Source organism: Stenella coeruleoalba (genome assembly GCF_951394435.1).
Source record: "Stenella coeruleoalba genome assembly, chromosome: X".
In the NCBI taxonomy this organism is placed as follows: Eukaryota; Metazoa; Chordata; class Mammalia; order Artiodactyla; family Delphinidae; genus Stenella; species Stenella coeruleoalba.
Window position 1 is genome coordinate 68,217,381 of NC_137152.1, and position 1,153,433 is coordinate 69,370,813.

Sequence of the window (1,153,433 nt, forward strand, 5' to 3'; positions counted from 1 at the left end):
TTACACAAAATGGGATCATGCTAGATATGTTGTTTCTGTAACTTGCTTTATTTTAAATTAAAAAAAATTTTAAAGTATAGTTGATTTACAATGTTATGTTAGTTTCAGGTGTACAGCTGTAACTTGCTTTTTTTCATTTAACCATATATTGTGGACTTTTCCCCATGGCATTAATTACCTATTTATTTACTTATAAAACATTTATAGGGCTTACTACATTTCAGACACTTTCCCAGATCCCTTGTTCATATATAGTCCATATTATTTTATGTTCTATTAAGACTTTAGTTTCATTGCTGCAGAAGCATTAACTTTTGTGTATGTAACATCAACATTGCTCATACAGAGCAATATCAAAACAGGTATTTTGATATTTGAAGAAGCAGAAGGGAAAGAGTGCCCATCACTGTGATTGAACTGAGATATTTTTCAAAGAACTTTCTATGCAGAGGTTGAGGTTTTTATAGAAAATACCTGCAAAATGTTCTTTTGGTCTGGACCGCATCATGAACAGAAAAACAAGTCAATGACTCTTGTTACAAAACTTTATTTAAATATATACCACGTTCCTGATATGCATCCAAGTAGATTTTCTTACCACAAATAGGATTGTTAGTCGAATATTTATTGTCTGTTCAAGTTATGGCACAAGTAGTGCTTTCCATGCCAGTTCCCTTTGATCAGACCTCCTATGCAGACAGCCTCTGCATCTGTTTGGATCTTCCTTGTCAAGTTCTAAGTCCCAATTGCTGCAGAGATTTACAATATTTCCATGAAGTTTCCATTTCAGCCTGTGATACACCAATCACTATTAGAATATGGGCAAAAAGCCAGTAAATAAAGCTAGTGGTGGAATCCATAACAAATCTTTTCCAACAACAAAAGCTTGAATTTCACATGCCTCCTGAATTTCCTGTGTCTCATGACTAAATTTTAGGTATTCTGAAACAGTTTACTTGATAAATTGTAACTTGGAGAGTATATTGTACTGTTTCTCTTGGGATTAAAACTGAATACTTACAATTAATTGTCTCTTTTAATGGAATTATAGATGTCACTTTTCATCTTGTAGGTTAAAATATCTAAAACCACTAATATCCAGTAATGAGAGGGACTGTGGTCTGATTAATGGGGTACAACTAGAAAATATACGTTCCAGTTTACTAAAAATTCTCTAGCATATGTGCTGTTGCAGTCATGGTGAAGAGAACAGTGACCTGACAATTAGGAAACCCGGCTCGTAATCCTGCCTCTGTCCTTAATCATGTAACAGCAATGTTGCCTCTTATTGAGGGCTTTTCTCTGTGTCAGGCACTTTGTTGAGGGCTTCACATGGATTTTCTCATATTCATTCTTTCAAAAGTCCAATGCAATAGGTACTATCATCATTCCCATTGAACAAACAAGAAAACGGATAACTAGAGAGGAAGGAATAGTTTTCCAAGTGTTACAGCTAATAAGTGGAGGAACCAGGATTCAAAATCCAGGTCTCTTTGTACTCTAATGGATTCATGGTAACTATAATGAAAATAAACATTAGAAACATGAAAAATCCAAGTCTCTCTGATCCCAAACTCAATTCTTAAATAGTAAATTGTCCTGTTTTTCTAGCTTTTAAGGATTTTGGACAAGTTTCTTCCCCTCTCTTGGCCTCAGTTACAGAATGAGGAGATTGGACTAGAAGTAAATGATCTCTTACGATTTCCTCCAGCTCATTCATTTTAGCCATAGTTTCTTCTTTCTACTATATGGTCAAGCCTCATTCCCAAGTCTTTGCCCTTGTATATTGGAGATGTTCAGAAATCTTTTTTTCTGAATAAATGTTTTGCAACTATTTCTTGTGGAGTTTTCTTTCCATATTCTTATTTAATAAAAGAGTATAATTTCCCTTAGGGGTATAATACTGAAATAGAGCTGAAATGGGGGTGTGAGTGGACTGGATGGCTCGCCATCTTGATCTGCTATATCCTGCTGTCACTGGAAAAAAATGCACAACTTAAAAGTTGAGAATTATGTTTTATTCAGCAGACAAAACTGAGGACTTAAGTCCAGGACACAGCATCTCAGATAGCTCTGAGAGACTGCTCTGAAGAGGTAAGGTAAGGGAGGAACCAGGATATATAGGAGTTTTTGCAATACAGACCAGGTAGTCGGAACATCAGAAGATTACTCTAATTAGATGGAAAGATGTACTATGTTCTTGGATTGGAAGAATCAATATTGTGAAAATGACTATACTACCCAAGGCAATCTACAGATTCAATGCAATCCCTATCAAATTACCAATGGCATTTTTCACAGAACTAGAACAAAAAGTTCTCAAATTTGTATGGAAACACAAAAGACCCCAATAGCCAAAGCAATCCTGAGAAAGAAAAATGGAGCTGGAGGAATCAGACTTCCTGACTTTGGACTATTCTACAAAGCTACAGTAATCAAGACAGTATGGTACTGTCTTTGTATGGCACAAAACCAGAAATATTGATCAATGGAACAGGATAGAAAGCCTAGAGGTAAACCCACACACATTTGGTCACCTTAGTTTTGATAAAGGAGGCAAGAATATACAATGGAGAAAAGACAGCCTCTTCAGTAAGTAGTGCTGGGAAAACTGGACAGTTACATGTAAAAGAATGAAATTAGAACACTCCTTAACACCATACACAAAAATAAACTCAAAATGGATTAAAGACCTAAATGTAAGGCCAGACACTATAAAACTCTTAGAGGAAAACATAGGCAGAACACTCTGATATAAATTGCAGCAGTATCTTTTTGGATCCACCTCCTAGAGTAATGAAAATATAAACAAAAATAAATAAATGGGACCTAACTAAATTAAAAGCTTTTGCACAGCAAAGGAAACCATAACCAAAACAAAAAGACAACCCATAGAATGGGAGAAAATATTTGCAAACAAAGCAACAGACAAGGGCTTAATCTCCAAAATATACAAACAGCTCATGCAGCTGAATAACAAAAAAACAAACAACCCAATCAAAAAATGGGCTGGAGCTCTGAATAGACATTTCTCCACAGAAGACATACAGACGGCCAAAAAGCACATGAAAAGATGGCAACATCACTAATTATCAGAGAAATGCAAATCAAAACTACAGTGAGGTATCACCTCACACTGGTCAGAATGGCCATCATAAAAAAGTCTAAAAACAATAAATAATGCTGGAGAGGGTGTGGAGAAAAGAGACCCCTCCTACACTGTTGGTGGGAATGGAAATTGGTACAATCACTGTGGAGGTTCCTTAAAAAACTAAAAATAGAATTACCATATGATCCAGCAATCCCACTCTTGGGCATATATCCAGAGAGAACCATAATCTGAAAGGATACATGCACCCCAGTGTTCACTGAAGCAGTATTTACAATAGCCAAGATATGGAAGTAACCTAAATGTCCAACAACAGAGGAATGGATAAGGAAGATATGGTATATATATACAATGGAATAATATGCAGCCATAAAAAGAATGAAATATTGCCATTTTCAGCAACATGGATGGACCTAGAGATTATCATACTAAGTGAAGTAGGTTAGACAGAGAAAGATAAATATCATATGATATCACTCATATGTGGAATCTAATTTTAAAAAGTGATACAAATGTACTTATTTACAAAACAGAAACAGACTTACAGATATTGAAAACAAACTTATGGTTTCCAAAGGGGAAACCTGTGGGAGAGGGATAAATCAGGAGCTTGGGATGAACACACACACCACTACTGTATATAAGATAGATAACAACAAGGACATACTGTATAGCACAGGGAACTCTACTCAATATTCTCTGATAACTATATGAGAAAAGAATCTAAAAAAGAATAAATATATGATAAGTATAACTGAATCAATTTCCTGTACACCTGAAACTAACACAACATTGTAAATCAACTATACTCCAATAAAATTAAAAATTAAAAAAGATTACTGTTAATTAAAGAAAACCAGATATCTCAAGTTAAGGAATTTAGCACTTTTCTATACATGGGAAGAGATACAAAAATCACAGTTCACTGAACTCATTCCTTTGATATGAACCTTAGCTATCTGGGGCCAGTGTCCTGTGCTTTCTCATCCCAAGTCTCCTCAGGGTGCATTGTCAGGGGTGGATGCAGCAGTTGACTGCTTGATGCCGGGCATCTTGTTTCTATCCTGAGTTCCCTCAGGGCTCACTCTTGGGGCGGCTGTAATATGATGGCTTTATGGCTGCAACATCCTTTGTTTACTGATATGGCAGGCAACATTTTTTTTCACTGATACAGCTAAGGTGTTCCTGCTGTTATACCTACCTGCATACTACTGATGACCCAGAGAGTGAAGGAGACAAAGGAAGGGATGTGGTGGGGCCAGCAGAAGCCACCCCAATACCCTCTCAGGAGAGGCTACTTAGGATCCTATGGCCTGAGCCATAGCTTTAAGATCCCACTCCCAGCTCCACTTAGCTCCCTCAATTCTAAGTATATATTGAACACGTGATATTTCACATTGCCAGGGGATATTATTCCCTTTTCCATTTGTGAGGTAGGCTTATACAGGCAGACTTCCCAGGTTTTACTGAAGAAGATCAACATTTGCTTATTTATAATGCCTGAACCACATTGTAAATGTCATGGTTTTACAACTTACTCTTAGACATCTTGGGGAAAAAACTATCCGCCATAAAATCTTTTGTTCAAGAAGATTGTGGCCAAGTAGTATTAATGAAAAATATCAATCAAGTGTAAGGGTTTTTTTTTTTAACATTTTTATTGGAGTATAATTGCTTTAAAATGGTGTGTTAGTTTCTGCTTTATAACAAAGTGAATCAGTTATACATATACATATATTCCCATATCTCTTCCATCTTGCGTCTCCCTCCCTCTCACCCTCCCTATCCCACCCTTCTAGCTGGTCACAAAGCATCAAGCTGATCTCCCTGTCCTAAGGGGTATTTTTGAATGGCAATTTCACATGGACTTATTGCAGGCAATCTGATAGATGGGTTCTATTATTAGGAAGGAACTGTAGTCCCCAAATAATCTTCAATTTAAGTCAACACACTTTATGCCACACATGTATTCCTGAAAAGTTGTCCTAAACCAGACTTCTGTGAATCCATATCTTCTCCTTTACTTCCACAATAATTTTAGAATTGCTTTATTTTCAATTCAATCTTCATTTGGCAGTGGTTCTACCCTACCTCTCTCTGCCTAGAAGTTAATAGCTTATGCAGCGCTGATATATACCATCAGGGAACTCCTAGGAACTCCTACTTAAAAGCAGCCTGAATTCTTTGGTAAAGCAAAGAACTACTTTGTAATGGGCACAGTCACCCTCCAAAATGTTGTGCTTTATAAATCTAGATCTTATAGAGTGTTCTCTTAAAACAGGATGTGTCTGAATATGGATTAACATCTCAAATCTAGCAGTCAAAAATTATTTTCAGAAGATCTGAAAGACAAAATGATGTTCAAGATTCAGCGTATCTGTCCTTACAATGATCAAATCCAGATTTAGAAAAGGAATGGCATTTTCCTGTAGGCAATTTTTTCCAGTCATAATAAAGATCAATAGAGAGCAGTTTTAAGTTCTGCACAAATCTTCTTGTTGCTATTGCTCAACCAAAGGAAACCACTTTCTGGTACACTGCCCATTTCTGACTTAAAAATTGTAAGCTCCTTAGGGTATAGAACTTAGCTTATATCTAATGCTTTGTAAACTTACCTATCTGTAAAACTTAAATGTTTACATATTATGCAAATAGCTTCCATACCAAACAAAGGTGAATTTCTTCAAAACTTTAGACCATATTTGACCTTAAGAGTCTTATTCCAGGGTATTATTTTGAAAATATATTTCTAATACAAATCAGAAAGGACAATTTCACATCACGTGTGCCAAAGGCACTAACTTTAGGTATCCTACCTATAGTTGACTTCCATTGTAACAACAGTTGCTTTTTACAGCACATACTTGTTAGATGGGTATTGCCTCTCCTATGGTTTTTCTCAGAATAAATTGATAGTGGTTAGAAGTCACCAAGATAATTCTGTGCCAAAGTTCTTCTCAAGTGTAGATAATATTTGCTTTCTTCCTTGATTTACTCCCCCTTCTGTGTGGAACTTCGGACCTGAAAATTTTATGACATTTCCTAATCAGTAAAAGTCCAAATTTGCACAGTACACAAATGCATTCACAAACCTACATACATATTTACACAGATAGAGGTGGTTTGGAATGTTCTAATAATGAAATTTCCCAGACGTGTTTATTTAAAATAAAAATTTAAAATTTTGTGTTTGCAAGTATCAGAATTCAACATGCATTTCTTTTTTATTTAAATAAATTTATATATTTTATTTATTTATTTTTGGCTGTGTTGGTTCTTTGTTGTTGTGCGGGGGCTTTCTCTAGTTGCCGTGAGCGGGGGCTACTCTTCATTGCGGTGTGCGGGCTTTTCATTGCAGTGGCTTCTCTTATTGCGGAGCACGGGCTCTAGGTGCGCGGGTTTCAGTAGTTGTGGCACGCAGGCTCGTATTTGTGGCTCACGGGCTTAGTTGCTCCGCCGCATGTGGGATCTTCCCACACCACGGATCAAACCTGTGTCCCCTGCATTGGCAGGTGGATTCTTAGCCACTGCACCACCAGGGAAGCCCTAACATGCATTTCTTGAACATCTAAAGAAATCTGATTATGAGACAGGAATGTCTCAAACAAACCAAGGGCAGGAATGATACTGGGCCTCAGGAAGGACTTGATTATGGAATGAGAAAGCTCTCAGAAACCAACTTTAGGTTCATCTGGCAGTTCTGTGTCTCATCACTGCTTCTTTCTTTGCAAACTGTCTTTGCTTTCCTAGCCACATGGTAGAAAATATGGCTGTCCATAGCTAAAGAGATTTTGTGTTATGGGTCAGCCACTCAGAAAGTCAAACTCTTTATGAGTCCCAATTCCGAAGAGGGTCAGGAGCATGTCCCTATCCTAGATAGAAACCACCGTGGCCAGAGGAGCATGGTTATGCCGGAGACACATGGCCATGAGACAGGTGTTGTTAGGTGCTAGAGATGGAAGGATGAATAGCAGGGCACCTGCTCTCAAGTTTCTCACTATCTAGGAGACAGAAACAAAATCAGAAAACTTAGATTTCTATGAGATAAGGGCTTTATGAACAGTTTTTGGTGGGGGCGGTACAGAGGGAAAAGTAACTTTGCCCCGTGGAGTTGCCAAAGTGTTAGCAGTTGAAGTAATATTAGAGCTGGGTTTAAAAGGCAGAAAAGAAGGGTCAGGGGAAAAGGGGTGTAGTGATAGCAGAGAGAGGCCAGGAAATTCCGGAAAAAGAAATGGCATATGCAAAGGGCCAAAGAGTTTGAAGATACTGAGAAGTTCATCGTGTCTGAAGAATATAGTGTGAGGTGGGGAGGGAGGTAGAATGATAGATGAAGCCAAAGGGGAACATGTTGGTTTTTGGAGGGTCTCGTTTCATATGCTATGCTGAAGAGTTCAGACTGTATTTAATATGGAAAGGATTTTACGGAGAGAAATGACAAGGTCAGGGCCTTTATTTGTATTTATTTTTTAGGTGAAACTCTACCACCAGTAGGGCAGGCAGATACAGCTCATTAAGATGAAAGAATATAATCTTACTAGTAGTAGATCACAAACATGTTTCAGTGCATACTGAATTAGGAGGAACAATCCAAACCTTTCTAACTGTGCGAACTTGGACAAGTTATTTTATCTCTGTGCTTTAGTTTCCTCAACAAGTTCTTCACCTGTAAAATGGAGAATGATAATAGTACCCACAGGTTGTCTTCAGGTTAAAAGTGTTAATAGAATACTGCCTAGTACATAGTAGGCACTCCACGTGTTACCTGTCATTTCCTTTTCTACTCTCTCTCTCTGCCTTGACCTCAGGGTCCCAAGCTACACCTTGCCACATTTGTTGTAGGCTGGGAATAAATGCCCACTCAAGGGCTTCACTGTTGCTAACTTTGGCGTGTTATTATGCTAAGTGGGTCCCTTCTCATGATATGTAAACACGAGAAGGAATCCATGCACTGGTTTCTGCCTCAATAGGTTAATTGGAATAGAATGAGGAGCCTAGCGTCAGGAAAACTAATTATTAGTAATTAATCTGAAAGAGAATGAGAACAGAGGATTGTGGGAATAGAGAGCAGGCTGTGATCAGTAAGATATTCTGAGATAAAATCAATAAGATATTGTGCTCAACTGAATGAGGGAGCTGAGGAAGTGAGGACTGTAATTTAACATGTATGTAAGCAAAGTGAATAGATCTTTTAATTCCACTGTGTCAACTTCTTTGGCTTAAAAAATCTGTCCACATTTCAATTGACTTATTTGTTCCATCAGTAGCTCTATTTAGATAAAAACAACCGGTATGATCTCCACTCACTATTAGAATTTTTATTTAAAAAATTTTTAAGGACATGTGGCCTTTTGTTTTATTTTTTAATTTATTTTTATTTTTGGCTGCATTGGGTCCTTGTTGTTGCACGTGGGCTTTCTGTAGTTGCGGTGAGCAGGGGCTACTCTTCATTGCGGTGCGTGGGCTTCATTGCGGTGGCTTCTCATGTTGTGGAGCACAGGCTCCAGGTGAGCAGGCTTCAGTAGTTGTGGCGCGTGGGCTTGGTATTTGTGGCTCACAGGCTCTAGAGTACAGGCTCAGTAGTTATGGTCCATGAGTAGCCTTTTTAAAAAATGGAAGTATAGTTGATTAACAATAGTATATCAGTTTCAGGTGTACTACATAGCAAGTCAATATTTTTATAGATTATACTCTATTTAAAGTCATTACAAAATAATGGCTATATTTCCCTGTGCTGCACAATATATCCTTGTTGCTTATCTATTTTAGATTGATACATAGTTTGTATCTCCTATATCCCTATCTTGCCCCTCCCCCATCCCTTTCCCCACTGGTGACCACTAGTTTGTCTTCTATATCTGTGAGCCTGTTTGTCTTTCATTATATCGTTCATTTCTTTCTCTGGCTTATTTCACTACACATAATACCCTCTAGGTCCATCCACGTTGTTGCAAGTGACAGAATTTCATTTTTTTATGGCCGAGTAATATTTCATTGTGTATATATGTACCACATCTTCTTTGTCCTTTCATCTGTTGATGGACATTTAGGTTGCTTCCATGTCTTGGCTATTGTAAATAATGCTGTTATGAATACTGGGATGCATGCATCTTTTTGAATTAGTGTTTTCATTTTCTTTGGATATATACCCAGCAGTGGAATTGCTGGATCATATGGTAGTTCTATTTTTAGTTTCTTAAGGAAACTCCATACTGTTTTCCATAGTGGCTGCACCAATTTACAATCCTAGTAACAATGTACTGGAGTTTGCTTTTCTCCACATCCTCACCAACATTTGTTATTTGTAGACCTTTTGATGATAGCTATGCTGACTGGTGTGAGGAGACATCTCGTTGTTTTGATGTGCATTTCTCTGATGATTAGCAATGGTGAGCATTTTTTTCATATGCCTGTTGGCCATTTGTATATCCTCTTTGGAAAAATATCTATTCTGGTCTTCTGCCCATATTTAAACTGGGTTTCTTTTTGATACTGAGTTGTATGACCTGTTTATGTATTTTGGATATTAACCTCTTGTTGGTCATATTACTTGCAAATATTTTCTCCCATTCCATTGGTTATCTTTTCATTTTGTCAATGGTTTCCTTTGATGTGCAGAAGTTTTCTCATTTGACGTCTCATTTGTTTGTTTGCTTTTGTTTTTCTTGCCTGAGGAGACAGATCCAAAGAAATATTGCTAAGACTGATGTCAAAGAGTGTATTACCTATGTTGTCTTCTAACAGTTTTATATTTTCAGGTCTTACATTTAAGTCCTTAATCCATTTTTAGTTTATTTTTGTATATGGTGTGAGAAAGCAGTCCAGTTTTTCCAACATCATTTGTCAGAGGCTCTCTTTTCCCCATTGTATATTCTTGCCTCTGTTGTTATAATTAACCATATAAATGTGGATTTACTTCTGGGCTCTCTATTCTGTCCCATCGATCTATGTGTCTGTTTTTGTGCCAGTACCATGCTGTTTTGATTACAGTAGCTTTGTAATATAGTTTGAAATCAGGGAGGGTGATACCTACGGCATTGTTCTTTCTCAAGATTGTTTTGACTATTTGGGGTCTTTTGTGTTTCCATACAATTTTTTGTATTATTTGTTCTGGTTCTGTGAAAAATGCTATTATTGGTGGTTTGAAAGGGACTGCACCTAGAGGGTATTATGCTAAGTGAAATAAGGCAGGCAGGAAATACAAATACTGTTTTAATTCACTTATATGTGGAATCTAAAAAACAAAGCAAATGAACAAACAGAAATAGACTTATAGATACAGAGGAAAAACAGGTGGTTGCCAGAGAGGAGGAGGAGTGTGGGGAGGATGAGTGAAATCAGTGAGGGAGATTAAGAGGTACAAATTTCCAGTTACAAAATAAATGAGTCACGGGGATGAGATGTACAGCATGGGGAATATAGTCAATATTTTAATAACTTTGTATGGTGACAGATGGTAACTAGACTTATCATGGTGATCATTTTGTAATCTATAGAAATATTGAATCACATATTGTGTACCTGGAGCTAACATAGTGTAGAATGTCAATTATACTTTAATTAGAAAATAATAAAAATAAGTGAAAATAAGAGAAAAATGCTATGTTGATAACATGAAGAGTAATAGTATTTAATATATATTAGAATGTGAATAGAAAACTAAGAGCTATTATTTCACCTTTTCAAGCTCTACAAATCCTTTGCTGAATTAGTATAGTCTTGAGATTTTTTCCCACACATGAAAAATTTGAATAGAACAATTCACTAATGCTTCTTGAGTAGAAAGTTGTCCATCTCTAAAGAATATTTCTTTTAGGGGTCAACTGTCTCATTGACAGGAAGAGGATTTACACATGCAAGTCCTATTAACATTAATAGGTGTTACCAGCATAAATCTCCCTGTAGTGATAGGTGAAAAGACCCTCCAGTCTACTAGGATTCAAGTTCTAATGATTACCTGTCAAATGGTCCTAAAAGTCATCATCACTAGAAAGAGCAGACGTGGCAACTTGTATGGGAAGGGCATCTCACTGCAGCCCCACAGCTGAACTATGTTAATAGAAAGAAAAGTGGCCTTCAAAGTGTGACCTGGGATGTTGTGTTAAACCTCTTGCATTTTTAAAAAGCCATCATTAAAGAAGAGAATTGAAACATATCAAAACACTTGTTTAAGAAAAAAAAAAGTGTGAATACTCTTATGAACTCCAAGGTGCTTGAAGGATAATACAGCTACTTGTTTAAAAATTCAATTAACCTTATCTTTCTTAAACTTGATTCATTAATAATCTCACAGATAAATTGCCAGTTTTGAAATAATGATGTTACCTTTTGAATACGTCCTGTCTGGGAAGGTTTAAAAATGACTTGGAATTGACAGAAAATGTCACTCTTCTTTAATTATTTGATTCAAGAACAAATCATAGTTCAGTGAATGATTTCTGCATGAAAAGAACATCAGCAGTCTCTTATCTGTTGCAAGTAAGCTGTTGGGGACTCAACGACCACAAAGACAAACACATCAGGTTCACACTCAGCAAGTAAATAAGAAAAACGTTTCAGATTCTCATACACTAAGTGAGATGCGAAAACAGTTTGCAGGTAATGTATTGTAAAGCCATATCCCATGCCTCAGAACACTGATTTCAAACAGAATGAGATCTGATGCTGGCAACTACAACAGTTTGCTAAGTAAACATACCCATGTATCATTTGATTGCCTTTTTCACAAACCTGACACAGTTGGCAGATGCCTAGGAATAAAACCAAGTATACAGCTGGACAATTAACTAAGAATTTAAGTAACAGATCAGTATCAACAAATAAATCAGTTCCAAGACAATTTTTAATTTCTTGGCATATATACAAAATTTTAATATTAAAAAATAGGATACCACGCCTGAAAGGCATTAAAAACAGACTTTATTTCCTCTGAAAACTTACGGTTACAGTGTGCAAATTATGAATAATCATATATTCATGCTTTTGGAAATGCATATAAGAAAAATCAATCAAGAGTTGAGAGAGAAATTATCCAATACCAATAGCAGTAAATAACTTATTTGTAAGAAAACTGCTTTGAAGGATCACTACTATTTAGCAATCAAATTTCAACAAATTTTTTTCAAGGTTTTTAGCACTTTAGACAAAGGGCTGCCTTCTCCAGAACTACAGCTGTGACAGAAGTTAATCATTAGTGTGGCCATTATTTTACACAAAGGGCTGCCCATCTCAGAAACTACTATTCCAGAAGTTAACCATTAACATGACTATTTTCCTATGAGCAGCTAGATATCATAGAAGATGGGGAAATTATAACTCAGTTTTCCTATAGAAAAATATATGTTTATAATATACATATCATATATATCTATCTTTTTCTGGGCAGGCATACCAACTAGACAAAAATACAGTAGCAACATAGGTCTAGTAACCAGTTTTCATGTTGATCACTAAACTGAATGGTATTATCATTTTTGGTTAATAAGGAGCATGCATAACATAAACATTTTAAACACATGAATAAAAATTCTTTGATAATAGCTATTTTCAAAATTTAAAATTAGCTACTGAAATTTCTGCATCACATACAGCATTTATATTTTATTCATATGACTTCAGGCTTATGGTTTTACAACAAAACTAAAAGGTTTTCCTTTAAAGCTATGAAAACAAGTATTTGCAGTAATTAAGGTAGCTGAAAAGAATGCTCTTAGAATAATTTCTATTACATTCTGAGGCAACAGGAAATATCTAAAGTTCTCTAACACAAGGTTTTTAACAGTTGTGTATTATCTTAATCATCACTAATCATATTCAGGAGCTTTTAAACATTTCAACAGTATTTAATAAATAACCTGGAAGAGAAATTCCGATGCTGGCTAATGGATGAAATAGGGTACAGTATGGACTGGGCCATGAGACCACAGAATATCTCCTTCATTGTTTTAGAGAGCTGTAGTAAAGCTATCAGTATTTTTCTAGTCATTCTGGGTGTACCCTGATTGGCTGTTTACATAAGTGTGCATGCTGCATCAAGAGGCCTTAACTCTAAGACTATAACAAAGTACAATATCTTAATTGGTGCAGTTTACTGCAATTGTATTCAGACTCAATACTCTCATATAGTGGAAGCTTTTATATTGCTGGTACTGCGGGGCAGAGCCAATACCCGGCGCTTATAGGTATGTATTGTGCATTTAGCGCATGCCGTGGTTGGGTTTCAGGAAATATGATTTAAGATGGATCTGAATCCATATAACAAAGTAGGTTATAATGTGATTCCCTGATTTGTATAACATTATAAAAGGGGAAGAAAGGGATAGAGGGGATTAAAGAGATAGGAGAGAGGCTATACAATGGGGAGAAGGATTAGGAGTAGCCTGAGAGGCTGGGAAGATTTTCTTCTGGATTCAGCTATATCCGCAGGGGGTTTAAAAGGTGAGGCAAGAGCTACATTCCTTGATTTTTTCCATTTCTCGTGAGTCTGTGACCTGACAGAGCTGGTTTCCTTTAAGATCTTCTCTGAAATCTGGAGAGGTCAGAGCCCGGCTGCAGCTGAAGTATGTAAGAACTATGTGCTTTCTACTGTAGCCATGGCTCTCTGATCAGCAAGATAGGCCAGACTGCATGACAACGCACTTTTAATGTATTTATTTATTGAAATAAGTTGTTGAGTCCAAACTATTGCTCAAAAAAGGTAAACCATCAGAGCTTGGCATTTGGAAAGATTTTAATATAGGCATTGTCACTGTAACTAGATTTGCTGCCTATGTACAGCCCTTGTATTTTTATGTTAAGTGCATATTAGGGTTTACCAATTGTCATATTCTATTTAGAGTCCTTGGTTGTTTCAGGTTTACCTACTAGAAGAGGAATATGAAGAGTTTATAGACTGTTTTCCTTATTAAGATTCAAAACCACAATTTCACGTTACTATGTTTACTTTTCTATTAGACTATAAAATACTAATTAAGGAAATAGATTTTTATTTTAAAAGCTTAATGCAATAAGAACACTGTGATCTATTGTGTTGGGGGAGGTGACAGCAAACAGTTATTTGCTGCATGAGATCTTTGATATTCACCCCCAAGACAATGAGAAAATTCTGAAACAACTTTTATTCCAGAAAAAACATTCTAAGGATGGCACTGCATTTATCTTCAATATCATTCTCATACAGTAGACATATGGAGAAACTGAGGCCCAGAAGTTAAACAATTTGCTTAATATCATCGGTGGCATAGCTAGGACTAAATTAGGTCCATAGACAATTAGGCTAGTGCTCCAGATACTCGACTAGTCAGAATTTCCAAATACCAATGAGCCTATTCAAATCTTTCCACTTCTTCAGTATTGAGCCTTCCTAGTATGTTCAGGATTCACATACAAATATCACTACTAACATTTAAAAGAAAAAATCACTGAGTAATGAACTCATCTTGCTTATAAAAGTGTCTACTTTAATATTAGCATTTTCAATACTCAAGATAGAAAACAAAACAAATCTCTATTTCAAGCATAGGCTCCTGCCTGGATCATGACACTTTAGTTTTTATCAGCTATATTTATGTATGCTTTTATCATTTGTGTCACGATGCTCATACCCATAAAGAAAATATAACTCAAATAATCAAAGGAAATATGTAAGCAGATTTTGAAATGTGGTTTTCAAACAAAGATCCAAAGTGGCAAGCAAAAGCTGTCCTAATACCATAGAATTATTAACAATGCATAGGATCACTTTCATAAACATAGCTATATTTCTGGGAATCAATCCATTTATAATTTTTATCTGCTAATCCCACAGGTTTGGTATCTTAAAGCAGGCAAGTCAATGTGCTTTACAAGTGTTTTGTGGTCTTGGAATGTCCTTTTTAAGGAAAATTCCCTTTTGGATTTCTATCATCTGTTTCTCTTGGTAATTCTGCATGTCAACTGGCTGCTGCTTTGTAACATTTTTCAAACCTTTCTTCCATCAAGAGGACTCTGAGGCTAGGAGGATTTTCCAAAATGTGCTATTCAGTTTGGTGTATACTCATTATTCAGAGGGCTCCTCTGGATTTCTCAGATTTGTGCTTTCCCTGGGAGTCTCTGAGTTGGCCTCTGGTATAGCACTGGATTCTGAAGCCTCTGGTTGTAAACTGTCTCCATCAAGGATAATGTCTTCAGGATTTGGTGGGGGTGGACAGAAGTCTTCGTTGGGGCAGATTTGTTGGAAAAGTGCTTCAGCCTGGCCAGGGAAGAAAGGGCACAAGAGTTTTTGAACATTAACGTAAAATGTATGTGCCTTTCTGGAACTATCAAAACAATGAAGTATCACCCTTAAAATTTTCTTTAAGTTATAGAACTTTACACAGCACACACGAGCTTCTAAAAACTGCTTTCAGAACTCCATGACTTTTCTCCCTCTAATTTATACATTCATTCAGGCCCACCCTTCAAGTATATCAGTACTTGCTAAGACTCTATGAAGTGCTCAGATAGTTGAGATTTTAAGGTCATTCATTCTACATGTCAACAGAAATACAATTTCCCTTAATATCCTTTATATAATTTCCTAATAGAGCCTGTTTGTGATATTTGTACAGTCTAATTTAGCATATACTAAGTTTAACAAGTCATTGTTCAAATCAAGAAAATTCTTCATTGTTTGCTCTACTATTTGCTTTTCTAATTTTCCTCTCCCTGTGCTTTGAGGAATATAACACAGTGTCCAAGACAATGGACACTGAATAGATAACCATGCCCAAATGCTGGCTCTGCCACTTAGCAGCAATGTGATCTGGGGAATGCTTACTCAGCTTCTGAGCCTTGCTCTCCTTGCCTATAGAATGGCAGAGTAAAGTAAGCCTCTCTATTTGGTAACTGTAATCATTGCTATTAATAATAACATAAATTAAAATGTTGAGATTTAAGCTGAGCTTAGTCTGGCAGGGTAAGAGAATAGTAAAGTAAATGTGATCTTAATTAACAACAACAAATACACACACATACAAGAAAGTGAATGTGGCAAGTAGCACTGTTATTCTATTCTAAACATATTCCTGCTATTATTTAGATGAATACAGTTCTTTGTTAGATAAGGGTCCCTGCCAGGCTAGGGAGCTTGCACTCTAGCCTACCGGTAAAAGAACGTCATTAACGGGTTTTAAACATACGCTTGTTTTGCTTTAAAGGTTACAATGTCTGTCTGTACCACTTCAACCCTTCTTCCCAAAGTACACGCAAAGTCATCCATTAGGTCAGGAGTTGACAACTATGGCCCACATGTCAGATCCAGTCTGCTGCCTGTTTTCATAAGTAAAGCTTTACTGGAACACAGTTACTCTCATTCATTTATCTATGGTCTACGGCTGCTTTTGCACTGCAATGGTGGAGTTGAGTAGTTGCAAAATACATTATATGGGCTGCAAAATCGAAACTATTTGCCATTTGGCCATCTATAGCTTGTAAACTCCTACATCAGGTGAATAAAACCAGTATCTTTGGGATAGGGTGAAGGGTTGGTTAAGCAGAAACTTTTGAGCTTTGATGTCGAGTTGAAAGAAGGGACAGGGAGAGAAAAATAGCTTCTTTCCTTCTTAAGTATAGTTCAAAGTTATATTTTTAGACATGCCATTTTATTATGGATATTTTGAAATTAAATATTTGAGATGCCTGCTTTGCTTCCATCCTGGGGTCTTACCATATACATCTTTGCTGGAGACATTTAGTCCCTAGAAGCAGGACTGAGGTCAGACAGAGCCTCTACCTCACACTTTAGTTCCTGTAATGGTCACTGTGTCTGTTATCTCTACCTTGACTGCCTATAGAAGTTCTCCTTCTCCTTTACTCTCTGCATGCAATCAGTCAGCAAATCCTATCAATTTTATCTCTTAGTTCTTGACTCCACCTGTTCCTCCACTAGAGACATAGCCCAGACATGCACCATCTTTCCCCTGGACAACTGCAACATCTCAGAACTGGACTGGTCACTTTGCCTCTAGGGTTCCCCTGTGTAATCCATCTTTATGCTGCCCTTAGAAGGGTCAGTGGAAAATGAAATTCTGTTTATGCCTTTTTTTGGCTTAAAACTCTTCTAACAGGATAAAAATCCAAGATACTTATAGCAAACAACATCCTTCAGGCCTATCTTCTCTGGTATCATCATCTTCTTCTTCATCCCATCTCTGCCTCTCAGGCCTTTTGCTCCACTGTTACCTGTTTATTGGTACTTTCTTAAACATACCATGATGTTTACACCCTGGGCTGGTGCAAATGCTATCAATTTGATTGTCTATCACTTGGATGAAGAATTGCTACTCATCTTTTATATTCTTCCCTGTAAGGTTCTCTGACTCCTAGATACAACTCATGGCTCCTCTATATTACTTTTATACTTTCGATATCATTCTCTTATTGCATATACCACACTGCAATGTCATTTGTTTACACGTTTTTCTCCTTTACCAGACAGTGATTCATCCAGGAATAACGACTGGGTTTTAGTTAACTCTGAATCTTTAGTGCCAGGCATGGAGTAGAATCTCTCTTTCTCTCTCTCTTTTTATATATATATTTTAATATATTTATATATATAATATATATTATATATATATGGGAGAACTTTAGAAACCGTATATTATACAAATGTTGAATATAAATATTGTAACAATTATTATGATTACTATTATTATTACTGTTCCTCTTACTTCTACTCCAATTCCTCTGTATCTCACACCTTGTCTCCCTTTTGCCACCTCCCTGTAGGATAGATTTTCTCCTGAACTCCAGTCCCTGTGGCTAGATCCCACTCGACCTGTTTTTGTATATCCCTGTCATGAACAATGTATGTCCTAAGACTGCCAAACAATTGCAGGTTGCCACCCTGCTTTTATTTGTGTTCTACCTGCTTGTGGAAATCCCACCTTCAGCTCACTGCCATTGGCCCTCTCTGATGCCAATTTCCTAAAGCCAGACTCCAGCCTTTCCCAAGTCTCTCCTCTTTCCAACTGCTGGAACCTTTTAGGGTCAACTGCCACTTTCTGGAAGGTCTATCTAGTGCTTCTTGGTGAACTTCATTTCATTTGCCAACTAAGCCCCAGTTCTGAGAGTTGTCACCAAGAGGTTGGTTCAGAGTACTTAATTGTCAACTTTTAACCTTCCTTGCTGTTTTAAAGCCAGAAGTTAGCTTAGGTAAAGACTTTCATGTGGTTAAAATAATTAAAAAGGGCTAATTATATTGTGAATTAGTTTCCTTATATTGGGAAGTACAGAGAGGACACGTTGAGTTATTTAGATATTCCTGTTTCTTTAACATACATCCACACAAAACAAACAAATATTTTGTCAATCTAGCAGTTTAATGTATTTAGGATGTATCTGCATTAACGAGTTGAAAGTAGCATAGTATACTAGATGAGTGTACAAGCACTGGAATCCAACAGACTTGAGGTTGAACCTTGGATAAAAAATTTAACAGCTATGTGATCTCTGGAAAAGTTATTTAGCCCCTTTGGCGCTTAGTTTCCTCATCTGTAAAATGGGGATGTCACAGATACTTACCTCATAGGGTTGTTGTGAGAACCAAATACAATAATATATATGAGATGATTAGGACAATGCCTGGCATGTAGAAAATGCTCAATGAATGGAAGCTTCAGAAGATATGACGCCTAAAATTGCCCTCTCCCTCAATGGCTTGAGAAAGTGAATGCTACTGCACTATGTGAGCAACTTGACAGTTCCTATGACCTATAAAGCTGGTCTTCAACTTACAAATTATGAACCAAAAGTCATAAGCAAGTTGCTGATCTGTCCATATAAACAACATTCTACATGCTGGTTAGACTGCCAGCCCAGTCCACATCAGCCAATATAACCCATTTCATACCTTAAGTATAATACAGAGTACAGTACTATTTAACTATTCTTATTCTCAAGGCAGTGGCAGCTCCTAGGCAATGGGGGTTCCTGAAGAAGGAGGGAGCTATCACTGGCTTGGGAGTATAGACAAGTAGGGACTATAGACCAGTCTGTTCATCAGTATCTGTGGGTAAATGAAACACTCCCTGTATTAAGAAAAGAAATATCTATGTCAGGTTCAGAAAAAAACTGGAGTAACACAAACTACAAAAACTAGCAAGTCACAGAAAGATTCACATAATAGAGAATGTCTTGGTATGCTCCTGCACACAACTTTAACTTGTGAGTAATAAACAGATCAGATTACTTTATATTTTTAATATGTCTTCAAATCATAAATAGCTTCATATAAACACAGAGAGACAGGTCTATGTTATTCAACATCTATACATTTACAAATAAGAAGAGCAGATGCAAACTTGCCAACTAGCAAAATGAAGCATTTTATTTCAAAAAAAAAAAAGAGAAAGAAAGAAAAATGATATCTGCAGGTACTTATGTTTCCTACACAGGCAAAGCTTAGGTGATGTTCTGAGGGCTTTTAGAGACAATTTGGAAGACAGAGTCATCAGTTAGTGCTTGGGATGAACACAGCATGACATACTGGAATTAGAACAGAGTTTATCTGAACAAACTGGCTATTTTTATTTTTTATTATTATTATTTTTTGTGGTACGCGGGCCTCTCACTGCTGTGGTCTCTCCCGTTGCGGAGCACAGGCTCCGGACGCGCAGGCTCAGCGGCCATGGCTCACAGGCCCAGCCGCTCCGCGGCATGTGGGATCCTCCCAGACCGGGGCACGAACCCGTGTCCCCTGCATCGGCAGGCGGACTCTCAACCACTGTGCCACCAGGGAAGCCCTATCTGAATAAACTGGCTATTTTTAAATGTTATTATTGATGCCCTTTAAAGTAGGCATTATAATATTTCTCCCAAAACTGATGTGAGGTTAAAAGCTGTATAACAAATATAAACCTACTTATAATTAACAGTATATAATAATTAGCACCCAAACTAGTATTACTGTTTTCTTCTGTGAAAACACTGCACTCAAGTCTATCTTCTTGGGAATCAATATCTCATGATAAAATTATCCTTTAATTTTAATCTTTTAGCTTGCAGTTTAGATCACATTAGCACTTCTATATTAAGTCCTTATTTAAGGCCTTCCATTTTGGTTAAAAAAAACATTAAAGTTCACTCAGGAATAAAGTTACCTGGCTGATAACTTGCTGGTAATTTCTTCTTGGAAAAAAATGGACCATCAAAGCAAAAATGACTTGGCCATTTTAAGCCATAAATGTAGATATTGAACCATCCTGAGTTCCTATTAAACTAACAGAATAAATGATGGATGAGAGATGTGACTTCCTATTTTTGTTTGTTATCACTGACTAAATATGATTATCCTGGATCACCACTAGACTCTGAAGATGAGAAACAAAGAATCTGGTAAAAAACTGTAAATGTATAGGTCATAGCCTTGCTGCTATGCCTAAAAATTAAAGGCTCAAAAAGGCCATCTGCTCCTATAAGATCCCTACCACTAGTGGGAATGAAACTTCCATTTGTGGTCTTAGAACAACGTTAAATTATCCATTTATTGTTTCAATAAACAGATGCGCCAACTACATTGGTGAAAAGTTTAGACTTATACCTTAAAAAATGGTATTTTCTGCTCTACTCTTCCTGTCAAGTGCAGAAAAGTGTGTTTGTACATGCATATGAATTTTCAGCTTAGTAGACTCATAATTCACTTTTGGCATTTTGTGTCACCTGCCCTGTACCTATTGATAGCCCTGCCCAAGAACGCTGTCACAAAATTCCACCTTGATTTAACATACTCCTCAGCAGCTATTATAGTAGCTTTGGGACACCAGCTTGTGTCAAAACATTAAAGGAATCATGTTAATTGTGAAAAACTATATGTTCTTTTCCATGGTAAGGATGTGCCTTAAAAATGTGCCATTTTAAAAATACATTTTGTATGCCTTACTAGTTACACTCCTTTGGAAATGACTCAAGTTTACAGAGGAAAAAGTTTGTGTATTTCAAAATACAATGATAGGCCACCATTTAAATTAGAAGCAATGTTTCTTTAGAATACTGGCATTATAAATTAATTTTTCTGAATATGTATTTCTAACATCTTCTATCTTTATTCCCACAATGGAACTCATAAACAGTCTCTTGTAGTTCATCATTATATTCAAGAACGTGAAAATATTTGATATTAAAGTGGCTTTGTTGTTCACCAAGAAAAAGTTTAGGGGCAAATTGCAGAGATGGTATTAAATGAGAGAGATGCTTTTTAAGTTTCTTTTCCCACCTCCTAGAGGAAAAAACAATTCACTTTCCCTACCACACCAACTTCCTAACATAAAACCAAGAAACACCAACAGCCTTACCTGTTTGACTGCATTATCATTTCCTAAAGCACAGTCTGGGCCAGAGCAGACATAAACGTTGGATGGTAAATCATTATAAGAGTTCCTGCTGACGTCTGAAGAATCTCTCATATTGAAGTAAAGAGCCCACAGAAGTCTTGGCTTTTCAACTTCTTCATTTTCTAAATGTAGATATAAATTTTACTTACATCTAAAGCACAACATGCCTCTCAATTACTACAACATGTAGCCAATTGCTAACAAAGCTACCACTATATATTGTAGTAAATCAGAGCTTTGTATGTAAACTATAGTAAATCTGTATCCACACACTCTAATACATGTGTATGATATTTCAAGCAATGATGGCTTTTCAACCTAAGACAAGTTAGATTTTAAAAATTATTTTGATTATTAGTAAGTTACTTAGATTTAACTCCCATCATGTTCCCTTGGATTTCTCTTATTTCTCATCACCAGTATGAAAGCACTTATGATCATATTCATCTTTAAATTATGCCAATGAAGTGAGAAGTTAACATAAATTTATTTTCTTATGTTTCACATGGATAAACCAACTTAAAAAATTATAAAGTAAGTCAATGCTATATACAGGATTATGAGATGACCAGAATAGAGAAATCTATAAAGACAGGAAGTAGGGGAATTCCCTGGCGGTCCAGTGGTTAGGACTCAGTGCTTTCACTGCCGAGGCCCAGGTTCAATCCTTGGTTGGGGAACTAAGATCCCACAAACTGCGTGGCATGCCCACCCCACCCCCCTCAAAAAAAGACAGGAAGTAGATTAGGGTTACCTAGGGCTGTGGGGGAATTGAGGGTAAGTGCAGGTTAATGGCTAATGGGTATGGGGTATGGGTTTCTTTTTGGAGTGATGGAAATATTCTAAAATTGACTGTGGTGATGTTTGAACAATACATTAAAAAACATTGGATTTTATACTTTAAATGGGTGAATTGTATGGTATGTGACTCTCAATAAAGCTGTTATTAAAAAATAGTATATACAGGATTAAAAATTGGATATCCTAACTCACTAACACTCTGTCCTACTAGATTACAAAAGTAATGCCAACCAACCAACAAATAACAAAAATATGATTATGAGACTGTAAGCTGTTTTCAGTGCACATTCTCTCATTTACAGCAAGCATCTATTATGTGTTAGGCATCAGGCTAGGAGCTGGGGATACAAAGATGAAGTAGACTTAGTCCTTATTATCTTGCTCTTTCATGTTCCCTAATACAGAGCCTAGCACATAACAGATGCTCAATGAATAATTTCTGAACCAATTTTAATTCTGCTTTCAGGTATAATCAAAGCATGATGTGCTTATTAAAAGATCCAGCCCTCTTAATCTCAATACCTAAAGCCTAATCCTTGCTATCTTAATAATTATTTCTATGCCTTTCTTCTTTAGAAATGTTATAATTACATTTTCTTTGGTTGAAAACAGAAAATATTGCTGTTAATATATTTATTGACTACAGTGTTTTCTTAGCCTGAATCTGAAGAAAAATTCAAATTCTGTACAATGATAATAAAGGACGTGCATGACGATTACCCAAGACCATAAGGCACCTTGTGAATCATAAAGAAAATTCTAAAGGTATAATTATCTAGTTAATTAACTCTTATTGGTAGATTTATAATCAGTGGAGAAAAGTTAGCTAATTGCATTCTTCAGTTAAAAAGAATGTCCCATTCCCCAATTCAGGACAAATAGGTTTTTTATTATACTTAATTTAAAATATCTCCACTACAACAATACCAAATATGTTCTCTTTCTAGCTCATCCGGAATAATCCATAATTATTAATGTGATAGGATGAAGAAACTCTGGATGAAGTGATCCTTTAAGATGCTCCTTTCTAATGCTAAGATCTATGAGTCTAAGGTATCACTAACTTCATGTAAAGCACAAAATAGGTGGTAAAACCTACTTACTTACAAAATAAAGGAACATAAGGGACTCATATTTCACAGCTAAAACCATATGGCTCTTAGTAAATTTATTGGTGAGCTTAGTTTCAGTAAATCTTACAGGAAGATGGTTAAACATACTGCCTATCACTTATGAAACCAGACTCTAGGAGCATTGCAGAAAAGTGAGCTAAGGTCTGGTAGTCCTTTAATATTGCTCATTCCATTTCTAAGCATATACTAAGAGAGCTTATCTTATATTTTATGAAAGTTCCAGCTCAGAGGAGGGCTTTCACTCAATAAAAATTGGGGGAAATGAATAATTCAATTATAGGAAAGAAATTTCATAGAGGTTGAAGTTTTGAAAAGAAACCGAGAGGAAGATGAAAAGTTGACATAGGCTGAAGATAAATGCTCTAGACACAAGGGAGTTATTGGGCTTTGACCTTAAAACCCTCAAAGAAACAAGTAATTGCTTCATCTTTCTTTGAGGCCAGCTGGAAGGCAGTGAGAGAGCTGGAAAAATAACATGCAATTGTGCAGTGCAAAATTGTCAAAAAATTATTAAAGCTGTCGAGGTTTGGTTAGGAATACATCACTTGGTCAGAAATAGAATTGGTTTTCTGTAATAGCTCATTTCATTCAATTAGATTGTGCAAAGGACTAAACAAGTAACAGGTAATTTAGAATAAAATCTTGGGCGAATTAAACTGGGGCAAGTACAGAATAAAGTAGGCTGAAGAAAATCAACAGTGGCACACCAAATAAAAGCAACAAATAGTCTATAGCTGCATGCCATGTTTAGGGAGAGAGTGAACTATTTTAGCAACATAGCACAGTAGCACAAGACCAAGAGAGTAGGAAGACTGCCACAGCTATGACCTAGACTGGACACAACAAATACAAAAAGGAATTAAGATAAGGTATTTTACTTCTCAGCTCAGTAAAAACACCCTCACCAGCCACCTATTTCAAAATGACACCTATAAGGGGAATTCCTGCATTTAGGCAGTGCTGATTTTTTGAGATAGGAACTGAATGAGATAGAATGAGATAATGCCACATGCTGTGCCCAGTGGAGGGAAGAAGAGAAAGAAGATGGTGCAGTGATGATATTACACTGCAGACATTTGAAGATATTGTACTAATGAAATTCTTGCTTCAATTTGTATGGAAAAATCTCAATTTCCTGCGTAAAATAAGAAACCACTTAGGAAAGTTCTACCTGTGCTTTGAAGGATATTAGGGAATCTGGAAGAATTAATGCACATATGAATGGTGAGCAATCACCTCATTTTCTCACCTGCAGAATCAGGTTTATTAAGCATAAAGTATCTGAAATTTCCTTGGACTGTGAAGTAGGGAAGAGTTTAGAGATCTCTGATGCTCTTAAAGGAGGCTGGGAAGTAGGGCTCTTAGAAGTATTAGTACAACTGCTTCTTAAGACAGAGCATATGTCACGAGCTCCAGCTGATACCTTAAACATGAACAAGTAAGAAAGAGAGGGAATAGAAGGAATACCTTCACAAGGCTATTGGATTCCTCAGATACAAAGGCAAAGAAGTACTGTGTTTGAGAAGAGAACATTATCTTTTAATACTATAAATGAACTTCATTGCAAAGTGACTAGGCTGACTTTCACAAAAGCTCAGGAAGCACAGCACTACACAGAACATATAAGTCGAATAAAAAGAAAATAAGCTTAAATAATGTTATTCCTCTGGCACACATTTTAAAACAAAATATTTATAAAGCTTTAAATCATAAGGTTTCATATCATAGTCAAATAATTAAAACATAATAGTAAAAGCCATCAATCTGTGAAAATAGGGGCTTTTGCTACAGAGAAGAATGTGCTTTAATGTATTAAAAGTTCATATTACTCATAAAGTTCCTTCTTCCTCATTTAGGCAGGAAAATGAATTGAGTTCTCTTCTCCAGGTGACTTTGCCTCTTTGACCTGCCATGGCCCAGTGCTCACTTTATCTGGTGATTCATTTTCAATAACTCCAACAGTATTTGTTCTGACATTTTAATTAAAATATGACCACTACCTCATCCTGATGATAAAAAGGCCTATGTGTCAGTGAAAACTGGCTTTTCAGTGCCTCAGTGCACCTGAGGACCCCTCTGAGCACATAGTTCTTACTAAAGAATTTCACTCAGGTTCTAAACAATACATCATTTCAAAATAGGATCACATTAACCATTAAGATTAATGTTTAAAAATCTAAAATGGCTAGAGGATGCTAAGTAATGAATATGTAATTTACCTATCTTGATTTTTTAAAAAAGAAAATGCATTTAAAAAGTGAAGAGCAATGATACAATATTCAAATTTAGTATATTATTTGGGACCACCACACAATGAAATTACAACCAAAAATTTTGAAAAAATTCAGAAATAAAGAAGGAATTCTGAGTTTTTATAAGCAAGGTAACTAAAGCCAAAGACAAAACTATTATTCCATTTTACATTTAGGAATATTATTGTGTATTGTAACTCTGCAATCAAATTTTTAACAATACATTTATATGAGACTTTCCAATGGAAAAAAAAAGTAAATATGAAACAAATTAAATTCCAAACTAAAGTGAAGTAAATTTTCAGACTGCAGAATTTGATTCAAGCAGCCCAAAAAGAAATTAATTATACCGATATTAGCTCCTGAGAATGGAGCAGTTTGTTTTCCTATGTAAATGTAAATGCTCCTTTATGCACTATCTTGCAAAGAAAACAAACAAGACACACAGAAGATGAGCTAAAAGGAAATACAATAGGTAGGGGTAAATAAATGGTTGCCTGAACAAACATAACATCCAAAGAAAATGAAGATATATGAATTAATGAACTGGCCAGGATTCAAGTGGACATCCAAATCCTATAATGAAAATCACCGTCACTTCATATAAATGAATAAGATCCATTAGGCCATGTTTTGATCACCTACACATAGAATTCACTACAATTTGCTCCATTCACAGCTACAAGGGCTACCCTATGATGCGGGGAGAAAAGTTAAAAAATTCGTGGTTGAAAAGCATCTTTCCACCATGAGTAGGCAGCAAAGTGGCATGTATGTTTTGAAAGCTAAATATTTATCACATCACTAGCATGCAATGCATGAAAAGACAATTATTGGTTATAGGAAGGATTCCTACGTTTGCCAATTAATAGCTTAACTTTCTCTCAGTTGAACCAAGTTTTTTTTTTTTCTTTATAAATGAAGATAACTTTTTCTGATAAAGGAATATATGCTCTTCATACAACATCTATAAAATAAAGAAAATTAAAAGGAAAAAGAATTATACATAATCCCACCAAAATTGAGAGATTTCCTGAGTCTTTTTTCTATGCATATGAGTATGTACACATATAAATTTATATTTTTGCACTTAATTATATACATTGTGTGTGAGATGTAGCTTTTTCTCTTATTATAAATATTTCCCCAGTTTTAGGAAGAGAATGTGCTTAGTCATCCTAGTAAAACATGTAAGCATTGGTGCTGAATACATCACCTTTCAATTCAGGTTGCAGAAACCTTCCTGAGATCTCTAAAGAGGAGTAAAGTGGTCACGTTACCTTTCCATCATGAATCACTGATTATTGTTCTTACCTATCTCCTTTTCGGTATATGGAGTAAACAATTTCTGCACAACTGGTTCTAAATCTTCTCTTGCTGTTTTAGAAGACGTACAAGTCAAATGAACCAAATCTGTTTAAAAAAAAAATATTTTGAGTTCCTGCTTATCACAAATTTCACTGTGTACTCATATTCAAGGCACTAAGCTGGTGCCATTGGGAATAGAGCCAAGCACGTCATGGCTCCTGTCTTTAAGAACTTTATAATCTAGTGATGGAGGACATGTAAAAACCATAACAATATGCTATGTGTGTTAAAAAAAATAGCGAAAATATATGTTAACTAATAACAAAGAGGGAGCACACTAAGACTCAAGACTAAGTACCAGTTGATGGTTATGTAAAACCAGCAAGGTAAAAAAGCTTAGGAAACCATTTATTCATAGAAAGAGCTTAAGCCATCCTTACAACATTCCCAACGAGGGTGGATAAAGGATTGCTAAGCAAAATACTGTATAAAAAAGACTAAAAGTGGACTATTTTTTTACCTAGAGAACACACAGTATTCTTCAGACAGAAAAACCCATTTATACATTGACAAGTTAAATATAATATAAATTGACAAGTTAAAAACAATATAAATTGACAAGTTAAAAACAAATCATCTATTCATTATAGGGTTCTCTAAGAAAGTTTTTTGGGGAACACTGTTAGCTTAGTTGAATCATACTTAAAAGTCCATAATATGGCACAAGTCAAAACTTGTGTAATATTTTCAGGATTTCCAAATCATTTTGTTTTGCATTTACAGGTTCATGGGGCCCAGACCTCAGAGAATGTTTGGGTTAGAGAATACCATGTACAAAAAAGGTCCTTCACAGAAGTGAAATACTGTAGCCTAAGGCACTTAGAATTCCTAAAGGCCTACATACAAAGGGCAAAGGAAGGACAAAAGGTTCTACATACTGAAAGGAAGAACTAAGGGGATCCCTAAATGGGAGTAATTCTTCTGGTTTTGGAAAGGGTTTAGGGCAGAACAGAATTATGGCAGAAAGAATATATATTAGAGAAAAGTATAAGAACTGAGACATTCCTACTCCTAAAACACCAGTAGAGAAGTACATGCACTTCTTTTCTAAAGTTTACTTTAGGCTAGTAGACTTTTTAAAACCCCAGGAACATGGTTCAAAGTTTATCATGGAAGCACAACATCAGAATAGAATTCTCTTTATTAAAATTAATTCCACATTCTACTCTAAAATATGTCTAAGCATAAAGGGACTCTTAATAACCATGTGAGCTAAAATCAAATATTGTAGTATTTTTTTCCAGGTGCACCAAAGAAAGTGATATTCTAAGAAAGTTCCTGTCTTATGTATGGCCTAATAAAATATCTACCTTATTTAAGCAATGTTTTTGTATTAATATAACAATGATTCCCATTGGTTTTGGGATATTGAAGGATATACAGTATTTCAATACATAACCTTTACAACAAAATTATTCCTAATGAACTTAAAATTTTCAAATGCAATATAACTTTGGTAGGGAGGGAGTTTAAAGTCCCTAGATAAATGCTGAATTAAACAGAGTATATAACTATAAAGGCAGAAATATCTGATGTAACACTAGAGAGAAACTGTCCTCTCTTATCCCCCAGTCTCACAAAATACCAACGTTCATGTCAAAGTTCTCAATTTTCCAGTTCTTTCCTATTCAATTGACGTACACTAGGGGGGAAAGCAGATGAACATGAATATAAATAAAAAAGCATATTTTGAAAAATATCTTAACTGTAAACTACTAGTTCTATAAGTCAGGATATATAAAAGAAATACACCAGAGTAAATATATCCTTATGTTTCCTAACAGTGTAACAGAGTTCAGTTCATGGAATGCTAGCAAAAATTTCTAGTAATAAATTCAGATTATCATCTTGTACTTAATAACTTTTATTACAATTCTTAGAAGGAAAAATTAAAGACATCTATACCTTGAATTCTAATACCTTGATTCTGCTTAGATGCTACTTTTTTTTTTTTTTGCGGTACACGGGCCTCTCACTGTTGTGGCCTCTCTCGTTGCGGAGCACAGGCTCCGGACGTGCAGGCTCAGTGGCCATGGCTCACGGGCCCAGCCACTCTGCAGCATGTGGGATCTTCCCAGACCGGGGCACGAACCCGTGTCCCCTGCATAGGCAGGCGGACTCTCAACCACTGTGCCACCAGGGAATCCCGATGCTACATTATTAATTCATTTACAAATTTAAGGTATGAACAACTATTTTTTCTCCCTGCTTATTACCCGCTTTTCCTGTTATCTATGTCACTTCCTTGTATAGGTTACTCTGAATTTATTGCTTCTTTTCAAATCAGAGGTTGATTGTATTATTTTTTTTTTAATTCAGATTATTTTCAAAGTTGGTTTATTAATCTTCATACATCTCATAAGTCTTTAGCAAGGGCAAGTTTTAGAGTCAGTTTTCCTCTTAGTCGAATATAACTTTCACTTTTCAATAGGTGTTTAATAAATATTTGTGGCTAAAGACAATTCGCTTCCCTGCCATGAGCAGACATTAAGTACTCACAGTCTTAGGAAGACATACATGTGCATACAAATATACGTATGCATACACATGCATAGGGAAAATTTTACTAATTACTTATATGAAGTGTGGAAAAATTATGACTGACCAGGGTAGAAGTAAGGAAAGCATAAGTGGATAATCCTTAAATTACTTAAATCTGCCTGAGAAATGCTCACAGGCGCTTTAAGATATATCTTTAAAATTCTCAAAATAATTTAAAAGATTATCTAGAATTTACTGTATGGTGAACTTGCATGTGTCAGACACTACTCTAAGCATGTCAGAAGTATTACTTCATTTTACCTGTGCAACAGCCAACTATTATCTTCATTTTACAGGAGAGAAAACAGAGGAACAGTGGAGTTAAGCAGATTTCCCAAAGTTATGCAACTACTAAAAGGAAGAGCTGGGGCTCAGAGTTGGAATTCAAGCCCACGTGGTCTGCCTCTAGAGTGCCTGCTCTTAGTCACTGAACAATGTTGTGTAACTGTAATAATCACCTGCAGAAGGTACAGCTAGTCACTTAAGGCAGCAACATTCAAACTGGGAGGTGTATAAAGATACAAGAGGACTTTCCACAAGGTAAATAACTCTAAGGGAGTCACTGTCCAGATGCTCAACCTCACCTCCTGCAATTTTATTAAGCAATACATTTCAAGAAATTTACTTTGTGTTTAATAATCCTTTATCAAAACTGTAATATATTTGATAGTTTGATTCATTTTGCACAAATATAATTGGATTAATTACTGAATCCAGAAGACATATTTTAAGCTTACTGTCTTTGGAAATTTTAAAAAAATCTATTTCTATTTATTATTTGAAGTGGGTGATAGTGGGTATCAAATATCTCTGATACTTAAATTCCATTGAATACATTTAAAGGGGTGATGTTACCATTTTACCATTACATACCAACATTTATAATGTTAGAAACTACACTCTTGGTGATTATTTGAATTTTATGACAAAAAACTGTATATGTCAAATTATACAAATTATACGTGTTTGAGGGGTACATGAGCAAAAAGGTTTCAATACCTTAAGGTGTTAACATAATTGCAAAACCATACCTATAGAACATGTTGTCATATTTCTACCAAAATTTAACTCTGTGTAAAATGCTCCTTTCTATTCTGTGAACTTAACTCCTCTCCACGAAACTAACTTGCTCAGTAAATGCTAAAAATGACCACAAATTAGATTATATGGGGCAACTGCTTTCCTAAAAGTATTACATTCATTAGTGCCAATTAACAACTATAACTAAGATTGTGGAAGATGCAATAGAACTGGAAACATTAGCCACTGGCATCATGTGAGATAATAACTGACTCAAAAAATAGTTTAAACCTTGACTCTACCTTTTATAAAGTATGCTCCTTTTACTTCATTTAGCAACTGCTTAAAGGCTTAACAGGCTAAAAGATGACAAAATGTGTTCTCTGTCACAATTCTTCTCTTGGCAATATATTTAGCTTTGTATTGGCATTAAAGAAACTGCAAAATATCCTATTCAATTTATAAGCTTCTGCACAGCAAAAGCTGTGCAAAACAAAATGAAAAGACAATCTACGGAATGGGAGAAAATATTTGCAAGTGATGTGACCAATAAGGGCTTAATTTCCAAAACATACAAAAAGTTACACAGCCCAATATCAAGAAACAAACAACCCAATCAAAAAATGGGCAGACCTAAATAGACATTTCTCCAAAGAAGACATACATATGGCCAAAAGGCACATGAAAAATGAATAACATCATTAATTATTAGAGAAATGTGGGAGCACCTCAACATATAAGCCAAATGCTAACAGCCATAAAAGGGAAAATCGACAGTAACACAATAATAGTGGGGGGACTTTAACAACCTACTTGCACCAATGGACAGATCATCCAGACAGAATATCAATAAGGAAACATAGGCCTTAAATGGCACATTAGACCAGATGGATTTAGTTGATATTTATAGAGCGTTCCATCTGAAAGCAGCAGAATACACTTTTTTCTCAAGTGCACATGGAACAGTCTCGAGGAAGATCACATACTGGGCCACAAATCAAGCCTCAGTAAATTTAAGAAAACTGAAATCATGCCAAGCATCTTTTCTGACCACAACACTATGAGATTAGAAATAAACTACAGGAAAAAAAAAACCTGTAAAAACACAAACACGTGGAGACTAAACAATATGTTACTAAACAACCAACGGTTCGCCGAAGAAATTAAAGAGGAAGTCAAAAAATACCTAGAAACAAATGACAACAAAAACACGATGATCCAAAACCTATGGGATGCAACAAAAGCAATTCTAAGAGGCAAGTTTACAGCAATACAATTGTACCTCAGGAAACAAGAAAAATCTCAAATAAGCACCTAACCTTACACCGTAAGCAACCAGACAAAGAATAACAAACAAAACCCAAAGTTAGTAGAAGGAAAGCAATCATAAAGATCAGAGCAGAAATAAATGAAATAGAAATAAAGAAAACAACAGAAAGATCAATGAAACTAAAAGCTGGTTCTTTGAGAAAATAAAATTGATAAAATTGATAAACCTTTAGCCAGACTCATCAAAAAAAATAAACAGGAGATGACTCAAATCAATAAAATTAGAAATGAAAAAGGAGAAGTTACAATTGACACCACAGAAATACGAAAGATCATAAGAGACTACCACAAGCAACTATGTGCCAATAAAATGGACAACCTAGAAGAAATGGACAAATTCTTAGAAAGGTACAATGTTCCAAGACTGAACCAGGAAGAAACAAAATATGAACAGACCAATCACAAGTACTGAATTTAAAAAGTTCCAAAAGAGTCCAGGAACAGATGGCTTCACAGGGGAATTCCATCAAACATTTAGAGAAGAGTTAACACCTATTCTTCTCAAACTCTTCCAAAAAACTGCAGAGGAAGGAACAGTCTCAAGCTCATTCTATGAGGCCACCATCACCCTGATACCAAAACCAGACAAAGACACCATAAAAAAGGAAAATCACAGGCCAAAATCACTGATGAACATAGAAGCAAAAATTCTCAACAAAATACTAGAAAACAGAATCCAACAGCACATTAAAAGGATCATACACCATGAACAAGTGGGGTTTATCCCAGGGATGCAAGGATTCTACAATATATGCAAACCAATCAATGTGATATACCACATTAACAAGCTGAAGAATAAAAACCATAAGATCATCTCAATAGATGCAGAAAAAACTTTTGACAAAATTCAACACCCATTTATGATAAAAACTCTCCAGAAAGTGGGCAAAGAGGGAAATTACCTCAACCTAACAGAGGCCATATATGAGAAACCCACAGCTAACATCATACTCAATGGTAAAAAGCTGAAAGCATTTTCTCTAAGATCAGGAACAAGACAAGGATGTCCTCTCTTGCCACTTTTATTCAACATAGTTTTGGAAGTCCTGGCCATGACAATCAGAGAAGAAAAAGAAATAAAAGAATCCAAATTGGAAAAGAAGTAAAACTGTCACTATTTGAAGAGACATGATCCTATACAGATCCTATACAGATCCTATACATGATCCCATACAGAGAAAATCCTAAAGATGCTACCAGAAAACTCCTAGAGCTCATCAATGAATTTGCTAGAGTTGCAAGATACAGAAATCTCTTGCTATACACTAATAATGAAGGATCAGAAAGAGAGATTAAGGAAACAATCCCATTTACCATCACATCAAAAAGAATAAAATATCTAGGAATAAATCTACCTAAGGAGGCAAAAAACTTGTACTCAGAAAACTACAAGATACTAATGAAAGAAATAAAAGATGACACAAACAGATGGAGAGATATACCATGTTCTTGGACTGGAAGAATCAATACTGTGAAAATGACTATACTATCCAAAGGAATCTAAAGATTCGATGCAATCCCTATCAAATTATCGATGGCATTTTTTACAGAACTAGAACAAAAAATTTCAAACTTTGTATGGAAACACAGAAGACCGCAAATAGCCAAAGCAATCTTGAGAAAGAAAAATGGAGCTGGAGGAATCAGGCTCCCTGACTTCAGACTATTCTACAAAGCTACAGTAATCAAGACAGTATGGTACTGGCACAAAAACAGAAATATAGGAACAGGATACAATGTCCAGAAATAAATCCATGCACCTATGTTCAATTAATCTATGACAAAGGAGGCAAGAATATACAATGGAGAAAAGACAGTCTCTTCAATAAGTGGTGCAGGGTAAACAGGAAAGCTACATGTAAAAGAATGAAATTAGAACATTCTCTGACACTATACACAAAAATAAACTCAGTATGGATTAAAGACCTAAATGTAAGGCCGGATACTATAAAATTCATAGAGGAAAACCTAGGGAGAACACTCTTTGATATAAATTGCAGCAATATCGTTTTGTATCCACCTCTTAGTGTAATGAAAATAAAAACAAAAATAAACAAATGGGACCTAATGAAACTTAAAAGCTTTTGCACAGCAAAGGAAACCATAAACAAAACGAATTGACAACCCATAGAATGGGAGAAAATATTTGCAAACAAAGCAACCAACAAGGGATTAAACTCCAAAATATACAAACAGCTCATGCAGCTCAATAACAAAAACAACAACAAAAACTGATCAAAAAATGGGTGGAAGATCTAAATAGACATTCCTCCAAAGAAGACATTCCTCCAAAGAAGACCAAGAAGCACACGAAAAGATGCTCAACATCGCTAATTATTAGATAAATGCAAATCAAAACTACAATGAGTTATCACCTCACACTAGTGAGAATGGCCATCATCAAAAAATCTACAAACAATAAATGCTGCAGCGGGTGTGGAGAAAAGGGAACCCTTCTACACTGTTGGTGGGAATGTAAATTGGTACAGCCACTATGGAGAACAATAAGGAGGTTACTTAAAAAACTAAAAATAGAGCTACCATATGATCCAGCAATCTCACTCCTGGGCATATACCCGAAGAAAACTGTAATTTGAAAGGATACATGCACCCCAATGTTCACTGCAGCACTATTTACAGTAGCCAGGTCATGGAAGCAACCTAAATGTCCATCAACAGAGGAATGGATAAAGAAGATGTGGTATATATATAAAATTGAATATTACTCAGCTATAAAAAAGAGCAAAATAATGCCAGTTACAACATGGATGGACCTAGAGATTGTCATACTGAGTGAAGTAAGTCAGACAGAGAAAGACAAATATCATATGCTATCACTTATATGTGGAATCTAAAAAAAATGGTACAAATGAACTTATTTATAGAACTGAAATAGAGTCACAGATGTAGAAAACAATCTTATGGTTACTGGGGGGAAAGGGAGGGAGGGATAAACTGGGAGATTAGGATTGACATATACACACTACTATATATAAAATAGATAATTAGTAAGGACCTACTGTATAGCACAGGGAACTTTACTCAATACTCTGTAATGACCTACATGGGAAAATAATCTAAAAAAAGAGTGGATATATGTATATTTATAACTGATTCACTTTGCTGTACAGGAGAAAGTAACTCAACATTGTAAATCCACTATACTCCAAAAAAAAAATTAGAGAAATGGAAATCAAAACTACAATGAGGTACCACCTCACACCAGTCAGAATGACCATCATCGAAAAGTCTACAAATAAATGCTGGAGAGGGTGTGGAGAAAAGGGAACCCTGCTACACTGGGAATATAAATTGGTACAACCACTATGGAGAACAGTATGGAGGTTACTTAAAAAACTAAAAATAGAACTACCATATGATCCAACAATCCCACTGCTGGGCATATATCTGGATAAAACTCTAATTTGAAAAGATACATGCACCACAGTGTTCACAGCAGCACTATTTATAATAGCCAAGACATGGAAGCAACTTAATTTTCCATCAACAGATGAATGGATAAAGGAGATGTGGTATACATATACAGTGGAATATTACTCAGCCATGAAAAGAAGAATGAAATAATGCCATTTGCAGCAACATGAATGGACTTGGAGATGATCATATTAAGTGAAGTAAGTCAGAAAGAGAAAGACAAATACTATATGATATCACTTATATGTGGAATCTAAAAAATGACACAAATGAATTTATTTACAAAACAGAAACAGACTCACAGACATGGAAAACAAAGTTATAGTTATCAAAGGGGAAAGGTGGGGTGAGGGATAAATTAGGAGCTTGGAATCAACAGATAAACACTACTAAATATAAACAGATAAACAACAAGGCCCTACTTTATAGCACAGGGAACTATATTCAATATTTTGTAATAACCTATAATGGAAAAAAATCTGAGAAAGTTGTATATATATATATATGTGTGTGTATGTATATATATGTATATACATACACACACATATACATATATATAACTGCATCACTTTGCTGCACACCAGGAACCAACATAACATTGTAAACCAACTATACTTCAATTTTAAAAAAAAGAAACTACAAAAGAAGTTTTAATTCATAGACCATAGCATAAGGGTAATAACTGAAAAACTTTGGTGGAGTGGCAGTCACAATCAGCACCACTGAAACAAGAGCATCTGAAACTCAGAAGTCAGACATCACTCAACACAAACCAGAAATAACACACTTTCAGTTCTCTAAAATTGGGTTTGGAACACCCATTTCTCACATAAATGACTGCCTTCTTACAAGTTGTTGTTTTGAAACACACGGGAAGTGGGATTTCTACTCAGAATTTGCACAATAGTAATGTACACATTTAAAAGTGACAAAAGTGAGAAGTCTAATGTGCAGTAGCAGGGTGACACAGTAGAGGATGGCTATGCAGGTCTGGTATTACTTTGGTCTTTGTATCAATTTGGCCAAGTCAGTTTATCTCTCTGGCCTCTGTTCTCATGATTAAATGGAAGGAGTGGAATTAGTTCCATCTACAAGACTTCTTCTAGTTCTAAAGTTTTATGAATCTAACTTCATACTCATCAGCCATGATTCTTTCAATGATGACAGATGTTAACCCAGAAACTGATGACATTACAAATGTGAATGTAAAACCTAAATGAATGCTTGCTGAAAAAAATAGGAACTCTATTTCTCAAGCTTCTGAGACTATCACACACAGCAGTCATACAAGTAAGCAAAATTGTTCCAAATGCATTTAAAGAAACTTTACATATGGGTTAGTCAACAAGTGCATTTTGTTGGGCAACCTAACTAGGACTAAATAATTTATGTACATAGGGATCGATGTGGCTCATAACTTGTCTTTCATATAGGCATAAAGGCCAAATGTCATTTATGTAATATAGTCCAAGTAAGAATATGACTGTGTCAGTAAGACAGAAAAGGTCAGAAACACATTTTCTTTATGATACCAAGTGAGGAACTGAGTTTCATGACATATGGTACACAGTTTGGTTTCTGAATCCAACCAAGAAAAACTCCAGAGTAACTCCAGAGTCAGTTTGCACTTTCTCAATAGAATTTAATGGAAAAAACAAAACAAAACAAAAAACAAACCCTTGAATGTCAACTTAAGATCACTAGGAAAAATCAGTTTATTTGCAAGATTAAATCCGTGCTTCATGACAATACTAATAAAAGAGAAAAGAAAAAAGGCACCACTGATTGTGTTAAATCATTATCTAAACTCATTTTTATGAAAGGTATATAACATTTTCTTTAAAGAATCATAAAAGCAGAAAAGATTATATAAACCAGTACCTACATAAAATTCTTGATTATCCATTTATATATATACTTATGTGTATATATATATATACATATGTGTATATATTCACGCTATGTATTCGTAAATATATATTCACACTATGTATTCATAAATATATAATCATATCACAGATAAATAACATCCTGTAACATCAAATCTCAGAATAAAGCAGCTGTTACTGACGGACCATGTACACAAAAATAGAGACTTCAAGCTGCTTAGAAAAAGTAAAACTGTAAAAAAGTGAAACTGAATGTCAAATGGAAGGGTTATAGAGATGATGTTTTGCTCACTTACAAATTATTTTAAAAGAAAATAAATTCCATATTAGATTCATTTAGGATATAAAAAAGGATGAGTTGAAAATAAAGATGTAAGGTATGTTTTGAAAGATGCACTATGTGTGTAAAAAATATAACTTGTTCACCTTTGGAAAACATAATAAATAAATTTCAAATATTTAAAAATCTTAAAACTTGAATCAAATTACCTGAAGGGAGGGGAAGTTAAATTGATTTATAGATTAAAAAAATGTAACATTACTACTTTAAAAAGATAAAATAACTAGGCTAACCTAGGGTTGCTTAGAAAACCCCTACATTAATGGATAACAATGATTTGCTATCAGTGTATCAAATACACTTAACCAATACTGACCTCTGTTTATATTGCAATTACAGTAAGACCTCATTTATTCAGAAGTATTTCATCCACAATCAAGAACCAGGAAGTGTGCCCAACCCCCCTGAAGAAAGGCTTCAGCACCCAAGGTAGATGTTACAATACCCATAGACTAACACAACCACTTTCTCAGGACTTGGTTATGTTAATATTACATCAATTTCAACAAGCTTGGCTATCTTGTTTTCTGGCCCTCTGCAGATTCCAAGTAGCAAATAAGGGGGAAGAGCAGTGTGTGGAAAGAGCGGCCAGAAAGAACATCCTGACAGTTGCATGAAAACAGCTGGAGGAAGACATATAAAATGTAGATGTAAGAAATGATAAAAGCATCACAGTCTAGGGTCATTTAGCATAGGAACAAATAGACTTAAACACCTCAATAGGCCTCAAGGGCATCACTGGATTACAATGAAATATAATAAATAATGTTCACAATATCCCTAAATTATAAGAAAAAGGTTAACTATATATAAAATAGGTAACTAGTAAGGACCTACTGTATAGCACAGGGAACTCTACTCAATACTCTGTAATGGCCTATATAGGAACAGAATCTAAAAAAGAATGGATATATGTATATGTATAAGTGATTCACTTTGCTGTGCACCTGAAACTAACACAACATTGTAAATCAACTATACTCCAATAAAAATTAAATTAAAAAATTTAGGGACCAGAAAACAAAACAAACAAACAAAAAAAGGTTAAATTATGTTTCATATATTCAGTATACTATGGCAAAGGAAATGTGTGAAACATGCTAGGAAGGTAATTATTAAAAAACTTCAATCCTAATAAATTTCAATCCTGAAAGGATACATTTCAGCTATCTGAAGAATGCATTTGAGGAGACTACAGCACCCTAGGGGGTGCTAAAAAAATGATGCATTACTGACCAGTATTTACAAGCTAATTGATATTCCTAACTGGCTCTCAAACTTCTCCTATCTAACCTCAATTCCATTGTAATGAAAACTCATTTAACAAGTCACCTAAAATATTTTCATTTTGAACAAATGGTATTTCCAGTTTCCTTAGAAGGAATCTCTGCCAGGCATTTCTGGTCTGTACGCAGATCAGAAGTCTGCTTTTGGAGCAGGAAATTATTCTGAAATAAATACAGATAATCACTGGCTCAGTTCACCAACACATGTGTCCAAGAGTATTCATCCATGTTTTTGGAACACACCTCTATGGTTCCTACGATCTCTTTAACTCTGGTGATCAATTTTTAAGTAAAAACTAATAGGTACTGAGCACTTTTAAGTGCCACACACTGTTCACATGAATTTGATCCTGATAACAATCCTGAGGTAGGTACTATCATCATCCCTATTTTATAGAGAAGGAAGCTGAGGCACAGAGAGATTAAGTAATTTTCCTAAGGTCAATCCAACTAGTATGTAAAAGAGCTGGGATTCGAACCCAGACTGTTCTCAACTACCATACAATACTGTATCGTTAGAATGCATCTTTCTTGTTAAATGAACTATACACTATCCCCATACTACCTGAAGGTAAACATCAATTGTACACTTACGGTTTTACAAATTCTAAACCAAGCCAAATATAAGCCATGAAAATTTCTTAAATTAAGAATACTAAAAGGTTAAAGTAAATTTAAGGCATTTTAATGTCTTAAGTACATTCTTGGCCACATACTTAAAGACTACGGTGCGGTGCAGTATTGACATAGCATTAGATGAAGAATTAAAAGGTCTAAAACGTGATTTGTAAAAAGAAAAATTAAAATTGTTTACAAATTGAAAATATTGAGAGAATTATATGTTCTAGCTTATTACACAATGCCTAAAACATTAATATAAGATTGTCTTAAACAAAAGACTACAAAATGAATTTTATGTCTGCTTCACTGAATGCAACACAGCAATTGAAAAATATTTAATATAAAGTACCAGAGTATTGGTCAACCCTGAATTATACTGTAAAAGGTCACAAATTTCTACCCTGTTCAAAATGGGAAGAAAGTAAAAGCTGGTGCTGATTCAAGAATGAGCAAGTTTGAGCAGTAGATACTCAACAGAGGTAAAGATAAACTGAGTACCAGAATTAGTCAACGAGTACTTAGTATGTGCTCAGAAAGAATAACATAAAACCTTCATTAACTAAGAGCAGAGTAACTGTGGCAAATGTAAATTCCCTTGTTTTTTCATATTTATTTAAGTGGAGAAAAACACCTTTGAAATCAATAACATCATTAAAAGGAAAAAAATCATTAGATATAGATTGCTGTGGCTAATGAAGAATGGACTATACTAGAGTTAGGCTTCAATAAAACCCAGTATTTAAAGTAAAAAAAAAGACTTAAGGACCTACTGTATAGCACAGGGAGCTATATTCAATATCTTGTAATAACCTATAATAGAAAAGAATCTGAAAAATAATATATATATAACTGAATCACTTTGCTGAACATCTGAAACACTGTAAATCAACTATACTTCAATTAAAAAAGACAAATTTTTATTAAACAATTCCTATTTTTTGTCTAGAAGCCATAATTTTGTCATATGTCTTACAAACAAGCTAATTTGCTCATGAATAATGTATCTTTAAAATGCATTTCACTGTTGAACAACTGAACTATAAATCACCAAACTTCACATCATTTACTTTCTATACATTTCATTTTATTAACTTTGAGGAATGAATTCAAGTCACAAAGCCTCAATGGTATATACTTTGATTATGTTTGATTTACTCAGGTACAACTGCATTAGTTACAATGGCTGCCAACATTTGTCTTCAAGTGATTCTTCCAAGAGGAAGAACGATGAGTTTAGATTATGATTTCAACATTACAGCCTCAATTTTTAGAACAAGTGAAGGCTTTTGGTTCCACTCAGCTGGCAATACTGATTATTATGTGCCTATCATTTATAAAATGGGACCAAAGTCTAGATGCACTTGTCTACTTAAGTAACAGTTTTAAGGGAAAATAAGCCACAGTAAAACCCACTTAATGAATAAAAAATATCAAATTTACACAACATTTAGAATTTATTCTAATACTATAATATTTTAGTTTTTGATTTCTACAAAATGATGAGCACATGGATGATCATTAACAGCTCATCATAATTAGTATAAATATGAGAAAACCACAACATAGCTAACCTAGATATATAAAAACAAGAACATTCAGACAGAATAGTAAAAAGTCTTCTCTCAAGAATCCTAATTGTGATAAATTCTTCTGAAGATACTTTTTTTTCCAAGTATGAGTAATGTCAAATTCCATAGTACTCCCTCAAAAGGTGGGTTCTTACACCATAAATATTCAGCACTTTCACTTCTTGGTGCTTGACCTGGGAAATAATGAAAATTTTCTGTGAAGAAACAATTATATAAATTTTAAAAACCTGTTCTATTGGGTTCAGGATATGCTTTATTCAAAAGGTTCAGGAAAAAAGACAAAACTCTTAAAAGAGATTTAGAAGTAAAAGTAGAGAGAAGAGAATGACTATGTAACACTATAAGCTAAGAAATTTGTCTATAACCAGGGAGCTTCAAAAGGAAAATAAAATGAGCTGGGAACAGGTTTGGATACATAAAATAAACACATGCATAGTCTTTTTTTTTCTTTTTCCTGACTTAAAAAAAATATCAAGAGAAAAGGAAAGCGTGGTTTAAAGTACTCTGTTATATTATCAGAATAGTTCTCTTTCAGAAGAGAAACTAATTATCAAGAACAGAACAACTTGTGACTAGTTGTGACATGAATGACTCAATTAGGGCAGCATCAGAAAAAACACTTTTAAAGACTTTAACGTCCAAGTTACAAAGTCTGTGAACAGGCCCAAAACATAAGAAAAGGAGGAGGAAAAAAAGAAGCCAAACTTTAAGTAATAAAAGAGAGTGAATGGTGATGTCAGTTTCTATCTCAGTGTATTTCTTAAATCTCCTTAATATACCATATAAAGTATTAACTCTATTAAAACTATTAACTAGGACTTTTTAAATACATGCATATTATTAAAGGAAGAAAGCATACAAGATTTAAAAATGAACATGAACTTCTTTTTTTCTCTGGAACAAGGCAACCTATAAATAATAAATTCGAACTTATCTCTTTCAGTCAACCTTCCTGGTATAAGCTGCCTTACTATTGAGACTGAAAAACCAAAACCAGTCCATTTGTCTATACTGCTGGTTTTATATTTATAAATTGATTAAGCTATAGCAAAGATCTGTAAGATAATTTAATCACAGAAAAAAAGAAGTGAGAAAGTTGGAGACAGCTTTAAAAGAAAAAGGATCTTAGCTATTTTGCTTAAAATACTGTCACATACATTATTAAAAACGTATACAGGACAGGTGGCTTTCTGCACACACATGCAAAATCTGACCATTAAGGGTGTTCGATTTGTATGGGATCTTTCTAAATTCTTTAGACTAACTCCCACCACCAACTTCTAATGAAGAAATCAAGACACAAGAAAATAAGAAATTTGTTCAAGGTTAAATAACTAATTGGAAGTAGTAATTCTGTAGACACTTCGGACAATATTCTCTCCACTATACCAGTATGCTCCTTACATTTCCTATAAAGTCAAGCTGGAAATTGATTCCCACAACATTAGGTACATAAAATAAAAAACAAATTATTAAAATAATTTTTCATTTCAATTTCATGACATATTAAGACAGAGTGCTTTAAAATCCTTTGTTTTCATTTGCTAGGGGGTAAAAAATTTCTAAGAAACTTTAGTATTTTAGCTTTAAAGTTAGAAAATGTCACTTTAGAAACAAGACTTTGATGGAGCCCGTGTTTCCGCCGAGATGGAACTCCCGGCTGGGGGTCTCTTCCCTCCGCCGTCATGGAACTGCCACAGAGCCCGAGGGGAGGGCGGCCTCAATGAGGCTGCCAGCTCTGGAGGGGCCCCGGCAGCTGAAGCTGCGACAGTCTTCGGGACTGCGGGCCGGACGTGGACCTGCCCACCAGAAAGACAAGATCCAGCCTCATCCACCAGAACACAGGCACTAGTCCCCTCCACCAGGAAGCCTACACAACCCACTGAACCAAACTTAGCCACTGCAGACAGACACCAAAAAAAACGGAAACAACGAACCTGCAGCCTGCAAAAAGGAGACCCCAAACACAGTAAGATAAGCAAAATGAGAAGACAGAAAAACACACAGCAGATGAATGAGCAATATAAAAACCCAACAGACCTAAAAAATGAAGAAGAAATAGGCAGTCTACCTGAAAAAGAATTTAGAATAATGATAGTAAAGATGATACAAAAACTTGGAAATAGAATAGACAAAATACAAGAAACATTTAACAAGGAACTAGAAGAACTAAAGATGAAACAAACAATGATGAACAACACAATAAATGAAATTAAAAATACTCTAGATGGGATCAATAGCAGAATAACTGAGGCAGAAGAACGGATAAGTGACCTGGAAGATAAAATAGTGGACATAACTACTGCAGAGCAGAATAAAGAAAAAAGAATGAAAAGAACTGAGGACAGTCTCAGAGACCTCTGGGAAAACATTAAACGCACCAACATTAGAATTATAGGGGTTCCAGAAGAAGAAGAGAAAAAGAAAGGGACTGAGAACATATTTGAAGAGATTATAGTTGAAAACTTCCCTAATATGGGAAAGGAAATAGTTAATCAAGTCCAGGAAGCACAGAGAGTCCCATACAGGATAAATCCAAGGAGAAATACACCAAGACACATATTAATCAAACTGTCAAAAATTAAATACAAAGAAAACATACTAAAAGCAGCAAGGGAAAAACAACAAACACACAAGGGAATCCCCATACGGTTAACAGCTGAACTTTCAGCAGAAACTCTGCAAGCCAGAAGTGGGTAGCAGGACATATTTAAAGTGATGAAGGAGAAAAACCTGCAACCAAGATTACTCTACCCAGAAAGGATCTCATTCAGATTTGATGGAGAAATTAAAACTTTTACAGACAAGCAAAAGCTGAGAGAGTTCAGCACCACCAAACCAGCATTACAACAACTGCTAAAGGAACTTCTTTAGGCAAGAAACACAAGAGAAGGAAAAGACCTACAATAACGAACCCAAAACAGTTAAGAAAATGGGAATAGGAACACACATATCGATAATTACGTTAAATGTAAATAGACTAAATGCTCCCACCAAAAGACACAGATTGGCTGCATGGATACAAAAACAAGACCCACATATTTGCTGTCTCCAGAGAGCCACTTCAGACCTAGAGACACATACAGACTGAAAGGAAGGGGATGGAAAAAAGAAATTTCATGCAAATGGAAACCAAAAGAAAGCTGGAGTAGCAATTCTCATATCAGACAAAATAGACGTTAAAATAAAAACTATTAGAAGAGACAAAGAAGGACACTACATAATGACCAAGGGATCGATCCAAGAAGAATTTGTAACAATTGTAAATATTTATGCACCCAACATAGGAGCACCTCAATACACAAGGCAAATACTAGCAGCCATAAAAGGGGAAATCGACAGTAACACATTCATAATAGGGGCCTTTAACACCCCACATTCACCAATGGACAGGCCATCCAAAATGAAAATAAATACGGAAACACAACCTTTAAATGATACATTAAAAAAGATGGACTTAATTGATATTTATAGGACATTCCATCCAAAAACAACAGAATACACATTTTTCTCAAGTGCTCATGGATCATTCTCCAGGATAGATCATATCTTGGGTCACAAGTCAAGCCTTGATAAATTTAAGAAAATTGAAATTGTTTCAAGTAACTTTTCCAACCACAATGCTATGAGACTAGATATCAATTACAGGAAAAGATCTGTAAAATATACAAACACATGGAGGCTAAACAATACACTACTTAATAATGAAGTGATCACTGAAGAAATCAAAGAGGAAATCAAAACATACCTAGAAAAAAATGACAGTGGAGACACGACGAACCAAAATCTATGGGATGCAGCAAAAGCAGTTCTAAGAGGGAAGTTTATAGCAATACAATCCTACCTTAAGAATCCGTAAACACCTTGAATAAACAACCTAACCTTGCACCTAAAGCAATAAGAGAAAGAAGAACAAAAAAACCCCAAAGTCAGTAGAAGGAAAGAAATCATAAAAATCAGATCAGAAATAAATGAAAAAGAAACGAAGGAAATGATAGCAAAGATCAATAAAACTAAAAGCTGGTTCTTTGAGAAGATAAACAAAATTGACAAACCATTAGCCAGACTCATCAAGAAAAAAAGGGAGAAGACTCAAATCAATAGAATTAGAAATGAAAAAGGAGAAGTAACAACTGACACTGCAGAAGTACAAAAGATCATGAGAGATTACTACAAGCAACTCTATGCCAATGAAATGGACAACCTGGAAGAAATGGACAAATTCTTAGAGATGCACAACCTGCCAAGACTGAATCTGGAAGAAATAAAAATATGAACAGACCAATCACAAGCACTGAAATTGAAACTGTAATTAAAAATCTTCCAACAAACAAAAGCCCAGGACCAGATTACTTCACACGCGAATTCTATCAAACATTTAGAGAAGAACTAACACCTATCCTTCTCAAACTCTTCTAAAATATAGCAGGGGGAGGAGCACTCCCAAACTCCTTCTACGAGGCCACCATCACCTTGATACGAAAACCAGAGAAGGATGTCACAATGAAAGAAAACTACAGGCCAATATCACTGATGAACATAGATGCAAAAATCCTCAACAAAATACTAGCAAACAGAATCCAACAACACATTAAAAGGATCATACAGCATGATCCAGTAGGGTTTATTCCAGGAATGCAAGGATTCTTCAATATATGCAAAACAATCAATGTGATAAACCATATTAACAAACTGAAGGAGAAAAACCATATGATCATCTCAATAGATGCAGAGAAAGCTTTTGACAAAATTCAACACCCATTTATGATAAAAACCCTGCAGAAAGTAGGCATAGAGGGAACTTTCCTCAACATAATAAAGGCCATATATGACAAACCCACAGCCAACATCGTCCTCAATGGTGACAAGCTGAAAGCATTTCCACTAAGATCAGGAACAAGACAAGGTTGCCCACTCTCACCACTCCTATTTAACATAGTTTTGGAAGTTTTAGCCACAGCAATCAGAGAAGAAAAGGAAATAAAAGGAATCCAAATCGGAAAAGAAGAAGTAAAGCTGTCACTGTTTGCGGATGACATGATAGTATACATAAAGAATCCTAAAGATGCTACCAGAAAACTACTAGAGCTAATCAATGAAGCTGATAAAGTAGCAGGATACAAAATTTATGCACAGAAATCTCTGGCATTCCTGTACACTAATGATGAAAAATCTGAAAGTGAAATCAAGAAAACACTCCCATTTACCATTGCAACAAAAAGATTAAAATATCTAGGAATAAACCTACCTAAGGAGACAAAAGACTTGTATGCAGAAAATTATAAGACACTGATGAAAGAAATTAAAGATAATACAAATAGATGGAGAGATATACCATGTTCTTGGATTGGAAGAATCAACATTGTCAAAATGACTCTACTACCCAAAGCAATCTACAGATTCAATGAAATCCCTATCAAACTACCACTGGTATTTTTCACAGAACTAGAACAAAAAAATTCACAATTGGTATGGAAACACAAAAGACCCAGAATATCCAAAGCAATCTGGAGAACGAAAAACGGAGCTGGAGGAATCAGGCTCCCTGACTTCAGACTATACTACAAAGCTACAGTAATCAAGACAGTATGGTATTGGCACAAAAACAGAAAGATAGATCAATGGAAAAGGATAGAAAGCCCAGAGATAAACCCACACACATATGGTCACCTTATCTCTGATAAAGGAGGCAGGAAGGTATAGTGGAGAAAGGACAGCCAGCTCAATAAATGGTGCTGGGAAAACTGGACAGGTACATGTAAAAGTATGAAATTAGATCACTCCCTAAAACCATACACAAAAATAAGCCCAAAATGGATTAAAGACCTAAATGTAAGGGGAGAAACTATCAAACTCTTAGAGGAAAACATAGGCAGAACACTCTATGACATAAATCACAGCAAGATCCTTTTTGACCCACCTCCTAGAGAAATGCAAATAAAAACCAAAATAAACAAATGGGACCTAATGAAACTTCAAAGCTTTTGCACTGCAAAGGAAACCATAAACAAGTCCAAAAGACAACCCTCAGAATGGGAGAAAATATTTGCAAATGAAGCAACTGACAAAGATTAATCTCCAAAATTTATAAGCAGCTCATGCAGCTCAATAACAAGAAAACAGACAACCCAATCCAAAAATGGGCAGAAGACCTAAATAGACATTTCTCCAAAGAAGATATACAGAGTGCCAAGAAACACATGAAAGAATGCTCAACTTCATTAATCATTAGAGAAATGCAAATCAAAACTACAATGAGATATCATCTCACACCAGTCAGAATGGCCATCATCAAAAAATCTAGAAACAATAAATGCTGGAGAGGGTGTGGAGAAAAGGGAACCCTCTTGCACTGTTGGTGGGCATGTAAATTGATATAGCCACTGTGGAGAACAGTATGGAGCTTCCTTAAAAAAAACTACAAATAGAACTACCATATGACCCAGCAATCCCACTACTGGGCATATACCCTGAGAAAAATATAATTCAAAAAGTGTCAAGTACCAAAATGTTCATTGCAGCTCTATTTACAATAGCCCAGAGATGGAAACAACCTAAGTGTCCATCATCGGATGAATGGATAAAGAAGATGTGGCTCATATATACAATGGAATATTACTCAGCCATAAAAGGAAACAAAATTGAGTTATTTTAATGAGGTGCATAGACCTAGAGTCTGTCATACAGAGTGAAGTAAGTCAGAAAGAGAAAGACAAATACCTTATGCTAACACATATGTATGGAATTTAAGAAAAAAAAAGTCATGAAGAACCTAGGTGTAAGAAAGGAACAGACACAGACCTACTAGAGAATGGACTTGAGGATTTGGGGAGGGGGAAGGGTAAGCTGTGACAAAGTGAGAGAGAGGCATGGACATATATACACTACCAAACGTAAGGTAGGTAGCTAGTGGGAAGCAGCCGCATAGCACAGGGAGATCAGGTCGGTGCTTTGTGACCACCTGGAGGGGTGGGATAGGGAGGGTGTGAGGGAGGGAGACGCAAGACAGAAGAGATATGGTAACACATGTATATGTATAACTGATTCACTTTGTTACAAATCAGAAACTAACACACCATTGTAAAGCAATTATATTCCAATAAAGATGTAAAAAAATAAAAAAAGAAGAAACAAGACTATGCAGGTAGTTTTTTTTTTTTTTACTCAAAGTACTAAGCATAATGTACATATTGGGTTGACCAAAAGGTTCATTTGGCTTTTTCCATAAGATGGCTCTAGTAGCACTTAGTTTTCTTTAACTTTATTCAAAACAGTTTTCTTAGACTGTATGTGAGAGCTGTCATATCAGTGTGCATTTACGAAAGACTTATCAAAATTTGTGAATTTTTGTGTAGCAATTTTAATATTGAACATGGAATTAAAAAAGCAATTTTCTGCATATTCTTCTTTATTATTTCAGGAAAGGTAAAAATGCAACTGAAACGCACAAAAAGATATGTGCAGTGTATGGAGAAGGTGCTGTGACTGATCCGAACATGTCAAAAGTGGTTTGCGGTCTTCCCTGGTGGCGCAGTTGTTGAGAATCTGCCTGCTAATGCAGGGGACACGGGTTTGAGCCCAGGTCTGGGAAGATCCCACGTGCCACGGAGCAACTAGGCCCGTAAGCCACAACTACTAAGCCTGCGTGTCTGGAGCCTGTGCTCCGCAACGAGAGGCCACGACAGTGAGAGGCCCGCACACCGCGATGAAGAGTGGCCCCCACTTGCCACAACTAGAGAAAGCCCTCACACAGAAACGAAGACCCAACACAGCCAAAAATAGAAATAAATAAATTAAAAGAAGGCTCAACATTTAAAAAAAAAAGTGGTTTGAGAAGTTCTGTGCTGGAGATTTCTAGCTGGAAGATGCTCCATGGTCAGGTAGACCAGTTGAAGTTGATAGTGATCAAATCGAGACATTAATTGAGAACAATAAACATTATACCATGTGGGAGATAGCCGACATACTCAAAATATCCAAATCAAGTGTTGAAAATCATTTGCATCAGCTTGGTTATGTTAATCGCTTTGATGTTTGGGTTCCACTAGGGAAAAAAACCTTCTTGACCGTATTTCTGCATGCAATTCTCTACTGAAACGTTCCGTTTTTAAAACAAATTGTGACAGGCGATGAAAAGTGGATACTGTACTATAATGTGGAAGAAAAGAGATTGTGGGGCAAGCTAAATGAACCACCACCAACCACACCAAAGGCCGGTCTTCATCTAAACAACGTGATGTGTATATGGTGGGATTGGAAGGGAGTCCTCTATTATGAGCTCCTTCCAGAAAATCAAACGATTAATTCCAAAAAGTACTGTTCCCCATTAGACCAACTGAAAGCAGCACTCGACAAAAAGCATCTGGAAATAGTAAACAGAAAACGCGTAATCTTCCATCAGGATACCACAAGACCACATGTTTTTTTGATGACCACGCAAAAACTGTTACAGCTTGGCTCGGAAGTTCTGATTCATCCGCCGTATTCACCAGACGTTGCACCTTCGGATTCCATTTATTTCGGTCTTCACAAAATTCTCTTAATGGAAAAAGTGTCAGTTCCCCGGAAGACTCTAGAAGGCACCTGGAACAGTTCTTTGCTCAAAAAGATAAAAAGTTTTGGGAAGATGGAATTATGAAGTTGCCTGAAAAATGGCAGAAGGTAGTGGAACAAAAGGGTGAATACATTGTTCAATAAAGCTCTTGGTGAAAATGAAAAATGTGTCTTACTTTTACTTAAAAACTGAAGGCACTTTTTGGCCAACCCAATACTTAAGTTCTAGGAATAGAAATGGCAAGCCATGGTTCTGTTCCTCATATTGGATAAGAAATGTAAAGCTAATTATGCTACAACTACTCTGAGAAACAGTATAGCATGGTGGTTAAAAGTGTAAGCCCTAGAGTCAGACTGTCCGGGTTCAAATTCTGCTTCTCCCTCTTACTAAATCTGTGACCCTGGGTGAATCATTTACCTTTTCTGTGTCTCAGTTTCCTCATCTGAATAATAGAAAAGACAATGGCACCTATCTCAGATTTGTTGTGAGGGATAAGTTAATCCATGTGAAGAACTTAGAACAGAGCCTGCATATATTAAGTACTTGATAAATGTTAATTATCATTACTATTAAATTGTAATAAATGTTAACTTAGAAAGAAGTTCGAGTTCTACCTAAATATAGGAGCAAAAGCCTAAGTACATGAATGAGGCAGGGGAAGGTGATAATATTTGAACTAAGATTTGAAGGATGAACAGGCATTTAAACCAGTCTGCAAGGACAACCCTTACGAAGCTTATGACAGTCTCTGTGTGAAATGCAGGGGTGAGTAGACAAAAGTTTGCCTCAACACAAATTGCTTTAATAGATATTGTCAAAGAATACACTTCATCCAAAGGTGGGGATCTCCTATATTTGGAAAGTGCAGAGATGTCCTACCACCATTTCTTACCACATAACATTTAACCCTGGAGAATTTAATAATATGAGGGAAGTTCCTTGACCTCTATAGTGATTCCATGAATAAATATAACTCTATTATATGAGAAAGCTACTAAGACAAATACATACATGTGAAATGCATTTTAGTGTTTCCCCCAAAGACTATATTGGAAATTTAACAATGTCAAAATTCCAAGGAAATGTCCCGGTGATGTTTAAAATAACTAAGATATTGCTTTTTTTTAAAAAATGTGAAGATCACAGTACCACTTCATGCTACATATGACTACAGAACACAAAGATACATGCTTTGTTCTTCTCAATCATTAGAAAGACTTTCCTGAATGAGCTGACCTGAAGAAGAGGTTTGGGGATGAGAAAGTATACACACACATAAATAAATGAATTAAGCAGGAACAGAATCCAAATGACAAAGAAGGAAGGAGCCACATGGGAAAGGGCTAACTTAAGATGGGTCACTGATTAGTATGTTGTGAGGCAATTTGGAAAAGTGGTTTAAAATTCCAGGAAACTATGTATCAAAGTAGGAAGGTTTGATAGTAATGAAGCATAAAGAAAAATGCTCAAATTTAATGACCACTTGAAACATTTTTATACTGTAGCAGCCTGGAAATAAACACCCCGAACTGTGGATTAAATTGTACATAATCAAAATTATAACAAACATCTGGTATAGTATGTCAAATTTTGGCTACACTATTATACATGTCTGTAATATGATCCCTTATCTTTGTGGCATAACCAGTTAAATCTGTTTTTAATTCATACTGTAGAGAAATCAGAAAATCAAGGTAAACAAATAAAAAAAAAAGTTAGTTACCTGTCTTCCCACCATTTAGGGATAACCACTGTTATGACTATTTTGGCATATACTCTTTGGAATTTGTTTCCTATACAGTGATGTACCAATAAATACACGTATGTGTCTGCATATGTATATATAAACACACAAATAGGTTCATCCCTCACAATGCAAAATTAGTTCAAAAATTTTACTCATGACAGAAAATTTATATAAGCAAACTTTATGTTATCATTATAGTTAATATGAAACTGCAAAGTTTCTTTTTTTTTTTTACATCTTTATTGGAACATAATTGCTTTACAATGGTGTGTTAGTTTCCGCTTTATAACAAAGTGAATCAGTTATACATATACATATGTTCCCATATCTCTTCCCTCTTGCGTCTCCCTCCTTCCCACCCTCCCTATCCCACCCCTCTAGGTGGTCACAAACCATCGAGCTGATCTCCCTGTGCTATGTGGCTGCTTCCCACTAGCTATCTATTTTACGTTTGGTAGTGTATATATGTCCATGCCACTCTCTCACTTTGTCACAGCTTACCCTTCCCCCTCCCCAAATCCTCAAGTCCATTCTCTAGTAGGTCTGCGTCTTTATTCCCGTCTTACTCCTAGGTTTTTCATTACATTATTTTTTCTTAGATTCCATATATATGTGTTAGCATACGGTATTTGCCTTTCTCCTTCTGACTTACTTCACTCTGTATGACAAACTCTAGGTCCATCCACCTCACTACAAATAGCTCAATTTCGTTTCTTTTTATGGCTGAGTAATATTCCATTGTATATATGTGCCACATCTCCTTTATCCATTCATCCGAAGATGGGCATTTAGGTTGCTTCCATGTCCTGGCTATTGTAAATAGTGCTGCAATAAACATTGAGGTGCATGTATCCTTTTGAATTATGGGTTTCTCTGGGTATACGCCCAGGAGTTGGATTGCTGGATCACATGTCAGCTCTATTTTTAGTTTTCTAAGGAACCTCCACACTCTTCTCCATAGTGGCTGTACCAATTTCTATTCCCACCAACAGTGTAGGAAGGTTCCTTTTTCTCCACACCCTCTCCAGCATTTATTGTTTTTAGATTTTTTTTTTTTTTTTTTTTTTTTTTGCGGTACACGGGTCTCTCACTGTTGTGGCCTCTCCCGTTGCGGAGCACAGGCTCCAGACGCGCAGGCTCAGCGGCCATGGCTCACGGGCCCAGCCACTCCGCGGCATGTGGGATCTTCCCAGACCGGGGCACGAACCCGTGTCCCCTGCATCGGCAGGTGGACTCCCAACAACTGTGCCACCAGGGAAGCCCTGTTTGTAGATTTTTTTGATGATGGCCATTCTAACCGCTGTGAGGTGATACCTCATTGTAGTGTTGATTTGCATTTCTCCAATAATTAGTGATGCTGAACAGCTTTTCATGAATGTTTATTTTTAATTATTTTTTTACCCTTAATGTTTATATTGTGCTTATAAGTTGATAAGAAAAGAATAATCAATAGACAAATGAAATGAATAAGGGATTCATAGAAAAAGTATAAATACCCAATAAACACTAAGAAAGGATGGTCAACTTCATGAATTATTAAATACACATTTAAACAAAATATTTTCTACTTTCAAACTGGCAATGGAGATTTGATAATACCCAGTGCTCTTGTTTGTTTAGAGAAACAGACATGTTTGCTTATAAACTACCAGTGGATATGCAAGTTGATACCACTTTGGGAGAGGGGCAATTTGACATTATGTATCAAAAGCCCTAAAAACTCCAGAAACTTTCAGAAACTTTGGGACTTCCATTTCCAGAAAGATGGAGTAAAGGTACTCTTCTCTATCGTTCTTGCTAACTACAGCTAAAAATTTTGGACATAATATATAAAACAAACATAAGAAAACCCTGAAGTACAGAGAAGAAAAGCAGACCAGCTAGGGACCTTGGGACCAAAGGAACAAAATGGCAGAGTTCCCTGGGTTTTCTTTTGTTTTTAAAAATTAATTAATTAATTATTGGCTGCGTTGGGTCTTCATTGCTGTGTGTGGGCTTTCCCTAGCTGTGGTGAGCAGGGGCTACTCTTCGGTGTGGTGTGCAGGCTTCTCATTGTGATGGCTTCTCTTGTGGTGGACCACAGACTTTAGGCGCACGGGCTTCAGTAGTTGTGGCACAAGGCTCAGTAGTTATGGCTCGCAAGCTATAGAGGCCAGGCTCAGTAGTTGTGGCGCATGGGCTTAGTTGCTCCACGGCATGTGGGATCTTCCTGAACTAGGGCTTGAACTTGTGTCCCCTGCATTAGCAGTCGGATTCTTAAACACTGTGCCACGGGGGAATTCCCTCCCTGGGTTCTCTTTTTGCCTCATGTATCTCAGACTGGTTACCAGAGAAAATGGCAACCAAGAAACATCAATGGACTCAGACAAACAAAGCCCCAACAAAAGTCTGCTCTCATTAGTCAAAAGACCAGGAAAGGGGCAACCTAGCAAGATAAAAACTTTTAGACATAGTTGTTCTACCCCAATCAAAGACCATAGAAAAAAAACAAGGCCCCACCTCTACACTCACCATTAAAGGTTGAATGGGGAGTGTAGACTTCCACTCTTCACCAGGCTGTAATGAGGTGCCCCAACCTCCCTGGTAGGGTGGTGTCAAAGAAGGCCAAGTATGGAGCCAGGACTTTCATCCCCACATGGAGAAACAGTCCCCATCCTCTACCATGTCAGCAGAGACCATGATGGGATCCTAGATTTTCACCCCTACCCAGCAGTAATGAGGACCGCTCCCCAGTCCCACTGTAGTGGTGTCATAGGAGGCCAAATGGAGAGTGAAGTCTCTCACCATTGCCTGAGTAATGAGGCCACACCCTCTCCCCACGGTGTCATTGAGGCCATGTGGGGAGCAGTGTCGAGACACTGCTGCTCCTCCTAGCCAGGCTGGAATGAGTGGAGGCCTAGTGGAGAGCCGGCACTACAATCACTCAGCAGTAATAGGGAAGTTCTCCAACCTCTGGGTGCCAGGAGAGGCCAAGTGGGGAACCAGGACTTCCACTACCACCTGGCAGTAACAAGGGAGCACTCCCTTTCCCCACCAGAGCAGCGTCAGAGGAAGCCTAAGAATAAGATCTAAGTCCCATTATATAACAAAAATGCCTGGGTATCAATCCAAAATTACTCATTATACCAAGAACCAGGAAAACCTCAACTTGAATAAGAAAAGACAATCAGCAGATGCCAACATGACACAGCTGCTGTACTTGTCTGAAGATTTAATGTAGCAATCATAAAAGTGCATCAGCGACTTCCCTGGTGGCACAGTGGTTAAGAATACGCCTGCCAATGCAGGGGACAAGGGTTTGATCCCTGGTCTGGGAAGATCCCACAGGCCGCGGAGCAACTAAGTCCATGCACCACAACTACTGAGTCTGCACTCTAAAGCCCACGAGCCACAACTAACTGGTCCTGTGCGCTACAACTACTGAGCCCACACACCGCAACTACTGAAGCCCGTGTGCCTAGAGCCCGTGCTCTGCAACAAGAGAAGCCACTGCAATGAGAAGCCCACGCACTACAACGAAGAGTAACCCCTGCTCACCGCAACCAGAGAAAGCCCATGTGCAGCATTGAAGACCCAACGCAGCCAAAAAAAAAAAAAAAAAAAAAGCATCAATGACCAATTACAAACATACATGCTGGAAACAAATGAAACAAACTGTCTCAGCAAAGAAAGAGAAAGCCTTAGCAAACAAGTAGAAGATTTTTTTTTTGAGAAAAGATAAATTGTTCATTTCTGTTTACAAAGCACAATATACATAATCATTATAATTTATAGATAGCTTAAGAAAAAAAAGGGCTCCTTAAATCCAGAAAAAAAGAACATTAAAACATTAACAGTAATCTAAAAAATAAAAAGTCACAACCATCCCTCATCAGTTCATTCCATCTTAGTAATGAATTCTTGTTCTAATCAATCATGGGTTAGTCGTCTCCTGATACCTGCTTCTTCACTAGAGTTCTGAAAATCCTGATGTATTCCACAAGTAACAAGTATAAGATTTAAAGAAGAACCAAATGGAAAATTTTAAACCCAAAATGTAATAATTAAAACTTTAAAACATAATGGTTGGGTCCAAGAGCAGAATGGAATGCACAGACGAAAGAATCAGTGAACTTAAAAGTAGAACTGTAGAAATATGACACAATATGAACAAAAGAGAGAAAACAGACTATATGAACATGAACAGAAATACATGCAGTTTGGGCTCTTCTTGCTCTTTGTACTATCTTTGTACTCTCTGTATCAATACTATCTTAGTATTGTTACCACTTTGGCTATACTCCTTCATATAATCCACTGTGTCTAGCAGGGTACACTGCTGTCAATAGGTGTAATAAATATCTTTGAATAAAAAAAATGAACAGAGCCTCAGAGACATGTGGAACTATAGTGAAAGATCTAATAGACATGTTTCCTCCCAGAAGAAGGAGGAGAAAGAGGGTTGGCTGAAAAGTACTCAAAGAAATAAAGGATGAAAATTTCCCAAATTTGACAAAATATATAAACCTGCAGATTCAAGAAGGTGCACAAATTCCAAATATTGATAGAATAAATACAAAGAAATCCATTCCAAGACACATCATAATCAAACTTCTAAAAATTAAAGACTAAGAAAAAAATCTTGAAAGCAGCCTTGAGAGAAAAACAAACAAACAAACACTAGCTATAGGGGAAAAACAACAGATTTCTCATGAGAAACCATGAAGGCCAGAAGAAAGTATACCTTACCATGGAATACTACTCTGCAATAAACAGGAATGAACTATTGATACATGCAACAGGTTGGGTGATCCTTAACAAAATTACACTGAGTGAAAAAAGTCAATCTCAAAAGACTACATACTGTATGATTCCTTTTATATGACATTCTCAAAATGGCAAAATTATTGAGACGGAAAACGGATTAGTGGTTGCCAGGGATTAGGTAACAGGTGTGGGGAAGGAGGGATTTGGCTGTGGCTATAAAAGGGCAACAATAGGGATCCTTGTGGTAATGTCATAAGAATCTACACATGTGATAAAACTGCATACACACATTGTACCAGTGTCACATTCCTGGTTTTGATATTGCACTATATTGGAAGAAACTGGATGAAGGATACATAGGACCTTTCTGTACTATCTTTGCAAATTCCTATGAATCTATAATTATTCCAAAATTTAAAAAAAAATCCATACACTTTGACCCAATAATTCCACTAAAAAAATCTTACAAAAAATAATGGATGCTCACAAATATTTACTTATAAAGATGGCTGCTTGTTACAGGAGTATCAAGTAAAATTTTTCAAAACAATCCAACATCATGGGATTAAATAAAAATGGCATATCCACAATCACTGAAAATTATATCATAGACATGCAAAATGATTTTTGTTATATTATTAAGTCTTTAAAAAGCAGGTTATAAAGCAGTATATAAATTAGTATTGCATTTTTATGAAAATATACATGCATACACAAACAAAAAAAGAAACATAACCAAGTATTTATCATTTCTAAGTAGAAAGATTATACTAATTTTACTTTTCTTTTTTTATATCTTCCAAATTGTCAACAGTGAATATGCATTATTAGACTGGGAATACAAAATATTTCACATAGAAAAATAATCAATAAAAATAAATTTACAGAAATATTCACAAACAAAATAAATGCAATTTAGAAAATTAAAAATGTGAAGTTTTATTTTATACTTAAGATGCTAACATAGATAAAAAGACACACACAAAAACTGGCTAAAGTAATAGGGGAAAAATAATAAGGACAGATGTCAGGGTAAAGATTTACCTGTATCACTATAAAAGGAAAAAAACCTTCTCTGAGCTACTTTTTCAAATGGAAATTTAGGATTACAGCAATATTGGATAAGTTTTCTTCCCTCTCTCTGCTGGCATCCAGCTCTCACTTCTCTTTGACCACATTTTTGTCATTTTTTTTAAGTAATAGCACTACACTTGTAAACATAGTCAAGTGTTCCTTGACTAGGCCAAACCAGATTGGTCTTCTGCTTCTCATAATTCATGTAAGAGTTTCAGTAAAACTTAATGTAAGTTTATAGAATTTAAAAACATCCTAATGATACTGTTATGTTTTCCTCCTATGACTCTCTAGTGTCTAGTTTGTTGGTACCTCTCTTGTGGTATTTTAATAGTCTGCCTCTTACAGCTACTTCTGTGTTTGTCTTATCTGTCCCACTAGATTGTGAGTCCCCCAAGTTCAGGGCCTATGTTGTATTCATCTTTATCTATCCTGATATGCCTACCAGAGCACACAGTTAATATTGTCTTGTTCCATTAGATGTGCAGTAAGATTATGAATACTTCAAATCAGGAATGTCAGCCTCTGTTCCTTTATAATCCCTACAAGTACAGTTTAGGTCTAGGCATAGTGATGGCTAATGTATACATGTTGATTTCAACTTAGTGAAACATCTTTAAGAAACATGTTGGAGGAGGCATGATACATGAGAGTGGTGAGACAGAAATTTTAATACACACAAATAAAAGAATAGATAGATTAATTAGTCCCTAACTTTAGTCTCATAAAAAAGAAATACATTGAGGATTTATACATGGTAGAAATTCAGTAACTAGATTAAGAATTCAAAGGAAAAGAGGAAAACTAGCAGTAAAGAAAATAAATTTTGTGAAAGTAAGTTTCCAATAAACTTAAAAAAATTAAAGAAAGAATCCTTGCAAAGGATCTTGGAACTAGACCTCTGTGAACTGGCTCTTTCAGTTTGCCCACTTAAAAGGAATAATAGGAGGACCTACAAGATGGTGGAGGAGTAAGATGTGGAGATCACCTTCCTCTTCACAAATACATCAAAAATACATCTATGTGTGGAACAACTCATACAGAACACCTACTGAACGCTGGCAGAAGACCTCAGATCTCCCCAAAGGCAAGAAACTCCACATGTACCTGGGTAGGCAAAAGAAAAAAGAAAAAACAGACACAAAAGAATAGGGATGTGACCTGCACCCCTGGAAGGGAGCTGTGAAGGAGGAAAGGTTTCCACACACTAGAAGCCCCTTTGCAGGCGGAGACTGTGGGTGGCAGAGGGGGGGAAGCTTCGAAGCCACGGAGGAGAGCGTAGCAACAAGGGGGCGGAGGGCAAAGCGGAGAGATTCCCGCACGGAGGATTGGTGCCGACCAGCACTCACCAGCCCAAGAGGTTTGTCTGCTCACCCACCGGGGGGCGGGCGGGGGCTGGGAGCTGAGGCTCGGGCTCAGGGAGAGGACTGGGGTTGGTGGCGTAAACACAGCCTGAAGGGGGCTAGTGCGCCACAGCTAGTCGGGAGGGAGTCCGGGAAAAACTCTGGACCTAAGAGGCAACAGACCATTGTTTCAGGATGCACGAGGAGAGGGGATTCCTTCCCTGTCTGTCCACAGAAGGCAGAGTACGGCTTAAACGAGCTCCAGAGATGGGCGTGAGCTGCGGCTATCAGCTCAGACACCAGAGACAGGCATGAAACGCTAACGCTGCTGTTGCAGCCACCAAGAATCCTGTGTGCAAGCACAGATCACTATCTACACACCACCGCACCACCCTGCGAGCCTGTACAGCCCACCACAGCCAGGGTCCCGTGATCCAGGAACAACTTCCCCAGGAGAACACACAACTCAGGCTGGTGCAATGTTACTCTGGCCTCTGCTGCCACAGGCTCGCCCCGCATTCCAATTATAACTACCGTATCCCTCCCTCTTTCCAGCCTGAGTGAGCCAGAGGCCCCTAATCAGCCGATGCTTTAACCCTGTCCTGTCTGGGGGGAAACAGAAGCCTGAGGGCAACCTACACGCAGAGAAGGGGCTAACTCCAAAGCTGAACTCCAGGAGTTGTGCAAACAAAGAAGAGAAAGGGAAATTTCTCCTTGCAGCCTCAGGAGCAGCAGATTAAATCCTCACAATCAACTTGAGGTACCTACATCTGTGGAATACCTGAATAGACAAGGAATCAACCCAAAATTGAAGTGGTGGACTTTGGGAGCAACTGTAGACTTGGGGTTTGCTGCCTGCGACTGACTTGTTTCTGATTTTTATGTTTATCTTAGTATAGTTTTTAGCACTTGTTATCATTGGTGGATTTGTTTATTGGTTTTGTTGCTCTCTCATTTTTATTAAGTATACTTTTATTTTTATTACTTTAATTATTTGTTTTTATTTTATTTTATTTTTTTTCACTTTTTTTTCTTTCTCTTTTTCTCCCTTTTCTTCTGAGCTGTGTGGCTGACAGGGTCTTGGTGCTCCAGCCTGGTGTCAGGCCTGAGCCTCTGATGTGGGAGAGCTGAATTTACGGCACTGGACCACCAGAGACCTCCCAACTCCATGTAATATTAATCGGCGAGAGCTATCCCAGAGATCTCTGCCTAAAAGCTAAGACCCAGCTCCACCCAACGGCCAGCAAGGTCCAGTGCTGGAAGCCTCATGCCAAACAACTGGCAAGACAGGAACACACCCCCACCCATGAACAGAGAGGCTGCCTAAAAGCATAATAAGCTCACAGACACCCCCCAAAAACACCACTGGAAGCAGTCCTGCCCCTCAAAAAGACAAGATCCAGCCTCATCCACCAGAACACAGACACCTGTCCCCTCCACCAGGAAGCCTACACAACCCACTGAACCAACCTTACCCACTGGGGGCAGACACCAAAAACAACGGGAACTACAAACCTGCAGACTACAAGAAAGAGACCCCAAACACAGTAAGTTAAGCAAAATGAGAAGACAGAGAACTATACAGCAGATGAAGGAGAAACGTAAAAAGCCACCAGACCAAACAAATGAAGAGGAAAAAGACAGTCTACCTGAAAAAGAATTCAGAGTAATGTTAGTAAACATGATCCAAAATCTTGGAAAAAGAATGGAGAAAATACAAGGAACGTTTAACAAGGACCTAGAAGAACTACAGAGCAAACAAACAAGGATGAACAACACCATAAATGAAATTAAAAATTCTCTAGAAGGAATCAATAGCAGAATAACTGAGGCAGAAGACCTGATAAGTGAACTGGAAGATAAACTAGTGGAAAAAATTACCACAGAGCAGAATAAAGAAAAAAGAATGAAAAGAATTGAGGACAGTCTCAGAGACCTATGGGACAACACTAAACGCACCAACATTCAAATTATAGGGGTCTCAAAAGAAGAAAAAGAGAAAAAGAAAGTGTCTGAGAAAATACTGGAAGAAATTATAGTTGAAAACTTTCCTAACATGGGAAAGGAAATAGTCAATCAAGTCCAGGAATTGCAGAGAGTCACATACAGGATAAATCCAAGGAGAAACATGCCAAGACACATTATAATCAAAATATCAAAAATTAAATACACACAAAAAATTAAAAGCAGCAAGGGAAAAGCAACAAATAACATACAAGGGAATCCCCATAAGCTTAACAGCTGATCTTTCATCAGAAACTTTGCAAGCCAGAAGGGAGTGGCAGGACATATTTAAAGTGATGAAAGGGAAAAACCTACAACCAAGATTACTCTACCCAGCAACGATCTCATTCAGATTCAATGGAGAAATCAAAACCTTTACAAACAAGCAAAAGCTAAGAGAATTCAGCACCACCAAACCAGCTCTACAACAAATGCTAAAGGAACTTCTCTAGGCAGGAAACACAAGAGAAGGAAAAGACCTACAAAAACAAACCCAAAATAATTAAGAAAATGGCAATAGGAACATACATATTGATAATTACCTTAAATGTAAATGGATTAAATGATCCAACCAAAAGACACAGACTAGCTGAATGGATACAAACAAGACCCGTATGTAGGCTGTCTACAAGACACCCACTTCAGACCTAGGGACACATACAGACTGAAAGTGACGGGATGGGAAAAGATATTCCATGCAAATGGAAATTTAAAGAAAGCTGGAGTAGCAATTCTCATATCAGACAAAATAGACTTTAAAATAAAGACTATTACAAAAGACACAGAGGACACTACATAATGATCAAGGGATCAATCCAAGAAGAAGATATAACAATTGTAAATATTTCTGCACCCAACATAGGAGCACCTCAATATATAAGGCAAATGCTAACAGGCATAAAAGGGGAAATCAAAAGTAACACAATACTACTAGGGGACTTTAACACCCCACTTTCACCAATGGACAGATCATCCAAATGAAAATAAATAAGGAAACACAAGCTTTAAATGACACATTAAACATGATGGACACTATAAAACCCTTAGAGGAAAATATAAGCAGAACACTCTATGACATAATCACACCAAGATCCTTTTTGACCTACCTCCTAGAGAAATGGAAATAAAAGCAAAAATAAACAAATGGGATCTATGAAACTTAAAAGCTTTTCCACAGCAAAGGAAACCATAAACAAGATGAAAAGACAACCCTCAAAATGGGAGAAAATATTTTCAAATGAAGTAACTGACAAAGGATTAATTTCCAAAATTTACAAGCAGCTCATGTAGCTTAATATCAAAAAAACAAACAACTGAATCACAAAATGGGCAGAAGACCTAAATAAACATTTCTCCAGACAAGATACATGGATTGCCTAAAAACACATGAAAGGATGCTCAACATCACTAATCATTAGAGAAATGCAAATCAAAACTATAGTGAGGTATCACTTCACACTGGTCAGGATGGTCATCATCAAAAAACCTACAAACAATAAATGCTGGAGAGGGTGTGGAGAAAAGGGAACACTCTTGCACTGTTGGTGGGAATGTAAATTGATACAGCCACTATGGAGAAGAGTATGGAAGTTCCTTAAAAAACTACAAATAGAACTACCATACGACCCAGCAATCCCACTACTGGGCATATACCCTGAAAAAAACCATAATTCAAAAAAAGAGTCATGTATCACAATGTTCATTGCAGCACTATTTACAATAGCCAGGACATGGAAGCAACCTAAGTGTCCATCGACAGATGAATGGATAACGAAGATGTGGCACATATATACAATGGAATATTACTCGGCCATAAAAAGAAATGATATTGAGTCCTCTATAGTGAGGTGGATAGACCTAGAGTCTGTCATACAGAGTGAAGGAAGTCAGAAAGAGAAAAACAAATACCATATGCTAACACATATACATGGAATCTAAAAAGAAAAAAATGGTTCTGATGAACTTAGAGGCAGGATCGGAATAAAGATGCAGAAGCAGAGAATGGACTTCAGGGCATAGGGAGGGGGAAGGGTAAGCTGGGACAAAGTGAGAGAGTAGCATTGACATATATACACTACCAAATGTAAAACAGATAGCTACTGGGAAGCAGCCACATAGCACAGGGAGATCAGCTGGGTGCTTTGTGACCACCTAGAGGGGTGGTATAGGGAGGGTGGGAGGGGACACAAGAGGGAGGGGATATGGGGATATATGTATACATATAGCTGATTCACTGATATACAGCAGAAACGAACACAATATTGTAAACAATTATATTCCAATAAAGATGTTACAAAAAAAAAAAAGAAAGAAAGAATTGGAAAGTCACAGAAATCCTTTCACTGGACAGATTAACAATGGTGCCTCTGAAGATTTAGCCATAGAAATGTTTAGAGGCAAGGGGAAGGTATGAAATGACTTACTGTATGAACATACACTGTTTGAACAAATACTGTAGATTAAAAAAAAAAATATATATATATATATATACGGCAAAACTCTACTAACACAACCCTGAGAACGGTAACAACAGCTGTCCCCATTTACTTCCTAAACAAACACAAAAGAAAATACCAGACTCTGTTGTGCTTACATGTGCCTTTCATACATGTCATTGTTGAGGAACATAACTCAATGACCCGAACAGCAAAAGCTCCTGGTTCTTCTGCTGGCACTGTCAAAATGGAAATCTAAAAAGCAGAAACAAAATATCAGACATAGCTGTTAGATCTCATTTTCATTTTTCTATCATTAGAGTGTAATTAACTTCCAAACTGAGTGTCTTTTTTCAAACTCTCATTGATGTTTGAAAAACATTGATCTGGAAGGATTGAATTTTAGAACACAGTTTGAAACATAAAGCATGCACATGTGTCCTAATGTCCAGTTTCTGCATTATTGATATATTTACATATGATATATATATTGCAGTCCTTTAATTTGTAGACAATAAATATTTCAAATATCTTTAATATTTATTAAATCCTTCGCTTACTACATATTTTCAAAGGATATGATTAATTACCTCTGAGTTGTATGTACTTCACTGTTTGAAATCAGAGCACATTAAATTAATTTTGATTATTCATATTGGCTAAAAATAGCAGTTATAGAGCACTAAAAATTTAAAATGTTACAAATTGCAAAGAAATTGAAATAAGCAAAGTATATGTCAAAATGTACCAAAGTACAGCTAAACATATACCAAAATGTTTCAAAATGAATGGCTTCCAAGTAATTTAAGGACTCCATTAATATGTAGTATGCTGCCCTAGGCAGCACTCATATGCTATATGGCTTTATATTTAAAAGACTTTAAATAACCATCAGGTCAGTGTTTCTCTACAGAACCAAAAGCTTCAATATTAATTCTCAATTTAATCTTCAATCTGAGGAAACTATATCATTTTATATAGGAAACATTGCCAAAAAGTAAAGCCCCATTTGTACTTTTACCTGTGAGCATTATGCTTAGATTTTTGACTGGCAATGTCACATTGATAGCCTACTGAGGAAATGCCTACAAGTTCTGAAAATAGAAATTATTTTGATAGTCATGACTATCTTACTGTCATTACCTGTATATACATTTTGGGTTTTACAATGTCTCAAAAATTGTGTTCTCCATATTCCTCTTAACTCCTTTTGCTGCTGTCTATGATAAAAAGTGTTGTACTTTAGCATTAAAGAGAGAGGAACCACTAAAACATGGATTTAATGCCATATAATTATCAAATGACTATGACTAAAAACATGTGTATAACTGGAAAGGTATCTTAAGGACTGTATCAACACGTAAGTACTTCTTTTGTTTCCTACAACTATCATCTATATTTTTTTTAAAAAACTGAGATATAATCAGTGACCCGCTACCACAGTGCCTTCTGTCTGAACCCTGAGAATGTAACTGTCTTAAATCTCAGAGAGATTATAACAGCCACCAAAAGATAATTCCTTCAACACTTTAATACCACTTCCATAAAATTTATCTAGACTGACACCTACTCTTTCCTCTAAGTCTCATCATTTTATTTGTGCTTCAAAAATTTAAAAAGGGGGAAAAAAACTCATATAGGAAACAAAAAAAGGCAGGCCAGGTGTACATTTTAGATTGATCTCTCTGATGGCTATATGGAGGATAGATTTATAGGAGACAAGATGAGAAGCAGGGTGACCAGTTAGAAGGAAGAGGTGATGAGTTCCAAAACTGGAGCAGTGAGAATAAGGATCAAGAGGAAAAGCAGACTGGAGCAACTTCTAGGATGTACAGTGACAAGGACCTGGAGGCTCATGAGATTTCAGAGATAGGAGGAAGAAATCGTTGTTGGAAGGATGTAAGTGCTTTCATGGAAGTAGGAAGCGATGGATGAGTAGTTTGGAGAGGGAAGACGGTGAGTTCAGCTCTGAGTATGTTCAGTTTGAGGAGTCCTTGGGACAGATGTCCAGTAGGAAATTTGGCCTGTGGGCCAAAAGTCCTGGGAGATATACAAGTGGAAAGCTGTCACCAACTTTTATGCAGAGTTGGAACCATGAGAGTACATGGAGTCAAACAGCAAGTGTGCAAAGAGTAACAGATATGGTGGGCTGAGCTGAGAACCCCGAGGAAGCCCAATATTTAAGGGCAGGATAGAGCCCACAGAGGAGGCAGAGAGGGAATAGCCAGAGAGTTATGAGGAAAACCAGGAGAACACAGTGTCATGGAAGCCAAAGGAGTAGAGAGTTTCAAGAGAAAGGGAATAATCAACACTGTCAAATATACCAGAAAAGACCTAGTAAACAAAACCCCAAAAACGCCCTGTGGTCTTGACTAGTACAAAGTTATTAATAAACTTACCAAGAGAAACTATGGTAGGAATGTGAGGGTAGAAGCCAGGTTGGTCTAGAAATGAATGAGACGTAAGGAGCTGGAGGCAGCAAGTAGAGATACCATCTCAAAAATACTGACAGAAGCAGGGGAGAGATTGGATACTAGCTACAGATGGGGGCAGACTCAAGGGAGCATTTTTCTGTTTGCCTTATTATTTTAATTTTTGGAACAGAAAATGCTAATACATGTGTATAGGTTGAGGGGAAGGTGCCAATAGTGGGGAGAGGCTAAAAATGTAGGAGAGAGAGCAGGCATACAGGGTGGTGTGGGTGTATGTGTGTGTCAAGCATGCTGGTGAAAGGGCTTGGCCTTGGACAAGGACGGGAGACCCCTCATTAGTCTCTGTGCTGGTGTACATAAGTTGTGGGTGGTCGGGCAGGAGGTCAAAGGGCACTGTGCTTAGTAGGTGTCCTTACTTTTCTCAGCAAAGTGATGGGGGAGAGTGAGAGGGCTAAAGGTGGGTAAAATAGTGAAAAGTTGGACTAGGCTCTGAGGGGAGAGGGCACTGTCTGAGCCAGTGAGGAGCTAACTGGTGGTGGGTACTGAGGGTCCTGCTGGATGAGGTTGGTGCCCCCAACACTGTGATGGCGCCAGTCTGTCTGGCTGTACTGTTTTCCCAATCAGCCTTAGTGATCCAGGTGTAGATCCCAGCTTCATCCAGGTATGGGACTTTCCTCTGTGGGTGCAGAGGAAGAACATGGCTACACAGGAATTGAAGGTGTTGGAGAAAGAGCAGTTCAGAAGATCCACCGTGTGGTCTAGGACACGGAAAAGGAAGAGGGCAGAAGGGAGCTAGTAATCCCGGAGGAAACAGAGGGAACAAGGAATTGTAGGTCTCTTTTAATAGGTCAATGAGTAGGCTGGGTGGGGGTAAGAGAATGAAAAAGCTGGAAGGATCAGAGCAGATTAATGCCACTGTAAACCCATGACCTCCAGATTTAATTGGACCCCTCAACACTGCCCAGCCATCTGACCACGAGACAGGTCACTCTCCACGGTGATTATTTTACACCCTTCCATGAGCTTTGACCCATCCCCACACTCATACCTCCATTCTCAGGAGATAACCTCACCTTGTAATTTAAAAAGTAAATAGAACCCATCAGATGGGAACTCCCAAACCTACAGATTCTCCTGCATTCACCCTCTTATTTCAGAGTGTCTCACATCCCATCTAAGGGCAATGTTTTTTACCTGTTCTCTGAATCCCATCCTCCCCAGCCTTTATCTGGACCTTGCTGCATCAATTATCCTCCTTTTCTCCTGGGAATCTTCAACCTCTCCCTCTCTACTGGCCCCATCCCCATCAGTTGAAATATACTCTAATACAGGGGGCCCCAACCCCCGGGCCACGGATGGGTACCGGTGTCTGTGGCCTGTTAGGAACTGGGCCGCACAGCTGGAGGTGAGCGGCAGGCAAGCGAGTGAAGCTTCATCTGTATTTACAGCCGTTCCCCATTGCTCGCGTTACCGCCTGAGCTCCGCCTCCTATCAAATCAGTGGTGGCAATAGATTCTCATAGGAGCGCGAACCCTATTGTGAACTGCGCATGCGAGGGATCTAGGTTGCACACTCCTTATGAGAATCTAATGCCTGATGATCTGAGGTAGAGCTGAAGCGGTGATGCTAGCACTGGTGAGCGGCTGCAAATACAGATTATCATTAGCAGAGAGGTTTGACTGCACAGAGACCATAATAAATCAATTGCTTGCAAACTCATATCAAAACCCTATCAGTGAGTCGCAAGTGAAAACAAGTTCAGGGCCCCCACTGATTCTGCCATATGGTGAGTTGTATAATTATTTCATTATATATTACAATGTAATAATAATAGAAATAAAGCGCACAATAAATGTAATGCGATTGAATCATACCAAAACCATCCCCCCCACCCTGGTCCATGGAAAAACTCTTCCACAAAACTGGTCCCTGGTGCCAAAAGTGTTGGGGACCGCTGCTCTAATACTTTAAAGAAATGCCCTCTTCGCTTCCACATCCCGCTGCAGGAATCACTTCTTCCCTCTTACTCTTCCCAGCTTAGCTTCTTCAGAAGCATCTGTTTGCTCTCTTCACTTTTCTGCCTTTGTCATTCTTCGACCCATTCACAAAGCTTATGGTTTACTGGGAGCTACAGACAAGTAAACTAGCAACTACAGGACAGTGTGATGAGTGCTATGATTTTACCACTTCTCGCTCACACCTGTCACACTGTACTGTTGTTGCTATTTATCTGTCTGTATCTGTATCCTCTAGACTGCAAGCTATGAGGGCACAGATGCTATCATGGTCAGCACTATCTCCTCAGAATCCAGCACACTGGCTGGCATGTCGAAGGCACTCATTGTCTGCTGAATGATTAAATGAAAGTATTTGCGCTCACTCGTAAAATTAACATATTTGCTTTATATAATACAAAGCTTCCAACTTAAGGAAATTTCGGAAACTATTTTTAGCAGTAGCATATAGGATAGGTCTGACAGTCACACTAAGTAAGCTGATTTTATCAGTCCTGTAAATTATGGTCAGAAGGAGAAGGGGGCATACTTCTGGAATTTAAGTGTTCAAACTGAGGAAAAACCACAGGTATAAAGACACTTCTAACGAATCAGGAGTTATGAGGAGGAAGGGGGTACCGAAATGAACCATGGTGATGAGGAAATGTCAGAACTGAAAACGTGTGCTGATATTCATTCACACTGGGCCCCTAATGGTGAGCTTACCACCACTGCTGTAGGACTGGTTACCATAAAGCCTTTTCCTCCAAGATTTTTAAATGCTTCTAAATGCTTTTCTTCTCATAGTAATATACTTTCAATTTCATAGAAATAGCTGTAAAAAAAACTACGGTGATTTCAATATTCCTAGAATAAATCTGTTACATAAGATGCAATTATTTGTTCCACTGAAAGGAAATCTTTAAGAAACCAAGATTATTACATAATTGCCATTATGTGTTTTTAAAATGCATTAAATGTATTAGTACATATTGGTTAATATATTTTATTTCACCGATGTTAATTTACACATATTACCATGTAGATTAAGTTAGTAACATGCTATTAAAAAGTACAGAACTGGAATTACCTGTTGATCCGAATCTGTTTTTAGTACAGACCTATCCGTAATCAAGACTGCCCTGGAGATCTGCCTGTAATGCAGAAAACAGTTAATAAGTGACTCAGATTCCATGGATAAATTTCATTTATATAGCTATACAACCACCAGAAGGCATGTTTCAAAGAACTGTTATGATAAAAGTGTCACCTCTCCAAACCAAGTCAAGTTCTGCTTTAATCTTTTCTTGGCTCATGAAAGGAGGATGTGTGACCTGGAGACAGACCCCAGCTGATGCAAAGGAGTCAACATTAGGCTAGGCTCCTCCACAAAACCAGACCTTATAAGAGAACAGTGGTAACACACTGAATATATCTTTGGTTTGGTATACATTTGCATCTTACTTGAAGAACAGAGTCATTCAGAAGTGTCAGTGTAATCACACAGATGAATTTCCCCGTTTCACCTTCCCTTGCAGAGTGGCTGGAGGGGTGCCTTACCTGTATTGCACATGCGAGCATGTGTTCTCAGAAAAGTAACTGTCTTCCACAAGGAAATGCTTAGAGATTATTCTCTGACCAAACTGATCTATGATTGCTTTACATCTACGAAGAAGATAAGCACAGAGAAATAGTTCTCATTAATGATTACATAATTGAGAAAATGAACATAAGCAGCTACCAATCTTGAATCTAAAACTAATGTCTTAAAAGACAAGATTTTTAAATTGCCTACAATTTCACATTTTTGGCACAAAACTTCACTAAACTGCAGAATATACATTCTTATTGCTATTTTGAAGTCTTTTAAACTATAAGATAAGTATAGACTAGAACTTATTTATTTTGAATGCTTAATAATAAGAATAAAGCTAGGACAAGTATTATTCTATAAGCTTTTCTAATGTTTAGGAACATAGAAGCTTTTTCTTTGTTTAGGAAACAGGCTTTTTTTTTTCCTTAACAGATCTAAGAAGAGGGGGAGGAAAAGTTGATTAAATATCTTGTTATATCATTCACAGCCTATAAAAGTCACTAAAGGCTTTTTATTTTTCTGTTAAGTGTCACTTTCTCTTTTGTTCAAGAATAGCTATCTTGTCCCACGTGTGATAATGTTTTAAACCAAAAAAATGGGATGGGGCTTCTTTTAATATCTGTTTCCACTTTACTCCAAAGGATGATCATATAAAGATTTCTTTCAAGTGCTGTTTCCAAATAAGGAAAACACTTATGCATGGACATTATCAGGTCTCTGTCATCTGATGTGTGTTGGGAAAATGAATCATATAGAACCCTCCACTGACCTTCTTTCAGTGTGTCTAGATAAAAGGATGAAAATTAGAATCCATCTCCTTACAGTGCCACAAGTTATAAATGTACTTTATAGGGCTCATTATCCAAACTAATGGACTAAGGGAAACATCCTTGAAATGGACTTACCAGCACTGACCAAGCCAGTATGCAATATTTCAGGAACTATATGCAAATGCCTGCATGTTTTCTATATCTTTTTATTATGGAAATAGCACAATTTACTTTTGTCACAGCTTTCCTTTCGGGACTAGAATTATTTTATTAGAAATACACTTATGTGTTGCTCCTCATAAAACGCAAGCAAATAATTTCAAACTTATGTCATATTTTAAATATACTGGTATAAATTAAAATATGTTACATCACTCTAAAAATAAGCCAAGTAAGAGCTATTTACCAGGCATAAAGGCATTAACAGTAAAATGACAAATACCCAAGGCCAATTGTGAGAGGAATTTAATGTGTATTTCCTAAAGGCAGATTATGATATGCTGATATTCTTGAATAAATGGCATGCCACTGTCATCAGGATAGACTATGATATCTCGTGATGTTAGATATACATATTTTAAATCAATTAACTACATATTAATGCATGTTATATTACATTAATATTTAGGTGATTTTTTTCCCCATCTCACCTTCATCCCACTTCCTTTCTCTTGCCCACTTATGTTTCTATGCATATCTCTTCACATTTCATTAAACTAGAGCTCTCATTTTATAATACTTAACTACATAAAGTATTTATACCTATTTTCCAAAATAAGTATTTAAAAACTGAAAGGCAAGTTACTCATTCAGTCTCCTGTTTTATTTATTTACTTATTTTTTTAATTAAAAAAAAAATTGGGGGGCTGTGCCGCGAGGCTTGTGGGATCTTAGTTTCCTGACCAGGGATCGAACCTGGGCCCTGGCAGTGAAAGTACCGAGCCCTAACCACTGGACCACCAGGGAATTCTCTCATTCTCTTGTTTAAGACATTCATATATAATTTAAAACACAAGGTACTTTGGCGAGGGAAAAGAGAAATCTGCTGATCCATCATGAAGCATTGATCCTTATTTGTCCTGGAAACACTGACAAGCCTTTTTCTTACCTTTAACTCAGAGACTATACAAAGTCAAGAGGGAATAATCTGGGCAGAAAAAAGAGAGTGTAAAAATCTTCTATATCTTGATAGGGATTTGGGTTATACAGATTTATCATCTGTCAGCACTCAGGTAATGAACACTTAAGATTTCGGCACTTTAGGGACTTTCTTGGTGATCCAGTGGCTAAGACACTCCCAATGCAGGGGGCCCGGGTTCAATCTCTGGTCAGAGAACTAGACGCTACCTGCATGCCACAACTAAAGAGCCCACATGCAGCAGTGAAGATCCTGCGTGCCCCAACCAAGACCCAGCACAGCCTAAATAAATATTTTAAAAAAAAGATTTTTGCACTTTATCATATGTAAATATTATATCAGAAGAAAAAGCTGTAAACAAATATTAAACTCTAGTTAATGATATGTGTACTGAAGTGTTTAGGGTGAATTGTACTGATATCCGGAATTTACTGTGAAATGCTTAAAAACGGTGAATAGATGAACAGAGGGATGAATATTTGTGTAGACATATGATTAAGCAAGCATATTAAAATGTTAACTGCAGAATCTAGGTGGTGGATATATAGGTGATCATCTTGAAATTCTTTCAACATTGGCGCAGAGTTGAAAATTTTCACCATAAAATGTTGGAATCAAATTGAGAGAGGGAGCGATATTAGTACAAATCTTGGACTCCAGTCTAAGTCTTTGCAAAGGGCTCCCATTTAAATAAACCACACAACTAAACCTTGCCCTCAAGCTTGTGGAGAGCTCCTTGCTTGTAGGCTTCCAAACACTAATGGGGCTGCTTTGGTGGTAGCTACACCTTTGGTGACAGGCAGACATTGGTTTCAGAAATTACGGTATTAGAACTACTGAGGACCACTCAAGAGGGAAGGATGGGTGCATGGAGATTGGGGAGCTCAACTATGCAAGCACAATATGCCAATAAATGTGCCTCTTTATGCTGAAGCTTCTGGATGAAACAGTGATTCTTAGAGTAGAAGGAGGAGAAGGAAGCAAATCAGAATCACACCTGGGGGACTTTTTCAAATTATAAGTACCCCTGGAGATTCTGATAAGCTCCCAAATCCCAAGGAAGAATCACCATGTAGTGTGCCACAGTACTGTTGTATCTTTACGCTGTGCTAGGTGGAGAAAAGTCAAGAGCTATTGCTACAGAAAAAAATATTGATTTCTGCAGAAATTGAGGTGATGGTCACATATGCCTAGTCAGTCTGGTAGATGATAATACAACTTACCTGACAGTCTCACGCTAAAGTACTAAGGCTCTAGGCCTGAGCAAAGCTGTTCAAACCAAAATACATTTAAGTAAGTGATAAGATTTGTTTTCCGCTCAGATACTTACTTACTGTCATATATTAGGCCTAATTGGGAGAACAATGAGTAAAGGAATATTAATTTGGTACCTAGACTTAGACTTTGTATTACAAAGATTAATATAAAAATTATGACATTCAAGTAATGAAAAACAACAAAATGAAACAGTGCTGCCAGAGACATTAAAATACCCCCTTGTCCACCCCTCCCACATGAACCTGAGGAAGCCATTAAAGATTAACAACATTCTGGATTTAGTTGAGGGCCTTGCTGAGCCTCATAAATAGTAAATTGAGGAGGAACATGATAGGAATTTCCAGTTACACGGACACAATGACCAAGCTGATCATAAGAATCACTGAAGCCAGACAGAACATTTCTAGAGCTGAGCTTTCTAAATCAACAAATCACAACGGTTATTCAGTTCTTGGTTCAATGACATGAGGACATAAAGAGCAAAATGATGATAAGGAAGAAAACAATCAGCAAGATGAAAACTCTTTATCTGGAATTTGGCCCAGAAGATAAAAATAACATTAAAACAGGTATCCATTCTCTATAATCTTCAGAATTAATCTCCCAACTGTTTTTATGATAAGGAATACATAAATCACATATGAAATCATGAAAAGGAAAATATATTAATTAAGGAAATTAGAAGATTCCCAGTAATTGAAGGAAACAAGATAATTCCCCCTACTCACTATGCCCTTCCATACTTTCTCAAACACTTTAGTTCAAATGCCACCTCTTCGATGAAACCATTCCAAAATGCCTATTACTCATTTTTCTTGGGTAAAAATCTACTCCAACAGTCTCAAACATGATTATAATTCCAAACCTATGGTTCTCTGTTGTAATCAATCCCAAGCTCTGTATCCATATTTTTAACTGTCTATTACCTATTTTTTCTGGATAGGTAATAGACAGTTAAATCATGGCTCCTCACATGTTCCCCCACTTGGAATCCCAGTCTCAGTTAATGGCATGACCAGCAGTTATAGAGTTTCCCTAGCTCAAAATCTCTCTTCCCACATCTAATCTGCTACTCAAAACTAGCCCCTTTTCTCCATCTCCACTGACACTGCCCTAGATTTTTGTTAAGTCGAATAAGACACTGGACTGCTAACACATTGGTAGCTTATTTGTTTGACATAGTGTGTGGCATAACAACCATGTGCCAAGCACTGTTCTAAGAGGTGAAAGCTTGGGGGGGAGGGGCAGAGTATCAGGGAATGCTCTTTGGAGGAAGTGATATATTAGCTGCTTTTGAAGCAGTTAAAACCAGTTAAAACAAGCAAATAAGAAGAACATTTCAGCAGAAGGGCAGCATCTGCAGGGGTACAGAGGCAAGTAAGAGAAGTACAGGGAGGGAACCACAAGCAGTTCAGTGTTACTGACAATAAAATGGAAGCAGAGAGCGAAGAGAGATGAGCTGAGAGAGGCAGGCAAAGGTCAGACCCCAGAGTCTCATGTGTCATGTAAAAGGGTCTCAGACTTCATTCTGAAGTGATATAAAGTCACTGAAACTTTTTACACAGGGAGGGACAAAGCCAGATCTGCATACTGAACAGATCTCAATGTGTAATTATCTTACTAATTTATTTGTTCCTTAATGTCCCCCAGTAGACTCTAAGCTCCACAAGAACAAAGACCATGATTGTCTTGTTCTGTGCTGTATCTCCAGTGCCTGGCACGCAGATAACAACTGTTCATGGATGACTGAATAGATGGACGGATGATGGAAGTATTCCATGTACATGAATAGTGCAGAGTCAGAAACAAAGATATAGAATCTCTGATTTAGCAGGTAAAGAATCTCTTTCCATCACAGTGCTTCTTCCAAATCACTTCCAATCACAGAACTTGTTAAAGTTCACTCATCTAGTAAGTGGGGAAGCCAGGGTACAGATCCAGGCCTACCTGACCTTAGAGCTTGTAATCTTTGTACACAAGGGCAAGATTCATGTTTTATTTATCTCTTTATCCCCATAGCAACTAGCATGTGGGTTGGTGGAGGTTAAATATCTAGAATATTACCACTATCATTTTGCAAGTAGGACATACTAAAATCAGAAATTCAGCAATTTTCCTACAATGACAAATGGTATTAAGAATCAGTCACCTCACGCTTGGTCTAACATACTATTCATTACTAATTTCCAAGTACCTGGGAAAGGTAGAGTTATTCCTGACATCAGAGAAAAAGATATCTCAAGAAATAGTAATAGCAGGAAATCTAGTAAGTGAGACAGTTGAAGTTCACAAGAACACTAGCTGAAGTAATTAGATTCAGACTACTGGTTACAGACATGTCTGGTCCAAGGTCATCCATACCCTACCCTAATATCAAATACTACACTGCTAAATGGCCAAATCTAATGTACAGGAGTTTTACATGGTCAGCACTGCTGCAAAGAAAAAGAAAGCTGCTCAACAAGAGCATTCAGTGTCTCCAGAAACAGTCAACAGAGGGGTTCAGTATTAGAACTTAATGAGAGGGTAGAGAAAAGAACTACTGATATCCATGTCCTCTAAAAATTAGTAAAGCAGAGTCAATGGATAATATAGCCAAGAGAGCACAGTCAATGTAGATCTCAGGAGAGCAAATTAAACAAAAATGAAAAATAAGACAACACAAGTTTTTCTTATGAAAAAGAAATACTTTGAAGACCAGGTTCAAGATGGCGGAGAAGAAGGATGTGTTCTCACTCCTTCTTGAGACACCACCAGAATCACGACTAACTGCTGAACAATCATCGACAGGAAGACACTGGAACTCACCATAAAGGATACCCCACATCCAAAGACAAAGGAGAAGCCACAGTGAGATGGTAGAGGGGCGCAATCACAATAAAATCAAATCCCATAACTGCTGGGTGGGTGACTCACAAACTGGAGAACACTTATATCACAGAAGTCCACCCACTGGAGTGAAGGTTCTGAGTCCCACATAAGGCTTCCCAACCTGGGGGTCCGGCAAAGGGAGGAGGAATTCCTAGAGAATCAGAATTTGAAGGCTAGCAGGATTTGATTGCAGGACTTTGACAGGACTGGGGGAAACAGAGACTCCATTCTTGGAAGGCACACACAAAGTAGTGTGTGCATCGGGACCCAGAGGAAGGAGCAGTGACCCCATAGGAGACTGAACCAGACCTATCTGCTAGTGTTGGAGGGTCTTCTGCAGAGGCAGGGGGTGGCTGTGTCTCACTGAGAGGACAAAGACACTGGCAGCAGAAGTTCTGGGAAGTACTTATTGGCGTTAGCCCTCCCAGAGTCCACCATTAGCCCCACCAAAGAGCCTGGGTAGGCTCCAGTGTTGGGTCCTCTCAGGCCAAACAGCCAACAGGGAGGGAACCCAGCCCCACCCAACAGCAGACAAGTGGATTAAAGTTTTACTGACCTCTGCCCACCAGAGCAACAGCCAGCTCTACCCACCACCAGTCCCTCCCATCAGGAAACTTGCACAAGCCTCTCAGACACTCTCATCCACCAGAGGGCAGACAGCAGAAGCAAGAAGAATTACAATCCTGAAGCCTGTGGACCAAAAACCACATTCACAGAAAGACAAACAAGATGAAAAGGCAGAGGGCTATGCACCAGATGAAGGAAAAAGATAAAACCCCAGAAAAACAACTAAACGAAGTGGAGATAGGCAACCTTCCAGAAAAATAATTCAGAAAAATGATAGTGAAGATGACCCAGGACCTCGGAAAAAGAATGGAAGCAAAGATCGAGAAGGTGCAAGAAATGTTTAACAAAGACCTAGAAGAATTAAAGAACAAACAAACAGAGATGAACAATACAATAACTGCAATGAAAAAAACACTAGAAGGAATCACTAGCAGAATAACTGAGGCAGAAGAATGGATAAGTGACATGGAAGACAGAATGGTGGAATTCACTGCTGTGGAACAGAAAAAAGAAAAAAGAATGAAAAGAAATGAAGACAGTCTAAGAGACCTCTGGGACAACATTAAACACAACAACATTCGCATTACAGGTGTCCCAGAAGGAGAAGAGAGAGAGAAAGGACCCAAGAAAATATGTGAAGAGATTATAGTTGAAAACTTCCCTGACATGGGAAAAGAAATAGCCACCAAAGTACAGGAAGTGCAGAAAGTCCCAAACAGGATAAACCCAAGGAGAAACACGCCGAGACACATAGTAATCAAATTGGCAAAAATTAAAGACAAATAAAAATTACTGAAAGCAGCAAGGGAAAAAGGACAAATAACATACAAGGGAACTCCCATAAGGTTAACAGCAGATTTCTCAGCAGAAACTCTACAAGCCAGAAGGGAGTGGCATGACATATTTAAAGTGATGAAAGAGAAGAACCTACAACCAAGATTACTCTACCCGGCAAGGATCTCATTCAGATTTGGAGAAATCAAAAGCTTTACAGACAAGCAAAAACAAAGAGAATTCAGCACCACCAAACCAGCTCTACAAAAAATGCTAAAGGAACTTCTCTAAGTGGGAAACACAACAGAAGAAAAGGACCTACAAAAACAAACCCAAAACAATTAAGAAAATGGTAATAGGAAAATACATATTGATAATTACCTTAAATATGAATGGATTAGATGCTCCAACCAAAAGACACAGGCTCGCTGAATGGATACAAAAACAAGACCCATATATATGCTATCTACAAGAGACCCACTTCAGACCTAGGGACACATACAGCTTGAAAGTGAGGGGATGGAAAAAGATTTTCCATGCAAATGGAAACCAAATGAAAGCTGGAGTAGCTATACTCATATCAGATAAAATAAACTTTAAAATAAAGAATGGTACAAGAGACAAGGAAGGACACTACATAATGATTAAGGGATCAATCCAGGAAGAAGATAAAACAATTATAAATATATATGCACCCAACACAGGAGCACCTCAATACACAATGCAAATGCTAACAGCTAAAAAAGAGGAAATCAACAGTAACACAATAATAGTGGGGGACTTTAACACCTCACTTACACCAATGGACATTATCCAAACAGAAATTTAATAAGGAAACACAAGCTTTAAATGACATGACAGGCCACACAGATTTACTTGATATTTATAGGACATTCCATCCAAAAACAGCAGATGACACTTTCTTCTCAAGTACGCATGGAACATTCTCTAGGATAGATCACATCTTGGGTCACAAATCAAGCATCAGTAAATTTAAGAAAATTGAAATCATATCAAGCATCTTTTCTGACCACAACGCTATGAGATTAGAAATCAATTACAGGGAAAAATACGTAAAAAACACAAACACACGGAGGCTAAACAATACGTTACTAAATAACCGGGAGATCACTGAATCAAAGTGGAAATCAAAAAATACCTAGAGACAAATGACAATGAAAACACGATGATCCAAAACCTATGGGATGCAGCAAAAGCAGTTCTAAGAGGGATGTCTACAGCAATAGAAGCCTACCTCAAGAAACAAGAAAAATCTCAAATAAACAATCTAACCTTACAACTAAAGGAACTAAAGAAAGAAGAACAAACAAAACCCAAAGTTAGCAGAAGGAAAGAATTCATAAAGATCAGAGCAGAAATAAATGAAATAGAAACAAAGAAAACAATAGCAAAGATCAATAAAACTAAAAGCTGGTTCTTTGAGAAGATAAACAAAATTGATAAACCATTAGCCAGACTCATCAAGAAAAAGAGGGAGAGGACTCAAATCAATAACATTAGAAATGATAAAGGAGAAGTTACAACAGACATTGCACAAATACAAAGCATCCTAAGAGACTACAACAAGCAACTCTATGCTAATAAAATGGACAACCTGGAAGAAATGGCCAAATTCTTAGAAAGGTATAACCTTCCAAGACTGAACCAGGAAGTAATAGAAAATATAAGCAGACCAATCACAAGTAATGAAATTGAAACTGTGATTAAAATCTTCCAACAAACAAAAGTCCAGGACCAGATGGCTCCACAGGTGAATTCTACCAAACATTTAGAGAAGAGCACACACCCATCCTTCTCAAACTCTTCCAAAAAACTGCAGATGAAGGAAGACTCCCAAATTCATCCTATGGGGCCACCACACCCTGATACCAAAACCAGACAAAGATACTACAGAAAAAAAAATTACAGACTAATATCACTGATGAATATAGATGCAAAAATCCTCAACAAAATACTAGCAAACAAATCCAACAACACATTAAAAGGACCATACATCATGATCAAGTGGGATTTATCCAAGGGATGCAAGGATTCTTCAATATACACAAATCAATCAATGTGATAAACCATATTAACAAATTGAAGAAGAAAAACCATATGATCATCTCAATAGATGCAGAAAAAGCTTTCAACAAAATTCAACACCCATTTATGATAAAAACTCTCCAGAAAGTGGGCCTAGAGGAAACCTACCTCAACATAATAAAGGCCATATACATCAAACCCACAGCAAACATCATTCTCAATGATGAAAAACTGAAAGCATTTCCTCTAAGATCAGGAACAAGACAAGGATGTCCACTCTCGCCACTATTATTCAACATAGTTTTGGAAGTCCTAGCTATGGCAGTAAGAGAAGAAAATGAAATAAAAGGAATCCAAATTGGAAAAGAAGAAGTAAAACTGTCACTGTTTACCCATGACATGATACTATACATAGAGAATACTAACGATGCCACCAGAAAACTACTAGAGCTAATCAATGAATTTGGTAAAGTAGCAGGATACAAAATTCATGCACAGAAATCTCTTGCATTCCTATACACTAATGATGAAAAATCTGAAAGAGAAATCAAGGAAACACTCCCATTTACCATTACAACAAAAAGAATAAAATACCTAGGAACAAACCTACCTAGGGAGACAAAAGACCTGTATGCAGAAAACTATAAGACACTGATGAAAGAAATTAAAGATAATACAAACAGATGGAGAGATATCCCATGTTCTTGGATTGGAAGAATGAATATTGTGAAAATGACTATACTACCCAAAGCAATCTACAGATTCAATGCAATCCCTATCAAATTCCCAATGGCATTTTTTACAGAACTAGAACGAAAATCTTAAAATTTGTATGGAGACACAAAAGACCCCGAATAGCCAAAGCAGTCTTGAGGGAAAAAAACGGAGGTGGAAGAATCAGACTCCCTGACTTCAGACTATACTACAAAGCTACAGTAATCAAGACAATATGGTACTGGCACAAAAAAAGAAATATAGATCAATGGAACAGGATAGACAGCCCAGAGATAAACCCATGCACCTATGGTCAACTAATCTATGACAAAGGAGGCAAGGATATGCAATGGAGAAAAGCCAGTCTCTTCAATAATTGGTGCTGGGAAAACTGGACAGCTACATGTAAAAGAATGAAATTAGAACACTCTCTAACACCATAAACAAAAATAAACTCAAAATGGATTAGAGACCTAAATGTAAGACCAGACACTATAAAACTCTTAGAGGAAAACATAGGAAGAGCACTCTTTGACATAAATCATAGCAAGATCTCTTTTGATCCATCTCCTAGAGTAATGGAAATAAAAACAAAAATAAACAAATGGGACCTAATGAAACTTCAAAGCTTTTGCAAAGCAAAGGAAACTACAAACAAGACAAAAAGACAACCCTCAGAATGGGAGAAAATACCTGCAAATGAATCAATGGACAAAGGATTAATCTCCAAAATATATAAACAGCTCATGCAGCTCAATATTAAAAAAAACAAACAACCCAACCAAAAAATGGGCAGAAGACCTAAACAGACATTTCTCCAAAGAAGACATACAGATGGCCAAGAAGCATATGAAAAGCTCCTCAACATTACTAATTACTAGAGAAATGCAAATCAAAACTACAATGAGGTATCACCTCACACCAGTTAGAATGGGCATCCTCAGAAAATCTACAAACGACAAATGCTGGAGAGGGTGTGGAGAAAAGGGAACCTCTTGCACTGTTGGTGGGAATGTAAATTGATACAGCCACTATGGAGAACAGTATGGTGGTTCCCTAAAAAACTAAAAATAGAACTACCATACAACCCAGCAATCCCACTACTGGGCATATACCCTGAGAAGACCATAATTCATAAAGACACATACACCACAATGTTCGCTGCAGCACTATTAACAATAGCCAGGTCATGGAAGCAACCTAAATGCCCATCAACAGAGGAATGGATAAAGAAGATGTGGTACATATATATACAATGGAATATTACTCAGCCATAAAAAGGAACGAAATTGGGTCATTTGTAGAGACGTGGATGAATCTAGAGACTGTCATACAGAGTGAAGTATGTCAGAAAGAGAAAAACAAATATTGTATATTAATGCATACATGTGGAACCTAGAAAAATGGTACAGATGAACTGGTTGGCAGGGCAGAAATTTAGACACAGATGTAGAGAACAAACTTATGTACACCAAGGGGGGAAAGCGGCAGGTGGTGGTGGTGGTGGTGGTGGTATGATGAACTGGGAGATTGGGATTGACATATAAACACTAATGTGTATAAAATGGATAACTAAAAAGAACCTGCTGTATAAAAAAAATAAATAAAATAACATTCAAAAATTTAAAAGAATAAATAAACCTTGATCTTTGGGGAAAAAAATGAAAAATAAGATCTAGCTGAAAATAAGCATGCATTTAGTTACATATTCCATATTTCTCCTCTCAACATTGGTATGATACTTTGATGTGTAATCACCACGCTAAACTCAATGCTATGATCATTTATGCTTCTATCAGGTTTCCTCAGTGAAAGGTGAAAAGAAAAGCACAAAAGAGGCTATCATCAGTTTTTAATCTTCGTTCATTCATTTAACACAAAGCTACTGCGTATAATGGGTGATCGGAAACTGCCTTGGTTCTGGAGATAAAGAAGTGAGACCCTGACTTTTTTTAGGGGGAATTTACAATCATAAAAGGGGACCTGAGTTGGGGGGCTGGGTTCTGATCTAGTCTGTGGGATCAGGAAATAAACTTAGACCTTAGACCTGAAGCATGGTTAGCTCTTAACTACACCGAAGAGTAAAGGGGATGTCAAGTGTTCCTTATAGGAAAATTGGGGAAAAAAAGGCAATCTAAAACCATAAGGAGACAAATACAAACATCTGCAGATTCCTTGATTAATACGCCAATTACACTTAGAATAAACAATTAGTCAACCTGGATTGCTTAAAAAGAAATGTATGCTGGATATGCCCAAATATAAACTCAAGTTTTTCCCCTCAAAAAATTATCCCTCACTTTATATTCAAGTCCTAACAAAACATCTCCTATTACTGGTAGGTCTCTCAATTATTTGATTTTGAATGACAAAATAGTATTTGGGAAAGATACATTAGCCTGAGTCAACTTCAATCAATGCTAGCTTTAGATGTTTATAGAGACTCTTTGAGTTGATAGAATGGATATTTTAAAGAAGCAAAATTTCATAATTACTAGCAAAGATATGAATTTACAATTTTGAATTTTGAAGTACTGGTTGTCTCTTAAAAGAAACCTTTTAAAGATCCCATACACAATTTAGTATAGTGAGAATACTGTAGATATCATGAATATTATAAATGCAGGTCAAAGTTTTAACTGTCCCACTATTAAGGAATTAAATAGTTATGGCTTGGAATAAGTTTTCCAGCATGAGAATCATATGCAGAATACAAAATGGCTGTATCTTAACCACCCCAAGATGGACAAGAAAAAGATATTCACTGGAAAACTGAGGTTCTAGTAAAATAATAATAAATAGCATAAGTAGACATCTTGCTATTTCATTTACATTCATTAAAGTAGACACATACAAGTTGTTTGAACATTTTTTTCAATTTCTCACTGGGATTGAAGATAACCCAGTATGTGAGAATGGACTACATTTGGGCATATAAAACATCTTAAAATAACTTACTTCTAAGTGTTAAGGAGAAACTAAGTACTTTCAGTAACTCAACTGAAGCATGTCATAGCTGGAGGAGACTCGAAAACTACTGCAGAGTCCATCTAACTCATCTTGCAGATAAGGGAACTGGCCCAGAGAAAACTGACTTGTGTCCACTGTCACTCATGGCAGTGACAGAGTTCCATGTCTTCTTTCACTCCAGGGTTACCTGACCATTGCATGCCTTCAGAGTCATTAGAGAATAACTGTTATGTTTGAGGTCCTTCTACAAAGATGTAAAAGAAATGAATTAAGACCTAGAGTCCCCAGTCCATCATGGAACATAGTACCACTGGCTAAATCCTGAACTTTACCTTACAGATCAGTATTTTTTAGTGTCATCTAAGGAGAACCTACATTATATTCATTTGGGGGTGTTCCTTAAAACTGCAAATTCCCTGGCTCCACTCTAAGCACATTATCCAATTTCACTCTCTCAGCGTGAGGCACAGAAATGTGTATTTTTTTTTAACAAGTTTACCTAGTGATTCATAGGCACATTAAAATTTGAAAACTACCAAACTTTGGTCGTTAGACCCTTAGCCCTCAGCTATCTGTTGCAACTGAAATCTGCAGCAGACCACAAAGAAGAGTTCTTCTGTTCAGAGTTTGTAATAAAAACTAAGTCAAAGTTAAGGTAAATGTAGCCTTTAGTTCAACAGATGTTTTTACTGTACTAACATATCCTTTTTTTTTTTTAAACAAACATGAGCCATGCAAATTCTTCATGTCACTAAAAGTAACGTGTAGGACTGGAATGAGGCCCCCAAAAGGTAAAAGAATCTAAGTAAATAAACACCAAACAAGCAATTCATTATCTGCCTTTCCATCATGGGTACATACTCATGCTTCAAAATGAATGCATAAGGAAAAATGACTCTAAGAGTCATAAAGACAACTATTCCTTCATGAACCTCCACAGAGCCCTTCACGCATCAATATATGAGTATCTTGGGCCTTCAGAGTGGATTTTTTCACTGTAGATTATCATACTTCATTTACGTAGTACCTTTCTGTTAAATTGCTAAAAGTAAATTATAAGCCTTTAAACCATGTGCCTATTTTATCTTATAGTAGAGAATTACTTTTCTAAAGCAAATTCACTGTTTAACTATTACATATTCTAGTTGAATTTGTTCTCCACCATATCTTGAAATACTAGTAGTGCACTATAACTGGCTTGTAAGAAGTTAACAGACATTTTATGCCACTTAGACTATAGAGAATTACTGTAAAATGAAAAAAACACCTTAAAATTTATATTTTTAAGCTTCCAGTTCAAGATATTAAGGTATTTTATGACCTGAAAAATACTATTTCTTTATATACCCCTAAAAAGTCACACAAGAGATATAGGTCAGTATATGCTTAAGAACATATAACAAAAAAGAAAAATACATAGTAAATTAAATAGCTCCTAAAACTTGATCCAGTTGACCCATTTAAGTTTCAATGTAAACCCCAGATATCGAAGAATACTACTTATTTAGTGTAATTTAGACAACAGCATATGCTAGTAACTAAATAATAAATCCTAGAAAAATATAGCTGAAATATAAAAATACACAGATAAATAGACTGTGCTCAGCTTTCTTTAAAAGCAGGTACATCCTTATTTCAATCCTAAACCAGACTGTAGACCTGATACGGTTGTAAAATAATTTATCCTCAGATAACAGGGCAGCATAGTTTATGACAACAATCTACCTAAAAACTCATTAAAGTCTTTTCTCTTGGAGTGACATGCATTATCAGCACAGATTAATCTGATGAGTCTTTAGGTGAGCTCCATTTTTAAAAATGCAATAACAGAGGGCTTTGTTGTCATCTGATAAAAATCAATTAGAGGAGGTAAGGCCATAAGGAAAACTAACATCACTCATCACCCACCCCCGGCAGCTGAAATGATTTGTCTTCCAAGCTTGGATGATCAGGAGCTATAGTCATATTGTAGGGAAATTAATTTAGTTTCTATATTCTGAACTCACTTTCCTTGTTCTGGAGGATGTAAACACAAATTACTTTTAATCAAGGTTGATATGTTATTAATACCAAGGAGGATCTTTGAAGAATCATTTTTTAAAAATCGAATTTAGCATTTTTCACTTGTGCTTGGGATGTAAATATAGGAAGGTAACTTATATCATCCTCACTTTCCAGATTCTTTGTCCACGACAAGGCACTGTACCAAATGGCGAAGACAATAGATTCCACCAAACACTGCACACATCCTAGGAAGAGAATAGGAAAATGAGGATTAGAATTCTTGAGTTCAAAATTAGGGTAACATAATATTCTTTTAAATATCTAACATTTAATAAATTTAATTGGTCTTAGAGAAAAAAGATTTTGACAATTTATTACCTTTTCTATCATGGTATTAAGAATCTCTCAGAGGTAAGATTAGTAATATTTTAATGCAGCACAGGTAATAGTGCTAATAATACAATGTGGAAGCCTAGAATTGAGACCAAGCCAAAAGGGTCCCTAAGCAAAGTTCAGCTACCCCCAACACCAAACCAGCTACTGACTGAGATACATAGGCTACAAATAGCCTCAAGAGGTGATGAATGAGACCCCCCCCCCTCAACAGAAGTGACCGCAAATAAATGTTAAGGAAGAAACAAGCAGGGAAAGCTCTGGAGGTTTACCATAAAAGTAAGCAAAAACTAAACCAGGAACTGAAAACCAGAGCAGTAAGCACAAGAGTTAATGCTACAGAAGCTCTAAGAAGTTTGCCTAACTCATGAATCTAAGGGCTGGGGTTTTAATGTCCACCCACATAGGGAAAAGAGAGGCCTTAGGATCCAAACAAGGCAGGGAGTAGAGAATAAGATATTCTCTAACAACACCTGGATCCTTAAAAGGACTCAGTGAAAAGGTGATCGAGGTAGAAAATCCAATGACTACAAGAGAGAGAAAACATAAATTGTTTTACCTAAAGCCCTGTGTGGAAGAAGATATATATATATATACCTCTATATTTATAACCAGTGGTCTGCTCTCACACAGGTTGGGAATTTGAAATTACACTACTACATGATCCAAGAAACCCTTAACCAATAAAACATCACTAAAGTGGCTCTGGGTACCCCCTGGGTATCCCCTGGAAACTTGGTGGAAGCAACCGCTAAAACTTTCTGGAGCAATATGACCTCAACCCAGGCCACATGAGATTGTCACAGAGTTCCCTTATGATGAGTTTATAATCTAAAATTATACAACAGATGAAGAAACACATCTTATCCTGAGTGAGAATTACTGGACACAATAAACAGCAGGATTAGATTCCCAAAACACTTTACTTAGATAGTAGAGCTATCAGAGATTATAAAATGGGTATGCTTAAAAGGGATGAATTAAAAACATAAGAATGATGGAAAGTCCAGGAAGAAGACTGTGGTAGGCTGAATAATGCCCCCATTACAGATGTTCACATCCTAATCCCTGCAACCTGTGGATATGTTCTCTTACACAGCAAGAGGGTCCCTAAAGATGTGATTAAATTAAGGATCTTGAGCTGGAGAGGTTATCCTGGATTATCCCAGTGGGTGCGATGTCATCGGAAAAGTACTTTAAAAAAGGAAGCAGAAGGGTCAAAGTCAGTGAAGATTTTGAGGATGGAAACAGAGGTCAGAGTGATGCTACTGCTAGAAGGGGGTCACAAGCCAAGGAATGTAGGGGCCCTATATAAGCTGGAAAAGACAAGAAACAAATTCTCTCCTAGAGCCCCAAGAAGGAAGATAGCCCTGCCTACCCATTTTAGACTTAAGACCTCCAGGACCATAATATAATAACTTGTATGGTTTTAAGCTAATAAGTTTGTGGTGATTTGTTATGGCAGCAATAGCAAACTAATATAAAGACTTCTAAGTATATGAATATGATTATGACAGACGTGGCATTACAGACCAATGGGGAAAGAATGGACCATTGAACAAGTGGTTTTGAGACAACTGTTTCACACCATATTCAGAATCAATCCCAGGTAGATGAAAGGTATAACTATAAAATGCAAAGCTTCTAGAATATAGGAGGATATACATTTGAGCTCAGGGGAAAGAAATATTTCTTGAATAAGATACAAAAAGCAAAATCATAGAGAAAATCTTGAAAAAATGAAGTATTTTAAAATTATAAACATCTGGACAACAAAAGAAAATGAAAAGCCACAGGCTAGGAAAGATATGTGCAAATATCTTACAAATTATTTAAAAATATCAGTTTGGATAATAATTTGGCCATGTCTAATAAAGTTGACGATGCATACGCCTACAGTGCAGCAATTCTATTAGGCATAAATCTTACAAAGACTCTCAGACACATATACAAAAGAAGACGTGTATAAAAATATTTGTTGCTGCATTTTTTTTAGACAGCAAAACATAGTGGTTATGGGGAAGGATTCTGACTGCCTGAGTTTATACCTCAGCTATTCCACCTACTGACTGTGTGACCTTGAACAAGGCATTTAGCCTCTATGTATCCTATTTTCTTCATCTGTGGAATGAGAATAATAGTATTTATATCACAGAGGATTCTTCTGGGAATTAAATGAGTTAATATTTGTAAAGAAGCTACACAGTGCCTGTCATACAGTATTACATAAAGCATTCATTAAATAAATAAATATAGGTACTACTTGATATACATCACATGCAACTCAAATGTCCATCAAGAGGAGAATGAACAAAAGAAAATGTGGTATATTCATATGTGTAATAAAGAATTTAACCTGGCCCACAAAGACGTCCGGCCTTTGTTCTTGGCTTCTGGGAGGTTATCTCTAAGCCCTTGGAATGCCAAGCCTAAAAGAAGTGTCCTTGTTTGTGTGTAGCCCTTGGGTCACCAGACAGTCTAACAATATGACTTAGGGTGAGGGCTGGCCACACCAGAGAGTCTTAGGGTGGGAACTAGTCATGCCAGAAAGACCAAAGTGTGATTTAGGGTGGAGACTTTGGGAACTGTGGTATTTCAGTTAACCTCTGGTGGGGCTGGAGACTGAGATCAGCCCCATGGGCAAATCAGTCACACCTGAGTGATGGAGCTCCAATGAAAACTCTGGACACTGAAGCTCTGCTGAGCCTCCCTGGTTAGCCATCCTCTGTGCATACTGCTATACATCAATAAGAGGAGAATAACATGGGGAGAGGACAACTGAAAGCTCCACATTTGGAACCCCCCTGTACTCTATCCTACACACTTCTTCCCTTGACTGATCTCAAGCTATACCCATTCCCTGTAATAAAGCATAATGGTGGGGCTTCCCTGGTGGCACAGTCGTTGAGAGTCTGCCTGCTAATGCAGGGGACACGGGTTCGAGCCCTGGTCTGGGAGGATCCCACATGCCGCAGAGCAACTGGGCCCGTGAGCCACAACTACTGAGCCTGCGCGTCTGAAGCCTGTGCTCCGCAAGGAGAGGCCGCAATAGTGAGAGGCCCGCGCACTGCGATGAAGAGTTGGCCCCGCTCGCCGCAACTGGAGAAAGCCCTCGCACAGAAATGAAGACCCAACACAGCCAAAAATAAATAAATAAATTTAAATATATATATATATTAAAAAATAATAATAAATAAAGCATAATGGTGAGTTAACAGCTTTTAGTGAGTCGTGGGAGTCCCTCTAGTGAACTATCAAAACTGAGGGTCGTTTCGGGAATCCCCCAAACATGCAGTTTGTGTCAGAAGTGTGGGAGGTCTTGTGGGGACTACACCTTCTAACTGTACGGTTGGCTTAATCTCTCACATTGTACTACGGAATACTATAAGCAATTTAAATGAATGAACTACAGCTCCATCTATCACCAGGGATATATGGCAAAAACATAAAAATTGAGCGATAATAGCAAGTTGGGGAAGAATATATCCAGAGTGATATCATTTATAAAAAGTTTTAAAACTTTATATGTAAAATAATACTATATATATATACACACACACACAATATCATTTATGGACACATATACATGTAGTAAAAGTAAACAAACATTTAAGGGAATTAGGAACATGAAATTCAGGATAGTAGTTATCTCTGAGAAGGGAAAGAGTGAAAGCTACACTGAAGGTTTCAATTGCTCAGTTTCTTTAAAAAATATATTGAGAGCAAATATGGCAAAATGTTAAGATCTGGCAAAACTGTGAGTGGTTACATGGGTGTTCTTTATATTATTCTCTGTACTTTCTGAAACATCCTTAAAATACTTCATAACCAGATTATAACAAAAAATATAAATGAGTGATACAGATAAGTGACTCTCTCTAAACATGGCATAATATTCTTATTGTATTTCTAAATTCAATCATTTTAGTAGCTATGACCAAGCTAATTAAGTTAGGTAATAATTCCTTCTGGTATAGAACAACGAGGAAATCAGGGATTTTTTTCCCATTGAAAAATTTAGACTAATACAAGAAATGGCACATTAGAGCAAGCAAGCAAAATTTCATGTGTTCAGAAACCCTTTAGACTGCAAATTGTACCCAGGACATTAGCTACAAGATATTCTCTTCTCCTTGCTAATCTTGTTCACCAGTCACATATCAAATTATGAAACAATATTTATTACCTGCGTTGGTACACCTGGTACTATTTGAGACATTGTACTCAGATTCTAAAGAGTGTTAGATGAGGTCATATTTCTGCTGGACTGTTTAGCTACATTTCTCAAGTGATATTCTGCCTCCTGTTATTGGTAAGGGAATACTGATACAGTGAAATTGATGTGATCAAGACAAACAGCCCAACTTTCACCATCAATTTCCTGATGATATTGAAGGAGATCATATGCACATGAAATGTTACTGGCCCACTAAAAATAAATAGGCTGAATTAGGTTAAGGCCCCAATATGGACAAGCAAGTTAAAAGTATGAACCACACAATTAACATTCTCTTTAGCTTGGGGATATCTTTTTCATGTGAATAGTTGCACCAGTGTTTCCAACTTCCTCGTAAGTAGCTACAGATGAGCTGTTACCAACTGACCTGTGGAGTTTTTCATTTCAGTCAGACTGGTGCATGTTTCTTTCTCTCTCTCCCTCTCTCCCTCTCTCCCTCTCCCTCTCTCCCTCTCTCCCTCTCCCTCTCTCCCTCTCTCCCTCTCTCCCTCTCTCTCTCTCCCCACCCCAACACAAACATCAATTCCCCCTCTGGGGAAAAACAATTTTAAGTATCTTCTCAGATTGCAAGAAAGGCAAGGAGATCAAGTTCAGAATTAGTCAGAGATTGTATAAGGTTAAAAAATCATAAAACATTATGTCATAGACTATTACAGGTTTATCAAAGGCATGAGAAATCCATTTAACTAAGATGAAATGCAATTTTCTAGAGACCTCCTTTCATTATATATTGTACTTGTTTATGAAACACATTGCTACTTTAGTATATAATATTATCAAGTAATTTTTTGTTTGAAAATTCATTTCTATGAAGTTTTTATGGTAAATGAGACCTCTGAAAAATACATTTAAATATAAAATGCAACAGAGGCATCTATATTTATTTTAGTAAGCCATGAAAAAATTACCAGGTTTTCAAAAACATGATTTATTAACAGTGGACATATACTATATGGAAGAAACATAAGAACGTAAAGATGTTAAGAACTGGTTTGTGAGGATGATGGTGAATATTACAGAGGAAGAAGTACAATAATGTCACTGTCATGATAATCCAACAAATTTCCTTTTAATTTTAAATGAGAACATAGGAAGTATTTTGTGCTCTTGGCAAGATGACTTGATATCTTCTATAAGTGTCTGTAACTGCAAAAGCATACAGTTGTATGTATATGTGTTTTTCATACTGCTTCTCACTGGCTTTTTTTCCCCTACAGCAGGTTTACTTGTTACGGGAGCTATGTGTTGCTCACAATGGTGGCATTTGTTCTTTCTCACTTCAGTATTTTCATCAATGTACCTAGTGCCCAAGTGACAAAAAACAGTGTTTTGTAAAAAGTGCCGGGCAAAATGATGGGATTGATGAAAATTCCTCTGTGTGATATTCTTATGAAGTATTTTCACATTTAGTCTTTTTAAAAAATGTTTGTGGTTAGGGGAGAGCTACTTGGTGGCAATGAGCCACTGAGGAACTCTTTTATGAGTGGGTAAGAAGCACAACAGCAGGCAGTTCTTGAGAGCTGCATGCAAAACTCATTTACATGAGAAGTAGGGAATTACATGAGAAGTGAAGAAATAACTGTTGGCTACATAGTGGTCTTTGGTGCACACAGTCAATAGTAATGACAACAATACAAATAATCATCATGGCTAGCACTGAGTGCTCACTAAATACCAGAAGCTTTACATGTATTAACACATTGTATCCTACAAATCCATGAGGCAGAGTTTTAGAGATTTGGAAACTGAGGGAAAGAGAGGTCAAGTGACTTGCTTAAGGTCATTTAGTAAATGGTACTGCTGAATAAAAACTCAGGCGATCTGGCCCCAGTGGCTTCTCAGTTAACCATCATACAAACTGCTTCACTGTCAGTACCATCCTTTTTGGTGTTATGAAGGAAAGTAACACGGAGTCAGATAGTCAAAGTTACTCTTAGAGTTGTTCTAATTCCTGAAGAGTTGTAAAGATTATTGCAAAGAATAAAAGAACTCCTCAATTTCTACATTGTCTCCTAAAAAGTACATGTTTATTCTCTATCTGTAATGTTAAATGGATTATGTGTGACTGCATTTTAGTTAGAACATAAGCTCAGAGTAAGAGTAACCATGGGAGTACTCATCTTTAGAGTACCTAGCAAATTATGAATACTTTGCAATTCACATTTTAAAAAGTGATTTATAAGGTATATATTGGTAAGCTAGAGATTTTTAAACAGAAAAAGTGCTGTTAGTAGAAAGAAAACATTTTACCATTAATTCTTTGGGAGGTAATAAGTTTCTACAAGACACGTTTTCTTCCAGTGCATTAAATGGCAGCCTAGTGATCCAAGGGTTAACATGCCTTTTGATGGACAATTAAGCTGCCAAAGATGGTGAACATCAATGACTAAAATGCCAGTCAGGTCCCAGATTTCCCAGTTCATATCAGCCATCCTGGGGCCTAACATAATGCCTGGCAAGATAGCTCTGTACATCTACCTTCTAGAGTGTACTATGGGGCTAAGAGGCAAGAAAGTATACGTTTTATGGGACTTAAAAAAATCTACAAACATACTAAATACAGTAGGTAATACTACCAAAAAAAAGTCAGTACAGAAATACATTTGAAACACTTCATCAAATGCCATTAAAAACAAACCAAACAAAAAAGTCCATTATAAGAGAGTTCTGAGTGACCACTGATCATCATCACTGTGCTTTAGTGACACTTCAGCTTAACCTGTACTGATACAGCAGAAGTTCCATTCAACAGTAATTAGGCAAGTCTAAGTTTCATGAGAGACAGACAAGCTTCAGTGATTCCATCTATCTATACAAAGTTCAACTGTGGTTACTTATTTGTAACTATATTCAGACACATACATCTATCAGAGCATTACATTTATAGTAACACATTGAGCTTTCCATCATGTTTAACCAGTGCCTGCTGGTCTGAAAAACCTGTATGAGGAGGCTTACATGTAGGTATATGTGTTTATTTTTAAATATTTAAATACACACATACATACAGTGGGTCCCAAACGTCTTAGTGCTGTTGACACACACATACTTTTAATATATATTACATAGAATATAGTATGTTTATGGGTTATATACTTACATTGCATATTTATACTACTACATCATGTTAACTGGTTACATATTTATATTACTTAGCAGGGTGTTTACTTATACTACCATCCTTTTTTCCCTTTTTTTCTACTTTCTTCCAGCAGGAAGTAGGGAGAAGGAGGGTGACTGTATAGTGGGTGTCAGAAATGAATGATGCATTTTTGCTGTAGTTGGTCTGTCTCCTGGGAATAAAAAATTGGGCAGCATGTAAGTCACAGTATCATCTCCCCCGTCCACTCAATATCTCCCCAACTGAAGCTAGTGTCATCCAACTCAGCATAGATTTCCTATTGGCCCAGAACTGAATGCTTTCTTGAGAGCAAGAGCTACACAACAGGGAATGATTCCTGCAGCCTCAGGAAACAGTTATGTTCATAACAATCCCAAGCTAGGCCTCATCCCTTGCTATAAGTTCTTGGGATTCATTACTATGAAGTTTTAGACTATGCAGCAAGACCATGAAAAAAGAAAGAAAAACAAAAAAAAAAAAAAACAAAAACACCTCAAATGAGTGCTCCATTACAACGTGGTCTCATTCACAGTGATCCAGTATGACCAAAAAGGCACATCTTACCTAATATTGGTCATGGTGATAGAACCCAAAGGAACTTGTTTGGGAAGCAGTGATCACCAAAACTGAAAGGTCACTAAAAGTCAAGTGTAAAATCTCAGTCATGATGTACAAATTGCACAGAGATCAAGAGATCACCTCTTAGAGGTGGTTGTGCAATCCACATGTATGGTCAACCTCTGGAGTCAGGCTGCCTAGGTACCTATCTGGATTCCCCCACTTACTAGCTGTGTGACTATGCTTCAGTTCTCAAGACTATAAAATGGGGATAATAATAAAACTTACCACATAGGGTTGTTGCGTGGATTAAACGAGATAATGCCTGTGAAGTGCTTATTCTGTGCCTGATACACCATAAACATTCAATAAATTGTAGCTTTTGTTGGCTATCACCTTCTATAGCAAAGAAGACAATGATTAAAGACTGTACCACCCATGTGGGGTTTATAAGGCTAAACTGCCATTACTATGAGAATCTGCCTCCAGGTGTTCAAGGCCTGTAGTTTCCTCTAATACAATTTAAGCAACTTAGGTACCACCTGGTCAAGTCAACTACCTTCCCCAGAGGAAACTGTGACAGTTGTAAGAGAACTGCTGATGCTGATGAGAGATTTATTATGAGATTTATTTCTTCATTCCCAAATATTTATGAAACTAGGCCTACTATGCATCAGCTACAGTTCTGGATATTAGGGATATAAAAGTCAACAACACAAACACTGTCCTTGCTGACGCATAACTTATCTAGTGCACAAGAGAGACAAGAAATAAAGTAATAGTAGACAGTGATATGTGTTCTGAAATAGTAAAACAGGATAACGTGAGGGTGATACATGGGTCTGAACATTAGATAGGATAATCAGGGAGAGCCTCTTTGAGGAACTGATATTTGAGCTGAGACCCAGGTGACCAGAAGACATCAACTATGTGAAGATCTGGAGAAAGAATATACTAAGCAGAAGAAACAGCAAACTTGAAACTTGGAAGTGCAGAGTAGCTTGGTGTATTTGAGGAAGAGAGACAGCACTAGAGGGGTTGGAATGTAGTGACTTACGGAGAAATATCGTATGAAATGGGGTCACAGAGATAGCCAAGGTCTTGACCATGCAGGGCTTCAAAGGCCACAGCAAAGACTTTGAATTTTATTCTAAGAACAATGAGAAGCCACCAGAAGGTTTTGAGCAGGACAGTGACATAATCAGACTAATATTTTTTAAAAAAATGAGCCTGGATGCTGTCTGGAGAATTGTCAAGGGGGCAAGAGTGGAAAAGGGGAGGCCAATTATGTCTGCAGTAGACCAGCGAGAGATGATGGCAGCCTGAAGCAGGGTCATGGCAACAGAGACGAAGTGGAGAGATTGGGGACATATTTGAGACATAAAGCTGACAAGAATTGCTGATGGACTAGATGTAGCAGGAAGATATCTTCCTGAAGACAAGTTTAAGGTAATGCACATATCCATGAGAGCAGTCTCCCCTCTGAAGTGTGTAAAAATCAAATCCAACTGCTCAAGTCTGGTACAGTCTTCCCGTACAAGCAGCGCTTTGAAGGGCTCCTGCAGAAACCCTCTTCCTCCACCTGGGGTGTGGTTATTAGAGTCAGCTATTTGTTACAAACTCAACAATCACTAACTCCTGACCATTCATCAAAATTACTACTTAATACTAATTTTACATAGGAGGGCACAATGAACGGATTAGTTTCTGTGCTTTCAAGGAGTTACCATGGGCCTGGAAGGGCACAGCATTATTAATGATTCAAGAAATTATATGGTATAAGTATCTGAGTCAGTGGGTCTTTTGATGCAAATTTCACACTCACTGAAAAGGTTGTGGGCAGATGGATTGCCCTTTAGGCACTGCCGTCACTCTGGGAAGGCATTATCATCATGCTTAACTTAGAAAAAGCTGTCAAAAAGCAATACATAGCCTTCAGAAAACTCACTCCCAGAAACTGCCCCTATTTTATAGATCTTAGCCATATATCTAGCTTCCTCTGTTCTTGGTGACATTCTGTAGATGATATATTCTTTTTTTCCCCAGCTTTTCCAGCTGTCCTTAAATTTAACTTTCTATAGGAAAAGTCACAATAAAACTATGTATTGGATGACAGAAACAGATCTGTATTTAATAACTGCACCAGGGGCCCAGAATAAATTAGCATAAATTACAGAGTACAAGTCATCATTCAATCTTTAAAAAATAAAGTCTTCCAAAAATACTGGGGGTCAATTTATACGCTTGGGTCACAACCTAGGTTCTGTATCTACAGTTCTTGTGTAAAATGGCTCCCTGGTTTGTAAAAGGGCCAGAATCACCATGCCAACTCAATGATTCTTCAATACAGCCCATCACAATGACATCCACAGAGCTTTTAATGAAAAAGCACTGGTGTTTCCTGGCTACTCTTTAAACATATTATAAACTAAGCTCTTGATAAAACTGCATTTTTCAGTCTGAACACTCAGGCTAACAGCCTCATGTTTCTTATTTGCCACATGTCTGCTAAGGCAAATTCATTTAAAAATAGATCTTTCAAATTCAAAAGAAAGCCTTTTGTTCAAACTTTTGGGATGTAGCAAACAAGTCTACAGTAAACCAACTTATGTTCTCCATGAGATTTCTTTTGATTAATCTCCTTTCTCAGACTTTCTCTGTTTGACATTCTATAAATGACATACTCATCTCTTGTTTGAATAATCCTTATTCAAACCCTTGATCCATTTTCCTGCGTAGTCTTCAAAACTCAAATTGTACAAATAACACAGGTAAAAAGGCATCAATTTTGAATCAGGACAATAATATACTCTTTTATTTCTAATGACCTTTATGATTATGTCAAGTATTATGTAAGTCTTTCTGAATGTAGACACAATACCCAAAGTAAATATCTTCAGAGATCCCTACATAATGACTCCTGGATCCCTTTCATGAGTTGAAAAATATGTGCACAGCCATCTTCTCAGACATAGTCTTTCATGCTATTTTCCTGCCTTCTCACATTGCCTTGTGAAACAGTCCTTCAGCTAATACTCTTCAGCTTAGTATTTTACTATCTACAAGCTCTCAGTGTCAACTATAAATTGGGAAGCATCTGGGAGAGTTACTATGCTGACCCCCCAATCATTTATAAAAATGTTAAAAAAAAAAAAAAACCTAAACATTGATTCTTAGGAGAGCCTACTGTAAAAATCTCTCCATGCAAGTAAGAGCTCATTTAAACCACCCGTTTGTTTCTTCCTTCCTGTGTTTAAACTAGATCTCTCTGCATGACTAAACATTATCCCCAACCCCATGGGGAGAGGACATTTTTTAAAGCAGTCTTTGGTATAAAATCTTATCAAAGGCTTTTTGAAAATCTAAACTGTTCACTGGCTCCGCCTTGTTCACACCTTATTTACCCCTCTCAAAGAACCCTGTTAGATGCTGAGGTATAATTACCTCACAAAAACCATGTTCTTTCCTCCTGTGGGTTATTATATGTTCAATAACTTCACCCTTTAGCTATTTATTACAAAACTGACTCTCAAGTCGAATAGTTAGCCTTATTCCTCTGTGGTTCCTTGGGCTCCTTCTTTAAACTATGCACCCTCTACATCTTCCCTACAAACCACAGCAATTGATTTCCTTCAACTGCCCCTCCCAACCTGAACCCCTGCCCAAGCCTGTCACATTTTAAACTGAGATGGTTCACACACAAAAGTGACCCAGGCCTCTGCGATCCCAGATCCTTTCATTTTTCTCCTTTGTTGGCAATTCATATAGTAAAATAAAACAAAGTAGAGTCACTTCTGTTGGACAAATCCTAGAAAAGGCCTGCAAACCTTCTCAGTTCAAAGGTTAATGGTACTGGCCTGGGACCTGAAGGTAGAGCTGTCAGCCATGATTCACCTCGGGCTGTGTTATGAGACTGAAAGTGCTCAAATTACCCAACCAGTTACCTGCCCTGCACTAATCTGCAACAGATGCAGAAGTATTAAGTCATGGACTTAGCCCTCTGTTAAGCATATGAGACAAATGACATTACTAAGTGCAATAACTAGAGAAAAACTGAAGATTATATTATGTAGTAGAGACTAAAAGCATTCTAAAAGGGAGTTCAGAGAAGGAAGAGGTCAACATGTTGGAGGAGGCAGAATTACAGAATGTCAGAAACAGAGAAAACCTTTACAACAGCTGGACCAATTCCCTGTTACAGAACATCAGAGAAGTTAAACTACTTGCCGAAAAGCACACAGCTTCTTGCAGCCAGAGGTACTGGAAGATCTGATGGCTGGGCCTGAATCAAGCCTTGGAAGAGGAATAGGGTAGGCTGTTAGGGGTGGGGGCAGACTCTAAAAGGTGAGAAAATATAAGGAAATGTAGAAAGGTGAGAATGCATATAGATATCTGAATAACTGAATGGATGTACAAACTGGGGAATGACAAGAAGGAGTTGAAGGATCAAATGATTATGGAATGGGGTTAAAAGGTATGTAGAAGCGTTGGATCTGATGTGGCAGACAACAGAATGCCACTGGAAGTGACAAGTCATCTCAATGAAGGTGGCAGATACTGGAAGCAGGAGGACTGCTAAGGGTTACAGCAGGAACTCAGTTAAGTGATAAGTGCTGGATCATGGCAGAAGAGTGGAAACTGAGGAAAGCATAACTCTAAGAAATTGAGAAGAAATAACACAGTAATTAGGACAGAGTCAAAGGTTAACCCCAGAATTTCTAGGCTGTCGACTTGTGACAAGAAAAATATCGCTGGAATGCTTGTGGTTTCCTTAAGGGGTGCTCAATTTATATAGTAACTCAAAATCCAAGTTTAGACTTCGGAAATGGTATGCGCGTGGTATAAATAAACTACCTACCACAGTTGCTAACAATGAGTTTGATGTAATGAAGAAGAATTTTAGAATGGCTATAATAATTTTCGAAAAATCTCAATTTGGTGAAAAATATCAGCCTCTTAAATGCACAAATAAAAATTGTAATTTATCTATAGCAAGGAGTTGCCAACTGGAAGTCCATAGGATAAATCTGCCTGTAGATAAGTTTTGTATGACATCACAGTTAAAAAAAATTCCCTTGGCAAAAAACGATCTGGATCTCTAGCTTCTTTGAATAAGAGAAAATCTGACAACAATGGGTCTGCAATTGAGACTTAGGGTCGTATAGTAGTTGCTCCCTTTAGGTGCATCCTGTGCTCAACAGTTCAGTGTGGTCGCTACCACTCCCACCATGTCCTTCCCAACTTCACTTCCTTTCTGTGACCTGATTGGTCCCTGGAGACATTTGTAATTGCAATCCCTATGCCTCAGTTGTTCACTACGTTTTCTTTTGATATTTTTATTTACCTTGTCATGAATGTTCTATGTTAAACGACTATTATTCAGGATGTTGTTCATTACAATTTAAAATAAGGATCTTCTAAAAGAAAAAGAAATCCATTAAAGACACAGCAAAATGCAAATGTTAACAGAATTGGTAGAATTCTGACAGTGTTCATTCATTTTATTAGCTATAGAAGATACTGAAAAAGGGAAAGGTATTTGATGTTCTGAGGTGGCCACAATTTATTTTTCTGAAAACCAGTAGGGTGTTTCCATTTCAAATTGACTGTAACAAGTAATGGAGGAATCTTGGGAAAGCCTGTGAATTATCTCAGCTTCCTTTAGATTAAAAAAAATCTACCTATAAGAGGCAGTGTTAAATCAAAGGTTAAACCTTATTTTGAATTCCTCTTACTTAGAATGCTAACACATTTTATACTTTGGTTATTTACTATTTAATACAGAGATATTCTTCATACTTTTCAGACATTAAAATTAACACAATGAAAATACAATTTTGAAAAATAAGCAATGGTCATTCATGTGAAATTCATATCTGGGTCTGCCTAATGACAGAGAATAAAGACAATTTTCCTCACTTGTGAACATGTCTTCCTCTGTCAAACTAAAAGGAAACAAAGAAAAATGTCACTTTCAAAGATACAAAATAAAATAATTATACTGCACATTAATTAGAAAAAATGACAACTTGTTTTCTAAGTTCACAAAGTCTCAGATTTTTTTCAAATATAAATTTATTTTAATAGGCTCTGACAGATGTAATGCTTGACTGCACAAAGCTGTGGTTAGAGTTTAAGTATCATCAGCTATGGGTGATGGAGATCTACCATTCCCGTACATGCAACTGTAAAAAATACAAAGCTCAGCAGCAAGAAATTTCTCATTTGTCCCACTGTAATTAAGTTAAAAAGAACATGCGAATCCAAGTAAATAAGTTCCTGAAGAATTAAGAAGCACTGAGTCTAATGAGATATATTTTTTCTGTTTCATATATTAAACTGCCACTTCAATTACTTATTTATAACAAGCTCAAATAAAATTCATAAAAGCAACATAATATCTATCCAATATATTATTCAGATAATTGTATATATTTGGAGCATAACCTAACTCTTTGATGCCATTAACCCCAAATAGACATTTAAACTGACAGAAGTCTAAGTGAGTACTGCTTCCAACAGTGATTTAGATTTTACTCAGAGCACATCAACACTGTACTCACTTTCAACTTTGCCCTGGTGACATCAAACTGTATTACAGATAAATTAACAGTTGTGAAAATTTTTGGCTGGTAGCCCTTATCCTACATAGCCTTTAAAAATCCAATTTTAGTGCCTATCAAGGTAGGAATCAGCAGTGGTAATTTTTTTTAATACAGCTGCAAAACAATAGGACCCATTAATAGCTGAACTTTTGACAGCACTATTCATGATGATTTATGAGTTTGTATATAATTTGATTATTCTATTAATTCTGCTGATTACTGCTTCAGCTAATAAACTGAAGGTCACTTCCAAAATAAATCTTCATTACATTTCACAGAAAGTAACTGCCTCCAACTAGTTTTTTTCTCTAATTAAAAACTAATGTAACAAGAAAATAAGACTTCAGGGTTACTGCATCTGTTGCTACAAGAAAAATGTACTGTGTGGATATAATGTTCCCAGGACAAATCCAACAAAACAAAAAGTATCTCTTCATCTAATTTCTTTACCTTCAAAATGGAAGAACTATTTTATACATATTTATTTGTACTAATTTTGAAATTACAAGAATAAAATCTGAACTGTATTAATGCTTGAGAATTTGAAAACAAAGAATCTTTGAAAATATTCTTCAAATTCATTAATGTAAAATGTAAGGCACTGTTTTCATTTCTAAAATTATAAATGTGGGATTCTATTCAATATATATGAAAAATGAACAGTAGGTCTTTGCCTTAACCAGAGTTTTTCCTAAAGGTGGCAAGAGACCTTCTCTGCCGCTTAAGATAAATACTGGGCACAAGGCCCTGACAGCTTTGGAGGGAGATCAGAGGAAAAATGGCAAGGGCTCACATTAATGTATTATTCTTATTTAATCTATTTTTACACACAGAACATTCTGTGTCCTGGATTTAATGCTTCATTTTATTACTTTTTTTAAAGTTCTCTAGACCTTCAGCTGAGGTCCTATCATCAAAGCTATTGAATCATACAACTACATCAAACCAATAAAGAAAATTAAACATGATGCATATTTTTCCACAGAAGTCAAAAAGTAATCCTCAAACAGGAAATCATATTTCAAAAGATAGAAAGTTTGCATATAAGAAATTATTGGGACACAGAGATGCTACAAAGAGCAGGTAGCAGTGATTTGTATGCTCACCCATGGCCTCAATTGGGGTACTGTCACAAAGTCCACTCTAACTTGCTCATTGTGTCCCGGTCATATTAACCTTTCTATAACTCAGAAGACTCCACCTTAGACCTTTGACACAGTTCCCGCTGCCTAGACTCTTTCCTCAAATCATCGAAAGCTGAAAGGGTACAATCTGTGGTGTCACTACACTCAAATGCCACCCCGAGTGGCCTTCCCTGACCATCACAGCATCTAATGGGGCACCTCCCTGCTCCAACCAACAGTCACTTCCTTCCATATCACCCTGTATTTTCTGCACAGCACATATAATTCTCTTAAATTTTGTCTACTGTCTTTCCATCCAACACTCTTCAACACTCTTCAACATCCCCACCCCACCAGAGACATTCTGTTTCCAACAATGTATGTCTAGCACCTACAGAAAAGCTAGTATAAAGCATTCAATACATGCATTTATTAAATTAATTTTTATTCTAAATTTGCATATGATAAAACAGAGAGCCCAAATTTATAGTCAACGCTCTCCTAACTTTTCATGTAAAAAAGTATTCGTTTTAGGTCTTTGGTAAAAAACTCAGTAACTGTGACCTAGTGAGTGAGTGACTGAGTGTGTGCGTGTTTGAGTGTGTGTGACAGTGTATGGGTATTTAGACAAAACGCATATGGCTATCAAAGAATACACAAAAACTGCCAATGTATTGGCGGTAACAAACATAATGAACACTCTTACTAGGTTCCTCGTGATCAAGAGTACACATCTGCAAGACACGTTACTGGCTCAATCTTTGGCCAGGGAAGATATCCGTTTCCAAGAGGACATATTCAGTGGAAAGGAAAAAAAATGAGATCAGAACCAGTTTAAGTCTCCAAGGTCTCAGAAACTTTTTGCCTTTTACAGGTTTATTTTAAACTTTCTAATGTAGAAAAAGCTGATTTCAGTGAAACTTCAAGTTTCTAGTTTAATAATCATAATAACTAGTATTCTTTACTCTTGTAAAAAAGTAGTACATAAACATATAAACACTGAACTGTTTTCTACACTATTCCTACATTCTGGGAAAAAATGCTTCGACTCTGATAATTTGACCTTGGAAATATACACTCTTCTTCCCAGTCCTCACTGGAACCTTGTGAAAACACATTAAAAAAAAAAGAGGGTGCGTGTAATCCTTTCCCATAATTTAATTTCCCCAGTATATGGACTCAAGCGTACATCTTTTAACTCTAATGGGAAATTCAAGTTTTTATCAAGTTATTTACAGGAGGATCAGTTTTTTCCTTTGTCAATAAACAATGTAAATATTTAAAAAGGCAAAACGTGCTTACAACACTAGAAGCCATGGTAGGGAAAAAAAAAGCTTTAACATTCTCAGACTTAGACAACAACAACAAATTTGTTTATCCAATGATACTTACCATATTGAGCAATCTGGAGGAACTGTTTTAGTTTTCAAGCATTAGAATAGTTTTGACACTGTGCATAAATTAAGGCTGGGATACTAAATAAATAACAGGATGGTCAAAGTAAAGAGGATAAATGTTATGAAGGCTATTTTAAAAACCAAAATGATTCAAAGTAATTCTGATTAAAAAAAATTATCTCATCAACTTAATTTTTACATTCTTCATACCTTCTATACTGTCTAAATTTCTTATCATAAGCATGGATATTCTGATAAGCAGAAAGAGAAAAAATTATTTCCTTTTAGGAAAAAAATAAAGCTCAACTTGCTGCAAGGTATAACCAGGAAGTGTACAGTAGCACGTTAGGAAAGAAAACAGCAAAAGAGTAAACAGAATCTGAGGCTTACTGAATATATGCACTGCTGAAGATACATCTTTCAATTGGCTTTATGGAACTAAAAATACATAAAAATCTAGAACCACAGATATAGTTCATATATCTTATATACTATTTTTTTTCTTCTGAACAAGACATCTAAAATTATGTTTTCCTTTATTCCTAGAACACAAGGAAACATACATATTGGCTGTTAATAAGCTACCTTCCATTTGGTAAGGTAAAAGTGATAAAAGCCATCACTCATAGGTGAATTCCAGATTTTGTATGAATTTTATGCTCAGTTTAATAACATAGTGGTTCTCAACCTTGGTATTCTGCAAGACAGTGTGCCTTAAGTTTGTGGGAGAAAAAAAAAAGGTGGCGTTACAGTGAGACTCATGCAGAGACTATAGCCTCTCAACTAGGCCAAAGCCTGAGTGGGTCAAACATGCATAAGGATGGATGCACCATGTATGCTGACAAAGAAAGGGGTTGAGAACTACTGGTTGTCTAAATATCCTATTCTTAACAAAACAAGAAAGCATCCTACATCACAGAGAACCTCAAAGCTGCCCAAGTACCTTTCGCTATGCTTTTGTGCTTTGCTGTCTTCGGCGTCCTTTTTGCTACGGTGATTTTATTTCCCACAGACAAGTAGCGTGTTTTTCTCATACCATTTCAACATATTAACTACATGCTCCAAACTGACATTAAGGAATTAAACTCACTTACGTTTTCAAACTTAGCTTTGTATCCCTAGAGAAAACATTCCTACTTAGGGGAGGGAGATTTTACCTATGGTTTGACATCTTCCAGGAGGAACAAAATGCATAGAAGCTCAAGCTTAATCTGCAAGGTTGACAGATTCATTTTCTTAATCTCACTAACTATATATCATATATGAGGGTATTTAAAAAACCTTTCTGAATGCAGTGATCAGGCCAATTTTATTAGTATTCTGTGACTAAGATCATTTCCATAAAGAATGGTTAACAGCAGAAACATTCAGTCTGCTCAACTGACTGAACATCAAGAGCATCAGTATGTTTATTGGGCCCTTAAAAATACCAGCTCCACAGTTTACATTCCAAGGAAAATTCTTTTCTACCCCAGCCAGTATTCAGGAATAAAGCAATATCTTTTCTCATGTAAGTTTTGATAATATTAGATCTCTAATTATTATTATTATTATTTTTTGTGGTACGTGGGCCTCTCACTGGTGTGGCCTCTCCCGCAGGCTCCGGACGTGCAAGGCTCAGCGGCCATGGCTCACGGACCCAGCCGCTCCACGGTATGTGGGATCTTCCCGGACGGGGTCATGAACCCGTGTCCCCTGCATCGGCAGGCGGACTCTCAACCACTGCGCCACCAGGAAAGCCCAGATCTCTAATTATTATATACCAAAAACTGTATTGGAGATAAGTAATAGTCTCATTATGGCCAGAATATTTAAGTTAAAATTTGAAAGAAGATGACCAAATGCTTCTGCTTTACACTTGATTTATCTGTACCATACAGACACTGCCTTAGTCTGCTGGTTTTAAAAGAGTCCATTTTAAGCACTAAAAGATTCATGTCCTAAACAGACATTCAATAGTGGGTTTTATTTCTACTTTAGAAATACAAAGAAAACTAATGTTTGTTTTCAACTGATTTGTTTGTGAAAGAAGTACATCATAACATGCACTACCACAATGCAGGGAAAAGTCAGGTCTAACCTCACAAAAAAGGGAGAAGCAAGAAAGCCAGTTCTAGGCAGGGGAGGAGATGTTGCACTAGATTTCAGACAGCAGTGGCTCTGATCCTGGTACATCCACCTCTATACTAGGACCACTACAGGATGACAGTTAAGTGTTGATTTTGAAGACATCATGGAAGGTGGAAACACTTCAGTCAAAAATTTGGCTCTCAATTCATTAAGCATTTGGAACCACTCCACTATACCTAAGAATGCAAATTCTCATCTGCACAACTTAAGAAACTTGGAAATTTTAAAATTTTGTATAACAAAGGCTCATGTAGTGCTTATCATGTGCCAAGTACTCTTCTAAGAGCTTTGCAAATATTCATTTCCTTAATCCTCATAACAGCCCTATATTGTTATTCCATTGTTATACAGGAGGAAACTGAAAACACAGGGTGGTTAACCAGTAGGTAAGTGCCAGAGCCAGGATTCAAACTCAGCAAGTCTGGCTTCAGAGTCTCTACTCTTAACTACTAAACTATGCTACCTCTAGGAATATGATATGTTAAAACATAAAATTAGGATCAAAGTTAATTGTTCATTCAACAAATGTGTATAATTCAAAAGAGGTTATTTTAGAGTTAATTCCTTCTATTTTTAAATGCACCTGAAGAATATGGGTCTATGCATATGGGACCACAATTAAAGATTATAGATTCAAAAATGAGTATTTTCAAATTCAAATATAAAAGAGATTTACTTAAGAAAAAAAGCCACACTGTGATCCCATTTTTCTTTTCTTTTTCTTTTTAACATCTTCATTGGAGTATAATTGCTTTACAATGGTGTGTTAGTTTCTGCTCTATAACAAAATGAATCAGCTATACATATATTCATTTTTCTTTTAAAAACTCTAGTTGGGTAAGCAAAAAGTTTGAAAAATATGGCTGTTTACAAATACATGTGCACTTGTATGAATTAACGTAGGGATACCAGTCTAAATGTAAGTTAAAAATTACAGGTTTATTATATTCAATGTATGTGAATTAAAAACTGTAGGAGTAATTAAAATAATTAGTTGAAACTAGTTTGGCTTCTTGAGTAGGCTAAATATACCTTCCTGTTTATGCTACTCATTTGTTTAGCAAACTGTTTACATACAGAGTATAAAGTAAAAACATTCAAATTGTTATGAATGTTAAACTGGTGAGATTAAAATTGGTGAAGTTTTGCCATATGGAAGTGGGGTGTTTTTTTGGCAAAACTTTTATTCTATTTCAATATATCAGGCAAGTGAGAACCTACTGCCTAATTTGGGGAGAGGGGAGAAGATGAGGCATGAACAGATAGAAAAATAAGGAGGAATGGTTAAGTTACATTAATTATTTCAGCCCCAAGAGAGCTCTCCTTTACAAATTATTTCTCTAGTACCTGAAAGATAAAACAGTTTCTGTCCTGCAGTATTTAATTTCTTTCCATGGTAATTTCTAATTCCGTTTTCAAAATAGTTAACTTATTAAGCACCTATTATGTGCCAGCCAAAGTTCTAAGCAGTTACCTATGTATGAGAAAAGTATACCAAATTCAATAGTAAAAAAAGAAAAATTATGGAGTACCCATTTACGCGCTAGGAACTACAGGAGACATAGAGATGACTTAATTTTATACCGCAAATATATCTATCAACAGACTCAAATTATTAGGTAATTTAATTACATAATTAAATTCTAAATCTAGTTTGTATAAACTGGTCTACAATATATAAATTAATGTTTCAGTAATTACAAAAACATTCATTCTAAATACCAAAACTGTGAAGTCATTCAATTTTTGTTGTAATACCCTACATCAGTGTTGGACAATTTTCAACATACTTTCCCTAACATCATCACATTTAAGGCTCACAATAGCCCAGGTCAGGAGGTAGGATTAGATTTAACTACCCATAATACAGGTAAAACAATTGAGGCTCTGAGAATTTAAATGACATGTTCAAGTTCATGCAAGTAACAACATGACAGAGCTAGAATCAGAACCCAATTCTAAGACTGATACTTTTATAATACACGGAAAACTTTCTTTCTTGGAAGTACGACAGGTATTTTATAAAAAGATTCAGTTTTTGAGCACTCCTTACCAAAGTAGAATATAAACTGATGAATAATTGGAAATGAACAGCTTTGTTACAACTATAGATGATCACATTAATTAGATCAATCTGGAACAAAACCAAATTAAACAAGGGAAGAGCAGAGAACGCCTGGAAACCCAGCTATCTAACATAGCTGGCAAATAAAGCCTTAGATCTTTGTAATCTGGCTGCCCTAAGGTTTTTTTTTGCTCTTTGAATTGACTTGAAAATAAACACACTTCACATATTATTTCTATTACAGTTGCACAATAATATATTGGCTCCAAAGAGATGGGTTAAGAATTGTTTTGAATGATACTTAAGTTAGTCTATGCAATCATACAGTGTTACCTTTCAATTTAATCAAACTAAAATTTCAGCTCTAAACATGGACTTAATTCAAATATCATTGGACTTAATTCGAATATCACTCTTGCCCTATATATAGTCAGCCACCTTTCACTCTAATACAAGTTATTAGAATTATTTTAAGACCTGGAATAGCACACATAGACCTGGCGTAGTTACCTGAGGAGAAAATGATTGGGTGAGTTTAATCTAGTATCTGAATTAGCACTGAAGGGGAAGTAAAGTAGAACCTGAAACTGTATAATTTGTGTAGCCAATACAATTCTAATATATTCATAAGAGTCACAATAAATGCTCCAGCACCACACACTTAAGTGTAATATAAGTTTTTTTAAAAATTAATTAATTTATTTATTTTTGGCTGCGTTGGGTCTTCGTTTCTGTGCGAGGGCTTTCTCTAGTTGTGGCAAGCAGGGGCCACTCCTCATCCCGGAGCGCGGGCCTCTCACTATCGCGGCCTCTCTTGTTGCAGAGCACAGGTTCCAGACGCGCAGGCTCAGTAGTTGTGGCTCACGGGCCTAGTTGCTCCGCGGCATGTGGGATCTTCCCAGACCAGGGCTCGAACCCGTGTACCCTGCATTGGCAGGCAGATTCTCAACCACTGCACCACCAGGGAAGCCCGTAATATAAGTTTTAATAAGAGGCTACTCCCAAATTAAAAGACTTGTCCTGTCAAAACCTGAGGAATAATGCAGGAAAGGACACAAAAGCATTCCATTGTTTTATTAACGACAACGTTCACTGATCTGTGAATAACCTGGCAAAAATGAAGATTATTGAGTTACTTTACCTGTCTATCCATCCATCACCAGAGAACAGGTTTCAAAATGATGGATTATCTCACCACCCTGCAGTTTATCCCACACAATACTCTCTCCTCAAGGGAAAAACAAACAAGTGATCATACAAACATCATCATGCTTACCCCCTATACTTTATGTATCATCTCCATGCCAATATCAACTATTAACTAGAAGGAAAACTGTCTGGAAAATCATATACAAAAGACTCAAAAAATGAGGTATGTCACTGTTTATTTTACCCTCTAGGATTTTACAGTTTATAAAAAGCCTATTCAAAAAATAGTCCTCAAACTATTGGGAGACAAGCTTTTGGTTAACCTATTCTACAATGCTATTCTAATTTAATAAGGACGGTTCTCAATTGAAATAGTACATCCCAGTGGTTCCTAACCTTTTTGAGCTGTGATACATCCCTTGAGACACTGACAGAAACTAAGAACCTCCTAAAAAATGCAGCTATGCACATTACACCCACAAAATTTGGCATGAGATTTCAGGGTATTTACCCCCAAACTCCTGAAACCCAGGTGATTTATTCCAGGCATTGGAAGCCAGGTTAAGGACCCCTGAATTTGAAGAATGCCTATTATTATACCGGCCTTCCACTGCTATCTATTTTAAGCTGAGATATGTGTTTTTAAAGATGATGGCTATAAGTTGGCTTATGCTATAATTGAAGATGCCCAAATTAAAAAAAATTAAGAGGATTGTAATTACATGTATTCTTTAAATGTGTGGATTGAAAGAAAGGAAAAGAAAATATACCAAAATATTTAGTGTGGTTATTGTTAACAGGTGATGGGATTTAACTATAATAATCAATAGTAATACTTCTGTTCCTGTTTTCCAAAATTTCTGTACATGAAATTATATTTCTTTAAAAAATATTTATTTATTTATTTTGGCTGCACTGGGTCTTAGTTGTGGCATGTGGGATCTTTAGTTGCAGCACACGGGATCTTTAGTTGTGGCATGCAGGCGGGATCTAGTTCCCCAGCCAGGGATTGAACCCGGACCCCCTGCATTGGGAGCACAGAGTCTTAGCCACTGGACCACCAGGGAAGTCCCTGTATTTCTTATATAATAAAGACATAATTTTATTAAGCATGATGACACCAACAATAGGAAAATGATTAAATAAATTATGGCACATAGGTCCATATACCAGAGAACTGTTCAGCCCTTAACATTTTAAGTATGCATATACATACATGTTCATACATAGATATCTGTATAAGCATGGGAAATATGGGAAGATATGTAACTAACTTAACAATGGTTAACTCTGGGGGTGGAATTCTAGGGTGGGAAATAGGGCTTGCATTTCCTTATAAAAGTGAGTGTCTGTGTGCTTTATTATTTTTTTTCAGTATTTTCATTTTTTTCTACCTACTAAGATTATATGTTACCCCAAAATTTGCTTTTTAATGGCTATTTAACATCTCCTGACAGGTATACTTTGCTAAATGACCTACATGAATTATTCCATTGATTCAAGTGCCAAGAGATTTTAAACTGTTCTGTTCCTTAAAGAATTTTTACATAGTTCCAGATTATAGAACCAAAAGTTGAGTAAGAAGAATGTAAGAAAGACCTGAAAGAACATTTTATTCTCCCTGCCTGTCAACATTTAACTAGAGTAGACTACACCAAATTAAATATATACTGAGTTGGACTAAACCAGTATTTCTCAAACAGGGACTATTTTGCCCCGGGGGACATTTGGCAATGTCTGGAGATATTTTTGTCTGTCACAAGTAGGTAGGTGAAGGTAGTGGCATCTAGTGGATAGAGGCCAGAGATGCTGCTAAATAAACATCCTAAAATGCATAGGACAGCTCTTTCAACATCACAACAAAGAATTATACTGCCAAAAATGTCAACAATACTTCAATTGAGAAGCTAGCCTAAATCAAGAGCCTCTAGAACAATTATGTATCTCACAGAAATGGACCATGTTCAATGACAAGGTGGGGTCAGACCACTGATGGTTCTTAGCATAGAGTGGAGCCCAATCTTCTTGCTCTTTTCTAGAAATGGATGGGTTAACAGAGCAGTCTGAGATTCCTATAACTTCCTAAGTGTCATCTGTGTGCTTTGATTAAATTAATTTCATGTCATATCTGTTTAGGCTCCTTCAAATCATTTCTGAGTACTGATGGCATTCATTCCTGCATTGCACACTCTGGAACCTGATGAAATATGTTTTCTTATTCTTTAATTGGTCTATGAGTGTGCATTTTATTTTCTTTCCTCAACTACAGTAAACACTATTGACACTGCCATCAAAGTCTGACTATATCATATTCTTTTTCATATATATCCACTACACCTAGGAGAGTATAAAGTAGAGAACAGACGCTTAAAAAATAGCTGTTGAATTAAAATGGGAAGAAATGAAAATAATCAAACTTATAACAAATGACAGAGATGCTTCTTCACAAGTTTTCTGTCACTTTAACTAAATCTTTTCTTTCTTGTTGATTAGAATTGGGCCCGGAGAGCAATTCCCCTGGCTGCTTCCTCTTCAGCAGTGTTCCCTAAACAAGCAGCATCAACAACATCTGGAAACTTATTAGAATGCAAATTTCCAGGCCCCACTTCAGATCTACAAGTCAGAAACTCTGGGAATGGGACACAGTAATCTGTTAAATTCTGACGTAAGTGAAAGCTTGAGAAATATTGCTCTATGGGCCCTTTAACACCTAATTTTTGCAGCAATTCATAAATACCAACTATTCACTCACTTATCCATCAAATACTTAATGAATGACTAATAAATACCAGGTATTGCACTCAGGCAATTTTCTATAATTTCCTAACATCAAGGTTTTAAAAAAATTATTATCATGTTTTGTAGGTACAAGTCTATCCCGTTGATTACACTAGGGTCGGAAAAACTACCACCTATTTTTGTAAATAAAGTTTTTTTGGAACACAGCCACGTCCATTCTTTTACATACTGTCTAAGACTGCAAATAGTTTCAACCAAAACCATATGGCTTGCAAAGCCTAAACTATTTACTATCTGACCCTTACAGAAAAAGTTTGTTGACCCACTGGATTAGAACACAAATCTAGCTCAGTCCCTAACTTGGTCTCATACTTGCCCTGGTAGCATTCTACAACAGCAGCAACAGCAGCAGTAATCATCATAATCATAGTAACAGTAAGAGTAGTAACACCTAACACTTATGTAGTACTTACTAAGGCAAGTACTGTTTAAGCACTTTCTAGATATTAATTCACTTTAAGCCTCACAACCTATGAAGTAGATACTACTATTATTATCCCCATGGAAAAACTGAAGAGACTGGAACACAGAGAGTTTAAATAACTTGCACAATGATACACAGCTAGCACATGGTGAAACCGGAATTTGACCCCATTGGTCTGGCTCTAAAATGTACACTCTGGTTCACTGCACTGAACTTACTTCTCCCCCACACCACTAGAGCACAGATATCTGCTTGCATCTACCCGAAGAGGCGCTTGTAAATTACAGTTCCAATAGCAATATTTTCAAGTTTTCCCATCTCTCCCTGGTCTTTAGAGCCCAGAAGCACCTTTGCTATTCACTCTTTAGAACCTCTTCTTTTTATAAGCTCTTAAGGATGATTATCTGAGTAAAAAAATAATGCTTTCTTTTATAGAAAATTCTCACAATGGTTCTCAACCCTTATTAGGTCACGGATGCCTGTGAAAATCTGATGAAACTACCAATATTTTTATAAAGATATACATATAACCTGTTATATATAAGTTCCAAGGACCTATGGAACCTAGATTAAGAACCTTTGGTATATTTCAATGCAGTTCTATTCAGCTGCACTGCTGCAAAACAATAGTGTGTAGAGATCCACTGTGAAAATATTTCTTAACCATATGATTTATATACTTGATGTCCAATTAATTAATCCGTTTCTTTTAAATTCACTCTGGCAATTTTTTAACATTTAATTTCAAATATTTAAGGCTTGATTCAATAATCAAGCTTTACATAAATACACACACACATACATTTGGATTGGTCAAATCTACCAACAATTAGACATAGGGCCAGATTCTGCACCTAGGTGTATCGTGGAGTTCTACTTATGACACTGTGGGAGGAAACCAATGGGATTTGGAGCATAAAACAGATCAATGCTAACTAGTCCCCAAAACGTATAAAACATAACTGCTACTGGGCTCATCTGCATTACTGTTTATCAAATGCATACATACAAGTTATAGGGGTGGGGGGGAGATCGATTTGCTCATGGTCTGTTTCTCCTTTTACCTTTATCAATTAGGTAAATTTAGGAATTTGACATAATTTCTTTATTCATCTAAACTGGTATTTCCTATTGGGCACAGAATCAGAACATGTTTCTAGAACACGGTAAGAATGGCCCTTATTCTCTCCTGTCTTTTTTGCGGGGGTGGTAGGTGGTGGTGGGGGAATGACTATGCATCGACTGTGAGAAAAGAAATCATAGCAAATTACAAGTTGTTAAACCACAAATATTTAAAAATCCCCCCAAATAACAATATTTTAATTAACTATCTCCTCTTAATTTTTTCCAGAAAACATTGTTTAAAGAAACATTGTAGAAGAAGTGAGTTGTGTAGAATGCATACCAGGAAATCTGGTTTCTAGTCTCAGCCTCTCTTTACCTTAACTTTCCTCATTTGTGAAATTAGACAACCAGTCAAAACAATATAACAGCATTCTTCCAACTCTAAGTTTTTCTGTCATATCACTAGCAAAATAGTAGGGAGATTTTTACAAGAAGAGAGATTAAGGAGAATGCTGTTGAGGGGGAAAAAATGTACAATTAAAGAATCTAGATCCATAATCTAGCCCACACTTGTTGGGGTGAAGGGGTAAGAACATTGGGGGCAGACAGTAAAAAACCATCTCAATTTTGCTTTTTCTGACTTCACATGCAGTTGAAGCCATAAATAAACTCATAAAATTTTCCATCAGTATAATCTTTCATCAATTTTAAGGCTTCTCTTGGTTTTCAAATATGTTGATCCAGGTTAACAAACATCTCTTAGATTTCTGAAAATTCTCTAAATAAAAAAGCTTGGGGGCGTCCCTGGTGGCGCAGTGGTTGAGAGTCTGTCTGCCGATGCAGGGGACACGGGTTCATGCCCCGGTCCGGGAAGATCCCACATGCCGCGGAGCCGCTGGGCCCGTGAGCCATGGCCCATGAGCCTACGTGTCCGGAGATTGTGCTCCGCAAGGGAGAGGCCCCAACAGTGAGAGGCCCGCGTACCGCAAAAAAAAAAAAAAAAAGAAAAAAAAAAAGCTTGGTTATTACAGAAGAAAATAAGCAGGCAACTTTGGTCTGAGAGATGTTTTATACTATGAGTTCTCCAAATAGAACAATACAACATTCAGTAAAGTGTATGTTTTGATCTTGGACTTTGGACTAAAGAAGTTATTTTTTTAAAGCAGAGGAAAAAAGACAAAATATAAAATACCTTACACTTTATATTAAAAAACCAATTCCATGGTTATGACAAAATCATAGTAGCATCTATGTGGCCCATTTGGGGCATCATTCTTTCTTCCATTACTGATTGAATGTATCAAATGGGAGATTCCCTTTCCTGTTGTTCCATGCTATTCCTATAATCTTGAGCAAGTTACTTATATGTTTTGGACTTTTGGTGTTCTTTCATTCTCTTTTTTAAAAAGCTCTAATTTAATCAATGTGTGTTCCACAATTTCCTGAGGTAGATCATGCATCTATTCAATTTTCCATATACAATACTCAGGAAAATGATATTTGAATGCGAATACTTGGTACAAAATATTCAGTGGTGATTTTACACACACACACACAATTTATATTACATGTTAAAAGTAAAACATATTCATTCTGTATGTTTTAACAATCCCATTACATTAAAGGAAAAAAAGGAAATAAAATGTAGGCTAAAATCTGAAGAATGGAAGGCAGAATTACCTAGTAAACTATTAGTTAAATTCTCTCTCTTTACAAAAAACAAGTAACAATCTCCAGGCAGTCTAAGTCTATTTATAAAAAAAAATGTAGAGTTTGTTTGCTCCCACAGGTACTGCTCCATTTCATAGGTTATGAAAACACGACACAGTATATGAAACCCATTCTGAACTAGAAAGTAGTTCTAAAGGCTACCATGTTACCAACCACACAGATAACAGAAACAAATTACTTGGTTAGGGCTTAAAAAGGACTTCTGTTTGGAAGATATAGTGTGAGAGTTTAAAAACCTATATACTGCATACATATCCTGCCCAGTGTGCCAGAAAAAATATTAACCAACGAATATACAGTAGGGGAAATTCTATGGCTTGCTAGACTAGAAAAATATATAGGTTTCAGTGACTTTCTTCCAGTATGGTTCAATTTATGTATCTTGACATATCAATGGGTAATAGGTAGTACAATAAAAAAGCTTCATTTTCTTTGCTGAAAAAAAACCCTACCTATTTAAATTGATAAAAACCTCAAAGGGTGGTCATTCATGAAAGTTATCTCCAGTAGTTAAAATGTTATAGTTTATGCAGAGTTCATTTAGAATGCAAGGATATGACTTACAAAAGTCTTTGAATCCTTCACATAAATATACATGCATGCCATTTATAACAGTAGCCTTGATGAGAACACACTGTAACTGGCTGTGAGAAATGCTTAAGAGGGTTATATTAAAACAGAATATAAAACGGTGGTTAGAAATCACAGAACAGGTGATACCTAATTCTGATAACCTGGTGATAAAAAGTGTAGACTATGATGTACAGATGGTGGTAGTGTTAGTACTTTAGGATATAAACAGAACAATATTTATATGAAATTGTAAAGCATTATGCAGGGAATCAAATATAAAATTAAAAGTTAATATCCCTAGGCCAAGTAAATGCATTTTATTATAACTTATAAACACACAGATTCATATATATAATATGTAGGAAGAACTCAGAGTTGCCAAAGAACCACCCAGAAGTTTAATATACTACTTCAAATATAACAGTCTTTTGTTGTTGTCTTTAATATCTATCTATCTACACAAATACATATACATTTAATTATATCATTCCCTGAAATTTCAATTCACTTCAAATTGGAGAGAGCGAGATATAATTTTTATAACAAACATTAAATATGAACCACACACAAAATTCTGAGATAGGCTTGCAGAGGATAAAAAGATACAGAAGGCTGATAAAACCTCAGCCTTAAGAAGGTTACAATCATCTTTGGCGAAAAATATTTCCTTTGTCTAGAATTCAACACATAAGGGTGTCATTCAAATTTTTTATCAGTACAGGACAAATGAAACTTTTAAATGTTGTTTCCCTTAAAAATAACAAATAAACAAACATTAAATATATATTTACAAATATATGAATTAGGAAAGGAAATAAATGGATTTTGTGAAAAAATAAGAATGAGGTTAAATAATCCATTTTCATAAAGTGCTGGTAAGGAAGCCAGTGATCTTCTGCTCACTCCCCAGTGACCTGTTGATTTTGTCCCTATTCCTTACCCTAAAGTTCTGTAGGAGTAAGTGGCAAGTGGGAACATGAGAGAAAGTAGTGTAGCTCCCTCTGAATCGGGCAAAGCCACAGGAAGAGGAAAAGAATGATTAAGAAACCCATACAACTCCCCTATTAGTTTCAATTGATAGGAGGACCTCTGGTCCTGGGGGACATGACACTGCCCATTCATCCCTACTTTGACAATAGGTGGAGGAGAAAGAACTTGTCTGGAATTACACAGACCTATCTTTCAGAATTAAGTTACTTTCAAATTTATAACATTCTTACCACCATTCATAAAATCACATATTGGACTAGATACTGTGAAGGGACCTCCTATTACTAACAAAAGATTATTTCTTACATTAAACATAATTTTTATTGCACTGCTGAGAGTGAAGGAAATAAGAGAAATGTCCATAGGAAATCCACAACCCCAAACACACATATGCACAGTACAAACCCTGAGCTGAACTCAAAGCTTTGAGCAACAAACACTGCAATTAAAAAAAAAACAAACAAACAAGTCGTGTTGCCCGTATCAGTGTGGGAGCTGTATCTGGGGTTTCTTTATTAAGCAAAGACCCCCTGAAGGGAGTTAGAATGGTCCCAAGTCTTAGTGCCTTCCGGCTGAAGGAAAACACAAATAATTCTTGAAGGAAAGCATTCTTAATTTGGGCCCCCAGATTTCCACAGATTAAAATCAATCAGATACAAACTCTCAGTCAAAAATAAGCATGGCACAAGAAAATAAATCATTAACGTAAATCAACAGAAACAACACATGGCAGAATATAAAATATCTGTATATGAAAGAAGTGACCAAGCAAAAGAGTCTATCAAACAATGACAGGAAGATTTTGGGGGAAAAAGCAGAACTTCTAAAAATGAACGATAGAAATATTGGAGTAAAAGAAAAGGGTTAAACTGCAGATTAGTTACAGGTGAAGAGAATAAACTGGAAAACAGACCTTTATTAGGTACCCAGAATGTAGCAGGAAGGACAAGGAAATAGAAAATATGAAAGAGAGATTAAAAAACATGGAAGAGAGAATGCTAAGTTCTAAAACATACCTATTTGTGGTTCCAAAAAGGTGAAAATAAGAGACAATGGATGAAAACAACATTTGCAAGATACTGACTGATAATTTTCTAAAATAATAAATGACAATTCAAAGATAGAGGAACTTGCAATGTAGTTGTTTGAATCATATGGAATTGTAGGTCAAAATGTTTTAATATTGTTAATTTCATATGGTTTGACCTATATCAAGCTAGATAAATACAAAGGAACCAATACCTAAATTCACTGTAGTGAAAATGCAGAACACTGTAGACAAAATATCTTAAAAACAGCCTGAGAAAAAAGAGATATCACTTATAAAGAAATGACAATTAGGCTGACATCAAACATCTCAACAACAAAAATGGAACCCAGGGCTTCCCTGGTGGTGCAGTGGTTGAGAGTCCGCCTGCCACTGCAGGGGACACGGGTTCGTGCCCCGGTCTGGGAGGATCCCACATGCCGCGGAGTGGCTGGGCGGGTGAACCATGGCCGCTGAGCCTGCGCGTCCGGAGCCTGTGCTCCGCAACGGGAGAGGCCACAACAGTGAGAGGCCCGTGTACCGCACAAAAAAAAAAAAAAAAAAAAAAAAAGCCAGAAAAATGGAACCCAAATGACAGTGGAATAAAATTTTAACGTACTGAGAGAAAAGAACTGCCAACATAGAAATGTTTACCTAACAAATATTCACTCAAGAAAAAAGGCAAAAAAAAAAAGTTATTTTCATATGCACACAAACTAGAAAGCATTAACTGCCCAGAGCATAAACTAGAGGAACTTTTAAAATTATATACTTCTGAAGGAAGGAACAGACTCCTGTTAACTGCACTTACACTACTTGGTAAAAGATAGAAATTGTCAGATGGAATTAAAAATATGTAATAATATGCTATTTAGAGCTCTAAATATAGTTGAAAAATAAAGGGATGGAGAAAGATATAACAGGCAAATATTAAAAAGTTGGAGTAGCTCTTTGATATTAGATAAACTAGACTTTAAGAAAAAAATGTATTATTAGGGATGGAGAAAGTCAGCAGACTATACAAAACATTAAATTCATCAGGAAGATTAAACAATTATAAATTTATATAATCTTAATAAATTGCCTCAAAATAAATATAAGGTAAAAATTGATAGAATTATAGGGAGAAACTGACAAATCAAAAATCATAATGGGAGATTTCAAAACACATCACTCTTATCATTGACAGATCAAAGAAAAAACACTTCAATAAAAATAAAGTTTGAAAATGACAACTCGAAGTTTGACTTATCAGACTTCAAGAGCAATAATTAGAGAGCCCTGTAACCAACAACTAGATAAACACATTCTTCTTGAGCACATGTGGAAAGATTATAAAAATTGATGACATACTAAGTCATAAAGTTCAAAGAATTAGTACCATAAAAACATATTTTCTATACACAGTAGAATTAAATGAGATGGTAAGAGCAGAAGAATCAACCAGATTAGCTATTTAAAAATACATAACTCATGGGTCAATGAAGAAATCACAATGGAAATTAAGATAATTAGGATTAAAATGAAAATAATATATAATAACTGTGTAAGATTCAAAACAATAGTTAGAACTTTACCATATTATTGCTTATATTAGAAAATTAAAAAGGTGACTATTTAACTCATTAGGTTTCAGCCTAAGAATTTGCAAGGGCAGGGGAGGGGAGGGATGAGTTGAACAAAGCCCAAAGAAAGCAAAATAAAGGATAATAAAGACCAGAAATTAATGAACTAGGATACAGAGAATCAAAAAACCCAAAAGTTGATTCTTTCAAAACATAATAAAGAGATTGAGAAACTTGTCCAAGGTTACATGGCTAATAAATAGAGGAGCCAGGATTTAAATCTATGCAGTCTGTTTCCATAGTCCAGGTTCTTAACTACCATGCTCTGCTACCCCCAAAAGTTCTAAGTATAAAAGAAAAGATTGCTATATTTGACTACATTAATCTTAATGACCTCCACGCATCATAAATACCATAAGGCAAGATACATGCAACACATTTAACTGAGAAAAGATCAGTATTCAGAATATATAAAAACACCTACAAATCAATAAGAAAAAGACAACAACCCAAGAGACAAATGGGTAAAAGACATGAACAAGCATTTCCCAAAAGAGAAAACATGAATAGCCAATAATCATATGAGAAGACGCTCAACCTCATTAGTAATCCAGGAAATGTAAAATAAAAATACAATGTGATGATACTTTAGGTGAATTAGACTGACAAAAATTAAAAAGTCTGATAACACCAAATGTTGGCAAAGATGTAGAGCTATGAGAATTCTTATATACTATACTGCTGGGGGAGGTAAACTGGTACAACTCTCTGGAGAAACAACTGGACACTATCTTGTATGAACCTTCATATATCCCATGACTCAGTAATTCCACTCCTAGATATGTATACTAGAGAAAATCTTGAACTTGTATACTCTGAAACATACACAGGATGTTAATAACAACAAAAAACTGGAAAAACCCTGTGTCCATCAACAGAAAAATGGAATAATAACTTGTGGTATATTCAAAATGGAATACTATGTAGCAATGAAAATAAGTTTAACTATAACCACACACAACAAGGATGATGCTTTGAAACATAATACTGAGTGGAAAATGGAATTTACAGTATGACTCTATTTTATGAAGTTCAAAAACAGGCCAGACTGATTATAGCATTTAGGTAAGTAGGTAGGCAGGCAAATAGATTATAAAAGAGTAGAACAACAAAGTATATGTTTGCATATACTAAATCTTGACTAAATCTCATTTTTGTCTTTCTATTTTTCATCTGTTATTCAAGTATCAGTTTAAAAGAGATAAGAAAACCAATGCCTGTCTTACCTGCAGAAACACTGAGGGAGTTCTCCTTGGCCATATAAAGGAAACAAAAATGGAGTGTTGCCATACCGCCCAAGACAGTGAAGAAAGTTTTTGGTAGCTCTGAGACCATCTATAGTACTGCTGGCTGTCTCTGATGTCATTGCAATTGAATGTAGGACAAAATATTGGAGGTTGGGGGTCAATTTCTGAGTTTTTAAATATTCAGAAAATGTAATTTCCTCATAGGCTATGAAAAGAAAGATGAAAATTTATCAATTAAAATCAAACCCAAATTTCCACTTAAAACCATTGCACAAAAATGAGATCAGATCTGTTTAAAACACTTGGCAAAGGACACAGGTGGTAATATTATTACATTTTAAACAGAGACTATTGATTGTGGGGGGACAAAAAAAAACTAGAAACAATCTCACTATCCTAATTGGACTGACGATACAATATTTAGCTTTAAATGATGATTCTTTGTTTAGTATTTTATGGATTTAAAAAATTAGAAAAGTATTAAATAATATTAAAAGTATTAAATAATTAAATCATCACAACAGGTTTCCACAGTTGGCAATAATCTTACTTTATTATTAAAACTGCAGAATAATGCCAATAATTATACTTTGAAATATTAAATATGACAAATGGCAATTTTTTTGGTGAAAACTATAGAGTAATACTTGTTTTTTTTGAATTGCTATTTCTTCCTAAAACTGCAAACAATGAACTATGACTAAAAGGTAATGAAAATAATTTCTGTATGGCTAGTGGAATCAGTCTTACTGCCTTATAATCACACCTCAAAACATAAGGATCCCCTAAATACTATTCCTTTAAGCCAAGAACAGAAAAAATGTAATTGGACTGTTATTGGTAGACAAAAACTTCATAGAAATAATATAAACAAAAATTATAAAAATTTCCTAAGAGAATATAAGTTTATACTACTGTGGAGAATAATCTGGCAGTATCTAATGGACTTGAAGCTTTAAGAACAAGCGCTAGACTTTTAATATTCCATCTAATATAAAAAAAACTGCTGTATTTCTCATTGTAACTTTATAAGTGAATTGTCAGTATATTCCTATTTTGGATAACTCTTCCAGCTCAATGCACTTTAAGTGTAAAGCTCTGATATTAAAGTGGTGTATTCAACTTTCAACGAACTCTGAAGTAACTGGTCCCAGATCACACAGTGAGATGGGTCAAAGCCAAGACTAGAAACCATCCATATCTTCGCCTAATCCAGGGGTTTCCCACCCCCATACTATCTAGCTTGTTTTTAATCAATCAAAATAAATAATTCAACATTCCAAGCAAAAGTGATCCTGGAAAAATGAAAAAACATACTGATTTTTTAATGACTGATAAAAAAATTAATGGATGGGGTGTGGGAGAGTAACATATATGCACTGCTATATGTAAAATAGATAAACAACAAGGACCTACTGTATAGCACAGGGAAATATATTCAATATCTTGCAATAAACTATAACAGAAAAGAATATGAAAAAGAATATATATATATACAATATAAATATAACTGAATCACTTTGCTGTACTCTTGAAACTAACATAACATTGTAAATTAACTATACTTCAATTTTAAAAAATGATTAAAAAATTAATGGATAATGAAAAGGGAGTATCATCTATGAAGAACCAGTTGACTGCAGTGTTTAATTAACAAGAATAAAAATGAACACCCAGCACAGAATTGCTGTCATGATGAAAATGTTCTACAGCTGCACTGTAGCCATAGTAGCCACTAGCCACGTGTGGCCACTGAGCACTTGAAGTGTGGCTAGTGAGACTGAGGAACAAATTTTAAATTTTATTTTATTTTAATTAATTTAAATTTAAATAGCTACATTTTGCTAGAGGCTAACCTATTGGACAGTGCAAAGTAAAAATATTTTAAAAGCATAGCGAGCGGCTCATTAAATCAGAGCAAGCATATTAAAATAATAAGAACTCTCAAATAATGTAAGAAAACAAATTTAATGAAAAACAATACCTTTATATTCATCAGGATGTTCCTCATACTCCATACAAAATGTGAGAAACTTCATTAGCATTCGCTTTTCTACCATAGTAAGTTGTTTGCTATTAAAGACATCTGCTCTGGAGCAAGGAACCTGAAAAACATTATTTTAAAAGTTAAGAAACTGCTTCCTAGTGATACAAGTATTCCAAATGACGTTTTCTTTCCCTTTAAGTATAACAAGATTATTATTTCCTTCCTAATCAGGCTGTTTCATGTTACTTTCCATCAGTTCTTATGGCATCGCTGTTGACTTCAGAGCTAATTAACTTGTGAGCTCTCTTACTTAATCCTGCCAAGTTGCTCTTTAGGCCATTAGAAGGCCACCAGCATGTCACCCCTAACTGGGAACAAATGACAGCTCAAATCTAGCAACGCTGTCTGAAATTAACACTTTCTCAACACCAACATCAAGCTGCAGAATAAATCATGAGAAAATTAACATTAGACATTTTAATTGGCAATCTCTTACTATTTACAGTTGTTAATCACCATGCAGGATTGGATTTTGCTGCTTTACCAGGAAAATAACAGTCGTATTTGCTTATCCTTCCCAAATAAAACACAGTAACTCAAAATCATACCCAGTTACAATACTTGCTCAGCACAGTACCTGTTCCACTCTTCCTTCTCGAAATGCAAGAATCCTGGTAATATTTTTGAACTCTGCATATCGACTAACATTAGATTTGATTAGAAGATCAATTAGCAATCCTCGAGAATACAACAGCTGTACAAAGAAAATATTTTAGAGAATGAAATAAAAGGTGAAATAGTGGAAAAACTGATAAACACTAAATAAAGACATATAATTTTGTTATATTTTAAATTATTTGTAAAAAGCATTATACCTATTAATATTATAATACATAACACACTTTATTATAGGTTCACCACTGATTATCTGAAATTCAAAATTCAAAAAATTCTGGAATCCAAAGTTTTTTCATAACTGACCCAAACTGATACAAGGCTCTTCCATCCGCTTGTCCCAGTTAATGTGAATATTCATACATCTCACTGCAGAAATATTAATATGTTTAATTATAGAGTGACTCTTCAGACCCTGTTAAGAATGTTACATCATATATAAAATATCAGCTAGCATATATACTGTATTACTTTCTAAAATATATTTTTTTAAATTCAAATAACAACACACCAGGCCCCAAGGGTTTTGGATAAAAGACTATAGCTTTACATAAGGCCAGGTGGTTATTAAGAAGAAACCAGCCTGCTGGACCTCCTCATAAACTAAAAAAGAAAAAGACTGGCTACACATGTCCACCCAAAGAGTGAAATTATACGGTCTCTGTAATCCTAGCTATCTAGATTTATATGATATGTCTTTCTCAAGAAGTGAGGATGATGGTTATTGCTAGCATGCATGTGAGACTGATTTAATCTTTCAATATATCTCATAATCAACTTCAGAGAGACAAAAACAATTTCAACAGTATTATCTAGCATGTTTTGAATTTAACCAAATGGATAAATGCAACAGATTTCACTAATTCCTATACTGAGATACCTTTAAGTACCTATAACTCGATAAATATTAAAAAATGTAAATATTACATCTTAAATAAGGGGGAAAAAGAAAAAAACAGCTTAACTACAAAAAAAAGGAAATTTAAATAATCAATCAAAACCATTACTTTCGGGGTGGGACCTTCAAGATGGCAGTAAGATGCGGAGATCACCTTCCTCCCCAAAAATACATCAGAAATACATCTACATGTGGAACAGCTCCTACAGAACACCTCTGAACGCTGGCAGAAGACCTCAGATCTCCAAAAAGGCAAGAAAATCCCCACGTACCTGGGTAGGGCAAAAGAAAAAACAGACAAAAGAAGAGGGATGGGACCTGCACCTCTGGGAGGGAGCTGTGAAGGAGGAAAAGCTTCCACACACTAGGAAGCCCCTTCACTGGTGGAGATGGGGAGTGGGCGGGGGGGGAAGCTTCAGAGCCACAGAGGAGAGTGCAGCAACAGGGGTGCAGAGGGCAAAGCGGAGAGATTCCCGCACAGAGGATCCGTGCCGACCAGCACTCACCAGCCCAAGAGGCTTGTCTGCTCACCAGCCAGGGCAGGCGGGGGCTGGGACCTGAGGCTCGGGCTCAGGGAGAGGACTGGGGTTGGCTGCATGAACACAGCCTGAAGGGAGCTAGTGCGCCACAGCTAGCCGGGAGGGAGTCCAGGAAAAACTCTGGACCTGCCTAAGAGGCAAGAGACCATTGTTTTGGGGAGCGCAAGGAGAGGGGATTCCTTCCCTGTCTGCCCACAGAAAGCAGAGCACCGCTTAAACTAGCTCCAGAGATGGGCATGAGCTCCGGCTACCAGCTCAGACACAAGAGATGAGCATGAAATGCTAACACTGCTGCTGCAGCCACCAAGAATCCTGTGTGCAAGCACAGGTCACTACCCACACGCTGCCGCACTGCCCTGCGAGCCTGTGCAGCCCACCACTGCCAGGGTCCTGTGATCCAGGGACAAACCCCACAGCAGAACACAAGGCACGCCTCAGGCTGTTGCAAACTCACTCTGGCCTCTGCTGCAGCAGGCTCATCTGGCATTCCAATTATAACTACCTTACCCCTCCCTCCCTCCGGCCTGAGTGAGCCAGAGGCCCCTAATCAGCCGATGCTTTAACCCCATCCTGTTTGGGTGGGAACAGAAGCCTGAGGGCAACCTACACGAAGACGTGAGGCCAAAACCAAAGCTGAACCACAGGAGCTGTACAAAGAAAGAAGAGAAAGAGAATTTTCTCCTTGCAGACTCAGGAGCAGCAGATTAAACTCCCATAATCAACTTGAGGTACCCTGCATCTGTGGAATACCTGAATAGACAAGGAATCAACCCAAATCTGAGGCGGTGGACTTTGGGAGAACTGCAGACTTGGGATTTGCTGTCTGCAATTGACTTGTTTCTGATTTTTATGTTTATCTTAGTATAGGTTTTAGTGCTTGTTATCATTCATAGATTTATTAGTTTGGTTGATCTCTTCTTTTTTCTTATTACTTTAAATATTTCTTAAATTTTAACAATTCTTTTATTTTAATAATTTTATTTTATTAATTTTTTTTCTTTCTTTTTTTCTCCCTTTTCTACTGAGCTGTGTGGCTGACAGGGTCTTGGTGCTCCGGCCTGGTGTCAGGTCTGAGCCTCTGAGGTGGGAGAGCCGAGTTCAGGACACTGGGCTACCAGAGACCTCTAGGCTCCATGTAATATTAATCGGTGAGAGCTCTCCCACAGATCTCCATCTCAATGCTAAGACCCAGCTCCACCAAACGGCCAGCAAGCTCCAGTGCTGGACACTGCATGCCGAAACAACTAGGAAGAAATGAACACAACACCACGCATTAGCAGAGAGGCTGCCTAAAATCATACTAAGTTCAAAGACACCCCAAAACACACCACTGCATGCAGCCCTGCCCAGCAGAAAGACTACATCCAGCCCCACCCATCAGAAGACAGGCACCAGTCTCCTCCACCAGGAAGCCTACACAAGCCACTGAAACAACCTTACCCACTGGGGGCAGACACCAAAAAAAACAGGAACTACAAACCTGCAGCCTACAAAAAGGAGACCACAAACACAGTAAGTTAAGCAAAATGGAAAGACAGAGAAATATGCAGCAAATGAAGGAGCAAGGTAAAAACCCATCAGACCTAACAAATGAAGAGGAAATAGGCAGTCTACCTGAAAAAGAATTCAGAGTAATGATAGTAAAGATGATCTAAAAATCTTGGAAATAGAATGGAAAAAATACAAGAAACGTTTAACAAGGTACTAGAAGAACTAAAGAGCAAACGAACAATGATGAACAACACAATAAATGAAATTAAAAATTCTCTAGAAGGAATCAATAGCAGAACAACTGACAAACAGGTAAGTGACTTGGAAGATAAACTAGTGGAAACAACTACCACAGAGCAGAATAAAGAAAAAAGAATGAAAAGAATTGAGGACAGTCTCAGAGACCTCTGGGACAACATTAAATGCACCAATGTTCGATTACAGGGGTCTCAGAAGAAGAAGAGAAAAAGAAAGGGACTGAAAAATATTTGAAGAGATTATAGTTGAAAACTTACCTAATATGGGAAAAGAAATAGTCAATCAAGTCCAGGAAGCACAGAGAGTCCCATACAGGATAAATGCAAGCAGAAACATGCCAAGACACATATTAATCAAACTATCAAAATTTAAATACAAAGACAACATATTAAAAGCAACAAGGCAAAAGCAACAAATAACATACAAGGGAATCCCCATAAGGTTAACAGCTGATCTGTCATCAGAAACTCTGCAAGCCAGAAGGGCGTGGCAGGACATATTTAAAGTGATGAAAGGGAGAAACCTACAACCAAGATTACTCTACCCAGCAAGGATCTCATTCAGATTCGACGGAGAAATTAAAAACTTTACAGACAAGCAAAAGCCAGGAGAATTCAGCACTACCAAACCAGCTTTACAACAAATGCTAAAAGAACTGCTCTAGGCAGGAAACACAAGAGAAGGCAAACACCTACAAAAACAAACCCAAAACAATTAAGAAAATGGGAATAGGAACATACATATCGATAATTACCTTAAATGTAAATGGATTAAATGCTCCAACCAAAAGACAGTCTGGCTGAATGGATACAAAAACAAGACCCATATATATGCTGGCTACAAGAGACCCACTGCAGACCTAGGGACACATACAGGCTGAAAGTGAGAGGATGGAAAAAGATATTCCACACAAATGGAAATCAAAAGAAAGCTGGAGTAGCAATTCTCATATCACACAAAATAGACTTTAAAATAAAGACTATTACAGGAGCCAAAGAAGGACACTACAGAATGATCAAGGGACCAGTCCATGAAGATATAACAGTTGTAAATATTTATGCACCCAATATAGGAGCACCTCAATAAATAAGGCAAATGCTAATGGGCATAAAAGGGGAAATCAACAGTAACCCAAATAATACAGGACTTTGACATCCCACTTTCTACCAATGGACAGATCAACTAAAATGAAAAATAAGGAAACACAAGCTTTAAATGATACATTAGACAAGATGGACTTAAATTATATTTATAGAACATTGCATGAAAAAACAACAAAATAGGGCTTCCCGGGTGGTGCAGTGGTTGAGAGTCCGCCTGCTGATGCAGGGGACACAGGTTCGTGCCCCGGTCTGGGAAGATCCCACATGCCGCAGAGCGGCTAGGCCCGTGAGCCATGGCTGCTGAGCCTGCACGTCCGGAGCCTGTGCTCCACAGCGGGAGAGGCCACAACAGTGACAAGGCTGCGCACCGCAATACAAAACAAAACAAAACAAAACAAAACAAAAAACAGAATACACCTTCTTCTCAAATGCTCATGGAACATTCTGGAGGATAGATCATATCTTGGGTCACATATGAAGCCTTGGTAAATTTAAGATAATTGAAATCGTATCAAGTATCTTTTGTGATGACAATGCTATGAGACTAGATATCAATTACAGAAAAACACTTAAAAAAATACAAACACATGGAGGCTGAACAATACGCTACTAAATAACCCAGAAATCACTGAAGAAATAAAAAAATACCTAGAATCAAATGAAAATGAAAACACGAGGACCCAAATATGGGAGGCAGCAAAGGCAGTTCTAAGAGGGCAGTTTATAGCAATACAACCCTACTTCAAGAAACAAGAAACATCTCAAATAAACAACCTAACCTTATACCTAAAGCAATTAGAGAAATAGGAACAAAAAATCCCCAAAGGTAGCAGAAGGAAAGAAATCATAAAGATCAGAGTAGAAATAAATGAAAAAGAAATGAAGGAAACAATAACAAAGATCAATAAACCTAAAAGCTGGTACTTTCAGAAGATAAACAAAATTGATAAACCAATAGCCAGAATCATCAAGAGAAAACAAAGAAGACTCAAATCAACAGAATTAGAAATGAAAAAGGAGAAGTAACAACTGACCCCGCTGAAATACAAAGAATCACTAGGGATTACTACAAGCAACTATATGCCAATAAAATGGACAACCTGGAAGAAGTGGACAAATTCTTAGAAAATCACAACCTTCCGAGACTGAACCAGGAAGAAATACAAAATATAAACAAACCAATCACAGGCACTGAAATTGAAACTGTGATTAAATATCTTCCAACAAACCAAAGCCCAGGACGAGTTGGCTTCACAGGCGAATTCTATCTAAGATTTACAGAAGAGCTAACATCTATCCTTCTCAAACTCTTCCAAAATATAGCAGAGGGAGGAACACTCCCAAACTCATTCTACGGGGCGATCATCACCCAGACACCAAAACCATCATCACCCAGACACCAAAACCAGACAAATATTTCACAAAAAAAGAAAACTACAGACCAAAATCACTGATGAACATAGATGCAAAAATCCTCAACAAAATACTAGCACACAGGATCCAACAGCACATTAAAAGGATCATACACCATGATCAAGTGGGGTTAATCCCAGGAATGCAAGTATTTTTCAATATACGCAAATCAAGCAATGTGATACACCATATTAACAAACTGATAGAGAAAAACCATGATCATCTCAACAGATGCAGAGAAAGCTTTTGACAAAATTCAACACCGATTTATGATAAAAACTCTCCAAAAAGTAGGCATAGAGGGAACTTACCCCAACATATTAAAGGCCATATATGACAAACCCACAGCCAACATTGTTCTCAATGGTGAAAAACTGAAACCATTTCCAATAAGATCAGGAACAAGACAAGGCTGCCCACTCTCACCACTATTATTCAACATAGTTTTGGAAGTTTTAGCCACAGCAATCAGAGAAGAAAAAGAAATAAAAGGAATCCAAATTGGAAAAGAAGAAGTAAGCTAAGCTGTCACTGTTTGCAGAAGACATGATACTACACATAGAGAATCCTCAAGATGCTACCAGAAAACTACTAGAGCTAATCAATGTATTTGGTAAAGTAGCAGGATACAAAATTAATGCACAGAAATCTCTTGCATTCTGATACACTAATTATAAAAAGTGTGAAAGAGAAATTAAGAAAACACTCTCATTTACCATTGCAACAAAAGAATAAAATACCTAGGGATAAACCTCCGCAAGGAGACAAAAGACCTTTATGCAGAAAACTATAAGACACTGATGAAAGAAATTAAAAATGATACAAACAGATGGAGAGATATACCATGTTCTTGCTTTGGGAGAATCAACATTGTGAAAATGACTATATTACCCAAAGCAATCTACAGATTCAGTGCAATCCCCGTCAAACTACCAATGGCATTTTTCACAGAACGAGAACAGAAAATTTCACAATTTGTATGGAAACACAAAAGACCCCGAATAGCCAAAGCAATCTTGAGAAAGAAAAATGGAGCTGGAGGAATCAGGCTCCTGGACTTCAGACTATACTACAAAGCTACACTCATCAAGACAGTATGGCACTTGCAAAAACAGAAATATACATCAATGGAACAGGATAGAAAGCCCAGAGATAAACTCACACACCTATGGTCAACTTACCTTTGATAAAGGAGGCAAGAATATATGATGGAGAAAAGATAGCCTCTGCAATAAGTGGTGCTGGGAAAACTGGACAGCTCCATGTAAGAGAATGAAATTAGAACACTTCCTAACACCATACACAAAAATAAACTCAAAATGGATTACAGACCTAAATGTTAAGGCCGGACACTATAAAAACTTAGGCAGAACACTCTTTGACATTAATCACAGCAAGATCCTTTTTGACCCACCTCCTAGAGAAATAGAAATAAAACAAAAATAAACAAATGGGACCTAATGAAACTTAAAAGCTTTTGCACAGCAAAGGAAACCATAAACAAGACCAAAAGAAAACCCTCAGAATGGGAGAAAATATTTGCAAACGAAGCAACTGACAAAGGATTAATCCCCAAAGTATATAAGTAGCTCATGCAGCTCAATATCAAAAAAAAACAAACAGCCCAATCCAAAAATGGGCAGAAGATCTAAACATACAATTCTCCACAGAAGATATACAGATTGCTAACAAACACATGAAGTGATGCTCAACATCACTGACCATTAGAGAAATGTAAATCAAAACTACAATGAGGTATCATCTCACACTGGTCCGAATGGCCATCATCAAAAAATCTACAAATAATAAATGCTGGAGAGGGTGTGGAGAAAAGGGAACCCTCTTGCACTGTTGGTGGGAATGTAAATTGATACAGCCACTATGGAGAACACTATGGAGGTTCCTTAAAAACTTAAAATAGAACTACTATATGACCCAGCAATCCCACTACTGGGTACATACCCTGTGAAAATCATAATTCAAAAAGAGTCATGTATCACAATATTCACTGAAGCACTATTTACAATAGCTAGGACATGGAAGCAACCTAGGTGTCCATCGACAGATGAATGGATAAAGAAGATGTGGCACATATATACAATGGAATATTATTCAGCCATAAAAAGAAAGAAATTGAGTTATTTGTAGTGAGGTGGATGGACCTAGAGTCTGTCATACAGAGTGAAGTTAAGTCAAGAGAGAGAAAAATAAATACCGTATGCTCACACATATATATGGAATGTAAAAAAAAAAAAAGAAAAAAAAAAGAAAAACAATCGTTATGATGAACCTAGGGACAGGACAGGAATAAATATGCAGACATAGAAAATGGACTTGAGGACACAGGGAGGGGAAAGGGTAAGCTCGGACAAAGTGACAGAGTAGCAATGACATATACACTACCAAATGTAAAACAGATAGCTAGTGGGAAGCAGCTACATAGCACAGGGAGATCAGCTCTGTGCTCTGTGACCACCTAGAGGGGTGGGATAGGGAGGGTGGGAGGGAGACACAAAAGGGAAGGCATATGGGGATATATGTATACATATAGCTGATTCACTTTGTTATACAGCAGAAACTAACACAACATTGTAAAGCAATTATATTCCAGTAAAGATGTTAAAAAAAAAAAAACCTATACAGAGCATAACCAGCCAAAAAAGCCCAAACCAAAATAAAACAAAAAACCATTAGTTTGAGTATGCAAGAGGTTCAGTACAGTCGTTCTGTAAATCAGTATCAGTTAGGTAAATTTTTTAAAACTATTATATCAGTCTAACATTGTGCATAAGAAACAAAATTGACACTGCTTTTTTAAAAATCAATTATCCTGACTAAATATGGCATGTTACTTCATTACCTTCAGCCTAATAAACTACACAACTGATATAGCTCATGCTTTTAAGAATATATTGCCAAGTCTTAATTCTATAATTATAATAAAAGTTACTTCAAATACCTTATTTGTTTAAAAACACAAATACTCAAGATTCAGTGATCCCTCAGTATCATAATAATTTCACAAATATTAATATATCAAACACAGAATGTATTTTAAGATCTAATAAACCTTAAGATTTAATTCCAGCTTTAAAGATAAAGCATTTAAGATACCACTGAAGAGTGAAAACACATTTCAATAAAAACTACATAACCTTTTGTCTGAAGCTTAGAAATGATTATGTACCATATTTAAACCTAAGCTTCTTTTCCATCATTATGTAAGTGACCTACCATAGCAATTTCACAATGGTGAGAGGCTAAAGAATACTTCAATTTGATTATAATAATGGCAACTAAATTAAATAATTAACAACTCTTGCTTCACTTGGCATGTTGGTTTCATAATTATTAAGGGTATGGACTTTCTTTGAAATGAGTTTTATTTGTAAGAACTTCATCTTTGATCATCTTCTCTATAAGCATAAGCAGTAAAGTACTATATTTTATTTAACTAACCTACCCTGAGCTATAAGATTTCTTTTTAAAAGGCTGTATATAGGGATGAGTTTTGTAAACTGTAAAGCACCACAATACTTGTCAGTTTTATCATGATGACTCTGAAATGGAATGCATGTAGAAATGTCAAATAGTTTGGCGATATCAAATTGGACTTTAGGAAAGAGGTAGGGCTTCAGACAGATATTTGTCAATCACCCTACACTCAGATGCAATAACTGCAATTATTACAACAGATGGAATTTCCTAGGAGTAACTGATTGACCCAATGTCATGGAATATACTGCTTTCCACACAGTAAGTACTCAATAAATGTTCATTAAATGACTCACTTTTTAAAAATGATAATAAACCTCTTGTATTGCTATGGTTATACATTCTTTAGCCACCCCTGCTTTTGTAGGATGAGTACAGTAAATCATTATTAGTTATTTTTTAAACATGTGAACCCATGAAACCTATGCAGGACAAAATACAACTGCCTTAACGTGTTTGTTTTTAATTTACCCTAAGAGAACCACTATTATTAACTGTTCAAACTTGTGAAAATACCCAGAAATCTCCTCCAGAGTCTCCTCAAATATCTCAGCATCTAATTAAACTATCTCCCCCTGCACCACAACCAGCATGCATTTTCTTATACAACTGAATCATTTCCTACAATAATTCCAAAAATTCTAACAGCACTTCTTTTACCATTTCCCTTTGCAAGATTTATACTATATTTCAGCTAACATAAAAGTTAGAGACTTTTATGAAGTAGTCTTGATTCTTAACCACCATTCACCGTTTCTTTCAGTTAAGCATTTCAAATTCCAAGTAACTAATTCAAAATGAAAATTTCAGAACAAAACCTATTTGTTACTTGACTACTTCAGTGTTTTGTCTTATTTATTGTTTTTTTTAAATTCTTTCCTGCTCATGAGAATAGGAAGACTATTAGTGAGCTATGATTTAACTTCCACCCAGGAATTAATAGCCAAGGTAACATGGAAAGAATGCTAGATTTCAAAGGATGGCAGGATCAAAGTAGGTGGAATAGATGGTACAGAAATATTAGGTAGGACCAAGGCAGTAGCCAACTCAGACCAAGGCAGAATCAGGCACAGAGAGCTATGTCAGAAAGAAACTATGAGTAGTAAAAAGATATTCATATTTTCAGGCATCAGGTTCAAAGATATCAGCAGTATGAGGATGTGTGATTGGATCAGCAAAATGTGAGGAGCATTAGTCCCTCTCTTTATAACCTGGAACTTCAGGAGAGCACATTAAATAGAAAAGCCTAGTTTTGAGGCAAGTCTGATGTTATTCACCACCCTCTCCTACTTCTTTTCAATTTCTCGTTTGCCCTCAACTTATGGTATTTGGTCTGTTTCTTTCTACTTTCACCCAGCCCTATACTGTAACCCTTTAAGGCCATTACCTTTTATGTTACTGGTTTTCTATGCTTTTGCACTAAATTAGCCTTGCTTCCCATAAACCCAGTACAACACTATATCCTCCTAAGACTCAGGAACCTCTTCTGAAGTCATACTGACCTAACATTAGAGGTAAGGATAGAAAAATAACTGAAGTAAATAGCATTCTTACCAATCTCCCTGCCCCCACTACTATTAAATTATCCTCCAAAGTCCTCACACCTGAACCGATAATTTTCAAAAATGCATTGTTTTTTTCAAAATGTTCATCATCATATAGATGTTAAAATAGTTACTATATAAATAAGGGCTAAACAAAAGTTCATTTAATAGACTGACTATAAATAACATGGATCTGTAATTAGGTTCATTAGACTTTTTTCTTGGTAGAATTCATAGTGCCCATGCAGTAAGAGGAGAATATTAGGGTGGAAAACGTGTTCCAATACAGAAGTATCCTTGATATAGTACTGAGCATTCTTAATGTGTTTTTAACTATGTTTAAAGAATATTTTAATGGAGCTATAAACTTCAGATACTATCTCTTTATAAAGTAAATGTTCTACATTTCAGAGAATAAAATTATTAAAAGTGGGTTTATGGACCCGGATGCTATTTTCAATCAATTAAAATTTAGTATTGTTCTATGAAAAGATGGGTAAAACTGGTACTTACCTTTGACACCAAATCAATATTAAATCTCCTGCCTTCTTTAATAATTTGCGAGTAAGTAATCCTATTTTTCTTTGGTTGCTCTGCAGTTTCTTCGGCCATAGGCACATTTTCACTTGTTTCCTTTTCTGAAGTTGAGGGCATAGAAGATTTATCATCACAATGGTTTTCTTTCTCCCCTGTCGCTTCAAAATCATTTACTTCTAGGGCACCCTCTGGATTACTGCTTGGAGTGTGTTCTGTGGGTATTTCACAGCTTGCAGTACTTAATGACTGATCTTCTGTAGGCAGGCAGGCAGAATCTGCAGCTTCTGTGGAGTTTGCAGATGTCACAGAAGCGTGATTTTTCTGCAGTGCACCAGCTTCTTCGACATCTTCATGCAAATCCTGACTAATGAGAAATTATAATAATAATCCACACCAGGCTTTTGATAATTATACTTGGCTACCTTTTTTTATTATTTTAACTTTCAATGGCAATTTTTATTTCTTTACCTCATTTATCTTGGATGCATTGCTTTATGTGAGACACACACATTAAACATTCATCTGTTAAGGTTTCAATACGATATGAAACATACTTAAGATCTGAAAAATATACATAAAGATTTCAGGGTTTAGCAGGCCATGCCATGTGTGTGTGTGTGTATTTTTTTTTTTTTTTGGTGAAAAGCAGATTCTTATTTTTTTATTTAATTTTTATTTTATATTGGGGTATAGTTGATTTACAATATTGCATTAGTTTCAGGTATACAGCAAAGTGATTCAGTTATATATATACATATATCCATTCTTTTTCAGATTTTTTTCCCATATAGGTTATTACAGAATATTGAGTCCCCTGTGCTATACAGTAGGTCCTTGTTGATTACCTATTTTATATATAGTAGTGTGTATGTTAATCACATGTATATTTTTGAGAATTTAAGGCAGACAGGGGAACTGCATTTTAGAAACAAATCAACACAGTGCTTACAAGTACATCCCTCAGAATAAAAAGATCGAGGTTCAAAGCCTCACCCTAGGACTAGATAATTCTGTGAATGTAGACAAGTTGTTTATCCTCTCTGACCTAAATTATCCATCTATAACATAGGGATAATACCACCTACCTCACAAGGTTGTTTTGGAGATTAAATGAAGTATCACATGCAAAGAACCTGACACAGTGCCTGGCACACAGTAAATGCTCAACAGTGGTAATTACTGTTGAGCAAAGATTATTATTCAAAGATTATTACTGTAGTGTGACAGAGCTAGAAAAAAACTGCTGTGAAAGTGTAAGTTGGCTTATCACAATGTGGTATCTTTCTGAATTCTTTCCTGCTGTACTTTGTTTTATTGTTAGTGTCTATTACTTTCCTGGAAGCGCCACTTCCAAAGTTACTACTAGAGTGAACATTCTCAGTCCATTATTGCCTTGATTGACACAACAGGCTCCCGTTCGCTGTGCCTGCATCATGTATCTCTCCATGATGTTTTATCCTCCACAGAACCTATGTTTTCACTGAGTTGCCCTACTGCTCAACACTAAAAATGCCTTGTACATGACAGGCTGTGGGAAGTAAACATCTGCTAACTGATTGCTCAAGAACTAACAGCAGTTCTTTCTCATATTGAATCTCAACCCTACTCCACAAAATCTTCCTCTTCCAGTCTCTAAACCAAATCACCTTCTTTATCAACTATCTTCTTTGTCTCATCTCTCCTACTTTCTGAAATGGCATCTCTAACTCCTAATTTATCAACTCAAATCTCCATGATTTGGCCCATGTTAATTGCTTCTTCTGGGCTATTCTTCCCACTTCCTGTAATATCACAATTCCCTCATCCCCAAACATAATCACATACTTCACCAATTGACACATTTTAAGAAAAAGTTTAAATTTCACTTCCAGGAAGTCTTCCTTAACCCAACCACACTCATCATTCTGTTACTCCATGCCCCATAGTACACACATGCAGTTTACCTTGCATTTATTTATCAGTTCCTTGTTAATAGCCTTTTGGCTGTCCCATATATACTTTATCTTCAACTAGATTTTATTCTCCTTGAGGGAAGACCCTAACATCTTGTCTTGAGTGCACCTCACAACACTTACTGCACTGCTCTATAGATGTGGTATTTAATAAATACGTGATGAATAAATGGTTTATACAAGCAAAAGATGGAAGTATAAATATACATTTATATAAAAAATTATAAATACATATTTATAAATATACATATTTAAATATGAAACAAACATTTGTATTATAGAAAACACATAAAACTAGGACAGTAAAAAACAATAAACTTTACATTCAAAAGTTTGTGGGGAGGAGCTTCAAGATGGCAGAAGAGTAAGACATGGAGATCACCTTCCTACCCACAAATACATCAGAACTACATCTATATGTGGAACAACTCCTACAGAACACCTACTGAACGCTGGCAGAAGACCTCAGACCTCCCAAAAGGCAAGAAACTCCCCATGTACCTAGGTAGGGCAAAAGAAAAAAGAAAAAACAGAGACAAAAGAATAGGGACGGGACCTGCACCAGTGGGAGGGAGCCGTAAAGGAGGAAAGGTTTCCACATACTAGGAAGCCCCTTCGCGGGCAGAGACTGCGGGTGGCAGAGGGCGGAAGCTTCGGAGCCACGGAAGAGAGTGCAGCAACAGGGCTGCGGAGGGCAAAGTCGAGAGATTCCCCCACAGAGGATCGGTGCCAAACAGCACTCACCAGCCCAAGAGGCTTGTCTGCTCACCTGCCGGGGCGGGCTCGGGCTGGGAGATGAGGCTCGGGCTTCGGAGGTTGGAGGTCGGATCCCAGGGAGAGGACTGGGGCTGGCTGCGTGAACACAGCCTGAAGGGATCTACCAGGCCACAGCTAGCCGGGAGGGAGTCCGGGAAAAAGTCTGGAGCTGCTGAAGAGGCAAGAGACTTTTTCTTGCCTCTTTGTTTCCTAGTGCACAAGGACAGGGTATTAAGAGCGCCTCTTAAAGGAGCTCCAGAGACGGGCACGAGCTGCTGCTATCAGCGCAGATCCCAGAGATGGGCATGAGACGAGAAGGCTGCTGCTGCAGCCACCAAGAAGCCTGTGTGCACGCACAGGTCACTATCCCCACATCTCCTCCCGGGAGCCTGTGCAACCCGCCACTGCCAGGGTCCAGTGATCCAGGGACAACTTCCCTGGGAGAACACACGACGCACCTCAGGCTGGTGCAACGTCATGCCAGCTTCTGCCGCCACAGGCTCGCCCCGCACACCGTACCCCTCCGTCCCCCCGGCCTGAATGAGCCAGAGCCCCAGAATCAGCTGCTCCTTTAACCCGGTCCTGTCTGAGCGAAGAACAGACACCCTCAGGCAACCTACACGCAGAGGCAGGGCCAAATCCAAAGCTGAACCCCTGGGAGCTGTATGAACAAAGAAGAGAAACGGAAATTTCTCTCAGCAGCCTCAGGAACAGCGGATTAAATCTCCACAATCAACCTGATGTACCCTGCATGTGTAGAAAACCTGAATAGACAACGAATCATCCAAAATTGAGGAAGTGGACTTTGGGAGCAACGATATATATAAATTTTTCCCTTTTTCTCTTCTTGTGAGTGTGTATCTGTTTGCTTCTGTGTGTGATCTGTGTCTGTATAGCCTGTCTTCCCTTTTTTAATTACTTAAAAATGCTTTTTTTTACTAATTATTTTTTTTGTTTTAATGACTTTATTATATTTTATTGTACTTTATTTTATCTTCTTCTTTCTTTTTTTTTCCTCCCTTTTATTCTGAGCTGTGTGGATGACAGACTCTTGGTGCTCCAGTCAGGCGTAAGGGCTGTGCCTCTGAGGTGTGAGGGCCAAGTTCAGGACACTGGTCCACAAGAGACCTCCCAGCTCCACGCAATATCAAACGGAGAAAATCTCCCAGAGACCTCCATCTCAACACCAAGCCAGCTCCACTCAATGACCAGCAAGTTCCCGTGCTGAACACCCTATGCCAAACAACTAGCAAGACAGAAACACAACCCCATCCATTAGCAGAGAGGCTGCATAAAAACATAACAAGGAAACAGACACCCCAAAACACACCACCAGATGTGGACCTGCCCACCAGAAAGACAAGATCCAGCTTCCTCCACTAGAACACAGGCACCAGTCCCTTCCACCAGGAAGCCTACACAACCCACTGAACCAACCTTAGCCACTGGGGACACACACCAAAAACAACGGGAACCATGAACCTGAAGCCGGTGAAAAGGAGACCCCAAACACAGGAAGAAAAGCAAAATAAGAAGACAGAAGAAAACACAGCAGATGAAGGAGCAAGAAAAAAACCCACCAGACCTAACAAATGAAGAGGAAATAGGCAGTCTACCTGTAAAAGAATTCAGAATAATGATAGTAAAGTTCATCCAAAATCTTGGAAATAGAATAGAAAAAATACAAGAAACGTTTAACAAGGAACTAGAAGAACTAAATAGCAAAGAAACAGTGATGAACAACACAATAAATGAAATTAAAAATTCTCTAGAAGGGATCAATAGCAGAATAACTAAGGCATAAGAACAGAAAAGTGACTTGGAAGATAAAAGAGTGGAAATAACTACTGCAGAGCAGAATAAAGAAAAAAGAATGAAAACAATTGAGGACAGTCTCAGAGACCGCCGGGACAACATTAAACGCACCAACATTCGAATTATAGGGGTCCCAGAAGAAGAAGAGAAAAAGAAATGGACTGAGAAAATATTTGAAGAGATTATAGTTGAAAACTTCCCTGATATGGGAAAAGAAATAGTTAATCAAGTCCAGGAAGCACAGAGAATCCCATACAGGATAAATCCAAGGAGAAACACACCAAGACACAATTTAATCAAACTATCAAAAATTAAATATAAAGAAAAAATATTAAAAGCAGCAAGGGAAAAACAACAAATAACACACAAGGGAATCCCCATAAGGTTAACAGCTGATCTCTCAGCAGAAACCCTACAAGCCAGAAGGGAGTGGCAGGACATATTTAAACTGATGAAGGAGAAAAACCTACAATCAAGATTACTCTACCCAGCAAGGATCTCATTCAGATTTGACAGAGAAATTAAAACCTTTACAGACAAGCAAAAGCCAGGAGAATTCAGCACTACCAAACCAGCTTTACAACAAATGCTAAAGGAACTTCTCTAGGCAGGAAACACAAGAAAAAGACCGACAATAACAAACCCAAAACAATTAAGAAAATGGAAATAGGAACATACATATCGATAATTACCTTAAATGTAAATGGATTAAATGCTCCAACCAAAAGACATAGACTGGCTGAATGGATACAAAAACAAGACCCGTATATATGCTGTCTACAAGAGACCCACTTCAGACCTAGGGACACCTACAGACTGAAAATGAGGGGATGGAAAAAGATATTCCATGTAAATGGAAATCAAAAGAAAGCTGGAGTAGCAATTCTCATATCAGACAAAATAGACTTTAAAACAAAGATTATTACAAGAGACAAAGAAGGACACTACAGAATGATCAAGGGTTCAATCCAAGAAGAAGATATAACAATTGTAAATATTTATGCACCCAACATAGGAGCACCTCAATACATAAGGCAAATACTAACAGCCATAAAAGGGGAAATCGACAGTAACACAATCAAAGTAGGGGATTTAACACCCCACTTTCACCACTGGACAGATCATCCAAAATGAAAATAAATAAGGAAACACAAGCTTTAAATGATACATTAAACAAGATGGACTTAATTGATATTTACAGAACATTCCATCCGGAAACAACAGAAAACACATTTTTCTCAAGTGCTCATGGAACATTCTCCAGGATAGATCATATCTTAGGTCACAAATCAAGCCTTGATAAATTTAAGAAACTTGAAATCGTATGAAGTATCTTTTCCAACCACAATGCTATGAGGCAAGATATCAATTACAGGAAAAAAACTGTAAAAAATACAAACACATCGAGGATAAACAATACACTACTTAATAACCAAGTGATCACTGAAGAATTCAAAGTGGAAATCAAAAAATACCTAGAAACAAATGACAAAGAAAACACAAGGACCAAAAACTTATGGGATGCAGCAAAAGCAGCTCTAAGAGGGAAGTTCATAGCAATACAATCCTACCTTATGAAACAGGAAACATCTCAAATAAACAACCTAAACTTACACTTAAGCAATTAGAGAACGAAGAACAAAAAATCCCAAAGTTAGCAAAAGAAAGAAATCATAAAGATCAGATCAGAAATAAATGAGAATGAAATGAAGGAAACGGTAGCAAAGATTAATAAACCTAAAAGCTACTCCTTTGAGAACATAAACAAACTTGATAAACCATTAGCCAGACTCATCAAGGAAAAAAGGAACAAGACTCAAATCAACAGAATTAGAAATGAAAAAGGAGAAGTAACAACTGACACTAGAGAAATACAAACGATCATGAGAAATTACTACAAGCAACTATATGCCAATCAAATGGCCAACCTGGAAGAAATGGACAAATTCTTAGAAATGCACAACCTTCCGAGAGTGAACCAGGAAGAAACAGAAAATATGAACAGACCAATCACAAACACTGAAATTGAAACTGTGATTAAAAATCTTGCAACATACAAAAGCCCAGGACCAGATGGCTTCACAGGCGACTTGTATCAAACATTTACAGAACAACTAACACCTATCCTTCTCAAACTCTTCCAAAATATAGCACAGTGAGGAATGCTCCCAAACTCATTCTATGAGGCCACCATCACCCTGATACCAAAACCAGTAAGATGTCACAAAGAAAGAAAACTACAGGCCAATATCACTGATGAACATAAATGCAAAAATCCTCAACAAAATACTAGCAAACAGAATCCAACAGCACATTAAAAGGATCATACACCATGATGAAGTGGGGTTTATCCCAGGAATGCAATGATTCTTCAATATACGCAAATCAATCAATGTGATACACCATATTAACAAATTGAAAGAGAAAAACCATATGATCATCTCAATAGATACAGAGAAAGCTTTTGAAAAAAATTCAACACCCATTTATGATAAAAACCCTGCAGAAAGTAGGCATAGAGGGAACTTTCCTCAACATAATAAAGGCCATATATGACAAGCCCACAGCAAACATCATCCTCAATGGTGAAAAACTGAAAGCATTTCCACTAAGATCAGGAACAAGACAAGGTTGCCCACTCTCACCACTATTACTCAACATAGTTTTGGAAGTTTTAGCAGCAGCAATCAGAGAAGCAAAGGAGATAAAAGGAATCCAAATCGGAAAAGAAGAAGTAAAGCTGTCACTGTTCGCAGATGACATGATACTATACAAAGAGAATCCTAAAGATGCTACCAGAAAACTACTAATCAATGAATTTGGTAAAATAGCAGGATACAAAATTAATGCACAGAAATCTCTGACATTCTTATACACTAATGATGAAAAATCTGAAAGTGAAATTAAGAAAATGCTCCCATTTACCATTGCAACAAAAAGAATAAAATATCTAGGAATAAACCTACCTAAGGAGACAAAAGACTTGTATGCAGAAAATTATAAGACACTGATGAAAGAAATTAAATATGATACAAATAGATGGAGAGATATACCATGTTCTTGAATTCGAAGAATCAACATGGTGTAAATGATTATACTACCCAAAGCAATCTACAGATTCAATGCAATCCCTATCAAACTACTACTGGCATTTTTCACAGAACTAGAACACAAAATTTCACAATTTGTATGGAAACACAAAAGACCCCAAAGATCCAAAGCAATACTGAGAAAGAAAAATGGAGCTGGAGAAATCAGGTTCCCTGACTTCAGACTATACTACAAAGCTCCAGTAATCAAGACAGTAAGTATGGTACTGGCACAAGAACAGAAATATAGATCAATGGAACAGGATAGAAAGCCCAGAGATAACCTACGCACCTATGGTCACCTTATCTTTGATAAAGGAGGCAAGAATACACATTGGAGAAAAGACAGCCTCTTCAGTAAGTAGTGCTTGGAAAACTGGACAGCTACATGTAAAAGAATGAAATTAGAACACTTCCTGACGCTATACACAGAGATAAACTCAAAATGGATTATAGACCTAAATGTAAGGCCAGACACTATCAAACTCTTAAAGGAAAACATAGGCAGAACACTTTATGACATAAATCACAGCAAGATCCTTTTTACCCACCTCCTAGAGAAATGGAAATAAAAACAAAAATAAATAAATGGGACCGAATGAAACTTAAAAGCTTTTGCACAGCAAAGGAAACCATAAACAAGACGAAAAGACAACCCTCAGAATGGGAGAAAATATTTGCAACTGAAGCAAGTAACCAAGGATTAATCTCCAAAATTTACAAGCAGCTCATGCAGCTCAATATTAAAGAAACAAACAACCCAATCCAAAAATGGGCAGAAGACCTACATAGACATTTCTCCAAAGAAGACATACAGATGGCCAAGAAGCACATGAAAAGCTGTTCAACATCACTAATTACTAGAGAAATGCAAATCAAAACTACAATGAGGTATCACCTCACACCAGTTAGAATGGGCATCATCAGAAAATCTACAAACAACAAATGCTGGAGAGGGTGTGGAGAAAAGGGAACCCTCTTGCACTGTTGGTTGGAATGTAAATTGATACAACCACTACGGAGAACAGTATGGACATTTCTAGAAAACTAAAAATAGAATTACCATATGATCCAGCAATCCCACTACTGGGCATATACCCAGAGAAAACCATAATTCCAAAAGACACATGCACCCCAATGTTCATTACAGCACTATTTACAATAGCCAGGTCATGGAAGCAACCTAAATGCCCATCGACAGATGAATGGATAATGAAGTTGTGGTACATATACACAATGGAATATTACTCAGCCATAAAAAGGAACAAAATTGAGTCATTTGTTGAGACATGGATGGATCTACAGACTGTCATAAGAGTGAAGTAAGTCAGAAAGAGAAAAACAAATATCATATATTAACGCATACATGTGGAACCTAGAAAAATGGTACAGATGAACTGGTTTTCAGGGCAGAAGTTGAGACACAGATGTAGAGAACAAAGGTATGGACACCAAGGGGGGAAAACCGCGGTGGGGTGGGGATGGTGGTGTGCTGAATTGGGTGATTGGGATTGACATATATACACTGATGTGTATAAAAATGATAACTAATAACCTGCAGTATAAACAAACAAACAAACAAACAAAAAACAACTAATACTAAACTTTCTTTCGGTTATTTGTATGGAAATATGTTAATTTAAATGTTTCAGACATTACATGAAATTTCTAGAAATCTTATATGTTTTGGTATGATAAGTCATAATTCTAGTTATTACTTTAAAATGTGTATCTCTGAAATAACTAAATTTCCTTGTCAATTGCATTATTATGAACTTTCATCAAATCTTTAACCATGGTCATTTTTAAGTCTTTTGTCATTTACAGACAGTTCTGGGTGTACTGTGATGCTTTTGCAAAAATGTTCCTATAAAAGGGTTTCATCTTCAAGGAATTCATGGAAAAGACTCTGACAAGTACAGGTTTCTGGTAACTGACTATACTGCTGAACTGAATGAATAAGCATTTTCAGAACTCTAATGGAAAACTGATGAATTCATAAAAGTGCTAACAAAAGATCAAGATGAAAAAAATATTAATTACATGGGACTGAGTGAACTGATGAGGATGATTATAATTTTTGTGACTTTCTGTTTGAATTAAAAAATAAAAGTCCCACAAGGACTCAGAGGCAAAAAATATACAAATCAATTTTCACTGCAAAGTAAAGGAGCTGTTCCAGTGGAGGATTACTGGACTGAATGTCAATATTATGACATAGTATGAGTGTGTTTTGTGTTTGGTAATTTCAATCATTGTTGCTTTTGTTGTGGTCATCCATTTACAATGCTTGGTGTCAGTTTATTTATCTCTTGTAAAAATAAAATGTAGTGTGTGTGTGTGAAAAAAAACAAACAACCCAATCCAAAAATGGACTCAAGATGTAAATAGACATTTCTCCAAAGAAGATATGCAGATTGCCAACAAACACATGAAAGAATGCTCAAGATCATTAATCATTAGAGAAATGCAAGTCAAAACTACAATGAGATATCATCTCACACCAGTCAGAATGGCCATCATCAAAAAATCTACAAACAATAATTGCTGGAGAGGTTGTGGAGAAAAGGGAACCTTCTCACACTGTTGTTGGGAATGTAAAGTGATACAGCCACTATGGAGAACAGTATGGAGGTTCCTTAAAAAACTAAAAATAGATTTACCATATGACCCAGCAATCCCACTAGTAGGTAGATACCCTGAGAAAACCATAATTCAAAGAGTCATGTACCAAAATGTTCACTGCAGCCCTATTTACAATAGCCAGGACATGGAAGCAACCTAAGTGTCCATCAACAGATGAATGCATAAAGAAGATGTGACACATATATAGAATGGAATATTACTCAGCCATAAAAAGAAACGAAATTGAGTTACTTGTAGTGAGGTGGATGGACCTAGAGTCTGTCATACAGACAGAAGTAAGTCAGAAAGAGAAAAATAAATACCGTATGCTAACACATATATATGGAATGTAAAAAAAAAATGGTCATGAAGAACCTTAGGGGTAAGACGGGAATTAAGACACAGACTTACTAGAGAATGCACTTGCGGATACGGGGATGGGGAAGGGTAAGCTGGGACAAAGTGAGAGAGTGGCATGGACATATATACACTACCAAACGTAAAATAGATAGGTAGTGGGAAGCAGCCGCATAGCAAAGGGAGATCAGCTCGGTGCTTTGTGACCACCTAGAGGGGTGGGATACGGAGGGTGGGAGGGAGGGAGACACAAGAGGAAAGAGATATGGGGACATATGTATGTGTATAACTGATTCACTCAGAAACTAACATACCATTGTAAAGCAATTATACTCCAATAAAGAGTTTTAAAAAAATTAAAAATAAAAAAAATAATTTAAAAAAAGTTTGTGGGCAGTGAACAAAAAGTGCCTCTTTGAAATTAACACAAAAAAACACTACAATAAGAAAGGTTACAAGGAAAGAATAACTTATTTTAAATGTTAAGAAATAAAATACCATGGTTACTGTTATAATCTAGTAATTTCAATTAAATCTAATGAAAAAAGGATGAAATCATTAATGTCAAAACCATTTTCAGATCTAGGAAATGGTAGTGGGAAAATTCTAGTCCTGAATGTATTTATTAACCTTTCAGATTCCCCATCTATGAAATGGGAGATCATTCATCTGCCTTAACTTTCATGAGGGTTTTGTAAGATTAATAAGCTAACATATATGAAGAGTATTTTTCATAAACTCCAAAAGGTTAATCAAACATGAGATATTAATCAAACCTAAGCTATTGTTAAATTTCCCACAGGTCAACAGGCAACTCAAAACATGTGTTCTTAGGTTTGTAATCACATGTTGAAAGCTCTCTGGCCACATAACCACGTAAGAGCACCACTGCTATTAAGCAACATTAAAAATGAAGAGCAATAATATGAAATGTGATTTGTATATTTTCTACAGAATTGTTCATGCTTTGTATTCATTTTCATTAGTTTGAAAACCAGTAAACCAAAGTGTGTTCCATGAGGGATCTAAGGTGACAACTTTCAGCAAAAAGTTCCACATCTAAAGATTAAACTAAGAAATGGCAGGATAATTAATTATACTTTACAGGTAAGACAGAATATGGCAATTTCTCTTATTACAGAGCATGATGATGACACCACGAAAATTGAGCACAGCTACTATCTGGTCAGTGGCTCTCTATTATATTCTGAAAAAGAGAGCTTTCTAGAGTGAATGAAATGCATTAACCAGTACTGGACAATCTGGAAAATATAAGTCCAAATACTTAATTAAGGGTATAAGTTTAAGGAAAGGAGTTATTCTTTGTGAATTTGTTTTACATGCATAAGCTATTAAGTTTTACTATTCTCAACATCATAATCTGGTGAAATTCCTAGCACTATGGAAAACACATGCAATAGAAACACTATAGTTTCCTTACTTTCCATTAACGACAACTAAAATATTTTTTGGAGTTCTGCCAACATTGAATTTAATACCTAACTAGAAGTTATAACGACACCAGAAAACTCCCCAAATTCCACTTAATTCCTCAGCAAGCAAAATTCTGTTCATCAAAAAGGACTTATCGTCCCTCAAATTTAAAACTTTATACTGTGGTTAAAAAAAATTTTTTTTCTTAAAAAAATAATTCAAACTTTGGAGAACACCTCAGAATAATAACTCAATTTTATTAATTTTAAAGTTTGAAAAGTATAAAAACACATTTGCCATTTGTAAATGAATGTGGCTGAATTATAAGCTCTCAAGGGAAACTTTGAGTTCTAAAACACTACTATGATTTTAACATACAAAGGGGAAAAATCTGCATCATTAGTTCTTATAAAATTTTTCAATATGAAAATAAATTGACAGATGAAATCTAATGTCACATATTGCTTATCTGAATTTCAAAGGATATTTACAATACAGTGTAACAGTATTTTTGAGATAATTTTACCTAATTGCAACTGCTGAATAACTGCTTAGTTGAATGCACTTTTTACCGCTTGCCACAATCTACATATAACTCTGAGAATTTAGGGGTATAAATTCTGATATTATCTAGTATTGCTTATCAATTAATGGTAGTAACAAGGGAACACCTCAAAGTGAATATGTCTTATTAATGCCTTGTAACAGTCACCCTTTTAGATAAGTCAAATGAAAAATTGCCAACCAGCTGGTTAATTTATTCAGCACAGGTGTTCACTATTTATTTTTCAGTCATTTGCACCTTTTTTCCCCACAGTATAGCTTGTTGCAGAAATTGTATTCTTTTACTTTGATGTATGCACTTTGTGCTAAGGCCATTCACTTTTGATTTGCACAGTACACGTTACACTGCTACCCAGCTGTTTATTCCTGCAAATAAATGTTTAATGGTTACTCATAAGAATCAGACTATCAAAAAGTTGTTGTTCCAGAAAACAGCAATATAAAAAAACCACTGTAGTCGATTTTGAATTGCTGCAATATAATATATTGGCAGATATATTTCCTTATTTGTTACCAACTTAAAATGTTAACACGTACAGTAGAATATAGCTGAAGTATCAACCTCTTGTCACATTTCTCCAAGAACAAAATAGCATAAGGTGGTGTACAGCAGGTACTATTGGTTGCCTACTCAACAACGACTACTGTCTTCCTCCCTGCCACAAGAGCTGCAATTTTGTTCCAATATCAGGCAGAAGATACCCAGGACTAGGGGATGGATCATGACTGATTAAAACCAATTATGGTAATTTTACTGCCCTTTGTTAGTGACTGATTTAAGAGTGAGCTGGTTATCTAGTTTTAGCCAATGAGACAAGGGAGAATCTGCTGGGGGCTTTGGTAAAGACTCCCTAGTATAATAGTAACAAACAAACAAAAAGAAGCATACACATGTTAGAAGAAAATCTCTCCCCCTTCATTTCACGTTGAGATTTCTGCTGTGTGAAAACCTGTTCAGAATCGTGGCAACTATCTTGTAACTCTGGACAGGAAGCTAAGAGAAGTGCTGGGGACCTACCCCAACTCTGATGTGATTAAGATTCTCAATTAGTGAATTCTGCAACAGGACCAACCAACCCACCCACCTGCCTACCCTCCCACCTACCCATCCACTTTTAGTTGGGCACTGTGTCACTTATAGCCTAAAACAAACTTACTTGTACACAGTGGTAAATTATAGCTTCCTCTAAATTATAAAACTTATACGTGATTTTTCATTTTTTTTAAATTTTGTATTTCTTTCTTATTGGTATTATTACGTTTTTGCTTAAAAGGCTCATGTTACTTATAAAATTTTTTAATTAAAGTTTTAGAACCTAAAGTAAATAAACAGAATTTTAGATGAGTATTACAATGTCTTTATTTTAGTATCAATCCATGAAAGAGCTGGTTCGTCTATAAATCTAAGAAGCAAGTTTTCATCCTGTTTTAACATTATCACGCCAGAACAGGGGAAACAATGTTCAGTATTATGCAAAAAAAGAAAGGACAGAAAAGGTACAAGTTCTTGCCAATATTTTAGAAAGATAAAAATCTCTTCTCACTAAAGAAACTACATGACATTATGCAATTAATAGGCAATCATCTTTTACCTAAGAACTGTTTGGGTTTGCGTGGATTAATGTACTGTGCCTTTTCATCTTCTGTTGGATATTTAAAACCAGAAATAGCAGCTGCTTTTATCCCCTCACCTAAACTACTGTATCTTGTGGCGTACAAACTACAGTCACAACAACTAAAGGTTACTGGATTCATCCCTTATCTTCCGAACATTGGGAGTTAGGCACTTTCATTCCCCAATATAGGTATAATTACTTTACAATTCTAAACACTACTCTAGTAAATTAAAGAAGTAAATGTACTTCTTTAGGTGCTAGTCTTCACAAAGGAAATACTTTATTCACTTGGTGGAATGGCTTCCTTGATACGCATACATGTATTTATCTGATTCCTGAAATACAATGTGACACAATGGAAACAGCACAAACTTTTGAGTTAGATAGATGTGGGCTCAAATCCTGGCTCTCCTATCTCTGGCTCTCCCTGGTCATAGCACAGATTAAATGAAACTGAATGAAATAAAATATGTAAGGAAGCAAGTTATAGCAGCTACCACAAAGATAATATCCAATAAATGCTATAGTTCTTTTATTCTTCCCTTCTATAAGTCAACTGTATAATCACAAAATTTGTTTCAAAGAAAGATAATCTATGTATAGCAAAAGTATTTCTGGCCCAAACTAGAGATTAACTCACCTATTACAAGCAGCATTCAGGGTAACAAAGCACTGATAAAACAAAACAATCTGGGTAGTTTTTTATAGAATTTGTGTTAACTGGACTTAAGTTATGAAAAGAGACTAATCCCTACAATTTCTATTTTAATATTTAGCCTAACTATGCAATAACCAAAAAATACTAACTTTAATGTTCAAAAGATCACTAAAACCTTTAGATTGAACACTTAAGAATTATTTTTGAAAATAAGTAAAGTCAACAATCATAAAAAAAAATAATGTGCTATCCTATATGTTTACATTAGAATATGGTGTTACTGACTTGCCATGTAGTTTGAGGTATTTTCCAAGCAGTAGTGATGGGTTTGCACTGACCTACTTGAATCCTTGCCCTGTCCTCCTTGTAATCAAAGATTAAAAATCAAAAGGCTACTGGTTATGACTATAATATTGTTTGTGGCCAAGAGATAGACACTATTCTTCCTTGATGAAATATCAAGTGACATCTACAAGAATCAAGCCATAGATTTTGGCCTAATAAACGTCAACTCTATAAGCTAACTCATCTGGTCTAAGATGGGAAGACAAGTCATAATATTTCAGCATTCATATCATTATAAAGCTATCTTTACATGATATTTTGGAAATTTACCAAAATATCAATATTTAAAACAATATTCTATATGCATAATTTACCAGGGATTGAGGTTTGACTTCTCTCTATATGCCTGATGCAACTAAATAAACTCTTGGCATGAATGACCATTAAAGTGTAAGGTTTTTGGTAATTTGTCATTTGGTCAGATTGTGGATTTGACTTGCATATGCTGAGAGAGTAGTGTACAAGATCAAGATAATTAGCAAGTGAGAGAACCTAAATGATTGCCCAGCATTAGTGTATAATTACAAAGTCCTCAGGAAGTGATAATAACTTCCTTTATGAAAAAAATGCTCATTAAGTGAGCCTAAGGATAAGTAGAAAATACAATTAACTTGCAGTATGTGGCTATGGACAGAAAACACATGACTCTCAATAGAAAATAGACTAAAAAAAAAAGTCAATAGAAACGAAGACGTAAAACTGTTCCTCTTTGCAGAAAACATGACTTCCTATGCAAAAATTCCAAGGAATCTACCAAAAAATTCCTAGAATAAGCACGTTCAGCAAGATTTCAGGATAAAAGATGAATGCATAAAAACCAATTATATTTCTAGATATGAATAATGAACAAGTGAAAACCAAAATTAAAAAAGCAATAATACCACTTACAATTGCACTGGCTCCAAAGAAAATTAAATACTTAGGTATACAATTAACAAAACATGTACAGAACTGGTATGCTGAAAATTACACAATCCTGTAAAAGAAATCAAAGATGACCTCCCTAAATGGAGAGGCCTACCTTGTCAATGGATTGGAAGACTCAAAATAATAAAGACGTCAATTCACCCCAGGTTGATCTGTAACTTTAGTGCAATTCCTATCAAAATTCCAGCAATGTTTTCTAGACATGGACAGGCTTATTAAAACATTTATATGGAAAGGCACAAACTGTAGAACAGCTAAAACAATCTTGGTAAAGAAGAATAAATTGGGGGAAATCATTCAAACTGATGTTAAGTCCAACTGTATAGCTGCAGTAATCAAAACAGTGTGATACTGGTGTGGGAAAAGACATAGACATCAATGGAACAGAAAACAGAATCCAGAAACAGACCATCCAAGTACAGTCAGTTGATTTTTGACAAAGATGCAAAAGTAACTCAATGGAGGAAAAACAGCCTTTTCAACAAATAGTACTGAAGCAACTGGATATCCATAGGTTAAAAAAAATGAACATTGACCTAAACCTCACACCTTATACAAAAATTAAAACTTGTAAACCACATATCTAACAAGGGATACATTTAGAATATATAAAGAACTCTTAAATCTCCACAGGAAAAAAAAAGTCCATCCAATTAAAAAATGAGCAAAAGACATGAACAGATATTTCACCAAAAAGGACATATGGGTGGCAAATAAGCACATGAAAAGATATTCAAAATCAGCCATCAGGGAAATGCAAATTAAAACCACAATGAGATATCACTACTACACACCTATAAGATTGGCTAAACTAAAAAAGTTACACCACCAAATGATGGTGAGGATACGGAGAAACTGAATCACTCACACATGCCTGGTGGGAATGTAAAATGGTACAGCTTCTCTGGAAAAGTCAGTTTCTTCTAAAACTAAACATACATATGACCCAGGAATTGTACACTTGGGCATTTATCCCAGAAAAATAAAAATTTATGTTCACACAAAATCCTGTAAACCAACATTTATAGCATTCTTATTTGTAACAGACAAAATGGAAACAGCCCAGATGTTCTTCAGTGGATGAATGACTAAATAAACTGTGGTACATTGCTACCATGGAATACTACTCAGCAATAAAAAGGGACAAAATACTGATGCAAGCAACAACCTAGATGAATCTCTGGGTAACTATGCTGAGCGAAAAAAGCCAGTGGCAAAAGGTTACATACTGTACAGTTCCATTTACATAATGTCCTCAAAAATGACAAAATTATAGAGTTGGAAAACAGATTAGTGGTTGCCAGGAGTTAGGACTTTGGGGAAGGAGATGAGGTGTGGCTATAAAATGGCAACAGGAGGGATCCCTGTGGTGATGGAACTGATCTGTTCTCTGTGGTGATGGTTACATGAACCCACATATGTGTTAAAACTGTACAGAATGAAACACAGACACACACACACACACACACTATATCCACAAAATGTAACAGTAACATCAATAACACATATGTAAACAGCAATAACAACAAAAAGCCAGGAACCTGCACCATATTCTTCATTACATATTTACAAAAGGGGATTCACAAGGAATTTTGTGATGTAGCCCACAAGAACGTCGAGGATCTACTACATAGTGATATCCTTTCTTAGGGAGAAAATGAGGGAATTTTCTAAGAGCACCAAAAGTAATCTTTTAAAATGATAAAATTTTTATTTTAATCAGTTTTGTTTTTTTGGTTTTTTTTGGCTGTGTTGGGTCTTTGTTGCTGTGCGCCGACTTTCTCTAGTTGCGGCCAGCGGGGGCTACACTTCGATGCTGTGCGCGAGCTTCTCATTGAGGTGGCTTCTCTTTGTTGCTGAGCACAGGCTCTAGGTGCATGGGCTTCAGTAGTTGTGGCACGTGGGCTCAGCAGTTGTGGCTCTAGAGCACTGGCTCAGTAGTTGTGGCGCATGGGCTTAGTTGCTCTGCAGCATGTGGGATCTTCCCAGACCAGGGCTCGAAACCGCATCCCCTGCATTGGCAGGTGGATTCTTAACCACTGTGCCACCAGGGAAGCCCTCTAATCAGTTTTAATATTCATCTTTCTAAAGTGTATTTCAAATACCCCCACCTTTTCAAGTGGAGTAGAGAGAACATAATTTAACTTTTTCCTGAAGACATCGGGATAGAATTATGATCATCAATTGTTATACTGTGCTATAATACAGTGATGTCTTTGAGGGATCCTGATTCAAAGCCATTTGCCCCTACACTAAATGGCCCAAAGCCTGCTCTCAGCTTGCTGATTCTGTCTACTTTTCCTCTGTTACTCTATCAACTAACACATAAAACAGCAGCATGTTGGAGCCCATAGGGACTTCTGAGATGACCTAGTCCAAGAGGACATCTTTTGCTCAGTATCATACAGTAAGTTGAATCATAAAGGCAGGAGTATAACCCTGGTCTCAGTGTGGTTCTCAGTGTGCCTGCCTCCAGCAGACACCCCTTTCCTATTTGCCGCTTTAAACTACTATAGTAGGAAAACCAGAAAATAGGGTTGTCAGAAATATGTATTCAACAAGGATTCTGATTTAAGCCAGTGGGTCCTGGGTGATGAATTCTCATATAAAGTAAATCTCTGTGACAGGTATTTTGGCCCTAGCCCTTTTCATATAATGCCAAGTTTGTGGTCATGATCCAAAAGGTTAAGGATGCCATAGTCTGGCTGGGGCTAAGAAAGGTACTGTTATTCCTGTTTACTCATGTTTGTAGCACTTATTATAGACAAGTAGATTTTCTGTACATTCCCCCACTGGATGCTCTCAGGGCTCATCCTGCTTACTATGGCATTAATAACTAGCTACCCTTTCCAAGTAAATGAAGACATATAGAACATTATCCCAGTTCACCTCTTGTTCCAACCTCTAATGGGCAATGAAAATATACAGCAGAGTCCTACTTCTCTGTTTTAAAACAAACCTTCCACCACCAATCTTTTATCACTTTGAGAAGTTCCAAAAATGAAACTGTAGAGATCAGAAATAAAAAACGAGATGATTTCCTCTGCACTCAAAATGTGTCATTTCAGTCACCAGAAACCATAAACACTAATTGTCATGAAGCATAGAGAAATCAAAGGCCTTGAAATAGCAAAAGTACCTCTCAAAGGGCCTGAGTGTGACTGTCACTATATTCTAGTCAAGTAGTATTCATGGACACACAAGAAAGTTACCAAATATTTATTCCTGGTTTCATTAAAGCGTATGAATTTTCACTTGAGATCACCTTCTGTTCTAGATCTGTCTACGCTGGGTCTAAACAATATCAGAGAGTTATACCTTTCCATACTGAATGCCATTTAGCATTATGCAAATTATAATCTGTATCTGATATTTCAAAGGCTGTCCTTTTGCAGAAAATCATAGAAAATTAACTATGTATTAATGGCAGAAAATGCTAGTCACCTGACAGATATGAATATAGGTTAAGAAATCAACCACAGGTTCCCCAACTTTTCACGGGCTCAGGTCACGCTTACCACTGTACCACAGTGGTATGTATGATGACAGTACACGTCCTGAAAAATTTCTAGTATCTTGGATTTTAAGCTTTAATTACTATTAAAGAGCTTGACAGTCTGATTTCTAAAACCCTCAACTCCATAACTCCATAACAGTTGAAGTGAACTATGTGATTGTTACCTTTCAGCCCATCGACCATGTCATTTGAAAAAATAAACTATTCCAATTGTTTTAAAACAATGAATTCTTTCACTCAGAAGGAGACACTGAAAACATTACTTTCCCCCCACTTCTCTCTTGATTTACAAAAATATGACCCCAGATGTCATGGCCACTCAATTTGATTTCTTTAATTCAAAATTATAATTTTCCATTTTGCTACACTGACTGTTATCTAAGAGTTAGAAGAACACTGAATTAGGATTATAAAACCCTGGGCTTTAATCTTGGACTCCACCACTATCTAGCTTAGGTATGGCCTTGATATTTATCAAGCTATGTGACCGTCAGCAAATTAAACTCTTTGAGCTCCACTGAGGACTCTGTGAAAAATCTAATACTATGTGCTCTATCCTAGCACAGGACCATTGTAAGGATCAAATAAGATAATGTATTTAAAAGAGCTCACGGGACTTCCCTGGAGGTCCAGTGGTTAAGACTCCGTGCTTCCACTGCAAGGGGTGTGGGTTCGATCCCTGGTCTGGGAACTAAGATCCCACATACCACGCAGTGCGGCCAAAAAAATTTTTTTTAATAAAAAGTAAAAATAAAAGAGCTCAGTAAATTATAAGTCATTAATATATTATCTAAACAGAGAAAACTGAAAGTTTTATTTTTTTCTTCCACAACTGAAAGTTTTATGTTTTTCTTCCACAAAAGTTTTATTGTGATATAATTGACATAACGGCACTGTATAAGTTTAAGGCATACAGCATAATGATTTGATTTACATACATCATGAAGTGATTATCACAATAAGTTTAGTGAACATTCATCATCTCATACAGATACAAAATTAAAGAAATAGAAAAAATATTTTTCCTTGTGATGAGAACTCTTAGGATTGACTCTTAACAACTTGCGTATATAACACACAGCAGTGTTCATTATATTAATCATGTTGTACATGACATCCCTAGTACTTATTTATCTTATAACTGGAAGTTTGTAACTTTTGACTGCCTTCATCCAATCCTCCCCGCACCCTGCCACCACCACCACCACCCCCCACCCCCGTCTCTGGTAACCACAAATCTGATCTCTTTTTCTATGAGTTTGTTGGTTTTTGAAGTTTAATTGCGACAACACTGATGGACCTAGAGGGTATTATGCTAAATAAAATAAGTCAGATAAAGACGAGTACTACATGGTATCGCTTATATGTGGAATCTAAAAAATAATACAAATGAACAAACCTAACAAAACTAATGTTACATTTTAAAAAATGCAAACCAGCATATCAAGTAGACTTGTAGCAACCAGTGCCATATAAATTCTTACTGCTGGCTTCTTCTGAAGACATGTGAATAAGAAGTCATGAACATAGTTTATTGTAAATAAATAATTTTCATACCTGGCATAACAAAACACTTCCACATGTTGAATGGTTTTGTCCTTCCTGCTAAGAGCAATAGCTTCTTCATTTTCAAGGATCTTCTCTTGCCACAGTGGGCATTCATTTACAATATCACTGTTTTCCTAAACAATATACAGATAAGAAATTGTAATTAAATTGGGTACTCTGAACCTCTACTTTTCTGATAAAATTTATACCTTTCTAAATTCATGCTTTGCCTCTCATCACATCAAAAGGCACATATTACTTATTAATAATAAAGTTTTACATTTTGTTGTTAAAAAAGCAGACCCAAAATTACTTCATTCTGCTTACTTTCAGATTTTTGAAGGTTGGTCATTAGCTGTGTCAAATTTTGATTATATGTAAAAGTATTTTTGAAAAGTACTCAGCCCAATATAACTAAGGACTTTATAATAATCGACCTGAATATTTTATATTTAGAAATACAATAAAAACAAGAATGTATAACAAAGTATATAAACTCTCACTAAGGACTGAAAGTGGTTCTTTAAGTTTTTCAATAATTCCTAATTATATTTTATGGAGAAAGTTATATGATACAATATTTGAATACAGGGGATTTTTGAAGATGTCAAGATAAACCTTTTCCAAAGGTCAAGGATCAATTTTTAATCTGTTTAAAATTTTAATCCACTTGTTACCCATCTCTCAGAGAGAAAATTTTTTTAATGTATTATATATACTCAACAAACTAGTAGTGAAATATAACTACAGTAGCCTTTGTTTTAAGTAAATTCACCTCAGAAAATTTCTAAAGTTACAGATTTCATAAAGTAGGGCAATAATTATTTTTAAAAGGCTGCACTGTCCTGAATTTAATATTTTAAGCTGAAGAAAAGTAGTGGCAGATGGCTCTTATTATCAAGTGTAATTATTAGACAGCATTAAACATCCCAACATAAATAGAAGAGGAGGTGAAGTACAGGAACTTTGAACATATAGACAGGGGTTAACAGCCTGAAAAAAGAACTATGGACCAGGGACAGAGAGTGAAGGGAAAAAGGATATGGTGACAGAGTCAAGATGTTGGAGTAAAAGAAGCATTAAAATAAAAGGAACATCTACAAAAATATTTTGTTTTAATAAATCTAACCCATTACCAAAGTTTATTTTTTAAAAATCCCTTCACTCACCAAAAATTTTCCATTCAGACAATTAGGGTATTTTTGTTGCTGTTGTTCTGAGAATCTAGACTAAATTTTTGCATGGAAGTACTGAATATGACTCAACATGAGGTGATCCTCACACACACTTCCCAAGGATAAGGTTCAAAAAAGGGTTTCTGATCAACATAAAATATTTGAGGCATATTCATTTAAACAGTTAAATGAATCTATTTATAACATTTACTTTCTTGATTCATACATAGTTTGAGTCATTACATGAAATGTTACTTTACAAATATTGCTTGTTTCTCCACACTCTCATTTCATACAATAATAAGATTCAAACTGAATCTTCAGTGTATCTTCAATGTCAATGTCTTTGTCATCACTACACTTTTTGAGTCATATATACCATTAAATCAATCAAGAAAACTAAAATGCTTAGCTTGGTACATGGTAAGTGCTTAGTTAAGTCTTAGCTATATTATTCTTAGTTAACTGAATACAATTTTCTAGAGTCTATCATCCTCCTTTCCCAAATGTCTGAACCCTTTTGAGATACAGCAGTTTCTGATTCTATGTATGATGCTCTCAGTAGGAATTCCATTTCAAGCCACATGCACCATTTACATAAAATTAGGACAGTTTTTTTAATGTCTCATAAAAACTGGTAAACTGCATGACAATCAACTCCCCGTGTTAAACGTACGCTGTAAATGATCTCTAAAAACTTCTTTACAATGATATCCAACAGTTGTAGTAGTGAGATCCTACCCTTAGGGAAAAAAATTACTAAATTTATATTGTTTCTTTCCTTGCATTTTGTTTTTACTGTCAGGTATGATTCTGTCAGGTGACTTCTATAAATATGTAAAACCACCAATGACTGAGATCATTTCAAATTAATGTATCTTCCCCAAACACTTAGGTTTTTTTCCAAAACATACTAACTGAAAGAACAACTAGTAATATGTGAGATTTTATAAGGACTGAAATATTTTTTCTGAAAGACTGGGAGAAAAAAAATCTTGCCTGATATTTGGGCGTACAGAGTAATTAGCAAACGGTATGAAACATATATGATTTATTCTTCAGCCAATGTTATCTGTTTATACTTAAAAAGTGAAATCTATATTTTAGAGGTATTGGAAAAATATTAGCTGAAAAGGTGACTGCACAGTTTTTGTTAAATAAGTAAATAAGTTATCAATCCTATATTACAGAGGAAACTTAGTGTCTTCTTCAATGCAGCGTTATTACGTGACACAAAATATAACCTAGTAGATTAAAAAATCAGATAAGAACTTTACCTGGTGTTCCTTTAGCCAGGACAACAGTCCTGAAAAGCTAAAACTGGCCCAGTTTCCTCCATAGTAGCTTCTTCTGTAACAATAAAAAATAAGAGTAAAGAAAAGGGTATAAAAAAATCAAGTCACTGATCTTCATCCCATGTCATTTTCAACATTGCTACCCCAGAGTTCAAAAGCACACATAATAGGGATGCTGAGATTAGAGGAGACAGTAGAACAAAATAAATAGAAGTGGGCCTTTCAGATCTCAAAGTCAACTTTTCATTGTATAAGGAGTTAAAAGATCGCTTTGGCCTCCTTAGAGCTTTCAGCACTGATCAAGTGCCACTGGATCATGTGATTGTGAACATCCTGATATGGTCACTGAGCAGTACATTTGTTTTAACATAAACAAATCTCACTCCTGGGTTAATAAAAATGGCTGGGAAGAAAATCTTGGTAGATCTCAAAGAAAGCCACTGGAAAAAACTGCTAAGTTTTCCACAAGCAGTAAATATCCACTGCTAGCACCGCCACCAAACCCATCTCCCATGCCTAAATAAATTTTGTATATACACATATATAATTGGCTACTCGAGATCTGCTGGAAGGCCCTGTGCCATTCTAAGCCTTCAGGGCCACAAATAAAAGTAGATCCTGGGACACAGTCATTCACATCAAGACTTCTGTGATAAGTATAACAACAACAATATTTCCACTGGTAACTGGGTAAACTATTCTTCACTCCACAGTCCTGTGAAGATCACTCCATTTTAGAGAACTCAGAGGTCTCCTAGCTAGGATCAGGTAAACCTTGTAGACACTGGACTTCTGATTAACTTCTGTAAGTAGCAGACTTTTGGCAACCAGAACTCTCAGCACTACACACAGGGCTTCCCAATCCTTGCAAAACTCATCACGTTATACTGATTCTTTGTATGATGAGCCCCAAAGTACACTCAAACCCACCTACAATATCTACTTTAATTCTGAGAGATTCTTGGTTTTGTTTACATTTTTGCTTCTCTGTATCCTTCTCTAATGAAATAAAAATCTATAAAAGGTCTTTTTTAAACAAAAACTAAAACCTTTAAGATGATATCTAAAATTACTCATCCATAATGCTACTGGATATCCTCTAAAAATTCTGATAGATTTCTCCTCAATCAACTCTTGGTTGGTCTCAAGAACAGTCAGTTTTTAGGCTCAAATATTTTACCAAAAATCACTGCTTGCTCTAACAGAGAAAATGGTTAAACTGAACACCTTTGAAAGTAGGTCTATTAATACAGATCACTACTTTACTTATAATCTGATAATTCTCTTGGGGATGATGCAAATTCCTACACTATCCAGATCTCTACAGAGCTTTAAAATTTAGGAAAAATTTCAGCTATACTAACAATTCTAGGTGTTGGAATCAAGGAAGCCTAGAAGCTATGATCCCTTGGATCAGAGACAACAGTGGAAGGAGAAGGTGGGTAATAGCCAGTATAGAGAAGGAGGGAAAAGAGAGGGATGTTAGAGTTTTCCCATAGCAAATTTATACTCTCCTCTCCCTTGCCTGAGAATAATACACTTCTGCCATCCCTTCCCATCCTCTAAATATATCACTCAACAAAACTATAAAATATCCTGAGTGTTGAAAAAAATAACCCTGAAGCAGTGATAAAAACCACTGTCTTTAAATTTTTTGTTGAGATATTTAGATTTCTTTTAAGCCACCATAAGGTCCTAAATGAGAAGCTCTGACTACTGGGTGAAAGCTTCAAGACCTAAATAAAATTTTTTAAGGGCTACATCAATTTATAACTAGTAAATATATATCAGAAATCTGACAATCAGGGTAGACAAAGACTTCTCAGACAGGACACAGAAAGCAATAAAAACTATCGATAGATGGGGGAATTGGGAAGATGGCAGAAGAGTAAGACACAGAGATCACCTTCCTCCCCACAGATACACCAGAAATACATCTACACGTGGAACAATTTCTACAGAACACCTACTGAACGCTGGCAGAAGACCTCAGACCTCCCAAAACACAAGAAACTCCCCACGTACCTGGGTAGGGCAAAAGAAAAAAGAAAAAACTGAGACAAAAGAATAGGGACGGCACCTGCACCAGTGGGAGGGAGCTGTGAAGGAGGAAAGGTTTCCACACGCTAGGAAGTCCCTTCGGGGGCGGAGACTGCGGGTGGCGCAGGGGGAGAAGCTTCGGAGGCGCGGAGGAGAACACAGCAACAGGGGTGTGGAGGGCAAAGCGGCGAGATTCCCGCACAGAGGATCAGTGCGGACCGGCACTCACCAGTCCGAGAGGCTGGTCCGCTCGCCAACTGGGGCGGGCGGGGCTGGGGCCTAAGGCTCCAGCTTTGGTCAGAGCGCAGGGAAAGGACTGCGGTTGGCGGTGTGAACACAGCCTGCAGGGGGTTAGTGCACCTCGGCTAGCCAAGAGGAAGTCCGGGAAAAAGTCTGGACCTGCCTAAGAGGCAAGAGACCTTTTCTTCCTTCTTTGTTTCCTGATGCGCGAGGAGAGGGGATTAAGAGTGCTGCTTAAAGGAGCTAGAGTTGGGCGCGAGCTGCGACTAACAGCGCGGACCCCAGAGACGGGCATGAGAGGCTAAGGCTGCTGCTGCTGCCACCAAGAAGCCTGTGTGTGAGCACAGGTCACTCTCCACACCTCCGCTCTCAGGAACTTCTGCACCCTGCCACTGCCAGGGGCCCGCGATCCTGGGACAACTTCCACGGGACACCACACGGAGCTCCTCCGGCTGCTGCAACATCACACCGGCCTCTGCCGCCATAGGCTCGCCCCGCACTCCGTGCCCCTCCCTCCCCTCCCCGGCCTGAGTGAGCCAGAGTCCCTGAAGCAGCAGATCCTTTAACCCCATCCTATCTGAGCGAAGAACAGACGCCCTCTGGCGACGTACATGCAGAGGCAGGGCCAAATCCAAAGCTGAGCCCCCGGAGCTGTACTAACGAAGAAGAAAAAGGGAAATCTCTCCCAGCAGCCTCAGAAGCAGCAGATGAAAGGTCCACAATCAACTTCACGTACCCTGCATCTGTGGAATACATGAATAAACAACGAATCATCCCAAATTGAGGAGGTGGAATTTGAGAGCAAGATTTACTATTTTTGCCCCTTTTCCTCTTTCTGTGAGTGTGTATGTGTATACTTCTGTGTGCCATTTTGTCTGTATAGCTTTGCTGTCACCATTTGTCCTAGGGTTCTATCCGTCCTTTTTTTTTTCTTTTTTAAAAAAACTATCTTAATTATTTTAATAACTATTTTATTTTCTTACTTTATGCTATTTTATCCTCTTTCCTTTCTTTCTTTTCTTTCCTTCTTCCTTCCTTCCTTACTTCCTTGCTTTCTCTCTTTCTCCCTTTTCTTTCTTTTCCTTTTCTTTTTCTTTCTTTCTTTCTCTCTCTCTCTTTCTCCCCTTCCTTCCTTCCTTCCTCCCTCCCTCCCTCCTTTGTTTCCTTCTTGCCTTTTCTTTCTTTCTTTCTTTCTTTCTACATTTTCTCCCTTTTATTCTGAGACATGTGGATGAAAGGCTCTTGGTGCTGCAGACAGGAGTCAGTGCTGTGCCTCTCAGGTGGGAGAGCCAACTTCAGGACACTGGTCCACAAGAGACCTCCCAGCTCCACATAATAACAAACGGCAAAAATCTCCCACAGATCTCCATCTCAACACCAGCATCCAGCTTCACTCAACCACCAGCAAGCTACAGAACTGGACATCCTATGCCAAACAACTAGCAAGACAGGAACACAACCCCACCCATTAGCAGAGAGGCTGCATAAAATCATAATAAGTCCACAGACACCCCAACACACACCACCAGACGTGGACTGCGCACAAGAAAGACAATATCCAGCCGCATCCACCAGAACACAGGTACTAGTCCCCTCCACCAGAAAGCCTACACAACCCACTGAAACATTAGCCACTGGGGACAGACACCAAAAACAACGGGAACTACGAACCTGCAGCCTGCAAAAAGCAGACCCGAAACACAGTAAGATAAGCAAAATGAGAAGACAGAAAATCACACAGCCGATGAAGGAGCAAGATAAAAACCCACCAGACCTAACAAATGAAGAGGAAATAGGCAGTCTACCTAAAAAAGAACTCAGAATAATGATAGTAAAGACGACCCAAAATCTTCGAAATAGAATAGACAAAACGCCAAAAACATGTAACAAGGACCTAGAAGTAAAGATGAAACTACCAACGATGAACAACACAATAACTGAAATTAAAAATACTGTAGAAGGATTCAATAGCAGAATAACTGAGCCAGAAAAACGGATAAGTGACCCGGAAGATAAACTAGTGGAAATAACTACTGCAGAGCAGAATAAAGAAAAAACAATGAAAATAACTGAGGACAGTCTCAGAGACCTCTGGGACAACATTAAACACACCAACATTCGAATTATAGGGGTTCTAGAAGAAGAAGAGAAAAAGAAAGGGACTGAGAAAATACTTGAAGAGATTATAGTTGAAAACTTCCATAATATGGGAAAGGAAATAGTTAATCAAGTCCAGGAAGCACAGAGAGTCCCATACAGGATAAATCCAAGGAAAAACACGGCAAGACACATATTAATCAAATTGTCAAAAATTAAATACAAAGAAAACATATTAAAAGCAGCAAGGGAAAAACAAAAAATAACACACAAGGGAATCCCGATAAGGTTAAGAGCTGATCTTTCAGCAGAATCTCTGCAAGCCAGAAGGGACTGACAGGACATATTTAAAGTGATGAAGGAGAAAAACCTACAACCAAGATTACTCTACCCAGCAAGGATCTCATTCTGATTTGTGGGAGAAATTAAAACCTTTACAGACAAGCTAAAGCTGAGAGAGTTCAGCAGCACAAAACCAGCTTTATAAAAATGCTAAACGACCTTCTCAAGGCAAGAAACACAAGAGAAGGAAAAGACCTACAATAACAAACCGAAAACAATTAAAATGGGAATAGGAACATACATATCTATAATTACCTTAAAGTAAATGGATTAAATGCTCCCACCAAAAGACACAGACTGGCTGAATGGATATAAAAACAAGACGCATATATATGCTGTCTACAAGAGACCCACTTCAGACCTAGAATCACATACAGACTGAAAGTGAGAGGATGGAAAAAGATATTCCATGCAAATGGAAACCAAAAGAAAGATGGAGTAGTAATTCTCATATCAGACAAAACAGACTTTAAAATAAAGACTATAAGAAGAGACAAAGATACATATATAACGATCAAGGGATCGATCCAAGAAGAAGATATAACAATTGTAAATATTTATGCACCCAACATAGGAGCACCTCAATACATAACGCAAATACAAACAGCCATAAAAGGGGAAATTGAAAGTAACATATTCATAGTAGGGGACATTAACACCCCACTTTCACCCATGGACAGATCATCCAAAATGAAAATAAATAAGGAAACACAAGCTTTAAATGATACATTAAACAAGATGAACTTAATTGATATTTATAGGACATTACATCCAAAAATAAGAGAATACACATTTTTCTCAAGTGCTCATGGAACATTCTCCAGGATAGATCATACCTTGGGTCACAAATCAAACCTTGGTAAATTTAATAAAAATGAAATTGTATCAAGTATCTTTTCTGACCACAACGCTATGAGACTAGACATCAATTACAGGAGAAGACCTGTAAAAAACACAAACACATGGAGATTAAACAATACACTACTTAATAATGAAGTGATCACTGAAGAAGTCAAAGAGGAAATAAAAAAAAAAAACCTAGAAACAAATCACAATGAAGACACAACGACCCAAAACCTATGGGACGTAGCAAAAGCAGTTCTAAGAGGGAAGTTTATAGCAATACAATCCCACTTTATGAAACAGGAAACATCTCGTATAAACAACCTAAACTTGCACATAAAGCAGTTAGAGAAAAAAGAACAAAAGAACCCCAAAGATAGCAGAAGTAAAGTAATCATAAAGTTCAGATCAGAAATAAATGAAAAAGAAACGAAGGAAACGATAGCAAAGATCAATAAACCTAAAAGCTGGTTCTTTGAGAAGATAAACAAAATAGATAAACCACTAGCCAGATTCATCAAGAAAAAAAGGGAGAAGACTGAAATCAATACAATTAGAAATGAAAAAGGAGAGGTAACACTGACACTGCAGAAATACAAAAGATCATGAGAGATGACTACAAGCAATTCTATGCCAATAAAACGGACAACCTGGAAGAAATGGACAAATTCGTAGAAATGCACAACCTCCAAGACTGAATCAGGAAGAAATAGAAAATATGAACAGACCAATAACAAGCACTGAAATTGAAACTGTGATTAAAAATCTTCCAACAAACAAAAGCCCAGGACCAGATCACTTCACAGGCGAATTCTATCAAACATTTAGAAAAGAGCTAACAGCTATCCTTCTCAAACTCTTCCAAAATATAGCAGAGGGAGGAACACTCCCAAACTCATTCTACAAGGCCACCATCACCCTGATACCAAAACCAGACAAGGATGTCACAAAGAAAGAAAACTACAGGCCAATATCACTGATGAACATAGATGCAAAAATCCTCAACAAAATACTAGCAAACAGAATCCAACAGCACATTAACAGGATCATACACCATGATCAAGTGGGGTTTATTCCAGGAATGCAAGGATTCTTCAATATACGCAAGTCAATCAACGTGATACACCATATTAACAAATTGAAGGAAAAAACCATGATCATCTCAACAGATGCAGAGAAAGCTTTCAACAAAATTCAACACCCATTTATGATAAAAAAAAACCTGCAGAAAGTAGGCACAGAGGGAACTTTCCTCAACAAAATAAAGGCCATATATGACAAACCCAGCCAACATCATCCTCAATGGTGAAAAAACTGAAAGCATTTCCACTAAGATCAGGAATAAGACATGGTTGCCCACTCTCACCACTCTTATTCAACATAGTTTTGGAAGTTTCAGTCACAGCAATCAGAGAACAAAATGAAATAAAAGGAATCCAAAGCGGAAAAGAAGAAGTAAATCTGTCACTGTTTGCAGATGACATGATACTATACACAGAGAATCCTAAAGATGCTAGCAGAAATTAATGCACAGAAATCTCTGGCATTCCTATACACTAATGATGAAAAATCTGAAAGTGAAATAAAGAAAACACTCCCATTTACCATTGCAGCCAAAAGAATAAAATATCTAGGACTAAACCTACCTAAGAAGACAAAAGACCTGTATGCAGAAAATTATAAGACACTGATGAAAGAAATTAAAGATGATACAAATAGATGGAGAGATATACCATGTTCTTGGATTGGAAGAATCAACATTGTGAAAACGACTCTACTACCCAAAGCAATCCACAGATTCAATGCAATCCCTATCAAACTACCACTGGCATTTTTCACAGAATTAGAACAAAAAATTTCACAATTTGTATGGAAACACGAAAGACTCCAAATAGTCAAAGCAATCTTGAGAACGAAAAATGGAGCTGGAGGAATCAGGCTCCCTGAGCTCAGACTATACTACAAAGCTACAGTAATCAAGACAGTATGGTACTGGCACAAAAACAGAAATATAGATCAATGGAACAGGATAGAAAGCCCAGAGATAAACCCACACACATATGGTCACCTCATCTTTGATAAAGGAGGCAAGAATATACAGTAGAGAAAAGACAGCCTCTTCAATAAGTGGTGCCGGGAAAACTGGACAGCTATGTGTGTAAGAATGAAATTAGAACACTCCGTAACACCATACACAAAAATAAGCTCAAAATGGATTAGAGACCTAAATGTAAGGCCAGAAACTGTCAAACTCTTCGAGGAAAACATAGGCACAACACTATGACATAAATCACAGCAAGATCCTTTTTGACCCACCTCCCAGAGAAATGGAAACAAAACCAAAAATAAACAAATGGGACCTAATGAAACTCAAAGCTTTTGCACAGCAAAGGAAACCATAAACAAGACCAAAAGAAAACCCTCAGAATGGGAGAAAATATTTGCAAATGAAGCAACTGAAAAAGGATTAATCTCCAAAATTTACAAGCAGTTCATGCAGCTCAATAACAAAAAAACAAACAACCCAATCCAAAAATGGGCAGAAGACCTAAATAGACATTTCTCCAAAGAAGATATACAGACTGCCAACAAACACATGAAAGAATGCTCAACATCATTAATCATTAGAGAAATGCAAATCAAAACTACAATGAGATGTCATCTCACACCAGTCAGAATGGCCATCATCAAAAAATCTAGAAACAATAAATGCTGGAGAGGGTGTGGAGAAAAGTGAACACTCTTGCACTGCTGGTGGGAATGTGAATTGGTACAGCCACTATGGAGAACAGTACGGAGGTTCCTTAAAAAACTACAAATAGAACTACCATACGACCCAGCAATCCCACTATTGGGCATATACCCTGACAAAACCATAATTCAAAAAGAGTCATGTACCAAAATGTTCATTGCAGCTCTATTTACAATAGCCCGGAGATGGAAACAACCTAAGTGCCCATCATCGGATGAATGGATAAAGAAGATGTGGCACATATATACAATGGAATATTACTCAGCCATAAAACGAAACGAAATTGAGCTATTTGTAATGAGGTGGATGGACCTAGTGTCTGTCATACAGAGTGAAGTAAGTCAGATAGAGAAAGACAAATACCGTATGCTAACACATATATACAGAATTTAGCAAAAAGAAATGTCATTAAGAACCTAGGGGTAAGACAGGAATAAAGACACAGACTTACTAGAGAATGGACTTGAGGATATGGGGAGGGGGAAGAGTAAGCTGTGAAAAAGCGAGAGAGAGGCATGGACATATACACTACCAAATGTAAAATAGATAGCTAGTGGGAAGCAGCCGTATAGCACAAGGAGATCAGCTTGGTGCTTTGTGACCACCTAGAGGGGTGGGATAGGGAGGGTGGGAGGGAGGGAGATGCAAGAGGGATGAGAGATGGGAACATATATATATGTATAACTGATTCACCTTGTTATAAAGCAGAAACTAGCACACCGTTGTAAAGCAATTATACTCCAATAAAGATGTAAATTAATTAATTAATTGATTGATTAAATTTAAAAAAGAACAATGTACATACCTTAACTGAACAGTATTTTATTGCTAAACACTGCTAATCATCATTTGAGCTTTCAGCATGTCACAATCTTTTGGCTGTCATAACATCAAAGATCACTGATCACAGATCACCGTAACAAATACAGTAATGATGAAAAAGTTTGAAATATTGTGAGAATTGCCAAAATGTGACACAGAGACACCAAGTGAGCCAATGCTGTTGGAAAAATGGCACCAATGGGCTTGCCTGACACAGGGTTGTCACACACCTTCAGTTTGTAAAAAACACAGTATCTGTGAAAGCGAAGTGCAATAAAACAAGGTCTGCCTGTAGTATTTTAGACAGCATGAGATTTACAGCAAGAAAAACCTTAAGCCTCCATGCACTCTTGCCAGCTTTTTGATCTTGGCCAGTTACTCTACAGAGCTTGGAATACTGCCTGGGGTGTAGGAAGTACTGTGCAGTGTTAGCTATTAATGTCATTATTTCCAAATAATAGTATTTATTGGATCAATTACTCCTGGGAAATGCCACACTCTAGAATGGCATTCAAGGACCTCTGGAAAAAAAAAAAAACTATCGATAAACTAGAATTCATCAAAATGAAAAACCTTTCCACAAAATACGTCATTTTAAAAAATGAATGGGCTAGGCAAAGTAGGAGAAATATTCACAAAACATATCTGACAAAGGACTGGTATCCAGGATATAAAGAACTCTTTCAACTTAAAAATAAGACAAATATGCAAATTTTAAAGTGGGCAAAGGGTTTGAACAGACATTTCACAAAGGAAGATAGATGTGGTTAATGAACATATGAAAAGGTGCTCAACATCATTAGTCATTGGGTAAATATACATTAAAATAAGCATTAAAAATGAACATGAGATACCGATACACATACACCAGAATAGTTAAAATGAAAAAGACTTACAAGACCAGGTGTTGGTGTGGATGGCCAGAATGCTCACACATTTTGGTGGGAATAAAAAATGATACAAATACTTTGGAAAACTGTCAGGCAGTTTCTTACAAAACTAAACATATACCAACCCTGTGACCCAGTAATTCCATTCCTAGGTATTTACACACAAGGAAAGCATATGTTCACAAAAGAGCTGTACAAGTTTTTTCATAGCATCTTTATTCATCAATAGCTCCAAACTGGTAATGATTCAAATATCCATCAATAGGAGACTACATAAATAAGCTGTGGTATATCCATATGATGGATACTATTCACTAATGAAAAGGAATAAACTACTGATACAAATATAACAACGTCAATGAATTTCAAAAAACGTTATGCTAAGTGAAAGAAGCTTTGTTCCAAAAGAGTGCACTCTCCATGATTCCTTTTATATGAAGCTCTGGAACAAGCTAAATTAATTGATCTGTGGTGAAAAACATCCTAAAAATGGTTGCCTTTGAGGGTGGGAATGAGGGCAGGAATTGACTTTGAAGGGGCGTGAGGAAACTTTCTGGAGCGATGGCAATGTTCTTTATCTTGATAAGGTTCTTAGTTACACAAGTGTATGCATTTGCTAAAACTTATTAAGTGGTACACTTAAGATCTGTGCATTTGCTTGCAATTTTATCTCAAAAAAAAGAACCATAAATAACTAGTTAATGATATGCATGAAGTGTTCCAGACTGAAGGTACTGGACATGTACAACTTACTCTGAAATGCATAAAACAGTAAGATGGAATGACAGATGGATAGAAAAATCAGTAAATGTATAATTATATAATAAAGCAAATACAGCAAAATGTTAGTGGTAGAATCTAGGTAGGGGAAACACAGCTGTTCACAGTGCAATTTTCTCAACTTTTCTGTGTATGTTTGAAAATTATCATAATAAAATTTTAGAAAAACAAAAGTAATCTAACGTGAGTTTTCAAACACTGACCACAATGTGCCAATTTCCAAGATATTTTCTGCTATTATTAAAAGTCTTAAAAAGCTCTAAGAAGGGCCATCAGAATGTTTCTTTCCATTATTAAATGACCTGAGGTCAGTTCATGGTCAAATTCTATTTTTCTCCCCTATACTTGGTCATATGGTTTTTGACAGAGCTAACTGGTTCTAGTATTTTTCCATGCAGCTCCTATTTTCAACTTTTCCTGTTGATGTGCTCTTAACATCAGCATCTGGTGATCTCATCCAATTATGTATGTAAAAGGTGAAACATGGTTTTCATTACTGTGGTCTTTCTGACAAAAGAGGGTAACATAATTATTAATAAACTCACTATAAAACCAAAGCAGATTTTGACTAAATTCATTTTGGTATTTGCATGGTTCTAAATATTGTTTACAATACCCTAAAGAAAAAGCCAAAGAATTTAGGTGTCAAAATCATGACAAAAAGAAAAATAAAAAATCAATACAACATTGTAATATGCTCTCTAGAACATTATTGCAAATATTTTCTTAAATTTTATCTTTAAAGATATAGCTTCAGAATTCTGACATTCAAATTCAATTATAAAATACTATTTCTACAGTCCTTAAAACTGTTTCTGTAATGAATAACAAGGCTAAGTTACTGGTTTTGTTTTTAAAACCATAGATACAATTTATTTTAAGGACAAAGTGAGAACTTCCTGACTGAGGAAAAAGGGGAATGGAACATTTTCTGCCAATTTTGTGTCACATCTGTCTCTGTACATCAAGTAAAGGAAAAAGTAGTTTATGATGAAGGACGACGTTTATCTCTATTGCCAGGAACACTATTTTATATGATGAAAAAGACTTCCTTAAAACTAGAGTTTATCTGTGAAACTAGAGAGTGAGTATTCACAGTATTTAAACAGCAAACATAAAACTATTATCTAAAGCCCTCTCAAGTTTCATGATGGAAAAGTGACCTATAATTTTCAGCTAGAACAGTAAAAATCACAAACAGACATTTTTATTTTCAAAGGCAGAAAAGCCCAGTTATCACAATACTGAGGTACAGCTTTGCATTGTGTGAAATATTGACTTTACAATTGTAGAAAACATGGTTTTAATCTTTCTAAAGTTTCATAAAGCTTACTCAAAGTACCACCTACGTTTTTCCAGACACACAAAGGAAATGAGTTACACAACTGTCTTCATTAACACCAACCAGTAAAACAGAAAAAATAGTATAAAAGAGTAACAAGAGATTTCTCGTCGTTTACAGTGTTTAACGTTAAAGCAACATCACTTTGCTTAATGTCTACTAACAGAAAAGAAATACATTACAGGTAGACATAAAGAAAGTTGAACTGTAAGAGAAGGCAGAGGATTAAACCTATTAATTAGAGCCTATTAATTAAATCCTAACAATTTTCTTTTCTATTGTGCATCATAATTACAAATCAGTATTGAATATTTAGCAACAGCCATAGTTACATGATGCTAAACTACATCCTGTATTGGGAAATGGCTTCTGTAAACAAGGACAAGAACATTGACAAAAGATAGAGCTACTGACATTCAGGCACATTCATCTGGGAACCATTTTAATTATTAGGAAACTGAGGAGTTGGAAATGTTTTCAGGAAGGTAGCAGATGGAGGGCAAACCTGCGCAACAGAAAAGAGAAGCAGCTTAGCCTAAACTCTAGATGCCCCTATTCTATATTCACTGCTCCTAAATTCCTTTTCCTAGGAGAGTAGTAATACCACCTTCCACTGACAGCATCTTTCATTTTCAAAATCGTTTTCACAACTACTTCCTCATGGATTCTCCCAACAATCTTGTGAGGCAGATAAGGCTGTTATTTTACAAATGAAGACACTGAAAACAGTCTATGTAGAGATTAAGTCAGTTCAGGGCCACACAGCTACAACTGGCAGGACTGCCACTGAAACTTAGCTTTCCAAACCCTAATCCTGTCCACTGCAACATAAACAATCCCAAACATCTAAGCTGGCTAGCAACATTTAGACCATAGGATATTGTAATGGTTGCTGTGGTTTAATGAAGCCAAACACTTAGATATCAAATAGCACCTGGACCCAATTACTAAATTCACCTTTTCCAAACTGTATCCCATCAGTAACATGGGCTGTTAACAGGGATTCCAAGAAAAAAGTTACAATGACAAAATAAATTTGGAACATGCTATGTTTAAAAGAGTAAAACCACCAGAAAATGGTTTATTTATGGCAGACCTTCTCAGCACCATTAAATATGTTAATGTCTGTTCTCTCCAAGAAGGAATAAATTCAGTTAACCAATGAGCATTTTTTTTTTTGAAATAGCATTTGGTTCAACAACGTATTTTGAGAAATGCTGGCTTAATTCATGTTAAGGGGAAGAAGAAAAATAGGTACTATATATGTTGAGCTTGTCATTTTCCATTCACTATCTCATTTAATCTTGACAAGAATCCTGAGAGATCGGTGCTATAATTATCCCCATTTTAAAATTAGAAGAAAAAAGAAAAAAAACAACCATGAAGTTGAGTATCTTGTTTTAACTCACTCAGCTAGGAAATGGCAGAGCCGGCCCTTAATTAAGCCCAGGACATATCAGGCCCCCAAGCCTATGCTCTTTCCACTATATGAAACACTGCCTGCTATAATCTACAAGACTGGAATACTTAAAATTATAAACATAAGCACATAATACAAATCTTGGAATCTGACTTACTATGAGTAAAGGCAATGGGATCTATTGATATTTACAGACATTAGGTGGGATGAAGTCTAATTTTTGTTTTGTTTCTCCAACTCATCTGGATAATGAAAATGGAATAATAACTTCATGACTACATCTACTCTAATGCCAAACCTGGAGGGACTATTCATTTCTAGGACCTAAATTACAATCAATTTTATTACATATCTCATATTTAATGTGCACAAATATCTTTCTGTATATGATAGGAGTAGGAAAATAATAGTGTGGCATGTCTACTTGTATCAATTTGCCAGCTATACACCATGCACACTGAAAGAGGCTCTATTCTATTTAAATTTGGTTGTAGTATTACAAAGAACCATGACATGTTTCTGTCTTCCTTGTTGACAAATAACAGAACAGCTTAGGGAATATAATAGAGTTACCCCCTACACAAATTCTCATTTACTAAAAGCTCCATATACTTGATACACAAGAAAGTCAAGCTCCTTTCACCATACCCTCATTCTAAGATCAAGGAAGGTCAGCCTCCTTGGTAGAGTACGCAGATGCAGTTCTAATATTAGAGAGGAAGACCAAACCCTTACTTGGTTTTTAGAATCCTATAAAGCTATAGGAAGCTGCTTTGGCAATCAGTTCAGTCTGCCAGAACGAAATGGCAGGCTGTGTTCCCAGTCATTAGGGCTGGAGAAGAGACCTTCCTATCTTTAGAGTTATTAGTCATTCCACACTAGTCCACCCATTCAAATCCATTTTTAGACAGGTAGACGAGTGGGTAATGTACAAAGGCTGCCCTCAATTCTTGTCTTCCTCTATGATCTCATCTATTCCTACTGACTCAATCATCACTTCTCTACCAATGACTCACAAATTACCATCTCCAATCTGGGCCCTCTGGGGAGAGCTCCAGACTCATAGCTATTGATATTTCTGTACTGAAAATACATATCATGAGTCATTAGCTTACTGGACATCTCCCTCCACTAAATATCCCAGATTAATTTTAAGCTCTACAGGTCCAAAAGGCAAATTTATTAACTGTCCCCCACCCAAAATTTGGTTTTCCTCTTGGTTTCCCCATTTCAATAAATGCCAACACGATTCTCACAGCTGCCAATGCTAGAAAATCTTGAACTCACTCATCATCCCTTCCTCATTTGTCAATTCTAGTTAATTCCTCAAACCCCTTCTATCTTTGGATCCTTACCACTGCTGCCTTATTTCAGGCCCTCTCTCTTATCCCATTTTTTTTTTCATTAGCCTCCTCAAAGGTTTCCCTGCCTCTAGTTTCTTCCTTTCCAACCCAACCTTCACATTACTGCCATTGTGATCAGGTCTTGGCAGAACACATTATGTCATTCCCTGGCATTAAGATGTTTAATGGTTTACTAATGCCTCTAGAGTAGAGTCCAAAATCCTTGGCATCGCTCTAAGAACCTTCAAAACTTACTTCCAACTTACTGTCCAGCTTTATCTCTAGACATCACTCTTCTCTGCCATGCATCCAATGCATTAGCCACAACCACAGTTAACACTGCCTGAGTGAGTCAAGTGCCTGCATGTCTCTCTGCTTTTATTAATGCTATATCCTATACCCAAGGTTATTCCATCACAAAACTAATGGTGGAACTAGTCAAACCAGTTGGAACTACTCAAAACCAGTATCATTTTCCCTGTGAAGGCTTCAGCTCTCCAATATATAAATAAAACTGATCTTTGTGCTTCTAGAGCTCTGCACATACTTCTGTAAGAGCTGTCATACTGTCTTTTTTTTTTTTTGCGGTACACGGGCCTCTCACTGCTGCGCCCCACCCCGCTGCGGAGCACAGGCTCCGGACGCGCAGGCCCAGCGGCCATGGCCCATAGGCCCAGCCGCCCCGCGGCACGCGGGATCTTCCCGGACCGGGGCACGAACCCACGTTCCCTGCATCGGCAGGCGGACTCTCAACCACTGCGCCACCAGGGAAGCCCCATACTGTCTTTTTTAATGTGAAAAAAGAAATTCACATTTATTTACAGGTATAACAATTCATGCATTGATAGAGAGGTAGTAATATGATTGCTTTACTGTAGCCCAGTATAACCGATATGATTGCTTCATGGTAGCCTAGCCTATACACTAATGAATGAATCATTATACAATTTTTATATTGTCTTGTAATTAGACTGCATGAGTGTTTCCTCTGACTAGGCCAGGAGAAACTTAAGGGCAATAACAGCAGTTTGGTCATCTTGGAACCCTTAATGCATGGTCATAATTGTTAACTAAGAGGAGTAAATGCATGGCTATTAATCAAGGCTTCAGGATCATATGGACCTGGGTTCAAACCCCAGCTGTGCCTCTTACTAGCTGTGTGACCTCAGCCAATAACCTTACAGTTACTCTTTAAAAGCCTCGATTTATCTTAAATATAGGAATGAAAGCACTTAAAGCAGTGCCTAGCACATAGTAAGTTATCATTCTCCCCCTCCCATGCCAAGTGTAGACACAGAACACACCCACAGGAGTCTCCAGTGCCCTTTCCATTGACAATTAGCAGAGTCCAGTGCCAGCCAGGCATAGCTAGGTTCACTGACAACCCTGAGAAGGAAGAAGAGAGAGAGACAAGAATGGGGACTGCTGAGAGAACAACAGAGCTGACAAGTCAAGGGATTGAAGATTGTTGACCCCCTCTCCCTTTTTCCCTATCCTCTACTTCATAGGCACAGCTCCTAAAATTTACCCTTGCTTTGCCATGGAAAGGCAAATCAAACTCTAGTTTCATTAATGGGGAAAAAAAGAGAAATCAGAGTGATAAGAAAAAGCTTTAAGCTTGATTGCTGTCGATCACTCTGCTTCCAGCTGTCAAGCTGATTAATAGTCTTCAAAGCTCCAAGGAGCTGGTAAGAACAGTTGCTGTTTCAAAGTAAAAACAAAACCCACAAAACCCTCGTTTTCGAAGGAGAAGGAGGGTGAATGATAAAGAAATTGCTCAAGAGGAAGAAGGTTGGGGGGGCAAGGAGAGGTAGTGAAAAATGCATATGTACATTCAATTATCTTTGCCTGTAGTTTTCTGGTCTGTGTGAAAGCTATCCTCATTCAAACCCACTGAATAAAACAAGTAAAAGTTAGTAATATCTAGAGAGATGCTGATATATCATGATTTCTGCAAAGAGCTATCTCAATCAATCTAGCCTCTGTTTGAGCTCTATAGGAAAAAAAGCCTCCTTATGCAAGAATTGTCATTTGCAAATGAAGCTCCTGTCATACAGATTTCAGTGAACTAAAGATAAAATGACATTTCTGTCTCAAAACCATAAAAATTCACAAGTTGCTTCCAAGGATTTTTTTTCCCCCACACTGCCCTCCAAAATAAAGACTGAACATATTCCCAGTGATTCCAAAGTAAAAGCCTTTTAGTGAAGCTGGTACATATGACTGTCAGACCTTGCTGGCCACACCTCAATTTTTTACATGTATCCCACTGGTCCCTCACAGGGACTCTTCAAGGTAGGTGGTACGCTACGCCAATTTTACAGTTGAAGAAAACAACATAAGTCACATAACTAATCAGTGACAGAGTAACAGCCTGAATTGGGTCTCTTGATCATCAAACCCAGGATTTGTTTGTCTTCCAACCCTACAGCTTATCTTAGTGAAAGAGCATAGGCGTTGCAGTCTAATGGACCTGGCTTTAAATCCTGGTTCGTCCCCTTAATAGAAATGTGACATTGGACAAGTTATTTCAATTCTCTGAGTTTGTTTCCTCATCTGCAGAAGGAGAGAATTTATACTTCTTTTAGAGAAATATAATAAAAATTAAATAGCTTAATATTTGTAAAGTACCTAACACAGTACTGAGCAAATATTCAGTAAATGGTAGCTATTATTATTACGTCACGTTGTTTGTAACAGCATACACCATCCTGAATACTAGATTATGTTAAGCAACTGAAAACTACTTTCATTCATAAATTAGTGCCACAGACCTCAGGAAATGTCTTTAACATGGGGGAACAGAGAAAGGGAAAAGCTAGGGTAACACTTCCTTCTTTGATATATTTTTCTCATCCTTACAGGAGACACAGCGAGGTTTTCTTCCTTTCATCTAGGTAACAGAAGGTAAAAAAAAAAATTTTCTTCTAAGTGAGGTTACATTTCTTTTACTTCCCTATCCTTTTATGGTAGTCTTAAATCTAAAACCTTTCAAATACTTATCTTTGAGCTACCTTATTGACATATGTGCAAGTATTCCAGTATAAGAGAAACAGCCATGTTGTTTTATTTTTGCATTAAAAAAAACATAAACAGACCTGAATTTTCACAAACTAAAACCACTAAAAAGAAACTTTACAATAGGATTAGCTGTTGAATCAATACTGGTTCCTTTTTTTAGGAGCCAATAATCATTGAACATCTGAACAGATTATTTTTGTTCTTTCACTGCAGAAGCAAGGCATCAGACTGAAATTTTTCACACAATTCCACGTATTAATTTCCAGGGCAGAAAAACATCATAAAATTCATTTGACACACAACTGCAGATGCAATTTCTGAGGTGACTCAATGAGGTAGAGTTCTATTAAGCCACACAAAAATAATGCCTCTAATAAGAAATCACTTTAACTCTTTCTATAAAAGGAAAATGATGCTAGTTCTCAAAGATCCTTATAGTCCCATATCCATGGTGAGAAGTCAATAAGAAGTTATTGTAACCACTCCCATTCAAGCCACCCTCCTACCACCAAATCTAAATAATACCCCCATTACTCTCTTAGAGCACTACCCTTTTTTCCTTCATAAGCACAATTTATAATATAAAATTTAAGCATGTTTAATGTCTATTTCCCCCTTAGGGTCCAAGGTCATCATGAGGGCAGGAGTCATGATCTGTTTTGTTGTTCACCTCTCAATACTCGGGGACTAGCAATACCCGTAATCTCATCTGGTTTTACAACTGGTTTCTAATCATAATGTATACATTTCTTGAGAAGTGAGAATTCTTGGCAAATTTTAGTGTCTCCCACCTCAGTGCCAAAACATAAAGATGAAAAATGATATAGAGGAAAAGGGGATGTCAAAATAATGTCAAATCAATGGTGGAGAAACAGTGAACCCAGAAAGTGTCCTTTGAAATCCTGGTCAACCATAGCTCTACAACTCTCAAGAAACTTACTGGGATGAATTTTCCTAATACAATCCTATATGATCTCATCTAGTTTTGATCAACTATTTATCTGTGTAAAAAATTGTTTTTTCCACTATTAGTACCATAACATAATATTACTAAATAATATCCTTAAATGTGAAAAGAATGTGCAAACAGACATGATGATGAGACACCGTTATGGCATATTTTCACCTCATCAATTCAATTCATTTTATCCTTTCACTCATGCATTCATCCATTCTCATAAAACTATCTTTAATTCCACCAGATAGAATACACCACACCAACAGTGGTCTCTCGGGAGTGGTATGTGGGCAGAATGACATGTATATTTTTATGTATATGTGCATGTAATATACAGACATATACATTGCTTAAATTTTTATGATGAACATATGAATATTTTTGATTAAAGGCAAAAAGTTTTTTCAAACAAACAAAAACAGAAAACAAACCAGAGACAAAATAATTGTTTACTTCTCTTTATCACAATTCCTAAATAATTCTTAACTAGACACAGTTGCTAAATAGAAAACAAAAATGTTGTTTGTCAGACCAAAGAGAAATCTAGCCCAGAAACTGATAGACATGTAATGGTGACATCAGTTCCTAACCCCACAAGATAATACTATTTAGATTAATATCCTTCTTTGGTCAAACTATTAAAGTATAACAATGTTTTCAACTTTTAGAAATAATAATATGGTTATTACATAAGACTAAAACATCAACAGCTGTATCTGTGACTTTCATTTGGGTTGACATCATAAATCCACTAAATACTTAACAGAATCGGATGTAAAGACTTCAAACACTGAATACTCGTTTTTAAAAAAGACTCTAAGAAATCATGAATTTGGATTAATTCAGTGAGGTAACATCATCATTTTCAATTTATTTAGTTTATTTTCTCTTTGAAGCAGTTACAGTAGAAAGTAAAGACTTATAGGAAACAAAATAAAACTAAACAATGACATATATGATTAGAAGAAAAGACTGATTGAGGATGTGCAGATGAACAATTATTGGTAGAAGTAGATTCTGTTCAAGTGTAAACTTTTGGTCCTATTGCACCTCCCTCCAGCAACTTCAAGATTAAAGTAAATGCCAATCTCTACATTCTGAATTGCTAATTGCTTTTCTAAATCACAGCACCTATTCTCGAACTTTCACATGTCAACAGCTCATTAATATCTACTGTAAATGTAGTTCTCTAAAAAGAACCACAGATTTTACATTTATTTAGAAAGATAACTGGCACACAAAAATAGAGCTCCTTCAATTACAATTTGGCAGAAGTTAACTTTAATTTAAAATCTGCCTGTGAATTTTATGACAACACAGCAATGAAATGACTATTTTAAATGAGATTAGCTGCTGTTGATAGTGATAATGCTTGGATAGTGCTTATAAATCAACAGAGGTTGTACTTAGGATTTTATAATGAGTCATTTCAGAACCATCAATTATCATCACTTAAATGGTATATAAATGTAAACAGTGTCAGGAGGTTAAAGTACTAAGTTGATCTTCACAAAATCATGAATGTAATCCATACACATAAAAAAACTCAAAGTACACTTTTGTCTGCTGTTATTCCTATAGCTTTTGTCTCAGTTAATATTTAATGTTTTAATGTAAGAAAGACTTTAACCAAGATTAGAAAAACAATACCACTCAACAGTTCATCAGGATGAAATAATCAGTTCAGGTCACTATTCTGCTGGCTAACTATATAAATCTTCCTGCAAAAAAAAGAGAGAATTTTACCTAATTCCTTATCATAACACTTAAGCTTATTGAGGCACAGCAGTTACACAATCTCATTAAAGTCACTGACTTTGTGAATTTTTAAATTAAAGAAAAAGATCATAAGGTGATTTTACAAATATACAAATGTGGTAAAAATTTGGGAAAATAGCCTTTTTCCCAAAATATTAGAAATTTATAAATAAAAGCCATATGTATATGGATGTCCACATTTTGCTTATAACAGGAAACTGGAAACAGCCTCAAATACAGCAGTAGAGAATTGGTTAAATAAATTGTAGTGTGTTTGTATGAATAAAATAATATATAGCCCATTACAATTAATTGGAAAATCACATTTTTGGCAAGTTAAAATGTTGTTTAAGTATAAAACAAAAAAAAGTACATCTTCCCAGGAATGCAAGATTTTTTCAATATCCATAAATCAATCAATGTGATACACCACATTAACAAATTGAAGAATAAAAACCATATGACCATCTCAATAGATGCAGAAAAAAACTTTTGACAAAATTCAACATCCATGTATGATAAAAACTCTCCAGAAAGTGGGCATGCAGGGAACATACCTCCATGTAATAAAGGTTATATATGACAAACCCACAGCTAAAATCCATACTCAATGGCGAAAAGCTGAAAGCACTTCCTGTAAGATCAGGAACAAGGCAAGGATGCCTACTCTCACCAAACTTATTCAACATAGTATCGGAAGTCCTAACCACAGTAATCAGACAAGAAAAAGAAATAAAAGGAGCCCAAATTGGAAACGAAATAAAACTGTCACTGTTTGCAGATGACATCATACTATACATAGATAATCCTAAAGACGCCACAAGAAAACTACTAGAGCTCAATGAATTCAGTAAAGTTGAAGAATACAAAATTAATGAACAGAAATCTGTTGTATTTCTATACACTAACAATGAACTATCAGAAAGAGAAATTAAAAAAAAAAAACACCCCATTTACCATCGCATCAAAAAGAATAAAATACCTAGGAATAAACCTACCTAAGGAGGTAAAAGACCCATACTCAGAAAACTATAAGATACTGATGAAAGAAATTGAAGAGGATACAAACAGATGGAAAGATATACTGTCCTCTTGGATTGGAAGAAGTAAAATTGTTAAAATGACCATACTACCCAAGGAAATCTAAAGAGTCAATGCAATCTGTATCAGAATACCAATGGCATTTTCCACAGAACCTGAACAAATAATTCAAAAACTTTATGGAAACACAAAAGACCCCGAATAGCCAAAACAATCTTGAGTAAGAAGAACAGATCTAGAGGAATCATGCCCCCTGACTTCAGACTATAATACAAAGCTACAGTAATCAAAACAGTCTGGTACTGGCACAAAAACAGACACATAGATCAGTGGAACAGAACAGAGAGCCCAGAAATAAACCATGTACTTATAGTCAATTAATCTACAACAAAGGAAGTAAGAATATATAATGGAGGAAAGACAGTCTCTTCAATAACTGGTGCTGGGAAAACCAGACAGCTACATGTAAAAGAATGAAATCAGAACATTCTCTAACACATGAAAAGATGCTCAACATCACTAATCATCAGGGAAATGCAAATCAAAACCACAATGAGATATCACCTCATACTTGTCAGTATGACTATTATCAAAAAGAACACAAATAACAAATGTTGGAGAGGATGTGGAGAAAAGGGAAGCCCAGTAGGAATGATACCTAGTATTCAGAACTTGGTTTCTAAATCCCATTCTTAAATACACAGAGAGAGGGCTCTTGGAAAAGTGGTTGATTCTAGGGCTAGAACAGGGAAAACACAAGATGAGGCTGGAGCATCCTGCAGTGTCAGAAAGAAAGGAAGTGCTCAAACAAGGATAGGCTATTTCACAAGGACACAAGAACCAACTGGAAAGAACTCACAATGACCAAAGCTGAAACAATTTGAACAACAAAATAAACAATGGTAGTATGAGATTATAACCCATAGTATAAAATAAATATCTATGAACCCACAGTGATACATATAATTTAATAAATAAATAAATGAGGAAGAAGAGACAGCTCTTATTTACAGAAGAATTGCAATAAATAAGTGAAAATGGGAAGAGGAAAATAGAAAATGACCATTAGGCAAACATTAGTGTACCTTGGGGGAGATAATTTGAGACTATTAACAACTAAATGCAAAGTGGGATCCTGGACCAGAACCTGAAACAGAAATATAACATTATTGAAAAAAATCAGTGAAATTCAAATTAGGTCTACAGTTTAGTAGTTAGTATTCCACCAATATTAATTTCTCAGTTTTGATCATGGTACTACGGCTACATGAGATGTTAGCATTAGGAGAAGCTGAATAAAGTATATACAGAACCTCTCTGTACTAATTTTTCAACTTTACCACAAATCTAAAATTTGTTCAGAAAATCTTAATATTTTAATGCATTTAATGTATTATAATGTTTATAAAATTTACACACCAGGCAGATGCTCCACTGTTTATCCTTTGGCTTCATATGCCACCACCACCCCAAGTGCCAGAACACCACTACAGTTTGAGAAGCATGATTCTAATCTATTCAACAGTAGAACTTAATTGAGAAATAAGCAAAAATACAAGGTAATGATTTTCTACTTTGTCTACAAATTAGAATTAGTTAGAATAATTCAACTAATTGGTTTTTAATAAATACATACAGGTACATCAACAACAAAGACAGTGTGGTATATTTCAAAGAATGTTGGAATAGGAATAAGAACTGAGTTTTTCCCCAGTCATCTGCTTGTTTGACTATTGGCAAACCTCAATTTTCTCATCAACAGATAACTCCCTTCCAAACTACCATGAATCTACCATCTGTAGATGAGCAAGGACCAATGTTGCACTGAGCGTATATGAGGCAATTCTAAATTCCCATCACTAGAACAGTGGCTTGGCATATATAATATTTATCAAATATTTATTTAGGGACTGCTGTATTCCAGACCTCTCAGGCACTGGGGATATTAAGATGACTAAGACATGATCCCTAATCTCTAAAAGTCTAATAGAGCCAAGAGATCTATAAACAATAATAATACTGTGTGAAAAATATTATAAGAATGTACAGAAGACTTGAAAGTACAGACAACTAGAAAAAATTAATACTACTTGGATTATCAAGGAAGACATCACTAGAAAGTGGTATACTAGCTATGTCCTAAAGAAGGAGTACTCTATTCGCATAGAATAGGGACCAGCATGAAAAAAGGCATAAAGATGTGAGAGAATACTGTATACTTAGAGAGAGTACATGATGGGATACTGTTGAAGCAGGCTGTAGGCGGAAGGGGAAATTTCTATGAGAATTTACAACTGCAAACTTGAACCACAGGTGATTATGGTGTTCTAATACATGCTACTCACATAAACCAAGAAACCTCAAGCCTAGAAATTAACATACAAATTGTTTTGAGCCAGTGTAGTAGATGATGGTTCCCCAAAGTTGTCGATGTCCTAATCCCCAGAAGCTGTGAATAAGCTTTCTTATATGACAAAACGGACTTTGCTAACATGCATAAATAAAGTATCCTGAGATGGGAGGAATATCCTACAGTATCCAGGTAGGCCCCAATGTAAACACAAGGTTCCTTATGAGAGAGGCAAGAAGGTCAGGGGCAGAAAAACAAGGTAGCATGATAGAGGGTGAAGTGAGGCTCTTGAAGATGGAAGAAGGGGCCATAAGCCAAGGAATGAGGTGGCCTCTAGAAGCTGAAAAAGATAAGGAAACAGATGCTCCCCTGAATCCTCCAAAAGGAATGTAACACTGCCTGCCTACAACTTGATTTCAGACCCGTAAGATTCATTTCATACTTCTGACCTGCAGAACTGTAAAAGAATAACTTTGTGTTGTGTTAAGCTACTACATTTGTGGTAATTTGTTACAGCAGCAATAGGAACTAATATGGTCAGTAATAGCACTGGCTGACCAGGCAAAAGTAAATGCAAAACCACTTAGTACGAACATACCCCCTCAAACAGGTCACACAGCATTCCCACAGATAAAGCCCCGCTAAAGAAAAACTGGAAATTTTAGGGAAAGGAAATAAGAAAAAGTACTGACCCTGAAGATGGAGAGAAAATGACAAAGAGCAGTATTAAACCTCAAAGAACTTCACATAAAATATTTCACACGTTTTTAAAAAAATGAATTGAAACACAAAGAAAGAACACGATGGCTTTAAAAAATAACCCAACAGGACTTCTAGAAATGAAAGTCATTGAAGAAAATGATAGCTAGGATAAATAGAAAATTAGACTCATCTAAAGACAGAGTTAATGAACTAGAGGTCTGCAAACATTTTCTATAAAGGGCCAGATAGTAAATTTTTAGGCTTTGCAGACCACACAGTTTTTGTTACAACTACTTAACTCTTTGACTTTGTAGTGTGAAAGCAGCCATAGTCAATATGTAAACATGTATATCTATAAGTATATAATAAGAATGGTTGTGTTCCAATATGACTTTATTTAAAAAAAAAAAGTGGCTGACCTGTGGGCCATAGTTGCTAACCCCAGAACAAGAAGATAAAGCTGAGAAAACTACTCAGAATACTGTATCAAAAGGTAAAAAGATGAAAAATATGAAAGTGACATTAAAAGGCATAAAGGATAGAATGAAAAGGTGCAATTTATAAGAGAATTTCCAAAAGAAAGAAGAGAGATGTTTGAAGAAACAGGTTTCTTCAAAAAGGGTTTTGAAGAAACCTTTTGAGGGTTTTCCCACCAACAAAAGGCATAAGTCATCTGATTTCAAGAAACAAAACAATTTCTGAACAGTATAAATAGAAATAAGATCCACACCTTGACAGATAAGAGGAAGACTATATAACTATAAAGACAAACAGAAGAATATCAAAGCAATCAGAAAATAAAAAAGAGAATTCACCTACCAAAGAACAACATTTCTCAACAACAACAAACAACAGTATTGTTAGAGTAATATAAGTTAACATTTACTAAGGGCTTACTATGTTTCAGGCACTGTTATAAATCCATTACATTGATTATTTTATTTAATCCAATAAACAATCTTATAAATTACTATTACAATTGCAGTTTATATCAAGAAACTGAGTTACAGAAAGATTAATTAATTTGTCAAAGGTTACACACCTAGTAAGTGAAGAAACCAGGACTTAAACCCAGGTATACTAGCTTAAAAGCCCATATACAACTTCCCAGTTGGAGCCAAAGCACGGGAAGTTGGTTGAAATGTAAAAGGTACCATTGCTATGGAAAGTAGTAAGGCAGTTCCTCAAAAAATTAAAAATAGAATTACTATATCAATTCTGGGTATATATCTAAAAGAACTGAAAGCAGGATCTTGACGATATATTTGCACATCCATGTTCATAGCAGCATTATTCACTATAGTCAAGAGGTGGAAGCGAGTCAAATGTTTATAAACAGATGAATAAATATAGTATATACATACAATGGAATATTATTCAGCCTTAAAAAGGAAGGAAATTCTGACACATGATACAAAATGGATGAGCCTTGAGAACATTATACTGACTGAAATAAGCCAATCACAAAAAGACAAATAACGTATAATTCCAATTATATGAGGAATCTAGAGAAGTAAAATTCATGGAGACAGAAAGTAGAATGGTAGTTGCCAGGGCTGGGGGGAAGAGGAATGGAGAGTTATTGTTTAATGGGCATAGAGTTCAGGTTTGTAATATCAAAAGTCCTGGAGATCTGCTACACAACAATATGAATATACTTAACACTACTCAACTGTATACACTTAGAAATAGTTAAGATGGCAAATTTTATGTTATGTGTTATTTTTACCACAATTTAAAAGTTATTTGCATTTAAACTTAGACATGCACTAGCTGGGTAAAGTTAGAAAAATTACTTAACCTCTCTATGCCTCACATCCCACCCCCATTTGCTAAATTGGGATAACACCACCCTCCTCACTCAGCTGTGACGAGAGTTAAATTATATAACGTGCAAAGAAACTGATATGGGAAGTAGCTTACAGTGTGAGCACAACAAATAACTTTGGGAAATTTAAGATTTGATTTTCAATTTTAGGTTAATTAACATTATCAGAAATAAATTTGAATTTACATTCTTATTAAGCCTTTTTAAAGCACACTGGCCCAGTACCTCAGCTTTCAAGGCAGCAAGTTTTTCAGCATGTGAATCCATATGTCAAAAAGACTGAATTAAGACATTAACACAGCAGTTACACATATGATAGTGAAAGAGAATTCCAAGAGCAGGACTTGAGAACAGAAACTAATTTAATTTAGAAATTTCATCCAATAACTGAGGAGTTATGCTTTGAAAATAAATTTAGAAAGGGTAAATGAACTAATACCACTTTTGGATTCCTACATATTTACAATGGGATAATATATGAGAAGGCACTGTGAACTATAGCAAATCTTGTTATTCTTAGTATTCTGACATTCTGAAAAACTTGCAGTTACTATCAAACAGAAAATATAAAGTCATTATTTCTTGTTTCCTTTCTACTCCTATTTAATGAACAATTAAAGGGCCAAAATACAACAGTCAAAAGCACTAAATAAATAGGCAAAAAGTTAAGGGTTTGTTTCAGGAGGAAGCAGGAAGGGAAAGATTTATGCTTTATCTTAAACTTGAATTTTCCATTAACTTACTTTTTATCATCACATTTAAGGAAAAAGGGGAAAACAAAATTCTAGATATTCTAGATTTTTCTAATAGTTTAAATTTTGATGAATTTTAAGAAAACCACATACTCTTATCAGCTGATTTTTTCAACAATCAAATACAAAGCCTAAAATACAACAGCATATACAGGTTTTACACACCCACACATGTATATAATTAAATGGTCAGGTGTGAGGTTTCCAAGCCTCTTGGAGAATTATCATTTAAAAAAACAAAATCACTCATGTGAAAAATAAAATTATGGTACATTTGGTTTATCCTCAAAGGAAACAGTACACTATTTCACAGAGTATAATAGTAAAGCCTGTACATTATATATTTCACGTTTTTGGTGAAAATTAAACAATTCCAATTATTTTCCTAACTTAAAAAGTTTATATAGGATGTATATATATACACAAACACGTGTGTATATTTAAATTTTAATTTTGTATAGAGGTATTTAGGAAGTATCAAACGCTACCATTGATAAACTTACGAATCAACATGCAGAACCCTCTGGCCACTTCTTGAACATGCAGCCGCAATGATGGATTCAGGCAAACCTATAAAAACATACACCTATATCATTTAGAATGTAGAAATATATATATATATATATATATATAAAAAACACAAAAAATATTCATGCCGTCGCTGTATAGAAGAGTTTAACAAAAGAGGCTCATTCTTGTATTCAAAATTATAGTTTGTATTATTATGCTGTTGAATGATGTTTCTTAAACATATACTACTAATACTGAAAATTTTATCATGTGGAAGAGAGGTTTTTAAAAATCAAGTACTTAAACTCTTTTTATCTACCAATTACCATAAATGAGCAACTGTCAAAATATTGTTCATATAGCACTTTGTTATTTAGAAACTATGTTCAGGAGGGTGGGAGGGAGGGAGGGAGACGCAAGAGGGAAGAGATATGGGAACATATGTATAACTGATTCACTTTGTTATAAAGCAGAAACTAACACACCATTGTAAAGCAATTATACCCCAATAAAGATGTTTAAAAAAAAAAAAAAAGAAACTATGTTCACACACTAGCTCATCTGATTCTCCCAAATGCACTGAGAGAGAAGGATCTGCATACACATTTTAGAGATGAAGAAGAAACTAGAGTGCAAATTGGTTAACTTGCTGCCCAATGCTTTACAAAAAAAAAAAGTTCTAGAGTTGAAATTTTAACCCAAATCTTAACTCCAAGCCACAGTGCCTCTTTGGGGGAATGGCATACATTTTTCAGTTTAAGCAATAGCTTAACTAATTTAAAAAGAGGCCATTTACATGATATATTATTTTACTTCTGGTTAATACAGCAGTTTGATAAGAATATTACTGTTTGGGAATTAAATTAAGCCACACCATAAAGTTTGTTATCATAAAAGGAAATATATATATTACTACTACCAGTACCAAAAAAATTTACTAAAGATAACAATTTTATAATAAAAAATTCAGATGTTCAGCTACATCAACTAGTTAATACTCTATGTTGTAAATTTAAGACTCTTCCATAACTTTTTATCATAAGAGCTACCATTTCAACAGAGGCTATTAAATCTTTTATATCAGTCCGATGAACAAAGCATGTTTTGAAAGTTTAGTGCTGCTACTGTTTCACTACAATGAGATATCACGGACCTCTTGGAATTTTACCTAGTAGAAAAGAAATAGCATTCTTTTGGCAAGGGTTTAAACTACACACTAAGCATCAAGGATTTCAAGAAAAGAGAATGATTATCTTCTTTATGTAAAAAGCAATATGCATATGGAAGCAACTTATGTAGTCAATCTGTAGTTAAAACCACATTAAACAAAAGATTCAGCTGCATTCATGGAAGAACTAGAGTTTTCTAGTGGTGAACGCTTTGTGGGTATAAAATGTTTGGTTCAAAAAAGAAGTTCTGACCAAATGTACTGAATATAGCCATTAAATATCAATTATTGGAAATAAGCCATCATAAAGTTGCAACCTTAACTTTGGATATAATACACAGGAAAAAATTTTGTGGTGTAGGAGGAAATAGAAGGAAGAAAGGAAAATTCTAAATAGTTAAGCATACTTAGTTCTTCAAACGGTTAAAACTGTATTGTTCTAATGTCTTTTGTCTTAAGACTAACTGAATTTTTATATCTAAAAAATAACTTTCCTTATTAATGAAATTCAGTCACTATGGTACTGTAAAAGCTGCTAAGTGGCTTAAAAAGGACAATAGCAAAGAAATATTCAGGAAGCAGGATTAGTAGTATGTTTATGTGTGTAATAATGACAGCATTAATATTACATCACCAAACATCAGTACAGGGCTTTATGATTCACAATGCATTTTCATACACATCATCTCATTTATTCCTCATTATAACTCTGGGAAGCAGGCAGTATTATCCATGCGAAAAAAATGGGATGAGAAATGTTAAACAACTTGCCAAAGATCAAGTAATTCAGTAATTCGGCATCATAAATTCAAATTACCATGGTAAATTCACTCTCTCCAACTTGGACAAGAGTCTGAGAATGAGGATGTAAGGGCAGGATAGCAACGTAATGAAATGGGCATGGTCCCAGTCAGACAGAGCTAAGTTTGAATCTTAGTTTTGCTGCTTAACTAGCTATGAGATCTCAGGCAAGTCACTTGACTTCTCTTAGCTTTTGTTTCTTCATCCATCAATGGGAATACCACCATCTACCTCATAGGGTTGTTCAGTTGTTAGCAGAGGGTACTTGCTCTATAAAGAATACCTACTTTTATTTTCTTCAGAAAGATATTTTAGAAGCACTACATTTTCACCTAAATACTACTCCAAACATACACCCATTTTTACCAGATGCCAACTCCAATGGCAAACAATAATAAAATTACCCTCCTCTATTTGGATCAAATTAGCTGTTACTTTGGATAGGCAAATAGGCATGTCGTTATTCCCACGGTTGCGATCAACACAGTCAGGAGTCATGTCTCTGCTGACAAGGCAAAACCAAGGATAGATTTCAATACTGAATATGATTTAAGTTCAAATTACATAAAACCAAAATGATTATCATTTGTGTTTTCCCTTAATATTTCCATCCAGACATCCCCTCAAGTTCGTGAAACTGATAGGCTATTTCTGTGTTAAATGGTAAGGGCCTATTATCTTCATGCTTTTTTTTTTAACTGTGAATAAATTTTAGTAAATGTAGAGTCATGCAACTACCACAACAATCACATTTTAGAACACTTCCATCACCACCAAATTTTCCTCAAGCCCCTTTGTAATTAATCTTCATCCCTTCCTCATGCCCCAGGAAACCAGATTTGCCTTTTCTAGAATTTCATGTAAATGGAATCATACAGAACAGTATATATAATTTTTTCTTGATTTTTTTACTTAATATGATAATTTTGAGATTCATCCATGTTGTTGTACCAGCACTCCATTTTTTCTAGTTGTTACTAATCCATTGTATATCATCATTTTCTTTTTTTATCTGTACATCAGTTGATGGGCATTTCGATTGTTTCCAGTTTGGGACTATCATGAAATAATGATACTATGAGCATTCATGTATAAGTCTTCCAGTGGACATATGTTTTCATTTCTCTCAGATAAATACCTAAGAGTGGAATTGCTGGGTCATATGGTAAGTGTATTTTAACATTTTAAGAAACTTCATTTTTTGAAATGGCTATATAGTTTTGCATTCCCACCAGCACTGTATGAGATTTCCAGTTGCTCCACACTGTCACCAATTCTTCTTATTTTTAGTCTTTTAAATCTTACCAACTCTAGTGTGGGTATAGTGGCACCTCATTGTGGTTTTAAGTTGCATTTCGCTGAGAATCTTTTCATGTGCTTTTTGACCATCCATATAGTTTCCTTTGTGTGGTATCTATTCAAGTATTTTTCTCATTTTATTATTGGATTGCTTTATAATTGAGTTGTTAAGAGAATTTTATATTGTCTGGATACAAGTCCTTTTTCAAATATATGCCTTACAGGTATTTTCTCTTTATCAATGGCTTACCTTTTCATTTCCTGTGTTTTTGATAAGCTAATGTTTTAATCTTTATGAAGTCCAACTTACTATTTTTTCTTTTATGATTCATGCTTTTTGTATTCTATGTAAGAAACTTTTACTTGATTCAAAGTCACAAAGATTTTCTCCTAAATTCTTCTAGAAGATTTACGGTGCTAGCTCTTAGATTTAGGCCAATGATCTGGGGTTTTTTTGGTTTGTTTTATGTTTTTATTGGGGTATAGTTGTTTTACAATGTTGTGTTAGTTTCTACTGTACAGCGAAGTGGAATTCCCTGTGCTATACAGCAGGTTCTCATTAGTTATCTATTTTATACATATTAGTGTATATAGGTCAATCCCAATCTCCCACTTCATCCCACCCCCACCCTTTCCCCCTTTGGTGTCCATATGGCAATGATCTGTTTTGACTTAAATTTTGTGTATGTCATGAGGAAAAGGTTTAGGTACCTCTCTTAATGTCGATATCCAATTATTCCAGCATGATTTATTGAAGACTATTTCCTACCTTGGTAACTTCATCAAAACTCAATTGACCATGTCAGTGTGGGTCTGTTTCTGGACTCTCTGTTGCATTAATCCATGTGTCTATCCTTATACCACTACCACACTGTCTTGATTATTGTACATTTTACGGTTAAGTCCTAAAATCAGGTAGAATAAGTCCTCCAACTTCATCCTTTTTAAATATTGTCTTGGCCATTCTAGATCCTTTGAAGTGCTGCATTTTCAATACGCTTTAATGTTATATAATGCTACACAGTTTTATAGACAAAGAAGCCACAGACACATAGAGGTCTGGACAATTTGTCTGACTTTACAAGGTTGGGCTCCCTGTCTCTTTGTGGCCACAACTCACTTTCCTACTGGAATGTCAGCTTCATAAGAGCAGGGACTGTGTATATTTTATTCACCACTGAATCCCCAGTAAAGCAGCGCTTGTGGTAGGTTTTCAACAAATATGTGTTGAACAGAAGATATCTTCATGCTTAGAATGATTAGAGCGACAGACTAATAATACAGTTAATAATGTCTTCCTGGCCAGGATTTCATATTTCTTCCCATCCATTCAATAAACACCGAGTTCCTTGAACAGAGGAGGCACATAGTAGATTCTCTATAAATACCTGTTTAAGGAAAGAAAAGAAGAAATACATACAATAATGGGGAAAGGGAAGAGAGAGAGAGGGATAGAACAGACTGTGATAGGTAGTGAGGGGAAAAAAAAGATAAAGGCAATGCCTAGCCTAAAAGAGCTCAGAGTCTAAAGAATAAGAATTTAAAGGGACTGAAATAATAAAGGTAATTAAAACTGTTAGAGGAACACAAAGGAAAGAAGCATTCCCTCTGTAGAGGTGAGTCATGGAAAGCTCCAAGGAGCAGGGGACACTAACCAGCTGGGTCTTTCAGATCTGTAATAACACAACTGAAAAGTGTAGAAGAAAAAAGCTGAAGGAAAAGGGAAAGTGGAAGGGAATATTCTTGGCAAAGGGTGAAGGAAGAGAGTACCAAAAAGTGATGGCCCAAAGAGTGGTTGGAGCCAAACTGTGGAGTCTGAACTTGAACCTGTAAGCAACAGGGAGTCTAAGATTTTAGCCATAAGAACAAGATCTAATCAGTGTTTCAGAAAAATAACTCTAGGCACAGCACGAAGGATGACTTTGCATAAAACTGGAGCTTTAGGTTTCATTTTTTTTTTAATTCTTATTTAGGAAAAGTTAACATAATTAAACTTTTTGGTCTTACTTATAATTTAGCAAAATAAGTAAAACAACTAACTGCTTGTTTTGTTTAAATTAATATTTATAAGCTCAATTTTAATAGCTTTTAAACCCTTGACTAATTTCAAAATAAAGCCTTTTTTTTTTAACACTTGGCACCATAAAAAGTGAACTACTTAGCTTCTGAATCATTACTCAAATTCACACAACATCCTTGTGAGGCATTTATATGGAACATATATAGGCTTATTACAATGAATTATACAGTCTCTCCCACAAGGGAAAGCCAGACATGAGTTAGAAACAAATAATCAGGGTTAAGTCACACAGCATTACACTGGAAACACACTGTAAAAAATCTGAGTACAAATATACAAGTACAATGTTTTCAACTGTAATATAGGGCTAATAATATATCTCATAGGGATATATGGAAGAATAGGTTAAAAAATGATATAAAACACCTTACACAGTGTCTCCTAGCATGTCGCTGACATTCAATAAATATTGGTTCTCTTCCCTTCTCTTCCTACCCCTTCAATAACAAATCTGAAGTTACCTGAAGTTATACTTAAGCTATTTGAAGGGAAAAAAACTACCATTTGTTTACTATTGACTTAAGTTATCCTCAAAGATCTAACAACTTAAAATAGTTTCTTGAAAAGAAAGTCCAATAGCCTTTTCTATACGTACACTATAGGGCTTTTCCAGATGTATGCTACAGAAGTTCATCAAATACTTAATATCATTTAAACATTTCACATCATTAAATATGATCATTAAATTCATTAGTGAGGCTGTTTCAAAGAACTCTGCCAAAGGATTGTAGGAAAAATGTATAAATCTGATGCAAGATCATCAATTTTACTGGCAAGTCATTTTTATCAAACACAGGTAAATACTAGGTATTATATTAGCATTTCATAACAGCTTGTAACAGGGGAAACTGAGGTTTGTTACATTACGTCCCTCTAAGTTGAGGTTCTGTTATAAAGTTGGCAACTAGAAAAAATATATTAGAAGCTTATAGAATGTTATATGATCATATAACAAACACATAGTCCCAGCTCTATGATTTTCCAAAACCTGTCTAGATAAAAAGATGTTTCACTATCAAACGAAGCTAAGCTAAAATCAAGACCAAAAAGGTATGAAATTAGCATTTTCAAGAATCTTATCTAAAATATTTTATAGGAATGAAACCATTATTTATTCATTTTTCAAAATCCCCTTTTAATCCAAATCCTTAATGTTGAACCTCATCACTTACAACTACAATATTTAGGTTAGCACTCTATGATCTATTCTTAAAATTGTATTAGTATCTGGAATTGATTTTTCCTAACACTATACTTACATAAGATAAGCATTAAATACTTACACCACTCCCAGCATATCAAACAATATATAACAGATTCCCCTGACAGGACTTTGATGACCTGGCAAAGCCTGAGTGCTTTCAGCCCAAATCATATGAAACCATAAATCACTCTTTATTTTATAGAACATTTCAAAATGGATTCCTGCTTTCTACCTTGAAAGTCATTTCATGTGTTATTTATAACTAGTGAAGACCAGAATGGAAAGAAAATTACATACAACTAGAAAATTTACTGCGACTTTTTATAAAGAATAACTTCTTTTTTTTAGGAATAAAGTAGAATTACTGGCAAGGAAAAACTTGTGAGTATAAGAAGCTTTTAGAGAGCCACATCCTTTACTATTTAAACAACCCTATGTACAGACCTTCTGTACCATCGTAAACAAAGCATAAACAACATTAGGTACAGAACTGACTAGATTAAGCAATGCAAAGGTAAAACGACCCACTTAACTCATGTCACAGCTGCTCAAAGTGACATCACAAAATTAGACAGAAATTAAATTTCAACGCAGGTTTAAGTAGTTTTGTTCATTCCTATTAAATAATAAGTTAAAAGGTTTATATCTTATATTTACTTTTTAGTGGTTACCTTAAAAAGAAAAAAAACTGCCAGTGAAGTAGCTTAGGGAAACTCCAAGAAGTATAGATAAAAAGACTGTTTTTAAATTGACAATTATTGTAATTCAGTTTGACCCACACGAAATATCAAACATACTAATAAATTTAATATCTATGGACTTCTTCCTCATGGGAGAAAATACTGTTAATAATATCTATGTAGGGGAGCAGCTGCTGCAGCTTGCAGGTGTGGTGGGGGCCGGCCAAGCTGACCAAGCACAGACCCGGCGCGGCGGAGCTGTGGCCCTGGGGCACCCCGCGCCGGGGACATGCGCTGATTCGATCCCTCCGGAGAAGTCTGACACCTACCGAGTAGTCTTTCAATTCCTACAAGAAATCAAGAAAAAGAAAGCATTTGTGGGGGGTGCTGGGAAGATGGCGAAAGAGTAAGAGGCGGAGAACACCTTCCTCCCCACAGATACACCAGAAATACATCTACACGTGGAACACCTCCTACAGAACACCTACTGAAGGCTGGCAGAAGACCTCAGACCTCCCAAAAGGCAAGAAACTCCCCACGTACCTGGGTAGGGCAAAAGAAAAAAAAGAAAAAAACAGAGACAAAAGAATAGGGACGGGACCTGCACCAGTGGGAGGGAGCTGCGAAGGAGGAAAGGTTTCTACACACTAGGAAGCCCCTCGCGGGCGGAGACTGCGGGAGGCGGAGGGGGGAGCTTCGGAGCCGCGGAGTAGAGCCAGCAGCAAGGATGCGGAGGGCAAAGCACGGAGATTCCCGCACAGAGGATTGGTGCCGACCGGTACTCACCAGCCCGAGAGGCTTGTCTGCTCACCCGCCAGGGCGGGCGGGGCAGCGAGCTGAGGCCTGGGCTTTGGTCGGAGCGCAGGGAGAGGACTGGGGTTGGCGGCTTGAACACAGCCTGAAGGGCTTAGTGCACCACGGCTAGCGGGGAGCGAGTCCGGGGGAAAAGTCTGCACCTGCCGAAGAGGCAAGAGACTATTTCTTCCCTCTTTGTTTCCTGGTGCACGAGGACAGGGGTTTAAGAGCGCTGCTTAAAGGAACCCCAGAGACGGGCCCGAGCCGCGGCTAAAAGCGCAGACCCCAGAGACGGGCGGGAGACGCTAAGGCTGCTGCTGCTGCCACCAAGGGGCCTGTGCGGGAGCACAGGTCACTATCCACACCTCTCTTCCGGGGAGCCTGTGCAGCCCGCCACTGCCAGGTTCCCGGGATCCAGAGACAACTTCCCCGGGAGAATGCACGGGAGAATGCACGGGAGAATGCACGGCGGGCCTCAGGCTGGTGCAAGGTCATGCCGGCCTCTGCCGCCGCAGGCCCGCCCCACACGCAGTGCCCCTCCCTCCCCTCCCCCAGCCTGAGTGCGCCAGAGCCCCCGAATCAGCTGCTCCTTTAACCCCGTCCTGTCTGAGCAAAAAACAGACGCCCTCCAGCGACCTACACGCAGAGGCAGGGCCAAATCCAAAGCTGAGCCCCTGTGAGCTGTGAGAACAAAATAGAGAAAGGGAAATCTCTCCCAGCAGCCTCAGAAGCAGCGGATTAAAGCTCTAAAATCAACTTGATGTACCCTGCATCTGTGGAATACATGAATAGACAACGAATCATCCCAAATTGAGCAAGATCTTCGAGAGCAAGATCTATGATTTTTTCCCCTTTTCCTCTTTTTGTGAATGTGTATGTGTATGCTTCTGTGTGAGATCTTGTCTGTATAGCTTTGCTTCCACCATCTGTCCTAGGGTTCTATCCGTCCATTTTTTAAATATTTTTCCTAATAATTAATTTTAATTTTAATAACTTTATTATACTTTACGTTTGTTCTTTATTCCTTCCTTCCGTCCTTCCTTCCCTCCTTTAGACAACAAATCATACCAAATTGAGGAGGTGGACTTTGAGAGCAAGATTTACGGTTTTTTCCCCTTTACCTTTGTGAGGGTGTATGTGTATGCTTCTGTGTAAGATTTTGTCTGTATAGCTTTGCTTCCACCATTTGTCCTAAGGTTCTATCCGTCCTGTTTTTCCCCTAATTACTTTTTAATTCAATAACTTTATTATACTTTATTTTATTTTACTGTATCTTCTTTCTGTCTTTTTTCCTTCCTTCCCTCCTTCCTTCCTCCCTCCCTCCTTTGTTTCCTTCTTGCCTTTTCTTTCTCTCTTTATTTCTTTTTCTTTCTTCCTTCCTTTCTTCCTTCCTTCCTTCCCTCCTTTCTTTCTTTCTTTCTACCTTCCTACTTCTACTAATTCTCTCTACTTTTTCTACCTTTTATTCTGAGCCGTGTGGATGAAAGACTCTTGGTGCTCCAGCCAGGAGTCAGGGCTCTGCCTCTGAGGTGGGAGAGCCAACTTCAGGACACTGCTCAACAAGAGACCTCCCAGCTCCACAGAATACCAAACGGCGAAAATCTCCCAGAGATCTCCATCTCAATGCCAGCACCCAACTTCACTCAATGACCAGCAAGCTAAAGTGCTGGACACCCTATGCCAAACAACTAGCAAAACAGGAACACAACCCCACCCATTAGCAGAGAGGCTGTCTAAAATCATAATAACTCCACAGACACCCCAAAACACACCACCAACGTGGACCTGCCCACCAGAGAGACAAGATCCAGCCTCATCCACCACAACACAGGCACTAGTCCCCTCCACCAGGAAGCCTACACAACCCACTGAACCAACCTTAGCCACTGCAGACAGACATCAAAAACAGTGGAAACTACGAACCTGCAGCCTCCAAAAAGGAGACTCCAAACACAGTAAGATAAGCAAAATGAGAAGACAGAAAAACACACAGCCGATGAATGAGCAAGATAAAAACCCACCAGACCTAACAAATGAAGAGGAAATAGGCAGTCTACCTGAAAAGGAATTCAGAATAATGATAGTAAAGATGATCCAAAATCTTGCAAATAGACAAAATGCAAGAAACATTTAACAAGGACCTAGAAGAAATAAAGATGAAACAAGCAACGACAAACAACACAATAAATGAAATTAAAAATACTCTAGATGGGATCAATAGCAGAATAACTGAGGCAGAAGAACGGATAAGTGACCTGGAAGATAAAATAGTGGAAATAACTACTGCAGAGCAGAATAAAGAAAAAAGAATGAAAAGAACTGAGGACAGTCACAGAGACCTCTGGGAAAACATTAAATGCACCAACATTCGAATTATAGGGGTTCCAGAAGAAGAAGAGAAAAAGAAAGGGACTGAGAAAATATTTGAAGAGATTATAGTTGAAAACTTTCCTAATATGGAGAAGGAAATAGTTAATCAAGTCCAGGAAGCACAGAGAGTCCCATACAGGATAAATACAAGGAGAAATGCACCAAGACACATATTAATCAAACTGTCAAAAATTGAATACAAAGAAAACATATTAAAAGCAGCAAGGGAAAAACAACAAATAACACACAAGGGAATCCCCATAAGGTTAAAAGCTGATTTTTCAGCAGAAACTCTGCAAGCCAGAAGGGAGTGGCAGGACATACTGAAAGTGATGAAGGAGAAAAACCTGCAACCAAGACTACTCTACCCAGCAAGGATCTCATTCAGATTTGATGGAGAAATTAAAACCTTTACAGACAAGCAAAAGCTGAGAGAGTTCAGCACCACCAAACCAGCTTTACAACAAATGCTAAAGGAACTTCTCTAGGCAAGAAACACAAGAGAAGGAAAAGACCTATAATAACGAACCAAAAGCAATTTAGAAAATGGGAATAGGAACATACATATCGATAATTACCTTAAATGTAAATGGACTAAATGCTCCCATCAAAAGACACAGACTGGCTGAATGGATACAAAAACAAGACCCATATATATGCTGTCTAAAAGAGACCCATTTAAGATCTAGACACACAACCAGACTGAAAGTAAGGGGATAGAAAAAGATATTCCATGCAAATGGAAACCAAAAGAAAGCTGGAGTAGCAATTCTCATATCAGACAAAATAGACTTTAAAATAAGGACTATTAGAAGAGACAAAGAAGGACACTACATAATGATCAAGGGATCGATCCAAGAATAAGATATAACAATTGTAAATATTTATGCACCCAACATAGGAGCACCTCAATACATAAGGCAAATACTAACAGCCATAAAAGGGGAAATCGACAGGAACACATTCATAGTAGGGGACGTTAACGCCCCACTTTCACCCATGGACAGATCATCCAAAATGAAAATAAATAAGGAAACACAAGCTTTAAATGATACATTAAACAAGATGGACTTAATTGATATTTATAGGACACTCCGTCCAAAAACAACAGAATACACATTTTTCTCAAGTGCTCATGGAACATCCTCCAGGATAGATCATATCTTGGGTCACAAATCAAGCCTTGGTAAATTTAAGACAATTGAAATTGTATCAAGTATCTTTTCCAACCACAATGCCATGAGACTAGATATCAGTTACAGGAAAAGATCTGTAAAATATACAAACACATGGAGGCTAAACAATACACTACTTAATAATGAAGTGATCACTGAAGAAATCAAAGAGGAAATAAAAAAATACCTAGAAACAAATGACAGTGGAGACATAACGACCAAAACCTATGGGATGCAGCAAAAGCCGATCTAAGGGGGAAGTTTATAGCAATACAAGCCCACCTTAAGAAGCAGGAAACACCTCGAATAAACAACCTAACCTTGCACCTCAAGCAATTAGAGAAAGAAGATCAAAAAAACCCCAAAGCTAGCAGAAGGAAAGAAATCATAAAAATCAGATCAGAAATAAATGAAAAAGAAATGAAGGAAATGATAGCAAAGATCAATAAAACTAAAAGCTGGTTCTTTGAGAAGATAAACAAAATAGATAAACCACTAGCCAGACTCATCCAGAAAAAAAGGGAGAATACTCAAATCAATAGAAATAGAAATGAAAAAGGAGAAGTAACAACTGACACTGCAGAAATAAAAAAGATCATGAGAGATTACTACAAGCAACTCTATGCCAATAAAATGGACAATCTGGAAGAAATGGACAAATTCTTAGAAATGCATAACCTGCCAAGACTGAATCAGGAAGAAAGAGAAAATATGAACAGACCAATCACAAGCACTGAAATTGAAACTGTGATTAAAAATCTTCCAACAAACAAAAGCCCAGGACCAGATGGCTTCACACGCGAATTCTATCAAACATTTAGAAAAGAGCTAACAGCTATCCTTCTCAAACTCTTCCAAAATATAGCAGAGGGAGGAACACTCCCAAATTCCTTCTACAAGGCCACCATCACCTTGATACCAAAACCAGACAAGAATGTCACAAAGAAAGAAAATTACAGGCCAATATCACTGATGAACATAGTTGCAAAAATCCTCAACAAAATACTAGCAAACAGAATCCAACAGCACACTAAAAGGATCATACTCCATGAGCAAGTGGGGTTTATTCCAGGAATGCAAGGATTCTTCAATATATGCAAATCAATCAATTTGATAAACCATATTAACAAATTGAAGGAGAAAAACCATATGATCATCTCAATAGATACAGAGAAAGCTTTTGAAAAAATTCAACACCCATTTATGATAAAACCCCTGCAGAAAGTAGGCATAGAGGGAACTTTCCTCAACATAATAAAGGCCATATATGACAAGCCCACAGCCAACATCATCCTCAATGGTGAAAAACTGAAAGCATTTCCACTAAGATCAGGAACAAGACAAGGTTGCCCACTCTCACCACTCTTATTCAACATACTTTTGGAAGTTTTAGCCACAGCAATCAGAGAAGAAACGGAAATAAAAGGAATCCAAATCGGAAAAGAAGAAGTAAAGCTGTCACTGTTTGCAGATGACATGATACTATACATAGAGAATCCTAAAGATGCTACCAGAAAACTACTAGAGCTAATCAATGAATTTGGTGAAGTAGCAGGATACAAAATTAATGCACAGAAATCTCTGCGATTCCTATATACTAATGATGAAAAATCTGAAAGTGAAATCAAGAAAACACTCACATTTACCACTGCAACAAAAAGAATAAAATATCTAGGAATAAACCTACCTAAGGAGACAAAAGACCTGTATGCAGAAAATTATAAGACACTGATGAAAGAAATTAAAGATGATACAAATAGATGGAGAGATATAACGTATACTTGGATTGAAGAATCAACATTGTGAAAATGACTCTACTACCCAAAGCAATCTACAGATTCAATGCAATCCCTATCCAACTACCCCTGGCATTTTTCACAGAACTAGAACAAAAATTTTCACAATTTGTATGGAAACACAAAAGACTCCGAATAGCCAAAGCAATCTTGAGAACGAAAAATGGAGCTGGAGGAATCAGGCTCCCTGACTTCAGACTATACTAAAAACCTACAGTAATCAGGACAGTATGGTGCTGGCACAAAAACAGAAATATAGATGAATAGAACAGGATAGAATGCTCAGAGATAAACCCATGCACATAGGGTCACCTTATCTTTGATAAAGGAAGCAGGAATGTACAGTGGAGAAAGAACAGCCTCTTCAATAAGTGGTGCTGGGAAAACTGGACAGCTACATGTAGAAGTATGAAATTAGAACACTCCCTAACACCATACACAAAAATAAGCCCAAAATGGATTAAAGACCTAAATGTAAGGCCAGAAACTATCAAACTCTTAGAGAAAAACATAGGCAGAACACTCTATGACATAAATCACAGCAAGATCCTTTTTGACCCACCTCCTAGAGAAATGGTAATAAAAACAAAAATAAACAAATGGGACCTAATGAAACTTCAAAGCTTTTCCACAGCAAAGGAAACCATAAACAAGACCGAAAGACAACCCTCAGAATGGGAGAAAATATTTGCAAATGAAGCAACTGACAATGGATTAATTTCCAAAATTTTCAAGCAGCTCATGCAGCTCAGTAAGAAAAAAACAAAAAACCCAATCCAAAAAATGGGCAGAAGACCTAAATAGACATTTCTCCAAAGAAGATATACAGATTGCCAACAAACACATGAAAGAATGCTCAACATCATTAATCATTAGAGAAATGCAAATCAAAACTACAATGAGATATCATCTCACACCAGTCAGAATGGCCATCATCAAAAAATTTAGAAGCAATAAATGCTGAAGAGGGTGTGGAGAAAAGGGAACACTCTTGCACTGCTGGTGGGAATGTGAATTGGTACAGCCACTATGGAGAAAAGTATGGAGGTTCCTTAAAGAACTACAAATAGAACTACCATACGACCCAGCAATCCCACTACTGGGCATATACCCTGAGAAAACCAAAATTCAAAAAGAGTCATGTACCAAAATGTTCATTGCAGCTCTATTTACAATAGCCCGGAGATGGAAACAACCTAAGTGTCCATCATCGGATGAATGGATAAAGAAGATGTGGCTCATATATACAATGGAATATTACTCAGCCATAAAAGGAAACAAAATTGAGTTATTTTAATGAGGTGCATAGACCTAGAGTCTGTCATACAGAGTGAAGTAAGTCAGAAAGAGAAAGACAAATACCGTATGCTAACACATATATATGGAATTTAAGAAAAAAAATGTCATGAAGAACCTAGGGATAAGACAGGAATAAAGCCATAGACCTACTAGAGAACGGACTTGTGGATATGGGGAGGGAGAAGTGTGAGCTGTGAGAAAGCGAGAGAGAGGCATGGGCATATATACACTACCTAACGTAAGGTAGATAGCTAGTGGGAAGCAGCTGCATAGCACAGGGAGATCAGCTCAGTGCTCTGTGCCCGCCTGGAGGGGTGGGACAGGGAGGGTGGGAGGGAGGGAGACACAAGTGGGAAGAGATATGGGAATATATGTATAACTGATTCACTTTGTTATAAGGCGGAAGCTAACACACCATTGTAAAGCAATTATACCCAAATAAAGATGTTAGGAAAAAAAAAGAGTTATGTACCAAAATATTCATTGCAGCTCTATTTACAGTAGCCAGGAGATGGAAACACCTTAAGTGTCCATCATCGGATGAATGGATAAAGAAGATGTGGCACATATATACAATGGAATATTACTCAGCCATAAAAAGAAACGAAATTGAGCTATTTGTAATAACGTGGATGGACCTAGAGTCTGTCATACAGAGTGAAGTAAGTCAGAAAGAGAAAGACAAATACCTTATGCTAACACATATATATGGAATTTAAGGAAAAAAATGTCATGAATAACCTAGGGTTAAGACAGGAATGAATCCACAGACCTACTAAAGAATGGACTTGAGGATATGGGGATGGGGAAGGGTAAGCCATGACAAAGTAAGGGAGTGGCAATGGACATCCATACACTACCAAATGTAAAATAGATAGCTAGTGGGAAGCAGGCACAAAGCACAGTGAGATCAGCTCGGTGCTTTGTTACCACCTAGAGGAGTGGGATATGGAGGGTGGGAGGGAGGGAGACGCAAGAGGGAAGAGATATGGGAACATATGTATATGTATAACTGATTCACTTTGGTATGAAGCAGAAACTAACACACCATTGTAAAGCAATGGGATAAAACAGTACTGGGATACTACTAAACAGTACTGGGATGCTACATGGGATAAAACAGTCCTGGAATGGAGAGAAAGGTGAGAATTATTGACTGAAAAAGTTGCAGAATGACGTGTACCTAACGATCTTATTTTGTCGTGAATGTGTGTTTATGACATTATACATTTCCTGAGGGAGGCAGGGGCCTTGAAAAGCTGAAAACCAAAGGGCAAATAAATACAATTATTTTGGTGAATATGCATAACCTACTGAAGTTGAAGATTTGCAAGCCTAGAATACTATATAATAGCAGTGTGTGAGTGAGTGTGTGTGTGTGTGTGTGTGTGTGTGTGTGTGTGTGTGTGTATGTGGGAGTATGTGGGGGTATTACAGCTATATGTATCTGTACAGATGAATCTCACAAGCATAACACTGACCAAGGAAAGCAAGTCACAGAAAGAATACATAGAGTAGAATTCCAAAAGTTAGACAAGTGTCAAAAACAGGAAAAACTAACAACATATGGTTTGGTGATATACACGTGATAAAAAACACTTTAAAAAAACAAGAGGACAATTAAAGCAGTTTACCATAATGGTTACAGCTGTGGGAAAGGAAGGGGAGATGGATGGTGGTGCACCCAGGGAGCTCCTAAGGTACTGGTAATATTCTGGTAGTGTTCTTTTTCTTTAGGTGGGTCATACATACGTGCCACTCACTTTGTTATTGTTCACTGAAAGAAAGAAATTAAAAATATGTATACATACACACACATATATTTCATTTGTATGTATGATATTCTGTAATAAAAAATATCCTAGGCCACACTGTAAAACTGCCTACTCCATCAGTCCACCAGAATCCTTTGAGACATCGGGGCTCTTCGACATACAACATTATTTCCAAACTTTACTATGATAAGCAGCTTTAAAATAGATGTTGTCACCCTTGTAGCTTTTTACCTCTATTGAATGATTTTTCTCACAATAAATTCTCAGATCTGGAGTTACTGAGTCTAAGGGAATGAACATATTGACAATTCTTGGTACGAACTGTTACTCTGCCAAAGTGTTGTCCCAATTTATAATACCATCAGCATTTCAACTGAATACAACTTCATCAACAATTAGTGACTACTCCCTTAATTTAGTGTTTTTAATTATCAGGTTATTTTGCATTTGACTATTAATCAGAAAAAAATATTTTCCCTGAAGTTTGTTGACTATTTGTAACCTCTCTTGTCTGTTTACACTCTCTGCCCATTTACCTGTAGAGATCTTGACATTTTTCATATAAATTTGAAGGTATTATTTTTATGTAATTAGTTCTTTGTTATGAGTTGCAAATACTCCTACTCTGTTTTCCTTTTTCTTTTAGTTTGCTATTTTTCAGAGTAGATGCTATAATTTTTTATATATTCAAATATTGCCTTGTGTTTCTTGAGATTTCAAAGAGGGAAAGTTATCATTTCTCTACAGATCAGATGACCCAGTCTATTCCCACTTTATAGTTCCGACTACACTCAAAGAGACACCCAGATTACTGGCAGAAAGTCCAAAAACTGATCATATAATAGAAAAAAAATAAAGGAAGTATTTCAATTCAGTGGAGAAAGAATAGATCGATGGTGTTAGAATAACCAGCTAATGATTTAGAAGGAAAATACCCTCATATTCTACAACAAAGTAAATTTAAGGTGAATTAAAATTTAAATGTAAAAAATAAAATGTTAAAAAAGAAACTAAGCATCAATATTTACTTAATCTTGGAGGGGAAGGCTTTCTATGCATATCTCCAAAGGCAGTAACCATAAAAGAAAAAAACATTTGATAGATTTCACTACGTGAAAATTATAAAGTTTCATACATGAGAAACCACCATAAAAATAGAAGGCAAATTTACAAAATACATGATAAAGATTTAAAGTCTTTAGTATATAAAGAACTATTACATGTTGAAAAGAAAAAAATGGCACAATAGAAACATGGGTAAGGGCAATTTCCAAAAGAAACATAATTGACCAATATACCTATTAAATAGTCAACCTCACTTATGATCTGAAAATGTAAATGCAAACAAGGAAATATTTTTTTTGGCTATGATGTTGATAGTAATTAAGAATAAGACATTCATAGACAATGTTGAAAGACTATGGGAAAATAAGCATTCTCATACTCCGCTGGTGAGATTAGACTGGCAAACTTTCCTTAAGGCAATTCATCAATACAAATCAAAAGCTTTACGTAACCACCTCTATAATTCAATTTAACAGTTACAGTTCTAGGTATTTATCCTAAGGAAATAATTAAATACGTACAAAAGATTTAGGCACACCATGTTCATCACAGCCTTAGTTTATGAAAGTGAAAAACTGAAAACCTTAAATGTCCAACAAAAGTTGCTAATTTAAATAAATGACAGGACATTTATAGAAAATAATATTTACTAAGCATCTACTTAATATGACATTTAATAAACTTTTGGAAATGACATAATCGTAAAGATGAAGAACAGATTAGGGGTTGCCAGGGTTTAGGGATGTAGGTAGGAGGGAGGTGTCCATGGCTATAAAAAGGTATCATGAGAGAGTATGATGAAACTGTTTTGTATCTGGATGTGACACCAATCTTCATGTGATAAAACTGTACAGAACTAAACACACACAAGTACATGTAAAACTGGTGACATCTGAATAAGGTCACTGGGTAAGGTCAATTACCTGGTTATGCTACATGTAGTTATGCAAGATCTTACTTACCACTGGGGGAAGCTGGGTGAACATATACAGGATCTTCCTATATTACTTCTTACAACTGCATGTGAGTCGAATTATCTCCAAATGAAAAGTTTTTTAAAAAGACACTGAGGAAGAAGATTTGATTAACATGGAATGATGTTCATAACATACTGTGAAGTGAAAAACAGAATAGCATACACACATCTATACACACAGGTCTGGAAGTATATTCCTAAAAGTGTTAGTTATTAATATTATTTGTTAATGACACGGCTCTTGGAGGGAAAAGATACCACATCTACTCTGTCAATTAAGATGCATCCATTGCAAGTGCTGACAATTGTTGACAATTATAGGAACCAAAAGAAGAGTCAATTAAAAAAAGAAAAGCTTCATAAACAGAACAATGAGTCTCATACTTGATCTTGAAAATTCAATTTATAAGTGCATAAAACTAAAAACCATTTTTTAAAAAAGACAAAATGGCAAACCCTCCCACATGCACAAATAGCCTATAGCTGACTTTTAACAATGGTTTTATTTCTGTGGGAAACTACGTATCTAGTAATCAGTGAATAATTCCTAGGGAAACAGATTATCACTTGAAATATGACTGTATTTTCTGATCCCATTTCTAGCCATTACTTTAGTGGCTGATTCTGTTTTTTCAGTTTTAAGGGATAAGCACAACCAAGTCATTCAGTTCACCTTCATCAAAAGGTCTGCGAGTTGACAGATGTCATGATGCTGTCAATAATGAGTTAACACCACAAGGCTGTGCTGGAATCAGGATTTTAATGTCAACAATGGTAACTCCCCAAAATGAAGCAACTGTCAACTGCTAAGCTAGAACACAATAATCTAATCTTGAGAGTATAAGCTATTTTTTCACATGGAAGAATCCAACCAGCTAAATCTAATACCTAGCCAGAGTAACTCCAGTCTTAACAGTTTGACCTCGGTCAAACTTAACTAAGCCTTAGGTTCTACATTTGTAAAATGGAGATAACAATAAGCATCTAACACGACAAGGTTACTGTGAGAATCAGATGAGATAATGCATTTTAAGGGCTTAGCATTGGATTCAGCATAATAAATGCCAGAAATAATTTCATATATTTAACAGTGTGTTGTACATACTAAATTTAATTCTATGTCCTCTATTTGGCCTAGATAGCTCATGCCAAAGTAACATAGAAAACTAAGGATTAGAACACAACTCAGCATCTTCCTAATATGCCTGCTATCTGTATGTAAAACCTTCTTTGTCTGTACTTTAGCTTGTGCAAACTTTTCCATAATTATTTTAAATGCATATACAGAAAAGCAGTTTAACCAATGTGCAAATTCAGATCACAGATACATGATCCAAAACAGTTGAAAGCAATACAAAATGACTAAAACTGCCATTAACCAAAAGCCACTGTAACTCAACATCAACACTAGGCTGGACAAAAAAGATATGTATGAACACTACTCGGGAGAAAAAGCAGATGTTGGTACTTTTGTAAATGTGATATAAACCAAATCAGTCAAGCGGTATGACATTACCCACTTAAACTCTTGGTAAAATCTAATATGAGATCAAACACTCAAGTGAAGCACTACCCTGGCGAAAAGCTGCCCCTGGTCTCTTCACCTATTTTCAAACTATTTTTTAAATAGTCCCATTATGATAACATGATAGCTCTCATAATCACACTTGGAGAAATCAGTATCTGTGATAAATTATCATCTTTTTACACTGCCCTTTAATAAGATTATTAGAAAAGCAAAAAAGAATAAATCAATCTTTCAAAGTATCCCTATTTTGTTGGTCACAACTAAATATCCCCCAAATGTTTCCAATCTCTCTAGCATATATACATAATACATACATGTGCATATATTGACATATATGTGTATATATATGTAGTTTTGTAATATACATATTAATATAAACTGGGAACTGATGATTTTTAGACTATTTTACTTTTTAAACCACTTACATACATAGCAGGCACAGCCTAACTTTTCAGTGTAAAGACTGTAGTGAAACTGAATAGCAGATGATTTAGCATGAGTAACAGTTCAATTACATGGAATTATAATTGTTTCTGTGCACTGGGATTTTATGTGAAATATGAGAATGTGATGGTGAGCAGCCATGTTTGATTTTAATTGCTGTAGCTTGAGTTCTCCAAAACATCATGAGGATACTGGAGAAAATGAGAAAATGACGTGAGGCATGGGAGATGAAAATGATGCTGCGGAGAGAACTCTGGTAACAGATGCGCCTCTCTCTGAGGGACTGGCTCAAACTTATGATTTACAGGGAAGCATAAGCCTCTCCAGAGAGTCTTCTCCAGAGTTATATAATTCCCTTTACTTTTCGAGGTATTGAGCGCAGAAAAGGCATACTTTTCCATCAATAAATGCCTGAAGAATTGCAAAGCATTTTTCAGAACAGCAAAACCTGTAAGCTCTCTTTAGCTCCTTCAGAATTCTTACACTGACAAGGAAGAGTTTCACACTATGCCTCAAACAAGACAAATCTGTTCAAAACAAATGACAAATAATGCAAGCTGGTGAACAAAACAGAGTAAAAGAAGAAAAAAAAAAAGGAAAGAAAACCGTCAGTTAAGAAGTCTGATAGAAATAGTGGTAACAGACACACAAAGGTCTTTCCCACCAAACGGCCAATGGGAAGAGGAGGAAGATGACTCAGACAGCTGAATCTTTCCACTGCTCTCCATGAAAACTATGAGCCTTTCCTTGGAAGCATTCACGTAACAGTAGTGATGATAAAAGCACCTCAGTATGGTATTATGGGCTATAAAAATCAACTATGTTTTCTGAGCACTTACTAAGCATTTTACAGAATTATTCCATTGAATCCTCAACACAGCTCTGTGAGATTTATTCTCTTTTAGAGATGAGAAAATTGAAACTTAGACATTAAGGAACATGTGTGAGGTGGCACAAGCAGCATAGCTGATTCAAACACTGTCCCATTTCAGAGCCACCTTGTCAATCACTACACTATGCTCTCAAATGAGATACATACATGTCAAGGTAAATAAAACATATGGATGGTATAGCATTTGTAAAACCAAATGACTTTTGAAATATTATTTCATTCCTACTCACTACGTTATTCAGTTAATCAATATTCTCTAAACTTTAAAACATTTTGCCCCTAGCCACCCCCAAAATATATATGAATATATGTATGTGTGTGTGCTTCACACAGTGATACACACATGAAATATATGTTTCATGAAACTATACTCATCCTGGGACTTCCCTGGTGGTCCAGTGGTAAAGAATCCATCTTCCAACGCAGGGGATGTGGGTTCAATCCCTGGTCGGGGAACTAAGTGGGCAACTAAGCCCGCACAGTGCAACTACTGAGCCCACGCACCTCAACTAGAAAGAGAAAACCTGCACGCCACAACTAGAGAGAAGCCCACGCACCACAACAAAGAGCACGCACACCACAACGAAGATCCTACGTGCCGCAACTAGGACCCAACACAGCCAAAAATAAAAATAAATAAATAAAATATTTTTTAAAATGTTGCATCCAAATAAAGAAAAAAAGTATACTCATCCTTACTACATGTAATATATTCTAATACATATTCTATTCTACTTCTGTTTTTTTTAATGCTGGAATTGATTTCATGACCCACAAATAGGTGGCATCTTGCAATTTAAAAAAAAAACAACTCTGCTCTAGACTACAGGTTCATGGATATTTGGAAATACAGGCAGAGAAAGTATGGACATCCTCCGATATTAGAACCACACACAGGCATCCTGGGAGAGGATTAAATAAGATACATATATAAGAAATCACTTGGCAGAGAGTCTGGCATAAACAGGTATTTAGTAAAAATCAGTTTCCACGATACCTCCTACAACATTACTATCCCCCAACGTTTAGAGAAGTGAAGTTACTCCACCACCATCATAAGCATTATAGTCAATAAGCTGCTGGCCAAAGTTAACCACCTTAAAGTTTCAATGCTCAACTAACATCAAGAAATGGAGCTGTGCTACCTACATGACCTTTCCTGATGAAAGCAGCTTATCATTTCCAAGAAAATTTTTTTTATGAACCATTTTGATAGAAAAATTTCTGAAGTATATCAAACACTGACTTGACTTCTTAAGAGGACTATACAGAATTGTCTTTTCTCAAGGACCCAGGGTCATAATTATGCACACACAATGGTAAATTTTAGAACTGGTAGATGCCTACCTTAGAGGTCACCTAATTCAAGTCTCTCACTTTACAGATGAACAAATTGATGTCCCAAGATGTTATGCAATTTTCCCAAAGTTACCCAGTAGGAAGGTTAAGTGATTCCCATTATGCCATGCTGCCACATCGATTTTGGACTATGCTGAGCATGATCTAGCAAGGTAGTCAGGATTCAGGAGCAATATCCCTTGTAATTTACCCCATATTTGTTATTTTTGTTATCTCACTTCTTTCCCCATAATCTTTAGCAATAAAACTCTTAAATCAAAATAGGGTCTATGTGTTTGTGCTCTGCAGGAAAAATGTTAAGCTAGTCTACTCCACAGACCATTTAGGGGAAGAATTCCAAAATATAATATGTGTGGTGTACCTTAGTAAGGAAAGGGATGCAGAATGAATATCTATGTGGCCTTCAGAAAGCAAGAAGGATGCACTGAAAAGGCCACATTGGCTTAGAACAGCTCTGAGCATGTGACAGTCAGGAACCCCAAACAGCTCCTCAGAATAGGCAACACAGTAAATGTCACAAGGGCAGGGACTAGGTTCTCAGTAAATGTGGGTTGAATATTCTAAAAAATGTGTAGTCTGTCACTACACTAAATGGTGCCAGGTCATTGTGCTGTCTGATGTAGGTTTGCATTTTAGGTGTTTGTCGCTCCCCTTTCCCATAAGGATATGAACTGTCACTTATGTCTAATGACACCTCCCAAACATGGCTTTTGCAGAAGTTGATAACGTTTCCTATATCTTCTAATAAGATGCTTCTAATACACTCTGAGCATGCTAGAATTTTCTAAAATAAGAAAGAATATGCTCTAAATAAGAGAATGAGGGATTCCTCTATGTAAGAAGCATGCCGATATTATCCCATAACTCTTGTAACTTCCATCTTGTCTGCCCTTTTGTTGAGTGGATGGCTCTGCTGCGGGTTACAGATTACACAGTTTGCCAGATAAGTCACCTGCAGTGAGGTATTATGCTACTGGGACTATTTTTAACCTGCAACCGATGATACTTCTCTGTAACCCACAAAATTATCACTCAAATGTCTTTAAATGGCAAAATGTCTTTAAAATGACAACCATGCACCCAAACTGAAGGCCATTTTCTAGACACTTATTACTATATCTATTTTTACAAATAATTGTCAGGATTTTTTCATTAATTTTTTTTTATTTTATATTGAACTCACTATATCTATTTTTGTCCTGTCCCTTGAGACTCCATTTGGTGCTCCTTCCTTATTCCATTTTCTTCTATATTTTCCATGGTTCAAGTACTTTATCTTATTCTTCTGCCTTTGGGTGTTCTAGTGATATTTCCTGTATTTTGTAATCAGGAGGAAATGGGCTTAACTAAGAAAATACATACAAAACTTTATTTTCCCATAATCTCTTCAAAACATGATCTTAAGGAAAACGTTGTGTTATGAAGAATGAAAAGAAATACAAATTAATCAAGGTCAAAGGGGTTTAAAATATTATCCACAGATTATTTTACTTGATAAAGCAATTGTCTCTTGATGACATTTAACTAGAGCTAAATCTGCTAAAAGAAAAACTGCATCTCATAGCCTATTTCTTCATGCTTCTGATACATGCATGATTAATTCTGCTTTTGTTATTAAAACTGAATCTTTGAAACACGATTTTTCTATGATTTACTCAAGCTAGTACATATAGTAAGGCAAACACATTTTAAAGACCACTTTCAGCAAACTATTTCAGAAGAGAAATATTCCAAACACATTAAAAATCATTCTTATTCAGTAGTGATTGGAATTATTGGATTCATTTATTTGGGAAATGGCTTTTATCCAATTTTTCCAGTTTGACTTACCTAAAAACAAAGCTTCATATCATAAATTTAAAGAATGTGCTTGAAAAGTAAAAACGTGTTCACTAAGTGATATGAAAAACTTCTAACTCAAATAAGTTCTTCCCACACTTTGAGAAATAACATTACTCTCACGGAAATAAGTCTAAAATGAATCTTTTTCCAAATACACCAGATACCCCTGATGCAATTTTCTGGATCACTCACAGAATCTTCCTACCTCTATCATAACGGACTCTAACAGGATGGATGTAATCCATATTATGAACTGAACTAGAAGGCAAAATACGTCTCATATAAGAATTAACAGCACTTAATGATAAGAATTAGCACTCTTATCAATTAAAATTTGAATCAAGATAAGAAAAAGTATCTTAATGATTCAAAGTAATTTTTAAAACGCCCTAAGTGCCAAGGTAAAACAACAACAAAAGAAGGCAGTAACATAGGACCCAAGTATGGTATAACAACTATTCTAAAGTGGATATTGTTCTAAGTTTTAGGATAGACTGGAGAGAATAAATAGAGTCTGTTGACTCCTTCCAGCTCTCATCCAACATCTGTTCATAGCAGCTACAGCAAGGTTATCTGTAGCCATGCAGTTTTCAGGTTGAGAATAAACATGTCCTTGCTGTTTTGAAAACAATTACCCAGGTACAACTAGAACAAGATAATTTTTGGTTAGACAACACTGGAAAGGTTATCTAGTTTACCCTCCCTATGTTCATAAACAAGGAAACTGAGGCTCAGAGAGATTAAGTTCCTAGCCCTAGCAACTCACACAGCTAGTTAATGGCCAAGCAAGGTCTAGAACCAAGTTTTCCAAATTATTTCTATTAATATGGGTTAACTCTGAGGGTCAGAGCCACTGATTCTCCTTCTGGTATGGAATTGACCTTTGGAAATTTACCGGCTGTGTGATCTTGAGCAAATTGCAACCTTTCTAAGCCCTTTTGCCTCCTCTGTATAGTGTAAAGAATACGTACTCTAACAAGATTGTTGCGAGGATTATATACAGCTTGTAAAGTGCTTAGCACGTCGATTAGCAAATAATAAGCATTCGAAAATACGTAGTTATTATTTTTACTCCCGACCTGGAAACATGGCTGCTCCTACTGTTTAAGAAGACAATGAACTGAATTCAACACAGTGGACAGGGTCTCAACCACCGGGGTTCCCCAGCCTCCCACGTTCCGTAGACAGGAGAAAACCCCACCCAACAAATTATTTCACCCCATCTAAAATCCACCCTTTACACTGTTAAGAAAAACAAAATACCAACTGCTGCCAAATGTTTTCTGCCACGTGTTGTACGTGTAATTTGTCAACTATAAATTGCAGGGGGAGTTCTGGCACCACCCAAAACATGAAGAATAAATGATGGGAAAACAAGGGGAAGATAAGATCACACACCTGAACTGGACTCACAGACGCTTGTTCTCAGCTCATTTAGCTGTTGGTAGATAGGTGGGTGGTATAAAGCAAAATGATTTCTTTCAGCACCATAAAGCAGGAATAATGGCCACCACAACAAATTACAACCCCCTAGGCTTCTCAGCAAAACATAAAAGAATCCATTTCATCGCCTTAGTAAATTAAAACGTACACGGGCAACAACTGGGTAACAAAATGTATCCGAGCTGCACTGCACCTTAGGATTACATAAATATATGAAAAATTCCTATAAAATGGCGAGACAAAATGATGGGGAATATCACCTTGAAACTAACAAGGAGGAAATTATGTCATGCCAAAGGTGTCTCCATTGACAAAATCCCCACCCTCCGTTCTCATGACACTGCAAACCCACCTCCCTCTAAGGAAATTACAGGAATCACCTGCAGCAACCAACCTCAGCAATCGACATCGAGCAGATCGACCCCTACTCAAATGGCGCTAAGCACCGCGGGTCCAAGCCCCTCCCTGCAGCTGCCAAGTCCCGCGCTGGCTCCAGACTACTTCGCTTCCTTTCCGTCCTCCCTCTCACGCTCGACCCCCAACATTTCTCGCCGACCCTCGCCACTGACAGAGAAGGTAGGAACGGGAAAGACTTCCTACACTGTGTCCAGGGAGTACCAGAGCCACACATACCCGTCCCTATTACGACCACATCAAACTCCGAAGGTAGATTATCCGCCATCTTGACAGGAAACGTGTCATGTGACTATTGCTTGTGGAAATGAGATCAAGTTAAGCATTGCTGTGGTAGAAGGCGGAAGGGAAAACACTGCATTCTGGGTATTGTAGTTCCTGGGTGGCGGGTCCAGCTAGGCGGCTACAGCATTGTATTTGAAATGTTTTATGCGAATGTTAAAAGCTCGATTCATTTTCCAGGCTGAGTGCAGTAACACTTTTAGCCTGGAGTTTTGGGGTAGAAAAGAGTTGTAGATTTTTACTCTGATGGCTAGGATGAATGTAGGAAGACCTGGGAACCCCTTGACAATGATGAAGCAAGAATTGTTAGGAGACAAGGAGGGCGGAGTGAAATTGAAAGGGGATTGCTTTGTGAAGAAAGGAAATTTTCATTCCAGCCTGGAAACTGTTTGTTTCCCCCAGCATGTCTGTATTTTCGTTTTGGCCTGCGAGGCATAATTTTTCACACCAATACCTTCAAACTCTATCCCTTATCTTTTTTGTCTCTGTCTCCCCAATGAAAACCCACAAAAAATCTCGCCCTAGCTTCGCCAGAATGGAACCGTCATTGCATCTGCATTTGTTCTAGTTAGTCCGATCAGCCACCTTGGCCATATACATATGCAAAATTAGTCTTACTTTACAGGAGGGAAAAAAGTTATGAAAACATAGTAGTTGCTTGATAGGCGTTTATTGATTCTGAATCTGGTTTTATATATGTATACAAGGAGTTCATATAAGATTTTCCCAATAAGGTACCACAGAAATGATCAAGGTAAAGTGGCCTTTATATTCAAGTGATTGTATTTGTTGAAGAGGATTTAGATTACCTGTGCCAAGCAGCTAATGTAGCTCTGGTAAGTATTTTCAAGGTCGGCATCCTCCCACCCGTACCGCCAGCCCCGTTATTTAAAATGCTTTGCTGTCTGACAATTCCAAAGCAAAAAAGAGGTAGAGAATGCATGGGAGTGAGGGAGGGTAATTTTCGGATCCCAGAAATTCATTGTGTAGTTATTTTACCAGAGTTTCAAGATAATTCAGAGAGTGCAGTGGTGGACCTTCCCTTACACCACCTGACTGACCTCTGAGCTGTTTGTGGTTCCCCAGTCACACTGTTGTTCCTTCATCATGGAATGATCTTCCCGTTCTCTAGCTAACAATTATCCCCAAGGCTGAGAGTCATTTCCACCACCTCCTTCTTACATTTCTTCCCTATACTGGGTTATATTACCCTACATTGTGCTACCCCTCTGTCATAACCTCCCATATTACACTGAAAATTATTTGCATTTATGTTGGTTCCTATACTGGACACATATTCCCCAAAATACATACCCAGATATACAATACCCTAAATTATAAGCCCCTATATGACAGGGATTGTGCCTTACTTATCTTTTTACCCCCTGCATCTAACATAAGCCTGGCGTATAGTAGGAATTCAGTAAGTGTTTGCTGAACTAAGCTTGGCTCTGATTCCTCTAATAGATGGTAAGTACTATAGATTCAGAAATTTCCTAACAAATATAATCACACTGTGAAGCTACAACTCATTAACTCATTTAATTTTCCTTAAATACTCATTGAGTACCTACTATGTGCAAGGCACTGATTTAGATGCTGGGATTACAGCAATGAAAAAACAGAAAAAAAAACCCTGTCTTAATGAAGTTTACATCTAGTGAAGTAAAACAAAATAAACAAGTAATTACGCTGTAGTGCTAATTTTCCACTATGTTTTTCCCCAAATTTAAAATCCTTTTCTTCCCCCTGAGGATAGAGAGCACAACCCTCAAAAAGATAAAAGTGACAGCCTATACTTAGCTGCCCTTTCTTTAAAGTTATCACATCCTCTCTGGGCATAGAAAAGATTATTATATTTGAAAAATATAAAGCATCTGCATAGAGAAAACGCTTAAAATACCTTTTCCTCCCAATGTATTTTTGTTAATTTTTTGCAAGGCAAAAATAAATGTGAGAGTTGACAACATCAATAAAATAGCATAAAGCAAAGCAGCTTAATTGCTGTCTATTTTATTATTCTAAGGACATCTATTTTTGAGAACTGAAATATTTTATTTGGATAAATCACAATACAATGAGATGATGGATACCTACAGATTGAGTACCCTGTTAAATCACTGTGACATTGATTTTTTACTTAATGTTTTCCTGAATTGAAAAATCACAATTCCCTGAACATTTACCTTGTATTCAGAAGCTTATTCAAGTGTGGGATCTGATGTATCATATTTTTACAGACCAGTAATTTAATGGTCTCCTCTATGCCTTTCCTTTGAGCTCCAAATCCATATATCCAACCCCTTACTCAATATCTTTTCTGAACATGTCCAATACTGAATTCCTGAATACTTCATCCCCACTCCCAAACCTCTTCGTCTAGTGTTTCCCAGCTTAGAAATGGTACCACCTTCCAATCAGTTACTCAAGTCAAAAACTTAAGGATCATCCCTGATATATTACTCTCTTTCACCCTTAAACCAATCCATCAGCAACTCTTGCCAGATTTATCTCAAAGATATGTTGTAAATATATCCACCTCTAAATCTGTTCTGCCCCCATAATCTCTTCCTAAACTGCAATAGATCCCAGCTGGACACCTCATTCATGCTTGCTTCTCCCCAGTCCACTCCCCACACTGCCGGTAAACTTTTAAAAATTCAAACCTGATCATGTTCTCCTTTACCTAAAAGGTTCATGATTACCTATTGCTCTTAAAATCTACTCCAAGATTTTCAACGTGTTGTAAAAGGCCCTGCTGAACTCAACAGTCTCATCTCATACCTCTCACTTTTCTCTAAGCTCCAGCCATATTGGCTCTCTCTCCCTCCTTTCCTCTGATATCCCATACTTCTTCCTACTTCAGGGCCTTCCCACATGCTCTTCCATGTTCCTGAGGTGAACTTTGATCCTTCTTCCCCCTTTCTTCTAGCTTAATCCTCATTTTGCAGTTCATTCGAAACAACACATAATCTGGCAGGTGCCTCGGTCTATCTTAGGATCTCACCCTATACTCCTCCTCTGTTGAACTTTTCATGATGGGAAATATCAAGTTCCTTATGCAATTACGTGTTTCATATCTGCCATCCTCTTAGAAGGTAAGTTCCACAAAGTCAAAGACTGTTCCTATATTGTTCATTATTATATTCCCAGTACATCATTCAGTGCGTGGCAAAAAATAGACACTCAAAAATATTCCACTTATGAGTATATATCCAAGGCAAATAAAAACACTATCTTGAAGAGATATCCATATTCATTGCAGCATTATTCACAGTAGCCAAGATATGGAAACAACTTAAGTGTTCATCAATGGATGAATGAAGAAAATGTGGCATTTATATGTATACTAGATATAAATATTATTTAGCCTTAAAACAGAAGGAAATTACATGGATGAACCTGGAGAACATTATGCTAAGTGAAATAAGCCAGACACAGAAGACAAATGTCACATGATCTCACTTATAAGTGGAATTGTAAAAAAAAATTTTAAGTCAAACTCATAGTAGCAAAGAGTAGAATGGTGGTTACCAGAGGCTGGGGGTAGGAAAAAAGGGAAGCTATTGATCAAAGGGTACAAAATTTTAGTTATAAGATGAATAAGTTCTGGAAACCTAATGTACAGCATGATGGCTATAGTCAATAATAATGTATTGTATACATGAATTTCGCTATGACTGTAGATCTCAAGCGTTCTCACCACACACAGACACACAAAAGGTAACTATGGGAGGTAATGAATATGTTAATTAGTTTTATTATGGTAAGCATTTCACACTGTATACATATATCAAAACATCATGTTCTATACTTGTATACCTTAAATATATGGATTTTTTATTTGTCAAAAACAAATAAATTTTAACCTGCTTAGTGAATGGATGAATAATATGGTGTAGGAATTCTTCAGGAAACAACACAAGAGTACACTTTTAAATGAGAATAAAATGAGTTGCTTGTCCAGCAAAACGTTTCATCAGCAGGTTTTGTGTTTATAATTGAACAGGTAATACACACGTAGTTAATAAAAAATTAAATCAGCACAGAATGTCATACAAAGACATATTAGTAAGTCTCCATACCCTCATGGCCCCCCTGTTGTATTCCCCAGAAATAAACACTGTTATCAGTTTCTAGTGAATCCTGCTAAAGATTGTGTGTGTGTGTGTGTGTGTGTGTGTGTGTATGTGTGTATATGAGAGGAGCAGTAATCCCTTTATTTCTTTTTTGACACAGACAGTAACATGCTGTAAACATTATTCCTTACTTTACACCTTTATTTTTTCATTTAATACATATTTGGGAGATCCTGTATTCTCAGTACATATAGGGGTGCCTCATTTTTAATGGCTTCCTGTAATTCCATTATATGGTTACACCATGATTTATTTAATATTCCTTTATTGATGGATATTTAGTTTTTTCTAGTCGTTTGCTACTATAAGTGGTACTACAATGAACAGCCTTTTCTTAGAGAGGCAATATAGGATAATTGTTATGAGTTCAGGTTTGAGTCTCTATTCCATCCAACTGAACAGTCTCAGGTAAATTATTTACTCTCTCTGAATCTCAGTTTCCTCATCTGTAAAATGGTGACAATAATATTACTAACCCTCCAAGGTGGTTATGAGGGATAAATAAATAAAGTGCTTAAAACTACATTTGACTGGTAGTAAGCACTCAATAAATATTGTTCTTAGTAGTAGTAACCTCAGCAGTAGTAGTAGTCATTTTGAGCATGAGGGAGATAACAACTTTCACCAATCTGATTGGCAAAAATGAAAATATTTGATAATATGGTATTGGTAAATGCATGGGGAAGTGGGCACACTGATACATTGCTAATAGAAGTCAAAATTGATATAATTTTTTGGATGGTGATTTGGCAATATCTGTCAAAATGTTAAATGTATATACTGGTGATTTAGCATTTTCTCATTTGGACTTTATCCTACTTGTGAATTTTTAAATTCTTATTTGTGATACTATAACACCATATTGATCACTTAAATATTTTTCTGATCCTCGAGTTTCAAATTCATGTGATCAAAAAATAACTTTTTAAACAAATAACATTATAGTAACTACTCTAAGTGACCATATTTATTTAGTGTAGAAAGGGAGGTATTATTCATGATTCCTACCTTTTGCTCACATCTGTTTAGTTTCTTCTCTGTAATTTTCTTGTGGTCTTAAAAAAAAGCTTATTTTTATTCTTTTAGCTGTCATTTATATTTTTTGTGAAATGGTGATTATGAAACAAAATAGAAAACTAAATAACAGAAGTAGGTAATATATCTGAAAAAAATGACTTTTTATGTAAATAATTATTTTGACATGCAGTACCATAGCATAGATAATCTGTTCTCAAAAAATATATAAAATGTATTCCCTCCAAGATGGCTTGGGAACTGAACAAATATACATATTTAAGAAAGGCTTATATAAATTCAAGAATCATAAGTTCTTGGATAGGGAACTTTGTTCACTGAACTAACCCAAGCATCTAGAAGATTGCTTGTAATTGAATAGGAGCTCAATAAATATTTCTTAAATGATGAAGGGGTGGAGAGCTATAATACTGCCCTATGACATCCCTTTTGCTACCATGGTTAATCTCTTTCCCAAAGTGTGTTCTGGGGGGAGAAAGTAATTCTTCAGGATATTAATAGGGGTTTCATGATCAAATACATTTAGGGAGCAATTAAATTTAAATGGTTTCTTTGCTGGAGGACTCTTCAAATCTTTTATAATAAATATACATGTGAATTATTAGGATTTCACAATAACTTTTAAGCCACAGAACACACTTTAGAAAACACTAGGCTGGAATTGGTCTGATCCAGAATGGCATTTCTTATGTTTTCATAGATGATGTTATTGCCCCATCATCAGTAGGACATGCAAAAGAATTTCTAGGAGTGGTAATGAGCCAGACGAACCAGAACTATTATATACTCTTCCCAGATTTCAGTGTTATTAGTACAGTTTATGATCCAGCAGTCACATAATTTTACACACACACACACACAAAAATTGAATCCACTACAGTAGAATCTCGTTACCATATTGTAGAAAACCAACTAACCAGACACTGATCTTCTACTATATAAACTAAAGCAAGAGTGTCATACAAACCATCAATACTCTGAGTTCTTTAAGAGAGCTTCTTAGAAAATAGCTATGTCTGTATGAATGTATAGCTCTTAACACTCTCCCAAAAAACAAGCAATAACAGTTCAGGAAGTAGATTATTAACATCTTACTACAAGTTCCAGACTTACAATGGAAAGTTTTTAAAAATGAAGACCTAGTGTTAGAGCTTGCTTTGAATTAAAAATTTTCTGTCTAAGCCTGTTGTTGTAGTGGTAACAAAAATTCACAAGCACAAGTGCTCTGGACAATAAAACATAGCTAAAAGTGGAGAAAGTCCAGTCTACTGGAGAAAACAACCTGAAATTATACAAAGTAGAACTTTTGTGAGCACACAAACTATCTCAGTTTTACAGTATACACAGATGAAGTCAACTTAGACTTTCCATTTCAAATAAGTACAAATATTATTACATCCATTTTCTGCTGTATAAAATTCAGGTTCTTTGAGTTCATGTTCATTTCCATCTTTAAAAAATATTCAGTGTAATCACAGGAATCATTTCCACTATATCAGAAATATGTTTTAAGTGCTAGCTTTAGTAACAAGATGATTATTTGTAGTAACTATTGTGTTTGTCAGTTTCTTCGAAACAGAAATTTTCAGAACACGTTGGCATTTTTTCATAGTCCTTACAAAACAAAGCAATAAACTCAATAATTTTGTGGGAATTTCATGAACATTTACAGAAAGTCTTGCTGTTCTTCTTTTAGCTGTTTAATTGTAATGTCATAGTAACAGAAAGCAGCATACCCAATTCTGCATGGATGAATAAGCACATTCACTAAGGAAGATTTAACAGAGTAAATCAAACACTGGATTAAACATTTTATGAATAACAGACCACAAAATGGGCATTCATTTTACCAGTGGATCCTTGGCATTAAAAGCAAATAGAAGTGCATACCAACATAATTAAACTGAATATTCAGTTGCCTGATTGCAAAGTTTCCCTATATTTTATCGAACTAATATCCAGTTAATTAGAATTGTCTAAACATACTCAAGCACACACAATGGAAAGATTAAGTATAAACACTATTCATTTGCATTTCATCCTTCAATAAAATAATTTGTTTTCTTCTGTTTTATTATCCCCAAAGTTTGAACATAGCAAATTTTCTGTATGGTTGCACAAAGTAAAAAGTTTAGACAAACACATGGAAATCTGCAATATAGGATGGGATGGCTTCCCATTTAATTGTATTTGATTTTTCATTTTTGATAAGAAAAAAATTCTTATTTAAAGAGATAATTAATCTCAAAGGGTAAGCTATTTCTCCCCAAATTTGCTGACACAACATCACATCAGAATTTATAACATGAATATTCATAGTAAAATTTTTAAATATTCTATAATTTGTACCAGTAGTCTTTCCTATTATTTGTGTTTTATTAGTACAGTTTGTTTTTACTATAATACATTCATGTTTTTTCTCAATGCAAAAGCATTTTAAATTAGTCTTTTTCAGGAAATGGTTGAACAACCTAAGATTCTGATCCTCAAGGGTAATGTTTTATTAAGTCTATGTATGACTCAAACCATTAAGAATAGAAAGAATCATTTCATGTTTGGACTAATTTTGTGACAAGTTTGAATATGATGAGGTCATTTGAACCATATTTAGCATTCTCTATAGGTATAGAATAGGAGTTTTGAGAGAAATATATGAAATACTTACTAAAAAGCAGGAATTGTCTCTGTATTTCTGTAGTACCAATGTCTACCATTGCCACTGTACCTCCTGGAAGCTACCCCTCCTACATCCTTCCAAAAGGCAGCAATCATGTTTTAAATACCACACAATTTCAAGCCTCTAACCTTTGGAGGAAAAAGAATAAAGCTGACCCAAGAGAATCCATGGCTTGCCAAGATTTATGCCTAGACTTGAGGCCTGTTTAAAAAGATAACCCAGGCCAACCAGATTCCCTGTTCAGGAAATTCTAAATACATGACATAGATAGAAGATACAGTATAAGAGAAGCTGAAAGAAGTATTGAGATTTGTCTTGATGTAAAGTGAGCTGGAGCAGCCATTGTGTAAGGCATCCATGTTGTATATGGCCATAATCAAGATAAATAGGCTACCTGAAGAAAAGGGGGTGTTCTTCAAGAGGAAGTCAACTGGTAGAGAGAAAGGAGAGTGGAGGAGATCTGCAAAGAGAGGTACAGTTGCCATGAGAGCAGACTCCAGTGTATCCTTACAATAACACCCCCTTTTCTTCAGTTAGCTTGGGTGAGTATTGCTACCAAAAGAATTTTGATTAAAAGATTTTAAAACACCCATGTAGCCAAGGACAAATTAGCATATGTGCCCTATAAAATAAGAGACAATTACAGATGGTTCTCTGCAAACTATTTCTCCACCCAAAAATTACAGCTGAAAGAGGTTTTTATTATCACCATTCAAATATTATCACAATTCAAATTTAAATAGTGATCAAGAAATCATAGGATGAGAACAGATCTTAAGAGATAATCTGTCTATCTTTTGCCTTCAGCCCAGTTCATAGCCAAATTATTGCAGGTGGCTGGAAGAAGCTATTATATTTTGAATACCTCTGGAGATTTGTATTTCATTATTTTTTGCCCTTTATTAACAGTTAGGAAACAACCACTGCAATGCTGATTTCTATAATTTTTAATATTAAGTTTGGGGTTCTAAGTGATGTATTAATAACTTATTAACATATCATCATGAAATGATTGAATATAAAACAACTGATGCCAATTCAGCCTAGCATTCAAAACCCTCCATACAATGGTCCCAATATAAGCATGGTATCAAGGAGTCTGTGAGAAATGTTATAGAACTATCAAAACATATGAAATCAGCTGCATTAATGGTGAAACCTCAGAGTACTAATTGCCCTACTGCGGTATACAAATTACAGGTTTTCATCAAGACAGAAAATTGAAACTGTGGTAGCCAGCCTCCAAAATGGCCCCAATGGGTCCCACATCCTGGCAGTCATGCCCTTGTGTAGTTCTTTCCCATGTAAAATTGGCTGACCTGTGTACAAATAGGATTTTGTGGAAATGATGGAGTGTGACTTCAGAGGACAGGTCATTTAAGACATTGCAGTTTCCACCTTACTCTGTCTAGGATAACTTGCTCTGGGAAAATCTAGCTGTCAATTTATGAGGACATTCAAAACTGTGGAGAGGTCAGTGTGGCAATAACTTCTGTCCACAGGCAGCAAGGAACCAAGGCCTCCTGCTAGCAGCCATGTGAGTGAATGAGCATTCTTGGAAGTGGATCTTCCATTCCCAGTTAAGCCTTCAGATGCCTGCAACCTCAGCTGCCATCCTGACTACAACCTCACAAGAGACCTCAAAACAGAGCTACTCAGCTAAGCTGCTCCTGAATTCTTGATCCACAGAAACTGTGAAATAATAACTGTCTATTGTTTTAAGATACTAATTTCTAGGATGATTTCTCATTTAGCAATAGGTAGCTAGTAAAAGAAATAAAGCACTATAATCCACCTCAGGAAGACATTTCAATCATGCTGTCTCATGGAGAAAACTGCCACTGCTACAGCCAAGAAATCTATGCCCCTACTTCATCCCAAATGTTTTAGTCAAGTCAAGCCCTAATCTAACCTTCCCAGCTTTATCTACCATTACTTTTCCACTACCTATACTGTATGGTCCAGCAAAACTGGTCAATTTCACTATTCCTTGAACATTTTTATGCCTCCATGTCTTCATTCAGATTGTTTTCTCTCACTGAAAAGCATTTGTTTTTCCCGTCTTTGCTGTGAAAGTCACATTCCCTTCAGAATTCCTCTCATTTGCCATCTGCTCCATGAAAGCTTTACTGATCTCCCAAACTGGGTGATACAGCTTCTTCCTTTTAAGCCCTGTATTATTCAGGACTATTTTAGCTGCAAGTGACAGAATTGCAACTCAAACTAGTTCAAGCAAAAAGGGAATTTATTGGCTCACAAAAGTGGGATAGCCAAAGGGTAGAGATGATTTAAACCATGACTGGATCCTGAGGCTCAAACAATGTCATGAGCTCGTTCTCTCCCTCTCCCCCTCCCCTCTCTCTCTCCATATATGAAGGAAGACTCTGACTGTTCATGTCTATCAGGGTCCCAGCAGGAATTGAGGGCAGACTCAACCTGCATAATTTGTTCTCAGAGTTTGGGGAAACCTGCAAAGAATTTTGCAGCAATTACAACTGAGGATAGATGTTATCCTCACTGGACCAGAAGAGATAATGGGTGGGGATAGTTACATGAGCCCAGAGAGGGTAGCTGTATGGAGAAGGTCACCTGGCATGTGCTGTGACTTCAGTAGAGGGATGCAGCCAATTCACAGCAAACTTGCAAAGAAAGAACCACAGGAATAAATATCCTGGCTGGCCTCATTTTCCTCCCTCCCTTATTTTAATCTCTTGAGGCTCCTCATTGGCTGAACCCAAAAATAAAACAGAGGACAAAGAAGTCCATTAATTTATTTCTTGAAGGTCAGCCTTCCAGGGCTCAGAGCAGAATAAAAAAGTGTAGATAATATCAATAGCTCTGGAGAGAGGGAGGGAAATATTTAGGACACCCTACTTTGGTCATGTGCCCATACACAGACCAATCACTGTGGCACAGGACAGGCTAGTCAGGTTGACCAGCTCGTGTCACATGATCACCCTGGGGGAAGGGGACTGAGGCAGAGGCAAAGTGGCACAATAATTAACAGAACCATCAGAACTGTAGATTGATACAAGGGTAGTACCCCAAATGATATTGGATAAAAGTGTATGTCTAATGCAAACCCAGTTCTGCTTTAGACCTTTTTTGAGGGTATCTATTGATTTCAGTCTTAAGTTCTGACTTTTCTTATCCCACCAATCAGAGTAAAAGCACCTAGAGAACACAACTTATGTGGTTTTTTTTAAATCATCTTTGAGTCCCCTGCAGCCTCTATCACAATACCTGGAGCATAACAATTCTTAAATAAAGTTAATGAATATTCAGTTGAAATATCTTTTGTTTATACATTTTGAGAACAGTTAATGGAAATATAAAGTAAAGCATTTATCTTCGTTCTATTTTGAGAAGTTTCATATGTTCCAAGTTGGCTCAGAGATGTCTTTTTTAAATGCCTGGTAATGAATGATTTGTATGTTTTTGCTCTTACAAAAAGTTATACCAGAGCTTGCCTTGTTGGCACAGATGCCCTTATCTAAGAGTGACATGAGGTTAGGATTTACAATCTGTCAGATTTTCTCAGCTGGAAATCCTGCCCCCAAGGTACATTTCCTGCACATACATGGATACTTTGCACCATATATTTATGGCCATCTGTTTCTAGGCATTTAAGCCTACTAAAACAGTTGGTTTGACCTTTGCCATAGATCTTAAATAATGATGAAGTTGAGAGAGATTAAGTGTACTACATGCCATGTGTTATTTCTCCTAATAGAACTCTGAAATGTTTAAATTATCAATGCATACACTTATGTGCAAAAACTATTTGTTAGTGAAATGAAATAGTAATTAATATCTTTATTATCCTGGAGGTATACTTTTATTTTAATAAAATCACAGATCTGTGCAAATTTCATAGAAGTGGCATGATTTGACTTGTCAAAATGTAACAATGACAAAATTTTGCACATAATCTAATAAATATTCGTTTAAGATCACCGAAAGAGGGCATCAATCTTTGAAACTAAAATTGTAAGTTTGTCTTTGCTTTTCCTTTGCAAACTGCCTGGCTCCATTAAGACCTAGTCTTAGAATAAGAAATAGTGTCATGGCAGTTGAGGTATGAGTAATGTGGGAAATGTTTGTGACCACAATCATACAATTGTGAGAAGATGTGCAAACACAGATATAAAATGGTCCTAACCTTGGATTTGCTGTAATTAAAAGGGGAAAAAATAAATACTTCAGTTTATAAATGCTATCAAAATTATTCTTTCTTGTTTATCCTCAATTTCACACATCCACTTACTCCTTTATTATATTTTCTGTTGTGAGCCTTTTTATTCTAAGAAAACATCAAACAGCTTCTACAAAAAGATATTTTTAATGTGAATCATCAGTCTCAATTATATATTTCCTATGATACAAGCTCATAGGTGTTCTGAATTCTTGTTTAAAGGATCCAACCTATAGTAGGCCTTCAGCTTCTTCTTCAATATCTTTTTATTTTATTGTGTTTTTATATAGCTCTTTCTTTGCATCTGCATCTCATTTTATCTTTCCCTAATCCCATGTGTCATATTTCTTTTTCCTTCCATTCAATGAACATTTTAAAAGCATCTATTATTTTCAAAGATGAATAAGAGAGATGAGGGGTCATGATGGAAAGGATGGACACACACACAGATGTTTTATATAATATCAGTCATAAGATGAGTATGATAAGAAAAGTATAAATAAAATAATATGAGCCTGCAGAATAAAAATCTATTCATTCTTTTTTTAATTAATTAATTAATTTGGCTGTGTTGGGTCTTTGTTGATGAACACGGGCTTTCCCTAGTTGTGGCAAGTGGGGGCTACTCTTTGTTGTGGTACGCAGACTTCTCATTGCAGTGGCTTCTCTTGTTGCAGAGCACGGACCCTAGACACATGGGCTTCAGTAGTTGTGGTGTGCAGGCTCAGTAGTTGTGGCTCGTGGGCTCTAGAGTGCAGGCTCAGTAGTTGTGGCACATGGGCTTAGTTGTTCCACAGCAAGTGGGATCTTCCCATACCGGGGCTCGAACCCATGTCCCCTGCATTGGCAGGCATCTTCTTAACCACTGCACCACCAGGGAAGACCCCAGATCTATTCATTCTGCCAAGAAGGATGGGAGAAGGCATACAGTAGATGGTAGCATTAGGGTAGACCTTAAGGAAAGAATAGAATTTAAACAGATGGAAATGAATGAAATAGGCATTATAAACAAGAGAAACAACATGATCTGAGATATGGAGGCAGCAAAGTGCATGAGCTTTGAGGAAGAGAATAGACTTATGTGGTTGTAGCATGGAACATGAGGAAGAATTGGTTAAAAATGAGATTTTAAAAGTAGTTACAGTGAGATCATGAGGGACTTTGAATGACAGGCTAAGAATTGTGGACTTTATAGGTAACTGGAAGCACTGAGAACTTTTGGTACAAGCAAAGGTATAATTATATCTTTAGAAGAAAATTCTGCTTGTGGTATGAAGGATATAGTAGAAAACAGGAGATAGAACAATCAGTTAGGAGGCTATTAGGAGTTAGGAGGAAAGGAAAATGAGTAATGAAACTAGGGCAGTGGCAGTGAGAATGGAATGAGAATGAATTTGGGAGACTGATTAGTAGAAATGACATACCAGTCAATATGTTGTGGTATGGATGTGAGGAGAAGAAGTCAAACTTGACCCTAGGTGATTGGAGGATGGCAATGAAACCAAAGAAGATTTTATCAAGGCTACCATGTTGCCCAGTTCTAGGAGGCACCACTGACATTGTGTTCTATATAAATGGCATCCTCTGAAGTAGTGCATAACACAGCCTGCACAGCTATAAGCAGGGGTCCTGGTTTCTGTTTCCCTCCTTTATTAAGAAAGTACCATTTACTGTTATTGACAAATAGAAATTTTAATGACATTGATTTCCATTGATTTCTGAGATGACAAATAAGCCATATAGTAAAGCAGAAATAAAACAGTAAGAGAATAAAATTTAGGGAATAGCAAGTGAACAAGTTGAATAATAAACCATTGAAGTGACTAGGGATGTGTGTTTAAATGTTATTTATGCATCAGTTTACTATGCTGTTTCATTTGCATTGTTACAAAAAGCAGTTGTCTGGGACTAACAGTGGGTTTTCAAACTAGTGTTCTCAGGGTTTAGGACAAAGCAGAGTTTGTTTTAACCACTTTATTGAGAAATAGTTCATATACCATAGAATTCATTCATTTAAAGTGTACAATTCAATGGGTTTTTAGTTTTTTTCACATAGTTGTACATCAACACGGTTTTAGAACATTTTCATCACCCCAGAAAGAAACTCCATACTCTTTAACTATCAGACCCTTTTCCCTTTTGACACCCGCCCACTCCCTAACTCCTGGCAATCACTAATCTACTTTATATCTCTGTAAATTTTCCTGTTCTGGACATTTCATATGAATGGAATCATAAAATATGTGGTCTTTTGTGTCTGGCTTCTTTCACTTAGCATAATGTTTTCAAGGTTCACTCTTGTCTCAGCATATATCAGTACTTCATTCCTTTTTATGGCTGAATAACATTCCATTGTACAGATACACCACAGTTTGTTTATTCATTCATCAGTTGATGGACATTTGGGTTGTTTCTACCTTTTGGCTATTATGAGCAATGCTACTTTAGTAATGCTATAAATATCTGTGTACAAGTTTTTGAATGGACATTTGTTCTCATTTCTTTTAGGTATATACCTGGGAATGGAATTGTTGAATCACATGATAACTCCATGTTTAATGACTTGAGGAACTGTCAAGACTGTTTTCCAAAGTGACTGCACCATTTTACATTCTCACCTGCATTGTATCAGGGTTCTGATTTCTCCATATCTTCGCTAACACTTCTTATTATCTGACTTTTTAATGCTAGCCATCCTAGTAAATGTGAAATAGCATCTCATTATGGTTTTTATTTGCATTTCCCTAATTGTTTGGAGCTAATAGCAGACCTTCAAACTAATATCCTCACATTTAGGATAAAGCAAAGGTTATTTTAAAATCTTGACATATTTTATTTAAGAAGATATATTTACATCATTTATTTGAGTATGTAAATGAGGAAGAATCAAAACTTGTTAAAATTAAAAGATATATTGAGTAGACCTACTAAGTACAACACATCAGCAGAGTATAAAAGATGAATAGGCTTCCCTGGTGGCACAGTAGTTGAGAGTCCGCCTGCCGATGTAGGGGACACGGGTTCGTGCCCTGGTCCGGGAAGATCCCACATGCCACAGAGCGGCTGGGCCCGTGAGCCATGGCTGCTAAGCCTGTGCGTCCAGAGCCTGTGCTCCACAATGAGAGAGGCCACAACAGTAAGAGGCCCATGTACCGCCAAAAAAAAAAAAAAAAAAAGATGAATAAGAAGTAGACATATCCTTCTTTGAGAAAAGAAACAAAAAGTGGCTTATAATACCAGACATTAGATGATAAGTGCCATTATACAGGAATAAACAAAATGCCATGGACATGCAAAGGAAGGAGTTCTTCCTTCTGATCTGTGGGCTGGTAGAAGTCTTCAATGAGATTAAAGCATTAAAGTCAAGATATGTCTGAAGAACTAGGAAGAGGTCTGTCCTGCTGTAGCTAAACAAACTGTCGAACTTATTTCTTCACATAAAGATTATTTTAAGTAATAAAACATGTATTCTGGATATCTTTATAATTGTTAGGTGATATAGCCAGTTTCTTCCCTTGATGTAATTAATATATGAATTCTTACATTGTCCATTAAACATTTATGCTGATTAGGACATTGACAAATATAGTTTGAAACAAGTTCCTTTATAACATGTGGGCTATAGGTAGAGTTTTAAATGGCAGAATAATGTGTAGCTTTGAACAATATATATTGAAGTTTAAAACTAAATGCAATGTGGGACTTCCCTGGCTATCCAGGGGTTAAGACTCCATGCCTCCACTGCAGGGTGTGCGGGTTCAGTGCCTGGTGGGGGAACTAAGATCCTGCATGCCGCATGGCAAAACAAAAACAAAAACAAAAACACAAAAACTAAATGCAATGAGCTATAATAATAATATTGTAATTGCCATTATTTCTTATGGGGTTGCTGTTAGGTATTTTAAGTACATTATCTCTAACCCTTTGGGGAACTTTACAAGGTAGATATCTTCATCTTCATTTTATAGATTAAATAGCTGAGGTTCAGAGAGGTACAAAGGCATTTGAGACATAATTCCTATATTGAACTCTCTCATACATAACTAACTTTTCAAGCCAATTTATTGGCTTTACACCCCATCTGCACAATGTGACTATAATTTGGCCTCCCACAAACCTTGACACAAAACTTGATACCTTCACTGGCTTTCACAAGAATTCCAATCATATTGAGCATATCATTCTTGTTTGTCTATGTTTGCTTTTTTGTTTTGAGTTTTACTGAACATTTGTGAGAACACAGGATCACTCTGCACATTGCATAGAATTTAATGACAAAAATCCTTCTAAGTTTCTCTAGTTGCATCAACAATGTGTGTGCATGTGTGTGGGGGTGTGTGTGTGTGCACTTAGCTGGGAGGGGGGCAGTGATTCTTCCATTCCCTCCTTCCTTTTTACTTGCAGTCTTCCTCCTTACTGTCCAGTCTTTTTGACTTGGATCTTCTTTGATCCAAGATCTTTCCCCTGGACCTTTAAATCTTGCTCCTTTCTTCAGCAGCACTGAATTTTGAATTTTTCCTCAGCTCTTCCAAACTCATACAGCAGATATAAATTGCACTGTCCCAAAATTCAGGTATGAAACTTCAGAACTTCTATTTTACTGTAATTCAGATTAGCTCATGAATCCCATTTTCACAAATGGCAGAAAACTTAAAACTACCAATTCAATGTAACTCAGTCACCATATTTTTAAATATGGTCAGTGCAGGACTTGAATTTATCACTTCCTCCTCCTTTTATCTTCAAAACTGGTTCCAGGGCTTCCCTGGTGGCGTAGTGGTTGAGAGTCCGCCTGCTGATGCAGAGGATGCAGGTTCGTGCCCCGGTCCGGGAAGATCCCACATGCCGCGCGCGGAGTGGCTGGGCCCGTGAGCCCTGGCAGCTGAGCCTGCACGTCCGGAGCCTGTGCTCCACAACGGGAGAGGCCACAACAGTGAGAGGCCCGCGTACTGCAAAAAAACCCCAAAAAACTGGTTCCATCAGCACTGTCTTGATCTCTTCTTGGGGTTCTGGAGCACATAGTTGCTTTACAGGCACCATGTTGAGGTATATGCATGATGTATGCAGGCTGCCCTGAGGTCTATCTTCCTAAACACCTCCCACCACAATTGCTGATCTACTGCCAAAGTACATCCCTAGGAGACTTTTAGCTTTCAGCACACTACACCTTGAGAAGCTAGACAGTGGTCTCTGGTGGTCTGCTTTCCACACTCCAAAAAACAAAAACATAGCAAAAGCCTCACTTAATGGCTGATGATATAAACTCCGTGTTCTCAGCTTTGGCTCCATATATAAATTTTAGAATGCCAGGAACATTTTTCTTTATCAACTATACTTGGGTCTTATAAATCAAAATACTTTGGATTTTAAATTATCATGTCTGTTATAAGTTTCAAAATCCAATCAGCAACTCAATTGACATCTTTAAGACAGGTTCACCCTGCAAGCATGGGCAGGGCATATTGTAAGCTATCTCTGTTGCCCAATTAGTGGGAAAGGATAATGGATACAAGGAATAGAGGCAGTGGAGATGAAGGATCTCAAAATATTAGCTCACAGTAGTTCACATAGACACCCACAGGAGCTCAACAAATAAAGGTCCCTAAATTTACCACTATTCACACTCCCTAAAACGCAGTGGGAAATTAGAAGAAATTTAATAATCATTTCTGTTACACAATAATATAACATTAATATTGAGACATAACTTTAATATTTACTTACTAGAGAAGAGGAAGAAAAAATGACATGTGGAAATGTATGTACACTTCATACGTGTTCCACTGAAACTCTGTTTTTGTCAACTTTTGTGAACAAGGACATGAAAAGCATTAATGTAAATTAGGTTGCCTACCCTGTTATTCTAGGACAGTAAGCTCCATGAGGGCAGATATTCTGTCTGTTTTGTTTACTGTTTTTATCCTTGGTGATTAGAATAAGGCCTGGAATATAACAGTAGAAGCTCAATAAATATTTGTTACATGAATGAATGCTGGAATTTGTTTGGCATGACAGTGTGGACAATACAAGAATAGTTGCCAATATTTAAAAATTGGAGTATTTCATTTAAAACTACAGATTTTGAGGCTTTCTTGAAAATTCAAGGGATATGGCAATACTGGATCTGTATACCCACAGAAAAACTGAATTGAGTAGCATATTTGCTTTCCAACTCACCACAGTCCCCACTGATCCTTTGTCTCAAATAGCCCACCTCCTTCTTTCATATTACCTGCCTTTATCTGTGTAGATATTTGAGTTTGTGATCCTTTCTTAAAGTTATTAATTCATTTCACACATATACACATGCACATGCACACACACACTAAATAACTTTATGTTAAGATATCCACTACTTGACTGAATGAAACAAATAGCCCATGAGGAAATGTACATTTTATCCATTTTCTGATTAATTATTTTTGAAAATTTGTGGTATAAAACTTATTTCAAAAAAGTAAATATAAGCTTCTCATGTAAGGTTTTAAAAATCCACAGAAATGTTCTCCTTTATTTACAGGACTTCTTAATCATTTGATTAAGGACTTCTTAACCATTTGATTCCTTCCCAAATAGCTTAGCTTCTAAAGTCTTCAAGAAAAAGAACAGGATGCCCACTTGTCCCCCCAACAATTTTCCTCAGAAATGTTGTTTTTCACCCACCCCCAGTTTCTTTCGACTCCTAAATCTGTCAGCTTATTTGTTCAGCTTGTTCTGTGGAGGCAACTCACTTTGTTCTACATACTTTATTGAGTGTACTTGAAGTTTTCTGGACTCTTCTGTCAGAATATTATGGTGCATTGGGTAGATATAAGTTCACAACTTACTACTCCTCACGGACTTCATGATGATACATTTGTATCAGACGGAAAATCAAACTCAGACTGTCTCAAGTTTAAATAATTTGTTGACTTGTATAACTGAATATCAAGGAGTGTGGCCCAAACAATGTCACTTCATTTTTCAGCTTTACCTTCTGCTGTATGTCACTCCTTTTTCAGACTGTGGTGGCCTTCCAGTGACTCTAGGCTCTCCTTTTCTAGTGACAAGATGGTTGCTGTAGCTTGATCCTCTTAGTTAAACACAGTCTTAATAGGGAAGATAACTTACTTTTCTTTCATTCAACCCAGTAAAAGTCTCACTAGCTCCAACTGGGCCATGTGCCCATCTCTGAACAAATCATTGTGGAAATATGAAGTTCTTAATGGCAAGGATCAAGTGACATAGGTGGCTTGCCTTAGAACTTGGGATGGACTCAGCTCCACCCTAAGCTCCACCCTATTCATAAACTGAATAGAAGATAGTACCTCTAAGGAAAATTATGGTACATTTTGTCAGAAACCAAGTGCTGGATGATTCCTCAGGAACAAAAGTAATAGACGTCTACTATAGCATCTTAAGAATAGGAAAATATATTGGGCTACATTTTCTATTTTTATTGATATTTTAAACTTGCATATAATTCAATTTCTTTAAGACCCTGTTAATTTCTTTCACATCTCAGAATTCAAGGCCTTTACTAATTTACATTATTGTTTATAGTTTCTGACAATTTAAAATATAACCTTTATTTTCTCTTTTTCTTAGTGCTTTATATTCATGCGTACATCCTGTTAGCATATATTCTATATTTCTGTGGTAGACCTGGACAGGATAGAGGAAGAAGCCCCTGGGAAGTGCTTTTCCTGGGAAGAAGTCCCAGGAGTTAATTCTTAAATAATATGACAACTAAGAAAGTTATCACTTGGGATACAGCTTCATTATATTGGATTGGCCAAAAAGTTCGTTCAGGTTTTCCATAACATCTTATGGAAAAACCTGAATGAACTTTTTGGCCAACCTAATATTTTAATCTCTCTACAGCTGCCTTAGAACACAATTTTTAAACCTGTATTTTGTTTTAGAGGCTCTCAAAACTAAAATCATACCTAAAATCACCTTTTTATATGGTTTTTGAGAAACAGTAGACAACAGAAAAAAATACTGTCATGTTTGTCACTTAAGTTTTCTAGATATTTAAGCATAGAGCCAAGATCTGTGGAGTCTAAGCTGAAAGCCACTGGGAGGCTACTGGAGAAAGAGCTGCAGCTGGGTTAGGAAGACTAACATTACTGTCCTGGATATGGGTAACTCGTTCCATCTCACCTGGCATCTGTGTCTAATTCTCAAGGGTTCTATTTGTGGTTTAGGCCAAGACACTAGTAGTCCCTTCAGAAAAGTGGATTAAGATTCACTGAAAGGGGCAGAAACTAAGTCAAAGTGACTGAAATTACATGTGGATGTAGGAGGAAAAGATTGCAGCTGGTTGAAAATGCAGGTGCCTGTGGAGCTTCCCTCAGGCGTACTGAATATTGGATTAGGGCAGGAGTTCTCCAACAAGAGCATCAGAATCACCTGGAGCACTTAAACCAGATTCCTCCGCTCATTTACCAAGTTCCTGATTGGATAGATAGGTTTGGGGTGGGGACTGAGAATTTGCCTGGGAATTTTTCAGCCAGTTCCTATGTAATAATGATGCTGCTGCTCTTGGGACTTCACTTAGAGAACTACTGGATTATGGCAACAAGACTAATTACAGACTCTCATTTTCTGGTGGAAATTGAGAGCTCCTGGTAAAATGCCAGGCTTGGTCAAGCATTGTTTTAGGAGGAGATATTAAATCTACAGTTTGAAGTTTTCAATATCTAAATTTTGATACAGCAGAGTAAGTGGGGACTGACATCTCCTGGGCCATGGTGTGCTGGAGCCGTCCACATCTCTTCCTAGCTCCAAGTTCAGGAATGTCAGCTTGGTGGCTTGAAATCGACCTTGGTGGGAGATTTACACCACACATATTAACCAGCACATCACTACCTACAAGTGATATTGAGTGCTGATATATGATAAGGTTAGATACTCTACAGACCCTAAAACCCACAAACGCTGCTTTTAAGAACTTATATTCCAAATACAATTATAGCTATCCCATTAAAATTGTGAAGTATTATTCATTCAACAAGCATTTATTGAACATTTACCATGTGTCAAGAATGGTGACAGATGATGAGGATACAAGCAATGAACCAGAAAAACAAAGTCCTTACCTTCTTGGAGCTTACACAACTCTAAAGAAAAGAAATAATTGTAATGTGAGTGATTTAGCTTAAATAATTCTTTGTTCAATAACTGCTGAAAGTACATTAGCAACAAAGAGTATAAACTGTTTTTAAAACTCAAAATAATGAAGAAGGTTCCTAGTTGTTATCTTTACAAGCCCTGAAGCCCAGTGGAATATTGTAATTATGAAAATTATTTATATCTTTTGACATTTACTACATATCCAATATGCTTATTGAAAGTGTAGATGTAATTACAGTCTATCTGGCTCTCTCCAATACCAAATGTGTTCAGATTTAGAAACATTGTGAGTACTTACTGCTTCTTAGGTAAATGTTCCCTCATTGCTGGATACAGAGTTCATTGCCTTCACTCTCTGTGTATAATTTTTCAAAACAAAAACTTGTGCCATCTGGGAGAAAACAGTTGAAGGAAAGAGGCTTAAAGGTGCTTAAAATATTTACATTTTTACCAAAAGGGTAAATACATGTTAATTTCAAGAAGAAAGTGGTGTGTTTTTTTTTATCATGGCTTGGTTTTGTCAATTATCCTGGTTTCTATTATACAGAGTGACAAATTTTAAAGAAGTAATTATTTAATGTGTGTGAGGTATAGTAGGGCAATTTCTGAAGTAGGTAATGGAGAAGAGGATAGGAGTGGGAATTTAAGAAAGACCTGACATGAACATAAATGTTGCCTCTGGGCTATACCCCAGGCACCCCTCTATCTCCATTCCCTTGCCTGCTAGAACTTGCCAGGTTCCAACAAGGGTGTCGGAATGGGCAAGAGCCTGCACTTTTTGGTTGCTGGGTGAGTGAGGATATGAAAAAATAACACCTTTTTACTCTCATCTCAGAGTCTCACTAATAATTTTTCAATTGCATAATTAACATGACTTCCTCTACAGTCTTATTATATTCTGAGGCTACTCAAAGTGAGGTCCTTTGACCAGTACCTGACCCCAAACTGTTACAGGCCTGGGATAAGTACAGAAATTGAGAGTTAACATTAACAAATGTTTATAGGAATTAACAGTAATTTAATGTATATTGAATATAATAATTAAAAACTGGGGCTTGTATTTTATGTCTTTTCATTTTTCTAGTAATCATTGTGTTTTACAAGGTATGTCTGTAATTGCAAATTTCTTAAAAAGTTACTTCACAACAGATGGTTTGAGAAGCACTTGTCTAAGCAATTTTTAGGTCAATGTAGTTATTACCTTTAAAAGTGTTGATAGGGTGCTACTTTGAGAGACAGATCTCAAGGGTGAGAAACCACTTTACCCTACTCCTTCTCTATCCGTACTTCTCCTTTGAGGCATTAGTGGGATGGTAAGAGGCCAGAGAAGATGAGAACGGTAATAGCTTACAAATACTTGTCCTTCTCATGCCATTCATTCCCCCCACATACTGAATGATGCCCATGACCCACTGAATGCTCACAGCTAGAATGCTCTGCTATACCTACATACCTCTGCTCTGCTGGTTGTATACTTAGCAAGAGTCAGTTTATGAAAACTAAATCAAATATCTCAGACCGACTGAATAAAGTTTAGTTGCTTAAAAAAATGTTGAACTGTGGGGAAACTGCCACAGAGTGGGAAAAACCATAATCTGAAGAATTCTGCACTTAGACTTACTTACAAAGGTCTTTAAGGTTTTTCCTTATTTAAAAGAAATAAATTGAAATAGTAACTGACTGTATAGAACTTGAGTCAGCAGACGTGCTCTCAAAGACAAGCCTTGGCCTCTATGTCAACAGATCGTCAAATATACATACGTTTATATTATTTACATTTCAACAAAATGTTTTAGATATGTCACATTTTTCACTAATTTTTTAATGAGCATAGTTGTTTTACATTGTGTTAGTTTCTGCTGTACAGCAAAGTGAATCAGCAAGACATATACATATATCCCCTCTTTTGTAGATTTCCTTCCCATTTAGGTCACCACAGAGTATGGAGTAGAGTTCCCTGTGCAGTACAGTATGTTCTCATTAGTTATCTATTTCAGACATAGTATCAACAGCGTACATATGTCAATCCCAATCTCCCAATTCATCCCACCCCCCTTTCCCCCTTGGTAGCCATACCTTTGTTCTCTACGTCTGTGTCTCTATTCCTGCTTTGCAAATAAGATCATCTATACCATTTTCCTAGATTCCACATACACATGTTAATATATGATATTTGTTTTTCTCTTTCTGACTTACTTCACTCTGTATGACAGTCACTAGGTCTGTCCACATCTCTCCAAATGACCCAGTTTCATTCCTTTTTATGGCTGAGTAATATTCCATTGTATATATGTACCACATCTTCTTTATCCATTCCTCTGTTGATGAACATTTAGGTTGCTTCCATATCCTGGATATTGTAAATAGTGCTGCAATGAACGTTGGGGTGTATGTGTCTTTTTGAATTATGGTTTTCTCTGGGTACATGCCCAGTAGTGGGTTTGCTGGGTCATATGATAATTCTATTTTTAGCTTTTTAAGGAACCTCCATTCTGTTCTCTACAGTGGCTGTATCAATTTACATTCCCACCAAAAGTGTAAGAGGGTTCCCTTTTCTCCACACCCTCTCCAGCCTTTGTTGTTTGTAGATTTTTTCATAATGGACATTCTGACAGGTGTGAGGTGCTAAGATACCTCATTTAGTTTTGATTTGCATTTCTCTACTATTTAGTGATGTTGAGCATCTTTTCAAGTGTTTGTTGGCCATCTGTACGTCTTTGGAGAAATGTCTATTTAGGGCTTCTGCCCATTTTTTAATTCAGTTGTTTGTTTTTTTGATATTGAGCTGCATAAGCTGTTTGTATATTCTGGAGATTAATCCTTTGTCAATTGCTTCATTTGCAAATAATTTCTCCCATTCTGAGGGTTGTCTTTTCATCTTGTTTATAGTTTCCTTTGCTGTGCAAAAGCTTTTAAGTTCCAATAGGTCCCATTTTTTTGGTTTGTTTTTATTTTCATTACTCTAGGGTTGGATCAAAAATGATCTTCTGCAATTTCTGTCAAAGAGTGTTGTGCCTATGTTTTCCTCTAAGAGTTTTATAGTGTCTGATCTTACATTTAGGTCTTCCATACATTTTTTTTTTTTTTTGCGGTACACGGGCCTCTCACTGTTGTGGCCTCTCCTGTTGCGGAGCACAGGCTCCAGATGCGCAGGCTCCACAGCCATGGCTCACGGGCCTAGCTGCTCCACGGCATGTGGGATCTTCCTGGACTGGGGCACGAACCCGTGTCCCCTGCATCAGCAGGCGGACTCTCAACCACTGTGCCACCAGGGAAGCCCCTTTAATACATTTTGAGCTTACTTTTGTGTATGGTGTTAGGAAGTGTTCTAATTTAATTCTTTTACATGCAGCTGTCCAGTTTTCCTAGCACCACTTATTGAAGAGACTGTCTTTTATCCATTGTATATTCTTGCCTACTTGTCATAGGTTAGGTGACTGTAGGTGCATGGGTTTATTTCAGGGCATCCTATCCTGTTCCATTGATCTATATTTTTGTTTTTGTGCAAGTACCATACTCTCTTGATTATTGTAGCTTTGTAATATAGTCTGAAGTCAGGGAGCCTGATTCCTCCAGCTCTGTTTTTCTTTCTCAAGATTTCTTTGGCTATTTGGAGTCTTTTGTGTCTCCATACAAATTTTAAGATTTTCTTGTTCTTATTCTGTGAAGAATGCCCTTGGTAATTTGATAGGCATTGCATTGAATCTGTAGATTGCTTTGGGTAGTATAGTCATTTTCATGATATTGATTCTTCCAATACAAGAACATGTATATCTCTCCATCTGTTTGTGTCATGTTTGATTTCTTTCATCAGTATCTTATAGTTTTCTGAGTACAGGTCTTTTGCCTCCTTAGGTAGGTTTATTCCTAGGTATTTTATTCTTTTTGTTGCAATGGTAAATGGGAGTGTTTCCTTAATTTCTCTTTCTGATTTTTTGTTGTTAGTGTATAGGAATGCAAGAGATTCCTGCATATTAATTTTGTATCCTGCAACTTTACTAAATTCATTGATTAGCTCTAGTAGTTTTCTGGTGGCATCTTTAGGATTTTCTATGTATAGTATTATGTCATCTGCAAACAGTGACAGTTTTACTTCTTTTCCAGTTTGGATTCTTTTATTTCTTTTTCTTCTCTGATTGCCATGGCTAGAACTTCCAAAACTATGTTGAATAAAAAGTGGCAAGAGTGAACATACTTTTCTTGTTCCTGATCTTAGAGGAAATGCTTTCAGCTTTTCACCATTGAATATGATGTTAGCTGTAGGTTTGTCATATATGGTCTTTATTATGTTGAGGTAAGTTCCCTCTATCTCCACTTTCTGGAGAGTTTTTATCATAAATGAGTGTTGAATTTTGTCAAAAGCTTTTTCTGTATCTATTGAGTTGTTCATATGGTTTTTATTCTTCAGTTTGTTAATGCGGTGTATCACATTGATTGATTTGTGTATATTGAAGAATCCTTGCATCCCTAGGATAAATCCCACTTGATCAGGGTGTATGATCCTTTTAATGTGTTGTTGGATTCGATTTGCAGGTATATTGTTGAGGATTTTGGCATCTATATTCATCAGTGATATTGGCCTGTAATTTTCTTTTTTCGTAATATCTTTGTCTGATTTTGGTATCAGGGTGATGGTGGCCTCATAGAATGAGTTTGGGAGTGTTCTTCCCTCTGCAATTTTTTGGAAGAGTTTGAGAAGTATAGGTGTTAGCTCTCATCTAAATGTTTGATAGAATTCGCATGTGAAGCCATCTGGTCCTGGACTTCTGTTTGTTGGAAGATTTTTAATCACAGTTTCAATTTCGTTACTTGTGGTTGGTCTGTTCATATTTTCTGTTTCTTCCTGGTTCAGTCTTGGAAGGTTGTGCATTTCTAAGATTTTGTCCATTTCTTCCAGGTTGTCCATTTTATTGGCATATAGTTTCTTGTAGTAGTCTCTCATGATCCTTTGTATTTCTGCAGTGTCTGTTGTAACTTCTCCTTTTTCATTTCTAATTTTATTGATTTGAGTCCTCTCCCTTTTTTTCTTGATGGGTCTGGCTAAAGGCTTATCAATTTTGTTTATCTTCTCAAAGAACCAGCTGTTAGTTTCAATGATCTTCACTATCATTTTCTTCATCTCTATGTCATTTGTTTCTGCTCTTATCTTTATGATTTCTTTCCTTCTACCAACTTTGGGGTTTCTTTGTTCTTCTTTCTCTAATTGCTTTAGGTGTAAGATTAGGTTGTTTATTTGAGATTTTTCCTGTTTCTTGAGGTAAGATTTTATTGCTGTATACTTCTCTCTTAGAACTGTTTTTGCTGTATCCCATAGGTTTGGAATTATTGTGTTTCTGTTGTCATTTGTTTCTAGGTATTTTTTTATTTCCTCTTTGATTTCTTCAGTGATCTATTGGCTATTTAGTATCATATTGTTTAGCCTCCATGTGTTTCTGTTTTTTACAGTTTCTTTTTCCTGTAATTGATTTCTAATCTCATAGTGTTGTTGTTGGAAAAGATGCTTTTAATGATTTCAATTTTTCTTAAATTTACCAAGGCTTGATTTCTGACCCAAGATGTGATCTATCCTAGGGAATGTTCCATGAGCACTTGAGAAGAAGGCATATTCTGCTGCTTTTTGATGGAATGTCCTATAAATATCAATTAAGTCTATGTGCTCTAATCTGTCATTTAAGGCTTGTGTTTCCTTATTAATTTTCTGTTTGGATGATCTGTCCATTGGTGTAAGTGGAGTGCTAACGTCCCTCACTGTTATTGTGTTACTGTCAATTTCCCCTTTTATGTCTTTAGCATTTGCCTTATGTATTGTGGTGCTCCTATGTTGGGTACAAAAATATTTACAATTGTTTTATCTTCTTGGATTGATTCCTTGATCATTATGTAGTGTCCTTCCTTATCTCTTGTAACAGTCTTTATTTTAAAGTCTATTTTGTCTGATGTGAGAATTGCTACTCCAGCTTTCTTTTGATTTCATTTGCATGGAATACCTTTTTCCATCCCCTCACTTTCAGTTTGTATGTGTCCCTAGGTCTGAAGTGGGTCTCTTGTAGACAGTGTATATAAGGGTTTTGTTTTTGTATCCATTCAGCCAGCCTGTGCCTTTTGGTTGGAGCATTTAATCTGTTTACATTTAAGGTAACTATATGTATGTTCCTATTGCCATTTTCTTAATTATTTTTCATTTGTTTTAGTTTTTTCTTCTCTCATGTTTCCCGCCTAGAGAAGTACCTTTAACATTTCTTGTAGAGCTGGTTTGGTGGTGCTGAATTCTCTTCTCTTAGCTTTTGCTGGTCTGTAAAACTTTTGATTTCTCCTTTGAATCTGAATGAGAGCCTTGCTGGGTAGAGTATTCTTGGCTTTAGGTTTTTCCCTTTCATCATTTTGAATATATCATGCCAGTGGTCCAGCATCCTGGACACAGCACTCCCACCCCAGAGGCCGAGGCCCGACTCCTGGCCAGGGAGTTAATAGCCCACAAACCATGAGAAAAAAGAAAGGAAAGAAAGGGGGAGAAAAAAAACAAAAGAAAGTAGACAAAAGCCAAGACAAATAGCAAAAACAAACAACAACACACATACAATAAAAGAAGGAACAAAACAAATGGATACAACAAACTGAAGACAAAGAAAACAACAAAACCAAACTAGCAGAAACAAATAAGCAGACAGAAAAGAAAAAAAAGAAAATACAAGAGAACAAACAAACAAAGGAACTCAAAAATGAGCACAATCAATAAGGACTAAACTACCAAAAACAAAAAATGCAAAATAAGGCAAAAGCAGAAAGCAAACTAAAAAAAATGCAAAGAAAACATAAAACAAACACATAAAAATGATCAAAAAATAAAGAAAAATGAAAGAACAAAACAAGAAAAAACACAAAACAACAAAAAATAAAGTAAAAATAGAAAAAGATATATTAAAAATAAAAATAATAAAAAATAATAATGAAAACAACACCAACACCTGAACAAAATGAAACAAACAAAAAAAGAATAATAGTAATAAGAATATTTTCCTGGGGCCTCCTCTGTCAGTGTTCTTACTCCCTCAGTGAGCCATGGCCAACCCCTGCCTCCCTAGGAGGCCCTCCAATACATCCAGGTAGGTTTCTGGACCTGCTGTGGGCCCTGTGGGGTTGGCTCAGACTCTGACCTGGCCCAATTCTCACATGTACTTGCCCCCAAAGTCCACTGCTGCTAAAGCTAGACCAGTTTCAGTTGTGGGAACACTTGTTGTCTATTCAGATATTCCACAGACAAAGGATTTACCAAGTAGATCATGAGGATTTAATCTGTGGCTTGTGTAGCTGCAAGGAGGGATTTCCATTCCTCTTCCTTAGTTGCACCACTCCTGGGGCTCAGCTTTGGTTTTGGCCCCACCTCTGCATGTGCACCACCCTCAGACATCTGTTCCCCTCCCAGGCAAGAGGGAGCAAAAGCAGTGGCTGAGTCAGGCACGCTTGCTCACTTAGGCCAGGGAGGGTACAGTGGCCACAACTGGGGTGTGTGCGAATTGACTGTGGCAGTGTAGACCAGCAGGCAGTTGCAACAGACTGGGGTGCACTGGTGGGAGTCCCTCCCAGTGCCTGCTGAGGCAGGGGCTGGCATGTGGGTGCCATGGCATCCCTGTCCTTTGTGTGACACTCAACAATGGCACCTTGTTTCCTAGGTATACCATGCTTTCTCTAGGGGCATTCCCGGCCTCGGAGCCCCTCACTCCTGTCCCCTCTGTTGTATCCACACAGCCAACATCGGTCCTGTACTTAGATCTGCTCTCTTAACCCCATGCTTTAGCACTCAACCCCCATCAGCTTTGCTGGATTCCTGTTTCAGGCAGGGGTGCCCAGGGCTGATTCCCAAGGAGGCTTTGGGATGGGTGGCACTCAGGACCCCAGAGCCTATGCGGGTGGAGGAGGCCTTGGCTTGCGGGACAGGTAAGCCTGTTCAGATGGGTGCCCCTCCCAGTGCCGGTGGAGGCTGAAGAAGCCAGCACGTGGGGAAAGGGCTTGTAATGATGGCTCCGACACTTGCGTGCCACTCACCAATGATGCCTTGCTTCTATGGTGTCCGGGGCTTTTTCTGCAAACTTTCCCAGCTGTGGCGCTCTTTACTCTTGTCCCTTCAGGCTATCTTTTCACAGCCAACAGCTGTCCCCTCCCTGGGTCCACGCTCCAAGCCCCACTTTCCAGCACCCAGCCCCGCTCCGCAACAGGAGACACATGACTCAAGCTGGGGTGCACAGGGGTGCAGTACAGACCATGCACGCAGTTCTTTGTCCTGCCTTCCACAGACCGTCTGCTGTATTCACCTTTGAGCCCCTGAACGTCCCTTTCTGTCCTAGCTATTTTCCCCACCATGAGGGTGTTTCCTAAGTGCAGGGACCTCTCTTCACCTTCAGCTTCCCACCAGGGTTGCTGGTCCCTTTTTTGATTCCTCTTTTCTTTTTTTCTTTCTTTCGTCCTACCCAGTTGCAAGGGTTTTTTTCTTGTCCTTTTGGGTGTCCGAAGTCTTCCACTAATGTACAGCAGGTGCTCTGTGAGAACTGTTCCATTTGTAGATGTATTCTTGATGTACTTGTGAGGAGAGACGATTTCCCCATCCTCCTATTCTACCATCTTGACTTCTCTTTCATTAATTTTTTAATGGTAACCTCCAAAGTATGGTTCCCAGTTACACTGTTTAAGAGGGCATCTACAGTATAGACAAAGGTAAAACATGTGTTCATAGAATGGAGGGATTATTTTGTACTGGAATTTCAGGTGTGACATCATAGAATACTTGAAGAGACATTGAAAGATGGGTAGTATCGATAAATATATTAGTTCAGGAAAAACTGCAGGAGAAAAGAGATAAAGACAGGAAGGCATGAGCATATTTCTGAGGGGTACAGTGGGGCTGGGTCACACTTGGATGAAGATTCATACCAGGATCATAGACTATTATTGTAGATTAGCTAAAATAAATTCTATGACCTCAGAGCAGCCATTCTGGTTGAGGACTCTCAGCTGTGCTCTGGGCACAGTTGCTTTCAAACGTTTTGGGGGCAGCAACCCACAGTAAGTTTCTATTGAAACTACATATATAGAAGAATTAAGGAGCATCATCAGGAAGAGAAGGGACCAGTAGGAGAGGAGCAAGAACAGCATAATGACAAGAGTCTGGAGGAATCCTTTAATTCTGATGTGAATAATGAGAGAAAACCAGACAAAATCAATCTGGGTTTTGATGCCTCATCTAATGTTTAACAGTGTCTACAATTCCTTTAGAGTTTTCAAACCAAGCATACTACTTTTTTCTGAATATTAGAAAGAAACAACTCATGCCCATCATATTACTTAGGCATATATGCATATTTGTGTTTTTGCAGAGAGAAATTGAGGTTGAAGAAAAAAATAGATTTTACATAGCAACTCAGTACACACATGATGTATTATGTGTACTAGAGTCTAAGTGCTCTGATATTTTCTATTCAATTCAATTTCATTAAAAAAATGCTGGCTGGTACCCACTAAACTGATTTCAGTACCCAGTAAGGGATGTGCCTCTCAGCTTGAAAAGTACCATCTAGGGAAGTTGTTCTCAATGGGAGGTGCTTTTTTCCCCCAGGGAACACTTGGCAATGTTTACAAATATTTTTTGTTCTTGCAATTGCAAGGGTTGGTGATGAGGTGGGGGTAGCTACTGGCATCTAGTGTGTAGAGGCCATGGATGATGTTAAACCTCCTAAAATGCACAGGACAGTCTCTGCCCCTCCTCTCTCAACAAAAAATTATCTGGCTCCAATTGTCAATAGTCACAGGTTGAGAAACTCTGTTATAGAGAACCCATTACTGGTATGTGAGAATTTGCTCTAGAGATTTTTATTTTCCCTGAGCAACTAAGACTCCAGTGGTTCCTGTATTGCCATCCTGCAACTTCTAATGAGTACAGCTGGATGAGAATTCACTCTCCTCTTTTCTATTGCTAGGTGCCCTTAGGTCCCTTCTGTAGCACAATTATGCAGAGACAAGAGGATTCACTCTTAAGATAGTTAAGATGTCGCTATCCAAATTCTAAACTTCATGAACTGACTGTAGAATGGTTAGATAGGTGCAGTTTATAGTCTTTCATTCCACATTGGTGTTCTATTTAGATTGTTTTTCACATGCCACTGTGCCTTTTCTGAGGCCATAACATTAAATATATTGACTCTGCTATAAATTTGTTGGATGCTGTAGGAACGTGAAGTTAACACTGGAGGGTAGAACATGGGAGAAGTATTCTAAAGAAAGGGCATGGTTTCTTACAGGAATTTGGAAAGTCAAAAAAATACAGTCAAAGAAAGGAATTTGTTCACAGTGCAGCATATGATGAAGTGCCAAAAGCCAGTGAGGACATAATTCCTGCCTACAGCCACATGAGTGAAGTTTAAAGTGGATCTTCTGAGGCCTGTCAGCAGCCTGGTGAGTGAACCTAGACGTACATCATCCCCCAGAGAAGCTTTGAGATGGCTGCAGACTCAACCAAACCTTGACTGCAGCCTTGTGAGAGCCCCACAGAAAGTGTTCTTAGCCCATAGAAACTGGGAAATAGATGTTTGTTCTTTAAAGCCAATATGTTTTGAGTGTAATGTTTGCAAATTATATCTTTATATATCCATTTCCTTTCTTTTTTTAAGTTTTGAAGCTTCTTTTTTATTTTATATCTATATATGTATTTTAAATTTATTTTATTTTTGGCTGCATTGGGTCTTCGTTGCTTTGCATGGGCTTGCTTTTTTTTTTTTTTTTTAGTTGCAGCAAACAGGGGCTACTCTTTATTGCTGTGCGCAGGCTTCTCATTGTGGTGGCTTCTCTTGTTGTGGAGGACGAGCTCTAGGCATGTGGGATTCAGTAGTTGCGGCACGTGGGCTTCAGTAGTTGCAGCACGCAGCTCAGTAGCTGTCATGCATGGACTTAGTTGCTCTGCGGCATGTGGAATCTTCCCGGACCAGGGCTCGAACCCGTGTCCCCTGCATTGGCAGGCGGATTCTTAACCACTGTGCCACCTGGGAAGTTCCTACATTCATTTACTTTCAACCTATGTCTTTTAATTGAAAGTATATCTCTTTTAGACAACAAATAGTTGGGTCTTATTTTCTTTTTATCCATTTTGACAATTTCTACCTTTTACTAGGTGTATTTAGTTCAGTAATTTTTTAATGTAATTATTGACATGTGTTTGATTCTACCAACTGCTTTTGTTTTCAACTTGCATCCTCTGCCTTTCATTTCTTTTTACCTCCTTTCTTGCCTTCTATTTGAATTTTAGAGAATTACATTTAGAGAATTACATTAAATTTCTTGATGAATGTTTAGCTATAATTCTTTGCATTTTATTTCTTTGTGATTTTATTAATCCTTAAATTCTGTAGTCCATTTATAGTTAATAATATCATTTCTGCTATAGTTGTTATATGTACTATATCTAAATACATTCTAATGACTGCAAGACAATGTTATTTTTTCATTAAACAGTTATGTGATTTAAAAAGCAATTAAGAACAAAAGAGCAAAAACAAAGTCATTTTTGCATTTACCCTGATATTTGCCATTCCAGTGCTTTTTATTCTTTTCTAATGGTCTGAGATTCCATCTGGTATTATTTTCCTTCAACCTGAAGAACTTCCTTTAGCATGTCTTGTCATGCATATACAATAGTGATGAAATTAGCTTTCTTTTTCTGAAAATGTCTGTATTTCCACTTCATTTTTGAGGAATATCTTTGTTGGATATACAGTAATGGGTTAACAGTTTTCTTTATTTCAGCATTATTTTTTTCTCTTCATTCTTTTCTAGCCTCATTCCTTTCTGATGAAGCCAGATGTTAATCGAACTATTGTTCCCCACTACCACCATCACCACCAATATTGTTTTACTCTTGCTGCTTTCAAGATTGGCTCTTCATCTTTGGATTTCAATAGTTTACCTGTGATGTTCCTTGCTATGAGCATCTTTTTGATTATTTTGCATGATGTTTGTTGAATATCTTGAATCTTCAAATTTCTGACTTTCATCAAATTTGGGAAATTTCAAGCTATTATTTCTTCAAAAATTTTTTCTACCCCATTCTGTTTCTCCTCATCTTCTGGTATTGCCTTTTCAAACATGTCAAATCACTTGATATCACCTAATGGTTCCCTGACTCTTGGCCTATTATTTTTCAATCTTTTAGTTCTCTGTACTTCACATTAGATAATTTTAATCAATCTTCAAGTTCACTTGCTCATTCCTCTGTCATTTCCATTTGGCTGTTAAGTCTATTCTGAACTTTTAATTTCAGAAAGTATATTTTTTCAGTTCTAAGATTTCCATTTACTTCTCTTTTATTGTATCTCTTTCCTTGCAGAAACTTTTATTTATTCAAACCATATTTTTTTTTACTTCATTGAGGATGGTTATTATAGCCATTTTAAAATTGTTGTATATTAATTCCAACAACTGATTCATCTTGGGGTTAGATCCAATTGATTTTTTTTCTCTTTCCAATATGCTCCATTTTCTTGGTTCTTCATATGCATCATAATTTTCTAAAATATCCTGGATATTTTGGATGTGAAATTGTGGAGATTTTGGATTCCCTTATTTTTCCCCATTGAGGGTTTGTTGTCTCCTTTGTTTTAACAGGTGACTTTTTTTGTAGGTGGGGCTGGGCTGAACTTCAAATTTCAAACTCAATTCAGATTGGATTTAGATGTGTCTATGTTCAGGAATTACCCGTGAGTAGTCAGCTTGCAATCTCTGGTCTACAGTTATATGGTTTAGCTGACATGTTTTCAGTCTGTTCCATACACGCCCAATTCAGATTTCAGTCAGAAATGTGGATGGACAGAGCTTGGGGATCCACTCTTTGGTTCTTTCCCATGCAGGATTCCTGCATTCCCAGTTTCCTGCTTTTAATGTTCTTATTTCACAGGCCAGAGACAGGTTGTGTTTTGTTGTAGTTGTTGTTTTTCTACATGAATCCCAGCCAGGTGTGGATTGCAATTAGCCTAAGGCTAAAAACTGCAGAGATAGGAATTTTTCTCCCTCCCCCCAAGTGAACGTGCCCTGCCAACCCAGCGGACACTTCTTTTCACTCTCCAGTAAGTTCAGGTATTTGCTTTTTGTTTTATGCCCAGGTTTTACAGTTATTTTATGCAGTGGGGTGGGGGTGGAGAGTTGTCAGGGAGGGTCTTAATCTATCATACCTAGAAGTGGAACTCTATGTAGTTTTAATTTTTTTAATGAAAAATTTCAAACAAAAACAGAAAACAGTACAGTGGATCTCCATATACCTATCACCAGACTTGGTCACTATCAAGATTTCCCTCACTTGTTTCATCTATCACTTTTTTGCTTTTTCTCATCTTTCTTAGGTAATTTTTTTACATCTTTATTGGAGTATACATGCTTTACAATGGTGTGTTAGTTGCTGCTCTATAACAAAGTGAATCAGTTATACATATACATGTGTTCCCATATCACTTCCCTCTTGCATCTCCCTCCTTCCCACCCTCCCCATCCCACCCCTCTAGGTGGTCACAAAGCACCGAGATGATCTCCCTGTGCTATGCGGCTGCTTCCCACTAGCTATCCATTTTACGTTTGGTAGTGTATACATGTCCATGCAACTCTCACCCCATCACAGCTCACCCCTCCCCATCCTGATGTCCCCATGCCCATTCTCTAGTAGGTCTATGTCTTTATTCCTGTCTTACCCCTAGGTTCTTCATGACATTTTATTTTCTTAGATTCCATATATATGTGTTAGCATATGGTATTTGCCTTTCTCTTTATGACTTAACTTCACTCTGTATGACAGACTCTAAGTCCATCAACCTCACTACAAATAACTCAATTTCATTTCTTTTTATGGCTGAGTAATATTCCATTGTATATATGTGCCACATCTTTATCCATTCATCCGATGATGGACACTTAGGTTGTTTCCATCTCCGGGTTATTGTAAATAGAGCTGCAATGAAAATTTTGGTACATGACTCTTTTTGAATTTTGGTTTTCTGAGGGTATATGCCCAGTAGTGGGATTGCTGGGTCACACGGTAGTTCTATTTGTAGTATTTAAGGAATCTCCATACTGTTCTCCATAGTGGCTGAACTAATCCACATTCCCACCAGGAGTGCAAGAGTGTTCCCTTTTCTTCACACCCTCTCCAGCATTTATTGTTTCTAGATATTTTAATGATGGCCATTCAGACTGGTGTGAGATGATATCTCATTGTAGTTTTGATTTGCATTTCTCTAATGATTAATGATGTTGAGCATTCTTTCATGTGTTTGTTGGTAATCTGTATATCTTCTTTGGAGAAATGTCTATTTAGGTCTTCTGCCCATTTTTGGATTGGGTTGTTTGTTTTTTTGTTATTGAGCTGCATGAGCTGCTTATAAATTTTGGAGATTAATCCTTTGTGAGTTGCTTCAATTGCAAATATTTTCTCCCATTCTGAGGGTTGTCTTTTGCTGTGCAAAAGCTTTGAAGTTTCAATAGGTCACATTTGTTTATTTTTGTTTTTATTTCCATTTCTCTAGCAGGTGGGTCAAAAAGAATCTGGCTGTGATTTATGTCATAGAGTGTCCTGCCTATGTTTTCCTCTAGGAGTTTGATAGTTTCTGCCCTTACATTTAGGTCTTTAAACCATTTTGAGCTTATTTTTGTGTATGGTGTTAGGGAGTGTTCTAATTTCATACTTCTACATGTACCTGTCCAGTGTTCCCAGCACCACTTATTGAAGAGGCTGTCCTTTCTCCACTGTACATTCCTGCTTCCTTTATCAAAGATAAGGTGACCCTATGTGCATGGGTTTATCTCTGAGCATTCTATCCTGTTCTATTCATCTATATTTCTGTTTTTGTGCCAGCACCGTACTGTCCTGATTACTGTAGCTTTGTAGTATAGTCTGAAGTCAGGGAGCCTGATTCCTCCAGCTCCCTTTTTCGTTCTCAAGATTGCTTTAGCTATTCGGGGTCTTTTGTGTTTCCATACAAATTGTGAAATTTTTTGTTCTAGTTCTGTGAAAAATGCCAGGGGTAGTTTGATAGGGATTGCATTGAATCTGTAGATTGCTTTGGGTAGTAGAGTCATTTTCACAATGTTGTTTCTTCCAATCCAAGAACATGGTATATCTCTCCATCTATTTGTATCATCTTTAATTTCTTTCATCAGTGTCTTATAGTTTTCTGCATACAGGTCTTTTGTGTCCTTAGGTAGGTTTGTTCCTAGTTACTTTATTCTTTTTGTTGCAGTGGTAAATGGGAGTGTTTTCTTGATTTCACTTTCAGATTTTTCATCATTAGTGTATTGGAATGTCAGAGATTTCTGTGCATTAATTTTGTATCCTGCTACTTTACCAAATTCATTGATTAGCTCTAGTAGTTTTCTGGTATCATCTTTAGGATTCTCTATGTATACTATCATGTCATCTGCAAACAGTGACAGCTTTACTTCTTCTTTTCTGATTTCGATTCCTTCTATTTCCTGTTCTTCTCTGATTGCTGTGGCTAAAACTTCCAAAACTATGTTGAATAAGAGTGGTGAGAGTGGGCAACCTTGTCTTGTTCCTGATCTTAGCGGAAATGCTTTCAGTTTTTCACGATTGAGGATGATGTTGGCTGTGGGTTTGTCATATATGGCCTTTATTATGTTGAGGAAAGTTCCCTCTATGGCTACTTTCAGCAGGGTGTTTGTTATAAATGTGTGTTGAATGTTGTCGAAAGCATTCTCTGCATCTATTGAGATGATCATATGTTTTTTTCATTCAATTTGTTAATATGGTGTATCACTTTGATTGATTTGTGTATATTGAAGAATCCTTGCTTTCCTGGAATTAACCCCACTTGATCATGTTGTATGATCCTTTTAATGTGCTATTGGATTCTGTTTGCTAGTATTTTGTTGAGGATTTTTGCATCTATGTTCATCAGTGATATTGGCCTGTAGTTTTCTTTCATTGTGACATCCTTGTCTGGTTTTTGTATCAGGGTGATGGTGGCCTCGTAGAATGAGTTTGGGAGTGTTCCTCCCTCTGCTATAGTTTGGAAGAGTTTGAGAAGGATAGCTGTTAGCTCTTCTCTTAATGTTTGATAGAATTCTCCTGTGAAGCCATCTGGTCCTGGGCTTTTGTTTGTTGGAAGATTTTTAATCACAGTTTCAATTTCAGTGCTTGTGATTGGTCTGTTCATATTTTCTCTTTCTTCCTGATTCAGTCTTGGAAGGCTGTGCATTTCTGAGAATTTGTCCATTTCTTCCAGGTTGTCCATTTTATTGACATAGAATTGCTTGTAGTAATCTCTCATGATCTTTTGTACTTTTGCAGTGTCAGTTGTTACTTCTCCTTTTTCATTTCTAATTGTATTGATTTGAGTCTTCTCCCTTTTGTTTTGGATGAGTCTGGCTTATGGTTTATCATTTTTGTTTATCTTCTCAAAGAACGAGCTTTTAGTTTTATTGATCTTTCCTATCGTTTCCTTCATTTCTTTTTCATTTATTTCTGATCTGATCTTTAAGATTTCTTTCCTTCTGTTAACTTGGGGGTTTTTGTTCTTCTTTCTCTAATGGCTTTAGGTGCAAGTGTAGGTTGTTCATTCGAGATGTTTCCTGTTTCTTAAGGTAGGATTGTATTGCTATAAACTTCCCTCTTAGAACTGCTTTTCCTGCATCCCATAGGTTTTGGGTCATCGTATCTCCATTGTCATCTGTTTCTAGGTATTTTTTTCTTTCCTCATTGATTTCTTCAGTGATCACTTCATTATTAAATAGTGTACTGTTTAGCCTCCATGTGTTTCTATTTTTTACAGATATTTTCCTGTAATTGATACCTAGACTCATAGCATGGTGGTCGGAAAAGATACTTGATACGATTTCAATTGTCTTAAATTTACCAAGGCTTGATTTGTGACCCAAGACATAATCTATCCTGGACAACGTTTCATGAGTACTTGAGAAAAATGTGTATTGTGTTGTTTTTGGACGGAGTGTCCTATAAATATCAATTAAGTCCATGTTGTTTAATGTATTATTTAAAGCTTGTGTTTCCTTATTTATTTTCATTTTGGATCATCTGTCCATTTGTGAAAGTGGGCTGTTAAAATCCCCTACTATGAATGTGTTACTGTCGATTTCCCCTTTTATGGCTGTTAGTATTTGCCTTATGTATTGAGGTGCTCCTATTTTGGGTGCATAAATATTTACAATTGTTATATTTTCTTCTTGGATGGATCCCTTGATCATTATCTAGTGTCCTTCTTTCTCTCTTCTAATAGTCTTTATTTTAAAGTCTATTTTGTCTGATATGAGAATTGCTACTTCAGCTTTCTTTTGGTTTCCATTTGCATGGAATATCTTTTTCCATCCCCTCATTTTCGGTCTGTATGTGTCTCTAGGTCTGAAGTGGGTCTCTTGTACACAGCATATATATGGGTCTTGTTTTTTTATCCATTCAGCCAGTCTGTGTCTTTTGGTGGGAGCATTTAATCCATTTACATTTAAGGTAATTATCGATATGTATGTTCCTATTCCCATTTTCTTAATTGTTTTGTGTTTGTTATTGTAGGTCTTTCCTTCTCTTGTGTTTCTTGCCTAGAGAAGCTCCTTTAGCATTTGTTGTAAAGCTGCTTTGGCGGTGCTGAACTCTCACAGCTTTTGCTTGTCTCTAAACGTTTTAATTTCTCCATCAAATCTGAATGAGATCCTTGCTGAGTAGAGTAATCTTGGTTGTAGGTTTTTCTCCTTCATCACTTTAAATATGTCCTGCCAGTCCCTTCTGGATTGCAGAGTTTCTGCTGAAAGATCAGCTGTTAACCTTATGGGGATTCCCTTGTGTGTTATTTGTTGTTGTTCCCTTGCTGCTTTTAATATATTTTCTTTGTATTTAATTTTTGACAGTTTGATTAATATGTGTCTTGGCATGATTCTCCTTGGATTTATCCTGTATGGGACTCTCTGTGCTTCCTGGACTTGATTAACTATTTCCTTTCCCATATTAGGGAAGTTTTCAACTATAATCTCTTCAAATATTTTCTCATCCCTTTCCTTTTCTCTTCTTCTTATGGAACCCCTATAATTCGAATATTGGTGCGTTTAATGTTGTCCCAGAATTCTCTGAGACTGTCCTCAGTTCTTTTCTTTCTTTCTTCTTTATTCTGCTCTGCAGTAGTTATTTCCACTATTTTATCTTCCAGGTCACTTATCCGTTCCTCTGCCTCAGTTATTGTGCTACTGAACCCTTCTACAGTATTTTTAATTTCATTCCTTGTGTTGTTCATAGTTGTTTGTTTCATCTTTAGTTCTTCTAGTTCCTTGTTAATGTTTCTTGCATTTTCTCTATTCTATTTCCAAGATTTTGGTTCATCTTTAGTATCATTTTTCTGAATTCTTTTTCAGGTAGACTGCCTATTTCCTCTTTATTTGTTAGGTCTGGTGGGTTTTTATCTTGCTCCTTCATCTACTGTGTGTTTTTCTGTCTTCTCATTTTGCTTATCTTACTGTGTTTGGAGTCTCCTTTTTGGAGGCTGCAGGTTCGTAGTTCCCATTGTTTTTGGTGTCTGTCCCCAGTGGCTAATGTTGTTTCAGTGGGTTGTGTAGGCATCCTGGTGGAGGGGACTAGTGCCTGTGTTCTGGTGGATGAGGCTGGATCTTGTCTACTGGTGGGCAGGGCCACGTTTGGTGGTGTGTTTTGGGGTGTCTGTGGACTTATTATGATTTTAGGCAGCCTCTCTGCTAACGGGTTGGTTTGTGTTCCTGTCTTGCCTGTTGTTTGGCATAGGGTGTCCAGCACTGTAGCTTGCTGGTCGTTGAGTGAACCTGGGTGTTGGTGTTAAGATAGAGATGTCTGGGAGATTTTCGCCAGTTGATATTACGTGGAGCTGGGAGGTCTCTTGTGGACCAGTGTCCTGAAGTTGGCTCTCCCACCTCAGAGGCACAGCACTGACTCCTGGCTGGAGCACCAAGAGCCTTTCATCCACCTGGCTCAGAATAAAAGGGAGAAAAAGAAGAAAGAGGAGAAAATAAAATAAAATAAAGATTAAATAAAATAAAGTTATTAAAATAAAAAATAATTATTAAGAAAAATTTTTTTGATAAAGTCAAAAAAAAGAACAACAACAAAAAAACCGGACAGATAGAACCCTAGGACAAATGGTGAAAGTAAAGCTATACAGAGAAAATCTCGCACAGGAGTATACACATACACACTCACAAAAAGAGGAAAAGAGGAAAAAATAATAAATCTTGCTCTCAAAGTCCACCTCCTCAGTTTGGGATGATTCGTTGTCTATTCATGTATTCCACAGATGCAGGGTACATCAAGTTGATTGTGGAGATTTAATCTGCTGTTCCTGAGGCTGCTGGGAGAGATTTCCCTTTCTCTTCTTTGTTCGCCCAGCTCCCAGGGCTCAGCTTTGGATTTGGCCCTGCCTCTGTCTTTAGGTCGCCAGAGCGTGTCTGTTCTTCACTCAGACAGGACCGGGTTAAAGGTGCAGCTGACTCGGGGACTCTGACTCACTCAGGCTGGGGGGATGGATGGGTGCGGATGCGGGGGTGAGCCTGCGGCAGCAGAGGCCAGCGGGGCATTGCACCAGCCTGAGGCCCGCCGTGCGTTCTCCCGGTGAAGTTGTCCCTGGATCCTGGGACCCTGGCAGTGGCTGGCTGCACAGGCTCCCCTGAAGGGAGGTGTGGATAGTGACCTGTGCTCGCACACAGGCTTCTTGGTGGTGGCAGCAGCAGTCTTAACATCTCATGCCCGTCTCTGGGGTCCGTGCTGTTAGCCGCGGCTCGCGCCCGTCTCTGGAGCTCCTTTAAGCAGCGCTCTTAATCCCCTCTCCTCGCGCACCAGCAAACAAAGATGGAAGAAAAAGTCTCTTGACTCTTTGGCAGGTCCAGACTTTTCCCTGGACTCCCTCCCGGCTAGCCGTGGTGCACTAACCCCCTGCAGGCTGTCTTCACGCCACCGACCCCAGTCCTCTCCCTGCGCTGCGACCGAAGCCCAAGCCTCAGCTCCCAGCCCCGCCCGCCCTGGTTGTTGGGCAGACTAGCCTCTCGGGCTGGTGAATGCCGGTCGGCACTGATCCTCTGTGCGGGATTCTCTCCGCTTTGCCCTCCGCTCCCCTGTTGTGCTCTTCTCCACAGCTCCGAAGCATCCCCCCTCCGCCACCTGCAGTCTCCGCCTGCGAAAGGGCTTCCTAGTGTGTGGAAACCTTTCCTCTTTCACAGCTCCCTTCCACTGGTGCAGGTCCCGTCCCTATTCTTTTGTCTCTGTTTTCTTTTGCCCTACCCAGGTACGTGGGGAGTTTCTTGCCTTTTGGGAGGTCTGAGGTCTTCTGCCAGCATTCAGTAGGTGTTCTGTAGGAGTTGTTCCACGTGTAGATGTATCTCTGATGTATCTGTGGGGAGGAAGGTGATCTTCGCGTCTTACTTTTCCGCCATCTTCCCCCTCTCCTCTTAGGTATTTAAGGCAAATCCTAGGTGGCATTATTTTGCCTCTGTGTACTTCTGTATGCATCTGTAAAAATTGTAGATAATCTCTTATATAACCACAATGCCATTATCATGCCTAATAAATTAACAATATTTTTTGGTATTATCTAATATTTAGTCCATAAACAAATGTTCCTGATTGTTTAAAAATGCATATTCAGTTTAGGATTCAAATAAGATCCACATACTGCATTTAATTGATATGCCTGTTTGGTCTCTTTGAATCTGAAGCAGTATCTTCTTTCCACCTTCATTTTCCCTACCATTGGGTTGTTGGAGAAACCACGTCAGTTGTTCATATGGAATATTCCACATTCTAGATTTGTCTGTCTCCTTCCTTGAGGTGTCATTTTACTTGTTCCTCTGTCCTTTATGTTTCTGTAAATAAGAGTTAATTCTAGAGAAATCAACTTCTTGGCAAGAGTAGTTCACAGATGGTGCTGTGTGCCTGACACCACAATGTCTGGACAGCTTAACAATTTTTATATTTTGCTCTAAACCAAAAGTCACAAATTAATGACAACACATGGCCAAATCTTGTACATTGACATATTTGAATTCAATTGTTAATTGCTATTTCTTGTTTTGCTTGCATTGTTGTTTTTCCTAAAGTAATTCAAAGGAAAACAAACTAAAAAAGCTGTAGCTGTATGTCATCAAAAGTGGGAAAATGGAAGACGATGATTGCTTCCTATTTCAAGATAATTCTTATACCAGAGAGCTTCATTCATTTATATTCCCTGCCAGGCCCCTGTAAACATATGAGTCTGTGACTGCTGTTATACATATTCTCCAACCCATCATAGCAGGTACACCAAAACTCTGATCGCGTGTTGAACCTACTCTCAGTAGTCAACTCACATTTACCCAAACCGCATACAATTGTTTTTAGTGTACTGAAAGCTCTGTGTCACTGTATAGCTGAACTCCAGTTTGAAGCTTACATTGTCTGTACTTTTTAAGAAATGGGAAAATTAGGGAAATTAAAAGAAAATATAACCCTCCTACAACCCTGAAAAATAAAATTATACACGACCAAAAAAAAATCTTTCATAATCCCCAAAGTTTTGAAACTGATTAAACTCCTTTTAGAATTTTACCACATATTTTTCACAAAACTCAGAGGGTTTAATGTGGTTCATAAGCTAAAGCACTGATGTCTCTCATATGCAATATCTTAACTTCGACTCTTTAAAAATAAACCATAAATAAAAGGCCATAATGACATTATATGAAATGAGTTCTTACAAACTCAGATTTTTTGAAGAAGACACTTATTTTAAGCTCACAGGGATATAAATAAATATGAAACTTTAGTACCAAGACATGCAAACCAGAATGTTGAAAAACATAAGATACAGGTTAAGCAGCATGTTTCCCATTCCTTCAGGGACAATATATTTATGTAGTGTCTAAATTGAGACAAAGGAAGTTAGAAAGAGTGGGGAATTACCAAAAGAGTGTGTTATAAGTATTCTCCTTGAGATGGTTTTTGAAAGTCTTTAAAAACTGGGTGTGTAAGTTAAAGCTGCTTTTAGCACTTCCTCGACAGCTCACCTTAGATTTTGCTAAACTTGGCAGCATGATAGGGGTCATATTTTCACACGGATGCACTCTTCCTGAACAGAATGTATTTGACAGAAACAAGTGTTTCTTTCATGCCAGGCATTTGTGTGTCTGCTTTCCATAACAAACAGCAAGACAAAGCTCACCATTCTGGACTCTCTCCCAATATTTCTATGGGAGAGAGATATGAAATTTAGCTATGAAAACAAGATTTTTATGGCATGGTTTGGAGGCGTGCCCTTTAAAAGTTAACTCTTTAAGAGAACACAAAATTTTCCCTCAGTAAACGTTTTATCTTTTATGATTTGAATTTTGTTTTCATTTCTTTAGATATCCCAAAGTCTATCCTCACATCACCTGAGTTGATAATGGAGATGTTCTCATAACTTAGCCTTTTTTTTCCCTCTCACAGAATTTAGCATTTTATTATAGTTCTTATTTGCATTATTTTCTGTTTCAGATACTAAGTCTGATCTCCATAATCAGATTGGGGCAAGCATTTATTTTGTTTCTAGGTTTTTTGATAGAGTCTGCAAGAGTACAAAGCTGCCAGAGTTTTGTCTGAAATGCACTGTTTTTCAAGATTTCAGCTGTTTTCATACTCTGTCCTTTCATAATGAATAGAGTCTGTCCCCATAAAGGACAAATTATTATGGTGGGTTAGGATCTTAAGTAAAAAAAAAATCTTGCCAGTCTATATCTAAAATATATGTTCAAATATACCACAAGCCTAACTCCAGCAGTTCCAAAGCCAGCATGCCATGCTGCCAGTATTCTGCCTTCCGCAGAAGTCAAAGCATCCAGTGAAAACTTTGACCCAAAGAATGACCATTCAGTTCTTCGTCCTAAAGCAAGTTATTAGAAGGAGACTGGCAAGAAGACCTATTTTTAAATGGTTACATTCCTCCTAGGAAGAGACAGAAATGTGATTTTTTATTTGTAAAAGAAAATGGATGAATTAAAATTGATATTTTGGCTGAATATAATTATGTCATCATAAACATCATCATTATCTTTGTGAGCCTAAGTGACTGAATTGGAATAGCATGTTAGTATATTTCACATACATAACACCTAAATTTTTACTGTCATGCTTTCCTTTTTAAAATTTGCTTTCTTTAGCTTCTGATGTGTTCAAAGATGCTATTATCATCTTTTTCAGTTAATAGGCCCACATTATTCACTGTTCAAATACAATATAAAACTAGAACAACTCTTTTGTGCTGAAATCAATTTTGCCATTTTTCCGGGAGAAAAAATATATCAACTTTCTTATAGACAGATAACTGATATACAGAGGTGTTAATTGATTCCATACTTCATAGGAGAGCTACTTGTACATGAAATGAGATATTAGAAAACATTAATATACGTATCATTCTGTGTGACTTCACATCACTAAACTTATGAAAGTCTATTTAGAATAGTGGTGAACTAGATACAAATCAGATGCAAAAGCATCATAAAAAACAATTTTATATCATTTCAATATGAGTTGAAATTTATTTTTAGTCTTTCTCTTAGTGTTCAATATAGTCGTTATAAAGCAAGGATTACACTTCATGAACTGGGTCTTGTTAGCATTCACAAATGTGTGTGATTGTGTGTGTAGCTTTCAAGTTTTAGTTTGAATACAAAACTGAAATTTGCTGCCCATGTGTAAAATCCCTGAACTTTCTAGGCTATTCCAGCCTGAGGAGAAAAGTTATATCATCAGAAGAGCAACAAAACTAAATTTTTCTGACACTTCTCCTATAACTATTGCAAGAGATCAGGAAGAAGAAGAAGGGGTGGTGTATCTTAAATAGCAATGCCTTTCCTCTCTATTTTTATCTAGCTAACTCCTGACCCCCATTTTGAGTTAGATGGCTTGCTTCTGTACATTCATAAAACCTTATGCCTAACTTTATCTGCTTTTCACAGTGTTGATTATAGAATTGTAATAATTGATTTACATATTTGACACCCTATGCCCTTTCCATCATCTCATTCATATTCTTTCTCTCCTCTTTTTCTCATTCCCAAATGACCACACGTACACAAGACTATGAGCTCCTCTCTGGTAGGGACTATGCTTTGTTGGGCTTTGCATTTCTAGCGCTTAGAATAATGTCTGGCACGTATAATGACCAAGGAATATTTATTGAATGAATGTGTATGAATAAATGAATGCTTAGGAACTAGTCATATCAACTATCACCATTTTCTTTGTTTCTTCCAGCTTGCTAACATAATGTATCCTGTTGCTGCTAATGCCCACTATATTAGTGATGCCCATAACAAAATACTACAGACCGGGTGGCTTAAACAACAGAAATTTATTTTTTCATAGTTCTGGAGGCTACAGGTCTGAGATCAATGTGTCATCAGGATTGGCTCCTTCTGAGGACCGTGGAACAAGGTTTTGTTCCAGGCTTCTCTCCTTGGCTTATAAATGGCCATCTTCTTCCTGTGTCTTCACATGTTTTCCCTTTGTGTATGTCTGTGTCCAAATTTCCTCTTATTATAAGGTATAAGGATAACACTCATATTGGATTAGGGTCCACCCTAATGACATCATTTTAACTTAGTTACTTCTTTAAAGACCCTTTCTCAAAATACAGTCACATTCTGAGTTTAATTTTGGGGAGTGCACATTTCAGCTCATAGCACCAAGGGTGCTGCTATTAGTAATAACCATGTCATTAAGCATGTATTTTCTGAGCACATATTTTGCGTCAGAAAATGTGCTAAGTGCTTTGTATGCACATCTGTGATACGTAAGGTTACCCTCATGCCTACCACAGACACCCATACCCACTGAAGCCCACCAATATTTTGTCCATTCTGTGGTTTAGTAGTTAACCCCTCTAGAGAAAGTACCCTTTACGTCCATTGGTGTGATACCCTCCTAAGGAAGGTACAGAGAAGCACTGCTCAGTACTATTAAAGACTTAAAGAAGTAGCTCTTTTCCTTTTTTTTCTTCCATTGCACTCTCCATGATATCTCAGCCATGAGTCCACAGAAGGTAAACCAGGGGACCATGCTGAATGAGAACCTTGGGGCTATACTCAGAATTGTACCTCCCCATCCATTCCCACGTACTGTCTTTATGTGTTTTGATTCCCTCTTCTTTTAGTTTGAATTTTCCCCAGTACTTACATGTAATAGATCCATGGCCAAACCACTTCCCTTATATCTCCAGATATGTCTGATTCCTAGAAAATACATAGCCTAAGTTCTCAATTGGAGATCCCAGCTAAATCTAGCTGCAAATTGAGTCTTCACTATGTTTTCTAAAAAATTTGACCTATGCAATTGTTTTTCCATTTTAAATATACTGTGAGAGGTGGTGAAGTGGTAACTTTCTTAAACCTGTAAGCATCAGTTTTTTGTTATGAGGATTGAGGAAGTTTGGGCAGAACTGGAAATTGAGGGAACTTGAGTGTTTTGGGGAAGAAAGAGACTGTAATGTAAAGAGAAGTAACCCTGTGGGTTCATGTAGTCCATCTTTTTGGAGCTAGATTATACAAATGCCTATATTATAGGCACTTAAGAGCATAATTAACTTCTGCATTTTTCCTTCTCATGAGAAAAAGTTTATACTCAGGTAGTGGAAAAAGAAAGGAGTTGATGCATGAGTGAAAAAAAAATCAATTCTCTTCTTTAAGTGGTGTTGAGAATAGCTACAACTGTAGTGGCTCCAAAGCTGAGCAAGTCCTGGTAGGTGAATACGCTCTACTTCAGCCTCTCTGTGGATTGATAACAACAGCCTGCATTCAGGGCCAAGGAATGGTTGACTTACTCAGTCCCTCACCATGTGAGTAGAGACAGAGCTGCCCAGAGACTTTATTCACCTAACTAAATCCTTCCCTCTAAAGATGATTTTTGAAATCCAATTACTCTTGTGTTTTTTAAAAAAATGAATCCTAAATATACCCTGTAAGCTTTATTTATTTTAAAAATTGAAATCAATAGAGAAAAAGGGAGTTCAAAGTTGTTTTCCATTCTACAAGGGCTCCACCACACGATTCAATTAGCACCTTGTATTTATCACAATTTTAAATTTAATTGACAACATGTTTCATAGTCCTTTAGTATTGTGATTACATTGCAGTACATTAATAATATCAAAAATTTTCAAGCTAGATTACCAAAATTGTGGTTACCTTTGCCAGGATTTGACAGAGATTGTTTCCCCATACTTCAATCCTTTCATCCTCTGTTTAGTTTACCAGAGCCTCTTATAATTGCTGTTCTTGTACTGTCAGGTAAAATTTCACATCTCTTTGCAGAATTAAACTTATTGAGTTGGTGTTTCATATGCCAGATCTATAAATTTTTTTCTTATCCTTGGGGATTGCTTATTCACATTAGTGGGAGCTGAGTAAACATATCAAGCAAACAGGAGCCATCCCTTCACTTGAGAACCAGGTAACAAGGGTACAATTATCAGTGCTAGTAATATTGCATCTCCAGTAGAATTTAAAGGATCACTTTTAATTACAGGTAGAGAACTAAACATAGTTGAACTATTTATAAAATTACAAATCCCTTCAAAAACATTTTGGAAACTGACTTTTACAAGTTAGCATTATCATAAAAATGTATTTTTAAATGTATGCAGTTAAAATTTTTACCAACAATCACTGTGGAGAGGAAAAAGGCCCTTAGTATGAATTCCTTAGGAGAAGGCAACACAGCACTTTTTCACCTGGAATTTTAATTTGCAGATCTAATATCCCTGTCCAAAGAAATGCAATTTAGTATAACTTGCACCAATATGTAACATGCCACTTAGGTGTCCCAAACAAGGTCAATCTCCATCTCAGTGATCCTTAAGTAGGGCTTAAGGACTGACAGGATTTCTTTCCATTTCTAGGCTTTACACTGTTGGCACTTCTCATAGATTGAAAATGTTTCATTAGATCTTAAATTTTCCTAACAATATTATATGATATCTATAAGTAAGTCTTCATGTTTCCCAAGCAACAACAAAAAAGGGGCTATTATTAAAGAGAAAATATTATTAAATTTCTATTTGGGATTGATTCCTTTTTTAATATAATATCTACTTCACAGTATTATTTTTACTCCTAAATAATAAGCCAAACCAAATATATGGCAGGTATAGAGCATGATTTGGATATTTCACTGGTCAGTTCTTTTCCACACCATTATTGGGAACATCACCCTACTGACTATAGAAGCAAATGACTAAAACTCAAGAAGGCTTATATTATACTCTCATGTATACTCAAAGGGTTTGATGGGAGGAAAAGTGACATGTAAAACCCTATGTAGATAAAATAATCCTATACTATTCTATGTAGATAGTTCTTTGAGACAAACAACTTATGTTAAAAAGCTTTGTACAGAGATCTGTTTTTCCAAGTGTTTTCTGCTTGAATGGCTTTTGATGCTCCCACAAGGAAAGACTAGATGGCCCTTCCTTGTAAGTGTTTTATTGCTTCTGCTGTACTGAGAGTCTGTATTGAGAAACAGTTACAACTGGTAAGAGTTAAATCTAAAAAGGTCTGCCAACCAGTGAGGTCCTACTTTGACCATTTGATGAGTACATGAGGCAATTCAAAGAATCATCAGTTTTGAAATAAGGATGCTGTGGCTGCTTTCCTTCACCCCAATCTGATTTTTCTTAGGTTCAAAACAGGGGCATAGGTGTATATTTTATGATTGGTTTAATATACCAAGCTATAGAGCTGCAAATCCTTGTTTTTGTGGTGAACTGAATCTCTTTACATCGTTGTCCTTGAGATATTTATTTTTAACATTTCTTATGTTATCTAATAATGTGTTGTTATAGATCCATTAAGCAGTCTAAACCTTGGTTTCACTTACCAATTTTTGTGATGAAAATACCTAAAATAAAAAAGAATCTTCAAATGCTTAAAGGCAAATATGAAAAGTAATAAGTTTTCTTCCTAAGGTTTAAAGAAAATAAACAATCCACATTTGACTTGGAATTCAGCAAATTCACTTTTCTTAACAAATATAGAGAAAATAATAATAGTCAAATTTCCAATTTGAAATGTGAAATTGATGACAAATATAGCAATTCCTCTTATTTGTTCTGTTTCTATCCAAATGCTTATTTAAGGAATGTAGATTACTTTGGTTGAAAAGAGCCCTGAACACTGACCAACAAACAATCCAAGGTATTTGTTATTTTTATGAGTTTTCTGATAGAATGGAAATTGCTGAGTTTGTAAACTATGTTCTCATTCAAGTCATTCCTACCCAGGCTGAGAAGAGTGAAGGATAGGGCTCTGTGGCACAATACAGAGAATTTACTGGTGGTTGATATTGATCCAGTAATTGCTATTTACCCAATTATCCAGCTAATATTTCTTTATTTTACCTATAAAAATGTAACTAGAAATGTGAAAGTTTTCTAATTCATTTGGTTCATGAAAATTCAGATAACTTATTCTTTTAAGTTTCCTTTTTCCACCACTTGGTTGTTTTCTGTGTATCCATCCAGAGCTTTACTGTGTAAATAAGGCATATATACATTTGTGTAAATTTGTGTTCCTTTCTTTTACACAAATAATAGCATACTATGTAAATGGTAACAGACTATGAAACTGTTTTGCATGTTGCTTCTTTCACATAATACATCTTGGACATTATACCAGTAAATCTAGATCTGCCACATTTTAAAAGGCTGCACTGTATTGTAATCGTATGGATGTACCATTATTTAGTCAGTTCACAGTTGATAGACATTTAGGTTGTTTCCAATCTTTTATATTGCAAGCAGTGTTCAGTAACTATCCTTGCTCATACTTCTTGGTGCACATTTACACTAATACTTATAGAAAACAATCTTAAGAGTAGAATTGTTGAATGAAAGAATACTGATTTGAATAGATTTTGTCAAAATGCTTTCCAACCAAAATTTTATGAGAATACCTGATTTCTTACACTTCAGCACTTCTGTTTCTGTGTGGCTCAATTAATTGTTAAAAATTTTTTCTTGGGCTTCCCTGGTGGTGCAGTGGTTAAGAATCTGCCAGCCAATGCAAGGGACACAGGTTTGAGCCCTGGTCCAGGAAGATCCCTCATGCTGTGGAGCAACTAAGCCCATGCACCACAACTACTGAGCCTGCGCGCTAGAGCCTGCGAGCCAAAACTACTGAAGCCCATGTGCCTAGAGCCCATGCTCCACAACAAGAGAAGCCACCACAATGAGAAGCCCGCACACCACAAGGAAGAGTAGTTCCCACTTGCTGCAGCTAGAGAAAAGCCTGCACACAGCAACGAAGACCCAATGCAGCTAAAAATAAAATAAATTAAAATTTTTTTTCTTATACTGAGCTGCAATCTGTTTTTCTGTAATTTCCCCCATTAGTTCTAGTATGGACCTCTGATTTCACACATAACATATTCAGTCCCTCTCCCATGTAACAAGCCTTTAAGAAGTTAAAGAGCATTATCCTTCCTGCCCAAGTCTTTTTCCTCCAAATTTCACACTCTGTATTAGACATCTGCTTGTGGGCTATTGTATTCATCCTTTGCCCTTCCTTCGTTCTGCCTGAATCACAAAGGGGTTACCTTGTGAGGTTGTTTTCCCCAGGTTCATATGTTGGCTGACTTCTGACTGTGTTCACCAATGAGAGATAATGGCAGGAGTTTGGAAGAAGGAAAGATCTAGTTAGTATTCTAGGTATCCATCTCAAGAAATTAGGAAAAAAACAGCACATTAAACTCAATGAAAATAGATGGAAAATCATAAAAATAAAAGCAGAATTTAATTAAATAGAAAGGAGACATACAATAGAGTAAATCCAAAAGATCAAAATTACTTCTTTGCAGAGACTAATAAAATTGATAAACTCCTTGAAAAACTGCTCAAGACAGGAAAAAAAAAAGAAGACAAATCACCAATATCAGGGATGAAAAGAAGAATACCACTAAGGAGCCTACAGATATTAAAAAGATAGTTTATTTTAAACTTATGATGATAAATTTCAATTTTAGATAAAATAGAAAACTTCCTTGAAAAAACACAATTTACCAAAGCACACAAGAAATAGGACATTTGAATAGTATTATATGTATTAAAGAAATTGAATTTGCAGTTAAAAACTTCCTCCTCCACACACGAAAAACTCCAGTCTCAGATGACAGTAAATTTTTCAAACCATTTAAGGAAGAAACAGCACCAATGTCACACAAACTCTTTCAAAGAATAGAAAATGGGAGAATGTTTACCAATTCAGTCTATGTGATCAGAATAACACAAAAAAATCTGACAAGGATATTATAAGAAAGAAAAATTACAGGCCAATATCTCTGATTCACATACATTTAAAAATTGTTTTGAGATATTTTAAAATTGATTGCAGTGATATATAAAATGGATAATCATCATGGCCAGGTTAGGTTTATTCCAAGAATTAAAAGGTAAAATGATATTCAAAAAAGTATTCAATTAATATATCAACATTTTGATAGCTCTAGTTTTAAGAGTACTGTCTCTTCCCATGATACATTTAACATTTTTTCCAAATACTTTAATATAAGCTTATTTAATATTGACTCCATGCTAATAATAAAAATTAACTTTTTGTAATAAATGAAAAAACCAAACAAAAACAAACATGTAGATGAAGAGAAGAAAATAGTGGTTACCAGAGGGGGAGGGTTTGGAGAGAGGGCAAAATGGGTAAAGAGGATCAATGGTATGGTGATGGATGAAAACTAAATTTTAGGTGGTGAGCATGTGGGGTATACAGAAGTAGAAAATAAAATAAACTTTTTGTAAAGAAAAAATTATTCAATTTAATATAATTTAATTATATTGATAAAAAGCAATTGAGGGGAAACAAGAAAAGAAGGAGAAATTAGAAGAAGCTTATGACAATCTCAGTGATGGATTACAGTTAAAATTTTACACCCATCTATGTTTTAAAAACCCACAAACATTTAGTAAACCAGGAATAGAAAAACACTTCCTTAACCTCATAATTAGTATATCAAACAAAATCTTACAGCAAAGATTATATTTAGTGGTGAAATATTGAAAGCCTTCTTCCTGAGGGTGGCAATAAGACAAGAATACCTGCTATTACCACTTATATTCAACATTGTACAGGAAGTCATAACCAATGCAATAAAGCAAGAAAAATAAATAAAAGGTAAAGGAGTTGGAAATGAAAAAATATGGGCATTATTATTTGCACATGACACTTCATGTATGGAGAAAATCCAAAAACATCTACACACATATGTTATAAATAGTAAGTGAATTTTAAAAGTTTTCTGGATACAAGGTCAATATACAAAAATAATTCAATATTAGAATTGAGAAAATATGCTATCTTTTATAACAGCATCAAACACTTAAGAACAGGGGCTTCCCTGGTGGTGCGGTGGTTGAGAGTCCGCCTGCCAATGCAGGGGACACGAGTTCATGCCCCGGTCTGGGAGGATCCCACATGCCGCGAAGCAGCTGGGCCTGTGAGCCATGGCCACTGAGCCTGCAAGTCCAGAGCCTGTGCTCCGCAATGGGAAAGGCCACAACAGTGAGAGGCCCCCATACCCCCTGCAAAAAAAAAAAAAAAAAAAACAACTTAAGAACAAATCTAACAAAATATGTGCATAAACCCTACACAGAAGGCTCTAAAACATTATTGAGAAAAATTAAGGAAAACCAAAATTAATGGAGGGATATACCATGTTCATGAATTGAAAGACTCAAAATTGTGAAGATGCCAATTAGTTGCAAACCTATAGTTTGATCCCCATGAAAACCCCAACAAGTTTTGTATAGAAACTAACAAGTTGCTTCTCAAAATTATATTGGAAATGCAACAGCCCAAGAATAGTCAAGGAAAGCAACCTCAAAGAGGATTAATAAATGAAATTGTGAGATATCAAGATCTATCAATATACTTTAACTCTTTGACTAGGATAGTATGATATTGGTGTATGCATAGGCAAAGAGAGGAATGGAATGAAATAGAGAATCATTTATGGTTCCATGATTTATGATAATGTTTAAGTGCACTGGGGAAAGAATGTTTTGCTTAAATAAATGTGTCACTTTGATATCCATGTAAAAAAAGACCCTTATATCACAACATAAAAAGAAATAAATTCTAAGAGGATTGAAAATATAAATATGTGTGAAAGGGAAAATGATAAAACTTGTAGAATATAACATGGGAAAATATCTTCATTACCAGTTGGAGTAAGCAAAGATTTCTGAAGCAGAACACAAAAAGCACTAACCATAAAGGAAAATATTAATAACTTAGACTTCATCAAATTTAAGATGTCTGTTCTTCAAGAACTCTAAATGCTGCCATTTGGGGATCTGTTTGCTTTACTGCTCAGTCAGCTAATATTGAAGCTTCTGGGTCTACAAGCTCTACCAATGGACACAAAGAACAGAGAAGAGAGGTTTACAAGATTTTGAGGAAGCTGAAATGACTGTGCAGGAATAATCTGGTCAGAAGGGATCTTATGAGCATGCTCTCTGCCATATGCTAAGTCAGTTACCACACCTCTATGCACTTTTTACATTTTCCCTTATCTCTTAGGACAGTAATTATACTTTTTTTAAACTTTTCTTCTGTTCCTAGCCTTGTCTATATTTTCTCCAATTTCCCTTTTTCTGTTTTGGTCTCTGTCACAATAAAAGCTTTAAAAAATCCCATTAATATTATTTTACTAGGGTTTCAGGAGTGAAGAGTGGATAAATGTCTTTATGTATTCCACCATTTTCAACCTACAGTCTCCAGGTGATTTTTCGGGTACACTAAACCTGGAGAACAATAGGCTATATCCAACAATGTAATATTAACCAACCAGAGAGATTATAGAGCTGATTCTCTTTTTATGTCAAACATCTAAAACTTCCAGGATCTAAGTCTTGAGCACTGATTACTATTTGTATAGTATTTTGTTCTTGTTTCATAGCTGTAACAACTTCTCTCACCTGTCTGAGCATATTATTTATATATTTTACTGTTTTATTCTGTTTCCAGCCTTGACACTCTTTTTTCTCTCTCCATGTTTTCTCTGTTTAGTTTGGTCTCTGTTTTTTATAGCAAGGGTCTTCCTTAAATATCTGATGATATTTGGCTTCCCATTCTTGTTGAGAATGAGACACCACAAAGCTATAAAGCTATTTTCAGATGCGCCAGGACATAAAAAGTACCTTCCATGCAGTACTCAGAAAGTGACTGAGGATATGGCCTACCAAAAAAAAAGGAGTAAATTAGGAAATAAGAGGATTAAAGGAACAGGGGATTCAACACAGGATGATGGCAAAGAGAATTCCTAGAACAATAGACATGCAACCGACTTGGAATGAAACTAACCTAAAACAGAGCAGAAAGGTAAAGGGCTCCAGGAGGGAAGTCTTCTGGGATAATATGAACTGAGAAATTATTTGACATGTTTGCTTATATGGAAAAAAGTATTGAGACAGTGATGGGGTGTTTGGATAGAATTAGTAATAAGTACATAAAAATCTAAGCATATATGAGGTAATTATCAATATTTGGAGAAACAAGAAGTTGTTAGCGAAAAGAAATGTGATCACAATATACTTACTATTGGCTCAACTCTGAATGAGATGCATATGATCATACCAATGTAAACAATGAATACTGATTTTCCCCAAATTGTGATATAACTATACTAGGAGTGTCAGGGAGGGGAAGTATAAGGGTGGAAGTGGAAGGATCCTAAACCTAATCAACTGTAAGAGGAAGTCAAAGGGAAATATTTAAAACTGATTAATCAAGAAATAGTAATATAAGCATATTATTTAGGAATGTGGAGGTAAATGCCAGTAGAGATAACTAAAATATATGAAAGTTGTTTCCTTTTAGGAGGAAGTTTAAGGGTTTGTGAATAGATTGGCTGGGGGACTATTATTTACTGAGGGTCTTTTAACATTGTTTGACTTTTAAAACTATGTTCACTTTCTACTTTTAATAAATTAAACAGATTCACCTGAGCAGTTAATTAAAACGCAGATTCCTGGAGATATGGATTCATTTAGCACACAGGGGTGAATCTGCATTTTAAGTAAACATCCCAATTTTGAGAAACACATCAGTGTAGCCCGTTTTTGTTCTTGTTCCAAATATAACTTTTTTAAAAGGCACGTTTGGAGATTTTACATTGTTCTTCTAATTTTATAGTTGTTATCCCTTCCTTGGCTTGAACCTTCCTAACAGTATATAAATGTGTCATTTAAAGATATTTCTCCTTGAGTGTGTTTATTTTTCCATCTTTTGTATGCCTCCTTTTACAGTCTGAGCTTTTATAATCTGAGCTCATCTGAAAGCTCCTTATAACGTAACATAATCTTTAGATTCACTCTCCTTTTCTGGTACTTGGGGATTATTTTTAGTTATATAGTGAGATTTTCATTTCTGAGAGCTTCCCAACTTCTTAATGCAGTTTCTCATTCCAGGAAGTACTCCTTGGTGTGAGCGCTCACGGAGTCCGCCATTAATGCCACGAAGGATGGGCTGCTCATGGGTCACCTCAGGCCAAGCAACCAACAGGGAGGGAACTCAGCTCCACCCATCAGAAGACAAGCAGATTAAGTTTTACTGAGCTCTGCCCACCAGAGCAACACCCAGCTCTACCCACCACCAGTCCCTTCAAGCAGGAAGCTTGCACAAGCCTCTTAGATAGCCTCATCCACCAGAGGGAAGACAGCAGAAGCAAGAAGAACTACAATCCTGCAGCCTGTGGAACGAAAACCACATTCACAGAAAGACAGACAAAATGAAAAGGCAGAGGACTATGTACCAGATGAAGGAACAAGATAAAACCCCAGAAAACAGCTAAATGGAGATAGGCAACCTTCCAGAAAAAGAATTTAGAATAATGATAGTGAAGATGATCCAGGACCTCGGAAGAAGAATGGAGGCAAAGATCGAGAAGATGTAAGAAATGTTTAACAAAGACCTAGAGGAATTAAAGAACAAACACCTAGAAGAAATAAAGAACAAAAAACAGAGATGAACAATACAATAACTGAAATGAAAAATACACTAGAAGGAATAAATAGCAGAATAACTGAGGTAGAAGAATGGATAAGTGATCTGGAAGACAGAATGGTAGAATTCACTGCCACAAAACAGAATAAAGAAAAAAGAATGAAAAGAAATGAAGACAGCCTTAGAGACCTCTGGGACATTAAATGCACCAACATTCTCATTATAGGTGTCCCAGAAAGAGAAGCCAGAGAGAAAGGACCTCAGAAAATATTTGAAGAGATAATAGTCGAAAAGTTCCCTAACATGGGAAAGCAAATAGCTACCCAAGTCCAGGAAGTGCAGGGAGTCCCAGGCAGGATAAACCCAAGGAGAAACCCACTGAGACACATAGTAATAAAACTGACAAAAATTAAAGACAAAGAAAAATTATTAAAAGCAACAAATGAAAACGACAAATAACATACAAGAGAACTCCCATAAGGTTAACAGCTGATTTCAAGGCAGAAACTCCACAAGCCATAAGAGAGTGGCACGATATATTTAAAGTGATGAAAGGGGAAAACCTACAGACAAGATTACTCTACCCAGCAAGTATCTCATTCAGATTCAACGGAGAAATCAAAAGCTTTACAGAAAAGCAAAAGCTAAGAGAATTAAGCACCACCAAACCAGGTCTACAACAAATGCTTAAAGACCTTCTCTAAGTGGGAAACACAAGAGAAGAAAAGGACCTACAAAAACAAATCCAAAACAAACAAGAAAATGGTAATAGGAAAACACATATTGATAATTACCTTAAATGTGAATGGATTGAATGCTCCAACCAAAAGACACAGGCTTGTTGAATGGATACAAAACAAGACCTACACATATGCTGTCTACAAGAGACCCACTTGAGACCTAGGGACACATACAGACTGAAAGTGAGGGAATGGAAAAAGATTTTCCATGCAAAAGGAAATCAAAAGAAAGATGGAGTAGTAATACTCATATCAGATAAAATAGAACTTAAAATAAAGAATGTTATGAGAGACAAGGAAGGACAATACATAATGATCAAGGGATCAATCCAGGAAGAAGATAAAACAATTATAAATATATATACCCAACATAGGAGCACCTCAATACATAAGGCAACTGCTAACAGCTATAAAAGAGGAAATCGACAGTAACACAATAATAGTGGTGGACTTTAACATCTCACTTATACCAATGGACAGATCATCCAGACAGAAAGTTAATAAGGAAACACAAGTATTAAATGACACAATAGACCAGATAGATTTAACTGATATTTATAAGACATTCCATCCGAAAACAGCAGATTACACTTTCTTCTTAAGTGCACACAGAACATTCTCCAGGATAGATCACATCTTGTGTTACAAATCAAGCCTCAGTAAATTTAAGAAATTTAAAATCGTATCAAGCATCTTTTCCGACCACAACACTATGAGATTAGAAATCAATTACAGGGAAAGAAACGTAAAAAACACAAACACATGGAGGCTAAACAATACGTTACTAAATAACCAAGAGATCACTGAAGAAATCAAAGAGGAAATAAAAAAATACCAAGAGACAAATGACAATAAAAGCACAATGCTCTGAAATGTATGGGATGCAGCCAAAGAAGTTCTAAGAGGGAAGTTTATAGCAATACAATCCTACCTCAAGAGACAAGAAAAATCTCAAATAAACAATCTAAACTTACACCTAAAGAAACTAAAGAAAGAAGAACAAATATAACCCAAAGTTAGCAGAAGGAAGGAAATCATATAGATCAGAGCAGAAATAAATGAAATATGAACAAAGAAAACAATAGCAAAGATCAATAAAACTAAAAGCTGGTTCTTTGAGAAGATAAACAAAATCGATAAGCCTTTAGCCAGACCATCAAATAAAGGAGGGAGAGGACACAAATAAATAAAATTAGAAGTGAAAAAGAAGTTACAATGGACACCACAGAAATACAAAGCATCATAAGAGACAACTACAAGCAACTCTATGCTTATAAAATGGACAACCTGGAAGAAATGGACAAAATCTTAAACAGGTATAAACTTCCAAGACTGAACCAGGAAGAAATAGAAAATAGGAACAGACCAATCACAAGTAATGAAATTGAAACTGTGATTTAAAATCTTCCAACAAACAAAAGTCCAGGACCAGATGGTTTCACATATGAATTCTATCAAACATTTAGAGAAGAGTTAACACCCATGCTTCTCAAACTCTTACAATAAATTGCAGAGGAAGGAACACTTCCAAACTCATTCCACGAGGCCACCATCACCCTGATACCAAAACCAGACAAAGATACTACAAAAAAAGAAAATTACAGACCAATAACACTGATGAATATAGAAACAAAAATCCTCAACAAAATACTGGCAAACAGAATCCAACTACACATTAAAATGATCATATACCATGATCAAGTGGGATTTATCTAAGGGATGCAAGGATTCTTCAATATATGCAAATCAATCAATATGATACACCATATTAACAAATTGAAGAATAAAAACCATATGATCATCTCAATAGATGCAGAAAAAGCTTTTGACAAAATTCAACACCATTTATGATAAAAACTTTCCAGAAACTGGGCATAGAGTGAATCTACCTCAACATAATAAAGGCCATATATGACAAACCTACAGCAAACATCATTCTCAATGGTGAAAAATTGAAAGCATTTCCACTAAGATCAGGAACAAGACAAGGATGTCCACTCTCACCACTGATATTCAACATAGTTTTGGAAGTCCTAATCATGGTAATCAGAGAAGAAAAAGAAATGAAAGGAATCCAAATTGGAAAAGAAGAAGCAAAGCTGTCACTGTTTGCAGATGACATGACACTATACCTAGAAAATCCTAAAGATGCCAGTAGAAAACTACTAGAGCTAATCAATGAATTTAGTAATGTTGCAGGATACAAAATTAATACAAAATTAATAATCTCTTGCATTCTTGTACACTAACAACGAAAAATCAGAAAGAGAAATTAAGGAAACAATCCCATTTACCATTGCAACAAAAAAGAATAAAATACCTAATAACAAACCTACCTAAGGAGGCAAAAGACCTGTACTCAGAAAACTATAAGATACTGATGAAAGAAATCAAACACGATACAAACAGATCGAGAGATATAACATGTTCTTGATTGGAAGAATCAATATCATGAAAATCACTCTACTACCCAAAGCAATCTACAGATTCAATGCAATCCTTATCAAATTACCAAGGGGATTTTCCCCAGAATTAGAACAAAAAATCTTAAAATTTGTATGGAGACACAAAAGACCCTGAATAGCCAAAGCAATCTTGAGTAAGAAAAACGGAACTGGAAGAATCAGGCTCCCTGACTTCAGACTATACTACAATGCTACAGTAATCAAGACAATATGGTACTGGCATAAAAACAGAAATATAGATCAATGGAACAGGATAGATACCCCAGAGATAAACCCACGCACCTACAGTCACCTAATCTATGGCAAGTAGGCCAGTATATACAATGGAGAAAAGACAGCCTCTTCAATAAGTGGTGCTGGGAAAACTGGACAGCTACATGTAAAAGAATGAAATTAGAACACTCCCTAACACCATACACAAAAATAAACTCAAAATGGATTAGAGACCTAAGTGTAAGGCCATACAGTATAAAACTCTTAGAGGAAAACAGGCAGAACACCCTGTGACATAAATCACAGCAAGATCCTTTTTGATTCACCTCCTATAGAAATGGAAATAAAAGCAAAAATAAGCAAATGGGACCTATTGAAACTTAAAAGCTTTTGCACAGCAAAGGAAACCATAAATAAAACAAAAAGACAACCCTCAGAATGGGAGAAAATATTTGCAAATGAATCAATGGACAAATGATTAATCTCCAAAATATATAAACAGCTCATGCAACTCAATATGAAAAAAACAAACAACCCAATTAAAAAATGGGCAGAAGACCTAAATAGACATTTCTCCAAAGAAGACATACAGATGGACAAGAGGCACATGAAAAGCTGCTCAACATCACTAATTATTAGAGAAATGCAAAATCAGAACTACAATGAGATATCACCCCACACGAGTTAGAATGGGCATCATCAGAAAATCTACAAACAATAAATGCTGAAAACGGTGTGGAGAAAAGGGGACCCTCTTGCACTGTTGGTGGGAGTGTAAATTGATACAGCAACTATGGAGAACGATATGGAGTTGCCTTAAAAAAGCTAGAAATAGAATTACCATATGACCCAGCAATACCACTCCTGGGCATATACTCAGTGAAAACCATAATTTAAAAAGACACATGCACCCCAATATTCATTGCAGCAATAGTTACAATAGCCAGGTCACGGAAGCAACCCAAATGCTCCCTGACAGACGAATGGATAAAGATTTGGTACATATATACAATGGAATATTACTCAGCCATAAAAAGGAAAGAAATTTGGTCATTTGTAGAGACATGTATGGACCTAGAGACTGTCATACAGAGTGAAGTAAGTCAGAAAGAGAAAAACAAATGTTGTATATCAATGCATATATGTGGAATCTAGAAAAATGGTACAGATGAGCCCGTTTGCAAGGCAGAAATAGAGACAAAGTTATAGAGAACAAGCATATGGACAACAAGGGGAGAAAGCAGAGGCAGGGTGATGGTGGTGGGATGCATTGGGAGATTGGGATTGACATATATACACTAATATGTATAAAATAGTTAACTAATAAGAACCTGCTCTATAAAAAATAAATTTAAAAAAATGTATAGCTCAAAAAAAAATACAGCTTCTCTCCTGGGATCTCAGTCAATGAGTTCAGGTCAAAATTTTTTCTGAACTTAATTGCCTCAGGTTATGTAGACAATCAGAGTTGTCTGAGTTTAAATTTGTTGTCTTTGTGTTAAATTTAAGGATTACCTCTCTGTCTAATTCTTGCCTTATGATGCCACAGGATACAATAATATAGGGCCTTACTGCTTTTCCTGACACTACAACAAAATCTCCTATTCCTGAGTTTACACATGGGAGGTTTTCCTCTGATGGATTACTGTAGCCTAACCCCTGACCTACTTGCTGACTTTAAATAAGAAATGCTGAATGAATTCAAAACATGTATTTTATATACTTTATTATTATTTTAACATTTATTTTATTTTTATTTATTATTTTTGGCTGTGTTGGGTCTTCATTGCTGTATGCGGGCTTTCTCTAGTTGCGGTGAGCAGGGGCTACTCTTTGTTGCGGTGCGTGAGCTTCTTATTGCGGTGACTTCTCTTGTTTCAGAGCATGGGCTCTAAGCACATGGGCTTCAGTAGTTGTGGCTCGTGGGCTCCAGAGCACAGGCTCAGTAGTTGTGGCGCGTGTACTTAGTTGCTCTGTAACATGTGAGATCTTCCCGGACCAGGGCTGTCCGTGTCCTCTGTATTGGCAGGCGGATTCTTAACCACTCTGCCATGAGGGAAGCCCAAAACATGCATTTTAAATGGGAAGCAAAATATCTAGCTCAGAATTGAAGAAACTAACATGAATATTTGGAGAAATTAATCTTTTATTTAATGTCCTTTAAATTTCTACTATAACGTTCTGACTGATGATTTCTGGATACCAGATAATGATTTTTTTAATCTCTCTAACTAAAGCAAAATGTTGCTTCTAATGATTCCTCTTGCTATATTAAATGTCTCACTTAGGAAATTTTACCCTTTTTTAAAATTTAAGATTCTCGTAATACAGATGAACTAATGACCACTTGAGGCATCAAACTGGGAAAACGTACTTCTGATGTTTGAGGTATCTGTGCTTACTCAAATTAATCATTTTAATGACCTATTAATTTTCACATTAATCATAAAAGATTTTGGATTTTCTTAATGTTGAAACCATTATATAATTCCTATCATGTTCTTTATTTGCATACATTAAAGCAGAGTTATGTAATATCCAGGATATAACACAGGCCCTCATTAACTGTTTCTCAACTTAGATTACACTTCTGGGGTAAAATCATGAATATGAAAACAGAGAAAGATAACCAGGAACAAAGCCTATTTTATATTGCTTTGAATATTTTACATGATGCAAATAGATTGTCTTTTAAATACGGAAAACAAATTTTTATAATTCTCAAATAACAACATGATTGAATCAGCATTGTATGTACTTAATTCAAAATCATTTAAAACATATTCCAACCATAGACCAAATATTCCAATTAATTAGTTGATGTCTATTTTTAAGGCATCAACTGATGCCTTAATCCTTACATTTCTAATATTAGGACTCAGTTATATCACTCTGACACTTCTTGAATACAATTCGATATTAAATTATGAAAGAGCTAAGCCTCAGAAATCTACTGTTACTTTTGTTTTCCTTTATAGCCCAGATGGAGAAATGGTTATATCACACACATTTTAATGTGACCTCTATAACTTTTTACAAGACAGATTAATGAGATTTTGTTCCAGTGACTCTGTGAAATTAAAAGTGGTTGCTAACCTAGAGACCCAGAACCTACCCATTCATATTTAAGGTTTTTCCTTACTGGCAGAGACAAAAGAACTGGCGCAATCACCCCAGCAGTTCTTCAACTGATTGAAGTGATTAAATTGCTCATTTGGAGTGATCAGTATCCATGGTAAATATTTTTATCCTGTTCCTTATGGAAAAGTGAACTAACTAAAAATATTATACATAGTTCTTTGTATTTTTAAAAAGTTAGGACAGATGGTTTTTAAATAAGCACTATTTGACACTAAATACTAGTTCTTTATAAAATATGGACATTATGCGGAAGTTGCCATTTGTAGTCAATAGGGCTGCATTTGATGGTTAAGAAGTCTGAACAGAAATCCTGCAGTACCTCTGTGTTTCCTAGTTTAAACAAGAGGTCACTTTCCAGATTGAAGTTACTGTGTGTGTGACCCTGAAAAACGACAATAGGGCACTGTTTTTTTTAAAAAAACTTTCTTACTCTTACACAGCTAGATTTTACAGATATATTTAGCACAACTTATTTAATACCCTATTTCTGAAAGAATTCTAAAATATTTTGACCAAATGTTAACACTTTTTTCCTTCAAGGCAATATTTATGTAGACATGAATGCAAGGAAATCATTTGTGACAACATCTCAGGAACCTGCACACACAGAAACTTCTCAAGATAAGAGCTGTGTATGTAAGCATATTCTATAAAAATAGCAAATTATTATTATTGAAAACAATTGGTAAGTCAATAAAAAAGAAATATTATTTCAGCATAGAATTTCAATAAGTTTAAGATGCACAGGAACACATAATATGTAGTTTACATTTTCATGACAAAGTAAAATGTTAACATGCTAGAAACCTGGAGGAAGTCCAATTTATTTGAAAACAAAAATAATTACCTTCATTTACAGTCAAACAATGCTGTGGCAGCTATATTATAGACTGAAGAGTTCTTTCAGAGTCTTTCTATTGATTTTCTTGTTTATTTCCATTTTCTTTTACTTTTAAAAATTTTAGGCAATTTAGTTTTGAAAAATAAAAGGATTAAATACCCCTACTTGTCACTAGATGGCGGTAACTCCCGGATGGGTCTCTTGCAGTAAAGCAGTAAAATGGAAATGTTTGTTTGCACTAAAGATAAAGGTACACCACTAGTTACCTATGATTGAGATTTCAGTGGTAGTGGTAGAATGAGTGTGTGTTTGTGGGAGAAGAGAAGATGGAGGCATGTATGTGTGTGTGTATGCGTGAATGTTTTTGTGTTGAAGACATTGTCCATGGCTTACAAGAGAATTGAAACTCTGTTTTAGATTACTTTTTTGCATATGTATGAAATTAAAACCAAATAAGGAATTAGAAAAAGATAAAAATTTCATATGATAAAATACAGAACATTTTCATTTTCATACATTACCCTTTGTGCAGACATTTAGTATTTATATTCCAAACAGAATGATTTACAAATCATTATTGATGATGATAGCAGGACATCATTTTTATATAAGAGCAGGTCACATCTTCTACTTGGCGTTTTCTTCCTTTTCAGACATTTTGGACTCAGAATGCATAGTTTAGATAAGTTATTTGAATATGCATGTCTTATTGAGTTTTAAATGAATTTTTGAGATTCCTAGTGAGAAGTGATAACAATGGGAATTTATACCTTGTATGAAGATCCCTCCCAGGACAATAGAGACAAGTGTGATTTACTACAGTAAAGGCCTCATGGTGAGAAATTTTAGTGAGTAACATGATGAAAAACAGTTCATGCTTAGAACAAAACTTTTCAGAAGTCGGTATCCAAATAGGATACAAACATCAGTTTACGTGAAAGGGTATTTGGTTCTTGCATCAACCATCAGTTATTGGTGAAAATTTTCCTTTTGGAGCACTCAAATTTCCTACTCCAGCCATAAAATTACACTGCGATCTGACATCCTGACCGTTGGAAACAGTTGCATAGAATGTGGAATGTGACATGTTCAAAGAAGAGAAGTGATCAGATTCCTTACTGGAGAAAATCAAAGGCTGATCAGCTCTCACAGAGCAAGGTGAAACCTGTTGAAGGTTCTGAAAGAAGAGAAAGAATTTTGGACAGAGCAGAGCTTTGTATTCTTTTAAGCAACTGTTTTTGCACAACGGCTGCTGTGTTTGCACCTGTCAGACTTCACTGTGAACTTGGAGAAAAGGGTTGATAATTCAAGTAAAGTAACGTCCCTTTCATTTTTTTTATCATTGTGAAGTTTGAGTTTTGTAGATAATCTGAAGGGCTCACCCCTATATTTCATCACTCTCTCATACTCCTATCCTCCAGCCATATTTACTATTATTTTCATGCCTCTACCTCACACATCTTGCTCCATCCTTCCACCCACTTTCTTCACCTAGCTAACTTCAAGTGATCTTTCATGATGGCTCAAGGATCACCTCACCTGAGAAGCCTTCCCTGATTCCCCCTGTGTAAGGGTTGCCAGATTTAGCAAGTAAAGTTAAGGGAAACACAGCTAAATTTGAATTTCAAATCAACGATGAACAATTTTTTGTGTAAGTATGTCCCAAATATTGCATCCTGTATTTTTACTTGCTAAATCTGGCAACCTTACCTTAGTTAAGAGATTTTTTGTCATTTACAAAATGCAGTGTTTCATTGACCTTATCAAATAATTCCACATGAGAATTCCTTCATCATTATTTGCTTCATATACTAACAAAGTACATGAGTATGCCTTTTGTGAAAGGACTGATTTCAAAATGTTACAAAGTGAACTTCAATACAAAATTCTCCATTGTTCCTTTTTGGCCTGATTAAACTATGTTTATATCTTTACTCTGCAACATCTTAGTATGGCAGAGGAATAGCCTACCCTTGCTAATTGATAAGCTTTCAGTGTGATAGAGCAATGTAACAAAAGAAGAGTTCCTCAGTTTATTTCAACAGAAAGAAAGGGTTTATGCCTGAGTATTGTTACTCATAGTTGATAATGGATTAAAATATAGTTATTGTAAGAAGTATAAATGCCTCTATTAGATCTTTGTGAAGATACCACCATAAATGCCAATCACTGAAAACATCTCTAGTAACTCCTTCTTTTACTTAATAAGGGATATCCCATCTTTAAAACATTAAAAACAGATGTCACTGCATTAATTCACTGCTGATGTATGTAATAGAAATGACACACTAATTAATTTAATGCAGTATAAATGTACTGATTATTTATCATGGCTGACAATAAAATTATGAAAACATTCAATTACAATCAGTGGTAATTCATTATTTATTGATTTTACATTATGCACACGTTAATACAATGCACTTACACAGAAGGGATCATTTTTCTGTTGATATACAGACATTTGAATTCATCAGTTTTATTTAAAAACAAAAAAAATTAAGTTTGAGTAATAAGAGTTGATCCAAACTGAAATAAGAATGTGCTTGAGATATTAATATCAAACCGAATTTGTCTCCTTTAAAGGGATGCCTAAGAAATATAAGTTTCTGAGCAAGATTTCATCAATTTTAATATGCTGCTCAATTATATATCTCTGAGATGGCCAGTGATTTGTCACTTCCTAGAACTGTACAGCTTTCAGCACTTAAACACATACCCTGCACAATGCCTAATAGAATATCTTGTGTACAGTAGGAATGCAACAAATATTTGCTGTCTAAATATTGATCTTGAAAAAAATGTAAGAAATTTTTATGATGGAAATGTGTTCTATAGGTTTTCGGAGAAGTTATGGTCACCTCTGCCTGTGGCAGTCAGGGAAGACTTTAAAACTGACCAAGTACTTTGGAAGACAGATTTTCATAAGTTAAGCGAGATAATTTTAGGCAGAGTAACAGCATACACAAAGGCTTGAAGGCATGCATGGAAGAGAAATGCAGGCTTTGAGGATATTGACTATAACAGTTTGACTTGTAGGAGAGTAGTGAGAATAAAATGTGATGATTCACTGGGGCCAGGCTGGGGAGCAGGACAAGATAAGCAGGGTGTCTAGAAAAGGTGAGTTCATAGTGGAAACAAGTTCCATCACTTAGCGGTGCTACTCTAATAATTGTTCTTCTACCATGCCATAGGCCCCAAGTAGTCCCTTGGCTTGGTATTTTGGCTCAACCTAATATTGTATATATAAATGAATTTTTAAAAGCAAATTATTCTATTTGGTGTAGGTCATTGGAGAGAGCAGGGAGCTTTTTTAACTTACAGTGCAAGACAGTATTTCTCCTACTTTAAGGTTTCCATTAAACTGAGTTTGATTCAGTAATATTAGTAAAGCCAAAACTATAGTGAAACTGCTCCCAATACTATCACCTGAATTCCACACCACAAGCCATAGTTTTCTTTTTAGTTCTGACAGGAAATTATTTTCATAATCATTTTTCGAAACAGAAAATCGGTGACTCTAATTGTAAGCAAAGGAGAAATCAGCTTTCTAGTTGGTGAAAGGGGGGAGGAGAATTACAGCCTCCCTTTCCTACATTTTTCTCTGCTTGTTTTTGGGGATGTAACTCACTTAATTGTAAAGGTATACTGTTCGGGTTTCCATTATTTGAACAACTTTCTTTCTGGAAGCCTATTTCCTGTTAGTTTTTCCATATCTCTTATAACCTACATAAATTACTGTTCACAGAAACTTAGAACATGTTTGCATTTATAGAAATTTCTAATGAAGAATATAGTGTATGTACTTCAGGGTCTCCTTGGCTTTCCTGTCCACTGTCAATATTATCAATTCTACTTTAGCACTGGCAAGTTAAGATATTAAACAATATTCCATGTACTACATTTAACTTGAAAATTAACTGAGAATTGAGTTCTTTTAGGGACCAGGCATATGTGTAACTTTTTTGTTTATACAAGTAGATTTATGCACTTGATGAAGATGATTGCAATAATGGAAATGGATTGAGGAGAAGCAGGATTATAAGTAAAAGTTCTCTGACAAGTATGTCTCCTCTCTCCTTTGCCTGCAACCTGGCAGTCTTAAGGTTGGGTTAAGTTGTCTGTGAGAAGAAATGGTGGAAATGGGAACTCAGGAACACTAATGTGTGAGTGTAGCTTCACAGACAAAACTGATCATTCTGTTATGACTATGAAATCAGTAGAATTCTGGAATCCAGACAGCATGGAGGAGTACAGCACCAGCTAAGGCTTCTTGTTTGTTTTTATACATAGGACCCATTAAAACTAAGTAGTTGAAGGATAAATGGACAAGATGAGGCCCAATCAACAGCCAGATGAAGGATATAAGTAGGTCTCTTTTTTATATAATGTGTTCCTGGAGAATATATATTTTTAAAATTCCTTACCATAAATGAAAATCAAGCAACAAGTGTACTTTATCCTGAATGCATGTGTAGTGCTACCATCATCTCTTCTGACATCATTCGAAATCACTGATAAGTGGTTAAAGTAGGCAAGAAGTGGAGCAGATAGGTCCTTCTCCAACTGTGAGGGCAAGGTTCCTCAAAATGTCTTTAATAGAGGTCATATTTGATGAACTTACAACTTTAGGCATCCAGATTTAGAAGCACTGACCCCATGAGTGCACCCAGAAGCCCTTATAAATGGATTTTAAATGCATTAAACTGAGACGATGACTCTGGCACATTAAGAGATGGACTTACAAGGGCTTTTTTCACATTATGACCAATGACCAATACAGAGGACTGCCCAATTAGTGTCATTTGTCATACTTTGCTCATAAGAAACTGCTCAGGATTTCCTTCTTTCTCCTCTCCCCACTTCAGGTTTCAAGGAGAGGCTTATCACCTTGTTTCACTTTAATGCTGGTTGTGTGCACATTAGTAGATGGTAACAGTGCTCCTCGTTGTCTAGTCTACCATTCAAATGCTCACAGCCTTTCAGGTGTTATGACTCAGTTTCTTTTTCCTCAAGCTGCAGATCTCAGAGAAGCATAGACCCCTGGAAGTTCTAGATGAAGAAAATCTTTTGGGGAATCCTTTAAAAATGACCCCATTTAGAATTAATTTGTTTCAACTCTTCTTCCTACCAAACATGCTGTCAGATCTTCTTGCCTGTATCTCGATTCCCTCCTTCTCAGATGCCTGAATATAATTCTAAGGCCTGGGTTGCTTTCCCTCTGCTTCTTTTATGTCCCCCTGATTGCACTGCAAAAATGTATAGTTTGTCTCCTACTCATTTCCCTTTTCTATTATTACTTGTCCACATTCCCCTCTCCCTAACTTTTCTAATTCTTCCCAGTTTGGGGAGTCATAATTTGTATATACTGAAACTGAAATTTTGAAAAAAATGTTTAAAGATAAATTATAATAGTTAACAGGAGGAATAGCACTCTGTGACAATCACTATTCTAAGCACTTTAAATTTGCTGTATATATTAACTCTTGCAATCTCACAAAATTCTATGGGAAAGTACTATTATTATTGTTCCAATTTTACAAATCAGGGAACTGAGGCAAAGCAAGGCTAATTTGCCCGAGATCACCCAGTTTACTAAATTGTGGAGCCAGAATTTGGACCCAGGAAGTCTGGCTGCAGATTCCACTCCCTTATCACTAGGCTAGACTGCTTTCTCAGAGAGGAATAACTAAGATCTGGTCTGAAGGGATCTTAAGGTTGTGGAGGGATTGCTGTATTGTAGAGTTCTAATTAAGCACCAAACAATGAATAAAACAGTGAACTGTAAAGTACCAACAAATACAATTACTCCTACTATAATGGGACATCTTGAGTTTATGTTCATTTTCATAAAGTATTCCTCTTCATTGGTTGAATTTAAGGCAAGTTTTGGACATGCTGAACATTTCTCAATAGTTTGGAATGTGCAGATACATTTTTTTTTTTTTTTTGCGCTACGCGGGCCTCTCACTGTTGGGGCCTCTCCTGTTGCGGAGCACAGGCTCCGGACGCGCAGGCTCAGCGGCCATGGCTCACGGGCCCAGCTGCTCCGCGGCATGTGGGACCCTCTCAGACCGGGGCATTGAACCCGTGTCCCCTGCATCGGCAGGCGGGCTCTCAACCACTGCGCCACCATGGAAGCCCGGTCTCAAAGTTTTGCAGGCATTGGAATCACCAGGGTTTGTTACAATGCAGGTTGCTGGGCCTCACTCTCAGAGTTTCACATTCAGTTGTTCTTGGGTCAGGCCTAACAATTTACATTTCTCTCAAGTACTCAGGTAATGCCAGAGTGGTCCACAGACCACACTCTGAGAACCACTGGTTAGGGTTGAGGAAAGTTTTTGTCTGTCTGTCTAAAGGATTTCTAGCCTTGAACATTTTTAATAATAGTAAAAGGGGGAAAGAAAAGATCAAGTAGAGAGGAAGAGATTGGAGATGCCAAAGAGAACGATGGAGATAAATTTGGTAGACAGTGACTTGGAGGTAAGAGGGGTCATGAACATCAGTGAAGGGAGTAGAGAAGACTTTTTATTTTCTGAGAGATGAGGGAAGAAGTAGAAGATAAGAGGGAATATGGACAAAGCTTTTTAGGGGAAAAGGGAGGTGGAGGGAGCTCCTTTTGAATAACTTTGTGGTAAAATCATAGAGAAGTAGGAGGCAATAGCTGATGAGAGGGAGGGGGAGGGCGACTTGCAGAGTAGAAAAGGGTTGGAGTTGCTGCTGCAGGGAATTTAACAGGGAGTCAACAAAATGAATAAAAGGATGCTAAGTAGCAGTGGGCGTCCAGCTGAAGTTAGAATGGCTTGAATTTGAACAGTCAAAAGTCTAAGATTTAAAGGGGAACAATACATATGGAGACAGAGATGGACTTTAAAATTGACACATCTCCTTCTCCTGTAGAACAGTGCAGTTAGGGGTATGATATGTTGAAAGTTGGCAAGTGCTTATACTTTCTGAGGTGTTTTGAGAGTTTCTTTTTATATTTCAGTTAGCAAATGTTCATTTTTTCTTTAAACATCTGATTTTTAACTGTTACTCCTTCAGTTTTGGCCAGTTGTTTTCTCGCTCCAGTGGACCCCCTTCTCCATCTTTGCCTCCCTTGGAACTCATCTTTAATTTAATGTTGAACTGAATGAGAAAAAAGAATTTATATTATAGAAGGTCATTTTATAGCCAGTTTCCTAGGAAACCATATATTCCATTGAGTGGGGTATACCTATAGGCTTTAGCCTGTTAAACTCTTGATTATATGAATGCTTTAATTTCACATTTATTGCCTTGCCCAATCAACTTCCTTTTATTGTTTGTCTGAAAATGAACCTTAGAGGGCTCTTGAGAGGTTCTGATTAGAGGCCATATTAGAGGCTGCAACCTCAGTCATCTGAGGGTTTCAAATAATACCATTCATTACCTTGGGTTTTGCTTGAATGCCCGTTCTAAAAACCATCCCCTTCAAATGGTTCTGGATATTTCGTAATCCTGCATAAGACTGACAATATATTTATTTATTTTTAATGAAAATGGTACCTGCTTTCACTGACAATGTGGAACAAAGTAGAATGTTTTGCCTAAACTCACAAATGAGCACCCTCCCCCTCCAAACTGAGCATGAATTAGGAGTAAATGTAAATTGCTAATTAAATCACAGAAGATTATAGCATTTCAGTATATGAGAGGCTACACTTAGGCCCCAAATCATTCCACTGGAATAGTGGCATCTAGAACTTCTTGTTCTGATGAGATATGATATCTGCATTAATTTTGTTCTTATTTTCTGGAGTTCCTGGAATGCACACACCCTGAGTATTTACGTAGTTTTAGTTTAGTGCCTCTCTCCATAAAGAGTCATCTCCCAAGGGTACTCTGTTTACTGCAGCCTTTATGATTTTATATTGCTTCATGCAGTTCCAACTTACAGGGTGTTGATGTGCAAGCCTTCCTTGGGCCTTGTAGAAACCCAGACTTATTTAGAAATCTGTTTGGTTTATGGGAGACGTTAAAGTCAGAAAGGGATAAAAGCAAATTCTCCATGTGGAATTTGTCTCAATCTCAAAGCCTAGATAATAATAAGAGAAGAAATAGCATAATAGAAATAAAGTAATCAAAATATCAAGAAAACCCAAGGAGAAAACACCTGGTCTATTAGATCTAAATGCCTAAATCTTTAAGTTACAAGTATCCCTTATGAAAATTACCAAGTTTATTTTCTAGAAGGCTGCAAATGGGAGGGAATTCAAATAATGAAGCCAATGGTCTTTTGTGTATTTCAAGCTTCCAAGGGACTTTAACCCTTCAATGATCAATTTTAGTCTCCAGTATTTCTACTAGAATTTGAACCTTAATCTCTGGTAATAATTAAAATATTACTACAGGCGGACCCCAGAGACGGGCGCGAGCCGCAGCTAAAAGCACGGACGCCAGAGACGGGCGGGAGACGCCAAGGGGCCTGTGTGCGAGCACAGGTCACTCTCCACACCCCTCTTCCGTGGAGCCTGTGCAGCCCGCCACTGCCAGGTTCCCGGGATCCAGGGACAACTTCCCCGGGAAAACGCACGGCGGGGCGTCAGGCTGGAGCAACATCACGCTGGCCTCTGCCGCCGCAGGCCCGCCCCGCACGCAGTGCCCCTCCCTCCCCCCACCCTCCCCGGCCTGAGTGCGCCAGAGCCCCCGAATCAGCGGCTCCTTTAACCCCGCCCTGTCTGAGCAAAAAACAGACGCCCTCCAGCGACCTACACGCAGAGGCAGGGCCAAATCCAAAGCTGAGCTCCTGTGAGCTGTGAGAACAAAGAAGAGAAAGGGAAATCTCTCCCAACAGCCTCAGAAGCAGCGGATTAAAGCTCCACAATCAACTTGATATACCCTGCATCTGTGGAATACCTCAATAGACAAGGAATGATCCCAAATTGAGGAGGTGGACTTCAGGAGCGAGATCTACGATTTTTTTCCATTTTCCTCTTTTTGTGAGGGTGTATGTGTATGCTTCTGTGTGAGATCTTGTCTGTATAGTCTTGCTTCCACCATTTGTCCTAGGGTTCTATCCGTCCATGGTTTTTAAAAATTTTTTTTCTTAATAATTAATTTTAATTGTAATAACTTTATTATACTTTACCTTCGTTCTTTCTTTCTTTCTTTCTTTCTTTCTTTCTTTCTTTCTTTCTTTCCTTCCTTCCTTCCCTCCTTTAGACAACGAATCACCCCAAATTGAGGAGGTGGTCCCTGAGAGCAAGATTTATGATTTTTCCCCCTTTACCTCTTTTTGTGACGGTGTATGTGTATGCTTCTGTGTAAGATTTTCTCTGTATAGCTTTGCTTCCAACATTTGTCCTAAGGTTCTATCCGTCCCTTTTTTTTTTTCTAAATAAGTATTTTTTAATTCAATAACTTTACTATTCTTAATTTTATTTTTACTGTATCTTCTTTCTTTCTGTCTTTTTTCCTTCTTTCCCTCCTTCCTTCCTTCCTTCCTCCCTCCCTCCTTCCCTCCTTTCTTTCCTTCTTTCCTTCTTTGATTCTTTCTTCCTTCCTTCCTTCCCTCCTTTCCTTCTTTCTTTCCTCATACTTCTATTAATTCTCTCTACTTTTTCTCCCTTTTATTCTGAGCCGTGTGGATGAAAGGCTCTTGGTGCTCCAGCCAGGAGTCAGGGCTCTGCCTCTGAGGTAGGAGAGCCAACTTCAGGACACTGATCAACAAGAGACCTCCCAGCTCCACATAATATTAAACGGCGAAAATCTCCCAGAGACCTTCATCTTAACACCAGCACCCAGCTTCACTCAACGACCAGCAAGCCACAGTGCTGGACAACCTATGCCAAACAACTAGCAAAACAGGAACACAACCCCACCCATTAGCAGAGAGGCTGCCTAAAATCATAATAAGGCCACAGACACCCCAAAACACACCACCAGACGTGAACCTGCCCACTAGAGAGACAAGATCCATCCTCACCCACCACAACACAGGCACTAGTCCCCTCCACCAGGAAGCCTACACAACCCACTGAACCAACCTTAGCCACTGCAGACAGACATCAAAAACAGTGGAAACTACGAACCTGCAGCCTGCAAAAAGGAGACCCCAAACACAGTAAGATAAGCAAAATGAGAAGACAGAAAAACACACAGCAGATAAAGGAGCAAGATAAAAATGCACCAGACCTAACAAATGAAGAGGAAATAGGCAGTCTACCTGAAAAAGAATTCAGAATAATGATAGTAAGGATGATCTGAAATCTTGGAAATAGAATGGACAAAATGCAAGAAACAGTTAACAAGGACCTAGAAGAAATAAAGATGAAACAAGCAACGATGAACAACACAATAAATGAAATTAAAAGTACTCTAGATGAGATCAATAGCAGAATAACTGAGGCAGAAGAATGGATAAGTGACCTGGAAGATACAATAGTGGCAATAACTACTGCAGAGCAGAATAAAGAAAAAAGAATGAAAAGAACTGAGGACAGTCTCAGAGACCTCTGGGACACCATTAAATGCACCAACATTCGAATTATAGGGGTTCCAGAAGAAGAAGAGAAAAAGAAAGGGACTGAGAAAATCTTTGAAGAGATTATAGTTGAAAACTTCCCTAATATGGGAAAGGAAATAGTTAATCAAGTCCAGGAAGCACAGAGAGTCCCATACAGGATAAATACAAGGAGAAATACACCAAGACACATATTAATCAAACTGTCAAAAATTAAATACAAAGAAAGCATATTAAAAGCAGCAAGGCAAAAACAACAAATAACACACAAGGGAATCCCCATAAGGTTAACAGCTGATCTCTCAGCAGAAACCCTACAAGCCAGAAGGGAGTGGCAGGACATACTGAAAGTGATGAAGGAGAAAAACCTGCAACCAAGACTACTCTACCCAGCAAGGATCTCATTCAGATTTGATGGAGAAATTAAAACCTTTACAGACAAGCAAAAGCTTAGAGAGTTCAGCACCACCAAACCAGCTTTACAACAAATGCTAAAGGAACTTCTGTAGACAAGAAACACAAGAGAAGGAAAAGACCTATAATAACGAACCCAAAACAATTTAGAAAATGGGAATAGGAACATACATATCGATAATTACCTTAAATGTAAATGGAATAAATGCTCCAACCAAAAGACACAGATTGGCTGAATGGATACAAAAACAAGACCCTTATATATGCTGTGTACAAGAGACCCACTTCAGACCTAGAGACACAACCAGACTGAAAGTAAGGTGATGGAAAAAGATATTCCATGCAAATGGAAACCAAAAGAAAGCTGGAGTAGCAATTCTCATATCAGACAAAATAGACTTTAAAATAAGGACTATTAAAAGAGACAAAGAAGGACACTACATAATGATCAAGGGATCGATCCAAGAATAAGATATAACAATTGTAAATATTTATGCACCCAACATAGGAGCACCTCAATACATAAGACAAATACTAACAGCCATAAAAGGGGAAATCGACAGGAACACATTCATAGTAGGGGACTTTAACGCCCCACTTTCACCCATGGACAGATCATCCAAAATGAAAATAAATAAGGAAACACAAGCTTTAAATGATACATTAAACAACATGGACTTAATTGATATTTATAGGACACTCCGTCCAAAAACAACAGAATACACATTTTTCTCAAGTGCTCATGGAACATCCTCCAGGATAGATCATATCTTGGGTCACAAATCAAGCCTTGGTAAATTTAAGACAATTGAAATTGTATCAAGTATCTTTTCCGACCACAACGCCATGAGACTAGATATCACTTACAGGAAAATATCTGTAAAAAATAAAAACACATGGAGGCTAAACAATACACTACTTAATAATGAAGTGATCACTGAAGAAATCAAAGAGGAAATAAAAAAATACCTAGAAACAAATGACAGTGGAGACATAACGACCAAAAACCTATGGGATGCAGCAAAAGCCAATCTAAGGGGGAAGTTTATAGCAATACAAGCCCACCTTAAGAAGCAGGAAACATCTCGAATAAACAGCCTAACGTTGCACCTCAAGCAATTAGAGAAAGAAGAACAAAAAAAACCCCAAAGCTAGCAGAAGGAAAGAAATCATAAAAATCAGATCAGAAATAAATGAAAAAGAAATGAAGGAAATGATAGCAAAGATCAATAAAACTAAAAGCTGGTTCTTTGAGAAGATAAACAAAATAGATAAACCACTAGCCAGACTCATCAAGAAAAACAGGGAGAAGACTCAAATCAATAGAATTAGAAATGAAAAAGAAGTAACAACTGACACTGCAGAAATAAAAAAGATCATGAGAGATTACTACAAGCAACTCTGTGCCAATGAAATGGACAATCTGGAAGAAATGGACAAATTCTTAGAAATGCATAACCTGCCAAGACTGAATCAGGAAGAAATAGAAAATATGAACAGACCAATCACAAGCACTGAAATTGAAACTGTGATTAAAAATCTTCCAACAAACAAAAGCCCAGGACCAGATGGCTTCACAGGCGAATTCTATCAAACATTTAGAGAAGAGGTAACACCTATCCTTCTCAAACTCTTCCAAAATATAGCAGAGGGCGGAACACTCCCAAATTCCTTCTACAAGGCCACCATCACCTTGATACCAAAACCAGACAAGGATGTCACAAAGAAAGAAAACTACAGGCCAATATCACTGATGAACATAGATGCAAAAATCCTCAACAAAATACTAGCAAACAGAATCCAACAGCACATTAAAAGTATCATACACCATGATCAAGTGGGGTTTATTCCAGGAATGCAAGGATTCTTCAATATACGCAAATCTATCAATGTGATAAACCTTATTAACAAATGGAAGGAGAAAAACCATATGATCATCTCAATAGATGTAGAGAAAGCTTTTGACAAAATTCAACAGCCATTTATGATAAAAACCCTGCAGAAAGTAGGCATAGAGGGAACTTTCCTCAACATAATAAAGGCCATATATGACAAGCCCACAGCCAACATCATCCTCAATGGTGAAAAACTGAAAGCATTTCCACTAAGATCAGGAACAAGACAAGGTTGCCCACTCTCACCACTCTTATTCAACATAGTTTTGGAAGTTTTAGCCACAGCAATCAGAGAAGAAAAGGAAATAAAAGGAATCCAAATCGGAAAAGAAGAAGTAAAGCTGTCACTGTTTGCAGATGACATGATACTATACATAGAGAATCCTAAAGATGCTACCAGAAAACTACTAGAACTAATCAATGCATTTGGTAAAGTAGCAGGATATAAAATTAATGCACAGAAATCTCTGCGATTCCTATATACTAATGATGAAAAATCTGAAAGTGAAATCAAGAAAACACTCCCATTTACCATTGCAACAAAAAGAATAAAATATCTAGGAATAAACCTACCTAAGGAGACAAAAGACCTGTATGCAGAAAATTATAAGACACTGATGAAAGAAATTAAAGACGATACAAATAGATGGAGAGATATACCATGTTCTTGGATTGGAAGAATCAACATTGTGAAAATGACTCTACTACCCAAAGCAATCTACAGATTCAATGCAATCCCTATCAAACTACCACCGGCATTTTTCACAGAACTAGAACAAAAAATTTCGCAATTTGTATGGAAACACAAAAGACCCCAAATAGCCAAAGCAATCTTGAGAACGAAAAAAGGAGCTGGAGGAATCAGGCTCCCTGACTTCAGACTATACTACAAAGCTACAGTAATCAAGACAGTGTGGTAGTGGCACAAAAACAGAAAGATAGATCAATGGAACAGGATAGAAAGCCCAGAGATAAACCCACGCACATATGGTCACCTTATCTTTGATAAAGGTGGCAGGAATGTATAGTGGATAAAGGACAGCCAGTTCAATAAATGGTGCTGGGAAAACTGGACAGGTACATGTAAAAGTATGAGATTAGATCACTCCTTAACACCATACACAAAAATAAGCTCAAAATGGATTAAAGAGCTAAATGTAAGGGCAGAAACTATCAAACTCTTAGAGGAAAACATAGGCAGAACACTCACAGGAAGATCCTTTCTGACCCACCTCTTAGAGTAATTGAAATAAAAACAAAAATAAACAAACGGGACCTAATGAAACTTCAAATCTTTTGCACAGCAAAGGAAACCATAAACAAGAGCAAAAGACAACCCTCAGAATGGGAGAAAATATTTGCAAATGAAGCAACTGACAAAGGATTAATCTTCAAAATTTACAAGCAGCTCATGCAGCTCAATAACAAAAAAACAAACAACCCAATCCAAACATGGGCAGAAGACCTAAATAGACATTTCTCCAAAGAAGATATACAGAATGCCAACAAACACATGAAAGAATGCTCAACATCATTAATCATTAGAGAAATGCAGATCAAAACTACAATGAGATATCATCTCACACCAGTCAGAATGGCCATTCATCAAAATATCTAGAAACAATAAATGCTGGAGAGGGTGTGGAGAAAAGGGACGCTCTTGCACTGCTGGTGGGAATGTGAATTGGTTCAGCCACTATGGAGAACAGTATGGAGGTTCCTTAAAAAACTACAAATAGAATTACCATATGACCGAGCAATCCCACTACTGGGCATATACCCTGAGAAAACCAAAATTCAAAAAGAGTCATGTACCAAAATGTTCATTGCAGCTCTATTTACAATAGCCCAGAGATGGAAACGGCCTAAGTGTCCATCATTGGATGAATGGATAAAGAAGATGTGGCACATATATACAATGGAATATTACTCAGCCTTAAAAAGAAACGAAATTGAGCTATTTGTAATGAGATGGATAGACCTAGAGTCTGTCATACAGAGTGAAGTAAATCAGAAAGAAAAAGACAAATACCGTATGCTAACACATATATATGGAATTTAAGAAAAGAAATGTCATGAAAAACCTAGGGGTAAGACAGGAATAAAGACGCAGACCTACTGGAGAACGGACTTGAGGATATGGGGAGGGGGAAGGGTGAGCTGTGACAGGAGGAGAGAGAGTCATGGACATATACACACTAACAAACGTAGTAAGGTAGATAGCTAGTGGGAAGCAGCCGCATGGCACAGGGATATTGGCTTGGTGCTTTGTGAGAGCCTGGAGGGGTGGGACAGGGAGGGTGGGAGGGAGGGAGACGCAAGAGGGAAGACATATGGGAACATATGTATGTGTATAACTGATTCACTTTGTTATAAAGCAGAAACTAACGCACCATTGTAAAGCAATTATACCCCAATAAAGATGTTAAAAAAATATTACTACATATCTGATAGATCACATTAAATATATGACATATCTAGTTTGAGCCTTTTCAAAAGTTGTTTTCAATAACAAAAAGTAACTGTTTGTTATTGAAAACAACTTTTGTTTTTCAATATTACAAATAGTGATTTCAGCCTGAATGTTCTACCTTCCCTTTTTACATATCAGAATTTCTTAAATTTGAAATATTGAAACATCTGTGCAACATCCCATTCCTGAAAACTCCAAACCACCCTGCGAATAAAAAGGATTTGATAATGTGAGGGTAGCAATACACAGGGAGCACAGCTTGGCCTTAGGATTTTTAATGCAGTTAGAGAAATTTCTAAAAAAAAAAAACACCCAAAAACCTTCCCTTTTAAAGTCAAACTTATTCACCTCGAAATTTCAATCACACTCAGTTATCAAAGTTGAGTTATTTCAGCACACAGCTTAATAGACATTTCTGTCAAAACACTTGTTGAACACAATTTGGGATTTATCTTTAAAAATCCTGGTAAATACCAACATTTCTATTAGTGCTTTCCTATTCTTTTCTGAAAATCTCTACTTTTCAGAATAATCTGATAATCTTTCTGATAATCTTTCTCAATTGTCCTTTTTTGTTCCTTCTTATTTTCTTTCCACAACAGTAGCAAACTAGCAAGAACAATTCAATGCCTTTTGTGGCTGCACCCATTACAGTCCATTATGTTAGAGTCACTTTTCACCGTTATTCCAAAAGCAACTATCATCATAACTTCTTAGCATTTTGACTCCATACAATTAAAAATTGAAACTTTAAAGTGACTCAAAGGATAGTTCTTACTACTTGGTTGATGAAATGATAAAAGGAGAAAAGATGTTGAAGAGAGAGGCTGAAAAATCCAATTTAGGACATTTATGTCTTACTAAGGGAGGGAAAAGAAGCCCACTTATTCCTACTCTTTGATACTGCTAAGTACAAGATCTGAGTAAAATTCAGTAAGTTGCTAAAATTATTTACATTCTGTAAGAGTATTGGAGACGTCTTAGCTGTATCATTGATAACCTTTTGTAAGGAAGCAAAAGCATGGATTTCACTTTCTGAATAACAGCCTCTAGAGGAGAGGAGCACAGGAAAGGAAATACCTAAGAATTGAAAGGTCGACAAGCAGTCTTCAAACAACTTTGCTAGTGATCTAACCACCACATGATGTGTGGAAAACACCATGCCTTTTCCCTGGAACATACCTTGCCTAGACATTTTGCTTATTATGAGCTCTTACAGTGCGTTTGAGGGCACTTGACAAGTGGGGAAGGAGGAATCTTGAGCTACACTTCAGGACGTGGAGCTCTAATCACTGAACCATCCAAGCCCACAGACAACGGAAGAAAATGCAATATTAAAGAGCACAAACCCTGGCTCTTCTCTCATATTCTGTAATGACTGTCTTGAGACATAAAGGAACTTTTCTTATCAATTTTAGCCGAGGATGGGACAGGGCAATCCTGAAACTAAGGGATGGCGACATAGAAAGCCGAGTCTGTTCCAGGATAGCGGCGGAAGTTCCGTAAAAAGAGGCGTCCGTCCGCCACCCAAAACCAAGTCTGCCTGTTTCCAAAGTGTTCACAGGCTCGCTGTGCCTGCTGATTGTCAGTGCATAGGAGCGGGTTAGCAACCCGCGACTGTGATTTGAGTGCGATATTGGACGCTAGTTCCTCTGTGCACTGCATGTGGGAGAACTTACACCAAGCGCGCTAGATGGGCTGGAGAAAGGCTGACTGTTTACTTCTGAACTCACTGGACTCATCTTCTTGGAAGCTAGGCGAAGCCATTTCTTAGCTCCCGCAGAGTTTGGGAGCAATGTGCAAATGGAATTGGAGCTGCCACCTCTCTTTCCTCGACTGAACCCGGGTGCGGGGTGGCAGCAGATTGGGGCGAGGCACAGTCTGGAATCCCCCTTTGTGTTCCCACCTCGACACTCTTGGGGCGCGGAGGGGAGGAGTTCGTATCCTAGGCCACTTTGAGAGCTCTGCGTAATAACTGGACGTTCTCTCGTCAGACTGCTAGGCATGAAGCAGAAGCACCACACCGCCCCCTTCTCGGGCTCCATCCCCATTCACCCGCTGGCCCTGAACTGCCTCAGGTAGTCGGGAGGCAGGCCAGGAGTCTCCACCTCTTCGTGGGCGGCAGCCATTCGGCGCGCTCGGGAGCCGAGGGGTTGGGACCCATTGGCTGGGGGGCGCTGCCAGTCTCGGGAGGGGGTGTGGTGGGGGTGGGGTTTCGGGCCGCCACTGGTCTGGGCCGCTTACGGTTTGCTGGGTGGTGGGTGAGCGTGAGCCTAGCTACTGTAGAATTGCAAACAGTTGGGAGCAAGCGAAAGCGCGCCAGAGAGAGAGCGAGAGAGTGAGGGAGAGAGTAGGAGGAGACCTAGAAGAGACAGGGCAAGAGAGCGAAGGCCTGAAGACCAACGATTTGAGACTGAATGACCATGGCCGTCTCCGCACCTCCGGTGATCTCTGCAGCTTCCAGCGGCACAGGCGTCGCGGGGGGCTTATTTCGGGCCGAACCCCTGTACTCGACTCCTGGAGAGCCTCCTCGTCTCACCCCCAATATGATCAACAGTTTCATGGCTAATAACCACAGCGGCAGCGCGGGGGCTGGCGGGGTCGGTAGTGCCAGCGGAGGCAGCGGCAACAACACCAACGAGTGCAGGATGGTCGACATGCATGGGGTGAAGGTAGCTTCGTTCCTGTTGGACGGCCAGGAACTGATCTGCCTGCCGCAAGTCTTTGATCTCTTTCTCAAGCACCTGGTGGGAGGGTTGCATACAGTGTACACCAAGCTGAAGAGACTGGACATATCTCCGGTGGTGTGTACTGTCGAGCAGGTCCGGATCCTCCGCGGGCTGGGGGCCATCCAGCCCGGGGTCAACCGCTGCAAACTCATCACCAGGAAAGACTTTGAAACTTTGTTCACCGATTGCACCAATGCCAGGTGAGATACTCGTTTATTGGCTCGCTCTTCCCCCTTTGCCCTCTTCTGCATGTCTCACTCTCATCCAACTTTGTAGAGAGCGAGTCTTAACTAGCTTGCTGTACTCTTTACGGTGTAAGACGGTGGGGAAAGAGGACTGGAAGGACTCATTAATTGCCTGTCCTTTCTAGTCTGAGCTCAGTGGCAGGGCTTGGGTCTAAGAAAATCCCGCACAAACTTCCGTTTGCGGTCCTGTACTGAAAGTTTCCAGCCTTTCTCCCATATCTTGCATGGCTTTCTGGCTGCTTGTGGTTATTTGTTAATTTCTCTATTTGGTTTTCTTTCCTGCTCTTTTGTGGCCGTATGGGTCGGATAGGTTTTTCTCCTGAACACGGACACCAAGGGCTTTCTGGATGAGTGGGCTGGCTGAGCTGTAAACTGGGCTCCTAAGCTGGCAATCCAGAACACAGCATTTGGGGGATGCAGAGGGTCGGAAGTCTAGAATCCATCCCAGAGGGTGATTCGTTCCCCATCCTGTGTGTTTGTTGTGAGAGTGCGTTGGTGTGTGGTGGTGGTGATGGTGATGGTGTGTGTGTGTGTCTGGGTGTGTGTGTGAGAGAGAGACAGACAGAGAGAGAGAGAGAGAGCGTGAGGACAAGTGCTCACGCCTGCTGCGCAAAGCTTCCCCGTACAAGATACAGGAAAGTCGATGGAGCCTTTTTTTTTTAAAGAATGATGACAGATGTCACTTTCCTGGGATCATCCCTTTGGGTCATCTGCAGAGGGCAATGTGGGGCATGAACGCTGGGGCTGGGACCGGGTTGGGGGTCGGAGTAAAAGTTGGCAGGTTTTCCAGAGAGGATGCTTTCAGCTCTTCCCCCCAGGCAAACAGTTGGAAGGATCCCATTCCCCCAGAGAGAGGATTCCATAAATGATGATGGCCAGCTTCTCTGGTTGTAAGTGTACCTCCTTCATATCACAGCTTAGAAGTACATTATAGAAAAATAGCCATTTGCATATGTCCATAAGCAAATTTTATTCAATGTTCCTGAGTTTTTTAAAAATAGAAAAGTAAACTATATTCAAGATTATTTGATTTTTTTTAAAGACCTGTAAATTAGTCTTCTTAGTATTTATTCCATCTGCAGTCTGTTAATATCTGTTAGGATCCTAAGTACACATTTGGCAGATGTGATTAACATACAAGCCAAACCACCATCACCAGGCTAAAGGGGGCAAAGGGTTTCGTTGTAAAATAGCACTGCTGTTGATCATTTTGCAGAAAACTTCTGCAGAGGTAGACTTTCTTACAATGCAACTTTAGATCATAAGATCTCTGGGTTTATGAACCAAAACTAACTCAGTTGTCACATCTGTTGTAAAATCCAAATTACTATGTATAGTTGAAGTATACTGGCAACTTGTAGACAAACTGTTGCTGACTGCTACAATCAGATAATGGTACAGAACTTACAAGGGAACCTTTTGTTTTTCTTTTTTTCCCTTTGAGCAGTGTTCTCCTGTGTTCTAGCAATTAAACAGAAACCTGTTCATATGAGAACTCTTACCTGATTCATATCTGGGGCTTAAAAACCTGGTTTATTAGATCACATTTTCTTAAGGAAGATGGATGGCCTTAAAACACAAAGGATAACTGCTCCCTCAATAAAATAAGCAAATATAGGTTTTAAGAGTAGAAAGGAAATTTTATTTTGACCACAAAGCACTCTACTAATACACAAACTCAGAGGGTTACCAGGGACTTCAGATGAGGGCCATCTAGTTTATTTGTTGTCATTTGAAAAGATTTAAACAATCGCAGACCTGAAAACCTATCTTCTCTCCTCCTCCTCCTCCTCCCTCTTTATCTTCTTTTTCTCCTCCTTCTCCTCCTTTCCCCCTTCCCTCTTCTCTCTCTCTTACAAATGCCCACTCTTAAAGAAGAACAATGATTACACATAGGAAATTCTACCTTCTTTAATAATTAATTTACACACCCTTGAGCAAAATCTATGACTTTCATTTAAAAAAAAGATTAGTATTTTAATGTGATTTTGATGCTTTCCTCTGTAAATAGAAACTTTAATTTTTATTAGAGCTACTTACTGAAGGAAAAAATGATAAATTTCTCTGTATCCAGAGGCAAGTGTTCTTATACTATTTTTGGACCCTGTTATATGATGTGTTTTTAGGTTATTATTTTTATTCAGTTAAGTTTTATTTAATCCTTATCACAGCATTTACAATGCCAACTTTTTTTGGAGTTTAGATTGCTTTTGTGTATGTGCACATATAAAGGTGATAGAGAAATCTTAAAAATGTAAGAAGAAATATATTTGAGATATGATGCATGTGCTTCCTATGGCGGTTTTTTCTTTGTATTTATTTACTGCATGCATTTTCTATAATTGTGTTACAAGTGTTGCAATATATAATTGTAAAAATTTATGAAATATATTCTATGAATTCAATCTATAAATAAAGATGAAGAAAACTACTAGAAACATCTATATTGAAGTTTCTAGATAGTAAACAAACCCTCACAATTTCTGGAAAAAAACTAATTAACATTACCAAATTTTGTTGCAAAATGCCCTCATCATCACATAGTTAAAAACCACAAAATATGATAATGCTTGTAATGAATGTCTTATGACTTGAGGTAACATTATTTACAGATACGTGTACTTTAAATCATTCCCAACATCTGAATGATTTTATAAAATTGTAAATTAGTATTTAAGTAAACATTATTTCTATGACTTTTCTGTTCAGTGAAAAGAAAGATGAGGGCTGTAAATAGGAATGAGACCCAAGAGAGACAAAATAAGGTAGATGAGACACAGAGCCAGTAAGAGAAAAGAGATGTAGGATATGAGCTGAATGATGCCATGAGAGGGAGTGAAAGATGGATCAGAAGAGGTTATAGAGATGCTCAAAGGAGATGAGCGATGTACCATTGGAGACTTGGCTAAAGAGGATTGTCTTTTAGGATTCGTGACTTCCTAGCACTTTAAGTTAAAAGGGGGAAAAGTGCAAGGAAAAAGTCCGAGTGGAAACTCCTACATACTATTCTTATTTGAGAAAAGAGATTCATCTTCATGTCCTGATGGATAAATTTCCATAGTGTATTGTAGAATGGAAGGCCTATTTGTAATGGTGTCATTGGCAATTTTCTTTTCCTACATAACAAACATTTCTCCCCCTCTCTGTCAGATAACTGGGGAAGAGTATAAGTCCTGATTTAGGGTATTTTAATTTGGAATGCTTCCTACACTATTCCAGAACACACAAAATAGACCATTTTCAAATTGGTCGTTTTCAAAGATCTTAAGGTATTGCCACTAAGTGGCACTTTGATTTAGCTCAGGGCATGTTTTTATTAATGCACACTGAAGAAAAATGAATGAGTAAAATACATATATAATCGTTTCTTTGACAGTACTGAAAGCCACAAAAAGAATTCAGTTTCTTACATTAAATACTTTTATTAGCTAATTATCAAAATATTCAAAGTTGTCTTCCCAGAAAAGAAGTTGGAAAATAATACCTGCCTCAGCTACTAGAGAATAGAAAGACTAAAACTCTTGACTATTCATTGTTCTATTAAATAAGTCAAGCTTTACATCACTGCAGTTGCAGAGGGCTATATAAGTACTTTTCCTTGATGCCCTTTAGCTTCAGAAATTAATTGTAAAGAAGATTATTTTGATGGTTATTAAGAAATGATAAAAAGACCCAAACCAAATAGGAAAAATTGTTACCTTGTTTTAGATCTTTGTTTTTGCAGATAAAGCACCATGATTATTTTTTCTAATTCTTGTCCAAGAGAACTTGGAGTTTTAATATCAGAGAGTGCAGGCAGGTCAGAAAGCAAATGTCTAAAAATCTCACTCTTATGCAATGGATTTTCTTTACTAAATTCTTCAAAGTTTAATGTGACAGTAAAATATTAAATTAAAAATTGGTATTCAGTAAATGTGAAAAATCAGCCAATACATTATAGTGTTATCTCTCTTTATCTACCTATCTATATAAGAGTTACATTGTCAGATTTCATGATCAGCATTTAATTTCATTTGAGGACCAGCTGATTAAATGTTATTCAGTCATTTACATATAGTTAAATGGATGCTTAAAGAAACAAGAATGTATGATTAAGAAAACACTTTAATGCATTTAGAGACATGATTCAACATATATTCAAATTAATAAAGTTCATTTTTTTAAGTAAAAATGTAAATGGTCCAGTTGTGGTTTATTGTTATTTTGACTGTGTGAACAGAACATAAATGGGCTTCCACATTAGAATAACTTTATGTGACTTATACTGACTTTTACAACAATTTAAAACTACTGCTTTCAAGTACTAGAAATATGATTATTTTAAGCATTCAATGAGTTTGGCTTTGTATTCACACTTGATGAATATAGTTCATAATCCATAAAGAATAACAATTTACTTTGAAAATTGATATTTTCATTCATAGTAAAGTTAAACAAAATCAAATTTTTGAAGAACTTGCATCACTTTCCTGGGCTAATATTTTGTATGACTTACATTTTCGGAAATGATAAAAGGTTTTAGAAATTAATCTGGGCAGTAAATGCAGACATTTTAATTCATGGGATAATGAGGGGATAGTCATGTCTGTTAAAAGTAGTCACATAGTCAACAATGCACTGTCTTTTATTAGATAATGATGTCAAGATTATAATTAAAGCAATCTAGTCATGTGCCAGTGCACAGAACCTCCACGTGTACATTCATTTTAAATGCACACTTCTGTATAACCAACAATATTTGTATTTATCTAATACTTTAGCTGGATTTCATATTTGTCCCAAACACTCATTATTGGGTGAGGGATATTGTATTAAATAAATGATGCATGGTATGATGGAGAATATCTTTGGATATTTATATATGATATTAACCTCAGTGTATAGTACATGAATGCCAATAAATAATTAAGAAGTGATGGTCTTCAGACATTGATGTTTTAGATGGTTTCATACAGGAAATCCCAAATAACTGTATAAAATATCAAGTCTGAATTGTTTGCTGCTTTCTTAAGTAAACTTATTTTGTCTTAATGAAATCTCTAGATGTTTTAAAAGTGCTTCCAGCTGGCAAATGTAATTGTGAGAAATCCTAATCATAATATATTATATTTCAGTTGGCAGTCTATATCTCCAGTGGCACTTTATCTGGTGCATTTCAAGAAACAAATGATTTAGATATATCCACTCTATACATCTCAAATATACATTAAAACTGCCCTAATTGACAAAAACTGAAAAGATCATGTTTTCAGAGAAAGGACATCAAACCTTTCCCCAAAAGGAAAACAATTAGGTATTAATGATATTCTTGTTGCATATTCAAAAGGTCTTTGGTAGCATTTTTTTCCTCCTTTTCTTCCCTTTCACCATCTCAACCTGCAAAACTCTTCACTGTCACTTCAGATCACACAATTTTAAAAAGATAAAACAACATTTAAACACATTTGCTTTGGAAGGGAAATCGAGCATTTGCACCCAATAAGCCTGATTGTGGAACTGCATGCAAATTGTGTTTTGATTTATCTCTTTTACACTTTTTTCCATTTGAATTGATCTTGCATTAATTTCACCAAGCGGCTCTGTGAGGCTGCAGATGTTGCCCTGTGTTTAATAAATCAATGAGACAGATCTGAATGAATCACTTCAGATGGATTCTCTGCTCGGTTTGATGTCTAGATGTTATTCTTAGCTTGTTATCATGACAGATGCATTAATGTTCCCATACACTGCCAACAATGTCAAAGAGATTGAAGCTTTTAAAGTGGCTGCATCCGTTTTTACATTTTCTGCTAGAACAACTAAATTTATTTTATTTTATTTAGGAATCAGAGAAAAATAACGAACCAATCATAAGTTTCTTCATGGGAAAGATTGTTAATTTTCATGCTACGTTAACTCTTCCAAAATGGTGGAAATCAGTATCTTAAAAGCTAAATATAGTGTAGCTGCTTAATAGTGCCTCCACATTAATATGTAATCATGGTAGGAAAAATGAGAATTAGTAATATATGATTGGGACACATTGAAAGTGTCACTATAAATAGAATAATGCTGTATCCAAATTGATTACAGAAGGGTGTTAGTTTTTAAATCCTTACTAATAAGCTTCTTGTTGGCTTAATGCAGCTGCAATGTACTCTTACCAAGGGATTTAGAACTCCTTCAGGATTTAATATTTCTTTTTAGTAAGAAGGAGACAGCCTGTGCATTGTGTATTTATCATTTCCTCACTTTGCAGTGCTGAAAATCTTAGAAAAGTTTATTTCATTTTAGTATGTCTCAGCTATTTATATTTTGGGTAATTATTTGTAAATTACAAATCATTCAATAACAGTAAGTGCTACTTTTATAATTTAATTTCTTACACTATAGAAAAACATATGCATTCCAAAAGGAACTTCTATAACTCTAGTGAAATTTATTACCTACCTGCATTAAATATCATCACTATCATACTTTGTTTCATTTCATCCATGGCATCATTGCCTTGGTTTTTGGAGAGAAACAATTCTGTTAATTGTTGTGAAGTATGTTGAGTTTAATGTTATCAGTGTTATAACTTTTTAGTTAATCTCTGATGTTTGAAAATACAGATTTTAAAAAAGATATTCAGTTTTTCTCTTGTTTAACTTTCTGGAGAATATATATTTTTAAAAATCAGCTTTCAGAGGTAGTTCCTCTCTGCAGGCCTTTACAGTATTCTTTCATCATAATTTTACTGTTAGCTTTATTAGAATAGGAAAAGAGGAAACATTGTTAACTGATACCATTGAGGTCTCAAATTCTTCAGGACATTTTTATCTCCAGTGTTAGGCTAATCTTGGAAGCTTAAGATGCATGCTATGATCTACAGTATAGTTTAAAAATAAGTTTCTAATGAAGTTCAGTAAGTTATGGACAAAAGTTAACTTTTTTTTTTCAAATTTTGCTTAAAGCATGGGAATGTCTTCATGGTGAGATCTTGCCACATCCTTCTTTAAAGATAAATTTATATATTAGAATTGGTGAAATTATTCTACTGAGAATGTGATTATAAGATGTAATATACATTGTTTTGTGCAAAATTGGATATAATATAGCTAAAGAGCAAACTGATATATTTATCGCTACCTGTAATGATATCCCTAAAATAAAACTGAATTTTTCACATAAAACAAAACCTTGGATTTGTAATAATAACTTCTGAGGAGTTATCTTTAACTTCAGTAATGTTCACTGTAAAACTTTAGTAAGCCTGATATTGTATACATATTAGGCACCTAATTCACATTTGTTAAATGAATACAATCATGGACACACACACACATTTATTCCTCTCATCAGAATTCTTTGCACAAATTGCTGTGCTTTAAAAAAAGCTAAGAAGTAGTTATGTAAAGTATACAATTATAAAAAGACACTCATCCTAAAATTTTAATTCCATTATAAAACCATTTGTAATCATGCCATAAAATTTTCACAAATATACATATAAAGCTATCAAAATCTATTATATGAAATTAGAATGTTTAAGTGAAATGTATCTTTAAAGAAAGTGACTTCTTGATATTTTTTTAGTGAAAATCCATAGGAGATGTTCTAATATTATTAATAGGCAAAAATTAATAAATAAAACAAACCTACTACCATAAAATGATTCTCAACTATTTAGATTTATACTACTTGATGTCAGCACTAAACCAGGCAGTTGACTTGATCTCTTTTCAAACAGTGAATGCACGTTTATGGAAAATGAGTTAGTGAGAAGAGGGTTCTCCTTCCTTCTATCTACAGTTTGTGAATAGAAAGAGAAATACTTAAGTATAATGATTTACTTTTTTCTTGGATAATCTCAAGACACATCCAATTGCAACACAAATTTGCATGAAGTATTCCCCTCCATTTAAAGGAATAGCTTAGTTCTTTCCGGTGTAATTAATTTTGAAGAGTAACATTTCCTTTCATCTAGGACCCCTAAGGTTGAAACTATTCTTACGCATGTACTATTTTGACCCATTACAATTATTTAGTTTATTAGAGCAAATAGTGGTGAAAACTTTGTGATTATACTACTGGAAAAATATATAGTACAGGAAAGTTTAAAAAATAATGAACCACAGTATTTTTATTGCTCTATAACCTTTTTATTTTTAAACAGGTTAATAGTGTATAATGTAGTGTGTATGTTAAGGTATAAAACATTCAGTTGCGATTGTGTCCAATGATCTTATCAGGTTGTTGACAACTGCTAGCTGCTAACAGCATTTAGGCTACATTTAGTCTATCTACTATTTATGTGATGGGTTAAAAAGAAAAAAGTAATATTGATCTGTCTCTGGATTAAAGTTTGAAATGGGCAACAGCCTGAACACAAAAGGCTTTTTTTTTTTAAGATTTCTCAGCTTGCCATTGATCTCCTAGTTTTATTGCATTCATTATTTATTAAAAGAATTTGCAAGCTAAACATAATGTTAAGCTAGTTTGCACACAGGGACCGCACTTAGGAAATTGAATGGAAATTGCATTAGAGATGAACATCTGTGCTATTTTTCCACTCATGTGTTTATGGGTTTGTATAAAAGGTGTATTGGATTAACAGTTATAACCATTATAGCTTACAGCAATATGTTAGATTCTGAGCTTTTAGTTATTTTGGAAGAAGTCTGTCTCTCAATTGTTTGCCTAAGAAGTATACTAATATCATCAGAAACAATATTTGGATAAATTTATTTTATTATTATATTTGTTAATGCATTATCTACATTATGTATCAGTTGTGAGACTCCCTGCTTTATTGAAGTAAAAACAGTTTTTAAAATGCATACTTAATTATCATGTAAGACTATACTATCTCTTAATGGATTTTGATAGTAGGATACATAGGTGCTATTTACACAGTACCTATTTTAAGAAAGTTGAGTTTAATGCCATATTAAAGCACACCAAATTCACAGAAATGATATAAAAATTTTAATGTGACCATCCATAAAATGTTATTATATATAGATGTTAGGCCTTGATCCTTCTGAAAGGATAATAAACATTCAGGCACTGAAGACTTGCTCTATATAATACTACAGACAATAGGGTGAGATGCTTTATGATATGGTTCCCCTCTTGAATTCAATCCAAGCAAGTTTAATTAGAAAAACTCAAGAGGAGCTCACCTGAAATAGTTCTCTGGAGGACATAAGTTATACCCTAGTGAGTATCTTCATTGCAATATTGTCTTTAATCTGTAAACTTTTGGAAAATTCATTCTATCCACTTAATTATTAGAATTTAAATACAAAAACTTCTTCACAATAATTTTGATCTCTCATGATTAGATTTGTCATAATTGTGTGTGTGTGTGTGTGCATGCGTGTGTGTGTATAGAGTATATTCTGTGGTGCCAGGCAGTGTTTGTTCTGGGTGAAGAGAGTGAACAAAGCAGTCTCTTCTCTCATGGAGCTTACATTCTAGAATCATGCTGTCTTTAGCTTTTATATTTTATATATTTTATATTTTATATACCCCTTTTATATTTGTTAAATTGTGAAATCTTTGAGATTACAAATTTTTGCCTTATCCAGTGTTGGATAATTCTTAAATTTCCTTTCTCATATCTGCCTCATATGTTATATCAGTAAACACTAGATTTTTTTTAGTCTTTAGAATTATACCAGAAAGGTCCAACTAAAAATAGTCAGTTATTGATATATAAAATATTTTAGTTTTATGAATGTAGGGAATTACTAGGTTATAAATAAAGAGGAGCTTGGAATAAAACAGGCATTTCCACTTAAGAATGGCTGTAGTTAATTGACATTAATATCTTTTCTCTGACATATATTTGTTGCAAGGGATATGAGTCCTTAAAAATTGATAAAATTAGTCATTCTATGAGACATATGCTTTTGTAGTAGAATGTGCAACTATGGATTAGAAAAACATTTGTTTTTTCCCCATGTAAAAAAGCTTGCTTTCATTTATTTTCGAGTTTTAAATAGATCCTCAAGCTTGATATGCTTTGGTTATAGTGCTGTACAATATTATGTGTCAAAAATTAAAACACAGATGAGAAAAAGTTATTTGTTTTTATTTGTTCAGAATACATTGACCCTTACATGTATTACATTTAAACATAAATAACTCTGGAAAATAAGATTACTTGTAAACATGTATAATTAAATGTTTAATGTTAATGTTAAATTTGCTGCCTTGAAAATAGAATATGATCTGCTAAACTTCTAAATGTATTTTGTAAAAAGGTTTATGAGTACTATTTAGGTTTTTATTTGAGGAAGACAAAAGGGGAATTCATTCATACAAAGAAATTTACTGCGTAGTACATTTTATGCATTGAACACAAATTTTTGGTCTCATTTTATAAGCCAGTTAGAATATTCAGTTTGAACACACACACACACACACACACACACACACACACACACACACACACGTGTATCGTGTGTATATACGTATATATAATATGTATATATTGTATATTTCCAATTCACCCCATTTGTCACTTCATTTGAACAAATGTTAAATAAGTTCCTGCTATTAGTTTGTACAAGGCTACTTTTCAAGGGGAGAGTAGTGATCTTAAGAACTATCCAAATTCTTTTTTGTTTCATCCCCAGATTACCTAGGTAGACTTTTACTGTTACATGGTTAACTCTCAGCTAACCTACATTAATGCAAGGAATAGTAAAATCGTGGAAAATTAAAATAACATTAATTGGGCTTTGCAGTACATTATAAAATGTTTATGGTACCTTTACCTGTCTAAATATATTTTGCTTACTTTATTCTACTATTAAATTGTATTTACATTTTATAAATATGCACTGGTGGGAAGGAGAGATAGCCAAGAAACATGCTAAGGTTGAACTAAATCTGAAATTAAATGCTTCGTGTAGAAAACATCTGAAGTGAACAAAGCATAAGCAGACATAGAGCTTATTTGTCATAGCTAACAACTGTGTACTGGATCATGTTAGTTAGCGCTTAACTAAATTAGTATATTTTGCTTGAATTTATTCTTATGTTGTCTATGGAAAGACTTATCCACTTAATGGATACAGTACTCATTATAACTATTAGCAGATCAAAACCTGGCAAACTGCATGAGTCCAGTTGTTGACTTTAACATGCTTTCCTGTGCTTAGGACCCCTAAATAACCATCTTCCATAAGTTAAATAAACATTCGTTCACATCAGAGGAATCATGGCTTTTGGGTTAAAACACATTGATAAGTATAGCACTAAATCAGATTTTTGTGAAGTGTTTATGATTGGGATACTTAATCGATATTCCACTTGCAGTTTAAAACATGGAACATTATAGTCTTGATGCTGATCATGTCCTGCAAGAGTGGGCATTTTGACGATGGGCACATGTTGAACCTTGTGATCTCTGAAGAAGGTAGTAACTGCTCCAGAGCTTAATTGATGCAAGTACACTTGGCATAGCTGCTTTCTTGCACTTCCAGTTGTTTTGGATTGGTCCTCGTCATACTAGAAGACTGACAGGTTTTTGCTATTTTAGGGGCATGTTCTTTTTCATCAGGTTGTATGATGTTTACATAATCCCCATTCTGCCAGTCTAAAGCTTTTCTTATTCTTTGCAGTTTAGTCCCATTGAATTGAATGACTGCTCTTCTGTGTATTGTTTTGTTCCCCCCCAGGGACTCTCAGTTTTTAAATGTAAATACAACTCAAGAAATTCCGCTTTTTAGATCTTTTTCTGTATTAGTGGGAAAAATGTAAAAGTGCCCATCAAAGAAGGGGCAGTGGAGCTCAATAATTTAAAGTTTTCTGTCCAATTAGGAAGGCTCTTGATTTTAAAGATAGGCGGACTCTAATTTGGGTCATGTTAGCGTTGATGTAGCTCCATTTGTGCATGGACAACGGAATGAAGCTAAATAAGGATGAAGAAAACTTGATGAGAAAATATTTCTCATGGAAATATTGAATGGACTAGGAACTAGATGACAGATTAGAGGAAGGCAGCATAATGTGGACTGATGAAGTCCTTTCCATAGCGCTGTTGAATGATCTCTTTTAATGGCATTCATTTTATTTTAGTGGTTAGTTTAAGCAGATTCATGAGCAGGAACAGAAAGGATAAAAAATATTAGCTATAAGTAAAGATAAAAACACTAAAGGCAAAATGTTATTCCATTTGCGGTGAGATGGTAGCATTTGAAACCATAATAGAACATTTGCATATGTGTTGTCACTAAAATAATATTCCTTTACTACACTAGTAAATGTTACATTAATTTCTAAAATATTTTATGCAGTGTCCATTTATACTTCTTCTGTAATTTGCCTTACTATTACTGGTCTGTTAGCCTGATTCTAGCTTGCTGTAGTAGCACATTTTTGAAACACATGTTGAGTATGAATGTTTTAAAAAGGGTTACATTTTGCCTTTGGGTATGTGTGTGAAGTTTTTATTGTATTCAATAGTAACTAAGTTTGCAGTTTAGGGAGTAATTTGAACCACTACCTTCAAGATTGTTTAATGAACATTAAAATTTGAATTAAAGAACATCAAAGTGGCATTTTTGTCATTTTTGTATTTAATAAGTACAGTAAAGTTTAAATATTTCCTTCATGCCTTCTGCCTGAAAATATATCTGGAAGTTTAAAATTATTAGCTAGGTGTAATAGTAAAAACCTTTACATGTAGGGCTTCCCTGGTGGTGCAGTGGTTGAGAGTCCGCCTGCCGATGCAGGGGACACGGGTTCGTGTCCCGGTCCGGGAAGATCCCACATGCTGCGGAGCAGCTGGGCCCGTGAGCCATGGCCGCTGAGCCTGAGCGTCCGGAGCCTGTGCTCCGCAATGGGAGAGGCCACAACAGTGAGAGACCCGCGTACTGAAAAAAACAAACAAACAAACAAACAAACAAACAAAAAACTTTACATGTATATACTGGTTTATAGTTTATATAGTACTTTCATATACATTAGCTCATTTAATCTAATCCTTAGTCTATTTTTGTAATTTTGTTGTGAAATTTCTAAATTTTTCATAAACAGATGGCTGATCACTTTACAACATGATACTTCTGGGGGTCACTTAATCTCATATAGACTTTTTTCACTCAATGCTAAATCAGCATCATCCATAGTTATATGAAACTTATAATGGTTCTAGGGGAAGAGTAGTAGGAACAAGATCACAGTGGTAATGTTGGGGGGTCATATAGGGCCTTTTAGGACATTTTGAGGACTTATGAAATGGGGAGTCACTGCAGAGTTTTGAGCAAAGCTATCACATGATTTGACCTAGGTTTCTAAAGGATCACTCTGGCTGCTAAGTTGAGAATAGGCTTCAAGTGGGGCAAGGTTAGAAGCAGTTAGGATGTTACTGCAGTGAACAAGGAAAGAGATGGTGGTGGTTTAGACCATTGTGGTAGAGTAGAGATAGTAAGAATTGGTCAGATTCTGGGTGAGTTTTGAAAATAAAACCCATAGAACTTGCTGATGGACTAGATACTGAGTATGAGAGAAAGAAAAGAGTCACAGAAAACTCCAAAATTTTGGTCTGAGCAACTGGAAGGATGAATTTTCCATCATTTGTGAAGGGGAAGGCTGTAGGTGGAGCAGGTTTGGGGAGAAAGTTCAGGAGTTCAGTGTTATACGTGTTAGTTTTTAGATATATTTTAGCCTTTTCAGCAAAGATGTAGTCATTGGATGTAAGTCTGGTGTTTGGAAGAAATACCTGAACAGGAAATATAAATTTTGGACAGGAGTGACTGTAAATAGAAAAAAGGAGAGTTTCAAGGACTGAGTTCTGGGTCTCACCAACATAAAGAGAATAGAGAAAAGAGGAGGAATCAACAAAAGCCTTAGAAGGAACATGCAAGGAGGTAGGAGGAAAACCAAGAGAGAATGGTGTCCCAAAAGCTAAGCACAGAAAATGTATCAAAAAGGAGGCAGTGATCAACTATATCAAATGCTGCTAATAAGCCAAAAACCATGAGGACTGAACATTGGCCATTGGATATGGCAATTGCAGTCATTGGTGAGCTTTATGAGAGTAATTTTGGCAGGATAATAAGAATGAAAAGTCTGAGTGACATGTTTAAGAGAGATTATTAGGAGGAGATGAATTATAGACAACTCTTTCCAGGGATTTGCTGCAAAGAGAGCAAACAACTGGAGGTGGGAGGGAGTAAATTGAGAGTAGGGGGGAATGGATCAAGAGGTTATAGCATGTGCTATTAGGAATAATCCAGTAGAAATTTTAAAAAATGATGTTGTATGAAAGAGAGGAGTATTGCTGAAGTGATATTCTTGAATAGGAGATAGCAGATAGGATCTAGTGCACAAGCAGAGGCATTGGCTTTAGGTAGGAGCAAGGTTAGTGCATTTCCATTAACAGATGGTGGAGATTCTGGTTGCACCGGTATTGGGACTCCATGGGAGTCCTCTTCTGATTGTTTCAATTTGCTCAGTGAAGTGGGAAACAAGTCATTAGTTAAGAATGAGGATTGGAAAGGAGGTTTTGGAGATTTGAGGAGAAAGAGAAAATGTAAAATAGCCATCTTTATGAGTAGGAGAGTAAACTACTTAAAGTTTAGTATGATTGCCAGGCAACGTTAAATGACCATTGAGGTTTTTGGTCATAATTCAGAATGGTCACTATGGCTGTGTGTTTTAATTCCACCATGTAAAGCTGCATCAGCCTGATGCAAAGAATGCAAATAATTGGATTTAATAAGAACTGTGGTTTTGCTGAGTCATATGAGTATAGCAAAGCCAGAGGGAGCAAGAGAGTTGAGGGTTCATGCAAAAAGTGATTACAATGAATGACAACACACTTTAAACTGGTAAGGAAAAAAGAGGATTTCAAGGAAGAGAGACAGTGAAAGGATGGTGGTATCAATGAATTGGAGGTTCCAAGAAGAGGTCAAAGGATTTTTGGAGTTGGAGTACTAGAAGGAGTGAACCAGAAAGAAGTAGTGGTAGTTAGAGGGTAGGATGCCTGAAATTAAGAACATGGAGGAGTTGAAGTTATTGCTAATTACAAGGTTTAGGGTATGGCCATGGGCATGAGTGGCAGAAGTAAAGAGAACAAGATCTTTGGACGAGAGGAGGTAAAAAAACGGAAAGGCTAGAACTTTGGTCATTTCATCTATGTGTACATTGTTCATTGAAATTCCTAAGGATTAAGAGAGGAGTTTTGATGAGTTTCAAATTTTGTAGTATATATAGTAATGCTGTTAGAGTTTGCTTTGTTAAAAAAACTAACTTAATTTCTAAAATTTTAAAATTAAAGTTATCGGAATTAAGAACTCAGGGAGATCAACTTGACAAATGTATTCTTTAAAAATAATCCACATTAAATATATTATGAAGATTTGAATATTTACTTAATAATCCCTGTTTTGCCATGGGCATGCTGTGCTTCAGTTCAGCCGTCTTGAAGAATATTAAGAAAAATAACATTTTCTAAATAACTGAAATAATGTTTGGTTTATTTCATGTGTAACTAACATTATTTTACAATAGATGAGGTACTTCATTTTATTATGAACTGATTTTATACCAGAAGCATTATTGGTCCCAGGATGTGTGTTTGTTGATCTTATTAGTACGTCATATACTCATGAAGAGTACATTAGGCTCCTACTTTCATTTCAACACGTTGGTAGTTTATAAACAGAGTACTACAAAGCTGCTAGGCATGGTCCAGAGCTAGGAAATAGTCATGGTTCTTTACTTATAGATGGTTCATAATGTATTCAAAGTGGCATAAACCCAATCAATATATATACTTAACACCTGCTGTTCTGATTCATGTATTATTAACCTCACATGGAATCTACTTAAACAGTTCCTGCTGTAGTCACTACTTCTCCTCACTGCTCTTTGACTCCTTTTGGGATTTCTGTGGCCTTGGAGATTTGATGATGAAGAAATAGTTAAGCTTTAAATCACGTTCTCATGTGAAATCATAGCAGAGAAAAGCCAAGAAGTTGGTGATCTCAGTCTTAATTCCTTGCTAATTACCTAGGAAACAAAGTTTTTCTGGTGGGGCATGCCCAGCCATTCACCTGGCACATTAATAAAGTGGTTGGGAAGAAAGGTTTGGTCAGCATTTGCAAACTAATAGATTGTGTCACAGATTCTGAGTGAGTTTTAATTTCTGCAGCTGGAGAAGAGCAAGGGAAGCCAGATGTAGTAACATCTGCTCTTAAGACTCTTGTTTAGGGAAAAAAAGGCAAATCCATTGTTAAAATTTGATTTTAGCTCTGTTGGGTTGATTAAAAAAAATCTCGTTTCCCTTCTTTATATAGCACTGAAAAGAGACATGTGCGTACACTAGACACTGGGTTATCTTAATCACGATAGGCTGTGCAAAGTGTTGTGGAAAAACTATTTTAGGCACTAGGACCCTAATATCAACTCCACGAAAGCCAAGTAAAGGAACAAGTGATTACTCATCCTGCCCAGTATTTCAAATTTGATGAGTTTAGAACTGCGAATGAATATTTTATGCAAGCATGGATCTTTGGCGGGTTTGTTCAAACTGAATGGAAGTGAACTAAAGTAATGTAAACTGCTTAAGAAAACTGAAATCAGAAAATGTTAAGGTTGAGCTTCCTTTCCAGGAAGAATTGCAGTATAGAAATACTCAAGGTCTTGTTGAAAACAGCCATCTTTAAAGATCTAGCTGAAGTCTTAGCTCCCTCTATGAGGACTTCTTATATCACCTGCAGTGATCTCTTGCTTCTCTGAACTTTGATCTGCAGATAGCCTTTCTTCTCCTTCCCCTTTCCCCTCCCCTTCTCCACCTCCTCCTCCTTCTCATTTTATAAATTGTTTTAAGCTGTATATGTTTTCTCCCTCCCAAAACTACCTTCCAAATTCCTCAACTTGAAGCAGTCTGATGTGTTGTTTTATCATTCATAGCACCTAATATAGTACATGGATGTAAGTACTCAAAATGTTTTCAGTTTGTTGCTTTGACAGTGTAACTATGATTTATTATAATTAAATGCATTTAACTTAAGGAAATGTTCATATTTTAAGGAAATTTTTTGTTATACCTAAGGGGTATATTTTTCTGATTCTGATTGACAGCTCCTCTTGAACAATGAAAGCCTAGGGAATTACTATTCTGTCTCAGACAGCCACATTTGTTCTAACACTTTCTAGATGTATGACCATCTAAGCCTCAGTTTTTTCATCTAAAAATGGGGATACTATTAGTCACATAACTTCTGGGCTGGTTAAGAAGATTAATTGAGATCATGTACATAAAGTGCTTAGCACATAATAAGAGCTCAGTAAATGTTAGCTCTTCTTAGTGAAAGTGGTATCACACTACTATGTGTGAGCACACACATACATTCGGAACACAAGAAAAAGAGCAAATCTCAGAATAAAATGAACCAGTTTTCAGAAATTTTTGCTGCTAGAACTAAATTAACTGGTTGACTGTGACACTGTATGCACTTCATTTTCTAGGAAATTCCTGTCTGTTGACTTTCTAGGCTGATATGGCAGCTGGTAGGCCATTTATTACTAGTTCTATTTTCGTGGAAAATTCAGCCTTGTGTGTCATTTAGAGTTTGTGACACATGTACCCTCCCAAGGCTTAATGAGTTGTCTGCAGATGGGCTGTTATTTATTACAGTCATGTAGGATAAAATTGATTGTCTTCTAAAATTAATTTTTCATTTGCTTCCAGCCTTGCTTTAATAGAGGACACACAGTTGCCTGTTTGCAGAAATACTGTTTAATCACATTAATATCTCAGCCCCCCCAGGCTGAAGAAGATAATTGTACAAACGAACAGCAAAATCTGTATCTTTAACTTCTTTTATGATTAAATTATGCAAATGACTTATCTCCTGCCCTTCCAAGCACTAATCATCTAATTAGGAATGATGTGTTAAAGGGATGGTTTTGAATCAGGAGAGGGATGAATGCAGAAAGCAGAAAATGGGAGCTGACAATGAAACCACTGAAGGCACAGTAATGTGTACTAGATGAATCTACATATATGGTACAAAAAGAAATGGGAAGGCTCATACATACTATCCATAGACCTGACATGTGTCATCTTTTGGCAGGAAATATAGTTCCCTACCTCTGATGACATTTTTTTTTGGATTAACTTCAAATTCTTAGTAAGGCAAGTGTTAAGTTTCCTGCGTTCTTGAAAACTCAAGAGATCTAGGGGTTTTATTATCTCACCCAATGAAGGCGTTGGCTTGCTTTTTGAATCCATGGAGGATAATCAGCCAAGGAATGGGACTGCATATTGATTATGAATATACACAAGGTTTTCAGATTACTGGTTTAACAAAAGCAGTTCCCCTTTCCCTGAAAATTAAAGTCAGGACATGCAAACCCAGAAAAAATATAGTCCTCCTATTAGGGAACTTAGGTTTAAATTCCAAGCATCATTCCAGGTATGTATTTGCAAGATCTTACCTTCTCAGTTTTGTGCTGCTTCCAGACATTGATTGTGAAGAGATTTTAGCACAATTGTCCTATTAGCTGTGGCCATAATTATTCTGTACAATATAGAGATCGTTTCTTTATCAATGATAAATACTTATTATGTTAATTAATAACTATAATGATAATAAATAATATTATTAATGTTCCTTAGCAACCATGTCAAATTTTATACATTGACATAGTACTTATAGTGTAAAACAAAACATAGTAAATCAGACCATAGCAATAAAATTACTGTGGGTATTTCAGAGCCTCTTAAAATTCTTTCTTATAGGTACATTTGTGAGAGTCAGAAATCATAATGTTTATGTCCTTTTAATATAGTCTTTAATTGATTTGAATTTTGTGCTGGTTATTACAGTGAACTCCAAGGTATTTTCTTCATATAATGCAAACCATTTCCCAACATATTTGAGAACAAAATATCAAGAAATATATACAAAGTAGAACATAATTTTTTTTGGTACCAGATTTGTACCAAATAAATATTCTCAAGTTCTTGAAAGTCATGAAAGTGCTATCATTCTGTTACTATTTCTCATTGAGCTTATTCTCCTGCATGTGCTGGTTCAGTTCACTGAGAAGACCCAGTGATCACCAGCAGCTGCTGTTTATTGGTGTGTGGCAGATCCTTACTATATTGATGCCAACTGGATATAGGCATTTATTTAACATCTTTTCATGTTAAGAGTAGGCATCAAACTATAGTTTATCTGCTTTTATTGAGGAAAAATGTTTAAGCTGTTTATTCGGACAGTTGAAGCCAATGAGTCTGACTTACTGGACTTTCCAAGGTTGACATTTTTGAACTTTGTTGTTGAGATTTGACATGCATTCCTATAGAGGACAGCCATTTAGATTTAGATTTCTACAGTGAGGAGACCACTGCCTTCAGGATTGCACTGAATTCAGAAGGGTTAAGTTAGCCTATGGAAGTGAATAGTGAGTCCTTTATAACTTATTTCATTGTCATCCCATGAAGCTTTTTCTCTCTTTTCCCTTTGGAAACTAACATGATTATTACATTTCTCACCCCCGCAAAGTTGTACATTACCATATCATATGATAAAAAACAATGAACTGAATATGTCCCTATTAATACATTCTTTTTTGAGATTGAGTTAATCCTTAGTCACCACTGTGGTTTTCTAATGAGTGTAAATAAGTTTAACAGGACTTCCCTGGTGGTACAGTGGTTAAGAGTGCACCTGCCAATGCAGGGGACACGGGTTCGATCCCTGATCCAGGAAGATCCCACGTGCCATGGAACAACTAAGACCATGGGCCACAACTACTGAGCCTGTGCTCTAGAGCCTGCGAGCCACAACTACTGAGCCCGTGTGCCACAACTACTGAAGCGTGCATGCCTAGAGCCTGTACTCTGCAACAAGAGAAGCCACCACAATGAGAAGGCCGTGCACCGCAACAAAGAGAAACCCCCACTCGCCACAACTAGAGAAAGCCCGCACACAGCAACGAAAACCCAACGCAGCCAAAAATAAATAAATTTATTAAAAAAATAAGTTTAACAGACATTCCTTTGGTTTTAAAGGCGCCAAAGAAGAATGGCTTGAATATCTGGGAATAGTAGTAATCGATTTTATAATTCCTGGCTTCTAGTAAGTTTTCCACAGCATGTAATTTGTATACGATGATAGAATAGTGATATCCAAACTCATTTTTATTATTTTATTATAATAAAATAAGTACTTCTATGATTTATCATTTAATTCTTTACATAAAAGATTAACAGGAGATCTGCTTTAGTTGACTGAGAAACTCAGTCACAACATCAAGTGCTACCCGTATCTCCTGGGCTCTTAAAACACCTTTACAGAATCCTTGGGTTATGAGAAGCAGATTTTAAAACATAGTTTGGAGCAATTAAGTGCTTTTTAAGTATTATCAAGAAAATTAGAAAACAGTTTGAATCTAAAACTCCACTATTTTTTCTTCATTTAAGGCCTAGATGCATAAAACAAGCTGACTATCCACCAAATGGGAGATTAGGTACCCCCTACAGGAAGCTTATCTTCTCTGAGAATTGAAAAAACACTCAGAGAAGCTTATCATCTACTGTTACATTATAGTCAGAATTAAGAGATCACTTTCTTAAAATTCCAAACTACAAGCAGTTGGGCTTGTAATATGCCTCAGGAGGACTTAGAGGAATAGGAAGTATGGGAGATTAATGTGCTACCATTTTATTTCTCCTCCTCTTCAATGATTGGGAAGGTGAGTGATCTTTGGAAAACCTGAGCTTGCCATCCATTTATGGTGACTTGGTATATGTCAAACCTTAGTAAATCATCTGGTGGTGAAGGATATATGCCTCTGGTGAACCCTACCTGTAAGAGGCAACCTTCTTTATTCCCTAAGAATATAGGGAAGCACCATCAATAGTTTTTCTCAGTGTTCCTCTCATTCATGTGACTATTTCTTTTCTCTAATCCTTTATACTGTGTAGTGGTAGGGAATCTTAATGAGATGGGACAGGGCCTAACCCCAGGCTGTAATTTCTAGGTAATTAGTTTAAGTGACTGAAGCAGAGGAAGAACATGTCTTTTAGTTTGCTAAAGGGCCTGATTTCTCACCCAGAGCATACTTAACCTTCTGGCATGCCTGGTTCTATAGAATCTTGCCCTTGGTTGATACCAGTTTTGTGGTAGTGATTAATTTCTGTATTTTTTGTAGGAGCTCTTGAAGTTCACTCATTTTCACAGTTCTAATAAACCATTCAGAATTATATTTATTCAATTTAGAGCATTATATAGCCTTCTTTCATACATATTCTCTATATATAGGTTATTAAATAAATTTTGAATAACTTTCTAATGCCCCATAGCATTAGTTTCAAAACCTGATTTATTAAATGGCATTCATTACCATGTATCTGTACCCAAACAGACATGGCTGCTATACTGTAATTAAATGAAAATTTGTAGATTGAAGTTCCTAGAAAAAAATCAGTCTGCAATCTTTTTATAGGGTTTGAAGTTATAATAATAATTTCCATTTATTGAGCATCATCTGTGAGGCAGACACAGTGCTTGGGACTTTCCATTTGTTACCCAATTTAATCCTCACAACCACCGTACAAGTTTGCTATTGCTAGTCTATTTTTACAGTTGAGAAAGCTGAAGCTAAGGGAAATTAGATAAAAGAGCTAGTCAATGGAGAGCGAGGAATTTTCTGACAGCAAACCTATGCTCTTTTTGACTATTCTATTCTGTACTAACTTAAATAATACATTAATTAAACATCTGTAAATTGGGGCACCAACTGGATCAGACTTGAGGAAAGGATATTTGAAATAAGGACAGAAAATTGAAATGATCTATATTTGGTTGCTTAGAATATAGAACACATCTTGATCAATGATATATACTAGTGCATTTTTGAGGGGTAGTAGATATATTCCCATCAAGCTCTGATTATGAATGGAATAGAGATTGTCATCTGTATAATGAATATCTGTTTATTTTTACAAGTCAGTTATTCATTGAACTTATCAGTAAACATTCCAAATAATGAAAAATATATTTCAGGGGGAAATAGAGTCATTGAACCTACAATTGTTCTGTTTCTCTTGTCTACTGCCTTTAAATGATAAAATGGTGTTTTGAATACAGGTAGTAACAATCATCTAAAAAATAATTCAGGCAGTTGAATGTTAAGTAGGATGTTTATAGGGAGCTATAAACTGGAAACAATCTTACATCTCTACTGCACAGGATTTAATTATGCAATTTGCTGTGACTTCAAGGAGAATGAAAGACCACGTTCCATTCAACATTACAAAGGAAGCACATTGGGGAAAGGAATAGTGAGAATCCATACAAATTGGGGTCCAGACCCCAGGCAGGGGTATAGAATAAGTCAATTAACATTTTCCTAATAGTAGTGGTGATCCAAATTGTAGGGCATATATGGATTTCCTTTTTCATACATACATTTTCATGACACTTTGTCAAGTTAGTACTATCTCATTTTGCGAATGGAGGCACCAAGTCTTATAAGGATTGTGTCCTATCAAAGCCAAACTGGCAATGGTGGAAAAAAAATGGACATGTACTTAATTTGAGTCCTCTAGTCATCAGACAATGTTTTCTATAATGTCATTTTCATTGCTATATAACTCAATTTACGTAGGGATCTTGGAATAGCTTATTAACAGTAGTTAATGAAATATTACGGTTACATAGGATGACAATAAAATTTAATGAGAGGTATTTCATTATAACAGAGTGAGATGTCTGACTGGATATTGTGAAAACATGGTCAGAGGTGTCAACTACCTCGAGATTATAATTGATGCTATCAGAGGAAAATTTCTCCTAAATTTCTGCCATGGCATAAACCACTATAAGAGTGTATAGAAAAAGGTTTACTAATGGTCTCTCTTTCAAATCTTACCATATAAGGGAGAAACTGCAAGATATTTTAGTTGATATATACTTCCTATTCAGTAGTAACTAATGAGGTAACTTGCCATTTGACTTAGATGTTTTTTGGGAAAACACTTAACAAAACTTTTCCAATTTGAGAACAGGAGGGTACCAGTATGTATCTAAGTCTGAGATTCCACTATGGGAAAGAAGGAAACTCTAGGACATAGAACGTCAGAAGGGTTAGAGTAGAGAGGAAATACATACCAAGGAGATGGGATAAAATAAATAATAATGGGTTTCCAAGATTGATTTATTGTCATATACTTCTAAAATGGTTTGCAAATAACTACTGACCTGTCTTCAGGCAACTATTAATAAGGAAATGTTATGTCAGTAGGGAAGGAGGTTGTTTTATTGGTTAGATAGTCTGTTTAACTCCAAAGAAAGGGAGCTTATAAAATTTTATGTGGTCTGGAACATTTTAGGTATTTTTATCTGTACAACTGATAAAACGAAAGGGATACTCAATAGTAATTCCAGACCAGCCAATGTCTGCTGATAGTGTAATTAGCATGAATTGTTAAGCCTATTTTCTCTGGTCTTTATTTTCTTTTTTCTCTTCCACTGTTTAAATGCTGTAAATCAAGAACTAAGGGAAGATAGGGAGGATAGTAATTAAAACTCAGGGCAAATCAATAGTTGGGAAGAGTTGTGTTGACCTTTACTCCAACCTTCAGTCTGGTTATAGGTAAGGAGATATTCTTTGATGGTGCCTACAATAGAGTATTTCTGTGGCTGCAACACTGATCTTACCAGATAAGGTACCTGAGATCAGTTTCTGTCTTTTTAATATAAACCTTGTGGTTGGCTGAATAATGGCTCCCCAAAGATTTCCACATTCTAATCCTCAGAACCTGTGAATATTACCTTACATGGCAAAAGGGTTTTGCTGATGTGATTAAGGTTAAGGACCCAAAAATAAGGAAAGTATCCTGGATTTTCTGAGTGAACCTGACATAATCAAAAGGGCCCTTATAAAACTTAGGTAGGAGTATCAGTCAGTAGCAGGAGATGTGATGATGGAAGCAAGAGGTTGGAGTGATGTGAGGAAGGAGCCATGAGCCAAAGAATGCAGGTAGTGTCTAGAGGTCGAAAAAGGCAGGAAAATGGATTCTCCCCTGAAGGAACCAGGCATGCTGATACCTTGAGTTTTGACTTCTGCCCTCCAGAACTATAAAAAAATGCATTTGTGCTGTTTTAAATCACTAAGTTTGTGATAATTTATTACAGCAGCAGTAGGAAACTAATATATACCTTAAACTCAGTTGTCTCTTCCCATAATATCTATTACATGACTGAGTACATGGTAGACAGTAAACATTTTTTGCTTGGCTATATTACCAAAAAAGCAAGTAAAAGATTAACTAGAAGTGACTTTGAGAATCTTTATATAATCAATGGGCAGCTGTTGAAAAGATTTGGAAAATCTTCAACACTTTTGTAAAATGCTGGAATTTGTCCCAGAGAGATTAAGGATTAAGGTAGCTAAATTCTATGCAAAATACTATAGGTCTCCATATTCACACAAATATTTAGAAAGTATAGGAAGTTAGTTGTCATTAGATATTTTGACTGTGTTATCATTTAGCTCTGGCAGAAATGTCTGAATGCAATGGACCATCCACATTGCTACTTTTATCGCTGGAATTAAAACCGAATTATATTAAATAGGAAGAATGATAACTTGGGGGGTTTGGGGGGCTTTGGTTGCATTCACCTTCATAAACCATTGTCAGTGAGCAAATGTAATTTATTCAATTGCTTATTAAGACTTCATCATATTGATAGGTGCAAATAATGGACAAAAGCACATCACAGATAGGCACGTTTAAAATAACAATAGCCTGGGGCTTCCCTGGTGGCGCAGTGGTTGAGAGTTTGTCTGCCGCTGCAGGGGACACGGGTTCGTGCCCCGTTCCAGGAAGATCCCACATTCCGCGGAGCGGCTGGGCCCGTGAGCCATGGCCGCTGAGCCTGCGCGTCCGGAGCCTGTGCTCCGCAATGGGAGAGGCCACAACAGTGAGAGGCCCGCGTAACGCAAACAAACAAACAAACAAAAAATAACAATAGCCTGTATGGCTCTGTAACAGCCTCAGAATGAGTTATATAAAATGCTGTGCTTTTCAGTTTAGTCTGAAGGCCCTTAAGTAGGGTGTATTAGTCATTAAGTAAAGTAACTAAACCAAAAGAATATAGGTAAGACTTTTCTTAAGTCATGGTACCAAAATTCTAAGTAAAAATGTTACTATGTAGGTTACAGCTGAATTAAAAATACACAAAATATTAAAATAAAAATATTTCATATTCATATTTTAATGTCTCTCTGGCAGTGAAACATCATAAAAATGAAATTTATAATTTTCCTATTGTCAGATGGTCACTCTTTCTACTTTTTCTATCTTGTTAATAGTGTCACCTAATCCCCTAGACTTTCAATCTCATAATAGTTAAAAAAATTCTTTTGTTTTTCACATCCAAACTACCAAATCCTGCTGCTTCTTTCTTCTCAATATTTCTGAGACCATCTCCTCTCTGGACTCCTATGCAGATCTCTACATTTCATTCTTTTCATCATACCATAAACCCTATACTAACTCCTCTTTTTTCATCCTCTGCATATTTTACCAATTTCATTACTCATTACTCTCCATCATGCAGGCTTTTCTGCAGACATTTTACTGTGCTTCAATTTCCGTTACTCAAGATGCATTCATTTCTGGAAAGCTCACTGTACTCCTTTACACTAATACATGTCTCTTACTCTTTTGAAAACTACTTCAAAACTTGTTTTAAAACAATCTCTTTTAATTAGTCTTACTCAACTTTGATTCCTCTTTATTCTTACTGTAGTTTCTAACACCTACTGATTCCATTACTTGTGTTTTGTAGGTGAAGCAGTGCTAGCCCATACTCACGATGGCACTCCTATTGCTAGTTGCTTGGCTCACCTTACCTCTATCAATGTCCCAGACGTGTGTAGTATCTGTTGAGCGTTCTTGAATGCAGTTTCAGATTTATACACAGTCAAGTTTCATAGAACAGTGGCAAAAAATATTACTCCATATTCTCACTATTATGAATAGTGTTGAAGTAAACAATTGTTTGAAAAAGAATCCAAAAAACCCTAAAGAAAAGAGCACTTTGTGTATGTGATTGCTGTTTTCTAGGTTGTTATCACCTTGAAATCAATAAGAAGCCTTGTGTGTTTTGATTTTTCCACAAAACAATGGCTCACAAATAGGAGGTGCTCAATAAGTATTGAGTTTAATCAAAACATTATAATGAATATTTTATTAATGATTAAATGATGCAACTGCTTTTGGTTTTTACTATTCAGCCTGTTTGCAACCAGCTTGACTTTATCAGTGAGAAATACTGCCCAAATCACAGTATAGTGAAAATTCAGTATTTTGTATAAAGTAAGTGTGTGTGTTTTTGTGTGTTATATACCCTGGTAAAGGGCCTGTCACATAGTGAATGCTAGTTTAATGGTAATTGATAAGAGTAGTATTTGAAAAAGATCCAGTCTTCCTTTATGGGATGTGAAATAGAGATTTGGTGGATTGTTGCTATAAGTTGTTGTCTTGATTAACTCCATGTAAATGTCTAAAATAAATTTAACAAGTAGGGTTCATTAATATATTTAGCACTAGGACACAGATGGTGGATTCCAAAGATGTGAATGATCTGCTCCTTTTTCCTACCTTCAAGGAATCCCATTGGATAAACAACATCTGCACACATGAAACAACAAAAGAATATAATTATCAAAACATGCAATATAGACTCCTTAGGTTCTGTAGAAGTTTAGAAAAGGATCATGATGTTTTCAGTTCTTTAAAAAACATAAGTCTGCTTTTCATTTATTTTGGGATGGTGTGGAGAATCACAGCCTCCTTATCCTTATACATTTAAACTATACACTGCAAGAATTTGGCTTATCTTTTTTATGCAGTAGAGTGCCCTCTGGTGAATGTTCATTCCAGTGTAAGGATTCTATTTCAATGACTTTTTTTTTTTGTAAAATCAATTATTCTATGCAACATTATTGGAAAATAAATTCTATTTGCTCATCAGTTTCCACAAAGTAAGGACATGTTGAATAAGAGAAAGACAATATCTGATTTATAATTAAAAATTTAAAATGATTGTGACTTAAGCCCATGTAAATTTCTTTTACTCAGTACAACAAAAATTTGCCTGCCTTCTTTTTTCCATTACCCTCCTATGTGAGGAGTACAACTCCTTGCATTTATTGACAGTGTTGCCAGTTGTTACTTTTGCATTTCTAAAGATGAAGAGGTTGTACTAATACTGATCGCTCAATAAAATGCAACAACCTCAAGGAAGTTATTATTCTACAGGGGAAAGCATTTGATCTGCAGGCTCAAATATCACAGGTCAAAATTGGGTTGTGTTATTTTTCCCCTTATTTAAGCCATGAATTCTGTTAACCCTTTCTTTAGAACATGCTTACTTAAGGAAGTAGAATCTATATTTTTATGGATGTAACTAGAGGCTATCTGGTGTTTAAAGTGGCTTGTAACAATATAACAAGTCAGGGAGAATAGATGTTTTAGACAGATATATTTTAAGAATTTCAATATAGATTTTTATGACTTCAGCCCAATTCTTGACTTTTTTCAAGGAGTAAACCAAACATCACCAAAACAAGCAAGGTGAATATCTTAAAAGAACAGTAATCATCCTTACCAATTATTTTGTCTAGGTACTAAGAACTCCTTTAGTCAGTTTATTTACTAAGAGGTATGTGCGGTTAGTCACAAGATAACTAACTGCAGGTTCCATCTACCATTTGTGAATAACTCTATTGTTTTCTTTAGAGACCTTTATATGACATTAGTATGTCAAAGATCTTCATATCATTTTGTTTTTTTAAGTGAACATAGGTTGAAGAGAATATACTGTAAATTCTGCTAATTATTCATAAGTCAACTTCGCTGTTCACATCATTGTGATGTGATCTTCTTGCCCCACTAGTAACCTTTATGTATATCACTTGAAACTGACAGATTGATGGAATTGTTTAGAATTCTGCCCCAATTCGGCTAATTTGACTGAGGGAGACTAATTAGCACTGAGTTGATTTTTTCAAAAATATCAAAGCCATGGAGAACTTGGTTAAAGTGCAACCCATCTTATGTTGGGGATAGTGCTTCTTGGGAAAAACCCTGCATATTCTTCATGAAGAAACTTATAAGCTCATTAAAATGTAGTCTCCCTCCAAGATATAACTAAGTAGAAATGTTTGACAAATATTATTTTATGCACTTAAAGTTATTTATTTCAGTTGGTTGTTCATCGTAAAATACTTGTGGTTTCTTAAACTACTCTTCAAGGGAGCAACTATTAAATATTTAACATGAAAAACTTTATAGAGTGAAGATGAAAAATTATGGGTTAATAAATAATATATATAAGTTATTTAGTAGTAATTAGTTTTCCTAGATTAAAGTATATTTTATTTGGGTATATTGAGAGAGTAATTCTACCATGATCTCTATTAAATTCAATCTAAATTCATACAACTTGGGCAAGTGCTTGCTATGATTTTGCCTTTTTCAGACTAGAAGCATACTTACTCTAAGTGACTGAGGTTCTAGTCTGTCCCTCTCCCATTTTTTTTCAGTTTTATTGAGGAATAACTGACAAATAAAATTGTATATATTTAAAGTGTACAATATGATGAGTTGATATATGTATACATTGTGAAATGATTACTATAATCAAGTTAATAACATCCATCATCTCTCATAGTTAATTTTTTTTTTTGATTCCACTTGTGATACCATATAGCACTTATCTTTTTCTCATTTATTTAACTTAGCATAATGCCCTCCATTTTCATCCCCATGTTGTCACAAATGACAGAATTACCTTCTTTTTAAAGGCTGAATAATATTCCAGTGTGTGTGTGTGTGTGTGTGTGTGTGTGTGTGTATGTGCATGTGTTTGTGTGTGTGTTTGTATCAATATAGTCACAGTTTCTTTATCCATTTATCTGTTGGTGGACACTTATGTAGGTTCCATATCTTGGTAATTGTGAATAATGCTGCAATGAAAATGGGATTGCAGGTATCTCTGGGAGCTACAGATTTCATTTCCTTCAAATACATACTGAGAAGTGGGGTTGCTGGATTGTGTGCTAGTTCTATTTTTAATTTTTTGAGGAGCCTCCACACTGTATTGCACAGTGGCTGCACCAGTTTACATTCCCACCAACAGTGTACAAGGACATGAATAGATATTTTTCCAAAGAAGACATACAAATGGCCAATATGTACATGAAAAAGTGCTCAACATAACTAATCATCAGGAAAATGCAAATCAAAGCTGCAGTGAGATATCACTTCACACCTCCTATTATCAAAAGGACAAGAAACAACAAATATTGGTGAGGATTCAGAGAAACAGGAGCCCTTGTCCTTCTCTAACTTACTGTGTGACGTAGGACAGGTCATGTATTCTTTCTCAGCCCTGTTTATTTGTAAAAGAGGGATAATAACCACCTTACTTACTTCTATGAGTGATTGGAAAAAAAAAATTGAATAAAAACTGTGAATGTAGGTTTGCAAAGCATCAATATACATTTTTATATTTGTTTTATCCTTCCCGTCACTAAATTGTAAGCTATTTGAATACAGAAACTGTATTATCCTAATTTTCATTTAGTAGGTACCTACTATGTCTAGGCTCTGTTCTAGCTACTTGGAACAAAAAGATTAATAAAATACAGTCCCTATGCTGGAAGAGCATATGCTTTATTTTATGGAGGGAAGGAGGATGGGTTAAGAGATTTTGAGGACTTGGCAGTGGCAGTGGGGATGGAAAATGGATTTGTTTGAGAGCCATCTCTGAAGTTAACATTTGACAGGATTTGTGGACTGAATGAAAAAGTGGAGAGAGCCTTTTCTGGTCTTGTGACTCAGAGCCATGCACCGTACCTTGTACATAGTAAGGGGTCATTAATTTGTTGTCTAACGGGATTGATTAAGTTTTGTTGAGTAATTGAAAAAATGCATGAATGAATAAATGCCAGCTTGTATGTATAATGTTCCATCTAAACAAAGCATTGTGGAAATTTCAAAGACAGCTAAGTTCTGGTTCTTTACCTTCAAAAATTTGTGATGGAGTTGTAAGCTCTTCTTACCTGCTGCCTACTCCAAATCAATAGCTTTTATGCTTTACAAAGTGCTTTTATATTTATTCTTTCACTGAATCTTCATAAAACTCTATGAAGAACAGACTTTTCCCTGGTTTTATAGGGAGGGAAAAAAGCTTACCTAGGTTCTGCTGCTAATAAATGATAGAAGGACGAGTGCAATCTGTCCTGTGTGTGTTGAAAGCCAAACTCTGACCAATCCCTTGCTAGGAATCTGTCACTGATGAACCACACCCACTTTATCATTTTGTTCAGTCAGCATAACATATGAATTTGCACTCCTTGGTATATACATTCAATTTTTTCTTAAGTTATTTTCACTGGGGCATGTTCCAAAAGGAAGAAACTAGGTTTACTTGTTTTTCAAATCCTCTCCTAGTTAGTGTTCTGTCGGCACATGCTGAAGAATGCATATCACTGAGAATCTTTGGCACCAGATGATGGTTGGGTCTGAGTCTGTTTAGTACTTTCCCTTCTTACATTGCCTGTCCCAATGAACACTGTTGGTAAGGTACATACTGCCTTTGTAAAATGTAGACTGATTTGCACATGTCTTCTGAAAAATAAAAATACAAAAAATGCCTTCCACTTATCAAGAAGGCATCATGATATAATAGAAAGACACCAGAAGCTAGACGAGAGTCAGAAGGCCGAGTTCAAGTCATGGTTCCAGAACTTAAAAACATGTAGCCATGGTAAAGTCATTTAGTTTTGCTAACTCCCTTTACTCATTTGTAAAATGGGAATAATAATAACCATCCTGTTTGCCTCATTGAATATAAAGTGTCTTGTTTTCCTCACAGTTTACTATCAGAGAATCTGTCCTTGGACTTACCCCTATAGCAGTTTTCTAAATTAGAGCAATGCCACACACTAAATGGACTTCAGTGGCTTGAAAGGTTAATGCTCTTTCATAACATGGGATGTTTGTTCCCATATTTTAGGAGGGAAAACTAGGTGCAATATTGGATAAGCCCCTTATAATCTTTATTGTAATTCACTTTAAAACTGATAATGTCACTTGATAACATTATAAACCAGTGATTCTCAAAGTTTGGAGAGCATCACAGTCTGCAGTGGACCTTGCATATTTTCAGGTGACACCAAAAGATTCAGTGGTTTGGTGTGGGAGAATCACTGTTACAAACCCAGTTTTAACCATGAAGTGATCAAGGAAAAAGGAAGTAAGGTAAAATGATTTAGTCAAATGTAAAGATTAGTCAGATTCATGTTCCCAGTTTGGGGTCTATTATTTTATGCTCCAGGCCACACTTCTGCCTTCTATTGTCAAGAAGGGGAGAAGTAGATTGGGTGGCATTCCCATATGTCCTAGAACACAGATCCATTGTTTTCTGGTTCCATAGATTCTACAATCCAATCAGTCTTTGTGTAATTTTGCATCATATTGCTCTACACTAGTGCCAGGATCTTTTTAGTGGATGTAGTCCATGCACAAGCTATCAAATTTTTACTAACAAATCTGATGTGGCTGCAGATTTCACTAGGCATATGCTAAAATATGCTGCCATTAAAAATAAATTTTTAGGATTTTGTTACCAATTATGATTCTGGTAGAAGACCATAATGAATCTGGAAACCTTAGGCCAGCAGCAAACGTCTGTATTTTTAAATAAAACTATATTTTTGTGGACCCGTAAAATGACTGAGAAAGAATATAATTTGGTTTTGCTAAGGTAAAGAGCCAGGTAATGGGTATCGGAGCTGAAGCTTTGAATTAAAACATTTGTAATACATCGGGCCCATAATGATCTCCTTACACACCCTAAAATGGAAGAAAAATACCTATTTATGTCATAAGATAAGTAGCTTTGAGGCAAAATTTGGACCTAAACATTTCCTATACCATAATACTTATATCAGCTCTATTTTATTCTATTCTATTTTAGTTTTGAATAATTTTCATTTTTATTACTTGATAGAAACCCCGTAACTTGCTATATTTGATTTGGGTTAATGAAAAAAATGCAAACAGAAAAACAGAATTCATTCTAGCAAGTTAAGCATTTCAGCCTGCCCTCCACAGTACTTTTCCAGCATGGTAATGATATTTTGCTATTCAAAATTCATATAGTTTATAATTAGAAAAGACTACAGTTCCTAATACAAGGTCTGAATATAACACCATTTCTTGATCACAAATAATAACTTTTTTGAAAGTTAGAACACCTCAGTGGGGTTTTGGGATTGGGGTTACTTTTCTTTGTCCATCTGTAGATTGATATTTACAAAACTATTGGACAGAAGGTATGTTTGTAGAGGACTTCGAACTACTAGCAGGAAAAGCATATAAAAAAAGTAGCTTTTTATTATCATCGCACAGCCATTATAACTGGTACAATTGGTTGTGTTGAGCACTGAAGATCAGGGTTCATGGATTACATTGTCAGTTTTGTCATAAACTTCCTATTTGACGTGAACATCCAACTTCACACCTTTTGTTCCTGAATTTGCCTTCTGTAAAATGTGGATAATAATATTTAACTACATCATACAGGATATTATGAACCTTAACTTTCCGTTTTCAAGATTCTCAAATATAAAGGACCATAACAATTGTTAGCACACTTTATTCTGAGTGGTATCTTTGTGGACAGTCTTAGCATAGCATGTATAAATAAATTATAGAGATAAAATCTTCTCCTTCTCTCTAGTATGTAGTTATAGAATTTTTCATATATCTTTCTCCTATATTCCCTCCTCCCACTCATGGACTTGACGGCAGGATCTTGTATTCTTCTGACTTAAGTTGAAATATCATTCATTTCACTCATTATATAAATATTTATTGAACACCTACTGTGTGCCAGGAATTGGGTTTAGTGCTGGAAGTTCAAAGATGGTATGATCATTAATAAGTTTCTTCAGCTGAGTTCTGCTGTTCTTCAGGTACATGCAAGAAAGCAGTGTGCTGACAGGGCCCAAAAAAGCATGCCAGTTTAAGTTATTAATGATCATGCCTATTATTTCACAGGAGAGAAGCTTGAGGTGCTGGCTCTTAGTTTCCATCATTCATCTATTACCTAGCTGTGTGACCTTGGGCACAGTAGCGTAGCTCCTTTGCATCTCAGTTTTCTCATCTGTAATCTTTAAGACCTCATTTAGTTCTGAGTTTCTGTGAGTTTCTGTCATCCTGCTATAGGTAAGACAGCAGTTCTTAAAGGCAAGAGAGTTTGTTTCTTTTGATTAGCCTTATTAGGCAATCAAGATTGTAGAAGAATGTCTGAGATGAAAGGTCCCCTATCAACCCTTGAATAAATAACATCTTTCGTTGTGTATGTAAAGGGAAATGATGAGCTTGGTGATCCTATCTAGCCCATCATAGACACAAACACAAACAAACTCTCGAACTGAGTTTGTTGCCTTCTTGGATTACATTTCCTTAATTTAGAGGACCAACCAAAATTGGACTTTACTTTGAGGCTGTTGCTGTGTGCAGTGTTAAGTGAAGACAGAAATGAAACATTTTATTTTTCAAACAGAGGGCTTTATGTGATTTACTCTATCTTTGTTGTAGGCAGATTTATCTTGCTCAGAATATCCTTTTGTTTGTACTCCTTGGAGTCCTAAGAAAACTCATGCATAATTTCCATTTCAGTGCAGATAACACAGGCTTTCTAAAAGTTTCAACTTAGAATCTGTATTTTTCCTTCCCTGCTTGAGGTGGTTGGCAGGAAGGTTATGGGGGAGGGGTAAGCCTTCTACCACTTGTGTATCGTGGCCCAGCAGCTAAACTCTTTGCTTTAGGCGATTATTTCAAAATCAAATAAATTCAAACTTTGGCCTCTGAGAGCAGTCGAATCAGTACACCAGAACAATAGGGTGATAAATATAGAATTGTCATTAAAGAAAAATACTATATTCTGTCATTTTAAATCAATGTTCAGAAGGTGATCTCAGCATTCACAACCTACTATGTGCTCTAGCTTTGTGCTGGTGAAGAAAAGAAAGGAATAGAAAAGAAATTGACAGTTTCTTTCAAATATTATTGTGGCATAAAGAAATAAGTTTAATATATGCCAAGAGTGAGCTCCACTAACATTGTGCATTAATTTAATGTGAGTCTCTTTGAGCACTGCATAATTGCTGCCAAGAAAGGTAGTGCAGCTCAGTGAAGAATGGTTTGTGCAGAGCCACCCCAGATTTGTCTGGCTGACTAGAGTAACACAACAGTTACAATTTCTAGTTTTATTTTTTCTTCACAGTATTGGTTCATTTGTGAAGATTAAAAAAGGGGCTCTCTAAAAATGTCCATTTTGTTCAAAAGCATGATTACTATCTATATTTTCCTTGAATTGCTATTATATCATGTTCATATGATATACATTTTAATACAAAAACTATTTTGTATTCAAATGCATGAACGTTTGCATTTAGGATGTGTATAATTTTTCTGTGTGATTATATCTTTTTAAGAATAAATAATTTAAAAACCACTTTTAATCTTGTGATAGTTTAATTTTTAAAAAATCCCCCAAAGCAAAGGAATGAATTAGTCATAGCTTTATTGTTGTTAGTCTATGGACTTTGGCTCTGCAAACTTCTGTTCAAGATTCCTTTGATTGAGAATTAAATAAGAAAAATTTAAAAAGATAGACAAGAAACACTGACATAAGCTCCAAAGTTTTTTGCTGACTTTTAGTTAACAAAGCTCTAAATGGCTACTAGTCTTCCACCTGCAATCAAGTGTAATAAACCTTCACAGCAGAAGTCAAATTCTAGGGGAAAAAAAGTTGGAAGCTCACACTTACACCATAAAACCTTGTTTATTGCAACCATCAGTCTTCTAAGATATGCCCCACAATGGGATTTGGTAAAGCCATTACAAGGTGCCGTATGAGTTCCATTTGCCTACAGTAAATAGAATGTCAGAAGTGTCAGGAGGAAATAAATATCGGGCTGGTTAAAAGGGAGCAGAGATGGCTCAAAGCATCATTGAGAGGATTGATTTATCTGGCGTGCTGTAATGACTGCAGATGTGGATCTGTTATTCTAGATGAGCAATGAATTTGATGAGCTGATAACACAGGGCCAGAGAGGCCTGGTTTTAATTACTGATGAGGAATTTATTTGTGAAGCACTGTGATTTACTGAGGGTTTGTTCTGTTATTGACAGGTGACCTTGGGGCTTTTCTTTTCTGATGAATCCCAAAAAAGGAGGTTTTAAAAGAAATAATCAAACAAAATGTATTTTATCTGTACTGAGAACACAACGAAGTCATTTGAGATACATTGTTGGGGTGGAAACTACATTTTTTCTACACATAAAAAGTTTGCAGTTCTGATTATTTGCTGCTTATAAATTACTGCTGATTTTTACTCAAGTATACTTTTGTATTTTTCCTTTTAAGTAAGCCTTAATTCTGTGAATAGATGTTGGCATTTATTAGTGTGCCTCTGTCATTAGTATAAACTGTTGAGGCAGGTTTGGACGGAACCCTGGGATGCGTAGCATAGCTGCTTCATTAAATGATGGCTAATTTGTGTAATTTGAGTTGGGAGTCAGAGAGGAGTTTATGGCTCTGACATAGCTCTCTTGGTGGCCAGCAGTTTCTTGTTCTTATGAATGATGCAGAATATTAAAATTAAAGAAAGGAAGGTCAAAACCACAATGATCATTTTTATTCATTATATTAACTCCCCTACTTAAAGTTATAGAATTTGCCTTAAGTTAACTAAATGACAAATTTTGGATATTTGTTGTGTTATTTTTATGCCTTTTATCTTGGTAAAGTGGAGTTCGGTAAAGTGGAAATTCTATATATTAAAAGATTAAAATGTAGCACCTTTAGGCTTTCATCTAAAGTATACATTCAAAACTATGAGCTCCAAGGCATCACATACCTATTTTACTTTATTTCAATCAACAGTTTACAGAAGTGATTCTGTGGCAAACACAGTAATTTCTGTTGTTGCAGTTGTTTGTAAGAAACATTGACCCTGTCCAGTTTACAGATACAGTTAATTGTTTAGAAGCTATTTAAAAAATCACTAAAGCAGGAAAACATCTGGACCTCAAAGTTTCCTAGAAGAGACCTGACTTGCACTGAATGGTAATTATGTGTATAAATGTGCTACTAGTTTGTTTGGGAGAAAGTCAAGGATCAAGTCAGTTGAGAGGTAGTCACCTAATTTTCTGTGGCAAACTTTATATCCTATTGTATTTCTTTCTTATTTTGCTTTTATTTCTGAAGAGCTAACAGACAGTGGCACTGCAATTTCTTTCTGAGGATTGTAATACTTTCTGCAAAAATTATTATATAATCTAGAATGTTGAAAATCCTTACATATATAAATAAGCTGAGGCTTGTGTGTCTGCATTTGCATGCATGTATAGATCAAAAACTAACTAAGCTATTTTATTTATAGTGGATTTCATTAACTAATATCCTGAATATTTTGGATGGGAGAATTTTATGGTTGAAAACAAATGTGAATATTTTACAATGGACTTATAACTTAAATAGCACCCCCAAATTGTGTTATTTTAATGTATACCTAATGTATGTATTCCTGAGACTATGATTTTTTGATTTATCAAACCTTCTTGACTTGAATTTTTTTCAATTGGAGTAAATTATACTACAAAACTATGGTAATCAAAGCAGCATGGCACAAAAAACAAACACACAGATCAATGGAACAGAATAGAGAATCCAGAAATAAATCCATACCCCTATGGTCAGTTAATCTATGACAAAGGAGGCAAGAATATACATGGAGAAAAGACAGTCTCTTCAATAAGTGGTGCTGAGGAAACTGGACAGCTACATGTAAAAGAATGAAATCAGAACACTCCCTAACACCATACACAAAACTAAACTCAAAATGGATTAAAGACCTAAATGTAAGGCCAGACACTATAAAACTCTTAGAGGAAAACATAGGCAGAACACTCTTTGACATACATTGTAGCAATATGTTTTTTGGAACTGTCTCCTAAGCAAAAGAAATAAAAGCAAACATAAACAAATGGGACCTAACTAAACTTACACAAAGTCTTCTGTGCAGTCTCCTGACAGCATTCTATTAGTCTCCATGGCCAAACTCCAAAAAAAAAGAAAGTAAATGCCATAAATTCCATTTACTGTGGTGAGACTGAGAAACCAAAATTAAATACTTTTGAAAAGTTGATCCAGTAAAGGAATGAAAATAATTAAGAGGCTACTGATAGACAAAGGAATAAAGGTGGAATAGGCACTTGCTTATGAATTGTGTCTACAATGTGATATTTAATAAACACATCAGAATTTCTGTATCTAAACTAATTATTTAGATATAAACATTTCCCACTAATACTGCTCCTGCTCATAACATTTTTGAGTCACCTTTTTTGGAATTATATTCTAATCATGTATTTCATTTTTCTTAGTCATTGGTGTCAGCCCTTTAGTGTGATTTATCTTTCATTATAACATCATAAATCTACATATTAGTGAAAAACTGGAAAACTCAAGTAATCTTTTTCTAGGTCTCATTTTACTTGTTTTTTCTGCAGCCTTTGAGAAGTTTGGAATTCTTTCTTCCTTGCCTTCTGTGACAATATAATTTTCTGGTTTTCTTTGGACTCTTTGATCCCTCTTCATCATTTGCTGGTCCCACTGCACCCCTATACCTAATGAATAACAAAATTCTGTCCCAAGCTCTCTGTTCTTCTATGTCTATATTCACTGCCTTGTAGAGTTCGTGACTTTAACTGTTGCCTCTTCAAAAATGATCCTCAAACTCCAGAAACAATAGCTTCTCTTTTATGTCTTAAAATTCTAGCTGCCTTCTGTCATGTCCTACTTCACATATCCCAAACTGAACTTAGAATTTTCATCTCTAAATCAGCCTTCATAATTTCCTATATTTATTGGTTGTATGTATATAATTGTATATATTTTTCATAGTTGTGTATAGCATCTCTATGATTTCATTTGACAAGCTTATGATTCCCACTCACACTTTCCTGACTTTTGACACCATCTCCCCCACCCACCCCCTTTCCTCTCCTTCCCTACTTTCCATTTCTAGCCAACCGTAACATACAATAACTATAATGTTGAAATAGCTTCCTGGCTTTTTCAGTCTCTTCATTTTTCTGGTTTATCCTTCATATTGCTTCTAGAATAATGATTTTAAAAATTGTACAGCATGCTGTTATTTTCCTTAATAATCTTTAGTGAATTTTTTAGTGACTTTTTAATTGCCTTTAGTATTAAATTTGAACTCCCTAGCTAAGTATTCAATCCTTTCCATTAGTTGATTACCACCTACCTATAAAAACTTATCTGGCCTTCAGAGTGTTCATTCTAACAGCTTCAATGATCAGTCATGGGCTTGTGGCTCACAAATTAATACCTTAAGTTTGATGTTGTAGAAGAATGATGAAACTGGTGAATCAGCTGTCTTGGCTTTGCCTCTAGCCAAGTAAGTATGAGTAAGTCAGAGATCTCTACAGTGCATGCAGAAGACACTCGAAAAATGTTGATAGAATTAAAATACTGTCTTAAAGTAAAGTTTTCAGGACTTCCCTGGCGATCCAGTGGTTAAGACTCCATGCTTCCACTGCAGGGGGCACAGGTTCGATCCCTGGCTGGGGAGCTAAGATCCCGCATGCTGCGTGGTGTGGCCAGAAAAAATAATATAATAACATAACATAAAATAAAGTGTTTTCTCTCTGTATGATTATTTAAAAATAGTTATCTTTATTTCCATGGATGAACATCTATATCACAACTATAATGAAATCCAGAGAGCTTTCTGCATTAGTTCTAGACCTTCCTTTGTTTTATTCAGTTTATTGCTATTATTACTATTATTATTATTATTATTTAGCCTCGGCTGGCATTGGTCTAGGACTAGATTAAAGAACAGGTCTTGTTTTTGTTTTGTTTCTTTTTAAACATCTTTATTGGAGTATAATTGCTTTACAATGGTGTGTTAGTTTCTGCTTTATAACAAAGTGAATCAGCTATACATATACATATGTTGGGTGGGCCAAAAAATGCCTTCATTTTTAAGTAAAAATAAAAGACATATTTTTCATTTTCACCAAGAACTTTATTGAACAACGTATTCACCTTTTTGCTCCACTACCTTCTGCCATTTTTCACAATTCCATCTTCCCAAAACTTTTTACCTTTTTGAGCAAAGAACTGTTCCAGGTGCCTTTTACAGACTTCCAGGGAATTGACACTTTTTCCATTAAGAGAATTTTGTGAAGACCGAAATAAGTGGAAATCCGAAAGTGCAATGTGTGGTGAATACGGTGGATGAATCAAAACTTCCCAGCCAAGCTGTAACAGTTTTTGTCTGGTCATCAAAGAAACATGCAGTCTTGTGGTATCCTGATGGAAGATTATGCATTTTCTGTTGACTGATTCTGGATGCTTTTTGTCGAGTGCCACTTTCAGTTGGTCTAACTGGGAGCAGTACTTGTTGGAATTAATCGTTTGGTTTTCCGGAAGGAGCTCATAATAGAGGACTCTCTTCTAATCACACCATATACACAACATCACCTTCTCTGGATGAAGACCGGCCTTTGGTGTGGTTGGTGGTGGTTCATTTCGCTTGCCCCATGATCTCTTCTGTTCCACGTTGTTGTACAGTATCCACTTTTCATCACCTGTCACAATTTGTTTTAAAAATGGAACGTTTTCATTACGTTTCAGTAGAGAATTGAATGCGGAAATGTGGTCAAGAAGGTTTTCTCGCTTAAATTATGTGGAACCCAAATGTCAAAGTGATTCAGGTAACCGAGATGGTGCAAATGATTTCAACGCTTGATTTGTGTATTTTGAATATGTCAGCTATCTTCCGCGTGGTATAATGTTGATTGTTCTCAATTATTGTTTCGATTTGATCGCTATCAACTTTAACTGGTCTATCAGACAGCGGAGCATCATCCAGCGAGAAATCTCCAGCACGAAACCTCGCAAACTACTTTTGACACGTTCAGTCAGTCACAGTACCTTCTCCATACACTGCACAAATCATTTTTTGCATTACAGTTGCATTATTACCTTTCTTGAAATAATAAAGCATAATGTGCTGAAAATGTTGCTTTTTTCTTCTATCTTCAATATTAAAATGGCTACACAGGCTCGGTGCTCTGTGACAGCCTGGAGGGGTGGGATAGGGAGGGTGGGAGGGAGGGAGACGCAAGAGGGAAGAGATATGGGAACATATGTATATGTATAACTGATTCACTTTGTTATTAAGCAGAAACTAACACACCATTGTAAAGTAATTATACCCCAATAAAGATGTTAAAAAAAATAAATAAATAAAATAAAATAAAATGGCTACACAAAAATTCACCCATTTTGTAAGTCTATTTTTAAATGCACACTGATATGACAGCTGTCACATACAATCTAACAAAATTGTTTTGAACGAAGTTAAAGACAACTAAGTGCTACTAGAGCCATCTTACAGAGAGAACCAAATGAACCTTTTGGCCCACCCAATACATTTTTCTTCATGCAAGCTACACACAGTATACTACTCTTCCTCGTCCTTATACACAAACGTTTTTATTTGTATTTATTTATTTTTTTACTAAATGGAAAAAAGTTAACTCTTAAAATATTCCTTATTTTCTTTAACGTCTCAGCAGAATTGGGCATTTGATGGCTTCTGGGCATTCTTATTTTGGCTTCTCTGGAATAATATTCTTGATTTCTTCCCTACCTGCTTGATCTCTTTTTAGAGACCCTTTTAAAAAACTTGATGTGTACATGGCATATGTTTGGAAATAGATCTTTATTTTATTCTAATTTTCTTTGAGGCACCATTTCTCTTACAATGGCATAGTAGGATTTATTGAATTAGAAATTTTTATGGGATTTTACTTCCTATCTGTATAATATTCAAAATAATGAAAATTAGCAGCTTTCATAGTTTTCAGAGTCATTGGGTTCACAGTGAAGGAACTTGTGGTTGAACTGAATATTCTTGCATCTCTTTAGCTGTTTAGAATGGAGAGAATTACACAGTCATTAAGCATTTGTATCATGTAAATATAAAGCAAGAGAAACCTAAACTTCTTGTGTTGAAAACAAAATTTATTTATTCAAGTAATTAACATTCTAAAACACAAGGTTGACATTAAATTATGAGAAAAAGCATTTGTGATGTCAGTATATGGCATAAGGTGTAGAAAGTGAGATAGTTTCCTTTCTCTTTCCTCTCTGTCTCATTCTTGGTTATAGTCCTTCCCAGTGTCCCCCAAATTATATTAACTATTTCCTTCTTATGCAAGATATGTCTTTTCCCGCCGTTTTTTTTTTTTCTCTTTTACACTTTTTGGGAAATAAGCTACCCTTTGGAAGGCACATAGTTGACAAATTGGATCACATCTCTAGAATACCTGGATCTAAGGAAAACATAGAGTTCAGCCTCAGGAATTCTACCATTTAAGAATTCTTGATAATATATACCCAGAATGGACTGAAGTTTCTTAGATACTCTTTTTGGGAAGAGTTTGCTAAGCAAAACAGTAATGATAAGGTTGAATATGTATTATTTTAAAAACTATGCAAGACAACTTTCAAGTGTTTTAGTCATATCTAGGCATATACAAGCAATGGATGTACTATCCTATGATGCAGAATATAAATAGACTTCTATAAAATCTAGGTTCTGCTTGAATAGATAGTGGATGCGTGTGTTAAGAAAAATTACAAAAGGCTATGGTATAAAAAGGAAGTCTTCCTTCAATCACCCCCTGTCTGCCACTCACCTAGTTCCCTTTGACTGGGTTTACATTTATTGGAGGTTGTGGCACTTCAGTTCTGAGCACCCTTGCAAATTAGCTGAGTAGCCTGAGAAGAGGTTGGTGAGGATGCAGGCACAAGGTAGGTTCTTGTATTCTTGATAGCAGGTGAGGGAAGTTCTGCTGTTTGAAGTAGTTGACAAGAGTAAGGATAGATCATTACCCAAACTTCTACAAAAAAGAAGTCAGGTTAACATATGTTAGACTCAAAAGTTTTTATTATGACAAATGTGAATGAGCCATATCTGAGTATTAAAACAGTACTTCTTGGCAACTTTGTTATCAGTTCTCAGATATGACTATATGGATCTACATTCTATAAATACAAAATTTTCACTATATTCAATGACTATTTCCTCCTTTCCTGAATGAGCAAATCTGTGTATATTTATAAAATGATAAACTAAATATATTAATAACTAATCCAACAATATGATTTTGTGTGCATTATAACATCCACCTTTAAATACATCATTGATCTCAAATTTGATACAACATTTGATTGAGCATGTATGAACAGGTTGTGACCACCAAATATTGTCAGGGACATATCATGGCTTTAGGAAATATAATTATAAACAAAAGATTCATACTTTTGGAGATAAATGTTTTTCTGGATACCTGTTTGGAGTTTTTATTTGTGACAGGGAGATTGGATTGAATGCTGAATTCAACAAATACTGCTCCAGTGACTTTTCAAGAGGGGTTTGGAAAATTAATATAGTTGAAAAGAGAGGGAGATAGCAAAAGTGAACAGCAATAGTTGTAAACATTGAAAAATAAAGGGACTATAATAACTATACAGGCACTTCTTTATTCAATATGGTATTGAAATACATTTTACCTTTGAATAATGCAATAATAAAAGAAGCATTAAAGGGAATATAAAAAATGGGAAAGGTAAGAATGAAATAAACATAGTAACTAAAATGTCATGTCATTTATTATACACATCCTATTTGAAAAAAAATAGGTTTATTTACAAACCACTCTGCCCCATTTTGTTCTTCTACTCTTAACTAATAACAAAACAATTATGCATCAGAACTCCTATTCATGAAATTTAAAAATGTCCTTTTAGATAATTAACGTGTAAGCTGTAAATTCATTATTAATAATAAAACTACAGAAAATGTCACTTATCACATATAAATATTTACAATGGAAACTTCAGACAGTGAAAAGTATTGAAAGAATAAAAGAACAATTTATTTGAATAGTATACTAGTATTTCAGGGAACATACTAATGCACATTTAAAATGCATAAAATATTAGTTAAGTCAGTAATCAAATCTGGTGGTTAAACATGGGCCTGGATTTGAGAATGATAGATAATATCAAAACCACAAAAATAGAAATAATGAGAGTCTTACTAAATGTAAAACTGCTTTAAAAAATACTAGTGGTTTAGGACTTCCCTGGTGGCATAGTGGTTGAGAGTCCGCCTGCCGATGCAGGGGACGCGGGTTCATGCCCCGGTCCGGGAAGATCCCACATGCCGCGGAGCAGCTAGGCCCGTGAGCCATGGCCGCTGAGCCTGCGTGTCCGGACTAGTGGTTTAGAAAAAGAAATAAATAATATTAATAACATTATAGAAGAAATCAGTAGATGAAGAAGGAAAGATCATGTAGAAAGCAAAAGAAACAAAATGGTTAGAAAGTGTAAACAGAGTGAATACCGGTAACACATATGTCATGAAAACTCTCAGGTTACACATATCCAAAGGTGAACAGATCCAATGTTTTTCCAACTGTGGTTCTTGGAAATCCAATATCATGCAGAGTCGCCTCAGGGGCTATGGAGCGAGATGGGGTCTGATAGTTGTAAAGGGGCATTAATTAGAGTAGTTCTGTTACATGTTGGGCTTCCAGGTAGGACTGCTTAGATAAAGGATATAGTGGTGTATCTCCTCAATCTCTTCGTCTTTCTGTCTCTGTCGTATCTTCTTGCTCTGGGTGACTGCCCAACTAATATGAGAAAAAGGCATGAATATCATGCTGTATATTACAGCTAGGATAGTGTGTAAATCAAACGATCTAGGAAGAACATATGAATTTATTCTGCCTCAAAAACATTTCAATCTTCAAAATTAGATCTTAGTTTGTGATAATTTTATAGAAAAAAGTTTATTAATAAATATCTTGTTATACTAACGATTTACATTGTCTTTAAAGATTATTATATAAATGGTTTCCTCAAAATAACTTAAATGACTGTCAATTTTTCCTCAATTGTTGAAAAATATTTTCCATTTATTGATTTTTCTAAAATTGGTCATTAGCAGAAAACTTTGTTAGTGAGAGTTAGTGAAAGTCTGCTTTTTTGGTTAACTTTTAAGTAAATGTTATCAGCACTATCACATTTATTGCATGGTTAATACTTTCTGATTACCCTTAGTGCTAAAGTTTGATGGTTGATGGTAAAACTGGAGTATATAATTACATGAATTCTAAAAACGAATAAAAGACAATTCTTTGGATCACAGTTTACTTGTGAAACTTTAAAGTTCATGAGGGCTTACGCCATCTTTCCCCTTTGACTCTTTTTGTGATTTCCCATTAGGATCTGCACATTGTATAAATTGTGAGATTTGAGTTAGGACAATTATTTTTATATTATTTTATTCCATATAACTTAAAAAATTCAATTTTACTTAAAAATCTATTTAAAAGGAAATACTTCCCCAGTCCCACAAAACTTGAATTCTTATCTCTGGGTTGTAATTACTGGAAATGTGATAAAAGGATTTTAAAGAAATACATAGAGGGTTGATCTGCTCTCATTTCTTCTTTGATATCCTGAAAGAACTTGGGAAAATAGTTTGAATGTCCTTCAAATACACATTGATAGAAATAAGATGTATGATCCATTTTTATATTTTAGTAAATTTGTTTTAGTAAAAACTGGCACTATGATGAACTACTTAATGTCACTTTTCTAATGTAACATCTGTACAAACTCAGAATGTAAGTTGATGCATTTAAATTGTAATGTTTGGGTTTATGCAATATTTTCGAATGGGGACACTTCATATGAAATAGATTTCTCTCTTAATTTCTGAGAAGAGGGTTTATGATCCCTAGGGAACTTTCCATGGAATCATTTTTTATATCATGTTGTTTAGTACAAAAGAACTTGTAACCAAACTACTTTTAAATAAAAATATTTGGTAAGTTGAAACATGAATAGTGAAAATGGTTATCTGTTTTAACACAACATTAAAACTTATATAATGGAATTTGTGGACCAAGTTAGGACATAGAATGTCATTACATTAAAATAAAAAGTTAAATGAGAACACAGCACTGTAATGAGTTCTAGTTCTTTTTCCTTGAAGGAAACTTAATTTATGATCCCTACCGTCTAATAGTTGGTGCATTTATAGTCATATTTTAAACAAGTATTTATTAACATAAATAACAAACTGGAGCAATACTTAGATCCATAAAGTCAGATGTATTTGTCTACCTAACCTGCCATAAAAAATATACCACAGACTGGATGGCATAAGCAACAGAAATTTATTTTCTCACAGTTCTGGAGGCTGGACCTTCAAGATCAAGGTGTCAGCAAGTTTGGTTTCCCTTGAGGCCTCTCTCCTTGGCTTGCAGATGTTTGCTTTCTTCCCTCTGTCCGCTCATGGCTTTTCCTCTGTGTATGTACAAATGCTAGAGAGAGAAATCTCTGATGTCTCTTCCTTTTTTATATATAGACACCAGTCATATTGGATTGGAAGTCCACCCTTATGACTCATTTAACCTTAATTACCTCTGTAAAGGCCCTATATGCAAATACAGTCACATTGGGGGTTACAGCTTCAACATACAAATTTTAGGGGGCACAATTCAGTCCATAACATCAGGTAAACCTCCTAAGATACAGTTTGCTTTACGTGAAAATAATGTATTTAATTGGATTAACATATAAGAATAGGAATCTCTCAATCCTCTCAAATATTAGCAGGATGAGTTGGGTCTCTAGAAATGATTGCTTCAGATTGTGACAGGTTGGAGTATTGGGTCAGTTCTAGATGATGAACTGTGATACATAAAGGGATCTACACATGGTCTATTCAGAATACCATTCTGGAAGTACAGGATGGGCTGTGTCCAACTTAGTAGCAGCTCATGAACAAATGGCCTAAGAGCCAACAGTGCAAGAAGGGGATCAAGGTAGGTATCAGTTGGTAATGAGTAGATTCATTTGGGAATTGGATACAAAACAATCATATGGCAACTAGAGGACGAAAGTTCTGGGGCATGGGGTCAGTTATTGGATGGGAGGGTTTAGGCAGTCAGGGATAACAGAAAGATAGTGGAACTGGTACTGAGAAGGAGAAGCTGACAGTAAAGTGGTAGTTGAAGAGTCCCAAAAGGCAAACATAATTTCATGATTTTACCCAAGGGTGCTAAAAGGAAGTCTAAGGAAGAGAATGCAGCACTAGGGAGTGGGACACAAAACAGACTACTTAACCAGGAGAGTTGGATCAAGGAAAATGGCCACCAACCAGGAGAGCATTGGAAGGGAGAGAAAAGTCTGAGGAAATGGCATGAAAGAAAGAAGGGAAATTACAACGGTCCTATGCGAAGGGAGTCCAATTTTTTATTAGGCCAAAGTTGAAGATGACCAAAAAAGAAGAAAACACTTTAAATTGTACAATAAAAAAGGGATATGTGTGGGGGCAGGGAGAAAAGTTTAATGTCTAGGAAAGAGGGTACAAACTTTGTGTTATGATGCAATGTGAACCTGCCTCAAAAATTACACTACCAACTAGCTACAACTCCTGCTTACAAAGTGGGGAGTATTCCACAAAAAAGCATATTATTGAATGGTTATATCATAACTCATGGATGAATTAATAACTCATTGCTTTGTAAACGATAAGAACTTAATAAATAATACCTAACTGATATTCAGTCACTGGCCTTTGTGCTATAGCTATTTATCCTATCCATAGGAAGGGACTGAAGTATAATCATGTTGTTGAACTTCATATTTTTTATGTATAATGTAATGTCCTTAATAGAGAACTTTGCTTCCTTTTACATCAAACCTCAAAAAGATGTTTTCTTTCTTACCTCTAGATTTTGGTTTCTGTTGGTGCCTTTTAAAATTTTAGCCTGATACACTTTTTGTTAAATCTCCTACGTTACCATGATGTCCCAGCAATGAAGAATTCCCCTTCCTGAGCTCAAGTATACTCTGAATTTTGATGCCGATAATTAACCTTACATAGTTATGTATATTATGTAAGAAATGTGTATTATTTTTATGTGTGTGTACAATAAAGGGCATCTTCTTTCTCTCCTCATTTATTTGGTGCTAGATAAAACAAAACCCTTTTTCTTGTACTGGAAAATAGAATTGGAAATGTCTTTATAATGAGGAGCTTACCATCAGCTCATAGATCATCCTGACAACTTCTGTTTCCAAGGGAAGGTCCAAACAGAAAGGGACATCACAGTTTGTATCCCTGCCAAAGGGGAAGATAGACCTGAGCTTTAAGGAGAAATAGCCTTTTGCTGTTCATCTGGCTGTTGGGGTTGTAGTTATTTATCTTCTGTTGTGCACGCATTCTAACACATTGAATGCTGGACTGATGTTCCCATTTCCAGATGATGACCATCTTTTGAGAAGTAGGGCCTTGGTGTATCGTTGTGTAGCTTGTATGTCTTAGTAACATGGAAAGGTGTTTCATCATTTATCAAAGAGGGTTCTCTTTGAAATTCTAGTTTCATAGCTTTCTCCATCATTCTCTTCTCTATGTTTGGAATGTTGTTTCTGTTTTGTCTTGGGCTATTGATCTGGTATTTGCCCTTTCCTGTAAGAAGGAAAACTGTCATTTAGAAATAATGTGAGTTTCTAAGTTTATTGTTTTTTTTTCACTTACGAACTGAAAATGAGCTGAAGTATGCACATTTATCTAATTTATCTAGAGGTGAGTTCAACTTTAAGAAGTTATTTAAGAACTCGTACATTTTTGTGTGAAGTTTTGGTCATCTGTTTTAAAAAACAAAAATCTTGATAAGTACCATGGGAACGTATTTGATTCTTGTGTCTGTATTTGCTAGTGTGCTCACAATCTCTCACTTGAGAAACATATTCCACACATATCTGGTGGTGAACACTGACGCATGTGTATTCTGTAACTTATTAATCACAAACCAGCTCTTTCCACACTAACTGGTACAAATACTAGTAGATGACCCAAGTTACCCAGAACTTTCAGAATAAGTTTAATAACCATCCTTACTTTCTATTGGAAATGGATGTTAATAACTTAAAAAGTGAGGTGACATCACAAGGCTTTTTCTAAAATTAGGCTTTTTCTTAATATTTTATTGGGAGGCAAAATTTGCAAATATAATAATAAAACATTTATAAGAGGAAAGGGTTTTATCAAATGCTGAGAACAACTGGATTTTCTTTTCAACTAATTCAGCATTCTGTTAATCATACTCCTGAAATAATGATTTAATATGCAACCATTTTATACAATTTAATAATAAGAAAATGCATGGACTTCAAGAAAACCTAAAGAGTTCCCCTGTTATTGGCATCACAAATAATATGCTTTACTCAGCAAAGCTGCTTTGTTGTTTCTAATACAACCCCCAGCTCCACCACCACCCTCATACTTGGAGAGTTTAGTTCCTGCATGTGGCAGGAGCCTTCACTGAGGTTCTGAATGATTGGTTAGAGCTGACAGTACTGACAGGGAATGGAGATGTTCTTTGTTAACAAAGTCAGAGATGCTCTTCACTTCCTAGTGAGCTCTGGCCTTAATATTTCTCTAATAAAATTATGAATTTTGCATGCCCTCTCTTGAAAATCTACAAACACTCTAAAATGAGAGCTAATTTGTATTTCCAAATATGCTAATCACCTGCATCCAGAAGTGTAGGGAACATATATATATATTATTCTGTATATGTTTCAACAAATAATTTTATTGTGATTTTGTTTCAATTCAATACTGCAAAATATTCATCCTCCCCAATTACCATGTTAGGAGGCTAGTGTTCTTTTAAAAAATTCTTTAACTAGCTGATTTTCATGACTCCGGCAACTAGTGGCTTGGGATATTTTTATTTCAGATTCAGACTGGGAATTATCTAGTTTTAGAATTTACCAAAGAGATTTTCACCCTGTTATTTCTTTTTTTACATAAAAATGTTCTTGGTTTACAAAATGTGACACAGATTTTTCTCAGTGGATATTATTTTGAAGTTTTTGAATATGGATCTGAAATTTGTCTACCCTTTGCTTCACAAGGCTTCTCCTTTGAAAAAAAAGTCTGGAGCTACAAAGTAGCCTATTTGTCCTAAAAGTTATGAAAAGGAGAGGGAGGGAATGTTGGGACTCATCTTGATAAAAACAATCATCCTTTGTAAGGTTTCATTCCAGGCTAATGGCTGGTGAAATTGTTCTGGGTAGTTAAAATGAAATGAAATGAATTAAAGAACATGAAGGAGAGTGAGCAGAATGGTTTATTGCTCTTCTTTGAAGGCACAATAGCTATACTCTGTCTCTTTTTGTTACTCATATCTGTGTGGCAGATATTTAAAGCCAGGGTTTTGAATACCATTATGGATAAATAAGGGCTATAAATCCAGAGCTATGGTGCAAAATTCTATGGCTAGCAGGTACTAAAACAGAATGCCAAAGACTCCAGTCCCCAAGTTGTTTTAACTGATGAATATTCATAGCTGAAGAAAGGAGCAAGCACAGTTCTTTCCCCTCTTTGAGAAACATCATACTAGAAGTGGCAGAACTAATGCCTGATTTTAAAAAATACACAAATTGAATATGGACATAAGACAGCAAAGCACTGTCCAAGTCAGAGTTGTTATTTCTTTTGGAACTGTTCAAAAGTTTTCCTGAGAACTCTATAAAGAGGAATGTAGTTTTGAATGTATGAAACAGTCAAGTGGTAGGTTATTTAGTATAATTCAATTAAAAAATTAATCAGCTAGGTGACTTGGATTTTGGAATGAACAAAAATTGGTCTGGAAGCTTGCAGCTATCAATGCAAAGGTTTCATGAATTGGTATAATGCAGCTTAAAAAGCACTTGGTTTTATGGTGGTGTTACACAGCTGAAAAAATAAAGTGTCATATCAGGTTGGGGGTCACATTTGTCTAAGAAAAACTAACAGGAGGATTTCTTTTGTCAACATAGGAGATGAGTTGTATGATAAGGGAAAATTATACTCTCTGATCTACCCTTCTGTTACAGAAGTGACTAGGATTAAAGCCTCAGTCTGGAGTTGCATTACTTTTATACATTTTTCATGTAAGGCAATTTAAAAAAAAATGCTGGCAAAAAGAGTTCCAAGTTTCTTTACAAATCACAAGTCTATTTGGGATTCTCAATTTTCCTTCTTTTTTTAGTTTTCTGACAAATGGATTTAGAAGGAAAGAAAAGCCAAGTACTCCAAGTCAAGAAGTTGTGTGTATGCATACTATGTGTTTCTAATATGTCTGTATTCATCATAAGTTGTATGTGAAAAACAATTCTCTTATTTTTACTTCAAATAATGGAATATACATTATAGTGTCAATATAATTTGTCATTGTCAAATTACACTAATTTCTCATTAAAATATACTTTTAATGTTAACTGGATACAAATTTTGTCATGAAAATATAAAGAGATCTTTTTTTTGAGAATTTTTGCCCTTGTCATTTGGATATAGAGATAAATTTAGTCAGTCATTTAGTCTGACAGAAAAAAAATATTCTACCTACTCTTCCAAATGTGGAGATCACTATTGTTCTAAATATATGTCACTATTAAAATAATTTAATAGTTGAAATTATTTGACATTTACAATAATGGTTTATATTTATTGAGCATGTACTATGTGCCCAACAGCAATATAATAAGTTCAAGCTCAATCATATGAAGTGGAGCTCATTGATGAATGAAGTAGGATTATATTCAATATGTTTTTAACATTATGATACCTGTGCTTGCCTTTTTTTTAAATACCACAGATTAGTTGGGTACAAGAAAAGTGCTATGTTGGTTTATAAGGACTTAGCTTCCTACTTCTATAAAGAGAGCTTTTCCCCTATATCCTTTGGTGTGTTTATTCAACATCTTTGCTTGGTTTTCTTTATCTCACCAGCCATCATATGTAATTACTTCATTTTTTATCATCCTTGTTTGTATTAAGCATTCTTTTAGCCATACTCTCTGGGATAGGCTTCAAAGAATACTCATTCTGGCAAAAATATTTACCCCTTATGAACTAACTTGGTTCCTGAAATTCTCAATACTAGTCATGTAGGTCCCCCCACTCCGCCAAGATCTTGGCATTAATGCCTCTGTTAAAATGCTGTTCGGTTCTTCAGGGTAGGCCTGGATGTGTTATGCAACCCTGGGCATGTTGGCCCTGGATGACCAGTAGAGGGCAGGCCAATTGGGAGAAATCATGTTGATGATCTTGAAAGATGCTAAAGACAAATCTGCCTCAATTCATTTGCTTACTCATTACCACCAGCCAAGAATGGTGTAATGAGTTGGAATTCTGAACTCTTTGGAGGTACCAAGAATGCAACTTCTCTGAACCATCCAGTTAGACCAGTTTCCAGGTTGGGACTTGAAAACCCAGGTTCTGGCAAGAGTAAATTCTATGTGCTCTAGGGTGGGAGATAGTAGTAAGGATAAACCTAGGGAAATAAAGGACAGTGGGTTGTGCTTCTGGGAGAACTTCTTAAGGTAAGCTAGAGGAGGACTCTGTAGAGGAAATTCTTTATAGGAAAATGGATAGTGAGCAGTTTTTCAGTGTAGGTGTTTGTAATTCAAGATAGATAAACATCTCTCTGCATTTGATTCACTTGGGAATATATTTTTCAGGGAGATGAACTTAGAGGACATAAACTTTGGATGAGGAAGATTTTTTAAAATGGTACAAATTATATCATTTGAAGCCTGTGGACACTGACATTTGCATATAGAATGAGTGGTGACCTGGTCAAGAAGACTGAGTATAATTGAATGTGTTTTGAGAAATTTCAAGCTGGTCTACCACAGTTGGACTGGCTTCTCTGATTCTAGCTATTATTATTTTGCAACATGAACTCTGCCTACAAATTAATCTTACGTACTCAACATTTCCTGAACACATAGAGTGCTCTACCAAATTTTTACCTTGGCTACCCCCCTTTTTAAAATAGATTTTATTTTTTAGAACAGTTTTATATTTATAGAAAAATGAGAAAATAGTACAGAGAGTTATCATATACTCTATACCTCATATACCCTGTACCTCATTTCCCCTGTTGTACATTAGTATGGTACATCTGTTACAAATAATGAACCAATATTTATACCTTATTATTAACTGAAGTCTATACTTTATCCATAATTTCTTAGTTTTTAACCTAATGTCCTTTTTTTTTTTCTGTTCTGTGATGCCATCCAGGATGCCATATTACATTTAGTTGTCATGTCTCTTGAGGCTCTTGTTTGTGACAGTTTCTCAGACTTGTCTTGTTTTTGGTGACCTTGACAGTTTGGGGGTATACCGGTTAGGTCATTTGTAGAATGTCCTTAATGAGATTGTCTGATGTGTTTCTCATGATAAGCCTGAATTATGCTTTTCTCATAATAAGCCTGAGTTATGAGTTATAAGACCACAAAGGTAAAGTGCCATTTTCATCACATCATATCAAGGATAGATACTATCAACATGATTATAACTGTTAACTTTTATCTTTTAGGATAAAGTTTTAGCTCTTTGGTTTAGCTTCCTGTCTTGTCTCATTTTCCACCATTTCCTGCTACCAACCTTCACTGAAGCCACATTGAACTACATGTACTTCACGCTGTTTCACCTCTTTAGACATGCAGTTCCTTCTGTTTACTTTTCCATCTTCATCTAGGTCATGCATTCATGTAGTTCATACCTTCTCTGGGGTGTCTCTGCTCAGTCATATTTAGATGAGCCTCTTCTCTGTTGATACAACAATGTCCATATTCCTATAAAGCTCTTATTAAGCTGTTTCATAGCTGTTTTTACTTGTTTGACTTTCCCACTGTACATAATCTCCAGGATAAGAACCATGTGTTATTTGAGTTTGTATCTTCAACCAGCAAACAATGTCTCATACTTTGTGGGCACATAGTAAATGCTTATTGAATGAATAAATGAATGAAGGAGTGAGTAAAAGAAATATGAAGTTGAAAACACAGTTGTTAACATAAGCTCATACATTTTATATCTCACATAACTATTTCCCCTATAATTCACTATTAAAAGGAAGCCTAGTTAAAAAGGGAAAAAGATATGCATCAGTTTCTTGTTGAAAATCTAGAACAGATGACTTTGATGGAGTATCCTTTGGCAGTACATATTTTGTCCTCTCTTTTTTCTACATTTGATGTGTTCATTGACATGCAGAATTATGATCGTGTGGTCTTGTGAGATCTTTAATCATTTTAGATTAATGTTGTTCCAGTTTTGAAACAAAAGCAGTTTTCACCTTAATCCTGAGGTAATCAGAATTTCCTAAATCAGAATAATCCATTTGTGGCTCTTTTTGGCTAACCAACGTTCTATTATAGTTTTACTTGACAGATTTTGCAGGGTCATATTCATGGTAATAAATATTTCTTAATTCTAATGATTTGTCCACAATCACTCTTTTTACCTCATTAGCCTCATTTTTGTATGATGATCTTTAGATGCCTTTTGGTAGATTCTCCTTCCTAAACATCATCAAGTTTTCCTAATGATATGGGAAACATTCATAGTATATTTCTGACAATCCAGGTTGGATTAAGAATAAAGGAGGAGGGGGCATTATTTTGCTGTGCTGACCAACTTTTAAATATAACTTTATTTCCTCCTTCGAAAACCTTCAAATATTTAATGGCTATCTGTTAGCACTAGAAAAACATGATACATTCTTGCAAGGAAATAATCAAGTCCTTCATGGCAAAAAAACAAATGCCAAACTAGCAGCTTTTTATGGTTATGAAACCTATTCTTAAACTTTGAAAATGATGTATATGTTGGTAAAAATATAATGTTCCAGCAAAAGTCATTGCCCATTTGTTAAGCTGCTACAACAGTACTGTATTTACATAATGAAAAGCTGACATTTGGGTAGTGTTTACTTTAATAAAATTGCCCATTGCTTCTCTCTGATTGTATCTGTATTTATATAAAAGAGCAATTCAGATAGAGTAATAGTTTGCATGGCATAATGAATGTGTGTCCCTGCCAGTACATAATGCAAGAACATGAAATTAATCAAAATATAAGGTTTTTAAAGTTTCCAATACTGGGTGTATACTTTTGTCTTGAGTTCAGTTGATTTGTGGGATAACTGAATTTTATATTAAAATTCAATAAAAGAGGGTTTTCATTTAAAAATATTAACAGTGCTATTTAAACAAAACAAGCAAATATAAATCATGATAAAATAATTCAGCCACGACAGGATGTGACTGTGTGTCTATAGTTATGTGGATTAACAGGGTAACTGCTAGAAAGTGAAAACTACTAAAAATCAAAGGAAAACAAAGAGGAATCTTTAGGATTTGCATTTTTGTTGCCAGTGAGCCACTTCTCTGCTAATAGAGAAAAGAGTAAGGTCACAATACCAAATTTTATCCGTCACAGTATATATCATAGTTTATGTAGTATTATTACAGGTAAGAGTGATGAGATAAAACAGTCATGGTTACTGTTGTGAACTGAGGTAACTAATTTATGTTGTTAATTTTAGGTTGTTAATTTTCTTTTTTTTCCAACTTAATGAAATATACCTACAGAGGAGTGCACAAATCATAAGTATACAGCTTGATTAATTTTTGCAAGTAGAATACACCTGTGCTTGTGAAGCCAGCACCCTGAATTAGAGCATCAGCAACACCCCAGAAGCCCCTTTTTTGCCCTTTTCAGATACTATCACCCTGCCAAAGTTTAAGCTTACATTTATCATCATATGTTTGTTTGCCTATTATTTTTATAGGTAATACTTCCTTTGTAGTTATTACAGAATATTAGCTATATTCCCCATGTTGTATAATGTACCCTTGTAGCTTATTTTATACCTAATAGTTTGTACCTCTTAATTCCGTACACCTATATTGCCCTCCCTCTTTCCCTCTCTCCCCACTGATAACCACTAGTTCTCTATTTCTGTGAGTCTACTTCTTTTTTTATTATTATTCACTAGTTTGTTGTATTTTTTAGATTCCACATATAAGTGATGTCATGCAGTATTTGTTTTTCTCTGTCTGACTTATTTCATTTAGCATAATGCCCTCCAAGTTCATCCATGTTGCTGCAAATGGCAAAACTTCATTCTTTTTTTATGGTTGAGTAATATCCCATTGTATATATATACCACACATTCTTTATCCATTCATCTGTTGATGGACACTTGGGTTGCTTCCATGTCTTGGCTATTGTAAATAATGCTGGCATGAACATTGGGGTGCATGCATCTTTTTAAATTAGTGGTTTTGTTTTTAGATATATACCCAGGAGCAGGATTGGTGGGTCATACAGTAGTTCAATTTTTAATTTTTTGAGAAACCTCCATACTGTTTTCCAGAGTGGCTGCACCAATTTTCATTCTCACCAACAGTGGACGAGGGTTCCGTTTTCTCCACATCCTCTGAAGTATTTATTATTTGTAGACTTTTTCATCATGGCCGTTCTGACTGGTGTGAGGTGTTATCTCATTGTGGTTTTGATTTGCATTTATCTGATGGTTACTGATGTTGAGCATCTTTTCATGTGCCTGTTGGCTATCTGCATTTCTGTTTGCCAATTATTGTGCTTCCTCTAAATAGAATCATGATGTATGTAGCCTTTGTTATCTGGCTTCTTTTATTCATTGTATCTGTATGTATACAATGTATGTATACATCGGAATGTATCTGTGAGATACATTCATGTTTTCATGTTTAGTGATAGTTTGTTCTTTTTTATTGCTGCATAATATTCCAGTATGTGAATATATCACAATTTCTTTTGTCATTCTAATGTTGAGGGGCTTTTGGGTTGTTTCCATTTTGGGGGCTATTATGAATAGTGTTTCTATGAGCATTCATGCTATATATATATGTTGTATCATAAGATACTCTTATTTTAAGTTTTATAGATGCTGCCAAATAGTTTTATACTTCCATCACCAAGCAGGGTATGAGAGTTCTGGTTTCTCCACTTTATTTTTAACACTTGGTATAATCCATCTTTTTTGTTTTAAGCGTTCTTGTGTCTGTTTAATGAAGTCTGTTAAAATTATTAGAAGGGGAAATATGTATCTGCATAAGAATTTTTAAATATAGAAAAAAATTTATTCAGTCAGTGAAGATCTGTAAGTGATAACCTGATATTAACTGCAGAGTCACCTGGCTGGGAAGAACCAGTGTCCTACTCAGTGTCATCATTTCTCCACAGAGAAGCTCAATGTCATTCACTTTATTTCAGTCTTTTCATCTCACCAATTACAACTAAAGCAAGCAACTTCCAAACTGATGCTATTTAAACTGTCATTTGAAACCAGCCCTGTAAGCTAGTGGAATCCTGGAAATGAAATATTTAATAGTCTTGAAAGATTAACCTGATTAAACCCAATTCTGAATTTTAAATATATACTCACCAGACCAGAGTTCTGACGTTTTTTGGTGATCAACAAGCGGGCTATGCATTTTGAAAGTCTATGTAACTTTTAGGAAATGTCAAAATTGGATACTCTCAAACAAGTTCTTTAGGCTACATGTATTTTGCAATTGGATGTAATAAGAAAATACGTAATCACTGTGGCTGCTGTATCAGAATATTATTTTATTTCTTGCCCTTCATTTTTTCCCATACGGTTTTTAAAACTAGATGTCAGTGAAGAGATAGTTACTCTGTCAATCATCATTTTCTGATCATTACCTCTTTAAGAGAGATTATTTTTCATCTGCTTTAAACAGATTATCTTGATGTGGTAGGTTGCCCACTACTCAGAGAAAGTGGATTTACACAGAGGCAGAGAATATTTTCTTTAGTGTTGTTACCATTCAGGGTTTCTTCCAAGAAAGATGTGTTTTCCACAGTCTCTGGTTATCTTTTTTAAGTTAATCAGAATAAATATGTAATTATAACATAGAAAGAGGAGATGTTGAAAGATACCTGATCAATGTTTATGAAGGCTAATTTATAATATATGAATAATATTCAATCAGGTCATAAATTAACTCAGAGGTCGCATTGTTTTCAGAGTCATGGAATCCATAAGATTTTTCTGTCTGAAGCCACCAGATTATTCACAATTTCCACCCCATCACCCTAATATTAGGCAATTGGCAGTATTTTTGAGCATTATATTTAATATTTTAATATTTATTAAAACTTTTGTGTTGATAATTTAGAATAATTTCATTTTTACTTTACCATATGTCAGTATCTGACTATCTGGGAAATTCAATGAGTGTTCTGTATTCACAGAGCAATATTTGTAGGTCAGGTCTACACTGTAATAAATTTTAAGAATTGGCTGTCTTGTATTAAGAAGTGGGGGGTTATTCCTAAAAGGGTTTAATCTGTGATTAGGTCCTAAGAGAGGTCACATTGCAAAGCTACTCAAGAGCACTGGTTACATCAATATGAGTTTATTGCATGTCTACACTGAATTTAAAAAGAGGATAGAAGTTTTTCTATTGTATAATCAACCTCTGAGTCAATTGATTATCGTAATACTACTAATACTACTTCTAATACTGAATAAATATCTTGGAAAGATATAGTTATAGTTAATTTATGGATGGAGCAAAGAAAAGTTATTTGATTAGATTGAGGTTGAGGTAGTAGCAGAAGGAAGGCTGGGATAGCTGGCGGAAAATTTATAGTCCTTAGTTGCTATCTGTGTAACATTATGAAAGTCACTTAACTTCTCTTGATCTTAGCTTCTTCATCTGTAAAAGGAGGAAATATTTACCCTTACCATCTTATATATCCATCATAAGCATTAAAAAGATGTGCAAACTTAAAGCACTCTGTAAACATAGTACACTGTTATTAGGATTTTACGAATCTAGGTTATAGAGATTGGCACTAACAAGTATTACAGGAAGAAAAGAAAACTTTATTTCTGTTGAGTACACATTATATATGATAACTGGTAAAATAATGGAACATAAAACAGAAAAATACATTTGCACCTTGTGTTATGTATATTATGCAATTTTAATTATTTAATAAAAGTTTGCACTACCAGTAAGAGATAGTCTGATAAAGGATTTAAGGCAAGACTATAATAACAAAATTAATATTATTATAGAAAATAATATAAGATATAATGTGATAAAACCAATAAAACAAAGATATTGTTATAACTATCTTACTTTGAGGAAACATTGAAAAAAAACTCACTCTGAATTTTTCACCACCAGTTCTTCCCATCCATAGCAAAGGAATTAAAGTAAATGTGAAAATTCAAGATTATCAAAGACAAGCTAATTAAAATGTCATCAGTGGGATCATGTATATGTAATGGCTGGGTATGTTTGAGAACTGATTCTCTATTATTTTGGTACTAGTTTAGGAGGAATATTAAATACTTGCCTATCACTTGGATATTTCTAGCTCAATCAGAGTATTGCTTTGTTCTAGGGAAATAGGTTCATATTGTTATATGGATATATACAATTAATTGGAGCTATAAAAATGATTATTAATAATATTACATATTTTATGACTGTATTATTTCATCTTTTTATATCTTTTCTCATTTTCTTCATTTTAGGTTTTTATAAATTCTGAAAACGTTATCTGAGTTCTATACATTCTTATTATAAACTCCCTTTATAGGTAACCACAAAGTTCCAGGAGTAGAGAAATTAGATATACCATTCTGAATAACATTTATTTGTTTTTTAAGTTAATATCACTGAAAAACCTCTGTAATATAATAATTCAGTGAATCCACAGTAATTTAACACCAAATAAAGAGCTTATAATATTGATATTTCTGGGTTATTACATCTGCTTTTAAAGGTAAATGAAGCATTAACACCTGAGGCTACAGCATTGATCACAACAGTGCCATTGTAAAAGCCTCACTGCTGTCAGTTTACTTCTAAGATAAAATAAAGGGCAGCCTACCTTTAAATCAGGTGATTAACTTACTGGAGGTGCAATGTGAGATTTCCAGTTAGTTTCAACAAAGCACATTTCCCTGTAGGTGTTCTGACTCTTAACTTGTACAGATGCTGCAAGCATCAGATGCTTGCTTGCATTACCTTTCCAGTTATACAATGTATCCACATTGGCTCTGAGTTTTAAAAATATATCATTAAAAGAATTTATATAAAGCACGGTTGTCTATTCAAAATAGATATATACTTTAAATGGGTCTTGGAGATGGTCTGTCTTCACAGTCTCATAGAAATATCAAAGATGTAAAAGCAGCAAATTTTGTCTAAGTTTCACTAAATGAAAAAATATTTTAGCCTGTTCGAAATTTCTCATTCATCGACAATCTTATCGCCTCTTAAATGACTACTTCCTAAATTCCCTTCTATTAAATTGTTGCTCAAATGATCAATATGTGTTGCTTTTTTGCATGTTGATATGCAAATCCAAGAATTTCTAAAAAAAACCCTTCAAACAAGACTAGTGAGATTCAAATTTAACATCTAAATAGCCCTGGAAAATAGAGTTCTAAACCAGTTTTGACATGAGAGGTAAATAATAGATTTTTATGGCTTCAGTTTAAGAATTTTAAGGGAACTTAGTATAAACATGTGACTCAGAGGAAGGTGCTACTTGTCAACAAATTTTTCTTTTACTTTACTTTCTATTTGCCTTTGTCTTTAGTCTAAGAACCAGATGGATTTTGAAAACCAGGAAGCTCTGGGATGGATGGAAAGGTAAAAAAGGCTAAAGCCATAAATACCATACAAGTCATCCAGGAATCTGGTTGGATTCTTCATGTTTACTATATTAGGGAGGTGATTCCGCTAAGGAGGTGACAAATATTTGCAGATTATGTTATCTGTACTTGTGATGCTCTGGTCAGTATGCTTCCCATATTTACAGATAAATATATTAAATCCTAACACATATTTTGTATGATTGATGGGATTTTCAAATGCTCCCTATGAATATTATAAATCAGGGAATTCTAAATTGAAAAGAATCAGCTCCAAGAAAAATCCCTGGGTATAAAAGGGGCATTAAAATTATGTTAGGTGATCAACTTTAATCAAAACGTATTTTACTTTGAATATAGTATCTACACTTCAGAACATGGGGAAATTGGTGTTTCTGACAATTGGCTAATACTTTCTAACATGTTTAAATGAATTTGAGCATGTATTATAGATGATCACCAGACACACAGATATGTGTAACAGCATCACTTTAATATTCTTCTATTTCAGAGTAAGGCAAATATAATCTTCAGAATTGTTGCTGAAGATGAATGACCATTTATCCATCTTTTCTTTCTCTTATTCATTACCTTTTTAGAAACTTGAGATTCTCATATGATGCTCTCTCCCTTTCTTTGGTGTTTGCTCTCAAATATTTTTTGCAAAGCAATTAAAAGCCTTATTTCAGTAACTAATTTATATCATATGCCAAATTCAAAAATGGTAGCTAAGAATAAAATTCAGCTCTAGCAAGGAGGCTTTTAACAAAGAATCCTTGCATCTATTCCAGTGACTTCCCAGTGTTAATTAAATAATTTCTTGACCCACTATTTCTGCACTTCTCTGCAAATGAAACTTCTCTACTTACTTTTTGTTTTATTTCACAAGAACTAAAGCACTCATTAAAACAAGGAAGGAAGGAAAGCAAATACAACTTAAAATACACTGCCAAGTATGTGGTCTGTCATTCAAATATATATGCGAGGGAGGAGGTTTGTAAAACAAAAATTGTGGAACATATATTTTCAGTTTGCTTAAAGAAGAACTCACAAAATAAGTTTTTCTGAGATAAAGATGAAAAATGCACATAGGGACAGGTGGTGCCATTAACCTTGCCGTTGGGACTGACGGATCAGTACCGAAGTGGCATCAGGACAGGGAGGCATCAGCTTCAGTAATAGAGAGATGTCTGGGGGAAAGATTGCTCTATCACAGTGATGGGTTCCTAGCATGTTATAAATCGAAGATTGTTCTTTCCTGCCACTGAGATGAGCAGCTCTTTCTCCTTTCCAGAATGAAATGTTGGACAGAGACAGGGAACAGATGAAAACAAAAAAGTAGGAGAAAGTTTTATCTCTTTAACATAAATCTCCAGGAGGGACAGAAAGACAGTGTAGTGCCAATCTCTAGCTTAAAAGTGAGGTGAAGAAAATACCCCCTTGCTGCAATTCCTTCTCATCCTATCATGCAGAATAGTTAGATGATGATAACAATTCTCTACTTGGCTTGATGTAGCTTATTTCTTAATTCTAAAAAGTCAGAAACAGAAAAATTTTAAAGAACTCACAGTTTTGGTTTAGCATGAAAGCCATCTTGGGCTGGGATGATATTCGGTTAGAAGAAGGTACAGTATGTAGTAAAATATATAGAGCTCAGGTCTCGATTTCTGGCTAACCACAAATCTACATAAGCAACCCTGCGATTTTAAGCAAGCTACTTATTATTACCCTCTTTGAGTGTAGGTCTCCTCATCAGTAAACTGGGAATAATAATACTGATCTCATAAGTTACTGGGAAAATTCATGGGATGACATATAAAAAGAACCTAGCACAGTGCTTTGTGCATCATAAATAATTGAAAATATTAGTCTCTTTCCCTTTCCAATAGCCTATTAACTTATGTAGTGAGCATTTGTCTTTTCCTAGAAATGGTTAAATGGCAACAAAAACTTTTTTTTCTTATTGTTTAAAAAATTTATATTACTGTCATCAGTATGATAATATCATCTAGGATATGTATGTGTGTATATATATATATATATATATATATATATATATATATATATATATATAATTACTAACTTACCAAAGCTGATAGCATTTTTGATAAACAAAATGAAACACACCTAATTTACAGAAGAAAAATTTCCAACAAAGTATCTAGAGTAAATCTGTAACATGAGGAGGGTGGTAACTTAATCATCGTCATTTTAGCCACAGGTTGGTTTTAAATGACTGGCCTAAAACCACAGAGAGGATTATTAGCAGAGCTAGAAATGAGCAGCAAGTCATTTTTCTTTCTATCCAGCACAATCTTGTTTGGTTTATATAATTTGTCACTGGGCAAGCTAGATTCACATAGGGATTGTCTTTAAAAAAAAAAAAGTAAAAGAGAAGACAAACTAGTGGAAAGAAAGTACGTAATGCAGACTCGGGTACCTTTTTTAGGGAAACAGGAAGAGCATCAGGAGATCCTAATTGATCTACATACAAATTAATCATCATACTTGTCAACAGTGGAATGCCAAATTACAACTCCTTGAAGAACAGCATATTGTTCCTTGACCTACTCTATTCTAAGCAAAATAATAGATCATAATTTCCTCCTGAAGAGAGCAATACCACTGGTCTGATAGCATTTTTAATAAACAAAATGAAACACACTTAATTTACAGAAGAAAAATTTCCAACAAAGTATCTAAGTTTGTAATATGAGGAGGGTGGTAACTTTCTCATCATCATTTTAGCCACAGGTTGGTTTTAAGTGACTTGCCTAAAACCCCAGAGAGAATTATAGTCAAAGTATAGAAAAAAAATCTTACAAAATAACATGTTGAATTAAGGCTGCAGTTTTCAAAGTATGGTTTAAGGTTTGCCTAGGAGCCCCTAAGATACTTCCAGGAGGTCCAAAAGGTCCCCTCCTTTTCCAATTACACACGTGTACAAGGCTGGATTTTTCTCTGTGTATTTCAACCAAAACAACATAGTACATCAGGCTGAATATAGAAGTAGATAGAGAATTCAGCTATCTTCTGGATAATCAAAAATGTAAAACAAAGCCATTCTTCTCACAGAATGTTAAAAAATGTTTTTTTGTTTTGTAAAATAGTTATTTTTTCATAAAACATGGTATTTTTGTTAATATATATTGATTTTATTATTGTTATTTTTTATTTTATTTTTATTACTATTTTTTAAAATCTTTATTGGAGTATAGCTGCTTTACAATGGTGTGTTAGTTTCTGCTTTATAACAAAGTGAATCAGTTATGCATATACATATGTTCCCATATCTCCTCCCTCTTGCATCTCCCTCCCACCCTCCCTATCCCACCCCTCTAGGTGGTCACAAAGCACCAAGCTGATCTCCCTGTGCTATGCGGTTGCTTCCCACTAACTATCTATTTTACATTTGGTAGTGTATATATGTCCATGCCACTCTGTCACTTTGTCACAGCTTACCCTTCCCCCTCCCCATATCCTCAAGTCCATTCTCTAGTAGGTCTGTGTCTTTATTCCTGTCTTACCACTAGGTTCTTCATGACCTTTTTTTTTTTTTCTTAGATTCCATATATATGTGTTAGCATACAGTATTTGTTTTTCTCTTTCTGGCTTACTTCATTCACTCTGTATGACAGACTCTAGGTCCATTCACCTCACTACAAATATCTCAATTTCGTTTCTTTTTATGGCTGAGTAATATTCCATTGTATGTATGTGCCACATCTTCTTTATCCATTCATCTGCTGATGGACACTTAGGTTGCTTCCATGTCCTGGCTATTGTAAATAGAGCTGCAATGAACATTTTGGTACATGACTCTTTTTGAATTATGGTTTTCTCAGGGTATATGCCCAGTAGTGAGATTGCTGGGTTGTATGGTAGTTCTATTTTTAGTTGTTTAAGGAACCTCCATACTGTTCTACATAGTGGCTGTATCAATTTACATTCCCACCAACAGTGCAAGAGGGTTCCCTTTTCTCCACACCCTCTCCAGCATTTATTGTTTCTAGATTTTTTGATGGTGCCCATTATTATTGTTATTTTAAATGAATTAATAAGTTGGAAAGTGATCCTAAGACCAAAAAACTGCTACACTAAGATGTAAGGATTTTTATTTGTGTTTAGAGATTAGATCATCTCATAATTTACATATATATATAGTCTGATTATAAAAGTAAAAGATGCTAGAGAACATTTGGGAATCTATATAGACGCAAATATAAACCTCCTATATTTCCACCATCCAGAGGTATTGCATATCTTCTCTCTTTTCTTCTATGCATACATCTACCTATTTATTTAAACAAAACTGTGATTACAAGGCATACACATTTCTCCATTCTTTTTTTCCATTTAACTTTATGTCATTAATTCTTTTGCAATGTTTTTCATAATCTTCAGAAACATTCTATTTACTGATGGTGTAATGATTCCTTATATGTAATCTTTAACATTCTATTAATGGTGATCATATTATTATCATCTTCATCATCATCATCACTCTTGTCATTATATCAATTATTGAGTTTTACTTATGTTCTAGGCACTGTGCTAAACTCTTAACATGCCTTATTGCATTTAATTCACTTTTGAGGTGTCTAGCTATTTCCTTTAAGAAGTAATCTTCTTTCTTTGGCCCCTTGAATTCTTTCTATCATGGGATTTACTGGACAGATCATACTTAAAAGGGAGTGAGGTATATTGGACCATCTCTTGCTTTTAGTAAATAAGAAGCAAAGGGAAAAACTGTCTAATTATTGCAATTTAACTCATTCTAATGAGCACTATCTATATAAAAATATTGTGGTTATTTTTTTTTCTGCTTCTGTTTGATGTGATTAGCTAAGGTTCTCTCTTCCTCTCCACCCCTTCTTCAGGATTCCTGGGATGGAGGAATTTGCTCTATTTAGTTTGGTTGGAAATGCCACAGATACGGGTCCAGATCTGGTAGGGGCCAGGAAGCCTTAAATGCAGAGAAATTCCACCTCACAGATATGCAGTGTACTGCTAATTCCAGTCTACTGTGTTAAGAATCCAAATAAAGTCTATAGTTTAATACTACTGTACCAATGTTAATTTGTCAGTTTTCATAAATATACTATGGTTATGGAAGATGTTAACAGTAGGGGAAGCTAGGGAAAGGTATATGGAAACTCTCTTTACTATCTTTACTCAGCTGTAAAGCTAAAATTATTTCAAAATAAAAAGGTTTTTGAAAAAAGAACAAAAAAGAATGCATGTCAGTGGTTATGAAGACAATCAGGCAGGAGAATGTGGATATCTCAGTACAAGCTATCCATGAGGGTTGTGGAGTACTAATGACATTTCTTGCATATTGAACAAAAAAATATGTTCCAAGATAAGGTGCCAACATAGAAATTATGAGTATTGACTGCCTCATTTTCATACAATTTTGTTTAAATTATTTTGTCAGAAAGTTGTTCATACTTTTTAAGCTTGGCTTTGCACATTAGATTTTTCTGAGAGTATTTGGGCACATTCTAAATGGCCCAGACATGAGGAAACTTAAAGCACACGTTTATTGAAGTGAAAAACTCTGAGAAACAGTTTTTTTTCACTGAATTTAAAATTCGTTCTATTTTGCCTTTTGTAAATGTGAATTTGATTTACTTAGATAGGAAAATGAGAAGCTAATCAGATTTTGCCCCCCTGTGCATGTGCAATACCAGTTCAAATAAGTGATTATTTTTCATTATAATCAAGATTATGTATTATAAATATTTTAAATACCATATCCCATAGTTTAGGCATGTATGTTTTTTAAATGTAACTTCTTAAGAGAAAATCAGGTTAGAAGTATAGCAGCTAGGAGTGAGAATGAGTTCTTAAAATCAATGATAAAAATGCATGAAGGGACAAGAATACTTAGTCTAATACATTTTCCTGGGTACATATTTATGTGCCATGCTTAACTTCAGAGTTGTATTCTTTGAATAATAACTTGTTATTTATAGAACAAAATAATTTTTCAGAAGATACCCATGTTGGTCGTGGCAAGACTCATTAAACATTTAGTGTTATTCAGTACATCATTAAAATACATGTACAAATTGTTTAAGTTGTCTATCTATATATCAAATATAAAATGTTATTAATGTGCTGAGTGGAGGAGATTTTGGCTAAGTTTTGAATGGGTTTATTGTCATCTAATATTTTGGGAATCTTTCTTTTCTTTAAGGAGACTAAAGGGAACTTTTATTTCTGTGGGTGATTGTGACATACGCATTTAAAAATGAAATGCTTATAGCCAGGATATGGAAGCAACCTAAGTGTCCATCAGCAGATGAATGGATAAAGAAGATGTGGCACATATATACAGTGGAATATTACTCACCATAAAAAGGAATGAAATTGAGTTATTTGTAGTGAGGTAGATGGACTTAGAGGCTGTCATACAGAATGAAGTAAGTCAGAAAGAGCAAAACAAATACTGTATGCTAACACATATATATGGAATCTAAGAAAGAAAAGAAAAAAGGTCATGAAGAACCTAGGGGTAAGACAGGAATAAAGACACAGACCTACTAGAGAATGGACTTGAGGATATGGGGAGGGGGAAGGGTAAGCTGTGACAAAGTGACAGAGTGGCATGGACATATATACACTACCAAATGTAAAATAGATAGTGGGAAGCAACCGCATAGCACAGGGAGATCAGCTTGGTGCTTTGTGACCACCTAGAGGGGTGGGATAGGGAGGGTGGGAGGGAGATGCAAGAGGGAGGAGATATGGGGATATATGCATAACTGATTCACTTTGTTATAAAGCAGAAACTAACCCAACATTGTAAAGCAATTATACTCCAGTAAAGATGTTAAAAAATAATTAAAAAATAAAAAATAAAATGCTTAATGGATTCATGAATAAATGGGAACAGATTTGTCTGTCAAAAATTAAATAGCAGTATTCTTTGACTAATATCAAAATCTAATCTAAAATAGTTTTAGCCATGTCATACAGGTGACATCTGTGCTTAAATATAATTTTTCTCTCCCTGTTCTGGCATGACTGTTAATTACTTACTCAATGTAGTTCAACATTTAGTTAATAAATATGTCAAGCTTTTACCATGGTGTTCTTTTTGCAGAGTTGTGAATTTGCAATTAGTTTTAGATTTACAGCATGGTGACAGACAGTGCTGTATAAATAGAGGTTAAACACACAATTTACATATTAATTTCATGATTCATTTATTCAATGATTTATGTGGATATAGATTGTATTTAATCTCTGTGCTATAGTTGTTTCAGGCATGACGAACAGAATCACTATACTAGCAGAGAAGTAATGATGTCTGTATTGAACTATAGGAAGTTGAGAGGAAAATAAGAAACGTTTGGAAACACGATTCACTATCTTTAATACTCTCTGAGAGGCAAGTGAAAAGCAATAATGGATTTTTAAAAGGACCATGTCTGACAACACTGAGAGTGGGGGAGGAGGGAAGTTAACCAGCTAGCACAGTGTCTTGCACGTAGTAAGCACTGAAACATTTGTTAAATTGCAGTGACTTGAAGTTGAAGATCATGATATATTTTTTTATTTTGAAGATCATGATATATTTTTAAGTCTGGATAAAACTTAAGTTAAACTTTGAGAAGTTGTAAGCAATTCTTTTTAACTGGCTTCTGTTAATTAACCTCGTTTCCTCATGACAAGTACCCCCATAGTTTTAGAATTCTGTTATCCATTCATGTACCTTTATTTGATATTCTTGGTCATATTGATGTAATACTAAAATATAGATTACAGTAAGAGATTTTCTTTCTGCTTATTTGTATTTGAAATATTGATATATCTGAAGGATTGAAATAGATTGCATCATGTAATTTAAAAAAAGTTTGTAGTGAATGTGGGTCAGCTTTAAATTGACCTACTTAAAGTTTTCAACATATTTCAAAAAAAGAACTATTTAAGATAGGTAAATTCTGTATATACACCTCTTTTTGCAATATCAAACCTTATGACAAAGCAGTTTAAATCAGACAAAACTTAATAGTTGTGGTAATATTCCTGGATCAGCTTGGAGGTCTTCAAACTGACCTCATTTTGTTCCTTTTAAATAGGAACCACACTATTGTGGAGAATCCTTAACTTAGTGCTGAGAGATTGAACTTGTTTTGTTCTCAAGAAGATCATGCCCTAAAAACCTGATATTCTCAAGGCCCTCTCCTATGTGAAGGTACAGATGTAAAACCCATTAATGCTCAGCAAGGACTGTGGAATGCTTTCACAGGTCACTGAGCTCGGTTCTCCCAATAGGTAAACTACTTTGGACATCTTTGTATTAACCATGTACTTTTTAAGTCACTAGGGTTAACATTTAGTCTAAGAATTGGAATTTTTGAAGTGAAATTCTAGTGGCATGAAATAATAACAAAAACCAGGCACCATTTATTTAATTTAATAAAATACATCTATTCATATGCTTTTATTTAATCTCTTTTTTAATGCCAGGTTCTTTTACATACTCAAAAGATCTCATTTAATCCTCAAATACCCCCTCAATAAGGTATTATTACTTCCATTTTGCAGATGAAAAATCTGAGCCTCTGAGAGTTTAAGTGGCTTGCCCCATGGCCAATTTATGAGGATTAGAATCCAAATGGGGGCTCCAAAGACTTACTTTTTCTTTCACATCATGTTGTTTCCTGTTAAGGGAAGGAGTTTATGTGTTTGCAAAGTTATCTGAAATATCCCAAGAAGTAAAAATGGAGGATCTAACCCAGGTGCTCAATCTTCAGTCTTGGCAAAATTGATTCCACTCTTAATGTTGCTCAGTCTAATAGTGTCTATGATGATTCCAGTAATTTTAGGTGATTTACTTAGTAGACAAAGTTGATTATTTCTATTGCCTGTGGTGCCTTTTGTTGGTTCAATTCCAATTATTTCTCAAGTTTGGAGTTCCCATATACTTCAGAAAAGTTCTAAGGGCCAAAAGAGTTGGCCCTTAGACCAATGACAATACATGTTCACACTTTTCTGCTCAGTAGTGTCTCAGTGCTTTTCTTGAATGCAGTGGTTTCTTTGATTTCACTCAAAAGTGATGAAAACCTGTTTCCAATAGAGATAATATACAAATCTGTGACCTGTGTTCAGTCCCTGGGGTAATCTAATGACTTAATACAGGGGGATATAGTGGAAAGTAAAGCCCTGGTATCAAAACAACTGAGGTAAAGCAAACAGAAAATTTCACAAGCCAGTTCTTTGGTTCCTCTTCCCCTAATGGTTCTTATCTCATTTCTTCACTCCCGTATTCTATTGCCATGCTGCTTTCCAAAGAGTGAGGCAGGGATTAAGACTTGATTTCATCTGAAAACGTCTTCTGACTACTTAAAATTCACAGCAAGAAGTGCCGGATTTAAAATTGTCAAAAGTGATTGACTAGGAATGGAGGGTGGAGAGGAATTCCTGGGAGGAAAATGCTTAATAGAGTATATGGCATTCTGGGGCCAATACTTGAAATGATAGCTATTTCCATTTGCTGAGCACTTAATAGGAACTTTTCAACTTTAGCAAATGGAGGAGAATAAAATAAACCTCTTCCCATTAAGAAAACTTAGTTTATTATAGCCTTCTGCACTGTGAGCTGTCTTCTCAGCCAATGAGCAATGCCACCTAGAGCATGCATGTGGAGGAAAATTGAAGAAGGGTGAGTGAAGTGGTCATTTTTAAGTAGATTGCCTAGAAAAAGGCAATTTGAACGAACAGGCAGGTATTCTTGGTAAGATTTCAAATATGATCTCAAAAATAAACACTTGAATGCTAAGGGCAGGAAAGGGTGCCAAGTCTTAAATATTCTTCTCCCATATAACCCCACAAAGCTGAATCAATTGCATTTCCATTTATTTAAATAATTTGCATACTATCAGCCGTGTAGTCTCATCTTGGTTTATAAATGAGTTTCTTTTTTTCTTAATAGACATAGAGTTAAATCTCACTTTTAAATCCCTAGAAATTGTAATGTGATGAGTAGCTGACTATAGGGAGCAGGTGTCAAACAATATTTAAATGACATTCTCAACAAAATAAATATTGAACCACCCTGTCACTTTAGTGAGGGAATAATCTGCTCAAAAAAATCCCATTCATTGTATACCGCCTCTGACATTTTTCTCAGGAATTATTTGCAGTTTATCTTATGAGCTGGAGCCTTTTATCAGCACAGCAGTTGAACTACAGTGTGAAAAAATGGTAATTGAGTATTTTATCAAATGCTTCTAACAAAACGGACTTTGCAAATAGTAAATGAAGATTAAAACCATTGCTCGCAGGGATGAACAAATTGGAATGATTTATTATCTGAAGCATCAATATGTCATTGTTCAGAAATAAAATAAAAAGAAACAAACAACCCCAGCTCCCCTCCACATTAACACTCCCCTCCACCACCCCACTCCCAGAGATATGCACCCAAAACACCCTTAGTTGTAGCCAAAGCAGTGAAGGTAAGTACATTTGAATTATTTGAGCTGGTGAAACCGCTAAAGAAAAAGACAGGAGAAAAAGCATAATAATAGGCCACCTGCTGCGGGACATTATGTAAGGAAAAGAGACAGTAATAAAAGAACCGTGTTAAAGGAAAGCAACTATAAATTTGTACTTCAGTGCTCCTGATTACAGAAAGAGGATTAAATATAATAAATGGGGCAATTTAGAAAAGTGAATTTACTGCTTATGTTTAACACCTAAGTAGCCAATGCTTTTAAAGTGGGCTTTATCTCACTTATCTAAAATAGCTTTAAAGAATGATGTTAGGAGAATATGCATTGCAGGAGTGCTCAGTCTTAATTATTTTCATTTTGGGATGATTGGATTAAATACAGCATGTCTGTGTATTCAGACTGTAGCCACCAAGTAGATTAACAACATGAAAATCATTCATAGGGAATTGATATGTTTTTCTCACATTTTATTAAATAAATATTCAGGTTTTTCTTTTTTAAGACCAAAGGTCAGAATTAAATTGAGTAAAAGAGAAACCTTTTTTGTGATAGTTCAAGCTACAAAAAATGGTGTTGTGTGACTCTGGGAATGTCATTGAATGAGAATGTTTAGCTTCCTTCCAGGATGCCAGCAGGATGCCATTGTCTTTGCAGTTCATTCTCTGTGTGAATCTAAGAGCTTACCACTCATGACTACTCACTAAGTACAAATCAGATTCGCTTACATCAGGTAGACATTCAGGCTGCGGCCATTTAAGGCATGTGAAAAACAATTAGGTACAGCTCTTTTGGTTAGGATAAAGGAAGCTTTATTCTCTTCCCTCATTGCCCCCAAACTTCTATCTCTTTCAGATTTTTGGATATAAAATTCAAGAGGCAATTGATTGTTAACATGCCAAGCATAGAATAATTTTATAAAGAATTCATAAGTTGTTGAATAATATTTTAAAAAGTTAAAGAATCTTCTCCCTTGCAATCACGCACATGGAAACAAAACAAAACAATTTTCTGAATGTAGTTTTTGTATAATATATGCTTAAAATATTTATGTGATTTAGATATTGACAGCAACTTGAAAACTGAATTCATCCAGATAGATGCACATAGATTTGAGTAAAGCTAGCAAATTTGTAGAAAAAACAAGATAAAATCAGATGTACTAACTTGCACCTGGGAGAGGACATTCTGAATTAATGAAAAGTTTGAGTTATAGGATATTCCTAAAAATTGCAATTATTAAAAAATAACAAAGGGACACATTTTGCAGTCCCCATATTGGAGGTGATGAATATGTTTGTTACCTTGATTGTGGTGATGGTAACATGAGTATATACATATGTCCAAACCAAATTGTATATATTATACCTCAATAAAACTGTGAGAAAAAAGAAATTACGTGCTTCACACGGAAACAAGCATTCATGTGTAAACCTATCGCAACATGAGGTATAAACACTACTACACTAGGTACTCAATTCACCATATTCATTTGTGACATTGATGAAAAATTTGATCTTTCCAAACAAATTTTGGATATGATTCTCCTTACAGACACAAAACCAAGAAGTTAGTTATATTTCTGCTGAGGAAAAAAATAAGTTGAATATTTTAATGTTAGCTGGTTAAAATTAGTAAGTCTTGGGAATTCCCTGGTGATCCAGTGGTTAGGACTCGGCACTTTCACTGCCATGGCCTGGGTTCAATCCCTGGTCGGGGAACTAAGATCCCGCAAGCTGCTCGGCACGGCCAAAAAAAAAAAAAAATTACTAAGTCTTATTACAAACTGCACTCTAAAAGTATTGGTAATCATGTCAAATATGTTTAAAAAATTAAATTTGAAATGACAATATTTTTCATGGACACTGAATATAAGCTCATTTATTACAATATTTTTTCAACGCTAAAAAGCCAAAAATAAAATCCATCATAGAACAGTGAAAGAAAAAACTACAATTTTTCATGTACATTCAGTAACTGGAATTGCTCTTTTCTGACAGCTATTCTAATGACTATTCTAATGAATAGATATTTATATACATTTGTTGTGGGACTGTGCTTAAGTAGCTTGTTTTCTCAAGTGGGTTAAGTCAGCTCACCTACCACTTTATTTGCACCTATACTAAGTTTTTGCAAACTTCATTTTTGTTAGATAGGATAAAGATATTCAGCATTTTATTTGAGAAAAATCAAGATTAAATCCTTTATATTAAAAGCTTGGTATCTCCAGCAGTTCTTTCCAATCCACGTTAAATTAGATAGGTTCAAACTCAACAGCTTTTAAAAACCTGAAGATGTTACAAAACTGTTCTCTTACAATTTAACCAACAGTGAGTTACTACAGGTAACAATGTAAAAATCTTTCACTAGATTTCTATTTTTATAAAAAATGGGAATATTAGAAATAGTATTATTGAAAGAGAGGTGTTATGGTGTTATAAAAAGATTGGTGGGCTGGACATTAGGAGATGTGAGTTCTGCTGCATGTTGGTCATGTGACTGGAGTAAGCTAACCTCTCTAAGCCTTTGTTGTCTTATTTGTGATATGAGAGAGATTTGATAGGTTATTTCCTTTAACTCTTAACGATCTGTGACTTCCTGACCAGAAACTTAGCTCCTGTTTTATAGTTCATGGAACTGTGCTATATAGACTTGTCCCTCACTGTAAAGGTTTCTTTTGGGCTGGAGAAAAAGAATTCCCAAGTTCTCAGCTCTCTGTGGGAAATAGCCTTTATCATGATTTTTGCTGAAGTACAAACCTGGGGATAAGATAACAAGAGGGCTGTAACTAACATCTCTAGTCATAAAGGCGCATGAGGAGTTGAGAAGGGATGGATAATCTCCACGATCATTAGGTTCAAAGCCATCTTAAAAGTTTTACCTGATAAGCTCAGTATTGAAATGTACAGAGATCAGTGCATATTATGGGGAGTGAATGTTAACAGCTCCTTGTACTTCCCATGTTTCAATTGAAGCGGTTACTTTTATAAATGAACACACGTAGGCAACACTACTGTGGGAAGGATGAGTGGTAAAACAGATTCTCTCAGTCTTCCTAGAGTGTAGGGGTCTTCTTAAGGGAACATTTATATTTATCTCCAATAGTGCCTGTTGTATTAACTTTCTAAAAGACTAGTGTCACTCTGTATGTTAAAAGACTTGTTACCACTTCCCCCCCCCTTTCAGTTGCTGACCAAGTTGCCTAAAACAAAGGCAAAATGTGAAGGTTATCAAAAACAGAAAACATTACCTAATTTTTGTCTTTGGTAATCAGAGTTTTTAAAAAATTCAACCTCGAAACAGAATTCCAATAACATTACTGCTTTATTTTTTGAATAAGTACTAGCTGACTAAAGGTAATTTGATGAACATGCCCTGTCTTTGAACCAATATTTTGAATGTTGAATCAGCACATTTGTGCACAGTATAAAATCGGAGAATAAACAAAGCATTAATTGTGCATTTCTATTTCTTTAGTTAGCACACTTCTAGAGTCATTGGTAATCTAGTAACTTTGCATCTTATGAAAAAAGTGGTGCCTGCTACAGTGTGGTCCACAGATGCTGAGATCAGAGAGAAAAAAGACGCATTTTACTATCTTAAAGAGGAACTTTGGTAGAGGGGAGATTTTCTTTTAAAGGTAGGTGAGCGCGGAGATTGGAATGGAAATATGTCTGGAGTATGGCAGAACTATCTACACAGTACACATAAATAACATGATCATACCTATTTATGTATATTATGTAGATAATATTAGTTATCAATACAGTTATACATATGATCGTTATCTATGTGTATAATGTAATTAGTATAATGTATATCTATATATGTAAAAATTAAATTTGTGTGTGTGTGAGTATATGAAAGGAATTGTTTCTTATTCTGTCTGTAAAACTAATGGAATTTCAACTAACAAAATGAAGCTATGTCCAAAGCTATGACTTGAGTTTAGAGGAAAAGCAGGTTCTAGGCAAATGGTTTTCAAACTATCATGGATCAGAAACTCCTGGAAGTCTTGTTAAAACACCACAGATTGCTGAGCCCCACCCCTTCTTTCTGATTTGGTAGGTGTCCTGTGGGACCAAGAATTTGTATTTCTAACAAGTTCCCAGGTGATGCTGATACCACTGGTCTGGGGATCACACTGTTCTAGAATCACTCTACTAGATTTTTCTTTCATATCCAATCTATCTTAACTCTGTAGGAAACAAGGACGGGTGCTAGGGTCAACTCAACTATAGGTAATGAAATGTTTTAAACAATTAAGTTCCAGAACCTCCCTGAAACTTTGTTTCCTAATGCATAGAATGAAGAGATTAGACTTGCATAATTTTGAAGGCCACTACAACGCTGAAATTCTAAAAAAAAAGAGAGATAATGATAATTGATAATATCAAAGTGTATAATTTTACTATAATATATGGCTTCATGAAGTGGTTTATGCAATGTATTTCATGTAAATTTGTAGCATGATCTGGAGGCACCATAGCTTAATAGTTAAAAGTGTAGGTTCTGGAACAGACTGCCTGAATTTGAGTGCTGGCTTTGCTGCTAACTTGCAACGTGAGCTTGGGCATGTTACTTAACTTCTCTGTTTCTCAGTTTTTTCAACATGTTATGTGGTTCCTACCTCATGGAGTTGTAAAGAATAAATTATATTATCCATGTAAAAGTGCATAAAACAATTTCCTGATGGTCAATAGGTGCCATATAACTATCAGTTACTAATATTATTAGCCAGTTATATAAATTTATCTCTACAAAATATTTTATGGAATATTGAACTAATTTTTCTTTTTTTGTCTTTGATATTCAATATCTCCTTTAGATAAAAAATAATTTAGATAGTATCCTGAAATAATCATAATCATGCAGCTCAGATTACTTTCTAAATTATTTTTCTAAATGTTTAAGGCCAAATTTAAATCAATTCAATTTGTTTGATTATTTTTATATTGATGAATGATCATGAGTTTACACTAATGATTAGCCTTGCTTTTGATTTGTAATTTTTGAAAGGAATATATCATTCATTGCTGTGGATGAAACCTTCTGTATACATATACTGAATATTCAGTATCTAAATTTTAGAGAATATTCCACTAAGTTCTAGAAGACAAATTGAGATAAGTGAACATAACTTTATTCATTAGAACTTCCTATACTGTTGAGAAGTGTGTTCATATGAAGGTCTGTGAAGGTAAGAATCTATTTAGGTATAAATAAATATAAATCTGCAGACTGTCTTGACTGTTTTGTCATGGAGAAGTCTGAAATCTGAAAATTTCTAAAGTTACAGATTCTTTTAAAATATTGTGTTTCTTGAAAATCAGTACCTGAAGTGGAGACTGATTGAACACCTTCTCAAAGATGAATTCATATGTTTTCTCATGTCAGTTCTCCCTGTGTGTCATTAGTCTATTCATTTAGTCATTTTAGGCCTAAGTCACCTCATCTGTAAAATGTGGTCAGAATCAATGGTTTTAAGATCACTTTCAGCCATTATGTTCTGTGATTCTTTTACTATTAGTACTATGAGAAAGTCATTAGAGTAGTGTGCCAAATAGAGATTGTTCATATTCATTGTCTTAATGTTTTAAAACCATTCCTGGCTTAGTATGTTAAGCATATACCCCCAGTTTTTGGCACTAAATGTTATAGTTAGATTCATTGTTGACCTAAATTTCACCATACATCGTCTTCATGACTAATATAGGTAAAACAAGTGCTTATTACATTAATGTCACAGACCACAGCCTGCCAGGTTAAATTCTGACAGCAGAAAATTTGAGGTCAGTCAGAAGGACAAGAGAGAGAGAAAGGACCTAAGAAAATATTTGAAGAGGTAATAGCTGAAAACTTCCCTAACATGGGAAAGGAAACAGTCACCCAAGTCCAGGAAGTACAGGGAGTCCCAGGCAGGATAAACCCAAGGAGGAATATGGCAAGACACATAGCAATCAAACTGACAAAAATTAAAGACAAAGAAAAAACATTAAAAGCAACAAGGGAAAAGTGACATATAACATACAAGGGAACTCTCATAACGTTATCAGCTGATTTCTCAGCAGAAATGTATTGGGGGGAACAGTAGTGGATGAGAACAATTGGCAGGAAAAACAGATGACTAGAAACATAAGGACATTTTTTTTTCTTTCAAGGAAATTAATGATTTCATCTCTGTGGATGAAAAGAGTTGGGTTAAGTTCATTTTATCATGTGTGAAACTGTAATAATAGATTTTATTGCTTTATTCATCTAGTGGAAATGTAATAATCTCAAACTTCTTAAGTTCCTTGAGAAAAGCTAGTGTGCAAATTAAAAGTAATTATAGTGAGTAGCAGCTAACATTTAGTGAATTCTTACTATGTGCTCAGAATTCTTCTAAGTGCTTTATATATATATACATATATATATACGTATATATATATATATATATATATATTTTTTTTTTTTTTTTTGCGGTACGCGGGCCTCTCACTATTGTGGCCTCTCCCGTTGCGGAGAACAGGCTCCGGACATGCAGGCTCAGCAGCCATGGCTCATGGGCCCAGCCGCTCTGCGGCATGTGGGATCTTCCCAGACAGGGACACAAACCCATGTCCCCTGCATCGGCAGGTGAACTCTCAACCACTGCGCCATCAGGGAAGCCCTATATATTGACTCATGTAATTCTCACAACAACCTTTGAGTTAGGTACTATTATTATCCCTGTTTTTCAGCTGAGGCACAAAGAAGCTAAGCAATTTGACCCATCTCACATGGCAAGTAAACAGTGAAGCTTAATTGAGGACCTAATAATATACTAGTGATAAGAAATACTCCTTAGAGACTTAATACTAGGTGCAAAATTACCTTCTTACTCAAAGCTACCTGAGCCAAATATACAGTAATAGTAGAGATAATTTTTTTAGAATAAGTTTACAAAACAAAACAATGATGATTCCTCAAAATCAATACCTAGGCTTTATCTAGGAGGGAAGTTGAAGGTGTGGTTAGGCTGTCCTAGAGGTTTGTGCTATGCACTCTATTGTTGCTGTCTTTGAAGAAATGTAAGTGTTGGTGAAAGCCTTTTGGCTTATCACCATATTTGGCTTGAACCTTTAGAGCCAAACCCTACATACCACATAAAGGGACAATCCACTGCCATGTATTTTAGTGACTCTGCCAGTAGTCTGCTTATTTTTTTAAAAAATGTAAGTTCTGATAATACAGATAATCAAAATTCACAATTCAGAGAATAATCTGGTCTTCTGTAAGGGCAGGGAGAAAATTTTCTGCCCCATATAAAGAACTCAACAATTCACTGGATGGATCTTTTTTAATATCCTCAATCCATAGAACCTGATATCTTCTTTTACCAAAGGCAGGACTAAAACCTAAAACTATATTAAAATGGGACAAAGTTTATGTAGAAATGAAATGTTAGGCATCAACATTCTTAACTGTACAGCAGAATGGGCTGAAATTATAGAACTTAATCGTTGCTCTCTAATGGGGTTCTTTAAGATTTGTCATTTTGCGTTAAAAATTACTCTCAGACTTTTAAGTCTTTGCTGTTTGGTTGTATATATATACTATTATTATCTATTAGGTTTGAATTTTTAAGCTAATGGAATGATTGTTTCTAAATATAAGGCTTTCAGAAAAGTGAATAAGTATTAATTCTCCACTCACTCTTCTAAGTGGAAAACAACCTAAAATGAAATTCATCTTTTAATTATATTTTTTCTTAAAAAATTAATGAACTCTCACATCTATTTTCTAATTTATATTCAGAAAATTCTTCAATTGGGTAAAGTTGGGTTGGGGTGGGAATGCATGCAGATTGTAGAAATTCATGTTTTCAATTGGGTGTATTTTGGTTAACACAAAGTTGAATGACTTATAGAGCTTTGAAGGCTGATATTGGAACCTAATGCTGATGATCCTTAGACTTTGGTACAAAATATGACTTTGAATAGTAAAACCATTGTTTCTACACTGATACTGAATACAGAAAAGAAACAACACATAGATTTCTTTTTGAGACTATAAGAGGGGACCTGTGATAATGAAGCAAGTTGGAGGGAAAATGAGACAATGATTATTAAGTAAATTTCTCCATATACATACTTGTGAATAACTCACTCTATATAAAATAGTTATGAATCACATGTAATTTGCCAGCACCTCTAAAAGTCATTTGGATTACAAGACATGGTTAGTTAGAAGTTGGATTAATTTCAGGTCAGATTTTTCTATAAATTTATAAGTTTACTTCCTCAGTAGTCATTGATTCTGATGCTTCAAAACCACAAGAACGTAAAAACCTCTTCACTCTTCATACTTGCACATATTTTAGCAATTTTTCTTCTAACTCATTGATTATCACTCTTGCCAAATGCATTATTATATTTGGATAATAGGAAGACAGGGTGTAGACTCAACAGTATTTGAAGTATTGTTTTCCATTTGATTTGACAATGTGCAGATTTCATCTGTTTCACTTTTAACATGTGAGTGAATACAGATATCCTTTTTGGGTGCTTATAGGTTCCCCAAAGAGGGAGATATCTCCCCTTTTTAAAAAAAAGCATCAAAATAAATCAAATTAATATTTAGACAAATGTCTAAAAAAACCTTCAATTTGTATAAATAAATTAATAAACCAATTAACTATTTCTTGGTTGTCTACTATGTGTCCACTCTATAATAGATATTGTAGGGGACATTTATAAGAAATATAAGATGATTGGGCACTCACACAGCTTATAGGCTCCTGTAGGAGTCAAGACACACACAAAAGAGTACACAACAGCCCTATAGCAAGTAAGTGCAAAATTGTATACTATGGAGAAGAAGTGCTCTAGGAGGACAGAGGAGAGATAGTCTCATCAAGACCCCTCAAAAATTAGTTTGTTTGACTCGCTGTGTTAATGCTGTCCTTTTCTGTTGATGCTGTTCAGCTCCTCAATATTTCCTGCCCCACCCCCTGCTCAAATTTCTACTTGCAATATTTTAAGGCTAATTCAAATATTACCCTTTCCTTGAGTCCCCCCAGTTAGATTTGATTTTTCCCTTTTCTGTGTGTAGAATATTGTAACACAATGTTTCTAATATTTTGTTTGTCTCTAGTGCCTATCACAGTGCTTTGCTCATAATAGAATTTCAATATATGTTTGTTCAATGGAATTGTTATTAAAGATGGGAACTGTATAGAAGCTGAGCCCTGAGAGATGAGTAGGAATTGGTTAAGCAGAGAAAAGTAAGGAATACAGTTATGGGGGTGCAATTGAATTTAGCAATGTTATAAGCAGTAGAAAAGTGCATTCTAAAATATAGTTTTATTTGAGTATAATAAAGGTATTTTTACGCTTTCCATTGTATTCCCCAGAACCAATGGCTATCAGTGTAAGAGCTAAGATATGCTACCTCAAATTTTATTATGCCCTTGTTAAAATAGTTTTATAAAAAGGCTTAGTGGGCTTCCCTGGTGGCGCAGTGGTTGAGAGTCCGTCTGCCAATGCAGAGGACACGGGTTCGTGCCCCGGTCCGCGAAGATCCCACATGCCACGGAGCGCCTGCGCCCGTGAGCCATGGACGCTGAGCCTGCGCGTCCAGAGCCTGTGCTCCGCAACGGGAGAGGCCACAACAGTGAGAGGCCCGCGTACCGCATAAAAAAAAAAAAAAAAAAAAGGCTTGGTGTGTTCTTAATTATCCTTCTTAAAATAATACCTATGATGTTAAATATATTATTTTAATGGAAGAGGGCATTTTGAGAAGAGTGGGGAATAAAGTAAAAGATGATAAAATTTAACTTGGATTAAGAGAGAACTTAAGAGTAAATGATAAGAAAGTTGTTTATTGTAGAGGTCACTCTCTGAAGGTAGCTAGAGTATAGAGGTAAAACAACTCAAAAAAAAAAAAAAGAACATGAGGAAAACTGCCTTGTGTGAGCATTACTAAGATAGTTTGGATTGAGAAAGATTGGACACCTAATTAAAGGGTTGGAAAGATCTCTAGTTATTTCTGATGCAGAGTGAAAATGACATAAACCTGTACCGTTGAAGAGCAACTAGGTTTAGATTGCTGTCAAGTTGAATTGTATGGATCAATTCAGAAGTCAACTCAAGTGAGGTGGTGTACATCAGAGAAAAGTCCCTGCAAAGATTTGCTTGATAATTCCATATCATAAGGTCAGTTGAAAATCTTTTTTGAATAAACAAAATCTTTCCCTAACATAGTAAATACTGCGAGACTCAATTGGATAATGTAGCTTTTATCAATATATCAGCAAGTCTGTGGCTCTCTTGGTTTTGTGTATCAGTTGTAATAATTTTTTGGGTGGGGAGAGGACTAAAGATTTTGACTGCTGACAGGACCACAAAAGAGCTTCCCCCCACTCCAAGTGGTTGTCTTCCTCTCTAACAAAGATGACATCCAAAGAGGGGATATACAAATGACCCCATGCCACTCAACAGACAAACCAATTATTTGATAATAGAGAGATTTTTTAAAACTATGCATTCATGTCTCTGTTACCATTCATAAACCTTTTTATACTGCCCCAGTTATCTGTATATGTATTTTAGGAAAACAAAATTATAGAAATAAAAAGTTATATGTTTTTACAAGTAATATATAGTTATATCTGTCTTTCAAAAGATCTTATTACTTCACTTTTACTTTCAATTAGCCCTATACATTAATTTCCTATTTGTTTATGAAAGAATGAGCATTTCCTTTTTTTCTGAAATCTCCTACTATATTTGAATAGGTTGCCCAGCCAAATTTCCTAGGATTTCTATTACTTACTGGTTGTTAGTTACAACTCAGTTCTAATTTACTCAGTCAATTTTAATGTACTCTTTTTGGCCTCTATTTAACACACTTAAATTGTTATATATTAAGTGATGCCTTAGTCAGTGTCCTAAAAGAATACACATATTCCTATTGGTCCCTACTGAGAACGCACACTATAGCTAATAAGTGGGAAAGGTCTCCTTTAAAACAAATATTCCATCAAATAACATAGAAAATTACTAAAAAGAGTTTCAGCATATCACCATTTAGATCTTCTTCAGATTAAAAACAAAAGCATATTTTTGATATAAAGTTAGTCAATATGGGATATGATTTTTGAGAGATCTATATTATTATGGTACTGTGGGAAATAAAAAAAGATTAGTTCACCTGCAAACAAGCCATGCTCTCGATATCAGTAACCTTTGGGAAAATCAGAAATGTTTAGCATTTCCAAATTTTATGATTCTGGTTTAATAGGGTTACACCCAGATTCATATTTAAGAGAAACCCTGTAGGTCATAAAAATAATATGCTTATTATTTTTCACAGTTGATTCTAATGTTTAGAACACTTTCTTTTGATCTTTACAGAATGTGCATTTTAGATCTAGGTATCCTATTTTGGTATTTTTATATTTTTCCTTTAGAGAATATTATTCGAGTGCATCATGCACCAGAAGTTTCAAGGTCAGCATTACTTCACAGTTGTAATAGTCCCAACAGAAAGATAAATATATATTGACTGAGGCTGGAGTTCCAGTTCTTTCATTTGCTGAAGGTCAACAGCCCCTTAGAGGTACTTTCTAACCTTCAAATGTCTATAGGTTAAATTACTGATGAATCACTGCACTTTTCTAAATGGAGGAAACCTACATTGCACTGGGAAGCAGCCCGATATATTGTCTTTTGACTGATGTAATTCTGAACAAGATGGGAAGCAATTTCAATTCAGGCCCAGTTCCAAAACTTTATGGAAATGACTGTAAAACTGACCACTCAGGCTGAATATACTGGCCAAAAAAAGATTTAGTGGCACCATTTCTTTTACAAACCTGAGTTGAAACGTTGTCTTAGGATAGATTTAGAATGAGCTGACAATTTAAATTCTCAATCATGTAAAGATTTTAAATTATGTAATTACTGAAGGCATATAGTATTTAAAAGACTGGGAGTGTTGGGGAAAAAATTAATTAATAAAAACAATAAAGGGCATCACAAAAGAGGGTAATATAAAAACCATCTTCAGTGAATACAAAATGATTTGAGGCTTGAGGTAATTATGTAGCACAGAGTATTGAAGGCAGCACAGCAGGACATAGTAAAACTAAATGAGACACGACTTTGCACATTTCTACTGGCATGTTTTAGAGAATTTGATCCCTGCAGGTCAGGGTTGAAAGAACTAAACAGGCAGAATAAAGAAGAATGCATTGCAGCTGGTGAATTCTTTTCCTCCTGGTTTACATATAATGAAGTAATACATCAAAAAGAGTTTAAACCACAAACCTTATTGTGTAATTTAAAACTTCTTTGTAGTTTAGTAAAAATTCTATTACAGAAAGTTGATACCACAACACCATTTTGATACTGTCCTTTCAAAAATGATTTCATGTTAAATTATTTAAATTTTAATTATAGATGATACTAATTTAGAATCACTTAATTAAAATCTTGGATGGAATAATAATTTAAAATAACTTTTTGTAAACTTTTTATTTTATATTGGAGTATAGTTGATTAACAATGTTGTGATAGTTTCAGGTGTACAGCAAAGTGATTTAGTTATACATATACATGTATCTATTCTTTTTCAAATTCTTTTCCATTTAGGTTATTACATAATACTGAGCAGAGTAGGTCTTTGTTGGTTATCCATTTTAGATATAGCAGTATGTACATGTCGGTCTCAAACTCCCTGACTATTCCTTCCCCCTATCCTTCCCCCCTGGTAACCATAAGTTTGTTCTCTAAGTCTGTGAGTCTGTTTCTGTTTTGTAAATAAGTCCATTTGTATCATTTCTTTTTAGACTCTGCATATAAGTGTTATCATATGGTATTTCTCTTTCTCTTTCTGGCTTACTTTCACTCAGTATGACAATCTCTAGGTCCATCCATGTTGCTGCAAATGGCACTCTTTCTTTCTTTTTAATGACTGAGTAATATTTCATTGTATATAGGTACCACATCTTCTTTATCAATTCATATGTCAATGGACATTTAGGTTGTTTCCATGTCTTGGCTATTGTAAACAGTGCCCCAATGAACATAGGGGTGCATGTATCCTTTCAGACCATGTTTTTCCCCAGATGTATGCCCAGGAGTGGGATTGCAGGATCATATAGTAGCTCTGTTTTTTTGGAGTACAGGCCTTTTGTCTCCTTAGTTAGATTTATTCCTAGGTATTTTATTCTTTTTGATGTGATGGTAAATGGGATTGCTTCTTGAATTTCTCTTTCTGATCTTTCCTTGTTAGTTTATAGAAATGCAACTGATTTCTGTGCATAAATTTTGTAACCTGCAACTTTACCAAATTCATCGATGAGTTCTAGTAGTTTTCTGGTAGCATCTGTAGGATTTTCTATGTATAGTATTATGTCATCCGAAAACAGTGACAGTTTAGCTTCTCCTTTTCCAATTTGAATTCCTTGTTTCTTTTTCTTCTCTGATTGCCATAGCTAGGACCTCCAAAACTATGTTGATAATAGTGGTGGGAGCTCTCAGCTTTTCATCATTGAGTATGATGTTAGCTGTAGGTTTGCCATATATGGCCTTTATTATGTTGACGTATGTTCCCTCTATGTCCACTTTCTGGAGAGTTTTTATCGTAAATTGGTGCTGAATTTTGTCAAGAACTTTTTCTGCATCTATCGAGATGATCATATGGATTTTATTCTTCAATTTGTTGATATGGTGTATCACATTGATTGACTTGAGGATACTGAAAAATCCTTGCATCCCTGGGATAAATCCCACTTGCTCATGGAGTATGATCCTTTTAATGTATTGTTGGATTCAGATTGCTAGTATTTTGTTGAGAATTTTTCCATCAATGTTCATCAGTGATATTGGCCTGTAGTTTTCTTTTTTTGTGGTATCTTTTTTTTTAAACATCTTTACTGGAGTATAATTGCTTTACAGTGTTGTGTTAGTTTCTGCTGTATAACAAAGTGAATCAGCTACATGTATACATATATACCCATATCCCCTCCCTCTTGCATCTCCCTCCCACCCTCCCTATCCCATGCCTCTAGGTGGTCACAAAGCACCGAGCTGATCTCCTTGTGCAATGAAGCTGCTTCCCACTAGCCATCTATTTTACATTTGGTAGTGTATATATGTCAATGCTACTCTCTCACTTCATCACAGCTTACCCGTCCCTCTCTCTGTGTCCTCAAGTCCATTTTCTACATCTGCGTCTTTATTCCAGTCCTGCTGCTAGCTTTGTCAGAACGATTTTTTTTTTTTTAGATTCCATATATATGTGTTAGCATATTGTATTTGTTTTTCTCTTTCTGACTCACTTCATTCTGTATGACAGTCTCTAGGTCCATCCACCTCACTACAAATAACTCAATTTCATTTTTCAACGGCTGAGTAATATTCCATTGTATATATGCGCCACATCTACTTTATCCTTTCATCTGTCGATGGACACATAGGTTGCTTCCATGTCCTGGCTATTGTAAATAGTGCTGCAATGAACATTGTGGTACATGTCTCTTTTTGAATTATGGCCATCTCAGGGTATATGCCCAGTAGTGGGATTGCTGGGTCGTATGGTAGTTCTATTTTTAGTTTTTTAAGGAACCTCCATACTGTTCTCCATAGTGGCTGTATCAGTTTACATTCCCTCCAACAGTGCAAGAGGGTTTCCTTTTCTCCACACCCTCTCCAGCATTTATTATTTGTAGATTTTTTGATAATGGCCATTCTGACTGGTGTGAGGTGATACCTCATTGTAGTTTTGTTTGCATTTCTCTAATGATTAGTGATGTTGAGCATCCTTTCATGTGTTTGTTGGCAATCTGTATATCTTCTTTGAAGAAATGTCTCTTCAGGTCTTCTGCCCATTTTTGGATTGGGTTGTTTGTTTTTTTGATATTGGGCTGCATGAGTGGCTTGTATATTTTGGAGATTAATCCTTTGTCAGTTGCTTCATTTGCAAATATTTTCTCCCATTCTGAGGGTTGTCTTTTGCTCTTGTTTATGGTTTCCTTTGCTGTGCAAAAGCTTTTAAGTTTCATTAGGTCCCATTTGTTTATTTTTGTTTTTATTTCTATTTCTCTAGGAGGTGAATCAAAAAGGATCTTGCTGTGATTTATGTCATAGAGTGTTCTGCCTATGTTTTCCTCTAAGAGTTTGATAGTGTCTGGCCTTACATTTAGGTCTTTAATTGATTTTGAGTTTATTTTTGTGTATGGTGTTAGGGAGTATTCTAATTTCATTCTTTTAAATATAGCTGTCCAGTTTTCCCAGCACCACTTATTGAAGAGACTGTCTGTTCTCCATTGTATATTCCTGTCACCTTTATCAAAGATAAGGTGTCCATATGTGTGTGGGTTTATCTCTGGGCTTTCTATCCTGTTCCATTGATCTATCTTTCTGTTTTTGTGCCAGTACCATATTTTCTTGATTACTGTAGCTTTGTATTATAGTCTGAATTCTGGGAGCCTGATGCCTCCAGCTCCGTTTTTCTTTCTCAGGATTGATTTGGCCATTCAGGGTCTTTTGTGTTTCCATACAAATTGTAAATTTTTTTGTTCTAGTTCTGTGAAAAATGCCATTGGTAGCTTGATAGGCATTACATTGAATCTGTAGATTGTTTTGGGTAGTATAGTCATTTTCACAATGTTGATTCTTCCAATCCAAGATCATGGTATATCTCTCCATCTCTTTGTATCATCTTTAATTTCTTTCATCAGTGTCTTATAGTTTTCTGCATACAGGTCTTTTGTCTCCTTAGGTAGGTTTATTCCTAGGTATTTTATTCTTTTTGTTGCAGTGGTAAGTGGGAGTGTTTCCTTAATTTCTCTTAGATTTTTTTTCGTTAGTGTATAGGAATGCAAGAGATTTCTGTGCATTAATTTTGTATCCTGCTACTTTATGAAATTCATGGATTGGCTCTAGTAGTTTTCTGGCAGCATCTTTATGATTCTCTATGTATAGTATCATGTCATCTCTTTGGTTTTGGTATCAGGGTGATGGTGGCCTCGTAGAATGAGTTTCAGAGTTTTCCTTCCTCTGCAATTTTTTGGAACAGTTTTAGAAGGTTAGGTGTTAGCTCTTCTCTAAATGTTTGCTAGAAATTGCATGTGAAGCCATGTGGTCCAGTACTGTTGTTTGTTGGGAGCTTTTTAATCAGAGTTTCAATTTCAGTACTTGCAGTTGGTCTCTTTATATTTTCTATTTCTTCCTGGTTCAGTCTTGGGACATTGTACCTTTCTGAGAATTTGTTCATTTCTTCCAGGTTGTCCATTTTATTGGCATAGAGTTGCTTTTAGAAGTCTCTTATCATCTTTCGTATTTCTCTTCTGTCAGTTGTAACTTTTCCTTTCTAATTTTATTGATTTGAGTCATCTCCTTTTTTTTTTGTTGAGTCGGGCTAAGGGTTTATCAATTTTGTTTATCTTTTCAAAGAAGCAGCTTTGAGTTTCATTGATCTTTGCTATTGTTTTCTTTGTCTTATTTCACTTATTTCTGCTCTGGGTTTTATGAATTCTTTCCTTCTAGTAACTTTAGGATTTGTGTGTTCCTTTTTCTCTATTTGCTTTAGGTGTAAGGTTAGGTTGATAATTTGAGGTTTTTAATGTTTCCTGAGTTAAGATTGTATTGCTACAAAGTTCCCTGTTAGAACTGCTTTTACTACATGCCATAGGGTTTGGATCATTGTGCTTTCATTCTCATTTGTCTCTAGGTATTTTTTGATTTCCTATTTGATTTCTTCACTGATCCATTGATTGTTTAGTAGCATATTGTTTAGCCTCCATGTGTTTGTGCTTTTTTACAGTTTTTTTTATTGTAGTTTATTTCTAATCTACTAACATTGTGGTCAGAAAAGATGCTTGACATACTTTCAATTTTCTTAAATTTACCAAGTCTCGCTTTTTGGCCCAGCATGTGGTCAATCCTGGAGAATGTTCCGTGTGCACTTGAGAAGAATGTGTATTCTGCTGCTTTTGAGTGGAATGTTCAATAAATATCAATTAAGTCCATCTGGTCTAATGTGTCATTTAAGGGCTGTGTTTCCTTATTGATTTTCTGCCTGTATGATCTGTCCATTGATGAATGTAGGGTGTTGATGTCCCCCACTATTATTGTGTTATTGTTGATTTCTCCCTTTATGGCTGTTAGTATTTGCTTTATATATTGAGGTGCTTCTCTCTTGGATGCATAAATATTTACAATTGTTATATCTTCTTCTTGGATTGATCCCTTGATCACTGTGCAGTGTCCTTTTTTGTCTCTTGTAATAGTCTTTACTTTAAAGTCTATTTTGTCTGATATGAGTATTGCTACTCCAGCTTTCTTTTGATTTCCATTTGCATGGAATATCTTCTTCCATCCCCTCACTTTCAGTCTGTATGTGTCCATAGGTCTGAAGTGGGTCTGTTGTAGACCGCATATATATGGGTCTTGTTTTTTTATCCATTCAGCTAGTCTATGTCTTTTGGTTGGTGCATTTAATCCATTTACATTTAAGGTAATTATCTATATGTATGTTCCTATTACTATTTTCTTAATTGTTTTAGGTTTGTTTTTGCAGGTCTTTTTTCTTCCATTTGTCTCTTGTTCTCTTCTCTTGTGGTTTAATGACCATCTTTAGTGTTGTGTTTGGGTTGCTTTTTCTTTTTTGTTTGTGTATCTACTGTAGTTTTGGGGTTTGCTATTCCCATGAGGTTTTTTTTTTTTTTTGGTGGTACGTGGGTCTCTCACTGTTGTGGCCTCTCCCGTTGCGGAGCACAGGCTCCAGATGCGCAGGCTCAGTGGCCATGGCTCACAGGCCCAGCTGCTCCACGGCATGTGAGATCTTCCCAGACCGGGACACAAACCCGTGTCCCCTGCATCAGCAGGCGGACTCTCAACCACTGCGCCACCAGGGAAGCCCTCCCATGAGGTTTTGATATAGCAGTCTATATATGTACAGTGTTGTTTGAAGTTGTTGGTTTCTTTCCCACCTAGAGGAGTTCCTTTAGCATTTATTGCAAAGTTTGTCTGGTGGTGCTGAATTCGCTTAGCTTTTACTTGTCTATAAAGCTTTTGATATCTTTATCAAGTCTGAATGAGAGCTTGCTGGTTAGAGTATTTGTGGGTTTAGGTTCTTCCTTTTCATCACTTTAAATATATCATGTCCCTCCCTTCTAGCCTGCAGAGTGTCTGCTGAGAAATCAGTTTATAACCTTACGGGAGTTCCCTTGTATGTTATTTGTCATTTTTCCCTCGTTGCTTTTAATATTTTTCTTTGTCTTTAATTTTTGTCAGTTTGATTACTATGTGTTTCGGTGTGTTCCTCCTTGGATTTATCCTGCACGGGACTCTCAGCATATCCTGGACTTAGGTGACTATTTCCTTTCCCATGTTAGGGAAGTTTTCAGCTACTATCTCTTCAAATATTTTCTCAGGTCCTTTCTCTCTCTTCTTCTGGGACCCCTATAATGCAAATGTTGTTGCATTTAATGTTGTCCCAGAAGTCACTTAGACTGTCCTCATTTCTTTTCGTTCTTTTTTCTTTATTCTTTTCTGTGGCAGTGTTTTCCTCTATTCTGTCTTCCAGGTCACTAATCCATTCTCTGCCTCAGTTATTCTGCTACTGATTCCTTCTAGTGTATTTTTTATTTCAGTTATTTTATTGTTCATCTCTGTTTGTTTGTTCTTTAGTTCTGAAGGTTTTTCTTAAACACGTCTTGCAACTTCTCGATCTTTGCCTCCATTCTTTTTCCGTGATCCTGGATCATCTTCACTATCATTATTCTGAATTCTTTTTCCTGAAGGTTGCCTATCTCCACTTCACTTAGTTGTTTTTCTGGGGTTTTATCTTGTTCTTTCATCTGGAACATAATCTTCTGCCTTTTCATTTTGTCTAAATTTCTGTGATTGTCATTTTCGTTCCACAGGCTACAGGATTATAGTTCTTCTTGCTTCTGCTATCTGCCCTGTGGTAGATGAGGCTATCTGAGATGCTTCTGCAAGATTCCTGATGGGAGGGACTGGTTCTGGGAAAAGCTAGGTCTTGTCCCTCTGGTGGGCAGGGCTGTGCTCAGTAAAACTTTAATCTACTTGTCTATTGAAGGGTGGGGCTGTGTTCCCTCCCTGTTGGTTGTTTGGCCTGATGTGACCCAGCACTGCAGCCTACAGGCTGTTTGGTGGGGCCAATGGCGGCCTGTGGGAACGCTCACACCAATGAGTACTTCTCAGAACTGCTGCTGCCAGTTTCATTGTTCCTGCAGTGAGCCACAGCTGCCTCCTGCCTCTGCAAGAGACCCACAGTACTAGCAGGTTGGTCTGGCCCAGTCTCTTATGGGGTCACTTATTTTTTCCCCTGGGTCCTGGTGCACACAAGACTTTGTGTATGCCCTCCAAGAGTGGAGCTTCTATTTCCCCCAGTCCTGTGGAAGTCCTGAAATCAAATCCTGCTGGCCTCAAAGCCAGGTTCTCTGGGGACTCCTCCTCCCATTTCCAGACCCTCAAGCTGGGAAGCATGGTGTGGGACTCAGAAATTTCACTCCAGTGAGAGAACTTCTGTGGTACAATTGTTTTCCATTTTGTGGGTCACCCACCCAGCAGGTATGGGATTTGATTTTATTGTGATTGTATCCCTCCTACCTTCTTTTTGTGGCTTCTACTTTGTCTTTGGATGTAGGGTATCATTTTTGGTAGGTTCCAGCACTTTTTTGTCAGTGGTTGTTCAGCAGTTACTTGTGATTCCAGTGTTCTCATAAGAAGGGGTGAGCGCATGTCCTTCTACTCTACCATCTTGAGGTAATTCCAAGATAACTTTTTTAAACAAAAATTATTTGTGAAAATCATATATGAAATATCTTAATACAACCTATTGGTATAATTTGTGACAAGTGTATCACCTCAATTATATTTAAAATTTAATCTTTACTATTAGTAGAGCATATGTTCAAATTTTCCTATAAAATATAAGAATCAATGGCTGTATCTTCCATAAATTTATATCAGAGGAATAATCTCTTTTCTATCATTAACCTTTTTATTATTAGACCCTCCTTGTTATTTTGCTTTCTTTTAATTTGTCTATAAGCTGAATAAAAACGGAATCCTTTTGATTTCAAATACATTTTGATTTCAAATAGAGATTTTGAGATTTACATGTTGATTATAAAGGGCTCTGGTGAATTTGATTATGTATGTACTTGTGTTATTATATTTTATAGGGTTTAGTAATTTTATTATACAGGATTATTCTTGAGAAATCAGGTTGTGGGGGATATGTAGAGACTGCACACAGAAGATAAAATCATAGATGTTACTGGCAGTATCTTGTTTGAAGACAGGGAGCCCAGAAACAGGGATGCAGCACATATATACACACATTCCATAATACACCCATTCACAAACATACTTTTTCTGGTTTCAAAGACATATACAGAAACATAAAATTATATACAGAAGCAAAATCTGAGTAGTTAAGGCAATGAAAACTCTCCAATTCTACCAATACAAGGTGTCAATCTGGTAACCTTATAAAGCGTGACAAGTAGCTCAATATTCACATATCATAGGGTTAAAGAAAAAAAAAGAGCTTTGACCTTCCTAGATACGTTCTTTCCAATGACCAAGGGACAAATGAGACCAAGTTAACAGTCCATGGTCACAGCTGGCTCTCATTATGGTTTGTTACAACCTGTATCACTACCCAGTGATAGAAAGTGCCTTTCTGCTTTTGGTGTAAAAAATTAATTTGTCAGTTGTATTGGTCTGTGAGCAGCTGTCTGGACACTAAAGCATACAGCAACCCCATCATAGGAGGTTAGTTGTACTAGGAATAGGTGGTCCTGTGATCATATGATTTCATTTTATGTAGAACATTTCAGAATTTCTGCCTTCTTAATGAAATCGCTTTCTGACAAGAGTAATGACAAAAGGAGAATTTATTGGAATTCAGTCAGAATGTATGAGACTGTTAAATTACTCTACTGCAAGTGAATCAGGAGCTAAGTGTGTGAAATTGGAGGTAGCTGAATTGTGAGTGGTGATAATACTCAGTGGTCACACCAAATTATGTTGGCTTAGAAAATGTTTCATGCTCTACTCATACTGCTGTCAGAAGAATAATAGCTGGATAAAAGAAAAAGTAAAGATATTTCCTCTAGTAGATAATTCTACCTATTTATATATGGTCAATGGGATATTAATAGGGAGGCCATATAATTTATCTTCCATACTGGAACATTATTGAGGGTGAAACTGGGAGTGCCATTAATAATTACTTCAATTCAATGGGCATAAACTAGGAAGGACTGTTTTAGACAAATTGGGATGTATAAATACCTTAAGAATGAGATGGAGGGCTTCCCTGGTGGTGCAGTGGTTGAGGGTCCGCCTGCCGATGCAGGGGATGCAGGTTCGTGCCTTGGTCCAGGAGGATCACACGTGCCGTGGAGTGGCTAGGCCCGTGAGCCATAGCCGCTGAGCCTGCGTGTCCGGAGCTTGTGCTCTGCAGCGGAAGAGGCCTGCATACCACAAAAAAAAAAAAAAAAAAAGAATGAGTTGGGAAACTTTACGAGGTAGTTCCACAGGTGACTCAGGACCGGCCAATAGTGAAACTCATTGTCATCTGCCTAGTACTGAAGTGACATTTGTATAAATGAATCAATTTCCATATAATATGTATTCACTTTATAACATGAGGATATAATATAGTTCCTGAGCCTGTTGAGTCTATGGATTTTTCTTCTGAGACCTAAAGAAGTTTGAATGTGGTAGGGTGTTGCAATATCATTGGATGGAAATGACTCATACAATGGCTGCCATCAAAAGTGATATAATTCTGTAATTTCTACTAGTGTTTTGACCTTTTTGGCCTATTTCCAGTTTCTATTTCCTTCTTAGAATTTTTTGTTTGAGACTGATTTACAATCTAACAAAATGTAGTATGTTTTATTTGCTTCCCTTTTGAACCCTATTTTTTCTGCACATCTGACTAATATGGATATTCTAGTTAAAAGAGAGGCTTGAGAAAAACACTCTTAATTCTCGTTTGCTCTGATGCTTTCTCACTGTGGCCTCTTAGACAAATGACTAAGTGGTTTTGTTAACATCTTTATGAAGTTTTATAATAAACTGTGCATTTATTTTATGCAACTTCCTTAGGTTTTTCAGCTGAAAGACGATATAGCCACATGGAGTATTATTATCTCAATAGAACCACAAGCTAAGTGCTTTATAGGTGTAATAGTCATCCACAAGTCTTTAATTCACTGTTCAAAATGCTGTTGAAAAGAATATTTTTCTAATTTTGAAAAGGCTGAATTAGATCAATTGTTCCAATGCCTCTGAATTATTTTCATAGAAAAAGGTTTCAAAGTTCAGGTGCAACTTGTAAATGATGGCAAAAATTATTTTAGCTGTGAGCTGCTTGGCTAGTTCATATTTGTTTCTGTACTTCTGCACCTTTGATGTATAACTAGATCTATTTAATTTTCATAATATTTTGAGAAAAAAACAATTCAGTTTAAAATTTTTTTGTGACTGTGTAACTGTGCTGTTGAAAGATAAGGAGACTCACGCCACCCTCTTCATTGGCTAAGAGGAAATATAATCATCAATGTACTCTCTTAGTTCAGTCCATTGTCACGTTGCATTATTTCTTAATTTGTATCTTTAGATTCTGAGATATGTTGAGTTTGGAAAGTTCCTCTTTACTCTGTCAACATCTTTGTTTCTTTTAAAATAATTTTCCACTTTTTAACGCACATATTTTAGTAGCCTCAAACTTTACTTTTGTAAGCTACACAACCACTTTTCATGAATATATAGTATCTTTTTTTTTGAAGGAGACTAGGTAATGCCAGTTGCATTTTGTAATTAAGTTACTCTGGGTCAACCTTTGCACAATAAGTAAGAAGCAGTTTTATCATGATTCCTATGTTACATGCAGTTGAGTTCACCTTTCTTTACCTCACTCCTGTACCCTAAATGAGGATTTTCATTCTACTTCTGCCTTTTTATATCCAGTGACATGTGAATATAATGATTATGTTTATGCAGTGACTGTGAAAGTGCTCAGCACAAAGTAGGTGCTTCTTTGCTGAATATGATTTGGCCATAAAATTTAGTTCTGTAACTCATAAAGATTTGTATGCTGAGATATGATTACCTAAGGAATATTCAGGACTACTGGGAGTTGTGACGGTTGCTTTAGTCTAGGTTTTACCTATAGTAACAGAAAAAGGTGAATACCTCCTCCAAATCTGTTTCATATTCTGAGAAGTCAGGTTATTCCATAACTTGAAAAAGATGTCATTGCTCATTCAAATGAAGAAGCAAAGGTTTCCAAATAATGTGCATCCACATAGAGCTCAGCTTAAAATCAGGGGCATTTGTAGCATTTCTCCCCATTTGGCCTCTTCCATCTGTCAGCATTTTGAGAAGGGTGTATGCATTTGCAAGCAAGTAGCCTTTCCATAAAATTTGCAGGTTGCTGACAGTAACAACATAAAACCTATTTTAGATATTCTCATTCTATATTTTTTTAGTATACAGTCATCCCAGATAAAACACTTAATGAAGAAACTTTAAGGAACTACTACACTTTACTTCTTTGTGAAAGAAAATTGTACCATGGTGATTGAGAAAAAGGTGTCTCTAATTCAGTGCTGATAATGTTAGGTTTTAATGGGATTTCACGTTACTGGTAGAATTTCTCAGGTTATGTTACTTTTTCTTTTTTTTTTTTTTTTTTTGCGGTACACGGGCCTCTCACTGTTGTGGCCTCTCCCGTTGCGGACCACAGGCTCCGGACGCACAGGCTCCGCGACCATGGCTCACAAGCCCAGCCGCTCTGCGGCATGTGGGATCTTCCTGGACCGGGGCACAAACCCGTGTCCCCTGCATTGGCAGGCGGACTCTCAACCACTGCACCACCAGGGAAGCCCGGTTATGTTACTTTTATTTTAACCATGAGAGATCTTTATTTAAAAAAAATTTCCTTTATAAATATACCAGTTTTTAAAATAAAACATTTTTAAACTAGTATAATAAAAAAAACAAAATAAAATCCAAGAGGCTCATTTTAATTTAACTTCCCAGTGGCTTTACCCTTGAATACCTGACTATACAATTTATAGTAATCTTAGGGTGTGGTACATGAAAATTCTATTTTGCTGGCTTTTTAGCTCATTCAGTTTCCTACAATTTAAAAATTATTAAAATGGAACAAATATTTACCCTCATCTAAGAAAAATTTTCTTTCAATCTGAAACAATGCAAATGTTAATGTCAGTATTGTGAGCAATGTAATATGAAATGGATTTCTTTAGTGGTCCGTATGTTAAGAAAGGTAACAGGAAAAAGGAGAAGGAATACAATGTCTGTGTTATATGTAATCTACCTTGCCCTTAGAATATTGAGCTAACACATTGGACTCAAGCAAGGTAAGAGGAATAACGATCATAAAACATATACAAGCATCCATTACCTGTGGCTTTCAATTATTTCAGTCATGGAAAAATTGGACATGAGAGAGAAGTGTAATGAGATTATTCTATATGTTCTGTAATGTTAACAAAGAACATTATAGAAATGTCTTAAAGTTTTCACTGTATTACAATGGATTGGGCAACAGATCAACATAACAGCATAATTTTCTTTGTATTTACCAGAACCAAATATAGATTAATAAATATTTTATTGAAAGCATTTAATTTTTAAAACCTTGTCTTACTGCTTCAGTGATAACAAATTATCCCTGAAATATATAGAAAATTATTCTTGAAATATAAAGAAACTGCCCTGTGGTCAATGATAGTCTTAACTACTTGTCAATCAAAAGCAGAAGTTTGTTGAGACATTTAATTACAAGATAATGTAGTCATCAAAATGTCGTTGTGGTAGCTGACAGCTCATTTTGGACTGAAAGTGTACAACTACCTCCCCTGAGGTCAGAGATGTTTGGAGGTTAACTTAGTAATGACAAGTCCTTTATTATCACATAATGACATTGAAAAACATTGCAATTATACTAATAAATTAATAACAGTAATAAAATGACAGTCATAATTGCATAATATACAAGTTGTCAACTGCATTTTTGTTACATGGTCGGAATTTTTATAAGTATATCTGCACTATGTTAATTGTTCTCAATATGGCATAGACAAAAATTTCTGAAAAATTTCCAAAGCCATGTCTATACTTATGGGAAGCCAGTGTATCCATATTTTTGATCCCACTTATTTTCTTTCCTCCTCTCTCTCCTCTTCTATTTTACAAAGCCTTAAAATAAATATGGAGAATTAGTAATTACCACCTGACCCAGTGTAAATATGTAATTAACATCCTTATTACTTCACCAAGTTTTATCTTCTGTCTTCTTAAGGTTTTTGGCTTAAATGTCTTCTACTTCATGCATTCAGATAAATGAAGGGAAAAGGACCTGGTTTGACATTTTTCTCTTTTCTTTTATTCTATAACTCTCCTCACTCTCGGGAAGAATACATTGTATTTACCAAATATTTTGCACAAATGTTTTATAAAGTAGATCCACTTTTTATGTTAAAATGAATGATAATGTCAGTAATTACTTCTAAATAGCCAGAGATACAATTTTAGTATTTAGATTAGTCTAAATAGCTGTAGACAAAATCTTTTATTTCCTAACTTTGCATAACTCTAGAAAATAGATCTCTTTAGTATCTGATTTCTTTCTGCTGTGAAATCTTCCAGTTAATCTAATTTAGGAAAGGATAAATTTCTCTATGAGTAGATTAATAATAGATTTATGCATGAAGTGATCTAGCCATGAGTTTGCACTTGGTGGTTGACATTTATTCATACAGAAAGCCTCTGAAAAAAGGTTTAGATGGCTACTGCTTCCATTGGCCTGAATTACAGAGAATTGTGTGTTTTTGCAAACTTTCTCCTGGGATTGGAAAGGACCTTTTATAATGGTGAGTTGTTCCTTTTTAAAATATTTTCTTGCAACTTTTTCTTTATATCTTCTCTTGTGTGTGCTTAAACACATAAGTGTGCTTAAACACTCCTGGGTGTGCCAAGGAGAAAAGTTTTCCTCTTTGGTACCCAAAGTCAGAAAGTTTACCCAAGTCACTGCCCAGGCCAGAAGATTAATAAACTGTTAAAGATCTAATTTCTTTAAGATAAATTTGAAAGTAGTGCACAATAGCTATATATAAACAAAGAAGCTCATATCATTTTTCTTTCCTCAGTGGAGAGAAGGAATGCTTATAGTCAAAATACTAATGATAATAATAATAACCAGTATTTACTGAATAAAGTTGACTATGTTCTGGCACTATTTTAAGAACATCACATATATAAACACACATAATCCACCCAAAATTGTATGGGGGAGGTACTACTATTATTGACATTTTTCAGGTGAAGAAACTGAGGCGCAGAAAGGATATGTACAACTAGTATGTTGTAAAGGTGGGTTCAAACCCAGGCAGTCTGTCTCCAGAGTACATGTTCTTAAGCCACTAAGGATATCTCATAGGACAATATACTGTAAAGAAGTCTGGAGTGGGAATCAAGAGACCTGGATCCTAATTTTATTTTTACGGTTAGTAAGTAGTCCTATGATCTGCACAAGATTATTCACTGGTCCCAAGTCTCCTCACATGCAAAATTGAAAAGTGCAGGGGTCTCTAATCTGGGGTTATGAGAGCTTCAAAAGCAGACTAATTATTTTGGCATCTGTGCCTTGCCCACTGAACTTCTGCTTCAATGCTTAACATTTGTTATATTGTCTAGAGAGGGTGAACTTAAAGGAAAAGAGGTTTGGGTTCAAATGTGAAATAGACCTTATTAGTCTAAGCTGTCCAAAGATGGAATAGGCTGACTTAAGCATACAGTGCATTCACCGTCAGTGGAAATTTTCAGGCAGAGGTTTGGAGGACAATATGATAGGGTGCTTAAGAGAGGACTCAAGTACCAATTATACAGTAGGGTAGACTGGATGACATCCACTCAGCTTTATTAAAGTATGATTGACAAATAAAAATTGTATATATTTAGTTTGTACGATGTGATTTTTAAAGTGTATAATGTGATGATATATACATTGACTTTTAATGTTCTTTTCTACTCTGAAGTTTTATGATTCTGTAAATCCCATCAACATCTTATTCATTCATTTAAAAAGAGCAATCTATCTACAACTATAGGTACATATATATGATTATGTGAATATACTGTATACATTTTTCTTTAAGAATCTGGCTTATAGAATGGATCTTGCATGAATTTCATCTGTTTAAAAAGCTTGTAGATGTTCTAGTTCTAAATAAGCTAAAATGTAAGTGGCAATGTTGCTTATTTAAGAAAGATAGAATGTTTAAGAATATTGATTTATAGCTTAATATGGCATTATACAGAAGGCTTCAGCTATCTATTAAGCAGATATTTTGTAATCGAGCATACTCTAAGTAGGTGAAACTACATAAAGAATGGCATTGGAGATAAGTTGTGCTCCCTTGACACTTCCTTCCTTATACCTTAATTATAAACAACAGAATGGTTGTAAGTATGGGCCCTAGAGAAAGCATTGTCTAGATTTAAATGAATGCTGTACCATTAGTACCTGTGAAATTTGGGAAGTAATTTAACGCTTTCAAATCTCACTTTCCTCATTTGTAAACTGGGGGTAATAAGAGGCCTGGTCCCTAGGGTTATTGTTAGAATTAAATTATTTAATATGTGGGTCTTTTAGCCATTATTTTATATCTATGTTTTTTCTGTTTTATTTTTTCAACTTTATTGAGGTATAATTTAAAAATATGAATTGCATATATTTAAGGTGTGCAACTTGATGTTTGTGTTTTATTTTTTAATGTGATCCAATATTGACTTAAAGATTGTGGTAGAAGATTGATGGTATGTTTAAGGGTCATATAATGTCAGTATTGCTACGTGAATACCTGGTATCTAAAGCATATGGTTTTCATGTCAATATACTCTAGCTATCTGCACTCTAGGCACTTGTCATAGAGCTCCTACATAATTGAGTAGTTCACAGCTTCCACCAAAAGTTCAAGAGAAATGAGTGAAATGAGTGAAGTGAAGAGAGAGAGGGAGGGAAAGAGAGATAGAGAGAGAAAGAGAGAGAGAAGGATGAATTAACTAGGTTATTTCAGTGCCATGTTTTTAAATCATGTTGGATGACTCAAAAGTGTATCCGTAATGTAGTACCTGATTGTTCTTGCAAATGCTCTTACTGAATTGTGATTTAATATTTCGGGCTGTACTTTTATTGAGTATTGAATTAAATTTTAGTCAAATGAACAATAAGCTTGAATCTATTTTTAATGTAATTATCTTCTTGTAACTTGATTTTTTATTTTTATTATTTTAGTTTAATTTTCATTGTTGCCATTGGTATTGTAAGGATATTATACAATCAACTTGGTGCCATTTTAATGAAGCCATTACTACTTATCAGTAGTAATTTTGTTCTTTGCAAAGCTGGAAGCTGGGAGTAAAATCTTTCACAATAACATTTCCACCTTTAGAAGAAGTGTCATTATTTTGAACTGATGGGGGGGGGGTAATCCTAGGTTTAAAGAAATAGAATATTGTTGAATTTAGCTAAATTCTTTAATTAAAACAAGGTGAACAGACTTTTTTGCCTTATAGAGAGACTATTACAGTATAATGGAAAAGTGGAAGCTTTGAGTAGATAGATGTGGTTCTAATCCTTGCTTGGACACTCACTAGATGTGATTTTGGGTAAATTACTTAGTTTTACTGAGTCTCAGTTTTTTCATTTTTAATTTGTGTTAGTAATATCTGATGGACAGAGCTGGAGAACTTCATTAAATAATGCATGTAAAACTTCTGTTGAATACTTGTATGTGAATGACTATTTCTGAAGAATTTAAATTTCCCACCTTGTCAGGCTGCTCCCTTAAATTTCTCCAGTAGTCACCATTTGCACAAAATACAATGTGAATGGCACACCTTGGAGTTGTGCAATCTTCAGCCCTTATTTACATGTTTAAATTTTCTTTCTTAAGGGACCTTTACTTTCTAGATTTTAAAGAGGTAAATTTTAAGTTGGATGTGTTCAGAACAATTCTAATGACCCTACCTTCTGTGAGTAGTGAAGAAGCCAAGTGAAGGAAATAATGATTTGTTCATCCATCTACCCATCTACCCACCCATCCATCCATTATTCCATTACGTTGATATTTTTCAAGAGTTGGCTGTGTGCCAGGCACCATTATATTCACTCAAATCTGTGTAAGTGGATGAAAATAAAATATGTGTTTGAACTTGAGTAAGTAAACACCTTGAGGGATAAAATGACACAACTACTTTTTTAAAATAAGGGCTCTCTGCTGTTAGATAAAACTAGGTAAGAGACCTGGAAATCTTTGTATTTTCCCTTCACTTAGGACATCTGCCCAATATTCCTTTGGCTGTCACTGTGAAATACTGGGCATTTTTAAATGGATGGTGAAACTTGAAAGGAAAGGAAATGCTAATATAAATACTCTCTTTCTAATCAATTGCAGATTCTTGTGTTTTCCCCACCTCTGGCTTTCCTTTTCACCAAGAAACATATATCATTCTTAAACCAGTCTTACACCCTAGGCTTTGAGAGAAAAATTGATGTTAGATTGAGATTCCTATTAGCTTTCCAATGGTTGGTTATTCCTGGTGAATCAATATTCTTTACTAAATGCCAATATCAAATAGTAATGAAGTCAAGAATAGATTATTTTTCCTCTGTTCCCATTACAAAATGAAGCTATTATGAGTGTAAGAGAAAAGATTGGAAAAAGTCAGTAATGTATACCTTAAAGCTTTTCAGTGACCTTAGAATTTTCACTGATTAAGAGACAGAAGGGACATTAGAGATCATTTAGTTTGATGTCTTATTTTATAGATGAGGAAACAAAATCTAAAAAAAAAATGTGATATGGCTTGCCTCTCATAGCTCAGATGTTTAGTAATAGCCACTGGAGCTTAGTTTTTGAGACTCAGCCCAGTGTACTTTCTGGCACATCAAGCTTATTCTCCTCAATTTTCCCTTATTATTTCATTTATCTTCAGGACTATAAGGGATAACTAGAACAAATCTTTCTTTTCAATCCACATTAAATTTTTATTTCAGTATTTTTTACTTTCCTTTCTGCATCTGTGTATTTCCCAATCTTCCTTATAATTAGTAGCTTTTCCCCATTCCTACAATACATGTTTTTTTTCTTCTTCCTTGGTAACTTCCTTTCTCAGCTGGTTTTCTTCTTTTTTTCATTCTTCATTGGCAATGTTTACTATAGCTACATATAAAAACACAAAAACAATTTCATTCACACCCACCATGTTAACTTTGTGGTTTTGATCTCTCTATGGATCAAGAAGGGTACTCTTTTCCTTTTGGTAATGGACACTGTACAAGGACTGAAAGGGTAGAAATCCCGGTCTAATTATATCCTGTGTATTAAGCTTCTTAGGAAAGAAGCATGTATTGTATTTGTGAGATTATAATCTAATAAGGTATTAGGAGCATCTCATTGGGAAAGTCATTCACTTGAAGAATTTCACTTTCATAGGTGACCATTAACCAGAAAGTGAATATTGGAGGTAAAATAAGGATAAGTGTTCACTTAAAATTGAATTTCCAAGTAAGAATTATAAGAAATGTATTAATTTCCTTGCAGCTTTATTTTTTAATCAGAAAAATCTTTGAATTTTTTCTCGTTATCTGCCAATATGAACCAAATTGTGTGAAATGTTTACTTCAGCAGAAGTTGCAGAAAAAGAAGAAATTCAGAAAGAAAAATGGCCTCTGATTTTGAGGCCTGAGACTCCTACTTTTCAGCTTTCTCTTCAGTCTCTAAAAGTAGTGTGTTTTGTAGACTGTTTCCATTTGGGTTTGGGAAGATTCTGCTTATACTTAGCTTTCAAGTCATTTGCCTTTAATTCTTGAAATTCAATTAGAAATAAACATTTTTTCTTGCCCCCACTTCCCTTCTTGCTTTTTAGGACAGCAATTTGGAAGGGTTGGGTGGGTAGGTTACCATTTTATCTGTCTCTATTACTCTGACTGATAGAGCTATTAAGTAATGGCAAACTGTAATTCTTTATTATCTGCCTGCCTCATTCTGCTCTTTGCCCTTGAGAAGAGCTGGTTAAAGATCAGAGTATTATTGAAAACTCCTGAAAAATAATAACTTGTTTGGCCACTCAAGCTATGACAATTCCTTGGGAAAACAGGTTTATTGTGTATGTGTGGATGGGAAGGGGTATTCATCTTGAAGTACTTAAGTGATGTGATGGGGGTGGAGAAATTATTACTCTAGAGTAGTTGAGAAACAGTGGTATTCATAAAGAGAAACTGAGAACATCTATATGATAAATACCCTTGTAATTAGTGAGATCATTAGCATGGACAAAGTATACTTTAGCATCCACAAAGAAGTCTTTAAGCTAAGCAGTTAGCTTCACTATGAAGAGGAAAAAAAAAAAAACAAAATGAGCTATATACAGCTGAATAGGCTTTTCAGAGTCTCTAAGGAGGTGACTTGTCTGTTGATGGCCAGTGGGGGTGGACCAGTGAAATAATTACTTAACAGCATGTAAACAATGTGAGATGTGAAGTATGCTTTCCCCCCTTTTACCCCCCTTTTTCATTGAGAGAATTTCTTGTTGAAATGGCTCCACTGGGACAGGCAGCAGAGAAATTTGATTAAATGGATGCCTGGAGTCATGACCCTGTCTAAACACGGTGCAGCTCTCAGCATTAATCAAAGAAATTTTTTTCTTACTTAAAAAATTCTGACCTTGCTGTATATGAGTATTAGTGAGCTTTGGATTTGGTTGTGGTTGAATAGGGGGCTGTGTAAGTCTGTGTGAGCATTCTGTTTACAGATAAAAAAATGGAAGAGGAAACTGTCTTCAAGGACAACAGAAAAATATAACATTATTTTATATCATGTTAAGGGACTTTCATTTCATAATAGCCTATCAACAGCCAGTGGGATTTGGACCTCCATTAGAATTCACTAGGACTCATTTATTGCAAACCACTGTTGACATTGATCTGAGTGTTTAGAAGATATTTATAGCATTGTAGTTGGTGTGGGATTCCAGTGTTCAGAAACTCTCTGGGAATGCTTTTATTTTGGGCTAGTGTTTGAAAACTCATTGGAAGTGATTTTTCTTGGAAAATAGAGAAATATACATGTTTGGTGACAGAACAACTAGAATTGTGGTCACTGGTGACTCAGATAAAAGCAAGAAAAATGGAACTTTCCTGAGCAGGCATGTGCCATTGTATTATGCCTGAGTAGGCATGTGCCATTGTATAATAAGCAGAATATTTGCTTCAGGTGAGAGATTTGTTATTCATCCTTGTTTTAGGAAAGAGAACAAATTTGGTATAACTAGATAGATACTTCCCTCACAGGAATTGGCTTAGCAGAGTGTAAAACTGATTTTAGATCATCAAAATCTTACTTGTTCCAAATAAGAATTATTTTGTGGAGTGTGGACTTACATCAAAAAGCTTTATTAACAAGATGGATCAGGTAAGGAGGTCCAGCTAATTGAAGTTAATCAAATATTTTGTTGCTAATCCTTGTTGAAAATCTTTTTAATAATATTGGCCCATTTTATCGCCTGCCTTATGTAGCATAGTACAGTGAACATAAATATAACTTTATTTGGGTGATTAAGCTCTTAGGACCTCAGAATCATTATTTTCTCACCATTTTGATTGTGCAGCAATGTGGATAGATAGAAGTTTGGTTTTTCTGTTTCTTGCAATATGCTTGTAAGTTAGTGATGCTTTATAAAACAATAATAATTTTAAAATATCACTTCTTAATATTTTCTCCTAATCATAGTATATAATTAAATAACTGGTGTTAATTACTCTAGCTAATTGAATTTTAGATAATCAAGGTATTTAATTTGGGTTTTCCTTGGATGGCAGTGATGGAAGTTATGTTTACATGTTTTTTTTGTGAAGTAAGTAGACTTGTTACAATACTTTTGACAATAAACATATGGGACCTTAAGAAATACAGACATGGAAAGCATCACTCCTTTGAGGTAAAAGTATTAATTTAGTGACTTGAGGTGAATCGTTTAGATTGCTTAGACCATGGCCATGTGGATTTAGTCCCTACTTCATGATTTGAACATCTATGGAGAACATGATTTCAAATGTACAGAGATCATTTGAACTTAGTATACATATACATGAATTTTTACTTACAAACCCACAATTTCACCATTACTCTGAGAATGGGGGGGTGTATTTTTCACTACAGAATTATAATTCAAACTGGTGTACTGTAAAAAATAAAACTAGCTTTGTATTTGAACATGGAAAGCTACTTCCAATGCTTGTCCGTTCACCATGGAGTTTGCACATGTCACAGCAAACAGTTTTTGCTTCATACATCATCGGATGAAAGGTTATCAAGTTGCTACTGTTGGGACAGTTACAAGAGGCGAGGCTGTTGATGTCAGTAAATGTAGATTTCATCAACAAAAGCTAACCAAATGTGGTCAATTACACTGCTTGATGACAACAGGGCTTTAAAATAACAGCAAGGTCACTTGCATAATATTCCAGACAAGAGCTCCTTACTAGAACCTTAATATTAACTCTAGCTATAGAATATTAAATACTCTAAATTACAATGTAAGTCCCTAAAGAAAAAAACGGAAGCAAGTCTGTCTGCAGTCTAATCGTCACTGACTGGTGCCTGTCCTCCAGGTTGACATTGCTATCATATAGGGGATTTTATCTGCCCTCTACTTTTACATAAAAGGTAAATTGACAGGAAAATGTGCATGTCAGAGAATTATTATGGAAACTATCAACGCTTGATTGTAGGTGATTTTTTACTATCAAATGTCTACTTTCACAGTTAAAAATCATAGTTTAACATTAAAAATAAGATTTGACTAATATAGGTGTCAAATCTTTCAACTTGCAGTGGATGTGATGGGTGTGGTTTGGAGGAAGGGGAGACATTACACAATTCCAGGATCTAACCCTTCTCAAACCTGCAGGTGCTTATGTTAGTGATGATACATGTACTGAGTAAGACCCTGGGAGGTCCTGAGCCATCAGGAAAAATAGGATTGAAATACATTCCCATTCTGAGCTTATAGGCTCTCTTTGAAAAGATTTTCACCAACTAGGAGTTTTTTGTGTAACGCTCAGTTAACCTGAAAATTAAGCTTAAGTGAAAACTCACATTTGCCTGAAAAGTATGGTAACTAAGGTTTCATTGTAAAATGTTGATAAAGTGTCATAAATGTATGACTCTATAGTCACTGAGCTAATATCTAGAAAACTATGCAAGTGGTGGGTAAATTTTTTATGACATATTGGTATATATGTCTTAGTACTCTGTGCTACTTATTTCTTACCATTGTTTTTGTGATAAATGAAATGATTTTATTTTGAAAACACTTTGATTCTTCAAGATCAGTACTGTTTAATTAATAAATACTATTTTCCATGATACTAAATTGTATCTAAGGATCATATTGTTGGTATGGCCTCAGATTTCTATCTATTAGTTCTATTTGTATATGATCAGATCTAGTACTAAGCAGTGTATTTCAATAAGTACTTTAATCCCTGAAAAGTAAAATGAGGAAAACTTTGACTGCAGTTCCACCTTTAGTACTGAACTCAACTTCTTAATGAGAGTTAGTCAATCTGTAATTAATGATTATAGTATCTGTCTTCAGGTACTATTTTTATATATGTGTATTGAGATAATATATTAAGATCATTTTGAGTTCTTTAAAGAAATGTTATTATAGACCATAACACTAACATGTCTAAAATACAGGGACCTGACAAAATGCTGTTTGTTATTATCAGAGGATTAGCTATGATAGTAACAATTATGCTGAACTGAACAATTTTTAAAAGATAGATTTAAATTATGAATATTTATCTATCTTTTGTGTTTGTTTAGGATTAGAAGACTAAAATTCCATAATGGCAAGCTAAAGAATTTCATCAATGCAACGTACTATAACCTATTTATTTTATCCCATCAAATTTATAAGATTATATTACAGGAAAAAAATACATTGAGAGTAAGAAAAGCATGTGTATATTTGTGCATGTGTTGTATTTTGCTTAATGCTACCATTTTAAACAAGCGTTAAGTAATTTATACTTATTAGTTTCTCATTGATTTGTTGCTGTGACTAGTACTTTATAAATTGATATTATACTGTCTTTTGCAAAGAAAAGAAAACAACATACGGAAAGTACCTTGTGATTTAGAATATTCAAAATTCAGAGCTATACCACTCTATGATTTAATGCCTCCAGATGTAGACTTCTTATATTTTCAGAAGTTTTCTTCTTTTATTCTGTTGATTTCCAATTTTTGAAGTTTTTATATTTAGCAAGGACCATTTAATCTCATTTCCTCATTCTTCAAATGAAAGAAAACTTAAAAGGTGAAGTAATTACATATTTAAAAATCATGCACACTTAAAAAAAGGTGAGCTTGCTGGATAATTTCAAAAGGCTGTGTCACCAAAAGCCTGCATTTTGTTGAAGGGAAAATGCAATAGAGGCTTACTCCCTATCCTTGTGTGAATTCTCCAGTGAGTCTGTGGGAATGAATGACCTTTGCTGATCTTCTCGCACTCTTAGCAGTAGCAAGTGTGGTCATTTAGTCTGAACTTGAAGCAAGAGGATGGTGAAGAGAGCTTGAAAGCTAACAATGAGAATTAGTAACTAGTGGACAAGTCTAAACATAGGCAAAAAGTGCCCTTGTTGACTTAAATCAAAGGAGCCTGACACTCCTTTATGTACCAGGTTTTTCTTGATACTGGTCAAAGAGTGGTAGATATTTGGGAAAAAATAATGAGATGTACAATTCTGTAAGATTAATCTTGATTGAAATGTTAGTCTTTGATAATTATTTCAACATTAAATTGAAATGACTATAAATATGAATTTCATTAGCTGACACAATATGAAACAGGAAATATCTTTAAATCTGGTACTATCTCTCAAAGAGCAATTGCAATACCTGGTGGAAGAAGAACTTATTCCTTATAACATTGTTTCACAAGAAATCAGAGCAAGGGAACTCACCAGTCCAGATTTCTACATTTTGAAGTTTCATTTAGTAAGTACAGTAGATTTTATAGACTTTCTATTCCCATATATCAAATAAAACAAACTCCCTTTACTCTTATGGTAATGATACTTGGTTTACCAGAATAATAATTATAGCAGACATTTATATCCCTTACTATGTGCCAGGCATTAACATGAACACCTTAATATATTTTGAACTCATTGAACATAGGCAAAACCCCTATGAAATAAATGCTGTCATTATTCCTATTTTACAGATGAGGAAACTGAGGCACGGAAAGTTGAATTACTTGGTCAAAGTCACACAGCTAATAAGTGGTGGAATTTTTTTGAATGAAGTTCCTAATCCTGGCTTCAAATTCCATGCTCTTTATTTCTGCACCACAGTGCCTCTTAGGTTTTGTGCAAATTTGCCAAGAAATCAGGAAAAGGGAAGGAAAGAGTCTGAAGGTCTGCAATAGTTTTAAAAACTTCTTTCTGAAAGATTCTATGAAAAATGAGAAGCAGATTCACTATGTGTACTGTGTTTCTTTCCTTCATGAGGTTAAATGAAGCTCTAGAAGATAGGAAATGAAATACCCTGATACTGCAACATTGAAATTTTTTCACAGAAAAATATGTCAAGAATTGTTGGCTACATAAAGTGCATTAATAAACTTTGTAAATTATCTTTAAATAATTGTCAACCTTTTTGAAAGCCTTTTAAAAAGGATTTGAAATATTTTCATCACCTTATCACCTGCACAGTTAATAAAAATAAGTAAAAACATTGTTTTTTACCTTTTACATGGCAAATGTTTTTGACTTGAGTGATTTTCCTAGGATGCCTTAGACTACTGTGGGATTTGGGTACTGGCTTATTCTTTATCCAGGAAGATAAATATCAATCAAGTATACATTACTGAATGGAAAAAGAGTCTACTTCTGTTGGAGAGCTATTTGTAAGTAATTGAAAGTGGTTGTGTGTGGGAGTACTATTTGACAGCTTTCTTGGTACTTCAGATAGTAAGTTTCTAACAATTCTTGACCAGGAAATTGGAGACTTAATCCTGTCAGCTGCTGATCTGAGTATGTTTATAGCCTCAATTCCATTTTGCATCATCTGTGCCCAAAACTGTAGGGTGACGTAGAGCCTAGAAAATTACAACCATAGAGGCTTCTAATCATATCCAATGGAAGAAGTATCCATTTTTTTAAAAGGCAGAATTCTGCTGCAGTCACCTATTGTCTAGAGGAAAAGAGAGAATGTAGCTGAAGTAGTAAAGGTCAAGAATACCAACTAAAGTGATAATAACACCCTTGGCATTTTAGGCATTAGAGTTTGGACTTAGAGAATTCAAGAATAAGGGTAAGGTCTTTAAGGATTTAGCTGGAGATTAAGAGTACATCACAAAGATTAGCAAGTGAAATTACTTGTGAAATAGTGTTCATTATATTGATGCCCTTGGAAGATATAATTTAAAATATTCTACAATCTATTATATATTGGATAGATAGTGGAAGCTTATATTACTATTTTCAAAATTCTAGAATTCTAGAAAGAAACAGCAAATACCAAGGGTTTAATGATATAGCCCCAATCAAAAAGTAACTGAAAGTGTGAATGTATATAGAAATATACATCCTGTTGAAAATTGAGATCCTCTTTGGACCCCTTGCCCATTTCTTTTACATCATTAATTTTCTAGTTCTCTAGGCTCGAAACCATATCTTTACGTTTTTGTCTTTGGTCTCAGGTAGTATATCAAGACCTACCAACTTTTTTTTTCTGCATTGTATTTTAGAAAAATCTTATCTTCTAGTTTTATTTTCTTATTTTTCATACTGACTTAGGCTGTTTTCACTTCACATCTGGAACTTCTTTTATCATCTTTTAGTCATATTTGCTTCAGTCCACAGTCATTTTTCCTTTCTAATCCTATTGAAAGATACTCTTGCCTACACTTAATTTCTTCCATATTGTTTCTATGCTCAAGTATCTGTGGTGACAAGTCCGTAGGCTCCTGCCTGACGTTCAGGACTTTCTGACAGATGTCTTTCCCCTTGTCTAATTGCTGCAAGAGAGCACACACACATCTGACCAACTTCTTTTCTGGTTAGCTTTTATAGGCTTTCATTTCTGGATCCATAAATCCTAATTAAACTCAACCACCTTCAATGAGTATTGCATTTAAAATACTTGTGGTTTTATTTGTCTTCTGGATTTTAAGTTACGGATGATATCCTTTGGATACTCTAGTGTAGTTATAACCAGGAATTCCAGAGACGTAATTGGGGGAGCAGTATTAACAATGATATTACTTTTCCTTTCATTTTAAATCATTAAACTTTTCAAGATATTTTCTGTATTCCTATGAAGTTTCTCTCCTCTTTCTGTGAAAAAGAGGTAATTCAGAGCTAAATTTAATTTTAACTAACCAGTCAGGGTTGCTGGGGATCAATGTTCTTATCCTGATGAAGTTGATAGTTCAGCTATGGCTTCTTTATCCTTATGGTCTCAGGAAATGGGAAGTGTTGAGGTTGTGTCACACCTTCTTTTTCAAAGCCAATAAGCCACATTTTAATAGCCTCATGAGTTTACTGTTTCACACATGAAATGATGAGAGGTAAGAATGCAAGCTCTTTTCATTTATAGATAGATTTCCTGACAAGGATTAGATTGTGTTTTTAAATTCATCGCAGAAAAAAAATAAAAGGAAGGAAGAGGAAAGAAAAAAATGGAAAGAAAAGATAGAGGAAGGGAGGGAGCAAGGAGTGAAGTAAAGAAGGAAGGAAAAGAAAGAAAAACAGTCATGTAAGTAACAGAAAGAAGAATAAAAATTATTTGAATCAATATTGTCACTTTCTAGAGGTAAAAGTATTATTCAAGTTTTATTCAATAAATTAATCAAGTTTCTTAGAAAATATAATGGACCATGCAACCTCAAGTTACACCAACTGTCTGACAAGGCAAAGCTGGATTTATGCAAGTCTCCTGTTTACCCAAGAATGCAGACATTTCCCTTATGAAATGAGGCAGCCTTATCTTTATTATTCTAGTTCATTTTAGTTTACAGTTTTGCTGTAAACAATATTTCAGAAGCTTACTTCAAGATTCCTAAATAAATGAACAGGAAAAAATAATGCTCAGTGGTGGTAATCTACATTTCATATATTGTATGATTGAAAAAAGGTATTTCTGGATAACAGAAAAATAATTAAAAAATGATAGTTGTGCTTTATTTAGTAGAATCTGTGTGAATAATGGAAGGTAAATTGAGCTGCTGAAAAATCTTTGTATTCTCTAAAAAAAAATGTTAGCCAGATTGTGATGACTTTGAAACTCAAGTACTAGGAGCATCAAAGAAGACATCCTATGTTTTTTAATCTATGTCAAAATTGCTGTTATGGGAAAATATTTTTACTTGAGTACTAGTACGCAGTGCACAATAATCTGCCTAACCTCTAGTCAGGACATAAATTCATCTTTTTCCCATCTCTCTTTCTGTGCAGGTTGAAGACCAGAGTTTTATTTGCTCTGGCAAACCTTCCTTGGTGAAAGCCAAGTAATCTAATGTTAATTGCATTGCCTTACCCTGATACCCACAGAAAGTGTCATTTCCATATTTCAGGAAAAATTTAGAGTCTCTGTGTTCATAGAAAACTATGCATTACATGTCATAAAAATTATGTAAGTTAGACCTGAGACTATTACTGGCTTCTGAAGATAAAATCCTATGAAATGAAACAGTTCAGCATGGGTTGAAGCAGTATGTATTGCTTTCATCTTAAGATAAAACCCAATAAAATAAAACAGCTGACTTGAGCTGGAACAGGGTGTGCTATCTCTATACTACAAATCTGTTTCTTATTTTCTGTCTATAAAACTGAAACATCAGTTGTAAAGTTTTTACAGTATTTCTCCCTTTCCTCCTTTCAAATAACACATTTCCTTGGTAAAGGTGAATTAAAATTTAGATTCCCTATTGAGTTTTCCTTTTTGGTGTTAGTTTTACACCCTGAGACATTATGGGAGAAATTTGACTGCATACAATCACTGGGAACATAGACTTACATTTTAGAATTCAGGATGTTTGGGGCCTCAACAAATAATTATTTAAGTAGCATTTCAGTATAATTTTCAGTTGTAAAAATTAATATACTTTTATTTATTTCATTTCATATTTTAAATTCATGTCCTAAGTGCTCTTTAGCATAACATTTTCAGGGAGAAGTTGTTCGTAATTTCAAGCACACAGATGCATTTGCAATCTCCCTTAAGTAATAAAGAATTATCAGTGTAAAAAGAATAATAGAAAATCTTGGATCGTGATTCTTCTGGTAGAAGTCGTTACTAGTCAGTCTCGGATTCTATGATGCTCAGTGAGAATTTTATTTTTATAAATACCAAGGAATTTAATTTTTATATAATAATATTATCTTTTCCCATCCCATATTCAAGTGTCATCAATTTTTGCAAAAATGTCCTATACATCTAATTTTTTCTACCAGTTTAATTGAGATATAATTGACATACAGCACTGCATAAGGTTAAGCTGTACAGAATGATTTGACTTACATCATGAAATGATTATCAGAATAAGTTTAGTGAACATCTATCATCTCATTAATTTATTTATTTTTATTTTTTAACATCTTTATTGGAGTATAATTGCTTTATAATGCTGTGTTAGTTTCTGCAGTATAACAAAGTGAATCAGTTATATGTATACATATATCCCCATGTCCCCTCCTTCTTGCGCCTCCCTCCCACACTCCTTATCCAACACGTCTAGGTGGTCACAAAGCACCAAACTGATCTCCCTGTGCTATGCAGCTGCTTCCCACTAGCTATCTATTCTACATTTGGTAGTGTATATATACCCATGCCACTCTTTCACTTTGTGCCAACTTACCCTTCCCCCTTGCCGTGTCCTCAAGTCCATTCTCTACGTCCGCGTCTTTATTCCTGTCCTGCCCTTAGGTTCATCAGAAACTTGTTTTTTTTTTTTAGATTCCATATATATGTGTTACCATATGGTATTTGTTTTTCTCTTTCTGACTTACTTCACTCTGTAAGACAGTCTCTAGGTCCATCCACCTCACTACAAATAACTCAATTTCATTTCCTTTTATGGCCGAGTAATATTCCATTGTATATATGTACCACATCATCCTTTATCCATTCATCTGTCGATGGACACTTAGGTTGCTTCCATGTCCTGGCTATTGTAAATAGTGCTGCAATGAACATTGTGGTACATGTCTCTTTTTTCTTTTAACATCTTTATTGGGGTATAATTGCTTTACAATGGTGTGTTAGTTTCTGCTTTATAACAGAGTGAATCAGTTATACATATACATATGTTCCCATATCTCTTCCCTCTTGCATCTCCCTCCCACACTCCCTATCCCACCCCTCCAGGCGGTCACAAAGCACCGAGCTGATATCCCTGTGCTATGCGGCTGCTTCCCACTAGCTATCTACCTTACATTTGGTAGTGTTTATATGTCTATGCTTCTCTCTCGATTTGTCACAGCTCACCCTTCTTCCTCCCCATATCCTCAAGTCCGTTCCCTACTAAGTCTGTGTCTTTATTCCTGTCTTATCCCTAGGTTCTTCATGACATTTTTTCCCTTAAATTCCATATATATGTGTTAGCATATGGTGTTTGTCTTTCTCTTTCTGACTTACTTCACTCTGTATGACAGACTCTATGTCTATCTACCTCATTACAAATAGCTCAATTTCGTTTCGTTTTATGGCTAATATTCCATTGTATATATGTGCACATCTTCTTTATCCATTCATCCGACGATGGGCACTTAGGTTGTTTCCATCTCTGAGCTATTGTAACTAGAGCTGCAATGAACATTTTGGTACATGACTCTTTTTGAATTATGGTTTTCTCAGGGTATATGCCCAGTAGTGGGATTGCTGGGTCATATGGTAGTTCTATTTGTAGTTTTTAAGGAACCTCCATACTGTTCTCCATAGTGGCTGTACCAATTCACATTCCCACCAGAAGTGCAGGAGTGTTCCCTTTTCTCCACACCCTCTCCAGCATTTATTGCTGATAGCCATAAATTTATATGCTGATGATAGCCATTCTGACTCGTGTGAGATGATATCCCATTGTAGTTTTGATTTGCATTTCCCTAATGATTAAGGATGTTGAGCATTCTTTCATGTGTTTGTTGGCAATCTGTATATCTTCTTTGGAGAAATGTCTATTTAGGTCTTCTGCCCATTTTTGGATTGGGTTGTTTGTTTTTTTGTTATTGAGCTGCATGAGCTGCTTGTAAATTTTGGAAATTAATCCTTTGTCAGTTGCTTCATTTGCAAATATTTTCTCCCATTCTGAGGGTTGTCTTTTGGTCTTGTTTATGGTTTCCTTTGTTGTGCAAAAGCTTTGAAGTTTCATTAGGTCCCATTTGTTTATTTTTGTTTTTATTTCCATTTCTCTAGGAGGTGGGTCAAAAAGGATCTTGCTGTGATTTATGTCATAGAGTGTTCTGCCTATGTTTTCCTCTAAGAGTTTGATAGTTTCTGGCCTTACATTAAGGTCTTTAATACATTTTGGGCTTATTTTTGTGTATGGTGTTAGGGAGTGATCTAATCTCATGCTTTTACATGTACCTGTCCAGTTTTACCAGCACTACTTATTGAAGAGGCTGTCTTTTCTCCACTGTATATTCTTCCCTCCTTTATCAAAGATGAGGTGACCATATGTGTGTGGGTTTATCTCTGGGCTTTCTATCCTGTTCCACTGATCTATCTTTCTGTATTTGTGCCAGTACCATACTGTCTTGATTACTGTAGCTTTGTAGTATAATCTGAAGTCAGGGAGCCTGATTCCTCCTGCTCCATTTTTCGTTCTCAAGATTGCTTTGGCTCTTTGGGATCTTTTGTGTTTCCATACCAATTGTGAAATTTTTTGTTCTAGTTCTGTGAAAAATGCCAGTGGTAGTTTGATAGGGATTGCATTGAATCTGTAGATTGCTTTGGGTAGTAGAGTCATTTTGACAATGTTGATTCTTCCAATCCAAGAACATGGTATATCTCTCCATCTATTTGTATCATCTTTAATTTCTTTCATCAGTGTCTTATAATTTTCTGCATACAGGTCTTTTGTCTCCTTAGGTAGCTTTATTCCTATATATTTATTCTTTTTGTTGCAATGTTAAATGGGAGTGTTTTCTTGATTTCACTTTCAGATTTTTCATCATTGGTGTATAGGAATGCCAGAGACTTCTGTGCATTAATTTTGTATCCTGCAACTTTACCAAATTCATTGATTAGCTCTAGTAGTTTTCTGGTAGCATCTTTAGGATTCTCTATGTATCGTGTCATGTCATCTGAAAACAGTGACAGCTTTACTTCTTGTTTTCCGATTTGGATTCCTTTTATTTCCTTTTCTTCTCTGATTGCTGTGGCTAAAACTTCCAAAACTATATTGAATAAGAGTGGTGAGAGTGGGCAACCTTGTCTTGTTCCTGATCTTAGTGGAAATGCTTTCAGTTTTTCACCATTGAGGATGATGTTGGCTGTGGGCTTGTCATATATGGCCTTTATTATGTTGAGGAAAGTTCCCTCTATGCCTACTTTCTGCAGGGTTTTTATCATAAATGGGTGTTGAATTTTCTCGGAAGATTTCTCTGCATCTATTGAGATGATCAAATGGTTTTCCTCCTTCAATTTTTTAATATGGTTTATCACATTGATTGATTTGCATATATTGAAGAATCCTTGCCTTCCTGGAATAAACCCCACTTGATCATGGTGTATGATCCTTTTAATGTGTTGTTGGATTCTGTTTGCTAGTATTTTGTTGAGGATTTTTGCACCTATGTTCATTAGTGATATTGGCCTGTAGTTTTCTTTCTTTGTGACATCCTTGTCTGGTTTTGGTATCAAGGTGATGGTGGCCTCGTAGAATGAATTTGGGAGTGTTCTTCCCTCTGCTATATTTTGGAAGTGTTTGAGAAGGATAGGTGTTAGCTCTTCTCTAAATGTTTGATAGAATTCGCCTGTGAAGCCATCTGGTCCTGGGCTTTTGTTTGTTGGAAGATTTTTAATCACAGTTTCAATTTCAGTGCTTGTGATTGGTCTGTTCATATTTTCTATTTTTTCTTGATTCACTCTTGGCAGGCTGTGCATTTCCATGAATTTGTCCATTTCTTCCAGGTTGTCCATTTTATTGGCGTAGGGTTGCTTGTAGTAATCTCTCATGATCATTTGTATTTCTGCAGTTTCAGTTGCTACTTCTTTTTCGTTTCTAATTCTATGATTTGAGTCTTCGCCCTCTTTTCCTGGATGAGTCTGGCTAATGGTTTATCAATTTTGTTTACGTTCTCAAAGAACTAGCTTTTAGTTTTAATGATCTTTGCTATTGTTTCCTTCATTTCTTTTTCATTTATTTCTCATCGGATTTTTATAATTTCTTTCCTTCTGCTAACTTTGGGCTTTTTTGTTGTTCCTTCTCTAATTGCTTTAGGTTCAAGGTTAGGTTGTTTTTTCGAGATGTTTCCTGTTTCTTAATGTGGGCTTGTATTGCTATAAACTTCTCTCTTAGAACTGCTTTTGCTGCGTCCCATAGGTATTGGGTAGTCGTGTCTCCATTGTCATTTGTTTCTAGGTATTTTTTTTTATTTCCTCTTTGATTTCTTCAGTGATCACTTCGTAATTAAGTAGTGTATTGTTTCGCCTCCATGTGTTCGTATTTTTTACAGATATTTTCCTGTAATTGATATCAAGTCTTATGGCATTGTGGTCAGAAAAGTTACTTGATACAATTTTAATATTCTTAAATTTACCAAGGCTTGATTTGTGACCCATGATATGATCTATTCTGTAGAATGTTCCATGAGCACTTGAGAAAAATGTGTATTCTGTTGTTTTTGGATGGAGTGTCCTATAAATATCAATTAAGTCCATCTTGTTTAATGTATCATTTAAAGCTTGTGTTTCCTCATTTATTTTCATTTTGGATGATCTGTCCATTTGCGAAAGTGGGGTGTTAAAGTCCCCTATATGAATGTGTTACTGTCGATTTCCCCTTTTATGGCTGTTAGTATTTGCCTTATGTATTGAGGTGCTCCTATGTTGGGTGCATAAATATTTACAATTGTTATATCCTCTTCTTGGATCGATCCCTTGATCATTATGTAGTGTCCTTCTTTGTCTCTTCTAATAGTCTTTATTTTAAATCTATTTTGTGTGATATGAAAATTGCTACTCCAGCTTTCTTTTGGTTTCCATTTGCATGGAGTATCATTTTCCATCCCCTTACTTTCAGTCTGTATGTGTTTCTAGGTCTGAAGTGGTCTCTTGTAGACAGTATATATATGGGTCTTCTTTTTGTATCCATTCAGCCAATCTGTGTCTTTTGGTGGGAGCATTTAATCCATTTACATTTAAGGTAATTATCGATATGTATGTTCCTATTCCCATTTTCTTAATTGTTTTGGGTTCATTATTGTAGGTCTTTTCCTTCTCTTGTGTTTCTTGCCTAGAGAAATTCCTTTAGCATTTGTTGTAAAGCTGGTTTGGTGGTGCTGAGCTCTCTCAGCTTTTGCTTGTCTGTAAAGGTTTTTATTTCTCCATCAAATCTGAATGAGATCCTTGCTGGGTAGAGTAATCTTGGTTGCAGGTTTTTCTCCTTCCTCACTTTAAATATGTCCTGCCAGTCCCTTCTGGCTTGCAGAGTTTCTGCTGAAAAATCAGCTTTTAACCTTATGGGGATTCCCTTGTGTGTTATTTGTTGTTTTTCCCTTGCTGCTTTTAATATGCTTTCTTTGTATTTAATTTTTGACAGTTTGATTAATATGTGTCTTGGCGTATTTCTCCTTGGATTTATCCTGTATGGGACTCTCTGTGTTTCCTGGACTTGATTAATTATTTCCTTTCCCATATTAGGGAAGCTTTCAAGTATAATCTCTTCAAATATTTTCTCAGTCCCTTTCTTTTTCTCTTCTTCTTCTATAACCCCTATAATTCAAATGTTGGTGCATTTGATGTTGTCCCAGACGTCTCTGAGACTGTCCTCAGTTCTTTTCATTCTTTTTTCTTTATTCTGCTCTGCAGTAGTTATGTCCACTATTTTATCTTCCAGGTCACTTATCCGTTCTTCTGCCTCAGTTATTCTGCTATTGATCCCATCTAGAGTATTTTTCATTTCATTTATTGTGTTGTTCATCATTGTTTGTTTCATCTTTAGTTTTTCTAGGTCCTTGTTAAACTTTTCTTGCATTTTGTTGATTCTATTTCCAAGATTTTGGATCATCTTTACTATCATTATTCTGAATTCTTTTTCAGGTAGACTGCCTATTTCCTCTTCATTTGTTAGGTCTGGTGGGTTTTTATCTTGCTCCTTCATTTGCTGTGTGTTTTTCTGTCTTCTCATTTTGCTTATCTTACTGTGTTTGAGGTCTCCATTTTGCAGGCTGCATGTTCGTCATTCCCGTTGTTTTTGATGTCTGTCCCCAGTGGCTAAGGTTGGTTCAGTGGGTTGTGTAGGATTCCTGGTGGAGGGGACTAGTGTCTGTGTTCTGGTGGATGAGGCTGGATCTTGTCTCTCTGGTGGGAAGGTCCACATCTGGTGGTGTGTTTTAGGGTGTCTGTGGACTTATTATGATTTTAGGCAGCCTCTATTCTAATGGGTCGGGTTGTGTTCCTGTTTTGCTAGTTGTTTGTCATAGGGTGTCCAGCACTGTAGCTTGCTGGTCATTGAGTGAAGCTGGGTGCTGGTGTTGAGATGCAGATCTCTGGGAGATTTTTGCCATTTGATATTATGTGGAGCTGGGAGGTCTCTTGTCGACCAGTGTCCTGAAGTTGGCTCTCCCACCTCAGAGGCACAGCATTGACTCCTGGCTGCAGCAAGAAGAGCCTTTCATACACATGGCTCAGAATAAAAGGGAGCAAAAGTAGAGAGAAAGAATTAGAAGTAAGAAGAAAGAAAGAAAGAAAGAAAGAAAGAAAGAAAGAAAGAAAGAAAGAAAGAAAGAAAGAAAGAAAGAAAGAAAGAAAAGAGGGAAGGAAGGAAGGAAGAGATAAAGAAAGAAGGAAAGAAGGAAAGAAAGGAGGGAGGGAGGGAGGGACAGTGGGAGGAAGGAAGGAAGGAAGGCAGGAGGGAAGGAAGGGAAAAAGAAAGAAAGAAAGAAGATAAAGTAAAGTAAAATATAATAAAGTTATTAAATTGAAAAATAATTATTAAGAAGAAAATTTTTATTGAAAAACAGATGGCTAGAACCTTAGGACAAATGGTGGAAACAAAGCTATGCAGACAAAATCTCACACACAAACATACACATACAGACTCACAAAGAGAGGAAAAGGGGAAAAAATCATAAATCTTGGTCTCAAAGTCCACTTCCTCATTTTGGGATGATTTGTTGTCTAAAGGAGGGAAGGAAGGAAGGAAGGAAGGAAAGAAAGAAAGAAAGGAAGAAAGAAAGAAAGAAAGAAAGAAGATAAAGTAAAATAAAATAAAGTTTTTAAAATTAAAATTAATTATTAAGAAAAAAAAACGGATTGATAGAACCCTAGGACAAATGTTGGAAGCAAAGCTATACAGACAAAATCTCACACAGAAGCATACACATACACACTCACGAAAGGAGGAAAAGGGGAAAAAATCATAAATCTTGCTCTCAAAGATCACCTCCTCAATGTGGGATGATTCGTTGTCTATTCATGTGTTCCACAGATGCAGGGTACATCAAGTTGATTGTGGAGCTTTAATCCACTGCTTCTGAGGATGCTGGGAGAGATTTCCCTTTCTCTTCTTAGTTCTCACAACTCCCAGGGGCTCCGCTTTGGATTTGGTCCCGCCTCTGCGTGTAGGTCGCTGGAGGGCGTCTGTTTTTGCTCACACAGGACGGGGTTAAAGGAGCCGCTGATTCGGGGACTCTGGCTCACTCAGGCCGGGGGGGAGGGAGGGGCGCAGAGTGCAGGGCGAGCCTGCGGCAGCAGAGGCCAGCGTGACGTTGCACCAGCCTGAGGCCCGCCGTGCGTTCACCTGGGGAAGTTGTCCCTGGATCCCGGGAACACGGCAGTGGCCGGCTGCACAGGCTCCCCGGAAGAGGGGTGTGGGTAGTGACCTGTGCTCGCACACAGGTCCCTTGGTGGCGGCAGCAGCAGCCTTAGCATCTTCCGCCCGTCTCTGGGGTCTGCGCTTTTAGCCACGGCTTGCGCCCGTCTCTGGAGTTCCTTTAATCAGCGCTCTTAATCCCCTCTCCTCGCGCACCAGGAAACAGAGGGAAGAAAAAGTCTCTTGCCTCTTCGGCAGCTCCAGACCTTTTCCCGGACTCCCTCCTGGCTAGCCGTGGTGCACTAACCCCTTCAGGCTGTGTTCACGCAGCCAACCCCAGTCCTCTCCCTGTGCTCCGACCAAAGCCCGAGCCTCAACTCCCAGCCCCGTCCGCCCTGGTGGGTGAGCAGACAAGCCTCTCAGGCTGGAGAGTGCCGGTCAGCACTGATCCTCTGTGCGGGAATCTCCACACTTTGCCCTCCCCACCCCTGTTGCTGTGCTCTCCTCCGCGGCACCGAAGCTCCCCCCTCCACCACCCACAGTCTCCGCCCGCAAAGGGGCTTCCTAGTGTGTGGAAACCTTTCCTCCTTCACTGCTCCCTCCCACTGGTGCAGGTCCTGTCCCTATTCTTTTGTCTCTGTTTTTACTTTTTTTCTTTTGCCCTACCCAGGTACATGGGGAGTTTCTTGCCTTTTGGGATGTCTGAGGTCTTCTGCCAGCATTCAGTAGGTGTTCTGTAGGGGTTGTTCCACGTGTAGATATATTTCTGGTGTATCTGTGGGGAGGAAGGTGATCTCTGCGTCTTACTCTTCCACCATCTTCCCCTCCCTCCACATGTCTCTTTTTGAATGATGCTTTTCTCAGGGTAAATGCCCAGTAGTGGAATTGATGGGTCATATGATTGTTCTATTTTTAGATTTTTAAGGAACCTCCATACTGTTCTCCACAGTGGAGGTATCAATTTACATTCCCACCAACAGTGCAAGAGTGTTCCCTTTCTCCATACCCTTTCCAGCATTTACTGTTTGTAGGTTTTTTGATGATGGCCATTCTGACCGGTGTGAGGTGATACCTGACTGTGGTTTTATTTGCATTTCTCTAATGATTAGTGATGTTGAGCATCCTTTCATGTGTTTGTTGGGAATCTGTATATCTTCTTTGGAGAAATGTCTCTTTAGGTCTTCTGCCCATTTTTGGTTTGGGTTGTTTGTGTTTTTGATATTGAGCTGCATGAGCTGCTTGTATATTTTGGAGATTAATCCTTTGTCAGTTGTATCGTTTGCAAATATTTTCTCCCATTCTGCAGGTTGTCTTTTCTTCTTGTTTATGGTTTCCTTTGCTGTGCAAAGATTTTAGGTCTCATTAGGTCCCATTTATTTATTTTTGTTCTTATTTCCATTTCTCTAGGCAATGGGTCAAAAAGGATCCTTCTGTGATTTATATCATAGAGTGTTCTGCCTGTTTTCCTCTAAGTGTTTTATATTGTTTGTCCTTAGATTTAGGTCTTTAATCCGTTTTGAGTTTATTTTTGTGTATGGTGTTAGGGAGTGTTCTAATTTTATTCGTTTACATGTAGCTGTCCAGTTTTGCCAGAACCACTTATTGAAGAGACTGACTCTTCTCTATTATACATTCTTGCCTCCTTTGTCAGAGATTAGGTGACCATAGGTGCATAGGTTTATCTCTGGGCTTCTATCCTGTTCCATTGATCTATATTTCTGTTTTTGTGCCAGTACCATATTTTCTTGATTACTGTAGCTTTGTATTATAGTCTGAATTCTGGGAGCCTGATTCCTCTAGCTCCGTTTTTTCTTTCTTATGATTGCATTGACTATTCGGAGTCTTTTGTGTTTCCATACAAACTGTGAATTTTTTTGGTCTAGTTTGGTGAAAAATGCCATTGGTAGCTTGATAGTGATTGCATTGAATCCGTATATTGCTGTGGGTACTATAGTCATTTTCACAGTGTTGATTCTTCCAATCCAAGAACATGGTATGTCTCTCCATTTGTTGGTATTATCTTTAATTTCTTTCATCAGTGTCTTATAGTTTTCTGCACACAGGACTTTTGTCTCCTTAGGTATGTTTATTCCTAGGTATTTTATTCTTTTTGTTGCAATGGTAAAATGGGAGTGTTTCCTTAATTCCTCTTTCAGATTTCTTGTCATTAGTTGATAGGAATGCAAGAGATTCCTGTGCATTAATTTTGTAACCTGCTACTTTACGAAATTCATTGACAAGCTCTCATAGTTTTCTCATAGCATCTTAGGATTCTCTATGTATAGTATAATGTCATCTGCAAAAAGTGACAGCCTTACTTCTTCTTTTCCAATTTCAATTCCTTTTATATCTTTTTCTTCTATGATTGCTGTGGCTAAAACTTCCAAAACTATTTTGAATAATAGTGTTGAGAGTGGGCAACCTTGTTTTGTCCCTGATCTTAGAGGAAATAGTTTCAGTTTTTCACCATTGACAGCGATGTCGGCTGTGGGTTTGTCATATATAGCCTTTGTTATATTGAGGTAGGTTCCCTCTCTGCCCACTTTCTGGAGAGTTTTTATCATAAACATGTGTTGAATTTTGATGAAAGCTTATTCTGCATCTATTGACATTATCATATGTTTTTATCCTTCAGTTTGTTAGTGTGGTGTGTTATATTGATTTGCGTATATTGAAGAATTTTTGCATTCCTGGGGTAAACCCCACTTGATCATGGTGTATGATCCTTTTAATGTGCTCTTGGATTCTGTTTGCTAGAATTTTTTTGAGGATTTTTGCATCTATGTTCATCAGTGCTGTTGGCCTGTAGTTTTCTTTTTTGTGTGACATCTTTGTCTGCTTTTGGTATCAGGGTGATGGTGGCCTCGTAGAATGAGTTTGGGAGTGTTCCTCCCTCTGCTATATTTTGGAAGAGTTTGAGAAGAATAGATGTTAGCTCTTCTGTAAATGTTTGATAGAATTCGCCTGTGATGCTGTCTGGTTGGTCCTGGGCTTTTGTTTGTTGGAACATTTCTAATCACAGTTTCAGTTTCAGTGCTTGACATTGGTCTTTTTATATTTTCTATTTCTTCGTGGTTCAGTCTCGGAAGGTTGTGCTTTTCTAAGAATTTGTCTATTTCTTTCAGGTTGTCCATTTTATTGGCATATAGTTGCTTGTAGTAATCTCTCATGATCCTTTGTATTTCTGCAGTGTCAGTTGTTACTTCTCCTTTTTCGTTTCTAATTGTATTGATTTGAGTCTTCCCCCCTTTTTCCTTGATGAGTCTGCCTAACGGTTTATCAATCTCTTTATCTTCTCCTCAAAGAACTAGATTTTTGTTTTATTGATGCTTGCTGTTGTTTCCCTCATTTCTTTTTCATTTATTTCTGGTCTGATATTTATGATTTCTTTCCTTCTGCTAACTTTGGGGTTTCTTTTGTTCTTCTTTCTCTAATTGCTTTAGGTGTAAGGTTAGGTTGTTTATTTGAGTTGTTTCTTGAGGTAGGATTGTACTGCTATAAACTTCCCTCTTAGAACTGCTTTTGCTGCATCCCATAGGTTTTGGGTCATCATGTTTTCATTGTCATTTGTTTCTTGGTATTTTTTGATTTACTCTTTGATTTATTCAGTGATCTCTTGGTTTTTTAGTAGTGTATTGTTTAGCCTCCATGTGTTTTTATTTTCTACAGAATTTTTCCTGTAATTGATATGTATTCTCATAGTGTTGGGGTCAGAAAAGATACTTGATAAGATTTCAATTTTCTGAAATTTACAAAGCCTTGATTTGTGACCGAAGATATGATCTATCCTGGAGAATGTTCCATGAGCACTTTAGAAGAAAGTATATTCTGTTGTTTTTGGATGGAATGTCCTATAAATATCAATTAAGTCCATCTTGTTTAATGTGTCATTTAAAGCTTGTGTTTCCTTATTTATTTTCATATTGGATGATCTGTCCATTGGTGAAAGTGGGGTGTGAAAGTTCTTTTCTATGATTGTGTTACTGTTGATTTCCCCTTTTATGACTGTTAGCATTTGCCTTATGTATTGAGGTGCTCCTTTTTTGGGTGCATAAATACTTACAATTGTTATAACTTCTTGGATGATCCCTTGATCATTATGTAGTGTCCTTCTTTGTCTCTTGTAATAGTCTTTATTTTAAAGTCTATTTTTTCTGATATGAAAATTGCTACTCCAGCTTTATTTTGATTTCCATTTGCATGAAATATCTTTTTCCATCCCCTCACTTTCAGTCTGTATGTTTCCCTAGGTCTGAAGTGGGTCTCTTATAAACAGCATATATATGGGTTTTATTTTTGTATCCATTCAGCCAGTCTTTGTCTTTTTGTTGGACCATTTAATGCATTTACATTTAAGGTAATTATCAATATGTATGTCACTATTATCATGTTCTTAATTCATTTGGGTTTGTTATTGTAGGTCTTTTCCTTCTCTTGTGTTTCTTGCCTAGAGAAATTCCTTTAGCATTTGTTGTAAAGCTGGTTTGGTGGTGCTGAATTCTCTTAGTTTTTGCTTGTCTGTAAACGTTTTAATTTCTCTGTCAAATCTGAATGAGATTCTTGCTGGGTAGAGTAATCTTGGTTGTTGGTTTTTCTCCTTCATCAGTTTAAATATGTCCTGCCACTCCTTTCTGGCTTGTGGTTTCTGCTGAAAGATCAGCTGTTAACTTTATGGGGATTCCCTTGGATTTTATTTGCTGCTTTTCCCTTGCTGCTTTTTCTTTTTTTTTTTAAACAAAGATACCACTGTGAACAATGCATAGATATGGTTCCTGTCTTTATGGAATTAATTAATTAATTAATTAATTTTTGCTATGTTGCGTCCTTGTTTCTGTGTGAGGGCTTTCTCTATTTGTGGCAAGCAGGGGCCAGTCTTCATCACGGTGCACAGGCCTCTCACCACAGTGGTCTCTCCTGTTGCAGGGCACAGGCTCCAGACACGCAGGCTCAGCAATTGTGGCTCATGGGTCCAGTTGCTCTGCCGCATGTGGGATCCTCCCAGACCAGGGCTCGAACCCATGTCCCCTCCACTAGCAGGCAGTCTTTCAACCACTGTGCCACCTGGGAAGCCCTCCCTTGCTGCTTTTAATATTTTTTTTCTTTGTGTTTAATTTTTGGTAGTTTGTTTAATATGTGTCTTGTTATGTTTCTTCTTGGATTTATCCTGTACGGGACTCTCTGTGCTTCCTGGACTTGACTGATTATTTCCTTTCCCATGTTAGGGAAGTTTTCAACTATTATCTATTCAAATATTTTCTCAGGCCCTTTCTTTTTCTCTTCTTCTTCTGGGTCCCCTGTATTTCAAATGTTGGTGAGTTTAATGTTGTCCCAGAAGTCTCTGAGACTGTCCTCAATTCTTTTCATTCATTTTTCTTTATTCTGCTCTGTGGCTGTTATTTGCACTATTTTATCCTCCAGGTCACTTACCCGTTCTTCTGCCTCAGTTATTCTGCTATTGATTTTTCTAGAGTATTTTTAATTTCATTTATTGTGTTGGTCATCGTTGTTTGTTTGTTCTTTAGTTCTTGTATGTCTTTGTTAAATGTTTCTTGTATTTTCTCCATTCTATTTCCAAGATTTTGGATATCTTTCCTATCATTACTCTGAATTCTTTTTCAGTTAGACTGCCTATTTCCTCTTCATTTGTTTGGTCTGGTGGGTTTTTACCTTGCTCCTTCATCTGCTGCATATGTATCTGTTTTCTCATTTTGTTTAACTTACTGGGTTTGGGGTCTCCTTTTCACAGGCTGCAGGTTCATAATTCCCATTATTTTTGGTGTCTGCCCCCAGTGAGTGAGGTTGGTTTAATGGGCTGTGTAGACTTCCTGTTGGAGTGGACTTGTGCCTGTGTTTTGGTGGGTGAGGCTGTATTTTGTCCTTCTGGTGGCAGGGCCGCATCCAGTGGTGTGTTTTGGAGTGTCTGTGAACTTAGTATGATTTTAGGCAGCCTTTCTGCTAATGCATGGGTTTGTGTTCCTGTCTTGCTAGTTATTTGGCATGGGGCATACAGCACGGGAGCTTGCTGGCCATTGGGTAGGGGTGGGTGTTAGTGTTGAGACAAAGATCTGTTGGAGAGCTCTCTCTGATTGATATTACATGGAGCCAGGATGTTCCTGGTGGTTCAGTGTCCCAGGCTTGTCCCTCCCACCCCAGAGGCTCAGGCCCAACAGCTGGCCAGAACACAAATAACCTATGAGCCACAGGGCTCAGAAGAAAAGGAAGAAAGAAAAAAAACAAAAATGAAAACAAAAACAAAAAAATGGACAGATAGAACCTTAGGACAAATAGTAAAAGCAAAGCTATACAGACAAAAATTACACAAAGAAGCATACACATGCAGATTCACAAAAAGAGAAAAAGGAGGAAAAATATATATGTATATAAAAAAGGAAGAGAGCCACCATACCAATAAACAAATTCACCAATGATAATAAGCACTAAACACTAAACTAAGATAAACATAAAACCAGAAACAAATTAGACACAGAAAGCAAACCCCAGGTGTTAGTTTTTCCCAAAGTCCATGGCCTCAGTTTTGGGAACATTTGTTGTCTCTTCAGATATTCTTCAGATGCAGCATTTATCAAGTTGATTGTGGGGATTTAATCTGCTGCTGCTGAGGCTGCACAGAGAAATTTCCCTTTCTCTTCTTTGTTCACTCAGCTTCTGGGGTTCAGCTTTGGTTTTCGCCCTGTCTCTGCGTGTAGGTCGCCCTCAGGCATCTGTTTCCTGTCCAGACAAGAGGCGGTTAAAGCAGCGGCTGATTAGGGCTATCTGGCTCACTCAGGCTAGGGGTAGGGAGGGGTATGGTAGTCATAATTGGAATGTGGGGCAAGCCTGTGATGTTAGAAATCAGCATGACGTTGTGACAGCCTGAGGTGTGCCTTGTGTTCTCCTGGGGAAGTTGTCCCTGGATCACAGGACCCTGGCAGTGGTGTGCTGCACAGGCTCCTGGGGGTGTGTGGATAGTGACCTGCGCTTGCACACAGGATTCTTAGTGGCAGCGGCAACAACATTAGCGGTTCATGCCCGTCTCTGGTGTCTCAGCTGATAGCCACAGCTTGTGCCTGTCTCTGGAGCTCATTTAGGCAGTGCTCTGCCTTCTGTGGGCATAGGAAGCAGGAATCTCCTCTCCTCATGCACCATGAAACAAAGGTCTCTTGCCTTCCTGGCAGGTCCAGACTTTTTCCCTGACACCCTCCCAGCTAGCTGTGGCACAGTGCATTAACCCCCTTCAGTCTGTGTTCACGCAGCCAACCCCAGTCCTCTCCCTGCGATCTGACCTCTGAAGCCCGAGCCTCAACACCCAGTTCCCACCTGCCCCAGCGGGTGAGCAGACTCAGGCTGGTGAGTGCTGGTCAGCACTGATCCTTGTACGGGAGTCTCTCTACTTTGTCCTCTGCACCCCTGTTGCTGCATTCTCCTCTGTGGCTCTGAAGCTTACCCTCCGCCTACCCCCCACGCCTCCACCAGTGAAGGGGCTTCCTAATATGTGGAAACCTTTCCTCCTTCACAGCTCCCTCCCACTGGTGGAGGTCCCATCCCTATTCTTTTGTCTCTGTTTATTCTTTTTTCTTTTGCCCTACCCAGGTACGTGGGGAGTTTCTTGCCTTTTGGGAGGTCTGAGGTCTTCTGTCAGCATTCAGTAGGTGTTCTGTAGGAGCTGTTCCACATGTAGATTTTTTTTTTTTTTTTTTTTTGCGGTGCACGGGCCTCTCACTGTTGTGGCCTCTCCCGTTGCAGAGCACAGGCTCCAGGTGCGCAGGCTCAGCGGCCATGGCTCACGGGCCTAGCTGCTCCGCAGCCTGTGGGATATTCCCGGACCGGGGCACAAACCCATGTCCCCTGCATCGGCAGGCAGACTCTCAACCACTGTGCCACCAGGGAAGCCCTAGATGTATTTTTGATGTATTTGTGGGGAGGAAGGTGATCTCCACATCCTACTCTTCCACCGTTTTGAAGGTCTCCTCAATGGGAATTTTTAATTTAAGAAGTTCTAACTGGTGAAATTGCTTAAAAGAATAAGTGAAGGAAAACCAGCAATATTCAAATTCATCATTATTCCATTAGTATTGCTTATTCTGTCTCTTGAAGTATTTTCCTCTGATTAAGTGCAATTTGGATTTTTCGAGGCCATAAAATAAGCAATGTATTACCCACAACAGTATAGCTGAAGTAGTCAGAAAGTACAATTTCCTCTCTGTATTCCTGTCCACTCAGCACGTGGGTACACTTGCATACACATACACACAAGGGCACACACGCACACACCATTTCTTTAGTTTTACAGCCTCACTCCAGGAGGTTTCTCTCTTTCTAATTAGATACACATAATCCATTCGGCCCCTTTGTGAAGTTCACAAGTTGATTCCCTCTCGCTCTTTCTCTTGTCTTCAACTAGACAATGAAAACAAAGATACAGTAGAACTCATTTTCTCATTATTGATTTCATGCACCAGCTGCCAGCTGTTTTAGCTTGTTCGTTTATATAACCCTCTGGGTAACTTTTTAAAAGTACTTTTCTTGGGCCATCTGTTAAATACGATTGCTTTAATAATTAAAGACTCACCATCATCTTTCAAAGAAACATAATTGTTGCCATTGCAGCTGAGATATCAACATTTTGGATTCAGATACACAGATGGGTTTCATTCCATGAATCAGTATCAAATCAAATTCTTTGGGGCACTAGTACTGCATGATTCCCCTCCCATCGCCTCCCCCCAGCCCGCCACATGCCCTGCCAAACAGTTTATGTTAAGGGGAAAAGTTCCTTAATATTTACAACTTAAGCTTTCTGTTTAAGGTCTTATTTTCCCCTCAACTTTTGCTTTCAAGTATTAGGGATCGATACTCAAGCCTGTTAAATTCTCATTTTTATGAATACACAGGTAGTTTTTAAACATATATTCAGGAAGGCACTTCAGGTGGATGTACTCATAAGACCACCCATTGTAATGAATGCAGATATTTTTCTAGAGAGAATCAAGCTCATGGATTCTAATGTGGAAGTATTGTTTATAAGTCAGCATCTCACCATCTGTCTTTTACTTAGTTGAAGGCTATCTCATGTACAGACAGAATCTGGGAACAAACCTTCTACTCAGACCCTTATCATCTTGGAATGTTGCTAAAATTGACATGCTTTGCCATTAGGCTTATGAGTGATGCTGTTTCTTAGTTTTCTTTACTTACCATGGTAGATATCTACACTTTGTGTTATTGACTCAGGATGTGTAGGTTTTTTAATCTTTAGTATTGGAAGTGCATTTATTGAGTGATAAGAAAAAGACATCAAACCATTATTTGAATGGCATCACCAGAGTTTAATTCAAATGTGAAAATGGATACAACCTCAGTTTGAACTCTTCTTTAAGGCTCTGACTAGGCCTAAATGTTCCAATGATTTTTGCATTGCTTAAAATGTTTTATGAGGAAACCTTGTTTATAAAAGCTTTTGTCTTTTGTTTCCAGTATGTACCAGTCCTATAGGGTGAAAAAGGTATATCAATTTTTATGCCACCTCTATACTATTATCAGTATATTTAATTTTTTACAGAATTATTTGTTTAGCCCTGTAACTCATTGCTCTAAAATTCATGTTTGTTAAATTTGACATGAGGGAAATTGTAGTATATTTTAGATTTTTGAGGTGGAGGTAACATTTTCTTTTTGTGAAATCTAACAAAACAGTTTTCTTCAAAATAGAATAAAGGAAATGTTTTCTTAATACGGTGAGCATAACTTATATTAGCTTCTGTGAACCTGAAAATTTGGACTTTGTTTAAAACAGCATTCCCATCTTTAATATTTTGTCATTATAAACACAGCTCTATTCTAGTCAGCTTTGGACTCTGGCCCCTGTTAATTTTTAAAATGGAAAAGAGCAGGTTGACTTTTCTGAGATAAATGCTTAAATATTCTTACAGATCCAATTGATCTCATTTAGATTAAGGTGTTGTTTGAATGGGAAGCTGCATTTTTACAGTAATCTTTGCTTTTTCATGAACCTTCTCATCATAGTTCTTTTATATCTCATGCAGCATAATCATTTATAGAAACATAACCAAGATCTAATGAACTATGGAAGCTAAGCTGAACAGTGGTCCTCTGAGTTGACTTTCTCTGTGTATTCTTAGTTACATTAACATGTCTATATTATATTTGATGAATATTTCTTAAAGCATTGCATTTATTATTTTTATTCTGTACAAACAGGATTACGAATTGTTTAGCAGTTGATTCTGTGTCTTAGTTTTAGGAAATAGGCACAAAAAATACTTCCTACCTTTTAGAGTTTTAAAATGCCTGGGTACACAACGTTTTACACAGTGGAAGCAACCTGAGCTCTCTATGAGGAAACATATAGGTAAGTTCCCTTTATAGAAGCCAGTACAACTTATAGGGTCAGGTCAAAAAAAAAATAATGCTCTTATCCTTAGAGTGAAATTCTATGATGTAACATTCTTCATATATTTAAATAAATTAGAACAGAGTAGTACCATTTTTCCTAAGCTTTTTCATGGCTTTTCCAAACATGTAGCCTTAATAAGGAGTGCTTGGGTATTACCTCCGTGTTTTTAAACTCATTCTTACATTCACCTGAAATCCAAAGGAAGAAACTGAATTGCTACACCAATGTACACTTGATTAAATGGAGTGAACTGATTAAAGGATAGCAGTAAAGCTCCTGTTTATGTATTTCTGTTTTTTTTTTTTTTTCTGAATATACATCAGAAGATAGAAATCTTCTCCCCTTTATTCCAAAACAAAGGGCTTAGGTCAATCCTGTAGCGACAGAGAAGGTGATAACTGAGTGGAGTTTTTAAGGATGATTAGGAGTTGGCTGGGCAGAGAAGATGTGTGTGTGTGTGTGTGTGTGTGTGTGTGTGTGCACGTGCACACGTGGGTGTGTCTGTGTGTGTTGGGGGGGCAGGAATTACAGGCAGTGAAGGCACTAGGTTTATGGATTGCTCTCCTCCTCACACCCTAGTTAATATTTCCTCAACCTTCCTGTCACCTCCCCTCCCACCCCACCCCTCTGTTTTTCCCCTCCAGAATTTTGTTTCAGATTATAATTTGGATAAACTCAAGTGTAGTCTAATATTTGCTTAATACCAATATTTCTATATAGAAATAGTTCTACCAACAAATTGGACAACCTAGAATAAATAAATTTCTAGAAACATACAATCTTCCAAGACTGTTCATGATGAAATAGAAAATCTGAATAGACTGATTACTAATAAGGAGATTAAAACAGTAGTCAAAAAGCTCCCAGCAAACAAAAGCCAAGGACCTGATAGCTTCACTGGTGAATTCTACAAACCATTCAAAGAAGATTTAATACCTATCCTTCTCAAACTCAAAAAATTGAAGAGGAGAGAAACCTTCCAAACACATTTTATGAAGAATTACCCTGATACCAAAAGCTGACAAGGAGATCACAAAAAAAGAAAATTACAGGCAAATGTCCTTGATGAACATAGATGCAAAAATCCTCAGCAAAATACTAACAAACCAAATCCAAAAATACATTAAAATGATCATGCACCACGATGAAGTGGGATTTATTCCAGGAATGCAAGTATGGTTCAACATCTGCAAATTAATTAGTGTGATTAACAAAATGAAGGATAAAAATCATATGATAATCTCAATAGATGCAGAAAAAGCTTTTGACAAAATTCAACACGAGTATTTGATAAGAACTCTCCACAAAGTGGTGATAGAGGCAACATGCCTCAACATAATAAGGGCTTTATCTTACTCAGTGGCAAAAAACTAAAATGTTTTTCTCTAAGATCAGGAAGAAGAGAAAGGTGCCCACTCTTGCCACTTTTATTTGACATAGTATTAGAAGTCCTAACCATGGCAGTTAGGCAAGAAAAAGAAATAAAGCCATTTAAATTAGAAAAGAAGAAGTAAAACTGTCACTACTTACAGGTGACATAATACTATATACAGAAAACCTAAAGACTCCACCAGAAGACTGGTAGAACTAATGAATGAATTCAGTAAGGTTTCAGAATAGAAAATCAATACACAGAAGCCTGTAGCATTTCTATACACTTATAACAAACTCTCAGAGGAATTAAGAAAACAATCCCATTTGCAATTGCATCAAAAAAGAATGAAATACCTAGGAAAAAGTTTAACCATGAGGTGAAAGGCTTGTATGCCAAAAATTGTATGACCTTAATGGAAAGAATTGAAGAAGAGACAAAAAATGGAAGGAAACTCTGTGCTCACGGATTGGAAGAAATCTACAGATATAAGGCAATCCCTATCAAAATATCAATGGCATATTTCACAGAACTAGAACAAATAATCCTCATACTTTTATGAAACCACAGAAGACCTTGAATAGCCAAAATAATCTTGAGAAATAAGAACGAAGCTGGATGTATCACACTCCCTGATTTCAAAGTATACTACAAAGCTACAGTAATGAAAACAGCATGGCACTTGCACAAAAAATGACAGATAGATTAATGGAACAAATGGGGAGTCCAGAAATAAACCCACACATATATGTACAATTAATCTAGGACACAGGAGCAAAGAACATATAATGGAGGAAGGACAGTCACTTAAACAAATAGTGTTCGGAAAACTGAACAAGCCACACTTTTACAAGATACACAAAAATGAACTCAAAATGGATTAAAGACTTGAATGTAAGACCTGAAACCATAAAGTTCTTAGAAGAAAATATAGGTGGTAACCATATTGACTTCAATCTTAGAGATATTTTTGTGAATTTGACTTCAAAGCCAAGGGAAACAAAAGCAAAAGTAAACAAATAGGACTACAGCAAACTAAAAAGCTTCTGTACAGCCAAGGAAAGTCTCATCAAAATGAAAATGCAATCTACTGAATAGAAGGTATTTGCAAATCATATATCCAAGGGGTTAATATCCAAAATATATAAAGAACTCATACAACTCAGCAACAAAGAAACAAGACAATTAAAAAATGGACAAGGAATATCTCAATAGACACTTTTCCAAAGAAGACATACAAATGGCCAACAGACATATGAAGAGATATTCAACATCACTAATTATTAGTAAAATGCAAATCAGAAGCAGGAGATGTCATCTCATACCTGTTAGAATGGCTATTATCGAAAAGACAAGGAATGACAAATGATGGAGAAGATATGGAGAAAAGGGAACAATTGTGCACTGTTGGTGGGACTGTAAACTGGTGCAGCCATCATGGAAAACAGTATGTAAATACCTCAACAAATTAAGACCAGAACTACCAAATCACCCAGCTATTCCACTTCTGGGTATATATCTGAAGAATATGAAAACACTAATTTGAAAAGATACATGCACCCCAGTATTCATGGCAGCATTATTTACAATTGCCAAGATATGGATGCAACCTATGTGCTCATTCACGGATGAATGGATAAAGAAGATGGAATATATATATATATTCCATATATATATATGATGGAATACTACTCAACCATAAAAAAAGATGAAATCATGCCATTTGTGACAACATGGATGGACCTTTAGGGTATTTTGCTAAGTGAAATAAGGCAAATGAAGAAAGACAAATGACATATGATTTCAATCATTTGTGGAATGTTAAAAACAAACAAACAAAAAATGAAAACAAACACATCAATACAGAGAACAGATTGGTGGTTACCAGAGGGGAAGGCGGTTTGGGGGTGGGTGAAGGGGGTCAACTGTATGGTCATGGTTGATAACTAAACTTGTTGTGGTGATCACTCTGTGGTGTTTGCAGATGTTGAACTATAATGCTGTATACCCAAAATTAATATAATAATAATAATAATAATGATAGTAGTAATAATAATTAAGCAAAGAAATAATTATATCTTTCAGCCAAGTTGTAAGAGAGAGGAATAATTCACTTTAGAAAATCTGCATTACTAGCTAGGGCTCTTTGAGTTTGTATGTTTCTTCCAATCACTCTCTCCACTGGTTAAATAAACTTGTTTACAGTACTAGTCAGAGCAGATTTAGTTGAGACAAATGTGTGTTTTCCAAATTATCCCCTCTGAGCCTTCTCAAACACACACACACACACACACACACATACACACACACACACACACACACATGCACACGCACCCCCCACACACACATACTCCAGATCTGGGTAGCAATTATGGAGTTGTTGTAAGCCCCTCTGACCCTGCTGCTAACTGATAACCCTTTTCTTTTTAACCTCTTATTGTTTGGCTTCCTGAAAACACTATGGAACAGACTCATCTTGAGAATCTCAGCCAGAAGGAATGCCCAGCAGCATGGTAGCAAAAATGAGTAGGGAAAAAGCCCCTATTAGGAGCTCTTTCTTCCTCTCAGCTCATCTTTGATTATTCTTGTTTGCAAAAAGAAAAAATATATAGTCTCCATTTTTCTTTTCTTTTCTTTCTTTTTTTTTTTTTTGCGGTACGCGGGCCCCCACTGCTGCAGCCTCTCCCGTTGCGGAGCACAGGCTCTGGATGTGCAGGCCCAGCGGCCATGGCTCACGGGCCCAGCCGCTCTGCGGCATGTGGGATCCTCCCGGACCGGGGCTCGAACCCGTGTCCCCTGCATCGGCAGGTGGACTCCCAACCACTGCACCACCAGGGAAGCCCCTCCATTTTTCAAATGACTGATGAAAGGGTGCTATGAACGTGCTGTTAAGACTGAAATTTTATGCACTTTCTATAGAAGTCCAGTTTTAACCAGTCTATGGCTGATATATCCTAGTAACAATCTGATTAATGGGGGTTGGAGGAACCTTCAGCTCCTTGGATAAGAAGCTAGGCCTGCAGAATATCATTGAAATTTCCATTTTTGAAACTTTCAGATCAGATTTGAAAATGATGATCTAGTGTTACAGAGCCAGGTTGCATAGCCAGTGGGAAGTGAGACATGTTAATGGATGTTACATATTTGTCAAGAATGTGCCACAAGAGAAAGGAATAAATAGGACCATTATGTTTTGCCTTGTGTGTGTTTAACTAAAAAGGATATCTTTAGGTTCTTACAGATAAGTTTATTACAGTTAAGATTAATTAATGTTGGTTCTGATGCTGAATATAAATGCTATTATCAACCTGAAAATAAAATTCAAGGCCAAATAAAGAATTAGGATGAAATATATTGCAATACAAGTTTCATATGGAAATGTCACCTGTGGGCTGAGCTATATTTTAATATTATACATTAAAAATATCCACCTTTCATAATTTGTGACATCTTGCATTATCCTAGAACACAAGATTTTCTAATATCGTTACGGCAGGGAAGGGAATCATAAACTTGTATGGTAATGTAGAAGACTAAGAGCAAGGTGAGAAAGTGTTAAATTCTGTTTTCAGCTGACTAGAATGATTCCTCCTGCACATTTGATTCATCTGTTCGTTTTAGATTTGTGGTTTCTCTAAGATTGTTTCCTCTAATTAAATATTCATTGTTTATATGGCATCCATATAATGGTATCCAATATGTTACATATCTATATGTCTTCTGTTCTTTTAGGCACTATAAGCATTTGTAGGATAATAACGTAGAATCAGATGTTTCTATATCACGATCACTACTACCCTGCAGAATGATCTCATTCCCAAGGATATTTCCCCTGCTACTTCAAGCTTCCGTTCTGTTGGCATCTTTATATAAAACACTGGAGGAGTGGTAGATGGAAGATAAGAGTGAAACACACGCACACACATCCAAGCTCATGTATTAGAATGGACATTTCTTACTTATACCTTTTTCTGTTTTTTCCCCAGGAAAATAAGATCAACAAATTTTTCATTCTTGATGACCCTATAAAGGTTTAAGGAAAAAGCACACCTTTACATTTTATAGTATCAACAAAATGCATATTTTCACCCTATTGTTTAATAGTTCAGTAGTGTTTTTTATGTGATTGTTATTCTTCCAAAGGCCTGCAGCTAATGTACATTACTTTTGATTTGAATGCATCTCCCTCCTATTCTTTCCTAAGAAGAGATGGAATCTCTTTTTATCCTTTTGGTAATGAAAAATTTTAACAAGCCAATGCTAAATGATTTCCAAAACAAAAAATTTGAACACAGATACATGACCAATAAATAACTTATTCAAAAAACACTTTTACCCCAATGGCATTAAAAGAAGCAAAACTTACATGTTAGCTAATATTTTACTCATACCTTAATATTTATCTTTGAATGATGATCCAGAATGTGCATTATTATTGATGAGCATATTTTGAGTTATAGTATGCACTTTATTATTCTGAGGGACCCTTGAAAAACCCACTATTACAACGTTATTAAGTCAAAACACATATAAAACCTGAAATAATCTTTTGGAAATGAAAGAACAGCTTGTCTTTTTTTTCTGTCCCATCTGGCAATTTGCTAAAATTTGAAAAACTCTTTAAAATGTACCTGCATTTTAAGCATTTTTCAGCAACAATATATAATTTGTAATATTGAGCATAATTTTATTATTTTGTGTGTAGACCTACTGTCTATCTTTTTGTCTTTGTTTTTTTTATGATTTTATTGGAGTATAATTGCTTTACAATGGTGTGATAGTTTCTCCTTTATAACAAAGTGAATCGTTGTTTTAATTGGAGTGTTTAAGGTTACCAGAGGCATATTGCAAATATTACTTAATATTATAGTTTTAAAAAATGTGGTTGAGAGCTTCCCTGGTGGCGCAGTGGTTGAGAGTCCGCCTGCCGATACAGGGGACACGGGTTCGTGCCCTGGTCCGGGAAGATCCCACATGCCGCGGAGCGGCTGGGCCCGTGAGCCATGGCCGCTGAGCCTGCGCGTCCGGAGCCTGTGCTCCGCAATGGGAGAGGCCGCAACAGTGAGAGGCCCGCGTAACGCTAAAAAAATAAAAAAAATAAAATAAAATAAAATTAAGAAAATGTGGTTGATACCTAAGGATGGTAGTTATTGAAATGATACATTTTTCAGTTTATATATGATTTTTTTCAGTTGAATAATTTTTATTCCATTATTTGATTCCAGTGTTTCAAAAAGAGAACTCCATTGGCTTTCTTGATATTTTATGACAGGATCTCCCTTTCAAGAGATATAATGGTGTTTCAGTGTGTGTAATCATAGCAAGATTATTATTCATTTTGTTAACACTTTTTCTCTCTGCAAAATAAAATTATTTCATAATTAAGTATAGTGTTTAAAGAAGGACTTTATTTGGAAGGTGTCAAGATACCTTGCAAATTGGTGTACTAAGACTTTATAGTTTTTTATTCAGTAGATGCAAACATATTTGCACTATCACAAAAGATATACATTTAATAAACTGCTCATTTTTATAAAATATTCTAAACATAGTGCTCAACTTGCATCATATGACAGAATGATGAATATTTTGACATGAAAATGAAGTTGAAAAGAATACAGAATAAATTATATCTATTTTTCTCCTTTAAGTATTGAGTTAAATATGACAGATTCAAAAGGATTTCTTTTGCAGCATTTAAAAAATAATAGAGACCACCACTCATTTAAAAATTCAGAAATAAGAAAATTAACTTACCAGATGTTACCTTGATGGTTACAATTGTAATAATTATGAAAGGGTAAACAAACATCTGATCCATATTAATAAATCTCTGTAATACTTCCAAATGATTATACCTATAGTAAAACATGCTGGGACTATTTCAGAAAAATCCTTGGATTATTCTTGCTTTTCACTAAGCAAATATTCATTGTGTGTTTAATGAGTGTTAATCTTTAGAGCAGTGCTAGATACTTTAGAACAATGCTAGAAACTTAAATATTCAAATAAGGTGTTGAGAGTTTACATAGTCATTATGGCCCAGGGCAAAGATGAATATAAAATTTAGAGCCCATGGTTGCAGTTATACTGTGAGGTATAAATTCAGAGAAAGAGAGCATCGTTATGGCATTAATTTTAATAACGGAAGTTATTAAATTATATATAGGTGTGTATATATGTATATGTATACACACACACAGAATTGACAGAAAAATGCTGATGGCCAAAAAATAAACTTTAAAAATTTGGCTAGGGGGCTTCCCTGGTGGCACAGTGGTTGAGAATCTGCCTGCTAATGCAGGGGACACGGGTTTGAGCCCTGGTCTGGGAGGATCCCACATTACGCAGGGCAACTAGGCCCGTGAGCCACAGCTACTGAGCCTGCGCGTCTGGAGCCTGTGCTCCGCAGCAAGAGAGGCCGCGATAGTAAGAGGTCCGCGCACCCTGATGAAGTGTGGCCCCCGCTTGCCACAACTAGAGAAAGCCCTCGCACAGAAACAAAGACCCAACACAGCAAAAATAAATAAATAAATTAATAAACTCCTACCCCCAACATCTTCTTTAAAAAAAAAAACAATTGGCTAAAGTCTAAAAGTGATGAATTTTAACCATCTTTAAAATAAATTAAAACAAATTTAAGATGGTATAGTAAATAAAATAAAGAAGTTTAAAAGGAGGGTTGTTTTGAAAAAATATTCGTTAAGAGATATACCAATACAACATACGGATAACTTGGGGGAATTCATTTGCAAAGGAAAGAAAAGTCTTAATTCCTTGACATTCCCCCACTTCATTCTAATAATTGTTTCACGTGAAAGGAAAACATACACTTTCATGTTTTCTAAGACACTTAACCTCTCCTTTTTCTAGAGCCTGTGCAAACAGAAGTGCTTATAACTCCAACATGTTACCAACTTACTAAACTTTGAAAAGACAGTGACTCTGAAATAGTGTAGATTTGCCAGTTGCTAAATAGATGATTTTTCAGTACTATATTGTAGTTAGTCTTACATTTAATTGTGATAATACTTGTATTCTAGAAATCATAGTATTAGCTTAGAAGCAGTTCATCAGTATTCGGCAAAAATCCTTTGGTGAGATGGTATAGGCTTGAGACTTGGTGCTTAAATTCTAAGTTTTCTGGCACTTTTGGCTAGTTCAAATATAAGAAAATAAGGCCAGAATCTAGTATATGACACTGATCAATTTTCAACCCAAAGAAAAACTGGTTCTAGGAAAAAAACTATTTGTCAAGCAATTCAGATTGTTTGGAAGTTATTCCTATTTAATAACATAATATTTCCCTAATAAAGTTTTTCTAATAAGACATATGTTTAGATTATACTTTAAGTATATCAAATAATCTAGGGTTTCAAAGTCAAATTTAACTGCTTTATTTGGAATCAGATTTTCTTGTTTTCTTTTTTTTTTTTGTAAAGGTAGTAATTAAAGAAGAAGTAATTGATTTGGGGCCTCATTTTTCCTTTGTTAAGGTGTTCTTGGTGCTTCAAATAGATTCCACAGAAAATTTTCTGTCTAATAATCATCCTGTTTACAACTGCATAACCTTTAAAAGTTTGCACTAAAATATGATATGGTCAGCATTAAAATATTTTGATCATGTAAAGGATCCTGTTGATATTGTCATGTGACAAGGTGGTGAGGTAAATTTCCCTATGTTGTGACAATGGGCCTTGCCTAACCACAACTTAATCCTAACATTTGAGAAGTTGTCAAAACTATATTATAACTGATTTTCAGAAGTCTTCTATGAAGACAGCTTGCTTCTACTTAATTGAAAATATACATGATTGCTTTCACTAGTCTTTTTTTTCCTTTTAGCAAGAGACCAAAATTGGAATTTTAATGATGACAGTTAATTATAAAATTATCTTTTCCCCTGAAAAATAGTTCAGAAAAATCATGTGGTCTAGTATTAAGATTTCATTTCTCTGGATGGACCACATACATGTTTATATGTAGGTTTACATTCTACACATATACTATGTTCAGCAGATGAAATGTTTGAACCACAATAGTATTTAAAGGATATAAAAGGCTATTTGATTAGCAGGCTATTGTTACTTACAAATGAATTTTGTCTCCTACAATTAAAAAAACATTTATCCTTGTGTTGCACATGGTTTTTATTTTACTTTTTGATGTTAGTGCTCAAAGACTATTAAAATAGGACATTAGTTTCTTTCCTATTAAAAGCCTTTAACAAAAATGACGCTTTTAAAAGAAAGTCAAGACTTTGAACACCTTTGAGGTTTTCTCCCATTTCTAAATGCTCTGTAAATTGTGTGTGAAGAATTTAAGACCTGTATGCTTATATTGTGACATTGCTATTGATTTATAAAATTTTTTTGCTGCAGATTGTAATGGGTAAATGGCGAGTGTGAGGTAAGAAGGACATGCTATTTGTAAGCATGGCAAAAAATGTATTGTTTCCTACTAGGAATGCACCTTCAAAAATAACTGGGTGGTCTTTTATTGCCACTTGATGTGACTTTTAGGCAGAAGCAGTCACAGATGCAAAGACATTCTTAAGGATGTGATCACTATAAGACCAGGGGCCTTACAAGTAAGCAGAGTAAAAGACTAAAGATCTCATGTAGGATTGCTACATTGGTTAGAAGAAAAAAAGGGAAGACCTAGTTGCCCTGGAGAGATGAGGAGGCAGTCTGAAATCTCTTGGTTTTCAGTGTGAAGATTGCTACACTTTCTACATGTGGAAGAGAAAGAATGCAGTACTAAGGAGTCTTAAAAAGGGGTGACTATAGAGACACTAGGAGAAGCATGATGTGATGGGTGGAAAAGACCCACAACACATGCTGGGGAGTATTGAATCATTTCTATTAACAATGATTCATATTCATATAACTAACAGAAGGGTAGAGTCCTTTTCTTTCATTCATTCTTTTATTGTTCTTTTCTTTCATTCTTTTAAAATTTTGTTTGAATTGAGAGAGAGACAAAGTGTTAGGAAGAGTTACCTCCAACTACCTGTGACAGTATTGCTGATAAACTTTCAGAAAAAAGAAATGCATGGCTGGTGAAGTTTTATACTTAAGGGGGCATATCTTCTAACAGATGGAGTATACACATAGCTATGTATGAATAAAAAAGATGCTTATGCATTATTTGAGAAGACAGTTATGGGAGTAACCTCTAGTAATTTATAAAGTGAAAAGGGTAAATATACAAAAGGACTAATACAGACAACTTCTGAAAAAGAGAGAAAAAACCCACTTAGTCACTTAAACAAAGAGAATAACCAAAAGAAAATATTAGGTAGTGAAATAGCTAACAGCCTTCATAGGTATTCATTTAGAGCTAATCATAACCCTTGGTGTGAATTTAGCTAAGAGATGTATATTTGAATAAGCTGCCTAGATATCCATATATTGGAAATTTTGTTTGAACACTTATTGGTGGGCCTGTTTGATTGTGCTAAAATGTTAAAATTGACACCTAAAATACACGACAGTATCAGAATATTGACTTTCACCAAGGAGAAATAATTATTTTAGTTTACTGGGATCAAGTGATAAAGGAAAAAACTTGTATTAAAAAAACCTGAGTGAGGGTCTTCCCTGGTGGCACAGTGGTTGAGAGTCCACCTGCCGATGCAGGGGACACGGGTTCGTGCCCCTGTCTGGGAAGATCCCACATGCTGCGGAGTGGCTGGGCCCGTGAGTCATGGCCGCTGAGCCTGCGCGTCCGGAGCCTGTGCTCTGCAACAGGAGAGGCCACAACAGTGAGAGGCCCGCGTACCACCCCCCACAAAAAAAAAAAACCTGAGTGAGATGATACAGAACACTTTTGAGACAACAGAAAACTAACTCTAGAATGTGTGGAATAATACTTAGGGAAGGAAATTTCAGTTGGAGGAAATTTTCTGTAATTCATAATTCATGGCATTGCAACAAGATAAAAAGTATTAAAATCAGATAATATAAAAAATTCAAACTATGTTCATAAAGATTATAGTAGCATACATAAAAATCTGGGGAAAAATGAACATAATAAAGAAATAAAGATTAATTTTAATTTCCACTAAAAAGCAATATATCATTGCATCAAAGATTTGATATAAGACCTGGAAAAATGAGCTTGCTCTTGACATTTACATTTGAAATAAATACCATCACCTCAAATACTTTTTATCAAACATGTGTCTTCTAAAGACTTTAATCGTGTTTTATAATGTTAGAGCTGATTTTGTTATCAAGGAGGTGTTAAGTAGTTAGGTTTTGTTGTTCTCAAAGAATCACAGCGTAGTGAGAGACACACATATGACTGAGTGCTATGACACAGGCAAGCACAAAGTGTTATGTGAGCAGAGGGGAAGGAACCATTGTTAGTTTATGTGTTTAAAAAATGCGAAAAAAAAAAAGAGGCAACCAGGGTTAATGTTAAGATCAGCATATTATTTGACCTCATTTTACTATTAGAAAGGAATAGGGGAACTTATTCAGAGCAGAGGGACAGAAAGTTTCACAGCCCTTTTATTCTTTTTTTTTTCTTTGTTTTTTTTTTTTGCGGTACGCGGGCCTCTCACTGTTGCGACCTCTCCCGTTGCGGAGCACAGGCTCCGGACGCGCAGGCTCAGCGGCCATGACTCACGGGCCCAGCTGCTCCGCAGCATGTAGGATCTTCCCAGACAGGGGCACGAACCCGTGTCCCCTGCATCGGCAGGTGGACTCTCAACCACTGTGCCACCAGGGAAGACCCTCACTCAGGTTTTTTTAATACAAGTTTTTTCCTTTATCACTTGATCCCAATAAAATAAAATAATTATTTCTCCTTGGTGAAAGTCAATATTCTGATACTGTCTTGTATTTTAGGTGTCAATTTTAACATTTTAGCACAATCAAACAGGCCCACCAATAAGTCTTCAAACAAAATTTCCAATGTATGGATATCTAGGCAGCTTATTCAAATATACATCTCTTAGCTAAATTCACACCAAGGGTTATGATTAGCTCTAAATGAATACCTATGAAGGCTGTTAGCTATTTCACTACCTAATATTTTCTTTTGGTTATTCTCTTTGTTTAAGTGACTAAGTGGGTTTTTTCTCTCCTTTTCAGAAGTTGTCTGTATTAGTCCTTTTGTTGCCTGCATCGGCAGGTGGACTCTCAACCACTGCGCCACCAGGGAAGCCCTTCACAGCCCTTTTAAATGTTCGTTTTCACCACTTTGTCTTAGAGGCTTTGTGTACATGGTCTTATTTTTAGACACTACAAGGAGATATCCATTAGTTATGGTTCTTGCTTTTAGTTGTTTGCATTTTAAATGATAAAACCAGCAGATACTGATGGGGTTAGGTAATGTTGAATATATCAATAAATAGATGAAAATGTACATACTGTTATGTCTTTTCACTTTTATTGTAGGTGGAGGAAGTGGGATGGTAGACAGCAGTTAGTGGGAGTGGTGTGTTTTTCTCTGTAGCAAACTATGTCTTTCATTTTCTATGTTTCTAGGAATTTTCCAATGAGGAAGTCCCAGATAAAACTAACTGCCTAAAGGAGAAATGAAAATAACAGTGACTTCCTTGATGAATGACAGCTTATTTTTACCTGCATGCAGGGTTATAGGAAAGACCTAAAATTCTACAGGATAGATGATGAGATTGCAACATTCCTATAACCCCACTTAGAATGTTATGTTTAGTTCTGGTTACCATATTTTTAAAAAAGATGTAGCATTTGAAAAGAGGAGTTAGACTGACCTTAGAACTACCAGGTATTAACTGTGAAGACAGGATAGAACCCTGAATTTCTGTAACCTTTAAAGAGCAAAGGTTGAAGAAGATTTAATTGAAAATAAACTCACTTCAATATATGTATAGATAGAGATGTATAAATTTCAATCGAAGTGAAACTTGCTTCTGTACTTCTCAGGTTTTCAAGTCAGTTTTTCTGTAGCATGCAAACAGAGCAATGTTCTACTGATTTCCTTTGTGAAGTAAAATGTCTGAAGAATTTTCATTCAATACTTTTCTGAAACATAGAAAGGATATGACCCTTAGTTCAATACCACTGACAGATATTGCGATAACTATTTATGAATCAAGAAAAAGTATGTCTCAGGAGTGGCAACTAAGTTACAATAGCTACTAATTTCTCAGAGAAATTTTAATTTAATCTACCTGTATTTTAGTTAGGTTGTCGGCAACTCGGAAATCAGAGAACCATAGAGTATTTGAGCTATGATAGGCCGGAGAGGTCAATTTATCCAGCCCTGGTTTTACAAATAAGGATACTGGGATCTAGAAAAGGGAAGTCATTTGCTCGTGGTCACACATCCGGTTGCATCGTTGATACTAATACCCAAGTCTCCTTATGTCTTGTTCAGTGTTCTTTCTGTTGACACTATTGCTTACAGAATAGGTTGTTTGAAAATTCATGCATAACTTGGTTTCATAGAACTTGGAAAATCAATTTTCATGGAATCAGTCATAAGCTCAGAGTTCTCCTTTGTTCCATTCTATACTTTGTTTCCATGTTAATTTAAGCTTTAAGTCATATTAATGCTAGCTTTAGACTCTCTGTTGCACATGTCCATTCCTTTTTATTCTCATCTCTACCTGGTTATCTCATGCGGAGGACATTGCAGTAATCTTCTGCCTGATCTCACCTCCAGACACTCTTGTAGCAATTCATTCTGCCTATCCTGTCAGTTTCAACTTCCTAAAGCATTGTTATCCTCTTTCTTTGTTTTCCAAAACCTATCTATTCCTCTAGGCCCCAATCAAATGTCATCTCTTTCATAATGACTTCACTTACCACTCTAGGTATAAGTGATGGCTTCAACTAAATTCTTATAGCTATTAGTTTATACCACCATGCATTCAACTTTCATTCATCTGATATTTTTAAATGCCTACTCTACACCAGGAAATCATGTGGCGTTTATCACTCACAGACTTTCAATGTAACAATTTGTGACTATGATATGTCTTTCGTTTCAGATCGTAATATTCTTGATATCAGGGATCATGCTTGAATATCTTTGTATTCTCCATAGCCTATAGCAAAGAGGTTTTTGTGCATAGTTGATGATCAGTAAGTATTTGTAGATAAATATTGAACTAAGAAAGTGCTATCATAGGGTAAGGAGATAAATGCGGCCTCTGTGGGATCAGTACGAAAAACCAATTATAAGTATGTTTGAAGAGCTTCCCTTAACCCTTAAAGAAGTTGGTTCTTTACATATCATGAAAGTGATCAAGCGAAAAAAGTATCAAGAAAAAGGGGTATTTCATTCATATTCAGATAGATAAATATTGTCAACAACAGGAAGTGGAAGAACACTGAATCAAATTAAAAACCCTTCAGTCTCAGTTTCTACATATATAAAAGTGGGAAAGTGTTTCAAACCCACTTTTGCTCACAGAATAGTTTTACTCCTTTAGTTAATGATGAGAAAAATGCTCTGTTAACTGTAAAACTATGTAACAATAAGGTCTTATTATTTAACATGAGATTTTGGATACCAAAAGGAGCTACATCAAAAGGTAATCATTTGTAATGTTGAGTATCTGCCTCTGATGTCTTAATTGATGAGGAACATGCTTTTTATTTTATTTTATCTTATCCTATTTTATCTTATCTTATTTAATGGTGGTAGAGTGGTCCTTGTCAGAGATTAAATCAAGGGATGAATGTAAAGAATTTAACAGACTTTGAAATAAGTAATCTTCTTCATTCCCACTCCCACCTCTTAGTATTACTTTGAGAGCATGTCCAGGCCGAGATTCCTTTGCTCTGACCCTGCTTGATTGTCTTTATCTGCAGCTAGACTAAACCAGATAGGATTACCAGAATGATCAACTGGCAAATGAACTCATTTTGTTAGAAACAGCTTAGCTGAGTTCTGCTTACAGAACTGTTAGTGTTTCACATCGAATTTAAGCTTCACTAAACAAATAAGCCAAATGTTAGAAAAAATTAAGGTATAATTAAAATAAATTTTAGAATATTCTTTCTCTCTTGAATAACTTTATAATGACTCTATATTTTTCACCCATCAATAATTCAGAATATTTGATGCCATGAACTAAATTTGGGCTCATGATATTTCTGATCAACTTTACCTAATCAGTGAAAGTTCACTCATTCTAAAACACCCCAGCTATCCTTATATAAATTAAGCCCCATCATCAATGATGTAAATCAGTGTAGCATAGAAGAAATAGGTTCTTAAAATATATTTTATTAGAATAAGCTTTAAGACTCTGTACAGTGATGGATTTAAATGAGTAAATTGTCCCTTCACATAGCCAATGTTCAGTTCATTGACAAATTTTTACTGAGTGCCTAGTCTATGAACAAGAAACCTAAACTCATTCTTCAATGGAGATTGCATTTCAAAAGGAAAATAGATCTAAGACATGTAAATAAATAAAATATTTACACATTACTATAAATGTTATGAAGGAAACACCATCTTAATCAGCAATTAACAGTTGGAGGCTGCGACAAAGTTCTCTCCACAGGCAGCATACAATTTAGAAGTAGGACAATTTACTATCATCTCAGTGTGTTATCAAACCATCAAAACCAAAGTTAACTAAAAGCTGATAAAGCAGTGTTTGCATCCAATGTCTCAGGGGCTTTAATGTACATCTACCATAAATGTTTGGTTTGGTTTCTAGAACATTTACTTAGTGTTTTATCTGAGCCATTCTGAACATACTATAGAAATACATAATCATCAACCAGAAGACATGAAATATAACTAGGTAACAGGGTTTAAAAAGTCCCTTACAAAAGGCTGGCTAGAACGCCCATATGGATCAACAGACAAGATTCAAGGGGTCACTCATGGTGTCTTTAGCCAAACCTACAAACAAGGAGAAAAATTTCCAACAGAAATATTGTGAACAAATATGCCACAACAATAAATAATTTAAAATTTATGAAGGCTTTGAAGGATTTTAATGCTAAAATTTTATACAGTAGAAATGATTTCAGATAGTTTATCTAATAATTAAAGTTCATTTATGTGACTGATATTTACAATATATATGTATTGAAACCCCCTTCTTACAAACAAAAATTTTAAAATGCTGTAAGCTCATTTATCTTTACTATCAACCCATCCCGTATGTAATTTTCCCTTTTTTTTTACTTTAGACTGTCTTTAAATCACACTGACATTTAAAGAGTCAAGCTCATGCACCAAAGTATTTCAGAAGAAACATATTTAGTATGACCAAGGTTTTTGTTATTCTCAAATAGTTCTAGGAAAAATAAATTTCTGAAAGGAGGAAAATAGTTTTATTTTTCAGGTTCTTGAATCGGAAGATCATGCCTTTAGAGACTTAAGTGATCAAGAGGTTGTTTGGATACCCTCTGGAAACTTAAATAAGCCTAAAATATCCAGGCCTCTTTCAGTTCCTTTTGTTTTTGAAATACATTCTTGTCAAAGAATTTCCAGGATCTCTAAAGAGATTAAACAGGTTTATAAAAGCTGCTGTAGAGCAAGAGTTGACATATAAAATGAATAAAATTATTAGTTAAGAGTGAGGGAAGCTCCCCAAAACCTCCAACACTGAAAATGCAAAAGTTAACATGATTTAATCATGTCTCCAGAAAGAAACTAAAAAAATTTTACCAACACGTATTTACTGGTCATTTATCCCCTACAGATGAAGTTAGGGGTAGGGGCAGGGCATTGCTTGACTTGTGTCCTATTTATTTATCATATTTGTTCCCAAATCAACATTTTGTTTATTGTATTGGGCAAGGAAAATACATTACATGACTAAAAGATATTATCTGTATGAGGAACAGCTAAAGACTAATTTAGTAGCCCCCAAAGTATGGTCATATATGCCAGGTTAACAGGTGACTCCCATTTAAAAACCTGAGACATTTTTCCAGCTTTATCGAGGTAACTGGCAAATCAAATTTGTGTATTTTTGAGGTGTACAATCATTTTACATATATCAAGGCATAGGAAACGTTTTATTGATCTTTTGGAATTTTAAATATATGGTTACTATTCTGATTGAACAATACTGCTTCTGAACAAATTCAGAAATATAGAAGTCACGTTTTATTTTGAAAGTCAAAAATAAAGTATATGTATTTAACATGTGGTCCCTAAAGTCCTAGAATTATAGCTAGTGTTAGGCAGTATTGTAAAATGCATTCTCACATTTGACAAGACAAATGAGAAATTTTCAAAAGTCAAGGTAAACTCCTAATTTTCTAAGAAATTTTAAGATCCTTAATAAAAGGACAGTTAACTCATGGATGTTTATATATTTATTGTATAATTCTAACAAGAATGTTTCAGTATTTGGTAATTTCAAAATCTATGCTTAAATAATCTATGAAGCTCAAGCTATAGAAGGCTTAAATTATTTTTTAACTTAGTATGATTATGTACATATGGTGACAGTCAAAAAAGTTCTGTTGTCTTCAGGAAATTTTATAGTTAAAAAAAGAGGATCTCTGGTAAAAGGGAAAAAGTCCTCCAATATAAAGCCCATTGGATTAAGGAAGTATGCATTATCATTGACTTGGTATGTATGAGTATATTCTACTTTAAGAAAATGTAATTTCAAAACAGGTTGTGTGAGTGAACTATAAAGCAAAATCAAATAGTTCTGACAATCAAGTGACAAAAACACAAGAGTAGGTGAAAAAATGCTCACCTTCCTTCACTGCCACCTCCTTTCCCCCGCAACCCCAGATACATGTTTGCATCTGTGGGTTTTTTTAAAAATGTTTCCATAGGCCTTTAAGCAGGGAAGCAGTTGCCTTTCTAAAACAAATAAACAAACAAACACCTGAAAGGAGTCTTTTAACAAAATGGCTATTAGAAGAAGAGATTATGAAGGGGGTGATGAACTAACCATACATATTTGTAGTGGACATTAGAAGGAAGTTCCTGTTTCTATACTACTAAGAAGTACAATAAGGCTCAAAATAGCCAAATTACACTACTTATAGTTTTTTTGTATCTTTTCATTTTAAATTTCATTGTTCTTTATTAAAGGGTTTAGGAACACCGGGAAATATTATACTACTGGAAAGAATGGTTGTTTTGTTAACTAAGATAATTATGTGGGCTTTTTATTGATTTCTTATGTATGTGTTTAACTTATTTTGTGCAGATGTGTGTATGACTATGTATGTGTGTTTGTGTCTGAGTGTGTGTGTGTGTGTGTGCATGTGTAACCCTTTTGGGGAAGATGTAAGATAGTTCAGTATTGCTTCAGAAATCAGTATATAGTGAGCTGTGTGATTAATGGCTCCATATTTAGGAAATTAAGGCATAACATTGATATTGGCTTACTTTCATCATCCTGTTGGCCGAATAAAATGAGAAAAAAAACTAGAAGGAATTTTCTTTCCCTAAAAAGTGTTGGAATACTCAATGGGATGGGAAGGAAGGCTCTTGAAAGAAAGGGGAAAGACAAAATACTGCTGAATCTGTTTTTGGAACTGTTACGACCCAAGGCCATTTTCTTCAACAGAAATTTACAACCATATTTCCTTGCCTTCATGTATAGAAAAGCCCTAAACTACATGACGTTTCACATTATTCTTTACTCAATGGGGATTAGACCAGAAATGTAATAACATTATTCATATATTTAAAACACTATCTAATAGCAATTCAGGCTTTCCTACCTTCTTTGTGCTCTTCCCTGCTGGTGTTTCATTGTGTGTAACCTATCTAAAATTTCTGAAGAATTTAAGATTTTTTGTGAAATATAATAAAGACTTGATTAATTGGAAGCTACTAACCAGAACTCTCAATTAACCAGTTTTATTTATTTATTTTTTGCTACACTCTCCTTTTAGAAGGAAGAGGCAAATGACAAGAAAACAAGCTGTTAACAGGTATTTATGTATTTATTTTTTAAAAATCAACTTCCTGGGAATGTCCTGGAGTCTGTACAGATTCAGCCCAACTTCAGTAATTTTATTCCCTGTACTATACTTACTAAGGTAGGAAAGTAGAGCCATTTAAAATTTTCAGCAGCAAATATTGAATCTTGCTTAATCTTTAGTTAATAATAAGAAAAATGAAATCCAAATAGCTAATTAGAACCTGTCTATCCATTTGAGGGTTCTAGTTAATTGGGGTCTTCACGGTTTCACTATTGCCAGTTAGTGATCATTCATATGTATTAACTGGGAGTGAATCTCAGGAACGCGTAGTTGGGAGATGACTTCCAGCCACAGAGAGCAACTCCTTCCCTGTGAACTAAAGCAGAAGCTGGAGAAAGGCTGCAAAGTTGATGGGGGTTGAGTAAGGGTCACTGACATAAAAATCATGACAACTATGTAAAATAATGGGAAAGTAATTCACCTGCCCCATGGCTCTGAAATGCTTAGGAAGGTACATTCACTTTTGCAGGGCAGCACAGGCTATTAAGTGTGCTACAGCAATAATGGCAAAAAAACCCCAAAAACCCAGGCCTTCTAATCTTCTGGAATTTTTCTAAGCATTAAGCACAGATATATATTGTAGGCATGCTACTAGTTCTAAAATATTTGAAATTATTTTTTCTCTAAAAATACATTTTAAAAATATTTGGAAGTCTAAGATTTATGCTTGAAACTTCCTAAAATATCTATGACAATTTCAGTTAAATTGCAATCAGAGACACCATACTGCTCCAGACTTCATACCTTTTAGGTTGTAATGGGAACAAAGAATGGGCAGTTAACTCAGAGGCGCAAGGGAGAAGGAGGGCAACCCATGATTCTAAAGTACAGTTTGATATTGACTGCCACACACCCTTCTCAGGTTAAATCACCCTATGGTGACTTTACCCCCTTCCTTCAGGGCTGCTCATGATGCATGTTTTATCTGTATTTTTCTACAAGAAAAATGTCATAGGGTTGTTAGAGAGATGGGGACCACACCATGTGATTTATCCTGGGTTTACAACATAGAAAATGAAAATCATCATGGTGGTATTTATAATATCTGGGGCATTTTCTGTACTAAATATTACTGTCAAATATCATGCACACTAAATAATACCCAAGTGACCTGAAGCAGTGGATGTGCCTCCTTAAGTGCTAAACTTATTTTTAAACTGTGACTTCAATGCTGATGGAGACTAGAACCCACTAGATTTCATTAATGAATGATTTTAACTGAAAAAGTTTAAGTGGATTGAGTTTTGAGATTAGGTTTGGGATATTGAAAGTAAGTGCTTTGATTTTATACGGATGCAATTGAATTCAGGCATTGAAATTGACTTTTTTTTAGTAAAATGATATGTAAATGAATGTCAACTTCTTGTTTTTAATTAAGCATAACAGTAGTTTATAACTGTATATATTTATTTCTAGATTAGTCAGAACACACATTACATATGCATATATATATATATATATATATATATATATATATATATATATGTAATGAGTTTTTACACTAACTGTAATCTGAGAAAAACTGTGAAATGTTTTTGAAAGTATGTGTGCTGACACTCAAATAAACTACAGGGAAACAGGAGAGTTGCAAACTCTAATGCCTACTGAGACAAGGGTGGTAGCATAAATGAAAGGCCATAAGCAATAGGGAGTGGTGGGGACTATGGTGACCTAGAGAGCATATATTCTTTCCAAAGATGGCAGCTATTACTCAGCTCAGCTGATTGCTACCAGGTGGGAATGCAGGCCCACTGTTGTTAAGATTTGACTTTTTAAGAGAAACTGGGAATCCAGATTTTTATATGAAATTCTCCAATTCTTAAATGTTGGTAACTAACTCAATAAAAAGCAACACTATGCAGGCAAAGCAAAACCCATCTGTGGTCTGGATCTAGCACATGGGCTATCAGTTTGCGACCTCTGCTTTAAACTGTAAGTCCTCTAGGTACTGCGGTTTAGAAAATCACAGTATGTTATAAATGCACACAAAGATCTTGATGATGGAAAATTCAAGTAAAGTAAATAAATAATAAGTGGAGCGCTTGTAAATAATTCTCCTGATACTCAAAATGGTGGTTATGCACCTTGTGATTTTTTTCTTACTACATGGAAATAGCCAAGATATTTTTCCCTTAATGTGGTTTGAAAACTAAGATAAAATTATGAATTTTTCATTTTCATATTTATCAGTGCAATGCAGTACGAAAGATAATTTCTTCTATGTCCAAAAGAGAATATTTAAGTTAGGCTCTGTCATATAACATAATTAAGGCTACTACTTAAATCCCAATTTATGGTGCTTTAATAGGAAGAAAGCCATGTATATAACATGTGTTGTTTTATTTTAAATTGGCTTGCCTTTAAACAAATTCCCTATTTTATCTGGTGAAATTCCTTTGTTTTTACAAATGATTAAAGTAAGAAATAAAAGAAATGTAAGTAGTTAGCACAACAAAACTTCATTTGAACTTTTGATAGGCATTGGCAAAGATAAAACAAAAGCTGGTCATCTGAGATTTTATTGAGGTAACTGTTTGACTGATCTGAGACTTTGCTTGTTTGTCTGTCCTGCCCTGGACCTTAGCACATAATCCCACTGTGCTACAGTGCTTTTGACATCTGTATGCCCCTTTCATCACTGGCAATCCAAAAGAATATTTGTCTAAAAAGGAAACAATTAAATTCCAACCTCTCTAGCAAAAAAAAAGTAAACCAGAAAAAAAAAAAAACACTGCTAAACCTGCTTTAATGACCCCCATGATCTGTACCACAAATCCTTAGTTAGGATGGTAAGTTAATATTGTCATTTTTGTTGAGAAACGTTTATCAGAGGACTTAAGAAAAAGAGAAAAGTAAAAATGAAAGAGAAAGAAAAGAATTCACAATCTCAAATCCTAAATTAACTAAAAAAAACCCACCCCTCATTTGTTGACATACTATTCTACTTGTAGATTTAACACAAAAAACATATGAAAGATGATAAATTGTTGGACAACTGGTCAACACATATGACAATGTGCAAAATAGCTGATGTTTTACTTAAATAAAATTTGGGTGGACAGTGCTACCCTTTCTAGATCATCAGATAGTTTTGACCACAGGTAATCTTTTGTGTGATAGGGATGAACTACGTTTAAATGTATTAATTAATTAAAACCATTCCCTAAAAACTCTAACAAGTGGAGATTCTTAGTTAATTGGCTAGTCCTGAAAGATACAGAATCTAAGAAATAAGTGACTTTTTGACCAATGTAGACATATAAATAAGGTTATTCAGGATAAATTTTGATGAACTAGTACTTTTTATAATATCTAACATTTTTTGAACATGATATCCCTGGTGTTTTCCATGTGTTAGTTCATTTAATCATCATAACAGCCCTATAAGGCAGGTGCTATTATTGTGATTCTTGTTTTATGGATGATGACATTGAGGTATAGAGAAAGTTAAGTGATTTATCTAAGGCCACACAGCCTACAAATACCAGAGCCAGCATTTGAATCAAGGCCATTTGAGTTCAAAGCTCATATACTTTGGATTAACATGTTTTATAACCTGACAACTGGAATCAGACTAATTACCAAAACACGTAATTTCATTATATTTTTATATATACATATACATTATATGTATATATATACTTTTTCTGACTTATCAAAAATGACATTTCTATTCTGAAATCAATTTTGGTAACATCACTTTGGTAGTGTGTAAAGTTAGCAACATTAATTATAAAATAGTTCAAATAGAAAGAGCAGGAAATAATGAGAGATACCTGTGGACCAATAATCAGGTCTACATTCTGCTACATTTGATTCAGAGCTCAATTGAAAAAATTACAGATACAGATGTTTCTGTAAAGCATTAGTGATATGAGTAACACTAATATTCTTTCTATTATACTTCACTCTTCATTGGAAGTAACCACTACTTTAAAATTGGTGTGTATCATTGCTATGTTTTTAAATTTTATGTGTATTTATACGTAAATAATATGCAGCATTGATTTTTGTGTTTTTAAAATGTACCTAAGTGGTTTGGTATTATAGTATCATTTTGTAATTGTTTTCGCATTATGTTTTTGAGATTTATCTGCGTTGATACATGTAGTTCTAGTTCATTTTTAAAAATTGTCCACTATACTCTTTCATTCTATGAGTATACCACAGTTTGATTATTTTTTACTGTACTGATGAACACTTAGGTTGTTTCTAATTTTTGTTGTAATGGGAATCATGTTTTCTTGTGCCCCTGTGGGAAAATTTCTCTGGTGTATAAGCCAGAAGTGAAATTGTTGAGCTGTGGGCTATGCACATCTTCAACTTAATAGTTACTGCCAAATTGCTCTCTAAAGCTGTTCTGATTTACCCTCCCACTAGCATTTTATGAGAGCTCTTATTTCCCAAGATTCTTGCAAATGTAGTAGGTATTTTTAACAAAAATTTCTTTGAAGAAAAAATAATTCTTTTTCATTGATTCTCTTTCATGATTATACACTACAGATGAAACGTTGATTCTGATCACAGTGTACATGACGATGTTTACTGATACTATATATTTGTGTCATTATTTTTCATTTAAAACAATATGCAGTTCAGATAAGCATAAGGATACTATGTAAAATTTGTAAAGTTTTTTCCAGGTTTCAAAGCACTTTCCCATAAAGCCTCATTTGATGAGGTATTGTGGTATAGCAGGAAGAGCTCTGGAGAATGAGTCAGAAGTTCATGGCCTGAAAACAACCCTGCAAATCACTCTGACTTGGGACCTCAGTTGCTGCATCTGTAAAATTAGGATGTTGGACTAAGCTATCTCTTAGAGACATACTATAACCTTTGATCTATGATACATATTGCCCCCTTTCCTTGAAGCTGTAATTTACTTATTGTGCATAAAACATAAAGACAAAATTGAATTTTATCAATTTGTGAAACTGTTGTAACACCCTCTCACTTAGTTAAGATCATGAGTTTATCCTGTTTATCTTTGTGTTTCTCTTAATTCAAGGACAATTGGGGGTGGGGGTGGGAAAGAAGATGGGAGCAGGAGCTCAGCACTATAAGGACTAGTCAGTGGCAACACACCATCTTGAATTAATCTTCAATGTTCCACACTCTGAAGCATTACATTGCAAATGCTGAAAATACAATGAAAGTTCAAGCACTATTTTTTTGTGGCTTTGTGTTTCTTTTCAAGCTCTTTTTATGCATTTCAGATTCAGAGAAAAGAATATTCAGTATTTTCATCTCACTTAAGATTTGATTCTAACAGTGCTTTTTTGGTGCTGCACATAGCTACTTAAAGTAGAGGGAGGACTCAGGTTGACTGTTCTGTATTTCTTTTTGGATGGGGGAGGATAAGTAATTGATTTTGTGTTTGGAGAGACTTTTCATTAGAAAGATCTGGATCTTTAACCTGAGGCTTAACAAAGAGCTTTCAGGCTTTCTTAGATTCTATGTGTACTGGAAAGAACACTCAGTTAGAAACCTATCTAATATTGTAAGAGATTAAAGTATAAAAGGGAGAGAGTCGAAACTGATTTTATTTAACCTCCCAGAATTGAAAATAAACCACACTCACAAACACTCACACATTCACACACACAAGTATATCCTATCTCAAGCACAGAATACCTATTATTTTCAATGACTTTTAAAAAGGAAACTCTGTTTATCTATGAGAATATTGAACATAGTTATGTTTTTAGTGAAGCTTCTACTTATGGAAGGTAGCAACTCTGGCAAGCAGAGTCTAAATCAGTTAATCTCTGATGATGAAGACATTTTTGGGGGCCTCTCTTTTTTTCTGAATAGTCCTGGGAAAAAATGTTTGACTACGGCCTTCCTAGGAAGTGAGTTGACCTCCTACAGAGATTCAACATCAGATATTACAAGAAAACTGTGGTTCACACACTTTGTTCAGATGATCTCCAGATTAATACAATTCACGTGTATCCCTCATTGTCCAAATGTGACACTAAGCCTAGAGAATCCCACATAAGTTGCTTTTGAGTGTTTTTACCCACTTTGACGTATTTGTGAACTGACTGTGGGGCCCATATCTAAGAACTTCCATTCCTATTTTTGCTAATTGGCATCTTGCTTTACAGTTTAAGCATACTCTGAAAACCATTATTTTGCTCATTGTGTTACTTCCACTAGTTCAATGAAGAGGAACTTGTGCCAAGTTAATCTAGACTATTTTTGCCCTGATCTTACTTATCCTTTGTGGGGATTTAATCAGGTTATCTAACTTCTTCAATAAGCACTAAATAAATCACTCAAAACACAAGATATTCCAAAGTCTTTCAGCTAGTTTCTGTAGGTCAGAGCATTTTTAAGACAGCACATCTTGGATATAATCACAAAGTAGCTGATAAGACTGTTGGGAAATTACTACTCTACTTTTAAAAAGAATAAAAATCATGGTTCTGAGTATTTATTAAAAAACAGGAAAGGAGGAAATGTAAGCATTGCTGTTTTGCCTTTTCATCTGCATTTCTAAAAAGTATTATTTGCAGTTGAGATATTAACAATCTTTATTTACAAAACCGTTTGCTGTTTTTCTATGTACTACTCCTTATTGAGTGCAGACGCTTTTGTTAGCTTGAACGAATCCTTGGCAAACAACATTTATGTTTTATCCACAAAACATCAAAATCATGGACACTGTTGTCTTTACCACTGTCTCCAAGAATACCCAGGTGCTTTGCCACTGATGGCATTTAGATAATAATACTATAATATTAATATGGAAAGATTCCTTTTTGCTTTTATTGAAAACCCAGTTTGAACCTTGAGCAAGTCATTTACATGATGTTTCCTTGGGATTACCTACATTCTTGTCCACTCTGACCTTGTAATTTTGCTCACAGTTGGAAATGTAATGCAGAGTGACTAAGATAATGTTGTTTACACGCACTTTAAGTGGAGTGACATTATAGTCAAGCAAGTGTCACATCACCCAAAGTGAAGGAAGACTTAATTACCATAATCCCGTGAATACTAAAATTTCTTGGCTATGTGTAGCATAATAATGCAATGTTCTGCATGTTCCATTTAATAATGTGAAGGTGCAATACATTAGGTTTCAGGTTGTGTGTCTCTTTAATATAAAGGAAAAGAAAGTGAATTATAGAAGGAAAACGGCCTTTTGTAAGTAGGATACTTGTCTGAATGTTCAGGTGAAGTTGATCCTTTCTTTGAAACTTAGAAGAGTTGCCTAGTGATGTGAAAATAAAGGGACTGCTAAAATATCCATAAATCTAGACACCAGTGAGTAGAGTGACAGACCATGAATTTCTCTGGAGGGTGCAGGGTAGATTTAACTAAATGACTGAGACAGGATAAAGAGGAAAGGTTGATAACCACCTATTATTGTGCAATGGGGAACATATCATTAATTTACAAAGAGAGTGGTGACATTTTTTAAAAATTGTATAGCCCTATTCTTAAAAGTTTGTCAGTGTAACTAATTAGTTGCTAAAATGGAGTTGATTCTAAGACCCAGTATGAATGCATTTGAAAAGACAGTGCATTGTCCCTAAATTGGGAGGGTTTGTAATACATCTTGATGAATGCTACAAAATAATGTTCAGAAATGGGACTATTATGCCAAAATGGCCGTTCTTTGGTTTGTAATCCTTGAAGGAGTTATGTTCCATGGCAACGTGCTCAACAGTCCTGCATACATGTGAAGTGCCTTAAAGACGTGTCCTGCTTTCTGTTTTTGATAACACCGAGTTTTCAATACAAAGAATAAACTTATTCAAAGCGTTCTACTCCTCCCAGCATATTAGGACTACAAAGATCTGCTGTTACTTGGGATTATTATTGGGAATTTTTGTTTTTTAACTAATTGTAATGTTCAAAAGGGGGCAAGTACAAAATGATTCAGCCACAAAATGTAAAACATTATTTTAATAAATCCATTAGAAAACTAAGATGTAAAAACTGTATGTAGCTCAATCAACAGATTCATGTAAGTTGGTGTCTCATAAATCATGATATAAACTGATATATCATCTGATATATAGCGTTCTAGACTTTTTAAAAAATATTTAAAAGATGTTAAAACATATAAAATATTGAAGCCTATTAATAATAGCAGTTGTGCTTTGATTTATTGCAATTAGAAGAGTTTAAAGCATTTTAAACTGATTTATCGTTACCAAATATTCTCCCTGTGACAATATTTTAATTTAAATATATAAACAAAGTTATTCTTTGATTTTTATTTGATGAAAATCAAATAACTTGGATGTTTTCATTTAAAATGGCTAATTCTAACCAAATAGTATATTTCTACAATACAATTAGTCAGTAGAGCTGTATGCTTATACTGCTTTAAAATGAAATTAGCCTAAATAACAAATATAGCTATTTTATATTCTTTATGCTGCAAAAGTTTTACAAATACCCATTAAATCACATATTGATGTATCTAACATATTACGTATAAAGAAGTTAGTAGTTTTTATTTTTTAATCATGGATTACTTTAGGCAATAAAGCACCCACTGTATTCAGAACATTATATGAAGGGATTTGGGACATCTGTCTGAGGCAGCCCATTAAAAAATTGTATATACATATTTTACTTTTTGGTTGCATTAACTCAAATTGTGCTTTCCTTAATTCGTTTGTCCAGCTCTTCCTCTTCAAAAGTCACTGCTTGTGATTTTTGGGACTAAGTTGGACTCCTATTCATGTAGAGATAAAGCAGTTTTTAATTAAGTTGGGCTTGGCACAAAAATGGTTAGAGGCAATGGTTTTTTTTTATTTTTAATGAAGTTTTTGTTTTAGAACAGTTTTAGATTTACAGAAAAATTGAAAAGGTAGAGAGACTTCCCATGCACCCTGTGTCCAGTTTCCTAATTGTTGTTAATATTTTACAATTAATGAATCATTTGTCACAATTAATGAACCAATATTGACACACTATTGTTAAAGTTTATAGTTTATTCAGACTTCTTCAGTTTTTCCCTAATGTCCTTTTTCTATTCCAGGATATAGGATACCACCTCATATTTAGTCATCATGTCTCCCTAGACTCCTCTTGGCTTATGACAGTTTCCTAGACTTTCCTTGTTTTGGATGACCTTAACAGTTTTGAGGAGACAGGTCAGGTATTTGTAAAATGCCCCTCAATTGGAGTTTGCCTGGTGTTCTTCTCATTGTTAAACTAAGTTTTTGGAAGGAAGACCACAGAGGTAATATTCCATTTTCAACACATCATATCAAAGGTACATGCTATCATTATGACTTATCATTATTGAGGTTGACTTGATCACCTGGTTCCTGTAGTGTTTGTTAGGTTTCTCCACTGTAAAGTTACTTTTTTCCTTTTCCTTGACTGTACTTTTTGGAAGTTTTTGGAAGGAAGTCACTATGTGCAGCCCATAGTTAAAGAGTGGGGAGCTAGTTATGCTTCACATTCTTAAAGGCAGAGTATTTGCAGAAATTATTTGGAATTCTTCTGCAAGGGAGATTTATCTCTTCTTAATATTTATTCATTCATTTTTTTCACTATGGTCGTATAAGTATTTAATTTATATTTTAGATTATAATCCAATGCTATGTTATTTATTTTATTGCTTAAATTTTTCTAGCTTTGACCATTGGGCACTCTTTCAGTTGGCCTCTGGGTACCTTCTACATGCCCCTATCATTGTAAAGTTTTTTGAGCCCTTCTTTACTTTCTAGCACTACAAGATACTCCAGGCTCATTTTGTAGATTTACTGCTCTAGTCCTAGAATCAGCCATTAAGGGAAAGTTTGTTTAGAGGAAGATTTGATCTTCTCAATCTTGAGCAAGTATTGGAGGTGGCTAAAAAAAAGGGTCAGGGGGACTCTCTCAGTTCCATTTTCTTGTTGGTACCCTAAATTTTCCATCATCCTGATAATGCACATAGGCCTCATTGTCTCATCACATATATCTCCTCATTTCTTTCATAATATCTAATGTTATCATATCATATCTTCTAGATATCATAGTCTTCTACAGTCACACACATTCATGGTCATGCATAGATTTAGAAATGTACTGTGCAACTCTCCAACATACATGTCCTTTCTGCAAAACACCGCCCGCACCCTGCATCCAGTATACTAAGTTTATCATCAGTTCCTGAGTCACTGTGGATTCTTTTTTTTTTCTTCAGAGAGGGTTTGAGGTCAAATAAGTTTGGGAAATATGGGGTTCAGTAAAAATAAACAAGTTTGTTTATCACAGGTCTTCTTCAGGGTTTATACTTTGTTAATTTGCTCTATGAATGTATAAGATGTAATAATACACGATTTCTCAGTCTTTTTTTTTTTTTTTTTTTTTTTTTGTGGTACGCGGGCCTCTCACTGTTGTGGCCTCTCCTGTTGCGGAGCACAGGCTCCGGACGCGCAGGCTCAGTGGCCATGGCTCACGGGCTCAGCCGCTCCGCGGCATGTGGGATCTTCCCGGACCGGGGCACGAACCCGTGTCCCCTGCATCGGCAGGCGGACTCTCAACCACTGCGCCACCAGGGAAACCCTCTCAGTCTTTTTTGATTAAAAGAACCTTTTTGTTTAGAGAACTAGTGTTCCATGAAGTACAATTTTGGAAATACTGCTATAGTGGTAAGTGTCCTGAGTTTGTAGTCAGAGATCTTGTGTTTAATCCCTCACCAGTAACAGCTAGCTCTCTGATCACAAGAAAATCAGTTAACATCTCTAAGTCTTTGTTTTCTTATCGATCAGATGGACCTATGGATGTCTCTCACAAGATTGTTGTGAAGGGCAAAAATGAGCAAAATATGCAAGAATTTTTTGGAAAAGTTAAAATGCTTTGGAAATTTAATAACCACTGTGAAGGTGGGGACTGTGCCTTTGTTTTGCTGACCACTGTTATCTCCAGTATCCAACATATTTTCCTGACATTTAGTCTTCAGTATCCAATAAATATTTATTGAGCAATTGAATATTACTATCACTTACATTATTTTCTATTTTTCTCCTAGCGCTGTATAGCAGCCTATGACATTTTATAAATTGTTTCTGAAATTAGGAGTCTATGTTAAAAAAAATAACAGAATGCAGGCACAGTTGAAGTGGCTATATGCATGAAAAAAAAACTTTTGATTGCAGCCTTTGTTTTACTGAGCATGTGTTCCCAGCCAATGGCTGGCTGCATTCAGATTAGTTTTCATTGCTTCAAGCTGACCAGATTTCCTTTTGAAATAAGGGCACTGGAGCTTTCACCTCGACACTGTGGTGATGTAAAATTCCTGCTGCAGATTCACTGAGCTGGTGCTAGAACAGGAGCACCTGTGAGCACAGGCTGTCAGAAGGCCCTCTGAACCATAGAGTGTTGAGGCTACAGCTGCTGGGTTGAGAAGCAATTGGAAGCGCTTTGTCACTCCTTCTTGTGCAACCGCAGGAAACCCACTAAAGGCTTTTTAATTTCTTTGGATGTATAATCTGTGTTGATTAACAGGAGTTATTGGGTGGAGCTGTGCTGCGGGTGGCAGGGCAGGCCCTGTTAAGCAACATATTTTGGTAAGGATAGTAGTGTCCAGATAGTAACAGAAACAGGGACCTCACATCATCTGTTTTGCCTAATCCCCCACAAAACAGCATATTCTATAAGTATTCTCAGAGGCAAACATTTTAGATTCCAGCTTCTCTTTTTAGGGAATCAACTGGAGCATGTTTATTATATTTGATTTTGAAAAATTGTCAGCCTCCCTAGAAACGCTAGGTGATTATTTGAAGTGTAGGAAGAACACATTTAGCTTTGGAAATTGTAAAAGTATTTTAATCAAGTTCTAGGTTTGTTGGTAAGTTAGTGAGACAATAGACAAGATCAATGCAGGGGTTTTTCCTTTCTTACTATTTAAATCAAAATGACACATACTAGCAAAGCTTTGTTCATCATGTAGTTCATGAATGCTGGAAAATAAAAAAGATTTAGTTAAAAAAAGCCTCTGTATAGGATAATGGTATCCTATCCTTTTCACAAGTGTTGGTCAGACATGGAAATTCCACAAAGATAGTTTAACAATTTGTAGAATTGTTTACACTCTGAAATAGTTAGAAATATCCCCCATGCCTCCTTCCCCATCAAAAGATGAAGTATATACTTTAATTTAAAGCTTCTATAAAATATGTGTGTGGGTGGAGAAGCAAGGGCTTAATATTAGATTATACAGTACTATGACTGTATTGCCTGATGGATGTATTATTTTTTCTCTGAATCTACCTTCACTAAATTATTCATTGCAGATTTTAACCAAATTTATTAGTTCTTTATTTAATTGAATAGATTGTGGGACAAGAGATTCTTTCACATGTGCTCTTGAAAAATTTGCAACTTTTATGTAAAATAGAACCATCTTCTTTAAAATAAGCATTTACAGGAAGGGGTTTTAAGCAAACATTTAAACCTTAATGCAGAAATTACATTCCGGAATCTTTCCTTGCACTTTGAAAATTCACCAAGTTTTTTGAATTTATGGCAGCATAGCTAAATTCCAGCAACTGCAAAAATAATTAGTAAAATTAAGTTGAAAATTTTGTAAACAAGTAAAGTAATTATTCATTCTGTACCATACTACCAATGTGAGAGGACATGTTAAATGATAAATTAGGCATGAACTGTTTTAATCTGTAAACTGAACATGTTAGCAAACGGCTTGCGTTTGTAATTAGTATTTACGGCCACAGGAGAGTGCCTCTTTTAAAACAGTGACAGGAAATTGATCAGTTTAGGTTGTCATAGCAGCCAAAATAGTTCCATTGCTTCTGTTAGGTTTAGCCTATTATGCTATATGCCCATGTTTAGAAATACGTTTATGAACTATAAAGATAAACTACTCAATAATGCAAAAGAGGTTGGGATGCCAAAATGCCAAACTGACAAAAGTCTGAATGAATGCTTGAACACTTCATAACAAGCTTAAGTGTTCTATGGTTGTCATGACATTTCTTTTACAAAGCAAGTGATGTCTGGAAAAAAATCTTAAAACTAGATGAAAATGCAAATCCCTTTATGACAGTATGTGGCTGTCACATTTATAATAACAGACAATAATTGATGATTTATGAGATGACACCATGGCAACAAAGTCTTTCATCATTGGCACCCCTAGGTTACTTTTATATTAGGGGCTTGCGGGTGCCTGTGAAAAGTTTCCAACATGACATACAAGAAAGTCTACTCTTATCTTAATCCATTAGATCTCATTTAATGCAGGGTGGAAATATGGTAGAGATTTTCAAATCATCTGACAAAGTGAAAGCTGGCAATGTCTTTGGTAAAAAAAAAAACTGTTAAACTAGTAAGCACGTTCAGTAGCTGAAAATGAGCAGATTTGTTTCTGTCACTTAACGTTTCAAAGAAAATCTGTAATGCTGCTCTTAAGTGTGAGTGCAAGCTGTTAGGTTGTTTAAAGTTATGGTATCTGATAATATCCTTACATAGGGAGGTGGGAGAAGGAAAAAGGGGGTGCAGTGTGCATTGAACTTGCTTGAACTCAGAAGAAAGATGATTTTTTAATTTGATTTTAATATTGAGGTCTTTCTAAAAGTGGAATAAATGTATAATTGCATATTCTAGGTTGATTTTAATGTGTGTGGTAGGCTGAGGAATAACATATTGCCATTATTTAAAGAGGATCATCTATCAGTTTTTCTGTTGTAGGTGATTTAAAATATTGGAAATATAATGAACCTTCTGCCTTGGTTTTACTGTCAATTTATCAAAAATGAAATTATTCGATATTTGGACCTCTAGAAAGTTTCCTGGATTTTTCTGCCACCTATTTGATCAAAACAAAGGGCTAAATCAGATAATCATTTTGAGATCCTTTCAGTGGAGTTAGTCTATGATTTATAAGGAGCTGTAGAAACATCAAAAATCAGAGATATTGAATGTAAAATACTGAAACTATCTGACTTTAAATAACAGAAATATAACATAAGCATGCATATCAAAGTTAACCTAGCTTTTATACATGAGGCTTTAAAAAATATGGATGTAAGGAATTTTCCAAACACTTACTTCTTATCTAATTTAAACCTTTCTAAGGATAAAAATACTTATTTCATTCAGAGGATCAGATAAGCCAATTATATAAAGTAGGATCTCTGGTATCTTTTCATTAATACCTTTTATTTGTACATTTCCTACAAGGCTATGGTAGGAATATAAAATCCTTAATTAACTCTGACTATTCTCAGAGCTAGTAATTTTGCTCCCAATTAATAGTTAAGAAGATGGAGTTTACCATTCAATGTCATAATGATTTACCTCAGTTTATATAAGAAAATAAGGTAATTTTGATTGCAAATCTTCTAGATGATGGAGAAATCACACAAGAGGACATGATTTTTATTTTAAAATGACAGCTGGTCTTGGCTCAAGATTTTACTCAGTGATCTGGAATATATATAAGATGCAGAACGCATTGTCTCTATTTCCTAGGAGTTTATAATTTAGTTGACCAAGATATTAACTATAAGCATGAATCAACCAGAAAATAAACCTAAAGTACTAAATTAAGAAAGTGTAATGTTGTATTATATATAGATCACAGGCATAAGAAGTAAAGCTATTTGTGATAAGGGAAAATGTGTGAAATGGCTTCATAGATGATAATAAGTTAGGAGGTAAGAATATTCTAACTCAGACCTTAAATGAATTTGGGAGATTTGAATTGTCAGAAAAGTGCTACTCTAGGTTTTGAGAGCCCAAATGAACAAAGACACAGAGATAAACGTAATCATGGAATATGATAGGAACATTGTAGAACTGTGTCTGACTTAACACTGAAGTGATAGCACTGGGGACTAGTAAGAACAACACTTTGATATTGAATAGTCACCTTATTTGTTTCTCTACCTCCATTTTTGACTGATCTTGAGAATTAGTCCATCCTCCACACTGCTGCACATCACTACTCCCCTTGATCTTACAATAAAGTCCAAATATCTTAACATGACTTTCAAGGCCTTTATATCAGTGGTTCTTAACTGGAGGTGATTTTGCTCCCACTAGATATTTGGCGATGTTTGGGGACAATTTTGGTTGTCAACAGGGTGTGGTGGTGGTGCTACTGGCATCTAGTGGGGAGAAGCCAGGAATGCTGCTAAAATTCTGTAATGCAGAGGGAAGCTCCAGAAATACCAAAGAATTACTCAGCTTAAGTCTTCAATCATGCTGAGCTGGAGAAATGAGAAATGCTACCTTATATGTAACCCCTGCCCCCTTTTAAATCTCATCTCAAGCTACTTTCTCCTTTACTATCAATTCGACTGCTTTGGTGCCCTTGAACATTCCAGTTTCTCTCTCACTTTCAGATTTTCATAAATACTCTTCTCTCTACCTAGAACACATGTCTGTTCCCCTTCTTCCCACACTTCTGCCCTTCAACCTGCTAAAACCTATTTACTCTTCTATATATGCCTATTTAATAGACTCTGAGTGCAGGAAGCATGTTGTATTCACCTTTGTATCCCCATTGCTCAGCATGTTGTTTGAGATACAATAAATGCTTGTTAAAGAAATAACATCAGTTGGTAGGGGTTTGGATACTGAGTTAAACAAAGACGGTAAGGACCTGGGTGATTATCTATAATGGCTGTGGGGATGAAGAGGAAGAAGTAAATTTGAGAGAGACTGCAAAGGGAGAATTTCCTCAGATTGGTAAATGATTTGATGTGGATTGTGACAGGAGAGTCAAAGATGATTTCTACAAACCAGGCAGACTGAGGGAATGGGGACAGAAATGAGGGAATTCATAAGGAAGCTTGATCTTGAAGAGTCAGGTAATGACTTACTGATGTCTATAAGAAGTGGGAAAAATATTTCAGTCTGAGTGAACTTACTAGCTCTGTGATCATTTAACCCCAGTTTCTTTATCTGTAAAATGGGTAAAGTATGAGTACCTACCTAATTGGGTGGTTGTAAGGATTACATGAGTTAATACAGATAGATCCTATGTTCAACTGTACTATTATTTAAGATGTAATAAAGCAGTTTGACATGAAAAAAGCACTTATCCCAGTGCTAGACATATAGTTAACACTTAATAAATGTTAGCTATTATTATTATTATTTTGCTGTAAGGGTCCTTTCCTTCTTTGGTCTTTGCCTTTTGTTTTTTTTTTACTTTTTATTTTTATTTATTTATTTTACATCTTTATTGGAGTATAATTGCTTTACAATGGTATGTTAATTTCTGCTTTATAACAAAGTGAATCAGTTATACATATACATATGTTCCCATATCTCTTCCTTCTTGCGTCTCCCTCCCTCCCACTCTCCCTATCCCACCCCCCAAGGTGGTCACAAAGCACCAAGCTGATCTCCCTGTGCTATGCAGCTACTTCCCATTAGCTATCTACCTTACGTTTGGTAGTGTATATATGTCCATGCCACTCTCTCACTTTGTCACAGCTTTCCCTTCCCCCTCCCCATATCCTCAAGTCCATTCTCTAGTAGGTCTGTGTCTTTATTCCTGTCTTACCCCTAGGTTCTTCATGACATTTTTTTTTCTTAGATTCCATATATATGTGTTAGCATACGGTATTTGTCTTTCTCTTTTTGACTTACTTCACTCTGTATGACAGATTCTAGGTCCATCCACCTCACTACAAATAACTCAATTTCATTTCTTTTTATGGCTGAGTAATATTCCATTGTATATATGTGCCACATCTTCTTTATCCATTCATCTGATGATGGACATTTAGGCTGTTTCCATGCAGCTCTATTTACAATTGCCTTTTGAAATTAAACTTCTTCCGGTACATCTATTATCTTTTCCATGAAGCCTTTTATGGTGATTCAAGGGGAAGATGATCACCTTCCTCCTCTAAACTCCTATAGCATTTTAGTTTAGCAACTTTTTTTTGCACTTCTCACATACTGCCCAGTCCTACATTTGCACATGTATTTACATTGTGAGTTCCTCGAGGGTAGGACTGTGACTTACTCCTCTTTTCTTGACATATAGAAAGTGCTAAATAAATGTTAGGTTATGATAATTAGTTGTCATTCTTCTTATTATATTTGGGGAATCATTAGGGTATGATAGTTTACTCTTAGAATTAATGTGTTCTCTCATTTATATTCAGTATCAATGTTCTTAATATTTTCAAAAAGCATCAATTATGTTTTATGAAATAGTACAGAACATCATTTTAACTTGAGTACTAAGCAATTTGAATAATTTAAATGTATTTAATTGATGCTAGTCAAGTTTCATTATTATTGGAAAGCATACCTGATTAAAGAGCATTTTTTAATTAGATATTTTTAAGCTATTATGTAATAGTGAAAGGTCTTTTGTTTATAAGTTATGAAAGACTATTTTTGCTTTTAATGCCAAACCTTTGAAGAAACAGATGTATTAAAAGATTGCATAAAAGATGATGGACTTTTTAAAAAATGAAATAACCAATGTCCATAAATTTCCAAGAATGCACATCCCTTGTGGTTTCCCTTGAGATTGAAAATATAAAATATCACTTATGTAAGTGTTCAGAACTAAGTTCAGAAAATACAGCCTAGGGATGTCTGGAAAGTTTTGTAGTTACATTATATAACTTAAGAACTTCAGTGTGAGATATTCTTTCATGTCTTTTGCACAGATTTAATTTGATTCAGTGATTCAATAAACTTCTCTGTGCTTAGGGAACTGTTTTATATTTGTAATTTATTTATTATATGTGGGCATGATTCCTAGTTGGATCAACCTTCTTTTACTATAGATGTGAGTACACCTGCCATAGAATTCAATTGGGACTTCAAGTGCACATCTTAGGGACATACTTTGCCTCTGGTTTACATGTGTAAGCAGGACAGTATAATAAATGAGTCTCAACTGAAAGGTTACATGAGCATACTCTGATTTATAATGACCAGCTCTAACATATAACACCAAAGGACTAGGTGAAGATGTAATTTTTAATATGTTACAGTATTTCCTTCCAAGCAATTTCACTCTAATCTTATAAAAACAGAACTTTTCCAAGTGTTCAGTAGCCTTAGTTAAGTGGTACATAATTAATCACGTTATTTTTGACATTTGGGATAGTTTCTTTGATGTGATTAGCTATTAGGCAAATGTACATTTTTCAGAAAATGTTGATAGTTGCTTCAAAGAAGAGAAGGGGTGGAGTTCCCTGGATGTTGCATAAATAGCATGAAAAATATTAATATTTATTGCACTATTCATGAACTTGCATCAACAAGCAGTGACATTTAGCTGGTAAAAATAATAACTGAAAGAGGTAAACTAATGAGGCAGTATTCCATAAATATCTATGAATATTTGGTTGACTTCCTCAGAATAGGTAAGAGACAAGGGCTAGAAATAGATGTAATTTCATAAATGTATAAACACATTATAGACCAGAAAACATCCTATTATTCAACCTTTTATTTAATCAATTTGAGTGATATTTAAACATAGTTAAATTCAACTTCTTGAATTATGAAGGGAAAAGTGTCTATCATAATTACTTTTATTCTCTGCCTTTCCCATCCTTAAGGCCTAGATTATGTCACCTCCTCCATATACCTTTCTTGAAGTGAAGGGAACAAAAATATATATTCCCCCTTTTCTGAACTCTTCTTACATTCTTTGTTGTGTATCACTCATATATTTATTATTTCTTTCAGTTTATTAAAAAAATATTTATTGATGGGCTTCCCTGGTGGCGCAGTGGTTGGGAGTCCGCCTACCGATGCGGGGGACACGGGTTTGTGCCCGGTCCGGGAGGATCCTGCGTGCCGTGGAGCGGCTGGGCCCGTGAGCCGTAGCCGCTGAGCCTGCGCGTCCGGAGCCTGTGCTCCGCAACGGGAGAGGCCGCAACAGTGAGAGGCCCACGTACCACAAAAATATATATATATATATATTGAGTACCTATATGTACTATAGGTACTATTCTAGGTAATTGACACACAGTCATGAACAAGGTAGACAGAAAAAAAATTCCTGCACACAAGGAACTTATGTTCTAGTGGGTGGAGACAGAGCAACAAACAGGATAAAGTAGTAAAATGTATATTAATTATATTACATTATGTTATATTATATAGTAATAAGTGCTAAAGAAAAAAATAAAGATGGAAAGGGGGATTTGAAATTTGAGGAAGAGATGAATTGAAATTTTGGATAAGGAGACTGGGGAGTCTTTACTGAGGTGACTTTTGAGGAAAGACTTGAAGGATGTGAGTAAACCAGCCATGTGGGTATCTAGGGGAAGAACCCTCCAGGCACAAGGAACAGTAAGTGTGAAGGTCCTCAAGCAGGAGCTTTGACTGATTTCTTCAAAGAACAGCAAGAAGGGCAGTGTGGCTTGAGTGGAGTGAATGAGGGAATGAGTGGTAAGAAAATAGACGAAAGAGGTGACAAGGGACCAGAACATGTAGAGACTCGCTTTTACTTTTAAGGAAATGAGAAGCCATTGGAGGGTTTTGAAAAGAGGAGTGACATATTGTTACTTAAGTTTTAATAGAATTATTCTGTGGAAGGATCTTGTCTACTACAATATTTTAACCAAGGATTATAACAGGAATATATACAGTCAGAGAATGATCCAGGTATCTAAAATCTTCAAAAGATTAGAAAGAATGACCTGTAAATCAGTAGATGAGTCTAAAAGAGGACTATTTGATGAATATTTTGATAACATGGGGTTCAAAGCTCAATGTTTTACAGAAAGAGTGAAAATGATCTGGAAGCAATAATGAGGAGCAAGGTAGACACCTACTTCACCTCAGGCCCAGTAGTATGAGGGATGTGAGAGAGTAAGCAGCCAACACTTGAGTAGGCTCATATATTTTAACCGTGTAATAATGTCTTTAACTGTGGTCGATGTAGGTCTTATATACTCAACTACACTGCAAGTCTTATAAGTAAGATTGAATAAGAGTGTGGAAATTCACAGGTCTCCAGGTTATATATATATACGTACCTCACTGTATTTGTAAGTTCCTGGGGACAAGGGCAAGGTCAATGTTCAGGAAGTTCTTTGTATAGGAAACAAAACTTCACAAATAGTCACCTTTTAAAATAATGAATCAGGGAATTCCCTGGCAGTCCAATGGTTAGGACTCCATTCTTCCACTGCTGGGGACCCGGTTCCTGGTCAGGGAACTAAGATCCCGCAAGTCACATGGGGTGTCCAAAAAATAAATAAATAAATAAAAAGCAAAAATAAAATAAAATAATAAATCATAATATCCTTCAGAGAACAAAGTTGTTTTTAAAAAAAGTATTAGTAGTGTAGATTGCAAAAAAAAGAGAAAACATAATTCTATTATGACAGAATGAAGTCATATAAGCATACAGAGAACCAAGAAAACAATTCTTTCACCCAATGCATTAAATGACATAATGAAAATACTCAAAAATATTATATTTAACACTATTTTAACAACTTATGAGGATAGAACAAGTCAAGGTTGGTAAAACAAAAAGAAAAAGAGAGTACTTTTGCCATGAGTTATTCAAGCAATTAAAAATAAATGTAAAAATGTTTTCTGTTACTCATGGCAATATGAGTCTGAAACAAGTTCAAGTAATAAGATATGTTATATATAAGGTTTATTACTTCTTCTCAAATAGGAAAATGCTTTATCCAAAGAACACTGAGTTGTTTTTTGTTTTTTTGTTTTTTTTTTGCGGTACGCGGTCCTCTCACTGTTGTGGCCTCTCCCGTTGCAGAGCACAGGCTCCGGACCCACAGGCCCAGCGGCCATGGCTCGTGGGCCCAGCCACTCCGTGGCATGTGGAATCTTCCCGGACCGGGGCACGAACCCATGTCCCCTGCATCGACAGGCGAACTCTCAACCACTGCGCCACCAGGGAAGCCCCACTGAGTTTTTATAGCAAGGGAATATAATAGGAAGAAAAGATGTTCATAGGATTCATTACTAAAAATAACACTAAAATATAGTATTGACAGTATTTTAAATTTAATTAGGAAGTCTGTTAGAGGTGTTGATAATGAAACTGGCATGGTTTTAGTTTATGTTGACCTCATTTAAGGCATAGACATAATTCATGTTAGTTCAGAAATGCTAAGATGTGTCCAGAATATAAGAGAGAATGACTAATCCCTATAATAAACTTTGAGTCGAAGGCTAGGAAAAATGTATTCCAGATTTCACTTATGTTCTTACATCAGAAACAGATCTACATCCCTATTTTCAAAGTTTCTGCAGAGAACAGCATGTATATCTGGTTAATGGTCTAAAAAATAGTTTTAGATCCAAGTTTTTTTTAAAAAAACTTATTACAATTACTTACTTTAGATTTTTTAAAAATGAAAACTTCCTATCTGAAGAATTTTAAAGACCTAAAAGGAAAATGTGGAGGAGGGAAAATGCATGTGAATCAACTCATGAAACACAAACATTAGAATTAGTGTCAGACTGGATTAATTATTTTTCTTCTTTGGTCGTGTAGAGTAAAGCTACTTGAACACGGAAACATGAACTAACATGATTTAGCCTGAAAAGTTTTAGTTAACATGATAATGTGATAATCAACTAAAACAGTGCATTCATCGATTCATTTATCAACAGTATTGAGAACTGATAGTACTGTGCTAGGTGCAGGAAACAAAGCTTGGAAGTTTGGAAATCTAGTTGGGAATACAACATAGCAAACTTTAATGAGCATGGTAGACCTGGATTTATATCCGCAGCTCTGCCACTTGACCTTCTGCCAGTTATGTAATCTTGTTGAGACTCAATTTTCTTATTTATAAAAAAGATAATAATATTCTCTATGATATTGCTTTGTTGTGGGAATATACGATGCATGTTAAGTACCTATCCTTCAGTACTCCATCTGCAGGGGATGGATTTTCTCTTTAAATTTCAATCCATTTTCTGTGATTACAAACCTGACATGATTAGTACAGACAAAAGTTTTGAAGAGGGAGAGATCACTGTGGCCTAAAATACTTTGTGACTCCATGGATGAGAGAATGGCATTGAACTTTGTTTGAACGTTAAGTTGTATTCAATGGCTAATGGATGGGGAAGAGCTTCTAAGTGGAGGTACACCATACTCAAAGATGTAGAGAACGGAAGGGAGAAGTTTTTTAAAAAAATTTTTTGTGGAAGTATAGATGATTTACAATGTTGTGTTAGTTTCTGGTGTACAGCAAAGTGATTCAGTTATATATGTATATTCTCTCTCTCTCTCTCTCTCTCTCTCTATATATATATATATATATATATATACATTCTTTTTCATATTCTTTTCCATTATGGTTTATTGCAGGACATTGAATACAATTCTCTGTGCTTCCCAGTAGGACCTTGTTGTTTATTTTATATATAGTAGTTTGTATCTGCTAACCCCAAACTCCTAATTTATCCCTCTCCTATCCCCTTTCCCATTTGGTAACCATAAATTTGTTTTCTCTGGGAGTCTGTTTTGTAAATAAGTTCATTTGTTTCATATTTTAGATTCAACATATAAGTGATATCATATGGTATTCTTTTGGTATATATTTTTATGGTATATATCTTTTTCTGACTTACTTCACTTAGTGTGATAATATCTTGGTTCATCCTTGTTGCTGCAAATGACATTGTTTTATTTTGTTTTATGGCTGAGTAACATTCTACTGTATATATGTACCACATCTTCTTTATTCATTCCTCTATTGATGGACATTTAGATTGCTTCCATGTTTTGACTATTGTAAATACTGCTGCTATGAACACTGGGGTGCATATATCTTTTCAAATTAGAGTTTTCTCCAGATATATGCCTAGGAGTGGGATTGCTGAATCATATGGCAACTCTATTTTTAACTAAGGAACTTCCATACTGTTTGCCATAGTGGCTACACCAAGTTACATTCCCACCAACTGTGTAGGAGGGTTCCCTTTTCTCCACATCCTCTCCAGCATTTGTTATTTGTAGACTTTTTGATGATGGCCATTTGACCGGTGTGAGGTGATACTTCATTGTTGTTTTGATTTGCATTTCTCTAATAATTAACGATGTTGAGCATCTTTTCTTGTGCCTCTTGGCCATCTGTATGTCTCCTTTGGAGAAAGTTCTATTTAGGTATTCTGACCATTTTTTGACTGGGTTGTTTGTCTTATTTGTTACTGAGCTGTATGAGCTGTTTGTATATTTTGGAAATTAAGCCCATTTTGGTCACACCGTTTGCAAATATTTTCTCCCAGTCTGTAGGTTGTCTTTTTGTTTTGTTGTGTTGTGTTTATGTTTTCCTTAGCTGTGTAAAAACTTGTAAGTTTGATTAGGTTCCATTTGTTTATTTTTGCTTCTATTTCTATTGCCTTGGGAGACCGACCTAAGAAGACATTGCTATAATTTATGGAGACGAGTTTTGATAAGTCAGTTGAGGCAATTTTTTTTCTAGGGCCTTGAGGCCCGAAGGTTTAAAAGCATGAGTATTACATATGAAAAAGATAGGCAGAATATTCAATCTCAAGGATGGATGAAGATTTTGCAGCACATTTAAACAGCTCTTCAGAAGAATTATTTGAGAAATTGAAAATGATACTTCTTTGACTTTTGTGTTTTATATTTTACAAAGCTTTCTCCTACTCCCAACTCATTTGTTTCTCAGGCCATTCATTTGAAGAAAGCAATAATAATTGTTTTCCTTCTTTTTTTCAGGTAAGGAAATAAACACTGTGGGTTCTGTAATTAGTAACTGGCAGATTTAGGACTTAAACAGATGTCATTTGACTGAAAGCGCAATACCCCCTTTGCTACACTGTACAACTGGAGTGCTATTCAATGTCACTATACTATGGGTTCAAAACAAAATGATATTATTTGGATGATATACAATTGAATAGTGATGGATTCTCAATTGCAGGCTTTAGAAACTATAAAGTCTAGCCTATAACAACACTTGAATACACTATGACCATTTTTGATAATCGCTGATAAATATTTAATAAGCATCTACTATATGCCAGAGACTGTGTTGGATAGAAGGGATACAAAGATGAAAGTAACCTGTCAAGTAGCCCTGTGTATTGTGAATGTTGGGTTCAGATAGTTGGAAGAGAATGGGAATTTGTGGGAAACATTTTTTTATAAGCGTGTTAAATTGTATGCTAGTGGTATGATTCAAGTGCTGTGAGAACACATGAGAGGATTCCTCTCCCTACCTTAAAGTTAGGAAAACAACCTCAAACACAGATAAAGTAGATAACACTACGGGGTCTCTGAAAGTACTGTTCTTATATAAATGTCTTTTACACAAAAAAAATAGCATATTAGATCATTTTACTAGGATTGCTTCAATTAGAAATTTTAATGCTAACCCCATAGGTAAACCAGCTGTATTTGTGTGAGAATCTTGAGATTTGAGAAGAAGGAGTTGAATTAAAGTGGAGTAGAAAGAAAATATCTGGGAAGAGCTCTCCTGGAATATGCACTTCCTATCTATTCCTTTTAGGACCTGGGCACAAGACAGCTCTTGAATTGCTTTTAGTCACATGCACCATGTATGTTTTGTTCCCCTAACGTCACTGTAAACTTCTGGAAGACAGGTGTTAAGAAACTTGTTTTGATAACCTAGATGCAATAATGTGCACATTAATAGTTGCTCAATAAATAAATGAATCATCAAATAAATATGAATCAATTAAAAAATGGTTGAACTAGGGTAGAAGGTGACATTAAATTAAATAGACATATATTAAGTCTTTACCCCAGGCCCTTCAAGAGTCTACCTTCTTTTTCCATCCAGGATAATCCAGGGGAGTAGTTTAATTTTTAAGATTAGTAAAGGGAGAGGAATATTTGGCTAGCTATCTATTGAAGAGCAAGAACTAACCATCACTCTTCTTTGCTGATGGTTTGTCAAGTTACTCACACAAAACCGAATAATTTTTAGTTATTTTTACAGACCATTACTTATCCTATCATCCTTCTTAGGTTACATAGATATGGTGTGTGAGGCAAGTGTTAAAAAAAAACTATTCATAATTAAGTGACAATTGATTACTGAAGCACTTGGAGCAGTAACTGGGCAGAGTAGTACTTCATTTCAATATACAAAGAGTAATACAGCAAATATAGAAAAGGGAGTAAAATATACTTTTTATATAGTTGACCTAAAGCTTGTTTCAAATTGATAAATGCCTTCTGTCCAAACAAAAAACTAAACAAAAGCAACTGAAAACTTGCTCTGAAGTAAACAGGTGAACAGTACGTAAGACAAAGCAGTTCCCTAAAGGCATTCTTAGTACATGGTCATTATTTAACCCCTGACTGAAAATAAACAATGCTGACAGAGTGTGTTGGGGAGCTATGATATATGAACAGTGTCAATGCTGTAGGCTGATAACCTATAGCTTGACATCCTTATCTATAAACTTTGACAGATACATCACTTTGTTATTGTCACTATATTAACTCGCTTCGTTGATAGCAAAAGATAATCTTTCCACTGTCTAAAACAGCAATACTTTACTGAGTGAAATGTTTGGGAAGCTGTCAATGATGTTCAGTTTTTACTAAGGAACAATCCTTTAAACTTGGATTCATATTAAATTGCTATTTCTCAATATGGGATTAAGTTGTTTACATTTCAACAGTAAACAATAAATTGTTTTGTCATATTGAATTATTTGTGCCAAATAATCATGACAGCTTCCTTTTAAAAATAATGCTTTGCTAGAAAATGTTGCTCTGGTTGCCTAAATTAAACATTGTTGCCTAATAAATTAATATTTTGGTCTTGTGAATTTTAATTGGAAAATAACAGCTGTTTCTAGTTGGAACTGACTACTTGCTTTCCTAATAGTCTTCTACTCTGTGGATACAGTGGGAATTATACAAGCCTCCACATTAACATGGGAAATTAAATTTGTTTCATCCTATTGTGTCTGGGAATTTGAAGAATAGTCTTCTAGTGACCCTTTTTCAACAGTTCAGTTTTTTAATTTTTTGCTTGATGTATTTTCTGCCATTAACCTGATATCATTCACTTGATATTAGATTAATGACTAATGTCAATTTGAAATTTGTTGCCTCAAATCCCAAACCAAACATGTTTGGAGATGGGATGCCGATCCTGATTGTGCTTATTCTTCTCACCTTTTCCTTTCCCAAGGAATATCCTAATTTACCCTATTTTCATTAAAGAACATCTTCCCTATCCTACCTCCACAATATCCTTGTTGTGTCCTGTCTCTAGGAATCTTTAATTGACAGTCCGGTCATCTTTCTGCCACACTTGCTGGATCTGGCCATCAACATTAGTCATACAGTTTATTGTCAAAGTTGTACTTAGGACATGAGAATGGTTTCATGAGCTCTATGGCTTTGGCAAGTGTATGTATCAAGTGTTAGTCTACAAGAAGATGATCTTCTTCTTGTTGAGATTTATTGCCAATATGTGCTGAGCACATGTGTCTTATTAAATAGACCAGCGTTGATAGAAAAAAAATGAGACTTAAAAGCAGATTTAGATTATCATAGCTAGGAAAGAAAATCAATCTTTCTTTCTTTCTTTCTTCCTTCCTTCCTTCCTTCCTTCCTCCCTCCCCCTCTCCTCCCCTTCCTTCCTTTCCTTTTCTTTCTTTCTTTCTTTCTCTTTCTTTCTTTCTTTCTTTCTTTCTTTCTTTCTTTCTTTCTTTCTTTCTTTCTTTCTTTCTTTCTTTTCTTTTCTTTTCTTCCTTCTCAAGGAGCATTTATGGAGAACATGGTTAGAATTGCTTACTCAAGATCATGCAGTTTCCTCGTTGCTCTCTGTGGTGTGTATCAGTCCCTGGAGAACAGAGCCCTGTTGGAAGAAAACTAGTAACATTTGTTCTTATTTTGCTTAATTCTAAATTATCTTTTTCTTTGATTTTTTTGTGGTAAGAAAAAGGAAATTATGATTTTCCTCTATATTTTTATTCTATTTCTATAACAGCTTAATTTTAGACAACAGGCTCTCATGAATTTTTTATTTTACTCCAGGATGTTATCTTGCTTTTGAGTTTGGCTTGGTGCAGTTTTATCTTAAAGTTCTTCCTCATTCACTCTTTCCCTTCCCCTCCATTCTTGGTACTGACATTCAATTTTCTGCATCATATTAAAATACTTTTAAGAAGATTTCCCTCAAATTTATAAAAAATAAAATATTACTAGAGTGATTTGTACTCAACACAAAATTTCATCTGAAGAAAATGTGTGCTCCCACTGTACCTTGGCTCAAGTCCAGAATTTCCAGCAACAGGGAAATTACAATATTTTCTCTAACAAGGAGGAAATTGTTAGTCAGAGGATGTCTGAGAGAGTTATCCACCTGATACACTGAGAAACTCTACCAAAATATTTTGTATATATAAGAAGATATCACTGCCTCTATAAACCACCAGGTTTCTTAGGGGAAGAAAGAAAATGGGCTCACTAGTTTTATTCCTCTTTTAAATATTCTCAATCCCTTTCTGTTTGTATTTCTGATTTGCAGTCAAACAATAAGTTTGCTGGCCCTTATTGAGAAGCTGGTGGACCAAAATGACAGTCGTGACTGGAAAATAGAGAAAAGTCAAGCAAAATGTGGGAGATTGAAGGACGTAGATTTAGGAATTTAACAAGATTGTATATACAGAAACCTCCTTTTTGTCCCTGAAATGAGATTCCACAGAGGTATGAAGATAAATGTGACTTTGTACTTATTTGATGAAATGAATGGTCGTTTTTTTTTTGGCGGGTGGGGATTGTGTTGGGTCTTTGTTGCTGCATGTGGGCTTTCTCTCTAGTTGTGGCGAGCAGGGGCTACTCATCGTTGCGGTGCACAGGCTTCTCATTGTGATGGCTTCTCTTGTTGCAGAGCACAGGGTCTAGGGCGCACGGGCTTCAGTAGTTGTGGCACACGGTCTCAGTAGATGTGGCTCGTGGGCTCTAGAGCACAGGCTCAGTGGTTGTGGTGCACAGGTTTAGTTGCTTCGCGGCATGTGGGATCTTCCCGGGCCAGGGCTCGAACCCATGTCCCCTGCATTAGCAGGCAGATTCACAACGACTGTGCCACCAGGGAAGTCCTGAATGGTTGGTTTAAGCTCTGAAGAGACTGACTGGGTAGGGTGGGAGGAGTACAGCTCAAAAAATTGACTCATAGTGAATGGATTCAAGTGACTTATCCTCTGGTTTTACTATTTTCATTGCCTTAATTGGAATATATATATAGTGTTTCTTGTTGCAGTTTATATGCGATATTTTTAAATATAAAAGAAAGGCTGTCTGAGGTCTGTGTGTGTAAACTCATTTATTATAAATGAGATTTCTATTACTTAACAGAGACGGGTTCCGTTAAATAGCATTTCTTGGTATAATAGTAGCAAAAAGATACAGAAATATCTGTTCATAAGGAAGGTGGGAATGCAGAACTCTAGATATACTTAATTGTTTAGAAGGCAACTTTCTGTTTAGCTTGTGCAATATTGAATGGGAATTTCATGAAAGTGTAGCTCTTGTGGGGTGGGTCTCAGAAAATTTTGTGGAACGGTAACACCAGTAAGTAGTTGCTTTTGTAAGTGAGCTCCTGATTCTTGGATTGAGGCAGGGCAGCCATAAGATCATACAGGTGATACCCAGCTTCAGGGAGGTAGCATGGTCTAATAGAAAAGGCATAGATTTTGACATCAGAGAAATCTTGGTTCAAATCCATGTACTATTTCTTCTAGCTATTGGGAATTGGTAAAAATTTCTCACATTCTGTGAGCTCAGTGTCCTCAGCTGCGAAATGAAAATAATATTATCCTAAAGGGTCATTGTGTGGAGATTGAGACCTGACACATATCAGTGCTCAGTAAATGACAGTCTCACCTGCAATGAGCATTCCTAGTTGTACAGTTTTCCTATTGGCTTCAGTTCCTGATAGAGAACAAAAATAGTTAAGGAATAAAGCAGGGCATCTAGTCAATCATATTTACCTCAATGATAGGAAGCTGTGCCAGTAAGTGCATGGTGCCAGTACTATATGCCAGTTAAATAAACAACCGCACTTTCTGTGTCTATAATTTATTATGCTCTAGGTCTCTGAATAAGATACTTTTCTTTTGACCAGAAATAAACATCACTGATGACTTTATTGTCTTGTGATGCATAAATGAGGAGGCAGACTGTTAATAAATTTTTGTGACAGATGCAGACATGTACATTTTCTTTTCCTTGAAGAATTATAAATTAGCATCTTTAGAGAGGGCTTCCTTAAAATATTCCATGGAGTATATGCCTTGTCTAATAAAATCCCAAGTACTGTACATGTATTTGTGCCCAAGCATTTTTCTTTTTGTAATAGAACACATTTACATGAACAAAAAACAGAACCTGTCACATTTTCCCAGCAGCTTATTTTTATTCTATAATTGCGTTACAGAAAATTTACCCTCTGTCTAACCCTTAATCGTATTCACATGCACCTAAACTGTATTGCTTACTGTCATAAGTTAATAATAATAATATCTCTCATTTACATTAATGTAAAATTGAAAGAACACAAGAAATTATAAACGTTTAAAGTTATTTGCTTCATTAAGGCGTAAATTAATAAAGGTTTTAAATTTATGAATTCAGTCTCCTAGATATCAGTAATTTTGATTACATTTTATTTTTTAACCATAGAACACTTTGAACAGTTTTAAAGAAGTTAGTATATTGTATGCTGCCCTTAAATTTTTAATGACATTTTACATAATGAATCACATACAAAGAAAAAATATAAATAATTATATATTATGTAGGAGTTTTTAGGAACTGATGGTCGAAGCTAATTTTCAGCCACTTATACAACTATAAAATGTATGTTTCTTCTCTAGACTTTCCCTTTTCACTCCATTTACCATGCACCAAAGCACACAATACTTTATAATGTACACTTGCACTCTGATTTTTAGTATAAGTAAATTGTAAATTATGAATGTAAGTTTTATGGCATATCCTTACAGAGATTGAAGATAAAATATTTCATGGATATGAGCAGATGCTTTCATACATGTACCCAGCAAGTACTTTTAGAGTGCTTACAACAATAGTTAACAATTGTATAGTGCTTCATAATTTAGTAAGTGGTTTAGCACGTGTTATTTCATTGATCTTTAAAGCAGCCCCAAGAGTTAGGTGGTGCTAAGTAAAGAGTCCCTTTAGAGCGACAGATTAAGGATGCCAGGATTATTAATGGCTGAGGGAAGATTTAAAACATAGTATTTGAGCAGTGCCTTGAAGGGTAATTGATTTGAATGGGTGTAGATTAGGATTAAGGATATTCCAGGTGGAGGGAATTGTACAAACAAGAGTGAAGTGATGAGAAAGCATAGGGTGTGTCTGAGAAATGCAGAACAATTCTGTTTAGCTATAAAGAGAAACAGGTTAAAGTTTTTTGAGTGAAGACCTGGTAAATAATTTTCTTTGCCTTGTTAATTTCTTTAAAGATAAATCCAAATTCCCAACACAGAAACTTTTGTTGTATGAATGTATTGGTATCATCTTCCTTTGTCAAATCAACTTCTATTATAAAATAATTCAATTTTTGGAATGCTACTTAGCTTTTAGCTAGAGGGGAAAAATTCTCAGACATATGGAAGAAATACTTTGTTTATCCCAGCTGGTTGTACTGGAAAAAAAGTCCTGCTTAGTCATATAGGATAACATTTATAATACTTAAATTCTTATACCATTGACATTACAGCTATGTAAATAGCTTCATAGTTTAATGGAAAATGAGGGAAGCCCCCTGGGGAGGGTTGAGGCAACAGGCCAGAATAAAGTTGAAAAACTTAAACTTATGCCAATAATGTGCATGTAGGAACTACAATGAAAATCGGAGGAAAAAACTCTCACTGTGTAAATATAGTTCATTGTTTGTTAGAATTTAAGGATATGACATCCTTACAATTAAGAGGCTTTTTCTTAAGTTAGTGCAGAACAGAAAAGAACTGACATTTATAGTATGAATGGTGAAATGAGTCAAGTAAATACTCTACGGGGAAAAAAGTTGCAGATCCAAGTTTCTATTTGGTCTTTTTCTTTGTCTTTTCCCTGAATCAACTGACAGAATAGTTTTAAAAGACTAATTTGTCCTTGTTTTGTTTTATATTATGATTCCATTATTTATCTTCTTTGGCTATAGTTTTCCTTCCTCTTCTGGAGGAAGTTGACAGTGAGAATAGCATTGCCGTATTTGGAATCTTTTGTGATATTTAGGGGGAAGGTTACCTTGTAATTGATTGTCATTCATACATGAAAATCACCCTTTTGAGTCTTGCTTTTGATGTTTTCTAAAAAATTCTTTTGTTTTATTTTAGCTCAGTCTATGTTATCTCTTCTGGGCCACACCCTGTTTTCAATGGTATGCCTTTTCAGAAAGCTGACTTAGGAGACAATCTGTAATTGTTGGTCCACATAGGGATCAAAACCTTTGCTTTGGCCTAACCCAGTGTTCTAACTAACCAGTCTGTATTCATGATGAGTCAGATACTAAATTTCTAATCATCAGCCAACCATTATTACACTTGAGCTCTTATTTATTATACTGCCCTATTGTCCTCAAAGATTTCATGCAGCCTTCAGAAATAACTTCATACTCTTACGAATGGTGTATAATGGAAGAAAATCATAATGATTAGATTCATCATTTTTATCATATTAAGTACCATCCAGTAAACACGTATTTACCATCATTTCATGCTAGGTAGAAGCTGTACAGATAATCTAAATATAGTGATGTCTTCCTGAAGGATTTTAAAATTGAAGGCAAATCTGATGCACATCAACACCTAAAGGATACACGGCAGGATGAAAACACTGAAGAAATGCAAATAGGTAAATTGTATACATTATATACATGGGAGGGCTAAATGTATTTTAGGTGAGAAGACAGTAGATAAATTCTTTTTTTAAGTAGAAAGAGGTACAGTTAATTTTGAGAGTTCCATATGTTAATTGTAGCTAGATACAGGAAGATGATCTCTCCTTCTTTGATCATTCCAGAAAGTTTCAAAAAGTGGAAGGATATTAAGGGGTTACAAGTAGGAATAGCAATGAAAATGTTTGGCAATCTTTGTAATCATAGGAGGAGCTTTTCTTGTGCCATTTGGGTGGAGCCCTTGAAGGAGAGGAAAGGAATTTGCCATACTCAACCTAAGTTACAGTTAGGGGAATAGGGTTAAAAGATCAGCTTTACTTAGTGTAAAGAGTCCTGGTGAAGAACTATGAAGCACAGATTAAGTAAAGTGATAAGCTAGGGTTAGGTAAGGTTTAAGGTATGGTATGACCCAGATAATGAGCTAGGATGACAGCTTTCCTGAAGCAGCAAATAACTATGTTTAGTGGTAGTAAAGGGTTAAAGAACAAGTTAGAAATTATACTAGTTGGGATGAGCAGGTGTAAGATCAAAAAAAAAATAGTACAAAGGAATGCTTGTAATACTGAAACTGAATGCTTAGGAGACTGATATATTAGAAAAATTATGTAATAATGTTGTGATTTTAAAATAGCAAATATTTTAGCCATGGAATTGAATGATGAACATGGAGCTCTTCTTCCGTATTTGGACTTGGTGTGTGCATAGTTAGATAGGCAAAAGCATACTTATCAGAGTATTAAAGTTGATGGTACTAAAGTTTCCATCTGTTGATGGGTGTGATATTACTTATGTGGGGTGTGTGTGTGTGTGCACATGTGCATACGCACCTAGCAGGTTTCTCCCCCACTCCATGTGCGCCCTCTTTTTCCTTTTGTAGCTATAGTTATTTCCTTAAAGTCTGACTTGCTTTCTCTCTCTACTTAAGAACGAGTTTTATCAGTTCTGAGGGTTGATTTGGCTGTGTTGTCTAGGGTGTTTCTCTACAAACTTTCTTTAAATTATCAGGAGTTCTTTTTTTAAGCTATAATTACTAAAGAAAAGCTTTTTGTAACAGATTCATTAGATAACTTTGTAATGTAATGTATTCTTAACTCTGAAAAACTTTGCTAAATTTATAGTTAAATAAACTTCCCCCCAGTTCTAGATGCTTATTGGCAGAATTAAAATAAATTGTGCCTTTATTTCCCTGTCTGCCTCCAGCTTTCTCTTTCAAACAGAGAGAGGATAATTTCTTGTCATTGTGATTAAAATATTTCAATTCATTATGCTAACTAGAGTGCTGGCTTGTAGAACTAGCATTCTCAGTCTAAGTCTCATTCTTCAGTCTAACCCCAAAAAGACAAGGTACAGATTTCCTCTAGGTATTTATGCATTTTGAATAATTCTGTTTGCCTTTACTTACAAAATAGGATAAAAATAATGAAAAATAAGCATAAATATGCAAATAAGTAACTAGAAAAATCATTTAATGAGAATAAATTATATCCAATTTAGACCCTTTAGAAGAGCTGATATATTTGCTTTTTTTTTTTTGCGGTACGCGGGCCTCTCACTGCTGTGGCCTCTCCCGCTGTGGAGAACAGGCTCCGGAGGCGCAGGCCCAGCGGCCACGGCTCACGGGCCCAGCCGCTTCGCGGCATGTGGGATCTTCCCGGACCGGGGCATGAACCCGCGTCTCCTGCATCGGCAGGCAGACTCTCAACCACTGCACCACCAGGGAAGCCCTATTTGCTTTTTTTAAAATAAATTTCACTTAGAGAGTGCCTATCAGCCAAAATGCAGGAGCAGCATTAAAATATTTAGAGTACATCCCTTTTTGTCAGTTTTCTTGTTATTTCTTTTGCCTGATGATTCCACTTATATCATTCAAAAGAATTCAATCCAGATGATAGGAGATCTTCGTTACATTTAATAACTTACAAGAACAATTTACTATTTTTTTTCTCCACATCATAGGGTAGTCCTTTTTTTTTATTTTAACATCTTATTGGAGTATAATTTCTTTACAATGGTGTGTTAGTTTCTGCTTTATAACAAAGTCAATCAGCTATACATATACATATATCCCCATATCTTCTCCCTCTTGTGTCTCCCTACCACCCTCCCTATCCCTCCCCTCTAGGTGGACACAAAACACCAAGCTGATCTCCCTGTGCTATGTGGCTGCTTCCCACTAGCTATCTATTTTCCATTTGGTGGAGTATATGTATGTCCATGCCACTCTCTCACTTCATCCCAGCTTACCCTTCCCCCTCCCCGCGTCCTCAAGTCCATTCTCTACATCTGCGTCTTTATTCTTGTCCTGCCCCTAAGTTCATCAGAACCATTTTTTTTTTAGATTCCAGACATATGTGTTAGCATATGGTATTTGTTTTTCTCTTTCTGACTTACTTCACTCTGTACGATAGTCTCTAGGTCCATCCACCTCACTACAAATAACTCAATTTCGTTTCTTTTTATGGCTGAGTAATATTCCATTGTATATATATGCCACATCTTCTTTATTCATTCATCTGTCAATGGACACTTAGGTTGTTTCCATGTCTTGGTTAAACAATTTACTCTTACCTTAACGAGTCTGCCCTTTTTCTTTAAAGACAGGCTGTGCTGTAGATTGAAGTCTAGGGTTGGTTGTATATTGAACATGGATCATTCCTTTTAATTGGTTCACAAAGTATTGTCTCATGTTTGAGGGAGAGATGCAGGTTTTATAATTTTTTAAAAAAATAACACTGCAAATTGGGCAAAATCTTTTATAAATTCAGGATTTGAGATTCTGGTCAATAGAAAATTTTGGCAGATTAGTTCTACCACTCCAGGGAAAGATTTTTGCTTCTTTTTCTTATCAGTGATTTATTTCTATGAAATAAATTTGGTCTCAGTATATGATGGATTGTCTGCAGAAAAAAGAATTCCATTCTGGGACTACAAATGTTAGGAATGTCAGTTGTTCTGCAGTCTCTTGGAAGTATTTCCACAGGTTTAGACTATGGGTGGCTTGATACTTGGAAATTCTCTAAACTTTAGGTTTTTCTTTGCTGAAACTGAAGCTGATTCTAGATCCCTGAGAAAAATTTGTTAATAAAAAGAAGTGTTCTTCTAGCCATGGTTGTCAAAAATAATGGTAAATCTTTCCAATATAAATGAAAAGTCTTAAATATATAATATATAAGAAGCAAATACCATTAAATATTTACTAACTTGATTCAGGAAATGGAAATAAAAACAACCAAGGCTAGAGAAATCTGAATCAAATGACCTACTTGATAATATAAGGGAAATTTTTACATATATGTTTGGATTTAAGTTTCCTTGCTCTACTTCCAGAAAAGATAATGGTTGGAGGTTTATTTTAGAAAGCAAAAGGTTGATGTAGTATAAGTATTTCTTGAATTTCAAAAACTGACCTTGACAATTTTTTAGGTTGAATGATAAAAAGATTTGGAGGATTCTTCAAATCCCAATGCATCTAAACACAAGTTTGTACATTATTTAAAAGTTAGAACACTATTTGTTTATTTCAAAACTGTGATGAAATTTATACTAACTACAGTGAGATTGTTAAATTCAGAATATGCAAAAAATTTAGCAAGAGAGATGAAATAGAACTGTTAGATCCCATATTATACAATTTACAAATTAATAAGACAGTAGCTTAAATATAATGTAGATATATTGTATAAAATCCCAAATAAAAGCAGAAAATTTAAGATTAAAAAATAGCCACTGAAACTGATAGCATACATATACTCTTCAAGAAATGTCAGTACAAAAATTCACACAAAATAATGAATATAAATACAGATTATTAAATTTATAATTTATAGATGCATATTTTCATAATGTTACTGAATTCAGTTGTTAAAATGCTGTTTTGCTTGGTTTTTATTTTTACAAAAGCCACCACTGCCAATGCCTATTTGATTGTTGGCCTGCTTGAGGTGAATGGCTAATTACTATTGATGATATTATGAGTTTATGGGCTATTTTAATTCTACAAATACAATTCCTGCAGCCAACTGAAAGTGCCTATTTATTAGAACTGGAAAACAGTCAAATGAGTGGCCTAGAGTGAAAGGCTATATTAAAACTGTCCTCTAGCTATTTTAAAAACTTTTTTTGACATCTAATTTAGTTGATATAGAATTTTCATTCCAGACAAAAATAGTATATTCTTTAATTTGTATTCTTAAATTCCTTATTCACTTTTTTTTGAAAAAATTATCAAAATCTTTAATAACCTGAACTTGTCTAGAAATTCATGTATCAATGCTATGAGAGCTGGTCCCTAAACTTGTTATTTTTAAAGTGTTTTATAATGTTAAGACAATATTGAGTGGTAATTGTCCCCTTTTATACAAATGAAAGATAGGTTGGAGACTTAAGAGCCAAGTATCTAGCTACAGACTCCATTAATTCAGGGCCAGATCTAGCTTGCTTTTTATTGTACCCTTAGCACCTGGTATGGTGCATTGCATAAACAGGTTGTTGAATATATAAAGGCCAGATTAGAGTCTCTGAATTTGTTCTTTACAAAATTCAAAATTTTGTGGACTTTTGAAAATGCAGAGGAGACATTTATACGTTTTTCTGATGATCACAAAAATTGAGAAGCTAACAAACCTGTATAAATAGAGTGGAGAATCTTTCTCTGTGAATTCACTTTCATTTGGTCCTATTATATTTTTCTTTTTCCCATTGCATGTTCCCCCATACTTTCTATAAATTGTGTCCACTAAGATTCAAGTAAGCAAAATTTTATTTTGACTTGGGGAAAGAAAAACACTTGGGGTATTGAAATAAATACTGATTTCAAATGTAACCTACAGGTGTTTCAGAGGATTAAGTTCTATTTTTTAATACTATAATAATGTAACTCAAAAGCTATCCATAAATTCCAACCAATAGTGATAAGAAACATGCTAAGAGTCACTTATGTGATGTTGAAGCCTGAGTTTTGCTACCTAGGAACCTTAGCTTGTGGTCCTATTCAATGTAGCAGCCTCTGTGCATATTCCCTTCTGTGTAAGCATTAACTCTGTTATGAGTGACTAAACTCTATTGTCTGCTGCCTTGAAGTTGTCTAAATTTTATCTATCCATTGAGTAAATTTCCTCTGCTATTTTGGGCTTGCAAGTGAATAAACTAGGTATACCAATCATATATAGTGACTTTTTATAGGTTCATAGTTCCTTTAAGTAGAGAACAGAAGCTGAAGAAAGGAAAATTATATTACTCTCATGATGGTTTTTATGAGTTAAAAGCGTGTAGCCACCGTTACGTAAATTTTGTGTCCCTGGGAAAATTGAGGTCATTATTTAGCCAAATTGGTTTTATTGAATTATTTAAGGATGAAGTAATGGGTTATGTAATGCTCAGAATCATTTTTAAAGCAAATTGAAGAAAATAGGTGAAAAAGAAAAACGAAACAAATGGTGTCTCCTTTAGAAAGTAATATTCAAATGGATTTAATTACCACAAAATTTTTCACAATACATAGTCAGCGATTATAGGGAAGAATAATATGAGCTTTTGAAAACTTGTATCCACCTGAGAACATGAAAGATCAGACAGTGAATGTGAATGTGATGATTGGTGCAAGTAGTGTAGTGGTAGAAATGATACAATTATTTAAATGCATGAGTCTGAGTATTGTACACAGAGTGACTCAGCTCCCCTGTTATAATACCATTACTGCCACCACAGAATCATAACAATAATAATAAAAACAGCATAATAACAGTGTAATGAGAGTAATACCAGTGGTCATTTGTACAGTCTCTTAAAATTTCAGGTTCTGAATCATTAGATTATTTACTCAAGACTAGTTGTATAATTTGTACCACCAGTAGACAATGGCTGTTTTGAATTTTGTACTAGTCATCCATTTGACTTCACATTCTTTTTTTTTTTCTTAATTTTTCTTTGAACAGCTCATAAAAGCTGAACTTGTATAGGTACCATTGATCATTCTATTTGTGATAAAAAGATGATATTTGGGCAAAAGGCTTGGATTAATAAAGACTTTTCTATATTTAGTTTGAGTTTTTCTGGTCTTAGTGAAAAAAATTATTTTTTCTTTCTGGATTGTCAAGTCTATAATAAAAAGGAAGTTTTAGGGTCCAGAGAAAACCCACTTAAAAAAAAAAACTATCTGCTAGTTTTATTTGGATTGACAAGTGTGCCCAGGATACACTGTTGGCTGCCACTGAAACATGCTTCATCAGAGAAGTCTGCAAAATCCCAAGTCAGCTGAAATGCTAAATAACTTAGACTATTGGAATCTTGGAAAAGTTTGAGTGACAGGAAACAAACTGGGTGTTTGTTTTCCGTTCGTTTGTAGGTACAAAAAATAATTCGGTGAGTATTTACATCTTCCCATGACATTTTGTACTGCTACAGTTTTAAACAGATTAGAGTATAATATTAAATAAATACAACCAAATGAGCTCAGGGTTCTGTTTTCCCTGGTACTGAGTGACAGTAATCCTCTCTGACAAAAGAGAGTTTCTGCCATTAGTAAAAGCTGTTATGTAGTTTCCTCTATAGCCTGTAATGCACATTGAGAAAGGAGGAATCAGAAATACCAGACTGAGAAGAAATACCATTCATCTGAAGCTTGGAAGAGTAGTCAAGTGTTCCAAATGTCCCAGGCAAATATACATTTTTCAAGCTTTATTGAGAAATAATTGCCATATAACGCTGTGTAAGTTTAAGGTGTACAATGTAATGAAATGATACTCATATAATTTGGGAAATGTTTACCATAATAAGATTAGTTAATACATCCTTCACCTCACATAATTACCATATTATTGTTGTTATGCTGAGAACATTAAAGCTTTTACTCCCATAACATTTTTCAAATATATAATATAGTATTGCTAATTATAATCACCATGCTGTACATTATACCCCTGGAAATTATTTATCTATAACTAAATGTTTGCACCCCTTTGACCAACATTTCTCCATTTCTCCAATACCTCTGCTGCTGTCAACCACCATTCTACTCTTTGTTTCTATGAGTTCAATGTTTTTAGATTCCACATATAAGTGAGATCATACAGTATTTTTCTTTCTCTGGTTTATTTCACTTAGAACAATCCAGGCAAATATCTTGTTTAACAGACATTATAGTTGTTGTGTACAACTTACACATAACAGTGTACACTGGAGACTCAAAATGATACATCTCATTTATAGAATGGAATTTGGTATAAGACAGGTCTGTTTTTCTCCATCCTGTGGGTTTATTACTATAAATATCTCTAAAGAACCTAATCTATGAAATTACTTCCATCTGGAGTATTAGTTTTAGGTTTACAGAATTTTGCTCTTGCGTGGCCAGATGAAAGTTGTACCCTAATTAAAAGTTGTGCTTGTGGATTTTGAATCACATTATGAAAGCAAAATTGTTGACTACAAGATACAATTCTGTTATATGAGAATTGGAGACAATCAGTAAAATCATACTTAGAAGAAGCATAGTGTTGTGGTTGAACACATGGACTCTGAAGCCAGATTGTGGAGACTCTCACCCTAGATTCAGCATTTGCTTGTTATGTGATCCTGTCCAAGTTGCTTAAATTGTCTCTTTCAGTTTCTGAATCTGTAAAACAGACATGGTGATGATAATAATAAGGCTGTTTTAAGAATTAAATGAGTCATTATTTGTAAAGTCCTTAGGACAATGCCTGGTACACTGGAAGAGTATATGTGTTTGTTAAATACATACGTAAAATTGGGGGAAGAAATTACTTCAGGCCTCATCCATGAAATTATAGGTTGATATTTCCTGTGGTTGTATCTAGAAAAACTTTTCTGATTAGGTCCACATGGTTAAACATATAAAGCTCAAATACAGTATTATTATGATTTCTTTGATAAATATACTGGGTGTTTCAGATTTCCCAGGATAAGTCTTATAGTACATGCAACTAAAATAATGTCCACTGGTAAGAAAAAGAATAGGTAATTCTCAATAATTTAGGGGCTGTTTATAATATTCCTTTTCTTATTTCTTTTTTTTTGTTCACCTTTTGTATACCAGGCTGTGTGTCAGGCATTTAAAACTTTCACTAGAGCATGGGTAGATAATATAAAAGGAGATGAAACTTCATTTTTAAAGTTATCAGTAGCTATGATAGATGGTTTGGCTGAAGGAACCATTTAGGCTGCAATTGTGGTAACAAATGCATGGTTTCATTTCAATTATTATGTCTTTATTTTGGAATTATGTAGCTAGATAATTTAACTGTTCTGTAAAATTAGGCTAGGAAGTTAACCCATTTAATTTCTCATTGGCGGCAGATTATCAGGTATTTACTGTACTAAGAACAAAGAATGAAGAAAAATGATCAAGAGTTTATTGTATTTAACAATGAAGGTCCAAGCAATGCAGAAAAATATCACATATATTCTTGGGTCAAAGTGAGAACCGGCTTGTGAATGATGCAGTGCTCATGGAAGGTAATCTGCAGCATCAAGTGACATGACACAGAGAAAAGCATTAATTAATTGGGACTGTGCTATGCAGGGTGTAATTCTTTACTCATTTGGTGTTTTGGTCAAGAGCTTACCTGTATGAGAGAAAAACAAATCTACCTTTTAACATGCAGAATTTGATTTGTTAGCTTTTAGTGCTTTCATGTATATGATAGCAACTTCACCATTTTTTTCCTCCTCATGTACATGCAATTTTATGCCTACTTTAAAAACTGTGCCTTTTCAAAACTTAAGCTAATTTCTTCACTTATGATTTCCTGATTGGCTACTGTATAATATTTTCTCAATCTTTTCCAGAATAAAAAAAATCATTTATCTTGATGGTTCATTTATCCATCATGATATACTAATATAACTGTGATTCAAGTAAAAGTATAGAAGCATATTGTATTATACAAACTCATTTTGCAATCTGACAAGATTAAACGATAGTTGCAGAAATTCCTAAGCTATCTACATCATGTGTGACCAGGTTCCAGTTTGTTTTTGTCATGTGTATCCATGGAAATCCCTTCCTCTCACTACGTTTTTATTTTCTTGAATTCTCTTCAAATGGAATTTAGTGAAAAAATATCATTTCTTAGTGAGGGCTAAATTAAAGGAGTGTCATTTGGATAAATCAGTTGTGACTTATAAGCTGATGACTGGTATACATCTTTGAAAAACATTTAACTTCTTAATTCTAGCCTCTGTTGTGGCAATTACTTTCCACATCTGTCAAGGTCTTTTAGCATCAAGGTTTTCACATTTTGATTAAATATAGGGTTGTTACAGAAATGGTTAGCAGCTTATATTGAAAACCTGTGTATTTCCAAGCTTATATCAATTTGAAACTTTTAATTCTGTTTGTACATTAGCAGAAACTTAAGTTAAATAATAAAATATTAAAATTTAAATTTGATTTGAGCCAGAGCAAATGTGACTAACAAATATTATGATGTATTCAATATTAAGTTCTCAAAAACATATGAAGTGTGACTTCAAAAAATTTTCCCAACTGCTTTTTTGGTTTGGCATCCCCAGATAGGGACTATTTTGGATAAATTCTAAAAAGAAAATACAATAGCAGATTTGGATGGAAGGTTGAATGTATTATTTTTAAAGGTCTAGGACCCTGTATCAGTGTACACAAATGAGTTTACATTAGTAGAATGTCAGTTTGTATACTCTACTTCCAGAAAACTGGCTAGAAATGGCAGCACAAGATTGTGCATTCATTCTTAAAGCAATTCTACTCTTTTTACAAATAAATGACACACTCTGAATGTACAAAACAGCATTAAGTGGAAAATGACTGTTTTAACATGGGATTAGTGATCCAAAGAAGTGAAATCTGTTTCCACTCACTTTGTGGCATTTTGCATTTATGAATATCTTTATTCCATGGCAATTTTAAAGAGGATTGACTGATTTCAACTGAATTTGATACACTAGGAAATAGATTGTAGAATATCTCAATATGCATATCTTCTGTAATTGTCCTGAGGGAGATCTATAGTTCATTAATTAATCAAATTTTATTATCTTACAATGTATTCTGAAATATGAACAGTCCTTTGAATTATAGACTTCCCACTGAGCTATACCATAATCCTGAAATCTCTATTGATGTACCATTAAAAATTCAGAAGTTATGCTCATAGGAAAAATTTTATCAACTATTATTTTAATTCAAGGATGTAACTGGAACTGTTCAGTAGCATCAAAAATCAGTCCTCTTTTGTTTTCGCCTTTTTCAAGACTAAATTTCTGTGGCAAAGTGGAACTGAGACCAGGTGCATTTTCCTCTCCCTGAGGTTGTTTTTAAATAGAGAAAACATAGTTAAGAATAGAATACATATAGTTTTTTCTTTAGCCTGTTATGTGATGGAGTATATAAATTCATTTTCCTTTATTTATGTTTTTAACTGAAGTATAGTTGATATACAATGTTATATTAGTTTCAGGAGTACAGCATAGTGATTCAGTATATTTGGAGATTATGCTCCATTAAAAGTTTATACAAGATAATGGCTGTAATTCCATGTGCTATACAATATACTCCTATTGCTTATTGATTTCATACCTAGAAGTTTGTGTATCTTAATCCCATACCCCTATCTTGTCCCTCCCCATTCCCTTGCCCCTTTGGTAACCACAAGTTTGTTTTCTGTATCTGTGAGTCTGTTCTGTTTTGCATATACATTCATTTGTATTATTTTTTAGATTCCACATATGATATTTGTACTTCTCTGACTTACTTCACTTAGTATGATAAACTCTGGGTCCATCCATGTTGCTGCAGATGGCACTATTTTATTCTTTTTTATGGCTGAGTAATATTCCATTTCATATATATATACCACATCTTCTTAGTCCAGCTGTCTATTGGTGGGCACTTGGTCTGATTCCATGCCTTGGTGATTGTAGATAGTGCTGCTGTGAACACTGGGGTGCATGTATCTTTTCAAATTAGTGTTTTCATTTTCTTTGGATACATATACAGAAGTGGAATTGCTGGATCATATGGTAGTTCTATTTTCAGTTTTTCGAGGAACTTCCATACTGTTTTGCATACTGGCTGCACCAGTTTACGTTCCCACCAACAGTGTACAGGGATTCCCTTTTCTCCACATCCTTGACACATTTGTTATTTGCAGACTTTTTTTTTTTACATGTTTATTGGAGTATAATTGCTTTACAATGGTGTGTTAGTTTCTGCTTCATAACAAAGTGAATCAGTTATACATATACATATGTTCCCATATCTCTTCCCTCTTGCGTCTCCCTCCCTCCCACCCTCCCTATCCCACCCCTCCAGGCGGTCACAAAGCACCGAGCTGAACTCCCTGTGCTATGCGGCTGCTTCCCACTAGCTATCTACCTTACGTTTGGTAGTGTATATATGTCCATGCCTCTCTCTCGCTTTGTCACAGCTTACCCTTCCTGCTCCCCATATCCTCAAGTCCATTCTCTAGTAGGTCTGTGTCTTTATTCTTGTCTTACCCCTAGGTTCTTCATGACATTTTTTTTCTTAAATTCCATATATATGTGTTAGCATACGGTATTTGTCTTTCTCTTTCTGACTTACTTCACTCTGTATGACAGACCCTAGGTCTATCCACCTCATTACAAATAGCTCAATTTCGTTTCTTTTTATGGCTGAGTAATATTCCATTGTATATATGTGCTACATCTTCTTTATCCATTCATCCGATGATGGGCACTTAGGTTGTTTCCATGTCCGGGCTATTGTAACTAGAGCTGCAATGAACATTTTGGTACATGACTCTTTTTGAATTATGGTTTTCTCAGGGTATATGCCCAGTAGTGGGATTGCTGGGTCATATGGTAGTTCTATTTGTAGTTTTTAAGGAAACTCCATACTGTTCTCCATAGTGGCTGTACCAATTCACAGTTCCACCAGCAGTGCAACAGTGTTCTCTTTTCTCCACATCATCTCCAGCATTTATTGTTTCTAGATTTTTTGATGATGACCATTCTGACTGGTGTGAGATGATATTTCCTTGTAGTTTTGATTTGCATTCTCTAATGATTAATGATGTTGAGCATTCTTTCATGTGTTTGTTGGCAATCTGTATATCTTCTTTGGAGAAATGTCTATTTAGGTCTTCTGCAATCCCTATCAAACTACCACTGGCATTTTTCACAGAACTAGAACAAAAATTTCACAATTTGTATGGAAACACAAAAAGACCCTGAATAGCCAAAGCAATCTTGAGAACGAAAAACAGAGCTGGAGGAATCAGGCTCCCTGACTTCAGATTATACTACAAAGCTACAGTAATCAAGACAGTATGGTACTGGCACAAACACAGAAAGTTAGATCAATGGAACAGGATAGAAAGCCCAGAGATAAGCCCACGCACATATGGTCACCTTATCTTTGATAAAGGAGGCAGGAATGTACAGTGGAGAAAGGACAGCCTGTTTACTAAGTGGTGCTGGGAAAACTGGACAGGTACATGTAAAAGTATAAGATTAGATCACTCCCTAACACCATACACAAAAATAAGCTCAAAATGGATTAAAGACCTAAATGTAAGGCCAGAAACTATCAAACTCTTAGAGGAAAACATAGGCAGAACACTCTATGACATAAATCACAGCAAGATCCATTTTGACCCACCTCCTAGAGAAATGGAAATAAAAACAAAAATAGACAAATGGGACCTAATGAAACTTCAAAGCTTTTGCACAGCAAAGGAAACTATAAACAAGACCAAAAGACAACCCTCAGAATGGGAGAAAATATTTGCAAATGAAGCAACTGACAAAGGATTAATCCCCAAAATTTGTAAGCAGCTCATGCAGCTCAATAACAGAAAGACAAAGAACCCAATCCAAAAATGGGCAGAAGATTTGCAGACTTTTTGATAATAACCATCTGACTGGTGTGAGGTGATATCTCATTGCTGTCTTGATTTGCTTTTCTCTAATAATTAGTGGTGTTGAGCTATGCCTGTTAACCAGCTGTATATCTTCTTTGGAAAAATGTCAATTCAGGTCTTCTTCCCATTTTCTGATTGGGTTGTTTGTTTTTTGCTATTGAGTTGTATGAGACGTTTGTGTATTTTGGATATTAACCCCTTGTCAATCACATCATTTGTTATATTTTCTCCCATTCAGTAGGTTGTGTTTTCATTTTTTTTTAAAGATGATGGGGGTAGGAGTTTATTAATTAATTAATTTATTTTTGCTCTGTTGGGTCTTCGTTTCTGTGTGAGGGCTTTCTCTAGTTGTGGCAAACGGGGGCCACTGTTCATCGCGGTGCAAGGGCCTGTCACTATCGTGGCCTCTCTTGTTGTGGAGCACGGGCTCCAGACACGCAGGCTCAGTAGTTGTGGCTCATGGGTCTAGTTGCTCCACGACATGTGGGATCTTCCCGGACCGGGGCTCATACCCGTGTCCCCTGCATTGGCAGGCAGATTCTCAACCACTGTGCCACCAGGGAAGCCCTGTGTTTTCATTTTGTCAGTGGTTTCCTTTGCTGTATAAAAGCTTTTAAATTCAATTAGGTCCCATTTATTTATTTCTGCTTTTATTTCTTTTGCCTTAGGAGACTGATTCAAAAAATATTGCTACAATTTATGTCAAAGAGTGTTCTGCCTGTGTTCTCTTCTAGGAGTTTTATGACTTTAATTTAGGTCTTTAAACAATTTTGAGTTTATTTTTGTACATGATGTTAGGGAATGTTCCAATCTCATTGCTTTACATATTACTGTGTAGTTTTTCCCAGCAACACTTGTTGAAGAGACTGTTTTTTTCTCCATTGTATATTCTTGCCTCCTTTGTTGTAGATTAATTAACCATAAGTGAGTGGGTATATTTCTGGGCTCTCTACTCCATTCCATTGATCTATGTGTCTGTTTTTGTGCTAGTACAATGCTGTTTTGATTACTGTAGGTTTGTAGTATATTCCGATGTCTGGAAGGGTTAAACCTCCACCTTTGCTCTTTTTTCTCATATTCCTTTGGAAATTCAGGGTCTTTGTTGTTCCATATGAATTTGAACATCATTTGTTCTAGTTCTGCAAAAAATGTCATGGGTATTTTATAAGGGTTGCATTAACTCTGTAGATTGCTTTGGGTAATATGATCATTTTAACAATATTAATTCTTCCAATCCAAGAGCACCAGATATCTTCCCATTTCTTTGTATCATCTTTAATTTCCTTCAACAATATTTTCTAGTTTTCAGTGTATAGGTCTTTCTCCTCCTTGGTTAAGTTTATTCCTAGGTATCTTATCCTTTTTGATGTGATTTTTAAAAAGCTTTTTTTTTTTTTACTTTCTCTTTCAGATATTTCAGTATTGGTGCATAGAAGTACAATGGATTTCTATATATTAATCTTGAATCCTGCAACCTTACTGAATTCATTTATTAATTCACATAGTTTTTGGGTGGAGGCTTTAAGGTTCTTGTTATAAATTATCATGTCCTCTGCAAATGGTGAGAGTTTTACCTCTTTCCTTCCAAATAGGATACTTTTTATTCCTTTTTCTTATCTGATAGCTGTGGCTAGGATTTCCAATGCTATGTTAAATAGAAATGGAAAGAGTAGTCATCCTCTTCTTGCTTCTGAATTTAGTGGGGAAACTATCAGCTTTTGTGTTGAGGATTTTTGCCTCTATATTCATCAAAGATGTTGGCCTGTAATTTTCTTTTTTTGTAGTGTCTTTGTCTGGTTTTGGTACCTAGATAATGTTGGCCTCACAGAATTAATTTCAAAGTGTTCCCTCCTCTTCAATTTTTTTGGAATGGTCTGAGAAGGATAGGTATTAGTTCTTCTTTATGTGTTTGGTAGAATTCCCCTGTGAAGCTGTCCAGCCCTGGACTTTTGTTTGCCGGGATTTTTTTTTTATTATTATTATTACAAATTCAATTTCAATTCTAGTGTTTGGTCAGTTCAAATTGTCTGTTTCATCTTGATTCAGTTTTGGCAGGCTATATGTTTCTAGAAATTTGTCCATTTCTTCTACGTTGTCCAATTTGCTGGCATATAACTGTTTATTACTTTCTCTTATGATTCATTCAAGAAGACATAATTCAGTATGAGACTTGTTTTGTGGCCTCGTATGTGACCTATCCTGGAGAACGTTGCATGTGCACTTGAAAAGAATGTGTATGCTGCTGTTTTTGGATGTAGTATCCTGTAAATATCTATTAAGTCCAACTGGTCTATAGTGTCATTTAAGACTGCTGTTGCCTTATTGATTTTCTGTCTCAGTGATCTGTCCGATGATGTCAGTGAGGTATTAAAGTCCTCTACTATTATTTTATGATTATCAATTTCTCCCTTTATGTATACTAGTTTTTGTTTTATATGTTTAGGTGCTCCCATATTGGGTGTGTATATGTTAATGAGTGTAATATTTTTCTTGTATTGATCCTTTTATAGTTACATATGCCCTTCTTTGTCTTTTGTTATAGCCTTTATTTTGAAGTCTATTTTGTCTGGTATGAGTATTGCTACACCCGCTTTCTTGTCATTGCTGTTTGCATGAAATATTTGTTTCTATCCCCTCACTTTCAGTCTGTTTCTTTAGCCTTGAAGTGAGTCTCTTGTAGGCAGCATATTGAAAAGTCTTGTTTTTTTAATCCAATCAGCTACCTTTATCTTTTGATTGGAACATTTAATCCATTGATAGTTAAAGTAATTATTGATAGGTATGTACTTATTGCCATTTTATCACTTGTATTCCACTTGTTTTTGTAGTCTTTCTCTGTTCATTTCTTTTTCTTTTTGTTTTGCCCATTGTGGTTTAATGATTTTCCTTAGTAGTATGCTTGGATTTCTTTCATTTTGATTTTTGTGTATCTATTGTAGGTTTTTGATGTGTGGTTACCTTGGGATTCATATATTGACTTATAATTATATCTACTTGATTTAAACTGATAGTCACTTAAGTTCAAATACATTCTAAAAGATCTACAGTTTTTCTCCTTTCCCTCACATTTTGTGTTTTTGATGTCATAGTTTACATTTTCATGCTTATCTCTTCACTGATATTATAGTTATCACTGCTTTTACAATTTTATGTCTTTTAATCCACATAATGGCTTATTTAAGTAATCTTCAATCCTTACTACATATATGGCTTTTCTAGTGGGATTTACTCTTTCATATAGATTCTTACTTTTTTTCCATTTAGAGAAGACACTTAAACATTTCTTTTAGGGTATGTTAGTATTGCTGAATTCTTTTAGAGTTTGCTTGTCTGAGAATTTCTTTTTCTCTCCTTCCATTCTAAATGATAATCCTGCTGAGTGGAATATCTTAGGTTTCAGGTTTTTCCTTTTCAGCACTTGGACTATATCATGACACTCCCATTTGACCTGCAAAGTTTCTGCAGAAAAATCAGCTGATACCCTTATGGGTATTCCCTTGACATGACTCTTTGCTTTTCTCTTGCTGCCTTTAGAATTCTCTTTTTATTCTTAACTTTTGGCATTTCAATTTATATATATCTTCCTGTGGGTCTGTTTTGGTTCATCTTGTTTGGGAACCTCTGTTCTTCCCATACCTGGATATCTTTTTCCTTCTTTAGGTTTGGGACGTTTTGAGCCACAATTTCTTCAAATACATTTCTATACCTTCTCCCTCTCTTCTCCTTCTGGAACCCCTATAATGCGAATTTTGGCATGTTGAATGATATGCCAAAGATCTCATAGATTTCTTTCATTTTTTTTCATTTTGTTTGTGGCACGGAGTGAGCAGGGCCTGGGTATTCACTCAGCTCAGACTGGGGAGTGTTATGAGGCAGCAGCTGCTATGGCAGATCTCTCTCTGCCTTGCCTGGGGTCAAGTCCAGTACCTGTGCCCTCCTCACAAGTGGAGTCTGTGCTTCTCCAGCCTTTCTATCTGTCACAGTGGTTCTCCAATGTAGGACCCCAGGACTGGGATGCCTAGTCTGTGGCTCGACCCGCTCACTCTCCAGAGTGTCCAGTCATGTAGTTTCCCTTTTCCTTTGAGTCCCCTTCCAGGGTACAGGTCCTGACCTGATCTCTTTTCTTCCAGTCCTACCTGATCACATGTGTATCTTTCTTACAGTCTCAGTTTTACATGAGTCCTTCTGGTGGTTTCCAGTTAGTTTTCCAGGAAAATTGTTCCACATGTAGATGTATTTTTGTAGTGTTTGTTAGGGAGGTGACCTCCATATCCTCTTAGTCTGCCAGCTTGATCACCCTCTCCACTTCACATTAATTTATTTTTGAAAGTTGAAACAGACTTGCATACCTGGAATAAATCCCATTTGGTCTTGGTGTAAAATTATTTTTATACATTGTTGGATTTGATATGTTAATATTTTGTTGAGTATATTTGCATCTATGATTATGAGATTTAGTCTTTTTTTTTTGTAATGTTTTTGTCTGGTTGTGATGTTAGGGTAATGCTGGCCTCTTAGAATGAGTTATTGAGTTATTTCCTCTGCTTCTATCTTCTGAAAGAAATACTGGAATATTTATATAATTTCTTCCTTAAATATTTGGTAGAATTCACCAGTGAACCCACCTCAGCCTGGTGTTTTCTATTTTGCAAGTTTATTAATTCTTGATCAACTCCTTTAATAGATGTAGGTCTATTCAGATTATCTATTTCTTTTTGTAAGAGATTTGCAGATTGTGTTTTTTAATGAATTGGTCTATTTCATACAAGTTATCAAAGTTATAGGCATAGAGTTGTTTATAATATTCCTTTTTTTATCCTTTTATTAAACTTTTTTATGTCCATGACATCTGTAGTGATGTCTCCTCTTTCATTTCTCATATCAGTTAAGTTGTGTCTTCTTTTTCCTTAGTTCACCTGGTTAGAGGCTTATTGATATTATTGAACTTTTCAAAAAGCCAACTTTTGATTTCGTTGATTTTCTCTATTGATTTAATCTCTTTCAATTTCTTTTATTTCAACTTTACTTATAATTATTTTTTATGTTTTGCTTACATTAGTTTTAATTTGCTCTTTTTCTAGCTTCATAAAGTGGAAACTTAGATGATTGATTTTAAATCTTTACTTTTTAAAAATATATGCTTTCAGTGCTCTAAATTTCCCTCTGAACAATGCAGTCACTGCATCTCACGTAATTTGTTAAGTTGTATTTTCATTTTCATTCAGTTTAAAATATTTTTACATTTCTCTGGAGACTTCTTCATTGACACGTGTTATTTGGAAGCGTGTTGTTTAATCCCTAAGTAGTTTGGAATTTTCCAGCTGTCTTTCTGTTATTGACTTCTACTTTAAATCCATTATGGTCTGAGAGCTGATATTGCATGATTTCCCTATTTTTAAATTTGTTAAGGTGTATTTTATGGCCCCAAATGTGGTCTATCTTGGTGAATCTTCTATGTGAGCTTGAGAAGAATGTGTATTCTGCTGTTGTTGGATGAAATAGTCTATAGATGTTCATTATATCCAGTTGATTGTTGGTGCTGTTGAGTTCAACTATGTACTTATTGATTTTCTGCCTGCAGGATCTGTCCATTTCTCATAAAGGGGTGTTGAGGTCTATGACTATAATAATGTATTCATTTATTTCTTCTTGCAGTTCTATCAGTTTTTGCCTCACATATTTTGATACTCTGTTGTTAGGGTTAGGTACATATACATTAAGTATTATTATGTTTTCTTGGACAATTGACACTTTTATCATCTTGTAATGGCCCTCTTTATCACTAATAATTTTCCTTGCTCTGGAGTCTCTTCTGCCTGAAATTTATATAGTGACTCCACCTCTTTTTTGGTTAGTGTTTGCATGGTATAACTTTCTCCATCCTTTTACTTTTAATCTACATATGTCTTTATATTTAAAGTACATTTCTTGTAGACAACATATAGTTCGGTCTTATTCTTTGATTCACTGTGACAATCTCTTTTACTTGACATATTTTAGATCATTGACCTTTAAAGTGATTAGTGATATAGTTGGATTAATATCTGCCATATTTGTAACTGTTTTCTGTTTGTTGTCCTTGTTATTTGTTCCTATTTTTGTCTTTCACCCTTCTTCTGCATTCTCTGGTTTACATTGAGCACTTTATTTTTTTTTATTTTTTATAAATTTATTTATTTATTTTTGGCTGTGTTGTGTCTTTGTTGCTGCATGCAGGATTTCTCTAGTTGTGACGAGCAGGGGTTACTCTTTGTTGCAGTGTGCGGGCTTCTCCTTGCAGTGGCTTCTCTTGTTGGTGAGCACTGGCTCTGGGTGTGCAGGCTTCAGTAGTTGTGACACATGGGCTCAGTAGTTGTGGCCCTTGGGTTCTAGAGTGCAGGCTCAGTAGTTGTGGCACACAGGCTTAGTTGCTCTGTGGCATGTGGGATCTTCCCAGAGCAGGGATTGAATCCATGTCCCCTGCATTGGCTGGTGGATTCTTAATCACTGCACCACCAGGGAAGTCCCTTTATTGAGCACTTTATATCATTTAATTTTCTCTCCTCTTTTGCAAATCAATTATACTTTTTTTAAACATCATTTAGCAGTTGTTCTAGTGTAATGGAACATACATTTTAAACAAACCCAACTCTACTTTCAAATAACATTGTACTACTTCCTAGGTAGGGCAACTACCTTATAATAACAAAATATTTCTAATTCCTTCCTCCTGTCCCTTGTATTATTACTGTCATTCATTTCAGTTATATATAAGCTATAGTTATTGAATGCATTGTTATTATTTTGAACAAACTGTTATCTATTAGCTAAATTAAGAATAAGAAGTGTTAAGGTTTTATATTACCTTCATTTATTCCTTCTCTAATACTTATCTTTTCTATATGTAGACTGAATTTCTGACCTACATAATTTTCTTTCTTTCTGATTAACCTATTTTAACTTTTTTGCAAGCCAGGTCTACTGGCAGCAAATTTCCTCAATTTTTGTTTGTCTGAGAAAGTCTATTTCTCCTTTACTTTTGAAAGATAATTTTACAGAATACAGAATTCTAGTTTGGTGGGCTTTTTCTTTCAACACTTCAAATATTTCACTTCACTCTCTGCTTGCTTGCATGACTTCTGAGCAGAAGTCAGATGTAACTCTTTGCTGTTCTACAGGCAAGTTTTTTTGCAACCTGACATATCCAGGTATCTTTCTTAATCTCTGGTTTTCTGCAGTTTGAATATTATATGATATGTAGTCAAATGTAGTTATAACACCACTGTCTTCTGCCTCCCTATACCTATGGAATTGAATATGAGGATGAGAGCTTGAGAGTTTCAATAATTTATTCAGAATGCAGACTTATGCTTATGGAAAAAGGAGGAGGGAGTAAGATGTCATCTCAGCAGCCTGTGGCACTCAAGGAATTCTGCGTCAGGAGGACAGATAGCAATTCTGTAAGTAACAGAAGTGGTTGGGATCAGAGTACTACATGGCCTGTTATCTCAGCCAGACTGTGAGAAAGCTTCGTGAGGCATGGCCTGTTACAGGATTAACTGTGCTTAGTTATGACTGATTGAGAGCAGCTAGACATTCAGGGACAAGGTCACCTACATGCAAGAATCTCACAATCAGTTTAACTTATACTATTGTGTAAATTTAAGTGTAGGATGTACCTAAAGAAAACCTACTAAATTCAAGTTTACTTATTTACTAGTTAAAATTATCTATTGATTGCATGTGCTAGGTTTAGTTCTAGGCACAGAAATGTAATAATGAACAAAACAAAATTATATTTACATTATAGTTGAGGGAGACAAATGATAAATGAGTAAACAAATAACTTATAAGTCATGTGAGATAAGTACTATGAGGAAAAATAAGGCAGAGAAAAATGAAAATGTCTTTGGGATAGTTTTTCAATTAGGTGGTTAGAGAAGGCTTTTCTGATGAGGTAGCATTTGAGCCTGAATAAAATGAGTGGCAAGCAGCCTAAATATTGGGTAAGAATATTTTAGGCAGAGACAGCAGAAAGTACAAAGATTCTGAAGCTAACACTTTAAGGCTTAGTCTGGTGAGAGAAGGGTGAACATTTTATACCCATTGGTGTTTTTTGGGGGGATGGCAGATCCCCAAAGTGGATTGTCCCCAGCAATACTTACCAATATGAAACTACACAGTGATCAGTTTTAAATAAAACACTTCATTTCATTTAGTAATTATATTTTAGTCCATTCCAAATCATTCCAGTAAATTTGATTGACAAATTACATGAAAGAGAAATTTTGGTTTTAGACTCTCTTTCTTATACGTTTGCTCTTTTTACTGTATCAGAGTCTAAACTTATAATTGAACTATCCAAACTCTTCTTACTTTTCAGGATATTTTATACTTTATGCTCTTTTTGTGTCATATTTTACATAATAAAGTTTTCATTAAAAAGCTAAATATTGGAAAAAGCTCCAAGTCAAAAAAGATTTTTCAATTTGACATTCATGATAGGATTTGTAAGTCTTTAAACAGGACTAGATTAAGACCCTGTGAGTAATGTGAAAGGGTAACACGCAATCTGGAAATCAAGCTGCTCACCCAGTCAGGGGCTGATAGAATGTGATTGATGAAGGAGATAATGGACTGAAGAAATATAGCAAAAAAGTACATTTGTCTTGGTTGTGGCCTGTTTTTTGATGCAAGCTAAAGAATACAGTTTTATTCCTGAGGGGAAACTAATAGTAGGTCGTCTTAGGACTTCTGACAGGGATGATATGGTCATGAAATAATACAGCGTTTTGGTTCTCAATTAATATTCAGCTTCTGTAAATGAGATATTTATTATAATGGGTTGTAGAAGTTGGTTTCATGTTCAAGTCTGTACCAAAGAATTTGTAATAGAAAGAGCCAGATATAGTATAATTGGAAACAATTATAAAGATTTCTTTGAAGATAAAGGGTTAAGCATGTGAGGCAAAATTTACTATATAGATGCATTACTTATTATATAAGGGCTTAAACAATTTTAAAGTAAAAGAAATAAGAGGGATGGTTTTCATCACAAATAATTGGTTTCAAGTCGTGTAAATATTCCAAAAATAAACATTTTTTTCACCACAGACATGAAAGTAACATGCTATTTTGTTCTTCAGTTGTTTTACAACACACGTTTTACCCTGTAAAACTTGCTTCCCTAAGAAGCTTAAGTTGTAGATTGGAAGAGATATTTATAGAAGCTGTATAAACTTTTTATTTTATTTTCCATTTTTTTACTGGGGTATAGTTGTTTTACAATGTTATGTTAGTTTCTATTGTACAGCGAAGTGAATCAGCCATATGTATACATATATACCCTCTTTTTTGGATTTCCTTCCCCTTTAGGTCACCACAGAGCACTAAGTAGAGTACCCTGTGCTAATATAGCAGGTTCTCATTAGTTATCCATTTTATACATATTAGTGTATATATGTCAATCCCAATCTCCCAAATCATCCCACCCCACCTTTTCCCCCTTGGTGTCCATATGTTTGTTCTCTACTTCTGTGTCTCTAATTCTGCCTTGCAAACAGGTTCATCTGTACCATTTTTCTAGATTCCACATATATGCATTAATATATGATATTTGTTTTAATCCTTCTGACTTACTTCATTCTGTATGACAGTCTCTAGGTCCATCCACATTTCTGCAAATGATCAAGTTTCATTCCTTTTTATGGCTTTATCCACTCTTCTGTGGATGGGCATTTAGGTTGCTTCCATGAGTTGGCTATTGTAAATAATATTGCAATGAACATTGGGGTGCATGTGTCTTTTTGAATTATGGATTTCTCTGGGTATATGCCCAGTACTGGGATTGCTGGGTCATATGGTAATTCTATTTTTAGTTTTTTAAAGAATCTCCATATTGTTCTCCATAGTGGCTATATCAATTTACATTCCCACCATCAATGCAAGAGGGTTCCCTTTTCTCCACACCCTCCAGCATTTACTGTTTGTAGATTTTTTGATGATGGCCATTCTGACTGGTGTGAAGTGATACCTCATTATAGTTTTAGTTTGCATTTCTCTAATAATTAGTGATGTTTAGCATCGTTTCAAGTGTTTGTTGCCCATCTGTGTGTCTTCTTTGGAGAAATGTCTTTTTGATCTTCCACCCATTTTTTGATTCGGTAATTTGTTTTTTGATATTGACTTGCATGAGCTGTTCGTATGTTTTAGAGATTAATCCCTTGTCCATTGATTCGTTTGCAAATATTTTCTACCATTCTAAGGGTTGTGTTTTCGTCCTGTTTATGGTTTCCACTCCTTAACACCATACACAAAAATAAACTCAAACTGGATTAGAGACCTAAATGTAAGACTGGACACTATAAAATTCTTAGAGGAAAACATAGGAAGAACACTCTTTGACATAAATCACAGCAAGATCCTTTTTGACCCACCACCGAGAGTAATGAAAATAAAAACTAAAATAAACAAATGGGACCTAATGAAACTTAGAAGCTGTATAAACTCTTAAGGACCATTATAAGGCATCTGGATGCTTCTCAAAAATATTTATGAAAAGATTAATTATACTTTTCCAAGAATTTTAACTGTTTCTTTAAAATGCTTTCTGAGAGAATCCTTCAGTTATTTAAAAACAACCTTTGAGCACTCACTGTGTACCTGACACCATGCTGTAGGCTTTATATGTTTGCTCATTTGGATTCATGAGGATTCAAACATATTTTACTAACCTCTAAGTTTGTGTGACAAATTAATGTCAGATACAGATATATTTCACTGACTTTTAACTTAGCAAACTTAACTTGTAAATATTAAAGATAATGAAGATGCCCTGGTTCATTCTTTGTAGTTTCTGCTTTCTTAGATAATGTTTAGTTTTACTTGAAATAAGAGTCTCCTAAATTTCATTTTAGCATGTTTAATGATTAGAATTGCAACACTTTTGTAATGAAACCATCTCTGATATGATAGTAAGTGTGCAGATCTGGTGCTATTAGGTAGCATACTTAGCTATTTCTAGTCCCAAAGTTAAGTTCCTTTACTCAAAAATTTTTTTGATAAAATAAAAATGCCATGCACAAGATAATGAATGTCTTTTTATATATAGAACTATAATAAGAAGCTGCCTTTGTATGATATTAATAATGTCCTCATTACTTACTCTTTAATGTAAAATTGTCCAGTGATTCTCAAAATGTGTTTGTGCAATTGAATTGTTAGTCAAGACTTAATTTGAAAATCAAGTTTGCTCCCCCTTCAATTTTAACAACTCAGAAACTTCTCTGTTTTTTTTCTTTTCAATCCACACATATGATTTTAATTGAGCATATTCATTACTTTGAAGACATTTATAGAATTATAATAGATCCTTCTTTTGATATGTAACTTTTAGTGTACCATTACTTTGATATAATTACTTTTTTTTAAACAACTTTATTGGAGTATAATTGCTCTACAATGGTGTGTTAGTTTCTGCTTTATAAAAAAGTGAATCAACCATACATATACATATACCCCTATATCTCCTCCCTCTTGTGTCTCCCTCTCACCATCCCTATCCCATCCCTCTAGGTGGTCACAAAGCACCGAGCTGATCTCCCTGTGCTATGTGGCTGCTTCCCACTACCTATCGATTTTACATTTGGTAGTGTATATATGTCCATGTCACACTCTCACTTCGTCCCAGCTTACCCTTCCCCTGTTCCTGTCCTCAAGTCCATTCTCTACGTGTGCATGTTTATTCCTGTCCTGCCTCTAGGTACATCAGAACCATTTTTGTTTTTTTAGATTCCATATATATGTATTAGCATATGGCATTTGTTTTTCTCTTTCTGACTTACTTCACACTGTATGACAGCCTCTAGGTCCATCCACCTCACTACAAATAACTCAATTTCGTTTCTTTTTATGGCTGAGTAGTATTCCATTGTATATATGTGCCACATCTTCTTTATCCATTCTTCTGTTGATGGACACTTAGGTTGCTTCCATGTCTTGGCTATTGTAAATAGAGCTGCAATGAACATTTTGATACATGACTCTTTTTGAATTATGGTTTTCTCAGGGTATATGCCCAGTACTGGGATTGCTGTGTCATATAGTAGTTTCATTTTTTGTTTTTTAAGGAACCTCCATACTGTTCTCCATAATGGCTGTATCAATTTACATTCCCACCAACAGTGCAAGAGGGTTCCCTTTTCTCCACACCCTCTCCAGCATTTACTGTTTGTAGATTTTTTGATGATGGCCATTCTGACAGGTGTGAGGTGATACCTCACTGTAGTTTTGTTTTGCATTTCTCTAATGATTAGTGATGTTGAGCATCCTTTCATGTGTTTGTTGGGAATCTGTATATCTTCTTTGGAGAAATGTCTATTTAGGTCTTCTGCTCATTTTTGGATTGGGTTGTTTGTTTTTTTGATATTGGGCTGCATGAGCAGCTTGTATATTTTGGAGATTAATCCTTTGTCAGTTGCTTCATTTGCAAATATTTTCTCCCATTCTGAGGGTTGTCTTTTGGTCTTGTTTACAGTTTCCTTTGTTGTGCAAAAGCTTTTAAGTTTCATTAGGTCCAATTTGTTTATTTTTGTTTTTATTTCCATTTCTGTAGGAGTTGGGTCAAAAAGGATGTTGCTGTGATTTATATCATAGAGCATTCTGACTATATTTTCTTCTAAGAGAGAAACTTCTCCCTTGATTTCATAACAAATGAAGATCTGGTTACTTAAAAATAAAAGAGAATCAAAAGCCCAAAACCTCAGCCTACTGTCACATGAGTAAAACATGTTAGGGATCATAGTGGTTTCTTAAAGAAAGAAACTTACAAAAAAGATATTTGGCACAAAATGTGTAACAATAATTTAGTAAATGTTATCAGAGGAGAAATTTAACCTTTGAAATAGAAAAAGATTTTTTACATATCTCTGTATACAATATTATTTAATTACTATAAGTTTACTAAATTTTAAACTGCTATGTGTAAACGAATTATGAATGCTCTCTTTAAAATATAAGCTTTCTCTGGGCTTTCTTTTCATAAAGAATGCTTAGTGTACTCTAGCCAATTATAGAATTGAATTCTAGTATAATAGAGCTTATTTTTAAAACACATATGTGATTATACAACAGGTCAAATGTCATCTTTAGAAACATAACCAGTACATGCCTTAATACTGAATAAATAGTATGCATTTAACTATGCAAAATATTGTACTAAGCATCTATATTCTTGGGTTCTAGCATGTATTGTTTACTATCTTAAATATAAGCATCTGAAATTTTAGATTATAAATTAATCATTATCAGAGTGTATCCTTGTTTTACAGGCAACAAAACTCAGTGATCTGAAAGATTTTAAATTTTTCCTGAGAATTGATAGCAAAGGAAATATCTCAGCAAATATCAATAGATCATTAGGCAAGGAAACTTACAAGGGAGTCTAGAACAGTACCACAATTTGGAATTATATTCTAAATTAGTAATTTTCAACAAATTCACATGTAAAATGAAAAAAAAAAAGAGATCCATGATGTTAACAAAATCTTTATTGCCTACTCTCCCACCACAATGAGATATATAATTGTGAACATAACATGGCTTCATTATTGTTTGCCTACTAGAGCCTCAGCCTCTAGACTTAGACTTACTTTACAAGTCTAAGTCAAAGTAATACCCATTTTTAATTTCATAAAAAAAACAAACAACAAAACTAGCCAGGTGCTTAAGGCAGCTGCTAGCTTAAAATTAAATTAAGTGGTCTCATATTGTAATTATTCATGCTAAAAAAAAATCTGTGAATTCCAGTGTAGCTTTTACACTGAATTCCAGTGTAACCCTCTTGCACTTGAATGCCTCAATAATGTGTGAGGAATACTTTGTATCATTTTTGTCATCCTATACCATCCAATTCAAAATACAATATTCAAGTGTTTGAGAGAAGCATTTGTTTGCATGAATGGATTAAGGAGTCATATTTATTTAATTATTCTTTAGTGATAAATTTTGAATGCTGTTAACTTACATGTAATATTTCTTAAAATGGGATCAATGCATAACCATTAAATCTAAGGAGCATTGAATTGAGATGGTTCTCTTTCCCACTCCCACCTTCTATGTTTGGAAGAAGAATTTTATGCAAATAAAAGTATGGGAGAAAGGGATTTTTTTTTGCTTTCTTTACTTATTGTTAGAAAAGCTTAGTGGTATTTTCAAAGTGATATTACCCCTCAGAAAAGGAGTAATGCATCTTTAAAAGCTAAACTACATCTTCTTTACTTTTATCAAATTCTCTATAAATCTTTCATGACAGTTTATTTAACAAAGTGTCATTGAAACTGTATAGATGATTGATGTGACCCATGTAAGATCAACATGAAATGTTTGTAAATGTCAGCAAAATGTGGCCATCTAAAAGCATATAGTGATGGAGTTTCTGTGAAAGTGAAAAACAAACAGAAAAAATGTTTATCTTATTCTATACTTTCTGGTATGCAATTACACATTCATAGAAGAAGTATTGTATTTGATTTTCCTTGGAGTTCATGTCATCAGAGGTCTAATTTGCTTTTGACATTTACCCTTTCAAATCTTTGGTCTCTTATTCAATGGATAAGTTTTCTCTATCATGTATGAAAAAATAATATAGACTCAGAACTTCTTAGCAAAAAGATAATTATTTTGGAAAGTATTAGCATGACCTTGACCAAAAACCTTTATGTACAGATTATGGGAGATTATCCACATAGAGATGTTATTGAAGAGATCCCATCTATATGTGTAGACAAAAAAGTGTTGTTCATTTTCCATTTAATTGAAAAACATTTATGATATAAAAACAAATGTTATAAGATAGAGAATGAAAGAGAAGGAAAATAACAGATTAAACTATAAATATATGAGTAACTCAGTAGCTCACTCTGACTTGAATAGTTTCTTTATATTTCTCATAAATGTATTTTTGTATAAAACAAACATTATCCTTAGAATAAATTCCTTCCTTGGGAGTGATGTTTTGGTTGTTATATTTTTGCATTATATTGACACAAAAGCAGAATGAATAGAGTGAAATTAATGCAGATGATGAATGGGAAATGAATAGTAGAGAATACAAAACAGAAATTTGAAAATCAGTTGTCATTGTGAGATTTTCCCATTGAAATGAGAGCATTTTTGCAGGATGGGGATTGTACATGTATTGTTCACCTAATTAATACATTCTTCACTCCTTTTGGCAAATAAATTCACAAGTCCACAATACAATGAAGAATTGCAGAATGCCTATTCATCATTATAAGCTGTTTCCTATCATAATGGTTTTGAATGATTTTGTATATATATATATGTATTTATATTATATGTTTTTGTATATATATGTATTTATACATTTTTAAATTTTGTATATATGTATTTATGCATTTATAAGTTTATATACATATATACTTGCCTAATATTTATTTTTAAATGGTATATGGATGCCTTGCTCATTCTGTAGAGCTGGTTGGAAATGCTTGGTAATGTTACAGCAGAACCATGATTAACTGAAAAACAACTACTTTAAATCCTCAATTAAACAAATTTCTCTGGGGAGTTGTACTTAACTTTGAGGAGAATATGGCAAGATAAGGCAATTCAAGAAGTATCTTGGCATCAGTACACATTTCATTTCAATTTTATTTGCTCTCTGCATCTTTATGGCACAATGTTTAGTTATGTTCAGAGTGATGACACTAAGCTATAGCAAGATCTCTGGTCATCTGAGAAAGATTCCATTTTATTTATAAGCTTGTATTTGCAAAAGTAGGAAATTGTTCTAACATATTTCTAAAGATATTAAACTATAGGACTTTAAGTATAATTTAAATAGTCATTTTGAGCAGATTCAGCAAAGCTCTATGACATACTATCTATAATATTCCATTCCCTGAACAATTCTGTTAATTATTATACCTTGAAAAACACATTAACTATCTTTAAGCCTATTATATGTGTATGATTTTATTTTCATGTATATGATAATATTGAAAGAACTGTACTGGACATTATAGAAGTATATGGAGGCACATGTTTTTCCTGCTTGCCCCTTGAATCTAATATGAGAAATAATTCATGTATTTCTGTATTGATTAAATAAAAGGTAAGAAATGTAAATGCCTTAAGACAGGTATAGAAAAAGAGAATAGCGTGGCCTCAGAAGGATGAAAGGCTTTTAGCTACTAAGAATAGGAAGGCTTATAATGAATAAGAATGACTGAAAGTCAAAGTGTCAATAAGAAAAGAAATATATATTATTAAGAAAAGAACAGAGCTGAGCTCAGTATTATGCTTTTTCTTGACTCCTAAATTTCTACAAATCATAATTCAAAACCAAACAATTTTTATGAATTTACATTACTGTTTTTCTCTGAAAGAAAAAGTATGGATAGTTTTTCTTCCATGACAATATTTGATTTGTTACTCTAGTGAAAATATAAAACTTGAAATATACTACAGCTTTAAATTCAGAGAGAGACAAACAACAAAATATTTGATAATGTCATAAAGTTCAACTTAATCAAAATGCACAAATGGAAATTTTTAGTATATTTGGAACTCTTCTATCCTTTCAGAAAAGAGGTATGGACAGAGATTTCCATGTCCAAAAAAGAGGTGAGCTATATTTGCTTCCTTTGCAAACCCTCTGTCTTGATACTGTCAGGGATACTTACATGATCCCAGCAGCTCCGTTTTGAAAGGAACCTGTGGTGTCCATCAGATCATGCTTAAATGCATGGAGCACCCAAGACTATGGCTTTGAATTTGTGACATTCTTGACTAGCAGCATACACTTCCAGATACCATAGTTTCTGACAGATATCTGTAGGTTCTTTGAAGTAAAAGGCACCAGATCCAATGAAACTGGCCATAATTTTGACAACCTGGAAGAGATGTGTACATAATGTTGTGGGATATCACATTGATGCCTTAAGTGTTCTGTGCCCTGGCTTGATTCCTACAAGCTTTAAAAAGGTGGTTTAGAGTATCTGTTACTTCAAAAAGAATTACCTACTTTTAATCTCAATACATAGAAAGATTGCTTTAATATATTCATTTTCAATGTTTTTTTCAGAATGAATGACCTGAAGAGCTTTGCAGTTGGGGCTCTCTGTATAGTAAACACAAAAATGGGATAATGCATTTGTTTTGCCTGTATGTTACTGATTTCCTATACTATGACCTTTGAAGACCTTGATAAATTCATTTTATTTTGCCAATTTGGGTCAAGGAAGCTGGAGGTGTTAAAGACTGTGCTATATGGTTCCCCATGGCTGCACAATCTAAATGCAAATCTAACATTGCTGATGAAAGTAGTAGGCTACATGGATAAGTTGTTGAATGGTAGAAGCGGGGTTGGTACTTTATAATGATAGACAGAATATGGTTGGTGAGGCTTCTTCAAGCTCATAAGGCTATTTAACACGTTGGGGTAACTGGCTTCAAATACCTAACCTTGTAATTTAGAAAATGTTCTAAGGGTGAAATCATGGTGTCAGCAGAAATGATGCTGAACTCTCTTTTCTTTTTTCCTAAGTAATACCTTATTGTTTCTTGTTATCAGCAACCAGAAGTGGTTAGAAAGTTCCAATTCTGCTTAAGAATGAAAGATGTGAAAGAATTACCAGAGCAAGCCTTGGTTACTGCATTCTTATTTGGACAGTATTTTCAATCTAGAAGTATATAGTAACTGTCAATGGTTATGAGTCAAGTTCATTTGTGCTTGAATAATAAAATAGAATATAAGCAGAACACCATGAAATATATAGAGCTGTATGTTTACATTTTGGTGTTAGAGTATTGCTGACTACAGTAATGTTCTAAGTACTTGGATGTCATTTAGGGAGCTCTCCTCTTCATTTGCCTACATTTGTAACTTTGTAAGCTATTGCCCATTTTATTCATCTTATTATTTTCTTGTTATTATTTATTGGTATGCCATTTATCATTTGTCCTTATTCCATTTTTAACTGAGCATGTCTTCACTTATTTAATTCTAACTCCTTCTTTTAAAATGTCAGGGACTCTCTTCATTATGTCAGTTGAAAGCTAGTGGGCATATTACCAATTCTTTTTTGAGTTTTTGCTAAAGATATGAACTCATTTCTAGTTAAGCCATCTGCAAAATACCACTCTATATGCTGATTCCAAGCTTGTTACTCCTAGAAATTAATGCACCCACCAAACAAGGTTAGGGAGTGTGTCTTGTCATCATGTTAAAGACTTGTATTCAAAATCCAACAAAACCCAAAAGACAGTTATAATGTGATATTGTCTAATATGTTGGAAGTTAAAGACTTAGCTGTTTATTTAGCCTGTGTGGCTTAGGAAGGGAAGGGTAAGGACAAAGCGATAAGGACCAGCAGTTGGAAGAAGACATATTTAATGTCCTCCATTTTAACCCCCAGTCCGCAGTAAGCCTCACAGAGATAACATTGTTGGTAGAAGAGATGTGACAATACATTTTTAGGGAGTTACCTGTGGAAAATTAAAGTGGATTAAATCATTACATCATTCAATAAACATTTATTAAGTGTTTACCATGTGCCATGAATTCTACTAGGTTCTAGTGATGTGGAAATGTATATACACACATATATACATATTTTATGCATGCACCTATGTTTTTGTGTAAAGTTTCCAAATTCTACTAGATTGATAATGAGTGCTAACCAATGGTAAATATTAATAATTCAATAAGCATTTGCTATATCAAATTGAATGAATTGAGATTGTTATTGCCTTATTCTCCAACTTTGAAAATGGGAACTTAACAGTGTTTCCTACCGAAACTCTGTCTCTTTCTATCCTGACAGATGCTCTCAGTAAGTTAGATATTTCATTGATATTCTACTGTGGCACTGTTAATCTTATTTTGATTGAAACAACATTCTGGACAGCAAAATTGATGAGTGCTTATGGTGAGGCTGTTGCAAAAAAGTAGTAAGAAGGTTTCATATTTAGGTGTGCCTGGGGCAAGAATTATGACCTTCTTTAAAGTTATAATTTAGAAAATATTCTGCTTATTGTGCTTCTTTTAGCACAGTATGGATTATCAATATATGTATTTAAGGATTTTTAATATCTATATTTTGATTGACATATCTTCTGTCATTTTCAATGACTTTCTTGCCTAAACAACATATAATAGAGTTTCACAGAGGACAGGACATTTATCTTTCTTGTTAGGTGATACCTTTTCCAACACAGAAGTCACACTGCCAGCCATATGTCATATAATAACATCATCAGATTCTTGAAGACCACTATCATGTAGCATATTTGTTGCACAAGTTAATTTTAGGACAGTTTTGTTAGATAGAAAATATAAAGAGGAAGTAAAATAAAAATTAATACAATGTGGAAGATATTATGCTTAACTTAAAATACACATTATATGTCAAAAAGTAAGAGATATTTTTGCACAGTGCTATAATTTAGTCATTAGTCTAGCTCTTTGCTATTATCTAAAATAAGGATTTGAGCTAAACTAAATTATGATCTAAAAATGCAGTAAGCCTTACTAGTTGGTGGAATCCAAACCTCCAAATTATTATCATTATTATTTTTACTAAATCACAAGCTGAGCTAAAATTTTTTAATCCAATGACTCAGAACTGGAAATGAATTTATAGATTTTCTATAACTATTGAACTAGAACAAAACCAGTATATCAAAATAGCCTCTAAACTGAGCAGATATCTCATTCAGTTCACTCATTCCTAGCATAAAATATTTTTATACTATACCTATCCTTAAGATATGTTTAAAAATAAACTTAGAACACTGACAACCTTGTGAGTTTTGCCACTTTAATATTTTATTTATAGTGATTGTTTGTGAGACTTTTTTCCCTCTTTATTTCTGGCTTAAAATACCTTTTAATTCACTAGTTAGTTTTAATTAATGTTTAGAATAATGAGTAACTTAGGATGGAGTGTTATATATCTGGTAAAATGTCAGCCTTGTTTTTTGGATTTATGGCAGTTTTATTTATTAACAAAACTTGAATTCTCTTTGGTTTGAATTCTGCTATGATTTTTCACCTAGGAAACATTTTCCTCCCTCTATGAAATAAGGATTTTACCACAGTAAGCATAGGAAATGAAGAACTATTTTCTAATCATTCAATAAGACATTATTCAGTATTAGGGCTGTGTTCGTCTGAAGAAATAAAGTTGTGGGGGTATAGTCTTTTTTTTTCCTGAAAGAAGGGAGAAATATTTCTTGAAAAGAGACATATGGCAGCATGATACATTATTCTTCACTTAGGGAGAGATAGTGTAATAAGACAACTTTCAGTTGTAAATAGCAGTTAAGATTTAAGTAAAGACCTGTTTTTGTCCTGTAAGGCAAAAACATTATAACAGTAAATGATCACTAACTGTTCAGATATAATCATCTTATGTTGTACATGTCCCCACTACACTGCATTATTTAAAATAACATATTTCAGACATTATTTAATTAGTTGAATTGTTACAATGAATAATTAGTTATTCTAAAAATCTGTCCATATAGATTTTTTCTGACAGCTTCTTGATCATAATTAAAACCCATGTAGGTTTTACAGGGTTCAGAGATGGAGGATTTGAAGAAAGCTTGTAAAACTGAATGCTAGAGCATTGGACACATTGAATATCAGTTGTTTTGCTAACATTGTTAACTGAACCTGGTAACTCATGACAGATATTTTTCATTCAGAACCAAACTCAAATACTTTTCCTCAGGGTTAAATTGCAGCCAGAGAGAGTGACATTACACACACACACACACTTAATCTTCTATTCTACAGTACTATTTACTCCCATTCCAGATACTAAACATACTGCCTCTTATAGGAATGTTTTACATTAAATTTATATGACAAAAATAATACACACTTAATACTATTACCTGTTGGGGGAAATCAGGATTTTGAAAATTGAAGAGGATGATAGGAATAAAAGGCAGATATTGTTTTCTGGTAGAATAAATCCACTATTATTGCTGTCTTTATATTCCAACTAATGTTCAGCAACAAGTTAATACCCAATGGCAATTGACATTAAGACTGGCTAATGGTCAATGTTTGATATATGTAAAAGCACAGTTTATACTAAACCAACTGTATGTACCATGGAAAATAGTATATAATTAGAAGATACAATGTTTATCTCATATATTCGTGTTGGTTTTTTTCCTGCTTTGAACACTAGCTGGATTCTCAAGCTAGTTTTGATTATGTGTTTTTTTTCTATCAATACATATACTGAAATTGGAATGATACACAGAAAGATTAGCATGGCCTCTCTACAAGGTATGCACATTTATGAAACGATCTTCACATTTTTCATACTCATCTTTAAGGATCAGATCAAATGCCACCCCCTTTGGTCTCCTCAGGATGAATATTTCTCTCTTTTTGTCCTCAAAATGCATTGTTTATGTCAGTATTTTAGTCCTTAGTGTACATGTATATTTTTCTTATATTATTTTGAGTTCTGACCATGCATAATGCATCTTTATACTCCCCACAACATCTAACACAGTGCCTTGTGCATAGTAGGCACTCAAAACATCCTTACAGAGTTGAATTTTTATGAGTCATTTGCTGAACATTAGCTGCAGTATGCACATGTGCAAGTACACAGGCTTATAACTTATATAAAATAAATGAGAGAAGATCATTTAAATTCACCAGTTGCTCTAAGTTTTGGAAGTTTTCTGGATGTCTAAACGATAAAGGAATTGGTGACAGATTTTAGAAAGAGGGGAGAAGGCATTGCGTATGAAAGGAGAAATGTCCCTGGTTCAGGCCTCACTTTTTAAAGCAAGCAGTTGTTTGGAATTCTAAAACAATTATACTGACTATTAAGGAATAGGTTCATGTAAAATATTGTGGCAGTAGCTGAGCTTACCCCATTATGTCATTTGGCTTCTGTGTTTCTTTTTCTTATATATTGTGTCTTATAAAGTGTACCATTTTCCCTTTGGGACTACTAGAGTGACCTCTTTTCTCAGTATGTATAAAAAGTTAAAGGTATCTTGTAACAGCTTATAGCTCATGGGGAAAATGTGTCTTTGCATCTGTTTGCTTGTAGACATTGTGCTATTAAAGAGTTGCCATTTTTTCCCAAAAATAGTATTTAGGAAAAAACACAGTCTGGAAAAGTTATGGGCATTTTATTTTCGCCACATCTAAAGCTTTCCAAGTGTTCTGAATGAGCCACTGCACACTTTGATATTTTCACCTTCAAGTCTCTCTGTGTGTATGTGTATCTATGTATTATGTATGTATGCACACACACAGGTATATATTTGTTACATTTTTTTTACCTTTCTCAAATATGCCATGCTAAACAAATGGTTGCCTTCTATCAACTTGCAGAGAATATTAGTTTAACTGTTTTGACTGGTGATGCTGAAGCTCAGCAACGATTCTGTACCTTTACTGCAATCTTAAAACTTGCCATGAGCGGAAGAAGGGTTGTTGAATTGCCACCACTATACAATTGCACCAAGATTAAGTAAAATGTTCATCTCTGTCGAATTTAGCTGAATAGAATCCATCAAACCATGGTCATATTTTTCTAAGTGTGCTTGGAGCTCTGTGGATGTGCAAATGAAAGACCATATGGAGGTGGCTTTCTCCAAGGTACCAGTAGGTATGGTTTTGTGGGTTGCACGTGCCTGTTGGCACTGTTGGCAGTTCAGCACCCTGGGAAAGGCATTGCTTTCAAACATGAGTAATTGATGAATTGTACGTAATATGCAAATGTGAATGCATAAATCTCCTGAATGACAGCTTAATTTATGTGAGCTTTTAAGAATGTGGGATTAGATTTTAATTAAATATCTTCAAAGGCACCCTGACTTATTCAGTTTTTTGGCTGCTGTCTTTAGAAAGAAGTAGGGGAAGGTTTAAATCAAAATTTTACACACACTATTCACATTTTCCAACTAAGTGGTCATTGTTTAATAGAAAAATCAAGGTATTTAAAGCAGAAAAGCATTTGTCTTTAATTATAAGAACACTGCCATTATATTACAATGGTTGCAGTTTGTCATATATGATAGATAGATATAGAAAAATATATGTGGTTTGAAAATTAATGTCTTAAACTTTAAATGTAATTCTTAAACATATTTCAGATACTACCATATATCTTAGTATGCCAAATTGAACAATGGTAATTGTGGATAACACTTCTTAGTATAGATTGTTGGGATAGTAATACTGTATATCACCTCCTACATGTTATTATCTTAAAATTACCTAAAATAAAGAGTCAATGGAGACAGAGCTGACTACCCACCTTTGCTCTTAAATATGTAGTGTGTATAGATGTAGCTGTGTGTGTGCATAGTTTTAACCTCTGTTTAATAATAGTATATCAATCTTTATGTAATATGAAGATTAGGATAAAAAGGGTAATTAAAAATCTTTGAAATTTTCCACTTAATCTTTCTAAGTGATCAGATTATGAACTAAAAGGATATAAATTTAATAGGTCCACTTAAAGTGTGTTGTAAGTGCTGTTAATTCTTTTAAAGTATAGCACAGGGAACTCTACTTAATGCACTGTGGTGACCTAAATGGGAAGGAAATCCAAAAAAGAGGGAATATATATATATATGTATAGCTGATTCATTTTGCTGTACAGCAGAAACTAACACAACATTGTAAAGCAAATATACTCCAATAAAAATTAATTAAAATATATTTCAATTTATTTATAGTTTATAGTAAATCACATTGCCCATAAGTAATAAATTTTATAAATCTCGACCAGTTATAGGCTATGCCTAGTTTTTACCTATTTTTCCTACATATTCGCTTTCTCTTAATTTGCATTGAAAAGCTTAATTATTGACTACAGAGAAGTGGTACCTATATGTCTTTGCTTGAATATACTTTTCCTTTAATGTATCATTGTAGTGGTTAATTGAACAAACTCTGGAATCATACTTCATAGGTTCCAAATCCCAGCTCTAACACTACCTGTTGTGTGACTTTGGTCAGATCATTTAACTGTGCTTAAGTTTCAGAATTTCTGCCAGAATGTGGTGACAATATAAATCACTTAGAAATGTGCCTGGTACTTGGTAAGCCCCATGCAACTTATTGTTATTATTTATTTTCACTGTTCCCATCATACTCTCATTTTTACCTTTCAGGCCTGTCTCCTCTCTGGTCCCAAGACAGCTTCATTCTTATCTCTATGATTTAGTCTGGAATGGGTGTACCATGCATCTTCTTGTCCAGGTCCCATCCAAATTGAGACCTGGCTAAGGGCTCCTTTTCTCCATAAAATCTTCACTGACTCCTTCCTCTGAAACAGCTCCACTTTTTCTTAGTTTTCCTCTGTCACAGTCTTTGTTGTTTAATCATTTCCTAATCTCTTTTGTTTGCACCAGATTTACAGTTGTGAAACCTATAGTCCACTTATTTGGTTTCTGTCATGCAACCTAAAAATTACTCCTAGTGTGAAGTACTAGCCCCCTTTATCTTTTTTGCCTTTATCCAAGTTTGGTAAATCGTGGAGATGCAAGATGTATGAAGCCTCAAGTGAGATGAGATGACCAGGCACAACTCCGCCCTTCAGGCCCTGCTTATTCTATTCTGTTATGGTTGAGTTTGTTTCTTCCACGGTGAGGAGGTGCTCTTCTGTTTATCAGAAATTAAGGAAGGGTCATTTGTCCTACACTAGGTCAAGAAATACATGCATATGATATAGTGTATTTAGAGTCAGACAGATGAGACCTACAATTTGGATCTCTTGGCTGGACTTCAGCAAGTTAGCCTTTCTGAGGGTTAGCTTCTGGTCTTAAAATAGGGATAATAGTACCCATCTTATGGAATTATTCAGAGAATTAAATTAAGTTGATGTGAACTTTAGCATAATGCTCAGCACATAGTAGGTGTTCATTTGTCAGTACTTTTCCTTCCTTTTAATCATCCAACAACAGTAACAGAACTCATAATAATGGGCTATGCAATGGAATTAAAGCTCTTCCTTAACTGAGATCTGGGAAAGGAACAGTGGAGAGTTTGTCCAGGAGCAGTATGTGACTAAATTTTCAAATTTCTTCTCTGCAGGGACCAGAATGTATAGATGCCTAATTTTAACACATACTATTATTTTTTAAAGGAAATAAAAAGGACCAAAATCACAATGCAGCTGTTTAGGATTTTTCAGTCAGAATATGGACTTAGGTTTTTCCAGGTCTCAGAGAAGACAAACTTTACTCCACTGTGGGCTCATAATTGGATTCACTTTAAATATAATTTCTCTGGCTGTAGTCATTTCAACTCTTTGAAACAGCCTATTATATACTCTTTCTTGTTTGATTTTGTGAACTGGGTATACTTTTTCTGTAGTCTAACTCAAACTGTGTGTAAGGTACTATGCCAGGAACTGTGGTGGGCTCAATGATGAAATCGGTAAGCCTCACACAAAACTGGCCATGTGGGCCTAATATGGTGAGGAGATCTTGCAGAGCACTTTGCACTAGCTAGGGTCTCACTAAATATCTATTTAATTTGCTATTTCAATTCCTAGAGAATAGAACTCTTTCATAGAGCATGCATGTAAAACTGTTTACCTGTATTCCTCTTTCAAGCTCACTTTTTTTTTATAAATTACAGTTCTATATTGAAAATACTCAATGACAGTTTAGGTTAAAATTTTCTCTTCCACACCATAACATACATTTTAGTAAAAATAACTTTTTTTTTATTTTTGCGGTATGCGGGCCTCTCACTGTTGTGGCCTCTCCCGTTGCAGAGCACAGGCTCCGGATGCGCAGGCTCAGCGGCCATGGCTCACGGGCGCAGCCACTCCGTGGCATGTGGGATCTTCCCGGACCGGGGCATGAACCCGTGTCCCCTGCATCGGCAGGCGGACTCTCAACCACTGCGCCACCAGGGAATCCCAACTTTTTAAAAATAATAAAATGTCTAATTATAAATTATCTCTTAATTAAAACCATTCTTATCAACTACCCGTAAATTAGAAAAATAAATTATGATCTTTGTTATAAAAGAAAAGCACACAAAGTTTTTTTCTCCATGGGGTAAAAGTTGTAAAGTATTTTCATATTGCAACCACTACTCAGATAGTACAAATAACATAGGAGTTTAAAGTCAAGCAGACCTGATTTTGAATTTACTTACTAGCTGTGTGACATTAGGCTGGTTATCTGATCTCTATGAGCCTCAGATTCCTAATCTGTAAATTGAGGACAATAATATCTACTAGCAGAGTTTTGGTAGTTATTACATATGTTATATCCATATATCTATATTATCTATATCTCATTCTATCCATCTATCTCTCATCTATCATACTTTATATATCACACTTTATACCTCAGTGTTTCCATTTACTTTTGCTTGTATACAGTCAAATTCAACTCAGATAATTATAGACATGCATCATTTTTAATAGTCCAGATTGGAAAAATGAAGCAAAGGAGAAATGCTTAAAGGGATTATAATGATTATTATGGAAAGATCCATGGGCTGGAAATCAGTAAACGTGGGTTGCAATCATGGTTTCTTTCTAACTAGCTGTGTGATCATAGATAGGCAAGCCATTTCATCTCTTTGAGCTTTAGTTTCCCTATGTGTATGAGGAAGAATTTGCACTGTCTCCTAAGGTTCCTTATAGCTTTAACTTTTTAGGATTCTTTAGGTTCTTTGACTCTTGAGTTAGCATAGCATGGCAAGTCAGTGTGTGCGAACAAGATTCAGATTGCCTGGGCTCTAATCTCAATTACCCAATATAACAACTGTATGACTTGGGAAAGTCACTTAATCCCTTGAGCCACAGTTTCCTGATCTTTAAAATGAGCAGGACAATAATCATATACACTTTGTAATGTTGTTAAGATTATTAAATGATTTGACATACATAAAGAACTTAGAAGAATTCCTGATACATAGTAAGTACCCACTAAAAATTACATGTTATTATTACACAAAACTGCAGAGGAGGTATACTAATGAAATATGTCCTGCTAATCTCAAATCCTGATGATGCAAGAATATATTCATAAGGCCAGTGAGTATAGCCAGTAATCCAGCAGGATAGTTCACCCATCTATTTCAATATTGAGATCTTACTTTGAATCTGTACAGAACTGAATAACCTGTATTTAGGTCTAATATTATATTTCCCTATATTGTTAGATATCCCTTCATGAATTCATATCTTACATTTGTAAAGTACTTGAGAGCAAAATTCACATCTTATACTTTCTATTGTCCTTCATTCAGATCATCTGACATTGGACCTTACCGCTAGTAGATGCTCATGAATAGTTGACTGATGATACAGGTTTTAATCCTTCCCAGAGTAGCTGCATTAAGAAAACTCCACAGTTCTCATTTTAAGTTTACTATGACTCTAGATACATATTTATGGAAGAATGCACCCTGAATCATGATGAGCAAATAACAATATTGGGCAGTATGGATCATAAAGATTACAGATGACCTCACTTCATAAATTACATTTTAGGCTAGACTACTTTCACCATCACATTTCTGACTGATTTTTTCCGAAATAATGTATCCTTGTATATTATATTTCTAGATGTTAAATGCTCACTGTTGTGCTATAAGATTGGAAAAATATTGTCTTATTGTTAGAAGAAGAAAATTCTGCTGATTAAAAGAGTTAGAAAGTCTCTTTAAATCTATTCTTTATAATTATTTAGAATGTTTACTTAGTATGGTTTTCATGAGGCTTTAAAACAAATAGACTAGAAAATTACTAGAAAATAGCCTCTTTGGGCAACAATATTTGCTCTGTCATTAATGTTTACTTAAGGAAAAGCTATGTAATTAAAGTCAGGAAATCACAGTATACTTTAGAAGGAATCTTAGACTCTTTTTGCCTGCTACCATTTGGACATAGTTGCAGAGCGCATCCATGTATTCTGTTATTCATTTTGCAATTTATTTCCTTTCCATTTGTTTTAATTTTCAGAACACTCACATTACGTGCACTGTAAAATGGAGACAAGTTGTTTTGTATTCTTTATTCCTAAGTAGAAAAAATAACAAGTACAGACATCTCCTTAAAATATTGTATGTCTCATTCTAAAAACAAACCAAGCCCAGGCTAATTTTGTAGAATGCAATAGTGAACGAAAAAGGGTAAACTTCCATTACTGATCCCTGTGCTGGGGCAGTTGTGGATCTTAGAGCAATGCACCATCACTGGTCTCATAATCTGGAAGCAATACAGGAGATGGCTCTCAGAAACAAAAATAGAATGTCAGATAGTCTGATTATATCTGAATAATAATGCCAAGAAATGTAATGCTGGTTACCAGCAATCGACCTAGGTCAAGTTTGTTCATTTCTAGTAGAATCAGACCAAACCCAGATACTTCAGTCCCTTTTAGTTATCCGAGTTTGAGGTAGCTATGTGCTGGATAGGTCCTATAATGATTTTCTGTGGCTTAAAACTCACCTTTAAAAGAAATTCAGCAGGTCTAGAGTAAGGCCTAGGCAGTTGTAATTTTTAAAAGCCTCACAGGTAATTCTGATATGTTTCCCGGATTGAGAATCACCAGGTTACTCTTTTCTATGATAAAAATTGTCTCCCAGGCTTCCCTGGTGGCGCAGTGGTTGAGAGTCTGCCTGCCGATGCAGGGGACGCAGGTTCGTATCCCGGTCCGGGAGGATCCCGCGTGCTGCGGAGCGGCTGGGCCTGTGAGCCATGACCGCTGGGCCTGCGTGTCCGGAGCCTGTGCTCTGCAACGGGAGAGGCCATAGCAGTGAGAGGCCCGCGTACGGCAAAAAAAAAAAAAAAAAAAAAATTGTCTCCCTTTTCCATTTTCTTCAGGATGAACTGCTTTCCCAGTGAGACTATAAATTAAGTGAGCAAAGGTTTGCTGTAATCATTAGTCTTAACACTGGTAGATTTTTATAGGTATTGAATTGTAACCCATCTCTTATAGACGTAGGCAGGTCCTTTCAATTGATGTGTGTATAGATTCATGAATACAGTTGTATGTGACTTGATTTGGAGGATTGGAGTTGAAGACCATTAGCTAAAATGGTAACATAAAATACGTTAAAATCAGCCTAGATACAGAAATAAACTCCAAGTAGAAGCAAATTGAGTTTCTTAATATGTATTATGCACTCAGTAGACAGAAATCCTTAGAATACAGAATAATTCCACAAAAAAATACAACTATAGCCTAAAATGTAAAAAGTTTAGTCAACCAGTCTGTCTTCTGGCTATTTGATGTACACAATACCTTGTACTCCAGATGTTTTACTTACATGAACATAACCATTGTACAAGACAAACTTCTTAACAGGATAACTGAATTTCTCATTACTCATGTAGGTATTTTGTTGCAATACAGTTGCCACTTCAGAATGTTAAATCTGTTTTTAAATACAAGTGTCCCTAATTTCTTTACAAAACAAACTCTATGCACAATGATGTCACTAAGAGTGGCCATAATCAATATTCAAATAATGTATACAATAATACAAAATATTTCATTTAACAATGTTTGCTTCTATACGAAAAAAGAAACAAACCTTTATTTTGGCAGCAAGCATTTCCAAAGGAAGCAAATGTTTTAGTCACTGTGGCCAAAATAAATGTTTTCTTTAAGGCTGTTAAGGCAGCCAAATGTTTTCATAGCATTTTCAAAATGTTTCCACCCTTTATTTTCACAAAGAGAGTCTCTCTGCTTCCCACCCATCACCCTATGGAAATATTTTGAGAATGTAATTTGACCATGAAAACAGCAAAAACATTTTGAAAATGTTGTCTTTGCAAGTGTTAGAAGGATGCTCTCAAAGTTTAAGGAAGTTTAAACAAAAATGACAGTATAGTGCAGTTGAAAGAATACTAGAAGCGATGGAAATAGATACTGGGTTTGACTCTGTAGCTTACTTGTTAGGTCATCTTTAACTGATCACCTGACCTCTCTCAGCTTTCAGTTTATTAATCAGCAAGAGAAGGGAGTTTTACTAAATGCCATATAATCTGCATTTTGCATTTCAGTAAAATATCTATTGAATACATTGCGACAGGCAGGGACCTGGGACCTGGGACCCATTGCTGCAGTGCTGCAATGCTTGCACCTGGACAAATCTCTCCTTGAGCAACAAAATACAAAGAAACTATAGGGTCTAAAAATAACTGCGCACATGCCCAGTTGGGGCAATTTCTAGACAGAAAGATACAAAAGACTGAAAAACCCAACTGCCACTTTTGAAGAGCCCAAGGCAAAAACTGGGCGTTGGGAGCAAAAGCAGGGTACTGTGCATGACCCCTTCACACACCACCACCTAAGGGGTGGGCACACCACCTAAGCCACCCCTCCAGCCTGACCCCTGCACACACCCCTACCCTCACCCCATATAAGGAACAAGCTCGCCCCCCCCACTCAGGGAACCAGTGAGTGAGCAAGGGAACCTGTTACTTGTTCTTGCTCCCCACTGCTGCAGCAGGGGCCCCAATAAAGCCTTTCCTGAATTTCTTGTCTGGCCTCTGATCAACTTCTATTGATTGGGGAAGACCAAGAACCCTGGTCAGTATCAACATGAGTCTTCAGAGATCTAAGTATCTTCTATATTTTTAAATAAAACGCGACCCATATCATAATTTTATTTTTATAATGGTAAATTCTCTTGCCTTTGTGTTTTATTTAAATAAAAACAAAGAAACAAATAAAACAAGCATAGTATTCTGAGACCTGAATTAAGTATTTCCAGTTTTGTATAGGTACTATAAACCTGAGCAGCTATGGATGGTTTCAAGTGTTTTCCAGCACAATACAACCGTCTCTAAAACCAGTTTAAATGATTTTCCTCTTTGCCTCAGTTTCCCGGACTGGGCAAGTAAAAATACCTGCATCTGTCTTAAGTTTGACAAAGAGGAAAAAAGTGAATATAAACACTAAATGAACCATGAGTTGTATTTTTTTCATTGTTCTGTCACTGTGGTTTAAAACTTTAGGCTGCTTATGGAGTTCTAAGGAGGTTTACCTCAGACAATATGGATAAGAAATTTGAGAAAAGCAAAATATGATGCTCATTATGTACTATACTACAGTGAAAGAAAAATGTTATACCAATTAAATAAACTGCATCAATTTAACAGTTCTAAGGTTCTTAATTACAACACTACTACCAATAATAGCTGTCAAGTTGTTAAGCACAATTATTAAAGACTGTGTACCAGGCACCACTCTGCAGACATACTTTGTCTCTCATGTGTGCTCATGTGTGTGTGTGTGTGTGTGTGTGTGTGTGTGTGTGTGTGTGTGTTTCTATAACTCTGAGAGGTAGGTGTTAGTAATTCTAATTTGCAGATTAAGAATCGGAGACACATAGAGGTTAAATGACTTGCTTAGTATCAAATCACTTGCCTAGGTACAGCTGGCAATAGGCTCAAAACCTGATCTACATGATATTAAAGGAATTAAAACATCTGTGTTTCTTTGTCATACAACTGCTGCAACTAACAGCCTTTATAATAGTAATGCAATAGATAGGTGAAGGGTATGAGCTGGACAGTTTCATCAGTTCCTAGAGACCTTTTCTCTTGGACTTTAGAATGAGACTAAGACAGAAGCAATCTTGATTGTCCTGACAAATGATCTGTCCAAAGCAAGGCCCCAAAGTCAAACTCTGGTCATAATTCTTGGAGGTCTATTTCATGCCTTTTGACTTAGAAGGCCACAAGGTGCTTTCAGCCCGTTAGTGTGGCCTAAATGGAGAGGGTGCTAACCCTGCTCTAGTACGGCCATGAATGTTATCTCTGCCTAATTCTGAATGGCAGTGAAATCCATATGGCTGCAGGTGAGCAAATAGTATAACAAACTTACAGGAAGATGTAGCCGTGACATTTTGCATACATGGAGCAAGGCTTTAGCAACTGAAGAAAGGTATCTGGAGGTGCATTTTAAAAATTTATTTGTTTGTAAGGACTGCTCTTGATTTGTAGTTGTTCCTAAATTAGAAATTTTCCTTTCTGGGTCAACTTTTAAGACTCACAAATAGTGAGTGACTGCTAATACCCCAACAATTTTTTAGCATCAATAATGTATGTAAATAAATATAAAGATGCAGGGATCCTCAAGGAACTTGAAATACAGCTAGGGAAATAAAACATTAGTTAAATTTTAAATTGGAGAGACATGAGCACATCTGACTAAGATATAAGAAATGTCACAATGAAGATGAGTGGAATGAACGAATAAAGCAACTTCAGAGCTGTGATTGGGCACCTAACTCCCAACCTCAACATCTTCCAATCAATATGTTTAATCTTGTATTTTTTTCCGGAATAAGCCACTATGTGTATTTCTTTTCTACTGCCGAATCACCAAGTGACACCTTTATCTCTCTTGGTTTCATCTTGTCTTTTTCAGACTCTTTTTTTAATATCAATGAAATTAGGTTTAAAAGACAAAGATCATTTGATGCACCAATATTTACAGATGACTATATATATTCTAGACCAGTGTTGTCCAATAGAAATATGATGAGCCACAAATGTGATCCCCATGTGTAATTTTGTTTTCTAGTTTCCACATTTAAAAACTAAAAATAAATAGGCAAAATTAATTTTAATACATTTTATCAATCCCAATATATCCAAAGTAATATCACTATAACATGTAATAATATAAAAATATTAATGATATATGTTACATTATTAACTTTTTGTACCAAGATTTCAAAATCCAGTGTGTATTTTAGTTACACAACAACTCAATTTGCACTCACCATGTTTCAGGTGCTCAATAACCACATGGGGCTACATAATATTATAAGGCATATTTTGATGTATAAATTTCTATATTTCAGCTGTAATTATTGTTATAATTAAAGAACAGTTTAAATGAAAGAAGTGCAATGCTTATAAAAGCTAGAACTATGATAAATTATTTCTTCAATACCAAAATCCATTCTTATTAAACAGGCAAATAAAAGTGAGTGACCGTAGTTTTAGCATATGGCTGAACAGTGACACTGCAAATATAGTTTGCATTACAGGTAGATGATCTACCGAAACATCGATAGCTAGGTTGCTAGCATAGATATGGTATTAGCATGTTATTAGCATTAAATGTTTTGGAAATGCTTTTAATTGCTGCACATCACATTATCTGTACTTTCCACCATGGGAACATACATATTGTGAATCATTCCTTAGAACTGTCCCTGCTTAGGAGACTGGCAGTTACTTAGCAGTCAACTTAGACTTTTTTTTTATGTTGGATTTTTACTTTAGGTAAGAATCATACCTGTTTTATAGTTATGACTTGCCATAAATTATCATGAATTATCACTAAATATGGAGATGGCCTAAACCAATTTATTCATATGCCAATATTTTCTCTTTAGCACTTGAATGTATACTTTTTGGCCTGCCTGTTGAATAGCATTTTTCTCAAAAGTTTATAAACTCAAAGCCTGAAATATTAAATCAATTTGTTCTTGTCTTTGTCACTCCAAATCTAGTCAATTTTGATTTATATATTACTTATAAATATTTGTTTCTGGTTAAAGGTTGATAACTTACTTGCTTTGTGTTTCTTTGCAGATATATAATATACTTAGAGGGCTTTAAAAAATCATCACCATTTTAAACATTTGCTTCATATCAAAAAATTAATGTTAAAAAAATTAATGTATTAACATTGTACATTAACTACCAATGTGTACATAGGCAGCTTATTTCTTTTGAAATATCCTACTCAGATTACAAAAAACAATTTTGGATTTGAAATAGTTAATTTTAACTGGAAGTAAGGACATTGTTGCTCAGAATGCAGTTGGTTTAGTTTGCTACCCATTTACCTTTGTGTATAGTTAATGTACAGAAAAGAAGAATTCTTGATAATGTAGGAAGATCCAATAAAAAACCTCAAGACTCTGAAGGGTGAGAGTTGCTATTGAATTCTTCATAAGCCATGCTGACTGTTATTGCCCCCCCACAAAAAGACAGGAAAATTTGACCCATATGGAGGCAAGTGAAGGCTCCTTGGTATTATCCCAAAGATCCTATAATATTAAATAGAAGGAACAGAAGTCATTTAAGCTGACATCTTCAGCTTACGAATATAGAGGAATGGTGTCCAAGGGGTGGGGTAACTCACTCAAGATTGTGGAGATTATAATGGCAGTTCCAAATCTGTTGTAATACTCTTATGCTTCTAAATATGCTCATTTCCAGGACTACTAAATGTTTAAGAAAATAGCTTTCCATATCTTTTGGTATATAGATTTGTTTCTCATAGTTAAATTTTGCTAAAATCAGATACTTTACACTGTGTTTCTTCATGATTTTTCATTGCAGATATAATAGTTTTATCTTCAATTATATAAAATATGAAAATGGCAAGGTCAAATGAAGAATTATTTGATTTAGAAAACATGACCACCATGGTTTCCTTTCAGAGAGTTATGTTCTGGTAAATGTTTAACAACTGGCTGCAGGTTAGGGTAGGAGTGGAGCCCTGATTTGTAGTATTGGCTGATTTCTGTGGTGTAAAAAATCCCAGCACGGCCTATGTCAAGCTACTGACATGAGATCCTCAATGTGAAGTTAGAAGTTGATGCACATAATTGGTGCTCGAAAGCTGGTAAAAATTGGTTCCGGCACATCACTGCTTTCAGAGCCCAAATGACAGACTGGTGATCTGATTCAGGGTCTTTTTTTTCACTTGGGTTCTGAGTTTTAGTTTATATACTTATATACTCACTGATACATACATTCGACTTCTGAATTTCATGATTCTGTCTGTATTCTCTTTCAACCTGATACCGACCAGGGTTCTTGGCCTTCCCCAATCAATAGAAATTGAGGCCAGATAAGAAATTCAGGCAAGGCTTAATTGGGGCCCCTGCTGCAGCAGGGGGGGAGCAAGAACAAGTAACAGGTTCCCTTGCTCACTCACTGGCTCCCTGAGTGGGGGGTGAACTTGTTCCTTATATGGGGTGAGGGTAGGGGTGTGTGCAGGGGTCAGGCTGGAGGGGTGGCTTAGGTGGTGTGCCCACCCCTTAGGTGGTGGTGTGTGCAGGGGTCATGCACAGTACCCTGTTTTTGCTCCCAACACCCAGTTTTTGCCTTGGGCTCTTCAGAAGTGGCAGTTGGGTTTTTTAGTCTTTTGTATCTTTCTGTCTAGAATTTGCCCCAACTGGGCATGTGTGCAGTTATTTTTAGTCCCTTATAGTTTCTTTGTATTTTGTTGTTGGAGATGTGTGTCTCAGTGTAAGTATTTCAGTACTGCAGCAAAGGGCCCCAGGTCCCAGGCTGTCTCAAACCCAATATCTATCGCTTTGGTAATGGATTACTATTTCTCCATATATTAAAAATATTACCTTGAGTAGTAATAGATGCTTGCTCATAGGAGGATGTAAACCTTAACATTAATCAGGACATTTCTTGATTAAAAACAAAACAAAACAAAAGGAATTCCCCAACACTACAAGTAGCAGTATTTGAGCAAAACCCTCATGTCTTTGACTTTGACGTGAGGTCCTAAATAATATGACATACTTCCTCTAAGAACATCCTTTATTCATATGCCACATTACCATTCACTCCTTCAAGGAATGAAGTTGTAAAAAAACAATGCCATTTAAAGTAGAAATCTTGAAAAATAAACTATGAACTTCCAGTGTAATGTTTCAGAGGACGGAAACATCTTGTATTCATTGCAATTTATCTGGAACACAACTTACTTAGACTTTCTGTAGTACTCTTAGTCAGAGGTGATTAACCACCAATTTTAGAGCACTGACAGTTGCACAATGTTAATGTTTAATTAGCTAAAGGGAAACACCTGTAGTGTGGAGGAAGAGAGTAAGATTAAACTATATGCATTCAGGTTGTAACAAAAGGCAAATTAAATGAGCGTACTATTTATCTTCAGGGAAAACATAGTTGCTAAATTGTTGGACAGCCCCAACTCATGGGAAGTACAAGCAGTGAGTAACCTTTTGCATGTATATTTTGTTGCTGGCTTTTTATCAGTAAATTCCAATGAGGAATGTTTGTGAGTTTTCCTGTCCTTCCAGCACAAAGGCAGGCTGATTTTGTTTGGGACGTTTAGACAGATCTATCACACCTTCGGTTTAATGTTTCATGCCTTGCATTTGACATGTTACGTCTCACCCAAAGAATTGGTTTGCCTCCCTTCCCTTCTCTTCTTCATCAGCCTTCCTGTATTCAAATGGAGGAGATTATTCTAAGTGCTTTCTTAACACCCTTCCTTTGCTGCTACTTTCACATTTATAATTATCCTTTTACGAAAGGATAAAAAGATTTAAAATGATTATTCTTGGCAACAGGCCTAAGGTGAAACCCTGTTGTAGTTAACGTGTAAATTATGATGTGTGCAGTTGTGTAGGTGGGTTTGTGAAATGCTCCTGTAAACGCAAGAATTTAAAGGAAGCTGTCAGAGAGTTTGTACTCTTCAACGGCTTATAGTCATTGAAAAGCATCTCAAGATATGTTATATCTGAAGGGTAAATGAATAGTTTAAGTTAAATACAACCACTAACTTTCTGGAAGACAGGAAGATAAAGGATACAATAGCCTCTCAGCAAGGGTTTAGGAAAATGCAAAACCCCTTCCTTCCTCACTGTTACTTTGAAGTTTATTTGGAATGATTAATTTTCCTGTGGCTTAATGTAAATTGAGAATTAAATAGAAACTGTGTTACCTCACTGACCTTGCTTCCCCAGTTTTTAAACTAAGCTTGTGGATGGCTTTTCTAACCAAGTACATTAGAAGCAGAACCAATCCTTTCATTTAAATAGGAAACTAAAGGAAAATACTTTTCGATTTTTATATCCTGCCAATTTTCAAAAAAGTTCTCTTTCAAAAGTTTAGATTGCAAAAAATATTCGGTGTGATTCTCTCCTGTTGCACTAATTGTAAACCTGCCACCTGTTAATTTTGGTATTTTAAGCCAGTTCTGGGAGAGTTCAGTAGCCAAATATATTTGACTCTTACTTCTGCCTCCAAAGCTCCAAAAGAATCTCACAAAAGCGCTTCCATAGCACAGTACAAAGTATCCTGATAAAACATGAAAAATAATTATCTTTCCCTCCCTCCATCTTTTCCTTCCTTCCTTCCTTCTCTCCTAGAAGATGTTTACTTTGTACCAAGAATTTTGTTAGGCACAATCAAGCACTACATATTCAATAAGCTATATAGTCCCTATCAATAAGAAATTTAGAGTTAAGACAAGTAGCTATATTCTAGTTACATCTAATTTTTTTTTTTACAACAGGCAGAGTGGGACAAGTTGATAACTTTACCATGGTGCTGAGATGAATTTAATTTACATTTATACAATGCCTGAAAATATGAAAGTGTTGTACACATGAAATGCAAGGAAATGCCTTGCTGTTCCGAACATAGAAGGAGCATTAGAGTGAGGGTTATCATCAGCTCTTTTGTGAGGTGGATATTACATTGCTCTCAGTACACCCCACTGATGGGGTTAACTTGCCAAGAGTGTTTAAGAATTTTAAATCTTCTGTGGTTTTGACCTTGATAAATGTTATTTTTTTCCCAAAAAGGAGAAGCAATCAACAGATTTCGCTGCTTAGAGCAGGCTTTAAATTATATTTAATAATTATGTAATAGAAGCATGTTAGTTGAATTTATCTTGGAAAAAAATTATCAGTGATAAAACACTTCTTTTAGAAATACTTCTAATTTTAGGATATAAAAGTTTATTTCTATCTAATCCTCCTGCCTTGAGGCAAATGTTATTTTAACAGCATATTTGTTATTGTCTAGCCTGCTGTGCCAGAAAATAGAATTCTCTCAAAGAAGAAAACAACCCCCAGAAAAAGAAATTCCAAAGACAATGAATACATACACTATGAGATTATGTCACAATAAGTATTTTCTAGTACAATAATTATAATAATACTAATATAAGAGTAATGGTCTAGATAATGGCATGAATCAAAAAACAAAAGCAAAATCACACAGAATAAATACATACTCTCATTTCTTATTTATAAATACAGTTCCCTCATGTAAACTTTGAAAAAGTTTCTAATGTTTTTTACTCCATTTCCCTCCCTATATTTTGGGATAAATTTTGTCATTTCAAGTGTTAAACAGTGAACATAAGTGTGTATATATTCATTTTCTCACAGTAAAACTATGGTTTTCCATTTTGAGCTGTGTCAGGCATTTTTCTAACCTTGAACTGTGCTGTGGGTTTAGCCATCAGGAATGTGCCCACAACAACATATCCTACTCTTAGAGGCCTGTATAGGCTTTGAAGCTAAATCTAACTTATGGATAAGCTGGTGAAGTTTGGTTTCAAGTTTATCTCACATTAGTTAGAAGTCAGTCTTAAGGACTTGTATCACATTGCCCTTTTTGCAACCTTGTCTTGTTGGTAGTAGGAGCTATAGGATCAAATTGTCATCAGTATTATCAAGAAATCTCATCTGAAATGGAGACCCACATTAGCCATGGGTGCTATTAAATTTCATTTTGCTTCGGAAAGTGGTAAAACATTCTAGTGAGAGTCAAATGTACTTATGAGGGAACATTAAAATATGCAAATTACATTTATTTTATTTTCCTATAGTTAAAGAAGAGATGTAAGTTTAGGTATGGGGGGAAATAACCATGTGTTTTGGAAAAGGTTCTCTTTTACAGGAAGAGTTTATTCACACTGGGTGAGGGGAACCTAGAAGGAAATAGGAAAATAATCTTTGCCAGCAGTTGGATTTGTTAAGTTTGTTTGCTTGAAGACAGTGAAATAAAAGGTTATTTTGAGAATTCCATACTGAAAGTGATAGTGTTTTTGACTTAGAACAGCTAATGAAGAAAAAATAAACAGCTTCAAGGATACCCCTATAAAAACATTATCAAAGTAATTGTATGCTGCACCACACCACTACCGTATAAAGTGAGAATCTGTTTAAATTGGAAAATTCTGCTCAAAGATGCTCACACATTAGCTGTTTATTTTCCCTTCTTGCATATTATTTTATTGTGGAGGATTTTACAGAGGGGAGTTTCCAATTCTTCATAATTCCTTGAATCAAATCATTTTGGTACCCATTTAGCAGATGATAAAACTGAAGCATAGAGAAGTTGAGTTTCTCAGGGTCACAAACTGGATCAATGGCACAGATAAATTCAGTTTCTGGGTTCATAGTCTCTTGTTGGGCTATTGAATTTTGCTGCCTCACGGGAACGATGATTTAGGAAGAAAAATGACTTTTAGAAAAGTGTGTTAATGTGTATCCAGGCCACATTGTGTCAGGATTTACTTGTGATATCTGAATCTACCCAAATTTACCTGACTTCAGAATGAAAGTGAGGGCGGGCAGGGAACCTTATAAATGCATGTCCACTGCCATGGCCACCTTGAAGATCTTCATGCCTATTTACTAAAGTTTAGCAACTTATCCATGACTATGCCACAGTCAGCAACAAAGAAAAATTAGAATTTAGTTCTCTATTTTCTAGTCAACTGCTATGAGCTACTCTGTCTTTGATGAAAATTTTCTTTATTATTTTGAAGCGGGAAAGAGATGAGGGCAAAGGTTTTTGGGGGGAGGAATACCTAAAAAAACCCTGTTTTCCTATCAAAGTAAGGAATGGGGAAGGAAAATGAGAAAGAAATCTGTGTATAAAAATGTATTACATGTATTACAGTTACCTTAAGGAAAAATTAGAGTTGTGAAATTAAAGTGTAAAGGTTGAGCTCTTGAATTTTGCCTTACAAGTAAGGACGTATCAGAACGTAAATTAAGTATGTAGTAGGAGATGGTTGGGAGAGTTGGAAATTCTTTCAGTACTATCATTCAGATGAGAAAACTACTTTTCTAACATGTAAACTGCAGAATATATCTCTCTGGCTAGACTTATGTTGGCCTTCAAAATTATTTCAGTGGAAATTTTAACTCAATAACTGCAAGCATAGTAATATTACTGTTGAATTTATATAGCACTTTAAAAATTGTGGTAAAATACATATAACATAAAATGTATCATCTTAAACATTTTATTTATTTTTAAAAAATTTGGTAAAATACATGTAATATACAACTTACCCTCTATACCATTTTAAGTGTATAGTTCAGTAATGTTAACTGTAATCACATTGTTATGCAACAGATCTCCAAAACTTTTTGATCTTGCAAAACTGAAACTCTATGCCCATTGAAGAACAACTCGCATTTCCCTCCCTCCTCACAGCCTCTGGCAAACACATTTCTACTTTCTGTTTCCATGAGTTTAATTACTCTAGATACCTCATATAATTGGAATCTTATAACATTTGTCTTTTTGTGACTGCCTTATTTCACTTAGTATAATGTCCTCAACGTTCATCCATGTTACAGTATGTGTCAGAATTTTCTTCCTTTTAAGTTGTGTAGCACTTTTAGCTTTTCAAACTGGTGTTCACATATATTGATTAATTATCTACACACAACTATAAGGTGAGGATAATGCTATAGTATTATGCACACATTTTGCCCTTTTTTGGAGTAATTTTCCATAGGACCAATCCAGCAGCTTTACTTAAAATATGAGCTAAAATAGACATATGAGAAAGTGGAAAACTATGTATACTTAGAAGTTAATGAATTATCTGCTTTTGACCAGAAATGTAGCATGATTCTAATGATCAGATTAATAGATTATTTAGTTTACATCTCTAATCATAAAATGAGGTAACATATTTAGAATAGTCATGTAATTTGCCTGAGGTCACACAGCTCAATAATGGCAAAACTGGTATATTAGTTTTCTGTTGCTGTGCAACTAATTGCCTCAAATTTAGCAACTTAAAATAACAACCATTTACTGTCTCAGAGTTCTATCTGTCAGAAATCTAGAGGAGCTTGACTGTATTCACAGTCTTACAAGGCTGAAATTTAGGTGTTGGTCAGGATGGGCTCTTATCTGGAAGCTCTGCAGGAGAATCTGCTCACAAGCTCATTGACGTTGACAGAAGCTAGTTCATTTCAACTGTAAAACTTGTGTACCTGTTTTCTTGCTGGCTGTCAGCCCAGGGTTACTCTTGGCTTCTAGAAGCTACCTGCATTCCTTGACATATAACGCTGTCCATTTTCATACCAGCAATGTTGTGTTCTCTAATTTTCTGTTTTTAAAGGGTTCATATAATTAGATTGGATCCACCTAGATAATCTCCTTTTCAATTAGCTCATTCATGTGATTAGTTACCTTAATCACATGTAGAAAATCACCTTTGCCATGTAATATAACTTAATATCTCATTACATTCACAGTTTTAGCAGTTAGGGCTGGAAATCTTGGGATGGAGGAGAATTCTGGAATTCTGCCTCCCACAACTGAGATTAGAACTCAAGTTTAAGTCCTAGTGCTTTCCACTGCATTACATTAAATATCTAAGATTGTTTAAAGTAGTTTTATTTTAATATGGGTTGCTAATATTTATCCATGTAGAGCAAAATTTTAAAAAGATTTTAAATCAGCAAGGAAACTGGCTTCTGTATTTATCCATTAAATATGTGCTTCCAGGCTGTATTCCTAACCATAGAGACTAATGCAGTCAGGTTAATAGTGATCAGCTTCCTAAAAATCTTACTCAACTTCCTAAGCTCTCCAGAGTTGTGATATTAACACAATACTCCTGCAGTTTCTGATTGACATTCAAACATGAAATGTTAACTCTTGAGATCATCATGGGATTATGCACAGACTGACAATTACCAATGGGACTTCATTTGCCAGACATGAAAAATAATATTTTGGCTAGTTGTAACATGCTCCCTTAATGCTGGTACTGAAGTTCCCTTTGTAATAATCATTAAAGAGAGCCTGTATGATGACACAAAGTAAAAGGCAGTGGCCTTTCAGAAAAACAGCACCGTTTACAGCAGGTTATACTGAAACCTTCCCAAGACAGTGGAGCTTAACAAAATTTTTCCCCAGGAACCCTAATACCTTGAAGATATTTCACAATGGAAGGGTTCTAGGGTCAAATACTACGCTTAGCAGATAAGGAATCTACTCATCCAGCTGGAGAAGGACATTCATTTAAGAAGTAATTAGAGAAAAGGGAAGAAAGATATATTGGGGCAGATTGCTAGACCAAGGCATTTAGAATTTATTTTGTATGCACTCAGGAAGTATTGAGGGTTCTAGAGCAAGAGATGACATAATGAAAGGATGTTTCACCAAAATTCAGATCACAGTTTATGTAGAATGTATTGGAACAATGAAACAACTTGTTGAACATAACCTGGGCATGAAGTGATGAGGGCCTGAAGTAGGGTGTTAGAGATAGGAATGGATAGAGATGGAAATTTGCAACATATATTACAATGGAACAAAAATATTGGAGACTGAAAATGAAGGGAGAGGTGGAGGGAGAATCAAAATTACCCTCAAGTTTATAGTTTTGGCAACGAAAAGCATGCCTATATTGCTGACAAAAGAAGAGAAGGAAGGTGTGGGGAGTGGGATTTGGGGGAGGCATATTTTGAATTTGAGATGCCAGTGGAATGTATCCAGATGTGAATGTTAACTTCTTATCATTCTCTTAATATCAAATTTTTGAGCAGTGACACATTCTTTGAATTCAAGAATGCCTGTATTTTAAAATCATTGTGTCTGACAGTGGTATGATACACTTTAGAAGGGGAAATGGTTATTTCTTTTTTAAACCTTTTATTTTATTATTTTTTAACATCTTTATTGGAGTATAATTGCTTTACATTGTTGTGTTACTTGCTGCTTTACAACAAAGTGAATCAGCCATATGTATACATATATCCCCATATCCCCTCCTGCTTGCGTCTCCCTCCCACCCTCCCTATCCCACCCTTCTAGGTGGTCACAAAGCACCTAGCTGATCTCCCTGTGCTATGCGGCTGCTTCCCACTAGCTATCTATTTTACATTTGGTAGCGTATATATGTCAATGCCACTCTCTCACTTCATCCCAGTTTACCCTTCCCCCTCCTCGTGTCCTTAAGTCCACTCTCTACGTCTGCATCTTTAGGGAATGGTTATTTAATTTGATTCACTCTAAGATTTACTAAGGTGCAATGATTCCATCGATGTTAATTGGAATTACATAAGCAGAACGAAAAGAGGCTACTAAGAATTTGTCATATACCAGCATTTCTGTTATACAATCTTTGTTAATTATACTAAGACATTTATTAGAATTCAGTCAATTTATGACAAAAACTAAACTTGTTTAAAGGTGCTAACACCAGGCTTAGAGCAAATTTAATTTAAATAGGGAGCAGAGTCAAGTAAATAAAGTATAAAATAGCTTCACATTTATACTTTCTAAGAAGTGAGTAGTCAACCCTTAAATTGTCTATTACATCAGATTTCTTTTTTTATTGAAGGAAAAATAGAAATTCAGCATTAGAAAAGGAAATTAAATATCACCATTTAAAATAATAACTATAAATTATCCAATTTATTACAATCATAAGATTAATGCTAAACATGAATTATTCTACATGATCCTTGGTATTGTAAGACATGACCCTAACAAGGAAGATTTTTCCTCATCCTCTGAACCCCCTTATGTTAAAGATAATTTCCTTAACTTCCCTAACTCTAATGGAATGCTGGTATTGATGCTTTTAATGTATTCAAATTTAAGTTTTGGATATGCCTATGAGAGCTGAAAAAGGAAGTAAATGGTAATGGAATATAAATGACCTTGCCTCTGGTGTGTTTTTTTGTTCCTTGTGTTGATAGCTCCTAGAGACATGATGAGCCACACTTTAAGTTCCCATAAACCAAGAGCTGATTGATGCCCAGTTTAACATAAGCACCATTTTATGAGAGTTACCATAGTGACCAGGTTCCAGTTATCAGCTTGAACAATTTCATATATGATTAATGTTAATTGCCCATTTTGCATGGATGACTTTTTCCCGGGTGCTGAATTGGTTGCTGCTGCCTTTGATCTGGTTGAGAATACAATCCAGTGCAATAGTTAGACAAGTGATCAGTTTGCTAACACTGAGAGAAGATGGATTTAAGTTGCTGTGAGGTCAGAGTTTGTTTCTCTTCATAAACACTGAAAGGTCAGGTAGAGTTTAACTACTATTGGCATCCTTGAAATGTTGTAATAAATGTCAGGCCTAAGAGATTATTATTAATCCGCAATGCAATTAAAAGTCTTATTGTTCTGATAGAAAGATTCTTATTTAATTTAACAAGCATATTGAAAAGTCAGAGCAGCATTCTCACAGTCAGGTAAACAACACCTTCAAAGCGAATGCCATTCTTGGTTTTCTTGGCTTCTAATGTAATTGAAAAAAATGACACATTCAGGGACTGTCCCAAGGGATTTTAAATATCAGTGATGGCTCTGAAAAGAGAATCCCAGGTCATGGCTTGCAGCTCCCACTTCAGGAATCCAATTGCAGCGATCTTTATAAGTTGCTGCTAATACCACAGTTAACTGCCACTATATCCTCAGTTTGTCCAAGAATGTTATGAGTGTTTCTTTAAAGAGTAGTAAACCAAACTTTCATTGAAGAGGATAACATGACTTGTGGTTCCTCGCTAAATCATGTGCTGATGATATATGGTTTACATTAAATATCTTGAAGTCTCATGACATCACTAATTAATTTATTAATAAGATTTTTTCTTTGAAATAAAATTACTCAATTGTTTACTCCTTGATTCATATACAAATGGCTGATGATACAAGATAAAAATAACTCCAACAGTGAAATTTCATAATCTTAATGAGCAAAATATCAGCTACTTTATTACAACTTGGAATAGATATTTCACAGACTGTGTCATATCTTGTTGACACCAGAAGACCTACTGACTTTCTTTCTTAGGGACCTGTCAACTCTACAAAGTTTATAAACTTTGAGGTAATGCTCTGATGGTAATCCACTTTAACTGCAGAAAAATGAAATACTGTTGATACGTATTTCAATTTGTTTTTTTCTTTAATCGCAGGAAGCTGAGTTACTATTTCATTTCTTCTGAAGAAGTTTACAGAGTGAAGGGTAAAATACATATCAGGATAAATTATGTTATGGGATGACCTGGACCCAGAGAAAATCATGATTCTTTGGTATAATTTCCTTCCAAACCACCTATAAATGTTACACCTAATGTTGATTTTATAAAGCTGATGATCTCAAAGATTTAGCTGAGCTTTTTAATAAGAGTTTTGCTATTTTGGCAGGTTGTTTGCCTTGTACCATAAAGTTTTGTTTATGATGCTCATGGGTGATATAACCACTGAGCCATTTGAGTGGGAACTTTAAAAAGGGCCTGTTTTATTTTACAGAGTACAAATAACCTTGTAATTAAACTGAAAACAAATAATTGCCAACAAGCAATTATCATTCATTTAAAGAGTAATTACATGGTTATCTGTGCCCTGTAAAATAAAGCATTACTGAAATCAGTAACACAATCAATATTTTAGCAGAAACAGGATGCTGCAATGATGAACCTTTCAACCTATGCTGATTAAATTGTCATCCAAATAACAGTTTTCTAGTTAAATCACCACATGTTTATTTGTCTTGATTAATATGTAAATATCTGCCTAATGCTAATAAAGCTCTTAAAGATAAGAAGTGTGGCAAGATCATCTATCAAGAATATTTCCCAACTTTCTACAGAGTCCTCCATAGTCTTTCATCATGTTGTCAGGCTTGTGTTCTTTGAAAAGAAATGCAAGAACTTTATTGCTAAGAATATCTTACTACTGAGGGTTATTTGGTCTAAAAGTAAGAATAAATCTACCTTGTATTAGTATGGAGCTCTATTGATTATAAAGCACCTTCACAAATTTTATTCTAATTAGTTTACCCTAGGGGCCCAAGTCTTCTTTCCAAGAGTATAAGCAAAAGCATCTGAATATGATTTTTCTCACTGATAAGTTTAAACAAGTTTGGAAGGATACATCACACAACCATACTCACTAAAGAGTTAATCATAAATTTTAAATAGCAGGTCAAACACACATCTCTATCACTAGACCTTAAGCTCTTCAAAGGCAGAAGCTGTTCTAGGTTCTCACAATATATCAATGAACAAACAGACCAAAACCCTTGCCCTTGTCAAGCTAACTTTTTAACCTTGTAACCCTGATACCTAGTTTCAATGCCAGATACACACTGAATGGGCACTTAGTGCATGTTTGTTTATTGGATGATTGAATAAGTGAAACTGTCATTACACATGAATAACTGCTGGAACCTTCAGCCCTTGAATGGGTCTTGAAGTTTGTAGGAACTTTCAGACATAAGACAGTATCTATCATCTACCCTTCTTTAACCTTGTAAATAGTCAGATTGGACTGGATCATATTTTGAAGCTCTTATAATTGCCGTAAAGTCCAAAGTTTAAAAGTGCTTACCTGATGATTAAATGATGGCTTTCTATTTATTTGGTCAATAATAGAGCAATCAAAGGAATATTTGGAAACTGTAGCCATGGCAAAATAATGTGTCCTATCATTACTCATTAACTGATTTTAATTAACCATTTACCAGCCCCTACTGTGTGCTAGACACCATGAGAATTGCTCAGGGTACAGTGACAAACAAAAACAGACATATGTGCTGCCTTCATGACCTTACATTTTAGTTGGGGAGGCTCACAATTAATCATACCAACATCATAAAATTATAAACTGAAAATAATGTTAGGATGGAGAATATGATCCTCTTGGCTTATAGCATTTGTAGTAAATACTACCAAGCCATTTGTGACATTAGCCATGAATTCCCCCATATAGATCTGATGGTGGGAAATTTGACCAAATTTTTCAAATCTTGGAATTTAAGGTAGAACCATCAGACTAAGAGGCCTGTAATCTAATGCCCCCCAAGCCTGAGTCAGCTTATTGGAAAAGAGCTACATCAAATTGTGAGATTGACCAATAAATTTGGAACAGAACTGTTTAAACCTTATAGCTTCCAAAGTATACTGTCAACAACTGTCTCAGGGAAGTAGAGTGAGCATCAGGCTGTTTTCTTCTGGAGACAGCCTGTCTGAAATTGATTATGAGCATAAAGACAGCACTGAAATTTTTATGCTGGAAAAGTACAAAGAGTTATCAGGTGGTCTTTAATAAAGTTAGTAGGCTTGAATTCTGACAAATAGAAAGATACAAAGAATCACTTGGAAAGTACAGACTTGGTGACGATTATTCAACAAAAAGTGCCTTTTTCTAATGACTGGATATAACCTGATGAATATTGTTCAGTGACCTTGGGATCCTTTAGGGCATTTGAAGTAAATTGGATATTTTTCTTATCAATATTCCTTCAAAGAGTTAGGAAACCATAAAACAGGGCAAGGACAAACAGGATAACAACGCTGAATTAAAGAAAATAAATTATAGCCCAAACTTGAGTAGAAAGAGGGAGAGGAGATTCAGTTTATAAAATTGAAACATTAAATGAGAAAAAAAGAATCTTTCATGCTAGATTGATATACAATATTGATGTACAATGAAAGAAAATAACATCAGCACAGTGTATGAAAAATGAACTGGGTAATAGTACCTCTGTATAAGGTTGCTAGAAGTCGTCTTCATTTGAAAGCAGAGTTTGTCTTACATTGATGGAGCACTTTGCTACTGCAATGTTGATAGAGTGAGGTTTAACTTAAATTTCTTTGTGAACAAAAAGTCATTTTTGGAAATGTTCTCTATCTGAACCTTATATATTTTTGCAGCTTGGGTTATTTAATATAGTATTTTGCAGTATTTTGTCAAAATCCCTCTGATTCAGCTTTGTAAACTGCATTTCTACTAAGAAGCAACAGCAGTATTTTAAGTAACATTAAGAAAGTAATATTTGAAATATACTGCATGACTTGAGAATGACTTGATCCTAATGTTCAGTGACTTATAAGTCTGTTCATGTAGTGACAGCTTCTAAATGATATATTTAGTACACTGACTGTATTAGAGTACAAGATGGAAGCCTGATACTGACTTTCTATTTCATTATTTTATGGATTAATATTTGCAACTGCAAACTGTTCACACCTGGGTGAAGAATGTGCAAATAGAATAGGTTAGGTTAATGTTTTAAGTTTAGCATCAACTCATCAGTTAAAAATACCAATCAATCTGTGAGACAAAACAGCCTAGATTGCAAAGGTGGCAGGTTTCCTTAGTACAGCCACTCCAAGAGAGTGTACTGCTGGTTATACAGCCTGGTTTAAATAATAGGTATGAAAAAAACCTGAGGGCAGGGGTTCTTTGTTCCTTGTGGGCTCCCAGCAGCTGTGGAAATGCTAGTAAACATCAGGTCTTATTCTACATATCAGCTTTTTACCCCTCACCTCTGGCATGCTGAACAGAGACTTAATCACTTCCTATTCTATACGATCCTAATTCTGTGAGCCCCTATCTCAGATCTCAGTTGCATGTATTAATACCAGGGATCAAGTGTACCTTTAAGAGCGGGGGTAACTTTGGGTTTCTCACAACAGGTAAGCTGTATTGCAAAGTGCTGGCTTGTAAATAGAATCTAAACTAGAAATTGATCTCTTATGGTTTTAATGCTTGCCATAGTTATTTTGGAAGTTTAGTATAAAGTATTGGTCCTTTAGTAATCAATGAAAATAGTCTTTAATATAAAAGTATATCATTCTTGGTAATTAAACAAGATTTAGGCGAATGTAGCAAGTGATGGTATTTCCAAAGAGCATATTTTAACCTGATCTTTGTCTGTTTTTCAACAGTTCAAGGCCTGGCAGGCCTCCTAAGCGTTCTTTGGGAGTGTTGCAGGACAATGCTCGCCTTCTGCCCCATTCAGTTCCAGGCCTCTTATCACCAGGACTTATCACTCCGACAGGTAATAAAATCCATCCGATGATCAGCCTTGTCTCTTCATACTGCCCAGCATTTGAAATGAACTCATATTGATCTAACTGCCTTGTCCTTCAGAGCTTTTCAAGCTCTACTAGAGGTTACATTATTGAATTTTTTTGATTATTCATGAAAACAGTTTTGTTATTCCAGTGACTCAAATCAAATGGACATGACTTAAAAATTAATTGTCATTTCCTTGTAAGAAATCTCTTTCAAGGCCTTATTGTGTATGTATGTATGTTTTTGTGTGCTGTGGGCAGAGATGGCAGGGGGTTGGGGGGACTGGCCAAACTAGCATTTTCTCAAAGCCTCCTATGGGATGTAGTATACCTGCTTGTTGATATGTCTCAATAATATTCCTTTTGTTTCCAAAAGTTCTGGGCATCTGTGTATCTTTTCCATGTTATTACTCTAGGATAAAATGTAGAAATAATATGCATCATCCCTGGTAGTACCTTATGATTAGAAAAGAAGAAAGTACAAGTAGTCATTGTCTTGAATAATGATTCAGTGTTTTTCATCGAACACTGTGATAAACAGTACTCCCCTAAAAATACCAGTCTCATAAATTTGCATTTTTGATTCTCTAAAACAAAGAACATAAAAGCACATAAAACACTCAAAAATAAGCTTGCAACTATACCTCAATTTAAAAAAAGGAATTGAAAAAAAATAAGCTTGCTATTTCTCTAACTGAACCTTTAAAAATCATTAAAGCTACTATGTGGTAGAAAATGTATTTAATGACAATATGATCTTTGTATCTTCAATGATACATAAAACTAAAAAAACCTAATGTGTTTTGGGTATTAGATCCTAGGTAATGCAAAATTATATGAGTAGTAGTCCTTGTCACAGTAGAATTAGGGAGAAGGTAATGTAAACTAATAATTTCAATTTAATTAAAGTATGATAGAGACTATAATACAAGTACATACAAGGTGCTATAATATCACAGAATGAGAGCAACTAAATCAATTTTTTAAGTTGGGTAATGCTCATAGAGATTTGAGTTATGTCTTATAGGCTGAGTGTTGGACAGATGGAGAATCAGAGGAAAAACATCCTCTGTAGACAGATATACACTGATGAGAAAGGGCCTGGTATGCTAGGGGGAATAGCAATTAAGTGGAAGAGACGGGAGCAGAGATTTAAGATGGGAGACTTATAGGTGATACAGTTAGAGTTAGAGTTAGAGTTAGAAAGAGTGGGAAAAACCAGCTTGGGAAGCTATCTTGTTTAACAGTTTTTTCCCTATGGACCAATGGTTTTCCAAAGGGTCTTTCAAGGACTTTCCTTACTGGCTGACATGGGATTGGGGAAGTACTTCTAGGTTCCCCACTTCTGCCTCAGAATTTTACATGTTCTATTTCATATAGGATTTTGTTCAAATAAAAAAAAAAGCTGCTGTAGGTAAAAGGAACCACTGATAAGTAATTGAGTAAATGCTTTAAAAACAATTGCAGTTGAAGGTAAGTAGCAATGAAGGGAGAAATACTGAGGACCTGAATTGAGGAGAATTCAAGAGTAGAAAAGAGATTCATAGTTGCTTCATAATTAGAATTAATGACACTTGGTAACTGATCAAAATAGAGAGTGAGAGGATGAAATCTAGGATGATTCATGTCTAGCCTAGGTTATAAGTTGGATGATTATGTCATTAGCTAAGATAGAGAATTTAGGAAGAGACTCAGGCTTTGGGGATTAGATAATGATTTTTTAGACTTTAAATATTTATAAACAAATTCTGATACAAGAAGAAAGCAGCCCTGCGCATATAAATGAATATAGAGGTCATAATAGTACCTGAAATATATTACCTTGGTGCTCAATAAATGATAATCTATTTATTGACTTCTAAAATACATTGACAGAGCCTAGAATCAGTACCATGTAAATAATCAGGTCTGTGTCCTGATGAAAGATGTATCCTGTGTAGATGGAAGAAAAAAAGGATTTTATAATTGCTTTGAGGCTAATGTACTCTTGAGTAAACTTCGGTACCTTATCTGTTGAGAAAAACCTATAATATATATTAAGTTTCTATTAGTACCAGACATGGGTGCTAAGTGTTTTATATACACTTCATTTAATCTTATAGTAACCTTATGAATATTGTCTTCATTTTTCAAGTAAACAATGTATGGCTCAGTGAGTTTAAATTAATTGCTTGAGGTTACAGAGCAACTGAGTGGCAGAACTGGGTTTCAGACCAGGTCTTTTAAAGTCCAGGGCCTATACTTTTTCCTCATCATCATGATGTCTTATAGTAAATGTTAAAATCCAGTTTGAGGTTTTCATCCCCTCCTAATTTACTTGGCATGTATGCTTCAATTCCTACAAGATAACGGAGCCTCCTTCCTTGGATTAGAGCCTTGGCCTTCCGTCTTACAACTTGGATTTACCACAATGAGAATTATTGGAACAAAAAAAGACTCCTCAATTCATAACCCTTTGCTTGTGCCTAGAATGAGATGATAGAGATAGATAAAGGATTGAGTAGGGAAAGGCATGAATACTTCAGTCTAAATAGCAAACAGTAGAAAAATCATTAAACGGGAAGGAAGAGGAATCTGCACAGCTCTATAGTAATTTCTCTTCTTAGAATACATTAATTTATTTTACATGCTCAAGGATATCCTACTCACTTACAGTCATCTAAGAAGAAAAATGCTCTGTAAGCCAAGTAGAAATAATTCTGGGATTATGCATTATTTTGCATTAGACACACTTCTTCACTCCTCCATTAGTAAAGATAATTGAGATAGAATCAATTCTCAATTTAGCTATCAGTAAGTTTCATATTTGGCATTACACTTATTATCCATTAAAAACTTAACTTTCATTAATTTTACTTAAATATACTTTTGAAAAATTCAGTTGATGTTTTTAATATGATCTGTTATGGGTTGAGAATTATCCTATTTTTTCCAAATGATTGTTAAAATGCTTTACAGTATTTTCCTGTTTCAGGTCCTTATGTCTCAACATTTTTTTGTAAAGAAAGAGATAATATTTTACAGCTCTGTATAATTTTACATACAACTGTCAAATTAATTATTGATAAGAGTCTGCTGTTATCTTCTGTTTCAATGTCATATGTCTGGAGAAGCCTCTTTGAACCCTACTGAGTTTGCCTAAGTAAATGAAACTTGTTCTCCATTTGTTTATATTATTTCTTTGCATTTGCAATTTTAAAATGGGGTCTAAGGGTAACAAAATGCAATGATCATGACATCACTTTTTAAATATAGTGATGTTTTTGTATATTATTTTTGCCTTTAAATTGTTATTTTTCCCCCAACAGTTGCAAGCAAAAAAATGAAAGTAAAAAGGTTTAGAAATGGTTAAGTCATTTGAGAAGAGCGCTCTATTTATTCATATAGCTTGACATGTAAATTCTTAAAAATGCAGAATAATATCAGGTATGCCATATTGTTTTATCTGCTTAGCATAAAGGTATTTCAAATTTTCTACTTTATGTGATTTTATTTCCTTTTTTGATGTGTATCATTTTTCCATTTCAAAGATGTTTATTTTCCTCTTTGTTATATTTCCTCTGTATAATGGAAACTGATTCATTCAAACTCCACTAATTCAGATCTTGAGATAATTCAGAGAGTGGCTATGCTAAAGTCTCTGGTATTAATAAACGTATCTCATTTAGCAAATGAAAAGTATAAATAAAAATGTGTGTGTGTGTGTGTGTGTGTGTGTGTGTGCATTGGTGTAGGGTCATTAAAATACTTGGGAAATTTAAATGTACTTAGGTATCTAAAAATTACTCCAAAAATTAATTTCTATACATATAATCAACATACTAATTACTGATGATAATTCTTTTTTCACTAAGATAGGACCCACAGGTGCTATTCTTGACAATATTGTCTGATATCGATTTAGAGATTATATCTATGTAACTACAGACCAAGAGATATAGTATGTATGTATCTATCATCAATTAATATCTGTCTATAGATAAAAATGTATATGAATTCATGATTTTCATTTAACATGTTTCTTTTTTAAATTGGAGTATAATTGCTTTACAATGTTTTGTTAGTTTCTGCTGTACAATGAAGTGAATCAGCTATATGTATACCTATATCCCCTCCTTCTTGGACCTCCCTCCCACACCCCCCCATCCCACCCATCTAGGTAGTGACAGAGCACCGAGCTGAGCTTCCTGTGCTTTATAGCATGTTCCCACTAGCTATCTATTTTACGCATAGCAGTGTATATATGTCAATCCTAATCTCCCAATTCACCCCACCCTCCCATTCCCCTCCTGTGTCCACATACCCATTCTCTATGTCTACGTCTCTATGCCCATCCTGCAATAGGTTCCTCTGTACCATTTTTCTAGATTCCACATATATGCATTAATATATGATATTTGTTTTGCTCTTTCTGACTTACTTCACTCTGTACGACAGACTCTAGCTCCATCAACGTCTCTACAAATAACCCAATTTCGTTCCTTTTTATGGCTGAGTAATATTCCGTTGTATATATATACCACATCTTCTTTATCCATTCATCTGTTGTTGAACATTTAGATTGTTTCCATGTCCTGGCTATGTAAATAGTGCTGCAATGAACCTTGGGGTACATGTGCCCTTTTGAATTATGGTTTTCTCAGGGAATATGCCTAGTAGTGGGATTGCTGGGTCATATAGTAGTTCTATTTTTAGTTTTTTAAGGGACCTGCATACTGTTCTCCACAGTGGCTGTATCAATTTACATTCCCACCAACAGTGCAAGAGGATTCCCTTTTCTCTACACCATCTCCAGAATTTATTGTTTGTAGATTTTTTGATGCTGGTCATTCTGACCGGTGTGAGGTAATACCACATTGTAGTTTTGATTTGTATTTCTCTAATAATTAATGATGTTGAACATCTTTTCATGTGCTTCTTGTCCATATGTATGTCTTCTCTGGTGAAATGTCTATTTAGGTCTTCTGCCCATTTTTTAATTGGATTGTTTGGGTTTTTCTAATATTGAGCTCCATGATCTGTTGTATATTTTGGAGATTAATCCTTTGTTGCTTCTTTTGCAAATATTTTCTCCCATTCTGAGGGTTGTCTTTTCATTAACATATGTTTCTTGAACATCTGTTCTGCACCAAACAATATGAGAAAACATTACAACACATTGAAATAAAATTCATTTTTTTTTTTTTTTTTTTGTGGTACGCGGGCCTCTCACTGTTGTGGCCTCTCCCATTGCGGAGCACGGGCTCCGGACGCGCAGGCTCAGCGGCCACGGCTCACAGGCCTAGCCGCTCCATGGCATGTGGGATCTTCCTGGACCGGGGCACGAACCCGTGTCCCCTGCATTGGCAGGCGGACTCTCAACCACTGCACCACCAGGGAAGCCCTAAAATTCATTTTGTGAGTCATATTTTTCTCAAATTCCATCAGCCTTTTATTGAGTTACTAAAAAATGATGAAATTTAATTTTTTTTGCCTTCATATATTGCACTGCTGATATTCTTATCTCATGTTTCTGTCTCTGTTTCTATTGTACAATCTGTGTGTCTTAATTCCCTGATAGGTCATTAATACAAAATAATCCTATTACCTAGTATTTTCTGTAAAATATTTTGGGTTATAGAGGGAAAAAGAGGAAGGACTTTTATCCCCATCTTTCTCTGCAGATCTGGAGAAGTGCTGATATCCCTGGATAACATTCAAAGCATGGATTAGTCATGTGTGCCTTTGAATTTCCCAAAATATGATTACCCCCCTTTCCTCAGTTTATGAGCTATTTCAAACAGACAGACATGGAATTTGGCCTCAGAGAGATTTAAACTGACAACTTACAAGGAAGTAATAAAGTGCTTCAAATGAAATTCCTGTAGTGTTCACTCTTTAAAAGCTAGCAGATTCTTCATCTGTTTGTTTTTTTTTTTCTTCAAGTTCTATTGTGACAAAATATTTTTAGGAATTTCAGCTGCCATCCAACTCCTTGGGAAACTGAGCCTGTGAATATCCAATTCTGTAATAGTAGCTACAACAATCAACTCAGGATTGGCAGAGCCATAAGTAGAATCCTGCCAGGTCTTTGCAGTGAGATGTTAGCTTCATGATATGGTATAATGCCAGTTAGCCTGATAGCATGATTGGAATCAGCACCCTTCCCTTTTCAAGATGCATTTCATATTCTTACTCAGTTGGCTTGGATGCTAAGAAGTGGTCATAAGGAGGACAGAGTGGTCCTAGGCCTTTCTTCTGTGAGTGTAAGACAGGAGAGATCTATCTAGAAAGAACCAAACCAACCTTTTTAACGGTCAACTTAAGACATTTCTGTTTCTGTGACTATCTTTGACTTTTTCAATGAGTAATATTATAAAGCATGCTTCATGTCACACAAATGGTAACTGCTTTCATGTCATTGCATTTTCTTTATTTTTTGTGTGTCCAGGAAGAACCATTGGCCTAATAGGAGCCAGAGTTGAATGACTAAATTTTCTAATATAGAGTTTAGACTAACATACAATTTCGGTATCTCCACTAAACAAAAAGATTAACTACATCAGTTTAATAACAGGAACTTCATTCATTATATTAGCTAAATCTGGGTTTCCAAAACACTGATTTATATTTAAATATTTGTCAGTGCTTTTTTTCTATATATATTATAATTATCCTAACCTAAAAATGTCTCCACCCAATGTTTTTAGATGCCTGTGAATCATTTTTGTATTATATTGATGGCTCATAGAGCAAAAGCCATTGCTTATTTCCAATGTAGATGGAGGAGAAAACTTGGAATTTAAGCAAACCTTACAGGATGATGATGGTGATGATGATGATGATAAGCTTTATAGTGCTTTATTAAGCACTCCCAAATCTTTAATGTGTGTCTATGTGTATGTAGGTAGCTAAACTTTAAGTTTTAAAAAAGAACACTTTTCAAGGTCCATCCATGTTGTCATGAATGATGGGATTTTATTCTTTTTTATGGCTGAGTAGTATTCCATTTTATATGTATACCACTTCTTCATTATGCATTCATCTATTGATGGGAACATAGGTTTATTCCATATCTTGGCTATTGTAAATAATGCTGCAATGAATATAGGGGAATAAATATCTTTTCAAAATAGTGGTTTTGTTTTCTTTGGATAAATCTCCAGTAGTGGAATTGCTGGATCATATGGTAGTTCTATTTTTAATTTTTTGAGGAACCTTCATACTATTTTCCATAATGGCTACACCAATTACATTCACACCAACAACGCAAAGGGGTTTGCTATTCTCCACATCCTTGCCAATACTCGTTTTCTGTTGTCTTTTTCATAATATCCATCCTGATAGGTGTGAGGTGATACCTCATTGTGATTTTGATTTGAGTTTCCCTGATGAATAGTGGTGTTGAGCATTTTTTCATGTGCTTGTTGGCAGCTGTATGTCTTCCTTGGAAAAATGTCTACTCAGATTTAATCAGGTTGTTTGTTCTTTTGATGTTGAATTGTATGAATTTTTTGTATATTTTTGGATATGAACTCCTTATCAGATACATCCTTTGAAAATATGTTCTCCCGTTCAGTAGGTGACATTTACGTTCTGTTGATAGTTCCCATCACTGTACAAAAGCTTTTTACTTCGATGTAGTCCCATGTATTTATTTTGCTTTTGTTTCCCTTGCCCGAGGAGATGTATCAAAAAAATATTATCAAAACCGATGTCAAAGAGTTTATTGCCTGTGTTTTCTTCTAGGAGTTTTATAGTTTCAGGTCCTACATTTAAGTCTTCAATCCATTTTGAATTTATATTTGTGGTGTGAGATAGTAATCCAGTTTAATTCCTTTGCAAGTAACTGTTACGTTTCCCACACTATTTACTGAAGAGGTTGTCTTTTCACCATTGTATGTTCTTACATTCTCTGTTGTAGATTAATTGATCATAAGTGTGTGGGTTTATTTCTGGGCTCTCTATTCTGTACCACTGATCTACGTTTCTGTATTTGTGCCAGTACCATACAGATAGGATTACTATAGTTTCGTAGTATAGTTTGAAATGAGGAGTGTGACATCTCCAGTTTTGTACTTTTTTTCCTTAATATTGGTTTAGCTATTTGGGGTCATTTGTGTTTCCATACAAAGTTTAGAATTTGTAATCCAAACGAGGAATTATTTATTACACTTCTATGAAAAATGCCATTCGTATTTTGAAAGGGATTGCATTGAATCTGTAGATTGCCTTGGGTAGTATGGTTGTTTTAACAATATTAATTCTTCCAGTCCATGAACATGGTATATTTTCCATCTGTTTGTGTCATCTTCAGTCTTGTTCATCAGTGTCTTATAGCTTCTTTGAACAGGTCTTTTCCTACTTAGATTTATTCCTTGGCATTTTATACTTTTTAATGCGATTGTAAATGGGACTGTTTTCTTAATTTCTCTTTCTGATAGTTCATTGTTAGTGTCTAGAAATGCAACAGATTTCTATATATTAATTTTATATCCTGCAATTTTACTGAATTCACTGATGAGTTCTAGTATTTTGGTGGTATCTTTAGGATTTTCTATATGTATTATAATGCCATCTGCATAGTAACAGTGACAGTTTTATTTCTTCCATTCCAATTTGGATTCCTTATATTTCTTTTTCTTGTCTGGTTGCAGTGGCTAGGACTTCCAAAACTATGTTGCATAAAATTGGTGAGAGTGGGCATCCTTGTCTTGTTCCTGATTTTAGAGGATATACTTTCAGTTTTTCAATGTTGAGTATGATGTTAGCTGTGGGCTTGTCATATAAGGCCTTTATTAGGTCAAGGTTTGTTGCCTCTATGCCCATTTTGTGGAGAGTTCTTATAGTAAATGGATGTTGACTTTTTAAAAAAATATTTCATTGAAGTTTAGGTGATTTATGTTTTCTGTATTTTTACTGTAGACCTAAGTGATTCAGTTATATATATACATATGTATATATATATATATATATATATACATATGTATATATATATATATAATTTATTTTTCATATTCGTTTCCAGGATGGTTTATCACAGTATATTAAATATAGTTCCCTGTGCTATAAAGTAGGACCTTGCTGTTTGTTTTTCTTTTTTTAACATCTTTATTGGGGTATAATTCCTTTACAATGGTGTGTTAGTTTCTGCTTTATAACAAAGTGAATCAGCTATAAATATACATATATCCCCATATCGCCCCCCTCTTGCATCTCCCTCCCACCCTCCATAACTCACCCCTCTAGATGGTCACGAAGCACTGAGCTGATCTCCCTGTGCTATGCGGCTGCTTCCCACTACCTATCTATTTTATATTTGGAGGTATATATAAATACATGTCACACTCTCACTTCTTCCCAGCTTACCATTCCACCTCCCCATGTCCTCAAGTCCATTCTCTACATCTGCATCTTTATTCCTGTCCTGCCCCTAGGTTCTTCAGAACCATTTTTGTTTCAGATTCCATATATAATGTTAGCATATGGTATTTGTTTTTCTCTTTCTGACTTACTTCACCCTATATGACAGACTCTAGGTCCATCCACCTCACTACAAATAAGTCAATATCATTTCTTTTTATGGCTGAATAATATTACATTGTATACATGTGCCACATCTTCTTTATCCATTCATCTGTTAATGGACACTTAGGTTGCTTCCATGTGCTGGCTATTGTAAATAGAGCTGCAATGAACATTGTGGTACATGACACGTTTTGAATTATGGTTTTCTCAGGGTATATGCCCAGTAGTGGGATTGCTGGGTTGTATGGTAGTTCTAGTTTTAGTTTTTTAAGGACCTTTCATACTGTTCTCCATAGTGACTGTATCAATGTACATTCCCACCAAAAGTGTATGAGGGTTCCCTTCTCTCCACACCCTCTCCAACATTTATTGTTTGTAGATATTTTGATGATGGCCATTCTGACAACTGTGAGATGATATTGCATTGTAGTTTTGATTTGCATTTCCCTAATGATTAATGATGTTGAACATTCTTTCATGAGTTTGTTGGCAATCTGTATATCTTCTTTGGAGAAATGTCTATTTATGTCTTCTGTCCATTTTTGGACTGCATTGTTTGTTTATTTTATATTGAGCTGCATGAGCTGCTTGTAAATTTTGGAGATTAATCCTTTGTCAGTTGCTTCATTTGCAAATATTTTCACCCATTCAGAGGGTTGTCTTTTCACCTTGTTTATGGTTTCCTTTGCTGTGCAAAACCTTTTAAGTTTCATTAGATCCCATTTGTTTATTTCTGTTTTTATTTCCATTTCTCTAGGAGGTGGGCCAAAAAAGGATCTTGCTGTGTTTTATGTCAGAGTGTTCTGCCTATGTTTTCTTCTAAGAGTTTGATAGTGTCTGGCCTTACATTTAGGTCTTTAATCCATTTTTATTTATTTTTTATTTTTATTTTTTTTGCGGTATGCGGGCCTCTCACTGTTGTGGCCTCTCCCGTTGCGGAGCACAGGCTCCAGACGCGCAGGCTCAGTGGCCATGGCTCACTGGCCCAGCCGCTCCGCGGCATGTGGGATCCTCCCAGACCGGGGCACGAACCCGTGTCCCCTGCATCGGCAGGCGGACCCCCAACCACTGCGCCACCAGGGAAGCCCTGAGTTTATTTTTATGTATGGTGTTAGGGAGTGTTCTAATTTTATTCTTTTACATGTAGCTCTCCAGGTTTCCCAGCAGCAATTATTGAAGATGCTGTCTTTTCTCCATTGTATATTCTTGTCTCCTTTATCAAAGATAGGGTGACCATATGTGTGTGGGTTTATCTCTGGGTTTTCTATTCTGTTCCATTGATCTATATTTCTGTTTTTGTGCCAGTACCATACTGTCTTGATTACTGTAGCTTTGTAGTATAGTCTGAGGTCCAGGAGCCTGATTCCTCCAGCTCCGTTTTTCTTTCTCAAGATTGCTGTGGCTCTTTGGGGTCTTTTGTGTTTCCATACAAATTGTGAATTTTTTTGTTCTAGTTCTGTGAAAAATGCCAGTGGTAGTTTGATAGGGATTGCGTTGAATCTGTAGATTGCTTTGAGTAGTATAGTTATTTTCACAATGTTGATTCTTCCAATCCAAGTACATGTTATATCGCTCCATCTATTTGTATCATCTTTAATTTCTTTCTTCAGTGTCTTATAATTTTCTGTATACAGGTCTTTTTTCTCCCGTGGTAGGTTTATCCTAGGTATTTTATTCTTTTTGTTGCAATGGTAAATGGGAGTGTTTTCTTAATTTCACTTTCAGATTTTTCATCATTAGTGTACAAGAATGCAAGAGATTTCTGTTCATTAATTTTGTATCCTGCTACTTTACCAAATGCATTGATTAGCTCTAGGAGTTTTCTGGTAGCATCTTTAGGGTTCTCTATGTATACTATCATGTCATCGGCAAACAGTGACAGTTTAATTCTTTTCCGTTTTGGATTCCTTTTATTTCTTTTTCTTCTCTGAATGCTGTGGTAAAACTTCCAAAACTATGTTGAATAATAATGGTTAGAGTGGATACCCTTGTCTTCTTCCTGATCTTAGAGGAAGTGGTTTCAGTTTTTCACCATTGAGAACATTGTTGGCTGTGGGTTTTTCATATATGGCCTTTATTATGTTGAGGTAAGTTCCCTCTATGCCTACTTTCTGGAGCGTTTTTATCACACATGGGTGTTGAATTTTGTCAAAAGCTTTCTCTGCATCTCTTGAGATGATCATATGGTTTTTCTCCTTCAATTTGTTAATATGGTGTATCACAGTGATTGATTTGCATATATTGAAGAATCCTTGCATTCCTGGGATAAACCCCAGTTGACCATGCTGTACGATCCTTTTAATGTGCTGTTGGATTCTGTTTGCTAATATTTTGTTGAGGATTTTTGCATCTATGTTCATCAGTGCTATTGGTCTGTAGTTTTCTTTTTTGTGTGACATGTTTGTCTGGTTTTGGTATCAGGGTGATGGTGGCCTCGCAGAATGTGTTTGGGAGTGTTCCTCCCTCTGCTATATTTTGGAAGAGTTTGAGAAGGATAGGTGTTAGCTCTTCTGAAAATGTTTGATAGAATTCAACTCTGAAGCCTTCTGGTCCTGGGCTTTTATTTGTTGGAAGATTTTTAATCACAGTTTCGATTTCAGTGCCTGCATTGGTCTTTTTATATTTTCTGTTTCTTCCTGGTTCAGTCTTGGAAGGTTGTGCATTTCTAAGATTTTGTCCATTTCTTTCAGGTTGTCCAGTTTATTGGCATATAGTTGCTTATAGTAATCTCTCATGATCCTTTGGCTTTCTGCAGTGTCAGTTGTTACTTCTCCTTTTTCATTTCTAATTCTATTGATTTGAGACTTCTCCCCGTTTTTCTTGATGAGTCTGGCTAATGGTTTATCAATCTTGTTTATCTTCTCAAAGAGCGAACTTTTAGTTTTATTGATGTTTGCTATAGTTTTCCACATTTCCTTTTCATTTATTTCTGGTCTGATATTTATGATTTCTTTCCTTCTGCTAACTTTGGGGTTTCTTTTGTTCTTCTTTCTCTAAGTGCTTTGGGTGTAAGTTTAGGTTGTTTATTTGAGATGTTTCTTGTTTCTTGAGTTAGGATTGTACTGCTATAAACTTCCCTCTTAGAACTGCTTTTGCTGCATCCCATCGGTTTTGGGTCATCGTGTTTTCATTGTAATTTGTTTCTAGGTATTTTCTGAGTTACTCTTTGATTTATTCAGTGATCTCTTGGTTATTTAGTAGTGTATTGTTTAGCCTCTATGTGTTTGTATTTCCTCCAGAATTTTTCCTGTAATTGATATGTAGTCTCATAGCATTGTGGTCAGAAAAGACACTTGATACAATTTCAATTTTCTGAAATTTACAAAGGCTTGATTTGTGACCAAGGTATGATCTATCCTGGAGAATGTTCCATGAGCACTTGAGAAGAAACCATATTCTGTTGTTTTTGGATGGAATGTCCTATAAATATCAATTAAGTCCATCTTGTTTAATGTGTCATTTAAAGCTTGTGTTTCCTTATTTATTTTCATATTGGATGATCTGTCCATTGGTGAAAGTGGGGTGTTAAAGTCCCCTACTATGATTGTGTTACTGTCAATTTTCCCTTTTTATGGCTGTTAGCATTTGCTTTATGTATTGAGGTGCTTCTTTGTTGGGTGCATAAATATTTACATTTGCTAAATCTTCTTGGATTGATCCCTTGATCATTATGTAGTTTCCTTCTTTGTCTCTTGTAATAGTCTTTATTTTAAAGTCTATTTTTTCTGATATGAGTTTTGCTACTCCAGCTTTCTTTTGATTTCCATTTGCATGAAATACCTTTTTCCATCCTCTCACTTTCAGTCTGTATGTGTCCCTAGGTCTGAAGTGGGTCTCTTAGAGACAGGATATATATGGGTCTTGTTTTTGTATCCATTCAGCCAGTCTTTGTCTTTTTGTTGGAGCATTTAATGCATTTACATTTAAGGTAATTATCAATATGTGTGTCCCTATTACCTTTTTCTTAATTCATTTAGGTTTGTTATTGTAGGTCTTTTCCTTCTCTTGTGTTTCCTGCCTAGAATAGTTCCTTTAGCATGCATTGTAAAGCCTGTTTGGTGGTGTTGAATTCTCCTATCTTTTGCTTGCCTGTAACAGTTTTAATTTCTCTGTCATATCTGAATGAGATCCTTGCTGGGCAGAGTAATCTTGGTTTTAGGTTTTTCCCTTTATTCACTTTATATGTGTCCTGCCACTCCTCTCTGTCGTGCAGAGTTTCTGCTGAAAAATCAGCTGTTAACCTTATGGGAATTCCCTTGGATGTTATTTGTTGCTTTTCCCTTGCTGTTTTTAAATTTTTTTCTTTTTATTTAATTTTTGATAGCCTGATTAATATGTGTGTTGGAGAGTTTCTCCTTGCATTTGTCCTTTATGGGACTCTGTGCACTTCCTGTACTTGATTAACTATTTCTTTCCCTTATTAGAGACGTTTTCAACTACAATCTCTTCAAATATTTTCTCAGTCCCTTTCTTTTTCTCTTCTTCTTCTGGGACACCTATCATTCGAATGTTGGTGCTTTTAATGTTGTCCCAGAGGTCTCTGAGACTCTCCACAATTCTTTTCATTCTTTTTTTTTTTTTATTCTGCTCTGTGGTAGTTATTTCCACTATTGTATCTTCCAGGTTACTTACCCATTCTTCTGCCTCAGTTATTCTGCTGTAGATTTCTTCTAGAGAATTTTTAATTTCATTTATTGTGCTGTTCATCCCTGTTTGTTTGCTCTTTATTTCTTCTAGGTCCTTGTTAAACCTTTCTTGAATTTTCTCCATTCTATTTCCAAGATTTTTGATCGTCTTTACTGTCATTACTCTGATTTCTTTTTCAGGTAGGCTGCTTATTTCCTCTTTATTTTTTTTGTTTTGATGGGGTTTTACCTGCTCCTTCATCTGCTGTGTGTTTCTCTGTCTTCTCATTTTGCTTAACTTACTGTGTTTTGGGGTCTCCTTTTTGCAGGCTGCAGGTTCATAGTTCCCATTGTTTTTAGTGTTTGCCCCAAGTGGTTAAGGTTTCTTCAGTGGGTTGTGTAGGCTTCCTGGTGGAGGGGACTAGTGCCTATGTTCTGGTCGATGAGGCTGGATCTTGTCTTTTGGTGTGCGGGACCGCATCTGTTGGTGCATTTTGGGTTGCCTGTGACAGTATTATGGTTTTAGGCAGCCTCTCTTCTAATAGGTGGTGTTGTTTACGGTCTTGCTAGTTGTTTGGCATAGGTTGTCCAGCACTGTAGCTTGCTGGTCATTGAGTAGAGCTAGGTCTTAGCATTCACATGGAGATCTCTGGGAGGGCTTTCGCCGTTTGTTATTTCATGGAGCCAGGAGGTCTCTGGTGGACCAATGTCCTGAACGTGGTTCTCCCATTTCAGAGGCTCAGGCTTTACTCCCGGCTGTATCACCAAGACCCTGTCAGCCACATGGCTCAGAATAAAAGGGAGTAAAAAAGAAAAAAAAGAAAGAAAATAATAAAATAAAGTTATGAAAATAAAAAATTATTAATAATTAAACAAATTAAAAAGTAATAAAGAAATAGAGAGAAGAAAAGAAAGAAGAGAGCAACCAAACTAAAAAACAAATTCACCAATGTTAACAAGCGCTAAAAACTATCCTAGAAAACAAACAAATGAAACAAAACAAAAAAATGAACAGACAGAACCCCAGGACAAATGGTAAATGCAAAGTTATACAGACAAAATCATGCAAAGAAGCACACACATACAGACCCACAAAAAGAGAAAAAGGAAAAATATATATATATATATAATAAAAGGAAGAGAGCAACCAGATCAATAAACAAATCTACCAATCATAATACACTCTAAATACTAAACTAAGATAAACATAAAAACAGAAACAAATTAGATGCAGAAAGCTAAACCCAAGTCTACAGTTGCTCCCAAAATACACCACCTCAATTTTGGGATTATTCGTTGTCTACTCAGGTATTCCAGAGATGCAGGGTACATCAAGTTGATTTTGGAGATTTAATCCAGTGCTCCTGAGGCTGCTGGGAGAAATTTCCCTTTCTCTTCTTTGTTCACACAGCTCCTGGGGTTAATCTTTGGATTTGGCCCCGCTTCTGCGTGTACGTCACCTGAGGGTGTCTATTCTTCGCTCAGAGAGGATGGGGTTAATGTAGCAGCTGATTAGGGGGCTCTGGCTCACTCTGGCTGGGGGCAAGGAGGGGTACGGAATGTGGGGTGAGCCTGTGGCAGCAGAAACCGGCGTGACATTGCAACAGCCTGAGGCGCCCTCTATGTTCTCCCGGGGAAGTTGTCCCTGGATCACAGGACCCTGGCAGTGGCAGGCAGCATAGACTCCCAGGAGGGGAGGTGTGGAGAGTGACCTGTGCTTGTACACAGGTTTCTTGGTGGCTGCAGCAACAGCCTTAGTGTTTCATGCCTGTCTCTAGTGTCTGGGCTGATAGCCGTGGCTCACGCCCATCTCTGGGGCTCGTTTAGGCGGTGCTCTGAATCCCCTCTCCTCTCACACCCTGAAACAATGGTCTCTTGCCTCTTAGGCAGGCCCAGACTCTTTCCCGGGCTCTTTCCCGGCTAGCCGTGGTGCACTAGCCCCCTTCAGGCTGTGTTCACACAGCCAACCCCAGTCCTCTCCCTGGGATCTGACCTCCAAAGCCCGAGCCTAAGCTCCCAGCCCACCCCCACCGCCCCCCTGGCGGGTGAGCAGACAAGCTTCTCAGGCTGGTGAGTGCTGGTCACCACTGATCCTCTGTGCAGGAACCTCTCCGCTTTGCCCTCTGCACCCTTGTTGCTGCACTCTCCTCCATGGTTCTGAAGTTTCCCTCCCCCTCCACCCACCCCCTGTCTCCACCAGTGAAGGGGCTTCCTAGTGTGTGGAAATGTTTCCTTCTTCACAGCTCCCTTCCAGAAGTGCATATCCCATCCCTATTTTTTTGTCTGTTTTTTCTTTTTTCTTTTGCCCTACCCTGGTACATGAGGAGTTTCTTGCCTTTTGGGAGGTCTGGGGTGTTCTGCCAGCATTCAGTAGGTGTTCTATAGAAGTTGTTCCATATGCATATGTATTTCTGATGTATTTGTTGGGAGGAAGGTGATCTCCATGTCTTACTCCTCCGCCATCTTGAAGGTCTCTCCCGGACCTTGCTGTTTGGGTGTTGAATTTGTCAAAGGCTTTTCTGCAACTATTGAGATGATTATATGATTTTTATTTTTTAATTTGTTAATATGGGGTATATCATTGATTGATTTGCAGATTTTGATCCATTTTTGTATCCCTGGGATAAATCCCACTTGATCATATTGTATTACCCTTTTAATATATTGTTTAATGTATTGTTGTGGATTTTTGCATCTATAATTATTAGTGATATTGGCCTGTGATTTTCTTTTTTTAGATATCTTTGTCTGGTTTTGGCCTCATAAAATGAAATTTGAAGCATTCCTTCTTCAGCAGTTTTTTGGAATAGTTTGAGAAAGATGGGTGTTAACTCTTCTTTAAATGTTTATTAGAATTCACCTGTGAAGATATCTGGTCCTTGAATTTTGTTCATTTTTGTTTATTACAGAGTCTATTTTATTACTTGTAATTGGTCTGTTGGTATTTTCTATTTCTTTCTGGTTCAGTCTTGAGGGATGGTACATTTCTTGGAATTTGTCTATTTGTTATAGGTTGTCCATTTTATTTGTGTATAAATGTTTGTAGAAATCTCTTATTATCATTTGTATTTCTGTGGTGTCAGTTGTGTCTTATCCTTTTTCATTTCTAATTTTATTGATTTCAGCTCTCTCTGTTTCTTGATGAGTATCTCTAAAAGTTTATCAATTCTGTGTATCTTTTCAAAGAACAAGCTCTTAGTTTCATTGATCTTTTCTATTTGTTTTAGTCTCTATTTAGTTTATTTCTATTCTGATCTTTATGATATCTTTCTTTCATTTAACTTTGAGTTTTGTTTGTTCTTTTTCTTGTTACTTTAGGTGTGAGGTTATGTTGTTTGATATTTTTCTTTTTTCCTGAGTTAGGCTTGTATCACTATACAATTCCTTTTAGAAGTGCTTTTGCTGTGTTCCATAGTTTTTAGATTGTTCTGTTATAATTTTCATTTGTCTCCTGGTGTCTTATGATTTCTTCAGTGATCTATTGGTTGTTTAGTAGCATATTGTGTAGCCTCCATGTGTTTGTGTTTTTGCAGTCTTTTTTTCTCAAAGGTGATTTCTAGTCTCATAGTGTTGTGGTCGGACAAGTTACTTGATATAATTTCAGTTTTATCTAATTTAATGAGACATTTTGTGGCCTGGCATGTGATATATCCTGGAGAATTGTTCCATGTTTACTTGAAAAAATATGTATTCTGCTGCTTTTGGGTAGAATAGTGTATATATATTTCTTAAGTCCTTCTGGCCTAATGTGTCTTTTTTTTTTTTTTTTTTTTTTTTTTGTGGTACATGGGCCTCTCACCATTGTGGCCTCTCCCGTTGCGGAGCACAGGCTCCGGACGTGCAGTCTCAGCAGCCATGGCTCACGGGCCCAGCTGCTCCGCGGTATGTGGGATCTTCCCAGATTGGGGCACGAACCTATGTCCCCTGCATCGGCAGGCGGACTCTCAACCACTGCGCCACCAGGGAAGCCCTGGCCTAATGTGGCTTTTAAGGCCAGTGTTTCCTTATTGATTTTCTTTGTGGATGTTGTGTCCATTGATGTACTAGGGGTGTTAAAATCCCCTACTATTATTGTCTTATTGTGAACTTCTCTCATTATATCTGTTAATATTTGTTTTATGTGTTTAGGTGCACCTTTGTTGGATGTATATATACTTACAATTGTTATATCTTCTTGGCTCAATGCCTTGATCATTGTGTAATGTCCATCTTTGTCTCTCGTTATTCTTTGTTTTAAAGTCTACTTTTATGGATATAAGTATTTCTACCCTGTCTTTCTTTTCATTCCCATTAGCTGTAATAACTTTTTCCATTCCCTTACTTTCAGCATGTGTGTGTCTTTAGATCTGAAGTGAGTCTCTTGTACACAGCATATATATGGGTCTTGTTTTTGTATCCATTTAGCCACTCTGTGTCTTTTGATTGGAGCATTTAGTTCATTGACATTTAAAGTGATTATTGATAAGTATGTATTTAGAGTTATTGGTTTGTTTTTGTAGTTCTTTTTTGTTCCTTTCTTCTTCTTTTGCTCTCTTCCCTTGTGATTTGATGACTATCTTGAGTGTTATGCTTGGATTTCTTTCTTTCTGTGTGTGTGTGTGCATGTGTGTGTGTGTGTCTATTATAGATTTTTGGTTTCTGGTTACTATGAGGTTTGTATATTGCAGTCTGTCTCTCTCTGTCTCTCTCTCTCTGTCTCTCTGTCTCTCTGTCTCTCTCTCTCTGATTATTTAAGTTTCTGATTTCATAAGTTTAAACACATTTTAACAACCTTGCATTTTTACTCCACCTCTCCATGTTTACCATTTTTGATATCATATTTTACATCTTTTTTTGTGTATCCCTTAACTATGTATTGTATATATAGATGATTTCATTCCTTTTCTCTTTTAACCTCTCTACTAGCTTTATACATGCTTGATTTTTTACCTTTACTGTATATTTGCCTTTACCCATGATATTTTTCCTTTTATAATTTTCATATTTCTACTGTATCCTTTTGTTTTTCATTTAAAGAGGTCTGTTTATTTCTTGCAAAGCTGCTTTTATGGTGCTGAACTCTTTTAGCTTTTGCTTGTCTGTAAAACTTCTGTAAAACTGTTCTTTCCATCAAATCTGAATGAAAGCTTTGTTGGGTAGAGTATTCTTGGCTGTAGGTTTTTCCTTTTCATCAGTTCAAATATTTCATGCCATTCCCTTCTAGTCTTTAGATTTTCTGCTGAAAAGTCAGTTGATAGCCTTATGGCCATTTCCTTGTACCTAACTGACTGCTGCTTCCCTCACTGCTTTTTAATATTCTCTCTTTATCTTTACTTTTTGCTATCTTAATTACAAAGTGTCTTGGTGTGGTCCTCTTTGGATTGACCCTGTTTTGGACTCTCTCTGCTTCCTGGACATGGATGTCTGTTTCCTTTCCCAGTTTAAGGAGCTTTTCAGCTAGTATGTCTTCAAATATATTCTCTGCCACTTTCTCTTCTCTTCCTGGGACCCCTATAATGCAAATGTTAATATGCTTGATGTTGTAAATGTTTCTTAAACAGTCCTTATTTCTTTTTATTCCTTTTCCTTTTTTTTGTTCAGCTTCAGTGATTTATGCTAATCTGTCTTCCCACTCACTGATCAGTTCCTCTATATCATCTGAACTATTGATTATTCCTTCTAGTGTTTTTAAATATTTCAGTTATTGTATTCTTCATCTCAGTTTGGTTCTTCTTTATATTTTCTAACACTTTATTAAAAACTTCTGTCTTCTCACTCTGCTCATCCATTCTTCTCTTGAGTTCTTTGAGCATCTCTATGATCATTACGTTGAACTCTTTATTGGGTAGATTGCTTATCTCCACTTCACTTAGTTCTTCTTCTGGGATTTTATCTTTTTTCTTCAGTAGGAACATATTTCTCTGTTGCCTCAGTTTGCCTAAATTGTTGTTTTTATTTCTATGTATTGGTAGGTTGATTACTCTTCTAGACCTTGGAGAAGTTGCCTTTTATAAGAGACCTCCTATGCTTCCCAGTAGCACACTCCCCTCTGCTCATTAGAGTTATATGTTCTAGGGTGTCCCCTATGTGGACTGTGTGGATCCTTCTGTTATGACAGGCTGCCTACTGTGGTTGGTCTGGTAGGTGTGACTGACCCCCATTCCAGTTGGTTGCCAGGCCTTACCTTGTGCAGAGGCTGTCAGTGCTGGTGGGCAGGGCTGGGTTTGGAGCCGCTGCTGGGCAGAGACATGTTCCAGAGTAAATGGTTGTGGCTCTTGGAGTTCTGGATCTACTGTTGGCCTGCTGGTGGATGGGACTGGTTTCTGACATGGTTGGCTGCAGGTTCCATAGTGTTGAAAGCTGGTGGTGGCTTCCTGGTGAGTGGGACTGGATCCTGGGCCAGATGGCTGTGGGATCCAAGGTGTCTCAGAGCTGGCATTGGCCTGCTGGTGGGTGGGGCATTGCGAAGACATGTCCTGAGACTGGTGTCAGCCTGTTGGTAGGGGCAGGGGCTGAGGCCCATGGCATCCCAGAGCTAGAGCTTGCCTGCTGGTGGGGTTTTTGGCTGCAAGACCCTGAGGTCCTGGAGCTGGTGTTGGTCTGCTGGTGGGTACAGCCAGATCCCAGGGTGGCTGCCTGAGGGGCCCAAGGTTGCCAAATCTCCTGTTGGCATGCTGTTGAGCAGAGCTGGGTCCCAGAAAGTCCCAGAGTTGGTGCTACCCTGCTGGTGTCTGGGCTATTTCCTGACATAGTAAGCTATGTGGCTATGGTGGTCCTAGGGCTGGTGCCTGCCCACTGGTGGGTGAGGCTGTTCCCAGGACTAGTTCTGGTCCATTGGTGGGTGGAGCTGCGTCCTGAGGTCTCCGGCTATAGGGTCCTCAGAGTCCCGGTGCTAGTGCCATTGTACTAGTGTGTGAGCCCAGGTCTTATGACCTCTGATGGACAAGGCTGGGTCCTGGCGCTAGTAAGCTAGAGTGAGGATTCCAAAAAGGCACTTGCCAGCACTGGAGTCCTTGTTGTAGAACAAGCTTCCAAAAATAGCTGTCTCTGGTGTCTGTATCCTCAGGGTGAGCTCCATTTGCCTCCTGCTTCTCCCGGAGGCTCTCCACGATAAGCAGGTAGGTCTGACCCAAGCTCTTGTCAAATTACTGCTTTTGCCCTGTGTCCTGGAGCACATGAGGTTTTATGTGAGTCCTTTAAGTGTGGAGTTCATTTCCCACAACCCGCTGGCTCTCCCAAAAGTAAGCTCTCCTGGCCTTCAAAGTCAAATGTTCTGGGGGCTCTTCTTCCAAGTGTAAGACCCTTGAGCTGGAGAGTCTGATGTGGGGCTCAGACCCCTCACTCCTTGGGGAGAACCTCTGCAATTGTAATTATCCTCCTGCTCATGGGTCACACACCTGGGGGTATGGGTCTTGATTATACTGTGTCTCTACCCCTCCTACCCCTTTCATTGTGGTTCCTTTTTTATATGTTTAGTGGTAGAATATCTTTTTTGCTAGTCTTTTGATCCTTCTCATCAATAGTCATTCTGTAAATAGTTGTAATTTTTGTGTGCCTGTGGGAGGAGGTGAGCTCAGGGTTTTCCTGTTCTGCCATGTTGGCCACTCCCCCATACTACATTTTCTTTAACCATTTCTCCATCGATGGACACTTAGGTTGTTTCCATATCTTGGCTGTTGTAAATAATGCTGTGTGATTTCACTCACATGTGGAATCTAAAAAAAGACACAAACAAACAAAATAAAAACAAACATAGATACAGAGAACAGATTAATGGTTACTAGAGGGGAGAGGGAGTGGGGGCATGAGCAAAATGGGTGGAGGAGGTCAACTGTATGGTGATGAATGGCAACTAGACTTGTGGTGGTGATCACATTTTAGTATATACATATCTTCAATTATAATTCTGTACACTTGAAATTTATATAATAATAAACATTAAAAGAATGATTTTCAAATGTTTTCTCATGATACTCATAGCAATCCTGTAAGCTTAGCATTAATATTTCTTATTAACAGATGAAGAAAATGACTGTTCAAGAATTTAAATGATTTGCCTCAAATCTTAGAGACAGTAAGGGGTGGAGTCAGAATTTCAAAGCCCAGGTCTCTTGACCATTAATACCATAACTTTACAAATATACTGAGTTATATCTTTCATACAAAAACTTGACATTGAAAATTGAGGCTATAAATCTTCAGGGTCATATCAGAACTGCTTAAGTTAAATATGAGAGATAGGATGTGTCATGTTTTGGAAGAAGGAAATTCTTGGAATAATACATATAATTAACTGTTGGTGATTGTATAACTTCAATAAAATAAAACCTTGATCTTCTACTTTCCTTTTTTGATCATTCTTATAGACGTTTACAGTGTGGGACAGCTATTATAATTAGATATAGCTATGATTTTCTCTCCAAGAAGTATAAAAAAATCCTTTGAATGATTGCAACTTACTTTTCCTATAGAAAAAGGTAACAGTTATAAACTGTTTCTTGTGACAACTCTTGAGTGAATTACTTTGATATATCTGGCTAATGAATTAATATGATTAAGTTAATGAGAAATAGAAATGTTGCCAAAACCCATTAGTCTGGCTGTAATGCTTCTCCACATTTACAGTTCTAGCTTCCCCCTGTGTTGAGAGGATAAACACACACTGTCACTGTGATAAATGATATATTGCATATTGCCCTGCTTTCCATCTGGTCAATACTCAAACCATCCCCAAATGAGAAATCTCATAAAAATCACATTGTCGCAGGACAAGTCTAGTGGGTTGTAGAAAGATATACTTGCCTTTCCAGGACCCATACCCCAACCCTGTCTTCTCAATTGTAGGCAACGTACATGAAATGAAATATACAACTCTTCATCTACTACATGTGTCACTCTTTCAGTATCTGCTCTTTACGCTGGCTTGTTTTTTCCCAGGGAAGAAAGAGTCCATTTAAGTAGCACAATAAAACTTTCCATTGTACAATATGCCTGACAGATGATAAGCTACTTTGTCACCGCTTTATTTTATTGGCGGCAGTGGAAGGCTGTATTGAAATAACCCATTATAATACTAAAGCATGTAGTTAAGTTAATCAAAAAATATTCTGTATAGTTATTAAAAATACACTGAGTATCAATCATTCAAGGAACCCTACAGAACAAAATATTGAATACATTTCATACTATTTTCAATTAAAGAGGTTAAGGGTAATAAGATTTAGCACCTATAGGCATCATGTTCATATTGTGACCAGAAATGAGTAACAAAAATTAGCCTCAATACCTGGTTCCCACCTCTAAAAAAATCTATAGACCACCAGATATCTTTCTTTTATTATCAGCCAAAAGTTGGGGGTAGAGATTGATTACTGTGGTGTTGGAGGTGGTGAAAAAATTTTGTGTGACTTCTTTGTTTCCCTTTTTGAAATGTATAAACTCTGGATCATATTTTGAACTCATTTTTTTATAATCAATAGAGGCAAAATCCTGCGAGTTCTCAAAATGGAAAGAAAATTGTTGTGTTTTTGTACACATGCCTGAGTCAATGTAGAGAGTGCACAAATATAGAACTTAAAAATGTTACTAATTTGTGCTTTTAGTCTCTGAGTGCTTTCACTTAATCCTTTTAATGTATACCTGAAAGTACCAGGTGAGAAGTTTTTTAAATCTTTCTGTAAAATAAATCTAGGTTAGCAAATCATTTAATATTCTACTTACATTAACATTGGAAATAAAAGTTATAATTCTGACTTTAAATGACAACATAAAAAGGACCAGTTAAACTCTGAGTTTTCTCTTTTGTCTGATTCCTCAAAAGTAATGTTTTCTTTTTCAGTATTGTTACTTCTGTAACACAAGGACCAACAGAGAAGAACTATTTTTTTAACCATATAAAATACCCTTTCCCCCTTGTATCCCATGTGAAGGTACATAAAGTTACTTAAATCACTGTAATAAAAATAAATAAAAATATCTATACAGGATAGCAATGAATATTAAATTGAAGTCAGGGTGAGAAAAGATGGGGAGTTTTTCACATAGACTGGCATTGGTGAAAAAGGGCAATTGGCAATAATCAATTGGTGGATAGAGGGTCATCATATGCAACTGAGAATTGTTGCCTATGTATCTTTATTTGAAAAAGATTGAGAATATTCCTTGCTAAAAATACATTCTTTTTAAAAAGCTTTTTTTTTTTGGTGACATAACTTTCATAGAATAAACTGTACATATCTAAATGTACAATTTGGTGCTTTGACATATGTGCATACCCACGAAACCATCATCACAATCAAGATTGTGAACACATTCAATACCCTAAACTTTCCTATTTCCCCAACCATACTTCCCTGTCTGTCTCCCAGGCAACCACCAATCTGCTTTCTGTCACTATAGCTTGTATTTTCTAAACTTTTATATGAAGGGAATCATAGAACATGCATTATTTTTGTCTAATTTCTTTTACTTAGCATAATTATTTTCAGATTCCAAGTTGTTGTGTGTATTAATAGTTCTTTCATTTTTATTGCTGAGTAATATTTCATGGTATGGATATACCACAATTTATTCCTACATTTCCCTCTTGTAGATATTTGAGTATCTAAGTTTTTGGCTATTGTGAATGACATTGCTTTAATCCTTTGTTTACCCATTTTTCTGTGGATATGTATTTTCATTTCTGTTGAATAAATATGATACTGGGATTACTTGGTTGTATGTTAAGTGTATGCTTGAGTTTATAGGTAACTTTAAAACTGTTTTTCAAAGTTGTACAATTACATTCCCATCAGCAATGTGTAAAAGTTTCAGGTGTTCATATAATTTCTCACAGTTGGGGTGGTTGGTTTTAGAAATACATTCTTTGACAATCTATCCCTAAATCCTGAATTCAAGCCTTTGCACAAAATACTGTCCTGTTTAAAGGTTAATCCTTGAATTAAAGTAAGTCATACTTTGTTTAATCATGAGACCTTAGTATAAATGGCTATCTATTTCTGCCTAAATGCAGGATTATAGTCAATGAGGAATGAAGATTGAGGATCAAAGTGAAGGGCCTATCCTTCCGGGGTGATAAGTGGTTTCTTTCTGTGCAACATCATGGACCTTGACATTGTGAAGTAGAACAAAAGAAGGGGCAGGGGAGAGAAGCCAATACTAGAGAGATAGGAAAGGTAACCCAAACAAATTCTTCCTACCTCATGGTTTGCCTAGAGTTATCGCAGGGTAGAATTAGACAAATATTTTCAAGCTGAAAGTTGGAATCATACATTTTATGACTTTCTTATTTCACAGTTTACTCTTTGATTGGGATCACACTTGAAAGCTGAAATAGATATTTCTGGGGAAAAAAACCAACTTCCCATAAGGGTAAAGAAGAAAAATAATTTTTTGAATTCATTTATGTGAAGGGCTTTATGTACAGACCACATACTTTGGGCTTAGATGCTTTGGTCACAAGGGGTAAAAAGCCCAAATCTAGTTTTTCAGGAAAAGCTCTCAAGATATTACACCTCACTGTGAAAGTGTGAGTTGAATTAAAAGCTTAATTAAACTAATTAGATAAATGGATTAGTAGCAAAGAACATTGTCCTTAAACTGTGAGAAATGTGTGGTATTCCATTACACTATCAAAGGAAAACTGAAGTTTGAAGTCAAACATTTTCTGGTGTGTATTTTAGTGAAGAATATATGGTCTATGGAAGTGGACCTTTATATTTTCTGAGCATAACTTCTATGCCTACTACTTAAAATAAAAAAAAAAAACTTTTGTGTGTCCCAGGCTGATATTGATATCTGTACATTTGATTTTATTTTAGGACTACAATATCTGTTGAGTGTTTTGTGAAAGATAACTAAAATGACCGAGGGTGTGGAGAGGCTTGCATAGGAAGCAAGTTAAAATAAATTGCACACTTTATGCAAGATAGTTAAAATTTAGAAGAGAATATGGTCTAAGTATACTAGCCTCTTAAAGACATGTACTGAGTGATTGAAGACCTGTTTACTAATTTTCATAATATGAAATAAGTATCTTGAAGATTGGAGGAGGATATAGGAGTAATACTTGAAAAATTTATAGGCTGAAAAGGAGAGAAAGATATTGATTTTCTGGTTTAGAAGTGTGTTTGTCTCAGTTATAGTCCAGTGAATTGTCTGTTAGACTTATTCAGATAACAAAGTCATAGAGAATGATTAAGAAATCTTAGGAATGTTCATGATAAACCCATTTTTCCCCCAAAGGTGACATTTGTTGAAGTAAATGATCATGATTTCCCACAAATCATCCTTGGGTGTCCTGTTAGAGGTAGAACAAAAGAAAGGCCTATTTTCTCTTGACATTGTTTACATTGTTCATTTCTAAAGAAATAACATTGTTTAAAAGAGGTATGCAAAATAAAGTTCTTTTTGTCCTTTTGTATGTTTTTGAGGAATTCCAGCTAAAAATATATGTTTGTTTAAATATTACTTTTGTTCATTTGAACAGCAATGAACACTCCTTTAATAAGTTACATATTCAAATTTATTTTATATTAGTAATTTACAACTAACAGTAATTGATATATTGTGGTTTTCCAAAAATTTAACATAAAAATTAACTGAAGATAAAATGCAAAGCTTCCAAAGTTGTGTCCATGTTTAAAATCCCAAAAGGAGAGTACTTTAACATTAGTCCTAGTTGTAGTCGACAGATCAACCCTTCTGTAGTCAACCCTCCTGTAACACTTCTGATCTTTCAAAAATACAAATCTCTTATTACCCCTTGCTTGAAACTCTTCTATGGCTTTTTATTGACAGCAAAATAAAGTTCGTTAACATGGAAAAAGAGTCTTTCTGATCCAGGATCAGCATAACTTTTTACCATCATCTCCTACAACTCCTTCCTCAGTCACCATGTACTGTATAACCTCATTAAACTCCTCTCTACTCTTCAGATACCCCACGCTCTTCCACACATCCATGACTTTGTGTATGCTCTTCCCTCTGGTCTGCTCTACTTATGAAGGTGAGCAAAAGCTATTACGTCAAAACAGAATCTCTTTTGACATAGGAATGTCTGAATTAGCATAGCAAGATATTAATTGTATACAATTATTTTATTATCTTTAAAATAAAATACTTGAATATTGTGACCATTTCTGTCAATTTACTATGAGTATCAAGCTCTTTCAACAAAAGTATTTAATGAATACTTACTGAGCGTGATTTACATTTTTGACTCTTACAACCTCTTTGGTGTCACTAATTTATGCCATTTTAAGGTTTTGATTCCAGAAGGGCAGGAATAATGATGCCACATAAAGCCAAATAATATCTCTGGTGTGTCAAATGTGTGCAAAAGTGAGAACTTCTATGATGCAATCTCCATTGATTTGATTACTTGAAAAAAGGCACTGCAACCTTTGTGAAGTCCTAGGAATTACTTACTACACATGCTCTGTTACCCAGAAAAGTGGACTGACAACTTGAGACTGTTAAAAGTACTCTGGAACATTGATTTGTCTGCTAGCAGCTCCCCTGTAGCCTGATTACTTTTTAATTTTTAGTTTATTAATTTGAAGCCCCAGCCATTTGTCTGCAGTATTGCATGATGGAGTTGGGGAGAGCAGCTGGAAGGAAAGTAGAAATCAAAGATGGTGGAGGGAAAGTACCCCAAGATGAAGGTTCACCACAGTATGGCTACCATTGTATGAAGTTACAGAAAGGGAGGGAAGAAGTTAATTGTCCATTTGTATTTGTCTAGCTAGTAAAAAATGTGGGTTGTATGCAGTGTTTCCATTCACAGCATAGGAAACTGAAGAAGTTCTGAATTTTATCACCTGGGTTGGGTATAGTAGGATGACAAAGAAATAGATAAGGAATTAACAAATTGTTTGAAAGGGACAACATCTCTTCTCTTTCATTAACATTCTTCCATATTAATCAAACAAAAATAAAAACCTATGTGCATTGAAGACTGTATGCCCAACATTTTGTAATCGAGTCCTACTGGCCAGACCATATTCACCTTGGGCTAAACCATGCATTAGATTACACTTATATTTCTTGGCAGACTCAGGAGTACTCCTCTTTCTTTCTATGGTTGATCCATCTAAGAATGACCTAAAACTCTATTTCATGTAGCCCCATGACTTTACTAAAACGCCATTTCTTTTTTAATTGTTTATTTTCTTTTATGGATCTTCAGTATTTGACTGTGTCTTTCTTCTTGAAAACCTTATATGCTTTTGGCTTTATGATTGTACACTATTCCTAATTTTTCTCTTAATCCATCCCATTTTCTGCTTACTCCATTTTTGTACCGTTTAAATATTATTTCTGGCAACTTATTAACTACTTTTTATTTTAAATTGTTTATCTTTTTTCAAAATAATTAATCTTGAATTTTCAATTTGTCTCATCAAATTTACCCTGATCCTCAACTAAATATAAAGGAAATCCAGTTATCTGACTACACTGAACTTGTTTATAATTTTCCTGTCACACACAAATTTCCTTAGTAAAAGCAAAGAGATGAAAGGGACAGCCAATATGTAGAAATTTCTCAATTAATTGTGATATGCCAAACAATACATAATTTAAAAATTATTCATAACTCGTTTTACAAAGCATTGTTTTTTTTTAAAAAATTATGTTTTTTGAGGTGGAAGTAGTAACTTCATCTATGGAATGTCTCATTCATTCAACTCATTTACTTAGTATTTAGTTAGTGGGGATTTGAAGTTTAGTATAACATGACACCTGCCTTCAAATAACTCACCTTCCAAGTTGGGAGAGTGTCTCAATAAACTTGCAGTTATGAGATAATTGTATTTAGGTCTCTTTGCATATGAAAGAGAGGGCACCATAAAAGAGAGACTGAGAATGTTTTAGACCAAAGAAATAATTTTGTGATTGAAATTTTTGAATGTGTAGGGAGACAAAGGAGTTTACCATAAGAGTAATGGTGGGGGGCACATTTCTCTAAGTATAACAAGTGAAAAATGGAGAGAGTCATGACATACTTTCCAAAATACAGATATCAGTGTTCACCATAGGTATGTGTCCTTTTGAGGACAGCTCCATAAAAAAGACCTCGAGTGTATCACCTTCCTACTTTCATTTTATAATAGCTTGAATCAGTTTGTTTTGTTGCTGATGATGATTACTCTCTTAAGCATGCGTAGTACCTTAGAAATTTAAAAGAACTTTGGTGACTACTACCACATTAAATCCTTCAAGGTAAAGTGGAGTATTTATCTTAACATTTTTGCTGATAATGAAACTGAGGCCTAGACAAATTAAATGGTTTGCTCAAGAATACAGAGTTGGGACTTCTCTGGTGGCACAGTGGTTAAGAATCCGCCTGCCAATGCAGGGGACATGAGTTCAATCACTGGTCTGGGAAGATCCCACATGCTGTGGAGCAACTAAGCCCGTGCACCGCAACTACTGAGCCCACACGCCACAACTACTGAAGCCCACGTACCTAGAGCCTGTGATCCGCAACAAGAGAAGCCACTGAAATGAGAAGCCCGTGCACCGCAATGAAGAGTAGCCCCAGCTCGCTGCAACTAGAGAAAGCCTGCACGCGGCCAAGAAAAAAGAATACAGAGGTAATAGCAGTAGAATCAGAATAGAAATATAACTTTTCTGGGTCCATATTTAGTGCTCTTACAATGGCAAAAAAGTGAAAACTGCTATGTTGAGAACTGAGTGCATTTAAATGTGAGGCACACAAAGGTGTTATATAACTAGCTCTATGACTGTGAGCCTATTTTTCTTTCTTTTCTGTACCTGTCTTTCCTCACCTGTAGAAAGAAGATAACAATAGGGCTGGCCTAATAAATGTGATGTAAGAGTTAAATGACATTATGCATGTAAATAACTTAGCATGGTGTCTGGAATAATAAGCATTCAATAATGGTCGGCTATTATTATCATTATTATTATTTGGGAAATATGACTTAAAATCATGTAGCCATGGCATAAAGATACTATATTACAGCTGATCCATCTGAAAGGGGGTCTTTCCATTTACAACTTCACTTGGGAGGTTTAAGAATCAGCAAAAATAATTTTAAAAAATGAATGATTGTAAAATTATGGTCATAAAGCAGTCCCATTTTTCTCAACTTAGAAAAGTTATAAAATAATGTTATGTTTAGCTCTGATAAACTCAATACATCTTAAAAAAAATCTCTGTCTAAACATAACATTATTTGATTTTTTTGTCTGGGCATTTTAGAAAATGTATTGGGTTGGCCAAAAAGTTCATTCAGGTTTTCTGTAACATGAAAAACCCGAATGAACATTTTGGCCAACCCAACATTTGATTCATCATTTTTCCACTACTGGGTAGTTGCTGCCTGCCAATTTCCAGATAGTCCTAAGTACCTCTCAATTGACCTTTTTCTACATATGAGGAAAATCAGGAGTAGCCAGCACATACAAATATTCAGCAGTTTATACTGGGCCTACTACTCTCTGAAATAAAATGCCAGGAAGTTCACAAACTAAGAAACAGGATGTAGAATGTGAAAGACCCTGAGGACAGAGGCTACAACCATCATGGAAAGAAAATATGCATCACCTAACCTGTGTGAGAAACATTAGCAGCTTCACATCCATTTTTGTAACCACATTTGTATGCATAAGAAGTAGCCCAATCAGGAGAGTCATTGTCAAGTATGAAGAGTGATACCATGTGTCTTGATCTCTTCTGCTGGCATAGTCAGTACAGTCACATCTTTTGGCGAATACCCAAACTATGGCTGCTGATCTGGAAGTTAAATTGCTGGACCAGTAGCTGTTCCTCAGTTGGAAAATGGTACGAGTTATTTATTTATTTATTTATTTATTCATTCATTCATTCATTCATTAATGTAGCATAGAGCTGATTCACTTAGTTTCAAAATTACAAACTCCAAATTAGATAAATATTTGCTTTATGTTGTAATTTTTAGTGTTATGATCACTATAATTTGTTGCTATTCTGACAGGCTGTGAAAAAGATGTGAGTCTTTACTACATAAAAATACAATAAATTAACGGAAACTACTGTGCTAGAGAAGTAATAGTCCATATGTTTATGAATGCTGATGGGATGCCTGGTTGGCATCCAGGAATGTTAGGTCTAAACAAAGTTTTCATCCAATAATGAATATCATCTCTCACTCTTTGGTCCTGATGAGCCAAGGGACTGAAATATTCGTGACCAAATGCTTACCTGTGAAAAAGCCATGTATTGCAAAAATGTGGGTGCTAATATAATGATTACAGTGTTTAGTTAATCCTATAAGTCAGAAACACATTGATATGCAAAGCAGATTTCCTTTCTTGCTGTAAAATCAATTTTTTGACTGAAAACATATCAGGTTCTCATTCCTACAGTATTGAATTTACAAAACGCAAGAGAATATGTAACTGTTGCTTGATGATATTAGAATGTGTGCTCCATATCACACAGTTTTGGCCTCCGTGATAGTGCTTCTTTACTTCTATAATGAATAATAGTTGCTTTCTTCCCACCCCAGTTTATGGGCTCACTGTGGTCCAAGTCTGTTTTATTCCCTCCCATTCCCCCTCCCCACCAATGTCTAACATTGTATATTACCTTTAATAGTTGCTGAATATGTGTTTGTTGAATTGAAATATGCATATAAAGATATGCATATCACATATCTAGGCTAAACTTGAACAAAGAGTTTAAATTTGGTTACCTATTAACTCTTTGTCCTTGATAAAAGACAACCCAGGCTTCCTTGGGTTAACATTTATACACCTTAGTTTGTAAAATGGAAAAAGGAAAAAGTCTGATTTTAGTCCAAGAATTATTATCAAAAAGGCAGGCAAAGAGATCAATAATACTAAATTTATTTAAGATTATATTTGTGAGAAAAAATAATAGATAACATTTATTGAATACTTTGAATATCCAGTACTGTACTATACACACAACATCTCATTTAATCTTCACAACAACTATATGAGATAGGTACTGTTATTATTTTGATGTTATAGATAAAGAAATTATACCACACTAGTATGGGGGGTGGTGATGTGATTTTTCCCAGGAAACAATCTGCCATAAATGTTGGCCATAAGATTTCAACCCAGGAGTCCTGACTCCAGAGCTTGTACCCTTAACCCTTGCATTTTTTGGAAAAAAGGAGGTTTTTTTTTTTTTGAGTGTTAGGGGATGATTAATCATTATCTTAAGAATTTGCTACTTTTTACATTTTAGAATAAATACTCCATCTCCAGCCAATACTTGCCCTATGATTTCACTATGAACAGTTTGTTTGATTGCAGAGATAGTGATGGAAAGATGGAGGACACTTGTCTGCCTTTTGTCTATGTCTCTGCTTGTTTGCTTCTCCACTGGACAGGTGAGGGTAGAAAAAGAAAGCAAAATTCCCTGGAGCAAGAGTAAGGTATCAGATTTATTCTGCATTTCAATCACCCTTCCACTCAATAACACAGATAATCTAAAATTTAATATAATCCCTCCAGTCTAAAAAACATAACTAAGGGCAAAAATGTTAAAGTGATTTAGAGCCCATGGTCTTTTTTGTAAACAATAAAATTTTCATCCAACTCTTAGTCTATTTTGGCAAGTTAAATGCATAATGTTACTCTTATTTTCATACCTGTAATTTAAATTAGGAGTGAGACATTTTTTAGGAAAAAGTTGTTAAGAACAGATCATATATATATATATTTTTTCTTTAGTCTCCAACATTTCATTTTTTATTTTTATTTTTTTAACATCTTTATTGGAGTATAATTGCTTTACAATGGTGTGTTAGTTTCTGCTTTATAACAAAGTGAATCAGTTATACATATACATATGTTCCCATATCTCTTCTCTCTTGCATCTCCCTCCCTCCCACCCTCCTTATCCCACCCCTCTAGGTGGTCACAAAGCACCGAGTTGATCTCCCTGTGCTATGCGGCTGCTTCCCACTAGCTATCTATTTTACGTTTGGTAGTGTATATACGTCCATGCCACTCTCTCACTTTGTCCCAGCTTACCCTTCCCCCTCTCCATATCCTCAAGTCCATTCTCTAGTAGGTCTGCATCTTTATTCCCGTCTTGCCCCTAGGTTCTTCTGACCATTTTTTTTAAGAACAGATCATATTTCATAATATTTTTTGTATCTGAGAAATATGGGCAGATTAAAAAGTGAACCCTGAAGGGAAAGAATAAACTCAAGAAATGAAAGATATAATCTTTCATAAGTCTTAGCATATTGAAAGAATATTTCTACACTGTCTTATTAAATTAGGCAAGATTACCTTTTCATTTTACTAATGTAGATGGTTTGTGTGGTTGTGTACTTTATTCCTAAGGAAAAAGTGGATGAATCATATCACAGAATAAGAAATAAAACATGGGCTAAAATAGTAGTAATTTAGATGGCATTTAATAGTATTCGTTATTTTTCAATTATTTTTGTAGCAGGTTTTTCCCTTGAATGACTCAATTAATATGGGAATAAATCATGTGCAAATTGATTGGCTATCCCTTTCAAATGCACTATTTCCAAAATTCCACCAGCAGGTGGATTCAGCCTAAGGTGGTCAGTGTTCAGTGTTTGGCTTGGTGAGCTGAACCTCTTGCATCTGAAACCTTAGGGAGGGGCAGATGCTGCTAGGCTGTTGTTTGCCCATATCTACCTTTTTTTCTTTTTTTTTTTTTTGCAGATTGTAAATCAATTGAACTGTGTCCTCTTTTACTTTCCTTAATATTAGCACGGTGGGACTTGACCTTCTCCGCCCTTGTCATGGTATTGTCAACCTCAACCTCGCTCTTGAAGCCCCTTTATTTAGACATTGGACCTATAGAATATAGAAAAATTTGGGTCACATGCCTGTGGATCAGAGGAACCTGTTTTTAGTGGAGGAATGAAATCAATGTAACATTCTCCAATGTCCCAGTCTAGTTGTTTTGCCTGATGTCCTTTTGCCATGCCAGAGAGAATCTCTATTACATAAAAGAAAGAGGTTAACTTGTAGAAACAAATGTATATGCATTCAATGAAGTGCTATTGAACACCTACTAGTGCATGGCAATTAAAGTAAACCCTGGGAGTTTCCTTAGATACTATTTATAATTACATTGGTCAGTGGGAATGTCTATTATGCATTGGTAATAGATGGAGATACATTTTGCAAAGGTCACCATTTATGAATCAAAGTTTATATTTATAAGTCATTGATGTTGTTCTCTTAATTGTTCCTATGATCATTTCGACCTTGTCATTTGATGTATTATTTTGCTTTATGTTGGGATGGTGCTGCCTCAGTCAGCTTTTAGAAGAAATGAAGCCTAAAGTGCTGCAGTACACACATACATACCACCACCACCACCATCATTGCCACCACACATACCCCACACACCAAGCAGCTGCTTACAGTAAAACACATTATTGACATGAGTCAATTTTGAGGGAAAGATGGTGTCACAGTGTTTTCCTTTGTACCTTTTCTGGTTGATTTTATATATGTATTTTAAAATCTATTAGTAAAGGAAGTGAACCTACCATTGTATGGCTGATTGGTATGGGTGGTAATTTGAGGATGTAAGGTGGCTAACTCCTTTTCACAGTACATATTACATGGTAAGGAAAGCACAACAATGCATTAGGAAGAGTTAATTCCTACTATCATTAACGCTCAATGGTTCTGCCCATATATGCAGAAAGCTGTTTTTGTTACTCCCTGCACACACTCAGTGCTCAGTGGAGTTCAGTTGACTTGGGCCTAGCAATCACTGAGCAGGTGACTTGATTACACTGAAATCAGGCAGAAAATGTCCTCTTCTGGCCACTCAAGTGAATCAGTCAAATTATCGAGTAGCAAAACTAATTCTATGCCTTGGGCCACCAGAGCTGCCACTTTCTATAAGTCAAGCCTTCACTTAGAGTGAAATTGTTTTTAATTTTATTCTCTTTCATTTATTATGCTTATTTCAGTTAATCCATTTAGTGAATGTGAATCAGTCAGTGTGCTTGGGTAGGTTTAGATATGCAACCTCCTCATCTACTGGTGCCAATACTTTAGAGTTGCAATGCATTTAGGAAACATCCAAAATTTATTATGATTCATACCGTTATTAAATACAAACAATGCTATGATTTTAAAATGAGGCACAATGAATGGGGAAGAAAAGATTAAATAAGATGAGCTTTAATGAAATTTTACTCCTACTAAATTTTTCTTAATAGAAGTACAGACACAAGCTTTAGAAAATGGGACATACTTTCAGTTAAATACAGATTCTTAAGTGAGAGATAATTTACTCTTGGTTAAACAAACAGTGCCTCCTGCCCATCTCTGAAGCAAACCTCCATGCAGTTTCTTACCCACTTTTGAATTTCTGGATCAGATTTAACTCTTTTTAACAGAATCATTGTTATATTTGTGCATATGTGTAGAAATTAAAGTGCACAATAGAATCCTTATATGCATATCAACTTCTATTTATCATTTGAATGGGACAAAGAAAATGTAACATCTTAAAATATGTAACAAAAATTTTATGTAACATGCAGTTTTCTGTCCACTTCTGCTTATTGCTTGTATGTAATAGGAAAATGTACTATTTTGTAGCAGTCAAAAACCTGAACTTGAGACCAACATTTTAAAGAATAGCCAGTAGTTGCATATATTTCTGTGATTGGGAGCATTTTCTTAGTGACGTGGTAGACTATTTGAAGATTTGTTCTCCTACTACGGAATGTCCCTTAAAATTTTCTTGGGAAATGACAGTTGAATTGCTGAGAATTTTCTGCCTACATATGTTCATTTAACAAGATTCAGTTGTACTTGCAAAAGTGGATGAGCTATAGTATAGGATGTTAGATGTCACATGTCAGATGTCACACAAACACATTTCTTCAGGTTGGCAGCTGGGAACAAAAATCCCATGTTCTACATATTTTGTTTGACATCTCAAGAGGCATTTGTGTATTTTGAGATGTACAGGTATGAGTCCTTTTCTCTGGGAACAATGTATCCAAATTATACATGATATTTTTGTATTGATAATAATAATGATGTTAATTTCCCACTTTAGATAACACAGTTGAAAGCCATAATGTATGCTTTGTTCCTGGTAGAAATGTTTTCAATTTCTGTAAGGCAGTTATTAAGAAACAGTCTTTGACATGTTTAATAGCATTTTCCACAATTTTGAAGTATAGTATTATATAATTCTAGTAACATGTAAGAGGAATATTTAAAATCTTATTTAAAATGCATGATGCATGAATACTGCTTAAACTATGCCCTGATTTAACAATTGTTAAAATTTTCAATGAATTCTGTTAGGTATACAGTGAAATAATTTAAAAAATATTTATATGTAAAAAAGATCAGGAATCAGGAGAAAAAGATTTTTTCTCCTTTGTATTCTTTCAGGTGTAAGTTAAAAACACTATTTTTCTTCATAACAATATTGGGATTATGAAGGCTTTTTTAACCTAGAAAATCACTAAAAGTGTAGTCAGACCTACCACTTATATTTTATTAAATCTACATCTGACATTACTGGTATATTCCTAAGAATAATTGGAATAAAATGCATTTACATATTAAGATGTTTAATTTGAATTTTCACTTTTCAACTTAATTTCCATAAATAACTTTTGGAGTCAAGGAATACATTAATTTAAAATAGTTATTAATCAACCTACACTTACCTTTAATAAGTGACCAGATTTATACTAAGAATGTAAATAGGCCTCAATCATCACTTTCTGTGAAAACTATTATTTATCAACAAAAGATGAGGTTTATTTTCCTGGCTTATAAATATGCAGATTTATAGAAATAATTACAGTGATCTTTGTGTTGAAAATTGGAGTCTTTGGAGTCTAATGGAGGTCACCTTTGATTGCAAAATTATATACCTTCGTGAGATTAGAACTTGAGTGTTGCAAATTTCTTAGTGATACCGAGAAAATTATATTGAAATAGGTGGATCTTTTAAAACTTAAATGAAGCACATGAAGACTCTGGAAAAGTATACAAGGCAATACAGAGATGATAATTTTGAATGATTTGATTTTAAATATTTGGAATTTTGCAATATCTTATAAAAGAAAATTGAATTTAATCTATGGAAAAGTTTCATTTCAAATGAGTATGTTTGGTTTTTCTCCTCCATGACAAGGTGGGAGAAACATGTTTGTGTAATCTAACTGCAGAATAAAAGCTTCTAGGATTAAACTATTAAATAGATGAAATGAAGTGTTCTATAGCATAAGTGCTAATTTTTTCACTGTGTAACTTAGCAATGAAAACCCTCATTGAGTGTAAAGGCTAAAAAAAGAAAAAGAAGTTCTTTATTTTTCTTCAAATTGGGGCCATATTGTTATGTCCTTGTGCCATTCTCAGGTTGTGATAGCCCGATGATGTTGGCCCTCCTGTAGGGAAAAAGAAATCCTGGACTCAGAGATTTTTATGGGTAAAAAACAGGTTGTAGGTAATGCTATCTGCTTTCACTTTGTCAGTTACAAGAAAATGTCCCATAAGGAGGTCAGTGGTGAATACCCTCTTCAAGTGTTTTGGTTCTCCTACTAAAAGACTGACTAAAACTGAGACTACTGTCATGAAAACTGTTGAGTATTATGTGGAAAAATGGTCTAGTTATTGTGTATCTGCTAAAATTAATTCCCAGGGGTTTGTTTTACATGGGAAATATGATTCTTACAACAAGCTTTTAAAAAGTGAAGGAGTGAAGTGGGAGGTGGAAGTATGGTTTCAGCATCCTCTCAGTGGCAACAAATAAAAGATTTGTTCCTCATTAAGACATTTCTTGATGTTTCCCAATAGATTTTGAGCTGAACACTTGTTAATCCCAAAGCTCTGACGAACGATGCCTGCAGAATTAGGCCAGCCACTGCTACAAATAGTGTACATGAAACGGTAATCATTGCTTTCCAGTCTATTATTAGATTAACTTCATAGGGATTGCTTTTTTCTCCTGTGAGTTGATGCATAAATGACATGCTTTACCCTCCAATAAATCTAATAGCAGAGTGGCTATGGCATGATGTTCATAGCCCTTGGTCCCATGACAGATTATTTTTGATTGCTACAGGAGTTTGGAGCAGCTTAAAGCTATTAGAATTTAAAGACATCATTGAAATGTTACAGCATACCTGCCTCATACTGCTGATTCTGAGTTATGTTCACAGCTTTTTGCCCCATGATCTCGAATATCACTCAGTAACTAACTTAGGAAACTGATTACAAATCATCAAGTTGAAAAACAATTTTACACCAAGTCATAATAAGAGTGATGCCTCTGTCCCTTGAGGATTTTTAGCATTGCTAAATGTCACTGTGGAGAGTTTCTGTCAATACTTTGTATCTAACTACATTAAAACTTCCTTTTCCTCTTATTAGTTACACTAGGAAGGCATGATATTGGATGTCAAGCCTCCTATACAGGTAATTCTAAATACATTATTTCTGTAGCAGAAAAGTTTTATTTTTTCAGAGAATCGGTAACTTGTTTCGTGTTGGTATTTCCTTCTTACCTCAATATATGAATTTTGTTTTTCTCCTGATGACTCAAATCCAATCTGTTTATCACTTCTTATCTTGTGGAAATGGCTTAGATAAGTGCTTAGTAGAAAACGTGATCTGAGTGTGCTTTTTCTAGGTTGCGGAAACTTGAAAATTTGCAGGCCTGGTTCCAAGTGCTTCCTGATTCCCTTACAATTTAATTTTAGGAGGAAATCTATGTATTAAAACTAGGGTGATTCATTTTTCTGGGATTTTCTTGGTCTATGCTTGGTCTGATACCCTACCTGCTTTTGATCACTCTCAAAAGTGCCTTTATTTGAAAAATAAATTATATAGTTATCTTAGTTATTAAGCCATCTAATTTTTATATGAGTAAATTTATCTTAGTGCCTTTTGAAGCTTAACATGTATAGAAGTGAATTCCAACATTATTTATTGTTCCTCTCACTTACATAGCCAATACCTCTCAATTAACACTTGTCTGACTGGAAGAAAATAAAGAGGCATATTATGCATAGCAGGCTACCTCATTTCAGATATTCATATGGAGACAATTGGAATGTTAAAATGGGTATTAAAAAGTTAAAAATTGTTGTACCCACCATTGACCCTCACCCTGCCCATGGCTAAACTAGCTGTAAAGTAGCACTTTAAGTATTCCAAATTTTCTCTATATCATCATAATGTGAAGTGCTAAGACATATTTAATGATATGTTTCTATTCATTGTATTAGGCACTGGCATTATTGCAAAACACCCCAGGCAGCACAACTAATGAGGGAGCTAAGGATGGGCCTCTTCTTAGGAAAGATTAAAATGCAAAGCAAGTTTGAATTGCTTTAATCAGAAATTTTAAACACTTAAAAATGTTAAAGGTAACAATACAATTCATGCTATGCAAATGCATGGTATGCTTGACTATAGCTACATATGAAGTAAAATGTGCTATAATTTGGTTGAAAAATGCCTTCATTAAATTTGTAGCAGGATTTGTTACACACAGAATGTAAAGCTAATGTGAATCTAATCTAATCCAATGGCTGTTAATTACCCCTCCCCGCTTTTAAAATAAATAATAAACTTTCCTGGCTTCCATATTCAGTGTATAGTAGCAGCTTGACAGCATTGAAAGTCCCATAGGAAAACAAAATGTTCCTAATATAATGTTTATTGTTACTTATGTAATACATTTTAATAACTAAATATGCATCAGCTGATACACTATGTAGTATATAATCAAGATCCAAGAAACAGACACATCTAGGGAGGAAGTTTACTTCAAAGAAAGAAAAAATGTACATAGCAATGGTAGATAAATATGTGAGTTTAGATGCTTCATAGATAGGTAGAAAAGTTTAGTAAGTAGGTAGGTAAGTTTAGAAGTCAAATGTATTGGATATGATTTATTTCACACAGTCAGTTGTAAAGTCCAAACGTGATGAACTGTTGATTCCTGTTTCCAGGTTGCTTAGATCTTTCCGGTGGCTAATAGCCTTTCTTGACCATCAGTTAAAAAAGATCTTTAACCTTATTTGCCAAGTTTAAATGGTTCATGGATAAAAATAGGACAAAAACAACACATGTCTGAGTACTGAGGTCAGAGCACCACATTCAGTGACTACTCAACACAATTTTTTTTGTTTGCTAATGTGCTTTAGTACAGGTTTCTTGTGTGTGTGTGGCAATATTTGATTTCCCTAATACAACTAATTTAGAAACTTTTTTAAACATCTTTATTGGAGTATAATTGCTTTACAATGGTGTGTGAGTTCCTGCATTATAACAAAGTGAATCAGCTATACATATACGTGTATCCCCATATCTCCTCCCTTTTGCGTCTCCCTCCTACCCTCGCTATCCCACCCCTCTAGGTGGTCACAAAGCACTGAGCTGATCTCCCTGTGCTATGTGGCTGTTTCCCACTAGCTATCTATTGTACATTTGGTAGTATATATATGTTCCATGCCACTCTCTCTCTTCGTCCCAGCTTACCCATCCCCCTCCCTGTGTCCTCAAGTCCATTCTCTAAGTCTGCGTCTTTCTTCCTGTGCTGCCCCTAGGTTCTTTAGAACCATTTTTTTTTTAGATTCCATATATATGTGCTAGCATACGGTATTTATTTTTCTCTTTCTGACTTACTTCACTCAGTATGACAGACTCTAGGTCCATCCACCTCACTACAAATAAATCAATATCATTTCTTTTTATGGCTGAGTAATATTCCATTGTATATATGGGCTATATCTTCTTTATCCATTCATCTGTTGATGGACACTTAGGTTGCTTCTATGTCCCAGCTACTGTATATAGAGCTGCAATGAACATTTTGGTACATGACTCTTCTTGAATTATGATTTTCTCAGGGTATATGCCAAGTAGTGGGATTGCTGGGTCGTAAGGTAGTTCTATTATTAGTTTTTTAGGGAACCACCATACTGTTCTCCATAGTGGCTGTATCAATTTACATTCCCACTAACAGTGCAAGGGGGTTCCATTTTCTGCACACCCTCTGCAGCATTTTTTGTTTCTAGATTTTTTGATGATGGCCATTCTGACAAGTGTGAGGTGATACCACATTGTAGTTTTGATTTGCATTTCTGTAATGATTAAGGATGTTGAGCATTCTTTCATGTGTTTGTTGGCAATCTGTATATCTTCTTTGGAGAAATGTCTATTTAGGTCTTCTGCCCATCTTTGGATTGTGTTGTTTATTTTCTTGATATTGAGCTGCATGAGCTGCTTGTAAATTTTGGAGATTAATCCTTTGTCAGTTGCTTCATTTGCAAATATTTTCTCCCATTCTGAGGGTTGTCTTTTCATCTTGTTTGTGGTTTCCTTTGCTGTGCAAAAGCTTTGAAGTTTCATTAGGTCCCATTTGTTTATTTTTGATTTTATTTCCATTTCTCTAGGAGGTGGGTCAAAAAGGATCTTGCTGTGATGTATGTCATAGAATGTTCTGTCTATGTTTTCCTCTAAGAGTTTGATAGAATCTGGCCTTACATTTAGGTCTTTAATAAATTTTGAGTTCCTTTTTGTGTATGGTGTTAGAAAGTGTTCTAATTTCATTATTTTACATGTAGCTGTCCAGTTTTCTTAGCACCACTTATTGAAGAGGCTGTCTTTTCTCCATTGTATATTCTGGCCTTCTTTATCAAAGGTAAGGAGACCATATGTGCATGGGCTTATCTCTGGGCTTTCTATCCTGTTCCATTGATCTATATTTCTGTTTTTGTGCCACTGCCATACTGTCTTGATTACCGTAGCTTTGTAGTATAGTCTGAAGTCCAGGAGCCTGATTCCTCCAGCTCCGTTTTTCTTTCTCTAGTTTGCTTTAGCTCTTTGGGGTCTTCTGTGTTTCCATACAAATTGTGATTTTTTTTTGTTTTAGTTCTGTGAAAAATGCCATTGGTAGTTTGATAGGGATTGCATTGAATCTGTAGATTGCTTTGGGTAGTAGAGCCATTTTCACAATGTTGATTCTTCCAATCCAAGAACATGGTATATCTCTCCATCTGTTTGTATCATCTTTAATTTCTTTCATCAGTGTCTTATAGTTTTCTACATACAGGTCTTTTGTCTCCTTGGGTAGGTTTATTCCTAGGTATTTTATTCTTTTTGTTGCAATGGTAAATGGGAGTGTTTCCTTAATTTCTCTTTCAGATTTTTCATCATTAGTGTATAGGACTGCAAGAGATTTCTGTGCATTAATTTTGTATCCTGCTACTTTACCAAATTCATTGATTAGCTCTAGTAGTTTTCTGGTAGCATTTTTAGGATTCTCTATGTATAGTATCCTGTCATCTGCAAACAGTGACAGCTTAATTTCTTCTTTTCCAATTTGGATTCCTTTTGTTTCTTTTTCTTCTCTGATTGCTGTGGCTAAAACTTCCAAATCTATGTTGAATAATACTGGTGAGAGTGTATATCCTTGTCTTCTTCCTGATCTTAGAGGAAGTGGTTTCAGTTTTTCACCATTGAGAACATTGTTTGCTGTGGGTTTTTCATATATGGCCTTTATTATGTTGAGGTAAGTTCCCTCTGTGCCTACTTTCTGGAGGGTTTTTATCATACATGGGTGTTGAATTTTGTCAAAAGCTTTTTCTGCATCAGTTGAGAGGATTGTATGGGTTTTCTCCTTCAATTTGTTAATGTGATTTATCACATTGATTGATTTGCATATATTGAAGAATCCTTGCATTCCTGAGATAAACCCCACTTGATCATTGTGTATGATCCTTTTATTACATACAGGTTTTATAAACCTTAATGGGAAGTTAATACAATTGTTTTGATGCTTTAGTTGTGTTTGTTATTGCTTTCATAAGTATCAAGAGGAAAGGTGTAATCATATCACCCAGTGGCAGTCTGAATAAATAATAATAATAGTGATAATAATGTTGATAATGATTACGATATACAATTTATAGCCACCTTCTTTTTGGAAATGTATTTTCTGCTTTATTCTCACGATTTTAATTGGTCAATACATTTTATTTTTAATATTTTTACCATGCACATGTACAAGATGAAACACTATATCAAATGGAATGTTCTACTTCCAATTAAATTTTTTTACAGGGGCTTTATTGGCCTATATTATGTCTTTTATGATTGAAATGAGGACACATATTATTTTACTCAGAAATTATAAATTGGGATGAAGCTGGGCCAGAGGAAGTAGTTATGTTAGCTTCTACTATTACTTAGAGAATATCATGGTATATCTTTTCTTCTGACTCTATTGTGGCAGCATGATGCTGTAGAATGAGACTGGATTGGGTCCTAGCTAACAACCAAATAAGTGTCATTTCTAGTAAGTCATATTTATCTTCTCCAAGGAATAATTTTCTCATCTGAAAGATGTATGTGGTCATGCTTGCCTTGTTCATTTCTTCAGTCATTACGAATTGCAAATGAATTTATGAATTATATTTGAAAATGCTTTGAATGATGCAAAATACTGTATTCAGTACTATTCTTACTTTTGTCAATGTTTTAATATGAATGTATGCTACATTATGGAATTAAGACATAGATTCATTGTAATGTGAAGGAAAATATTTTGATTTTGTGGCTATCATAGACTAACCCATGAGCTGAATGATTTTTTCCTGATCTATGAAATATATTTCATTACCACCAAAAATGTATCGTTCATCCACTGTTTGTAAACCAGATGGCTAATAACATATGGAATAAATCTTCTGCACACCTGCCATTTAACAGTTTCCTCATGCTATAGTATAATACCTTAAGTAATACCAAAGTATATTTCTAATGACTTCAAAGCTATCCAAAATCACATTCATACTGAAAACATTTTATTATTTGTAATTTTGGGGGTTTTCTATATTAAATGTAAAAGAAATGAGTTTTGTAGAAAGACATGCCTTTCCATATGTGAGAAATATATTTTGAAGCTTACATATGCTCCCAGGAGTTAATGTTTTCAATATTTACAAGAGCAAATCATTCTGGAAACCATACATGCTATGTATGCTATCAGTTGGGCAGTCAGCCACCATTTAGAAAAAAGTCTTATTTCTATCATCCTATAATTTACTCTAGTAAAAGTTAAAGCATAATTTGTACCTTTGAGAAGAAAAAATGCTAATTGAAACCATGTAATAAAGTACAATTTAGTAAAAATATTAGTTTTGTTTTTTTTACTATTTTAAGCCTATTATTTTAAAAATTACTTTAGTATTAAAAAGATTATAAACTTGTGCTTGGTGTCAGCAAATTATGTCTTCAAACACATTTTAATTCTCATTTTCCTTTGCTTAAATAGAAAAACTTTATAAATTAGAAACTAATATTAATTGAATAAACTCCAATTGAATGTTTTTATATTTTTGTATGCATTTTAAAAAGTACATTGTAAATTTTTCAGAGCTGGTGACAGTGGCCAACGTGTTCAACCCTCCCAAATTTAATGCAGTGCAAGGGAAAATGATGTTGTGTGAAGCACCGTTTATTTTCAGTTTTTAAACCTAATGTGTTTACAAAGTTAATATACACATTAATTCCAGCATCTACAATATCTAAATTAGATTTGACCAGCATGATTCCCCAACCAATACAGAAAGTATGATTTGTGCAGTAGTTATTTTAACCCCACAGCCTCCCAAAATACCTTAAGTATTACCCTATGAGTAAATAATACCTTAATGAGTAAAAGTAAGGCATCCAATTTAAAGGCATTGCTTCTCTATGCTAAGGATGCTTCTATTCATTTTGATAATAGAACTCTTATGGAATCCTAGAAAGCTAGAATTTGCCATCACTCATGTGGTACACAATGCCAAACTCCAGTACTGGAGAATGGTGGTGATGGAAGTTTACAATAGGGAAAACACTCCTGTTTTTCACACAAGTAAGCACTCAATAGAAGCAGGTAATTGTAAGGGAGAGGATGCTAATTAACGGCCTAAAAGAAAACTGCTGCCTACTCTATAGTCAGAACAGGCAATTCTTTTTAATTTAAAGAGTATATTAACATAGTCATTCTCTTAGTCAGTTTGGGCTATAAAAAATACCATAGACTAGGTGGCTTAAACAACAAGTATTTATTTCTCATAGTTCTAGAGACTGGGTGGTCCAAGATCAAGGTGACAGCAGATTCGGTTCTTGGTGAGGGCTGTCTTCCTGCCTTGTAGACAGCTGCCTTCTCGTTGTATTCTCACATGGCTGAAAGAGGTGGAGAGAGGGAGAGAGAGAGAAAGGGAGAGAGGGAGAGAGGGAGACTGAGAGAGAGGAGAGAAAGAGAGTACTTGTTCTCTTGTTATAAGGACATTAATCCCATCATGGGGCTCCTCCATCATAACCTAATTAATTTCTGAAGGCTCCACCTTCAACATATGAATTTTGGGGGATACAAGCATTCAGTCCATAACAGTCATGTAACAACAATAGAAACAGCTTCACAAGTGCTTACTATATGCCAGGAATGGTGCTGTGTGCTTTATATCCATTATCTCACTTAACGTCCACAAGAACTTATGAGAGTCATTGTTATCCTTGTTTTATAGATGAGGAAACAGAGATTCAGAGAAGTCACAGTGCTGGTGAATCAATGTTAAGTCTATCTGGATTTTCCAAGGTCCTTCTCTTAACTACTGGGCCACATTACCTTTTTCAGGTTCTAAGTTCCAGGTGTGGTACATGCTAGTAGCTGTGGGATATTGGAATAGCAAAAGAGCAGGTACTCTTTCTTTGCTGTGCCTATAGCCAGATTTCGAACTGGGACAAATTGCTTAATTTCACTGTGCCTCATTTCCTCATCTATCAAATGGGGATGATAATCTGTCTATAGGGAGAACAAAATTAGGTGGGAGACATGGGTGGGCTCTGAAAAAATATTTTGAAGATACTATATAAATGAATTTATGTTCCAAGGCAAAACTTCCCAATAACACGTTTCTCTTATTTTCCTCATTTTTAAATATTTAAGAGTGAGGTGGCATTTTATTATTTTTCTGTTCATGTGGATGGGTACTATTATATTGCTGCTTGTCTGGAAGTTTGAGTTTTCAAGGATAAGGTTCATTTCTTTGCCTGTAAGATTTGTTTTGGTTATTCATTTTTTCCTCTCAATTTGTCTGTGACAATGAGATTGTCTGTTTCACTGTGAAGAGACAACACAATCTCATTTTTTCTGAAACAACTTAGGGTGCTTTCCCAGCTATGTGATTCTAATGAATGGTACATGGCTTCAAAGGAAAGATTAGGAAGGTTGGAGCAATGAAAAGCTCTTCCTTTTCTCATTATAACCAGATTGTATACCTAATCATATCAATGTTTCTGAAACCTCTTAACATAAATGGCCTATATTTCATATTTGAGCCACCTACTTAATGTTACTTAAAAGTATATATGCATATAATACATACACATTCACACCAAAATAATGGAAAATATGGAAGCCTATTTTATTAATTTGGTGTGGAGATACATACATATATATCTATATATTATCAATCTTTGGTTTCCTAACTAAATTTTTTATTGAAGTAACATTGTTTTATGACATTATGTAAGTTTCAAACAAACAAAAATCAAAATAAATGTTTTTATAATTTTAATCCAAAGAGTAAAATGGTTTTCTAAAATTAATCCTAAATTTGAATGGTAACCCAGGAGGTTTGTGTGTGAACAAAGTGCATTGATAAGCAGTTAAAAAAGGGCACATGGTCTTCCAGACACTTCTTTTGTAAGTTATTATTCCTAATGACTACAAGATTTGTTGGTGATGTCATAAATGTATTGTATCATTAATGCATTTTTATTATTTTTATTTCCTTATTCAAAATCCAACATTTATTGGAAAGTAAATAGATGAAAAGAATTCAATAACAAAAATATGATTGTATTCCCATTTCTTTTAATATTCAAAGATAGAAATTATAGATAGCCAAATATTAACTTGACAGGCATATGAAGAGGATTTGGACTTTATGAATATATTTCATTGCACAAGGTTTTAGATTGATCTGGGTTTCTGAAAGAAAAGGGTCAGGGAAATCTGTATTTGATTGTTAGCATTTTGTAGGGGAATTATGTTTTTTCTGAAACAGAATTTTATAATACATAATATGGGTATCCAGGAGAGACTGAATTAAATTTCTGCAAAATAGTAGGTCGTTTGTATGAAGTCAAAGCTGCTGACCTAATTTTAAGGAAATTCTATTATTTCATGTATGCTTACTGCACCAATATAGAAATATCACAATTATTTTTGATTAGAAATTAATGTTAAAGAAATAATATTAATTTTATAGTCTTGACCATTTAAATGTGTATTGCCATCTTGGAAGTCCTACTGATTATTATAAAGAGTTTGGCTAAAAAATAACAATTGTGTATGAATCAGGCAATTGTATCATTGAAAACAAGTGTAATATTAATTTGAAGGTACAATATTAAAAGTGTCACAGGGAAATATTTTAGATTTCTTTGGGACATAAAATTCTACATATAATGTTTGTTATTTACAATGAATGCCAACTCTATTTAATTTGGGAACAAAATGGAACATAAATGTTGGACCAAGAGACCATATGTAGTTATGCAAACAGCCCCATGTTTTGTCTTATTTCAGTCACTAGCTCTATATCCTGGGGCAAATCTTTTTATTCTCTTTAGCCCTCAGTTTTCAATATGCACCATTATCTCTCAAGTCCCCACTTCTGTAAAACAGCACACTAACATAATGCATGATTATTGTTGGTGTTAAAAGACAAATTGTATTGCCAGCATTATAAACAATAACAAAGCACAAAAATTATATTGATCATCTAAATAAATTTCCTGATTTCCACGTTTGTTTTACCTTTAAGGAAACTGCACCTCTTAGTTTTAAAATTTTCTCAGTTAACCCTTCACATGTACTACATCTTATATACCTGTCACAGCAGACAGTGATATTCAGGAGCAGCCAATAAACCTTAAGATAATTGAAGGAAGAACACTTTGATAATTTCCCATTTTCTTTCCTGAGCTATGGTACAAAATCCAAGTCAATGCCATATTGACATAGCTTTTCTATTTGCTATCAGTTATAAATGCTGGGATTACCTGAGTGATTGTTTTCTCAGAAAGCCATAATGTAATCTCAAACCTAATACTCCAAAAACCATACACTAATTAAAACTGCAATTATATTTTTGCTCAAACAAAACGACTTAATAAACATTATCACAAACTGTTTACCCTTCCCCAAAACAATTTATGCTCTCTAATACAATTCCCCATTAAAACTGCTGCCAGGTAAATTAAAAACTCTTGAAATAGTAAGTAAGTGGGAAATTAATTCAACAGTTTAATCTAGACCTAATAACAGTTGCAAGCTCAGAAAAAGATTGCTACAGCGGGGAGTTAATTAACAGCTTATCCCCCATTTGATAAAAGTAATCCACTCTAATTCCAGTGTAATTTACCTCAATGTAATATAAAACCACAAGCTGCTTCGGGTGCTGGTAATTATTAGCTTTGTCCTGTGGCCACATTGACAATAAAAGTCAGCTGTATCTTAATAGTAAGAGGCTGTCTGCTAAATGCCCACAATTAAAGACGTAATATGAAATCTTCCACAGCAGCAACCATGTATATTGCCACACAAGCAGAGGTCCCAGTTTAGAGTTAAACTGCATTTAACTGTTCCATCTAGTTCTACAAAACAGGTGTGCCATACGAAAAGTAAGCATTTTATTGGCTTCATATAGGGAAGCACAGGGAAATTAGGTGACAAATCCATCCCATTCTTTCAAGCCCTAATGCCACTTTGTACAACTGTCATCTCTTTTTACTTGGACAATTGCACAAATTTATGTAGTTTTTCTGCGCAACCCGAACACCAACCCATCCTCTGTGTAGCGACCTGCAAGAATCTCATCTTTTAACCACCTTGGATATAAACTTCCACTGCTACCTATTGTCTGCAAGATGAAGTTGAAATTCCCTAGCATGACATAAAAATTCTTTCATGTTCTGGCCCTTAATCTACAATTTAAACCTTACTTATCAACTTAGAAAATAAATGAAGAAGATAAATTCTGCTGCCGGCAGTTCCCTTTCCTGATTTATCAACACTTTCCTTGCTTATCTACCACCTCCTCTGTCAAGTTTCCTTTGACACTCCCCAAAATTTCATCACCGCTTTTTCTTATTCTATTACAACACTTTAGATTCTTCTAACATTTCACTTATTTTATTGCCTTTTATTTCTGTTAGCATGTTTGCCTCCAACCACTAAACAGTTTACAAAGTGTGGTCCCTGAACCAGCAGTATCTGCATCATCTGGGAACTTGTTAAAAATGCAAACTTTCAGGCTTCATCCCAGAACTACTCCTTCAGAAACTCCAGGGGTGGGGCCTTTCAATCTGTTTTAACAAGGCCTGCAGGTGATTCTGATGGACAGTAAACTTTGAGAACCATTTAGATGGTGGGCATCTTGGGACCATAGACAAAAGCTTATTCATTTCTAAAACCTTCATCACATGGCCAATTATAGCACATAGTAAGTACTAAGAATATTTTTTCAATGAATGCATTATGGAAAGATGTAATAAATGGTATGCAAAAATGGCAAATCTTAGAGAAGCTATGGAAGATACAAGTAATTTTCAAATTGCCCCTTTCTCCAACAAAAATGCAAAATCTATGTTTCCCTAAGCGTCTGGATTCTTTATTTTAAATAGTGAAACCAAGATCATAAATTATCAATACGTCAACTCCTTCTGTGCAACAAAAGATAAATCCCACAGAAGTATGTTTGTATGATTACTGATATTCCCAAAAGGTTAATATAGCTATTTTATCTTTGGAAGTAATGTTTTGGGTGAAAAAATATTGACTATCTTATGCAGCTAAGATAGTCTAATTTGTTTAAATGTTAATATTAATACTTTTTAGTTAAACTCATAACTTTCAGCTAACACTTGAGCATTTTATGCTATAACATATGTTGTATGTTCCAGGTATTTTGGCTGTGGGTACCAAGGTTCTATAAAATTGATTTGTTATTAAGTGAATACATTAACATAGATAAGTAATATATAGATAAACAGGACCAGTAAAAATGTAGACGTTATCAAACTACAATGAAGTCATTGAAAAGTACATTTTTATTTCTTAAAGTACATTAATCTCAACTATAAAAATAAGTAATGTATGTTATTATCCAATTACATTAGATGTTAACAAGGGTTAAATGATTTTCTTTCCCCTGTATTAGGTATAACATTTGTTTATAACATGAATCTACTTGAGTAGCCTCCTTCTAGACTTTTAACACATTTCTTATGAATATAACGTATTTTGGGAGGATCTCTATCAGATAGAAAAGTCAAACAAACTCAAATGATATTATAATGTAAACTTTCTTTTTTAACGTTTATTTTGGAGTATAATTGCTTTATAATGGTGTGTTAGTTTCTGCTTTATAACGAAGTGAATCAGTTATACATATACATATATCCCCATATCTCTTCCCTCTTGTGTCTCCCTCCCTCCATATCCCACCATTCTAGCTGGTCACAAAGCACAGAGCTGATCTCCCTGTTCTATGTGACTACTTCCCACTAGCTATCTATTTTGCATTTGGTAGTGTATATATGTCCATACATACACGACCACTCTCCCACTTTGTCCCAGTTTACCCTTCCCCCTCCCCATGTCTTCAAGTCCATTCTCTAGTAGGTCTCCATCTTTACTCTCGTCTTGCCTCTAGGTTCTTCATGACTATTTTCTTTTTAGATTCCATATATATGTGTTAGCATATGGTATATGTTTATCTCTTTCTGACTTACTTCACTCTGTAAGACAGACTTTAGGTCCATCCACCTCAAAAAAATAACTCAATTTCATTTCTTTTAATGGCTGAGTAACATTACATTGTATATATGTGCCACATCTTCTTAACCATTCATCAGTCGATGGACATTTAGGTTGCTTCTACGTCTTGGCTATTGGAAATAGAGCTGCAAAAAACATTGTGGCACATAACACTTTCTGAATTATGGTTTTCTCATGGTATATGCCAAGTAGTGGGTTTTCTGGGTCGTATGGTAGTTCTATTTCTAATTATTTAAGGAGGCTCCATACTGTTCTCCATAGTGGCTGTATCAATTTACATTCCCACCAACATTGCAAGAGGGTTCCCTTTTCTCCACACCCTCTCCAGCATTTATTGTTTCTAGATTTTTTGATGATGGCCATTCTGACAAGTGTGATATGATATCGCATTGTAGTTTTTATTTGCATTTCTCTAATGATTAAGGATGTTGAGCATTCTTTCATGTGTTTGTTGGCAATCTGTATATCTTCTTTGGAGAAATGTCTATTTAGGTCTTCTGCCCATCTTTGGATTGTGTTGTTTGTTTTTTTGATATTGAGCTGCATGAGCTGCTTATAAATTTTGGAGATTAATCCTTTGTTAGTTGCTTCATTTGCAAATATTTTCTCCCATTCTGAGGGTTGTCTTTTCATCTTGTTTATGGTTTCCTTTGCTGTGCAAAAGCTTTGAAGTTTCATTAGGTCTCATTTGTTTATTTTTATTTCCATTTCTGTAGGAGGTGGGTCAAAAAGTATCTTGCTGTGATTTATGTCATAGAGTGTTCTGCCTATGTTTTCCTCTAAGAGTTTGATAGAGTCTGGCCTTACATTTAGGTCTTTAATCCATTTTGAGTTTATTTTTGTGTATGGTGTTAGGGAGTGTTCTAACTTCATTCTTTTACATGTAGCTCTCCAGTTTTCCCAGCACAACTTACTGAAGAGGCTGTCTTTTCTCCATTGTATATTCTTGCCTCCTTTATCAAAGGTAAGGTGACCATATGTGCGTTGGTTTACCTCTGGGTTTTCTATCCTGTTCCATTGATCTATCTTTCTGTTTTTGTGCCACTACCATACTGTCTTGATTACTGTAGCTTTGTAGTATAGTCTGAAGTCCAGGAGCCTGATTCTTCCAGCTCCATTTTTATTTCTCAAGATGGCTTTGGCTATTCGGGTTCTTTTGTGTTTCCATACAAATTGTGTAATTTTTTGTTCTAGTTCTGTGAAAAATATCAGTGTTAGCTTGATAGGGATTGCATTGAATCTGTAGATTGCTTTGGGTAGCATAGTTAATTTCACAATGTTGATTATTCCAATCCAAGAACATGGTATATCTCTCCACCGATTTGTATCATATTTAATTTCTTTCATCAGTGTCTTATAGTTTTCTGCATACAAGTCTTTTATCTCCTTAGGTAGGTTTATTCCGAGATATTTTATTCTTTTTGTTGCAATGGTAAATGGGATTGTTTTCTTAATTTCACTTTCAGATTTTTCATTGTTAGTGTATAGGTATGCAAGAGATTTCTGTGCATTAATTTTGTATCCTGCTACTTTACCAAATGCACTGATTAGCTCTAGTAGTTTTCTGGTAGCATATTTAGGATTCTCTATGTATAGTATCATGTCATCTGCAAACAGTGAAAGCTTTACTTCTTCTTTTCCAATTTGGATACTTTTATTTCCTTTTCTTCTCTGATTGCTGTGGCTAAAACTTCCAAAAGTATGTTGAATAACAGTGGTGAGAGTGGACAATCTTGTTTTGTTCCTGATCTTAGTGGAAAACGTTTCATTTTTTCACCATTGAGGACGATGTTGTCTGTGGGTTTGTCATATATGGCCTTTAATATGTTGAGGTAAGTTCCCTCTATGCCTACTTTCTGGAGCGTTTTTATCATGCATGGGTGTTGAATTTTTTCGAAAGCTTTCTCTGCATCTCTTGAGACGATCATATGGTTTTTCTCCTTCAATTTGTTAATATGGTGTATCACATTGATTGATTTGTGTATATTGAAGAATTCTTGCATTCCTGGGATAAACCCCACTTAACCATGGTGTATGATCCTTTTAATGTGCTGTTGGATTCTGTTTACTAGTATTTTGATGAGGATTTTTGCATCAATGTTCATCAGTGATATTGGTCTGTAATTTTGTTTTTCTATGACACCTTTGTCTGGTTTTGGTATCAGGGTGATGGTGGCCTTGTAGAATGAGTTTGGGAGTGTGCCTCCTTCTGCTCTATTTTGGAAGAGTTTGAGACGGATAGGTGTTAGCTCTTCTCTAAATGTTTGATAGAATTTGCCTGTGAAGCCATCTTGTCCTGGGTTTTTGCTTGTTAGAAGATTTTTAATCACAGTTTCAATTTCAGTGCTTGTGACTGGTCTGTTCATATTTTCTCTTTCTTCCTGGTTCAGTCTCGGAAGTTTGTGCATTTCTAAGAATTTGTCCATTTCTTCCACGTTGTCCATCTTATTGGCATAGAGTTGATTTTAGTAATCTCTCACGATCCTTTGTATTTCTGCAGTGTCAGTTGTTACTTCCCCTTTTTCATTTCTAATTCTATTGATTTGAGTCTTCTCACTTTTCTTCTTGATGAGTCTGGCTAATGGTTTATCTATTATGTTTATCTTCTCAAAGAACTAGCTTTTAGATTTATTGATCTTTGCTATCATTTCCTTCATTTCTTTTTCATTTATTTCTGATCTGATCTTTATGATTTATTTCCTTCTGCTAACGTTGAGATTTTTTTGTTCTTCTTTCTCTAATTGCTTTAGGTGTAAGGTTAAGTTGTTTATTTGAGATGTTTCTTGTTTCTTAAGGTAGGATTGTATTGCTATAAACATCCCTCTTAGAACTGCTTTTGCTGCATCCCATAGGTTTTGGGTATTGTGTTTTCATTGTCATTCGTTTTTAGGTATTTCTTTTTTGATTTCCTCTTTGATTTCTTCAGTGATCTCTTGGTTATTAAGTAGTGTCTTGTTTAGCCTCCATATGTTTGTATTGTTTACAGATTTTTTCATGTAATTAATATCTTGTCTCGTAATGTTGTGGTCAGAAAAGATACTTGATACAATTTCAATTTTCTTAAATTTATCAAGTTTTTAACTTCTCCAACAAATCTGAATGAGATCCTTGCTGGATAGAGTAATCTTGGTTGTAGATTTTTCCCTTTCATCACTTTAAATATGTCCTGGCAGTCCCTTCTGGCTTGCAGAGTTTCTGCTGAAAGATCAGCTGTTAACCTTATGGAGATTCCCTTGTATGTTATTTGTTGTTTTTCCCTTGCTGCTTTTAATTTGTTTTCTTTGTATTTAATTTTTGATAGTTTGATTAATATGTGTCTTGGTGTGTTTCTCCTTGAATTAATCCTGTATGGGACTCTCTGTGCTTCCTGGACCTGATTATTTCCTTTCCCATATTAGGGAAGTTTTCAACTATAATCTCTTCAAATATTTTCTCAGTCCCCTTTTTTTTCTATTCTTCTTCTGGGACCCCTATAATTCAAATGTTGGTGTGTTTAATATTGTCCCAGAAATCTCTGAGACTGTCCTCAATTCTTTGCATTCTGTTTTCTTTATTCTGCTCTGCGGTAGTTATTTCTACTATTTTATCTTTCAGGTCATTTATCCATTCTTCTGCCTCAGTTATTCTGCTATTGATCCCTTCTAGAGTGTTTTTAATTTCATTTATTGTGTTGTTCATGATTGTTTGTTTGCTCTTTGGTTCTTCTAGGTCCTTGTTTAACATTGCTTGTATTTTCTTCATTCTATTTCCAAGATTTTGGATCATCTTTACTATCATTATTCTGAATTCTTTTTCAGGTAGAGTGCCTATTTCCTCTTCTTTTATTAGGTCTGATGGGTTTTTCCCTTGCTACTTCATCTGCTGTGTGTTTCTTTGTCTTCTCATTTTGCTTAACTTACTGTGTTTGGGGTCTCCTTTTTGCAGGCTGCAGGTTCGTAGTTCCCGTTGTTTTTGGTGTCTGCCCCCAGTGGCTAAGGTTGGTTCAGTGGGTTGTGTAGGCTTCCTGGTGGTGGGGACTAGTGCCTGTGTTCTGGTGGATGAGGCTGGATCTTGTCTTTCTAGTGGGAAAGTCCACATCTGGTCATGTGTTTTGGGGTGTCTGTGACGTTATTATGATTTTAGTCAGCCTCTCTGCTAATGGGTGAGTTTGTGTTCCTGTCTTTCTAGTTGTTTTGCATAGGTTGTCGAGCACTGTAGCTTGCTGGTTGTTGAGTGGAGCTGGGTCTTGGCATTGAGATGGAGGTCTCTGGGATATTTTCGCCATTTGATATTATGTGGAGCTGGGAGGTATCTAGTGGACCAGTGTCCTGAACTTGGCTCTCCCACCTCAGAAGCACAGCCCTGATGCCTGGCTGGAGCACCAAGAGTGTGTCATCCACACGGAGAAATGGAAAAACATATATATATATATATATATATATATATATATATATATATATATATATATATATATATATATATATATATATATATCTTTTCTCCAAAAGGCCACGTCCTCAATTTGGGATGATTCATTGTCTATTCAGGTATTCCACAGATGCAAGGTATATCAAGTTGATTGTGGAGATTTAATCCTCTTCTCCTGAGGCTGCTGGGAGAGATTTCCTTTTCTCTTCTTTGTTCTCATAGCTCCTGGTATTCAGCTTTGGATTTGGCCCTGCCTCTGGGTGTGGGTCTTTGGAGGGCTTCTGTTCTTTGCTCAGACTGGACAGGGTTAAAGGAGCAGCTGACTAGGGAACTCTGGCTCACTCAGGCCGGCGGGAAGGAGGGGTACAGTGTGCGGGTGAGCCTGTGGCGGCAGAGGCCGGCATGACATTGCACCAGCCTGAGGCATGCCGTGCATTCTCCCGGGGACGTTGTCCCTGGATCACAGGACCCTGGCAGTGGCGGGCTGCACAGGCTCCCAGGAGGGGAGGTGTGGATAGTGACCTGTGCTTGCACTCAGGCTTCTTGGTGGCTGCAGCGGCAGCGTTAGCGTCTCATGCCCGTCTCTGGGGTCTGCGTTGATAGCTGCAGCTCGTGCCCATCTCGAGCTCCTTTAAGCAACGCCCTTAATCCTTCTCCTCGCACACCAGGAAACAAAGAGGCAAGAAAATGTCTCTTGCCTCTTCGGCAGCTCCAGACATTTTCCCGGAGTCCCTCCCGGCTAGGTTTGGCACACTAGCCCCTTCAGGCTGTGTTCATGAAGCCAGCCCCAGTCCTCTCCCTGGGATTTGACCTCTGAAGCCCGAGCCTCAGCTCCCAGCCCCAACCCGTCCTGGCGGGTGAGCAGACAAGCTTCTTGGGCTGGTGAGTGCTGGTTGGCACCGATCCTCTGTGTGGGAAACTCTCTGCTTTGCCCTCTGCACCCCTGTTGCTGTACTCTCCTCCGCAGCTCCAAAGCTTCCCCCCTCTGCCACCTGCAGTCTCCGCCCGCGAAGGGGCTTCTAGTGTGGAAACATTTCCTCCTTCACAGCTCCCTCCCACCGGTGCAGGTCCTGTCCCTATTCTTTTGTCTCTGTTTACTCTTTTTTTTCTTTTGCCCTACCCAGGTATGTGGGGAGTTTCTTGCCTTTTGGGAGGTCTGGGGTCTTCTGCCAGAGTTCAGTAGGTGTTCTGTAGGAGTTGTTCCACATGTAGATGTATTTTTGATGTATTTGTGGGGAGGAATGTGATCTCCACGTCTTACTCTTCCGCCGTCTTGAAGCTCCTCCTCCTATAATGTAACCTTTTTGTCTTTCTATTTAGATGTATGTGCTTTTCAGAAGCAGAAAATAAGTCGTGGAAGATTAAAAATGTTAGCAATTGTGTAGAAGCAGCATAAATCATATTCATCATGTAGATGTAGGTGGAAACAGTTATTTGTGGGTTATGAATTTATGTGTATGCCCATACCATGTGGTTATATTTACTGTGGATTTTAATGGGGATTATTTTAAAAATAGACAACTCTCTCTATATATACATGAACATCTTCATCATCATAATGTCATAGTAAAACCTTTAGTTGTTTCAAAATAGTTTCATATTCAATTTCTTATTTCATTCTCACAATATCCTGTAAGGTGGTCAAAGCAGATATTCTTATTTTACAGATGAAGGAACCAAGACCCAGATAACTGAAATGACAAAACTGGAATTAGAACCCAGGTTGCCTGAATTCTAGTCGAGTGCTCCTTCCACTTTGTTATACTTCTCCCATACTTCTACAGATTCAGTTCCATTCACCAAAAATGTATAGACTAACTGCTGTCTGCCTGACATTATGCTTGGATATATTTGGGTATGATGCATTCCAATGTCTTTAAGGATATTAAGTGAAAAGCAAACAAGTCTAGCTTGGAATTATGACTTAATAAAAAGAGATGTGGTTTAAGCCAAGGCATACTGAAGAATGAGTAATGAACGAATAATGCACTTTGGAGAGAAGTGGGATATTGGAAAGACAGATTAAGGTTGGTTTTAATAACTATACTGTTCCAAAGTGAAGTTTGAACCTTATAGGAAGCCAATGAATCTCTTCTGAATAGAGGATGCTGGAATAGAAAATTTTCTGCAGATTTATCTGGCAGTTATAGGTAATTATATTGGAACAGAGAAGTAGGTGGGAGGAGTGTCTAGAGTTTTTGTCTCTAATTACTGGTTGTCATAATCCCAATTTGAGGAGGTGAGGCCTGAGCTAGAACCTCAGCAGTGACAATAGAAAAGAGTGATATGTGCGTTCCTCATCTGTACATGTGTGGAGTGTGCTCTCTCTCTTCATTGTTTACAAGATCCTTGATGATTCCTGTGTGCAGTTTATAAAATTTCTACACGTTTCCCCTACAGCTTGGCAAATAAAGTGCTTTGCTTATTGTAGGTGCCTGATAAATATTGTTAACTGGCTAGCTGTTTGAAACGTTCATTGTGTTATAGTAGATGAGGTTATAATGACATTTATTTTTATAACTTTAGGGTTGGACTTTGAGTTTTTAAAAATTCCACTTGTTATTGAAACTCTAGTTTCAGTTTACACATGAATCAAGGGACAGTAAGGTTAGAGTGGAAGGTTACACTGAATGTTTGAATTACCTGTTTTTAGAAAAGTAATATCAAAACTTCCTATCTTTTCCATAGTTTATATGGGTGAAAATGTAATGTGTGAAATGTCACATTTTGTGTGTGACTCATGTTTCCTGCATATTTGGCGCCTTTATGCTAGATTCCTGATAACTGAATGCTGCTGTATAGATCTATACTCTAGACACTGTTTGATTACTACTTGACAAATATGATGGTTTTGCCATTAACAAAAGTCGATATGCAGGAAGGAAAATAAGTAGATAAATGAAATATCAAAAATCCAAAGTTATTGAGAAATGGATTTGGGAAGAAGTTAGTTATGTCAGTCATGATCACTCCCAGTTTCACCTTTTGGATCTTTTCTCCTGTTGTGGTATTACCTTTCCCCTATCTTCAGTACAGAATCTCCTATATATCTGAACAGATTTATAGCTCATAAAATTTTAAATACATGTATACGTTTTTAAGTCCAATGTGACAGAGAATTTAGCCCAGTCTTTGGATACATTACTACCAGATTGTACTATGAGTTGATTCTTCAGAGCTTTGATCAGGCTGACTCTTTTGTTCCTGGTTGATATTCATTTATTACACCAAGCATATTTTTTTCCACAGTAGATTAGGTTTGGTTTATGATGACAATATGCTAAGGCAGGTATCTCTCATCCTTGATGAGCTCCACAATTATCCTAGGGAACTCGTAGCAGCTCATTTTAATGTTGTACAGATCTAATAGGCTCTGAAATTAGGGAATCATCCGTAGTTTGTGACAAAAGTATAATTGGAGGTACTGTCTTCATGCTTATTACTCTTTAAGTTCTCAGTCAATTGCACTACCAAAAACAAACTAACCACAATAAAATGAAAATTCATCCTTCCTAAAAAAATAAGAGGAAGTGACTGAATACCATTCTAGACCTCTCTCACCTAAGCTCCAGACTATATGCTCACCCTCTTTCTGGGTACCTAGGTTTCCAAAATACCGCTTAAAACCAACATATACAAAACCAAGTTCATTGTCTTTACCTTCATTATTTTATCCTCCTCCCTGAGTTTTCTTTCTCAGAGAAAGTGGTACAACCCTGGCCAAACCAGAAATCCAGAAGTCATCATTAACTTCTCACTGAAGTGAACAGTCAACATATCCTATAGATTTTACCTTTTAACCCTCTCATATCTATTTCTTCCCCTCTGTTTTCACTACCGATACCCTAAAAATGCCCTTCACTGTTTTCATAAGCAACAACTTATGCCCCTTTAACAGATTTCAACTGATCTCTATATAAGCCCCCCTCCCTTTACTGGGGTATAATTTACAAACAATAAATATTGCCATTTTATATGTACCGAGTGATGAGTTTGGCAATTGTATGTAGTAATAATCACCACAATCAAGATTTAGAACATTTCCTACCCGCTTTGCAGTCCAGTCCTCTCCCCTGATCTCAGCCCCAGTCAACCACTGATTTGCTCTCCATTACAAGCATACATGATGTAGTCTTTTGCATCCAGCTTCATTCACTCAGCATAGTCCTTTTGAGATTTATGTATGACATTGACTGCATCAGTAATTCATTAAACTTTCTTTTATGGACATACTGAAATTTGTTTATCCATTCATTAGTTGATGATGATTGGCTTGCTACCATTTTCGCTACTATGATCTTATGGTGTTATACTTACAAGTCTTTGGATATATGTTTTCATTTCTCTTGAGTAAAAACTAGGAGTAAGACTTCTGGGTCAGAAGGTAAGCATATGTAACTTTAGAAGAAAACTGCCAAATTGTTCAAGTGGCTCAACTAATTTGCATTCCTACCAGCAGCATGGGAGATCCAGTTGCTCTACTGGATTGTTATTATTCTTTCTAAATATTTAATCAGATTCACCAGTGAAGCTATTTTGTGCAGGCATTTTGATTTTGGAAAGGTTTGAATTCAGATTTTATTTATTTAATATAGAGCTATTCCTGTTTTCTCTTTCTTCTTAGGTCAGTTTCAGTCATTGTAAGGCCCTTTTTGTAACATCTTTATTGGAGTATAATTGCTTTACAATGGTGTGTTAGTTTCTGCTCTATAACAAAGTGAATCAGCTATACATATACATATATCCCCATATCTCTTCCTTCTTGCATCTCCCTCCCTCCCACCCTCCCTATCCCATCCCTCTAGGGTGGTCACAAAGCACTGAGCTGATCTCCCTGTGCTATGAGTCTGCTTCCCACTAGCTATCGGTTTTACATTTGGTAGTGTATATATATACATGCTACTCTTTCACTTTGTCCCAGCTTACCCTTCCCCCTCCCCTTGTCCTCAAGTCTATTCTCTAGTAGGTCTGTGTCTTTATTTCTTTCCTGCCCCTAGGTTCTTCATAACCTTCTTTTTTTGCTTTTTAACTTTTCATTTTATATTGGAGTATAGCCGATTATCAATGATGCGATAGTTTCAGGTGCACAGCAAAGGGACTCAGCCATACATATACATGTATCTGTTCTCGCCCAAACTCCCCTCCCATCCAGGCTGCCACATAACATTGAGCAGAGTTCCCTGTGCTATACAGTAGGTCCTTGTTGGTTATCCATTTAAAATATACCAGTGTGTACATGTCGGTCCCAAACTCCCTGAATATTCCTTCCCCCTACCTTTCCCCCCGGGAACCATAAGTTTGTTCTCTAAGTCTGTGAGTCTGTTTCTGTTTTGTAAATAAATTCATTTGTATCATTTCTTTTTAGATTCCGCATATAAGGCATATCATATGATATTTCTCTTTCTCTGTCTGACTTACTTCACTCACTATGACAATCTCTATCCATATTGCTGCAAATGGCATTATTTCATTCTTTTTAATGGCTGAGTAATATTCCATTGTATATATATACCACATGTTCTTTATCCATTCCTCTTTCGATGGACATTTAGGTTGCTTGCATGTCTTGGCTATTGTAAACAGTGCTGCAATGAACATTGGAGTGCATGTATCCTTTTGGACCATGTTCTTCTGTGGATATATACCCAGGAGTAGGACTGCAGGGTCGCATGGTAGCTCTTTTTTTAGTTTTTTAAGGAACTTCCATAGTGTTCTCCATAGTGGCTGTACCAATTTACATTCCCATTTTACATTATTTCTTTTTAAATATTTAATCAGATTCACCAGTGAAGCTATTTCGGGCAGGCATTTTGAGTTTGGAAAGGTTTTAATTCAGATTTAATTTATTTAATAAAGCTATTTCTGTTTTCTCTTTCTTCTTAGGTCAGTTTCAGTCATTGTAAGGCCCTTCTTGATCTGACTTCTGCATGACTCTTCGTTCTCATCCTTCACACCATTCCTTCATCACAGCTCTTTGCTTTACTTGTTATATGTGTATCAGGTTGCAATTCGCCTGAACATGACATACTGCTTCAAACTTCCTTTGCACAAATTTATTGATCTGTTGTTTGGAATGCTGTGCCCTTAGCGTCACATAGGTAATTATAAATTCTTTAATGCTCATTTCAGGATGCTCCCCTTTTCAGGGAAAACTTTAGTGATTTCACTTGATGTTTCCTTTGTCCACACACTTCTTCATTTCCCACTGCCAGCTGTCTCAACTGTTCTTCCTTGGTCCTCCCCAGAGTACCATGTGTATACTGCAAGTGTAGCCCTTCATATGTGTAGTAATTGTGTTTTCCTTCTTCTCTTATTAGACTTAGGTTACTGCAGTTAGGGGCCTTGAGTTTTATCTCTGTATTTTTTGTGTCAAGCACATGGAAAATATTCAATTAGAATGAAAGAGGAAAGGAGGGAATGAGGAAGGAAAGAAAAAAGGGAGTGAGGGAGGGAGGGAGGGAGGAAGGAAGGAAGGAGGGAAGGAAGGAAAGAAGGAAGGAAGATCACAAAGGGAGGGGGAGAAAAACGGAAGATGGTTAAAGATGGTTTCTGTATCTGGGGCCCGGGCTGCATAGCACGGGAAACAAAAGCAGGTTTCAGGCAGCTGTACCAAAACAGTTCTTCTTTAGTAGCTATACAAACAATCTCTGTCAGTTGCCATAATTTTTACAGTCAATTAAAAAATATGGACCAATATTACTTGATGTGATGACATTTAATTGATGAGGCCTGCCTGAGTCATTACTATTATTACCTGACCCATTGATCTTTATAATTACAAATTTAAAGATACACCTACATATATCCCTTATATTAACAAATGCATGTGTCCAAGCATACAGATACACATACGGTCATTTTGGAGATTTTCATTGTGTATCTTCTGTCTTTTATCATACCCATCTCTATATATGCATGGGCAGGCATTGAGAACTATACACATAAATACTGCACATTTTAAACTTAAGATAAGTATTTTAAATATTAAAATAAAAGAAGGTAGTGTTACATATAGAAGTTTTGCATTACAGTTGACCTTTGAACAACACTGGTTTGAAATGCAGGGTCCACTTATATGTGGGTTTTTTTTCCAATAAACACTACAGTACTACACAATCTGTGGTTGGTTGAATCCCTGATGTAGAACCACAGATAGGGAGGGACAACTATAAAGTTATACATGGATTTTCAACTGCTGGAGGGTGACCCAACCCCTACTTTGTTCAAGGGTCAACTGTATTTATTAAATATGTATATCCAATCAGGTTGGGGTATCTACTTTAGTATGCTCTTATCCTGAAGTAATGCTGTCCAATAGAGAAAGTCAGAAGATTTTAGGTTCAATTCCCGACACCTAAACTCTTTCTTATGAGGAGTACATCAAGTATTGATGAGATGTGCACATCAAAGCCTCACAGGGCAGAACACATAATACAGATCCATGGTAGCGTGATCTACTGAAAACTGTTGGTCGTCTGCAAAAGTGGGGGAAAATCATAGCTTACTTTCTATGCCATAGTTACTTTATGAAAGTAAATGATTTGTGGGAGATACAGGCCAGGAAAGTTATTTAATTTAAAAATTTTGCTCATTTTATTGTGGAAGGCCCTGAATGTATACAAGTTTGAAAGGTAAGGTTATGATCAGATATTCAAATGCACTGCTTTTCCCTGGTCATTTTGCTTACACTCCTTCAGGACCTGAGAAGTATTTCCTCTTTTCTTAATAAAACTATCAAACATAATTTTAGACTTGTTTTCCTTTCAAAATAAATGTCTCAGTTTCCAAGGAGGTCCTGTATGTTGCAGTATCAGGGGATGTAAGGTAGTGATTAAGATAGATAATCAAGGAGGCAGGGGGTGCTGACCAGAGCTTTCTGATATACTCAGTTAATTATTCTTTCTTTATTTAAAATATCTTTGTTTGTAGCTAATGGAAGAACAATAAAATCTCAAGTTAAAAAATAACTCTCATGGTAAAACAAAAATAGCACATAAACATTTGTTACTAACAATTACTTGGTGATTAATGTTTTATAGTTGATATAGCAATATGAGAAATAGATGAGAAATATATTTGTTTAATAGAGGGAAGGAATTTCTGTTTTATCTGAATGTGGGTCATTGGCTTGCTGATGTGCCATGTTGGGCTCTTGCTAGTAAGGAACTGTGTTTCCATTATAAAGATCATTTTAGTGAGTTAAAAAAAATAAACTATGAAGACTAATGCCAACTTTAAACTCTTTCTATAATAGATTTGGCACTTGAGAGTAATTTTTTCTTTATAAATTTTAATGACTAAAAAATTGATCTGGCTTGCTTTTGAGTTATAGCAAATTAGAACAAATTGTTAATTATGTTCAGCTGCAGTTTGGGGCGGTTGCTTAAAAACACAAACAATGAATATGATTTCAATCAAAGTTGGCAAGTGATTAGTTCAGAGTTTTAGTTGGGTTGTATGTTCCATTTAACAGAAGGGGTCTAAGCAGGAGATTTAACTTTGAAGAGTACTCTACTTAATTTGCAAATGAATTTTATGTGGTGCTCTTAGCCTTTTCTTGAATTCCCTGGAACTCCAGTATAACATAATTTTTCATCAGAGCAGAATTCACTAAATCCTGAATCTCTCTTATGCTTAGAAGGGGGTGGGTAGTTATTGAAATAATAAAAGAAAAACACATTAGAACACAATAGAAATACAAGGCTGCTCACTTAAGCAAGTTCATAATAAGTAATTATTGATTGAACTGCAATACTAAACAGAAGCTCCGGTGTACTTTGACAATAGGGTATAGCTGTTCAGTTCAGCTAGGTTTCACACTATAAATATAAGGCATAGGTTGTAAGACTTTTGGGGCAGTTAGTTCCACGTTCATAAATTGTGGTAGCTCCCCTCAACTAGCTGTTTTGCAAATATGTGGTACTGGTCACAGAAAAATGAGGTATATAAACTATAGATAGTACAATTAAAATCTCTTTCCATTAGTGTTGTAAACCACCTACTGGTTGCACATATGCATGTACAGACGTACAATGAAGCTGCACAGTGTTACTCTTTGAAGTCAAGTGTTCAAAAGAAATACAATGGCAATAATTATTCATTTATTCATCCACTAGTTCATTTATTCAACGTATATTTTATGTCTTTAAGTTCCAAGCACTGTGGTAAACACAGAGCCTTAATAAAGAAGATAACATTTGCCCTTAAAGAGCTTAAAATTTTGGGGGGTCTAAGGTAATTCACAAATAGTCAATATTGAATATAAATACTATAAGAGAGAAGCAAAGAAAAGAATGATATAGTTTGTGAGGGGATCAGGACATGTATTATAAAGGAGATATGATAAGGCTATATATAAGAAAATTGTATCTGATTTTGCCTAATATGCATTAACATATTTTACCCTAACTTTACAAAGGGAAGCTATTTTTAACATACATTTTTATCGGCATATATTAAAATAAATGGTTTGTCCTTAAATTCACATACAATATAGAACACAACATACAATATGTAGAATAGTTTTGGGTTAGGAAATATTTACAATAATTGATAATTTCTAACCTAGCCATTCTGTTCCCTCATCTACATGATAGGTCTTAACTCAAAACAACATTTTAAAATTCTTTTTCAAAAGTAAGTTTAACCTAAGTGTTCATCGACAGATGAATGGATAAGGAAGATGTGGCACATATATAAAATGGAATATTACTAAGCCATACAAAGAAATGAAATTGAGTTATTTGTAGTGAGGTGGATGGACATAGAATCCATCATACAGAGTGAAGTAAGTGAGAAAGAGAAAAACAAATACCGTATGCTAACACATATATATGGAATAAAACAAAATGGTTATGAAGAACCTAGGGACAGGACAGGAATAAAGACGCAGATGTAGAGAATGGACTTGAGGACACGGGGAGGGGGAAGGGTAAGCTGGGGCGAAGTGAGAGAGTGGCATGGACATATATACACTACCAAATGTAAAATAGATAGCTAGTGGGAAGCAGCCGCATAGCACAGGGAGATCAGCTCGGTGCTTTGTGACCACCTAGAGGGGTGGGATACGGAGGGTGGGAGGGAGGGAGACACAAGAGGAAAGAGATATGGGGACATATGTATGTGTATAGCTGATTCACTTTGTTATAGAGCAGAAACTAACACACCATTGTAAAGCAATTATGTGCCAAAAAAGATGTTTAAAAAAATAGTAAGTTTGAGCCTCATACCAAATGCTAGACATCATTTACTTTCATTATTATACTACTAGTTATATTCAAGAAATATTTACTTTTTACTGTATGTCAGGTATTGTGATGAATACAACATCTAATTTAGATGAAATAATGCACCATTAGTGGCAGTTGCAATTATCTTTATTTTCTAAAGATTTGTGAGGTTTGCTTTTGTTTGTTTCTGAGGGTTTGTTTGTGCATCTTGGAGCAGGAAAGGAGTTAGGCAAGGTAGAAGGAAGTAGGAATGAAGTAGATGTCTGTCAAATTTTTGAAAATAGGCTATTATAATTAATTCTAGAGCTGTTTTACAGTAAAATATTGTTCAGAATTTAGATCTGCTGTATTCCTCAATTTTTAAAATTTTAAAACACTACTTTAAATTAATATGTTAGGGATTCCCTGGTGGTGCAGTGGTTGAGAGTCCGCCTGCCGATGCAGGGGACACGGGTTCATGCCCCAGTCTGGGAAGATCCAGCATGCCGCGGAGCGGCTAGGCCCGTGAGCCATGGCCGCTGAGCCTGCGCGTCCAGAGCCTGTGCTCCACAACGGGAGAGGCCACAACAGTGAGAGGCCTGCGTACCGCAAAATAAATAAATAAATAAAATAATATGGTAGTGCTTTTTGTTATAATGCTGTATAGATATTTTAAATAAAGGATTTAAAAAATATTTTTAGACTTACAGAAAAGTTGCAGAGATGGAAATGAGTTTCCTTAGCTTGCACCCAGTTTTTCCTATTATTAGCACCTTAGATTACTACTGTATATTTGTCACACATTTTGAACAAATATTGATACATTATTACAACTAAAATCCATCCTTTATTCATATTTTTAAAATTTTAAATTCAGATTTATTTTGTTTTTACCATTTTAAGAATGTCATATCATTGGAATCATAGGGTATCTAGCCTTTCCAGACAAGCTTCTTTCAGTTAGCAATATGCATTTAAGACTCATCTATATTTTTGTGTGGATTGGCAACTCATTCCTTTTTATCTCCAAATACTATTCCATTGGATGGGTGTACCACAGTTTATCTAGTCACCTATTAAAGGACATCTTGGTTGTTTTCAATTTTTGGTGATTATGAATAAAGCTGCTATGAATATTCATGTGCAGAATTTTTTTCATACATAATTTCTCTATTCACTTGGGTAAATATGAAGAGCATGATTACTGGGTTGTATGGTAATATTTATCTTTAAAAGAAGTTGCCATATTATCTTTCAAAGTGTGTGTACCTTTTTGCTTTCCCATCAACAATGCTAGAGAGTTCTAGCCACTCTTCAGCCTTGCCAGAATTTGGTATTGTCAATATAGTTTAAAAAATTAGCCATTCTAATAGGTATAGTGGAATCAATCTCTGGATTTAATTTGCATTTCCCTAATTGCTGATGATGCTAATTATCTTTTCATGTGTTGTTAAGAGTTTTTATCATGAACATATGTTAAATCCTGTCAAATGCTTTTTCTGTTTATTGATATGATATGATATTTTTCTTTTCATTTCCTTAATGTGCTGTATCACATTTATCGATTTGCATATGTTGAACCATCCTTGCATCCCAGGTATAAACACCACTTGATCATGGTGAATGACTCTTTCAATGTGCTGCTGAATTCGGTTTGCTGGTATTTCACTGAGAATATTTGCGTGTGTATTCATTATGTATATTGGCCTGTGGTTTTCTTTTCTTGTAGTGTCCTTTTCTGGCTTTGGTATCAGGGTAATTCTAGTCTTTATCTTTCTTGACCTATGTAATGGGCTAGGATCTCCAGTACTATGTTGTATAGGAGTGGTGAGAGTAGACATCTTTGCCTTGCTGCTGTTAGGGGAAAGTATTTACTTCTTTTGCTGTCAGATGTGATGTTAATTGTAGGATTTTTGTAGTGCCCCTTATTAGGCAGAGGAAGTTACTTTGTATTCCTATTTTGCTGAGAATTTTTACCATATTTGAATATTGGTTTTGTTGAATTCTTTCTTGCATCAGCTAATAAGATCATGTGTTTTTTCTTCTTTAGACCATTTCTATGATGGAGTATATTGATTGATTTTCAAATATTGAACCAGCCTTGTATTCCCGAAATAAACTCCAATGGGTCTTGTTGTATAAATTTTTTATATAGCTGAATTTTATTTACCAATATTTTGTTAAGGATTTGTGTGCCTATATGACGAGGGATATCCATCTGAATTTTGTAAAATATTTTCTGGTTTTAGTATGAGGGTAGTGTTTGCCTTCTAAAATGAAACAGGAAGTGTTTCTTCTAGAAAAATTATGTAGAATTGGTGCTACTTCTTTAAATGTGTGCTAGAATTCTGCAATGAAACCATAGAGTCTTGAAAATTTCTTTTTTATTTTTTGGAAAGTTGTCAACTATCAATTCAATTTTTTTTGTGTGTGTGTGGTATGCTGGCCTCTCACTGTTGTGGCCTCTCCTGTTGTGGAGCACAGGCTCCGGACGCACAGGCTCAGTGGCCATGGCTCATGGGCCCACCCGCTACGTGGCATGTGGGATCTTCCTGGACTGGGGCACGGACATGTGTCCCCTGCATCGGCAGGTGGACTCTCAACCACTGCACCACCAGGGAAGCCCTCAATTCAATTTTTTAATGTTTAGAGGAATATACTATCTATAAACTATCTTTATCAGTGTGAGTGAATTTTGGTGGTTTGTGGTTTTCAAGATATTGGTCAATTTCTTATGAATTGTTGAATTTATGTACATAAAGTTACTAATATTTCAATATTTAAAAGATTTTCAAGTGTGTGAGCTAGTCCCTTTTTCATTTCTAATATTTCTCTCACTTTTTCTTTTTCATGCTTGATGTTTTTCTATTTTATTCATCCTTTAAAAGACAGTTTTTGTTTTCATTGATTTTCTCTATTTTTCTGATTTCTGTTTCTACTTTTATGTTTATATGATCCTTCCTTCTGCCTTATTTTTCTCTTTGTAAATTCTTAAGGTGAAAACTTAGATTATTAATTTGAGATATTTTTCTTTCTAATATAAGCATTTAATGCAATAGTTTTCTCCTCAATATTGCTTTAGCAGAATCTCACAAATTTTGGTATGTTTTATTTTTATTCAGTTCAAAATATTTTCTAATTTATCTTGATATTTCTTCTTTGATCCATGGATCATTTAGGAGTGTGTTGTTTAATTTCCAAGTGATTGGATATTTTCTTATCAATTCCATTATTTATTTCTATTTTGATTCCATTATGATGAGACCTTACTTGTATGATTTCAATTCTTTTAAATTTGTTGATGTTTGTTTAATGATGCATAATATGTTGTATATTGATGTATGTTGCATTTGTGTTTTCTGCTGTTGCAGAATAAGAGTTCTATGAATGTCAGTCAGATACAGTAAGTTGATGGTATTGCTTAGTTTTTCTATATTCTTGCTGATTTCTTTCTTCTTGTTCTACGAATTATTAAAAGAGAACTATTGGAGTTTCCAAATATAGAAACTCTCACCATATAGTTTTCTTTATCCTCCCCCTTTATGTTTCTTTATATTTACATAGGTATAAATGTATAGGTATAAATTTATATATTTACATATAAATATTTATATAGGTATAAATATATAGATTATATTTGTATTTTAAGAGCTTTATTGAGATATAATATTCTTAATATGTGTGTATTATGGCATATGCATACACAGAAAAGCTCATGAAACAATGCTACAACTTTTGCTTTTATTTGTCAAACCTACTTTAAAAAACTCAAGACAGGAAAAACTATTTGTTATACTTACCCAAATATTTAAGCATTTCTGTTATTCTCCCTTCATTCTTGATATTAAAGGTTTCTTTCTTTGAAGATTTCTCGGGCTTCCCTGGTGGTGCAGTGGTTGAGAGTCCGCCTGCTGATGCAGGGGACACGGGTTTGTGCCCCGGTCCGGGAAGATCCCACATGCCATGGAGCAGCTAGGCCTGTGAGCCATGGCCACTGAGCCTGCACGTCCGGAGCCTGTGATCCGCAATGGGAGAGGCCACAACAGTGAGAGGCCCGTGTACTGCAAAAAAAAAAATTTCTCTAAAGAATTTCCTTTTGCAATTCTTTTGGAGCAGGTCTACTGACAATATTTTCTCCTTAATTTTTCTTCATTTGAAAATATCTTTATTTTACCTTAAGTGAAGCGTATTTTTCAGTGGATATAGAATTATATAGATTCTTTTTCTTTCAGTGCTTATAAATGTTGTGCCATTTCATTAAGTTCTCCACAGTTTCTGATAAGAAATTCATGGTCATTCAAATGGTTGTGCTTATTTAGATAATGCATAATTTTTGTTTAGCTGCTTTTAAAATTTTTCTTGGTCTTTTCCTTTCAGTAGTCTGATTATGATGTGTCTAGCACAGATTTCTTTGGGGTTTTTTTTTGCTGTTCAAGGTTCACTAAACTTCTTTAATTAGTAGGTGTATGTATTTTGACAAACATGGGAGGTTTTCAGCCATTATTTCTTCACATATTTTTCAGCACTGCTCACATTCTCTTCTCTGGGACTCAGATGACATGAATATTACACCTTTTGTTATTATTCCACAGATCTCTCAGGTTCTGTTCAATTTTTTTCAACTTCTTTCTCCATTGTTCAGATTGGATAATTTATATTGATCTAGCTTAACGTTCACTATTTCCTTTGTAATCTCTATTCCCCTATTGAGGCTCTCCACTGAGTTTAAAATTTTGATTATTATATTTTTAAGTTCTAGAATTTCCATTTGGGTTTTCTACATATCTTTTATTTCTTTTGTAATATATATATAAACATTTTTGCATTTGTTTCAAGGGCATGTATGATAATTTTGTTGAAGCAATTTTATAATAGTTGCTTTTATGTCTTAGAGAATCCTAAACAACTATAGGATCTTGGCATTGGTATCTGTTAATTATTGTATTTTTAAGAGCTTTATTGAGATATAATACACCTACCATACAATTCAGCCATTCAAACTGTACAATTCCATGATTTTTGTATATTCACAGTTAGGGTGAATACAATCCCCCAAGGAAATCCTGTACATATTTGGAGCCATTCTCCATTCCCTCTTTTCCCCTATGTGCTAAGCAAATACTAGTATAATTTATGTCCCAGTAGATAAGCCAATTCTGTTCATTCCATATAAATGGAATCATACAATATGTGGTCTTTTGAGTTGTGTCCTTCACTTAACATAATATTTTCAAGACTTATTTATGTTATAGCATATATACTTTATTAATTTTTATTTCCAAGTAATGTTTTATTGTATGAATATACCATATTTTGTTTATTCATTCATTAGTTGATCGACATTAGAGTTTTTTCCCACACTTTTTGGCCATTATGAATAAAGATACTATGAATATTTGTGTACAAATGTAATTGTTGCTTTGATTATACCCATCCTAATGGTGTTATCTCATGGTGTTTTATTTTATTTTGAATCAATAGACTATTTTTTCAGGCCAGTTATAGGTTTACAGAAAATCTGAATAAAAAAGATAGAGTTCCCATATACCCCTCTCCCCTCACACACAGTTTCTCCTATTAATAACATTTTGCATTAGTGTGGTACATGTGTTATAATTTGATGAGGCAGTATCAATATTCATACATTATTAAGTAAAGTACGTTAAGGTTCACTCTTTGTGTTGTACAGTTCTGCAATTTTTCACAAATATAAGTCATGTATCCATCATTATAGTATCATGCAGAGTAGTTTCACTGACCTAACAATCTTCTGTGCTCCACCTATTCATCCCTCCTTCACTTCCTCTGAACCTCTGGCAAACACTGATCTGTGCACTGTCTCTATAGTTTTGCCTTTTTCAGAATGTTATATAGTTGGAATAATACAGGATGTAGCATTTTAAACCTGGATTCTTCTACCTAGCAATATGCATTTAAGGTGACTTTATGTCTTTTCATAGGTTGATAGTTCATTTTTCTAACTTGGTGAATAACATTCCATTGTATGGATGTATCACAGTTTGTTTATCCATACCTATCGAATGACATCTTGGTAGCTTTAAAGTTTTAGCAGTTAAGAAATTTAAAAAAAAAAAAAGAATGAAGCTACTATAAATATTCTCATGCAAGTGTATGTGTAGACATGAATTTTTAACTCATCTGGGTAAATACCAAGGAGCACAATTGTTGAATCACATGATAAGAGTGTGTTTACTTTCATAAGAAACTACCAATCTATCTTCCAAAGTGGCTGTAGCATTTTGCATTCCCACCAACAGTGAAAGTGAGTTCCTGTTGTTTTACAGCCATGCCACCATTTGAAGTAGTCAGTGTTTTGGATGCTTACCATTTTAATAAGTGTGAAGGGTATATCATGTTTGTTTTAATTTGCAGTTTCCTAATGATATGTGATATTGAACATGTTTTCATATGCTTACTTGCCATCTGTGTATCTTTGGTTATGTCTGTTGGAGTCTTTGGCCACATTTTCAATTTGGTTGCTTGTTTTCTTACTGTTGAGTTTTAAGAATTCTTTGTATATTCTGAAACAAGCCCTTTGCAAGATTTTCTCCCCAAATATGAGAGAAATCCCAAAATGTGCCTTTTTATTATGTTAAAAATCTTTTTGGCAGAGAATAAGTTTTTAATTTTAATTAAGTACAAATTATCAATTTTTTTTCATAGATTATGCTTTTAATGCTGTGTCTAAAAAGACATCACCAAACCCAAGATAACCTAGATTTTCCATCATGTTATCTTCTAGGAGTTTTATAATTTTGTTTTACATTTAGGTTTATGATCCATATTTAGTGAAATTTTTGTGAATGATGTAAGATCTATGTCTAGATTCATTTTTTTGCATGTGGATGTCCAAATGTTCTAGTAGCATTTGTTGAAAACACTATGATTTCTCCATTTAATTGTCTTTGTTCCTTCATGAAAGATCAATTGACTATGTATGTATGAGGCTATTTCTGGGTTCTCTACTATGTTCCACTGATCCATTTGTCTATGGTAAGTCTAAAAGTAATGTAGTGTTCTTCCTTTTGTTTTTTCCCTACATTTAAGTAGCATGTTGCCTATACTGGAGCTTTTGCATTTCTGTATACTTTTTAAAATTAGTTTGTTGATTCCACAAAATAATATCCTGAGAGTGTGATTAAGATTGTGATAATTGTATAAATCAAGTTGAGAAGAAATGACAATTTAATATTATTGAGTTTTAGATGCATCATCACAAAATCTCTATTACTTAGATCTACTTAGGTTTCTCTCATCAAACTTTTGTGATATCTTCCTATATTTCATATACATATTTCATTAGATTTGTACCTAAGTATGTCATTTTTGATGCTAATATAAATGAAGTTGTGTTTTTAATTTCAAATTGCAATTGTTCATTGCTAGTATGTAGGAAATCAATTGACTTTTGTATATTAACCTTGTGTTCTGCATCCTTGCTATAATCACTTATTAATTCAAGGAGTTATTTATTAATTATTTGGGATTTTCTACATAGTCAAACATGTCATCTAAGACCAAAGAGAGTATTACTTCTTCCTTCCCAATTTCTGTACCTTGGCTTTCCTTTCCTTATCTTATTGTATTAGCTAGGACTTCCAGTATGATGTTGAAGAGGAATGGTGATAGGGGATATCATTGCCTTATTATTTTTTTTTGTGAAGATAAAATAAACATTTATGTTTTCTGATTCTTTTTTATTGAGATGTAGTTGATATACAATATTATATTAGTTTCAGGTTTACAATATAGTGATTAAAATTTTTTATAGACTATACTTCATTTAAAGTTGCTATAAAATATTAGCTATATTCCCTGTGCTCTACCATATATCCTTGTAACTTACTTATTTCATACATAATAGTTTGTATCAGTTAATGTCCTACTATTACACTGCCCTGCCTCCTTCCCCCTCTCCACTGGTAACCACTAGTTCTCTATATCTGTGAGTTTGTTTCTGTTGTGTTATATTCATTAGTTTGTTTTATTTTTTATATTACACATATGAGAGATGACACAGAGTCTTCCTCTGTCTGACTTATTTCACTAAGCATAATACCCTCCAGGTCCATCCATGTTATGGCAAATGGCAAAATGTCAATTTTTTTTATGGTTGAGTAATATTCCATTGTATATACATACCACATCATTATCCGTTAATCTGTTGATGATACGTAGGTTGCTTCCAAATCTTGGCTATTGCAAATAGTGCTGCTATGAACACTGGGGAAATGTATCCTTCATTTACTTTTCTTTTTAAATTGTATTTTATATTGGAGCATAATTGATTAACAATGTTGTGTTAGTTTCGGGTATACAGCAAAGTGGTTCAGTTATATATATATATGTATCTATTATTTTTCAAATTCTTTTCCCATCTAAGTTATTAAAGAATATTGAACAGCATTCCCTGTGCTATACAGTACATCCTTGTTGGTTATCTATTTTATTTTTTATTTCAGAAAATTTTTTAAATTATGGTTTGCTCAGGGTATATGCCCAGTAGTGGGATTGCTGGGTCATATGGTAGTTCTATTTGTAGTTTTTTAAGGAATATCCATACTATTCTCCATAGTGGTTGTACCAATTCACATTCCCACCGGCAGTGCAAGAATGTTCCCTTTTCTCCACACCCTCTCCAGAATTTATTGTTTCCAGAATTTTTGATGATGGCCATTCTGACCAGTGTGAGATGATATCTCATTGCAGTTTTGATTTTCATTTCTCTAATTATTAATGATGTTGAGCGCTCTTTCATGTGTTTGTTGGCAATCTGTATATCTTCTTTGGAGAAATGTCTATTTAGGTCTATCTGCCCATTTTTGGATTGGGTTGTTTGTTTTTTTGATATTGAGCTGCATGTGTTGCTTGTATGTTTTGGAGATTAATCCTTTGTCAGTTGCTTCATTTGCAAATATTTTCTCCAATTCTGAGGATTATCTTTTGGTCTTGTTTATGGTTTCCTTTGCTGTGCAAAAGCATTGAAGTTTCATTAGGTCCCATTTGTTTATTTTTCTTTTTATTTCCATTTCTCTATGAGGTGGGTCAAAAAGGATCTTGCTGTGATTTATGTCATAGAGTGTTCTGCCTATGTTTTCCTCTAAGAGTTTGATAGTGTCTGGCCTTACATTTAGGTCTTTAATCCATTTTGAGTTTATTTTTGTGTATGGTGTTAGGAGGGAGTGTTCTAATTTCATACTTTTACAGGTACCTGTCCAGTTTTCCCAACACCACTTATTGAAGAGGCTGTCTTTTCTCCACTGTATATTCTAAGTGTCCATCAACCGATGAATGGATAAAGAAGATGTGGCACATATATACAATGGAATACTACTCAGCCATAAAAATAAACGAAATTGAGTTATTTGTAGTGAGGTGGATGAACCTAGAGTCTGTCATACAGAGTGAAGTAAGTCAGAAAGAGAAAGACAAATACCATATGCTAACACATATATATGGAATCTAAGAAAAAAAAAGGTCATTAAGAACCTAGGGGTAATATGGGAATAAAGACACAGACCTACTAGAGAATGGACTTGAAGATATGGAGAGGGGGAAGGGTAAGCTGTGACAAAGTGAGAGAGTGGCTTGGACGTATATACACTACCAAACATAAAATAGATAGCTAGTGGGAAGCAGCCACATAGCACAGGGAGATCAACTCTGTGCTTTGTGACCACCTAGAGAGGTGGGATAGGGAGGGTGGGAGGGAGGGAGATGCAAGAGGGAAGAGATATGGGAACATATGTATATGTATAAATGATTCACTTTGTTATAAAGCAGAAACTAACACACCATTGTAAAGCAATTATACTCCAATAAAGATGTTAAAAAATTTTTATTGGGGTATAGTTGATCCACAATGCTGTGTTAGTTTCAGGTGTAGAGCAAAGTGAATCAGTTATAAATATACATATACCCACTCTTTTTACATTCTTTTCCCATATAGACCATTACAGAGTATTGAGTAGAGTTCCCTGTGCTCTATGGTAGGTTCTTATATAGTTATCTATTTTATATATGGTAGTATGTATATGTCAATCCCAATCTCCCAGTTTATTCCTCATCCCCTTATCCCCCAGTAACCGTGTTTGTTTTCTACATCTGTGACTCTACTTCTGTTTCATAACTAAGCTCCTTTGTGGCTATTTTTAGCTTCCACATATAAGTGATATTGTGTGATATTTGTCTTTCTGTGTCTGACTTACTTCACTCAGTTTGATAATCTCTAGGTCCATCCATATTGCTGCAAATGGCATTATTTTGTTCTTTCTTATGGCTGAGTAATGTTCCATTGTATATATGTACCACATCTTTACCCATTCCTCTGTTGATGGACATTTAGGTTGCTTCCATGTCCTGGCTATTGAAATTGTGCTTCAGTGAATATTGGGGTGCATGTATCTTTTCAAATTACGGTTTTCTCCTGGTATATGCCTAGGAGTGGGATTGCTGGGTCATATGGTAGTTCTACTTTTAGTTTTCTAAGGAACGTCCATACTATTCTCCATAGTGGCTGTATCAATTTACATTCCCACCAACAGTGCAAGAGGGTACACTTTTCTCCACACCCTCTCCAGCATTTATTGTTTGTAGAGTTTTTAATAATGGCCATTCTGACCAGTGTGAGGTGATACCTCATTGTAGTTTTGATTTGCATTTCTCTAATAATTAGCGATGTTAAGCATCTTTTCATGTGCCTTTTGGTCATCTGTATGTCTTCTTTGGAGAAATGTCTATTTAGATCTTCCCACCATTTTTTGATTGGGTCGTTTGTTTTTTTTGATATTGAGCTGCACTGAGCTGTTTGTATAGTTTGAAGATTAATTCCTTGTCGATTGCTTTGTTTACAAATATTTTCTCCCATTCTGAGGGTTTTCTTTTCGTGTTGTTTATGGTTTCCTTTGCAGTGCAAAAACTTTTAAGTTTGCTTAGATCCCATTTGTTTATTTTTGTTTTTATTTTCATTACTCTAGGAGGTGGATCAAAAAGATCTTCCTGCTATTTCTGTCAAAGAGTATTCTGCCTATGTTTTCCTCTAAGAACTTTACAGTGTCTAGCCTTATACTTTAATCCATTTTGAGTTTATTTTTGCATATGGTGTTATGGAGTCTTGTAATTTCACTATTTTACATATAGCTGTTCAGTTTTCCCAACACAACTTATTGAAGAGGCTCTCTTTTCTCCACTGTATATTCTTGCCTCCTTTGACAGAGATTAGATGATGATAGATACATGGGTTTATCTCTAGACTTTCTATCCTGTTCCACTGATCTACATTTCTGTTTTTGTGCCAGTACCATACTCTTACTGTCTTGATTACTGTAGCTTTGTAGCATAGTCTGAAATCAGGGAGTCTGTTTCCTCGAGCTCTGTTTTTCTTTCTCAGGATTGCTTTGGCTATTCGGGGTCTTTTGTGTTTCCATATAAATGTGAAATTTTTTGTTCTACTTCTGTGAAAAATGCCATTGGTAGTTTGATAGGGATTGCATTGTATCAGTAGATTGCTTTGGGTAATATAGACATTTTCACAATATTTATTCTTCCAATCCAAGAACATGGTATATCTCTGCATCTGTTTGTGTCATCTTTTATTTTTTTATCAGTATTTATAGTTTTCTGATCCAGGTCTTTTGCCTCCTTAAGTAGGTTTATTCTTAGGTATTTTTTTCTTTTTGTTGTGATGGTAAATGGGATTGTTTCCTTGATTTCTCTTCCTGATCTTTCACTGTTAGTGTATAAGTATGCAAGAGACTTTTCTGTATTAATATTGTATCCTGCAACTTTAGCAAATTCATTGATGAGCTCTAGTAGTTTTCTGGCTGCATCTTTAGCATTTTCTATGTATAGTATGTCATCTGCAAACAGTGACAGTTTTATTTCTTCTTTTCCAATTTGAATTCCTTTTACTTCTTGTTGTTCTCTGAATGCTGTGGCTAGGACTTCCAAAGTTATATTGAATAATAGTAACAAGAGTGGACATCCTTCTTTTGTTCCTGATCTTAGAGGAAATGCTTTCAGTTTTACACCATTGAGAATGATATTTGCTGAGGATTTGTTGTATATGGCCTTTATTATGTTGAGGTAGGTTCCTTCTATGCCCACTTTCTGAAGAGTTTTTATCATAAATGGGTGTTAAATTTTGGCAAAATCTTTTTCTGAATATACTGAGTTGATCAAATGGTTTTTATTCTTCAATTTGTTAATATGGTGTATCACATGATTGATTTGCGTATATTGAAGAATCCTTGCATCCCTGGGATTAATCCCACTTCATCATTTTGTATGATCCTTTTAATGAGTTGGATTCTGTTTGCTAGCATTTTGTTGAGGGTTTTTGCATCTATGTTCCTCAATGATATTGGCCTATAATTTTGTGTGTGTGTGTGTGGTATCTTTGTCTTTCTTTGGTGTCAGTGAGATTGTGACCTCATAGAATGAGCTTGAGAGTGTTCCTTCCTCTGTAATTTTTTGGAAGAGTTTGAGAAGGATAGCTGTTAGCTCTTCTGTAAATATTTGATAGAATTTCCTATGAAGACATCTGTTCCTGGACTTTCATTTGTTGAAAGATTTTGAATCACAGTTTCAATTTCATTTCTTGTGTTTGGTCTGTTCGTATTTTCTATTCCTTCCTGGTTCAGTCATGGAAGGTTGTATCATTCTAAGAATTTGTCCATTTGCTTCAGGTTTTCCACTTTATGGGCATATAGTTGCTTGTAGTAGTCTCTTATGATCCTTTGTATTTCTGCAGTGTCATTTGTAACTTCTCCTTTTTCATTTCTAATTTTATTGATTTGAGTCCTCTCCCTTTTTTTCTTGATGAGTCTGGCTAATGGTTTATCAATTTTGTTTATGTTCTCAAAGAACCAGCTTTTAGTTTCATTGATCTTTGCTATTGTTTTTTTTTGTCTTTATTTCATTTATTTCTACTCTGATCTTTATGATTTCTTTCCTTCTACTAACTTTGCATTTTGTTTGTTCTTCTTTCTCTAATTGCTCTTGGTGTAAGGTTAGGTTGTTTGTTTGAGATTTCTCTTGTTTCTTGAGGTAAGATTGTATTGCTATAAAAATCCCTCTTAGAACTGCTTTTCCTGCATCCCACAAGTTTTGGATTGTCGTGTTTTCATTGTCATTTGTCTCTAGGTATTTTTTGTTTTTCTCTTTGATTTTTTCAGTGATCCATTGGTTATTTAGTAACATATATTTTAGCCTCCATGTGCTTGCGTTTTTTACAGACTTTTTCCTGTAATTGATTTCTAATCAAATACCGTTGTGGTCAGAAAACATACTTGATATGATTTCAATTTTCTTAAGTTTTCTGAGGCTTGATTTGTGTTCCAGGATGTGATCCATCCTGGAGAGTGTTCCATGTACACTTGATAAGGAAGTGTATTCTGCTGCTTTAGGATGGAAAGTTGTATAAATGTTAATTAAGTCTATGTGGTCTGATATGTTATTTAAGGCTTGTGTTTCCTTATTAATTTTTTCTCTGGATGACCTGTCCATTGGTATAAGAAAGGTGTTAAAGTCCCCCAATATTTTTTTGTTACCATTGATTTTGCCTTTTATGGCTGTTATCCTTTGCCTTATATATTGATGTGCTCCTTTATTTACAATTGTTTTGTCTTTTTCTTGGATAGATCCCTTGATCATTATGCAATCTCCTTCCTTGTCTCTTGTAACAGTCTTTATTTTAAAGTCTATTTTGTGTGATATGAGTATTGCTACTCCAGCTTTCTTTTGATTTTCATTAGCATGGAGTATCTTTTTCCATCCTCTCATGTTCAGTCTGTATGTTTCCCTAGGTCTGAAGTGGTTCTCCTGAAGACAGCATATATATGGGTATTGTTTCTGTATCCATTCAGCCAGTCTATGTCTTTTGGTTGGAGCATTTATTCCATTTATATTGAAGGTAATTATTGATATGTATGTTCCTATTTCCATCTTCTTAATTGTTTTGGGTTTGTTCTTATAGGTCTTTTTTCTGTCCTTCCTCTTTTGTTCTCTTCTCTTTTGTTTCCTGCCTAGAAAAGGTCCTTTAGCAATTGTTGTAAAGCTGGTTTGGTGGTGCTGAATTCTCTTAGTTTTGCTTGCCTGTAAAGCTTTTGATTTCTCCTTTGAGTCTGAATGAAATCTTTGCTTGGTAGAGTAATCTTGGTTTTAATTTTTTCCCTTTCATCAATTAAAATATACCCTGCCACTCCCTTTTAGCCTGTAGAGTTTCTGCTGAAAAATCAGCTTTATGCAGATTCCCTTGTGTGTTATTTGTTGCTTTTCCCTTGCTGCTTTTAATATTTTTTCTTTGTATCTCACTTTTGTTAGTTTGATTGATATGTGTCTCGGTGTGTTCCTCCTTGGTTTCATCCTGTAAGGGACTCTCTGTGCTTCCTGGAGTTGGGTGACTATTTCCTTTCCCATGTTATGGAAGTTTTCCAGTACAATCTCTTCCAATATTTTCTCAGGTCGTTTCTTCTTCTTGGACCCTGATAATTCGAATTTTGGTGTGTTTAATGTTGCCCCAGATATCTCTGAGACTGTCCTCATTTCTTTTCATTCTTTTTTCTTTATTCTGTTCTGCAGCAGAGATTTCCACCATTTTGTCTTTCGGGTCACTTATCCGTTCTTCTGCTTCAGTTATTCTCATATTGCTTCCTTCTAGTGTATTTTTTTCATTTCAGTTATTGTATTGTTCATCTCTGTTTGTTCTTTAGTTATTCTAGGTCTTTGTTACACTTTTCTTGTATCTTCCTGATCCCTATCTCCATTCTTTTTCTGAGGTCTTGGATCATGTTTACTATCATTACTCTGAATTCTTTTTCAAGTAGTTTGCCTATCTCCTTTTCATTTAGTTGTTCTTGTAGGTTTTTATCTTGCACCTTCGTCTTCAAAATATTTATTTGTCATCTCATTTTGTCAGATTTACTGTGTTTGAGGTCTCCTTTCTACAGGATCGTATTTCCTCTTTCTTCTGGTGTCTGACTCCTGGTGGGTGAGGTTGGTCCAGAGGCTTGTGCCATTACCCCTTGAAAGCAGGTTTAATTGGTGTTGTAGAGAAAAGAGCCTGCCTTAGGTATTGAGTTGAGCCTCCCCTTTGCTCTGCAGTTGTCACTGCCCTGTCAGGGGTGGGGTCTGCTCCCTGTTTGTTGGAGTAGAGGCCCCCAGATCTGTTTCTTAGCTGAGATTCTGATATGCAGTGTGAGGTAGGCAGGATTGGAGCACTCCCAGTGGGAGAGAAGTCACTGAGTATCCCTCCTCTGGAACTGTTCACCTGTGAATGTGCTCTGTTGTGTTCCCTTTCGCCTGTTGTGTGGGCTCACAAAGTACACTGCTGTTTGCATTGCTCTCAGTCCTGCCTTAACTGTGAGTATGCTGGCAATTAGACCTGGTGACTTTCAGGCATTGTTTCACAAGGCCACTATCACAGATCCACTGAGGTCAGGTCCCAGGACTACAGTAGTTGTGCACCTGGACCCAGTGTCAGAGCTATGGAGGAAGCCCAGGTACTGGTCTGGTGCAACTCCTGTGGGTCTGTGCCCACAAAGCCCACAGCTGCTAAGCCAGACCCGTCTGAGCTGCCGAAGCACTTCCTGTCCTTTGGGATGTTTTGCAGGCATCGAATTTAGGAAGCTGTCAACAGAGGTGTGACTCCACAGTTTGTGCAGCCGTGAGCAAAGATTTCAGCTCTTCTTTCTTAGTCACACAGCTCATGGGGCTCAACTGTGGTTTCAGCACCTCTTCTGGGCATATTTACTAGTGGGCGTAGCTATCTGTGCCCTCCCAAGGCAGTGCATGCAGGTCCCAGCACCCACTGGTGGATTTCCTAGTGGGGGTGGTATCCATGCACTTCTGGGACAGCAGTTCAGGTTCTGGGACCCACTGATGTATTTCCGAGTCATGGAAGCTCTCTGCACCCTCCCTGGGCAGTGTGGGCAAGTCCTGGGGCCTGCTGGTGGGATTCCTAGAGGCAGGAGTTTTCCACACCCTTCCTGGTCAGTGGAGGAGGATCCTGTGGCCTGCTGGCAGAATCACTAGTGGCTGGAGCTGTCTGCACCCTTCTATGGCAGCAAGGATGGGTCCTGTGGCCCGCTGGTGGAACTCCTAGTGGGTGAAGCTCTCTGTGCCCTCCTGGGACATCAGGGCAGGTCCTGGCACCCACTGGCAGATTTCCTAGTAGCAAGAACTATTTGCATGTTCCCAGTACAGCAGGGCAGGTCCTGGCACCCACTGATGGATTTCCCAGTCACTGAATCTCTCTGCGACCTCCTGGGATAGCATGGGCAAGTCCTGGGGACTGCTAGTGGAATTCCTAATGGTCAAAGCTGTCTGTACCCTTCTGGGTCACCGGAGGCAGGTCCTGGGGCCCACTGGCTGATTATCTATTTAACTATAGCAGTTTGTACATGTCAATCCCAAACTTCCAGTCTATCCCTCCCCCCCACCCTTCCCCCTGATCCCCCACCCTTCCCTCCAGTAACCATAAGTTTATTCTCTAAGTCTGCGAGTCTGTTTCTGTTTTGTAAATAAGTTCATTTGTATCATTTTTTTCTAGACTCTGCATATAAACGATATCATATGATATTTGTCTTTCTCTTTCTGACTTACTTAGTATGATAATCCCCAGGTCCATCCATGTTGCTGCAAATGGCATTATTTCATTCTTTCGAATGGCTGAGTAATATTCCATTGTATATATGTACCGCATCTTCTTTATCCATTCATCTGTTAATGGACATTTAGATAGCTTTCATGTATTGACTATTGTAAACAGTGCTGCAATGAACATTGGGGAGCATGTGCATGTATCTTTTCAAGTTAGTGTTTCCATTTTCTTTGGATAAACCACCCAAGAGTTGAATTGCTGAATCATGTGGTAGTTCTATTTTTGGATTTTGAGCAACCTCCATAACGTTTTTCACAGTGGCTGCACCAATTTACATTCCCACTAACAGCATTCTAGAGCGCTCTATTCTCCACATCCTCTCCAACACTTGTTATTTGTGGCCTTTTTCATAATAACCATTCTGACAGGTGTGAGATGATATCTCATTGTGGTTTAGATTTGCATTTCTCTGATGATTAGTAATGTTGAGCATCTTTTAATGTACCTGTTGACCATCTATATTCTCTGGAAAAATATGTATTCAGGCCTTCTGGCCATTTATTAGTTGGATTGTTTGGTTTTTTGATATTGAGTTGCATGAGATGTTTATTTATTTTGGAAATAAACCCATTATCAGTCATGTCATTTGCAAATATTTTTTCCCATTCATAGTTTGGCTTTTTGTTTTGTCAGTGGTTTCCTGTGTTATGGAAAAAGCTTTTAAACTTAACTAGGTCCCATTTATTTAGTTTTTCTTTTCTTTCCTTTGCCTTGGGAGACAGGTCCAAAAAAATTATTGGTATGATTTATGTCAAAGAGTGTTCTGCCTATGTTTTCTTCTAGGAACTTTATGGTTTCCAGTCTTACATTTAGGTCTGTAACCCATCTTGAGGGGATTTTTTTTTTGTGCATGGTGTAAGAAAATGTTCCAATTTCATTCTTTTAAATATAGCTGTCTAGTTTCCCCAGCACCACTTGTTGAAGAGACTGTCTTTCCACATTGTATATTCTTACCTCCTTTGTTATCGACTAATTGACCATAAGTGCATGGGTTTATTTTTGGCTCTTTATTTTGTTCCATTGATCTATGTGTCTGCTTTTGTGCCAGTACCATGCTGTTTTGATAATTGTAGCTTTGTAATATAGTCTGAACTCAGGGAGAATGATACCCCTAGTTCTGTTCTTCTTTCTCAAGATTGCTTTTGCTATTTGGTGTCTTTTTTTTCACACAAATTTTAGAATTATTATTTCTGGTTCTGTGATAAATGCCATTGGTATTTTGATAGGGATTGTACTGAATCTGTAGATTGCCTTTGGTAGTATGGTCATTTTAACAATATTAATTCTTCCAATCCATGAACACCGTGTATCTTTCCATCTGTTTGTGTCATTTTTAATTTTGTTCATTCGTGTCTTATAGTTTTCTCATGTCAGGTTTTGCACATCTTCAGTTTGATTTATTCCTAGATATTTTATTCTTTTTGATGCAATTATAAATGGGATCATTTTCATAATTTCTCTTTCTCATAGTTCATTGTTAGTGTATAGAAATGCAACAAATTTCTGTATATTAATTTTTTATCTTACAACTTTATTGAATTCATTGATGATCTCTAATAGTATTTTGGTGGTGCCTTTTGGATTTTCTATGTATTATATCATGTCATCTGCAAACAATGATGATTTTACTTCTTCCTTTCCAATTTGGATTCCTTTTATTTATTTTTCTTGTTTGATTGTTAAGGCTTCCAATACTATGTTGAATAAAAGTTGCGAGAGTGGACATCCTTGTCTTGTTCCTGATCTTGGAGGAAATGCTTTCAGCTTCTCATTGTTAACATGATGTTTCCTGTGAGCTTATCATATATGGCCTTTATTATGACAAAGTATGTTGTTTCTATACCTACATTTTTATTATAAATGAATATTGAATTTTGTCAGAAGCTTTTTCTGCATCTTTTGATGTGACCATATCATTTTTATCCTTCCTTTTGTTAATGTAGTGTATCACATTGATTGATTTGTGGATATTGAACCATTCTTGCATTCCTCCAATAAATCCCACTTGTTCATGTTGTATAATCCTTTTCGTGTATTGTTGAATTTGATTTGCTAATATTTTTTGTGGAATTTTGCATCTATATTTGTCAGTGATATTGGCCTGTAATTTTCTCCTTTTGTGATAAGTTTGGTTTTGGTATCAGGATGTTTCTGGCCCTGTAGAATGAGTTTGGAAACATTCTTTCCTTTGCAACTTTTTGGAATAGTTTGAGAAGGATAGATGTTAACTCTTCTCAAAGTGTTTGGCAGAATTCACCTGTGAGGCCATCTGGTCCTGGACATTTTTTTCATGGAGAGATATTTTATTATTCAATCTCATTCCTGTTAATTGTTCTGTTCATGTCTTATATTTCTTCTTGGTTCAGTCTTGGGAGATTGTACATTTCTAGGAATTTGTCCATATCTTCTAGGTTGTCCATTTTATTGGTATATAGTTGTTTATAGTAATCTCTTTTGATCCTTTGTATTTCTGTGGTGTTGGTTGTAACTTCATTTTCATTTCTGATTTTATTGATTTGAGCTCTCTTTTTTCTTAATGAGTCTGGCTAAAGGTTTATCAGTTCTGTTCATCTTTTCAAATAACCAACTCTTAGTTCCATTAATCTATTCTGGGTTTTTTTTTGGTGTCTATTTCATTTATTTCTGCTCTGGTCTTTATGATTTCTTTCTTTCTACAAACTTTAGGCTTTGTTTTTTCTTCATTTTCTAGTCATTTAGGTGTAAAGTTAGATTGTTTGGGTCTTTTCTTCTTTCTTGAGAAGGCCTGTATCATTATACACTTCCCTCTTAAAACTGCTTTTGCTGCATCTCACAGATTTTGGATTGTTGTGTTTTCATTTTCTTTTGTCACCTGGTCCAGGTGGTGCTGGGGCTACTGCCAGCTTACTGGTAGGCATAACTTGGCCTAGGGTCACTGGCTTCAGGGCACTGGGGGTCCTGAAGCTGGTGTTTGCTCATTGGTGGTTGGGGCTGAATTCCATGGGTCACTGGCTGAGGGGCCCAACGTGTCCCAGAGCTGGTGCTTGACTGCTGATTGTCAGGAATGAGGTCAGGGTGGGGGTTCCATGGCTGGTGCTTGTCTGCTGGTGGGTGTGCTGGGTCCTGCCAGGGCATGCTGTATGGCTGTGGTGTTCCTGGGGCTGGTGTCTGTCCATGGGCGGGTTTTCATTGGCTTATTTTTTATTTCAGCAGAAAAGCACTTAGTTTACAACCATTAATTATGATGTTAACTGTAGAATTTTTGTGATGTTCTATATCAAGTTGAGGAAGTTCCCATCTATTTCTACCTTATTGAGAGTTTCTATCAAGAATATGTGTTAGGGCTTCCCTGGTGGCACAGTGGTTGAGAGTCCACCTGCCAATGCAGGGGACACGGGTTCGTGCCCCGGTCCGGGAAGATCCCACATGCCGCGGAGCAGCTAGGTCCGTGAGCCATGGCCACTGAGCCTGCGCGTCTGGAGACTGTGCTCCACAATGGGAGAGGCCACGACAGTGAAAGGCCCGCATACCACAAAAAAAAAAGAATATGCGTTAGATTTTGTCAAATGCTTTTTCTGAATATATTTATATAATCACATGACTTTTCTACTTTATCCTCTTGATGTGACAGATTACATTCACCAATTCTCATATGCTGAGGCAAACTTGCATACCTGCAAGAAATCTCATTTGATTATGGTGTATAACTTTTTATAAATTGTTGGACTCAATTTACTAATATTTTGTTAAGGACATTTGTGTCTAAGTTTATGAGAGATATTCATCTGTAGTTTTTGTTTCTTTTAATAAAAGAAAATATTTGGTATCAGTGTAATGCTGGCCTCAAAGAATGAGTTAGTAAGTATTCCCTCTGCATCTATTTTCTGTAAGATATTGTAAAGAATTCGTGTAATTTCTTCTTTAAATGTTTGGTTTTATTCACTAGTGTAACAATTGGGCCTTGTGCTTTCTGATTTTGAAGTTTATTAAGTATTGATTAAAATTTTTAAAAAGATATTGGCCTATTATCTATCTATTTGTTTATTGAAGTATAGTTGATGTACAAAATTATGTTAGGTTCAGGTGTAAAACATAATGTTTTGACATTTAACTACGTTACAAAATGATGACCATGATAAGTCGCGTAACCATACAAAATTATTCCAGTATTACTGACTATATTCCTTATGTTGTATATAACATCCCTGTGACTTATTTTATAACTCCAGTATGTACCTCTTAATCGCCTTCCCCTATTTCATCCAACCCTCCACTTCCCTCCCCTCTGGCAACCACCAGTCTGTTTTCTGTATTTATGAGTCTGTTCCGTTTTGTTATATTTGTTCATTTGTTTTGTGTTTTTTAGATTCCACATATGAGTGAAATACAGATTTTGTCTTTTTCTTTCTGACTTATTTCACTTAGCATAATACCCACTAGATCCACCTGTGTTGTCACTAATAGCAAGATTTCATTCTATTTTATGGCTGAGTAATATTCCATTGAGTAATATACTATATCTTCTTTATCCATTAATCTATTGATTATGTTGCTAATCATAGGTTACCTTCCATATCTAGGCTTAGGTTGCTTCCATATCTTGGCTCTTGTAAATAATGCTGCAATTAACATAATGGTACATGTATTTTTTCAAATAAGTGTTTCTGTTTTCTTTGGGTAAATACCCAGAAGTGGTATTGCTGCCTTGTAGGAAGACCTATTTTTAATTTTTTGAAGAATGTCCATACTGTTTTCCATAGTGGCTGCATGAATTTACATTCCCACTGATGGTTCACGAAGGTTCCCTTTTCTATACATCCTTGCCAACTTATTATTTGTTGTATTTTTGACAATAGCTATTCTGACAGGTGTGAAGTGATAGCTCATGGTTTTGATTTGTGTTTCTTTAATGATTAGTGATGTTGAGCATCTTTTCATGTGTCTGTTGGTCATTTGTATGTCTTCTTCAGAGAAATGTCTATTTGGGTCCTTTGCCCATTTTAAAATCCTGTTTTTTAATGTTTTTATTTTTGATATTTCGTTGTGTGTTTTCTATTTATTTTTGTTATTAACCCCATATCAAATATATCATTGGCAAATAGCTTCTCCCATTCAGTAGATTGCCTTTTCATTTAGTTGATGGTTATCTTTGCTGTGGAAAACCTTTTAAGCTTGATGTAGTCCCATTTGTTTATTTTCACTTTTTTTGCTTTCAGTAATTTGTGTCTTTCTAGGAAGTTTTCCATTTCACTTATGTTATCAAATTTGCAAACATAGTAATTTTCAATATTTCTTTATTAGTTTTTAATGTTTATAGGATCAGTAATAATGGCCCCTCTTTCATTTATGATATTAGTAATTTAATTATCTCATTTTTTTCTTAGTTAGGCAGGTTAGAAGTTTCATAAATTTAATAGACCTTTTCCAATAATCGGGTTTTGGTTTCATTGATTTTCTGTTTTCAATTTCACTGATTTTTGCTGTAATTTTATTATTACTTTTATTCTGCTTTCTTTGGATTTAATTTGATTTTCCTTTTTTTAGTTTCCTAAGATGAAAGCTTGAATAATTCATTTTATGTCTTTCTCTTTTGTAATTACTAATACAATTTCATAGATTTCCCTCTAAGTCCTGCAGTCATCACACTTCACAGATTTTGATAAATTGTATTTTCATTTTCATTCAGTTCAAAATACTTTAAATTTATCTTGAAATTCTTTTTGATCCACGTGTTATGTAAAAGTATGCTATTTAATGTCTATATGTGGCTGCTTTCCAAGTATCTTTCTATTATAATTTCTAGTGTATTTTCATTGGGATCTGAGAGCATACTTTGTATGATTTTTAGTCCTTTAAATTTGTAACAGCATGTTTTATGGACCAGAATGTGGTCAGTCTTGGAGAATGTTCAAAGTAATTTGAGAAGAATGTGTATTCTTCTGTTGTTGAATGAAGAATTTGTAAATGTAAACTAGATCTAGTTGATTGATGGTGCTATTCAGTTCAACTCTGTCCTTACTGATTTTCTGCCTGCTGGATCTGTCAATTACTGATAGATGGGTGTTGAAATCTCCAACTATAAGAATGGATTAGTTTTTTTCTACTTGAAGTTCTATTAGCTTTTGTGTCATGTATGTTGATGCTTTGTTTTTAGACACATTCACCTTAAGAATTAAGACTTTCATGGAGAATTGACCCCTTTATCATCATGCAGTGCCTTCTTTATTCCTAAGAATTTTCCTTGCTCTGAAGTCTGTTTTGTCTGAAATTAAGAAAACTTTGGCTTTCTTTTGATTGGTATTAGCGTGATATGTCTTTTTCCATCCCTTTATATTAAAGCTATATGTGTCTTTAAATTTAAAGTTGGTTTCTTATGAATAACATATAATTAGGTGTTTTTAATACACTCTGATAGTCTCTGCCTTTTAATTGGTATATTTAGACCATTGACATTTAAAGTGATTATTGATATAGTGAGATTAATACCTATTGTATTTGTAGCTTTTTTCTTTTTTGGTAGCTTTTTTCTATTCACTGTCCTTGTTTTTTGTGTCTGCTTTTGATTCCTACTCTTTTTCTGCCCTGATTTTAACTGAGCATTGTACATGAATCCATTTTATCTTCTTTTTTAGCATTCCAATTATATTCTTATTTTGCTATTTTTTGTGGTTGCCCTAGAGTTTACAATATACATTTATGACTAATCCAAGTCCATTCTCAAATAATACTACATCCAAAATTTTACAGTTAGTGCAATTACCTTATAACAGAATATTCCCAATTCCTCTCTTCTCTCCCTTACAATATTGCCATCATTCATTTTTGCCTATCCGTATGTTATAAGTTGCCAAGTGCATCATTGGTATTACTATTTTGAACATACTGCTAACTGCTAAATCAATTAAAAATGAAGAAAATAAAAGATTTCATTTTACCTTCATTTATTCCTTGTCTAATGCTCTTCCTTTCTTTATATAGTTCCAGATTTTAGATATATACCATTCTCCTTCTTTCTGAAGAACTTCTTTTAACATTTTCTGCATGGCTAGTCTACTAGTAAAAAATCCCCTCAATTTTTGTTTGTCTAACAAATCTTTATTTCTCCTTTACTTTTGAAGGATAATGCCATGGAGTAAAGAATTATTGGTTGGTGTTTTTCTTTTCTTTCAACACTTTAAAAATTACACTTCACTGTCTTCTTGCTTGCTGGTTTTTGGAGAAAAAGCCTATATAACTCTTGTCCTTGCTCCTCTATAAGTATGGTTTTATCCACCTACTTCTTTAATTTATGATTTTCTATTTGTTTTTGATTTTCTCTAGTTTGAATAAGATATGCCTAGTTATAGTTATACATACAGTTGACCCTTGAACAGCGTGGGGGTTATGGGTATGACTCCCCACACATAGTTGAAAATATGGATAAAACTTTATAGTCAGCTTTCTGTATCCCTGTTTCTGCATCAATGGATTCAACCAACAGATCATGTAGTACTGCAGTATTTATTGAAAAAAGTCCACATATAAGTGTACCTGTGCAGTTCAAACCCATGTTCTTCAAAGGTCAACTCTGTGTGTGTGTGTGTATACACACACACACACACACACACACACACACACACACACACACATATATATATATATATATATATATATATATATATAGTACTTCTTGTTTTCTGAGCTCCCTGGATCTATAATTTGGTGTCTACAATAATAATTTCATTATTACTTTAAATATGTCTTCTCTCTCTGTCTTTCTTTCTTCTCTTTCTGATATTTCCATGAAACATATGTTACAACACTTGTAGTTTTCCCACAGTTCTTTGATATTTTGTTCCATCTTCTTCATTCTTTTTTCTCTTTGATTTTAAGTTTTCAAAGTCCATATTGACCTTTCTTCATGTTCACTTATTCTTTCTTGTTTGTTTCCAGTCTATAGATGATCATATCAAAGGCATACATCATTTTGTTACAGTTTTTAAAAACTTTCTAGCATTTCATTTTGCATGTTTCTTGAGTTCCCATCTCTTTGCCAACATCAGTTCACCTTTTGTTGCATGTTGTCTACTTTGTCTATTAGTATCCTTAGCATATGAATCATGGTTATTTTTATTTTATTTTATTTTATTTTTTTTATACTTCTGAGTTTTTATTTCCAAATATATGACTATTTTTTATAATTAAAAAAATGCCATCCAAAGTCTTCTGTTTGTGATTTCAGAAGGTACACGTGGGAGGGACACAATAAAACGTTTAAAAGTTGCTTGGTTTCAGATTAAATACTGTTGATTAATTTTTTTTTTTTTTTATTAACATCTTTATTGGGGTATAATTACTTTACAATGGTGTGTTAGTTTCTGCTTTATAACAAAGTGAATCAGTTATACATATACATAAGTTCCCATATCTCTTCCCTCTTGCGTCTCCCTCCCTCCCACCATGGTTATTTTTAATTCTCAGTCTGATAATTGTTAAATCTCTGCCATATCTGAGTCTGGTTCTGATGTTTGCTCTGTCTGTTTAAACTGTTTTTTGTTTGTTTGTTTTTGGTTTTGTTTTGTCTTTTATTGTGTCTTGTGATTTTATTTTTTTCTTGTATTACGCAGGCCTCTCACTGCTGTGGCCTCTCCCATTGCAGAGCACAGGCTCCGGACATGCAGGCTCAGCAGCTATGGCTCACGGGCCCAGCCGCTCCGCATCATGTGGGATCCTCCCATACCGGGGCAGGAACCCATGTCCCCTGCATCAGCAGGCAGACTCTCAACCACTGCACCACCAGGGAAGCCCTCTTGTGATGTTTTGTTGCAAGCTGCACAAGATGTACTGGATAAAGGAATTTAGATAAATAGGCCTTTTAGTGTGAGGTTTTATTTTTATCTGGTCTGGTTGCTAGCCTGTGTTTAATGTTTGCTATCTCTGTAGGTGTAAGAAGCTAAAATTGTCTCTATTTTCCTTGTTTTTGTCTCCTGTGGACCATGGGTTTCCCTAGAGCCTACTTCTTAAATATTGTCTAGACATGGAGATCTGTCAGAGGTATCTAGAGTTAGATTTTTCCCTTCTCCAAGTCAGTTAGTTTCCAGTAAAACTCCAGTCAGTTGGGCTCTGGTAATATAGTCTCCCTGAGGTCATTTTTCATTAGAAGAACAGAATGCTCTGGGTGTATTTAAAAATGGCTACATTCCCCCTCTTCTAGCCAAAAGTACTAGGGGATTTTTCTCTGATCTTCACTATGAGGACCTGGTAGATCTCCTGGAGGTAAAACACCTAAAATTATGGGGGACCCTCTAAGACTGGCCCTCCCTGGCATTTTTAACTCTCAAGCTTGTCTACTTTGAGCCTTTGGCAATTACAGTTTAAGTTTTCTGCCTTGGTATTGGCTCTAATAGTAAAATTCTTTTTCTAGGCCTCTGTTCTAGTAAGCTGTAAGTCTGTATATTCAACATCTTTCATTATGGTTTTAACTTACATTCCCCTGATGGATACTGATACTAAACATATTTTCATGTGTTTATTGGCTATTTGTATATAATTCATTAGAGAAGGGTTGATTCAGATCCTTTTGCCTATTTTTTAATTGGGCTATTTGCCTTTTAATTAATGAGTTGTGTTTTAATTTTCAGAGTATTCATTTTTCACTTCTTTTGTTAAATTTATTCCTAAATATTGTATTTCTTTTGATATTATTGTAAATTAATAGTCATTTCAATTTCATTGTGTTATTTTTAGGTGTTTATAGAAATACAATTATTTTATATAATGATTTTGTATTCTACAACCTTGTTGATCTACTTTATTAATTCAATAGCTTTTAAAATTGAATTCCTTAAGATTTTCTATATACAATATCATGTGATACATGAGTAGAGATAGTTTTATGTCTTCCTTTCCAATCTCATAGCTTTTTATTTTATTTACTTCACTAATTCCTATAACTTGAACCTCCAGTACACTTTTCAACAGAGGTGGCAATAGCAGGCATCATTTTCTTTTTCATGATCTTAGGGGCAAAGCATTAATTATGATGTTCTGTGAGATTTTGTATATGCCCTTTATCAGGTGAAGTTCCCTTTATTCCCAGTTGTGGAGTAGTTTTTTACTAAGAAAGAGTGTTGTATTTTGTCAAATTTTTTTGCTTCTATTGATATGATAATATGGTTTGGACCCTTTATTCTATTAATATGGTATATTACATTAATTGATTTTCTATGTTAAGCCATTCTTGAATTATTCAGATAAATCTCAATTGGCCATGGTGTATATTGCTTTTTATATGTAGCTGAATTTTGTTTGCTAGTATTTCGTTGAGGATTTTTGCATGTAGATTCATAGGATAAATTGTTTTATAGTTTTCTTGTGATATCTTTGATTTTGGCATTCAATTTACTCACATTTTCTATTTCTTCTTGAGTCAATTTTGATAGTTTGTTTCTGTTTCTAGGATTTTGTCCATTGCACCTAGGCTTATAATCTTTTTTATTTCTGTAAGGTCTTTAGTAATGTCTTCTTTTTTATTTCTGATTTAAGTCAATTGAATCTTCTCTCTCTTTTTGTCGTCTATCTAACAGTTTGTCAATTTTGTTGATCTTTCAAAGAAACAACTTCTGGTTTCCTTGAGTTTATTTATTGATTTCTATTCTCTATTTCACTTATTTCCACTATAAACTTTACCATTTTCTTTCTTTTACTTGCTTTGGGTTGAGTGTTCTCTCCTTTTATTTCTGGTTTCATAAGGTAGAAGGTTGTTGTTTTGAGACTTTTTGTGTGGAAAAATACACATAACATAAAGTTTAGAAGGAGGAACTGTCCATGCTCCCTTTTATTCTCTACCTCAAAGATTCAACTTTTCTATTTTTATTTGAATTTATAATTTATATATATCTACTGCTAAGTACAAGTTAAGATTATAAAAACCAGCACACTTATCATAATACCATAAACCCAGAAGTAGAAAATTAGTGTATGAAGGCGAGAAAAAGCCTACTAAAAACTTGGGTTAATACCATTGCAGTGTTTATGCTCAATCATGGGACCTAGCCATTCTTTTCTAATTTGGTGAATTTGTGGATGTAGGGATGGGTCTACATTGGGTTAACAAAATTAATATTTTAATTAAAGCTTTTGAGGGATCCAAGTAAATGAAAATAATTTTTTAAAGGCAAAAAAATTTTACCATTTTAACCATTATAAAGTGTACAATTCAGGAACATTATGTACAGCCACAGCATTGTACAAACACTATGTTGCTCCAGAATTTTTTCATCATCTCAAAGTGATACCTTACTCATTAAGCAGTCACTTTTCATACTCCCTCTCCCAGCCCCTGGCAGCCACTATTCTGCTTTCTTTCTCTGTGGATTTGCCTGTACTGGATATTTTATGTGAAAAGAATCATACAATATGTGGCCGTTTGCATCTGGCTTCTTTCACTAGCATAATGTTTTCAAGGTTCATCTATGGTGTAGCATGTATCAATAGTTATTATTTTCTATGTCTATTATTTTCTATTTTTTATTATTTTTATTGATATACCACATTTTGTTTATCCATTTATCAGTTGATGGACATTTGGGTTATTTCCATCTTTTCACTACTGTGAATAGTGCTGTTCTGAACATTAGTGTACAGGTTTTTGCTTTAAGACCTGTTTTCAATTATGGTATAGACCTAGGAGTGGAATTCCTTGCTCAGATGGTAATTCTATGTTTAACTTTTCCAAGAACCACCAAACTTTTTTCCACAGTGATTGCACCATCTTACAATCCTACCAGCAATGTATATGTGTTCTAATTTCTCCACATCCTCCCCAATACTTACTCTTTTTTTTTCCATATGGTCATCCTCATGGGTGTGTAGTGGTACCTCTTTGTGGTTTTGAGTTGCATTTCACTAATGACTAATGACATTGAGTATCTTCATGTCCTATTTGGCTGTTAGTATATCTTTTTTGGAGAAATGTCTACTCAGCTCCTTTGCCCATTATTTGTTTGTCTGCTTTTTGGTTGTAAGAATATTTACATATTCTGGATACTAGAATCATATCAGATATATGATTTGTAAATATTTTCTCCTTTTCAGTGGGTTGTCTTTCCACTCTTTTGATAGTGTTTGATACACAAAAATGTTTAACTTAGTAAATTCCAATTTATGTAGATTTTCCTTTTGTTCCTTGTGCTTTCAGTGTCATATCTATGAAACTGTTGGCAAATCCAAGATCATCAAGGTTTACCTTTATAATTTCTTCTAAAAGTTTTAGAGTTAGCTCCTGTTGTACTAGCATCATTTGTTGAGCATACTATTCTTTCCCCACTGAATGGTCTCTTCACCCTTGTGATCATAGATGTGGGGGTTATTTCTGGATTGTCAATTCTATTCCATTGATCTAGGTATTTATTCTTAAGGAAGTACCACACTGTCTTGATTACTACAATGCTGTAGTAAGTTTTGAAATTGGTAAGTTTGAGTTCTTCAACTTTGTTATTGTTTTCAAGATTGTTTTTTTCTATTTGGAGCCCTTTGCAATTCCATATGAATTTTAGGATTGTATTTTCCATTTCTGCAGGAAAAAAAAAGAGCTGTTGTCATATTGATAGGGGTTGCATTGAATCTATAGATTGCTTTGGGGTGTATTGCCATCTTAACAATATTAAGTCTTCTAATCCATGAACATGGAGTGTATTTCCATCTTCATATTTAATATAGTCATTTACATCTACAAATTTCCCTTTAAGTACTTTTTTAGCTACATTCAATAAGTTTTGGTATGTTGTGTCTTCATTTCATTCATCTCAAACGACTTTCTAATTTCCCTTGTGATCTTGTGTTTCAACCATTGGTAACTGAGGAACATGTTTTTTAGTTACCTCATATTTGTGAATTCCCCAAACATCTTCATTTTATTTATTTATTTAATTAATTTATTTAAAAATTTCCTTCTTTCTTTCTTTCCTCCTTCCTTCCTTCCTTCCTTCCTTCCTTCTTTCCTTCCTTCCTTCCTTTCTTTCTTTCTTTCTTTCTTTCTTTCTTTCTTTCTTTCTTTCTTTCTTTCTTTCTTTCTTTCTTTCTTTCTTTCTGGCTGTGTTGGGTTTTCGTTGCTGGGCACGGGCTTTCTCTAGCTGCAGCAAGTGGGGGCTACTCTACGTTGCAGTGCAGGGGCTTCTTACTGTGGTGGCTTCTCTTGTTGTGGAGCATGGGCTCTAGGTGCGTGGGCTTCAGTAGTTGTAGCACACGGGCCCAGTAGTTGTGACACATGGGCTTTGTTGCTCCGTGGCATGTGGGATCTTCCCAGACCAGGGCTCGAACCTATGTCCCCTGCATTGGCAGGCAGGTTCTTAACCACTGCACCACCAGGGAAGTCCCCTTCATTTTATTTATTTCTAATTTAATTCTACTGTGTTCAGAAAATAAAACTTGCATGTTTTCAATTCTTTTAAATTTACTGATGTTTGTTTTACTGCCTAGCATATGGTCTATCCTGTAGAATGTTCTATGTACTTCAGGAGAATGTTTTCTGCTGGTTTTGGGTGTAGTATTCTATAGATGTCATTTAGGTCTACTTGCTTTGTAGTATTGTTCAAATTTTGTATTTCCTTGTTGACCTACTACCTAGTTGTTCTATCTGTTATTGTAAGTGGATTACTGAAGTCTCCAACTATGATCTGAATTATCTATTTTTACATTTATTATTTCAGGCTTTGCACTATGCATTTTGGAGCTCTGTTTGTAGGTGCACATATATCTATAATCATTACATCTTTGTGATTTATTGACCATTATTATTATAAAATGTCCCTCTCTATTACTAGTAACATTTTTAAAATGTCTATTTTATTCCTCCTCAGAGGGCACAGCCTTTAGCATAAATACAGTCACTATGGGATGACAAGGTTTTATCATGGTTCTCTTTGACTGTCACTTTCTCTGATATCTCTGTCAAGCTGTTTGCCTCTGTTGATATCTCATTCAGCCCTTAGCCCTGAGTCATAACCAGCTCATTTTTCTCTTATTTTTGACAATGCATTGGGGGTATAAATACTACATATAGTCTGACCCAATTATATTCTGGCTACTTTGCAGGGGTTGATTTTATAAGCTATTCTTTGAGGTTTGTTCTGACCCCAGGAGGGATCTTCTTACTTGTTTCTTTCCCTGGTTTTCTCTTGTCAGCTAGCTGGCCTGTGGTTTAACTGGTTGTTCTCATGGAGTTATTAGCCTCCTCTTTATTGCTTACATCTAAAATATCCATTGTATTCAACAACACCATGAAGTTTGAACTTTCCAAAACTCTACCAAATAAAGTCAGTTCCCTTGGGAAGAGCTTCTTAGTTTTCTGTTATTATGGCCCACCTCTGTCTCTCCAGTTAACAATTGTGCACCATTTCTCTGGATTTGGGTACAGGGAGGAGCTTACTTCTCTCAGAATGACACCCCTGCTTCACATGGCAGTAACTTCTGTTCTTCTTCGCTTGCCTTTCCCAAGATAGAATCTTCGTCCTTTGAATGAGCTAGGACAAAAGTGATCTGGGCTGCACTGTTTCTGTTCTGCTGCACCTTGTTAGAGCTTCTGCCTTGTAAATTGTGGCTAGGTGGAGGAAGAGAGACCTAGAACACTCAGAATGTAATAGAGCTTTTGTAACATGGAACTGAGGAGGTTGAAAAATGTCTTGCCATCCTCAGAGATATCATAGCCCTTAACTGGGATCTGGGGGAAGAGACGACCCTGGGTTTTTGGTCACACCTGCTCATAGTGCAGCTCCTGTCCTGCTGAATTGAAGCAGAGGGGAGGGAGAGAGGGTTTCCTGACTCAAGTGTCACTGACTTTTGCTGTTCTTATTGGGATTTTATATATTTTGGGGGGGATAAATGTTTCTCCTTTTGCTGTATTTAATTGGGGCTATTTCTAACAGACTTAAAATTTTTGGTTTCAAATAATTCTTATCAATTATGTTTTTCCCCTGGGAGCAGTTCTGCAGAGCTCCTAACATCACTGTTCTAGAATTCATCTCTTATTGATTATTTCTCCCATGCAAGCTCAGTCTTTCCTTGTTCTTGTGTATCTAATAACTTTAGAATTTATTCTATATATTTTGAATATTATGTTAGATTTTAAGACTTATTTAAAGCCTATGCAGAATGTTGCCTGTGCAGAATGTTGATATTTTGTTTTATCAAGGAAACAACCTTTTTATGTTCAGGCCACAACTTCTCATCCACACTGTGTGTATTGTGCTTTCAATGTAATTGTTGTTCAAAGTCTGTGCAGTGATTTTCAAATCTATCATTTGTGTGCATTACCTAGGGCATTCTGGTGCTTGGCAGTAGTTTCATTTAGTTTATTTCTCAAAGTCTTTGGTATGCAGAATAAGATCAGATCCCCATGCACACACAGTTCAGACTTGATACCAGGATTTCATAAACTATTTTATAGGCTCAGTGTCTTGAGTACCTCTCTCTTCTTGACTTCTCCTGTGATTTCAAGTTCTTTGGGTCTCCTCTTTTCAGACCTTTGGACAGATATTTGAGACTTGGTTACTTCACCTTATTGGGCACTTCCATTCCTGTGCCTGTGTTCATTTTCTTGTGGTGGGGAGTCAGAAATAAAAAAAAAATCAATGGGCTTGGTCCCAAGTTCTTGGTACCAGATCTCCTCTGATCAGAAGGGGAACTTCCTGTACTCTTGGTTCCACACTACAGTATGAGAACTAGGACATGAGGGATTGGAGAAAGGAAAACAAAGAAACAAAAAACAAAAGAAAAAATCAAGGATTTCCAGTATCTCTGAATGGTAGGACTTCCCTTTCCTGCTCCTTAAGCCAGAGGCAGAGGGCTTCTCCTATTTCCCTCTCTGTCTGCACCAGTGCCCATTTATATGTTTCAGGCTATGTTGAGTTCAAGCTAGAAGATACTGGAGGGGAAATTGTGCAATCCTACTACCAGATCAGTAGTACTTTGAATTCTGATGTTCTTACTCTATCCTCCTGCTAATATACTATTCAGAATTCTCAAAAAGCTACATCATGCATTCTGTCTAGGTATCACTGTGTTGTGTGAGAGAGAAAGGGTGGTATGTGTTTACCTGTTTTACCTAGAAGCACCACCAACTTTGTTATAGCATCTATTTTGACCTTTCCCTGTATGGTCAGGTACACAATTTCTGTACCACTAATCACACAGGTAAATTATGGTATATGATTTTAGTAGTCCTTGCTGTACATGTAACAAAGGCCCTGAGTTTTGATGAACTTTGATTTGGATTATCCATCAATTTACTGATTTCCCCTTACAGTCCTAAGGGAAAGAGGAAATTCATACTATTATGGAGTACAATTAAACTCACAGCCTTTCCTTCACAATTTAAGACCTTGAAATTTATTTCATTTGCTTCTAGTAATATTTGCAAACTCTTAAGTTTGTAACTCAAATGTTTATTTTAGTGAATATTTTTATTTAACTTGACACCATTATTACTGCATTAGAGTAAAGCAAAAATGTGTTATTACTGTATATCTTCTATTACAGGTTTTTAATGTAATAAAGATCTGTAATGTGACTTTAATATTGTTTCAATTTTAGTGTCATAGAAAAATACTCTGAAGATGAAATAGTTCTTATTTACTTTTCACTGTAATGAATAGTATGTCAAGGGACAGCAGACATCTTTCCTTCTATTCATATAGAGGACAATATGTAGTCATCTGTGAATAGATACAGTTGGAAATTATGATTGAGGCCAATAGAAACCCAGGCATACAGACTTCCTTTCTCAATTAAAATAAAAATCCTGACTAAAAAAATTAAGAGCAGACAGTAAACTGTCCAGTTTCCGTGATTTCTGGTTGAAGATCTTCATTACAGGTTTGTTATTTTTACTGCAATATACAATGCAGATTCCTTTCATTATTGAGGATCATAATATTAAGTTCTTTCAAATGGAAAAGAGCTTATTTCCATGGGAGAGTGTGCTGCTGCTGCTGCTGTTGTTTTTGTTGTTGTTGTTTTCAGTCTCAAGGACAGAATTATACTTTTGTCTTTTGAACAAGTATTTAATATAGAGGATGCATTGAAAAAAGGGAAATGTTAACATCTAGAGACTCGGTGCTTATTTCAAAATGAATGGGTGGAATAAAATGTACCTTAGTTCTTTTGTGTCTATAAAATTATAGAACTCTACTCCCTTGTGAACATCCTTGATTTCCACTTGTCTTCCTTTAATGATTTTCCATCCTCTTCCCCCTCTTTATTTATTCCATAAACACTTATTGCATGCAAATGTTTCTTTTGTTCTATAACAATTTAGTGAGAATATATACAAATAAAAATTTGATTTAGAAGGGAAGCAGCGTGAGGAGTCAGTCGAGCACCGAGGCTCATTGAAACAGGCCTCCACGGCCCTCCGCAACCCACAGTATATTTTTGGAGATTTTAGCTCTGATGAATTCCATTAGTTCTTTGTGACTCCTTGCTCTTCCGTTGAGCATCGTCTATGTAGTGGAACAGTTCTGTCTGGTGCACAAGCTGCTGATGAACTACCTAATGGAGAAGACTATTAGAGAATTGAATTTGGTGTTAATGAAGTAACTGAACCCAGTGACACTTTGCCAAGAACTCCCAACTACATACAGTATTTCAAGCACATTGAATCCTTAGGCCCCTGAATTTATCCTTATTTGCACAGCTTTCCAAAAGATCCCTGATGACATAGATACAGAAGTGAACTGTAACTCCACCAACTACCAGTACCCAGGCTCTGCCCTTGCTCTGGATGGCAGCACTAACGTGGAGGTGGAAGTTTTAGAAAATGATGGCATCTTGGGTGGTCTTGGATAAAGGGAGCGTAAAAAGAAAACAAAAACAAAAAAAGTCCACCTGGGTAGAGTTACTTGAAAGATGGCAGCGAGTGTATACTTCCACAGAAGCCCTGGTCAATGGCCATGTCAATCCCAGAGTCCAGAACAGTGTAAGCGCAGAGGATGCAAAGTTGATGGGTGATGTGTCCTTGTCAGGGACACCCAGAACTTGTGGCAGCCCCCAGGATGCCACGGACTTCAGCAGTGATGCTGTGCCTAGTGGTTCTTTCCTAGAGCCTTCATCAGCAGGGCCAGGACTGCAGGGGCAGCATGAGGGCTGCCTGCCATGGGGCTGACATTGAAAAATCTTGCTACCACACAGAGGCTGCCATGGACAACCTTTTGAGGACAGCTGTGGCTCAGCCTTAGGTTGAGACTGATACTACTGAGAACCTTGGAGGTGCCAATGCACAAATACTTGAATCCTTGGTTGAGGGCACAGCTGCCAACAGGGTGGAGTTGCACACTGTGCAAGCTCGGACATGGACCCTGAGAAAGCTAAGAGCACCTCCCCTCCTGCAGATGCCCGGGCCTCTGTGGTAGGCCCTGCTCCCACCAGTTGGCCTGCAAAATCGTGGGCCAGTCTTTTTCAGGATTCTAAGCCCTCTTCCTCCTACCCCCTCCCCTCCCCTCTCCCTCCTTGTCTGTGGTTTCCATGGAAACTAAGTATTCCCCTCCCGCCACTTCTACCCTGGTCTCTGAAAAGCAGGCTGAAGTCAAGGAAGGGCTGATTCCAGTTTCAGAGGATCCTGTAGCCATAAAGATTGCAGAGTTACTGGAGAACGTAACCTTGATTCATAAACCAGTGTCATTGCAACCCCGCGGGCTGATCAATAAAGGAAACTGGGGCTACATTAATGCTACACTCCAGGCATTGGTTGCTTGCCCTCTGATGTATCACCTGATGAAGTTCATTCCTCTGCATTCAAAAGTGCAGAGACCTTGTATATCCACACCCATGATAGATAGCTTTGTTCGGCTAATGAATAAGTTTACTAATATGCCAGTGCCTCCAAAACCCAGACAAGCTCTTGGGGATCATGAGGGATATCCGCCCTGGAGCTGCCTTTGAACCAACGTATACTTATAGACTCCTGACAGTTATCAAGTCGAGCCTTTCTGAAAAGGGTCACCAAAAAGATGCTGAGGAGTACTTAGGCTTCATTCTAAATGGATTTTATGAGGAAATGCTGAACCTAAAGAAACTTCTCTCAGCAAATAATGAAAAACTTACTATTTCCAATGGACCCAAAAGCCACTCAGTGAACAAAGAAAAGCAGGAAGAACCAGGCAAATGAAATGAGGACTAATGCGAGCAAGTTGGCCCCTGAAATAAGACCTTGTTCATTCACCAGGCGGATTTTGTCCAGACCCCAATCACTGGCATTTTTGGTGAACACATCAGGTCTGTGGTTTACCAGCAGAGTTCAGAAGTGTCTGCCACCCTGCAGCCGTTCTTCACGTTGCAGCTGGATATCCAGTTGGACAAGATATGCACCATCCAGGATGCATTGGAAAGCTTGGTGACAAGAGAATCTGTCCAGAGTTATACCACCAAAAACAAACAAGAGGTTGAGATCAGTTGAAGAGTTACTCTGGAAAAACTCCCTCTTTTTCACGTGTTGTACCTGAAATGGTTTCTTTACGAGAAGACTGGTGGAAGTCAGAAGCTTATAAAAAATATTGGATATCCTGTAGACTTGGAAATTAATAAAGAACTGCTTTCTCCAGGGGTTAAAAAATAAGAATTTTAAATGTCACAGAGCCTATAGGCTATTTGCAGTGGTCTACCACCACAGCTGCAGCAACACTGGTGGCCACTACAACATGGATGTCTTCCAGATTGGTCTGAACGGCTGGCTGCACATCAACGACCAGATGGTCAAGGTGATTAACCAATACCAAGTGTTGAAGCCCACTACTGAGTGCACAGCCTACTTCTTGTATTACTGCCATGTGGACCTGCTGTAGCTGTCACTGTCTGTGCCCAACACTGCTTATTGAGCACCAAGTCTCACCGACTTCCCTCCTATCTTCAGTGACTCTTTAGAGAGAAACTCTTTCTCCCTGTTGCAAAAATGGGCTAGAATGAAAGGAGACACCTTGGAGTTTGTGCACAACATAGTTTATGTTAACTTCTAATTTCCAAATCAAAATCATTTGATTGAAATAGATTGTCACTTGACTTAACAAAATACACGATCTGTATATCTTCTTTGGAGAAATGTCTATTTAGGTCTTCCACCCAGTTTTGGACTGGGTTGTTTTTTTAATATAGAGCTACATGAGCTGCTTGTATATATTGGAGATTAATCCTTTGTCAGTTGCTTCATTTGCAAATATTTTTTCCCATTCTGAGGGTTGTCTTTTCGTCTTGTTTATGCTTTCCTTTGCTGTGCAAAAGCTTTGAAGTTTCATTAGGTCTCATTTGTTTATTTTTGTTTTTATTTCCATTTCTCTAGGAGGTGGGTCCAAAAGGATCTTGCTGTGATTTATGTCATAGAGTGTTCTGCCTATGTTTTCCTCTAAGAGTTTCACAGTGTCTGGCCTTACATTTAGGTCTTTAATCCATTTTGAGTTCACATATGAAAGGATGCTCAACATCACTAATCATTAGAGAAATGCAAATCAAAACCACAAAGAGGTATCAGCTCACAGTGGTCAAAATCACCATCATTAAACATCTACAAACAGTAAATGCTGGAGCGGGTGTGGAGAAAAGGGAACCCTCTTGCACTCTTGGTGGGAATGTAAATTGATACAGCCACTATGGAGAACAGTATGGAGGTTCCTTAAAAAACTAAAAATAGAACTACCATATGACACAGCAATCCAACTACTGGGCATATACCCTGAGAAAACCATAATTCAAAAAGAGACATGTACCACAGTGTTCATTGCAGCACTATTTACAATAGCCAGAACATGAAAGCAATCTAAGTGTCCACTGACAGATGAGTGAATAAAGAAGATGTGGCACATATATACAATGGGATATTACTCAGCCATAAAAAGAAATGAAATTGAGTTATTTGTAATGAGGTGGATGGACCTAGCGTCCGTCATACAGAGAGAAGTAAGTCAGAAAGAGAAAGACAAATACCGTATGCTAACACATATATATGGAATCTAAGAAAAAAAAATGTCATGAAGAACCTAGGGGTACGACCGGGATAAAGACACAGACCTACTAGAGAATGGACTTGATATGGGGGGGGGAGGGTAAGCTGTGACAAAGTGAGAGAGTGACATGGACATATATACACTACCAAACGTAAAATAGATAGTGGGAAGCAGCTGCATAGCACAGGGAGATCAACTTGGTGCTTTGTGACCACCTGGAGGGGTGGGATAGGGAGGGTAGGAGGGAGGGAGTCGCAAGAGGGAAGAGATATGGGAACATATGTATATGTATAACTGATTCACTTTGTTATAAAGCAGAAACTAACACACCATTGTAAAGCAATTGTACTCCAGTAAAGATGAAAAAAAAAAAAAAAAAGAAATTGTACGGGAAAAAAACACATATTTCTGAAATAATGCCGTTTCTCCATCTAACTGTACAGTAGAATAGATCCTGCACCAGTAACAACACTTTTAAATTTGTTGAAATGAATTTTATCTTTCCTTAAAAAGTAAATTTTTTAATACATCACACTTTCCTCCCCCACCATTTAATTTTTTGATAAATGATAAAAATGAGCTATTATCTGAGAAGAAATAGTTTTTACTTCAAAAGATAAATAAACACAAAAATTAAGTTGCTGTTTCCTAATAGGAAAAAATTGACTAACAATTGTGTGATGAGAAGCTGCTTATGTGCACATTGCAAGTGAAATATTGGAGCTAAGATGTTAGCAATATAGATGAGTGATTGTAACTTTATTGCCATTAAGAGATTTCAAATTGCATTCACGCTTCTGTGTACACATAATGAAAAATGGGCAAAATAATGAAGATTGACATTGCCCTATGTCTGCTGTTTAATTCTGCTGCCTGCTCCTCTACGATGCTACATCTCTAATTCTACACAGCTAGTGATACCTAGAGTCTAAAGTTGTCGTCCATCAATAAAAAAATCACAAAGTTGGTTAAAAAAAAAGTTTATCCTCATTTTAAAAGTTTATTTTTTGCAGTTTAAAATTTGTCATTTTCCTAGTTTGGAATTGTAGTTTTCTTTATCTAGAAAAAGAAGAAAGTAATTTATGACTTGAATCATATTTATAAAATGGTAATTATAGATTGATAGATGAAAGTATACCTTAATGAGGGACTTCCCAGGTGGTGCAGTGGTTAAGAATCTGCCTGGCAATGCAGGGAGCAGGAGTTTGATCCCTGGTCCAGGAAGATCCCACATGCCATGGAGCACCTAAGCCCGTGTGCCACAACTACTGACCCTGTGCTCTGAGAAGCCCACACACCGCAACAGAGTAGCCCCTGCTATCCACAACTAGAGAAAGCCTGCATGCAGCAATGAGGACCCAATGCAGCCAATATATAAAACAAATAATTTTTTAAAAAGTATACCTTAATGAGAAAATGAAAAGATAGCATTCTCAGCGTAGTTTTGAAAACCATATCAATGGATATAAATACACCACATACTTTTCATCCCTGAAATCTGAGGAAAGTATTAGATATTACAGAAAAGTTTCCTGGCTTTCTGTTGAGACAAATATTGGTTTAAGAAATATGAAAAAAACCTAATAAATATATAATAAAATGTATTAAGTTGTATGAACTGTTTATGTATTTTGGATATTAAAACTTGTTGGACATATTATTTGTAAATATTTTCTCCTGTCCCATAGGTTTTTTCATTTTGTTGATGGTTCCCTTTGCTGTGTAAAAGCTTTTAATTTTAACTAGGTCTCCTTTGTTTATTTTTGCTTTTATTTCTTTTGCCTTAGGGGACAGATCCAAAAAAATATTTCTCCAATTTATTTCAAAGACTGTTCCTCCTATGTTTTCTTCTAGGAATTTTATAGTTTCAGGTCTTACATTTAGGTCTTTAATCAATTTTGAGTTTATTTTTGTGTTTGATGTGAGTAAATGTTCTAATATCATTGTTTTACATGTAGCTGTCCAGTTTTCTCAGCACCACTTGTTGAAGTGACTGTGTTTTCTCCATTTTATTTCCTTAGCTCCTTTGTCATATATGAATTGACCATAAGTGCATGGTTTATTTCTGGGCTTCCTATCCTCTTCCATTGATCTTTGTGTGTATTTTTGTGCCAGTACCATGCTTTTTTGATTACTGTAGCTTTGTAGTATAGTCCGAAGTCAGGGAGGGTGATACCTCCAGTTTTGTTCTTTTTCTCAAGATTATTTTGGTAAATTCATGGTCTTTTGTGGTTCCATATGAAATTTAGGATTATTTGTTCTAGTTCTGTGAAAAATATCATGGGTATTTTGGCAGGGACTTCGTTAAATCTGTAGGTTGCTTTGGGTAGTAGGGCCATTTTAAAAATATTAATTCTTCCAAAGTAATAGCATAGGATACCTTTCCATTTCTTTGTATCATCCTCGAATTCTTTCATCAGTATTTTATAGTTTTCAGAGTATAGGCCTTTCACCTATTTGGTTAAGTTTATTCATAGATATTTTATTCTTTTAGATGTGATTTTAAATGGGATTTTTTTTTACATTCTCTCTTCCTGATAGTTCATTATTAGTGTATAGAAAAGCCACAGATTTCTGTATATTAATCTTGTATCCTGCAAGTCCACTGAATTTATTTATTAATTCTAGTGTTTTATGGTGGAGACTTCATTGTTTTCTACGTATAGTATACTGCCATCTTCAAATAATAACAGTTTTACTTCTTCACGTCCAATTTGGATGCCTTTTATTTCTTTTTCTTGTCTGATTGCTGTAGCTAGGACTTCCAATACTATGTTAAAAAGAAGTGGTGAGAATACTACTTCTCACCTTGTCTTGTTTCTGAATATGGAGGAAAGGATTTCAGCTTTTCACCATTGACAATGATGTTAGCTGTGAGTTTTCATAAATGGCCTTTATTGTGTTGAGATACGTTCCCTGTATAACCACTTTGATGAGAGTTTGTATCATGAATGGATGTTGAATTTTGTCAAATGCATTTTCTGCATCTGCTAATGTGATTTTTATCCTTCCTTTTGTTACTGTGTCACATTGATTGATTTGTGAACGTTGAAACATCCTTGAGTCCAATGAATAAATCCAACATGGATCATGTTTTGTGACCATTTTTATATGTTGTTGAATTCAGTTTGCAAATATTTTGTTAATAATTTTTGCCTCTATATTAATCAAAGATATTGGCTTGTAGTTCTCTTTTATTGTAGTGTTTTTGTTTGTTTTAGTATCAGGGTAATGGTAGCTTCATATAATGAATTTAGGAGTGTTTCATCCTCTTAAATTTTTTGGAATAATTTGAGAAAGATATTATCTCTCCTTTCTATATTTGGTAGAATTCCCCTGTGAAGCTGTCTGGTCATGACTTTTGTTTGTTAGGAGTATTTTTTATTAAAAATTCAATTTCACTACTAGTAATTTGACTGTTCAAATTGTCTGTTTTCTCGTGATTCAGTCTTGGCATGTTGTATGTTTCTAGAATTTTTCCATTTTTTCTAAGTTGTCCAATTTGCTGGCATATAACTGTTCATAGTATTCACTTGTGATTTTTTGTATCTCTGTGGTATTGTTAATTATTTTTCCTCTTTTATTTCTTATTTTGTTAATTTGGGTTCTCTCATTTCTTCCTGGTGAACCTGGGTAAAGGTTTAATCTATTTTGATTATCTTTTCAAAAAACTGCCTTTTGGTTTCATTGCTCTTTTCTATTATTTACTCTCTATTTTATTTAACTCCTCTATGATCTTGATTATTTCTTTCCTTCTGATGACTTTGATCTTTCTTTGTCATAATTTTTCTAATTCTTTCAGGTGGTAGGTTAGGTTCTTTATCTGAGATTTTTCCTCTTTCTTGATTAAAGCCTGTATTGCTATAAATTTCCCTCTTAGAAGAGCTTTTGCTGCATCCCAGAGATTTAGGAATGTTGTGTTTCCATTTTCATTTGTCTCCTGGTATTTTCTGATTTCTTCTTTGATTTCTTCATTGACCCATTGGTTTTTAACTAGCATGTTGTTCAGTATCCATGTGTTCGTTTGTTTTTTCATTTTTCTTTATGCAGGTGTTTTCCAGTTTCATCCTTTTGTGCTCAGAAAATATGCTTGATATAATTTCTGTCCTATTAAATTCGTTGAGGCTTGTTTTATGGTCTAGCATGTGATCTATACTGGAGAATGGTCCATGTGTACTGGAAAAGAATATGTATTCTGCTGTGTTTGGATAGAATGTACTGTAGCTCTCTATTAAGTCCAACTAGTCTATAGTGTCATTTAAGGTCACTGTGGCCATATTGATCTTCTGTGTGGATGATCTGTCCACTGATGGAAGTGAGGTGTCAAAGTCCCCTAATATTATTGTACTATTGTCAGTTTATCCTTTAATGTCTCTTAGTATTTACTTTGTATATTTAGGTGCTCCTGTATTGGGTACATATGTGTTAACAATTGTGATATTCTCTTCTTGTACTAATCTCCTTATCATGGTATAATGCCCTTCTTTGTCTTTCACTATATTTCTTTGGGTTAAAGTCTATTTTGCCTGAAATGAGTATTGCTAACTCCACTTCCTAGTCATTTCCATTTGCATGAAATATCATTTTCCATCGCATCACTTTCAGTCTGTGTGTGTCTTTATTCTGAACTGCTTCTCTTGTAGGCAGCATAGAGATTGTCCTGGTGTTTTCTTTTATCCAATCAGCCACCCTATGTCTTTTGATTGATGCATTTAGGCCACTGAAATTTAAAGTAATTATTGATAGGTATGCCTTATTGCCATTTTATTACTTGCATTAGGGTTCATTTTGTAGTTCTTCCTTGTTTAATTCTTATTTTTGTTTCTTTCCTGTGGCTTGATGATTTTCCTTAATGGTATGCTTGAGTTCATTTATTTTTGTTTTTGTGTATCCATTGTGTGTTCCTGATTTGTGGTTGCCATGGAGTCCATATATGTTGACACATAATTATATCCACTTGTTTTAAATTGGTACTCTTTTAAGTTCAAACACATTATAAAAGATCTACATTTTTTACTCTCCCAACTCATATTTTGTGTTCTTTTTACATCTTTATTGGGGTATAATTGCTTTATAATGTTGTGTTACTTGCTGCTGTATAAGAAAGTGAATCAGCTATATGTATATATATATATATATATATATATATATATAGAGAGAGAGAGAGAGAGAGAGAGAGAGAGAGAGATATCCCCATATACCCTCCCTCTTGAGTCTCCCTCCCACACTCCCTATCCCACCCCTCTAGGTGGTCACAAAGCACAAAGATGATCTCCCTGAGCTATGTAGCTGCTTCCCACTAACTATCTATTTTACATTTGGTAGTGTATATATGTCAATGCTACTCTCTCACTTCATCCCAGCATACACTTGGTCTTCCCTGTGTACTCAAGTGCATTCTCTACATCTGTGTCTTTATTTCTGTCTGGTGCCTAGATTTGTCAGAAACTTTTTTTTTTTTTTGGATTCCATATATACATGTGTTAACATACAGAATTTATTTCTCTCTTTCTGACCAACTTCACTCTATATGACAGACTATAGGTACATCCACCTAACAACAAATAATTCAATTTCGTTTCTTTTTATGGCTGAGTAATATTCCATTGTATATATGTGTCACATCTTTATCCATTCACTTGTCTATGGACATTTAGGTTGTTTTCATGTCCTCGTTATTGTAAACAGTGCTGCAATGAACACTGTGGTACCTGTCTCTTTTTGAATTATTGTTATCTCAGGGTATATACCCAGTAGTGGAATTGCTAGGTCAAATTGTAGTTCTATTTTTAGTTTTTTAAGGAACCTCCATACTGTTCTCCATGGTGGCTGTATCAATTTACATTCCGACTAAGAGTGCAAGAGGGTTCCTTTTTCTCCACACCCTCTCCAACATTTATTGTTTGTAGATTTTTTGATGATAGCAATTCTGAATTGTGTGAGGTGATACCGCATTGTAGTTTTGATTTGCATTTCTCTAATGATTAGTGTTGTTGAGCATCCTCTCATCTGTTTGATGGCAATATGTATATCTTCTTTGGAGAAATGTCTATTTAGGTCTTCTGCCTATGTTTGGTTTGGGTTGGGTTTTTATTGATATTGAGCTGCATGAGCTGCTTGTATATTTTGGAGATTAATCCTTTGTCAGTTGCTTTATTTGCAAATATTTTTTTCCAATTCCGAGAGCTGTATTTTCGTCTTGTTTATGGTTTCCTTTACTGTGCAAAGATTTTAGGTCTCATTACGTACCATTTATTTATTTTTGTTTTTATTTCCATTTCTCTAGGAGGGGTCAAAAAGGATTTTGCTGTGATTTATGTCACAAAGTGTTCTGGGTATGTTTTCCTCTAAGAGTTTTACAGTGTCTGGCCTTACATTTAGGCCTTTAATCCATTTTGAGTACATTTTTGTGTATGGTGCCAGGAAGTGTTCTAATTTCATTCTTTCACATGTAGCTGTCCAGTTTTCCCAACACCACTTGTTGAAGAGGCTGTCTTTTCTCCATTGTATATTCTTGCCTCCTTTGTCAAATTTAAGGTGATCATCCATGTGTGGGTTTGTCTCTGAGCTTTCTATACTTTTCCAGTGATCTATATTTCTGTTTCTGTGCCAGGATCATACTGTCTTGGTTAATGTAGCTTTGTAGTATAGTCTGAAGCCAGGGAACCTATTCCTCCAGTTCCATTTTTCTTTCTCAAGATTACTTTGGCTATTTGGGGTCTTTTGTGTTTCCATACACATTGTGAAATTTTTTGTTCTAGTTCTGTGGAAAATGTCATTTGTAGTTTGATAGGGATTGCATTGAATCTGTAGATTGCCCTGGGTAGTACAGTCATTTTCACAGTGTTGATTCTTCCAATGGAAGAACATGGTATATCTCTCCATCTGTTTGTATCACCTTTAATTTCATTGATCACTGTCTTATAGTTTTCTGCTTACAGGTCTTTTGACTCCTTAGGTAGGTTTATTCCTAGGTATTTTATTCTTTTTGTTGTAATGGTAAATAGGAGTGTTTCTTTAATTTCTCTTTCAGATTTCTTGTCGTTAGTGTATAGGAATGCAAGAGATTTCTGTTCATTAATTTTGTATCCTGCTAATTTACCAAATGCATTAATTTGCTCTAGTAGTTTTCTGGTAACACCTTTATGATTTTCTATGTATAGTGTCATGTCATCTGCAAACAGTGAGAGTTTTACTTCTTTTCCGATTTGGATTCCTTTGGTTTCTTTTTCTTCTCTGATTGCTGTCACTAAAACTTCCAAAACTATGTTGGATAATAGTGGTAAGAGTGAGTCACCTTGTCTTTTTCCTAATCTTAGAGGAAATGGTTTCAATTTTTCACCATTGAGAGCGACATTGGCTGTGGGTTTGTCATATATGATCTTTATTATGTTGAGGTAGGTTCCCTCTATGCCCACTTTCTGGATAGTTTTTAATCATAAATGTTGCTGAATTTTGTCAAAAACTTTTCTTGCCTCTATTGAGATTATCATATGGTTTTTATCCTTCAGTTTGTTAATATGGTGTATCACATAGATTTACTTGCATATATTGAAGAATCCTTGCACTCCTGGGATAAACCCAACTTGATCATGGTGTATGATCCTTTTAATGTGCTGTTGGATTCTTTTTGCTAGTAGTTTATTGAGGATTTTTGCATCTATTTCATCAGTGATATTGATCTGTAGTTTTCTTTTTCTGTGACATCTTTGTCTGGTTTTGGTATTAGGGTGATGGTGACCTTGTAGATGAGTTTGGGAGTGTTCCTCACTCTGCTATATTTTGGAAGAGTTTGAGAAGGATAGGTGTTAGCACTTCTCTAAATGTTTGATAGAATTCACCTTTGAATCCATCTGGTCCTGGGATTCTGTTAGTTGGAAGATTTTTAATCACAGTTTCAATTTCAGTGCTTTTGTTGGCCTGTTCATATTTTCTATTTCTTCCTGGTTCAGTCTTGGAGGCTTGTACTTTTCTAAGAATTTGTCTATTTCTTCCAGGTTTTCCATTTTATTGGCATATAGTTGCTTGTAGTAGTCTCTCATGATCCTTTGTATTTCTGCAGTGTCAGTTGTTACTTCTCCTTTTTCATTTCTAATTCTATTGATTTGAGTCTTCTCCCATTTTTTCTTGATGAATGTAGCTAATGTTTTATCAGTTTTGTCTACCTTCTCAAAGAATCAACTTTTGGTTTTATTGATCTTTGCTATTGTTTTCTTCATTTCCTTTTTATTTTTTTCTGATCTGATCTTTATGATTTCTTTACTAACTCTGGTTTTTTTGTTGTTGTTGGTGGTGTTATTGTTCTTCTTCTTTCTCTACGTGCTTTAGGTGTAAGGTTAGGTTGTTCATTTGAAATATTTCTTGCTTCTTGAGGTAGGATTGTAATTGCTATAAACTTCCCTCTTAGAACTGCTTCTGGGGCATCCCATTGATTTTGGGTCATCCTATTTTCTTTGTTATTTGTTTCTAGGTACTTCTTGATTTCCTCTTTGATTTATTCACTGATATCTTAGTTATTTAGTAGTGTATTTTTTTGGCTCCATGTGTTTGTATTTTTTACAGATCTTTTCCTGTAATTGATATCTAGTCTCATAGCATTGTGGCCAGAAAAGGTACTTGATATGATTTCAATTTTCTTAAATTTACCAAGGCTTGATTTGTGACCCAAGATATGATCTATCCTGGAGAATGTTCCATGAGCACTTGAGAAAAATGTGTATTCTGTTGTTTTTGTTTGGAATGTCCTTTAAATATCAATTAAGTGCATCTGGACTAATGTGTCCTTTAATGCTTGTGTTTCCTTATTTATTTTCATTTTGGATAATCTGCCCATTGGTGAAAGTGGGGAGTTAAAGCCCCCTACTATGTTTGTGTTATTGTCAATTTCCCCTTTTCTGGCTGTTAGCATTTGGCTTATGTACTCAGGTGCTCCTATATTGGGTGTATAAGTATTTACAATTGGTATATCTTATTCTTGGATTGAACCCTTGATTGTTATGTAGTGTCCTTCTTTGTATCTTGTAATAGTGTTTATTTTAAAGTCTGTTTTGTCTGATATGAGTATTGCTACTCCAGGTTTCTTTTAATTTCCATTTGCATGGAATACCTTTTTCCATCCCCTCACTTTCAGCCTGTATGTGTCCCTAGGTCTGAAGTTGGTCTCTTGTAGGCAGTGTATGTACAGGTCTTATTTTTGTATCCATTCAGCCAGTCTTTGTCTTCTGCTTGGAGCATTTAATCCATTTACATTTAAGGTAATTATTGATATGCATGTTCCTATTACCATTTTCTTAATTGTTTTGGGTTTGTTATTGTAAGTCTTTTCCTTCCCTTGTGTTTCCTGCCTAGTGAAGTTCCTTTAGCATTTGTTGTAAGGCTGGTTTGGTGGTGCTGAATTCTCTTAAATTTTGCTTGTCTGTAAATGTTTTAATTTCTCCGTTGAATCTGAATGATATCCTTGCTGGATAGAGAAATCTTGGTTGTAGGTTTTTTGTTTTCATCACTTTAAATATGTCCTGCCAGTCCCTTCTGGCTTGCAGAATTTCTGATGAAACATCATCTGTTAACCTTATGGGGATTGCCTTGTATGTTATTTGTTGTTTTTCCCTTGCTGCTTTTAATATTTTGTCTTTGTATTTAATTTTTGTTAGTTTGATTACTGCGTGTCTTGGCATGTTTCTCCTTGGATTTATCCTATGTGGGATTCTCTGTGCTTCCTGGAATTCACTGACTATTTCCTTTCCCATGTTAGGGAAGTTTTCAGCTATAATCTCTTCAAATATTTTCTTAGACCCTTTGTTTTTTTCTTCTTCTTCTGCAACTCCTATAATTCGAATGTTGGCGCATTTAACATTGTCCCAGAGGTCTCTGAAACTGTCCTCAATTCTTTTCTTTATTTTTTCTTTATTCTGCTCTGTGGCAGTTATTTCCAATACTTTATCTTCCAGGTAACTTATGTGTTCTTCTGCCTCAGTTATTCTTCTTTCGATTCCTTCTAGAGTATTTTTAATTTCATGTATTGTGTTGTTCATCATTGTCTGTTTGCTCTTTAAGTCTTCTAAGTCCCTGTTAAATGTTTCTTGTATTTTCTCTATTCTATTTTCAAGATTTTGGATTATCTGTACTATCATTACTCTGCATTCTTTTTCAGGTAGACTTCTTATTTCCTCTTCACTTGTTTGGTCTGGTGGGTTTTTACTTTGCTCTTTCATCTGCTGTATATTTCTCTGTCTTCCCATTTTGCTTGACTTACTGTGTTTGTGTCTCCTTTTCACAGGCTGCAGCTTCATAGTTCCAGTTGTTTTTGATGTCTGCCCCCAGTGGGTAAGGTTGTTTCAGTGGCTTGTGTAGGCTTCCTGGTGGGGGGGGGGGACTGGTGCCTGTGTTCTTGTTGTGGGGCTGGATCTTGTTATCCTTCTGGGAAGGACCATGTGCAGTGGTATATTTTGCGGTGTCTGTGAACTTAGTATGACTTTTGGCATCCTCTCTGCTAATGGGTGGGTTTATGTTCCTGTGTTGCTAGTTGTTTGGCATGGGCCATCCAGCACTGGAGCTTGCTGTCCATTGGGTGGAGCTGGATCTTAGTGTTGAGTCAGAGATCTCTAGGAGATCTCTCACCGATTGATATTATGTGGGGCCAGGATGTCTCTGGTGGGCCTGTGTTCTGGACTCAGCTCTCCCACCTTAGAGGCTCAGGTCTGACACCTGGCCAGGGCACCAAAACCCTGCCAGACACATGGCTCAGAAGAAAAGGAAGAAAAAAAAAACACGAAGAGACAGACCCCTAGGATAAATGGTAAAACCAAACATAAGGAGACAAAATCACACAAAGAAACATACACATACATACTCATAAAAAGAGAAAAAATGAAAAAAAAGAAAAGTAAAAAAGAAAAAGAAAAGGAAGAGAGTAACCAAACGAATAAACAAATACACCAATGATAACAAGCACTAAAAACTAAAGTAAGTAAACATACAACCAGAAACAAATCAGATGCAGAAAGAAAACCCCAATTCTACAGTTGCTCCCAAAGTCCACCACCTCAGTTTTGGGAACATTCATTGTCTATTCAGGTATTCCACAGATGCAGGTTTATCAACTTGACTGTGTGGATTTATTCTGCTGCTCCTGAGGTGCACAGAGAAATTTCTCTTTCTGTTCTTTGTTCACACATCTCCTGGGGTTCAGCTTGGGTTTTGGCCCTGCTTCTGCATGTAGGCTGCCCTAAGGCATCTGTTCCCCATGCAGACCAGAGGGGGTTAAAGTAGCAGCTGATTAGCGCTCTCTTGCCAACTCAGGCCGTGGAGAGGGAGGGGTACAGTAGTCATAATTGTAATGCGATGTGAGCCTGTGGTGGCAGAGGCTTTTATGACATTGCAACAGCCTGAGGTGTGCCATGTGTTCTCCTGGGGAAGTTGTCCTTGGATCACAGGACCTTGGCAGTGGCATGCTACACAGGCTCCCGGGGGTGTGTGTGAGTAGTAACCTGCCCTTGCACACAGGATTGTTGGAGGCTATGTAACAGCCTTAACATCTCATGCCCATCTCGGGTCCAAGCTGATAGCTGTGGCTCAAGCTCATTTCTGGAGCTCACTTAGGCAATGCTCTGCCTTCTGTGCGCACATGGAGCAGGAACCGCCTGTCCTCGCACACCTCAAAACAATGGTCTGTTGCCTCTTTGGCAGGTCCAGAGTTTTTCCTGACTCCCTCCTGGCTAGCTGTGGTGCACTAGCCCCCTTCAGGCTGTCTTCACACAGCCAACCCTAGTCCTCTCCCTGGGATCTGACCTCTGAAGCCAGAGCCTCAGCTCCCAGTCCCCACCTGCCCTGGTGGGTGAGCAGACAAGCATCTCAGGTTGGTGAGTGCTGGTCAGCACTGATTTTTTTGCTGGAATCTCTTCACTTTGTCTTCTGTATCCCTGTTGTTATGCTCTCCCCTGTGACTCTGAAGCTTAACCCTGCCCATCCCCATCACCACCTGTGAAGGGACTCCCTAGTGTGTGGAAAATTTTCCTCCTTCACAGCTCCCTCCCAGAGGTGCAGGTTCCATCCCTTTTCTTTTGTCTCTGCTTTTTCTTTTTTCTTTTGCCGTACCCAGGTACGTGGGGAGTTTCTTGCCTTTTGGGAGGTCTGAGGTCTTCTGCCAGCGTTCAGTAGGTGTTCTGTAGGAGTTGTTCCACGTGTAGATGTATTTCTGGTGTATCTGTGGGGAGGAAGCTGATCTCCACGTCTTACTCTTCTGCCATCTTCCCCCTCAGCTCCCAGCCCCACCCGCCCTGGCGGGTGAGCAGACAAGCCTCTCGGGCTGGTGAGTGCTGGTCGGCTCTGATCCTCTGTGTGGGAATCCCTCTGCTTTGCCCTCCAAACCCCTCTTGCTGTGCTCCACGGCTCTGAAGCTTCCCCGCTCTGCCACCCACAGTCTCCGCCTGCAAAGGGGCTTCCTAGTGTGTGGAATCCTTTCCTCCTTCACAGCTCCCTCCCACTTGTGCAGGTCCCATCCCTATTATCTTGTCTCTGCTTTTTCTTTTTTCTTTTGCCCTACCCAAGTATGTGGGGATTTTCTTGCCTTTTGGGAAGTCTGAGGTCTTCTGCCAGCATTTGGTAGGTGTTCTGTAGGAATTGTTCTACATGTAGATGTATTTTTGATGTATTTGTTGGGAGAAAGGTGATCTCTACATCTTACTCCTCCACCATCTTGAAGGTCATTTCTGACCCAGTACCCAGGGAAAAGCAGTAGCAGATCAGCTATGCGGCACTGGAATCTGCAGGAGAAAGCTTTCCTTCCCGGCATCCTCTCAGTCACAGTGCCTTCTGGGAGAGCACATTTTGTATTTTTGATGTCATATTCTACATCTTCATGTTTATCCTTTCACTGTTTATTGTCATTCTAGTTGATTTTACAATTTTTTGTCTTTTAGTCTCCATATTGGTTTATTTAAGTGGTTGATACGCAGTCCTTGCTATATAGCCTTTTCTAGTGGGATTTTCCCTTTCCTATAGTTTCCTACTTCTTCAGTTAGAGAAGACCCTTCAACATTTCTTTTAGGGTAGATTTAGTATTGATGAACTCTTTTAGTTTTTGCTTTTCTGAGAAGTTCTTTATCTCTTCTTCAATTTGAATTGATAATCTTGCTGGATAATGTATCCTAGGTTATAGGTTTTTCCCTTTCTTCACTTTGAATATATTGCGCCTCTCCCAGAATTCTGGCCTGCAAAGTGTCTGCAGAGAAATCAACTGATAGCCTTATAGGGGTATTGTATATGACTTTGTTTTTCTGTTGCTGTCTTTAGAATTCTCTATCATTTTGCTATTTTAATTATGATATGTTTTGGTGTGGGTCTGTTTTGATTCATCTTGTTTGGGAACCTCTTTGCTTCCTGTACTTGCATATATGTTTCTTTCTTCAGGCTCAGGATGTTTTCAGCCATAATTTCCTCTAATACATTCTTGACCCCCTTTTCTCTCTCTTCTCTTTCTGGGACCCCTATAATGTGAATTTTGGCATGTTTAATGTTATCCCAAAGATATCATAGATTGTTTTCATTTTGTTTGTGGCATGGAGTGAGCAAGGCCTGGGTGTTCACTCAGCTCAGACTGGGGACTGTGGTGAGGCAGTAGCCCCTGTGGCAAACCTATAATGCAAATATTGGTATGCTTAATGTTTTTACACAGATCTCTTAAATCGTTTTCATTATTTAACATTTGTTTTTTTTTTTTTTTTCCTATACTGGTTTGGTGGTTTCCATTATTCTATCTTCCAGATCATTTATCCGTTCTGCTTTATCACTTAGTCTGCTATTCATTCCTTCTAGTATGCTTTTTTTAATTTCAGCTGTCAAATTCTTCATTTCTGATTGGGCCATTTTTATATTTTCTAGTTCCTTATTGAAGTGTTCCCTATGTACATGAAATCTTTTCCCTAATTCAGTTAACTTTTTTAATACCAGTGGTTTGAATGTTTTATCTGATAGATTATTTATTTGTTTCATTATTTTTATGAGGTTTTTCTCTTGCTCTTTCATTTGAGAGTAGTTCCTGTGCCTTTTCATTTTGGTTAACTTTCTCTGCCTCTATGATTTCACTTGAAACAGTTACCTATTGCTGTCTTGAAGGAGCAACCTTATGTGGGATCATCCCTATACAGACTGTGTGTGCCCAATGGCCTTGGTGGAAGAGTTAGATTTGATGTGGCCTCAAGTCACATCTTTCCTCAGTGTGTGCGGGAAGCTCTCACCTTGGTAGGGGGTGGAGCTGGAGATGGAGTAGCTAGAGCTGGTGCCAGTGTTTAGGTGGCACTTCCCGTCTGGTCACTGGCTGTCACTGCCTTATCAGGAGTGAAGTCTGATCCCACATTGCTGGAGCAGAAGCCCCGAGTGTCAGGCCTGAGATGGTTCTGTACCTTTAAGTGTGTGTTTTCCCTCTTCTTGTACTGAGACCCTTGCCCTAGAGAAGGGGAGTGCTGAGGCAAGTGGGGCTTGTGTGTCTTTTGGCTCATGTTGGCCATTGACTGACATCCAGTGCACTGCCTGTGGAGGCACCCACAATTGTTTCCCTTGCTCCACTCAGACGCAACATAGGGTAAAAGTCTCCTTTGTCCCTTGCAGCCAATCACTGCTTCCAGCCTTTGCTGCCAGCACCCTGTTTTAGAATTGCTCTGCAGTTCATGAGGGGCCCACATGGCCTCTTGGCTTGTATCCAGGGGATAGCTGTGATGGAGAAGCTGCTGTCAGAGATCTGGGCTGCTTCTGAGTCACTGCTTGAGTAAGTACCAATAATGGTCACTGCTGCCCCACCCAGGCTCCACCTTGTGTCTGGGTCTCCTCTGTGTCCATGGTCAAATCTTTTCCCTGGTCATGTCTGCCCCAGATCCAGTGCTGTGCTGTGTTATGGAGTGGGGCCAGAGTGTTCGCTCAGCTCAGGCTGAGATGCTCAGCTCAGGCTGGGATGCACTTGCCCCTGGGGGCAAGCCTGCATGCTTGTGCTCCTCAGGAGTACAGTCCAGGCTTCCCAAAGCCCTTCTATTAGTTCCAGCGGTCCTCCAACCAGCCAAGGGGGCTTTTCTCCCTTATGTAGAACAGAACTGGGGCATCGAATCTGTGGCTTGAACTACTAACTCCCCAGGGCAGATGTCCGCCCATGTAATCTCCCTTTTCCTCTGAGTCCCCTCCCAGGGGCACTGGCCCCAACCCGATCGTTTCCTCCCATTATGCCCAGTTAAATATGTCCTTTCTTACAGTGTTCATTGCACAAGAGTCTTTCTGTCAGTTTCCAGTGAGAATTATTCCACATGTAGATGTATTTTTGATGTATTTGTGAGGGGAGGTGAGCTCCATATCCTCTTACTTTGCCACCTTGATCCCAGTCTATGATTTTTTTTAAGAATTATGTTTGTTAATTTTGTCTAAGAAATCTTTGCATAATCCAAGGTCACAAGTTTTTCTCCTATGTGTTCTGCTAAAATATTTTATAATTTTGGGTTTTACTACAGGTTTATTATATTAGTTTGCTAGGGCTGTTATAACAAAGTACCACAAGCTGGTTGGATTAAATAATATAAATGAACTTTTTCACAGTTCTAGAGGCTGGTAGTCTAAAATCCAAGTGTCAGCACAGTTTGTTCTATTTGAAGGCTGTGAGAGAGTGAGAGAATGATCTATTCTATACCTGCCTTCTTGGTTTATAGATGGCCTTCTCTATATGTCCCTTCACATTATCCTATCTGTATACATGTCCCTGTGTCCAAATTTCCTCCTTCTATATGGATATTAGTCATATTGGGTTAGAGCCCACCCTAACTGACCTCATTTACTTTTTTTTTTCCTTTGGCCGCACTGCATGGCTTGTGGGATCTTAGTTCCCCGACCAGGTATTGAACCTATGCCCTCAGCAGTGAAAGTGTGGATTCCTAACCACTGGACTGCCAGGGAATTCCAATAACTGACCTCATTTAAACTTTATTACCTTTATAAAGACTCCACCTTCAAACAAGACCATATTTTAAAGTACTAAGTGTTAGGGCTTCAACATACGAATTTTGGTAGAGGGGACAGAGTTCAACACATAACACTCTGCCTTCTGACCCTCCCACTAAATTCTAGTTTCTCACATTCACCCCCATCTCAACATCCCCAAAAGTCTTATTCCATTTCAGCATCAACTCTAACTCCAGTATCTCATCTAAACCTCATCTAAATTGGCTGTGGGTGAGACTCTGGGAATTATTTATCCTGAGGCAAAATGCCTCTCCAACTGTGACCCTATGAAACCAGACAATAAATTATCTGTTTCCAAAAATGCATTGGTGGGACAGACATAGGATAGATATTCACCTTCCAAAAGGGAGATATCAGAAGGAAGAAAGGGTTCAGAAGGTACCAGACAAGTCAGAAACCTAACAGGGACAATTCAATTAGATTTTAAGGCTTGAGAATAATTCTTTTTGGCTCTATGCTCTGTCATCTGGGCCCACCAGGTGGCAACCCCACCCCTTGTCTCTGAACAGCAGTCCCACCCACTCAGCCTGCACCTTGTTGCATGGAGTGGCAGTGGCAGCCCCACCAGGCTCTGCATCTGTAGCTGTGTCCTCAAAGTCATTCTTCCTTTATTTTTTTCCATCTCTGTTTACTTAATTTAGGCTGACAATGTTTATATTGGTATAACATTCTCAAAAACTTTGTTAGCCCCTTGTGCAGTTCATGGGAGTCCAAGCCATTGAACAAGAAGGTCCTCCATGTATATTTTCTGAATAACCAAATATCTATTCCTTGCTTCTGCTAAGATGGTTGATTGGATCCATGAGTCACAGGCTTATAACTCTTTAGTTTTCCAGCCTCAGCCTTGGCCCTGTTTCCAGAGCACTTTATCTGGATAGGCTGAGAATTTTCATTTTTGCTTAATAATCCCCCCCTTCATCTTACTGTAGATTGCAAGCAGAAATCAGGTTTCTCCTTCAACACTCTGTTTAGAAATCTCAGCTAAATACCCAAGTTAATTGCTTTCAAGTTCCACCTTCCATCCAACAGAACACAATTCATACAATTTCTCTGCTACTTTATAACAAAGATCACCTTTCTTCCCGTTTCCAATAACATCTTCCTCATTTTCATCTGAGATCTCACCAGAAGCACCCTTAACATTTATATTTCTAGCAACATTCTGTTAATGACAATATATGTATTCCCTAAGATGATAGAAGCTTTCTCTACAGTTCTCTTTTCTTTCTGAGCTCTCACCAGAATTGCCATTAACATCCATATTTCTACCAACAGTTCCTTCAAGGAAATCGAGGCTTTTTATAGCATGCACCTAAAAATTCTCCCAGCCTCTGCTCATTACCCAATTCTACATTTTTATGTTTGTTACAACAGAGCCCCACTTCCTGGTACCAAAATCTGTGTGAATTTGCTATGGCTGCCATAACAAAATACTACAGACTAGGTGGCTTAAAAAACAGAAATTTATTGTCACAGAGTCCTGGAGGCTGGAAGTAAGAATCAAGTTGTAGGCAGAGATTGTTCTTTCTGGGGGCTGTGAAGGAAAAATATCTATTCTATGCCTTTCTCCTTGGCTTGTAGATGGCCATCTTCTCTGTCACTTGACGTCTTCCCTCTATGCACGTTTCTATGTCCAAATTTCTCCTTTTTATAAGGACAATACTACTTTATTTCTTTTATTACTCATTTTTTTCTAGCTTTGGCCACTGGAAACTTTTATGTGCTCCTATGTCCCCAAGATTGTGTTTTTTAGTTTGTCTTTTGTTTTTCTAAGTACTTTCTTATTTTCTGGAGCTACAAGATGCTCCAGGATCATTGTGTATATTTCCTACTACAGTCCTAGATGCAACTGTATCTCCAAGAGCCCTGGTTTTTCTTATTAGAGAATGTAGAACCCAAGATATGACTTTTAGGTGCTAGTAAATTGTTAAATTTCTGATTTACTAAAGATTTTTTCTTTTAAATCAAATAGCTGCTGAATTTTGACAAATGCTTTTTCTGTCTTTTGAGATGATCATATGTTTTTGTTGTGTTTTTAATCTGTTGATATGGTGAGATACATTTATTGACTTTGGAAAATTGATCTGACCTTACATTTCCTGGATACACTCTGGTTGGTCATGATATATTACCCTTTTTTTGTATTGCTGGAATTGCAATGCTAATTTCTTGAAATTTTGAACATAAGATTTTCCCCCAAGATTACTGTCTCCTGGTTCTTCAAACAATATAGGTTTTGCTGTGAAGGTATTTGAACATATAATTAAGGTTACTAATCAGCTGATCTTAAAATAAGGAGATTATCCTGGATTATCTTGTTGAGCTCAATGCAATCACACGAGTCCTTAAAAGAATATGGTGAAAGCAGAATTGTCAGAGGATGTAGAGAAAGAAGAAGGTGAAAGAGATGACTCAGAAAAAGTCAGAGATATTCCAAGGATAAGGATTTGAAGCTCTGTTGCTGGTTTTGAGATATAGGAGACCATGTGTGGGGACTGAACAGAGGCCACTGAGAGCTAAGGGCAACCACTAACTGGAAGCCTGGCAAAAGTATGGAGAACTCAGTCCTATAGCTGCAACAATTTGATTCAAATATAAACCTGAATGATCTTGAAAGTGGATTTCTTCCCAGATCCTTGAGTAAGGAATACAGCCCTTCTGACATCCTTATTCTATTCCTTATTCAAAGTCTTGTGTCAGACTTCTGACCTACAGAAACCAAGATAATAAATTTGTGTTGTTTTAAAGCTCTGTCTGTTCAATTTTTTTGCATGAGCAATAGAAAACAAATGCACTTTCGTTATAGTCATTTCTACTTTCCTCAAGTAGTTATTGTATATTTGGTGGCATATTAAAGGTCAGAAAATAATTAAAAGAATTCTAATATATATATACACACACACACACACACACACACACACACACATATATATATATGTATACACACACACATATATATATATAATTATGGAAAAGTTGAAGCAGTGACACACGTTATTTAATAAAGTAAGACTTATATATTGCTAACCCTGGAACCGGGTCTAAAATCCTCTTCTAACAGATGAGGTAACTGAGTCGTAAAGAAATTCAGAGACTCAATCAAAGACAAATAATGAGACAGTGGAAAAGCAAGGTTTAGAATGCAAGATCTTTCTCCCTGAATCTTTGTTAAGGACAAAAAAGGGGCTATTTTAGTCAATATGTTCTTCAGGTGTTCATAAAAGTATGTAGGATAAAGTTGCTGGGAATAACTTCACAGATGAGTCTGAAGTAGGTACTAAATTATGGGTAAGATTTATGTAGTTCAACAAACAAAAATTAGAAGTTTAGATACAAGAATGAGCCTGGTACATTAGAGAAGCTTGGGCAGTAGGTTAAGAATTGTAGAGGTCTGATGGGAAGAAATGATGAAGAGCATTGAACATCAGAAAAGTTTGTACTTTATACTGAAAGCTGTAAGCGTTTCTGATAATAAATCATTTCTGATAATAAAACCATTGATTATAAGTATTTTGTTACCTTGACAATTAGGTAGTAATATGAGCACTGATAAAAATAACATTTATGGGGCTTCCCTGGTGGCGCAGTGGTTGAGAGTCCGCCTGCCGTTGCAGGGGACAGTGGTTCGTGCCCTGGTCCGGGAAGATCCCACATGCCGTGGAGCGGCTGGGGCCGTGGGGCATGGCTGCTGAGCCTGCGCGTCCGGAGCCTGTGCTCTGCAATGGGAGAGGCCACAACAGTGAGAAGCCTGTGTACCGCAAAAAAAATAAAAAAATAACATTTATGGAGACGTTATTTTATGCAAAATGTGTTCAAAATTGACTTAAATTTAAACCCTGCATATATAATTTTCATAGATACTGGAATTTTGATCTATGTTACACATGGTCTCAATGATTCTGCTGCTCTGTAGATGGCCATTAAGTCATTTCCCCGATTCTCAGTAAAGAACTGAAAACTTTTGTAGGAACTCTTTCCTTCAGGAGCTGGTGAAAAGTGTTTGTTGTCCTCTCAAACTGGTTCTGTTCATCAGTTATTTGGTGGTCTTTTGGGGTTCATCAATCATGGAAACCAAATTACTAATGCCTTTTAAAACCACAAATTTGTGTTAAGAGCTTGTTTTTGCCAGTCTTTTAATTTTATTTTTAACATCTTATTCTTTCTGAGAAATGTCAGCTTGAGTCCTTGAATGAATTAAGGAAAAGTAGGCCATCAAGGAAAGAAAGGGTAGGTAGTTTTGAGCTGTTTTCCAAAATGGCTAGTAGGAAATGTGGGGTATGGGTATTTATGTTTAATGAAATGTGACAGTGATACTATCTAATAATATTGTTAGTTGCTTACCCCATATACCTACCTGATTCTCAGGAAGTTAGACTGAACAGAATAAATATGTATTTGAGAGATTATTTCTCTTCTGCAACTTTGTGGCTGAGACAAATAAGAATGTTAGATTACACTGTGATTTTTTTTCTATGGCAGTAAGGAAACTAAACTGACATAAAAACCCATACTAATTTTTAACTTGTGTTTAAAAAACACACGATAACTCCCATTTCCCACCAAGGTACTTTTAAAGGTTTTAATGGCCAAGTCCATCCTTAAAAGCTCTAGAGATACAGCTATAATCCTTTGTGGTTCATTCTTATTTCTGATTTTTCCCTTCAAGCTAGAATTAGAAGCACTGTCTTTTTGTATGGAAAAATAGGAAGTTGAGAGAATTTGCTTGTCAGCTATTTGTGATAACAGAGCTTGGTTTCTATGGTAAGAGTAAGATATTATTACCTGCAATGTTTTGGAGCTGGAAGATAAACTTGGAAGTCTTTTAATTCAACCCTCTCATGTTTCAGATCAGGACACCAAGGCACATACATGGAATTGTGACGTGCCCAAATTTACAGAGGGAATCAGTGGCAAAGCCAGGACTAATGTTCCTGTGTACTGACTGTCAGACAAATGCTTTTCCTCTATAGTATTCTATCTATTATTGCTGGGAAAATGTTAGTGGCTTACATTACCAAGTCCTAATTCTTGGATTAGTGATCACATGATAGATTCTTCCTCATAGGAAAAGGCCAGTCAAATTCTCCCAGTGCATATTATCTCCTGGATACTTCTCAGAAGTTCTTTGACTTTTTCTAGAAATAATTTACAATTAAATGATCCATAGGCATCTAGAAGAATTAACATATTATTTAAATAGTCCAACTTATTCTTAAGAAATATCTTTCCTCTCTTAAGGAAGAATAGAGGGCAGCAAAGAAAGTATTTACTGACAGCCTGCTGTATTACCAGACTCTGTACTACCCATGTCAGAGCTTATGTTACTTCAGCTAGTTTTAAAAGATAGATATTATTTTACTCATTTTTCTAGGACTTAAAATTGCTTTTTAAAATTTCATAATATTTACCATCAAGAAATTTATCTTTATAACTGATCTTAATTTGTTTTTCAATGTTGTTTTCCTAGCTAAACATCTAGTTTTATGTATCAGGAGTTGAATGCATATTATTGAATGCATATTAACATGAGTAAGTAGTAGAATATATTTTATTATATAAATCCTTCCAATTTGCAAGCTCTTTAATTCTTAATACAGATATTTTGTGTTCATTTATCAGCTAAATTATAAGCTTTGTCTTTTCAGTAGTTTTTTTTTGGGTTTTTTTTGGGTTTTTTTGCGGTATGCGGGCCTCTCACTGTTGTGGCCTCTCCCATTGCAGAGCACAGGCTCCGGACGCGCAGGCTCAGTGGCCATGGCTCACGGGCCTAGCCACTCTGTGGCATGTGGGATCTTCACGGACTAGGGCATGAACCCGTGCCCCCTGCATCGGCAGGTGGACTCTCAACCACTGCGCCACCAGGGAAGCCCAGTTTTCGGTTTTAAATAATCTATCATTTATTTGTGGTTAAAAAAAGGCTCTGTCCCTTAGATCAGGGGTCCCCATCCCGCAGGCCACAGACTGGTATTGGTCCGTGGCCTGTTAGGAACCAGGCCGCACAGCAGGAGGTGAGTGGCGGGCGAGCGAGGCAAGCTTCATCTGTATTTACAGCCACTCCCTATCGCTTGCATTACCATCTGAGCGCCACCTCTTGTCAGATCAGGAGCGGCATTAGATTCTCATAGGAGCACGATCCCTACTGTGAACTACGAGTGCAAAGGATATAGGTTGCCCACTCCTTATGAGAATCTAATGCCTGATGATCTGAAGTGGAGCTGAGGCCGTGATGCTAAGCACTGACGAGCGGCTGCAAATACATATTATCATTAGCAGAGGGGTTTGACTGCACAGAGACCATAATAAATCAATTGCTTTCAGACTCATATCAAAACCCTATTGTGAGTGGCAAGTGACAATTAAGCTGCATCTTACGGAGCAGACTGGACATAAGCAACACACTTCAGGTGTCACTGTCTCCCGTCACCCCTAGGTGGGACCATCTAGTTGCAGGAAAACAAGCTCAGGGCCCCCACTTATTCTGCATTATGGTGAGTCGTATAATTATTTCATTATATATTACAATGTAATAATAATAGAAACAAAGCGCACAATAAATGTAATGCGCTTCAATCGTCCTGAAACCATCCCCCCCATCCTGGTCCATGGAAAAATTGTCTTCCATTAAACTGGTCCCTGGTACCAAAAATGCTGGGGACTGCTGTCTTAGATGAAAGGGTCTTTCCCACTTTCCACCTCTTGTCAGTGTAGGTGTTCCTCTCTCACCTTTCTCTTTCCTCTCAATCTGTGAATCTCTTATCTATTCCATGCTGGCTACTGCTCTACTGCTTCTGCCGCCTTTCTATTTCAGTATATATGTGTATGTGTGTGTGTGTATATATATATGTGTGTATATATATATATATATATATATATATATGTATATATATATATATGGCCAAAAAGTTCATTCAGGTTTTCCTGTAATATCCTACGAAAACCCAAATGAACTTTTTGGCCAACCCAATATATTATATATAACATATATAATTCCTCTTTAAATTATTATCCTATTACTATTGATAAAACCTATGAGTAATGTCTTCACTTAAGAATAAAATATTGTCTTATTTGGTATAATCCATGGGCAATAACTTCCTAGTAGAGTATGCTGTCTTGGATTTGGGAAGATGAAACAAATTATTTCCAGTTTTTAGTTTTGCCTACCTTGGCAGAACCTCATAATTAAAAGAAAAATGATTTAATTATTAAGTTATCTGGATTCTAGTATTTACTGAGAATAAGATACTGTCATTGATGCCTTCTTTCCAGATGGTGTGATCCCTTGATACCTCTTATAAAATATAATACATAAGTATATGTATCAATAATTCAGGACCCATGGCATAAATCAGTCATGGTCTGTTCCAGCAGGTGGGGCAGGTCCTTCTATTTTCATACTTAAGATCTAATTCATAGCACATTATTCAGCCTATTTCTACATAATCCTCATATACTCATAAAGGAGAAATGCAGAATATACTTTTTGGTATAAACTAATGTTGACTCTTCTGAGAAACATTACTGTAGACCCATACAAATATTAAAAATGAGCTACTGTATTACACAGTTCAGCATTTTACTCAAAGACAAACTACAGTATAGCAATATAATTTTCTTAAAGAAATTTAGTTTTTCAAGTGAGAAACTTGATCTGTTGGAAAAAAATATTGATTATTGTTTTTTTCCAAGCTCCTTGACCAAATGACTATATGATTTAGATGGGTAGGTGTATATTTATCAGTACTGAACAATAATCATGTTAAGATTCATTAACTTAGCTGGAACTTGATAGTGTTTGGGGAATCTTGAACTCTACCTCTAACAAGCAATCTTATTAATGGGAAACATAATTTATTTGTAATACTCAACTCAGACTTTTGAAAAATGATTCTTAAAATGATATTCAAGAAATAGAAAAAAAAAGAAAAATATGATATTGGGACTATTCAGAAAATTCTTGAGAAAAACACCTATCTTGGCTATAATACTTTAATGTTTACAAGAAGTATTTGTCATATCTCATATCTCATTGACACCTCACAATAAATCTGCAGAGAAGATGTTATCTCCATTCTATAGGTAAGGAAATTGAAGCTTAGAGTTTAACATTATTCCCTTGATTCTGTGTTCAGTGTCCTTTATACTACTTTCACATCATATTTTTTAGTTTTAGCAGGCCACTGCTATTTATGTCATAGCAAGGGCTCAGAAAGGGTTGGGGGAACATACTGTGGTTAAAGGAAAATTCTAAAAATCCAGCCCCCCCAAAAATTGAAGGAACACAGCTCAATTATTAACAAAAGTGGGTTAATTCATATCTTCATTTAAGGCAAACTGCACCTAGGAGGTTAAGCAGTTTAAGATGCCCAAATCTAAAAACCGAAAAAGAACATTTACAAGATTACTTTTTTTTATATATTTCTATTGGTGCTTTATTAATTTGAGTTGATATTCCTTTTTTTTTAACATCTTTATTGGGGTATAATTGCTTTACAATGGTGTGTTAGTTTCTGCTTTATAACAAAGTGAATCAGTTATACATATACATATGTTCCCATATCTCTTCCCTCTTGCATCTCCCTCCCTCCCACCCTCCCTATCCCACCCCTCCAGGCTGTCACAAAGCACCAAGCCAATAACCCTGTGCCATGCGGCTGCTTCCAACTAGCTATCTACCTTATTACGTTTGTTAGTGTGTATATGTCCATGACTCTCTCTCACCCTGTCACAGCTCACCCTTCCCCCTCCCCATAACCTCAAGTCCGTTCTCTAGGAGGTCTGCGTCTTTATTCCTGCCTTACCCCTAGGTTCTTCATGACATTTTTTTTTCTTAAATTCCATATATATGTGTTAGCATACGGTATTTGTCTTTTTCTTTCTGACTTACTTCACTCTGTATGACAGACTCTAGGTCTATCCACCTCATTACAAATAGCTCAATTTCGTTTCTTTTTATGGCTGAGTAATATTCCATTGTATATATGTGCCACATCTTCTTTATCCATTCATCCGATGATGGGCACTTAGGTTGTTTCCATCTCTGGGCTATTGTAAATAGAGCTGCAATGAACATTTTGGTACATGACTCTTTTTGAATTTCGGTTTTCTCAGGGTATATGCCCAGTAGTGGGATTGCTGGGTCATATGGTAGTTCTATTTGTAGTTTTTTAAGGAACCTCCATACTGTTCTCCATAGTGGCTGAACCAATTCACATTCCCACCAGCAGTGCAAGAGTGTTCCCTTTTCTCCACACCCTCTCCAGCATTTATTGTTTCTAGATTTTTTGATGATGGCCATTCTGACTGGTGTGAGATGATATCTCATTGTAGTTTTGATTTGCATTTCTCTAATGATTAATGATGTTGAGCATTCTTTCATGTGTTTGTTGGCAGTCTGTATATCTTCTTTGGAGAAATGTCTATTTAGGTCTTCTGCCCATTTTTGGATTGGGTTGTTTGTTTTTTTGTTATTGAGCTGCATGAGCTGCTTGTAAATTTTGGAGATTAATCCTTGTCACTGATACAAGTTCTCGCCCAACATTTGGCAAAGAATACCAAAATTTATTGAATATGTCTATTAAAGTTCTATACTTTTTCCATGCAAAGCCTTCTTTGGGAGAGGAACACAATGAATAAGTCCATACAGTGTTAGATCACTTTGAAAGCTTCTAAAGCACTGTATCAGGGCCTAATGTCACCCTTTCCTTTTAGTCCTTTCTGAAAAAGACCTTAACACAAACCAGAAAAGGAGAGTTTCTTTACCTGGAGGTATTGCTGTCAGAGTGTAGATTTGAGTTTCTTGAAGCAATTCAACTGCATTTTTTATCTTTTATTGCTGTCAGAGTGTAGATTTGAGTTTCTTGAAGAAATTCGACTGCATTTTTTTATCTCTTTTCTTCTTTAAAGTGATATTTCATGTCTTTCTGGGACAAAATTAGCAAGTGGAAATCTTTTATAAAGCAAACTATCCTGTCTTCAGCTTATTACTCACAACACTGAATGGATATTGTTGCTCCTGTTTACATACGAAGAAACTGCAGTTCTGACAGGTAAAGCGACTTGGACAAAGTAAAGTGTTAGAGCTGAAATTTGAAACCGGATTTACATATCTCCAGATCACCATGGTCTGGTGGTGGAAACTAGACTACATATTTCAAAGACTACTACTAATAATAATCTGTGTATATATTTATTATATTTATTGATTGCCCAGTGTATGCAGATGTTTTATTTTCATAATCCATCTTAATCCTCACAGCAACCACACAATTTGTAAAGTATCATTTTCTTTATTTTATAAGTGAGAACACTGAGAATTTGCACAAGATCATACATCCACAAAGTAACTAAAACAGTGTTTGAATGTAAATCTCTCTGCCTCCAGAGCCTATAATCTTTCTTCTATGCTACATTGACCTTATAGAGGGACAGCAGCCATTTAATTGCCTAAAGTTTTAGCATACGAATTTTCTACCAAAATTGGTAATAGTTTATTTTCTACAAATATTGGTAACATTTGTGTCAACTTACATGTGGTACATGTTAAGCACACATAAAGTAGCCAAATGTTACTAGAAAAAGTTCCTTTTTTTACCATAAAAACTCTCAAATATAAGTACGATAAAAAACATTATTTCTCAACACAGAATAAGGATTTTTCAACTTAAAAAGCCCTGTTTTGAACAATGCATCTGAAATAGCATTGTGTATTAAAACATTAGACCATAGTGAAAACTTTTGCACTGAATTCTGGTTCCACCATCATTTTGTTATATGAATGGGCCAAGATTTTAACTTGTCTGCATTTCACTTTCCCTGTCTGCAAAATGAGACAACTTTCAATTCCTTTGGAATTATTGGGAGAATGAATTGAGACAGTGACAGTGTATGTTTAAAAAGGTATCATATTGCCAGACACAGTTTATGAGCTCAATGAATATTAGGTGTTTGGTGGTTCAGTGCAAAATGTACTACTGTATTTTGTTAATCATGAATAAAAAAGAAAATGCAAGAAAGCATCATTATTTTATAAAAACTTTTCTGTGTTTTGATTGTTTTTCTCTATGATATTTGATATCATAGAGATATAAAATGGATACATATATCTTATACAGTGCATAATATATATACTTGTTGAAATGTGCTAAGCTTAAATTGGACTACTTTGTAGAAATTTTCTGATGATTAAATGATGTTATATATGTGAATGTTTTATGTAAACTATGAATCTATATATAGATGTAAACTATTATTAATATTGATCTTTTAAATGGACAAATACATAGGTAAATGATAATATACAAAGTTAAAAGGCAATATTTTCTTTCAGATTTTTTATAAGTAGTTTTATCTTTTTATAGTTTACATTAGATTTCTTATTACTAACTGCCTTGTATTTCGTCTAACCCTCAATTATATTTCAGTTATTTGGAAATAAATACACCTTTTAAAATTGAATGTTTTGGCAGATTTGGGAAGAAAGAATATATACTTGCTCATTTATATAAGCTACATGGAATTTCACAGCTGATTTGGCTTACCTACCATGTTTTATACTTTACTTACAACATCTATTTGCTCATTTTTTAATGTACACAGAATCGTCTCTCATGATGACTTAGGTTCAGCTCTAGCTTTTTAAATCTCATATTTTCTGTCATGTGTTTTCTCCCGTACAGTCCAGCTATTCATACCGATTTATAATTTTCTATGAAAATACACCTAAGAGTCTAGAATGAATTTCCTTCAACTGGAAAATTATTTGTCAATGCTGGGAAAGAAACTTGATCAAGTATAACCAGGATCTCTAAAATATTTTTTTTAAAAAAAGGAAGATAAGTTGAAATAGTCAAATACCTGTTTGAATAGGTCTTCTAGGAACCCTACCACATAAAAGCATAAAATAATTCTATGTAAAAATTTCCTTTGAAAAAACAATGTCTGTTGTAATTGAATATCTATGGTTTAGACTCGGGCAATCGAGCTATGTCATATTTTATTTTCTATACATTAATCAAATATTCCTGAAAACCAGAAAAGCATCCCCAGGCAAGTGTTCTGTGTGAATTTCTTTTTACTGAAGTCAACAGGGACAAGCGAGGATATGGGAGAAATGGTTTTTAACCTAGTATCCTAAATACCTGTGAGATATATCAACCTATTTACCTCAAGAATATCTACCTATAAGGAATAAGCTGTTTTGAAAATCATCCTATGCTCTCTGTGGCATTAACAATAAACTCTTGAGACTTCTTCAAGCCATAGATCCTGACTGACATTGCTATTAAATAAACCATGGTCCTCAGGACTTGAGATGCTGCATAATACCCACCTATCATTTTTCCTCACAGGAACTGTGCAAGTGAATTGCTGAATGAACAGAAAGACACAGTATCAGTTGTGCCTGGACTGATAATACAGTGTTTTGCCTTAGTCACTGTACCATGAAATGTTGTATTACAATCACTCTGATGGTTTGATCACATTTAAAAATGGAAAATGCTTAGAGTTCTGCTAATGGAGGCATGCATTAAATACAATACCAATTCATTATAAACAGAGGAATTGCAATACAGTTGGAAGGTAGATGTGAGGCGAAATAGTGTTCTATTTGTTAAGGCTCTAGCAGCTGAAATATAAAATATTCCAATTAAATGTCAGTCAAAAAGATAAAAATGTTTTTACTAGTCACAAGTTTTTATCATAATTTTAACATTAAGAAATATTTTAAACTCAAATGAACTTATTTCAATCTTTGATATGTGTAGCTAGCTTTCTAATGACTAGTTTTTTTATTGAGAAAAATTGCAACAAAAGTAAAATGTTTTTTTTTTTTAATTCACTGACTGCTTTACGTAGGTTGCAAATTTTAACTCTCATAAGGGAAACATAACCATGATTGTTTGAAGGATGACTTTTCAAACTTATTCAATCAAATATCCATAGAATTAAAGTGGTTGAATTTTCCTTTATTTAGATCTTCAGTGATTGAAATGTTTCATTTCCCCTTCCCCCACCTCTACCCTTCGGCACTAAAGGTAAAATCATTCCAGTCAACAGTTAACTGTTCCTTTATGGTCATAACTTTTTTTTTTTTTTTTTTTTTTTTTTTTTGGTACGCGGGCTTATCACTGCTGCAGCCTCTCCCGTTGCAGAGCACAGGCTCCGGACGCGCAGGCCCAGCGGCCATGGCTCATGGGCCCAGCCGCTCCGCGGCATGTGGAATCCTCCCGGACCGGGGCACGAACCCACGTTCCCTGCATCAGCAGGCGGACTCTCAACCACTGTGCCACGAGGGAAGCCTGGTCATAACTTTTAAAATGGAAAATCTAGTTACCTTTAAAGTTGTACATAGACAAAGGACATGAAATTGAATGGCCTCTTCTCATCAATCAAGTAACTGCTGAGACTGTCACTTGTGCTTTGTTCCCTGTCACTTTCAGGATTAGAGTTGGCTAATTGTTTTGAAATATGGAGAATAATTCTTCCTTCTCCATGAGCAACATGGATAGCACCCTTCCCTAGCTTCCTCACCATCATTCACATAAAAAAGGCATCAGAGAAAATAACCACTAAATGTTAATTGTATGCTTTCTGTCTTTTACATGCTTCCTCCTACTAGAGTTTTTACCTTGAAGGATTGAAAAAAACCCTCAATGATCCCCTGACATATTGGTCTGTTTTTCTTTTGAAACTAGAATGCCAAACATATTGTAAAATCTGAGTCTCAAAAGTATTTTAATCTGAGCCTTCTATCCTCAGGATGTTTATATTTTGATTTGTTCCAGAGAACAGTTAGAAAGTTCTTTTGCTATTTTCTCTACTGTGCTTTATGTTTGTGATCGAGACAGACTGTGAAAGTGCTAGGGTAGAGGATTGAGGAGTGGGGCAGTGCAGGAGAGGAAGAAATGGCACTGAATAATCTTTTGACAAGCAAAGAAAGAAAATAAAAGAAAGGAGAGAAAGAGGGTATCCTAATCTACCCCATGTTTTTCAAAGACAAGTAGATTTGCAGGGACCTCCAATCCTGGGTAGCTTTCAGTTTTCAGTACAGAGAGTCCTTAATCTTTTTGATTGACATCCACCTTTTTAGAGGCTAGTGTGACATAGGAACTATGGGTCTGTCTTTTAATAAAGTTGAAAAGTTTAAGATCCATTGAAAAGAGGCTGTTGTATATGATGTTTCTATTGACTTTTGTTTTCCCTTCTAAAATCATTTGCTAATCTATTCAATATTAATTTGGAAACTCAAGCTTCTCTTTAGAGTCACTGATCTTTGTGGTGATCCTTGTCTTAAAAAAAAAATCCACTGGGTAAAGTCTTTTGATAGATGATGGGAAACTGTCATTTAGAAATCTCTTATTCTGTTTTTTTTAAAGCATTACAAGATGTAGATACTTATAGACAGCTTGCACCTGCTAAGAGAAGTGGCACATTAAGACAATTATTAAGATTATTCAAGAAATAAAACACAATATCCTAAACGTTCAGGCTGATAATCTGTAAGCTTTTGACAAAAGTTAATTTGGGGAGGCATGAATTATCTAGACAAGTGCCTGATAAATTAAATAGTATAACTCTTACCCACATCTCAAATAATGGCCTATATGGTATATATAAGTCTATCAAATTATTGTAGTTTTAAGAATCATTAATTCATGGAACTAAGAAAAATAACTCTTTTTTTCTAGCATTTTAATAATTAAAGAGCAGCATGGAAATGATAGAACTTTGGAGTTAGATAAAGCTTGGTTCAAAGCTCTGCCTTATTACTTATTCACTATATGATCTGACAAAGCTAATTAGTTTCTTCTACTCTCACTTTCCTCATTTGTATTATTGGCATAATAGTCCTTGCATTTTCATAGGGAGGTTTTGAAGATTAAATAAGATAATGTATATAATGTTCCTACATGGTGCCTGACATATAGTAGTGAGCTTAGCTTTTTGTTCTTCTTTTATATTGGCATTGTCCAATGATGAGCTACAAAGTAACAATAAAACTCTTCCAGCTCATGGAAAATGTACATTCAAGTGTACTTAAAATTAAGAAGGCCCTTTGCTATTTACAAATTTGTTGTGGCTTCAATGATGCTTTTCTTTGAAGAGCATTCCATAGGAAACTTTTGGGTTTTGAGCTCCCTTTTATGTTTTTTGAAAATATATCATGAATATCATATGATATTAGCACTTATAGATGAAGAAAACGTGTTTGCCACTGTTATTTTAATACCAGCTAACAAAGTAGGAATCTGTTTTCCTAAACTTTGCTAAATGCTAAAGTAATACAGAGCTATTAAATCCTCAAGAATAAAGCCAATTCATTTCAGTCATGATATCACCTAAAACTGAAATATTATATAAAAGCTAAACAATGCCAAATGGATTTGGCTGAGATCAAAAGCCAAACCTATTTCTTTTCTTTCATCTTCAGTGTTCCATTTCCTGGGAGTATGACCTTAGTCAAACATCTATTAAAGTTACCTTTTGATCTCAACCCCCTTTTGGGGTAAAAAAAATGTCAATCTTTAAATTTTTCTTCTAGAGACAATCACTCTATTGTATTTTAATGTTCCAGTAGTGTGTGAGTAAATAGGATTCTCTGATATATGTGATAGAAGACTGGTTAAATGGGACAATCATTTTTGTGTCAGAGACAAGAATCAAAAGGAAGCATTCTTCAGAAGCTATTAACTGGAAAAAAGTCCCCTCAGGTTAGTAGAAACATGTTAACTGGTCAGTCTGCTGCCTTTTTAGGTCCTTTGATGAAAATGCCTTGTAATTTGATAACAGGTAGCTGCTCATTTGTAATGTAATTTTCTCCTCACCAGTCATAGCTACTACATGACTAATCAGAGGAAAATACTTTTTCTCCACAGATTTTGTTAAATAAAAACTTTGTTTTAAAAATATCTTAAAACCACTAGGAAGGATTATGTACTTTTCATTCTTTCTTTCATATATTAAGTAAACTATAAGGAAATTTCCACAACATATAAAAGACAAAAGAGACATGACAACACATGGTGATTAGTTGAATTAAACAGAAAAAAGTGGTGTTTGATATCAGTATATGTATGTGTGTGTGAGTATTATTTACCCGTATGTATGACTACATTCTGAGTATTGAATATCTTTATAACACCTTTTCTAAACCATTTTCTATAGAATGGTAAATTCATTAGGCATACATTTATTAAGTACTGCCTACAGCAAGACAACATTCTATATCCTGCCATGAGTACAAAACTGAGTAAGACATAATGCCCTGCAGTAGCCTTCACAACCTTCTTTTTAGGTGGGAAAGTGAGGCCTATGTATAGACATAATCATAATAAGGCAGAAAGTAACAAATATGCTTATATAAATGTGTCTATATAAAGTACTGTGGGAATGTTCAAAGAAGAGGATTATTTCCAATTATAGGAATTAAAAGCTTTTTGGAGTTGATGGCATTTAAGTTGTGCCTTAAGGATTGTTTAGGCTGCAGCTGTCAAGACAGGAATAAAAGCATTCCAGACAAAAGAGACAATCTACAGAGGTGTGAAGATGAGCTAGCACTGGGTTTGTATGGGCAACAGAGTGTTCAGTCTGGTTAGAGTGTGCAGTATATGATGGAAAAAAAGTGGAGCTTCACTTTTTTTATTACTCACAATGGAATATGAGTAATATTCCATTGTACATATGTGCCACATCTTCTTTATCCATTCATCCGATGATGGACACTTAGGTTGTTTCCATCTCCGGGCTATTGTAAATAGAGCTGTAATGAACATTTTGGTACATGACCCTTTTTGAATTATGGTTTTCTCAGGGTACATGCCCAGTAGTGGGATTGCTGAGTCATATAGTAGTTCTATTTGTAGTTTTCTAAGGAACCTCCATACTGTTCTCCATAGTGGCTGTACCAAATCACATTCCCACCAGCAGTGCAAGAGTGTTCCCTTTTCTCCACACCCTCTCCAGCATTTATTGTTTCTAGATTTTTTGATGATGGCCATTCTGACTGGTGTGAGATGATATCTCATTGTAGTTTTGATTTGCATTTCTCTAATGATTAATGATGTTGAGCATTCTTTCATGTGTTTGTTGGCAGTCTGTATATCTTCTTTGGAGAAATGTCTATTCAGATCTTCTGCCCATTTTTGGATTGGGTTGTTTGTTTTTTTGTTATTGAGCTGCATGAGCTGCTTGTAAATTTTGGAAATTAATCCTTTGCCAGTTGCTTCATTTGCAAATATTTTCTCCCATTCTGAGGGTTGTCTTTTGGTCCTGTTTATGGTTTCCTTTGTTGTGCAAAAGCTTTGAAGTTTCATTAGGTCCCATTTGCTTACCTTTGTTTTTATTTCCATTATTCTAGGAGGTGGGTCAGAAAGGATCTTGCTGTGATTTATGTCATAGAGAGATCTGCTTATGTTTTCCTCTAAGAGTTTGATAGTTTCTGGCCTTACATTTAGGTCTTTAATCCATTTTGAGCTTATTTTTGTGTATGGTGCTAGGGAGTGATCTAATCTCATACTTTTACATGTACCTGTCCAGATTTCCCATCACCACTTATTGAAGAGGCTGTCCTTTCTCCACTGTACATTCCTGCCTCCTTTATCAAAGTTAAGGTGACCATATGTGCGTGGGTTTATCACTGGGTTTTCTATCTTTTTCCATTGATCTATATTTCTGTTTCTGTGCTAGTACCATACTGTCTTGATTACTGTAGCTTTGTAGTATAGTCTGAAGTCAGGGAACCTGATTCCTCCAGCTCAGTTTTTCATTCTCAAGATTGCTTTGGCTATTTGGGGACTTTTGTGTTTCCATACAAATTGTGAAATTTTTTGTTCTAGTTCTGTTAAAAATGCCAGTGGTAGTTTGATAGTGATTGCGTAGAATCTGTAGATTGCTTTGAGTAGTACAGTCATTTTCACAGTGCTGATTCTCCAATCCAAGAAAATGGTATATCTCTCCATCTATTTGTATCATCTTTAATTTCTTTCATCAGTGTCTTACAATTTTATGAATACAGGTCTTTGTTTCCTTAGGTAGGTTTATTCCTAGATAATTTATTCTTTGTGTTGCAGTGGTAAATGGCAGTGTTTTCTTGATTTCACTTTCAGATTTTTCATCATTAGTGTATAGGAATGCCAGAGATTTCTGTGCATTAATTTTGTATCCGGCTACTTTACCAAATTCATTGATTAGCTATAGTAGTTTTCCAGTAGCATCTTTAGGATTCTCTATGTATAGGATCATGTCATCTCCAAACAGTGACAGATTTACTTCTTCTTTTCCAATTTGGATTCATTTTATTTCCTTTTCTTCTCTGATTGCTGTGGCTAAAACTTCCAAAACTATGTTGAATAAGAGTGGTGAAAGTGGGCAACCTTGTCTTGTTCCTCATCTTAGTGGAAATGCTTTTAGTTTTTCACTATTGAAGATTATGTTGCCTGTGGGTTTGTCATATATGGCCTTTAATATGTTGAGGTAATTTCCCTCTATGCCTACTTTCTGGAGGGTTTTTATCATAAATGGGTGTTGAATTTTGTCAAAAGCTTTCTCTGCATCTATTGAGATGATCATATGGTTTTTCTCCTTCAAATTGTTAAAATGGTGTATCACTTTGATTGATTTGCGTGTATTGAAGAATCCTTGCATTCCTGGAATAAACCCCACATGATCATGGCATATGATCCTTTTAATGTGCTGTTGGATTCTATTTGTTAGTATTTTGTTGAGGATTTTTGCATCTATGTTCATCAGTGATATTGCCCTGTAGTTTTCTTTGTTTGTGACATCCTTGTCTGGTTTTGGTATCAAGGTGATGGTGGCCTCGTAGAATGAGTTTGGGAGTGTTCCTCCCTCTGCTCTATTTTGGAAGAGTTTGAGAAGGATAGGTGTTAGCTCTACTCTAAATGTTTGATAGAATTCGCCTGTGAAGCCATCTGGTCCTGGGCTTTTCTTTGTTGGAAGATTTTTAATCACAGTTTCAATTTCAGTGCTTGTGATTGGTCTGCTCATATTTTCTATTTCCTCCTGATTCAGTCTTGGCAGATTGTGCATTTCTAAGAATATTTCCATTTCTTCCAGGTTGTCCATTTTATTGGCATAGAGTTGATTTTAGTAATCTCTCATGATCTTTTGTATTTCTGCAATGTCATTTTTTACTTCTCCTTTTTCATTTCTAATTCTATTGATTTTAGGCTTCTCCCTTTTTTTCTTCATGAGTCTCACTAATGGTTTATCAATATTTTTTAACTTCTCAAAGAATCAGCTTTTAGTTTTATTGATCTCTGCTATCGTTTCCTTCATTTCTTTATCATGTACTTCTGGTCTGATCTTTATGATTTTCTTCCTTCTGCTAACTTTGGGTTATTTTTTTCTTCTTTCTCTAATTGCTTTAGCTGCAAGGTTAGGTTTTTTATTTGAGATGTTTCCTGTTTCTTAAGGTAGGATTGTATTGCTATAAATTTCCCTCTTAGAACTGCCTTTGCTGCATCCCATAGGTTTTGGATCATCGTGTCTCCATTGGCATTTGTTTCTACGTATTGTTTTATTTCCTCTTTGATTTCTTCAGTGATCGCTTCTTTATTAAGTAGTGTATTGTTTAGCCTCCATGTGTTTGTATTTTTTACAGATCTTTTCCTGGAATTTATATCTAGTCTCATAACGTTGTGGTCAGAAAAGATACTTGATACAAGTTCAATTTTCTTAAATTTACCAAGGCTTGATTTGTGACCCAAGATATGATCTATCCTGGAGAATGTTCCATGAGCACTTGAGAAAAATGTGTATTTTGTTGTTTTTGGATGGAATGTCCTATAAATATCAATTAAGTCCATCTTGTTTAATGTATCATTTATAGCTTGTGTTTCCTTGTTTATTTGCATTTTGGATGATCTGTCCATTGGTGAAAGTGGGGTGTTAAAGTCCCCTACTATGAATGTATTACTGGTGATTTCCCCTTTTATGGCTGTTAGTATTTGCCTTATGTATTGAGATGCTCCTACGTTAGGTGCATAAATATTTACAATTGTTATATATTCTTCTTGGATATATCTCTTGATCATTATGTAGTGTCCTTCTTTGTCAATTCTAATAGTTTTTGTTTTAAAGTCTATTTTGTCTGATATGAGAATTTCTATGCCAGCTTTCTTTTGGTTTCCATTTGCATGGAATATCTTTTTCCATCCCCTCACTTTCAGTCTGTATGTGTCTCTAGGTCTGAAGTGGGTCTCTTGTAGACAGCATATATATGGTTCTTGTTTCAGCCAGTCTGTGTTTTGTTGGGAGCATTTAATCCATTTACATTTAAGGTAATTATCGATATGTATGTTCCTATTCTCATTTTCTTAATTGTTTCGGGTTTGTTATTGTCGATCTTTTCCTTCTCTTGTGTTTCTTGCCTTGAGAAAGTTCTTTAGCATTTGTTGTGAAGCTGGTTTTGTGGTGCTGAACTCTCTCAGCTTTTGCTTGTCTGTAAAGATTTTACTTTCTCTATCAAGTCTGAATGAGATCGTTGCTGGGTAGAGTAATCTTGGTTGTAGATTTTTCTCCTTCATCACTTTAAATATGTCCTGCCAGTCCCTTCTGGCTTGCAGAGTTTCTGATGAAACATCAGCTCTTAACCTTATGGAGATTCCCTAATGTGTGCTATTTCTTGTTTTTCCCTTGCTGCTTTTAATATGTTTTCTTTGTATTTAATTTTTGAAAGTTTGATTAATATGTGTCTTGGCATGTTTCTTCATGGATTTTTCCTGTATGGGACTCTCTGTGCCTCCTGGACTTGATTAACTATTTCCTTTCCCATATTAGGGAAGTTTTCAACTATAATCTCTTCAAATATTTTCTCAGTCCCTTTCTTTTTCTCTTCTTCTTCTGGAACCCCTGTAATTTGAATGTTGGTGTGTTTAATGTTGTCCCAGAGGTCTCTGAGACTGTCCTCAGTTCTTTTCATTCGTTTTTTTTGATTCTGCTCTGCAGTAGTTATTTCCACTATTTTCTCTTCCAGGTCACTCATCCCTTCTTCTGCCTCAGTTATCCTGCTATTGATCTCTTCTAGAGTATTTTTCATATCATTTATTTTGTTGTTCATTGTTGCCTGTTTCATCTTTAGTTCTTCTAGGTCCTTGTCAAATGTTTCTTGCATTTTGTCTGTTCTATTTCCAAGATTTTGGATCATCTTTACTGTCATTATTCTGAATTCTTTTTCAGGTAGACTGCCTGTTTCCTCTTCATTTGTTAGGTCTGGTGGGTTTTTATCTTGCTCCTTCATCTGCTGTGTATTTTTCTGTCTTCTCATTTTGCTTATCTTACTGTGTTTGGGGTCTCCTTTTTGCAGGCTGCAGTTTCGTAGTTCCCATTGTTTTTGGTGTCCGTCCCCAGTGGCTAAAGTTGTTTCAGTGGGTTGTGTAGGCTTTCTGGTGGAGGGGACTAGTGCCTGTGTTCTGATGGATGAGGCTGGATCTTGTCTTTCTGGTGTGCACGTCCACGTCTGGTGGTGTGTGTTGGGGTATCTGTGGACTTATTATTTTTTTAGGCAGCCTCTCTGCTAATGGGTGTGGTTGTGTTCCTGTCTTGCTAGTTGTTTGGCATAGGGTGTACATCACTGTAGCTTGCTGGTCGTTGCCTGAAGCTGGTTGTTGCTTTTGAGATGGAGATCTCTTGGAGATTTTCGCCATTTGATATTACGTGGAGGTGGAAGGTCTCTTGTGGACCTGTGTCTTGAAGTTGGCTCTCCCACCTCAGAGGTACAGCACTGACTCTTGGCTACAGCACCAAGAGTGGTGTGATCACAATTTTGAAAGGACGTTGTAGTGGATAAGGCAGTCTTTGTCCAAATCCCTACTCTGGAGCACGTAACCCTCCCCAGCTGCAGCAAATATCACTCTGGACTTTATTCTATAGGCAGTGGTGGACCACTAAAATTTTTTAATGTGGGTGAGTGATGTGAAAATAATGCTATTCAAGAAAACATTACTGAGGAGTAAGAGATTATGGGATGTACTGGAGGTGGGGCAGAATTAGAGCCAGGGAGATTACTTAGGAAGTTATTTAAGTAATCTAGCTAAGCAGGAATGTAGACCTATAAAAAAGTGATTGTGAAATTCTTAGTTCATTTTTATGGAATCAAGATACCCCTTTTAGTTTCATAATGTATGAGTTTGTAGTAATGCTGTTTAAAATGTGCTGTGTTTGAAATTACTGGTAGCAGGGATTCTAACTAAAAAGTTAAATGCACTTTGTCTATAAAATCTGATTATTTCATGTGGAAATTTTTGAAGTTCCTATGCTCTCAATTCAATTGCAACCAGCCAAAGGAAACCTTTTTTTAAATGTATCGGTCTTCCTGAGATACATGGCAGCTGTTAAAAAAAAAAACCCAGCACATATAACTAAATTAAGGCTCTGTTCCTTACAAACATAGAGAGTAATAACTTGTTAAAAAGTTATGTAATTTGACAGAGTTGAAGGGGCTTCATTACTACGATCACCAACAGGAAGAATGGTAGTATAGATCATGTTGAAATGATACCTTTAACTAGAGAAAGCCATTATTTATGACAATCTGTTTGCACAAATTACTACACTCTTAATGGAAACATGGTTTTCCAAAAAATATCAAAGACCTAGGAGAGTAACAAAGAAAAAGGCACAAATAAATTGAAATGAAAGGGAATAAATAGAACATAGTTTGGAGAGCTGGAATCTGGCATGATGATTCTGTTCTTATTTATTGGTTCCAGACATAATATCTTATTCACAGGAACAAAAGCCATGGAATTTCACAAGCCGCAAAAGATGGAGTTCCTTGTCTCATCATCAACATGGTGTAGTATTCCTAACATTTTGCTGGACCGATCTGTTCACATCTATATCCCATCTGTGTGTGTTTGTTTATCTCTAGCTATAGCAGTTTTGAGGTCAGACATTATTACCAAAATGTTTGGAATTCTGACTTAAAAAATGTTATAAAAGAGATAAATTTCTTTAGGGCTTCTATTTCATTTGATCCATTTGAGTTAGTTTCCCCCTTTAGCAACCTCAAGCTATTGGTTGAAGCAGAAAAAGAATTGTTTGTATTTCTCTCTGAATTTATTCTTAATAGGACTGTGACAGAATTCGGGAAATCAGAAAGTATGTGCCACCTTATAAGTCATTCATTAACCCCCAGCTCTGTGAAGAATAATTTTTATTGTGTGTGCATGCTTGTGTGTGTGTGTGTGTGTGTGTGTGTGTGTGTGTGTGTCCTCTATTAATGATCTGGCCTAGTTATTTAATTTCAAATTATTTTTCTGTCACCCAAGCACTAATTAACTAGTGTCATAACTCGTGTATGATCAGATAAAGATGCTTTTGAGCAGGATGGATAGGAGTCAGAATTCTCCTTTGTAACTATCTGTTTTACTGGGCTATAATGAAATATTGGATGCTTGTAGTTCAACTATGTCATCTTAGTATCTTAACTGAGGATAATATTCTCCATGGCAATTTTAGGGGAAAATCATGCTCACTGGATTTTTTTTAGTGTTGTATGGCAATACCTCATAATTCCCTAAACCCTGCCCATCTTGGCAATGATACTGCTCTCAGAAGAAAGGCAGCTCAATTTAAAGTAAAACTTCATATGTTGTGGAAGAATGTTTAACCATGTCAACACTCTGACAGCCAGATTTTTCTGGTCCTAGAAATTTAGAGAGTGTAGTTTTAATATGGAAATAACAATACCAAAATCTTTTATTATACTTGGTTATTAAAAATGTAATAGACTGGTATGTTTCAAAAATGACAAAGGTCTTGAGTTATCACACTGCATTTTATGAGGCAAAGTAATGTAAACTTTGAAAAATAATCTTGCAAGATACCTTGTGTCATTTGAAGATTCAAGAATAAGAGCCAGGTTCTCATGGTACCTATTTACTGTGGCTTGTAACTCATATAGCAAATGTTCATGTTGTTGTTGGTTGTTTCAGGTAGCTCCAAGTAATTATACATTCTGATAGCTAATAGAGACATAGTTATCTATCTATCTATCTATCTATCTATATATATATATTTCAAAACATGTAGGAAAATATACATACAATTGAATATTATTATCATAGTGGGCATAATTTAGACTTTCTCTTTTGTATATATTTATCCAGAGTTTTAGAATTAATCTCTTTAAAGTTTTAGATTTAAAAGAATTAGCATTCACATTTATTAAAATATTATACAAATGGAAGCCTCTGAGATGTGACCATACATTTATTCATACGTTTGCATCAATACACCTATGGTTAACTTCATGTGCTCCTTAAATTGCAAATAGGACTAATTCTGTTGCAAAATTTTTCACATAATTATGTTTAATATAGCACATTTCTTTTCCTTCTAAAACAGATTCTTGACATATACCTCTTCAGTAAGCATAAGCATAAGCTGATGATAAAGAATGGCACCATCAGACAGTGAAAGAGTAAAACAAAACAAGCACGGAACTATTGGCAGCTCCAGTGTTTGAGTGAACCATCTCTTTCCCCACTTCTTATGTTTGTTGTCATGTCTTGGCAGGAAGGTCAGGCAGAATGTGATTGTGGAGAGAATGCAAAATAGCCCTACTACTAGAAAACCATACACAATTACTAGTGTTGGGCAAGTAAAGTAGAGCTTTTTCTTCCTCCTGGCAGTGTCCCTCACAATACCCATTGGTTATTCTGCAGTCATTCACTGGGCACCACCAACTACCCACTACTATGTCAGGCACCAAGGAATGCAAAAAAGTTAAGAATAATACAAAAAAAAGAATAATACATAGTTTCTTCAAGTAAGGAGCTTGCAGCCTAGATAGGGGAGACATGATTAACATATAAAATTAATATATGACAAGTCAATAAATGGTTATCTTGGAAGTAATTATTCCATGTAGACTCATTGAAAGTTAATGGTGGATTGAACCTCATATTTTTAAGGACAATATTTTTAGAACAGTTTTAGTTATATAATATAGTTGAGAGGAAGGTATAGAGATTTCCCATATACCCCCTACATCCACAAATGCATAGTCTCCCCTATTATCAATATCACTCAGCAGAATGCTACAATTGTTACTAAGGATGAACCTACGTTGACCCAACATTATAATCCGAAGTCTATAGTATACCTTAGAGTTCATTCTTTGTGTCGTGCATTCTGTGGGTTTGGACAAATGTATAATGACATATATGCATCATTATGATGTTACACAGTATTTTCAGTGCCTTAAAAATTCCGTGCTCTCCCTATTTGTCCCTGGCCCCCGCCTCCCACCCTGGCTCCATCCCTGACAATCACTGATATTTTTATTGTTTCAGTAATTTTGCCTTTTTCAGAATGTAATATAGTTGGAATCATACAGTATGTAGCCTTTAGGACTGGCTTCTTTCACTTAGTGATATGCATTTAAGGTTCCTCCATGTCTTTTCATGACTTGCTAACTCATTTGTTTTTAGTGCTAAATAATATTCCATTGCCTGGATGTACCACATTATATTTATCCATTTACCTATTGAAGGACATCATGGCTGCTTCCATGAACCTCATTTTTAAGACAAGAATATTGATTCTGGAAGAGTGTAAAGTGACTCAGATAGGCATATAACTAGCTATAGATAAGTCCAGATTTAATATCCAGACCTTCTGATTCCTCATACAGTATTTTTTACATCATAATTTGGGCCAGACAAGCACTCTTCTTGCAATTTTCTCAGGTATTTCCTGATGTTATATATTACACCTTGATTATCATAAATATGCAGATTATCTTAAAATGCAGGGTTTTCTGACCAATCAACGTTTCAAGATATTTTGCTGGATTTTTTGGGTTTTATTTAAGTAGTATATAAATATTTATGATGCAAATGTCATAATGTTGAATACAAATAACAAAGAATCATTTTAGTAGCTCTATGGGCAACAGACCATGGCAGTGTTTGAGAACTACTATCTAGGAGAGTGGAGAATCCATTTCATAGCTGATTCTCTGGCACTTATGGCAGATACAAGGGAAAACCAACTACTTACAAGCCATGAGTGGCAGTGATCTTCAAGAAGCCAATTACCTTTCTGGAAGGTGGTTTGTTATCAATGTTTAATATTCTCGTAGTGGCAGTTTAATACCTTTTAATGAACACAAAATACATTTGAATTGTCGCTAGTTGCTACACAGAAGTTAGCACTGCAACTTAATTTTAGACCAAAATAGATTTTTAATTTGAGGCTAAGTTCCTATTTATTTTATTTCTAAAGGAAAATGGGTAGGAAGTTTTCCTCCTGAATTTGCTATCTAAACAAAATATATTTTATTCAATCTAATTTTGAAATGTATTGCTGGTTTTCCACACAGGCAAAACTGGCTTTCCAAAAAGCAGCAGGAATACAAGTCTTATAGCTGCAGTGAGCAGAACAAATCATGTAGAGAAAATGAAATTCCACAAAAATCACTGATCACTTTTTTATATTAATATCCTTAGTGAGAAATCTTAAACTGTATCTTCCTAAACATCTTCCGATTTCCTGAAATGTGTATTTCAAAAATACATTTAGTAAACTGAATTTCCTTTTCAATCTGGAATGTATCTGAAGGCAAATTATTTTTGTTATAAATTTGAACTTGGCTAGGTTTGTTTCTCTTTCTCTCCTATTAATTCTGTAAATGCTAATCTTTCTCATTTCTATTAATTGGTGATATCTGCTGCAGAGGAATACAAAATCATCTAAATGTAGGCCTCACTTCAGTTGATTACTGTTATTATTATTATTTTTTTTTGATTACTGTTATTATTGATTTGCTAGTCAAAATTAAATTGAGCTAATGGATCACTATTTTTTTTTTCAGCTTTCTTCTAAGAATGTGACTTTTTTCTGTGGCTGTCTATTTCTATAAATTAAAGTTATAGTTCAGATGTTATATATTTTATTGTATAATATATATTTTTATTGGCAACATAGAGTCAAGCACATTTCAAAATAGAAATTAATTTTGGTTAACATGCTTGAAATGAAACTTAAATACTTTCTTTGAGCAACTATGGGAGAAAAATAGCCACAAATTTGGTAGTATGCCAGAATTAATCATCTTTTTCTTCTTTTATATCCTTGTTATCAGTTTTGATTTATAAGAGATCACTGACTTGACCAAATATGTTTTCTTTTGCTCTGATAAAATACACATAGCATAAACTTTACAATTGTAACAATACTGTTCAGTTGCATTTAGTACAATACATTCACATTGTTGTGTAACTATCATCAAAAATATGGAACATTCCACAAACTTGCATTTTATCCTTGTGCAGGGGCCATGGTAATTTTCTCTGTTTTGTTCTAATTTTAACAGATGAGCTACTGAAGCTAACAAATAAATATGTTTTATAAAGTGTCAAAAATCTCTTTGAGACTAAGTAGAAAAAGTAAAATAAGTTGACTAGTGAAACAGTATTCAAACTCATTTTGGTATATGAACTGTTAGCTTTTAAGTATTTCTCTGGCTTATTGAATTTGATAGGCATCTGAGAGACCATATTTCATAGACTAGCAGGTAGGTTTCTTATCTGGTGGGCTGGTCTATTTGAAGAAATCCTGCACTTGAGGATAGAAGGGCTCTGGAAGGAGGCTACTGCAACTGTTCTTAGCTTCCTGCCTTCTTGAACTAACTAGTTATGGGGACAGCTACTCTTGTCCTAATGTCAGAAATTTGAGGTGTTTTGTCACCCTTAATCTATATCTAATGCATACCCTCTCCTAGACTTATCATGGGATTTGCTGGGTGTGCCATTGCTGGTTTGAAAATCAGACCAATGGGAGGTCAGGGCTGCAAGGCCTTAGAAATTATCTTGAAAGGTCTACTCTATAATACTCTATAAAAATGCTCAAATAAGGTACCCAGGGACGTGTATAACTTACAAGAAGTTGTACATACCATTAGAAGAATTTTCATATCTCAAATTTACATAAATAAGAAATGGCCTATCGGATGGTACCAACAACATAATTAATGATTGTCAGTGATGTTTAAAACCCAGGAACATTTCTAATTTAAAAGGATATCACCAAAGACAAGTATAACTGATGATTACTCAACAAGATAGTAGTTAGCTTTGTGTAAACTGTGAAAAATCCTGATATATATCAATATATATTGAATAGGTATTCCATGAAAATGAGTTTCATTATTCAAAAAGTTTAGAAAATGTAGTCTGCTCTCTGCCTCTTTTGGAAAATCACAGTAAATATTAGCATATTGTAAGCTTTGAAACTACCTGCATTAAAGAAGCCTGGAGCCAATGTACCTGAGTTTAAACCCCAACTTCAAGGTTTATTAGCTATGTGACATTAGATTTGTTTTTCAGTTTCTGTGATTGTTTCCTTATCTGAAAAATGGAAATAGTGTTGGTACTTCCCTCTGAAGGTTTTTGTGAATATTAAATAAATAAATATGTAAAGAACGTACAACAGTGTGCGGCATATAATACGGGCTACATGAACTTTGTTATTTTCAACCCAGTGTTGTCTCAATTGGTCATGGAAATCCCTCATCCCTCACCTCCCCTTTTTTAAAATTTATTTTGTATTTTTTTACAGCTTTATTGGAGTATAATTGCTTTACAATAGTGTGTTAGGTTCTGCTTTATAACACAGTGAATCAGTTATACATATACATATGTTCCAATATCTCTTCCCTCTTGCATCTCCCTCCCTCCCACCCTCCCTATCCCACCCCTCTAGGTGGTCACAAAGCACCGAGCTGATCTCCCTGTGCTTTGCGGCTGCTTCCACTAGCTATCTATTTTAAGTTTGGTAGTGTATATATGTCCATGCCACTCTCTCACTTTGTCTCAGATTATCCTTCCCCCGCCGCATATCCTTAAGTCCATTCTCTAGTAGGTCTGTGTCTTTATTCCTGTCTTATGCCTAGGTTCTTCATGACATTATTTTTTCTTAAATTCCATATATATGTGTTAGCATACGGTATTTGTCTTTCTCTTTCTGACTTACTTCACTCTGTATGACAGATTCTAGGTCCATCCACCTCATTACAAATAGCTCAATTTCATTTCTTTTTATGGATGAGTAACACTCCATTGAATATATGTGCCACATCTTCTTTATCCATTCATCCGACGATGGGCACTTAGGTTGTTTCCATCTCTGGGCTATGGTAAATAGAGCTGCAATGAACATTGTGGTACATGACTCTTTTTGAATTATGGTTTTCTCAGGGTATATGCCCAGTAGTAGGATTGCTGGGTCAAATGGTAGTTCTATTTGTAGATTTTTAAGGAACCTCCATACTGTTCTCCATAGTGGCTGAACCAATTCACATTCCCACCAGCAGTGCAAGAGTGTTCCAGTTTCTCCACACCCTCTCCAGCATTTATTGTTTCTAGATGTTTTGATGATGGCCATTCTGACTGGTGTGAGATGATATTTCATTGTAGTATTGATTTGCATTTCTCAAATGATTAATGATGTTGAGCATTCTTTCATCTGTTTCTTGGCAGTCTGTATATCTTCTTTGGAGAAATGTCTATTTAGGTCTTCCACCCAGTTTTGGATTGGGTTGTTTGTTTTTTTGTTATGAGCTGCAAGAGTTGCTTGTAAATCTTGGAGATTAATCCTTTGTCAGTTGCTTCATCTGCAAATAATTTCTCCCATTCTGAGGGTTGTCTTTTGGTCCTGTTTATGGTTTCCTTTGCTGTGCAAAAGCTTTGAAGTTTCATTAGGTCCCATTTGTTTATTTTTGTTTTTATTTCCATTTCTCTAGGAGGTGGGCCAAAAAGGGTCTTGCTGTGATTTATGTCATAGAGTGATCTGCTTATGTTTTCCTCTAAGAGTTTGATAGTTTCTGGCCTTACATTTAGGTCTTTAATCCATTTAGAGCTTATTTTTGTGTATGGTGTTAGGATGTGATCTAATCTCATAATTTTACATGTACCTGTCCAGTTTTCCCAGCACCAGTTATTGAAGAGGCTGTCCCTTCTCCACTGTACATTTCTGCCTCCTTTATCAAAGTTAAGGTGACCATATGTGCGTGGGTTTATCTCTGGGCTTTCTATGCTGTTCCATTGATCTATATTTCTGTTTTTGTGCCAGTACCATACTGTCTTGATTACTGTAGCTTTGTAGTATAGTCTGATCAGGGAGCCTGATTCTTTTTTTTTTTTTAACATCTTTATTGGGGTATAATTGCTTTACAATGGTGTGTTAGTTTCTGCTTTATAACAAAGTGAATCAGTTATACATATACATATGTTCCCATATCTCTTCCCTCTTGCGTCTCCCTCCCTCCCACCCTCCCTATCCCACCCCTCCAGGCTGTCACAAAGCACCAAGCCAATATCCCTGTGCCATGCACCTGCTTCCCACTAGCTATCTACCTTACTTCGTTTGTTAGTGTGTATATGTCCATGACTCTCTCTCGCCCCATCACAGCTCACCCTTCCCCCTCCCCATAACCTCAAGTCCGTTCTCTAGGAGGTCTGCGTCTTTATTCCTGCCTTACCCCTAGGTTCTTCATGACATTTTTTTTTCTTAAATTCCATATATATGTGTTAGTATACGGTATTTGTCTTTTTCTTTCTGACTTACTTCACTCTGTATGACAGACTCTAGGTCTATCCACCTCATTACAAATAGCTCAATTTCGTTTCTTTTTATGGCTGAGTAATATTCCATTGTATATATGTGCCACATCTTCTTTATCCATTCATCCGATGATGGACACTTAGGTTGTTTTCATCTCCAGGCTATTGTAAATAGAGCTGCAATGAACATTTTGGTACATGACTCTTTTTGAATTTCGGTTTTCTCAGGGTATATGCCCAGTAGTGGGATTGCTGGGTCATATGGTAGTTCTATTTGTAGTTTTTTAAGGAACCTCCATACTGTTCTCCATAGTGGCTGAACCAATTCACATTCCCACCAGCAGTGCAAGAGTGTTCCCTTTTCTCCACATCCTCTCCAGCATTTATTGTTTCTAGATTTTTTGATGATGGCCATTCTGACTGGTGTGAGATGATATCTCATTGTAGTTTTGATTTGCATTTCTCTAATGATTAATGATGTTGAGCATTCTTTCATGTGTTTGTTGGCAGTCTGTATATCTTCTTTGGAGAAATGTCTATTTAGGTCTTCTGCCTATTTTTGGATTGGGTTGTTTGTTTTTTTGTTATTGAGCTGCATGAGCTGCTTGTAAATTTTGGAGATTAATCCTTTGTCGGTTGCTTCATTGGCAAATATTTTCTCCCACTCTGAGGGTTGTCTTTTGGTCTTGTTTATGGTTTCCTTTGCTGTGCAAAAGCTTTGAAGTTTCATTAGGTCCCATTTGTTTATTTTTGTTTTTATTTCCATTACTCTAGGAGGTGGGTCAGAAAGAATCTTGCTGTGATTTATGTCATAGAGTGTTCTGCCTATGTTTTCCTCTAAGAGTTTGATAGTTTCTGGCCTAATAGTTAGGTCTTTAATCAATTTTGAGCTTATTTTTGTGTATGGTGTTAGGGAGTGATCTAATCTCATACTTTTACATGTACCTGTCCAGTTTTCCCAGCACCACTTATTGAAGACGCTGTCCTTTCTCCACTGTACATTCCTGCCACCTTTATCAAAGATAAGGTGTCCATATGTGCATGGGTTTATCTCTGGGCTTTCTATCCTGTTCCATTGATCTATCTTTCTGTTTCTGTGCCAGTACCATACCGTCTTGATAACTGTAGCTTTGTAGTATAGTCTGAAGTCAGGGAGCCTGATTCCTCCAGTTCCTTTTTTTGTTCTCAAGATTGCTTTGGCTATCCGGGGTCTTTTGTGTTTCCATACTAATTGCAAAATTTTTTGTTCTAGTTCTGTGAAAAATGCCAGTGGTAGTTGGATAGGGATTGCATTGAATCTATAGATTGCTTTGGGTAGTAGAGTCATTTTCACAATGTTGATTCTTCCAATCCAAGAACATGGTATATGTCTCCATCTATTTGTATCATCTTTAATTTCTTTCATCAGTGTCTTATAATTTTCTGCATACAGGTCTTTTGTCTCCTTAGGTAGGTTTATTCCTAGATATTTTATTCTTTTTGTTGCAATGGTAAATGGGAGTGTTTTCTTGATTTCATTTTCAGATTTTTCATCATTAGTATATAGGAATGCCAGAGATTTCTGTGCATTAATTTTGTATCCTGCCACTTTACCAAATTCATTGATTAGCTCTAGTAGTTTTCTGGTAGCATCTTTAGGATTCTCTATGTATAGGATCATGTCATCTGCAAACAGTGACAGCTTTACTTCTTCTTTTCCGATTTGTATTCCTTTTATTTCCTTCTTTTCTCTGATTGCTGTGGCTAAAACTTCCAAAACTATGTTGAATAAGAGTGGTGAGAGTGGGCACCCTTGTCTTGTTCCTGATCTTAGTGGAAATGCTTTCAGGTTTTCACCATTGAGGATGATGTTTGCTGTGGGCTTGTCGTATATGGCCTTTATTATGTTGAGGAAAGTTCCCTCTATGCCTACTTTCTGCAGGGTTTTTATCATAAATGGGTGTTGAATTTTGTCAAAAGCTTTCTCTGCATCTATTGAGATGATCATATGGTTTTTCTCCTTCAATTTGTTAATATGGTTTATCACATTGATAGATTTGCGTATATTGAAGACTCCTTGCATTCCTGGAATAAACCCCACTTGATCATGGTGTATGATCCTTTTAATGTGCTGTTGGATTGTGTTTGCTAGTATTTTGTTGAGGATTTTTGCATCTATGTTCATCAGTGATATTGGTCTGTAGTTTTCTTTCTTTGTGACATCCTTGCCTGGTTTTGGTATCAAGGTGATGGTGGCCTCGTAGAAGGAGTTTGGGAGTGTTCCTCCCTCTGCTCTATTTTGGAAGAGTTTGAGAAGGATAGGTGTTAGCTCTTCTCTAAATGTTTGATAGAATTCGCCTGTGAAGCCATCTGGTCCTGGGCTTTTCTTTGTTGGAAGATTTTTAATCACAGTTTCAATTTCAGTGCTTGTGATTGGTCTGTTCATATTTTCTATTTCTTCCTGATTCAGTCTTGGCAGGTTGTGCATTTCTAAGAATTTGTCCATTTCTTCCAGATTGTCCATTTTATTGGCATAGAGTTGCTTGTAGTAATCTCTCATTATCTCTTTTATCTCTGCAGTGTCAGTTGTTACCTCTCCTTTTACATTTCTCATTCTATTGATTTGAGCCTTCTCCCTTTTTTTCTTGATGAGTCTGGCTAGTGGTTTATCTATTTTGTTTATCTTCTCAAAGAACCAGCTTTTAGTTTTATTGATCTTTGCTATTGTTTCCTTCATTTCTTTTTCATTTATTTCTGATCTGATTTTTATGATTTCTTTCCTTCTGCTAGCTTTGGGGTTTTTTTGTTCTTCTTTCTCTAATTGCTTGAGGTGCAAGGTTAGGTTGTTTATTCGAGATGTTTCCTGCTTCTTAAGGTGGGCTTGTATTGCTATAAACTTCCCCCTTAGAACTGCTTTTGCTGCATCCCACAGGTTTTGGGTCATTGTGTCTCCATTGTCATTTGTTTCTAGGTATTTTTTGATTTCCTCTTTGATTTCTTCAGTGATCACTTCATTATTAAGTAGTGTATTGTTTAGCCTCCATGTGTTTGTATTTTTTACACATCTTTTCCTGTAGGTCTGAAGTGGGTCTCTTGTAGACAGCATATATAAGGGTCTTGTTTTTGTATCCATTGAGCTAATCTGTGTCTTTTGGTGGGAGCATTTAGTCCATTTACATTTAAGGTAATTATCGATATGTATGTTCCTATTCCCATTTTCTAAATTGTTTTGGGTTCATTATTATAGGTCTTTTCCTTCTCTTGTGTTTCTTGCCTAGAGAAGATCCTTTAGCATTTGTTGTAAAGCTGGTTTGGTGGTGCTGAACTCTCTCAGCTTTTGCTTGTCTGTAAAGGTTTTAATTTCTCCATCAAATCTGAATGAGATCCTTGCTGGGTAGAGTAGTCTTGGCTGCAGGTTTTTCTCCTTCATCACTTTCAGTATGTCCTGCCACTCCCTTCTGGCTTGTAGGGTTTCTGCTGAAAGTTCAGCTGTTAACCTTATGGGGATTCCCTTATGTGTTATTTGTTGTTTTTCCCTTGCTGCTTTTAATATGCTTTCTTTGTATTTAATTTTTGACAGTTTGATTAATATGTGTCTTGGCGTATTTCTCCTTGTATTTATCCTGTATGGGACTCTCTGTGCTTCCTTGACCTGATTAACTATTTCCTTTCCCATATTAGGGAAGTTTTCAACTATAATCTCTTCAAATATTTTCTCAGTCCCTTTCTTTTTCTCTTCTTCTTCTGGAACGCCTATAATTCGAATGTTGGTGCGTTTAATGTTGTCCCAGAGGTCTCTGAGACTGTCCTCAGTTCTTTTCATTCTTTTTTCTTTATTCTGCTCTGCAGTAGTTATTTCCACTATTTTATCTTCCAGGTCACTTATCCATTCTTCTGCCTCAGTTATTCTGCTATTGATCCCATCTAGAGTATTTTTAATTTCATTTATTGTGTTGTTCATCGTTGCTTGTTTCATCTTTAGTTCTTCTAGGTCCTTGTTAACTAATTCTTGCATTTTGTCCATTCTATTGTCCATTCTATCTCCAAGATTTCGGATCAACCTTACTATCATTATTCTGAATTCTTTTTCAGGTAGACTGCTTATTTCCTCTTCATTTGTTAGGTCTGGTGGGTTTTTATCTTGCTCCTTTATCTGCTATGTGTTTTTCTGTTTTCTCATTTTGCTTATCTTACTGTGTTTGGGGTCTCCTTTTTGCAGGCTGCAGGTTCGTAGTTCCTCCTGTTTTTGATGTCTGTCTCCAGTGGCTAAGGTTGGTTCAGTGGGTTGTGTAGGCTTCCTGGTGGAGGGGACTAGTGCCTGTGTTGTGGTGGATGAGGCTGGATCTTGTCTCTCTAGTGGGCAGGTTCACGTCTGGTGGTGTGTTTTGGGGTGTCTGTGGCCTTATTATGATTTTAGGCAGCCTCTCTGCTAATGGGTGGGGTTGTGTTCCTGTTTTGCTAGTTGTTTGGCACAGGTTGTCCAGCACTGTGGCTTGCTGGTCATTGAGTGAAGCTGGGTGCTGGTGTTAAGATGGAGGTCTCTGGGAGATTTTCGCCGTTTGATATTATGTGGAGCTGGGAGGTCTCTTGTGGACCAGTGTCCTGAAGTTGGCTCTCCTACCTCAGAGGCAGAGCCCTGCCTCCTGGCTGGAGCACCAAGAGCTTTTCATCCACACGGCTCAGAATAAAAGGGAGAAAAAGTAGAGGGAATTAGTAGAAGTATGAGGAAAGAAAGAAGGAAAGGAGGGAAGGAAGGAGGGAAGGAAGTAAGGAAGGAAGGAAGAAAGAAAGAAAGAAGCAAAGAAGGAAGGAAGGCAAGAAGGAACGAAAGGAGGGAGGGAGGGAGGAAGGAAGGAAGGAAGGAGGGAAAGAAGGAAAAACAGAAAGAAAGAAGATACAGTAAAAATAAAATAAAGTATAATAAAGTTATTGAATTAAAAAATTGTTATTTAGGAAAAAAAAAAAGGAACGGATAGAACCTTAGGACAAATGTTGGAAGCAAAGCTATACAGACAAAATCTTACACAGAAGCGTACACATACACCCTCACTAAAAGAGGTAAAGGGGGAAAAATCATAAATCTTGCTGTCAGAGACCACCTCCTCAATTTGGGATGATTCGTTGTCTAAAGGAGGGAAGGAAGGAAGGAAAGAAAGAAAGAAAGGACGAAGGTAAAGTATAATAACGTTCTTAAAATTAAAATTGATTATTAAGAAAAAAGTTTTAAGAAAAAACCATGGACGGATAGAACCCTAGGACAAATGGTGGAACCAAGACTATACAGACAAGATCTCATACAGAAGCATACACATACACATTCACAAAAAGAGGAATAGGGAAAAAAATCATAGATCTTGCTCCCAAAGTCCACCTCCTTAATTTGGGATGATTGGCTGTCTATTCATGTATTCCACAGATGCAGGGTACATCAGGTTGATTGTGGAGCTTTAATCCGCTGCTTCTGAGGCTGCTGGGAGAGATTTCCCTTTCTCTTCTTTGTTCTCACAGCTCACAGGGGCTCAGCTTTGGATTTGGCCCTGCCTCTGCGTGTAGGTCGCTGGAGGGCGTCTGTTTTTTGCTCAGACAGGACGGGGTTAAAGGAGCCGCTGATTCGGGGGTTCTGGCGTACTGAGGCCGGCGGGGAGGGAGGGGCACGGAATGCGGGGCGGGCCTGCGGCGGCAAAGTCCGGCGTGACCCTGCACCAGCCCGAGGCCCGCCGTGCGCTCTCCTGGGGAAGTCGTCCCCGGATCCCGGGAACCCGGCAGTGGCGGGCTGCACAGGCTCTGCGGAAGAGGGGCGTGGAGAGCGACCTGCGCTCGCACACAGGCCCCTTGATGGCGGCAGCAGCAGCCCCAACGTCTCCCGCCCGCCTCTGGGATCCGCGCCTCCAGCCGCGGCTCGCGCCCGTCTCTGGAGTCCGCGCCCTCAGCCGCGGCTCGCGCCCGTCTCTGGGGTCCGCGCTTTCAGCCGCGGCTCGCGCCCATCTCTGGGGTCCGCGCTTTCAGCCGCGGCTCGCGCCCGTCTCTGGATTCCGCGCTTTCAGCCGCGGCTCGCGCCCGTCTCTGGGGTTCACGCTTTCAGCCGCAGCTCGCGCCCGTCTCTGGGGTTCGCGCTTTTAGCCGCGGCTCGCGCCCGTCTCTGGAGTTTCTTTAAGCAGCGTGCTTAAACCCCTCTCCTCACGCACCAGGAAACAAAGAGGGAAGAAAAAGTCTCTTGCCTCTTCGGCAGGTGCAGACTTTTCCCCGGACTCCCTCCCGGCTAGCTGTGGTGCACTAACCCCTTCAGGCTATGTTCAAGCCGCCAACCCCAGTCCTCTCCCTGTACTCCGTCCGAAACCGAAACCCGAGCCTCAGAGCCTCAGCTCGCAGCCCCGCCCGCCCCGGCGGGTGAGCAGACAAGCCTCTCGGGCTGGTGAGTGCCGGTCGGCACCGATCCTCTGTGCGGGAATCTCCCCGCTTTGCCCTCCGCACCCGTTGCTGTGCACTCCTCCGCGGCTTCGAAGCTCCCTCCTCCGCCTCCCGCAGACTCCGCCCGCGAAGGGGCTTCCTAGTGTGTGGAAACTTTTCCTCCTTCACAGCTCCCTCCCACTGGTGCAGGTGCCGTCCCTATCCTTTTGTCTCTGTTTGTTCTTTTTTTTCTTTTGCCCTACCCAGGTACGTGGGGAGTTTCTTGCCTTTTGGGAGGTCTGAGGTCTTCTGCCAGCCTTCAGTAGGTGTTCTGTAGGAGTTGTTCCACGTGTAGATGTATTTCTGGTGTATCTGTGGGGAGGAAGGTGATCTCCGCGTCTTACTCTTCCGCCATCTTCCTGCTCTCCCGCCTGATTCTTCCAGCTACGTTTTTCGTTCTCAAGATTGCTTTGGCTATTCTGGGTCTTTCGTATTTCCATAAAAATTATGAAATTTTTTGTTCTAGTTCTGTGAAAAATGCCGGTGGTAGTTTGATAGGGATTGCATTGAACCTGTAGATTGCTTTGGGTAGTATAGTCATTTTCACAGTGTTGATTCTTCCAATCCAAGAACATGGTATATCTCTCCATCTATTTGTACCATCTTTAATTTCTTTCATCAGTGTCTTACAATTTTCTGCATAGCGGTCTTTTGTCTCCTTAGGTAAGTTTATTCTGAGATATTTGTTTCTTTTTGTTGCAATGGTAAATGGGAGTGTTTTCCTAATTTCATTTTCAGATTTTTCATCATTAGTGTATAGGAATGCCAGAGACTTCTGAGCATTAATTTTGTATCCTGCTATTTTACCAAATTCATTGATTAGCTCTAGTAGTTTTCTGGTAGCATCTTTAGGATTCTCTATGTATAGTATCATGTCATCTGCAAACAGTGACAGCTTTACTTCTTCTTTTCTGATTTGGATTCCTTTTATCTCCTTTTCTTCTCTGATTGCTGTGGCTAAAACTTCCAAGTCTATGTAGAATAAGAGTGGTGAGAGTGGGCAACCTTGTCTTGTTCCTGACCTTAGTGGAAATGCTTTCAGTTTTTCACTGTTGAGTACTATGTTGGCTCTGGCTTTGTGATATATGGCCTTTATTGTATTGACGTAAGTTCCCTCTATGCCTGCTTTCTGGAGGGTTTTTATCATAAATGGGTGTTGAATTTTGTCGAAAGTTTTCTCTGCATCTATTGAGATGACCATATGGTTTTTTCTCCTTCAAGTTGTTAATATGGTGTATCAAATTGATTGATTTGCATATATTGAAGAGTCCTTGAACTACTGGAACAAACCCCACTTGATCATGTTGTATGATCCTTTTAATGTGCTGTTGGATTCTGTTTGCTAGTATTTTGTTGAGGATTTTTCATCTATGTTCATCCGTCATATTGGCCTGTAGTTTGTGACATCCTTGTCTGGTTTCGGTATCAGGGTGATGGTGACCTCGTAGAATGAGTTTGGGAGTGTCCCTCCTTCTGCTATATTTTGGAAGAGTTTGAGAAGGATAGGTGTTAGCTCTACTCTAAATGTTTGATATAATTCGCCTGTGAAGCCATCTGGTCCTGGGCTTTTGCTTGTTGGAAGATTTTTAATCACAGTTTCAATTTCACTGCTTGTGATTTGTCTACTCATATTTTCTATTTCTTCCTGATTCAGTCTTGGCAGGTTGTGCATTTCCAAGAATATTTCCATTTCTTCTAGGTTGTCCATTTTATTGGCATAGAGTTGATTTTAGTAATCTCTCATGATCTTTTGTATTTCTGCAGTGTCAGTTGTTACTTCTCCTTTTTCATTTCTATTGATTTGTCTTCTCCCTTTTTTTCTTGATGAGTGTGGCTAACGGTTTATCAATTTTCTTTATCTTCTGAAAGAACCAGCTTTTAGTTTTATTGGTCTTTGCTATCGTTTCCTTCATTTCTTTTTCATTTATTTCTGATCTGACCTTTATGCTTTCTTTCCTTCTTCTAACTTTGGGGGTTCTTGTTCTTCTTTCTCTAATTGCTTTAGGTGCAAGGTTAGGTTTTTTATTCGAGATGTTTCCTGTTTCATGAGGTAGGATTGTATTGCTATAAACGTCCCTCTTAGAACTGCTTTTGCTGCATCCCATAGGTTTTGGGTCGTTGTGTCTCCATTGTCCTTTGTTTCTAGGTATTTTTTGATTTCCTCTTTGATTTCTTCAGTGATCACTTCGTTATTAAGTAGTGTATGGTTTAGCCTCCATATGTTTGTATTTTTACAGATCTTTTCCTGGAATTGATATCTAGCCTCATAGCATTGTGGTCAGAAAAGATACTTGATACAAGTTCAATTTTCTTAAATTTACCAAGGGTTGATTTGTGACCCAAGATATGATCTATCCTGGAGAATGTTCCATAAGCACTTGAGAAAAATGTGTATTCTGTTGTTTTTGGATGGAATGTCCTATAAATATCAATTAAGTCCATCTTGTTTAATGTATCATTTATAGCTTGTGTTTCCTTGTTTATTTTCATTTTGGATGATCTGTCCATTGGTGAAAGTGGGGTGTAAAAGTCCCCTATTATGAATGTATTACTGTTGATTTCCCCTTTTATGGCTGTTAGTATTTGCCTTATGTATTCAGGTGGTCCTATGTTAGGTGCATAAATATTTACAATTGTTATATCGTCTTCTTGGATCGATCCCTTGATCATTACGTAGTGTCCTTCTTTGTCAATTCTAATAGTTTTTATTTTAAAGTCTATTTTGTCTGATATGAGAATTACTATGCCAGCTTTCTTTTGGTTTCCATTTGCATGGAATATCTTTTTCCATCCCCTCACTTTCTGTCTGTATGTGTCTCTAGGTCTGAAGTGGGTCTCTTGTAGACAGCATATATATGGTTCTTGTTTTTATATCCATTCAGCCAGTCTGTATGGGACTCTCTGTGCTTCCTGGACTTGATTAACTATTTCCTTTCCCATAATAAGGAAGTTTTCAACTATAATCTCATCATATATTTTCTCAGTCCCTTTCTTTTTCTCTTCTTCTTCTGGAACCCCTATAATTCTAATGTTGGTGCGTTTAATGTTGTCCCAGAAGTCTCTGAGACTGTCCTCAGTTCTTTTCATTCTTTTTCCTTTATTCTGCTCTGCAGTAGTTATTTCCACTATTTTATCTTCCAGGTCACTTATCCGTTCTTCTGCCTCAGTTATTCTGGTATTGATCCCTTCTAGAGTGTTTTTATTTTCATTTATTTTGTTGTTCATCGTTGCTTGTTTCATCTTTAGTTCTTCTAGGTCCTTGTTAAATGTTTCTTGCATTTTCTCTATTCTATTTCCATGAATTTGGATCATCTTTATTATCATTATTCTGAATTCTTTTTCAGGTAGACTGCCTATTTCCTCTTCATTTGTTAGGTCTGGTGGGTTTTTATCTTGCTCCTTCATCTGCTGTGTGTTTTACTATCTTCTCATTTTGCTTATCTTACTTGTTTGGGGTCTCCTTTTTGCAGCCTGCAGTTTCATAGTTCCCGGTTTTTTTGGTGTCCATCCCCAGGGGCTAAAGTTGTTTCAGTGGATTGTGTAGGCTTCCTGGTGGAGGGGACTAGTGCCTGTGTTCTGGTGGATGAGGCTGGATCTTTTCTTTCTGGTGGGTACGTCCACGTCTGGTAGTGTGTTTTGGGGTATCTGTGGACTTATCATGATTTTAGGCAGCCTCTCTGCTAATGGGTGTGGTTGTGTTCCTGTCTTGCTAGTTGTTTGGCATAGGGTGTCCAGCACTGTAGCTTGCTGGTCGTTGAGTGAAGCTGGGTGCTGGTGTTAAGATGGAGGTCTCTGGGAGATTTTCGCCGTTTGATATTACGTGGAGCTGGGAGGTCTCTTGTGGACCAATGTCCTGAAGATAGCTCTCCCACCTCAGAGGCACAGCACTGACTCCTGTCTGCAGCACCAAGTGCCTTCCATTCTCATGGCTCAGAATAAATGGGAGAAAAAGGAGAAAGAAAGAAAAAGGATAAAATAAAATAAAATAAGGTAAAATAAAATAAAGTTATTAAAAGAAAAAAGTAATTTTTAAGAATTTTTTTTTTAAAAAAACTTAACAAACAAACAAAACAACACCAAAAAACGGATGGATAGAATCCTAGGACAAATGGTGAAAGCAAAGGTATACAGAGAAAATGTCACACAGAAGCTTACACATGCACACTCACAAAAAGAGGAAAAGAGGAAAAAATAATAAATAGTGCTCTCAAAGTCCACCTCCTCAATTTGGGATGATTCGTTGTCTATTTAGGTATTCAACAGATGCAGGGTACATCAAGTTAATTGTGGAGATTTAATCCGCTGCTCCTGAGGCTGCTGGGAGAGATTTCCCTTTCTCTTCTTAGTTCTCACAGGTCCCAGGGGCTCAGCTTTGGATTTGGCCCTGCCTCTGCGTGTAGGTCACCGGAGGGCGTCTATTCTTTGCTCAGACAGGACGGGGTTAAAGGAGCCGCTGATTCGTGGTCTCTGGCTCACTCAGGCTGGGTGGAGGGAAGGGTACGGAGTGTGGGGTGAGCCTGTGGCAGCAGAGGCCGGCGTGACGTTGCACCCGCCTGAGGCGCACCATGCGTTCTCCCAGGGAAGTTGTCCCTGGATCCCGGGTCCCTGGCAGTGGCGGGCTGCACAGGCTCCCCAGAAGGGAGATGTGGAGGGTGACCTTTGCTCGCACACAGGTTTCTTGTTGGTGGCAGCAGCAGCCTTAGCATCTCATACCCATCTCTGTTGTCCTCACTGTTAGCCATGGCTCGCGCCCGTCTCTGGAGCTCCTTTAAGCTGTGCTCTAAATCCTCTCTCCACGCTCACCAGGAAACAAAGAGGGAAGAAAATGTCTCTTGCCTCTTTGGCAGTTCCAGACTTTTTCCCGGACTCCGTCCCGGCTAGCCGTGGTGCAATAACCCATTCAGGCTGTGTTCAGGCCGCCAGTTCTCTCCCTGCACTCCAACTGAAGCCCGAGCCTCAGCTCCCAGCCTCCGCCCCCCGTCCCGGCGGGTGAGCAGACAAGCCTTTCAGGCTGGTGAGTGCAGGTTGGCACCGATCCTCTGTGCGGGAATCTCTCCACTTTTCCCTCTGCACCTGTGGCTGCGCTCTCTTCCGCGGCTCCAAAGGTCCCCCCGTCTGCCACCCACAGTCTCTGCCCATGAAGGGGCTTCTAGTGTGTGGAAACCTTTCCTCCTTCACGGCTCTCTCCCACTGGTGCTGTTCCCGTCCCTATTCTTTTGTCTCTGTTTATTTTGCCCTACCCAGGTACGTGGGGAGTTTCTTGCCTTTTGGGAGGTCTGAGGTCTTCTGCCAGCTTTTAGTAGGTGTTCTGTAGGAGTTGTTCCATGTGTAGATGTATTTCTGATGTATCTTTGGGGAGGAAGGTGATCTCCGTGTCTTACTCTTCTGCCATCTTCCCCCCTCCCCTTTTTTTAAAAACAATTCTCTTTTAACATTTTATGAAACAAGCAGGCAAATGGAAAATAATTTGGAAGATGTTGGTATAGGTTCAATAGGATGTTTCTTTCTTGCTTTTAATCTTTTAACATTAGATATAATTGGAACATTTGAAGAGATTATTAGACTTTCAAAGACATTTAAAATGCCTTTTATGCATTTTCAGAAGCGTCTACAGGAAAATAAACAGTTGCTTGGCAACCTGGAATTTTGTTCTAAACTGCTTTTCTTTTTTGGAGGGATATTATTAATGCAACACTTCGTTAATTTAATTAAATGCTATTTTTAAAATATAAAACCATGTTGCAGTGAACTGACCCACCATTTCATTTAATTGTAAACCTCAAGATTTGATTACTCATAGTTCTCCTTTAGTTAATTTACTTATTCACAGTTTTGACAGAAAAGCTTTCAAACTAATATGAAGAGATAGGCACAGTATAACCAATTAGGAAACTATAAAATTGCCTTAATTTTTGTTCAATCACTGCTGCAAATCCAAATTCACATTTTTCCCCTTGTAAATTTTTCTACGCAGCATGGATTTTTTTCCCCACTGCACTTCTAGGTTAAGGACTATAGATCACATAAATTTATAAGTCTAATGCTTGTTTACTAGTGAGAAAGGAGTCCAAGAAAAATTTTGCTTTAGAGCATGCATGGATAACATCTATACAAAACCAGAAGTATGACAAAACTATATAGTACAAAGTAAATCTAGTCAGAATTATTGCTTCATAAAGGACTGTAAAGACCACTTAGTCCAACCCTTTCATTTTTCATATTGAGTAATCTGAATCCTTGAGAAGTTATATGACATGATTTTTCCCTTGTTCTGGTCAGTGACTTATAATGCCTCTCTTCAAACCCATTTAGAGAGTTTTAAAGAAATTAAAATCAAGATTAAGAAGGTGGGATTTAGTGGACAAAGCACTAAGGGTACATGTCAGGAGACACGAGTTCTCATCCTAGCTCTACTGTCTGTGTTGTATTAAGTCCCTCACTTTTCCTCTCTAGGATTCAGTTTTTCATTTGTAAAATGGAAGGGTTGGTTTAGATATTCATTAAAGTTCTTGTGACTCTTAAGAACTATTTTCACCACTCTAAGTCTGAGTAATATTCCATTGTATATATGTACCACATCTTCTTTATCCATTCATCTGTTGGTGGACATTTAGGTTGCTTCCATGTTCTGGGTATTGTAAATAGTGCTGCAGTGAACATTGGGGTGTGTGTGTCTTTTTGAATTATGGTTTTCTCAGGGTATATCCCAGTAATGGGATTGCTGGGTCATATGGTAGTTCTATTTTTACTTTTTTAAGGAACATCCACTCTTTTGCAGCAACCAATACATGCCTTCTTTTCTTTGATTTGCATTTGCAGGGGAGAATGATTTCACTGAATTCTAAAATACTGTTTTAAATCTGCCAGAGTTTTTTTTCTTTTTCTTTTTGGCCCGTGGTACCAGTGCACCAGTAGATGGTTAGGGATTTCGATACTATTTAAAAATAATTTAGTTGAATTCACTATACATTTTGAAGGGCATTGGTGGAGTACAGATTGATCTATTTTTAGTACCAATTTCCGGTTATATTTCTATGGTTTTGCTGGATATAGACTTCCTAGGAGGAAGAATTTCAAACTTATGCACTCATATTTTATCTTTGGGTTTTTTATTCCTACCTCTTTGTACCATTATATAGAGTTTTAAAAATTGCCTTATATTAATACAAAAGAATGTAATTATACTACAAGGGCTGGCACACTTTCAGAGGTGGCCTGCCATGTTTTCATTTATTTGGTCCCTCAGTATATAAGAAGGAGGTCAGTAAAAAGGTATAAAGACAACTTTGTGTTTCCTCCCCTTAATTCTTCTTTCTAAGGTAACTCTCATAAGGAAGGTAGCCCATTCTTTAGTAGAAGTGCTAGCAAGGATATTCACTAGAAAGTTGTTCCTTCTAGCATTTCAGAGTGCTTCCTCTGACAATGTTGTTTTAGATGGATTTTAGTGCATGGTGAGCTCTGTCTAAAACAACTGTCCAGAGCTCTTAATAGACACCAGAACACATTAGCAAGAGTTTTGAAATTTCTCAGACAATTTTCACATTATGCTGTTTGTTTTCTCTGTGCTGTTTTCAATTGGGAATCAGACCCATATTTAATGCTTTTTCAGATGTTCAAACTGTCCATTGTAAGAAGTTATTAGAGGAGTTGAAAATTACTTTGTTAAAGAATATTATTCATAAATTAGACTTGGGCTAACTTTTGGCTTGTGCTGTGCAGCATAGGCCTGTTAAAGAAATGTATACAGTCTTCAATTACATTAAGAAATGGCCCCTGTTTTAAAAGAATGGTTATGGTTTTAGGTATAACAGCTGCAACAATGGCTGAGGCGATGAAGCTGCAGAAGATGAAGCTTATGGCTATGAACACTCTTCAGGGAAATGGAAGCCAAAATGGGACCGAATCAGAGCCTGATGATCTTAATTCTAATACAGGTGAGTGTCTTCAGGAATCCAAAGCAGGTGACTCTCATTGCTTTATTCTGGGAAGGGAGAGAGGAGGGCTGAGAGGAGAGGAGAGAATAATATGTATACTTTGATTATCAGCAGTTAGTACAAAAGGAGGCTTAACCTTACCTCTAATTTGTACATTGAAATTAGAAAACTATTATGGGTCAGAATCCCATTTCAGGAAACATTGATTTATCTCTATTGTTTTGTTGTGGTGGGGTTAAATTCTAATTTTTATAGTGCTAACTATTGCACCTTTTGATTGCTAAAAGCTGCCTCCTTCAATTTCACCTCAGGCTTCTTAATTTTTCTCTAAATAATTTGCCACTGAAATGCAGTTCTGAGAATCCACCTTTGCTTCAAGCTGGAGTACCACCTCCTTACATAAGTGAGGGTGCTGGGAGACTTGAGGAATTATTGGCAGGGGCTAAAGATGTAGAACAAGAAGAAAAAAAGAAAAAGAGATGGAAAAAGGGGAGAAAAGAGAAAGATGCCTGTGGAATAGAATGTCCCCTCCTTTCTTAGTAACTGTTTTTTTTTTCCTTGACCCTGTGATAACTGTACCTTGACTTGATCATAAGATCACCCCTGAGATCTCTTTTGGAAGTAGGTGGGATTATAACTATCAACATACATGAATGGATAAATAAATAAATAAAATATAATTTTACTGGGGAATAATAAGGGGCAACCTAGGATGGTCTTAGGAGCCACAGGCTTCCAATCTGCATTTGCAGTTAAATTCAATATAATGTGATAGGTAAATAAGTAGCAGCCTTTTCTCTCTTCTTTTCAGCTTCTAGAATTTCAAGCATGGTAAGTCTTTATTTTGGAGGGAAAATGAGAGAGGAATTAAAAAGGGACATTATTGAGTTAAATCAGTATGATAGACTCATTTAAAGCTGAAGTTTTCATGGTGAATTATAGAGTGAGAATGGTCTTCAACCAGTGCTCACAATGGGGAATAAATGGAAACATGCTCAGTTTTACATTGTATAAGTTTGAGGTGTACAAAGTGTTGATTTGATACACTTATACATTACAATATGATTATCACAACCATGTTAACTAACACCTCTATCATGTCATAATTATCATTTCTTTTGTGTAGTGAGAAATTTTAAGATTGTATCTCTTAGCAACTGTCAAGTATTTAATGGAGTATCATTAACGCTAATAACAATGTTGTACATTACATCCCCCAAATTTATTCATCTTCTATCTCTCATGTTAACTCATTTATTTCTTACCAAATTTTTGGAAAAAAGGGAAATTTTAATATTCCAATTTTTGCAGATTGGGAAACAGAGGAACAGAGTGTTTTGGCTTTGCCCATAATCGCAAAGCTAGTAAGTGGCAGAGCTAAGTTTCAATCCCATATATGGTTAAGTCCAAAATGTTTAATCTTTTCACATTCTTCCTCCACTTCAATGTTGTTTTGCAACAGGAATTGTTTTTAATTTATGTTCATTTTTGGCTGTGTTGTGTCTTCATTGCTATGCATGGGCTTTCTCTAGTTGTGGTGAGCGGGGGCTACTCTTCAGTGCGGTGTGCAGGTTTCTCATTGTGGTGTCTTCTCTTGTTGTGTAGCACCGGCTCTAGGCACGTGGGCTTCAGTAGTTGTGGCACACTGGCTCAGTAGTTGTGGCTCATGGGCTCTAGAGCATAGACTCAGTAGTTGTGGCACATGGCCTTAGTTGCTCCACAGCAGATGGGATCTTCCTGGACCAGGGCTTGAACCCATGTCCCCTGCATTGGCATAAGGATTCTTAACCACTGGGCCACCAGGGAAACCCAGGAATTTTATTTTATTTAACCTCTGGAATAAAGTTGTTTTTACGATGAGGATACAGTAATAAACTTATGATCAATTTCCTAGTCTTAACGCCTCTCTTAACTGATACTGGCTTTAAAATTTTTTGGTGTCTCGGAAGTGACCAACATTTTACAGGAAGCCACTTGCAAATAAAAAGAATTTTTTGTACCAATAAAAATTAGTAGGATCTCAAGGAATAACTTCTGTCATGTTTTTCTCAGGTATACCAGTTTCTGAAAAAGACTTTCAATAAAACTTCTGTTGTTCCTTTATAACAAGACAACAAAAAATATTTTGAGAGCTATACTGGTTACCTAATTTCTAACTTAGTAAATGGTTAATTTTCCTGGTTAACTATAAGCTGACTTAACTCCAGGTATCCATCTTTGTGAAAAAAGAAAGTAGTAGGTTTCGATCTATGTATGTTATACTTGATGTTTTAGAAATGGAATTAGAGTAGTCACTGTGCTTGACTTTAAATGTAAATGGATTAAACTCACCAATTAAAATGCACTGAATGGATGAATGGATAAAAAAATAAGATCCAGCAATATGATTTGGTCAAAAGTGAAGTGATGGAAAAAGATACACCATGCAAATGGTAACCAAAATAAAGTGAAAGTGGCTATAGTTATATCAGAAAAAATGGACTTTAAGTCTTAAACTATTTTTAGAAATGAAGGTCATTATATAATTATAAAAGGGTCAATTCAATAGGAAGATATAACATTTATAAATATATGTGTACCCAGTAGCAGAACACTTAAATGTATAAAGAAAACATTGACAGATCTGAAGGCAGAAATTGACAGCAATACAATAATAGTAGGGGGATTCAATATCCCACTTACAATAATGGACACAACATCCAGACAGAAAAGCAATAAAGAAAAATCTTACTTGGACAACACTATAAACCAAATGGACATAACAGAAACTTACAGAAATTTCTACCTAACAGCAGAAGAATACACATTCTTTTCAAGCACACATAGAACATTTTTCTGGATATATCCCATGTTAGGTCACAAACCAAGTCTTGACAAATTTATGAAGATTAAAATTATACCAAGTATCTTTTCCAACCACAGTGAAATAAAACTAGAAATCAATGACAGCAAGAAAATGGGAAAATTTATAAATATGTGGAAAATAAGCAATACTCTCTTGAGCAACCATTGAGGAAAATCAAGAGAGGAAATCCAAAGAACATTTAAAAAGTATCTGGAGGGAAATAAAAATGAAAATAAAATATACTGAAACTATGGAATGCAGCAAAAGTAGTACTAAGAGGGAAGTTTATATTTAAAAAATACAAAGCATCAAATAAACAATCTAATTTTACACCTCAAGGAACTAGAAAAAGAACAAACCAAGTCAAAAGTTAGCAGAAGGAAATAATAAATAAGTTTAAATAAATAAATAATAAATCAAGTGGAGGATAAGAAAGCAATAGAAAAAAAAATCAACACAACTAAGGTTGGTTTTTTTTGAAAAGATAAAATCAACAAAACCTTAATTAGACAAAGATAAAAGAGAGAAGACTTAGATAAATAAAATCAGGAATAAAAGAGCAGGCGTTTAAATGGTACCTCAGTAATATAAAGGATCACACAGGACTAATAAGCACAATTATACATGAACAGACTGGATAACCTAGAGGAAGCTGATAAATTCCTAGAAATATACAACCTACCAAAACTCAATCAAGAAGAAATAGAAACATGGATAAATCAATTACTATTAACAAAGTTGAATCAGTTATCAAAAACCTCCCAACCAAAAAAACAAAAACAAGAAACAAAAAAGCCACCACCACCACCACCAACAACCCAGCTCCAGATGGTTTCTCTGTTGAATTTTACCAATGTCTAAAATATTAACTCCAATCTTTTTCAAACTCTTCCAAAAATTGAATGGGAGGGAGTACTCCCAAACTCATTTTACAAGCCCAGCATTACACTGATAATAATTCCAGATAAAGACGCTACAAGAAAAAAAATTAAAGGTCAATATTACTGATGAGTATAGAGGCATAAATTCTCAATAAAATACTAGCAAACCGATTTTAACAGCACATTAAAAGGATCATACACCATGACCAAGAGGGATTTATCCCTGGGATGCAATGTTGGTTTAACATATGCAAATAATCAGTGTGATACAAAAAATTTAAATGAAAGAATAAAACCACACGATTATCTTAATGGGCAAAGAAAAAGCACTTGACAAAGTTCAACATACATTTATGATTAAAACTCAACGAAAATGTGTAAAAGAAAATTAACTCACAGCTTATAGACCATATATGAAAAGCCCACAGCTAACATCATAATCAATGGAGAAAAACATAAAGCTTTCCCTTTGTACCTTTTTGGTACAAAACAAGGATGCCCACTCTCAACACCTGCTCAACATATTACTGGAAATCCTAGCCAGAGAAATTAGGTAAGTAAAAAGAATAAAAAGCACCCAAATCTGAAAGGAAGAAGTAAAGTTATTTCTATTTGCAGATGGCATGATCATATATGTAGAAAACTCAACAACGACCATAAAACAATTAGAACTAAAAAATGAATTCAGTAAAGATGCAGTATACAAAATCAATGCGATATGTTAAGATGGCAGAGTAGGAGGACACTGAGCTCACTTGCCCTCACGAGCACATCAAAAATACAACTACATGGGGAGCAGCTCTTTCTGAATATGAGCTGGAGATTGGCAGAATGGCTTTTCTGCAACCAGGGCTGTAAAGAGAGATCCATGCAGAGTCTGGCAGGAAGGGAGGAGAAGTGATCTGGTTGGGTCCCACATCCCTAGCTGGGGACCCAGAAAAGGAGGAGGATATCATGGGCTCTGGGATCCTCTCTGGGGAGTGAAGGGTATGAGCCACATATTAGGCACCCCAGCCACGGGGTCTGACAAAGGAAGATGAGCTCCCTTAGCTTGTTTGAAAACCAGTGAGGCTTACTGGAGATCTATAAGAAACCAAGACTGCTCTTGAAGAGCCCATGCACAAGCTTGCTTACTCCTGGTCACAGTGTGATGACAACAGATTGAAAAGTGTCTGGGGCTCTGGCTGGCTTGCCAGGACAACCCCAGTATGCCCGAGCCTGCACCAGGCTCTTACTCCAGTCTCTCTTGCCATTGCTAATGAGAGAGTGCACACTTGGAAGGAATGACGCTGGCTTGGACCCTGGCCCTGTCTCTGACAAGGGTGGAAGCAGCCATTGCTAGCAAGTGTGTTCTTGCCCCTTTTGTGGGGAACAAAATTGGTTCCAGGGTGGAGACCACCATTCCCAGTGGACTGAAACCATCTCAGTAGTGTGGCACCAAAACCTCTGATTCCAACCCAGTCTCTATCTAAGGTGCACATGGTGAGGAAAAAGTTAAGCCAGCACAGAAGTGCAGCACCAAGCCCTCGGGACCCAGTCATCACCCCAATCTAGAAAGAGACTAACAACAAAACCTGGAGACAAAAAATTCTACCTCAGGGCTCATGCTACAGGCCCCTTGGTCCCTGCCCCAGCCCCAGCCCTTAAAGTGGTAATGGCCACTGAGCCTAGGAGAAGCCCTGGCTCACACCTGGCTCTGACTCTAGCCTTTCCAAATCCAGTCTTACCAACCAAGGTGGTGGCTGGACATCCAAGGGGAAGACAAAGCCTGTGCTCACTTCAGATCCAGCTCTCTGACCAAAGCCACAGGACACACACAGACTGCATAGGGGTGCTCCCACACAAGGACATGCCTTCAAGATCAGGATAGGTACTGTTTCACATAATTTCATAGAGACACAGAAAGTTAAACAAAATAAGACATAGGAATATGTTTCAAATGAAAGAAAAAGAAAAAAAAAACCTGAAAAACTCTAATGAAACAGAGATAATTTACCTGATAAATAGTTCAAAGCAACAGTAATAAGAATACTAACTGAACTTGAGAAAAGAATAGATGAACACAGTGAGAATTTTAACAAAGAACTAGAAAATATTAAAAAATAACCAGTCAGAGCTGAAGAATACAATAACTGAAATAAAAAATACACTAGAAGGAAATAATAACAGATTAGGTGATACAGAAGAAGACATAAGTGATCTGGAAGATAGAATAACAGAAATCACCCAATCAGAAGGGCAAAAAGAAAAACAAATTTTAAAGTATAAGGATTGTTTAAGGGACCTTTGGGGCAACATCAAGAGTACTAATATTCACATTATAAGGGTTCCAGAAGGAAAAGAGAGAGTGAAAGGAGTTGGAAATATATTTCATTAAATTATGGCTGAAAATTTCCCACATCTGAAGAAGGAAACAGATATTCAGCTACGGGAACCTCAGAGTTCTCAAACAAGATGACCCCAAAGAGACCCACAGCAAGACATATCATAATTAAAATGGCAGAAGTTAGATAAAGAGAGAATAGTAAAGGCAGCAAGAGAAAAACAGAGTCACATACAAGGGAACTCCTATAAGTCTATCAACTGATTTTTCAGCAGAAACTTTGCAGGCCAAAAGGGAGCGACATGATACAGTTAAAGTGCTGAAAAGGAAAAAAATTCAACCTAGGACACTCTATCCAGGAAGGTTATCATTCAGAATTGAAGGAAACCTAAAGAACTTCTCCAACAACCAAAAACTAAAAGAGCTAATCAATACTAAACCAACCTTATAAGAAGTATTAAAGGGTCTTCTTTAGGAGAAAACATAAGGGCTACAGTATGAAACAAGAAATTATAGGAAAGGAAAAATCCCACAGGTTAAGGCAAATATATAGTGAAGGCTGTGAATCAACAACTTAAATAAGCTAGTGCAAAGGTTAAAAGACAAAAATTGTAAAATTGATTAACAGTTAAGGGATAGGCATGAATATGTAAAATATGACATCAAAAACACAAAAGTGGATAGGGGAGCAAAAAATATAGCTCTTCTAGAATGTGTTTGAACAGAAATATCAGATTAAACAAGTAAATATAGTTAGAGGTCAATGTATATGACCTCCATGGTAACCACAAATCAAAAGCCTACAATAGATACACAAAAACTACAGAGAAAGGAACACAAGCATCACACTAAAGGAAATCATCAAACTACAAAGGAAGAGACTAAAAGAAGAAGAAAAGAACAGAGAAGAGCTACAAAAATGACCAGAAAACAAGTTAAAAAAATGCCAATAACTACATGCCTATCAGTAGTCACTTTATATGTCAATGGACTAATTGCTCCAATCAAAAGACACAGGGTGGCTGATTGGATAAACAAAACAAGATCCATCTATATGCTATCTAAAACAGACTCGTTTCAGAGGTAAAGACATGCACAAACTGAAAGTGAGGGGGTGGAAAAAGATATTCCATGCCAATGGAAATGAAAAGAAAGCTGGGGTAGCAATATGCATATCAGACAAAGTAGACTTTAAAACGTAGTCTATAGCAAAAGACAAAGAATTGCATTAGTAATGATACATATATCAATACAAGAAGAGGATATAACATTCATAAACATATATGTACCTAATATAGGAGCACCTAAATATACAAAGGAAATATTAACAGAAATAAAGGGAGAAATTGACAATAACACAGTAATAGTCAGGGACTTTAACACCCCACTGGTATCAGTGGACAAATCATCCTGACAGAAAATCAGTAAGTCAACAGTGACCTTAAATGAAACATTTGATCAGTTGGACTTAATAGATTTCTTTGGGACATTCCATCCAAAACCAGCAATATACATATTATTTTAAAGAGCACATTAAACATTCTCCAGAATAGATCACATGATAGGTCACAAAACAAGTCTCAACAAATATAAGAGCATAGAAATTATATCAAGCATCTTTTCTGACAACAACAGTATGAAATATAAATCAATTAGAGGGAGAAAAACACAAACAAGTGGAGTCTAAACAATATGCTACTAAAAAAAACAATGTGCCAATGAAGAAATCAAAGAGGAAATCAGAATATACCTTGAGACAAATGAAAATGAAAGCATAGCTTTTTGAAATCTATGCGGTGTACAAAAGCAGTTGTAAGAGGGAAGCTTATAGCAATATAGGCTTACTTAAGGAAACAAAAAGCTCAAAAAAAAAAACAAGCTAACCTACCACCTAAAGGCATTAGAAAAAGAAAAACAAAGCCCAAATTCAACAGAAGAAAGGAAATAATAAAGATCACAGAGGAAATAAATAAAATAGAGTCCAAGAAAACAACAGAAAAGGGGAAGCTTTTTGAAATGATAAAATTGATAAGTGTTTAGACTCATTAAGAAAAAAAATTGAGAGAACACTAATAAACAAAATAGGACATGAAGGAGGAGAAATAGCACAGAGATACAGACAATCAGAAGATGATACTATGAGAAATTACATGCCAACAAACTGGACAATTTAGAAGAAACAATAAATTCCTAGAAACATACAAACTTCCAAGCTTGAATGAGGAAGAAATTGAAAATCTAAACAATTATTAGTACTGAAATTGAATCCATAATTAAAAAACTGCTAGCATACAAAAGTCCAAGACTGGACAGATTCACAGGGGAATTCTACAGATCATATAAAGAAGGGTTAATACCTATCCTCAAACTATTCCAAAAAATGAAGAGAAGGGAACACTCCTAAATTCATTCTATGAGACCACCATTACCCTGATACCAAATCAGAAATAGACACTATTAAAAAAAAGAGAGAAAGAATTACAGACCAATATTTCAGACTACTGTAGATGCAAAAACTCTTAACAATGTACTAGAAAACTGAATTCCACCATATATTAAAAGCATCATACACTGTGATAAAATGGAATTTATTCCAGAGATGCAAGCATGGTACAATATCCACAGATCAATCAATGTGATACACCACATTAACAAAACGAAGGCTAAAAGTCATATGATCATCTCACCAGATGCAGAAAAGCATTTGGCAATATTCAACATCCATTCATGATTAAAACTCTCAATAAAGTTGGTATAGAGGGGACATATCTCAACATATTAAAGGCCATTAATGAAAAACTCATAGCTAACATCATATTTAATTGTGAAAAGCTGAAAGCTTTTCATCTAAAATCAGGAAAAATAGGAGGATGACCACTATCACCACTTCTATTTAACATAGTAGTATAAGTCCTAGCCACAGCAATCAGGCAAAAAAAAGAAATAAAATTCATCCGAATTAGAAGGATGGAAGTAAAACTGTCACTATTTACAGATGACATGATACTTTACACAGAATACCCTAAAGCCTATACCAAAAAGCTAGTAGAACTAATAATTGAATTCATTTTAGTTGCAGGATACATAATATACAGAAAATTGTTACTTTTCTATGCACTAATAATGAACTATCAGAAAGAGAAAGCAAGAAAACAATCCAGTTTAAAATTGCATCAAAAACGAATAGGGCTTCCCTGGTGGCACAGTGGTTGAGAGTCCGCCTGCCGATTCAGGGAACATGGGTTCGTGACCCGGTCCAGGAAGATCCCACATGCCGCGGAGTGGCTGGGCCCGTGAGCCATGGCCGCTGAGCCTGCGTGTCTGGAGCCTGCATGTCCAGAGCCTGTGCTCCACAACGGGAGAGGCCACAACAGTGAGAGGCCCGCATACTGCAAAACAAAACAAAACAAAACAAAATGAATAAAATACCCAGGAATAAACTTGACCAAAGAGGTGAAAGACCTATACTCTGAAAACTATAGTACATTGATGAAGAAATTTGAAAATGCTACAAAGAAATAGAAGGATAGCTTATTCTCTTGTATTAGAAGAATTAATATTGTTAAAATGCTCATACTACCCAAAGCAATCTACAGATTTGATGCAACCCCTATCAAAATACCCATGATATTTTTCACAGAACTAGAACAACTAATCTTAAAATTTATATGGAACAACAAAAGACTCCTAATTGCCAAAGCAATCTTGAGAAAAATAACAAAGCTGGAGATATCACATTCTCTGACTTCAGACAATACTACACAGCTACAGTAATACAAACAGCATGGTTCTGGCACCAAAAACAGACACATAGATCAATGGGATAGAATAGAGAGCTCAGAAATAAATCCACACACCTATAGTCAATTAATCTATGACAGAGGAGGCAAAAATGTACAATGGAGAAAGGAATATCTCTTCAGTAAATGGTGCTGAGAAAACTGGAGAGCTACTTGTAAAGGTATGAGATTAGAACATTTCCTCACACTATATAAAAAAAACAATTTATTAAAGATCAAAATGTAAGACCTGAAACCATAAAACTAGAAAATAATATAATCAAAACACACTTTGAAATAAATTATAGGAATATTATTTTGAATCTGTTTCCTAAGGCAAAAGAAATGAAAGCAAAAATAAACAAATGTGACTTAAACTTAAAAACCTCTGCACTGAAAAGGAAACAACTGACAAAATGAAAAGACGACCTACTGAATGGGTGAAAATATCTGCAAATGTTATGATTAATATGGGGTTAATATCCAATATATATAAACAGCTCATATAAGTCAATAACAACAACAACAACAACAAAATCCAACCCAATCAAAAAATGAGCAGAAGACCTGAATAGATATTTTTCCAAAGAAGACATGCAGATGGCCATCAGGCACATTAAAAGATGCTCAACATCACTAATTGTCAGAGAAATGCAAATCAAAACTACAGTGAGGGCTTCCCTGGTGGCGGAGTGGTTGAGAGTTCGCCTGCCGATGCAGGGGACATGGGTTCGTGCCCCGGTCTGGGAACATCCCACATGCTGCAGAGTGGCTAGGCCCGTGAGCCATGGCCACTGAGACTGCGCGTCCGGAGCCTGTGCTCCGCAATGGGAGAGGCCACAACAGTGAGAGGCCTGCGTACCGAAAAAAAAAAAAAAACCCTACAGTGAGATATTACCTCACATCTGTTAGAATGGCTATCATGAAAAAGAACACAAGTAACAAATATTGGTGGGGATGCAGAGAAAATGGAACCCTTGAACACTGTTGGTGGGAATGTAAATTGTGAGTAAACTAAAAATAAATCTACCATATGATCCAGCAATTCCACTCCTGGGTATATATCTGAAGATAACAAAAACACTCATTCAAAAAGATACGTGCACCCTAATGTTCATAGTAGCATCATTTACAATAACCAGTATATGGAAGCAACCCAGGTGTCCATCAACAGATAAATGGATAAAGAAGATGTGGGATACATATACAAGGAATATTATTCAGACTTTTTAAAAAAAAATAAAATTCTGTCATATGCAACAACATGCTTGGGCCTAGAAAATATTATGCTTAGTGAAATAAGTCAGACAGAGAAAGACAAATACTATATGATATCACTTACATGTGGAATCTAAAAAATACAGAAAACTAGTGAATACAACAAAAAAGAAAGAGACTCACAGATATAGAGAACAAGCTAGTGGTTACCAGTGGGGAATGGGAAAAGGAGAGGGGCAAGATAGGGTTATAGGATTAAGAGATACAAATTACTATGTATAAAATAGATAAGATACAATGTGTGTAATGTACAGCATGGAATATAGTCAGTATTTTATAATTACTTTAAATGAAGTATAATCTATGAAAATATTGAATCACTAAGCTGTATGTCTGAAACCAATATAATATTGTAAATCAACTATAATTCAGTATAAAAAGGAAAAAAAATTGATATACAAAAATTAGCTGTGTTTCTATACACACACAATAAAGTATCCAAAAATAAATTAAAGAAACAATCATTTACAATAGCAAAAATAAGAATAAGGACTTCCCTGGCGGTCAAGTGGTTAAGACTCTGAGCTTCCACTGCAGGGGGCACAGGTTCAATCCCTGGTCAGGGAACTAAGATCCCTCATGCCATGCGGTGCAGCCAAAAAAAAATTAAATACTTAGGAATAAACTTATTGATTAGGGTAAAAGACTTGTACACTTAAAATTACAATACAGTGAAAGAAATTAAAGACACAGATAAGTGGGAAAATACCCCATGTTCATGGATTAGAAGAATTAGTATTGTTTAAATGTTCATACTAACCAGTGTGATCAGCAAATTCAATTGCAATCCTTATGAAAATTCCAATGTCATTTTTCATGGACATAGAACAAACAATCCTAAAATTTTTATGGGACCACAAAATACCCTGAATAGCCAAAGTGGTCTTGGGAAAGAAGAAGAAATCTGGAGACACCACACTGCCTGATTTCAGAATATACTGCCAAGCTATAATTATCAAAACAGCACAGTAATGGCATAAAACACACACATATACCAAGGAAAAGAATGGAAAGACCAGAAATAAATCTATGCATTTATAGTCAACTGATCTGTGACACAGATGCCAAGAACACACAAATGGGGAATGAATAGTGTCTTTAATAGATGGTGTTGGGAGAAGTTATCCATATGAAATTAATAAAATTGAATCCTTATCTTGCACCATATACAAAAATTAACTTCAGATGGATAAACTCTGAAATGTAAGACCTTTAAAAGTAAAACTACTAGAAGAAAACATAGGAAAAAGTGCTTCATGATGCTGATTTGGGAGATGATTTTTTGAGTATGACACCAAGAACAAAAGCAACAAAAGCAAAAATAGACAAATGGGATTTCATAAACCTAAAAAGCTTCTGCACAGCAAAAGAAGCAGTCAACAGAGTGAAAAGCCAGTCTATGAAGTGGGAGAAAATATTTTCAAACTATATATCTGATGAGGGGGTTGAAATCCAAAATATATAAGGACTTCAAACAATTCAATAGCCATAACACCCCTCCCCCATAATGGGCAATGGATGTGAATAAGCACTTCTCTAATAAAGAAATACAAATGACCAACAGGTATTTAAAATTATGCTCTACTTCAGTAATCATTATGGAAATGCAAAACAAAACCATGAAATATTACCTCACAACTGTTAGAATTGCTACTATCAGAAAGACAAAAAGATAATATGTATTGGCAAGAATGTGGAAAGAAGAGAACCCTTGTACACTGCTGGTTGGAATGTAAATTTGTACAACCATTACAGAAAATGGCATGGAGGTTTTTAAAAAAATTAAAAATAGAACTTGTTTATAATCTAGCAATCCCATTTCTGGGTATATTTTTAAAGGCAATGAAATCAGGATCTCAAAATGATGTCTGCACTCCCATATTCATTGCAGCATTATTCACAATAGCCAAGATATGGAAACAACTAAAATGTCTCTCCAAAGATGAATGGATAAAGAATTTTGTATATATATACAAAATGAAATATTATTCAGCCTTTAAAAAAAAACACAAATCTCTCCATTTGCAAAAGCATGGATGAACCTGTAAGACATGCTGAGTGAAAGAAGCCAGATGCAGAAAGACAAATACTACATGATCTCATTCATACGTTGGATTATAAAGTAGTCTAACTCATGGAAGAAGAGAGTAGAGTGATGGTTATCAGGGGCTGGGGGTGGGGGAAATGGGGAGATCTTGGTCAAGGTGTACAAAGTTTCAGTTTTACAAGATGAAAAATTTGGAGATCTAATGTATAGCTATGTGACTACAGTTAACAATTCTAAATTGTATATTTGAAATTTGCTAGGTATTCTCACCACAAAAAGTGAAAAAAATAAATAAAATCCTAACTATACACGGTGATGGATATGTTAATTTACTTGATTATAGTGATTATTTCACAATGTATATGTATATCAAATCAAGTGTATATCTTAAATATATACAATTTTTATTTGTCAATTATACTTCATTAAATGGAAGAAAGTTTGGATAAATGAAATCTGTGTTCACTGGAAAATAATAAGCTCAGTTTCAAAGTGATCATTTACAAATGGAAATTCATATCAAGAATGTTAGATATGAAAATTTTTGATAATCCATGTACTAGTATATCTTTGATGCTCCTTGGGTATCCTATTACAAGATTTAAACTGGTTGTATTCTTTAACTTGTTTGAGGTAAAAGACTGGGCTTGATTTCTCTTTTTGAAAAATTTCCATGGTTATAACCTTTGGTTTATTTTAATGTATTCCAAGAAAGGAAAGAAGCAGGTAGACAGTGAAAAGGAAGACATCAGTTAACAGCATTTAAGTCTGATTACTGTTAATGGACATGGTCTTTCTGAATGTTTTGGTTCAAGCATTAATGGGAAATAAGATATTCAAACCAAAAAAAAAAAACTGGAGCAACACAAAGGCTCTATTTACAAGATAGGTACTAGATCCAATCAGGCAAAGAAAAATCAGTTAATGCAGTTATAATATTCAATTAAATTGTGAGGTATCATATGAGGAAAAAAACATATTGAATGTTTTATATAATTTGTATATTCACCTAGAATCTGAGCATTAAATTATGATCTAATGCGATTATGAATTCCAGTGGTATGGTTGAAGTGACTAGCAAATGATAGACATTCCTAAATGTCCAGTATGTGAATAAAATAAGCCATGTAGCTAGTGACCATTAATTGCCACTCCATAAGGGATTATAGTAATTCTTGAATAGTTTTTTAACTAAATTCAATTTTCATCCACAATGTGCAATATTCCAACAATGAAAAAAAGCAATACATTGACACTGTGAGGAGAAAAGACAAAAATTACTGACTTTCATATGTTTATGATCTAGGAGAAGAAACATTAAAGTGAATCAATGAATAAATGACCATACTCTGAGAAGATATGTGATAAAAGCAATGAGAGGAACAAAGAACTGTGAGAATATAGAGAAAGAAGAAAATTCTTCTGAATAAGAGAATCAGGAAGGAATTCAAGCTTAGGATGTGACATTTGAACTCTTCTTTGAAGGATGTCAAATTGAAAATGAGAAAAATGGATAGATTTAAATTATGTGTTAAGGAGACTGTATGAGTGATTCCCCAGGGCAGTCATTTTCAAATAGTGGTTCTCAGAGCCTTGGCTTATCTCTAAGAGTTGGGTAAGAGTTGACTTTTTGCTTGAGGAAATATTATGTTTGATAACCAGAAAGTTTTAATTAATTGCATTCTTAGGTTAACTATAAAGCACCTGTTGTTTACATTTTTATTGGCAAGTATTTCTCAAATTAAATTTTAGAGATCTAAGTGACTTGAAATAAAGTACAGTCCCCTCACACTACAGATGATGCTTGGAGGATGAGAAATTGGCTTATTTGTGGTCACACAGATAGGTAATGAAAGAGCTGGCAGTGATCTTTTTGCTATAACATTATGCTTCTGATATTTGAACTGATTTACCAGAATAGTCTAAGGTATATAATAAAACTTATTTCCTTTATATTGAGTCTTAATCAATCAATAAGCCTGGAGATGGAGATGCAGCTGATAAAGGAGACTGTCCCTAATTTAGACTGACCGAAGTTCTATTTACATGGTCAGCCGTAAGGTCAGACTTGACCTGACCTCAGGATCTACTGTGGGCATTACTATTTTGACTCTATTTCTGACAGGTTTTCTTTCTTTGTATTATCTTCTTTCTCATAAATTAAGTGTGGTATAGAACAGAAGTATTTATAGTTCTGAAACTGGGTCCAATTAATTAAGGCTTAAAATATGCTAAACCCACAAATATTCCAAATGATGAAAAATGATTTAGAATTTTCTATCATTTTAAAAATTATAGCTCAATGATTTATATCTCAGCTCTTAAATCAATCTGAGTGAATGTTTTAATTTTTCCCTCATGGGCAACATTTGTTTTTATAAGGCAAAATTGTAAATAGAAATGAATAATCTCTCTTAATCCCATCTATCTGTGGCCGTGTGAGCATTTTACCTTAGGGGAAGATGTTTAGCTCCCATAAGCCATTTTCACAACCATCTATATAATCAGAAAACTCAAGAAAGGAGGAGAATTCTTTTCATTTCAGAAGGAACATGCTCTATTTTAAACATCATATTGTGGCACAATTGCCATTCAATTTCATCCTTGTTACTAGTTGCTGAATCCCTGAAAGTATGACAGCTGTAAAAATATATCAAATAGTCAATGAAAATTTTGTATTGGTGTTAATATGTTTACAATTTTGTCATTTAAAAAATAATTATATTTTAGTTTGCACATTTCTCATAACTTACTTTTTCTTTTCTTTTTTTTTTTTTTTTTTTTTTGCGGTACACGGGCCTCTCACTGCTGTGGCCTCTCCCATTGCGGAGCACAGGCTCCGGACGCGCAGGCTCAGTGGCCATGGCTCACGGGCTCAGCCGCTCCGCGGCATGTGGGATCTTCCCGGACCGGGACACGAACCCGTGTCCCCTGCATCGGCAGGCGGACATCTCAACCACTGAGCCACCAGGGAAGCCCTCTCATAACTTCTTATTCCAACCCCCATTACATGCTTGACTCTTGTCATTTAACTTTTGTTTATGATAAATTTTATCGAAATAAGGAGTGAAACATCACCTTTTCCATACTTAACAGGAAAATGTGCAGAATGTAACATTTTCCTCCAGGGTATGGGATCAACCATTGCCTATTTTGTTCTTCAGATAACCAACAAGGGTAGTCACAGAGCATGTGCTCCATGACCCAAGGTAATTTTCAAATCTATTGACATATCCTGAAATAAGCAGGACAGGAAACCTGTATTTAGTTGAGATATTTGAATGTGAGTAAACAGGAATTTTCCTTCTATGAATTCTTATATCACCTTCTGTTTGGTTAAAATTGATATTCTTGGATGATTCTGTAATAATAGAGCCAAAATAATATGAAGTTACAGTTCATAACACTAGACTTTAAAAGGAAAAGTAAACATAGATGTTAGAGGATCCTTAGCCAAGAACAACATTTTCTCTTTTGAAGACCTATAGTTTCTTTGATTCAAGGTTTTGTTTAATAGCTTCTATAATGTCTGCACCACGACTCTGCATCAAGAGTTCAGCATGAATAACAACATGTTCGTGTTTCATTTAGCTCCAAATGAGAAATTCTGTCTTTTATTGTTTTAGGAAATTAGTCTGTGTACTATTGCTCCTGGAGCTTTATAATTAATCACACTAAAGGTTATGGCTGTGGAGAGTTTGTGGGAAATAGATGCTTGAATGATTATAATTGTAGCTGTCAAATCAGAAATATAGTTATACAGCAGCAGGTCCTTCTTCTTTTTTTTTTTTTTTACTGTAACAAAGATTTCAAGAGTTTCCCATTTACCTGTAGAAAAAAATGGAGTATTTTAAAACTGCATTGCTTATTTCAGGAATTTTGCACAGTGACTTCCTCTGGAGAATTCAAGATGATTTTCATGTAAATCTTTATCTTCTGAGTCCCTGCTTGCTCTGACTTTTGTGTTGGTTTAGCTTCTGAGCAGATGTTAAGTATTTTACCTTTAGAAAATATAGTTTATAGTGGAAAGAATCAACGTACATGTGGTTGATTAACTTGCAAAGTAGAATTAGAAAATCCTAAGGTTACCTTTTTTGCTTTATTTTATCCAAACACCTCATTGGATATGGAGCAAGATGTTTCTAGATAATCAAGTGAGGCATGCTTGTTTTCATTAGATCCTGACACTAAGAACTGTTTTTAGATGGCTTTTCTCATAGAACTCTAAACTTTTAGCACACTATCCATCTTTCTTCCATGCCTATGGCCCCTTAAAAAGGATGTAAACAAGGAGAGCTCATATTTTTAAAGACCCTTCTACAAATTTATTCCAGGAATAAGCAACTCTCACTACTGGAGAATTATGATATCTACTCTTAATAATTCATGTAGTGGATTAAGAACTTGTTTTGTCAGTGTTACTAAGGCAGTTTGTATAAAAATACCTCCAAGTTAATCCTAACCATTTCATCTTCTTTACAGTGAATAATTTGAAATGATGTGATATTTCCTTATAGATCTTATTTGCCAACCTATAATCATTCTGTTTTTTTCCCTTAATCTTCCACCTTCCTCCTGCCCCCATATAGAATATCATTAGGACAAAGGGCAGAAATCTACTTCTGAGGAAGAATCTAACCAGTGTTGGGTCTACTGTCTTGGTTCCTACATGTTATATACTCCTTAAGCATTTCTTTTTTGTGTGTGCATTAATACTAAATACCTAGCTCTGGTACAGTTTTGTCCTGTAATTTTGAATGAGTCCTTTCCTCTCTTTGGGCCTTAGATACAATGAAGGAGTTTGAAATATTATTTATTGCCTTTGAATTCTAATCTTCATTTCTATGATTCTCAAACATCATCTGTTTGTACCCATAGTCTGCTTGTATTGTTTTTACTTAACAGGTGCTCTCCAGAATCCAGTGCTCTGACATTCCATATCATTCATTTCTTATTGAGTCTTCATTTAGTGATGTCACTTCAGATTCTGAATTCATCTTCAGAAGTTTTGGACTAGTGTTGCCTGATCAAAATTATGCCTATGTCCATATTCAGGGCACTGATACAGACATTTGCCTGGGAATCTGGGAGATATTTTGTATTGTAACCCCGGACTGACATTGATCCAGAGGTGACCACACTTAGAATGCCCTTCTCCTGCCTCCTGAGAACTCTATGTAGATGTATGACCTGCTTGGATTTTCACAGTTTATTGATGAGCCAATTGTTTAGTCTGGTCTCAAAAACCTTGATAAAGTCAAAATAAATTGCATCTATTGCTTCCCCTCTATCTCTCAGGCTGTCATTCTGTCACAGAAGGAGATTAGATTTGTCTGACAAGACTTGATCTCTAGGAAGCTATGCTGGGTTTACCCAGCATACTTTTCTCTTCAAGGTATTTGCAAATTGATTTGCAGTATCATCTAGAAAACACATGTTTTCCTTACAGATTAAATGCAAACAGGTGAAAAGTAACAGAAAAGGAAAATGTAAGCAATAGTTCTTAAACTGGACCAAAAAATAGAATTTTAATTGTTTTCTCTAAAACCTTTGGAGAAATTATTGTAAATAATTTGTTATATATATTGCTTGAGAGATTGTGTTCATAAATGGAGTTTATAATAGCTGACTGTTGTACATTTTATCATTTTAAAGGTCATTTGTGAATTAATTGGAACTTGACAAAAAATTCGATAGTAATTTGCTTATTACAGTGCCAGATTTCAAAAGCTGACTTACAGCATATATCTACCTCTTAAAAGTATATGTGTAACTACAAAATTAAAATAATAGTTATTATAAATTGTCATTACTATTCCTATTTCTTTTATAAATGACAGCTTAATATACATAAAGTTTTACATAGAACTGGGCACATTAAATATTTTCTCACATTTAATGAATATTCACATTTAGTGAACACATTAGTGTAAGGGACACGGAAATAATCACTTTTTTTTCTAAATTCTATCCTTTATAATTATGTGGTACTTGGATATCATCAGTTCTTCAGTATGAATATGACCAGTGTATGCAATGAACCTAAATGCATGCATTGAACTGAGGTTCAATAAATACTTGTGTCTCCTTTGGAAAGTTTAAAAATTGTCTAGCACCAAAAGTGAATTTTTTGTCTTTTAAAAGCAGCTTTTACTATACAGAAACAATTTTGAAAGCAATTGTTCAGAAAGTTTCTATCATTTTGTGGCTCAAATTAATGTTAGTCTATCAACCACAAATACTCTTTTCTGCACTTTGGAACTAGAAAACATAATTATTTAACCTTTGTTAATTGAGATATAATTGACATATAACATTATATTAGTTTCAGGTGTAACATAATGATTTGATATTTGTATATATTGCAAAATGATCACCATTATAAATCTAGTAAACATCTGTCACCATACATAGTTACAAAACTTTTTTGTGTGTTGAGAACTTTTAATACTCTTTAGCAACTTTCAAATATGCAATATAGTATTAACTATAGTCACTATGCTGTATATCACATCCCCATGACTTTAGTTATTTTATAACTGGAAGTTTGTACCTTTTGATTCCCTTCACCCATTTTGCACATTACCCCTCCCTGCCTCTGGCAACTACAAACCTGTTCTGTTCCCTGTATCTATGAGCTCTTTTTTTCTTTTTTCTTTTTGGTTCCATATATAAGTGAGATCATAGTATAATTGTTTTTCTCTGTCTAACTTATTTCACTTAGCATAATGCCATCAAGGTCCATCCATGTTGTCACAAAGTGATTTTTTATAAGTTTTATTGAACTATAATTCATATACCACAAAATTCACCCTTTTAAAGTATACAATTCGGTTGTTTTAGTAAGTTTAGATTTGTGCAACTATCACCATTATCTAATTCCAGAAATTTGTATCACCCCTGAAAGAAACCCTATAGCTATTAAGAGTCACTCCTGTTTCTCCTACTCGCAGCCCCTGGCAACCACTAATCTACTAATGCATTATATTGTCTCTATGGATTTTAGATATTTAATATAAATAGAATCATACAACATGTGATCTCTTAAGTCTGACATCTTTACCTTGATATGTTTTTAAGGTTCATCATACTTTAGCATTCCTTTTAATGCCTGAATAATATTCCATCATATGAATGAATATTCTACATTTTGTTTCAGTTCATATGTTGATGGACATTTAGGTGGTTTCCACTTTTTGACTATTATAAATAATTCTGGTATCAATGTTTTCTTTGCTTTTCTTTAACATCTTTATTGGAGTATAATTGCTTTGCAATGGTGTGTTAGTTTCTGCTTTATAACAAAGTGAATCTGTTATACATATACATATACCCCCATATCTCCTCCCTCTTGCGTCTCCCTCCCACTCTCCCTATCCCACCCCTCTAGGTGGTCACAAAGCACCGATCTGATCTCCCTGTGCTATGTGGCTGCTTCCCTCTAGCTAGCTATTTTACATTTGGTAATGTATATATGTCCATGCCACTCTCTCACTTCAACCCAGCTTACCCTTCCCCCTCCCCGTGTCCTCAAGTCCATTCTCTATCTGCTATCAATGTTGATGTGCAAGTTTTTAGGTGGACACATGTTTTCATTTTTCTTCCATATATACCTAGAAGTGGAATTGCTGGGTCAAATGGTAACTTTATGTTTAACATTTTGAAGAAATCCCAAACTTTTCCAAAATGGCTGCAACATTTTACATTCCTAAAGTAAATTTGTGGTTTATATATCCACAGATTGGTTTCAAAAATTACTTTAATATATCATACATTTGTTTGGATACTCTTCATTCTGTGGTCTTTGTTGTGTAAATTCCATAGCATTCCAACGTTAAAATTCCCCTTTTAAAGGGAAGCTGATCCTGCTGAGTAGCAGTAACTCCAGTGCCCCCAAGAATGTTAAGAAGAGCAAAGGTTGTGACTTTAAAGAGAATTTAAGAAGTGAAATATGATAGTTCAGTTGATGTAGGGAGAGAGGAATTGACCTCTGACTTTTCTAAAGTTTCTAGTACATAAATATACAACAGAGAAATAAATCATACCACAAAGGGATAGTTATAGCTGTATTGTCATCAAAACCAGTGCTTTCATAGACAAAATCGTCCTAGAATTAGACTGGCATTCTAAAACTTGGCTACTGGTCACAGATGGAGGTAAGATTGTTCAGAGGGGAAAAGGTTAGTCAAAAGAGTGAGAAGAGTACTACTAGCAGGGATAAAGCCATGCCTATTTGACTCTGGGTTGGGGGGAGCAAGGAGGGTTGTGCAAGACTTTCCTACTGAAATAGCATGAACAAGGCAAGAAAAATTCATATACTGGAGAGTTTGTCACTGGCTGAAAAGTCTTAAGATACATTGTTTATGGATTCAGGTATGTCCTCAAAGGAGTTATATCCTCTTAGGACTTTTCCTTTCTCTCCCAGTTTACCATGTAGAATTAGGCCTGAATCTTAAACCTTAAAACAGTTAAATAAGAGCACTTTCAAGGGAATTGTCACACCAAAAATCACACATACATTTATTTTTATCTGTATATAAGCACATGTATCATCCTAATGATAAAAGGGTAAGGCTTATACATAAGTAATTATTAAAATACTCTCAGTATATTTCTGCTTAAATTTTATTAACAAATAATTAAGTGGTAACATAGAAAACTAAGGAAAAACAAAGCAAAACACAAATCTTAGTGCATACAGTGAAAATGAGTAGATCTTCAGGAGTAAAAGAAGAATATATTTGGAGAACATTTCCAGAAATCTCAATTAAGACCACTGGCTCTTAGGGTAGAAAATCAGTGTAGAAACTTAATGTAGGCACTCACTGTAGGAAATATTTATTTCACTTATGTGTGAGAGTTTTGGTTTCTGACTTACTGAGAGAAGTTGATTGGGCATGGATTCTCATAGAGCATGTTTCCTTTAGCAAAATTAGATTCAATTAATTAAGTAATAAAAAACACTTCATCAGAGCTGGTCTGATCTGTAAGTAAGATGATTTCATGGACTCTGGGAAATCACATCAGTGTTTGCGCCATTGTCAACTCTCCTAGTACCTGTCTAATACAAACTATAAATTCATTTTAAAGCTCCCCAGGGCATTATAATTTTCACACTTATCAGTTGTTTATATCTTAGTGTGAATGAAAGTTTGAGAGCTGTTACTGATGACAGGAGGGAGTTCCCTGGGCAAAGCCTAACAGCTAGAGGTTGTGTGCAACCAGAAGAGAGAACTGAAGGTTAGGACCCCAAACACTTAGTCTGACACTTTCACATTTCACCTCATTCTTTTCTGAACCCACAATATTTCCTAAGGAAAGGTATATCTAAATTTAAAAATTTCTCAATTTGAAAATGCCTAACTTGTCTTTCTTGCCAAAAAAATGAAAGTTACTTCACAAGGACTATTCTCCACATGCAAACTGAGTCCATGTCTACTTTACCTAATGTATTCCCAGTCCACGTTTCTTTTTCTATATGAATCAAATTGTCAAGCCTCTTTAGCTGGGTCATGAATAGTTACAAATACCTTCTCTAGGTGATCATTATAAGATCCTAATATTTATCTTAAATGGCTTGCAGAAATTTGTGAAGCAACCTCTAGAAACCACCAGGACTTATTTGCATCTAAATCATTTTTAACCAAGAGGCAAAAGTTTTTTCTCCAGATGTTCAAGGTTTGCATTTTATGGGACAGTAGCTTCTGTGCAAAATATATACCTCATTATAAAAATAGAGCACAAATGCTCTTCCCTTCAAACTTTCTGGCATTTAGACTGCTTTATCCTTCTGGGAAATAATCAATGGAGCATCGATGCATTGTACTGGAGACCAAACCTGCTCCCATAAAGGACTGAGCAAGGAACAAAGCATTTGTTTTCCTTGTGTAGACTCTGAAGTTAACGTGCATGGTTTAATAAATGTGTTTTTGTATTCCCAGTAGAGATATTAAGCAGTACTAAATATTTCAGTGGTATTTCCTTATGAAATTCAAATGTTTTGAATGTGAACCTTTTTTGGAGAGGATAAGATGGGTGACATTTGAGGAATCCAGAGAATGGGGAGAAGTGTCCTGTTATAAAGTTTTATTGTTGTTGTACCTTTTTTCCAAATCTACCTGCCATGGAGTTTTCTCATAAATGCAAACATCCTTCACAATCTGTTTTAAAAAAAACAAATACATCACTCAGAGGAATATTTAAGGAATCATCAGGAGGGGAAAAACTCATTGGTTTAATGGAATGCTGTCAAGTCAAATCAACATCACAAACGGCACCGGGGCAGAATTGATACTTTTGCACTGACATGTTAAAATAAAAGCCCATGCATTATTTAGAAAACCCAGAAATCTGTCAGCTGTATGATTGCCGAGTTAGCAGAAGCAGGAGGATGCTGCTCAAGTTGAAAGAAACGCGTAGGCACAGATCCATATTGTAACCTTTCATGTCTACACCCACCATGAATAGTCAGCTATTATGCGGTCAGCATTTTTGAGTTTTTCTCTTCTAAATTTTCAAGTGCTTCAAAAGACAAAAGAGGTAGGTCTTTTATTCTGAAAAAGCAAACTATCTAGGCTGTTATTTTAGTGTTAAAGATGACAAGACCAAAGAAAGACTGGTTTTCATCTTTATGAATGCTGTGCATGTTTCCCAGGAGTGTTTTAGGGTTGTTAAGGTAGGTATTATTTTTACACATTTATCCCATGGACAGAGTATTATTTTAACCATTTTCCTTTCAACAAACAGGAGACACTTTGTTTTAATGCTTTAGCCACACTAGCATACCATTTATAAACATGGAAAGTTTTATCCTCTACTAATATAAAATGAATATATAGATACTATATATATGAACACTTAAAATAATTCTATTAAATACATAATGGTGTCATCTTTCTAGTACTATATTGCAAAATATAGTTCTTGACCTCCTCATGCCCTTGCATTACTCCTGTGAGGCAAGTAAGAAGCCAGTACTCTTCCTGTTATTGTATAAAAGACAGGCACAAACAAATCCAGTGTCTTCTTTAAGGTTACAGAGTTTTACAATAGGAGAAAATTAATGGTAATAGAGACAAGATTTTATGTTTTCAACATAGTGAGCCTAGTGGGCTTTCTATGCTACTGTTACATCCAGACTTTTCTTTGTAAGTTGCTGTGCATTTATGGGTTTAATTTGTCTCTGTGCCAGAAAACACTTAATAAAATCTCCTATTCCATATTAGCTGATAATTTATAATCAATGAAGAAAGAATCACATAACTAGCTGACCAAGAGTAATGGCATAAAGTTGGAAAATAAGATTTTCAGTGTCATCTATATTTTGGAAAAGTCTGTCCAGATAGGTTGTAGAAGTTAAATTGCTAATGAGGTCCAGTTTAAAACTACACCTTACTTTGGTAGAAAATTATAAACCTTTGATGTTATTACCGCTGGAAATAATGAATACGAGTAATTTATAGAATGCATGTTATTCCTTGTTTTCTGCATCTCCAGCCTCTCTATGGAGAGAGATGTGCATATTTTGCCATATAGATGTTTAAACTTTCTTTTCATAAGTTCTTATGGGTTTTGTGTTACAAAGACTCCTTTGGGACGATCATCAATTTATACTTCTTATTTTCAGAAAACTCGTCATCATTACCATTACCTGCTATTTCAACTGACTAAATCACAATAAGTGAAATTCTCAGGGAGCTAAATTAATATTTTCAGTCTACCTGTGGAATGATCTGAGGTCTAAATTACCACTTTATCTAGCTTCTTTGTCTCTTGTTGATGTTTTCTAACTCTCCTTTTCCTCTTCACCAACCTCTTTTTACCCTCCTTCTGAGCTGTGTCTACCTTTTGAATTAATGGCCATCTACATTAATAAGAGCATTTCATATCCTGCAGTAATGTTTCTGGAGGTGTGTGTGAAAGAAAGAAAGAGAAAAGAGAAGAGGGAGAGAGAGATGTTCCTCTTATGCAAAGTCTTCCTGACTATTTCTGATTATTTCCCACTTTGGTATCATTATCTGTTACAGTTATTTTTCAAAATATATTTGGTACATACTGCATTTTATGAAATAGTTGTGTTGATTGAAGATAACTGGATTATATCTGATCAAACTGAAGCCCTGCCCTCAAGCAAGAAACAAGAACTGCCAGGATGGTTTGGAAATGAGGAAAAATAAGAGAGTGCACTTGAGGTTAAGTTGTAAAGTCGCAGACAAAGCCAGCAGATTATTAAATGTTAGGAGATCTGGGTTCTAGAACCAATTCTGCCAAGAAGTAGCTGTGAGACCTTAAACAATTCTCTTCCTGTATCTGACCCTGTGCTTTTCGATGTGTAAAAATAGGAAGTGGAACTAGATGACATTTAAGGATAATTCCAGCTGTGGTAATTCTACCTTTGTGCACAGGGTAGAATTATTTCCGGCACTCTAATTTCAGAAGGGGGCAAGAGAAGTGTTCTATATATAGGTAAGTGTGGCTGTTTAGTTCAGAGACTCCCTGTAAATAGATTTTAGAAAACTAATAATGCAGATATGGTTTTATTGTGAACCCTCTGTTACTTTCCTAGAATTTTAGTGTAACTAGAGTACATCTTCTTCATACAGATTAGATGACACTGAATTGCTGTGTATTGCTTCTCAACAGTACATGATAAAGAAAGTGGCCCTGGCCCAAATCCCCTTGCCCTCACAATAAAAGGGTAAAAGTATTAATATAATATATGCCAGAAGAAGAATTGGGTTTGTCACTGTCTTGAAAGAGTTAAAACTCAGATGAGAAGCCGTCTAACTCCTTTGCTTGTAGGACCAGGTCAATTATATTTATCTCCTTCAGTTTAGAAGAATTTTGATTTCCATGAGCTATATGGCTTAACATACTATGAACAGCAACACTTTAAAGCTCTCTTTGAACTACCTGAACAGACTATCTGTGGGAAAAGTTGTAACTAAATAAAGCACAATAGATTGTACACTTCAGCTGTTCAGCAGTGCTTCAGGGTATAGTCTTCCCTGGATGCATTAACGTTAATGGGAACTGCATGCACTCATTGAAGGAAAATATATACCTTTGTATTTCAGCCATTTAGGCATATTGCATGATCTACTTTACTTGATTTATCTAGTCTGTAACCTTCCTTGCATTCTAGGAACTGGCACTGTGTTTTAATAGCAGAAAATATAACTTTGTCTCATTGAATCAAAATTACCTGCTTGCAAATAATCTATTTTCATATGTAAGCTTTGTTGTACCAAATTTACTTTGAAGTATAAGGAATATGTCTTTGTAGAACACAAGGAAATACCTCCAGGCACCTGCCAAGTAACAGGGAAGGAACCTTTCAGTTTCTTGCTATATTTACTACAAGAACTAAAGGCAGTGCAACAAAAACTAATGATAAAAATGTAAGCAGCACAGTTAAACTGTTTAGAATGAAGCACTTTACATGTCTATCACCTTGCTGATCTTCTACAAATTTATGGGCTCTGAGTACAGAGGTCGAAATCTTCAAAGCTTAAAAAACAGAGTTGTAGCATGAACTAATCTTCATTTTTCTCCCTATCTTCTTACAGCAGCACTAATGGAAATGTATTTTGTTTAATGACTCTGAAATCCTGTTTGTAATTAGATGTGGGAATTGGTCTTACTTTGTAACAGATGATACTGGAATAATAATATGAGAGATGCTACACTGAGACCACTATCCTCCTAAATCTATATAATTGTTCATTTTATTGACAGGAGATATGTGCAAGGAACAAAGAAATTGATTTTAAAAAAGAGGAAAATAAGGTCTAATAAAACCTTCCAATCCAAATATTTTCATGTTACTTTCAATATATTGTAGTGAGGGAGGGAAAGGGTACATACCTTGATTTTAATTTTAGGAAACAAGGATTTTAGATTTGTTGTTTTGTTCCTGATAATGATCTTTGAACGTTATTGCAAAGACTAGGTAGAGAAGTTTAATTAAGTGACAGAGATCATATCATTGAAGCATGTATTATATGTTAGGATGATTGAAGCATGTATTATATGTTAGGATGATTACACAAAATAATTAATATCATCTTTTAAAGAACAAATTTTATATTTAAACAAAGAATTTAAAGAGTGGGCAGACTGAAAGCAACAGCTGTTCTGTACATCATGTTCTTCATTGTCAGTAAATGCTACCATCACAAATCATTCAGGTCACTGAAGATTTAGTAATGTTTGTAGATATTAGATGTTTCTACATTTAATGCTAATGGACTGCAGGAGCCACAAAAATACTTACAAAGAAATTAGTTGTGTTATGGATAGGTTTCATCTTCTCTTCAAACACATGTGCTATTGCCATTTATAATAGTAAGAACGTTTGAACATTTTCTTGGAGATTTTGATTAGTATGTACTTAATAGTATATGTTCATCAATTGAGATGTTACTGCATTCCTTTGCTTTCTAATTCATGTGTTGGAGTCTTCTTAGTAGATCTAAGACTTGTCAAAAGAGAAAAAATATTGTGAATCATTTCCTCAGAAGCTCAAACTTTTTAACGATTTACTTTACAAAGTGATTTTCATATCTATTTATTTCCTGTGGTTATCGCAAAACTCCTGTAAAGTAAGCAGAACAGGTATTATCATTATCCTTTTTGGTAGTTGAAGAAACCAAAGTCCCCAAAGTCTCAAAGATTTGGCTAAGTTCAAACAGATAGTATGTGTTCAATTACATTACTTTTAACTCCAAAGCCAACATTCTTCCATGACAAAATTACTCACTGTGAAGAAAGTAAATTGAGAACACATATGGTTCCATCAATATACAGGTTAATAGATTTTGGTGACTCCATGATGGATAAGAACACAATGTAATTAGAAAATTTTCCCAAACCTTGGGTTCGTAACTCTGCTCACATTTTAGAGCAATGGAGTGGATTTCAATTTGCTGATGGTAAACAGAATATTTTATGTGCTGTGTTAACTAGCATATTTTTTTCATGAAACGTAGGACCACCACTGGGTTCCCTACCCTCTCCTTGCAAAGGGAATCAAAGATCATATCAATGACAAAGCAACAATTATAAAATCCTTGTTCTTTAAGATTAAAAAAAAGACGTGCACTTTACTTCTCCTGTTGCAGTTTATTGCAAACACCAACATATTTGTATTGAAGGTTTTCATTAGATTTTCTTTTCCTAATTTAAAAATATCAGTTTCTTTGTTATTTGTACATGTAATCAGTTAGCTATAAGGGCTAATAAAATGACCTGTTTGAGTTCAAAAGTACAAATTAACTGTAGGAATTCTAGTGCTTTATTATGAAATACTAGAAAACTCTTTACACTTATGCAGCAATACAGTAAATGTCTCATTTTCCTGTTTATATTCATTAGCTTAGAATAATATCTTAATATAAAGTTGGTATGATAAATACATAAAGGATGGATCAATTATCAACTTTAACAGATGTTCCTAGCATGTAGTAGGTACTCAATAAATATTTACTGAATGCGGATTATGTAGTGTGCATCTTATTCTATACATTACACTGGAGTCCTATGGATTACTACACTATATTGTCATTCTAGCTCTGTCTTCATCATTGACAAAGATACTTTTGTCAAAAAACACAAAAAATTGCATTTCCCTGCAAAGTCCAAAATAAATACATAAATGAAAATGTTATGACTAACATTATTTCACCTTCTAAGCAGCCTACAGAAAAGTATACCTAAAAGTAAAATAGTTATAATGAACAATTATAAGTTTCAACTTAGAAACTTCAAAGGAAAATGTTGAATTTGTTGCCGTGATTTACTACCACAAACAAAGTCAGTCACAAAGTACTTATCAATGGATTATTTTGAATCACTTCCAATTTGAAAGATAAGTTGTCTTAGTGATGGGAGCATTAGTACAGGAAAATTTAGGTATTAAGCATGGAAGGTAACATAAAAAGGTGATCGTAAAGAATTTGGAAAAAATTCAAACCACTGAGAGCACTAAATTTTAATATATTTTGACCTGTTCCTGATAGTTTTGATAGCATGTGTCAGAGTAAATGGAAGAGGGCAGTGGTGGGTGTTGGCCAGTAGACATAAAGCTAGACAGAGTTGGAACAACATAAACCAAACCAGTGGAACCTAGCTATCCCAAAAGCAAAAGTCAAGTGATGGTGGAAATGGAGTCATTGGAAATCTGTGAAAAGTCATGATATTGAATATAAAAGAGGCTCAAATAAAATAAATCCAGGAATACTGGATTAGAATGGTCAGTAAAATAAGCAAAGAGAAAAAACAAAAGCAAGTGTAGGCATATCTACATTTTTCACCCGTTTATGGAAGCATTTAGAGAATCTCATGTCTGAGTTGAATTCAGTTACACAAAGTATACTGAATTAGGATATTCTTAAAGATAGGAATGCAATATAAGTCAGAAAGGAAATAGTCCTCAAACTATAATGTTAAAGAAGAATACAGGCAAGATTGTATACTTAACCATCTGAAACATCATTACATATGTAGAATTGGAGAGACAGATTATAGATACATTGCCAAGAAATACCATAAAAATAAATAACAAACTGCTTCTTTTTTTATTCATTTACACATCCACACAATTGTTGACCTTAAAAAACAAAAGGGCCAGTTCTTTACCAGCAAAATGTGTTTATTCAAGAATAGCAGAGAATTGTAATTTGGGACAAGCAAACTATGGCCAACCATAGGGAATTCCGAAGAACAGAGGAAGGGGCTTGCTTTTATAGAGGAAAAGAGTAAGTTGGGAGTGGCTATTTCTAAGAGGGTGGCAATAGATTCTAATTGTCTGGGCTGTTGCCGGGCAAGGAGAAATTCTTTCCTCCTGGTGGGGTCTGAGTGGTGGTGCCTGAAAGCTCCGCCTTCAGGGCTTTCTGACTCCATTTTAAATGAGGTTTCCTTTATTTATTTTCACACAATCTGTCTATTCTTCTTTCCTTTAATTCATGTATTCATTCAATAAGTATTTATTGATTGCCTACTCTGTGACATTGATGGTAAGGAAAGGAAGAGTCTGTTCCCTAGAGATACTCATAGAACAGTTGTGAAGATAAAATGAAATAATGGCTTTGAAAGTGCTTTCAAAAACTACAAGTACTTTATAAATGCTAAGTGTTGTTATTACAGACTCCCAGGATGTGTGATGACTATCTCATAAACTTGGATAGTGTATACAGACAGTTCATTTGAATGAATTAGGCCTCGTGACTATCTTTTTCTTAATTTTTAAGGTAATTCTGGGAAATAAATGTGGGAGGAAAAGTGGATAGAATGCTTTTCTGTATAACTGCAGTAATATTTTGTAGTTATATAGGTTATATAGAACTTTTATTTCAAAGCTGTTTCATATCCATTTTCTCACGAGTTCATGTGAAAATCAAATGAAATTATGCATGTGAAATATACTTTTATAGATTCTAATTGTCAAACATATGTGAGGGGTAATTATTTACTTACTTTAAGAATGGAGATTGTTTTTCTCCCAGAGGAGAGATATCACCTTCATATCCCCTGTGAAATCTACCCTAGTTCCCCACTTAAGCTCGATACCTATTCTGACCCTGCATCCTTGTGCAGAGTACACTTCTGCACTTATATTTTTTGACTGATGAACAGAAACAGGTTTTAGCAGTAAATTAATGGTCCAGCCACTAAGTGACAGTGAGATCTTGATCTACCTCTGTGTGAATCTCTGTTTCTCCCATCTAAAAATGATCATTTTAAAAGTTCCTTCCAGGGGCTTCCCTAGTGGCGCAGTGGTTGAGAAGCTGCCTGTCAATGCAGGGGACGCGGGTTCATGCCCCGGTCCGGGAGGATCCCACATGCCGCAGAGCGGCTGGGCCCGTGAGCCATGGCCGCTGAGCCTGCACGTCCGGAGCCTGTGCTCCGCAACGGGAGAGGCCACAACAGTAAGCATTTCCAAGAGGCCCGCGTACCGCAAAAAAAAAAAAAAAAAAAAGTTCCTTCCAGTTGAAATATACTGTTACTATAAGTACAAATGAGAATTTTTTGTTGCTCATTTTACTTTTAACATGAAGGAATAGGGTATGGGCACTGCTGTAGTTACCAAACTAGCCAGTATATTTTAATTCACCCCTTATTGTGTCTCAGTTGTCTTTTCTGAGGAGTTACTGCTACCTAGCTATTTGGTGCAGATAGACTTTCTGGTGACAGAAATCAATGCGGGAGGGGTGTTTTCAATAAGATATACTAAAGATGACAATAGTAATGGCCTCACAATCCAAATTTTTAATGTGTATTCATTTGATTGAATTGTTTCCTTTGTTTTAGCAGCATAACAATTGAATTTCATTTGGTACAGTGACAAAAAAACTCTGTATGTCATATCTACCATATGAGTAGAAAATAGACAAAATTAAAAAAAATAATAAATATAATTATTCTCTAGCACTACAATTCTCAGTCATCTTAACTGTATATATGTAATACCTTCTAATTCAAGTAGGATTAGCTATATTCCACATTAGCTTGTTAAAATCCATGCATTTTACTATCATTAATTTATTAAATTTTAAAGGCATTAATTTATTAATAATAATTTGACTAGTTCTAGCTCATTAACCTTGACACCAAAAGTGTTATAGAGGATAATTTTTGGATAATTTTGTTCCCTACATAATTCCTCAGAACTCTGAAGACATTTTGCAAACCTCTGCTCTTTTCTTTGCTCTCTCAGATAGAGCCAAAATTCATCATTGGTTCATTTTTACATGTGTATTCAGAGGGCATCCTTTATTACTCTTATTTAGAAGTCACCTTCACAGACTCTCAAAAGAGAAACCATTTGCCTCTACCTAGCCACAATCTCACATTTGACAACTTTGGAATTCACAATTTATTGGACTTTATTAGCCACAGGGTTCAGGAAATATGTGACTGGAAATTTAGAAACCATAAGTGTCCAAGTGTTCTACCAGCAAAGAAGGCTGTGGCCCCAGTGTCAAGCTTGTTCTATCTTGAATTGATTTTTATTGGTGTACACATACAGTTGGTTTTGATCTTTTACAGCTGAATGGTCCAAAGTGCAGAATAGCGTCACATTTGATATAAATCAGGAACCACTCATTACGATGTTGTACTTATTAAGGTTAAGTAACATCATTGTGGATAGAAATCTTTTGGGTTTTCAGTGTTTATCTTCTCTGGCTTAGTAATGACATTGCACAAATTAAAAATCAGTCACTCTTCTGCATTTTGGCTTGTCTTATTTGATAATTGATAAAAATACAAGATTTCTACCTCATAAGAAAATGACAGGTATTTTAAGCTAGTTTTGTTCACTTTGTGAAACCTGGATACATCTACTCCTCTCCCATTAGTATTTGGTTAAAAGAAGTCTTGCCCTAAAGTTCATGTAGCACATCCTAACATTAAATAATTTGAGTCTTAGAACCAAATAGAGTAATTGTGTGTATTTTTCCCTTTATTATTATTATTATTTTATTATTTTTTTATGTTTTGCGGTACGCGGCCTTCTCACTGCTGCAGTCTCTCCCGCTGCGGAGCACAAGCTCTGGACATGCAGGCCCAGCGGCCATGGTCCACAGGCCCAGCCGCTCCACGGCATGCGGGATCCTCCTGGACCGGGGCACGAACCCGCGTCCCCCGCAACGGCAGGCGGACTCCCAACAACTGCGCCACCAGGGAAGCCCCTCCCTTTATTATTTTTAAAGAAGAGTTGAAATACAGAAAACAAATATGTAGCATATATGTATATTATAAAGTATAATAATATAAATATCAGTGAACCCACCAGGCAACTCAAGAATTAAAACATACAAAACTTGCATTTATTTATGTGCCCATCTCTTTTCCCATCCTTCTGCCTCTCCACCAACAGTAAGCATTTCCAATATTTTGTGTTTAACTCCTCATTTTTTTTAAACTGCTTACTTTAAAGGAAATATTTATTTATAGGAACAACTTACAGAATCATAGAATGCCAGAGCTGGAATGCTCCTTTGAGATCATCCAGATCAACTCCATTACTTTATATAAAGAAAAAACAAAATCCATAGAAGGTAGAATGAGGATGTTAGCTTATAAGTGAGAGTATTATCATCATTTGGAGGTTGGAAAAAGGGAATATTCTATGAATCTACTATCCAATCAGTGATAACCACAATCATAATAATTGATATTGAAAAACTTAACAATAAAACTAGGTGTTATAGTTCGCAAATTAGGAGTCTTGGTAAGTTAAAAATATAAAAATTATATAAGGACATATTTTCAGAAAAACTGCTTATAAATTAAAGTGGTATACATTGTATATTAGTCTCTTATTTATATTATAAACACAGCATCAGTCTCATTGGAAAGGAGCAAACTTTACAATGTGCAGTAATTTCTTATAAAAGAAATATCTCAATGAAAAATAACTCCTGATGAAAATATTAATCTGCTCTCATTTTCTTTAGAATTATATTGCTGCATACACTAAAATAGCATGATGAACTACTGAACTAATGTGATAAGTTCAAGTATGTGTGTGGTCTGAGAATTCAGACCAGCGAAGCAGAGTATTAATTTCCAAAACTGTTCCTAGAAATTGTAGCACATTATTTCTTTGTTATCACAGTCATCTTCTTATAGAATTGATAACTAAAGACTTCTTTCTGATGCTTTGTCATTTTCACACTCCATATGTTGGCTACTGGATTCGTTTAGGGGGCATTGTGAGTAAGATGGCACTGATTTAGCTAAATAGTCTTGCTAAAGTTTTTCAGAGTCTTAAAAAGACTATCAAACTCTTAGAGGAAAACATAGGCAGAACACTCTATGACATACATCACAGCAAGGTCCTTTTTGATCCACATCCTCAAGAAATGGAAATAAAAACAAAAATAAACAAATGGGACCTAATGAAACTTAAAAACTTTTGCACAGCAAAGGAAACCATAAACAAGAGGAAAACACAACCCTCAGAATGGTAGAAAATATTTGCAAATGAAACAACTGATAAAGGATTAATCTCCAAAATTTACAAGCAGCTCATGCAGCTCAGTATCAAACAAACAACCCAATCCAAACATGGGCAGAAGACCTAAATAGACATTTCTCCAATGAAGATATGCACATTGCCAACAAACACATGAAAGGATGCTCAACATCGCTAATCATTAGAGAAATGTAAATCAAAACAACAATGAGGTATCACCTCACACTAATCAGAATGGCCATCATCAAAAAATCTACAAACAATAAATTCTGGAGAGGGTGTGGAGAAAAGAGAACACTCTTACACTGTTGGTGGGAATGTAAATTGATACCGCCACTATGGAGAACAGTATGGAGGTTCCTTAGAAAACTAAAAGTAGAACTACCGTACGACCCAGCAATCCCACTACTGGGCATATACCCTAAGAAAACCATAATTCAAAAAGAGGCATGCACCACAATGTTCATTGCAACTCTATTTACTATAGCCAGGAGGTGGAAGCAACCTAAGTGTCCATTGACAAATGAATGGATAAAGAAGATGTGACACATGTATACAATGGAATATTACTCAGCCATAAAAAGAAATTAAATTTTATTTGTAGTGAGGTGGATGGACCTAGAGTTTGTCATACAGAGTGAAGTAAGTCAGAAAGAGAAAAGGAAGTGCCGTATGCTAACACATATATATGGAATCTAAAAACAAAAAAGGTTCTGAAGAACCTAGGGGCAGGACAAGAATAAAGACGCAGACGTAGCGAATGGACTGGAGGACACGGGGAGGGGGAAGGGTAAGCTGGGACAAAGTGAGAGAGTGGCATGGACATATATACACTACCAAATGTAAAATAGATAGCTAGTGGGAAGCAGCCACATAGCACAGGGAGATCAACTTGGTGCTTTGTGACCACCTAGAGGGGTGTGATAGGGAGGGTGGGAGGGAGATGCAAGAGGGAGGAGATATTGGGATATATATATATATATATATATATATATATATATATATATATATAGCTTATTCACTTTGTTATAAAGCAGAAACTAACACACCATTGTAAAGCAATTATACTCCAATAAAGAGGTTAAAAAAAAAGAAAAGAAAGACACTGGTGCTTTGTAAACTTATCATAATGTGTTTCTAATTGTTTATCATCTGAGTCTATTTAAATTGGAGTTTCTTGCCCTCCTACTGAGGAAATTAAATTAAAGGAATTCTGAATCCTTTTGTAAATTGAAGACCCTGTATTTGATTTATCTGTTCTTAAATTCATAGTTTTGCCTAAAGTTGAATCTCACCAGTTTGTATTAATAAGGAGGTAGTAAGTCTGAAATATAGGCCAGCACTGACCAGTAGAACTTTCTATGATGATGGAAATGTGTTTACATGTTGTCCACACTAGACACACATGACTCTATAGCTCTTGAAATGTGGTGAGATTGAGGCATTGAATTATTAATTTAATTTATTTTAATAACTTAGATAGCAACATGTAGCTTTTGGATACCATAGTAGAAAGATCAGATAAAAATTAATAAAAGGTTAACTTGGCTATATTCAAGAAATAAGGATATAATCATAAAGAGACATCCTAATGGACATGTTCGTCTGAGTAGATAAGCATTTGTAATGACTATAATGTTTGTTTTAAAATAAATAATTTTAGGTTAGTTTCTTATGTAAGTAAAATAAATAAAAAATTGAAAAAGTGTTTACCTTTATACATTTCTTTTCATAGAATTGGGAAAGACATCCATCACCCCACACTTTATTAGTACAGTTACATATTCTAAATTTATTAGTGTAGAGTTGTCATTTTCTCACAAGGAGTAACAACAGAGAGGAACACAGTGATATGATTCTCATTTAATACAAGGAATAATAAGAATAATTTCAAAGACAAAATAGAGGAAAGCCTACCAATAGAAATACTGGAGCTCAAAATATTTAGTTCCTATGATAGCATCCTTAACTAAATACCCTGCATAACCATTTTTGTGATTAGAAAAAAGGATCTTAGAATTAGGTTAATTAGTTCCTAAACATTTTAACAGATAACTTTTTCCTGAGTTACCATTTTCATTTAGGAAGCATAATAATAATGACAATAAAAATTTTAATAAGAATATGTAAATTTTATCCTTGAAACTATTGGTTTTGCCACTCTCTAAAGATCCCTTAAAGCTTCTTTGAAAAGCTAGCTCTGCCATTTCATTGAAAACTATCAAAAAGAATGCTATTTTCTGACTATTTTCCTAAAATTAAAAGAGAAGCTTCTTTCCATTGACTAAAGAGTCCTCTTGACTTTTAATCATGTAAAAATGAAAACATTGCCAATCTGTCCTAAATATTGGCCAACAATTAAGTTAAAATAGGCTTTGGGTCTTCAACATACTCAGGTTGTAAATAGTAGTTTGACATCAACTGAAAGCAAAATATGGGGTGTGTGTGTATGGGGGGGCATTATTCCTAAAGTATAGCAGGTACAGTAGTCCTGTGTGATAAGGACATTAGGAGACCATGTTAAAACAACTTTACCAAACAAGCAACTCAGTTATCGAAGCAAAAAGTGAATTCTCAAGTTTTACAAAGTACGAGAGCTTTGGGAAGTGTGTATTTGTCATTATAGTTAATTTGCACATACCTCACTGAAGAAAAGGCCAGGGGAGCTAGGCCGAGAACACAGCTGTACAGGCAGCTCAACTAATTGCCTCTCCATCCTAAACCTCATTTATCTTCATTTCTTCCCAATTATATCAAATTATCAATAGTCTCTTTTGCATCAGAGTCTTAATCCCCTTTATTCAGGCAGAATTAGATAGTGGAAGATGAATTCTTGGAGGGAGTCAGGGTAAACAGCCATGAAATGCCACCTCTGGCAGATGGTATTGCTCACAAGAAATGTGACAAAACATTTGGAATTTGTAACTGGGCATTGGTATGAAGAGGCAAGCTGTTAATATTTTTTTTAAAAGATAAGGTGGTACATGGAAAAATGTAACCCATATTTTAAGGAGAAAATACAAAGGTGCAACTGTTCACATTTCAGAAGATTAATACATTTTTAGATGTTATATTCCCACTGAGCACTGTAGCCATGAAATCCTTTCAGGCCATGCTGTTTTATGATAATAAGTGGCTTATTTTCATTTGAAACAAGGTACACACATTCTGTATTCAAAGACAAAATATTATTTATTTTTCTTTCCAATCAAATAACAGAATGCGAAATATTTATTGTGTCTATTGCCAAACTGAAAATATGCTTCAAAATTGGAAAACAAATGTAACATCAAAAAGAAAACATATTAGTGAGACAGCAATGTTTGAAAACATTTAAATTTTTTATTTGGTAAAAATAAGACAATAAGAATTCATTTTCATATCATTTACAAAATATCAGTAGCAGAAATCTAACTAACTTCATTTGATCAAAAAATGTGTTGATTTGCAGCAGTAATTACATATCAAGTATGTTTTATAAATTTGACTTTCAGATACATATGATCTATAGACATTATTACATAGGTGTAATAGGAGAAATAAATGAATAAGGGCAACCTTTAAAATAAAATGTAAAATAGTAAAATAGACCACCTTAATGTATTTTATTATCAAGTCAAAGACATATGTACAAGAGCTAGTGAATTTATCTTTGAACTTTTCTGCTCTGCTTAAGGAGAAGTTATCTCTTTCATCTTTGTCACCTGCATACTAGATGCTGAATTCAACTGAATGACTTCAAATTAGATCCCTTTGGTCAGTGACAGAGAAGGGGAATTAAGGGCAAATATATGGAGTTACCTGCTCCCTTGGCATCCCACCTTCCATATCTCCATGTCCTTTTCTCTTCTTAGTCTACTCCTGGGCAACAATCTTATATCATCCTCCATCAAGTTACACCCCAGAAATGTTCCTTCTCATCTGAGTTTCTACAGTAATTTAAATTTTGCAAGCTTACTTTATAAAATGTGTCTGAACAATCTAGACTGCATGAAGTAAACAGATATGAATTGAGTTGTTAATCAAGCTTTGGAAATAATAATTTCTAACCTTTTTAAAAAACTTGCTCTTGTGACTCCTTAATTTGAAACCCATTTTCCAAGGCTACTTCGTATTCTGCTGTGTTAGGTTGGGAAGTTTAAGGAAATTTGTGTAAATGTGCAAGGCTGAATTGTCCCTTCCCCCACCAACAGATCTATCAAGAGCTCATCCCACTCTTTATTTAGAGATCCCATCTGCTGTTTTCTGTTCTACAACCTGGGAAAAACATATATTACTACTCTTGAAAACAACACAAAAAACAATTGTAGACAAATTCAAAGTTTTAAGATGCCTATAGTTTTATAATGTCAATAAGTTTGAAGCTACTATTATTTTATAAAACTTCAAAAAGTTAGTTTTAAACTTTAACATACAGACTTTGTTTTCAGTGCCAGGCATAGGTGATGTATTGTTTTTTTCCAAATGTATTCATCACACCAGATTCTCAGCCTTGGAAACGAAAGTCTGTAAACTGGCCAAAAGCACCAGACATTCTTTGGCTATAAGTCTTTGTTACCTTTGCTGCATTGCCAGCCCTAATGAGCTGAACCTGTGTGGTGTGCCCTGCATATTTAACCTTTAATCCTTACAGGAATGAGTCTGAGCTTAATGGTGGTTAGATATTGAGATTTAGTAGCCTGTGAACAATAAATAGATAATCTCTTACTAAATCACATTATGCAACTGAATGAGGGCTTGTATGTGAAAAAATCTGTGGTCTATTAGTAATTCACAAGAGATAAAATACATATTTAGGCAAAATAGACCCATTTGTTTAAATTCTACTCTGTCTTTTCTGAGCATATCATATATATATATATGAAGAGATAAAGTCAAAGAATATAATGATTTAAAATACTCAATTTTTAATTGAAGAGTTCCAAGCATACTAAATTGTATTATTTTTATTTTGAGACTAATTTCACTCTTCCAAATCTTGCTGAATTTTGAAAATGAACACTGAAGCATAACTAAAATATTCTAAAACTTTTCTAATTATTGCACTGCTCCTGAATAACTAAAACTTGTTCGAGTTAACTAATGATCATCCAGCCATTAGTGAAAAATATATAATCATATTTTTGAAGCATCTGCCTGTTACACATGTGTGTATGTGTATGTTTAGTAAAAAATTACAGCTGAACTATTAACATATTAAGGATTTTTATGCAATGGTTTATTTCTTTCTTTGAAAAATGTATTCAAAGGAACAACCTGGAATCAGAACAAACTATCAGATATTTTTCTTGCTATCCTGCCTATGGTACAGTGAATGGCCATTTGTAGAGCAAATCAGTAGTGCTTCTCTTTGATCACTTGAAAATGTAATGTATATCTTAACTACACTCATTATTTTCTTTAAAAAATGTAGTGGCTTTATAGCCAGTAAATTTATTTTACTGATTTAATCTATAATGACTCATTTCCCTTGGTTTTAAAACAGGACATTTCTTTATCTAGGACTCAGTTCACAGGGTGTTGAGACCATGTGTTTCAAACTCATAAATCTGTATGTGTGTCTGATTCATTCTGTCATGCTTGATATGAATTTCTTGAACTTGTTTCTTTATAACATGGTTAGCATATAATATCAAAAGAATGCAGCTACTAAAAGCATGTGCTCTCTTTTTCCATCAAGAAAACATAGAGTCTTATTTCTAACGTCTGTCTAATGCACTACTTGAAAAATAATTCCTGTTGGTTAAATAGAGTTTGGGATTTGAGGTTAAAAAAAAAAAACAAAAAAAAACTGGAATTTGATTCAAGATAGCGGAGTAGAAGACATGAGCTCACTCTTTCTTGCAAGAACACCAGAATAACAAATAACTGCTGAACAAGCATTGACAGGAAGACAAGGTAACTCACTGAAAAAGATACCCCACATCCAAAGACAAAGGAGAAGCCACAATGAGATGGTAGGAGGGGTGCAATCACAATAAAATCAAATCCCATAACTGCTGGGTGGGTGACTTACAAACTGGAGAAAAATTATACCACAGAACTCCACCCACTGGAGTGAAGGTTCTGAGCCCCAAGTCAGGCTTCCCAACTTGGGGGTCCAGCAAACGGAGGAGGAATTCCCAGAGAATCAGATGTGAAAGCTAGCGGGATTTGATTGCAGGACTTCGACAGGACAGGGGGAAACAGAGACTCCACTCTTGGAGGGCACACACAAAGTAGTGTATGCTTTGGGACCCAGGGAAAGGAGCAGTGACCCCATAGGAGACTGAACCAGACCTACCTGCTAGTGTTGGAGGGTCTTCTGCAGAGGCAGGGGGAAGTTGAGGCTCACCACAGGGACAATGACACTGGCAGCAGAAGTTCGGGCAAGAACTCCTTCACATGAGCCTTCCCAGAGTCTGCCATTAGCCACACCAAAGAGCCAGTAACCTCCAGTGCTGGGTCACCTCAGTCCAAACAACCAACAAGGGGTGAACTCAGCCTCACCCATCAGCAGACAAGCAGATTAAAGTTTTACTGAGCTCTTCCCACCAAAGCAACAACCAGTTCTACCCACCACCAGTCCCTCCCATCAGGAAGCTTGCACAAGTCTCTTAGATAGCCTCATCCACCACAGGGCAGACAGCAGAATCAAGAAAAAATACAACCCTGAGGCTTGTGGAATGAAAATCACATTCACAGAAAGATAGGCAAAAATGAAAAGGCAGAGGACTATGCACCAGATGAAGAAACAAGATAAAACCCAAGAAAAACAACTAAATTAGGTAGAGATAGGCAACCTTCCAGAAAAAAAACTCAGAATAATGATAGCGAAGTTGATCCAGGACCCCAGAAAAAGAATGTAGGCAAAGATCGAGAAGATGCAAGAAATTTTTAACAAAGACCTAGAAGAGTTAAAGGACAAACACCTAGAAGAATTGAAGAACAAACAAACAGAGATGAACAATACAATAACTGAAATGAAAAATGCACTAGGAGGAAACAAAAGCAGAATAATTAAGGCAGAAGAAAGGATAAGTAACCTGGAAGACAGAAGGGTGGAATTCACTGCTGTAGAACATAATAAAGAAAAAAGAATGAAAAGAAATGAAGACATCCTAAGAGACCTCTGGGACAACATTAAATGCACCAAAGTTCACATTATAGGGGTCCCAGAAGGAGAAGAGAGAGAGAAAGGATCTGAGAAAATATTTGAAGAGATTATAGTCAAAAATTTCCCAAACATGGGAAAGGAAATAGCCACCCAAGTCCAGGAAGTGCGGAGAGTCCCAGGAAGGATAAACCCAAGGAGAAACACGCCAAGACAGTAATCAAATTGACAAAAATTAAAGACAAAGAAAAATTTTTAAAAGCAACAAGTGAAAATGACAAATAACATACAGGGGAACTCCCATAGTTAACAGCTGATTTCTCTGCAGAAACTTTACAAGCCACAAGGGAGTGGCATGATATATTTAAAGTGATGAAAGGGAGGAAGCTACAACCAAGATTACTGTACCCGGCAAGGACCTCATTCAAATTCGACAGAGAAATCAAAAGCTTTACAGACAAGCAAAAGTGAAGAGAATTCAGCACCACAACCAGCTGTACAACAAATGCTAAAGGAATTTCTCTAAGTGGGAAACACAAGAGAAGAAAAGGACCTACAAAAACAAACCCAAAACAATTAAGAAAATGGTCATAGGAACATACATATTGATAATTACCTTAAATGTAGATGGATTAAATGCTCCAACCAAAAGACAGACGGGCTGAATGGATACAGAAACAACACCTGTATATATGCTGTCTACAAGAGACCCACTTCAGACCTAAGGACACATACAGACTGAAAGTGAGGGGATGGAAAAAGATATTCCATGCAAATGGAAATCAAAAGAAAGCTGGAGTAGCAAACTCATATCAGACAAAATAGACTTTGAAGTAAAGACTATTACAAGAGACAAAAAAGGACACTGCACAGTGATCAAGGGATCAATCCAAGAAGAAGATATAACAATTATAAATATATATGCACCCAACATAGAAGCACCTCAATACATAAGGCAAATGCTAACAGCTATAAAAGAGGAAAACGACAGTAACACAATAATAGTGGGGGACTTTAACACTTCACTTACAACAATGGACAGATCATCCAAAATTAAAATAAATAAGGAAACACAAGCTTTAATTGACACAATAGACCAGATAGATTTAATTGATTTTTATAGGACATTCCATCTGAAAACAGCAGATTACACTTTCTTCTCAAGCACACATAGAACATTCTCCAGGAAAGAACAGATCTTGTGTCACAAACCAAGCCTCGGTAAATTTAAGAAAATTGAAATCATATCAAGCATCTTTTCTGAACACAACACTATGAGATTAGAAATAACTTACAGGGAAAAAATGTAAAATACACAAACACATGGAGGCTAAACAGTACATTACTAAATAACCAAGAGATCACTGAAGAAATCAAAGAGGAAAGCAAAAAATACCTAGAGAAAAATGAAAATGAAAGTACGATGATTCAAAACTTATGGGATACAACAAAAGCAGTTCTAAGAGAGAAGTTTATAGCAATACAATCTTACCTCAAGAAACAAGAAAAATCTCAAATAAACAATCTAACCTTACACCTAAAGGAACTAGAGAAAAATGAACAAACAAAACCCAAAGTTAGTAGAGGGAAAGAAATCATAAAGATCAGAGCAGAAATAAATGAAATAGAAACAAAGAAAACAATAACAAAGATCAATAAAACTAAAAGCTGGTTCTTTGAGATGATAAACAAAATTGTTAAACGTTTAGCCAGACTCATCAAGAAAAAGAGGGAGAGGACTCAAATCAATAAAATTAGAAATGAAAAAGAAGTTACATCTGACACCACAGAAATACAAAAGATCATAAGAGACTATTACAAGCAAATATATGCCAATTAAATAGACAACCTGGAAGAAATGGACAAATTCTTAGAAAGGTATAACCTTCCAAGACTGAACCATGAAGAAATAGAAAATATGAACAGACCAATCACAAGTAATGAAATTGAAACTCTGATTAAATGTCTTCTAACAAACAAACGTCCAGGACCAGGTGGCTTCACAGGTGACTTCTATAAAACATTTGGAGAAGAGCTAACACCTGTTCTTCTCAAACTCTTCCAAAAAATTGCAGAGGAAGGAACACTCCCAAACTCATTCTACGAGGCCACCATCACCCTGATTCCAAAACCAGACAAAGATACTACAAATAAAGAAAATTACAGACCAATATCACTAATGAATACAGATGCAAAAGTCTTCAACAAAATAATAGAAAACAGAATCCAACAGCACATTAAATCATACACCATGATCAAGTGGGATTTGTCCCAGGGATGCAAGGATTCTTCAATATTCACAAAACAATCAATGTAATACACCATATTAACAAAGAGAATAATAAAAACCATATGATCATCTCAATAGATGCAGAAAAAGCTTTTGACAAAATTCAACACCCATTTATGATAAAAACATTCCTGAAAGTGGTCATAGAGGGAACCTACCTCAGCATAATGAAGGCCATATATGACAAACCCACAGCAAACATCATTCTCAATGGTGAAAAACTGAAAGCATTTCCTCTAAGATCAGGAACAAGACAAGGATGTCCACTCTCACCACTATTATTCAACATAATTTTGGAAGTCCTAGCCACGGCAATCAGAGAAGAAAAAGAAATAAAAGGAATACCAATTGGAAAAGAAGAAGTAGAACTGTCACTCTTTGCAGATGACATGATACCATACATAGATAATCCTAAAGATGCCACTAGAAAACTGCTAGAGCTAATCAATGAATTTGGTAAAGTGGCAAGATACAAAATTAATGCACAGAAATCTCTTGCATTCCTATACACTAACAACGAACGATCAGAAAGAGAAATTAAGGAAACAATCCCATTTACCATCCCAAAAAAAAGAATAAAATACCTAGGAATAAACCTTCCTAAGAAGGTAAAACACCTGTACTCAGAAAACTATAAGACACTGATGAAAGAAATGAAAGATGACACAAATAGATGGAGAGATATCCCATGTTCCTGGATTGGAAGAATCAATATTGTGAAAATGACTAGACAACCCAAAGAAATCTACTGATTCAATGCAATCCCTTTCAATTACCAATAGTATTTTTTACAGAACTAGAACGAAAAATCTTAAAATTTGTATGGAGACACAAAAGACCCTGAATAGCCAAAGCAATCTTGTCGGTAAAAAATGGAACTGCAGGAATCAGACTCCCTTACTTCAGAGTATACTACAAAGCTACAGTAATCAAGACAATATGGTGCTGGCACAAAAACAGAAATATAGATCAATGGAACAGGATATAAACCCAGAGATAAACCCACAGACCTATGGTTGACTAATCTATGACAAAGGAGGTGCATATATACAATGGATAAAAGACAGTCTCTTCAATAAGAGGTGCTGGGAAAACTGGACAGCTATATGTAAAAGAATGAAATTAGAACACTCCTTAACACCATACACAAAGATAAAGTCAAAATGGATTAAAGACCTAAATGAAAGAGTGGACACTCTAAAACTCTTAGAGGAAAACATAGGAAGAACACTCTTTGCCATAAATCACAGCAAGATCTTTTTTGATCCACCTCCTAGAGTAATGGAAATAAAAACGAAAATAAACAAATGGGACCTAATGAAACTTAAAAGCTTTTTCACAGCAAAGGAAAATATAAACAAGATGAAAAGCAACTCTCAGAATGGGAGAAAATATTTAGAAATGAGTCAACAGACAAAGGATTAATCTCCAAAATATATAAACAGCTCATGCAGCTCAATATGATAAAAAAAAACCCAATTAAAAAATGGGTAAAAGACCTAAATAGACATCTCTCCAAAGAAGACATACAGGTGGCCAAGAGGCACCTAGAAAACTGCTCAACCTCACTAATTATTAGGGAAAGGCAAATCAAAATTACAATGAGGTATCACCTCACACTGGTTAGAATGTGATTATTTGGGGCATAATCAGAAAATCTACAAAACAACAAATGCTGGAGAGGTTGTGGAGAAAAGGGAACCCTCTTGCACTATTGGTGGGAATGTAAACTGGTACAGCTACTATGCAGAACAGTATGGAGGTTCCTTAAAAATCTTAAAATAGAACTACCATATGACCCAGCAATCCCGCTATTGGTCATATACCCTGAGAAAACCATAATTCAAAAAGAAACATGTACTACAATGTTCATTGCAGCTCTGTTTACAATAGCCAAGTCATGGAAGCAACCTAAATGCCCATTGCCAGATGAATGGATAATGAAGATGTGGTACATATATATATAATGGAATATTACTCAGCCATAAAATGTAGCGAAATTGGATCATTTGTAGAGACGTGGATGGATCTAGATACTGTCGTACAGAATGAAGTAAGTCAGAAAGAAGAACAAATATCGTATATTAAAGCATATATATGGAATCTAGAAAAATGTTACAGATGAACCGTTTTACAAGGCAGAAATAGAGACACAGATGTAGAGAACAAAACCTATGGACCCCAAGTGGGGAAGTTGGGGGGGGTGGTGTTGGTGGTGGTGGGATGAATTGGGAGATTGAGATTGACATATATACACTAATTTGTATAAAATAGTAAATAATAATAATCTGCCATATAAAAATATATAAAATAAAATTAAGAAAAACAACTAGAAAGTTTTCTATAGTTACAGCATTTTTATTGTATTTCGAATAAGGTATATTTTCATTATTTTAAACCCATGGCTTTTTCTAAAAATTAAACGAGTGTTAACAATCATATTGGATGCAGTAATGCTGCCTTTTCCACTTCAGTTATTCTTTTTAGTTGTGACACTAAGCCTTATATGTTCTATCCTCTTTTCAGGGATTGTCTTCAAAGAAATGCCATTATTTTTCCACTCTTCTTTTCTCTTCATGCATCCAGCTGGCCTTTTTCCTCTTGATGCTTTGCAGCCTCACCCACATTTTCAAAAGACAGAGAAAACACTACCCAGAGTTAGACCATAAGATTTATGATTTTCAAGACTTGTTTTTAAAAGAGGGACCTGAATACAAAAGCTTTCCTGCCTGCTTGTGATTGAGAGGCTTTCTTTTTTTTAAAATAAATTTATAAATTTATTTATTTATGGCTGCATTGGGTCTTCATTGCTGCATGTGGGCTTTCTCTAGTTGTGGTGAGTGGGGGCTCCTCTTCTTTGTGGTGCACGGGCTTCTCATTGTGGTGTCTTCTCTTGTTGTGGAGCATGGGCTCTAGGCATGCAGGCTTCTGTAGTTATGGCACGTGGGCTCAGTAGTTGTGGCTCACAGGCTCTAGGGCACAGGCTCAGTAGTTGTGGCACATGGGCTTTGTTGCTCCACGACATGTGGGATCTTCCCGGAATGGGGATCAAACCTCTGTCCCCTGCATTGGCAGGTGGATTCTTAACCACTGTGCCACCAGGGAAGTCCCAAGAAGTTTTCTTTAAAGGCCTTCCCACTTCACCACTCATGGGTCTGCTCACTACAGATCTTGGCCTAGTCTAGTAAGCCTTTTTATTTTTTAAAAATTTTATTGGAGTACAGTTGATTTACATTTTTGTGTTAGTTTCAGGTGTACAGTGTAGTGATTCAGTTATACATATACATATATTCATTCTTTTTCAGATTATTTTCCCATATAGGTTATTACAGAATACTGAGTAGAGTTCCCAGTGCAATATCATAGGTCGTTGTTGGTTATCGGTTTTATACATAGTAGTGTGTATATGTTAATCCCAAGCTCCCAATTTATTCCTCCCCCTCCCAAGTTTCAGGAGGTGCATATGAAACAGGGTGCATATGCACAAACAATACTTCAATTAAAAGTATTTATAGGGCTTCCCTGGTGGCACAGTGGTTGAGAGTCCACCTGCCGATGCAGGGGACACGGGTTCGTGTCCCAGTCCGGGAAGATCCCACATGCCACGGAGCGGCTGTGCCCGTGAGCCATGTCTGCTGAGCCTGTGTGTCCGGAGTCTGTGCCCCACAACGGGAGAGGCCACAACAGTGAGAGACCCGCGCACCGCAAAAAAAAAAAAAAAAGTATTTATATCAATATGACTTGTATAAACAACGGTTGATGATAGTAGTTTAGTGTGTGCATTCTGGAACCCGTTTTGGTTCAATTCCTTACTGGCTATGTAAGCTTGGGAAAATACTAAATCTTTTTGAGCCCAAGTTTTCTCTATAAAATATGACTGATTATAGTACTACTCTATAGGGTTGTTCTGAGGACTAGATGAATATTTTCTGGCACACAGTAAGTGTTCAATAAATGTGATTCCCACAGATATGAGATATGTTTTGCTATGTTTTTCTAAGTAGTGCCTCATAACTATTAATTGTAGTTTTAATTTCTAACATAGTTATAAAGTTCATTTATGAACTTTTTTTGATACCATCGGCAGTAATTCACAAGTCCCCTCATAATAAGTGTGAAAGATTCATTACATATATCCATAGGCATTAAAAACCTAGACCTAATAAACATTTCTTATAAAACCCATAATTGTTATGTATTGTTATGGTTACTTTGATTCTGTAATTATTCATTTCCTTTCTCCTACTCCATTTTCTTCTCCTTTCTTTTCCTTTTCCCTTTTAAAAAGCCATGTTCTTCTATCATCTCTTTTTTTCCATCTAAAATAGATTTTTTAATATTCACTCTAATGTCTCTACTTAACAAAATATATGTTTTTCCCTTTGTATTGTTATCCTAGGCTCTGCCTTGTATTTCAATTTATTCCATTTTGCCAAGTTTTATAGCTTTCTGTGAATTTTGTTTTTTAGCTAAAAGCCCTATATCTGTTATCTTGTTTCTCTAGTGTAGATTTTGTCTTTAAGTAAAATGATTTTTTTTTCCTGGTGAAATTCTCCTTTCCCCTGGATCTTGTACTTTTACATTGTTTGCCTGCTTACTTTCTCTGTTATCTTTTATTATATTTTGCATTCATTTTAGAGTGACAATAAAACAATTTTAAAAGGTTATAATCTATTTTTTTTTCTACCAACAGTCTCATTTTAGTGCTTATTTCCTCTTTTTAAATATGTTGCTCTTTCTTATGGTTCTTCTTTCAGAAAATCCTAGTATTAATACCCACTGTCTGCCATTCAAACTCAGTCTCCTCTGTACAGAAAGAAAAAACAATCTCCTTCTGCTTTCCCAAGACCAGAATATATGTACTTGTTTAGATCTCACTCAACCTCAACACACTAAGCTGTTTTGTGAATACCTTTCTGAAATGCCCACTATTTTCAGTATCTCTTTTTGAATCTGCTTCTGAGAAAAAGTCTGATTTTGCTAATAGGACGTTTTTTAAGAAAAAGTTTGGAGTATACATTTAAATATTCAAAGGTATTTTATTGTATAATTATCAATAGATTCCTTTACCTACCTTGTGAAAGGCATATATTTTAAGTATGACTGACTGATGGACAGATTGGAAATTGCTGAATTAATGGGCACATTTCAAATTCTTGACAAGGCTTGGTGGTAATTACATCTGCTGAACCACTTGATATGTTGTTGGAAGTAGCTAAGTAAGTCATATCTGGAGTTTTTGATTTTCAGTGCTATAACATACCTGATTTTACAGATCATTTTAAGGACAATATGTTAAAATGCATATGGTCATGCATATAAATGCACTACCCACAAAAATAATGAAATTTTACCTTTGTGGATTATTCTCTTAATCTTTGGGGTCCCTGGTGCTCTTCCTCATATTGGTAGTATTGTTAAAAAGATATTTACCCTATAGACAACTTAATGATATTAATAACTAAAAACATTTTACTTTGTCTTTTATATTCTAAAATAATTTAAATTATAATTGCTCACACTTATTTCATGCTTATTATGTCCAGATAGTGTGCTGTTATACATGTTCTATCTCATTTAATCCTTACAACAACCATAAAGTGGGTAGATAATATTGTCTCTATATTAGATATCAAAAACCATAGCTATTAATTGGAGGAGGCTAGATTCAACCCTTGGTCTGTCTGATGCTCTTTCTACTATGCTATTCTAGTTTGGGGAGGATATAGTCCTTCCTTCTCTTTTTTGCAACTGTTTCTATCTGCCACTATTTTTCTTAGACCTTTACCAGTTGACAACTGCCAGTCAAGTAAGATCATTCTAACCTCACCACTCCAAGGCATAAAAATCCCCACAAGCAAAATTACTGTATGAGTAATAATTAACTCTCCTCATCTGCTCCAAAAGATCATAACAACTTCACTTCAGTTTCCTGGGCAAAATTAATTCTATTATGTAGAGACTACTTTATGGTTCCCCCAAATAATTTTTGTTACTGGTAAGGATTACTCTGCAGGAAAGTAGAATTACTTGTAGGGATAATATTAATATACATGTATTATACATGCTACTCATATGTATACATATGATAATTATGTATATCATATTTGATGGAGGGTTAAAAACTAGAAAAGGTGAATTCATCTGCCTCATTCCATGTAGCCAGTCTTGTCTTTTGCTTTTTTAGGTCTAACTCATTAGCTTTAAAAGTATGGTTTATTTGGTTAAGTTAACAGTGTAATAGAAGCAGTAAATGGCAGTGTAAATGGCAGGTTTGTAGGTCATAGCTCTAGTGTGTAATAAAATGAAAAATGAGGGTTGTAAAAATTGAACATTGTGAATACATATTTTGAGAGGATTTCTGATAGATTTTGAAAAGAAATTTAAGTTTGTGCTCCCTTTTTTAAGTTTTTTCAAATTAAGACAGCTTTCTGAAAACTTTTGTTCATGTACCCCATCAGATAAATAATGAGCATGTTCTTTTAGTATGCATAAGTTGTATTATAAGCTTTATACATGTACTAACATATGTACACAAGGTAGAAATTAAATGTTTAGACTAAGATTAAGAAACAAGATTTCAACTAAAGCATTTTATTTTTCAGTGATATAAAAACTTTAAAATATATTATTAATAGCAATAAGAACAATACAACTAATATGTCCTATCTGATGACCCTGACAATATTTTACCTCATAATGAAGGTGACAAAAATTTCCTACCAAAAGGAAATTTATCAGCTCTGCTATTCTATTGTTCTTCTCCTGTGCTTCCATTATCTTCAATCTGTGCTTGTGTTGTCCATTAAGTAAGACATAGTTTAGTTAAAAATAACTAAGGTAGCCCATTAATTCACTCAATTGGGCATACGTAGATCACATCACAATGAGGTAAGAGTAAGTGTAACACCGGAGATGCCAATCGTCAACCACTTACTCTGCTTCAAACTCCCACTTTTCCTTTGAGATACCTCTAGCACTTGACTGGTGAGGGCATCAGTGATGATCCATATCTTAAATATTAGCAAAACATAATGTTGTACTTCCTTTTCAGTTAAAGTAGAAGAAAAAAATTGAACATCTTGCTTTATCTTCATCTTTTGTATTCCCTAGGGTATGCATACCTCACTTTAGGGACCTCCAGTTTAAAATATATTTCACAAAAGAATATGTCACAATTTATGAATTCCAGGACATATCTTTATAATAAATTCTTAGCATTTTTCTCAGCAGTAGATATTCAGTATTTCAGAAATATGACAGAAAAAGGGAAAAGATAGATACTGGTATTATATGATTATTTATTGCAAAGTGATGATAATATGGCTGTCATTTAGACAGACCTCATGCTGTTAAGGGTGACAGAGAAAACTCAAATTCAGATAAGAATGTACTGTCAATGGTTTGAAATTGTATGTTTTGGAGAATCTTTCAACTTTTACTACTTACAGTAGCAAGAAATGAATCCAAATTTCAAAAATATTGTCACGTCACATACAAAAATGTTCTGTACTAGCCACAGCACACAGTTTATATGAAATTGAAGGATTTTTAAATTTGTTCCAAGAAACACAAAGTTATACCAGATAAATACAAGGACAACTTAAAAATCTGTGGGGTTCACAGGAGAGTATCAATAATTAAGATAAGTTTATCATTTAGAATTAAAAAATAATAGCAGACAAAACCCCATTTTCTTCCTGTCTTCAGCAAAATTCCTTTTAACCAGAGTCTTTTTCAAGTTATACAGACTAACAGTTTGCAAGAGTTTCTGCGACCCTGTCATCACACTCAGCGGGTCGTACAGGTGAGCACTGTGATTTCATTACATGTGACTTAATTCCCTATATATCTGAATTAATCTTTGAAACTCAATAATGTGATGTTCAGGTTTTAGCTATCGTGCTCTAAAGTGGCACACAGGGAATATATACATCTTGTAGCATTTTAATTTAGAAACAAATGTACTGGGACTTTGCTTGAGTTTTACATTTACTTACTGAAACATGTCAGCCTAATTCTTAGAATGATGTATGAGTCAGGGGCAATTTATTTGGGTAAGCCTGAAATGACTACTTAATTTTTAATTATTAAATATACTTTTAAGCAATAATTTTCCATTAATTCCAGATATAAACTTTTGGGCTTGACTTCATATCCTTTAGGGTGGTGATGATGATAATGATAAAAATGTAAAGTTGTTTTATTTTCCTAATTAGAGTGATGCTGATACATTGATACAACAGCTATAGAGCATGCCTGTCCATACTCACTCTTCTGTACTAGTGTTCATTGTATGTAAACTTGGTGGTCATGGAACCAAGGTATTCCTTTCTTGCTTTCCGGATACTGCTCTGCTGTTTTCCCTCTACTTTTCTAATTATCCTTCCTGAAACTCCACCTTCTTTATTTTGGTTTTTGATAGCTTATTTTGGCAGCAGTGACAAGGGTCACTTGGAGAAGAAGATCCAAAAGGATCTTCAAGTAGGAAAGTCAGTTAAGAGACTCTTGAGATAAGTGATAGAGTAGCGAGGGTCCAAATGAAGGTGGTGGCAGTGGGAATGGAAATGAAACAAATGCAAGGTCAATTCCAGAGACTCAGTCACTTTAGCAGGGATTGAAGAGATAGAGAGATGTCAATGATACTTATTAGATAGAGATCTTTGAGGACAAGAGCTCTGTTATCTCTGTTTTCTCAGTGCCTGCGAATGGCACCTGACACATATTGGGAAATCAAAACGTTCCAGTTAAAACAATTAAATTATGCAACTACCAGATATAGAGAGTAAAGAGACTAGATTTTTTTCATTGAATAAGGGTCAATTTAGTATTGGATATGAATATTGGATAAATTGGATACTGAAGATGCTGTAGATACCTCTGTGTATTAAGTTGTTTTACACAAACAAACTGCTGACTCCTTATACTCTAGAACAGCACTATCTAATATAACTTTCTACAGTGAAGGAAATGATCAATATCTGTACCTCCCAATATGGTAGTCTCTAGCCATATGTAGCTTTTGAACACTTGAAACATGTTTAGTGCAACTGAGGAGCTGAATTTTTAATCTTATTCCATTTACCATATTAAAATTAAAATTTAAACCACCACATGTGAAGACTGGCTACTATATTGGAGAGTGTAGCCCTAGAGATCCATCAACAAACTGCCATTTTTACCTCTGAGGAAACTTGAAACTCCTAGCCTATAGCCTTAGGATGTGGTTGTTCCTATAGGCAACATTTCAAATCAAATAGAAGACAAGCTTGTTTAGAGACCTCTTCAACATTTTTGAATGGATACTTGTTATCTATTTTCTATAAATATTAGTTGAAACTCCAGAGACAGTGTATATTTTACATTACCTATCTGGACCAATCTAGAAAGTTGCAAAATGTTCACTTTTGTGAATGCATATAAGAAAACCAAATAAAAGCATAATAACAAAGTATGTAGATTGTAGCAGATCTGCACACATACTCCTAGCTTTCCATTCATATATTGCCACTTTTTTAAAATTGAGGAATAATTGACGTGTAACATTATATTAGTTTCAGGTGTACAGCATAATGATTTGTATACACTGCTAAATGATCACCACAATAAGTCTAGTTACCATCCATCACTATTCAAAGTTAAAAAATTTATTTCTTTGTGATGAGAACTTTTACTCTCTTAACAACTTTCAAATATGCCATAAAATATTATTAACTGTAGTCACCATGCTGTACATCACATCCTCATGACTAATTTATTTTATAACTGGAAATTTGTACATCTTGAACCCCTTTGTCCATTTTGCCTGCCCCGCCCACCCCCCATCCTGTCTGGCAACCACCAATATGTTCTCTGTATATATGACTTTTGCTTTGTTTTATTTTGTTGTTCGTTTTTTTTTTGCTGTTGTTGTTGCCTTTTAGATTCCATATATAAGTGAAATTATATGGTATTTATCTCCTTCTGCATGACATAATACCATCTAGATCCATCCATGTTGTCACAGATGGCAAGACTTCATTCTTTTTTCTGTCTAATCTTCCATTGTATTTGTATACCAATCTTCTTTGTCCATTAATCTATCAATGGACACTAAGATTGTTTCCATATCTTGGCTATTGTAAATAACGCTGCAATGAACAAAGAGGCACATATATCTTTTCAAATTATCTTTTCAAATTATCTTTTCAAAGTTTCAAAAGAAATTTTGTTCTCTTCAGATAAATACCCAGAAGAGGAATTGCTGAATCATATGGTAGTTCTATTTTTAATTTTTTGAGGAACATCCATACTGTTATCCATACTGGCTGGACCAATTTACATTCCTACCAACAGGACATGACAGTTGCCTTTTCTCTACATCCTTGCCAACATTTGTTATTTGATGTCTTTTTAAGAACAGCTTTTCTGACAGGTTTGAGGTGATATCTCATTGTGGTTGTGATTTGCATTTCCCTGATAAACAGTGAAGTTGAGCATCTTTTCATGTACCTATTGGTCATCTGTATATCTTCTTTGGAAAAATGTCTATTCATGTCCTCTGGCCGTTTCTTAATCCAGTTTTTTGTTTCTTTGAGGTTGAGTTTTATGAGTTCTTTGTATTTTTGGATATTAAATACTTATATATGATTTGCAATTTTTTTCCATTCAGTAGGTTGCTTTTTCATTTTTTGATGTTTTGTTTGCTGTGCAGAAGCTTTTTAGTTTGATAAAGTTCCACTTGTTTATTTTTGCTTTTGTTGCCTTTGCTTTTGGGGTCAGATCCAAATAATCATTTCCAAGACAAATGTCAAAGTGTTACTGCCTATGTTTCCTCCTAGAAGTTTTATGGTTTCAGGTCTCATATTCATGTCTTTAATCCATCTTGAGTTAATTTGTGTGTAAACTGTAAGATGGTAGTCTAGTTTTATTCTTTTGAATATGGCTGTCCAGTTTTCTTAGCGCTATTTATTGAAGAGACTGTCCTTTCCCCATTGTGTATTCATACTTCTTTTGTCATACATTAATTGACCATGTGCATGGGATTATTTCTACACTCTTGATTCTGTTCCATTCATCTATGTGTCTGCTTTTATGCCAATACCATATTTTTTGATTATTGTAGCTTTGTAATATAGTTTGAAATCAGGGAGCATGATGCCCCCAACTTTGTTCTTCTTTCTCAAGATTGCTTCAGCTATTCAGGGTCTTTTTTGTATCCATAGAAATTTTAGGATCTTTTTGTTCTATTTCTGTGAAAAAAGTCATTGATTTTGAGAGGGAATGCATTGCATCTGTAAATTGCTTTGAGTAATATTGATATTTTAACAGTATGAATTCTTCCAATCCATAAGCACAGAATATCTTTCCATTTATTTGTGTCTTCTTCAATTTCTTTCATCAGTGTATTATAGTTTTCCGTGTATAGGTCTTCCATTTCCTTGGTCAAATTTACTTCTAGCCATATTATTCTTTTTCATGCACTAGTAAATAGAATTGTTTTCTCTGCAACCCAAGAAGAGAGGCCTTGGAAGAAACCAAATCTGTTGACACCTTGATCTTGGACTTCTAGCCTCCAGAACTGTGAGAAAATTAATTTTTGTTGTTTAATCTACACACTCCATGGTGTCTTAGTCCATTTGGTCGGCTATAACAGAAATTCCATAGATGGGTGCCTTATAAACAACAGGGAATTTATTTCTCACAGTTCTGGAAGCTGGAAGACCAAGATCAAGATGATGGTTGATTTAGTATCTGGTGAGGACCCACTTCTTGGTTCACAGACAACCATATTTTTGCTGTGTCCTCACATGGTATAAGGGAGCTCAGGATGTGCCCTTCACATAGTGGTAGAAAAAGGTTGACTCTAGATTACATTGGTTAAAAACAATTTTTTAGCTTTAAGTGCAGCTTTAAGTGCAGTAGATGTTATTACAGATTGGCACAAGGGCATAGGGAAATGTAAAGTTTGGGTCTTCCAAAGCCTCCATACTGAGTCATAAGTCAATTTGTATAGACTTTAAAATGGTAAGTAGTTTAGGTCAAAAGACAAAAATGTGTCCAGAGCTTCCTATGCAAATATCAAGGATGTCCCATACTCCTTTGTCACTCACTTCATATATAGTTGCCTTAAGAATGCAGGATAATTTCATGTATTTATACCTAGTGAAGATGGGCACAGCTGGTAACCAGCTTCCTTGTATCATTTTTAACCCAGTAGTTAAAAAGATGAGAATTGTTGGAAAAAGTTCGTCTAAAGTTCTCATAAAAGCAGACAAAAAAGCACCTGGAATCCTTTAATGCAGTTTAAAAATCATTTATATTCAAGTTATTTGGAATATGTAATATATAAAACATTAGACAATATCTAATGTACCATTTGTTATTGAAAACTGACTAAAGGATTTTCAATTTATAAAATAAATATTGACATAATCTCAGCTCTAGTATTGTTTCATGCTGTTACTGCTGTGATGGTGCAATACCATGTTAATATCAATGGTATAATTTAGTGTCTTCTAAATGTATCTTTATTTGTCAATGTGTTGCTCATCATTTTACAAATTACAGTTCTGTAATGGTGAGATAATTCATATCTTAGACATAGTGCTAAAATGATGAAGTGTTTCTGTTGTTGCTCAGCAATTGATCTTCCAAAATTTTGCATTTTCTGGTATTAATCATGTTTATGGGCCCAATGTTACTATAAAGAATTCTCAGTGTTGCAATGTGGTTACTTTCATCATTTATTAAGATACTCTCCTCATCCCCCTCTGCCATTCTTTTTCATTACAGCATAACAACGTCATATTGATTTTAATTGGAATTTCAAATTTGTGAATGTTAAATTATGTCAATGCACCAACCATAAAATACCTCCCTGCTCTTAGGCAGTGACTAAACAACAGCAAACATCTGGATGAAAAGAGAGAACAACTGGTGTAATCATAAGAGTGTTGCATGATATAGGAGCACCTCAATACATAAGGCAAATACTAACAGCCATAAAAGGGGAAATCGACAGTAACACATTCATAGTAGGGGACTTAAACACCCCACTTTCACCCATGGACAGATCATCCAAAATGAAAATAAATAAGGAAAAACAAGCTTTAAATGATACATTAAACAAGATGGACTTAATTGATATTTATAGGACACTCCATCCAAAAACAACAGAATACACATTTTTCTCAAATGCTCATGGAACATTCTCCAGGATAGATCATATCTTGGGTAACAAATCAAGCCTTGGTAAATTTAAGAAAATTGAAATTGTATCAAGTATCTTTTCTGACCACAACGCCATGAGACTAGATATCAATTACAGGAAAAGATCTGTAAAAAATACAAACACATGGAGGTTAAACAATACACTACTTAATAATGAAATGATCACTGAAGAAATCAAAGAGGAAATCAAAAAATACCTAGAAACAAATGACAATGGAGACACAACAACCCAAAACCTATGGGATGCAGCAAAAGCAGTTCTAAGGGGGAAGTTTATAGCAATACAAGCCCACCTTAAAAGCAGGAAACATCTCGAGTAAACAACCTAACTTTGCACCTCAAGCAATTAGAGAAAGAAAAACAAAAAAAAACCAAAGCTAGCAGAAGGAAAGAAATCATAAAAATCAGATCAGAAATAAATGAAAAAGAAATGAAGGAAACAATAGCAAAGATCAATAAAACTAAAAGCTGGTTCTTTGAGAAGATAAACAAAATAGATAAACCACTAGCCAGACTCATCAAGAAAAAAAGGGAGAAGACTCAAATCAATAGAATTAGAAATGAAAAAGGAGAGGTAACAACTGACACTGCAGAAATAAAAAAGATCATGAAGGATTACTACAAGCAACTCTATGCCAATAAAATGGACAATCTGGAAGAAATGGACAAATTCTTAGAAATGCACAACCTGCCAAGACTGAATCAGGAAGAAATAGAAAATACGAGTAGACAAATCACAAGCAGTGAAATTGAAACTGTGATTAAAAATCTTCCAACAAAGAAAAGCCCAGGAACAGATGGCTTCACAGGCGAATTCTATCAAACATTTAGAGAAGAGCTAACACCTATCCTTCTCAAACTCTTCCAAAATATAGCAGAGGGAGGAACACTCCCAAACTCCTTCTATGAGGTCACCATCACCTTGATACCAAAACCAGACAAGGATGTCACAAACAAAGAAAACTACAGGGCAATATCACTGATGAACATAGATGCAAAAATCCTCAACAAAATACTAGCAAACAGAATCCAACAGCACATTAAAAGGATCATACACCATGATCAAGTGGGGTTTATTCCAGGAATGCAAGGATTCTTCAATATATGCAAATCTATCAATGTGATAAACCATATTAAAAAATTGAAGGAGAAAAACCATATGATCATCTCAATAGATGCAGAGAAAGCTTTTGACAAAATTCAACACCCATTTATGATAAAAACCCTGCAGAAAGTAAGTATAGAGGGAACTTTCCTCAACATAATAAAGGCCATATATGACAAGCCCACAGCAAACATCATCCTCAATGGTGAAAAACTGAAAGCATTTCCACTAAGATCAGGAACAAGACAAGGTTGCCCACTCTCACCACTCTTATTCAACATAGTTTTGGAAGTTTTAGCCACAGCAATCAGAGAAGAAAAGAAAATAAAAGGAATCCAAATCGGAAAAGAAGAAGTAAAGCTGTCACTGTTTTCAGATGACATGATCCTATACATAGAGAATCCTAAAGATGCTACCAGAAAACTACTAGAGCTAATCAATGAATTTGGTAAAGTGGCAGGATACAAAATTAATGCACAGAAATCTCTGGCATTCCTATATAGTAATGATGAAAAATCTGAAAGTGAAATCAAGAAAACACTCTCATTTAACATTGCAACAAAAAGAATAAATATATAGGAATAAAGCTACCTAAGGAGACAAAAGACCTGTAATCAGAAAATTATAAGACACTGATGAAAGAAATTAAAGATGATACAAATAGATGGAGAGATATACCATGTTCTTGGATTGGAAGAATCAACATTGTGAAAATGACTCTACTACCCAAAGCAATCTATAGATTCAATGCAATCCCTATCAAACTACCACTGGCATTTTTCACAGAACTAGAACAAAAACTTTTGCAAATTGTATAGAAACACAAAAGACCCCGAAGAGCCAAAGCAATCTTGAGAACGAAAAAAGGAACTGGAGGAATCAGGCTCCCTGACTTCAGACTATACTACAAAGCTACAGTTATCAAGACGGTATGGTACTGGCACAAAAACAGAAATATAGATCAATGGAACAGCATAGAAAGCCCAGAGATAAACCCACACACATATGGACACCTTATCTTTGATAAAGGTGGCAGGAATGTACAGTGGAGAAAGGACAGCCTCTTCAATAAGTGGTGCTGGGAAAACTGGACAGGTACATGTAAAAGTATGAGATTAGATCACTCCCTAACACCATACACAAAAATAAGCTCTAAATGGATTAAAGACCTAAATGTAAGGCCAGAAACTATCAATCTCTTAGAGGAAAACATAGGCAGAACACTCCATGACATAAATCACAGCAAGATCCTTTCTGACCCACCTCCTAGAATAATGGAAATAAAAACAAAAATAAACAAATGGGACCTAATGAAACTTCAAAGCTTTTGCACAGCAAAGGAAACCGTAAACAAGACCAAAAGACAACCCTCAGAATGGGAGAAAATATTTGCAAATGAAGCAACTGACAAAGGATTAATCTCCAAAATTTACAAGCAGCTCATGCATCTCAATAACAAAAAAGCAAACAACCCAATCCAAAAATGGGCAGAAAACCTAAATAGACATTTCTCCAAAGAAGATATACAGACTGCCAACAAACACATGAAAGAATGCTCAACATCATTAATCATTAGAGAAATGCAAATCAAAACTACAATGAGATATCATCTCACACTAGTCAGAATGGCCATCATCAAAAAATCTAGAAACAATAAATGCTGGAGAGGATGTGGAGAAAAGGGAACCCTCTTGCACTGCTGGTGGGAATGTGAATTGGTTCAGCCACTATGGAGAACAGTATGGAGGTTCCTTAAAAAACTACAAATAGAACTACCATATGACCCAGCAATCCCACTACTGGGCATATACCCTGAGAAAACCGAAATTCAAAAAGAGTCATGTACCAAAATGTTCATTGCAGCTCTATTTACATTAGCCCAGAGATGGAAGCAACCTAAGTGCCCATCATTGGATGAATGGATAAAGAAGATGTGGCACATATATACAATGGAATATTACTCAGCCATAAAAAGAAACGAAATTGAGCTATTTGTAATGAGGTGGATAGACCTAGAGTCTGTCATACAGAGTGAAGTAAGTCAGAAAGAAAAAGACAAATACCGTATGTTAACACATATATATGGAATTTAAGGGAAAAAAATGTCATGAAGAACCTAGGGGTAAGGCAGGAATAAAGATGCAGACCTCCTAGAGAACAGTCTTGAGGTTATGGGGAGGGGGAAGGGTGAGCTGTGACAGGGCGAGAGAGAGTCATAGACATATACACACTAACAAACGTAGTAGGGTAGATAGCTAGTTGGAAGCAGCCGCATGGCACAGGGATATTGGCTTGGCGCTTTGTGACAGCCTGGAGGGGTGGGATAGGGAGTGTGGGAGGGAGGGAGACACAAGAGGGAAGACATATGGGAACATATGTTTATGTATGACTGATTCACTTTGTTATAAAGCAGAAACTAACACACCATTGTAAGGCAATTATACCCCAATAAAGATGTTAAAAAAAAAAAAGAGTGTTGCATGTTTTCAATAAACACACCAAACCTCAACATGATCAAGGGAATGATTTCTGGTCCATTAAGCCAATCTATCAATTCAACTAATTTGCCTATCTTTGAGCTTCCATGCATGTTAACTGAATGGCTTAAAGCAGAAACTGAACAATTAGCTACTTATTTCTTCCCTGTTTGATTGGAAAAACTTTGTTTTTATAAGTATGACCAAGTACTCCTCGGCCTTTATATATGCTGATGGAGAATCTAGTGTTTCCTTGTCTGAAACTTGTCTAATTGGAAATTGGCCAAGTCTCCCACTTTTGGATTAGAAATTGACTTTGGCCACAAGACGACTTGAAAGTGTCTAGCAGAGGGGATTGATTCCCAGAAGTGGGATAAGAGCAGATGAATGGGTAAAAAGGTTAAAAAACCAAAGCAAACAAACAAATAAAAACCTCCCAGAGATTCTAGCAGTTTGCTTAAATAAATTTTAAATCCTCAGGGAGAACACCACTTTGCCTTGAAAATATTTCCCTAAAAAGTCTACAACTCTAAAAACTGATTTTGCAAATGTGATACTTGAAAGCAATAGTATAAACTAAGTAAATACTCTATTTTATAAATAAAAACATTCAACCTCTTTGACCCAGAAATCACACTCTAGGGAATTGATTGAGTCTAAGGAAATATTCAAATGAATGTTTTTATTACAGTAAATTTATAATAGTGACAAATTTGAAACAAACGTATAACCCAATGTTTAATAAATTATAGTACATTAACTCAGTAGACTGCTATGTAGCCATTACACTTTGTAAATCTGATACCTGAAGCAACATGGCAGAGATGTTTATAATGTATAAATGAGTATCTATATGAACAAAGCCTAGGAGGGAACTCAAAGAAGTGAAAAAATTTACAATGTTGAATGTTAGGAATATGAGCACCTTGATTTCTTTCTACTTTTTTCTTAAGCCAGTAAGTGCACATATTTTACAGAATGCCCAAGATCCCCAGGCCTAAATCTCTCTACAAAACAGGGTCAATGTTTTGGCAATCAGATGGGATAGAGTCAGCCATGTGGAGATGCTAATGTCACAATTCCAGCATGGGAATAAGAACAGAACCACTGATCTCTGAATTAATGAAATACATCAAGTGAATAGATGGAGCTGCCCACACAACCATTTTGTTTTCTAAAGCAAGACTGTGTGCTACTGCAGTGATTGGAATTCAACCCCTACCCCTCTGTTTAAAGTATTCTTCTTAAAAAGATGCCCTGGAAATAATTTTGTGGCTGTTTCCTATATGCTTTTAAGCAATGGTTCTGCCCCACAGTATGCTAAGTGCCAGATGAAATAGCTATGCCACTGTAGATTATTATGATGATATAGTATAGTAGTCTGCATTTATGCATACTTTACTTCACTCTCTAGCATGGATGATCAAAGTAAAGCACAATTTCAAATTAAGAGCTGTGGTTTTATGTTTTATCCCTCTTATTTTGTATAAAAGCCTGCTGTGTATGAAGAGATTAACTTTTTGAGGGCTGGATTTGAAAACAAAATAACTGATCATTTTGTATCTTACCACATATTTTTGCATGTCATCATGCTCTTATGAATGTGTTCTTTTTGAGTGAATAGCAACTGCTTTTCATTAAGATATAGCACACATATGTTAGAGGGTTGGAAGGAGAGGCAGTAGTGTTCAGCTAAGGCCTTCAAAATATAAATGCTTTCAAAAGTTATTCATTATGCTTCCAGATTTTTTAGACTACCTGTAAGGCAAGTGAGCCTATATTATTAGTGAAAGCTGTTTAGTTTTCCCAGAGTCAGCTTAAATCCAAGGCTATTGAAAGTTTTTGAAACCATCATAAAAAATGAGTCACTTATGTTTAATAATAATTTTCTATATAGTAATATTAATAATTACAACCCTAAAAAGGGAGTTTAAAAATCCTTCTCATGGAAAGTTGTTAACTTGCAATCTGTTTATATGAATGTTTTTCAGGTGGAAGTGACTCTTCCTGGGATAAGGATAAGATGCAGTCTCCTCTTGCTGCTCCTGGACCCCAACATGGAATTGCTCATGCAGCCCTGGCTGGCCAGTCAGGCCTTGGAGGAGCTCCTACCCTCAATCCACTGCAGCAGAACCAGCTGCTGGCCAATAGTATGTATACTGTACTTACCAAATTTGGTGTGTAAGAAAAATACCACCCAAGACCCACTGAACAACTTGCAATACCAGGGATGGTTTATTTCTCTTCGATAAGGTTTAACAATTTGAAGTTAGGAAGGTAGATAAAGAGGAATTCATTTGAAAGGGTGAGGTTTTTAGAACAGAGATATATTGAGTGGCTGTATAGCAGAGTAGAGGTACACAGGAGGCTATGTAAGAGAGTAGTTAAGAATTCTGGCTATAGTCACATAAACTTGGGTTTGAATTCCACATCTTTTGAATTCTGTATCACTGTCTGGCTCTGGAGAAGTCAGATAACTTTTCCAAGTCTCAGTTTCCACAACTGAAAAATAGGAATAAAAGTACACCTAAGCATTAAGGTTATTGAGAAGGCTAAAAATAATTAAGGAAAAACTGTTAGCAGTGACTTGCATATAGTAAGTACTTATTACTCAGTAGTCAAACTACAGCTGAATTATACAAATTCAGGTTTAGATAATGTCTTTAGGAGCTTCAAAGACTCAGAAATCTTTCTGTAGGAAAGCAGGCCTTATATATCTTGCTTAGCTAAAATCTTACTTTCCTTACAGACAGAAAATCTGGGATAAGAATTCCATTATTCCTTTCTCTGAGACTTTCATCCCCCCACTAGAATTAAGGCAACAGAGGAATTCTGAGATATTTTAACATGATGTCCTAAATCTTAATGAAATTCATCAGTCATTAAGCATATAAAATAAGTTATGGTTTCATCCTTTAAGGAGATTATAATCTAAAGGGTGAAATGTCTCATAAAAAATGTAATGTTAAGCAAAGACAAATAAAATGAATATCAGAAAAGTTGTAAATATTATAAATCAAAACCAACTGATTAAGATAGATTTATGTCATAAAGAGGGGAAACCTAGAGGACTTCTTGTTTCTGGTCTGACATGTAAAGAGCTTATAAGTTGTCATTCTTGTCCTCACAACAAGAAAAAAGTGGACAGTCTGAAAATCAATAGCTCTTTTAAATCCATCAGAGATTGAGTACACGGGGTACAGTTAACCCCCAAACTGGATAGATTGGCAGATACAGAGAATCACAGATTATAGGGAGCAGAAGCCAGAGCTAGAGCCTGGTAGAAGTATTTAAAGAGTAATTGAGTTATTTCTGAAGATTCAGAGTGAATCTAGCTTGAGAGATAAAGACTCCTGGGGGCCCACACTTAGGGGGTCCCTACAGTTTCATGAGTTTTACCTCCAGAACCATATGAAGTTCTCAGGATGAAGACTTGAGAAAGTTGTCCTCATGCTTCTAGAAGAGGAGAGAAAAAATAACCATTTCAAAATATGTCCAGAATGTTCTGTCCTCCTTAACAGAGGCCCATCCTCAAAGGAAACTACTTTACCAGAGCTTACACTATTTACTTTCACCACAGCCTGACTTGGGGGAAGGGATACAGTAAACTCCAGTACCCTGTAGACATTGATGCGAGGGAATAGAGATACAAAACTCCAGCCCCTTTAGTTTTTCATGTGGGGAAAGAGAAATACTCAACTCTAGTCCCCTCTAGTCTTCCTGTCTCACCTAAGAGGGCAAAAAGGCAGAAAAGAACTTGCGAAAGTCACAGCCCAAGGCCACAGTCTCACTAGGAGACTGAGACTTGATCACAGGATTATAGGCCATTTCTTCTCTCTACACATTAGGGCTCTGCCTAATAACAGGATGTTACAACTGAAAGAACAGAATGCCTCAGAAAGCCTCTAGGTAAAAACAAAGACAACAGGGAAGATAGGAAAATATAGCTGCTAATATGACAACTACAGCAAACAGTAAACAGTCTAACTCCTTGCCAATAAACATAAAATTTCCCAATAAAGGTCTGTTTATGTCACTTCCCTTTACCCAATACACAATTTCTGGCTTTAAACAGGAAAATTGCAAGGCATGTAAAAGGCAAAAAACACAGTATGAAGAGAGAAAGCAAGTGACAGTACCAGAATTACATATAGCAGATATTTTAGAATTATCAGACTAGGAATTTTAAATAACTATGATTAATATACTAAGAGAATGGGAAAAGTGGAAAACAAAAGTATTCATGGAAATTTTAAGCAGAGAAAGGGAAAATCTAAGCATCAAAAGGAAATACTGAAAATCAAAAATACTCCAATAAAATGAAAAATGCCTAAGATGGGCTCATCAGGGTCAAGGCAAGGATTAGGAAACTTGGAGATATGTCAAAAGAAACTTCCCAAACTGAAAAAACAAAGCAAAAATGAATGAAAAAAAAACAGAACAGCATATCCAAGAACTGTGTGGCAATTACAAAAGGTGTAGCACACATGTAATGGAAATACTAGAAGGACAAGATTGAGGGAAAGGAAGAGAAGAAATATTTGAAGTAACAATGGCCGAAAATTTTCCCAGATTAATGAGAGATTCCAAACTACAGACCCAGAAAGCTTACAAAACACTAAGAAAGATACATATTAACAAATCTACTGCTATGCATATTATAGTCAAAATGGAAAATCAAAAAGAAAAAATCTTGAAGGAAGACAGAGAGAAAAAAAAACTCCTTACACGTACAGGAACAAAGAGAAGAATTACTTTAGACTTACTTTCAGAAACCAGGCATTGAAGAATAGAGTGGTGTGAAATTGTTGGTGATGAAAGAACACATTCCACCAACCTAGAATTTTGTATCCAGTGAAATTTTCCTTTAAAAGTGAGGAAATAAAGACTTCCTCAGATGAACAAAAGTTAAAGGAATTTGTTACCATACCACCAGATCTGCCCTGTAAAAAATGTTAAAAGAAAGTCTTCAGAGAGAAGGAAAATGGTATAGGTCAGAAAGTTGGATCTACAGAAAGAAAGGATGAGAGTTAGAGAAGGAATAAATTAAGGTAAATTATATGTGTGTGTGTGTGTGTGTGTGTGTGTGTGTGTGTGTGTGTGTGTATATATTCTTAATCGAACAAATAAACTGTTCCAAATAACAATAACAATGATATATTGGGTGATTATACTTTATGGATAAGTGAATAAGTGATATAAATGACAGTGATATTATAAAGGACAGGAGGGAGGAATTGGAAATACTCTGCTATAAGGTAACTTCACCACCCATGAAATGGCTTAGTGTCATTTGAAAGCAGATTTAAATAAGTTGTAAAATGTATATTACAAACTCCAGGGAAATCACTTATTTTTTTTAAAAAGTAAGTATAATTAACATGATAAAAGAGGAGAGAAAAATGAGTCATATAAAATGGTCAGTTAACACCAGAGAAAACAACAAAAGAGTGGAAGACAAGACTTAAAAAAAAGAAAAAACAAGGACATGAATAGAAAACAGTAACAAATATGATAGCTACCTATCCTACTATCATAATCACTTTAAATATGATTGGTCTAAATACACCAATTAAAGACATAGACTGGCCTATGAATATTAGTGACCTGGGTTATTGATGATTTTGCTTGTACTCAAAATACTTCTTGTGTAATCAGGTATCAAGTAAAAGAAAAGCAAAAAAAAGCAAAAGCAGCAACAGCAAAAAGTAAAAATAATGGAGACACAGTAGATAAGAAAACTCAGGAGCCAGCCATGCTGAGAACCACCCTCCCACCAGTGGGCTGGCACAATCCCTGGGACTGCCTGAGCAGTGCAGCCAGCCCAGCCCTACACACCAGTGAGCTTGAAGCCATTGCACAAGGAAAGGCCTGGCAGCCAAATGGGCTGGTGACTAACCTCACCTACCAGTGTGCCCATAGTAGTTGAACCGATCACAACAGAAGGGCTCATGCAGCCCACACAGAAGTCACTCCTAGAGCACATAGCTCTGCCAACCAGAAGGTTTATGCTGCTGTGCCCCATAGGACGTCTCCTATAAAAGGCCAATTTTCCAAAATCAGGAAATGTAACCAACCTACTTAATACATAGAAATATACATAGAAAATTAGGCAAAGTGAGGAGACAGAGGAATGTGTTCCAAACAGAGAAACAAGACAAAACCACAGAAGAAGAACATAGCAAAGTGGAAACAAGCAATCTACCCAATAAAGAGTTCAACTTAATAATCATAAAGATGCTCAATGAAGTCAGGAGAAGAATAGATGATCACAGTGAGAAGCTTTACAAATAGTTAGAAAATATAAAGAAGAACTAAACAGAAATGTAGAATACAATAACCTAAATAAAAAAAATGCACTAGAAGGGATCAATAGTAGATTAGATGATACAGAGGAATGCATTGGCAAAATGGAAGACAGAGTAGTGGAAATCACTCAAGCTGAACAGAAAAAAAGAAAATAATTTTAAAAAATGAGAACAGTTTAGAAGACATCTGGGACAACATCAAGCATTCTAACATCAGCATGCTGGGGGGGGGCAGGAGGAAAAGAGAGGGCAGAGAATTTATTTGAATAAATAATAGCTGAAAACTTCCCTACCCTGGGAAAGGAAATGGACATCCAGGTCGAGGAAGCACAGATAGTTCCAGACAAGGTGAAACCAAACAGATCCACACCAAGACAAATTATAATTAAAATGACAAAAAATAAAGAGAAAATCTTAAAAACAGTAATATGCAAGCAGCTGGTTAACTTGAAGGGAACTTCCATAAAACAATCAGACCCTTATCAGCAGAAACTTTGCAGGCCAGAAATGACTGGCATGATGAAAGTGATTAATGGCAAAACCCTACAACCAAGAATAAACAATCTGGTAAGGCTGTCGTTCATATTTGAAGGAGAGATAGTTTTACAGACAAGCAAAAACTAAAGAGTTCAGCACCACTAAAACTGCTTTGCAAGAAATGTTAAAAGAACTCCTTTAAGTGGAAAAGACCACAACTAGAAATATAAAAATTATGAAAGGAAATGTCTCATTGGTAAAGGCAAACATACAGGAAAGGTAGTAGATCAACCACTTAAAAGCTGGTAGTAAGGTTAAAAGATAAAAGTAGTAAAATCATCTATATCCACAATAAGTAGTTAGGTGATATACAAAACAAAAAAAAAAGTAAAATATGACATCAAAAACATTACCTGTGAAGGATGGAGAATAAAATGCAGGGTTGTTAGAATCTGTTTGAACTTAAGAGATCATCCACTTAATATATGAACCACATGGTAAAGACAAACCAAAAACCTATAATAGATACACACACAAAAGGAGAAAGTGTTCAAATATAACATTAAAGATAGTCATCAAATCACAAGGGAAGAGAGCAAAAGGTAAGAAAGGAACAAAAGAGAACTTCAAAAACAATCAGAAAACAAAATGACAGTAAGTACATATCTATCAATAATTACTTTAAATGTAAATGGACTAAATATTCCAACCAAGAGAAACAGGTTTGGTTATACTGATTAAAAAACAAGACTCATACATATGCTGCTTATAAGAGACTCACTTCAGATCTAAAGACACATACAGACTGAAACTGAGAGAATGGGGAAAGGTACTTCATGCAGATGGAAATGAAGAAAACTGGGATAGCAATACTTATATCAGACAACACAGACTTTAAAACAAAGACTGTAGCAAGAGAAAGAAGGGCATTACATAATTATAAAAGGATCAATCCAACAAGTAGATATAACAATTATAAATATATGTGAACTCAATATAAGAGCACCCAAATACATAGCAAATACTATCAAACATAAAGGGAGAAATTGACAGTAACAAAATAATAGTAAGTGACATTTACACCCCATTTACATCAGTGGATCTATCACTCAGACAAAAATCAATAAGGAAACATTGGCCTTAAATGACACATTAGATCAGATGGAATTAAAAGATACATACATAGAACATGCCATCCAAAACCTGCAGAATAACGTTCTTTTCAAGTGCACATGGAACAGTTTCCAGGATAGATCACATGCTGGGCCACAAACAAGTCCCAATAAATTTAGCAAGGTTGAAATCATATCAAGCATCTTTTCCCACCACAACGCTATGAGACTAGAAATCAGCCATAATGAAATGAACTGCAAGAACACAAAAATGTGGAGGCTACACAATATGCTACTGAACAATCAATGTGTCACTAAGAAATTCAAAGAGGAAATTAAAAATACCTGGAGACAAATGGAAATGGAAAAAAAATCAAAATCTATGGAAAACAAAAGCAATTCTAAGAGGGTTGTTTATAGTGATATAAGTCCATTCCTGGAAAGAAGAAAAATCTTAAACAACTTAACCTTACACATAAAGGAACTAGGAAAAATACCCAAAGTTAGTAGAAAGAAAGAAATAATAAAGATCAGAGCAGAAGTAAATGATATAGAGACAAAAATAGTAAAGATCAAGGAAACTAAGAGTTGGTTCTGTTAAAAGGTAAACAACATTGTTAAATCTTTAGGCAGACCCATGAAGAAAAAAAGAGAGAAGACCCAACTAAATAAAATCAATAATGAAAAAGGAGAATTTAAACCAATATCACAGAAATACAAAGGATCCTAAGAGTTTACCTCAAACAATTACATGTCAATAAAATGGACAGCCTAGAAGAAATGGAAAAATTTCTAGAAATGTACAATCTCCCAGGATTGACTCTGAAAGAAATAGAAAATATGACCAGTAAGGAAATCAAATTAATAATAGAAAAACTCCCAACAAATAGAAGTCCAGTACCAGATGGCTTCACAGGTGAATTCTACCATACATTTAAAGAAGAGTGAATGCCTATCATTCTCAAACTATTCCAAAATATTGAAAAGGAAGGAATGCTTCTGAACTAATTCCATGAAGCCAATGTCACACTTATACCAAAATCAGACAAAGACACCACAAAAAATAAAATTAGAGGCCAATATCACTGTTGAACATAGATGCAAAAATTCTCAACAAAATATTAGCAAACTGAATCAGCAATTGATTAAAAAGATCATATACCATGATCAAGTGGAATTTATTACAGGGATACAAGGATGGCTCAATATCTGAAACTCAGTCAACATAATACACCACATTAGCAAAACAAAAGATAAAAATCATCTCAATAGATGCAGAAAAAGCTTTTGATAAAATCCAACATCCATTTATGATTAAAAACTCTTAATAATATTGGTATAGAGGGAAGATATCTCAACATAATGAAGGCCATATATTACAAACCTACATCCAACAGAGTACACAATGGTGAAAAGCTCATAACACTTCATCTAAGGTCAGGAACAAGACAAAGATACCCACTCTTGCCACTTTTATTCAAGATCGTTCTAGTTACAGCAATCAGATAAGAAAAAATAAATAAAAGGAACCCAAATTGGAAGGGAAGTAAAAACTCACTGTTTGTAAATGATGTGATACTATATAGAGAACACTCTTAAGATACCACCCAAAACTATTAGAGCTAAAAAACAAATTCAGTAAATTTGTAGGAAACAAAATTAATATACAGAAATCTATTGCATTTATATACACTAACAATGAACTATCTGAAAGAGAAGTTAAGAAAACAATTTCATTTGCAATTGCATTAAAAAGAATGAAATACCTAGGAATAAGCCAAACCAAGAAGTTAAAAGTTTTGTACTCAGGAAACTGTAAGATATTGATGGAAGAAATTGAAGATGATACAAACAAATAGAAGGAAACGCTATGCTCATGGATTGGAAAAATTAATATTGTTAAAATGACCATACTACCCAAGGCAATCTACAGATTCAATGCAGACTCTATCAAAATACCCATGGCATTTTTCACAGAACTAGAACAAATAATTCTAAAATTTATATGGAAACACAAAAGACCCCAAAACAATCTTGAGAAAGAAAAACAAAGCTGGAGGTGTCATGCTCCCTGATTCCAAGATGTACTTCAAAGCTACAGTAATCCAAACAGTATGGTACTGGCACAAGAACAGACACATAGATTAATGAAACAGAATAGGGAGCCCAGATATGATCCGAGACTCACATGGTCAATAAATCTCTGGCAAAGGAGGCAAAGTTTACAATGGGAAAAAGACAGCCTCTTCAGTAAATGGTGTTGGGAAACTGGACAGTTACATGGAAAAGAATCAAACTGGACTACTTTCTCACACAATATACAAAAATAAACTCAAAACAGATTAAAGACTTAAAAGTAAAACCTGAAACATAAAACTCTTATAAAAAATCATAGGCAGTAAATTCTTTGACATCAATCTTAGCAATATATTTTTGGATATGTGTCCTCAGGCAAGAGAAACAAAAGCAAAAATAATCAATTGTGACTACCTAAAACTAAAAAACTTCTGCACAGTGAAGGAAACTATTAATAAAAGAAAAGTCTGCCTACTGAATGGGAGAAGATATTTATATAAGATATATCTGATAAGGCATTAATATCCAAAACATACAAAGGACTCATTCAGCTCAACATCAAAAAATCACCTGATTAAAAAATGGGCAGTGGACTTGAATAGACATTTTTCCAAAGAAGACATGCAGGTGGCCAACAGATGCATGAAAGTATGCTCAACATCACTAATCATCAGGGAAATGCAAATCAAAACCAAAATGAGATCTCACCTCATGCCTGTCAAAAAGATAAGAAGTAACAAATATTGGCAAGGATTTGGAGAAAAGGAACCCTCATGCACTGTTGATGGAATGTTAATTGGTGTAGCCACTATGTAAAATGATATGGACATTCCTCAAAAAATTGAAAATAGAACTACCATACCATCCAGCAGTTCCACTCCTGGGTATTTATCTGAGGAAACCAAAAATACTAATTTGAAAGAAAAAATATGTACCTAACTGTTCATAGCAGCATTATTTATAGTAGCCAAGATAATGGAAGCCACCTAAATGTCTACAACTGATGAATGGTTAAAGAAGAGGTGAAATATTACTCAGCACTTGAGATCTTGCCATTTCAAGTGCTGAATATTACTCAGCACTTGAAATCTTGCCATATGCAACAATGTGGATGGACCTGGAGGGTATTATGCTTAGAGAAATGTCAGACAGAGAAAGACAAATACTGTATGTTTTCACTTATATGCAGAATTTAAAAAACAAATCAAATTAACAAATACTACAAAACATATACAGACTCACAGATTCAGAGAACAAACTAGTTGTTACCACAAGGGGCAGGTGTTGGGGGAAGGGCAAAATAGGTAATGGGGATTAAGAGGTACAAAGTACAGGTTATAAAACAGATAGATCTTAGGGATGTAATGAACAACACAGGGAATAGAGCCAATATTTTATAATAACTTTGTATGGTGCATAATCTATAAAAGTATCGAATCATCAAGTGTACACCTGAAGCTAATATAACATTGTAAGTCAATTATATTTCAATTTTAAAAAAATAAATAGCCTAATTAAAAATGGGTCAAAGACCTGAACAGACACCTCATCAAATAAGATATACAGATGACAAATAATCATATGAAAATATACTCAACATCATATGCTATTAGGGAGTTTCAGATTAAAACAAATGAGATACCCCTGCACACCTATTGGAATGGCTAAAATCCAAAACTTCATCAACATTAATTGCTGGTATGGATTTGGAGCAAGAGGAGCTCTCATTCATTGCTGGTGGGAATGCAATATGGGACAGCCATATTGGAAAGCATTTGACAGTTTCTCACAAAGCTAAACTGAGTCTCCGTTGTTTATCAAATGAATTGAAAATTTATGTCCACACAAATATCTACATACCAATGTTTATAGCAACCCTATTCATAATTGCTAAAAGTTGGAAGCAAACCACAGTGTTCTTCAATAGCTGAATGAGTAAACAAACTGTGGTATATCCATGCCATGGAAGAATAGTTAGCAATAAAAACAAATGAGTTGTGATGCCTGGAAAAGACTAGTGCATATTTCTAAGAGAAACAAAGCCAGTCTGAAAAAAACAAATACTGTATGAGTCCACTTATATGGCATTCAGGAAAAGGCAAATCTATAGAGACATTAAAAGCCAAGTGTAAGAGGAGGGGTGAATAGATGGAGCAGAGGGGATTTTCAAGGCCAGTTAAACTAACTATTCTGTATTATACTGTAATGGTAGATACATGATACTGTGCATTTGTGAAAATCCTTAGAATTTGCAATGCAAAGAATGAACCCTATTGCACATTATGGACAGTAAGTAGTTAATAATAATGTATCAATATTGATTCATCCATTGTAGCAAGTGTACCTCACTAATCCATGATGTTACTTAGAGGGGAAACTGCTGGTGGAGGGGAAGTATATGGAAATTCTCTGTAAATTCTGCTCATTTTTTTTTTCTGTAAACCTAAAACTGCTCTAAAATTAAAGTCCATTGATGAAAAAGAGGAGGAGGACTTTTACCATACCCAAATAAATGTGTTAGAGTGGTAGATTCCAGAGAGAGGCATCAACAAAAGTGAAGGCTAAGGGAAGTTAAAATTGCAGAGAGCTACAACTAGTCCAGAGGGGCTAGAGTAGAGCATACACAGAGGGATATAGTGAGATATCAAAGCTAGAAAGGTATGTTCACATGAAACCAAAGAGCTTATATTTTATTCTAGAGACAGTGAGTAGCCACTGAAAGTCTAAAATTTGGAGTGGAAAGGCAAATTAAATGGCATAGGAAAACCAGGAAGACAGGTTACCTTCTAAGCATGGTGGGATTAGTGCCTGCCTGTAGAATGCAATATATCACAGAGGAAAACATGACTTGGAAACCAAATGAATGTGATATTTTAGAGGGAAGATTAGAGTATTATTGAAGTTTGTAACCTTAATGGCTGGGAGGAGGTGGTGCCATGCACTTACATAAAAGTTATAGGAGTTGCCAGAATACCAAGATGCATTAGAAAGAGTGCTTATAGTCGTCTGCCTGATGTCCTTGTGGTTGATAGGAAAGAAAAATTCATTTTGGTGATATTTAAAAAGAGTTTGTCTTCATTACCATTCTATTAAAAGTTGCTGTACATTTCTGACATGTGACTAAATGAGCCAGATTGCTGGAGTGTTGTATACTATTGATGGCTCTTAATGTTTCCAGCTTTGGGAAAAGGTTGACTTACATAATTCAGTATTTGCATATGCTTTGCATGTGCAGCTCAACTGGGGTCACTGTTAAACTTGCCTGTAATATAAATATTAGCTTAAATTCCAGGGTACTATAGTCAATTCATGGTTAGTTATTGTAGGTCATGATATGAAATTGTGACTTTTAAGCACTTCATGGTTATTTGAAATGTTTGATGAATTGTATTTTAAAACTGTCAATGAGCTGTTAAATTCTGTTTGTCGTTTGCATTTAGTTTGCATGTCAATTGGACTTTAAGTAGGCATATGACTTGATACTGCCAGATGGTATCTGAATGATGCTGGAAAATTTTGGAGAATGAGGAAAGATTATTATACTGCTAAGGGAAATGTAAACTGAACAAAAGTTTATTTGAGAGGTAAATGGAGGCACTGATGGCTACTTTTCATCTACGGTTTGATCAATTTTCTATTAAAATACTGAGTACATAAAGAAGAATTGGAAGTCTATAATTATCTTGGGTTTGTGGTAAATGAGAAGCTTATATAGAAATCTATGTATGTTATTGATGGTTGCTATTATATGGAGCATAAAGTGAAGGTTCTTAGGGGAAGATAAATAGTGATTAATTTATGTTATGGAATATCCTATCATTATAGCAAAGCTGTATGATGGTTAACGTATAAAATGCATATATATCTAAGTAATTTTGAAAGCTTAACTGAAAATAAACGAATTTAAAACGGGGTGCAGAAATCCATTTTGAATTCAGTGTTTACATTGTGTTCAGGCTTTAAAGTAATAATCACAGGAAAAAGGTTTCACATCTGAAAAGTATGTTTTGATAGATTGCTCCTAAAAAGGATTCAGAGACTGAGTCATAAGTGAAGTGATGGGGAAAAGTTTAAAATACTTTATCAATATTCTTTGGGCATTTGGAGTCATAGGAAGTATAGAATATGTTTCCCTTCTGGGGTTCCATGCAAAATTTGTTTCTAGCTTTTTTATTATCCTTGTGTAATTCTGATAACAGTGCATTTTGTAGCTATCTTTATCAGAAATATTGGTGATGGTTGTATTCTTTATTTACAAGTTTCTTTAATAGAGATAACCACTTTAATGTATGAGACCTGTTATATCCGGAAGTTTGTTTTATTGTGCTGCTTTTGAAATTGTTTTGTTAATGACTTTAATTCAACCATTATTGTTGAACCCAGGAGATGGACTTCAAATCAATTCACAATGTTTCTTCCTTCTAGCCTCCTTTTTGTCCTAAAAATATGTGTGTAAAGTGTTTGTATTACTGTTACTGTTGTTTTGAGGAAAGATATTTAAGGGGCCTGTGAATATATTTCCTATAGATTCATCGTTGTACACTTGCTGTTGTGATATGGGAAGCAAGAAAAAATGAGGGGATGGCAAAGAGGAAAAAGAGATGTTATTAACAGTTGATAATTGTGTGCAAGACAAACACAAACATTGCCCATAGTAGAATGTTAATAGTCTGTAACAATTTAGGAAAATTTTAGGCAAGCATGTTTTAGAACATCTGTTAAAGATTGATAGTTTCTGGGCTCATGTCCAAAAGAAGGCAAGATCAAGATAATAGTTTAAAATACATTATAAAGTGCTATGGTTTACTTATTGTAGTCATGTTAACATCCGTAATGTTAGGCTAACTTTCCTTATCCTCTGCTCAAAGGTATTTCTTTACAAATCCCAACCTTATAAGGGGAAAGTAGACAACTATTTTAATTTGTTACCATTTTCGTGATGACATATCTGTGGCTACCACAAGTGTAATGTGGATAGTACTTGAAAGATATTAAGAAATTCAAAATATGTGAGAAATATTTCACATTGCATAAGAAAATAAATGGAATTCTTGACGCTACTCAAAGATATTGGTATTTGTTATTAAACTGGAAAACAGGCTGATATTTTGGTAGGGGAGTTATTCCTTACAGACAAAGGTTCCAAATTAGAGCTATACACATTCATTTTAGAGATTTATAACTAAAAGAGTAGGACATATTCCAAATCTTATTTTCTTCAATAATTCTGAAGCCTAGAGAATCTATATCTTATCATACCAGCGCCACTATTATGTCTCCTAAAGAAAGAGTTAAGCTAGAAACTATCTATACACCAGTACGTTATAATGTTTAAAAAGAAAGTTACTTCTTTTTGTTAAACAAAGTGATGTTCAGCTGAAAGATTTTTGTTTGTTTTTATAAGTAAAAAAGTTTGAACCTTGAAACTATTTTGGGAGTGAGAGCATGAACAAGGAATATTGTTAAATAAAAGTCTGTGGATATAGGAATATTTTTAAATTATAAAACAATGTTAAATGTCATAAGTACTAGTAATTTCTCAAAGAGATACTAGGATATATTAAAAATTCATTTAAAAAAATTCAACAAGAGTGAAATATAGATTTTTTTTTACTATTTTATAGGATCAATTTTGATGTGATTTCCCTTTGTCCAAACAATGTAACTAATGTAATAATTTAACATGTGCTGTCTCTTTTAGGACTGGATCTGCCATTTATGATGATGCCTCATCCCCTACTTCCAGTCAGCTTACCTCCTGCATCAGTTGCCATGGCAATGAATCAGATGAACCATCTCAATACTATTGCCAACATGGCTGCTGCAGCCCAGATTCACAGTCCACTCTCCAGAGCTGGGGCCTCAGTTATAAAGGTAAGAATCATGATTTAGAAGAGGACAAAGGTGTTAATTACATGTAAATGTTGATAAAATAATAGCAATACCACTAGATCTTCAGTAAAAACACACAGCTCATTGACTCAGTTGCCTAGCATAAAGTATTGATGAGTTTGATTTCTGACTAAGCCTGCTAAGGTGTTTTTTGTTTTTTATTTTTGTTATTGTTGTTGTTTGTTTTCATTAAATGACCACAGATATGACCTTTACTTCTAGCTTCCTGTCTTGCATTCATAAGAACAGTGTGTGGCAGGTGTGCCCAGCTAAGGACAGAGTAGAAGAATGTGCAAAATCTATTCCCATTGCTGGTGTGAGACAAAGTAACCACTGCATCTTTTTGGTGTTTGTGATGCGGTTGTGGAGTAGTATATACCATACAAGGCTTATAGTCAGAAAGACCTGAATTTCAATTCTTATTCTGCCAATTAATAGCTGAATGACCTTGGATATGACAATTAACCCTCCTGAACTTGTTTCCACAACTGTAAAATATAGGTGATAGTAATAATCTATACCACTTATTTCATTGGCTGTCTGGAGATAATATGAGTAAAATATAGTTTAAAACTGTGAAACATTAAATAAATACTTATGATAATTTATATCATTATCATCATATTCTAGAATAATTTTTTTCAAAATTTCAGGATAAATGGGTAATGAAACACAAATAATATTTTATAATCCTCCTTATGTCTCCTATTAGTTTGGCACATGGTCTCTCTGCCCTCCAAGTAACACGTGAACTAAGCTCTTTAATATATTTTTCCTTTTGTTGAGGAGATAATATAAGGGTATATAGGATCAAAAGAGTAGCTAATCCGGGCAACCTTTGATTTGTTCCTTTGTTCCTCCATTTATTCAACAAATATTATTCTCTTGATATTTACACATCACAGAGAGAGAAATATAGGATATGAATAGGACATAATTCCTGACTTCCAGGACTCACAAACTAAATTTAAGACAAACAACAAGTACCATTTAACTTACATAAGACTGTGATGGATAGCATAGAGAATAACCAAGTATTACCAGAATTTAGAGGAGGAAGAGATCAAACCTAGATTGAAGAAAGAGGGAGCAGGAATCACAAATGGCATTACAGTTGATGGATTTGAGCTGGGCCTTGAAATATTGATATGATTGCAATAGATGTACATGGGAGTAAAAGAAGTGAAGGCAGAAGAAATGTGAGATTCTAGACATTTTTGTTCCATTTTAAATTAGCTTCCAGTTTGTGGGACTTCTAAAACAATGAAGAATGGATAAAGAAGATGTGGCACATATATACAATGGAATATTACTCGGCCATAAAAAGAAATGAAATTGAGTTATTTGTAGTGAGGTGGATGGACCTAGAGTCTGTCATACAGACAGAAGTAAGTCAGAAAGAGAAAAATAAATACCGTATGCTAACACATATATATGGAACCTAAGAAAAAAAATGTCATGAAGAATCTAGGGGTAAGACAGGAATAAAGACACAGACCTACTAGAGAATGGACTTGAGGATATGGGGAGGGGGAAGGGTAAGCTGTGACAAAGTGAGAGAGTCACATGGACATATATACACTACCAAACATAGAATAGATAGCTGGTGGGAAGCAGCTGCATAGCACAGGGAGATCAACAAGGTGCTTTGTGACCACCTAAAGGGGTGGGATAAGGAGGGTGGGAGGGAGGGAGACACAAGAGGGAAGAGATATGGGAACATATGTATATGTATAACTGATTCACTTTGTTGTAAAGCGGAAACTAGCACACCATTGTAAAGCAATTATACTCCAATAAAGATGTAAAAAAAAAAGAGAAAATTTAAAACATAACTTTGTAGGAAAGGAAAACTGATAAATTTTTATTAAGCTCCATATGTATTTCCATGGCCAAGAGGCATTGTACTTCCTGTAAAGATTGTGATCCTCAGTGAACTAGTCTACCCCAGCTAATCAGAGATCTGTTTGAATACTTGATCAGAACGTAAACCAGGAATCTGAGTTGTCTTTGAGACAAAAAATCACCCATGAACATTATTTAAATGATGGAGTAGGGGCTTCCCTGGTGGCGCAGTGGTTGAGAGTCCACCCGCTGATGCAGGGGACACGGGTTCGTGCCCCAGTCCAGGAAGATCCCACATGACGTGGAGTGGCTGGGCCCTTGAGCCATGGCCGCTAAGCCTGCGCGTCCGGAGCCTGTGCTCCGCAACGGGAGAGGCAACAACAGTGAGAGGCCCGCGTACCGCAAAAAAAAAAAAAAAAAAAAAAGATGGAATAAGTTTCCTATGATTTTGAAACTGGATGGCTACTATATAAATGTGACCCCACACAAAACAGGGAAACTCTATTATGAAAAAAACCATGATTTACAGTAATGGAATTGTCATGCTTACTTTGAAATGATGAAAAAATACACTCAATAGAGGCATGATTATGGCTCTTCAGAAGTACCTTTGTTTACTTTCTTAATGACCATTACTCAGAATGAATCAGCTACATTTTGATTGAATGTTTGGGACTTTTGATAGCTTTGTGATGAATTTGGATCAAAGAGGCACTTGGGGACGGAGTTCATGACTAGTATTTGGCTATTGGTGGAGATAACGATTGAAATGGAAAGGATAATTATCTTTTCCTTTAATAATCCAAATATTGTTAATGTATAAAAGCAATATAGCTATATTTTTGTTTATTGCTGATTTGTCTATTTCATATGCAACCTATTTTAAGAGGAAGTCAGAACCTTCACAAACACAATTGGATGCTGTTTTGTAAAAGTTGCCATGGATCACATGGTTATTTAAGTCCTGCAATTATGCAGAAACCATTTTACGCTGAAGAAAATTACATCTACTTTCATATAGTTATTTTGACTAAAGTCAGTTGAAAACAAAATATTTATTTTACATTCCTTTTGATAAATTTCTCTGCAAATCTATTGAAATAGATTTCCATCAGAGGATGAGAAGGAAATAAAAAAATTTTTTACAGAGTTGATTTCAGTGAATATGTAGTGAGAAGTTTTTAATATAATTGCCAAGTTTTTCTTGTTTATTTTTGAAAAGATGCTATTGTATGATAGTAACATTATTAGTTTTAAAATAATAATTCACAGGAACTAGCATAACAAAAATAATTGAATTAATTGACAAATTAGGTGTTCATATGTTAAAACCTCACCCCTTCTTTTAAGAACTGTTATCAATATGATACTATGTGGTACCCAATTCTATGGACAGAAATTTCACACCTCTGTTGATCTATATTTCAACAGAAATTTGTTTTCAATGTGCTTCTTGGTGAAGCACGTTTTCAAAGTTCAATCTATTAAAATATCACATGCAGTGGGCAAACCTATGAATTGAGAGTTTATCATGTACTACTACTTGTCACATACAGGAACTATTAAAAAAACACATTTTCTCTATTACATTTACAGATTATTTTTATCCTGGTAGTTTGTCATAAAAAAACAGGTATTTAAATTTGTATTACTCATTGTAATTACTCACAAAATATTTGCATTGAAGTCATCAGATCTTTTATATTATATTTACCATTTAGAGGTAAACTGTCCTTCCAAAATTTGAATGATCAGAAAACTTAACATTTAACATTTAGAAATAAATGACATAATTATGGAATTTGATTTTTTCTGACAAATCCACTATGAATTAAGGAAAGCCACAACAGCTTGCTTCACAAAACCCTCTTTGCTGTGTATTACATTGTCTGAGCTTAGGCGGTCAGCTATAACAAAATACCATAAACTAGATGGCTTAAACAAGAGAAATTTCTCACAGTTCTAGAGGCTGGGAAATCCAAGACCAAAGTGCCTATGATTATGTTCCTGGTGAGAGCTCTCTTTCTGGTTTGCAGACAGTCATCTTCTTGCTGTGTCCTCACAAGGTGAAGAGAGAGAGAGGAAGCTAGCTCTACAATGCCTCTTCTTATAAGGGCACTAATCCCAACATGAAGTTTCCCCCCTTATGACCTATTACCTCCCAGAAGCCCCATCTCTAAATACCACCACATACATTTAGGATTAGAGTTTCAACCCATGAATTTTGGGGAGACAAGCTTTCAGTCCATAGCATAGACAATCTAATGTGATTATAGAGTCATCTAGGAAAGCAAGTGATTTAACACACAGCTGCAGGAAAAAAAATATATATCAGAAACTTGATATACAGAGTAAGAGATTATAACACATTACAAAAAAGTTCAAAATATGTGTTTAGTTGTATTAAAATTTACAAATATTCACAAAAAGATCTACCAAACTTATTGATGTGCTTAAATGTTTTCATATCATATCCTGTTTTCATATCATTTTTTTAAATCTCTGGAATTTAAAAAAGTGCTGTGATATTGTTTCCAGAATCCTTCTAAACACCTGCTAGTCTCCTTTAGTGTAGTTTGTGTTAAGCTGATGCCTGTGTGTTGTCACTGATGCTCATGAGACTGTAATCACAATTTCCTTCGGAAGCTGGACTTGCAGTATGTGCTTTGAATATATGAGAAATAGAGAATATCAAGTTAGTGAATGACTTGCTCCATAAACCATATTTAATTTCCAACACTTAGCATTTCTTTTTTTATATTTCACATATTTTGACATTTTTATTTTTAAAGGGTTTTATTTTATTCTTTTTCAAAATATGTTCCCATTTGGTTATTAGAGAATATTGAGCAAAGTTCCCTGTGCTATATAGTAGGTAGCTGGTTAACTATTTTAAATATAACAGTATGTACATGTGTGTCCCAAACTCCCAGTCTATCCCTCACCCCCACCCCATGCTTCCCTGTGACAACCATAAGTTCTTTCTCTAAGACTGTGAGTCTGTTTCTGTTTTGTGTATAAGTTCAGTTGTATCATTTTTTTTAGATTCCGCATATAAGTGATATCATATGATATTTGTCTTCCTCTGTCTGACATACTTCACTTAGTATGATAATCTCCAAGTCCATCCATGTTGCTGCAAATGGCATTATTTCATTCATTTTATGGCTGAGTAATATTCCATTGTATATATGTACCTCATCTTCTTTATCCATTCATCTGTTGATGAACATTTAGGTTGCTTCCATGTCTCGGCTATTGTAAACAGTGCTGCAATGAACATTGTGATGCATGTATACTTTCGAACCAAGGTTTTCTCCAGATATATACATAAGAGTGGGATTGCTGGATCATATGGTAGTTCTATTTTTAGTTTTTTAAGGAAACTCCACACTGTTCTCCATAGTGGCTGTACCAATTTTCATTCCCATCAACAGTGGAAGAGAATTCCCTTTTCTCTACACCCTGTCCAACATTTATTGTTTGTAAATTTTTGCTGATGGCCATTCTGACTGGTGTCAGTTGATATCTTATTGTAGTTTTGATTTGCATTTCTCTAATAATTGGTGATGTTAAACATCTTTTCATGTGCCTCTTGGCCATCTGTATGTCTTCTTTGGAGAAATGTCTATTTAGGTCTTCTGCCCATTTGTTGATTGGGTTGTTTGTTTTTATAGTATTGAGCCACATGAGCTCTTTGTAAATTTTGGAAACTAATCCTTTGTTGGTTGCATCATTTGCAAATATTTTCTCTCATTCTGTGGTTGTCTTTTTGTTTTGTTTATGTTTTCCTTTGCTGTGCAAAAGCTATTGAGTTTAATTAGGTTTGTTTATTTTTTGTTTTTATTTTCATTACTGTGGGGGATGGATTGAAAAAGATATTGCTGTGATTTATGTCAGAGATTGTTCTGCCTATGTTTCCCTCTAAGAGTTTTACAGTCTCACATTTAGGTCTTTAAACCATTTTGAGTTTATTTTTGTGTGTGGTGTTAAAGAGTGTTCTAATTTCATTTTTTTACATGTAGCTGTCCAGTTCTCCCAGCACTATTTATTGAAGAGACTGTTTTTCCTCCATTGTATAGTCTTGCCTCCTTTGTCATAGATTAATTGACGATAGGTGCATGGGTTCATTTCTGGGCTTTCTATGCTGTTCCATTGATCTATATTTCTGTTTTTGTGCCAGTACCATACTCTTTTGATGACTATAGCTTTGTAGTATAGTCTGAGGTCAGGGAGCCTGATTCCTCCACCTCCGTTTTTCTTTCTCAAGATTGCTTTGGTTATTTGGAGTCTTTTGTGTCTCTATATGAATTTCAAGATTTTTTGTTCCAGTTCTGTGAAAAATGCCATTGGTAATTTGATAGGGATTGCATTGAATCTGTAGATTGCCTTGGGTAGTATAGTCATTTTCCCAATATTCATTCTTCCAATCCAAGAACATGGTATATTTTTCCATCTGTTTATGTTGTCTTCGATTTCTTTCATCAGCATCTTATAGTTTTCCAATACAGGTCTTTCTTCTCCTTAGGTAGGTTTATTCCTATGTATTTTATTCTTTTTGATGTGATGGTATATGGGGCTGTTTCTTTAATTTCTCTTTCTGATCTTTTGTTGTTAGTGTATAGAAATGGAACAGATTTCTGTGTATTCATTTTGTATCCTTCCAGTTTACTGAATCCATTGATGAGGTCTAGTAGTTTTCTGGTAGCATTTATAAGATTTTCTATGTATAGTATCAAATGTATAGTATCATGTCATCTGCAAACAGTGACAGTTTTGCTTCTTCTTTTCCAATTTGGATTCCTTTTATTTCGTTTTCTTCTCTGTTTGCCATGGCTAGGACTTCCAGAACTATGTTGAATAAAAGTGGCAAGAGCAGACATCCTTGTCTTGTTGCTGATCTTAGAAGAAATGCTTTCAGCTTTTCACTGTTGAGTATGATGTTAGCTGAAGGTTTGTCACATATAGCCTTTATTATATTGAAGTTTGTTCTTTCTTTGCTCACTTTCTGGAGAGTTTTTATCATAAATGGGTGTTGAAAGCACTTAGCATTTCTGATTAAAGTGCCTGGGAGGACATATTTTAATATTCCTGTGCTTCACTTTTTCTTTCTGCAAACTAGATCTCTCACATTCTTTACACTTCATTTCTATGTTTCAATTTCTTCTGATTGAATCTGCATCAGAAAACTGGTTAGGCTAATCTATAAGTCATGTTAACTCCTAATCATAATTCAGGTTAGCCAATTTGGTATATGTTAGCAAGTATATTGTTAGCTATTTGAATCAGAAGAAGCCACTGATATCTGGTTTAAAGCCATCCATAATTTTTATTCTCCATTGATTGAGTCCCTATTATGCATCAGGTGGTTTTTAAGGTTTATAACCTAATGGGAAGAGACAAATAATAAACAGAATTCTTTATTAAAAATTTAAACAGATAAAATGAACTAATATGTACTATTTTGAAAACATGCTTTTGCTGATTTTGTTTTATACTCCATGAGACCAGGATTCCTGTCATAAGAAAAATGGAAACTACGTATAATGATTTAAGTTTTCTTACTTTCTCTGTGCTTAAAAGTTTATTTGTGGATGATTGTCAGTGTGTCATGTTTGTCCTTAATTTTTCAGGTTCTTTAAAAGGACCAATGTAGAATGCATACAACTGTGATTGCATATTTGCATAATATGTGTTTTAATAATGTGACAGTGTACTTGAGTTCATTTGAATGCTCATAAACTCAAATGAATGCAACACTTAGTGTACTTATTCATAATCTTGTTATTTGTCTAGTGTGATAATGTTGAACATTAGAATGAAATAAAAAACCTTCAAATGCCTATAATAGACTTAAAAGTTCAGTGTTTTAGAGTTTTTATTTGGTCCAGCATCCAGTGGTGTGTCTGTAAAGCAGCTCTTCATAAACAAAACAAAATAAAAAAGAAAACCTCTGATTTATAACATTTGCCAATTTCTATGGTGTAAATATTCCCACAATGGCTGATTTCAAGTTAACAACAGCTTAACACTTGGCTCACAGAATTACTGTATATTTAACAATTATCTCTAGTTTGAGCAAGACAACACTCTCCTTTGAAAGCATTACATGAAATATGAAATGTTTATCAAATCAAACTTTCTATGCCAATATTCTCCCATATCCATTAAGCAAATCAAACAAAATCTTTTCAAAGAAGTTTACCTATTATCTTTTATTTCTTCAGAAAGGCATAACATGTGAGTCAAAGTTTGAGAAATCTCTATAAAATGAATGAATAATTAGTTTCTTTGACAATTGATATTATACCAGCTTAACATAGAATAAAGTCAAATTGGAAAGAGCATAATTTCATTTGTGCCTTTTTCTTCTACCACTGTGTAAATATTTCTACCCTAGTGTGAAAAAAGTTAGGTGATTAGAGGTGTTGACTCCTGCAAATATCCTTAGATAGTGAAAGTTAACGCAAGGTAGGCTAGACCTGGCTTTGTCTTTTTCATTTCCTTTTCACAGGTAGGAGAGAAAACCATAGCTTTTTAGAGCTCTGAGAAGTGATGTGACTTTTAGAAACTTAGAATCTACAGAAAATATATATTTGCTTATGGTTTAATAAATTTCCCCACCTCCATGGTGGTAAACAGTTAACAAAGTATCTTAGGCAGATGCATAGCACATACCTACTATAGCAACACTATTCAATATAGTAGCCACTAGCCACATGTGGCTATTTCAATTTAAATTAATTAAATAAAATGAAAACTTCAGTTCCTCGGTTTCAACTAGCCACATTTCAACTTCTCAATAGTCACATGGTTCTTGACTACTATATTAGATAGCACAGGTAAGGAACATTTGCGTCACTGAAGAAAATTTTATTGGACAGCACTGTTCTAGAGCATTAGAGAGGATGGTTGGAAAGTTCAGAATCCCTAGTAATCTTTGGCAAAAAAGGATAATACAGATTGAAAAAATCAGCAAATGGATTGCAATTAGCCTTGAATTTGCCAGAAATGATAGCTATTGCTGAATATTGTCTTACTCCATTATTACTGTCATCTTTTTCTATTAGGAAACAGAGAGCAAGAACACAGAATTCACTGATTTAGCAAAGGTCTAATGTGTGTAAAGGATCATGTTACATTGCTTTATCAAAAACACAAAATGAAACAGGCAGATACCCCATCCCCCAAATAATTTATAGAATTATATACTGTTTCTGGCTAGAGCCATCATAGTTTGTCAGCTAAGTAAGATGCATTGAGAAGATTTCACTGGAGGCAGTATGGCATGATGAGTAAGAGCACAAGCTCTGAAGTCAGATTGTCTGTATTTGAATCCTGGTTTCAAAATTTCTTTTTATATGACTTTAGGAAAATGAATTAACCTGCTTGTATCTCAGTTTGCCTTATTTCCCAATGAAATGGGGATAATAATTGTACCTACTTCACAGTGTTAACAAAAGACTTCAATGAGACAAACTTGTTAACACACTTAGAGCACTGTCTGACATCTAGTAAATACTCAGTATATATATTACCTAATATTATTTTCTTTTATTATGTTTTATACTTGTTTTCTTTTATTATGTTTTCTATACTCACATAGAAATAGTAATAAGTAGAAACCAAAATCATGGCAAAGAGCTACCCTGAGAAAGAAGTAGCTTTCCCTATATACATTTGTCTGTGCAACTTCTTATCAGTACCAGGACCAAGGGTTCCCCACCATTAGATGCATATACAGGTATTGGACCCGCCCTCTAGAGAGCATCTGTTCATGTGCAATGGCTGTTTAGATCTCAGTGCCACAAAAGAAAAGTTAGGAATCTGATGGGAACTGGAGAGAGGTGCCCATTCTGATATCAAAATTGATCTAATTTGTACTTTATTTTAACTTATCTTTAAATGTGTATATGTGGATTATTTAGTCTTTAGTCTGAACTATGAGAATCTACACACCATATGAAGACACCCATAGGCCTTTCTTTCATCCTCAATGGGTATATTAGTCACTCAATAAATGTTTGTTGCATGAATGAATGAAAACTAATGATTCATCGGATATTAAACTTTGAGGAGTGTTTTCAACATAAATGATCATTAGTGATACAGACGTTAATTCCCAAGCTGGAAAAGACATTATAAGTTGCAAACAAATCTTTTTTTGGTTTTGGTTTTGTGGTTGTTGTTTGCTTCTGTTTTTTGGCCAGAAACTAGTTTGGGAATATTGTTATGCCAGGCACATAGTCTTTAGGTCTGGCTCAGATCCCTTTACTGTTGGCTCAGATATTATCATTTGTAGCTAATAACTAATATAACTATAACATGAATTGAAAATTGCATTATGATCATTAGGCTTTCAAAGTTTTCATCCTTCAGTTATATTACTCAATGTGACAAAATCCTGAGAGCAGAATAGGTAAAATACCTGACTGATATGAAAATATATTTTCCTACATTTAAATATTTTATAGTACAGTTTTTCTGTATTTGTGGGAAACTTTGTCATATCAGTGTGCCATAGTTTTCTCTGATAACAAATTTAAGAAATTTAAGTAGGAAGCTGTTATTTAGCTGTTTACCAGTATCATCTGATTAGCTGTGTTTTTTGTTTAGCTGAGCAGCTGGCAATTAATGAATTGATTGGAAATTGTCACAAGGCAATGGCATTAGCACGTGAACATCTGGTATTAAAATTAGTCAACACAGAGAGGGTTTTTTGTGATAATTCAAATTCACTGAAAAAATCACTAGTTGAATTTTATTCTAAGTGCTCTGTGGAAAGACAAAGCTATTACTGTTTTTAGAACGTGAGATGAAGATGCATTGAGTGAGAATTAAGGTGAGTGTGTGTGTGTGTGTGTGTGTGTGTGTGTGTGTGTGTGTGTTTGGATGGGTGGCAGAGGCCCAAGCCTACAACATAATTTGCAAGCCATACATATTCCCACTGAACTATCCATTCTCCCACTCGAGGTCATTTATATGCTATGAACAGATATTATGGCTGATTCTCTTCAGCTGTCAGCCTCTTCCAGAACAAGTTTCAAATTGAAGAGGTGGAAGGGTCCTTTGTCCAAATATTACATAGGTCACAGTTAGGGCATGCTTATGATTTTGGACTTTCTCATGGTTACATGTTCCAGTTGTACCCCCCTCATCTGTCTGTTTTTTTCTAAATTCATGAAAACCCTGCCATATCCATCTGTGTTAACTTAAATACATTTGTATATTGTTGATTGTGGAACACATACTAATTCTTAAACTGATTCATAAAAATTCATAAAGTATCATGCATCCAATAGTATTCAAAGATAATAAATCTGAGCATCAAATTCTTCCTCAGGACTAATGGTAACCCAAGTTAGCAACAACAATGAACAAACTTCTTATTTTCTTGTTCCTGATTTTATTATTTAAGTCTGTCAAATTAAAATCTGTTCTGTTTCTGCATAACTCTGGTGACAGTACAGAAGGAACACATCAATTAAATATGAAATATCAAGACAAATGCATGAATAAAATATCTAGCATTCAGATAAACTTCCAAAAGCCACTCCTAAGCAGCGAAATGCCATTAAATCCTTTAGAACTCATTAATAGATTAACATTCGGAAGAGTAATTGCAGTGAGAGTTGAATTCCAATTAAATAAAAATACAAATTGTATGTTACATAACCCCACTGAATGCTTGAGAAGAATCAGTATCATAAAACATCAGAGGTACAATTTAACATTGAGATAGGTGTTTTTAAAAGGCAACTACGCACATGAACACATACATATAAACACGTTTAATATGCATGTATTAGTACTTCACAAGTTCTACGTATATTATACTTCCAAAGATGTAAAGAAATACATTGAGATGAAATAAAGGATCTCCATGAAAATGGGCAGAATTGATACCTTAGTGCCAACAAACTAAAGTCTTTACCAAACTGACTGTGTTAAACCTTGTATAAAACTGATTATTCTCAGCTTTGACCCTGTTTTTTATTAAGGTTCAAATGTACTTTCAAATGATTTAATATGATGAACATCTCCTTTGAACATATGTATCCCCAAAAAAGGGAAACAGTGTGATAGAAGAGGGAATAATAGGTACTAATTAAAAATGTTTTCTATAATGACTCTTTCTTCTTAGGCACAAGCCTTGAACTATGTATGTATATGCTAGAATTTGAGTTATTATTGCAGATAATTTTACTAATTTCAGGGGAAAGTGGGGATTGATTGGGTAAGTATGTATCAGTTTTGGAAATCTCCCTCCTTTGCTACTTTGACTGAATATGGAGAAAACTTCTGCAGTGTTTCAGAAGAGCTACAGCTGTTTTTGATGGGGCACAAATGAAATACATGAAGAGTAACAGTGTTGTAAAACTCATAAATGCCAAATAAAATTATGTCATCAATGAGTAAAATGGAGTTATAGATTTGCAATTTTCCTTTTTAAATGCCCTTATTGATTTGTTGCAAATACTGTTAACCCTGTATTTGGCAAATGGTGAAGACATTATCACTTGTGTTCTCATTTGTAATAAAACAGATTAACTTGCTGTGAAAATTTAACGAGACTGAGACACAACAGTAGCCACCTAATGAACCAAAACACATTGCAGTTAAGTAGCTAAATAGATGCATACTGATTACAGGGCTGAAAAATGGATCTGCTTACTTGCAAAGTAGAAATTGTTTATAGAACTATTCATTATTTTAGGCAAAATTAAACATTCCCAGTTTCCTACAGATTTTTCTTCTTTTTTGAGGTACACAGGCCTCTCACTGTTGTGGCCTCTCCCGTTGCGGAGCACAGGCTCCGGACGCACAGGCTCAGCAGCCATGCTCACAGGCCCAGCCGCTCCGCGGCATGTGGGATCTTCCCGTACGGGGGCACGAACCCGTGTCCCCTGCATCGGCAGGTGGTCCCCTGCATCGGCAGGTGGACTCTCAACCACTGTGCCACCAGGGAAGCCACAGATTACTTTTTTAAACCCACCTAATTCTTAATCAGTATGAGGCACTGGATTCATCTAATGTTGTTTACATGGTGAAAAAAGTCTGTGAAAAAAGTCTGTGAAAAAAGTCTGACCTCTTAGGAAACAATAACAATGAATTGAACCTTGATCGAATTTGGAAAGTGCAGGCTACAAAATATTAAAGCAGAAATATGACTTTATGCAAAATGCTACTGTAGCTCTAAGTCATGTTTTCAAAGTTAATTTATTTTTCCACCTAATGTAATGTTCAAAATGTCAAAGAAAGTGTTTAAGAGTAATTATTTGAGTTCATATTATTTGTTCATATGAAAATTTTAAACATTTTGGAGTATTCCTCTTTATAGCATTGTATTTTTTCTCATTATTTATAGTACTTTCTATTTGTGTAGATGTTCTTCCAATTTTTAAAAAATTCAGTATGAGCTTTCATTTTATAAGCAGGGTGAGCAAGATCAAGTATCACTGTCACTTGAATTCTCTTGCTTTTCCAAACCATCAACTTTATGAATCACTCCCAAATTTTCCATTTTTATTATGGCAGCATATATTGCTGTGTATTATTCCTGTTTGCCACTACACAGTGATTTTGTTTGTTCAGTTCTATTTTTGCTCAGTAACTGCTGTACTTTGTCTCTATCCATTCACTTACAGGTCCATTAGAGATAAACATAGCTATTAAATTACATATTTTTCAGCAAATATCCAATGTTAGAATTCAAAGACTGAATGGGCATAGTTTAGCATAGAATCATTGAAACTACACAACAGTGAAAAGCAAAAAATAATTTTGACCTCATATATGAAATTCCTTTCGTAAGGGTGTGTGTGTGTATGTACACGTGCTATTTAGGGATTATATTTTTAATCACTACACTTCAGGTTGAATTTCACAGCTGATGAACTACTAGTCTTTTCAAAAAGTAAAACAATGTGGTATAAAGTCTATATATAATTTGCTGCCCATCTCCATACCTTCCCTCCAAAATACAAATATAATTATTTGGAAAAAAATGATTCTTTTCTTCTGCTTTGCTTATATTGTCTTTTGATCTTGCCCTGTGTACATAGTATTGCAACTGTATACTTAACTGTATACTAAATATAAATGAAATATATATTTCTCTGTCTTAAAACATTGTTTTTGAAGCATGACAAAAGTCATAGAGCCTTTAAGGTGTAGTATATATTTACAATTATTGGTATTTAATAACTATATCATATTGTAGCTAATATACACAAAGTCTGCTGTTCATTTCATTAAAATTATCAAATGTTAGCTAAATGCTAAATAATAATATATAAAACAACATTAAAAATGAACATACTACATTGATGACTGTATTAGTTCTTTATTGTTTCTGTAACAAATTATGACAAATTAAGTAGCTTAAAACAATGCAAATTTATTATATTATAGTTCTGTAGGTCAGATGTCTGACATGGCTATCATTGAGCTAAAATCAAGCTGCTGGAAAGAGTGCATTTCTTTCTGTAAGCTCCCAATAAAGAATCGATTTCCTTGCCTTTTCCAGCTTATCTCTCTGACCATTCTTCCATAATCATATCTTCCTCTGACTTTCCTTTCTGCCCCAAGATAATCCAGTGTAATAGCTCTATCTCAAGGTTCTCAGTCACATCTGAAAAGTCCATTTTGCCATGTAAGATAACATATTCACAGGCTCTAGCTCTTAGGATATGGACTAAACATCTTTGGCAGGGCAGAGAGGCACTATACTCTCTGCCACAATGATAGACATTGCAAAATGCTAATTTCCACTAATGAAATAATAACCTTTAACTCTCATAATATTAATTTTGCATTAAGCAGTTTTCCTTTAAGGAGTTTATCTGTTTTGGACCTCTTGTGCAAAATCATTGTGAAAATGTATAAGCACATATTTGACAAACTAATTTTTAATGTTATGATTAGAATACTGAGGTTGTAATTACACATAATTAGACAGAACATTTAATTTAAGAAATTTATTATGGATTAATTAAATATTTAATAGAATAAACATTCTCTGTCCCAGCATATATATCACTGAGTCACATTTATTGCATATATGGATAAACACTACAATGTGTTTTTTTTTTTACATCTTTATTGGAGTATAATTGCTCCACAATGGTGTGACAGTTTCTGCTTTACAACAAAGTGAATCAGCTATACATATACATATGCCCCCACATCTCTTCCCTCTTGCGTCTGCCTCCCTCCCACCCTCCCCATCCCACCCCCCAGGTGGTCACAAAGCACCAAGCCCATCTCCCTGTGCTATGCGGCTGCTTCCAACTACCTATCTATTTTACGTTTGGTAGTGTATATATGTCCATGTCACTCTCTCACTTAGTCACAGCTTACCCTTCCCCCTCCCCATATCCTCAAGTCCATTCTCTAGTAGATCTGTTGTTTATCCCTGTCTTACCCCTAGGTTCTTCATGACATTTTTTTCTTAAATTCCATATATATGTGTTAGCATACGGTATTTGTTTTTCTCTTTCTGACTTACTTCACACTCTGTATGACAGACTCTAGGTCCATCCACCTCATTATAAATAGCTCAATTTCATTTCTTTTTATGGCTGAGTAATATTCCATTGTATATATGTGCCACATCTTCTTTATCCATTCATCTGATCATGGACACTTAGGTTGTTTCCATCTCCAAGTTATTGTAAATAGAGCTGCAATGAACATTTTGGTACATGATTCTTTTTGAATTATGGTTTTCTCAGGGTATACGCCCAGTAGTGGGATTGATGGGTCATATGGTAGTTCTATTTGTAGTGTTTTAAGGAACCTCCATACTGTTCTCCATAGTGGCTGTACCAATTCACATTCCCACCAGCAGTGCAAGAGTGTTCCCTTTTCTCCACACCCTCTCCAGCATTTATTGTTTCTAGATTTTTGCACAGTAAAGGAAACCATAAACAAGACTAAAAGACAACCCTCAGAATGGGAGAAAATATTTGCAAATGAAGCAACTCACAAAGGATTAGTCTCCAAAATTTATAAGCAGCTCATGCAGCTCAATAACAAAAAACCAAACAACCCAATCCAAAAATGGGTAGAAGACCTAAATAGACATTTCTCCAAAGAAGATATACAGACTGCCAACAAACACATGAAAGAGTGCTCAACATCATTAATCATTAGAGAAATGCAAATCAAAACTACAATGAGATATCATCTCACACCAGTCAGAATGGCCATCATCAAAAAATCTACAATGTGTTTTTTTAATTGATCAAATTAACTAAATGATTTTCAGATTTATTCATCAGTTTGTGATGCATAAGCACAGTGAATAACTTCAGAGTTTTTAGCAATATTAATTATCACAAAAGTCCTGAGAACCATAACCATTACTGTTGAGATATATAAAAGAAATGTTATTTTTATTCAAATTCATAGTTTAAAACTATAAAAATCTAAACAATACTAATGAACTGATATTGATAGGTCTTAGTGTTAGTTTCAAAAACCCATCGTTGTGTCCTGTGACTATCAAACTATTTTGTTTGCAAAATTCAACATGAATTCCTAAGGTCTGATAGATCACAAGTATATTATTGCCATAAGTTTTGTCAGTGCAGAAAGACACAACATGTACCAGGCACCACTATTTGTAAGTTTTATTCCAGAGTTCCAGGTGTTTACCTTTGGGGGATCTTTTTACTCAGACAGTAAGCTCACCCTCCAGGTTATGGCCTGAACATTATATCAATGTAGAAGCTTACAATAACAAATTTTCACTAACAATAGTCACTTTACTTCGTAATCCTTGACGTATTTCCTAGGAAAGGAAATGGAAACTAACCTTTCTTATACTCTACCATGTATCTGGCATAGCACTGAGACTTTTCATCTTTTTCTCTTATTTAACCCTCACAATATCCCATTAATTTCCCAAGAACAAAAAAATATGGTTTTGTCTGAAGATATGTGTTTAAGACCAAGTATTATGGATGTATGCGCTTTCAGGATGAAAGGTCAACATTTCAAATGTTATGGACTCCACCAACGTGAAAAACTTTGTGCAAGATCACATTTCCTTTTGTGTTTCCTTTTGTGTAAGGAACGGATCCCAGAGAGTCCTTCTCCTGCTCCTTCTCTGGAAGAGAGTCATCGCCCTGGGAGCCAGACCTCCTCCCACCCCAGCAGCAGCGTGTCCAGCTCTCCCTCTCAGATGGATCACCATTCAGAGAGAATGGGTGAGTATCTCACCTGAAGCAAGGAACTGAAAGATAATCTTTCAGGAAATTCTTCATTAGGCAATAGAGAGGGGAGAAAAACCTAGGGGAATTGATGCTTTTTGAAAAGTGGTGATTCTTTATTACAGAAGCAATATGAACAACAAAAAAGGTGTTAGAAGTTTGTTCTCTGGAAGGGGCTTCATTTACTGTATCACTGGATCTCATGGGAACAATTTGATGGGATTTTTGTAGAGTATATGTTAATTCAATATGCTGGTACTTGGCAGCTAGTGTGATACAAATCACTTGCTATATTCACAGCACCCTTTGAATAATGGAAGATAAGATATCCTTTGGACAGTTGATCATGTAAGAGTGATTAAAAAGTGAATCAATATATGATTTGCAATAATCTCAACAATTCAGATCACAAATTTTAACATGATTTTTCCTACGTTTCTTTTTTATTGTTTCAGAAGTCTTACACCACAGACACTATTCCAGAAATATTATAATGTTATTGTCAGTGATCTGGCATATTGGAGACTTGAATCTAGACACAGTCTGGCACTAACTAGCTATGAGATCTTGGGTATGTCACTTAACCACAATGAGTATCTTTACCTAACATATGGATATAATTACTGCTCTGCCTATTGCACTGGAGTTTTATGAGGTCAAATGAAATAATATGTGGAAAAAAACACTTCAGAAATTTAAAGTGCTAAGGAAATGTGAAGGATAAGCACTATTTTTCTCTGTGTGGCTTTACCTTGATTACTTATCATCTCCTGCTGTTTGATCCTACTCAGGTATACAGACATTACCCAGTGCATTCAGCTATAACAAATTCTCATTTGGTATATAATAAGTATGAACAAAGTGAGCTAGGTAAAATCTTCATTAATCTTCTGTACCTACACAATCCAATTTCCTAAGTACCCATTTCCTTTAGGGAAAATAATATCTTCTCTTCTTTTAGTCTTTCTATTGGGACATTTTTAATGTAAACTCTAAATTTTTACACTTCATAAGAGTGATTGCTTCAAGACTCTCCAAAATAATGTTTTTATGGGGGAGGAAAGGAATTTGAGGGATTAGGGAAGGTGTTAGGTTCTGGATTTGTGGTGGGGAAGGACAAAGATGATTTCTCTCTTGTGGAAATTCATCCAAGTCTCACTTAGCTTGTCAATATTATATATTCTTTGTAACTATTTAGCTTCATAGTGATCCCAGTGGGTCTCAAATCTGGCTCCCCATTATAATCGCCTATGGAGTATTTACAAATCTGGATGCCCAGGCCACACGCTCAGGGTCTCATTTACCTCGTCTGGAATAGAGCCTAGAAGGAGTGTTCTGTTTTGCTTTTCAATATCTTCTCAGGACATTCTAATGTGCAGCCAGAATTAACCACTGAATTAGAACTTGTAGCTATTGGCCATAAGGGAGTAAATTTAATTCCTGGAAGAGGTGACAGAGGTTTTCTAGCTTTACTCTGTTCTGTGGATGCAGACTAAACTACTAGTTACAATATTGTGTGCAACAGATTCAAGAGAGTCTGAGCAAGACCTGTGGGGGTAGCCAGATGACCATAAAGGAATCAAGAAACATACATTCTTCTATTAGGAAAATCTTTGTACTGATGAGGGAGGGTGGTAGAGAGGAAAAAGAAAGAGAGAATTATTTATTGAGTGCTGGCTAAAAGCAGAGCACACAGGGAAATATGTGTACTCTGTAATAGACATATCGTAAGAGATGTCATACTTAGAAATAAACTATATCCAAAGCAATATAATATTATAAAAAATCTTGACAACATAAAACATTTCTTATTCCACCGGCAGTAATTATACTCTCTATGCACATTCCACAATTGTCCAAGCGTGATAGTGTGATTGTCTATAAGTGAATTAAAAGGTTTGATGATTTTTGGTTTAAAGTGACCATACTTTATTGATAGTGCTATATAACATTTTAATAAAATATAACTAAAGAGAATTAAATGATAAACTGAAATTGACATGTTTTTCCTCTTTCAATATAAATGTCTTGTGAAGAAGCACCTACAATTACCAGAAAATTATATTTTATCTATTAATTTTGCTATATATTTGCAAAAACTCTACAAAGTAAACTAAATTCGTAATTATTTTAAACTCATGAGATTAAGTGCAAAATTCTCTCTGAAGCATTTTGGGAAATATATTATTAATTATGGAGGTAAATAACTAATTTGTACATGAATTTCAAAAGAGGAAATATTTTAAATGATTTAAAGAAAATATGTTGGAAATTATATATGTACTATGTATTAATTATACTTTAAAATTCATATGATTAAGCAGCTTATTGATTTTTAAATTGTATGATCAGAACAACAAAAATCTTTTCACTTGTTCAGAAGTAGAAGTGTATAAAATTCATGTTGTTATTGGAGTAAAATAGGTATTTATGTAATGGTTTTCTGCTTTTCTTTTGGGTGTTTTGCAATAAAATTACTCAGTTATATCTCTTATTTATAGTTATGATGCCCAACAATAGAGAGGAACTTATCGTTGATCAGGATAATGGACCAACCATCAAAAAATTCCAAAGGGAAAATAAAGGTAAAATGACTTTTGCTTATTTGATGTACATATAAAGATCAGATACTAACTCAATTAACATTCCATTGCTGTATATTGCATCCACATTTCCCTAAGTCAGAACAGATCCATACTGGCTTTGGATAAATTCTTTTAGTAGTAAAAAAATAATATTTACCTGAAGCTTGTTTATTTGATGTTATAAATAACATATTAGTCCAAAGTTTCTCTGTGCCTATGGTTGGAAACTTTACCCTAAGCCCTTTTATTATGCCTATTCCGTGACATCTGATTCTCTTTTTATTATGTATGCACTTTGTTGACTATATTTAAATGAATCACTATTCGATGGTTATGTTTGAAAAACTTGAGTTACTGTCATAGAGGAGAGATGTTCCCTTCAACACTCAAAAGTGATTTTAAAAGTATATGCTAATTTGGACATTTCAGAGGAAAGTTTAGCAAGCAGCTCCAATCAGGTATTTACCTATAATATTAATAGATATGACATCAATCTGGCTTGTAATCAACTGACAAACGTGTCATTTCTGCACAGTATCCAATTTTTTCTTAGGATATCTGTTTAAAGAAGGTAGGGAAAGTCAGAATTTCAAAGACTTGCTTCCTTGATATGAAAACTGAGTACAACTTTGTTTAAAAGGCTGTAAAGGTAAGAGTAAAGGAAAATATATCAGTATATGTTATAGGCTATGCATTATTACTATCACCATGAGTTAGTAACTCTAAGCTAAAGAACATAAGCTAACATGTAATTTATCAGATCATCAGATGGTCTGATTGTACTTCACTATAGGGTGTATTTTTCCATCTTTAATAAAGATGCTCATAATATACAGAAAAAAACATTCCATGAGCTGAAGAGTTAATGGAGACATTTTTTTTATTTCTTCTCTAGACTGAACTTGCTTTCTAATGACCTAGATGAGCATTTTAGTTAGAATTTGGAATAATGTATAATTTTAATTTCATTGGTCCATTGTTGGTTTCCTTGCCACATATTTTGTCTTTTTTATCCAAACACTGAAAGACTGTACCCTCTGGGGCACCAAGATATAAATGCTTTATTTCAGAAAAGTGGTCAGAATGGAAGTCATGTTCAGTATATTAAACTACCCAAACTCTTACACAGGTAATGGAATTATAGTTAAAGATGAAATTTCATTCATAACTCAAAAACAATTTGTTCCTGAAACTTCTTTCCTAGCAAGTCATCACTATTTGAAGGACAGCTTGGAAGTAAAGCATATTTTCTAGGAAAATCTCAAGCTGTACATGATACATATGATTCTGTCAGAACTGCAAACCCCGTAAGTCAAAATGGCATTTAGGACTGGCCTGTTTGCTGTAGTGTTCAAGTACACACTGCTGTGTCTTATTAAAAATCAGCTGGAGTGCTAGTACAGATGTACAGTAGCCGATTTTCATAAAATACACAGTGGTATGCACTGGCATTTCTGAATCTCTTACTGTGGAATGGCACAGTTATATTCATTTCAAATATGTTGGTCACACATCCTGGTGAGGACATTAATAGACTGGAGTGGCATATTAAACTGTACTTCTCTGGTTATAATGGAAAACTTTCTTTTAAATGAGATTTTCTATGTTAAGTTCTACCAGTTACATTTGTACTTAAAATAAAATATATTTTCCTCAAATAGATTTTAGTTCTTAAAAGGGAATGCAGTTAAAGTAGAAGTCTCAACATTTATTAAGTTTGACAAGTAGGCAGTTTATACAACTGTAGCAAACATATGTTTTCACATCTGTTTTGAGTAATATCGTGATTTTAAAAATGATTTATAGCTCTGGAAATTATAAAATGCCAGCTTTGCTGTTATGTGGACATTTTCAGAAAATGATTAAAGTATGCTTCATGTAGCCCGCCTCTTACTCTACCTTGTAAAATTGGGTGACAGCTAGTGTGATACATATCTCAAATGATAATTTGTATTTTGCCTTACATTTTCATATGCAGACATTTCAAAGTCTATATGATCTGGGCTTTCATGCAGTGAGTTCCATTTAGACTACATCCAACATGACTTACCAGAATTGCTATTTTAGTTTTGACTCAAGTATTTTGACTAAACTGAATCGTCAATCAAATAAAGCCTTTGATTTTATTTTTCCACAGACTTAGTCAAACAAATTGACCAAATCAATCACATGTTATGACATTGTGTTACATAATTTTTAGCAATCAGTTCTGGGATTCTTTAGAGTAGAGACTTTGGGACTATATACCTTACTTCACCCATGTGGAAGCAAAGGTCCAAAACAAGACCCTCTTCCCTTGGCAGTCACTGGTCTCCCAAACTGCTGTCAGGAATAGCTTTTTGATATTTTGCATTTTGTATTGAATGTATCTATTGAAAACTTTATATGTACAAGAAGTATGATGGTCAAATTTGGAATGCTGTATAAACATTGGAACAATAAATGTATCATCTAGCTACTGAAACATTACATGACTTTAGTCCACTGAAACATTACATTTTAAATCAGTCCACAGTTTACAGATGAAAAGCTAATAGTTTTAACATCCTTTGATCATAAGACTCTAAAGTATATCTCATCTAAAATAAAGGTACTATTGTATTTACTTTTATACAAATAGGCTAATTCAGTTTAGAGGAGGGCTTGGGCTATATATTGACACTATAATAATGTAAATACTTTCTATTCAATCAGATGCTTCTCCCTCTTAATCTATTCCTGAGACAATCCCAGATACTACACTAAATCATTTATGGAAGGTGTTTGGAAATGATTATAACCCTGGATAAAATGGAAAATATATCTGATGCATATTATATTTTATGAATAAGAAATACTAAAGTATTGCACCAACTAAAATATAAACATCATTACAAATAAACTTATGATGACATTAAAATACATAAAGGAAAGTGAAAGATAAAATTTTGTGCATTTTATGCCATTCTGTGATTCCAAATAGAAATGAGAGAAAGAAGAAACATATCTTACTGGAAATTTTCTTCGAATTGCTTCATTTTTAAAACTTTTTATTTAGAAACAGTTGTGGACTCAAATTAAGTTCCAAAAAGAATACATAAAGATCTTGTGTTAACCCTTCAACCAGTTTCCCTCAATGGCAAAATCTTATATAATCTTACCCCGATATGAAAATCAGAAGTTTTACATTGCTATGTCCACAGGTGTTACTCAAATTTCACCAGTTTTACATGAATTCATTGGTGTGTATGTCTGCATGTATCTTTCTATGGAATTTTATCACATGTTTAGATTTGTATAACCACCAGCACAATCAAGATATAGGACTGCTCTATCACCACAGGGATGTCTCTCCTGCTATTCCTTTATTGTCTCCTCTGCACTCCATGATCCCTAACCCCTGAAAACCACCGTTTTCCATCTTTATAATTCCATCATCCTAAGAACGTTCTAAAATTGGAATCATGCAGTATATGACTTTTTAAGATTGACATTTTTTCACTTAGCAAAATTCCCTTGATATTCGTTCAGATTGTTGCATGTGTCAATAGTTTTTCCTTTTTTATTACTGAGTAGTATTCTATGGTATGCATGTACCAGAGTTTGTGTAACCATTTATCCATTGTACGACATCTCATTGTGTCCAGTTTTTGTCTATTATTAATAAAACTTCTAGAAACACTTATGTACATGTTTTTATATAGATATAACTTTTAATTTCTCTGGGACAAATGCTCAAGTGATGGGTCATGTGATAAGTGTATGTGTAGTTTTATAACAATCTGCCAAACTCTCTCCCAGAGTGGCTGGGTCATTTTTATATCTCCACAAGCAATACATGAGTGGTCCACGTTCTCCACATCTTTACTAGCATTTCGTGTGGTCCTTTTTTTAAAAAAAGAAAAAAAAATAGCTCTTCACATAGGTGCATGTAGTGATATCTCATTGCAGTTTTAATTTTCATTTCTCTAAGGGCTAGTGATATTGAACTTCTTGTTTGTATATCACATTTGATGAAATGTCTCTCTTCATGTATTTTCCCCATTTTCCAATTGGTTTGTTTTTATTTTGTTGAATTATGAGAATTCTTTACATATTCTACATACAAGTCCTTTGTCAAATATGTAGTTTGCAAATATTTTCCCCACTCTGTAGCTTATTTTTATAACCTGTTAAAAGGGTCATATGCAGAGCAAAAGTTTTTAATTTTGATGAAGTCCAGTTTGTAATTTTTTTCTGTTATGGTGCTTTTCCTGTCAAGTCTAAAATCTCTTTACCTAGCCTTAGGTTCTGAAGATTTTCTCCTGTGTTTTCTTCTCTGTACTTTATGGTTTTACCTTTTACGTTTATGATCATTATCTCAACTCAAGGTTCTTTTTGTTTTTCTGCTCCAGCACCATTTGTGGAAAAGGCTATTCTTCCTTCATTGAATTGCTGTGGTGATTTATCAAAAATCAGTAATCTGTACTTATTCAGGACTACTTCTTCAGTTTTACCTATGTATCTATCCTTCTACCAGTACCACAGTCTTGATTATTGAAGCCCTATAGTAAGTTTTAATATCTGATAGAATTACTCCTTCTATTTTATTCTTTTTTTCCAAGATTTTCATGGCTATTCTAGAGACTGTGACTTTTCCATATATTTTATAAAAGATAGTATATGTCTATAAAAAAAAACTTGATGCGGTTTTGATAGGAATTACATTAAAACTACAGATTAATTTGGGAAAAATGACATCTTTACTATTTTGAGTCTTTCAATACATGAGTACAGTATGTCTTTCCATTTATTTAGGTTTTCTGTCTTTCATCAGCAAAGTTAGCTTTTGGCATACAAGTTCTGTACAAGATTTGTTAAATTCATACCTAAGTATTTCATTGTTTGTATAATTATAAATGGTTTGAATAACTATAAATGTTTTTGTATTCTCAAATTCAGTTTTCACACTACAGCTTTCTTAGTATATAGAAATACTGTTGATTTTTATATGTTGGTCTTGCATCCTGCCATCTTACTTAACCTCACTTATTAGCTCTACAAGTTTTTTGGTTGGCTTTAATCCTTGGGGTTTCCTACATATGCATTCAGGCCATGCCATCTGTAAATAAAAACAATTTATTTCTGCCTTTTTAATTTATGGGAATTTAATTTCTTTTTCTTGCCTTATTGTCATGGCTGGGACTTTTAGTACTACATTGAAAAACAGTGATGAATGTGGACTTCCTTCACTTCTTTCTGATTTTAGCAGGAAAATGTTCAGTTTTTCAACATTATGTATGATATTATCTGTAGATTTCTTTGTAGATACTCTTTATCTAGTTGAGGTAATTTAGCTCTGCTCTTAATTGGCTGAAAGTTTGTATTATGAATGAGTGTTGCATTTTGTCAAATGAATTTTCAGCCTATGTTTATAGGATAGTATTATTATTTTTTTAATTTTTAGCTTGTTGATATGGTGAAATACATTGACTGATTTTTCAATGTTAAACCAGCCTCACACACCTGGAATAAATCATACTTGGTTACGGTGTGTAATTCTTTTTATACATTGTGGGATTTGGTTAGCTAATATTTTGTTTGCAATTTTGCATCTATATTCAGGAGGGATTGACCTACAGTCTGTTTTTGACAATGGCTTTGTATTTAGTGTCAGAGTAACACTTGTCTCATAAAATGAATTGGGAAGGATTTCTTCTCTTTCTTGGAAGAAATTATGTAGAATTGGTGTCAATTCTTTTTAAAATGCTTGGTTAGGATTATTCAGTGAAACCATTTGGGTGCAAAAGTTACATTTTGGGGATAATTAAAAATTCTGGATTAAATTTCCTTAACAGTCATAGGAATACTCAGACTATTTTTCCTATTAAGCAAGTTTTGGTAGTCTGTGTTTTTAAAGAGTTAATCTGTTTAATCTAACTTATTGAATTTATGTGCATAGTACTGTTTGTAGTATTCCTTGTTATCCTTTTGATATCTGTGGAATACTGATAATGGTAATTTGTGCCTTCTCTTTTGTATTTGTCATTCCAGCTAGAGGTTTTCAAATTTTATTCATCTTTTCAAAATATCAGCTTTTGTTTCTTTGATTTTCTTTATTGTTCCTTTGCTTACAATTTCATTTATTTCTGCTCTTACCTTTATTAGTGCCCTTTTCTGCTTGGTTTGTTTAATTTGCTCTTCTTTTTTGTAGTTTCTTAAAGTGGGAGCTTAGATAATTTATTTTACCCCTTTCTCTTCTCTAATATGAGTATTTAATATTATAAAATTTCTTCTCAGTACTGGTTTAGCTAAGTTTTACTAATTTTGATATGTTGTATTTTTATTTTCATTCAGTTCAAAGTGTTTCATAAGTATTTACTCATAATTTTCTCTTTCTGTTGTTCTTTATTTCTTCTTGATGTTCAAATTTTCCTTCTCTTATTTCCTTTTTGTTTAGACAATTTTCTTTAGCCATTCTTTTAAAGTAAGTTGGCTGGCAACAAATTCTCTTAGTTTTCCTTCATCTGAGAATTTCTCCATTTCCCTTTCATTCCTGAAGGATATTTTCACCAGATGCATAATTCTGGGTTGATGATTATTTTTTTCAGCACTTGAAAAATGGTGTCCCATTTCCTTCTGGCTGCCATGGTTTCTGATGAGAAATCCACTGCTGTTTGAACTGCTTTTCCTCTGATAGGTAATGGCTGACTACTTTCAAGATTTTTTCTTTGTCTTTGGTTTTAGAAGTTTGACTTTGATGTGTCTTGGTGAAGATTTCTTTGGATATATCCTGTTTGGAATTTGTTCAGCTTCTTGAGTCTGTAAGTGCATGTCTTTTGACAAATTTGAGAGGTTTTGGGACCTTATTCCTTTGAGTAGATTTTTTAGCCTTGACCTCTTTCTCCTCTCCTTCTAGGACTCCAATGACACAAATGTTGGATCTTGTGTCATAGTTCCACATACCTCTGTAGCTCTTTTTCTCTCTCTCTTTTTTTTTCCAAAGTGTGTTTTCTCCCTCTTGTTCAGATTAAGAAATTTCTATATTTCTATTTTTAAGTTCACTGATTCTATCATCTGCCCTCTTCACTCTATGTATTGAGCCTGTCCATTGAATTTTAAAATTTTGGTTATTTTAGTTTTCAGTTCTAAAATGTCCATTTGCTTCTTTTTGAACATTTTTATTATTATTTTTTTGCTGTAACTTTCCATTTCTTTGCTGATATTTTCTATTCTTTCATTTGTTTCACACATCTTTGTAATTGTTCATCGAAGTATTTTTATAATGACAGCTTTAAAATCATCTGTGAAATCTTAGGTTTGGTGGCTGTTCATTGTCTTTAGTCATTCAAGTGATATATTCCAGGTTCTTGGTTTCACAAGTAATTGTTTTATTGAAACATGGATATTTTAGGTATTATGAAACTCTGGATCTTATTTAAATCTTGCATTTTCTCAGGCGCCTCCTGACACAGCTCTGGTGGGGCAAGGGAGGCAACACTGCCTCATTTCTACCAGGTGTGTATGGGAGTCCAGATTCTCCACTCTGCCTCCATTGAAATCCTGGGGTGAGCTGGTGCTACAGTAGTGCTGGGTGGGGGTAGTAATTCAGGCTCCTTATTCTGTTGATACCACCCTGTCTGGAAGGAGTTACTACTCTCCATTGTGGCCTTGCCTTACATTGCACATGGCCTCATTCCCACTGAGCAGTGGCAAAAGTCTTGACTTTCCAGTATATCTTCTCTGATACCACCCAAGATGGTAAAGGGTACTGGATAGAAGGTGGAAGTCTAGGCTCTCCATGTAGTCTCTACTGATACTCTGTGTGAGGGGGTGGCCTCATTGCTGCTAAACACCGTTAAATTACTGAAACTCCATTAAGCCTTCTTTTCTGACACCACCCTCACCAGTGGTGGTGGAGTTTGAAGGGCATTGGCACAGCTCATTATAGGCTGGGAAGAGCGAAGTTTAGGTTTCCCATTTGGCCTTTGCTGGTGGGGTGGAGGTAGGGCTGCATATTTTTCTGGGGTGTTTGTCTGAAGTAGAGCAGTTATTGTTTAAAAGTTTTTAGTGTTGCTCAACTACCCATTCCTGGTCCTTTGGCTAGAGAAAACACACTTTTCTGGGGGATTTATTTGTCTGTGCCTATTGGTGTTTATGGATTGCTGGCTTTTCGAATAGTCTTCAGGGATATGAGAGGCAAAGAGAGATCCCAGGCTATTCACTACTGTGTTATTCCTCAGGTTCCAATGTCCCTAATTGGTCTACCTTTTCTCTACACATTCAGAGTCTTCTTATATTTGTTTTGCATATAATGTCCAGGGTTCTTAGCTGTACTTAGAGGGAGGAATAAGGAAAAGTATATCTTCTCCATCTTTTGGAGACAGAAGTCCCTTTATCTCTCTTTCATTTTAAAAAAACTGAGATGTACCACATATATAATAAAACTCAACCATGTAACATGTACAATTCGGTGTTTTTCATTATATTCTCATGGTTGTACAAAAATCACTACTATTGAACCCCAGAACATTTTCATAAACCAGAAAAAATCCTGTACCCATTAGTAGCCACTGCGCATTCCCCTTTACACAGGCCCTGAAAATCACTAACCTGATTTCTGTCTCTATGGGTTTGCCGAATCTGGATTTTTCATATAAATGAAATCATACAATATGTGGCCTTTTGCAGCTGTCTTCTTTCACTAAGCATAATGATTTCAAGGTTCATCCTTCTTATGTCTGAATATTATTCTATTGTATGGATATGCTACATTTTGTTTAACCATTCATTAGTTGATGGACATTCAGGGTGTTTCCCTCTTTTGGCTATTATAAATAATGCTGCTATGAACATTCGTGTACAGTTATTGTGTCCACTTATGTTTCCATTTGTTTTCTGTGTATACCTAGGAGTTGAATTGCTGGGTCATATATATGGTACTTCTATATTTGACCTCTCGAGAAACTGCAACACTGTTTTCCACAGTGGCTATGGAATTTTATGTTCCCAATAGCAATGTGTGAGTGTTTCAATTCTCCTCCATCCTCTTCAACACTTATTATTATCTGCTTTTTTGATTATAGCCATTCTAGTGGGTATGAAGTGTTATCATGTGGTCTTGACATGCCTTCCCTGATAAATAATGATTTTGTGTATCTTTTCATGTGCTTATTGTCCATTTGCTTATCTTCTTTGAAGAAATATCTAGTTAAGTCCTTTCTTTGTTTTGTATTTTCAAATTGAAATGTTTGTCTTTGATGTTTTCAAGTTTTTTAAGAGTTCTTTATATATTCTGGATACAAGAACCTTGTCAGATATATGATTTTTAAACATTTTATCTCATTCTGTGGTGTGTTTTCACTTTTTTCATAATATTGTTCATAACAAAGTTTTTAATTTTAATAAAGTTCAATTTATCTATTTTTTTCTTTGCCATGTATGCTTTTGTTGTCATATCTAAGAATCCTTTACTAAAACCAACTTTCTAAAGGTATACTCCTGTCCTTAGATCTTTGAAGATTAAACCATACTCCTTAAAGATATACTACTAATTCTTTGATCTAAGAGTGTTATTTTAGCTCTCACACTTAAACCTATGATCTCTGTTGAGTTAAGTTTTGTGTTTGGTATTAGGCAGGGAACTACTTTTATTCTTTTGCAGTTGGGTATCCAATGGTCCCAGCACAATTTATTGAAAACACTATTATTTCCCCCATTGAGTTAGCACCCTTGTCAAAAATCACTTGACCATAAAAGTTAAGGGTTTATTTCTGGACTCTCAATTCTATTCCATGATCAATATGTCTATCATTATGCCAGTATTACAATGTCTTGATTACTGTAACCTTATAATAAGTTTTGAAATTTGGGAATATGAGTACTCCAATTTTATTTTTTTTATTTTTTCAAGATTATTTTGGAAATCATGGGTCCCTTATATTTTCATAAGAACTTCATAATCAATTTCTAATAAAATGCCAACAGAAATTTCTATAGGGAGTATACTGGATCTGTAGATCAATTTGGGGTGCATTGCCATCATAACAATATTAATATTTTGATCCATGAACATGGGATGTGTTTCCATTTATTATAGGTTCTCTTTAATTTCTTCTATAATGTTTTGTAGCTTTCAGAGCATAGTTTTGCACCTGTTTTGCTAAGTTTATTCATATTTTATTTTGAATGTTTTACATTCAATTGTAAATGAAATTGTTTTCTTAATTTCAACAATTTTGAATTGTTCACTGCTAGTGTATAGAAATACATTTTATTTTTCTATATTTAATTTGTATTCATCAGCCTTGTTGAACTTGGCTATTAGCTCTATGGGTTTTCTGTAGATTCTTTAAGGTTTTCTACATATAAAATCATGACATCTGAAAATGAGATTGTTTTATTTCTTCTTTTCCAATCTGTATGCCTTTTCTTTTTCTGACCTAATTCCCCTGGCTACAATGTCCAGTACAATGTTGAATAGAAGTGGTGAGAGTGTAAATCCTTGTCTTTTTTTCCAATCTTAGGGGGAAGGTGTTCAGTCTTTCATCATTAAGTATAATGTTATCAATGGGTTTTTCATATGCCTTTTATCAGACTGAGGAAGTTTCTTTCTATGTCTAGTTCATTGAATGCTTTACCATGAAAATATGTTAGATATTGTCATATTATTTATCTGCTTCAATTGAGATGATCATGTGGTTTTTGTCCTTTATTCTACTAATAAAATACTTTAGATTGATTTTTGAAAGGAAATTGTTTATAATAATAATAATTATTATTGTTTTATTGTGGTAAGAACATTTAACTTGAAATCTATCCACTTAACAAAATTTTAAGTGCACAATACATTATTTTTATTGTAGGCACAAAGTTGTACAGCATATCTTTGGAATTTATTCATCTTACATAACTGAAACTTTGTGCCCATTGAACAGCAACTTCCCACTCCCCTCCCTCCAGCTCCTGACAAACCACCATTCTCCTCTCTGTTTCTATAAGCTTAACTGTTTTAGATACCTCATATTGTGAAATCATATACTACATGTCTTTCTGTGACTGACTTATTTCACTTAGCGTGATGTCCTCCAGTTTCGTCCATGTTGTTGCATACGGTAAGATTTTCTTATTTGTGACTGAATAATTGTCCATTATGTATATATGCCATATTTTCTTTATACATAATATTGTCCATTATGTATATATGCCATATTTTCTTTATACATTCATCCATTGATGGGAATTTATGTTGTTTCAATATCTTGGCTGTTGTAAATAATGCTGTAATGAATTTGGGACTGCAGATATCTCTTCAAGTTCCTGATTTCAATTCTTTTGGATATATACCCAGAATCCATCACATAGTTGTTATTTTTTAATTTTGGGGACCCTCCATACTATTTTCCATATTGACTGCAGCATTTTACTTTCCCACTCAACAGTATACAAGTGTTTCAGTTTCTCCGTATCCTCATAAACATTTGTTATCTTTTTAAAATGACTGTCTTAACAGGTGTAAGTTATATCTCATTTTGGTTTTGATTTGAATTTCCCTGATGATTAGTGAGGTTGATAATATTTTCATATATTTCTTGGCCATTTGTATGTCTCCGTTGGGTAAATGTCTAAGTACTTTTTAAAATCAGGTTATTTGTTTCTCTCTCTCTTTTAAATGGAGTTGTAGGAGTTCCTTCTATATTCTGTATATTAACACCTTAACACATATATAGTTTGCAAATCTTTTCTTCAGTTCTGTAGGTTGTCTTTTTACTATTTTGATTTTTCCTTTGCTGTACAGAAGCTTTTTAATTTGATGCATAACTACTTATCTTTTTGCTTTTGTTGCTTGTGCTTTTGGTGGCATATCCAAGTAATTAGTGCCTAGACCAATGTCATGAAGATTTCCCCCTATGTTTTCATTTAGGAATTTTACAGTATTGGGTCTTTAATCCATTTTGAGTTGATTTTTGTGTATGGTGTAAGATAAGGGTTTAATTTTATTATTTTTCATGTGGATACCCAGTTTTCCCAGCACCATTTTTGTTGAAGAGACTATTCATTGCCCATTGTGTATTCCTGGCACCTTTGTCAAAGTCAGTTTACCATATATGCATGGGTTTATTTCTGTGTTCCATTGGTCTATATGTCTGTTTTTATGCTAGTTCCATACTATTGATTTCTACAGCTTTGTGATGGGGTTAGTGTTAGGGTTGGGGTTAGGGTTAATTTTAAAGCAGGACTATGATGCCTCAATCTTTGTTCTTCTTTCTTAATATTGCTTTTGCTATTTGGGGTCATTTGTGTTTCTATATGAAGTTTAGAATTGTTTTTTTTCCTATTTCTATAAGAATACTATTAGGGTTTTGATAGGAATTGCACTGAATTTCTAGATCACTTTGGGTAGTATGAACATTTTAACAATAAAAGTCTTCCAATTACTGAACATGAGATGTTTTTCCTTTTATTTGTGTATTTAATTTCTTTCTTCAATATTTTGTAGTTTTCAGTGTTCAAGTCTTTCACATCCTTGGGTAAATTTATTCCTAAGTATTTTATTCTTTTTGATGCAGTTGTACTTGGGAATGTTTTCTTAATTTCTCTTTCTTATTGTTCTTTATTAGTGTATTGAAACACAACAGATTTTTGTATGTTGATTTTGAATCCTGCAACTTTAATGAATTTGTTTATTAGTTCTGATAGGCTTTTGGTGGAGTTTTTGGGGTTTTCTACATGTCACATCATGTCATTGCAAAAAGAGATATTTTCACTGTTTTTTTTTTTGTGTTGAACTAAACTTTTGTTCCTTGGATAAAGTCTTCTTGGTCATGATGTATAATTATTTTTATGTGTTGCTGAATTTCAATTGCTTGTATTTTGATGAACATTTTTTGCACTTATATTCATAATTGATATTGTTCTATAGTTATTTCCTTTCTTGTGATGTCTTTGTCTAGTTTTAGTATCAGGGAATTACCACTTCATAGGATGAATTGGGAAACTGGCTTTACAGAATTAGCTGGGAAGTGTTCTCTAACTTCATTTTAATCTAACATATTCCATGAGTGGAAAAGTATATTGTACAATTGAGATACTCCTTTGACAAAAAAGAATTAATTTATTTTTACAGTGATGAAACAACTATAGATAAAACAAGTGCACAACACCTGAAATAGCAATAAGCAAATGTGGTATCAGGATTAATTCTCAGTAGTTTTCTAGCAATTAACTGAAAGCATCCAGTTGAGGTGAACAAAGCACAAGCAATGAGCTGAGAAACCAAGGCATACATTAAATTCAAAGATTTTTAAAAGGCAATGTTATTTTATAATATCTACACATTGTTTGGCTTATTACTAGTTTGGGTCAGTTGTGATCTGTGAACTAGACATTTTCATGCCATTTTTAAGGTAAATAGTTCAAGGCATGATTTTATATGTGTCCTCAATGATGTTTTTGCTGGTAAATATATGTATACACACACACACACACATATATATATATATAATATGCATATATATTTCTATTATATCTCCAGATTAAAGATCAGCCATTCTTTTTTCCCATTGTGAAAGATCATGACAAAATAAAGCCTTTAATAACAATAATTTAACATTCTAGATTAAAATGACAAGGAGTTTTGAAATAACTTAAACTAGATATATCTCAATTTCTATTGCCTATACCTGAAAATCATGTTAGAACAGAGTCTGATGCTGCTTATAAGGATGTGATTGCTATAAGAACACTTCTGGGAATATTTTGACAAACCTTAAACCAGACAGATCAAGCTAGTAGTTTATAACTTTTAGAAACCCCTTTCTCATTCTTTTTTCCTTCTTATCAAAATTTGTCAAGATAAGCTACAACACTTTTGACACTGTCTGACCTGTTTTGATCATTATGACAGGATTTCACTTTTCAAAAATTATTTGCACCTGATGTAGAGGTTTGTTATAGTTCTCAAACATCCTTATTTGGATCATGAGCTTAAAAGCCAGTAATAACACATAAAACAAACTGGATGTAACCAGAATGTATTTCTGTTATTTTTAACTAAGAGCCTTTCTTAAATAATGAATGAGCCATGGTGTGTATGTGTATGTGTATGTGTGTGTGTGTGTGTGTGTGTGTGTGTGTGTCCATGTGCATACTCTCATTTTTAAGGGAGCTAAATTCTGAGACCAGTATTTGAGATTGTATTTAATTACAATGTGAGAGCTCAATTAAGATAAACTTACTTGTTATTACAAACTTACTTGTTATTACTAGCTCTACATTAATAGTCTCATAGTCATATTCATAAAGCTCTTGCCTAAGAAACGTTCTATGATGTTATTAGAGTAGTATTATTAGATTACACAGTCTATATTCAGGTTTAAGCTAATTGAAAATATAAACATTTGAATACAAATATAAAAAATAGGTTGGTTCATTTGGCTCTTCTGTATTATAAAAAAGCACTTTTATTATTTTTTAAATCAATGTGTTGTCTTTTTTAAAAAACATTTTATTTATTTTATTTTTTGGCTGTGCTGTGTGTTTGTTGTGGCATGTGGGATCTTTTGTTGCAGTGCGTGGGCTTCTCTCTAGTTGTGGTGTGTGGGTTTTCTCTCTCTAGCTGTGGCACGTGGACTCCAGGGCACGTGGGCTCTGTAGTTTGCAGCACACGGCCTCTCCAGTTGAGGTGCATGAGCTCTCTAGTTGTGGCATGTGGGCTTAGTTGCCCTGTGACATGTGGGATCTTAGTTCCCAGACCAGGGATCGAGCTCACATCCCCTGCATTGGAAGGCGGATTCTTTACAATTAGACCACGAGGGAAGTCCCAATAAAACAGCACTTTTAAAATACATTTAATCTCTTTTTATTTTCCAAGATTCTATAGTTATCCATCAATCTAGGAATATTTGTTATGCAAGGAAAAAGTCTGCTGTTGGTATTTAGAAAAGTGATATACTCTGATCCAAAACAATTTATTTACAATTCCAGTAACAAATCAAAAAGTCATAGTAATGTATTTCTATTTATTCTAATTTAGTTATCCTGGTCCTTTAGAATTTATTTGTTGAGATAATAGCATCACATATTAGTTACTATAACCAGAGAATGATCATGTGTATTTTTAAAACTCAAACCTTCAATTTTTAGGTTTAATTTTCTAATAATAAATAGTTTTGTCAAGGTTTTAAATTATTTGTTCTGGATGTACTTGTTTGGATAACTGTATTATACAAAAGTCCCCAGGTAAAACTAACAAAAAATATTTAAAATTCTTTATTATGAATGAAAGTATAGTTAAACATATTAATTTACTGTGTATATTTCCACAAACAGAGTAATCTTGATGATTTCCACGGTTACAATAGATCAGAACAGATCTTGCTAAAGTACTGTAGTAGAGAATGCTATAAAAATCTATAGCATTTGATGCCACAGTGATAGAATAACAAAAAGAGTTCACACATGCACAATTTTCTCAAGGTCATAATTTGGGCCCTTAATATGATTTCAATTAATTATTTTTGTAAATAATGCTTTCTGTGCCCCACATTATTTCAGATGCTTGGAATGTAATGATGACAGAACCTTGTTCTTGTACTCAAGTAGCTTGAAAATCTTAAATAGAGATTGCACCTTCTCTCAGTCCTTCCTTCCTGTGGTGCCTTCATGCTTCGAGGAATGGGGCAGCACCTCCGGCCCACCAGCACCACCTGAGGATCCTGGAAGCTGCCCACTCCATAGAAGAGGACCAGGAGCTGGAGAGCTTTGCTTTTATCATTTGTCCTAGGGTTCTGTCTGTCCATCTATTTTTTGTTAATTTTTAGTATAGATTTACAGCTTGTTATCATTGGTGGATTTGTGTTTTGGTTTCGATGCACTCTTCCTTCTTTCTTTTCAATTACTTTTTAATTTTTTATTATTAATAATATATTTTTTATTTTAATAACTTTATTTTATTTTATTTTTCTTTCTTTCCTTCCCTTTTTTTCTTACTTTCCTTCTGAGCTGTGTGGCTCAGAGGTCTTGATGCTCTGGCCACGTGTCAGGCCTGTGCCTATGAGGTGGGAGAGCCGAGATCAGGACATTGGTCCACCAGAGACCTCCCAGTCCCATGTAATATAAAATGGCAAAAGATCTCCCAGAGATCTCCATCTCAACATGAAGACCCAGCCCCACTCAACAACCAGCAAACTAGAGTTCTGGACATGCTATGCCAAACAACTAGCAAGAAAGGTACACAACCACATCCATTAGCAAAGAGGCTGCCTAAAATCATAATAAGTTCACAGACACCCCAAAACACAGCACCAGACGTGGTCCTGCTCACCAGAAAGACAAGAACCAGCCTCATCCACAGGAACACAGGCACCAGTCCCCTCCACCAGGAAGCCTACACAACTGACTGAACCAACCTTACCCACTGGGGGAAGACACCAAGAAAACCAGGAACTACGAACCTGCAGCCTGTGAAACGAAGACCCCAAACAGAGTAAGTTAAGCAAAATGAGAAGACAGAGAAACACACAGCAGATGAAGGAGCAAGGTAAAAACCCACAACACCAAACAAATAAAGGAAATAGACAGTCTACCTGAAAAAGAATTCAGAGTAATGATAGTAAAGATGATCCAAAATCTTGAAAATAGAATGGAGAAAATAGAAGAAACGTTTAACAAGGACCTAGAAGAACTAAAGAGCAAACAAACAATGATGAAGAACACAATAAATGAAACTAAAAATTCTCTAGAAGGAATGAATAGCAGAATAACTGAGGCAGAAGAATGGGTAAGTGACCTGAATGATGAAAGAGTGGAAATAACTGCTGCAGGCAGAATAAAGAAAAAAGATTGGAAAGAATTTAGGACAGTCTCAGAGACTTCTGGGACAACATTAAACACACCAAAATTCTAATTATAAGGGTCCCAGAAGCAAAAGAAAAAGAAAAAGGGACTGAGAAAATATTTGAAGAGATTATAGTAGAAAGTTTCCCTAATATGGGAAAGGAAATAATTAACTGTAGGAAGCACAGAGAGTCCTATACTGGATAAATGCAAGGAGACGCACTACAAGGCACATATTAAACAAACTATCAAAAATTAAATACAAAGAAAAAATATTAAAAGCAGCAAGGGAAAAGCTACAAATAACATACAAGGGAATCCCCATAAGGTTAACAGCTGATCTTTCAGCAGAAACTCTGCAAACCAGAAGGAAGTGGCAGGACATATTTAAAGTGATGAAAGGGAAAAACCTACAACCAAGATTACACAGCAAGGATCTTATTCAGATTCAACCGAGAAATTAAAACCTTTACAAACAAGCAAAAGTTAAGAGAATTCAGCAACATCAAACAAGGTTTACAACAAATGCTAAAGGAACTTCTCTAAGCAGGAAACAGAAGAGAAGAAAAAGACCTACAATAACAAACCTAAAGCAGTTAAGAAAATGGTAATAAAAACATTCATATCGATAACTACCTTAAATGTAAATGGATTAAATGCTCCAACCAAAAGACATAGACTGGCTGAATGGGTACAAAAACAAGACCTGTATATATGCTGTCTCCAAGACATCCACTTCAGACCTAGGGACACAAACAAACTGAAAGTTAGGGGATGGAAAAAGATATTCTATGCAAATGACAATCAAAGGAAAGCTAGAGTAGCAATTCTCATATCAGACAAAATAGACTTTAAAATAAAGACTATCACAAGAGACAAAGAAGGAAACTACGTAATGATCAAGGGATCAATCCAATAAAAAGACATAACAATTGTAAATATTTATGAACCCAACATAGGAGCACCTCAATACATAAGGCAAATGCTAATAACCATAATAGGGAAAATGACAGTAACACAATCATAGTAGGGGACTTTGACACCCCAGTTGACCCATGGACAAATCATCTAAATGAAAATAAATAAGGAAACACAAGCTTTAAATGATACATTAAGAAAGATGGACTTAATTGATATTTATAGGACATTCCATCCAAAATCAACAGAATGCACTTTCTACTCAAGTGCTCATGAAACATTCTCCAGGAGAGATCATTTCCTGGGTCACAAATCAACCCTTGGAAAATTTAAGAAAATTGAACTTGTATCATCAAATATCTGTTTCAACCACAATGCTATGAGATTAGATATCAATTACAAGAAAAAATCTGTAAAAAATACAAACACATGGAAGCTAAATAATACACTACTAAATAACCACGAGATCACTGAAGAAATTAAAGATTAAATAAAAATATATCTAAAAAAAAAAACAACAATGAAAACACAATGCCCCAAAACCTATTGGATGCAGCAAAAGCAGTTCTAAAGTGGGAAGATTATAGCAATACAATCCTACCTCAGGAAAGAAGAAACATCTCAAATAAACAAATCTTACACCTAAAGCAATTAGAGTATGAAGAAAAAAATAACCCAAAGTTAGAAGAAGGAAAGAAATCATAAAGATAAGATCAGAAATAAAGGAAAAAGAAATGAAGTAAATGATAGCAAAGATCAATAACACTAAAAGTTGGTTCTTTGAGAAGACAAATAAAATCGATAAACCATTAGCCAGACTCCAGAAAAAAAAGAAGACTCAAATGAATAAAATAAGAAATGAAAAAGGAGAAGTAACAACTGACACTGCAGAAATACAAAGGATCATGAGAGATCACTAAAAGCAACAATATGCCAATAAAATGGACAAACTGAAGACATGAACACATTCTTAGAAAAACACAACCTCCTGAGGCTGAAATAGGAAGAAAGGGAAAAAATAAACAGACCAATCCCAAGCAATGAAATTGAAACTGTGATTAAAAATCTTCCAACAAACAAAAGCCCAGGACCAGATGGCTTCACAGGCGAATTCTATCAAACATTACAGAAGAGCTAACACCTATCGTTCTCAAAGTCTTCCAAAATATAGCACAGGGAGGAACACTCCCAAACTTATTCTACGAGGCCACCATCACTGTGATACCAAAACCAGACAAAGATGGCACAAAACAGAAAACTACAGACCAATATCACTGATGAATATAGATGCAAAAATCCTCAAAAAAACACTAGCAAAGAGAATCCAACAGCACATTAAAAGGAACATACACCATGATCAACTGGGGTTTATCCCAGGAATGCAAGGTTTTTTCAATATACAAAAATCAATCTATATGATAAACCATATTAACAAATTGAAGGAGAAATCCATATGATCATCTCAATAGATGCAGAAAAAGCTTTTGACAAAATTCAACACACATTTATGATACAAACTCTCCAGAAAGTAGGCATAGAAGGAACTTGCCACAACAAAATGAATACCATAGATGACAAATCCACAGCCAACATCCTTGTCAATGGTGAAAAACTGAAATCATTTCCACTAAGATCAGGAACAATATGAGACTGCCCACTATCACCCCTATTATTCAACATACTTTTTGAAGTCTTAGCCACAGCAATCAGAGAAGAAAAAGAGATAAAAGGAATCCAAATTGGAAAAGAAGTAAGACTGTCATTCTTTGAGATGACATGACACGATACATAGAGAATCCCAAAGATGCTACCAGAAAACTACTAGAGCTAATCAATGAATTTAGTAAAGTAGCAAGATATAAAATTAATGCACAGAAATCTCTTGCATTCCTATACACTAATGATGAAGAATCTGAAAGAGCTATTAAGATATCACTCACATTTACCATTGCAACAAAAAGAATAAAATATCTAGGAATAAACCTACCTAAGGAGACAAAAGACCTGTATGCACAAAACTCTAAGACATTGACAAAGGAAATTAAAGAAGATACAAAGAGATATACCATGGTCTTGTATTGGAAGAATCAGCATTGTGAAAATGACTCTACTACCCAAAGCAATCTACAGATTCAATGTAATCCCTATCAAACTACAACTGGCATTTTTCACAGAACTAGAACAAAATCTTTCACAATTTGTATGGAAACACAAAAGACCCCAAAGAGCCAAAGCAATCTTGAGGAAGAAAAACAGAGCTGGAGGAATCAGGTTCCCTGACTTCAGACTATACTACAAAGCTACAGTAATCAAGACAGTATGGTACTGGCACAAAAACAGAAATATAATTCAATGGAACAGGATAGAAAATCCAGACGTAAACTCACACACATATGGTCACCTTACTTTTGATAAAGGAGGCAAGAATATACAATGGAGAAATGACAGCCTCCTCAATATGTGGTTCTGGGAAAACTGGACAGCTACATATAAAAGAATGAAATTAGAACACCCCCTAACACCATACACAAAAATAAACTGAAAATGGATTAAAGACCTAAATGTAAGGCCAGACACTATAAAACTCTTTGAGGAAACCTAGGCAGAACACTCTTTGACGTACATCACAGCAAGATCCTTCTTGACTCACTTCCTAGAGTAATGGAAATAAAAATAAACAAATGGGACCTAATGAAACTTAAAATCTTTTGCACAGCAAAGGAAACCATAAACAAGATGAAAAGGTAACCTTCAGAATGGGAGAAAATATTTACAAATGAAGCAACTGACAAAGGATTAATCTCCAGAATATACAGGCAGCTCATACAGCTCAACATCAAAAAACAAACAACACAATCCAAATATGGGCAGAAGACCTAAATAGACATTTCTCCAAAGAAGATATACAGATTGCAAGCAAACACATGAAAGGATGCTCAACATTACTAATCATTAGAGAATTGCAAATCAAAACTAAAATGAGGTATCACCTCACACCAGTCAGAATGGCCATCATCAAAAAATCCACAAACAATAAATGTTGGAGAGGCTGTGGATAAAATGACCCTTATTGTACTGTTCATGGGAATGTAAATTGATAACACCACTATGGAGAACAGTATGGAGCTTCTTTAAAAAACTACAAATAGAACTACCATATGACCCAGCAATCCTTCTACTGAGTATATACCCTTAGAAAACCATAATTTAAAAACAGCCATGTACTACAATGTTCATTGCAGCTCTATTTTCAATAGCCAGGAGATGGGAGCAACCTAAGTGTCCATCGACAGATGAATGGATAAAGAAAATGTTGCACATATATACAGTGGAATGTTACTCAGCCATGAAAAGAAACGAAACTGAGTTATCTATAGTGAGGTGGATGGATCTAGAGACTGTCATACAGAGTGAAGTAAGTCAGAAAGGGAAAAAAAATACCGTATGCTAACACATATATATATGGAATCTAAAAAAAAAAGAAAAGTTCTGAAGAACCTAGAGGCAGGACAGGAATAAAGATGCAGATGTAGAGAATGGACTTGGGGACACAGAGAGAGGATGGGTAAGTTGGGACGAAGTGAGAGAGTGGCATGGACATATATACACTACCAAATGTAAAATAGATTTCTAGTGGGAAGCAACCAGATAGCACAGGGTGATCAGCTCTGTGCTTTTTGTACATCTAGAGGGGTGGGAGAGGGAGGGTCAGAGGGAGACCCCAGAGGGAGGAGATATGGGGATATATGTTTATTTATAGCTGATTCACTTTGTTATACAGCAGAAACTAACACACCATTGTAAAACAATTATACTCCAATAAAGATATTAAAACAAAAGCCAGCAGAAATGAAGCCACAATCTAGTGCCTTATGTACTATACCAGGAGAACTGACCTCTAGGATATTTTCTTCATGCTCTTGCAAAACCCAGAATTAAACGTTTGTGATTGCAACATGATCTGTCCTGCCAAAAGGCCTGCTTCTAGCTGTTAACCCATTTCCGCTGTTGGAGTCCCTACAAAAAACTGTATTTTTCTAATTAATTCCCTGTTTTATTTACACTGAAAAAAGAAAGAAATTTAAAAAATAGAGTTTTTTTCTGTGAGTTTAGTATTTTCCATAAGAGTCTATACATTTACATGGATGTTTCTAATATATATATATATATATATATATATATTTATATATATATATATTTAATAGTGTTTATTTTAGAGTATTTAAAACTGTTTCCACGGCATTTTGGTAATTGTCTTCTAAAGTAATGTTTTGCATAAAGTGTTATAAGGTACAGTGAGCTCAAACACACAGTGACATGTTCATTCATTGTAAACATGCATTGACAATTCTGCTTCTAACAATATGTCAGATTAGATACACTAAATGGCTCTCCTGCTACAATGAAATCCTCATTAAAGGAACATATATTTAAATGCATTGTTTGATTCACAAGAGGCAAATCTCAGTGAACCAAAAAAAAAAGAGAGAGAGAGAAAGACAGACAGAAAGAGAAAGGGAAGGATGGAAGAAGGGGAGGAAAGAATGAAGAAATGGAAAAAGAAAAGAAAGTATGAACAGAATTGAAAACCAAGTGTCAAGAAAGCAGCTATATGCAGTAAATAATAAATTAATAAGTAAGCTTGGTTGTCATAGAGATGAATATCTATATGGTAGTGAGATCAAGAGACAAAGCTTTGAGCTAAAAGCAAGGTGAGGATGCTGAACTTGAGACTCCTGCATTAAGCTAGGATCCGTATGTCAGTAGCACTTCTTGGCTCCTAGCATAAACCAATACATTTTTTCCACTAAAGTAAAGCATCTCCATTTTAGGTTCTTGGGATTCTCACAATTAAATTTAACCAAATATTATCTCTCTCTCTCTCTCTCTCTCTCTCTCTCTCTCTCTCTCTCTCTCACACACACACACACACACACACACACACACACACACACACAAACAAACTGTTTAAACATCCAAGGAATCAAACCACCATAAGTGAGAATCACAGTAACAAAAAACCCCATAGATTTAGACCCCTAAGGAACTCAGATATATAGTCATTTGATACCTTATGTGAACTGCATAAAGAAATAAAAAATGAGATCAAATTAATGAGCAAGAAACTTCTCAACATATTTTTTAAATTACAAAATAGAATTGTTAGAAATAAATATAATATTTAAAATTAAAAGCTTGATGCATAGCTTAAACAAAAGATTAGACGAAACTGAAGAGAGCAATAGTGGACTGGGAGATATCTCTGAAGAAATTATCTAGGATGCAGTACAGATAGACAAGGAGATGGAAAATATGAGAGTTTAAGAGAAATGAGAGTAGGGCAAGAAATTCCAACACCTATTTAGGTGGATTCTCAGAAGAAGGGAATAGAGAACACAGAAGAAAAGAAATATTCAAAGAGAAATGGCTAAGAAATTTTCCAGAACTTGTCTCTGGAACCAGAATTAATATAATTAGATAACTATGTTGTCTGCAATTGGAAGCAGCATGTGTAGGCTTCCTTTAACAGAGTTCAGCAGTCATGGGAAGGAGAGAGTGGATAGTGGCACGAGGGTAACAGACTTCAAGATTGATTATTTTTAAAAAATGGAGAAATTCTTTTTCTTGATAGAAGGTTAGAAGCCATTGTGAAAAATTTGTAACTCAAATCATCTAGCTAATGAAATTGTGTCCAGTAAATGTTTGTGTAACCCAAATCCTGGGAAGAAAAGAAATCCCACACTTTAATAGCTTAGCTGGATTAGGCTATATTAAGTGACAATACAATGTTTTTAGATCAGTGTATTAATAATCCTCTACATTTAGGACAATTATCTTGCTGAATTCAATAACCTTGACATGGCTAATGGTTTATTTCTGTGAATACAGAATACATATTAGACATCTATTTGCTTGGATTTATGTGTTGAAATCTTTACAAAATAGACAATACAGAGAGAGAGGCAAAATGAAAAAGTATATGAAAAGCTAATCTTTACTGTTCTGAAAAAGATGTAGAAATTGAGAGCCACTGAAGATAGTAGCTAAAGTGTCAATTAGTATTTCAACTACTTTAATCTCTAACATACTCCTTTGATCAAATTTGTACCCAGCATGCTACTTTGAAACACTATCTGATTTGCTTACTTCTGCTGTTTTAGTCCATACAGGATTTTAGCACCAATTTCCTGTTTGACAGAGTGCATTTCTTCTCATAGAAAACAACTGATAGCTTAATAAAAGTTAATAGAGAGATGAACAGCTTAAACATGGGCTCCATTAAGCTACTCTATTTGAAGATACAGGGTGTTATGAGAGAAGAATGTTTACATAGATGCATTCTGATAAATACATATTATAAATCTGTGTTAAGCTTGATATCATTCTATGTATATCTATAGCCATATATCTAATATTCTGCCTTCCAAGCAAAAGAAAGAGAATATGTAAAGATAAATGCAAGTAGCTATTTATATTTTGACATAATTATCATAATGCCCCAGGTATTACAAATTAAAAGGAATTCAGATGGAAGGGAAATTTAATAAATTATTTTTATCCATTCATCTGTTGATGGACACTTAGGTTGCTTCCATGTCCTGGCTATTGTAAATAGAGCTGCAAAGAACACTGTGGTACATGACTCTTTGAATTATGGTTTTCTCAGGGTATATGCTCAGTAATGGGATTGCTAGGTCATATGGGAGCTCTTTTTTAGTTTTCAAAGGAGCCTCCCTGCTGTTCTCCATAGTGGCTGTATCAATTTACATTCCCACCAACAGCGCAATAAGTTTCCTTTTCTCCACACCCTCTCCAGCATTTATTGTTTGTAGATGTTTTGATAATGGCCATTATGACTGGTGTGAGGTGATACCTCATTGTAGTTTTGATTTGCATTTCTCTAATGATTAGTGATGTTGAGCATCCTTTCTTGTGTTTGTTGGCAATCTGTATATCTTTGGAGAAATGTCTATTTAGGTCTCCTGCCCATTTTTGGATTGGGTTGTTTGTTTTTCTTATATTGAGCTGCATGAGCTGCTTGTAAATTTTGGAGATTAATCATATGTCAGTTGTTTCATTTGCAAATATTTTCTACCATTCTGAGGGTTGTCCTTACATCTTGTTTATGGTTTCCTTTGCTGTGTGAAAGCTTCTAAGTTTCATTAGGTCCCATTTGTTTATTTATTTATTTAATTTCCATTTCTCTAGGAGGTGGGTCAAAAAGGATGTTGCTGTGATTTATGTCATAGAGTGTTCTGCCTATGTTTTCCCCTAAGAGTTTTATAGTGTCTGGCCTTACATTTAGGTCTTTAAGCCATTCTGAGTTTCTTTTTATGTATGGTGTTAGGGAGTGTTCTAATTTCATTCTTTTACATGTACCTGTCCAGTTTTCCCAGCACCACTTATTGAAGAGGCTGTCTTTTCTCCATTGGATATTTTTGCTTCCTTTATCTAAAATAAGGTGACCATATGTGTGTGGGTTTATATATACAATGGAATATTACTCAGCCATAAAAAGAAACAAAATTGAGTTATTCGTAGTGAGGTGGATAGGCCTAGAGGCTGTCATACAGAGTGAAGTAAGTCAGAAAGGGGAAAATAAATACTGTATGCTAACACATATATATGGAATCTAAATTAAAAAAAAAACGTTCTCAAGAACCTAGGGGCAGGACAGGATTAAAGACGCAGACATAGAGAATGGATTAGAGGACACGGGCAGGGGGAAGGGTAAGCTGGGACGAAGTGAGAGAGTGATATGGACGAACATATACTATCAAATGTAAAATAGATCTCTAGTGGGAAGCAGCTGCATAGCACAGGGAGATCAGCTCGGTGCTTGGTGACTACCTAGGGGGGTGGGGTAGGGAGGGTGAGAGGGAGACCAAAGAGGGAGGAGATATGGGGATATATGTATATATGGCTGATTCACTTTGTTATAAAACAGACACTAACACACCATTGTAAAGCAATTATAGTCCAATAAAGATATCAAAAATAATAACAAGAAATAATGGGGGCAGGTCATCAATTTATTACTTAGACTCATCTGGAGTAGCTGGGTAATTTGATATATTACTTAAAAGTATGTATAAATCATGATTTATGACTATGAGAAAAGCTGGAAATGTGGCAAGTACAAGTCACATATTACACTATATTATGACATTGTCTACACAGCATTAAATAAATATGCTTTTAAAACTAAACACAAAATATTATTTTTAAAAGTTTTTAAAAGATTCTTGTTAAAGGTAAAAGTGGATGAACAAACAAAAGATTAAAACTATCAAGGATTCAAACCATCATTTCACTACAAATGGATCAAAAGGGAGAGGTGATTTTGTCACCTCTTGAACACACTGCAAAAACTCCCTCAAAGAAGTGTAACCTGAAAGCCATTACTTAGATCAGTGGAAAAATAAGAACTAAACTAACTTATATCTCTAAATTAGAATCTACAAGCAGTTATTTTCAAATAAATAGTGTTTTTAAAAATAAATCCTCAGAGACCTCTAAGATGGCAGAGGAGTGAGATGTGGAGATTGCCTTCCTCCCCACAAATACATCAGAAATACATCTACATGTGGCACAACTCCTACAGAACATCTAATGAATGCTGGCAGAAGACCTCAGACTTACTAAAAGGCAAGAAACTCACCACGTACCTGGGTAGGGCTAAAGAAAAAAGAAAAATTAGAGACAAAAGAATAGGGATGGGACCTGCCTCTCTGGGAGGGAGCTGTGAAGGAGGAAAAGTTTCCACGCACTTTGAAACCCCTTCAGTGGTGGAGACGGGGCTGGCTGAGGCGGGAATATTCGGAGCCACGGAGGGCAGAGCAGCAGCAGTGGTGCAGAGGGCAAAGCAGAGAGATTCCTGCACAGAAGATTGGTGCTGACCAGCACTCACCAACCTGAGAAGCTTGTCTGCTCACCTGCAGGGGCAGGTGGGTCCTGGGAGCTGAGGCTCTGACTTCAGAGGTCAGATCCCAGGGAGAGGACTGGGGTTGACTGCATGAACACAGCCTAAGGGGGCTATTGCACCACAGCTAGCAAGGAGCAAGTCCGGGAAAAAGTCTGGAACTGCCAGAGAGCCATGAGACCATTGTCTCGGGGTGCACCAGGAGAGGGGATTCAGAGCACCACATAAATGAGCTCCAAAGACTGCCCTGAGCCATGGCTATCAACACGGACACCAGAGACAGGCATTAAATGCTAAGGCTGCTGCTACGCCACCAAGAAGCCTGTGTGCAAGCATAGGCCACTTTCCACACCTCCCCTCCTTGAAGCCTGTGCAGCCCACCACTGCGAGAGTCAGGTGATCCAGGAACAACTTCCCAGGGAGAATACATAGCACACCTCAGGCTGTTGCAACGTCATGCCAGCCTCTGCCACTGCAGGCTCGCCTTGCATTCTGTACCCCTCCCTTCCCCCAGCCAGAGTGAGGCAGAGCTCCCTACTCACCTTTTACTTTAACCCCGTCCTCTCTGACCGAAGAACAGATGCCCTCAGGTAACCTACACACAGGGGTGGGGCCAAATTCAAAGCTCAACCCGAGGAGCTGTGCAAACAAAGAAGAGAAAGGGAAATCTCTCCCAGCAGCCTCAGGAGCAGCGGATTAAATCTCCACAATCAGCGTGATGTACGATGCATCTGTGGAATAGCTGAATAAACAACAAATCATCCCAAAATTGAGGATGTGGACTTTGGGAGCAACAATATATACTTTTTATTCCTTTTTCTCTTTTGGTGAGTGTGTATGTGTATTCTTTATGTGATTTTGTCTGTATAGCTTTGCTTTTACCATTTGTCCTAGGGTTCTGTCCATCTGTTTCTGTTTTTTGATTTTTTTTTTTTTAGTGTAGCTTTTAGTGCTTGGTATCATCGGTGGTTTGGTTGCTCTCTTCTTTCTTTCTTCCTTTCTATTGTTTCTTTTATTACTTTTTAATTTTTTAAAATTTCTAATAATTACCTTTTATTTTTATAACTTTATTTTCTTTCTTTCTTTCTTTCTTTCTTTCTTTCTTTCTTTCTTTCTTTCTTTCTTTCTTTCTTTCTTTCTTTTTTCTTTCTCTTTTTTTCTCCCTGTTCATCTGAGCCGTGTGGCTGAAGGTTCTTTGTAATTTGGTCAGGGGTCAGGCTGGTGCCCCTGATAAGGGAGAGCTGAGATCAGGACACTGGTCCACCAGAGACCTCACAGTTTCACATAATATTAAATGGTGAAAGATCTTCCAAATATCTCCATCTCAATACTATGACCCAGGTCCATCCAACGATGAGCAGGGTATAGTGCTGGACACCCTACGACAAAAAACTACCAAGACATGAACACAACCCCACCTATTAGCAGAGAGGTTGCCTAAAATCATAAGGTCGCAGACACCAAAAACACACCACTGGGCGTGGTGCTGCCCACCAAAAGACAAGATCCAGCCTCATCCTCCAGAACAGAGGCACCAGTCCTCTCCAGCAAAAAACCTACACAAACTACTGAACCAACTTTAGCCACTGGAGGAAGACACCAAAAACAATAGAAACTACAAACCAGCAGCCTGTGAAAAGTAGACCCCAAGCACAGTAAGTTAAGCAAAATGAGAAGACAGAGAAACACATAGCAGATGAAGGAGCAAGGTAAAAACCCACCAGACCAAACAAATAAAGAGGAAATAAGCAGTCTACCTGAAAAAGAATTCAGAGTAATGATTGTAAAGATCATACAAAATCTAGGAAATAGAATGGAGAAAATACAAGAAACATTTAACAAGGACTTGGGAGAATTAAAGAACAAACAAACAATGATGACCAACATAAAAATGAAATTAAACATTCAATAGAAGGAATCAATAGCAGAATAACTGAGGAAGAAGAAAGGAGAAGTGACCTGGAATATAAAAGGGTGGAAATAACTACTGCAGAGCAGAATAAAGAAAAAAGAAGGAAAACAATTGAGAACAGTCTCAGACACCTCTGGGACAACTTAAAAGGCAACAACATTCGAATTATAGGGGTCCCAGAAGAAGGTGAAAAAAAGAAAGGGACTGAGAAAATATTTGAAGAGACTGTAGTTGAAAACTTTCCTAATATGGAAAAGAAAATAGTTAATCAAGTCCAGGAAGCACAGAGAGTACCATACAGGAGAAACCCAGGAGAAACACGCCAAGAAACGTATTACTCAAACTATCAAAAATTAAATACACAGAAAAAATATTAAAAGCAGCAAGGGAAAAACAACAAATAACACATAAGGGAGGCCCCATAAGGTTAACAGCTGATCTATCAGCAGAAACTCTGCAAGCCAGAAGGGAGTGGCAGGGCATATTTAGAGTGATGAAAGAGAAAAGTCTATAACCAAGATTACACTACCAAGCAAGGATGTCATTCAGATTTGATGGAGAAATTAAAAACTTAGGAACAACCAAAAGCTAAGAGAATTCAGCGCCACCAAACCATCTTTACAACAAATGCTAAAGGAAATTCTCTAGGCAGGAAACACAAGAGAAGGAAAGCCCTACAATAAAAAAACAATTAAGAAAATGGTAATAGGAACATATATATCAATAATTACATTAAATGTAAGTGGATTAAATGCTCCCACAAAAAGACATAGACTGGCTGAATGGACACAAAAACAAGACCTGTATATATGCTGTCTACAAGAGACCAATTCAGACCTAGGGACACATACAGACTGAAAGTGAGGGGATGGAAAAACCTATTCCATGCAAATGGAAATCTAAAGAACCTGGAGTAGCAATTCACATATCAGACAAAATAGACTTTAAAACAAGGACTATTACATGAGACAAAGAAGGACACTACATAATGATCAATGGATCAATCCAAGAAGAAGATATAACAATTGTAAATATTTACATACCCAACATATGAACACCTCAATACATAAGGCAAATGCTAACAGCCATAAAAGGGGAAATTGACAGTAACACAATCATACAAGGGGACTTTCATACCCCACTTTCACCAATGAACAGATCATCCAAAATGAAAATAAACAAGGAAACACAAGCTTCAAATGACACATTAAAAAAGATGGATTTATTGATATTTATAGAAAATTCCATCCAAAAACAACAGAATACACTTTCTTCTCAAGTGCTCATGGAACATTCTCTAGGAGATATCATTTCTTGGGTCGCAAATCAAGCCTTGGTAAATTTAAGAAAATTGAAATCATTTCAAGTATCTTTTCCGACTTCAACGCTATGAGACTAGATATCAATTGCAGGAAAAAAACTATAAAAAATACAAATACATGAAAACTAAACAATACACTACTTAATAACCAAGAGACCACTGCAGAAATCAAAGCAGAAATAAAAAAATACCTAGACACAAATTACAATGAAAACATGACCACCCAAAACCTATGGGATGCAGCAAAAGCAGTTATAAGAGGGAAGTTTATAGCAATACAATCCTACCTCAAGAAACAAGTAGCATCTCAAATAAACAACCTAACCTTACACCTGAAGCAATTCGAGAAAGAAGAAGAACAACAACAAAAAAATTAGCAGAAGTAAAGAAATCATAAATATCAGATCAGAAAGAAATGAAAAAGAAATGAAGGAAACAATAGCAAATTTCAATAAAACTAAAAGCTGGTTCTTTGAGAAGACAAAAAAAATGATAAACCATTAACCAGACTCATCAAGAAAAAAGGGAAAAGACTCAAATCAATAGAATTAGAAAAGAAAAGTAACAACTGACACTGCAGAAATACAAGGGATCATGAGAGATTACTGCAAGCAACTATATGCCAATGAAATGGACAACCTGGAAGAAATGGACACATTCTTAGAAAAGCACAACCTTCTGTGACTGAACCAAGAAGAAACAGAAAATATAAACAGACCAATCACAAGCACTGAAATTGAGACTGTGATGAAAAATCTTCCAACAAACAAAAGCTCAGGACCAGATGGCTTCACAGGCGAATTCTATCAAACATTAAGAGAAGAGCTAACACCTATCGTTCTCAGAATCTTCCAAAATATGGCAGAGGGAGGAACAGTCCCAAACTCATTCTATGAGGCCACCATCACCCTGATGCGAAAACCAGAAAAAGATGTCACAAAGAAAGAAAACTACAGGCCAATATCAGTGATGAACAAACATGCAAAACTCCTGAACAAAATACTAGGAAACAGAATACAACAGCACATTAAAAAGAACATATTCCATGATCAAGTGGGGTTTATCCCAGGAATTCAAGGATGCGTCAATATATGTAAATCAATCAATGTGATACAACATATTAGCATATTGAAGGAGAAAAAACATATGATCGTCTCAAAAGATGCAGAAAAAGCTTTTGACAAAATTCAATATCCGTTTATGATAAAAGCACTCCAGAAAGGAGGCATAGAGGAAACTTAGCTCAACATAATAAAGGCCATAGATAACAAAAACACAGCCAACATATTTATCAATGGTGAAAAACTGAAAACATTTCCTCTAATATCAGGAAGAAGACAAGGTTGCCCACTCTCACCACTATTATTCAACATATTTTTGGATGTTTTAGCCACAGGATTCAGAGAAGAAAAAGAAATAAAATGAATCCAGAAAGGAAAAGAAAAAGCCAAACTGTCACTGTTTGCAGATAACATGATACTATACATAGAGAATTCTAAAGATGCTACCAGAAAACTACTAGAGCTAATCAATGAATTTGGTAAAGTAGCATGATACAAAATGAATGCACAGAAATCTCTTGCATTCCTCTACACTAATGATGAAAAATCTGAAAGAGAAATTAAGAAAACACTCCCATTTACCATTGCAACAAAAAGAATAAAATACCTAGGAATAAACCTACCGGAGGACACAAAAAACTGTATGCAGAAAACTATAAGACACTGATGAATGAAAGTAATGATGATACAAACAGATGGAGAGATATACCATGTTCTTGTAGTGGAAGAATCAACATTTTGAAAATGACTCTACTACCCAAAGCAATCTACAAATTCAATGTAATCCCTATCAAGCTACCAATGGCATTTTTCACAGAACTATAAAAAACAATTCCACAATTTATAAGGTAACACAAAAGACCCCGAATAGCCAAAGGTATCTTGAGAAAGAAAAACGGAGCTGGAGGAACCAGGATTCCAGACTTCCGACTATACTTCAAATCTACAGTAGTCCAGAAAGTATGGTACTGGCACAAAAACAGAAATATAGATCAATGGAGTAGGATAGAAAGCCCAGACATAAACCCATGCACCTATGGTCATCTTATTTTTGATAAAAGAGGCAAGAATATACAATGGAGAAAAGACAGCCTCTTCATTAAGTGGTGCAGGGAAAACTGGACAGCTACATGTAAAAGAATAAAATTAGAACACTCCCTAACAGCATACACAAAAATAAACTCAAAGTGGATTAAAGACCTAAATGCAAGGCCAGACATTATAAAACTCTTAGAGGAAAACATAGGCTGAACACCCTATGACATAAATCACAGCAAGATCCTTTTCGACTCACGTCCTAGAGAAATGGAAATAAAAACAAAAATAAACAAATGGGACCTAATGAAACTTCAAAGCTTTTGCACAGCAAAGGAAACTATAAACAAGACCAAAAGACAACACTCAGAATGGGAGAAAATATTTGCAAATGAAGCAACTGACAAAGGATTAATCCACAAAATTTACAAGCAGCTCATGCAACTCACTATCAGAATAACTAAATACCCAATCCAAAAATGGGCAAGAGACCTAAATAGATATTTCTCCAAAGATATACAGATTGCCAACAAACACATGAAATGATGCTCAACATCACTAATCATTAGAGAAATGCAAATCAAAACTACAGTGAGGTATTACCTCACACCAGGCAGAATGGCCATCATCAAAAAATCTACAAACAGTAAATGCTGGAGAAAGTGTGGAAAAAGGGAACCCTCATGCATTGTTGGTGGGAATGTAAATTGTTACAGCCACTAAGGAGAATAGTATGGAGTTTCCTTAAAAAACTAAAATAGAACTACCATGCGATGCAGCAATCCCACTACTGGTCATATACCCTGAGAAAACCATACTTCTAAAAGAGTCCTGCACCACAATGTTCATCACAGCTCTATTTACAATATCCAGGAAATGGAAGCAACCTAAGTGTCCGACTGGTGAATGGATAAAGAAGATGTTGCACATATGTACCATGGAATATTACTCAGCCATAAAAAGAAACAAAATTGAGTTATTTGTAGTGAGGTGGATGAACCTAGAGTCTGTCATACAGAGTGGAGTAAGGCAGAAGGAGAAAAACAAATACCATATGCTAACACATATATATGGAATCTAAAAAATTGGTTATGGAAAACCTAGTGGCAGGACAGGAATAAAGATGCAGTTGTAGAGAATGGACTTCAGGACATGGGGAGGGAGAAGGGTAAGCTGGCACGAAGTGAGAGAGTGGCATGGACTAATATATACTACCAAGTGTAAAATAAATAGCTAGTTTGAAGCAGCTGCATAGCACAGGGAGATCAGCTAGGTGCTTTGTGACCACCTAGATGGTTGTAATTGGGAGGGTAGTAGGGAGACACAAGAGGGAGGATATATGGGAATATATGTATATATATAGCTGATTCACTTTGTTATAAAGCAGAAACTAACACACCATTGTAAAGCAATTATACTCCAATAAAGATGTTTAAAAAATATAAAAAATAAAAACTAAATCCTCATAAACCTTGTACTACTCTGTGGGTGTGGAAATGAGAGAAAGGTGAGTTTATTTCCCACCCTTTCATATTTTTTCTTTGAGTGTCTTCTATTGGTAAGGTGCTTTACTAGTCCCTGGAATCTGGAAGCCAGCTCCTAGATAGTTGGGAAATTAGAGTATTTTTTATTCTCTATAATGAATAGAAATAGTAGAGATCTGTCTGCATTTTGCTAATTCAGTCAGGAAGACACAGTCTTTTTTAAGATGTCAACCTCCCACTTAAAAAAATATTATTACAAGCAAACTATCAAAGTGGGAAACATATTTGAATTAAAAGCTCTAAGTCCTTTGTCACAGTTTTCCAACATACTAGCTAAAGTATCTAGAAAATATTTGACCTTTGATAATATAAATGAATTAGTTAAGTAATTAATCAATGAAAAATTAGACAAATTAATCTCTCTAAGCCTTAGTTTCCTTATCTGTAAGAAGGAAATAATATGTGGCATCTCAGTGTTGGTCTGAAAATCAATTGTATTGACGAATATGAGACTATTGTTTTACATTGTCAATTTAAAATTATTTATATGTAGGGTGGGTTTGTTTTAAAAATGAAAATGTCAAAGATAGAATTTATCCTTAATTATTATTAGGATCATTTCATAATTATTAGTAAAATAAACAATTAAAAGCAAATTTCTGAGCCCTAAAGAAAGCAATAGAAGCAGATTCATATCTATTAAGGTCTCCTTTCCATCTCTCATGTGCCTTACATCAGCACAATTAAATATCTTCAATATCTTGCCAGTGTAGCTGTTTCTCTTTCAAAATACTTAGCTAAATTCTCTTTCCAGATATGTAATCTGAATTTGAATTTCAGAAAAGAAGGAAAATCTTTACATTTAGGCCTCCATTAGATTCCTACTTGATTTGAAATATCTGTTGTTTCATATATTTTAATTGATCTAACAAATAATTATGTTTTATTTTCCTCAGTGAAGCACATAACAAATGAGAATAGCTGCATATTTTTTGGTGGCTGCATTTTTTATAGTCACAGATAACAGAGAGATGATCCTTATGCAGACCAAGTTTTATCTTTATTCATCTTTTCAAGAAAAATTATAACAAAATCTGTAGAAACTTCTGTATATAATAGTTTATTATAAACAGTGTTAGTTTTCTATTGCTACCATAGCCTAATATCTCAAACTTACTGGCTTAAAACAGTACAAATTTATTATCTTATATTTCGGTAGGTTGGGGAAGTCTGGTACGGCCCTTATTAGACTAAAATCAAGATGTTGGCAGTGGGTTTTCCTTTCTGGAGGCTCTAGGGGAGAATCTATATCCTGGTCTTTTGGATTGTTGGCAGAATTCAGTTCCTTGTGGTTGTAAGACTAAGGTCCCTGTGTTCACACTGGCTATCATGTGAAGGCTGTTCCCAGTCTCTAGAGGCCATCTGCATTCCTTAGTTCACATCCCCCTTCCTCCATCTTCAGAGCCAGGAATGGTGGGTTTAGATATTTTCATGTTGTATCTCTCTGACCCACTCTTCTCCCTTTGTGTTTAATGACTCATGCAGTTACACTAGGCCCATCCTAATAACCCAGAATAGTCTCCTGATCTCATGTCCTTAAGCTTTATCACATCTACAAATTCTCTTTTGCCTTGTAAGGTAACGTATTCACAGGTTTTAAGAATTAGGATCTGGGCATCTTTGGAGTAGGGTCATTATTCTGCCTATCATAAAGTGAAACATAAAGATTCTTCGTTCCAAAGATATGGTAAAAATGAACAACCATGAAATAACATGAGATTGCACCTCTGAAAAACGAAGACAAATGATATCACAATGTGAGGGTAACTACAAAATAAAGGAATAGAAAATGAAAAAAAAATGAAGTATCTATTGTTTTTTTTTTCAATCTCTTGAGTCCATTTTTTTGTTATATGAACAAGTAAGAAGTAACAGGTAACAGTATCTGGCAGCAATTAATGTTTCCTGTTTTTGTTCTTTTTTAGAAAATCAACTATGAGGAAATTATTAGAAATAGAGTATAATGAGTTCTGAAAAATATGTTAACAGTGCTTGAGCTTTGAGATAAGAACTTGACAAATGTGTAAATTTGATGCAAAACTGCTTTTGAAAATGGGAGAGATTGCCATTCTTTATATTGTGTGCCAAGATTTGTGCATTTCCACTGTTAGCATTTGGTCTGATTTCAAAAGTGATAAATAATGATATTTGCTATGGAAACAGCTTTGCAAATATATATATATATATATATATATATTTGCGGTACACGGGACTCTCACTGCTATGGCCTCTCCCATTGCGGAGCACAGGCTCCAGACGCACAGGCTCAGCAGCCATGGCTCACGGGCCCAGCCACTCCGCAGCATGTGAGATCTTCCCGGACTGGGGCACGAACCCGTGTCCCCTGCATCGGCAGGCGGACTCTCAACCACTGCGCCACCAGGGAAGCCCTGCAAAAAATAATTTTAAAAGACTATCCTTTTTGTTTCTTATAATGGTTATATTCAATTTATTGAAAATGTATTATGTGCATATAAAAAATCTGTTTGCATCTGTAAAACAGATTTTAAATCATTCTAAAGTATTGATGTTCACAAAAAAACTTCTTATTTTATTTGAAATTTTATTCCTTGTTATTGTTGTTTCTGAATGTAATTTGGACTATCGTGACATCTGTTATAGCTGTTTCAAAAACTTGTAAATACTACTTTTTAGATGGTGGTACTCTATAAGGAGGGTCTATTTACATTTAGTTAAAGGCAAAATATAATATGATAAGCACACATCAGTGATTTATCTATGAAACTTACTGTTCCACGTTACATGGAACAGTTAGTAAGTTCCAGCACTTATTTATCAGAGGGCCATCAATCCAGAAAGGTCTCAGCCCACATAAAAACACAATTAACTGTTGAATATCAGCAAGTGGGTTTTGCTTTCCACAATGAAGTAATCTAAGTACAGTACTTCCCCTTTATCTGCAGTTTTATTTTCCATGGTTTCAGTTACCCAAAGTAAACCATAGTCTGAAAATATTAAATGGAAAATCCCAGAAATAAACAATTCATAAGTTTTAAATTGCACGCCATTCTGAGTATCATGATGAAATCTTATGCCACCCTATTCCATCCCATCTGGGATCCCCAACCATCAACATCTTCTGCTCCTGACATCCAACCATCCACATAGTTATGGCTGGATGATCCAAGTTCAACTGAAGCAGATGATCCCCCTGATCTATCACAAGAAGATCAATAGTAGCCTAATACTACATCACAATGCCGATGTCATTCACCTCATTTCATCTCATCACATAGGCATTTTATCATCTCACATCATCACAAGAATAAGTGTGAGTACAGTAAAATAAGATATTTTAAGGGAGAGAGAGAGAGACCATATTCACATAACTTTTATTACAGTATATATTATAATTGCTCTATTTTATTATTAGTTATTGTTGTTAGTCTATTACTATGCCTAATTTATAAATTAAACTTTATCATAGGTATGTAAAAAAACAGTATATATGGAGTTCAGTACTATCTGCGGTTTCAGGCATCCATTGGGGTTCTTGAAATGTATCGCCCTCAGAAAAGGGGAGTGCTAATGTATCTAGCATTTATTAAGAACTTATTATGTGCTATGTATTGTTATAAGTGCTTTGCATGGATTGTCTCATTAAATCTTCACATTATATTTCTCATTTACATATGAGGAAACTAAGGCCCAGGGAAGTAAAATTTCTTGCCCAAAGTCACACGCAAGAAGAACTAGGTCTCATACACAAGTCATTGGACACATTCTTATTCACTATGTCTTAGTCATTCCTAATATATCAAGACACTGTACCAAATCATTAAGTTTAGGTGTTAATTCAATTAAGGAGCATGGCTCTGCAAGTTAATAAGTACTAAGACGAGGGGAAGATGTGAAACAGCATATTGTAGGAAAAATAATTCTTGACTTGGAATCAGAAGGCCTGGGTTCTAGCCCCACACTCTTCATTTGTCTGATGTGTGACATTGGATAAATCGTTTAACATTTCTCAACCTTGTTTACCTCATTGGTGAAACGGGAATAATCACTGTGTTGTTAGAAAATTTAAATGAAATGATGTTTTTGAAAGTACTTTGCACTGTACACATTTTAGATGTCAATTATAGGTCTTTAAAAAGGTTGGGTGAGGGCTTTTTGTCAGTAGTAGAGCATGTGTTAGTAAGAATTATGTCACTGTAAAACCAAAGCAACACCGTTTTTAATGCATGGTGTTTAAAATGGTGGCACTGAATCATTAAGTTTTTACTCTCTTCTTCCTTTTCTTTTACATATGAATTGGTATTTAAAATAAGATTATTATAGACCTTAATGACATTCTAGGAAAACCCATTCTACACTTGATCTTTTGTTTCTAAATATAATTGTAGAACTATGTGTTATGTAGTAAACGTACAGAAACCTAGTAGTGTACATAACCCAAAGCATGTCATTTTGCCTATTTTCCCCATCAGGGCCTTTTATAAATCTGAAATTTGGAAGCTAACATCTTTCTTTCACCAGTAGCACTTCATTCTTGAAACTGCCTTCTTTCTTCTATGACTTGGCTCTATCCTGACATTCTTTCCATTCTGGCTACTTTTTTTCTGTATTTCATGGGTCAGCTTCTTTCCCTCCTCCAAATTTAGATGTCCCCTAACATTCTTTCCTCAGAACTTTTTTCTGTAAATATTTTCTCACTTAAAAATCCTGTCCGTGTCTGTGGGTTTAACTTCCAGCTCTAGGGAAATTATATCATTTGTGATATATCACATATTATATCATTTGTCTGCTAAAATTCTCCAATGCCTCACACTTGTTTCCTAAGATATATATTTTCCTGACCCTGGCATTGTAATTCTTAAACACAGTAGTGTCCTGAAAAGGGTTCGTCAACTGGCTCTCAATAAATAAATAACAAACAGTGCTGATTTGGAGCATTTGCCAAATTCTGTGGTGTAAATTCTTCTACTATGGCCAGTTTCAAGCTAACAATATGATGTCACTGAATGCAGACATGAAAAGAGATGCTAATAGTCACCACTGGCAAACTAGTGTGAACCAGTTCCAATACACCACTGCATTTACCACGTATTCAAATTTTGTCTCTAGCTTTATTGCCTCTTTGTGCACCAAATTAGATTAAACAATTGTTTGCTGAATGTGCACCAGGCATTTCTACCTGTATACTTTATAAATTGCTATTTTGTTCATGCTATTGACTAAATTTGGAAAAGCCTCACACTCCACCTTTACCTAACTGAAATCCTAATCAGCTTTTAAAGGATAGTTCCTTGAAGATTTTTCTGGTATCAACACTAACTTACTTTATAATGTTTTCTTTTGTGAGTTGCTTTTACAAAATTCCAAACCTCTCTATCTTTTTTCCACCATCAAGGTTCTTAATATCTTGAGTCCAGGGATTTGTTCTTCCCCCCAAATAGTACTCAGCCTAGCCTTGCTTAGATCCTTAATGCCTACAGTTGAAACAAATTTATAGCTGATGGAGAGACCGATATCTCACTTGCAGCTAATTGATGTGGTTTGATTTATTCTAGTGATACATTTAAACTCTCTCCTTCCCCATTTTGTAAAGTAGCAGAAACAAGTTTTCCTGAAACAGATCACCAATACCCAAAGAAACACTTGTTTAACCTTGTGTAGACTTGACCTATATCCAGTGAATCATTGCAGTGCACAATTGTCTTTAATAAGTAGTTTAACATTAGATTTAATTGATCATAAAATTTCACTATTGTAAGAAAATTAATACCACCAAAATCTCTGTGATTTATCTGTTTTTGGGCTGCATAAGATTTGAATGGGGTTAATTCATTGGCTAGAACCTCTGAAGCAATATTTATCTTCTATAATGCTCCTAATTTGTATTTTACTTGTAACATTATTTAAAATATATTTCTCTCCTTCCTCCCTAGTTTAAGCAAAATATCACAAAGAAAGAAATGTCCCTTAAGTATTCAAATGATAGTTGCATTTTCTCTAGAAAGCATCAAGAAAGGAGGGCACTTGCCAGAAATGTGAGTGAGTGGTACTCTGAGAATCCATGTGTGTAAATAATTAGAGTACAGGCTCTTAGAAACTTCTCCAGTTACTATTACTGAATTATAACTGATGTCAACTCTTAATTTGGCCTTTTCTGTTATTTGCCACTCTAAATTCTCTTTGGCAAACTTATATCTCAAGCTAACTCAGGTGGCCTAGGATATATTTAACTACATTTAATGAATTAAGCAATCAACAAATACACACGAAATGCTTATAATATAGTTTCTGCTCAAAGAACATGGTGAGACAAATGAGGAACAGAAAGACTAGGCAATTTGACCACTTTGACACAGCTAGTAAGCATTACACCAAAATATGAACATAGGTGTGCATGTTCTTTGCCCTATAACTCATTGCCTGACCACCTTCATAAAATATCTTCTGGACACTGAGCATGCTGTTTTTTCCTCTTAAGAAAAGGGTTCATCCATTAGAGACTTCTAGATGACGTGGCAGGAAAGGTCAGTGGGATCCAGCTGTAGAACATCAGGAGTTTCAGGGTAAAGTGTTAATATTTTATTTTACAGGTCTAAGAGTCTTGTGATCAAAACACTGTTTATGAAAGGTAAATCTATTGGTCATTTGCAGGATGGATTAGAATAGGGGGAAATTAAGTCTGCTTTTGCTCAGAAAATTGAAATTTGGGAGCATGTTATAGTTTAAGCAAAGCAGTTAGAAAGGAAAATTATCTTAAAATTATATAACATCTTTCACAATCAAATGAATTTGCTGCTTTGAATTATCCTCTGTATTAGATTTTCCTTTCTTTGGCATCTTCCTTTTATGGATAATTAAGAATTGGCTCTATTATTGCTATAATATGTCATGACAAATATTTTCCCTGTAGGGTAGTATATGGAATAGTATTTTTAAGTAACAAATCATTCACAGCTTTAAGCCAAACTTAAACATGGATTGTCTCATCACATTTGATATTTCTAAAATGATTAATGGATTTTTTGGAACACGAATAAATTATCGATATAAAAAAATAAAGAGAAAGATTGTGTGTTTGGCAGAGCTTCGTGATTAGTAGTGTCTGCTTCTGAAAGTAATTATATTTACATTTCCTTTTTAAGGCTGCACATTTTTCAAATTTATTCTAGGTAAAACACTGAAAACTGTCAGCTCTGTTTTTCTAATTGTCTCTTTCTATTTGGAAGAAAATCAGTAGAATCTAGAAAGAGTTTGCTAGCAATTATTGGAAAATAATTGATCTTGGAGAGGGTTCAGTAACCTTATGATAAAAAGAACTTAAATGATAAATCTATATATCTTAAAAAAGATTATTTTGCATATATTCCAACTAGTTTTTATAAAAATGCCAAGATATGTATATTACTAACTCATTTTATATAATTTGGAGTGTTACAATATGACTTTATGATTTTTTAAAATTCTATAATCACGTAAGCATATAGTCGTATAGTCATATAAGAATCAAAGACATAGACATTTTCATATTCTAGGCAGTATCACAGTAGCTTGAGGTAAAGTTATTTCACCTTTGGGTCACATTTATTATTTTAAGGACAGGAGACTGTTATTGATTTTGACACCCAAAATGATACCAGAAGCTCTGTGAGATTCCGCAGCTATACCAGTAGTAGAACACTGTAATTACAATGACCATTTACCATGCTCTTATTTTATATGGGGAATGCTCAGTGACATCACCATTAATTTTAAAGCACAGATACACACGTAAACACATACCCATCAGTGACTGTATATGAGGCACTTGCTTATTTTTTTATTCAAGCACCAATATACAATATTGATGTGGATGCATGAATTTCCACAGCAAAATTATAGCGGTCAGTAATTCTTGGCTTTAAGAAAACTGTGGAGTCCAAAGAAGAATAATCTCTATCCATTCCTCTGTCGATGGACATTTAACTTGCTTCCATGTCCTGGTTATTGTAAATAGTGCTGCTATGAACATTGGGGTGCATGCGTCTTTTTGAATTATGGTTTTCTCTGGGTATATGCCCAGTAGTAGGATTGCTGGGTCATATGGTAGTTCTATTTTTAGTATTTTAAGGAACGTCCATACTGTTTTCCACAGTGGCTGTATCAATTTACATTCCCACAAGCGGTGTATAAGGGATCATTTTCTCCACACCCTCTCTAGCATTTATTGTTTGTAGATATTTTGTTGATGGCCATTCTGACCAGTGTGAGAACCTCATTGTAGTCTTGATTTGCATTTCGTTAATAATTAGTGATGTTGAGCATCTTTTCATGTGTTTGTTGGCCATCTGTAAGTCTTCTTGAAGAAATGTCTATTTAGGTCTTCCACCCATTTTTAAATGTTGATTATTGATTTAACAACGTTCTCCTTTTGTAATATATGAATTTAAAGCAAGAATTTTTCTCTAAAAATACTTAACATGCAGCCCCCCTGAGTTGGCATGCTATAGTTTTATGCAATTCACATTTTTCTAATTTCCTTTATAATTTTTTATCACGTTTTCCAGTATGACTATGTTTTGCCAAGGGGACATAGTCTATAGGAATTCGATTTTTTGGCATTCTTTAACATTAATACTTAATTTATGGACTCTTATATAGTCTATCTGTGTCACCATTTTATCTACACCTGAAAACAATGTGTCCATTAATCCCCAAATGTGCAGCATCACCATATTAATGCTTCACTGCATGCCTACTAATTTTTATTTTTTTACATCTTTATTGGAGTATAATTGCTTTACAATGGTGTGTCAGTTTCTGCTTCATAACAAATTGAATCAGTTATACATATACATATGTTCCCATATCTCTTCCCTCTTGTGTCTCGCTCCCTCCCAAACTCCCTATCCCACCCCTCTAGGTGGTCACAAAGCAGCGAGCTGATCTCCCTGTGCTATGAGAATGCTTCCCACTAGCTATCTATTTTATGTTTGGTAGTGTATATATGTCCATGCTACTCGCTCACTTTGTCACAGCTTACTCTTCCCCCTCCCCATATCCTCAACTCCACTCTCTAGTAGGTCTGTGTTTTTATTCCCATCTTTACCCTAGGTTCTTCATGACATTTTTCTTTTCTTAGATTCCATATATATGTGTTAGCATACGGTATTTGTCTTTCTTTTTCTGACTTACTTCACTCTGTATGACAGACTCCAGGTCCATCCACCTCACTACAAATAACCCAATTTTGTTTCTTTACATGGCTAAGTAATATTCCATTGTATATATCTGCCACATCTTCTTTATCCATTCATCCGATGATGAACATTTAGGTTGCTTCAATCTCCTGGTTATTGTAAACAGAGCTGCAATGAACATTTTGGTACATGATTCTTTTTGAATTATGGTTTTCTCAGGGAATATGCACAGTAGTGGGATTGCTGGGTCATATGGTAGTTCTATTTGTAACATTTTAAGGAACTTCCATACTGGTCGCCATAGTGGCTTTACCAATTCAAATTCCCACCGGCAGTGCAAGAGTGTTCCCTTTTCTCCACATCCTCTCCAACATTTATTGTTTCTATATTTTTTGATGATGGCCATTCTGACTGGTGTGAGATGATATCTCATTGTAGTTTTGATTTGCATTTCTCTAATGATTAATGATGTTGAGCATTCTTTCATGTGTTTGATGGCAATCTGTATATCTTCTTTTGAGAAATGTCTATTTAGGTCTTCTGCCCGTTTTTGGATTGGGTTGTTTGGTTTGTTTTTATTGAGCTGCATGAGCTGCTTACAAATTTTGGAGATTAATCCTTTGTCAGTTGCTTCATTGGCAAATATTTTCTCCCATTCTGAGCATTATCTTTTGGTCTTGATTATGGTTTCCTTTGCTGTGCAAAAGCTTTGAAGTTTCCTTAGGTCCCATTTGTATATTTTTGTTTTTATTTCCATTTCTCTAGGGGTTGGGTCTCAAAGGATCTTCCTGTGATTTATGTCATAGAGTGTTCTGGCTATGTTTTCCTCTAAGAGTTTGATAGTTTCTGGCCTTACATTTAGGTCTTTAATCCATTTTGAGCTTATTTTTGTGTATGTTGTTAGGGAGTGTTCTAATCTCATACTTTTACATGTACCTCTCCAGTTTTCCCAGCGCCACTTATTGAAGAGGCTGTCTTTCTCCACTGTACATTCCTGCCTCCTTTATCAAAGGTAAGGTGACCATATGTGTATGTGTTTATCTCAGGGCTGTCCATCTTGTTCCATTGATCTATATTTCTGCTTTTGTGCCAGTACCATACTGTCTTGATTACTGTAGCCTTGCAGTATAGTCTGAAGTCAGGGAGCCTGATTCCTCCAGCTCTGTTTTCCTTTCTCAAGAATGCTTTGGCTCTTCGGGGTCTTTTGTGTTTCCATACAAATTGTGAAATTGTTTGTTCTAGTTCTGTGAAAAATGCCAGTGGTAATTTGATAGGGATTGCATTCAATCTGTAGATTGTTTTGGTTAGTAGAGTCATTTTCACAATGTTGATTCTTCCAATCCAAGAACATGGTATATTTCTCCATCTATTTGTATCATGTTTAATTTCTTTCATCAGTGTCTTATAATTTTCTGCATAGAGGTCTTTTGTCTCCTTAGGTAATTTTATTCCGAGATATTTGATTCTTTTGTTGCAATGGTAAATGGGAGTGTTTTCTTAATTTCTCTTTCAGATTTTTCATCATTAGTGTATAGGAATGCCAGATATTTCTGTGCATTAATTTTGTATCCTACTACTTTACCAAATTCATTGATTAGCTCTAGTAGTTTTCTGGTAGCATCTTTAGGATTCTCTATGTATAGGATCATGTCATCTGCAAACAGTTACAAATTTACTTCTTCTTTTAGATTTGGATTCTTTTATTTCCTTTGCTTCTCTGATTGCTGTGGCTAAATCTTCCAAAACTATGTTGAATAAGAGTGGTGAGAGTGGGCAACCTTGTCGTGTTCCTTATCTTAGTGGAAATGGTTTCAGTTGTTCACCATTGAGGATGATGTTGGCTTCTCATATATGGCCTTTATTATGTTGAGGAAAGTTCCTTGTATGCCTACTTTTTGCAGGGTTTTTATCATAAATGGGTGCTGAATTTTGTCAAAAGCTTTCTCTGCATCTGTTGAGATGATCATATGTTTTTGTTCTTCAATTTGTTTAAATGGTGTGTCACATTGTTTGATTTGTGAATATTGAAGAATCCTTGCATTCCTGGAATAAACCACAACTTGATCATGGTGTATGATCCTTTTAATGTGCTGTTGGATTCTGTTTGCTAGTATTTTGTTGAGGATTTTTGCATCTATGTTCATCAGTGATATTGGCCTGTAGTTTTATTTCTTTGTGACAGCCTTGTCTGGTTTTGGTATCAGGGTGATGGTGGCATCATATCCAGAGTTTGGGAGTGTTACTTCCTCTGCTATATTTTGGAAGAGTTTGAGAAGGATAGGTGTTAACTCTTCTCTAAATGTTTGATAGAATTTGCCTGTGAAGCCATGAGGTCCAGGGTTTTGTTTGTTGGAAGATTATTGTTATTTTTTTTTTTTTGCAGTGCACGGGCCTCTCACTGCTGTGGCCTCTCCCGTTGTGGAGCAAAGGCTCTGGATGCACAGGATCAGCAGCCATGGCTCATGGGCCCAGCTGCTCCACGGCATGTGGGATCTTCCTGGACTGGAGCACGAACCCATGTCCCTTGCATCGGCAGGCAGACTCTAAACCACTGTGCCAACAGGGAAGACCTGTTGGAAGATTTTTAATCACAGTTTCAATTTCAGGGCTTGTGATTGGCCTGTTCATATTTTATATTTCTTCCTGATTCAGTCTTGACAAGTTGTGCATTTCTAAGACTTTGTCCATTTCTTCCAGGCTGTCCATTTTATTGGCATAGAGTTGCTTGTAATAATCTCTCCATGATCTTTTGTATTTCTGCAGTGTCAGTTATTACTTCTCCTTTTTCATTTCTAATTCTATTGATTTGAGTGTTCTTGCTTTTTTCCTTGATGAGTCTGCCTAATGGTTTATTAATTTTGTTTATCTTCTCAAACAACCAGCTTTAAGTTTTATTGATCTTTGCTATTGTTTCCTTCATTTGTATTTCATTTATTTCTGATAATCTTTATGATTTCTTTCTGATAACTTTGGATTTTCTTTGTTCTTCTTTCTCTAACTGCTTTCGGTTCAAGTTTAGGTTTTTTATTCGAGATGTTCCCTGTTTCTTAAGGTAGGATTGTATTGCTATAAACTTCCCTCTTAGAACTGCTTTTGCTGCATCCCATAAGTTTTGGATCGTCGTGTCTCCATTGTCATTTGTTTCTAGGTATTTTTTTATTTCCTCTTTGATTTCTTCAGTGATCACTTTGTTATTAAGTAGTGTATTGTTTAGCCTCCATGTGTTTGTAATTTTTACAGATCTTTTCCTGTAATTGATATCTAGGCTCATAGCATTGTGGTTGGAAAAGATAGTTGATACAGTTTCACTTTTCTTAAATTTACCAAGGCCTGATTTATGACCCAAGATATGATCTATCCTGGAGAATGTTCCATGAGCACTTGAGAAAACTGTGTATTCTGTTGTTTTTGGATGGAATATCCAATAAATATCAATTAAGTCCATCTTTTTTAATGTATCATTTAAAGCTTGTGTTTCCTTATTTATTTTCATTTTGGATGATCTGTCCATGGGTGAAAGTGGGGTGTAAAAGTCCCCTGCTATGAATATGTTACTGTCAATTTCCCCATTTATGGCTGTTAGTATTTGTCTTATGTATTGAGGTGTTCCTATGTTGGGTGCATAAATATTTACAATTGTTATATCTTCTTCGTGGATCGATCCATGATCATTATGTATTGTCCTTCTTTGTCTCTTGTAATACTTTTTAAAGTCTATTTTGTCTGATATGAGAATTGCTACTCCAGCTTTCTTTTGGTTTCCATTTGCATGGAATATCTTATTCCATTCCCTCACTTTCAGTCTGTATGTGTCCCTAGGTCTGAAGTAGGTCTCTTGTAGACAGTATATATATGGGTCTTGTTTTTGTATCCATTCAGCCTGTCTGTGTCTTCTGGTGGGAGCATTTAATCCATTTACATTTAAGGCAATTATCAATATGTATGTTCCTATTCCCATTTTCTTAATTGTTTTGGGTTTGTTATTGTAGGTCTTTTCCTTCACTTGTGTTTTTTGCCTAGAGAAGTTCCTTTAGCATTTGTTGTAAAGCTGGTTTTGTGGTGCTGAACTCTGTCAGTTCGCTTGTCTGTAAACGTTTTAATTTCTCCATTAAATCTGAATGAGGTCCTTGTTGGGTAGAGTAAGCTCGGTTGTAAGTTTTTCTCCTTAATCCCTTTAAATATGTCCTGCCAGTCCCTTCTGGCTTGCAGAGTTTCTGCTGAAAGTTCAGCTGTTAACCTTATGGGAATTCCCTGTGTGTTATTTTGCCCTTGCTGCTTTTAATATGTTTTCTTTGTATTTACTTTTTGATAGTTTGATTAATATGTGTCTTGGCATGTTTCTCCTTGGAATTATCCTGTATGGAACTCTCTGTGCTTCCTGGACTTAACTATTTCTTTTCCTATATTAGGGAAGTTTTCATCTATAATCTCTTCAAATATTTTCTCAGTCTCTTTCTTTTCCTCTTCTTCTTCCAGGACCCCTATAATTCGAATGTTGGTGCATTTAATGTTGTCCCAGAGGTGTCTGAGACTGTCCTCAGTTCTTTTCATTCTTTTTTCTTTATTCTGCTCTGCAATAGTTATTTCCACTATTTTATCTTCCAGGTCACTTATCCGTTCTTCTGCCTCAGTTATTCTGCTATTGATCCCTTCTAGAGTATTTTTAATTTCATTTATTGTGTTGTTCAACATTGCTTATTTCCTCTTTAGTTCTTCTAGGTCCTTGTTAAATGTTTCTTCCATTTTCTCTATTCTATTTCCAAGATTTTGCATCATAATTACTATCATTATTCTGAATTCTTTTTCAGGTAGACTGCCTATTTCCTCTTCATTTGTTAGGTCTGGTGGGTTTTTATCTTGCTCCTTCATCTGTTTTGTGTTGTTCTGTCTTCTCATGTTGCTTATCTGACTGTGTTTGGGGTCTCCTTTTTTTCAGGCTGCAGGTTCGTAGTTCCTGTTGTTTTTGGTGTCTGTCCCCAGTGGCTAAAGTTGGTTCAGTGGGTTTTGTAGGCTTCCTGGTGGAGGGGACTAGTGCCAGTGTTCTGGTGATTGAGGCTAGATCTTGCCTTTCTGGTGGGCAGGTCCACGTCTGGTTTTGCTTTTTTGGGTGTCTGTGGCCTTATTATGATTTTAAGCAGTCTCTCTGTAATGGGTGGGGTGTGTTCCTGTCTTGGTAGTTGTTTGGCACAGGGTGTCCAGCACTGTAGCTTGTTGGTCGTTGAGTGAAGCTGGGTGTTGGTGTTGAGATGGAGATCTCTGGGAGATTTTTGCCATTTGATATTACGTGGAGTTGGGAGGTCTCTTTTGGACCAGTGTCCTGAGGTTGGCTCTCCCACGTCAGAGGCATAGCACTGACTCCGCTGCAGCACCAAGAGTCTTTCTTCCACACGGCTCAGAATAAAATGGAGAAAAAGTAGAAAGAAAGAGGATAAAATAAAATAAAATAAAAGTTATCAGAATGAAAAATAATTATTAAGAAAAAGAATTTTTTTAATTAAAAAAAAAAAAGGATGGAGAGAACCCTAGGACAAATGGTGAAAGCAAAGCTATACAGACAAAATCTTCCACAGAAGCATACACATAGACACTCACAAAAAGAGGAAAAGGGGAAAAATCATAAATCTTGCTCTCAAAGTTCACCTCCTCAATTTGGGATGATTCATTTTCTATTCAGGTGTTCCACCGATGTAGGATACATCAAATTGGTTGTGGAGTTTTAAACCACTGCTCCTGAGGCTGCTGGGAGAAATTTCCCTTTATCTTCTTTGTTTGCACAGCTCCCCGGGGTTCAGCTTTGGATTTGCCCCCGCCTCAGCATGTAGGTCACTGGAGGGCGTCTGTTCTTTGCTCAGATAGGATGGGGTTAAAGGAGCCACTGATTCAGGGGCTCCAGCTGTCTCAGGCTGGGGGGAGGGCGGGGCACGGAGTGTGGGGTGAGCCTGCTGTGGCAGAGGCATGCGGGATGTTGCACCAGCCTGAGGCACACCGTGCGTTGTCCCGGAGAAGTTGTCCCTGGATCCCGGGACCCTGGCAGTGGCAGGCTGCAAAGGCTCCCCAGAAGAGAGGTGTGGAGAGTGACCTGTGTTCACACACAGGCTTCTTGGTGGTGGTAGCAGCAGCGTTAGAGTCTCATGCCCATCTCTGGGGTCCGTGCTGTTAGCCGCAGCTTGTGCCCGTCTCTGGAGCTCCTTTAAGCATCGCTCTTAATCTCCTCTCCTCGTGTACCAGGAAACAAAGAGGGAAGAAAAAGTCTCTTGGCTCTTTGGCAGGTCCAGACTTTTCCCCGGACACCCTCCAGCTAGCCATAGTGCACTACCCCTTTCAGACTGTGTTTACACCACCAGTCCTCTCCCTGCAATCTGACTGAAGCCATAGCCTCAGCTACCAGCCCCCGCCCGCCCCGGTGGGTGAGCAGAGAAGCCTCTCGGGCTGGTGAGTGCCAGTCGGCACGGATCCTCTGTGCGGGAATCTCTCCACTTTGCCCTCCGCCCTACTGTTTTTGTGCTCTACTCTGTGACTCCAAAGCTTGCCCCCTCCACCACCCACATTCACGGACTGCGAAGGGGTTTCCTAGTGTGTGGAAACCTTTCCTCCTTCACAGCTCTCTCCCACTGGTGCAGGTTCCGTCCCTATTCTTTTGCCTCTGTTTTATCTTTTTTCTTTTGCCCTACCCAGGTATGTTGGGAGTTTCTTGCCTTTTTGGAAGTCTGAGGTCTTCTGCCAGCATTCAGTGGGTGTTCTGTAGGAGTTGTTCCACGTATAGATGTATTTCTGGCGTATCTGTGGGGAGGAAGTTGATCTCCGTGTCTTACTCTCCCGCCATCTTCCCCTCTCTCCATGCCTACGAATTTTTAATGTATACTAAGCATAATGGTTTACACAGTATAGACAATTTGAATTCCATTGTCTTTTTTTTAACATCTTTATTGAGATATAATGGATTTACATTTTTGTGTTTGTTTCTGCTGTATAACAAAGTGAATCAGCTATATGTATACATATATCCCCATATACCCTCCCTCTTGCATCTCCCTAATGCCCTCCCTATCCCAGCCCTCTAGGTGGTCACAAAGCCCTGAGCTGATCCCTTTGTGCTATGTGGCTGCTTCCCACTAGCTATCTATTTTACATTTGGTAGTGTATATATATACATGTCACTCTCTCACTTCCTCCCAGCCTACTCTTCTCCCTACCGGTGTCCTCAAGTACATTCTATAAGTATGAGTCTTCATTCCTGTGCTGCCCCAGGGTTCTTCAGAACCGTTTATTTATTTATTTATTTTTTTAAGAATCCATATATATGTATTAGGGTATGGTATTTCTTTTTCACTTTCTGACTTACTTCACTCAGTATGAAAGTCTCTAAGTCCATTCAATTCACTACAGATAACTCAATTTCATTTCTTTTTAAACGAAAAATATTCATCTTATTTGCTGAGTAATATCCCATTGTATATATGTGCCATATCTTCTTTATCCATTCATCTGTCAGTGGACACTTAGGTTGCTTCCATGTCCTGGCTATTGTAAATAGTGCTGCAATGAACATTTTGGTACATGACTCTCTTTGTGTTAGGGTTTTCTCAGAGTATATGCCCAGTCGTGTGATTGCTGTGTTGTATGGTAGTTCTAATTTTAGATTTTTAAGGAACCTCCATACTGTTCTCCATAGTGGCTGTAACAATTTACATTCTCACTAATAGTGCAGGAGGGTTCCCTTTTCTCCACACCCTCTCCAGCATTTATTGTTTCTAGATTTTTTAATAATGGCCATTCTGACCGGTGTGAGGTGATACCTCATTGTAGTTTTGATGTGCATTTCTCTAATTATTAGTGATGTTGAGCATCCTTTCATGTGTGTGTTGGCCATCTGTATATGTTGATTGGAGAAATGTCTATTTAGGTCTTCTGCCCATTCTTGAATTGGGTTGTTTGTTTTTTGATATTGAGCTGCATGAACTGCTTGTAAATTTTGGAGATTAATCCTTTATCAGTTAATTCATTTGCAAGTATTTTCTCCCATTCTGATGGTTATCTTTTTGTATTGTTGATGGTTTCCTTTGCTGTGCAAAGGCTTTGAAGTTTCATTAGGTCCCATTTGTTTATTTTTGCTTTTATTTCCATTTCTCTAGGAGGTGGATCAAAAAGGATCTTGATGTGATTTATGTCATAGAGTCTTCTGCCTATGTTTTCCTCTAAGAGTTTTATAGTATTTGGTCTTACATTTAGGTCTTTAATCCATTTTGAGTTTATTTTTGTCTATGGTGTTAGGGAGTGTTCTGAGTTTATTCTTTTACATATAGCTGTCCAGTTTTCCCAGCACCACTTATTAAAGTGGCTGTCTTTTCTCCATTGTATATTCTTGCCTCCTTTATCAAAAATAAGGTGACCATATGTGTATGGGTTTACCTCTGGGCTTTCTATCCTGTTCCATTGATCTGTTTTTCTGTTTTTATGCCAGTACCATACTGTCTTGATTACTGTAGCTTTATAATTTAGTCTGAAGTCAAGGAGCCTGATTCTTACAGCTTCATGTTTCTTTTCAACATTCCTTTGGCTAGTCGGGGTCTTTTGTGTTTCCATACAAATTGCAAAATTTTTTGTTCTAGTTCTGTGAAAAATGCCATTGGTGGCTTGATAGAGATTACATTGAATCTGTAGATTGCTTTGGGTAGTAGAGTCATTTTCATGATGATTCTTCCATTCCAAGATCATGGTATTTCTCTCCATCTCTTTGTATCAACTTTAATTTCTTTCATCAGTGTCTTATAGTTTTCTGCATGCAAGTCTTTTGTCTCTTAGTTAGGTTTATTTCTAGGTACTTTATTCTTATAATTGCAATGGTACATGGGAGTGTTTCCTTAATTTATCTTTCAGATTTCTCATCATTAGTGTATAGGAATGCCAGAGATTTCTGTGCATTAATTTTGTATCTTGCTACTTTACAAAATTCATTGATTAGCCCTAATAGTTTTCTGGCAGCATCTTTAGGATTCTCTATGTATAGTATCATGTCATCTGCAAACAGTGACAGTTTAATTCTTCTTTTCCCACTTGATTTCCTTTTATTTCTTTTTCTTCTTGGATTGCTTTGGCTCACACTTCCAATGCTATGTTGAATAATAGTGGTGAGAGTGGGCCACCTTGTCTTGTTCCTGATCTTAGTGGAAATGGTTTCAGTTTTCCACCATTGATAACGATATTGGCTGTGGGTTTGTCATCTATGGCCTTTTTCATTTTGAGGTAAGTTCCCTCTATGACTACTTTCTGGAGTGTTTTTATCATAAATGGGTGTTGAATTTTGTTGAAATCTTTTTCTTCATCTATTGAAATGATCATATGATTTTTGTCCTTCAATTTTTTAATATGGTGTATCATCTTGATTGATTTGTGTATATTGAAGAATCCTTGCACTCCTGGAATAAACCCCAATTGATCATGTTGTATGATCCTTTTAATGTGCTGTTGGATTCTGTGTGCTAGTATTTTGTTGAGGATTTTTGCGTCTATGTTTATCAGTGATATTGGCCTGTAGTTTTCTTTTTTTGTGACATCTTTGTCTGGTTCTGGTATCAGGGTAATGCTGGCCTTATAGAATGAGTTTGGGAGTGTTCTTCACTCTGATATATTTAGGAAGAGTTTGAGAAGTATAGTTGTTAGCTCTTCTCTAAATGTTTGTTAGAATTCACCTGTGAATCCATCTGGTCCTTGGCTTTCGTTTGTTGGAAAATTTTTCATCACAATTTCAATTTCAGTGCTTGAGATTTGTCTGTTTATATTTTCTATTTCTTCATGGTTCATTCTCAGAAGGTTGTGCTTTTCTAAGAATTTGTGCATTTCTTCCAGGTTGTCCATTTTATTGGCATATAGTTGCTTGTAGTAATCTCTCATGATCCTTTGTATTTGTGCAGTGTCAGTTGTTACTTCTCCTTTTTTATTTCTAATTCTATTCATTTTGTGTCTCCCCCCTTTTTTCATTGATGAGTCTCACTAATGTTTTATCAATTTTGTTTATCCTCTCAAAGAACCATCTTTTATTTGTTTTGATCTTTGCTACCATTTCCTTCATTTCTTTTTCATTTATTTTTGATCTTATCTTTATGATTCCTTTCCTTCTGCTAACTTTGGGTTTAGTTTGTTCTTCATTCTCTAGTTATCTTAAGTGTAATGGTAGGGGGAAAACATAGGCAGAACAATTTTTGAAATAAATTGCAGCAAGTTCTTTTTTGAAACACCTCCTAGTATAATGAAAATAAAAACATAAATAAACAAATGGGACCTACTTAAACTTAAAACCTTTTGCACAGAAAAGGAAAGCATAGACAAGACAAAAATACAATGCTCAGAATGGGAGAAAATATTTGCAAGTGAAGCAACTGACAAAGGATTAATTTCTAAATATACAAGCAGCTCATGTAGCTCAATATGAAAAACACAAACAGCCCAATAAAAAATTGGTGGAATATCTAATAAGACATTTCTACAAAGAAGACATACAGAGGACAAACAAACATATGGAAAGATGCTTACCATCACTAATTATTAGAGAAATGCAAATCAAAACTAAAATGAGATATCACCTCACCTCAGTCAGAATGGCCATCATTAAAACATCTAGGAAAAAAAAAGCTGGATTAGGGTGTGGAGGAAATGTAACCTTCATGCACTTTTGATGGGAATGTAAATTGATACAGGCACTATGGAAAACAGTATGGAGTTTCCTTAAAAAAAATAAAAATAGAGCTACCTTATGACCCAGCAATCCCAGTACTTAGCATATACCATGAGAAAACCATAATTCAAAAAGTCATGTTCACCACAATGTTTATTTCAGCACTATTTACAATAGCCAGGACATGGAAGCAACCTAAGTGTCCATAAACAGAGAAATGGATAAAGTAGATGTGGTACATATATACAATGGAATATTACTCAGCCATAAAAAGGAATGAAATTGGGTCATTTGTAGAGATGTGGATGAATCTAGAGACTGTCATACAGAGTGAAGTAAGTCAGAAAGTGAAAAACAAATATCGTATATCTTCGCAGATATGTGGAACCTAAAAAGATGGTATAGACAATGTTATTTACAAAGCAGGAATAGAGACACTTATGTAGGGAACAAATGTATGAATACCAAGGGGAAAGGGAGGTGGGTGCGAGGAATTGGGAGATTGGGATTGACACATATACACTATTTATACTATGTGTTAAATAGATAACTAACAAGAACATAATGTATAACACAGGGAACTCTACTTAATGCACTGTGGTGACCTAAATGGGAAGGAAATCCAAAAAACAGGGGATATCTGTATATGTATAACTGATTCACTTTGCTGTACAGCAGAATGTAACAGAACATTGTAAAGCACCTATACTCCAATAAAATTAATTAAAAAAGAAAATTTTGGAGATAAAATTTTGATTTGGGACGGGGCAAAGATTCCTAGAAAAATCCCAAACCACAATCCATGAAACAAAAAAATGATTTCGTGGACTAAATAAAAATTTAAAAAAAGAATTGCTATGAATGGAAGGCAGTGGCGACTGCTGCAGCTGGCTCAGCTGTGCAGGCTGTATGCCCTCTCAGCCTGTGAGAGGAGGAAGCTAGTGGAGGACCTGCACCAACAAAACCAAGGAGGATATCAAGGGTCATCCCTCTTATGAATGAGTTTAACCTGCTCCACCAAGAAGTGGCTCTCCCAGGAGTCACAGTGGTGGGGGTCTGCGGGGGGCAGAATCCAGGGCATGCAGATCCACATGGGCCTTGTTCAGGTTCTTTTCCATGAGCATGGTGGCTCACAATTAGTCTTTGGTTTCACCCCACTCATCTTGGGGAGGTTTCTGGTTGTCCTGGATGACAGAGCAGCCGCCGCACTGGTTTTGCATTTGCAAGACACTTGGCGCCCTCGTGCTTCTCTTTGGACAATTTCTGGAAAATTAGCTCACGCTCTCCAGAGCCACATCATAGATATAGAAGCCCAGAGTGAGCCGTGTGTCTGACAGGGTCTCGGTGCTCTGGCTGGCTGTCAGGCATGAGACTCTGAGGTGGGAGATCTGAGTTCAGGACATTGGACCACCAGAGACCTTCTAGCCTGATGTAATATCAATCAGCAAGAGTTCTCCCAGAGATCTCCATCTCAACAGTAAGACTCAGCTTTACTCAACGATCAGAAAGCTACAGTGCTGGACACCCCATGCCATAAACTAGCAACACAGGAACACAACCCCACCCATTAGCAGAGAGGCTGCCTAAAATCTTAAGTTCACAGACATCCAAAACACACCATTGGACGCAGTCTTGCTGACCAGAAAGAAAAGATCTAGCCTCATTGACCAGAAGAAAGGCACCAGTCCCCTCCATCAGGAACTGTACAAAACCCACTGAACTATCCATACATACTGGAGGCAGACACCAAAAACAATGGGAACTATGAACTTGCAGCCTGCAAAAAGGTGACCCCAAACACAGTAAGATAAGCAAAATGAGAAGACAGAGAAATACACAGCAGTTGCAGGAGCAAAGTAAAAACCCACCAGACCAAACAAATGAAGAGGAAATAGGCAGTCAACTTGAAAAAGAATTCAGAGTAACGATAGTAAAGATGATCAAAAATCTTGGAAATAGAATGGAAAAAATACAAGAAACATTTAACAAGGACCTAAAAGAACTAAAGAGCAAACAAACGATGAACAACAAAATAAATAAAATTAAAAATTCTCTAGAATGAATCAATAGCAGAATAACTGAGACAGAAGACCGGATAAGTGACCTGGAAGATAAACTAGTGGAAATAACTACCACAGAGCAGAATAAAGAAAAAAGAATGAAAAAAATTGAGGATATTCTCAGAGACCACTGGGACAACATTAAGCACAACACCATTCGAATTATATGGCTCCCAGAAGAAGAAGAGATAAAGAAAGGGACTGAGAAAATATTTGAAGAGATAATAGTTGAATACTTCCCTAATATGGGAAAGGAAAGAGTCATTCAAGTCCAGGAAGTGCAGAAAGTCCCATACAGGATAAATCCAAGGAGAAACTCGCCAACACACATATTAATCAAGCTATCAAAACTTAAATAAAAAGAAAACATAGTAAAAGCAGCAAGGGAGGGCTTCTCTGGTGGCACGGTGGTTGGGAGTCCATTGGCCAATGCAGGGGACACGGATTCAATCCCTGGCCCGGGAAGAACCTACATGCTGCAGAGCACCTGAGACTGTGTGCCACAACTACTGAGCCTGCACTCTAGAGCCTGCGAACCACAACAACTGAGCCCACATGCTAAAGCTGCTGAAGCCCATGTGCCTAGATCTTGTGCTCTGCAACAAGAGAAGCCACCACAATCAGAAGCCTGCACACCGCAATGAAGACTAAATAAATAAATTTATTTAAAAAAAAGCAAATGTGTACATTTAAAAAAAGATAAAAAGCAGCAAGGGAAAAGCAACAAATATTATACAAGGGAAACCCCATAAGGTTAACAGCTGATATTTTAGCACAAACTCTGCAAGCCAGAAGAGAGTGGAAGGACATATTTAAAGGGATGAAAGGGAACAACCTAAAACCAACATTACTCTACCCAGCAAGGCTCTCATTCGGATTCAATGGAGAAACTAAAACATTTACAGACAAGCAAAAGCTAAGAGAATTCAGCACCAAAAAACCAGCTTTACAACAAATGCTAAAGGGAATTCTCATGGCTGGAAACACAAGAAAAGGAAAAGACATATAATAACAAACCAAAAACAATTAAGAAAATGGTAATGGGAACAAACATATCGATAATTACCATAAATATAAATGGATTAAATGCTCCAACCAAAAGACATAGCCTGGCTGAATGGATACAAAAACAAGACTCATATATATGCTGTCTACAAGTGACCCACTTCAGACCTAAGGACACATACAGACTGAAAGTGAGGGGATGGAAAAAGATATTCCATGTAAACGGAAAACAAAAGAAAGCTGGAGTAGCAATTCTCCTATCAGAAAAAAATAGCCTTTAAAATAGAGACTATCACAAGATACAAAGAGGGACACTATGTAATGATCAAGGGATCAATCCAAGAAAAAGATATAGGTATTGTAAATATTTATGCACCCAACATAGGAGCACCTCCATACCTAAGGCAAATGCTAACAGCCATAAAAGGGGAAATCGACAGTAATACAATAATAGTAGTGGACTTTAACACTCCACTTTCACCAATGGACAGATCAACCAAAATGAAAATAAGTAAGGAAACACAAGCTTTAAATGTCACATTTCACAAGATGTTCTTAATTGATATTGACATTCCATCCAAAAACAACAGAATACACTTTCTTCTCAAGTGCTTAATGAACATTGTCCAGGATAGATCATATCTTGGGTGACAAATCAAGCCTTGTTACATTGAAGAAAATTGAAATTGTATCAAGTATATTTTCCAACCACAACACTATGAGACTAGATATCAATTACAGGAAATATTCTATAGAAAATACAAAAACATGGAGGCTAACCAATACACTACTAAATCACCAGGAGCTCACAGAAGAAATCAAAGAGGAAATCAAAAAATATCTAGAAACAAATGTAATGAAAACACGACAACCTAATGGGATGTGTTGTCCCATCCCAATGGGATGCAGCAAAAGCAGTTCTAAGAGGGAAGTTTATAGCAATACAACCCTACCTTAAGAAACAAGAAACATCTAAAATAAAAAACCTAACCTTACACCTAAAGCAATTAGAGAAAGAAGAACAAAAAACCCAAAAACTTAGCAAAAGCTAAGAAATCATAAAAAATCAGAACAGAAATAAATGAAAAAGAAATGAAGGAGATGATAGCAAAGATCAATAAAACTAAAATGTGGTTCTTTGAGAAGATAAACAGAATTGATAAAACATTAACCAGAATATCAAGAAAAAAAAAGAAGAAGAGTCAAATCAACAGAATTAGAAATGAAAAAGGAGAAGTAACAACTGATACTGCAGAAATACAAAGGATAATGACAAATTACTACAAGCAACTCTATGCCAATAAAATGGATAATCTGGAAGAAATGGACAAATTCTTAGAAAAGCACAACCTTCTGAGACTGAACCAGGAAGAAATAGAAAATATAAACAGACAAATCTCAAGCACTGAAATTGAAACTGTGATTAAAAATTTTCCAACAAACAAAAGCCCAGGACCAGATGGCTTCACAGATGAATTATATCAAACATTTAGAGAAGAGCTAACACCAGTCCTGCTCAAACTCTTCCAAAACATTACAGAGTGAGGAACACTCCTGAACTCATTCTACGAGGCCACCATCACCTTGATGCCAAAACCAGAAAAAGATACCATAAAAATGGAAAATAACAGGCCAATATCACTGATGAACAAAGATGCAAAAATCTTCAACAAAATACTAGCAAACAGAATGCAACAGCACATTAAAAGGATCATACACCAGGATAGAGTAGGGTTTATCCCAGGAATACAATGTTTCTTCAATATATGCAAATCATTCAATGTGATAAGCCATATTAACAAATTGAAGGAGATAAACCATATGATCATCTCAATAGATGCAGAAAAAGCTTTTGACAAAATTTGACACCCATTTATGGTAAAAAAAAAAAAAACCTCCAGAAAGTGGGCCTAGAGGGAACTTACTTCAACATACTAAAGGCCATATAAGAGAGACCCACAACCAACATCTTTCTGAATGGTTAAAAACTGAAACCATTCCCACCAAGATCAGGAAAAAGACAAGGTTGCACACTCTCACCAATATTATTCTACATAGTTCAGGAACTTTTAGCCACAGCAATCAGAGAAGAAAAGGAAATAAAAGGAATCCAAATCGGAAAAGAAGAAATAAAACTGTCACTGTTTGCAGATGACATGATTCTATTCGTAGAGAATCCTAAAGATGCTACCAGAAAACCAGTAGAGCTAAACAATGACTTTGTTAAAGTAGAAGGATACAAAAATAATGCAGAGAAATCTCTTGCATTCCTATACACTAATGATGAAAAATCTGAAAGAGAAATTAAGGAAACACTCCCATTTCCCACTGCAACAAAAAGAATAAAATACCTAGAAATAAACCTACCTTATTAGACAAAAGGCCTGTATGCAGAAAACTATAAGACACTGATGAAAGTAATTAAACATGATACAAACAGATGGAGAGATATACCATGTTCTTGGATTGGAAGAATCAAGATTGTGAAAATGACTCTACTACGCAAAACAATCTGCAGATTCAATGCAATCCCTATCAAACTACCAATGTTATTTTTCACAGAACTAGAACAAAAATTTCACAATTTGTATGGAACACACCAGACCCTGTATAATCAAAGGAAACTTGAGAAAGAAAAACGGAGCTGGAGGAATCAGGCTCCCTGACTTCAGACTATACTACAAAACTACTGTCATCAAGACAGTATGGTACTGGCACAAAAACAGACATATACATCAATGGAACCGGAGAGAAAGCCCAGAGGTAAACCCACACACATATGGTCACCTTATCTTTGATAAAGGAGGCAAGAATATACAATGGAGAAAAGACAGCCTCTTCAATAAGTGGAACTGGGGAAAGTGGACAGCTACATGTAAAAGAATGAAATTAGAACATTCCCTAACACCACACAAAAAATAAACTCAAAATGGATTAAAGACCTAAATGTAAGGTCAGACATTATAAAACTCTTAGAGGAAAACATAGGCAGAACACTCTATGACATAAATCACAGCAAGATCCTTTTGACCCACCTTCTAGAGAAATGGAAATAAAAACAAAAATAAACAAATAGGACCTAATGAAACTTCAAAGCTTTTTCACAGCAACGGAAACCATAAACAAGATGAAAAGACAACCCTGAGAATGGGAGAGAATATTTGCAAACAAAGCAACTGACAAATGATTAATCTCCAGAATATACAAGCAGCTCATGCAGCTCAATATCAAAAAAACAAACAACCCAATTCAAGAATGGGAAGAAGACCTAAGTAGACATTTCTCCAAAGAAGATGTACAGATTGCCAACAAACACATGAAAGTGTGTTCAACATCACTAATCATTAGAGAAGAGCAAATGAAAACTACAATGAGGTATCATCTCACACCGGTCAGATGGCCATCATCAAAAAATCTACAAACAATAAATGCTGGAGAGGGTGTGGAGAAAAGGGAATCCTCATACACTGTTTGTGGGAATGTAAATTGATATAGCCACTGTGGAGAACAGTATGGAGGTTCCTTAAAAAGCTAAAAATAGACCTACCTTATGACCCAGCATTCCCACTACTGGGCATATACACTGAGAAAACCATAATTCAAAAGAGACATGTACCACCATATACATTTCAGCACCATTTACAGTAGCCAGGACATGGAATCAACCTAAGTGTCCATTGACAGATGAATTGTTAAAGAAGATGTGGCACATATGTAGAATGGAATATTACTCAGCCATAAAAAGAAACGTAATTGATTTATCTGTAGTGAGCTGGATGGACCTAGAGTCTGTCATACAGAGTGAAGTAAGTCAGAAAGAGAAGACAAATACTGTGTGCTATCACATATATATGGAATCTGAAAAAAAAACATGGTTTTCAAGAACCTAGTGACAGCACAGGAAGCAAGACGCAGATGTAGAGGATGGACTTGTGGATTCTGCATGTGGAGGGGGAGGCTGGGACGAAGTGAGAGAGTGGCATTGACATATATACACTATGAAATGTAAAATAGATAGCTAGTGGGGAGCAGCTGTATAGCACAGGGAGATTAGTTCAGTGCTTTGTGTCCAACTAGAGGGGTGGGATAAGGAGGTTGGGAGGGAGACACAAGGGAGAGGGGATATGTGGATAAATGTTTACGTATAGCTGATTCACTTTGTTATACAGCAGAAACTAACACACCATTGTAAAGCAATTATATGCAAATAAAGTTGTTAAAAAAAGGATTAATTTCACAAAGAAAAAATATAACAATTGTAAATATTTATGCATGTGCCAGTTTTTGATTGGGCTGTGTTTTCTTTTTTATATTGAGTTGCATGATATCAAAAAAACAGCCCAGTCAAAAAATGGGTCCATCAACAGAGGAATGTGTAAAGAAGTTGTGGTACATATATATAATGGAATGTTACTCAGCCAGAAAAAGGAAGGAAATTTGTTCATTTGTAGAGACGTATATGGACCTAGAGAGTGTCATGCAGATTGAAGTAAGTCAGAAAGAGGAAAACAAATACCGTATATTAACTCATATATGCAGAATTTAGAAAAATTGTATAGATGACCTTGTTTGCAAAGCAGAAATAGAGATACAGACATAGAGAACAAATGTATGGATACCAAAGGGGGAAGGGGTGGGGTGGGAACATTGGGAGATTGTGATCAACATATATACACTATTGATGTTATGTATAAGATAGACAACTGATGGGAACATAGTATGTAAAACAGGGAACTCTACTTAATTCACTCTGGTGACTTAAAAACCTAAATCCAAAAGGGAGAGGATATATGTATATGTATGGCTGATTCATTTTGCTGTGCAGTAGAAGGTAACACAATATTGTAAGGTAACTACACTCCAATAAGAATAATTAATAAAAAACAAAGAAGAATCATAAGTTCACAGTGTCAAAGACTTCTCAAATCTAGCCTGTTGGCTTAAGAAACATCTTTTGTATGTATGACTGATTCACTTTGTTATAAAGCAGAAACTAACACACCATTGTAAAGCAATTATACCCCAATAAAGATGTTAAAAAAAAAAAAAGAAAAAAAAGAAACATCTTTTGAAGAATCATGAAGAATTCTTGGCTGCTTTAGTCTTGAGGTAGTTGTAAATATTTCATTTTAATTGCCTCTGGTTTCCCCACATCAGATTAGCTCATTTTCCCCAGTCAACTGTAAACATAAAGCAAAATTCTGCCTTTTCACCCTGACCAGCTCTCATCACCAAATGGTGCTCAAGGATAAATGATACATTTATAAATCCACCAATTCCATTACTCGGAGATGGTTACAGAGTTATCTTTCTTGACCATTTCTATCAATAGCTGGTCAGGTGACAAGATCTAACTCTCAAATGTGGCCAAATACCATATTTTTCAGAGGAAAATAACATGTTTTGGATATTAAACATAGCCAAAGAATCAAATCAATGTTATTTTAATTCTGGAATGTTCTGGGGCCCTAATAATAAGAGCAACTAAGATATAAAACATTCCTTGAGGAATACTATGTTATTTTCAGTTGACATGTTGGTGCCTAATACAGCGTCTTACTTCTGATGGTATGCACTATATGCTAGTTAAGTATATAGAAGTTTGTAAAGTGCTCAGTGCATAACTCACTGGAAATGGCTAATGTCCTCAAATGTTAATCCCTTAATATGTAGAATCAGTACATGTTTACATACTATATGTTAACTATTTTATTCTTGTGGTAGATTTTGGGTTTATGGTGACACTTAACCAGATAACACTTTTGGAAAACAGAGCAAAAATAGTATGGTCTTCATTTGAGCATCATAGAAATGTTGTATGGCTTGCTTGAAACTGAGGCTTATAGTGACACAGTATCCAGGAGTTGGGCTCTGAGTTACTTACAAGTCAGCTGGATGATGAGTCTGCTAAGGTTGCATTTGAACTGCTTTGGTTTGCTTGTTTGCTTATTAAATTGATTTTTTATGCCTTTCATTTGTGATTGATCTAAAGTGAGAATGAAAATTATGATATTCCATGTTTAACTACATTGTCTCTTACTGCTAAACAAAATATACAAAATATTTAAAGATAAACACTGTAAAGGCTTTTTAAATTACAATTCCTTAAAAATATAAATTCAAGCCATGGTTTCATAAATATATGAAGTAGATCTAGAAATTATGGTTTTCATGAGCCATAGAGATACTAAAGTTTGTACCATTTTGTTTGCTTTGAAAGAATAGCTTGAAGTTAATATTGATGCTAGAGTATGAAAGTGTTTAAGTGGGAAGATAATGTTAACTCAGCAGTATCATTGCTTTGATCTTTGTTTAGTCTTATAAAACTAGATTGCTATTTCATTGACAACATTGTCAAAAGTGAATGAAGACTGACACCATAATATTGAAAATGCAACGTTTAGAAAACTTGAAACCCAAGTTTTCTCATGACACTGCTTCTTTTGTGGAAGACTGCATTTTACATTGTTTTTAAATAAATGTGTACGTTGCTAGATACAGCTAAACCTGGTGGGTTTTATATCTTGGCTTCTTGAATCCTATTCACCTACTTAAACACATAGTTTAGGTTTGTCCCTATTAGCAAACATGACTGAGAGTCTTTGCTGTAAGGAAAACTCAAAAACCAAAGCCTCATCATCCTAACGTGTTCTTTTTCGGAATATGACTTTTTGGGTTTGTGAAATGTTGATATATTAGTACAGTGTATCACAAGCCAGGCATTATGCTGTGTAGTTAAGAGACAGTTGTTAAGATTTCAGAATCTGAAATCAGACAGAAATGAGTTCACTTCTGAGCTTTGCTTTGTGATTTGGGCAAGCATCTTTAACCTCTCGAAGTCTGTTTCCTGAGCTAGAAAATGGGAGAATAATAGTACCAATCTTATGCTGTTGTTATGAGGATTAAGTGAGATAATGAGTGTAAACTGCTTAGCATAGTACTTGGCATTTGTATAACTATTACTGTTACTATAGGGCTTTTTTTGTTCCTAATTTTAATCTTATAGAAATATTCATGCTTTTCAAGTAGAGTGAAAAGTACCCATTCATCTTCTTTATATATAGCTGCAAAAATTGTGAAAACATAGAGATTATGAAATCATTATAAAATAAGGCATGGTTTTTTGCTTCTTCCTTCATCTGAAAATAGTGGTGATAGAAGACTATATTTAAATAGGGTGAGAGATGAAGGAAAAAGACAGTCAGGGTTGTTATTCCCATTTTAATTGCCAGAAATATACCCTATATTTCTACTCCTATTGCATAGAATTAGTGTTCTGAAATGGCTTCCCTAAACATACAATGTGAAATGAAATCTTGGGTTGAGTTGCCTTAATGGAGTCACACCATCATCAGTAAAAGACATTTATAGAATTCCTAAGGACATATTTCACCCTACTATATGAGACAGGCATATTTGTGTTATTATTGTTTTAAGGAAATTATAAGCCCACACACATTGAGAATTTGATCAGGTGCTTTGTGGAAGTACATGAACTACACACGTCTATCATCTCCTACTTTCCAGGAACTTAAAATCTAACTGAGAAAACTAAAATTTCCTCTACAAATCCAACCTCAAAATATTTCTAACTGTGGTAATGATTCTTTCTAATCCAGAGAACCAATTTATGTAGGTAACCAGCTCACCATATTTTTATCTTTCTAAACCGCTACAAGCTATTTAATGCTCTGAAAAGGACTCCAGTTTTTATTCTAACTTAAGTGGAACCTGAAAGAGTTTCTCATAGTGTTTAATAAGGAATCATAAATCTTGGTTAGGAATATGAATGCCTGGGTTACAAGAATACCTAGGTAATTAGCTTAGTTTTCATTGCTTGCATTTTCTGTATGGAATTTTCAGAGTAAAATTTAGGTATTAGTTTTAGTGCAACAAAATTACGTTGTTCCTGAAGGAAACAATTCTGATAGAATGAAGCACTGAAATTATTTTGTTTATATATAATACCTATGCGTTAGGCTTGGTTTACCACAAATCTGATTTTAGACCAGTATATTTTATTAGCAAATAATTGTTCGTTTTCTTTCAAAGTATTTTTCAATGTCATGATTTGATTATTTTGATGTTTTTATAACTTGAATTTACACCTTGAATTATCCACTTGTAAATATCAACATAGCAATAATGAGAACAATTCCAAGTCTGTGATATTTTTAAACATTTATGCTCTTTGTTTAATATTTCAACACATTCTCAGAGTCACCCATCAGTGGCATTGGAAAGAGGCAATGAAACTCATTAGACTTACACCTCACTGTCAGCATCTTTACCACCACAATACTAACACATATCAGAGCCTTTCAGCATCAGCTTTTGTAATTTTCTTTTCTTTTTCTGATTATGCCCATTTTATCTCTTTGTAATTTATTCCTATTTCTCATCATTGTAGAAAATTATAGAAATATTCTAAATTAGGCATTTAGAAACTAATTTAGTTCTGCTTTGTAAACAAATATTCCTATGGTGTTTCACTCAAGTATACAAAAGCTGTTAATTTTTTCCCCTGAGAATTGTATTTGCAAATGAAAAAATTCCTATGTAAACATCAGTTTAAATATCTCCATGGTGTTTTGAGCTTAGGACATTTCCTTAAAAAGAGATAAGTTTCTGCCACCCGTTTGAAACATGAGTCTTCATTTACTGTTTTCTTTCATCTGTTGAAATAATTACTTTTCTTTTCTGCCTTCAAGAGTTTGTTCTGGTCATTAACATTTCTGTAAAATTAAGTTTGAAAGGTGCTTTCAGTGTTCAGATAGACTGCAGTGCACATTTGGCTGTTAAAATCAACCTACTTAAAGCTGAACTAATGTTTTAACATTCACAGCTATATGAAGTAGTTCACTGCCCAGTTTAATGGTGCTGCCAAGGGCAATGAGCATATTACTTGCTATTATATTTTGGGAGGGTTGTTATTCCAGTAATAAAGACAATCAATGGCATTTCTGAACACAGTGGCTCGAGTCCTTTACCTAGTGCTTTCCCACTAACAAGCTGCAAAATGTGATTTCAGTGGAAACTGGAAGTGGGAGGCATTAGTTGAGTTATTTTTCATGGCAGTTCACTGAGAAAAGAAACTATTCATGACACTGTTGATAACTATGTGTGTGCATGCTTATATGCACACAAGTGACAATGCATTTATGTGTGTGATGAGTATAAACTCATGAGACAGGTTTCTTTTTGTATATGAAATTTAGAGAAATCAATCTTATTATATTATTACCTTGTACAAAATAGAGTAAAACGTAATCAACAAATAATCATTGTGAATATATAATGTCTGCAAAGCAGTTTTCTAGGTGCTGTAGGAATGTAAAGAGGTTTAATAAAGAGATCTCCCTATAAAGACCTTAAAAGTATACTCAGGAACAATAAGGACATCAAGAAAGGGAGTGACACAAAGCAGGAAAGGATCACTTTGCTAATGACTAGTATAGCCAATCGATGTGCTGTGAGTGCAGGTAGTCATGAAAGCCATTATGGAGGAGGTGGGACTCGATTTAACTATGTAAGGAAGAGTATGTTTTGATTAAGTAGAGTGAAGATATGAAATGTTCCAGATGACATGAATAAATGTACAGTGGATGATAATATCCTCAGTCCATCTTGTTATTAAGCAGAGCAGAACAGTAGAAATCTAGTGGCAGAAGAAAATGTCTAAAGTACAGTGCTGCTTGCTACCAAGGAAATGTTGAACTCACGTTTAGACTTTGTTCTTCTTACACATTATCCCATCCAAAATATTTTTGAAATAATATTAATAGCAATAAAAACCTAATAAGACCTTACTTCAGGCCAGTCATGGCTCTAAGGACTTTACAAGTATTAACTCATTTAAACTTCCAAATGACCTTATACAGTAGGTACTATTTCAATCCCCATTCCACAGATGATAAAACTGAGGCCTAGGGGGAAGAAATTTTCTCAAGGTCACTCAATAAGTTGTGGAAACTTAATTTGAATCCAGACCATCTGATTCTAGAACCTGTATGCATAATGGCTAAAACATGTTTCTTTCCAGACTGTCTGGCCTAGGCATGAGACGAGGTAAAGGAGATCATGCACTACTTTCATGAGAATATCAGAATGGCACATACTTTAAGATATCTGAGAATGGTGGATAAATGGGAAAGATCTGGTTTACCTTGAACAAGTATATTTTCTTAGAGTTTATCCTTTTGTGAAAGAGAACATTTTGGACTAGAATTCTTGTGTACACATTCATACCTGTCCCTGGAGATTAATAGAGTCCTAGAAGAGGGGGTTCTCACTGGTGACTGGGAGGAAGCATTATTAAATTTTGAAAATGTACTGAAAGACACTCTTCCTGACATTAAGGGACTCTCTAGTTTCTGTTTTCTATTTCAGATTATGTTTTATTTCCTTAAATATCAGTGTTTTGATGAAACACAAGAAAAATATGTTATATATTTGCCTAAAAAGTGCATACTCATTCATAATATTTATATTTATGTCTTTTAGATAGTTTTAAAAATCCCCAGTGATGTTTTTTGTCTCTCTCTGAATAAAAATGACATATTTAAATGGTTTACTTAGAAAAAAAATCAGCTTTCATTTCTGGAACAAATAGCTTGTCAAACTCACTTTCTGATATCAGCATTTTCCACATTCCTTTGAATGGCCAAACTCTGTTCTGCAACCCTAATGACAATGCAGCGTATGTTTAATATGAATATAAATAGATAATATCAAAAAGGATGCCTCAGGCAACATATAGAAATTTCATCTCAAATTAAAGCTTTTTCAAAGAGAAGTAAAAATCAGACAAATGTCAATTTGAGTCACCTTTAAGTTATATACATCATCAAATAGTCATTAAGCATGCTATACAAAGACACTAAATGTATAATGCAAAAAAGCAGAAGCAATAGTGTTTACTGCCAACAAATTTTATAGCTTGGTTAAGGAAACAAGTCAAATGCATGCAATGCTCAGTAATAATGAAAGACCTAACTACTGGTTTAGGATTTTAGAAAAGAAAATGAATCCTAATATGTATATTATTAAATGAATAATATTGTGTAAAAATGAATAACATTCATGATGGCCAGATTGAATAGAGACATAACAGTGCTTTAATTTTTGTTTCATTAACTTAACTAACATTTATTGAATGTCTACTATGTGCCAGCCAGTATTCTACGTGCTACATATACAGCATTAAATAAAGGAGCCACAAATATGTACTCCTAAGGAGGTTATATTTAGTTGGAAGAGATAGGTCATAAGGTAAATTATATATATATACATATCCATGTTTATATATAACTATCATCTATCTATTGAATGTTACATGGTGATAAGTGCTATGGAAAGAATCAACTAGAAAAGAGGGATGGGCTGTGTTGGCAGAGGTGAAAGTCATTCCATTTTAAATAAGGTGGCTATAAAATATCTCGCAAAGGTAACATTTGAATAAAGAGCTGAAGCAGGTGAGGGAGCTAGCCATACTGATACTGATGTCTGAGGGAAGGTCATTCTAACCAGGGAGAATAGCAAATGTGAGGGTCCTGAGGACTGAGTATGGCTGAAGCAGAGTGAGTAAGTGGGAGTGTAGTAGGAGATACAAGCAGAAAGGTAAAGGGAGCCAGATCACCTAAGAGCTATTAGCATCTTTTAAGGATTTTAACCTTTCCTCTGCGATTGGAAGGTATTGGAGTGTTCTGAACAGAGAAAAGATATAGCTTTACTTATGTTTTTAAGGATCACTTTGAGTACTGGTTTAAGAAGGGCTGAAACAGAAAGAGTAGTCAGAATGAATCTGCAGTGATGTGATGTGAGACTATAGTGTCTTGGCAGGGAGGTAGCAATGGAGGTGGTCAGAAGTGGTGTGATTCTGGATATGCTTTTAAGTAGAGACCAAAGTGTTTGTTGAAAGAGTTGTTACAATGTGTGAGAGAAAGAAGAGAATCAATGTTGATGCCAAAATTTTTTATTCTAAGCATTTAGAAGGATGCATTATTTTTTGGTTTTTTTTACATCTTTATTGCAGTATAATTGCTTTACAATGGTGTGTTAGTTTCTGCTTTATAACAAAGTGAATCAGTTATACATATACATATGTTCCCATATCTCTTCCCTCTTGCATCTCCGTCCCTCCCACCCTCCCTATCCCACCCATCCAAGTGGTCACAAAGCACCAAGCCGATCTCCCTGTGCTATGTGGCTGCTTCCCACTAGCTATCTATTTTACATTTGGTAGTGTATATATGTCCATGCCACTCTCTCACTTTGTCACAGCTTACCCTTCCTCCTCCCCATATCCTCAACTCCATTCTCTAGTAGGTCTGTGTCTTTATTCCTGTCTTACCCCTAGGTTCTTCATGACATATTTTTGTCTTAGATTCCATATATATGTGTTAGCATACGGTATTTGTCTTTCTCTTTCTGACTTACTTCACTCTGTATGACAGACTCTAGGTCTATCCACCTCATTACAAATAGCTCAATTTCATTTCTTTTTATGGCTGAGTAATATTCCATTGTATATATCTGCCACATCTTCTTTATCCATTCATCCGATGATGGACACTTAGGTTGTTTCCATCTCCTGGCTATTGTAAATAGAGCTGCAATGAGCATTTTGGTACATGACTCTTTTTGAATTATGGTTTTCTCAGGGTATATGCCCAGTAGTGGGATTGCTGGGTCATATGGTAGTTCTATTTGTAGTTTTTTAAGGAACCTCCATACTATTCTCCATAGTGGGTGTACCAATTCAAATTCCCACCAGCAGTGCAAGAGTGTTCCCTTTTCTCCACACCCTCTCCAGCATTTATTGTTTCTAGATTTTTTTGATGATGGCATTGTTATTAGCTGCCATGGAATGTCTCTAGAAGGAACATTTAAACAGAGGCGATAAGGATCTTGGTTTTGGTCATGCAAACTTTTAGTTACTTATTAGACACCCAATGAAAATGTTTAGTAAGCAGTGGGATATACAGTCTAAAATTTAAGAGAAAGATGCACGTTGGAGATGTAAAATTGGAAATAATCAGCCCATGGATGGTGTTTAATGCCATAATATTGAATGAGATCAACAAAAGGAATGATTAAAGAGAAAAGAGGACAGGTCTAAAGACTGAGCCCTCAGGCATCCAAAATAGGTCTTGAAGATGAAGAGGAACTTAAGAAGGAAACTCAAAAGACACAGTAAATGAAGTAGGAAGAAAACTAACAGAGAAGTGTGTCCCAGAATTCAAATGAAGAATATACTTTAAGAAAGATGGCATGACCAACTGTGTCAAAAACTGATAAGTAAGACTAGGGCTAAAAATTGATCTTTGCATATGACCATGTAAATAATTAGCCATCTTTGTAAGAGTAGTGTCTGTGGACAGGTGGGCACAAAAACTTAATTGCAGTAAGTTCACAGAAAAATCAGAAATGGCAAACAAACAACTCTTACAATGATTTTTGCTACCAAAGGTCAGAAGACAAGTGGTATGATAGTTGGGGTTATGGTCAAGAAAAGGTTCTTTTCAAGATGAGAAAATTTTAGAAGCACAATTCATAATTCAAAGACAAGGAGACAAGAGGTAAAATTGCAGAGAGGCAGAGTTTGAAAACTTGAGAATTCCAAAAACATTTCTCTATATATGTCACATATATGCCATATATGTTTCCCCAAATTACAATTTAGAGAATCTTCTCATAAGTTTCAAGAAAAAGATAAACCAAGATGACTAGGTCCCAAAGATGGCTATGTACAACATTCAGTTATTTCTATCTCAGAATTTGGCAGTTACATCATGAGAAGCAAATCTTTTTAGGAATATACAGGAGGAACCAGGGAGAGAAGAAATTGGAATTCCCCTCCTTCTTTCCTTAATCCCAAATACAGACCATTAACTACTCCCTAACACCAACCCATCATATATATCCTGGTCATGGACTTTGGAGAAGGGTAGGAGAGAGGAGGCAGAAATGAAGCAAGGCAGGTAAAAACCACTTGGAACTGGGGTGACAAAATTGAAATAAACAGAATATGAATCTTGGCTCCCTTTCCTCTCTTTTCAAACTGGAACACAAAGAGCAGAACCAGAAGTTCCAGGAATAGTAAGTAGGAGAGTGGGAATGCACATGCACGAATGGACCTAAAGAGCAAGCTGCTGCTCATTAGGTTGTGAGTACTTGGTAATGATTATATCACAACTGATACATCTGCAACCTGCAGGGACCAAACCACGAACAGTCAGTGCTGGTGTCATGGTTATCATCATGATAAGGAGGCAGCCAAACTAATTACCCTAAGTGATGGATGAGAATGTATATGGAAACAGCATGCCCAAATTAGTCTGATGAAAATTCTTACTGATTTTGTGATAAAAGAAAAAGAAAAAAGCATCTCAAATGTTCACAGTAGTCTTGGTTAATTGTTTACAAACCACTTATAAATACTTGTAAGTAATATTTTTTTGTTAGTATTTCCTGTGCCAGTTGCAACACAGCATTGTGATTACTGGATTGGGAAAAGTTTTTCATTTAATGAACAGGAGCTGTGAACAAATTTAAGACTAATGTAGTAAACAATATTTTCCTCAAGAAATAATTTTCTTTCATCATCATTGCCTTTAATGAGGGGCTCAAAATAAATCTTCAAATGATGCCACCAAAATCTAGTACCAACAAAGAAACTCTCTAGAGGCTTAAACGGAAAACAATTTTGTGTTTTGACACCTTTGAGTGAAAATTAAGATTCATTTTACTCTGTCAAGGCTAGACAAGGAGTTAATTTTACAAAAACATAGATACACTGGCTAGAATGTGACACATAACAAATCCTATTTCTGTTCTCAAGCACATAGCTATGATGGAACATATTATTTGAGACCTCAGTCAATGAAATTCAATTTCCTTTTACAAGTTATATGCCTTGTCACAATTGTTGAACTACAGTGATACACAAAATTTGTAATTATGCCGCTTTCCAATTTTCATTTTTTCTATGATTTCTTTATTCTAATTGATAATGCCCACAGTTCAAGCAAATGAGGATTTCCCTTTTCCGTTACTGTAACTTAATGAAGATTCTTCTCTTCCCAAAGCCTGAATTACAGAGGTGAGGAGAATAATAGCTGAGACACAATCAGACAGTAAAAGAAAACTTATCTGTATTTACATTACACAGAAGGCACCTTTAAATTACTGGAGACTCACTTTTAAATTTCTCCTTTGTTTTTTTCCCATCTTGATAAAATACCTACTTAATTAAAGTTGAATCAGGTTCTAAGAATATGGGAGGTATTCACTTTTCAACATAGGCTGTTTCTACTCCAAAGGTTAATCTAATTATACTTTTCCCATACTGATTAGTCCTTAGGTGTGGGGCTAGCTTTCCAACTTGTGAGAATTTCAATATGTCTTTTTGAAAAAAATTCCATGTATCTACATTTGAGGATACATATTTGTTTTATTCCCCTAGGACAAATCTTTATTTTCAACCTATATAACTCTAGATAATTTTTACCATGCATGTAAAACTGTGTGTAACCATGATTAATGATTCATGAAAGAAAAGCAAAGTTTTTATTGTTATTGAAAATGGTTAAATTTTAGAGACTTCTCTGTGGTTTCAGTAATGGAAAAGGACAGTGACTCCCACAAGGTAATTTTATCTTCCTCACGAAAGGAGAAAATCACACTTGTCTCTGATGGATATTTTTGCATGGCTTTCCAGTTTCAGGTATTTAATAGTAGGTTAGGTTTTAAAGGGGTAATCAACAATTTGGACTGTGTTTTGTTGGCATGGCTAACAGAGGTACATTTCCCCTAACTTTTAGGTTGTAACAACCTCTTGAAAATTGTTAAAACCCAAAAGGTTACATCTGGTGTCAGTAATTCTTTTATTTAATTTATTTGTTTATTTATTTTTTTTTTGCGGTACACAGGCCTCTCACTGTTGTGGCCTCTCCCGTTGCGGAGCACAGGCTCCAGACGCGCAGACCCGGCAGCCATGGCTCACGGGCCCAGCCGCTCCGCGGCATGTGGGATCCTCGTGGACCGGGGCACGAACCCATGCCCCTGCATCGGCAGGTGGACTCTCAACCACTGCGCCACCAGGGAAGCCCAGTAACTCTTTTCATTGCAAAACCAATAGATGAAGCCTATTTCAAATGCTATGCACAATTTGGAAAACACATCTCTGCCTTTTAAGTATCTTCAATTACAATGTTAAAATACTGTGTTTATTCAAAAGGCATAAAAATGTCTGATATGTATTAAGCCCTAAATAATAGCATACAACACTATCTATCCTGGTCCTTCTAAATTAATTTGAATAAGGTTTAAGATACTGCTTTATGTGCAACACTGAAGGGAGATCAGAGACAAAAGGCAGTTAAATACTATACATTTATGTGTAAATGTCTTGTTTGTACCTGGAGATACTGCAGCATAGAATTAACTTTCATTTCTGCTTTTGAAATACAATGCCAAAAGGATTTATAAAGCTACCTTTTCCTAAAGGTACTAGAAATAGATGTCACCTATATCCCAAATGATGTACAATTTGACAAAAGTGGAGTGGAGGGTTGGAATCAACCAAAGAAAACAACAATAATTGAATTTCCCAGTTGTAATTCAATCTGAAGTAATGCATCAGTGGTAAAGAAATTCTTTCATTTTTGCATAGAAAAAAATATTTCAGATGTGTACTATATTTCTTGGTAGAAATGAAGATGACTTCATTTTATATGTGCTTGACTCAATCCACATGCATATGCACACACAGAGTTTAGTCATTAAAATTGAATTGAACAATCAATTCAATCTGAAAACATGTCAACTCTGTAAGATAACTAATATGGTTTCTTTTTATCTCAATTTATGAAATGTTTTATACCAACTTGTTTCAGTAAAAAAGATTAAAATAGTTGCATGTGTACAAAGAGCTCAAGGTGTATACCACTACAGTTAGTCTCTTTAGAAAATGTAGTATTCAGGAATAAATTATATTTTGTTCTACATAATAAAGAACAAGTACATAAGAACTTAAAATCTACAAACTTAAAATTCACTTTTTCAAAATATTAAAAGTTGAATTGAGGAATAACTCCAGTTTAGATTATAAATCGTGTGTTGTTATTAAGGATAAAAATACACTTATGTAATCACTGTCAAAGAATGAGAATCTAGCTCCCACCAAGCATAGAATGTTGGTTAAAGAAATGTTCTCAAATAATGCTGTGAAAATCATACATTTTCTTTTCAAGCTCTAAAAACTTATTCATTGTGGATTTAGGAAATGGGGATTTGTTCACTAGTGAATCAGTATCTCAAAATCTTATTCTAATTAGTGATTTTCTTACCACTAGACATGTCTACAATTTCTAACAATCCCACTCCAACCACAAAATAGGTGCTATCCCATTGAGTGTTCTTACCTTAAATTGGGATCATGGGAAGTTTCTAAGGATTCAGAGTCTAGAGATCTATTTACCTTTATTGCTTCTGTGTTCTAAGTTTTGATATGTGCTCTCTAGATAGCCCTAACCTCTTTAAAATATTCTTATTGTTTCAAGTTCTAAGTAATTTAGAAATCAAACTGCAAATATACATTGATGTCAATTGTGTGTATGGCAAAATGGTAGCCTCTGAAGAGGAGAAAGAGAACACTAATTAGGCAATAGTCCCCATACTCAAATAATTTAATGTCTGACTAGGGATTTAAGGTAGTAACATGAATATTTAATTACAGATAAAAGCTGTAAATAGCATTATGGGAGACATATTTTAGTAGATAGCACAAGTTTCTATATGTGTGCTTCAGAAAATTATCTCTGAGAACTGGAAGGCTATTGTGGGCTAAGATAGTCAGGAAAAGATTTAATGAAGAATATTAATTTAAGATCTTAAAGATGGATGACATTTCAAAATGTTTAGTGGATGTGGTAATATTTTAGTTATGTGTGTTGAAGAAAAATTATAGAAATTAGAAAGCTTTATGAGTAGTAGGTAACAGGTAGACAAACAGGTTGAGTACAGCTGAAAATTTTGTAGGGGAATATTTGTGGATGAAGCACAAAAGGTAAGGTAAAATGAGATCCTTGAGGGCCTATTGGTTTGTTCACAGGGGATTAAATTGATTGGGGGCAATTTAGTCTGGTGGGTAGTGTCCAAAATGGTATAGGGTAGGGAAAGACCAAAGCTATGGACTCTAGTTAAGGAAATTGTTTTAACTATCCAAGTGCGAAGTGTTTGGAACAGGAGATATTTTAATAGTACTAAGAGGACATGTTTAGAAAGATTAGATATCAGAGAGGTAAAAGAGAGAAAAGAGTCAAAGCAATTAGGAGGATTCAAGCCTTGGTAAGAGATGGTGAAAATGACAGAATGAAAATGAAAAAATAAGAATCATGATATGAAGTCATATTTGGTTGAGTCCTGTGCTTGGATGATAATTGACCTTAATAAAGTGATCAGTTTGCTTTCTCAATATTTTCATGTAATAACTGAATATTCCAGTGAAAGTGTCTAGTAGAAATGGGAAATTATAAGATTGGACCTAAGAGTAAAAGTCATTGCTAAAAACAGATTAGATACTTATTAATTCTTTCTCTTTCAAAGAAAAATAAAAAATGGAACTATACCTTTTCTTTCTTCAATGGTATGGACAACTTTAAGAGGCAGGAAAGAACAATTAATTCTTATGACATATTTAAGAGATTTCAACAATTTGGCAGACATATAATATAATTGATAAAAAAGACAGCTGGATAAGTAGTATTTAAAAGAAAAAGTTTTACATGCATTTGTTTTATTTTATTTATTTTAATTAGAGAATAGTTGATTAACGATGTTGTATCAGTTTCAGGTGTAGAGCAAAGTGATTCAGTTTTACATATACAAGTATCTATTCTTTTTCAAATTCTTTTCCCATTTAAGTTATTACAGACTATTGAGCAGAGCTCCCTGTGGTATACAGTGGATCCTTGTGGTTAACTATTTTAAATGTAGCAATGTGAACATGTCCATCCCAAACTCCCAATCTATCCCTCCAACTCCAACATTTCCCCCTGGTAACCATAAGCTCATTCACTAAGTCTGTGAGTCTGTTTCTGTTCTGTAAATAAGTACATTTCTATCATTTTAAAATATTACTCATATAAGTGATATCATATGATATTTGTCTTTCTCTGTCTGACTTACTTCACTTAGTATGATAATCTCCAGTTCCATCCATGTTGCTGCAGATGGTATTATTTCATTCTTTTAAATGGCTGAGTAATATTCAATTGTATATGTGTACCACATATTTATCCATTGATCTGTCAATGGAAATTTAGGTTGCTTCCATGTCTTGGCTATTGTAAACAGCACTGCAATGAACATTGGGCTGCATGTATCCTCTTAAACTATGTTTTCTCCAGATATATGCCCAGGAGTGGGATTGCTGGATCATGTGGTAGCTCTATTTTCAGTTTCTTAAGGAACCTCCATACTGTTTTCCATTGTGACTGTACCAATTTTCATCCCTACCAACAGTGTAGGAGGGTTCCCTTTTCTTCACAACCTCTCCAACATTTATTATTTGTAGACTTTTTGATGATGGCCATTCTGACTGGTGTGAGGTGATATCTCATTGCAGTTTTGATTTGCAGTTTTCTAATGATTAGTGATGTTGAGCACCTTTTCATGTGCCTATTGGTCATCTGTATGTCTTCTTTGAAGAAATGTCTATTTAGGTCTTCTGCCCATTTTTTGATTGGGTTGTTTGTTTTTCTTGATATTGAGCCGATTGAACTGTTTGTAAATTTTGGAGATTAATCCATTTTCAGATGCATCGTTTGCAAATATTTTCTCCCATTCTTTGGGTTGTCTTTTCATTGTGTTTATGGTTTCCTTTGATGTGCAAAAGTTTTTGAGTTTATATAGGTCCCATTTGTTTACTTTGTTAAAATTTCCATTACTGTAGAAGATGGATCATAAAAGGTATTGCTGCGATTTATGTAAAGAGTGTTCTGCCTATGTTATCCTCTAAGAGTTTTATAACATCCACTCTTTAATTTAGGTCTTTAAGCCATTTTGAGTTTATTTTTATGTGTGGTATTGAACAATGTTCTAATTTCATTTTTTTTCCTGTAGCTATCCAGTTTTACCAGCATCATTTGAATCTGTAGATTGTCTTGAGTTGGATGGTCATTTTGATGATAATCATTCGTTCAGTCCAAAAACATGGTGTATCTTTCCATCTGTTTGTGTCATCTTAGATTTCTTTCATCAGTGTCTTACAATTTTAAGAGTACAGGTATTTTGCCTATTTAGGTAGGTTTTTTTTTTAACATCTTTATTGGAGTATAATTGCTTTACAATGGTGTGTCAGTTTCTACTTTATAACAAAGTGAATCAGTTATACATATACATATGTTCCCATATCTCTTCCCTCTTGCATCTCCGTCCCTCCCACCCTCCCTATCCCACCCCTCTAGGTGGTCACAAAGCACCGAGCTGATCTCCCTGTGCTCTGCGGCTGCTTCCCACTAGCTATCTATTTTACGTTTAGTAGTGTATATATGTCCATGACACTCTCTCACTTTGTCACAGTTTACCCTTCCCCCTCCCCATATCCTCAAGTCCATGCTCTAGCAGGTCTGTGTCTTTATTCCTGTCTTACCCCTAGGTTCTTCATGACATTTTTTTTCTTAGATTCCATATATATGTGTTAACATATGGTATTTGTTTTTCTCTTTCTGACTTACTTCACTCTGTTTGACAGACTCTAGGTCCATCCACCTCACCACAAATAACTCAATTTCCTTTCTTTTTATGGCTGAGTAATATTCCATTGTATATATGTGCCACATCTTCTTTATCCATTCATCTGTTGATGGACACTTAGGTTGCTTCCATGTCCTGGCTATTGTAAATAGAGCTGCAATGAACATTTTGGTACATGACTCTTTTTGAATTATGGTGTTCTCAGGGTATATGCCCAGTTTATTCCTAGTTATTTTGTTCTTTTTGATGCAATGTTAAATGGGATTGTTTCTTTAATTTCACTTTCTGGTTTTCATTTTTAGTGTATAGAAATGCAACAGATTTCTGTCTATTTATTTTGTACCCTGCAACTTTACTGAATTCATTGATGAGCTCTAGTAATTTTCTAGTAGCATCTTTAGGATATTCTATGTATAGTATTGTGCCATCTGCAAAAAGTGCCAGTTTTACTCCTTCTTTTCCAATTGGATTCCTTTTCCTTCTTTTTATTCTCTGATTGCCGTGGCTAGGACTTCCAAAACTATGTTAAATAAAAGTGGTGAGAGTGGACATCATTGTCTTATTCCTGATCTTAGAGGAAATGCTTTCTGCTTTTCCCTATAGAGTATGATGCTAGCTGTATGTTTGTCATAAATGGCCTTTATTGTGTTGAGGTATGTTCCCTCAATGCCTAATTTCTGGAGGGTATTTTATCATAAATGGGTGTTGAATTTGGTCACAAGTTTTTTCTGCATCTATTGAGATGACAATATGGTTTTTATTCTTCAATTTGTTGATGTGGTGAATCACACTGATTGATTTGCCGATATTGAAAAATTTCTTGCATCCCTGGGATAAATCCCACTTGTTCATAGTGTATGATCCTTTTAATGCATTGTTGGATTCAGTTTGCTAGTATTGTGTTGGGGATTGTTGTGTCTATGTTCATCAGTGATATTGGCCTGTACTTTTCATTTTTGATGGTATCTTTTTCTGGCTTTGGCATCAGGGTGATTGTGGCCTCATAGAATGAGTTTGGGAGCCTTCCTTCCTCTGCAATTTTTTGGAGTAGTTTCAGAAAGATAGGTGTTAACTCTTCTCTAAATGTTTGATAGAATTTGCCTGTGAAGCCTTCTGGTCCTGGACTTTTGTTTGTTGGGAGTGTTTTAATTATGCTTTCAATTTCAGTACTTGTGATTCGTCTGTTCATATTTTCTATTTCTTCCTGGTTCTGACTTGGAGATTGTCCTTTTCTAAGAATTTGTCCGTTTCTTCTAGGTTTTCCATTTTTTTGGCCTATAGTTCCTTGTAATAGTAGCTCACGATCCTTTGTATTTCTATGGTGTCCATTGTAACTTCTCCTCTTTCTTTTCTAATTTTATTGATTTGAGCCTTCTCTCTTTTTTCTTGATGAGTCTGGCTAAAAGTTGATCGATTTCATTTATCTTTTCAAAGGACCAGCTTTTCGTTTCATTGATCTTTTGTATTGTTTTCTTTGTACCTGTTTCATTTATTTCTGGTCTAATATTTATGATTTCTTCACTTCTACTATGTTTGGGTTTTCTTTGTTCTTTCTGTAGTTGCTTTAGGTATAAGGTTAGGTTGTTCATTTGAGATTTTTCTTGATTCCTGAGTTACAATTATATTGCTATAAACTTCCTTTTAAGATCTGCTTTTGCTGCATCCTATAGGTTTGGGACCATCCTGCTATCCTTTTCATTTGTATCTAGGTATTTTTTTATTTCCTCTTTGATTTCTTCAGTGATCCATTGGTAATTTAGTAGCATATTGTTTAGCCTCCACGTGTTTGTGTTTTTTACAGTTTTTATCTTGTAATTGATTTCTAATCTCATAGCATTGAGGTTGAAAAAGATGCTGGATATGATTTCAGTTTTCTTAAATTTACCAAGACTTGCTTTGTGGACCAGCATATGATCTATCCTGGAGAATGTTCCACGTGCAGTTGAGAAGAATGTGTTTTCTGCTGCTTTTGGTTGGAATGCTCTATAAATGTCAGTTAAGTTTATCTGGTCTAATGTGTCATTTAAGGCCTGTGTTTCCTTATTGATTTTCTTTCTGGATGATCTGTCCATTGATGAAATTGGGGTGTGAAAGTCCCCCACTATCATTTTGTTACTGTTGATTTCTCCTTTTATGGCTGTTAGTAGTTACCATATATATTGAGGTGCTCCTATGTTGGGTGCATATGTATTTACAACTGTTGGATCTTCTTCATGGATTGATCCGTTGATCATTATGTAGTGTCCTTTTTTTGTCTCTTATAACAGTCTTTATTTTAAAGTCTATTTTGTCTGATTTGAGTATTACTACTCCAGCTTTTTTATTCTTCCCATTTGCATGGAATACATTTTTCTACCCCCTCACTTTCAGTCTGTATGTGTCCCTAGTTCTGAAGTGGGTCTCTTGTAGGCAGCATATATACAGGTCTTGTTTCTGTATGCATTCAGCCAATCTTTGTCTTTTGGTTAGAGCATTTAATTCATTTGTGTTTAAGGTAATTATTGATATGTATGTTTTTACTGCCATTTTGTTAATTGTTTTGGATTTGTTTTTATACATGTTTTTTCTTCCCTTCCTCTTCTCTTGTGATTTGATGACTAACATTAGTGTGTGTTTGGATTCCTTTTTCTGTTTTTTGTGTGTGTCTATTGTAGATTTTTGGTTTGCAGCTACCACGAGGTTTTGATATAGCAGTTCATATATAAACAAGTTGTTTTTAAGTTGCAGATATTTTAGTTTCAAATGCATTTCCAGCATTCTGCATTTGTGTTCTCCTCTTCTCACAAATGCTGGTTTTGTTATCATATTTGTGTGCAGATGACTTCCTACCTTTACTGTATGTTTGTCTTTACAGGTAAACTTTTCTCTTTGTAATTTTCTTGTTTCTAGTTGTGGCCTTTTCTTTTCTGCCTAGAGAAGTTCCTTAGCATTTGTTGCAAAGCTGGTCTGGTGGTGTTGAATTCTCTTCGGTTTTGCTTGTCTTTGAAACTTTTAATTTCTCCATCGATTTTGAACGAGAGCCTCGATAGGTAGAGTATTCTTAGTTTTAGGTGTTTCCCTTTCATCATTTTAAATATATCGTGCCACTCCCTTCTGGCCTGCAGAGTTTCTGCTGAGAAATCAGCTGATCACCTTATTAGAGTTCTTTTGTACATTGTTTGTTGCTATTCCCTTGTTGCTTGAAATATTTTTTCTTTATCTTTAATTTTTGTCAATTTGATTGCTACGTCTTGGCATGTTCTTCCTTGGGTTTATCCTTCCTGAGACTCTCTGCTCTTCCTGGACTTGGGTGACTGTTTCTGTTCCCATGTTAGGGAAGTTTTCAGCTATTATCCCTTCAAATACTTTCTGATGTTCTTTCTATTTCTTTTCTCCTTCTGGTACCCCTTTGATGCAAATGTTGGTTTGTTTAATGTTGTCCCAGAGGTCTCTTAGACTGTCCTCATTTCTTTTCATTTTTTTTCTTTATTCTGTTCCATGGCAGTGATTTCCACCATTCTGTCTTCCAGCTCACTTATTTATTCTTCTGCTTCAGTTATTCTGCCATTGATTCCTTCTAATGTATTTTTCATTTAAGTTATTGTATTGTTCATCTCTGTTTGTTCTGTAGTTCTTCTAGGTCTTTGTTAAACGTTGCTTGTATCTTCTCCATCTGTGCCTCCATTCTTTTTCTGACATCTTGAATCATCTTTACTATCATTACTCTGAATTCTTTTTCATGTAGATTGCCTACCTCCACTTCACTTAGTTGTTCTTCTGGGGTTTCATCTTGTTTCTTCATCTGGGACATATTCCTCTGCTGTCTCATTTTATCTAACTTTCTGTGATTCCAGTTAGGCTGCAGCATTGTAGTTCTTGCTTCTTCTCTCTGCCTCCTGGTGGATGAGGCTGTCTAAGAAGCTTGTGCAGGTTTCCTGGTGAGAGGGATTGGACCCTGCTCACTTGTGGGTGGAGCTGGTCTTGTCCTTCTGGTGGGCAAGGCCATGTCAGGGGGTGTGTTTATCAGGCACCTGTTTATTCAGGAAGACTTGAAGCAGCCTGTCTCTTGATGTTTGGGGCTGTGTTGCCACCCAGTTGGTTGTTTGAACTGAGGAATCCCAGCCATGGAGCCTACAGGCTGTTGGTTGGGACCAGGTCTTGGTGAGAAAATGGTGGCCTCCAAGAGGGCTCACACCAGTGAGTACTCAGCACAGTACCAGTGCTGTCACTGACAGTATCCTTGTCCCCACTGTGAGCCACAGCCACCCCCCACCTCTACAGGATACCCTCCAATACTAACAGGTAAGTATGGCCCAGTCTTTTATGAGGTCACTGCTTTTTTCCCTGGGTCCTCGTATGCACGAGACCCTGTGTGCTTCCTCCAAGAGTGGAGTTTATGTTTGCCCCACTCCTGTGGAAATCCTGTGATCAATCCCCACTGGGCTTCATAGCCAGATTCTCTGGGGACCCCTCCTCCTCTTGCCAGACCCCCTGGCTTGGGAGCCTGATGTGGGGCTCAGAATTTTCACTCCTGTTGGAGAATTTCTGTGGTATAATTGTTCTCCAGTTTGTGGTTCACCCACCTGGCATGTATGGGATTTCATTTTATCACTATTGCACCCCTCCTACCATCTCGTCATGGCTTCATCTTTGGATGTAGGATATTTTTTTTTGGTAGATTCCAGCATTTTTTTTTCTCAGTGGTTTTTTAGCAGTTAGTTGTGATTTTAATGTTTCCATAAGAAGGGCTGAGCTCACATTCTTCTATTCTGCCATGTTGTCTCCAGCTTCTGCTTACCTATTTTATATAGTAGTTTGTATCTCTTAATCCCATACCCCTAATGTGCCCTTCCCCCTTCCTTCTCTTTGCTGACAACCACTAGTTTCTTTTTTATATCTGTGCATCTCTGTTTTGCTATATACATTCACTTGTATTATTTTTTAGATTCTACATATAAGTGTTATAATACAGTATTTGATATTCTCTTCCTGACATATTTCACTAAGCACAATACCCTCTAGGTGCATCCAAATTGTTGCAAATGGCAAAATTTTATTCTTTTTTTAGGGCTGAGTAATATTACATTGTATATATATACCACATCTTCTTTATCCATTCGTCTGCTGATGAACATTTAGGTTGCTTCCATATCTTGGCTTTGTAGAAAATTCTGCTATGAAGATTGTGGTGCATGTTTCTTTTCAAATTAGTGTTTTCATTTTCTCTAGATGTATGCCCAAGAGTGGAATTGCTGGATCTCTGGATCTAGCCCATCTATCTCCAGCCCCACACCTTACCAGGATGATAACTGCCATCACATCCTGAGGAAATATGTGACTGTAGTCCACATCAAATCTAGCCCTCTCACCATAGTCACTGGGTACACAGAGTCTGCATAGGGACACTAGCACATAAGAACACCCATTCAAGACCGCAATAGATAACTGTTTCACCCAAATTCACAGAGGCAGAGAAAGTTAAACAAAATGAAAAGGCAATGGAACTATTCTCAATTGTAAGAGCAATAGAAAACCCATGAAAAAATAAATAATGAGAAAGAAATAAACAATTTACCAGATAAAGAATTAAAACTATTGGTAATAAAACTGTTAACTGCATTAGAGAAAATAATGGATCTAAATACACATAATTTTAACAAGGAACAAGGAAATATTAAAAAATTCTAATTATGAATGAAGAATTCAATAGTAAAATAAAAAACACACTAGAAAGATTGAATAGCCGACTAAATTATTCAGAAGAACACATAAGTGATCTAGAAGAGAATAATGGAAATCACCCAATAACAGCAGCAAAAAGTAAAACTAATTGAAAAAGTGAAAACAGTTTAAGAGATCTCTAAGATAACATTAAGCATACCAACACTCAAATGATAAGGGTGCCAGAATGAGAAAAGAAAGACAGGGTTTGAAACTGTATTTGATAAAATTATGGCTGACAATTTCCCAAGCTTGAAGAATGAAACAGTATCCAGGTACAAAAGCTGAGGGTCCCAAACAAGAAGAACTCAAACAGACTCACAACAAGACATATCATAATTAAATGGCAAAAGTTAAATATAAAGAATTCTAAAGGCAGCAAGAGAAAAATAGAGTCATTTACAAAGAAATCCATATAAGGCTATCAGCTGATTCCTCTACAGAAACTTTGCAGGCCAGAAGGGAGTGTCATGAAATATTCAGAGTGCTGAATGGGAAATCCCTGCAACCTAGGATTCTCTATCCAGAAAGATTATCATTTAGAATAGGAGGAACATAAACAACAAGGATTTACTGTATAGCACAGGGAACTATAGTCAATATCTTGTAATAACCTGTAATGTAAAAGAATTTTAAAAAAGAATATAGATATAGATATATACACATATTTATGTATAACTGAATCACTTTGCTTTACACCTGAAACTAACACAATATTGTAAATCAACTGTATTTCAATTAAAAACAATAGAAGGAGAGATAAAAACTTCTCAGCCAAGCAAAAGCTAAAAGAGTTCAACAATACTAAACCTACCCTAAAAGAAATGTTGAAGGGTCATCTGTAAAGGGAAATGAAGTAAGAATCTATAGTAAAGGGAACATCCCACTAGAAAAGACAAGTATAAAGTAAGGATTGAAGATCACCCACTTAAATAGGCCAGTATGTAGATTAATAGACACAAAATTATAAAAGCAACTATAACAACAATAAACAGTGATGGGATAAATATGAAGATGTAAAATATGACATCAAAAACACAAAATGTGTGTGGGGGGGTAAAAAATATTGACCTCTTAGAATGTGTTTGAACTTAAATGCATTTATTTCTTTTGTCTTAGGAGACAAATCCAAAAAAAAAATTCTACAGTTTATGTCAAAAAGTGTTTTGCCTGTATTTTCTTCTAGGAACTTTAGTGTTTTGGGTCTTATGTTTAGGCCTCTAATCAATTTTGTGTTTATTTTTGTATACGGTGTGAGGAAATTTTCTAATCTCATTCTTTTACATGTAGCTATCCAGTTTTCCCAGCACCACTTACTGAAGAGACAGTCTTTTCTGTATTGTATACTCTTGTCTCTTTTGTTGTAGATTAATTGACAATAAGTGTGTGGGTTTATGTCTGGGCTCTCAGTTACCTTCCATTGGTCTGTGTGTCTGTTTTTGTGCCAGTACCATGGTGTTTCAATTACTTTAGCTTTGTAGTATTGTCTGAGTTCAGGGACCATCATACCTCCAGCTTTGCTCTTTTTTCCTTAAGATTACTTTGTATGTTCAGCGTCTTTTGTGGTGCCATATAAATTTTAGGATTATTTATTCAGTTCTGTGAAAAATGTCATGGGTATTTTGATAGAAATTGTATTAAATCTGTAGATTGCTTTGAGTAGTATGTACATCTTAACAATATTTATACTTCTAATCCAAGATAATAGGATATATTTCCTTTTTTTTGTATCATTATCAAGTTCCTTTATCATTGTCTTATAGTTTTCAGAGTATAAGTCTTTCACCACCTTGGTTAAGTTTATTCCTAGGTATTTTATTCTTTTTGGTGTGATCTTGTATTTTATTCTTGCTTTCTGTTTGTGATAGCATTTTATTAGAAAGCAACAGATATTAGTCTTGTGTCCTGAAACTTTACTAAATTATTAGTTCTAACACTTTCTTTGTAGATACTTTAGAGTTTTCTTTATATAGTATCATATCATCTGCAAATAGTGACTGTTTCACTCCTTCCCTCCAGTTTTACATATTCCCAGTTTTCATCCTTCTCCTTACCAATTTGGATGACTTTTATTTCTTTTTCTTGTCTGACTACAGTGTCTAGGATATCCAATTTTGTGTTAAATAGAAGTAGAGAGAGTGGCATCTTTGACTTGTTCTTGATTTTAGAGGAAAGGATTTCAGGTTTTCACAGCTGAGTATGATGATAACTGAATTTGTCATTATTGGGCTTTATTATGCTGAGCTATATTCCCTCTATACCAACCTTGATGAGAATTTTTATCATGAATGGATGCTGAATTTTGTCAAATGCTTTTTCTGTATCTTTTGTAGTGATCATGTAATTTTTTTTTCTTTTTCTGGTACGCGGGCCTCTCACTGTTGTGGCCTCTCCTGCTGTGGAGCACAGGTCCTGGATGCACAGGCTCAGCAGCCATGGCTCATAGGCACAGCTGCTTCACAGCAAGTGGGATCCTCCCAGGCCGGAGCATGAACCCGTGTCCCCTGCATCAACAGGCGGACTCCCAACCACTGCACCAACAGGGAAGCCCCGATCATATAATTTTTATACTCCATTTTGTTAATGTGGTATATTACATTGATAGATTTACAAGTATTGAAGCATTCTTGCATCCCTGGAATAAATCCCCCTTGATCATGGTGTATGACCCTTTTATATATTGTTGGATTATTTTGCTAATATTTTGTTAAGGATTTTTGCATCTATAGTCATCAGACATATTAGAATGTAATTTTATTTTTTTGTATTGTCTTTGTCTGGTTTTGATATCAGGGTAATGGTAGCCTCATAGATTGAATTTGGGTGTGTTCCATCCTGTTCAATTTTTTAGAGTAGTTTGAAAAGTATAGGTACTAGCTTTTCTTTATATGCTTGGTAGAATTCCCCAGTGAAGCCATCTGTTCCTGGATTTTTGTGTGCTGGGATTTTTTTTGTTTTTTTTTAAAATAATTCAATTTCTCTACTAGTGATAGGTCTGTTCAAATTGTCATTTTCTTCTTATTTCAGTCTTTGTAGGTTTTATGTTCTAGAAATTTTCCCATTTCTTGTATGTTGTCCAATTTCTTGGCATATAATCATTCACAGTATTGTGTTATGATTTTTTGTATCTCTGTGTTATCAGTTTTTATTTCTCCCCTTTCATTTCTTATTTTGTTTGCTTAGGCCCTTTTTTTTTTCTTGATAAGCCTGGCTAAAGGTTTATCAATTTCGTTTATCTTTCCAAAAAAAAAAAAACAAGCTCTTGGCATCATTGATCTTTTCTATCATTTTTATCTCTATTTTATTTAATTTATTTATTTCCTCTCCTGTCTTTAGTATTTTATTTATTTCCTCTCCAATCTTTATTATTTCCTTCCTTCTGCTGACTTTGGGCTTTGTTCTTCTTTTCCTAATTCCTTTAGGTGATAGGTTAGGTTGCTCATTTGAGATTTTTCTTGTTTCTTAAGTAAGCCTGTATTGCTATAAACTTCCCTGTTAGAACTGCTGTTGATGTGTCCCATAGATTTTTAAAATTCGTGTATTCATTTGCATTTCATTCTTGAAGTACTTTCTGACTTCCTCTTTTATTTCTTCATTGAACCATTGTATTTTTATGTAACATGTTCTTTAGCCTCCACATGTTTTTGATTTTCCCATTTTTCTTTCTGTAATTGATTCTTAGTTTTATACTGTTGTGGTCGGAAAAATGCTTCATATAACTTCTAATTCTTAAATTTGTTGAGACTTGTTTTGTGGCCTAGCATGCAGTCGATCCTGGAGAATGTTCCTTGTGCACTTGAAAAGAATGTGTATTCTGCTGTTTTTGTATGTAACGTCCTGTAGATATACATTAAGTTCAACTGGTCTATTGTTGCATTTAAGACTGTTGCCTTATTGATTTTCTGTCTGGATGATCTGTCCATTGATGTAAGTTGGGTGTTAAAATGCCCTATTATTATTGTTTTATTGTAAAATTTCCCTTTATATCTGTTAGTATTTGCTTTATATATTTAAGTGCTCCTGTATTGGGTGCATATATATTAATGGGTATAATATCCTCTTCTTGTGTTCATCCCTTTATCATTATATAATATTCTTCTTTGTCTTTTATTATAGATTTTGTTTTAAAGTCTATTTTTTTCTGATATCAGTATCATTATCGCTGCTTTCTTGTCTTTCTGTTTGCATGAGATATCTTTTTTCATCATGTCACTTTCAATGTGTGTGTCTTTAGCTCTGAAGAGAGTCTCTTTTAAGCAGCATAGAGATGGGTCTTTTATTTATCCAATAAGCCACGCTATGTCTTTTGATTTATTCTGTTGACATTTAAAGTAATTATTGATAGGTATGTACTTATTGCCATTTTATTACTTGTTTTCCCATTGTTTTTCTAGTTCTTCTCTGTTCTTTTATTTTTCTTTTTGTTTCTTCTCTTGTGTTTCGATGATTTTCTTTAGTGGTATCCTAGTGTTCCTTTCTCTCTAGTTTTTGTGTATATGTTGAGTACCATGGGGTTCATATATGTTGATCTATAACTGTATCTACCTGTTTTAAGAAGATAATCCTTTAAGTTCAAACACATTTTTAAAGATCAATGTTTTTTACTCCTCTCCCCCACAGTTTGTGTTTTGATGTCATATTTTACATCTTCGTGTTTATCCCTTTACTGATTATTGTACTCATAGTTAATTTTACAATATTTTGACTTTTAATTTTCACACTAGCTTCTTTAAATTGTAGATCCTCAGCCTTTACCATATATTTGCCTTTTTATAGTGGGGTTTTTACTTTCCTATGTATTTTTACTTTTTGTTATAGCCTTTTCTTTCTTTCTTTTTTTTTTTTTTTTCTTTAGGGAACATCTTTAACATTTCTTTTATGGTAGGTTTAACATTGATGAGCTCTTTTAGTTTTTGCTTGTCTGAGAAGTTCCTTGTCTCTCCTATCCTAAATGAACATCTTTCTGGGTAAAATATTCTAGCTTGCAGGGTTTTCCCTTTCAGCACTTTAAATATATCATGCCACTTCCTACTGGCTTGCAAAGTTTCTGCAGAAAATCAGCTGATAGCCTTATGGGAATTCCTTTGTGTATGACTCTTTGCCTTTCTTTTGCTGCCTTTAGAATTCTCTCTGTCACATTTGCCATTTTAATTGTGACATGGGTCTCTTTGGATTTATCTTGTTTGGAAATTCCTATGCTTCCTGTAGCTGGATATCTCTTTCCTTCTTTGGGTATGGGAAATTTTCAGCCATAATTTTATCAAATATATTTTCAATGCCCTTCTTTCTCTCTTCTCCTTCTGGGGAAACAGAATGTTAGTATGCTTGGTGTTATTCCAAGATTTCTTTTACTGTTCTCACCTTAACTTTTTTTCCTTTTTGCTGTTCCCTTTGGATGATTTCCATTATTCTATCTTCCAGATCACTTATATGTTCTTGTGTATCACCTAGTCTGCTATTAATTCCTTCTAGTGTGTTTTCCATTTTAGTTATTGCATTTTTCAGCTCTGACTGGTTATTTTTTGTATTTTCTAGTTCCTTATTTAAATTCCTACTGTGTTTATCTATTCTTTTCTCTAATTCAGTTAGCATTCTTATTACTAGTGCCTTGGATTATTTACCTGGTAAATTGTTTATTTCTGTTTCATTATTTGTTTTTTCAGGGTTGTTTTCTTGCTCTTTCAGTTGAAACCAATTCCTCTATTATCTTATTTTGCTTAACTTTCTCTGTCTTTATGAAATTAAGTAAAACAGATACCTGGATGAGGTCTTGAAGGGTGTCCTTATACTGTCTGCTTGTGCCCAGTAGCTTTAGACATGAACTTCAGTCATGTCTTTCCCCCAGGGTGTCCTGGAAGCTATTACCTTGGTAAGAGGTGAAGCTGGAGATGGAGGGACTAGGGCCAGAGCCAGGCATGAGCTGGGGCTGCCCCTCTACTAAGTGGCTTCACTGCCCTATCAGGTGCAGGGTCAGGTCTCAAGTTGCTGGATCTGAAGCCCTGAGATTCGGGTCTGAGCTGACTCTTTTGCACTCAAGTGTGTTCCCTCTCCCTTCCCAGCCCTGGCACCCTTGCCCCTGAGAGGAGCAGTGCAAGAGCAAGAGATGTTCATGTGTGTTCTGGGCATCTCATTGTGCATGGCCTATGGCAGTCAAGCCACAGATAGAGGTCAGGGCTATTTCTGACGCACTGCCTGTATAAGCACCAGCAATGGCTGCCCTGCCACACTAGATGCCTTTTTGGGTCTGAGCCCCCTTTGTCCCTCACAGCAAGTCTCTCCCATTGGCCTCTGCTGCCTCTGCTCTGGTGTGGAACTGCACTGCAGGGTAGGCAGGGTCTGTGTGGGCTCTCAGCATGTGTCAGGTCTCAGGCTGTGGAAGTTCAGCCACAAACAGATGTCAGGGCTGCTACCAATGTACTCCCTATATAAGTACCAATAATGGCTGCTCTCACCCTGCTCAGACACAACTTTGGATCTTAGCCAGTTCTGTTTCACAGCTGAGCTCTTTCCTTGGTCAGGCATCCCTTGCTCCAGTGTGGCTCTGTTTCACAGCTGAACTCTTTCCTTGGTCAGGCAGCCCTTGTTCCAGTGTGGAGCTACAATGTGAAGTAAGCATGGCTAGAGCTCTCTCATGGCTCAGGCTAGGGTGTATGCTGCTATGGTCACAGGAAACCAGTCAGCCTCCTGTGTAGTTTTAGTCTGCCCTCTCTGCCCTGTTTCGTGAGCAAGCATATGTGTGTGTGCTCCTCACAAGCAGAGTTTAAGCTTCCCACAGCCCTCCTGTTGCTCTCACCAGGACTCTTCCTCTGACCAGCCAAGGGAGCCATCTTTCCTGTGTCGACCCCAGGACTGGGGTGCCCAGTATGTGACTTGAACTGCTCACTCCCCAGGGAGGATATCCACTTGCATAATCTCCCTTTCCCTCTGAATCCCCTCCCTAGGACACAGGTTCCAACCTGATCACTTCTCTTCGCTTCCTACCTTATCATGTGTGTATCTTTCTTTCAGCCTTGCTTGTACAGGAGTCCTTCTCCCAGTTTCCAGTTAGTTTTCATTGAGAAGTGTTCCACTTGTAGATATATGTGTGATGTGTTTGTGGAGGAAAGTGAGTTACTGAACCATTTTGATCTCCTTCCCCTCCTTTTACGTGTCTTGAATGTTAGGGAAGAATACACACACACATATGCATACACACATACACTTAACATTTCCTGTTCACAAATATGGAAATGAAATCTATGAGGCCTGAACAGAGGCAACATGTAACAGTGAAGAACTTAATTTTTAAATAATTCATAAGATTTTCTTAAAAAAATGAAAAAGCATAAAAACAAAAACATATATTCCAAAATTCAATTCCCCAAATCCAGAATTTAGGACTTTACTGTCTTTGCTTCTAAGTTAAACTCTAAGTAAACTACCATGAAGAGTGCATAGGTCATTTTTCCCTACTTTGACTCATTTCAACTTTACAGAAATACACAGCACATTGAGTATGTAAAATGTCATTTTTCTTTGCTAAATTATAGTCATCAACCAATACCTCATGCAGAAATAGTAAAAGCTATGCTGAAGGAAAATGCATTTTTTGCCTTCGTTTTGGTAAATGTATTGTAATATTGCAAATTGGCAGCCAGATTATTCATTATCATATTAGCATACATATTGCAATGCACTTAAAATCTTTTAAAATTAAAGAACAAGGCTTGTGAAAAATCAAGGAAATTATAAAGAGTTTGAGCTATAGTGTATAAGAAGACTATTCTATTCTAGCTCTTAAAATTATTTAAACAAGTGCTTTGGGAAGCCATTGCCTTTATAAGGTTTTTAAGATATTTACAGCAAAACATTTTTCCCTGTGATAGAATTTTTCAAAGTACTAAGATATCATGGAGAAATATATTTTCTAACAGTTTTATGGCTCCCTAGATACATTCCCTACAAGCGTTGTACCTGCTTGGACACAAACAGTATTACAAAAAGGCCATGTCATTTGAAAAGGGTATACAGCTTTGAAAGGGTATATGCAACATACTAATGGGAATGCCAGTATCATTAGTGTAATACAGTTTTAAGACATGTCTTTTATTATAGTGGACCTGAGTAATTTGTTCCTGTCTTATATTTCTATTTTATTAGAGGTATTTTACATCTGTGGAAACACTACTACTGTGTGTCTTTACTTCTTGGCTTCAGAGGATGGCATAGGATATGCTATTTAAGAAGTCTAAGCAGGGAAAGACATAATAGCAGAATTATCCTTTTTAAAATGTTTTATTTCATTGAAAAGTAAATAATAAATATTATCTGGGACCTGAAAATTCAGCCTCTATATACTTTAAATGTTTGGAAGGGCTTACAAAGTTTAAAAAGCTATGAGGTGTTGTTAATAGAATTTTGCTAACCGTAGAGCCCACTTTCTAGGCAAATGGGAAAGGTAACACATATTATAAGTATCCAGATAAGAAAGTATCTCATGGGATGTTGTAAGCAATAAATATACATTAATGTCTAAACTTGAATAGCATATTGTGTTGCCTTTACCCTCTGAAAGTTTTTCTTAAAGCATCAGATATTCTCACAGACAGTGTTAAATTAGATTCGATGGTTACTTGGGTTATTAGTACATTCTCCCAAGAAACTGTAATACAGATTTTTCTTGACAATCACAGGCTAACTATAGCACATTTCAGTATCTGTTAATACAGGTGTTTTAACTGAAGGTAGGATGGAATCCATTGTCAGTAACCAAAAGTAGGAAGTGATTTCAATATTGTATAAAAATATGGTATTTTCATACTGGAAAATTGCCAAGTGGGAACTGAATAATGGCTGGGAGGTGACAATGGACCCAGAGGCAGTGAGCAAAATGATTTTCCCTAGTGATCAATTCAGATTAGGAAAATGACAATCTCTGAAGGAACTGGATGAATACAGCTGCTCAGGGGATGGAGCCATGTTCCTTAAAGCCATCCAAAGCAAATGTGAAGACATGTGCAGGTCAAATGCAGAAATGGCTAATATATGGTACTAAAATGAATATAATTTCATTGGAATCGAATGTTATAATGTTGCTCCTTAAAGCACTTTATCCAAATAAGTGAATCATAAAAGAAAACAATTTCATAGAATTGGAATCTAGAACAGAAAGTTTGGGCAATATATTCAAGTCTGATTACAACACATTCATAATGCAAGATATTAGGTATTATTTCTTCATTTCTTTTTTTTCCTGTTTATTCTCACTACATGATTCCTCTGTCTGAGTTCATAATATTTTAAACATTCATAGAAATAGAAAATGTTAGAGAACTGCATTTAATATTAACTGTTTGTTTTTGTTGGGCTTTGTGCAAAGTGAATCTTAAAAATATAATTTTTCCTCAAAAGAAATATCATTGATATATCATTGATTATGAGTGTTATGAGTATGTATTAGGTTGGGATCAGATAAGGAAAGAAAAAGGAGAAAATCAGAGGGACCTAAACTGTCACTGGAAGTTGAGATCTGAGAAATTACCTGAAAAGTTCTGATCAGTTTGTGCAGTATTATAGTAATCTTGATCACCCAAACAATTATTCGCTTTGTTTCACGCTTTGAATATATATAGTAAATATATATATATATATATATATATATATATTTGCAGGCTATTAAAAACATCAAACTCTATTTTGTCTGCATAGGCCCAGTTTCAGCATAGACATAGTCTTATAATTCTAAATATTATATTCAGTGAACTTTTTAGATTTTTTATTCAGACTAGAGCTCTTATGATAGAAGGTGAAAAAAATCCTCAAGTACCAGGGTTATTAGTGAAAGTGAAAAATACCTGCAGTGTTTCGGCTTCAACATCTGCCATTCCACATGGATCCATAAATATTTGTAACAGATAGTAGGTGAAGGAATTTCAATGTTAATAAAATAAGGCTGAATTTGGCAGGAATATTTAAGATAGATTTTTCCTGTTTTTTTTTTTTTTTTTTTTTTTTTTTTAGTAGAAAGCACACTTATTTTAAACTTGCAATTCTCCACGGGAATATAAATGTAGCCTCAATTAAACTTAAGAGAAAAAAATATGACTCAAATTATGTGAATCTAAAGTCTTCCAACTACCTTGGAACTAATCTGAGAGATTTTAGTTACAAAACTGCAAGTTTGTTTTTGTCTGGTTATTAGGAAAACAAAATACAATGCTACAAAATCTTAATTAATGGTAGCTACATTAACTAAATCTTTCAATCAATTTACCATAAGAAATTTAAAGAAAAAGAAATTTCATGGGCGAGTCAGTGTACATTTAGTTCAATCATTTTTCTTAAGCATTCCATATTTAGAAGGCTAGCATAGTTTCAGATTTAGCCAATTTTTACTAAGGGCCTACTATATGCTAAGTACAGTGTTAGGTGCTTCCACGTTCGTTTTCTCATTTAAAACTCCCACAAACACTCTGAAGTAGTTCTTCCTATTCTACAAATAGGGACACTGAAGTTTAGAGGTGTAACATTCGAAGACACAGAGAGATTCAGTCATGTTCATTGTGTTTTAAGTAGAACAACAGAATCATACATTTTAGTCAAAAAAAAAGTTAAAATAAGAAACTGGGTGTATCTGGTGATTAACCTTTCAGTAACTATTGAAGTTACTGTGAATGATACATTTGTGAAAACTTTCCAATTGATTGAGATTTCTAATACAATTATTAGAGGAAATCACTACAAGACTCTTCAATTTACAAATCTGTGAACTCATAATTTACACCACAATACCAGGCACAACTTACTCAAGTAAGTGTTTCTGATAAAAGTCACTAAGTTAGATGTGAATATTGAAATAGAAGAGAGTAAAATTGAAACAAGTTCCACAGCCTAACTAGAAATGTAGATGAGGAAGAGGCAATGTTAAAACACAAAAGAAGTGCTTCCCTGATGGCGCAGTGGTTGAGAGTCCGTCTGCCGATGCAGGGGACAGGGGTTCGTTCCCCGGTCCGCGAAGATCCCACACGCCGCGGAGCGGCTGGGCCCGTGAGCCATGGCCACTGAGCCTGCGCATCCAGAGCCTGTGCTCCACAATGGGAGAGGCCACAGCAGTGAGAGGCCTGCGTACCGTAAAAAAAAAAAAAAAATGGCACACTAATTTGTTCTAGTGATGAAGTTTACCCCTCCCTGTTCCCTTGGTTATACCTTATGAATTATTTTATTATTATTATCATTTTACCAAAAATCTTGTTCACCAGATGGTATAGGCACTCATAGCAATAGACAATATCTAAAAATAGCATTGCGCATTTGGTGAAGGTTGTTGAATTGAGCATTATTAATAGATACCTGCTTCTTTGATAAAACTTCAGAGGTTTCCAAAGGAGAAGCAACAGTTTTGATGGTCTTAATGCCAACATTACACAGAAAATGAAAACTGAAAATTGCAATGCTTTGCTCTAATAATTAACATTTATTTTAAAGAAAATTCAGTTTTGTAAAATAATTAAATTAAATGATCAGTGTCATTTTGAACTGGCTAGGTTTACAATAGTGTAGTCATTACGATTCCAAAACTCAACTATTAGAAAAACTCTTAATTTTTTTCTATTATAAAAATATGGTGCCTCAGTGCCTCAATTTTTTATTTCCTAGCTGAAACAGAAAAATCAGTATATATTCTCACCAATGTGTGTGCATGCATGTTTGTGTGTCTGACAGAGACAGAGACAGAAGAGAAGAGGAGAGATAATTAATGAATAAAAGAATGTTCTCAATTTTATATCATTGGTACTGTGGAAACATCAAAAATATAAATATTCACAGACTATAAGCAGGTATTATTACAGAGTTATTAGTGAGCATATAAATATAAATGTCAAACCTGTATAATTATCTACATATTCCTCATTACAGAGTTTATAGGAGGTGACAAATTATAAACTGTTATATAGACTGTTCTTGCCAAGTTCTCCATGACAGTATCATTCTGATTTTAAATCATCTTTAATTTTTAATCTTAACCCTACCAAAATACCCACTTTCCATCTTTCATGGATACAAGGAAATAGTACTCAAGTTGCTTATGTTAAATTCATCCTTGGAAAAGTATTTTGCTTTTACCTGTATAGACTCACTAATTTTTTTTTTTACTGTTTTGTTTCCTGATTCTATGTTGCAAATAGGTTCCATTATACATTTTTTTTTCAGTGCAATGTAAATTGGTTTTCAGAATCTCTAGGTCTGTAGAACAGGCTAGTTGATGTATCTCTAATTTTATGCAATTTTTTGAAGCTGTGAAAATACGTACTTAAAATTAGGTAACATTTTGAAATTTCTTAAAATGGCAAAGACAACTATTTTAAAAAGGTACTATAATAGGAAGCAATATTAATCATCTTTAAATGCAGCAAAATTTGCTTTTATATAGCTCAGTGGTTTCTCAAACTGTGGTCCCCACACCAGGAACATGAAACATCAACTGGGCACTTAGGAATTCCAGTTGCTAGGCCCTATCCTAGACCTACTGAATCAGAAACTTTGGAAGTTGGGAATGATTTTTTAAAGACCTTCAGGACACTCTGATGTATGATAAAGTTTAAGAACCACTGATGTTAAGGTACTTGATAAATAACTTGTTCCCTTGTACCTTCTACTGATCCACTCTACTCAGATATGTTAACTAAGTCAAAAAAAAACTTAGTGATTTTAAAGTTAGCAACTGAACTGCCAGGTCAAAGCAGTAAATTTCTCTTCCTGATTTGTGCCAGATTAAGGAGAGAGCTTTCTTCCCTGGTTGATGGAAAGGATTGCACATTTCCCAGCAGGGAAACAAAATGAAAAATCTGCTTTACAGCCTCTGCAGTTAGCTAGATAACTGAACCCCTAGTAAGGGTAAAAGTGGGGTTATATTAGAACCATGAGACCATTTTACAGATAAACCAGGGCAATGAAACATTGTCCCCTGGAAGGGTAAGCTGATTGATGGAAATATGTGCACTCTCCCCCATTTTTACTAAACACATCTCTTTAAAACATCAACTTCCTTCCCACTTTACCTCTATGCCCACTCCTGCCTCCTGTTTGCCAATTTCTAATGTAAACTCTTACATACTAACTTTTCACTCATTTAATGTTCTTCTCTCTGCAGCCTTTTTCACAGAGGTAGCCAGGCTTGTTTTCTGGAGAAGGGACTTGTACATGCCTCTGGTGCTGTTTGGTTGTTTATATTAGAAATTCTTGTCTGTCTTGCAGTTTTTAGATGAAATTCTAGTCTCTGTATGAAACTTCTTTCTATTCCAAGTCCCCAGCCGTTTTCTATTTCTAAGCTCTAGAAAATACAGATGTACTTCAAAAAAATCAGTCAAGTTTGCTTTATCTTTGACACAATAATACATCATCTCAAAGATGATAAGAAAGTATGTGTATGGGCCAGAAAGATTTATACTTTTACTATCTTTAGTCCTCAAAGGACTATGATATGCAGACAGGTTAAATAAATATACAGTAGTCATCCTTTAATAACTATATCAACTATTTTTCAAAATTGTAATATTTCAGTTTATCACAATATCTGTAAACTATAGTAATCATTTATTTTATTGGAAAGGCTAAGAGTTGATAAGAAACTCTTTACCTTGATCCCCTCTTTCTTCCTTGCTTTCACCACATACTTGTAAAAAACTTAAAATTACATATTCATGTATTTATATAATTTTACCTTTTTGGAATAAAAAGAAAAAAATGGAATCAGTCTGATAATCAGGAATCTTACCTCACGCTTTAAGATTATTGGTACATATCTAAAATCATTACAATTGTTGAAGACCCTAGACAGTTACTATTCTAAATGCCAAGAAGATAGCAATGGGAAATAAAAAACAGGAAAAGTCCCCACTTTCATGGAGAGTATATTGTAGTAAAATGAAATGTAACAAAAATAGTGAATAAATAAGTTATATTGTATATTAAGTGGTGATAAATTTTATAGAAAAATTCATGTTAAGGGGATGGAAATAAGGGTGCAGGCTGCAGTGTTAAATAATGTTTGGTGTAAGTTTCACTAATAAGGTGATATTTGAGCAAAGAACTGAAGCCAGGAACCTGAAATTAAATGCACAAGAAGTCTAAAACATACCTTGTAAAGTACTGTGTTAGTTCTACATCACTGATTTGATCTTATTGTCTTATTAAGCATATTAACTCTCTAGAAGTTTAGTACAGAAAGGGAGATCTAGTGAACTGTTCATTCATTGAGATTTTCCTATGTAATTTTGAAACAGCAGTTCTCAACCAGTATTGACGTTTGGGCCAGATAATTCTTTGGTGGGGATGGAGACAGAGGGCAGGGCATCCCTGGCCTCTACCATTAGATGCCAGTAGCACACACCCCTACCTCCTCGGTTTTGACAGTCAAAAATGTCTCCAGCCGCTGCCAGATGTCCTCTGGGCAGCAAAATTGCCCCCAGTTGAGAACTACTGACCTTGACTTAGGAAGACTCCTCAGGCCTTTTATAACTGAGAAAGTAACATTAGCTTAATTTAGGGTGAAGCCAGGCTCATCTAGTTATTACCTAGAAGAGGATCTTTCCAACATGTCTTTCATGAGGTGTTAGTGGATGCTTAGGTGGTCAAATATGTTACTATGTTCTCTTCCACTCCTGGGAATTTTCAATTAACAATTTATTTGACAAACATTTATATTGCATTTACTTTGAGTAACTTTACAAATTTTAGCTTATTAATCTTTATAACAACCCTATAAGAGCGGTATTATTATTATCCTAACTTTACAGATGAGTAACTTGAGACACAGAAAGATTAAGGAATTTTTCCAGGGGCTAGCAAATCATAGAGCAGGGTTGCAAACATAGGCAATCAGGCTCCAACATCTTATATTCTTTGTCACTATGCTCTCAGCTATCTAATTTAACATGTGACATATGTTAATATTTAGAATTAGCATTTTAAAGGCTCTGAGATATTCTGATTTAATGCATTTAGCCAATTTGGGGATCTAGTTTTTCTTTTCCAAATTTGATGATGGCAACACTTGAGTCATTGTTCAACTCAGACCATGAACACTTCCTCATATTCATGCAGGTCACATAATTTCACAGCAGTTGGTCATTTTGTTGTTGTTATTGTTCCTCATTTTGGAAGAGGGAAGCAGGTGTCTTGCTTGTGCTGAATGTAATACTAATGACACCAACAAAGGAGAGTCCCCTGGGCCAGATTTATTTAGGGGAAAGCTCTTAAATCAAATAATGAAATATAATTTATTTGTTAAAGAATGAAAATTGATGACCTGGTAGGTGGCTGTATCTTTCCACTGCTGAGTGAGTCTGCTGTGTTCAGTTTCCATTCCTGTATCAAAATCCTCAAAGCCCATGGGAAAGAGGAAAGACTTAACCCAATGTAAAGGTGGGAAAACAAGCCCTAGAGTCATACAGAAAAGTTCCAGCATCCTTGACTTTAATTTTTAGGGGGACTTTTCCATCCTGAGCATTTACCATATGGTTTATCTTTTTTTTTCTACAAATACACTTGTCAACTTTTGTATCTATTCATCTGGGCCCTAGGTAAGAACTTAAAATTAAAAGCTTGTTCTCTAAATGGATTTCCAAGTGCTATTACAAAGTATGGCAGGTTTAACAAACAAGTTCAATAAAAGCAGTCTCAAATTTGCTTCAATAAATTAAGAGGTTGCTTATACCCTCAGCTAGATAACAGTTGTCCTATCTTTATCTTTTAGGTTATGACATTGCTTCATATGTGTTGATAAAGATTTTAATATATACATTTTGAACACTAGCCTTTTAAATCAAAATGCTCCGTCAAAACCCTTTCTCCCTGGATTACAAAGAGATGCTCTTATTTCACTGACAATCTATATTTCTAGTACTTGCTTATATTTTATTTCATTGTCAATTAGGATTTCTCAATCCTACCTAATAAATCCCTACATAACGGTGCATCTATTTGAACTCTGAGGAAAATGTAGATGTCATTCAGATGTGAAAACTTATTACAAGATTGAAATAGATTTCTAATGCATTTATCATTCATTTTTGTAGCATGTGATTTAAATCAGAAAAAAAATGATGAATGGTTTGACAGTTTCCACTCATATACACCAAACATAATACACTTCGACTAGTTTTCGGCTATTATGGACCTTAACATGCAATGTGACCTTGGTCTGGAAAAGCATGTTTGGTTTGCACAGAAGCTTAATCGTAAGAAGTCATAAGTAGAATTCTTCTTCTTTATTGCCCTTTTCTAGGACTAGGAAATTTACTGTTTGTGGGACAGGTAAGATATGAACAATGGGCCAAACAGAGTCCAGGGTTATCTCATCCGTGTGAAAACTGCTGCTGAAAATCGATGTGACCTCTGCTACACTGTCATCCCAATTCCCACCCTCTGTGTCCTATTTGTCTTTTGGTAGAAGCTTAGATCTGTGTGCTGTCTCTATGTGTCTCTCTTGGGCCAGATTATCAAAATGAATCATTGCCTGCATACCTCTTATATTTCTATTTATTTTCCTGGTGTTGACTAGGTCTGATGAAATATGATTCTTCTTGCATTTGATCCTCACTGCAGCAAGCAGCACCTAATTCAGCTGTGTCTATCTCTTTAAAGAAGAGTAATACTATTTTGAAACTTCAGTCTTCTATATAGCGACATTACAAACCATAGACCATACAACCTGTCTTCATAGTCAATAGTAATCTTACTTTCAGCCAATTTAATGACATTTCATTCATCTCCAAATACAAGACTTCGGATGATTTTAATGTAGTTCCAATTTTGTTTTATGCATACCTAACATATTGCTTTCGTTTTTAGGTATTTTGTTTGTAGAATACCCTGATCACTGAGGTTACATGTGTGTGTAGAGTAATACATGACAAAAAATCCATAATTTTAAGAAGTCTCCCATGATGCAAAATATTTATTCAAGAGAATCATTATATTATCTCGGAATCAGCAAGAAGTCAATGTTCTCACTTTGTGGTGGTTTATTTTGTAAAAATAGATCTTCCAGGCTACATAAATTCATCTTTAAGATTTATAAACATAAATATAAAGATGTTGAACCTCCTCAATTATTATTAATATTGATAGATCATAATGAAGTCATTCTACCTATTCACTTAATGCACTCATGTGCAGAAGACAAAATACTAGCTAAGTACAGACTTCAAGTATCACAAATAAAGCAAAATATTGCTTCGTTAGCTGTTGAGAAATATCCCTTAGAGACATTAGAGCTGCTGCCTAAGACATATTTTAGAACTTATATTTTTAATGAGATATTTCCAATGTTCAAACCTTGTACTTGAAATAGATCACAGAACATGTGCTCACTCCCTCTGGAATACTTTGCCTCTTCCAAAAATACTACTGACAAAGAAGGAAGGGAAGGAAGGAGGGAGGGAGGGAGGAAGGAAGGAAGGAAGGAAGGAAGGAAGGAAGGAAGGAAGACATGTTCTATAAGAGGTTAGGGTTAATTTTACAAGCAAGTTGCATTTATGATCAAAATATTATTTGTAAGTTTTACTACAAAACAATTCCTGGGAATATGTTCATTATAGTTTCCTGTGCTAAAAGAAAATTAGCAGGCTATTTTTTGCATACTATTGAATTCTTTAAAACTGATAAACAAATACATTTTGTATTCAAATAAGGTGAAACTGTTGATTCTCTAAAATAATCATTAGCATTTTTATCCCTATAGGTTTTAGAAAATTAGAAATTGTAAAGGTGATCTCTATCAAGAGTATTTTATTCAGAGATAATGCTATCCCATTAAGTAATCTCACAGAAGTTCCAGCAATTGTATGCCACAGCTTCCCACAAAAGAAATCCCACAGCAAACCATGATGACTGTGAAATCAATAGGGCTCAAGACTCTGCTCACTAAATATATAGGCTGCTTGCAATTGAAAAATGAGTTCTAACTGTATGACAAATCCATATTCCTATCCCTACAAAGACTAGACCAATAGCTAGATTTTTGTTTTCAAACCATGTGAAAATTGGTTAGGTCTAGATTCAAGCCTAATTTTTTCCTGAATGAGTCTCAAAATATATGGGGTCACTGAAAATTTTTATGACCAGAGAGATACATATTTTCAAACATTGCTTGTGCTCAGTTACTGGTGAGTAGAGTAATTTTGTTTGAGGTGCTGTGATCAACTCATTGTGCACTGCTATTGAAGCCATTTAAGAATGCCAGGGTTTGTTTGGCTACATTCCAAGATTACCTCTGTAGCAGTTTATCTTTACATATATCAAAAAGGCCCCAATTCCTAATTACAGAGGAAACTTTGCTATCTGGTTCATACACCTCACAAAGATTTTCAACCGGAATTCAATTATATAGCCAAGTAGTTAGCTTCTCAAAATAAGAGGAGATTCCTTTTGTAATTAGATGTATCTGTGCAAAACAAATCTGAAATATCTTATTAGACAAAAATTCTATTGGTGTCTCTTCATATGAAGCTAAGAGGGAATCTCATGAAAGTAATTAGTGTGTGGGAGAAGTTAATATAAAAATATAAGGGGAGATAATATACACTTTGTGGTTTCACACATAGATGGTTATTTTTTTTCATAAGAAATATTCTTCAAAATAAAAGGTAACACTGGAAACAACCCAGATGCCAAACTAGTGAATGATTAGACAGACAGTCATGTATCCATGTAATAGAAAACTTATCAGCAATAAAAAGGAAAAAAACACTGATACATGCCACAACATGGATGAACCTCAAAAACATTATGCTAAGTGAAAGAAGACAAACACAAAAGATCACTTACGATATGAATCTATTTATGTAAATATCCAGAAAAGGCAATCCCATAGAGACAAAAAGTAGATTAGTGGTTGCCAGGAGCTGGGAATGGGAAAGGAGATTAATTGTAAATGGGCATGAGGGGTATTTTGGGGGTGATTGAGGTGTTCTAAAATAGATTTTTGGTAATGGTTGTACGATTCTGTAAATTTACTAAAACTCATCGATGCATACAATTAAAATAGATGAATTTTATTATATGTAAATTATACTTCAATAAAGGTGTTAAAATATGGAGATGATAGATATAGATAGATTTAAAGAGGAAAAAATAAAAAGCAATTAGTGTTTTACCAGGAGGTTATCTGATTATTTAATTTATAGATATTAATAAGCATGTCAAATTTGTTTCTCCAAATTTTATGCCAATTAGCAGTAAATGTTGGTTCATTTTTCACTGATTCTTTACTGAAACATTTATTTTGAGAAATGAGAGGCAGCTGGGAAATAGGTATGAATTCCAGTTATGAGTTTTCCATCATTTAGCTTTAGCAACAAAATCTTTATAGAGATAAAGGAAACATAGTGAAAATTTTGAGCTGTTAGTTTATGAACCTTCTGATATTAATTTTGTTTCTTGCAGAAGAGGTACCCGTTCAAATTCCAATGATGAAGTCACCCCTGGACAAGATCCAATTGACTCCTGGGCAGGCATTGCCTCCTGGATTCCCTGGACCATTCATTTTTGCTGATAGTCTGTCCTCTGTGGAGACTCTGTTGACCAACATTCAGGTCAACAATATTTCTATAAACAAAATAAATGTAATACAAGACATTAGCACCTACATAAATTATTTCATATTTGAGAAATTAAAACAGATAAGATGAACTGCATGTCATTTGCTGTATTTTGACAGGGTCTACTGAAAGTGGCTTTGGATAATGCTCACATCCAAGAGAAGCAGACTCAACAAGAGAAAAAGGAACTGCGAATGGAGCTCTATAGAGAGAGAGAAATTAGAGAAAACCTTGAAAGACAACTCGCAGTTGAGCTTCAAAGCAGAAGTAAGTTTAACAAGTTCAATATAAGTGAATAAGGTAAGACTGTGTTGGAGATATTTTCAGTAGTAATGGAAATATTCTCAGGGATAGCCAGGAACTGCTGAAAACAAATGACAAGCTAAGAATCAAATACTGTGTGCAATCCACAAGGTAAGATGTTTACACTATTTCTCTTTGTAATTAAACATAATGAGCAAGATCTACACTTCATTTTTGGAAACATGAATATTCTTAGTTATCTCAAAATTTCACAAAATACTCCTGGAGATATATATATATACATACATACATACATACATACATACATACATAGATAGATAGATTCAAACAATTCCTTATGTATTAAATGCTTACTCTTTTTCAAGAACAATATTAGATTCTGGTGTTAGAAGATAAAACTCAGTCCCTGTCCTTGAAAGATTTACATTTCAGAGGACTAGCACAACCAACCAGCTAATTATAAGACAAAGTGGAAAGAACAATGATGTACATCATATATGTTTATATAGAGAGGGGGGTAGTTAGCTCAGCCTGGTGGGGAATTGATGGTCAAAGAAGGTTTTCTGATGCTGACACTTGAACCTGAGTCTTGAAGAATCAGTAAGGCAAGAAAAGCATGAGAGTAAATGAGTGATCTGATCATTCTAGAACAATGAACATAGGCATGGAGGCAAGAAGCCTCAAACATGGTCAAATATATACAGTGTATTAATACCATGACTTTGAATTTTATGAAGTGAATGTTGGGGAATAATGCATAACAAAAGTAGAGGGTAAATTATAAAGGCCATTTTCTTTTTTTAACATCTTTATTGAAGAATAATTGCTTAACAATGGTGTTTAGTTTATGTTTATAACAAAGTGAATAAGCTATACATATGCATATATCCCCATATCTCCTCCCTCTTGCATCTTCCTCCCACCCTCCTTATCCCACCCCTCTAGGTGGTCACAAAACATCAAGCTGATTTCCTTGTGCTATGCAGCTGCTTCCCACTAGCTACCTATTTTACTTTTGGTAGTATATATGTCAGTGCCACTCTCTCACTTTGTCCCAATTACCCTTCCCCCTCTCCTCTACGTGTCCTCAAGTCCATTCTCTACGTCTGCATCTGTATTCCAGTCCTGCACCTAGGTTCTTCAGAACCTTTTTTTTTTTCAGACTCCATATATATGTGTTAGCATATGGTATTTGTTTTTCTCTTTCTGACTTACTTCACTCTGTATGACAGACTCTAGGTCCATCCGCCTCACTACAAATAACTCAATTTTGTTTCTTTTTATGGCAGAGTAATATTCCATTGTATATATATGCCACATCTTCTTTATCCACTCATCTGTCAATGGACACTTAAGTTGCTTCCATGTCTTGGCTATTGTAAATAGAGCTGCAATGAACATAGTGGTACATGATTCTTTTTAAATTATGGTTTTCTCAGAGTATATGCCCAGGACTGGGATTGCTGGGTGGTATGGTAGTTCTATTTTTAGTATTTTAAGAAACTTCCATACTGTTCTCCATAGTGGCTGTATCAATTTACATTCCCACCAACAGTGCAAGAGGGTTCCCTTTTCTTCACACCCTCTCCAGAATTTATTTTTTGTAGATATTTTGATGATGGCCATTCTTATTGGTGTGAGGTGATACCTCATTGTAGTTTTGAGTTGCATTTCTCTAATGATTAGTGATGCTGAACATCCTTTCATGTGTTTGTTGGAAATCTGTATATCTTTGGAGAAATGTCTATTTAGGTCTTCTGCCCATTTTTGGATTGGGTTGTTTGTTTTTCTGATATTGAGCTGCATGAGCTGCTTGTAAATTTTGGAGATTAATCCTTTGTCAGTTGCATCTTTTTCAAAAATTTTCTCCATTCTGAGCATTGTCTTTTCATCTTGTTTATGGTTTCCTTTGCTGTGAAAAAGCTTGGAAGTTTTGTTAGGTCTCATTTGTTTATTTTTGTTTTTATTTCCGTTTCTCTAGGGGGTGGGTTAAAAAGGATCTTTCTGTGATTTATGTCATAGAGTGTTCTGCCTATGTTTTCCCCTAAGAGTTTTAGTGTCTGGCCTTACATTTAGGTCTTTAATCATTTTGAGTTTCTTTTTGTGTACGGTGTTAGGGAGTGTTCTAATTTCATTCTTTTACATATAGCTGTCCAGTTTTCCCAGGACAACTTATTTAAGAGGCTCTCTTTTCTGCATTGTATATTCTGCCTCCTTTATCAAAAATAAGGTGACCATATGTGCGTGGATTTATGCCTGGGCTTTCTATCCCGTTCCATTTGTCTACATTTCTGTTTTTGAGCCAGTACCATAATGTCTTGATTACTGTAGCTTTGTAGTATAGTCTGAAGTCAAGGAGTCTGATTACTCAAGCGCCATTTTTTTTCTCAAGATTGCTTTCGCTATTCAGTGTCTCTTGTGTTTCCATACAAATTGTGAAATTTTTTGTTCTAGTTTCTTAAAAATGCCATTAGTAGCTTGACAGGGATTGCATTGAATCTGTAGATTGCTTTGCGTAGTAGAGTCATTTTCACAATGTTGATTCTTCCAATACAAGAAAATGGTATATCTCTCCATCAGTTTGTATCATCTTTAATTTCTTGCGTCAGTCTCTTATAGTTTTCTGCATACAGGTTTTTGTCTCCTTAGGTAGCTTTATTCCTAGTTATTTTATTCTTTTTGTTGCAGTATTAAATGGGAGTGTTTCCTTAATTTCTCTTTCAGATTTTTCATCATTAGTGTATAGGAATGCAAGAGATATATGTGCATTAATTTTGTATCCTGCTACTTTACTAAATTCACTGATTACCTCTAGTAGATTTCAGGTAGCGTCTTTAGGATTCTTTATGTATAATATCATATCATCTGCAAACAGTGACAGTTTTACTTATTTTCCAATTTGGATTCCTTTTATCTCTGTTTCTTCTATGATTGCTGTAGCTAAAACTTCAAAAAGTATGTTGAATAAGAGTGGTGAGAGTGGGCAACCTTTTCTTGTTCCTGATCTTAGTGGGAATGGTTTCAGTTTTTCACCATTTAGAACGATGTTGGCTGTGGATTTGTGGTTGTGTTCCTGTCTTGCTAGTTGTTTGGCATAGGGTGTCCAGCACTGTAGCTTGCTGGTCATTGAGTGGATCTGGGTCTTAGCATTGAGATGTAGATCTCTGGGAGCGCTTTTGCCATTTGATATTATGTGGAGGTAGGAGGTCTCTGGTGGACCAATGTCCTGATCTTGGCTGTCCCTTTGTGCCCAGTGCACCAAGACCCTGTCAGCCACATGGCTCAGAAGAAAAGTTAAGAAAAAAGAAAGAAAGAAAGAAGTAACATAAAAAAATTAAAAAAATAAAAAGTAAAAAAAAGAGAAAAAAATAAGAAAGAAAGTAGCAGCCAAACCAAAAAGCAAATCCACCAATGATAAAAAGCACTAAAAACTATACTATAAACAAAAGAAAAACAAAAAAAGGGACATACAGATCTCTAGGACAAATGGTAAAAGCAAAGTTATACAGACAAAATCACACAAAGAAGCATGCACATACACACTCACAAAAAGTGAAAAAGGAAAACAATATATATATCATTGCTCCCAAAGTCCACTGCATAAATTTTGGGATGATTTATTCTCTATTCAGGTATTCCACTGATGCAGGGTACATCAAGTTGATTGTGGAGATTTAATCCGGTTCTCCTGAGGCTGCTGGGAGAGATTTCCCTTTTCTTCTTTGTTCACACATCTCCTAGGGTTCAGGTTTGGATTTGGCCCCGCCTCTGTGTGTCAGTCACTTGAGGGCATCTGCTTTTTGCTCCATAAGGATGATTTTAAAGGAGCAGCTGATTAGGGAGCTCTGGTTCACTCAGGCCAGGGCGAGGGAGGGGTACGGAATGTGGGGCGAGCCTACAGTGGCAGAGACCAGTGTGATATTGCAACAGCCTGAGGCACACCGTGTGTTCTCCTGGGGAAGTTGTCCCTGGATCACAGGACCCTGGCAGTGGCAGGATGCACAGGCTCCCGGGAGGTGTGGTATGGAGGGTGACCTGTGCTTGCACACAGGTTTCTTGGTGGCTGCAGCAGCAGCCTTAGTGTTTCATGCCCATCTCTGTTGTCCATGCTGATAGCTGCGACTCGGGCCCATCTCTGGAGCTTGTTTAGGCAGTGCTCTGAATCCCCTCTCCTCACCCACCCAGAAACAAAGGTCTCTTCCCTCTTAGGCAGTTCCAGACTTTTCCCTAGACTCCCTCCCGGCTAGCTGTGGTGCACTAAACCCCTCCAGGCTGTGTTCACGCCACCAACCCCAGTCATCTCCCTGTGCTCCGACAGAAGCCCGAGCCTCAGCTCCCAGCCCCCGCCCGCCCTGGCGTGTAAGCAGACAAACCTCTCGGGCTGGTGAGTGCCAGTCAGCACCAATCCTCTGTGCAGGAATCTCTCTGCTTTGCCCCCCACACCCCTGTTGCTGCGCTCTCCTCTGTGGCTCCGAAGCTCCCCCCCCCCGCCACCCTTATTCTCCGCCAGTGAAGGGGCTTCCTAGTGTGTGGAACCTTTTCCTCCTTCACAGGTCCCTCCCAGTGGTGCAGGTCCCATCTTTATTCTTTTGCCTCTGTTTTTTCTTTTTTCTTTTGCCCTACCCAGGTACGTGGGGTGTTTCTTGCCTTTTGGGAAGTCTGAGGTCTTCTGCTAGCATTCAGTAGGTGTTCTGTAGGAGTTGTTCCACATGTACATGTATTTCTTATGTATTTTTTGGGAGAAAGGTGATCTCCACATCTTACTCTTCCGCCATCTTGAAGGTCCACCCATAAAGGCCATTTTTAATCATGTAAAAGATTAGCTTAGACTTTGTCCTGTAGGTTATGGGAATTATTAAAAGATAAGCAGTGGAGTGATCTGGTCTGCTTTCAATGAGATAGACCACTCCGGTGTTGGGAATAGATTAGATGGGACTTGGAGTAAGACTACAAACAAGGAAACTCTGTAAAAGTGGATTGCCCTCATCTAGGCTGTGGGGATGAGGGCTGAATAGGGTAGCATAAGTATGGATGGAGACAAAAGTGAGAGAATGGAAAATATTGTTCAGAAATAGAAATAACTTTCTAACAATGGGTAGGCATTTGATAATCTATAGATGTGGATAATGAGACTAGCTTGTATCAAAACCAGAGAAAATTCAAAACTTTAACCAATAATTTTCACCTCTTCCTTATACTTACCATAAAATACAAAACAGCAGCAAAAGTGACTATTGTGCTTTTCAGCTTCTTTCTCTTCTTCGCTTATTCTTCTGTAGAATAGTCACAAAGCAAAAGTCAATTAAAAGAGTTAAAGAGTGGGAATGAGAGACAAAAAGGGAGAGAAAATTCACAACCCAGATAATGCCTCCCTAAACTAGGAAGAATTACTCTAGTCGAGTGAAATCCACTAACTATATACTATTCTAATATAGCATATTATATTCTGAAATTTGCATCAAGAAATTGAAATTTTACTGTATATTTTCCTTAAGACCTAAGAATTACTAGTTCAGTTCAAAATGGAAATTCAGTCATTACATTTAAAAAGAATTAAACCTCTTCTTATCTTGCCAAAGTCATTAAATACTACTAAACAGAAGCTAAATTGTCTTTTTAAAGTTTTGAGAAATTAGTTTATTTCTGATATTTGGGATGCAATATATATTATTATGATTAGGAATCATAAAAGCACATTTCTTTAGTAGGGAAATTATTTATACGAAAGTACCAAATATGTTAAATATAATAACATTCACAAATTGACTTAGGAAAATCTACTACATATAGTAAAATTGGCTTCTAACTTTTAGGGATCTACTCATACCGATTTCTATTTACTAACTTCTTATAGAGTCTTCAGGTCTGTATTTATAATTGATATCATAACTATTGTCTTTTAAGAAGTCTTAGACATTGTAGATGTAATACTGTATCTATTATCAGATTTACTATGAAGCATTTATATTTAATAAATTTAGCAATTATTATGATATAATAATAATACCACTAGTAATATTCTATCATCATTACTACTACTGTCATTACTGTCACTACTACTACTACCATCACTACTACTACTACTACTACTACTATTACCATCACTAGCTAATGCTTATCAATTGTCTGCCGTGTGCTAAGAACTGTTTTTGACATTTTACATCTTATGACTAGCATAATGAAAAGAAACTACTCTGTTATCCTCATTGATTTAGAGAAACTATCTGCTTCATCTCTATGAATCTCAGCATCATCATCTATTACAATAGTTGACTGCATGATCACTTAAATTCCTTTCTAGTTGCCTAAATATCTCATACCCAGTAAACCTACTTTTTAGGACAAAGGATGAACTCTTTATCTAAAGTCATATGATTGAAAAGAAAAATGGAGAAAATTGATATTGTAGTTGAAAAGTAATGTCTCCCCAGGTTTATAGAAAAAAATAGTAGCAACATATATACATATATAAAGAACATATGTAAAACTAAATATATGTATATAGTAAACTCTCTCTCTCTCTCTCTCTCTCTCTATATATATATATATATATATATATATATATATATATATATATAACTATGTATATAGTAAGAATCCCTATGAGTATCTTTTTTTAATGAAAACATTGTTTCACACTTATATATTCCTTCTAACTACCTTTTTGTTCCTAGCCAGAATGTGTTACTTGAATTAAACATATGTTATAATATTCTTTGCAGTTTAAACACTTAGAAACAAAGAATGATAGAGCTACAGGAGAGCTTGGAGCTCATCTGTCTTGGTTCTTGACCAACTATATGGTCCCCAGGCTTTGAAACAACTACCTATAAAATCTTTGGCCCTCAATCTATGAGAACTACTAGTTCTGGGATCTTGAAAAAATTCCTTGACCTCTCAAGGACTCAATTCCCTCATCTATAAATTGGAGATAACAATATCTTCCTTGCTGAGTTGTTGTAAGTTTTAAATGAGATATAGTCCTAGAAAAAATGTTCAGTACATGGTACGTCCTAAATAAATTATAGTTTATTTTTATATAATTTTAATGTAATATTCTGTGGCATTGTTTATAATATATGGAATCATAAATTTCAAGGGAATCAACATATGTAATGTTTTTGAATAAATAATTTTACTAGAAGCAAAATTTTGTCTTATCAAGGACATTGCTATACATTAATTTGAATAAATCTATGTTTTTGATTTAAATAATTTACTAAATGCTTTATTTGAATGATGATAATTAAGTATAATTATTATAGTAAAAGTTTTTTATGCTTAACCTTATTTAATAGTCTTTTATCAAAAATAATAGAAACCATATATTCTCGGTGTCTTTATTCCAAGATTTCCATCTTGTGATTACCTTAGTCCTCTGAATTTTTGTCGTAAATGAACATAAATTTAGATGAGTAAATAACTCTCTTCAAGTTGCTGAAGGTCATTTATATGAAAAGACATTGAACTGTGAGATAAATACAACTGAAACTCAAATTAGCATCATATTCACTTTAGTGCAATCAAAATATTTTAATTGTATTTGAATAATTTTAAGATTTTTTAAATGTCATATAATTTATAATTTTGTTTAATGTTCCTTGAATATTTTTCTATTGTCCTAATATCAATATCTTAAATTTTTACAACTAATTTAGGAAGAATGTGAAGGTCGGTCTGCTTAGAACCCTGCAATGAACCACTATATTGCTGGAGCCCAGCAATTCTGTTTGAGAAATTATCACAGATTTCAAGGTTTCAGAGAATAGTAACAATCATACATTAGGGCAGTTAAAGTTTCTAGTTAAGACATAAGGCCTTGAGAGTTGAGTTATAATTGTTTTTACCTCTTCATTACCTTTTCTGTTTATGAAAGAAATGTTGTTGTGCCTTTACAGATTGCTTAACATAATCATTGCTGAAAGTTATTCTCTTTAAAATGTAGAGATAGATTCAAATATAAATATATGGAGAGAGACAGAGTTTGATGATATGTGCATATATTTAAAGAGATAGATATTTGCCCTAAAAACTGGTAACATCTCAAATAAAGAGACCCTTGACACTGTAAGTTTTAAAAGACATACCATGTTTTTTCTTTTTCTTCCATACATCTTTTTTATTTTCATCTTTATTGGTGGATAAATGCTTTACAATGTTGTGTTAGTTTCTGCTGTACAACAAAGTGAATCAGCTATATGTATACATATATCCCCATATCCCCTATCTCTTGAGACTCCCTCCCAACCTCCCTACCCCACCCCTATAAGTCATCACAAACCAGTGAGCTGATCTCCTTGTTCTATGTAGCAGCTTCCCACTACCCATCCATTTTACATTTGGTAGTGTATATATGTCAGCGCTACTCTCTTACTTCATCTCAGCTTCCACTTCTCCCCCTGTGTCCTCAAGTATGTTGCCTACATCTGTGGCTTATTCCTGCCCTGCCACTAGGTTCATCAGTACTGTTTTTTTAGATTCCATATATATGTGTTAGCATACTGTATTTGTTTTTCTCTTTCTGACTTACCTCACTCTGTATGACAGACTCTACATCAATCCACCTCATTACAAATAACTCAATTTTGTTCCTTTTAATGGCAGAGTAATATTCCACTGTATACATGTGTCACATTTTCTTTATCCATTCATCTGTCGGACATTTAGGTTGCTGCCATTTCCTGGCTATTGTAAATAGTGCTGCGATGAACATTGTGGTACATGTGTCCTTTTGAATTATGGTTTTCTCAGGGTATATGCCCAGGAGTGGGATTGCTGGGTCACATGGTAGTTCTATTTTTAGTTTTTTAAGAAACCTCCATACTGTTCTCCATAGTGACTGTATCAATTTACATTCCCACCAACATTGCAGAAGTGCTCCCTTTTCTCCACACCCTCTCCAGCATTTATTGTTTGTAGATTTTTTGATCATGGCCATTCTGACTCATGTGAGAGGATAACTCATTGTGGTTTTGATTTGTATTTCTCTAATGATTAGTGATGTTGAGCATCTTGTCATGTGTTTGTTGGCAATCTATATGTCTTCTTTGGAGAAATGTCTGTTTAGGTCTTCCACCCATTTTTGATTGGGTTGTTTGTTTTCTCAATATTGAGCTGCATGAGCTGCTTGTTTATTTTGGAGATTAATCCATTGTCAGTTGCTTCATTTGCAAATATTTTCTCCCATTCTGAGTTGTCTTTTCATCTTATTTATGTTTTCCTTTGCTGTGTAAAAGCTTTTAAGTTTCATGAGGTCCCATTTGTTTATTTTTGTCTCTTACTCTAGGAGGTGGGTCAGAAAGGATCTTGCTGTGATTTATGTCATAGAGTGTTCTGCCTGCGTTTTCCTCAAAGAGTTTGATAGTGTTTGGCCTTACATTTAGGTCTTTAATCCATGTTGAGTTTATTTTTGTGTATGGTGTTAAGAAGTGTTTTAATTTCATTCTTTTACATGTAGCTGTCCAGTTTTCTCAGCACCACTTATTGAAGAGGCTGTCATTCTTCCATTGTATATTCTTGCCTCTTTTATCAAAGATAAGGTGATCATATGTCTGTGGGTTTACCTCTGGGCTTTCTATCCTTTTCCATTGATCTATATTTCTGTTTTTGTGCCAGTACCATACTGTTTTGATTATTGTAGCCTTGTCATATACTCTGAAGTCAGGGAGCCTGATTCCTCCAGTTCCATTGGCTCTTCAGGGTCTTTTGTGTTTCCATACAAATTGTGAGATTGTTTTGTTCTAGTTCTGTGAAAATGCCATTGGTAATTTGATATGGATTGCATTGAATCTGTAGATTGGTTTCAGTACCACAGTCATTTTCACAGTGTTGATTCTTCCAATCCAAGAGCATGGTCTATCTCTTCATCTTTTTGTATTGTCTTTGATTTCTTTCACCAGTGTTGTACAGTTTTCTGCATACAGGTCTTTTGACTCCTTAGGTAGATTTATTCCTATGTATTCTATTATTTGTATTGCAATGGTAAATGGGAATGTTTCCTTAATTTCTTTTTCTGATTTTTCATTGTTAGTGTATAGGAATGCAAGAGATTTCTGCGCATTAATTTTGTATCCTGCTACTTTACTAAATTCATTGATTTGCTCTAGTAGTTTTCTGGTAGCATCTTCAGGATTTTCTATGCATAGTATCATGCCATCTGCAAGTAGTGACAGTTTTACTTCTTCTTTCCAAGTTTGGATTCCTTTTATTTCTTTTCCTTCTCTGATTGTGGTGGCTAAAACTTTGAAAACTATGTTGAATAATAGTGGTGGAGTGAGCACCCTTGTGTTGTTCCTGATCTTAGAGGAAGTGCTTTCAGTTTTTCACCAATGAGAAGGAAGTTGGCTGTGGGTTTGTCATATATTGCTTTTATTATGTTGAGGTAGCTTCCCTCTATGCCCACTTTCTGGAGAGTTTTTATCATAAATGGGTGCTGAATTTTGTCAAAAAATTTTTCTGCATCTATTGAGATTATCATATGGTTTTTATTCTTCAATTTGTTAGTATCACATTGATTGATTTCCATATATTGAAGAATCCTTGCATTCCTGGAATAAACCCCCCTTGATCATGGTGTATGATCCTTTTAATGTGCTGTTGGATCCTGTTTGCTAGTATTTTGTTGAGGACTTTTACATCTATGTTCATCAGTGATATTGGCCTGTTTCTTTTTTGTGACATCTTTGTCTTGTTTTGGTATCAGAGTGATGGTGACCTCATAGAATGTTCGGGAGTGTTTAAAGACATACCATATTTTGAAACTCAATAAATATCTTTAGATATTCTGTGTTTTGAAATATGTATAGGAATAACCTGATGAATAATAAGAATATTTTTCTTAATCAATTTATAAAATATTTCATGCTATCACTAAATTCCTGTAGTCAAAGTAGAAAACAATCTTCCACCACTACTACCACCACCATAAAAATACATGTGTATTATAGAGCATACTTACTGGAGATGTGAAAGCAAAAATAAGTTGGTTGCGTGATTGAATACTCTTTGGTTGAGTCTAATGTTAATCGGAATCAAAAGAATCTAATCTTATGTTGACTCATACATTTATATATCTCTCTGAAACTGTATCTATGGTTTATAGTTCATCAAAACCGGCAAACTGATTTCAATGACTAAGCCTTTGCAAACTATTTTCCTTTCCATATTTTAGCTACCATGCAAAAGCGCCTGAAGAAGGAGAAAAAAGCAAAGAGGAAACTACAAGAAGCCTTAGAATTTGAATCAAAGAGAAGGGAGCAAGTGGAGCAAGCACTTAAGCAAGCTACTACTAGTGACAGTGGATTGAGGATGTTGAAAGGTAATGTCTGTATTGCACCTTCACACTCAAGGTACACAAAACAGAGAGAGGGAGAGAGCCAGGGAGGGAGAGGGGGAGAGAGCCAGGAGGGAGAGGGGGAGAGGGAAAGGAAGGAGGGAAGGAGTGAGGGAGGGAGAAGCTTTGTCCAGGAATACAGTAATTAAAAAATCGATTTGAGGCCAAGTGCTTTAGTTCATTAATTAAATCTGTCAAAATAAGCCCTATTCTGGGAGATATAAATAGTCTAGGAACAGGAAATCCTGCTGCTTTTTGCAGAAGAAGTAATATTGATAACTTCCCTGCACTTAAAATGTAAGTGTTTTAGGTCCATTCGTGTTAAAATATGCTGATGTTTGGTGTACTTTATTTTAATGAGCTTTAGAATGCTGGTTCCTTTAATGCAGATTGCATCAGTGATGAGGGCTTAAAGAGTGCCTGGTTGAAAATGAATGTTCTAAGTAAATTCCTGGAGCTCCTGTGAGAAGAGGTGCTTCTGTCATGAAATCTCTTAATTCCAAACTTTTCTGATTCCATTTTAAATGATGAAACCTCACAACGTAATTTCATTTCATAGGCTATTCAAATTTTTCTTTCAGAGCACGTTAACAGCTGGTATATCTAACTGATATGTGTACATAACAGGGATGAGCCTAAGAATATTATACATGTGAATACACATATTCCATAGCTAATATGACACACACATGAACTAAAAGGGGGTTGCTTCAAGTGTCCCATACTAAGAATGAATAGAGAATACTGTACAATGTTCAATCGTATTTTTACCTTTCCAAAAGTTCAGTTCCCTTTTTACTGTGACTGTCTTGGATCATTGTCCTCACAATCGATAGAAATGAAGAGGTAGATTGTTAGCTCATGACAGCCATGCCTCATTGAGACACAGAAGAGAGAAGATAAATAATAATACATCAATATCTCATACTGAGGAACATCTTAGACAGTGGGAGCCAGCAATGGGGCCAACATGCTATGCACTCTAATTATTTGAGGCTCTGAACATGTAGTTCTGAGGAGGTTTGTCATTTTTCTTTTTACGTTTTTGAAATCCACCCATATGTGAATTCCACTCTAGCTCCAGTGTTCTCTGTTATAAAGGAAAAGCAGCTGTTTCTACAGTATGATGGGTAACTTGTAGTCAAATCATTTCTTTCTCACATCAGTCCTTGATGGATGATATATGGGTGTCTGTTATCACATTACCCAAGGGTGTCTGAGCAAATGTATATATATAGAAATGGCCATATTAAGCTATGCTTCATGTATATGAATAACTTTTAGATAACACATTTCATATTTAAAATTGAAAATAAAAAACCCAACTCTTTGTTTCTTTTTCTCAACTTTTTTTGAAACAATTCATGTATCTCTTGGCCCCTAGGACCAGTACTAAATAAAGACCACAAATAATAGCCTGTGTTTTGGTGTTCATGTGCATTTACCATAGAGATAATCTCATCATCTATCACATTTTACAAGTGGAAAATATACCATAAGGATGGGGCACTTCTACTTATGCAATTATATTATTTTTTTTTTAATTCCACTGTCAGGGCATGTTACCTGATAGTCTGAGGGGGTTTTATGGACAGATTATTTTCCTGAGTTTTATCTTTAGAGTGTAAAATGAATAAAGAAGTATTTACTATATACCTGGAAATATATGCCCAATTGTAAAATTCAGCTATGGTTTATAATTCTCCCTCCTACCATTAAAAACATATAGACATACAAAAAACAAAAACAAAATGCCACGCAAAGTCTCATGTTATCTATAGGACCAAAGCAGTGGTGAACAGAGTTTTCACTTTAAATGGAATCAGGAAAAATAGAAATGTACCTTAATATTGAATGTCACTTCTTTCAGATACTGGGATTCCAGATATTGAAATAGAAAACAGTGGAAATCCTCATGATAGTACTTCTATGCAAGGTACAGTAAACAGTGTACTTCTTTCTGTAACTGCTTAATATGTGACCCCTGGGGGTGGGAAGGGGATAAGCTCCTATGTTGATACTTTTCATATAAGGAAAATAAATAAATAAGTTTAACTTTCTTACTTCATGATAGAGGAAAAAGTTTGCAGTGTTTATTGAGACTATGTACTTAGAGACTAATAATTTTACATACACAATGTGAGCAAATTTCTTGTATGTTTATCCATTAAAAGGATGTACATTTATATGTTAGGCATATTCTAAAAATGCAAAATGTGAATATAATTTACCTTTCAGAAGTATAAAATAATATGCTTTTTAAATCTTACTACTTTACTGTTTGTAAATGACACAGGTAGAATAATCGTAACCTATCAATATTTGCAAAGTATTCTAGGCAACATTTTTATCAATATTTAAGTCCTGATGCTAATTTTAGATACTTTTTGAAACCAACTAAATATGAAAATAAGAGCAGGACTTGTAATACATAATTTACAGGATTCCCACAACTGTTTAGATCCTTTATAATATTTTTAAAAGTATTTAGTAGTAAGAAAATAGGGGAAAAAATCAATATAGTCTCATTGGAGCGCAAAGACAGCTAAAAATAAAAATTGACCACTGGAGATTTTCAGTGTCTTTCTAATGCAGTTTTCTAGCCCTCTATATGCAGATTACATTTATTTTCACATTCATGTCTCACTCTAATAAAAAAGAAAAGGATCTCCATGAGAAAACGATTTCCTAACTTTCAAAAAAGAAGACAACCATAGAAAGGTTGCCTGCTGGATGTTTAACTAATCAGTGCCTTTTCACGGTGTAATGACAGATATCTATGAAGGCAACAGAACTGGATGTGACCAAAAGATCCATGTGGGTTCATCTGTGGGTCACCATTTTGTACGGCAACTTCAGAAAATTTAGAAATCTTGACTCAGGTAGTTTTGCACATCATCTTTGCAAAACCAGGAGTGTTAGAGATCATGGATCTTCTGGTAATGCCTGATTCTGCTGCAGCTGGATAGAACTAACTAATGCATTAACTTTTGTGAAAGCATGCATGTTTAGCTCACTCAATAAAGCTTTTGCTGTTTCTTATCCCTCTTTTGCTTACCTGCTTTCTTCCCTCAACTTAAAGGCTCTGTTTGTGTGAGCAAAGCCAATTTGGATGGGACTCAGTGTTTATCCAATCAGTACACCACAGTGAAACATATAAATAAAGCCCCACTAGTTGTGGTTGCCACCATAGATCTAAGGTAGGGTTGAACAAGTCTGAAGCATTTGATCCCTTCTGAATCTGTGACACACACATATAGACCCAGTCTTTAAGGAGCATTGAGCTTGATTGAACCTTTCTTTGTGGGATGTAAGGGCAGCTTTGTAACTGTAAGAGGTAAACCATCACTGGGTTGTATCTTTTTTTTCCTTTAATTATCCTTCATTATCCTTTAATCCTATACTCCCAATTTATTGCTGTTTGTTTAATATATATATATATGTATATATATATATATATATATATATATATATATAATTCTTTTAGTTCACAGTAGTAACATCTTTCTACTAACTTTCTAACTCTGAGATAAATATAAATTTTTGAACTGTCCTAAAGTTGTTGCTTCATTTCCATGCAACAAACAACAGATAACTTATCCATGGAAAGTCAGTTAGGTGATATAAGGAAAAGCTAGATTCACTATTTGGCTCAGTTTTTTTATTTTAATGGAGTCTCCAAAGAATGGCTTTTGCATATTAATTTGTGATTAGGAGAGGACACATTTAATATTTGTTTTCAGTGAGCATACTTTTAATAAGCTTTCCTAGTTTTTACTGGGTAAACAGGAGAGAATTAGCTCTACCTTTAAAAAGATTGAGATGGAACATATTTTAAAGCAAGGGGATTAACTTTTATATATATTTTTTCAAATTACAAATCAAATTGTCTAGAATTTGTGGTTAATATTTTCAATATATGGTAAAGTATGGTGGGTTAATAATTCTTACTAACTGTCTGTCTTTTAGGTTATGTTAAATAGTATTCTTGATAAAAGTGGTAAAAATGAAAAAGTACACATTCCCACATCTCTTAGAACAGCATTTAAGCATGGTAAATGATAAAGTTCCTATCATCAATTTATGAAAAACTAGAGTAAATTCCTTTTATTAATATGAGAGTAGAGTCACAATTTAATATCTAAAAGAAATTATTTTATGAGCAAAACCAATTTATTCTATTCCAGGGGAATAGGTGCCAGAAAATATTATCAGAGTTAAATATAATTCATCAAATCAATCAATTCAAATAATTACCAAAAAAAAATCTCAATAATATTACTTTTTTGTTTAAGATGTTCAGAATTGAAAGATTACTTTTATATGTACCTATGAACTAAAGAAAATGTATTATGCTTGGAAAACAAAATGCAAGCTTAACCATTACTTTTCCATTCTGCCTAATAATTTTGCTCTTGTGTGTTATCATTCCTTTCTTTTGTGACATATTTTGATACTGTTTTCATCTTTTTCACTTCCCTCAATTACCCATTTTTTAACTTGGAAGATTATTTCCCAGCATTGTTTGTGAGGTTCAATTCATGCATGCCAATCCAATGTCATTTCCACAACTCATCTTCATCACAACAAACAATTCCAACATCAGTGAAGTCTTTTCCTATTGTCAATAGCTCTGCTGGATAGAAATCTATTATTCCCTTAGTGCTTTTTCTCTGAAATTCAGTTAGTCGTTTTGTGACATTTCCTTAAGAGGACTTGGAAGAATGTTGCTTGGCCATCATTAGAAGTAATAAAGTCATATATAGGAGCCTTCGCTGGAGGTCCAGTGGTTAAGACTCCATGTTTCCAATGCAACGGGTGCAGGTTTGATCCCTGGTCAGGGAACAAAGATCCCACATGCCACGTGGTGCAGCCAAATAAGTAAATAAATAGTAAAATAACTAAAAAAAAAAAAACCTCATATATAGTTTTATGATAATTTCCACAAACTGCCCATGTACTAGGATTCTTATATGTATTCTAAATCTCTTCAGCTTAGTTATTTTATGTCTTTTATGCTTTGAATGTTTGACAGACAAGGTATCATGCATAGATCACTTTCTGATAAAAGGGTTTCTGTATCCCTTATATTTTAGCAGTCTATGATAGCAACTCCTCCTGTATATTTTAAGGTGATTAAAAAATGAATACACACCCACTCTGATAGCGGTGTCCACTATTGCTGGCAGTGAAGGATATACACTAATATCCTCCCACACAGATTCCCATAACTCAGTTAGGGGCCCACAAGACAGAACATCAACCATCTTATCAACCAATCTCCGTTTCACATAAAATAAACATACCAGGTGTCATTAAGTGTACCTTCAGATCAATGATTTTTGCAAATGACATTCAAGTACCATTTGCGTAGTGCATTTTTGCTGATAAAAACAAATTAAATTAGCACAACAACAAGTGAGCTGATAAAAACTAAAACCGAACAGCAGTACCATTAGCTAACAAAGTAATATTTTCTCTTTACTGCATTCTGCCATTTAGTTATTATCCTATTGGAAATCTAATTATAATCCTTTTACTCCCTAGTCAAACTTCACAGTTTTTGCAAGCTTAGCACTGACAAGTGATTTCATTACCTTTGATTGCCCGTGCCCGGATTGACTTAACTTCACTTGGAGACCTAAAAGCGCTCTCAGTTTCTCAGGTTCCCTGTTTGCACATTACAGCAACAGCTCCTTTAATTAATTAGCATGAACAGCAGCAGCATGAACTGCTGAACAGAAAATAACATCATTTTATGATCACAGGGAGACTTCTCCTTTTGCATGTTTATACCTTAGTTAACTTTTGTATGACTATATTTCATTGTTAGGGGCTACTGGTACAGTGCATGTTTCTTTAGTTTTCGAAAATTGATATCATCATCTTAATAATAATAATAGACAAAACAAATCCAGAATATGAAACTTCTATATTTTAGAAAACAGATAACAGCCTTCATGAACTGACTTTCTAGTAACAAAATAAAATATTTTTTTAAAAAGTTCAGAGGAAATAACATCATAAAGTACAAGGGCACACAATGACGCATTATTCCCATTTCTGCCACTGCATTTGTTTGGGAAGAAAACAAAACAATACAAAAACACTAGGAGCTGCTTTTGCAAGAGGAATGTCAATATCTTTGAATCATTTTTACATTTGTTTTTTTGCCTACATGCTTGACAATGACACAAAATGGTTTAACACTGGAATATATTTTTCATCTGATATTTTTTCAGATATATGGTGGAATCTTGAATAATTTTCCCTTCTTTTTGATACTAACACACCAGAAGTAGATAAGAAATCCAACCTACATGTCAAAGTTAAGCAAAATTTGATGTAAAAAATAAACGTATTAAACCATTTGTTCCCTCTGAATCATTTTTGTTCAGAAAAAAATGTGGGAGCTTATTCAAAGAGTATAAACTTACCGTTCTGATATGTAAAATCCATGATCTCATCTATGCAGCATTTGGTGAAGATGCCACTGAAGAATTAAAGCAAAGTGACTAAAGTGTTATTTGACTCTAAAAGCAACAGACACAATTTTAACATCTCTATGTTAATAAGAACACATATTTTACAATGTAATTTAATATACATATATTTATAGTATAGAATTTTAAATATATACTATGAAATATATATGAATATGTATATTCTTATCCATTTTTCTCAAAATCAATTTGAACAGTGTTTATCCTTCCTTGACCTTTGATACCTCATTATCTTCTCTCTTTGTTGCTCACTTGATAACTAAAACTACATTTTTCCAAAGAGATTAAGATGCCATACCAATATTTATTGAAAACAATTACCCTTGGGCTAAGATTGTCATTGCAGGATTTGATAAAATAGCAAGGAAAGTGATGGTAGGGGCAAGTAAGGGGACTGGAAAAGAGAAATCAACATATGATTTCTTGCCATGTATGTGATATGACAAGAAAAACTAAAAGGAGAACAGATAGAATTTCTCTACAGGCTTTTCTCCTAACTTCCACCAGAGTGTGGTTTACATCTTTCTCTAGGGGTTCTATAGACTATTTCCTGCCCTACCCTCATAACCATTCATTTCCCTCCCCTTTAATGTCTTGTCTTGTGTTGAAAGATATACATAGGCACTATAATATTCCCAGTGTTAAGTAGAAATGTTCTCTTATAAAGTAGAAATACATAGCATGCCAGCAATTATAAGGATTGTGGGAAGTGGGTCCTCTTTCCTCATAAATATGTCCTTTGAGAGAGGGAGACTTTTACTACCCAAAGAAACTTTACTGCAACTGCCATCATAGAGTGTGAAAAGGCTGTAGCGCACACCCCACAGAAAAAATCCTAGCATCTTTCTCTAAAGCAGCAACATTTTTTTTTCCTATAAGATTCATTATATGGCCTCATTCTTTTTCCTTTCTATTCCAGGAAGTATTTGTCTCTCGTTTTCTTCATCCTCCACAGGATCTTTATTTTAACTGATTGTACCTCCCAGCCCATGTCATACCTCTTTGCTGTGAAATACCTGTCAGATTATAGCACACATTATGCTTCTATTTCTTTCTTAGGAGGATGTGACAAACATTACTTGATACTTTAGGGCCTGGTTTTCATGGAGTGGCTTGCACCACTTACCACCGCATTGTTAAAAGAATATTTGCAGTGACTAAAAGGCTGTCATGCTAATTATGATGATAACATAAAATCTCATCTACAGATCTAAGACTTACAAGTCTAGCTATATCTCACTCACATAATAGATGAAATTGTAGTTGTAGGGACAGCAAGATAGTGAGACTTGCAAGACAAAATAACAATAGGGTGTTCTGCTACTAAGCATTTTAGAGTCTACAGGGGTAATTCATTAACAGGTCTTTCTGACTATAGTATAGGATGAGTTGTTTAACTCAACTTGTATAACTGTTTAGTCACTTTATGCCCCATCCTCTTTACGTATGCAATACAATTTTTTAAGCAGAAGAGTCACCCTATCCCACTTACCAACCCAGATACACCTAAGGAACATGCAAAAGGAAAGCCTTTCTTGAATTAAAAGTTTAGTTTTATTTTCCACTTTCACATCTCTGTTTTAATTAAGAAAACAGACAGCATTTTCATAGAAGGCTGTAATCATATGCCACTGTTGAAACATCACTTAAAAATAAAATTATTATATTACTGACATGTTGATGTGAGATGGTTCTATGCCAAGATGCTTATCACTCTTGGAATGAGGAATTGATATTCTAAAATTGGAACAGTGAAAAAAGAAAGACAATACCTAATATTTGTATAACCTAGTGAGATTTTGCCATTATTTTTCTTTTTTATTTATTGGGGGGCTTAATTTTAAAAGGTAATTTATTGGGTGACTTAACTGACACTTCAGAGGATAGATTCAGGCCTGGCTGTATCCAGAAACCAAAATAATAAATCCATTCAAAATGTCTTCCTTCCCAGTTCCTCCCAGTCTCCCTTCACTTTGAAGACTTTGATTTTTTCTTTTTAGATTTGGCTAGGTTTTCTTGTTCCATTACATAAAATGTTGCAAGTCCAGGCTTACTGCTAGCTCTCTCATTGGTAACATATTCCATCATAAAGAGGAACTTGTCTTTGTGCCATTCTTTTTTTTTTTTTTTTTTTTGCGGTACACGGGCCTCTCACTGTTGTGGCCTCTCCCATTGCGGAGCACAGGCTCCGGATGTGCAGGCTCAGCTGCCATGGCTCACGGGCCTAGCCACTCTGCAGCATGTGGGATCTTCCCAGACCGGGGCACGAACCCGTGTCCCCTGCATCGGCAGGCGGACTCTCAACCACTGCGCCACCAGGGAAGCCCTGTCCCATTCTTAATCCACACATCCTCTAGCAGGATTATTCCTGTGTGATATTTAAGAAAGGTATAATTAACCCCTATTTTATAAGTAGGAAAATAACCCAAGAGAAGTTAATTGGCTTGCTATTGGTAGTGGGTTCTAAAACACAGGAATCTTAACTCCCTTACCCATTGTTTTCACTATCAATCCATATTGATAATATTACTATCAATCCAAATCTGTAAAAATCTCTCATAGTTAGTAAGCTAGCTAGGATATTTAGCTAGACTTTAATATTCTCCCATGCAAAACAATGCAGCAGGGCTGGGGTGGGGAAAGGCTTCTCCAGTTTGCAGTTAATTAACCAAAATAGACTAAAGCCACTATAATTTAATAATCACTTCTGCCTTAAAACTTTGCATAGATTGGGGTAATACTCACAAAAATTACACAAATGCAATCTTTCTTTTCTATTTAAAACTATGTAGAGAAGCTGAAGTAGGAGTAGAAAGAAACTTTTCTATTTGTGGCTAAACTCACATCAACCTATAGGAATGAGGCCTTAACAGATTTTCAGTTATCTAATTTTAGGCTAGGATTCTTTTCTGTAGGCCATTAGCAGAAAGTTTTATTTGTTGCTCTCAGGAACTTTTTTCTCATTTTTGATGGCCATGTAACATTCAATTTTGGCAATTAAAGTGAATTTAAAGAAAAACGTTGTTTAGAATTTTTTACAGACCTCCTTGACATTCCTTAATCTGTTAATCACAAAGTTTATGATTTACTTGTTTAATGTTTGAAGATTAACACCAGTAGTAATCCACATACTTAAGTTGGAATCTACTTTACCTCAGTTATACAAATGGTTATTTGGATAACGCTTTCACCAATTCCTCTATTAGCTTTTAAGAAAGCATCATTTTTTTTGTAAACATTTCTTCTCTATTTCCCTATTCTCCCATAATTTAAGTGCTCTTATTTTCTTTAAAACAATACAAATGAATGTCATGTTGATCTTAGCATTGGTGAGTAACTATTTAAAACGAGTGAGGCCAGGGAGATCAGCTCCGTCCTTTGTGACCACCTAGAGGGGTGGGATATGGAGGCTGGGAGGGAGGGAGATGCAAGAGGGAAGAGAACTGGGGATATATGCATATGTATAACTGATTCACTTTGTTATAAAGCAGAAACTAACACACCATTGTAAAACAGTTATACTCCAATACAGATATTAAAAAAATTTAAAAATTAAATGAGTGAGGCAAAACCTGCAACTCAAATCTTACAATCTCTTGGTAACTGCATTTCAACCTTCTATGGGAAATGTTGGATGTGGTCATTTTTAACGTTGTTCAAATTAACATTTAATGTTTTTCCATTACTCTCATTTTCATTTTTCTCCATATTTTGATTCCATTTTATGATTACTTTGAATTGAGAAATTACAGTGTTTTTCTAACATTTCAGCATACAAAAGGAGTAGCTAAAAGTTATAAAAAGGAGAACATAGTTCTACTTTTAAATATTACATTAAGAATTTTACTCGCGGTCCAGTGGTTAAGACTCTGTGCTTCCATTGTAGGGGGCGCGGGTTCGATCCCTGGTCAGGTAACTAAGATCCCGCAAGCCAAATGGTGCAGCCAAAAAATAAATAAATAAAAAGCTAAAACCAGCTTAAAAAGCAAGAAAACAAACAAAAGCTAAAACTATAAAGCTTCTAGAAGAAAACTTAGAAGAGTATCTTTGCAAACTTTGGTTAGGCAAAGTCTTTTTAGAAAGGACATAAAAAGCACTAACCATGAAAAATTGTTAATTGGGTTTCATAAAAGATTTTAAAATCTGTTCATCCAAAGATGTCAAGAAAATCAAAAGACAAGTCAAAGACTGGGAAGAAATATTTGCATTACATACAGCCAATGAAAGACTTGTGTTACAGCTCAATAATAAAAATAAAAAATAATTATTACATTAAAATATTTCCAATATGCATCCTGTACAAATCTCAAGTAAATTTGACCTTACAAATCCATTTTGTAACTGTACTTATGGAAGGTAGGTGATAACGACCCTAGATTTTTTTACAGCAATGACATAGCACGTAAGTAGCTTACTTCTTTTTTACCATGACATCATCTACAACAAGAAGTAGTGAAAGAATATGGCGTTCTACATATGACATAAGTGCTTAGAATGACTTAATATGGCTCCTAACATAGCATTCCATGAATACTAGTTTTTATTTATTCTCCTTTCCCTTTCTTTCTCCTCCCAGCTGGAAAGTAGAGTTCACATATTTCTAGAGCTCTTAGTGTAGCTCAAAATTTGCAGGTCTGTGTATTGAACACATGCACTTTCGTTGCTGTTTTATAACTGGTCTATAGGAAGCACAATGAAGTGGTGGGAAGAAGTCTAGTAGTCAAGGTTTCTCAGTTACTAACTGGCTAACTCAGTTAACTAACACTGAGAAGTCATTCAATTTCTCTCTCCCTTAATTTTAGTAAAATAGTAATATTTGCCTAATCCTCCTCGTCAATAAGTTAGATCCATACTCTTTGACAAGTATAAATACAGTATATTATTATTACTATGCCCTATAAAATACATATGAAGTTAACATTTGTGTTTGTATATGTAGATTTTAATAAGGGTGAAATAATTGACATATAATTGATATATAAAACCATCTCTAAAACATATGTTCTTCTGTGTACAGTTGTGGTAAATATATTTTTATATTTTATCCTCATATGAGAATAGGAAGATAGCCATGTCCCTTTCTAGGGTGTTTCTTACAAGAACTAGAGAGTAAATAAAAGAGAAAAGCGTATATTAAAGAATTAATTCACAAAAACAAAGTGAGTTAAATACAAGTGAGAGAGGTTGATACTCCATTATTATACCATTTGCAAAGAAAATCGACTTGTACTGGTCTTTGTTTTTTTATTATTATTCTTTTTTATTTTAATTTTTTTTACATCTTTATTGGAGTATAATTGCTTACAGTGGTGTGTTAGTTTCTGCTTTATGACAAAGTGAATTAGTTATACATATACATATGTTCCCATATCTCTTCCCTCTTACATCTCCCTCCCTCCCACCCTCCCTATCCCACCCCTCTAGGTGGTCACAAAGCACCGAGCTGACCTCCCTGTGCTATTGGGCTGCTTCCCACTAGCTATTTATTTTACGGTTGGTAGTGTATATATGTCCTTGCCACTCCCTCGCTTTGTCACAGCTTAACTTTCCCCCTCCCCATATCCTCAAGTCCATTCTCTAGTGGTCTTTGTTTTGATTAAAGTATAAGTCCGAAATTTTTTAGGGCTAATAAGGCTAAGTGGTTATTATTTTCACTAAACCTCCATTTTTTTTGAATAAGTGCTACATTATAAAAATAAGCACTAGACCTTTCTGAAAAATGACTCTAAAACAATGCTTTTCTCTAGAGAAAGACGAATCAAATGCTATACTTTTATTTATCTGCCCCTATCTTGCAAAGTTCTACTTTTCCTACTCACAGATTAGAAGCACTGTATTTATATTACTGTCCTAATATCTAACTGGACCCCCAACTAACCTCAGTACTGTTGCTTATTTGATTTGAGAATGTCCCATTCTGAACATGTTTGACAATTGAAGTAAACTTCATATAAATAATTGCGTATTTAATTTGGATTGAACCTAAGACTAAAGTGGAGCATTAACCAGCATGTTTTTTTTTTCTTTCTCTTACTCAGGTCAGGAAAGCATGATCTTTTAAATGTGATCTTATTTAGTGCCATATAACATAATGCCCATTTGAAAATTAGAAACATATCACTAATTAGGCAACTTCAAGAAAACAGAAAGCATAAAACTTAATACTTAGCAGGAGAAATCATTTATAAAATATTGGCATCTGTTCAAGAATAAGTTAGCTACCCACCAAAATAAAGGTTTGATAGCTCAAAGTATGCCTGTGATGAAGCCTAGTAGTTTTTAAGGAAATCCCTTTGTTTATATAAGTGAATTAGTGGTGACCCAACACTTGGAAGGAAATATGAGCTCTGGGTAGAAAATGTAATTTTTTCTAAACTTAAATTTAAGCCTTCAAAAATGTTATAGACATGTTTCTTGGTAGTTTTCAAAAAATAGTGAGAAGTTACTTTTAAATAACATCCTGTCAGGGAAGGAAATCTCACCCTGAAAGGAAATTGCAATCATTAACAAAGATTTTGATTCAGAGAAAACGGTGTGGATCTTTACTCATGTTTTAGACTGTGAAGGGGAAAAAAAAAACTTTTTAAATGGCTTGCTTATTAAGCTAGTCATGCATTTCACTGCAGGTTGTAAAGCAGTAGAACATGCACAAGAGGCTCATAAGCATATTTTAGAGTTAGGAAATATCATTTACACCATTTTTATATTGTTAATATCGCACCCAGAGAATTTGCTTAAGCTTCAAATTACTGTAAATCTACAGTTTTGCTCACCTTTGTATAATTTTGTTTTTAATAGAACGAGGCCCACATCAATAAATATATGATTAAGGGATATGTGTAATAAAATAATACATTTATTACACACAGATTTATTCAAATATTGAACATATATAGCACAGCAAAATACTATAAAGCCAATTTGTGGTTTTTGGTGAAGTTCATTAAGTAGATTTTGGATTTTCTTTGTTGGAATGAAATTTTGACCGGTTTTATTGTTTTTTCTGTGCAGCCTGAACACTGATGCCGGAACTCCAACTGATCATAGGCACGAATAGGGTGCTGTAGCAGTTACCTGCTTATCTAGTGCTGTAATTCTTTAAAATTCATACTCAAATTCTTAAAATATGGAACCATCTATTACTATTTGTTCATTCCTGTTAATTAGAACCTGGCACGTACAGGAAAAATGTGTTAGAGAATGGGCTTCACAAGTGTTTAGGGGATAATCATAATGATGATTGAACTTGATACTTTACACTTCTATAACCCCTTTCTTCCATGGAGTTCATAGTGCTTCATAAACATTATCACATTAAACCAGAGAGCATCCTAGGGGGTAAGTAGGTGGAAGAATTTTTAAGACATAGAAAATTCTATTTCTAAATGCTGTGACAGAAATTAAAATGCAGACACACCCACTTTAAGCTATGATTACTATGAAATAGCTTTATATTTGGCTGACCCGAGATTTAACAGGCATTAACGTGAGGAGGTAATTCATTTGTGCAAATGATCCATATTTGTTAGCATTGCTTTGGAGATCACCTTTCTGAAAGAAACACGTTGCCTGTACAGTTCTCTAAGGAAATATGGAGAGCTCCAGTTTGTAGGTTTTACCACACTTAGTTCTTCCTTTGATTTGTTGATGGTGGAGCAAGTCATTTAACACCTTTCTACTAGCATATTCCTTACTGTAAAGAAGGCAATGATAAAAACACATACCTAAGCAACTAAAAATACCTCTTTTATTTTTTTCTGCTCTCTTTCCATCTCCAATACTGTTTCCTCTTCATTAAGCTATCAACCAGCAAACAGACTGAAAAATCTATACACCTAAGAATGGAGAAAGGCAGATATGGTGGGTCAGTCACATCATGGATATTTTCCACTGCTCACCCTCTGGTCTAGACATGGCCACATGCCTAAGATGTTCCAGTCGTTAGAACCCAATGGGTCATTTGGCTTGAATTGCCCAGGAAATGGCCTCAAATATTTTTAACTGTTTACTTAATGGAGACCTGGCCAAAGGCTGGTGGCAAATACTTGTCATCATTATTTTCATGCCTCCTAGAAATCTAATAGAGCAGTATTCCAATGTGCTAAATGGTAGTCTAGTGATCAAAAAAATTAACTCTCCTCCTAAAGTGCCCTCTTTACACCAAGCAAAACCTAATCCATTGTGTTATTTTTACATCTGCCCTCGAACTAAATTCTGATGTGACAGAAGTATCACTCATCTTATGCAAAAGTCCAACTGAGTTTTTATCCATTCTCCAATAATCAGTTCCCTGTGGCAGTACATGCAATTTCTACTGGAATGCCCAGCTTTCCTACACATTTTAAAATATCACATTAATTCATATCAGTGTGACATTCCAGTCATTCCATGTTCTGAAGGAATTTTTTCTAAGGCTTCTGGTTCTCTCTACATACTGTAGAAGATCTATCTGTGTAGAGTAGGTATGTTGCTTTAACCTAATTCAGTGAAATAGTGCCAAATTAGAAATCAGTTATGGAGAAGGACCGAAGCAAATAAAATTTTTTTAGAACTTTATTAATATCAAATACCTGAATTGAATAACAAAGAGGTGTGACTTAAAAAATAACATCCAGAAACGTCTCATTATTTGATAGTCAAACAGGATATATTGAGCTATAGGGGAAATTGAACAGCATTTTCAAATTAATTAAGTTACTGAAAAATAAATATCTTTTTAAAAATAGATATATGTTAATTGACTTTGGTTGAACTATAAGGAATCCTCGTGCATTTTCTTCTGGCCTTTTTCTACATACCTGCCTTCTTTGTGATGCCTGATTTTAGTTTTTTTTTTTTTCTTAAGCTTCAGATATATACCACAAAAGGCAAGTCTCACACTTACTTGAGTTTGTAACAACCAGGTGTGGCCCTTTAAAGATAACTTATCAGCAGAGGCTTATCTCCTGTATGCAGGAGGACACACCAGACTCCTGTGCCATGGGGTATGCCCATGTCAGGCAGTGCTGTGCTAAGCGAGGGACTGTATGGGCCTTCTATTTTATTTTTAAAATGGTCACATTTGTGTGTATTGAATCCCCCTTTTACTTATCTGATATATCTTAAAGCAATAAACTCTGCCAGCTCTCCTGAAATGTCAGTGTGTGTCACTCCTTGTAAGTTCCCAAGCTCCCTAACATTCCTCTGGAGAGGCTTTGTTCATTGCTCTTCCTGATCTTTAATCTTGTTTACATCCACAATGCATATTAGATCATCTCTGTTTGGAACTCAAGTACAAAACCTTTTAAAAACATGAAACATTCAATTACTAATTAGCTGTTTCCTGTTCCTAATGAAGTGAGCATGCCAGGTTTGGATTAAAATTCAGCTACTGCTCTGCTCTGTTTATGGTTCCAGATGTTTTTGTTTTATCTAGGAGTTTACTTTGACAGCTACTACTAAATGATAAATCACTCATATTATAGGCAAAATGCATTTTGAAATTGAAATGTGGCAAACTTTGAGATTGCTCCAAGGATCAGTGTCAGTTAGCAGGTCAATATTGGCTCCTTCCATATGATCACAGTATTCGCATATGTAAAAGAGTAACAGAATCTGTGTCAACATTGTACAGCATGCTACACAAGAATCTATTTTGCTACTATCCTCTAAATTTGGAGAAAAAAGTTTAACTACTTTGAAATGTCAACTTATTGTATTCTAAGTAGAAAAATTGATTCATATTAATACTGTCTTCTGCTGGCCTAGTTTTTCTTTGGATTTTTGAACTGCTGTGGAAACACTTCCTGATAGGCCTTATAAACTGGCACATTTAATGAAGGGTGTGGGCAAATGTTTGTCTTTTTTAACAAAGACAAAAATTAAACATAACAAAAGAGGGCGATTTTTCAGAAACTGCATTTTTCTAAAGGAAGATGGTGATTGCTTTTTGCCATTTGTTACTGTGTTTATGTACCTTTTTTTTTTACAGGATGTTACTTTTACCATTGTTTTCAAATTTGTAATGTTCTCAATTTGTATTGCATGATTTAAGTTTTAACTATATTGTATAAATTTCAATTCTGGTAAAATGAGTGTCTGCTATTTGATGTTGAAGAGCTTTCTTTTGACATTTAGGCTGTGTATACAGAGGACGAAGTAGACTGGAAAACAAGCAACTATCTGGTGAATTTTATCAGAATAAAAATCTCAGACACCTCAAAGGAGTCTGAGCAATTCTCTGGGGTGACAGACTACTACACAGTTTCCCCAAATTCAAGCTTTGTTTTCTTCTTCCCTGGAAAAGTTCAGGTGAATTCCATGGGCTCTTAGGCAAAATGTCTGGTTGCCCTCTAATGAAGTCTGAACGTCCAGGTGGTCTAACATAGAACCACATTCTTTTATTCTTCTATTACCTTACCACATCTTTATTTTTGGTTCTGAGGTATTATCCGGAAAATTCCACTGACTCGCAATACCTCTGACACAGAAAAAAAAATATTTTAAAGATTTTATACATTAAAGGGGTATGTCTTCCTCCTGACAGTGCTAAGCTTTGACTAGACTGAATTAATATTTTAGATGAGGTATATCAGTCCAACAATGATAATGTATTTTCCTTTATATGTGAAGATGATACAAACATAGACTTTAAGTGTTTTTTAAGCCTGGGTGATGGATTTGTACTGATCATCCACACTTTCTTTCCTTGTTCCGCTTTTGTCACCAAAAGCCAATTTTTATGAGGTAGCTGGATAGAGACTGGGGCTATAAGCCATGGCTATGGAAAAGAGGAAAGTTGGACAAAAAGAGGTAGAATTGTTTTTGGAAATTGTTTCCAACTATAACTTTTACCCACACCATCAAATATTTTCTAACTCTAGAATGGTATGGATTCTTTTGATTACCCATATTTAAATAGATACCAGTTTCACTAAACACTGTGTTTAAAATGATATTCAGAACTTGTCTCCCTTCATGCAGTATACATGGACAGTTAACCTGGGGAGAGGAAACGAAATGTTTCATCAAAGCTGTCATCACCTTAGATCATAACCAGACATTCCTTTTTCCTTGTTTTGGTAAACCATATGGATCTCAAACATAACATTCTGTACAAAAGGAAAAGTAATGTAGATAACAATAGTCATCATAGCTTATGAAGAGTCTTCTCAGTCTTTGATGTCTTCAGTGCAGTGGAAAGAAAAAAAGAAGCTGTAGCATGCAACTTGAAGGATCTTTGAAAACTGACACATTAACATATAGAAGTGTTAAGAAATTTTAAATTTTACCAATATTAAATCAAGCCTGTAACATCAGATCATTTAAGTTCGTGAAGATAGATGTTTAGTATTTTAAAGTACATATTAGAATTATTCCTCAGAAAAACTAACTTGTTTTCTTTTTTTTAAAGGAGGTAACTATTACTATTTAGCAATGGCACAACAGTTTTATTCGTCCTGAAAGGTCTTCGCTGGCTTTACATAAATGAAGATGCTTGTGATTCCAGTTTATCTCTGAAACTATTCAACATGGAGTTAATTCAATTGTGTTTATCAGCAAAGCTTTGTTTACCGAAGCAGTTATTCAATCTATATTACATTTTTTTAAAGAAAGAACGTGTGTACATTTTAAAAGCAATGACGTAAACTCTGTTTTTGCAATTGATTGACCAATTTAAGAATATGAGCTAAATCCTAATGACTAAAGTAACTTGACCATATTTGATGCTTTTCTATGCTCACTTCAGCTTGGCTTTTTGTCTTTTAAGGGAAAAAATGTGGTAGTGTGTTAGAGACTAGAAACATATGTATGGTTTCTCTGTTCTACCATATATTAAGTTAAAGTACACCTTCTTTGTTAAAACTGTACTTGCTAAACTTCAGCAAAATAAAAACATTTTGACTTTGTCAATTGAACTGAGTGTTTATTTCCAAATTGCCAACTGTAATTATTGAAGTAGAGTCAGAGCACAAATCAAAATATAGGAACTAAGAACATGTTTGCAAAGCTTCCTCTGGTTTGATTATTTCTAAACAAATATGAACATGCATCTTATTCCATTTCACCTGTTGAAACAATTGTCTCCAATTGTTCTTATTGAATCGCACACGACATTGCCTTTTTCTGGCTGTGTGTGCTTAGTAACCTGCTTCCAGGGGGAAGGGTTGTATTGGGAAGGAGGAAAAATGTGGTGAATACAGCTGGAAAATATTTTCGGAATATCTATTATTTCAAAAGAGTTTCTCCCGTTTTCAGTGGTGAATGAAAATATGAAGGGCATGTATCTACTTGGGCCCAAAGAAAATCCAGGTCTCCCTCTACCTCCAAATAGTCATTATAGGCTAATGAAAAATGAAAGCAAGTGGAAAAAAATAGCCTAATGATAAGCCAAAACCATAGTCCTGCCCTACAGTTTATCTAATCTGTCTCCACCTTCTCCTTGGTTCATTTCTACTAATATCCTGGAGGTCACCCAAATTCTGGTTCACCAAGGAACCCACAGTTTTTCCTGTGCAGTGCCACTTCCACTCCTCACCCTTTCTTATAAAAGGTGTGTTGTATTCCAAAATGCTTCTAGCTGGCCAAAGACTGTAGGCCTTCTGTTTGGAAACTGCTTTCTTCCACAAATATTTCCTCTCACCATCAGCTCATCATCATCCTTGTTTATGGAATTTTTAAGAGTCCTGAAAAGGCTAAAGCTCTTCCTCTGCTCTAGAGGAGAAAGATTCCTAAGGATTTTTGTTGGTTAAACAGGTATGCTCTGGTAGTGTACCCTGTCCCCACCATAGCACAATAAGCAGGGTACCAAATAGTTAATCATATGATATTCAGGGTTGCATTATCTAAAGCTTAATGCAATGACCAGAGGAGGTCTGTGCCATTAGCTGCCCAACTCTCAGGGGTCCAGGGGCCCAATACTATCTGTGGTTTAGCCACATCTGCTATAACTTATCCACACTGGCTTAACATTGATGGGAGTGATTTGATTCTGGGTTGCATAGATAACTGGGACTTGCTGAGAAGTGGTGCAACTATAGGAATCTCCTGGTTATTTGGAGCCCAGTTAATTAGCCCATCTGGAAAGAAAGAGCCAGATAATTACCTGGAGTGAAACCTATCCTGCACCACCATGTTTCCTGGGATAGGATTGCTTGCCATTTCAAAGCAAACCCTTGACCACCCTTCCACAGTCTCCTCCTCACTTCTTCCTTCCTCCTCCAACAACATAAGAACCTTAAGAAAAGAAGCTGGGTATAGGATAGGAATTCCTTCATTGAAGGGCAGTGGTTTCACTCTATGTCAATTCTTTCTCAGGTATAGACTGTCTTCTAGGGTTGGGAGGATCACTTTTACATCATTGCCCTTGCACTTTCTTTGGAAAACATACAGATTACATTCATCCTGAGACTATGGCTAGAGGAGCTGGATCAGTCTCATACAAACTTAAGGGACTCTGATCTCAAGTTCACTGTTTGTGGAGTAATGGTGGGAGAACACAACTGCTCTCACCTCCACACCTACTCACAGTACCTTCATATATAAATACAATCCTAGGATAAGAGAAGCACCTAACCTTTTGGGGGATCCAACTGTTGTCACTCTTCCCAGATAACTAATACATGTATAAATTAACCCCAAGGGATTTGGTCGTGAAGGCCCCCTCCACCAACAAACACCAACATTGTGCCTTCTTACTCAGGAAAAAGTGTCTCTGTGAATAGCATTGCAAAAATAACTTACAGGGACTTCCCTGGCAGTCCAGTGGTTAAGACTCCACGCTTCCAACACAGGGGATGAGGGTTTGATCCGTGGTTGGGGAACTAAGATCCCACATGCTGCGGGGCATGGCCAAAAAAAAAGAAAGAAAAAAAAGAAAGAATAACTTATAATAGAATGTTAGATTAGGAAATTAGTGGAAGCGTCTTCAAAAGCCATCAATTGCCTGACATCTCAAGGGTAGGCACACAATTACAATTATTTGAACAATTATAATGCCACAGAGCTCCTATTTGTTAGCCAGCTGTCAGTATTAGAAAGGTCAAAACTGATATTGAACCAAAATTTTGCCACTTCAACTTGAACTTGATGAAGGAAAGCCACCCCCAATTACACACATAGCTAGTCACTCCTTATTTAAAATGATAGAAGTCCATCAGATATTATAGGTATTAGAAAATGAATAAGCACAGTTTCATTCCTCTTTGCATTCATGTGTGTGCATGTGTGCACACACACGGTACATACACACAAAACATGTCTTCTTTTCTTTGTCAGTGAATTATTGAAATCGAATTTGGGCATTTAAAAAATTTCACCTGATTCAATTCTCCCTTGAAGTATATGAGCAGCTAAATTATTAGATACAAAAAGAAAGTCAAGTATAAAGATAGTTGATTATCATTGGGTAGGGTGGTAGTCATTTCAAATATAAAATGCCTAAATGTTGATGATAATTCTGAATCTCAACTCTTTAAAGGTTTAAATAAAAAGTCCCCTTTCTCGGCCTCCACTAGCCATGTAAGATTTCCCCTTTTTATACTTTATCTAAGTATATTGCAATACTTCTCTAAAGTTTCTAGTTTTAAACTAAATAATAATAGAATTGGGAATACAGACCTGGGACCCTGTTTTAAGCCCTGATACATTAGAAGTACAGGAGGCAGAAATTCCAGAAAGGCAAATGTACTGATTTAGCAATGGTAAGACTGTCTGGTATATCAGGCATATTTATTAAAATCTTTAAAATAAATCTATCGACAACTTCTCTCACTTACTTTAATCAGAGAGCCATGGTGACCAGTATGCACTACAATAAGCACAGATGAACTTGAACTGAACTAATGAACTTTTCAGGCTGTGTCATGATAATTCTTTATATTATGATGGAGAAAATATTTCTTTACCTTTGGATGATTTTTTTTAATAAAACGAGTTAAAACACTTTGGGTAAAATGTATGCTTAAAAATAGTGGGGGCTCCCCTGGTTGCGCAGTAGTTGAGAGTCCGCCTGCTGATGCAGGGCACACGGGTTCGTGCCCCGGTCTGGGAAGATCCCACATGCCGGAGCGGCTAGGCCCGTGAGCCACGGCCGCTGAGCCTGCGCGTCTGGAGCCTGCGCGTCCGGAGCCTGTGCTCCGCAATGGGAGGGGCCACAACAGTGAGAGGCCCACGTACTGCAAACAATAAATAAATAAATAAATAAATAAAAATAAAAAGTAAAAAAATACATTAGAGCTTGGCTCTTGGATTGCCATGGCATCTGAGATTAGCAGAATGTGAATGAAGATCTTTGAAATTCCAAAGCAACATGAACGCACCAAAAAAAATCTATCTTAATAAGTCAAAGGGGAGAATGAAAATTAAAAGAAAGTATTTAGGTGCCATTCAATGCCAAACATTGAAAATATAATTTTTATGTAACAAAAAACTCCAATAGAGTTAAAGCAACTTCCAATTGAGTTAAAGGGTTTACATTATAAATAATTAGAAATCACTATAAATGCTAAATAATTAAATGTCAATATGCATGGTACAAAGGCTAAAGGAGAAAGAACATGTTATATGCAAGGATAATGGGCAGTCATTATGAAACTTGAATAGAGCATTAAAGAACAAGTAGGACTGGGGGTGGGTGAAGATAAGAGATCAGCACCTGCTAAGCCAGAGAGTAAGAAACTGTAGTGGATTGACATATGTACACTAATATGTATAAAATGGATAACTAATAAGAACCTGCTGTATAAAAAAATAAATAAAATAAAAAAATTTAAAACCAGTCATGTACAATGCAAGGGGCATTTATGATTCTTAAGCTGAATCTTATGCAATGGTTTAAAATAAATATATCCTTATCAAAAAAAAAAAAAAGAAAAAAATTGGAGCAGTATGTACTATTCATGAAACAGTGAGGAATCCACTAAAAGGAAGCACAGAATCTTGTCCAAACATAGTGGGAGATAAGGTTTGGTAGTTAAGATGGGACTAAATTACAGAGCACCTTGAATAGGTAGCAATAAGCACATAGTAGGAACCCATTTGAGAGATTAATCTGAGAGTAGTGTAAAATGGATTAAATGGATGGATTGAATTAATGGTACAGGAAGAGAAACAGTTACAAGCCATAAAATAATACTTTCATATTTTCCTCTACATATTTTTAATTTGTAAGCAGTATTTGTTGTAATTAAGGATGACACACTCACTATTAATTTCCATAGATGTTTAAAATCTTAGTTAACTGTGAAAATATCAGGTATCCTGTGGGTCAGTCAATATGAAGAATATGTTCTTGGTAAGATTTAATATTTGGATTTAAGGTTCTACAAACATCAAAAAATCATAAGCTATAAACTGAGTTTTATTTGAAATAAGACATTTCAGCTGAAGACTCAATTAACCTAATTCTTTCACCTTTACTAATACAAGCAACCCTTGAATTCTAAGTAGCATAACAGTGCATGAAAACAGCTCCAGCTTTCCTTCATCTCCTTTCCTACCATCGAAGGTTTCACTCTTTTTGCTACTTGTAGATGTAGACTGTTGTACCACCTGAGAAGACAAGCTCCCAATGAACCCTTGCCCATCCCCTACCACCTGTACTTCTGTGTCCAGGCTAACCCCAAAGTCAGGGCCTCTAAAACATTCACAGACCATGAAACTCCTTGCTTCCATCACTCAGTAACCTGAAATGGGAAATAAATAATTCCATACCCTGCTGCTAAAGATACACTGGTTTCTATATACTTTAGGTCTAATACAGAACTCAACATAAGGCTGATTTTTTCCCATGGACAAGACTGCTAGATTTGATAGGTAACTGGGAGTTTTAAATGACTTATTGTTCTATCTACAGATCAGCTATCCAATTGGTTTAATTGTATTTTTTGTTGGTTTTAGAAGGTAAACATTGTAAATGACAAGATTGATAGGGAAAATGTATTTTTCATTAGGAACAACCCAGTCACCAATGAAACTATTGAACACATTCTAGGTGGAAATCAAGGGTTGCCTAACAGTAATATCACACAATTAGACTTTGACAGGGAACAAGCTGTGGTCCATAAATAAATTTTCCCAACAGCTAAAATTATTACTTTTTATAGTCACTATGTTGTACATTGCATCCCCAGGAATTATTCATCTTATATCTGGAAGTTTTGATATTTTGATATCCTACCCACATTTCATCTACCTGCCATCCCCCACCTCTGTCAACCACCAATATATTCTCTGTATCTACCAGTTCAAGTTTTCCAGATTCCACGTATAAGTGAGATAATACAGTATTTGTATTTCTCTGTTTGACTTTTATCACTTAACATAATGCTGTCAAGGTCCATCCAAGTTGTCCATCCAGAAGGCAAGATTTCCTTCTTTTCTATGGCTGAATTATATACATATATCCCATTTTCTTTTTCCATTAATTCGTTGATGAAGACTTAGGTTGTTTCCATGTCTTGTCTATTGTAAATAATACTGCAATGAACATGGAGGTACAGGTATGTTTTGAAGATGGTGCTTTTGTTTCCCTCAGATAAATACCCAGATGTGGAATTGCTGAATCATATGGTAGTTCTAATTTTAATTTTTTGAGGAAACTTCATACTGGTTTCCATAGTGGCTGCACCATTATACATTCCCACCAAAAATGCACAGGAGTTCCCTTTTTATCATATTGTCTCCAACACTTATTTCTTATCTTTTCTTTTTAACATCTTTATTGGGGTATAATTGCTTTACAATGGTGTGTTAGTTTCTGCTTTATAACAAAGTGAATCAGTTATACATATACTTATGTTCCCATATCTCTTCCCTCTTGCGTCTCCCTCCCTCCCACACTCCCTATCCCACCCCTCCAGGCAGTCACAAAGCACTGAGCCGATATCCCTGTGCCATGCGGCTGCTTCCCACTAGCTATCTACCTTACATTTGTAGTGTATATATGTCCATGCCTCTCTCTCGCCCTGTCACAGCTCACCCTTCCTCCTCCACATATCCTCAAGTCCGTTCTCCAGTAGGTCTGTGTCTTTATTCCTATCTTACCCCTAGGTTCTTCATGACATTGTTTTTTCTTAAATTCCATATATATGTGTTAGCATACGGTATTTGTCTTTCTCTTTCTGACTTACTTCACTCTGTATGACAGACTCTAGGTCTATCCACCTCATTACAAATAGCTCAATTTCGTTTCTTTTTTTTTTTTTTTTAACATCTTTATTGGGGTATAATTGCTTTACAATGGTGTGTTAGTTTCTGCTTTTAACAAAGTGAATCAGTCATACATAAACATATGTTCCCATATGTCTTCCCTGTTGCGTCTGCCTCCCTCCCACCCTCCCCATCCCACCCCTCCAGGCTGTCACAAAGCACCGAGCCAATATCCCTGTGCCATGCGGCTGCTTCCCACTAGCTATCTACCTTACATTTGTAGTGTATATATGTCCATGCCTCTCTCTCGCCCTGTCACAGCTCACCCTTCCTCCTCCACATATCCTCAAGTCCGTTCTCCAGTAGGTCTGTGTCTTTATTCCTACCTTACCCCTAGGTTCTTCATGACATTGTTTTTTCTTAAATTCCATATATATGTGTTAGCATACGGTATTTGTCTTTCTCTTTCTGACTTACTTCACTCTGTATGACAGACTCTAGGTCTATCCACCTCATTACAAATAGCTCAATTTCGTTTCTTTTTATGGCTGAGTAATATCCCATTGTATATATGTGCCACATCTTCTTTATCCATTCATCCGATGATGGGCACTTAGGTTGTTTCCATCTCCGGGCTATTGTAAATAGAGCTGCAATGAACATTTTGGTACATGACTCTTTTTGAATTTTGGTTTTCTTAGGGTATATGCCCAGTAGTGGGATTGCTGGGTCATATGGTAGTTCTATTTGTAGTTTTTTAAGGAACCTCCATACTGTTCTCCATAGTGGCTGAACCAATTCACATTCCCACCAGCAGTGCAAGAGTGTTCCCTTTTCTCCACACCCTCTCCAGCATTTATTGTTTCTAGATTTTTTGATGATGGCCATTCTGACTGGTGTGAGATGATATCTCATTGTAGTTTTGATTTGCATTTCTCTAATGATTAATGATGTTGAGCATTCTTTCATGTGTTTGTTGGCAGTCTGTATATCTTCTTTGGAGAAATGTCTATTTAGATCTTCTGCCCATTTTTGGATTGGGTTGTTTGTTTTTTTGTTATTGAGCTGCATGAGCTGCTTGTAAATTTTGGAAATTAATCCTTTGCCAGTTGCTTCATTTGCAAATATTTTCTCCCATTCTGAGGGTTGCCTTTTGGTCTTGTTTATTGTTTCCTTTGCTGTGCAAAAGCTTTGAAGTTTCATTAGGTCCCATTTGTTTATTTTTCTTTTTATTTCCATTTCTCTACGAGGTGGGTCAGAAAGGATCTTGCTGTGATTTATGTCATAGAGTGTTCTGCCTATGTTTTCCTCTAAGAGTTTGATAGTTTCTGGCCTTACATTTAGGTCTTTAATCCATTTTGAGCTCATTTTTGTGTATGGTGCTAGGGAGTGATCTAATCTAATACTTTTACATGTACCTGTCCAGTTTTCCCAGCACCACTTCTTGAAGAGGCTGTCCTTTCTCCACTGTACTATTTCTTATCTTTTTGATAATAGATGTCCTAACAGGTATGAGGTAGATATCTCATTGTGGTTTTGTTTTGCATTTCTCTGATGATTAGTGATGCTGAGCATCTTTTCATGTACCTGTTAGCCATGAGGATATCTTCTTTGGAAAACTGTCTATTCAGTTCCTCTGACCATTTTTTAATCAAATAATTTGTTTTTTTGTTGTTTTTTTGCTGAGTTATATGAGTTCTTTATGTATTTTGGATATTAATCCCTTATCAGATATGTGATTTGCAAATATTTTCTCCCTTTCCATAGGTTGCTTTTCATTTTTTGATGGTTTCCTTTGCTATAAAGAAGCTTTTTAGCTTGATGTAGTCTCACCTTTTTTATTTTTGCTGTTGGTGTCAAATCCAAAAAATCATTACCAAGACAAACGTCAAGGAGCTTTCATCATATGTTTTCTTCTAGGAATCTTATGGTTTAAAGTCTTACAGTCAAGTCTTTAATCCATTTTGAGTTGAGTCTTGTGTATGGTGTAAGACAGTGGTCCAGTTTCATTCTTTGTATGTGGTTGTCTAATTTTCCCAACACCCTTTATTAAAAAACCTATCCTTTCCTCATTGTATATTCCTATCACCTTTGTTATATATTAAATGACCATATAAGTGTGTATTTATTTATGTGCTCTCTATTCTGTTCCATTGATATATGTGGCTCTTTTTATGCCAAACTCTACTGTTTTGATTTACTAAAATCATTATTTTAAACATTAAAATATTGGCGGGAGGACTAATAGAGGAAAAAGCAATCACATATATACCATATATGTCTCACTTCCACATGTTCTAAGGCCTAATTTATATTTTCTTTATGATTCAGGATCGTAATTATTTTTTCTTATGGGTTAACATACATGGAAGCCAGCATTTCAGTTTGCTTGACTCTTCCTTCTATGTCCAGCAGGCAACTATAACTTTTACTGTCTCTGTGACTGGTTCTAACAATGTCCATTCTCCCCTACCTACCTTTTGGCTGGTTGAAATCTCCTGTCACATTCAGAATCTCCTGGTGTGGGTCTCTAAATGTTTAATATGCCCATTTATGCAAAGACTCAGTTTCCTCCAAAATAGACCATATATTCACTCATTTCTTCCATGCATCTATTCGGTCTTTCATACAAATACTTATGGAGCTCTATGCTGTATGTTGGGATGTGGTGATGGATAAGGTAGCAATGGACCCTGTCTGCAGGAACCTCACAGTCCTTACAAATAATTGAACTGTTTTGTGTGATATTGGGTGGGAATAAATGTTTCTGGGGGAGCACACAGGGGGAACATTTAACTAAGACCTGGAGGTCAAGGAAGACTTCGCAGAGAAAATGACATCTGACTTGCAACCTGAAGGACAAGCACCATTAACTAGGTGATCAGAGAAAAGATACAATTTATTTCCAGAAAAACTCTACCTCTGTTCCCTAAAATCCTTCCTTTTTTAGTATCTTCATACGCTAAGAAAAAATAAGCCTAAAGTGTCCTCACCTCTCTTTATCCCTTGATTTTCCCTTCTCTGTGATCTACTATTTCCCCAAAATTAGAGATAGCCCCAAATACAAGATACTCACTCCATAGTCCATAGGGCTTGAGGGTTTCTGAAGCTCCTAAAAGCTTCCAGTGCTTCAAGGCTCAAACATCTTCCCAGATTAAATCACCCTTCCTTATTTCTTATGATATTTGCAACTGTGAGAAGAGAAAATATGTTTTACTCTCTATCCTCAATGGTGAGGGTGACAAGTTTTATCTTACATGACTAAAACCATAACAGATATTTGTGTAGGCATTTGACAAGTTGTCTTTTCATAAATCATTTCATTTAATGTTAACTATTCAATATGTTTCTAAGGAAATATTAGTTCCTTTATTTCCATATATCCCGTCATTATACATCCCTGATGCTTTTCAGAACTTTTCTCTAAGTATGGCATGAATGACATGGGTCTCAGGGATGTATACTCAAGCTGATTTAATGTTAGTAAGAATAAAACTTTAGATCATATCCTAAAGGAATACATGCTATGGTTTTAGCTTCTCAGGCTGATTCTCTTATTTTGGAATTAGAAACTACTTGTGAAGAAGATGAATGGCCAGAAATCAGAGACAGATAATTCAAAATTTTTGCCGAAGTCACAACATATAGTCTTACTGGAACACAAACATTTCTGGACTCATATTTCCAAGTGTCTGCTGTACTTCTCCATTTGCACATTACACACACATGCTCCTTTTGGTATAATCCTTTTCTTAGTTAAGGTGTAACCATCCCTGCATCTCTCAAGTTAGAAACCTCAGAGACATTCTTGAATCCTTCCTTTTCTTTATTACCAACATTGAATCAACCAGCAAATCTGGTCAGTTCTGTCTTAGAAATATCTTTCAAAATAATTTTCTTCCAAATTGCCACTGTATTAGTTCAAACCCCTATTTTCTCCTACCCAGAGAATTTCAGAGCCTATCTGGTCTTTCAGATTCTAGTCTTTCTCACTCATTTCATCATAAACCCACCTACTAGAGAGATCTTTCCAGGATTTTATTTGGGTCATGTTATTATTAGTCATAAGCTTTCAATGCCTTCTCCTTAATTGGGGATGACATACAAGGCAGTCTTACTTTTTCCACCCTAATTCCTACTACATTCCCTCACATACCAAACATGCACCCACAACCTAAGCAAGATGAAAGATTTAATGCCTCCATTTCCTTGTATCTCATGTTCTTTCTGCCTAAAATGATTAGCACCTAAGGCCAGCTACATAATTTGTGAGGTCCAATGAAAAATGAAAATGTATGACCTTGTTCAAAAAGCAGGGAAGAAGTGCCATTAAATGTACATATAAAGGGTTTTCCTTTCTACCACAGCCTCTCTCTAATCCTGACATGGTGTTTTTTAGTTGCTATTTAATATCACTCTATGAAAAATACAATTATTAGCATGCATTTTTACATTCAACTTTATTATGTGTGTTGTCAATTTTCAATACAAAATTTAGCCTTGCCAGTATCTCTTCTCCATCTGGTGAGCTCCTACCTCAACCTTTGAAACTCAGCACAATTATTTTCCTCTCTGTAAATTCTTCACAAAACCCATTTTTTATTGACTTCATAACCCTTTACACTTTTCCCTGTTAATGTACACAGGCTTTGGAACCAGACAAATAAGTTTGAGACCTGAAGCTATCTCTGTGACATTAGACAAAATATTTAATTATTCTGAGTTTTAATTTGTCTGAAATGTAGGTAACAGTACGCACTTCACAGGATTGGTATGAGGCTTAAAATTATTTAAATAATTTGAACAGTGCCTAACACTTAACATAATGGTAGCTTTTAATGCCGTTACTAGCGGGTGACAGTATACTGATTATTTGTATTGTATTCATCTCCTCACTAGACTAGAGATCATCTGTACTCTATAATTATCCCAATATCTACAACAGCTCTCAGAACACTCAATAAAAGTATGCTGAATGAATGAGATAATGCTTTTATTGAGCAATTAGCACAGCACCTGGCACACAGTACTCATTCTTTTAATGTGTGTTGTATTACCTGTGAAGAAATGATTGAATGTTTTATTTATTTATTTTATTTTTGGGCTGCGTTGGGTCTTCATTTCTGTGCGAGGGCTTTCTCCAGTTGTAGCAAGTGGGGGCCACTCTTCATCACAGTGCATGGGCCTCTCACTATCGCGGCCTCTCCTGTTGCGGAGCACAGGCTCCAGACACGCAGGCTCAGTAGTTGTGGCTCACAGACCTAGTTGCTCTGCAGCATGTGGGATCCTCCCAGACCAGGGCTCGAACCCATGTCCCCTGAGTTAGCAAGCAGACTCTCAACCACTGCTCCACCAGGGAAGCCCATGATTGAATGTTTTAACCACCATGATGTGCTTTCCAGTTGAAGCTGTTATTGAGTGCTAAAAATCCACAATAAACTCCAATTGTGGATCCTTCTGCTCAAAACAGATTTTTCTAGAACTCAGAAAAATAGTTATTCATTTACCTCCTAAAGTCACAGTTCTCAGTTGCAGCCAAAATTAAGAAACAAAGGATGTAAATGGAGGGATTGAAAGGAAGAAATTTTCCTTCATACTCCAAGGAAATGGAGTTATATTTAAAGGAAAATATTGAGGAGAGGAGATTATCAAATGTTACCAGTCATTCCTGTCTTAGGGGATGCTGGAGTTTTTAAAAGATTTCTGACTTAGGCCAAGATTTTTTTTTCATTTTTAACATTTCTTTTAATACCATAGCACAAGATGCCCAATGGAAGGCTTTGTTTATCTTTTCTTGTTAAGACTAGCTCTTAGAATTCCACAGTAAAATAAATAGAGATTATAAACCATCTTTTCTGAATTCCAAGTTGTCAATGTTCCTGTTATGCTCAAATAGTAAAAGAAAATGTTGATGGAATGACATCTGATGTTCTGTCACAGTGCAGCAAACTTTTCAACACACCTAGAATGTCAGTTCAGGCCCATCTGTATCATTAACCTTCCGTGAACTGTTAGCATGAAGCCTCTGGGTATAAGTTTATCAATTCTCACAGTGCTGATTGAAGGAGAAGTACTGTTTTCTCTTATGACTAAACTCCCAGTGAATTTTCACTGGTATAACCTAAGGATTAAAAATAAAGTTTAATGGTAGGCATTTCATAAAGAACTTCAAGAGTCAACTGCCTGCATTTTCTTTAACTTCCCACAACTTTAATTTTAGTATTTTCCCTCAAACCTTGCTTTACATTTCTCTAAACTACACTGATATTAGCTGGGTGGTATGTCATTGACTTCTAATTTACCCTTCCAAGAAGAATTTTAAACATCAAACTACTGGCAAATGACATTTAGAGAATTATTAGGATTTATAGGAGAAGTCTATAAAGGTCTTATTAGCTTGCTACTGATAAAGATTGACAGGCCAGGATATAAAGCACAAATTTCTCAGCCTTACCTAATTAAATGGTTTGTAACTAATATTTTGTTTTGCTGAGTTTTTCACACATTCAATATGAGCAAATTAGGATTATCAGTGAGCAACCACTGGTTCCTAAATATGACATTCAAATTAATTAATAAGAACACAAATGTTACCTTTGTGTAACTCCCATGTGAATCAGGCTGCCAGAAAACATCCCTACATGATGAATAATATTTCCATTTCAAGGATGTCAAAGAGCTCCATAATAGTATTTGTTTTTCAGTGGGATTTTCTTTCATGGTGAATGTACCCTATATCTGAGGGAGGCCCCAGGGACTAATACAGAAAAGAGTAAACTGTATATCTGTGACTGTAGTCCAGAGAGATCATCTGTAGAGACCCTAAGGCACTGCAGCAACTTTCATGCCATAAAAGCATAACTCCAATAGCCATCTTCACAGAATTACTTATTATGCAATTTAATGTTTAAAATATTCATTTGTAACATGGCCTGTCTCACAATACCTAATGACAAGTTGCAGCAATGGATTGCTGTTGAATGAATTTAGATTTATTTTTCTAAAAAAGAGCAGTTTCTTTGCAGGATAACAATCTCCAGTGAAAAGCTGAAGACAAAGCATATTACTTTTATCCAGTACTAAGTGATCCCAGTTTGAAAATTAAAATGCTCCAGTTATGTACAGATTAAAAGCCACAAGCATCTATTTAATATTAGTTTTCTCTAACTAAATTGCTAAAAGTCATCAGCAGCAGCATCATCAGGACAGGCTTATTGGATCTACAATTTATCTAAAATAGTTACTACAGGAAATTTTAGTTGACAATTGGTATAGAAGATGTACGGCAGCTAACAAGAGTACACTTTCCAATTACATGGTCTATTTTGACTGTATGGAATATAACAATACATATAAAAGTGTTACTATGATTTTAAATTAACAGTCCTCAAATGTATGTAAGTGGATTGATGCCATGCCGAATGTGTAAATCCAGCAATGTTTTGAAAAACAGTCACGGTAGAATGTTTTAGGATATAACCATGATGACAAGTGAAAAATTACAGCTAAAGCATCAACATGTCATTAACATGTATGTGCACATATCCTTATACTGACAATATAGATGCTTATAAAGGAGAGGAAAAAAAAAGTTGATTTGCCTACATATATACAGATATACATGTATATCTGTATCTATGCAGAATATTATGCTTGTAGTTGTAGAATATTTAAAAAATTATACTAGTCAACATTCTCTTTAAGAATCATAGTCATTTGCTTCATTATGAGATGTATTTAAATGTGCCTACATAAAATTTGCAAGTGTAATGACTGCTAACTTTAAAAGTCTCATTTTTTAAAGAAACCATAAAAGTAATTAAACTAATACAGATTAATATCTATATTGTGTTGTGAAGCAGGGCTCTCTAAGCATAACTCTTGAGGCAGAAACCATAAAGGAGAAGACTTATGGATTTGACTCTTGGCAATAAACTATACTTGTATATTAAACATAATATAAAACAAAAGTTAAAGAAAAATAACAGGTAATATATTTGCAAAACATACTGAGAAGGGGTTTATAACTTTAATATATAAAGTTATTGATGATAAATAAGAAAAGTTAAATAAAAAATGGACAGATTCATCAAATTATTAGAATATTCAAATGTGAAACATGCCCAACATCACTTATAATAAAATGCAAATTGAAATGAGAAATCCTCTTTTACATATAATATTAACAAAATGAAATAATAATTATCTCTAGGGTTAATGAAGATGTGTGAAAAAATCATTCAAACATTGTAGTAGATCATGTTTATTGTTAACATTTTGGAGGATAATTTATCAATATGTTTTTAAAGCTTTATAAATGTGCATACACTCTGACTTAGTAATTCTCTTTCATAATTTTTCTATTAAATCCTTGCCATAAATATATGAAAATAAATATGCAATATTGCTCACAGTAGATTTTTTGTATCAAGAGAAAATAGAATCTATGGGTGTCATAGTCACACAGAAACACACACACATGCACATACACACAGACAGACATCTGTAAATCTGTAAGTGCTACACTCTAAGGTTGGAAAGGGTATTATATATAGAGTTAATTTTTTCTTTTTCTCATTTCCTAACGGTGCTACAATGATTATGGAATGTTATTATAGGTATTTATTTATTTTAACATCTTTATTGGAGTATAATTGCTTTACAATGGTGTGTTAGTTTCTGCTGTAAAACGAAGTGAATCAGCTATACATATACATACATCCCCATATCTCCTCCCTCTTGCATCTTCCTCCCACCTTCCCTATCCCACCTCTCTAGGTGGACACAAAGCTACATGTTTATTTTTAAAACTTAAACTAGGTATTAATAAGCTTTCTGCTAAGAAAATCTAGAACTAGGGCCAGCCATGTTTTATTATTCGACTTGAGTCCTGACATTCATAGGTAACTTTGTCCATAAAAGTTAAACACAAATTTATAAAATGCACAAACATTCCCAATTGCATTGTTACTTTCATAAAATTTATTTTTTCTCATTAGGGAAATAATATCTCATTATAAGTAATTTCCAAAACATGTAAAAGGAAAATTAAAAATTTTAGCCTAGAATTTTACCACTGATATACAATCACCAATAACTTTTGATCTTTTCATCTTGCTTCCATTTATTATCAAGATAAAGTAGGGAAAGGTATGTAAAGCTTTTAAAAAATTGGAATCAGGGCTTCCCTGGTGGCGCAGTGGTTGAGAGTCCATCTGCCGATGCAGGGGACACAGGTTCGTGCCCCGGTCCAGGAGGATCCCACATGCCGCGGAGCGGCTGGGCCCGTGAGCCATGGCCGCTGAGCCTGCGCATCCGGAGCCTGTGCTCTGCAACACGAAAGGCCACAACAGTGAGAGGCCCGCATACAGCAAAAAAATAATGATAATAATTGGAATCATATTGTACATACTTTTTAATACAAAATATAGTTGTGTCATGATATTCACTTTAACAATTTGTCTTTTAATTGGCATATTTAGACCATTCACATTTAAAGTAATTATTAATATAGTTGGTTTAATCTACTACATTTTTAAATGTGTTCAATCCATTTCCCTTGTTATTTGACACTCATTTTGTGTTCCGGTTTCTTTTGCTTTAATTGAACTTTTTTTTTTTTTTTTTTTTTTTTTTTTTGCGGTACGCGGGCCTCTCACTGTTGTGGCCTCTCCCGTTGTGGAGCACAGGCTCCGGATGCACAGGCTCAGCAGCCATGGCCCACGGGCCTAGCCACTCCACGGCATGTGGGATCTTCCCAGACCGGGGCACAAACCCGTGTCCCCTGCATCGGCAGGCGGACTCTCAACAACTGCGCTACCAGGTAAGCCCTAATTGAGCATTTTCGATGATTTCATTTTTATCTTCTTACTTAGCACTTCAAATAAGCTTATTTTAATAACTTCTAAGTGGATGCCCTAGAGTTTGCTTTATACACTTACAACTAATCTAGGTCAACTTTCAAATAACACTATACCTCTTCATAGGTAGTGTAAGTACCTTGTAACAGATTATTCCCAATTCCTCCCTCCCATCTATTATAATATTTTTGTTATTCATTTTTTTATCCATAAATTATAATCACCAAATACATGGTTGCTATTATTATTTTGAAATAAATGGCTATTTTATATCTGTTAGATCATTTCTTTTCATTTCAGTTTTGGAAGTTTCTATGGGCACATCTTCAAGCTCACTGATTCTTTCCTTGGCCATGTCTACTCCACTGATGAGCCCATTGAAAACATTCTTCACTTCTTTTTACAGTGTTTTTGATTTATAACATATCATTTTTTTTCTTATTATTTGCATCTGTCTTCTTACATTACCCATGTGTTCTCCCACATTGTCCATTTTCTATTAGAGTTCTTAGCATATTTATCATAATTATTTTATTTTTATTTTTATTTTTTGCGGTAGGCAGGCCTCTCATTGTTGTGGCCTCTCCCGTTGTGGAGCACAGGCTCCAGACACGTAGGCTCAGCAGCCATGGCTCACGAGCCCAGCTGCTCCACAGCATGTGGGATCTTCCCGGACCCGGGCACGAACCTGTGTCCCCTGCATCAACTTGTTGGGGCTCCTAGAGATAAAACTTCCAAAGTTTTGGGAGCTGCACTAAGACTAGTCACACCAAGTTTTTAAATCTTAAGCTTGTACTCCCTGAGCCTCTAGCAATTCATCCGTTAGAGTTTAATGTTCCAACTTCTACTGGCTCTAGGGGAAGACTTCTGCTACTGGTAAGCTGTGATTCTCAGCATCCGTCTCTCCAGTTTTCCTAGCAGTTGTTCACCCTCCAACCTCAATTCTCTGATGGATATAAGAAAAGGTGTTGATTTTCAGTTCACGTTTTTGCTTATTGTGATGATGATAGTGACAAATTCTAAGCTCTTTACATGCCAGACCAGAAATCAGAAGTCTCCCTGTACATTTAATTTTGGAACCTATTTAATTCACATAACATCACATCATTTTCTACAATACAGAATATTTTTAAATGACTACATTGCATTCCATACTTCAGAGGTATAATAGTTTAAGCTCATATTATTAGATCCTCAGGTTGTGCAAAATAATATAATTTTGAGCAAGATGGCAACATAGTAAGTTCCCTACTCATATCCTCTGACAATAACAAAAATTTTGCAGCCATCCATGGACAAAAGTGCCTTTATGGGAGCTTTGGGACCCATGAAGGAGGTTGTGAAACATTGATTCAGCCCAAGACCAAACAGGAATCATTAAGACTACTATCATCAGTTATATGCCCCAAAAATGGATAACTTAGAAGAAAAGAATAACTTCCTAGAAACATACAACCTATCAAGATTGAATTATGAAGAAATAGAAATCTGAAATGTTCAATAATGAGTAAGGAGTTTGAAGCAGTAATAATAAACCTCCCACCAAAGAGAAGTCCAGGATTAGTTGGCTTCATGTGTGTATTATACCAAAAATTAAGGAAAATTTACACCAATCCTTCACAAACTCTTCCAAAATATTAAAAAGGATGAAACATTTCCAACCTAACTCTATGAGGCCAGCATTATTCTCAAACCAAGGCCATAAGAGCATGACATAAAAGAACATTACAGGCCAATATCCCTGATGAATATAGATGCAAAAATCCCCCTCCCCCAAATACTAGTAAACTGAATTCAATAACACATTATAATATCATAAAGCATGCTCAGTTGTAATATCTCTTCTTTCATTTCTAAATGTTACAATATGTTTACCTTTACCAGTGTCTTATATATTTGCTTATGTTTTCATGTTACTAATTAGAAACCTTTTGTTTCAGCCTAAAGAACTTCTTTCAGCATTTCTTGTGAAGCAGAAGTAGTGGTGATGAACTCCCTCAGGTTTTGTCTGGGAAAATTTTAACTCACCGTCATTTCTACAGGACAACTTTGCTGAGAAAAGTATACTTGGTTGGAGGTTTCTTTTTTTCAAGACTTATATCCCATTCACTCCTGGCCTGTAAAATCTCAGCTGAGAAATCTGTTGATAGCCTTGTGGGGGTCCCATTGTATGAGAGTATTTTTTTTCTACTGCTGCTTTTAAAATTATCTTTTTATTATGATTTTAAGCAGATTTCTTATAATGTGTCTTGGAAAAGATTATTTTGGATTGAAATTTTGGAGTGAACTATTAGCTTCATGAACTTGGATGTACAAATCTTTCCTGACTTTTGGGAAATTCTCAGCCATTATTTCTTTAAATATGCATTCTATCTCTTTCTCCCTCTCTTCTCCTTCTGGCACTCCAATGCTGCCTACATATATATATATATATATATATATATATATATATAAAATGATTTCCCATAAGTGCTGTAGGCTTTCTTTATTCCTTTCCATTCTTTTCTTTTTTTGTTCCTCTGATTGAAAAACTACAATGGATCTGCCTTACAGATCACTAAATCTTTCTTCTGCTTGGTCAAGTCTGCTGTTGAGCTCTCTATTAAAAATTTCAGTTCAATCATGTTATTCTTAAGCTCCAAAATTTCTGTATGATTCTCTTGCTTTGTTTTCTATTTCTTTGTTAAGTTCTCATTTTGTTCTTGTATTGTTTTTTTTTAATTTATTGGAGTATAGCTGCTTTACAATGTTGTGTTAGTTTCTACTGTACAGCAAAGTGACTCAGCTATAAGCATATATTTATCCCCTCTTTTTTGTATTTCCTTCCTGTTTAGGTCACCACAGAGCATTAAGTAGAGTTCTCTGTGCTATACAGTAGGTTCTCATTAGTTATCGATTTTATACATAGTATCAATAGTGTTTATATGTCAATACCAATCTCCCAATTCATTCCACCCCCCTTCCTTCTTGTTATACATATGTTTGTTCTCTGTGTCTCTACTTCTGCTTTGTAAATAAGACATCTATACCAATTTTTTCAGATTCCATATATATGAGTTAATATACAATATTTTGTTTTCTCTTTCTGACTTACTTCACTCTGTATGACAGTCTCTAGTTCTATGTCTCTACAAATGACACAATTTCATTCTTTTTTATGACTATGTAATATTCCATTGTATATATGTACTACATCTTCTTTGTCCATTCCTCTGTTGATGGACATTTAGGTTGTTTCCATATCCTGGATATTGTAAATAGTGCTGCAATGATCATTGGAGTGCCTGTGTCTTTTTGAATTATGGTTTTCTTTAACTATATACCCAGTAGTGGGATTGCTGGGTCGCATGGTAGTTCTATTCTTAGTTTTTTAAGGAACCTCCATACTGTTCTCCATAGTGGCTATATTAAAAGGTTCCCTTTTCTCCACACCCTCTCCAGCATTTATTGTTTGTAGATTTTGTAATGACGGCCATTCTGACCAGTGCGAGGTGATACCTTATTGTTTTGATTTGCATTTCTCTAATAATCAGTGATGTTTAATGTTTTTTCATGTGTTTCTTGGCCATCTGTATGTCTTCTTTGGAGAAATGTTTATTTAGGTATTCTGCCCATTTTTTCATTGGGTTGCTTTTTTTTTGACATTGAGCTGCATGAGCTGTTTGTATATTTTGGAGATTAATTCTTTGTCTTTTGTTTCTTTTGAAAATATTTTCTCCCATTCTGAGGGTTGTCTTTTTGTCTTGTTTATGGTTTCCTTTGCTGTGCAAAAGCTTTTGAGTTTGATTAAGTCCCATTTGTTTATTTTTATTTTAATTACTCTAGGAGATGGGTCAAAAAAGATCTTGCTGTGATTTATTTCAAAGGGTGTTCTACCTATGTTTTCCTCTAAGAGTTTTATATTGTCTGGCCTTACACTTAGGTCTATAATCCATTTTGAGTTTATTTTTGTGTATGGTGTTATGGAGTGTTCTAACTTCATTCTTTTATACACAGTTCTCCAGTTTTTCCAGCACCACTTATTGAAGAGGCTGTCTTATCCATTGTATATTCTGGTTTCCTTTGTCTTGTATTAGGTGACCATAGGTGTGTGGGTTTATCTCTGGGCTTTCTATCTTTTTCCATTGATCTATATTTCTGTTTTTGTGCCAGTACCATACTGTCTGGAGCCTGATTCCTCAAGCTCTTTTCTTTTTTTCTAAAGATTGCTTTTGTTCTTCGAGGTCTTTTGTGTTTCCATACAAATTGTAAAATTTTTTGTTCATGTTCTTTGAAAAATGGCATTGGTAATTTGATAAGGATTGCATTGAATCTGTTGATTGCTTTGGGTTGTATAGTCATTTTCCCAATATTGATTCTTCCAATCCAAGAACATGGTATATGTCTCCATCTGTTTGTGTCCTCTTTGCTTTCTTTCATCAGTATCTTATAGTTTTCTGGATACAGGTTTTTGCCTCCTTAGGTAGGTTTATTCCTAGGTATTTTATTATTTTTGTTGTAATGGTAAATGGGAGTGTTTCCTTAATTTCTCTTTCTGATTCTTAGTGTTAGTGTATAAGAATGCAAGAGATTTCTGTGTATTAAATTTGCATCCTGTGACTTTACTAAATTCGTTGATTAGCTCTAGTAACTTTCTGGTAACATATTCAAGATTTTCTACATAGAATATCATGCCTGCTGTAAACAGTGACTATTTTACTTCTTCTTTTCCAATTTGGATTTCTTTTATTTCTTTTTCTTCTGTGATTGTGGTCAGTTTCTTGATATATTTATATTGTTTATCGGTGTTCTCTTATAACTCTCTGAGTTTCTTCGGAACATTATTTTGAATTCTTTGCTGGGCATTTCCTGGATCTCCATTTCTTTGGGGCCAGTTACAGGAGGATTACTCTATTACTTTGTTGAAATCATGTTTCCCTGATTCTTCATGATTCATAAGCTTTGCACAGGTTTCTGTGCATCTGAAGAAACAGTAATCTCTTCCAGAGTTTAGGGACAGACTTTAGTAAAGGAAGATTTTACCACAGGTAAAGACAGTGTGCTGTGTGCTGTGATCCTCTGTCTAACAGTGCAGAGTGTCAAGTGTAAGACAGTGTGGCAGCAGCAGGTCTGGGAGTGTGTGATGTCCCTTTGACTTAGGCCACTGAGGTCCACAGCATCAAGAACTGTGGTCCTTTATGAGCACTATGATGAGTCCGCAGTAACTGTATGATCTGTTGGGATTCTCAACAGTGCCTCCATAACCAATAGCTAGGAACCAGGGTGGCAGTGGTGGTGGCTGGAGCTGGTGGTGTGCACACACTCCCCTGTGGGGGCCAGTTTCAGGTGTGTGTATGGTGGAAGGAGTAAGTTGCAGACACACACACATAGTGTGGGTGGCAAGGCAGACAGCATGGTTGTGGTTCAACTATGGGCTCGTTGTCAGCTGTGGGTGTGAAGTACCATGGCTGCTGGGTTTTTCCCTGCGTTCATGGCAGTCGAGGCCAGTGATGGGGGTCATGGCAGATGTGTGTATTTGCACAGCTGGAGGCACTAGATGCTGGTACGCACAATGGTGTAGGCCAGTGACATAAGACAGAGCCTGCTGATCTGGACCCATAAGCAACTGTGGAGCCCTGGCTGTTGGCATACTCTGATTGTGGCTGCACAGTCTCCCCTCAGTGGAGGAAAGTTATGGGCATCAGACCAGCAGCATGCAGATGTATTCTTGGAGGGGCTACCCCCAAGCATGTGCATGGCAATAGGGGTCAGCCAGAGAGCTCTAGATTGGTGTCTTGCATTTGCATAGCTGCAGAGGGCTGGCCTGGCTGTTAGTGTGGTTTCCAGGCTCCAGCAGAGATGGGGATGGGTAAGAGAAGCTAGGGACCCAGGCAACTGGCATCAACAAACAGGTGGGGTGAAAGTTGTTGAAATCTGCTGGCTCTTGGTTTCTTAAGTACTAAAAGCTGCTGGATTTATCTGCAGAGCAGGTCACTGTGAACCATAATTGTTCCTGCTTTGTGGCTGCTACTGGAAACCCCTGCTTTTCTTCCTTGTTCCTAGCTGTCTCTATACATCTCAGCTTTGCTGATCACAGTGGGGTGAAACTGAGACAGAACCTTCTTGTGGTTCCCTGACCAGCTGGAGAAGGTGGCCCCTCACTCTGATGTTCCTTTCCTGGTGAAAGAAACTCTTTATAGCTGGGAAGTTCTCTCTTGGCACTGAGTAATGACAGCTTGGGTGATGAGATTATGCAGGCCAAATGAAGCTGTATTCCTTCTCTTCTTGTGAATTTATTCTCAGGTTGTTTTTATTCCCACTGTGTTTCTGAAGTTTCATGAGTAGACTCTAGTGCTCCCCCAGAGATGTTTTTGTTCATGGATTCCTGTCTAATTATTGATCTTTGCAGGGAGATTGCTGGGGTCTCCTATATCGCCATTTTGGTGACATCTGCAACCTCATCACTATTATTCAACATAGTTTTGGAAGTTTTAGCCACAGCAATCAGAGAAGAAAAAGAAATAAAAGGAATCCAAATCAGAAAAGAAGAAGTAAAACTGTCACTGTTTGCAGATGACATGATACTATACATAGAGAATCCTTATACTTTTTTATTACTTAACTATATTTTATTGTATGTATATATATTTTATTTATTCATTTGCCTGTTAATGGACATTTGTAATGTTTCCTCTTTGTGGCCATTTATAAATAATGCAGCAAAAACATTTGTGTACAACTTTTTATTTTGAACACATTATAAGTTTTTGGTTATGTGTATAGGAGTGAAGTTGCTGCATCATATGGTAACTCTGTGTTAAACTATTTGAGGAACCTCCAAACTGCTTTCTACAATGGCTGCCTCATTTTATAGTCTCATCAGCAATGTATGAAGGTTCCAATTTCTTCACATCTTTGCTAACAATTGTTATCTCCTTTTTAAAATTATAACCATACTAGTGGGTGTGAAGTTGTATCTCACAGTTTTGGTTATCAATAGTAGTGTTGGTTTACTTCTATGCTCTCTAGTCTGTTATATTTGTCTATATGTCAGTTTTTATGCCAGAAGCCTACTTTTTTGAATACTGTAGGTTTTCAGTAAATTTTGAAACCAGGAAATGTGAATCATCACACTTGATTTTTCTTTTCAAGATTGTTTTGGCTATTCAGGGAAACTTGCATTTCTGTATGATTATTAAAATAAATTTTTCCATTTCTGCACAAAAAAAAACAGCTTTTGGAATTTTGATAGGAACTACTTTGAATTTGTAAATTAATTGGTAAGTATTGTCATCTTAACAACCTCAAGTCTTTTGATCCAGAAACATGGGATGTCTTTCCATATATTTACATCTTTAATTTCTTTCCACAATGTTTTATAGTTTAGGTACACAAGACTTGAACTTCTTAAGTTAAATTTATTCTTAAATATTTTATTCCTTTTGATGTTATTTAAATGTAATTGATTTCCAATTTAATTTTCAGATTGTTTATTGCTAGTGTGTGGAAATACAACAAATTTTTTATATTGATCTTATATATAGAAAAATGTATGAAATCCGCAGGGGAAAAACTATTAGAGCTACTAAATGAGTTCATTATAATTGCAGATACAAGATTCGCCCAAAGACAGAATAATACACCTTCTTCTCAAATGCACATGGAACATTCTCCAGAATAGACCATGTGATTGGAAAAAAAATGTGTTCCAATAAATTTTACAACAATGATATCATACAAAGTGCCTTCTCAAACCACAATGGAATTAAGCTAGATATCGATAACAGAAGGAAAACTGGAAAATTCACAAATATGTGGAAATTAAACAATACACACTTTAACACATTATTGACTGGGAGATTTTTGCAGAAACGAATTCCTGTGGCCATAATATGTCTCTGGTCAAAACTCTGTTAAAATCAATGGATCAAAGAAGAAATCACAACAAAAACTTGAAAATACATAGAGATGACTGAAAATAAAAACACAATGTATTGAAACATATGGAATGAAGTGAAGATAGTACTTAGAGTAAAATTTATAGCTGTAAATGGCTAATTATAAAGAAAAAATGAACTCATATTCATGAATAAGACTGCTTTACAACTAAAGGAACTAGAAAAAGATGAACTAAACCCGAAGTTAGCAGAAAGAAGGAAATAATAAAGCTTGAAGTAGAGATAAATAAAGTAGAGAATTGAAAAAAAATAAAGGGAATAAAAGAAACCAAGTTTCTTTTATTTCAAAGTTGTTACTTTGGAATCATCAACAAAATCAAACCTTTAGCTAGACTGACAATAAAGAGAGAGAAGATGCAAACAACTAAATTCATAAATGTAAGTATGTACATTTCTGCCACCATTAAAGAAATAAAAAATGGTCAAAAGGCTATACTATAAACAATTATGTCAACATATTAGACAAATCATATAAAATAGAAACATTCCTAAATGACTGAAGAAAAAACAGAAAATTCTCAAAAGTACCATAACAAGTAAAGACATTGAATCAGTAATCAAAAATTTTCCAATTAAGAAAGTTCAGCACTGACCCAGAGGGCTCAGACAGCTTACCCCAATAAGAATTCTACCAACAGGCCACAGAACCTGTCCCTGCTGACCTGGATGGGCATGGATAGCTCTAGCCACTAAGATTCCACCAGCCAGTGCCAGGACCTGCCCACACTGTCCCAGGAGGGCACTGAGAGCTTCCATAACTAGGAAATCGATCAGTGCATGCTGGAACCTGCCTGGCTGTCCGAGCAGAATGTGGATAGTGCCCTTCCACTAAGAAATCCATCAGCAGGTGCCAGGACCAGCCCATGCTGTCCCAAGAGGGCATGGATAGTTCCCCCACTAGGAAATCCTCCCAGTAGAGGATCTGAAAGCACAGCTGAGCCACAGGGGGTGTGTGGCTAAGGAAGAAGACCAGAAATCTCTCCTCATGGCAACATGAAATGCAGAGTCACACCTCCATTGACAGCATCCTAAATTCAACACCTAGGAAACATCTGAAGTGACAACAAGTGCTCCTGCAGCTGGGATGATTCTGGCTTTGGCACCTGTGGGCTTTGAAGGCATGCAAATGCAGGGCATGGGTCAGGCCAGAATCTGAGCTGCCTCCAGAGACCCCACAGTGGGTACAGGTGCACAACTACTGCAGTCCTGGGACCTGATCTTAGTGTATCTGCGCCAGTGGCCTGCTGAAAGCAATGCCTGAGAGTCACCAGAGACAATTACAGGCATACCCACAGTTAAGGCAGGAACAAGAGCAGTGCCAACTATAGTGTACTTTGTGAGCCAGCACAACAGATAAAAGTGGACACAACAGAACACATTCACAGGTGAACAGCTCCAGAGGAGGAATACTAGGTGACTTCTTTCCCATTGGGAGTGCTCCAATCCCACCTACCTTGCACCACAGATCAGAATATCAGCTAAGAAATAGATCTGGGGGCCTCTACTCCAACAACTAGGAAGCAGACACTGCCCCTCACAGGGCAGTGACAACCACAGAGCCAAGGGGAGGCCGTGATCAATATCTAGGGCAGACCATGGTCAACACAACACCAATCAAACCCCTATCGAGGGGATAATGACACAAGCCACTGGACCAACTGTACCCACCAAGGGGCGGACACAGAAGCAAGAGGAACTAGGATCCTGTAGCCTGAGAAAAGGAGACAAAAACATGGTAAGACTGACAAAATGAGGGAACAAAGACATATGCTGAAAATGAAGGAACAAGATAAAAACCAACAACAAAAATTAATGAAGAAGAGATATGCAATCTACCTGAAAAAGAATTCAGAGTAAAGATAGTAAAGATGATCCAAGATCTCAGAAAAGAAATGGAGGCTCAGATTGAGAAGATATGAGAAATGATTTAAAAAGACCTAGAAGAACCAAAGAACAAATAGAGATGGACAACACAATAACTGAAATGAAAAATACACCAGAAGGAATCAATAGCAGAATAACTGAGGCAGAAGAATGGATAAGTGATCTGGAAGACAGAATGGTGGAAATCACTTCCACAGAACAGAATAAAGAAAAAAGAATAAAAAGAAATGAGGAAAGTCTCAGAGACATCTGGGGCAACATTCAATGCACCAACATTCAAACTATAGGCATCCCAGAAGAGGAAGAAAGAGAAAAGGCCTGAGAAAATACTTAAAGAGATTATAGTTGAAAAGCTCCCTAACATGGCAAAGGAAATAGTCACCAAAGTTCCAGGAATCACAGAATCCCATACAGGATAAAGCCAGAGAGGAACACACTGAGACATATTAACAAAACTAACAAAAATTAAAGACAAAGGAAAAATATTACAAGCAGCAAGGGAAAAGCAACATATAACATACAAGGGAATCCCCATAAGGTTATCAACTGATTTTTCAGCAGAAAGTCTGCAGGTCAGAAGGGTGTAGCAGGATACATTACAAGTGATGAAAGGGAAAAATCTACAACCAAGAATACTCTACCCAGCAAGGCTGTCATTCAGATTAGACTGAAAATTCAAAACCTTTACAGACAGGCAAAATTCAGCACCAACAAACCATCTTTATGACAATTGCTAAAATAGTTTTCTAGGCATGAAACACAAGAGAATAGAAAAAAAGGAAGAGAAGGAAAAAGACCTACAAAAACAAAAAAAAAAACAATTAAGAAAATGGAATTAGGAACACACATATCAATAATTGCCTTAAATGTAAAAGGATTAAATGATTCAACCAAAAGACATAGACTGGCTGAATGGATACAAAAACAATCCCAATCTGTAGACAGATATACTGTCTACAAAAGACCCACTTCAGACCTAGGGACACATACAGACTGAAAGTGAGGGGATGGAAAATGATATTCCATGCAAATGGAAATCAAAAGAAAGCTAGAGTAGCAATTCTCATATCAGACAAAATAGACTTTAAAAAAAGAATGTTATAAGAGACAATGAAGGACACTACATAATGATTAAGGGATCAATCCAAGAAGAAGATATAACAATTATAAATATAGATGTATCCAAAGTAGGAGCAACTCAATATATAAGGCAAATGCTATGAGTCACAAAAGGGGAAATTGAAAGTAACACAATAATAGTCAGGGAACTTAACATCCCACTTACACAAATGGATAGATCATTCAGATAGAAAATTAATAAGGAAACACAAGCATTAAATGACACATTAGACCAGATAGACTTAATTGATACTTATAGGACATTCCATCCAAAAGCAGCAGAACACACTTTCTTCTGAAGGGCACACAGAACATTCTCCAGGATAGATCACATCTTGGGTCACAAATCAAGCCTCAGTAAACTTAAGAAAATTGAAATCATATCAGGTTTCTCCTCCAACCACAGCACTATGAGATTAGAAATCAATTAAAGGAAAAAAGTATAAAAAACACAAACACCTGGAGCCTAACAATATATTACTAAAAAAACAGTGGATCACTGAAGAAATCAAAGAGGAAATAAAAAAAAAATACCTAGAGACAAATGACAACAAAAACACAATAATCCAAAAGCTATGGGACACAGCAAAAGCACTTCTAAGAGGGAAGTTCATAGCAATACAATTCTATGTCAAGAAACAAGAAAAACCTGAAATAAACAACCTAACCTCACACCTAAAGCAATTAGACAAAGAAGAACAAACAAAGGACAAAGTAAGTAGAAGGAAAGAAATCATAAAGATCAGAGCAGAAATAAATAAAATAGAGACAAAGGAAACAACAGCAAAGATCAATGAAATTAAAACCTGATTCTTTGAGAAAATAAGCAAAAATGATAAACTTTTAGCCAGACTCATAAGAAAAAAAGGGAGAGGGCTCAAATCACTAAGTTTAGAAATGAAACAGGAGAAGTTACAATTGATATCACAGAAATACAAAGGGACATAAGAGACTACTGCAAGCAACTATAAATATATGCCAATAAAATGGACAACCTGAAAGAAATGGACAAATACTTAGAAAGGTACAACCTTCTAAGAATGAACCAGGAAGAAAGAGAAAATATGAACAGACCAATCACAATCACTGAAATTGAGACTGTGATTAAAAATCTTCCAACAAGGGACGAGGGGAAGATGGTGGAAGAGTAAGATGCGGAGATCACCTTCCTCCCAACAGATACATCAGAAATACATCTACACATGAAACAACTCCTACAGAACACATACTGAATGCTGGCAGAAGACCTCAGACCTCCCAAAAGGCAAGAAACTCTCCACGTACCTGGGTAGGGCAAAAGAAAAAAAGAAAAAAACAGAGACAAAAGAATAGGGATGGGACCTGCACCTGTGAGAAGGAGCTGTGAAGGAGGAAAGGTTTCCACACACTAGGAAGCCCCTTTGCGGGCAGAGACTGCACGTGGAGGAGGGGGGGAGCCGCGAGGAGAGCACAGCAACAGGGGTGCAGAGGGCAAAGTGGGGAGATTCCCACACAGAGGATTGGTGCTGACCGGCATTCACCAGCCTGAGAGGCTTGTCTGCTCACCCGCCGGGGCGGGCGGGGCTGCGAGCTGAGGCTCGGGCTTTGGTCTGAGCGCAGGGAGAGGACTGGGGTTGGCAGTGTGAACACAGCCTGAAGGGGTTAGTGCACTACGGCTAGCTGGGAGGGAGTCCGGGAAAAGGTCTGGAGCTGCCAAAGAGGCAAGGAACTTTTTCTTCCCTCTTTGTTGCCTGGTGCGCGAGGAGAGAGTTTTGAGAGCGCTGCTTAAAGGAACTCCAGAGACGGGCGTGAGCTGCGGCTAAAAGCGCAGACACCAGAGATGGGTGGGAGATGCTGAGGCTGCTGATGCCACCACCATGGGGCCTCTGTGCAAGCACAGGACACTATCCACTCCCCTCTTCCGGGGAGCCTGTGCAGCCCGCCACTGCCAGGTTCCCGGGATCCAGGGACAACTTCCGCGGGAGAACACATGGCGAGCCTCAGGCTGGTGCAACGTCACGCCGGCCTCTGCCACCGCAGGCTCGCACCGCACGCAGTGCCCCTCCCTCCCACCAGCCTGAGTGAAGTAGAGACCCCGAATCAGCGGCTCCTTTAAACCCGTCCTGTCTGAGCGAAAAACAGACACCCTCCAGCGACCTACACGCAGAGGCAGGGCCAAATCCAAAGCTGAGCCCCTTTGAGCTGTGAGAACAAAGAAGAGAAACGGAAATCTCTCCCAGCAGCCTCAGAAGCAGCGGATTAAAACTCCACAATCAACTTGATGTACCCTGCATCTGTGGAATACCTGAATAGACAACAAATCATCCCAAATTGAGGAGGTGGACTTTGAGAGCAAGATTTATGATTTTTTTCCCCTTTTCCTCTTTTTGTGAGTGTGTATGTGTATGCTTCTGTGGAAAACTTTGTCTGTATAGCTTTGCTTCCACCATTTGTCCTAGGGTTCTATCCGTCCATTTTTTTCTTTTTTATAATTTTTTTCTTAATAATTAATTTGAATAACTTTATTTCATTTTACTATATCTTCTTTCTTTCTTTCTTTTTCCTTTCTTTCTTTCTCTCTTTCTTTCCTTCCTTCCCTCCTTTAGACAGTGAATTATCCCAAATTGAGGAGGTGGACTTCGAGAGCAAGATTTATGATTTTTCCCCTTTTCCGCATTTGTGAGTGTGTATGTGTATGCTTCTGTGTGAGATATTGTCTGTATACATTTGCTTTCACCATTTGTTCTAGGGTTCTATCCGTCCATTATTTTTTTTAATGTTTTTTCTTAATAAGTATTTTTAATTTAATAACTTTATTATATTTTACTTTATTTCATTTTACTTTATCTTCTTTCTTTCTTTCTTTTTTCCTTCCCTCCCTCCTTCTTTCCTTCCTTCCTTCCTCCCACCATCTCTCCCTCCCTCCCTCCCTCCTTTCTTTCTTTCCTTCCTTCTTTCTTTCTTCTTTCCTTCCTTCCTTCCTTTCTCTCTTTCTTAATTTCTTTCTTTCTATCTTTCTTTCTTCCTACTTCTACTAATTCTTTCACTCTACTTTTTCTCCCTTTTATTCTGAGACGTGTGGATGAAAGGCTCTTGGTGCTGCAGCCAGAAGTCAGGGCTGTGCCTCTGAGGTGGCAGAGCCAAATTCAGGACACTGGTCAACAAGAGACCTCCCAGCTCCACATAATATCAAATGGCAAAAATCACCCAGAGATCTCCATCTCAACAGCAGCACCCAGCTTCACTCAACGACCAGCAAGCTACAGTGATGGACAACGTATGCCAAACAACTAGCAAAACAGGAACACAACACCATCCATTAGCAGAGAGGCTGCCTAAAATCATAATAAGTCCACAGACAGCCCAAAACACACCACCAGACGTGGACCTGCCCAGCAGAGAGACGAGATCCAGCCTCATCCACCAGAACACAGGCACTAGTCCCCCCAACCAGGAAGCCTACACAACCCACTGAACCAACCTTAGCCACTGGGGACAGACACCAAAAACAATGGGAACTACGAACCTACAGCCTGCAAACAGGAGAACCCAAACACAGTAAGATAAGCAAAATGAGAAGACAGAAAAACACATGGCAGATGAAGGAGCAAGATAAAAACCCACCAGACCTAACAAATGAAGAGGAAATAAGCAGTCTACCAGAAAAAGAATTCAGAATAATGATAGTAAACATGATACAAAATCTTGGAAATACAATAGACAAAATTCAAGAAACGTTTAACAAGGACCTAGAAGAACTAAAGATGAAACAAACAATGATGAACAACACAATAAATGAAATGAAAAATACTCAAGATGAGATCAATAGCAGAATAACTGAGGCAGAAGAACGGATAAGTGACCTGGAAGATAAAATAGTGGAAATAACTACTGCAGAGTAGAATAAAGAAAAAAGAATGAAAAGAACTGAGGACAGTCTCAGAGACATCTGGGACAACATTAAATGCACCAACATTCGAATTATAGGTGTTCCAGAAGAAGAAGAGAAAAAGAAAGGGAGTGAGAAAATATTTGAAGAGATGATAGTTGAAAACTTCCCTAATATGGGAATGGAAATAGTTAATCAAGTCCAGGAAGCACAGAGAGCCACATACAGGATAATTCCAAGAAATACGCCAAGACACATATTAATCAAACTGTCAAAAGTTAAATACAAAGAAAGCATATTAAGAGCACAAGGGAAAAACAACAAATAACACACAAGTGAATCCCCATAAGGTTAACAGCTGATCTCTCAGCAGAAACTCTGCAAGCTGGAAGGGAGTGGCAGGACATATTGAAAATGATGGAGGAATACCTGCAACCAAGATTACTCTACCCAGCAAGAATCTTATTCAGATTTGATGGAGAAATTAAAACCTTTACAGACAAGCAAAAACTGATAGAGATCAGCACCACCAAACCAGCTTTACAACAAATGCTAAAGAAACTTCTCTAGGCAAGAAACAGAAGAGAAGGAAAAGACCTACAATAACGAACCAAAAACAATTAAGAAAATTGGAATAGGAACATAAATATTGATAATTACCTTAAATGTAAATGGACTAAATGCTCCCACAAATAGACACAGATTGGCTGAATGGATACAAAACCAAGACCCTTATATATGCTGTATACAAGAGACCTACTTCAGACCTAGAGACACATACTGACTGAAAGTAAGGGGATGGAAAAAATTACCCCATGCAAATGGAAACCAAAAGAAAGCTGGAATAGCAATTCTCACATCAGACAAAATAGACTTTAAAATAAAGACTATTAGAAGACACAAAGAAGGAAACTACATAATGATCGAGGAATTGAACCAAGAAGAAGATATGACAATTGTAAATATTTATGCACCTAAAATAGGAGAACCTCAATACATAAGGCAAATGCTAACAGCCATAAAAGGGGAAATTGACAGAAACATATTAATAGTGGGAGTTTAACACCCCACTTTCACCAACGGACAGATCATCCAAAATGAAAATTAATAAGGAAACACAAGCTTTAAATAATACATTAAACAAGATGGACTTAATTGATATTTATAGGACACTCCATCCAAAAACAACAGAATACATATTCTTCTCAAGTTCTCATGGAACATTCTTCAGGATAGGTCATATCTTGGGTCACAAATCAAGCCTTGGTAAATTTAAGAAAATTGAAATTGTATCAAGTATCTTTTCTGACCACAATGCCATGAGACTAGATATCAATTACAGGAAAACATCTGTAAAAAATACAAACACATGGAGGCTAAACACTACACTACTTAAAACGAAGTGATCACTGAAGAAATCAAACAGGAAATCAAAAGAAACCTAGAAACAAATGACAATGGAGACACGACAACACAAAACCTATGGGATGCAGCAAAAGCAGTTCTAAGGGGGAAGTTTATAGCAATACAAGCCCAACTTAAGAAACAGGAAACATCTCGAATAAACAACCTAACCTTGCACCTAAAGCAATTAGAGAAAGAAGAACAAAAAATACCCAAAGTTAGCAGAAGGAAAGAAATCATAAAAATCAGATCAGGGATAAATGAAAAATAAATGAAGGAAACAATAGCAAAGATCAATAAAATTAAAAGCTAGTTTGTTGAGAAGATAAAGAAAATAGATAAACCATTAGCCAGACTTATCATGAAAAAAAGGGAGAAGACTCAAATCAATAGAATTAGAAATGAAAAAGGAGAAGTAACAAGTGCCACTGCAGAAATACAAAAGATCATGAGAGATTACTACAAGCAACTCTATGCCAATAAAGTGGACAACCTGGAAGAAATGGACAAATTCTTAGAAATGCACAACCTGCCAAGACTGAATCACGAAGAAATAGAGAACATGAACAGACCAATCACAAGCACTGAAATGGAAACTGTGATTAAAAATCTTCCAACAAAGAAAAGCCCAGGACCAGATGGCTTCACAGGCGAATTCTATCAAACATTTAGAGAAGAGCTAGCACCTATCCTTCTCAAACTCTTACAAAATATAGCAGAGGGAGGAACACTCCCAAATTCATTCTACAAGGTCACCATCACCTTGATACCAAAACCAGACAAAGATGTCACAAAGAAAGAAAACTACAGGCCAATATCACTGATGAACATAGATGCAAAAATCCTCAACAAAATACTAGAAAACAGAATCCAACAGCACATTAAAAGGATCATACTCCATGATCAAGTGGGGTTTCTTCCCGGAATGCAAGTATTCTTCAATATACGCAAATCAATCAATGTGATAAACCATATTAACAAACTGAAGGAGCAAAAACCATATGATCATCTCAATAGATGCAGAGGAAGCTTTTGACAAAATTCAACACCCATTTATGATAAAAACCCTGCAGAAAGTAGGCATAGAAGGAACTTTCCATATACGAAAAACCAACAGCCAACATCATCCTCAATGGTGAAAAACTGAAAGCATTTCTACTAAAATCAGGAACAAGACAAGGTTGCCCACTCTCAACACTCTTATTCAACATAGATTTGGAAGTTTTACCCACAGCAATCAGAGAAGAAAAAGAAATAAAGGGAATCCAAATTGGAAAAGAAGTAAAGATGTCACTGTTTGCAGATGACATGTTACTATACATAGAGAATCCTAAAGATGTTACCAGAAAACTACAGAGCTAATCAATGAATTTGGTAAAGTTGCAGAATACAAAATTAATGCACAGAAATCTCTGGCCTTCCTATACACCAGTGATGAAAAATCTGGAAGTGAAATCAAGAAAACACTCCCAATTACCATTGCAAAAAAAGAATAAAATATCTAGGAATAAACCTACTTAAGGAGACAAAAGACCTGTATGCAGAAAATTATAAGACACTGATGAAAGAAATTAAATATGATACAAATAGATGGAGAGATATACCATGTTCTTGGATTGGAAGAATCAACATTGTGAAAATGACTCTACTACCCAAAGCAATCTACACATTCAATGCAATCCCTATCAAACTACCACTGGCATTTTTCACAGAACTAGAACAAAAAATTCACAATTTGTATGGAAACACAAAAGACCCTGAATAGCCAAAGCAATCTTGAGAATGAAAAACTGAGCTGGAGGAATCAGGCTCCCTGACTTCAGACTATACTACAAAGCTACAGTAATCAAGGCAGTATGGTACTGGCACAGAAACAGAAAGATAGATCAGTGGAAGAGGAGAGAAAGCCCGGAGATAAACCCACACACATATGGTGACCTTATCTTTGATAAAGGAGGAAGGAATGTACAGTGGAGAAAGGAGAGCCTCTTCAGTAATTGGTGCTGGTAAAGCTGGACAGGTCCATGTAAAAGTATGAGATTAGATCATCCCTAACACCATACACAAAAATAAGCTCAAATTTTTTTAAAGACCTAAATGTAAGGCCAGAAATTATCAAACTCTTATAGGAAAACATAGGAAGAACACTCTATGACATAAATCACAGCAAGATCTATTTTGACCCACCTCCAAGAGAAATGCAAATAAAAAGAAAATTAAACAAATGAGACCTAATGAAACTTCAAAGCATTTGTACAGCAAAGGGAACCCTAAACAAGACCAAAAGACAACCCTCAGGATGGGAGAAAATAGTTGCAAATGAAGCAACTGACAAAGGATTAACCTCCAAAATTTACAAGCAGCTCATGCAGCTCAATAACAAAAAAAAAATAAACAACCCAATCCAAAAATGGGCAGAAGACCTAAATAGACATTTCTCCAAAGAAGATATACAGACTGCCAACAAACACATGAAAGAATGCTCAACATCATTAATCATTAGAAAAATGCAAATCAAAACAACAATGAGATATCATCTCACACCGGTCAGAATGGCCATCATCAAAAAATCTAGAAACAATAAATGCTGAAGAGGGTGTGGAGAAAAGAGAACACTCCTGCAGTGCTGGTGGGAATGTGAATTGGTACAGCCACTATGGAGAACAGTATGGAGGTTCCTTAAAAAACTACAAGTAGAACTACCATATGACCCAGCAATCTCACTACTGGGCATATACCCTAAGAAACCAAAAATTCAAAAAGAGTCATGTAGCAAAATGTTCATTGCAGCTCTATTTACAATAGCCCAGAGATGGAAACAACCTAAGTGCCCATCATCGGATGAATGGATAAAGAAGATGTGGCACATATATTCAATGGAATATTACTCAGCCATAAAAAGAAGCGAAATTGAGCTATTTGTAATGAGGTGGATAGACCTAGAGTCTGTCATACAGAGTGAAGTAAGTCAGAAAGAGAAAGACAAATACCGTATGCTAACACATATATATGGAATTTAAGAAATAGAAATGCCATGAAGAACCTAGGGGTAAGACAGGAATAAAGACACAGACCTACTGGAGAATGGACTTGAGGATATGGGGAGGAGGAAGGGTGAGCTGTGACAAAGTGAGAGAGAGGCATTTACATATATCCACTACCAAACCTAAGGTAGAAAGCTAGTGGGAAGCAGCTGCATATCACAGGGAGATCAGCTCGGTGCTTTGTGACCACCTGGAGGGGTGGGATAGGGAGGGTGGGAGGGAGGGAGATGCAAGAGGGAAGAGATATGGGAACATATGTATATGTATAACTGATTCACTTTGTTATAAAGCAGAAACTAACACACCATTGTAAAGCAATTATACCCCCATAAAGATGTTAAAAAGAAATCTTCCAACAAACAAAAGCCCAGGACCATTTGGCTTCACAGAGAATTCTATCAAATATTTAGAGAAGAGCTAACACCTATCCTTCTCAAACTCTTCCAAAATATAGCAGAGGGAGGATCACTCCCAAACTCATTCTATGTGGTCACCATCACCTCGATACCAAAACCAGACAAGGATATCACAAAAAAAAGAAAATTACAGGTTGACATCACTGATTAATATAGATGCAAAAATACTCAACAAAATACTAGCAAACAAATCCAAAACCACATTAAAAGGAACATACACCATGATCAACTAGGATCTATTGTAGAAATGCAAGGATTCCTGAATATATGCAAATCAAACAATGTGACACACCATATTAACAAATTGAATAAAAACCGTATGATAATCTCAATAGGTACAGAAAAAGCTTTTGAGAAAATTCAATACCTTTTTATGATAAAATCTCTACAGAATTTGGGCCTAGAGGGAAGCTACCTCAACATAATAAAGTTAGTATATGATAAAACAACAGCAAACATAATTCTCAATGGTGAAAACCTGAAAGCATTTTCTCTAAGATCAGAAACGAGACAAGGATGTCAACTCTCACCACTCTTATTCAACATAGTTTTGGAAGTCCTAGCCATAGCAATCAGAGAAGAAAAAGAAATAAAAGAAATCCAAATTGGAAAAGAAGAAGTAAACCTGTCACTGTTTGCAGATGGCATGATACTCTACAGAGAACATCCTAAAGACGCTGGCAGAAAACTAATAGAGCTCATCAATGAATTTGGCAGAGTTGTAGGATACAAAATTAATACACAGAAATCTGTTGCATTCGTATACACTAACAACAAAAGATCAGAAAGAGAAATTATGGAAACAATCCCATTTACCATCACAACAAGAAGAATAAAATACCTAGGAATAAGCCTACCTAAGGAGGTAATAGACCTGTACTCAGAAAACTCTAATATACTGATGAAAGAAATCAAAGATGAAAGAAACAGATTGAGAGATATACTATGTTCTTGGATTGGAAGAATGAGTGTTGTGAAAATGAATATACTACTGAAAGCAAGCTACAGAGGCAGTGCAATTTCTATCAAATGAGCAAATGGCATTTCTCACAGAATTAAAAAAAAAAAATTGCAAGTTGTATGGAAACACAAAAGACCCCAGAATCACCAAAGCAATCTTGAGAAACAAAACTAAGCTGAAGGAATCAGGCTCCCTGACTTCAGACTCTGCTACAAAGCTACAATAATCAAAACAGTATGGTACTCGTACAAAAACAGAAATATAGATCAATGAAACAAGATAGAAAGTCCAGAGATAAATCCAGGCACCTTTGGTCACCTAATCTCTGACAAAGGAGGCAAGAATATACAATGGAGAAAAAACAGTCTCTTCAATAATTGGTGTTGGGAAAACTAGACAGCTACATATACAAGAATGTAATTAGAACACTCACTATTACTATATACAAAAATAAACTCAGAATGGATTAAAGACCTTAATGTAAGATAGGACAATATAAAACTCCTTGAGGAAAACATAGGAAGAACACTCTTTGACATAAATTGCAGCAAGATGTTTTTTGACCCACCTTCTAAAGAAAATAAAAACAAAAATAAACAAATGGTACCTAGTTAAACTTAAAAGCTTTTGTACAGCAGAGAAAACCATAAACGAGGCAAAAAGGCAACCCTCAGAATGGAAGAAGATACTTGTGAAAGAAGCAACTGTCAAAGGACTAATCTTCAACATCTACAAACAGCTCATATAGCTCAATATCAAAAAAACAAACAACCTAATCAAAAAATGGGCAGAAGAGCTAAATAGTCAATTCTCTAAAGAAGACATACAGATGACCAAAAAGCACCTGAAAAGATTCTCAACATAACTAATTATTAGAGAAATGTAAATCAAAAGTACAATGAGGTATCTCCTCCCACTGGTCAGAATGGCCATTATCAAAAAATCTACAAGCAATAAATGCTGGAAAGGGTGTAGTGAGAAGGGAACCCTCCTACACTATTGGTGGGAATGTAAATTGATACAGCCACTATGGAGAACAGTATGTAGGTTTCTTTAAAAACTAAAAATAGAACTACCATATGATCCAGCAATCCCACTACTGAGCATATACCCAGAGAAAGTCATAATTCAAAAAATACACATGCACTCCAATGTCCATGGCAGCACAATTTACAATAAACAGGACCTGGAAGTAACCTAAATATCTATCAACAGATGAATAGATAAAGAAGATGTTGTTCGTATATACAATGGAATATTACTCAACCATAAAAAGGAACGAATTTGGGTCATTTGTAGAGATATGGATGGACCTAGATTCTGTCATATAGAGTGAAGTACGTCAGAAAGAGAAAAACAAATATCATATATTAACGCATATATGTGGAATCTGAAAAAATTGGTCTAGTTGTCTTATTTCCACAGCAGAAATAGAGACACAGATGTAGAGAATGGATGTGTGGTCCCGGGGCAGGGATGAGGGTGGGATGTATTGGGAGATTGGGGTTGACATATGTACACTACCATGCGTAAAATAGATAGTTAGTTGGAACATGCTGTAAAGCACAGAGAACTCAGCTCAGTGCTCTGTGGTGACCTAGAAGGGTGGAATGGGGGGGTAGGAGGGTGATCTAACTGGGAGGGGATATATGTATTCATATAGCTGATTCATTTTTTTGTACAGCAGAAATGAACACAACATTGTGAAGCAACTATACCCCAATTAAAAAAAGGAAAAATAACAATATTTTTGGTACAGATATAGAGTAATTTTATCCTTGTACACTGCACGTGAGAAAGTCAAATGGCACAAGTGCTGTAGATAACAGTTTACAGGTTTGTCCGAAATTTAAATACAAAATTACAGTATAAACCAGGAATTCCATATATATATATATATATATATATATATATATATATATATATATATATACATACTTACATGTATGTGTTTGTGTATATATATATGTATATATATATACATATATATATATATATATATATATACATGCACACAAAAGAAATGAAAACAGGGACTCAACTGATCTATGTGTCTGTTTTTATGCCAAGCACCACACTGTTTAGATTACTTTAGCTTTGTAGTATAGTCTGAAGTCAGGAAGCATGATTCCTCCAGCTCTCTTCTTTTCTCAAGATTGTTTTGGCTATTTGGGGTCCTTTCTGTTTTCATATAAATTTAATTTTTTTTTGTTCTTGTTGTGTAGAAAATGCCATTGGTATTTTGATAGGAATTGCATTGAATCTGTAGATTGCATTGGGTTGTGTGGCCATTCTAGTAATATCAATTCTTCCAATTCAAGAAGATGGTATCTCTTTTTATCTGTTTGTGTTGTCTTCAATTTCTTTCATTAGTGTCTTATAGTTTTCTGAGTACGTGTTTTACTCATTAGGTAGATTTTTTTTCCTATATATTTTATTTTTTGAAACTAGTTATTAGAGAGCTACAAATCAAAACTACAATGAGGTATCACATCAAACCAGTCAGAATGGCCATCAACAAAAAATGTACAAACAATAAATACTGGAGAGGGTGTGGAGAAAAGGGAGTGCTCCTAAACTGTTGGTGGGAATGTAAAGTGGTACAGCCACTATGGAGAGCAGTATGGAAGTTCCTTTAAAAACTAAAAATAGAGATACCATATGACCCAGCAATCCCACTACTGAGCATATGCCCAGAGAAAACCATAATTTGAAAAGATACATGCACCCCATGTTCATGGCAGCACTATTTACAGTAGTCAGGACATGGAAGCAACCTAAATTTCCATCAACACATGAATGGATAGAGATGTGGTACATATGTACAGTGGAATATTACTCAGCCATAAAAATAGTGAAATAATGCCATTTGCAGCAACATGGATGGATCTAGAAAACTCTCTTATTTGACTTTTGACAAATTATTATATGTCTCAGTGCAGTCTTCTTTGGGTTCACCCTATTTGAATTGTTTGTGTTTCATGAATCTGGATGTACATTTACCTCATATTTGGGAAGATTTCAGCCATTATTTCTTTTAATAAGCTTTTCACCCTTTCTTCTCCTTCTGGGTCTCCCATAATTCACACACTGATTCCCTTGCTGGTTTCTCATAAGCTCCTTGGGCTTTATTCACTCTTTTTCATTCCTTTTATTGTTGTTTTTCCTCTGCCTAAATCATTTCAAATGACCTCTCTTCAAGTTCACTAATTCTTTCTTCTGCTTGATCAAGGTTTCTCTTGAAATTCTCTGTTCATTTATTTCATTCAGTTCTATTCTTCAGTTCCAGAATTCTGTTTTGTTTCTTTTAACGTTTTTTATCTCTTTGTAGTTATTCTCATTTGTTCATGAGAATAAATTTTCATTTGTTTTTTCATGAGAATAAACTTTTCTGATTTTGTTTAGTGGTCTTTCTGTGTCCTCTTGTAACTCATTGAGCTTCTTTAAGATGATTTTAAAAAATTCTTTCTCTGGTAATTCAGAAATATCCATTTCTTTAAAGTTGGTTATTGGAGGTTTATATTCTTCCTTTTTGTTTTGTCATATTCCCCTGATTCTTTGTGTTGGTGTCAATACATGATAAAGAAGCAAGCACTTCTCCCAATTTTTATGGACTGGCTTGACATAGAATCAGCCCAGGTAGAGATGCTGGGAGCCTCTCAAACCGTTTTTGTCTTTTGGTTTTTTTCGGCTGTGCTGTGTCTTCCTATCTGCACATGGGCTTTCTCTAGATGTGGTGAATGAGGGCTACTCTTCGTTGTGGTGCACGGGCTACTCATTGCAGTGGCTTCTCTTGTGGAGCACGAGCCCTAGGCATGTGGGCTCAGTAGTTGTGGTGCACAGGCTTAGTTGCTTCATGGCATGTGGGATCTTCATGGAACAGGGCTCGAACCCATGTCCCCTGCATTGGCAGGTGGATTCTTAACCACTGCATCACCAGGAAAGTCTTCTCAAACCATTTTGATGGATGTGCATAATTAATTTATTTTCAGTACTAATGTAAATGTGATTTTTCCAAATAAGTAAATTTATTTATTTGAAAATTATATGTCTCACTATAGCAATATTATATACAGTATTAATACATATACAAGTAAAGTTTTTAAGAATGAAATAAAAATAAACAAAATTAGAAGTTCTAATATTTTTCTTACCTCCCCCAGTAAATCATCTTGCACACCATGGGATCCTCAATCAGCATGAGGTTTTTCAAATGGCCCCTACCCAGGCCCTACCAGGACATTCTGAATCAGAACTTCTGAGGGTGGAAACCTGGCAAGGATACTTTGAAAAAGTTTCCCTGCTGATTCCCATGTGCACCTCTGGTTAAGAAATACAGATCTACAGATTTAAAAATTAGAGGCCTTAAAAACCTGTAACTAGTAGGCAAATGGCTACTCTGAGTTACAAAGAACAGACAATACAGGGAAATGTATAGCTTGATTAAATATCTGGATTATCACAGACCTCAAAAAACTTTGTTTTCTTCCCTCAACTCTGTATATTTCTTCCTCCATATCTGCCCTCTCCCTTCACTTTTTATTATAATTTTAACTTTTCCATTATAGACAGTAGGCATTCATTTTGAAAATAAATATAAGCAAAAAGAAGAAAATGAAAACTCATCTAGAATCCAACCATTACAAGATAACACTTAAAGTTTTATTTAGAGCCTTCCAGTTATTTATGCTAACATACATTTAAGAGAGGAATGATACTGTACACACTGTTTGTAACCTGACTATTTTTCACTTGGTAATTATATTTTTTATATAACAATAATAAGAGTAACAGTGATGAGATAACTGGTGCATGTAAATATGTTTTTAATTGCATATTTCACTTGTTCATTGCCCATTATAGAAAAGTAATTGTCTTTTGTATATCAACCTTATATCCTGCATGCTTGATATACAGATATTCTCTGACTTTTATGATGTTTTGACATACAATTTTTTGACTTTACAATGGTGCAAAAGTGATATGTACTCTGTAGAAACAATACTTTGAGTTTTGAATTTTGATCTTTTCCTGATCTAGTGATATGCAGTATGATACTCTCTTGTGATGCTGGGCACTGGCAATGAACCATAGCTCACAGTCAGCAATGTGATCACGAGAGTAAGCAACTGATACAATTACAATCTTTTCTGTATCTGTATAGCCATTCTTTTTTTTTTAAACTTTCAATACACTATTTGGTAAATCACATGAGATACTAAACATTTTATTATAAAGTAAGCTTTGTGTTAAATGATTTTGCCCAAAGGTAGGATATTGTAAGTGTTCTGAGTATGTTTAAGGTAGGCTAGGCTAAGCTATGATTTTTGGCAGGTTAAGTGTATTAAATGCACATTTGACTTACAATATTTTCAACTTAGGATGGGTTTATCAAGATATAACCCCATTGTAAGTCAAGGGAGATCTATAATTGCTTATTCATTCCAGGAATGTTATTGGTTGATTCCTTCAGATTTCTGACACAGATGATTATGTTATCTACAAAATAAAACAGTATTATTTCTTCCTTCCCAATTTGTATACACTTTCTTCCTTTTTCTTGTCTTACTGAATTAGCTAGGGCTTCCAGTACAATGTTGAAAAGCAGTAGTGAGAAGTAACACTCTTTTATTTATTTATTTATTTATTTATATCTTTATTTGAGTATAATTGCTTTACAATGGTGTGTTAGTTTCTGCTTTATAACAAAGTGAATCAGCTATACATATACATATATCCCCAAACTTCCTCCCTCTGTTGTCTCCCTCTTACCCTCCCTATCCCACCCTTCTAGATGTACGAAAAGCATGGAGCTGATCTTCCTGTGCTATACGGCTGCTTTCCACTAGCTACCTATTGTACATTTGGTAGTGTATATATGTCCATGTCACTCTCTCACTTTGTCTCAGCTTACCCTTCCCACTCCCCGTGTCCTCAAGTCCATTCTCTAGAAACAATATTCTTGCCTCATTCCTGATCTTAGTGGGAAAGTTTGGAGTTCCATACTTTTACATATGATGTTAGATATAATTTTTCTTGTAGATAGTATTTATCAAGTTGAGGAAGTTCCTCTATTCTTAGGTTGCTGAAAGTCTTTGTTATGGATGAATGTTGGATTTTTTCAAATGCTTTATTTGCACTTATTGACGTGATTGTGTCATTTTTCTTCTTTAACATATTGATGTTTGATCATATTGATTTTTGAATGTTGAAACATTCTTTCATACCTGCAATAAATCCCACTAGATAGTGGTGTATAATTATTTTTATACATTGTTGGATTTGATTTGCTAATACCTGGTTGAGAATTTTTATGTCTATGTTCCTTAGAAATAGTTGTCTCTAGTTTTCTTATAACCTCTTTGTTCAATTTTGATATAAAGATAATGCTGACCTTTTAGAATAAGTTAAGAGTATGCCTCTGCATCTCTATTAAAAAAAAGATTGTAGATAATTTGTATAATTTATTCCTTAAGTGTTTGGTTGAATTCACCAATGAATCCAACTGGGCCTGGTGTTTCCTGTTTTGAAAAGTTGTTAATTATTGATTTCATGTCTTTAATAGACGTAGGCCTATTCAAATTTTCTATTTGATTCTATGTGAGTTTAGGAAGGTTGTGTCTTTCAAGACATTGGTCCATTTCATCTATGTTATCAAATTTGTAAGTGTAGAGTTGTTCCTAATATTCCAATATTATCTTTTTCATGTTCTTTGGCTCTGTAGTGATTTTCCTTCTTTCATTTCTAATTTAATAACATTTATTTTTTCTCAGTTAACCTTGTCTAGAGGCTTTTCAATTTTATTCACCTTCTAAGAAGAAGCTTTTAAATTTATTGATTTTGTTTACTGATTTACTGTTTTAAATTTTATTGATTTCTGCTCAAATTTATTATTTCTTTTCTTCTTCTTACTTTGGATTTAATTTGCTCTTCTTTTTTAATTTCCTAAATAAAATCTTAGATTATTGATTTTAGACTCTCTTCTTTCCTGATATATGCATTCAGTACTGTAATTTTTCACTAGATTTTGCATTTGCTACATCTTACAAATTTTAATAGGTTGTATTTTTATTTTCATTTAGTTCAAAATATTTTAAAATTTCTCTTGAGAGTTTTTCTTTGACCTATGTTTAATTTAGAAGTGTGTTTTTAAATCTCCAAGTATTGGGGAATTTTCCATCTATCTTTCTGTTATTGATTTCTAGTTTAATTCCATTGTGGTCTGAGAGCAGACATTGTATTATTTCTATTATTTGAAACTGTTAAGTTTTGTTATATGGCCCCAAATTAGTTCTATCTTGGTTAATGTTCCATGTGAGCTTGAGAAGAATGTGTAATTTGCTGTTGTTGGGTAGTTTATAGATGTCAATTTTATCCAGTTGATTGATGATACTGTTAAATTCAATTATATCTTTACTGAATTTCTGCCTGCTGGATCAGCCCATTTCTGATAGAGGGGTGTTAAAGTTCTCAACTACAATAGTGGATTCATCTATTTCTCCTTGTAGTCCTAATATTTTTTGCCTCACATATTTTGACACTTTTTTTGTTAGGTTCATACACATTAAGAATTATTATGTCTGGGGGCTTCTCTGGTGGTGCAGTGTTTAAGAATCTTCCTGCCAATACAGGGGACATGGGTTTGAGCCCTGGTCTGGGAAGATCCCACATGCTGCGGAGCAACTAAGCCAGTGTGCCACAACTACTGAGCCTGTGCTCTAGAGCCCGGGAACCACAACTACTAAGCACGTGTGCTACAAGTACTGAAGCTTGCGTGCCTAGAGCCTGTGCTCTGCAACAAGAGAAGCCTCTGCAATGAGAAGCCCGTGCACCACAACAAAGAGTAACCCCCACTCGCTGCAACTAGAGAAAACCTGCACACAACAACGAAGACCCAATGCAACCAAAAATAAATAAATTAAATTAATTAATTAAAAAAAAGAATTATTATGTCTTCTTGGAGTACTGAACCTTTTTTTCAGTATTTAATGCCCTTCTTTATCCCTGATAACGTTCTTTGTTCTGAAGTCTTCTCTGTTTTATATTAATATCATTATTCCAACTTTCTTTTGATTAGTGTCAGAATGAAGTATCTTTCACCATCCCTTTACTTTAATCAAGCTGTGACTTTATATTTAAAGTGGGTTTCTAGTAGACTACGTATAGTTGGCTTTTGTTTTTTTATCCACTCTTAAAATTCCTATCTTTTAACTGATATATTTAGCCCATTGTCATTTAAAGTGATTTTTGATATAGTTGTATCAATATCTATGATATTTGTTTGTTTTCTTGTTTTTAATTTAATTTTATTTCTTTATACAGCAGGTTCTTATTAGTTATCCATTTTATACATATTAGTGTATATGTGTCAATCGCAATCTCCCAATTACTAGAAGAAATTTGAAAAGAACTATAACAGATATGCTTACAAAGAATAAAAAATGAAATCCATAAAATGCTCTATTAAAACCACAGAAGGCAGTAAAAGTGTGGATGACAAAATAGGCACAAAGAACAAGGGCAACATATTCTTTGTAAGCATATCTGTTATACTTCTTTTCAAATTTCTTCTAGTAGTTCTCTCTCTCTCTCTGTCTCTGTCTCCGTCTTTGTGTGTATATATGTGTGTATATATATATATATGTGTGTGTGTGTGTGTATATATATATATATATATATATATATATATATATATATATACCAAGTATTGCCTCTCCAGTGTCCGTTGATTGATGAATTGATAAAGCAAATACATTCGCAAGTAATATTCCATTTTGTGTATGTGCACACACACACAGGAATATTATTCAGCCTTATAAAAGGAGGAAATCCTGCCACTTGCAAAAACATGGATGGACTTTAAGGGCATTATGCTAAGTAAAATAATTCAGAAAGAGAAAGCGAGTACCATATGATCTCATTTACCTGTGGAATCTAAAAAAGGAGACAAAAGAATTGATAGGTACAGAGAACAAATTGGTGGCTGCCAGAGGTGGAGGATGGTGTGGGGGATGGGGGGTGAAATGGGTGGAGGTAGTCAAAAAGTACAAACTTCCAGTTCTAAAATAAATAAGTCCTGGGTATGTAATATACAACAGCATGGTGCCTATAGTTAATAATGTTGTATTGTATATTTGCAAGTTGCTAAGACAGTAGATCTTAAAATTTTTCATCAAAAGAAAAAAATTTGTAACTAAGTGTGATGATGGCTGTTAACTAGACTTATTGTGATAGTCATTTTGCAGTATATATCAAATCATTATGTTGTACACCTAAAACTAATATAATGTTATATGTCAATCATATCTCTATAAAAATATATTGCTTCCCTTAAATTAGTTCTATTATCTACTTTTGGAATCTGCATAATTTCTTTGGTTCTATCTTCTAGTTGCCTCTTCTACTGTATCTGATATTTTGTTTAACTCATCCAGTGGGTTTCTTTTTATCAATTCCTTGTTTTTTATGTCTAGACATTATTTCCCCCTAATATGCTTTTTTTGTGTGTAGACTATTTTTGTTTACTCATTTTGGGAATTTCATTTATTATTTATATATTTACTATATAGTTATTTCATGTTCTGCATCTAATAAGTGTAGTCCTGAGGGTATAAATGTGTGGATTTATTGCCTGAATGTTTTTGGTGATTTTTGTTGTTAAATGCATATTCAATTATTCTTAGTCTGTTAGAATTCCACATTGAGGAGATGCTTTTATTCTCACTGGGCTACTGGGAGTTTGTGGGTGGTAAAAACCTGGGACCACTTTAACTCCCTTTAAATCCCAGCTTTTGTGGGTGTCTTTTGATCAGTTTCCCAACACTGTCAGTTAGTTTCTTTTTTATTTATTGAGATATGATTTATATATAGTGCTGTTTGTGTTTAGGTTGTATAATGTGTTGATTTGATACATTTATATATTGCAATATAATCACCACAACATTAGGTAACATATCTGTCATGTTACATAATTATCATTTTCTTTTCAGGTAAAGACATTTAAGATCTAGATTTATAGCAACTTTGAAATATATAATACAGTATGCATTAGATCTCCAGACTTATTCATCTTCTAACTGCAAATTTTTGTCCTTTGACCAATATCTCCTTAATTGACATACTCCCAACCCGTGATAATCACCATTCTATTCTTTATCTATGAGTTCTAAAATTTTAAATTTCACATATACATGATATCAGACAGTATTAGTCTATCTTGGTCTGATTTCTCTCATTTAGCAATGCCCTCAGCATCCATCCATGTTGTTGTAAATGGAAGAATTTCCTTCTTTCTAATGGTGACAAGATTAAAACTATAAGGCTTTGATGAAAAAAAAATTGAAGAAGACTAAAACAAATGGAAAGATATCTTGTGTTTATGGATTGAAAGAATTAATGTTTTTAAAATGTCCATCCTACCCAAAGCCATCTATAGATTCAATGAAATCCCTATCAAAATTCTCATGTCATTTTTCACAGAAATAGAAAAAAAATCCTAAAATTTGTATGGAATCACAAAATACCCCAAATAGCTAAAACAAACCTGAGAAAGAAGAGCAAAGACAGAGACCTCACACTTGTTGACTTCAAACTATACTACAAAGCTGTACTAATCAAGCGTATGGTACTGGCATAAAAATAAACACATAGACAAATGGAACAGAATAGAGAGCCCAGAAATAAACTTCAACATATATGGTCAACTAATAGTCAACAAGGAAATCAAGAACACTCTGTGGGGAAAGAATATTCTCTTGAATAAATGGTGCTGAGTGACTAGATAACCATATGCAGACAAATGAATAGGATCCCTATCATACATTGATCACAAAAATTAATTTGAAATGGATTAAAGACATAAACACATGGTCTGAAAGTTAAATTCCTAGGAGAAAACACAGAGAAAAAGCACCTTGACTTTAGTATCAGCTATAACTTTTTGGATTTGACACCAAAAGAACAAAAACCAAAATCAATAACTGGGACTAGATCACTCTAAAAACTTCTGCACCATGAAAGAAATAATTGACAACGTGAAAAGACAACTGATGGAATGGAGAAAATGCTTGCAAATCATTCAGTTTCTTCATCACGCTATCAACTGTAGCACTGAGTTGAATATCCTCTCTCTGGGAAACACGAACTCTTGTGTTTTCTTGCTGCTCCTGCTCTGATTTGAGCTCAGTATGGCAGAGAGGGGTTATCTTGAAAGTTTTAGAAATCATCAGATATCAATTTATTAAATTAAAAAAAATTTGAAATGAGAGAACCTTTAAGAATATATTTTTCCATGTTTCATAAAACACAAAACTTTTCTTGACTCAGTGTTTCTTGATTTTTTCTGGAAATGCTTCCATTTCTTCTCATTTATTCAAAAATAACAATTTTTCTTAATATTTGTATCATTTCTCTTTTTGTCTTCACTGGTCTTGACATATGTTTCCTTATTTTATAATTCATCCAAAGAACCAGGCTTTATTGTCTTAATTATCTTTATTGTTTTTTGGTTTTCTAATTCATTAGGTTCTGCTCTTATTTATTTCCTTCTATTTTACATGCATTCTACCATTCTCATGCTTATATTATTGTGATGATTCTATTATTTATTGTCATGTATGTCACATGTAATGCACAGTCCTTACATTGCCTGTATCTTATAATCATAGGGGAAGCCCACTTTCTAAATGTGTACTAGCCAATGATGTACCTGTTTTCTTTTTTAACTGTTGTTGTTGTTGTTTTTCAATATCTTAGGTTAAAAGCATAGCTCAGTAATTTTCAATAATTTTTCTTATTGTACGTATTCACATAAAACCACAAATTTCCAGGGACTTCCCTGGCAGTCCAGTGGTTAAGACTCCACATGTCCAATGCAGCGGGCTTGGGTTCGATCCCTGGTCAGGGAACTAAGATCCCCCATGCTGAGGGGTGCTGCCCCCCCAAAAAATAGTGCATAGGTTTTCTTTCTTGGCTATTTTTTCCAGGAATATATTTTTTTAGAAAATATTTTAAAAATTTGTTGCCTAGTACATGGCCAATTTTATAAATATTCCATATGAAAAGAAAACCTATTCTTTAATTGTTATTTCCAAGTGTCACTACTTTGCCATTAAATAAAATTCTTAATTGATTTGTTCAAATCATTTATATCTTCAGCAATGTTTTATTGACTCTGAATTATAAACAAATTTTGTTAAATATTTCCAACTTTGTAGATTTTTAAACAGTTTTTTTGTAACTCTGTCAAAGTTTTCTGGATGTATTTTGAGGTATTTTTGTGATTGTTTCATATTCCTCTTGAATGGATCAATTTATCATGAATTAATTATCCTCTTTACCACTTATCATATTTTTATTTTCTTTAACATTTATTTGTTTGTGTGTTAGTTGGGTTTCCTAGAACTGGAGTCTGTGATGTGCAAGGGGTTTACTGAAGGAGTTCTCTGTGAGAAGAGATGGAAGCAGGATTGGACAGCAGAAGAAGTAAGGCCAAATGCAATTTCAGGAAATGTATAGTTTTAGTCTATTCCCATGATGATTTCTGTAGCGTGGATTGCACCACAGAGTTTACAATTTCTTGAAGCAAGGGGTCTGGGCTTTTATAACCACACATTAACCAGTCACTGGCCAGGGATCACCCACGAGGCTAAGGACAAACTTCTGGAGAAGGGAAGAGGTGCGAGCTATTAGCAGCCAATGCTACAACAACTGGAATGTTCAACTTAGTAGAGTGGATCAAGCAAAGACAGGAACTACTTTTGCTACAGTTTGATAACAATGCTGCCATAGCAGATGTCTTTTAGTTAGTAATTATCTCCTTGGTATATCTTTTCCTATCCATTTAATTCACCTTCTTTGCCACTTTATTATTGGTATATCTCTTGTTTAGCATTGGAAAACTCAGTACAAAATAGTGACTAGGAGCATTATTTCTGAAGTTATTCCACCTGAGTTTGAAACCACTTAGACAATTTAACAATTATAATAACCTGGGTAAAGTAATTAATATTTTAACCTTAGTTTCCTTCCTATAAAATGTGGGTTATAGTAATACCTACTTAATAGTGTTGTTGTGGGAATTAAAAGATTAATGTGAAGTATTTAGAAAATTATTGCTCACTATATGATAGTTATTATTTCTGTTTTTCTAGTTAAAAAACTTAAAATTTTGCATACTCAACAAATTTTATAAAGTTAGTAAAAATCTTAATCCTCCTTAAATCTCACTAACTCTGTTTTTCCTCCATCAGTTTCTATGTTTTTATTGTCTAGGATTTAGTTTCATCAAGCATTTTTCATTCCCAATATTATTCTTTATTACGTTGAATTATTTTTGCAGTCAGTGGCTATATAAATTATTCTCATGTACAACTTTGTTTTAGCTCACCATTGTTTCTTGAATCCTAACATATCTTTTAGACCCAATTCCCACCTTACTAATGTATGCCTTTTTACTTTCTCACTCGCATGTTCTTCTGCATCTCCCCCACTCCCCCTCTCTCTAATTATCTTTCTTAACATAATTATGGGTAGATTTCAGGCTTTGGTGGGAGAACCACACCTTTGTCTTCTTTCTCTGAGAAGTATTTCTCCCATTGAAATAATTCACTCATTGCCACCCTAATCCCTTCACATAATTTTTACAATGGGAGTGAAGGTCATATCATTGATTTGATTCTCATTGTAAAGATACCTTTTAATCAGCTTAGAACATTTCCTTTTTCAGGTTTTACCATTTGGGTTTGAGAAGTAGCTGTCTCTTCCAATACTATAAATACTTTGACTATTCTTTCAAGTCTCTTTCATTTCTGTCTTAAATTGGACTAGTTCATTTTTGAGTTTATCTCTTTTTTGTAATACCTTTGCAAATACAGCCAACAACAAGCAACACATGCTTTTGAAATTCTGTTTTCCAACCATTTCCTCTAGAATAACAATTTGACAAGGTACATGATTCATTTTTCACGTTATTACAGGGAAGACATTTGCATGATTTGCTACTGCATAACAGAGGTAACAACCTTTCTAGTCTCTGATTATAACTTATTTGCTGCCTATTGACCAACCAATAAGCCAGTGCCAAATATTTTGAGCTTTTCTCAAGAAGATTCCCATAACTTCAATTTCAGTCTATTATGTTGCAATAATGAACAATCCTACAGTCTCGTTGGCTTAAAACAACAAAGATTTATTTTTCTTGTTCACTTTACATTTTCATTGCAGTTGAATTGTGGCTCCTCTCTGGCCCCCACAGTGACAGAGTATCTATTAACTGGAGACTTATGGGTAACCATAAAAAAAAACAGAAATAACAGTAAAGCATGGCAAATTGAATACCAGTTATTAATCTTCCACCAAAAGGTAATCACATTTAATTGTTTAAAGCAAGTCGTAAGGGCACACTTCAATCCAAAGGGATTAATCCAATTTGATTCACTAACTCCCTCATATTAAAAATGAGATTTGATGTCATTTCATGAATTTGAGTTATGTGGTTCTGAAATTTTTATAGTCCTTGATTTCAAAGAACAGATTCTATATTTATCCTTAGGTAGTAATTTTCTTGATATACTTATACATCTGTGCTTTTCACTTGTCTGTATTTTCCTGTCTTTTCATACTACTCTTCTAATATTTCTACACACCACAACAAAGGCAATCTGTTAGCAAGCTAAGTATTATAAACCTTGATGCCTAGGAGGGAAAAGGAGCTACCTGAGGTTAGAAAATTCCTGCTCAACCATCTGATATCATTCCAAAGCAATGAAGAGTGGTGTAAAAGAAAGGAAACAGGATTTTGCAATAAGGAAATTTTATATTTGCTTAATATCTTAGTTTTCTTATGCCAACTAAATAGGACTCAAAGAAAAGACAGAGAGGAAACTTGCTCAAGCCTCTTAGATAGCCTCATCCAACAGAGGAGACAGCAGAAGCTAGAAGAAATACAATCCTGAAGCCTGCGGAACAAAAACCACATTCACAGAAAGATAGAAAAGATGAAAAAGCAGAGGGCTATGTACCACATGAAGGAACAAGATAAAACCCCAGAAAAACAAACAAACAAAGTGGAGATAGGTAACCTTCCAGAAAAAGAATTCAGAATAATGATAATGAAGATGATCCAGCACCAAGGAAAAAGAATGGAGGCAAATATCGAGAAGATGCAAGAAATGCTTATCAAAGAACTAGAAGAATTAAAGAACAAACAAACAGAGATGAACAATACAATAACTGAAATGAGAAATACACTAGAAGGAATCAGTAACAGAATAACTGAGGCAGAAGTACGGATAAGTGACCTGGAAGACAGAATGGTTGAATTCACTGCTGCAGAACAGAATAAAGAAAAAAGAATGAAGAGAAATAAAGACAGTCTAAGAGACTTCTGGGACAACATTAAACATAAAAACATTCACATTAGAGGGGTCCCAGAAGGAGAAGAGAGAAAGAAAGTACCTGAGAAAATATTTGAAGAGATTATAGTTGAAAACCTCCTTAACAAGGGCAAGGAAAAAGCCACCCAAGTCCAGGAAGCACAGAGAGTCCCATACAGAAAAAACCCAAGGAGAAACACACCGAGACGCATAGTAATCAAATTGGCAAAAAATAAAGACAAAGAAAAATTATTTCAAGCAGCAAGGGAAAAATGACAAATAACGTACAAGGGAACTTCTATAAGGTTAACAGCTGATTTCTCAGCAGATACTCTACAAGCCAGAAGGAAGTGGCATGACATATTTAAAGTGATGAAAGGGAAGAAACCACAAACAAGATTACTCTACCCAGCAAGGATCCCATTCAGATTCAATGGAGAAATCAAAAGTTTAAAGACAAGCAAAAGCTAAAAGAATTCACCACCAGCAAACCAGCTCTACAAAAAATGCTAACTTCTTTAAGTGGGAAACACAAGAGAAGAAAAGGACCTACAGTATGGAAACACAAAAGACCCCAAATACCCAAAGCAGTCTTGAGAAAGAAAAACGGAGCTGAAGGAATCAGACTCCCTGACTTCAGACTATACTGCAAAGCTACAGTAATAAAACAGTATGGTACTGGCACAAAAACAGAAATATAGATCAATGGAACAAGATAGAAAGTCCAGAGATAAACCCATGCACATATGGTCACCTTATCTTTGATAAAGGAGGCAAGAATATACAGTGGAGAAAAGACAGCCTCTTCAATAACTTGTGCTGGGAAAATTGGACAGGTACATTTAAAAGAATGAAATTAGAACACTCCCTAATACCATACACAAAAATAAACTCAAAATGGATCAAAGACCTAAATTTAAGGCCAGACACCGTCAAACTCTTAGAGGAAAACATAGGCAGAACACTCTATGACATAAATCACAGAAAGATCTTTTTGACCCACCTCCCAGAGAAATGGCAATAAAAACAAACAAAAAATGGGACCTAATGAAACTTAAAAGCTTTTTCACAGCAAAGGAAACCATAAACAAGATGAAAAGACAACCCTCAGAATGGGAGAAAATATTTGCAAATGAAGCAACGGACAAAGGATTAACCTCCAAAACATACAAGCAACTCATGCAGCTCAGTGTCAAAAAAACAAACAACCCAATCCAAAAACGGGCAGAAGATCTAAATAGACATTTCTCCAAATAAGACATACAGATGGCCAAAAGCACATGAAAAGCTGCTCAGCATCACTAATTATTAGAGAAATGCAAATCAAAACTACAATGAGGTATCACCTCACACCATTTAGAAAATCTACAAACAACAAATGCTGGAGAGGGGTTGGAGAAAATTTAACCCTCTTGTACTGTTGTTGGGAATGTAAATTGATACAGCCACATTGGAGAACAGTATGGAGGTTCCTTAAAGAAATAAAATTAGAATTACCATATGACCCAGCAATCCCACTACTGGGCATATACCCAGAGTAAACCATAATTCAAAAAGACACATTCATCCCAATGTTCATTGCAGCACTATTTACAATAGCCGGGTCGTGGTACAACCTAAATGTCCGTTGACATAGGAATGTATAAAGTAGTTGTGGTACATATATACAATGGAATATTACTCAGCCATAAAAAGGATCAAAATTGTGTCATTTGTTGATACATGGATGAATCTAGAGACTGTCGTACAGAGTGAAGTAAGTCAGAAAGAGAAAAACAAATATCATATATTAGTGCATATATGTTGAAACTAGAAAAGTGGTACAAATGAACCAGTTTGCAGGGCAGAAATTGAGACACAGATGTAGAGAAGAAATGTATGGACACCAAGAGGGGAAAGCAGCGGGGGGGTTGTGGTGGTGCTGTGATGAATTGGGAGATTGAGATTGACTTATATTCACTAATATGTATAAAATGGATAACTCATAAGAACCTAGTGTATAAAAAATAAATAAAATATAATTCAAAGAAAAGAAAAGACAGAATTAAGTTCTAGGAAAGTGAAACTCAAACAATTAAATGTACAGTCTTAGTGGAAGACACACCTTTTACCTTCCTATCACATTTGTTTACATCAGTTTAGCCAGATCTTACTCACTAGTTAAATTCATATGTCACCATCAAGATCAACATTCCTTCAGAGAACAGGTCACTTACATCTTTTGTGTACTTCTCAGTATATATCCTAATCATTTTTGGTTTTCAAAAGATAATTGTGGGTTAATTTACCTTCTAATATAAAGTAGATGTTCAATAGGTATTTCTCAATGACTTAATTTCAACTTATAAGATAATGTCATTTACAGACGTGTCATTTCTAAATTGTTCATTGAATTTGTAACTCCACTTTTGTATGCCACTATTGTTACATTTGACTTTAAGGTGAAACCACTTTACTCCATGGCTGATTCATTTGTTCTGAGGAGACTGAGGTATGCTTATTCATTTGGGAGTAAAACTATCAAGAATTAAAATGAAGTAATCTTGAGTTTGATTTTGAGTTGAGTTATAAAGGACTTGAAGTTTTTATATTTTAATAGGCAGCCCAATTTTTTTTATTACTCTTATAACCATTTTATTACATTTGTGTGTTTTTAACTGAGATGTAATTGACATATAATGTTTAAGGCATACAACCAGTTGATTTGATACATTTATATAATGTGATGTGATTACCTCTGTAGCACTACCCATCATCTCTATCACATCACATAATTATCATTTCTTTTGGTGGTGAGAATATTTATATCTAGTCTCTTAGCAATTTTGAAATATATCATACAGTATTAGTGAGTATAATCACAAGGCTGTGTGTTAGATCTTCAGAATTTATTCATTTTCTAGTTGCAAATTTTTACCTTTTGACCAACATCTCCCCAATTCCCACCCCACTCCTGCCCCTGGTAACTACCGTTCTTCTTTCTGTTTCTGTGAGTTCAGCTTTTACAAATTCCAGATGTATGTGATATTACACTATATCTGTCTTTCTCTGTATTAAGCAGCCCCATTCTTGATTTAGCTTTCTCCAAGTTGTCTCAGAAATGATGAAGCAGGATTTTGTCTCTCCAATGTTACTTTCAGTCTTTTTACTATGGTAATTTAGTACTTGGAATCTGATGTATCTGTCAGTAGAGAACCCTTTCTCTGTACCTGTTTAATCTCTAAAGTAAATTATCTTCATACTCAATTAGTGGGCCTGGAATTTTTTCCCTGCAGGCACCCAATTAAAAAGAATAAAACTAAAGTCATGATTTATGTGGCTTGATGTTATAAAATGCCTTTGATATATCATAATTTTCTTAATTTAAAGTGATGATATTTCTTCTTCTGAGATTTCTTTTCAGCCTCTCTCTGTTCAATAATAAACACTCATATTTTTACAAGTAAAGAGGGACATGCTTTTGTACAAAGTGAAAATTTCAAGAAAGACTGTTTTTCAAGTAGTGTATATAATTTTAAGTAAATAGTTCAATTTTGCTCACACATCCATGAGTGTATTTAACTACACACATCCATCTAAATAATATTAAACTTATCCTACTGAGTTAAGTCTTATTGACACAGTTTCTTAATTTTTTCTGAAAGCTTTACTTCTCCATTCCTTCTGTTTTAAAATAAAAGGAATGATTTCACATGCTTTTCACATTATAAGAACATTATATTAACATTTTGAGGAAAGCTTCTACTTCAAGTTAACTCTCTAGAGCTGTGTCTTCCTTTGTAGTTCACACATAATTGCCTGATTGACAAAATATTTGTAGTGGACCATATCAAATAACATACTTCTATAGTTTTATTTTGATATACCTATATGAAGTCTAATATAGGTAGACTTTTCTCTTAATGATGTTGTATTAGTTCATTTTGTGATGTTTCTCATGGTTTTAATGGGATTGTCCAAATGTTTGTTTTTCTAAAAAAAAAATATTTTAAGGTATTTAAATACCTTACACAGTAAGATATACCTTATGAGTAAGATAGCCTTAGGAGAAGGTTCATTCCTCATGATTCCTGGGGACTGAAATCATACATAATTATTCTTCAAAGTACTTCATATAACACAAATGACATATAATAAATAATAATTCATATTCTGACAGGTAAAGAACCTTAGCTTCCTTTGGCTGCAGCCACTTTGAGATGGAGCTAAAGAATTTTTAGCTTTCAAATATTTGAAAAGAATATAATCTAAGTTTGCCAGGGTCACAAAAATATTATAGACATGTGAAGGTACTTACTTGATAAAATTCCAGGAAGCATTTTTTTTTAAGTCATGATATCTGATAATCAGTCAGAACCTTTTGATTATAAATAATTCTCTGAATCTTGAAAACACTCCTGTGAGGAATTGTATCTATTGATCAAGATAGAATATATATATATGTACAGCAAAATTATTTGCTTTTTAACTAATTTTTTGAGATATCTATAGATATATATAATTATAATTTACATATTAACTAAGACCACACAATGAAATTGACTTTATTCAGGAAAGGAAATGTACTTTTCACAATTAAGTTTTTCTAAACCTCTTATAAGATGTTTTCCTTTTAAAGCATCAACACTAAAAATGTGACTCAGAATTACAAGATCTGGCATCCGTTACTAATCACGGCTGACTTAGCCTGAGGTTAAAATGTGATATAGGCGAAGTTTGTTTCCAGTGTTCCATATGTTGAGAAAGTAAGCAGTTGTCTAAATAGTATGACAGGAGCACTGCTAGATAAAGCTATTTCTCAGTTCCAAAACATCTCAAGTTACGTTGTTAGAAATTGCCCTTTATGGTTGTTGTTATTTTAAATTATTTGCATTTTTAATTGGAAAATAAATGTATCTACATGGTGAAAATACAGACATTACAAGAAAATACACCAGGGAAACTAAATATCACTTACTATTCAGAAGATTAATTGTTAGATCCAAGTTAAGCCATGGGAGAAGGCTATTTACATAAAAATGGAAAACGAATCTAGACCATCAAAACACTGACTTGGGATTGAGGGAATAAAAATGAGGAAGGGTAAAAAAAACAAAGAATAGCTAAGGAATTATACTAAAGAAAACCTCACTACACTGTAGTACTCCACTCACACCTACACTCCTGAGATTGTGTTTCTTGCTCTGAAATATTCTCTTTACAAACCAGATTTTCCCACCAAAACTTGTCAATCTTGTCTGTATACCAATCATGCTAATGTCAGGAGCTAGGCTAGGTGATATAATAAAATACTGATTCCTACAAATGCATAATATATATACATATGTACAATATGACACATTGAACATTTCTTTGTGTTTTCAGTAAGTTCTGTTAACTCAGCACGTCCAAAACTTAATTATATTCAACTACCTTTTATCTCATTACTATTACATATATTTATATATTTTCACATCCATGTAATCCCTCACTATGCTGTAAACTCTTTGAAGGCAGGCATTTGATTTTTATTTCCTTTGGCATAGCTAGCAATTATATATATAACAATACATTTATAACAATACAATTGTATAATAATACAATTATAAAAATTACATCAGTGTAGATTCCCAGAATGTCAATTCTTTTACTCAGAACTCTTTGAGTATCTACCATGTGCCGAGCACTTTGCTTTATACCAAGATAATAAATCCCACTCCTCAAGGAATTCACAGTTTAGCAGGCAGAATTGGAGGGTGGATGCTAAATCAATAGCTAAATATAAAGGAATATTGTCTTCTAGGAATACAGAGTACAGACACTTAACCTAGCATAGAATAATGTCAGGGAAGGCTTCCTAAAGGGGGTGACATATGTATAAAATCCTGAACTTTAAACCATAACTAGAAGTTAATGATTTAAAGGGAGCTTGATGTTAGAGATTTCTGGCAGAGAGGTTAGGTTTAGCGAAGACATGTAGTAAGAAGCAGATTACTTTCTTCTTTGCAGGGGGGAGGGAGGCCATTAAATATGGAAAATTTCAAACATATACCAATGTAAAGAGAATAGCAATGAAAAAGCATATGTACCTATAATTCAACCTCAAAAATTATCAACACATCACTAATCAATTTTTATCTACACTCCACTCCTCCCCACACCTGTCTCATATTGAAGTAAATCTCAGACTTCATATAATTTCATAAATGAACAGTTTTGTACATTTCTGTAGAAAATAATAACTCTTACACTCTTGCCAAAAAAACCCTATTAAGGTGGTGTTTTAATGTCTTGGGTCATCTTGTGGCTAATATGTGGGAGGTAACACATTGTAATTGCTGTAGTTATTCAAGGAGTACCTCCATCTCACTAAGAAACTACCTCTTAGTTTGGACCTGGATCACTGAAGCCTGAAGACCTTTAAATCTTGAGGCTTAAAGGCATTGGTAGGCTTTGGTGACTTTAACTTATTAAAACTCATTCTTCTTCTGAGTCATACCTTTCTTCTTTTCTAAAGCTATGTGATGGTTAACTTTATGTGTCAATTTAGTTAAACGCTAGTACCCATCTGTTTGGTCAAACACCAGTCTAGATGTTGCTATGAAGGTATTTTTTAGATATGACTAATATTAAATCAGTGAACTTTAAGTAAAGCAGATTACCCCCAATAATGTGATTGGACCTCATCTAATCAATTGAAGGCTTTAAGAGAAAAGACTAAGTTCTCCTGAGAAAGAAGGAATTTTTCCTGGAGGCTGACTTTGGACTCAAGGCTGCAACATCAATGCTTGCCAGAATTGGCAACCTGCCAACCTGCCCTGCAGATTTGGAACTTGCCACCTCCACTAATTGTGTGAGCCAATTCCTTTAGTTAAATCTCTCTCTCTCTCTCTCTCTCTCTCTCTCTCTCTCTCTCTCTCTCGACAGATCTATCTTTCTATCTATCTATCTAAATATATATAGATATAGATAGATAGACATAAGTATATAGATATAGATAGATAGAGATAGAGATACAAATGAGTTTTCTGATTTTATTCTTTTATTTCTGATATTAATTCTCTAATTTGATTAGATTTTAAGGCACTAATGACTATTTTTAGTAGTAAAGAGAGCACTGGTAGTCTGTGGCATGATGTGGCAATAGAGTTACTTACAATTGGATACTCCTAATAAAAAACAATTTTCAGAGTGACCATGCATTTGACACTTTGTAACATCTTTTACAAATTTATGAATATATTGAGATTGGATGGCTGCTCCTAATTGTGCTGGATAAAGTGAGGAAAGAAAAGTTTGAACTCATGAATTCTAATTTCTAGCTCAAATGCCCCATACCTGACATAAAAGTTTCTATGTCTGCTTGGAAGAAATTCTAACTATATATTCTCTAACTATAGCTCTGAGATTGCTGAAAACCAAACCCAGAGTCTCATCTTATGAGCAGCTAAATTATAACATGAATTTAATTTCCTTTCTCAAGTTTTATGCTACTAAAGTGAGGGCATTGACTAGGAAGGAATAAGATCCCTAAAGTTGGGATGTATGGAAAGATACTGATGAAGCTGAAGACACCAAACCCCTAAATTCTGATTAATCTTCACTGTAAGTAGAAGCAGCTATTCCACCCCATGCCTGAGGATGTTAGCCCTGCTTTTCCTGAGGAAACTGTAACTGATTCCACTGAGTTAGTTGCCTTGCAACACAACGAGGATTTTTCTCATAACCCATCCACAAAACCCTTCTTTGTTTCTGGAACTATAACTATATTCAAGTCCAAGAAGGCTATGAAAAGTGAGGTACAAAATGTTACCCATAAGGAGGTACACTGCACTCCAAAAGAACTACATGATTTTCCAATTGGTATGGATGGAAATCTGGGGACTATGTGTGGAAGTGGGTATTAAGGATGTGAACAATAATGTAAAAAACATAAAACTGCATCAGGACCAATTTATTAACATGGGCCCAATGAACTGAGATCCTGGGTTTAATGTTGCAGGACAAGGGATTAGGAGGGGGTATAATAGTTTATTTGATTGGATATCAGAGTCAAAACAGCAATCAGAATAGTCTGACTTGTAGAGATATATGACATTGGCTACTTGATCTTGATGTTCCTAAAAGTGAAACAGATGAAAAGTCAACCAAATCGTTACTTAATCTGCATAGTGGAAGTGTCAAGTGAGAAAAAGTCTAACTTGAATCATAAAAACAGAGAAGAATGACGTCTCAATTGATTCCCACACCTGAAACTTATAAAATATTATATCAGCTATACCTCAATAAAAAATAACAAAAAGAAATAGACATATTTAACAACTGGTAGAATCCCCATATTGGTTTCCTGACATATGGAGTGATTGTTATACAGTGGGAAAGGCCAAGTGGAAACCATTATAAGTTCCTATATCTAGGAAAATTTAAAACAAAAGCAATACTGCATTCCTGAAGAGACTGCAGACATTAGTGCCACCATCAAGGACTTGAAAACTGCAGAGGTGATGATTCCCTCAACACTTCCATTTGATTGGACTATGTGGCCTGTGCAGAAGATAGATGAATCTTGGTGAATCACAGTGAATTATCATAAGCTTAACCAGGTGGTGACTCCAATTGCAGCTACCTTACCAGATGTGGTCTTATTGCTTGAGCAAATTAATATATTGCCCGATACTGTTATGCAGCTATTCATTTGCCAAATACATTTTTTCCATTCCTATAAAGAAAGACCACCAAAAACACTTTGCTTTCAGCTGACAAGTTCAGAAATACACATTTATGGCCCTATTTCAGAAACATTTCAACTGTCCAAATAATAGAAAAGATCAAGGAAACCAAAAGCTGTTTTTTTGAAAAGACAAACAAAATTGATAAACCTATAGCCAGACTCACTAATAAGAAAAGAGAAAAGGCCCACATAAACAAAATAAGAAATGAAAGAGGAGAAATAACAACAGATACAGAGAGATTCAAAAAATCATGAGTACTATGAAGTTATATACCAACAAATTATAAAACCTGGAACAAATGAACAAATTTCTAGGAACATAAAATATTCCAAGGCTAAATCAAGAAGAAACAGACAATTTGAACAAACCTATCACTAGAAGTGAAATTGAGTTTGTAATAAAAAATTTGCCATCAAACAAAAGTCCAGGACTGTATGGCTTCACAGGGAATTCTACCAAACATATAAAGAAAAACTAATAGAGATATAAATATCTCAAATTATTTTTTAAAATTGAAGAGGATGGAATACTCTCAAATTCATTCTACAAGACACCCATTGTCCTGATTCCAAAACCAGAAAAGGACACTACAAAAAAAAGAAAATTACAGGCCAATATCACTGATGACTATACATGCAAAAATCCTCAGCAAAATATTAGCAAACTGAATCCAACAGTACACAAAAAGGATCATACATCATGATCAAGTTAGATTTATTCAAGGGTCACAAGTATGGTTCAACATTTGGAAATCAACCAATGTGATACAGCACATTAACAAAAAGAAGGATAAAAATCACATGATCATCTCAACAGACACAGAAAAAGCATTTGATAAAATTCAACATCCATTTATGATAAAAACTCTCATCAAAGTGAGTATAGAAGGAACATATCTCAACATAATAAAGACCATTTATGACAAATCCACAGCTAGCATCATAGTCTTCCATGAAAAGCTAAAATCCTATCCTCTAAGTTCAGGAAAAAGGCAAGGATGGCCACTCCTGTCAATCTTTTTTAACATAGTATTGGAAGTCTTAGGCATAGCAATCAGACAAGAAAAATAAACGTTATCCAAATTGAAAGGGAACAGGTAAAGAAGTCACTATTTGCAGAGGACATGATACTTTACATAGAGAACCCTAAAGACTCCACTCAAAAACCATTAGAACAAATAAATGAATTCAGCAAGATAGCAGGATGCAAGATTAATATACAGATATCTCTTACATTTTAATACACTAATATTGAAATAACAGAAATAGAATTTTTTTAAATCTTATTTGAAATCACATCAAAAAGAATAAAATACCTAGGAATAAATTTAACCAAGGTGGTGAAAGATCTATATTCTGAAAACTGTAAAGCATTGATGAAGGAAATTGAAGATGACAAAAATAAATGGAAAGATATCCTGTGCTCTTGGATTAGAGGAACTAGTATTGTTAAAATGGCCATGCTACTCAAAATAATCTAGAGATTTAATGTAATTTCTATCAAAACACCCATCACATTTTTCACAGAACTAGAAAAAAAATTCTAAAATTCATATGGAACCACAAAATACTGAGAATTGCCAAAGCAATATTGAGAAAAAAGAACAAAACTGAAGGTATCATGCACCCTGACTTCAGACTATACTACAAAGCTACAGTAATCAAATTAGTGTGCTATGGGCATGAAAACAGATACATAGATCAATAGAACAGAATAGAGAGCCCAGAAATAAACCTACACACCTATGATCAATTAATCTATGACAAAGGAAGCAAGAATATACAATGGAGAAAAGACGGTCTCTTCCATAAGTGGTGCTGGGAAAACTGGACAGCTACATGTAAAACAATGAGACTAGAACATCTCCTCACACCATATACAAAATAAACTCAAAATGGTTTAAACACCTATATGTAAGACCTGAAATCATAAAACTCCTATAAGAGAACATAGGCAGAAAATATTTTGACATAAATAATAACAATATTTTCTTGGGTCATCTCCTAAGACAAAAGAAATTAGAGCAGAAATAAACAAATGGAACCTAATTAGATTTAAAAGCTTTTGCACAGCAAAGAAAACCATACACAAAATGAAAAGATAACCTACTGAATGGGAGAAAATATTTGCAAATGATGCGAGCATTGAGGGGTTTATATTCAAAATATACAAACAGCTCATATAACTCAATATAAAAAAATACAAAGTGGGCAGAAGACCAGAATAGACATTTTTTTTTCAAAGAAGACATACAGATGGCTAACAGGCACATGAAAAGATTCTCAACATCACTAATTATTAGAGAAATGCAAATCAGAACAGCAATGAGATATCAATTCACACCTGTCAGAATTGCTATCATCAAAATGTCTGCAAATAACAAATGTTGGTGAGGATGTGGAGAAAATGGAACCATTGCACACTGTTGGTAGGGAAAGTAAATTGGTGAAGCCGGTATGCAAAACAGTATGGAGGATCCTCAAAAAAATAAAACTAGAACTACCATATGATCCAGCAATTCTTATTCTGGGTATATATCTGGAAATAAAACACTAATTTGAAAAGGTATATGCTCCCCAATGTTCATAGCAGCACTGTTTACTATAGCCAATACATGGAAGCAACCCAAGTACCCATCAACAGTTGATTGGATTCAGAAGATATGGTATATGTACACAGTGTAATATTACTCAGTCACAAAAAAGAATGAGATACTGCCATTTGCAGCAACATGGATAGACCTAGAGAATATTATGCTTAGTGAAATATAAGACCAGGAGTGACAAATAGTGTATGATATTAGTTATATGTGAAATCTAAAAAATAATGCAAATGAATGTATATGCAAAGCAGAAACAAACTCAGAAATATAGAAAACAAACTTGTGGTTACCAAAGAGGAGAAGAGGGAAGGGAGGATGAACAAATTAGGGATATGGGATTAACAGATACAAACTACTATTTATAAAAAATATAAGCAACAAGGATATACTGCATAGCACAGGATATTATAACCATTATCTTGTAATAACCTATAATAGAGTATAAACTGACTGCAGAAACACTGAATCACTGTGCTGTACACTTGAAACTAACATAATATTATGAATCAACTATACTTCAATAAAAATAATAAATAAATAAATAAGAAATATTTTAACTCTCCACATCTACATCTTAATGTATTTTGCAGGGATCTTGATCTCCTTTCCCTTCCACAAGATCACTGGTCCATTATACTGATAACATTATGCTCATAGGACCAGTGATCAAGAAGTAGCAACTACTCTAGACTTACAGTGAAGACATTTGTGCATCGGATGGTGGGAATTAAATCTGAGAAAACTTCAGTGTCTTTCTATGTAAGTGAAATTTCTAGAAGTCCAGAGGTGTAGTGTATGTCAAGATGTCCCTTCTAAGTTGAGGGATAAGTTACTTTATCTGGCTCCTCCTACCACCAAAAGAGAGACACAGCACCTAATGGGCCCCTTTGAATTTTGGAGGCAACATATTCCTATTTGGGTATATTACTCCAGCACATTGACTGAGTGACCTGAAGAGATACAAATATTGAGTGGGGCCTAGAACAAAAGAAAGCTGTCCGAAAGGTCCAGGCTGCCTATAAATCTGTTCTTCCACCTGGGCCATATGGTCCAACAGATTCAGTGGTGTCTGAAGTGTCAGTGGCAGATAGGGGTGTTCTTTGCAACCTTTTGAAAGCCTCAAGAAGTAAATCACCACACAGACCCTTAGGGTTTTCTAAGAAAACCCTACTGTCCTCTGAGAAACAGCTCGTGGTCCGCTACTGGGCCTTAGGAGAGACTGAATATTTAATTATAAGTTAGCAATTTACCAAGCCATGTGAGCTACTCATCATGTACTGGTTATTATTTGACCTACAAAGTCATGAATTTGGCCATGAACAGCAGCACTCCATCATCAAGTGGAAATTATATGTAGAGTCAGGCCCCAGCAGGCCCTTAGGGCACAAGTAAGTTACATGAAGAATTGGCCCAAATGTTCATGGTCCCCACTCTTGTACACTACTTTATCTCTCCCAGCTATATCTATGGTCTCATGGGGGAATTCCCTATGATTAGTTCAAAGAGGAAGAGAAGACCCAGGTCTAGTTTACAGATCGTTCTCTGTGATATTCAAGCACCCAGCCCCCATAAATGGACAGTTGTAGCACTCCGGTTCCTTTCTGGATCATCCCTGAAGGATAATGGTAAAGGGAAATCCTCTGGGGAAATTTCCATACAATGCACCTGGTTGCTGACTTTTCTTGGAAGGAGAAATGTCCTGATGTGTAATTTTATACTGGCTCATGAGCTGTGACCAATGGTTTGGCTGGATGGTCAGGGACTGGCAGGGAACATTATTGGAAAAGTTAAGATAAGGGAATTGGAGAAAGAGTTATGTAGATAGATACCTCTGAAAGGGCAAAAAAAAAAAAAGATATTTGTGTATCATGTGAATGATCATCAGAGGATCACCTTAACAGAGGAAGATTTTAATAATCAAATGGGTAGTATGACCCATTCTGTAGATACTGGTCAACCTCTTTCTCTAGCCATCCATGACATCACCCAATGAGTTCATGAACAAAGTCTCCAGAGGATACTTTAGCAGGGATAGGATTTATGCATTGGCTCAGCAACATGGACTTTCATTCATTAAGGCTGGCCTGTCTATGACCACTGCTTAATGTCCAATCTGCCAGCAGCAGAGACCAACACTGAATCATGATATGGCACCATTGCATCATTTCTCATTGTGATCAGTGCTCTACCTGGTGTATTTGTAAATACGAGCTATGAACAGGTGACCAGTTACAGAAATGAAGGCTGTAACTATCATGAGTATTTCCTCCTTATTTCCTTATGAATATAATTGTGTATGTGTGTGTATACAAATATCTTTGTTTTCTTCCCTCTCTTGTCACTCTATCATGTAACATACAATGTGTAGACTTTATGTCATGATATTTAAATATTGTTAACTTTACATTATTGTATTTAAGTTGTGGAATATTAACTAGAGTAAATGTCACTCAAGGACTTTACCTCCTCTTCTGGGGAAGGAGTTAGTAAGTTTTCAGTGGTACACAGGATAGCTGTATCCTATTAGGCAGAATCATCACCTTTTTATTGTACTTTTCTGGAAATCGAAGGAGATGCATATGGGTGCCAAATTGACAAGAGGTGTAATGGTTAATTTTATGCATCAACTTGACTGGGCCATGGAGTGTCTATATTTGGTCAAACATTATTTTGGATGTTTCTGTGAGGGTGTTTTTGCATGAGATTAATATTTAAATCAGTAGACTGAATAAGACAGATCACCCTCCTTAATGTGAGTGGGCCTCATTGAATCAGTTGAAGGTCTGAATAGAAGAAAATGAATGACACTCCTCTAAATAAAGAAGGATTTTTCCTGCTTGATTTCCTTCGAATGGGTACATCTGCATCTTGAGCCTGCCAGCCTTCAAACAGCAACTGCATCTTTAGGTCTTTTGGTCCTCCGTCCTTTAGACTTCAGACAAATACATCTTGTTGGTTCTATTTCTCTGGAGTAAACTGACAAGTACATTGTATACTTGGAATCATACAATATGTAGCTTTTGGTGAATGGCTTCCTTAACTCAGCATAATGCCTTTGAGATTCACCCAAGCCATTTCATTATACCAGTAGTTCATTCCTTTTTTTTCTAAGTGGTATTCCATTGTATGGAAGGACACTTGGGTTGTTTCAAGTTTTGGGCAAATACGAATAAAGCTGCTATAATCATTCAGCTTTTTTGTGTGTGAACTTATGCTTCTTCAGACATAAGTCCAAGGTAGAGACTAATTACCATGAATGTTTAACTTATAAGAAACTGCCAAACTATTTTACAGAGAGGCTTTACTATTTTGCATTCCCATCAATAATGAATGAGTGTTCTGGTTATTCTGTGTCCTTAGTGGCAAATGATATTAACGATTTCCTTTTAACCATTTAGATAAATGTGTAGAGGTATCTGATCATGCTGATCATGGTTTTAATCAATGGCTAATAATATTGAACATCTTTTCCTGTGCTTATTTGCCATCCTTATAACTTCTTTGGTGAAATGTTCAAGTTTTTTGTCCATTTTTAATTGGATTCTTGTTTTTTTCTTGTTGAATTTTGACACTTCTTTATATATTCTGTATAGATTTCCTCTGTTGGATATACATTTTGTAAAATTTTCTCCTATGCCAGCAATTTGTCTTTTCCTTTTTATTGTGTATTTTGCAGAGCAAAATTCTTAAGGTTTTTAAAATCCACATTATCAGCTTTTTCTTCCAGAGACGGTGATTTTTGTGTCACAAAATTTTTCTCCTATGTTTTATTCTAAAAATTTTTTAATTTTATGCATTACATCTAGATATACAGTCTATCTTGAATTAATTTTTATATAAAGTATGGAGTTTAGATCGAAGTTCTCTGTTTTCAGCATTTGTTGAAAAGATCATACTTTCTCCATTGAATTTCTTTTGCAGCATTGTAAAAAAAAATCATGTAATTTGAAGCTTTATTTTTAGGTGAGTACACATGTAGGTTTGTTATATCTTCTTGTAGAATTGACTCATCATTTTGTAATGTCCCTCATTAACCCTGATAATTTTCTATGCCTTAAAATTTAATTTTTCTGATATTAATATAACCACCTCATCTTTTTTTGATGAATGTGTGTATAGTATAACTTTTCCCACCCTTTTAATTTTAATCTTTCTATATTATATTTCAAGTGCATTTATTGTGGAGAGCATATAATTGGGTCATATTTATTCATCTGGTAATCTCGGTAATTTAATTGATTTGTTTAGATGATTTTAACTTAACGAAACTTTATATGTTTAGATTTATGTTTACCATTTTAATATTTGTTTTCTCTTTGCTCCCTTTCCCTCTTTTCTTCCTCCTATTGGTTTATTTGAATACTTTCTTTAATATTGAATTTTTACTTATCTGTGGTGTTTTTATCTATATCTCTTTGCATAGTTTTTTAGTGGCTGTTTAGTATTAAATGTATAAATATTATATATATGCTTAATTTTTGTAGTCTAATTTGAATCAATATTTTACCACTTCAATTGCACTATAGAAGACGTACATCATATAGTGTCCTTTATACTCTCTCCTTATGTTGTAGTTATTTTATATATTATCTACATACCTTGAAAACCCCATTAGATAGTGTTATATTTTTTGCTTGTAACTAAAAATCTATTTTAAAGAAGTCAAGATAAGAAGAACGTCTATTATATTTACCTAGATATTTAACATTCTGTTTGTTCTTCTTTAATTCCTGATGTTCCAAGTTTCCTTCTGGAATCATTATTTTTTCTGTCTGAAGAAATTTCTTTAGTAATTTCTTTAGAGCTGGTCTGCTGGCAACAAATTCTGCTAGTTTTCTTTCTTTTGAAATTCTTTTTGTCTCACTTTTATTCCTGAAGATTGTTTTCCTTGGATGTAGAATTTTGAGTTGACAGTTATTTTCTTTCATCATCATCCTCAGTTTAAAAATGTTTTGCTTCTTTCTTATGGTCTCTGGTTTTGGGTGAAAACTTTTCTGTCATTCATATCATCATTACCATATAGATTATTCTCTGACTTTTGTTTTCAGTAATTTGGTTATGATCCATCTGGGCAAGGACTTTTTTTGTGGGGGAGATTATCCTCTTTGTAATTTGCTTAGCTTTTTTAATCTGTAGATTTATGTATTTTATCAAGCAATATATTTTTCAGCCATTTTTTTCTTCAAATGTCTTTTCAGCAGTGTACTCTTTCTCCTCCCTTTCTAGGAATCCCATAACACAATCATTAAACCTTTTGTTGGTGCTCCACAGATTCTCTAAACCTCTGTTTCTATTTTCACAATTGTTACTGTATTGTTCAGATAGGATATGTTCTATTGACTTATTTATCTTCAAGTACCCTTACTCTTTCCTCTTATATATATTCTGTCATTAAGTCCATCTAGTGTCATTTTTAGTTATTGTATTTTTCAATTCTAAAATTTCCATTAAGTTCTTCATTATATCTTCTATTTTTTTCTTGAAATTTTCTATTTTACCATTTGTTTGTAGAGTGTTCATGATTACTTATTCAAGCATTTATATAATAATTGCATTAAAGTCTTGATCAGACAATTTCAACATCTGTTTTATCTTGTTGGTGTTTCATTATTTTCCCATGGAAACTGATATTTTTGTAGTTCTTCATATGCCAAGTAATTTTGAACTGTATCATGGACATTTTGAACAATACTTTTGTTGCTCTGGGTCTTGTTTAAATTCTGTGGAGCAAGTTGATATTATTGTTTTAAAAGGAAATTGATCTGTTTCATTCAGGCTGCAAGTTACAATCTGCCTTTCATGGACTGTGGTTTCAGTGTCGGTTCTTTATCCAAAGGCTTTACAGTGTGATTTGGATTTGTCCTGCATGTCTGTCACCCAGTGGTCAGTCCAGGGCATAAGTGGAGATCTATGTTAGCTCAGTTTTCAAAAGTTTTGTTATGCTAATTTAGATTTGACATGCTCAGGTCATGGGTGAACTCAGGAGTTCACAAACAGATTTGTAAGTTTGCTTTTCTGAACTTTTCCCTTTACACTGTCTCCCAAGAATTTTCAGTTCCCTGGGGTTCTCCTTTATAGTCATGTGGCCAGAAACCACTCACTTCTGAAATTATAGTTCAAGAATGGGAGAAGTGAGAGAGAGAGGGAAAGAAACAGTGCTTGGCTTTGCCCTCTTGCTGCAGCTCCACCTAATGTAGAAGAATATTTCTTATCTTAAGAATTTTGGCTCTGTTAAGCTCCCATTGCTGGCTACTATCGCTGCTGCTTGGTATTGCCTGGGGCTGGGGCCCAAGAGAAAAGAGAAAAAGGAGAGAAAAACAAAGGCGATCTTGTTTCCTCTCTTTGAGCCTCAGAAGTTCACTTTCTCATTCTTAGAGCCAAGTTTACCCTGGATTTTTTTACCTCTGTGTTCACTTATATATTATGTATTGCATGAATTTGGACCAGGGGATACTGTAAGGAAGAAATGGTAAACTCACTGCCAGTTAGTGATTCTTCATATGCTGGTGTATTTCCCTTAACTGCCTGTTGCTATTCACTTTTAAGCATTCTCTAATAGCTGGGCCATGCATTTTGTTATAGCTGCATTCAATGGGAGAGTAAGGTAGTGTGTGTTTATTCCATCTTACCCCAAACTGAAACTATCTTAAAGTTATATTTTAATGCTAAATATCCTAATCCAGTTGCATGAATTAAGTTTCTGGACTGGTGAAGAGTTAGGAAAAATTTTATTCCTTCAATCATTCATTTATTTGTTTATCCGATGTTCATTGAGTCCCTGCTATGTGCCAAATACTATTCTAATTATTAGGGTTATAGCAATGAATAAAACAATGACTTTATTACAGATGTTTTTTTATTTTAGTAAGAGAAGATAGACAACAAAAAAAGCAAATAAAATATATTATGCAGCAATAGAGTTTGAAGAAAAATAAAGTAGTATATGCTTTTGTTAGGGTTAGGCTGTTGTCTGTAGGTGGTTAGGAAAGACATCCTCAATGAGGTGAAAATTTAACATATATTTGAAGAAAATGAGGTGGTGAGTCATACAGATATATGGGACTATATAACTCCAGAAAGGGGAGGGAAAAAAACAATGCAAATGCTTTAGAAGTAGCAAGACAAAGTGTCCTACTCTTGTCAGCTTATCTGTTACCTTAGTATATTCATTAATAGTACTCACTTTTACTTTCCTTCAATTTCATTAGCAACCTGGCTTGGACAATACCTTATGTGATCACCCTATCTAAGGCGGGAAACAGTGTGGCTTGTTTAAGGAACATTGAGGAGGGCAGTACGGCTATATAATAGTTAGTGAGCAAAATAATTTATTTTATGCACTGCAAGTGTATTGAAAAGTTGGAAAACTGGACAGCTACATGTAAAATAATGAAATTAGAACACTACCTAACTCCATACACAAAAATAAACCCCAAATGGATTAAAGACCTAAGTGTAAGACCAGACACTATAAAACTCCTAGAGGAAATCATAGCAAAGATACTCTTTGACATAAATTGCAGCAAGATCTTTATTGACCCATCTCCTAGAGTAATGAAAATTAAAAAAAAAAAAACAAATGGGACCTAATCACACTCAAACACTTTTGCGCAGCAAAGGAAACCATAAACAAGATGAAAAGACAATGCCCAGAATGGGGGAAAATATTTGCTAATGAAACAACAGACAAAAGATTAATCTCCAAAATATACAAACAGCTCATGGAGCTCAATATGAAAAAAAACAAACAATCCAATTAAAAAATGGGTAGAAGACCTAAATAGACATTTCACCAAAGAAGACATACAGATGGCCAAGAGGCACATGAAAAGATGCTCAAAATCACTAATCATTAGAGAAATGCAAATCAAAACTACAATGAGGTATCACCTCACACCAGTCAGAATGGTCATCATCAAAAAGTCTAGAAACAATAAATGCTGGAAAGGGTGTGGAGAAAAGGGAACCTTCCCGTACTGTTGGTGGGAATGTAAATTGATACAACCACTATGGAAAACAGTATGGAGGTTCCTTAAAAAGCTAAAAACAGAACTACCATATGACCCAGCAATCCCACTACTGGGCATATACCCTGTGAAAACCATAATTCATAAATAGAAATGTACCACAATGTTCATCGCAGCACTATTTGCAATAGCCAGGACATGGAAGAAACCTAAATGTCCATTGACAGCTGAATGGATAAAGAAGATGTGGTACATATATACAATGGAATATTACTCAGCCATCAAAAGAAACAAAATTGAGTTATTTGTAGTGAGGTGGATGGACCTAGAGTCTGTCACACAGAGTGAAGTAAGTCAGAAAGAGAAAAACAAATACTGTATGCCAACACATATATATATGGAATCTAAAAAAAAAAAAGGTACTGATGAACCTAGTTGCAGGGCAGGAATAAAAGACATAGACATAGAGAATGGACTTGAGGATATGGTGGGGGAGGGGGATGCTGGGGCGAAATGAGAGTAGCATTGACATATATACACTGCACTACCAAAAGTAAAATAGCTAGTGGGGAGCAGCAGCACAGCACAGGGAGATCATCTAAGTGCTTTGAGATGACTTAGAGGGGTAGGATAGGGAGGATGGGAGGGAGGCTCAAGAGGGAGGGGATATGGGGATATATGTATGCATATGGCTGATTCACTTTGATTTACACAAAAACTAACAGTATTGTGAAGCAATTATACTCCAATAAAGATCTATTAGAAAAAAAAAGTTGGAAACCACCCAAATGTCCAGGAGTAAATCATAGTTTAAATAAATTATGGTGTATCTGTATAAAGAAGTAATATGAACCTATTAAAATGTTGCAAGAACGTCCATTGATTTCAAAAGATGTTCACATTATGTGGTTAATTAGAAAGACTAAAAGCTAGCACTCACATTGTGCTGTTCCAAGTACTTTATTTATGTTAACTCCTTATAATAAGCTATCATGTAAGTGCTATTATATCTTCGTTTCACAGATGAAAAAACTTAAGGCCCATAAAGTTTGACTTTCCCAATGTCACATGACTAATAAGTAGTAGAAGTGGGATTTAAGCTCAGTCCACATGCTTAACCAACAGAAAATATTTTATTTAAATACATTTAAATATTCAACCAGAGTAATTTTTTAAAAACATAACTCAGAGCATGTCACTTCTCTGTTCCAACACATCCAAAATCTTCCCATCTCATGTGGAACAAAACTCATGTCCTTTCTATGGCCTATAACATTCTGATACACACTGGATCCTTATTTCTTTAATGTCATTAGTTGTTACCACTATTCACTTCACTCTAGCACACCAGTCTTCTTGCAGTTCTTTCTTGCAATACCTTCACAGTTTTTCCTCCTTCTGTCTAAAAATCTCTGACCCCAGATATGTATGTGTCTCACTCTTCACTTTTTCAGGACTCTGCTCAAATATTACTTTATCAGAAAGGCCTTGCCTGAGTACGTTTTATAAAATAGGACATTGTCCCTCTCAATTTCTTTACATTGTTTTATTTAGTTCATATAACTACCTGACATTATATGTCTTTGTTTATTTTATATTTACGTTACAGACATTTAAGCTTCATGAGGGCGGGAATTTTGTGTGTTATTGTGAACTGCTAAATCCTCACTATTTGGAACAGTACTTGGCACCTATTTTTGTGGAATGAATGAATCACTGTACAGATAGATGGCAAACTCCAAATCCAAAAGGTTGATATTTATCCATTACTTTCACAAGTATTTATGGGACACCTATTATGTGTTAGGAGCTTTTGGATATACAATGTCCTCAAGTAGCATAATTTAGTTTTCATCCAGATTAAGAAAGATTTGATTATTTTTACTTTTAATTCCACATAAGAAATAAAACTAAAATAATTTGGTATTTTAAATATATCTTAATATTAGTAGAATTTTTTCCTTAGCTTGTGCCCTTTATGAAATAGAGCCTGAGTCAAAAACATATGGGCTACTACTTTATTAAGGAATGCAGTCAAGGAGCAGGAATGAGTTAAGGATGAATGAGGTTAAGGAAAGAAGGTTTAGTACATCAGTCTCTGTTAAAATAATATTACCATGAAAAAGTGTAGTAATTTTAGCTGTTACTCTTAGTAAAAGAAAAATTATGGGGAAAAGTTTACAAGGAAACAAGTATGCAGATAATGAGGGCAGAGTCACTACTGAGTCCAAGTGAAGGGTACAAAATGAGAAATTTGAGGGAAATAATGACAAAGATCATTTATTTCACTTTTATTTTTTTAGAGTAGCCCCGATTAAAGTGATGTTTTTTATATTTTTCCAGTCAAGGAAAATTACTATTGTTTCAAATGTTTATTCTTCTGTTAACTGAATTGCAAGTTATACCAAAGAAAAGAAACCGACAAAGTCACTACCCGGATATTCATGATGGTGGTTGAATGCCTTTGTTCATGAAGGAAAGTAGTTCATCTCTCCACCTTAGGAAATCCTTTGCATCTGTGATGGCCTCCAGTTAACCTCTAAAAGTTTGGATGCTACACTTGAATTTACAGGATGAGGCAGCCCAACTAATCTGATTCCCTAAGAGAATTCCCTGAGCTGCTGAGGACAATAAAGTGGGAATCACCATACTGTTGCCCAAATGACAGACTAGTTCACTTTAAGTGTGTGGAAATTTGGGAACCAGATTTCATTCACAGTGATAGTCATTAAGAAGAAACTTTAAAAGGAAAATCATTTTTTTCAAAACTTATATTAAAACCACAATGAGAGTTTTGCCTATTTGGATAACTTCCTTGAGTATTTTTCTGTCAGTGATAATTAGGTCTCCTCACTCTTCTTTTATTCTCCATGATGTTTCTGTCATTGCTGGGTGTAAAGTAAGGGAAGAATAATCCTTTTGGCATCGATAGAGTATTGCATATTAGTGTTTGGGGGATGATGATCTGTAGAGAAATGAAAATATGAAAGTGTGGCATATGAATATTACCATTACAGTATGACAGGTAGAGTAATGTAAAATGAGTTGATAAACATCAAAGCATTTTTATGCTATACTTGAAAGGTAATTCTTTTATAGACATCTTTTTTTATCACATAAGTAGTATGTTTCATTTATACTTACCTTAGATACATTCAAAACTTTTATTTGGTTTTCACTTTTAACACTGAATCCTTTTAATGAATTAAGAAACAATGAAAAAGATAGTCTTTCAAAGCATAATCAATAAATATACTCCCCCAAATTTCTATCACTGGGCTCATTCTCCTTATCCCATTTTTGGGCAAAAGTGTTTTCTTTCCATTTCTGGACTCCCCAAAATATCCCTGCCCTTTTAGGTGGGAGGGAGGCAAATATAGAGGGTAGGAATGGAAAGTGAGATGAGGTTTAATCTAGTAAAAAATATCTCCTCAGGCCCCATAGTGGTCACTGAAGAGTCTCTGTTACATAGGAAAAAAAAAAAAACTTTTGATGAACAGACAACTTCTAATTTCTGTATGAAAAAAGGGATCCTAAATTACTTGCAATCATTATTCCAAAAGGAAAAATTAATTGTAAATAACTAGAAGTAAATTAAAGCAGGGCTCTGCCGGGTAATGCAAATCTTTTATAGTTTTGTTTCAGTTAACTGCCTCATTAATGATTTATAGATGTGTATACAGCTGTGGGAACCATAGCATTATCTAATGCACTCAGAGAATAATTACATGTGAAAAGAACTATGTAGCTCAAGGGAAAATCTCTGAAATTACTTACTGCCTTAACTTTAACCATATTAAAATGCAAAACATTTAGAAATAGATTATGATGTTTTATCATGTTTTTGACTCATAATGTTGCCAATTTTTTAAAGAAAAACTGGGATTTTGCCATCATATTAAAATGTTTACATACTTCTCCAGTGCACAGCATGCAGAAACATCAAGGATTATCTAACAATGAAAGTAAGCAATTTATTTACTATTTAGGAGACCAATTCATAAAAAATTTCTTCTCTTTGTGCATCTTTTATATATAAAGAGTAAAATTTTTCACTGTAAGACAATTTATAAGCCAAAAACATAATCTTTAATTTTTTAAAGTTATTATTATACTAGAACACAGGTAATTTTAAGATAAAATTCATAGCACATCAGTTTCCCACCAGATTGCATCCAGTATTCAGGGCAATACTTTTTATTACATCCACTATTTCTTTACCTCCAGATTTTCCCAGATTTATTTTATTTTTTTTAACATCTTTATTGGGGTATAATTGCTTTACAATGGCGTGTTAGTTTCTGCTTTATAACAAAGTGAATCAGTCATACATAAACATATGTTCCCATATATCTTCCCTCTTGTGTCTCCCTCCCTCCCACTCCCAGATTTATTTTAACATCATTTGTTTCAATCCTTGTCCGTTTCTTCTTTGGTGACTATATTTCCTGCATTTTAACTGCCTAAATGATATATATCACCAAATATTTCTTGCCTGCTTTTGCTTCTGTGTTTGATGGACATATATATTACTTTGAACATCTAGATTCTTAATTCTGACTTTATATTTACAAATAATATGTATTCACAATTTCAGAGACTTTTATTACCTCAGTGAAGCTTCAATATAAACAACTTTCTGGTTTTCTGGGTATGTTGAAACAAAATAGAAATTGATAAACAATGTGAGAGAGAAGTTAAAAAGCTACATATTTTTGGTTGTTAACACACTGCTTAGGAATATGTATCCTACAGATTAATTACAAGAAGTACAATTTGTAATTGGGCATAACTGACAAACACACTTAGACCTTACTCTCTTTCTGTCAGAAGTTCTACTGAGTCAGGCTTTAGGTGACATTGAAATAACTTGTAACTCATACACAGCACTTTCTCACTGAAAAAAATGATAGCATGTACACATGATTGCTAGGAAGATAAAATGTAATACTGCATAGAATTAGCTGAAGATCATAAACTTAAAATAGGACTTTGTATTTTCCCATTAGGGTTGAATTTTTATTTAAACTTTCAGCATTAAACCAAATCAATGTGTTTTTTGTTTCATAGCAAAACCATGACTTTTAGTTAAAAACAAAACATATATTTAGAAAAAATGGAGGAGGCTGGACAGATGATCAGTATGTCTTTTTCATTTCTAATTTATATGATTAAGTGGCAAATCTTTTCCATTTGTTCACATTAATGATATATTAGGGTATATAAAAAGATAAAAATTATACCACATAAATAAATTTTAAAACTTTGATATTGGTAATATAGTGGAGAAGACCAAAATGAAATAGTAATGAAAAATAAATATAAATAATTCCAAGGGAACATTATACATTTTTTGGTTTTTGACCTTAAATAAGACTTCCAATATTATTTGCACACATGAAACATGTACACTTGGAAAAATCTTATTCTTTTAATATAATTTTTTGTGATCTAGATATCCACTATTTCTATGGGAACCAAATTTCATGCTTTCACAGATTATGCACCTTTATATTTTACAACAGTTCAGAAGGTTTTATTTACAGTGAAACTTTCTTAAAATCACTCAGCCATAAGGCACAAAGTCATTTTCTCATTTCCTAATAATTCTAGACTTGGACCATATCAAAGCAAATCTTCAGATCTTCAGTTTTTGTTTTTTTTTTTTTCAGATTTTCAGTTTTAAATGGAAGGGAAAAAACTGCCTAAGAGAATATTCCTGCTCTAATTTTCCTCAGATTCTTATTTAAAAGAACATTTAATAAAAACCAGCAAATATTAATATGAGAAAAACAGCAAAAACAATAAGAAATAAAATTTTAAAATTAATAAGAAAAAGCTAGCAAAACCTAAACAAGAGGCACAGCCCAATGTAATTAGTTTCAAAAAGTGGCAACCAAAGAAAGAAGTGATAATGTGGTAGAACAGATGTTAGAGAGGAATATGACAAGGCCCACCCCACTCCTACACTTTAGAAACTATAATGGTGATTCCACAAAACCCTGAGAATTTTCACTAATTTTACCTAATGTGGGAAAGTAAACTAATTGGGTATCCTTATTTTGACTCTCTTAGAGAAAACAAATGCTGGAACATAAGTGTAAAACAGAGGAAGTTATGTAACTGAATTTCTCTGACAGAAGTGAAGATTCTAAGGCTAATTGAATTAGTGAAGTAAATTTGAAATTGGAGGATACAAACCAAGGGAATGGAATACATTTGACATTTAGGAGAGTTCATTTTGGTACAGCAGACAAAACAAAATCTGGGAAAGGGAATCCAGGCACAAGATTGTCCTTTTTTCTCTCCATGGAAGCAGACTACAGAAAAAGTGGATAGGGCATTAAGAGACCAGCCTGAAACAACTGTTCCTTGGAGGAAACATTTAACTCTCAGAAGCATTGTCAAGGGAGTTAAAGTTACCCATCTTAAAGGAGAACAAAGAAAAGGTCTAGACAAAGCTACAGGGATTCCACAGTGTGAAAAAGCTAAAAAGATTTAGCATGGATATTAATGGCAATGCATTACAACAAAAGAAGAAAAATGTGAGACATTTTCAATACAAAAGACAGAGAAAGAAACTATACCTAAAGAAAACATAAGCCAAGGAACACAAGGCAAGTCACCACAAATGTTTTTTACTGTAGATCAACTTGAATTAAACAAAATGAGCTAAAATATGATAGAAAAAATGAGATTATTGACTTAATAAGTCAAGGGTCAAAACTTCTTTAGGTAATTAATAAACTAGAAATAGCAACGAACAGATATGGATAAAAAGCAAGATATTAACATGGAGGAAAAGCTTAAGATAATTACAGTGAACACAACTGTGAAAGACTAACTAAGCAGAAAAAAATAGATATGAAAGACAAAGAAAATTTCCTATGTGGATAACTGGTATCTCTAAAGTAAAGAACTCAACATATTGATTAGGAAAATTATTAAAATATATAATAAAAGTGAATTTCCAGAGAATGAAGAAAGAGTTATAAAAGCTTCCAGGAAAAAATGACACTGAATGGTCACACTAAGTAAGACATATCCCATGGTTAAGTGATTGAACTTTAAGACAAAGAAACATCTTATTCCTAAAGGGAATAAAATGTGACCCAAGAATTCTTCACCTAGAAAAAAATGGTGAAACATAAAGGCGATAAGCATTCTAAAATATGAAAGAATTAAAGAAGTAATATTTCTGAAAGCTTTTTGAAAAAAGAAACTCCTTGATGATGAAACCAAGTGAATTAAGAGATACATCAAATAAAGAACAAAACACACAATTATAAACTTGTACAAATTTTAGTAACAGAAGATACTTAAATAACATAAATCTTGATGGTGTAAAAATAATAACATAAATCTCAAGTCAGGAAAAGAAGAGAGGGAGGTATGACAACATGTAAGAATACTATGCCTATCTTTTAGGCACAGAGCCAATTGATACTCTGTAAACTTTAAAAGAGGAATTAAAGACACAAAAAGCAAACAATTGTTTTCAGAATCTATTTTCTTATATTTAGAGATAAATATCAAGGAACAATTTCTTTTTTGAAAAAAAACACTTTATTGAAGTATAATTGATATTAAAAAGCTATACATAATTAATGAATACAAATTGATGAGTTTGGAGATAAATATACATCCATTAAAACCACCACCAATATCAATGCCATAAACATATTCATCACCTCCAAAAGTTTTCTCCTACTCTCTTTATTATTGTTACTATTTTTGTGTGATAAGAACACAACATATTATCTACCTTGTTGGCTAATTTTTAAGTATATAATACAGTATTATAAACTATAGGTACTATACCATATGGTAGTTCTCTAGGACTTAGGCTAAGTGAAATAAGCAAGATAGAGAAGGACAAATACTACATGTTACTACTTAGATAAGAAATCTAAAATAGTCTAACTCATAGAAGCAGAGAGTACAATGGTGGTTACCAGGGGCTGGGGGTAGGAGGAAACTGGGAGGTATTAGTCAAGGAAATAATTTCTTATGATGAAGTAATACTTTTTAAAATCTTCAGCATTTCCCTAAATTTCACTTCAGTTTCTTGTTAAACTTATATAAATTTTCACTGAATACTTATTTTTTAAAATAATGCATGCATTAGGGTCCAATGCTTATCAAACATTTTCTAATATTAATTTATTTATCTATCATCAATCTATCATCATCTATCTAAATACCTACCTATCCATCTGTCCATCCATCCATCTATCCATTTACCTTTATATCTTTCTAATTCATTGCCTGGAATGATGTTCAGATGATGTGCATAATTAGGTATGGTACAACAAACCTGTGTGTTTTTTGCATTTTCCTATATACATTTTCTTAATTTCTTAAATTATATATAATATTTTTTCCAAAAACAAAAAATAATGATTTTTGTTAAAAAACAAACACAATTTGATAAAGCAAGATGGAATGGTTCTATGATTTAAATAAATCACAATCTTCCAGACCTTCATAAAAGGTACTTTTACTTTTGGGACTAGTGTTGATACAAATTTGGTACTAATAGATACTCACCTAGCTCTTTAGGGAGAATCATACCTGATGCATGAAGGCCTGAAAAAACAACCTTGAAAACTGTCATCCAGCATCTGCTTAAACACTCTCAGTGATGAAGAGCTTACTATATCGCAAGGTTGTCTTTTGCATTTTAGGATTTCTTTACATTTTTAGAACCTTTTTTCTTTAAATTGGTCTAAAATAGCTATCAGTCTTAAAACTAATCCCTCTTCCACATTAGAGCATTCTTATGTTTGGAAAGAGCTATTGCTTGTCTTTCCATTTTAATTTATTTTTTCAAGTTCTGTAGTTCCTTTAATTTTTCTTCATGTATCAGTGCTGTGAATACCCTTACTATTTGGTCATTCTCCTCTAGTTTCATACTTTTTACTGTGTCATCTATAACTGTGGTACTATCAATTCCATTTTTTAGACAGGAATATCTATTAGTGCATTCTAGGAAGGGAATGACCATTTGAATTCAGTTCAGTCTTTGACTGACATGAGCTCACCATTGTCTTTTTCACAAATGCTGAGAAAAATACCCCTTGTTTTGTATGGCGTAGTTTTTTTTTTTAATTGGGCCACAGGTACATCTTGTAAATGTCTTATTTTTGTATGTGATTATCTATTATTTATATTTATTTGTTTTTTAGGCCACTTTATTCAGCCCATCAAGATGATTTGAAATTTTCTTCTTGTTAACTATGTATTTAATGTAGTCTCTGGTCACAAAATATACCAGTATGCTGTCAAGTCAATAAAATTTAGAATAAAATTCAAAGCCAAAGGATCACAAAAGCTACCATATTTTGAGTTGCAGTACAACCTCTCGTTTCACCTTGAGGTTGATTAATTACCTCCTTTTAATCAAATCATAGAGACACAGAAGATAATCTTAAAGCTTTAATACAACTTTCCATCCAGTACAGGAATTCCTGCTATGGCATCTCTAAAAGTTTCTCCTTAAAGAGTAGGAGGAGCACAAGGATTAGAAAAAAGGAGCACACATCTCTACTCCTCAATATATTTAAAAATTCTTCTTTGCATCTTCATATTTCTCTGTGTAATTTTAGGCTTTCATTTTTCTGTTCTACAATTGAGATCAACACAGAATGAGACTCGTCAGTATTCTATATGACAATTTTCTAAGATTTGAAGGAGCTATAATATTTATTTTCAGTTGTCTCTTATCCAGGTTAACACATGAAATTTTTCAAAATTTCTAACATGGTTTTTGTTATAAAGCATTTCAAATACAGAACATGTAGAAAACAATATTATAAACAACCATGAGCCAATTACAAAATTTTAATAGTCTCATATTTTTTCAAATTATTATTAAAAGAAATAAAATGCTGCAATGATCATAGTGATGCATACATGTTTTCAAATTACTGTTTTTTTTTTGTTCTTTGGATAAATACCCCAAAGTGGAATAGCTGGTTCATATGGTAGTTTTATTCTTAATTTTTTGAGGAATCTCCATACTGTTTTCCATAGTGGCTGCACCAATGTACAGTCCCATCAACAGTGTACAAAGGTTCCATTTTCTCCACATCCTCTCCAACATTCATTATCTCTTGTCTTTTTGATAATAGCTATGCTAATAGGTGTGAGGTAATCTCTCATTGTGGTTTTGATTTGCACTTTCCTAATAATTAGTGATGTTGAACATCTTTTCATGTGCCTGCTGGCCATCTGTATTCCTTCTTTGGAAAAATGTCTATTCATATCCTCTGCCCATTTTTTAATCAGGTGTTTGTCTTTCAGTTGTTGAGTTGTATGAATTCTTCATATTTTTTTGCGTATTAACCCTTTATTGAATATATGATTTGCAAATATTTTCTTCTACTCAGTAGGTTACCTTTTTATTTTGTTGATGGTTTCCTTTGCTGTATATATCTATATCTAAAACATCTATATCTATATCTAAAATGAAATAGTACTCAGCCATAAAAAGAATGAAATCCTGTTGTTTGTGAACAACATGGATGAACCTTGCAGGTATTATGCCAAGTGAAAGAAGTCAGAGAAAGATAAATACCATATGATTTCACTCATATGAGGAATCTAAACAAAAAAACAAATGAAGAAACAAAATAAAACAAAAACAAACTTATACAGAAATCAGATTAGTTGTTACCAGAGGGGAAAATGTTTTGAGGTGGGCAAAATGAGTGAAGGAGGTCAACTGTATGGTGATGGATGATAAGTAGACTTATGGCAGTGATGACTTTGTAGTGTGTACAGATGTAGAATTATAATGCTATATACCTGAAAATTATAGAATACAATAAAGGATAATAATACCAAACAAAACAAAAAGAAAGAAAATGTTATACACATAGTTATAGTGCCATGTGTGCCTCTCATCAATTCCATTTGTCTTTCTCCTCATTGGTGATGGCTCTACTGAATATTATTGAATTTTACACTTATTTATACATATGTGAGTTTGTGTAATCACTCATTATATATCTGTGCATTCACTAGTGATATAAAAATTGCTGTGATGATGTAACATTTTATATCATGATATAATACTGTACTTAAATATGTAAGTTGTATATTTTATCTAATGTGGTAAAGATTTATCCATATTGATGCATTTGATCTAGTTCATTCATTCTCACTGCTGAATAGATTTTATTGGATGTATATACCAAAAGATATTCATCCACTTTTCAATTGATGTATATTTAGACTCATTCATTCTTTTTTAAAACATATTTATTGGAGTATAGTTGTTTTACAATGTTGTGTTAGTTTCTACTGTAAAGCAAAGTGAATCAGCTATATGTATAAATATGTCCCTTCTTTTTTGGATTTCCTTCCCATTTAGATCACCACAGAGTAGGTTCTCATTAGTTATCTATTTTATACACAGTATCAATAGTGTATATATGTCAATCCCAATCTCCCAGTTCATCCCATCACCACCCTTTCCCCCTTGGTATCCATATGTTTGTTCTCTATGTCTGTGTCTCTATTTCTGCTTTGCAAATAAGATTGTCTATACCAATTTTTTCAGATTCCACATACATGTATTAATATAAGATATTTGTTTTTCTCTTTCTGACTTACTTCACTCTGTATGACAGTCTCTAGGTCCATCCACGTCTCTACAAATGACCCAATTTTGTTCCTTTTATTGTTGAGTAATATTCCATTGTATATATGTACAATATCTTCTTTACCTGTTCCTCTGTTGATGGTCATTTAGGTTGTTTTCATGTCCTGGCTATTGTAAATAGTGCTGCAATGAACTTTGGGTGTATATGTCTTTTTGAATTATGGTTTTCTCAGGGTATATGCCAAATAGTGAGATTGCTGGGTCACATGGTAGTTCTATTCTTAGTTTTTTAAAGAACCTCCATATTGTTCTCCATAGTGGTTGTATCAATTTAAATTCCCACCAACAGCACAAGAGGGTTCCCTTTTCTGCATACCCTCTCCAGCATTTAGTTTGTAGATTTTTTAATAATGGCCATTCTGACTGGTGTGAGGTGATATCTCATTGTAGTTTCTATTTGCATTTCTCTAATAATTAGTGATGTTGAGCATCTTTTCATGTGTCTGTTGGCCATCTGTAGTCTTCTTTGCAGAAATGTATACTTAGGTATTCCACCCACTTTTTGATTGGCTTGGTTTTTTTTTGATATTGAGCTGCATGAGCTGCTTGTATATTTTGGAGATTAATCCTTTGTCAGTTACTTCATTTGCAAATATTTTCTCCCATTCTGAGGGTTGTCTTTGTGTCTTTTTTATGGTTTCCTTTGCTGTGCAAAAGCCTTTACATCTAATTATGTTTCATTTTTTTTATTTTTGTTTTTATTCTCATTACTCTAGGAGGTGGGTCAAAAAAATCTTGCTTCAGTTTATGTCAGAGTGTTCTGCCTATGTTTTCTACATGTAAAAAAGTGAAATTAGAACACTCCCTAACACCTTACACAAAAATAGATTCAAAATGGGTTAAAGACCTAAATGTAAGGCCATTCACTATTAACCTCTTAGAGGAAAACATAGGCACATCACTCATTCTTTTATTGATTTTTCTTTTCATTTCTGTCACCAAGAGGCTTACTATGAACACTTTTATACATCTCATTGCATAGATGTTCAGTTTTATATAGGCTAAATTGGAATTGATTGATCAGGTTATTAGATTTTTGTATCCTGAACCTTACTAGATATTGTCAAATTGCTCTTGAAATTAATTGTACCAACTTATAAACCCACATTCATTATGTTACACTTTCTGTTTCTCCACATCATTGCCAACTTTTATTGCCTGATTGATTTTTTGTCAGTCATATGGATGTGAAATAGTATCTTCATTTTAAAATTTGCATTTATTTGATTACTAATGAAGTTGAGCATTTTTTTTATGTTCATTGGTCATTCTTTTTTTAAATTACCTATTCATTGACATTGCCCATTTTTATTGATTTTTCTTTATGTTATTAATTTGGAAGTATTCTTTCTGCATTCTGCCAGTAATGTACATTGCTAACGTCTTCTAATACATGACTTACTTGCAATTTTGTTTCGATGTCTTATTGTGAGGAATATTTTCAGCTTAGGGCAGCCAATTTATCATTTTCTTATTATTTTTGTGGGTACTTTCTTTGTGTATAATTGAATAAATCTTATCTGACCCAATGAACATTGCAATAGTATCCTGGATCCCCCTCGAAATGTTATAAACATTTTTTCCACATTAAGTTTTTTAATTTCTCTGAGCTAGCTTAGTTTTTTGTACATTAGACATAATAATATTTACATATAGAATTTCTGTAAGAATTAAATGAGATAACATATATAAAAACACAGTATTGCAAGAAACAGCACAATGGCTTTTTTTTCATTTTCTGTGGCCCTGGACAGGCTCCTGGGAAGAACACTGCCTGGTTACAGGAACAAATGCAGCCTTAGTCTTTGCAAATACATCAGAAAAAATAAGCCAAGGGCAGAAGACACATGCCCAGTCAAGGTTAAAACTAAATGAATTTCGTAATGTGTTCTCTCTTCTCACTTCAATTAACTATTATATTTCCACTGTTTCATAGAGACAAAAATTAATTTATCCTATTTTTCATAGATGGGAAGGCTTCAACTATGTGCATTAAATTTTGTTATTCATAGAAACATCCATAAGTGGTGGAAAAGAAATTTGCAAAGAGACTTTCTAAGGAGCATTCATTGCAAAATGAGTGGGAAAGAGGGCAAGTGCTATGTCTGTGTGGTACAGGGTGGCATTAAAGTCTTTGAAGATTGTCCTAAGGGCATATGGAAGATGAAGAAACATTTACTCAAGAAAATATTGAGAAGAACAGCAAGAATCTGTGGCACTTGAACCATGACTTACTCCTTGTCTTCTTACACCACAGCTCAGTGTAACAGAGACTACTCAAAGTAGATGTGGCCAAAAAAATGGGAATCCCTATCTCCCAAACTCTGATTCTTAAGAATTCCACACATACACACTATGAGTTCAGCAAATTTGCAGGATACAAGACCAATATACAATAACAATTGTATTTCTGCACACTATCAATAAACAGTGCAAAAATGAAATTAAGGAAAACATTTCACTTAAAACATCAAAAATATTGAAAATATTTTGAAATACATTTAACAAAATAAGTGCAAAACTTAGACTCTGAAAATTACAAAACTTTGTTGAAAGAAATTAAAGAGCTAAATAACATAAGCAAATATACATCCCACTTTCATGTATTAAAGACGATATTGTTTTCAGGACAATACTTCTCAAACAGATCTACAGATTTGGTGAAATCCCTATAAAATATTAGAGCTGGTTTCTTTGAAGACCTTAAAAGCTGACCAGAAAATTCATATAGACATTGAAGGGACCCAGAACAACCAAAACAATTTGGAGACAAACACAAATGAAGAAGGCTTAATATTTTCTTTTTTAATTTTTATTTTATATTGGAGTATATTTGATTAACAGTGTTGCATTAGTTTCAGGTGTACAGCAAAGTGACTCACTTATACTTATAGAAGTATCTATTCTTTTTCAAGTTCTTTTCCCATTTAGGTTAACACAAAATATTAAACAGAGTTCCCTGTGTTATACAGTAGGTCCTTGTTGGCTATCTATTTTAAATATAGCAGTGTGTATATGTCAATGCCAGACTCCCAATCTATCACACCCCCCACCCTTCTCCCCTGGTAACCAAAAGTTTGTTCTCTAAGTCTGTGAGTCTGTTCCTGCTTTGTAAATAAGTTCACTGTATAATTTTTATAGATTCTGCATATAAGTGATATCATATGATATTTGTCTTTCTCTGTCTGAATTACTTCATTTACTATGATAATCTCCAGGTCCATCCATGTTGCTGCAAATGTCATTATTTCATTCCCTTTTATGGCTGAATAATATTCCATTGTATATGTGTACAACATCTTTATCTATTCATCTGTCGATGGAAATTTAGGTTGCTTCCATGTCGTGGATATTGTAAACAGCACTGCAATGAATATTAGGGTGCATGTATCCTTTTGAACCATGGCTTTCTCTAGATAAATGACCAGGAATGAGATTGCTGGATCATATGGTAGCTCTATTCTTAGTTTCTTAATGAACCTCTATACTGTTTTCCATAGTGGCAGTACCAATTTATATTCCCACCAACAGTGTAGGAGGGTTCCCTTTTCTCCACACCCTCTCCAGCACTTATTGTTTGTGGACTTCTTTATGATGGCAATTCTGACTGGTGTGAGGTGATATCTCATTGGAGTTTTGACATACGTTTCTCTAATAATTACCGAAAATGAGCATTTTTTCATGTGCATCTTGGCCATCTGTATGTCTTCTTTGGAGAAATGTTTATTTAGGTCTTCCACACATTCCTTGGTTGGTATGTTTATTTGATATTGAGCTTCATGAGCTGTTTGTAAATTTTGGACATGAATCCCTTGTCTGTTGCATTGTTTGCAAATATTTCCTCCCATTCTGTGGAGTGTCTTTTCATTCTGTTTAAGGTTTCCTTTCATGTTCAAAAGCTTCTGAGTTTAAATGGGTCCCATTTGTTTATTTTTGGTTTTATTTCCATGATTCTAGGAGATGGATCAAAAAAGATCTTGCTGTGACTTATGTCAAGGTGTGTTCTGCCTATGTTTTCCTCTAAGAGTTTTATAGCCTCTGGTCTTACATTTAGGTCTTTAATCCATTTTGAGCTTATTTTTGTGTATGGTGTTAAAGAATATTCTAAGTTCGTTTTTTACATGTAGTTGTCCAGTTTTCCCAGCACCAATTATTGAAGAGACTGTTTTTTTCTCCATTGTATATTCTTGCCTCCTTTGTCATAGATAAATTGACCAGAGGTGCATAAGTTTTTTCTGGGATTTCTATCCTGTTCCATTGATCCATGTTTCTGTTTTTGTGCAAGTACCGTATTGTTTTGAAGACTGTAGCCTTGTAGTATAGTCTGAAGTCAGGGAGCCTGATTCCTCCAGCTCCGTTTTTCTTTCTTAAGATTGCTTTCACTACTCAGGGTCTTTTTTGTCTCCACACAAATTTAAGATTTTTTGTTGTATTTCTGTGAAAACTGCAACTGGTCATTTGATAGGCCTTGCATTGAATCTGTAGACTCCCTTAGGTAGTATAGTCATTTTGAAAATATTCATTCTTCCAATCCAAGAAGATGGTATATCTTTCCATCTGTTTGTATCATTTTAAATTTCTTTCATCAGCATCTTATAGTTTTCAGAGTACAGGTCTTTTGCCTATTTAAGTAGGTTTATTTTATTCTTTTTGATGTGATGGTAAATGGGATGCTTTCTTTAATTTCTCTTTCTTATTTTTCATTGTTCATGTATAGAAGTGCAACAGATTTCTGTGTATTTATTTTGTACCCTGCAACTTTACTGAATTAATTGAAGAGCTCTAGTAGTTTTCTGGTAGCATCTTTAGGATTTTATATGTATACTATCATGTAATCTGCAAACAGTGACAGTTTTACTTCTTCTGTTCCAATTTTGATTCCTTTTACTTATTTTTCTTCTCTGATTGCTGTGGCTAGGGCTTCCAAAACTATGTTGAATAAAAGTGGTGAGAGTGGACATCCTTGTCTTATTCTTGATCTTAGAAGAAATGCTTTCAGGTTTTCCCCATTGAGAATTATGTTGGCCATACGTTTGTCATAAATGACCTTTATTATGTGGAGGTATGTTCCCTCAATGTCCACTTTCTGTAGAGTTTTTATCATAAATTGGTGTTGCCAGACACCCCAGGCTTGGGAGCCTGACGTGGGGCTCAGAACATTCACTATTGTGGAAGAAGAAGTTCACAGAACTTCTGTGACATAATTATTTTCCAGTTTGTGGGTCACCCACACGGCAGGTATGGGATTTGATTTTATCGTGATTGCACCACTCCTAAACTCTTGTTGTGGCTTCTTTGTCTTTGGATGTATGATATCTTTTTAGGTAGCATCCAGTTTTTTCTTTTTGTTTTCTTTTGTCCATAGTTGTACAGAAGTTAGCTCTTATTTTGGTGTTTTCATAAGATGTGAGCTCATGTCCTTCTACTTTGCCATATTTTCTCTGTCTGAGAAGGGTAAATATTTTCTAATTTTAAAATTAATATAAAACAAAAGTAATCAAAATAATTTTGTATTGGAATAAGAATAGCTGTATGGAACAGTGGAATAGAATTAAAAGTCCAGAAATAAAACCTCACATTTTATGGTTAATTCATTTTTGTCAAAGGAACTAAGATGTTTGAATGGCATAAACAAGTAGGACTGGTACAACTGGATACTCCCATGAGAAAAACACAAAAACATAAATAACCCAATTAAAACATGGGCAAAATACTTAAATAGACACTTCTCCAAAAAAGATATGCAAATGGACTATAAGTGCATAAAAAATGCTTAACAATATTAGTTATTTGGAAAATGCAAAGAAAAAATCTCAATAAGTTACCACTTTACATTCACTAAGAAGATGATAATTAAAATCAAGAAAAGAAAATAGCAAGTTGTGTTGGTGAAGATATGGAGAAATTAGAAAAAGTGTACTTTGCTTATGGAAATGTAAAATGGTGAATCTGCTGTGGAAAACAGTTTGGCAGTAACTCAAAAAGTTAAACATAGCATTGACATATGACCCAATAATTCCACTCCTAGGTATATATATCCCAAATTATTAAAAACAGGTATTAAAACAAATATTTGTACTTGAATGTTTATAGCAACACTACTAACAATATCAAATATGGCAAAATAACACAAATGTACATCAACTGATGAATGGATAGAGAAATTTGGTACAACCATACAGTGGACTATTATTTAGCCATAAACCAAGTGAAGTTCAGATGTATCTTTTCAAATTGGAGTTTTCTCTGGAGATATGTCCAGGAGTGGGATTTCTGGGCAATTCTAATTTTAGTTTTTTTATTTGTTTTTTACTTTTTATTTTATATTGGAGTACAAGTGATTAACAATGTTGTGTTAGTGTCAGGTGTACAACAAAGTGATTCAGTTATACATGTACATGTATCATCTATTCTTTTTCAAATTATTTTCCCATTCAAGTTGTTACATAATATTGAGCAGAGTTCTCTGTGCTATGGAGTAGGTCCTTGCTGGTTTTCTATTGTAAATATAGCAATGTGTACATGTCAACCCCAAACTCACTAACTATCCCTCCCCCCAATCTTCTCCCCTGGAAACCAAAAGTTTGTTCTCCAAGTCTCTGAGTCTCTTTCTGTTTTACAAATAATTCATTTGTATCATTTTTTAGATTCTGCATATAAGCAATGTCACACTATATTTGTCTTTGTCTGACTTAATTCACTCAGTATGACAATCTCTAGGTCCATCCACGTTGTTGCAAATGGCATTATTTCATCCTTTCATATGGCTGAGCAATAATCTATTGTATCTATATTTACCACATCTTTATCCATTCCTCTGTCAATGGACATTTAAGTTGCTTCCATATCTTGCAATGAACAGTGCAATGTATTGTAAACAGTGCTGCAATGAACATTGGGGTGCATGTGTCCTTTCAGACAATGTTTTTCTCCAGATATATGCCCAGGAGTGGGATTGCAGGATCATATGGTAACTCCATTTTTAAGTTTTTGAATGAACCTCCATACTAATTTCCATCGTGGCTGAACCTATTTATATTCCTACCAATAATGTAGGAGGGTTTCCTTTACTTCACACCCTCTCCAGCATTTATTTGTAGACATTTTAATGTTGGCCATTCTGACTGGTGTGAGGCAATAGCTCATTATAGTTTTGATTTACATTTCTCTAATAATTAATGATGTTGAGCACATTTTCTTGTCCTTATTGGCCATCTGTATGTCTTTTTTGGAGACATATCTATTTAGGGCTTTGGCCCATTTTTTGATTCGATTGTTTGTTTTTTTTTTGTTATTGAGTTGTATGAGCTGTTTGTATATTTTGGAAATTAAGCCATTGTCAGTTGCATCATTTGAAGACCTTCCAGTCCACAGGTTTCCTTACTTTGTTTATAGTTTCTTTTGCTGTGCAAAAGCTTATAAGTTTGATTATGTCCCATTTGTTTATTGTTCCTTTTATTTCTATTGCCTTAGGAGACTGACAAGAAAACATTGCTATGATTTATGTCAGAGAATGTTTTGCCTATGCTCTCTTCTAGGAGCTTTACAGTGCCATGTCTTATAGTTTTACAGTGTCATGTCTTATATTTAAATCTTTAAGCCATTTTGAGTTTATTTTTGTGTACAGTGTGATCAACTTCATTTATATACATACAGCTGTCCATCTTTCCCAACACCACTTGCTGAAGAGACTTCTTCTCCATTGTACATTCTTGCCTCCTTTGTCAAAGATTAATTGACTGTAGGTGTGTGGGTTTATTTCTGGGCTCTCTATTCTTTTCCATTGATCCATATGTCTGTTTTTGTGGCAATACCATGCTGTTTTGATTACTGCAGCTTTGTAGTACGGGAGAGTTATGCCTCCAGGTTTGTTTTTGTTTTTTTTTCCCCCTCAAGATTGCTTTGGTAATTCTGCATCTTTTATGCTTCCACATAAATTTTAGGATTATTTGTTCTAGTTCTGTGAAAAATGTTCATCCCAGCATCATAAGGATGGTTCAACATATGCAAATTAATCAATGTGATATACTATATCAACAAAAGAAAAGACAAAATCTACATGATCATCTCAATAGATGCAGAAAAAGCACTGGCTAAAATACAACATCCATTCATGGTAAAAACTCTTACCACAATGTGTAAAGGGGAAACATATCTCAACATAATAAAACCTATTTATGACAAATCCATAGCCCACATAATACTCAATGGTGAAAAGCTGAAAGCCTTCCTGCTAAAATCTGGAACAAGACAAGGATACACACTCTCATCACTTCTATTAAACATAATATTGGAAGTCCTAGCCACAGCAATCAGACAAGAAAAAGAAATAAAAAGGTATCCAAACTGGAAGGGAAGAGGTAAAATTTTCCTTATATGCAAATGACATGATACTATATATATAAAACCCTAAAGACTCCACATAAAAACTACTAGAACTGATAAAGGAATTCAGCAAGGTAGCAGGATACAAGATTAATACACAGAAATCTGTTGCATTTCTTTACACTAACAATGAAATATCAGAAAAGGGATGTAAACAAACAATCCCTTTAAGAACCCCATCCAAAAAAATGAAATACTTGGGAATAAACCTCACCAAGGAGGTTAAAAACTTATATGTTGAGAACTATAAAATGTTGATAAAGCAAACTGAAAATGATTCAAAGAAATTGAAAGGTATCCCATGATCTTGGATTAGAAGAATTAATATTGTATTTTTTTCTTATTACTGCTCTGCTTGGGTAATTTACATTATTGCATCTTCCAGGTCAGTTATGCTTTCTTCTGTATCACCTAGTCTGCTGTTAATTCCTTCTATGATATTTTTCATTTCACTTATTGTAGTTTTCAGTTTGGACTGGTTCTTTTTTATATTTTCTAGTTCATTGATAAAATGCTGACTGTGTTATCTATTATTTTCTCTAATTCTGCTATTCTTATTATTTATGTTTGGAAAATCTTTTTCTGACAAATTAGTTATTTCTGTTTTATTAGTTGATATTTCAGGTGTTTTTCTTGTTCTTTCAATTGAAACATATTCCTCTGTCTTCTCATTTTCCTTAACTTTCTTTGTCTCTCTGAAATTAGGTGAAAAAGTAACCTATTATGGTCTTGAAGGGGTGTTTTTCTGTGGGAGCATCCTAACACAATCTGAGTGTACCCAATAGCTTTGGTGAGAGAGCTGGATTTGACATGAGCATGAATCATGTCATTCCCCAGGGTATGCTGGCAGCTATCACCTTGGTAGGAGGTAAGGCTGGATATGGAAGTGCTAGGACCAGAACCAGGTGTGAGCTGGAGTTTCTTCTCTGCTCAACAGTTAGTACCACCCTATTAGGGGTGGATGGGAGTCCTGAGGTGCTGGAGTTGAAGCTCTGAAGTTCAGGTCTAAGTTGGCTCCATTTCCTTTTAAGTGTGTGCACTCCCCACTCCCAGCACTGGCTCCCACCACAGAGGTGAGTGTTGCTGTGCCAAAAGGACCTAGTGTTGGCACTTGGCATGGGTCTGAGCGTGGGCTGTTGTGACCCAGCCAGTGTCAGGGTCTCAGACTGCTTCTGGTGTGCTCCCTCTATAAGCACCATTAAAGGCTGCCACCACCCCACTCAGATGTTGCTCTGAGTATGAGCCACGTTTTTCCCTCACAACTGAGCTCTCCACTTTGGCTGCAGCAACCTTCATCCCAGTGTGGAACTGCATCAAGAAACAAGCAGGACTGGAGGGAGCATTGGCCAAGGCTGGGGCACATTCCTGGGCGGTCATGGGAAATAGTTTAGAAACTGTTTAACTGTTAGAAACTGTTAGAAACTTTTTAACTAACTGGAAACTGGAGAATTACTCTAGTACAACTATGGCTGTAAGAAACACACAGACCTAATTGGGTAGGAAGTGAATAAAAGCAGTTGGGTTGGGACCTGTGCCCTTAGGACAGGACTCAGAGGAAAAGGGAGGTTACACAGAAAGCACCCACCTAGGGAAATGAGCAGTGAAAACCACATATTGAATTCCCTAGTCCTGGGGTCCTACACTGGGGAGATGAGCACACTTGGCTGGTTGGAGGACTGCTAGGACTAAAAAAAAGGCAATGGGAAGCTTGGATTCTTCCTATGAGAAACACATGTGCTGGTTTGCCCCCAAGACAAGACAGTGAGAGTCCTGCTCTAGCTGCTGCTGGGCTCCCTGTGACTGTCTCAGTGTGCTCACCAGCCTAAGCCAAGCAAGCACTCCTCTGCTCCTTTGCTCCATGTCACAGCACAGCACTGGACCAGGGGCCGCCATGACTGAAGAGAAGTCTCGACCATGAGACACAGTGGTGACCAGCTCCTGGGGCAGAGCCTGGGTGGAGTAGTGGCAGCTGTTGTTGGCACTTACTCTAGCAGTACATCAGGAGCACCCCAGATCTCTGAAAATGGCTACTGCTCCACAGCTCACATCCCAATAAATGCTGAGAGTCCATGCAGGCTCTAAACACCATGCAATGTGGCTCCACAACAGGGTGGGGCAACGGAGGCTGGCAGAAGTGATTGGTTGTAAAGGACAAAGGGGACTTAAATCCAAGGCTGCATCTGAGTGAAGCGAGGGAAACAAATACTGGTACCTGCACAGACAGCACATTGGATACAGCCCAGACATCCCTCTGTGGCTGACACAAGATAAGAGCTTTCACTGGCCCCACATGCTTCAGCATTCCTCCTCTCTGAGGCAAGTGTCCAGATGTTGGGAGAGAGGAAAACAAACGCTTAAAGGGAACAGAGTCAGCTTGGGCTGAACCTCAGGGCTTCTACTCCAGCAACCTGGGATCAGACCCCACCTCTGATAGGGTGGAGACATTCACTAAGCAGCGGGGAAATCCCACCTTACATCTGACTCCAGCTTGAACCCCACATATTGAGGAACCATGTGTCTGAAGTCCACATCAAATCCAGCTCTCCCACCAAAGGTGTTGGGCACATGCAGTCTGTATAAAGACACTCTTATGTAAGAACACCCCTTCAAGACCACAAAAGGTAACTGTTTTACTTCATAAAAGCAGAGAAAGTTAAGCAAAATGAAAAGGCAAAGGATCTGCTCTCTATTAAAAGAGCAAGAGATTACCTTGGGTAGTATAGTCATTTTCAAATTACCAGTGGCATTTTGCACAGGACTGGAATAAAAACTTTTAAATTTGTACAGAAATACAAAAGACCCTGAATAGCCAAAATGATCTTGAGAAAGAAAGACAAAGCTGGAGGAATCAGGGTCTCTGACTTCAGACTACAATACAAAGCTAAAAAATCGAAACAATATGCTATTGGCATAAAATCATTCATATAGATTGATGAAACAAGATAGAAAGCTGAGACATAAACCCACACAGCTATGATCAATTAATCTATGACAAAGGAGGCAAGAAAATACAATGGAGAAAAGACAGTCTCTTCCATAAGTTGTGCTAGGGAAACAGGACAGCTACATGTAAAAGAATGAAAATAGAACATTCTCTAATATCACACACAAAAATAAATTCAAAATGGATTAAAAACCTAAATATAAGACTGGATACTATAAAACTCCTAAAGTAAAACATAGGTAGAAAGCTCTTTAACATAAATCAAAGCAGTATCTTTTTGGATCCATCTCCTAGAGTATGGAAATAAAACCTAAAATAAATAAATGAGACCTAAAAAACTTAAAAGCTTTCTTTTCTTACATCTTTATTGGAGTATAATTTCTTTACAATGGTGTGTTAGTTTCTGCTTTATAACAAAGTGAATCAGTTATACATACACATATGTTCCCATATCTCCTCTCTCTTGCATCTCTCTCCCTCCCATCCTCCCTATGTACCCATCCAAGTGGTCACAAAGCGCAAGGCTGATATCCCTGTGCTATGCGGCTGCTTCCCACTAGCTATCTATTTTATGTTTGGTAGTGTATATATGTCCATGCCACTCTCTCACTTTGTCACAGCTTAACTTTCCCCCTCCCCATATGCTCAAGTCCATTCTCAAGTAGGTCTGTGTCTTTATTCCCGTCTTACCCCTAGGTAATTCATGACATTTATTTTTCTTAGATTCTATATATGTGTGTTAGCATATGCTATTTGTCTTTCTCTTTCTGACTTACTTCACTCTGTCTGACAGACTCTAGGTCGATCCACCTCACTACAAATAACTCAATTTCGTTTCTTTTTAAGGCTGAGTAATATTCCATTGCATATATGTGCCACATCTTCTTTACCCATTCATCCGATGATGGACACTTAGGTTGTTTCCATCTCCGGGCTATTGTATATAGAGCTGCAATGAACATTTTGGTACATGACTCTTTTTGAATTATGGTTTTCTCAGGGTATATGCCCAGTAGTGGGATTTCTGGGTCATATGGTAGTTTTATTTGTAGATTTTAAGGAACATCCATACTGTTCTCCATAGTGGCTATACCAATTCACATTCCCACCAGCAGTGAAAGAGTGTTCACTTTTCTCCACACCATCTCCAGCATTTATTGTTTCTAGACTTTTTGATGATTGCCAATCTGACCAGTGTGAGATGATATATCATTGTAGTTTTGATTTGCATATTTCTAATGATTAATGATGTTGAGCATTCTGTCATGTGCTTGTTGGCAATCTGTATATCTTCTTTGGAGAAATGTTTATTTAGGTCATCTGCCCATTTTTGGATTGGGTTCTTTGTTTTTTTTATTATTGAGCTGCATGAGCTGTTCGTAAATTTTGGAGATTAACCCTTTGTCATTTGCTTCATTTGAAAATATTTTCTCCCATTCTGAGGGTTGTCTTTTGGTCTTGTTTATGGTTTCCTTTGCTGTGCAAAAGCTTTTAAGTTTCATTTAGGTCCCATTTGTTTATTTTTGTTTTTATTTCCATTTCTCTAGGAGGTGGGTCAAAAAGGATCTTGATGTGATTTATGCCATAGAGTGTTCTGACTATGTTTTCCTCTAAGAGTTTGATAGTTTCTGGCCTTACATTTAGATGTTTAATCCATTTTGAGCTTATTTTGCTGTATGGTGTTAGGGATTGTTCTAATCTCATACTATTACATGTACCTGTCCAGTTTTCCCAGCACCACTTATTGAAGAGGCTGTCTTTTCTCCACTGTATATTCTTGCCTCCTTTATCAAAGATAAGGTGACCATATGTGTGTGGGTTTATCTCTGGGCTTTCTATCCTGTTCCATTGATCTATATTTCTGTTTTTGTGCAAGTACCATACTGTCTTGATTACTGTAGCTTTGTAGTATAGCCTGAAGTCAGGGAGCCTGATTCCTCCAGCTCCATTTTTCGTTCTCATGATTGCTTTGGCTATTCGGGTTTTTTTGTGTTTCCATAGAAGTTGTGAAATCTTTTGCTCTAGTTCTGTGAAAAATGCCAGTGGTAGTTTGATAGGGATTGCATTGAATCTGTAGATTGCTTTGGGTAGTAGAGTCATTTTCACAATGTTGATTCTTCCAATCCAAGAACATGGTATATCTCTCCATCTAATTGTATCATTTTTAATTTATTTCATCGGTGTCTTATAATTTTCTGCATACACATCTTTTGTCTCCTTAGGTAGGTTTATTCCTAGATATTTTATTCTTTTTGTTGCAATGGTAAATGGGAGTGTTTTCTTGATTTCCATTTCCGATTTTTCATCATTAGTTTATGGGAATGCCAGAGATTTCTGTGAATTAATTTTGTAACCTGCTACTTTATCAAATTCATTGATTAGCTCTAGTAATTTTCTGGTAGCATCTTTAGGATTCTCTATATATAATATCATGTCATCTTCAAAGAGTAACAGCTTTAATTCTTCTTTTCTGATTTGGATTCCTTTTATTTCCTTTTCTTCTCTGATTGCTGGGGGTAAAACTTCCAAAACTATGTTGAATAAGAGTGGTGAGAGTGGGCAGCCTTGTCTTATTCCTGATCTTAATGGAAATGCTTTCAGTTTTTCACCATTGATGATGATGTTGGCTGTGGGTTTGTCATATATGGCCTTTATTATGTTCAGGAATTTTCCCTCTATGCCTACTTTCTGGGGGATTTTTATCATAAATGGGTGTTGAATTTTGTTGAAAGCTGTTGGATTCTGTTTGCTAGTATTTTGTTGAGGAATTTTCCATCTATGTTCATCAGTGATATTGGCCTGCAGTTTTCTTTTTTTTTCTTTTTCTTTTCTTTTTTTTTTTTTTTGCTGTATGCGGGCCTCTCACTGTAGTAGCCTCTCCTGTTGTGGAGCACAGGCTCCGGACGTGCAGGCTAAGCATCATGGCTCACGGGCCTAGCCAATTCATGGCATGTGGGATCTTCCCAGACCGGGACACGAACCCGTGTCCCCCTGCAACAGCAGGCGGACTCTCAACCAATTCACCACCAGGGAAGCCCTGTAGTTTTCTTTCTTTGTGACATCCTTGCCTGGTTTTTGTGTCAGGGTGATGGTGGCCTTGTAGAATGAGGTTGAGAGTGTTCCTCCCTCTGCTATATTTTGGAAGACTTTGAGAAGGATAGGTGTTAGCTCTTCTCTAAATATCTGATAGAATTTGCCTGTGAAGCCATCTGGTCCTCGGCTTCTGTTTGCTGGAAGATTTTTAATCACAGTTTTAATTTGAGTGCTTGTGATTGGTCTGTTCATCTTTTCTATTTCTTCCTGATTCAGTCTTGGCAGGTTGTGCATTTCTAAGAATTTGTCCTTTTCTTCCAGGTTGCCCATTTTATTGGCATAGAGTTGCTTGTAGTAATCTCTCATAATCTTTTGTATTTCTGCAGTGTCACTTGTTACTTCTCCTTTTTCAGTTCTAATTCTATTGATTTGAGTCTTCTCCGTTTTTTTCTTGATTAGTCTGGCAAATGGTTTATCAGTTTTGTTTATCTTCTCAACGACCCAGCTTTTAGTTTTACTGATATTTGCTATCATTTCCTTCATTTCTTTTTCATTTATTTCATATCTGATCTTTATAATTTCTTTTCTTCTGCTAACTTTGGGTTTTTTTTGTTCTTATTTCTCTAATTGCTTTAGGTGCAAGGTTAGAATTTTTATTCAAGATGTTTCTTATTTCTTAAGGTAGGATTGTATTGCTATAAACTTCCCTCTTAGAACTGCTTTTGTTGCATCCCATAGGTTTTGGGTCATCGTGTCTCCATTGTCATTTGTTTCTGGGTATTTTTTGATTTCCTCTTTGATTTCTTCAGTGATCACTTCATTATTAAGTAGTGTATTGTTTAGCCTCCATGTGTTTGTATTTTTTACAGATCTTTTCCTGTAATTGATATCTAGTCTCATAGCATTGTGGTCAGAAAAGAGACTTGATAAAATTTCAATTGTCTTAAATTTATCAAGGCTTGATTTGTGACCCAGGATATGACATATTCTGGAGAATGTTCCATGAGCACTTGAGAACAACGTGTATTCTGTTGTTTTTGGATGGAATGTCCTATAAATATCAATTAAGTCCATCTTGTTTAATGTATCATTTAAAACTTCTATTTCCTTCTTTATTGTCATTTGGGATGGTCGGTCCATTGGTGAAAGTGGGGTGTTAAAGTCCCCTACCATGAATGTGTTACTGTCGATTTCCCCATCTATGGCTGTTAGTATTTGCCTTGTGTATTGAGGTGCTCCTATGTTGGGTGCATATATATTTACAATTCTTATATCTTCTTCTTGGGTCAATCCCTTGATCATTATGTAGTGTCCTTCTTTGTCTCTTCTAATAGTCTTTATTTTAAAGTCTATTTTTTCTGATGTGAACACTGTTACTCCAGCTTTCTTCTGATTTCCATTTGCATGGAATATCATTTTCCATTCCCTCACTTTCTGTTTGTATGTGTCCCTAGGTCTGAATTGGGTCTCTTGTAGACAGCATATATACGTGTCTTGTTTTTGTATCCATTCAGCCAGTCTGTGTCTTTTGGTGGGAGCATTTAATCTATTTACATTTAAGGTAATTATCAATATGTATGTTCCTATTCCTGTTTTCTTAATTGTTTTGTGTTACTTATTGTAAGCTTTTTCCTTCTCTTGTGTTTTTTGCCTAGAGAAGTTCCTTTAGCATTTGTTGTAAAGCTGGCTTTGTAGTGCTGAACTCTCTCAGCTCTTGCTTCTCTGTAAAGGTTTTAATTTCTGCATCAAATCTGAATGAGATCATTGCTGGGTACAGTAATCTTGGTTGTAGGTTTTACTCCTTCATCACTTTAAATATATCCTACCAGTCCCTTCTGGCTTGCAGAGTTTCTGATGAAACATCAGCTGTTAACCTTATGGGCATTCCCTTGTGTGTTATTTGTTGTTTTTCCCTTGCTGCTTTTAATATGCTTTCTTTGTATTTAATTTTTGACAGTTTGATTAATATGTGTCTTGGCATATTTCTCCTTGGATTTATCCTGCATGGGACTCTCTGTGCTTCCTAGACTTGATTAACTATTTCCTTTCCCATATTATGGAAGTTTTCAACTATAACCTCTTCAAATATTTTCTCAGTCCCTTTCTTTTTCTCTTCTTCTTGTACCCTATAATTCAAATGTTGGTGAGTTTAATATTGTCCCAGAGGTCTCTGAGACTGTCCTCAGTTCTTTTCATTCTTTTCTCTTTATTCTGCTCTGCAGTAGTTATTTCCACTATTTTATCTTCCAGGTCACTTATCCGTTCTTCTGCCTCAGTTATTCTGCTATTGATCTCTTCTAGAGTAATTTATTGTGTTGTTCATCATTGCTTGTTTCATCTTTAGTTCTTCCAGGTCCTTGTTAAATGTTTCTTGCATTTTCTCTATTCTATTTCCAAGATTTTGGATCATCTTTACTATCATTATTCTGAATTCTTTTTCAGGTAGACTGCCTATTTCCTCTTCATTTGTTATGTCTTGTGCATTTTTATATTTCTCTTTCATCTGCTGTGTTTTTTCCTGTCTTCTCATTTTGCTTATCTTACTGTGTTTGTGGTCTCCTTTTTGCAGGCTGCAGGTTCGTAGTTCCCATTGTTTTTGGTGTCTGTCCCCAGTGGCTAAAGTTGGTTCAGTGGGTTGTGTAGGATTCCTGGTGGAGGGGACTATTGCACATGTTTCAGTGGATGAGGCTGGATCTTGTCTTTCTGTCGGGCAGGTCCACGTCTGGTGGTGTGTTTTGTGGTGTCTGTGGCCTTATTATGATTTTAGGCAGCCTCTCTGCTAATGTGTGGGATTGTGTTCCTGTCTTGCTAATTGTTTGGGATCGTGTGTTCAGCACTGTAGCTTGCTGTTCGTTGAGTGAAGCTGGGTGCTGCTGTTGAGATGGAGATCTCTCGGAAATTTTCGCCATTTGATATTATGTGGAGCTGGGAGGTCTCTTGTGGACCAATGTCCTGAATTTGGCTCTCCCACCTCAGAGGAACAGAATGAATTCTGGCTGTAGCACCAAGAGCCTTTCATCTACATGGCTCAGAATAAAAGGGAGAAAAAGTAGAAAGAAAGAAAGAAGGATGGGAAGAAAGAAAGAAGATAGAAAGAGGGTAAACTAAAATAAAATAAAGTAAGATCAAATAAAATAAAGTTATTAAAATAAAAACAATTATTAAGAATAAAGCTTTTTTAAAAAGTAAAAAAAAAAAAAAAAAAAGGACTGATAGAACCCTAGGAAAAATGGTGAAAGCAAAGCTATACAGACAAAATCTCACACAGAAGCATACACATACACACTAGCAAAAAGAGGAAAATGGGAAAAAAAATAATAAATCTTGCTCTCAAAGTCCACCTCCTCAATTTGGGATGATTCATTTCCTATTCATGTATTCCACAGATGCAGGGTACATCAAGTTGATTGTGGAGATTTAATCCGCTGCTCCTGAAGCTGCTGGGAGAGATTTCCCTTTCTCTTCTTTGTTCGCACAGCTCCCTGGGCTCAGCTGTGGATTTTGCCCTGCCTCTGAGTGTAGGTCGCTGGAGCATGTATGTTCTTCGCTCAGGCTGGACGGGGTTACAGGAGCACCTGACTCGGGGGCTCTGGCTCATTCAGGCCAGGGGGAGGGAGGGGTGCGGATTTGGGGTGAGCTTGCTGCGGCACTGGCCAGCAGGACATTGCAGCATCCTGAGGTGCACCGTGCTTTCTCCCAGGGAAGTTGTCCCTGGATCCTGGGACCCCGGCAGTGGCGGGCTGCACAGTATCCCCAGAAGGGAGGTGTGGATAATCACCTGTGCACGCATACAGCCTTCTTGGTGGCGGCAGCAGCAGCCTTAGTGTCTCATGCCCATCTCTGTGGTTCACACCCATCTTTGGAGCTCATTTAATCATCACTCTTAATCCCCTCTCCTTGCACACCAGGCAGCAAAGAGGGAAGAAAAAGTCTCTTGCCTCTTCGGCAGGTCCAGACTTTTCCCGGACTCCCTCCCAGTTAGCTGTGGTGCACTAAACCCCCGCAGGCTGTATTCACGCTGCCAACCCCAGTCCTCTCCCTTCGCTCCGACCAAACCCTTAGCCTCAGCTCCCAGCCCCAACCGCCCGGGCGGGTGAGCACAGAAACCTCTTGGGCTGGTGAGTGCCGGTCGGCACTGATTCTCTGTGCGGGAATCTCTCCATTTTGCCCTCCTCACCCCTGTTGCCGTGCTCTCCTCCATGACTCTGAAGCTTCCCCCCTCTGCCACCCGCAGTCTCTGCCCGCGAAGAGGCTTCCTGGTATTTGGAAACCTTTCCTCCTTCACAGCTCTCTGCTACTAGTGCAGGTCCCAGCCCTATTCTTTTTTCTCTGTTTTTTCTTTTTTCTTTTGTCCTACCCAGGTACGTGGGGAGTTTCTTGCCTTTTGGGAGGTCTGAGGTCTTCTGACAGCATTCAGTAGGTGTTCTGTAGGAGTTGTTACACGTGTAGATGTATTTCTGGTGTATCTGTGGGGAGAAAGTTGATCTCCATGTCTAACTCTTCCACCATCTTCCTCCTACCATAAACTTAAAAGCTTTTGCACAGCAAACCTTAAAATAAATGAAAAGACAACCTACAGAATGGAAGAATATATTTGCTAATGATGCAACTGAAAAGGGATTAATCTCCAAAATATACAAACAGCTCATACAGCTCAAAAAAAAAATCAAATAAGTGAGCAGAAGGCCTAAATAGACATTTCTCAAAAGAAACCATACATATGGCCAAAAGCACATGAAAAGATGCTCAACTTCACTAATTAGAGAAATGAAAATAAAAATTACGATGAGGTATCACCTCACACTGGTCAGAATGCCCATCATCAAAAAGTCTACAGGTAATAAGTGCTGGAGAGGGTGTGGAGAAAATGGAACCCTCCTACACTCTTGGTGGGAATGCAACTTGGTACAGAATATTGTGGAGTTTCTTTAAGAAACTTAAATTAAAACTAGCATATGATCCTGCAATCCCACTCCTTGACATATATTCAGAGAAAACCATAATTGTACCCAATGTTCATTGCAACACTTTTTACAGTAGGCAAGACATGGAAGCAACCTAAACATCCATTGACAGAGGAATGGATAAAGAAGATGTGGTATATATATATATATATATATACATGCACACACACACACATACATACACACAAACACACAGAGGGATATTCCTCAGCCATAAAAAGAATGCAGTAACATGGATGAACCCAGCATTTATCACGTTAAGGGAAGTAACCCAGACAGAAAAAGACAAATATATGATATTGCTTATATAGGGAAACTTAAAAAAAATGATACAAATGGACTTATACACAAAACAGAAATAGATCCACAGACATAGAAAACAAACTTATGGTTACTAAAGGGAAAAGGGGGGAGGGTTAAATTAAGAGTTTGGGATTAACATATACATATTACTATATAGTAAATATATAACCGACAAGGACCTACTGTATAGCACAGGAAACTATACTCAACCTCTTTTAATAACCTATAAGGGTAATTATAATATTGCAATAACTTTGTATGGGAACAGATGGCTATTAGGCTTATTGTGGTGATCAATTCATAATGTATGCAAATGTCAAATCACTGCGTAGTACACCTGAAGCTAACATAATATTGTACGTCAACCCTATTTCAAGGACAAAAAAGAAAAAAAATGACAAAATCCAACAAGCTTTCAAGATGAAAAACACTAGGCACACTAGGAATAGAAGGGAACTTCTCCAGCATGATAACAGTCATATGCACACTAGGAATAGAAGGGAACTTCTCCAACATGATAACAGTCATATATGAAAAATCCAAAGCTAACATCATAGTTAATGTTGATAATCTGAAAATGTTTCCTATAAGAATAAGAATAAGATAAAGATGATAAGTTTTGCCACTTCTATTTAACATAGTGCTCACAGTTTTAGCAGGAACAAGTAGGCAAAAAATGAAATAAAAGCCATTCAAATTTGAAAGGAAGGAGCAAAATTATTCCTATCCTAAGATGGCATGATCTTTATTTAGAAAAATGTAAAGAATCCAAAAAAAATTGGTAAAGCAATGAACAGTACACAAAGGAAATTAAGAAAATAATTCATTTACAGTAGCATGAAATAACATTCTTAGAAATAAAGTTAATAAGTGACACAAAAGACTTCGGTAATAAAAGCTATAAAACTATGTTGAAAGACATTGAAAATATTGTACATAAATAGAAATACATCCTGTATTCATGGAATTGAATACTTAATATTATTAAGAAGCTAATGGCTTTGTTCCTGCAGTGAGCCACAGCCAAACACCCACACACAGGAGACCCTCCAACACTAGCAGGTTCCTGATTGGTGGCTTAGAGACTGACTGCCCTCATGAACCGTCTGAGCTACAATACTCCACTTACATGGGTGCCCGAACAAGGTGAAATTCAAAGGGGAAGACAGTGGAAGAGTAAGAGGTGGAGATCACCTTCTTCCAAACAGGTACATCAGAAATACATCTACACGGGGAACAACTCTCACAGAACATGCACTGAATGCTGGCAGAAGACCTCAGACCTCCCAAAAGGCAAGAAACTCCCCACATACCTGGGTAGGGCATAAGAAAAAAGAATAGACAGAGACAAAAGAATAGGGATGGGACCTGCACTAGTAGCAGAGAGCTGTGAAGGAGGAAAGTTTTTCACACAATAGAAGCCCCTTCATGGGTGGAGACTGCAGGTGGTGGAAGGGGGAGCTTCGGAGCCACTGAGGAGAGCGCAGCCACAGGGGTACGAAGGGCAAAGCAGAGAGATTCCCACACGCAGGATCGGTGCTGACCAGCACTCACAAGCCTGAGAGGATTGTCTTCTCACACACCGGGGCAGGCAGGGGCTGGGAGCTGAAGCTCTGGCTTCGGTTGGATCAGACGGAGAGGACTGGAGGTGTGAAAACAGCCTGAAGGGGTTAGTGCACCACGGCTAGCCGGGAGGGAGTCGGGAAAAGTCTGGACCTGTCGAAGAGGCAAAAGACTTTTTCTTCCCTCTGTTTCCTGGTGCACCAGAAGGGGTGATGAAGAGCGCTGCTTAAAGGAGCTCCAGAGATGGGCGCGAGCTGCGGCTAAAAGCGTGGACCCCCCAGACAAGGGCATGAGATGCTAAGGATGCTGCTGCCACCACCAAGAAGCCTGTGTGCGAGCACAGGTCACAGTCCACACCTCCCCTCCCAGGAGCCTGTGCAGCCTGCCACTGCCAAGGTCCCATGATCCAGGGACAACTTCCACAGGAGAATGCATGGTGCACCTCAGGCTGGTGCAACGTCCTGCCGGACTCTGCCACTGCAGGCTTGCCCTGCACTCAGGCCGCTCCATCCCCAGAGCCTGAATGAGCCAGAGCCCCTGAATCAGCGGCTCCTTTAACACCGGCCTGTCTGAGTGAAGAAGAGGAGCCCTCTGGCGACCTACATGCAGAGGTGGGGCCAAATCCAAAACTGAACCCCAGGAGCAGTGTGAAGAAAGAAGAGAAAGGGAAATCTCTCCCAGCAGCCTCAGGACCAGAGGATTACATCTCCACTACAAACTTGATGTACCCTTCACCTGTGGAATACATGAATAGACAATGTATCATCCCAAATTGAGGAGAGGGACTTTGACGGCAAGATGTATTATTTTTTCCCCTTTTCCTCTTTTTGTGAGTGTGTATGTGTATGCTTCTATGTGAGATTTTGTCTGTATAGCTTTGCTTTCACCATTTGTCATAGGGTCCTGTCTGTCCAATTTTTTTAACTTTAAAAAATATTTTCTTAAAAATTATTTTTTTATTTTAATAACTTTATTTTATTTTACCTTATCTTATTTTAATCTCTTCCTTTCTTCATCTCTAATTTTTCTCCCTTTTATTCTGAGCCATGTGGTTGAAAGGCCCTTGGTGCTGAAGCCAGGGGTCAGTGCTGTGCCTCTGAGGTAGGAGAGCCAACTTCAGCACACTGGTCCACAAGAGACCTCCCAGTTCCATGTAACATCAAATAGCAAAAATCTCCTGGAGATCTCCATCTCAACAGCAGCACCCAGCTTCATTCAACGACCAGCAAGTTACAGTGCTGGACACCCAATCCCAAACAACTAGCAAAACAGGAACACAATCCCACCCATTAGCAGAGAGGCTGCCTAAAATCATAATAAGGTCACAGACACCCCAAAACACACCACCAGATGTGGACATGCCCACGAGAAAATCAAGATCTTGCCTTATCCACCAGAACCCAGGTACTAGTCCTCTCTACCAGGAATCCTACACAACCCACTGAACCAAATTTAGCCACTGGAGAGAAACACCAAAAACAATGGGAACTATGAACCCACAACCTGCAAAAATGAGACCCCAAACACAGTAGGATAAGCAAAATGAGAAGACAGAAAAAACACACAGCAGATGAAAGAGCAAGATAAAACCCACAAGGCCTAACAAATGAAGAGGAAATAGGCAGTCTACCTGAAAAAGAATTCAGAATAACGATAGTAAAGATTATCCAAAATCTTGGAAATAGAATAGAGAACATGAAAGGAACATTTAACGAGGACCTGGAAGAACTAAAGATGAAACAAGCAATGATGAACAACACAGTAAATGAAATTAAAAATATTCTAGAATGGATAAATAGCAGAATATCTGAGGCAGAAGAATGGTTAAGTGACCTGGAAGATAAAATAGTGGAAATAACTACTGCAGACCAGAATAAAGAAAAAAGAATGAAAAGAACTAAGGACAGTCTCAGAGACCTCTGGGAGAACATTAAACATACCAACATTCAAATTATAGGGGTCCCAAAATGAAGAAGAGAAAAAGAAAGGGACTGAGAAAATATTTGAAGAGATTAAAGTTGTAAACTTCCCTAATATGGGAAAGGAAATAGGTAACCAGTCAAGAAAGCACAGAAAGTCCCATAAAGGATAAGTCCAAGGAGAAACATGCCAAGACACATATTAATCAAACTGTCAAAAGTTAAATACAAAGAAAACATTTTAAAAGGAGAAAGGGAAAAACAACAAATAACACACAAGGGAATGCCCATAAGCTGGACTTTCAACAGAAACTCGGCAAGCCAGAAGGGACTGGCAGGACATTTTTAAAATGATGGAGAAAAACCTACAACCAAGATTACTGTACCCAGCAAGGATCTCATTCAGATTTGATGCAGAAATTAAAACCTTTACAGAGAAGCAAGAGCTGAGAGAGTTCAGCACCACCAAACCAGCTTTACAACAAATGCTAAAGGAACTTCTGTAGGCAAGAAACACAAGGGAATGAAAAGACCTACAATAACAATGCCAGAATAATTAGGAAAATGGGAATAGGAACATATATATCGATAATTAACTTAAATATAAATGGATTAAATGCTCCCACCAAAAGACACAGAGTGGCTGAATGGATACAAAAACAAAACCCATATTTATGCTGTCTACAAGAGACTCACTTCAGACCTAGACACACATACAGACTGAAAGTAAGGGGATGGAAAAAGATATTCCATGCAAATGGAAACCAAAAGAAAGCTGGAGTAGCAATTCTCATATCAGACAAAATAGACTTAAAAAAAGACTGTTAGAAGAGACAAAGAAGAACACTACATAATAATCAAGTTATCGATCCAAGAAGAAGATATAACAATTGCAACTATTGATGCACACAACATAGGAGCACCACAGTACATATGGGAAAAACTAACAGCCATGAAAGGGGAAATTGACAGCAACACACACACAGTAGGGGACTTTAACAACCCACTTTCTCCAATGGACAGACCATCCCAAATGAAAATAAATAAGGAAACAGAAGCTTTAAATGGTGCATTAAACAAGATGGACTTAAATGATATTTATAGGACATTCCATCCAAAAACAACAGAATACACATTGTTCTCAAGTGCTCATGGAATATTCTCCAGGACAGATCATATCTTGTGTCACAAATCAAGCCTTGGTAAATTTAAGAAAATTGAAATTGTATCAAGTATCTTTTCTGACCACAACACCATGAGACTAGATATCAATGACAGAAAAAGACCTGTAAAAAATACAAACACATGGAGGCTAAACAATACACTACTTAATAACGGAGTGATCACTGAAGAAAACAAAGAGGAAATCAAGAAATACCTAGAAACAAATGACAATGGAGACACGACAACCCAAAATCTATTGGATCCAGCAAAATAAGTTCTAAGAGGGAAGTTTATAGCAATAGAATCCTACCTTAAGAAACAAGAAACACCTCAAATAAACAACCTAAACTTACAGGTAAAGCAATTAGGGAAAGAAGAACAAAAAACACCAAAGCGAGCAGAAGGCAAGAAATCATAAAGATCATTCAAAAATAAATGAAAAACAAATGAAAGAAATAATAGCAAAGAGCAATAAAACTAAAAGCTAGTTCTTTGAGAAGATAAACATAATTGATAAACCATTAGCCAGACTCATCATGAAAAAAAGGGAGAAGACTCAAATCAATAGAATTAGAAATGACAAAGAAGAAGTAACAACTGACACTGCAATAATACAAAAGATCATGAGAGATTACTACAAGCAACTCTATGCCAACAAAATGGACAACCTGCAAGAAACGGACAAATTCTTAGAAATGCACAACCTGCAAAGACTGAATCACGAAGAAATAGAAAACATGAACAGACCAATCACAAGCACTGAAATTGAAACTATGGTTAAAAATCTTCCAACAAACAGAAGTCCAGGACCAGATGGCTTCACAGGCGAATTCTATCAAACATTTAGAGAAGAGCTAACACCTATCCTTCTCAAACTCTTCCAAAATATAGCAGAGGGAGGAACACTCTCAAACTCATTCTACAAGGCCACCATTACCCTGACACCAAAACCAGACAAGGATGTCACAAAGAAAGAAAACTACAGGCCAATATCACTGATGAACACAGATACAAATATCCTCAACAGAAAAATAGCAAACAGAATCCAACAGCACATTAAAAGGATCATACACTGTGATCAAGTGGGGTTTCTTCCAGGAAAGCAAGGATTCTTCAATATAAGCAAATCAATCAACGTGATACACCATATTAACAAACTGAAGGAGAAAAAACATATGATCATCTCAATAGATGCAGAGAAATATTTCGACAGAATTCAAAACCCAGTTATGATTAAAACCCTGCAGAAACTAGGCATAGAGAGAACTTTCCTCAACACAATAAAGTCCGTATATGATAAACCCACAGCCAAAATCATCCTCAATTGTGAAAAACTGAAATCATTTCCACTAAGATCAGGAAGAAGACAAGGTTGCCCACTCTCACTACTCTTATTTAACATAGTTTTGGAAATTTTAGAGACAACAATCAAGAAGAAAAGGAAATAAAAGGAATCCAAATCAGAAAAGAAGTAAAGCTGTCACTGTTTGCAGATGACATGATACTATACATAGAGAATCCTAAAGATTCTACCAGAAAACTACTAGAGCTAATCAATGAATTTGGTAATGTAGCAGGATACAAAATTAATGCACAGAAATCTCTGGCATTCCTATACACTAATGATGAAAAATCTGAAAGTGAAATTAAGAAAACACTCCCACTTACCTTTGCAATAAAAAGAATAAAATATCTAAGAATAAACCTACTTAAGGAGACAAAAGATGTGTATGCAGAAAATTATAAGACACTGATGAAAGAAATTAAAGATGATACAAATAGATGGAGAGTTATACCATGTTCTTGGATTAGAAGAGACAACATTGTGAAAATGACACTACTACCCAAAGCAATCTATAGATTCAATGCAATCCCTATCAAACTACCACTGGCATTTTTCACAGAACTAGAACAAAAAATTTCACAATTTGTATGGAAACACAAAAGACCCTGAGTAGCCAAAGCAATCTTGAGAACGAAAAACTGAACTGGAGGAATCAGGCTCCCTGACTTCAAACTATACTGCAAAGCTACACTAATTAAGACAGTATCGTACTGGCACAAAAACAGAAATAGATCAATGGAACAGGATAGAAAACCCAGAGATAAACCCACGCACATTTGGTCCCCTTATCTATGATAAAGGAGGCAGGAATGTACAGTGGAGAAAGGACAGCCTCTTCAATAAGTGGTGCTGGGAGAACTAGACAGGTACATGTAAAAGTATGAGATTAGAACACTCCCTAACACCATACACAAAAAGAAGTTCAAATGGATTAAAGACCTAAATGTAAGGCCAGAAACTATAAAACTCTTAGAGAAAAATATAGTCATAACACTCTTTAACATAAATCACAGCAGGATCCTTTTTTACCCACCTCCTAGAGAAATGGAAATAAAATGAAAATAAACAAATGGGACCTAATGAAACTTCAAAGCTTTTGCACAGCAAATGAAACCATAAACAAGACAAAAAGACAGCTGTCACAATGGGAGAAAATATTTGCAAATGAAGCAACTGACAAAGGATTAATCTCCAATATTTACAAGCAGCTCATGCAGCTCAATAACAAAAAAAAACAAACAAACAAATCCAAAAATGGGCAGAAGACCTAAATAGACATTTCTCCAAAGAAGATATGCTGATTGCCAACAAACACATGAAAGACTGCTCAACATCATTAATCATTAGTGAAATGCAAATGAAACCTACAATGAGATATCATCTCACACCAGTCAGAATGTCCATCTTCAAAAAATGTAGAAACAAATGCTGCAGAGGGTGTGGAGAAAAGGGAACACTCTTGCACTGCTGGTGGGAATGTGAATTGGTACAGCCACTATGGAGAACAGTATGGAGGTTCCTTAAAAAAATTACAAATAGAACTACCATATGACCCAGCAATCCCACTACTGGGCATATACCCTGAGAAACCCAAAATTCAAAAAGAGTCATGTACCAAAATGTTCATTGCAGCTCTATTTACAATAACCAGGATATGGAAGCAACCTAAGTGTCCATCATTGGATGAATGAATAAAGAAGATGTGGCACATATATGCAATGGAATATTACTCAGCCATAAAAAGAAACGAAATTGAGTTATTTGTGGTGAAGTGGATGGTCCTATGGTCTGTCATACAGAGTGAAGTAAGTCAGAAAAAGAAAGACAAATAGCATATGCTAACACATATATATGGAATCTTAGGAAAAATAATGTTATGAAGAACCTAGGGGTAAGACGGGAATAAAGACACAGACCTACTAGAGAATGGACTTGAGGATATGGGGTGGGGGAAGGGTAAGCTGTGACAAAATGAGAGAGTGGCATGGACATATACACACTACCAAGCGTAAAATAGATAGCTAGTGGGAAACAGCAGCATAGCACAGGGAAATCAGCTCGGTGCTTTGTGACCACATAGAGGGGTGGTATAGGGAGGATGGGAGGGAGGGAGACGCATGAGGGAAGAGATGTGGGAACATATGTATATGTATAACTGATTCACTTTCTTATAAAACAGAAACTAACACACTTTTTTAAAGCCATTGTACTCCAATGAAGATGTAAATTAAAAAAAAAAGAAGTTTATGATCAAAGTAATCTACAGATTCCTGAAATTCAAAACAGTGTCCTTGCAGAAAAATAAAAATCCATACTAAAATTCATATGAAATATCATGAGACTCTGAAAACCAAATAAACTCTTGGAAAGGAAGACCAAATTTGGAGAATTCTTATTTTGAATTTCTAAAATTATGATAAAGCTTTGGTAATCAAATCAGTGCACTACTGTCTTAAAGAGACACATAAAAAATGTAATATAATAGAGACCTAAGAATTAATCCCTAACATCTACACATCTATTTTCAGTTGATATCTGAACATTGAGTACCAAGGCTATTCATGGTAAAAAGACATTCTTTTCAACACATGGTTCTGGGTCAACTAGCTATTCACATGCAAAATAATTAAGTTGGATGTTTACCATATAACAGATACAAATATTGACTTAAAATGGATCAAAATCCTTAACATGGAGATAAAACTATAAAACTTTTAGAAGAAAACATAAGAAGATACATGACATTGGATTTGGCAATGATTTCTTGGATATGGAACCAAAATCACAGGCAACAGAAAAAATATGTATAAATTAGACTTCATCAAAATTAAAACTTTGTGCATCAAAGACATTATCATAAGACTCAGAGATACCCCACAGTATGGGATAAAATATTTGCAAATCCTATAACTGATAAGGGATTATTATCCATAATTTACAAAGAATTCCTAAAACTCAACAACAAAATGTCTAACAATCCAATTTAAATATGAGCAAAGGGTTGATAGACATTCTCCAGAGAAGATATACAAATGAGATGAAAAGATACTCAATATCATTAGTCATTATGAAAGTGCACATCAAAACTACAATGAGATACCACTTCACACCCACTAGTATGATCATCATTATAAAAGGGGAAAATAAACAAGTGTTTCTGAAGATGTGTAGAAATTGCAACTCTCATGCATTGCCAATGCCAATGTAAATGGCACAGCTGTTGTTGAAAATAAGTTGACGATTTTTTAAATTAATTTTTATTGGAGTATAGTTGCTTTACAATGTTGTGTTAGTTTCTACTGTGCAGCAAACATTGAGTTCCCTGAGCTATACTGTAGGTTCTCATTAGTTATGTATTTTATACATAGTATTAATAGTATATATATGTCAATCCTAATCTCCCAATTCATCCCACTCTCCCACCTTTCCCCCCCTTGGTGTCCATATGTTTGTTCTCTACCTCTGTGTCTCTATTTCTGCTTTGCAAATAAGATCAACTATACCACTTTTCATGTTGATGGTTTAATACTTTGGGTGTGTCATCTTCTTTTAGACCATACACTTACCAGTGGTGTGTTGAAGCCAGTTTATATCAGCTCTCAAGAGATGATTGTTAAATATTCAGGAATTTTGGCTGTTTTTGTTAAACCATTGTTAACTTCATCTTGACCATGGTGTGACTATTTACATCATGGAAGTCAACATACACTCCATACAGGACGTGTATGCTTATTAAATCTTTCTATGAGGTTTTTGTTTTGTTTTTTGTTTTGTTTTGTTTTGTTTTTTGTCCAACTAAGATATCTACTAGCTTCCCCCTGAAGTTTTTTTCAGTGATCTTAACAAAGGAGCTTATAGTACAGTTATTCTTTACCCTGTATTTGTTCTTGGTCCATATCTTTGGGTGATTTTGATTGAGTGATAAAAAATTATTTTTAATTCTTTCTAGACTTTCTATCTTTATGCTAATTTTGCCTGCAAATTATCCAGTTATTTTCTGATCTCATCTCTGTCTTGATTATTGTAGGTAGTAATTTTTTCAAATATCTCACTACTGGTATAAAACTATTTGCCATTTCTCCAGCTTCGTATAAAAATTTCCTTGTTATTTTCCCACTGTCCTATAACAAATATTTTATGTCTCACTACTGGGTCTTAAAACCAATACCACACATGTTAAGCTGTTTTCACAATAGCACCTCACCCAAATTAACATTTATATTCGTTGATTTTTACTATGATAATGCTTCATAACAAGACACCCCCAGCAAAAAACTCTTCATTGGCTAAAAAAATTATTTATTCTTACTCAAGTATTTATAGGTTAGCTAATATAGGATGGGCTTGGCTGATCTTGACTCCAAGCTGCATTTTGGATCCAGGTCAGCTACCTGAGCCTCTTGTTCAGCTTGGTGTCAGGATATAACAGGCATGCTCTTTTCATGGCTTTAGCAGAAATGCAAGAGAGCAAGTCCAACTGTGTAAATATGTTTTAAGCCTGTGATTGTGTCACTTCTGAACACAACTCATTAGCTAAAGTAATTCACATAGCAACGTCCAAAATCAAGGGACATGGATGTATACTCTGTCCACTAAGAGGCCACAGCAAGGCATATGATAGCTCCAAATAAGTGAAACAGTGAAATACATTGTATCCATGGAGGTGAGAAGGTTCCCAAATGTATGTCAAACAATAGTCTAATGTACAACATGGGCATTCAATGAATTTGTTAAAGATTGAATGAATAAAGAAATGACACTATGTTTCATGAATCTTTTAATATGAGTGTAAAGGGGAGCAAAGAGATGGAGCAAGATGTGGGGCGAATGTGGTATCAAGGAAATATTTTTTTCAATAAAATAGATACAAGAATATGTTTCATATTTATAAGCTAAAGGAAAGACACTGTAGAGAGAGAGAGAGACTTATGATTAAGAACAACAGAGGAGTTGGTTTAAGAGGCGAGATTTCCTCAAACGTAAAAGAGGCAATGATAATGATGATGATGATGATTATGATGGTAGCTAACATACACAAACATATAGTGCTTACTCTTTGTGAAGACATTGTTCAAAGCATTGTATACACAGTACTTATTTAAACCTTATAGTAACTCTATGCACAAGCTACTATTATTTTCTGTACTATAGAGATGAGGAAAGTGAGACAGAGGAAGTTTAAGAAATTTGTCTGAGGTTGTAGAACTAATAAGTGATAGAATTAACATGAAGGAAAATTGATTTGTATGTAAAGTTTTACATTTGATGCTGTAAAATGATGGTATCTGATGCCTTCTATTTTCTCAATAAGGTTTTGATAAGACTGTCAGCTGAGAATGAGTTAGCAGGTGGAAATATCAGACATTTGAAAATAACAAGTTTTTAAATAGCTATCTTAGAGAGTGAGAAAACATTTTAACAGGGACATGAGATGATTTTTTTTGGCCTCATTAAGTAGACATTTGAAGGCTGTAATCATGAGTTTAAAATGAATTCAATCTCTATGATATCCAATCTTGAGTAAGTTATAGAGGAAGCTGGGTCATCAGATGACCTTCAGGTTTTATAAAATTCAACTAGATAAAATGGATATTCCAATAAATATTTGAGAATATGAGACAGATGAAAAATACACCCTCCTGAGCCCCTGTAGATAATCAGCATTAGCAACAATTAAAAGCAGCTGTACTGGGAACCTCCAGTACCAATCAGAAAATTGAAGGCATTGTAGAGGAACTTCAAATCCCTCTTCCCCTCAAAATGTCAAGGTTTTTCTCTGTTGTATTCAGTAACTTATCTGGAGAAGATCCTGATCCAAAAAAGGCTTATCCTTTCAGGCCATGGTTTCATCACTCAGTGGTTAAACTATGAGGAGAGAGTTTCTTTTGTCCTATTGAAGATCATTGAAGTAGTAAACAGCTCTTCAACTTAAGGCATGAAAAGAACATTTATACTGCAAAGGTGAGAACTACATAAGATCTGATCAATCCATTCACACTATATTGTAAGCAAAAATCTGGCCTTGATAAAATATTCATTATTCAAGTATATATACATAAATGGGCTGAAAATTAACAACATAGTTTCAGAGAAAATGTAAACTTTTCAGCGGGAAACAAGGGTGAATTTTAGGCATATGTTATTTTGTACTGTCAGTTAAATTGAAGAAAACATGGTATCTGTGAAACAATGAATGGAAAAGATAACATTAAAATACAGGACAGTAAGTTGAAAACAAAACTGATTGAGACAGAAAAGAATAGAAAGAAGGTAAAACAGCCTAGAAAAGAGTGCATTAAAATGAAATTTGTGATAGTAGACTTTGGAATTACCTAGAAAGCAATATAGAACAGCATACATTATGCAAAAGATTGAATCAGTTGAATGAAGAGAAAATCTGAGAAGCTATACCAGAATTTGGAAGAAAAGATAAGAAAGAAATGAAAATGAGAGAAAAGGTGATTGAGATGAAAGATAGAGACTAGGAAGCCAACACACAGATAATTGGTACTGCTAATAAAGACAGAAATAAAGATAGACATTTAAAGATATAATCAAAGAAAACATATTGAAATGGTTTGCAAGATACTAGGTAAAGTTATGAAAAAGAGACGAACATTCAAACACACACACACGTGAAAAATTTTGAACTTCAATTATAAAAAGAATCTAATAAGCACAGAGAAAATAAGGGACTTATAAAAAGGACAAGATTCTAGTTGCTTTCAGAATTATTTTACACAATATTATTTTTCAGAGGATAATGAAGAAATATCTAAGATTTTATTTAGAAAGCTTGTCATTCACAAATCATACTCTGCCAAATTTTAAATCATGTCATCTAATTTCAACAAAAAGTCATTCTAACTTATACAAAGGCTTATACAAAAGCATCCTGTTATTGTGCCATTTCTGGAAACTGACAACATAAATAATACTTGGAAAAGTATTCTGTCATATACAAGAGATGAGTCCAAATAATAGACCAAAAATTGAGTAAACCATTGTATAAAAAAGTGATTATAAACATTAAATGGAGAAAATTAAAAATGGAATAAATTTGTTAATATTTAAATACAGATACAAATTTCATTGAAAATAACTTAAAATGAAATATTTAGTAACATAAATATGTGTAACTTGAAAATGATAAATGAAGTATAAATATAAGATGACCCCAAAATAACAAATACTTGTAATTTGATAATTTTTTTCTTCACATAGATAATTGAAAATATATATTTCAATTAAATATAACCAAAAATAAAATTAAAACAGAAGGTATGCTTTCAAAATAATAAAAGCAAAGAAAATATAAAACATATAGGAAAATATAACAAAAAATGAAATACCAATTGAATATGATGGATTGTAAATACATAATTATCATCTATCCTTTTTGATATCATATTACAAGAAAACTGATGGAATAAAAAGCACTAGGCTCCAAAAAATGAATATAAGGTGAAAATGAATATCAGCAAATGAGATATTTTAACAAATTCATGGAAAAGAGGAAACAAATAAAGGAGTAGTAATTAATACGGTGAAGCAGAAGATTCCAGACTCCATGTAGAGTCTGGAAGGGAATAAATGAGAATAAAAAATTAGATTACTTGGTAAAACCCAGAATACCAAATTTTTACCAAGAGATTTTACACATATTCACTCACACACATGTACCACAAATAGAGCAGTTTTACTTAATAGTATAGATGACACTTCCTTAATAAAGTATTAAAAATTCATTATAGCTATATAGTACATAAATACAGCACATCAAAGCTAAGATAATTCAAGATAAAAGGAACTATAGAAGGACATATAACATAATTTATCATATCACTACCACATAAGAAAAATATATAACAATAAGATTAAATAAGGAAAACATATTTAATAAATTTTATTTTCAGTTGGTTTTAATTTTTAAGGAAATTTTTAAAGTAGGAGTAAGAAGATATTCTTTTAAGATAAAGAATTCCGGGGGTGACCTTGAAGATGGCGGAAGAGTAAGACGCGGAGATCACCTTCCTCCCCACAGATACACCAGAAATACACCTACACGTGGAACAACTCCTACAGAACACCTACTGAAGGCTGGTAGAAGACCTCAGACCTCCCAAAAGGCAAGAAACTCCCCACGTACCTGGGTAGGGCAAAAGAAAAAAAGAAAAAACAGAGACAAAAGAATAGGGACGGCACCTGAACCAGTGGGAGGGAGCTGTGAAGGAGGAAAACTTTCCACACACTAGGAAGCCCCTTCGCGGGCGGAGACTGCGGGAGGTGGAGGGGGGAGCTTCGAAGCCGCGGAGGAGTGCACAGCACAGCAACAGGGATGCGGAGGGCAAAGCGGGGAGATTCCCGCACAGAGTACCGTTGCCGACCAGCACTCACCAGCCTGAGAGGCTTGTCTGCTCACCCGCCAGGGCGGGCGGGGCTGCGAGCTGAGGCTCCGGTTTCGGTTTCAGTCGGAGCGCAGGGAGAGGACTGGGGTTGGTGGCTTGAACATAGCCTGAAGGGGTTAGTGCACCACGGCTAGCCTGGAGGGAGTCCGGGGAAAAGTCTGCACCTGCCGAAGAGACAAGAGACATTTTCTTCCCTCTTTGTTTCCTGGTGTGCGAGGAGAGGGGTTTAAGAGCGCTGCTTAAAGGAACTCCAGAGACGGGCGCAAGCCGCGGCTAAAAGCATGGACCCCAGGGATGGGCAGGAGACACTAAGGCTGCTGCTGCTGCTGCCACCAAGGGGCCTGTGTGCGAGCACAGGTCACTATCTACACCCCTCTTCTGCGGAGCCTGTGCAGCCCACCACTGCCAGGTTCCCGGGATCCAGGGACAACTTCCCCGGGAGAACGCATGGCGGGCCTCAGGCTGGTGCAACGTCATGCCGGCCTCTGCCACCGCAGGCCCACCATGCACGCAGTGCCCCTCCCTGCCCCCCGGCCTGAGTGTGCCAGAGCCCCCGAATCAGCGGCTCTTTTAACCCCGTCCTGTCTGAGCAAAAAACAGACGCCCTCCAGCGACCTACATGCAGAGGCAGGGCCAAATCCAAAGCTGAGCCCCTGTGAGCTGTGAGAACAAAGAAGAGAAACGGAAATCTCTCCCAGCAGCCTCAGAAACAGCGGATTAAAGCTCCACACTCAACTTGATGTACCCTGCATCTGTGGAATACATGAATAGACAATGAGTCATCCCAAATTGAGGAGGTGGGCTTCCAGACCAAGATCTATGATTTTTTTCCCGTTTTCCTCTTTTTGTGAATGTGTATGTGTATGCTTCTGTGTGAGATCTTGTCTGTATAGTTTTGATTCCACCATTTGTCCTAGGGTTCTATCCATCCATGGTTTTTTATTTAATTTTTTTTCTAAATAACTAATTTTAATAACTTTATTATACTTTACCTCCTTTCTTTCTTTCTTTCTTTCTTTCTTTCTTTCTTTCTTTCTTTCTTTCTTTCTTTCTTTCTTTCTTTCCTTCCTTCCTTCCTTCCTTCCTTCCTTCCTTCCTTCCCTCCTTTAGACAACGAATCATCCCAAATTGAGGAGGTGGTCTCTGAGAGCAAGATTTATGATTTTTTCCCCTTGACTTCTTTTTGTGAGGTTGTATGTGTATGATTCTGTGTAAGATTTTGTCTGTATAGCTTTGCTTCCAACATTTGTCTAAGGTTCTATCCGTCCCTTTTTTTCGTTTTATTCTAAATAATTATTTTTTAATTCAATAACCTTATTATACTTTATTTTATTATACTGTATCTTCTTTCCGTCTTTCTTCCTTCCTTCCCTCCTTCCTTCCTTCCTCCCTCCCTCCCTCCTTTCTTTCCTTCTTTCCTTCTTTGCTTCTTTCTTTCTTTCCTTCTTCCTTCCTTCCTTCCTTCCTTCCTTCCTTCCCACCTTTCTTTTTTCTTTCTTTTTTTCTTCATACTTCTACTAATTCTCTCTACTTTTTCTCCCTTTTATTCTGAGCCGTGTGGATGAAAGGCTCTTGGTGCTGCAGCCAGGAGTCAGGGCTCTGCCTCTGAGGTAGGAGAGCCAACTTCAGGACACTGGTCAACAAGAAACCTCCCAGCTCCACATAATATCAAATGGCGAAAATCTCCCAGAGACCTCAATCTTAACACCAACACCCAGCTTCACTCAACGACCAGCAAGCTACAGTGCTGGGCACCCTATGCCAAACAACTAGCAAAACAGGAACACAACCCCACCCATTAGCAGAGAGGCTGCCTAAAATCATAATAAGGCCACAGACACCCTAAAACACACGACCAGACGTGAACCTGCCCACTAGAGAGACAAGATCCAGCCTCATCCACCAGAACACAGGCACTAGTCCCCTCCACCAGGAAGCCTACACAACCCACTGAACCAACCTTAGCCACTGGAGACAGACATCGAAAACAGCGCGAACTACGAACCTGCAGTCTGCAAAAAGGAGACCCCAAACACAGTAAGATAAGCAAAATGAGAAGACAGAAAAACACACAGCAGATAAAGGAGCAAGATAAAAATGCACCAGACCTAACAAATGAAGAGGAAATAGGCAGTTTACCTGAAAAGGAATTCAGAATAATGATAGTAAGGATGATCCAAAATCTTGGGAATAGAATGGACAAAATGCAAGAAACAATTAACAAGGATCTAGAAGAAATAAAGATGAAACAAGCAATGATGAACAACACAATAAATGAAATTAAAAGTACTCTAGATGGGATCAATAGCAGAATAACTGAGGCAGAAGAACGGATAAGTGACCTGGAAGATAAAATAGTGGAAATAACTACTGCAGAGCAGAATAAAGAAAAAAGAATGAAAAGAACTGAGGACAGTCTCAGAGACCTCTGGGACAACATTAAACGCACCAACATTCGAATTATAAGTGTTCCAGAAGAAGAAGAGAAAAAGAAAGGGACTGAGAAAATATTTGAAGAGATTATAGTTGAAAACTTCCCTAATATGGGAAAGGAAATAGTTAATCAAGGCCAGGAAGTACAGAGAGTCCCATACAGGATAAATCCAAGGAGAAATATGCCAAGACACATATTAATCAAACTGTCAAAAATGAAATACAAAGAAAGCATATTAAAAGCAGCAAGGGAAAAACAACAAATAACACACAAGGGAATCCCCGTAAGGTTAACAGCTGAACTTTCAGCAGAAACCCTACAAGCCAGAAGGGAGTGGCAGGACATACTGAAAGTGATGAAGGAGAAACACCCGCAGCCAAGACGACTCTACCCAGCAAGGATCTCATTCAGATTTGATGGAGAAATTAAAACCTTTACAGACAAGCAAAAGCTGAGAGAGTTCAGCACCACCAAACCAGCTTTACAACAAATGCTAAAGGAACTTCTCTAGACAAGAAACACAAGAGAAGGAAAAGACCTATAATAACAAACCAAAAACAATTTAAATAATGGGAATAGGAACATACATATTGATAATTACCTTAAATGTAAATGGACTAAATGCTCCCACAAAAAGACACAGATTGGCTGAATGGATACAAAAACAAGACCCTTATATATGCTGTCTACAAGAGACCCACTTCAGACCTAGAGACACATACAGACTGAAAGTAAGGGGATGGAATAGATATTCCATGCAAATGGAAACCAAAAAAAGCTGGAGTGGCAATTCTCATATCAGACAAAATAGACTTTAAAATAAGGACTATTAGAAGAGACAAAGAAGGACACTACATAATGATCAATGGATTGATCCAAGAAGAAAATCTAACAATTGTAAATATTTATGCACGCAACATAGGAGCACCTCAAAACATAAGGCAAACACTAACAGCCATAAAAGGGGAAATCAACAGTAACACATTCATAGTAGGGGAATTTAGCACTCCAATTTCACCCATGGACAGATCATCCAAAATGAAAATAAATAAGGAAACACAAGCTTTAAATGATACATTAAACGAGATGGACTTAATTGATATTTATAGGACACTCCATCCAAAAACAACAGAATACACATTGTTCTCAAGTGCTCATGGAATATTCTCCAGGACAGATCATATCTTGTGTCACAAATCAAGCCTTGGTAAATTTAAGAAAATTGAAATTGTATCACCTATCTTTTCCAACCACAATGCCATGAGACTAGATATCAATTACAGGAAAAGATCTGTAAAAAATACAAACACATGGAGGCTAAACAATACACTACTTAATAATGAAGTGATCACTGAAGAAATCAAAGAGGAAATAAAAAATACATAGAAACAAATGACAATGGAAACACAATGACCCAAAACCTATGTGATGCAGCCAAAGCAGTTCTAAGGGGGAAGTTTAAAGCAATACAAGCCCACCTTAAGAAGCAGGAAACATCTCGAATAAACAACCTAACCTTGCACCTCAAGCAATTAGAGAAAGAAGAACAAAAAACACCCAAAGCTAGCAGAAGGAAAGAAATCATAAAAATCAGAAATAAATGAAGAAGAAATGAAGGAAACAATAGCAAAGATCAATAAAACTGAAAGCTTGTTCTTTGAGAAGGTAAACAAAATAGATAAACAACTAGCCACACTCATCAAGAAAAAAAGGGGAAAGACTCAAATCAACAGAATTAGAAATGAAAAAGGAGAAGTAACAACTGACACTGCAGAAATACAGCAGATCATGAGAGATTACTACAAGCAACTCTATGCCAATAAAATGGACAATCTGGAAGAAATGGACAAATTCTTAGAAATGCACAACCTGCCAAGACTGAATCAGGAAGAAATAGAAAATATGAATAGACCAATCACAAGCACTGAAATTGAAACTGTGATTAAAAATCTTCCAACAAACAAAAGCCCAGGACCAGATGGCTTCACAGGTGAATTCTATCAAACATTTAGAGACGAGCTAACACCTATCCTTCTCAAAGTCTTCCAAAATATAGCAGAGGGAGGAACATTCCCAAATTCCTTCTACGAGGCCACCATCACCTTGATACCAAAACCAGACAAGGATGTCACAAAGAAGGTAAACAACAGGCCAATATCACTGATGAACATAGATGCAAAAATCCTCAACAAAATACTAGCAAACAGAATCCAACAGCACATTAAAAGGATCATACACCATGATCAAGTGGGGTTTCTTCCAGGAAAGCAAGGATTCTTCAATATAAGCAAATCAATCAATGTGATACACCATATTAACAAACTGAAGGAGAAAAACCATATGGTCATCTCAATAGATGCAGAGAAAGCTTTTGACAAAATTCAACACCCATTTATGATAAAAACCCTGCAGAAAGTAGGCATAGAGGGAACTTTCCTCAACATAATAAAGGCTATATATGACAAGCCCACAGTCAACATCATCCTCAATGGTGAAAAACTGAAAGCATTTCCACTAAGATCAGGAAAAAGACAAGGTTGCCCACTCTCACCACTCTTATTCAACATAGTTTTGGAAGTTATAGCCATAGCAATCAGAGAAGAAAAGGAAATAAAAGGAATCCAAATTGGAAAAGAAGAAGTAAAGCTGTCACTGTTTGCAGATGACAAGATACTATACATAGAGAATCCTAAAGATGCTACCAGAAAACTACTAGAGCTAATCAATGAATTTGGTAAAGTAGCAGGATACAAAATTAATGCACAGAAATCTCTGGCATTCCTATACACTAATGCTGAAAAATCTGAAAGTGAAATCAAGAAAATACTCCCACTAACCATTGCAACAAAAAGAATAAAATATCTAGGAATAAACCTACCTAAGGAGACAAAAGACCTGTATGCAGAAAATTATAAGACACTGATGAAAGAAATTAAAGATGATACAAATAGCTGGAGAGATATACCATGTTCTTGGATTGGAAGAATCAACATTGTGAAAATGAGTCTACTACTCAAAGCAATCTATAGATTCAATGCAATCCCTAACAAACTTCCACTGGCATTTTTCACAGAACTAGAACAAAAAATTTCACAATTTGTATGGAAACACAAAAGACCCCGAATAGCCAAAGCAATCTTGAGAACGAAAAAAGGAGCTGGAGGAATCAGGCTCCCTGACTTCAGACTATACTACAAAGCTACAGTAATCAAGAGAGTATGGTACTGGCACAAAAACAGAAAGACAGATCAATGGAATGGGTTAGAAAGCCCAGAGATAAACCCACGCACATATGGACACCTTTTCTTTGATAAAGGTGGCAGGAATGTACAGTGGAGAAAGGGCAGCCTCTTCAATAAGTGGTGCTGGGAAAACTGGACAGGTACATGTAAAAGTATGAGATTAGATCACTCCCTAACACCATACACAAAAATAAGCTCAAGGTGGATTAAAGACCTAAATGTAAGGCCAGAAACTATCAAACTCTTAGAGGAAAACATAGGCAGAACACTCTATGACATAAATCACAGCAAGATCCTTTCTGACCCACCTCCTAGAGTAATGGAAATAAAAACAAAAATAAACAAATGGGACCTAATGAAACTTCAAAGCTTTTGCACAGCAAAGGAAACCATAAACAAGACCAAAAGACAACCCTCAGAATGGGAGAAAATATTTGCAAATGAAGCAACTGACAAAGGATTAACCTCCAAAATTTACGAGCAGCTCATGCAGCTCAATAACAAAAAAACAAACAACCCAATTCAAAAATGGGCAGAAGATCTAAATAGATATTTCTCCAAAGAAGATATACAGACTGTCAACAAACACATGACAAAATGCTCAACATCATTAACCATTAGAGAAATGCAAATCAAAACTGCAATGAGATATCATCTCACACCGGTCAGAATGGCCATCATCAAAAAATCTAGAAACAATAAATGCTGGAGAGGGTGTGGAGAAAAGGGAACACTCTTGCACTGCTGGTGGGAATGTGAATTGTTTCAGCCACTGTGGAGTACAGTATGGAGGTTCCTTAAAAAACTGCAAATAGAACTACCAGATGACCCAGCCATCCCACTACTGGGCATATACCCTGAGAAAACCAAAATTCAAAAAGAGTCATGTACCAAAATGTTCATTGCAGCTCTATTTACAATAGCCTGGAGATGGAAACAACCTAAGTGTCTATCATCAGATGAACGGATAAAGAAGATGTGGCACGTATATACAATGGAATATTACTCAGCCATAAAAAGAAACGAAATTGAGCTATTTGTAATGAGGTGGATAGACCTAGAGTCTGTCATACAGAGTGAAGTAAGTCAGAAAGAAAAAGACAAATACTGTATGCTAACACATATATATGGAATTTAAGAAGAAAAATATTGTCGTGAAGAACCTAGGGGTAAGACAGGAATAAAGACACAGACCTACTGGAGAACGGACTTGAAAATATGGGGAGGGGGAAGGGTGAGCTGAGACAGGGCGAGAGAGAGTCATGGACATATACACACTAACAAACATAAGGTAGATAGCTAGTGGGAAGCAGCCGCATGGCACGGGGATATCAGCTCAGTGCTTTGTGACCGCCTGGAGGGGTGGGATAGGGAGGGTGGGAGGGAGGGAACCGCAAGAGGGAAGAGATATGAGAACATATGTATATGTATAACTGATTCACTTTGTTATAAAGCAGAAACTAACACACCATTGTAAAGCAAGTTTACCCCAATAAAGATGTTTAAAAAAAAAAAAGAATTCCAAGCTCATTACAGGAACAACTATCATATTTAAAGATAAAATGCAATCATTATCATTATATTCATGAATAAAATAAGGCTCTCCCTTTTATCAGTAATAATTAGCCTTTTTCTGGAAGTTCTTACTAATGATAAAAATGATAAAATTAGTAATTCCCTGGTGATCTAGTGGTTATGACTTGGCAGTTTCACTAATGTGGCCCAGGTTCAATCCCTGGTCAGGGAACGAAGATCCCAAAAGCTGTGCAGTGCAGCCAAAAGAAAAAAAGATAAAAGATATAACAGGTGAATTGTTTGCAACATGTCAGCCTTCTCCCCAGTGAAATTGGTTAAAGTTATACAAAAACAACCATTCGAAGCCTCAGGCAATTCTCCTAAGATAAAAGAATAAATGAAGAAACAGCTACTGAAGAAAATCTATAGAAACTTGGTAATAAAGGTAAGAATTTCCAATACTTGAACAAGAACCACTTCCTCCCAACTCAGTGAGATGGAGACTCTACTCTAGACTGTAACAGCCAATAACACAGGGCCCCCTCACCTCCAGCTTCTAGTCAGAGGCTTTCTTTTTGTAAGGAGCTGGATTTCAGCATTTCACATCCTGCCTTAAGCTACCTGTTGCTGAGGCTAAATCCTGGGCACGTTATTTTCAAGAGGTGGAGAATCCATTCTTCCACCCAGTTCCTACTCAAAGAATGGTAACTCCACCTTGAATATGTCATAATAGGAATAATAGGGCCCTGATTGACCTTACTATCATTCATGAGGCAATGGTTCCAAACCGAGTGGCAAGCCAAGAGGACTTCAAAGTGCGCCCTCTAGTAAGTTCTTTTCCCAAAATAATTGACTTCATTTGTGACAGAGAACTTTTTAAAGCTTCTTTCAAATCTAAAGAAGCTCTTAAAAAAGGTAGAGGCTATAGTAAAATGCACTGGAAGATTTATGGATTGAATGAGGATCAGCTACTTTGTAAGAGAGAATTGGGATATAAAAAATCTGGGGGAAGTCGTCTTGTGGTCAAGACAAATATCAACCTCAGACCTCAGAAACTATTCCTTCACAGGAACCACAATTTGATTTGGCTACCGTGTAGAGGAAATTCTGTCCCACAGTATTGGTCAAAACAATAGAGCAATAAGAGAACAATTAGAGAAATTTAACATCTGTGTCAGGGAAAGGGAGAAAGACAATTCTACCCATATCAATATCATCACAGGGTGACTGTGAGCCTATCAGAAGCTGAGGATCCCTGAGGAGCAATATTAGACTCTTAACACTATAAGATGGGTAGACTTTACTAAAATAATCCAGCCAGTCACTAAAAACTAAACAAACAAATGACAATGACAAGTCTCAGAGTGAGTGAATCAAGACCCAGAGATTACAATATGTTATATAAAACAGCTAATTTCCAATAAAACATTATGAGTCATGTAAAAAACTAGAAATTATTAATAATACACTGGAAAAATATCAGGCAACACAAACTGCCTATGAGAGTAAACAGATATCAGACCTAACAGAAAAAAGACTTCAAAATAGATACTATGACATACTCACAGAACTAAAGGAAAGTGTGATTACAGAAGTTAAGGAATGCATGATAAAAATATGGCATCTAATAGAGACTATCTAAAAGGAGATTAAAAATTGAAAAAAAGAATCAATTAGAAATTCTGGAGTTGAAAAGTACAATACCTGAAATTTAAAATTCACTAGAGGAGAGAAGGGTGAGCTGTGACAGGGCGAGGGAGAGTCATGGGCATATACACACTAACAAACGTAGTAGGGTAGATAGCTAGTGGGAAGCAGCCGCATGGCACAGGGATATTGGCTCGGTGCTTTGTGACAGCCTGGAGGGGTGGGATAGGGAGTGTGGGAGGGAGGGAGACGCAAGAGGGAAGAGATATGGGAACATAAGTATATGTATGACTGATTCACTTTGTTATAAAGCAGAAACTAACACACCATTGTAAAGCAATTATACCCCAATAAAGATGTTAAAAAAATAAAATAAAATAAAATTCACTAGAGGAGCTCAACAGTAGACTTAAACTGGAAAAAGAAATAATGTACTCAAGAGCATATCAATAGAGATTTTACAAGCTGAAGAACAGAGAGTAAAAAGAATGAAGAAAAATGAACAGAGCCTCAGAAAATTGATCAAAGCCTCAGTATTAAGTGCAATAATACATGTGTAATGGGATTACCAGAGAAGAAAAGCAAGATAAATGAGCAGAAAAAAATATTCAAAGAAATAATGACAGAAAAATATCCAAATTTATTTTAAAAAGCAATAATTTATGCATACAGGAAGCAAATAATCCCAGTTGGATAAATACAAAGAGATCCACAAAAAGACATATTATAGAAAATATGCTGAGACTCAAAGACAAGGAGAAAATTTTGAAAGTAGCAAGAGACAAAGAACATATACTTACAAATTAATTCCAATAAGATTAAAAACTGAATTTTCAGTATAAAAAGTGAAAGCCAGAAAGCAATGGGTTAAAATAGTCAAAGTGCTCAAAGAACAAGAACTGTCACCCAAGAATCATATATACAGAAATCTTTCTTCAAGGGGGAAAATGGGGAGGTTGGTGGTGGGAGCTGGGATGAATTGGGAGATTGGGATTGACACATATACACTAATATGTATAAAATGGATAACTAATAAGAACCTGCTGTATAGCACAGGTAACTCCACTTCTCTCTGCAGTAGAAACTAAAACAACATTGTAAAACAACTATACCCAAATAAATAAATAAATAGCCATGCAAAAAAAAAAAAAAAGCTTTCTTTACAAATGAAGGTGAAAAACATACTCCCAGATTAAAAAATAAAAAAGCTGAGGGAATTTGTTGTTAACTTAACCACTTTACAAGAACTGCTAATGGAAGTTCTTCAGGTTGAAAGCAAGTGGTTCTACCTGTTTATTTGAATCAACATGAAGAAATAAAGAGCAACCATAAAATTAATAATGTAACTATAAAAAGCTCAGTATTAATACATATTTTCTCCTTCATTCTCATAACTTATTTTTAAACTGTATAAAATAATATGTATATAATATAATGTTGAGTCTACAACATAGAAATATCACATATGTGCAATATATTTGCCAATATCACCAAAAGGAAGGTGGGTGGAGCAAAACTATCAGCTGATGAAATGGGTATCAGTGGTAAATTCATAAATAAACTATGTATAACAATAATACTATGATAGGAGGAAAAGAGAATAGAATTATGCAGTAGTAACATTTCTATACATCACTAGAATTATGAGAGTATAAATCTGAAGCTAATTCTGATATGTTAAAATGCACATGGTAAACTCTAGGGCAACCATTAAAAAATTAATTTAAAATGCTGTAATCAAAAAGAGATTACAGAAATTAGAATGGTACACTAGAAACTATTCACTTAATTTAAATGGGAGCAGTAAAGTAGAAATAAAAATAGAAAAAGACAAGATTCATATTAAAAAAGTAAAATGCAGATATTAATCCAATTATATTACATGTGAATTAAACAGTCCTACTCAAAGACAGAGACTGCACACTGTATAAAAACATGATCTAATTGTGTGGGATCTACAGGAGACACACTTTAGATTGAAAGATGTAAATTGAAAATGAATGAACAAAAAGATACTTCATGCAAACAGCAACCACAGGAAAGCTAAAGTTGTTACACTAATAACAGACAAAATAAACTTTAAAGCAAAAAATTTTACTAGAGATAGAGAGGGACATTTTATGATGTTAAAATGTCAATTAATCAGGAACTATATAACAATTATAAACATATATGCCCCTCACAACAGAGCATCAACCTACCTGAAACAAAACTGACAGAAGTAAAGAATGAACTATTCAATTAAACATAATAATTGGAGACTTTAATATCCAATTTCAATTATGAATGGAAGAGCTAGACACAGTATTAACAAGGAAATAGAACATTTGGTCAACTTAATAAACCAACTAGACCTAACATTCATCCATAGTACACACCCCAGTACTGAAACAGAATATACATTCTTCTCAAGTGCACATGAGGAAGTTTCCTGATACCCAATATGCCAGGGTATAAAACAAACTTCAACAGACCTAAAAGTATAGAAATAATACAAAGTTCTTCAACAACAATTGAGTAAAATTAGAAATCAGTAGCAGGAAAATTTTGGGAAACTCATGAAGACATGGAAATTAGACAGCACATGTCTAAGTAAACAATGTATCAAAGAATAGATCAAAAGGAAAAGCAGAAAATACTTTGAGATAAATGAAATGGAGACAGAACATACCAAAATTTGTGTGACACAACTAACATAGTCCTTGGAGGGAAATTTATAACAATAAATGTCTATGTCAAGAAAGAAGAAAGATCTCAAATCAATAGGTTAATCTTCCACCCTAAGACACTGGAAAAAGACAAGAGTGATGTCAAAAAGATGGCACAGTAGGAAGCCCTGGACTCTTCTTCTGCCCACAAATACAATAATGCAACAATAATCCACGGACAAATTCCCATTGTGAGAAATACAAAAACTAATTGAAAAGCTTCTGCACCCCAGGTGAATATGAAAAGCAGAGTCAATGAAGCAAGTATGGAGATTCTGGGCACTCTTCCTGGAGTCCCTGCCTTGTGATCAGGAAGAGACCCCCTAGTTCTCAACTTCTCTCAAGGGAGGGAGGAATTAGGTTCATGTGTCCAGCATCTCAACCCTTCAGAGGGGACTCCATAGGAGACAGGCTTCTGTCTTGTCTCTCTTGAAGTTCTGATGGGTCCAGCAGAATCTAGCTGCCTATGGGAGAATAGAAATGGAGGTTTAGAATGATAGATGCCATAGACCTTCCCCCTGCTCAGCACAGAGCCAGTGGACAAAAAAATCCCAGCTCTCAGATTCCACCAGGGGAGGAAGAGTTGATCCATGAGTACAATGCCCCTATTTCTCTAGGTCTGTCCAAAGAACTGGCATCTGTATAGCTAGTCTATGAATGAAGGAAGATTGGACAGAGACTCAGGGGGCACAGAGCATATAATTGAAAGTATGATGAGCAGTCTGTGGGAATGAGGAAAGGGCAGGGAAAATCAGCTTATTATCTAAAATAATATCCTACCACCTCTAAAGTTTATAGATTTTAGGCATATGAAATTAAATAAAAACTGGACATAAAATTTAGAAGATACCAACATGGGAAGTAGGAGAGAGAGGCATAGAACAGTAAAAGCTTCCCAAAATTATTGAATTGTTTTGGAAAAAAATTTTTACTGAAAAAAGCATTTTAAAACAAATATAAATTTAAATATTTCAGTGAAAATATTAAAGGTAATTATTAAAATAAGAGACAAATAATGTATAATATTAGTCCATTAAAGAAATACAGAAAACCCATTTATACCATCACAAGGCAATAAAATGGAAAAATGAAATAAAGAGAAAGAACTAACTGGCAGGCCTGGAATTATAATAAGAGTAAATCAATAAAATTCAACTATTAAAGAGAGAGACTCAGATTTAGTTTTTAATCATTTTATTTTTATTGAGATATAATTGACATGTAATGTTGTAGTAGTTTTTTTTTGCAGTATGTGGGCCTCTCACTGCTGCGGCCTCCCCCGTTGCAGAGCACAGGCTCCAGACGCACAGGCTCCAGACGCACAGGCTCAGCGGCCACGGCTCAAGGGCCCAGCTGCTCTGCGGCATGTGGGATCCTCCCGGACCAGGGCACAAACCCGTGTCCCCTGCATCAGCAGGTGGACTCTCAACCACTGCGCCACCAGGGAAGTCCCCAGAATTTGATATATGTATATATTAGGAAAAGGTTACTACAATAAGTTTAATTAACACCCATCACCACACATTTACAATTTTTTGGGTGTGATGAGAATGTTTAGATCTACTCTCTCAGTGACTTTCAAATACAAAATGCAGTGTTAACAACAGTCACTAGGCTGCATATTGCATCTCTAAGACTTATTTATCTTATAACTGGAAGTTTGTACCCTTTGACCACTCACCCATTTTACCCACTCCTCACTCATTGCCACTGACAACCACCAATCTGTTCTGGGTACCTATGAACCTGGTGCTTTTACTTTTTTTTTTTTGCGGTACACAGGCCTCTCACTGTTGTGGTCTCTCCCATTGCAGAGCACAGGCTCTGGACGTGCAGGCTCAGCGGCCATGGCTCACGGGCCCAGCTGCTCTGCAGCATGTGGGATCTTCCTGGACCAGGACACAAACCCGTGTCCCCTGCATCAGCAGGCAGATTCTCATCCACTGCGCCACCAGGGAAGCCCTGCTTTTACTTTTTAATTTTTTTTAGATTCCAAATATAAATGAGATTATATATTATTTGTTTTAGTCTAATTTATCTTAGCATAATATAATGCCCTCAACGTTGATCCATGCTATCACAAATGGCAAGATTTCCTTCTTTTTAATGCCTGAATAATATTTTATTATATGTATATACAAATCTTCCTTATCCATTCATCAATCAATGGATACTTTGGCTTTTTCCATGTATTAGCTACTGTAAATAATGTTTCAGTGAACATGGGGTACTCATATCTCTTTTGTTTCCTTTGAATAAATACCCAGAAGTGGAATTGCTGGATCATATAGAAGTTCTGTTTTTATCTTTTTGAGGAATCGCCATACTGTTTTCCATAGTGGCTGCGGCAATTTATATTCCCACCAACAATGCACAAATGTTCCCTTTCCTCCATATCATTTCCAACACTTGCTCACTCTTGTCTTTTTTATGATAATCATTCTATTAGGTATGAGGTGATATCTCATTGTGGTTTTTGATTCACATTTCCCTGATGATTAGTGATGCTGAGCATCTTTTCATGTACCTGTTGGTAATTTGTATGTCTTCATTGGAAACATGTCTGTTCCTCTGCCCATTTTAAAATCAGACCTTTGTTGTTATTAAATTGTATGAATTCTCCATATATTTTGATATTAATCTCTCTATCATATATATTATTTGCAAATATTTTCCTCCATTCTCTGCATTGCTTTTTCATTTTGTTAATGTTTTACTTTGCTGTACAAAAGCTTTTTAGTTTGATGTAGTCCCACTTGTGTATTTTTGCTTCTGGTGTCAAATCCAAAATAATTTTTGCCAAGACCAATGTTTAGGAGCTTACCCCCAATGTTTATTTTAGGAGTCTCATGTTTTCAGGTCTTACATTCAAGTTTTTAACCAATTTTGAGTTAATTTTTGCATGGAATTTTATAGTGGTCCAGTTTCATTCTTTTTTTATGTTGCTGTCCAGTATTCCCAACACCATCTATTGAAGAGACTGTCCTTTACCTATTGTATATTCTTGGTTCCTTTGTCATAAATTAATTGACCAAGTATATGAAGGTTTATTTCTTGGCTTTCTATTTAGATTGAGTTTTTAACAGTCTAGTTCCATTCTGTTTAAGACACACCTAAAACAAAACAGCACTGATAGTGTATATATGTCCATGCCACTCTCTCACTTTGTCCCAGCTTACCCTTCCCCCTGCTCATATCCTCAAGTCCATGCTCTAGTAGGTCTGTGTCTTTATTCCTCTCTTACCCCTAGGTTCTTCATGACTTTTTTTTTCTTTGATTCCATATATATGTGTTAGCATACGGTATTTGTTTTTCTCTTTCTGACTTATTTCACTCTGTATGACAGACTCTAGGTCCATCCACCTTACTACAAATAATTCAATTTCATTTCCTTTTATGGCTGAGTAATATTCCATTGTATATATGTGCCACATCTTCTTTATCCATTCATCTGTTGATGGACACTTAGGTTGCTTCCATGTCCTGGCTATTGTAAATAGAGCTGCAATGAACATTTTGGTACATGACTTTTTTTTTGAATTATGGTTTTCTCAGGGTATATGTCCAGTAGTGGGATTGCTGGGTCATATGGTAGTTCTATTTGTAGTTTTTTAAGTAACCTCCATACTGTTCTCCATAGTGGGTGTATGAGAAGTAGCCACAAAGCACAGGGAGATCAGCTAGGTGGTTTGTGACCACCTAGAGGGGTGGGATAGGGAGGGTGGGAGGGAGGGAGACTCAAGAGGGAAGATATATGGGAACATATGTATATGTATAACTGATTCACTTTGTTATAAAGCAGAAACTAACACACCGTTGTAAAGCAATTAAACCTACTAGAGAATGGACTTGAGGATATGCGGAGGGGGAGGGGTAAGCTGTGACAAAGTTAGAGAGTGGCATGGACATATATACACTACCAAACATAAAATAGATAGCTAGTGGGAAGCAGTCGCATAGCACAGGGAAATCAGCTCGGTGCTTTGTGACCACCTAGAGGGGTGGGATAGGGAGGGTGGGAGGGAGGGAGATGCAAGAGGGAAGAGATATGGGAACATATGTATATGTATAACTGATCAACTTTGTTATAAAGCAGAAACTAACACACCATTGTAAAGCAATTATGCTCCAATAAAGATGTAAAAAGAAAAAACCCTTGGCTTTTAGATAGACAGATATGTAAGCTGATAAATTATAATGCGGCATTCTATGGGCTGGAATAAAGAGATGAGAAAAATATTGTAGGAAGCCAGAACATGAAACCACTCATTGTGGGGACAATTTGGCTTATATTTTCTGATATAGACCTTTCCTGATTAATAGGCAAAAAGCAAGCCAAATAAAGGAAGTTTGTGGTTAAAAACACAAACAAACAAACAAAAAGATGTTAAAAAAAAACAAAACAGCACTGATAGATTGAACATAAAGGTATTCCACTCTTGGCTAAATCACCCCTACTTTCATCTGATCCTTGTTTACAAATTGCAATTGTATGAGAATTTACATTCTGTTTCCCACCTTAAGAATATTTTTATTTTTCTGACAGTGTTAATTATATTTCAAAACAAACATGCAAACGAAAAGCCAAACTCATAATAAAAGAGATTAGACTTGTGGTTACCAGAGGCCTGGCATTGGAAGAGGGGGAATTGGATGAAGGCATTCAAGAGGTACATACTTTGAGTTATAAGATAAATAAGTACTAGAGATGTAATGTACAAACATGATCAATATACTAAACACTGCTGGATGTATTATATGGAAGTTAAGAGATAAGTCAAATCATTATGCAGTATACCTTAAACTTATAAAGTGCTATATGTCAATTTTATCTCTAAAACTGGAAGGAAAAAAACTCACAACAAAAACACTGATAGTACTGTCATTCTGAGGCAAAGAGTGGTGAATTTGCCTATGGCTAATATAGTACCAAGATTTCTACCCAGGTTGTGAGGCTCTAGAGTTTGTGGTCTTATCACTGTATTTCCTCTCAATGTGTTTCACATCCTTTGCACAAAAATGTAAGAATAATTTTTATTTTTGTGAGAAACTTTAGATTAAGGATTGAAAATCCCAGGAAATAACAAAATATTAAGCATAAAGAATATCTTAGAAAGCTGGAATCTATAAAAAGATTTGTCTAGGGAAAAGTTTTAGCTACTATGTAAAAGTAAATGACTTTAAAAACTGAACTTTTTGACATTAGATTTTAAGTTTTGCTGTGTTACACTACAATGTAATCTTCCAAATGTTATCTCCTCATAACATACATCAGAATAGTAATAAATATTTTTTGATGTAGGAAGAGGACTGTTTCTTTATTTAAGCTGTAAGCTCCAGGAGAGCAGGAACATCACATATTTTTCACTGGTGTGTTGGTATTATCTACCACAGCACTGAGAACAGAGTGGCATTCAATAACTCTTTTCTATGAGTAAATGAAAACGTCATGAATAAAAGAATGAAATGACCCAAAGCCAATCAATAGGATGGTTGTCACATAAGCCAACCATATCATTTACTTACTTAACCAATGCTAAATCTATAATTTCTTTCATAGATGAATATTCAGTTTCTGCTTTAAAACAATCCATTGTACCTTGAATGAGTTTAAAATTATAACAAAGGTATATGTTTTTAGGTGACTATAACCTCTTGAATTCTTACTAGGGCTAATGCTGACAGGTTACAAATTATTCTGTAAATTACAATAGATATTCAAGTTTGAAAAAGTCTTGTGTCTATTGATACATTTAATAAAAATATTCTTTAAACTCTACAGATTTAAGTGTATTTTGATCTGTCTTTGTACAAAATGTACTATTGCTTTGCTAACATAAACACATATACATGCATAGATCCAACTTACCAACTCTAAATTCCATCATAGCTCATTAATTATAAGACTAAAAATGTTTCTTTATTGATAAACACAATTTAAATTATATTGAGAAACATACTAAATTAATGTTATGTGCATAGAAGACACTTAATAAATAAACTTTTAATTAAATTGATTTTTAGACTATCAGCAGAAAATATTTTGCTGAAAATTCTTCTCTCATTTTCAAAGGCATTAACAGACTTTTAGACAGTCTGCATGTTTTCTGAAGTAATGAAAAACATATCAGTTTGATTAAACAGCTTTTGGAAACTTGCTTTCAGTAAAACATTAAAATTTTGATGCAGTGTTCAATGGCTGAGTGAAGAGTAACAGTGTTAAGCCAAAAGAAGACAGAAAAAAAGTCTGTTAACTCGATATTAATTATAAAATTAATATTTTGGGGAAGGAAAAATATTTTTGGGAGGCGGGAGAAATCTTTATTAGAAATTAATGAGAGAAAACATTTACATGTTTTACCTTGGTTAAAAAATCACGATTATGCTGAGGCCCAACTATGGACATTTCTCAATTTCCATTAATCATTTACTTTTACATTTTAAGTTTTATAAGCACAGATGAACATAGCATACTGATAGGTTAATTATATAATTAATTAATTATAATTATATAAATAATTAATTATATAATTATATAATTCAAGAGGTTATAGTCACCTAAAAACATTAATCTTATAGAGATTCAAAGATTTTTCAGGTTATTATATTTTAACAGACTAGTATTGCATGTTTAAATGCAAAATTGTTTTTCCACTAAAGAAACAAAACATTTTTTAGAGCTTGCCTTTATTGTACATTTGGCAAGTTTTCAGGAATGCTTACTCTCTTTTTCTCAGTCTTCTAGGACCTATAGACTAGACAGAAATAAAATTATCATGAAGATATTTTAAAAGGTTTGAATCATCTGGAGATCCCCCCTTCCTTCAGTATTTAATAAGGAAAATCACCTTCTGTGAATTCAATAAAAATTGAGGCCCTCACAAAGATTTATAACATATTACACACTGAAATCCTGTTTACAATAGTTCCCACGTGTACTCAGTTATCAGAATAATATTCTTATACTGTCTGATCGCCTTACATTTTATGCCAACAACAGAAAATTTAATATTACATGGTGCAGAGCCATGTAATAAATATTACATGAAATATTTATTTACATATCCACGTGCCCATGCCTTAAATAGGCTAGGTAGAAAAATAATTTTGGATATTTACATTTATTTCTAATGCATACTGTGAGCTTCTAACCCAATGATAAGACTTTATCATGTTTCCATTTTAATGTGGATTTTCAAATAAAAGTCTCTGTATTGTTACAAACATAACTTCAAGTCAACTAACTGATATGTTAGCTGACTATCAACTTACTTTTATGTCAGCAGCCTTCATAAACACATTGCTTTCTATTACTTATAAAAAGAAACTTCCTTTTAAAAAATTGAGGTAGAGAGTCACTGCTATCATGGACACTCCCATACATTTATTTAAACACTCTTATTTTTACTTAACTTAGAAAGACACACCTCCATATGTGCAGAAATGCAGTGTGCTTGCAAGGAAAATGCACCATTTAATTTCATACATAAATAAGTCTTTCATATATACCCAAAGTGCTTTAACTAAGATACTATAATGCCAGACATCTGTAGAATTTTGTTTGCACAACACATATTTGTGGTTTATTAGCCAATCTGCTCTCTGTTTACAGTTGCTGCATTTGTTTCATAAGCAGCAATAAATCACGTTATTGAACAAATGTGCTCCAATGGATTCCAGAGATCATTCTCTGACAGTGCACACATATACACACACATGTGGACATGCAAGAACAAAAATTGTAGCCACATAATTGTATAGAATTCAATTCTGGTTAGTAGAATGTTTCTGTATATAAAAAAATGGCCCTCTGAAATAACTGGGTATGACAAAAAGAAAAATAAATTAATATAAACTGTACTAATATTAGTGTTACTATAATTATTAGCATGGTTCAGATGTAAATTGTTAACATCATTGGAGTTATATTTTTAGTTGTTTTGCATTGAGAATGTTGACAGCTTGGGAAAAATAATGTAGCAATCCTCAAATTGTAAGTGGAAGGTTTGGAAATGTACCTATTTGCTACCACAAAATGACTTTTTCTTCCTTAATGCCATGTAAAGACTCAATCGATGTATTTATTTAAGAAAAAAATAATGAATTGTCATGCTAATAATATCAACTGTTTTAAGAAACCCACCTGACAGGCAGATATAGTAGAAATCAATCCAAATAAAGTTTTTCTTAGACATGCAATGAGTGCATTTAAAATCATGTGTCCAGAGCAGTATCCTCCCAATATTGGGGGAGGAAAAGTAAAGATGAAATCATCTTCAACTGAAAATGAAATAAGAGATTTCATATACTTAGCCTGAGGCCAATTTAAGACATTACATTGCTAAAGGATATTTGAAAGTATTTGTGTAAACTGGTGACCAGTTTATAGAATACATCTACATCCATTTGAGTGGCAAGCAAACAGTAGAATAGGAAATACTTTTACAGGAGAATCATATCTAAATAGTCACCATTATAACATCTTGTTTGTTATAATGAGGCTATTTCCATGTTGTAGCAGGCGGCCCATAATCATAATGCTTTGTTGATTTGGTGACAGTGACATCTATTAAACCTCAAATCCTGTATAACAGATGGTTTCATCCAGCACTTGCCCATGGAGATGTCAAGGTCTATATAACAAGACATTGCTGCTTTTGCATTTATCTTTTATGTTAAAACCATATTTCCCAGAATTGTAAAGTGTTTTTAAGATTTATAGAATTTATAAAAAAAAGTTGTTGGTAATTGAGACGTGGAATCCAAGAGGCACTGGATGAATAGAACAAACCCAGAATGGGAGGAGATGTGAAAAAGTGTTAAGTGTTGAATAATGATTCCATTAACACTCACAAGTTTGATTTTTTTTTTCTGGAATTGTAAACAACATTTCCCTTTGGACACTAATGGTAATTCACCATTAAAAAAAGTTAATGTGACAATAATTTTTATGGCCTATTGAATTTGTTAAAATGAAAATTTTCTAGTTTAGTTATTAAACTGTCAATATTACTTCTGTATCTATATATGTCATCTTATTGTGTGTAGAGAAAAATATATTTAATTGTTGGTTCTCATTATTTTACATGGTCAAATAATGGTTAAAAGAACAGATAATTGGTTTTTCTGTGAAATGATCCCCCAGAACCATCTTTCCAATATTCAATGACTACTGCTTAATAGTAAAATGCTAAACTAAATTTTACCGTTGCTTCAATTACTAGGACATTTATGGATAAAGTAAACTGGCTTTGTGAAAGTTAACCATGCAAATACATCAGAGCTCTTCCTTGTTACCAGTCTTGACACCAGTGCATTAGGCAGAGTTGGTAAAAGTTTTTAAATTAGTTAATATACAAGTGGTATTTTTATATTTATGGTGTTGATTGTCTCCCTGTATCATTCTTCTTCCAACTAGATCTTGAGTGCTATAAGGATAGGAATCTGTTGTTGTTGTTGTTGTTGTTGTTCACTGGTAAATCACCAGCATCTAGACTAGTGCCAGGAACAATGTAAGTACTCAATAAGTATTTGTCAAATGAATGAATGTTTAAAACCACATTCTGAGTTCTCAATAGAATTGATGGGGGAGGAGTCAAGAAGGTGGAATAGGAGGATGCAGAATTCTTCTCTCCTCACAAGTACATCAAGAATACATCTACAAATGGAACAATTCTCACAGAGCACATGATGAACATTAGTAGAAGACTTCAGACACCTAAAAGGACAAGAAAAATCCCTTCACAAAAGAAAGAGAAAAAGAAAAAGGAATCAAAAAAGGGACCAGAAACCCTGGTGGGAAGCTGAAATTGAGCAGAGACCCCTGCATTCAGAAAAACCCCCTTACAGTGGGAAAATCAGCTGGGACAGAAAGGGACCTTCAGGGGACTAAAGGGGAAAGCAGCGGACAGTCTATGGAAGGCAGAACAAAGTAAGAACTGAGTGTATGGTCTGTGCTGCAGCTGTGCAGACCTCAGCCTGAGTCATGTATCTCCTGTTGCAGAGGGGGGCTGGGTGCTAGAAAGTGGTGTTTGGAGCATGGATCCAGGGAGGGGACAGCTGTTGGCTGTGAAAAGACAGTCTGATGGGAGAGGATTAAGGAGCTCCACAACTGGGAATATTTGAGGAAAAAGCCAGGGACACCATACAGCAAGGCATCATTGTTGAGGGGCGTGCAAGGCACAGAGCCGCCATTGCAAACCCTTTCCCCACCAGCTGGCTTCTTTGGCCTCTGCAGGTACTGGGGAGAGTACTCATCTAAGCAGGCTCACCCACCCCTGAAGCCAAAGTCTCCTCCACTCATGTAGGCTCCAGGGTAATGAGCACCACCCATCCCAAAGCCTCCTTGGGAATCAGCCCTGGGTTCCCCTGCCTGAGATGGGAATCTGCCAGTGCTGATGGGGGCTGAGTTCTAAAGCATAGGGTAAAGAGACCAGATCCAGGGAGAGGACAGCTGTTGGCTGCACAGATACAACAGAGGGGACAGGAGTGAGGGGCTCTGTGGCCCCTAGAGGAAATGAGGTCTACCTAGGAAATGAGGTGCCATTGTTGAGTGGTAGGCAAGGGGTGGGGCCACCCCCACATGACAGCCCCTGTCTTCAAGGGCACTGGGTAGGACTCCCACCAGAGTGAGTGCACCCCAATCTCTTGCAACTGCCTTCTGGTCTATGATGCTGCAGGCAATTCATGCACACCTCAGTTGTGGCTGCCATATCCCTCTCTGACCTGAGTGAGTAAGTGTATCCCAGTCAGCTGCTTCTTTTGCTCCCTCTCACCTGGGTGGGGAACAGATGGCTGAGGGTGGTGCACATGCAGAGGTGGGGCCAAAATAAAAGCTGAGCCCCAGGGGTGGTACAACTAAGGAAGAGAAAAGGAAATCTCTCCACGCAGTTGCACAAGCCATAGATTAAATCCTGTGATTGGTTTGGTAAATCCTGTTTCTATGGAACATATGAATACACAAGTGTTCCCACAACTGATACCAGTCTAAATTTGGCAGCAGTAGACTTTGGGTGTAAGTACTGGCATGAAATGGGACAGATCAGAGTGAGCTGCCCCCACAGTGCCCACAGAAGATCCACAGATCTACCTAGAGTTATGTGAGGGCCTGCTGGGGAGGCAGGGGTTGGCTGTTGCTCACTGTGAGAACAAGGAAACAGACAGAGGAGGCCCCAGGAAAATATTTTCGTTACTATTATTTTTGTTTTGTTTTGTCTTGTTCAGCTGTTGGCAGTGTTGTTTTTATTATTTTTCATTTTTTACTTTACTTTAACTTTTTAAAATACACCTTTTTTATTTTTCTATTTTTATTTACTTTCTTACTACTCTGTGTTTTTTCTTGTTTTTATTCTTTATTTTTTTGATCATTTTTATGTTTTTGTTTTGTTTATTTTTTTTGCCTGTGTGTTGTGTTGTTGCTGCTGTTTGTTTTGGTTTTTACCATTTGTCTTGGATTTTGTATGTTTGTATGTTTGTTTATTTATCTTTCATTTCTTTCTTTTTTCTCTGGCAGTGCTGTTCAGCTTGTGGGCTCTTGGTTCCCCAAACAGGGGTTGGTCCTGGGCCTCTGGGGTGGGAATGCCAAGTCTAGGATTCTGAACCAACAGAGAATTCCTGGGCCCAGGGAATATTAATCAGCATGCACTCTTCCAGAGGTATCTATCTCGATACCAAGACCCAGCTCCACCCAATCGCCTACAGGCTACAGTGCTGGAGACCTCACACCAAACAACCAGCAAGACAGGAACACACACCTACACATCAGCAGACAGGCTGCCTAAAGTTGTACTAAGCTCACAAACACCCTAAAACACACCCCCTTATGTGGTCTGGCACATCAGAGGGAAAAGACTCAGCTCCACACATCAGAGCACAGGCACGAGTCCCTCCAACCAGGAAGCTGACAAAAGCACCTGGACCAATTTCACTCAAAAGGGAGCAGACAACAGAAGCAAGAGGAACTACAACCCTGAAGTCTGTGGAAAGGGGACCATAAATACAGTAAGTTAAATAAAATGAGATGACAGAGAAATAAGTTGCAGTTGAAGGAGCAAGTAAAACCCCACAAGACCAAATAAATGAAGAGGAAATAGGCAATCTACTTGAAAATGAGTTCAGAAAAACGATAGTAAAGATGATCCAAGATCTCAGAAAAAGAATGAAGCCATGTTTCAAGAAGACACAAAAAATGTTTAACAAGGACCAAGAAGAATTAAAGAACAAAAAATCAGTGATAAACAGCACAATAACTGAAATGAAAAATACACTAGAAAAAATCAATAGCAGACAATTGAGACAGAAGAAAGGATAAGTGAGCTGGAAGATAGAATGTTGGAAATAACTGTCACAGAGAAGAAGAAAGAATGAAAATAAATTAAGACAGTCTCAGAGATATCTGGGACAAGATTAAATGCACCAACATTTGAATTATAGGGGTCACAGTAGAAGAAGAGAAAGAGTCTGAGAATATATTTGAAGAGATTATAGTTGAGAACTTGTCTGATATGGGAAAGGGAATAGTCAATCAAGTCCAGGAAGTGCAAAGAGTCCCATACAGGATAAACCCAAGGAGAACCACACCAAGACAAATATTATTCAAACTAACAAATATTAAGTACAAAGAAAAAATATTAAAAGCAGCAATGGAAAAGCAACAAAAAACATACAAGGGAATTCTCATAAGATTATCAGCTGATTTTTAGCAGATAATCTGCAGACCAGAAGGGAGTGACAGGACATATTTAAAGTGATGAAAGGGAAAAACCTACAATCAAAATTACTCTGCCCAGCAAGGATCTCATTCAATGGAGAAATCAAAAGATTTACAGACAAGCAAAAAGAAAGAGAATTAGGCACTTCCAAACCAGTTTTACAACAATTGCTAAAGGAACCTCTTTAAGCAGGAAACACAAGAGAAGAGAACAAAAGAGGAAGGGAAGAAGACCTACAAAAACAAACCCCAAACAATTAAGAAAATGGCAATAGGAAGATACATATCAATAATTCCCTTAAATGTAAGTGCATTAAATGCTCCAACCAAAATACATGGACTGGACAAATGGATACAAAAGAAGACCCATATATATGCTGTTTACAAGAGAACCACTGCAGACCTAAGGACACATAAAGACTGAAAGTGAAGGGATGGAAAAAGATATTCTATGAAAATGGTAATCAAAAGAAATCTGGAGGGCTTCCCTGGTGTTGCAGTGGTTGAGAGTCTGCCTGCCAATGCAGGGGAAACGGGTTCGTGTCCCGGTCCGGGAAGATCCCACATGCCACAGTACAGCTGGGCCCATGAGCCATGGGCACTGAGCCTGCACGTCCAGAGCCTGTGCTCTGCAACAGGAGAGGCCACAACAGTGAGAGGCCCGTGTACCACAAAAAAAAAAAAAAAAAAAAAAGAAAGAAAGATAGAGTAGCTATTCTCATATCAGGCAAAATAGACTTTAAAGTAAAGGCTATTACAAGAGACAAAGAGGACACTAAATAATGATCAAGGGATCAGTCTAAGAAGAAGATATAACAATGGTAAATATTTATGAACCCAACATAGGAGCACCTCAATACATAAGGCAAATGTTAACAGCCATAAAAAGGGAAATCAACAGTAACACAGTAATAGTGGGGAATTTTAACACTCCACTTACACCAATGGATAGAACATCCAGACAGAAAATTAATAAGAAAAAAAAAGCATTAAATGACACGTTAGAACACATATACCTTATTGATAGGACATTCCATCCGAAAGCATCAAAATTCACTTTCTTCTCATGGACACATGGAACATTCTCCAGGATAGATCACTTATTGGGTCAGAAATCAGGCCTCAGGAAATTTAAGAAAATGGAAATCGTATCAAGCATATTTTCCGACCACAGTTCTATGAGATTAGAAATCAATTACAGGAAAAAAACCCACAAATATATAAAAACAAACACATGGAGGCTAAACCATATGTTACTAAACAACCAAGGGATCACTGAAGAAATCAAAGAGGAAATCAAAACATACCTAGAGACAAATGACAACAAAAACACGATAATCCAAAACCTATAGGATGCAGCAAAAGCAGTTCTAAGAGGGAAGTTTATAGCAATACATTCTTACCTCATGAAACAAGAAAAATCTCAAACAAACAACATAACTTTACACCTAAAAAAACTAGAGAAAAAAAAAACCCAAAGTTAATATATGGAAAGAATTCTTAAGATTACAGCAGAAATAAATGAAATAGAAATAAAGAAAACAATAGCAAAGATCAATGAAACTAAAAGGTTGTCCCTTGGGAGACAAACAAAATCAATAAAACTTTAGCCAGACTCATCAAGAAAAAATGGGAGATTACTCAAATCAATAAAATTAGAATTAAAAGAAGTTACAACTGACACCACAAAAAATACAAAGTATCATAAAAGACTACTGCAAGCAACTATATGCCAATAAAATGGACAACGTGGAAGAAATGGGCAAATTCTTAGAAAAGTACAACTTTCCAAGAATGAACCAGGAAGAAATTGAAAATATGAACAGACCAAACACAAGTAATGAATTTGAAACTGTGATTAAAAGTCTTCCAACGGGGGCTTACCTGGTGGTGCAGTGGTTGAGAGTCCGCCTGCCGATGCAGGGGACACGGGTTCATGCCCGGGTCCTGGAAGATCCCACATGCCATGTAGCAGCTGCACCCGTGAGCCATGGCCACTGGGCCTGCACATCTGGAGCCTGTGCTCCACAATGCGAGAGACCACAACAGTGAGAGGCCCACGTACAGAAAAAAAAAAAAATCTTCCAACAAACAAAATTCCAAGAGGAGATGACTTCACAGGCGAACTCTACCAAACATTTAGAGAAGAGCTAACACCTATCTTTCTCAAACTCTTCCAAAAAGTTGCAGAGTGTGGAACACACCTGAGTTAATTCTACAAGACCACCATAACCCTAATATCAAAACCAGACAAAGAAACCACCAAAAAACAAAATTAGAGGCCAATATCACTAATGAACATAGACACAAAAATCCTCAACAAAATATTAGCAAACCTAATCCAATAACATCTTAAAATGATCATACAGCATGATCTGGTGGGATTTATACAAAGGATGCAAGGATTCTTCAATATACGCAAATCAATCAGTGTGATACACCATATTAACAAACTGAAGAATAAAAACCATGTGATCATCTCAATAGATGCAGAAAAATCTTTTGACAAAATTCAACACACTTTTATGATAAAAACTCTTCAGAAAGTGGGCATAGAGTGAACTTCCTTCAACATAATAAAGGCCATGTATTACAAATCCACAGCAAACATCATTCTCAATGGTGAAGCCTAAAAGCATTTGCTCTAAAATCAGGAAAAAGACAAGGATGTCCACTCTTGCCACTATTATTAACACAGTTTTGGAAGACTTACCCTTGACAATCAGAGAAAAAAAAAGAAATAAACGGAATACAATTTGGAAAAAGAGAAGGAAAACTGTCACTTTTGGTAGATGGCATGATACTATATATAGAAAATCCTAAAGATGTCATGAGAAAATTACTAGAGGTAATAAATGAATTTAGTAAAGTCGCAGGAAACAAAATTAATAAACAGAAATCTCTTGCATTCCTGTACACTAACTACTGAAGCCCTCCTGCCTAGAGACCATGCTCTGCAACAAGGGGAGCCACCACAATAAGAAGTCCATGCACTGCAATGAAGAGTAGCCCCTGCTCGCTGCAAATAGAGAAAGCCTGCACACAGCAACAAAGACCCAATGCAGCCAAAAATAAATAAATAAATTTATTTTAAAAAGGAGTAAAATACCTAGGCTAAACCTACCTAAGGAGGCCAAAGACCTGTATTCAGAAAACTACAAGATACTGAAGAAAAAAAATCAAAGAATACACAAATACATGGAGAGATATAACATTTCATGGATTGGAAGATCAATATTGTGAAACTGACCATAATTTTCAAAGCAATCTACAGATTCAATGTAATCCCAGTGAAAGCACCTGTGGCATTTTTCATAGAATTAGAACAAAAAACTTTACAATTTCTATGGAAACAAAAGAGACCCCGAATAGCCAAGCAATCATGAGAAAGAAAAATGAAGCTGGAGGAATCAGGCTCCCTGACTTCAGACTATACTACAAAGCTACAGTAGTCAAGACAGCATGGTACTAGCACAAAAACAGAAATATAGATCAATGGAAAAGGATAGAAAGCCCACAGATAAACCCACACACCTATGGTCACCTAATATGACAAAGGATGCAAGAATATACAATGGAGAAAAGACAGCCTCTTCAATAAGTGCTGCTGGGGAAACTGGACAGATATATGAAAAAGAATGAAATTAGAACACTCCCTAACACCATACACAAAAATAGACTCATAATGGATTAAAGACCTAAATGTAAGGCCAGACACTATCAAACTCTTAGAGGAAAACATAGACAGAACACCCTTTGACATAAATTGCAGCAAGATCTTTTTCAACCCACCTCCTAGAGTAATGAAAATAAAAACAAAAATAAATAAATGGGACCTAAGTAAACTTAAAAGTTTTGCACAGAAAAGGAAACCATAAACAAGACGAAAAGACAACTCTCAGAATGGGAGAAAATATTTGGAAATGTAGAAACTGGCAAAGAATTAATCTCCAAAATATACAAACAGCTCATGCAGTTCAATATCAAAAACAAACAAAACAGCAAACAAACCCATCCAAAAATGGGTGGAAGATCTAAATAGACATTTCTCCAAAGAAGTCATACAGATGGCTAACAAACACATGAAAAGATGATCAACATCACTAGTTATTCAAGAAATATAAATCAAAGCCACACTGAGGTATCATCTCACACCAGTCAGAAAGGCCACCATCAAAAAATATACAAACAACAAATGCTGGAGAGGGCGTGGAGTAAAGGGAATGCTCTTACACTGTTGGTGGGAATTTATATTAATACAGCCATTATGGAAAACAGTATGGAGCTCCCTTAAAAAACTAAAAATAGAACTACCATATGACCCAGCAATCCCACTACTTGGCATATACCCTGGGAAAACCATAATTCAAAAAGGCACATGCACCCCAATGTTCAAAGCAGCACTATTTACAATAACCAGGACATGGAAGCAACCTAAATGTCCATCAACAGAGAAATGGGTAAAGAAGATATGGTACATATATAGAATGGAATATTATTCACCCATAAAAAAGAACAAAATGAAGTCATTTGCAGAGACGTGGATGGAACTAGAGTCTGTTATACAGAATGAAGTAAGAAAGAGAAAAACAAACATACGTATATTAACGTATGTATGCAGAATCTAGAAAAATCGTATAGATTATCTTATTTACAAAGCAGAAGTAGAGACACAGACGTATAGAACAAACATATAGTTACTAAGGAGGAAGGAGGGGGATGGGATGAATTGGATGAGTGCGATTTACATATATACACTATTGATACTACGTATAAGATAGATAAGTAATGAGAAGGTACTGTATAGCACAGGGAAGGTACTCCATGCTCTATGGTGACCTAAATGGAAAGGAAATCCAAAAAATAGGAGTTATATGTGTATGTATTGCTCATTCATTTTCCTGTACATGAGAAACTAATACAACATTGTAAAGAAACTATACTCCAATAAAAATTAATTTAAAATAACTATAGCTGGATGAGTTTGCAAAAAAATGAATGCATAAAGCAAAACAATAGAATTGATGAATCATATCTAGTAATAAAGTAGATTGTTCAAATATATCAAAGATATATTATTGGTTTAGTATGAAAATAAATCAATGCAATATTCTATCTGCTTTCACTAATGTAGAAAAGAGAAACACAAAATAAAATTGTATGGGGGTTCGACTAGAACATTCCACTTTGCAAGGGGAGATATTTATTTGAAAACTAAAATTCACTGAAAAACCAGTTTGCTCACTTATAATTTAGAAGACTTGACCAAATTTGACAATAAACATATTTCAAGTAACTGGATTGCAATTAATTACTAGTAAAACTCATAATGAAATGTCATATATCCAAGTGATTAGCATTTATTTTGAATAACACATGGACAAATCATAATATTAAGGCAATAAGCATTTTAAACAATGAAAAACACTTGTTCTTTTTGAGAATATAATCCTTTAAAATTATCTGCAATTGAATTTTCTGCATAATAAAAATGAGGATGTATGCTGGAGGATTTTAGTACTATTTGATTTGTAAGTTCCTTTTAAATATTATACATATTAAGATGAACAAACTTAATTCATTAGAAATGTTATTAAGCAGTAGATAAATTGTTTCATGACAGGCTGACAAAATGTTTCACTATCTTATTTTTATTCACTATCTTATTAATGAGACTAATAATAAGATATTAGAAATATTACAACAAAGGCTGAGCAGGTTAACATTTTCTAGGAAAATTATGTCAATAAAAGTGTGAAATTCCTTACGTATGATGTTAATTCTGCATGATAGAGCACATAATGAAAGCATTTGGTTATTTAAATCAGTAGTCAGGAATTGGTTTCAGAAACTCCACAACATCCCCTTCATTTTATTTTTCTCATATATTGGTCATTATAAGGAGTACAGGGCTTCCCTGGTGGTGCAGTGGTTGAGAGTCCGCCTGCCAGTGCAGGGGACACGGGTTCGTGCCCCGCTCTAGGAAGATCCCACATGTCGCGGAGCAGCTTGTCCCGTGAGCCATGGCCACTGAGCCTGCACGTCCAGAGCCTGTGTTCTGCAATGGGAGAGGCCACAACAGTGAGAGGTCCGTGTACTGAAAAAAAAAAAAAAAAAAGGAGTACAAATATATCCCCCAAAGCCTTAACTTCTGGTCCTTTGTGTAAATTATTTCTAATATTTCCACTAGTTTTCCTGAAAATTTTGAGCCCCACATCATTTCCTACTTTGATTTATACTTTTGTGGACTACATAATAGATTTTGATATTTTCCAGCTGAGGTGTGATACACTGATCACTCTTTGAAAGGATAAAGAGAATTAAAAATACCAAGGTATTTAAAATCTATAACGGCAGAAATGAATTCTCATCAGATATTTTTTATAATTTCCAATTTCATAAAAGTATGATGAATATATCCTCAAAACCATAAAACACATGAAAAAAGTTATTGTTCCGTTTCTTTGTCTAGACACTTTTAGTGTCATCTTTGACACCCTTGTTCCAGCATCACTATATAAGTAAAGGAAAGAGGCACAAGTATTTACCAATCTTGTGATTCAAGTAAGTGAATAATTATATGTTAGGAATATTACAAAGTAAGCTAAATAAATATTAGACTTTTTATGACTTTAGATGTTATTGGCTTGAAATTTTGTGTTACTTAGATTCCCCCAAATAGTATCAAGTGACTCAGGGTGTGTTCACTTTAGTTTGTTCTACATTAGGTTGCTCTTTTGCTCCTAACACCCAAATGTTTCTAGTTAGCTTTTGAGGTCTGTACTGATATACTACCATTTACAAGGTTATATATGGGTAGTAGTGGTAACTCCAAGGTCAAAAGATAGATTCCCCAAAAGGACTTAAAAGCGTATCTAACATTTAGTCTTACAAAGTGAATTTTATGCTGAATTCAACATGAACTTTAATGATGTGGAGTTGTTTCTATTCATCTAGAACAAGAAAGAAGTAACTTTTATGAAAACAGTTTTAAAATCTGAGTTGTGACTTAATGACCATGTGGGACCAACTGTGAGCCATTCCTCATTTTTTAGTATACTGATAATAACTACTCTTTATTAATTAATAATTGATATGTCATACTTTACTTATATTAAGTCATTTAGTCATTACAATAGCTCTGTGATTTCTTTATAATTATTATTTTTATTTGACAGATGAGGAAATTAATGGTCAGTAAGTTTAAACAATCTGTTTAATATGACAGGGATAGTAAGTAAAAAGTTAAAAATAAAACAAAAACAAGTGTTGTTGGACTTCAGGTCACACATTCTTAACCTCTGTTAACCTCTGTTCTTAACCTCTGTTAAGAGGTCGTACTGCCCTCCAACAGTATGACTAACCATTCCAAACTTGCCTATTACAGATAATGTTTTCTGAAATCTTACTAGGGAAGTTGTTTGATACTGTGTAGTTAATAATACTTAGCTTTAAGTAGAGGGTGGTTATATAACTAAGCAGGTTTCTTCATATACATTCTTAAATATTTTGAAATATAGGTTACTTCTGAGTTCAAAAGCATTCAAATTTGAAAGTAAAATATCAGTGTAAGTAAACCAAGGGATTTTTCTGGACTTAGACAAACCCTTGAAAAAAAAGAAGTAGAGTTTAGCAATCTTGAAATGAATTAAAAAAATATAAGCTTGTGGCATAGAAATATAAACTTTATATTACAACTATAAAAAAGAAAATGGAAACTTCAGACCTAAAATTAAAATATTTGAAAGAGAATTATTGGATTGGTTCAACAGTAAAATGGAGACAATAGAGGAAATAGTAAAAATGAAGACAGATTAATAGAAATTATCCAAGTTTAAGAGCACAGAGAAAAATAATTACAGAAAAGTGAACAAGAGAATCAAGAAAATGTGAGGCAATAGCAAAATGTCTAACAATTATGTCATTGGATTCTCAAAAGCAGAGGTAAAAAAGATTGGAAAAGAAAAATATTTAAAGAAATATATGGTTAAGCCTGTCTCAAATTTACTGAAAATTTATAGATTCAGGATGTTAGAGAAACCAAACATGAAACTAAACTGCTGAAGACCAAATATAAAGAAAAAATCTTGAAAGCAGCTAAGAGAAATATAAAACATTACATATGGGAAAAAAAGATTCAAATGATGACTTCTTTCCAGAAAACATGAAAGTGAGAAGATAATGGTGCTTAAAGAAAAAACTGTCAATATACAATTCTATATCAAGCAAAACTATCCTTTAGAATGAAGGAAAGATAAAGGCATTCTCAGGTGCATGAAAACTAGGATTCAGTGTAAGAATAATTGCTCTAAAAGAAAAGATAAAGTAAGAGTTTCAGGCTGAAAGAACTTGAAACATCAGAAAATAAGAAAGAGAAACATAAATGACAAACTCCTGGGGAAATATAAGACACTAAATTTTTCTCTCAAATTATTTAAAATATGCATACTGTTGAATGAAAAATTATAACTTTATTGGAATGCAACTCAACATTTACAGATATAATACAAATGAATGTTGTAACATAAAGGAGGGAGGAAAAGAGTAGAAGGGTGTGATTTGAAGTGATAAGTATTAATCCTAAGTAGACATGAAATTGTAGGTATATTGTAATCCCAACAGTAACCAATGAAATAGTAATACAAAAAGATGCAGTCAAAAGCAATAGATAAATTAGAGTTGAAAACTAAAACAATTTAATAATCCAAAAGAAGACAGAAAAAGGGGAAAGATAGGAAAAGAGAGAGACATACAAAAACAAATTATAAAACCATAAAATTAAATCCAAACATGTCAATAATTATAGCAAATACAAATTTTCTAAATACACAAACTAAAAGTCAAAGAATTTAAATGAATGAAAAACAAGACCCAGCTTACTGCCTACAATAATTCTACATTAAATAAGAACATATAGGTAAGTGAAAAGAATTAGAAACACCATACTATGCAAACAATAATCAAAAGAAAGCTCAAATAGATGTATTAATACTGGATAAAGTAAACTTCATAACAAGTTAAATTACCAGGAATAAATAGAGGTATTACACTGTGATAAAAGGGTCATTTTACCAAGAAAGCATAAAAATCCTGTATGTGTATATTGTCTTAAGAGCAGAGCTCCAAAATACATGAAGCAAAAACTTACAGGACTAAAAGGAGACATAGATAAATCCATAATTATAATTGGAAACATCAATATTTGTCTCTTACCAACTGATAGAAAAAGTAAACAGAAAATCAGCAAGAATATAGAATACTTGAACAAACTATCAACTGACTTGACAAAATTGACACTTGCCAAGCACTCCAGCTAAAGGCAGCAGAATACACATTGTTTTTGAACATCTGTGGAACATCCACTAAGATAGAAAACAATTCACCATGGTTAGAGGAAAATATCAAATAATAATTTAAATAGATGCAGAAAAACCATTCGGGAAAATACAATACACATTCATGATAAAAATTATCAACAAAAATGTCTTTATAACCAATTTGACCTATAGATTCAACTCAAATTTGATCAAAATCCCAGCAGATATTTTCATAGATACAGATAAGCTGATTCTAAAATTTATATAGAAAGATAAAGAAATTAGAATATCCAAATGATTTAGAAAGAGAAGAACAATGTTGGTGGACTTGATTTCAAGACTTACTGTAAATGTACAATAATCAAGTATTGGTGAAAATACAGACATATAGATAAACGGACATGATACAGAGCACAGATATCAAACTATGATCAATTGAAGTTTGAAAAAGATGCAATTCAATGGGGAAAGGATAGTCTTTTCAACAGACAACACTGGGACAATTGGACATGAATGTGCAGAAAAATGGATCACAACCTAAAGCTTATACTTCATACAAAAATTGTCTCAGAATGTATCATGGATCTAAATGTATATTATAAAACTGTAAAACTGTTTAAAAGAAAATTTTGGAGAGTTTTTATTATAAATGGGTGTTGACTTTTGTCAAAAGAATTTTCTGCATCTATTGAGATAATCATATGATTTTATTATTCATTTAGTTAATATGGTGTATCACATTGACTGATTTGCATATATTGAAGAATCCTTGCATCGCAGGGATAAATCCCACTTGATCATGGTGTATGATTCTTTTAATGTGCTGTTGTATCAGGTTTGCTAGCATTGGCTTCAGGATTTTTGCATCTACATTCATCAGTGACATTGCCCTCTAATTATCTTTTTTTGATATCTCTGCCTGGTTTTGGTATCAGGATTATGGGGGCCTTGTAGAATGAGCTTGGGTGTGTTCCACTCTCTGAAATTTTTTGCAAGAGTTTGAGAAGGATAGGTGTTAGCTCTTCTCTAAAAGTTTGATAGAATTCTCCTGTGAAGCCATCTGGTCCTGGACTTTTGTTTGTTGGAAGAATTTTAATCAGTTTCAATTTCATTACTTGTGATTTGTCTGTTCATATTTTCTATTTCTTCCTGGTTCAGTCTTGGAAGGTTATACTTTTCTAAGAATTTGTCCATTTTTTCCAGGTTGTCCATTTTATTGGCATAGAGTTGCTTGTAGTAGTCTCTTATGATCCTTTGTATTTCTGTGATGTCAGTTGTAACTTCTCCTTTTTCATTTCTAACTTGATTGATTTGAGTCCCCTCCCTGTTTTTCTTGATGAGTCTGGATAAAGGTATATCAATTTTATTTATCTCCTCAAAGAACCTGTTTTTAGTTTTATTCATCTTTGCTATTGTTCTCTTTGTTTCTGTTTCACTTATTTCTGTTCTGATTTTTATGGTTTCTTTCCTTCTACTAAATTTGGGTTTTGTTTGTTCTTCTTTCTCTACTTGCCTTAGATGTAATGTTAGGAGGAAAACATAGGCACAACACTTTATGACATAAATTGCAGCAAGATCTTTTTTGACCCACCTCCTAGAGTAATGAAAATAAAAACAAAAATATACAAATGGGACCTAATCAAACTCAAAATCTTTTGCACAGCAAAGGAAACCATAAACAAGATGAAAAGACGAACCTCAGAATGGGAGAAAATATTTGCAAAAGAAGCACCTGACAAAGGATTAATCTCCACATATATAAGCAGCTCATGCAGCTCAATATCAAAAAAAAAAAAACCCAAATAGTCTAATTAAAAAAGGGACAGAAGATCTAAATATACATTTCTACAAAGAAGACATACAGATGGCCCACAAACTCATGGAAAGATGCTCAATCTCACTAATTATTAGAGAAATTCAAATCAAAATTAAATGAGGTATCACCTCACACCAGTCAGAATGACCGTCATCAAAAATCTAGAAACAATAAATGCTGGAGAGGGTGTGGAGGAAGGCAACCCTCATGCACTGTTGGAGGGAATGTAAATTGATACAGGCACTATGGAAAACAGTATGGAGGTTCCTTAAAAAACTAAGAATAGAACTGCCATATGACCCAGCAATCCCACTACTTGGCACTTACCCTGAGAAAACCATAATTCAGAAAGACACATGCACCTCCATGTTTACTGAAGCACTATTTACAATAGCCAGGACATGGAAGCAGCCTAAATGTCAATAAACAGAGAAATGGATAAAGAAGATGTGGTACATATATACAATGTAATATTACTCAGCCACAAAAAGGAATGAAATTGGGTCCTTTATAGGGACGTGGATGGACCTAGAGAGTGTTATACAGAGTGAAGTAAGACAGAAAGAGAAACAAATATCATATATTAATGCATATATGTGGAACCTAGAAAAAATGGTATAGACAATCTTATTTACAAAGCAGAAATAGAGACAGTTGTAGAGAACAAATGGATGAATACTAAGGGGTAAGAGGTGTGTGTGGGAGGAACTGGTAGATTGGGATTGACACATATACACTATTGATACTATGAGTAAAATAGATAACTAATAAGAAATTAATGTTTAGCACAGGAATCTCTACTTAATGCACTGTTGCAACCTAAATAGGAAGGAAATCCAAAAAACAGGGGATATATGTATATGTAGAGCTGATGAATTTTGCTGTATGAGAGTAATGAATACAACATTGTAAAGCAATTATACCCCAATAAAAATAATTTAAAAAAAGAATATTTTGGAGATAAAATTTTTGATTTTGGACTGGGCAAATATTCCTAAAACAATTCCAAACCATAATGCAGGAAATAAAAATGAATAGGTGGACTAAATAAAAATTTAAGAAAGAATTGCTATGAGGGAGGGAGGTGGCTACTGCTGCAGCTGGCTCAGCTGCACAGTCTTTAACCCTTCCCAACCTTCAAGAGGAGGAAGCTAGTGGAAAATTGCCACAACAAAACCAAGGAGTAAATAAAGTGTCACCCATCTTCTTGATGAGTTTCAAATGCTCTTCCAGGAAGAACCTCTCCCGGAAGTAACAGAGGTGGGGGTCTGTAGGGCCAGAACCCAGGGAATTCAAGTCCACAGAAGCCTGGTACAGGTTCTTCTCCATGAACACAAAGGTTCCCACAGTATCTTGGGTTTTACCCCACTCATCTTGGGGAGGCTTCTGCTCTCCTGGAAGAGAGGGCAGTGACTGCACAGGTTTTGCATTTTCAAGAAACTCAGCATGCTTGTGCTTCTCGACAATTCCCGGAAAAGTGGCCCATGCTCTCCAGAGCCTCATCATCAAAATAGAAGCCCAGAATGAGCTGTGTGGCCGACAGGGTCTCAGTGCTCTGGCCAGGTGTCATACCTGAGACTCAGACTTGGGAGAGCTGAGTTCAGGACACTGGTCCACCAGAGACCTCCCAGCCCCATGTAATATGAATTGGCACAAGCTCTCCCAGAGATCTCCATTTCAGCGCTAAGACCCAGCTCCTATCAATGACCAGCAAGCTCCAGTGCTGGACTACCCATGCCAAACAACAAGCAAGACAGGAACACAACCACAACCATTAGCAGAGAGGCTGCCTAAAATCATACTAAGCTCACAGACACCCCAGAACACACCACAGGAGGTGGTCCTGGCCACCAGAAATACAAGATACACCCTCATCCACCAGAACACAAGCAACAGTCCCCTCCACCAGAAAGCATACACAATCCACTGATCCAAACTTACCCACTGGGGGCAGACACCAAAAACAATGAAAACTACGAACATGCAGCCTGTGAAAAGGAGACCCCAAATACAGTAAGTTAAGCAAAATGAGAAGACAGAAAAATATTCAGGAGATGAAGGAGAAAAGTAAAAACTCACCAGACGAAATAAATGAAGAGGAGATAGGCAGTCTACCTAAAAAGGAATTGAGTAATGATAGTAAAGATGATTCAAAATTTTGGAAATAGAATAGAGAAAATAAAAGAAACATTCAACAAGGACCTAGAAGAACTAAAGGACAATCAAACAATGATGAACAAAACAATAAATGAAATTAAAAATTCTCTAGAAGGGGCTTCCCTGGTGGTGCAGTGATTGAGAGTCCACCTGCCGATGCAGGGACCATGGGTTCATGCCCCGGTCCAGGAAGATCCCACATGCCATGGAGTGGCTAGGCCCGTGAGCCATGACTGCTGAGTCTGCACATCCGGAGCCTATGCTCCACAAGAGGAGAGACCACAACAGTGAGAGGCCCGTGTACCACAAAAAAAAAAAAAATTCTCTAGAGGGATTCAGTAGAAGAATAACTGAGGGGGAAGAATGGATAAGTAACCTGGACTAGTGGAAATAATTACCACAGAGCAGAATAAAGAAAAAATAATGAAAAAAATTGAGTACAGTCTCAAAAACATCTGGGAAAACATTAAACACACCAACATTCAAATTATAGGGTTCCCAGAAGAAGAAGAGAAAAAGAAAGGGAATGAGAAAATATTTGAAAGGATTATAGTTGAAAACTTTCCTAACATGGGAAAAGAAATAGTCAATCAAATCCAGGAAGTGCAGAGAGTCCAATACAGGATAAATCAAAGGAGAAACATGTCAAAACACACATTAATCAAATATCAAAAATTAAATACAAAGAAAAAAATAAAAAGCAGCAAGAGAAAAATGACAAATAACATAAAAGGGAATCACCATCAGGTTAACAGCTGATCTTTCAGCAGAAACACTGCAAGCCAGAAGGGAGAGGCAGGACATATTAAAGTGGTGAAAGGGAAAATCCTACAACCAAGATTACTCTACCCAGCAAGGACCTCATTCAGATTTGATGGAGAAATTAAAACCTTTACAGACAAGCCAAAGTTAGGAGAATTCAGCACCACGAAACCAGCTTTACAACAAATGCTAAAGGAACTTCCCTAGGCAGGAAACACAAGAGAAGGAAAAGACCTACAATAATAAACCCAAAACAATTAAGAAAATGGGAACAGGAACATACATATCGATAATTACCTTAAATGTAAATGTATTAAATGCTCCAACCAAAAGACATAGACTAGCTGAATGGAGGCAAAAACAAGACACCTATATATGCTGTCTACAAGAGACCCACTTCAGACCTAGGGACACATACTGACTGAAAGTGAGCAGATGGAAAAAGATATTCCATGCAATGGAAATCAAAAGAGAGCTGGCATAGCATTCTCAAATCAGACAAAATAGACTTTAGAGAATGTTAGAAGAGACCAAGAAGGACACTACATAATGATCAAGGGATCAATCCAAGAAGAAGATATAACAACTGTAAATATTTATGCACCCAACAAAGGAGCATCTCAATACATAAGGCAAAAGCTAACAGCCATAAAAGGGGAAATCAACAGTAACACAATAATAATAAGGGATTTAACACTCTACTTTCACCAATGGACAGATCTTTCAAAATGAAAATAAATAAGGAAACACAGTCCTTAAATGGCACTTTAAACGGGATGGACTTAATTGATATTTAATGACATTACACCCACAAAAAATAGAATACACTTTCTTCTCAAGTACTCATGGAACATTCTCCAGGATAGAGCATATCCAAGGGCACAAATCAAGCCTTCATAAATTTAAAAATTGAAACCATATCAAGTGTCTTTTCCTAACACAATGATATGAGACTAGATATGAATTACAGGAAAAATATGTAAAAAAATAAAAACACATGGAGGCTAAATAACACACTACTAAATAACCAAAAGGTCACTGAAGAAATCAGAGGAAATCAAAAAAATACCTAGAAACAAATGAGAATGAAAACAGGACAACCCAAAACCTATGGGATGCGATAAAAGCAGTTCTAAGAGGGAAGGTTATAATAATAAAATCCTACCTCAAGAAACAAGAATAATCTCAAACAAACCACCTAACTTACAGCTAAAGCAATTAGAGAAAGAAAAATAAAATATGCAAAGTTAGCAGAAGGAAAGAAATCATAAATATCAGATCAGAAATAAATGAAAAAGAAATGAAGGAAACAATAAGGAAGATCAATAAAACTGAAATCTGGTTCCTTAAGAAAAACAACATTCATAAACCATTGGCCAGACTCATCAAGAAAAAAAGCGAAAAGACTCATATCAACAGAATTAGAAATGAAAAAGAAGTAACAACTGACACTGCAGAAATACAAAGGATCATGAGAGATTACTACTAGCAACTATATGACAATAAAATGGGCAACCTGGAAGAACAAGACAAATTCTTAAAAATGCACAAATATCTGAGACTCAACCAGGAAGAAATAGAAAATATAAAGAGACAAATCACAAGCACTGAAATTGATACTGTGATTAAAAATCTTCCAACAAACAAAATCCCAGGACCAGAAGGCTTCACAGGGGAATTCTATCAAATATTTAGAGAAGTGCTAACACCTATGCTACTCAAATGCTTCCAAAATATAGCAGAGGGAGGAATACTCCAAAACTCATTCTATGAGACCACCATCGCCCTAATACCATAAACAGAAAAAGGTGTCACAAAAAAGGAAAACTACAGGCCAATATCACTGATAAACATAGATGCAAAAATCCTCAACAAAATACCAGCAAACAGAATCTAACAGCATATTAAAAGTATCATACACCAAGATCAAGTGGTGTTTATCCCAGGAATACAGGGATTCTTCAATATACGCAAATCAACCTATGTGATACACCATATTGACAAACTGAAGGATAAAAATCATATGATAATCTCAAGAGATGCAGGAAAAGCTTTTGACAAAATTCAAGACCCATTTATGATAAAAACTCTCCAGAAAGTAGGCACAGAGGGAACTTACCTGAAAATAATAAAAGCCATATATGACAAACCCACAGCCAACATTGTTCTCAAAGGTGAAAAACTGAAACCATTTCCACTAAGATCAGGAACAAGATAAGGTTGCCCACTCTCACCAGTGTTATTTATCATAGATTTGGAAGTTTTAGTCACAGCAATCAGAGAAGAAAAATATAAAAGAAATCCAAATCAGAAAAAAATAAGTAAAACTGTCACTGTTTGCAGATGATATGATACTATCTATAAAGAATCCTAAAGATGCTACCAGAAAACTACTAGGGCTAACCAATGAATCTGGCAAAGTTGCAGGATACAAAATTAATGCAAAGAACTCTCTTGCATTCCTATACACAAATGATGAAAAATCTGAAAGAGAAATTAAGGTAACACTTCCATTTACCATTGCAACACAAAGAATAAAATACCTAAGAATAAACCTACCTAAGGAGACAAAAGACCTGTATGTGGATAACTATAAGACACTGATGAAAGAAATTAAAGATGATACAAACAGATGGAGAAAGATACCATGTTCTTGGATTGGAAAAATCACATTGTGAAAATAACTATACTACCCAATGCAATCTCCATGAAACTACCAATGACATTTTAAGAAACTAGAAAAAAAATTCACAATTTGTATGGAAACACAAAAGTCCCCAAATAGCCAAAGCAATCTTGAGAAAGAAAAACGGAGCTGGAGGAATCATGTCCCTGACTTCAGAGTAAACTACAAAGCTACAGTAAACATGACAGTATGGTACTGGCACAAAAATAGAAATATAGATCAATGGAACAGGAAAGAAAGCCCAGAAATTAACCCATGCACATATGGTCAACTTTTCTTTGACAAGGGAGACAAGATTATACAATGGAGAAAAGACAGCCTCTTCAATAAGTGGTCCTGGGAAAACTGGACAGCTACATGTAAAAGAAGGATATTAGAACACTCCCTAACATCATACACAAAAATAAAATCAAAATGGAGTAAAAACTTAAATGTAAGGCTAAACTCTTTAAAACTCTTAGAGGAAAACATACACAAAATACTCTATGACATAAATCACAGCAAGATCCTTTTTGACCCACTTCCTAGAGAAATGGAAATAAAAACAAAACAAAAAAATGGAACCTAATGAAACTTAAAAGCTTTTGCACAGCAAAGGAAACCATAAACAAGATGAAAAGACACCCTCAGAATGGGAGAAAATATTTACAAATGAATCAACAGACAAAGGATTAATCTCCAAAATATACAAGCTGCACATGCAGCTCAATATCAAAAAAACAAACAACCCAATCCAAAAATGGGAAGAAGACCGAAATAGATATTTTTCCAAGAATATGTACAGATTGCCAACAAACAAAGGAAAGGAAGCTCAACATCATTACTCATTAGCGACAACTCAAAACTACATTGGGATATCACCTCTCACCAGTCAGAATGGCCATCAACAAAAATCTACAAATGATACATGCTGGAGAGGGTGTGGAGAAAAGGGAAACCTCTTGCACTGTTGGTGGGAATGTAAATTGATACAGCCACTATGGAGAACAGTATGGTGGTTCCTTAAAAACTAAAAATTGAACTACCATACAACCCAGAAACCCTAATCCTGGGCATATAATCTGAGAAAAACATAATTCTAGAAGAGTCATGTACCACAATGTTTATTGCAGCTCTATCTACAATAGCCAGGAGATGGAAGCAACCTAATTGTCTATTGACAGATGAATGGATAAAGAAGATGTGGCACATATATACAGTGGAATATTACTCAGCTATAAATAGAAATGATGTTGAGCTATTTGTAGTGGAGTGGATGGGCCTAGAATTTGTCATAGAGAGTGAAGTATGTCAGAAAGAGAATAACAAATACTGTATGCTAACACTTATATATGGAATCTAAGAAAAATAAAATTTCTGAGCAACCTAGGGGCAGGACGTGAATAAAGATGCAGATGTAGAAAATGGACTTGAGGACATGGAGAGGGGGAGTGTTGAGCTGGGACGAGGTGAGAGATTGGCATTGACTTATATACACTACCAAACGTAGAATGGATGACTGGTGGGAAGTAGCTGCATAGCACAGGGAGATCATCTTGGTGCTTTGTGACCACCCAGAGGTGTGGGATAGGGAGGGTGGGAGGGAGATGCAAGAGGCAGGGCATATGGGGATATATGTATATGTATAGCTGATTCACTTTGTTATACAACAGAAACTAACACAATATTGTAAAGCAATTATACGCCAATAAAGATGTTAATTTTTTTTTAAAAACAAAAAAGTATAAAAAAAGAATTACTTTATGAAATGTGTTAAGAGAATGAAAATATTTGCAAATCATATTTCTTACAGAGATATTTAATTCGGAATATATACAGAATTCCCCATACTAAATGATAAGCAAACCTAATTTACAAGATTTGGAAAGATACTACACGAAAAATATATACTGAAATATTATTCGTCATCGTTAGTTATTGGGAAAAATCAAATTAAAACCAGAAATAGACAGCACTACACATCCATTATGATAACTAAAGTAAGCAAATAAAGACAAAAACCACCCTTACATGTACCAATTACTGGCAAGAATGAAGTACGTGTGAAACTCTCAGTCATTAATTTTTAGAATTCAAAATGACACAGCCACTTTGGAAAACAGTTTGGCCATTTCTTATTAAGTTAATCACACTTACAAAATGACCCAACAGTTCTATTTCTAGATAATTACCCAAATGAATTTAAAACTTACATTCACATAAAAACCCATATGTAAATATAAATAGCACCTCTACTCATAATCATCAATAACTATGAACAAGTGAAACTTCCTTCTTTTTGTGAATGGACAAATGTTAGTATATCTATACTATGAATACTACTCAGCAATAAAAAGGATACATGTTACAACATAGATGAAGTTTAAATGCGTTATGTTAAGCAAAAGAAGCCAGATTCAAAATGCCACATAATTGATGATTCCTTTTATGTGACATACTTGAAAAAGTGAAACTGTAAGTATATAAAACAAAGCAGTGGTTTCCAGGTGTTTCCAAGTGTTGGGAGGACTATTTGACTGCAAAGGACTAATGTGCGTATTTTTTGGAATGATGGACTTGTCCTTTACCTTGGTTATAGTGGCAGTTGTGTGATGCTATGCATTGGTCAAAACTTATAAAAGTGTTCACCAAAAATGTTGGTTTTATGTTATGTAAATTAAGAAGAATAAAAGTAAAATTGATGGTTCAGGTTTCTGAAGGAAGAACACTGTTCTTCAACTGTGATATCATGATGATAAAGGAATACAGTTGGAAAAATATTAAAGTCAAGGTATAGTGGAAAGTACACTAGACAGGTTCAGAAAACTTATGAATTATGACTTTGTTAATGAGTGACATTGAGCAAACCAATTAAACTCTCAGAGCCTTGGTTTTCTAATTTGTAGAGTGGGGTAATACTGCTTATTTCATCTAGGAGGTTCTAATATTTAACTGGGTTTATATAGCTGAAATCTTGCAAGCTATAAGGTGCTATTCCAAAGTCAATGCATTCAGTGAATGTTTAAGGAATGCCTACCATTCTAAGCATTACAAGAAATATAAAAATAAATTAGAAATAGTTTATACAGTCAAGGAGTTTAATGCCAAGAACAGTAGCATATGTAGAAAGTTCATATAATACAAGAAAGAATGTCGTAAGTGCAAATGAGAGGAAGAGAGAAATGGCTACATATGTCTTGAATTAAAAATATTATCCTGGGTGGAGGGATAAATTAGGAGTTTGGGATTAAAATATACACATTTCTATATATAAAATAGATAACCAACAAAAACTTACTGTATAGCACAGGGAACTATACTCAATATCTTGTAATAACCTATAATGGAAGAGAATGTAAAAAAAGAATACATATAATAATTATATATATATATATATATATATCTGAATCACTTTGCTGTACACCTGAAACTAACACAACATTGTAAATCAAATATATTTCAATAAAACAATAATTATATTAAAAAATATCCTGGAGAGAGTTCCAGTTCACAATGGCATAGAAATATCCTGAACTCACTTCCTCCCATGAAGACACCAAATCTACAGTTTCATATAGAAAAAAATCCTCTAGGAAAATCCCCCAGAACTAGTGGAACAACCCCTTTACATTAACCAAATAAAAAAAAACACATTGAAATGGGTAGGAAAGACTAAGACCCAATCTAGCCACAAACCCCACCCTTGGCATGATGACCCACAATCAGAAGGGAACTCAAAACTGAGAGTTTCTCCCTGAGAAGCAAAGGGTTCATACCCCAAATTGGTCACCCAACTTTTAAGACCTCCACCTGAGAGATGAGACCTCAAAACATCTAGCTTTGAAAAACAATGAAGTCACGTCCGTGAGACCTGCAGGGTTGTGGTGAACTCAGAAATGGCTATTAAAATGCTCTTGCCACAGTGTCCAGCACAAAAGTCACCTATGAAAAGTGCCCAGACTTTACATGAAAGAGACTCATTTGCTAATTTTAAAGCATCAGAGTGAAGGGCAGGGACCTGCTAGGATACTTTGAGGGATGGAGACGGAGGGATGCCATCTTCCCACTCTCCCTCTATTTTACTAAAGCCATCATCTTTTCTTTTTCCAGACAGGTGCCATCTTTTCACTACAGTCAGCAGGTACCATCTACATGCACTATTTTTCTGCCTTGTTAAAGCCAGTAGGTGCCATATTTTTCTTTTGTGTATTCTTTCCTTTTTTCCCTGTTTTCTTTTTATTTCTTTTTTTTCCCAGCAGGTGTCATCTTTGCACACCCTCTCTACCTCCATCCAACTAGTGGGTGACATATTCATTCTCTTCTCTACCTTGCTAAAGCTGATGGATGCTATACTTTTTCTTTTCTTTTTCTTTTTTTTTTTTTTTTTGCTTTTTTCAGTAGTTGCCATCTTTGCACTCTCACTCAGCCTCATTACAATATCTCCAGAAGAGGAGCTTCTACATGAGTTTGGTGTCCTGATTTTTATGTCGGGGGATCCAAGTTTTGTGGATGCAGCCCAGGTGATGCCCGTTAATTGCCTGGCTTTGGAGGCCAGGAATGCTTGTGTGCCTGGATCCCATGGGATTGTAACAATCAGAGAGACAGCTCTTAGCAGATTACCATTCCAATGGCACTGCACAGAGAACAGATTGAAACACACTCTTAGTCTTTTTGAGAAACAAGCCTATTTCTTCATTTAGGAGTTTTGGCCTGAGGGAAAAACTTTTGGTTTGGCACAGGTAAGGGGGCCTATGGAGGTGCTCTCAAGAATGGAGGCCAGTGGACACAATCTTTGTACTCTCCCTCTGCCTTGCTCCATCTTTTTGGTATCTTCCAAAAAAGTGTTTATAACCTTGTCTCCTCCATGATTTTTGTGCTGCTGCCTCTACATTACCAGGCTCTGGTTCCTAGTGGGGCTTATGCTCACAGGTCAAAGGGACTATAGCCAAAGGAGAAAAAGTTCTTAAAGAGCTACCACCATCAGGGCACAGCAAGAGACAACAGACCAAGAAGCTCAATCTTTTTGTGAAAGAGGCCTATAGCTTATCACAGCTGCAGCCTGAAGGGCAGGCTTCTAATTAACTTTACATCTAATGGCTGGCTATAAATGTTTCCAGAGAACTTAGAGGATGGGCACCATCTTTGTGCTCTCTCTCTGCTATGCTCCAGAGCACCATTGTCTCTCAGAGCAAAGCTCTTATACATGTCTCAATCGCCTGTCCTTAATGGCCAGAGGGTCTTGCATTCCTGAGTCCCACAGGACTATAACAATCAGAGAAAAAGTTCTTGGCAGGCTACCCCAGGGCGCTGCAAAGACTGCAGACTGAAATACACTTCCAGTCTCTCTGCAAAATAGGCCTATTTGTTTGTCCTGGATCTTCATTCTGAGGAGTAGGCTTCAGGTTTGGCATACAGTTAGGAAATTATGGAGGTACTCTCAGGGAATGTAGGTCAGGGGACACCATCTTCATACCTTCTACTTCTCTAGAGCTCACTGGTATTTCCCAGAAATGAGCTTATACACTGGTCTGGACCCCTGATTTTTGTGACTGCTGTCCAAGGGACACTTCCATATTGCTTGGCTCTCGTGGTCAGCTGGGCTTATGCTTGCAGTCCCACAGGACTATATATATTTGTATACTTTAAAAGGTGCTGGTTTAGTCTGGCATCCAACCAGCCCCAACCTAGATTCTGACTAAGATCCTTCCCTTTGGGACACTGATAGATCCTGGAGCACCCTCAACAACTGATAGATACTAAAAATAAAACTGGCTGCTTAGACAATCAGAAGATTTAAGAAACAATCAAGTGCTAGGGCAGGATTGAAGAATAAGATTCATCTCCTACACAAGGCCACTTCTTCAAAACTGAGAGAGATGACTTTCACCTAATGCATAGAAACCAACACAGAGAGTTAAGCAAAATGAAGAAACAGAGGAAAATATTCCAAATAAAAGAACAAGATAAAACCCTGGAAACAAACTGTAATGGAATGGAGATAAGTAAGTTACCTGATAAGAAGTTCAAAGTAATAGTCATAGAAATGCTCACCAAACTCAGGAGAAGAATGAATGAGCACAGTGAGGTCTTCAACAAAAAGAGAGAAAATATAAGAAGATACTATATATAAGTTACAGAGTTGAAGAATACAATAACTGAAATGAAAAATACACTAGAGGGATTCAACAGCAGACTAGATGAAGCAGAAGAAAGAATTCATCAACTAGAAGACAGTGCAGAAGTACTCACCCAGTTAGAGTAGAAATAAGAAAAAAGAATGAAAAAAATTGAAGATAGCTTGAGGGACTTAAGGAACATCAAGCAGACTAACATTTATATTATAGAATCCCATAAGGAGAATAAGGAGAGAATGGGGAAGAAAATTTATTTGAAGAAATAATGGCTGAAAATTTTATAACCTGGGAAATAGATATATAGAACCAGGAAGCCCAAAGAGTTGCAAATGAAATGAGCCCAAAGAGACCCACACCAAGACACATTAAAATTAAATCATCAAAAGGTAAAGACAAGGGGAGAACCTTAAAATCAGCAAGAGAAAAACAACGTGTTAAGTACAAAGAAACTACCATAAGACTCTCAAGTATCTTTTCAGCAGAACTTTGCAGGTTAGAAGGGAGTGGCATGCAGCCCTGCCTCTGTGGGCTCAAAGAGAATGCACCCCAGCTGCCATCTCGGGGTTCTTACCTCAGCAGGCTCCTGCACCCCAGCCGTAACCTCAATGGGCTCTAGGAGCAGATGCTAGTGGGTTGCCCACTCGCAGAGGTGGGGCTGAAACCACAACTGAGCCCCAGGGGTTGTGCAAATTAGGAAACAGAGCTGAGACATTTCCCTGTGGCTGTGTGAGCTGTAGATTAATACCTCTGCCACCAGCTTTGTAAATTCAGTGCCTGTGGGACATCTGAGTGGACAACAGGTGCTCCCACAGCTGGGATGGGTCTGGCATTAACAGCTGTGGGCTTTCTGGGCCCATGCACATGGGGGCTGGGCTGGGCCAGGGTCTGAGCTGCTTCCATAACTCCCACAGTGGATCCAAGTGTGTGACTACTGCAGTCCTGAGACCTGACTTCAATGGATCTGCGATGGTGGCCTCATGAAAAAAACACCTGAGGGACATCAGGACTGATTGCTGGCATTCCCAAGGTTGAGATAAGTCTTAGGACAGAGCCAACAACAGTGTACATTGTGAGCCAGCACAACAGGTGACAGGTGACACAACAGGACACACTCACCAGTGAACAGCTCTGTCAGAGGAATACTCAGTGGCTCCTCTCCCAATTGGAGCACTCCAATCCTATCTAACTCACACTGCAGACCAGAAATGCAGCTCAGAAATAGATCCGGGGGCTTCTACCCCAACAACTAGGGAACAGAACTGGCCCCTGACAGGGTAAAGACAGCAGAGCAAAGAGGAGACCCCACTCAACATCCAGTGCAGGCTCTGGTCACCACAACACATATCACACCTCCAATCAAGGGGATAATGGCCAGCATACACTGAGGAAGGCAGAAACAGGCAACCACACTAAAAAGAGACTTTTCACCATAAAATATTAAACCTGTGCAGGCTACACAGGGATGCTTCCACATAAAAACAGCTCTCCAAGACCACAGTAGATAATTGTTTCTCCTAAACTCATAGAGCAAGAGAAATATAAGTAAAATGAAGATGCAGAGGAACCACTCCATAATAAAAAAAAAAAGAGAGAGAATTCCCCTGAGAGAACAAAAAATGAAACAGATCTCTTCAGTTTAATAGACACTGAGTTCAAAAAGGAGACAATAAAAATACTGAAGAAATTCAGGACTATTGATAGAAATACAGATTACTGTAATAAAGGTACTAGAAAATATAAGGAGGAGCCAAGAAAAAGAAAATTCATGTGCCAAGATGAAAGCTGAGTGAAAGGCAATGAATAGCAGAATGAATAAAGCAGAAGAATGAGTAAGTGATCTGAAAAATACAATAATGGAAATCACCCAATCAGAACAACAGACAGCAAGCCAAATGAAAATAAAAATGAAAGCAATGTAAGAGACCTATGGGATAAAATAAAGCATGTCAATCTATGCATAATAAGGATCCCAGAAGGAGAAGAAAGAGAAACAGGGATTAAAAATGTATTTTAAGAAATTATGGCTGAAAACTTCCTAAACATAAAGAAAGAAAGAGATATCCAGGTACAGAAAGCACAGAGGGTCCCAAACAAGATAAAACCAAACAGACTTACACCAAGACATATTATAACAAAAATAGCAATAGTTAAAGAGAGGATTCTAAAGGTAGCAAGAGAAAAACAAAGAGTTAATTACAAGGGAGCCCTGATAATGCTATCAACTGATTTCTCTACAGAAACTTTGCAGGCCAGAAGGGCTGGACAAGATATATTCAAAGTCTTGAAAGGGAAAAATCTGCAACCTAAGATACTCTACCCAGCAAGATTATAATTTAGAATAGAAGAAGAGTTAAAGAATTTATCAAACAAGCAAAACCTAAAAGAATACAGCAATACTAAACCTATCCTAAAGGAAATATTGTAAAGTCTTCTCTAAATAAGAAAGACGTAAGAATCTATAGGAAAAAGAAAATCACGATTAGAAAGTGAATTACTTAAATAAGTCAGTACTCAGATTTAAAAAAAAAAATTCTGTTAAAGCGATGATAACCACAATGAACAGCAAAAGGATAAAAATGAAGATGTAAAAGAGGACATCAAAATTATAAAATGTGGGGGAGGAGAGAAAGAAAATGCAGGGTTTTTTTTCTAGAATGTGTTTGAGCCTATATGACTACCAGTCTAAGGCAAGTAGATATAGGAAGGGGTTAACATACTTGAAAAACAGGGAAACTGCAAATCAAAAACATACAGTAGATTCAAAAAAAACAAATAGAACATAAGCATAATACAAAAGAAAAGCATCAAACCACAAAAGGAATAACAAAAAGAAAAAGAAAGGGACAAAAAAGAAATATAAAATCAATGGGAAAACAAGGTTTAAAATGGAAATAAATACATATCTATCAATAATTACCTTAAATGTCAATGGAATAAATGTTCCAATCAAAAAACACAGTGTGGCAGATTGGATAAAAAAAATCAAGAGCCTACAATATGCTGCCTACAAGAGACCCACTTTAGGACAAAGGACACACATAGGTTGAAAGTGAGGGGATGGATAAAGATATTTCATGCAAACAGAAATGACAAGAAAGCAAGGGTTGCAATACTCATATCAGACAAAATAGACTGTAAAACAAAGGCTATAAAGAAAGATAAAGAAGGACACTATATAATGATAAAAGGATCAATACAAGAAGATAATATTACACACCTCAACATATATGTACTCAATATAGGAGCACCCAAATAAATAAAACAAATATTAACAGACATAAAGGGAGAAATTGATGGGAATTCAATAATAGTAGGGGACTTTAACAGCCCACTCACATCCTTGGAAATATCTTTGAGACAGAAAATCAATAAGCCAAGAGAGAATCTAAATGATACAATAGAACAGTTAGATTTAATTGATATTTTCAGGACATTACATCCCAAAAAGCAGAATACACATTATTTTCAAGCACACACAGAACATTCTCTAGAATTGACCACATACTATGGCATAAAACAAGCCTCAACAAATTTAAGGGTATAGGAATTATGTCAAGCATCTTTTCTGTCCACAATGGCATGAAACTAGAAATCAACCTCAGAGAAAGAAACAAGAAAAAAAACAATTACATGGAGACTAAACAACACACTAATAAAAAACAATGGGTGAACAATAAAAGAAGAAATTTAAAAATACCTTGAGGCAAATGACAATGAAAACACAACCCTACAAAATCTATGGGATGCAGGGAAAACTGTTCCTAGGGGGCAGTTCATAGTGATACAGCTCTTCTTTAAGAAACAAGAAAAATCTCAAATAAACAACATAACTCACCACCAAAAATATTAGAAAAAGAAAAACAAACAAAATCTAAAGTCAGCAGAAGGAAGGATAAAATAAATATCAGACAAGAAATAAATAAAATATAGATTTAAAAAAACAATAGAAAAATCAATAAAACAAAGAGCTGGTTCTTTGAAAGGGTAAACAAACTTGACAATCCCCTGGCCAGGCTCACCAAGAGGAAAAGAGTGAAGACCCAAATAAACAAATTAAGAAATAAAAGAGGAAAAATCACAACCAATACCACAGAAATAAAAAAAAAATCATAAGAGACTATTACGAACAATTATATGCCAACTAATCGACAATTTAGAAGAAATGGATAAGTTTCTAGAAACATACAGCCAACCAAAACTGAATCAAGAAAAAATAGGTAACTTGAACAGACTGATTAGCAGAAGTGAAATAGAGTCTGTAATAAACTTCTTACAAACAAAAGTCCATGGCCAGATGGCTTCACAGACAATTCTACCAAATATACAAGGAAGAATTATACCGATCCTTCTCAAACTCTTCCAAAAGATTGAAGAGGAAGAAACACTCCCAAAGATCTGCTATGAAGCCACCATCACCCTGATATCAAAACCAGACAAAGACATCACCAAAAAGGAAAATTACAGACCAATATCTTTGATGAATATAGATGTAAAAATTCTCAACAAAATATTAGCAAACTGAATCCAACAAAAATTAAAAAATCATACAACACGACCAAGTTGGATTCATCCCAGGCTCACAAAGATGGTTCACCGAACACAAATTAATCAATGTGATACACTACATCAACCAAATAAAAGTAAAAAAAAAAAAACATGATAATCTCAATAGATGCAGAAAAAACATTAGAAAAAAATCAACATTTATTCAAGATAAAAACTCTTATGAAAGTGGGTATATAGGAAACATATCTCAACATAATAAAGGTTATTTATGACAAGCCCACCATCAATATAATACTCAACAGTGAAAAGCTGAAAGCCTTCTTGCTAAAATCTGAAAGACTTCTCACTAAAATCAAGACAACGATGCCCATTTTCATCACTTCTCTTCATGACATTTGTCACAGAACTAGAACAAATAATCCTAAAATTTATATGGAACAATAAAAGACACAGAATTGCCAAAGCTATCCTTAGGAAAAAGAACAAAACAGGAGTTATAATCCTCCCAGACTTCAGACAATACTACAAAGCTACAGTAGGCAAAACAGTGTGGTACTGATGCAAAAACAGACATATGGATCAATGGAACAGAATAGAGAGCCCAGAGATAAACCCACACACCTACATCAATTAATCTTTGACAATGGAGGCAAGGATGCACAATGGAGAAAAGAGAGTCTCTTCAGCCAGTGGTGTTGGGAAAACTGGACAGCTGCATGCAAAAACGTGTAAACATTATGGAAAAAAGTATGGAGGATCCTCAAAAATCTAAAAATAGAGTTGCCATATGATCCAGCAATCCCACTCCTGGACATATACCCAGAAAAAACTATAATTTGAAAAGTTACATCCACCCTTGTGTTCATAACAGCACTATTTACAATAGCCAAGACATGGAACAACCTGAATATCCATCAACAGATGAATGGATAAAGAAGAAGTGATATATCTATATATATAGATATATATATATAGATATATATATATATATAGATATATATAGACAATGGAATATTACTCAGCCATAAAAGTGAATGAAATAATGCCATTTGCAGCAACACTGGTGAACCTAGAGATTATCATACTAAGTGAAGTAAGTCAGAAAGAGAAAGACAAATACCATATGATATTACTTACATGTGGAATTTACAACATGACACAAATGAATATATCTATGAAACAGAAACAGACTCACAGACATAGAGAACAGACTTGTGGTTGCCAAGTGGGAGGGGGGGTCAGGGAGGGAATGACTGGGTGTTTTCGGTTGGCAAATGCAAACTAGTATATATAGGATGGATAAAAAACAAGGTCCTACTGTATAGTACAGGGAACTATATTCACTATCCTGTGATAAATCATAATTTAAAAGAGTGTGTAAAAGAATATATATATATATATGCATAACTGAATCACTTTGCTGAAAAGCAGAAATTAACACAACATTGTAAATCAACTATACTTCAATTTTCTTTTTAAAAAAGAAGGGAGTGGCATGATATATTCCAAAGGGATGAAATAAAAAACCTTCAACCAAGAATACCCTTCCTGGCAAGGTTAACTTTCAAATTTGAAGGAGAGAGAGTTTTCCAGACAAGTAAAAGTTAAAGGAGTTCATCACCACTAAACTGACCTTACAAGAAATGTTAAAGGGACTTCTTTAACCTGAAAAGAAAGGATAGAAATTAATAAGAAAATATATGAAAGTATAAATCACACTTGTACATATAATATATTGTGATGGTAGTTGTTTAATCACATATAATGCTAGTATGAAAATTAAAAGAAGGGAGTAATAAAATAACTGTAAATACAATAATTATTTAAGGATACACAAGATAAAGAGATGTAAAATGTGACATCATAAACATAAAACATGGGGACAGGGGAAAGTAAAAATGTAGAGCTTTCAAACTTAAGTTGCATTCAAACTTAAGTTGTTGTCAACTTAAAATAGACTATTATAAAAATTTGATCCTGTATTTCCAGTTTCAGCTCTGACATGTAAAATCTTGGAAATTTTCACTCTTATCAATACTATAGGAAAGAGGTGGACTATTTGGAAATCAATGACTTTTCATGGACCTATCAGAAAACTGGGGTTTCAGGGCAACCCATCACCCTGAAATCTGAAGACTCATGCTCATTAAAGCAATATCATGGATATATCATAAAAGTAATTATCTGGAGAAGAAGCTGCTTGAAGTATAAACTCGTAGGAAGCCTAAATGTTAATTTTTGATAATTGCTGAAGGCTGAGTGTGGACAAGATTCCAAGTAAGAAAATCTTGACTGTCACAGTCTTAGGGGCCTCCACAGTTTTATTGGCTTTTCTTCTTGGATTTTTCATAAATGGCCTTTATCATATTAAGAAAAATCTCTTCTGTTTCTAGTATTTTGAGCGTTTATATCATGAAAGGGTGTTGGATTTTGTCAAATGCCTTTTCTGTGTGCACTGTGATGGCCATGTGTGGTTATTTACTTTTTACCTTCATTCTATTATTTTGGTCAATTACATTGATCAATTTTCATATGTTGAACCCCTATTACATTCCTGGGAAAAATATCAATCTGTTATTGTGTTTAATTCTTTTAATATGCTGTTGCATTCTGCTTGATACTATTGAGAGTGTTTGCATTTACATTCATAAAGGATACTGTTGTGTAATTTTTTTGTGATGTCTTTATCTGGCTTTGGTATCAGTATAACACTAGCCTCATAGAACGAGTCAAAGGGTGTTTCCCATTATTGGATTTTTGGGAAAAATTTGAGAAGGATTTGTGTTAATTCATCTTTAAAGGTTTAATAGAATTTACCAGTGAAGACTTCTGGTTCTGGACTTTTCTTTTTTGATTTTTAATTACTAAATAGATCTCTTTACTTCTGATAGGTTTGTTCAGATTTTCTATTTCTTCTTGAATCAGTTTAGGTAATTTATATACTTCTATGAATTTCTACATTTTATCAATATCATCTAATTTGTGTATGATTATTCATAGTATTATCTTATGGTCCTTTTTTAATAACTGTAACATTGGTATTAATGTCTTTGCTTTCCTTTCTGATTTTAGGTGTTTGTATCTTCTCTCTTTCTATTTTTTTGTTAGTCTAGATATAGCTTTGTTGATTCTGTTGATCTTTTGAAAGAACTAATCTTTTGTTTTATTGTTTCTATTGTTTTTCTATTCTCTGTTTTATTTGTCTCTGCTACAGCATTTATTATCCTCTTCCTTGTGCTAGCATTGGGTTTAATTTTTTCTTCATTTAAGTTCCTCAAAGTGTAAAGTTACATTTGATTTTATATACAGTAAGTCCCCTACATATGAATGAGTTCAGTTCTGAGAATGTGTTCATAAGTCGAATTTGTTCGTAAGTCCAACAATGTTAGCCTCAGTACCTAACTAACACAATCGGCTATGTTTTACTGTACTGTAATAGGTTTATAATAGTTTTCACACAAATAATACATAAAAACAAACAAAAATAAACATTTTTAATCTTACAGTACAGTACCTTGAAAAGTACAGTAGTACCAGCTACATCAGCACTGTTTTTATGCTTGCTTCCATAATCCTGAACGTGAAATAAATATACTGTTCTATATATCACTGTACAGTAAAGTACACACAAACACGTAGAGGATGCACACATGTGACAATGTACACCAGATACGTGAACTAACTTGTGTGATTGGACATGCGAACGCATATTCGCCTCTTTGAAAGTTCACAACTTGAAGGTTTGTAGGTAGGGGACTGACTGCATATATATATATATATATATATTTAATGTAGGCATCTACAGTTATAAAATTCCCTCAGGTAGGGGACTGACTGCATATATATATATATATATATATATATTTAATGTAGGCATCTACAGTTATAAAATTCCCTCAACATTGCTTTCCCAAGGCTGGGCAACCTGGTGTCTATTGGTGGGGGAAAGGAGTCTCAGTTCCATGACTACAAAGAAGCATCCCATGTTGGTTGTTTGTTGTCATTGAGTCCCTCTTGCCACTGCAAATCTGACAGCCTAGTATCTCTCAGTGAAAAAGTAGACTCTAAGGCCTAGCAGAAAATGACAATAACACCCCTGGATACTTATTTTTAGTGGGGCTCCCTACTGATTCCCTTTCTCTTTGTGTCATACTTGCCTAGTGTTGTGACAAATTCCTGACAATCTAAGAGAGGAATTAGCCTACCACAGCCAGCTCCTGCTGTCATTTTGGGGGTCAGTAAGTGCAAGGTCTTGCTCACCATTTTCTGTTGGGAGTGCAAAATAAAATACCCTGCCACTGTCTTATTTTTCCAGTCCTGGGGTCTGAAATGAGTTCACCTCTTTCTCACCACCTGTTAGTGCTCTCCTTTGGTCACCTCTTTTGATAATTTCAGGGTTTATATTTTTACTTAGCAGAGAAGTGTAAGGAGAAATGAGTCTACTTCATTATGCCTGAACTGGAAATATATCCTATGCATTTTTATCAGCTGAAATTTGAATAACTGATCCCTTTATATAATCTTTTAACCCACTGAGAGAAAAATATAGAGAAAAGCCCTATGACATTATCTAATGTTTAACTTCTTTGTTGTTTTTTTTTTCAACACAGAAAAAAACAATTATTTTGAAGAAAAGTTTAGAGGACATAGAATTAGTGGAGGACATAGAATTAGTGAGAACAAAAAGGTACCAGCACTTTTTAAAGTGTACTTCACTAAGGGGATAAAGAGCCCTAGCCTTGTTTTTTGTTGTTGTTTTGTTTGTTTTACTTTTGTTTACCTCTTCAAGATGCTTTTTGCTAGGTAGACTCAGTTAACATTCCTAAGGAATTTGGGAATGCTCTAATGGAAATTAAAAGTCTTTTAAATGACTTATTTTACTCTATTGAAACATAGAGATAGCACATAAACTTCAAACTTTTTAATCAATGAATTAAAAATGTCATACAAGGTTTTTGCACATTAATGTGTCCCTGACCAATATTTCTCAAATAAAAGATCTCAATATAGCAGTCATTCAATTGTGAGTGTGAGTAAAAATACTTGGAAACACATACTTATTTAGAGAGTTATACTCATTGGGAGAATTTTCTTTGGGGAAGAATAAAGCTTGTCAAAACTGGAATTATATTAATATTTAGCTCAAACTTTGTTTCCTTTGTAAAAATAAAAATATAAATGCTTCCCTTATCCCACAGTTGTTTAAATTTTAAAACATAAAAATTATAATGCATAATTCTAAAAATAATTTAATGACTCCTACCTAATAATGTGGAGGAAACAAGCTTAAGTATGTAAACTTTTTATTGATTAAGTTTTCTATTTTTAGCTAACTTTAAAAATAAATGGCTTAGGTTATCACTTCTCTGTTAATATTTTTATAGAGATAGGTGTTGATTTTTTTATTGCCATTTCAAATATTGGATCTCTCTAATTTTCTAGGAGATTTTTAAAGCATATGCTATAAATATTAATGACAATTCAAACAATCATCATTAAAATAATTTTAAAAATTTTCCCCCAAATATAGGAAAATCTTGCTGAGGGGGGTAGATTTATTTCTATTCATATAAACAAGGTAGAAATTATATAGACCATGATTTTTTTTTCCTTAGAAGGACAAATTGGCATCTGGTGAATTATCCCATCATTACTTAGAGATAGACCAGTTTGACCAAATAAAGAGTAAATGGAAGTCAGAGGCAGATAACTCATCATTCTCTAATTAGTACTTGGCATGACAGACTAATGGCTCAAAACATTCTTTTGTCAGAATCTATGTATCAAAGATTATTTGGGTAAATCTTGATAACAGTGATGTAATCCACTTACACACTGACGGCAGGCTACAATCTAGTTCACTTAATTTAAACAGAACTTTAAAATGGCCCTGTACCCTTTGACCTACTCATGTACTTTCTGACCTCAACCTTTTACCTATATTTATTCTTACTTTGAGAGTCTTCTTGTAAATGCACAGAGCACTGAATTGGGGGTCAAAAGGTCTGAGGATCTATTCCTCACTCTTTTATTAATATTTATTATTCATGTAAAGTTAGACAATTCAAAAGATCTCTTTGAAGTGTGGTTTCTTCATTCATATCACGGGCATAATACCACCTAACCTAATCAAAAAGCATTTCCCTGAGAATCAAATTAAGTAATGTATGCCAAATGCTTGATAAACTGTAAAAGACAATGAAAGTGTAACATGATGCTATGAAAGACATAACAATTGTTGGAAAGTCAAATGTATACACCTCTGAGAATGTTCATAATAATTTGTCAAATGTGTAAATACTCAAATATATATGCAAATGTTCATAATTACATGATTAACTGGTTAACAACGATGCATAATTAATAAAGGTGTGCATAATTGATATTTCTGTTCTTACATGATTACATATTTAACAAATGAAGACTTTTCATTAGGGATTATTAGCATATTAAAATAATATTTACTCAGTCACACAGACTAGGTTTTTGAGTTTGAGATTGTTGCCCTAATTATAAAGAATGAAGAGGAAGATATTTGCTTAAAAATTAATTCTGGTACTTAGCACAGTCCTGGAGCACAGTGGTAGTCAGAAAATTATTATTATTAATATTATTATTACTTACATAATCTCAAATAACTTTAAAACAGCCCCAATAAGTTGTTATTATCCCTATTTTACAGAGAATATTAAAGCTTAAAATAATTTGCCAGGGATTACATAGCTCAACATCCTTGTGATATGTGGAAAACCCATAAATAAGATGAATAATTTGAATAAAAGAACTCATTGAGAAAAAATGTTGTTACAATCATGTATATATATTAGCTCAAGAATGTAGGGTATTTATTGGTTGGTGGACATGAGCCAAGCCTTAGTTTGTGGGTGAGTGGGAAGTAAATGCATTTATATCTACGGCTGTGACTATAGGGCATCATAATAACTGATAATTTAGTATGGGTCAAGACACGTAATCTATTTGTTACTTAGTTGATAAGTCAAATCTAGTGAAAAGTTGAATCTATTTTCCATTTAGACACAGCTTCAGCTAGAAAAGAAACCCCAGGAAAACAGACCACTGTGTGCTATTCTATATAAGCAGTATTTGTCTTTCTCTGTCTCACTTATTTCATTTAGCATAGTGCTCTCCAAGTCCACCCATGTTGCTGCAATTGCAAAATTTCATTTTTTTATGGCTGAGGAGTATTCCATTGTATATATATGCAACATCTTCTTTATCCATTCATATGTTGATGGACAGAGGTAGCTTGTTTATCTTTGTAACTGTAATAATGCTGCTATGAACATTGGGATGTATGCATCTTTTCAAATTTGTGGTTTTGTTTTTTCGGATATATTCCCAGGAGTGGAATTTCTGGGTTATATGGTAGTTCTATTTTTAGTTTTTTGAGAAATCTTGATGTTACCCACAGTGGCTGCACAAATTTACATTCCCACCAACAGTGTACTCAGGTTCCCTTTTCTCTACATCCTCACCAACATTTGTTATCTGTGTTCTTTTTGATGATAGCCATTCTGACAGGTGTGAGGTGATTTCTCATTGTGATTTTGATTTGATGATTAGCAATGTTGAGCATCTTTTTATGAGCCTGCTGACCATTGGCATTTCTGCTCTGGAGAAATGTCTATTCAGTTCTTCTGCCTATTTTTTAATCAGATAGTTTTTTTTTATGTTGAGTTGTATGAGCTATTTATAAATGTTGGATATTAACCTCTTATAACTCATATCATTTGCAAATGTTTTCTCCTGTTCAGTAGGTTATCTTTTCATTTTGTGAATGGTTTCCTTTGCTGTGCAAAATCTTTCAACTTTAATTAGATCCATTTTGTTTACTTTTGCTTTTATTTCTTTTACTTTAGGAGATGGATCTAAAAATTATTGCTATGACTTATGTCAAAGAGTGTTTTGCCTATGTTTTCCCCTAAAAGTTTTATAGTATCTGGTCTTACTTTCAGTTCTCTAATCCATTTTGAGCTTATTTTTGTATGTGGTGTTAGATAATGTTCTAATTTCATTCTTTTACATGTAGCTGTCCAGTTTTCCCAGCACCACTTTTGAAGGGACAGTTTTTCTCCATTGTTTAGTCTTGCCTCCTTTGTCATAGATTAATTGACTATAAGCACAATTTCTCCATTGTTTAGTCTTGCCTCCTTTGTCATAGATTAATTGACTATAAGCACATGGGTTTATTTCTGATCTCTCTATCCTGTTCCACAGATCTATGTGTCTGTTATTGTGCCAGTACCATACTGTTTTGACTACTGTAGCTTTGTAATATAATCTGAAACCAGAGTGCATGATTCCTCCAGCTCCATTCTTCTTTCTCAAGACTATTTTGGCTATTCAGGGTCTTTTGAGTTTCCATAAAATTTTAAAATTATTTGTTCTATTTCTGTGGAAAATGCCATTAGTGTTTTGAAAGGGATTACATTGATTCTGTAGATTGCCTTGGTTGATATGGTCATTTTAACAATATTAATTCTTGCAATCTAAGAACACAGTGTATCTTAACATCTTCTGTGTCATCTTCAATTATTTTTGCCTGTGTCTTATAGTTTTCAGAGAAGAGACTTTTGCCTCCTCCTCCTCCTCATTATGATTATTATCATTATTATTATTATCCATTTAAAGTTATTATAAAATATTGGTTACATTCCCTGTGCTGTACAATATATCCCAGTATCTTATTTCTGTTTTTATATAGTAGTATGTACCTCCTAATTCCCTAACTCCTATCTTGTGTCTCCACCCAACACTTTCCCAACTAGTAGCCACTAGTTTGTTCTCTGTATCTGTGAGATAGATTAGATTAGATTTGACATACAGTTTATAGTATACAGGTTTTGTCCTTTTATATCTGATTTATTTCAATAAACATAACATGCTCCAGATCCATTCATGCTGTTGCATATGGCAAAATTTTATTCTTTTTTATAGCTGAGTAATATTCGTGTGTGTGTGTGTGTGTGTGTGTGTGTGTGTGTGTGTGTGTGTGTGCATTGTTGTGGATATACATAGACACCACAGGTGTTTTTTTTTTAATCTTTATTGGAGTATAGTTACTTTACAATGTTGTATTTGTTTCTGCTGTATAACAAAGTGAACCAGCTATATGTATACATATATCCACACATCCCCTCCCTCTTTGCCTCCCTCACACCCTCCCTATCCGACCCCTCTAGGTGGTCACAGAACACCAATCTGATCTCCCTGTGCTATGCAGCTGCTTCTCACTAACTATCTATTTTACACTTGGTAGTGTATATATGTCAATGCTACTCTCTCACATGGTCCCAGCTTACCTTTTGCCCCACCATGTCCCCAAGTCCATTCACTACGTCTGCATCTTTATTCCTGCCCTGCCACTAGGTTCATCAGAACCATATTTTAGATTCTGTATATATTTCTTAGCAGACGGTATTTGTTTTTCTCTTTCTGATTTACTTCACTCTGTATGACAGACTCTAGGAATATCCACCTCACTGCAAATAACTCAATTTCATTCCTTTTTATGTCTGAGTAATATTCCATTGTAAATATGTGCCATATCTTCTTCATCCATTCAGCTGTCAATCAATATTTAGGTTTCTTCCATGTCCTGGCTGTTGTAAATAGTGCTGCAATGAACATTGTGGTACATGTATTTTTTTGAATTTTGTTTTTCTCAGGGTATATGCCTAGAAGTGGGACTGCTAGGGCATATAATAGATTTATTTTTAGTTTTTTAAGGAACCACCATACTGTTCTCCATAGTGGCTGTATCAATTTACATTCCCACCAACAGTGCAAGAGGGTTCCCGTTTCCTCTACACCCTCTCCAGCATGTACTCTTTCTAGATTTTTTAATAACAGCCATTCTGACCTGCATGAGGTGATACATCACTGTGGTTTTGGTTTGCATTTCTCTAATAATTAGTAACATTGAGCAACCATTTATGTGTTTGTTGGCAGTCTTTATATCTTCTTTAGAGAAATGGCTATTTAGGTCTTCAACCCACTTTTATATTGGGTTGTTTGCTTTTTTGATACTGAGCTGAATGAGATGCTTGTATATTTTGGAGATAATCCTTTGTCAGTTGCTTCGTTTGCAAATATTTTGTACTATTCTATGTGACGTCTTTTCATCTTTTTTTATGGTTTCTTTTGTTGTTTTCTTTAAGGTTCATTAGGTCCCATTTGTTTATTTTTGGGTTTTTTTTTCCATTTCTCTAAGAGGTGGGTCAAAAATGATCTTGCTGTGATTTATGTCATAGAATGGTCTGCCTATGTTTTCCTCTAAGAGTTTTATACTGCCTGGCCTTACACCTAGGTCTTTAATATCCATTTTGAGTTTATTTTTGTGTATGGTGTTAGGGAGTGTTCTAATTTCATTGTTTTACACATAGCAGTCTAGTTTTCCCCAACATCACTTATTGTAGAGGCTGTCTTTTCTCCATTGTATATTCTTGACTCTTCATCAAAGATAATGAGACCATATGTTCATGGGTTTATCTCTGGGCTTTCTATCCATTCCATTGATCTATATTTCTGTTTTTGTGCCAGGACATACTGTCTGATTACTGTGCATTTGTAGTATAGTCTGAAGTCAGGGAGCCTGAGTCCTCGAGCTCTGTTTTTCTTTCTCAAGACTGCTTTGGCTATTTGGGGTCTTTGTGTTTCCATACAAATTGTAAAATTTTTTGCTTTAGTTCTGTGAAAAATGCCATTGGTAGTTTGATAGGGATTGCACTGAATCTGTAGTATAGTCATTTTCACGTGTTGATTCTTCCAATCCAAGAACATGGTATATCTCTCCATCTGCTTATATCCTTTTTGATTTCTTTCATCAGTGTCTTATAGTTTCTGCATACAGGCCTTTTATTTCCTTAGGTAGGTTTATTCCTTTGTATTTTATTTAATTTTTGTTGTGGTGGTGAATGTATTTCATTAATTTCTCTTTCTGATCTTTTGTTGTTAGTGCATAGGAATGCAAGAGAGTTCTGTGCATTAATTTTGAATCTTGCAACTTTACCAAACTCATTGATTAGCTCTAGTAGTTTGCTGGTAGCATCTTTAGGATTCTCTATGTATAGTTTCATGTCATTGGCAAACAGTGACAGTTTATTTCTTCCTTTCCAATTTGTATTCCTTTTATTTCGTTTTCTTCTCTGATTACCCTGGCTAAAACTTCAAAAAATATGTTGAATAATAGTGGTGATAGTGGGCACCCTTGTCATGTTCCTGATCTTAGAGGAAATGGTTTCAGTTTTTCACCATTGAGGACGATGTTGGCTGTGGGTTTGTCATATATGGCCTTTATTATGTTGAGGTAGGTTCCCTCTATGCCCACTTTCTGGAGAGTTTTTATCATAAATGTGTGTTGAATTTTGTTGAAAGCTTTTTCTGCATCTATTGAGATTATCATATGGCTTTTATCCTTCAGTTTTTAATATGGTGTATCACATTGATTGATTTGCTTATATTGAAGAATCCTTGCGATACTGGGATACACCACATTTGATCATGGTGTGTGGTCCTTTTCATGTGCTGTTGGATTCTGTTTGTTAATATTTTGTTGCGGAGTTTTGCATTTAGGTTCATCAGAGATATTGGCCTGTAGTTTTCTTTTTTTATGACATCTTTGTCTGATTTTGGTATCAGGGTGATGGTGGCCTCCTAGAATGAGCTTGGGTGTGTTCCTCCTTCTGCTATATTTTGGAAGAGTTTGATAAGGATTGGTGTTAACTCTTCTCTAAATATTTGATAGAATTCACATGTGAAGCCATGTGGTCATGGTCTCTTGTTTGTTGGAAAAGTTTTAATCACAGTCTCAATCAGTGCTTATGATTGGTCTGTTCATATTTTCTATTTCTTCCTGGTTCAGTCTTGGAAGGTTGTGCTTTTCTAAGAAGTTTCCATTTCCTACATGTTGTCCATTTTATTGGCCTATATTTTCTTGCAGTAATCTCTCATGTTCCTTTGTATTTCTGCAATGTCAGCTGTTTCTTCTTTTTCATTTCTAATTCTGTTGATTTGAGTCTTCTCCATTTTTTTCTTGATGATTCTGGCTAAAGGTTATTAATTTTGTTTATCTTCTCAAAGAACTAGCTTTTAGTTTTATTAATCGTTGCTATCGTACTCTTCAATTTTTTTTCATTTATTTCTGATCAGATCTTTATGATTTCTTTCCTTCTGCTAACTTTGGGCTTTTATATTTTTTCTTCATCGTTCTCTAATTGCTTTAGGTGTAAGGTTTGCTTGTGGATTTGAGATTTGAGATTTTTCCTGTTTCTTGAGGTAGGTTTGTACTGCTATATATTTCCCTCTTAGAAATGTTTTAGCTGTATCACACAGGTTTTGGGTGGTTCTGTTTGCATTGTCATTTGTTTCTAGGTATTTTTTGATTTCCTCTTTCATTTCTTCAGTGACCTCTTGGTTATTGCATAGCATAATGTTTAGCCTCCATGTGTTTGTATTTTCTCCAGCTTTTTCATGTAGTTGACATCTAGTCCCATAGCACTGTGGCCTGGAAATATATTTGATACAATTTCAATTTTCTTAAATTTACTGAGTCTTGATTTGTTACCCAAGATATGATTTATCCTGGAGAATGTTCCATGTGCACTTGAGAAGAAAGTGTATTCTGTTGTTTTGGGATGGAATGTCCTATATATATCAACTAAGTCCATCTGGTCTAATGTGTCATTTAAAGCTTGTGTTTCCTTATTTATTTTCCTTTTAGATGATCTGTCCATTTTTGAAAGTGAGGTGTTAAAGTATCCTAATTTTATTGTGTCACTGTCAATTTCCCATTTTATGGCTGTTAGCATGTGCCTTGTATATTGAGGTGCTCCTATGTTGTGTATGTACATATTTATAAGTGTGATATCATCTTCTTGGATTTATCCCTTTATCATTATGTAGTTTCCTTCTTTGTCTCTTGTAATAGTCTTTATTTTAGTCTATTTTGTCTGTTATGAGAATTGCTGCTCCAGGTCTCTTGATTTCCATTTGCATGGAATATCTTTTTTTCATCCCCACATTTTCAGTCTGTATGTGTCCCTAGGTCTGAAGTGGGCCTCCTGTAGGCAACATATATACAAGTCTTGTTTTTGTATCCATTCAGCCAGTCTTTGTTTTTTGGTTGGAACATTTCATCCATTTACATTTAAGGTAATTATCGATATGTAAGCCCCGATTACTATTTTCTTAATTGTTTTCTGTTCACTTTTGTAGATCTTTTCCTTCTCTTGTTTCCCGCCTAGAGAAGTTCCTTTAGCATTTGTTGTAAAGCTGGTTTGATTGTGCTTAATTCTCTTAACTTTTGCTTGTCTGTAAAGGTTTTGATTTCTCCATCAAGTCTGAATGAGATCCTTGCTGGGTAGGGTAATCTTGGTTGTAGGTTTTTCCCTTTCATCACTTTAAATATGTCGTGCCTCTCCCTTATGGCTTGCAGAGTTTCTGCTGAAAGGTCAGCTGTTAACCTCTTGGGGTTTCCCTTGTATGTTATTTGTTGCTTTTCCCTTGCTGTTTTTAATATGTTTTCTTTGTATTTAATTTGTAATAGTTTGATTAATATGTGTCTTGGCATGTTTCTCCTTGGATTTATCCTGTATGGGACTCACTGTGCTTCCTTGACTTGATTGATTCTTTCCTTTCCCATATTAGGGAAGTTTTCAACTATAATCCCTTCAAATATTTTCTCAGTCCCTTCTCATTCTCTTTTTCTGGGACCCCTATAATTCAAATGTTGGTGCATTTAACATTGTCCCAGATGTCTCTGAGACTGTCCTCAATTCTTTTATTTTTTTTTCTTATTCTGCTCTGTGGCAGTTATTTCCACTATTTTATCTTCCATGTCACTTATCTCTTCTTCTACATCAGTTATTCTGGCATTGAGTATATTTAATTTCATTTATTGTGTTGTTCATCATTGTCTGTTTGCTCTTTAGTTCTAAGTCCTTGTTAAACATTTCTTGTATTTTCTCCATTCTATTTCTGAGGTTTTGGATCACCCTTTCTATCATTACTGTGAATTCTTTTTCAGGTAGACTGCCTATTTTCTCTTCATTTGTTTGGTCTGGTGGGTTTTTACTTTGCTCCTTCTTCTACTTCATATTCCTCTGTCTTCCCATTTTTATTTTTAACTTACTGTGTTTTGCGTCTCCTTTTTGTAGGGTGCTGGTTCATAATTCCTCTAACCTTTGGTGTCTGTCCCCAGTGGGTTACGTTGGATCAGTGCCTTGTGTTGACTTCTTGGTGAGTTGTCTGGTGCCTGTGTTCTGGTGGTAGGGGCTGGATCTTGGCCCTCTAATGGGCAGGGCCACATCTGTTGTCATGTTTTGGGATGTCTGTGAACCTAGTATGATTTTAGGCTGCCTCTCTGCTAATTGGTGGGGTTTTGTTCCTGTCTTGCTGGTTGTTTGGCATGGGGAATGCAGAACTGGAGCTTGCTGGCTGTTGGGTGTATCTGGGTTTTTGTGTTGAGACAGAGGTCTCTGGGGGAACTCTCACCAATTTATATTACATGGGTCCAGGAGGTCATTGGTGGTCCAACGTCCTGACTTGGCTCTCAACCTCGGAGGCTTAGGCCCAACACCCAGCTGGAAAACCAAGTCTCTGCCAGCTGCACTGCACAGAAGAAAAGGATGAAAAAAAACTGAACAGACAGAACACCAAACAAATGGTAAAAGCAAAACTAAACAGACAAAATCACACAAAGAAACATACCCATACACTCAGAAAAAGAAAACAAACAAACAATGAAAAAATGAACATACAGAATCCCAAGACAAAAGGTGAAAGCAAAACTAAAGAGACAAAATCACAGAAAGAAACATATACACACATAATCACAGAAAGAAGAGGGAAAAAAGAATGAGAGCAACAAACCAATGTACAAACCTACCAGTGAAAATAAGCACTAAAAAGTAAACTAAGATGAACATAAAACCAAAAACAAACCAAACACAGAAAGCAAATCCCAAGTCTACAGTTGCTCCCAACTTCCATCACCTCAGTTTTGGGAACATTTGTTGTCTATTCAGGTATTCCACAGGTGCAGGGTTTATCAAGTTGATTGCAGAGATTTAATCCACTGCTCCTGTGGCTGCACAAAGAAATTTCCCTTTCTCTTCCTTGTTTTCCCTGTTTATGGCTTTCAGCTTTGGTTTTGGCCCTACCTCTGCATGAAGGCCACCCTCAGGCATCTGTTCTCTGCCCAGAGAGGAGGTTAAGGCAGTGGCTGATTAGGGCTCTGTTGTTCACTGAGGCTGGGGAGAGGGAGGGGTAGAGTAGTCATAATTGGAATGCAGGGTATGCCTGTGGTGGCAGAGGCAAGCATGATGTTGTAACAGCCTGAGGTGTGCTGTGTGTTCTAACAGGGAAGTTGGCCCTGGATCATGGGACCCTGGCAGTGGTGTGCTGCACAGACTCCTGGGGTGCTGTGGTTATTGATCTGTGCTTTCAGGATTCTTGATGGCAGCAGCAGCATTGGTAGATGTCCATACCCACCTCTGGGGTCTGAGATGATAGCCATGGCTTATGCCTGTCTCTGGAGCTTGCTTAGGTGGTGCTCTGCAATCTGTGGGCATATGGAGCAGGAAGTCCCTCTCCTTGTTCACCCCAAAACAAAGGTCTCTTGCCTCTCTGGCAGGTCCAGCCTTTTCCCCAGACTCCCTCCCAGCTAGCTGTGGTGCACTAGCCCCCTTCAGGCTGTCTTCACACAGCCAACCCCAGTCCTCTCCCTGGGGTCTGACTTCTAAAACCTGAGCCTCAGCTCCATCCCCCACCTGCTCCATGGGTGAGCACACAAGCTTTTCAGGCTGGTGAGTGCTGGTCAGCACCGATTCTTGTGCAGGAATCTCTCCACTTTGCCCTCTATACCCCTGTTTCTGTACTCTCCTCTGTGGCTATGAAGCCTCCCCCCTCCATCCCCATGAGTGAAGGGGCTTTCTAGTGTGTGGAAACTTTTCCTCCTTCACAGATTCCTCCCAGAGGCACAGATCCCTTCCCTATTCTTTTGTCTCCGTTTTTCTTTTTCCTTTTGCTCTACCCAGGTACGTGGGGGAGTTTCTTGCCTTTTGGGAGGTCTGAGATCTTCTGTTAGTGTTCAGTAGGTGTTTTGTAGGAGTTGTTCCACATGTAGGTGTATTATGATGTATTTGTGGGGAGGAAGGTGATCTCCACGTCTTATTCCTCTGCCATGGTGAAGGTCTCCTCAAAACCACATATTCTTTATTCTTCCTCTGCTGATGGGCACTTAGGTTTCTTCAATATCTTGGCTATTGATGCTGCTATGAACCTAAGGGTGCATATATGTTTTCAAACTAGTGTTTTTGTTTTCCTCGGATATATACTGAAATATTGAATTGCTGGATTATATGGTAGATATATTTTTAATTTTTTTGAGGAATTTCCATAGTGGCTGCACTTAGTTATTGTGGGAAGTTTTCCCAACAGTGTACAAGTGTTCCCAACAGTGTACTAGGGTTCCCTTTTCTCCACATCCTGCCAACATTTGTTACATACGGTCTTTTTGGTGATAGCCATTTTGAAAGATATGAGGTAATATCTCACTGCAGTTTTTATTTGCATTTCTCTGATGATTAGCAATTTTGAGCATCCTTTCCTGTGTCTGTTGGCAATCTTCATGTCTTCTTTGGAAAAATGTATATTCAAATCAACTGCCAATTTATGACTTGAGTTGTTTGTTTATTTTTGATATTGAGCTGTATGAGGAATTTAAATATTTTGGGTATCAATCCCTTATTGGTCATATCATTTGCAAATATTTTCTCCCATTCATTAAGTTGTCTTTTTGTTTGATCAGTGGTTTCCTTTGCTGTGCAATAGTTTTCAAGTTTAATTAGGTCCCATTTGTTTGTTTTGCTTTTGCTTCCTTTGCCTGAGGTCACAAATGCAAAAAAAAATATTGTTATGACTTATGTCAAAGAGTGTTCTGCCTATGTTTTCTTCTAGGAGTTTTATGGTTCCTAGGCTTACATTGAAGTCTTGAATCCCTTTTGTGAGAAAAATATTCTATTTGTTTCTTTTACTTTTAGCTGTGTTTTCCCAACACCACTTATTTGTAGAGACAGGCTCTTCCCTTTTTATTTTTTTTTGCCTTCTTTATCATTGGTTAATTGACTATAAGTATGAAGATTTATTTCTGGACTCTCTAATCTGTTCCATTTATCTCTGTGTCTGTTTTTGTTCCACTACCACACTATTTTGATTACTGTATCTTTGTAGTATAGTATGAATTCAGGGAGCACAAGGCTTCCAGCTTTGTTCTTTTTTTCTCAAGAGAGCTTTGGCAATTCAGGGTCTTTTTGTTTTCATATAAATTTTAGAATTATTTGTCCTAGTTCTCTAAAAAAAATGTCATGGGTATTTTGATAGGGATTGCATTAAATCTGTAGATTTCTTTGTGTAGTATGGACATTTAAAAAATATTAACTCTTCCAATCTATGAACAAAGGATACCTTTCCACTTTTAATATCATCTTTAACTTTTATCATTAGTATTTTATTGTTTTCAGAGTATAGGACTTTTTCTTGTTTGGTTAAGTTTATTCCTACTTATTTTATTATTTTGATATGCTTTTAAATGAGTTCGTTTTCTTACTTTCTCCTTTTGATAGTTCATTGTTAGTGTACAGAGAAGCAACAGATTTATGTATATTAATCTCGTATCTGCAACTTTGCTGAATTCACTTAGTAGTTCTTACAGTTTTTTGGTTGAGACTTTAGGGTTTTCTATATAAAGTATCAAGTCATCAGCAAACAGTGATAGTTTGACATTTTCCCTTTCAATTTATTTATTTTTCTTGTCTAATTGTTGTGTCTAGGACTTCTAATACTATGTTAAATAGAAGCTGTAAGAGTGGGCATCCTTGTCTTGATCCTGATTTAAGAGGAAAATCTTTCAGCTTTTCACCATTGAGTATGATATTTAGCTGAGGGTTTGTCATAAGTTGACTACTATTTTGAGATATTTTCCCTCTATATGAATTTTGATGAGAGATTTTATTATGAATGCACATTGAATTTTGTCAAATGACTTTTCTGCATCTATTGAGATAATGATGTGATTTTAATCCTTCATTTTGTTAATGTGGCTTATCACATTGTATTTTTGAATACTGAACCATCCTTGCCTCCCTGTAATAAATACCATTTGATCATGGTTTATGATCTGTTTTATATATTTTTGGGTTCAGTTTGCTAATATTTTGTTGAGAATTTTTGCATCTGTCTTCATTTAAGATATTGGCCTGTAATTTTTTTTGTTGTAGTGTCTTTGTCTGATTTTGTGTCCAGGTAATTGTGGCCTCATAAAATGAATTTGGAAACTTTCCACCCTCTTCAATTTTTTAGAATAATTTGAGAAGGATAAATATTAGCTCTTCTTTCTATGTTTGGTGAAATTCCCCTGTGAAGCTGTGCAGTCCTGGACTTCTGTTTGCTGGGAGTTTTTTGATTACTGATTCAATCACACTACTAGTGATCAGTCTTCTTAGATTATTTATTTCTTCCTGGTTCAGTTTTCAGAGATTATTTCTAGAAATGTTTTTTTTTCTAAGTTTTCCAATTTGTTGGCATATAACTGTTTATAGTATTGTTTTATGAGTTTTTGTATCTCTGTGATAGCATATGCAATTTTTCCTCTTTCATTTCTTACTTTGTTTATTTGGGTCCTTTCTCTTCTTTTCCTCAATGGCCTGGCTAAATGCTTATTAATTTTGTTTATTAAAAAAAAACACAGTTTTTTAGTTTCATGGATATTTTCCTTTTTTCAGGGGTCTCATTTTATTTATTTCCACTCTCATCTCTATTATTTCCTTCCTTCTGCTGACTTTGGGTTTTGTTAGTTCTTTTACTAATTCCTTTATATAGTAGGGTAGGTTGTTTATTTGAGATTTTTCTTGGTTCTTGAGGCAGGCCTTTATTGCTACAAACTTCCCTCTTAGAACTGCTTTTGCTGCATCCTATAGATTTTGTATATTCATTTTCATTTTCTGATTTCCTCTTTAATTTCTTCATTGACCCATTGTTTTTTTACTAGCATGTTGTTTAGTCTCCACATGTTTGTGTTTTCCCCATTTTTCTTCCTGTAATAGATTTCTACTTTCATACCATTGTCACAGAAAATATGCATAATATAATTTCTCTCCTCTTAAATTTGTTCAGACTTGTTTTGTGGCCTAGCATGTGGTCTATCCTGAAGAATGTTCTATGGCCAATTAAAAAGAATGTGTACTCTACTTGTTTTGAGTGGAATGTCCTATAGATATCCATTAGGCCAACTGGTCTAATGTGTCTTTTAAGGTTGCTGTTTCCTTATTGATTTTCTGTATGGATGATCTGTCCATTGATGTAATTGAGGTATTAAAGCCAGCTATAATTATTGTATTAATAGCAATTTCTCCTTTTATGTCTTTTAATATTTGCTCTGTATATTTAGGTGCTCCCATATTATGTGCATATATGTTTACAAATGTTATATCCTCTTCTTGGTTGTCCCCATAATTTCCTTCTTTGGTGTTTATTATATAATTTTGATTAAAGTCTACTAGTCTGATATGAGGATCACTATCCCAGCTTTCTTTTCCTTTCATTTTCATTTGCATGGAATATCTTTTTGCATCCATTAAGTTTCCATCTGTGAGTATTTAGCTGTGAAGTGAGTCTCTTGTAGGAAGCATATAAAAGGTCTTGTTTTTTATCCAATCAACCATGCTATATCTTTTGATTGAAGCATTTAGCCTACAGACATTAAAGTAATTATTGATAGGTATGCACTTATTGTCTTTTTATTACTTGTTTTCTGGTTGTTTTTGTAGTTCATTTTTGTTCATTTCTTCTTCTCTTTGTTTCTTCCTTTGTGGTTTGTTGATTTTTTACTACTATGTTTGTGTTACTTTTTTAAGATTTTGTGTGTCTATTGTAAGTTTTTAATTTGTTGTTACCATGAGGTTCTTATATGTTGGTCTAGAGTTATATCTACTTGTTTTAAGCTGATAGTCATTTAAGTTTGAACAGATTTTTAAAAGATCTACATTTTTTACTCCAGTTTTACTCAGCTTTGTATTTTTGATTTCATATTTTACATCTTCATATCCAGCCCTTAATTGTTTATCATAGTTATAGTTGTATATACAATTTTTGTCTTTTAATCTTTGTGCTGGCTTATATAAGCAGTTAATCTTCAGTCCTTAACACAGATTTGCCTTTCTTTATGGGAATTTTTCTTTCTTATAATTTCTTAGTTCTTTTCCACTTAAAGATGAACCTTTAACATTTCTTTTAGGTTAAGTTTAGTATTAATACATTCTTTTAGTTTTTCTTTTCTGAGAAGTTTTTTTAATCTCTTCTTCTATTCTAAATGATAATCTTGTTGGATAGAATATCCTAGGTTGCAGGTTTTTCCGTTTCAGCACTTTGAATAAATTATGCCACTTCCTTCTGGCTTGCAAAGTTTCTGCAGAAAAAGCAGCTTATAGCTTTATGGGAATTCTCTTTTATATGACTCTTTGTTTTCCTCTTGTTGCCTTTAGAATATACCTTATTTATCTTTGACTACTGCCATTTTAATTATGCTATGTCTTGATATGGGTCTGTTTGGGCTTATCTTGTTTGGGGCCCTCTGTACTTCCTATACCTGGATAGTTGTTTCCTTCCTCAGGTTTGGGAAGTTTTCAGCCATAATTACTTCAAATACATTTTTGATCTCCTCCTGTCTCTCTCCTTCTGGGACCCCTATTTTGCAAATGTTGATATGCTTAATGTTATCTCAGTTTTCTCTTAGATTGTTTTCATTTATTTTAAATTGGTTTCTCTTTTTGCTACTCTGAGTGGTTGATTGACATTATTATATCTTCCAGATTACTTACACATTTCTTCTCTATCACCTAGTCTCCTGTTAATTACTTCTAGTGTGTTTTTTATTTCAACTATTGAATAGTTCTTTTCTGATTGGGTCTTTTTTTATATTTTCTAGTTCCTTGGTAAAATTCTCACTGAGTTTATATATTTCTTTCTAAAGTTTAGTTAACATTCTTGTATTTATTACTATTGTTTTGAACTCTTTATCTGGTAAAATTTTCTGTTTCATTAGGTGTTTTTCTTTTCAGTTTTTACTTGTTCTCTCATTTGAAACATATTCCTCTGTCTTCTCATTTTTTTTAACTCTCTTTGTCTCTAAGAAATTAGGTAAAACAGTTACCTATCCCAGTCTTGACTTGGTTTCATTGTGTGAGAGTATTCCTATGCAGTCTGCATGTGTCCACTGGCTTTGGTGGGAGAGCTGCATCTGAAATGAGCATGGGTCATTTCTTCCTCTGAGATGCACTGGCAGCTTCCATCTTGGTGTGAGGTTGAGCTGGAGTTGGTGGGGGGAGCTAAAGCCAGAGCTATGTGTGAGCCATGGCTTTTCCTGTGATTAGTAGGAGTCACCACTCTATTGAGGGCAAAATTGTGGCCCAAGGTTCTTGATCAGAAGCTCTTAGCTTGAGTCTGTGCTAGTTCTATTCTCTCTAAGAGTGTACACTCTGTTTGGCAACAACAACCTCTACTTGACTGGAAAGGAGTGCTGGACCAGGTGCATGGTTCAGGCTAGGGTGCACATTGGGATGGTGCTGGCAAGCTGGTCAGAGTCCCAGACAGTTTGTCTCCTGCCTTTGCATGTGTGCTGTTAATAGCTGCCATTTTCCTGTTCAGAGGCAGGGTCAGGTCCAACCTGGCTCTGTTCCCTTTCAGTATACACACTCTCTTTGGCAATGGAAACTTTGCCTTAGTGGAGAGCTGTGCCAGAGAAAGAAAGGCTGCAGCAGGTGTCCCCTGCCGGCTGGGTTTCAGGCTGTGGTGGCCACAGGAAAAATCTTCTTCTTCTGCACTATTCTCAGGAGTAAGCAAGTGTGCATGCATGCTCTTCATGTGCAGAGTCTTGTTTTCTTATTGCACTCTAGTAAGTCTCACTGGTCTTCAAACTATGTAAATGGACTCATCGTCCTTGTGTTGGACCCCAGGGCTGGTGTGCCTAATATGTGGTTCAAACTCCTCACTCTGCAGAATTGAATCCTGGGCCTGTGACATATCCCTCCTCTTACGTGTCCCCTGCTAGGGGTGCAAACTGATAACTTCTCCTCCCTTCCTACCTGATTCCCTGTGGATCTTTCTTCACAAACTTGGTTGCAGAGGAGCATTTCTGCCAGTCTCCAGGTTGTTTTCAGTGTGAGTTGCTCCCCATATACATATATTTTTGATGTGTTAATAGGGGGAGTTGTGCTCAGTATCCTGCCAGCTAGATCTCCCTTCTCTAGAAAAAAGAATCTTCAAACTTTTAACAGGGTTCTACAAAGATATATTTCTGAGTATTAATCTCTAACATTTTAATGATAAAACAAAATATTTTAATCAATTAGTATTTGGAAAACAATGCTGATACATCTACATGAATATTTCCTTTGGTAATGCACTGTTTAACCAAAATAGTTATCATTAATAAAAAGTGTGACCCCCAAAATATATCCCTTCTATTGTATTTTGTTATAAATGAAAATGCATAATTTAGAAAAGAAGAAAGAATAAGGAAAGAAAGATGAAGAAAGAAATTAAAGAAGGAAGGAAAGAAAGAAAGAAATCATTGTTTAGAAATGGGATGATGGAGGTTTCCGTAAAGATATTATAATGTGACATTTGATGTCCTAGTGGGATTTCAACAAGTTTTGCATGGTCACATCCCATAAATAAGGTGGCTTTCTTCCAAGGATATGTGTGTCCCTCTTGTCTGCCACGGTGTCCTCAGTGTGAGAAAATCTCATCTCACCTGCTGAATTGTAGCACAACATGTCTAATTGCTTCTTTTTGCTCATCAGCACTAAACTGCTTTAGATAAAATGAGAACTTTATATCCAGTGTTACTGATCAAGAATAAAAGAAAAATCTAAGGACAAAAAGCATAACTCTACATTCTTTTAAGAAAATAATATTTGAAGTTGCTACTATTTACCTCATCTTTTCAAATAGAACATGAATTTTAAATAAAGGATCCATGGACTCTATTGATTTGCATAACCCTCTGTACCTTGTCCACAGTAGTATTTGTGATTTAAATAAATAAATTTTAATAATGCTGTAAACTCTGAATTCATCCTGAAATATTTAGAAGTTATTGGCCAATGGTTCTCAATTTATTTTCTATAATATAATCTATATAATCAAGGTATACAATGTACTTCCATCAAAAACAGCTGCTCACTAGACAGTAATTTGCATGCATGAAGAATGAAGAGTGAGGTGACAGAAGGGTGGTACAAGGCCTCTGTGGGTGCATCAGAATCTGGAGAAGTAGGGATTATTTAGTTGGAAAAACTATTCTTTCCAAATTGTTCTGATATGTTTTCCACATCCCACCTCTGTGTACCAATTTTAGAATCATCATTATGCCTATTTGTCCCTTTTAACAAAGGTAAAATTAAAATCAAGTCATAGGCAACAAAATTATTTTAAATTTCCATTACATTAAGTTGAAGACTTAAAATAAATCAGAGTACATCAAATGAGGATTTAATTAATACCCAGGTCAAGGAAGGAAGGAGTCAGTAGTAAGTGAGAAAGAACTGCAGACTTGGGCATGGGTTTGGGACTATGGCTCTCAAAGTATGGCTCGCAATAGTACTCAAGATTAGTCACAGGCAGTTTAAGTTCAGTTTAGGCTGTTAACCAACAGTAGTAGTTTGATGCAAAGCTAAGGAGATAAGAGAAAAGGAAACAGACAAAAAATTGAATTGGTAGACGTCAAGAAGGAAACATGCATCCAGTATATAGTTAGACTCTTCCCAGGCATGAGAACCTGAGGGGAGAAAGAAAGCCCAAATATCAAAGAAAACTAACATTAAAATTGTAAATAAGGTAAGTTTACCTCTTCATGATCAGAGAAGAAAGAGAAAGCTATTTCCTGATAATATCATGCCCCAAATGCACTGATTAGTCATGGCAGAGTGAATATCCTGCCTGAATGGGGTTTATTGACTCAGAGAGGAGGATTAGAGTACCTGCAATAGGCTGCAATTGTATAGTGGGTGATGTCAGGCTGAGGGAAGACAGTACTTAATACCACAGGATGAAGAAGCTCATTTCCCAAGAATCAAATTATGATAAAATTTCCACTTATAACTTGTTTTTAGACACAATATTCAATGACTTAATAGCAGTATTATATACAATATTTAACTTTTTTCCTTTATTCAATTAATTAACTAAATATTCACTTCCTTTGCCATATAACATTTCCATACTTAGATCAACTCTGTGGAATTTGTGAGATATAAGTTCACTAGTACGAACTTATATTTTCACTAGTATGAACACTTTTATTTTCCCATGTCTCATCCACTTTTATTTTAAAAAGGGCAAATCATAATAAAATTTTTAAATAACTCCCCAAGCACCCTCTACAAAGACAACAAGACATCACAAACTTGACTAAATCTTTGGCTGGCAGCTAATATATAAAAGTCTGAGTCTGATACATGGAGCTTAAAGATATCATTTATTACACATGAACATGAAGGATATTTGAAAGTTAGATTTATGGAAGTTGAAGTATGTTTATACAAAAATAGATAAAATGTGTGCAATATATGCTTAAAGCAACATTTACAAAACTGTATTACTCAGAACACTACTACTTTGTTTCGTTTTGTACTGTTTGTTTCTTTGTTGTTAATGAAATATTAATAATAGGTCCAGGAGAAAACATTCTCCATAGTTAATAAGTTTGACATACTACACAAGTTATCTCTGTCTTGGAGGGTCATGACACACATTAGCATAATAACTTTTAGAAATCTTGCAGTGAGGCAACATTTTTATCCTTGAATCATCACTTCCTCAAATTCTTGACCAAATAACACTTTTTAACAGAAACTATTTTGTGTTTGACAATGATGGAAGCCTACCTAACAATCATACTCTTGTCCCTTTTCCTCTATGCTAATAAAAGCAACCTTCCATTAGCAAGATGGAAAATGTCAATTACTACATTTTTCCAGCTTTTCTTCCAACTAAGGAACAGGCCAATGAAATTTCAAGGCAAATGTTCTAATTTGGGGAAAAGTTTTTTTTGTTTTGTTTTGTTTTTTTTCCACTCTAGCAAGTACAGACACTTAATAGGAAATCTCTCTCTCTCTCTCTCTCTCTCTCTCTCTCTCTCTCTCTCTCTGTCTTCTGTCTCTTTTCTGTTATGTTTATCTCTACATGAGACATTGGATTTTCTGCAGTCATTTCATTATTATTAAGGGGAATATAATTGATGTATGGAAGGTGGCAAAATAGAGTTGAAAGGGACTTGGGTCTTTCACGTCTTTGCACTCCTTAATTAACCATTTTGGAGTTACCTACCTCAATACTTCTTGTCACAGGTAATATAAATTATTTTGTTTAAGTCATAGCTATTTGTACTAGTTAATACTTATAGCCCAAAGCACTCTAACTGATACACTTATTAAAGTGTCAAAGGACACTTGTGTTTCCCAAACAAGCTTTGGGATACAGTGGCTAGAGAGAACTTTAAGGCAGTCATGACTTCCCATTATTATGTGCATTTTGGCTATCCACTACCAACTAGGGGAAATTTAATTGAAAACTTTCAATCCATAAAAAAACAGGTAAAAATGACATATCATTAAGGTAACTTTAGAAAAACAAAGGAGGCATATGAAACCTATCCCTTTAGGCAAGATGAACAAAATGAAATGAAGGAAATAAATATATTTTTAAAACTTTCCTTGTGAGAATGGTTGTGTAAACCCATTAACTTTAAGAGTACAGGCAGATATGAAGGACAAAGAATCATATGAAATACTCAGGATGAAAGAGAAACCGTGTTTATTGAAAATAAAATAATAAATGAGTGGATTCATATTCCAGAAATTAAATAAAAGTGTTCCTCAAATAAGGGAAATATTTATTAAGATATATAATATTTTTTTTTGGCTGTGTTGGGTATTTTTTGCTGTGTGTGGGCTTTCTCTAGTTGCAGCGAGCAGGTGTTACTCTTCATTGTGGTGCACAGGCTTCTCATTGCAGTGGTTTCTCTTGTTGTGGAGCATGGTGTCTAGGTGCGTGGGCTCCAGTAGTTGTGGCTCATGGGCTCTAGAGTGCAGGCACAATAGTTGTGGCACATGGGCTCAGTTGCTCCACGGCTTGTGGGTCTTCCTGGGCCAGGGCTCAAAGCTATGTCCCCTTCATTGACAGGTAGATTCTTAACCACTGCACCAGCAGGGAAGCCCAAGATATATAAACTTATTTTTCATACTAGAAACAAGAAAAAGTAATCTCTAAATGGATCAGAGATCCAAATGTAAAAATATGAAATCAAATAGTACTGGAAGAAAACATAGGTGAATTATTTTATAAGTTAGGTATAGGCAAAACATTTCTATTTATAATTATGACTCAAAGTGGATAATTTATGGGAGCAGGTCAGGGAAATTAGGAGTCATTTACCAAAAACTATTATGTTGGGGGTTTTCAGGGTGTATATTTGCTGGCAGAAAAGGTTTTATAAAAATTGATTTTGAAATATATATTTTGAGACAAAGAAAGAGAAAGAATAATAAAAAAACTGAGGTGGTGAAAATCAGAAAAATAATAAGAGAAAAGGAACAAAAGATGAAAGTAAAGAAACTAAAATTGATGTTTGAGGATGTACTATTTGGAAAACACTTGTTAGGTGTATGGATAATTAAAAGATACAAAAGCCACAGTCCCTGCCTTACAAGAGCTTTCATTCTATTGAGGAAGACCAAAACACAACATAGTTTTAAAGACAAACTTGATAATTCTTATAATTGAGGTGCCAATAATTAAATGAGGATGGAGAAAGGAGGGGTTAGGCCATCAGAGAAAGAATGCTTGGAAGGTTTAGAGGTTTAGATGGACCTTAAGGTCCTCATAAATAGCTATGGATCCAGGAGAAAGATAGGATATCTGAAAAGAAAGACTTTCTCATGAAAAGACACAGAAACAGGAAAGTAGAGAACATTTTGGAAAATGTCAAGATGATAAATATGGCAGAAATATGTTTTCTGAAACGATAAACAAGGTTGGAATTGGGGCATGTAAAACTGGAAATGCACATGGCATACATATATATACTGCAATAGTAGTAAAAAAAGGAAAAAATTAATTAAAATATTGGAATGGAGAAAGTCTTTCAAATTATGCCTCAAAATATGCCATGAAAGAAAAGATTGATAATAAAATTACATTTTCAAAAATGTAATCATGGCTAAAAACACCATATCAAAATTCAAATACAGGTGTCCAGTTGGAAAAAATATATATATTTGTAACACATAGGATTAAAAAGCTAATTTCTCTAATGTATAAATACCTCCAAAAATCAAAGTTAGAAAAGAGTAATAACTTACTAGGAAAAAAGGCAAAAAATATGAATAGAGAGTTCCCAGAAAGGAAACATAAATAATTCTAAAACTTAAAAATAGTTGCTTAAGTGACATTAACAAGATAGCATAATAAGAGGTGCCAGATCTTGTCCCCGCACAGAAATACAGATTTAGGCAGCCATCCATGAACAGAAAATACATTCATAGGAGCACTGAAGTCTAGTTGAGGTTCTAACATTATGGCAGAGCAAAATCTGAGAGTGATGCCTTGAAGGGCATAAGAAGAGTAATTTCAATTTAACTGCATTACCCATCCTCCAAGGCACTGATTCCTCCCATGGGAGAAAGTTAGAGTGTAATGAGTATCCAGTTTCCCTGGGCTTGTGGGATGCTACCCAGGGGCCCCACTTCTGTCTCAACCCACCCAGATCACTGAGGGGATCATCATGGTTGAATTATCTGGTGGCAGCTAAAAGCAGGGAGAAGGGACAAGAGTTCACAGAAACTGGAGTGTGGTTCTCAACAGCCAGTTGCAGAACTTGCTGACTGGTTGATGCACTCCACCAAGAGGTCCACCAATGCCCTCCCCCAAGATGACTTCCCTGAGGACCTCCATAACCAACTCATGCATTCTTCCAGCACTCTGCATGCTCCCCTCATCCCATAGATAATATTCCACACATCCCAGTGCATGGCCTGCATGAGGTCCCACTGACAGCACATGGATCTCAACAGTAGTAATGGATCTTAGCAGCCAACTGACTCTGCTGGTTTGGGAGAAGTCACACAACACTGAACATTTCAGAGAACTTCCCCAAGGAAAATAAACTGGAGGCTCTCTGCACCACACCTGGCTTTTTGGGATTGAGAGAAGTCACAAAATCTTAACACAAGGGAACAGGAAAAGTAGAGCAGATGTATTCACAGAAAAGGTCTAAAAGACCCCCAGAATGTAGGGTTCACTGGTGCAGATCTTTCTCTCCCAAAGCTAATGAGGAAAAATGGGAGGAGGTAAGCACTTTTCCAAATGTGAACAGAGCAATGCAAGGCTTCAAGAAACATGAAAAATCAAAGTAAAAAGATACCATCAAAGGAACAAATGGAGATTTACAAATTCCTTGAAAAACAATTCAAAATAATTGTCTTAGAGAAGCTCAGTAAGACACAAACAAACAAAGATAGGCAAATAAACAAATTTAGAAAAATAATACATGAACAAATTGAGAAGTTCAAATCAAAAACTAAAAACCATAAGCAAGAACTAAAGAGAAATTCTGGAGCTGAAAAATAGTATATCTGAACTGAAAAATTCAATAGAGAGCTTCAACAGTAGACTTGAAGTAGCATAAGAAAGAATCAGTGAACTCAAAGACAAGTCATTTGAAATTATCTTGTCAGAGGAATAAAAAGAAAAAAAAAAGTAAAGAGTGAAGAAAGCCTATGGGATATTTTGGGAGCCCCAGAGGGAGTAGAGAAACAGAAAGGGGCAGAAAGTTTATTTAAAGAAATGAGAAAACTTACCAAATCTGGAGAGGGAAATGGACATCCAGATCCATGAAACCCAAATATCTCCAAATATGATGAGCAAAAAGAGGTCTTCACCAAGACACATTATATACAAATTGTTAAAAGTCAAAGATAGAGAATTTTGAAAGTAGCAAGATAAAAGTAACTTATGAACAAGTGAAGACCCATATGACTTCTAATTGAAGCAGAAACCTTGTAGCCCAGAAAAGAATGGGAAGAGATATTTAAAGTACTGTAAGGAAAAAACTGACAATCCAGAATGCTATACTTGGCAAATATGTCTTTTGGAAATCAAGGGGCGATAAAGAATTTTTCAGAAAAACAAAATCTAAGGGAATTCACCATGGGACTTCTTTACAAGAAATGCTTGAGTTCTTCAAGTTAAAACAAAGGACATTAATTAGCAAATCAAAACAAGAAGGAGATATTGTCTTACACCTGTTAGAATGGTATTTAGAATACAAAAGACCTGTTAGAATACAAAAGACAACAAGTGTTGGTGAGGATGTGGAAAAAGGGAAGTCTTGTGTGCTGTTAACGGGAGTGTAAATTGGTACAGCCATTTTCTAATACTGTATGGAGGTTCTTTGAAAATTAAAAAACGAACTACCATATGATCTAGCAATTTCTCTTTTGGGTATGCATCCAAAGGAAATGAAATCAGCATCTTGAATCCCATGTTCATTGCAACATTGTATACAATAACCAAAATATGAAAACAACTTTAACATCAATTGACAGATGAATGGAAAAAGCAATTATGGTATATACATACAACACAATATTATTCAGCTTTTTTAAAAAAGGAAACCCTGTCATTTGTAATAAAATGGATGACTCTGGACTACATTATGTTAAGTGAAGTAATCCAGACATAGAAAGACAAATATAAGTATGATCCCACTTATGTGTGGAATATAAAATAATCAGACTCATAGAAGCAGAGAGCACAATGGTGGTTGCCAGGCTCTGGGGGAAAGGGAAATGGTTAGGTGATGGTTAAAGGGTACAGAGTTTCAGTTATGTAAGATAAAAGTTCTGGAAATCTACTATATAGCATAGTGCCTATAGCTAACAGTACTATATTGTATACATAAAATGTGTTAAGAGGATAGATCTTATGTTAAGTACTCTTACCAAAAATGAAATAAAACAAAACTAAAATTGATAATGGTAAATGAGGTGTGAGGAAACTTTAGGAGGCACAGTATGTGTATATATCCTTCATGGTGGAAATGGTTTCACAGGTGTATACCTATCCTGAAACATACTGAGAGTACACATTAAATACATACAGTTTTTATATTTCAATCATACCTCAATAAAGTATTTTAAAAATAATGAATAAGTAAAATATTCTTGGTGATAGTTGTACAGCATTGTGAATGTGATTAATGCCATGGATTGTACACAGTATTCAAAATGGCAAATTTTGTGTTAAATATATTTTACTACAATTTAAAAAAATCAATAACAATATATCAGAAACTATCAAATTGTACACTTTAAATGTGTGAATTTAAATTGTGTGATATGTGAATTATATCTCAATACATCTGTTAAAAATATTTTAAAAGATAATAGTTGTTCCATCAAACTTATATTAAACAAAAGCAAATAAGACTACACTGAACTAGCATTTATTCATTATTAGAAAAGAAAAAATTCTGAAGTTTTGATAACACACTCTATTGTCTAGATTGTGGGTAAACTGACATTCATGAATTGCTAGTAGGAATGTAAATTAGTACAAAATCTATGAAAGACAATTTAGTAGTAATTTTCAAGTTACAAATTCTTTTAATTTGATGGAGCTTTTATACCTGAAAGAATTAATTGCACATTTTTCTAGCACATATGCAAAATAGCTTTTGTACAGAATTTTTCATTGAAGCCTTGTTTCAAATAGCAAAATATTGGAAATAATCCAAATTTCCATCAAAGGAGGACTTCTTAAATTACATTACATGCATGCAATGGAATATCATTCAGCTGTAATAAAAGAATGAAGATGCTGTCAATGCACTGCCTAGAAAATAAAAGCATGGCATTAAGAGAAGAAAAAAAAAAGGTACAAATCAATGTTTGGATAGACTACATTTTGTGTAAAGAGTAAGGGAAATGAGAATGTCTTTTCATCTTTGCTTGTATGTGCAAAGAAATTCTGGGAGGATACAAAATAAATTAATACAAATGGTTGCTTGTGCAGGATTGGGGGTAAGGTGGAACTAGGCAGATGTGAAACAGAGATGGTAGGGATATTTTTCACTGTATATCTTAAATGTTTTATTTGAATGAAGTGTAATTACTAGTTATTCAAAATTTTCAAAAGAATAAAACTTTGGATAAACTATACAGTTATGGCAATAATATTTTGAACATCTGTAGCTACATGGATGATAATGATGTTGACCAAGACAGAAAATAAAATTGGACAGAATAATTTGGGTATATGGAGAAAAGCTGACTGAATTCTGCTTGGGATATGTTGATTTGTGGTATCTAGGTTTATATGCACATGGAAATGCCCAGAAGAGAGTTAAAAATAGGTACCTCAGGAGATTTGAATTTGAGGGAGGAAAATATGAACGTAAAATCAAACAGCACAGAGTAACCCATGCTTGTTATTTCTGTCAGTGTTACCTGAGTAAGAAAAGTTGATGAAGTCATTTTAGAGGATGACACTATTTTAATAAAGCCCTTTTGAGAGGTATTAGTAGGTGAATCCCATGAGACTTTACTATAAAATCAAGGGTTGTCTCAAGGGCAGTTCTGCAGTTTCTCACATTTGTGATCAACAAGATAGTTTGAGGATTCCAGGTCAAAATCAAAATAGTATTTTGGAAAAAAAAATGAGAGCAATAGCGTATATTAGCGATTTCTATAAATGAGGTACCCCACACAAAAACAAAAAAAAAAGAAAGAAAAAAGTTAGCTTATTGGATTTCATATTTGATCCCACCTTTCTTTGATTCAAAGTAAATTGTATTGGTCAGAGGAAGCATTCTAGAGACGTATAAGTTTAAGCAACATTTACAATGTGCCAATTTCCATCAGACTTGATTATTTAAAGATTAAAACACCTATAAAACATACATAACAAGTAGTATGTCAGGTATTAAGCATGGAAGCCTCATCATAAAAGTACATATGTGTGTGTATTGGTTTTCTGTTTTCTACTGCTACATAGTAAATAACTACAATCTCAGCAGCTTAATACAGCACAAATTTATTATCTTCTGTGGGTCAGGTATCTGGACATTGGTTAGCTGGGCCCTCTGTCAGGATCTCATTAGGCTGCATTCAAGACGTTGGCTGAGGCTGTGATCTTATCTGAGTCTTGGATTCATCTTGCAAGTTCACTTGTTCTCAGAAGAATTTACTTCTTTGTGGTTGTAGGACTGAAGTCCTTAGCTCCGAGGGCTGCAAGTTACTTGCTGCCAGATGGCCCTCTCAAGAAACTGGCAGTCTTCTTCTTCAAGACCAAGTGTAGAGCATCTGCTGCTTCTTCTCTCTTTTATGAGCTCATCTTTTTAGGTCAAGCCCACCAGGGTTATTTCCCTTCTAATTAAATCAAAGTCAACTGACTAGAAATATTACTAAAGTACTCAAAATCTCTTCTCAATATAATGTAATGCAATCATTGGAGTAATACCCATCACATTCAGTTCTCACTTACAATCAAAGAGAGGAGATTGCACAGGTTGCATACAGTAGGAGGGCAGGAATCTTGGTGATCATCTTAAAATTCTGCCTATCACTGTGTGTGTGTGTGTCTGTGTGTGTGTGCATGTGTGTGTGTGTGAAAGCACACACAAGCATGCTCATTTGGGATTGGGAAATGGCCAAATTATAGGGTGTATTTACATTACTTTCTCAAGTGTTACAGTTTTTGTCAGATATTTTGAGCATTATTAAGATCAATGTATTTCTCATTCCACTTGTCATTTTTCCTCAGAGAATAGTAATTTTGAGTCAGTACATATACAAGTCAATGTATCACATAGAAAAACTGTTATATCATGCCTAGTATTACTCTAGTGGCCATCAAGTGGCTAATGAATAAGGCCTAAATGATACTTAGAATATTTTGTAAATAAGATTTTATGTTACCCTTCTCATATCTGGACTTGGTTGATAATCTTAACAGTTGATTAAGGGGAGAACATTCAATTAATCCTGGCCACAGTCTGGTTTAATAAGACATTGAGGGTATAAAAGGAAATGAAGACAGCTGTGAGGCAGCTGTGAAACAGTTGTAAAATCACTAAGTATATCTCATAGATGCAGTGTCTGTGACAAACCGAAGGAAGAGTCACAGGATCCCTGTTCTCATGCCTAGTGGCCTCCAACAGCCAAGGTGATTCACAACTAGTAGACAAGTGTTCTTATGGTTTGAATTTGAACTGCAGTCTCTAGATTGTTGAACTTCATATGAAAAAGATGCTAAGTGCCACTTGTCAATATATAAATATGTTGTCATAACTTTACTTTTGGTACACTTGAATTGGTTTCCATCTTGAGCTTATGAATAAGTGTCTTCTATGAATGTACACGAAAAGTTAAAGACCAAAAGAGAGAGTTGTAATTTCATAATTTTATTTCATTGTATATGCTGTATGTACAATTTAATGTGATGATGTGCTATTTAAAACTTATATGTTACTTCTTATATTTTTGCATGGATTTTTTAATAATCACATTTGTGGGTTGTGACAAAATAACATAAATTTGAAAGGCTAGAGTGCTATATTACTCATTATGTAGAGAATGGAAACTAGTTAGAGTACAATTTAAGCAATTTTTGCCCACAATTTTATAGCAGATGACCTTTAATTAGTGTAAAGATATTCTATCCATATTATATTTGTTCACTTGTCTTACTGGGCAGTTGATGTCTGCTGTGAGGCATAGAGGTTTTTTTTTTGTTTTTTTTTTTGGTCCTAATCCCTGTGATATGACATGATTAATGAGATAAAATTCCCATTTGGAGTTTCCTACCAATCAGTAGGCAGATGGGCTATAGTGGATGTTGAACAACAAGACAGCAGGAGATGCTTAAGCTCTTGTTACTTTCTTGTAACAAACAAAAAAAACTTTAGAGAAATATTATTTAAAGCTACAGCCAACATTTTCTCTACCTTATTTCTATATCAGATATCTTTCCTCTTTTTGAGTGCTTTGTGTCTCAAGCATATTCTTGTTCCAAGTGAAGATTTTAGCACATATATTCTCATAGTTACTAAAAAGAATAAGAATGCAAACAAGAGAATTTCTAATGCTTCACACTTTTGCTAAAGATCATATAGCTGTTAATATGTGGGTGAATAGTACAATATATACAATTTCTTATTACATTCTTACATATCAAAATGAATATTTGTAGGCTGTAACAGTTGCTCTTCCATCTAAAATATAGTTGCATATTAAGCAAACCATTTGACATATAGATCGTGATTTGCTTGAATGTATGCCAGAGATATTTATCTTTTTCATACCTTTATCAAAGCATAAAAAGAAATCCAAACTTTTTTCAACTTCTTTAGTATTAAATCATTGCATATTGTGCACACCTTGCAGAATGTAGACTTATTTGCAAAGGTCTTTATCCATTTTAATTTTACCTCTGAGGCTATGTACCACAAAATCTTTTTTATTCTCACCATTATTTAATAAGTGACACATAAAAAAAAGGAAAAAGGAATGTTCTCTGAATTCTGTCAGTAAAAATCACCAGTAGTAAAAGCATGAAATATGATCTTAGGGCTTAGACGAATCATAGGCAATTTCAAAATGTCTTTATAATAGCTTTGGAGAGAGTAGCATATTTTGTTATACTGTTTTATTTTAAAGAATTTCCCCTGTATATTATGAACTCTTTAAAAGGTTTAAATTCAGTGAATTCTAGTGTGCCACAGATAAGAAATAAAGGGGGAGTAGATGAAATTTAAGTCATTAAAAATTTCTAAAAATGAGTATAATTTACATAGATTTCATGCTCAGGACTATAGATATCACTGTAATTACTCTAAAAGCAGACTAGCAGGTGGGGGAAGCCACGGAGCTCATTTGACAAAAAGATTTAAAGTCTAATGTGTCATCTTTGCTCTTATCTGTCATTAATATTTCACACGTGCCCTATAAGAGAACCATTCTAGTTCTTTCTATATAAAGACATCCAAGAAATACTTGCTTCCATGTCATGTAGAGGCCGTCATTGGCCTTGTATATATTATCACTAGTCAGGAATGTGCAAATTATTATTTTTCCCATTATATACTTGTTCCCATGTTTCCTTTTATAACTAAATAGAAATAAGCTGGCTCTATAATGTCTTTAAATTAAAAAAATACAGAGATAAAGATAAATGCATTACGGGATGAAAAGTTCTATTGAATTATCTGCTTCATTTCCCTGCTTTTGCATCATTGATCACAGCTATGTATTTTCTGTACCTTTTTAAGGTTTATCTGCAGTGTTCCTAGAGAGAATGCTCTTCTATAATACTGCTATCCAATAGTTGATGCTTCAACAACACAGTAAAGATCTTTGAACTGCAAAGTTGTCTGCCACTGATAGCTACCTTCTAACATTCTCACATGGCCCATTCCACACACATATATACAGTATTCTTTACAAATTCTTTACAATAACAATAAAGACAAGTTTTGTTTTAATTCTTAAGGTGTCTCTTTATAATTTTTTTTTATTGGAGTATAGTTGCTTTACAATGTTGCATTAGTTTCTACTGTCCAGCAAAATGAATCAGCTATACATATTATATATACCCTATATTTTGGACTTCCTTCCCATTTAGGTCACTACAGTGCCTTAAGTAGAGTTCCCTGTGCTATACAGTATGTTCTAATTAGTTGTCTATTTTGTATATAGTAAAAATAGTGTATATGTATCAATCCCAATGTCCCAATTCCTCCCAGACCCCCTTTCCCCCTTGGTATCCATACATTTGTTCTCTATGCCTGTTTCTCTATTTCTGCTTTGCAAATAAGACATCTATACCAACTTTGTCAGATTCCACATATATGCATTAATAAAGGGTATTTGTTTTTCTCTTTCTGACTTACTTCACTCTGTAAGACACTCTCTAGGTCCATCCACATCTCTACCAATGACCTACTTTCATTCCTTTTAATGGCTGAGTAATATTCCACTGTATATATGTAACATATTTTTTTTATCCATTCATCTGTCAATGGACATTTAGGTTGTTTCCATGTCCTGGCTATTATAAATAGTACTGCAATGAACATTGTGGTGCATGTGTATTTTTGAATTATGGTTTATTCAAGGTATATGACCCATAGTGGGATTGCTGGTCATATAGAAATTATATCTTTTAGTTTTTTAAGGAAACTCCATACTGTTTTCCATAGTGGATGTATCAGTTTGCATTATCACCAACAGTACATGAGGATGCCCTTTTCTCCACACCCTCTCCAGCATTTATTGTTTGTAGAGTTTTTGATGATGACAATTTTGACAGGTGTGAAGAGATACCTATTGTGGTTTTGATTTGCATTTCTCTAATAATTATGGCTGTTGAGCATCTTTTCATGTGTGTTGACCATCTGTATGTCTTATTTGTAAAAATTTTTATTTAAGTCTTCTGTTCATTTTTGGATTGGATTGTTTGTTTTTTTAAGCTGCATGAGCTGCTTGTATAATTTGGAGATTAATATTTGTCAGATGCTTCATATGCAAATATTTTCTTCCATTCTGGGTGTTGTCTTTTCATTTTGTTTATGATTTCCTTTGTTATGTAAAGCTTTGAAGTTTAATTAGGTCCCATTTGTTTATTTTTGTTTTTATTTTCATTAATCTAGGAAGTGGGTCAAAAACGATCTTGCTGTGATTTGTGTCAAAGTGTGTTCTGCCTATGTTTTCCTCTAAGAGTTTTATAGTATCTGGCCTTCCATTTCGGTCTTTAATCCATTTTGAGTTCATTTTTGTGTATGGTGTCAGACAGTGTTCTAATTTCATTATTTTACATGTAGCTGTCCAGTTTTCCCAGCACCACTTATTGAAGAGATGGTCTTTTCTCCATTGTATATTCTTGCTTCTTTTATCAAAGTTAAGGTGATCATATGTGCTTGGCTATATCTCTGGGCTTTCTATCCTGTTCCATTGATCTATATTTTTGTTTTTGTGCCAGTACCATACTGTCTTGATTACTGTAGCTTTGTAATATAGTCTGAAGTCAGGGAGCCTGATTCCTCCATCTCCGTTTTTCTTTCTTAAGGTTGCTTTGGCTATTTGGGGTCTTTTGTGTTTCCATACAAATTGTAAAATTTTTTGCTTTATTTCTGTGAAAAATGCCATTGGTAATTTGATAGGGATTGCATTGAATCTGCAGATTCCTGTGGGTAGCCGAGTCATTTTCACAATATTGATCCTCTAATCCAAGAAGGTGGTATACCTTTCCATCTGTTTCTGTTGTCTTTGATTTCTTTCATCAGTATCTTGTAGTTTTCTGATTGCAGGTCTTTTGCCTCCTTAGGTAGGTTTATTCCTAGGTATTTTATTATTTTTCATGCAATGGTAAATGGGATTGTTTCCTTAATTTCTTTTTCTGATATTTCATTTTTAGTGTACAGGAATGCAAGAGATTTCTGTGTATTAATTTTGCATCCTACAACTTTACTAAATTCATTGATTAGATCTAGTAGTTTTCTGATGGCATCTTTAGGATTTTCTATGTATATTATTATGTCATCTGCAAACACTGACAGTTTTACTTCTTCTTTTCCAATTTGAATTCCTTTTATTTCTTTTTCTTTGATTGCCGTAGTTAAAACTTCCAAAACTATGTTGAATAAAAGTGGCGAGAGTGGACATCCTTGTCTTTTTCCTGATAGAGGAAATGGTTTCAGTTTTTCACCATTGAGAATGAGGTTTCCTGTGGGTTTGTCATATATGGCCTTTATTATGTTGAGGTAGGTTCCCTCTATTCCAACTTTCTGGACAGTTTTTCATCATAAATGGGTGTTGAATTTTGTCAAAAGCTCTCTCTGCTTCTATTGAGATGATCCTATAGATTTTATTCTTCAATATATTAATATGGTGTATAACATTGTTTGATTTGCCTATACTGAAGATTCCTGGCAGCCCTGGGATAAATCTCACTTGATCATGGTTTGTGATTTTTTTAGTGTGTTGTTGGATTCAGTTTCCTAGCATTTTGTTGAGGATTTTTACATCTATGTTCATCAGTAATATTGGCCTCTAATTCTCTTTTTTTGATATCTTTGTCTGTTTTTGGTATCACGGTGATGGTGGCCTTGTAGAATGAACTAGATGTGTTCCATGCTCTGCATTTTTTGGAAGAATTTGAGAAGGATACGTATTAACTCTTCTCTAAATTTTTGATAGAATTTGCCTGTGAAGTCATCTGGTCCTGGACTTTTGTTTACTGGAAGATTTTAAATCACAGTTTCAATTCCATTATCTGTGACTGATCTGTTCATATTTTCTGTTTCTTCTTGTTTCCATATTGGAAGGTTGAACCATTGTGAGAATTTGTCCATTTTTTCCAGGTTGTCTGTTTTATTGACATATAGTTGCTTGTAGTAGTCTTTTATGATCCTTTGTATTTCTGTGGTGTCCCTTGTAACGTCTCCTTTTTCCATTCTAATTTTATTGATTTGAGTCCTCTCCCATTTTTTTTATTTTTGATGGTCTGGTTAAAGGTTTATCAATTATGTTTATCCTCTCAAAGTACAGCTTTTAGTTCTATAAATTTTTGCTATTGTTTTCTTCATTTCTATTTCATTTATTTCTGCTCTGTTCATTATGATTTCTCTCATTCTAGTAACATTGGTCTTTATTTGTCCTTCTTTTGCTAAGTGCTTTAGGTGTAAAGTTAAATTATTTATTTGAGATTTTTCTTGTTTCTTGAGGTAGGATTTTATTCGTATAAAATTCCCTCTTAGAACTGCTTTCACTACATCCCATTTGTTTTGTGTCATCGTGTTTGTGTTGTCATTTGTTTCTAGGTATTTTTTGATTTTCTCTTTGATTTCTCCAGTAATCTCTTGGTTATTTAGTAGTGTACTGTTTAGCCTACATGGGTTTGTATTTTTTACAGTATTTTTCCTCTTATTAATTTAAAATCTTATAGCTTTGTTATCAGAAAACATGCTTGATCCAATTTCAATTTTCTTAAATTTACTGAGGTTTGATTTGTGACCTAAGATGTGATTTATCCTAGAGAATATCACTTGAGCATTAGAGTAGAAAATGTATTCTGTAGTTTTTGGATGGAATGTCATATAAATATTCATTAAGTCCATCTGATCTAATGTGTCATTTAAAGCTTGTGTTTCTTTATTGATTTTCTGTCTGGATGAGCTGTCCATTGGTGTAAGTGCATTGTTAAAACCCCCCACTATTATTTTGTTACTGTCGATTTCCCCTTTATGGCTGTTAGCATTTGCCTTATGTATTGAGGTGCTCTTATGTTGGGTGCATAATTATTTATAATTGTTATGTCTTCTTTATGAATGGAACCTTGATGATTATGTAGTGTCCTTCCTTGTCTCTTCTAATAGTCTGTATTTAAAAATCTATCTCATCCAATATGAGTATTGCTACTCTAGCTTTCTTTTGATTCCCATTTTCATGGAATATCTTTTTCTTTGCCCTCACTTCTCACTTTCAGTCTGTATGTGTCCCTAGGTCTGAAGTGGGTCTCTTGTAGACAACATATATTTAGATCTTTTTTTGTATCCATTAAGTTAGTCTGTGTCTTTTGGTTGGAGCAATTAATCCATTTACATTTAAGGTAATTATCAATATGCATGTTCCTATTGCAATTTTCTTAATTGTTTTGGGTGTGTTTTTGTAGGTCTTTTTCTTCTTTTGTTTTTCCTGCTTAGATAAGTTCTTTTAGCATTTGTTGTAAAGCTGGTTTGATAGTGTAGAAGTCTCTTAGCTTTTGCTTGTCTGTAAAGCTTTTGATTTCTCCATCAAATCTGAATGAGATCCTCACCTCATAAGGTAATCTTGGTTGTAAGTTTTTCCCTTCTGTCATTCTAAATATGTCATGCCAGTCCCTTCTGGCCTGCTGAATTTCTGTTGAAAAGTCATCTGATAACCTTATGGGGATTCCTTTGAAGGTTATTTGTTGCTTTTCCCTTGCTGATTTTAATATTTTTCTTTGTGTTTAATTTTTTTAGTTTGATTAATATGTGCCTAAATGTGTTCCTCCTTGGGTTTATCCTGTATGGGAATTGCTGTGCTTCCTGAACTTGACCGACTATTTCCTTTTGCATGTTAGGGAAGTTTTTGAGTACAAGCTCGTCAAATATTTTCTCAAGCACTTTCCTTTTCTCTTCTTCTTCTGGGACCCATATAATTTGAATGTTGGTGTATTTAATGTTGTCTCCGAGGACTCTGAGACTGTCCTCATTTCTTTTCATTCTTTTTTCTGTTCCTTAGCAGTTATTTCCACCATTCTATATTTCAGGCCACTTATCCATTCTTCTGCCTCAGTTATTCTGCTATTGATTCCTTCTAGTGTATTTTTCAATTCAGTTATTGTGTTGTTCATCACTGATTTTTTGTTCTTTACTTCTTCTAGATCTTTGTTAATCATTTCTTGTACCTGCTCAATCCGTGTCTCCACTGTATTTTCTGAGATTTTGAATCATCTTTACTGTCATTCCTCTGCATTCTTTTTCACGTAGACTGCCTATTTCCTCTTCTTTTAATTGTGGTTTTGTGAGATTTTACCTTGCTCCTCCCTCTGAAACCTATTTCTCTGTTGTCTCATTTTGTTTAACTTACTGTGTTTATGGTCTCTTTTCCACAGGTGGCAGGGTCATATTTACTCTTGTTTCTGTTCTCTGCCCCCTGGTGAGTGAAGTTGGTCCAGGTGCTTGTGTATGTTTCTCTGTTGGAGGGACTGATACCTGTGCTCTTTTGGGTGGAGCTGAGGCATTTCCTTCTTAAGGGCAAGACTGCATCATGTGGTGTGTTTTAGGGTGTCTGTGAGCTTAGAACAACTTTAGGCAACCTGTCTGCTGATGTGTGGGGATGTTTTCCTCTCTTGCTGGTTGTTTGGTGTGAGATGTCCAGCACTGGAGCCTGCAGGCAGTTGTGTGGGGTGCCATCTTCTTGTTGATATGGATACCTCTGGGAGCGTGCATGCCAATTAATATTCCCTGGGCTGGGGAATTCTCTGGTAGTTCAGTGTCCTGGACATGGCACTCCCATCCCAGAGGTTCAGGTCTGACACTTGGCCGGAGAACCAAGAGCCCACAAGCCACACAGTAGGGAAGAGAAAAATGAAAGAAAAGAAAAGAAAGAAAAAAAAAAGAAAATAAACAAAACCAAAGACAAATAGCAAAACAACAAAAAACAGCAGCAACAATAACACAACACACACACACTCAGAGTAAAACCAAAAATAACAGGAAAAAATCGAATACAAAAAAACAAACAAAAAGAATCAAGAAATGAGAACAATACCTAAGGGTTAAAGTAACTAAAATAAAATGAAAAATTAAACAAAGACAGCAAGCAAACAAACAACAAAAAAGCTTAGAAGCATAAAATGTACACATAAAAACAATCAAAAAATAAATAAAAAATAAATGAATAAAAAAACAAGAAAAAGCACAAAACAAAAAAATAGAAAAATAAAATATATATATATATAGAATAGAAAAAAGAATAAAAATAAGAATGAAATTAGAACACTCCCTAATACCATACACAAATATAAACTCAAAATGGATTAAAGACCTAAATGTGAGGCCAGACTTCATCAAACTGTTAGAGGAAAACATAGACAGAACACTGTATGACATAAATCGCAGCAAGATCCTTTTTGACCCACCTCCTAGAGAAATGGAAATAAAAACAAAAATAAACAAATGGGACCTAATGAAACTTAAAAGCTTTTGCACAGCAAAGGAAACCATAAAGAAGATGAAAAGACAACCCTCAGAATGGGATTAAATATTTGCAAATGAAGCAACTGACAAAGGATTAATCTCCAAAATTTATAAGCAGCTCATGCAGCTCAATATCAAACAAACAAACAAACAAACAACCGAGTTCAAAAATGGGCAGAAGACCTAAATAGACAGTTTCTCCAAAGAAGATATACAGACTGCCAAAAACACATGAAAGAATGCTCAACATCATTAATCATTAGAGAAATGCAAATCAAAACTACAATGAGGTATCCTCTCACAGCAGTCAGAATGGCCATCATCAAAAAATCTACAAACAATGCTGGAGAAGGTGTGGAGAAAAGGGAACCCTCTTACACTGCTGGTGGGAATGTGAATTGATACAGGCAGTATGGAGAACAGTATGGAGGTTCCTTATAAAACTACAATTAGAACTACCATATGACCCAGCAATCCCACTACTGGGCATATACCCTAAGAAAACCATAATTCAAAAAGAGTCATGTACCTAAATGTTCATTGCAGCTCTATTTTTAATAGCCAGGACATGGAAGCAACCGAAATGTCCATCAACAGATGAATGGATAAAGAAGATGTGGCACATATATACAATGGAATATTACTCGGCCATTAAAATGAATGAAACTGAGTTATTTGTAGTGAGGTGGATGGACCTATAAAATGTCATTCTGATTGAAGTAAGTCAGAAAGAAAAAAAACAAATACCATATGCTAACACATATGGAATCTAAAAAAAAAATGGTCATGAAGAACCTAGACACAAAGCGGGAATAAAGATCAGACCTACTAGAGAATGGACTTGTGGATACAGGGAGGGGGAATGGTAAGCTCGGACAAAGTGAGAGAGTGACATGGACATATATACACTACCAAATGTAAAATTGATATCTAGTGGGAAGAAGCCGCATAGCACAGGGAAATCAGCTCGGTGCTTTGTGACCAGGTAGAGGGGTGGGATTGGGAGGGTGGGAGGGAGGGAGATGAAAGAGGGAAGAGATATGGGGACATATGTATATGTGCAACTGATTCACTTTGTTATAAAGCAGAAACTAACACACCATTGTAAAGCAATAATACTCCAATAAAGATGTTAAAAAAATAAATGATAAAAAATAAAGCAACAACACCAACAGCTGAACAAAATGAAACAAACAAAAAAGAATAATAATAATAAGAATATTTTACTGGGGCCTCCTCTGTCAGTGTCCTTGCTCCCGCAGTGAGCCAGAGCAAATCCCTGCCTCCCCAGTAGGCCTTCCAATACCTCTAGGTAGGCCTCTGCACCTGCTGTGGTCACTGTGTGACAATCTGAAACACTAAACTTGCCCAACTGCTGCTTGTACTTGCCCCCAAAGTTTACTGCTGCAAAGGCTAGAGTTGTCTCCCTTTTGGGAATATTCATTGTCTATTCAGGTATTCCACAAATGCAGGATTTACCAAGCTTATGTCAGAGAATTAATCCATGGCTTGTGCAGCTGCATGGAAAGATTTTCATTCCTTTTCCTTAGTCACACTTCCTCTGGGGCTCAGCTTTGATTTTGACCCTGCCTCTGCATATGCACCACCCTCAGGCATCTGTTCCTTGCCCAGGTGAGAGGTAGTGAAAGCAGAAACTGCATGGGGCACACTTATTCACTCAAGCTGCGGAGTGGTACAGTGGACACAATTGGGGTTATGTGAGGTGCCTTTGGCAGTGGTACCAGCAGGCATTTGCAACAGACTGTGGCAAGCTAGCTCTGTTGGGAGTCCCTTCCACTGCCTGCAGAGGAAGAATCTGGCGTCTGGGAGCAGTGGCAGCCCTGCTAACCACGCAACTCTCAACAATGATGCCTCAATTTCCAGGCTTCCTCTAGTTGCATTCCCGGCCATACATCCCCTCACTCCCATCCCCCCTGATGTATCTGGGCAGCCAACAGCACTCCTCTCCCTGGATCCATTCTCCCAACCCCATGCTTTAGCACTCAGCCCTCACAAACATTGGCAAACTCTTGTACCAGGCAGAGACACTCATGGCTCTTTCCCAAGGAGGCTTTGGGATGGGCAGCACTCAGGTGCCTAGACCCCGTAGGCAGAGGAGACCCTGGCTGGAGGAGTGGACATGTCCACTCAGATGGGAGCCCCTCCAAGTGTCCACAGAGGCCAAAGAAACCACAGCTGGGGAAAGGGGTTGTAATGGTGGCTCCACCCATTGAATGCCACTCAACAATGATGCCTTGCTTCTATGGTGTCCCGGGCTTTTTCCACAGACTTTCCCAGTTGTAGAGCTCCTTACTCCTGTCCCTTCAGGCTGTCTTTTCACAGCCAAGAGATGTCCCCTCCCTGGGTCTGCAGTTCAAATTCCACTTTCTGGCACCCAGCACCCCTTCACAACAAGCAACTCATGACTCAGGCTGGAATGCAAAGAGCTGTAGTGCGGACCATGCAAGCAGTTCTTACTTTGTCCTGCCTTCCACAGACCATCCACTGCATTCTCCTTAAATTTCCCCAAAGTTCCTTCTGTGTCCCAGCTGTTTTCCCCACCGTGAGGAAGTTTTTCTGAGTTTGGGGACTTCCATTCACCTTCAGCTTCCCACCAGGGTTCCTTGTCCCTGTTTTGATTCCTCTTTTCTTATTTTCTTCTTACATCCTGCCTAGTTGTGACAGGATTTTTCTTGTCCTTTTAGGTGTCTGAAGTCTTTTGCTAATGTTCAGCAGGTGCTCTATGAGAAATGTTCCACTTGTAGATGTATTCTTGATGTACTTGTGAGGAATGATGAATTCAACATCCTCTTATTCCACCATCTTGACTCCCCCCTCTAAGACAAGTTTTATTTTGCTTTCCTTACTCCCAGAGTCATCACCCCTCATGGAATTAGAAAGAGCAGAAATGTGAATATCGTCTTATTTTGAACTTTTATTATCTTTCTAAGATGTTTTATAAAAGGATATATGTACTTTTGCTTGATAATTTATCTTCAAGTGAGACATCCCATAGGTAAATCAGTGTTTTAGTTCAACATTAAAGTTTATAGAGTTTAATCCATCCCTTTGGACTTAACTGATGCAACCTACTTGATTTTTGATATATATAATTGTCTTCCCTAAAATTATGCTGTATACTTTTATACATAAGATTGGTTTTAATCAACATTGAAAAGGTTATTTAACACTGATACAAGTAATGGTATATCTATTATGAAATTTCTTAACATAGAATTTCAAACAGACAATGTTGAAAACAAGCAATGCACTTATTTTGCTCATAATCTTAATCTATGGCAGTATCTTCTAAAGTTAGAAGTATATTTACAACATATTTAACAATCCATTGTTTGGCCCTTGGGCCAAATCCAACCTGCAGCCTGTACTTGTAAGCAAAGTTTTATTGGAACAAATTTGTGTTATTGTGACAGAGACTGCATAGCCCACAAAGCCAAAGATATCTACTATCTGGCCAATTACATAAAATGTTTTCAACTTCTTTACTAACACTTCTGCTTCAATGAGAAAAAAATAAGGTTCAATAATTAGACAACTTACCCAAAACAACTCAATTACAAATAAGTTTCATTAAAATTACCAACTTGTCCACACATCTTTTGTTACTATAATTTACAACAAGTGTAAAATTCAGGTTGTCATTTTTAACTTGCTAAAAAAATATACTTCCTAATGCTCATATAACTTTGTATTTGACAGATGATTAATGAATTCTCCAAAAAACACATTGACTCCTTTTTTCTTCTTTATGAGTTCCTTTTTAAAAGTTGCTAGATACAAGATATTTGCTTGTTTCAACCTTTTCCAAAAAAACAGTTTATTTGAATGGAAACAGAGACAATTGTTAAAAAGTCAGTTCCTTGGGCATTCTTTTGTATACATGACCATTTGTCACCTTTGCAAACTGAGTGCCTAGTATTGTATGGTCATTGCAGATAATTACATATATATATATATATATATATATATATACACACACACACACACACACACACACACACACATACATACACACATCCTTCACATGCACATAGTTAAATTCTAAGGTATTTGGCAAAAAAATAATTATAGTAGTCTCTCAGGCATAACCAGTTTTATGCATTCATACCAAAGAAGGGTTTTGGGGTGTCCTGGGGCTCCCAATACCTTCCCTGATGTTTGCCTGAAAGAGGGTTATTGTTTCCTAGATTAACCTGAGCAAAAAGTGGAGACACAAATAATTTGCAGCCACTCCAAGATTGTTAAATGCAGTGTCATGAAGGTTGCTCTAATACTGAAAAAAAAAATAATATAAAAGAAAACAGAAAACACACAGAAACATATTTTCACAAGAGGTCTTTTGGAAACAATACATTTAATTGGGGAACTTTTAAAAAACTGTATCCATGATGCAGCCATTATATTTTTGTAAATGATATCAGAGTATTTTTTCCTAACAATTATGAACTAGTTAAAACAGTAGAAAAAAAAATGATTAAGCAAATTGCAAAAATAACTTTAAGCATTAAGTAAAGGAGAAGATCTTTTTTGAAAAAATAAAGGTCAAGTAACAATTGAAACAAAGATATTCTTGATCAGCAGATAATTAATTTAAAACATTTCATGCCTGAGGCATGATGTCAATAATCATCCATCCCAGAGTAAGTCATACTATTAGAATAACCTTAAAAATTCAAAGTCATTACTTAAATAGCCTTGCTTAAATCTTTAACAGATTTATTGCAACTTCATACTGAAGTATGCCTGGACTAATATTAGAATTTTGTGCTGGACTTTAAATTAGACTAAGAAAGTTATTCAAATGCCAAAATGTAATAAAGCAAGCCATATGCACATAATTGGCCAGTTCATTTTGTTAATAACTTACTATATTAAAAAATTTTGTGTGGAAATAAAAATTTGAAAATGATAAAAAGCCATAAAATAAACAAAATGTGCAAACAACAAATGTGGATGTCTATATATTTAGGTGTACTAAAACAGATAACAAAATTTTATAATATATATATATATATTTTTTATCTCAGAAAATCCCTTTAGGTTAAAGGCAAAATATAAGGCATTTCAATTTCTGAAAGAATCATATGGCATTCTTATTGATGTTAAATTCAAAATTGTAATTTTTTTTTAACATCTTTATTGGGGTATAATTGCTTTACAATGGTGTGTTAGTTTCTGCTTTATAACAAAGTGAATCAGTCATACATAAACATATGTTCCCATATGTCTTCCCTGTTGCGTCTCCCTCCCTCCCACCCTCCCCATCCCACCCCTCCAGGCTGTCACAAAGCACCGAGCCAATATCCCTGTGCCATGCGGCTGCTTCCCACTAGCTGTCTACCTTACTGCGTTTGTTACTGTGTATATGCCCATGACTCTCTCTCGCCCTGTCACAGCTCACCCTTCTCCCTCCCCATAACCTCAAGTCCGTTCTCTAAGAGGTCTGCGTCTTTAGTCCTGCTTTACCCCTAGGTTCTTCATGACATTTTTTTCTTAAATTCCATATATATGTGTTAGCATACGGTATTTGTCTTTTTCTTTCTGACTTACTTCACTCTGTATGACAGACTCTAGGTCTATCCACCTCATTACAAATAGCTCAATTTCGTTTCTTTTTATGGCTGAGTAATATTCCATTGTATATATGTGCCACATCTTCTTTATCCATTCATCTGATGATGGGCACTTAGGTTGTTTCCATCTCCGGGCTATTGTAAATAGAGCTGCAATGAACATTTTGGTACATGACTCTTTTTGAATTTTGGTTTTCTCAGGGTATATGCCCAGTAGTGGGATTGCTGGGTCATATGGTAGTTCTATTTGTAGTTTTTTAAGGAACCTCCATACTGTTCTCCATAGTGGCTGAACCAATTCACATTCCCACCAGCAGTGCAAGAGTGTTCCCTTTTCTCCACACCCTCTCCAGCATTTATTGTTTCTAGATTTTTTGATGATGGCCATTCTGACTGGTGTGAGATGATATCTCATTGTAGTTTTGATTTGCATTTCTCTAATGATTAATGATGTTGAGCATTCTTTCATGTGTTTGTTGGCAGTCTGTATATCTTCTTTGGAGAAACTGTCTATTTAGGTCTTCTGCCCATTTTTGGATTGGGTTGTTTGTTTTCTTGTTATTGAGCTGCATGAGCTGCTTGTAAATTTTGGAGATTAATCCTTTGTCGATTGCTTCATTTGCAAATATTTTCTCCCATTCTGAGGGTTGTCTTTTGGTTTTGTTTATGGTTTCCTTTGCTGTGCAAAAGCTTTGAAGTTTCATTAGGTCCCATTTGTTTATTTTTGTTTTTATTTCCATTACTCTAGGAGGTGGGTCAGAAAGGATCTTGCTTTGATTTATGTCATAGAGTGTTCTGCCTATGTTTTCCTCTAAGAGTTTGATAGTTTCTGGCCTTACATTTAGGTCTTTAATCCATTTTGAGCTTATTTTTGTGTATGGTGTTAGGGAGTGATCTAATCTCATACTTTTACATGTACCTGTCCAGTTTTCCCAGCACCACTTATTGAAGAGGCTGTCCTTTCTCCATTGTACATTACTGCCACCTTTATCAAAGATAAGGTGTCCATATGTGCATGGGTTTATCTCTTGGATTTCTATCCTGTTCCATTGATCTATCTTTCTGTTTTTGTGCCAGTACCATACCGTCTTGATGACTGTAGCTTTGTAGTATAGTCTGAAGTCAGGGAGCCTGATTCCTCCAGTTCCTTCTTTCGTTCTCAATATTGCTTTGGCTATTCAGGGTCTTTTGTGTTTCCATACAAATTGTGAAATTTTTTGTTCTAGTTCTGTGAAAAATGCCAGTGGTAGTTTGATAGGGATTGCATTGAATCTATAGATTGCTTTGGGTAGTAGAGTCATTTTCACAATGTTGATTCTTCCAATCCAAGAACATGGTATATCTCTCCATCTATTTATATCATCGTTAATTTCTTTCATCAGTGTCTTATAATTTTCTGCATACAGGTCTTTTGTCTCCTTAGGTAGGTTTATTCCTAGATATTTTATTCTTTTTGTTGCAATGGTAAATGGGAGTGTTTTCTTGATTTCACTTTCAGATTTTTCATCATTAGTATATAGGAATGCCAGAGATTTCTGTGCATTAATTTTGTATCCTGCCACTTTACCAAATTCATTGATTAGCTCTAGTAGTTTTCTGGTAGCATCTTTAGGGTCCTCTATGTATAGGATCATGTCATCTGCAAACAGTGACAGCTTTACTTCTTCTTTTCCAATTTGGATTCCTTTTATTTCCTTTTCTTCTCTGATTGCTGTGGCTAAAACTTCCAAAACAATGTTGAATAATAGTGGTGAGAGTGGGCAACCTTGTCTTGTTCCTGATCTTAGTGGAAATGCTTTCAGTTTTTCACCATTGAGGATGATGTTTGCTGTGGGCTTGTCATATATGGCCTTTATTATGTTGAGGAAAGTTCCCTCTATGCCTACTTTCTGCAGGGTTTTTATCATAAATGGGTGTTGAATTTTGTCAAAAGCTTTCTCTGCATCTATTGAGATGATCATATGGTTTTTCTCCTTCAATTTGTTAATATGGTTTATCACATTGATAGATTTGCGTATATTGAAGAATCCTTGCATTCCTGGAATAAACCCCACTTGATCATGGTGTATGATCCTTTTAATGTGCTGTTGGATTCTGTTTGCTAGTATTTTGTTGAGGATTTTTGCATCTATGTTCATCAGTGATATTGGCCTGTAGTTTTCTTTCTTTGTGACATCCTTGTCTGGTTTTGGTATCAAGGTGATGGTGGCCTCGTAGAAGGAGTTAGGGAGTGGTCCTCCCTCTGCTATATTTTGGAAGAGTTTGAGAAGGATAGGTGTTAGCTCTTCTCTAAATGTTTGATAGAATTCGCCTGTGAAGCCATCTGGTCCTGGGCTTTTCTTTGTTGGAAGATTTTTAATCACAGTTTCAATTTCACTGCTTGTGATTTGTCTACTCATATTTTCTATTTCTTCCTGATTCAGTCTTGGCAGGTTGTGCATTTCTAAGAATTTGTCCAATTCTTCCAGATTGTCCATTTTATTGGCATAGAGTTGCTTGTAGTAATCTCTCATGATCTCTTTTATCTCTGCAGTGTCAGTTGTTACCTCTCCTTTTTCATTTCTAATTCTATTGATTTGAGTCTTCTCCCTTTTTTTCTTGATGAGTCTGGCTAGTGGTTTATCTATTTTGTTTATCTTCTCAAAGAACCAGCTTTTAGTTTTATTGATCTTTGCTATTGTTTCCTTCATTTCTTTTTCATTTATTTCTGATCTGATTTTTATGATTTCTTTCCTTCTGCTAGCTTTGGGGTTTTTTTGTTCTTCTTTCTCTAATTGCTTGAGGTGCAAGGTTAGGTTGTTTATTCGAGATGTTTCCTGCTTCTTAAGGTGGGCTTGTATTGCTATAAACTTCCCCCTTAGAACTGCTTTTGCTGCATCCCACAGGTTTTGGATCGTTGTGTCTCCATTGTCATTTGTTTCTAGGTATTTTTTGATTTCCTCTTTGATTTCTTCAGTGATCTCTTCATTATTAAGTAGTGTATTGTTTAGCCTCCATGTGTTTGTATTTTTTACAGATCTTTTCCTGTAATTGATATCTAGTCTCATGGCGTTGTGGTCAGAAAAGATACTTGATACAATTTCAATTTTCTTAAATTTACCAAGGCTTGATTTGTGACCTAAGATATGATCTATCCTGGAGAATGTTCCATGAGCACTTGAGAAAAATGTGTATTCTGTTGTTTTTGGATGGAGTGTCCTATAAATATCAATTAAGTCCATCTTGTTTAATGTATCATTTAAAGCTTGTGTTTCCTTATTTATTTTCATTTTGGATGATCTGTCCATGGGTGAAAGTGGGGTGTTTAAGTCCCCTACTATGAATGTGTTACTGTCGATTTCCCCTTTGATGGCTGTTAGTATTTGCCTTATGTTTTGAGGTGCTCCTATGTTGGGTGCATAAATATTTACAATTGTTATATCTTCTTCTTGGATCGATCCCTTGATCATTATGTAGTGTCCTTCTTTGTCTCTTTTAATAGTCCTTATTTTAAAGTCTATTTTGTCTGATATGAGAATTGCTACTCCAGCTTTCTTTTGGCTTCCATTTGCATGGAATATCTTTTTCCATCCCATTACTTTCAGTCTGTATGTGTCTCTAGGTCTGAAGTGGGTCTCTTGTAGACAGCATATATAAGGGTCTTGTTTTTGTATCCATTCAGCTAATCTGTGTCTTTTGGTGGGAGCATTTAGTCCATTTACATTTAAGGTAATTATCGATATGTATGTTCCTATTCCCATTTTCTAAATTGTTTTGGGTTCGTTATTATAGGTCTTTTCCTTCTCTTGTGTTTCTTGCCTAGAGAAGATCCTTTAGCATTTGTTGTAAAGCTGTTTTGGTGGTGCTGAACTCTCTCAGCTTTTGCTTGTCTGTAAAGGTTTTAATTTCTCCATCAAATCTGAATGAGATCCTTGCTGGGTAGAGTAGTCTTGGCTGCATGTTTTTCTCCTTCATCACTTTCAGTATGTCCTGCCACTCCCTTCTGGCTTGTAGGGTTTCTGCTGAGAGATCAGCTGTTAACCTTATGGGGATTCCCTTATGTGTTATTTGTTGTTTTTCCCTTGCTGCTTTTAATATGCTTTCTTTGTATTTAATTTTTGACAGTTTGATTAATATGTGTCTTGGCGTATTTCTCCTTGTATTTATCTTGTATGGGACTCTCTGTGCTTCCTGGACTTGATTAACTATTTCCTTTCCCATATTAGGGAAGTTTTCAACTATAATCTCTTCAAATATTTTCTCAGTCCCTTTCTTTTTCTCTTCTTCTTCTGGAACCCCTATAATTCGAATGTTGGTGCATTTAATGTTGTCCCAGAGGTCTCTGAGACTGTCCTCAGTTCTTTTCATTCTTTTTTCTTTATTCTGCTCTGCAGTAGTTATTTCCACTATTTTATCTTCCAGGTCACTTATCCGTTCTTCTGCCTCAGTTATTCTGCTATTGATCCCATCTAGAGTACTTTTAATTTCATTTATTGTGTTGTTCATCGTTGCTTGTTTCATCTTTAGTTCTTCTAGGTCCTTGTTAACTGATTCTTGCATTTTGTCCAATCTATTGTCCATTCTATCTCCAAGATTTCGGATCAACCTTACTATCATTATTCTGAATTCTCTTTCAGGTAGACTGCCTATTTCCTCTTCATTTGTTAGGTCTGGTGCATTTTTATCTTGCTCCTTCATCTGCTGTGTGTTTTTCTGTCTTCTCATTTTGCTTATCTTACTGTGTTTGGGGTCTCGTTTTTGCAGGCTGCAGGTTTGTAGTTCCTCCTGTTTTTGATGTCTGTCTCCAGTGGCTAAGGTTGGTTCAGTGGGTTGTGTAGGCTTCCTGGTGGAGGGGGCTAGTGCCTGTGTTGTGGTGGATGAGGCTGGATCTTGTCTCTCTAGTAGGCAGGTTCACGTCTGGTGGTGTGTTTGGGGGTGTCTGTGGCCTTATTATGATTTTAGGCAGCCTCTCTGCTAATGGGTGGGGTTGTGTTCCTGTTTTGCTAGTTGTTTGGCATAGGTTTTCCAGCACTGTGGCTTGCTGGTCGTTGAGTGAAGCTGGGTGCTGGTGTTAAGATGGAGGTCTCTGGGAGATTTTCGCCGTTTGATATTATGTGGAGCTGGGAGGTCTCTTGTTGATCAGTGTCCTGAAGTTGGCTGTCCTACCTCAGAGGCACAGCTCTGCCTCCTGGCTGGAGCACCAAAAGCTTTTCATCCACAGGCTCAGGATAAAAGGGAGAAAAAGTAGAGGGAATTAGTAGAAGTATGAGGAAAGAAAGAAGGAAAGGAGGGTAGGAAGGAAGGAAGAAAGAAAGAAAGAAGCAAAGAAGGAAAGAAGGCAAGAAGGAAAGAAAGGAGGGAGGGAGGGAGGGAGGAAGGAAGGAAGGAGGGAAAGAAGGAAAAAAGACAGAAAGAAAGAAGATACAGTAAAAATAAAATAAAGTATAATAAAGTTAATGAATTAAAAACTTCTTATTTAGAAAAAAAAAAAAAGGGACGGAAAGAACCTTAGGACAAATGTTGGAAGCAAAGCTATACAGACAAAATCTTACACAGAAGCATACACATACACCCTCACTAAAAGAGGTAAATGGGGAAAAATCCTAAATCTTGCTGTCAGAGACCACTTCCTCAATTTGGGATGATTCGTTGTCTAAAGGAGGGAAGGAAGGACGGAAAGAAAGAAAGAAAGAACGAAGGTAAAGTATAATAAGGTTATTAAAATTAATTATTAAGAAAAAAAATTAAAAAAAAACATGGACGGATAGAACCCTAGGACAAATGGTGGAAGCAAGACTATACAGACAAGATCTCACACAGAAGCATACACATACACATTCACAAAAAGAGGAAAGGGGAAAAAATCATAGATCTTGCTCCTAAAGTCCACTTCCTTAATTTGGGATGATTGGTTGTCTATTCAGGTATTCCACAGATGCAGGGTACATCAAGTTGATTGTGGAGCTTTAATCCGCTGCTTCTGAGGCTGCTGGGAGAGATTTCCCTTTCTCTTCTTTGTTCTCACAGCTCTCAGGGCTAAGCTTTGGATTTGGCCCTGCCACTGCGTGTAGATCGCTGGAGGGCGTCTGTTTTTTGCTCAGACAGGATGGGGTTAAAAGAGCCGCTGACTGGGGGCTCTGGCGCACTCAGGCCGGCGGGGACGGAGGGGCACAGAGTGCGGAGCGGGCCTGCGGTGGCAAAGGCCGGCATGACTTTGCACCAGCCTGAGGCGCGCTGTGCGCTCTCCCGGGGAAGTTGTCTCTGGATCCCGGGAACCCGGCAGTGGCGGGCTGCACAGGCTCCTCGGAGGAGGGGTGTGGAGAGTGACCTGTACTCGCACACAGGCCCCTCGGTGGCGGCAGCAGCAGCCTTAACGTCTCCCGTCCGCCTCTGGGGTCTGCGCTTTTAGCCGCGGCTTGCACCCGTCTCTGGATTCCGCGCTTTCAGCCGCGGCTCGCGCCCGTCTCTGGATTCCGCGCTTTCAGCCGCGGCTCGCGCCCGTCTCTGGGGTCCGCGCTTTCAGCCGCGGCTCGCGCCCGTCTCTGGGGTTCGCGCTTTTAGCCGCGGCTCGCACCCGTCTCTGGAGTTCCTTTAAGCAGCGTTCTTAAACCCCTCTCCTCACGCACCAGAAAACAAAGAGGGAAGGAAAAGTCTCCTGCCTCTTCTGCAGGTGCAGGCTTTTCCCCGGACTCCCTCCCGGCTAGCTGTGGTGCACTAACCCCTTCAGGCTATGTTCAAGCCGCCAACCCCAGTCCTCTCCCTGCGCTCCGGCCTCAGCTCGCAGCCCCGCCCGCCCCGGCGGGTGAGCAGACAAGCGTCTCGGGCTGGTGAGTGCCGGTCAGCACCGATCCTCTGTGTGGGAATCTCCCCGCTTTGCCCTCCGCACCCGTTGCTGTGCACTCCTCCGCAGCTTCGAAGCTCCCCCCTCCGCCTCCCGCAGTCTCCGCCCGCGAAGGGGCTTCCTAGAGTGTGGAAACTTTTCCTCCTTCACAGCTCCCTCCCACTGGTGCAGGTGCCGTCCCTATTCTTTTGTCTCTGTTTTTTCTTTTGCCCTACCCAGGTACGTGGGGAGTTTCTTGCCTTTTGGGAGGTCTGAGGTCTTCTGCCAGCCTTCAGTAGGTGTTCTGTAGGAGTTGTTCCACGTGTAGTTGTATTTCTGGTGTATCTGTGGGGAGGAAGGTGATCTCCGCGTCTTACTCTTCCGCCATCTTCCGCCTTCCCCCCCAAAATTGTAATTTTATTCAGTAGAAAACAAAAACAAATTAAAATGAGTTCCTTGTTCCATGAGAACTTTGTCATGAAATTAAATCCACAAGAATTATCTTTGCCCTAAAGTGATGAGAGAACAGAAAATAAAATAATTTTACCATTTTAGCAAATGGCGAATGTGTTGATTGGCCTACCTATATTTTAAAAATTACAGCAGCTTGAATCTGAACTGTCATAAATAGACTAATTGATCAGATCAAGTGTTCTAGACATAAAAAGATTTTAAATTATTAAATATCATTAAATAGTTTTGTTTATGCAGTACATCATGCCTGACTTCCAATGAAAATTACAAGTTATACTAAAAGACAGAAAACATAGTTAAAGAGACAGAGTTAAGGATCAAAATCAGACTCAGATATAAAAGGGATGTTGGAATTATCAGGCCATCTATTTAAAATAACTATAATTAATATGCCTAAGATTCTAATGAAAAAAATGGAAAACATGCAAGAGCAGATGGATAATGTAAGGAAAAAGATGAAAATCCTAAGAAGGCTTAGAAACAAAATTCAAAAGAAATGCTAGAAAATTCAAAGTAATGTTAGAAAAAAACAACAACAACAGTGTAACAGAAATGAAGAATGCCTTTGATGGTGTCATTAGTAGAGTAGACACAGCTGACAAAAGAATCAGTGATCTTGAAGATGTGTCAATAAAAGCTTCCCAAATTGAAAAACAAAGGGGAAAAAGACTAAAAAGGAACAGAATATCTAGGAAATGTGAGACAATACAAAAGGTGAATTATCCTTGCAATAGTAATACTAGGAGAAAGAAGAAAGAAAGAAAGAAAGGAAGGAAGGAAGGAAGGAAGGAAGGAAGGAAGGAAGGAAGGAAGGAAGGAAGGAAGGAAGAAAGAAAGAAAGAAAGAAAGAAAGAAAGAAAGAAAGAAAGAAAAGAAAAGAAAGAAAGGAGGGAAGGAAGGAAGGGAAAGAGATAGAAAGAGAGAGAAAAAGAAAGAAGAAAGACAAATATTTAAAGTAATATTGACTGAGAATTTCCCTCAAATTAATGTCAGATACCAAAGCACAGTCCCAAGAAACTCAGAGAACACCAAGCAGATTAAATTCTGAAAAACTGCATCTAACCATATAATAGTCAAATTGCTGAAAATCAAAGACAAAGGAATAATACTGAAAGAAACCAGGGGGGGAGAAACATCTTACCTCTAGGTGAGCAATGACAAGAAATTGCATTTGATTTCTTTTCAGAAACCATGCAAGCAAGAATAGAGTGGAGTGAAATATTTTAAGTGTTGAGAGAGAAAAGTCCACATACTCGAACGCTGTATGCAGTGAAACTAACCTTCAAAAGTGAAGAGAAGTAAATACTTCTTTTTTCAGGCAGAAAAATTAAGAGAATTTGTTGCTAGTAAATGCACCTTGCAAGAAATGTTAAAAGAAGTTCTTCAGAGAGGAGTAAGATGATACAGGTCATAAACCTGATTCCACGTAAAGAAAAAAAAAATTAGAGAAAGAATAAGTGAAGGCAACATAAAAATTTATTTTTCTTATTGACCTAATTATAACAGTTTGTTCAGAATAATAATAGCAACAATATATTTAATGGCTTGTAGTACTTTAACAATAAAATTAAGTGATAAAAGGTAATACTAAAGTACATTATTTTAGGAGACAGCATATAAGTATTTATGTGTGTCATTAAGTACAAGTACTTAAAAATACATATACAAAATAAAAATATTAGAAGGAAGTTTTTTTAGAAAGTTCAGGTGACAGGTGATGAAATCCTGCATAAGAATATGGCAGGGTGGATGGTGAATAGAAGTTTATGTAGGGTATGGAAACAGGAAGAAGTAATGATACACAGGCCGTTATTTTCTAGAAATAATATTTACTCTCAGAGAATCAAAAGGGTGAGACAAATTGCGGACTGGTTATTCTGTGAAATTTCATGTATGACGTGAGAAGAGAGAATGGACACTTCTGCAGGGGTCTACCTAAACCAGAAATCTTGAGATAGTGAGAAGTTACATTTTGTGACGTCTCCAATCTCTCATTGCTTTTTCAGCTTAAGAAAATCTAATTCTCTCCAACAGAGAATGTGACTTCCTGATAGTTGCTTGTAGATTTGGTGAAAAGGTAATTTAAATTTTATTTTTAAACACTGTTTCCCAGAATGAACAATTTATTTAAGATAACAGTTTTATTTTCTATAGTTTTATACAAATACTATGTGCAGGTACTAGTATTTCCTTCTTGTAGTAACAATATTTCCTTGACACCTGTAATAAATTTAAATGTGCAGAAATTAGTACAAAATATGGTTTTGGTTTTGGTCTCAGTAAAATATGTCCATGAAACATGCATAGTGTACATTTTGGCTATGTGTATAGAAAATTAAAATGCAGACACACTTTGACCAAATAATAATATTTGTAACCATTTACCCCACAGAGGTACAGTTCTGCACTAAGGTACATATACAAAGACGTTCATTGTAGCATTGTCAATAACAGAAAACATTAGAAACAATGGAAATTCACATTAATAAGAATCAAATTAAAATATACTTAATACAAATGGGCCAATTCCTTGAAAGACAAATCTGTCAAATTTCACACAACAAGCAATAGCTAATAAGAATTAACCCCTAGTAAGACAGCAATAAAGACACAAACCTCCTAGAGAATGGACTTGAAGATATGGGGAGGGGGAAGGGTAAACTGTGACAAAGCAAGAGAGAGGCATGGACATATATACACTACCAAATGTAAGGTAGATAGCTAGTGGGAAGCAGCTGCATAGCACAGGGAGATCAGCTCGGTGCTTTGTGACCACCTGGAGGGGTGGAATAGGGAGGGTGGGAGGGAGGGAGATGCAAGAGGGAAGAGATATGGGAACATATGTATAACTGATTCACTTTGTTACAAAGCAGAAACTAACACACCATTGTAAAGCAATTATACTCCAATAAAGATGTAAAAAAAAAAAAAAAAAGAATTAACCCCTATCTGTTAAAACGAGAAAACACCAGGCCAGATGGCGTCATTGGTGAATTCTACCAAACATTTAAGGAAGAAATTATACCAATTCTCTACAATCATTTTCAGGAAATGAAAACAGAAGGAATGCTTCCTAATTCATTCTATGAGGGCAAAATTATCCTAATAACAAAACCAGAGAAAGATATTGAAAAAAAATCCTACAGACAAATATCTCTCATGAATATAGATGCAGAAATCCTCAACAAAATATTAACAAATAGAATATGACAATGTATAAAATAATTATACCTGGGACCATTAGGCTTTATCCCAGGTATGCAAGGTGGGTTCAGTATTCAAAAATCAATTATTTTAAACCATAACATCACCAGACTAAAGGAGAAAATTCACACAATCATATCAATAGATCCAGAAAAAGTCATTTGACAAAATTCAACTCCCATTCATGATAAAAAGAAAACAGTATATAATGAATACAGTGGGACTTCCTTAACTTGATAAAATATCTACAAAAACCCTACAGTTAACATCACATTTAATGGTGAGAAACTTGGAGCATTTCCTCTAAGATCCACAAGGCAAGGATGTCTCCTTTCACCAGTGTTTTTAAACATTTTATTGGAAGTCCTAGATAGTGCAAATAAGACA

General features: G+C 35.7%; 2 protein-coding genes and 1 pseudogene across 10 annotated transcripts; 2 read left to right on the forward strand and 1 right to left on the reverse strand.

The window, feature by feature from the left end:
* Window positions 1–12,017: 12,017 nt before the first annotated feature.
* On the reverse strand, window positions 12,018–210,506 carry CHM (CHM Rab escort protein; the record flags this gene model as incomplete). 4 transcript variants are annotated; one of them, XM_079909751.1, is made up of 16 exons in its annotated part: window positions 12,018–15,335; window positions 21,418–21,578; window positions 26,957–27,055; window positions 63,122–63,218; window positions 68,480–68,543; window positions 68,950–69,054; window positions 84,283–84,360; window positions 118,355–118,580; window positions 120,360–120,480; window positions 121,000–121,116; window positions 132,292–132,679; window positions 153,528–153,652; window positions 155,971–156,043; window positions 183,813–183,879; window positions 191,381–191,398; window positions 210,444–210,492. In XM_079909751.1, 16 exons carry the CDS (start codon window positions 210,490–210,492, stop codon window positions 15,144–15,146), a joined length of 1,980 nt encoding a protein of 659 aa, XP_079765877.1. In that variant the 3' UTR covers window positions 12,018–15,143. The 4 variants fall into 4 exon arrangements, with proteins under 4 accessions (XP_079765877.1, XP_079765878.1, XP_079765880.1 ...); XM_079909753.1 differs by lacking the exon at window positions 12,018–15,335 and adding an exon at window positions 19,033–19,155; XM_079909752.1 differs by lacking the exon at window positions 191,381–191,398 and having other exon boundaries at window positions 210,444–210,506.
* An 81,114-nt stretch (window positions 210,507–291,620) lies between these two features.
* On the forward strand, window positions 291,621–926,390 carry DACH2 (dachshund family transcription factor 2). Of its 5 annotated transcripts, none has more exons than XM_079910014.1 (13): window positions 291,621–292,291; window positions 440,291–440,329; window positions 533,866–533,978; window positions 698,038–698,169; window positions 760,471–760,629; window positions 774,154–774,326; window positions 791,269–791,404; window positions 793,909–793,992; window positions 896,278–896,456; window positions 896,552–896,699; window positions 907,867–908,013; window positions 909,899–909,964; window positions 921,543–926,390. In XM_079910014.1, exons 1-13 carry the CDS (start codon window positions 291,780–291,782, stop codon window positions 921,545–921,547), a joined length of 1,893 nt encoding a protein of 630 aa, XP_079766140.1. In that variant the 5' UTR covers window positions 291,621–291,779; the 3' UTR covers window positions 921,548–926,390. The 5 variants fall into 5 exon arrangements, with proteins under 5 accessions (XP_079766140.1, XP_079766137.1, XP_079766138.1 ...); XM_079910011.1 differs by having other exon boundaries at window positions 925,924–926,390; XM_079910012.1 differs by having other exon boundaries at window positions 896,278–896,426; window positions 925,924–926,390.
* On the forward strand, window positions 561,697–636,113 carry LOC307180186 (ubiquitin carboxyl-terminal hydrolase 10-like; annotated as a pseudogene). The gene is made up of 2 exons: window positions 561,697–561,793; window positions 633,586–636,113. The product of its transcript is annotated as a ubiquitin carboxyl-terminal hydrolase 10-like (transcript).
* Window positions 926,391–1,153,433: the final 227,043 nt, after the last annotated feature.

What these genes read in the sequence shown, in the direction of transcription:
- DACH2 (XM_079910011.1), top strand. Translation starts at nt 291,780, where the DNA reads ATGACCATGGCCGTCTCCGCACCTCCGGTGATCTCTGCAGCTTCCAGC. An exon ending in ATTCCAAAGGGAAAATAAAG is followed by an intron (nt 793,993 to 896,277) that starts GTAAAATGACTT and finishes TGTTTCTTGCAG; the next exon opens with AAGAGGTACCCGTTCAAATT. An exon ending in AGTTGAGCTTCAAAGCAGAA is followed by an intron (nt 896,700 to 907,866) that starts GTAAGTTTAACA and finishes TCCATATTTTAG; the next exon opens with CTACCATGCAAAAGCGCCTG.